The sequence below is a fragment of the Chroicocephalus ridibundus genome, chromosome 11 (assembly GCF_963924245.1).
Source record: "Chroicocephalus ridibundus chromosome 11, bChrRid1.1, whole genome shotgun sequence".
Lineage (NCBI taxonomy): Eukaryota > Metazoa > Chordata > Aves > Charadriiformes > Laridae > Chroicocephalus > Chroicocephalus ridibundus.
Window position 1 is genome coordinate 4,777,168 of NC_086294.1, and position 1,106,666 is coordinate 5,883,833.

The 1,106,666-nt window shown below is 40.1% G+C and overlaps 9 protein-coding genes, 1 long non-coding RNA gene and 1 other non-coding gene across 25 annotated transcripts; 5 read left to right on the forward strand and 6 right to left on the reverse strand.

Moving 5' to 3' along the window:
- Positions 1-66,105: 66,105 nt before the first annotated feature.
- On the reverse strand, positions 66,106-69,542 carry FOXI1 (forkhead box I1). Its single transcript, XM_063349024.1, has 2 exons — positions 68,877-69,542; positions 66,106-67,882 (listed from the first exon to the last, which is right to left on the reverse strand). Exons 1-2 carry the CDS (start codon positions 69,448-69,450, stop codon positions 67,329-67,331), a joined length of 1,128 nt encoding a protein of 375 aa, XP_063205094.1. The 5' UTR covers positions 69,451-69,542; the 3' UTR covers positions 66,106-67,328.
- Positions 69,543-80,088: 10,546 nt separating this feature from the next.
- On the reverse strand, positions 80,089-276,706 carry DOCK2 (dedicator of cytokinesis 2). Its single transcript, XM_063348870.1, has 52 exons — positions 276,481-276,706; positions 266,192-266,275; positions 263,369-263,409; positions 260,973-261,028; positions 260,716-260,812; positions 259,854-260,002; positions 257,656-257,791; positions 255,388-255,542; positions 254,666-254,747; positions 254,075-254,210; positions 253,429-253,504; positions 252,351-252,427; positions 251,874-251,999; positions 250,881-251,005; positions 247,971-248,069; positions 246,773-246,845; positions 246,594-246,697; positions 243,941-244,124; positions 243,740-243,837; positions 242,293-242,382; positions 241,939-242,039; positions 239,093-239,227; positions 234,396-234,504; positions 225,006-225,076; positions 224,251-224,357; positions 211,223-211,371; positions 199,186-199,281; positions 150,070-150,168; positions 148,256-148,350; positions 132,326-132,404; positions 126,992-127,092; positions 126,839-126,897; positions 122,941-123,089; positions 113,265-113,350; positions 108,781-108,937; positions 107,626-107,666; positions 106,113-106,203; positions 104,869-104,988; positions 103,060-103,149; positions 101,630-101,734; positions 99,593-99,734; positions 97,822-97,903; positions 94,769-94,853; positions 93,178-93,264; positions 92,669-92,845; positions 91,242-91,325; positions 89,551-89,688; positions 87,951-88,078; positions 86,074-86,254; positions 84,463-84,583; positions 83,312-83,454; positions 80,089-81,947 (listed from the first exon to the last, which is right to left on the reverse strand). The coding sequence occupies exons 1-52, from the start codon at positions 276,530-276,532 to the stop codon at positions 81,873-81,875; spliced, it is 5,523 nt and encodes a 1,840-aa protein (XP_063204940.1). The 5' UTR covers positions 276,533-276,706; the 3' UTR covers positions 80,089-81,872.
- Positions 151,282-196,021, forward strand: INSYN2B (inhibitory synaptic factor family member 2B). Its single transcript, XM_063348872.1, has 4 exons — positions 151,282-151,533; positions 182,181-184,350; positions 187,573-187,647; positions 191,363-196,021. The coding sequence occupies exons 2-4, from the start codon at positions 182,972-182,974 to the stop codon at positions 191,547-191,549; spliced, it is 1,641 nt and encodes a 546-aa protein (XP_063204942.1). The 5' UTR covers positions 151,282-151,533; positions 182,181-182,971; the 3' UTR covers positions 191,550-196,021.
- Positions 276,707-280,990: 4,284 nt separating the features above from the next.
- Positions 280,991-300,450, reverse strand: SPDL1 (spindle apparatus coiled-coil protein 1). Of its 4 annotated transcripts, XM_063349308.1 has the most exons (13): positions 299,716-300,030; positions 298,870-298,919; positions 297,088-297,263; positions 295,806-295,982; positions 295,298-295,492; positions 294,841-294,990; positions 294,100-294,198; positions 293,306-293,416; positions 290,582-290,722; positions 288,935-289,044; positions 287,632-287,819; positions 286,340-286,685; positions 280,991-281,865 (listed from the first exon to the last, which is right to left on the reverse strand). In XM_063349308.1, exons 3-13 carry the CDS (start codon positions 297,244-297,246, stop codon positions 281,715-281,717), a joined length of 1,827 nt encoding a protein of 608 aa, XP_063205378.1. In that variant the 5' UTR covers positions 297,247-297,263; positions 298,870-298,919; positions 299,716-300,030; the 3' UTR covers positions 280,991-281,714. The 4 variants fall into 4 exon arrangements, with proteins under 4 accessions (XP_063205378.1, XP_063205379.1, XP_063205375.1 ...); XM_063349309.1 differs by lacking the exon at positions 293,306-293,416 and having other exon boundaries at positions 299,716-300,032; XM_063349305.1 differs by lacking the exon at positions 280,991-281,865 and having other exon boundaries at positions 281,878-286,685; positions 299,716-300,039.
- A 66,915-nt stretch (positions 300,451-367,365) lies between these two features.
- SLIT3 (slit guidance ligand 3) lies at positions 367,366-888,596 on the forward strand. 6 transcript variants are annotated; one of them, XM_063348619.1, is made up of 37 exons: positions 367,366-367,630; positions 367,957-368,207; positions 393,738-393,809; positions 398,598-398,669; positions 421,185-421,256; positions 637,298-637,369; positions 664,107-664,178; positions 685,432-685,503; positions 690,476-690,639; positions 705,114-705,255; positions 721,880-721,951; positions 727,928-727,999; positions 737,447-737,518; positions 749,108-749,251; positions 751,886-752,049; positions 765,601-765,751; positions 766,953-767,027; positions 776,104-776,247; positions 779,359-779,502; positions 785,001-785,164; positions 787,352-787,484; positions 797,056-797,124; positions 798,184-798,255; positions 798,453-798,524; positions 805,095-805,166; positions 809,723-809,886; positions 813,875-813,999; positions 830,107-830,204; positions 836,560-836,699; positions 849,977-850,070; positions 855,411-855,548; positions 862,519-862,759; positions 865,155-865,285; positions 881,777-881,931; positions 884,310-884,595; positions 886,815-887,023; positions 888,154-888,596. In XM_063348619.1, the coding sequence occupies exons 2-37, from the start codon at positions 368,023-368,025 to the stop codon at positions 888,390-888,392; spliced, it is 4,563 nt and encodes a 1,520-aa protein (XP_063204689.1). In that variant the 5' UTR covers positions 367,366-367,630; positions 367,957-368,022; the 3' UTR covers positions 888,393-888,596. The 6 variants fall into 6 exon arrangements, with proteins under 6 accessions (XP_063204689.1, XP_063204688.1, XP_063204692.1 ...); XM_063348618.1 differs by having other exon boundaries at positions 367,366-368,207; XM_063348622.1 differs by lacking the exon at positions 886,815-887,023 and having other exon boundaries at positions 367,366-368,207; positions 888,154-888,336.
- Positions 888,597-889,638: 1,042 nt separating this feature from the next.
- Positions 889,639-898,567, reverse strand: LOC134521760 (uncharacterized). The gene is made up of 4 exons (XR_010072865.1): positions 898,328-898,567; positions 894,520-894,673; positions 891,566-891,683; positions 889,639-889,767 (listed from the first exon to the last, which is right to left on the reverse strand). It is a non-coding gene; the product is annotated as an uncharacterized LOC134521760 (long non-coding RNA).
- A 152-nt stretch (positions 898,568-898,719) lies between these two features.
- Positions 898,720-924,337, forward strand: PANK3 (pantothenate kinase 3). 2 transcript variants are annotated; one of them, XM_063348973.1, is made up of 7 exons: positions 898,720-899,363; positions 908,303-908,655; positions 910,478-910,731; positions 911,366-911,542; positions 913,081-913,204; positions 916,352-916,477; positions 917,860-924,337. In XM_063348973.1, exons 1-7 carry the CDS (start codon positions 899,336-899,338, stop codon positions 917,908-917,910), a joined length of 1,113 nt encoding a protein of 370 aa, XP_063205043.1. In that variant the 5' UTR covers positions 898,720-899,335; the 3' UTR covers positions 917,911-924,337. The 2 variants fall into 2 exon arrangements, with proteins under 2 accessions (XP_063205043.1, XP_063205044.1); XM_063348974.1 differs by lacking the exon at positions 898,720-899,363 and adding an exon at positions 899,825-899,838.
- A 6,464-nt stretch (positions 924,338-930,801) lies between these two features.
- Positions 930,802-930,873, forward strand: TRNAD-GUC (transfer RNA aspartic acid (anticodon GUC)). Its single transcript has one exon. It is a non-coding gene; the product is annotated as a tRNA-Asp (tRNA).
- An 8,958-nt stretch (positions 930,874-939,831) lies between these two features.
- Positions 939,832-1,001,747, forward strand: LOC134521769 (rho GTPase-activating protein 7-like). 5 transcript variants are annotated; one of them, XM_063348662.1, is made up of 15 exons: positions 982,956-983,197; positions 984,316-984,464; positions 984,706-984,777; positions 986,305-986,386; positions 987,802-987,865; positions 989,126-990,483; positions 990,944-991,114; positions 991,807-991,966; positions 993,363-993,561; positions 995,299-995,518; positions 997,600-997,714; positions 998,190-998,408; positions 998,823-999,387; positions 1,001,026-1,001,212; positions 1,001,613-1,001,747. In XM_063348662.1, exons 2-12 carry the CDS (start codon positions 984,407-984,409, stop codon positions 998,205-998,207), a joined length of 2,517 nt encoding a protein of 838 aa, XP_063204732.1. In that variant the 5' UTR covers positions 982,956-983,197; positions 984,316-984,406; the 3' UTR covers positions 998,208-998,408; positions 998,823-999,387; positions 1,001,026-1,001,212; positions 1,001,613-1,001,747. The 5 variants fall into 5 exon arrangements, with proteins under 5 accessions (XP_063204731.1, XP_063204733.1, XP_063204735.1 ...); XM_063348661.1 differs by lacking the exons at positions 982,956-983,197; positions 984,316-984,464 and adding an exon at positions 939,832-940,066; XM_063348663.1 differs by lacking the exons at positions 982,956-983,197; positions 984,316-984,464 and adding an exon at positions 949,249-949,400.
- RARS1 (arginyl-tRNA synthetase 1) lies at positions 1,001,582-1,020,183 on the reverse strand. Of its 2 annotated transcripts, XM_063348668.1 has the most exons (16): positions 1,020,110-1,020,183; positions 1,018,307-1,018,406; positions 1,014,504-1,014,638; positions 1,013,804-1,013,992; positions 1,009,986-1,010,097; positions 1,008,864-1,008,964; positions 1,008,243-1,008,364; positions 1,007,815-1,007,935; positions 1,007,371-1,007,500; positions 1,006,942-1,007,046; positions 1,005,836-1,006,014; positions 1,005,190-1,005,299; positions 1,004,368-1,004,473; positions 1,002,970-1,003,142; positions 1,002,092-1,002,339; positions 1,001,582-1,001,729 (listed from the first exon to the last, which is right to left on the reverse strand). In XM_063348668.1, exons 4-16 carry the CDS (start codon positions 1,013,954-1,013,956, stop codon positions 1,001,620-1,001,622), a joined length of 1,770 nt encoding a protein of 589 aa, XP_063204738.1. In that variant the 5' UTR covers positions 1,013,957-1,013,992; positions 1,014,504-1,014,638; positions 1,018,307-1,018,406; positions 1,020,110-1,020,183; the 3' UTR covers positions 1,001,582-1,001,619. The 2 variants fall into 2 exon arrangements, with proteins under 2 accessions (XP_063204738.1, XP_063204737.1); XM_063348667.1 differs by lacking the exon at positions 1,018,307-1,018,406 and having other exon boundaries at positions 1,020,110-1,020,181.
- An 832-nt stretch (positions 1,020,184-1,021,015) lies between these two features.
- WWC1 (WW and C2 domain containing 1) lies at positions 1,021,016-1,093,224 on the reverse strand. Its single transcript, XM_063348720.1, has 23 exons — positions 1,092,786-1,093,224; positions 1,059,269-1,059,378; positions 1,053,035-1,053,238; positions 1,051,227-1,051,303; positions 1,050,227-1,050,306; positions 1,049,176-1,049,305; positions 1,048,499-1,048,645; positions 1,047,488-1,047,561; positions 1,042,216-1,042,458; positions 1,040,884-1,040,973; positions 1,037,953-1,038,491; positions 1,033,652-1,033,760; positions 1,031,798-1,031,878; positions 1,030,802-1,030,888; positions 1,029,855-1,030,047; positions 1,028,344-1,028,496; positions 1,027,636-1,027,736; positions 1,026,725-1,026,872; positions 1,025,884-1,026,048; positions 1,024,384-1,024,476; positions 1,023,338-1,023,568; positions 1,022,271-1,022,392; positions 1,021,016-1,021,747 (listed from the first exon to the last, which is right to left on the reverse strand). Exons 1-23 carry the CDS (start codon positions 1,092,902-1,092,904, stop codon positions 1,021,681-1,021,683), a joined length of 3,363 nt encoding a protein of 1,120 aa, XP_063204790.1. The 5' UTR covers positions 1,092,905-1,093,224; the 3' UTR covers positions 1,021,016-1,021,680.
- Positions 1,093,225-1,106,666: the final 13,442 nt, after the last annotated feature.

A 1,106,666-nucleotide genomic window follows, 5' to 3' on the forward strand; every position in this document is an offset into this window, starting at 1 on the left:
AAAAAATATTTATCTTGTTTTTAGCTCGACTCTCTTTCAAAGATATTTAATTGAAATATTTGTTAAATTTGGAGCCCCGAGACAAACAGATGTGATAAGTATCAAAGATTAGGTAATACAAAATTGGACATAATCTTAATTTTCTTTCAAGCTTATTGGAATTTTTATGTTGCAGATAAATAACATGACCTGTTTCTTTACTTAAAATTAATTAAAATATTTAACATATTCAGCATATGTTACTCAAAAAGGTCATCTGCTCTCTGCATAGCTGGCATTCTCTTGTAACATAAGAAATGTTAATAGTGCTGATTGTAAAAACAAATGGTTTCCAAAAAGTCCCAATTGAAATGTGAAATATGAACATGTGTTTAATTTACACTTATATACTATAGCGTTGCCTAATCACATAACAGAATAACTTCTGCACACAAGCCATCACCTATTTCAACCTGAGCCTTCAGGTGTTGTGTTAATTTCCTTTGCTGCAGAGTAGAACCAGTTCTGCTACCACTGCATAGAGACGCTGTGCATTGCATTACAGACATGACATAAATTTCAGCAGAAGCAGTGCTAAATTTCATGTCTAGCTTGTAATTTTACTCAGTAGCACCTTTGTACATCTGAATTATGTGAAATAATGTTTTTTGCTTATTCTTTTGCTAAGAAAGTTTCCAAGTTATGAAACAAAACCAAGGGAAAGGAACATTGAAAGTGTTACTTGTGTTAACACAGGGATGTCTGAGGTTGTGGATAGAATCTGGCCATAGAGCACAGAGAACAAAGCTAATTTTATCTTGCTTCTCAGCAAAGTAAATTAGTCTTTACTTCCTCAGTAGGTTTTCAGTGACAGATACGATGATCCAAAGATGGTTCAAGATCCCAACAGTCTGCAGCATAGAGTATAAATAAAAAAGAGAAAGATTTGTTCAATTTGACTTGCATTAGTTGCCATCTAATAATTATCCACGAGCCAGTGCTGATTTTCTGTGAGTTTCTCTCTGCTACCAGAGCCATCGTCAAACTGGGGCTCCGCAGCAGCACAGCGTGTCACCTGGGAGCCCCTCAGTGAATCTATGCTTGAGAAGCTCAGTTGCTCTAGTGTAGAAGGCTGCCATGCAACTCTACTAAAACCAAGATAAAGCAAATAAGAGGGTTTAAGCTGTGTGCTACTATCTCTGTCAAAAGCAAGGAATAGGGATACTTCATACAAAACACTCATCCTTTTCTGTTCAGCAACTGAAACAACTTTTGCACAATGATATTGGTGTTTGATTTGCCAAGTTATGTTAGTTCCCACAGGCTCATCATTGGTCCCCACCAGGTCATACAAACTGGTTTTACAGTCCCCTGAAAATCAGCCTGAAGATCTTTAGCACTTACAAATTTTTACAGAAATACCATTAACAATTCAAGTCACTTCCTTCTGTAAATTCAGGCAAGTGCTCTGACCTGGTTTTATGCATTTATTTCTCCACTTTCTTTTTATCCCTGCTCTCCTAATTAAGAGGACACTGCACCATTGTCCTTAGCTTTTGGAAACTTCCAGAACATGAAGTGGTCTCTGAGAAGACAATGAACAGCACACAGCAAAACCTGAACAAATTTCTATCCTATTTCACAGAATACTAAGTCTAGTGCTTTTTGTACTTCCAAAATTTAAAACACAACCTGCAGCATGATAAGAGAACCTATTAAACATCAAAGCTCAACCTTTCTGAATTCAACATATATACATATTATGTTGTTTGAAAAGACTGAAAGGTATAAGTTTTGCACTTATCAATCTAATAATAAGATTTCCTTAAAAACAGATTAACTTCAAATGTCTTTATCATTAGCATACTGGTATTTACCACAATTTGCATTTGCTAGCAACCTTTTTGTCCTTCCAGGAGAGAACGCTTGTACTTATTTACACAAAATAAAGATAGCTTCACTTCGTAAGTTCAATATTTTGGGCAAGCAATAATATACCAGTCTGCTAGCCAGTCTTAGCAGGAAATAGTCCTAGTGCTGATCACAATGAGATGACTTGTGGTATCAGCTCATTTTGAGAAGTTTAGCAAACATGTTATCTCTAGCAACACGTCTGATGTAATGTTTATAAGTTCAGTCTGTCCTTTTTTGCCATTGTTGGTGATACGTTTGTTACCAAAACAACCTAAAAGTCTTTTCTTCATCATGACCTTCAGAAGGTCACATAAAGATGCTGTTTCACTATGATCTAATATTTGAAACATACGTTTAAAGTGAAATCCCTCATGCTGTCAAACCATTTTCCTGAATTTAAAACTCTAAATATTACTTATAATGAAGCTTGAACAACTTTATACTGCAGAAAGCATTTAACTGATAATCTGATCTTAATGAAAATAGGTTCCATTTTCTCCAAATAGCGAATATGCCAAATTGTACGGGGGATTATCTATATGACTTCAAATGCTTACTTAAAATTATGGTTAGATGGCCATCTATATTTGTTTAGTGAAAGACCACTACATGTCCTGCAGGACACTTGAGCCCAGGCTGACTCATAATCACAGGGGGAAAACTGTATCGAGGGTCAATTAGAAGGAAAGAGAAAACAAGTATGCAATCTGTATACTGTCATTCTTCAAGATTCTGAAAAGGCATCAGGTTTGTTCATACTCTTTTTACACTCAACACATTTTCTACTTCAATCGGTGTCTTTAAAGTTCTTAAATTGTTACTATGATCACATCACACACACTTTTTTCCCTTTAATTTCCAGTCTTGTGGACTGTCAGTTTAAATGAGTTCTTTCTTATCCTACCAAAGCCAGGAGAGATTTGCAGGCTGCAGTGATTCCATCACCTCTGTGCTGATGAGAGGGTCTCTGCGTACATGTCACCATCTAGAACCTCATAAGAAATGCAGCTAATGCAATGGAAAATGAATCCAGCTCCCCAATTCTTAGCTGAGTTGGGTCAGTGGGACTAATGTTTGAAGCAATGTTTCTTTAATCTTTTTTCTTCATTAAAGAAAAAGGTTATAACTGAATATACACAGCATGAAGATCTGACTAATAAGGAAGTAAGATTTGTAGTAAATTTTCAGAGTAAAGTAACACTTCAAATTTCTCAGTATTATATATGTACAGAATATGTATTATATGGAAATTCACAACTACTCCTCTCATACGTCACTGTGGCAGGAATGAGTAAGACGCCATAGGGCAAGGACTCTATTCAAGACCTTCTCAATAACTTCTCTAATTACCTCCAAAGACAGAAACTTCTTTCTAAGACAGACTTTTTTGGATTGTGCAAGTCTTTTGGTTCTTCCTACCTTTTGCTTGTGGTTAAGGTCCTCAGGAATTTCCTTCATTACTTCACTAGGAAGACGCCCATGACAGCTTAAGGGAGAATATAAAATACTTTCTATTTGCTATGTACATAATCTTTTATCATTTTTGTCTCAGCTGTCTGAAAAGTAGGGGTTCCGGGTCTATGTACAAAACAACAGAACTTAACTTTGTATCTGGATATCTGAAAGGGTTAGAGTTGTGCCACTTCAGAAGCAACAAGTATATAGTAGCAGAATGAAACCATGTAAAACAAAATGCTCCATTGCCAAAAACCAGAATCTGAGATGACAATTTGTATAACTTACTATTATTAACTATACTTATCTAAGGATTACTATAGCAGTATATAATATCTTATCTTAAAGCCATAAAAACAGTTGCATAAGAAATTCTAGTAATATAATACTGGCTGCTTTTAAGCCTACAATGTCTATGGACGGTTCTTCTACCAATAAGACTGCCAAAACATGTGACAAGCCCAGATAATCTGCTGAAGTCACATTACATTTTCTTTTCGGCTGCATACATCTTTGCAGATGAGTGCTTTTACAGGAACTTGTGCTGAAAATGAGAATTTTGGTCTCATAGGATCTCTATATAAAGATTTCAGCAAAAAAATTATTTGGCTCTGTCAAGATAAAATATCTTTTTTTTTTACACTCCTCAAATTCTGAGACAGAAACAACTTGTTGCTAGTTAATAATACAATAATACTTTACATATCATTTGTTTCATATCCTGATACCTTTCTCTAGTTTGGATATAAAAATGCAAGGATAGAAAGAGATATCTTATTTATAATTTAGAACAAGACTAAATATGTTAGGTTTTGATGAAATTGTACTTTGGCCAGCATTTTTAATAACAACACTTTGCCTGCCACCTTGTTCAGTACCAACTCAGGAAAAAGTGTGTCCTTACTGAATACGTCCTCTCTGACCCAGCGGTAAGCATTGTTACTGAAGGTCATTTCCTGTTTCGTCACAGTTTAGTACCAATCCAGACCAACCTTGTTTAGCCTGAAATCAGACAGTGTCGGAGTTCAAGGTCATATGGCTTCAGGCAAAATGAACCAAGGCTAGTCATTAAGTCGAATGTTATGTATAATTTCAGTTTTAAAAGAAGAGTAATATATAAAACAGCAGTTTATAGATGCTGAGTTCACAGCTGCTGCTTTGGTTTACTGATGCATATTTCTACTGCATACAAAAGCTTGAGCTTTCCTCTGTTAAGGCTGTAACACAGGAGTTTAGGGAAATGCGATATAGATGATGGTTGGCAGAATAAAATAGATGAAATGTAGCACACAAATACACAGATACTTTACAGCTCCTACTAAGTGTGTGCTTAGGTTTCATGTCAGAACTTTCACCAGGATAACAGCAGATATTAAAACTAAGCGCACGAGCAATGCCTCTATTTAATGTTAATTTGACAACAATGAAAGGAAAACTAGGAACTTCACAACAGCACTTTCCATGAACTTCTGCAAACCAATACAGCAAGTATGAAAAGTGCATGAATCTCAACAACAGCTCTACAACAGTTTTTGCATGTGAAATATCTAAGCAAGTTTTCACTTGGAGTACCTCAGGGTCCACAGAAAACCTGAAAAGCACTGCTCTAGAGGTTATAGGCAAAACATCACTGAGTACACTTGGCTTACAAAGTTACACATCGATTTGGTTGCATATGCATTATCTCAAAGGAAGAAATTTCTGAAGAATTGAGCTGTCATTGAGACAGAAAATAGAGTATAGGCATTTTTAAAAATGCCTTTTTGTTACCAGTTGTCATCATGTCCCTAATTCTATTTCTGAGAGTTCTTTCAGAAACTTTGCTCATAAAGCAGCTCTGCATCCTGGCCGTGTTTGCAACAGTATTCTTATAATTTATCCCAGAACTGTGTATGTGTCACTATTTATTGTTTTGAAAATTACTTTCATATTTGTACTACAAAGAGCAGAATATTGTACCTGGCAAACTCTCCTACTCCTGAATATTTACTCCAGATGTTAGGTATGCTTGTGCAATCTGGGTTGCCGTGGCTATATTCTTGTAGATACCAGGCTTGCATAAGGGGAGTGATACTGCTCACTCTGGAGATGTTCTGGGCATGGCTGAGCCCTGAACAGGCAGAACAAGTCCAACAAAAATCTATACTGCCTTCCAGCAGCTGCTCTTTTTTTGTCAGAACCGGCAGTTTTTACAGAAATTGTTTCAGATCATATTTATTATTATAATAAAAATTCACGATTCTTTTTTGACAATTCAGCAGCCCTAGAGGTGACTGTGTTTGGATAAACTGGGGTGATATATTTTCCCTTTTGAGCTTTTTTTCTCATCTGGCAGACATTGAAGAAGTCTAATAGTGTGTCAAGGAGTCTAATTTGTGTGCCATTATGTAACAATTACCAATTTTAGTTAGATGAAATAGGAAACTACATAGCTGTGAATGGGTCCAGACACCCATGGTCAGGGTGGGTACAATGAACAGAGAAGGACCACTAGGGAAAACTGTCAGGGCTGACAGATCTTTCCTTGTTTAACCTAGCAAACAAAGGTGGAAAGGAACAGAAGCAAATCCATTGATAACAGCAGGCAGGAGGAAAAGACATGAAAGCCCAAGGAGAACAGGGGCTTAAAAATGATTTGGCAAAGTGAGGCTGGAAATTAGAAGAAAGTATCTGAAATTCAAATGAGGGGCTGAGCACTCCAGTAAACATAGCAGGGGTGAAAACCTTGCTAGCTTTAAGATGGAGCTCGAGCTATTCCAGCAATCTGCCCTTACTTAGATCTTAGAGGTACACAAGTTGTGCACCTGGAACTTCAGGACTACAGGGAGGCATTTTAGCACCTGGGAGACCTACTCTACACCCATTTAACACTTTAGAACATCTTTCAGACTAAAGTCCCTCTTTGACAAAGTCAAATCCTACCCTAAAAATTCTGCAGTCTACAATGGTGAAGATGTATCCCAGATGTAATCGAGAGGGGTAGACTGTCGTGTTAGAAATTACAGAGTGGGACCAGCAACAGGCTCAGAGTGCCTTTTTATGCCCACTACGTGTCCCATCTTTCCCCTGTCACAGTGATGTCAGTAGTAACAAGAAAAAGGGACTAACAGCTCTAATTCCCCCTTATTTTACTTTCCTCTTTATCTATTTCTTCCCTCTCCAGTAAACAGACCTTTAAAAAGGGAACACGAGAGCAACACCACTAGAGAGGTGGGAGGCAGCTGAACATAAATCTTTTCTCCATTTATTTTTCTATAATCACGCACCAATATCCTAGGGCATAAGGACCTGTGTCAGTATTTTCAGTTTGCAGGTCTCTAAGAAGTTCTGAACAACACAAGTGACGAGGCATGCTGTATCAGGCCGGAAAGCTGCTGAAGAGTCACATTGCTGTGAGAAGCAATGGGTACCTGTTCTGCATGAGGGAAAGAAAAGAGATGGTACTCAGTTAAGCTCTCTTCACATTAAAAGTTTTGTCTGTGAAAAGTAATGGTGTCAGTAAATAGTATTAATTTTCAAGAAGAAACTTAAGTTTTTTGTGTCAGCAGTCCTGCTTCTCAAATTATTTCTAAACACATTCCATACTGGAAATAAAACTCTGTCAATCTCTTGGGGTTTTTTGGGTTTGTTTTGTTTGTTTTTTTTTTAACATGGTTGCTGACCCTACCAGGTATATCCTGGATCTGGAAATAAGCATGATCATTTAAAAGTGAATGTAAATGTTTGGCTTTCAACTGGGCAAGCTGTAAAAAAGGAAGTTATTTTTCACTATAAACACTTCTAGTTCATTTTTTACTTGGCTTTTTCTTATTTGTAGTGGTGGTTTACTCATTATATGTGCCAATCGTTACAGAGAGAATAAAAGAATACTTAAAAATATGCATGAGGAAGTACAGTACTGGGGGCCTGGAAATTTTGCATACAAAAAGACTGGCTAAGGAGTATTTATATCTACTCTTGAAAAAATAAATACACGGACCATTGCCTATTTTTCAGGAATTTTAGAAGATACCAGAAAAGGGCATTAGCTTTCCTTTTATATGATATTAAGAATACATACTTCTCCTATATTTAGTAACACTTGTCCCTGTAACGGGAATGGTTTTGCGGTTCATTGGTGTTAATCATTCCATAGATATTTGCTCAGTGAAGCACAGCTACGAGTTTCTAGTCAAGGCAGGCAGACTCGAGATGCACTACAAGGACCCATGATTCCTGTTTGAGCAGCTGGAATGGAAATTTATAGGCTAGCATTCATTTTGGCACTGCTATTACAACCGCCCATCATTCCCACCCTCATTGCCAACCAAGTGTTGTCTGCCAAGCACGGCAGCCAGTCTGAAAGAAGCTTCACCAAACATCGCACTGGCTCTGAGTCCCACTCATGTTAACACAGCTGAGGCTTGAAATGAACCCTCAGGGACAGGCAGCAATTATTCTAAAACTAGATGGACAAATGGAAACCTTTGCCTCTAGTCAAGGCAGTAGAAGCTCTGCCAAACTTTCTGCCACTAGAAAACACTCCCAGTATAGCTCTGCTTCTAGCTGCTATCATTCATCTTCTCTAGGAACCCCTTGGAATGGCACAGGCACTGTGCAGCAGAAAGGGAGAAGACAGATGGCTAAAATGTCTTCTCATATCCTGTCAAATCCATTGCTTACAGTGGCACAGGAACACATGGGACCTAACCAGCTCCCTCCTCTTTGTTCCAGTCTGTTTGTCTCTGATGAACACGTTGTACTATAAATTGATTCCCAGAGCAAGGAATAAAAAATGAGCAATTAGGCAACCTACTTCACCTAAGCGTATTCCCACCATTGTCCATCTGGTCTCAAGTTAAACAATTCATTTAAGAGAGACTATTACACAGAGTCACTCCAATAACTTTACTTTTTTTAATGTTAAAAAACCCCAAACTGTCAGAGGCAATTTCTGTCACACTGTCTTCCTCCTCTGTGCTTATACTTTGCATGTGCTTTACAACACTTGTTCTAACCGCTTGCATTCCTCATTTTGCCAATATAGACACATTTAATTCTCTTAAGCAATCATTGCAAATGAGACACTGCAGTTGGAAGAAACGATCAGGCAGCCAGATCTCTGTAGCAGAAGATGTATCAGTCACTGTATCCCTTACCACTGTTAACAGTAGCAGGACTAAACTCATGCAAGACTGCTGGCCAATGCCAGAGTTCTAGAAACGTGATTCCTCCCATTGCTGCAAATTATTTCTTTGTTTAAATCTAAATAGAACAATGTTTGTAACCAAACAAGCCTATGTCTACTCCCAGCCATTGGCACTTCTGCACATGATCCTCTAGATCTTTTGAGGAATTAAGGTGGAGAAATTACATTTGCAAGGACTTGCATGCCCAGTTCCTTTTGGAACATCCAAAACATGGAGATGGCTTTGAAATCCCCATGCCTAATATGCTTATTTCCATAAGAAATAGATTTTCATTAAAATGTCTTTTTCTTTCCAGTAACTGGCTAACAAACCCCAAACCCAAAACACATATGCAACCTCAAGAGGGCACCATGGTATTTCAAGAATCGCCTTACAGAAAGGTAATAATGCCTTAGCGTAACAGCAGGCTCTAATGACAGCATAGAATTAAGGTTGTTGTAAACATTAATTATAAAAAAAAAAGGCAAAAAACAAGGCAAGGCCAAGGCAGTATCATTAGCTCACCTGCTTTTCTGCTGTCCATGTAGTGCCACATGACCCACAGTAGCAGATGATGCAGGACTGCAGTTTGCAGATATATGTCCCATATGCTGTAGCAGCTACATCTGCATAGCCCTCCGTGTCAGTCCTTGATTAACCAATACCTCCTAAGAGCAATCTGTTAAAAATTGTGATAGCTCTGTGTCTAGGGCAAGAAACAGCCTAGGTCTGTGATAATGAAATTCTTGCCTGTGAGTGGTAATAATTCTGTTCATTCCTTCAAATGGTACACAGAAATTTAGAATTATAGGAACACCAACTGCAAGGTGATCTCATGAGTAACTGAGTACTGTTGCCTTTTATGGCACTGCATAATTTTGTCCTTTTATAAAAGTATTATGTTCCATCTTAAAATTAGATTATTTTTCCCTCTCACTACTTCTCTTGGAAGACTATTGCAGAATTTCTTTGCTCTAATCGACGACCTAAAAAAATTCCACTCCAGATTTATTCTTAACCAACTTACAGCTTTTGGTGCTTGTGTCAACATTATCTGTTAGCCCCTACACTGCCTCTCTTTTGCTTAATTAAACACGTTTCTCTCTTTTATGCTATGATGAAACCCTCCAATTCCTTGATCATTTTAGTAACAATTCTGTCTGCCTATTTCCATTTTAATCTCCTTCCTTGACCACAGATGATAGATAATAACTATATTCCAGATGAATAATCCCCAAATCACTGGCCTTAATACTTCTTCTAGTCTATTGGAAATTCATCACGACACCACATGTGCCTTTTATAGCACTGATGAGTTAGGGATGGCAAGTTATCATGTATTCTGAAGACTTGGAGGAGGAATAAAATGACAGCTGCAGGTACAATCTCCAATTCTGCCATCACTGTGCAACAGTTCAAGACAAACAAGACTGTGTCTCAGGTACCCCATTTTTGAATGGTGATAATATCCACCCATGCTCCTATATAACTGATACCACAACTATAAAATTATATAGAAATCTCATACACACTATATGTCTTAATAGCGTACTTTTCAGCTCATTAAATTAATGGATCTGCTGAATTCTCACAGTGATCCATCCAAGGTCAGCTAAGAACTTTGATACTGGTACATCACTGCATAACTGATAGTAATTCACGTATTATGATAATTTCTTTTTTCAATTGAATTTTCTAAAATAAAACCTCTGTCATTCCAGGAGAATGCCTTCTGGAATTATTCTTGAAATCAACATGATTAGTTCCATCATAAATCTTGTGTACTAAGGAGAAAATTTCTAACAGTACTTTCATGACCACTGCTTCTCAACATCTTCCTCTCTCACAATTGTAGTACATTGCAAAATAAAAACTAATTTCTTCCTGATTTCTTTTGCAGGGTTGGTTTTTTTTGGGTGTGAGTTTTGTGTTTGTTTCTGAGAAAGCATTTGACCTGAAACACAAAGAACTGCTCCTGGCATCAGAAAAGTGTTCAGCGACTGCAAAAGGGAATAACCAGCAACATTTATCATATAATCACGATCTCATACTTGATATCCATGCCAAATGTATAGATTCTTCCAAAATTATTTGTGCTTAGCACTGTGTGTTTTGATCCTACAGCAAATTATCTATGGCTGGGCTCAGCCAATCCTGATGGGGGACATTGAGATAGCATCAAAACATTGCAGTACTTGTGCTGGCAGGACTTAGGTGAGTGCTAAACCCCTCCCAGAGGCCAGTGCACTGGTGATATATGCATCTCTGGATGAGATATTTGTGTTTGTGACTTGGGTAAAGATAAGCAGAGCTACAGGGGAAGAAGGGCTACCACATTCACTGGCCTTATGCTCACATCCAGCAATTGATTTTCCCTCTGCCTGTGAACATGAAATAACACACTGTGAAACAACACAATATCCAGGGTATCTGGTATTGCACAGCATCCTAAACAGAGTAAGTTTCATTCAGTCCTTGGCCGAGGAGCTCCATGAAGCTAGATACCAAATTCAAGCCATACTGAAACACAGAGAGCTCCACATACCAAAGAATTTGAAAAACGGTTCAAGGAAGTGGTGGCAGATATTTTATCTCCTGCATGCTCCGTAGTTCAACAGCTAGCCACAGTTGACACAAAAGAAAATGCAATATACTTTTCTGACGTTCTGAGTTCAACAGGTGGTTTGCTAGGACATTTTGTCTATCAGAACCTAACACGGCCTCTAACATTTATTGGGGGAATCTGTTCTAAGACTTCTGCATTTAAAATAACAATCCAATTAGATGCTCTTGATTTTACAAAGTTTCTATACATTTAATAAGTGTTTTGATGTGAAATAAAGCAAACACAAAGAGTTTCCAGACTGAATCACCATACAGCTTAAAGACAAAACATACCAGTGACTAAAAAAAGGATCTATATTGTCATGACTGTCCTATACCGCTCTGTAATCCAAGCAGGCTCTGCAATTTCATAATTCCTAGGAATTTAAAAGTAGCACTTCTACATGCCTGAATCACAAATTCATTCTGGTACTGTTTAATACTTCTGCTTCTTTTAATGTATGGCCTGTACACACGCAACCAAGTGGATTGTTGACATTCAGCCAACTTCTCTCAGAATTCTGATTCAGAGATCAGTTTTCTTGCAGAGAAGGATGAATACATTCACATCTATGGATTAGTCCTGGCAGCTTTCTTCCAGATGAGAAAAGAAAAGAGAAAAAGTAACAGGCTGTGACTTCAGAATAAATCACTATCTCATGCCTGCAATGCTAAAACAGCTGTTCTGATATGGCTTCATGAAGCTGGGGAAACTTCAGCTGTAAAAGTTTCTGGTAGCTTTTTTCCTAGCTGATCTCTGTATTTCATTGTCCCAGGTACCCAGCAGTATTCAATTACACAAAGAAAGAAGACACATATGATGCCATTTACACACAGGCAACTACGTTATGATAGTGAAAAAACATGGGGGTGGGGTTACACATCATTTATCCAGTTGGGAAGCCCGCATACCATCAGCTCAGTCCTGCACTTTTTTCACTCCCCAGCTCCTGAGTCAGATTCAGGGTGTAACCATTCTCTGTTGGACAACAACCGAGACAGCGAGGCTGTCAAGAGGCAAGCTATGGTGCTCTCAGTCTCTTCCCCAAAACCCAAACCTGGAGAGGGTTAAAAGAGATGGAAATCTGCTTTGACGCTTGCCAGATGGCAAAGCTTAAAACTGTATCCTCTGAAAAGAAATAGCAGAAAGACATGTCTCTAGTCACATTTTCCTCCATCCCCAATACACATGCTGTACCAAGATTAGTGTTTCCTGGGGACTGGATACACATTCAGGCTTCCCAGCTGGAGAATCCTAAGTACCTCCTGGTCAGCATATACTGTTTCAAACCTGCATTGGAAGTAAAGTAAAGCCAAATCAGCCCCTTTTATTCATGCTTCATTCCAAGTGCCTGGAAAGTACATCCATCCATACAGACTCCTCCTACCCCCAAACCCAAGCTTTACATAACTGGAATGTTTACTTTTTTAGCAGTTAGCAGGTTGTACATTTCATTATTTATTATTTTGAGAAAAATCAAAGGAGCATCACTGGGTCTGAAATTCACTGAAAAAACATTAAGTGGGCCAACATAAATAACGCTTTTCACACTTAAGTCAGATATAAATGATGCGGATGCAGTGACTTCCTTAGTATATATATGGTCTGATCCAAGGGCTCAGCTAAGTCATTTAATGGTGTCTACTGTCTTCTGTTAAAGTCTTTGTGGTATTAATGGGTAAAATTAACTCATAAACAGAAGGCTGGAGGGTGAAAAAGACAGTAAACAGCTTTTGCACCCTGTCCTCCAAAGACTGAAAGCAATATATCAGTCCAAACCACTCCAAGTGGGAGAGAACATTGGAGAAAGGTAGGATCCAAAACAATGATCATAGGGCAAAATAATACAGATTAACAAAAATTATGTAGGAGTCCTGTTTCTTAACATGTGTTAAGATTTCTATCATTGCTGATGTTAATAATTGACATGAAGTACAGTGAGAGTTAGATAACAGCAGGAACGTTCAGGCCAGGAACTCATTTCATTTTCCAGTGATGTGAGGCACTGGGTAATGGGGAAATGCATAACCTCATTTCAGAGATGAACTTGCTTCGCTGCCTTACATTTCGAGGAATTTTATACTGTCTAGAAAGAGATTTCTGCCTATAGCATGTAACAGGAGGTGTTTTTCAGAGAGTGGAAAAAGAACAGGATATGAAATTTGTGTTCATAAAAGTGAGGAATTAATAGCAAAGCCTTAAGTCAGATATAAATTGCGTGGGTATTATGCAAGCCTCATCACACAGTACTGCCATCTCACCCCAATTTATGACCTGGAACACAGCAACTTTTACAGCTTGTAGCTGGAACTGCAAGTTGTACAGAAGCGTACAATGATTTTATAAATACAAGGGAAAGAGGTAAAAGCTCCAAATTCCTTATGCTCTTTAGCCTAGCTCAAGTATAAGCTGGACAAAATCTCATGACACACTGCACCTCCTGAGCCTGCAGATCACATTGCTGGCATTAGAGTTCAGGGTTTAAACACAGTCAATGTATTGCCTGAAATCAGAATGCACACGCAAGCCAAGATCTGCTCTCTAGCACAAGCAAGTACAAGTAAATGAGCAGGGTCAGCTTGAGCATGGGTATGATCTGCACAGGCTGCTGAAATCAGTGTCGCTGTGTATAGCTTGCCAGGCCCAAGAATTCACCAGAGAGAGGGAATTCAGGCTTTTGCTTCTCTTTACATTGCCAGAGTCCCTGTTTTCTGGTTCATACCACCAAACACCAGCTTAAACCAGAGGTGAATCTACTACAGGATATAACAAACGGCTATTGCTCTTATTTGTCCCGTATGTTCTTATCTTACCGTTTGCAAGTAATCACCACCCTGGAAATCAAACACTAAGGTATTTGTACATTCTCTTTGAAAATAGATTTCAATTTCCTTTTACCTGAACTGCCCTGTCCTTTGCCACACCTGCTCAATGCATCATTCTGCATAGCACACACTGTACACACCTGAAGAGTCTGATGACCCATGCTAGACAGGGAACATAATCACCACAGAAAGAATATAAGATTGAAAAGTGCGATGCAATTAAAAGGATAGAGGGATATCTTTCATTAGCAAATAATCACATCCGTACAGTGATGATAGTTATAGTACATCATGACTGAGGATTAGGTTCTGTTCTCAGTAACATGAAATTCTTTTCAATGTGTGACCGTACAAGTTACATGAGTACCAAGTTCCTACTAAGCACCAAAGTCATGTACAGGAAAACTGTAAATCTAATCCCATTTATTTGGTATGTACATGTTTTTTGATGCTAGCCTTTGTGATTGTTGAAATCACAAAGCTTATTCTCTTCTATCTGGAGATATTTTGCTCTTTGCAGAGAAGACAATTGGGAGAGGCTGATTTTATGGGAACAGCAGTGCAGATGAATTGGTCTCCTATGTAACATTTATAGGGAAGTTTCCTTGGTTTCAGCACAGCTCACAGGTACAGCTGAAGGTACAGCTAGTTTCTCTGTACTGCCATTAAGCTTAGAGTACTCATCGGGTTTGGAACAAATAACTTAGATGCCCAAAGCTGTCCTTGTCCCTCATCATATAACCTACAGGGACTGCCCCATTCCCTCCCTCAGGTGATGATGGTTTTGTATCTTTTGTTTTTAGTACTGAAATGTTTGCCATTCTCTCATGGCAATATGAATTAATAAGTTGTATTTTGCAAATATGCAAACAGATGGCTCTGGAGATTGCTAGGCTTCCATGTGACTGAATGACAGTCACGTCATTGCTGGAAACAGTCTCTGCTTATTTGTTTAAAAGAACTTAATTTCTATACAGAAGGGCCTGAAATAACTGTCTGGAAATGCTGAAAGCAATACTCCAATTGTTACACATCCTGAGACTGATTCAGTGAAGTTCTTGTCACAGATGCAAAGTCACATCCAGTCTGAGATCTCCTCACTCTCAGATTTCCATGAAGGAAAGCAGTTTCAGCAGTGCTAGAGCTGAGAAAGACGGGCTTCTTAAAATGTTATAGAATCACTGAAGTCAGCAATTGTTGATCAAAACTTCCATGAGGATGGCATACTCACAACGGTTCTCAGCTTGTGTGGATTCTGCAATGTCTGTAAGGAGGCACTGTGCACTCCCCCTGTGTGAGGCACTGTTGTACATCAACCCTCCTTCCCTTCTTCTTCTTGTCAAAGATGGTGGAACTGGTGAATATGAAGTTATAAGGACAAAAGGTGGAAGAGAAAGACACCATGATCAAATAAACACCAACGGCTAAAAATAAAGTTATCTATAGCATTTCAGAGAGTCTACTTGGTTGTGAGGAATCTAAAAAAGCACACATTTGCAGTCTTACATTTATGCATTGCTTGTATTAATGTGGTGTGAAATACCACATCTTCTGAACCAATACAGAGGCTGAGCTCTGAGTCTGATGAACTTGTGTCATGAAAGAAGGAATATGAACTAACTAATACTTTATTCAAAGTTTTATTGGCAGCTTGTCTGTCCTGATGATTTAACTGTTATTTACACTGAAACCAACATGCAAGAAGATTGCAGCCTATGACTCCCAAGGGAGCAGCTATGGAATTTTTGCATTCTGCAGAATGTTATGGGTTGGCAACCACTCCTGTGTGCTACACAGATCACTTCAATCCCCTGTGTTTATCCTATAAACAAGAAAGTGCTCCACACTGTGCTAAAGAAAATAACTGAAATCTAAAGCAGCTCAGTCCAGTTTAAGCTGTCCCCAGACACACTGCCTACCACGCGGGTTTGTTTTTCATTTATTTGTTAATGAAAACTGGCAGCAGACGCTACACTTTTATTGAGCACATTAATCATTGAAAGAAAACAATATTTCTGCTGCACTGGCAACTCCTGTACTACACATATATTAGGCCTGCTGCTTTCCTGTTAACCCTGTACATAATGTAGAATCCCCTAAAGCACTGGGTTTCCTTGCAGTAGCATATTTGTGCTGTAAGACTGGATGCCTAGTGTGGATTAAAGTAAGATCTGAAACCATCCATCTGGCTTCTGTTTCAAAATTCAACTTGTGGCAGTAAGTACAAACAATGTGTGACAGATGCTTGGACGCTTTTGAGACGTAAGAATGCAATCTTGATCCAGTTGCCAGATTTCACAGAATAGCAGTAAGAAAAAAAACAGCTTAACACTACTGATTCCTGTAATTCATGGCTATATTATAGCATCCACAACAGTATGTGCTGAATGTCTGTAGGGGATTAGGGAGTTCCTTCGGCAGGTGCCACACATAGCCCTTCATAAATGTATAGCCACTAGCAAATTCACTTGCTCATCTTGTTATACGGTAACATGAAGGGTGTGTAAGTGCACAACCTACCAGAGATCTAATTAGCCCTTAAGCAAACTTTTTATTCTCCCCACTCCTAGTTTATGGGTTATGTTATTAATGGCTCTCTTGGGACAACCTTCTCTCTTAAGAGCAAGCTACCCTGCACACACTGTTCTGACAAACTGCTTACAGCTCAACGCTGTACCTAAGAGCTCCAAACATTTAGATTCATTGCCACTTCTGCTAATTTGTGCCATGCAGCAGAATTACAGCAGACTACCTGTGGGAACCTCTCCAGAAGGCAGGATGGCACTGTTTGGGTGGTGTAACGGGTCTTAAAGTGCTGTTAACAAATGCGACCTACTCTCTTCAGCAAAGCTGCACTACTGCAGAGGATAATCATAACTTTTATATTCTCATATCCCCACATTTAAAGCTTTGACCGTATTTCCGAGGAAGAAGAGTAAATCAGAGAAATGCAGTTCATGCAGCTGTGGAGGTACCAATCCAGGACCAAAGGAGCCATCAAGTACAGGCTACTGTAAAAACATTTCACTGATCAAATAACCTTTTAGTCATACATAGTTTCTTTATCTCCTGCAAGGGAAAAAATCCCTGAGGTCTGTCTATTAAACTGAGTGGAGACACCAATGATGAACATAATCTTCCTTGTGTCTCTATTATTGGATACTCTAGATTACACAGAAGGATGTACTTGGCTGATGACCAGATCATTTGTGCTGCAGAATTATGGAAAATTATTCTAAGAGTTGAGTATAACAAAGGAGATGACAAGCAAGAGGGAGGTCTGCACATACTAGTCTACAAAGAACAAATTACCACGGAAATCTCTATAATACAGAATAATTTACTGTACTGAATTAGGCATTACTTTTTTGTTTCCCCTCTAAGCCTAGCTTCCAAATTGCTTTCTTAAATCAGCCCTAGGAGAAATCATTTGAATGCATATGTCTTCATTAGTCTCTGTAATGAATTCAGTGCAAATTATAAATATACCAAGTAAATTAGTTTTACTCTGGCCTACCTGGGAGCAGGTCTCTTAGCTATATCCAGTTTTATTCATGCTTCTTCCCTCTTAGCCCACATGAGTTCAGTAGCAGAGAAAAGCCTGGGCTGAAAAAACATCTGTGAGACATCACAGAAACAGAACAGTGCTAACAGGTACTCTTCAGGTCTCAGGGCACTTACGGTAAGCACAAATTTCAGTTTCTTGTTTTAGACACCTCGGCAATAGATTTCCTGATATATGGAAAAAGCACTTGTTAATTGTGCCTGCTTGGTAGTTAAGTGCATATCTGTCCAGTAGATACTGCATTTGCCAGCCTGAAACAGGTGTTTTCTAGTAAGGACTAGTCCAGCTTGGTGTTTACATGAACTTCTGTGCAATCTCTAGGTTCATTATTCTTCAAGTTATCTTTTAGTTTTCCTCTGTCCTGCAGGTTCACCTTAAAGGTATAAGTTTATTGTGAACAGTATTTATTAAATGAAAGATAGTAACAGTTGCAGTTCTGAGAATAATAAATAGTATTTGATTTTGTTATTTCTTCCTACATGAATGTTTTAAGATCTATATGACTGCAAACAAAATATCCCAGATGAATACAAATGCTAGAATACCGATTCTCTTTCTTTTTAGTTCCTACCATCTCTAGCACAGGAAAAAAGGAGAGATTAGAACACACTTCCTTAATAATCTTTAAACTAAATTTGCCACATTTCACACTGAAAACAAACTGCTCCTGGTTTACTGATGTCAGTGCTAAAGAAATTCCTTCATACCAGATCACAAAAAGTCTGTTATTATTTGCCTGAACGGTTACCTAAAAAGCTTAAATATATCCGTGGAAAAGGGTCTGTGAATTAGATCTTAGACTAACAAAAAAATGACAAACACCTAAGGCAATTATGTCACTGTGCCTGATGAAGTTTCTCTTTGCTTGTATCAGGCAGGTAAATGTATTGCTGCTGATACTAGCTAGTATCAGTGTACCTCAAGTAGTAAAACTTAAAAATACTTAATTATTCTGCATGCTTAAAGAGTTTGGATGCACAGTTTAACATGTTTTATAGGAGTCCGATAATTGGAAGATCAATCACCATCTAAGTGTCTTAACCAAGGAACTTTTCAATATTCAAAGTCTTGGCTTCAGTATTTTGCTGATTCTCATCAACGTTAGCTCTAATACTGCTATAGCTTCTTGGGAGATTTGAGTTTTTTAAATTTTTATTTCTGTCTTCCAGATATCTGCAAAACTATGAAATTCAGACTGGAGCTGAAAACTACGTGATGAACAGGTAAACGCTAAGACTGGCTCACCTCCACACACTGTTCCTTTGAATAACATTTTGTTGAAGTAATAACTTGTTTTTCTCATCTAAATACAGATGAACTGTTGACAGAGAAGAAACAGAAGTATCAAAAAGGAGGTACTGCTTTTTACAGCTACTTTTTCTAATGAAACGTATGCATTAACTTCTGGGTTTCCATCTGCATTTTTGGGGTACATCCCCTAACTGGAAAAACACACAGTCAGGTACCCATGACTATAGAAGGTGACATGAGGCTCTTGAGAAACTTTCCAGTCTACCATAAAAGAAAAATACTTTTTCTGGAAGGAGGATGTCATTACTTCATAACACAGAACCCTTTAACCCTTAACCTTTCCAATTCTACTTGTCTATTGTCAATCATACTTAATATTATTATATGTTTATATGGGAGCAATAGTGTGGCAGTACTTTGCAGTATAAATGTTTCAATTCTGTTAACTGTGCAAGACATTAAACAAGTGGTATAGCAATAAATGACAGCAAACTACAAGGAAAGAAGATGGAAAGGAAAAAGGAAAAGATGATGATCTGTGAAATATTTTATGACCTACCATGATAGATGTTCATGAGCCTGTGAACACAGAGGATATATTTTACATACCGGGCATATTTATGTCCATTCTGGCCAACAGAATTCATCCTCAGTGTAAAACAGTGAATGTTTCGGTTAAAAGATCTGGGCTATTAATTTCTGTTCATGCTAGACTGTAATTGTGAGATAATTTAAGCTTGGTTTCTCCAGCAAACCACGTAACTATACTTACTTGTTTATAAAATATACTGATAACAAAATTACAAAACAAAAAACAAGTTATTATTTTACACCAAATTGTTTGGAGTCCTTGGAAATAACTTAAGTTCTCTGACACGTTTGGAGAAGGGGAAGAAGGAAGAGACATCAGGGAAGACAAAGAGTGAAATTAGGATATTCACGGGTTCGCCAAACCAGCTTAGAATATTAGCTTTCTCTTCCAGGAAATAAACCAAAGCTAATTGTTTTTAAACTCTTCTGTATTACGTCTTTAAGCATTGTATCTTTAATTAATATAATGCGCACTTAAAAATTATTTCCTAACTGAATTGCCTGATCTTTTTATGGTAGATCTGTTTAAATTTTTTTTCTTTCTTTTTCAGCTTTTGCTTCGATGCAGATGGATACAGCTGGGAAACTCCATTCTTGATGGAATTAATTTGTAGCCAAAATACAGAGTAGCTGCATCAGTAAATACATGAGAATATGATTATACGCCTTATGAATTGCAACTGCAGAACTGCTAGGTTGCCATGATCTCTAACTACTGATGACTTTTGCAAGTAAGATGATCTAGCAGACTTCTATGCATAAAAATAGTAAATCACCAAACAGATGTCAGCAAAAAACCCCAATAAATAAGATTGCAGCATTTCAGTATGTATGGTTGAACCAAAACGCACAAGTACTTAGCAGGCTGACAGTCCAGAGGAAGCCATCTTTCCTTTCATAATGCCATGCTTTGACGTTGCTATCAGCAATAATACTAAACTTCTGAACAACATTTAAAACCGATAGTGCCTTGAACCTTTTATACCATAACCCCAAGAAAATACATTGAAACATCAGTCTCATTTGTAATTAGAACATATATCAGAAAAATTTGTTACGTGTAGCATGACAGCAAAGGCCTGAATTTGCTGCCACTTACACTGACAGAAACACAGTCTCATTCTTGCTGAACTTCTCCCTAAATATGGATGCTGGCATGCACATCAGAGACTGTGTACAGATGGATTAAGGACAATGAGTCAGTCTCTCTGCTTTAATGAAAAAAGATACAAACTTGTAAAAACACTCAAGTGATTTTTAGTAAATCAGACAAGGTTATACAAATAAAATACAATAGCCATGTGATTTCACTAAAGCCAATTACATCTAAATACCCACAATACAGAGGTGTGAACTGTTCTTTGCCAGTTACTCATTAACCAATCTTCATTAGCCATAAAATATGTTTTTACACGATTCTTGATTCTGTAACTGCAATCTCACAATCAGCATTTTGCTCAAGTGGCCTTGGTCCAGCTGCTATCCATTCTTTCCTTGCTAAGATATTTTGCAATAACAGCTGATGAGTGCAAGTTACAGAAAGAGGTTGTAAGCCTACGCTACAGATGAAATCTCTTCCAGATTAATCTTGATGTTTCGGGATTTTTTTTAATCTTAAATTTTATAATCAGAGATGAGAAAAGTTTTCACTTACCAATGAAGAAATCAAAAGATATTTTAGATACTTTTCATCAGAACATTTACAGCAGTTCATTACCTGTGGGAATGTATTTTATAATACTTTCCAGGATAAGTACAAAATGAAAACAAACATAAAAGCAATTAAATATATTTAATTTGTTGCAAGGACTAACAAACAAAACTGAGCAAAAGCAAAAATCAAACTCCATACGAAGCTTTTTCCCCACTTTTCAAATCTAATTCAAAGTCCTGTACATCTTACCCCAAAATAAAAAAAAAATATTACAAATGCAGAAATCAAACCTCATTTAATCCTGTGACTGCAATACCACCATATCTGTAGTAGCCAGCATTCCAACTTCGTGCTAGGTTTTATTCTTTTCAGTCATATGATACTACTTAAACTGCTCTATATACAATGGAATCAATACTTCTAGAAGAGACAGAAAAAAATGGAAAGGAAGGTATACTAATTAAAGTAACTAAAATCAAAACCAGGAGTAAAATCTGCACATACTAACAGTCTGCATGCAAATAACAAATGTGTGCAGTGCTCATGCTGCAGATACCATTTTACCTTTGTTTACATCCTGTTCATTGCAATGCCTTTGCAGTTGTATTCGTCTATGAAAATAATGGTTAACAATTACAGAAGATATAACCTAGCAGGTGATATAAGTGGCAATTTCTTATGTTTCAAGATGAAAAAATGTTACGTTATCCAGAAAAAATGTAGTAGTTGTTATTCTTCTAGACATAAATGCATTAAATTGAGGCAGGTACAATGATACAATAAGGCCAGGTTGTAACTGCTTTGCAGAAACATCTAAAAGGAAAAAAAAAATCAAATAGAATAATTTTAGAAGTATGTCAGTTCTTCCTTCCTTGGCCTCATGCTCCCCCACTCAGCCAACAGAAGAGGCTTCAGTCCCAGGAAAGCCTAGATCTCAAGAGAGCCACTGAAGACAATCAGCGTCAGAAACTTCATACACCTGAATTACTTCCTTGCAGCTTCTTGGAAAAGTCTTTCAAGTCACTAAAACCCACGACAGCTGGAGAAATATCCTCTCCCAAAGGGCAGGAAGGTTTACACATTACAGAGGGTAAAATTCTCCAAGTCTGACATCCAGGATGGAAGCAGGTTGGTATGATACGATCAGGCAGACTTGGAGCAGGGCTAATGAACTGCATGGAGAACACCATGAAGTCAGGCTGGTCAGTGATCCACTGCCAGCAGTTATACTTGTATAAACAAGTATAACCCCACTTGTGTCATTCCCACTCATTTTTGCTTAACCACGGAGTTATATTATGTAGTTGACTACAGAATCTGATCCAGGAATGCCAGACGTTTATTCCAAGAAACCTGCCTTCTTCCTTAGAAAAGCTGTAGATAAAAATTAAGATTCAAGGCTGTGTCATTCAGAGTAGAACTTGACTCATCAACATAATAAATTTGCATTAATCACTAATGACCGTGCATTAACGCTTTCAATGAAGGCATATTTCAAGTGGTGATTTAAACAATACTGCAAGGCACAGCTTTCCTGAGAGTTATTATGGCAACTATAATAGGCAGCTGAAATATATTCCCCAAATCCAACATCTGAAGTCTAAAAAAATTAAAGGTGATCTTTTCCCCCAAACAGACACATTCTTCTCTCTCAAAAGCAGGAATGCCAAAAGCTCAGCCTCAAAGGTTGCTCGAACTATCCTGCCCTTTTCTTCTGTGACCACAGCTTTTTGCTTGCTGCTCTTAACCTTGCAGATAGGCACAGATAACGTGATGCTTATCTCATAGGCAGGAGGTTTGGCAAGCTGCTTTTCAGAGCCCAAAACAAACAGCCTTCTGGGGATTGGTCAGCAGGATACTAGGGGATATAAAGCCAATTTGGCCCCTCCCCATGTCCCAGTATATCAAGGTTTAAGCTTCATTGACTCCAGTATAGCGACCTTAATCAAGATTTTTCATGCTACAGAGAGCAGCACAGCTGCTAAACTTTCTTTAATAAGTGTTTTATAGCTGTGGAAGCTGAACAGGAATTAGCTGAAAAGAGATGACTTCCTTCTGGCCTTATTAAGCAGCAATTTAGTATAACTCAGGCTCTAACACCGTTTTGCTCTAACATGAAAGAGGAATGTTGGTTTAAGTGATTCAGCTAAGTCATTGATTCTGTTCCAGTCATCCTCTGCATTTTCTCTTGCAGTATTGGTTTGCTTCAAATTCAGGAAGCCAAATGCACTGTGATATGTCTCAGGAGAAAGACCTACATTTCTAATTTCCCATCAAGTAAAGCAGATGCAGTCATCTTCCCAGGACTTAGTGGCAATATGGTCTTTACGAAGCTCACCTTGAGATTCCATAACTATTTTTATTTTAAATGAAATTAATTTCCTATTGCCTTACTGAGCCCATGTTGGCAATGTTAACAGAATATTCTGTTAAAGAAGGCTCAGGTATAAGGCAGGTCATGAAAAGTGGCCGCGCTCTGGAATTTCAGTGAAGTGGCACTGAAGATTCTTTAATGGAATGTATTTTAGCTTTGCAGACCAGTTTTATTGTAGTAGATTATTAAAAATTCTCTTATTAAAGATCAAATACTTTTTTTTAAGGGGCATGTGACTCATCTTACTGCAACATTCTTAAAGGAATAGGCACATAGTAAGCATGACTCAGCATTTAGGTAACACTATGCACACATTGTACAGTATGCTGGCTGTTCAATTAGCCTGTCTTGCCACATCCATTTCCACAGCATCATACACTTATTGTTTTTCAAAAAATGACAGTTTTTTATTCTAGCTAAAGCTTTCAGATATACATACTTAAATTTGATCTAGGGTACTATCAATAGCTGTGTGTGCAATTCAACAGTGAGTGTGTTTCTGTCAGATTCAGCAATGAACCCCTGTCATGGGCACCCTGCTCCTGAAAACACTATTATTATTATTATTACTATTGCTGTTAATAATGTAAATTCCTATGGTATAGAATCTGAGAGTAACACACAACAGGATGCCAATATACTAGATGCTGTAGAAGGACAGCTTTCAGACTGAAACACCTTGAATGAAAGTAAATATTTAATCCTAAGGAAGGACCTTGAAAATGCATGCAAGTGCAAGATGACATGCCATTCTGAAGAAATTCAACACCAAGACTTGGAAGCTAATCACATCTCCATTTCTCTAAGGCATTAATTTTCCTCATGTACCATAACCAGTCTTACGATTTTCTTAGTAACGGGCTCAAAGCTTCCATTCAGGACACAGGGTTAAAATCCTACAAAATCTGCCTATAATGAAAATACATAAATCTTTCTCTGGCAAACTGCTCATTAAGACTATTCCCACTGTTAGCAGGATCTACTGGTCGTGAATACTGGGTCAAAAAGCTAATACCCTTACAGTCCTTTTACTGTACTTAATGATTACTGAGAGTCTGGAAATGAGAGCAAAAATATTTTCTTCTTCATTCAACATGACATCACCTTGATTTATATTCTTGGAAAATTAATAAAATGCCTCTGAGACAGACTATCTCTGCCGCCAGGCTTGCATAATGTATCTGCTTTATCTGCTGACCCGTGCAGAAATGTATTAGAGAATAATACTCCTGCTTTTAGTGTTGCATTTACTGTAAATTTGCATTCTTCCAGGAAAATTCTGACAGACATATTTAGCATCTGAGAGCTGACTTCAACAGGGGCACTTAACTATTATTAGTTCTGCTAATCTTTTTTGAAGGAAGACCTAGCAGTTAAATTTGATGCCAGGGCTGAAGACACAGACAAGGACCTATAGAATCATAGAATCTTCATGGTTGGAAAGGACCTTTGAGATCATCGAGTCCAACCATACACACACAAAAAAACCCCCTACAATCTCTGTCACTAGAGCATGCCCTGAAGCGCCAAATCTAGATGTTTCTTAAATACCTCTAGGGATGGTGACTCAACCACCTCCCTGGGCAGGCTGTTCCAGTGCCTGACCACTCTTGCAGTAAAGTAATTCCTCCTAATATCTAATCTAAACCTCCCCTGCCACAACTTCAGACCATTTCCTCTGGTCCTGTCGTTATTCACCTGGGAGAAGAGGCCAACACCCACCTCCAACCTCCTTTCAGGGAGTTGTAGAGGGCAATGAGGTCATCCCTCAGCCTCCTCTTCTCCAAACTAAACATGCCCACTTCCCTCAGCCTCTCCTCACATGACTTGGTTTCCAGACCCCTCACCAGCTTGGTAGCTCTCCTCTGGACATGCTCCACAGCACTTCGATGTCCCTCTTGTACAGAGGGGCTCAGAACTGAACACAGCACTCAAGGTGAGGCCTCACCAGTGCCATGTACAGAGGCACAATCACTTCCCTACTCCTGCTGGCCACGCTATTCCTGATACAAGCCAGAATGCTGTTGGCCTTCTTGGCCACCTAGGCACACTGTCGGCTCATGTTAAGCTGGCTGTCGACCAGCACCCCCAGGACCTTTTCTGCTGGGCAGCTTTCTAGCCACTCTTCCCCAAGCCTGTTGTGTTGCTTGGGGTTGTTGTGACCGAAATGCAGGACTCGGCACTTGGCCTTATTAAACCTCATACAACTGGCCTTGGCCCATCGATCCAGCCTGTCCAGGTCCCTCTGTAGAGCCTTCCTACCCTCAAGCAGATCAACACTTCCACCTAGTTTGGTGTCGTCTATGCAAGAGGCTGGAAAAGCAGGGAAAAGGTTTCCTTCCCTTAAGCTGCAGATCCCTATAAGCCATCCCTGCTTCTGAGCTCACAATAGAAGCAGTGCCCAAGAGCCTTCTTCCATACCAGAGTTCCTCTTCCCATAAATCAGCAGCATCACATGCAGGCAACAGCACTTACTCTCCTGTACAACACTTAATTGGGTGTTGTTAGATTTACCCAATTCTGCCCAACAAACAGCATACCAATTATCCTGTATTTTATTACACGCCACAAATATTCAATTAAAACTAGCCCAAATTCTTGGTTATTCTTGGTGATGATGGCATAGGCTCCACTGCCAGTCACAGACTAAAAGGCATAGTTGATATGGGATTGATAGTTGATATGCCAGGGAAGGAAAAAGTAGAATATGCTGTTTTCAGATTTTTAAACTTTAGGTAGATTTTCTTAGTAAATCATTTATTACTCTGCTTTATCCTGTTTCCTTATGATCCTACTTTTCTCTGCTGTGAAAGCGTATTCTGTCTGACCAAAGAGGAAGCATTGTCAAGAATGCCTACATCCACACAGTTCAGGAAGTAGACTTACAACCAAGGTACTATTAAGATAAATGTGAAAAGTCACTGTGTTTCTAAGAGGGCAGAACAGCTGGTAACTTAACAACATTGAGGATTAAATGTGAGCTCTGTGAGACTGGAGCTACTGTTTGAATGGAGAAAGCATCTCCTATCACCAGCCTATCCACTCCTATATTACTGATAATTGGTTTTAGATTCAGAGAAAATCCTTGTTTGCTGACTTCCAAATAACCACTGAATAAGTTAATCAGCAGCCAGTAACTACATATGGATTCTAGAATAAGGCACTAAGAGTGAAAAAGGAAGTCAAGCACAATTGCTGCACCATCTTTTGTACCCTTATCTTTAAAAAGTCTGAGCCCTTAAAGCTGGAAGTGTTAGTTATCTGCTACTCTGTCATGTAACGACTATGTTGGTGAGTCAGAAATCTTTTTGGTAATAATTTTCATGCACTGAAATTGCAAAATGGAGCCAAAATAAAAAAAACAATTGGAAAACAGTTAATAAGCAATAAACTACTCTTACTTTACTACAAAGTTCTTGAAAAGTTGTCCTTCCGGTTGCTCACAATTCTAGATGAACATATACGCACAATGACACACACAAGTTCAGTCTGTGTTTGCATGTTTGCAGATCAGTTCAATACTACATGATCTTTATCAGTGATATTACAAAATATCATTGCAGACTTGTCTGTGACACACTTCACAAGCTGCTGAAATAGGTTTCTGTTTGCCAACAGGTTTATCTTTTATCTTTCACCTCTGAATAACAGAGCAGAGTCTATTATCAGCATTTTTCACAGTTTGATTTTGGACAGCAAAGAGTATCATTTTGGACGGCAGAGATATAAGCAAATTCATCTGTCTTTTTCATACCTCTGGAATAACTGCGTTCTCTCCTTGGAGCTTATCTGAAAGCTTGAAATTGAAATAATGCAGATCTTAGGGGAAAACACAAACTGTACAATAAAATACACATACAAAAGGATCTGAGCATCCTCACTCTAATGCACTATTCAAAGAAATTTAAATGAAAAATCTTTTAATTCTTCTTCACCTACCTGCACTAATAAATGCTACACATGAATCATATCAGCATATCATACAACTTTGCTTCAGATGCACCCAAATCAAATGAGTAAATGTTTCTTTTCCTAAGTGAAAAATTGATTTTGGAGAAGAAAAGAAATCCAGCTCTTGCCCCTTGTAAGCGAGGGGAAGTTGCTACTAAGTGGAGGGGGCACAGAAGCAGGATTCCACACAGGCACAGAGCACAGGGGGGCCTAGTGACTCCAGATGCCCAGCCCCACGCATAGCTTGCGACTGCACCTTGACCAGGTCTGCACAGAGCAAGCAGCCAGCTGTGTGTGTGAGCACCACCTCACTGGACTTAACAGTGTTCCACAGCCCTTAGAACATGCAGTGATCTCTAAAGAGCAAACACCGACAAAATATTTAACGTTTCTAATGCCTTGTAAGTCTCCGAACCATTTCACAAATTGCTTTCAATCCCTGTCAGCATTTTGCTGTATTTTCATCATCCTACAGCAAGGGCAAAGCTTATGGTTCATGCTCCACTTTTATAAGAAACACTGAGTGTTAAGTGGAAGATAACCTCATTTCCTGGGAAGGTACCTGAGATTTCGTTTTGAATGAAGAGTTTCGTAACAATTTCATAAACTTCTAGAGAAAGTGCACTAAGTCCATAGATAGCCCTGCATTTGAATGCAATAGAAAGCCAAACCACAAAATGGATTTTTTTTCATAATAAATTCATATAAAATTCATTAAAAAACCATATTAAATTGCATACAAACAATATAATTTATAATATAAAAATTTTCATTTCCAAGACTTCCAAAGATTGATGGGCAAACGTTCAACTTGAGCCAAATCAAAATACCAGATACTGGACCGTTTAATCAGTTAATTGCTTTTCAGAGGTGCGGAGAAATTTGTAGCTTGCTCTGCCTGATCGCAAGTTTCTTCTGTCTAAAGAAAAATGTAATTCTGATTCTATCAGTTCATTATGCTTTAAACCAGAGAAAAAAGAAACAGACCAGCAAGAGAAGCAAACATTATCAATGTTAACAGGAATGTTAAATGAGTTTTCTCCCAACATCCTGTTCAAGATCCAATCATTTTAGTAATAGGAGTGAAATAAATTCTAGACATTTTGTTCTTGAAGTGAAATGTTACTATTTCTTCCTTCTAAAGATGCTTCAAACATAATGAAAGAATAGTTGTCAGAAGTTCTTAATTCTGAAAGACCCCCTAGGGAGGATAAAAAAACTACACATCCAAGCTCTTGGCATTTATAATCATAACTCTTGACAAGAAAGGAACAAACTGTTCATCTGTGTTGCGTAAGTTTCCAATACAGAATGTATAAAAATTAATTCATGGAATAAACTTCTTGGCAACTGCTTTCCAGTTAAGTACAACTAGTTTATTTCCAGATCAGTGATCTTGTTTTGTAGGTAATTACGTTTTAAAATTATACTTTTTTTCAATATTGCTTCTAAATGTCTCTTTGTAGATCAGTAGATGTAGATGTAGATCAGTACATAAAGCCAGGCTTCTTAGTTCTTCTGATATAAATTTTGATCAATATTTAATTATTTCAGTTGCTCTCAACTAAAAGTGTCCATATTCTGGAGTTTCATACCAGCTTTCACTATGGGTGTCATCCAGCTTCCTCTAAGCCTTTTGTTAACATCTACAGCAAATCAAAACAGATCGTCAGATTTTTCCTTTAGTCATGCAGAAGGGCAGTGGGTTTTCTTTCCCTTGTTGCCAGAGTCATGTCTAAAAGCTGTGATATTCCCTAACTGGGGCAGTTTAGAGCTGAAACCCAGACAAGACACTAGTCTGTATTCATACTGCAGCCTAAGAAACACAACACAGAGGAATAAAGTTGTAACAGGCCACAGTTGGACACATTTTAAGGTTTTTTTTGAAAAAGTATTCTTCCTTGTGCTAAACCACTCACAGGAAAACAAAATGCTAAGCATAAAATATGTTGTCTCCTCATTTGTTACCAGAATCATTGAATAGAAAACACAAACACACTACCATATACAAAAATATCCTGCTAGTGCCCAAGCATATTAAAATACCAGACCACAGACAGGTCTGTACAGCAAAACAGCCTTAGCATTCATGTGGGACTATGGAATGGCTCCTGTCTGAGAGACCGACCCCTCTTGTGGCTCTTCATCTCTATTTGACATCACTGCTCCTAACCTCTATGTCAAATATTTAAAAAAACAAAGAACGAGTTTGTGATCTTTAAAGTACCGTTGATTACTGAATAAATATATAACTAGAGAAAACAGAGATTAATTTGCCTTATTTGACTAAAAATTCAAACAGCTATAATGATCTCTAGTCAGGAGTACAGACAACTGAAATTTCTGGACACACAGGAAAACATGTAGAATACGAGATTGACTTGAAATTTTATCTTGCTTCCACTAACTTGCAGGGATGCTCACTGGCTTTAACAAGACTAGGGTAGGCTCCTAAATGTCTCTCTTTTAAAACATGAATGCCCACCCTACATTTCACAGGCTGAATATAGCCTCTGTCCATGGATTGTTTCAAAAGCCCATGGAGCTTTAGTGAGAACATCAGGCAAGGAAGCAAGCTGTTATCAAGAAAAAAAAATCATACAGCCCACTTCCTTTCTACTCCCTTCAAGTCCCAAGTTAAAAAAAAGCAGCCAAGTACAATCAGCATTACATATGCTCATGATGGTTGCTATTTGGAACACGTCAGAGAAGTTGATGGTCTGATTATGCAGTAAGGTAAAAACAAAGAATATAGCTCTTCTCACCCCTAGAATAAGATAGGTCACCTGTCAAGATGGATAGGAATGGGTAGATTTGTTCAGAACAAGCTGCAAAGAGATCTAGAAATATTATATTCAAGCAAAGTCCTTAATTATCTTGCCATGATCACAGTTGTCAGGACATAGGGACAAAAATGCTGCTGAAGGCAGCACCGGATGGTTTCTACTTCCCAAAACTTAGTGCATCCCTACAGAAATACAAGCGTAACTACACAATATTTGGGTCTTAGTCATAAATAATCTACAGCAGCAAATATAAGGACGTTTCCATTTCAAATGTACGTTTTTATTAAAGGTTTGAACATTTCCTAGTACTAAGCACTACAGCAAGATCCAGTTTCTTCTTTTCAGCTCTCCAGTGCCATGTTAGTAACATCAACCTCATAATTATCCCTTCCTATTTTTGACCCTTTTCATTATCTCTTTTCTACTCTTTTAGAAATGTGATTTTTAAATTACTGATCTCACTGAAAGCCTTAATCTTGCACTGTGTTCTCCCATCTCAAATCTTTCCTTTAGTGCACACTTTTCTCTCTAATGAAGATTTCAATCATGTTTGTTTGCTTTACTGTCAACCACTTTGACTAGCTGTAAGCATAATGAACTGTCTGGACCTCAGAGGAAGGAACTGTAAAGCTGTCAGGGTTAATGGTCTTACGGGCTGGTGATTTTACTCCACGCTCTCTTGAAGGCAGAGGAGAGTCCAGCAGCCTGACCTCCACAGCCATACTGTTTGCCAGGGAGTGGGAGGGAAGGAGGAGGTATGGTTAAGAGAGCCAGGCACGCTCCTGTGTTTTCAGTAAACACTGCCTGGAAAATGGGCCTGCTTTATAGCACAGATTAGAGACTAAGATAGATAGCAGCTGGCTGTGACGGAGAAGCCTTCTGAAGGGAACTGCAGGGTTTGCTTGGGGAAGAATGTGCCAGGGAATCAGGCAGCAGTTGGTGCAGAGAGATGTAAAAGCAAGATTGGTCTTGGTGCGGTAGCTGAAGGTTGTAGTATGGGTAGAGAATTAAATTAATGACATCCTCTGCTACCATCACAGCTGTGCAGCTGCTCAGTCACTGCACAAACCTTCCTTACTGCTTTCCTGCACAGCTGATCATGCATCTGAGCCTCACTTTTTAGGGAGTTTCAGCCCCTGCCCTAAAAATGATTTGTGAGGGCACACACGCTATAGTAACTGCAGCTCATCTAGGTGAGTCCAAATTAACACAGGCACTCTTAGTGGTGTATTTGGAAACAGTCCCCAGCTGTTTGGTATTCCATGGCGCTGTGGCTACATTGTAAGAGTGTTGGAACTAGCTAGTTAAAAGATAGCTGGAAAAGTCTGCGCAACTTGCAGCACGCAATACCTCCCGTCTCCTCTATGAAAACAGCCTGACACAAACCAATTTGTCTCCAAAGAAGAGCAGTATCAAATACATTTCCAGGCAAGACACTGCAAAAGCAGTGCAGTTCTATTTCTACTGAAGAAATGACCCAGCCTAATTGCAATTGCCAGTGCCAATGGCACTACAAGTACAGGACATGTCCTGCATGGCATGTCCTCCCGGTGGAGCATGGTCTCAGAGTACCTGATCAATTGCTGGCTTAAACCTAGATTTCTTTTGTGACTTTGGTCATTTAAGTCACATGCTCTCTTAGTTAATCATTTGCAAAATTAGATTGTACTGTATAGGAGTGTTGAGAGGATAGAAGCAATTAATGATTCTGAGATATTCAACTGGAGCAGTGGTACAGTGTGCCATCTAGATAGTTAGACAGCAATTAAAAGATGTATGAATCAGGGTCTGTTTCAGCAATTTCCAATTAATACTTTTTACTTACTCTACTTACTTACTTTAAACCTTATGAAAGATACAATCTTTCAAACCTGAAAGTAACAAATGCTGCGATTCCTGTATTTCCTCTTTTCTTTCCTTACCTGATGTTTCTAGCTACCATCAAATAATCAAGATATCTAGAATGAAGTACCTGCTTAATTCAGCGACAGATTCAGTGTTGTCATTGTCCTTCTCACGACGGTTATTAAAAGCATTTTGGAGAATACTGGCAAAGAGTTTTGCCACCTTTTTTTCTTTCTTTTCTGAGAATTTCTGAAAATGCACACAGAAGTAGCTGAGCAAATATTACTATCTATGGAGCAGAAAAAAAAATAATTTCCAGGATAATCTGGCACATCTGGATATACCAAGTCACACAGGATTATGACTTTCTTCTTTCTGAATTCACAAAGACTTGACATTTCACTGCAAAGAAAGGACTGTTCATAGTTGGATTTTAATGGAAATAGCCTTAAACTTGCCCTAATCCTGACAGGGAGATTCAGTACAAGTCGTCTTAGATTCACACCACTTGGTTCAGAAGGTGGAATCAGTGGAAGATACAGTCTCCAGTGGACTTATCAATCAGGTCCTCTGCTACTCTAAATAGATAGGCTTCAGTGCTTTACCTGCAAATATGATTATTCTTCGCCTGGTTAAATCACTGTATGGTTGTGAGAGACGTAGATATTTCTTACATGAAATGCTGGATTGAGTCTATATCTTTGAGACGTCTCATTTTCCTTAATGCCCATAGTTAACTAAAATAGTAAATATATAAAGTGCAAGTCTCCTATTATTTAAAGTCTAAATTAACATAATTACCATAATTAAGACAACTTCTTTTTTCAGTCTATTACTTCTCATCTTTTCCTGAAGGTAGATTCATTATCTGCAGGCCAGCTTTTATCCATCAGTGAAAAAATTATTGAAATTACTACCATTAAAGTTCATCAAGACATGCACATCATCAACACCTACCTTAATATTACTGATTTCTCAACTGATTGCTAGGTGACCAGTTTTGTGGCTCATTAAAAAGACCAAGTATTAATTAAAACAACTTATCTTAAATACAGTCATCAAAGAAAAGGTGAAATAAATAAGGTTGGACTGGCAACATTAAAAGAAAATTACAAAAATCTTTAACACAGATTGAAAATGCCAATGGTCAAAGCCATGAAGTCTAAGATCAAATCTCACTATGTTTCCAATTTGGAATTTACTTATACTACAAAAAAAGAGGAACAAAAGAGCACAGATAGATAGACAATTTTTAGCAAGCCAAGTAGGATACCATCAAGATATTTGCAGCACAAGCTTCCTCACTGAGCGTATTCAAGCCCATCTTGACATCCACCATGGCCTTGCCTTCATGGCAATGAGCATAGGGATACCTTGACTATGTGTCTTTCTAGGCTTCCAAGATAAACACAATTAATTCAAAGCATGAATTTCTGATGGCTTGCCCACCAAAGAGAATAGCTATGAAGACACATTGCATAACAGTAATGGAGCTGCAGCAAAATGCCTCTATACCCACAGCCACTGGTTCATCTTACTCTCAAGTAACCAGCTTCCTGGAATACCCTTGCAGCTATCAGTACACAACCTGACAGCTTTTAACCTTCAGAAGAAATAAAATCAAGTTAAAATCTTTTTTTTGGGTTGATAATGCATACCACAGTGTGCACTCATAAAAGCAGTGCAACTTTATTTAAATATCATGTCTCAGTTATGGTAGCAGCAATATAAACTTTACTGAATGTTTTATTGTTACATAGCATTCCTTGCAATAAAGGCAACTCCATCACTCTTTACTCTGCTGGAAGGATTGCTTTCTTGTAAGATCAGCCTGACAATGAGCGTACCTCGGTATGACATTTTCCTTAATATAAGAAAGTTCTTTTTATGTTCCACTACATGTTTTCTTCTTTATAAAAAGCCTGGGGAACTGGCTCAGAGGCCAGGACAATGCAATACATCATAGTGCAAAAAGGAGGGGGGCGGGGGGAAACCCAAAATATAAAACAGTGTTTCACTGCAGATGTTAAATTCCTTTATCATCCAAAGAAGTACAGCATAAACACTAGCAGCTCCCTGTCATCACACCTCAGCTCTCCCTTCCATGGTGCCCGTAAGAAAGCAACTGATTTCAAAAGACTTTTCTACACTTGCCTTTCCTGGTGAGAACAGCAGTACAAAGAAACATACTAACGGGACAAGGATGGATTCACTGCATTACCACTACCCCTACACACCTTCAAGATTTTCAGGTTTGCTGACCACAAATGTGTATTTATTGCAAACAACTCACCATGCTTGCCACCACTAAACCTTTTGAGTCTTCTCTGGCAAACCTGAGTCCTGGCAATCAGATACTCAGAGAGGATCAACTCAGGCACCAAAATTAGCATTCAGACTTTCAAAAAATTTCATCACCGTGCTAAAATTCAGGGTCTTTATTTGGTGCATGTTGCTGCAAGCTGAAAACCCAGACTCCACTATCACTGGCTGCCTGCTGTCACAGTGGCTGCCCACTATCAAATCTGTCCTTACAAATTAGTTCTTATCAGAAGTCAGACCACAAGCCGAAAGTTCAAGTGGGGTCTTTGGGATCTGGATATCTGGTTTCCATTTTTAGGAGTAAAACCCATTAAAATATTCTACCCTTATTTTCTTTTCCTGTTTGGTGAGTTTGCAGTATGCCAGGAATGCTAGCTGTTCATTTAATACCATTCATTACTGTATATAGGCTATTATTTCTTTCCCCTAACACCTGACTACTAAAGCGCATTGGCAAGCTTATATTAGTGCAGAGCAGAACCTTTCCATGGCAAATAGTGCCAGAAATGTTGTTTTTCTGCTACAAATGATCAATCTTTGTGGCAGTCACTTTGCTGGTCCACCTAGAGTTATGGTTCAAAGACTGTTAATTTCTGGAACTGAAAGAAATTTGTCAAGTAATATAAAGCTGAGCAACTGTCCTGACTGTTTTCCAAGGCAATTTTCCTGTCTTGTCTGCTGGAGTAGCCAAAACCCTATCACCTTTTCTGGAAGATCAGAAATGTGCATCTTTAATAAAACTCATTACACCTGCAAAGCTGGATTTGACGGACTTTATCATAAATTACATTAACTCTCTGTTACATTTATATAGAGTCCTTTACCCAAGCATAAAGTTATTTGATTGATCCCTTTCCACTGTAAACAACCAAAACGCCAGCTCTCATGATTCCACCACTTATATCAACAGGATCCACTCAGCAACAGCTGTTCAAACATTTGTTAAATCACTTCACAGCAAATAACAACATGGTGCAGCCAGCCTGTTCCTCATAGCAATATTTAACACACACACAGACACACACACAAAAGCATAAGCTGAATGCACAAGTATTAAAAAATAAATATTTCATCTTAATCAAAAACATCCTGCAAGTCTCAGAGGATACTGGAAAGTTCCACAGGTAAGTAGTGTCTAAAAGGCTGCAAGAGATTAATAGATTCATTCATCCTGAAACCTAATTCCTAAGAATGTGCACACAGGAGTCCAAACAATCTGACTTTACACTTTGGTGCCCAAAGGCTGGGCCTGGTTCTGTATTTATTCATTTATTCATTGTAGCAGAACCCACTACCATTAAAAATATCAGGATCATGTTGTGATAGACACTCAGCAAACAGTGAAAAGAATGTCCAGGCTTAACATGTTAATGTGAGAAAACAGAGACATGAAGTGACTTGCTGAAAGAAAATCATCTATAAAGTCAGCAAGCAAAATTCAAATTTTCTGATTTTTCTGTTAATGCCTGAGCCCCTGGACCCTTCTGGCTTCCCAAATGTGTCCTGACCTCCTAGAATTTCTTAGTACTGCACCCTTGAAGTTTAGACAAGCAAATTTGAAAATTTTGTCTTAATTACTGAGCTCTGAGTAAGGAAATCTTTCTTTCCCTGCATCTGTCCCTTTCCTACAGGGAGCTTAGCAAGAACTTTATTAACGAAAAAAGAGATCAGCATCTTAACTTGCTAATGCCTATTTCTATGCTCCTGTTCCAGGACTCCAGAACCATATTATACATCCTGGAATTTGCCAAGAGTGATGCAATAAGCAGGCAATCCCACTCAAAGCTGAAACTGCAAACACACATTGTTCCTTCTAGACACAATTTTAAGAAGGGCTGCTGCTTGGCAAAATGTCAGGAACCATGTTACAATTTTACACACAGGTGAAAGCTGAAGAATCCACACAGCCTGTTTTCTTGCAAAGGTGTGTTCAGTCACGTTGACAAAGGCCTAATGCAGCCTGCTACCCGCTACCGATATAAGGAAAAAGTACAGATGCCTTCACCTAGCAGCATTGGGTTATAGCTCTTTTCTCAGGAGTGTTTTGACTACCCACTCAGTGTCCTTGGCGAGTCCATCCCTACTCATTTCCCCCTTACGAGAATTCTGTCTTCTCCTTACACCCTTACTATCAAATGACAGAAATTTCCAAATCTTTCCACTTTTCTGTTTTCCTCTCTGAGAAAAGCACAATGCACCGTATTCATAAATTTTAACACTGCAATAAATACCCTAATATAAGGCTGCATTTACTACTTACATTAAATGTGTTTGTTTTCATCAGTGGCACTCTTTCAGCTACTATGGCTTACAACCTACATAAATCAAACAGCACTGTCACTTAGGCAGTAATAAAATAATAACCACCACCTCTAAAACAAGAAAACAAATTCCCATAATTCACCTAAGCTCCCTCCTCTCCAAAAACCTTCAACTGGCATGGAATTAGCAGTCAGTTGTTTCATTTTAATATAATGCATAGCGACATAAAACATGTCATGTTAGCATTGGTGCAGACAAGATAATGCGTGCCTTCGGTTCTATGCGTTCTCACATGACATATTGACAAGATAGAAAACAAAAGTATCAATAAAATATAATTATTGATAATATTTTCTTTTTTATAAAGCATTTGCAAAAAAGCATACATCTTTCAAGACAATTTTTTTTTTCCAATATAGTGTTCTGAATCATAGGACCCATCTTACTTTTTTGGACATCCCACTTTTAAGTGAGATTGCTCCATAGAGCAAGGGCTGGAGGAACAACCTTGAGGTAATATAAGAAGCATGAAAATAAATATATAAAAATTTTAAAAAGCAATGCCCTTGTGTTTTAAACACCAACTTAGACAATAAAAATATTGCACATTTATTAATAAAGGTTGTTATTCTACACGATCAGACCTTAATAAAGTAACTTCTACAGCTTGTCCTCCTTCAAAAACCCCACACAGAACGTACAGCTGGAAAACTAGGCCTCATTGGACTGTAAGATTACCCAGGAATTGCTTACAAAAATATGCACAGAGCTAACTTCAGTTTGAAAGGCTGGACCCCCACTCCAAGCAGTTTGAACAAACAGTTTCATTATGAACTTCTGGGTCTTATGCTACTTAGGCACCAGGTAAGCACCGTGCAGTGATTAGAGGAATAATCCCTTTGGTCAGAATGAAGATTTAGGATTAAGTTTTGACCTTTGCTGCTAAATCTCAGGGAAACGTTAAATGATGTATAATGACCAGTCCTGCAACTAGTGAGACCCTATGAAGAATTCTACTGATTCCAGTGGGTTTAGGTTATCTGTCTGTTTCTGTGTTAAATTCAGGTATTAACTGTCCAGGGAAAAAAAGTTTAAGATCTTCAAGTAACAGGTTGTGTGGAATCCTAACGCACTATTAATGCGCCAGCCCAAAAGCAAAAATTACATGTGAGAGAAGAGTTTTAAGCAGCTGAATCATGATTTTGAATCCAGAAGAAACAGGAAAAAATAGCTGAAGTGCTACTGGACAAGTGCATGATAACAAACCATATTCGTATGAAAGTTACTTTCTCAACATTTAGTAGCACTTTAATCTTGCTGATTGGTAACTCTTGCTCTCAAAATCTACAAGAAAAGTAGATGACAAGAAAAGCTTGTCTGTTGACAAGAACAGACTTGACTCAGGGAAGACAAGGAAGTTCAGGAATCCAGCCTAGCTGTTATGTAAACTTGTGTTCAATTTGACTTCCGCAGCTTTAAATAGAATCTATAAACTAACGAAAACCCTAAAATCAGAAGGACCTCAAGACTATGTGTTTTATATTATGATTTACTCATTGTATGCCTTCTCTCTGGCTGCTTCACCACACCCATCTTGACTGTCGAAGTGCTGATGTCATAGAACCTCAGAGATTTTTTTATGCCTTTCTCATAAAAAGACACTTCTGTAAAATCTCTAAGGTTGAATCATGTTTATTAAAGATAAATGGCAAAAGTATAAAGGAAAGCACCAACCCTACTAAACCAAGTGTCATTCTCACAGATATCTGTACTGTATTTATAGATAAGATACTGGAAAGTTCTTAGCAAAGCACGCTGGCACTTTCAGGAGAAAAGCAGTTGTACCTGTTCTGCATCTTACAACCATATTTAGTGAGCCAAATGCCACAGGAGTTCCTTTCATTTTTTTTTTTTACTTAGTCTAATTAGATATACCTATGCTAGCTTTTCCCATCATAATGTTCTATCCTTGAGATGAAGAATTCAGCACATTTTTCAGCACTCCCTGCATAGTATCATTACTGTCTCAACTTGTATAAGAAGTTACTGCTTTTTGCAGAATTTTTCTCTTGAAAGCACAGTGTTCCTAAAGCATAGGCTACTGAAAATAGATAGCACAACTATTGTATATGAAACCAGAAATCATATATTAGACACTGCAAAGAGGAGGTTAACAGCCTCTGAAACACACTCATTCCCTAAGAGATGGGCATGACAAGGAAGTAGAATTACTGGGTTAATTAAAATCTTTCAGGAAGTAGATCTGCTAAACTAGGAGCTCTGTCCAAAACAAAACAAAACAACCAAATCCCTCAGAGAAATAGAGGTTGTGAAGGGGTTAGTGAAACATCAGTGTGTCAGCAAAGGGAAGTTTTCCTAAGCAGGCTTGTGGGAATATCTTGCTGAAAGTCCAAATTAGTTGGATTTGTTTTGTGCTTTGAAACAGGAGCGATTCATGTAATAGTAAGAAAGTGTTTTATACTTTGTTGAAAGAGGGCTATGCCAATCAAATAACTGGTCCTTTGTTTTGCTAAGCTACTGCTTTACAGTCACTCCCCAACACTTGTAAGTCTATTCTAACAATTACTAAGAATAAATCAGGCACACTTCGTTGTTTTGTGGGTGGTTGGGTTTTTTTTTCCTTTGTAGTGGTTCTACCAAGGAGTCATAAGAGTCCCTTCTCTTGAGGAGTGTGCTGAGAATGGAGTCTGGTATCAAAGAAAAGACTAATTTTTAAATTGGAATGTTTGTTAAACTAGCAGTGAAGGTATGAATTATTCCGTTCAGAACTCTGAGTATCTTTAATCCAAAAGCATGTTTCAGATTTTGTCCACAAAAATTTGGACTATTTCAGTAAGGCTTGGTACTGTTTTATTTTTCAGTTAAAGACCAAGAATCGAATTTTAAAAGTATTCTGTCTTCACCAATTGCTATGGCTTTTAAATGCTTAATGTACCTAAAATCCCAATTTGGCAAAGTAGTTAAAGCCTTTGTTCAGAAAATGAAGAACACGGCCATAGCACAGGACTAGCATGATTTAGGCATATAAAAGAACAAGATTTATTTGGTTATAAGGAAAAAGGAATAGTCTTTTTATTGGAAGTATTTGGTCTGTACCCAATGTTCCTATACGGATGCCAATTAACACATTGTTGAGTTTTAGTAATTTTTTCATTTCAATGTTTTGTTTAAGGAAATAGGGGAGATGGGGTTGGCAGTAGGAGGGAAGACTGCTTATCAGATTTAAATGTGTAGGCAGGGAGACATAAACAAGCTAAACAAGGACTTAAACACATAGGTTCAACCTGTTGATGCATATTTTCTCTTTTTTTTTTTTATTTTCTCTTTCTGCTACTTTCCCTAATAGAAAGTCACAGCATTTTTCAAGCAAATTAATTTTGAAAGTCTGTTTCTAGGGCTGGTCTCCAACCTGAACACCTTACAGAGACTTACAACACAACTGTTACAAATAGCACTGGAGGGAAAAAATGTAACTGTGTGGAATGGGTATTTTTAAGCATTTAGGCTGTTATCTCTCACTGGAATTCACTGTGACTAAATTCTTTTGAACTGTCTTGAAATTATAAACCATAGAATATAGTATTTATCTATTAAAAGAATAGACATGACCCCTTTTAAGAGGACAGTGCCATCTGTGACCACTTACAGTTTGTTAGAAAGCTATTTATTCAGTTTACAGTGTGTATTTTGAGTGTATACATAACATAAGAACTAGATTTCATGAGTGATACAAGTTTGTTTCTGAGGACTAAGGGAATGTGATACTGGAAGTTCTCTATGAACTGTCTGAAAAGTTTTTCTGAAGGGATTACGAAAGCTTGCGGGGGGAGCTAAACAGAGAAATGTATAAATGCAGTTTGGGTGTCAGCAAAGACTAAATCTATATCACCTTTTATATTTCAAGATCTCTATCTATTTAGCAACTTTATTTCTCAACCTCTAGTTTGCATGTCTTTGACAGCCCTCATTCAAACCATATGCAAATACTAAATGTGTTACTGTTAGAGGTAACCTGAGATGATTTCTTATTCATTTAATCAGATTAATCTGTTAATTCCAGAAGACTGCAGTTTTGAATTATATAAATATTTGCATTACCAGGAACTGGGAGTCAGCTAAGCACGTGGTTGGTTCAGCTTTACAGAGGGCTATTAGAGGATTTTTAGTATTTTGCATATCGAATGTAGACTCCTTTAGGATCTCTAGGGACACTGTTAACTTTCTACTCTTTCCCTTGGCCATTTGTGGCCACTGTTAGAGGCAGGTTACTGAGCTAGATGGATCACCAGTCTGAGTCAGTGTAGCTTATAAAACTATATTTATACTCCGTAGTAGCAGGTCTCTGCTTCACACTAATTATCCTCCATTCTCCAAAAGAAGACTGGAGTCATACAAATAATGTTAAGTAGGTAAGTTAGCTGAAAACATGATGTGAATCACTGTTGCCTCTCCAAGCACAGCACTTTTATGGTGGCTTAGAAGTATCTTCTACTTATTTGTTTGATAAACTCACAAAAGCATGAAGTAGTTCTAGCCAAGATAATCCCATAAAAAGTACACTTAGATCAGCTGGAGAGTGTGTACAAGGAGCTGCACAGCAGTAACAAGGCTCAGAGTAATGCTGGTTGCAGTGCATCCACAACCTGAGAAGATGGGCTACACCCCTGAATGCGCCACTGCATTTCCATAAACATTCTTTGTGTTCTTTCAATTAACAATACATTTTAAAGTCGAAAACCATGAACATGTATTCTTGGAACATTCAATTTGGGAAACTGGGAAAGTGTGTTCATCTCTCGTGACTCCTTTTTCTCTATATTTTTCCTTAATAAGGCCTCAGTGTTTCAAGGCCACTGAAGAATTCAAAGAATGCCATTAACCAAGATACCACCCTGCTAATTAAAACTAAATACTTGTTCTGAAAGAATTCCATAGCAAATCTTAAGTCTTACACACAGAAACTCCTTTTAAAGCCACAATATTAAAGCTTTCTGTTTTCCCAGCCTTTCTTTTGTCTTTGCATTCTTTGTCCAATAATTACTCCATCACAATCATGAGACTAGAGGCTCCTGTATTATTATTATCCCATAACTTGTAAACTCCAGTTTTCAAGTTTTGGCCTCAAGAGTTTGTTCTCTGCTTGCTGGGTTGCTTTTAGAGTGTGGCTGTACTTGTCTTTATCACAGGAGAGAGAAAAGGAGAAGGGAAGAAAGGATTAAAGGGAGCAAGAGATGAAATAAATTGCTGGAACTTACGTTCACTTGGGGCAAGGAAAGATGTGTTAGTGGCTGAAAAAAAGGAAAAAAAATCAAGAGTAGCCCCGAAACACTTGAACTTCCTGAAATTTACATATTTTCTATAATTTTCTATTTTTTCTGAACAGACAGGTGAAAACTGCAGCTCTCGGATTTACATTTAGTGAATTGTCATACATAAAGGCACTGAACTGGAAGTTTGCTTAGAGCCCCAGGACTGGCAGGAAGTCTAGAAAGTCTTTTGGCTACCAACAGTGAAAATGTTGCTGCATTTGCCGAGAAACAAATGCGAACACAACATCTACATGTAAATACTCCAGGAATCCCGTCTCCTTGCTTCAAAAATCTAAGCCATGCCTCACTGTTAACTTTAGGAAGAAAAAGCTATTATGTGTGTCATAATACCCCATTTCCTTGCATACAGGAGAACCAAACAGCTCAGAAGTCGAGCACAACCTGCTCAGGAGTTGCTTTTCTTACAGTCTGCTGTCTCTTCCATCACAGACAGATGTAGCTGTAAGGCAGTAAAATTCAAGGCAATCTCTCAAGATCAAGCAAATTTCTTGCATTGAGTTTTGCCATGTACTTCTGTGCTTTTGGACAGCAGTGCCTTATTATCTCCACAATAGTTCTTCAAAATATTATTTAATGACTCTTGCTTTTACACCTAAGGGAAGGAAGCTCACCATCCTGAGCAGCTGTAACTTGTTTTATAATTGCAAAAACCTACTTCACAGCAGCTGTGAACATGCATAGCCTGCTCTGCCTGGATTCAGCATTATGGCAGCTATGTTAAATCCCTGGTCTCTGAATGCAAGGAGTTTGGCAGAAGAGGTAGGTATGACTTGACATACATAAAACATTTTCATGTCACTTCCAATATGAGTGCACATTCCACTTTCCCTCATATCCCCACCCAAATGAGATTAAATCACTATTATAGCAGTTGATCTCTATTTACATGAAACAAATGTATCGTACAATATTGTTTTGATACATGTATTGCTGCTTTTTCGCACAAATTTTATGCCTCTCTGAATATAAGAGGTGATGTAGAGAAAAATAAATTGATAAATACAGCCATATTTGAATTCTTCAAGTTCTATGGATTGCCACAGAAGTTACAGTTCTCAAAGCTTCTCCAAGCTTGTTTAGCTATAAGACTTTAGAGAAGGAAGAGAGTTTGCGAAATAACTAAGCCTGGAGCTCAGAAACTCCTTTTCATTTCAAAAATGTTTGAAATATTCTCAGTTAAGTTTCTGAAATGACATACAGCAGACTTCCAGGTCTGCAACATGTTGTCCTAATTTGCAATGCAAAGTTTTACCAAAATGTAATGGAATTTAAAGGCCCTTTTTTAATTTATTTTTTTTTAAATCCAGAGAATCATCCTTCCAGAGTCTCAGGGACTGGCCCTGGCAACAAATAAGGAAGCTGAAGTACTTCATTCATGTTAGATAGCATACCTCAGGGCAGTTTAAGACACAGAGGAACACACCGGTAATTGCTGCTCATTCTCAGAGTAGAAAATGGTTTGCAGCGCTGCCCTTATACAGATGCTGACATGATTCTTCCTATATAACAAATTGCTTTACATTGTGGTAACATGGCCTTTCAACATATGTCAGTTCGGTTTCTTACATCAAAATGAGAAACGTTGACTGTACTGTACTAATTTTTATGCCTTTCTAGTAGTGTATTAAGATCTAATCACACAGCTGAGATAATGGCTCTTATTTGCATGCTAGCAATTAATGTTGAAACAGGCAAACTATGCAAGAGAGGGAAATATGGCTTAAGATTCTTTTTCCCATATTCTGAAATACAGGACCTCTCTTCCAATCTTACCCTTACCACCATGCTGTAGGTGACATTGCTGTAAAATATGAGGAATTGTGGGGGCTTTCGTTTGTTGGGGGTTTTTTTGTTTTGGGGTTGGGGTTTTTTTTCAGAGCAGCAAGCATTCCTTACTAGTATCTACAGTGTTTCGAAGCCCTTAGGTGCAGTCAGATTACCAACACCAAGTTTTCAAAACGTCTGGCTTGTGCAAACTAAGAGCATTGAGATTCCTATGTAGGAAGGGTTCGATTATTTCTGCTTTCTCAGCTTTGCGAGCTGCCTCTGCAGCCTATGAAGCTGGTTAATACTGTCACAAGGTTTCCATTCTAAATTCAAACCAGATCTAAAAAGCAGACAGACGCAGTTGCTGCACTTTTGTTTAAGAAGAGCTTAACAGCAGTAGCTGTGCCTGAAAAGCGCTACTCGACTCCACTTAAGCCCCATTAGAGTAAAGCTCAGGTTTTGCTCGGCTTGCTCTACAGAAGTGAACAGCGAATAATTCAAATGTTTGGTTAATTCTGTAAGAACAGCGTAATGTTAAAACAGTACAAGTCTAACATGCCTAACATGTGTGGTGCATACGCGCCACTGGGGCTTGGCAGAGATGGAGCAGGGTAGTGTTCCCAGTGGAGGGGTTTTGTGAGGGGAGGGAGGACAGGGCCTGGAGGAACCTTTCCCCCACCTGTGAGGAAATAACTGTCATGAAGGTGCAGCTTAGGGATATTCAGAACAATCTGCCCAGTGTTGTGCCACTCTTCACCCAGCCAGCAGCACAAATACCTTTTTCTTTTCCCCTCTCCCACTTGCCCTTTTCCCCCTCCAGCCAGGAACCGCCACATTAAATAACCACGCTATTGTTTGAGGGAAAAGGTGTGTGTTCGGGGGTGGAGGTTCCAGGGGCATTACAAGGCCGATGGCGAAAGGCAGGGCTGACTCTGTACCTCAGTATTGGCTCGGAGAGTTAGCGCTGGCTCCGTCTCTGCTCCAAAACCGGCGCCGGGGGAGGACGGGGGGTTGCGGGGCGGCCCCTCGCCTCGCTGACAGGAACCGGCCGAGACCGGCGGGGGCGCGCGGCCGCCGTTGGCGGGAAGGGCCGCTGAGGGGAGGGGGGCGCTGAGGGTGATGGTGGCTGTGGTGAGGGTCTGGCCTAGCGCACGGCCGGCGCCGGGAGCCGCCTGCTCTCCTAATCACTGCTTTAACACTTAGACACAGCGTCTACAGACTGGCAGAGTGCTTCAGGTGAGATCTTACCTCTTCGCCCCCGTTTCCATACGGACAAGTTGGAAGTCTGTCTTCCACAGCACGCCTAGTCCCCAGGGCCTTGCTGCAGTCCCATTATGGGACAGAATCTGCTGTTTTTCTTACGATGGTAATGGTGCCCTGTCAAGGAGGCAGTTAGACTGGTTTGGCATGACTTTTTTTCCTGACAAATTCAGCTTAGCTGTTCTTTCACTTTAAAGTTTCTTGGCATTTGAAATATATGTGTTTGCTAGCACGGTCAAAGGATTTTTCTTGGAATTCAGTTTAGCTGGCTGACTTACGAAAGATTTCTCCTTTCCCTCTCAAAAAAAAAAAAAAGAGTAAAAAAGTGTGTACTTTCCAGTGTTTGCACTGCTTTAGCCATTTTCTGTCATAACCTAGAATAAATTGTGTCAGGTTTTATTAATTTAATGATTCATCTTAGTGCAACCTATGTTACCCTTTCTTCATTTTAGCCAGAGTTTCTCATACTTGATCTTTGTATTTTCTACTGAGAAAAAATCGCTAAGCTTTCGGTAACAAAACAATATAACCACAGACCAGATTGGTAGGCTTTGAACAAGAGAACCTCTTCCAAGGAGGTGATTTTTTGTGAGTGTGGGGAAGAGTTTCTCACAGCTGCAAAGCTGTGGTACACCATAGCAGCTCCCGTAGCCTTCAAGTCTTGGTCTTTACACTGCCGTTGTCATGCTGTCCATTTAATAAGTAAATCTCCACTAGTTTCTTTTACACCAGTGTTCTTTATCACAACCTCAACATTTTGGCTTCATGCAAACATAAGGAACTAACTCAGCAGCTGTAATTCAGCTTGACTTACTGGAGAGCAAACTAATTAAAAATGAATCCTAAAGGAAAAGTGAGGTTTGCAAGGGAGGATAACGTGAAAGATATAAAGTGTGATCTAGCCTAGAAGGGATGGACTGGACTTTCTTCATAACATAATGTCAGATGCAGAAAAATACTTTAAAAGCAGACATAAGATGTAAAATGGTGTGAACTGTTCATAGTATCAAAATGAAGGAAATCTGAGGTGCTGGAACAACGGGCTCTGAAAATGGAAGCTGTGTAGGCCGAATCAATTTCTAGACCACATCTAGTTGGTAACGGGAAAAGCTGAAATTTACTTTTAAATGCATATAGTGATTATATGCAAAAACATGATTTGTGAGAACACTTTAGTGTTTACTGCCTATCTCCATCTGAGCCCTACAGATCCTCTTGAGAATATCATAATATGTAACGTTTTGCTCCTGTACAATAAGCACTAACTAGGAAGCAGTTTTAATTTAAAGCCAGCTACATTTTTGCCATTTGTAGTAGTTAACAGACAATAGTAACAGTTAGCAGACAATGGCTAAGTGTACAGCATCTATGAATGAGAGATTAAAAATAATAATAATGAAGATGTATTAAGAAACGGATTGCTTTTCATTACATCACACGCTCAGCACAAATGAACACATCCTTAAATAGGTTTTACTGGTTTAACTAGTTATTTCAGTTCCTAAGTAAACATCACTTGAAGTGATATCTAAAAATACAAGAAATATGATTTGTGTGTTTGTAAAAGCAACTGAGCTTAGATCTCCCACAAATTTGCACATCTTTTGATTTTGAAGTGACTTCAGTGCATAGGAGACTAGCAAGACTGATGAAAATAGTTACAGCTATCTGCACAAGAAATAAAGATTACATCTAGAAAAAACATCTGCATTCTTGGAATTCCAGTGTCTATTCATATACATGATTTTCCTCAAAAATATCAAGTGTTTTCTTTTCCCAGCTATATCAGTAACACAACTTAGGATTTTATACGATCACTATCTTAATTAAATGCGTATGCTTGATGTGGTCTCCCTTCTGTCCTGTATCATTGTTTACAAGGTCTCTCCTACCTGCATCACCCTGCGGCCTTTGCTTGCCAGCCCAGTCCACCACATCATCACCTGATTTTTGGCCATTATCTTGCTCCTCTATCATTCCTAGTTTATTTAATTTTCTGTTTTGCTTTGCTTTTTAAGCTATGGAGCATAATAATCTATTCTTTACTGGAGGCTTGATGACAATCTATTGCAAGCTTACAGGTGTCTTGAATAAGAACCTATTGTTGAAATATTACTATTTCTAATACTTTATTGTCCTTACTCTACTGCTCTCTGTAAGTGATCCAAACTCATTACTGAGGCAAAGTCAGTTTTTGAGCTCTCATGAGTTGTTCCCATGCATGGCAGAAAGAAGAAAAGCTTATTTTGTAGTAATCTGGCTAAAAGATTAAAAGTGGTGTTTCTTTGTAATAACTCCCTGGATGTATTTCCCTCGAAGTCCTATGTAGAAAAGACAGAAAGGAGAGACTCTGTGGTGCCTTGGTTCTTGCTTACAGTTCCAATTTTGTGATGCAGAATTGTCTTCTGAGTATCTGGTGGGCCTCAATGTGGAAGTGTGGCAATCTACTTTTAAATCTTCAGAACAGGAAGTGGGGAATCTCCTTTGTTCAGGACACAATTGTGTTTTGTTTATGGACTGATAATATCAGTAGTAGAATTATAAACAGAATATAACCTATTTTTGAGGGCTGGGGAACTGTGAGAAATGAGTTAAAATAAAAACAGCAAGACACTTGGGTTTAAAGCATAACAGTGCGAAGGACCAGGAGGAAGTCACCAGCCAGTACTTTTTCTTGTTATGCCTGATCTGCAGCAGCCTCAACATCTGTTGTTTAGGTCTAAACAGTTCAAAGTCAGACTGTACTTTTCTTGAAATAGTGACTTATTTATTTTTTAAATGAATGTCTGTCTTCAGCATTCCCACACAGAACTCAGACATTTGCAGAGAGACAGACCTGTTTCTGCCTTACCTAAATTGAATAACATATTAGAAAAAACCCAAGTACTTTCAGTTTAGCAATTGTTGGCATGTATGTCATTTCTATGTTGCAGTAAAATTTGTATTGACTTTAGCTTTGGGTTTGTCCCTCTATGCCTCGCTGTAACTGGTGGTGGAGGAAAGGGAATTCCAAAGACTGGGTAGGCTAAAACAAATTGGAGGGGAGTCATCAATACTTTGGAAACTTGGACTATATTGGGCCAGTTTTGATTTGCCTTGAAGAAGTCAGCGCTACAGATACACAGTAAATCTACAAAACCCACGCAAGCTGGACAAAAGCAGAAAAATCAATCCTACAAACAAAACCACAATAAAAAAAAAAGCACTTGTTGCACTTAAGACTTAATTTTACGCTATGGAACTGACATCATGACCTCATTTTAAGTAAAGCCACTGCCTTAGAAAATGAGCCTCACAAACTTATTTGCAAATACAATTCATGACCCATTTCTCATCTTTAGTCCTGGGGTTTTGGGTAAATGTCCCTTCTGGGACTATTGGAGAAAAAGCTTTCAGAGCTAAAGATGGTGTGTCCTTCATGTTGCTACATCTAGGATGTCAACCACACCAGGTAAAAAAACAAATAGGCAAACAACAAAACAACAAAAAATGCCCAGAACCTCCGGCCCTACACCCAACAAAAAAACCCTAAAGTTTTACCACAGAATAAAATTGGCTCTTGCTGTATCGTAAACTAGTGTACCATGTTATATGGGCACCACATATCTTAGATACGTATCGACTCAAATTAATCCTTTTTTTTTTATAGTGGTGAAGACAGGCTTGAGATGCCTCATGCAATGAAGTATTATTTTGATGCCTAGATTACCTTGACCTGTCTGATAACTTCTACCAAAGGGCTAATTTTCACAATTCTTACGGGCTTTTAATCAGAAGTTTTCCACAGCCCCCACAAAAACTTCTGATACAAGCTTTATGAGGCTTACTAGCTGCCTCCTCCTGCATGCAGGGTAAGGCCATAAGCCACTTAGATCTGCACAGGAAGCAAATCCACTCTGCAGAAAGGACGTGACTTCATAGTTCTCTATTGTCGTCCCGTCCCCTAGTGACAGAAAGTCACTTCCTTACAGCTTGCTGTGTAGCAAAATTGACACCTGACCACCACCAATCTCAAAATTCATATCAGAAAGACGGCCTTCTCTCTAGTGAAGACAAATTCAGACTCTTGAGAGCCTGTCAAGCTTTCACAAACTGGCTTTCCAGGAGTGTTAACATTAATTTGACTCAGTTTCCTTCATACCAGATGAGCCATATCAAGAAAAACAGACTGACTGACAATAAATACTTTATTTAAATTTCATTATCAAACTCACTAGCTGCGACTGGAAAAGGTAACTGGAAGCATTATCTATGAAGTTTAAAAGTGCAGTTTGGGGATGCTATGTGCAGTATAAATTATGCTCCACATTTAATAAATGACTTGAAACAACTTTTCAGAAGAGTATGAAAAACACAGAACCTCCTACAACTTCACCTCTTTATGTTGTTTGGGAGATCCCAGAGAGAGTATCTCCTAAATTAGAGTAGCATGCTTGAAGAGCCTTACCCCTTCCTCACTACGGGAGAGTGGCACAAAGAAGTCACTGACAGTAGGAAGACCCCGGAGGAAGGCATATGGAGCAGAAGTTGTTCTGGATTGACACACTGGCAGCAGGCCGTGCAAGCATCATGCAGCTCTCCTGAAATAGAGTTCTCATGTAGAAGATTTGGGCAAGCTCAGATTTCTGCTTTGCTTGGCTCTGATCTATGCCTAGTCAACAGTTTGTTTATAGATGTGAACTTTAGCTTTGACTGGAACTTCACCTTGTGTTGCCTCTAGGTGGTTTAGACAAATTAACTTTCTCCTGTGCTGGCTGGTTTCTCTAAAACCAATGCTATCTCACTGGAGCTTTGTGTGCTATAACATTACAATGCCCTAAGGCAGGATTAGGCCATTTGTTTACATATAAACATGTGGCACACTCCACAAGTACAAGTGTTTGGTTTTGCATACCTAGCAGATAACAAGGCTGTAAATTTTATTGCTAAATATTATAAACCTAGATCTATGACTTTTTTTCCCCAAGAATTGTGTTTTGGGCCTGATTCAGATCTCACTTTTACCAATTCTAGGTGGATATAGCAGGAACCTGTGACACATGCATGAAATTAGGGTAAAACTCTTTAGGTTGCTTTTCAATAGCACTGATATTACTTGTGAGGTTTTTTTAACATAATATAAAAAAGTTTTTATAAAAATTACTAGTTAACTTTTCAGCAAGATGCAAACATAAATGATTAAAATAATATATTTTTCCATAATTTTCCATTTGAATGCCTTATCATATATGTATACTGTATAAGGAACATGACACTTTTCCAACAGCATTACAAGAATGACTATTTCTGGTTTTCTTTATTCTGTACGTTACTGGGTTGTGTCTTTTTCCTGAAAATGTCTCTATCTAAACAGCTATTAACACAGATATTTTTCACTATTGTTTTACCTTCTACAGGTTCAGCATTCATCACCACAGAGAGCTGCTATTGCTGCGTGGATCCTTCTCCACATTGTCTCAAACTGCCCAGGATTTTATAAGGTAATTTTAGTACTGTCACATCACACTTGAAACAGAATATCTACAATATGTGATTATGTTTTCTTATTTATATCATTAACATTTTGTACCATTTACATAATTTCTTAAGTTCCTGTAAAATGAAATAAACCATACACTAGAAACTCTTTTTTTGGAAGGATACTCAAACGTCTTGAGGGAAAAATGTGAACAACTTATTCATAGAAAAAACATGTCTGTTTTAACATAAAATTTGTTGATTTAGCTGCTCAAAAAAATCCAGTGAAAACGAATTTTAATGTCTTTGTGGGCTTCCAACAGGAAAAAAAGGCACATGCAGACAAATGGGAAAGGCAAGTTTATGAGACACATTTGCATTAGAGTTCAACCTTAAATTGCAAAAGAATCATAATCATTACTGCACTGTTTTCTGTCGTTCCTGAGTGGCTTTCAAATTTTGTTTTCAGTTTACCTGTAAAAGCTAACAGCAGTATCGCAGTTGCAGTGGTGTGCAAGGATTTGCTCTTCTGTTTGTATCTCTGGACACTATGAAACCCCTTTTCATACATGTTTCCTTTTCATTAACAGTAAATATGGGGATGGGATATCATGTGCTTCTTTGCGTACTATTAAGAGTAGAATGTCAGAGGCTTTAAGACCTTCAATAATTTAAATTCCAACGTGTCGTCTGAAGAATATTTCAAGAAAGGAAAAAAAAGTAAAACTGAACACAAAAAATATTAACTTTGTAATGGTTTTAGGTTGCTCAGTCAATATTAAGCTGATAAAAATAATCTAAACAGAAGTAAATTATTTCAGAACACAACTTTACAGATTTATAAAGAGATTTTCATGATGAAAATAATGCATAACTAAAAGAGTGTTTATTTTGGCATGCTTCACTGTAGTTTTCTACATTCTAAGATCATTAATATGCATGATCATATCTTTTTGTACTTGGATTCTTAGGTTTCATGTGCTGTTTATGTTTCTAGTGGTATAAAAGGTTATTTTATTTGAATGTACAGTGTCTTCACTTGTTGTTACTTAAGTGATCTATTACAGAAGTGCTACAAATTGAATGGTAACAGAATTAATGCAGTAATGAACTACACGCCATAGACACTAGGAAATTGCAAATGCAGTTATGTTTGTATCACTAACTCAGCCAGTGGAATGCCTCTTTATAAATGTGCATCACCAACATGTGAGGAATGTCCTAACAGGGTTCAGCTATTCCATAGCTCTTCTGCTTTTATCTTACAATTATCTTGTGAAACATGTTGAATTAAGGAGTATATGTCTTGCAAAGTGCGCCTGTTATACCATGGCAGGTGTATGGTGCACCTGTTTACCAGCACTAATCAGAAATAACTACAGAATGATCAGTACTGTTTAAATTCTGGTCTATTAGAAGAGTGTTTTCTAACCAAATAATGACAGATACAGAAGGTTAAAAAAAAGACAGCTCCTGCTGAGTCTAAAAATCTGTATAATGAGGTTAAACTATATATACATATTTTTTAATTAAAAGTGTGATGTGATTCTTTAAAGAGCTATTCAGTTTAAGTAGTTCTGTTCACTGGAAATGCATGTTAACTCCTTTCTACAGAAAAGGTAAGGAGGGATTATTGTTTCTTTAGGGGCCTGCACCAAGTAGATAATTACATGCTGTAAGATATAATCACACAGATATAATAAGGAGTCTAGGGCCAAGCAGGATGATGATGTTTCTACTAGTACCTTTGATTGCAGTGTAGGGAACTGCATTGTGTTACAATTTTTAACCAAGCACATAATAACCCAGGTGTGCTATGTCCTTCATGTCCTCTCTGTAACTCTCGGCTGTCGTTGTAACAACATTGCTGTACCTACTAAAGGGGAAGGGATTTTAAAGGCTCTTAAATGGGAGAAATAAACAGGCAGGCCTTAGGGGATACGTTTTGGGATAACTGGGTCCCACAATCAGAAGTGGGCATGGCAATTTCGAAATTTCTTCAAGATTTCTAGCACAGCCTTAGTAATTGGACTCATTGAGAATTGTTCTTACTTTTAGATTGTTGGTCTGCAAAGTATTTAGATACTGGGTTCATAATAAAGTTAAAAGGCTTAAATGAATGAATGAATTTTGAATTTTTCAGAAGAATGCTGTAAGTGAACATGCACCCACTATTAAGCATAATCCATAGCATTAGTGAATTGTTTCTTGTGATATCTTTTGGAATTGAGTTAATCCTTCAGAGGAGTGTTAGTCAAATCACAGGATGTCTTTGCCTTTCTCGGAACTTCTACTGTTCACAAAATGACTGCTAGCATTACATGTCAAATTTAGAGATCACAGCTGTAAATTATTTCATTCAGTCTCATTTCTGTTCAACATACATGTTGAGTAAAATCATGAGTTAAGCAGAAACAGTACTTTAGTATTAGCAGATCATTCTCTTGCAATCCTGCTACTCCCAGTGATGCCATCTAAACCCTGATGTACTACTGCCCATACAGAGCACACTAGTATGTACTGCTAATAGAAAATTAATCTGACCCAGAACTATTCTGTTTCTAATTCTGAGAAATTCAGAACAAAATCTTGCTCCTCTAAGTTCTTTATTATATCGAGTTGAACACTTGTTGATGACCCTCGATCTTCCTAGACAGTAAGCAGCAGAAAAATGATGAGTTTTCCTCTACTTTCCCAAGCTGCTCTATTGAACAGGCAAGAGAAGCCCAATCTGTGTCTTTATAAAGATGCCCAGAGCATAGGAAGAAAAACCTGTTAATTTTCACATTAAATTTCAAACTTCATTCATGCAGGTTGTACCAACCTACTGTCTCACCTCAGATATGTCCATTCATTCCAAACCTCAGTTTTCAAATCAACAAAATGCAAATACATGCATAATTTGCAGGAAAGAAAATCTTACAAGGAAGCCTAATGAAGACAATTTTATAAAACATTTTCCTTTCTTTGGAAGAAAAACATACACTGCACACACAGAGGAAAATATCCAACTGCAATTAATACATAGAAAATTCTTCTCTGTCACATACTAGAGGTGTTAAAACGTAAGTATAAAGCAGACAAAGCACCAAGTTTGCAAAGCCAATGCAAGTAATTACATAAGTGTTGCGAGATATTAATTGTTCAGTTTTACCAGGCAGATGAACTTTTGTGGACTCCTTTACCTTAATTGATTTGTGTTGACAGGTTCAGGCCATCTCCTGCTTCAGTCCCCTTCAATACAAGCCAGGCAAGTTTTTCTAGGGAAAGAAAACCAAATAATTTTGTAAGATATTAATGACAAGCTTTTGTATCTGGGCGAAAGACCGGACTGTTGGGCTTTATTAAATGGACTTTGTTTTTTCACAGTATGGGGAAAATTGTTTCAGTCTTCCCCTCAGTTACTGGCATTTGTTTACTCATTGGTTCAAATTGATTCCATAAGCTTTTAAACTTGGGCAAGGCAAGTAGCATGCATAAAGCATATCTTTCTTCTGTTGTGGTCAGAATAGGGTTTTCAATTTCTAATGAAAGATTTCATAGGAATAGTTGTTCTGCCTACAACTGGCTACCTGCATGAACCAGGAAAGATCACTGAGCTATCAACACAGAGTTCTCTGGTCATTGTGTGAGCAAAAAAGTAATTTTTTCATGATACCTCCTGCCTTCTCTCTCCTGACAAGAAAGTACGCACTGACAAGAGATTTCAAAAGTGAGTAGTGGCTTTTTTAGTGTTTCAAAATGAAATAGACTTTAAAAACTAGAACTTCTGGCAGATTTTTCAGTAGGGCACTCTCTACAATATCAGACAAATTACTCCTGTGCCTTAAGTGTGGGGCAAATTCGGAAAAAGTCATCCAAAAACTCTGTGGGCAAATACTGTTTGGTTTTCAGGTGCATTTTCTTTTTAGGGAGTAATTAAAGAATGAGGATTTTTTTTTCCTTTTCAACTGTGGAAGTAAACGAACCATGTTATTGACTGAAGAAGGTGACTTCAATTAGGTGTGGTAGTTACTCCAGTGAATCTCCATCTGGAGACACATCTGAGTGCCATTTGAACTGGAATCCATAGAATTATTGCAGCAGGAACAAACATACTCCATCTAGATTTAGTCTACCACAAATATCAATTCATTAAATACTACAGGTTCCCAGGCTCTCAAAACTCTACAGAAACTCTAGGCAACAGAAGTGGATGTCAATGTATTTTAGTGTGTGGAGTACAAGCAGATACATTCACTTTAGTTCACAAGTCTGCCTTAAATTTGTAACGCAGCCTCAGCTACACTGGGAGATAACAACCAGCAATTGTCAAAAGCCTGCTTCCAGGAGTAACTTCTGTCCCTTTTCACCAACTCTGAGGCAGCTTCATAAACAACCTTTAGAACTGGGCTGTTCCATTATTTGTATTTAATTACATATATATTTAATTTCCATTTTTAAGTTGTACATGGCTCATTTTCTCTGTTCTATCAATGTAATTATCCCTTCTCTTAAAAATAACTGCCAAGTCCAAAGTGCTAACGACTCTTTTTCAACCCAAGTGTGCATCTACATTACATGGTCAAAGCTTGCAAAGACCCAGAAGACAGAGTGAATCTACAGTATAAACTGTTCTGATATCAGGTATGAGCCCTGATTCAGTGTAAATTGTACTCCTTTGTTCATCAGCTTTGTGAAAAAGCAGTGAGCAAGGAAGACCATCTCCCTTCCCCTAAAACACTCCTATTTTTAAAACTTTTGAGAATTTGAAACAGCTTAAAATTTTATATATTCTTTCTTGTAATAGATGATGAAAATGTACCATAGAGCAGTTTAGCTAAATACAGAATTTGCCTGGAATTATGTGAGACCATGTATGAAACTTTGTGACTTGGTGGCAATATTAGTTTAAGGGGTTCCTGTGTTATTTCACAGCCCCTGCCTATTCAGTGTCACCCTTGCTCCACAAAGTACTGCTCCTGCCATCAAATCCTCCAGCTTATTACAGGAATGTGTGAAGTAGTGAATGGAGACAGGGTAAAATACATACCACTGTTGGTGTTTGGTTTAAGTTCTGGGTTATTTTTTGCCTTACCAGGAAAACGGAGTTCAACAAGCACAACTTGGAGACAGTATACTGGGGCTTAAAACTTAATTTTCATAGAACTTCAGGAATACTTAAAGCTTAGCACTTGCTTAACTGCTTTACCTAATATGATTCAAATCCGGCCTGTACATACTTGCAGAATTCTTTGCACACAGTACACAGACCTGTGTGTTTTGTGCACGTAACTGTCCACTGAAATCTAATACCAAACATTTTTATAAATTTTAGATGAAAACTGTCCTTTCCAAATATAACCTGCAAGCCCAAACTAGTTAGCGGATGAATGATCTCAATAAATAAATTGTAAAAATGTAGTAATACAATGGACAACTTTATTGTTGGATCACATAGATAAGAATAATGACACCCCAACCACGCAAGGAACTTTAAAAGTCATGCAGAAACTCTTGTAACATTAACGTTCACAAATTACAGGAGGTATTTATATACTTCTGCTGTCACTCATGTCTGAAACAAAACCTTGGAAAATTCTCAAGTTGCAGACTTTTTGTTTGCTCATTGGTGCTCTGAATTCACACTCCAGGGTTTAGGTTAGCCCTTCCTCTGTTATGTTTGTTGATGTTATTCCTTCTCCAAGCAGTTATTTGGGATAACAAGCCATTCCAATCATCACCTGTCCCACATGGCAACAAGGAAATAACAGCAATATTAAAGGATTAATCTGACCACAACTGATGGCTTCTGTTCCACTCATGTTCCAGAATTTTCATGTTTCTGTCACTGCATTTCTAACTTTGCTTTTGTTTAAGTAGACCTGGCCTATGCTATCCACAGCCTGCTTGACTGCTTCATTTTCATATTACCAGTTACCATCAACAGGTTTTTCCACAGCTATGAACTTATTTTTCCCCTTCTGCACAGAGTTAGGAATGTTAAATACACTTTGATGGAGGGGAAAAAAAAAAAAAAAAAAGTCCTGATTGACAGTAGTCTGAGGGCTTTCAGCATTTAAGGGTTACCTTACTAACTTGCCAGGGGATATAAGGCCATGCCTCTTTGCATATTTATTTGCATAAATACTAACATCCAGAATTGCATAAATTTAAAAGTATTTATTTTAAATAAGATTCTATCTGAAAACCAGAAATAACATATTGCAAGCAAACCTGCAAACTTAGATTGTCCTATCCTTGCTCATGGAGAGAAGATTACAGGTTCTTATGCTCTTTGTCTGCATCCATTTTATATCAAAGTGGTTTAAAAATACTGAAGGATGCACACAGTATACCAGGAAAATAATGACTGCTCTGTGTGCTTCCCTATCACATATCCACTTACGGAGCATGGAGACAGGATTAGATATAGCCAAATTTGAAGAGTGTCTTGCTCCAAAACTATCCAGAGTTAGGTCATATTTGCCACTTCCACACAGAACACGACATGATTTTGTAATCCTGGAAAAACGTTCATGTTTTGTAAGCTTTGCATTTTTCCTTAGAAAAAATCTGGGATCAAGAAAACTTAATGCTTAAACCACATCAGAAGTGATCACCTGTTTTCTAATGAGGTTGTATGTGAGAGGACATATAAGTTAAAATAGTCTCAGTATGTAACATCTTTTAGGGCTGTAACTCTGCACGCTCTCTACCAAGGTACTATGAATGGAGATGGCTTTCAGTGCAAAGCGAGATACTTTTTCAGAGAAACAATTAAATCGGCACGCTTCTACTATCAAAGAACCTGGGATTTTAGAACACACAAGACTAACCCCGTAGCAACCTGTGAAGTTTTCTATAGGTGACAAGAAAAGTATCAGATAACTTTTGCTCTAAAGTTTTCCTGTTATAGAGAGGCAGAGAGATTAAATATTTGATGGAAAATAGTAAGGATCATGTAGCATCCCAGAAATGGGTGGTTTTCAATATTTGCATTTCCATGCAGGACACATGTTTTTTCACCATCTTTTACAAGTGTGATTCGGTCCACATAAAGAGACATATTTCTCATTTAGCATGCATGTTTATATTGTCAACCTGATAGAATTGCGCATAGGAATTAACCCAATGAAGTTAAATGAAAAATAATGCTTATTTTATCGGTCATTAAAGTAGGTCTACCCAATTTAACTTAAAGTAAGATAAGGACAGTTTATTAGTATTGGTTTTTAACTCATCTTCTAGAATTTGCTAGTTATAAGATTTTCTACCAAATTATGTACTATTATCTGAACAAAAAAATAAAAGACCCTAAAAAGCTCACCTTTGTGGAAATGTTACCTACTTCACTACAGGAGGGAAATCATCATGCAAGTTCAGGGGTTAAAGAAATTTCAGCATCCCAAATACATCCCCTGTCTGGCCAAGGAACAGTTGTTTCCAGTGCCAAAATGAAAGCACAGATCCAGGGGAATTCCTCAGACTTGAGCTAAATAGGGCGCTTCACAGCTGTGGCAGGCCTGGGGTAGAGAAGGATCTCAGAATACCCTCGTTTGCAGCTGAAGCCACACTGTCCCCTAAAAAGTCCATAAAGCAACAGACAGGGAGACTCAGTAAATACCAAACTCTGCTTCCTTTCTTCTTCCATGCAAGAATAGTGTTAAACTTTTCTTTTCTTTTTTTTTTTTTTTGTAAATAAAATAAGAGTTAGGGATCTGCCCACTCGTGATACAGTAAAATCACTGTATCACTCGTCTTATGGGCAAAATAGTTTAAGTCAAATTAGATGATGGCATTATCAGCACTAAATAGCCAAGTTTCCAGATGACAAGGAAAAAAAAAAAAAGATCTCTCTCCACCTTCTTTGAACTTCTTGCATTCTTAGCGTTCTTTCCAAAAACCATTTAATAGCTGCCCTATTCATAGGAAAATGTATTGCTGAAGCTAAAAGGTGGAGGTTTTTTTCCTCTCCGCTCCCATTGGAGGAAAACATAATAAATGTAGCCTGATTTGCATGCAAGTTTGCATACACAAAGCTCTTGTCATGAGCTAGCAAACAATAGGCTGCTCATGTCAGAACATGTTGTCCATACAGCATAAAAAATAGCTACTGAGCTGTAAGAAACATCAGTATTACCTCACGGCTCTGTGCTACTGATACTTTGCCACAACAAACCTGCACCTCTGCAAAGGCAACGAAAAGAATTAAACTCAGCAGCTTTGTATCTCTCACTGTGCTGCAATCCAAGTAACCTCCTTGCTTTGTGGGACATCCTGAGAAGAGGGAAAATGAGTCCTAGATAAACCTGTATGCAGAATATATAAAAAGGTTTCCCTGGAGACACAAATGTTATCCCTCTCAATGTGCTGCCTGGAAGCATACATCAGTTCATTTATTGGGCAATGTATAATTAGCTACTGTGTGTGTTATGTTGCCATGAAACTTTTGGCATTACTATGTTGAGGAGATTGCTTCTGCAACTGGTGGCATTGCAGGACTAAAATCGTGTTACTTGTCCAGCTGGACATACTGACGCCATAGATCACCTACACAATTTCAAATATGGGGGGAAACTCTCTTGACGTGGCATGTAGTTACATCAGGGCTTCTGACAGCTCTTCATGGAAAGTATCAGCATGCCAAGGTTTAGCTCTGCTTACCTTACTCATCTTCTGGAATCTCTCAGAGGAACAGAAGCAAGGGTAACTAATTACTGTAACTCATCACTAGTCACTAGGAGGCAGCAGGAGAGGTTTCTGTCTGGAAAGGATTGAATGAGAGCAGTAGTAACAGTTCAGGGCAGTTACCTAACCAAAGCATGCCTAACCTTCGAAGAATATTGCTGTCAGTCTTTTTCACTTAGTGAAAGCACATTTTTAAAAAATTACAAAAGACATTAAGTGCAGAAAGCTTCTGTCATCCTTGGGCTAGGGTGCTCCCTACAGATTGCCTCTGAAATGTTTATCAGAAATGAATGACCGCTTCCAACAATAAGAAACTCTGCAGCAGGCAGACTTCACTATTTTTTTTGGCAACGATTTTCATTTAAAATGCACTCAGCTTGCACTGCATAAGCTATTTGTTTTCCTATGAGCAAAACGCATGCATACAGAATTTCCCAGCCTCCTGGTTCTACGATTGTGTGAACTGAGGTAGCTGGTTTTGCACTGCCTCCTGTACTTTCCCTTGTGACTTTTGACTCTGGCTGTTGTGTGAATGTGATGACATACTAACTGCAGGCCTGATCTGTTTCAGTCTACTATGGCAATCCTACATCCCACAATAATATTAAATCATTCACACTCCCCTCTTCATCTGCCACTGAACTAGAGTTGCACTTGGTATGAAATGGATGTTTAACAGGTGAAAGCAATGCCGTGTTACCTTTTAAGGACATGATGTTTATAGGCATAGCTCCTAAACCTGAATTTGACAACCCATCCAGGGAGCTAGAATACCATTAGGTAAATTAAGATATGGCAAGGACAGTATAGGCAATTCAATTCTATGGATCACAAACTTTTAACTGGGACCAAAATGATTAGGGGCTCGGTTATATGGTATTCTAGTATTTTAGGATTGCATCACTACCTGCCCATGCTGATCTTTTTGACTCAGAGAATATATACCCATAATACCTCCTTTTCCATGGTTGTCACAGAGATGTGATTCCATAGGATTACAAGTAACATGGGTACATCTGCTCTAGCAGAAAGTTTATAATTGTGCAGCATAGAAAGCACTCGTTTCCTAAGCACCGCCTAAGAGCCCATGTATTAGCAACTGCTTTGCTGCTTTAAATTAAGAGGAGCAGGTTAGCAACCGTCATCCATCCTATGCTAAACCTGAGACTAAAAATCAACAGTAAGAGACTGAGAACAATTAGAGGGACAGATGGGAGACAGATACAAATAATTTCAGAAAAAAATGTAAGGATTGTGGCATGAACCAAAAAGATGCTGGTGTAATTTAGCACGTCCTCAACAGTTATGGGTTTTTTTCCTGGCATGTTTATGTTTACTCATGTGCTAACCTTAAAAACTGACTCACACTTAAGCTATTCAGCTTTTCTGTTGATTGTTCCAGTGATGATAATAGGTTCAAAAAAACGGGGTTTATTTAGTTAAAAAAGGATAAAAAGATCAGATCAACTCTGGGTTGATTTTCGTGCTACTAACTTAAAGCAAAGCAGTTAGATGGCCTGCTTGATTCATAGGCATGCTATGAATATCAGATGCCTAATGTCAACTGGAGACATAAAATGGTAAACTAAAAACCCGCTGGCTGTAAAACTGCTGGAGCAAGAACAGAAAAAGGAAGAGGAAAAGAAGTTGAAAATGAGATCTTACTAATGTAGAACGGGATTATGAATAGGCTCTGCTGCACGTACCCATACCCTACAAGTGCTTTAGAGAGCTGTAAAGATTCTTCAGCTCTCCACTCATTTAGTTTCTGGTACTACAAATAGAAAATTAAGTATCTGATTTCCAGGTACCATTTCCAATGCTAGATTTTGGTAAGGACTTAGCAGGAAACAGGTTCAATTTTTGCACATCTGGTGGTCATTTCTGACAAAAGACAGCGTTTATCTCTCTGAGCAGACAAAAATTTCACTGAGAGGGAAGGCATTTTCAGTGGCATTTACAAATACCATTGTAAAAGAAAAATCAGGAAAAACAATCCATCAGTTAATCACTGCCTTAGGCCCCAATCCAGCAAACTACTTTGTACTTGCAGAGGCTTTATGAAGCCAAAGAACGTTAAGAGGTGTTCTGATGCCCACATGTTGGTAGTGAACTTTGCAAAGTGAGATGCAGTAGTTAGTGAGCGTTGGCTTAAACAGGCAAGGAGCTGAGCTCTCCAGTTTCAGTTTCAATAGAGGGGAGTTGGGGTTCTTAGTAGTTTGCAAGACCATACCACGAAGATTTTACCAGGGACCTTTGTCAAAGGAACAATTAATAGTTTTCTACCAATTAACTTAAATAGGAAATGAGTAGCATGCAGTTAGAAATTAGGATGAGTTACTTGTAGAGTTAGCCTAACTTGCTGCATTGCTCTTGAAGAGCAATGGACATTATATGCTGCACAAGGCTAAAACCATAGTTTCCTGCAAAGAGATTTGGAGAGGAATGCTTTTAGGATTTAAACAGAATCAAACCCAAGATGAGGTAAAGCATAATTTGTATTGCAATTTAGCCAACACAAGACATGCAAAAATTAATTTAGGTAGTCTGAAAATTAATTTACACAGTATATCAGCAGACAGTATATTGTGCAAGTCCACTCAGGAAGGGTTGTTTGGGTAGATGAAGGTCCTTACCACCTTACAACTAGATCTGCAACATAAGTAAGAAAAACTTAAGTGTCTTTCTGTCCAGTTACTGACAGCCCTGCAGGTTTCTAGCATGTGACAAGTGCCAACTGAGATGTACTTAACAGCGATACCTCCAGGACTATAGCAATACAGATTCTTGCAGTTGTCAGCACTTAAAGCAGGGAAAGCTAGAAGTGTACAGCAGGCTCTTGGTTTATACTTTACAGATCTGAGGTGTGGGTTCTTAGGGAAAAAACTACATAGGTCTGGGTCAGCTGTTTCCAAGATCCATTGGAAACAGTTGTAAGGATTGCTCTGCAGTGCCAGAAACTAGCAGTGTAGCAAATTGGCAAACCTACTGGGAAGAAGTTCATTATTTTCCTCACCCAGAAATGTTTTCACATGAAGCAACAAAGAAACTATTGACACTGCTAAACAGTGAAGAATTTCATAATGTATCCCATCATGAGAGAAAGATTAGTGCATTGTAATTCAGAATGTATCTGGCAAAGTCCCCATTGCTATTTGCTGGAGAAGTAAATACTGGCAGGACCGGAATGATTTTCCTTTACAGATACCTGCACCACACCTCTTGGTGTCATCTTTGAATGAGAAGTAACGTTTAAGCTCTCATCAGTTTATCATCTAGAAGGTTGGACGTTCCAGAATCCTACAGTTAAATATAAATCTTTAAGCCTTGTGGTCTAGCTTTACTCTTCTTCCACTTTATAAGAACATTACAGTCTTAGGTGTTTGCATTATAAAACAGGTATGAATGAAACCTAAGGTATTTGCAGACTCTTTTAATGGTATGTTGCACAGCATCCTGCAGTTTTCTTTTTCTAATATATTTTCATAAATGATCAAAGAACTAAGGGAGTCATACTACATTTGGAAAACTAGGTAAACATTAACCAGACATTCATATCGCTACTTGTTTACCGAGCATTGAATGAGTATTCATCACTGCATCAAGAGGCTGCAGCATTTTAGATTTTTTTTGGTGTGTGATTTAGAAGTCTCCTATTGTTTACAGAAAGCAACGATGGTTTGTAATAGCCACACCAATTTTTTCCTCTCTCTTACAAAATGGTTTCACAGGGCAGTGCGTGCTGGCTGTCACTTGCCACTGATGAAATAGGGAAAGTTTTGTCCCCCAGCCCTGCAATCTGTCACAAAGTATGAGGCATCTGCACACTGAAGTCTCTTATCATAATCACCCAAAACTGATTCAGCACAAACTAATCAGGTTAACATTAGCAAGTCTTAGTAACATTTTTCTTGAGCCTGGTTCACTCTGACTGAATCAAAATAAGAAACGGTTACTTAAGCATTTCTGCAGGTAGAGTTATCAGGATGTGAAAGGCACTAACCACCCTGCAGGAGGGGGTGATGAGTGGTGGGAAGTTCACATGCAGTCAGAACAGCGAGGCAGCAGCTTCAAAGTGAAAATTAAACCCTGCACTCATAATTTAGACAAACCGTTACCATTAATAAATACCAGCATAGAATGATCTTTTGACTACTTTGCCTAATCCAGTAAAAAGCTCCACAACAAGCTTGTCCCTTAAAATAAATATGAAGCACAGAGCAAATTGCCATGCAGATTAATTACATTTCCTGCATGTTGACTGTAACAAGAGATTTAGCAGATATTACTGCTCTCCATTGTATCCTCATGATTAGTGCAAACTTTGCACCTAATGTTGCTCTTCTGTACTCTTCTCCTAAGCTGCCTGCAATTATCTGATCAACGAACTGGTTTAGATTTGGCAGATGAGAGTCTCACATTTATGTTACCTTGTTGTGACTTCATTCTGCTTAAATCTAGAGGGTTTTTTTCGTTTGTTTGGGTTTTGGGGTATTTTTGTAAATGAATATTGTTGATTGCAAAACATTTTGTTCACAGCATTAGAGGTTTAGGAAAATTGCTTGAGTTGTAGATGGGGCTTCACCAGGACTGCTGGAGCATGAAGGACCCTGAAAGCTCCATGTCCTCAGCCAAAGCAGCACCTTGTATTGGAGTCCTCCAGGGTTTGCAACTGATCCCATGACTAGGTGGAACAACCCTGAGGCTGTGGTATGAGGGATCCCTGGCTGCCCGGGTCTCTGCTGTGAAGCCCCAAATCTCTGATGTGGTTTGGTTTTCAACACCCTCCCTGGTACTAGAGCCAGGGCTGAAGAGTCACAGGCTCCACTGGTGCAGACCCAGGACATGGAACCAGGAAACTGTGGAGTAAGAACCCAGGGAAGGTGTTTCTAACGATGTCAAGACAGTGAAGCTGTCCCAGGGTTTCAGCAGCTGTATATCTCATTACTCATTTATTATTAGGACACGCTGTCTGCCAGTGAAGGCTTCTAATATTTGCAGTTTTACTCTGGCAGAAAGAAAGCAATTAGTAACTTATTCTGACCACTTTAGGGCTGGATGTGTTTGTGGTAAGATGGGAGCAGCCTTTAAGAGTTAACTTGACTTTTAAACCTGGAACAAATAATTGCAGAGTCATGGAACACAGTGTCCACAGTGGTATGTGAAGATAGCTGCATCTCAATACAAAACACACTTTAAGAATGAAATAATCAATCAAGAACCTTTGCAGAAAAAACTAGTCAGAGTTCTTGTGGCCCAAATTCTCTTTTCAAGCAGCAGCAGTCAGTAAATATGTTTGTAAGTAAGTCAGACTATAGGTCTGTAAAGATCAGCAGTGTTTTAAATATATTTTAGTTACAGGTCCTAGTTTAACAGCTTCTTTAACAGCATACTTAAAAACAACAAAAAAAGCCAAAAAAACACCCCTAAAACCCATATGCTTTTCCCTCCAAAAGCCATATTATATTGGTGAAATACACAAATAGGAGGATTACCTTCAACAGAGCAGTGCTGCTGCTCATATAGGAACGGTAGTCAAGTTTCCCTGCAGGTGCTAGACTGATGCGCAGTAGCTCCAGGAACGTATCAACGTGGCTGGTTATCAAAACCAATTCTCTCTGAAAAACACAAAAATACAGATGAAGAGGAGTGCTCCTTATTTTTTTTTTGTTACAAAGTAGTTCTGTTTTGAGGAGAAATAGGATTACCTTGCATGCAATCATCTTTCCACTCCTCCTTGAACCGTAACTTCATCAACTGAGCTGATGTGTCAAGCCGGCTGAATAGTTGCAGGGGAGATAATTAATCTCTGCGGCCTGGGAACCCACTGGAAAACATACCTTTGTCTGTGAAGAACTGGCATGTTGGCAGCACACTTCCTCATTACGCATAAGCCAAAAGTGGTGTTTGGTTGACAGCATCTCAGAAGCAAGGAGGAACAAACTCATGTCCTTTTGCATACCTATATGGATTTCCTTTTAATATTTGGGACTGGGAACTAGGAGAGTCAAACAAAATGCTGAGTAACAAAGGAATTGCTTTTTACTGTCTACTGTTCTTTAGCAACATCATTCTTAACATCATTTGCACCTTATTTTTCCCCAAACTTTTGCTTTGTAAGTCCATAATGGAACATTTTTCATTTCAACACTAAAGAAATCAATTTCCTCTCACTTTTGTGAACTATATACTCCACAGGAACTATATTTCTGGGCAATTTGTTATATGTCTGCTGAATCCAAGACATAACTGCACTGACTGAATGCATTTCTCAGTTGGCACATGAGCAAGTCTCTATAACAACTGCTGCCAGCTGCTGAGTTGCAGGGCATATTATGGCCCACCTACTGGGCTGAGATCCTTGGAAGGGCTGTAAAATTCTGAGGGCAGGAGTTATAGTTCAGACCTCAGCACGTGCCTGACTTCGGAGAAACTTAAAGTCATGGCAGAAGGACACCACCAGAAGGTCATTTTATTTTTTCCTTAAAAAAAGATGTTAGCATTACGGGTAGGTTTCAACTTCTAAGTGAGAACTTAGCATAGTGGGTAGAAAACCATGAATAGTCAGGGCAGCCTTAACAGTGAAAAAGTTTAAACATAAAAAATAAAATAATGAGAATGCAGAAAAGATTGCAGTCATACTGGCCAATTAGCATGTAAAAATATAGTCTGGCTTCTGAAATGTTAAATGATCAGCACCACTTAGCTCCAGCAGGGAAACTCTAAGGATGACTTTTATTTAGTGATAGAATTTTGCATAATAGCAGCCAGTTATATTCCTCAGGCATGCAAATTTTGATTGCCTAGACATAGGCTATTCTCAGTCTCTGACCTTCTGTGACTATTATACTGCTCTTTCCACAGGCAAATTGCTTAAGTCGAACTATTAAGGAGACTTTTAAAGACACAAGTAGTATAGTACACACACAGGTACATACTCTTCTATACAAATGCTTTATTAAAAATGCTTCTGGGAAGGCCCATAACAAAACTATACCCATGTAGAGTTACCAAAAAAAAAAATATCAAGACAAAATGGTATCTATTATATGTTTTCTATTATTCCAAAAGTCTGGTCAGGGCCCATATGTGAACAGTTAAAGCTTCTTGTCTATGTATGCTGCAGGTTATCCAGTTTGAGATATTACTCTACATAAATGTGGAATGTGATTCAAGTCTTGGTTTGAAAAAACGTCATACATATTTTGAAATTTTGTTTGAGGCTACAGTAGAGTTTAGAAAAAATAATCATTATTTCTAATATTTACAGAAGGACAAACAGCATGGACTTTTACAAAATGAGAAAAAAAAAGTACAGTACAGGGACTTAAACTTTCTACCTGCCCTTTCTTCTTCCCCGTGCGCCCCCCGCCACTATTCAAATTCTTTACTCAGTACAGTAGTAATGATTCATGTAAAAGGTTAAGACAGAACAAATGTGTCTTGTTCTTAGAAAACACATGTATTAAATATATATATATTCAGGACAGATCCAGTTTTCCTTATGTGAATAGATTGCATGTGTAAGGAAAAATAAAAAAATTGACCCTGTCATTATAATGGAAAACATGAAGATCCAGCTGCACCAGCAGAAGACAATTCCATTCTATTTTGTTATGCTTCCCTTCACTTCAAAATGACTGTTGTGTCCATGATGATACTGGCTTGTTTCACAGCCATATTCCTCTTGGGGTTGAAAGGGGATCAAAATTTAGACAATGTATGCACTAGTATGAGAGAAAACCAAAGACAGCACTCACCATTCGAGTGTTGGTTGTTAATCACTATACAGTAGTTTTTATTATAGATCCTTCAGTGTCTCAAAATAGCTTTGGCCAAATAAGAACTTGCTAAGCATGTCTAGTACAGGCAGCTTATATCAGCAAGAGAGGATATTTAAAGATATAACCACACTTCTAGTAGAACTTTTAAAAAGCACAGCAATATTAGTACCGTGCCAGAAAAAGCTTCACACCTAAGGCATGAAGTAACTTCTTAAGGATGTCTGTAGAGGACCATGGTTGGCAGCAATACGAGTGCAGTGTCTCAGAGAGAACTCTTCACTACACTTGCTGTTATGGATCCCTGATTTCTATGTGGAGCTGCCGAACGTCGAGTGTTTGTGATTTGTATGAATATAATGGGTAACAAGTTTGTTGCTGTCAGAAGGTAGGATGCAGTGTGGGTCCCAGAGACAACAGGCTAACGCTAATCATCTGCCCACAGATCATTTAATCTCATAAATAGCTATACTTTGGTGTCTTAGAATCTTTCATTTAAACCTCTGTTCCTTCCCTGGAATACAGAGTGTTATTTGTGCTGATACTGCTGTAAAAATGAGTGTTAAACTGGTTGAGCACAGAGTTGCTGTAGCCAAGGTGGCTAGAAGGCATAGAATTAGACCACTCTCCCACACCATGACTGGGGATGTTAGAGAGTGGAGAGTAGGAATTAAAGCCTACCATATTCTGTCCCATTTTGTCAATGGGTTCAGAGTTGAGTCCCAAAGGCACTGAGCGGCTCACGGAGCTAGAGCCGTTAACATATGCAGTCATAGTGGAGAGGAAGTTACTGAGGCATGGGCTGCTGGAAGATGGAGGTGGAGATCCTTTCTCAGGTGAACTGTCAGTCCCAGGTGATGAGTTTTCCAAGATATCCTGATGCTCTACAGCTTTGGGGCTGCCAGTCAGGGCACTATCCTCTGATTTCTCAGATACAAGAGTGGCAGTACTAGCCCCAACATCAGACTTCCTTTTCCTCTTCCTGCGAAAGTTTCCATTGTCAAACATCTTTTCACAGTTCGGGTCCAGAGTCCAGTAATTCCCTTTTCCTGTCAAAGGGGACAAAAGCACATTTTTAGTTTAAAAATATGCACACAGACAGCGAAGAACAGTTGCCTAGGGCTGTACAATGTTTCTCTTATTTCACAGAAATAGAATTGCGTGAGCAGAAGACATGTATTTTCTAATCACACAAAAGCAGAAGTCTGTTGAAATGAGAAAAAAATGTAAAGGCTCGGGCTCTATCCTTCAGCCCTGACTCTTCACACAGGTAAATCTATAAGTGGAGCCACTGGGACTGTGTTTTGTTTTGCTTTCTTGGTAAGGGAAGGAGATTTTCAGTATACAGCTGGTCCTCTGAATTTACAGCAGAGAGTAATCAAATCCTGTACTGGACTGCTGCTGCAGATTCAGTGTGGTAGGATAGGTTTCTAACAAGATAGAACCAGATTTTTGGCCCTCTGTGGCACCACAATTAAATGGCTTTTAAATGTTACCAATGGTTCTTAACAGCTATTGATAGAAAACGATAAATAAAGGAATAATCTGAGAGCGTATCAGCCAAGGGGTTGGAAACAGCAGAGGTGTGATTGCAAGCAAAATGCTATTTGAAACAAAGTTAAAGCAGCCTGCTCTCCTCTTGAGAAAATTACTGTTCACTCCCTGGATTTCTTTGACAAGTCTGAGTTTACCTTATCCCCTTTCCATTAATTCCCAGTTAAGTTGGACATAAGTTATATGCATTACACCAAATGGTGAATGTGACTTGCTCAGTTAGACTGCGCCTGTGCTTGCTGAGCCTCACATCGACCAGTTCTCAGGAAGACCTAGAGCAGTCAAGAATCCCTTTCCTTGCAGAGATTTAATAGCAACACTGATTCAGACCTCAACTATGCATAGCTGCCTTCTAGTTCAGACCTATGAGAAGAGCTGCTACGTGTATGTCCTGTATCTAGGCTATTATGTCTCTTTACAATGTATGAGATGTTTTTAAATTAATCAAGCTTAATTAGAGGGGGGGAAAAGAGGGTGAGAGAGCTATACCTGGATCGTCTTCATCTCGAGGCACCTTCTTGAAGCAGTCGTTGAGAGACAGGTTGTGCCGTATGGAGTTCTGCCAGCCAGCTTTGCTTTTGTTATAAAATGGGAAGTTGTCAGCCACATACTGGTAGATCTGACTGAGAGTCAGCCTCTTTTCGGGTGCTCCATGGATAGCCATGGCAATAAGTGCAGAGTAGGAGTAAGGTGGTCTAACCAACTTCATAAGCTCTTCTTGGGATGGGAGAGGAAGCCAGCCAAGGTCAGTTCCTCCCAAGCCGTGCATGTTAGGCAAGAGCTGCCTTTGCATCCCGTAAGACTGAGGAATGAAGGGACTGGCATTGGATCCTGGGAGATACGGTGGTGGGGTAATGGAAGGTCCATTTAGCCAGAGGTAAGGATTAGGAGTGGTGTTGTAATCCGTTGTCTCAAAGGTGCTCGGTCGCTGTGGACTAGGGATGTTCTGTGGATGGAAAAAGTTCTCATAGTAGATACTCATCTCTGGAGGTTCTTGACCAATATTTGGAAATTGCGGACTGCAGTGTGGTGGAGAGTGTGTTTGTGGATCAAAGGAGCTCATGCTCTAAGACAGGCGGCTGAGAAGTTATGACACACCTGTGCTAGTGCTCCTTTCCTGAGACAGGTGCATCACCTGTGCCCTTCCCTACGTACTTATGCACCTGTAAATGTTTCAGCTTGTGTTGCAGGCTCCACCCCACAGCCCTGAGTGGCTGCAGATGAGGACGATATCCTTTTTGGAATGCCGGCAGTCCCAGCCAGTCACTGATGTCACATCAACCAAACGTGAAAGTTACAACTGTTTATCTTCTGAAATGAATGAAGGAATTTTCCACTAATGTGATGCACATAAAGAAAGCCTAAGGTGCTTTGAAGTTAAATCCCCTAATCAGAGATCCTCCTCTTTCTACCTTTCACAATGAAGCTTTAGCATTTTGTATTTCTTTCCTTTTAAAGAAAAGCCATTTTGTGCTGCGGGCTAGTAACACCTCAGAATGCAAAAGCCATTGTCGCTCGTTAATGAAGCAGTAGGTATATATATACTTTAAAAAAAAAAAAGGAAAAAGGAATAAAGAAAAGGTCAGACCTCCTTTTCTTTCTGTAATTTTAATTGCAGAATTGCTTGTTACTTCCCCCTAGGCAATCACAGTACAACAGGCAAATTCTGTAGCTAGTTACTCACGTGAGTAATCTTACTGATATAAATGGAATGACTCCCTGAAGTAAGGATTAATCTTGTGAGAGAAAAATTTCAAGCTTAATTATCAAACCTTTCTTTAGAGCTTAAATTGGTGAACTGAGATGGGAAATCGTTATTTGCTGCTTCCTCTTTGCTGCAGGATTGGTGCAGGGAGCTCATAAAAACCTCTTAGCTGAATTTCCAAACAGGAAAGAGGCATTGTTCAGCACAGCTCTTTTCTGCTAAGTTCCAATAACTTCATTTGTATCCATACAGACAAAAACGGATTCCTTAAAATTAAGTAACAAGGAAAAACCTCTAGGCCTTTTATGACTTGGAAAAATACTTACTGCTTTGCACAGCACCCTGCACTTGCAAAGCAGAAGAAAGCAAAGCTGCAGTCTCACCACCTGTCTTACGACTCTCATTGCATGGAAGACTGCACTGTAGTTAAAAATGATATTTGTGAAATAGAAGTGATATTTGCATATTTTTTTTATGTTTAAGGCACATACATACATTTGGAACTCAACTTTAATAACCCATGCAATTAAAGGAAGTCCTGGTATGACAAGGCCTTTAAGATGGCTCTAGTCCTATAATTTCTGCAGCAACACAAGTTCTGAGCTGTAGATTTAAATTCCTGTCTGTACCAAAGACTTTTTTGCTTTTTCACACATACATCAATTCACTTAATCTTACGTGCTGCAGCACCACCAAGATTTCCCCCCTCCCTAAGCATTAGAGATTCACTAATGTCATGTTCGTTTCCCCCCTCCCTAAGCATTAATGATTCACTAATGTCATGTTCATATTGTTGTTGCTTTGAAAGGCATGAAAAAAATTTCACTGGAAATACAACTGAAATATTGAGTACAGAGTGACAAAGCTAGCCAGTTTGCCAGCTCAGAAATGCATCTCTACAGCTGTTATTTAAAACATACATGCTTTCATTACACATAAAATCATTTGTATTGCAACTATGGACAAAGAAGTTGCTATTTTAATTTGAATGAGGGAGTTCAGAGTTTGTAAATGCTAGCTACACTATGCAGAGATACACATTAAACAGACAAAAGGTAAGTGGAACACAGTAGGGCTGGCTTATTTTCTAAGTGAAAACTGCTGCGCAAAAGGTGACTTGGACAAAAAAACCAAATGATTCATTTTTCAGGAAATAATAATGCAAGTATCTCCCCCCTCAAGAAAGCTATCTGAAATATTTATTTTCTCCATACGAATCTGTTAGAAACAAGCTATTTGAGCAACATTGCCTACAGCTTTCTAATTAACTTACTAACATAGAGATATATTTTAAAATCATATCTGCAGACCTGCAAATATTAATGCTACAAATATAATAAAAAACCACATTATTTACAGGAGTCAGTGGAACAAAACATTTAAGAAATGCACAACAGAGTAAAGAGAGTTTTACAGTGAACCAAAACCCAGAATATAGTGTGTAAAATAAACATAATAAATTTTTGATCCTCTCAACAAATTACATCTTTGCCAAAAAACCCGCCTGAAAACAAGAAAAACTTGCAAGTTTATTACTGCTCAGGGTTCATTTATTCCTAGAAGTAAAAATTCAGCTAACTGCATCATGGTCTTGGACGAGTGGCATCTAAATACTTATTCCCTGAGGTGCTCTGCATGCATAGTTCCAGTTAAAATACACCGAAGTGGGTGCTGAGTGAATACATGCTTTGAAAATATGTCAGCCTTTACAAAGGAAAAAATATTACATCTGCAACCAGAGACTGATGAAGGCTGTAAAACTTCCTCTGCAAATTAATCTTGATGAAGTTTTGGTGCGGTTCATTTTAGCAAGGTCAACCCCTAGCCGTGCTCTGCAGCTGCCTGAGAATGCATCTTACTACCAGACCTACCTTGATGCAACGTCTTTGCAAAATATCACACAGAACTAAGTAAAGCAAGGACTGAAGTGAACAATGACAAATACTCCTTTTAGAGCAATGAAGTGCAAGGACAATTGCAGGCTTCTGCTTACGGAGCTGTGAAAGAAAGTGCAAAGGTCTGAGCCCTCCCTTGCACATGTGCGCTGGCACAGCTTCTAGCATAGGCACCATCCCATCAGCAACATTTTTCTTCCAACTGACTGTGCCTGATTTACTCAGATCGGAGTATAAACAATGCCAGTAAAAATGGTGCTTTGTCAGTACTATGGGCACACCTTAATACTTGAGAACCACTGCAATACCTGTTCCTATATAGCACTTCTGGTGCAGATGCTCATATGTGGGCAAAAGGCAGCAACGAAAGAATCAACTTCGCTCGAGTTGTGATTGCTGAGCAGGGCTGGTCAGAACTGGAGTTGAGTCTAGCCAGGAATACTGCCCCGGGGTCCTCACCACTGAGAATCTTCTTCTTGGCAGGGCTGGAAGGAAAAGGTAGTAATCCCAGAAGTGGAGAGGAGAGAAGGAAAAAAGGTGAGGCTTCCATACAAAGAAGCTGGGGAAACGTGATATGCTGATCGAGCTATGCTAACAGATCGTGTTTAGGGCTGGAAGCTATAGAACGGAAACGGAAGCTGATGCTGGAGTCATAGTTTAGTGATCACTATTTCCAAATGCATTTGAAGATTTGCTCCTTTCCATTTCTTAAGCAAAGATCCGAAATCTGCAAGGTTGAGGCCGAGCCCCTGCAGAGCCATCGTTCTCCGTAGGTTTTTTAGGTCAGCTTCTATGTACCCCTCTACTCCAGCCAACAGTAATATTTCTTCACACTGATTTCCCTTTTACAAAGGAAACCAAAATTGTCTGAAATCTTGGGTTATGAAAACTTCAAACTAATTTCATTAAAATGGGGATTCTTCAGCATTTTTACTTACACTCTAAAGTAACCTATAAATTCAGCGTTTTGAAGTGCAGTGACTTGGGGAAAGTGCATACACACTAGCACACAGTAGGAAGTAAAAGCAGGGGGGCCAAAAGGTAGAGAATAATATGGGGAACTCTGTACACTTTTGTAATGTTTTGGCTGAGATAGATACTTCCAACTACCTTCTTAATTGCAACTTTCAAAATGGTAAAGGAAAATAAAGCATAATACCTGCTAGTCTCACAAGCACATTTAGGTCATTGTGCTGTTTCACAACGTGACAGTTTTATACAACTGAGATCAAAAGCACCATGCCTGCACGCTGCAAAGTACAACATAGTGCAAACCTACTCTAACGAGTCAAACGTTAAAAATTTTGTAGTAGTAACTTCATCCTGGCAAACCTTATAACATGCTGCATATCATTTGTCCCACATACAGCCAACATAAAGCACTATCATGTACTTCAGATAATTAGTCAGAAATTAAATTGACTGTTACACTTGGATCCAGATCTTGATACATGTTGCCAGGTAATCCCACGCTGTAGAGATCTATTTTTAATGAATATGAAGCTTTAGGCTGTACTGTTAACATTGTGTATAACCCCCAGCACGGTGTATTATCGCAGTTTAACACCTTGCTGAAGAAAAGTCCATACAAGCTATTCATGTGGTCACAAAGAAGAGGGGAAAATTGTTTTTAAAAAGAAAAGTGCTCATCTACAACTCAGTATACCAAGCAACCCACCTGTTTCAAATAGTTCACACACTGAATTCTGAAACAGTTCACTATCCATCAATAAGACATTTTCACATAATGAAAAATTAGCTGTATTCTTGTCTGTCTAGTAGATTACTTGTAGAAGTCTTCGTGGCTTATTCCAATAATCATCTGCCCAGTGCATGCACAAAATAAACCACACCATCAGAACAAGTTGTAGCAGGCAAAACAATGTCATCTCAAGGTCATTACAAAAGCATAGGAAATGTGAAATACCGTATTGCAAAACAAGGGAACTGAGCTTTATTTCTAGAAATGCAGGTTGAACATTAAATTAATGGAAAAGGCAATATCATTTGGATCTGTGCCATACATGCTGCAATGCTAGAATGCCCTTAGACTTTTCAAGTCTTTCAGAACAAAACCACTGTGGATTTTTAAAGCAACTTTATAACTGGAGTTCTAGAAGACTGTAAAACCTTATAAGGGTGAGTAGCTGCTTTCTGACCACGAGAACTGTGATAATAAAAGTAGTCATAACTCCTGCTTCAACAAAGGCCGTCCACCATCTTGCCAACATACAGTATGGCAGAGGGGATTAGCTGTCCCCCGACTTATGTATTAGTCATGACAGGCTGTAGGCAGGCAAGAATCTCTAGCTTCCATTTGGCTGCCTATGGCTCCCATGGGATCTGCTGCATTTAGATACACAGACATGCTCAGCCCTGCAACAGAGGGATACCTCAAGTCTAAACCAGACTTGGAGAGATTCTGCAACAAATTCCTCTCATGTTAGAATCTGAGGTGTCTCTCAATTATGGGAAATTAGTACAAATATAGATACTTCAATCAATCATTCTTTCACAACCTCACTGCTGCTGCCAGCTTCCAAACAGCTGAAATGCTTGCCTGTTTCAGATTAATTACTCATTCTTCTATGCTTGCCACTAAATGTTTGTTTATACTAGAAACAAATGGTGCTAAAATCAAATGAGGTGTTGTATTAACATCAGTTCTGTTTACCAAGGAAATTAATCTGTACACTTTTCCAAAACCCTCAGAGTTTAAATTCTTCTATCTCTATAAAATGTGCATTTCAATGAGATGCACAACAGGATGTATACAAAGGAAAAATAGTAACATGCTAATATCTCTGTTTCTGTCAGATTTCAGCATTGAGGTATTTGCTTGTATGGATAAATCAGCTCCTCACACTCCACAATTTATATGGAGATCTTACTGAAAAGACATTTTAGAACCAAGTATATTTCAGAAAACATAACTTCCTCTTTTCTTTTTTTTATGTTTTATTCAGTGTTCTACACCCTTTGGTACTTGGATAACACAAACACTTGGGGAAAATTAATTAGCAACTAAAACTGATAAGTGAATTGGTACAGTTGTAAATGCAGTGAACTACTCTATGAACACACCCAGGCCAGGCATAGATAAACTTCAGGTTGTTTTAATGTACCCAGGGTTTAACTGCCGTAAACTAAGATCATCTAACTTGTGAATAGGATGATTTACAGTGTTAATAATCCTTGCACTTCCAGTTGTTCCACTTTGGTTTTCCCGGTATCTGGGCAGACAGATCTGTAGTTCTTCTATTATATGGGCAAAGTATTGCAACTACGTATCTCCCCCTAGTGATAACTTTTGAAAATGTATTGAATTTGTCCAGATCTGCCCTAGAGATAACTTAGTAACAAATTTTTGTACTGGCATGATCACTGTCCCCTTAGCAATATTACATAGATCTAGATTTGCAATTCTGGGCTCTGTAAAAGTAACCAATGATATATGTAAACATTTTTAATCTTTTCATCCTTCATTTGCTTTGAAATTCTGTGCAGAAATTCTGCTAACTTTAGAGACGTACGTCTGTCTTTAGGTTTCTTTCCTTTGCTCTTTTGTTCTCCAATACTGATCTCTAATAGTACTGTTTTCTTGTCTTGTGGAAGAAGTCTAAAAGCAGTTGTTAAGAAAGATTCTACAAATTCAGGCATTGTGCATAAGTACTACTGAATGTGTCAAAGCACTACTGAAGTATTGCCAAGTGTGTCAAGGCAACTGCGAGTAATGTGGAAAAGACTGCATTCCTCAGTATTTCTAGAATCCAGGTATCCAACTGGATACATGCTTTATTGTATGAAAAAATTCAACATTCCTGGCTAAAATAGCTGCATCTCAAGCAACTCTATCCAGGGCTGTTCTCTTATGTATAAAAACATACAAGCAAACATTCTGGGGAAAATCTTCCCTCAAAATATCTGTCAAACATGGAATTTTTAAAGACTTTTTCTAGTTACAACAACAGTGCCAGATTCCTATACTTCACGTAGATAAGTCTCTTTTTTTGGCTGCTGTCCAGCCAACTCAGGGCATAGATACCTTAAATGACCGTTTTCTGATCCCCAGCACCTTTCTTGTGCCTTTTGAGTCAATCACCACTTAAACCCATTGTAACACCATCGACAGCCACCTACCATTAGCTGAACTAATTCAAGTTAATGGCAAGGCCTATGAAGTGTTAACTGGGAATGAGAGATGGTTCGTGCCTCTCACATTAACCTGTTAGCAAATGCAGGTTGAACAACCACATGCATAACGAGGCACGTGGAGCTGCAGCACACACTAATACTCATGAAAAAAACATGAACACAGAAACTGTACTTGTTACAGTGCAGATACTCAAAGTGGCTGTCAAATTCTAGGGTCAGCCACATGAAAGATCACTTATGGCACAGCGGGGCTTTCGGCTATCCTGGAAGAAAAAATAACTACACTGAAACCAGATAATTATATCCAAAACCAATCAGATCAAACTGTCCTCACTTTAAAACCATGATTAAATTTATCTAACATTTTAAAGTTTATGAAATCCATGGCCTACATGACGTTTGTTTGCAAAGCAATTATTCGTTTACAGTGTTAATCTTTAGCACACACTGCATCATGATAGCAAATCAGAATAGAAAATTACAGACTGAGTCAATAAAGAACAACTACCCTCCTCACCCCACAGCAGTAAATACTGCCAATGTTGAAGTTCTTATATCCAAGGGCAGCCCCTGGAATGTTGCTCAACGTTCCCTCTCAAACGGGCCTTGAATGCCTAAGAGCAAGTAGGAACTTCGTTTTGGGAGGGAAATGTAAGTAAATACTATCATAACTAGTGACTGCTCCAAGGCATCCAAACAGGAGATGGCTGCAAGCCTTTTTCATGGAGGCTTCCATATTCCTCAGAAAAAAAGATTATGTAACAAGATGGACATATCCACCTCCAAAAATTAATGAGGGAAAGGATCTTTAAATTGTTCATTTTCCTTCCTCCTCGGAAATGGTTTTAAGACTAGGGATGATGCAAAAAGCAATTTGGCTTTAAATTGGCTGAATTCTCTTGATTTCTACATGGGAAGGATCCTGTGTTTGGCTAAGTTAATCCTTTTATTTTCCTACACTCTGGAGAACTGACCTATGCTATTGTTTTAAACAGAAAGCCCTAGGTCTAGATGATTCCCACTGATGTCGGCATATACGGAACCAGTCTCTGGGATAAATGTTTCAGCTGGTAAATAGCATTGCACTGAAGCTGGAACAAAAAAGGGGTCTTTTCATGATAGTTAAGTTAAAATCCTTTAAAATTGAAGAGCAAGTTAGCATAGAGAATTACATGATTAGATGGCTTTACACGCAAGTCCCGGACTTCAGCTGACTTAAACAGAAACAACATCTAATAACAAAAAAAACCATCATTTTCTGTCCTACCTTGCTATTTTAAAAAACACATTTAACAGCTTTTCTTGTTTAAAACCCATGATCAGGGTGGAACAGACCTACTTGGAAGCTTGACAAGCTTTCAGTGATTTAAGTTACATCATTATTTCAAAGATGCCTCCATTGCTCTTACTTAGGCTGAAATAAAAATCTCTTGATAATCAGCCAGACACAATACAGCTGCTGCAATACTGTTGACATTAGCAAGCACCTTTCATTCTGAATCTATATACTTGCAAGTACAATGAAATACTTACGGATTTATCCTAGTCCAAAGCAGAAATTTATGCTCATTAGTGCAATCAATGTAAAATCTCATCATGATTCTGGGTATAGACGGTCCCGTGTGATTTACCAGCCATCAATTGTTGAATTGCTCAGAAGCTTCATATTCAAACTGAGTCAAATAATCTAAGTCCACTTCACTTTCTCAGCAGTTTCCCATCATCATTCCAATTCTTTTTCTTGCAGGATTCCTTGCACTTATCTTCGACTTATTTTAAATGAAAGAGTCTGCTCCATCATTGCCACTAGCAACGAAACTAGCAGCAAAATAAGCAAACAACAAAAGCCGTGAATATCAAATGGGTTAAAGACAGCAAATCAATCTCTGAATCCATTTTGTCATTGCAACGTCAGTAACTTCAGTACCATGACACAAAAGCATTAACCTGTCCACCCATTCCCTGCTCTTCTAAGAGCTGTGAACAAGTGCTTGGCAGAGGTTTATTGCCTTTTGCCAGTTCAGGTTAGGAACTGCTCTTCAGCCAGTTTTTACAGTAAAACGGCTGCTGCATGAAAACACTGAGTAGAGTATAGTAACTGGTGCTAAAAACTCCTCGTCACCAGTCTGGCCTACTTGATGTCCTACAGATTGAGGAACATTTTCCACTGCTATTCCATTACGGCTTCCTTGTATCAGTAATGGTGGGAGCAAACTGCCCCTGCATCTCAAATCTCACAGGAATAGTCCACCATGTTGGTCATATGAGTTCTATTCTTCGGAGACCAGGATGGCACAAAGTTCCTTCAATTTAAACTTGATGAAATTGAACACATTCCAGACTCTCAGAGTCTTCTACACTACTAAGGTACTGGTCATGTGATGCATTAGTAATATAGCTAGGAAAATCTACTTACACAATGTTGTACTGCCTTTAGTTGAACATACTGGACTGAGTTAATTTGTTTGTTGTGACCTTCTATCAACTACAAACAGGCTAGAAGGGGAGAAAATCGTTAATTTAAAATTCTGCACTTCTGAAATTATGAAGAAATCCAATCCTCTTTCTGTCCCATACAAGACTGCAGTCTCCCACGATACAGAGTGAGAATTCTGCCTTAATGAGTCTTTAAATAGAGATTTGATAGGTCAGAGACTTGATGAAACAAATGTGAGAACTAGAGAAAAAGCCAAAAGGCAGACCAAACAATTTCAACAAGGTAAATGAAAAGAGATCCCATGATGCCTCATATGCTTGTGGACTCCATACGGAATAGCCCATATGGCAACCATTACCTCCACTGGGGACTGGAACTAGATCTTTAAGGTCTCTTCAAACCCAAACCATTCTATCAGTCTACTCACCCAAAATTTCCATTGTCTAATAAAAAAGATTACAAACTGCATGTGATACAGCTAAAATGTCAATGTCAAGCAGTACCTGCAACAAATACACAGGTCTATCACACATTAATTCTCAGTTCAAGAACACAATGCGTTCCTAAGGTCTGTAAAATCTTTAATAAAACTCTTCTTCCTGCTCAGAAACTTGATCCTTATTGCCTTATACTCTGAACACCTTCCATAGCTCACCCCAGCTAATTTTTATTGAAATTTTAAAAGCATTAAATGCCCATCCCACTCCCCCCCCCCCCCGAGTGAATAATTAAGTCATAATTTCGTAATGAGGACTTCGACAGTATCACTCATGGCACAGACAAGGGCAGGCTGGATACCCAAGTTAGTTAAAGAATGCCTTGATGTAACAGAATGCTAACATTTGCTATCTATGACCAGACCTTACGCTGCACTGAGACAGCAGCTCTTCTGGAGCTACACCGTTACTCCTAGCATAGTGTTGCACTCCATGAGAGATAAAGCCTGGGTGTCTGTGTCTATACTTTGGACACTAGCTAACTGAACATACATGGCATGCGGCTTAAAATGCATCTTACATTGTTGCACTGTAACAGCTTTCTACAGGTCAGCACATAAAATCTTAGCTCTACAAGCAAGTCTTTCCTACCCCATGTTAAACATTACTTACTACAGGGTCACAGTACGCAGCCATTGTCTTAGTGCCACGCAATCCAGAAAACCTGTTCCTGTCCAAACCATCTGGAATGTCTAAGAGAAGTGAAATAAACTCTGATACAGAAAAAAGCACATGAATTGTGAACACTAGCTAAACACTCATCACTAAACTTCCTTTAAACATTGTGCTCTTGCCTTCCCGGTATTTGTTTCTGGGCTCTTCCTTTCCTTCATTCTTTGTACTTTTTTTATTTAGAATCACAGTACATTAATTACAATTTATAATAACAGCTTGAGGTATCACTCTTTTATTCCACTCTCATATGAAAACAGAACTGCAAGATACAATAAGCAAAAGATAACCTTTAACAGGTATCTTTACAAAGATTAAACAGTTGCTAAATCATCCTTTTCTTACTTGTTCCCAGTAGAACCAAACCTTTTATTTTAGAATACTTTTTATTTTGCTATATCAATTTTTCTTCAATGTATCTGCAAATAATATTGAAGGACAACCTGGGTACCCTCCCTCTTCTTCCCCCAGGTCAGCAAGACGTTAAACGTGCACTCCTCAACCTTTCACTTTCTCCCACTCACAGATAACCTACTCTATTGCTGAGCTGGTTTTCTAGAAAAGCCTCGTTCTTCCTCTGTGCTTCCTCAGAAGCACTGTCAAGTTGCTGTGAAAAGCAAATGACACAAATCAGTATCCATGCCAACAAACACCGTGGTTAGTGTTAAAACTGGACTCATTTTGTTTTTCTGTCTATGGTTATTCTAGTGAAAAGTATTTCTTGGCACAGTATTAGTTCCAATGGCAAATATTTCAAATTTCTCACAGAAAACCATCGTCAATTATTTTTGTAGAAAACAGCTTCACGTTGACAACTTGCAAATAGAGTCTAAATTCATTAAATAAATTATTCATGCCGAACGTAAAAGTGTTAATAGAAATAGAACAAACTTAGAACGAACTGAAGGTGTCTTTCCATTGATTCAACCACTCATCAAGGAATAATTTCAACCTCTTTGTCTTTCCCATATTCATATAAATGGCAACAAAGCCAGTCTCTCCCATTCACACTATACATGATCATATTTTATTTAATGAATATAAATTTTTGTAGGTGTCTGAAACATAAAGGGATGAGAGAAAGAAATAAATTATTTGCTTTTTGGAATCCTTTATATTTGGATAACACACTTGCCTTTAGAAAGAACTGACAGGTTATAAAAAAACCCTGAGATGCTGACCTGCAGTGCTGTCTAGCTTCACGCCAATAAGGCGTTATCTTCCCACTCTAACTCATGAGTTGAAGAGACACAGAAAATCAATTTTGAAAGCATAAAACTTGGAGTTGTAGAATCCCATTCACTGTCAGTAAGAATATATCCTTATATACAAAGATATCTAGAGATTTCAGGGAGAAAGGTTCAAGGCAAATAAAATACATTTTTAACATTTTATTGATGAACAGCAGAAAACACAGCTTTTGTTTATCATGCTGCTGGATGTCATATCAATTTGTACACGTGTAAATAAACTTCTGCACATGTTTTCAACATAATAGCCGCTGTTCTGAAAATAACTCAGGCATATGGTGTCAGAGTCATGGAGATCACCCTGAGAAAGACTGAGGATACCAAGCAGTGTGGTGGGAGCAGCAGAGGGATCTGAGGACTGTAAATCCAGCTACAGCCACAGAGTAAATTATCAGTGGCTATTTTGTGCTGAGCCATCTGTTGCCTTGACTACCCTGCCAGCAATAGTTCAAAGATAGCTGGAGTGTGTCTATACAAGCTACACATAATGATAACTTCTGTGCTCTTTGAAAAGAACAGGATCTGACTTACAGTATACGGTAAGCATTGCAGATGGCCTTTTAATACATCATTCTTCCCAGGAACAAGTTTTGTCACCAGGGACCACACAATGCCCTTTGACCTGTATCACCAGAGGCTCAATAAACTTCTTTTCCACATCCTGGTGGGCACAGCCTGTAGTATTTTCTTCAAATGTTATTCCTATACCTGTATTACAAGTAACTTATCAGAGCCCATGAATATTGGTGTTCATAGTCTCAGTTAGCCATCTGTGTTATCACTGCCTTTCTGTAGAGAAGACGGTGCTCTAAAATAAGGTATACATGTATACATAAATATTTTCGGTTGAGAAGTGGTCTTGTAACGGAATGAATTACAGATCTGTAGATGAGGATTTGAAATGCTGCTCCACAGACTGCTTTCCATCTTCCAGAACTTTGGAAATGCGCTGCAAAAAAAACAGGAACAGTATGCCATATGTTAAAATTACTACTGTATTGGATTCAGTAATATATGTATTAATTACTAGCTTGTGGCCTTAAGGTATGGCTAAAGAAAAAAGATGCTGACCAATTCCAGGGTATTTTGAGTTAGTTTCTCCATCCTGCAAAACCATAAACCTGTATTTAAACTTGTCAACATGATTCCAGTCATGCTGTGGAAGCACTATACAAATGGATTTCTAGCTTTATTCAGTCCTTTTTCAAATTTTTAAAAAAGGACGTTTTGTCCTCCTTATTTTATATGCTATTTAGGTTTAAATGTGAGTGGATGAAATCACCATGAAAAGCTGTTACTCCTGGGTTTGAAAAGAACAAGTATGTGATAAATTAAATATGTGAAACCCTACAGACTTCAAATTAATAGGTTATTCTTGTTCCTACCAGAAAAATATGATTATGAACACATCTGCATTTAGGACATTTTCTTAAGCGTTGCTCTGTGGTCCCTGAAGGCACTATCTATATTTTTTAAAAGACTGCAGAAACTAATGGATGAAAATGAAACCTATACACCAGAAAAAAAAATAATTAAAAAAAAAATCAACCTTTGCTTTGATGAGCAAAGAGTTGACATGTAACTTATTCAGTGTGCACATCAGTAGCTACCAGCATCTGCATGAAATATCACCCTCCCACTACCTGAAAAACAGGAAAACTTTAAAACTTTTTAATCTTAATATCTGTACTGAATATACATTTTTTTATTTCCAACACTACATTAAATTCAATGGTTTTAATTTGGCGAAATTTCCACAGAAATCAGCAAATGGAAGGCAAGCTCTTCTGAGCAACATTAATGACTCCAGTGCAAGCCAATTTCTACTTTCAAATAAGCATCTCCGACAACAGTAATGGACTCACTCTGTGCATGTTTTGCCATATATGCTATGCTTACCGTACTCCGATGCTAGTGCTAACTGCCCAACGTAATTAAATCGAACAAGAATTAATTGCTTTCCTCATTTGCTAATAAATGTTATATAAAGCAAATCAGAGAAAATCAGTAGGTCAAATGAGACCTCTTGTGGTACAGGTGCAGAACTGCACATCTGAGCCTGCCTTTTAAACACACTAAGATGTACATCCCTACGCCAGAAAGCACAGCCAGAAGCAAATTTTTGCTTCCCGGTAGAGCTTTCACCCCTCTCTCTGACGACAGAAGTAAGAAAAAAAACCAAACACACACGCAAAAAAAAGGAGAATTTAACTTATGATCTTAGGGTATTTTAAAATGGCTTAATTTTCAGAACATATAATTTTTGAAAATGTAACACTTTCTTTTTTTCACTCATAAACACAGAGAACTTACCATTGTTTTAAATAACTGGTTCACTTTCTTTTTTTTGGAGGTTTTCTTGTCACCATCTGAGGTGGAAGGAAACACTGGTTGACTCAACCTGTGCGACGCAATTGTTTCATCAGGTGCCGCGGCGCTGACGGACAGAGTTAATCCTTAGAATAGAAACATTGGTTGCACAAAACAAAACCAAAAAAGGAGAGTCAGGGCATAAGATAAAGGCAAATGCAAAATAATGAACTACTGCAATTATGAGAAAAATATGAGACTTTTTTCAATCTAACTGTATCATTAGAATACAAAAATAAGTAAAAAATTCCCCATGGGGAAGCACTAAGCTTCATTTCATTGAAACTTAACAGTGAAATAAACGAACTGATCTAGTCAAAGAAGAGAAAACAGATAAATAGAAAAATACATGGAAAATAAGTGAGCCATAACAGTCTCTTGTGTTGTGCTAAATATACGTTACAGGCATCTGGAAAGACAGGGACAATGAGAGGGACAGATGAAGGGCAAGCTAAGAAATGGTCTGTGCTATGGAAGAAACGGGGTAAAGGGTATTGATACAGGGCACGTTTTCTCTGTGTACCTTGGCCTAGAACTGAGTTCCACCTTCAGTTATGCCTTCCCCTTCTCTGTCATGTAACTGTCAGTCTTTCTAGGGGGCAGTTATGTTATCTTGTTTCCTCTTCCTCTCCCTGTGAGGAAGGCTTATGAGATTCCTCTCTGACATGAAAAGCGGAAGTTGAAAGCCTACTATGGGGCAACCTTTGGGGACATTAGCCTGCCAAAGCAAAGTACAGAGCTTTTCTTCCCATTTCAAATGCTGCTCTCAGCTGTGAGGGCAGACTGCAAAAGCCCTTGCTTCTGCAAACGAGAGCCTACAAAGCAAGGAAGATGAATAAACCTTGCCTCTCTCAAGGCAGGGGGAATGCCCACACCGTATGAGGAAGCAAAATGCGGAGCTCCAGAAGTAACGCTTTTAGAATTTGGAAGCTAGCACTAGGCAGCGCAGATACAATCTTTGTATCTTTGTCTCAGAGGCACAGAGCCATACAGAGCGAGCTACCTGCTCTCTTGGAGCGAACCCTTTACTGCTATGTTTTCTTAACATAGCAATAAAGAAGTGCAAAACTCTTACCTTACTGTAAGCAGCTTACCTGGGATAGTTGGCATGGAACGACTGACAGAACTCATCTGCTTGAGGACAGATGTTTTCTGAGGTGCTACTGCATGTTCTGAGAGGTTGGTGTCACTCATGAACTCGTATTTCCTTGACAGCTGTTTAGTAAAAAACAAAGTCATTAATGATGAACTGAGATATGAGAAACAAATCTCTAAACAAAATAATATTTTGAGAAAAGCATAATGGAAAATACTTAATAAACAAACTATCATGCCTAACCTGAGTTCTTTATGGGATTGTTTGCTGAGTAAACAATAAAAGTAACTAGAAGCAGTAGAACTGGGTCCACATATAATATTATATACTAGCTAAAAATATGTAATGATTTTGCAAGATGATTTATAGTTAGATAAATACTTCTCATTCTAGATAGAAAAACTACTTAAAAAAAGCTAGCTAGAAGAGACTCTAATCTGGGACTGTAGGATGGTATTCCTACCATATCTTTGGAACAATACCATCAGCCTGCTCTGACTGTGACCTGCAAAGTAAAATGAAGTTTTGAAAACATTTTTCCCTATTGCATTAACATAGCCAGCTCGGCTGCTGCGACGCTTGTCACTATTTTTCTGAAGCAAAAGAACATCCTGTAACTTAGTATGTAATGGGATTCCCACAGTCAGGTGCGTTATCTAATTTAATCAAAAGACAAAAGGTGTTGCTTGTTTTTAGATATTAATGCTTCTCAGAGCATGACTGTGCTTTATATCTCTTTTGGATGAGGACATGTAGTGTAAGACAATCATAATCCTCCACGAGTTTTACTTTGTTTCCCAAAAGAATCTTAGCGTTCTACTGAATTCACTTTCCCTTTGGTGATTCCTCCAAAAATTTTTTGATCAAATGACTTATGCCTTTTCCATGCAATTAAACAATCTGTTACTGCCTGACATTTTAATTTGGATAGGGCTTGTATTTCAAGAGGACATCTTTCAATTTGTTTTTTATTATTTATTTTTATACTAAAAGAAGAAAAGTCTCCTGAGAATTAAACTAGGGGAAAAAAAAAAAAGAAAGCCCACTGTGAGTTACAGAAGTCATTCTAATGATCCAGCAGTGCAATAAAAGCACTCAGATGATCTATGGAGCGAGAGATGCCAGTACTTCCAAACTTCAGTCTGGCACCATTTAAGGAACACTGTTTGCAATCTTGCAATTCCTAACAGCTGCGCGTTCCATAACAAGGTACAAAACGTACAGGGCTCATCACTTTTGAAATAGCCCTGACTGCAAGGAGCTGCCATGAAATGTCAGCACAGTCAATTGCCTCTCCGCAGGAAAGCTAGCTTAACCCTCCCCAATATAGTACTTCATTTCAAGCTAACCAAGCTTCAGAATTTGCAACTTCAGGGCTATACTATCTGTCATCATAAGCGAGTAGAGATGTTCTGATTTTCCACTGATTTGTTTCCTCCTCAGCATCTTGCAGGTTTCATTCATGGCAGGGCAGATCATCTCTGCATCCTGCGTATTTCCTTTTATGACAGCTAGAGTTCTATCTGATACATTTTTCTTTTCCTAAGCAAAGGAGTAATGTCCTCTTTTTTTATGCGTTATGAAATACTATGCCGAATCAGTAACATACACATTTCATGTCAGAGACAGAAATATCAGGTGCTGTCTTCTCATCAGCAAACACCACGCTGCTTCTTTTTGTTCTTTTTTTGGACCTTCTCATCTTTACTTCAGGGTGAGGATTAATTTGCAGAGCAGTCTCCTCTGATTCTGCTTTCACTGGCTTTGGTAGCACTACTTCCAGATCAAAGCTGCAGGAGCAAAAGAAAAAAGTACAAGTTGCTGAGTGATATTTTAAAAGCCACCGGTATTCTGATGTCATTTCCCTATGAAATATAGATGCAGGTCATCCTTTTCTTTGACTTTCTATGCAGCCTTGCAAGCTGTTTGCAAAAAGTATATGATGTGCTTCAGCTGGCAACTGTAGATGCAAATGAGATGCCTTCAGGAGGTATGATATCGTCTTAAAATGTTGCAAAGAGCGTAAAATATTAATATGATTGCAAATCCCTTCTTAAAGGTTTGTGCATTAGCTTAAGAACTCCCAAACTAAACAGAATTAGAGCTCATATGGCAACTTTATGCACGATGATGATGGTCCTGAAAGCAAGACAGTATTACTATTTATTCTCATGTCTTAAATGCATCCTCCTATTGATTTCAGCATATCGGACAACAATGTACGTACCCAGTGCCAAAATCTCCCTACACAAACAAAATCTCCCTCCTTCTCTTCCTCTAATTTTTATAGTTTAAAAAATTGGGCTATTTTCATTTAAAAACAAAACAAACCCAAATATGAAATTGGTGCTGGCTTTACTGCCTTCGCTGCTGATGGAATTAGCCTATTCAGCATGGGGCTCAACTTATTTTACAACAAAAACCATTAAAGCAAGTAGTATGGTGAATTTGTTGACCCATGTTTCCTAGAAACAAATTAGAATCCTGAGAATTAAAACTAGGTGAACAATTCAGCTGCTTAAGTGTAGTTGTCTGGTTCCATAGCAGCCGTGCTGTATTAGAGACAGGGGGCTGGCAGACACGCCATAAATCATGTTTGTGTGATAACACCCTTCTGGAGTGGAAGCTGAAGGGCAGGAAGAGCATCTCATAACATGTGATGCTACACGTTTGTTAGACAACTCAAAAAATTTAATTAAGAATTGTTAAACAATGAACTGGCAGTCAAAGATGCATTAATAGAGGGGTATCTTAAAAAGAAACAGTTCCAAGTTAGGGTCACACACTTTTGGACTTTTTACCGTTTAAAACTGAACTACTCAAAAAGGGAGATCACAATCACAAAAAAGCCCACAATCAAACACTGCTCAGCAACATCTACTTTATATGGGCCTTGTTTGTGAACAAGTTCCGTGTGCCCAAAGGATAATTTATAAAGTGATCAAAAGAATTTGTGGATGAAAAGGCTAATCAGTAGACCTATAACGGATCTCTCAAACTTAAAAAGATTTTGTTTGCCACGCAGTTAAGAAAGCATATTAGGCAAAGCATTTCACATCACTACAGGCTTTACTAAAACATTCCACCTCCTTGCTTTTAAATTTGTAAAGGCTTTCCTCTTCCCCCCCAATTCATACAAGCATAAAGATGCTAATTAAGTTCAGTATAAAGAGCAACTTGCAAAAACCCCCCAAATCTTTGTGTTTTTTCTGAAGTGTCATTTAAATTAAAAAATACTTGTTTCCTGAAAATTAAATGCCACTTTTTCAGACAGATTTGAGTATGTTTTGTCTATTAAGGTTGAAATACTGTAACTTTAAACCCGGTGGAAATGTTAGGTACAGGTAAAAATAATTTTGGCATAATCTGAAAAGACTGCAAGTGGTCTTTATCCTTGAATACCTTTTTTTTGTCTTTTAGTTTCATCCCATAAAACTGTTTAAAAACCAGGACTGGAAGAAAATTTGTATTGTATTCAGAACCAACCTTTCAGAAACAATTTTGTTTGGAGTACTGCAGTCGGAATTCATGGAAGTCAGTGAAATAACTGATAACTGACGATAGGATCTCAGCATTGATCTCGGCCGTCCTACTCTCTTGTCATCAAAATCTGGCTGTAGGATGAAAAAGAGAAACATTTTCTATCAAAAAACTTTGTGTGAACCTCATTTCATCTCTTTTCACTAGTTCTTGAAGAGAGTACAAATGTTTTAACATTTGGCATGAAAGAAATTATTTGCTACCATTAATTACTGTGATTGTTTCTTCTGTCTGGATGCACTCTAAGACCTCTCAAGGTTTTTCAGAATTTCCCAGTATGTGCATACCATAAACTACTTTTCCAGCCTACTTCAATTTCTATCCTATGAACAGGATATGAACAACTTTAAAACAAACATTTCATATTAAATCACAGGGGTTTGTTCTGGTTATCCAGAAAAATATTAAAAATATACATGTAATTTCATATGCCGAATTCCCAAATATTTTGCTTGTGATGTCATTTCTCACTATGACTCTGATGTCTAGAAGACTTGGAAACATTTGTAGTTTCAAAAATTATTTTCAAGTGTTTTGCAGAGTTTATATGCAATGAGTTTATATGCTGCTCATCCTTTGAATGGCCAGAATCTTGTGATAAAGGCACAATAGCTGCATAACATTTTTTTTCTTTTAATAAAAAAGCTCAGGCCAGCCACCAGAGTCAGACATGGTAAAAAGAACATTCTCTGCTTTTGCAAAATTTTAAATAGGTTGGTTTTTTTAAGTTCTGATCTGTAAGAGTGCTGAAGGTTTCAAGCATTAGGCAAGACTGTTAACTGTGGATTACAGCCTCTCTACTATTGCAAGGATGATGGCATGGGACTGAAAATAAGACAATCATACTGAGATAAATATATAGAATTTTCATCATATAGATGTGTAACACAGCACAACAGCCAAAATTTAGTTTAGAAACTTGCTACTTTTCCCCCTGTAACAGAAGAAATAAATGCTGTTATAAAATCATCAACGCTGAAAGTAAAAACATGAAATAATTTCCAAAGCAACTGGTGTTTAATCACAAAAAAAAAGCCATCATCATTCTGGCCAGCCTGCACAACCTCAGATAGACTATTTTATTCAAGAATTGTCTGGAGAGTTTGTGTTTAGAATGTATCCTTCAATTCCCATATATTTCAGTTTGGTCTCAACTAATATTTATAGTATTATAGACATGATATGTTTTACTTCACAACACAGCTGGAAGTGGCTAGCAAAGGGAGACATCAATTGCAGATCAAAGCCCTAAACCACTAAGAAAAATTACAGAGGAGAAACATGAGAATTTGCTTTTACTTCCTTAATAAAGCAGTAAAGAATTGCAAGTTTAATAGACATAATAAAATACTGTACATCTTCCAGAATGAGGAATATTCAATACATCAGAGAATTGAATTAACTCTGTGACTATTAAACTCAGGTCCTACTACCTTCAGATCACAAGAAAACACACAGGCAACAAAAGTTTAGTGAATGTTTTTGTTTAGAAGAACAAGATGTGCATTAAGAGAAACTGCAGGAGACATTAAAAGGAGAGCAATACCAATTCTCTGGCTCCATATTGTTTTTCCACTTTAACTTTTAAATGCTTGAAACATTCCTCCATCCGGTCATGGAAAGGACGAAGATTATCAGAAACTCTTCTTTCATGAATTTTAATTCCAGCCCCAAGGAAAGGTATCTTGAAGAGGGAGGAAAAAAGAAAAAAAAATGAGAATATTAAACTGGGTCTGACAACCCCTCTAACTCCATTTAGCATGTGTGCTAAGTCAACTGCAAAACTCTTACTGTGACTGGCAGACAGATTTGTCAGTTGATCTCAGCTTTTAGCAGCAAGTACAAGATGGAAAGGTCTCTTGAAAAATAGGCTTGCTCAGTAAATTTTTAAAGAACGTTGTCTGCCTCATAGTGACTCTAGTCTCTCTTCTATGTATTGTAACGTTAATCCCTTATGAGTTTTAACACACCATGCGCCAGTTTAAAAAATTCTTAGGCTACTAGTCTACCTGCTTATGAAGGTGCCTCCAATAGCTTACAAGAGAGAAGGCAGGGACCAAAAAATACCCAAGTGGATTCCAGGCAGGTGGTTTCAAACTCTTCTCTTTCAAATGGAGGATTAAGTGACTGGGAAAGGTTTAAATCAATGCACTGGGGCTTAGTCATGTGATCACTTCCACAACTCCTGCAGCAATTTAATATGCTAATGCCTGGTTACTGGAAGTGACCTCTTCCTTTCCCTTGATTTTACTCTGCAGACTTCTTCTGTACTCCCCACATCTCCAGAAAAAATCAGTAAGATAATGCTTCAATACAAAAATGAACGAATCAAGCCATGAATAGGGGCAGCTTGCACTAAGAAATCTGACTTTGCTCAATTTTACCCCTGCGCTTTTCTTTTTTGATGCTTATCCTTTAGGCTGGGGTCAGTGACAAGTAACCAAAGAGGTTGAGAGCTCTGATTCTTCCCACTAGAGTTGAAATAAGGTACATAACAATAGTTTTTAAAAACTAGGGGGGTGGGGGAAGTGTAGGTGTAGTGTAGTCCCTTAAAGGAGAACACCTGATAAAAAGATTAGGAAAAAGTCTATCCGTTCATTAAATACCTCCCTGCACTTCCTAAAAAATCCCTCTCCTTTGTCAGAAGGAATGGCTTGCTTATCAACTACAATAAAATAATAGTTAAAAAATCTTATAATGAAACAAATATGATAGTAGTACTACCTTCCTAACCCCTCTTCCCTACAATGCTTTCCTTTGCTTTTATATTGCTACTATCATATTGGCTGTTATATCAGTGCAATATCATCCAGTTAAAAGCAAACAAAACAAATCTTATCTTCAAACATAACGGACAGCACACTTTGACATGCTGTTTAATTAATAATAAACATATTCACAAAGAGCAACTTTTGTAGTGCTGCTCTTTAAAAATATAAAGACATTTCATTACTCTTCAGTCTTTGAAGATAGTGATTTATGAGATTTATGCAATATACTTTCAGCTACCCTTCTGACAGTAACCTTCTCTATCTGCTTCACCATTGACTTTTAGCTATTTTGCATTAATGTTTGGGGTAAAAAAACCTAAAAAAAATCAAAACCCCAACCCCCCAAAACACAGTAAACATGACACAATCACCTAAATGCTATGTTCTCCTGCTAGAAAGGAACAGAAAAACAGAAAAAAGGAATAGCTCGTAAAGCCTCAGAGCGCTGCTGTCAGTAAGAAGTTACCTGCCACGCAATTAGATCTTTGAGTCTATTCAGCTTTTCTTGATCCTCTGGATGGTCCCTGATATATTCTTCTGTAAAGAAAGCCTTCGGTAGACAAAAAAAAATAATTCAGTCCGTCATTTCAACAGGTAAAAAGTCAGTGATTGCTCCAGCTGGTGACCATAATATTGGTCATCAAGCGAGACAACACATACACACGTGCTTCTATAGCAGATGCTGCTAGTAATGATTCCTTGTTATATCAGTTGAGAACTGAGGTGCTCTTTTAAAAGATATTCAGTCTTTATCCAACGCTTCAGAGTTTAAGACCCTTACTATGAAACCCAATTACTGTTTGGTTTTTTTAAGCTTGCACTGAAACTAAAAGGGCATAAATTTGGAGTACTGTGATTTCCACTGATAAATGATCATTTTATTCAAGTATCCTGCTTACTGTGATTAGCCAGTGTTACACAATAAAGAAACGGAACTCTTTCATACATAAGCAGAGCCAGGTATCACATACATGCTGCTTTTTGCTGCCCCAAGATTTTGTCCCCCAGGTACAAAAGAAGAACGTAGCTATTTGTCCACGATTGCCAAATATCTAATCAAATGGTACATTAGGACTAACGTTGCATAAGTCATACTCCTCCAGAATATGTCATGCTTATTGCATATAATTTATGCATGTACATCTATACGTATATATATGGCATCTTTTCAGTATTGTCTGAGTCTATCCAACATGCTGGGCTCACGGAGCATGGCACATGATTTTCATCAGGAAATGGCAGACAGAAATAATAGAGCTCTACAGCTGTGGGTTAACCCCACATTCATTTTCATCCAAAACTTTAAAAATTAATAATTTAGAATTTAAATTCATATGAGTTTTTAACATTCCCGCCTTCTTCCCCGCCCTGCCTTCACAAGGTGGCCTTAGGGACAAATTTTCTACAGTTCAGTTCTTCAAGACATTCAATTTCCATGTATTGCCAGAACGTTTTTTTTATTTGTATTCCCATTTTTTAATAACAAAACCCGTTATGCAGAATGGCCACAGTTACTAAGAAAACCTGATGACGGTTTATTCGATAACCCACATCTAAATACTCCAGACCTACTGTAAGATAATCATCACTCATTTACTTCAGACTAAACCTTTGGATGTGTGAGAGCCTATTTCACTACAGAAGGGGTATCTTGTCTCAGATATATATGAGAACCCTCAAGACTGCAACTAATATTGAGCTTCAGTTACTCTAGTTTGCAAGTTTCTGCTTTCAAAGACAGATGTGACCAGGATATGAGGATTTCTTAATCAGTGGAGTTATGGCTTTCATATTCCCAGCCCACATTCCACTGACGCTTGGAACAAATGATGTAGGAGGATTATGAAATAATATATTTGAATATGTTCTTTGCATTGACTTAAAAGCTCTTACCTTCTCATATTTAGCAAAGCCACCCATAACAGCTGGATCAACGATTCCATTCAGAAGCATAGAAAGTGGGTTAATAGGAAGGTTCTCATCACTCTGGTATTGGTTAATCATCATCAAAATTTTTTCATTCGTTGTGGACATAGTCTCAATAGCATTCTCTAAAGGACTAATTGTAGCCTATAAAGAAACAAAAGACTTCTAAAGTTTATAAAGAGATAAAAAGGTCTTTTTGGTTTTATAAAACTTCATGTATATGAACAACATTCTTACAATACAGCAAACGAATACAGACTTGTTAAATTCTCTTAGGGCTTGGCCCTGAAACTATAAATCAGATGTAAGATATGTTGATCCCAGAAGCAGAAAGATAAAACATAAGTAATAAGTGTTTCATATGTATAAAAGTAAGTAAATAACAATAGCCTTGTGTGATACATTTACCAGCTATTTTGTACATGAGGATTCATATAGATGTATGCTTTATGGGTTCTTTGCATGTTAATACACACCTGCGACATGGAGACAACCTCAAACCATCGTAAAATTCCAGGAAGTTTGTATGCTGTAACAAACGATGTTCTCTCAATCCACATAGACTATTAAAAAAGACAGCAGGGAGAAAATGATACTTCAGTATTTAAACTTTAATCTTTTCTGCCTTCTGAAACACCAGAGTAAAAAGAATGTAGATGGAAAACATATGCACATTTTTGCATAAAAAGACACTGCAAAATGAGTCTAGCACAGCAATTTGCACAAATCATTTTTCTGATTTCAGATTAGGTCATCTTCAGGCACTAAGCCTGCACAAAGCAGAGAAAGAAAATTACCCTTAAATCTTTTAGTATCTATTCCTATTTTTGCCATTACAGAGTGGATGACTGTGACTCAATGACCTACTCTCACCTCTACCCAGATTATACTTCCTCCCTCCACTTTTGAAACGGATTTCTGCAATTAAAAGCAGTAATAGCCATATAATAAATTGCCAGCATTCTTACTTGTTTTTTTTCTTTATCCTCTTCTGAACAAGACTAGCTGTTGGTATTTTAAAATGCCACTAGTTCATTTACCCTACTGCTCCTTATGTTACTAATACCAGCTCATCTACAATGCCAGTACTGAGAAACATAATAATGAATGCAATGAAGACATACTCCAACTATCCCAATTTCCACCTATCTGAAGTAAGTATGTGTATTATCTATTGTCATCAGCAATGAAAATATTAATGATTATTTTATGTAAAACCATTTCAAGGTATATTCATAAATGGTTTCAAAACTCTCCGGTTTGCAAAGGAAGCTGGTGTGCATCATGAGTCTTGATAATACAGTGCAAAGCTGGGATGTCAGGGTAGAGTTTGCATCTGAAGCATTTAATTTGAAAGCAGGTCAGAAGCTCCTTACATGGAACTGTTGACACTACTGATCAGCAGGCACATAACTGAAATCGTACATTTTTGAAATAAATGGCTTTTCCTATCAGTATCCCAAGAGCACAGCTGTAGCCATAACGACTGGATGGTCTGGTTTTCATGACAAACTATAAAATATCTGATATCTGTAAAATTAAAATATAGAAACTTAACCACATTTTTATTCATGACATTGAAAAATAATTTATGGTGTTGCAGATTTCCTAGAATATTTGAACAACGCAGACTATTTCTCAGCATTACACCATTATGCATGGGAATAAAAATGACATAGGTAGCTCTCGAGTCTGTCAAGATTTCACAGGACTGATGAAAGCAGACAACACACACCTCTCATTGTCAAGCTGGCAGCTGACAAAAGTGTTGTAAACTACAAGAGGGAAACCATTTGATATTTATTTACATGTCATCTTGTTTCATCATGAAAATCTGTACCAGAAAATGCTAGTGCTTCACACATAATGTTTACCTGCAATTGAAAGTGATGTATCACTAAGTACATAGGAGTAGTGCCGAAAACAGAGAAATCTTGTGGTTTTTTGGACCAGATGCTAAAGTTAGGATGTCTGTAATGAGTAATCTGAAACTATGAAAGGATCTAGATCCAAATTCAGTCACAGCTACCAGAACTGCACCCATCACCCCGTCATTCATTTACTTACAGCAAATTCATTTTCAGGGTCAACAGATCCTTTTCTGACTGGTCTCGAATAGTGGAACCGGTGCACATTATTGGACTTATAAAAACTGAAAGATTTAAAAAAGACTATTGTAAAATACAGAATTGAGAAATTTATGTCTTGTTATCACAGTGAAATATTTCGAGTCAGTTGAGTTTTTAATTAAAAGCAAATTTACTGCTCAGAAAAAAAAGCACTTTACTGAAAACTTAGGAGACAACTCCTTTATCTATAAATCAGGTTGAACACATAGTATTTTAAAAGTATTAAGCTTCAGCTTGTGACAGGGTATAATTTCCAGGTATAAAAACTCCAGAACTTCCGGATTAATCTTAAAACCTAAAGAAGGTGGTGTAGAAAATATTTTTACTTTCCTGTATTCTTGCTGTGGCATGCAAACTGCTCGCTTGCTTTATTAATGGGGTACAAAAGGAATATATTTTGTTAAAAATAACTGACTGAACAGAGCAGATATATTCACCTGGACTGAAATACATGGGTTTTTTCATCCATGGTGCATGCCAAACCCGTGTAACCACGTCTAAAAATTCTGCTTACAATGCAAAACAATAGTTATTCAATAAACTACAGATTTGAAGCCGTTAATAACAATTTATTGTGATGGATAAGAAACTGCATATAAACACTTGTAGAGGGGGACATCGATGTAAAGAATCTATTGCAAATTCATGTTGTGGTCTATTCTATTTGGCTACTGACTCATTCTCAATCACTGTGACCACGTATTTCCACTAAATTAACAACCACTCGGCTTTTAGCACCGCCTAATTTGAAAGAACAGAGATTGCCCAATTTTGGCTAAGTATTTTGCTGTCCACAGAAAAATCTCTCCTTTTGGTTTTTAGTTTTTGTTTTAAAGACGAATTAAATTTAAAGCCATGTTCAGTGAAAGCTAATTTTGCAGAGCAAAAAAATATCTCAGAAATACCTTAGAGTAAAACCAAGCCATGCTTTGGAAGCTAGAGAAATAAATAAATGGCAAGACCCGAAACAGTTGAGCTACGCAAACTTCTGGTTTGTTAGCTCATAGGAACCTATGATTTCTGATCCAAACTACTACGATTATCTTCATCAATAAAGAAAAGAAAAAGGAAAACAGTGCCATACTGAGTCAGATCACTTTATGCAGTTCCATCTGAAAGGACAGATATTTTGAAGCTCTTTGATAGAATAAATGCATTGCCATCAACTAATGTAACTAAAAATTAAATGCCCAATAAAGTACACTCATAAAAATCTAAGACCAGATGAAATTAGCAGTTTGGTTGAATTCTGCAGCTGAGACAATCAATTAAAACGTCTCCCATATGACAAGAGATTGTACTTTCTGTGGTGCGTTTCACTACATAAAACTCTTAGAAGTTCAAAATGTGGCTGGCATTACACTGAAATCTAGTCAAACAGGACCAGACTTACAAGCTATATTTCAGTTAATGATTTTGAAATGAATTCAAGTTGAAATTAGGACCACAGTTGATTATTTTTTTATTTATTTTTAATCTTGTAGTACAAGACCTGTGTTTGTATCTGCTTTATTTATTTTGGTGTATGTGGGGGGCAAGTCTTCTTTTTCCACTCTGAATCAATTGCAATTGATTCTAACCAGAAGGCTGCTGACAAAGGTGACATCTGGTTTGAATCCAGTTGTGGAGCAGTTAGAAATGAACTCATCTCAGCTGACAGCAAGGAGCCTTCTATCCTTAGTCTCTTTTTGGAAAGTCATAATACAAGTGTTGTTAAAGGCTTTAGTCTGAGTGCTTGTTTGTTTAAGTGAGGAGGCATTGCAAAGCCTCTCTTACATTAAAAGTGCAGATGCCTCAGTTTACCTGGAGAAAATTTAGCTTAAGATGCCTGTTTAAACCTGTTTCAGTTGGGGAGATACAGCCATACCTTGTGCTTTCACGAGGTTCTGACAAGAACAGGCAGAAAATACGGCCTGCCTTAACTGATGGTGCTTATACTTTTTGTTGTCCTTAAGTTACAAGCTAACAAATACTATCTTGAAATTTTTCATTCAGGTGTTAGTGACAAGCAACAGCTTTTATTGACCATATTTGCAACATATAAATCACAGAAGGGTTTGAGTTGGAAGGAACCTTTAAGGATCATCTAGTTCCAACCCCCTGCCCTGGGCAGGGACACCTCCCACCAGACCAAGTTGCCCAAAGCCCCGTCCAACCTGGCCTCGAGCACCGCCAGGGATGGGGCAGCCACAACCTCTCTGGGCAACCTGGGCCAGGGGCTCACCACCCTCACAGCCAAGAATCTTTTCCTTATATCCAATCTAAATCTACCCTCTTTCAGTTTAAAACCATTGCACCCCATCCTGTCACTACAGGCCTTGGGAAAAAGTCTCTTTTTCTTATAATCCCCTTTTATATACTGATGGATTTGGAGCTGAAAATCTCACAAGCCTGAAGTCAGCCAGTATTCCAGTAGGTACTGTATGCAGTTTGGGCATCAGCTATTAGAATGAACCATCACTTTTCACACATGTAGTCAGAACACTTACTTAGAAGCATGTAATAAGTTCAACCTGTTCTACGTTGGGGTAGGAGTTTGGAAATGTTATCCAGTCTGTTCTTAGAAGACTTTGTACAATTCATTTCCTTTATTCCTTTACAAAATCTGGACCATAGTATCAATGGAAACCACTTTGCCACTATGTGTTTTGCCCTTGGCAAGGTAAATCATAACACGATTCTGGTGTACCAGAGCCTTCAACTCAACCATTCTCATACTGCCAGTCACTTTAAAAGCCCTCTCACCATCACTTGTCTAAGAAGCTGCGTTGAAAACTTAGTAAGTTGGACCCAAAGCCTGGATTTCGCCTCCCACCCTGTAACCATATGCTTTTTCTTAAGTCGTAGATGGGTAGATGACCTAAGTCAGTAAACTAAGACAATAAAAGCTCTAAGGTTCATGGGCAATTGACTGAGTTCACAAAATAAGGCTGTCAGTTTAGCAATATGGACTGACTTTCATTATATTATCTGTTACAGAAATTCACTTACTTTATAATTTGATCAGGTACTGCCTTATTTTTGAATCTAGGTTGCTCCTCCAGGACTGGTTGCACTGTAAAACACTGGATATCTGAAATTGTGAAAGTTAAGGGCATTTTATGAAGTATCAGTATGAAATACTGTAGACTGCAGGAGAAATTTTATTAAAAAAAAAAAAAAAGATACTTCCTGATGAAAAACGTGCAGGGTTCATTTGTGGAGCTTTCTTGGCCAAAAAAGGAAAAATCTGCCAGTAGTAACCAGTGAATATATATTAATATTAATTTTGAACTGTGTATTTTTATTATTTACTGAGCTTGAATATCTTTAGCTGAATTTATCACACTGAATCATTCATTAAATTTTAAAGCCCAGCTAACTCACAAAAATAACATCAACAACATCTGATGTTAGCACTTTCACTATTTAGCTTTCGGCATGCATAATGTCATGATGTTTAGCATTTCATCTTTGAAATCTGTAATTGAGCAGCCCTTTTACCCAAGATTTCCTTTTTCTATGAAAGTGTTATTTTTTAAGTTGAGTAGTGTATTTGTAACTAAATATATCATATTCTTACATATTTCAGTGTATTGGAAACTCATGCCCTCTGGTTAGATTCTGCAGCTTTTCCTTAAGTGCCTAAGTGGTGCATATCTCCTGTTAGTTGCAAATAGACTTGAGCAAATTCTACTTTGAGAAAGGACTGAAGCATATCATCTCAAAAAAAAAATAAATAGTTAAGACACAAGACAGACTTATCAGAGCTTTGCTCTCAAGCTTCATGTACTATTTTAGACAAGTCTGTATACTCTGTATACTCTCTGCTTCAGTCCCAACAGTGTGAGAAGAAAGCAGTATTCCTTTTCTCCTCCAGCAGTTCCAGCAGAATAGACTCAAGCGAACATGTGAAATGTTACAATGTTACCTTGACAATTAATAAAGGAAAAGCAACACGTGAAAAAAAGTATCTGATACAATGAGGTGATTTCATATCTGCTCAGCCAGTAATGACTTAAATCAGAACATGAAGAAAAAGATAATGCGTGCAAGCAACTGTTAGAGTACTTCATCAGAAGAATCATTTAGCACATTCTAAAAGATGGTTAATGATATTTATCAGCTAATTTTCCTAGGAAAACTTCCAAGAGTGACATAAGGCATGTTTATGTTGCCAAAAAATAAAGGTGATACCCAAGTGCTGTGCCAGTCAGGAAAATGTTCAAGGAAGACGTGAATTTAATATCCAGACACAACAGCTAGGAAGGTGAGGTAATAGACAACTTGCTGCTTTAAACTTGGCCAATTCAAGTGTTCATCACTGGTTTTGCCATTTGAAGAAAATAAAGGCAAACCATGTATGAACTCAAATGTATTTTCTTCACCACAAGGGTTGTCAAGCACTGGAACAGGCCGCCCACAGAAGCGGCTGAGTCACCATCCTTGGAGGTATTGAAAAGACGGAGATGTGCCAGTTAGGGACATGGTTTCGTGGTGGACTAGGTTTATGTTTGGGCTCAACCTTACGGTCTTTCCCAACCTAAATGATTCTATGATGACTGAAAGAGACACACTTCTTAGAACTGTGAGAAAAACAGGAGCAAACACCTTAGGAACAAACCAAAAAAGACATGCAGGACATATAAGTAAAACTGCAAACTGAGCTGCCACATTAATAAACTTTCAGCCTTTTTAGGAAATGATTGTTCCACATTATTGCAGAAAACAAGGTTTCCCCAACGCGCATTCGTTGTGTAACGTCCCACGTGTTCAAGGATACATTGACCAGGAGAGTTTTTGACATCCTCTCCAGGTGCTGAGGTGGTGTTCATCTTCTCTGCGCTGGGAAACTGACTCATCAGCTGTGCCTGGAAATCCTCTCTCCTCTCATATTCCTTCCCACGATAGATGAATACTTTGTTCTGCAAGGAACATATAGCTCGTTTCTTGGGCTGTATGATGCTGAGGCAGAAGTTATAGATGCATGTTTATAAGTACAAAGACACAACGGGGTCTCCAAATTTTGGAATGAGTGTTACTGTTTTCTGAATGTTAATTAACTGTAAAGCACGACACCATTTTGACCAGGTGCTGGAATGCAGCCCTGACTCTCCAGAGACCCTACGTCACGCTGCTGGACAGAAGGAAGATAAACTGGCATCACCACTGAGGATGCTCCTGTAGAGCACAATAAAACCAGAATGGGAGGTAAAACTAGTGAAATTCCTTTTTTTTCTTGTCTGTCAAGTAAAATGATTTCCTTTCAAATATGTTCTGGGTCCAGGTTTCACATCTTTCTAATACCAACATATAGGTTTCCCCTGCCTGCTCCTTCTCCTTGGTATTATGAAATGTCCTCATTTATGACACAGTCTAACCCCAAATGTGGTCACCTGTGGTTCAGTTTGCTTCATTTAGCAGGATACTTGTATAACACCAGAAACAAGAGGTACATGTGTCCTTTGGTTTAATATTAGCATATACTTTCACTGTTTTTCCAGTGTTTTCAAGGCAACTTTGGCCCTTAAAACTGGGAAAGAGAGGTCTTTCATTGGTTTTCAAATGTGAGGAGAGCTATTATGTTCATTGTAGTATGTAAGAAAAGATATTTTTTTTCTACCAGAAAACATCAAATATTCAGGTTAGTTGTATGCTCTGGAAACGTGCGCTACTGTGCTTAAAAGAAAGCAATGATCTTTTAAAAAACTAAAGCATAAGCCAGTTGTGCATGACTTCCTAAGTTCGGCAGGTTTCTTGAAAAAACAGACCCTCTGGATTCTTGATTTCACACATGGTAGTAAAAAATGGAGAAAAGTAAAGCAAACGGAGAGACTAGACTCAGTATATAGACGTCCGTTTAATGAAAACAGTTCAAACTTAGCATAAGTGTCCTAAGATATCAACTAGCTGTTACCATTCAGGAAAAAACTCAAGAGTAACACAAAACAGCTGTTAAGTCTCTCTTTAAGAACTAGTGTAGAGAAATTATCAGATGACAACAAAAATGCAACAGTAAATCTCCAGCAGACAGAGTTGTGTATTGTGAGGCCACAGTATGTTCTGCAGGGCATCAGTTCAGAAAGCACTGGACAAATTCACCATAGAACGATCCATGAAGGGCTGGAAAACAAAACTGCTACCTTCAAACCGGGAAGCTGCTTATCGGGTAAGTGGGGAATATATACCAGGTCACTATTACTACATACCTATTCTGTATTATACTCTTCCCTGCCCTACTTATCTACTATTTCCCACTGTTAAAGACACAGTATTGGGCTATAGAATACATTGGTCTGAAAAATATGCTGTTTCTACATTCGTAGTGTGTTTCAACTGTAGCTGAGAGGCAATATAAATTTGAAAATCTTGTCAATTCTTGACAAGGTCCGACAAAAACACCAAGCTTATGTGAAACAGAATTTTGGATTTAATTTGAATACAAGTTAGTTAATAACATTCTACTAGTTATCACTAACCTGTGTGGGGACTCATCTGAGAAATATGTACCATAAGAGCTGCCCATACCAAATGACATCCTATTGCTGCATTTGGCTCGTGTATCACCTTCACTACCTGATAGTTCTTCTAGTTTCCACAATTAAACTGAGAGAAAGAATCAGCATAAAAGCATCTGAAAACATTTCATGTATATTCTTACGAGTAACAATTCAGATTTTGACTACAGTCCTGCATCCAAGCAAAACTAAATCCTTGGCAAATCTTCGCAGAGACTCACTTGCGTTAGCAGAGCATGCTCGTATTTTTAGAAGCATACGAAAACAGATGAAAAAAAAAGTAAGAATTTAAACAGGTTTACCCTTAGAAATGTGGGGAATCCTTGTCCATAATACCCAACAGCAAAATAGTCTGGTTTAGGTCTCAGAATTTTCATGATGTTTTCATAGAACTTTGCTTGTTGAATCTGAAAGCAAAACCAACTGTAATTACTTCTGTTTGATTTTTTTTCAATTTGTTTTTTAACATCTACAGCAGTACTACACTACATACTACAGCTGTCAGTGGACATGCAAGAGCTATCAATTATCAGCTGATAAGCTACAGCAATAAGCATTAGCATGCACGTGACTGCTATGGCACGTTAAATATTGTTTACATTTATATGCAAATGTAACACATAGCTAAATGTGTATGGCTTCAACTTCAATTATTTGACCTCGGAATCAAGCTTACCCTTAATTTACTAGTGTGAAAAGAAAAAAAGCAAACACCAAAGTCATACTTGGCACTTTACATTTTAAACACTAAACTGATAAGATTATTGAAATAACACCGTTGGAAAAACTCCGTTTCAGGCGTCTCCTGAGGTACGGATCAAGTGAAGCTTTTGCCCTAGTGTCACGCTACGGACATACTCCAACAACGCTGGCTTCCAGAAAATAATCCGTGTCATTTAGGTTTACTATTTTTATTTCCCATGTTATATCTATGACGCAACAATGCAACTTAAATGGAATTGGTAAAAATATTGTCTTTATCTTTTAGTTTATGACAAAAGCAGAACTGAATGTAAGGAAAAGTAGCCTTCTTTATAGACAACACTGTTCAAGAAAATGATGTTTTGATTCCTGTGGTTTCTTTATGGAAGTTTCAGGGATATCTATTGAATGAACCTTAAACATTTGTTAAAGATCATGCAAGTGTGGAAAAAAGGTACGTGGGAAGGGGGTTCTTTTTAGATTAATTCAATTTTAATGAAAACAAGTAATTGAAAATTTAGTCTTCCTTCAAAATCTTACTTCTAGCCTTTGGACCTAGTTCTAATTCCTTGTGATATATTACTTCCCCAGTCCCTGATTAGGACAGAATTCTTTAGGCTTGTCAAGATTTGAGTTCCTAAAATTTCAAGAAATTTAAAGAAAAATTTCAGGGAAAAAAATGCATCCAGGTGCATTTTCTACCCTATAGCCGAACAAAGGCTTCAAAAACCTGTTCTATTTCTTTTCTATATGGGCTTTAACTTGTGCTAAGTGAGAACATGTTTATTTCATCTATAGCAGTTTCAAAAAAAAAAAAAAAAAAAGCAGATGTCCATGCAACTTGAACAAACAGTTCTTTAGGAATCTCTCCTTTACCACAGGATTGTTACAATAAAGCATAGCAACTCTTTGACAAATGAATTAAAAATCAATTTTAGACAACAAGCTCATAAGCAGCTCTATTTATTGTAGCTCAAAAGTACTTATTTCTGTGACTGAAATAATTTGAAGACCTGTATATAAATCTTACCAGGTTCTGACTTAGAAGTTCATAGTCAAAAACTTCCTTTTCATATTGCTCTGCAAGTTCTTTGCATAAGGATATGGCTTCTTCCCACATCTGCAACGCAACCACATGTTCCAAAAAGTAAATCCAGTACCAACAAATAAGTTTTTAATGCATCACTGTTTTAACTACAGTTTTATTGATTATGCTGTCCTTAAACTGCAGTCATTTATTAATTGCACATTTAGAATGGAAGACTCAAGGCAATCATAAAGTTTAGGAAAGCAGATTAATTGAAAAAATAGAAGTGCTTTATGGTTCAGTATAGGAAGTAATAAGTAAACGTACTTTATTCTTACAGTAAGATAATAAAAAAATCACCTAAGCTTTCAGATACATTAGAAAAGAAGAGTCAATCACTAAGGTGCATAACATCCTGAATATACCCCACGCAGAGGAGCACTGTATGAGGGGACTGACACCTGCCTCTCTAAAATAAACACACTAATTTTTACAAGAAATCCTGAAGCATACATAAACATAGGTGGCCTTGCATATGGCACCTCTCCTAGTCAGCTAAAAAACTACGAGACTTAAATTGCCACTTGCCAGGAGTAGCAGCTTGTTTCTTTACACACAACTTAATACCTACCTCTGAAAATTACTGCCAGGAATTACAGAGCTGCATTGGAAAGACGAGGACGGTTTTTCCTCATCTGCTACAGGCACTTAATGAATGCAGCACAAAAGCAGTCTTAAAGCAGACACTCTCTTGAGGATATTTCTCAAATTCTGTCAGTCACATCTACTCAGAATAAAGGAGGCAAAAGGGGGTTTCTCTACTGATGGGAGGTCACTGGTGCTCACACGCACTGGGACCATTGTTACATGGTGCCATGTACTTCGGCTGGGGAGTTCTGCGCCCGACAGCTGCAAACCTCCTCTGCTCCCTCCGAGGAGAACCTGAAGGCTGGGTAGACTGGATTATTCTGATACCGTGGGTGGGGACTGCTACACTCTAGTTCGTTCAGATGCTGACAAAAAACCTGGGAAGTTATAAATAGCACTGCATTTTCCTGCACAGTGCTGAAACACCAAAAACTTTCTATCTTCTGAATTATGGGAGGGCCTCTCGTGGGGGAGTTATGCCTCTATTTTGCAAGAGGCAGTAATGAATTGCCTTCCCCCTTCAAACCTTGAGCTATAGCTCAACAGAACATAATGACTCAAAGGCCTTATTGGGTCATACCATTCATTATCCAGCACTGCAGAATTTTTCCCTGCTTTCTAGTCCTTTGCTTTATTTCCAAAAATCTCGCCTCTACTGTCATTGTATTGACAGGCAATTTTATTAACATATTTTTTTAAAAAAGCTGAACTACACCCAGGTACTGCACATCAAACTACTACATTTTAACTTTGGGATGCAATTCTCAGACTTCTGTGAAACAAGTATGTCCATTTTGAACCGACTGGTTTTTGGAAGATAATGACCAAATGGATTAGAAATGCAATCTGTGTAGTCAGTATTCTTTTCCTAGTAAAGGAAAGTACATTGAACAATTTTTATTATTTTATTACTGTCTGACAGAGATGTTTGTGACCAGTATCGACATCAGCCCTCTTTCTTTGTGAATGTGGTTATTGAAAGAATACATTGATACAGAACAGATATACTCTGTGAATAAGCCTTCAGGCACAATTTTTACTTGACCCACATTCCAAAGAGGATTTCCTATGCAAACGCTTTATACCGAGCGCCTTCATTAAATACTATTATACAGAGTAACTCAGTAAAAAGATTTGGCAGCAGGAGGAAATCTACAGACCTACCTTTCCTTTGTCAAAGTATTCTATGATCTTCTCATACAAATTCTCTTTCAAGTGTCGATAGGTCTGTGAACACTGGAACTCTGTTGACATGACCTGGGGTGCACACTGTTCATCTGACCACTGAGAATAAAAACACATTAAAAAAACATGATTTTGGAGTTCAACATCTCACACACACTTCCACCTTCCCCCGGGGTCTGGCTCCTGGGCTCTTCTAAGTGTTTTTTTTTCTCCAGTCTTTTTTACCCTTCCACAAAGAAACTGGGAAAGGCACTGGAAATGTTTTCACCACCTCTTCAAACAAGTGCTGTAGTTCATGTGATAACCAGGACTGGACATAGCATTTTAAAAACCTGTGTTCCTTCCTGCCCCCACCCAAAAAATTTTGGATAAAAACCTATGTGAGACAATTAGTTCACTTCATTTCGGTGATGTCATCCTGACTGATTTGGTTTTCATTTTTGTTGTATTAGAATACTTGCACATAATATTATCTTTGTTTATAGCAGTACATACAATGTGCCTCATAGTTTTGTTTAGTTTTGCCTCGGGTTTTTTTTTTTAGTTTTGCCTCATAGTTTTGTTTAGACAAGAGTCAAAATGAAATTTGAGCAAAATAGCACAGTGAAAAGCCAAATTGATACGGTTCTGCACTAAAAGAAATTACATAGGAAATCTCAAATTGTTGCTAAAGAATATTTAAGTTTTGAATTTTCCCGTGAAATGGAAATGCATCTTACTGACCATTTCTTTGGATAACATCAGTTACAATAAGAATAAACATTAGTTCTAGCAAAAAATAATTACGAGCTACAAAAGAAAACACGCATAATTTGGCAGAGCGATCCAGATCATTTAAAATGAAAACTCAGATGTCCCCCTGTGATAGTTGGAAAAGATTGCGTTTGATTTTCATCATTGTCATGTTTGGGACAGTAAAAAAATCAGCAAAATGAAAACCAAATGGAAGTTAAATGGCTTCAGAATTTGCACACAATGTTCTCACTATAATATTGCTACAATATTTAGTTCTACCAATATGTGGCTTTTAATCACCGACTGAAAACACAATTTCAACAATTAACGTTAATTTTTTATGACCTACTGCAGTATTTTTAACTAGAAACTTGAATGTCCTGTGGAAAATAACTAATATGCAGTAAACCAGAGATTAAGACAATAACTTTTTAATTTATACATTTGAGAATTGCAAAAGGCTATTTACTGAGTTTAGAAAATCAAACCTTCAAGAGCCACGTATGGAGTAGAAGGGTATATGCTGCTTCCGTGTAATTCTCACAATCTAAATGAAGATCTCGCAATTTATACAAATATCTGTTAGAGGAGAGAACAAGAATTAGACTAGATAATGACATGACTGGCATACTAAGTGTCAAATAAGTTCTAGATAAACTCTAACGGAAGCTTCATAGATGTCATGGAGTCACTACCCAAAGAGTCTTTAAGCACACTCTAGAAGGCTCAAAGCTCCGTGTGTTTGTTCAGACAACGTTCTGTTCTCTGTATGCTGAAACACTGTGCACAAAAGGAGGAGAAAGAGCTAATCTCCCTCTGTGAATTGCTGTCACTCCACCTCTGAGCAGAAGAGCTACAAGACTCAAGGTCTCAAGTCAGACCTCCAAGTCCGCTATTTCTGGACTGTTACTAAAGATTGCTGCCTTTCTCTGTAGCACTTTTTGATTGCATGTAAACAGATGCAAGCACAACAGATAACACATGGTAAAGCAGAAAACAGAAAATACCAGCGCAGAAGGACAAAGCAAGTCCCCATAAACCTGGAAGGTGGTAGGGGCAGAAGCGTTGTTCTAAGTTACATGTTGCCATGGTTCTGGATCCCTGGGGCAGCATTGCTGCTACCAGCACAACCATTGCCCATCATGGTAACTCAAGCCATATCTCTTCCAGCAGCCAGACAGAAAAAGCGGGTCCTCTTCCACACAACAGGAGTTTTGACACAGGAATTCTGACACCTTCCTGCAGCAGTTCAAGGCATTACCGTTCCCAGTTGCCAACCCAGCTCAGCAATGCCTGCAGAGGGAGGGTTGCTTCTCCCTGGTCACTCCAGCTCATAGCTCCAGGTTTAGCTCTGAATCCCCTTCAGTGCTCATTTCCGCTGAGATTCGGGGCTTTGCACTGCAGCGGCTGAGGTGCAGAGGGTTCTGCAGGTTTTGCAGAATGAGAGGAGAGGCAGGAAATAGTGAGCTTTGGAACAGCAAGATTTGCTGCAGCTCATATGCAAAAGTCTTGGAGAGAGTAACAGGCCATGTCGCATCTGAGAGGATTTGGTAGTATAGCTATAGCTCTCACAGAAAAATGCTTTACCAGTAACTCTGCATTGCATGCTGTCGCATATTTAAAGAGGCCACGCAGTTCTACAAAACTTGAATGTTTTTCATGCCATTCTAAATGCCTGATACATCCTCCATCAAACCTCAAATCTAGACTTATTTTCTTTATTTAAAACAATAGACAATGAATGCTGAGTGATTTGATGAAGTAAAAGTTGATTTTTGGAGAAAAAAATGCTGCTGCCGAATATATACAATAGATTGCAAATCACTGAAGGCTAAGCAAACAATGGAGTAAGAATACAAATGAGGCCAGGACTACAGCGGAGTCACAGCGATGCTAAACTAACGGTAAGTAACAGAAATCCAAGTACAACGATAAAACCAGAATTTATAAGAGAATATTATTGCCCTGTCCAAAACAGATCCAATAGAACAACTGCCATACCTGATATACATCTCTTCACGGTTAATGTCCTTGTAGAAATTCTAGGGACACAAACATTTAAAAGTTATCTCCTAATGTCTTTTATTAATGCACAAGATAAAAATATAGAGAGAGAGGTTTTGCTTTTCTTGCTAGTTGGATAGCATAAGAAATACATTATTTACACGCCATCTTAAGTTTAAACCTGGCACTACTACTTCAATTAACATTTTAATTAGTTATTGGTATGTATTATTATTATACGTACTTCTCCTAGTTCACTAATAAAATCATTAGTGAAAGTTTTTCTGTTGGAGAAGAGGAAAATGTCGTTATCCAAATGCACTAACATAACAAACTACAAGCTCTGGCTACCCTCGATGGCCAGAAAAGCAGCTGGTATTTATTGAAGCTGGTCTGTAACACTGTTGATACGAAACACTGTCGTGCAATACCTCTAAAGGGGGTAACTCCAGGAATGAAGCCTGTGTTTGTCACACAACACTTGTGCAGGTACATGAGTTGCTAAGGCTGTGCAAAATGTATGACAAGAATTGCCTCCTGAAGAGCTGCAGGAATCTATACCGCATTGCGCAGCGATTACTGAGGAACAGAGAGTATGTGAGTGCAATACATATTAACCACGTTCTCTTTCCAACCTTTAAAGGTGGTTCCTCTTCAGCTTAGAGGAATTTCCTCGTGGAGAAGTCTCTATATGCGATATCCTCATTACAAAATAGGAATGGAAAAAAGATTGGGTGGCCTAGAACCAGATCAGAGACTCAGATTTTCTCGGCACCTTACAGCTTTCTTCCCCAGATTTAAAAAACGTAATTGTTGAGTTGCTAAAGCAGACAGTGGGTTAGTTCCTCATGCAAAACTTGACTCTGGCAAAAACCCACTGTTATGTTAAGCCTATCAAAAGGTGGAGGTGATTCTCCACAGAATCAAAGTGGATAAAACATACAAGCAAACCCAAAGAACTGCGTGGACGTTACTTTCAGGTTTATGCATATATCCACGCCGATAGATACAAAAATCCCTTGCCTCAGAGTTTAAATCACTACTGAGCACTGTCAATCACTCCTGTCCCCAGGAAGATTTCCCTTCATCCTTAGTAAATGGATTCTAAAGCTCTTCCCCATTCTCACACTAGAATTACAAGAGCGACCATACCAGTAAGTTCACGGTGCAGCTCATGCGATTGTCCTTGCTTTCATCATTCATCACAGTTCGGTAATCCAGCAGTTTTTCCAGGAGGCCTTTAACTAGGCTGACAAAACTTTCAACCAAGGTAAAAATGGCAGGATACTGACGTGCACACTCTGTAAGTCTGCAAATACAAGGAAAAAAAAAAAGTTTTTACAATACTGTGAAAATCAGTGTCCCAGCAGCTCAAAAACTGTTTGGACCTGAAGGCAAATATGAATTAGAGCTAACGCAACTTCGAACGCACTGGAAATTCCCTTTGTGGGTTGGTAAGTTAGATATCCAGAAGGCAGATGGGATATAAATCAAAAGAAAAAAAAATGAAATATTTACTTTTCCTGTCTGAAAATGACTTCAAATTCAAGGCTATACCCACAATTTCAGAACAGAGTGACCTGCATCTGTGGTATTACAAGCTCAATCCTCTGGAATGCCACACTACTGCAATAAACATTAGACCTTTCTTTCCTCTTTTCCTCTTATTGTGCAACATAAAATGCAACAATTATTCTTCTCTTGGTACAGTTACATGTGAGTAGAAAGTTCAAACTGACAAATTATAGTTTTAAGTCAAAAAAGACCACCACAAACAAGACCTCATCAGAGCAATTTGCACTTGAGAAATAAGAAAAGCAAACAATAAACTTTCTTCAGATTAAAAAGAGCAGTCAGTTCACTTTTGATAAAAGTATAGGAAAGTGAGTTTTATACATCATCAGCAGATTCCAATTGACATTAATAAAATATTCGCATATACTGTTTCTATAAATTGCTGAAGTGATTTAGGAGCTTTGTCTTTATCATACCTTGGTTTTCAAAGTTTAACAGTTTAAACATTATGAAATGATTACCAGCATCTCATTAAGCATTATTTTCTTTCTTTCCTTAAGAGCTTGTTTCCTCTTCTTAGCATTCTGATTTTCCATTGGGACTCTCTAACATTTTTTGTCATTAGCATTTTTAATATTATACAGGAAAAATGGGGTTATTTTACAGGTATAAGTATCAGAAACAGGATAAAATGCTAACAAAGGAAAGTACAGCCACCATTTCAGTGACTCTAATGAATTTTTGCCATAGGTTCCCCTGGAGCGACAGCAAACAAGGCAGAGCTGTGGACATGAGTTGGCTGTGAAATGAACCTGAGTCACCAAGACACCACATTTCCTTCCAATACAAGCAGAAAAACACTGACGTAAAACAGAAGCTATTGCTACATCTCACCCAGGATATAGTACATAACTCCAGTCACTAAAGATGAACTGAAGTACACATAGAGAACAACTACAAAATGAGCGGGAGCGAGCAATACCTGTCTCACGAGGGAAGATTTAAAAAGTTGTCTTGCTCAGCTTTATACAATAACCCAAATAAAAAGGACCCATAAAACTTTTAGAAGATTTTTTTTTTTTCTCCCCAGGAGGGAGCAAGAAACCTTTGAATTTTTAAACAGAGTTTGAATAAAATAGAAGTTTTAAAATAAAAAATAATTTCAATAAAGCTCAAGAAAACAACACGGGCCACTGAAATGATGGGGACCTGGAAAGCTTCCAAATGCTCTTTTCTGTTGTGCCTATATTAGTAACTAAAACATGCCAGAACTCATTTTCGGAGCCTGAGGAAAAGTGGCATAGCACAACTTGTACCCGTATAGCTACATTTCCCTCCAGTTCCCAAAACAGGGCAGCCTTGGCTATTCTGCCTCCTGAGAACAGCCTCCCATCTGTTCCATATTATCCCGGCTCTTCCTTGGTGTCGTCTGGGACAGCATCCATTAGCACACAACCCTGCCACGGCGCACGCTAACATTTAGGACTATGACAACTGCAAGGCAGTGATTAAACTTCTGCTGGTCCGATTTAGTTTACTGGGCCTGGGGAAGTTCCCAGCAACCAAGCAGTGTGGGCAAGAGTTGGATACAGCGCTGGGTGAGCATCAACACACAGGGCAGTCATTGACTACTGCCAAATAGCTGCACTCAGGTGGCAACTGGAACTGTGCAGGAATGCGGACAGTTACAGGAAATTAGTTGATGCAAATATGAGCAAATTAATAAATCTGGACCCAGTTTAACTGGGTGCCTACCCAGTTGCAATGGGGAGTTGAGGATAGAGGCTTGAAATCCCTGCTTTGGAAGGTGTGAAGGCAGGAAGATTCTAAACAAAAACAAACAAACAAAAACAGCAGAGAGAAGAGAACAGGGTCCTACCACAAACAAGTCACCAGCCTCCGCTTCAACTGTCCCTCTACAGGCATCATTAAACAACTTCAAGGATGGAACAAAAAAAATATTATCTGGAGATAATATGAAGTGACATCTTTAGAAACGTGGAAACCTTGAACTTGAAGTGTTGCAGAACATGGGAGAGTATCAAGAGGAAAAAACCAGATATGTCAAAGAAAAAAGGGTTCCTAGGAAAGACAGAAAGATCAAATACTATGTAATATATCTGATGAGACTATTTAACTGCACTACTGAGAGATGGGGTTTAACTGGATAGGTACCAGTTCGCTAGAAAAATACGAATGTAAGAGTAAAGTGCAAACAAGACATGCGAACAACGTTACACAGGTCAGAAAAAGTAAACCTCAAAGAGTCTCATACACAAGATCTGAAGGAAGCTTTTCTCTTTGCATTGATAAACTCTCGGTTTGAATACTCTTGCCAGCTTTAAGGCAATGTAGTATTTCAAAATAGATGTAGACATTGTAGGAATGTCCAGAAAACATTGCATGTGATAAACTGAAATACTGAGGTTGTTTACCCTAAAGAGAAGACCAAAGGACACTTGACAGCAACATTCCAATTTGTTAAAAGCTGCTGCAAAGAGAAGCAGAATAAATGATTCTTTATGTCCCCTGTGGGTAAAACAAGAAATAATTGGCGTAAACTGAGGCAAGGAAGATTTAGTATGGATGTTTGGCAAAAAACTTACTAGTAGCAAGGAAAGTTTAACACTGCAATAAATGTCCTCTGTGTCAGCTGAATGCCCAGCCCCGGAGATGATGAATTGTAGCGCCGGTTCAGGCAGGCATCGCCATTTAGGCTTCGCAGCAGTGTGGTTAAGGAAACTATGTGCTTACAGGCCTGTTTTCGGTCATAGCAAGAGCCAGTCTGAACATCTCTGCATCTCCTCTTAGCTATCCCAACACTTAAAGTCAAACAGTAAACATTCAAAATTGAAAAATTACTTTATTGCTCTCAGTTGATGTAGTCATTGCATGTTAGGAAGCGAAAGACACATTTTTAAAACTTCATCTGTCCTTGCCAGTGTTATCAGTTTCAAAGAATAGTTTTAGATTGCTTAAAAAGTGTCAGTAATTTTACTTTTTTCAAGTCTGCCTCTCTATATTTTATCTGCCTCCTCATAGGACAGTAATTAAACTGATATAGCAAACATTTCAATTATGTTTGATTTAAACAACGTTTCTTTTAAATTATGCTATTTGATTAGAATCTAATTACATATTGTTTATATATGATAACGTACACATTATTTATTATATAATTCAGTATTTTTTACAAAATTACGTTGCCACTGAAAGTAGACCTTTATCCACTGTGGTATACACAAAGATTTAATGCTTCCCCTGGTGAGGGATGGGATTTTGCAGATTGCTACCCCCTACCCAAAAATACAATCTATCCAAGGTAGCAGGCTTTGAGAGCAAACACATACACACTCAAATGTCACAAAGCCTGTGCTTAACTGCTTAATAACTATTATGTTCTCAGTGCTTGAGAAAGTGTATGATGGGTGACGTAGTTTCTCACTGTTGCAGTCTAAGGCAAAAGCTAGTAACAAATTCTCAGGGGCAGGCACAGGGATTCCAGCGCTGCCCGAAACATCACACACACAACCTGCCACAAGTGAAGCCACCGCTAGTAAGTCTGAGAATAAAACTGAATAAGGGCGGCCAAGAAAAGAAGGAGATGCTATATCTGGCTTTGGGATTGTTAGAAATATTTTTATTAAACTGTAGCACTTTGCAATATTCTCATCCCAGGATAGTCACTTTGTGTTAATTTAGAGAATTGGAGTCCAATCTAGACATCGGGAAAAGCAAGTAAGGCATTTTAAAATCCCTTCTTATTAGTGTGAAACAAAACCAAGAAAGGTTACAAAGAAAAATGGGGAAAGACTAAAAAGTGGGGTGAATATTTAATTATCTTGGCTTGAAAGTTGGATAGAGAACTGCAGGTTAGGTATAATTTCTTCATAATTTAGCTGGAGCACAAAATATTGAAAAACAACCATGAAAATAGTTTCAATGAGCAAAACTACACTTCAAACCAGGTTTAATGAAACAGTATGCTATTGCCAGTCCCTTCATAAAAAAAGCTGCTAAGATTCTATTTTATTCTTAAGTGAGGTTACCAACTTGAGAAGTGGTAAGGACTGCAAGATAAAACCACATCCTGAAGGTATTTCTTCTCATGCGCTACTTACATGGACTCAAAGAGCTGCATGTAGTGCTCGTCCCCTCGTCCTCCTTCCACCTCATGGTCCAACTTCAAAATGATTTCATTTTCAAACTAATAAAGAAAGAACAATCAAAACACTGAGCAGATACCGAGAGGTCAAACACATCTCAATATGGCATCAAGAGAGTCTCTTTGTAGAGTTATACCACATATTCCCAAGGGTTAAACACGTGAATATCTTCCGGCTGAACAGCGCACATCTGACTATCTCCAGATACCTGTTTCTTAGTACAAACTGATAAAAGAACCTGAGGAAACGGGTTACAGTATCTGCATCATGGGTTTTCATAGAACATCTCTGATTTGAAATGCAGGGCTTCAGAGTAAGTAGAATGACTGTCACTCAGATAAAATAGGAACAATCCTACAGTATGCGATACCCTATTTACTTGTTATTTGTTAGGTCTATCTAGACCCTAATTAGGAAACAGCGACATGTAAACAAAACCAGCAAGGAAGCTATTTTTGTAGTTAGTAGCAGTTAGTAGTATTCCTTCCTCTCTACTGCACCATTTTTTCAGTTTTGCTTTACAGTTGTGCCACTGCTTCATTCGGAGCCATCATCAGCCTCATTTCTCTACTTGTAAGGTCAGAAAGTACCCTTTGCCCCTCTCCGAACTGAAAAAGAACCTATGCAGCTTGTGCGCATATGAAGAGAGAAAACCTGTTAATACGTCTCCACTGGTCACACCTTGTTAGCTATCACTAGTCAGCCAACTCTTAGAACTCCGAGGCCAAATTAAAAGGTTTCCTTTTATCCCAAACTTTGCTTACTGAGAATCACGGAATCTTCAGAGTTGGAAGGGACCTCTAGAGATCATCTAGTCCAACTCCCCTGCTAAAGCAGGATTGCCCAGAGCACATTACTCAGGGCTGCATCCAGGCAGGTCTTGAAAGTCTCCAGAGAAGGGGACTCCACACCCTCCCTGGGCAGCCTGTTCCAGTGCTCTGTCACCCTCACTGTAAAGAAGTTTTTCCGTGAGAAGCGCCACATCCCAGTCTGCACAGTCGGCCTTGAAACTTCAGCTTAACTACTGGGCTCAGGCCTTATAATAAATTCCTTGAAGCTGGATATCTGAAGATGTTTTCTAAATTATTTACTTGCTGTTCCTGTTACACCCTGTATCTCCGGGTAGTTTTACATAATTAAGCAAGGGAACAATATCTCACAATATTCAGAAAAAGATAAAACCTATTTTTAAAGTTTGTCAGAGGTAAAGAAAAATTATCTGGGAAACTAATGCCAACCTGCAAAATTGTTGTTACAAATATGTGTGCAAATTGTCAATGACAATAGCCTGACATCTTTAAAGTGTAATAAACTCTGGCAACACCTCTGGAGAATTTCTAGCTAACAGACCATAGCAATATACCATTTCCTCTTCAAGAAATGCAAACACATGTCAGATTATATTTTAACCCAGCACTTTGCAGCATCATACCTTCATTATATAAAGCCTCTTTAAAATGTTATTGTGTTATTGCAATATAAATACATGAATGTAATTTGTCATTTCAAAGCCTTTGCAATACATCATACACAGGAAACTGCTGTATCATTTTGAAAGGGTTAATCCAACCTAACGTGGTTAGATCCGAATTTGTAATTAGTTACCGATGCCTTTACCATATACGATGCAGGCTGCATTCAGGTCCAGGCAATTAAAACCTGGAAACTCTAGTACATGCATATGATTTGTTTAGGGTTTTTTTTCCTTCCCCCCACCTTTTCCAAGCACCTTAAAGCATTAAGATTTGCAGGTTGAAATATATCCTCAAGTAGTTGATATTTATGTATCATACTTGTAACACAAATACAAAAGATGAGTTGGTTTTTTTCCTCAATATGAAATGAAAAGCGCCAGAGAAGAATTAAAAAAACAACAACAACAACAGAAAAACCCGAAGAACAAGTCAGTTGGAAATTTACTGGGAGAGGGTTGCAAGGAAAATATACTCCATTAATATTGCCCAGTGTAGACCAAGGCATTTTGAACCAAATTACTGTCTGTTCTAACCTTTTTTTGCTGCTCAGACATGATGTGAAACAATTTTTTTTTTAAAAGAACTAAAAAGTTCAAGTGTTTTAAAACAACCTAACTGGTTATTTCAATAGTGGAAAACAGAAAAATAATTAAAATTAATTTAATATAAAAATATTGCATGGCAGAAAATAATTTATTTCAATAAGCTTAGCAGCAATAAATATTAAAATGCTGCAGGTTTTAAGATGTAAAATAAAAATAAAAATAAATCACTAAAAGGCAGCCAGTCCATTAGCATAATTTTTCCCAAGCTTCAAATATTCTGCTGTGAAGAAGCCGGTATCTTTTTGCACCTGCAGGCTGGAAACTCAGCACAAATGTAAGCACATCATTGATGGAAATCCCCTTCGAGGCAGAGCCATTCTTCTATTAACCCCTCTCGAGCTCTAGCTGCAATGGCAATACATTCATTCTCTGGTCACCCACGCCAGTCTGACCTCGCTCTGTGCTCAGCTTTTCCTGAACACCGTCATCGCTTCTAAGCCTCTTGCATGATCATTTGCTTTGATTCTTCATTCCTTGACATCTCTTTTTGGCTTGTTATATGAAAACCCTAAAATTTATAAAAGCATTCCAAGATTCATCAGCTTGATTCACAGTCTGGGCTTTTAGCGCTGCTGACAGCCTGGACAAACCCTGTCCCTAAGCTGCTGGTTCATTTTGGGATCCCGCTGAAAGAAGGGCGAGACGTGAATCTCAAAGTCTTAGTGCAGCTATAGCCATTTTTTGTTCTCCTCCACCCAATTGTATCATGTTCAGATATCATCAGATGAGAAAACAGCTTGATAGCGATTTGTAAAGAACCTGCACAGTGAGAGAATTACAAGTTTTTAATACCAACACTTTTTTAAACTTTTCTAATGTGGCTGTCAATGTCTTCTTTATGCAGTCACAACACATCTCAATGCCCTCACCCCAATATTTCTACTAAAATCTTTGAACATTGTATGAATAAATTACTCAGGTGTGGCAAAACTTATATTAATTTTTTTATTTCTAATATTTCATGTAAGTACTGAGTGTTTCACATGGTTCCATACCGCGTGGTGAGGCAGCAGAAAGGAACGCCCGCTCGTTTATGTTTGCTCTGGTGCCATCTGAGTCACCTGGAGCTACACTAGAAATGGAAGATCGCTCGTGCTCCAAGAGTAAGCCCACGCGCTAGTGAGAGGAACGTGCGGAAGGCTGCAGATAATCCATTGGAGAACAACAGGAAATAAGTCTAAACCAGACTGTGCCAGGTGCTACGCCAAAGTTTGTCTCCAAGAAAGATCTGGCTTCAGAGAAAAGAAACCTTGCCATAACATTTTCAAAGGGAGGTGGGAAGGACCTACCACAAGGTTCCAGACAAGCCATTAACCCATCAAGAGGCACCGAGAAAGCATTAAAAAGCTACGAGATCTACATTGAAATAAAGCTCTGTTGCTTTACGTGGATATAATTATTAAAAGCACTATAAAAAAGACAGAGGATTCACCACTGTAGTAAAACAGAAAATGTTCGTGTTTTTTTTTTCTTTCACACAGTTTTCAGTATATGAATAATTCTGTTTTCTCTGGGGAGTGTTTCTGTGTAATTGAGATCTTTGGCAGACTGGGCTCCAGATCACCCCATGAGAGAACCGGAAGCCTTTCATGGTAGAAAGAATTTCTATAGTATTTTAGAGGTGGTAATAATTGCAGATAACTGCAATGCAAGATATTTTTCCATACTCTAAATATATCCTCATCAAAAAGTTCAGCCCTGAGCTGAAGAAGCCAAGCCCAAGGGTACATATAACAAAATAGTTCTTCCCCTCAGAACCCCAAGCAGGTCACGCGTATCTTTCAGACATGTTTTGGGAGGCACAGTTCCTTCAGTTGCAGAGAACGTGACATTCTAACTGAAAACATGGTACTACATGTACTCCTTCAAGTAGGTCACGATTAAAACTCTTCATCCAGAAAAATTACTCAGCATGTCTCAAGAACAAAGGCCAACTAATTCCCATTTTTCTCCTGAATATCTGATATCCTTCATTTTTGTCCTGAGATTCGGCTAAACAGGATCAGCAAATGTCAAACATCAAAGTTATTCCAGAATATAAGCAAATCAAATCATTTTGCCCCTAAAATCAAGTGCAATTGTGTTAAAACAACTTCTCAAACAAAAAGATTTGAAAGTTACATAATATGTAAAAAGCTCTATTTAAACATCCTTAGATCTATTCCTGAGAGCAACCTAAAAAAAAAAAAAAAATCCACATAAATTCAGAGTTTTAAGATAACTGACAGATACTACGTGCTTGCTACCCATTGGCTGTAGGATTCCTCAGGCTTCACCCTCTCCCAGCAGCGAGCTGCACACCAGAAGAACCGCCACCAGGATTCCTCAAGCAGTACTCACCAAAGACAGCGGGAAGCTGTGCATCCAGCCCCACACCTACCAGGTCATCCCGATGCTGGTAACTGCTCTTTAGACAGAAGACTGAAGTGGGCTGCCGCTGCTTTCAAGGAGCTTGAAACACTGTCTTGGGTGGCCTAACTTCTACACTCATCACACGAAAAGCTAGACACAGAAAATCAGGCAATAAAGATACGTGCTTCTTTTCTAGAGGGGCAGGGAGGAAGGCGCAATTTCAACCACTTCATATTTCTCAGACCAAGTCAAAACTACAAAACCACAGCTGTAGATGTGTGGAACTATAACTGTTCGTATGGTTATAATGCAGCACCAGGCAGATACGCTTCAAATAGAAATATTTAAATGCTTCACAGGGTTGATGTGAGACACAAGAACTTGGATACAAATTGCACACATGCCATACAATGGCACAGCCAGGTGACTTCTCCGGCTCAGCAGCAGGTATAACAGATTTTAAGATGACTCTGTAGGAAAATAATGTTCATGAAGAAACCAATAGCCCTGTTTTAAATGGGCACAGAATGGTTAAAATATTCTGCTGTCTGGATGAAGGGGAAAACTGAGAAAATAGGTTGCTTTTTATTATCAGTGGGATGCCTACATGGAAAAGGTCAAGCTGAATGTGAATTTGGACACCTGTACGGTATGCACACGGGAACCATTGATAGCAGAACAGGAGTAACTCCAGCAGCACGTACTCATCCGGTGTGTCAACAGAAGTTGGCAGTGAATGTTTCATCTCTGTGGCTACTGAATAGGCTCTACACTGTTCCTCAAAACACTTAATGATTTCAGATCTCAACATCTCCGTTTAAGAGACACTTCCCAAAATGTTCTCAGAGAAAACTGTAAGTTGTTCAGTAGAAACAGAAATCCTATTTTCTGATTTAAGTAGAAGGAAAGGACTACTACACTAGTACTATTTCTTAATTATTTTTTAATAGGAGTGTCAAATAAAAGGGAATCTTGTTTTCTCTTTGCAGGCCACAAAGAATTGTGTTTTGTTGGGAGTACCAATAGTCTGTGATCCAGAACAATTCTTTGTCCTGTTACTGGCAGGTTTTGCTACTCTAATATTAGCTCTTTCTCTGTAATTAGAACACAAATTAAAGATTGCCAGTGAAACAGCACATACTATACCAGTACTAGAGAATAAAGAGCTATCATTGAATTACAGAGAAACAGGAAAAAAAAATTACTGTGGCTGGTCCAGGCTGGAAAAGAAGTTTAAAGGGCTCAGAATTCATCTCTATGTGTAAGTAATATATGTATTAGTATATATATGTGTATTACTAACATGGGTAACATAGCTACAGGGCACTTTCAAGACAAGACAATATTAAACAAAAACATCCAATCCAGTCATTTTCTAGAGCTGAAGTCTGCGGACTTATTGGAGTAAGACAGAAATCTGTGAATATAGTGCAAGTCAAACACCAGTTAAAAATCATCCAGCTCTTAAATCCTTCCTAGTACTGATTCAGCAGGTAGAGAATTGATTACTTCTCTAAGAGGCAATAATTTCACAGATGCTGGATCTGAACAAAAAAACCTCTTCCTAAGCATCTTTCCTGCAGTTTCTCAACGAGCTGCAAAACAAGCCGGTTCCTTGAACCAAAATAAATAAAAAAGTTGCCAGAAATATAGAATAAAGTTTTAAGGTGTCTGTGCCAAAATTAAGCCCTGGAAGGGGTATTTCTCCTCTAACTTAAACAGAGTGTGCCTAATTGTCACTGGCACTAATTTGGCTTCAAAGCCACCTGCTTGTCTATCTAATAGATTCAAGAAATCTCCATATCCAAACACACTTCAATACCAAAGCACGAAAGATCTCCATTTTTTATACACGGACCGGTCTGAAGCACCAAGCCGTACAAACTTGGTTTCTGCTAACGAGATGATCTCACATCCTTCTGAAATCCTCACGCATAATAAAATTTCAAGAACTGAGAGTAAGAAACACGGGTATTTACAGCAATGATAAATCACTTGCACCAGAGGAGCTTGCTGAGAACACCTATATTCACCCATGTAGTAACCTTTTACAGCCGGTAGCTCAGAAAGATACAAGACTCCAATAGGCTGACTAAGAATAAATATCTGTCCTCTAACCCAACTAATAGCTGTGTAAGCCCGAGAACACGCCATCCGTCAGCACAATTTTCTGACACAGACCAGCAAGAGTCAGGAAGGGATGCAAATAGAGAAAACTTCCCCAGATGGCTTCAGCAACTGCTGGAACCAAGGAGAGACACTAAATTGAAAATACCAAACACGAACAGATTTACTTATTTGGCTGAAAATATAAACACAGATGAATTAATCTTTCCTAAGCCAAGTTAAATCCTTAATGTAACTTGAATCCATGTTTATTTCAGTATTTTCATTTACTCTGCAAAGAGCTAATCTCTCTCTCTTTCTAAGTCTTTTCCAGCTTTTGGTCTCAAATTCTCAGTTAGAACAAATATTACTAGATTGCTTGATGATGTGTCTTGCTTAGGGAAGTCTTCCTTTCAAGGAAAGATGGATGATCAGCATTTGGAGGATGGGATTCTTTTAATATCATGTGTCCAACAGAGAGGCAACAAGCTTCCCTCTATCTGTGAAGCAGAAGATATATTTGGAGCACTAATTCTATCCACAGACACTGAACAGAGTTGGATAAATGGCATTTCCAAGATTCCTAGCTCTCTGAGATAATGACAGACAGAGCCTTGATGGCTACAATTAGTAGATATTAATGGCTTCTTCCCTAGTTCTTCAATTAGAGTTAAAATTACAAACTTATATAACATTCCTTCTGGGTGACTGGAAGTTACATGTGCAAAGTAAAATCAAGGATTGTGATAAAAATGCCTTAGTACGCCATACGCCTACGTACATATCCCATTCCATTCAACACAGATGTACAGTACGTCATTCTTGAGATAACCAGAGGTGGAGTTTTCTTTTCTCTGGGATTAGTTGACTTCCTAGAAATAGCCAAATGAAATAAAATTCCTGTTTGATGAATTTGAATACCTTTCTATCCTGATCACACGTATATCGTGTACATAAAGCAGGACACAGACTTTTGAGCTAGCAGCAACGTAACACGTCTGTCTACCCAGGCGGGAGCACTGCCATGCTGATGTCTCAGCACAGTTCACATCAAGTTAACAAAATCAATCTTTTTTGGTAAAGTTTATTAAATTACGTGTCAGACACCAGACAAGCTCTAGTTCCAGTGCCAGCACAGACTCAACTAGTGAAAATGTCTCTGTTTGTGCTTTTTCCCCCCTCTCTCATTAGAAAGGATTAGATTAGAAATAAATTATTTACTTTTAAGTTCAGCAAAATTATGTTTTAATTGAATGTCAAGCTAGGTTCCCGAGTGCCTAAGGCAGTCTTGAAATAACACATTATGATTCTCAAAATCTTATATTAGAGCTTTAAGAAAATATCCTTCATAATACTAAATGCCAATCTGTATATGAAAATTGTCCACTGGCAAAAGCTAGAGTTTACGTGTTTGTGCATCAAATGATTTTCCGCTCATATTAATTCTTTGCCTTTTCTAATTAAGATGGCAACAATTTTAAGTAATAAAACTTAATGTGCCTTCCCTTTAAAATGCGTTTTTTTTAAAGCACCAGAATGGGCAAACTTACAGATCCAAGTTTAGGAAATTTATCTTAATTACCTCATCCACAGGAAAGGAGAGAATAAACCCCACAATTCTTGACCAGTAATTGGATCACAATTTCTAAAGCAGAACATTAGAATCCAATGAGACTCAGCTGCTCAATTATCAAACAGTGCCATCTGATAAAAATTACTTCTTATTTTTAAGCTGCAATAAAATGAATGTCCTTGTTCCTCGGCATCAAAAAAAATGTCACCTGAAACTTATTTGTATTAGCATAAGAAGTGATTTAAGGGTCACCTAAGTGTCTGGCATCTTCCAGGCTCCTAAGCTGATGTTCTTAATCGGTCAGTATGACTGATGAGTTTTGAGGATTTTTGGTCTGTCTAGATCTGTGCATCTCTCCCAAGAGACGAAATATAAGCCAAGAGCAGGAAAACATTTTAAGAAGGCAAATATAGGACTATTAGGACACGTAGGGAACAGATGCACAGACGCAAAGTGGTTTTTAATCTTGGTCTTGAATCAAAAGCTTTGCTTTGCGATTTGTGGAATATAGACCAAAACAGAAAATCCATCTGCCCGTTTGCTCCACACATAGTTGACACAGAAATACCCCACATGATTTAAAGTATGAAACATAGCTGGGTACAGGAGCCACGTAGTTATATTTACTTTCCTACGGATGTCTAAAATCACGACTTTTTGTTTGCCACTCACCATTACACAGATTCTTCTGAATTAGTTTGTGTAACGACAAAGCCTGAATGTCCAACGTAAAACTTCCCATGAAGGGAAGCGTATGCCCAAAGAGCTTGCAGAGAATGGAAGAGTCAGCTAGGAAAGACACTCACTGCTCAGGAAGACACAGCAAGCGGTGGCAGATTTAGATTACATTCCCAAATGTCCTATCCCATCATCCTTATTTCTATTCCACCAGTCAAAAATATTTAATACTTGTGATTTAAGAATAATTTTTCTTTTCAAAATTACTGTAGAGAACATTTTTGCAATGCCAGCTATTCACAGTGGTTGTTTCTCTCACAATAATCCTTTAAAAAGTTAAAGAGTTTCCTGCGAAATGTGATAATACATAATTAACTATTCACTGCTACTTCTGTCAGATATTCTGTATTAAAAATCGGAAGCTTTGTCTTATCGATATCTATTTTATAAGGAAGGGGTTTAATGAAAAATTTAGATTAGAGAGCACCCTTAGAGGTCATTTAATTCTAACCCCTACTTAACCGAGGGCTGCCCTCAATATCATGTCTTGTTGCTTAGAATCTTTTTCAGTAGAAGTTTGAAAATTGTGATAAAAATCCTGCAACCTCTCTGGGTGCCAATTCCAGCGCATTATTGCTGTCATTGTGAAGAAAGTTTTACTTAAGTCCAACTAAATGACTCTAGAGAGCCCACTCTCACTTGCACAAGAGCTCTTCCTTTTGTTCTTAATATTTTGGATTTTACTTTCTGTAATCAGAAAAGCCCACACAACAAAGATTTCGCAGAAAGATATGGATCACATGGCATTTTAATGCATTTGCACACAGAGTGCTTGTAATTACCTTTCTGAATTCTCCCGTCCTTTGATATTCACACAGCATCATGTCAAAGAAAATAGGGATTGTGGCTTTTCGTAGTTCAACTTCTGGAATAAGAGTCATTTCCAAGATGGGTCCAACCATCCCCGGAATAAAGCAGATTTTATTCTGGCCTGAAACAGAAACACAAATTGGTTATTTGAAAGGAGAGAAAAAAAAAATTTAGGGAAACATTTAGGACATGCAATCATTTAAAGCAGTGTTTTAAATCACCTATGTTGGTAAAGTCTTACAACTTAGCCACTCATCTCCATTCCTTCTCAAAAGCTGTTAAGCATGTTAATGGATATCGTCTCATTCCAAGATGCCAGAAATACATATGCCAGCTTAGTTAACATGTTCAGTGAACATTTCAGTTTTTCAGCTTTTGACATCTCCTTTTGAATACCTGGAGTGATAAAAAAACCTAAGAATCCCCCATATTCTATCACTATGGGAGCGCCACATGGTGTAACCTTTCTGGCTTATCAAGGAGAAAAACATTACTTGCTTTTGTTTCGTAACAACATCAAACATTGCAACCAATAAATCAAACCAAAGCATCCAACATTGAAAGCAATAACAGAAACCCTATCTACACAACTCCTAAAACCCCACAAAATTATCTTGTAGCACAAGTCTTACATCAGCTGCCAATGAACACCCAAATCTGCAAAAAACTCAACCACGTCCAAGATGTTCTTCAAATGCTGATTGTTTTTTGGGGAAGAAAAAAATTTGATATGTGGAACAGACCAGCATCAAAATCCAACGACCTGCATAACAATGTCAATACTGTCTAAACCTTGTAAAAAGATAACATATTCTCATGAAGAATTAGACTTGTTCAATAACTAAACAGTAATCTGATTCTGATTTTCCTCGCATATGGTTGCCAGACTAACGTAACTCTAAGCATAACGGAACTATGACTTCAGTGGTTTTTTCTTCTACTCAGGATGCTTAAAATCATTATTAATCCTACTTAAATCAGTAATGTCAATAAGATTGAAAAGAATCTTAGGACAACTGAATAACTTCCAATACCTAGATGTATTAGACCTTACAGGTCTGTAATTGTTGAAACGCACAGGAATTCATGCATTACGTAGCTATCCATTCACCTCTAAAAATCTTCACTCTCCCACACAATCCTCTTCAATGAGTAGAAAAGAGAAACTTTCAGTTAGGTGACCGGGAGACTAATCTTACACTTAAAACCAAAAGACCTTAGCACACATCTTTAAATAAATAAAATATATATTAAAAAAAAGGCTTTTTGAAGACTATCTGGCCATCAGCACCTGTTATTTCCATTTCAGGAATCAAGAGTGACATCTCCTCCAACCTCACAATGACTGAACGGCTGCAGTGGACAAAGGAAGATCATCTGCCCCAGAGCACAGTTTATAATTTGAAAGGCTCTCTCGAGGTCACAGTATGAGATCCTGCCAAGCATTTGCCTGTTTCAATCTTGCCGTGTATGTATCCCTCAAATGTGGTTTATACTTAAGATGCTCCACTGCTTTTCAGAATGCAGATCACTTTTTGTTAAAGCTACAGAAAGGAGCCTGAAATTATTGAGAATAAATGGAAGGGACATGTATTATTAAGTGAGAACTATTATATATTAGTTTGAAACATTTCTCAAACTGCATGCCTCGCTTTTTCCATTGGGTATATAAGACAATATTATTTAAATAAATTAATAATGCATTTGGATATTAGAAAACAATCCTTTGGTCTTCAACATTATGCTAGACAAAACTGCTAAAGGCCCTTAAAATTTTATAAAGCCATCGTGCTTGCTGTTTTTAACACAGACTCTCAGATTCAGCGTAAGTAGGATGCAAAGAGCAAACCTCCAATACACACAGGTGGCAGAGTTCTTCTGCAAGATTTGTTGTACTTTGTAGTACAGTGAAAACTTGAAATTTTATGTTAACAAACAGATGTTAATGGCTCTAGAATCAAGAGTTCACTTGAAAACAATTAATTTCAAATTTACACCTACCAATATTAAAAAGGACAATAGTGTTAAACTAGAAAATTAATGACTATGCTGAAAACATTTGAGAGTCCGCCAATTATTCAGCAGAAGTATCAAATCCTTTGAAATCTTGACTACATCTTTTTGATACATGAGAGTATACTGATTCATTAAAAAAATTCTACTAAAAATACTAAAATAAAAAATTTAAGAAAAGAAAAACTGAAAGGGGTATATGTCAGCAGAAGGAGTATGTGCAAGGTGATGAAAACATCCAAAGTCTCCAGGCAAGCACTGATACGCTGCTACACCTTGAAACTAGAACGTTTTAATAGAGATCATAAAGAAATTGCACATGTCCTAATAGAAGAACTTTGCAAAAATTTTCCAAGATAAAACAAATGTTCTACAGTTAATAACAATCACTTTCAGTGCTTTTTGAAAATCATAGTTGGCTTCCTTGTGTAATAATGTGACATTATGGCCTCTCCAACGCTTATTTACCTCGCAACATTGCTGCGTCAGAGGTTGTAACACACTGCAAAACTTACTGGGCCAACTCAGAGGCGAGAGGAAAGGTGACTACTAGAACGTGAACACGCTAAAAGGAGAACCACGGAATTACTTTTGCCTCTACAGGAGGTATTGCCACCTCACTGAGGGAAGAAAATATCCCCATTTTGAGATGACGTTTCTTTGCAATAAATATGGTATATCAGGGGAGACAAAGATGTGTGCTGCACTGCATTGTATTTATGAATAAACCAGTAGACTATATAGCAGAGGAAGGCAAACAATGCACTGTCCACTTTAATTCTGTGTGTTGGTTTCTGTATGCTTGGTATTTAGTTCAGAATAAATTCTCCTTTCCCATTCACTTCCAGCCAATCACTTTAAATCTTGCCTTGTATGCAGAAAGGCAATCCTTTTAATTCAAGTATCTTCAAATTTCAGATACTGTGGGTGTACTTTTGATGAAATTTGAATAACATGCAAAAAATATTGATACTACTGGGAAAAAAATGCTCTTTTGTTGCAGGCACTGAGAAGATTCCACACCATTCTTAAAATATAAACTTCTAATACATAGAGATTACACAAGTTGGATGAAGTTTCCTGCATTTTAGCTGAGTCAGAACAATGAGGACCTCAGGAAATAGGGAAAAATACTGTTAGCTTGTGCTCAGCACTCCACTGAAGTGGCACATGGGAACAAACGTCCAGAACTGGCTTGCGGTCAAGAGATCTTAGACAGAATGGTTGTAAAAGCCTTTTTCTCTGTCTTCTTTCTGTTGTTAAACTGATGAAATCTACTCTTTTCATGATTAACTGGCTGAAATTAGACACTCAGCTTACATTTCAAAGTATAATCATAAGTATCATCATAATTGTCTTCATTGTATATTTAAAAACCCCTCTATAATACATATTTTCATAGAACAATACGTTATTGTTTCCTCTATTATGAGCTCTGAAAGGGGCAGTAGCAGGACACAACTGTACAATAAATGTAAAAACATTTTGGAATTTTAATCCAAACAGCTTCCAAATATGAGCCTACTAATTTCTGGAACTGTAGCTTCAGCCTGAGCGGTAACCTTCTCAGGGAAAATTTTTCTGGTTCTCAACTTCAGCAAAATAAGGTTTCTGAAATCTTCTGATTTCAGCCATCTTTGAAATCTGAGAGAAGGTTGGGAGCTCTCTTCGAAATAAAAAATAGGCAGGAGTCGAACAGTATCTCACATCAGTTCCAAGCTTCATCACAGAAGTGAAAACATATTATAAGTTCAAATAGCAGAAATACTTACAAAAGCAATTCATGCCAGATATTTTTGAATGAAACAAGCAATACGCTATGGATTCAGCTGCAATTAAGTTCATTTGCCTACTCACCAAGTTTGTACCACATGTCACGGATAGCAAAGCCAATTAACCGTCTCATATCTCCATATCTAGAAAAAAAAGAAATATGAAATGTATCATTATCTTTATCATCACTTTACTATAAAATTAAAGACATAAGCTAAAGTATACATTTTTGCTTACTTGTTCTGGATTTTGTTGTATTTTGCATGAGAAAAGTTTTCTAGCTGTAGTGAATCCTGGGTAATAAAAGCCACAGCCAAATGAAAGTAGTTGTTCCACAGCTGTAAATTGAATATAAGGAAATGATAACGGTTTTCAGAAAAGCAGGAATAATATTAAACTATGCATAATGCTTAATAATTTATGAAACCAAATGATGCAAGCAACACGAGATTTTTATATTATGCAAAGATGTACATCATTAGTATTATGCTATTAGCAGAAAAGCAAGAAAGATGAATTTTAATAACCACAACTACACATTTGCTCTTAAGACAGAGCAGCTGAATAAATATTGCTAAAAAAGATTCATATGAGATTCGTTAGCTACCAACATTAAGCCATGAACCAGAGCAGGGCCAGTGAAATATCTTACATGCCGGTGAATCTTAACAACCTGGAGCCAAAGGCACCCAATGTAATTACACTGGATTCGAGAACTACTTCAAAAGGTATCTGCTGGCTTCTCTTTGGATTCTAATTCAAAAACGATTCGTGTGACATTCCAATATATTTTGTTAAGAGCTCTCTACATGAAACAAGGACAAAAGACATCCCTAGATAACTACTATTAGTCCTGAGCCATGTAACTTGAACTAGAAGAAAACCCCTTATATTTCCAGGGCGCAACCCGTTGTTTCTGAAAGCAAATGACTTGTTCTCCAGACAGTCAAAGCGAGGTACTACGCGCTCACGCTAGAGAAGGAAAGGGGAAAAAGGAACTTCACTAGGAAACACGATTCAAGGAAGTAAATATTATTTTCAGAAGCTTCTAAGCAGTCAGCAATGGCTTTAGATACTTCTCTTAAAAATTCAGCTGCATGTAAAAATGTAGGTAGTAGGCATCAAGCAGACAGCAGAAAGGCAACAGTAAATGTATTCAGTGGTAATTTAAAGGATGGAAACAAAACATATAACAGTATTACAGAGCTCTCAATTTTGAATGGTGAAATACAACCCCAGGTTGGGAACCCACATTAATCAGCTAAGAAAGATAACGTTTCATCAAAAATTTCAGTGACCTCTGTCCTTTATAACCTGGAAAACTCTCTTGTGCACAAATAACCAGGAAAAATAGATATGAGCACACAAAAAAACCCTCAAAAACACAGGTATTTCCTACAATAAATAAAATCCTCAAACTCCCTCTGTAATGTGAAGATCCTGCATTTCATTTATTCCTCCCTCGGAGGCCCAAGGAAAGCCCTCCTTCATAGACTTGCTCATTTAAAAGCCCTTAGGAGGGCTCTTTCTGTCCTTTAAGCATTTACAGTCCAGAGAGCAGTTACCCTGGTGCAGACACACAGGCTCAACAGCGTTTCACTGGGGCCAGTTGTTAATCTGATACTTATCACACCGTTCAAAGATGCTCTGAATTCCCCCAAACCAACCACAGCCTTATTAAAAAACGCATTTGAAAATGAGCACTAGTAAGGCTGAAGCTTTTTTTCCCCCTTTAATACAAACATTTGAATTATGTTCATATCTAATTTTTGACAGTACCAACAGTACATACTAATTCAGAGCATTTTTCCCCAGGATAGATGTTATTTATGCCCTGAAAAGCCTGGTTTCCCCCTTTATCAAACACTTTAAACGATTAATTTGACCAATTTAGAGTTTTCAGTCCCTTGAGAAGCTGTATTTATTGATGTGTTGGGAATATACTTTGCATATGTCAATTACACCAGTAAAATGGAAAATTTCTCAAATTGTTCTAGATTACGGGAAGAAAAACAAAGCCTTATTACTACAGTTAATGGTCTATTTATTCACTTAATTCAAAGTTCAAATGCCACCTCTGTCAGAGATACACCCTAGAGACTCAATATCCTTATTTATAAAATACATTTCCATTCGTTCCCAAAGATGGCTGAAAAGACACGATCCTTTGCATTTCAATAGCACATTCAAGTTAAGGACCTGCAAGCTTTTAAGTACCAAAACTAACTTTAAAACCCAGTGAGACAAAGTAGTCTCTCAAAAGTAAAAAAAAATCGCAAAAGCTGAAAGAAAAATATTTTAAAAAATCAAAAAAATATACTTGAGAGACCTGCTTTGTTTTATCTTAGGCCCACAATAACATTACGATGTTGCGCATTTGGACATGCAGCTACCGGGACATGGCAGGGCTGCGTGACGCAGCAGTGACAGGAGAGGACCAGGGCTCTCGTGCTCTGACTTGCGGGATACTCAGCTTTGCTGCTTGACATGAGCTCCAGTGCCGAGTTGTCACCCAGGGACAGAGCACCGGGAGACAAAGCTAGAGCTGAGAAGGAACCTTGTCTGTAATTAGCTATCAATTGTTCATTGCAAACTCCTCCTGAGAGGCAGCACCTGACAGTAAGAGCACAGGCTGCCTTCCTGTGCTGTAACACTTCAATACATGGCGATGGAATTGGCAGAGTCAACCGCATCAACCACGCCAGCCCCAGGCTGGGAGGGCTGCGGATGTGCCAGCACCCCTCTAGAGAAGGGCAGAGGGAACGCAAAAGAAAAGAATCTCTCATTCCACTTTTTTTCAGCAGACATGTGCCTGCCCCCTAGAAAACATGACAGCTGCTGTATTGGAAAACGTGAAAGTAATTTAGTAAGGAATTTCTAGCCATCTCACAAAGAGGAGGAGATGTGGATGATTTTTCAGGGTAACTACCAAAGGCAAACAGTGCTGCTGCCTCCTTCGTACACCCCCCTGAAACCAAGGCCCCTTTTGCACTAATGCCTTTTACCCGTTGGGGTTTGCTACAGATGTCTTTGTTCAATTCTTTTTGATAACGTAGGAGAAACATGGATTTACACTGCAGAGTAGGACACTAAGCTATGACTTCAAAAGACAAATTTTTTGCTAGAAAAATCTGTTGAAGTTATTCCTCCTTTACTATTTCCACTCTTTGTTCCTCTCCATTATGCCTCAACGCTTTAGAGCATTTTAAGAAAATTTGGTAACTTCAAGGATCATCCACTATCTTTAGGAAAGATACAGACTACTCTCTCAGCATAAAAGGCTCTACAATAGTTTGGCAAAATTCTTCTTAGAAATTATTTGGATGAAGTTGATCCTCAGAAAATGAAGAAGGCCGACTAAAGGTCCTCTCAAGTTTCTCATTTCAATTAATAGCATTTTTAGTTTTAAGTGCTTCTCTATATTCACGTTTTCACAGTCCGAGTAGTTGCAAGACACTGATTTATAGGGTTTTTTTTCCTAAAAACGTAAACATGAAAAACAGTAAAAGAACCTTTAAAACATTTAGATCTTCACCTACCAAGGATCTGAATATGTATAGATAATAATGGGGTTTGTGGGGGTTTTATGTGGTTTTGTGTTTTTGTAATTAAGAAAACATGCTTTGCATTATTCAGACCTTCTTTAGTCCAGTAGCAGCTTTTTTAATAGGTCTATTTACAGGACTGCTAAAAGGTTTGCAGAGCTTTTATTCGTAGAAGAAACGTAAGGTACCTCCCTGAGCTCTACTTTTAAGTCTCTTAAGAACATTAAAAGGGTATCAGAATTCTTTAGACGGATCTATTTATTGACTATAATGTTGTTTCACTTACTCAAAGCCTCCAGATATTTGACAAGTCACAAATAAAAGAGCAAGCATTAACACGTTGCCTTGAACTACATACAAGGCTCAGAGATGAACTACAACATCCCTGGTTGTTTGGTAACATCCTGGAGCGCACAGAATTGCCACAGGAAACTTATCTGAAATAAAAGTTCCAGGTGTAGACTGCTGCTTTAACTTTTGAAAGAGGCAGTGTTACACCTTAATAACATTTTGACAGATACACAGTCTTTACAGTAGTTTGCGTGGCTTTGGCAGCATACGCATACTGATGTCCACCAGATCTATTTTAGTTGCTTTTAAAAATTACTGACACATTGTGCAGTAAAAATGATCAAGTGTTCCAGAAATGATAAACTACAAATTGGTTGGTAACAAATTGAAATAGCCTAAAAGATGCTATATCAGAAATACGTGAAGGATTTGAGAGTTTCCAGCAAGGATATTTACTAAAAAGAAATGCAAAGTTTGTCAAATGAAACATCCTTCCCTAGGATTCAAAAATCTTAATTAACATATTGCATACCTACATTTGTGAAGTCACACCTTTTGAATGTACAAATGTTTTCATGAAATAAATGAGGAAAAAGCTCTACATTTCATACTTGGAGGCCACTGTGAGTATGAACTGAATGTTCTACCTTTCTTTTTACTATTGTCTTTTAAACTCTGGTGTAACCGCTTACGTGACTGCTCTGTAGCTACACGTGACTGAGGTATTTCACATTAAGGACCAAGAGACCAATATCCAAATAGTTTTTCACATAGTAAGCCTAAACACTCACGTGCAGTAGAGTAGAATCACTTAAAACAGTCTCCAAGTTGCAAGATTAACCATAAAATATAAACCCCAAGAAATCAAGGCAGCAGAGCCCTGAAATTTCTCTGAACTTCATGGTTAGGGTCAGTAAGTTATTATCTAATGATTAGATTAGATCAGGAAGCATTTTTGAGCTTAAAACATTTACTCTTAGCTGCGGTTAATATAAAGAGCAAAATACAATAATTTTTCATACTATATTTTGCTAGTGTGTTTTCCATCTATAGCACTCGCCATGATCAGGCAGCATTTAGTGACAAATCCTGGTTCTAAAACTGCCTTTACATTTTAGTAATAATTTAATGAATATGAAAACCACAGACATTTTCATTTTTATCTGAAGCAAGTCAAACATACGGTAAAATGCTAAAATGCATGACCAAATAGTTAAGTTACAAAGAATGCTATTGAGTAAACTAAGAATAATAACCCACGCTAATTTTAAATTATTTCAGAAAGAACTACTAAAAATAAAGGAAAATAAATAAATAAAGATAGACTTATCAGGGAAGACTACATGTTAAAAAAATAAAAATCTAAGTGCTAAATACTCTAGGAATCAAACAAAGTTAAGCTCTTTCTGCCCTACATACATAGGAGTGACATTGTACGGGCTACGCGCAGCACATCAAAGATCGCCTTTCTGAATGCACTTGGCTGGCTAAGAAAAAATGAGTTTTCTGCTTGCCGGTTCTGAGAGAATCACAGCACAAAATCCTCTGGTTTAGTGCCTTATCATAAATAATTGAAGTATAATCTTCAGGTCATATCAAAGATGGCCTAATCCTGCCACACTCAAATCAACAGCCATCTTGATACTGACATAAAGTACCCGAAGGGGCTCTGACAGACCGGAATGATCACACCTCACATACTACCTCAACTCAACTGAGAAGTCGAAATACTTACTTGGACCTCAAAATTCATATTCTCCAGAAATTTCTGGTTCATTGTCTCTGCAAATTTGTTGATGGCTCTCAAGAACACCCTAAAAAAGAAAAGGAATGATACAGGTAAATGAACGTAATCTCTGGGAATCTATTCCAACCAACCACGCGTGATGTTGATGGAAGCCCATTTAAACACTGAACACACTACAAGAAGCAGAGTTCACACATACGTGGACACAGCAGATGACAGTCTGTGCAATGGCATGTTATTTATAGTCTGTTATACATAAAAAAATTAAACACACAATTGTCCAAAAGTTTCTTGATCTCCATTGAAAAATTCAGACAACGTCATTTCTTTTCCTCTGCTGCACACTGCATTGCATTCTTGAGAAAACACAGGGAACAATTCTTTCAAAAACAATTTTACCTTCTACGTGACAAAATGGAATTGCTTACAAGAGTGTTACTGCCTCCTCCTCCTGGGTTTGACAGCGGAAAGACTTCCTGTACTTACATTAGGAGTTAGGAGCCGCCACTGCATTTTCCCAATTCAAAGATACTACGTGCGGCCTTTCTGTTTCCTCACAGGTGGTGAGGGGAGGCTGAAACCCCTGCTCATCTTCCTCCCCAGGTTGATTATAAAAACACTTCCAAAGCCGAATTAATATACCATTATTTCTTCCAAGAGGAAGAGTGTGAATGTTATCCCTCTGGCTTGAAAAGCAGCACCTGTTTACACTTGTTATTAATGCAGCAAGATTAAGGCACATTTCTAAAGCTAATTTCTTTGTCTAACTTTCCAGCACAGTACATTTGTAAAACAAAAATCAATTGTATCTCTAAATATTTATAAAGTTTATTTAAATAATTCCGTTTCATTCAATTTACAGCTTTGAAAACAAATGATCCATTTTCCTCTGCTTCATAGGTAATATTTTTACAAGTTTTAAGTTGAAATATTTCTATGGGAAAAACTCTGAGGGCAAACATACTGCAACCTGAAAGAGGTGAACACAAGGGGAAAACAATCCTAACTGCTCAAATACAACGACTGACTGTCGACTAGCTGTTACCAATCAGGAAAAAGATCTACTAGTTATAACAGGCAGGTCCACAAAACCCCCACCATCCTCGTGTTTAGTAGCATCAGAAAAAGCAATAATTCAATAATTAAAATTATTAGCAAAGATGAAGAGACCACAGGATATCCACATGTTACTGTCAAAGGAACGTTGTCTCCTTATGTTGGATTCTGTGTGGTGTTCTGGTCTCTCATCTCAAAAAAGATAAACAAATATATATATATATATAAAAAAAGGGATAAGAAAACAAGCAAAATAAACGTGACAAAGCAGTCAGCCAACACATTTAATGGATTGTGCCTGAGACCCAGTTTCTTTACGTGGCTGAGGGATACGGTACAACCTATAAAATCGACAGTACCATGGAGGTGAGAGACTGTTCACTGTTTCTCATACAAGCATTGGAGAGCACTGAAGAAAAATCAGAATGTGAATTCAAAATGAGCGTGAGACAGTTTTTATGCTAGTCGTGCTTAGCTGTGCAACTCATTCCTATGAAGGGAGGACTACTAAATGTCATTGGTCACTGGAGGCTGGAGAACACATCAAACAGCGTTACTTCTTCCCAGCTCTGTTGTTATACTGTTCCCTGGGCAGCCCTTTACGAGCCGCTACCAGAAACAGAATAGTCAGTGATGTGAATTTTAGTCTCACCACCACAACAAAAAAAAAAAAAATTTGCAAGGGCTAAATTCAGTTTCTTAATGAGGGAGGTGAAGCAGAAGTTCAGCTTTTAGTAGGCTTGTGACGGGGAATGCTATTTAACCACTAAGCAACAGTCCAAAGCAGTGCGTTGCTTCATCAGGGCAGTAACTTGACTGGCCACATTGAAATCCTTTTTTATGATTATGGTTTTCCACGAGGATAAAAATCCTTTGTGAAAACCTAAAGAACATTTTCTTTCCATCCATGTAACATTCCTCTGTAATGCTGATGTGATCAAGGAAATAAAGTAATTTTTTTTTTTTTTTTTTTTTAATGTGATCAGAGGGACACTACAGTTTTAACTACTACAGCAAAACTCTGGCATTGGAAGGCGAGGGACTCCTAAGAGTGCTGTGCTGCTCTACTGCACCATCCCACGTGTTCAGATGAGCTTCTTTCCAATGGTCTAGGGCATAGCCTGGTCTAAGCTTGTAACGCTAGCCGAGCTAATCCCGCCAGCTGAATTAAGGGCCTGATCTGTGAAATGCTGAGTGTCAGCAAATCACCTCAAATTCAGGAAACCTAATTTTGCCCAATACTGTTCTCGCAGGCCATCACCACTCTCCTAAACCTCTGTATAGTCACAGAACTGCCCTGGGTACCCACTGCAGTTTTAGCCTCTGTTGGTCTGAACGGGACACTGTACCTCCTTTTTGGCCCTTTATGCGATCAACTCTTACTCTGGAAAACGCCATTTCCTCTGCCAGCTGCCCCGCGCTACCCACAAGAAAATAAACACATTCTTCCCTAACACTTCACTCGCATGGGTGCATTTATCTCTACAAATCTGCCTGATGCTTGACACAAACTGTTTCAGATTTTGCAAAAAAAGGGGATTCTAAAAAGAACAGTCTACTTTAGACAGCACAAAAAAATTACACAGCTAGGCAGAATCAGACACCCACAGCTTGTTCTGTCTGTCAGCATCCCCATTACTTTTCCAAGCAGGAGTTTTGGGTCAAGGCCTTTGTAGTATCATGTCTTTTCTCTAGAACTATATTGCTCTAGATTCTCCTTTGATTTACAAAGTATATATTTCTTGCCAATTCACATAATCAAGTTCTTCAGCTCCTCTTCAGCTGCTCAGAGAGCAGCACTTCCCTTCCCTCTGAACATCTTTTCTTGGGGTACAAAGGGGTGTCCATTTTTTGAGACTTTTTTTAGATTTCCCAGCTTCTGTGTATTTACACATTACTCCAGCACCAGGTGAAACACGTCACCTAAAGATCCTGTTTGGGCAGGATGTGGTGTGGTGCTGATAATTTGTCTTAAATTAAAAAAAACTACACTTTTAGGTACTTTGTCTTTTAGCACAGAAATATCGGGCAAGATATAGTAGAAATAATCCTAACTTAAATGCACGTGAAGTTTATTAGTGCAAATCTATTTAACAATATGGACATATTTCTTGTGTGTCATAATTTAAAATTTTTGGGAAGAGCCTGTGGTTTAACGTTACCCATACATAAAAAGCCCCACGGACACTTGAGAAATGCTGAGGTACATTACGTCCAGTAAAAATTAATGATTATATTAAAAATATTTACAGGATTCTACACAATGATACTATTACACGTAAGCTATCTTCTGTGAATATCCCTTTCGTTCTCACAGATGCTTTTATTTGACGTACTGGAATGACACACTTGCAGGAAGCATGCAACACTTCCAGGCTGTCAAGTTCCACATATTTTCATGCACTTGTATTTTGCCTAAAGGGTATATCTATTTCTGTCATTGGAAGTCATTTAGGCAGTAGGTCTGAATTCTATTCCTGGCTGCTGCCAATGCCATACTGTCCTACCTCAATGATTTCATTTCTATATGCCCCAGTCTCCCCCTTCACCAAAAAGGGGTATTAATTAACTAGCTGTAAGTACAAAGCCTAACAGACACTTATAAAGCACTTTGAGATTTTGACAAAAACAAGGGAAAATGTAATTTTAATTATTGCTGAGAGCATCTTCTATTTAAAGAACTAAACATTGCTCCAAAAGGAGAGAATTAGTCATTTGATTGGAGAAGTCATTCCTTACAACATCAGTTATTAGTTATAACTGACACAATGGAGAAGATACAGTTAGAATAGAGACGGTGAAAAAGCGTGCCCCGGAACAGCTCAGAAAAACACCACTGGTACAGTCTGACTTCAGAAGAAGTTATTGAGAAAAATTACTGACAGGGATTGTCTTGTCACAGTGTAATATAACTTCATTTCCCTTGCTTCTATAACAGATCACTGGAGCTTACCTTGGCTCGGAACTTGGGGATTGCTGCTCAGTTTTGCTTTGCAAGTTTAGACTGATCAAGACTGACCAAAGGACGGGATCGTGATTTCTCATACTCAGATAATGCCATTAGGTGTTTTTTTCTGTTTAACCTTCTCCTCTTGTCACATTTTCCCTTAATTTTAATCATCAGACAGGGCTACAAAGATATTCTTTCAGGTGTTTAATTAGGATACCATTTCTAGAGTTACTTAATATGGAATTAATTTCTCATCAGTTTTAACAATTGTGATCTAAAATTGTTGAAATGCCTTTACCCACAATAATTTCCACTGCTATTATCTCCTTCACCTTCCTAAATTTCCTGCTGCTTCTGCTTTGCCTTATTGTATTGTCGGAGATATTTCTTTCAAATTTTGGCTTGAAAGCCCAATGAAAGGATCCCATGCAACAGTACGTAGCTTCAAATACTTAGGTGTATGTTCTAAATAGGGATAGAATAGTACTGTAAGTAACAGATACAAATAATTTAAGACCAACAAAGATAAAAATTTGATTTCAAACTGATTCTCCCTCAAACAAAACAAAAAAAGAGAGGCTGGGGTGGAGCAAAGAAACAATTTTGTATTTGTAAACAACATATTGTTAATCAAAGTAGGATTTCAAGGCTATTCCTTAGAAGATGATGACTCTCTATTTAACAGTAAAATAGGTCTGCGTGGTGTCCTTGCTTTTGAAATGCAAATAGGTGATAAACCTAAAACATAGATCTGGAACTCCAAGTTATTTTTAGCAAACAAGTTAGAATTAGTGCATCAACTCCTTGCAGCATAAAACACAAAGCTGATTACAGTCAAACAAAACAAACCCCAAAACCCTTAAGTTGGCATTGCCCGTTCTTAGCCGGCTTCACAAAAGCTGCCCTTTTTCTGCACCTATTTTCAGACATAAAATACTTCTGGGTCCACAAAATTATTTTGGGAAAGGTGCCTGAATCAGGTACAGAATTAGAAACCTTCCCCAAAATCATGCATTGACCTTTCCTCAGACTCTTACACATGAATTCTTTTAAAGCAGTGGTCCAACAGCAGTGAGATCCTCTTTGATGTCTTTTCAAGTTCATGAGATCTAAAATTTGGGGGTTGACCACTTCAACTTTGAGATGAGCAATCCAGATACTGAGGTGAAGGCTGAATTAATTCACTTAGGTATTTATGAGCATCGACTCAAACTCACGTCTGCTACGTCTTCTAAAGCTGTGATTACACTGATGTAATGACAGGTGGAAAAAATTAATCAAGTACAAACTTCTACTGGATAATCAGACACAGAAAAATAGAGATAAGCTTTAAAAGAATATTATTTCCTGGTTGTGAAAGTTTGTACTGAAAGAAGCCACTAAAATGCTGGAATATATGTTTTTTTTAAATTACATGGGGAAAACAATGAAGACACGGACAGTTTTTAAAACTCAGAACGTTTTCCCTTTTTCCCCACAAACTCTAAGTGCTTTTCCTTCAGAGAATTTGGTCTGCAAATTAGAGGAGTTACACTAACTTCAGTTTAGCAGGCGTTGGTTGGTGTTTTTTTATAATCCCCAAAGGCTGATCAATCAGCACTTTCACCAGTCAGTCCTCTGCTTGCGCAGATGAGGAATATGAGGGGAGGTCTTCCAAAGCCTAGGAGATGCACCGACTATTATTTTAAAGATCTTTTCTGAGTTGTGATAGACATGGTCTTGCCAGTATGCCAAATATATGAAATCTGGACTAGCAGAGCTGAACTAATACTCCCACATAATTTATGCTGACTTGATAGTAGCATCCTCATAAAATGCTTCGCAGGAGACACCTGATAGGTATTTTAACATGAAGCAGGCACAAAGGAAAAACAGCTGAAATCAGCTGATTCTCTTGTAGGCTTCTGCCATCTTTCCTCTTCCTTCTTGTGTGCAAAGCCAGAAGGCAGCATGTTAAATAAGGAGGAGACCAGCGAGGAGACCAGCAAAGCAGGTCAGACCCAATCCCAAATGCTGATCACTGTCAGTGACGGAAACAGTCACCAGCAACTATAAACTAAACCTGGAAGATATAAAATACACAGAAGAGAGACCAGACAAAAATCACTGTGACAGGAGAGATTAAAAATAAACACTTACTATTTCAATGACCAAAACAGAGCAGCAGGAAAAAGCCAGAGAAAACAGGTGAAAAGATAATAACAAAAAATCTTTACAAAGCAACAGCAGAAATTATCTCCTAACAATGTGGCAAGCTATCATTGATTTAGAAATGAACAGCAATGCAAGATGGAAACACTATTTAAAAACCTTGTAGCTATGTGAAACCTAGTTATTAAGAGCACAATAATGGCAACACTTAGGAAGCAAACCACTTCCATGGTAACTGGGAAAATAGGGCCAGGGATGCAAGGAAAGTAATATGATTTAATCATATTTCTCCCCTGTGTCAACTCAGTATCACTATAAACTGACGAATAATTTTTTGTACCATTCATATTGAGTACTAATGATAAAGCAATTGTCATTTTCCTAACTCCTTTTTCAGCGTACGGCCAGAGAGCCTATCCAAATAACATGGTCAGAAAATGACTGTTTAAAAATAACTGTTCTCCAGCTTCTCCTGTCAATTATAAATTGTTTGTTACGTACAATTCATTTACTTTATTAGTGTTATTTGAACGCTTACCTTGAATAGCTATGTCAAACATACAAAAATAATACATGCTATAATGTATCGGAGTTAATTTGACAGCAGTACAAAAGCAACACCTAGAGAAAGACAAGGAGCAATTGCTTTGATGCTCTACAGGCGAAGTTTCCATTTGAGGTCTCTTGACTTTGCCAACAATCTCTTTGCGCGTAGCTTTTCCTTCAGCAGCTACTTACAGCATGTTTTACAGACGGCTTACCTCCCATTTGGCAATCAAAATATGTTTTCAATGCTGTATATTAGGTATACATTTATACCACACTTTTGAAAACGTGGTGTTTAGCACGCTTTAGGAAACTTCTCAGCTTGAAATCTAAGCGTACAAAAAAGCTGTCATAATGGAGGCTCTGTCAAATGGACTTAGTTTGAAAGGTATTTTCAGTAATTTTCCTTATATTGTGTCTTCTCACTTCAGTCTCCTTTATTGTGCATTCCAGCTAATTGTTTGCAGAATAGAAATATTTTGAATTTTAAAAAATAATTAAAAAATCACACGATGTCTTTGGTGCTAGATCAAGTCCGGGAATAAGACACAAAGTGAAAGCCAGTTAGTGTACGTTAATTAATGAGGTGGTTACATCAGGACGTCATATACCAATAAAAACTCTCATGGCCTTCCCTTCTGAAGGAAGTTTGAGTTGATATTGTGAAATTACTTCTCCGTTCTGCCAATGATTTTTATTTTTCACCTGTTGACACTAATTTACCCTTACTATAATATTTATACATATCATTTAGTCTTCATTTCTATATATCTAAGAATGGAGAACGGTGCAGAGGTGATACTTTGGTAAACGTATTTTCATGGATGTTTCTAGGGCTTATTTCTAGAAATACTTTTATTATTTCAGATGTCAAAGGATTAAAATTGGAGAATTACTAATGGATAACACTGTGGACAAAATTTCTTGGCTTTTAGGGCAGCCTAGCTTTCTGTGAAGCTAAGAATATGATCTGTAATTACAGGTACAGACAACTATGCATCTGCCTCTTGTCTAATTGCTGCTCCCTTGCGCTTACTACATTACAGCCAAAACTGTGTTGATACAGAAGAAGTTGCACTGAATCAGAAGATTATGTCTTTACAAAAGATGCAGCGAATTATGCAGCAAATGCATAATACACCAGCAGGGTTATTTTGTGACATTGCTGTTTAAAAGTATGAAAATAACTGTTCAACATAATGTTAAATATGAGAAAATGGTATATATTTAATTTCCTGAAAATCTCTTAAGATACAAAGTGCTGGCCGAAGTTACTCATCAGAAAGGGGAAGACAGAAAGACTGCTCAATAGCATTTACAAAACCTGATGGAAATGATGAATACTGAGTGTATATGTTCAGTCTTTCTGTAGGGACATATTTGCAACAGTTTATGTGGGTAGTGTCTTCATTATTTATTTACGCATTTGCACATATGTTCTACAGAGTGGAAAATACTACTCATTCGCTTAATCCCCAAATGTTTTAATGAAATTAAAATACCTGAAAACATACAAAAAATATTTTGTAACAGGCCAAATAGCAAAGAACCTTAGAGATTTCTGTACGGCAAGTCAAAGTTGTATCTGGAAAAATAACATTTTATCTTAATGTCTTTCTGAAAACATCAAACAAACAAGTTGTTTTTCTGCTTCTAGTTTGGGAGACCTCATACTCCAGAAGCAGAACCATCCTAGCAGTCAATACCAAGAAAGATGAGATACTCCGCAGTGGGAGTGGGAAAGGGATATCTCACAGCTTGTCTTCTCTCTGCATTTTAGATAAAAGACTAAATGACTGCAGTCAAAACATAATAGGCATCCATTGTGCACCGCAACCATGGTATGCAATAGCCTGTCTTGCTGAGCGGATGATCTGCTGCAGTCACCACATAATTAAGCGTTTAGATTCTTGGTAGGCAGATAATTCCACAACAGGGGTAACAACGAGCAACATGCAGAGTTAGTGCAGAATAAGCATCTTGTAGTGTTTGGTGCTAGGAAGATGCAAGTGATTGAAAAGTAGGGTTACATCAAGCACACGCAGACTCAAAACACCTACAGATGGAAGAGATGTTCTCTGCTAGGCTTATAACTGACAGCAAAGCATTAAATGACTCAGTCACACACATCAGCCACAGCTGGAAGCGTAACTCTCCATGGAAGTAAATTTACAACCCACAGTGAAACAACTGCCTCTTCTCTTTATGCGCCTTACTCCATTTTCCCAGCACTAACTTTATGCCATTTGCCCTTTTATAAGTACCAACTTCCATAGGGAGTGGGAAAGACAACAAGGAAGCAGAGTTACCTAGATTTAATGGAAAGGAGATACAAATCTGAGAATACTGCGATACTGTGTGCCAAATACCCCAACAAGAAAAACAATAAACAAAGGCGTGAAGTGTCCTTTGCCTCCAAAAGGGACTTCATATTACCAGGGAAATTGCATTTCAGCAAGGACACTTTTAGTCTCGTAGCAAAAGCAAACTAAGGACACATCTTATTATTATACGTGATTAAAGCAATGGCAGAACAGCACAAACTGGTTGAACTTGTTATAATACTTCATTTACTCTTTTGTGTACATGTGCATAAAGGAAGATTTTCACTAGCTATTTATAGCTGTTGCATAAAATACTTTTTCATATATTAAAATTACAAAGTTCTGCAATATGCCATAACCATACTTGCGAACACATTCTGACCCCTGAAAATTCAGGCCCTTAAGAAAAACAACTGCATTTCTGTCATGCACACTTAGGCCAGGCAAGAGTTGCCAGAGGAAAATGAGATCAAAGGAAGGAGTTACTTGTATGCAACAGATCAGCCTTCTAAATTCTGCCTTATTTGTGCAAAATACACTGCAACGCCATCATCGATCCTTAGTTACATAAATGAATCTTAACTCCCAATACGTCTTCAAAAAACAAGAGTAAAACCTAAAATACTTCCTCCACCACCACCCCTTAGGAATAAATAAACAAATAAACGTGCCTTTTAATCTCTGCAAGACAAATAATGAGCCAGGCAATGTATTAAGCAAACTGTTAAAGCATAGTTGGATAGAATAAATCTTAGTTTTCTTCTACATTTCCTATGAGAGCAGGCCCACTTCATGTTAATAATCAGAGATTAAAGTTAAGGAGCATTTTTTTTTCCTATTTTCATAATTAAAATGATATTATTGATTTTAAGATCTCGTCACAATTTCTATAAATTGAACACCATATTACAGCACGAGCTGGAGTAAAGGATAACGCATACTCTTATCAACTGAAGTTACGTACCTTATGTATAGTCAGATCCATTACGTACCTTATGTATAGTCAGATCCATTAATATCTATGAATAGTCACAACACCCACTGACATCAATACATATATCACAGTACCAAATATTTCTAAAACACAAAAATATGACAAGCTTTCATTTCCAACTGATAGGTGGAAGACTGAGAAGTCGTTCTAATAAGTAATTTGGGGTATTTCTGCCTTCCAACTTGCGACATTCTGTGAAATCTAGTAAGTTGGTAGTAGCAATACAGTTCCTCCGAAACTATTATAAATACCATTCTTGAATAATACGCTTACATTGTGACTACCAGCTGTTCAGGTTTTCTCTTCAGAAAACGTAAAAGAAAATTCAGTCCAACAGCCACTGAATTTGTTACGTGTGCTTGTTACTTAAAAATTGGGACCACAACTCTAGAAATGCCATCTCCTCATAATGCACAAAGCAACATTTTATGAAGTTTCACAGGACAATACTATAAGCAGCTACTTCTTCTGAAAAGACTTTTTCTATTCAAAGGTAGAGCTGTTCAGAAACATGGATATGTACGGCGTGTAAAACACGTTTTTCAGAAAGCATGTTTAACAGAAGTCTGGAAGCCCTACTGTCCCTTTCTTAAAAAGAAATCCCTACTGTCCCTTGCTAGGTGATGAATAGGAGCTCATTCTGCCTCCTTTTGCTGGTTGGCCAGGGCCTAATGATACCAGCAGAACCTGGCAGTTCCTGGCAGTCTGAGAAATGGTGCGGGACGTGGGGATGCAGGTGGCACTGATGTGAAGCCATAATGAGATTCTGCTGAATTAATAATGCTGCCACAACATGCGAGCTACATAAGAACCAAGTCTTGAGGGTGTTACAAAGCAGTTCATCAGCAAAGAGGCAGCTATTTTTAGTATGTATAATGAAAGAAAATTGGCAACACTTCCAGCTGTTTTGCCAAATACCTGCAGCGCTAAACCTTTCAAGTTAGACTTAAAAAGGGATGGGGAACATTTGACTCCGACAGATGCCTGAAAACACTCAGATCTACAGGTAATGAAAACATATTTTAGAAAAAGCCTAACTACCAGTGTTAGAAAACACCCTACCATGTTATCTCACACGAGTTTTCCAGCAAATAGGACCTGACCTTGAAATGTACTGGTGAAAAACTGATTCCTTTTATTTTTCAATACCTAAATATAATGTCAGCAAGGTTCAAAAAACAACTCAAAGGGACAACACAAACAAAGAAAGTGCTTACTAAGCCACTTGTGCCTGGACACTAACCAAAACTGATTCCAGGTACTAATTATGATAAGATCAAGTACTTTCAAACTCTATCTGAGCGATTACCATTTCAAAGCCCAGAGGAACAGAAAGAAGGGATGGGAATATTTCCCTTCTAGTTGCTAACCTCCACAACCATTTCTTTTATTCAGCGAATCTGACTCTCTATGCTCTTCATGTTGACAATAAGGTATGGGAACTTCCTGGGAGGAATTATGTACCTCAATTAAAATTACAAACAGCTGAGAGATAAGCAGAATATATGGTATTACCTAAACCACAAATGCCATGTACCTAGGAATTACTGCTTTTAATAACCTAATAGCTAATAGTCTTAGTAGCATAAGCGGAATAAAGTGCATATACAAGCAGTAGCAACTAGTAAGAAGTGTGCAGTATGCAACCTTTATTAGAACAAAAGTTAATTAAATCTACCATGTGGGATCACAAAAATATCTCAGATATTATATCCTCATGACCTCAGTGAGGATTTTACTATGTCCCAAAGTGTTCTGCCCCACCTAGCATGCCACAAAAAAGTGTCCTTCCCATCTTGCTGTCAACGGAAGAAGGGAAAAAAACAGCAAGGGTAGGGGGGTGGGGGTTGGGAATAGTTGTCCATTCCCCTTTTTGATTCTCGGTTGCTAAGTCTCACTCACAGTCCAGTGGGACTAGTACACAGCCTTTGTCTCCTTCAGATGGGCTTTGGGAATCAGAACGTGCTTTGAGAGTAAACAGCACATCATTTATAACAGTGATTTAAAGTAATTTGAGTTAAATCATTCCATCCTGATACAGGCAAAGCTTGACTAAGTAAGCTTAGTCAATCAAGCTTCCACTCCTGTTCTTTCAACTCTCATACCATAGTTTCTCCTGGACATGAATATGTCCATTCTCTCTTCCTTTGGACCCTGTAAGAAGTCATTCTCTTCCCCTTATCCATGCCAGACATCTAACATGTAGTAGAAGTATCCCTGTTATAATACAGGCACTGTCTGTCTTTCTGTAGAAGAGTAATTAGAGCGTCCTGCTCATTAGGAACACCTTTTACCCACAAACAGGACAAAACTTGCAGTGCTAGTTATGCTCTTCCCTTTCCTCTGCCTCTAAGTAAACGTACTGTGATTTTACATTTCTGTACTGCAACATATCCTGCAGCAAAATTCCTCCAATGCCCACTTTCCCTGCTAGGTACAAAACACAGGAGAGCATCTGGGGGAGACTGTCAGGCTTTGCTGAATGCCTGTAGGGAAGACGTGCCAACTCCATTCTGCCATTAGCTAGGTTACACAATACACATGCCTTACAGCCTGCAACTAATAGCTTTGCAAATCCAGAAAGGGGAGACTCTTATGGTAAAATATCTCCTTCAGGGCGTAAAAAGGCCTGCATACAGCCTCCTGCTCAGAACAGGTGAATTAAGAATGCAAAACCTAATACTTTTGGGGGTTTGTGGATTTTAATTTATTTTCTTTTCTGATTTTTATTATAAGAGAACCCAGCCTGATCCCTTTGTGACTTCTTCTCTGCTACTTCTCTGGTTTGGAGTAACGCATGTTAATAAGACAAATCTAGATACCTGAATTACTCTTCCATTCATTTCACAGAACACCCGCCCCCCTCAAAAAAAACCACACAAACCAAAAACACCAAACCCAAATCTCTATAAAGACTGATAAAATAATCCCCCCTCCTAGTTGTTGATTTAAACATAAAATTAAGACATGAAAGTAAGATCAATAACTCATTTCCTTATGAGTTCCTCATGTTCCTTGGGAACAGAAACATAATCAAAGAGTATAAACAGTGCCAAGTCAATTTAGGTAAGCAATGTGTTTATAGAAGCACTGTTAAATAGCTTCTAAACATATTTTTTTTTAATGCTGACTTTTTTTTTTTCTTTTTTTTTTAAACTATTTTCGTTTGACTTGTCCAATGCAGGATAAGGTTCAGAGCAACAAAGCCTGCCTGGACCAAAGCATCTCACAAAGTTCAAAGTCATTAGGAGGCATCATCAACAAACATACAGTACCACAAACGAATTTCTATTGTCATTAACTTAGGCAATATAGATTTCACCAGGTGAATTCCCAAACCCCAAAGGCATAATCTTTGAATAAGGACTGACGCTTCCCCTACCCCCATAGAATAAAAAAAATCCTTTATGTGTGAATAACGCAAATGTTATCAGCATTTTCTAGATAAGAGAAACAGTTTTACATATGAAAGGTTTGATAGGCTTACGTGCAATACAAGACTGTTAGGTTACTCTAGTACTAAGCTGATACTGCAAGAGCAGCCACAGAGCATCATGCACTGAATTTGATTTTACCTCTATAGCACAAAGATTCAGACAGGGAAACAAGTGGGATGAAACTACTATCATTTACAAAATCTTACCTGTAATGAACACATCCACCAGTATATACATATTTGCCCACCTCCGAAGAGGCATTAGCAATCCCTCTGCGTGAACATTAGTGGACATGAGCGACAGAAAATGCGGTTTAGGCACAGGAAGCCCCGCTGCCATCATCACTACCCACCAGAACCATAATCCTTGCTTTGAATGATAGCACACACACAAAAACCCCTCTTTTCATTTAACATCGTTCCATTCAAATCCTAGATGAAAATGTATCCAATATCAACATTTGATAGCATAATGCTGTAAATTTTCTTAGCAAATCTTTTCCTCAAGACCGAACACTCTCAGGAGATTATCAACTTCATTAAGGCTCCTCTGTTCTCTCTTTCTCAGTATTATAAAACTGGAGGAGTAAAGGTATGTGACATTTCAAATGAACAGCATCTGTAGACTTCTAAGTTAAGTGGAACCTATGCATCTTTGAGACTTAATTCTTAGATTAGTCTCTCTGTGACTTCTAGAAAACTCAATGTTACTGCCATTTCTACAACACTAAAATAATGATAGCAGAGGTGATCAAAATTCACCTTGCCCACAGAAGTCTTGCTCAAAAAAAAGAAAGCACGGTTGCTTCATAATCCAATCCAACATATAAAGTGTTCCTTTGAGAAAAAGAAGCAAGAATAAATTCAGAATAAAACACCCAATAAAAAAGATACGTAAATGACAGGAATTTTTTCCTCAAATCCATATCCCTTTCAGTGAGATTTTTAGCCATGATTTCCACTAAGTATGAAGAAAAGGAAATTCAACAAATAAAAAAATATACATAAGGTGGTCACATGCTCACAGCTACTTTTTTTGTTCGATTTCCTCTACATATGCAGATGCTTGTAAAACTTCTATGCGTTAAAATTTTGAGGAAACTCTTCCTCACCTACAAGTTCCACAAATTAACAAATTGAAGCAACTAACTGTTTAGAGCAGCCATGTCTTTTACTTTGCATTCTCAGTCCAACTCTCCCTTGCTTTCCTCTGTTATAGACTAGAGACACAAGAATAAAGTCAGTACCTCAGCGTGGCTAGGAACAATCACTAGGAAACAGACAGTTACACAGCCCATCCTCTACCCTACATACTGCCCTTTCCTTGTTGACAAAAACCTTCATTTCTAACTGATGCCCATAATAAACAAAAAACCTCACACTTCAGGGGAAAAACATTTCCTTCCTCTTCAAAGCAGCAATATTTCAAAGACACTCTGAAGAAATCCACCTGCGATATGCTGGCCCAAACCAGTTGTCTAAACATTATCAATGGTGGAGGTGCACAAAGATCACTTCTCTTGTCTCTTTGCAGCAGCAAAATCTGTATAACGTGAAATTTCTCTTACGCTACTTGCAATGCTAACACCAAGAAAACAGTGGTTCTGTGACTTAACAGAGATCGAGTGACACCTTGTTTATCCCACTATCATTTATGGTGACACCAAAACAGACAGCTTTTACACCTTTACCTACAGCTACAATCTGCACAGTTTATGTCTGCAAGATATTTCCTTTGATCAATTTTATAATATAAGAGTACTCAAAGATTTCTTATTAATAGCAAGCTCTCAATAAGCACGCAATAGGGAGCATGATAAATTTGATTACATGAACTTTTGCTTAGATGCCATCTTGATCTACAGAGGTAATATACCTGAGTTGGAAGTAATCAATCATGATGAAACCCCAAACGATCTATTGTATAGCAATACATTTCCTCAGTGGTGTGAGCTCCAGTAAGTACCATAGATCCAACCTCCTCCTACAAATAATGCATTGTGCTCAAAGATTTGGTCTTTATCATCAGACCTTTAACCAATCCAAGCAACCATATCATTTCAGAAAGAAAATTGTGTTTGGTAACTCTTGCATCACAATGAACTTGCTGACATGTTAATGAGGACATTCTAATCATGTGCAGAAATTGTACATCTAAGATTCAACAGGCCTTTTACAGTTTGGCTTCTGTTGACTGCCAACATGGAGACCAACAATGTACTTTCCACTATACTGTTAAATACATTTTTTTTCCCCTTTCCATTGGACTTAAAACACAGGCAGCTAGCTATTTAGTGTATTGCCAGTAAATTATTTCAGATGATGACCTTCTCGGCATTCACCAAACTGCAATGATATAGTCACCTTAGACTGCACAGCAAAACTTTTTGTAAGATAGGAAATGAGCTCACTTTTCACAAGCATGCGGAAAATGAGCACCGATCCTCTAGCCCCGTTTTACCTGTTCTGCACCATGCTCATTGCCATCCAGTCTGAAGGGTAAACATTCTTCCCAATGAGATCTTTGAACATGATGAATGTTTCCATCAAGAAGTCCTAGAACAACAGAATACAATAAGTCTGTGACTGTGTAACACAAAGTTTAAGTGTTCCTACTGTGATCACAGAACTAAGATGGAGGGCTCCACTTCGCTCCCAGTGAAGTCAATGGAAAAATTCCTGGTGAGATCAGTAAGCCCAAGACTGGAACTGAAGTCCTGTAAAACAGCAGTCTCAGATTCCAAATAGAAGCTAAAAACCATTACATTGGGCTCTTAAGAAAAGATAAGCCATAAATGAATGGAAAGAAAAAGTTATAGTACTTCAGAGTAAAGCTGTTGAATTTTTAATTAATTAGCAAAACAAGTCGCACTGTGCATAAAGCATTAATAGATTTGAAAAATATAGGAATTTTTTATTTCATCAATGTAGTCCAAATTTAGTATTCTAAATTAAAAATTGAAGGCACTGACGGAAAGTTTTCAAACAAAACCACAATTTCTTTTCCTAGAAGTATTTGGAGATCACTGTATAATGAACTTAAATAGAAATGAACATAAACACCTCAGGTCTATTTCATGTTTAACACATATATGTGGTTTTACCCTTGAACTTCTAAGCAAGTCACCTAGAAGTCGGTGAGACTAGCAAGCTGAAATGTTATCATCTATTTCTGCCACCTCAGGAGCAACTCTCTGCGAAGTCTGTACTCTTTCATGTCATATTACTTACAGAGAGCCAAGTGAACAACAGCTCTCAACAGCATGATTTGACAACAAATCTTTGTCACCTTCACTGACCTATACTTATGGTATGGAAAAAAATGAGAAGACAACAAACCAATGCCTTTACAAACAGTAAAGCCCATTGAACATACTGATGGCTTGTCTTTTTTAATTTTGTTTTCCCTCTGTAGAACTGTTGTAGTTTAAGGATTACTAAAATTCTAGGACCAAGTACTCAATCTGCTTGGAAGCTGAAATGATGTTAAAATACTGTTACATTTTCAAGAAAACTAAAGCACTTGAACTGCAAAAGATCCCCAAGATTTGATCTGTTAGTATTTCAGTTATGGCACCACTCTGACTTTAAGAAAGGAAAATGGACAAATCTTGCCAACTTAAAATAGTATCTCCACGGACAAAATGTAGATGGTGTAATCAAAACCTTTGCCAATACACAGACTTATTTCAGAGTTACGTCAGAAATATAAAAGGACAGACGTAGGACTAGCAAAACCTTCTAGAACACAGTGAACACTGACTGGTACAAACCAGAATAAACCGCAAGTATCATTAAATCATGCCAGAAACAACTGTCAGAAAACAACGCGTTGCAATAATAAGGCATTTACTGCATTGAGCATACAACATAATCTGGACCAGGAGAAGACTCAATAGTGAAAATGGTTCACCACGTGCAAAGGGAGGGTTCAATCAGTTGAGGGTTGGTTTTGTTGTAGGTTTGTTGTTGGCTTTTTTCCTCCTCAGAACAATATAACACAAAGATGCCATTAATTATTCTTGATTATTATATTATTATCTCAGTGCTAGGGTCAACAACAGTGACATTTGTATCTTTCCAAATTTCTGATTACAATATTGTCCAAGGTCACCGCTAGAAGAGGGAGGCGCACCGTGACAGAGGCAGAAAACATACAGAAACAGGATTTGTTCTAGGAAGAACAGGACAAGATACAAAACAGTACTACTGATTTTACACCAGAAATAAAATACTTAGAATTACTTATCACCTCCATGATTATTTTGTACTCACCACTAGTTCTGAACTTGTCTGAAAAGTTTCAATGTAAACTGAATAATGTTGGTTGTTCATCTGATTTAAGATCGCTGTCATGCATGCCACAAAATGACTCTGAAAGAAAACCAGACAGAAATCAACACATGCAGAATACTTAAGATATTGGATTGTATTCTTTCCAAAGTTGAACTGCTCTAAACGCCTAGTAAATCCTTTTACGTGTGCAAAAATAAAATAATATTCAAGCTTTTGCAAGCCCAGATGAAAGAAAAATACTGAGAATTCAAAAGGATAATTCAAAAGCTACCCTGACAAGGAGTAGGCTGTGCTGACAAAGCTGCATCATTTATGACACGCTGCACGGAAACACGCATTGTGACAAGAGAACTTTATATATAAAGTACCACTCATTATTACCTTAAGACTCCTAAAAGGCATGTGATGTTGCCCAGGATTCTTCCATTAGGAATTCATAGGAAGAAAATACATTAGCATCAAAATTTTCTAATCATTCTAGAAACATAGGCTAGTCACAGGACGAAATATTGCAAGAAAGGATATTTTTTACATTCTGCACGTGTTTAAGTAGCTATTACAGAACTCCATAAAAAATGTACAGAACGCTATTCTGTAATATTTCTAATAGTATAAAATACTATTTCATCTCTCAAAACTTTTCAAACATCCTCAAGAGGAAATATTCTATTTTTCTCAATTCCTAAAGCAGAAATGCTGGAAGATATACAATCAGTTATAATTCTAGGTTTTCACTGTAATTTACTGAATGTCACAAAGACATTTAACTCTCAAGCAATAATAGTGACCTTAATGATTTGCAGTTTTCCTTTAAGACAGTGAAGAATCCTCCTTACTGTTTTCTTCTAATTTTCTAAAGTTTATTGATTGTTTTAAAAGTGAACCGGCTTTAAATGCTTTGGTTTGATTAAAATAAGAGACTACAAAGTAGATGAGCATGCAAAATAATTTTCTAGGATTTTCTCGGATCTTTTCATTATACTGGTTTAGAATTGATACAAGGGACGCAGCAGCCCCTCTGACAAGAATTTACTTTCCACCTGGTCCTGGTGAGATTCTCTGTTTAACTCTGATTCACTTTATGCCTCTGCTTACATCAGAAAGGCAAAGACACACGTTACCAAAGTATCAGCTGCAGTTTGTCTACCCAACCATTTTGTCTACCACTTCGAAGGAAAGCCTTCTTTAACTTCAGGTTATGGCCACTAGAGGTCTTTTACTTTCATATGTTAGCTGCTGTTCAGTTTGTACTGCCTTTTTTTTTTATTTATTTATTCCTACGTGAGCAGACCCCAGCACACTTCTTGCATATAAACAGTGAAAATTACAATATAAAGGACCTATTATACCTTCTTTTGGAGTAACATTAGTGCTAGTGAGAGGCTTGCCTACTTTTTAAGGCTAAGAAGACAGATTTTCTGCAGGTAAACCAAAAGCTTTCAGGTAAGGAATCGTGTGTTCTCGGGTACTGATGCTCTTCTAAAAAGAAATGCTGGTTTTCCTGCTGTAGTAGTTCACTTTTACAGTTATGGATCGGGCAAATCTTTTCCATGACATTAAATGTTACAGCTGGAAGTAATAATGAATTGCAAAGGATTCAGTAATGAAATTGTGTGGGGGTTTTTCTGATGTCTTGATTTTGAAAAGATTACTGACAGAAGTTAGAGAATTGTATGTGAAAAACAGCTTGTATTTTTAGTAGTTAGACATTCACCATAGAATGCCTTTCTATACTCATGTTAAATAATCACTTCTTGAAATAAGCAGCATTTCTTCACAAGACTGAATAGATTTATTATCTTGCTTAAAGGCGTAAAGACTTTAAGAAGGTTATTTCTTTTGTTGAAACCAACTTCTAAAATGTCTGTAGCTATATCTGTGATTATGGTACAGCATGAATGCCTTTTCTTAGTGACTGTCTATGGTGATTTTAAAATTAACAGATGATATGCCTTGATTACTGAAAAGAGCCATAAGCAAAGATCGCACATTACTGGCTCGAGTCTCGCACCAAACCTGTCAAATTCACACCACTGGGACTGAATGGTACATGAAAAAAAAGAAGGCGACAGTAAAGCTGGTTTGCTACAAAAACTTCCTCCAGCATTTCCATGTAACTGTAAAGCAGGAAAATACACAAATATTGTTTGATCTTTAATAATGTTCTCGCCGGCGATCTCAACTATTAGAAATTATCTGCTAGCTTCTTTATAGGTTAAAAGTTTGCCCCTCCCTCCAAATCCCCAGTCGCCAGCAATAAAGATTCGCTTCTCAGATGCAGCCTCAGATCTCTGAAGTAACTCAGGCACTCTCAGCATCACCATTCTCACCGGTACAACTTCAGTGCAATAATATAGGACTATTAAGAGCTGTGATCAAATCTGCCACTATCTCTCTGTAGTCACTGAAATTCTCCTACACTGTTTAAGTACCTCTTACTAGAATGTGCAAAGAGCATGAACTGCTTGAAAATACAGTAAGTTCTGCACAAGAGCAGTCCCATGCTCATGATTCAAAAATGTATTTCACTAAGGCAAGGATTGTACATAGGGATTAAATAGTATAAAAAGGGCTGTGGGAGAGAAGGTGAAGTTCTTTGGATAGCATCCTAACAAGTCATTTCAGCTTTGCTTAGGCTTGTTAGGATTTATCCTGTGAATTACAGCAGAAAAGGTTGATTAGAACTAGGTCAACTGTGTAAAAAAATAAATGTATCAAAGTAAACGATTGATGAGACAGTACTAAGAAAAATTAACAGAAATAACTCAGAATACACTGCACTACTATGAAGAGATCTAATAAAATACGTTTTCTAACTTAAAAACATTAATTTCCATTTAAACAGAACAGAAAGAGCACTGAACTCTATTTTTTTAATTAATCAATTGGCTGAAAAGCTTTCCAAAAATGTGTAAAGAAATAAGGAAATTCATAGTATGAGCACTGCACTTCTATCAGGAGCTGGAACACAAGTAAATAGGTAGTCAAATGAAAATGAGATAGAGGAGAAAATGTCTCAGGAAACTTTCAAACTCCCTGTTCACTTTAAAAAAAAGCACAATTAATATCAAATTTAAATAATGATAATACTGGCTGGCTTTAGTATAAACAGAGCAAAATAGCGGCCAAGGTAAAAGAAATACTGTTTTGGTTGAGTACATACAAAGTACATCAAAAGGCATCAGAGGCGTATTCTGTAAAACAAATAGGGCTTTGTAAGGTCAAGCAGAAAGAACGCGGAACCTCTCCCACTGGCGCTAAAGGCATATTAGCTGTGGATGCAACATATACAGGAAAAGAAACAGCAAAAAAACACTAGGGTCATATGAGTAAGATGACAAACTTCAACACCTAGCAACTAAATCCCAGCATACTTTATAATAGCAGATGGTGACAGGTTGCCGTAGTAACTTCAAATAATATGAGCACCACAAGAATAAATAAAGCAAATGCACTGGAAAAACAAACAGCAACAGAAGTAACGTAGAATGAAGCTACACTTCGATTCTAATCTAGTAGAAGTATTTCAGTGGCTGTAGGGTGGGTTATCTTCATGCAGCTGTACTTTTAGAAGGATTAAGGAGGGTATTTATTTCATGTAGACACTTAAGTAACGCTTATCCTCATTAATAGAGCGCTTCACCAACGCAGAGCCCAAGTGTAAATATACGACCACAGGTACATCATAAAAAAGCAGACAAAACAGAAACATGAATAATTCCTAACAATTCAAAGAATTCTGAAGGCCAAAGATGATGTACTTATTATTATATCCCCTATTTAACAGAATACTGGGTGTTTTAAATGCTCGTTTTACTTACTCCTTTACATACCACCATCCTCATTATCTGTAACCCTATATTCACTAATGAGGGTTTATATTTGATTAACAAACAGTTTTCTGTATTGGTCAAAGAATCTTATCCAGAAGATGCAACATTTTTGTGGTGTATAAAGCGATCATACTCCGTAGATTAGATTTAATACTGAACTCCCTTTCAGGTTAAGCCAGAAGTTTCAAAACTCATTGTATGTTAGTGACAGTAATGGTAAAAATGGAGCACATAAAAAAGGGCGACCAAGAATTTCTACAGGCCAAACAGTTATGTTTTTCTCTTTTTTTGTTTTCCTCTTTTTTTTTTTTTTTTTGGTTCTTGTTCAGAAACAAGTGCAAAAATCTTTCTGGAGGAAAAGGGATAAATATGTTATCTTTAATGTAATTAAAGAAAAGCTAACCAATCAACTATCTCAATCTAATGTTAAAAATCACCAATATTTATGTTGTAGCACAAGCACATAATCGAGAGGGCCTCCCAAAATACTGTCTCCACAGAATTATTGAGTTATCACACCTGCTTAGCCTCATGAGCTAAAGGGCAACATAATCACCACAAAAGGAAAGTATGGAAGTTGCTCAGTGATGCCATGAAGAACAACAGTGGTCTGAAGTCACGGTTCCTCAGAAAACCACATTAAACCTTGAGAAGTGTGGCATCTGTAGAGGTTAGCACAAACTTCTTTATCATATTATGCAAACACTAATAGCACTCTGAAATAAAAAAATAAGCAGAATTTTAAGTGAACTGTTAATGCAGTAGCTATGTTTTTCCTCCAGAAATAGATGTTACTGCCAATGCATGTGCTGTCCTAAAATGTACTCTTTCTAGCTGTAACAGTGCAAAAATGTAAGCATTCGAACAGGCTGCTATGCAACAGCCTAGAGTATTCATCCGATGCATGGAGTGTATCTGAAATCCACACAGACTTGTAGCTTGCCAATGAGTGCACCTTACTAATAATTAATTTACGACAACAGATTCATCTACTCTTAGTAGGTCTGAGATTTTAATTTTCCATGTATACATTCATATAGTTCATTGGTTCTGTCGCCTTGTCTTTTATAGCTGAGTGCACAGAAGTTTAGGCATCCTGCTTCTACACCTTCCTGACAGCTGCTGAGTTCTGACCGAAAATATGCCAGGCTGGTTTGGTTTCATTCCTACGATCTAGCCAAAAGGACATACAACTATAAAACCACCAGACCACTAGATGGAAAAATATAGGACAATTTTATAACACAATGAAATAGTAATAGTGGCTGCTCTGTAAGATTTAAAGATACGTTACAAGTTAGACAATCAAGGCAATTTCAAAATTATTTCATTTAAGACTTTTCCCAAACATAGATAAAAGCAGTAAAGCCATGGTCTATGATATGACATCAAAACAGCATGATTTTTTTAGAATGTATCCTTTACCATCTATTTTTATTTAGTTATTCTAAACTTTGTGTTGATTTCCCAGCAATATTCCAAAAAGAAGATTTCTTCCTTCTCTACAATGTTTTTGCTGCTGCTGCTGGGTTTGGTTGGTGGTTGGTAGGGTTTGTGCCATAAATCCACTCCAGAGTTTCTACTACACTCTCTGGCTAGGATGAACACCCTACTGTATTTGATTTACGCTTAAGTCTGTGCTCACAGTTGTGTAATTTACTACTTTTCACAGAATATTGTGTTCATCTTCAAGGTGTATGTACAAATAAATACTAGATAACACTATTTAATATGAAGCGAGAAGGCAATCATCTGGAACGAGCAATCATTGTTTGAAAACTGAACTTGCTTGTCCAAACCAATTACAACTAAAAAAAAAACCAAACCAAAAAAACCCAAACAAAAAACCAAAAAATAACCCCAGCTGTTTCCCCTCCTCACTTAACCCCAGCTGTCCACACTCCCAGTCTCAGCTCTGCTGTATCAGATGAAATCTCCTACCTTTGCCTTCAGGGATGCAGCTTCATGCCACATGTCATCCCTTCTCCTCTGTAATCCACTAATTGCTTCATCACAATTACTTGAGCATGTCTCCAGGCTCGGCTCATAGGCCAGAAGAAACTTCCTGCCCTGGTACATAAGTTATCCACTGAGAATCCCAAGTATCCCGTTGCTGTCAGGCTGTTTATTTCACTAATTTCTTATTCAAAGTGCTATTCCATTTCTGTGTTACCACTAGAGCAGATGGTCAGAAGTTGGCAAAGCATGGCTTGTCCTGCCAAGCGTCCCAGTGCACTTAATCCCATGTTAAAAGATAATGCAGTCAGTATTCCATAGAAATAAAAAAGCACAAAAACAAAACAGAAACAAGGAATAAGATTTCAAATATTATCCCCGCTTTATTTACTGTGGTAAAGCTTGGCCAGTCTCTTGCATTTATTTAGAAGTACTGGAATCCAAACTGGGAACTTGAAGGAAGTGATACAATGGCTGGGATGAGCTGGAGCTAGTCCCCTGCCCAGAGGGATAATACCTAACAGCAGAAAAAACAACCCCAGAGGGGATTGCCAACTAGAGAGGACTACTCAGCAAAACACAGCAGCTGCAAGGGAGATCAGCAACGGAGTTGAAGATAAAAGGGTAGAACCGAGCAATTTAAGCTCATGAAAGTGCAGTAACATCTTTTCTTTCTAAGCCATATATCTTAAATTTACACATATTGTGAAGATGAATGTCTGGGATGCTAATTCACTTCCTTAAAACTAAACAGAGCCACCTCCTGTATTCCCAGAATTAAGCCCCTCTTTAATTGATTTTGTTCTTTTACAGCTGCACTCACTGAACACAGAAAAATTAAATTAAACTTCAACTGTGTGATCAGAGATGAGACTAATACAATATATTTGCAAAGGGTTAAACCAAAGCTTTATCATAATAGTTCTGCTTAAAACTTCCGAAAGCCATATCGCTCCAGAAACTTTCCTCTTGCTTTTAAATTGATCCTACAAAGCAAATAAGGCCCAATAAAAATATTTTTCGAAAAACTCATATCCATTACTCTAACAAATCTACCCACTGTGTATGTTTATGATTAATTAATAGCAATCTCTAAGGAATCCACCCATACGTTTTATCATAAATTAGGTACGATTTTATTTTATTATTTCTTTTTGAGCAATAGCACAGCTGCACTTGACCTTCCAAAAAACCACAGTGTTTTTCATCACCTGGCCATCAAAATCTCACCAAATCCTGAAGATATTAATGGAAAAAATCTTTAATTCTTTTAGTACCAGACATTCTTGTTGAGGAATGAATATTGGTTTTGTCAAAGTACGTGCAATCCAGTATGGAAACATTTGCAGATGCCAATATGCAGCCATCTCTTAGGCTGAGACTAAAATCAACAATGCCGTACCTGGTTGATAACCCTTTTGCTAGCTCAGAGTCTGCCCTTTTACTTGGCACAGCTAAGTAATCCATAAGACCCAAGTTGCTGCAAAATTAAAATTAAATTTATTTAAAATCACTATTTCTTTTTCAGCAGCTGTAATACCCAGATAAACTTTTATGTGAAGAGCCTGGTACTCTTCCCTGATATTTTAAATGTATACTAATGCCAAAGTGCTTTTAATTCGGCAGTTCCGATTGTCTTTTGTCCATTTCCACATTAAAGACATTGTATTGGTACTCTGATAATTTGTTTAATTTTGTAAAAAGAACAATTAAACCAGGCTGAAAATTATAGGAGTTAATAAGCTACTATTTTATTTATAGCTTCTTTGAAATAATAATAATTACCTCCATATTTTAAAATTGTTTTGACTGCTGTTCTTGTGGGTTGAAAGCTGTCTAATTATGGTCTATTCTGATCTGTGGAGGTAGTGAAGGGTAAACAAAAGACATACTCAGCAAACCCTGCAAATACACATTGACTAAAGCCAGGAGAACTTTTAATGCTTTCCTTTAAAGCAGTCTTTCACACTCAGCCTGCCTTAAAAAAGAAGTTCACTTGCCACTTTGTTTGTCAGAAAATTACACAAATGTCTATAAAGAGGTTTTTCCAGGACCTAGATGAAGAATATATGAAGGGGAACCAAAAAAACCCCAAAACATCCTGAACCTTTCACAAGGATCCTCAAGATTCTGTACCAAAACAGCTGAAATAAATGGAGATGCAGAGGTAACTGCCTGAAGCTGCCCTGTTAACCCCCTTGTTTACCAACACCACCCTGGCAGAGGCACTCTCAGGAGAATGATGCTGTTCTCTGCTTTTTCGCAGCTACAGTAGGGGAAAACAGAAGAATCCAGTTAGATTCACGCATGCGTATACACAGGAGCTCCAATATATATATATAAAGAATTTACCCACAGAGTTTAAAACCAATTCATTCTACATCAACAGACAATGACATAAAACGCATCCAGTCTGCATAAACGGGGACTCTGCCATCAAGGAAGGAAGATGTACTGACATAAATCTTGGTTAGTGTAACGCAGCATGCATACAAACATTTCATATCATTTTCTAACTATATAACTCTTACACAGGAGAAAATACTACATGGCTTTTAAAGCCAGCTAGGCTGTGGAGAGGTGTTACAGGAACTTCTTCATGTCCTTCTGTCAAGTTGCTACTCTCTGCCACAGATGAAAGCAGGGAAAATGCGCACAGAAATCATATTTTAATTTTAAAGTAAAACCAAAGGAGTAATTAGCAACGGTTGTAACACACTTGGTTTGTATCTGAAATATGAAAAGTATTTAAATTCTATCCGATAGGGTTTTATTAGGTTTTTAATTTTTATGTAATAGTGGGCTCCACTTTTAACCATGAAAAAAAAAATCTCAGAGCGTGGTTAGCAGAGTAACTGGCTAATAATGAAAGTTCATAACTAAAAAAATATAAAATCTAAGACAGAGAGCTTTTCATATTGAATCTTGGGTAAGCTGGTTAATAGAAACCACAGGGAATATTCAGTGAAAGGAGAAAACCCCATGGGAATACGTGTATAAACTTGGAAGGATAAAACTTCAAAAATTACAGAATAAGCCGCTAGTGGGTATTCTGCAAACTACTGCCAAATAAGCATCCTTCTTAGGGTGGCTCTTTTTAAGGAGTGCCACTTCTAAGTCGTCCCAGTTGATTTAGTTTCAGTTATAATATCACAAAAAGAAAGAATTCTGAAACTGGGATAATACATAAAGAAATTTACCAAAATAGCATTATTTGCACCACTAATTTATGTACATGCTAATCTCTTTTAGGGGAACTGTGTCATACTAACACACTATACCTGGGCTCTGGCAGAATAAGGAATACTCATTTAATAACTCTTTGCACCAGCCCAATGAGAGCTGGATTTATTATGTACTTACTAGAAAACTAGGATGAAGATGGGAGTACAAATTTCTTTGAATAACTAAATCAAGAAATAATTTCGCTTTCGATTTTTCTTCCATTTTTTTAAATGAAGAAAAGAGAAACCAGTCAAAAGCCTGTAAAAGGCAAGGTCATTAGTACAAGAGATGAACAATCATGTAATTATTCAATTAAGGGTAAACACATAACCACACATATATACAAAACACTCCTTCAGAAACAAAGGAGAGAAAATATGTACCATTAACTGTGTTTCACAGCCACAAGTTAATAAAGAAAACTGCTGAGAATTTGAATAGGACTTTTTTTTTTTTTAATACAAATGCCAAATTTAACAAATGGTTAGAATTTATTTGTAAATAAGTTACTTGTTTTGCCTGCAGCGTTTAGGGAACTAGCTTAGTTCATATGTGCTCTGAACAGCTTTAAAACTGTATCTATTGGGAAGCTTCCTAATTTGCCTGCTAAAGCTACTCTCTGAAGCTGGGACAGATATTTTGCCAATGAAAAGAAGAGCACATGCAAATCCAGAAAGCCCCAGCTTATGCTCCATCAGTAGCATGACTGTCCCTTACCTGCGCAATGACAGCAATCAAGGGGCCACTGAATCCTAAAACTGCAGTAGGGCAAGACTGAGCTCCTGTTCCACATGGGCCACTCAGAGCCTACCTGCGTTTTTTCCATCCCTCTTCTCCCCTCATTCCCACTAAGCAAGGCAGAAGATGATGTCACACGAGGGTAGGACAAAACCCTGGCCTCACTTCCCATATTGGTGCTTTTGGGTTTTTATAACACACATGAGCATGCTCAAAGGCGGCACCTCCGCAACCTTGGGATTAAGTCTTTTTGACAACAAATGATAGCCTCATTCCAAAATTCACCTCACCAAGAAAAGCCCCAAACATAAACCTTCCTCAGAATAAATGGTGACTATAGATGTAACAGCGCTGTGTTACAACAGGTCTTCCCAAACACAAACTGATTTTCAAACTTTTCCCAGCATTTTAGCAAACATGAATGTCAATATATTTTGTGGTGCCATGTCATCCCACCATGTGAACTCCTTCAGAGGATGACAACTACAAGCCAAAAAGACATCTCTTTCTTTGTGTTGCTTAACCGACAAAATATTCATGACTATTTGCAGCGATTTGTTTTTCCTAATCACGAAACTGGGATTTCATCTAAGTAGATTGGCTTGCTACCAAACCAGGATGCTGACACCTTCTCCTGAACCTAGCAAACGGTAATAACGAGCGTAGATACATGTGAGGGAATCGCATTCCTAGCAGAAAACAAACAAAATCGGAATCACACTCATACACAAGCAGACTTGATCAATGAGTCAGAGTGACAGAGAAACAGCTTATATGAAAAATATACTTTGTTATGCCTCTGATATTTCGTGTATGTATCTCCTAAACAGTCTAAAGTCTCTTTATTTTTATGATTAGTCACTGCAATACAGAATGTGTGGGAGCATCGGTATATATCTAACGACACATATAGGAAAAAAAAAGATTATGATTAGAACTATTGCAACCTACACGTCCACTAATTATATTTCTATATTAACGCTATTAGATTTAACAGCAGTTTCAGAACTATATTACCAACACTGTTCAGAAAAGCTTACTAGGTCATGGTATGTAGAAACATCCCTATTATACCACTCCACTGAAATGATAAAAAAGGACCTGTTTATGAAGTACGTAATTTTTTGTCATTTTAATTTAGTAATGAATACATATACAATCACCTCTATAGAACTGAAGGACAGAACAATCATTTCGTAGATGCACGTATTCAAAAGAATTTTCAAGGTATTTCAAGAGGACTAACCTCTTGACAACATCATTACAGTACGTTTTATAAACAAATTCTTTAGTCATATATGCATAAAGCCATTGAACTGAATGTTACATTACAGCCTCCTGAACCTGTATCTTATGATCTATTGTATGGTTTCGATTAAAACAAAGCCCTCTCAGAATTACAGTTGCAACCTTGCGATATTAAGAAGAGAGTTTGGAAAACTAGGGTTGATTCTCATGCTCTTATTTAACTTCAAAGGGGACTGGAATCAAATTTCCCATTTGGATCATTATCAGTTTTCAAGGCATGTTTTATGAAGAAGAAAAAAAAAGTAACTTGTTCTGCTCAGTTTTTATTTTAAAGGACACTGCTGATATTTTATAGCTTAAGACAGAACTTACTGGACTGCTGAGCTTAGTGCCAGGAATTCAGTAACACTGCGTATTTAAAAAAAAAAAAAAAAAGGAAGACAGCACAAGATGCTATAACAGTCTTTCCCACAGACTTTCTGATATTTAGAAAACATGTTGCAAAAAAGCATTTACTACTAAATGAAGGCGATTTATCTGGTTTTTTTAATGATACTGTAGTCATGTAAGATACAAAAGTGACTTTTATTTAATCTCTCCTTGGTAAGATGTCCTGACCTCTGAGAAATACAACACACGCTTAAATATTTAAATGATTTTAGCAACTAATTACAAATCATTTGTAAAAAATGCAAAGACAAGAAGTCTGCAACCAAACAAGAGGAGAAAGAATATTGTATATATGGCAACAATACAATGCCAAGTAAGGCAAAAGGGAAGGAACAAATCTGAAATACAGGAACAGCAGTGGAGCTCCCTTACCCCTTCCAGATTATCATAAAAATCTAAATGACAGTGCTGCAATTAGAGAGTTCCAGGACATTAGGTCGGACTTAGCAGGTTGTACAGCTCAAGGCACAGATGCTCTGGAAGAACAGAGTAATCAAGCATGAAAACAGGAAACCAATAACATAGTCACCGGGATTTTGGAGGAGAGAGAAAAAGAACTTGCATTCTATTGGATTCAAGAACACGTTATTCAGGATTCCACAGCAATGTGCGGGGAAGAGGTTCTTTGGTGGCAGAGAAACTGAAGAAAATCAATGTGCAGGATATGGACAGTGGGCTGGCAGAGTAGTTTAGACTGGGCACAGTTAGCAGCTGAAAAAAACAACCCTAAACCCAGCCCTTGTTCAAACGCGTATCTGTTGCTGGCTCTTCCTCCTTTAACCCTGGTTTGGGGCTCCCCCACAGGTTTGGGGCACATCAGCATTTCAGGACACGCTAAAGGAGGAAACAACGTGATGTACAAGCCTGTGAGGTATCATGGGGACATGTGTATGGAAGTCAGTCTTCACAGAATGATAACAGATAACAGAAATCTCAATTATTGCACCAGAGATAACTATATGAATCCTATGGTTTTCTATTCACAAAACGAATAATACTAGGAACGTGAACATCTATCAAGATATGAAATTAGAAAAAAAAAAAGAGAGGATATTCCCACTGAACTAGGTCATTCCTGTTATACAAGGATATACATGCCTTTAGGCTGCCAGTCAGACAGACTTACATTCCTGCCTTATAAGGCTTTTTCTGGGTTTACAGTTCGCAGAATAACATAGCAATATTGACAGATTACACACAGCAACATTTTTGTGGGTTCTATCAAAATATATTTTATTTTTTTTAAGTGTTGTGACTGGAATTATCTTTTTTAAATTTACAGGGGGAAAAAAACAAAAAACAAAAGAAACTGAAATGCATACCTTATTATTCATGCTAAGACAACATAAGATAACCCAAGCTTCTCTAACAGATTCTAGGTTGTCTGCCTTGCTCAACTTTGTGGGGAAGTAGTCATTTGGTTTCTTGGTCAACCTTATCTGGAAAACCTTGGAAAAACTGCATGTCCAGTCATGTCTGAAATGAGACAAAACCCCCACACCTGCATGCTTTATATTTACCTGTCTTGTTAACAAGACAGGAATACACTTCAAAATTTTCATTGAATCAGACAGCTACTTATCCAAGTTAAACCTGAAGCTATTCCCAAGGAGACCTTTCAAAATGAAATTAGTGTTTAAAATAAAAACCAGTACAATTTAGTGACAATAACCTCACTGCGGAGCCACTAAGGAAACGTACTGCTTTTATGGCAAATAACAAAGAAAGGAAATAACTCCTATAAAATTACTGACATCACAATAACAGGCCCCAGGAGAATACCCCAGGGGTACAAAAAAGAAGCAAGCAGTTCTTTATTCCAGAGACAGGGAAGCAGGGCAGGCCATAGTACATATTATGCAGCCACTTAGGAGCAGAGATTGCTGTTTTCTTCTCCAGCTCACTAGAGATGCTACGATCATGTAAAATACTCAATTACGTGGGCCATTCTGCATTCTTATGCTTAGAATAGCACCAGAAAGCACAGGGAAAGTGATTTTAAGGCAATATGCTTTTACTTAAGTGATTAACTTACATTATTACTTTTTAAGGATTTCACATATTTCACAACATACGAGTAACAAGATTTTCTATTAATTTGTAGAGCCTAGTACGGGCATTCTATCTTTCCGTCTCCTTTGAAGCTTACTGCTTTCACTTGCGGAAAACTAATTTCAGAACACAAGACTTTTTTTGAAGATACATATTTCCATGCAGTTTTTGAGTTACGCTCATTTCAATTCCCACATACAGCTTCTGGACTTCTTCAAAATGCCAGCCTGAGTAATGACCAAATAACAAAAAACCCAACACTGAATGACAAGCAAGTACTACACAGCTTAGGACAGTCCAGATTTATTAAAGATGTTTATCAACAATTAGCTTCTCTGACTATCTAATAATAACTTTGCTAGCTAAAAATAAAATTTGAATGTATACAAGTTATAAAACAAGTTACAAGATACAGATATTAAGAAATATCTGACATGAGAAAAGGCAGAAAACAGGCTTTTGTTTTGCCATTGACATCACTGGGACATTTGCTTGTGTTGCCCAGAGAAACGACATGCTATTAATTTCTTCAGCCAGGTTCAGAGCCCTTGGGTGTGCTCACAGATATTAATCTTTCCTTTAGTGACCACATCAGTAGATCATTAAAGGATGACCTACCATTCTTCATGTTCTGTCATCTTAGAGACTCAACAAGAAAGGTTAAGCATCGCCTTTCCCAAGAGGATAGTGAAATGCTTATGCACACTCTTGTGATTTATTTTTTTTTTTTTTACCATATTATTGCACCTCTGCATTTTGGAGGCATTCCAGAATCGACTAGGCACAAGATCCAGATGATTCTAAATGCATCCAGCAGGAGATATAGATACTTTAGCATGTGCTGAGATCTCTCCCTGTCCCCATCTCCACACATACTAAAGCATCATCTCACTTTTTTCTGCCATTGTATTGGCTTCCATTTAAATATCATACTGATTTTATTATCTCACTCCGTGCACTAAACCCATTTCATGATCCTACTGTATGTTATCCTCCTAAGATTACACAATCGCACAGCATTTGCTCCATTCTGTTTCTCCATGCAGTGTGCCAAAAGAGCCAGAGCTACTCAATCTCAGCCCTTCAGTTTCGAACACTGTGCCATCTTGATAATAACCTCTCACTGCAGTCTCATTTTCTTTACTTAGTGTTTTAAAACTAGTATTAAGAGATAGTGAATATTGTCAAGATTAGGAGCTGAATATACCGAAGCAATTAGTTCACAAACAGAGGTAGAAGGTTGATAGAAAAACTGTAAATTTATCCTCCTAGTTTCTGTTTGTTTCTAACACGTCACCCTCTGCACTTCAGTAATCTAGGGCATTGGGTTCCAGTCCCTGTGGAACTCAGACCTTCCCCAGCTTACTGCACTGACAAATAAACCACCTTTGGATAAAGATGATAAGCATATTTTCTTTCTAAATACCAAGGGACAAAGTTGTTTGGGTTTGTTTGGTTTTTTCTTTTTTTTGAACACTCCGTATTCCTACATTCCACAGTACCTGTTAGTATCGAGACAACTATAAACTCTCATAACCTGTCCTAAGTCAGCAATAATCACCAAAAAAAGATAATAGTATTTTAGTAAAGTGTGAAGAATAAATCATCCAGTTGTTCATCTTACCCCAGTGAGACCAGATTTGACTGATCTGTCATTCTATTGCTTTGAAGAATGAACAACATTTAGCCATAGATATATTAAAATAATGCCACACATGGCAATAATGCTGTGACTTTAAACTGGTATCTCTGTGAAAGAATGAGCTGCAGAGAAGCTTACAGTCAGTGCCTGGGGCTCCCAACATTGGGACTGGTGCAAAGCTTAGAGAGCAACTGGAAGGTTACTGTATTTTTCAGGCTGTGAATAATTAATTGAAGTAGGTTTGTGGTGGTTTTTTTGTGGGTTTTTTTTTTTTTTTTTTTTTCCAAATCCTCCCCTCACAAACAGCAGGGCTTTTGAAAAGCAACTTCTTTCTACCTTCAGAAAAGGTTATCAGGCAATAATGATGCTGCAATTCATTTTTAAAGGCACCTGCCTGGCATAATAACCTATGAACCTCACAAGAAACATTGAACCACAAATTAAATATACAGGACAGAAGTGGTCTATAAAATGACAGAATAAAGTCACAGAGAATTACAGATAAGTTGGCGTACCAGACTGAAAACATGGCTGAAAAAAAAATTGCTTACAGAGTGCTCATGAAAGAAACTAAACCTGCAACCCTTCTCATGGACCGAGAGAGAAGTACTGCACAACACATCAGATGCAAGCAAAGCAAAATATACCTGTGTTGTCATCTCCCACCATATATTAGCAACACCAAGCTGTTGGGTTGTTTAATAGCTGGTCAGGATACTAAGTGTTGTGTTTTTAACAAATTCTTGTACATCTTATAAATCTGAACTTTGAGTTTCCCTAATGCCTACACTAAGGACAATAAGAAACAGACCTAAAATTTGCAAACGCAAAGCCAAAGGAAGATAACAAGCATGCCCAAAGACTTGTCTATCATGTATTTAATTGTAATCCCCCAAAATACATGTCATTGAACTCTCCAACAAAATCAGGTTGGTGTATTTTGAAGTAAAATGACTTATAGCAGGAACTCATAATAAAGACTTTCTCTCTTGCTCTACTCTTCTCACCAGTCCCCTCAAGACTGGATAATTCTGGCTTCTGTCAGGTTGAGGAAAGAACGAAATCGAATTCATAGAAAAACCCAAATTACCAACCTCATTGACAATTACATCACTGCATCATTTTGCAAATATTCAAAGAAAAGCCATGCCAGTACATTTAGACTGTCTTAGCAGACTATGCTGCAGAAGGATAAAACCTGAGAAAAGATTCCTCTGATATTGAAAAGTAGTCATGATCACAACTGATACCGCGTTTTCTCAGAGGAGTCCCCAGCTCATTATATCTCAACCTACATTCTTTCTCCACCTGCAGCTTTTCCCACCAGCTTATGGGAAACGTTATTCTCTGCATATATCCTGCCAAAGCCAATAAGCATAATTTCAGTCTCTCCAGCGCTTACTGTCAGCCAATTCCTTGTAACCCAGCCTCTAAACTGCCGTAATTCAATTCCCTCACACTGGAAATGTTTTTAAAGCCAGCAGTGGAAAGAGATACAGCAAGGTATATTCAGCTAAGTACACAAAATCCATCTCATGAGGACAAAATATACTGCCTCTTGCATTTCTGATGTCATTCACTGCCCTGAAGGAATACAGGTAAAAAAGCCTCAAGATGCAGATTTTGAATTCCAGCCCTGTTACCATGATGAGACCTGGCACAATCTTTCCACACAGGTTTCAATATTTCCATAGGAAACCCACAAGCCATGGGAGAATGTATTTCAGCAAGCACCTGGCACGGTTTCTTCTCTCACTGTCTCCCAATATATCCAGAAGGTTTGTGATATAACTGAGAGTAACAGTTGACTCATTACATTTACTGAATACTCCCACATACAGAAGTGGCAAAAAAAAAATATTAAGTTATGGAGATCCTGAAGGATCACAACTGAAAACACGATGCTTACAAGGCATTATGTACAGCTGCAGCACAGCAGACTGCTAAGTATTTTTGGACTCAGCTTTGCTGTGTCATTTTTCTTGCTCTGAAGTGATAAATTAATTGGAAAAAAACAGAATACAGAAACCAATTGAAAGCAAAGGGGCTGCAGCAAGTACACTCAGAAATTGTTTTCTGAAAGTAAATAAATACTTTAATGATGAAAACAACTCAAGTGTAGAAGTCAGCCTTCAGAAAGTGTTTTTATTCTGTTTTTAAATGGTTTAGGATAGAAATAGAGGTTTTTTTCCTGGAATTCAAATCTCTTCGATACATCCCACATACCTGTAGTTCAAAAGGGAAACACATCTTAATATACAAAAGCAGTATTACCCCCGTAGTCTTCCTTTCTTGTTCACCCAACAACTGCAACATGAAGAACGTATCATGCACCCTCCAAGTGGACAGGACGAGAAGAAACTCTTCATCAAATACTAAGACATGCATGGATACAAAGTAGACGTAGCCAATACAAAAAATTCTTATTTGATGAATTCAGAACAAATCTGCCCAGAAAATTAAGCCTATATATAAGCCTATACACAAAATACATAATACTCTTTTGAGTAACAATGTTCATTCTAGTTACAGTTTGTGCATCCGTTGCAGCAAGGAAGACTAACAGCAGAGTAACTGGACATTTATTTTCCCCCAGTTCTCCATCCAGGCCAAATGCTGGACTCCTCTTGTTGCCCTTAGTATCCTGTGGGCCTTCTTACTGGACATGAGAAATCACAGTCATTCTAGTCATATTCTCAACAGGTTCATTGAGAACCAATTCTGACCTATAAATCATACTTCCAGGTCAGCTGGGAGCTCTGCAGAAGAAATAACACTCCACCTCCCAGTCAGGCTTTAACTGCCCTGGTAATGCAGCAGCCCACATATTTTAAATGGAATCACAGTATGCAGTATTCGGACTTCATGCAAGATTCCTACATTCCCACCTAGAGTGCACCACTGCACTAAACAGCCTATTTAGAAAAAGCGAAATTGTCTTCAATAGTCAAGCAGTATGTTACATTGACCAACAATTATTGTTAAATACACACAATGAAAAATTACACAGTTTGGGGCAGAAGGTGTCATATTACCAGACATTCCCTATATATATATATATATAGTTACTGTAGAAAAATATATGAATTTTATTAAGATGTTTTCAAAATCCAGAAGCACAGCAATGAAAACAGTAGTGCCTTGGGAAACTTGAGAACATTATTAGAGAAGATGGCAAAATTTTTTCCTGTTACATACTTTAAAGTCTTCGTGCACACTGCATGGTTATCTTCCTCAAGGGCATACAGCCATCCTCATAACCTTTCACTGACGACTGAAAATTAACAAAGCATGCAATATCATTTTGCTAGTGTTTGAATTTCCGTTTGAGAGGAGCATATACATTCAAATTGAAGAGTACTGCAGCTCACAAATGAAGACAGAAGAATCATGTTCAGTGTATGAAAGTCTAGGCAGAGATTATGTTTCTTTTTCCTAAAAGAAGCTCTACTTACAGTAAGAAAAAAATAATTCTGATAAGGAAATAAATAGTTTCTATTTGTCTGAATCAGTATGATTGAAAATAAAGATATCTTTTCTCAGTATGGAATGGAATGAAATACAAATTTGAATAATACACTGCCTAAGTTAAAATGAATGAAAATATTTCACAGCCATACTGGTGGTGGCTTCAGTTGGATACTTAACTACACTGTGATGCATTTTAAAAGGTGAAAGTTATCACTGCATGTTACAGCCAACATACGGATATCAAGAACACCACAGATCTCTGCATGACACGAGACACCCACATTGAAAGAACTCCTGAAAACATCAGTGTGAGCCAAGTGCTGAAAAGTGAATTCTGTAATGAAAGTCCTTCTGTTCCATAACAAAAAAGTCCATCAATTTTTGTTGATCTGAGGATAGCAAACAAGATCCTGTGGGATGATGGGAAGGGATTATGTTACAGAATCACCCTGAGGCACTTCAGACAGTTTTGGCCTTTTCATCTTCTGCCTAGAAAAGACACAGACCACCTGTGTTCAGAAATACACAGGAGTGGGAAACACTATAACGAAAGACAAAATTCAGCACGTATATTATGAAGGGAAGCTAACCTTCTGGAAGTCTAATGGAGTAAAAACATACTTTTGATCTTTTTCCTCACCTGCACTAAGATTTTGCGTAAACAAGCCCAAAAATTCAGACAATAAGCACATGAGATCACCAGATGTTGCTACTTTTAGTTATTGTTGATACTCTACTGGAAAAAACAACGTCCACTATGAACAGGACTGAAATATCAAGGAGGATAAGGGACAAGAAGGAAGGAGGGGAAAAAAAAAAGGCAACTCCCCCCTCTCACCCACTTCCCCCCATTACATGGAGAAGAATCTTTTGTTAATAGATGAGCAGCTGACAACTGAAGAATGAGCCAGAGCTCAGAAGTGTCAGGTGAAGTAGGGGACAGCAGAACATAGGTGCCAAAACCCAGATATTAAATGCATGGCATACGTTTCCTAGAGCAGCCTTCTCACCAGAGACACCCAGAAGGAAAGTGATGGGGAGTGGCAAACTGTCCCCACAGGAACCATGTAAACGTTGCTTTTAAGTTTGCTACTTAGGAAAAATATTAAGATTGGTTGTTGTAACAGGCATAGTTGTTATAACTAAACAACCAAAGAGAAAGTTCAAAAGGTAAGTTTCATGAACAAATATATCTGTAATCAAACCGCTAAGGCCTGCAAAGCAGCATGCTCTCTCATACACACAGGGATGGGCATATCTTAAACCTGGCTAGGGATGTCAAGCTCAACAGAAAGGGCTTCCACAAGTATATTGAAAGCAAAAGGAAGAGCAGAGAAGTTGTGGGCCCACTGTTGAATGAGACAGGAGCCATGGTGACGGAGGATGCGGAAAGGGCGGAGTTACTGAATGCCTTCTTTGCTTCGGTCTTTACTGCTCGGCCCAGCCTTCAGGAGTCCCAGGCATTGGGGGAAGTAACAGGGAAAGAAGACGACTTCCCTTGGGTTGAGGACGATCGAGTGAGGGAGCAATTAGATCAATTAGATATTCACAAGTCCATGGGCCCCGATGGGATGCACCCAAGAGTGCTGAGGGAGCTGGCGGAAGTCATTGCCGGGCCGCTCTCCATCATCTTTGAAAGGTCCTGGAGAAGAGATGAGGTGCCTGAGGACTGGAGGAAAGCCAACATCACTCCAGTCTTCAAAAAAGGCAAGAAGGAGGAGCCGGGGAACTACAGGCCGGTCAGCCTCACCTCCATCCCTGGAAAGATGATGGAACAGCTCATTCTGGGTGTCACCTCAAGGCACATGGAGGAAAAGAAAGCTATCAGAAGTACTCAACATGGATTCACCAAGGGGAAATCACGTCTGACTAATCTGATAGCCTTCTATGATGGCATGACTGGATGGATAGATGAGGGGAGGGTGGTAGATGTCATCTACCTTGACTTAAGCAAGGCGTTTGACACAGTCTCCCACAGCATCCTCATAGGGAAGCTTAGGAAGACTGGGCTTGATGAATGGACAGTAAGGTGGATAGATAACTGGTTGAAAGACAGAGCTCAGAGGGTAGTGACTGGGGGCACAGAGTCTAGTTGGAGGTCAGTGACGAGTTGTGTTCCCCAGGGGTCAGTACTAGGTCCACTCCTCTTCAATATATTCATCAATGACCTGGATGAGGGGATAGAGTGCACCCTCAGCAAGTTTGCTGATGACACAAAGCTGGGGGGGGTGGCTGACACAGCAGAAGGCTGTGCCGCCATACAGAGAGACCTGGAGAAGCTGGAGAGCTGGGCAGAGAGGAACCTTATGAAATTCAATGAGGGCAAGTGTAGGGTGCTGCACCTGGGGAGGAATAACCCCATGCGCCAGGACAGGTTGGGGGCTGACCTGCTGGAGAGCAGCTCAGCTGAAAGAGACCTGGGAGTCCTGGTGGACAACAGGATGACCATGAGCCAGCAATGTGCCCTTGTGGCCAAGGCCAATAGCATCCTGGGGGGCATCAAGAAGAGTGTGGCCAGCAGGTCAAGGGAGGTCATCCTCCCCTTCTACTCTGCCTTGGTGAGGCTGCATCTGGAGTGGTATATCCAGTTGTGGGCCCCCCGGTTCAAGAAGGCCAGGGAACTGCTGGAGAGGGGAGAGCAGAGAGCTATCAAGATGCTGAGGGGACTGGAACACCTCTCTTGTGAAGAAAGGCTGAGGGATTTGGGTCTCTTCAGTCTGGAAAAAAGACGGCTGAGGGGGGATCTTATCAACACTTATCAATACTTCAAGGGTGGGTGTCAGGAGGATGGGGCCAGGCTCTTTTCGGTGGTGCCCAGCAACAGGACAAGAGGTAACGGGCACAAACTTGACCATAGGAAGTTCCACCTAAACATGAGGAGGAACTTCTTTGCTGTGAGGGCGGCAGAGCCCTGGCACAGGCTGCCCAGAGAGGTGGTGGAGTCTCCACCTCTGGAGACATTCCAAACCCGCCTGGACGTGTTCCTGTGCAACCTACTGTAGGTGACCCTGCTCTGGCAGGGGTGTTGGACTAGATGATCTCCAGAGGTCCGTTCCAACCCCATGATTCTATGATATCTGCCTATGCACAGGCTACCTATGTATCTATAGCTAGAGATACGTTCACATTGCATAAAGCCTGGATACAAATTTACAGTAATGTAAGGTGTCCTCAAACCATGACAATAAATATGCATACTTTTACACAAACATCAAGTACTTGCCAGTATTTTTCCAACTACCAAGAAAATAGTAAATACCACTTTTATACGAGAAAGAGCACTGAAATTTTATGTTATGAACCAGCTATTTGGACACTTTCCAGCTCACCAACCTGTCACATTGAATAACTTCCATCTCCCTGTGGCACTCAAGCATTTTTTCAAGAGAAATTTCTCAGCTTTAAGTACACTTGTCTTTGAAAACTAACACTGAAAAAAAAAAATCCAACTTGTGTACTATACATACGTGACTGAATTCATTCACTTAAGAGTATGTGCTGTATCTTATCTCCTGACAGTAAACCTTGTATTAACAGTTTCCAATATATGCTCCAAAAGAAATATTGAGCTAGAAATCTTTTCTAATTCATGAGGCCTTTTGTTCTGAAACAGCCAATGGAATGTACCACCTCTTCAAAGGAGATGGTTGAAACTGTAATTTTATTAGAGTAGAATAAAGGAATTTCAAGTACCGTAGTTCTGAAAATCATAGTCAGAAATCAGATCATGATTTTATCTTTCAGTGCATCTTCAGCACTTCATATGAATGGCACTGCATCATCCCAAAGCATAGCCAAATCACACTACATTTTCATTCCTAAAACTTGCTTAGCTAAGTCCATTTTTCAGCTCCAGTGAATACCGCAGCATCTTCTCTACCCAGCCTCACGAACCTGAAGTAGTTTTGAAATCGTGCTGTAATATTACTGAGATAAAATCCTCTCATCTCTTCCATCACTGAAATGTTCCCTTTCCGAAGTCGGAAGCTTACATCCTACCTTGTAGTACTTATCCGTGTTAGATCCTCCTCCCCATCTTGATCCCACCTTGAGGTAGTTCACAAAACCTGCTGGCAGGATTTACAAAAATGTTCATGCCACCTTCTTAGGTCCTCGTTTCTTAGTGGCTCAAGCAAGGTTTATTCAGCATTATTAAAACCACTGCAGTAGGGAACATCTGAGCGCATAGAGGAACATCCACAGAACTCTTCTGTGGCAGTGCACGCAAACGGGATAGCCTGTGTACTGGCAAATGGGAATAAGTAATAGAAGAATACTACACAAGACAACCTATGCACTGGAGAAAACTCCTGACACCAAACTATTCTACGCAAATTGCTCCAGCTTTTATAATAAACACATTTACCTTCATAAATAGCTTTTTGCTTTATTGTGTGGGACCCAAAGCAGTAAGACTCCTTGTGATCAATGACTGGCCCCTGTACACAGAGGCTATTTTAAAATCTCTCTCACCAGCTTCATCTTTCCTTTTCTCTGCTAGGTTTTTTCCTCTGTATCACAATAAGCTGCAAATTTGCACTTCTGGGGGATTGTTTTTACTGTATAGGCTCTGCATCCTTTTATCCGTTTTCATCTCAAAATATTCCCCTCAGAAGCCTCCTTGCTATTCATCTGTAACTTTCGGTACATTTCCATTCATTTCCTTCTGCAAGAAACGCTATCTAAAACATGTTTGCTAAAACTTCTTCCATCTAGTCTTAGAGGGTTTTTTTTCAAAAGAGAAAACCGTTTTGTTTCAGTGCCAATGAGATTCTGGAAGAAAATTTTGTGAAATCACCAAGACTTTCATACCAAGCCACCCACTGCATGACAGCCTGCCCTTGCTCCACGATTTTGCTAGCAACAAATCCCTGCGATCGCCACATGCTGCCTCTGGATGTTAGCTTCATAAAAGGAAAAACTTGAGTCTCATCTGAGTCTCTGACATCCTCAAGTTTGGGACATTTGCAAGTTAAAGAAAAGTCATGTTTGGAAAATAATCAGACAACATGTTAACATTAGTGCATAAACCTAGTGACTGTCTCTGTTCAGTAGGTACTGCTTACATTCTATGTTCAAAAGGCAGGGAAAAAGCCATATAGTTTAGAGTGTCTAACTAAGCTGTCAGAAAGATGCTATATAAGTCTCATGAACATTAAAACCTTGCGATTTCAGAGTTTTGCCATTTTGAAATTAAGCCTGAAGCTGTAACTGAATAAATACATCCACCTTTTATAAGATTAAATTAGCTGAGGTATTGTGAATAATATAACCACAGAAACATAAAACTTCACACTATATTTAAAGAGGCCCCGTCAAGGAAAATAAAGATGCACTTGGCTGGATTTTGCAGAGTTTGGGAATGTGTGCTATTTTTCCTCTAAAGGCAGATGTACTGGCTTTTTATACAAGATTTTTAAAACTGTGAAGCTTTCACGTAGAATACAAAAGGAAGCCTAAAAAGTTCTCTCTGACTTTGTCTTTTATTTCACACTTTATGTTTTTTAAAAGCTCCAAGAAACTCACCCCGTTTCTGCTTATGTTAGAAAGGTATCTCCTGACAACATTTTTTTTTCCCACCAGTCCCTCTGTCCTGACCAGGGAGAAATAAATGCAGCGTCAGCAGAAATCCGTGGTTGCATCTGCAGCACTTCACTGGACCCTCAACGATGCAGTGGGAGCCCACCACAGCCACCTCTTTGCCCAGGGGCAAGGCACAAACCCAGGGTACACAGATGGAAACAGAGGACTAAGGTTGTGCCAAAATGTGGGCCAGTAACATAGGGGATACTTGGCAGCACAGATGCAAACAGTGAAATAAAACAAACAAAAAGAATTAGTTTGAGGTCTCTCACAATCCATTCTTACCGCAACGTTATTAGCCAGGCAAGTACTACACAAGTCAATTTTAATGGTTAAATCCAAGAAACAAACCAAAGCATACCATAGAAGCAGCTGTACTTCAGTAACATCAGAATGAATACAATAATAAAGGACATCTTGAGATAGAAAAGAAACAAAACATTTACAGAATTTTCAAGACAGTCCTTTGCAGACCCTAAAAAAAATTTGGGCGCCAAAGTTCAGTTTATTACTATTAGTGACTATTAAAATAATTCAACTGCTAATTATATCCATGTCCTGACAAATATAACTGGTACATCAGGTAACTGCAAAGTGGGATATGTTTTTGTACTTTGTCACAAACCCTTTTTACAATCAGTCAAAGTGTTCTCAGATATGACAGAAACTAATAATACCATCCCAGCAAATTCTGGAGTGAAGTCTTCCAACAGAATTGTTACACTGACCTGAACGGCACGCTGTGTAGCACAGTGGCTAATAACATGTTACCTGAAGAGATATTCAGTGGTCTGGGCCGAAGATATCCAGTCACTACATACAGTGATGACCATAGTTCACAATTTTGTTTCTCATGTGCACTTCAGCACTTCATCAGTGTACTTTTAAGACCGACTTGGACTCTTAAAGGACTGCCACAAACATTAATTATTTCAGTTGCCTCCAATCTGGAAACTGCAATACTGTGAAAGTAATTGATGAAAGTGCCAGACGAAAGACAGCACCTAATTGCAGCATCCGTATTACAGCTACAGCTGTTGACTGAACATTAGAATTAAATACCACCTTTTTCAAATGCATACACGCACCAACTCCAGACCTACAGATTTGTGGTGAAACTAACAGCAGCAATTTACCAATTCCTTAGTCTGGAAACGTTCCATTGCTAGTTCAGACTGGGGAAGCCTAGGGAGTTGTCAGGACACTCACGAAATGAGTGGAGCAGAACCATGCTACAGGTGCTGTAAAACCATGCAACCGGACGTGGAATGGTTCAGATTCCACATCCTGACAAATATCCAAATCCAACTCCAACACAAGATAAGTGTACGATAACATTAGAAAACACCCTGCAACCTAAGACAATGCAGGAAAAATATGCAGAGGAAAAAAATCTATTCGGAAGCGATTTGATCTTTTTTCCCCCCTCATAGAATGAAAGCTTCAATTAAAATTTTTATTTTTCCCCAAAACATTAACGTAATAGTATTTACTTGATAAGGCTACAAACTGCATTTAAAGATGTCTATCACTTATTAATTCAATAGTGAAAATGAATAATGTTTCAAAAATACTCAACAGACATTTTTGGATGAGAAGAAAGGAATGTTTTCATGATACAAAAGGGTAGGAAGTTTTCAGTGAAGTATGAACCTTATTTATTCTATCTTTAAAGTTACCCACATCAAGAGAATGCTACAAGTTGCTTATACAATGGTATTCCATTATTCTAGTATCATTCTACTCTAGACTCTCAAAATCCCTCAATAACCTGATGCTACTACACAAGAGCCTGCTATAAACATGAAGGTTACCTTAAATTAAAGGTGAAACTTAAAAACCATTCTGCAGTCCACCAGACTGATTAATTTCTTTCTGTACTTCCTGAACTTAAAAGTTTGCAGAAAATAGGACTGTAAACTACATTGAGGTTTCTTAGGTTATAAAAATGTAAGATGTTCATTATAAACTGTCCTAGAATGACTTGCTGTGACTGTTGCTTTAGAGTTTACCTTTGAGGGAATACTGAACAAAGCAAAGTCTCGATAATAACATTAAGAATTTTGACAGTTACAGAACCACTAAATTATTAAATTGCTTTATATTCTTAGACTTTAAAGATTGCTTCCACGTTGGATAGAGTATTTTTCATCCCATCTGTAAGTTTTACATCTCAAAAGAAAAATATGTACCACTCTGTCTCATCATATTTTTGCCAACATGCATGTTTTAAAACTTGTGCTGCACTGAAAAGAAGAAAGAAGGCAAAGCATCAAAACTTGACTCAGGTCTGCGGATGCAGGGAGAACAGACAGTCAACTTCAAACTATTGTTTTGATTTAGGCTTGGGGACGAGGGGAACCCAATGCAGTCCAGCTAAGGTTGTATTATTGGCACAAAAGGGCAGGAAAGGGGGAAAGGAGAGAATTTTAAGCATCATCCAATTCCAGTGGTTTTATATCCATCTCTAGCTCTTCATGCTACCTGGTGATGTGTGTTTCCCTTTACTCTACATGGATTTCAGAAGCAGATCTAAACTTATCCTCAACATGTCTCATTATTTTGAGGAAAAAAAGCCAACACGAGTTTTATAATAAGTAGAGACAGGGTTAAATTCAACAGCTTAGCCAACATCTACTGTCAAAGTTCCTGACAGAGAAAAAATGAACACGAAGACAACTGATGTCCGAACCAATGCACCTAAAGCACGTATTTAGGCGTGTACTCGTTAACCAAAAAAGTTTCATTTCAGGCACTGATTTTCCTTTTTGAAAGGCAGGGGCAAACCTGCAGATGGAATGAGTCCTCTGCAGTGTTTAGTCTGTCATCCAGCCATTAACAAGCACGCAGTTCAGAACGGCTACAACAGAGGCAGCCTCTTGTCCCACCAATAGTTTAGGAATATCAGAGACATCCACAACGTGACAGAAAAGTGACAGTCACACAAATCTCTTAGAAACTGAGGATCATGATTCTCCCACCTAGGAAACAGGTTATTAACAAACAAAAACCACAATTAAATAAATCAAGATGACTCTTTAAAATGAAAATGTCCATCTAGCTGCATACCATAGAAAAACTGTATTATACAGGATAAAACACAGATCAGACATGACATAAAACTACTCAGTCTGAATATATTATCTTACAGTTATTACAGCTCTGTCAGCTGTCATTGTATCCACAATGCTCGAATTCATCTGCTGTTTAATCTTTGGTAGATACATCATCGGGAAGTGGCAAAAATTTAAAGTGGATCAGGAATTTTAAAGTACTGATGCTCAAAAGTATAACAAGGTAAAACCCACTACTCACCTTCTTGTTGAAAGCCCTCACAAAATGCTTTTAGCCTAGTGACTTTACTGAAGAGGGTCTGGCCAAACTTGTTTTTCAAGAAATACTGGCTTTAAAACACGCATAAAAGAAAGGCATAATTCTACAAATATATGTCACAAATTCACTAGAAGGAAAAACGCTTTTTCTTTTTTGAGCAAACTAATAAAATGGAAAATTAAGGTGTCAAACTGCAGCTAAACGAAGTTCAAAACCATGTCAAATATTCAACTTTCCCCACAAACTGCTGAAAACCCCCAGAACAACCACGCTTGCACATCTGCGCTCTTACAAAATCCCCACTGCCCTTTGCTACAATTCCTGCACTTTCCCATAATCCCCACTTATCCTTACCAGCTGCATTCCACTACCCACAGCTTCAGTCATTAGACTGAAACAGGAACTAAAAAATACGTTTGACTCAAGAAATCAGGAAAGGAGACAGGAAAGATGGAAAAAATAATTTAAAAAAAATATAACTATCTTTTGTGGTCAAACATCCTCTGCCTGGCTGGCTAACTAAATTGCGTGTGCATTTCTAAGAACTCAAACCCACCATCTTGAGGGTGGAAAACCAACCCCATTGCTGTTTGAGGTGGTGGGCTTTGCACCTTAGTCTTTTCTAGGCAATTCACTTATTACACCTTGGAACACAATTGCACCGGAGCTGGAATAAATTCACAGGGAACAGTAACTATCACCATTAAGAAGTGTGGGCGCAAAGCATGCAGAGACTTAAAAAAAAAAAAATACTCAAGATTTGCTTTAACACTATAAGCCAAGCATAAAAGAAAAAAAATGCAATCATATATATATATCTATCAGATTCACATACTCAAAATACTGAAAAGAGGAACGTGATATATGCACCATTTAAAAACAACATTAACTTTCAAGCACCGAATAGGCCACTTGCTTCAACAACCAGTGAAGGAAGAGATTGGAACAAATGCACAGTGCTAATTAAGCAAAACAAGGCACAAGGCATTTCCTCAGGACTGATGGGCAGCTGCCCAGGGACGGGACAGGGAGGAAGAGGAAGAGGCTGGATGCAAGGTCACAGAACCCTGGCAGACGTTAAATCCCAGTAAATTTTCCCTACCAAAACTGTTTTTATTATTATTACAAGACACAAATTTAAAACGGACATATGCTTTCTCATATGAGTAAAATAAGTTAAATTAATACATTGAAAGCATTTCTATAAAATAGATCCCTATAATTTTTCATACTTCAGTCAATATGTGGAATAACAAGCAACACAAGAACTGTAAATTGCAGTGCCAGAAAAGAATGAGGAATTATATCCTGGGCAAAAGAAAACGTTATTTAAACTTAGTAATTGGCAATGTTACACTGATTTGTTAATCTAAACACAGACACCTATAACTCATTGAAATTCACTAGTTTGGGTTTTCAATCCAAATATTTGAGCATTCTTTTCTATATATTTTTCTATTTCAGCTTGATATAATATAAATAACAGCATCAAAACTTTCATTACAATAATTCATATGGACCCCAGACTGCTGGATGCCAAGGTAGCTAAAACTCACACAGAATTAAAATAGCAATTTGCAAATTAAGAATGCAAGAATCAAGCTCACATGCCTCTATAGCCAAAGTAGAGAGCTCTCCTAAAACCCTTGAGGGCTTTCTACTTGTGTTTGAAACACTAAGGATTAGATTTCTAAAGCTTCTTTCTGAATTTAATTGGACAAGTATAACTTTTAAAGTAGCCCATCTGCCTGGAGCACAGCAGTCGTGATGGGAAGTGGAGAATGCTACTGCAATATTTGGATAAATTCTCAAACAAAACTGTAAAAAGCCTCCAGTAATTAGTGGATGATATGAGAATTCAGAACTTGGCACCGGAACTTTATGTGCAGAAACTGTTTGACTTGTTTATTGTGTATACTTGTTTCCACTGAACAAGCAGTACAGTGATTTAAGCAACTTAATGCTAGCATATCATGAAAGTAAAATTTGGTGTTAATGTACGTATTTATTTCCTCGATGTCTTATGCAACATTCCTCTCTGCAGTGAAATCGTCCAACACTCATTTTCTCCTAAAACTTAATAATAGAATAATATCACATTATTACTTTGCTTAAATTATATTACATTGCTTAAATGTTACATGAGGCTACATAACAGTAACAAGATCTTTCCCACTGCACCCATCTCACGAATTCTTGTAAATTAAACATGGTAAAGCTTGTGTAATGCTTAAATAAAAGGTACACTAAGAAATTTTTCACTCTGAGGGTGGTGAGCCCCTGGCCCAGGGTGCCCAGAGAAGCTGTGGCTGCCCCATCCCTGGAGGGGTTCAAGGCCAGGTTGGACGGGGCTTGGAGCAACCTGGGCTGGTGGGAGGTGTCCCTGCCCAGGGCAGGGGGTGGCACTGGCCGGGCTTTAAGGTCCCTTCCAACCCAAACCATTCTGTGATTCCAATGAAACCACCAGTGAATTAACAGGGAACAGGTTTAATAGTAAATTAACACTATGCTGGGAATTTAGCCCCAGAGTCTTAAAATTCACTGTAATCCTAGAAGCAGACTATGTTGGATTATTAAAAATCCCAAAGAATGTTTCCCACATTTTGCATAAATTTCTCCTCTTATCCCTGTTTTATTCCAGCAGCTGGTTTCAGATTTAGCATAATTTATTAAAAATACAGGAAAGATACTTTTACATACAAGTACATCTCAGGAGTGAGTTTTGAAATTCAGGATTTAAAATCTATTACTAATCCAGCACTATTCATCGCATATACCAAATTTGGGCTCAAACTATTCTGGAATGATCTGGGTAGGAGAATTCACACTTGTGAGGCAGTCTATCACACAGATGATGTGGGTAAGAAACAGCAAGACCGTCCTTAACACTGTAGAAGCCTAGAGTGAGAAGTCCTGGCAGAAATACAGAGAAGTTAAAGGGACACAATTTGAACAGACGACATATGGCACACACTCACCTATACGGCCTATCTCAGGAAGCCATAACAAGTCTAAATTTGTAGCAGAAAGTTTGCCAACAAAATTCTATCAAAGCAACTTACAGTTTGACGTAAAAATATTGAAGCAACAAGATTAGTCTTGGCCTATGTGATCGCTAGTGATATTTGAAGCTGTACTCACACGGGTGAAGGGCAAGACTTGGTTTTCACTTTTACTGCCTTTATATTGTCTTACTGCAGCTCTGGTACCTCACATGTTCATTAGCAATGCATCGTGACACGTCTTTTCCATACCCTGTTGTGCCACCAGTCAACACATCATAGCAGATGGGTTTGTATTCCAGGAAAGAGGAAACAATACACTGCACAACCCTTCAGTCAGTAAAACGTACTGTAAAAAGTAAAAGGAGCAGCCTGGGAGTGACTGCCTACCTTAAAGGAATCATCCATGTCTACACGAGCACAGACTTACAAACAACCCATCCTGGTACTTCCCTAATCTGCATTTGGAGTGACAATTCATTAGCACTTCAAATGTCACTAATGATACTGCTTTTATAGAATAAAGACAGAGAACTTCAAAGCTGTCAGTGCTCATTACACCTTAACCTATGAATAAAATGCCTCTGTGGCAAACATCCTCATAATTGAAGTGGCAGCTGTGACAAATGGGTCAAAGGTTTATTTTTTTGGGTACAGAAAAGATTAGTGGTTATATTACACCTGAAAAAGACTACAATACTCGCAACTTAAATTTTGGTAACAGCTGGCTCCATAATAAAATATGTTCTCTTACTTTCCTCCAGTCTTCCTAATGCAATACATGGTTGTTATGACTATATTATTGTCCTTTTTTCAGAAATGTAAGTTTTAGTGGTCACTCAAGATGTTCCATGTTTCTTTTTTCACTATATGAGCTCTGGACAAAAGTGACAAAGCACAGCTTTACAGGCCAGTCTCCTGCATGCAAGCTGAGCAGAACACTTCACACACATGTGCAGCCAATTTTAATCTTGATTCCCAAATAACTGATACTGCACAGGAAAGAGATTTTGTCTCCTCAGAAGAGGTTCCATTTGCATTATTCACATTTTAAAACATCAGGATAATTTATTTTTCCTTGATCAAGAGCTGTACTCAAATCCAAATACTTTGAAATGAGGAGCCCTAAAAAAATAAATTTTAAGAAATCTGCATTTTGTTCGAACCTAAACTTGCCTCCAAATGAAGAACTTACATTTGTATTGTTCAGTTTTTTGTTATTTTTTTAAAAAAGGAGATTTGATAGATCTTTAAATTTGAAAATGGGTAAGTTTTAAGTTCTATATTTGGGACCAGATTCAGGCCTGCACATGAATACTGATCACAAAGAAAAAACTACTCCTCTGAGTATTTTATAACCATTTCGGGGGGGTTGTATTTCATATGAAGAAAACTTTAGACACTTCAAAATTATAAATCATTTTTCAGTTTCTGTACAAGTATCTCACCGTCAAAGCTACAAAACCACTGGAGACAAAAAGTTATTAGGAGACAGCGGCAGAAAATTACAGTGTTTAGCAGTGTGTTCATCTACAACTGTTGTCTTTTTACTTTCAGGAGACATTTCCTGTTATTCCGTATTTGCTGGTTATTCCACCTGGACCACTCTTCTGATACCAAAGTATTTACAGAACTTCCCCAAATGAAACAGTCCCTTGGATACGACTGGCCTCATGCTTGCATGAACTGAAGTAACAACCACACATCAATAACGTCTCTCACTGAAACCCACTGGATGCTGGATTTCTGTGGGTCAGAAGCGGTTACATCTTGCTTAACTGTTTGGGAAGATTAGTTTCATTTGCAACATTAAAGAGATGGCTAAAGAAGAAAAACTCTCTTTGAAGAAAGCAATTCAGCTTGGTATTAATGGATATATTCCATCAGTAAAGCTATGCATCAGAAATGAAAATGCCCCCAGAAGTTACTACTCTTTCTGTTTAGACAACATGCAAATAAAACAGATGTGACCGGTCCATCAGAAAACACCCCGGATCACTAATGGAGCGCTGACTGTCAAATAAGAGCCATCAGGAAAGCCACAGACTCAACCTCACCTTTAAATTAGTTAACTGTAAGCATAATGGCCTGTGGCAATTTTGTAGTAAGAAGATCATATTAGCTTCAGAACACAAGGATTTCTGCGTTCCCTAGCTAAAAGAAATCTTTCCTTAAGCTTGACATTTAATTTCTTTATCTTGGAGTTTGGTCTAATCAGCAATTAAATTTGAAAGAGAGCATGTCAGTTAAAAGTACACATAGTAACAACAAGAAGAATGAAAAGCTTAGCTTCTTCAGGAGTAAGGTATTCATTTGCATCTTGGGAACAATCTTAATATACGGTTCAAATGACAAATGAAATGGGTCGCAAAGAAACACGTTACTTACAGACATTAAATTGCGATTCAATGGCCCAGCAAAACATGAAAATGCGCCCAGTGCTATTGAAACGGAACAGTCTGGATTCAGCTGATTTTATGCGACAGCCGCACCACCGCAGGACCAAATCCCAGCAAGTTCGATTCAAGGATGATGGTGTGAACACAAAGACGGAAATGGATACCAATCCTGCCCAAGACATAGCATTCACGACCAGAAAAACAGAAATATTTAAGGATCACGATTTTTTGCTACATCAATCTCCATCTTTTCCAAGGGCTCAGAAGGGGCTTCGTAATATTGCCATACAAACATCTCCTAGCCTCAGGAAACACTTCCCGGTTTTTAAAAAGAAAAAGCTGACAGTAAGCAAATCATTAACAGAAATGCCAACAGAGCCTGCAAATTCTACCCAAGTCAATGGCAATCTTTCAGAACAAGACATTATGTCTTCTGATCTCTGTTATTTAAGAATAACTAATGATTTGGAAGATGGATTTAGGAATAGTGAGGTAGACAGTCAGTTAAGTCAAAGATCACCAAAAGCACAAAGCAATGGACCTATCCACTCAGATGACGTCTCAGCATCAAAGACAACTGTTTCTACACAGGTGCCTGAATACATACACGTGAGTTTTCCACAACACAGCAATGTTTCCATGGATGCATCAGACACAGCCACGAATTTAAGTAATTCACTGCATTCTTCTACTGTCATAAATAGCAATGAAAATAATGAAAACAGCACTCTGTCATCTAATTCTGAAAAGGCGTACCCTTGCCTAAGCAATTCTACTAACTGCAGGGAATGTGATCGTCATTCTGACTCTTGTGAAGCAGATAAAAGTGATTCCGAGCCGCTCGTAGCCAGCAAAGCTGCAAGCAGTAAGGAAACTACTCCATTATCACCTCCATCAAACCACAGTTCATCTCCTTGTTTCCTCAGAGACTATCAACAGGCAGGAGAGCACAAAACAGACTCCAGCTGTGTGACATTAACAAATGATGATCACACAATAATGTCATTGACCAACAGTAACGTGTCAAAATCTATTCTGTCATGTAATACTGAAATGGAGAAAAATTCTACCCAGTCAGATGTTTCCCAGTGTAACAGCTGTTTCGAAGGATTTCATGTAAAGTCTTATCTGCCAAGGAATGAAATAAACCCACAAACCAACAAAGAGATTAGTGAAATAAATCAAATTCATTTGGCACGTGGCGAACTCTGTGCCCTACAAGGCAGGCTGCAGTCTGTAGAGGAATCCTTGCAGTCGAACCAGGAGAAGATTAAAGTCCTTTTGAATGTAATCCAAGACCTGGAAAAATCCAGAGCCCTCAGTGAAGGGTATGGTGCATTTTAATATTAGTAATTCATCAGAAGTGTAAAGTAGATGTTAGCATTCTTTTAACCTTCGCTATTGAAAAAATCTTTCCTGCGATATTTAAAGATGAGTTTGCAAAAACTGCATTTTATGCTGGTTTTCTGGTATTTGGGCCTCAGCAGAGAAGCAAGTCTCTTTATAGCTTGGCTTTAGCTGACACTGCCTTTACGAAATCCAGCGAGAGACATAGTTTATTAACTCCTCTTTTTTTTATTTAGATTTATGGTGTCAGATACAAAGCCACCAACACCCGAGAGCTGGCAGTCTCCATCTAGCTAAAGTCTTTATGCAGTTGAACAATAAAACCCAGCAGTTTAAAGTGCGAACGTAGAACAACAGAAATCTATGACAAACCAACAATCTCTAGCAACTATCAACTAGCAAGGTCAGATACGCATTTAGTGCCACAGCAGTCCTATTGCTGAGACAGTTTATATCAGCAAAACCATGCTTCTGTTCAATGAATTACTACTGCCTTCACAGGCAAACAGAAGTACTAGCGGCGAAAGCATAGCATCTGCAGACATTTGGGGAGCACACTGCTAGTTACATTTCATGATACCACAAACAACACAGCTGCCTAAAGGGAATGCCTGAAGAATAGGAAAAGGCACAATGCCCGTAAACTTCAAGAGCTTCAGTATGTCAGGGAGATTTCACGGGAGGTTGAGGTAGGTGCTTAAAAGGGATTAAATGTATGAACATACAACATGTGAAGACTGTTAGCAAGAGCTCACTTTGGAATCTCAGAGTTTAAAATGACTGCTTTCTGCACTACCATAAGAATGCATGACCTGCATTTATTTTTAGTACTCTCTCAGAGTGACTATTACCCAAGGCTGCAAGCATCATTTATGTAATTTATTTATGCAACTTACTTATGCATTATTATTATTAAAAATAATAATAATACAAATGCAACTAAAGTCTAAAGATTGGACATTTTTGTAGGACAAGGTTAAAATAGAATTTTAAATATTTCTAGGCTCAGAACAGGTTTTAGAATATCCTAATAACGCTTTCCAAACCATTAACAGCAGCTGCTACTTACAGGAAATGCATCGAGCATTCGGTTCTGTTTTATGATAATGTAGTATATCTTTCAAATAATTTTTGTCTTAAAAAACCGACAAATAAATCTTTCTAAGTATCAAGAGAATAAAGGTTCCATTTTATTTTTTAAAGATAAAACACCACAAAGTCTATGTTATCATACGTTTAGTTTTCTACTTAGCACAGCTAGCTTAGGCATCCAGAATGATCATTTACGCACATCTGGTTTGCGTGTAAAACTGCATCCTTCATTTTAAAATCAGACCACGTGTATCAATAGTATTTACTGACTACAATTAAGGAATACATTTGATAATCTTCCACATTTCCACAAACTGCAAACATCGCCAAAAGGCGGCTGCGCTGAGATTTTTGTGTAGGTTCAGTCTCACAGAAATAGCCCAGAACATGACACTGACTTGTTCCCATCACTCAGCACCAGGTCTTTGCACTTGCTCCCATGTGAACAGAAAAGGTTTGTCTGGTTGCACAAAAACTGTCAGGATATAACCAACTGAAGCCACAATTCTATACGGCCCAATTTTCTTACAGCTTCTGGAGAAAAATAAATCTATTCTGAAGAATTCTTTATTCCTCCAAGTATTTTACCTGGGACTTGAAATTACCTTCTTGCATTTCTGAGGAATAATTTTCCAACTCACACTCCAAATACAAATTCACACTCATTAAAAAAAATAAAATAAAATCATATAAATCAAATTAAAATGTTATTTTACTCTGCACAGATTACCTTTCTTATCTGGAAATATTAACCAGTAATGTCCATCTGGCTGTTAGCATGAAAATACTTCTGTTGGCTTCCCCTGTGCCCACGTAAATTTTTATTCCACATAACAATTTCCCCATATAATTCATCTCCAACTATCTTCTCTTAGAGGGTTGCTCTTAGTCATTTTTCTCTATCCGAAAAGCCCAGACAATTTTCTAGCACCAACTTTGTAACAGCCTATGCACAACAGACAAAATCCAGGTGGACACACTGATAACCAAAAAGCAAAAACATTTATAAGACACCAAAACCCAAAAGTTTGGTTTAGAAGCAAGATCCAAGGTGGGGGCAGGGAATCCCCAGTGTGTGTCAAGCTTGAGCAATCACTTGGCTGTGGTATATTTCATACAACTACCACTTGACTACGGATCTTTAGGATATTACAGAAAAAATACCCACTCCTTCTCCCCTGGGTGTAGTTATGTATGACAGAGTGGACAACTTTCAATTACATTTGTGTATCTGACCATTACAAAGAGTAACTTGCAGTGAAGCACAGTCAGATTATTCAGCAATATTTATAGTGCATTTCTGTTCAGTTACTACATGGTTGAAAACAAAAACTTTGCCAAATATCTTTAAGTTTCACACTGAGATTGAATGATAAACTTCAATCTCCCTTGCGAGAATCATCTAGCAGTAAAACTGAACATTCCAGGTACTGTGGAGGTGACAAACAACGCGCATGAAGAACCTCCTCTTCAATTCCAAAAGCAATCAGAAAATTATTGTGGTACCAACTAAACTCCCCTAATTCAAAAAAAACTCATTAAATATAAGTGTTATGCATCCTTCAAACATAATGAGCCACCGACCTCAAACTGTTTCTACTACAGATCTCTCCATCATAAAAATGATTCAACTCTAGTTGGTGTTAAGTATGAAACTCACTCTTGTTTTCTCAATACTCCATATTTGTATACTATCAGTAGTACAAATCTGACTTCCTTACACTCAAGTGAGGAAACACGAAAAGGGAAACAATGGAAAGCATAAAGGTAGACATCAGATTAATTGACCAAAAGCCATGGATATTCAAATATTTTCAAGCGAGTTTATAAGGAGCAGTCAGTCGCATGTCTAAGTGCTTTCATAAGAAGGATTCATGCAAGAACCAACAACCAGAATCTTAACAGCACGAAGTGAGAAAGATGCAAGACAAAACCAGAAATCAACATAGGGTCGGGGTTTTTTAAAGCAACCCCCTAGTTTAGAATTTGACACTGGAACTTTTAGTAAGGATAACAGAAGTGGTGAACAGAATTACTTTTATTCATGAAAGATTCAAAGATCTGTTAAAGTACCTATAAATAAACATTACATGAACTACTGTCTATTACAGGCGTAACTTCTATCACACTGGGCAAGACCTCAACAACTGCAGCACCTGCCAGAACACCGCGTGTATCATTTACAGGTACTTCACTCCTTCACCCAATTTTGTATTGTCTGTATCTCTCTCACAAATGTACAATGCAACATCTTGCTCACAGCTATGGAAGGTCTCAAGTATTATTAATCTAGTTTTTAACAAAAGACCAAGTGGTATGTGTGAGGCGGTTTGTTTGTTTTCCCCAGTAGAAAACAATTAATATTGGTGTTATCTGGAAGAGGTACCGCACTTTTGAGAATTCAAATAGAAGTTTCCCAGTAACATTTCACAGCATTATTATTACTAGCATGCTTTGAAAAGCTTTTATGCCATTTCTCATGATGAAATTCCCTTTTGTATTAAATTTTTAAAGCTAGGATTTCTGTAATAAATTTACATCTTGGAAAAGATAAACACTCAATTCTCCAAATGCCAGTAAGCTATAGCTACAGTTCATGTTTACTTGCAAAACAAAAACAAACCTCCCACACTTCTCACTTCAGTAAATATTTATTTGTTATTATTTTGAGAGAATGTAATTTCAGTGTAAGTTACTCCAAATTCTCCAAATTTAAACTGCAGTTTATGTTAAACTCTTATGACCAAAAGCTCTGTAGTATTGTGTTCTGAAAGCTGTTCTTGTTTCAAATGCTATCTCTGTACACACTGTAAGAGTCTTCAGCTTGCCAGCCATCCACCAAAAAGCTGGCAGCTACAAAGTCTTGGTTCTACTGCACACACAGCTTGTCCACTCAGCAGAGGATTTTACAGGGCTTCCACCAATAAACACGTTATCTAATCTTTGCAACCTGAGTTATGAGGCAGAAAACACACATCTTCAGTTATTTCATTCTGTAATAAGGGCTCTCCACAGCACATTAAGTAACATATTGCACAAATGCAGCATAATCAGAGCTGGAGCTCACACTTCGCCGTTTCAGATCCTTCCCAGTACTGCCATACACTGCAGACTTCAGAGAATGAAGAGGAAGACGAGTGCATGGCCAAAATGATACCTTAGGCCTCATTTGGAGAGGTAGAGAATACTTATTCAAACCCAAGCTAGTGGAGAAATTCTAATACTGCTATTTTAATCCCATCTTTTTGCATTTCTTTTTTGTTAGGGGCATTTGCTTAAAAGCTGCATATAGCAGCTGATGAGCTAATTACTTGAATTGCATGCTTGTTTTCCTTGCTATACACATCACAGTTCTGATGTGCTGTACTGTTTTAATGTTTTGGGGTGGGTTTTTTTGTTGTTTTGTTTTGTTTTGGTTTTTTTTTCAAAAAGCTCAGTGGAAAAAGAACTTGCCAGTCACATATTGTGAAGATCAGGTACTGAAGTTAGATATTACACTGCAAAATGAAGGAGAACTTGATTTGAAACATCTCCTAAAACTCTGAAAGCAGTAATTGTTATCACTTTTTGCTCTAGACAAACCCATGAAATTCTTGTGTTTTATGCAGCCTAAAAGATCCATGGAAGTATTTTTCCCACTAACGTAGCATCACTGTTATAGAATCTAGTGTTTCATCTTGCTCCCCGTTCTCCTGCTCTTAAAGAACCTATCTCGGCAGTGAGTCAACCACTGTACAAACAGAACGTTAGGTTACTGTCACTGACCCATCTTTATCATGCACATTTTAAGCAGTTCCTGAGCCAAACAATATCCTAATCTCATATCAAGCCAAGTGTGGATTACACTGATTGCCAAGGTAATCGAGAGCTTTTCAGTCTAGCAGGGACCAGGTATATAGTGGCTGTAAGTTTAGCTTTATTAACCACCCAGCAGGGTTATGTGACATGACTGGGGACTTACCAATCTAGATTCTGTAAGACAAATGTATTATAATAAACAAATGCAAGTAGCAACTGACCTCTTGTCTCTAGAGATCATAGAATCATCAAATAGTCTGGGTTGGAAGGGACCTTTAAAGGTCATCTAGTCCAATGCCGCTGCAATAAGCAGGGACATCTTCAACTACACCAGGTTGCTCAGAGCCCCGTCCAACATCACCTTGAATGTTTCCAGGCATGGGGCATCCACCACCTCTCTGGGCAGCCTCGACCACTGTTTCACCACCCTCATCGCAAAAAATTTCTTCCTTGTATCTAGCCTAAATCTTCCCTATTTTAGTTTAAAAACATTATACCTTGTCCTATTGCAGCAGGCCCTGCTAAAAAGTCAGTCCCCTTCTTTCCTGTAGGGCCCCCTTTAAGTACTGGAAGGCTGCTGTAAGGTCTCCCCAGGGCTTTCTCTTCTCCAGGCTGAAGAACCCCAGCTCTCTCAGCCTGTCCTCACAGCAGAGGTGCTCCAGCCCTCTGAGCATTTTTGTGGCCTTCTCTGGACCCGCTCCAACAGGTCCATGTCTTTCCTGTGATGAGGGCCCCAGAGATGATCTCTCCAATATTAAATTAGAAACTTTGAAGAAAGGAAGAAAAAAGGAACATGAGCAAATGCCATCCTTACATATGCTATAAACTGAACATGTCATTCTCCAGCACTTATGATCTGGGACTACTGAAAAGTATTAAGCTGCAGTTTTAGCAATAAGCCAATAAAATTGAAGAGACGCTGAACAAATTAGTCATTCTATCACTTTCTTCTTTTATATTTATTACGTATTGTTCCTTGTCCAGAGACCCCTCCCCAGTACTTCTAAATTAGAATAATCCTATTGCTTTGTTTTTGCCAGCTGAGTTATTTCTTTAAAAAAAACAAACATATTAATTGTAAGGGAAACAAGCTTCTAGTTAATTTTAACATATTATTCAACAACGTTTATGGATTTCTATGTACATACAAATACTTAGAATTAATAGTGTTTAAAGATACGTATATTTACTAATTTTACAGATTTCTTCTACTCAGTGCCCAAATTGGTTTCAGGGCCTTAATGGGACATCCCAACATCCCTCTGAAGATGCCTTTTTCCTCCCAAAGAGCTTGCATTATGCAAAATGCAACCAGCTCCTTTCTACTCTCTCTTCCACCTGCTAAAACTTCCACAGCCGACATACAGCTGATACAACTCCCACTCACCTGTCCAGAAAAGATGGTTGAAATAAAGAAAAAACATACAGCACTATCTTTTTCATTTTGTTTTTCTTCGTTTGTTTTTGTTTAACTGTACTGGTTGCATCAGACTGCATAATCACAGTCCACATTGATTCTTTTGAACCTTACACTTATTTCTGTGCACATACCTGCTCTTATCTAATTAACATCTTGGGTCTCTTTTGACATCAATAATAATTATGGGTTTCAATGAAGAAAATTAGTTACATTCTGCTTTCCTGTTAACTAATACCGCTTATCTCAAAGACTTACCTATTGGCTTAATTTCACTTATTTTCAGTCCTAGTAGGTCTCCTAGCGGGAGACATTCACATTCAACAGTTAAGCATGGGAGAGTTTTGACTCCATGCCAAGCATATGGCTGAGTTAGATTACAGTATTAAAATCTGACGACTGAATAAAATGCATCGAAAGGTCATCCTAGTACCTTTTCATTTTTCTCCCTTAATTTTTCTCCTATTGTTCTGGGCGCAACACTGGAGTTCTTAGCTCATATAAAGAAAAAGGTTTCCCTCAGAAAATATGAAGAGATGAACTTCTTTTAAAAGCAGTATCTTATAACCTTGTGTTTTAACCAGGCTCCAATATTGAAAACATGCCAAATTATTCTAATGATTCCACATGTTTTTTAAAGAGGGAACGTCTCACTTACTAGCTTAAATGTCTTCATTTTTCCATAGTGTAGAATATGACTTCAGACAACAAGAAGGAAGATTTCATCAGATTTTGAAAACACTGGATAACGCAGAGCAAAATCCAGCTTCAGCTTCACCTCAGAAGCTACCATCTGATCATCCAGCTCCCGAGAAAAAGGAGTTAAGAAGAAAAACAAAAAAGGTGAAAAGAAAATGCTTCTGGTGGATTTGACTTCCTTTTGGAGCCTTTTACATTTCAAAAGACGCTAGAACAGAAAGAAGCTTAAAAGTACACACCTGAAAAGGTGCTATTACGAAATTGCAGAACTAATGAACATTAATTAGAGTATCTGAAAAATCAAAAGAATTGAATTTACTTAAGTCATCTCACTGATTAAAGGCGCATGAAGATACTATTTTCAAAAAGAAATTGTTTCTTTCAAAAGGAAGCTTTCTCATTTTTTCCAAGGACATTTTCATACGCTTTGTAAGAGTTTTTTTTCAACTTTCCAAAAATATCGAGGTTTAAATCTCTACTTGAAAAACGAATGCTAGACAATGCTAAGGGTGTCGCACAGTCTTGATTTCCTATTTATAAGTAACATGAACTAAAAAGAAAGAACTTCATTGATCTTCTAACAGATGACAAAATGAAGAACCAATTTAGAGGAATCTACATTGTTCAAACAAATCTCTCCTCAAAGGAGACAATTATAATTATTTCACATCCATACTGAAATATTTTTGTTGCTGTCATCTTACATTTAACAACAAAAAAGTAATTTCAGGTGAAGTTTTAGTCTGTCCTTTTACTGTTTCAATTTAAAAAGCAACCATTTAGAAGTCTGAGACATAAAATCATAGAACAAGAGAATATCTTGGTAACTCTAGTATTAATCCCCTACTCAAGCAAGGTCAAATTACATGAATTTGAGTGTTGAGTATGTCCAAAGACAAGAATCCATAACCCCTTGGGGCAAGTTGTTCCAAATTTTTTCTTAACATCTGATCTGAATTTCCTGTGTTCTAACTTGTGTCCATTACATCTTACCCTATTCAAACACGCCTTCAAGAAGAATTAGACAGATAATAAGACTTCTCTCCTAAGCCTTCACTTCTTAAAGACTGAACAAATCCACTTTTCACCACCTCTCTTCACATGTTACGTGCTGCAGCCCACAGTCGTCTTGGTGGTCTCCCTCCAGGGAGCTGATGTCTTTCATCTACCTGGGAGCCGAAAACTAGACACAACGCCTCAGATGTCATCATGCAATTGCTGAATAGAAGGGAACACACAGTTTGGCTACTGTCTTGCTAAAACACTTGCCCAATTTGTCCATTTAAGACCTGTATCAATACACCAAAATATCCCAAGATGTGGATTTCTGGCCTTAAGGTTTAAGTAAGTTGACACATGATACAAAATTGATCATAAAAAATAATATTTAATGACCTTATCTGCATTATATAAAAAATATATATGCTGAAAAGATTTTATCACGTCAACACAGTTATTTCTTTCCTTCAAAAACAGTCAAGTTACCAGCTAGCACAGGGTCTGCCAATGTAACCTAATTTAGGGTTGATGATACTATTATTTCACTCATGAAAACGTGGTCACCTTTCATATGGGGGGCAGAGAGGAAAAGGTTTTCCAAAGCAAGTTTAAAGGGCACACTGTAAAGCTCAATTAATGTATTTTACGTTTAGTGGAATGTACTGCAGACCTTTTCTTAGAAGTGACTCTGGTTAATTAGTTCAAATGGTGCCAGGGTATTCAATAGATTAAGCCCTGGATCCTATTTTTCTAAATCATATTGTATTAATTGTGGAATGTTAGTTTCAAATGTCTGTACACTTTTTGTAAACTTATATGTTCCTTGAATTCTTAGGGGTAATTACACATTTGAAAACACATTAAAAACAATTTTGCACAGAAGAATTTTGCCTGGAAGAACTAATTTTTTTTGATAAAACTAGTCTTCATTTAGAAGAGAGTATGCTATGTGACAGGGCTTAATTTGTCAAAGGACTTAAACTATTTAAAGGATTTAAAGTTTTAAAAAACATTTCCATCTTAAGTTCAGCCAGTACCAAAATGACATGCATAAAATTATCACTATTTTAGAATTTTTACTTGCAAAAAGTATGCCTTTAGTCAGACAGAAAAGCTCTTCAATAATAATTTGAGTGTATAACAAAGTTAAGAATTGAATTATTACATCAGAACACGCCATTATATTACACTCAAATACTCATCCTGCTTATGCTGGTATGCCAACAGCATTCCTACTTTGCATTAGTCTCTATAATTGATATAATGAAGGATTTACTAGTGTGTAAATGTTTCTTGTGCATTGAAAAAACATTTTAAGATTAATACAGTATCCCCCATGGTAAAGGTATAAAAATAAGCAATACCAACATGTGTAACACTAGCAAAACCAGTAATTTTTTTTCTGTAATGAATTGCTTTTCAATAATTTGTTATTACATGAAAACAGTATTTTTGTCTTTTTTTTTTTAATAACCACAAAAAAGCTCATTTTAAGCCATCTGGTTTTGCAAACATAATGAACACATTGCCTGCAATACCTTTTCAAAGGACCCAGATTATTCAATTTAAACAAACCACAGTATTTTGGTTCACCTCAAGCACCAATCAGTTCCTGCAGCCAGTAAAACTACGCAAGAACAGAAATACTCTATTTAGTTTAAGAAAGTCCAACCGAAGACAGTTGTGAGCAAGGCTCTAAGTCGTTCTTATGACCTCAACTAGCATCAATACTCCTAGAAACCTTAAATATACTGATTTAAATGGTTACAAGTTTTATGTTTTAATGTCTGATCTTGACGGAGTTCAGAACTGTAGACAAAATCTCCTAGTCAAAATTAGCCTTTGTTTTCCATATTCCTCAGTCGGTTGTTTTTCAATTCTTTCTCAGTGAGTAAAGTATAGGTTATCCAAATATGGATATGAAACTCTAACATATGCACACACAGCAGCAGGGAAACACTGAAGGTATCTAGGCCAACTCACTCTCAGCTCCCAGTGCTGCAATTTAAGAACATTCACTTGTCTTTCAGCCTACCCTCTGGTCGGTGTTTTAAAATTCACTCCCTTCAAGACATCTGTTTTCCTTGAAAGAAAATATGAAATTACAGTGCTGCTAAAGCACTGACCTTCAGAAAGGTTGCTCCTAGAGTTCTCAACTTCAGTATAACAAAGGAGATTTTTTTTGAGTTACTATTAGTAGCAAAGTTGCAACAGCCAGCCAAATTCTAAAATATGTAAACATTCAAACAAAAAAGGCTTATTGGAAACACAGACAGAACTCCCTCATTCTTCTTGCAGAGGCTTAGACTACCATGAGCAAAAACATGCAATAATTTAAGTGAAAATAAAGTAGAAGTATGCCAGAAGTTAATCATTCCTACAAAAGAATAAGCATCAGTTTCACAACAAAACCACACCTACTAAATGCAAGACGTTATACCCAGACATCTCCCCAGTACAACACACACGATAGGCTTTCTACATAAAATTCTAAAGGCAACATTGGAGCAAAAGGCTATTTGTTACATTAAAAGGCAATAGTGGAAAAGTGTCAGTCATGGCATGCATCAGCCACAGCAAGAGGGTAAGACTGCTTTGTTGCTGTATGTTTTGTTTATATTTAACACAGAAATTTATATCCTAGCAACACGAAATAACTAAAAATTAATAGCTTTGTAACACATAATTGGAGAATCTGAAGTATTTGAAGATGTAATGCGTAAGCATTGCATTTTTTATTAATATTTTTAAAATATTTTAGTAATTACTTTTTAGTTCATATAGGAACTAAAAGAATTACCAGATACACATTATGCAATTTATGATGTCAAGACCGGAAAAGCAATAGAAATGGGTAAATTGTTAGAAGATAATAGTGCCGCCTATAAAAATTTCTCTGATTTAGAAAATTATGGTGTAATGGCTAAAGCCAGCTCCCAGAGTAGGAAATAAATGTTAGAAATCCATACAAACATGCTGTTAAATAAAATATTAAAAAAAAAAAAACAAAACAAACAAGAACACAAAAACCCCAGAAACCAAGAACAAAAACCCCCAACCCCCCAGCTGTCTGACAGCACTTACATACAAAATATCATAGGCTTCTCTGAAAAGCCTATTTAAATGACAACTATAATATGCTATTTATAAAACCTTGCACAGAACACGGCATATTCCAAAATTACTGTATTTGAAATTGCTGTTTTAAGGAGTAAACCTAACTCTCTCTAAAAATTCAGAATGTATGAATAAAATACTGATTTCTCTTGGTCATGTAACAGCAGTTCATGTAGGGCTTTTTATAGTTTTGTGCACTATAGCTCTTTCAAAAAGATCATAATACTTCGTAATTATGGTAGCTTAGATTCAACACAACTTCCTAATGAAATGTATTATCTAATGTATGTTTTGTAAATTTCTAGGTTCTTTAAATGTGATGTTATCTTTTGCAATAAAATGAGATATTTTTCTCAGGTTTCAGGAGTCAATTAATAACAAACAACAGATTACAAAGGAAGTGAACAATTGTTCTTTGGAAAAGGAAATTGAATGGGAAATGAGTGAATAGGCCTTTCACTGAATCATTTGCAGCTTTTCTATGTAAAGATTTCAATTTGATTACTAAATAAAAAAAGCTGTAACTTTTATCTAGCCCATGTGTATATTTGAATATATAATATTCTCCAGCCACAGCAGCTCTGTAAAATGGTTTCTCTGGTCATTGTTTCCCCAAAGAGTATTGATTTTTGCAAAAGCATGCTATCTAGAGTAGCTTTAGTTAACAGAGCACACTATTTTCAGCAAATTCCTTATTCGTACATTATTTTATAAAAATATTGTCTAAAAACTTTTCTGTGTAGCATGACTACACTATTTTCATCATGCTAAACTGATATTGTGAACAAAATCAAGTTTGGGAGTACCAAAGGAAAGCTTTAAGTGCATATGCTGGATTTATGGTACTTTTGTTTACCTAACCAAGCCAATACCAAAAACGAGTACTTCTGTATTCTACATGATTCTTCTATACGTTTTACTTCTATAATTACTGTAGTAGGACTTCACCGCATCATGACAACCCTTTAACTAAAAGTCTGAGTTTCATAAAGTATTCAACATAAAGCTTGAATGGCCAATTTCAGACAATAAACTTGTCACTCTTTATGATAGGTTTAGAAGCACTTCAACTATGAACAGTCAAAGCTTTTTTTTTTTTCTAACAGTGAAAATAACCAAGCAGCTGTTAAAGCCCGCAACTGCCAAAACACCATCATGAAGGCAAGAGTGGCATTTAAGTAAGTCTTCTCTGCAGTAGTTGCAGAGAGTCAAATTACTTTTCCGTCACCAACACCTTCTCCGGAAGGGATTATGTCCTTCTTAGCCTGACTGTTTCCCGTAATTACAGGAACAAAGCTCACAGCATGCTGCTACCAGCTGAGCACAAGGCAGCACCTTCCCTGAGATTCATTCAGCCGGCTTTGTAGCAAGAAAAGATAAAGGTAACTGTAACTCAAAATCCTTTTAACACCTCCTCTGCCAACAAGCAAGAAGATTATGAAAAGGACACCTGAATATGAACAGTAACCTGCTTAGCCCTGCCAGAAAGCAAAAAAAAAAATTAAGGTAAATAAAATCCAGTACTTTATCAGATGCAAGACATTTGAACTTGCAAGGAATTACAGGTCTTGTAAATTGTAACCATTGCTTTGTAACCATAGTATTAGCATTGTTTTTCACATCATTTTCAAATTCTAGAAACTTACACAGAAGATAATAAAAATACTTGCAATATTCAGAAACATAGTGACAGATTTAAGAATCTAAATAGCAACCTTCTGTTCTTGTGGAAGTAAATAACAGATGTAGCGCAATTTGAAGTGTCACTCATGTCCATACATCAGCTACACAGTCTGACTGCAGCTATTCCATGTGTCCCACCTGTATTTGCAGGGTTCACCATACTTGTAGCAACTTTAGCTCACCTAAGCATTCTGCAGAAGGCCATAATTCCTGACTACCTACCTCATTTTTAAAAGATTAAGCCATTCAGGCTTTCAACAAGTTTGGCCCCCTCAAGAGCTCTTAAAGCAAACCTGCAAATTAACTGAGTGAACTGAAGGCAGTACACATAGCACGTAACGAGCTCATTTTGCCTGTTCTTTCTGAATGCAAAAGACTATTTTAGTTCATTACAAACAATTTCTTCACATGTAAAAGCTTATTCTGTTGAGAGATCTTGCCTCAGCTCTAGAAAACTCTTTGTAATTTATTGTAATTCTGCTTTGAAAAACCTCTAAAATGCCCAATATACACATATGCATAGCTGCTTACGAGCATTATTAGCATTTGGACATCTGGATTTCAAAATTTACACTGGATTTTATATTTTTAGGTAAGAACAGTTGAACAAATTACAGTAGACGAGAGGGAAGAAAAAAAAAAAAGAAAAACAAACAGATTTTCCAAGCCATTTCAATTGACCGTAACCAGCTTGTTTCCTAATGATTTCTTAATGTTTCCTAATGATAAGGATCCTTATTTGCAGTTTTACTACAGTTTCATTTTGCTTCTTCGTTGACTGTTTATGGTATCCAGACACAGTCTTTAATAGATTGATTACATCATCCATGACACTCATATGATGCTTTCTTTGCAAGTACAGAAAACATTTTCAGAGACTGTAAAGAGAGTTCCCTGCATCTTCCTTCAAAACCTCTTCCTGTCACGACCATGCATACACGCCAGAGGGTTACACACAGAACAGCAGCAGACTGCAGTGCTGATGATCAGCTAACGATATGATTTCTGAAACCTGCAGATGTACCACCAGGGAGTTTGAAGGAACCATTGGCAAATACCTCCTCTGAAGAACTCAATTATTAGGAGCCACACATGCTCTGACTGGCAAGGATCTAAAACTGTTATTTTGATTTTCCAACAGAAATGAACAAAGAAACAAAAGTACATTTTAGGAGACAAGCAATCTACCGCTCATGGCCAACACCATCAAGTAAATGCTGCTCATGATTTTGCAGAATAATGTAAATCTCTAAAAACCAACAATTAACATGCATCTTAAGCGCACAGTCTGAAGGGCAAGTTCCATAACTCCTGCTGAACACAACTCACTCGCATTCTCACAAATAATCTAAATCAGGGGGAGTACCCATGAGGTATGTACTTAAACGTGAATAAATTGCAGAATCTGTCCTTGAATGTAACTCTCAAACAATGGAATCTCCACAGCAATCCCAGGGGAGCGCTCTGTGCCAGCGCATCCCCAGGTATTTTCCCTGTGCACAGAGGGCATCGTCTTCCACCTCCAGAAACAGAGCCAGGAACAGCAGCTGTTCCATAGCAAATCTAACCAACCAAAAAGTAAAGCATGTGGCAAAACTGAGGGAAACAGAGCATCCACCAATTATTTATATAAGCTATTCAGAATAGCTTTTTTTTTTTAAATTTTACTCAGAAACTTCCACTTTAGATTAGTAGAAACACTATTTTCAATGTGTTAAAGTGTGCCCTTTATGAAAGTTTGTAAAATATTCTTCTGTTTGCAAACAATTAAATTTATATTTAATATTTGGTTTTTGAAAGAATGCACACATCTCACAGTATTCAAGTACACTTCAAAAGACACTACAGTGGCACAGATGAATGAAAAAAAAAAAAGAGTAAAGCTTTAGACCTTTTATTTAATGTCTAAAGAAGTCCACAACCAAGGACTCCACAAATACTGTATTTGCATTTTTCCAGATAACCATAAAATTACTTTCAAAGCATTAAAATACATTAAAATATTACTCACAATTAAGGGATCATCTCGTCCCATTGTAATAACAGTTCGGTTCACGGTGCGTAATAACTGTACCATTATTTCTTGAATATGGTGATAAGTTGATGCCTGTAAAAGAAAAAAAAAGTTTTGGTATTAAATCTGTATGTCTTGTAAAAGAAAGAAATGCTCCATGTTGACAGTTTAAGCTGTATAATATAACTACCCTATTGAAAGAACACTAATTCTCCTTGCTCACACTGCTCCTTAGTCCCAGCAACTTCAGTGGAATATTCATTTCAAGTGGCACAGTCCAATTTTAGCTCTTTCTATCCCATAACCATTTTTTGTTTCAAATAGTCACTTCCCATCCCTCACTCAAGGGACTCCTGTTTTCCTGGTAACTGAGTAGCCTATAACTTAATAGCAACACCCTGGCAACAGATAATTGAGGCGATTGTATCATGGTTCTCAGGGTAGTCTGGAGCTCAGTAATATTCTTAGCTTGCAGTCACAAAGTATATATTATTAAAGGAGAAAGTCATCTTCATTTCAGTTGTCAGCTCTGAGAGGGAACAAACTGAAGATGGTCTACTCTTTGGCCCCATTGCCCAAGTAACAGTCAGTCTGGCTGCCTGGGACTGCACTAGAGACCCATCTCCTGTCAGCAACAAGTTTTGAGAGTAATCTTCGCAGCCCAATGGCAAATATTCACCAACTCACACCAAACGATAAGCACCTCCAGCACGTTGCCTGCAAAAGGACATCTGATTTATTTTACAACACTGAGCAGGGGGTTATAAACCTTATATTCACCAATTTCACTGACCTTATTTTGATCACTAAACAACTTTGGAAACTAGCATGAAACAATCAATGAAAGAAAAAGTTTCTAATAAGAAAATTTCTAACAGGAAAAAAAAACTTACACCAACGAGGCACCTCTTCGACGTCACACATAGTATGGAAAGAAGACCACAATCACAAAAGCCATGGTGGTTTCTTAACAATATTTTAGGTGGCTGAGCTCCAATACCAGCCCAGGAGAAACTGCTTCTGACTCTGTTTTTCCTCTGAGACATCCAACACTGTCTCCTTTCTTTCTCCTGTTTAACCTGGACCAGGCCAGCATCCCTCGCAATAGAGACCTTCCTCACATCTAGCCATTTATTTACTATTACCATTTAGTCTCATTGTATCCTTCAACGACGACACATGCAAGCTTAAATTATCTTCTCACCTGTCACAACACAGAATTTCAAGTTACTATATTCTATAAATGAACAATGTATTCACAGAATAATTTGTTTGAGGTTTGTGTTTTCTTTTTTTTTTAATTTCGATTTCTCTGGTACAATTCCATGTTTATAAAAATGCTACACCTGACAGTTGCTGCCGAGAAGACACATTTGTTGGAGTGCTTTCACAAAGCTGCCTTCTCTTCCATCTCCTCCACTCCCAGTATGCATACTGTGAGCTTTAAGATTTATGCCAATCAAACAACATGTAAACCATACAGTGCATCGGCTTTGTATTTTAAACGGACTCGAAGTAACAGTGAAATTAAAAATAAAAATCTGCAGTGCATCTCTCCCCATATTAACTTTAATAATTAAGCAAATGCTCTTCTTGTCCCTATTGTTTCCTTTTTTTTTTTTTAAATCACCTGAAAAGCCTCTGAGATAAAATTGCGCTTTGTTCCAGTAAAACATAACCACACTTTGTCATACAGCAAAGCAAATTCTTCAGGCTTATGCAAAGTTACAGTCAGAAAGACACCTTCCGTTCATCACAATCAGAGAGACACTTTACATTCAAAGAGCAACAAGCAGAATCTTTTGGCCTCTCTGCTGCAGCAGCAGCATATCTTAGCCCTCCTAAGGAACGTATCGGCACAGCTGACCTCATAGTAGAAAAAAAATCCAGCTTTGCCACTGGGTTGTTGAACAGGGGTGGCCCTTGGCACCAGGGTATCTTCACAAGCTTTCCATTTTTAGAGTGTTTTATTATACAGCTAGAAAGCAAGACATATATATAAATATATGTAAAATATATATATAAATATATGTATAAATTTTACCGGACTAAGAGGCTACACAAGCCACTCTTACCATCTCAAGTATTTCTCTTTCCAAGACTGTACTAATGCACTACAGATGTATTTACCTGGATCACAGATTCTTCGCTACTGTTTCACCATACGATACAATAGTTACTGCTCCCCGCTTGAAACTCAGAACAAGGCGCAGAGCATAATACGAAAGAAATAGAGAGGGACGGCATCTCACAAGGAGCCAGAGAAAGGAAAAACAAGCAGACAGACGTTGACAGTGTGAGGAAGAGGGGACAAAGGATGTCAAAAAAGATGTGCCAACCATAGGAAAGAAAAATACCACCAAGGTGCTTGAAATTGCATGATTTCCTGGACTAGAAAATATATAGAAGAGCTATCTCTAATCCACTGCCTTCAGGACCTAAAATGCAACATGTTTTCAAGTCCTACTCTTCTACTAGAAGCGCTAGTGAAAACTACTGAAAAAAATATATTCCATTCAAGTATCATCTTTTTCAGAGTTTAGATATTCTCTACTTAACAAATACAGCTTACACAATGAAAAATGGAAGAAACAGCAATATTGAGTGCACAGACATGGAATTGTTTGGTAACCTTACAGTGAAAACCATCTGCATCCTACAGATGCTTGCTTTTTTCAGGAGGATTTTGTGTTTCTGTGAAAGGCATCCTATTTGTTCTTTGAACTTGAACGCTTTCCATATTCACTAGCATCACTATAACGTCAAACCTAACTTTCAGGAAATAATTAGCTTTATCTAAACTGCATTCTGGGTAAGTTTTTGATACGTCTTCGGAGTATACTCTTGATGAACACTGCTTTATTTACAGACGTCTACACAGCTTTTCTATTTTGTTTTCAAATCATTTTTGTATATTCTTCTCGAACTTTGATTATAGCAGTGTATTTTATGATTGTGCACTTCTGCCCAAAAGCAGTTTTTCATCTCTTATTCCAGAGTATTGCATTTATGAAATAATTTCAGTGTTTGCTTTTAAGTGTAGAACGTTTGATACACTTACATGTTGAGGTATCAGTCAAAATTCAGCATTTTGTTTCAAACAAACATTCTCAGCTGTTCAAAGAATGAATCCTAGGACAGCAGAGGCCCTATGGCAAGCCACCTGCCATGAAATGCATAATTTTATCAAGCTACCAGTTAACACAGCAGTAGAGGAAAGGTAAAGCAACCTGGAGTACAATAGCTTTATACAATTACACACCTTGTCGCAGAATTTTTCATTTCTTATTATTTATCAATTGGAAAATACAAGCTTCAAATTGAGAAACTGCATTATTTGTATAACAACTTCCTTCCCATAACTACAAAAATTAAATACACCAATTACGTATGCCTTTATCTTAAGCATAAATTGAATCCTTGAAAATTATATGGCTATGCCTATATCAGCAATTCGGTTCGGAACAATTGTGAGGGAAATCCTTGATCCCTTCTATTCACCACGTGCTGCTTCCCTGCGGTTTTGTTGCATACAAACTAGACGCTCCTTGACAGAGATAAACCAGAAGCTCCTTGACAGTGCTAGAAATGAAGACATTAGCTTCTTGATCAATGTTTGTGTCACAGAAATATAATGTCCCCCAGCATGTTTCTAATCTGTTTGTCTTCAGAAAGCTGAGCCATATGCATAATGCATAGTCTGAACCACAGTATCAGACCATATCTTATTCCATGTAAGCTCCCCAAGCCATGTATGACACATTCATCAGAAGCCCCATAACCAGCCATGTGAGTCTAGTGGTACGCTCCTGTTGTAACACATTCCTTGCCTTGACTGTGTAGGATGTTTTGGTAATGTCTGCATTAGCAAAAAAACCAAACCAACCAACCAAAAAAACCCTACACCATTACAGAGGAAGCCACATGAAACAAAGCAAGCATGGTATAGATTTTTTTTTTCTGATACTTCTTAATATTCATTTAAAAGTATGCAAAGCCACCTGCTGTAACAGTGGCTACCTTCTGTCAATAGTCTTTAAAAGCACTAAAACTCACAGCATGTAGTTTGCACAGAGTATTTTCTTTTCACCCGGAAAAAGATACTATGTCTCGCTCCAAGAACTGCACCACTTAAACAGCTTTTCTGGTTAGAACTCTGTCCATGCAGCTGCCATAGCCAATGTAGAGATAAAAAACTGGCAGCTCAGCTAGAACTGTTAGCTGTGGTACTGCAAGAAATATTCTATGATTTGGCCTCTGTTACAATTCAAGATATGTTCATTAATCATAGCTGTTCTTATCATATTGATTACCACTATATTAAAAAAAAATTAAGAGCCAAAAATTGTAAACTACATAGTAGCATCTTTGCAGACTTTCCTCAGGCACAGGGAAGTCACTTGTTCCTTAGTTTGCCCCCCCCCCCCCTTTTTTTTTTTTTTAAATTCAAAGAGAAGGGCTCTTCTTACCTAACTTCACTTCCTTCCACATTTCAGGACATGGTACACCATTATTAAATAAAAGTTCAGAAGACATTTAAACCATGACTCCAAAAATTAAAGTTGAGCTCTACTCTGAATTCATAAGTAGCACGTAACACATGCTTCCTGGAACAAATAACACACACGCTCAACCATGCAAAGGTTATTTTCTGCTAAGCCTCTGAATTTTCAGAGAAATTTTAAGAAATTAATTTAAATGGTTTGCTTATGAAACTAGGACTAGCTTTCTTCTTGATAATCTACAAAACAATTAGGCATTCAATACTGTAATTGTTAACTAAAAATAATTTTCACGCATTGCCTAGACACAAGATTTCAGCTTTATTTTAACTAAGATTTTCTAGCTTCAGAAGACAGTCTAGCAACCCATTGTAACATGCATTTTCTTAGATCATATTTCACTTCACAAGGGTGACATGGTTTTTAGTGAAACCTGGAAAACCCATCATTTCGCCGCAGTCCATTTGGTTAAACATAAGACTTTTCAGAAGCTAAATTAACAATTTATACCATATATAAATGCTCCCCTGGAAAACATTAATTGTATTATTCCGTGTAACGGAATATGGTCAAAAATGTACACTTGCTTTCACTGTTGAAAAGGATTTGCTAGGTGATCAAGGCATGAGACAATCACAGCTCATACGAGGTCTGCAGGTCAGCAGCAGGAAGCTCTCTCAACAGAACTCAAATGCCTTCAGATTCATTGATGGGATGGATGGCACACACCGGTACACACAAACTAGTTAACAGAAAAACTAAACCAAACAAAATTTCACTCTCTTTAAAAATATCCGTGCAGGGTAATAGCAGTTAGTGGTTGATTTAGATTTCATGTTCTATTTAAACTTCTACAGGGTTGAGACAAAAATTAGAGTAATCACGTTGTCTCAGAGTCAGTCATCCACTTCAGAATATGACAGAGAGCTCGTTTATTTGGACAGTGACAAACGTGGACTAACTGAATGGCTCCTTCACAATTATAATATTACACAACCCATGCTTGAGATATCCAATTGGAGATACCTCTTTGGTCAACTAATTTCAGCTGTCCCAGCTGTGTCCCCTCCCAAACTCTTGCCCGACTCTAGCACATTCCCCAGCGTGGGGCAGAGTGAGAAACTGAGAAGGTCTTGACACTGTGCAAGCACTGATCAGCAATGAACAAAATTTTCATTGGTGCATTATCAACACTGTTTCAGTCACAAATCTAAAACACGGCACCATATGGGCTGCCACGAAGAAAATGAACTCTATACCAACCAGATTCGGTATGCTCACTCTCTTATGCATTCGGTTCTATAACTTTGCATTCCCCCTCTGACATGCACATAAAAAAGAGCACACATAAAAGGACAAAGATTTTTATTCTTTTTAAATCGCATAGTTCATAATCATGCCTTGTTCTGACTGAAAATTGTCTGCAGAACTTAAGATAACTGGCCCTAAAAGAACATGCAGGTTCCCTGACTAAATTCCTTTGAAATTCTCTTTTGCTAAAGTCTTAAGATCTGCCATAAGTTAGGGAAATGCTTTACAAATTTCCTTACAATTCTAAAATGCTTCCAGACTTGTTTACTAATATAATCAACAGCTTAAAATGCAGCTGCTACTAATTATTGACTTTCTGCACAGAACAGGAAAATATTAGACATCTCACTTCCATTTGTAGTCTCAACTAAGATTTTAGGTTCCAAGAGAAAGTTTACCATTACATTTAATCGTGTAAGCACAATAAATAAAAACTTGTTCTGATACAGTACATATTAAACTATAGAATATATGTCAGATTAGAGACAAAGTCACCTTATGAAGGGCTGTCAGATTGCACGCATCAAAGTTGCCGTAAAGAGGTAAAAGCAAAGCGTTCTTAATTAAAACAGAAACAAAAAGTCACAGACTTCACTACGACCTTCGTCAATGATTGACTTGCAGTTCTGAGCTTCAACTGTATTTCACAGGTGCTGAAAGCACAGCGTCTCTCAAGCTATGAAGCTAATTTTAGACATGATTCAGTCAAAACTATGTCATCTAATGTCCGAAAGCTGTCTGCTGTAGAGGTTATTTAAAATCAAACATAAGCATCTCACCCAGATGCCTAACAATGACTGCTAAGTCATAAAAATAAAGTCCTTACCATAAACCAGTGTTCTTAATGTACTTCCTACCTGCAGCACCCAGCAGCCAGACAGCAGCTGTTTGAACACAAGGATCTGATGATTCACATGTTCTCACTTGCCAAACAATGCAGGGCAAAACAGTAGAGCAGAGCTGGTAATATAACAATATCTTTTTCTTTGACAAAAAAAAAAATAATACATTCTTCAAAAATTCTGTAACAACTTCAAAGAACACCTCACAATATAAATTTTGACCACAAAAACCATAAAACTACTGCTGCTTCTATTCTGCCCTTTGTGTATATTCCACTTCTGGTGATTTTCACAGAATAAATACAATGCAAAAAATATCAAGTTTAGAAAAAGTTTTAAATACTAATGCAAACCCAGATTTCTCTATTCAGATGGAAACACAGAAGAAATATGGACAGGACGTTGGTGTTCTCATGACAGCTTACAATTAATATTGTAAAGGGAGTCTGCTGCTAATGCCTTAAGTTTTCTCTTCCAGCAGGTTAAAGCATCGATTTTCTTAGAAATATGCTGAGATACAGGAAATTATTTGTTCAATAGAAAATTGCATTAATCTTAAGGTTCAAGTGCAAGCCCATAAGAAATAATTTGGTTAATTACCAAAACAATTCTCTATATGTAGATCACACTGAATAAAGGCATTCTGAAGGAGACCACCTACATACTACTATCATAATAACCTGGCTGCATGTGAACCTTTTCCATTTGCCGGCAAGAGTATGGGATACAAAGTACTTCCTATTGCAAGTCAAAACTGCATACCCTTGAAACAACATTTTTCACTTTAGCTGGAAAGTAAACATCTATCTTGCAACCTAGAGAAATCTGCACTGTCTCTTAAAGACAAATTACTGTCTGATGCCTTAGATACTGCTGTATTGAAGGTGTTCCATTCCTTTAGTCTTCTTTTCTCCTTCAGGTAAGTCATCTCAAAAGCTGATTTAAGCAGGACCAGTGTTTAGCACAGCTGAAAAAATGAGACTGTGACCCATGGATTCTCCAACAAGGAAACAAAAAAACTACTAGTGATAGACACTCTGTTGTTGTAGTTAAAAAAGAAAAAAAAAAAAACCAAACAGCCTTATGTTTAATGACATATACCTTAACATATTCTAGCATCCATATTATCTCTGACTAGCAATTGTATTGCCAGAAGGCATGCCAGGGTATGTATTTTTCTCAACAGAAGCATCTAGTTCTTTTGTTGATGTCCCAAATATTCTACAATGTTCCTTACACTCATGAATATGATGCCTCCAGAGGGGTCGTCATACGCTGACACCACAACTGGATTTAAACCCACTCCAAGGGACTTTTCTGCTTATACTACAAATTCATCAGTATTTATTGCAAATGCAATCTGTAGATAACAGCCACTCAAACATCTCAGAGAATTTCCAGTTTACAGGTTATCTTCCTTAAATGAAGCTATTAAGGAAATGTCATTTGTTCTAAACAAATCTGAATGTGGTGGGTTTTTTTTGAAATGTGTGTGTTTTAAATTCTCAGCAATTTTCATGACATAACGGGTTGCCTAAAAAGCCATTGTTTGTCCTAATGCAAAAAGGTCTGCCTGCCTACCTCCTTCAACAGGAGGTTGGAATGGGTCCCGCGGAGAACCATAAAGATGATCCGAGGGCTGGAGCCCCTCTGCTGTGAGGACAGGCTGAGAGAGTTGGGGTTGTTCAGCCTGGAGAAGAGAAGGCTCCGAGGAGACCTTAGAGCAGCCTTCCAGTACCTAAAGGGGGCCTACAGGAAGGATGGGGAGGGACTCATTATCGGGGAGTGTAATGATAGGACACAGGGTAATGGCTTCAAAGTGAAGGAGGGTAGATTTAGATTGGATATTAGGAAGAAATTCTTTACTGTAACAGTGGTGAGGCACTGGAACAGGTTGCCCAGGGAGGTTGTGGCTGCCCCATCCCTGGAAGTGTTCAAGGCCAGGCTGGATGAGGCTTTGAGCAGCCTGGTCCGGTGGGAGGTGTCCCTGCCCAGGGCAGGGGGGTGGAACGAGACGAGCTTTAAGGTCCCTTCCAACCCGAACCCATCTATGATTCTGTGAAAAGCACAGAATGCATCACATGCTTTTAAACAACATCATTCTATACAAATTACATAATTTTAATTGGACAGTTAAAAGACTGAAGTCCAAACGTGTGAAGAATTCAACCACCCATTAAACCTCTGGTCTCCAGCTGTGTTTATACATACACAGCATACCGATTGGTGAAAAAAACTAAACAAAACAAACCCACAACAAAAAATCCTATTATTAAAATAATATTCTCCTCAGTGATAAAAAGCATTTGATTTTAAATACAGCTAAGCATTTGCTGGATATCAGGGAAGAACATCTGAAGGAAAAAAATTAAGAGCTTTTCAAAAGCTCTCAGCAGCATCACACTAACCAAGTAGCTTTCAACAAAAATGTTCCCAAATGAAATCTAAAGTATTTGTTGGCTTATTTTTTTTTAAGTCCTTGAGGCATATGTACATTAATGCATTTGCAGAACTGTCCAAAACCAGCAGTTACCAATCTCTCAAATGTGGAATTTATTGAAACAAACACTTGCTTTTCTTCAATCACCTTTGAACTTCATTTATGCCTTTTTTCTACAGACATTTCTATAGGATATAGGTCATCATCCATCCCTCAAGCTTTATGTTTTTACTAATATTGAGGAATAAAAAAAAATAATAATTAAAATGTATCTACACTTTAATTTTTTTTTCTCCAAGATGGAAACTTACAAGAATTTCCAAAAATGAACAAAAACACTTATTAGCAAGAACTCTACTTAGTAACTGGTTTAGTGCCAAGAGTTACACTTAAAATATGAGTAAGACACAGGTTGAAAGGGGTGTTCTTCTTTAGAAACAGTAATTTGAGAAATAAATCAAATAGGATGCCTTTTAAAAAACCTTATATTTTCAAATTTTTTTTCTCTGGAAAACAGCCCCTCCTGTTTCTACATCGTTCTGGATCAGTTCCTACTCTTGGAAACTGGACAAGTTATAATCTACAAAATAGTCTTCAGACATCATAGGGCTACATATAACCCTTACCAAGCAAGAAGAATTCAACTTCTTCATGCTGCTCTGCATATAGCAATGTTCTCCCTCACACAAACATGAGCTCCAAACCCATGTTTTCAGTAGGATGAACAAGTCTTTGACATATCAGCTACTGTTACTAGGGACTGTAACTGTTAAGTTTGAAAATAAACTAAATTTATGTGGTTCACATGCAGAAAGTATTAATCCTTTTAAAGTATACAGTAATGAAACTGGTTTACTTTACATTATAGCCCTGCCAACTTGTAACTCCACTCTTTGCCCTCTCATGCTTTCACCATTTCTCCTACAAATTCCATTTGAAATTCAAATATTCCAATACCTCTTAAGTATCACCTTGTAACAATCCCTCATTAAGTTCTTTTGTCTAAAAGGAGGAAAATAGCCTAGAATATACATGAAGATTGCCCTGCACAAACAGACAAGCCTCTTCAGTTTCAAACTCATACTTTTACGAAACAAACCAACATGCTGTAATGATTTCATTAGCATAAAATGATGTAAGGACCCACAGAGAAAAACAATTAAAATGACAACTTGCCTTTATACAAAAACCTAAAAAGTTTGAACACATGCATCAGAAAACTATAGCTCAGGAGAAACCAGCATGTATTCATAGCAGAAATGACATTCTTAATGTAATTAATTAAGACAAGGTTTTGTCAGAATAAATTCTTCAAACTATCATGAAACTTCATCGAATAACCTGATGGTCACTAATAAGTCAGGGACTAAAAAGTCAATTCAATATCCTCTCAAATGAGAAAAGCAACCACCCAGATTACAATTTCTGCAGTGCTCCAAAACTCCACAAGCCTGAGAAAGAAACTCAAAGTGAAGTACAGTAAAGAGTAATCTGTTTTACACAGACAGTGCTGAAAGCAGAAACCACAGCCTACAACATCTGCACACTGAAAAACATTTTTCTCAGCAACTACAAAGGTTTTTATAAAAGAAAAAAGATTAAATTTGAAAATTATTCTAAATACTTAGAATAATCACAGAAACATTGAATACTTTGGGTTGGACGGGACCTTCAAAGGTCATCTAGTCCAACGCCGCTGCAATAAGCAGGGACATCTTCAACTAGATCAGGTTGCTCAGAGCCCCGTCCAACATCACCTTGAATGTTTCCAGGCATGGGGCATCCACCACCTCTCTGGGCAACCTGGGCCACTGTTTCACCACCCTCATCGCAAAAAATTTCTTCCTTGTATCTAGCCTAAATCTTCCCTATTTTAGTTTAAAAACATTATACCTTGTCCTATTGCAGCAGGCCCTGCTAAAAAGTCAGTCCCCTTCTTTCCTGTAGGGCCCCCTTTAAGTACTGGAAGGCTGCTGTAAGGTCTCCCCAGGGCTTTCTCTTCTCCAGGCTAAAGAACCCCAGCTCTCTCAACCTGTCCTCACAGCAGAGGTGCTCCAGCCCTCTGAGCATTTTTGTGGCCTTCTCTGGACCCGCTCCAACAGGTCCATGTCTTTCCTGTGATGAGGGCCCTAAAGCTGGACACAGCACTCCAGGTGAGGTCTCACCAGTGCAGAGTAGAGGGGCAGAATCATCTCCCTTGACCTCCTGGCCATGCTTCTTTTGATGCAGCCCAGGATAGAATCACAGAATGGTTTGGGTTAGAAGGCACCCTGGGCTCCAAGCTCACTTTGTCAGCTTATGTCCAGCTTTTCATCCATCAGTGCCACAAAGTCCTTCTTGTCAGGACTGCTCTCAATCCCTTCATCCCCCGGCCTGTACTGATACTGGGCACTGCCCAACCCAGGTGCAGGACTCCCTGCAACTTGGCCTTGTTGAACGTCAAAAGGTTCACATGGACCCATTCCTTGAGCTTTTCCAGGTCCCTCTGAATGGTATCCCAATCCTCAGGCATGTCAGCTGCACCACTTAGCTTGGTGTCATTGATACCCAGCTTGGTGTCATAACATTCTAACTAATTTCAGTACGTATATTCCATTGAAACTCACCAGTCAAAACTAAAAGTGCCTAAACATTTGCTAGGAAAAAAACACAGCAGCATCACTGCTTTTAAAAATACTATGGTGCTTTACAGCAGCTGACTATTTAAAGAATATAAAATTGAGAAATAAAAAAAGATAGCATAGATTTCATTTCAGTACTTCACCTTTAATACCTCAACTGCCCTTTAACTTATGTTTATGAAAAATAGGAGAAAAGTTCAATTTGCCACTGACTTGTATTAAAAATTTAAATGAGATTCATCAGCATCAATAATTTACTACCTAATCAGCTCAGGCTTACTACAGACTTGGGCCATCTACATCATCATCGATACTTACAGGGTCTTGACAGCTCAGAACCTCCAGGATGCTATTAAGTAATTCAACACAGTACTTCTTCTCTTGGACCTGGAGCTGCTGATCATCCTTCTGTTCCAGTAATTCCTTCAGCTCTTTTGTAATCACAGGAAGCAGAATGTCCCTGCATTCTGAAAGAAAGCAAGTTATTTTAAGAACAAATCTAAATCAAATACTACTTCCAAATAAACCCTCCTCCAAACAGTGAAACACAACATGCTTTAACAGCTACAGTCCCTTCCAACATGGAATTGTTGATCTTCCAGTCACGCCTCAGGGATACTCTTAAACTTGTATGGTATTTTTTTAAGTCGACAGTATTTCTTATGTATGGAAGACACACCTTCCTTATAAAAATAGTTTGTTTCAGTTAAATTCTGAAGGCTGTTTAGCTTGTCCGAAACACTTAGCGACAAATTATTCACTTTACACACAAAGCATCTAGAAATAAGCTATGTTTAATCAGTGACAGGATTTTAATGTAAGAAAAATACTAAACTAAATTATTCTTTCTGAAAATAAGACACAAAGCAACAGAATTGTTCTATGCGCACCATTTTGAAACGTAACTTCTAAGTACACATAAAAGAATGCAGATAAGGAAAAGACTAATGAAAGGCCTATCAAGCCTACGAGAGCGAGAGGTATGCATACATTGATCCTTATTTAAATCTAAGGAGCTGACACAAATAGTAAGCTACATTTCAAACCCATGTGTACATTGACTTTTTAAGACAGAGGTGCTTATAGGAAACATTGGGAAGACAAGATGCACAAATTTGAAATAACTTCAATGAAGGCACTGTCTATCTAGGAATAAAAGATACAGAAGATTATTTTTTTATAATTTGATACATGCACTGAGTGATTGAAGTAGCAACTTATTTGTACAGTGCTATGTAATTAAAGAGTACGACACAACAGCATGAAGAACGCTGAGCAGATGCTTCAAAGATTTGTTATCTTCATGAAGATAACCTACGAAGAAAACAGAGCTAAATGTAGCTTCAAAGGTTCCACCTCAGAATAAAATTTGTGTAGAACTACAGAAGCATTCTAGTCACAGACAGTGAGCTGAAGTTCTTACTCATTTCCACTCAACTCAGTTCCTATTGCTTAAAATTCTTGTCTGTCTTTGGAAAAATATTTGTATCACCAACTGGATACTATTTTCTATCAATACCACATATCACAGTTTCTGAAAAAATAATAGAACAAAACTAGAAAACTTCTTAATTACTGCAAACAAAAATGAAAATGCGGCTTGTTATTTTTTCTTTTCAGAATGATTTAGAATACCTTTCCCTGGACTTACAGCATACTCACTGATGAACTAGTGGAGCGTGAGCCATGCTGAAACTGTATCCAATGGGACTTAAAACAAGCCAGGGGCTCAGAATCCCCCAAATAAGGGTGCTAGTACAGGAAGGCAAGAGTGTAAGAAAGAGAGGAAAAGAATGGGAAGTAGGTTATAAGTTTCTGAATTTTGCAGATGAAGCCACAGAAGCTATCCGTGCAGATTATTCTTATTTCAAGTAACAGCTCCAAGCCATGTAAAGCCAGGAGCTTTTTATTACGTCTAAGGGCCAGTGTAATTTCTTGCCTCAGAAAGTATCTCTACTCTTGGTAATGCCACAACACGAATAAAAAGCTATTTATCTGATTTTCTATAACCCTTGTTCCAAGCTACAAGAAATATCTTTCTCAGTGACTAAACTACGAACTCGCTAGTAAAACAGCAGTTAAAGAACGCATACCAACACAGGACTTGTTTAAAAAGCAGCATAAAAAGGAATTTCACACAGCTTACAGTTCATTTGTGTGATGGATTCTGCACATAGGCAAGCTTCCTGCACTTAACACAAGCCACAGCCTACCCCTCTGATTCAGAAACCAAATAGCTGCATCTACAAAGCACTTAGTAGAGCGTAGCAGCAGGTAATACTAACACTCCTAATGCACTTCAGTGTGGATTTGTGACCATGGAGACAAGAGAAAAACTGCCCTCCAAGAGTCATCAATACCGATAGATCTGTAGTCACCACCTGTAGACATCAAACATTATACAGTTTTCGGAAACTGAGGCATAATTTGATAGTTAGCAAATTCTTGATTTGCTCATATGAACCACTTCTAATAACTAATTACAAATGCAACAAATGCAGTGTCATTAGCTTCTTGACCAAAAACTAAACCAAAGAAACAACATTAGCAATGTTCAAAGTTATACGCTACGCAATACCTTTAAAACTTGCTGAAATGTGATAGCGCTTTTTTTTTTTATAAGGTTTTATATATTCAGTCGACAAATATGTACGAATTGTAAATTAGATTATTACCTACCTACTTTTGAAAAAGCTAGAAAACAAACTTCAATTCTGTTTTCACTGCCATCTGTGGAAACTGTCCTTCAACAGTCTAAGGCTATTCAGGTGGAAATAAGTTTATAGTATGGTCAGCTCAGGATTCATTCATCAAGGTTCTGACCACTCCAAAAATATTTAAGATACTTTTTCCTTTGGACATAACATTTATTGCTAACCAAGTTCTATTTCATGATGGTTATGAAAAAGACCATAAGTGTATTAGTGGAAACACCTTCTAAACCTACTAGTATAAACACCCACTTCTCTAAAACAGCAATGACTGTTTCATTCCCACAGCAGAGTTGGGGTGTAAGAGTTATATGCTAGACTTTTAACTTCTCCATACAGCCCATATGCTGCCGAGATAGAAGCTGTATCTCACATCAGTGAGATACACGCAAGGAACTCACTTATGAAGTTGCAAAAGAGAAATTAAAATGGACTGCAGTGGATTTCCAGTCTGTTACTGAAAGACGGCAGGCATTTAACAGATTTTGAAGTGGATGAGACAAAAAACAAATAAAAAATTGACTCACAACTGAAACAAGCAGTTCAGACTGGATATAAGGAAAAACTTCATCATGAAGTCAAGCAATGGAAAGAACAAGTTGCCGAGTCCCTGTCCTTGGAGATTTTCAAGACCCAACTGGAGCAGGCCCACAGCAGCCTGGACCGACCTCACAGCTGACCCCATTTTGAGTGGGAGGTTGCACTAGACACATTCTCGGGTCCCTTCCAACTTGAACTTTTCTATGACCCTTTATTGCAAAAATTGCTAATTAATGGTAGCATAGCTTGGTGCACTGCAGATGACCAGCTGCTAATCCTCAGAAACAGACGATAGCAGCCAACTACGATAACAATTAAGTGCCAGCATATAGCAATAAAGTTACAGGAGACTGCTAGATCTTGAATATTTGGAAAATGAATGGAGACTGTCAGAAAGTTAGGAACAAAGTACATCTCTACGTATATACCTATATATGTAAATAATGACATTTTTAAGGCTTGTAATTTTTTCACCCATAGACTCAAGCATCAAAGTTTCCTAGACTAGAAGAAAAGACATCAAAATCATGACTCTAAAGACAGATGGGAGAAACCTTTTACTTGTTGATTCAGTCCATATCACTTGCACAGCATCTGTAGAGAGGCAAAAATGTTGCTTCACATACGTTTAACTTATACGAACGTACACATGCAGCAAGAACTGAGTGACATCAAAAATTCAATTTCTCTTTTCTGATACCCACTCTACCTCATCTCTGTCTTCCTTCTCAGATTCTCTATCCACGTGCAAGACAGGCTGAAGGAATGATTCATCACAAGCTAAACCCCTCATCTCTCCTATAGCATTATGGATCCAATACACAAACTCATATGATAGGTAATAAAGCTCATCTGCATACAGTATCACTGTACATACTTGTCTGCCATTACACCTACGACTACACATGGCAACATTTTGTGTCACAAGTTCTCTGCTCTAAACCTGCTGTGTACAAACTGCATTTTTTATTAGGACACATAACTATAACATTCTGCAATAGACACAGTAACAGCTACAATTAATACAACACAGAGATGGAAATATTTAAACAAACACATCCAACCTTTAACTAATCTGCAATCACGTGTCATAGGAATATGGATTCCAAATCAACAGCATGTAAGACATTTAGCTGGCAACTGTTTTCTCATAACTACCATTCTTAGAAATAGTGCCTTTAAAACATTTCCGGTTCAAAAAAATCAGTAGGGTCTGCTATGCTAACAGGCCTGTTCCTAACAGCAAAGTTCAAAGTCATACCAAATTGCATGACATTTCAGCCACTTTTCACCACTTAAAGAGGAATGTTATATGCACATACCAGTTTCACATCAGCCAGGATAAACACACTTATTGCCCCTGCTTCTCCAAAATAATATCCAGCTCAATTTTTAAGCCATTAAGATCTCCCTTGAAACATCTAACAGCTAGCAAACATAAAAGTTCTCTTTGGGTAGCTTTTAAAGCTACAAGAAGCAATTGGGTAATAAATCATAATAAACATCTGTACTTAATGAGCTCTGTTTCAAAAGTAAAGTAAAAGACTAGACTGAATGAAGTCCCTGTTCAAGGGGAATTCTGTATTTTAGCTAAAGTACATTTTAAATTTATACTGATATAGAAAAAAAGCTAGGACTTCAAGGTAGATATTATGTGTATATTAATAACCAAATCACATCTGACTTCACATGCCAGTGATACCCATTATGACCAATAATGAGTTACAAGTTGTGCTGGACACCTTAAAAAGGAGTGGCAGTAAACTTCATGGAGTTTAAAACTCCTCCACAGCAGGGTTTCAAAGGCCATTTAAAACTTTTCCTACCAGAACGCAAAATTCCCACCATTGCCTAGAACTCATTTAAAAACCACACACACATGTATTTTGATAAAAGAAATATATCTTTGACTTATTAATAATTCTTATGCATAAAGCCATTCCATACTTCTTAAATATTAAGAAAGCAGGGCTTCTTGTGTAGACAAAGTTTTCCTATTGTACTGAAAGAACTGCTGAGGCAGAAGGTACAATTGATTTCCTCCAGTTTTAAGAGCTAATTACTCTGCAAGCTTCATTATTCCCAGCTGTACTTCGCAATATAAATTAAAATTTGATCCATATTTGATACATAGAGAATCTATTAAAAGGACTTAACATATGCAGCTGATTAATTATTTACAGTGCATTTTCAGATGTGAACAATGTTGAAGTGTCAAGCTACATGCAAATTCAAAGGTCGTATAACTAGCCTTAGCTATATTATTTCCTTTTTAAAAAAAAGCCAAACAAAATCTGCAATTGTAATTAATGAGAAAATTGTTCAATATATTTTTACAAGCAAATTGTATTTTCTGTATTAGTTATTTTGGTTTAGATTAAGGCTATATGCCTGTATTTTATGACTGGCTGCTAGATAAACTCTAGCTTGTTAGTTAAGGCAATACAGGAGAATTACTTTATTTTGTGTTTAGTAAACCCAGATAACGTACTTCTAGGACATTATTCATACACAAAAGACAATAGTCTTAGAAAACAAAAGTTAATTTACTTTTATATGATCCCTTCCAGTTCAAGTCATCCCATATGAGGATGCAAGTCCAAGATGTTCTGGTGAACGCATGCAACCAAAGTAACTGAAAAAGACTAGCATCCGTAGCAAACAAGCCCTGGTCTCAGCCTGAGCCTGCAGGTGGACTAGTATTAACATAAAATTGTAGTTATGCCCTCTCATCTTTAAAAACCCCATTAAAACTTTTTCACTGGAACATTATACAAAACATGAAATTCCAGTATTATCTAGGGAAAAGAAAAAATTATTCAACGGGTGTATAAATTCCTGATTATAATATTAAGCTATCATTGCACAAGTTAAGTAAGCAAAATGAGCAAAGCGCTCATTTGAGCGTCGACAACTCATTGACTAGGGAAAAGGAGAAAGAAAATAAGAAAACCATGGAAGACAGTAATCAAGAAAATAAAGAGCCAAAGTAAAATTTTCTGTTGTAGTATTTGATGATCTGGACTCATTACTGAGTGCACCCTCAGTAAGTTTGCAGATGACACCAAGTTGGGCAGGAGTGTTGATCTGCCTGAGGGTAGGAAGGTTCTACAGACGGATCTGGACAGGCTGGATCAACGGGCCAAAGCCAATATAATGAAGTTAAACAAGGCCAAGTGCCAGGTCTTGCATCTGGGTCACAACAACCCTATGCAACACTCCAGACTTGGCAAAGAGTGGCTGGAAAGCTGACCAGAAGAAAAAGACCTGCGGTGTTGGCTGACAGCCGGCAGTGTGCCCAGGTGGCCAAGGCGGCCAACAGCATCCTGACACGTATCAGAAATAAAGTGGCCAGCAGGACCAAGGAAGTGATTGTCTCCTGTACTCAGCACTGGTGAGGCCCCACCTCAAATACTGTGTTCAGTTTTGGGCTCCTCATGACAAGACAGACATTGAGGTGCTGGAGCAGATCCAGAGAAGGGCAACGAAGCTGGTGAGGGGTCTGGAGGACAAGTCTTACAAGGAGCGTCTGAGGGAGCTGGGGTTGTTTAGTCTAGAGAAAAGGAGGCTGAGGGGAGACCTTCTCGCTCTCTACAACTACCTGAAAGGAGGGTGTAGCGAGGTGGGGTTCGGTCTCTTCTCTGAAGTAACAGGCGATAGGACAAGAGGAAACGGCCTCCAGGGCTATCAAGCACTGGAACAGGCTGGACAGAGAAGTGGTTGAGTCACCATCCCTAGAGGTATTTAAAAGACATGCAGATGTCTTTAAAGACGTGCGGCACTTAAGGACATGGTTTAGTGGTGGACTTTTGGCAGTGTTAAGTTTATGGCTGGACTTGATCTTAAGGGCCTTTTCAAACTAAATGATTCTATGACTAAGCAATCCAGACAGACACACCTCTCCTCTCCCACCCCAAGAAAGCTCAAGACAGATGGGGGAGAGACACTGCGGCAGGGGCAGATGCCTATTTAATTACTAACTGCTTTTTTGCTTGATAAATGATGTGATAACATTGCTGGAGACAAATATACCCCTCCTTAATGTTCAAACCCCTGAAAAAACAACTGTTCTGACTGGGTCCTTTTCTAAAAGCCAGAATAAAACATGTGCTGCCCCAAACTGTATTTGAACACATAAAACACCACCATACAGTTTCAGCATCTTGCACTTATTTTAGCAAGGTCTGTCAAAAGACATATTGTTCTATGTATTTATCAACCCCAAAGTCAATGCACTTCTCAGAGAGAAGTTCCCTGGTAGCACCTTCCTGAATAAGGATAGGTAGATTCATTCTCATAAAAGATTAAGGAGTAACATGTTTTTAGTTTTGGGTTGGGTTGTTTGGTTTTTTTTAACCCCTCTAGTCGCCTTATTCTGTTTCAGAAGGTATCTATAGTGATTTCTTCTGTACTAGGTAAGTGAAATTCAAACTCTAAGTCATTAATGCAATAATGCCATAAAAAAAAAAAAAAAAAAAAAAAGACATTTGGGTCTCCTTCAGCAAAAATCACAGATGGGCTTCATTCCTGACTGCCTCATACGTGCAGCCAAAATGGTAATAAAGATTTAACACCACTTTTGTCTCCCTTAGGAAACACTCCTCTTGATTCCCTGGCATGCCTGTAGTCATATCCATCTGTTAGGATGGCTTCAGGCCCACTTAAGAACTGGCATGCTGATTTAATAAGGACATAGGTGTCACCTGAATACAGATTTAGAGCAAAGCCTTAGAAATAAAATCAGTGAACAATATTCCTTCAAAAAGGAGAGACTTCTGATGGCAGTCAGTGCTCAGTTAAAGTGCCATACTTCTTCACAAAGGACATCTGTTCACAACTGCAGGCATCTTTCTATTAAAAGTCCTCCCTCTTCGTTATTTGCCATTTAACTCTGCTAGAAGCCCAGAAGCCATGAATTCACAATTGTATATATTTTATTCATTGCTAAATCTAAATTCAAATTTCACAGTTCAAATTCAAAGCCACAGAAAGGGGCGGTACCATAGGTCACCTATACTGCACTGTAAGATGAAAATACTTTTTGTCTCCTGGAATACAGTACTAACATAGGAAGGAGAAACACAGTGGCTGATCCTGTGAAGCCAGCACACAACACTGTTGCTGATGATTCAAAGCAAGTGTCAGCCAGTAAGGTTAGATACAGAATGGGTACAACATTAACGGCCACAGCACACGACTGCGACCAAGCATAACACTGCAGAATACATCCACTTCCTGACTTGAAGGCATACCTTCAAGTTTCTCCACTCCTCACGGGAGCTGAGTAATGCCATGTATTCAAAGGCAGCCAGATCTAACACTATCATTGCAGTAGCCAAAACAACACTTTAAACATTTGGTGCCTTTTCCAGCTTGCAATCATTATAGTCTGCCAGCTCGCCATGAATGCTTGTCAGCATATCCTCTCTGGTAGATTTAAAAGTTTGCCTTGTGTTTGGATTATGGAATATTGATGAATTCCAACTTGCATGTTTCCACATTTCATTTAATTGACACACAAAATTTTGCTAAAATAATAGCTTCGTATCAACTTCTGTGGTACGCCTTTGTTCTTTCTTTTTCTACATGAAGTAGTTATAAACAAAGTTTTTACACATATATTTAGAAGTTCACTGTTAAAAACTAGTCCACCTAACTTGATTTTGATTTCCCTCCCTATTTCAAAATTTTTTTTAAATAATGTACTAAAAAAGCTGCCATAGTGGGTCAAGTCTAACAAAAAGTTACCAGTAGCAATATCGAGCATGTCACTACTCCTCCATAAACAGAAAAAAAGTAATGGCTTTAACTACACATGTTCATCACAAATGTATGCAGATAAATACCTACAGATAAGTACATGCTATCCTTATCCATATGAAAATATTGCAGGAATAGAACTGGCAAAAAAAAAAATACAGGGTTTGAAGCGATACTTTAAAGGTAACGTACCCCTAAAAACACTACTGCATATTACAAAAGGAGGAAGGAAAAAAAAACAAAAAAACCCCCAAAACCCAAAAGACTACAAACTACTCAAAAGTGTGTTTCTTAAACTAATCTTTTCAAACTTAAGTACAAAATTCAAGAGTGAATCCACAGGAAAGATTTTTGTGTTTTAATAGAGAACCATTTTAAAGGAATTTATGAACAGTGAGTAAAACTTGCATTTCCTGACAGATCATAGCCCACATAACAAATTCAAACCTTTAGAAAGAAGAATTCCAAAGAACACAAAAGTACAAGTCATTATCTTCCTGGTTTTTTCAGACAGAAAAGTTCATTAAAGAGTCTAGTAGGACAATCTTAGACTGCTGAGGCTCCACTGTAAAAAAACATGACATTACCAAACCCATTTGTATATCATGCTATATTACGCATACTATATTAAAGTTCACGGATTTTATTTTATTGGTTCTGTTTAAATTTAATATTACAGTATTTAAGATAATAATCTAATTTAAAAGATACCATAGTTTAACCTGTATGTAATTACTAACACACCCACAATATTCATAGCACAGGACTGACTTACTGACAGTTTTCTTCAGCTGCACCTCAGAAATTTAGAACACATTTATATGTGCATTACTTATTAAGGAATAAGTCTCATATCTGACTTAAATCTTTGCTCTTCTAGATCACCAAAACATGAACTAACAATACTTTTCAAGCAGTGTAATGAAAGAATCAGAATATTTCACAGGTAAAACTCAGTAATGTACACATGAATGTTAGGAAACCAGTCTAATTATGGGTGTGTGCAAGTACCTATCTTGTTCAAGCACAAGTACAAGAGAAAGAGTTCTGCAGTTCAGAAAAAAAAAATTACTGTAGTCTCAGCATTTCTTCTGGCATCTGGCAAATTAACCCCTACTGCTAACATATGTCTCCTGCTGCTGTTCTTCCAAAATCAGCAAGTGGTTTGCATATGCTGAACATGCAGTAGTGAGCAGAGGACCTGGATTTCAAGCCAAGAGACTCAAACTCTATTCCCACCCCTGCCACTGACCATCTGTGTGACCTACTTAGGGCTTATATTCTTTGGAGTAGATCTCAGAGTGTTCTGCTACGGCACAAACTCCTAAGCAGGAGTGGAGCTCTAGAGAATATAAAGTCAAAAGCAGCAGTGTGCATACATACACATTTTATCATATGTTCAAGCATTTTATATACATTTCACAACGATAAAAAACTGATTTACAAATTTCAGCATAATGTCAGTGAATATTCCTTGGTCAGCTTCGAATAAAAATCTAGCTCCAAAGACTATAAGCTCAGAAACACTAACTACAATAAAAATTGTGTGTAATTTGTAAATAGCTATGTCTTCATTTGGTCATCTCGCAAAAATGGAGATGGTCAGGGAATTTGGCAATAGGTTTCCTAAAAAAAGCCAGTGATGCATCAAAAGTAGCTTTACATAGAAATGAAGCAATTCTAACAAAACTTTTATTTGATAGGTCCAATAGAAAATTTCACAATAATCCATTACATCCCACTATACAAAGGGAAAGATATATGCCAGGAGACAGTTTCTTACATCATAAATGAGACTTTGAAATCCTGGGCGGGGGGGGGCTTATACAGGACAAGACAACCATTTCTTTCCCTCTGATATTTTTAAATAATGAATTATCAAGTGATCTAAAAGGAAAGTGTCAACAATTAAGTTTAAGAAGACTTCTTGTCCCCTAATCAAGCGGGACATAATATTGTCTGAAGACAAAACTGGATAAATGTCTGTGCATGAGCTCACACACCCTCTCAGAATGCTCCTAAACATGATGGTGAAAGCGCACAAGCAGTTGAAAGCATCGGTCTTCCTGCATTCAGCCACTCCAACACCTGAACTACCTAACCCCCTCTAAGCTATATTGTAGTTACAGAGTGGGAACAAGAAATCAATGCCTCAAAAAAAAAAATCTGTCAATGTAATTTAAAGGCTTGTAAAAGTGCTGTAGCACCGTATGACTTCTGAAGATCAGTTACAGCAGCAGTCAACAGAATCCTGTCTGACGAAAGCACTCTATTCCATGCCAGTCTACCATGAAAACTTTTGAATGCCTGGGAATACGTACCAATAAATTCAGTTTAACCTCAAGGCTATGGGAACTTCAGGTTCACATGTAACTTATTTAATAAAAACAAATTTCACTGGCTTTTTTCTTATTTTTTTAAAAGCACATTTTCATGTTTTCACAAGTCTGCTTCCTTAGAAGACGCTGTAAAGACCAACGGCTAAAGGAAAAGGAATACCAATATTGGGGGGGGGTTGGACTACATGATCTCTGAAGGTCCCTTCCAACCCCTACAATTCTGTGATTCTGCAATATATGAAATCCAATTAAATTATAAAGACAATACCATTGGGAATACAAGTAAATGAATTGAACTGGAACTGTAATGAACTACATGGAAAGAGACTAAATACTAAAGCCTGAAGGAAAAATGGTAATTTGAAACACACGCAAATTAATAGACTTCACTGTAATTAGCAATGTAGTTAAATATAATCCATATTCATGGCAGGAAAAAATACTACCTGTTCTAGATAAATATGAACTTTAGTTAATGATACTGCTGGCAATCTTACCTTAATTATCATGCTGCAGCCTATTTTGTGATACACTACATATGCTTTCATTCTTGTAAATTACCTTCCACCTCATTGCTTGGAGTAATGAATCAGGCATTGTTTATACCCTACAAACAGAGTTGGTTCTCTACCCAATTAATTTCAGAATCAATTGTATTTAATGAATAGCTAAAAAGCATCTTTGGAATTTTCTATTTTAAACCATGGCAGTGTACAAGAAAAATTACTTGTTTGCTATTTACTGTGCACAATATTACAATAGCACAGTGCAGAAACATTTCATACTACTATATCAGAGATACTTAATTGCGTATTGGTCTTTTCACACTCTCTGGTGCCTACATTTAAACATGTTGTGGATTTTCCCCCATGGTAATTACAACTTGAAGGTTAAATCCAAGGAATACGGGAAAAAAAAAATGCAAGTAATCATAAAATATCAGTTAGATAGAAAACACCCTGCAACTATCCCAAGGTTGATTTTCTGCCATTAGTAATGTAGAGACAGGTTGGGTGAAAGGAAAGTTAAAAAGAGTATCATCCAAAAGAGAAACTCTATGACTAAATGTCCTTAGAGATACTCAGGTAACACCACTGAGGCAACAGTAACATTGTTAGCTGGTGTTAGTGCTAAGAGGAATGACAGCTTCGCCATGAAATGGCCTCACGAAAAGGAAAATACACTTGCAAGCGTCTATTTGACCCTGACTGGGTTTCACTGAGGATGGTGGAAAAGCATGCCTGCCTTCTTCCAAAGGAAAAAAAAAAAAAAAAAAGAAAAAAAAAAAGAAATTAAATTGACAGGTTATTTTGGAATCGCCACAGAATCATGGCTGAAAGAGACCTGTAAGATCATCAAGTCCGACTGTTAACCTAGTAATGCCAGGTTACCACTAAGTGATGTCTCCCAGCACCGCATCTCCACATCTTTTATACAGGAACCAGTGCAAAACAGCTAAGCTGGAAAGCGGTTTAAGTATTATATGCTGCCTTTACGGTCTCAGCTGCTTGGTTTGTCTGTCAACTGTTTGATGTTAGCAAAAAATCGCACCGAGAAGACATTATTTATTTTTTAATTTATAAATTTAAGACTACAGCACAATCAGACTTTTTTTCCTCTGACCAGGCAGAGGCCTTATATAATTGTGTTCATGAGGTTTGACTTCATGTTCCTACTTCACTACAGAGCTCACAAGTGTGTTGAAAGGATATATATAGCTTCATCCATCTAGCCATTATATCATAGGAAAAAAAAAAAAAAACCACAAAAGTGTTCCTCTGAGCCCCACCTGTTCCTTGTTCTAGGTTAGCAATCACGCTTTGCACAATAGACATCTTGTAGAAAGAAGCAAATCCTCTCCACAGGTCAGACTTCTAACATTCACACTCTTTCAGTATTCGTTTTACTCAATTTCAAACATGAATTGCGCAAAACATAATTCAGTCAACATTTTCACGCCTATTTATTTTAAGCCTTAAAGGCACTTTATATTTACCTTGTTTTTTAAAAAGGTTGCTGCAAACTATTTCCTTCATGGACTGCACTTTCTGCTTCTGTAGTTTCACTGGTGGAATGCAAGTGTAAAATTCATATAGTAGTTGGCTGCATGTAAAGGAAAAGTGTCATAAATACCATACAGATGAATTCATCATGTGTTAATAAAGACAGAAAGAGCAACAGATCATCTCTTTCTAAACATTTATTTCTTTTTAAGACTTGGATTTATTTACCGTATCACAAATGTTGATGAGAGATCAGTAGCAGGTTAGAAAGAAAACTTTCAAGAGAAACAAGATGAGGATGAACTAGATTTTGGCCATGTTTACAAATGTTTATTACTTTCCATTGTTTTCAATGGAATAAAGATACTTTTGTGTGGCAGACGCAATTTATCTTTGTCTGACAAATAAAGAAAAATCTTATTTTAAACTGCAAAAATCAGATTTGGTTTTCTGGAATAGGGTTTATTCAAGGGAGGGGCGAGGAGAGGGGAAGGGGGAAAAAAAAAAGATTGTTCCATTTGCTCACTTTATTCACCAAATTAGTGCTTAAGTAACAAATTCTGTCATTATGTAAGTTGCGTGGGAACTCTGTTAAAAACGTATGCCCAGAGGTCCACCACTGTCTTGATCAGTACAAACTGGCATAGCTTTGTTGACTTAAACTGATCAATAGGAATTGATTGTTGACAGCAGTGATATGTTGTATACACCACGTGATACAGCTATTAAATGTTCAAAAGTAGCTCACCTCAGCAACTTGGCATCGAAGACCATTTCAACATCATGAAGAACTGATGGTATGTACTTCAGGGCAGCAACCTGAATTGATATACAGATTGTGTTAATTTTGTACGCTTATCTGCATATACAGCATACAAACAGTACAGAGCACACCACTGAAACAGATGCACACAAAACAAACAATGATAAATTTGGACTTTATAGTCCATCCCAGAAACGTGCCATGCAGGAGGCTGACGTCAGGGTAAGAGTCATCTATCCACTCTAAAGCTACACTTTCCAAAATAGATTAAACGGAGCATCATCTCCCTAACCAACCACCTGCAGCTAAGCTATCTGATAGCTTATCTTATCCTGTCAGTTTCGGAGCTATATTTTGACAGTGCAGTGGAATAATCAAACCTTAGAAGATGACAAGGGTGAGAAAAAGACACACGTTACTATTCTTACATGGACAAGAATAATTAAGGAGGTAATTTTCAGGCTCAAAATCATCACTAACATTTCAGGCTAACACCCTTAAAGACTAACTTGCGTAACTCTGTCATAAAGTCCCTTTTTAGGTTGAAAGTATTTGGCCTCTACAATACCTTTTGAAAGCACACATAGCTAAAAATCTTGCAATAAAAAGCCAAAATGTTCAACACTTAACACTTTCTGTGCCACTGTCCACTCATTTCTCTACTTACACTTTAGATAGTAAGAGCTGCCTATAATGATTTTTATGCTCACAAAATGACCTGTGACTTATCTTTCCACTAACAAGCTTGTATTTCTCAAATGCTTTGCATATCCAGAAGGATATGCCATACTTCTCGGCTGAGAGCTGTAATAAATCCCAAGCAAAAATAGACTCCGTGGTTTTGACAGTATTTTTGGTAAAGTGCTAAATAATTTGTCAAAAGGGAGAACCTGGCCACATTGATACAGATCTGAAGCAGGACACCAAGTCTCTTCCTTCCCTCCCATCTTCCCATTTCAATAGGTCACCTACAAGTGGAGCCTTTTCATGGAAGTTCAAATCTGTGTAAAGATGCTGTGTCATCACTGACTGACAAAAGAAACAACATGTAGGGATAGTTATTTATCTAAAACAAGTTAGCTGTTTTCTCTGTTCTTATTTCAGATGAAAACCAGAATATCTTTTTGCCAAAAACATTTTTGCCAATCTAAAATTTGACCACAGCATCAATTTTTTGTTACAGGGCAAAAACTCTTAGCAAAAAGCTATAGTTAATCTCTGCTGCCATTATGAACTTACAACTGAAGAAAATAGATTTAATCACATCAATTACATTTGCATGCTGCTATAAATCCAACCATAGTAAAGAGAATCAATTTACAACTTTTTAGTTTGACTAACCTCTTCTTGGTCCAGGATGACAAGATTTACAAAGGTAATGACAGCTTTACGTCATTGTGCAATTTTAGGGTGTAAATTTCTACTAACATTTTGCTGAAAACTAAGTTACAGTAACGTGAAGCCTTCTATTACTGATTAGCTCTATTTTTCATAATGGGCCTGTTCCACCCATGATACATCCTGGTTTAGTGAAAAAAAATTAAAACAAATCCCAAAACTAGGCATTACACAGACACTGTCTTTTCTTCAAGGTAATATGGTGTGCGCTACAGGATGGATTAAACAAGTTATCCAATAAATGCATGCTGAAATTGCACCATTTCTTCTCACTCAGAATAGTGGAGTACAGTACCCACCATGAAAACAGGAGTAACTCTTGCTTTATGTCATTTGTTTATAGGGATTGTAACAAAACAGTAAAGATGACACCTTCCGTTTTATACTGGCGAAGCATAAAACCCAAACAAATTTTAAAAAGTCCCAACACAAGTATGTTTCCACTAGCCCCTGAAGTCTATACATATTTTAAACTACAATAAGGGATAAACTGAACTAAATACAAGCAAATGTGATTTTTAATTATGAACTACTGCTATACATGATAGCAAGTCTAAAAAGACCGTAAGCCTGGAACCAATGGAACACAATTCTTGACTACTTATGTCTCTTAAATTCAGCATAAGGAAATTTAAGTTACAATAGGGTAAAACAAACTACATAAACCTAAAGTAAGCTACTAACTCCAAAAATTATCAGAAAGTGTTCTACACTGCGCTCATCTAGGTAAGTTCTTGACCACTTATGCTTGCCTAGACATAGACCTAGCATTGTTTTTAAGTGAAAACACTCCTGGTTTCACAGTTATACGCTTTCAAAATAATACTATAAGATCGGGTTCCATCTCTCACACCAGGTTTCAGAAACCACTGCTGTGAAGTGATTTGATAGTTTCTACAAAGAAACAGAAGTCGTCAATGATTTTAGCATGACAGAGCAAAAAGCTACATCTTGCTTATAAACACGTATGGCTATATGTCATAAGAGATTCTCCAGTTTTAACCACTAAGCTAAATGCTTCTCTTCTGTAGAGGAAACTCAAGAGGTAGTTTGCAAGTCAAGTCCCAAAAGCCTTCTTGAATCATGACATCTAAGTCTTCATCCTACACAAACGAAAAACAAAAACAAAAAAAAAAAAAAAGAAAATCTAGATAACTGCCTGGAGTCCACAAAAAACTCACAGGACCAATTCTCACAACAGCAGAAGCCCTACCAAGAGCTGTAACTGAAACATAAAACAGGAACTGGAAAAAAAGCGCTGGTATGCCATGGGAATGCTACATCAACTGAGTGCTCCATATGATGCAAAACCACACTGGTCTGGATTTTTATAAAACAGAACAAACATATGCCTGCTATCCTTTTGAAACAGACCAATTATAATTTCTTGTGCCACTTTCATCCCTTTCCTAACTGAAGATAAAAAGGGTAAGCAACGCTGAAATATTTCCAGACCAGAAATAATAACTAATGTTTGGTCTTGTGCAGTGAATTCTAACTCAATGTGTATTTTTCAGAACCATATTGCATGAAGTCAACAAGTCACTGAATCTCAGCCACAAAACATGACAAAACCTCTAACAAACTATTAGAATTTGCATTTCCTGAGATTTTATAACTTGGTTTCAAACAACGGGAATCATTTGAACTATCATACAAAGATTAGTTTAAACAAAAACTTCATGAATGAGCCTTGCAAATGCACAAATTGAACACGTGAAATACATACAAGTCACCCCAGAGCACCAATATGCCAGCTTGTTCAGGACAATAAATTTATGTACACCAATGATAAGACAACAGTTGCGATAGAGTGCATTAAGACATACAACATAAAAGCAGAGCCTACTCAAGTATTTCTCGTGAGAGGGAGTGTAAGGAGCATGGCAAGGCCAACAGGAAACTAAGCACATCAAAACCACAATAAGCAGTAGGAGAATATTAGTATGAATATACGGTTGAAATTACAAAGACCAAGGAAGAAGTATTTTTCTTTCCAGGTACCAATTTGAAATTTTAATGTGCTGAGGGTTTGAAAAGCTTTTGGCTTTGTCACTAAATGTGAAGCTGTCTACTCTTCCCTCAATAGCTATCAACATCACAGTGCTTCTATACTGAAACATTCCGAGACGAAACAGCCACTCAGGAAAAGGGTTACAATGAAGCCTATCTAGAATACATACATCCCTGTGTCTCTAAACAGCAAGCTCCTTGTTAAAAACTTAATCTCTTCTTTACAGGGGGTAGGGAGGTTAGAATAAAGACAATCAGAGCACAGCTTGCTTTGGCTCTCATTTAGACCTTTTACACACCATAAAGCTATCATTTTGTTTCTACAAGCTTCCACTGCACTGGACAACTTTTAAAACAAACAAAAAAAGAGAACTATTCAGGTCTTGATTCAAAAAGAAAGAATTTTTTAGCCTGCAGCAAGGATGTGTATGGTATTTCAAACTGGCTCAATGTTGGCTTAAGATGCCTTCAGATAAAAAGTCATTCCTCTGCAGATATCATTCCCACATTCATACATAATCCTGGGAAGGTCAAAGCAGTGTTTAAAATGCTTTTGCCACTTCAACAAAAAGATTCTATCTTCTACTGATCTTAACCATTGTTAGCTCCTTGAAATAGTTGGGGAAAAACGTTTGTTTGCTTAAAAAAAAAAAATCAAGTCTGTGAAACATTGGGGCTATCTAAAACACCCGTTCAAATACCTGTTGTGATCTAGAAACTCATCCTAGCCCCACTTTTACTTCAGCAATGTGTTGTTCCTTGCTCTTCACGCAATAAATACTATATGAAGATACCGTACAATAGCAGCATCTGAATTTCATTTTACACCAATTCACAGTTACTGTGCAAGATGTTTGATAAAGGACAGGGCCACCAGTGGCCAAAAAATATTTCAAGCAGTACTCCCCTGACACTTGCTCTATTGTGCTGTCTGCTGTCATCTGCCTTCCCACATATTCCCTATTCTGCACTTGTATGAGGAGGCTGTATCTACCATTTCTCTGCAGCTCTGTAGTACCAACTGAAGTACAATAACAAGCATATCCCTTGCATTCTTTAAAACTCCCAAGTTTCATTTGCAATAATTGCTTCAAACGATGCACTATGGACACGATTGAGCGCTGCCCTTAATGAAGTCATAAAAATCTCCTAGTAAGCAGTACAAGATGTTCTGCATTCTGCAGACCTTAGAGATTAATTTTTTTAAGTGGGATACAGATAAACCCAGAGCATTGCAGAAAATTATTTCCTACATATACAATATACTGTTAAATTTATTTTAACCTTTTCTCCTGACCAAGCTTATTTTCTTAGTTGCCCTCTTTTGCAATATTATATTATACATATTCATGAAATTCAAGTACCCATGAGATGAAAAGAACACTCTAAGAAATCATCGATGCTCTGTTTCTTAGTCTAATTTTATTTGCTATCAAGGCAACTTTAAGAAGTTACTATGCCATTCCCTACTGTAGACCACAATGAAAGCAGTACCTTTCTAGCCTTATTCTCTCCTAAGCAATCTATGCATCTCTACAGTTTTAAGTTCTTAGCATCTACTGCAGCAGTACGCATGGATCAAAAACATGTGGGAAAGAATGAGAGGAGAAAGGTAGCATCTCTATATTAAATTATTTTCATACTTTTCAATGCCATAGACAATTTCTTCTTATGTTTCCATAACCTTGAGAACATGTCATAAAAGGTTTCTGAAAACATGCATAGAATTGGGAGTACTACTTTCTAAAATCAGTGCCTAGGAGCAAGCTGCATATAGCTGACATTTGCAACAGACAAGACTATCTGTAGGTCATATGTGATGTGTCATCTGAGGGCAGAACAGTTTTTGGAAAAGAAGCTGTGGCTTGATTTGTTATTTAAGGTTGAAAGCACAAGCTTGACAATGAAAGGGCACATGCAGACTACAAATCAGACATCAACAGTATGACCTTATAAAAACACATAATCTGAAGTTTTAAAATAATCAGATTTTATGCCCCAAAAATCTAGGTTGATTTACACAGACACAAAATATATCTGCAGAAATACGATGTCTTTTTCCCTGAGAGCTAAGAGAAAGGGAAGAAGGTACTAACACCTCCCTACACTCCCTCACCCCTAGATTCTCCCTTCACCAAACTATTTGCAGATGCTAGAAATTTATTTCCAAGTTTCCAGATTTCAAGAAGTCTATTCTCAGAAATAAAGACTTTAAGAAAAACTATCTCTAAAACTACTAAAATTCATCTGCAATGGCTACAGAGAAGCAACTGATAAATGAAACAGACCTGTAATATCATCCCTGCCAAAATAAATGAAAAAAAAAAAAGTTTAATATCTAGGAAGATCAGTGCCACCACCAGTAAGTCAGTATCACGACAGTTCTGAAACTATTCTTTTAAATAATTACAAGAAAAAACTGTGAGAAGTCTCTTAAAAGGAGGAACCCTTACCCTGCACACGCACACTGGTGTACCCTAATGGAGATTGCCCACTGCCTACAAGGGCCAATCTCTTGACAAGTAACAACCCAGGACCTAAAATCAGGTCTCTCTCCAGTTTATATGGCTGCTTTCAAACATCAGCAAAGTTAGGATGTTGAAATTATAATCGTAATTGTAGTAAAATGCTGAAGTTGAGAAGCATTCTGTCTGTATCTTTAAACAAAAGAGGTAACCACCAATTCCTGAAGTAAAAAAAAAAAAAAAAAAAAAAGGGCTAGTGTGGATTTACATGTAAATTTCCAGTTTACCAATTTACCAACAATAAATCAACAATTCAATCTTCTGTTCAAAGCTTAAATAAACAGTACTGCAAAACAGAACTAGATATCTACATTTCCCAAAGACTGGGCAGTAAAGTAAGTTGAAGCATCTATCCACTTCAGCCAGCTTTAGAACAAAAGATTGAAAAGATAGATTTTTAATTTTTTGTATACTTATACAGCATGTGACAGATTAGGAAGTAAGATTACACTCAGAAGATAAAGTTAAATTGAAACAATAAAGTGCTTCTGGCACTGACTAGGCTGTTTCATATGACATGTAATTTTATAAACAATCTTGTCCTGACTGCATTAATATTCAACACAAGTCTGACTATGATTTCTATCAGTAGAAATGACTGGGAAATTAATACTGACTAAAATACTGAGTTCCAAGTTTAAAAAAAATTTATTACCACAGACCAACAGACATTTCAGGTTTCAAAATACTACTTTAAATCTTCTAAAGCTAAACCTCATAGGTATTTGGACAATCAAGGGTGAAATAAGAGCTAAGAATTCACATTCCAAGGCTCTGCAAACTAATTTATTTCAAGTTTCAATATCCTGAGAAACCCAATTAACATCCTTCAGGGCTCCTAAAACTTTCTTCTCTGATATCTTCATAGTGTAATCCACTTAAACTTATTCAATTGATCTTACCAATCTATGTTCCACTTTAAGTCATATCAATGATAACTTCAAATATGACAGATTTAAGGCTGTTTTGATATTCTGATTATTTCTTTATTTTTCCAATAGACACTGAACTTTCCTGTCTGGTTATGCGAAGTATAACAGCTATGGAGCCCTGCGTGTTTGTAATATCTCTGAATAATTACCCGTCCCTTATCCTGCAAAGTTAACTTTGTACTACTATGTTGTCTACCACAGTCATCCCAAAACTTAATATGAGGGGAGGGAAATCAGTGTTGGTTTTAGGCAGACTTATGAATTTATTTCTACCCCTTTCTGCCCCATCTCACCCAATACAGAAGTTATCTCCATTCTTCTGGCCTGTTATGCACAACTTATATCCAGCTACCAGAGTAGGAGTCTCAAGTATCGTAACTGAAGTCTCCTCCAAATAGGCACAGAAAAACATATCGTCCATTGTGAAAGCTACCATGATTGACATGCCTATGGAGCTTATGATGGAGTGGCCTTTTTTATTTTTTCTCCCCAAACTTATTTTCAGAAGTAGGAACTTAACTACAGTGGGACACTTCTCATTCCATGCCTCTCCTAATGGAATTTTATAACATTAATGCAGTAGTTTTTATTTACTGTATGTAAATCAAACTCTTGGTAGGTTTCATCCAGAAATATGTCTGTATGAGTTATCAGTAGTAGGGACGACAGCAAAGTTATGATATGAACCAGTATCTCAGGTCTGCCGCGAAGTGTTTCAGCTGAAAAGAAAACTTACAGTAGCTGGTGTAGATTGAGATACTTAAAAACCCACTACTGCACCATTGTTACGAATATATATGATCCATTTTTTCACAACTGACAGCACTCGTTAGAAAAACAAAATATTCGTGTTTAAGATGGTATTGGGCAAAGCATAACTGTTAAATAGCTAGTCTATCTTTAAAACATGTTTATATGCTCATTAAAATTTGCATAGACATCTTTTGTTTAGTCCTTCTAAGAGATGTTCAGTTATATTTTCAAGGTTCAACTATTTCTTAAGAGCACCAGCAAAGATACAGTATATTTTTGCTAAACAGGTGTAATATTAAGACCTAGCACCAAATATTGAAATATGGGAATCACAATAAGCACAATCAGCATTCACCAGTACACACAAGGTCATACCACCATTAATGTTACAATACCATGTGTTTTAAGCACACCCATCAGCCTTTTCAAAGTCAGCATTGCTGGTTGCAAACCCATTAATGCATCCCAGCAGCAGTTAAGCAAGAAAAACAGTCTTCTACAACTATTTCTTGTCACTCTCAAGAAGAGACTATGCTGCTCATTAGAGGAAACACTGACAGACAATTCCACACAACCATTTTGAGATTAAGGTAGGGAGGAACGCAGTGACACGACATCCCTCTCTCAAAGGGCATAAAGGCTTCCAAGGCCTATTTGTTAGTTAACATATTAATACAGTAGAAGTACCACAAGAACAGACTTTATCATATAAAGTATCTCTTTCAGTATTACTTTATAGTAAAGACCTTTTTCCTTCCTCCAAAGTTTCTCCTGCATCTGATGCAGAGTCTTTCAAACATACAAACTATTCCCAGGAAGGTCTCTACAGAATTGTCAAACAACAACAGAGTGTATCTGAATGACTTTCAAATGCATTTAGAACATTACTGTAATTCTGGTATTATATAATTAAAGTAGTATTTAGGTTTTTAGCTCTTTTGCAGTTGCTCCTTAATACTCCATGCAAAGTGTCAGATAATACAAATTTCAAGATCAGCCAATAAGGATTTATTCAAGACAGAATTTTTCACTGGTTTCCACCTCTAGTATAAGTCATAGCAAAAGGAATCAAAACACCAAACCAGAGGGAAAAGTCAAGCCAAATAAACACAAGGAGTTCATCATAAAGAATGTATGAAGCATCAATAGTGCAGTTGTCTAATAAAATAGTCTGCTTCCTACTTCATAGGAAGCGTTGATAGTTTTCCATTTTAATACAGAATTAAATACCAGCTTTTATATATTAATGATCTTAAAAGCTCCTTCTTTCCTCACTTTTTTAAAACATCAGATTCCAAAGCTACAGAGTAACTAACACTGACATGAAAGGGAAACCTTTACCCTATTTTCAGTTGTTTAAGTAACATATCTCCAAAAGGCTGATAGTATAAAGTTTACTTTTCAAACTAAGACGGTGGAATCCCTGTTTGAAGAAACTCAAGAATGAAACATTCAGCTCCCACTGAAGGCTTCACTTCATTAGATTCCTTAAAGACTCCAGGATCTTCACATTTGTTCTTTCACTCACTACATTCATAACGTTATATAAACGTATCTTCTCCTGACCTTTTCAACCTAGTCTTCAATTTATTAGACAAGCTGGTCTTCCAATAAAGGGGAATTACAAGAGAAACACAAAGGATAAATTTTCTAAGAGTGTCTTTTCTGCAATTTAAAAAGAACAAAACCAAAAAAACCACAAACCAAAACCATACAACAAACCAAACACAACTTCTTTCCAAGCAAACACCAACCTGCAACAAAATGGCAGTTTTATGTTGGCTTTTCATCAGGTTGTTGATGGATTCAAAGAGTCTCCTCATAGATTCTTCAAATTCTGTTTGTTCTTTGCCTTCATACAGTCTGTTGAGAGACACATTGGGTTATCCTTTCAGAATCAGAAAGTTTAATAGTTCTAAATGTACCAGATATAATATTAACTGAAAAATATATTTAAGTTGATCCAATATTATGTACATAGATATCTCACCAATGCTATTCACTGTATTGAGTAGAAATTCTTCAGCTTGACCACAACTTAAGCGTTTTCAATTTTTTTAAAAAGCCTCTAAAGAGTGACACCTCCCAGACTTCAGCATATAAAAAAAGTCATTTCACTTTCAAAATGCCTTATACGCAAAAAAAAAAAAAGTAATTGTGATTTCTTTCTGCAACAACTGAGCTACTCTAGGATATTTCTCACATATTATCACATTGTTTCTTTCCTCTACTGTTTATGGCCACTTTTTCAAACAGGTATTTTTACTGTCCCCAGTAACCAGTCTGCTTTTTGAAAAAAGTCTCTACTTGATGCTTAAGTTAAAAAATGCATTTAAATTAAGCTCACTCCAATTTTTCTTCATTCTCTGTCCGAAAGTTTGAAACTTACACATTATCTCTCCTGTGTTGTTCATAGTAGCTATTAATACTAAATACTGATTACATAAACTGTAAAAAACACTGCTGTCACAGTAAATTAGTTACCTGAAACAGCTGTCAAAAGTCAAAGAAAAACAAGCTAAGAAGGAAGCCTAGGCAACAAGAGAAGCCTGAAAAGTGTGTAGGATAACATGAACTAAATGCTGCACCTCCGAGGTATTGCCTTCTCTACCAGAAGAGGAAAAACCCCTCTTTTTAAAGTCCTGTATTCCAGTGTCACACGCTTTTCTTTTCAACTTGAAACTGAAGTCCTTAAGAGAACTAAAGGCAAATTGAGAGCTCCTGTCTACAGCAAGGAAAAATCAAAACTGCTATTCATACGGTGACCAGCAAGAAGCTCTGAGGAGGAGAAAACACAGAGGTTAACTATACAGGCCCATGGCCTCTGCACTGTTTTAGGTCAATGGTTTTCAACAAGACTTAAATCAGTTATTGGAAAGGAACCCCAAGATCCAAAACACTGGCTTGAGGGGAAAAAATAATTATATATACATGTATACAACACAGGTGATGCACACTACTTGAGGTACATTCCTACTGAGGTGTGATAGCTGTATAAAAAATGCATACCAGAAAAACTTGGATGTGAAAGGCATCAAGTAAGTTTTAGTACAAGCACACTTACATAATTATTATCTTTTAATTATCTTATTAATTATCAAGTGGTATTTTAGGAGCTTGTGTTTTGATTAACTGATCTACAAGTTTTTTTAATCATACTGGAGATTGTTGCATGTGAGGGCTATTTAAAGTTATTTTTCAGTGAGAATTAAGTACATGTAAGTTGTAACAATGTGACTATCTCAGTCTATTTATTAAAGTTATTTGGCTAATGCACTGACACAGCTTTTATTGACTATACAACATCGCTACAAAAATAAATGAAGTTTCTTAAACCTATTTTTTTATGCAAGTAGAAATTTGAATCTTTCTTGATTAAACCTGTAGGGCAAGGAGGAAGGCAGAAACATCACACAACATGAATTAAACATGCTTCTTAAATTTACACCAGGACTAATTTAAGCCAGGTGGAATGACAATTCTATTTCCTGACATATCATCTAGCTTCCAATTAGACTCAACTTTCTGTGTTAAATTTCAATTAAAATCACTTTTTGTGAAAGCAATTTTTAAAAGATGATTAATCATTTCCTTTGGAAACTATTTCATCACAACAGTACACGTGAACTTCACCACCGAAAATAACCTTAGGCCAATGAAAATATTTCATGTTTTCAGAGTCTGTATTATGTAAACCTTTGGCTAATATATATGACCTTTCTACAAAATGTAGTCAGTGAATAAACAGCTGCAAGATGTCACCCTAGTTCAGCTGACTGGAGTAAAAGAATTTTTGCTTTCATTACTTCTCTCTTACTTCAACAGGATTGAATGAATGCAAATTAAAGTAGAACTTGGTTATCTTCAACGTATCTGCCTGACAGGATAAAAAGTTTCCCATTTTACATCTAACATGAGAAGTCATTAATTCATCTCTTTCCTACACAATTTTCACTTTGTAATGTCTCTTACCTTTCAACAAGGCATCTTAGTTTCTTAAGCAGCCCATCAAATTAATAAGAGAACGATCTAAAGATCTCTCTCAGCTCTATTAATTCAAAATATTTGCCTCGAAGAAGGCTAATCTCAACCTTTGAAAGTACTTTAATCGTAAATCCTAACTTTTCTCATAGGAAGAAAACACATTAATCCATTTTTTTTCCATATTTTCTTCTTTTTCATGACTAGCCTGACAATAAGAAGTTGACTGCAAAAAGTTAGATCACAACAGCAATAGATGGATATACAGTATCACGTGATTTTTTTTTTCCACTGTTTGGTTATTTTTGCCAGAGGCTACCATTTGCAAGAGCTATTACAGCCTATAATAACTGTCCAACTGAATTAGAGTTTCAGACCTCCAGTGAAAGCATTTATAGGGAAAACTAAAGGGAGTAGATATGTATAGCTCATCACTTGAATATGCAATATATTGCAATAACCTAGTTTACTACAGACTGTCCAAGGCATACTTTTTGCTGACAGTTAATACTAGGGATTAAAATGGAGACCAAAGTTCTCCTGGCAACAAAGCCCTGCCTTCTGACCTTCATCCATACAAGAAGTTTTCTATAATCCTCTACACAATGCTTCCTTACCCAAAACTTTAAGTGTCCTTTTCTGCCATGAGACCTATTAAAAAGATTTAAAACTAAGCTTTTGAACTACTAGCTATATTTTATACACATGAGCACCATTTCCTTCCTTATACAGGTTTTCACCTTGTTTATCTGTATCCATCTATAAATACTAAGGTCCTAGAGGCAAGAATGTTTCTAAGGGACCATCTGTTATGGTTTGAGAAACGCACAACTATTTATTGTCATTTAGACAATTATTTATCACCCAATGATCCCTCCCCTCCCAGAAAGGGGAATCGGGAAAAACAAGGAAATCCGAGGGCTGAAAATATATACAGATTTAACAAAATAAGACTAGATGATTAACATTAATAATGCTAAAGAACCAATATTGATCCTAGTACCAATATAAAATACACAAGGATTATACTCAGCCAACTCTATCAGCAGGAAGCTGTGCACTCCCAGCAGTGGATAGCAAATGTTGGACACCGAGAGCACTACGGCTTCAGGAGGAAGGGAAGGCCTCAGAGGCCCGGCATGGGGGCAAGAAGTTCTCTGGATCGCAGACATCAAGAAAGAGAGAACTTTGCAGCAAAGTTTCTAATTTATACTGAATGTGACAGTCATGGTACAAAATAATCCTGTTGGCAGCTTGTTGGCAGCTCACTCCTCCACGTCCCTGCACCTGGCTAAACTCAAAAACACTGAGACCTTGAATCTCACTTACCATAGCTAGCTATAAAGTAAATATTTTCACAAATTCAGACACTAGAGTCCTCTAAAAGTGCAGTTTTCCCATGCATTAGAAATTAGCCTTGTGTTGCTTAAGCCAGGACACTATCTACCAGCAGCAAATAACTTCTGAATCTACTCCTACTTCAACGAAAATTTCATAATGCATCAAATATGCTTAAATTTACAAAACTATAAACCTACATGGATTTTCTGGAAAAAAGGGGCTGTGCAGTAACAGAGAAAAACTGTATTAGAGCTCCCACTGAGCAAGAGACAGATACAACACCTTCCTGTGCTGCTGACTGCCAACCACAAACATAGCATCCAACCACTTAGCCTACATATAGTCCTGAGTTCGCGACTGCGTATCTTCAGCCATGTAGCAGAGGGACAAAAGAACAAGTATTAGGGTGAAACCAGCTAAGGATAAATGGAAAAAGATGAAGCATAAAAAAAGACAAGAAATGGGATGTGGATGGGATCTGTGGGACATGGTGAGAGTCCTTACAGGCTAGGGGAGGAAATGGGGGATACAATTACTGTAGCGTAGTTTTTCTCCTTCCAGCTTTCATGTCCTTCATTCTCCCCATTGCCTTTTCCCTTAAATCTGAATACTGCTTGTAAATATTACACCTCATCTGTCCGGCTGAGCTATACACACCTAGTCCATTGAGTCTTCCCTATAAATTCCTTAACTGGAGATCTGAAACTCTAAATTCAGTTAGACAATGATTACTGAAAATTACATTGTTCTATGTACAGTCTGAGCTGCTGAACACCATGAACTCAAGGACAAGCATCAAGCTTCAAGCCATCTGTCGCAATGTTTGGCTATCCATTGGTCTTCGGCCAAGACACATGACAAAGAAAAATCACTCTTGAAAATGGCTGCTATTACTAAATACATCTCTGAAACTTACACTGCGAACTGAAAGGCAGATTTTTTTAAGATTCCCTCTCCAAAAAATATCTCAGCAATGCCTGTACGTTAGGCCAGTTGCCAGCTTTTATGTTTTATTCGTGAAAAACAAAAAATACAGTTCTATTCTGGAATCCATTTTTTCTATTTCTCAGGTATACTTCTATTTCTGATACTGTACTGGTAGTTAAATGGCAACAGCCTGAGTACTTACTGTGAAAATAACGTCCTTGATCTAACAATGAACTTGAAAACATATTCCAGCGCTTTCAGAGTTCTTAGGATAGGTTCACATTGCTCCCCTCTGCTGGAGGTATCCAAGTAAGTCTTCAGAACAGTCATTAGTTTCCTGAAGTTAAAAAACATTTTAAAAATATCCTTTTTTTAAAAATTAACTTCTCTAACTTGTTTGGCTACCCTAAATAAATGTTTACGCTTAGTCAAGCGCACACAACAAAATATACTGCATGTATTTTTGCATTTATGTTGCACAAATTCTATCAGTACAAACAAACGAGGAGTAAGTTCTTAACTGCACAAGCAAGAAAGCAATCGGAAATCTCAAAACAGCAGCATAACTCCACAATTCTGGAAGCACTTTTATGGAAGTTTGCAATATACATGCACAAGCTAGCAAAAAATGTTACTTCTGCCTACCTACATTAAGCAGTGATTAAACACCACTACATGCTCTAAATTAGCTGCATGTAAATAGTAAAACATTCTGGTACGCAGCAATATCTGATTAAAGTATTTATGTTATTTAAACACTGCCTTGCTTTCCAAGGTGACTTTTTTTTAAATACACCTGCTAAAAAAGTGTAAAGCTCATATAAAAAGAAGTCCTTTAATTTATAGTTACATTTTCATCTTGAACCATTAAACTAATATTAAAGTTGTAATCTTGATCTTAATATAGCCATAAGAAGAACTAAAATCAGGATGGTTAGGGTTTTTTTTTTTTTCTTGCATCACTACGAAAATGGAAACCTACCATGCCCTACCCTAAACAAAGAAAACCAACCAACAAAAACCAAACTAGCACTTGCATGTTGACAAAACTTAACAGTTCGCCAACTGGAGTGACAAAACATTAGTAAGTAATCACTATATTTGGAACATACTGGCATGCAAATAATACCTCCAAGAACTGCTTGCTACTGCACAGAATATAGATACATATGTGCGTGTATGCACGTGCATCTCTATCTGCGTAACTAAAAGACACATCCTCAATCCCACTGCACTAGCCTAACTCACATTACAGGACCAAAATATGCTTTCAGCCTCTCAGTCTTCTGGGCACTCATCCTGTTTCTGTTTAGCCTTTTTAATAGCTCCTGTGAATTCACAGCTTTGTACTGAGTTGGAACAAAATTTATCCAACATGTATGCAAGGGCAGTCCACTCTATGTCCCTCATCTGTCAATGTTAAGTCCTCTCAGAGCTCTATAAAGCTAAATGCAAATGGATGACTAAGTAGTAACTGAATAAATATCTAACAGTTTGGCCAAAATACCATATCATAATATAGTCATACTATGTCTGGGACACAGTATCTCCTTCGTAACTACGAGTTAGGCCACCTATAGATATTTGTTTATTTCATAAATGATTCTTGAAACAGAGTGCATCTTCCATGATGTGCATGGAGCCAATGATGCCAAGTAAACTCATGATTTGGGGAACAATCAAACAATATTTTGCCTCTGCCACTTTGATTAAATCATCAGAAACTCCCAGCAAAGGTAAGCCTTAGAAATATTTTAAGCAAATAAGGCTGTCCTGAGAGGTTCCATACCCAACCTTCTCTTCTTTCGCAACAATATAAAGCATTAAATTACACATGCTTATTACATATGGAGTGAAAGAGGATTAAAGAAGAGCACATAGCTTGCACTGGAGCTTTCTGAGCTCAATAATGTTAACTTCAAATTTCCTAGAATGTGAGAAAGATAGATTGTGCGCTACTGCCTTTCAATTCTAGCAAACTCATGTTCTAATGCATGATCTGCATGACATTTCCTGTTGAGTTGGAACCGATGCAAATTCATCACAGGACACTACAAGATATCCTCAACTATTCCAAACCTTCAGCTAAGGTCTTCCATCTATTATTCATATCCCAAATTAAATTTCTGCTTCGATCTGGCACCCCGTTAAGCTGCCAGAACAAGACTTTAAGTAGATGAAAAAATACATCTATCATGTCATAGCACTTCCCCAAGATCAGCACTAACTGAAGATGTTATCTTTCTTCATAATTCAAAGCAATTTTATCCTACCATCATCCGCAAAACCCTTTTTTAAATAAAGTAGGAAACCAGTATTAAATTTACTGTATAACACATCTCTACAGTTTTTATTCTCTTCTATGAATCCATGTCTTTCCATCTGGGTGTTATCTGGAAGCTCCAAGAATAAACTTAAAACAAACAAACAAAGGCAAAACCAAAAAACCCAAAAAACCAAAAGGCCGTCCACCTGCCCACTGGCATGACCATTAAACAAATAGTAATAGTCCCAGTTCACAGCAAATCACATAACAAATACAAAAATTTCAGTTCACTGCACTGAAACCCTCCTGGTGCAACATCAGTCTGTGAACTGCATATGAAGACTTGACAGTTCCCAAAGAATTTTTTTCACCATGAGTTTGTTTGCTGTGAAAGAATATGTGGAAATCTAGGTAAGTGTGTTAAGGACATCCTTGAGCCCTCACTTAGAGCATTTCAGGTTAAGGCCAGGAACGTAGCAGGAGAGACTGTACAGCAAAGTCTCTTAACAAATTTGACAGGGTACAGGTGAAGTGCTCAGACACAGCAAAATTCAGACAAGAGAAAAATGAATGCCAAAGAATCATTTAACCCCAAGTCAATTAACTCTACTTAAAATCACATGTGTTTCTCACAGCGAGGTTTGTTTCCAGATAAGCAAACACGAGCATCAAAACAACAGTCATAATTAATTACATCAGAAAAGTCACAAACAAGGTTTACTTTTTTTCATGTGATGGTGGAGGTTTAGAAAAAAAGAAAAAGGAAGAGAAAATAAACTTACTTGTATGCCAACGTTGCACTAAAATGCTGCTGGATATACGCTTCCAAAACGGTATTAAAATGTTGAAACTTACGGTCTGCAATGAGTCCTATGATATATATCTAAACAGAAATAGACATAATAAGCATTTTTCATTAAGTCACATTTTAAATTTAGGTATTAGTCTTCTGGAATATTTTTGATAATCCACTATTTAAGAGTTTTTAAAGAAACTGGATTTTCAGTCAAACAGTAATAGTTTATCTGTTCTGTAGATGAAATTTTAAAACTAATTCCCTGAAATAAATGAATTGATAGCTCATTCAAAATTATAGTGTTCTTTGACAAATAATATCCTTCAGTGCTGATTCTTACCAGTGCATCAAAGACAAGGATGTCATACTCATTACTGTGGGAATGTTCCATCATGATATTAAACAGGGCATCCAGCGTATCCTGGAGAAACTATAAAACAACATGAAATGACAAACTGGCAACCAATTCAACTTGAAAAATCTCACAAGTCCATTTTCAGATAGCAGACTTGCTTTCCCTCGAGGTAGAATTTTAAAGGCCTTCACTGAAACATCACTTATATTCAAAAAACACTTTTGAGAAATTAGGGTCTAGTTTCTTTAATTTTAAGAACCTACACCCTCAGATGCATGAGAAATCAATAATACATGTTTAGCTTAAAGTGTATGGAAAAGCTAAAAATATTATAACAGTGACGTAACTATCTAAAACTGCATTCCTACTTCCTTAGTGATACAGGTCAATAGTTGCTATTTTTGCATACACATCAAGATTAAAAACACATTTCATACTTCTGTGATCTGATTCAAAGCCCACTTTAAATTAAAGAAAAGCATTCCCGTGACCAAATCTTTGTTTGTCTGGAAAAAAAAAAAATTCTATTTTTATTTTTTTTAAGTTCTCCTCTCTCCTCCTCTCAACAGAGAGATCTAATGCTTATATTTAGAGAGTAACAAAAGTGTAATAGACTCCTAATCTGAATGCTGGAGTCTGACACTTTCCAAAATATTAACAAATTTTTATTCATACTATTATTAAATGAACAAAGAACTTCATTGGGTATATGATACACTTTTTTTTTAATAACAACATGTAAATTAATACTAAGAACTGTAAAGAAAGCACGAGGAATTATTTGTAATGTTTCAGATAGACAAAAACAAACAGTTGAACAGAGATTGTGGAAAATATTAAAATATTTTACCATTACTGCCTTCACATCCAGCAAGTTTTTAAAATAACATTTTCCGTTCACATTCAAAATAAAGTTTTCCTTTGACATAAGCACCTGACCAAACCAGGAATGACTCCAAATAATAGTCTTGATATTGAATTCTCCATTCATGCACTAAATTTCCAGGAAAATAAAACAATAGAAAGGAGAAAAGGATCCTAATAAATTAATTATCAGTGAAAGCAGGGAAATTTGACCAGTAAACCTGCAAATCTCCATAGCCTAACAGTAGCCAACACATGAGATGTTTGTGAGTAACAGGTAGAAAAAAAAATGGCTAACACTATGAAGAATCCTGTCCAGCTCCTTATTTCTCCTTATTCCCTCTAATGAAAAGCTTTGCTCATGTCTTTTGCAAATTATTCCTAACAAAGGCATTACACTGAATGCCACTCCTAAAAAAAAGTATAATTTACAGGCTTCTTTAAGTTCCCGTTTACTGTAACTGACCCTCCAGTTTCTGTTTCATTTTGAAACTACATAGCATTTTTTCTGCCGTGGCATAAGGGGATGTGAAGAGTAACTATTATTAGAACATACATAAAGATATACCTTCACAACTTCCTCTCCATCCACAATCTTCAGTTTTTCCAGGTTCTCCTGAAGCAGCTCTGGCTTCATACGCCACTTCAAGAGACCTAGTAAGCCCACTAATAAAAAAATAAAAGGACAGACATTAAAATTTAAAATGCTATTTATCATTTGTGCAAAAGTCTTCTTTCTAAAACTTCTCCTTGTTTAGAAGATACATACCATTCTGAGTTAACTTGGTAGAACAAACAAGAGTTGAAATATAAAATGCATCTCGTGAGCTTACTGAAAGCCCCCCTACAATACTTGAGTTCCTGACTATGGTCGCTCCTTTATTTTCTATGTGTTGACGTGTAGAAGGTAGTGTCAAATAAGCACTAGCATCCTCCATTTTTTTACTTTCCCCCTGAAAAACAAGATTTGATTTATGACATATTTCACACCACTGCACTTAAAAACAGAATTATTGTGTACTTTGTACAAAAGTAAACAAAAAGCTATGTTTCTATGGAACAGGTATTTTTCCCTCCTCTATTTCACCAAGTTGCATGCCACAACCCTCACAGATTTTTATGTCTTAACTGCATGCACTAAAGGATAAAGAATACCCAAGTCCCAGCATGGCTCGTACAGGTAAACCAAGAGTCAATGTTAGTCAGCAAGAAAGGCTGCAATGAACATGTAGGGAAAATGCTACACTGAAATTATAAAGGTATGCGTTCTAAGGTGCAGTAAGGAACTATGAGTGGTGACACCACTGGCAAAGCAAAAGAGCGAGCAGATCTCTCATTAAAATAAAAAAGGTCAATAGCTACAGAATATAATAGACTATGGAGCATCACCTTGAAGACTGTACACAGGACACAGACAACGTAGTCTGCACACAATTTAAGAACAGAAAATGAGTCTGAATAGGGAAAGAATAGCAGCACTATTCTGGTATCCCCATTATAACTTAATATTTAGATCTTTAATATAAAATTTCAGGACAGATCAGGACATGGTAAGATTATATTCTAAATTAGACAATATGCTGCAGTAACTAACACAGATGTTATGGAATTTATGCTTTTTAGTAGAACAAATAGTACAAAAACAGAGAGACAACAGGTATTTTTCCCTCCTCTATTTCACGAAGTTGCATTCCACAACCCTCACAGACTTTTGTGTCTCAGCTTTTGATTCATACTGAGGCCAGAAAAGCAGTTTTTAGACAAAGACAATAAAAGTCATATTCCTCACTCTGCAGGGAATATAATTTTTCTTTAACAAAACTACTCAAGAAAATTTCCCCAATGAGTTTACGAGCCGTCATTTAGACCTACAGTATCATGACAGATCTGACTCAGGTGCAGACCCTTAGCCTACAATTATGCATAAACAAGGAGTTACAAAACCCATAATCTAGAATAATTTTCTGAAGTTTTGGGTTCATGTCTGATTCAATGACTGTAGGTGTGCAGTCTTTACTCCTATCAAACAAGAAATAAGGTTGAAAATTGACTATAAAGAGACCTAGACACACCAAAGGCAAAATCCTTATGTAGCAAGACAGACAGCATTACTAACTTTTATGATTATATCAAGCTTGCCTAATAATTACTTCTCAAAATTTCTGGAACCAGAAGAAAATCCTGACTTCCTCTTTTTGAGACAATGTAGACAGACAATGGGGAAGAGACTTGAAAATTTCATCCAAAAGTGTCTCAAAAAGATTCAATGCCTGAAGGCATTGAAAATAAAATACAATATTTAAACTTTGCCATTTTCAAATTACTTATTTTGAGAGACCAGATGTAGGACTGTTTAAAACACTTACAGCTTACCATTACCATGTTTAATTCTAGAATAGGCAAACATATGTCAGAAAAATCTGTCTCTCTCTCCTAAACATAAACTAGGTCAACTCAGTTTAGCATTTGTCATCTATGCTATCACTTCAGGAAAAAATAGCAGGTTGATGCAGTAATGAATTACATGGAATTTCATAACCAATATTAACCACACAGTCACACAACGTAATCATTGCTTTCCTTCCAGTCTAAGTATTTATTAATGTTGATACCAATGAAGAGAAGAAAACTTATACAGTGCCATTAATCTTTGTTGGACCACCTAAACAACTTGATTTATTTGTATGCATCTCACTTGCCATTAATGTTATGGCAAACTAGTTTACTGAAAAGAGCACTAAGAAATACCTAAAATAAAATTTCTTCTGTATTGGAAGTGATTTCTGGTTCTTAGTTCCTGCTAGACAGTATTCTCCAAGGAAAAACAAACAAACAAACAAACAACAACCTTGAAACATCTGTTCCCTGCTTCAGTTCACAAAGTCAAAAATGCTACCTGTGTCCAATCAGGGATAGCCAAAACTGTTCTTCACATCCAAAATCAAATTCCTGAAACTTTCACTTATGCATCTCAGTAACTACACACAGCAGATTCAAATAACCAATTGCCTAAGATGACATGTCCTGATTATTCATGTGACAAAGATTCTAAATTAATCAAAACAACACTTTTCCCTCCTTTAGCAAGAATAATTGTACACATCCAGGTACTGAGCTTTAGCATGACTTCCTCTATGGTACAGAAGACCGAAGGCACAAACTTCTGTAAAAATAGTAGGAAGACTAACTGTCTCTCATTGCTCTTAGATAATTAGATGCTCTAATTAAAATTTAGAGCAACATTTACTGACCATAGAACAAGTTACATTTTTTTTTGTTCAGATTAAAACTGTAATATTTATCTTTGACGGAATAATAAAATAGAGTTAATCTAGCACTAAGAAAATAAACAATACAGTCAAAGATAACAATATGAAAAAGGTGTCTCATGGGGGAAAGAAAGGAAAAAATTGATCCAATACCTTTAGGACTAACAAGTCATGGATGCCATCTTGAAGAGTTGTTCCATCCTCCTTCATTAGTCTTATGTAGGCCATTGCAAAATTCTTTTCTCCTTTATCTTTAGCTGCAAAACAAAATATTTTCAGTTGACTATCCATCAATTAATTAAGAGTCACTAAAGTAAAAATTCCCTACTTACACTCTTGAGATGACCTGTGTCGGAACATGAAACGCAGATGTATCCTTTGCATATCTTCAATAGGAACTGCTACCTTTTGTAAAATCAGAAAATAATTAACAGAGCTGGGGGAGGGGTTTTCACCTGTAGTGAACCTCTATTTTTGAATAAGCACCACTTCTACTGGCTCCATAATGCCTTTTACAGACTACTGAGCCTGATCACAGCATCAGAAGTGGTGGCTGATAAGCAATTATCTGTTAGACTTCGCTCACAGTCTAGCACCACCATAGAAATAAAGCACTGAACACAGGTGCTTGTATGCTAGAAAATAAGTATACTGCAGTCTTATTATTTTATTATTTAAGCATATGCAAGACCCCTGCACTGTGAAAGTTCCACATTTCATACACATAAATTGATGAGCAATTTAATAAGCAGGTGAAAAAGGTAAGAAAATAGTGGCAAAATAAATATATTTTTATCATTAAATTCAGTCTCAAAGCCTTGAGTAGAATACCAGAAACTCGTGACTGCTTTATTCTTAAGGCAGCATACCTATGTATAACAAATATGCAACAAATAAGGCCAACTGCATTAAAAAAGCACAATTTTTTATATTATCAACTTCATAGTTCTAAACTCTGAAGACTTGTACTCCTTTGTGTTCACTCACAACTAGCAAGGCTGAGATATGCTTAAGAAGAATCACTTCTAGAAGCTTCTAAGCATTTTCTAACCAAAGAGATGAAAGCTAGATTAGATAGTTATTGGTGTGTCTCTACAGGAATCCAAGACAGTTTTCTCTCTCTAAAATGGTAACATTGGGGGGGTGGGGTGGTGGTGTTGGGTTTTTGTGTTGGGGGGGTTTTTTTGTTTTTTTTTAATTATGCAATTGAAGCTCCTTGTCTCCATTGTTTCACTGCAACAGAACAAGCGCAATACTTCATTTTTGATGTGATGTGTTAGGACATATGGATATTTAAGATGACCTCATTTGTTTTGCTGAACAGAATCTTCACATCATTTTCTAGGTCACATTTTAAGCCTCAGTAATCATATATGTCCAATAAGTGATGTATGACTAAGGCTTCCTCCTTCTAGCTGTATTCAGGACCAAGTTATTTTTTTAGGAAAAGCTGATGCTGTGCAACTTTTCTGTGTGAGGTACCAAGAAATTAAGAGGAAAAAAAGCAAGTGAAAAGTATCTACACCGTACCTTTAAAGTTTCCATCCACCGTGGCTGTTTGACCTGATAGTACAGAACGGATCTATATTCACTCACGGGTTTGTCCCCCGCTCCCAAACAAACAGCATTCTTGCAAGAATAAGGGAAAAACCAAGTGGTTAGCGCCTCATTAATTTCTGTAAATCTTTAGGACTTGAGCAAAACCAAACAACGAGAGCCCCCCACCCCCGGCAATCCCGCCCCCGGCTGCGGGCAGATTTACCTCAGCGCACCGCCGAGGCCTGCGCCGGCCCCCGCCAGCTTTACCCCTCATCGAGGTACCATGACATGGCGGCCGCAGCGCTCAGGGCCAGGCCAGCACCGAGCTCCCCCGGCCTTCGCCTCCCGCCCTCAGCCGCCCAGCCCGGGCGCCCCCGAGCCCCCACACCGCCTTCACAGCGGCGGGCGGGTAAGTGAGGCGGTCTCCCCCGCTGCTTCCTCGCAAACCGCCGCGGCGGCTGGGAGCCATGAGGAGGGCCCTGGGGGCTGAGGCAAACCTTTCCCCGGGTAACAGGCCCGACCGCCTGGGCCAGGCTGCCCCAGGGCCCTGCGCGGCTCCAGCTGGGAGCCTCTGGAGATACTCCATGAAAGCTACGCGTTCAGGGCCAGATTAATTGTGGAGAGTGAAGACCTGTCACGAGCAAGCAGCGTTGAATACGGATATAGCATCATTCAAAATAGAGTGAGTTTTACAGGGGTTACACAGTGGGCTCTAAGAAGAGATGGGTGCTGAAAATACATAGGCTCGATTCTCTTCTCAAACTGACAAACTTAAGGAGCCAAGGCATCATCTCAAGTAGTAGAAGAAACACACAAAGTAAAAGTGATCTAGCTGCATTATTCCACTTATTTCTCCACTTACTTTAAAACTCTATTCTAGCAGAATGTCACGAGCACTGGGCTGCGTGCCTGAGGTGACTTCCAAACTAAACGTTGTAGAGGTACTGACAGCATCCCCTCCTCCCTTTTTTCCAACATTTAGAATTTAACATTCTATGATAGCTATCAGAACTAGCACAGATCCAACTTAAAGTTTTGATCAAGTTCAAAATTTGTAACCTAGGAATTCAGTTTCTTTCTCAGCCTACATCCATCTTTCCTAGCTGACTGCAGTTGAGGATTGTACACTCAGAAACTGGTAATGCTCATAATTGATGAGGCAAGGTCATTGACACCAGGCATCAGACATGAAACTGAAGCACAGGAAAGAAGCAAACATTAAGTCTCCACTGAAAGCACAAATTAAACTAATCCTATATAGGCTACACTAACTACTGCAAAGGTGACATTTTCCTGCTTAAAATCCAGTGTATCTTAGATGTCTGTTTTGATCACCAGGATACCTTGTGACAAGAAGGCTGTGATGCTGATACCTGAAGATGATTTGTAACGTTTGGTCAGAGTGATTTAACTGCAGAAAGGTATGTCTCATCTGCCTGAATGGAGATCTTTCAAGGTTTACACACCAATTTGTTTGAATGTATTCTGAGACAAGGCCTTTTATTTGCAACAGTAAATCCAGTGCTAGGTATTCAGCTGAAACTAGTTTGATACCTAAACAGATCCAACCAGTTTCCTGTATAGTGACCATAAACCTGTTTTGATTCATGGATAATTAGAAACATTGAAATTAATATAAATTCATGCATTTGAAAGTTTATTGGTATTTATTTATTTTTTGGAGGCTAAAAGGGAAAGGTAGTTACTTTTGTTACTACTTGCATTCAAGAACATTTCAATTAATTCCTCAAAATTGTTGCTTAAACATGTCTAAGGCATGTTACCTACAGAAAGCAGGCATGATTTGAACATATATTTCAGATCATAGACAGCATGACAAATTCACTTTTTCCTGGTATTTGGAGAAAGGATGCATCTGCAGAACCGAACATACATAATATTGGAATGAAAGATTTAACGCGTTGCAATAGGTTAATTTCTTTACGTAATACTTTGGTATATGTATTTTAAGCATACTAGCTGTGAATAGACAGAGTAGAGGTTGATGAAGTAGATTTCTCAAGAGTTAACTTCAGTATATGCAAGGCATGTGGTTGTTTTCACAGCTATAGGTACTGTTTTGTAATCAGGGTTAAAATTTGTTGCATGGATTTAAGCATTACATAGGTTTAGGATTTTCTCTGGTCAAGCTTTAAAGTTATATTTTAGGTCAAGCAATTAATTGTAGTTCATAAACACATTTCAGCAAGTCATGAATCACAATGACTTACTCCATCTTTATTTTGTCTCAAGAAGCACAGTTATTTCATCCTCTTGGTCACATTACTGATTTAGTGAACGGTATAAAGATCAGAAAAAGAAAGGCCCAAAATCCCCCTGAATACTGAACTATTGCTAAAAAGCCCTGAGGAAAAGACAAAAATTCCTCAAACCAGAAATAGACAAGCAATAAGACACTGAAAAATTTATGTTGCACATGTACAGCGTCCACACTCATCTGTTGTCACTAATTTAGTTATGTGCCATGGACTTAATTCAAGGGTCAATGACACAGTCTTCCTGGCACAAATGAAGGGTTTGTTATGTAGTAGAAGTGGTACTTTAACATTTTAATGTGCAAATTGTATTCCTCTGGGAATTTCCACAGGAAAAACCCTAGAGTAAGAACACAATAATTGTCAGAAACAGCATTTGTTCCTTGGCACAGCTAAAATAGGTCATTCAATGTTATGTCTCTTTATAGTTTTATACAAGACATTTATAGGACTTAAATAGATATGTTACTTTAAACATCATAAAACTTATCAGTCACAAGATGACACAAGTGAGGGAACTGCAAGTTTTTGTACAATTTTATAAAAAATTTTAAGAAGTTTAAGGCTTACTTCTAAAGTGCAGCTCATGTTTCTATGTTTGTCATACAGAAAAAAGAAAACTTACTGGCATCACTTTTCCTTCTTCATCACAGACACACATTATCACTTCCACATTTCTCTGAGTTGTTTTATTGTATTTATCAAAATCTCCATACAGCAATGTAATATAAATGTCATTTCTTATATCTCCTAGAAAAGAAATTGAAAGATTAAAAATCAATGAAAATGCTGTGAGAGCACAGAGTCAACTGAAATTCACAAGAGTGCCTCTTTTTCTGCAGTGAAACAGGAAAAAAATGTGTTATTTTCCATCTGAATTTAAATTTTCAGCTGTTACTCTTAGCTAAGACGCTATGATGTGATATTAAAAAAAAAAACAAATGGGAGTTCTCACCGACTTGAAGCAATTCGCGTCGTGCACTGACACCTGCTGGTGAGGTGACAGATGATGCCATTACTGATTCCCGCCCCCTCCCGCCCCGCCTCCAATACACAGCTCTCTTTCTAGAGGGAGCTTCATGTTTTAATTTTCTTCTGTGAACAAATTAATATGACTTTTAAAAGTATCGAGATTTGACTTGAAGGGTTGGGGGAGAGGGCTGTATGTTGTCCATTTTTAAAAAAGGAGCACTGCAGACAGTGAGCAACTTTAATTGGAAAGTATCACAAATCCAAAAAAATCAAGATATTGTAAACGTGTGTTTATTATTATTATTAAAGGAAATTGATAAGATACAATAAGTTTAGTTCAAAATTCAAGTAAGCATCCACCATAATCTGCTTGGAAGTCAAGAAAGCTTTGTACAAGGAGCTGGGATTATCCTTCACTGTCTTGATTTTATTTTTTCTGCTTAAGTACTAGAAAATACTTTCCAAGGATTTTGCTATTTTATCTAAGCCTCTAATATTGGAACAAAACTTGCCATGTAGAGTGAATTCTAAAGAGCCTCTCCATTACCCATTACAGAATTAAGTAAATAAGGATGCAGCTGATGCTCAGTAACCTAGGCAATGAAAAACAGCATCCATTCCTATTACAGAACAAAGCACATCCTACCTGGCATGATTATTTCAGGAAATCCTAGCTTTCTAGCAACAACTGTGGTTCTGTCTACAAGATGTGGATAGTCCTTTCTAGTTTGAGTCACATCTCCAACAAGCATTTTCACAGTTACCCAGAGACCTATTAAGAGGGGGGAAAATATAAAAAGATTACATTTATGGTAAGGAAAAAAAAAAAAAAAATCTGTCTTCAGATCATTGCCTCTTCTACCCACCAAAACAGTGACAAGAATTCACTTCCCCTGCTTTTTGTAGCTGAAAGTAAAAGCTCTGTAACCCAAAACTGTAGCTGTGAAGTTAAATTGCCTCTACGGTTCAGCAACAAACTCATGATTCTTCACTTCCAGCTTCAAAGTTGACTCACCTCCATGCCAATGCTACAGCTCTAACATAAAAACCTTTCTCTAAAGCATAAACAATATGAAATGAAGTTCCACAATAATAAAAAAAAAAAAAGAAATATCTCCTTTACCTTGTCCACCACTGTCTCCTTTTGATGCAGTGACTTTGCTTAGGAGACTGTGTAGAAAGTCATTCTCTGCCACTACCCTGCAAGATAAAGAACAATGTCTACTAGGAATTAAGTGCTAAATATATCAAACACCATTCAGAACATAGATGACAAACAGTCTCAGTCCTCTTTGCAGTACTTGACCTTATTATGATACATTCTGTAACTTCATTATCTCTCACTCTGAGTTGCAGACTACTCACATTAAGCTTATGTGTACACTGAGGTGGAAAAGATTCAGTCAACAACTTTAGGAAAAGCAGTTTGTGACAGACTGGTGATACGAAAGCTTGTAATTTTGTAGGGATTCACAACATGAACGCATTCACCAATACACTAGTCCAGTCCACTTTCCCAGATACAGAGCCTGACAGATTCACGAACTTTGAATTTTTTTTCAGCTACTTTTGAAATTGGAAACAAATGCTTACATAACAAACATGTTGGATCAAATTGTAAATAAGTGAAATAATAAACCAGTGTCTCATACTTGGGTCTTACAGAATTAAGCATATTCTCTATAGTACACAGCAGTACTATGTAAAATAAACAAGTGTTTCCAGTGAATACTGGCATCTCTGCATTTGAACTGCGAGTATCACATCTTTAGGCAGCTGATCTGGCATTGCTTTTGAAGATAAAGTTAACATGTAACAATTCAACTACTTTTTAACTCAAACTCAATTTTTACTCAGACTTTTTCTCAAATTCAAAACAGAATGAAGCACGTAAGTTACTAGTTATCCATACATGTAAAGCTTATTGTTGAATACGTATAACTATTTAACTTAGGTTTTGTTAAATAGGACACGGTACTAGCTGTCTGAAGGAGCACATTCATAGCAATGCACATTCATTTAAGACTTGGCAGAGGTTACAGGCATGTTAAGTGCCTTTTAAAGTGGTAGTTAAATAATTAGCACTATTACAACGTGGAATTATTAAAAGGAAAAATTATTTTTTCTTGAAACAGTTCACAGCCAAAGAGATCTAGAAGTATTTTTGTGCATGTAAAAAAAGATGTCTTTGAGTATCTTACGGGTGAAAGGGAATGAAATGCTGCTTTTCTTCATCACTTTCAGCTTTTCCTTTTATGATATCTGTAATATCCATAACTAGAAGAGTAAAAGAAAATGCATCAAAACATATGATATCATTGCAAAATAGCTCCTCTTATCTATGAATGATGCACATTAATGTTCTTGTGCCTTAAGGCAAATATAGATTTTTCACTAGCAAGCAGTGTAGCCCAATAGGGGTAGATTTGTGGGTCAGAACATTTAGTGCAAAGTCCACGCTACAAACATGACAGCGTGTAAAGGGAGAATTACTTCAGACTAGTTTTGATCTAATCCTGTGAATGCAGACATGAATGCATTGGTGGTGCTTTTGGGACATAACCATTGGTTTTGCTTCATCGAAGGATTTCTCTTGTTATACTCCTCAGTTTGCACTGCATAGCAGTAAGTATGAATTATTAAGAAATTAAATTCAAAAGCACATTTCTGACCTGAACTAAAATGCTAATGTAGGTGCAGTCTTTCTGGACTTAAAAAATTAAATACGGAAGATAGACGATATAGCTATTTTGTATTCTGACTTGTCTTAGTAGAGATTTTATGGTCCAGGCTGGGCAAGTATCACTTGGGCCCTGCTTCAAACGTAGCACAGGAGACATCAGATACCTGCCACTCCAAAAGGCCGCCGTAGTCCTTGTGTGTATTTCTTTGAGTTACTGTCTTTAAGATCCATCCTTCCAACTCGGACTATTTGACAAACTAAATAAATTTTGTCTCTGCTAAGGTCTTTATTTCCAAGATCCTAACATACAAACAAAACAAAAAATTGGAATATTAGTTGGAGAAGATCCAAGTTTTGAAATTTAAACAGGACCTCCAGTAATAAATTGAGCTTCAGTAATCAATGGGGAAGAAAAACCAAAACCAAACCCAAATGGAGTCCACAGAAAAGATTAAAATTTGAAGAAAGTAGAAGGTAAGATAAATAGAGAAAGTAGTAGCAATCAAGAGGTACAGCAGATAAAAAAATATCAAGTCATCAGTAAATTTATGAGACAGCAAATTGATTTGAAGAAAGCAGACTGAAGCATTGTCACTGCCTTAAAGCACTCAACGACTGGTTGGCTTGCTCTGTTTCTAAGATTACTTCTGCTTCCTTCGTCATCTTGCTCAATCTTCAGGAGTTCTGATAGTGACCACAGAGAAGAGACAATCCGATTTGCAAATATTAAGTAAGGTGAACTCTAAAACACTTACTGTGAACACTACTTTAAGGTTGTTGAGCATATCAATTTCCTTTGGAAAGCCTCTGCTCCCCCATCTCACCAAGTAGTTCTCACTGTTTTGAAGATAAATATCTTATTGTCATATGATTTAAAAATTCTTCCCTTCCACAGAACATGAAAAACCACAGCACATAACAAAGGTTGCGTAACAGACAATAGTCTGTGGTGACTGTTTAAATCTCATACCAGACTAAAAAGACAAGAAGAATGCTGTACAAAACACCGTCAGTAAATTTTGAAAAATAACTTGAACATGAGACAGAATGGCACTTTTTTTGAAGAAACAGTACCATCATCAGTCTGTTTGATGGGAACACGCAACAGAATCTTAACTTATCTTTGAATTTATAAGTTACTCCCATTTTGTCCCCTACCCCCTGTTTCAGCACTCTATTCCAGACATCAAAACATTCCCCATCAAGAATAATCTCTTAACTTTGAAACGGTCTCAAGCTTCTCCAAAATTCTAAAGTGTTCAATCCAGGAATTATGTATCAAAATATTAGGGATCCCTTACCCTAGAATTCTTTATTAGCCACTAACAATTAGATCTGTCCACACTTCCCTTTCCTTTTAGTTTTCTTCCTTTAATATCTTTTTTTTTTTCCTGCATTACTAGCACGTTGGCAACTACCTTACTTCATTTTGGCTAGCTCCTTTTGCCACTCTTTGGCAATAAAAAAGAAAGCTTACCTTATAACTGTTAATTTCTGTGGATCATACAGTGACATAAAGAGTTCTGCATCCTCTCCAATTCGGCACACAAAATTCCGCACAAAGACGTATAGGCTGTGGGTGGGGGATGAAGACATTCGGGAGTACGATGCATAATCTGGTTGATCCTTTGACTACTCAGAAGGAGGAAAATCATTAGCTAGCTCCATGAATTAAAATGGTGGGATACTATAGCTTCAGTTTTTATTGTATGTAACAGTTAATCTTGAAAAATTGTAGAAAATTTGGATAAACATACTTGTTTACAGCACATAAGCATTGCCCTGTATATTCTTCTGAAAGACCTTGCTTAATAACGCAGACATTACTAGCAAATAACTTTGTCACCCTCCACAATGCTTCACCAGCGCATCAACATCCTTTTCTACTATGAAGCTAGAAAGGAGCAGGTTGGTTAGAAGGTGCAGAACTGACACAGGTATGAAGATCCCACCTTCCTCCCCTGAGCCTTCACTGTATGCAATGAGATAAAAAGCTCAGGCTGGGTTCATTAAAACACTGCATCCAGAGCAGGGAGCTATCTCCTTGTGCAAATAGTGAAAAAGTTGATGACAGAGATGCCCTAAATCTACCTTTTGCAATACTTAGGGGACATACTCAGTAATATGAGTAAGAACTTCCTTTGTATGGGGTTCTAAGCATATTATCCTTTCCAGGTCAGTATCTCCTTTTAGGAATAGAACAGGGATTACTTTTTTAAGAATATTTCCAAGGAACACAATAGTTAAGCTGTTTCTCATCCCTTCACCTCTAGAAACCTACTTTTCTTGAAAATCTTACATTTACTTTCATTCAGGAGAAAAAAGAGCCAGCTCCTGTATATGAATGTATTTCAAAACCTTATCTCTCAAGATGATCGGGCTGCTTTCAATGGAACTATTCTAAAGTCCTTTACTGGAATTTTGGTAAAAGACTCTGCCCTTTGGTAAAAGATGGGTCTCCTCCAACTTGAGATGCTCTATGAATCTGTGACTTCCATATCTTAGGCCAGTTCTTCAGCCACTGGGTAAGTACAAAAAGGGTGAAACAGTATCACCACTTTTGACAAGAAAGTACTGAGGTATCACTACAGAGGCAAGCTTACAAGTCTGAAGGAGATGATTTTTTAACACAGTAGGATATAGCAGAAGGCCTACTATCCACTTTGTAATGGGGTTTCAGTGTGCTAGGAACACTAGCAAAACAAAATACATTTCTTTGAAGAGGAGACAAATAACACATGCTGAGATCAGGACACAGCTGAGCAGGTTCACTGACTCAGAATCAGCTCCTAATTTCTATCTACATCCCATTTTAACCACCTAGAAACAGCTTAACAATTGATGGCCTAAAGCTCTTTTTATCTATTGTTTGGCTGTATTTTTAAAACAAGGCACAGTCTATTGCAGTCTACCAAGTTTAATTTTCCTTATATTGTCAGTGTGTCATTTTGATGTCTGGGAAGCAAGATTTATTTACTGATGAGAACAACTCATAAGCTGTTTTCCAGTGATTTGTCTTGGGCATTATTGAAGTGTCATGACGGCCCCGCTTTTTTTTTTGCCAAGTGTTTTACTTGCTTTACTGTTTATTTTCTCATCAGTGACAAAAAGAACCCAAAAATCTTACAAGTTCCTGAACAGATGTAATATAGAAAAAGGTCGAGGAAGTGTAGTCTCCTGCTTTCCCTTTTGAAAGATGAAATTTATGCACTCAGCAGCTTTGCTTAGGCATGGTAATTTCTGGTGTCCACAAGATTATGCTGAGTTCACCTGAGTTCCTCTTTAGTAAGCTTAAATTCTTCAGCTCCATCAGAGTTGAACTAAAAAGCAGCAACACACAGCAAACAACTAGTGTTGTCACAAGATTTAAGAGCTTTGGTTAGTCATAGCTTGCAGCCTGAACTCCAAGGGTGTAACTATTCATTATGCGAATCAGCCTATTAAGTAGCCTACAGATGAAATGAGGAGACATATTTCTATTTAGGAATCCAAGAATGGACTTAGAACCAGGTTTAGACACAGGCTTTCAGCCAAACCCACAGCCTGAATCCAATGCACAAATGCAGCTAACTCCATTTGAGGCTTAGCCGTATTTATAACATGGATGTGAATCTACTCTTAGTTCCGTCAGAGGCAAAAGTTTCCAACAACTTTTATGGTAGAAGATTACATTCTTTGACCCTTGTACTGGTTTTTCTTTTTGATTTTAGCAAATGAAGCATTAAGTTTGGCCAGTCATTCCTACCATTTCCTCCTTAATTCGCTCGGTGATTTTATTAGTCGCTTCTTCATGTGCATGAAATAGGCTGATGACACTGGTTTTATCTGGATCCAAGATATTTCCATCTTCATCTCTAACTATGAGATCTAGCTCAAGTATCCTGTGAAAATACAAGAGCATAATGGCAGGATTATTTCTATAAAAATAAAGCTTAGAATGTAATGCACAAGGAGATGTGTCAAGTTTTAAAGCAATAAAATAAGTTTAAATATATGCAACAGTATTGTAGAAAAATTTAACTAAACCCCACGATTTTCTTTTCAAGCTGTTGTACAGTATTTATCTGTTTTTGGAGTTTATAGTAATGTCACCAAAGCATTTAAATGCCTGTCACATAAAATAGATCCACCACGTGCAATGACGTTAATCAGTCTTCATCTCTTTTGCTTTTTAATGTATAATCTTTGTACCCAAGATGGTAGGTTTTTCTTGTTCCCTTCTGCTTTTATGTTGTCCTCTTACTCTCCCAGACTCATTACTTAACTAACTACTATGTGCTGTTCTCCTTTACTCTCATACAAATCATGCTCTTTTTCCTTCTGCTCTTTTTTTTTTCCCCTTCAGCATTCAGAACTCAAGTCTTACCTCCATACATCCTACATATTCTTGCCCACAGTGCCATGGTGTCACCTTAGCCAAGGGATACCCTTTCTTGCCTATCCAGGATCTCATTCCTGCATCCCCCTCTAAAATTTGTCTACTTCATGCCAGACTGTACCTTTCATAATTTCTAAAATGTACTGGCTGCCCTTAGGGCACTGTTAATGTTGTTTGAAGCAGTCTGGATCAGACGGCAAGCCATAGTCATCACCTTACATGATTATCCACAACCTCTTCTGATTCAGTGTTCAATCTCCTCTCCCAGAATAACCCACTCAGCCTCCATTGTCATTCCCCTTTATTCCTTCTCCACAGTTTGGCAAGTTTCCTTCACACATCACAACTCAACGCTATGCTTTCAGGCACTTAAAAATACTATCCAACTTGCATTTTTCCTCTATACAACCCCAAACCATTTTAAACACCCCTGCTCCTCTAAAGGAAGAGGCTTACTGTCTCATAATTTGGAAAGAGTGTGAAAACAAAAGTCCAAAAGCAAAGAAGTGTTAGTGTTGTCTTAATCAGAGCTAGGCTTCTTTGATTGGAGCATTTCAAAGTAAAATCTGTCTTGGAGTGACCATTCAGCTCCAGATACTGTAGCAGGATACACATATTCCCATAGTGTATTCCCATAGTGTTTTCTCGAAGAATACAGTTCATCAGAAATCTGTGCATCCAAGTCACAGTGAACAAGTTAAGAGTTTCGTAACATCTTGTGGTCATTGTTTACATCTAGCCACAGGTAACTGAAAACGTTCAGCTGCATATAGGCCTTCGGGCCACACTAACCACAGTCGCTTGCAATAGCTAAGTACATTTTATAAGCAGATTCCAATGCCTATAAAACCAATACTGTGAAGATTTGTTTACCAAGCTCTCTCTCCGCTTTATCAGACGGTGGAACACCGCTCAACTCCACATAACCCCATTTTTGCCAAAAGTGTGTTGTGTTGCAGTGACTTTTCATTAGCCAGAAACAGACAAGGCATTTTATCAAATAGCCATGCTACCCCTAGTAGTTTCACTTCTGTGAAGTGAACCAGAGTTCTGCCTGAAAGTTCCCTAATAAACTGGGGGAGAGACAGGGTGGTGATGCAATGCCTTTAGCAAAGGCTCTGTACACTTCAGACTTTTCAGACTTTTGCTGTTCATCCACCATAGTAAGGTGTCTCAGCAGCACTTCTGAAGTGGTAGCATAACACTATTAGAGGTAGGCTGTGTTTGTGAAGGATGGACAAGTTTGGGGTCCCAAGTACACTGATGTTATATGTATATAAAGGCCAGTTATCTGACCTCAAATCTTTACAATAGACAAGCTGATATATCTAATTGACAAATAAATTAATAAATTGAAAAAGCAATTTTCTGTGAGAAGCTTCAACATGGTATCTACTGTTATCACAGGAATAACAGAGAGAAGTTTGAAAAGGAAGGTTCACTATGTATACATCTCACATTAATGAGTTACAAAACTGCAAACAGGAAAACTTTATCATCATCTCTGTTCTAGGTGGATGCTTTAAAATAAATCATGTTTTCCAGAAGCAACATAGGCCACTTACTTGTTACCATAGTCAATTTTGGAAGTGACTTTCTGTTTGAGTTCTTTGAGCTCATCTTTTGGCAAAGTCCCAGACAGAAGCTGTGACCGCCACTCCATTAAGTCATACATCATAGACTGGACCTGCTGGAACCGCTCTTTCTTATTTGTCTAAGATATAAAAGAAAACAATAGGTTTCAAGCTTCAAGTTGAAGTGGAACGTTGGTCTTGACAGTTAAAGGATTTCCAGTGTCATATTTAATGCAAAATGATTGCAGGAGCAAGAATTAGGTCAAGTACTTACAAGGAACACAGATGCTGATGCAGTGGCCGTTTTGACTAATAACTTTTATGTATTGGTAAAAGCACTCACAGGAAAAAATGCCTCCCATCTCCAAGATGGAAAAAAATATGTTTTTCTTTAAGAAACGTAAAATTAAGATATCAAAAGTAAAAATACTGACTTCTTGAAATTGCCAGTTGTTAATAGCTACATGTTCCCAGTAACCTTTGAACAACTTTTGTTCTAGCATCCCAAGAACATGGTGAATCTTTTTCAAATGCATCTTAGTTATGTTTGATACTCCTGTCTTGAAACACGTTAACTCTACAAAGAACAATTAAGAAAAATTTATCGTATACAGGGTACTGAAGGTTGAAACTAAAGGCCTGAAGTTACACCACTCTTCAGCAGTAAGTCAGCCTTTTAATTTAAAGCCATTGAAGAAAATGGTAATCATCTAAGCAGTGACAAAGAAGTAATTTCTTAAATCCTCCCAGTTCCTGCCCCGCATCTAAGAAAAGACACTAATTTGAACAAAACCTCAATATGCATAAATAGAACTAATTAACAGGACACAAAAAGCATGGAAAAATGTCATACCACATAGAGCTGTTTCCAGATGCTTCCCCATTCCCAGAGAGTAGTGGTAACTTCTTGAACTAAAGGAATTTCAGCAGGTATTATGTTTTCCGTATGTCTAGAAAAGAGAAGAAAATTTAGCACAATGGAAATGAAAAAGAGTATCTGAGTTTCATGGTTTTGTATTATAGTTACCGTGTTGAAGGCATTTAAATGCCTTAAAGCTCATTCTTTAACAGACAGGATCCTTAATGTAATAAACCAGTTAAATTCACTACCTTTTCTTTTCAACAGTAACTTCCTTGATGTGGATGAAAGATTTAGGAAATATTCCCTGTTGAAGGAGAAAAAAGAAAATACAATCCACTTTTATTCTCCAAGAATATTTAAGTAACAAATAAAAGCTTTCCAAAATCCACTTCTAAATTTTCTTCGTAAAACTGTGACATAAACTGTAATCTCTAAATTAACTACTGCCTATCTAGTTTTCTGACCAGCTAGATGCATTTTTTTGACAGACGAAGAATTGAAGTTTTGTCATATCCTTTTACACAAACATAGAATGCATAGAATTACTTTTCTTCATAAGAAACACAATCATCCACACCCACTCCCTATTACTCCCACAGAAAACAGTACATACAGTGTAAATACAGTAAAGAAACTTTTTCTCTGTTCATCAGCCCATACATTTCTCATTCTAGGAAAAGAAATGCAGTCTAATTTAGAGATCAGTGTGATTATCAAAGCAGAGAAAAGACGCTGATATAGGATCATCACATCTAGTGAAAGAAATATTGATAGACAGAGGGAATGACTCAGGATGAATAGCAAAATAGCCACTGACATGAAGGACAGTCAACTCAAAGTTTACTTTGAAGCATAAGAGCCAAGAACACTGTGCGTAAGACTAAAATTGCTTTAGGAAAAAACCCAACCTTTCATTTGCAATGCACAAAGGGGGGAGACACTTAGGAAAGCCATAAACTCTCAGGCATCCTAGGTCTATGTGGCACCACTGCAATTGAGATTATGGTCTCATTTTGTACTACCTAGGGCCAGACAGTAAGATGCAGCAAAGGAGGCATCAGATTTCATGACATTGTCAACATTTATTGTTAATTGACCTGCGTAGAAAAACACGGTCACCAGACAAAATGATCTCATGTGATGTGTCCTTGCTCTACAACAGCTGAAATGCCTTAGGTCATCCTAAAGGAATGTTTGACAGTCAATCTATCCATGATAATCCTCTCATTAACTAGAAAATCTAGTCCTGGTAATTAAGCTAGGTTCTTCTTGGATTCTTCTCTATTCAGTAACTGACATGCGTATGTGGTACTTTAAAAAGCATTTCTGTGAATTAGATTTCAGCTTTTGTAGCCATTTTCTTTTAGCACTAGATCTTAATCAACACAATCATGTCTTATCACTTCCACAGTTTTTAATTAAGATTTAAGTTCAAAAGAGTCCAGGAAGAAGCAAAGTAAAAGAAGAAAGTCCCATCGATACTAAATTTAGTGAAATCTTAGCTTATGAAATTAATACTACTTCTTAAAACATGTTATGCATGTTGAACTTGAAGGCCTTTAGCAATATTAAGAATTAGTTAAAAGGAAGTGGTTAGTTCTGGTCAGTATTTTCCCTTTTTAGTTTTAGACTAAATTTTAACCAATTCAAATGAAAAACTGAATTAGAACAAACAGCAGTAGCATTTTGAGACAAAAGAAATGTCAAAGGAGTATTTCAAATGCAGTTGTATTGGACGGGGTGGGAGGACGGTTAGCCATTCTCTCATATCCACCCTCAGTTAGTGCAGATCAACCAGCTGATAGTAACTACTTTGGGGAGCTTCCACTGAAATACTGTGCTGTAACGAGAACTTACAGTGGACTAACTTATCTCTGCCCTGGCTTCCACCTCATCTGTCATGAGCTAGAAGTGGAAGCAAGCAAATAAGGTGTTCTGTGCAGCTGTGTTGGAGCTCATAGAACACGAGAAACAAGATAGAAGTCTGGAGAAAACGATTATGCGTGATTATCACAAACAATTATTTATTTCTCTGTCTTTTAGGATGTGTAGTCATTGAGCAATGAAGTGAAACATTAATTCAAGCATCTAATATTTCCAAAAGGAAACTAAAATATTTTACTGTCACACACAGTTTGAAAATTAGTTACTCTAAGTTAATGCAAGTTACTGCTAATACCTAAAAGTCACTGTAGATGCCTACTGAATACAAAATAAGAAAAAGGAGAAATAGACAACTTCAGACTGTTCTGATTTTTTCTGGTGGTGTGTTCTTCATCAACAACTGTCTCTCTGCTCCCCAGATATCCTGTTTTAAGTGGCTGTGAAGGTTTTGTACAGCCTTTTTCCAGGCTACAGAGAGAAACAGCTTCCACCAATCATATTTCAAATGTCTTCATCAATCTGTTAAACTGAAGACACAGTAATTTTTTCTTCATTGATCTGCTTCTCCCAGTCCTCACTTCTAATATTTACCAACATTGTTCAGGACAAATGCTGATAATTTTATTCATCTTACAGGAAACAGAATGGAGATAGCTGACTTCAGAGACCAAAGTAGGACTCTGATAAGAGATAGCAAAAACCCGCTTCATGGGTTGTTTCCTTAAAAATAGTGCCGTAGATATGAATAGCGTGATCTTACCTCTGATCCTTTATGTCTTACTAGATAACCCTTGTACCAATCTAAAAGGAAAAAAGAGTGCCTTTAGCATGACAGAACATATGCAAAAAAAAGCATGTAATAAGGTCACGGGTTTTGTTCCATATAAGAACTATCTAGCATAGGATGTTCAAAATTTATTACTTACTTCAAAAATACATTAGCATGACTTGCACATTAGCAAGTATGATTATATGGTCTACTCTCAGGTCTTGCATAGTAATTACAGATAATCTTGCACAGAATTTAACACCCCCACACTGACATAAAAAAGGTAGGATAAGTGTTTTGTAATGTAATATAACACACACACACACACACACCTCTCTCAGGCAAGATCACTCATGATACTGGATAGCCCATAAAGTTTTTTTCAATTGTGTTCTAGGTGTAGTATTAATCCAATACAGGACATGGTTGTTATATATCCAGCTTCCTTGAGTATAAGAAGAGTAAGCCATCTTTCTGCCATGAGGAATTACAGCTTTTGGACCCAACTTGAATAAGCAGCTTCCTAATGTGAATTTCCAGTTAGAACCTCAAGAAAATGAAGGGCTATTATGGGGCTCCTGCTCCATTCATAACTAGAAACCCCTTCCAAAAAAAAAAAAAAGAAAGTGCAGTATTGTAGTAGTGGCAATTAAAATACTAATTCAGACTTTGTTCCATCTATACCCTAGTTAAGTCACAATAAACTTCTACAAAGAACATAAAATTAAGAGATTACTAAATTGCAGCAGGAGCCGCATCCACTGTGCACACATTCCATCATTAAACATTACCTGTACAGCAACAGTATTCAACTCTGTTACATACTTCTAATTCACCCTAAAGAAAGCATTTTATGACTAAAAGCATACATTTTCTGACTATAATTGCATGAACAGATATTATCTCTTCCCTACCACCTTCTCTCTCACCATTTCACAGGTATTTTGGCCATGCAACCAAACAGTACTGTGACAAAGGCAATGTTAAAAGTCAGAGGAAAATCACTGACCTCAAGGAAAGACTCAGGACAGATTTTTTTTCAAGTTTTTTAGCAATGAGATTTTTTTCCCAGTATCTTCTCAACAATAAAATTCCAACTAACTTCTAAAACTGAATTATTTGCACATAGTCTCCAATTTACAACCAAGCGTGTAAAATCTACTTCACCCCATTTGCTGTAACTGCACATGTATGTTCTGTGCATATATTTTGTGAATGCAAACCAAACTAAAATAGCATGTAAAATGAGCACAAGAAAAAACCCTGTTACTGTTGGTTACTCTTCAGCTGCAGCTGGCAGCATATTTTTTAAGATACCTGATAAAAGATCAGCTTCCTCAATTGCACAATACAGAAGATTCCACTTCATTGACAAACGGATTTCATAAAGCAACCTATGACACGGCGTGTTAAGGGTAGAGGATTCAGAAGAAACTTCTAGATAAAAATGACCCCATAAGATCACCATTCAACTTGTTAGGCTGGGCTGGCAACCTGACAACAAACATACCACAGGAGTCAAATCTGAAGCACTGTTTCTGCAATTAACCGAGACAATGTAGGGATAAGGAGGTATTTTTTTTTCCTTAGCCAGTATGTTTAGAATGGAGGCTTAAAGAAATATGCAGACCTTTCATTTTTTAGGAGAGGACATGAGATGCATTTGTTGACAAATAGTCTAATGAGTGACATCAATATTTTCACTGATGCTTGGACATACTGAATTTCTTTTACAAATAGAAGAAGGAAAAAAAAATGCTTCTGTGCTCCAACAGCTTCAGCTTCTTTGCAGCCTTATGACCACAACATACAAAGTGTCTTTCAACACTGAGCTCTCTCTATAACTGCATAATGCAGCAGTTGCCGTTTCTCTTTAGTATAACTACAGTTCCTAAGATACAGCTGATAATAGAAGCAGGTTGAAGACAATTATTTTACAATACATTTTGCAAAGCTTGAAACACCTTATTATTTTTTTTAAACTCTTACCTGGTCAAGAACATCACTGCAGATTGAAAATAAATTACTGTTACAAGGACCTTTGCAGATACCTAACTGTTGAGTTAGTAATAATAATTGCAACCTTGTTGCTTTATACTAATAAAAACTTCAGCTCTGACAGACTTGGTAGAGAATTCAGTAAGATTGTGAAGGTACAGATCAAATCAATGTGGAGGAATACACTATCACTACAGTACTGAAAATGAATTCAGCTTCACAAACGTACAAAATTTTATTTTCGCTTATTGTTCTACTGCTTGTATTTGGTCAGGTATCTCCACATACTGACTACATAAGTTTGGATCAGCATATTGTCTGTCTATCATGCATGACTTGACTTGGACTTCTGCTGTTCAGTAAGTTGGATGGTTTTCAGAAATGTTTCTATCATGCTGACCTACAGACTACTTTAACATACTAGATTTCCATCTTAGACTGTATACTTATGACTAGGGTGATTAATATCTCCTAGCGACAAATATTTAGTTTAGAGGCAAAAATGTACTCCAATAAAATATCAATCAAATCTAATGTAAATTCAATCAGGTATTTTTACAAGCTAGCATAAACTTCACAAACCCTACATTCACCTTGATGACTTCCTCATTTGGTAATGGCTTCCCAAAAAACCACATATACTATAACATTTCTGATTTTGGCTCTCCAAAAATGAATAGGTTCTTCCTCAAAATAGAACACCACCACAAGTAAAAGCATTAGACAACTACTTATGCAACATGGGGAATTATTGTGAAGTAAGAGGATGAAGTTACTCACGCAAAGAAACCTATAGCCTGAAGGCAACTGACTTACCTTCACAGGACTCCAAGATATGGACCACATCACCAATCTGCAGAGGTAGTTGTGGCATTCCCGTGCCTTTGAAATTGTATATAGCTGAAAAATTAAAGGACAAAAATACTGTTTTTTAATACAGCCATACACTACAATTAAACTGAAAAACACACATCGTTATTAAGATTCTGATACCAGGATAAACACCCTAGAATAAACAAACAGAACCACAATTCTATCAAGAAGTTTCATCTGTTACCATTACTTAATTTCTTTTCTTGTGAAAACCAAAAGGTGTTGAAAACAGCCAGTGCTGAAGACAAGGAAAAACCAGCATATGCATGAAAATAACCTATTCATAATAACTGCTCTGCACAGGTCTTAAGAGCACCTATTTGGATGCAGATCTTCAATATATACATCTTCACTGTGCTGGAGAATTGTTAGTCTACTGGTCTAAGAATTTACGTGCACAGTTTACAAACATGTATTGCTACACTGCTGAGAAGGGGCGCAGAGACACACATGAAAACTGAATTTACTGAATTCTTTCCTGGCTTTAGATGCTTCATCTTAACGTGAAACTGTGTTTCATATGGAAACTGTAGAAAGTTTCGTCATTTTCTGTATTTAAACACTTTGTCAAGAACACAGGAGCAGTGGATTTTAAAAGCGTCCTAATCAGAAGCTTATCTATGTGTGGTTAAGAAACAGCTAAGTTTCAGAATTTAAGAAACTAAGCTTTTTTACTAGTTCTTACATTCTAGGGCTACAGGATGTGGGCAGCTATGGTAAGCATTTGTTTCTGTATATTTTTTCTTCATGACTTGGTTATAGACTTTTACAACAGCATCACAGAGTAGAAGTGGTTATTAAAGCTAGTATCACACAGGGGAACCGATTAAAATATGTAAGCCTGAAACCACAATTAAACTGTCCAAGTAGGAACCATACACTAGCGACTAACCATGACCTCTGTTGTGCAGTAAAGATATCAGTCGGCAGAGTTTTCTTCCTTTTCTCATGACAGCGTCCCAATCCATCCACACATACAGAGCATCCAAACTGGCAGGATTTTGGATTTGGGGAGAACTGATCTAGAAAGCTGAGCCTACCTTCAGTATATTCCTCAGGATATTCATATCTGCTAGGCCAAAAGGTTTACTAATGACACGTTTCACTTAAACGTTTCACTTAAAATTATGTTTAAAGTCTCAAATTAAATTGACTTTCATGAAAATGCCTAAGGTTGGAGTGTAGAGCTGAACAGATGCATCCGCTTCACTTTTTCAGGTGTTCTATAAATTTTGTTTCTCGTTTCTTTTGCAATTGTTATATTCATTATATTTCTGGAACAGAAGTTAGAAAGAATTTCGGATTTAATTAAGAGGCTTATTGGACCAAAACTAAGTTCTTATTTTTGTTGACGTGAAGAGGCCTTCCAACCAGCTCCTCCCCCTGGTTGGGTGAAGCAGGGCTTGAATCATTAAACATAAACAGGGGGGGAGAAAAAAAATAACAACTTTGAAGTGAGGCTCTGCCATCCAGATTCAGCCATTTATTCAAGATACTCTTGAAGACATTTCCTCAGTGATCCTTGGAGAACTGCCTTAGCTCCACACAAAATTGAATTTAAGTAGTAGATGTGTAGTGAGGTTCTGACTGGCTTCCTTTCATTAGTCTTGATACTGATTTCAAGAAATGGAAGACGGCAGACAACCCTCCTAAGTTGTCATGATGTTTAAAGAGATACTTCCAACTGAGTGTTTTGTTTGGGGGGTGTTGGGGGGGTGTGCTCTTAGTGTTTTTCAGAAATGTCCATATAGATTAAGTTTAATGGACTAGCATATACTATATATTTCAAAATATGCACTGCTCTGCTTAGTCTCATTTGTCTCAAAATACAGATGCAAATTACTGAGTCATACTCACATTGCATATTGGTTTTGCTCTCTTAAAAACTTCATTTAACAGCAATTATTATATTGAAAAGTACAGTCAGAAACTGACAAAGGAAGTGGCTATATCAGCTAAGACTTTTCTAAATGAGTAAGTGGAAACTTAATGAGAGATTTTGCTGTAGAATTTGGATTGTTTGGTAGGATGAGTTTAACAAATTCCTGTACAAAGTTTTAAGCTGTAGAGCTATCCAGACTTTTTATGGTAAGAAGTTGTCTCCCATATACCATTGCAAAAAAACTCTGTAAACAATCAACCAACCAAATACCATCAGCTACATCCTGATGTATTCCCTATAGCAGACAGCTTAATTATAATATCTGCTAATTTTTTTTATTATTACCTGTGAAGGAAAATTTGACAATTATATCCAATTATATCTTCTGTCAGCTGTAACCGATACCATTTCCTTAAAAACTATAACCCTTTCATGTTGCGAGCATCACTTCAGAGTTCACCAGCCAAGAGCAGGGTTCTCTTTCCTCCACCCTCTGTCGAGATCTTTGGGGTTGCGTGTGTGTGGTTTTGTGCACACAGACACATATTCCATTTATTTTCCTCTTCAGAAATAGTATATGAAAAACCTGTATGGACTTAAAGTGGTTTTAGTAGGATACTCACAACAGTTGTATTTTTGAAAAATAAACTCTCCAGCCAGTAGAAATAAAGGCCCTTTCAAATAACTCCAGAGAACTTTCTACCACTGCCCTCCCTGCATCCTCTGTCCCAGCCACAGATACAAAATGAGACGGTACCCTCAAGGCGCAGAAGGTGGCCTGCTTGAAGGCTCCAGCATTCCTTCTAAATTCCAGTAGCAATTACTGACCTCAGGAACAACCGATGTCCTGGCAATAAGGTTGGTGGGAGAGATTTGGACAGCATACGCCCTCCCCAGCAGCGTCAGGCTAAGGTGTGCCTGTCACAGTAGTGTCTCTGTACACAGATGCTGCCGGATTCTCCCAGAAAGGCACAGAGAATGCCCAGGAACTCCAACCTTAACACAGTGTTCCTAAATATGGACTTTACGGTTTGTTGAGAATACAGTTAGCAAATTTCCCCCTAGATCAGCAAAGAATAAAATCTTTTTAGAGCTTACCATAACCTCAGTGGTAATTTTATAGCAGGACACATACACACACGACACCCAAAATAAACAAAAAACCCAATGCAAAACCCCCTTAGATTCCAGGTGTTTGGTTTAGCTCCCTCAGGAGATGAGCTGAAAGCCAGCACACCACCACAATATTGCTTCAGAAAGCAAGCCTACAAAATACCAAGTCAAACCACTAATATAAAAGATTTTCCAAACTGAACCCTGCTCAAGCACAAGTGGGCTCTGAATTGTCCCCGAGGAAGATGGAAGTGGTTCCCCTCACTCCCGTGAAGGATCCCCAAAGAACCCGTTCTTGCTCAGCCAAACAACACGTGCTGTAAAGACAGTTTCTCTCAGAAGCTCCTTTGCTTTTCGGTAGCTTTTCGGCTACCACTCTCGTTCATTCAGCCACCCAAAGAATAAGTGAAGATATCTGCCAGTGGCCATCCCAGTGGCAAAAAAATGAGTGTGAAAGCAGAAGAAAATTCCTATGTTTCCATTTAATCCGTACGTATCTATTAAAGCCAGAGCTGTCGGATATGATACGCACATTCTCCCCACTAGATCTATACGTGGGTATGCTGTTGAATATATACATGGCTATGAAGCCTGTTTCATTAAGCTACATAGATATGTGCGTGTTTTCCAAAGCAGAATAATGAAAGTCTGTAGAGGACATTTCTCTACCAAGACACAAGGTAAACGAAGCAGTCACTCTTTGTTCAGAGTAGGCTTCCTGTTACAATATAATTTCAACCAACCACAGGTTGAGACAAACATAGTTAACACTTCACAATTTAAATAACACACCCTCAATTTAGAGGATGACAAGCAGAAAAAACCTCAAAAATAAAAATCATTATTTGTACCTCATTTAGGAACATTCACACACAAAACACTCTAGAAAAACTCACAGTAATCCAGGTAACAGAATCCCTTCCTCAGAAAGCTACATTTCCTCAGTATTCGTGTACTTTAAAAAGCCAGATTCTTGCTATTCACACGATTACACTGTAAGCTAATGCAAGGTGGGAATGGTGAGTGAGGGAAACACCCCAGACCTGCAGCCCTGAAACCATTTGTTATCCTAATCTTCCTACCTGTCTTTCCTGCCTGTGAAGTCCCTGCACTGTTCTTCGTAACAAATACAAGCATTACCTTGTTTCAATTTTTTGTGACTCACCTGTTATTAATAAGCCATGTTTCAAGTTGATTTCCTTGGCTACTTTCCCCCCTTCCACTTAAAACAGAATTTAAAAAAAAATTGAGTTAAGAGCTGCTTCAGCAAAGCTATAACTTCACTTGACCATAACAGGAGGACTATCTGGAATGATTTCTATGTAATAGCTCATGAAGGGTTTTGCATATTCAGACAATTTATAATGAATAGCCTCAGCAAGAATCATGTTCCATTTTGTTTCTGAAATATGACAGCTCTACTTTCATGAGTAGTAATGTAAAAGTAGCGCCTTCTTTCTGTACAGATCAATTATTTGTGTCCATTTACCATTTTCTTCTTGTGAAAACAGGGTGAAATTACTCAGCAAGGACACTGACAAACTTCTGTGAAAATATTATGCAGTCCTAATGGAATTGCTTGACTTCTGGAAAGAAATCTATAGAATTTGTGTTCCAGTATTCCGAGTTAAGGATCTTTTCTTAAATCTCACAGAGCAGGTGTGCTATAATGAACATGACCTGAACGCAGTTCTAATGAATATTTCACAGGTCAGGGACACGTACCAAAGCTCAAGGTGGGTTAGAGACTAATTTAATTTAATGCAAATCATGGTCAGCAAAGGGTAATTCCATTTCTGAGATTAAAAAACACCCCCACCTTTGATAACAATTGAATACAGATTTCTTCACATGCTTAACCTTGGGGCCAGATGGAGGTTTTAGCTGACTTGAGCTACTTATTTTCCTTCTTAGGCAGAATAAAGCCAGTATAAGAACCAGGAAGTTCTAACATACCCAACTAGTTATGTGAAAATATTGTTTCTGACACTTTATCTTTTCATGGAAAAAACCAGCATTGTCATTTTTCTTAGAAGTCTTTAAGAAGAACAGAGTATTTAACTGTGCTTTTTCCTTTTCATGAAAGATTGTGGATAAAGAGATTCCTTTCCCAGCTTTGTCTTCATCTTACTTCAGTTTGCCTTTTGCAGCGAGCTGTACTTTACAAAACTGCTGTTGTTTCCCAAGCAGGTACAGCAGTCTGTTGGGTTCGGGGGCTGCATTTCATGAAGAAGGCAACCAACCCCGAACAAAGCTCTGCCTCCTTTGCAGCTCAATCTACATAGGTTTCAGAGAGATGTAAAATAATTTTCAACGGTCTTCAGCAGATGAAATCAGACAAGTCAGTCACAGCCCTTTGTGCTCAGGCTGAGCATATGCTTTTCTACAGTTTCAAAGTCACCCACTCCTCCCCTCCCCCCAGCTTAACATTTCAAATTGACAAATCCCCGTTTTCAGATTCAGCAGTACAGGAGTAAATCTGACACTGGAATCTAGCATGTCAACATATTTTGCCAGCTCATAACTTTTTCACAAGTGTGATAGTTTCCTCAAGGTCTGAGCAGGTAGCAAACGCTTTTCATCTTGCACATTACTAGGAAACTGTCATCCAAGACCACGAGCCTACCAGGACTTTCCTGCCTTGTACCATCCGTAGAAGTAGCTTACATTTATGCCAGGAATGCTTCAAGACTAAGAACAAGCTTTATGTGTAAAATCAGGAATATAGTTTCCAAGTGCAAAGCAGAATATTAGCTGTCTGGAGTATCCTGTTTAATTAAGTGAAATACAAAATTGAGCGCATAACCAAGAATCTCAGCTGGGATTGTGCGGTCTTCAAAATCTATTCCACTCGTCCAAAGGTTGGGCCAGACACTGTCAAGCTGAAACTCTGCTCATCAGTGGAAACTGAAGGTGTCAGGCACACTTCTAATGAAAGACTTAGAAATTCAACACAAGAACCATTCATCAGATACTTGAAAACAAAGCTTTCTGAAAACATAGAAAACAAAATAGCCCTAATATGGCTAAAAAGCTTCCAGTCGATATTATTCCAAAAGCTTGACAACTGTCACAGACTTTGTCTCAGTAGACTCAGTTTACCCATATTTTTTAATTTTCCTGAGACGCAAGAGGCATGCTTACAACAGAGCTTAAATTCCAAAAGCACTGTATGTGTGACTAGAGTCGTCAATACCCCCTATTCCAGGGCTCACTAGTCCGTGAGTTTCCTATAGTTAAAATTTAGCTATTACAATAGTTTCCCACCAATTTTTAAGAGCATAAGTTTATTTCATTTCCAAAAAAACTCTTTGAACACTCTTCCAAAATGAAATCCTCATTTTGACTATTTCCCTGATTGATTTTCTTTTTTTTTGGGGGGGGTAGGGGGAGTGGTTATGGGACAAGACAACTGGTGGTGGTGGTGTGTGTGGGGGGGGTGGTTTATGTTTTGGGTTTTTAAATTATTCTCCCACTATTCTTACCAACTTATATATTGAATATATGTAAGAACAAATACATTTAGTTTCCAAGATAAATAAAGGAAAATAAAACAGACTGTGAACCAACAGCTTGGCTAAGAAAAGGAACTCCTGTGTATAAGCTATAGCTTATATTGAATTTGTAGTTAACTATTAACTTAAGTTATAATTCCAAAGCAAGAATGGAACCCTCCCTACTGAAGACCACCTGCAAGAAAGACTTACACGTATGAGTACTTACAGAACCAGTATTCTATTATTATTGGAAAGTGTTTGGTTATTGCTTTGCAACAAGAGAAGAACTAAGAGGTAAAATTATTGAATACAAAGTTGATTCTTTTTCACCTCAAACCAGGACAACTGCAGACGTTGCTGCAATAGTGATTTTTTTTTTTTTTTTTTTTACATACAAGTATAAAAAGCTCTTACAATACAATGTTTAACAGAAAAACCTTCTTTAACCCAGGAAACAGACTTACTCGGGGTGAGGGGAGAAACGGCAAGAGGTAGTACTACTACCACACATGACACAGCTTGCACAGATTCTCTTTTACATCAAAATCCCGTATGTGCTTGTGGAAATACCAACGGGTCCACAGAGTCGGTTCTCCCCAGTGAATTATATTTGGTTTGGACTTCCCGTTGGAAAGCACAATCCTACCTACCCTTCTTCAAGGAAAAGTTCAATAGGCGTGGAGGACACATCTAAAAGAATTTGTAGAGCAATGCAATAATCTGTTATGGCTATGGTAACTACAATAGAGGGAACGAATATTCAAAATACATATGACAATGTTAAAGAGCTACTGTTATTTTCCAGCTTTGAAATGCTTTGTAGCACAGAGTCCTCAAGATCTGGTATCTGCCAGCTACAAATTTTACAAACTAAATATACCTATCTGAAGCCTCACAGCCATAACATTTAAGGAATTATTTCTATAAACAGTAGGCTTAATCTCAGTTGGCCTGATATTAGTCCTGCACAGGCAAGGTTGTACAGTTTTTGTTCTTGAGCAAGTGACTTCAGGGCTAACCAGGTTTACTGTATTTTTTTTTAATTCATACAAAGGAAAAGGTATCATCTTTGAGAATTATCAGAGTGTAAAGCAGAAGTCCATCTGCTGCTTCACAAACTGGATATATCACTTCCGTTACCAATTTAAAGGATATTTATCAAAGCTTTGATAAATTTGTTGTTTGCTTTTAAACACTAGCAAAGTTCCTTAAAGATACAGATGATCAGTTGCAGCATTTCCTATTTGGTGCTCTTGATAATCCCTTCTCATTATTCACGCTCTCTGCAGATTTCTTTTAGTCAAACAGTGGTTGTTTGCTTCTTTGAGCCAATCTCAACAGTAGGTCGAGTGCTAACTGGCTTTTTCTTAATTGGCAGCAGGAAATGAATTCTTAAAACTTGCAAATAAAAAGTAAAATTGAGTTTTATTTTGCCCTCATCTTCACTCTTCCTGACACAAAACCACCACTGATATCTTAAATGCTTATTAGTGTCCTAAATGCTTATGCAAGTTGGTCTTTCAGTTACTTCTAGCCCCGAGTCCACAAGTTACAGGTCACCGTGTTGGCACCTGGAAACTTCCCAAGTCTGAGGACTCCTCATCCACATGATACACCAGAGCACAGAGTATTCAGTGAAGAGACTGACTTGAGTAATCCAAACGTGCCTTTAGCACATGAGCAGCTGGAACAATCAGACTTCTTAATGTTAACAGACCTTTTTCAAGACTTCCAGTTTGTTCTAAACCCAGATAACCAGACTGAAGGAGACCACAGTCTTATCAGGAGGATGGGTGAGAGAAGGAGAAGCGGTATTTCTAGCAGACCACGTTTCAGAAAGCAGTACCTGTACGTAGGAGTGATGCACTGATATGCAAGTGAAGCCCCATGCAGTACATACTCACTCTAAACTGAGAGTGCCATAGCTGTTAGAGATCACGATATTTGAAGAGCAAGAGCACTGGCCCACTGCCAGATCAAATTAAACCTAGTCCTTCCAAGTTCTTAAAAAGTCTTCATGATAACTGATTCACTTTAAAGCTTACTATTTTGAAATAAGTATTCATAGATCAGAGGTAGAAAAGACTACTGCCATACAAAAAAAATATTCAGACTATGCAATTTAAATCAAATAATGCAGTGAATTGTTCAATCACAACACATTGTAGTCTTCATGGAAACAAACTTCACTGGATTATCATTGGTTTATGGAGTAATATATTTCACAAGATGGTTTTTATTCTCCGTGGTTTGCTGTACTTTTCAAATACCGTAGAGGCTACTATAGCATATTAGCTTTTTGTCTACTTGGTCATCACATTGGCCGTGGAGTTACAAACGGGCAAAACTTCCCTGGCCGCAAAGCATGGCAGACCGGGAACGAGCGACAGATCACAACCAGGGGCCTTTTCAGGGGACACACATTGGTCAGACTCAGGAGGTCGGTCCGCTGCAGGGGGACACACAAAACAAATCATTAACCTGTAGCACACTGACCATCAAGTCAGGTTGTTGGGCCCCCATAACATTAAAGATTACAGTGCAAGAAGAGCAAGCCTTTTTATAATTATGTGAAACTCACCCTGACCCAAAATGCGCCCTGTAAAAAGTGCTACCAGTGAAACTTGTTTTATATTATTCCTGTAACTAATTAGTATCTAGTACTTTTATCCATATGCGAGAGAACATCCGTCACTAGTATAGGGATACAGAGACCACTTCCAACAAGTCAGTCATATTCTCCCAAATAAATCACTTCCAAAAAATAAGTGCAAAAATTAAGTACTTCCTATTATTTGTAAAACTGAAACAGAAAATATTTACACCCTTTATTTTGTAATATAAACTGTCACCAGAACAGGCTACTTCCATTTCACAATTCTGCCACTGCTGCACATGGAAGTCAAACAGGAAGATGTTCTTTTCCTCTTCTTAATTCCTTGATGATTCATTTTATTTCATGAAGCCAGTTGGGTGGGATTTTTTTGTTTTTAATGCCTATCACAAAATATTACGGCCTTCTTAAAATTAAAAAAAAAAAAGTCTTTTATAAGAATTTGGGGACTCCAGATTAATAGCTATGCACTAGTAGGTAAAATAAAACATAAGTAGTGCAAGATTAACTGTCTTCCGTACTGAGAACCATCAGTTAACTTCAGCAGCACATTTATTACAAGTGCTTCAGCTTTGATTCCTAATTTTAAGACTTTTTTTTTTTTAAAAAAAAGCAATTCAGTCCTTTATGCAAGATAAGAGGATTTATTTTAAGAAAAAATATGGTTGGAAGATGACTTTCCTTCCCAATAGTATTACTCACCAACTCATACACAGGGTTTTCTGTAACCTCAAGCGACAGCCTCTCAGAAGTAACTGCAGGATTCCCCTTCCCCTACATTTGTTCCCCATAACTTCTACCTGACACTTCTTATACAACATACTACTTATTTAATCTTTTTCAAAATATTGAGGTGGGAAAAGCTGCGCTACTGTGAAAGTTCAAGATTTGAGAGGGGGGTAGGTGCGTGGTGGGGCCGAAGGGTCACGTCTCCCAAGCTGACACTCGTGTAATTCTTGTCATTCTGTAGGAAAGATTAAAACTTTGTACAAAATGGATCATTTCAATTACGCCACAACGGTAAAGTGGAGGGTGTCAGCTCATCACACCAGAGAAAACACCTGCCCACATCCTGTTCAGAAGTTATGAAGACAAAACTGAAATGGCAGTTTACTCAGTTACATACCCACGCCGCTCTTCTCTGTCTTCTGCCAGCTCGTCATCGTACAGGAGTCCATGAGGCTCCGAAGGATGCCCACCGCCAAGGAAACCAAGATTTACAGGATGCAGGCTTCAAGATGGGTGACAAAGGCTCTGGAAGCAAGATGCATTTCCCGGCTGCTGTCACTGCGTTCTAGCGGGCAGGCTCAGGCAGCTGCGAGGCTTCTGCGAGATTTGCTGCTGTTCCGAGCTCCGAGCTTCCTTCCTCTTTTCTCAACTCGAGATACTGTACCCCAGTGTCATGGGGGAGGGGAATCCCAAACTGGGTGTTTCTGTTGTGTGACACTGGCTGTAACACATCAGCAGGCTAAAAGGAGAAAAACCACCCCAGTCCTCTCCCGCGCCACCCCAGAACTCAAGTTCTAAGCTGGAAGGCTGCTGTGTGCCAGGCCAAGCTGCAGTAACAAGCTCTAAACATCGGTTAACTCAGTTCTGGAACATCAAGGAGGCCTTATTTCTTAAATGACACCAAACCCAGATTTTAAATATTTGACTCCATCAGACACTATATTTTTTTATCCATAATAGACTATCCCTTAATAAGGGAAACTAGGACAAAGCCACATTTCAAACCACACCCGTTCCTTTTTATTTCTGTCATTTTACCTTTGTAGGACAAAGTAGGAGAGTTTCTCTTTATTCTCTAAACAAAGCAGCACTTTCTTCAAGACTTATTGTCAATACAAAGCTTCAAGTAGTAATTTATGGGGTATATATCGAGCCTTTACTTTCACACAGGCTGCTGTGTGAGTTAACTTACCTCATGACATTTTGCATGTGCAAAGTTTGCAGTTTGGATTAAGGACAACATACCGAATTGAAGACAAGTACGTCACCTTCGTTCACGTTCTTCACTTATAGTATGGAATTAAAAATAAAACAAAAAAACACACAAACACACCCACAAAAAAACACACAAAACAGGAGACGTGGTATTTATCTCCTGCTCAGTACAACAGTCATATCACAATCCCGTCCTCTGGATACTACTTGTAACTTAGCAATCATTGTTTATCAAAACTTCTACATCCATCAGGATATTTTTGATAACACGTGACATGGCAGTTCTTGATTTTCACCAGCGATCACGAGAAACAGACTGCCAGTCTGTCTTGTCGCACATGGAATTCCTATACCTCTTTCTGGAGAAAAACCACCTTAAACTTTACCATAGATTTGCTTGAATTGCCCTAATCTTAACCACGTCGACATACTAGCTTAGCAGAAGGATTTAACTAGTTATTTTTTCAAAAGTGATACACAAGAAGCTTTACCTCCAAACTGGAACCCAATTTGCAGTACTTCTCTGATGCCCTGAATCTCTTCCATCTTAGAGTTCTGTTTCATAGAATCATAGAATCATAGGGTTGGAAGGGACCTCTGGAGATCATCTAGTCCAACCCCCCTGCCAGAGCAGGGTCACCTAGAGCAGGTTACACAGGAACATGTCCAGGTGGGTTTTGAATGTCTCCAGAGATGGAGACTCCACCACCTCTCTGGGCAGCCTGTTCCAGTGCTCTGCCACCCTCAGGGTAAAGAAGTTCCTCCTCATGTTTAGGTGGAACTTCCTATGTTCCAGTTTGTGCCCATTGCCTCTTGTCCTGTCCCCGGGCACCACTGAAAAGAGCCTCGCCCCATCGTCCTGACACCCACCCTTTAAGTATTTATAAGCGTTGATAAGGTCACCCCTGATGTCTTTTTTCCAGACTGAAGAGACCCAAATCCCTCAGCCTTTCCTCATAAGAGAGGTGTTCCAGTCCCCTAATCATCCTCGTAGCCCTCCGCTGCACCCTTTCCAGCAGTTCCCCGTCCCTCTTGAACCGGGGAGCCCAGAACTGGACACAGTACTCCAGGTGCGGCCTCACCAAGGCAGAGTAGAGGGGGAGGATGACCTCCCTTGACCTGCTGGCCACGCTCCTCTTGATGCCCCCCAGGATGCCATTGGCCTTCTTGGCCACAAGGGCACATTGCTGGCTCATGGTCATCCTGTTGTCCACCAGGACTCCCAGGTCTCTTTCCACAGAGCTGCTCTCCAGCACGTCAGCACCCAACCTGTACTGGTGCATGGGGTTGTTCCTCCCCAGGTGCAGCACCCTACACTTGCCCTTATTGAATTTCATAAGGTTTCTCTCTGCCCAGATCTCCAACCTGTCCAGGTCTCTCTGTATGGCGGCACAGCCTTCCGGTGTGTCAGCCACCCCACCCAGCTTGGTGTCATCAGCAAACTTGCTGAGGGTGCACTCTATCCCCTCATCCAGGTCATTGATGAATATGTTGAACAGGACTGGACCCAGTACTGACCCCTGGGGAACACAACTCGTCACTGACCTCCAACTAGACTCTGTGCCCCTAATCACAACCCTCTGAGCTCTATCTTTCAACCAGTTTTCTATCCACCCCACTGTCCATTCATCTAACCCACACTTCCTAAGCTTCCCTATGAGGATGCTGTGGGAGACAGTGTCAAACGCCTTGCTTAAGTCAAGGTAGATGACATCTACCGCCCTCCCCTCATCTATCCATCTAGTCATGCCATCGTAGAAGGCTATCAGGTTAGTCAGACATGATTTCCCCTTGGTGAATCCATGCTGAGTGCTTCTGATAGCTTTCCTTTCCTCCACGTGCCTTGAGATGACACCCAGAACGAGCTGTTCCATCATCTTTCCAGGGATGGAGGTGAGGCTGACCAGCCTGTAGTTCCCCGGCTCCTCCTTCTTGCCTTTCTTGAAGACTGGAGTGACTTGTTTCTGCAAGTACGAGACATCTAAATACCACTGTACATTTGACGACAGCTCTGTCCCCACTTCAGAGCTCAGGCTGTATTTCTTACCATCCCAGCTCACCACTGGAGAGCCTGAGCTCCTGAAGTCCTTGCTGCTCCCCACCTGCCAGCCCCCCCAGCTCTCAGCACTGCACACATCTGCTGCTGCTTCCTCCTGTCATACTTTCCTGATGATGCTTTTGCACCTACTGCTACTTTCCCCATCAGTCAGCTAAGACAATCTCCTCCTCTCCCTGTCTGCAGAAGTCCCGGTTGTAATTTCTAACACATGGATTGAGCAACAAAATATTTGTATTTTTTCACCTTTAAGAGGAAAACGCATCCAGAGAGTAAAGCACGCTTGAACCTTGAAATCCTATGTTCCTACAGCAGAGGACAAACACCAATAAGGGTCTAAAGAACTAAGGTGGATAATAGTTACACCCTTTGTCAGGGATGGGTTTATTCCAAGTGTTTGTTGTTTATTTGTGTAATTACCATTCCACAGAAAGTACTGGAGAGATAATCATTCGTTGCCTTCATGCCCCTCTACTGTCTTTTCATTATGTCTTCTTCCAGCAGAAGGTCTTCATGGGCAAGTAGAAAATACCTTGCTTCCCAAAAGATAAAACTCTTTCTGCCTAGGGAACTCATGGGTACAACTTACCTTTTGGAGTGTTGGGGTGCAGGCAGAGGAAGAAGGGAGAGAATTCTCGCTTCCTTTAATACTGCTATCCATTCCAGAAAACAAGATCTTGTACACAGCTGACTACCTAATTATCAATTTTAGTTAAGCTAACTTCCATTATACAGAAGGATCGAAGCAGCACACAACAGCTGCATTTAACTGGCTCTGAATTCTATTATATGCCCAGATCCGTGAGCACAGTCGCCGGAAAGCAACTGATGCAACAAAACAGAAGGGAAAAAGAAAACATGCGAAGTATTTTCAGGCACTTAAAGAACAATACCTTAATTAAGTTATGGCACTACAAAAGCCTCAATTCCACGCATCTTCCCCCACCTGCTAGTTGCAATTCTGCAAGAGATCTGTAAGCATGCATGTATTATCAATGATAATAAAGACTCTAAGATAAACTACAGCAGTACCAGTAAAGCAGTAGGTTTTCAGGGTAGATAATCAGTTTCATTCATTTGTTGAAATGACATCCTAGTTTTGTTTGTAGCATTAATTAACAAGTTATTTCAATTTAAAAAAAATTTAGAAGTTTCATACGCCAAGTACCTCAACATAATTGTCTTAGCAGACAATGGGCAGTTCAGCACTCCCATTTAAAGTACATGCATCCAATGTCAAGTTACTGAAGGTTTTCCGCTAACTAAAACAATTACGTACTTTAGTTTTTTAATGCTATTTGCATCTCAGTGTACAGTGACAGTAAATAAAAGTAACACCATTTGCATAAGAAACATTTCTGCTAACATTTTGTAGCATGAAAAGCATGATTCCTTCAATGTGGTATTATTTAAGTTCATGTGTGTGGTCAAAGCCAAAACGAATAAGAACTATTTCATGGATCGCATTCACTTCCCATAATATCATTGAATACCTTAGAAGTTAACAAGAAATAAGATTATTAACGGAACTAGCTTAAATGTTCTCCTCACAATTACTCTGCATCAAGCACCGTCAGAAAGTTAAGATTTGTCTCCTAAAAACATGACAAAAACACAGCACATGCATTATGGTTTCTTAGCTTTTATTGAGTGGTACTTTTTTTTTTAAAAAACAACATCCTTTTTACAAAAAACCTCACTTCTCAATCAAAAACCTGACAGCTTTAGATAACTGTTTTGACTCAAATGAAATATAGACTTCATATTAGAACAGAAAAAACATTTATTTTAATCACTAGGACAAATATAAGAATTTTTAGAGTTTCAGAAGAATTCTATCCCACAAAATGCATAAAGATTCACATGTGCCTTTGGAATCAGGTCAGTCTAAAAGTTAAACAATTACACATTAGGGGGAAAAAATATTAAGAAATTCTAATCCAGCAACTGGAAGAAATTTAGGAGCACAGGAGTTAGTTGAGTTCTGCATCAACACTGTCTAGCCTGTCTTGCTCAGGGTTGACTTCTGACTTACCTAATAAAACTTCCATAGCAAATACTTGTCTTCAAGTGAGCACTTTGCTTCAAATAAATAATGATTAACACACATTTAGAGACTTCTCCAAGATTCAGGGCAAGGCAACGCTTCATGTCACAATGCCAGGGAACTTTACGTGTGCTCTCTGGGAAGTTAAGGTATCAAAAGTGCAAGTCTCATTAATGCGATCATACTCTTCATATAACAAGGCAGAGCAATATTTAAGTTAGGAACCTGAACAATTTGGAATCCTGCTTCAGCAGGAAATAGAGTAGACTTCTGTCACACATAAATGTACAGGTTCCTTCCAGAAATGTAAGTTCTATTGCTGAGCACATTGTGTTTCAGAAGTTGGCTTAGAAGAGACATACAACGTTGTATATTTTTTCTTTTGCGTTTTCTTCTCAGTCATGATTTTATTTTCTTTCTTATCTTCGTTTTCCACGGTTTCAAATCTGGATTCAGCTGTTAACCTATAGGCAAAGCAACCATTCTAAATACATATTTAGTTAATAAAAAACAGGGCTAAAAAAAGAGTTTTAAGCAAAATCAACAAGGCAATGGCACACGGGCCCATCCGTATGGAAAGACAAAGCAAGCAGCGTTTAAGAATGAGACTAAAACAAAGCATTTACTTTTTTACCAGTTCTACTCACATTGCATCAGTTAAAGTCTAGCCTTTCTCCTCCCCCCCTTTATCTGCTGAAATGTTTGCTAAAAAGGTTTCTGAACATGTTAACTCATTCGGATCAGCTGTTAAAAAAAAAAAAAACAGTGACTGTGCCGTGCACATAAATGAGATCAAGTCCACAAAAGCACAAGTCCAAGTGAAAAGTCCCAGCACCATAATACAAGCATGATGAATCAAGCATTTTGCTTTAACACAACCAAAAAAAAACAGGACTACACTTAACGCAATATATGCATACACACTACTTTCCAACCTAGTTCTCTACTGCTACCGCCTTTATCTTAATGCCTGAAGAAATGAAAAGAAGTTGTTGGGGAAAAAAACGCACAACTTATTTTCAGGCTCTAAATTACACAATTCTTCCACTGACATGTTTTAATTCTGCTAGGAATGTAAATGGGAATGCAATCTTAACTGCCACATTGCTGTTAAAGAGGTAAGTTAAAAACAAAATTTAGACACCTGAGCACAATCAGGTGTTTTGATTATTTAAGAATTACTTAATAAACATATAAATGTGTCATTAGAGCAAATTGATAAATAGTGGTATTTACTCAACCAAATCACCACGACCAATACATTATTATTTCCACAGCAAAACAAATTACGGAACATTAAGTTCCAAATTAAACATCACTTCACATACCAACAGAAATTCTATGCTGATTCATCACCACATCTGTTAAAGCAACTCTCTAGTGACCTTGTGGATTTCCAGTGGTTTCAAGAGCTTCTAGTGAGCAACCCACAACCATCTGCAGCTGCTGTCAATGATGGTTTTCCCAACATGAATAGCTGCTGCTATTCTTGTTAGAGATTCACTTGCAACAGAGAGAGATACAGCTGAAGATGAGGGCTATGAAAGGAGCTGTAACAAAAGTGTTTAGGGAAATTTAGCTACAGATTTTCCCCACCCCCAGTCTACCTTCATACACAAATATATCAAATAAGCTATTCTTATCCATCACAAGCAATCTGCATCTTATTTCCTATAAGCATGGCTCAGTAGACTACAAGAGAAATATGCTTTGCTGTGCATCTCCCTTAGGTCAGCTCCACCATTCGCTCTGTAGTAAGTCCACCCCTGTAACTCTGATGGCAAGCCATTTTTTCCTCCATAGTCGGAGCAGCCAGGGGGGCATCTTGCAGCAAGTCAAAGTTAACCCACCACAGTTATCATACCAAGCCAGCTCACAGACCAACCCTTATAAGCCATATTTCATGAAGTGTTAGCACAGGGAAGTGAACGGATCAGAAAGATGACAGTTAAACACATCCACTTAAAAAATACTCGTGAAACTATGACATGATTCTATCCAGCTTTAACTATGTAGACTCCAAAAATAAGATGTAATGGGGGGGGGTTCCTTCTACCCATTTAAGGAAGATCAACTAGTCTCATCAGATGGAGCTTTACTTCCCGAGGATAAATGCCATGCCCCAAAGAGAGTATTAGTTATCCAGATCTCCTGCTGAGCCAAATGGCTATAGGCATTTCCTGTTTGAACAATCCAAATGAGGTAGATTTGGCACATTAACCCAACTAAATAATTTAAAAGAGCAAATAAGCTTTTAGGCACACAAGACCTTTAGATCAAAGTAGAGCAGACAACCTCAAATCTAAATGCAAAGTAAATTGGGCAGCAAGGGCTGGAATTTGCTATTTCAGTTTCAGCAGTGAAGAACAGCATTTCAATACACAAGTGTATCTTGTTATTGACCAGTTGGCCTAACAGAAGATATCACTACTTATAACCCTTGCATTGCCTGAATTACAATAGGAATTAATAGTAATTGCTTAAATATTGAAATCTGTCATCTCAAATACTATGTTCTCAACGCTTACATACTATAACCTAATCAGTACCATCACCTCGTAAAGTATTCCAAGGTTTACTTGCTTTAAACTTTACGTATATATACACTGCAGATATGTACATATGCTGTTAGTTCAAAGTTATCTGACTTTATCTTGCTAAATCACATTAGCAAGCAAGACTCTTCAAACAAGGAAATCTGTCGCCCATACAAGTACACGTAAATCACTTCTGACTGCTTCTTCATCACCTCCTAAACTAAGATGACACAGGTTTTCAAATACCATTTCCTAGAAGTGAAGTTTGCAATCCTTTCACAGTTACTATGGCTCTTTTTACTGCCACATTTCATGGACCAATAATGACAGAGCTACACTAATTATTTCACAAAAACTGCTCCAGTTACAAAACTAACCCCCAATGACCACAACAGCTTTTTCAGCCAAAGCATCACATTTTACTTAACAAAAAGTGAAACACTGACAGTTATCCACCATGCACATGCCAATTGCTTTTTCGTCCCCCAAGCTCTCCATTTTCAGGTCCACATTCCTGCTCAAGCTGCCAATATATTTTGTGCCTTTGCATTTAGCTGTATCCCTACATACGGTTTGGCCACATCCATCACAGAACAGTCCAGAGATTCTTTTAGTGTTTACAAACCTGACCTCTCAAATACTCAGATTTTATCATGACTTCCTATTTCATAATAAAGTCATAAACAGATCGGGTTAAGTAAATCCTCAGTTTTATCTTAACATCATTAACTAGGGAGTTAGTATTTACTAACGCAATCAGAAACACAAACAGAACCTTCTGCCTGCATTTGCCTTTTCCAGGTTTATACCGCCACAGAAAACCATTTAAAAGCTTATATAGAATTTTGTGGTGTTTTGGTCGTTTTTATTTTTTGAATTCTACTGATTTATATTTTATTCCTTATTTGAACCAGCAGTAATTAGTGCAAGATTAGAACCCTCCCTCTGAACTATGACTTCATCTTCCTCTTCTACTTTTTCCACTTGCACTGCTTTCAAACACCAATCCCATAAAATAACTTCCTCTCTTCACCCTCTCTCCGGTGTGTTTACCCCTTCAGTTCACAAACTGTTTCCAACAACTTCCTGTTGGCGGAGGCTGTATCTTCCTTTCCAAAAGAAATACGAAGAAGTAAGTTAAACTTTTCACACCCAGGTTAGATGCTATCTGTTCCTTTGTGTGCACAGAACCCTGCCAAAACACAATACCATCACTACATTACCCAGTCTTTCCTCTCAGCTTTCACCACGTTCCCGATCTTTCCTCCTTGGCAACAGCCCCTGTGTGTTCTGACACAGCTACTCTGACACAGCTACTGCTGCTCCTGCCATATTCTTTCCAGACTATTTCAGAAGATTGGACTGCTTAGTTACTTTAAACTTGTTAATTGCATCCAATGCAACCTTCATCTAAGAGTCAAAACATCAATCCAATGACTTCTGAATGCCATTAGTTTTGGATATACTGTACAGATTTCCATGTGTTAAGCCTTCCTCCATCTCTGAAGCTGCTGTCGTTCTATATTCAATAAACTATTTTTACTAGCAGACATTAGCAAGTTGGAAGCTCAAAACATCTAGACTATCACAGATTTTCTCCCTCCCCCCACACACTCTAACATGTGTTTACTAAGATTATGAATATGAACAGAATACAAAAACACCAGCAGAAAAAAAATAATCAAACAGTATTCCTTTTACCAAGATAAAAATAAGAAATTTGGAGCTAATTACTGCAGTAAGTTACTTTACCATCTATCAAAAAAGTAACTTAAATTCGCAGTCCAGGGAAAAAACTTGATCTTAGTTCAGCAGTTGTGTTTCTAGTTATCATGCATCCAGATTATGGAATTTACTTGTCTGACAACACAAATAGCATAATTGTCTATTATATTGTACAATGCAAGTTTTGTTAACCCAATTCAGTTTAAGAATTACTTAACTGGAATAATTTTTAGTGTTTTAGCTAAATCTGAAAATTGATGAGGGCTAAAATCAAGCATGAGATGAAACTGAAGCATGATACCTATTGCCTGTGCTACTTTGACATGTAACACAGTTGTGTGGCAGCTTTGAAGGGATGAAGAGCAAAGTCCTGTTTCTGAAGTTAGAGCAAACTGAGTGAACTGTCATGCCATCTCTGCACCTTCAGCATTTTCAAGTAATGGGAAAGTTATTTCAAAGATTGTTACAGTTTCAAGAGTCTTTTTCATTAGTCATCATTTTAGTCTTTCTAAAAGGTATGGAGAGGTTCAATGTAGGCAGCCGGAGATGAGGAATTACACTGCATGCAACACTGAGGAAATAGATAAAGAAGTGGATAGCACAGTTCATGCAGCGAAAGAAAAGAGATGCAGGTCTGTGCTGATTGCCTTGACCATAGACAGAAGCTGACACTGACCTGGGGGCAACTGAAGTCAAGGAATTACTTCCACTTCTGCTATACGAAGTAAAGGCATCATGATTCTCTTCTTTAATTTTAACTCTCTTTCTTTCTCTTTCAGGTTCAATGACTTTTTGCATTGCTTGAAAAGCTATATTTATTGGTGGTGCTTCAAAAGCTTGTTTTTTTGAAGAAGCGTCACTTTGCTCCAAGTCCTTGGAAGTCACCTTTGTTTCTTCCTTACTTGGCAATTGAGTGGGAGCATCCTCTTTTACCAAATTATTTTTGCTGTCCAAGTATTCACAAGTAGTGTCCACTGGAATCTTCTCCCTCTTCTTTTTAATTTTAGCGCCTTTAAGTAATTCTAAGACAAAAGGAATATACTTTTTATACACAAGTGAAGCTAGAGTTAGCTTGTCCACCAACATGTTCATAATAAAACTAACAAAGAACATTTAACATGACTAAAGATCTTGGAATAATTCTTAATAGACAATTTACATCCCTTTAAGAATGTCCTTTCATATAATCTGTTACCAGCAAGTAAGCATCCCAACAGAAGTTATATAGAAAGAGAGAAAAAAAAAAAAATATCTTTCCCTCCATCCACTCTACCTTTTTACCAAGGCTTTTAATTAGATGCTCTAAAGTACATGAATATGCTCAATTATTTTATTTCTATTTTGGAGGCTGCTGAGGTAAGCTTCCATAACTAAGATTTTAAAGTTGAATCCTTCAGGTATGGACAAGTACCAAAACCAATTCACCCATCTGGTTCCCCATTCATCTTCCTCCACAGGCTTCAACTCCCTTATTTCTGCACATAGACAGGTATCAGCCAGGCCTCTGTTGTCAAAACTTAATCCATATTAACTTGAGCTACTAAAGAGTTTTTCCTCTAGATGTTTCTGCACTTATTACAAAGCTCATATCAGCTGCCTACGTTCAGAAAGCTGATACTTCTCATTAACACAGGTACTGCTACTCTTATGAAAAGCACCTCCTGAGAATTTGTTCCCACCTATTTTACTATGGTTATCTAGCTATACTCTATAAAGCCTCTGAACACTAGAATTTATACTCCTTAGTTTTCTGAAATTATATTAGTATACATATTGAAGTAAGGTCTTTCAGCAAGGTAGGGCTTTACTATTTCAATTCAGCAGTTTTTGACCAGGTTATTATCAAAAAGGCAGCCATTTACACATTAGTTTATAACCCAATGCCTTCCTGTTTAGTGTCATTCAGCTTTTGAATACTGAAAAGACCAGATTTCCACCCCACTCCCCATATGGAAAACTAATACTTACCTTCAGGTTCATATTTCATTTTTAGCTCATCCAGCATAACTCGCAAGTTCATATTCTCACTCTGACAAGCTTGCAAATTTCTCTCATTTGTGAAGAGTTTCCTCTCAACTTCCAGAACCCTCTGGCTCTCATACAGAGCTTTCATCCTCTGCAAGGATAGTTCATTTTTCAAGGTCTCAGTTTCCTTGCTGGGGTGGGAGGAAGAAATATACAGTCACTCAGACTTGGCTTCTTCTGTTTGATGGGGTTTTTTTTTGTTGCTGTTGTTTTTTCAGTAAAGCAACAGATACAAAGTCAACTAAGCATTTAGCAACTTCACAGAAAAATTAAAGTTTTTACTTGAACTTGACATAGAGCTGTGAGCTTAGCTACCAGAGATTGAATGCATGTTAGAAACAAAGCTGTACACTGAACAATGCACACATGCATATGTAACTGGTTTGAGAAACCTTCTCTAACCTACAAATTGACTATTTCATTGGGGTGTTTCTAGCCTGTGTATAAATTACTATAACTACTTCTATAACTGACAATACAAGCTTTACACAAAGGTGTTCTTCTAAGCAACCAACATAATAATTATGATGATACTCGGTGCATATCCTTGCCTCTATTTTAGAGGCCATTAACTTCCACTAATCATAAGGACTGAATCACCATTCCTCAGCAATCCTAAGGGACTCGGATCACACCAGTTTCTCATAATAACACCACCCATCAGGGGAGAGACTTCTCCGGAATTCCCACAGCAGACCACTCCCTCCTGCTGGAAGTGCAATACTTCCATCTGAGGGCTTAAACAGTCCTGAGGCCAAACACTATGGACTTTCTAATCAATAGATATGGAATTCACTAGCCAAAGAACACATCTCAACTAAACAGTCCAATAAAACATTTCAAGTGTTATTATCCAATTCTATAGAAGAGAAATAAATATATAGACCCTACAGACTTTAAGAAGCTTCATACAGTTCCCTTACAGGTTAGTTTTTTTTTTTTTTAAGTTCTCAATTATCTTGCATCTAGTAGTATTAACAACATTTCTAGAAGAAAGCAACAGTAATATAAGAGTTCTGCCGATATCTTTTACAGCAATAAATAAAATGACAAACAAGACAATTCTCAGTCCTAAAACAAAAATAGGATGGTTCCACAGCATTAGAAAAATGAGACACTGTTATTTGCACGTACAGTCAGTGGACTACATACAAACAGTAACAAAAAAGAGGGAGAATAAAAACAAGTAGCTAGAAGATAACCAGACTACAACCAACTTCTAGGCCTCAGACCATCAAGTACGTACTTTGAGTTATCTAGTTTCATTTGCAGTAAATCGGCATAGTAACCATCTTCAGATTCTCCTCCTTTTGAGCCACTACTAGCTCTGGATTCTTCCATATTCTCATATAAAGTCTGAAAAAGAAAGAGTGTCAGGTTGTCAAATAGCAACCTTTCAGAAAGCACATTAGCTTAGTCCTTAAGTGAAATTTTCCATCCATTTCTGTAGAGAAGCCTCATCATAGAGGCATTTAAACACACAAGAGAGCTGAGCTGCTCTGAGTACTTCCTCATTTGTTACAAATGTCTAATACCACTGAAAGCAACAGTTCTCTTTCATTCACTGAAAGAAAAAGAAATAAAAAAAAAGTTATGTCTGCTCCAGGTTTTCAAATAGCATTACAGAACAGCTCCCTTTCTTTTTACTTGAAAATATAGGATATTTAATTAACCCGCAGGGAATTTGTTCCAGCCTTTATTTTTAGTCTTCAGCAGCTGGATGCCAAAGGTAAGGAATACAAGCCACGTTAGTCAACAGCCAAAATCTCAAAATCAATTACATCTTTTAGATGAGAAAGTTGGTTCACACTAAAGACACCATAAATGCAATAAACTTGCTATAAAATACATTAGTAATGTGACATTCTGGGGTTTTTGTTTTGTGTTTTTTTCTGAACAAGCATTACTGAGATTTAATATTGTCCCATAGATGTCATAGGCTTCTGTCAGTCACTGACAGTCATTTGATTTCCTGACACTACTTATTTATGGCATAGATACAAAAATAAATACTGATCAAGCTTATACATGACCGAACTGGTAAAGCAATCAAGCCGTCTTCATTGCTTACTAAAATGGGTTAAGCCTAGCTTTATACCACTTTGGTTAAACGCAGAATAGAGGATCCTATCCTGGAAAGCATAATCCTAATGCATAAGGCTAATACACCTAAGTTTACATTCTAAAGCTGTGATAAGAAAGGGCCAAACGAGTCCATAAGTATGTAAGAAGGTAAGAAACACTACAGTTTTTAACTCTGTATGCACACAAACATCGCTAACATTACAATAATGCATACAGGTATTCTCATGTATTTCTCACCTTCCAAAATATTGACAAAATGCTATCAAGCTGCATAAGAGGACTGAAGAAATTGCTTTACAAGGATGATTAATTAATTAAGTTTTTCTAAAAAAGAGCATACTTCAACTGCAAAGCTAGGACACATTAAGCAAATAAATATCCAAGAAATCCAACATAGCTGAGAGACTAAAGAGTGATAAAGCTTAAGTACATGCAGTAAAAATGCAAAATGGTTATGTCTTCCAAGAAAAAAAAAAATAAAAATCAGATGTCATAGCTCAGTGAACTTTGACCAAGTAATTGAATTTAAACACCACAGGTAACTACATAAAATATGAGAGTGCTACACATAGGAGCAAAGAAAAGATTGTTTATCCAGACTGGGGGTTGGGTGATGTAGAGTTTTCTCTGAACTTCAGAAGTCTATGTTCTCCAGCTATAAAATGGAACTGGTCAAATAAAAGTATGAGGAGCCTTTGGATTCCCTTTTCAAACCTGAGCGTGGACTTCAGATAGTTTCCATAATTCTTCTTATTCTCATGTTTTAGCTTCTGATTATGACTTTTCCACATAATTTCAGACCACCTACCTTAAATTTTTCTAGCTGCCTCACTTTCATAAGAAGATCTTCTATCTCACCATTCTTTTGTTCTAACATTGACTGTAAGCGTTCCAGCTGGTCAAATTCTGCCTGAGAGCCTTTCATCTGTAGCAGTGTAGCCATTTGCAGCTGGAAAAAAGAAAAAAAAAAAATCTTTAAAACAAATACTGGGTTAAGTGACTGAAAATCTCAGGCTCTTACCCAGAACAGTTAGGGTACTCAAGCCTTGCAATTCGAATCCCGAATACAGAAGCACACTGCATACTTAAGCTCAGTAGGCTTCACAACGGTCTTTACAATTGCCATCATTGTAGGTTGACACCAAAAATCTTTAGGACAGCTGAAAACCTACTGAACAGAGTAGTCCTGAGGTGTCATATCTTTCTCCATATTGACTAAGGAACCTACAAATATGCCAGCAAGAACACACACAACATTTCTCATTCAGACCATAAACACCAAGTCAGCTAGAACCAAACTACAGTGCAGGCTTGTTTATCAGAGCTAAAATGCATCCACCAAGATGGGGAAAAACACTCCAGTTCATCAACTTTTTTGCAGTTCTGATTCTGAGGTATAGATAACACTAACTTTGCCTTCTCTAACATTAATCCAAGAATTGCAGCTTCTACTGCTTCAGTGGAATGTACCCTTTGAAGGGAAGGAACACCCTTGGTCATTAAAAAAGGAGAAATTTAATCAGAGAGAAGTCTTGCATTTACAGATTCTTCTCATGCTGTTAACAAAATATCACAGTACAAGGGCCTTAACACATTCAGTTAAAACTGATACATCAGACAGCTAAAGAATTAGAGAAAAATATGAAATGCAATAATGGAAAGACTCAACAGGGTGTTAGTGATAACTGCAGCTTTTTTACCAGACTAGGCAGTATGGATAAGGTAACACTGTAGGACACTTGAAGTCACAGGGAAAGGATCAACTGAAACAAAGGAGACTACAGATCAACAGAAAAAGTGAGAGAAGAACATTTACCCTATAGAATCTCTTAAGTAAAGGATATTGATGATTCTGTACACAAACTAAAGCTAAAGAAAAGATTCAATCACCTCATGCTCATAGCTTCTACAGGACATAGGGGAGGCAAATTTTAACCCCCACTGCCTGACTAAAACTATCTTACATTTCCCAAGCATGTAGACACCTAACCTTTTTCCCTTTCTCTTAAAAGCCCACTTGCTAACTGTCAGAACTGCAAATTGCAGTCGATCTACACAAGAACAAAGAACAGAAACATTAAGAAACTGGAAGGGATACTGTGGACAATACACCAGATGTGGTAAAACTTTCGCAGCAGTACTGCTTACATTCTGCTCAGGAGTCAGATCTTCCAATCTGTAAATACCACATTCAGCTATTCCCACAACTGCAAAAACAGTTAACTATACTGTTGGAATCAGCTCCTGAATGAAGAGATCAGTTAACTATAGATTGAGCTTTAACACACAGCATCACAATGCAACTCAAAGCAGAGAGGACCCTACCAGGGACCTAAGGTGGCAGCTTAAGCAAAGCAGCTCTCCTAACAAACTACCTATCTCCAATACTGATATTAGAAGACATTTCATGGGGACAAATGAGTAAAAATTGAAGTTCCAAATAAAAACATTAAGTAGTATTACAACAGGAATATCAACTTGCCTCAGTTCTTGGTGAAAGTCTTCAGTATTAGGAATGTTTTCTTATACCATTAAATCAGTATGACTGACTTAACCCTCACATTACAAGGAGAAAAATTCTGAAGAAGCTGATTCTATTCAATCATTTTACTCACTCATCTCTTTAGCTCTCAAGGTCAGATTTTAGTAAAAGATAATTCCTTTGCTACATTAGTAGTTCTTTTCATGTCATTTAAGAATGTTGTTTCAATTATTTTCAACCTATCTCTCCACAAAAGCTAGATACCACAAACCTACATCTTAAATGTTACTCATTATTGTCACTTGTGACATTTAAGCACTTGTCTCAAACTGCATGATCAAGTATTTGATCGAAATGAAAGGATCCACACTCTTGATCCACACAAACATGAAAACAGCTGGCAGTTTTGCAGCATCCCCTTAACATTATCTTGTAAATCAGCTCCTGCTATCGTTCTCAACTATTTACCAAGAGGCTCCCATCCTATGGAAGTGTAGTCTAAATGAAACAGTTATAACACAAGTTATGACTTATTCTTCCACAAAGATAGTGAGAAGAAAGAAAAACATGGACAAACATAAAAAACAAGAAAGCAACCCAGGGCGGGGGGGGGAAGCAGTGTGGTAAGAGGACAGAATACAAGCCTTCCCTGTTCTTTATATTCATTCCTGACAACCAGCATTCACATAGTACAAGAACAGGACAAGAAAAGAAAAGGCAATTGTCAAGACAAATTGAATGCTAGTTTGACTGACAGGAGTTGTAGTTTACTCTTATCCATTTAACAACTACTGCCAGAGTAAGGAAGCACTGCCCTCAGTATAACTTGGAGTTCTAGGAGAAAGTAATAGTACTAGTAGCAATAGAAAGATGCTGATGTACCATACAAGTCAAATAGCACAGCGACGTTCACTTGTTTTTTCTCCCATTTCCTTCCCCCTAGACTACCGTATCATATTTTAAAGATAATCAAATCCCCTGGCCTGTGTACTAAAGCATTGCCTTATCAGACCCCAAGGAAACCCTGGAGTATTATAGTAATGGTCATACCTTCATTTTTTGCAATTGTTCTCTAGTGAATGCATGCTGTTTTTGCAGTGAATGATATTTTATTTTCACACTGATCAGCTGTCGTTCCATTTCTGCCCTACGGTCCTCCACCTACAGAACATTGTTAACAATTATTACTATGAAAATTATAACACTTGTTGTCACTTGGATGGTAAGTTTTACAAGGAGATGTTGCCTAGCAATTGATGTTAGTTCTGCAAATATTGCTTTTCCAGGAAGAATACTTGAAAATACGCGCTATTGCCATTACCTCTGAGATAAAAGTGGGTAGAGGTAGACAGCAGTGTAGCAGCTGAAGCACAATCAGTAAAAGCACAACAGATTTTTCTTTTGTTCTTTTGATATCAAAATAAAGTAACATTTCATATGTTTCTGTGTTGCTATACAGTAGTTTTGTCCATTGGCATCAAAACAAGTAGTTTTTATTAAAAAAAAAAAAAGAACCATGTACCAATTTAACCCATTCCCTGGGTGGTGTTAGAAAACAAAATAACTTCCTATGCATTTAACAGCAGCTGAAGTCTTAATCAGAAACTAAATCAAAAACCCTCCCAAATGCTCAAACATCCAGCCATTTTCAGCATGTTTTTAAAAGACAACATTTATCAGCATCTTTTAATATTTCATATACTATCTTCTGTATTAAAGAAGGCTCACCAGCTGAACAAAACTACTTAGAAATACTACTATAAGAAATACAACTACTTTTAAGAAATAAAATGAAGTATTTCTTCTCTCCTCTGTACATTATCAGATCCGTGGCATAATTTTACCTCAGCAAAGAGAGAATTGCCTTTACTTGCAGGGTCCAAAGATTGCTGCACTGCATGATCCAGCTGAACCTGAAGCTCTTGATTAGCTTCACGAGCTTTCTAGATTAAAGCAGAGAGGGTATCAGTCATTTAAGCATCTGATGTACTGCATATATGAAATTAATCAAGTAGTTTTACCTCTTTTGCATTTCCTATGCCTTTAGCACAGATTATCTTGTACTGCAGTCCTTAACTATGCATATAGTTTCAGTCAGCAACAGATAATTGGTGTTGTTTCACTAAAAAACTTAATATTCCACTTGCTCTTCAGGACAAGAGCATAACTAAAACTTTTAACGGAAAACTTTGGTGTTTATCAGTTGGATTAATGGTATTGAGACTCTTAGCCTTGCTGTGCTCCCCAGCACAAACTTTTCCAAGGCATTCAGCAGGAACTTGAAATAAAAAAGAGAATTATATCAGTGACCTGTGAGAAGATCCTGTTATGAGGCAGAATGTTGCAGTGCCAAGGATCTCCATAGAGCGCCTTCCACAAAAGAAAGCCAATACAGAGGGTATTTAGCAACAAGCAATATCAAACATGACTAGCCAATATCCTTTTTTTCCTCCTTTGCCTTCTCTTTCTCCCTCCCTCCTCAGAACTCATATCTCAAAACTCCTCTTATTTCACTGAAAAGCCAGCACCACAACTTGTGGAAATCAGGGATCATCTACCACTTTTGAATAAAGTTAAGAGAATACCTCTAACGCGTTACAGTAAGAAACAACTTCTTTTTCTCTCTCTTCTTTTTCTCCCTGTAGACGCTCCAGCTGATTACGTAAGTTACTGTTTATGAGTTCTAACTGTTCTTTACCATACTGCAGTTCATTCAGCTTTTCTTCAACATTGGCCTAAAGAAAAAAAAAAACCAAGTATGAAATAAAACATCTGTAAAATAATTTGAAGAAAAACAGGCTCAAGTGAACCAAACAGGTTTGCTAGTAATAATTACTTTTAATACACAATATTATCTTGAAGAAAAGGTTGTATTAAAGTCTAATTATTAGGCTAATATTTTTTTCTATGCATATTTTCTTAATAGTAAGCCAATCATAAGGTAGCAATATACACAAAGTGTCTAAAAATGAAATGAGCAAAAGCACAGAATTTTATCTTCACCTAGCGTACATTCCTAATAATGAAGTAATAGTCACACACCTTCACACTTTCTAGTTCAGTGAGTTCTATCTGAAGATTGAGCATTTCTGAAGACATGGTCTCATGTACACGTTCAGACATCATACGTAGTTCTTCTGATTTGGCAGCAATTATTTCCTTCTGATGATCCACTTTGTGTCTCAATTGTTTCTCCGAGAGTCGGGTTTCATCTAGTTCTGCTTTCAGGTTCTCCAACTTAAAGACAGTTGACAAGCAGTACCCTTGTATCATAAATTCTTTAAAAGCACAATATTTTTGACTCTGTTCTAATTACAGAAAATGTCTTAGAAATACAACTTAAGAGTAAACTTCAAAAAAATAAGCTTTGAAATGTAATGTAATTCACAATCTAACTAAGCAGATGTTTGTTAAAAACAAACCACACAAGCTTCTACACGTTATAACTATTTATTAGATTTGTTTTGGTAGCAAGTGTGCAATTAAGAGTTAAATACATATTCTTTAAAATGCTATTAGCAACATTTGAGCTATACATTAGCTGCCAAACCTTGTTTTTAAGGTCACTGATTTCTTGTCCATAGACTCTGGCAAGCTGTTCTTTCTGTTTATCCAGTTGCATGTTTTGCTGTTGCTTGAGGGAATCACATTCAAAACTCAAGCTTTCCAACATTCGATTCTTGAGTTCAATTTCTCTCTGAAGAGAGTATTTCTCTTGTTCGAATTTCTGAAAGAAATAACATACTAATAAATCTATATGTAATATTCATAAACACTTGGGGAACAACGTACTAAATACAGGCTTAGAACCAAGACACTAAATGCCTGAAACTCATTCAACCTTTTGTCGCAGTTCCAATTATCGAATTGTCATACCCATGTTTTAAGACAAAAAACAAACCACAAGCTGCACTGAAATTTTATGACTTATTTGGTTGTCAGGCCAAAGGCGCGAGCGAGCGGCACGTGGTTCTTTGTTGCCATCTGAGGCTAAACCACGACAGTAATATTCTCCTCTTCATGAAAACTGTATATTTTTTTTGCCCCAAGATGAAGGGTGTGGGCATCTTTTCTGTAAATGTAACAAATTTAGTGAGAGCTTACATGTCCTTTCTACCACCATGGAACCCGATTATATTAAAAATTGTTACAGTCCATCAAGTGTTCCCCTACTGCAGACCAGTTAGGTTAAATGTTTGGTAAAGACATCTAAATTGTCTCCTGTTTTGTAATAAATACCACCAACCCTTCCAGATTGAAGAATGACTTTTCAACCAGCTTCCCCTATGCCTGATAGTATATGTTTGCTAATTACAAAGGGCAGCTTCGTTTTACTCTTCCATTCAGCTAGTAATTAAGGAGAAGAAAAAAAAATAATAAAAAAGGAGAATCTCCCTCCGCCCTTGGATTCTAAGTTACTAATCGATCTGGTTCACACAAGCTTAGCTCATAACTTTGCTCCAGCCTGTAACACAGGATTACAACCCATGGGTGCAGCTTGACAACACAGCAGCTACCATCTCAGGTTGTCTGCAGGAAAGGATGATTCTGCCCTGCCTCACATGAGCTTTACAGCCGCACCTCTTGCACTAAGCTCACCAATGGCAAACTGATCAAAATAAGCTATCACAATTAGCTATGAAACTCTGTCCCAGTTAGAGAATATTGTGCTCAATATCGTATAGCAGAGATGAAAAGCTCTCTCTACAAATACTAAAAAGGCTTATTACAATTATTCTAGACTCTAAAAGGCATTTAAAACACACGTGACATTCAGAAAATTGTTAAAATAAAAATTTGACAGCTTTTTTACTTGAAGCTTAAAACATCACCTCAGTTTTCTCAGTCAGTTCATGGCGTATTTGATCCAACTGATTTTGAACTTCACTTTGGGACTCCAATAAATGCAAGCCATATTGTGCTGCCTTTCTTCGCTCATTCTCTGCTTCCTTGAGTTGGTGTCTAAGATTTAAAATGGTCTCTGTCTCCATTTTTCTTCCTTTTGTTACTTCAAAATTGCAAACACAAAATGATTAAAAAAATATTTAGCACTAAGTTACAATAATTAATCTAAAAGAAGTTATTGGATTTCCTTTCTTAATCAGGATACAAGGATATATTTTTGGATTAATACAAGACATTAAAAAAAGATAGCTCATAACAGTGCTGTGCACAGTAAAATAATAGCTATTTCTCCATAAACTTGGTTAACATCTTATTCCTGACTATGTCTTAACTAGTAGCATGCAGCAAAGCCACTCCTGTGTACCCAGCCCAGTTTCCTAGTGCACTAGAACCACGGTTAATCTATTACATATATAGCTATCTTGCCATATACAAAAGAAGGCTAGGAAATACCCTTGCAAAAAACCATTTTTATGCCTATCATACGGTTGACAACATTTTCTGTGATATTATAAATAAAGCCACACTAAGCATAGCATTTCTTGTGTACACAAATAACACTTAAGATTCATGTAGGCAGCTGTATTAGCAGGACAGTTTACTCCTAATAACATTATGTGGGATATAAAAACAGATGAAGATAGCTGAATGAAAGAGTCAAAAATAGAAGCCTTCTTAATATATGGAATTTTAACACAGAGCCTTTTATTTATTTAAGTGCTTAATGGAGCCTTTCATGACTGTCTTCCACTTTAAACTTCAGTCATTGCAGGCTTCTGAACAACATAAGCCAAGAGTTCTCTCAGAAAGTATGCAGTAACAATGACACACAAATACAAAAAAAACCCTGCAGCTGATTTTTGAAAGTCCAGTTTCATAATTTTTATATAATTTCAAGATTTAAGTAATTCTTCATTGAAAATCTTATTCTATGCTTTTTCTTTTCACTTTAACAATTAAGTTGTTGCCATTTCATACTGGCACATATATTATTCTTACGAATGTCAGCAAGATGCTAGTCTTGAAGAGCAAATTTTGCAGCTCAGTACAGGAAAGATTATTTTTAAGAGTCATTATTGGAATGTACAGCCTTCAGTTTTTCTCTTGCTAACTTTTATTGAACATGGGTAACTCCTAGTGGAGTAACCCAGCTTCCTAGAAAAGGAAAAAAAATTTTAACTTGCAAAAGTAGATCATGCCAAAACTGTGATAATTCCTTTCAGAGGTACAACATAGAAATTATCAAATTCTGCTTTTCACATTTTTCCAGCATTTATTGTTATTCAATTTTAACACGTACAAAGAGACTTTACCAGACAGGCTCTGAAACTCCAGTTTTTCACATCAAACAATTGCAATGCTTGAAATACTAGTTTTGCACACTTATGCTAAAATAAGATACTTAAAGACAGGAATCGAGCACACCTGTAACTGAGAATCAACAAAATTATTACTAGTGCAAGGACACATATACTGTGTACAATTTAATAATGAAATGTTTACAGTAAGATGGAGCAATACAAGCATATAGCCAACAACTCCTGGCATTCATTTATATTAGTAAAGGGAATTAATTAATCCTTATTCACTTCATAAATAGAATTTTTAGAACAGCTTTATTTTCTGAAAAAACAACAGTATAGAAGCAACATAGCAGTTTGATTGCTCCTAGCTTACTAAATTAAATTTGAGTAATATTTTTAACTCACCTTCAGAAGTCCATTTACGTTTTTCTTGACCTTATTCTCGTACTCCACCTCTAAAAGAAAAAAAAAGCAACAGTTGTCTAGTCCGGATGAATATAAGCTGCCATTACTGCACAGTCCTTCATAGAAGTCCTTTTCTGAAAAGGCTTAATGCCTGTGGCTGTCTCATGAAAATGCAGATCACAAGCTAAAACCCCATGGAAATGCAAATCTTATTCAAATCTCAGTTGAGGAAGCTGTCAAATAGTTCAGAAACGGCCAGACCAGGCAACGTTGCCAAAGGATAGATGCTCTGCAATTGGTCTGCAGGGCAAGTAAACAGGCTACACGCGGGGTCACCTTCTTCCAGCACACATGCAATTTTTAAGGGTTGAGGATTTTGTCTGGCTCCCTTCTACTTTCCTGTACTGTTTTCCAGTTTCACATACAAGATCTTTGAGCTCTTAATAAATCACTTAATGGATAATATAAAAAAAAAAAAAGATCTTGGGCTATTTCATAGTTGGAAGTATGAAGGGAAAGAGAAATAGTTTTCCTATTCACATGTTCCTTGCCAGCTGTTCTGGAAAACAGCAAGTATGCTTTTGGAGCACAGACATCCTCAACTTTTCAGTGTCAATTTTGCATGAAGTTAATCACACAAGTCCAGGTAGCTTTGCTCATAAACCTGTATTGTTATATACAGAAGGAATTGCCTGCAATTTAATATTGTACATGAGGTTAAGTAAACTTCCCTGAAAATAACATTTGAGGATAAATTGAGTAGGTAGTGAAGTAAGCAGGTAAGAGGGGAAGTAACAGAAATCAGTCTCTGTGTATTCTACCAAGAGTTACAAGAGAGCTACTCACTTTTGGCTAATTATCTTAAAACACTTTATAACAGATTCTACACCGAGGGCTCCAGACGTTGATTATTCAGCCACTTAAGTACTCCTTGAGAAAAACAATAAGGTCGGAAGATAAAAAGAGAAGAAAGCATGCAAACTTTCTTCTCCCATTCGATAACTGTTCTTCTAGTTCAACTGCTATTCCCACGGGTCATATGCCGCTTCGAACCAACGTCGCAAACGACGCAAACTCGCCCCAGCCCAAGGCTCTTAACAGGAGTCCCGTCCACACGTTACACAGGCAGTGACTTACAGCCGGGCTTGTTTCCCACAGGGAAAGGCCCCTGCCCACATTATAACGGGCAAAAAGGGCGGAGGGGGAGAGGGTCCCCCCCCACCTCACCGGACGCAGCACCTCCGGAGGCCGGAGAAGGGCCTTTCCCGCTTGAGGCAACAGGGGCCGGCACTGTCAGCGCGACCCCGGTGAAGGGAAGGGCCTGACGGCCACCAGTCGCGCAGGCAGCGGCAGGAAAGAACGGGAGGGAGACCGGAGCTCTCCTCCACCCTCCCCGAGCCCCTCGGCCCCGCCGCCCGAGACCTCCCTTCTGCGGACGAGGAGCAGCGAAGCGACGGCCCCACAGGGAGAACAACGCGCCCCCCCGCGCTACCTCAGCCCCGCCGCCGCTCCCGCGGTTCAAACTCGCCACCGCGACGCCACCACAAGTCTCGCGAGAGCTGACACCGCCCGCCTTTCTTCCCCCTCCCCCGCCTCTCTCCCGCGCACGCGCCTTTCCCGCCCACCGCCACTGAGGCGCGCGTGCGCGGTGCCGCCAGCCTGCGGGGCGGGAACGGCGCGTGCGCGGGCGGGCGTTTGTGAGGAGAAGTGGCGGAAAAGGGCGGCGGGTTAGTGCTGCTGCCGCTCCGCTCGTCGGCGTTGGAGAACAGTTGTTCGTTTACGCTTGGTATGGTACGGAGTAGATATACACGCCGTGCCAGTGCGGAAGGGTTTTTGCACAGAGACTATGGGAGATTTTCCGAAGAGAAAGGGCAGGCAATAAAGTTACCCGCTCGTCTGGAGCATACCGAGCCAGAGCACAGCAGGCTGGAGGTGCGAGGGATGTGCTTGGCGCCAGAGTCGCAGGCATTGCCACCTCGCTCAAAGAAAGCATACGCTGTAAGTGATGAGAGTGCTGTATATTATCTAGGAAACCTGCCAAGTAGAAGGGCGATCTGTGCCTCCCACACAGTATTCTGCAGGAGAGTTTTGGGGGTTTTTTTGATAGCAGAACACCGTGACTGGTTTATCCCACTACCTGCTTTCCTTATCAAGGAAATCCCCTCCTTCAGCAGGGAATGCTGAGGCTGCCTGCACCTGAGGAAACGGCACCATCTTCTTACCCAAACAAACCTTTCCATAGAGTATGTGGAGCTTACTGTCCAAACTTCAAGAGCCACACAGCAATTACAGTGCTTGTAGCATAGCTGTTCAACTAAACTTCTGATTTCCTATTTTTATCCCTAGCTTGCTCTAGTTTCTACTCATCTCTGCTTCCTGCACTAGGGAGGAGCCCCAGGGAGTAATTTCATAGTGTTAAGTTTGCCCAGAGTTCAAGATTTCTTAAGCCAGTGAAGATCTGAATAATACCCACAAGGAAGACCAAATTCGTCAGCTGAAGCATTTCAGCATGCAATTCTGATAGTTATTTGAGAGTCCAAGCACAGTTGTCCACATGCAGTTTTCTCTGCCTCAAGAGAAAACCTGAGTAATCTTTACCTTTTAAGCAGTGGTTAAATTTTTCATCTATCCTGCAAGATTCATGTATTTTTGCACTTTCTCTAATCACATCAGTGAGTATGGAAGGTTTATATTCTCATAACTAATGTGACATCTGTAGTAAAAGCCATTGCATAGAAACATACCAAAGCCAATTCTGCCTTTAAAGAAACATGCTTCAAGTTATGCAAGGTTAAATTCAAGCAACAGGCTGTAAGTAGATGCAAGGATAACAATCCTATTTGGAGCAACCAGGACAGAAATAGATGTCTTAAGATAAAAGGGGCTTGGAAAATAAGCACATAGTGTAAAATTCTACAGAGGAAGCCAATAAAAGTACTACTACTTCTGTCAAAATGATACTAATACTACTGTTCCAGCAAAATGTGTGGGTCTAGCTTACGTCAATAGAAGTAGGATTAAAAATTAAATACAGAATGGTCTAGACAAGGACAAATGCCAAGTTGATTAAAACAGGGACAGGAAACAAGAGAATCCTGTTCTAATCCTGATTCTGCTGCATTCACTATGTGATTAACCACTCCAAATACCCACAGCTAAACCCCCTTGTTTTAGAACAAGGGTAACAGTGACTTAATTAACAAATCCATGTAATTCTGCTGAGAGTTAGTTGAGTACATCTTGGAAAAATATAAAATACATTGTAAATTCTAAGTATTAACATGATTACTCCACCAGATCAGTTACCTGCCGTAGCACACTAAATCACAGAACAGTTAAAATAGCTGTTTTTCCCCCGCCTTCATTTCCACAGTCATGTGTAACAGCTGATGTTTAACACATTAAATATGTTACCCAGCTCCATAATGTTTTCCTCAGCTTAAAATTTCCATTGATGCCTTTAAAACAGAGTTAGGAGCTTAGATACAAATTATTTAAAATACGACGTTATTTTCAGAACTGTTCTCTCTTCCTTGTTGAATCAGCACTAACTAGGATCCTGTTTTACAGATCACCTCTACTTGTGAATATAAAATACATCAGTTGCTAATAAGTTACTTGTAATATAGATTTGCCAAATGGAGTAAGCACCTTGTCAGAACACTACAAGATTATTCACTGGTGTTATAAAATATTTAATAGTGACATAATACCACTATTCATAGTTTGGCTATATACCAGGATTCCTTGAGTTGTACTTAGCTTTAAAAGTAGATTTTGCTGTAAGAATTTGCTTGTAGAAGAGCATAGAATGACAAGGTCATGAAGTCCATCACTTGTACTAAATTTGGCTTCATGGAGACAAATGCTTTTGCCCCACTTAGCTGTGAGAAGACACTCACTTTTCATGTTTCTTTTCAGCTGAGGTTGTATTTAGTCCCTAGCTTGCCCCTGTAACTGTGTATTTTGCTCTTAGAAATTTTTCTCCTGCTTATGACCTCATTAAAAGCTATTTTCCTATAGGGATTCTACAAATCCAGTAGTTACTGAAGCATAAATGTTTCCTAAGTGTGTAGTTTGTACAGTTTTGTTTATTGACATTTTTACTGTGCACTGCTGACCTTGTATAAAATGTAAAAGTGTGTTTTGTAAGTCTTACACGGAATGCTTGACTGCTAGCATAGATAAGTAATAGAGTAATTACAGCAAGTAGATGTGTTGGATTTTTTTTTTTAATCCCTGAAGAGGAGGCTTGTTGCCTTTCTCTACATAAAAACAAGTTATATTAAAAAGCCTTCTTAGTCTTACCCTGCTAATTGCTCAGTGTAACACAGGAGCTGACAAACGTTTTGCTAACTGTGCTTAAGAACCCAAATGCTATACAAAGCAAGCAAGTAATAGCACCCTATTGAGAAGCAGCTGATTACTGGTTATGTAAGTCATTTTTGGCACAATAGATCCAGGGTTCATTATAATCAAAACTTGTTGGAGCATTAGGGTTGGTGTTTTTTTTGGTTTGGGTTTTTTTCCCCATGTTCTTACTCTTCATTATTTAAGAACACTTATTTTTATATAATTTAAAGCCATATTACTTTATTTGCTAGTGCAACTTCATAAAAGCCCAGATTTATCTGCCTCCACGTTTTTCAGTTGGTAAACATTAAACTGTTCTGCTTTTTTGAGATGAGACACTTTCACCTTTAATTAAATGGAATTCATAAGCCTACATGTTTTAATTTATTACTGTGAATTCCAAGAGCAGTAATACTAATACCGAAGTTCTTTTGCAAGGAACTCAAGTAGCTCAATAATTACAGCAACAGATTGACTGCCAGTAACATGCTGTTTCTAATCCTCTCTAAATTATTAGTGACTGACCTCATCCCAATCACTTCATCTCACTGTTTCAGTGATCTCAGCTAAACAAAGATGTGTTTTGCATTTTTCTTACCAATCTAACCTTAACTAGCCTTCTACGGCTTCACATGATTACTTGACAAATCTATAAAGTAGGTGTGAAAGTCTTTTTCAAATACAAACTTACAGGTACTCCCTTATAAGAACTTTCCATTACTTTTATTTAGCTTCGTTACTTTTTTTTCACTACCTGCTTAAATAGGTCAGGAGACTCACAATAAACTTTCTGGCTTTATGAAATCAAAGTGTCCAATTATGAAAATATTATAAAAATATACATACTTCAGTACATAAATTCAGAGCTAAGCTATGATGGAAACTTACATTATGACTTGACAAGCATCTTGTAGACTACGCTTCACTTTTTCCTGATTTGCACTCTTGGTTGTTTTTTTTTTTTGGAATAACAAGTCAAATTAGACATGTCTTTCAAGTTTTTTGCATATCCATGGCTAAAGTCATAACTGAACAGTTTTGCTAAAAACAAGAAGATAATGATAGAAGTTTTATGATATTAAGTTTATGAGTTTGATTTTTTGTTTGTTTGTTTATACCTGGTAGCTCAAGAACTTGATCACGTAACAAGTTTACAAAATCAACACGTAATAGAATCTGGAGCATGCTGTAACTCAATTTCATTTTAACTTTTCCTTCTTTAAAGGGTATCTAGACAAGTCCCTGTAACTTGATATTGAGATATCTGTTGTTATCAAACCATAATTTAATGGTGGTTCAGAATCACCACTGCTTTTTTTTTTCATACATTGTGAATTTAATTAACTGACACCAGTTCTCATTCAATCTATTGCACTTTGATAACAGTATTAAGTATTTTAAAGCTGCATTTTGTGATATAGAAATATACATATAGACATTACCATTAACACTGCTAATTATACAACCATTAACTTACCCAAACATTTTACTGCTCTCTAAAACTACTTAAAAATTATTATAATTTATGAATATTTTTTTTATATACTCACTAACAGCAGAGCTTCCCTAATGCAGTCATCTCCTTTTTAACATCCCCGCTGCCATGGTAGTTAATATACCTGGTGTTCTAGCCACGTAGCTTTTGCAACCCTGATTCTCATTCCTTCCAAATTAGGACGAGTGTCAGGACATGCATACCTTCCCGACCTGCGACCCAGCTGTCGTTAATCACCAGCACCACCTGGCGGGTATCTGCCTTAATTACTGTTTCCTTGTATGGTTTGCAGTCTCCGCGTAGGTGGGACAGTACTCCTTTACTACTCTTCTAGAACTTTTCATTGTGGTGGTCAAAGACAAGTATTCTGAGAAGCAAGTAACAGTTATTAACTATTAATGAGAAAATTTTATTTAATGAAGTAATATAGCTTCATTTTGATAAAAGGTATGTTTCAAATTAATTTACGTGACTGCATCTTTTTTCAATAAACAGTTGGACAGGGGAATTATCTTTAATTTTGACAGAACTTAATTTTATACAGATGATCAGCTACATTCTGGACCATAATTTTAGCGCTGCTACTGTGCATTTCTAATCAAATGGAGTAAAAAGTTTAATCAGCTTTGCAAGCTGGAGGTCGTTAGCTTTTTCACCATCAAAACCAATTTAGCTTTCACCTGGACCTCATTTAAGGCCTACTATAAAACATCTTCACTTTCCCCAAAGACAGTTTAGGTGTTCTGTGTGAGTGAATGTGAAGGCCGAAGGTAAGGCTTTTCCTTCGTTGTTGGGTTGTTGTTTTGTTGTTTTTTTAATCTTTGCTGTTAATAATATGTAGTGTTTATTTAAGTGATATATTTCATCAAGTTATTTTTTATGAAGTAGTTTTGAAAATGCTAATTAGAGACTATATAGCTCTGATGCTTATGATGATGAAGAATAGAAGTAAAAAGACAAGTAAAGAGTGGTGTAAGAGCTGTGTTTCAGTATGTAAATATTTGATGGCTTAAGGAGTGTGTTTTACTTCTAAGGTGTGCTATTGTGTCATTAAATGTTCAAGGTAAGATTGTTCCTAAAGGGTCTAAATTAAGCTATAAATGTAATTCTATGTTATGCATAAAAGTGGTGTTGTAAGTTCTGTGAAACATGGATAACTTGTAAGAATCTTACATGGAAATGTATGTAATATAGCTAGTTATGTCTTTATTGATTAAGATTTATTGCTCTACAACTAAATAAAAGCTTGAACTGTAGAATACATAATTGGGATCAGGACTGTGAAACGTTAATTTTATTTTTTTTAAGCTTAGTTGAGTATTTTTATCCTAGGATGTAATAGGAAAGAGTAATGAATTGAGCTGTGGTTGTTTAGTTTTCTTTCAGTTCTAGGTTTTCCATATTTAAGACTTTTAACCAGCTTTTATTTTCTCAGAGTAAATACTTCTAATTTTACTTATAATGTTAATCCTTGGTCTCCTCTGTTCCCCTTAAAAGATGAACTCAAGCTCTTTATTAGGTAAAACTAAAGAGATGCTTTCTTATTCTTAAGAAAACTTATGTGGTACTGTTTGGAATTAAGTGGTCCTATTCTGATTGTAGGGACATATAACATGAAATGAGACCATGTGAAACTGATGTTTTAAAAGTTAACCAAGTTAGTGTTATCTGATACCTGCCTGCTCATATAGAGACTTAGCAGACTGAAGTTTTGTTGGTTTTGAGGGGTTTTGGGGTACTTTATGCACTAACTAATTTCACTTTAAGTCGCTTGCTTGCCTACCACTTAACAAGTGTACCATCAACTACAGCACCTGAATAGCTTCATTCTGGGACTGACAGGCTGAAAACGACCTGACCTGTTGAAGTCTTACTGGCAAGCAAATTTGTTTTCTAAAACTTTTGGAAAAGGTTTGTGTGAGGAAAAAAACCCAACAACTAAACCCACGAATGTGCATATGCACACACACACTCCCAAACATGACCCCAAAATCCACAACTTTTTGTGCATATTTTTTTTCCCCTAGTGTAATTGTTTTCCTCTTATACTTACTTTTGAAAACAAAATGAGAAATAAAAGCAATGAAGTGAGCAGTAATGAGTAAAATGGGACAATTTGGAAAGATGAACCAGAAGGATCTAATCACTTGAATATGTTCTTGGTGTTTTTGCCTAGCCTGGTAAAATATGCTGATGCTTTTAGTCCCAATTTAAATTGCCTCATTATTATACTAATAGTTTTACTGCCAGATCAACAGCATAAAGTCTAATTATAATTTAAAGATTCTAAACACAATTTACTTTTATTTCATTGCTAAGTATTCATGCTGTATCTCAAAATACAGAACTGCTTCATCTTGTCAGTTTTGTCTTGAGTGCAAGATCTCACAAAATGCCTCAGTGAAGATGGCCTGTAACCATATTTGCACACTGTTTATGATTATAGTGTCTTTAATAATACAACTAATTCTTTTCCACAGACAGATTACATTACTGAATGGCCTGAAATGTGTGGGGCACGAAGCTTTCTGACCATGAAATTTGCTGTCTCACTTAGTGTGAAGCAGTGTATCACCCTTTACAAACTCTTACTGTAGTTAAACTTAGCCTATATAATCTACTAGGCCTTAGGTAGATTCATCTTGGGTTTTTAAATCCAAATCTACCTCTTCAGAAAACCAGTATCACTCTATACTAATTATGATGTCATGCTAAGATATCAATTTGCATATGTTTTCTTGCCCAAGTCTGAACTTGGGCAATGTTTACAAGAAAATGCCAGTGTGAATTTGGGCTAATTGCCATAGAATGTTAAAGCAGAAATGCAAGCAGTTCTGAGCACTGAAACACTTAAACTATCTAGGCTCCCTTTTAGGGATTAACTCAAAATTAGGAAAGGAGCATCATGGTTACATTGTTCAGCACTGGGGACCAGTTTTTGGTGGACTGAGTCTGCTCCATTATAGAATGTCTTAAGATGTGCTTACTTAACACAAAGTTTTGGGGTGTTATTTTCTGCTCATTAGTTTAGTGGGAAGGGAAGCAGTAGTTCTACTTGGAAGGTTCTCACTTATGAAGAGGAAGGTGAAAAAGAGGTTAAAGCATAAATGAATGCAATAGAAAAAAAACTGATCCCAGTTAAAATGTAGCAATTTACATGTGTTCTTTACTCTTTATCATGATAGTGTACTTTGTGTAGCTGGGAAAAAGTACTATCAAAAGGTTGATTTCAACATTGTTTCCTTGAGTGCTCATTGCTTTTGAAATATTTGTTTATTGCATATCTTGTATTTTCCTCTTGGGTAGTACCAGATCCATAAAATACACATGTATATATTTTGAAGCTACTTGTTAAACTTTTTGATGATCTTGGTAAACCTTACAAACACAGTAACAGCTCTGTGGTAGAGGTATTGTACCCTTTTTCATATGGCCAAAATAAAGCACTGAAATTGCCCTTCTGAGTATAATTAATCAGTGCATTGAAAAGCTTTTGGTTACTTGGTCTTTTCCTTTAGAAACAAATAATATATTCATATGTTATTCCTATTATATAGACGTATAAAACTTGAAGTACAAAATAGCAGGAACTTTTATGCATAGGTTCATTAAATAATTATTTATTCTTGATCATAGCAATGAGAACATAGCTAATGCTTCTGATAAACATTTGGGATCAAATCCTCTTTATTTTAAGTGTTAACAGATTTTTTTTCACACTGATCATATCAAAGAATAGCAATATTAAGATTGCAATAAGCATACTTTTTTCCTGTGGTATGCAGGATGTCTTTGTAATGTCTCAGGATGCTTTAAATTAAGTGTATGCTGATTTGAGCAGCTGGGATCTGGCTTTGGTTTAAATGATCCTATTTAGATGAGTAATAGGACTTAGGAAATATTTCTGAAGATAGCTATTTTAAAGCATGCCACTGACTAAATAATGAACCACTGGATGTCACTGTGTTTCTCCAAGTGCAAAGCACAATATTATTTTATTTGTTACTATGATAAAGTATTAAGGTAGGCAATTACTGGTTTTGACTTTTCTGATAGGCATGTCTTTACATAAGAAGGGATTATGAAAAAGTCAATATGGCTAACAATGGTTACAGACAAGACATTTCAAGTGGTAAAATAGCGAAGAACCTTTCATATTGTCTGACCTGAAGTACCCAATATAGGGAACTTGGTTAGGAAACTAGAGTCTGTATAGGAAATAGCGGGACAGATTACTACAGAAAAGCTGACTCATGAATTGGACCTTACCTTTCTCTGTTTCTGATATGAGTAGTCTAAAATTAGAATACAAGTACCATTCTATTTCAATCTCTCCTGAAAACCTTTTTGTATTTTATCATTAACATAATTGTGCATATCTTCTCTTCATGAGGCTTGCATTCATATTGTTTAGTTACAGTTATGTTATCTTTTAATATCTTAGTGTTTATTGTATGTTGGGTACTATTTAAATGAACTATTTTTATGACAGATTGGTGCTTTGCCTTTAGACTTTATTTCATTCTGGCTTATTATTCAAGGTTGAACAGGGGAAAACCGTGTTCTGCCTGTGTAGTTCTGTGATACTTGGTTTTCAGTAACTTCAGAGGGAAGTTTCTCTTAATAAAATCCTTCGCAGACAGGCCACTGATGCCAATTAAGTTAAATCTTGTTTCTTTTCATGTTTATTTAAAAAATGTAGCCTGTTAGGTCATACAAAAGAATTGCCACTTAAAGTCTTACTACAGTTTAAATGTCATAGAAACAGATGCAATCATGAAAACAGCATCTAATGTGCCATTATTTTGTTGCAGGATGTAGTATCTACGTGAGACGCTGAAGCAGATGTGGTTTCCCCAATTTACAGTGGAGTTCTGCATGCTCTGGGACTCAAGCTGAAGCTAGTGTTTGTTATCCCTTGCGCCTCTGCTATGAAAATATGGCAAATTGGATTAGTAGACCTGGTACTATTTCTTGTTGAATCAATTTAATTCCATTTAACTTTTTAATAGTTTCCATGTCACTTTTTAATTGCACTTTGCTTTCTGTGTGTCTCCTTGAATCTTGTATGTGTTCTTGAAACACTTGTTAGCTTTGTTAGCCTAACCAGCTTTTAAGCTGCGTTTTTTTATATATCCTTATATTAATTTCAGAAGGAATGTTTTTGATAAAGAAAATTCAAAGTTTGTGTTTGTATTCTTTGGCCTGCAGCCAAGATACTTCATCTGTCCACAGGTTGTTCTTCTCTTGGGTTTTTATGGATGCTTTTAAATGCCAACAGCTACAGACATGAAGCGATATTATTTGCATGAGCAACAAAATTCATGAGTCTAGGCTTCCTGTGTATTTATTTTATGATTGCTTCTAAGGTTTCTCTCTTGTCTGTTTGGGACATCCCTTGTACAGCTCTTGAGCTGATTTTCTCCAGCAATGGCAGGTGCTTTCTTTTCCACCTTGCTGCTTGCTTTCATGGAACTTGTGGACTTGGTTTTCTTATTGGTCTGCCAGCTGAGGTTATAGTCAGTAGCTGAGGTGAGGGAAGGAAAGATGCTAGTGCTGTGGTTCTGTGAACAATTTAAGCAAGCATAAACCTGTGCTACAACTGAAAGACTTGGTCATTTCTCTTACCTGTTCCTGCCTGCTTGCTTCTGTTGAAGAAGAATATTAGTAAAGGATTTCTGTAGCTCCTCAGTAAAATGACTTACATTCCAACTTCGGGCTGGATTAATGTTAATCATAATACAGTGTCAGATTCTGTGTAACTGTATGACTTTTCTGATTGAATGACTGATTGTGAAGATAGTGGTTTTTCTGGATGATGCCTTTTTAAGCTGTACATTTACTGCTGTATCATTTAGGCTTAATTAAATGACTTATGGGAAATCAGAATGTGGTGCAGGTGGTGGTTTTTCATATTAAATAATTATATACTGTATACATTTATTTTTCCTTTGACTTTTATATTCTAATGGTGTTTTAAGTGAATTTAGTCTTCAAAACAGAAGGTCAAAGCTCTTCCAAACAGGATCTTTATTCTCTGTAAATCCAAGCTGTGTAGAATAGTAAGTTCCCTGAGCAGTATGCTGTGGGGTTTTCTTGTGAATTGTGATACCGATTTTTTGCAAGCTGAGTAATGTTTTTGTTCAGTGTGATGTAGCAGAAAATAACTACATGCTATGAAGTGAAGGCTTTTATATGAAATCAAACTCTGTCTTATCAGTTGAAGAGATTTGTTTACAGTTAAGGTTTTGACATGCTAATATACATGTTATACTGTGTCAAAGAGCAAATAGATGTGGAAGAGGGTTTTACTATACCGAAGCTGAACCAGATTTTTGTATGAGGAAATTTCTCCATAGGTCAGACCCTCTGAATTAAATTTGTCAAGCTGTATAGAAATGCAGGTTGTGCAGGGTTCTGGAAAAATAAGCCCTTTGCTCTTTCCTATTAAGGCAGGAACCTGTAGAGCAAAAAATAGGACTTAGTCGTGTTCTTACAGAATATTTGTAAACTGCATATTCATTAGCAGATAATTCTTTAGGTAAGCTGCTTGCATTACAACTAAGTTCCATTTCAGATTTCATGGGCCCAGACAATCAAATAGGGTATAGTTTTATTGTAATCTAGACTGGCACTGCTGGTCTAGCTTGCATGTTTGTTTCAGCTGATCAGAGAATAACACATTGTCCAGTGAGCTTTTTTCTTCTTTTCTGAAGTAGAATAGTACTAGACATCCAGTAAAGGGTGCTTGTTTGTGTCAAGCACATTGGAAAAAGGCTTATTTAAAATATTGTTATTGCTCCATCCATCAGTTTATTATTATAGTAGAGATGGATTCTGCAGAGGTGGAAATGACTGTTACAAATATTGTCAAAACAAGAAATGAAGAACACTGCATTAGTCTTCCTCCAACATCTAGGAAGACAGGTTCTGCAGTCTTCTCCTTTAAAGCATAGTACTATATTGTCTTGGGGCATTTACCTCATCTCATGGAAGCTGACAGGTTTTTTTGCTTTTAGCTTTCCTGCAAGTATGGTTAACCTTAGAGTGACTATTGAAATACATGGCAGTTTACTTGTCATAAATGTACCATTATTTATTACTCTCACTAAATTATTCATACTTGCAGCATACAATGGGGCTGGCTGCAGCTTTCACCTTGCTGGGTGCAGCTTTCTCCAAGTTGCCCAATTTTGTTTTGACCGCACTGGAGTGAAATTCAACAGCTGCTTCATGCTTACTTAGGACTTCAAATTGCTATTCACTTGGATAAAAAGCAAAATTACATTGCTAAGGTAACACTTGCAGGCAATAAAACATTGTAATGTTAGTTGTTCCTATATACCCAGGATAGTAATTCTTGCAAAAGACAACAATAAGGGATCAACTGGGATGTTTTACCCAAGTCTTAATTTCATAAAAGCTTCTGCTTCCCAGAGGTTTTCCATAAAGCCATTTAGAATAAAAGCCCTTTTGGATATTACTAGTTGAATTAATATTTCTAATATTTCAAAAAAATTTTCTGTAGTTACCTTCAGCATTTTATCAGTCTCCTCACTCTCAGCAGAAGCTACATGCTTATCAGTAATTGGTCATTTTAAAAACCATAATCTGCTTTCTTAGTTATGAATTAATCCATTCTGATAAGCCTTTGTGTGTAATCAATACTTGACCCTTGTTTATTCTCTATCTATAGATCTTTTGATTGTCTAAATTACATGTTGACACAGAAGAGTCCTGTAACTGTAAACCTAGTGGAAACCTGTTATTCAGCCATAAGGCATTATATAGCTATACACATGCATACTTTTCACACTGTAGGTGGGTAACCAGACAATAATGTATTTGTCACTGACTTGTTCCAAAATATGATCTAATGTGATCTTTCTGATTTGTCTTTGGTGTTGAAAGAGTGTATGAAAAAGAGGAGAAAGAGGGGAGGAAAAAAGCATGTCTTGCATAAAACAAACCATACTGCTTTTTTGTCATCTTACAAATAGTCTTGCATAGCAAAGCTCAGTTCCAAAGGAAGTAAGGCACTTCTGTTGCCTTGAGGTCTTTTCAGTGATGTAAAGTATTACTGATTTCTTCTAGATACATAATGAATTAAAAGGCAAGGTTGTCAAAATCAAAGATGTAAAGCTTTAATCTTCACAGACCTCAAGCTGGATCTTTAGTATCCATTATTGCGAATTTAAGCTCCAACAAATTTCTTTAGAGGTTTGCTCGGTCCTCAAATATTGTTTTCTGAAGCTAGATAGCTGCATGTCAGAAGTTATACTGAAACTGGTTTTAATCTAGAATTTGCAGTAGGACTGTTTCCAAAAGGTACTATTATACAAAAATTAGTGGTAACTTCTAAATGATCTCATGAATTTATTTGTATATAAGTATGCTTCCAAAAAGTACATTTACAAGAGACTTATTTGCAACAGGCATGTACAATGAGCTACTAGATTTCTGTTCAGTTGCCAAGAGCTTTTTCCAACTGCTGCACTTAAGAGTTAAGTCTTCATTGCTTCTTTGAGTTTCAGTGGTATTGAATGCTATGCTGCGCACCAACTTTGAACGCAAAAATTAAAGCCAAATGTAAAAGGATCATAATCAATTGCCAGGTTTAGATGAAGAGATGATTCATTTGGCTGCTTACACTATTGGACCTGGAAGCTGTTCATTGAAAAGCTCCCATCACTTCTTGGGGGAAAAGTGTGCAAGTTGTGTAGTTAATTAGGACAGATATCCATTACCTAATGCTTCTGCTGAGGTTGTTTATTTTACATACTTAGAGGATTTTAACATGAAGATTTTAACATAATTCTTGAGGTATAGAGTCCTTACAGTTGACAACATTTGTTTACTCAAGCAATTCACTAGCAATATAGTGTGACCTTTGAGTATTGCAGTCTGTTGTCTAGTTATATGCTCATCACTATTTTTCTAATTTTGACTACAAAATTTTTAAAACCTGTATTTGAGCACAAAAGCTCTTTTGAAACCCTATGCATTTTATATCTCTCTTCTCTGGCTCCCGATTTAGTATTTGTATTGTATTGAAGCTCAGTGACTGCAAGAAACTTCAGGCCTTAAGAAACAGACACATTTTAAGTTCTCCATACTTAAATTTCTAGCAGGAAAAAAACTCAGTCTAGGGGTTTTATCTGTGACTTCAGTTACCTTAGCATTAGATTTTCAGCTACATCTCCCTGCTATTATCTCACTTGCAATGAATTTTCTTGTTGAGCTTGGTCTCTAGCCATAATTCTGGAAGATGAACAGCCGAATTTGATCTTTCTGAATTTAACCATATCACTATATGTGATCCTAAAATTAAATTCTTGGCTACCCTATGCTTATCCTCAATTCAGTGTACTCTTATGGTTCCAAGGTTTTCTAATGCTGCTGATCAGCTGAACAATTAATGAAAAGTATAATGAAGGCTGAACTTAAAATTCATAAACTTCTCATCATGAAATGTGAAACTAATAAAAGAATAGCTATGAACATAATATGATGTTATTGAGTAACTGAGTCCAGTATATTAGAAACCTTCTGAAATAGAAGAGCTACTGTGCTTAAAGTTGGCTTGAACTCAAAAGATTCATGCCTCTGGAAATACAGTGTATAGACTTAAGCAATTGCTCTGCTGGCCATTGCTTTGTTTTCTATAGTGAGGGAATAGGGTGGGTCTATAGAACAAGCTACACTTTCACTGTAAATCTTTCACAGAGTTGGTATTGGGTATGTTACTCCCACTTCTGTCCTGTCATATTACACAAGTACAGTATGCTACCAACTAGAATAACAGAAATTACCTAATCCTTAAGTAATATGTAGGTCCTAACTTAAATTTAACAACTTCTCTGATCTTAGATCAGTTACATAAGGTAATTTTGAATTTTTTTAAAAAACTTTTCATTTCTAGTGTGAACTGTTTTGGCAGTTGCTTCCCAGTTTGAGAACACAGGCCCCAATTAAGGCTTCTCCTTAGGCAAACTTTAAATGTGATGGGAGGAGTATGAAGTCTCATCCACTGAGTTGTTTACCGCAGGTTTTATTTTATTTGAGAGTGCTTAGGCTGACTCCTTATATATGTTTTTAATGATTCCTACTTTTCCTTCAGGGGAATAAAATCAAATGTGCTTAATTTTTAGGCACAAAACTGGCAAAAGTTTATGTAATTAATACTCCTTCCAGCAGAATATGAATTAAAATGAATTGAAGCACATTGGGTTTAATCTCTTTGGCTGACATCTTCAAACAAGTGAAGTGTTTGAAATAGTTACGTGTTGAGCATCTGCCTCTCCTTAAGAGTCCTGAAGATCCCAGCCTTCAGTATAGTCATTCAGATTCTGATGTATCTTGGCTAATAGACAATTTGTTGTTTTCTGATGCTTTTAGCTCACTATGTGCAACTGATCTGCAGCATAGAACTTGCATTAACTCTTAGAGATGCGTCTTCCTTTGTCTTTGTATATAGTCATCTTGCTTCTGGAATTACAGGTGAGTGAAGCAAGTTTAAAAAGTACAACATGGAAAGCAGCTGCTAGTAGCTGATGAACTGTTTCATTAAAAATATATTTTTGTTGAGTAGAACTGCTGAGGAGAGGGACCTAAAACTTTCTTCATATAGCAAACTTCTCAGCAAAAGGCATTTGGATTATTAGCAATTAGTTTGTAGTGGAGACTGAATGAGAGGAGAATTTATATTTAAATTGCCATTCATAATTTGCTCTGTCGTTGGTTTGTTTTTTTTCAGGTAGAGAAACTTCTGTTGCCTTAACACAGGTCTTGGCAGACAGCTATTTGAAATAATCAAGGTGTGCTTTAGTTTGTAGGTATTTGGGATATGGTTTGGAATGACCAGAATGCATGTATAGGTCTGGCATAACTTTAATACCAAGCTGGGAATTACTGTGCTTACACTGAATATAAGGCCTGTATTGGCAAACCTAGCTCTTACTAATATTTTTAATAGCTTGCTATTACATATTTTTCCTCAAGCATGTTGTGTTAGCAAAAGGTTAATGAATAACTATAGTTACAAAGGAAAGTGTAGCTATATGTGCATGCTAAAGCTGTTTCTTCTGAGATTTTGCTGGAGTCCTACATGTTTGTATTTATAAAGTATGAAAGTATTAGAGATTAGTTTATACTGATGTCCAGTTGGATTTCAGTACAATAGTTGGTTGAATGTAAGTACTAATGGTGGAGAATTAAACTGATAATTTTCAAGTACTGTAAAATTAAGGATTCCAAATGAAAGTCGGGATTTGTATCCCAATCTAGTTGAAGGGTTTACTTGATGATGAGTTTTCAAAGTGACTTACACAATGAGAAGTGAAATGCATGTTTCCTAGTGGAAATGGAAATAGTTACCACCTAAAGCAACAGCTCAGCTATCTTCAGAATCTGTAATTGATGGTCTATTTTACAGAAAGTGGTATGGCCTTAGTAACTAATGTTAAGTAAAACTCTTGTGAGATTTGATGATCTTTTAATCAAACATTCACAAATACCTCATTTTAAAGCAACTTACTTCTCAATATTAAATGTGCAAGCAAGGCAGAAGAAACCATATTGAATACCCAGTAGCTTTGTGCTGCTGTTTTTCCTGAGGTTTTGGTTTTTTATTATTCTTTATCTGCAGATGAGTTATCTTTGTTAGAAACTTGTGAGTGCTGTGCTTTTCCTTGCTTTTATAGTTTAGTTATGGAAAACAGAAGTCAAAGCCTGAAGTAATGCTGATATTCTGTGATATGTGATCACATATTTGCTTATCACATACTGAATATATAGATTGCATTAAAATATTGTGCTATCACACCATTTTCTCAGCAAATGAGCTGAATGAAACTGAAATTAAACTGCTCAGATATTTTTTTCTCTTTGAACTACATGTGATAAACAGAAATGATAGCTTTCTGTCAAATACGATGTTAGTGTTGTGCCATAAAGATATTTCTTGATCTTAAAAATTCACTGTGACCTCATATCTTGGCATACTGCATGCTTAACTGAGGAACGGGAGTACAGTTGCTGTGAAAAAATCAAGTTAAATTTGGAAGCAAACAAGACAAGCCTAATCTGAGTAATGCTCTGATTAGCGTTTTCAAATGCAACAAGTTTCAGAGGGAAGAATCTAGGTAAAACGTTAACGGGTGTGCAGAAGTTAGGTCGGGAGGGGGGGCTGTTGCCCCACCGTGCTGCGGGCCCGGGACTCCCTGGCCCCCGGCCGCCCTTGGCTGCCCCACCGCGGCTGCAGGTTTTCACTGTTCTGCTGATGCTTCACACCATCGAAACTGAGACACGCTTGCCGAGTGGTTAAGAATCTTTCCTGAATTGCTTCCTTTTCTGCCATGTTTCACAATGCATTCGACTAACTTACAGATAATGTCTGGACACACAAGCATTAAACCCACAAAACTTCAAGACTTGAGTTATGAAGAATTGATGTGACTTAGGGAACCATCCCATAAAGATGCTGTTTGGTATTTTTATTACATATTTTTTCAGTAATAAATAAGAATGCAATGTTTCACTATTAAACGTTCCAGATATTTCTATGGCTCAATCCCTTCACCTTTGTGGGGTGTGCACAGAATGCAGTTGTTTATTTAACCAGCTTTGTCAAAAGAAGCTCCTATGCAATAGCAAGAGCATCATTAGGGATGTTTGTCTCTTTAGGTTCCATCTGAAAATGGTGGGCTCTTTCAGAGACTGATCTAGACAAATTTTTATGCTATGAATTCATAGCTTAAGTTGCACTCATTCTTTAAATCAGTTTCTGGAGAAGCCTTTCTGTCTATTGCTTATAGAAAGACAAGCATAATAACTTTTGCAGACACTTGTGGTTTGGGACTTCTTAATCCAGCTTCGAGTTAAAGATGGCTTTCATCTTGCCTGATGTAATAGTATTGAGTTATCTGACTGCCATTTGGAAAAAGGGACTGCACTGAGTGTAACTTGTTTGATTCTTTTAACTTATTCACTTATGGCTTAAGCCTTCAGCAATCCAGTTCCACTTTTATATGTACCAGCTTGCTATCAGTTATCCCCTGATGTTCCTTCACTATTAATTGCCAAAAGATAATGGAAGATATTTGTCTCACAGTGGTTATATATTGGGACCAAGCCGTTTAACTGTTGAAGTTAAGGCTTTACAGTCTTAACAGTCAAATTCCTATTTTTGTGTGAAGAAATTTATCAAAACTTTAAAAGATAAATAAAAAGTCCTGGTTGCTTCATTTAGGTGATATTTACTGTGGTGTAGGTAGGAGTGTTATCACTACAGATAAATTCCTGAAAAGGGACTTTATGTTTGTTTTCTTTTAATAGAAGGCCACAGGAACAATGAAGAACTGAATACAGATGGCATAAGGCTGACAGTAGTCAGTCACTCAATCCATACAGTCTGCTTGAAATGCAAAATTACTTTTAACATTCAGTATCTGTACTGTATATTTAACAGTGACTAGTTTAGAATTCTGTAAGCAGTCAGAGGCTTTGCTTGGATATCATAACCTTGTTATCCATACAGGGGTCATCTGCAACTCATTGTTTGGCCTGATTTCCTTGAATATCTGTTCAGTTTTGTTATCTCCAAATGCAATGATCAAGCCTGCTTACCTCAGGTTCATGTTCTGCCTTAACCTTTGTGACCAAGTTAAAGAAACTAAAAACAGGAAAAGGTAGTTTGTTCATGCTTGATAGAACATTGGAGTTTCTCAGGGATTGATTAATGACAGATTCAATCAAGAGGGCATTAGTTTTCACAAAACTTCTGCAGTTGTAAGTAATGCAAGCTTGTTTTTATGTAGCTGCCTACTCTATAAACCACTTGTTTGTACGCTTTACTTCATAGTAGACCTCTGCCTTCCCTAGTTTATGTGTTTTCCTCATTAGCTACTTGATGCATCAGAACATAGTAGTAGAAATGGACCCTGTTTGCTATGGCAGGTAATGAAGGTATATTGTCAGACAAGGAGGTGATAAAACTCAGGGTGTGTTTACATCTTATCTTGCCTACCATTGCACATCTTCAACTAAATCAGGTTGCTCAGAGCTCTGTCCAGCCTGATCCTGAATGTTTTCAGGGATGTGGCATCTACTGTCACTCTGGGCAACCTGTGCCAGTGTTTCTTGTCCTGTTGCAACAGGCTCTACTCAGCCTGTCCTCATAGGAGAGGTGCTCCAGCCGTTGGATCATTTTTGTGGTTGTCCTCTGGAACTGCTTCAGCACGTTTGTGCCTTCCCTGTGCTGAGGGCCCCAGAGCTGGACACAGTACTCCAGGTGGGGTCTCATGAGAGCAGAGTAGAGGGGCGGAATCACCTCCTTTGACCTGCTGACCACACTTCTTTTGATGCAGCCCAGGATACAGTTTGCTTTCTAGGCTGTGAGTGCATGTTGTTGGCTCACACCCAGTTTTTCATACACCAGTACACCCAAGCCCTTCTTGGGGGGGGGCTGCTCTCAATCCCTTCATCCCCACCCAGCCTGTCTGAGATACTGGGGGTTGCCCTGACCCACATGCAGGACCCTGCACTTGGCCTTGTTGAACCTCATGAGGTTCACATGGGCCCATTTCTTGAGCTTGACCAGGTTCCTCTTAATGGCATCCTGTCCCTCAGGCATGTCAACTGCACTGCTCAGCTTGGTGTCAAACTTGCTGAGGGTGCACTCGATCCCACTGATTATGTCATTGATGAAGATATTGAACAGTGCTGGTCCCAATACAGGCTCCTGAGGGATACCGCTTGTCACTGATCTCCATCTGTCATCCTTCTGGATGTGACCATCCAACCAATTCCTCATCCACCAAACAGTTCACCCATCACCCATCAAATCCCTCTGTCTCCAATTTAGAGAGAAGGATGTTGAGGGGGACTGTGTCAATGGCCTTACAGAAGCGAACATGCAGCTATTGAAGTTTGTGCAGACAAATACTTCTAACTGTTCTCTTTTTTGCCATAAAATCACCTTTGGATCAAAAACTCTGCAGCTTGGAAGAACTCCTTGATTAAAACAGGATGCTGCTTCACATTCCACTTGGATGTGATGTTCATATGGAGCTGGTGTAACTGGAAGCCAGATCTAATGAATTTCACACTTTTTTGTAACATCATTTTGAAGTCCTACCAAAAGATTCTGTGGGTTAAGAATCCTTACATCTGCAGTGTATGCCGATCTGCACATGAAATGGGGCAACAGAGGCCTAATATCCTATGTGAAGAGTGGTTTAGGTTATTTTCATAGTCACTAGTTTTAACTTCCTCTGATATGTCTTTGTACTTACAGCAAGCAGGTAACTCTGTTTGAATTATTCAAATGGATTCTAAGTCAAAAGGGTGTTTTCAGAAATTCTCTTCAGTGTGGGTAGCCTTCATTGATATTGTTCTCAACAGGCCATTGACTCTAGTGCTCACTTGAAAATTTTTTTTCATTTGACTGTGGTAGTTTCTATAAAATAACTATGCTGTATCTAACAACTTTCAATCAAAACCTTTTTTCTTCTGAAAAGATGTGTGTAACATCAACTTATTTATTTTTTATTACTTTATGTAGGACATTTATATAAGGTGTGCTGTGTTTTGTAATTTTAAGGTTAGGGTATGCAATCAATTATCCAGGATGCAGCTGACTGAATTAGGCTTGTTTGCAGCCAATTGATGATGGGATGAAACCTTGAAGCCTCAAATAAATCACAATCTATTTTTTCTCAGCCTTCTCCTGCTTAGACACATTTCCAAGAAACTTCACCCTCTAGTTGAGTAACAGTGTCTAGTGTGTATAAGAATATACTTAAGATGCTTATTTTAAAGAAGTGCAGCATTGGATGACTAAGAATGCATGTTAGGCAGAAAGAATAGGCTGTGCTTATCTTTTCTTTAGAGGTAGATGAAGCTTATGTTCATGGATTATTTTGTACCAGGAATAGAAATAAGCATGTTGTATTTTATCAAATCTTATGTATATTTTTAAAACAATTGGTTGTTAAAACAGTTAATCAAATGATGAGAGTCAGGTGTCAAACTGAGATGATGGGCCCTTTTCCTTGCTATTAGTATGTCCTTAACAATAAAGCATAGTGTATTCACTGAAGGGCAGAAACTGATAATTTGATTTCAGGAAACTAAAAATGTCCACATCGAGTTTTCAGCTGTATCCTACTGAAGCTGCTATGTGCCCGCATAGGCTTGTGGCAGGGTTCTTTAAGCATACTATGAGACAGATGTGAAAAAGATACACAGGGTGACCTGAAGGTAGAATAAGAACTAAAACTTCTAGGTTCAGCAAAGTTCTTGTCAAGATAAGTTATTTCTAATTCCTAGGCACTTTTAATTGCTGCAGTTCTATGTTCCATGTCACATGTGGCCATATTAATTCATTGGCCATATTTATTCATGTAACAGAATGAGTTGCTGTGGTATTAGAGGAAGCTTACCTTAATACTTCAGATATGCATTTAATTCTGTATGTTCCTCATCAATATACTTGTGCGGCCCTGAGCAAGTAATTTAGTTTGTGCATCTCCTGTAAGCAGGATAAAACTGTTTTCCCCAAAGCTTTCAGTATCTTCTGAAGATATTCAAACATTACTGTTTCTTTTTGGCTATCTTCAGCAAGAGGTCAAGAGCCAGTAAGTTGTTTGAAATTGATAAACACCTGATGCACCTCAACAATGTTAGTCATGTTCCTGTCTGTGTCCACATAATCTTGAATGATAAGCAGCAATTGCTTCCTAAATACAATACTTCAGAGCATTTAATCACAGTAGGCAAGTTAGCATTGTCTTTGTGCATCTGATAATGATTTTGATCATAAACCAGGTGGGAAGAGAGGGTGTATCTTAGAGTATTCCTGAGAATATTCTGCTAAAAGTGATGTCTGAGACATGTTTGAATATCACATATCATGGGACAATATGAGGAAAAAGTAGTAAAGCCATAGATGTATTCTGTCATAACTGGAGACAAAAAAATAACTGGGAAAAGCTTGTGTTTTGTGTTACCCCATGATGTGATTTCTCCTTGATCCCATGAATTGTTGTAGTTTCCAAGTAGAATGTAATTAGAAAGCATGTGGACCTCCATGTGGTGTAATTGAAAAACATGTTTAGAAAAATAAATCACTAACAGCTATCTTCTAGCTGTTGCTTTGAAATTCTCTAATTGGATTATTAGCAGATGGTGCCATTTCTATTGTCTTGCCTCACAGCAGACTTTGCTGAAAAAGGAAGAAAAAAGTACCCTTTATGCCTAATTAGAGGACTGTTTCATCTGGAAAATATTGCCTTTAGTAATCTGCCTCATAGCTATTGTCAAATAGCGGTAGATGAGATAATTTCACTGATTCATGGATCAGAGAATATGGTTTGGAATGTGTTTCCAGTGAAAAGTAAAACTGTTACCTTGCTGTATTTTTCCCTCTGGTAAGTGAGATGCACCATTGAGAAATGATGCCTCTCCAACACCTATTTATGCTGAAGACCCTTTGACTTATTCCTCTAGAAGCTGAAATGTAATATTGATTTTCTTTGGGTTTGGTGAAAATGTATTGTCATGTTGTGGTTTATGTAAATTATCTTAAAATTTTTCTTTTATCTGCTTCACTAACAGGTGAAAAGGACTCTCAGTTGGGACATAAAAGCTGTGTGCTACATTCAGTCAGTAAGAAGCTTAAAAAATTTCTAATTTCTGTGGAGGTAAAAGTTCTGCTTGTAACTATTTAATTAGTTATCTTGTCTAACTGATGATTCTTCCTGAATGTTATATAACTAATCATTTGTTGTTTGGGTATAAATAATTAATTGTAGCAAGTGGAGCATAGCTTTGCACCAAGACTTGGGATATAGCCTTAGGTGGAGGACTCAGTTTTAGTATGAGGGGAGCATATAAGCAAAAACTTAGTTCTGAAGCAGTTGAGTTAACTTTAAAGGGTGTGTGAATATATTGTTTACTGTTCAGCTTCCACTTACTTTGCTTTGTAAGGTGTGATTGATTTTTTTAATAGTTTTTTTCAAGCAGTCTATTTTTACTATAAATGTTTAGGCTTTAAGATTCCTGTTAGAGACAGATGAGCTTGCTTGTCAACTTTGGGAGGAAAATTGTCCTGTCCTTGAATAAACTTGTGTTGTAGAATGCCACATTTATTAAAAAATTCATTAAAGCTTCCTCAGTGAAGCAGGAGACTACTGTAACTAAGACTTAAAAGAGTAGAGAGGACACATATTTGCTACTTAAGTGGTATGTGAAGAGCAGACTTCAGGTTTCTCTGAATCTAGAACTGTCAACCTAAATTTTCTAAATGTCACAGTCTCTAACAGTACAAATTGCTGAGTGACTGTTTGTTAGTGTATGTGGATGGAACCTTTGGAATCTTGACAGCATTTAGCAACTTACTGTCTGTCTTGCCTAAACTGTAACTTTGTTTGCCTCTGCCAGCATTGATGCACATAGTCTGACATTATTACACTGAAAAGGTTCTAGTAGCTCCTCTTGCCTGTTGAAAAATACCTTGGAAAACAAATGTAGCTTTTCAACAGTTCTGCTATAGTTGTTGCTTACTAATTTGCAGAAATTTTTGAAGCACCTGTTTCCAGAAGGGAATAATTAAACCTTTTCATTTTAAGGATTTGACCGTTTCTGATTATATTTGCTTGTGAAATTGGCCACCAAAACTGTTAGACAATAAATGCAAATACTTCCACAAGTTTTTATTTCTCAAATCTAACTACTTGCACTGATTGCCAAATGGATACAGTGTGTACAATGGGTTACTAAGTAGTATACACTTAATCGCATGCACTAGAATGCAGTGTTTGAATTTCTGTAATGGGCAGGAAAGACATCTTTAAATCAACTTTCTTTTTTGTATCACTTAAACTGATGTGTTTTGCAATGAAAAAGGCAACATTTCAAATTGCAGCTATTTACTGAAGTAATAAGAACATCTGTGATAAAGCTAGAGAGGAAAAGTTATGATCCTAGTAAGATTAACTTACAACATCAAGCAGCATGCCATTTATGGTATTGACTGATAAATAGTATCTTCTAGGCTTTGTTACAATTTCATAACCTTTCTGTCTGGGAATAGTCTCAAAAGGAAATATTATGATTCCTTTTCCTTTAATGATTCTCCTGTGGACCATGGACTATGGAGTTCCAATGTCAGTGATTAAATGGTAATCACTGTCTATATGCTGGTTTTTACGGTAGAAAGGTACTGCTGTAATGTAACTTTTCTGTTTTGCCTTCTATGGTGAGATCTTGCAGCAAGAGGTATACTTGTAAATTTTCATACATCCTGTCTTCAGAAGTAGCGTAATGGTGGGCCTGATCTATACAGCATATGTACTGTTCTGAATGCTCTTGAGTAAAAAAAATTGTTAGCAGCAAGGCTGAACAGGGGACAAAATAGTGTTCTTGAATGATCAGGGTTAAGTAATGAAATGCCACATTAATTCACCTAAATAAAGCAGCTGGACTTAGGAGCTGGAAACCAAAGATTTAGAACTCAGATAAAAAAAGTCATTTCCACTGTACGTTTGTGAGTTCTTATTGTTTGGAATTAAGAGTATTCTTAGTTTTACGGTGTCATCTGGTCATTTCTGAAGGATACACTTACATTTCTATTTTCGACAGCTGTAGTAGTGACATCATTGCTGCAGCATGTGTTTATAGAAATTGTCAGGCTTGAAACCTATTATGAGGTTTTTATGCCTTGGTTAATGATGTCTGGTTTTAGATTTCAAGGTATGTGATGGGTTCTCTAGGGGTGATGCTGCTTGAAGCTACAAAACTGACTGTGTCTGTATTGAATCCATATTGTAGTTACTGACGCTTTGGAATGTTCCCTGATGTAGTGGGTTAAGTAAGCAAAGTAAAAGGAAATAATGAACTTGTGTTGAATTTGTATACACTGGAGTTGCTTAATGTGTTTATCCTAGATGCAAAGAAGGGCCTACATAAAAGCCAAAATTTTACTAGTAGGTGTTAGACTGTGAATGCCACTCCAGTTGTGTTTGTGTAACCCTGCCCAGCAGTGCTTGTGCACACTGACATTCGAGTGACTTTTTGCAGTTCTCAAGAATCTACTCTAGGCAACAGAAGTAAACTGAAAATGTACAGAACATACTTGGATTTTCTTTCAGGAGCTGGTAAGCACTTGTCAAAAGAACAAGAGAAATGCAGCCTCCTCTTGGTAGATCCAGGGCATGGGTGGTAGAAAGAAGGAATATGAACATCGGGTAGGAAGAAATGATAAGAATGGAAGAGAGCAAAGGGCAGGCTCGCAGCATACGTAATTCACATCTGCCCTGTCATGCATCAGCCAGGGGTTGGGACTCAAGCAGTTGTCTGTGCAGATTGCTGTACAAAGAAATCTGAGAATTATAAACAGAGGGTAAAGTATATATTTTTTTTACTGTGTTTGGTTTTGGCCTGGTATTTTCCTTTTTGATTAACTTACCAATTGCAATTAGGGAAACTAGTTCACTGAGAATCATGTATTTTACATCAAACTTCCCAGACTTCAACACGGGGACTTCATTGCTATTTGATAGCACGTAAAATTTGAAAACTAGACTGTCTTGCTGTCAAATTTAGACTGTTTGAGTTGGAATAATATTTTTGTAATGACAATACAATTGGAATGTTAGTAAATCCTAAGTCTCACATGTATTTCTGGCACTTTGTTACTGGTAGAAGTGCAAACCTCTTTACAGTGTTGTTCTTTTACCGAAGCTGTGTATTTTAGTAAATAGTTATACTTGGTTCATCAATAAAGTCAGGACCCTCAGGACACCAACAGGCTTTAATGGTCCAGACCAGCCTCACCTGGGACCCACATGTAACCCTGCCCATGTGCTTGGGAGCCTCATCTAAGCTCAGCCTGGGGCCTTCAATTCCTGCCTAAGTGTTATCACAGGAGTACCTGTCTCTGGCACTGCCTTCTGGTGGGACCTCAGCCTTATTCTGTAGGTAACTTGTCTCCTGCATGGGACCCCCAGCCATATATTGTAGCTTTATCTCCAGCCCTATCTCTAGCCCCATCTCCTCTTGCTTGTGCCTGAGCTCCCTGGGTGGACCCTGGCTCCAGGTCATACTTTTTGTGGGACAAGTTCTGCTGCATTGTTTTTGACAGTAAGACTTTACCCCTATGTGCTGAGAATATTTTAAAGGAGTGACAGGGAAATGTTGAAAAGAGGAATTTATTTTTTTTCTGGCAGGTTCATGAAACTTCGTTGCTCCAGAACTGAACAACTTAACAAATTTGTGTTCATATGATATATGATTAAATTGATAGGCGTCAAGTTCCTGGTACATACAGGAACTGCTTTTGCTGCAACATGTGTGAAGTAATGTTTCATTAAAACATTAAGAAGTGGTATGAAAGCTTGCTTAAAACTAGTCTTCAGGCCTAATGATTAGCTAGGCCTAGCCTAAAACATTTTCTGTGAGCACCACTGATAATGTGTGACTGAGTTGAAATAAACTTCTCAGCATTTCAAGTTCTCAAGTAGTGGTGTGTACTGATGTAAATATAGTGTTCTTGGATCTGCAACATTAATTACCACTGAATGATGGATTTCTATTCACTTCTTAATAGCCACTGCAGTGGAAGCGTAATGGGTATAACTTTCTTGTATTTGTACATACTAAGGCTTTTGGTAGCATAAATTTTGGCATAAGTACTCGTGCTGGCATCTTAATTCATTCTGGCAGTAGCTCAATCAGAACAATGTTAAACTGGTATAATGGTGAATGGTTTGCCAGGGTATCTATGTCAGACTTTAGCTAGTGGGTATCTAGTCTCAGCCGCTTCATTTTGTTACTAGAATAAAATTTTCAAGTGCTGATTTTCTTCTTTCTTGATGGTTTAAAATATAACTTCCAAGAGTTCAAAAAAAAAAAAAATCCTGATCCTTTATAGCGCCTGGCAGAGAGCTCATCTGAAATCTCCTGAAGTTGTTCCATTGACTCTGCTGTCTGTAGTGGTGTCTGTGCTGGTTCAGGACCAGTTTAATTTCGTGGACTAGAGCAAACGTAGCTAAATCAGAAGATCATTACCCAGGCTGGCCCTAGTTCTGCTATGAGGGGTAGCCAAATAGTGCCCAATGATGCCTTAAGCTATATTTTCTGCATAGCTTTTCCTGTGCCATTTAGAGGTACCAGTTCATGTGAATCTTCATTCTAGACTAATTAAATGTATTTTTTTAAGGGTAAAATCATCTTTATTTTTACCAAAGAGGACTAGCTGTCTCCTCTTGACAGTTCACTGCATTATTTCCAGTGTTGTTTGAGTCTGATACAGATCTGGTATTGATTGTAAAGGGTTGAAGTCTTTTCACCTAGGAGCTTTCAATTATTTGAGTCCTTAATGGGGTGAATATTTTCGAAGCTATGCAAACTGTAAGAGCTGAAAGGTGAATCATAGACAAACTGTGATTTCTAAGACAAAACAGGTAAAGATATGGATATGTGCCTGAATGGAAAATTCTGCTGAAAGCTTATCTTTTGCTTTCTCATCTATGAAATTCTGCCAGTAACTTAAACAATTAATGCTTTTCTTCCAACCATGAAGTCATAATACCATCCTCCGGCAAACATTACCTCTTCCAGGTTCTAAAAGAAATACTCAATATGTGCTACTAAGTTACTGAAAAGCTGGCATTGCAAAAATAAGGTATAATAACTGATCAAGCAGTTTACCACATCCTGGACCAAATCAAAATGTTCATGTCAGCTGTTTCTATAGCTGACTCATTTACAAGCACGTGCAATCATGGACAAGGGATTAAAGTAGAAAAATGTGAAGGCAATGTCACTAGCACCTATCTTGCTTATCAGTGTTCATCTGGCATATTTGTATGGGATACCAAATAAGTAGCTCTATTTTAAAGAAAACTTACACTGCATTCATATCGTTAAAGTTATTTGTGGTGTTGCATTAGCAAATATGCCCAGCATTCTGTACTTCTGTGTTAATTTTCATAACTGGGTTTCTTTTCATTGAAGTGAAATTCAGGGAAAATGGCATAGTACTAACAATTTGGATACTGTGCTGCTGTTATATTTAGCAAGCTCTATTTGTGAATTTCCCAAAGAAAAAGTTAGAGCACCTGTAACTGCTGAAAGGATATGTTTAGCACTTCTGGCTAGTTCTACATTTCATTTTTTCAGAGTGTATCCTTGCTTCCTGATAATTTTTTAATGTGATCAACTCCCATGGGACTGGAACAATTTTTGTGTGGTAGGCAAAAGCCAATCTGGAGACGACAGGGTCTCATGTGCATTTGAACTTTTGTTTTAAGGCAAGGCCTGATAGATAGTAATACTTAAGCTTTTGAAGCTTTATCTTGCTTAATCAAAATCAGGCAGGATTAAAATCTTTTTTTCAGTGCCAGAGATGCACTGACTGGCAAATGCCTTTTGATTCTCTAGGGGCCTGGGTGGGTTTTTTCTTTTTGTTGTTTTGTTTTCTTTCACAGACTCTTTAATCATAGCAAGTGTGACTGGGGTCTCAAACACGTAATGCAGAAGTGTTCCAATGCTTATGAATTGTGAAGATCTTATCCATGTTATGAAAATGTAATTAGGTCTGCCAACTCCTGAATTTTCCTTCCTTCAAGTTTTCTTTACTGTTAGTGGGGGGTCCAAAGCCATTTGCCTGTGTGTGTCGGTGGGAACAATCCTTTCATCAAAGTTGGTAGGTACTAGTTGTTACGTTTCATGAGACTGAAGCCTTGACCATAGGCAAAATTAATGCCATACTTCTGGGCAGGACAGTGATATAAAGCAGAGATTGTAAGGAGCAGTAGAGAGCCTGGAGAGATAGCCTAGCAATAGTAGGGTGAGGAAAAAATTAGGATAAAAATAACAAGATCATATAAGAGGATATCATGAATTGTATAACATCGTAACAGATACTTCACTCTAGAGCTACACTAAGAATTTATCATCAGTTCTTCAATTTCTGTTCCAAACTGGACGTACCCAACAAAGTGTCAAAAACATTGCATGTACCACAATGCAATTACTTAAAAAAAAAAAAAAAAACACAACAAAAAATCAGCATCTTCTAATGATGTTTGTTCACAGCAAGCTTTTTGGTTTGTATTCCATATTTCAGGAGTGGATTTTTATGTGGAAAAAGTATTTACAAATAGGCAACTGGGTGAGGAAATAATTCTGTGCGTTATAGCTGTCTTTAAGCCTGGAATGTTTTGCTAGCATCACCAGAACTTTACAGACAGATTCTTTAGCAAGATTTGAAGAATAACATAGTCCCTCTATGATTTGTTTTCCCCCAGCTCCCTTGTCTCAGGCTATGTAGTAGATACCTGCAGTTCTCTTGTGAATATTAAACCCTGTGAAGAAACTATAACCTCTTTTCATCTTTTGTTTAATATCTGTATAGTAAACCTAAAATCTCATTAGTATCTAACATACCAGTCTTGAAAAGGTTAGAGCTCTCAGCTACTACTTATAGCTGCCATACGAGGTGCAGCTCAGTATCATGCTGGCTGGATAAATTACGTAAGAAAGAGGTTAATATAGATTGAAATTGTTAGGGCTTATTGTTTAAGACATTCAGCTACAGTCTTGTCATGTTGTTGAAAGTCAGTAATTTGAACACACTAAGAATATATTGTAAGAAACAGCAGATTATTCATGAGGGAAAGAAAATGAGGACACGTTTTTACTTCTACTGAGTGTTATCAAATAGCAATTATTGATATAATGTGTGGCACCATTATGATCACAGTGTTCTTAAATTTCCTGGGAAGTCAAAAGGAAAAGTATGTCCTTGCGTTAGGACTACTGAGAAAGTCACCAATGCTTGTAGAACTTAGATTTCACATCTTTCTCCTTATTCTCCGTAGCTGTGTCTTGCAGGTAAGGTAACCCATTGCCACAAAAACTTGTTTGGGGTTTTTAAGCAGAATAAGCTGAAGCTTGATCAGTGAGGATGATCAGCGAGTATTTGAGGGGGAAGAGAGACAAGGTGTGTAAATTCTATATCGCATAAACTATCTATAGATTAATTTTGGCTTAAAATTATGAGAAAACTTTGACTAGAGTGTTCTCTGACCATTTTGCTGTGAGACTGTTGTGAGGCCAGACATGGGATGGATGGGTTTATGAAATGTAGCTATATTATCTGTCGGTCATCTGCAATCTCAGGAAAATGACTCATTGCATAAAGAGAAGGCCTGAATTTCATTTAAACTCAGTTTTATGGCTAGTTGCTTCACAATGTTTGTTTTACATAACCTTTCTAAAAAGGAGTTTTGAGGCTTAAATACTGTTAACCGAGTCACGACAAAAACTGGGCTTATATTAGATGGATTGCACTCTTCTTGCAGCATGTCTCTGCACTACTCTATGCACTGAGGAGGAGCAGGGCGAGGCAGTGGCTGCATTTGCTGAGTCTTTTGTGTCAGCCAAATGCTTCAAACTAAATTGCTTTGTTACAATTAGTAGGATTACTTTGATCTGAAACTAAGCCATACTTCTAAATGGTCATGTTCCTAAAGGAAATTACTTTATTCAGACATTTTTTTAAACATGCATCACCTTAATCCCTTGTCACATAGAGAGACAGACTTCTGATTTAAAGGCAAAAGTGTAGTCATGGGTGGTGGGGAGCAGTGCTTAGCCTCTTGCCTTACATCTTGCAGATCTTGATAATCTGAATTTTCTTTTTATCCTGGCATACTGGTGTGAACATCTGTCAAATGTCATTTTGGAACAAAACTGGTAATTCACCAAGAAAGAGTTGGAAACATTAATGTTGTTCATTTGTAGCTTCTGAAGGTAGAGCTACTTGATTAGAAGGTAGAGCTACTTGATTAAATAACAATGAAATTGACTGAAATGTAATCAATACATAAAGATGTTCAGTTTAAGTTGGTAAATTAATGTGACATCTTATTAGACACTGCATTACTAGTTACTCAAGAAATATGCCTTCCAAAATAATCTAGGTAATGTAAAGCCTGTCATCTTCCCTGTGCAGAACTTGTTGACAATGAACAGAATTTTAAACAAAGCATGGACTCTCTCAGATTAGGATCTGCAAGAAAATGTTTTTGACAGTTACTCTTTATCAAAGATGGCTTTGCCAAATAGCAATTAAATTGGACAATAGATATTGCTTAATATACTATATTAGATGTCAATTTTGAAGGTGAAGTGCTAAGCTCATTTTATTGTTTATTCCAGTTAACATCTGCGAATCTGTATCTGGATAATAATCATAGAACTTAATGTACATATTCAGCTGGTCTCTGTGTAGGGTTTTGACTTGGATCAATGTTATCTTATATACCAAAGTATGTTTGCTTAAACTGCCATATGTTTTACTTCCCAGTTCATAGGCAAACTTGAGACAGTTAATAGCTAATTGCTTTAGTTCTACTCTCCAAACTTTTAGTTTTTAACAGTTTGCTCCACCCCCTTGTTTCCCTCTCCTGCCAAAAAGAGAAAGTGCTCTGTTTTAAACTTGTTGATTGTTTCCAGGAGAGAAGAGGATTGATCCCAAATTATTTGTAAACATGATTTAATCAAGGGTTGAACTTGTCTAAGGACAAAACTTAGGGCGTAGTGTTTCAACTGCACTGCTAAGAGGGCTTTAATTCAGAGAAATGTTTTCCTTTAATCTTTCTTGCCTCAACATGTGTCCCATTCGTCCTCCCAACAGTTTTTTTTTAACCTTGATATACACTTAGATGCAATGTACTAAGTTGTTAATATGTTGAAGTTCTGATGAAAGGAGATTGTGCATAAAACAATTTGTTTTGGCAAGAGTGTGTGCCAAAAGTAGGCCCTTCCTTGATGTGTCAATGCAGAAGTAAACACAGGAGGGAGGAAAAATGCTGGAGAAACAAATACAAATAGAGATTGGACATGGCAACACTAAGTTTACAAATAGTATCTATTAAGCAAACATTAAGACTGGAAACTTAAACAAAATGAAGTTCTCCAGACACATGAAAGCCCTCACTAGTAAGCCTTAAAATAAAACAGAAGATATGAAACTGAAGTGATGAGGTGATTGTTTTTCTTCCCAATTTACTTCCTTGAAAGGCCTTAATACACATGAGAATTCTTCACATTGCAATGGCATCTTCAGGGATCCCATTTGGCCTGTGATTATAATCTTCCTGTCTCAACTAGCCAGGAAGAAACCTTTTGCTTTGTGGAATACTTGGAGGACATATGTTTGGCTTGCTACTTCATATCACATGAGTGTGCTTGCAAATCAAACTTTGTGACCTGTTATGTACGTGGCTTCCAGAGGCTTACTTTTATATCTCTAGTAGGACTGTCTGGTCGTATCAAGAGAAATAGCTTCCAGAAAAGATAATGTTTTGGGTCACATCAGGCTTTTGGTCACCAGAACAATTAATATGCCTGCAGAAATCTTGGAGCAGGAGGTTGGCAGTGAGCTGATTGCTTATTAAACTTCAGTGAGCCAGGCTGAACCATAGTCTGAACAGGCTAGTCTACTTCATGCTTAACAATTTTCAAGCATATGGTGAATTCTTCTCAGAACTATAGATCCTTGTTCTGGCATAGGCTATAGCAGAGAAGTGCTTCATACCATCACTCATCTTGGGATATAGTGCACCAAGTACACTGTATCAGGGCAGCTGACCAGGTGAACCCCTAATAAAAGTCTGTGCTTTGAGTCATAAATAAATCTGAATACCAATTCTAGTCCCTGAATTGCTTCCTAATTCACTATCCATTAATATAAACTACATGAAAAACACAAAATGACCAATAATTTAAGGACTGCAGATGTATGGCTAATACCAATAACTATAAGGCACATAGTCCTTAGGATCAACAGGTTTATTTCCTTGTGTACTGGGTTCACTCTCTTTCAGGAACTAGAAAGAAAATTCTGTTAGTGAACCAATGATGAAATTCAGGTTTTCCTACAGTAGATACAGCTCTTCCATTCTGAGTTCTGTGAGGGATGCTCTTTTGTATAGTGTTAGGAAATATACTTTTCTGTTTGAAGTATAGTTAACTTGAGCTGTGATAAGGGTTAGCAAACTTGGCTGAAAAAAATGGTCATTAAATGCACAATAGCATTGTGTTGGATGATCCCAATATTCCAGTAATTGATTTGTACTGAAAGCTGGTCAAATATTCTTGTATTTAATAAATAAAATCTATGTTCCTCTTCCTTTATTTAACCATTCTGACTGGGAGTACTTGAATTTTTGATCTGTGGCTTTCCTGGAGTTGCTGTGATTAAAAGACTGAGAATCAGATTTCTTAGGGAAAACTGCTGGTGTTTGTGGTTTGGGTTAAAATGTAAATGTGAAACTAGTTTACTCTGAAGATACAGAATGAGGGCAAATGGAAAGAAACCTGTTGTGTTAAAAAAAAAAACAACCCAAAAAACCCCAAACAAACAAATTATGAAAAGCACAATGGTGTCAAATCAGAATTGCTTTAATTTGTGCATTGAAATTAATTTTGCACTTAATGAAGCAGTTAGGGCTAGTGATGATCCTGGTTTTTGATATGTGTGTTTAACACAATTTGACATAACTTGGCAATGGCTGGGTTTCTATGGAGCAGTGTGCTGTGTCTTAGCCAGTCTAGACTGTCAGAAGACAATGACTATCGTGCAGTGGTGACGGTGCTCCGGGATGCGCTCAGTACTTGAATGCTTTGCTGCTTTCTCTATGGTTCCCTATTCAGTGAGCAGTGGAACTCTTGCCTTCTGTGTTAATGCCAATAAAAACAATTAAAAGAATATTGCAAAGCAAATAAAAGGAAAAATAAGCAATTTCACCATGATGATCTGTCTTCTCTGCAGAAAGATATAGTGCTGTCACTTGATGCCAGAGAGAATGTTGTAAACCTTAGTTTGCCAAATGAATATTTATTATGTTGTGACCTCTAGAAGGTGTATTTGAAGTGACACTAAAATTTCCAATTTTGAATGCCAAATGATTGTAAAAAATTGAATCTTAGAAGTGAAAGTGCTAATTGCAAATGTTAAGACTAAAAAAAATAAATCAGAAGCCTGACTTATGTCTGTGCACTGCTTGTGCAATGATGTAATGTGACTGACTTGGTTTTAGCTCACCCAAGTTAGAAAAAAACCTTACGCAAAGAGTTCATTTCTATTTTGCAAATGTTTTGAACAGTTCTTTAACATGTATGCCAACGAGTGTGGCTGCAGCAAGTTTGCCTCTTTAGACAGACAGGTAGTCATGGTAAGTAGCAGGTGATGGCTACATGACAATGATAGCTTGGGTCTTTTCTCCTGCAGATCAGTTTTTACTAACTGATTGCGGATGTCTAGTAGGGATTTCTTCACCTCAGTGATTAGAGGAATTAATAGAATTGACACTGTTTCTTCCCTGGGGCCAGCAATGTTGTGAGGGGGAGTGGAAAAGAGTTTTGCCTTTTGTCCTGCATATCTGTTACTAAGATAGCATTTAAGCCACCACTTGTTTATGCTCTTGAGGAGAATGTCTAAGATGTTCTCACCTGCATTGCTTCTAGGGTAATTACATGTTTAGGAAATGAAACAGGCTGTTTGGCTAATTTAGTTGCATGGCTCCTTGGGTTACTTCTCTTTGAAAGCAACTGCTGGATTAGGTGCTGTCTCACCTGGGAGCTATTGGTGAAATTCTTGTCTTGTTTTCCATAGTGTCTGTACCACATGCCAGGAATTACAACAACAGCACCTTCATCCATGTAAAAAATCTTGTGCGTGCACAAAAAAAATCTTAATTGAGCTGTTTTTCTCTGGCATGAGAGGGAAACTGTGATAGTCCATGGTTTCATACACATTCATATACCCCAAAAGCAGTTAGTATGCCTCTCTCCCTGTAGAAAACTGAGTTCAAATGCTTCAATTAGGAGACAGTAATTCCAAGAGTAGAGCCCTCAAGGAATGAGAGGGAGGGAGACCTGCCTCCTGGGAGGTACTGTATCAACAAAGGAGATGTAAGATCAACAGGAAGAACTGCTGCAGAAAGGGCCCCCAAGGATGGATCAAGCAACCTGTAAATGTACCTTGAGCAAAGCTTTCCAGTGTGACCTTCCATCCCCACCCTCCCACCACTTCTAACTGCCAAAAATAAAAGTAAAAGAGCTTTCTGGTTCAAGGTCTTATTAGAAGTAGTTTGGAACTATAAACAAAGATTGCCCTTTTTGATTTCTGCTGTGTTGGGGAAATACAATAGTGTGCTATAATTATAAAGGAAAAGGATGGCATCAAAGATGCCAGACTCCATTATCTTCCTAGTTGGAACAATGCGTAGGCCCCACAGTTTTTGGCTCACTGGCTTGAAAGTGAGATGACTCATATAAAATCTTAGCCTTAGGAGTCTTGTTCATTCTGATAATCAGTAATTTAATTAACTCAAATCTCTGAAAACTAATGAAAAGCAAACAGAAATTTATTTGATTTACCACTCCTGTAACTGACTCTAATCGAGTAGGAGCAAGCTTAGTCAGTTCCATTGCAAGATGAAACAGGTTGGCTTGTGCTTTCAGAGAAAGTGGTCATTTACAGTAATGATGAGAATATATTAGCATGATAACAGTCCAAAAACTTATCCAGTGAGAAAAAGAAATAATACACCTGTTAAGACTATCTGCTTTTGGTTTTTTATCTATGTATATCTCATGGCTATAATGGGGCTTTAGTAGCTATAGACCTACAAGCTGTCAACAACTGACTGGGCAGGTTAACCAGCTATGGTTGAACAGTTATTCCCATAAGTGAAATTGTCAATGTGCTGGGTGTTGGCTTACTCAATTCCCAGGAATTTTCAGTTTCTAGTGAAACTAGGAGTGGTAGAGGGAGGTTTTGGATATGGAAGAATGTTTGAATTACTGCACTCACAAAATTAGATGCAAGTTATATACAGGTATTCCTTACTTCTTATTTTGAGAGCTGTTGTGTTGAAAGTTCTTGATGCTTCACTATACTTTTATACCTACAAAGGTAGCTTTCAGCTGTGGAAAGAAAGAGCTATTAACTTTGTATCTTAGGTTTGATAGGGTGATTTAAAATACTTAATCTTTGTTTGGAGGACTGAAGTGCATGCTTTTCCGAAGTATCAACCATAATAAAATCTAGACAGATGATATCACAAACAGATTGCAGTTGGATAATTGAAATTATCTTACTGGCTCCAGTAATTGCTTTTGACCTGAGAATTCACTGTTGACTGATCTTACCATGAGGTGGCTAGTTGTTGGTTTTTTTTTTTTTTTTCTTGAAACCAACACCTTTTTAACTTCTATTAAGCGTTTAAGTATACTTAATACACAGCAAGTCTGTGCATATCTCAAGGTGTTAAAACGTACTTTCTGAGAAGTCTGCTTCAGCACTACTTCTCTTCCCCACTCCCCCCTCCCCCCCCCCCCCAAAAAAAAAAAAAAAAGAGGGGTAATCCTTCTAGCAGTGGTAGAAGACAGAGTAAACCCCACATAATGTGTGGTAAAGTAGCAGTGAAAGCCATTTATCTCATAGGAATAATAATTATCATCTGTTCTAATGCTCTTTGCTGCTACTTCTGTCAGCTTGCACCAATATAAAAATAAGAGATAAACACACTGGCCTTAAAACATAGGAAGCTATCTTTGTGTCTTCTGCTCTGCAGTTGAGGGATTTACATTATTACAGTAGGTAAAATATCTCTTAAGTGAATTCTGCTTTAATTCCATTAGGTCTTCTTTAGCTATTAATATAAGATAGGAAGCACACCAGGTCTGATGCTTAGTGAGAGAATTGCACAAATGTGGGTTTTTAAAGAATTAGTTACAGTTGTTTCATATGAGGTCTTGTCCCTCCAAGCTTTACAACAATCATCACTTAGAATAGTTTTGCAAATACCAGAATATAATCTCTTGTATGGATCCATTGACTACAGTGGATACATGCTGATAATTCATTTACAGAAGTGTTAGAAACAGTCACTGGGTTCGGTGTCTCATGTTTTAGCAAGTTCTTCTCTTCAACATAAACAGCTCTTCTCTTTCATTTTTACTGTTTATCTTGTTTGGGTATACAGTAAGCTAGGGCTTGGACCCTGTTGTAAAGTTGCTGTACTAGATATTGGCTGAGCAAAATCTTCCCCTTTTGTTTTTTGTGCCCCTAGTTACACTATTACCAAGACTTATTTGAATTTATTGAACCTCTGTGCAAGCAGTGATGGAGGCTTCTTTTTCCTCCAAACAGCAGTTATGAAATAGATGCTGAAGATAGGAATATGAGCTGGTGAAAAAAGTGAACTACAAGATAATGCAAAAATTCTTCTGTTTACTTGAGAGAGTTCATGACTCTTTTGCAGTGTTATTATTAGTGCTCATCACTTTTCATGCTGAGAAACTGAAGCTTTTCAGGTAAATAAAATGACAGTGGTCATTGTTTTCTTTGGCTTTGATACCTTGACTTCAGAGGTTGTCTGTAGCTTTCAGTGTTGGAATGGAAATATGTTGTGTTGTCAGTAATGTATTTTCTGAGCTCACAGTTTTTTTGGGGAAGAGGGATGTATTGTTTTGTCTGAAAGGTCAAAGTGGATAAAAACATATGCAAACACTTGAAAAATGTATACCAGGACCATCCTTATGTCCCCTTAACCCACCCAAGTTACTTATCCAAGGTATGTGAAGTGCTTGCATTGTCATCAGTTTCTATGAACCACAAGAATGGGAATAAAATACTAAAATTCTCCTTAGGGTAGTTACTTATAGCTTGATTGATGATTAGGAATGTCACAGGAGAGTAGTTTTATGTCATAGTAAAATTCTTCAACAACAGTAAAGATGGAGCTTTTGACTGCTGGAATTTGAGTATAGGCTGAGTAAGTTTGGTAGAGTTAAGTCAAATGGGACAGACAAATACATTGGAGCTAGTAACTCTATGGAACTTACCGATTTTAATGTCCTCCTCCTCTTAGTAAAGGAGTCCAAAAATAATTCATACCAAGTCTGGGGGACAGTATGCTTCATAATGTTAGTGGATCATTGCACTTATTGCAGTTAATTTATAGCTATATAGACACTTTACTTACAATAGTTTAACATTGGAAAGTTGAGCTGTGAAGTCTTATTCCCAGAAGTCTGAAATTCCTTCAATGATTCTTGGAATACCTTTTGGTGAAATAAATCTGTACTAACTCCAAAAATAGAGAGGTGGATCCAATTGGCCACAGTAGTCTGAATGCTGAGCACTTAGTTATCAGTCTTTACTGCTATTTAGAGTAGCTGAATACTTCATGTTGAGAAACTTGAGTCATTTGTTCCAGGAAAATCAAAATATTTATGTGACTTATCACATGCATTCAGTAGGCTCCTAAGTATCTTCCTCATGTCACAAAATATGCCATTGACTGCAGTGGATATCTTTACATTACAATGCAAAGATGCATAATTTTTAACTGTTTAAAAGTGAACTCGTACAGAATTCTAATGCAGTTAATTTCTGATGTTAACTGTGAATAAAATGGACCTTTATTGACTGCTTCCCTTGTATGCACATACACTGAAACATCTTTATGGGAGGGACAGGGAGAGACAGTTGAGCCCTTTCATAACCTACCTTTCTGTCATGTGTGCTGACAGATATCCCTTTCCTCCTCCCAACCTAGGCACCATCTGTGTTGCCCCTGTACTTTTAAACTTCCACAAAATATTTAACACTGCAACTTTCTGCTTAGCTGTTGCAATATATGCCTTCATGCCTAAAATACATGCATCTTATTTCTGTGAAAAATGGTTTTGATCTAGAAGCATGTTAGGTTTAGTTGATGTGAATTGGAGCTTAAAAATGTTATCACAGGGAAATCTTCTCCTCTGTAACTAGCAGTACAATTTATGAACTGCTAAGCTTAGCCTTTCACATTGAAAGGAATGAGAAACTGTAAATCTCAACAGCTGCTAAGTTCAAGCAATTGGGTAAAATACAAAAGATTATTTTAATATATGTTCTGTGGGCAAATTATCCCTGTATATCCCAAAAATATTTGTTTTCTGAAATTGCCTTTCTCAGTCACTGACCAAAACCCAATGCAGACGGGTCAATTTTCAAGGAAGTATTTAGGAGCTCTGTCTGCATGCCCTGTGATGATGGTTGCAGTGTTGGCAACTCCCATTCAGTAGAAGTGTCTGATCAAGTAATCCCCCAAGGAGTCTGGTGCTGCTGGTCCTGGGAAATCCGCTTGGATTTCAGCACTGAGCTCTGGCTATGCTGCTCTGCAGAAGAGTCATTTGTGATCCTCTCTTCCTTCAACACCTTCAACAAACTAGCCAGTGTTCCAGAATTTTGGCAGTGCTTCATCTTTGTGTCTATTTGTTTTCTTGCAGTCTGCCACTCTAATGCATAGCAGTTAATAAAATAACAAAAATGTCAGAAAGAAAAATACTGTATAAGAGAGGTAGGTAGACTTCCTCGCAAAAGTTGAAAAACTAACTTGAGCAGATTCTAAAACAAACATACATAACTGCCAGCAGTGAATTGAAAAAATACTTGGGAATTGGGCTATGTTAATGAAAGCTGAACTTTCTTTCTCTTTGCTTGTTTCTTAGAGAGTGTATTTGAAGCACAGTCACATTAGATGCAACCAGACACTTTTCCTCACCTGCCCAGAGCACTGATGAGATGGGGTTGGTGTTGAAACATCAAGGCACTTGGATTTATGGAAATTGGGAAGATCCTAGCTTTCACTGAACTCTGTACATGCTGTGGTTTCGATGTGTCTTTGCAGATTTGAGTACTAAGCAAAATATTTCTACTTCATAATTTCTTACCATGTTTAAATTAGTTTGCCACATCTTAGAGATTAAGAACAAAATGAAAAAATGTTTTAAGCAATTTAAATCAAGTATATAATAAATTTTTCAAGTAACTTTTGACACTGAAATTCACAAATTTTGTATCTCTTTAAGCAGAGATGGAAGATAATGGAGAAATGGCAGTCTTGCTTATTTCAGGTTTTTGTAGATTATTCTTATCCTACCTCAGTTTGCAAGTCCATCAAAAAAGCAAAATCAACTACTTGCTCCTTCTATGTAGTTTCAGAGATATCATGGGGTTTTAGTCTAAAGACAAATGGGGTGGAGTTAAACCTTTTTGTATAACATTAAGACTCTAGAAGAACAATTTTCAGATTATTTTTTGTGGTTGAAAGCATCTGCAAAATATCACTACAAGGTAGGCAATGAAGAAGCTATTTTCTGCAGAGTTATGCCACATTGCCATACTCAGAGGTTTTAACAGCGTCCCAACTGTAATTTTATAGGGTTTAAACTGTTACTTCAGTTTCTTGTGTTTTTTATATTGAAGTTTCCACCTGTGTAGTGGAAACCGATTGCTTCTGACTTACAGCTCAGTTCTCAATTTTTGTCTATTATGTGCTTCAAGTGACATGATGTCAAAACTCTACTTAGAAGAAAAACTATTTTTTTTTCTGAGCACAACATTTTTTAAATAGATACTTAAAAAGAAATCATTAGGAATGTTAAGAAAAACTTAAAACTGTTTCAAATCTAATTCAAAGCAGAATGAATTCTATTATACTAATTCGGTTTAACAATTTTCAGGTTAAGCTAGTAGGCTTTCTGCAGTGATCCATATTCTTTATGGGTGTGTTAGTTCACGGTAGATTTTATACAGGGGTTATACTTTTGATGCAGTTGTGTTAATTTGTGTTACTTCAATTATAAACAAATATGCAAACTCATTTCGAGGTGTAAATCACTTGAATGTTCTTTATGTTATTTTCCTGCAAACAAAGAAAATCCCCTTCTGTTGAGGAACATCTTTTTCAGGCTAACTCCTGCTTTTTTTTTTAATACTGTTACATACAGACTCCAAGTGGCCTGTGTAGCGTCTGAGGGAGCAACTCTACTGCTCTGGACTTGTCATGTTATTGCACTGAGTTCTGTAAGGGTAACCAAATATTTGGGTTTAAAGATTTGGGAAATATAATAGGAACTGAATGCCTTACAATTTCATGGTAAATGGGGTGAAATTGCTTTTAATAATAAATATTAAATTAAAGCTAAGAAGGAATTGGGACTGAGTGATTGAGGATCGCTACTGAGGATAAGTTGAATCAAACACAAATGTAGCCACCTATATATTAAATGCACATCAAGAAGATAGCTCTGAGTGTGCTTACTCTGTTTGGAAGCTGAGATCCTGTTCCTAAGAAGCACTTGTGTCATAAGTATTTCTTTTAGGCAAGGACATTCTTAGATTTCTCTCCAACTTTGTAATTACTTGGATAGAAATTTCCCAATTTTATTTTTCTTTAATGATTCTAGCTTTATCAGAGTTTAGTCTGTATCAGAGCTCTCAGTTGCTTACCCTCATCTGGGCATATTATAAAGTAAGGTAAAGGCTCTGTGGTTCTGGATGTTAAGGTTAAAGTTCATCTTTCCTTTACTCTTCAAGATATAATATTGCTGGTAAATACTGAGGCACATAAACTGTGACTCAAATGCAATAGTTAGCAATAGGTAAGTTAAGAAATTGCTTTGAGTTAACCTGAAGGTCAAGAACAGTCTAAAATGTTTGCCTTGGGGGATCAGAAATTGTGATTTTTTTCAGGATATGAATTGATCCAGCTCTGGTTTCTTGGGGCCTTGGTGTATCAAAACTGACAACACACATCACCAAAATTTGAAGGAGGAAGCACACCATTTTAGGTATTAGCAGAGCTGAGATCAAACTTCTGCGTCATATGCTATGGTTATGATTTGCACAAGGCCTCAGATGAAACTGTTCCTTGGGTTTCCAACTGCTTGTGTTTGTGAAAATGGACATCTGCTTTGCTGAGCAGTGGTGCTGCTGCAACTCTCCTTGCAACAGTGTCAAATTATCTTGTGTACTGAGGAAAGGAATTTGAGTAAAGTGTGTGTGCTGTCTGCTGTTTCAGACACCTTTATAACTAATGATGCTTGGTTATAACTTAAATTAGGCCATCTGGTGGTGGAATTCTAGTAGTAGCTATGTCTGTGGCTCTGAATTTTAAAAAATTGTGGATAGGTTTGCAAAGATGTACTTAGTTTTCAGTTATATTCTAGCTTGCATTAACTTTCCCTTCAAATACTTATTTGGCAGCAATTGTTAAAACTGTGCATTGTTCACCCTCAAATCTAGTATAAGACTAGAAATAGGAGGAATCGCCTAGAACCTAGAGGGCAAACAATTAAAACCAGACTGCAGTAGAATTAAATAACTTCTATATGTCCTCTGTAATTTCCTCTGTATATATGCAAATAGTGTCAATAATGAGAGCTAGTTATGGTTTGTGTTCAACGGTTACTTCTGGAACACTTTTTTCTTAGTTTATTCCACATGTTCAGCAAGGACCTCACCTGTAGCATGTATTTGAGTGATGTATTCTCTCCCTTCTTTTGTGTACATTAGTGTTATCTATATGTGTGTTCCTCTGGTTCAGCTGAATGATGGCTTACTCTATCCTGTGACTTTGCACAGGTGAATCAAAATGGGAGAAATATGTTCTATAGCCAGAAAATTATTTTATCTGTGAAGCAGAAACCATCAGTGTCATGCTTCTGGCATCTGTGGTTTAAGCTACCCTTCATAATCTTTACAGTAGTGATACAAAGTTGTGGAACTTCACATGATTGTATGATATATAAAAAGTGAAGCAGTGGCAAAGTTGGGAACTAGTTTATTCTGGGGAGGTATTAACTGAGAGCATCGTCACCAAGTTACGTCACACAAATTCAGGTAAGTATTGTTTTGCCTGCAAAAAAAGAAAGATCTCAAGCTGCCCTGTGGTGTTCTTGTTCTTCCCTAACCTTTTGTTTCCTGGTGGTTTTGCGCATGGACATAAGGCTTTAATACTTTGCAGCTCAGGACTCAAGCTTAGATAAAAGTACAGGCTTGACTGAGTGAATTAATTCCTTTCTGCTCTAGTCAAACCCAGAAAAAAAATGTTTCTCCACTACTTCCTGAGACAGAACCAGAAAATGCAGTACCCCATAATTATGAGAAACCTACTTTTGGCTTTTTGGCTACATTCTGCTACTGCTTACTTGCATAACTGATGTGTCTGCCTGTGGAAGTAGGTTGACATCTGAGCATTAAAAAATTTCCAGGGTGGAGGAAGTTTTCAACAAGTCTCTAATAAAACCAAAAATCAAATAAAAATAGCGATTGATAGAGCTTGAGATAGGCTAAAAAAAAAAAAAGCAGTATGGTGTATTCTTTAGCCCTAGATATGTTGGTAGTTATCCTGTGCTATTTGCCCTGTTTCTGTTGCGTTGCTGTCAGTATACAGACTAGTTAGTCCAGTACTATGTTTAACTGGAAGGTATTGAATACTAAAAATATTGTCCCTCTCAGGCACACTGAAGGATTCCTTGAAATACTTAAAAATTTATTATCTAGGGCTTTATCAGTTTGAGTGATCACAGAAAGTTCAACCAGGGTGTCTTTTGAATGCAGTTTTGTAAAAGACTCTAACTTGCTTAAATGTCTCTACATCTGGAAAACTCCATAGATAATGGTAATGGCTTAAGAGAAATAGCACCTAGTCTATCAAAATAAGATGTTTCTTAAAAAAAAAAAAACAACCAAACAACCCAGAACGAAAACACTCATATGTCTTAAAAGTCTTTGGCTTCTTAGATTTCTCTGGGAATAGTAGTGGGAAGCAAGCTGTGTCCTGAAACTCAGGTGGTTCTTTTAGATTTTTTTTTTTATTTATCTGTGGACTGTGGAGAGACTAGCTGCTGTAATTGGAAAGTAAAACAAACAAAAAAAAAAAACAAACCAAAAAACAAAAAAAACCAAAAAACCCCGAAAACCCCCAAAACCAAAAAAAACCCAAAACAAAAAAACCCAAGGCATTCTACTGTCATAGAATCTGCTGCTTTCCTACTGAACTGACTAATAAGATCTCCTATATTTTTCATTCCTCAGTTCTAGTGCAGTATAGTCATGCTCAGTGCAAATGCTGCTAAACTTAAAGATATTTGATGCTATTTTCAGAACTTAAAATTGACCATGTACTTTAACAGTTCTGCTTCATGGCTTTGTAGGATTGGATCTCAGCCTCTACATCAGAGGTTGCTGAATAGTTAACAAAATGACGAGATTATCCGAGAAATTAACTAAGTGAGGGTTTTATATACACTTATATTTCATGGTCTTCAGCTGGCAGAGACAACCTTATGTTTGGGTCTTTCTCAATATCTGCTTTCAAGCTGGGTACTTTAGTATAATTCAGAAGATATGAAGTGTGAGTTATATAGTAAATGGATAGAGGGACTTCCATAGGATGAGAGAGAACACAGAAATGAGTCTGAAAATGGATATGTAAATATCCCTCAACTTGCTTTCTGAGCAGACACATATAATCTCTGGTGTGTTGAATGGAAGCTATGTAGCTGTGGTTAGTACAGAGCTGAATTCAGATCAATTCTGCTGAGAGTTTTGGCATGTTAGCTGGACTCAGTGTTATATTAACTGTGGTTACACAGCTTTTGGTTGGCTACAAATATAAGACAAACTCAGCAGAAGACTAGATAGACACTGAAATATATTTTGAAGTAAATTTGAGGATCTGGGACTAGTTAAACAGATCGGCAAAGGTGTGTAGGTGTCCAGAGGGAGTTAGGTTTCTAATTAACTTGATTAATATGGAATTTCCTATATAAAAAGCCAAATGCTTAGCAGCTTTCAAGAAATCCTGTACAGGCACAGTGTCTGACAACTCAGCTGCGATGTGGTGTAATTATCTTGTATGAGAGATGACACATGGGCTATGTAGGCGACAAATTTATTTTAGTAAAATAGCTGTATATGAATGACATCCAACTCTGGCTTTCTGTGGGATGGAAGACTCAGTGACTTAATAGATAGATCATAATAGCAGATAGTGAACAATGAGAATTATGAGCTTTTAAAGTTCTTGTAAATATGTGAGCAATACTTTGAAAAGTGATTTTAGTACTCCACTGAATATTGATATTAGGAGTGTTATTTTAGATCATTGTTTTACTGAAGTAGAAAGTGACAAGCCATGTAATCTGTTTCTATTGTCCTAGCAGAAAAAGCACTATTAACTGATCTTTGTCTCCACCTTTTCAATTATCCTTAGGTCAAATAGTTCAGTGTTTCTATGTTTGTACCAGTTCAATATAAAAGATAAATAGAAAGCAAAGATGCTTTTATGAGACTTAGTTGTAATGACTGGAAGACCCTGAACTATAGCCAGTTTAAATGGCACCAACTGAAGCCAGACAGTGTGAAACAGCTAAGGCAGCATTTGATCTAATTTAATTTAACGTAGACCTACACAGATGAAAAGCAATGAAGTACTAGGTTTACTTAGGGTGAAAACATTAGAGTTGAGAAATTCTCATTGATTGAAAGATGCAAATGAAGCTTACATTTTCGAAAGGAAAACTTAAGCCATGATAGCAGGACTTTACCAAAGACTAAAGCATCTCATAGCTGCATAGGTGGTGCTGACTGTCTTGAAGGTGACTTTAGATGCAATTCTTTAAGCATCTTGTGCAGAGACTGTGTAGTTCAGTAAAGCAGTGTACTGATCAACTTTCAAATTGGGTATATAAGAGAACATTAAACATTGCTTTATTTCGTACATACCAATGCTACCATGTGAACTCAATTTTCATCTGAACTGTAGGTTAAGGTGTTTTCATGAGATCACCCTCAGTTTTAACTGGTATATATACTTAGGTACAGTGACTGAGAGGAAACAACTTGGTTTCTTTGTACTACCTGGCATGTGAGAGATGGCAACTAATTTGAAATGCTTCATTATTATTATTATTAATTTCAATCTTAATTTCAATAGATGATTAAATGAATTCGACTATTCTAGTGGTATTATCCATTCTTCATATTCAATATTTAAGCTTTATAAACTACTAAAGCTGAAATGATTTTGTAGAGACTGACAGGTTTTTTTGTAAGGTCTTGTCTGATATGTACCGTCTTCTAGCTTTTGTTTTCCCATGATCATGGAAAGTGATTCACTTTCTAAGGGAGGTATTGATGGTTTCTTTCTGCTGTGTCAGAATAGCATGTATAAGTCTCCTTACTTGCATGATGGACAGTGCGTTGTGCCAGCAAATATGTAAATAGGGTACTTGAAGTCTGGAAGGTTATTGCCACTTGGCAAATTAGTTATTAGCAAAGTAGAGGGGATCATGAAGTGTGGTACACAGATGAAGTTTCAAAAGATTAACAAAATTCTCTGTCTTGGAATTTGGTAGATGATGTGAATAAGTACCTAGCAGTTTCACTGTCAAGCCTGATGGAAGTGACAAATAAAAAAGTATTTATCTTGTTAAAAAAAAGTCAAAATATTTGTGTTCCTTACCCAAAGTTTTTACTCATTCTCTTATTTTGCTTGTGCAAAAAAGGAAATTTTGCCTCTGGGCAGTGACAAAGCTTTGTGGCAATATTCTCTAATGTTTTAAGCCTTGCAATTTTGAAGAAATGATGAGCCACACTTCTATTTCAAACTTATGTCTCAAAAATGATTTTATTGTGATCATAATTGATGTCAATGATGCACGAAGAAACTGTGGAATGAACATTACAACATGAAAGTAAAACATTTGTAAAGATTAACCAAATTCAACCATTTCTGATGGTAAAATCAGTCTCTGCTTAAGGGACAACAGATGTTTTTTCATCTACCGTAATTTCAATGTTTAGCAGTACCCCAGGAGGAACAAAGTACATGTCTAAGCTTTTGTTATCTGCCATAGATGAAAAATTGCTTTGAAACTGTGTCAGGAAAATACAAAATTAGTTTGTATAACATAGATTCCACAGGTAAAAAATACATGGGTCAGCTGTAGTTTTGGACTTGATTTTCTTCAACTTCAGTTCTACTTTTTCATCTGAATATGAATGTATACAGTACCACTTGGGAGGTCTGCTTCCACCTTTTATCTCTGAAAGTTTAGGTAGATTTTTCTGAACTTAAAATGCGAACACAAAAAGCTTTCATAAAAAAATACTTGGCCACTTCAAATGCTGGCCAATCTTTCTCATTGTCTCTTTGATAGTATACTCTGGATGTTAGGGGCACAGACTAAGAACAAATTATTGAATATGAAAGGTGAATTATCACCATAAAATGTGATGGGGGGTAGCAGATATATGGTTTTGAGTTTAAGAGGCTTGGTTCCCTGAAATCTTTTCCCACTAGCAGAATTTGTGGTGTTCTAGAAAAACATACGTGCTTGCTTTCTTGTAATTTGTACAGCTGTTTGTGATGAGGAAATGCTTTTTTTTATTTGAAGCTAATGAGTTAATTAGATTTCAAAAACTTTATTTTTAGCCTGGATTAGTTCATGTCCTGAGGCTGCAGGAAAACGTGCTTAGAATCAATTTATTGGTTGCTGATTAGCCTACACCCTCAAGTGTAAGCAAAGCTTACATATATTAATATGTCAGTTACTTAACTGATTACAGGATAACTTGCTATTCCTCCAACTAATTTTTCTTGCAATTTGAGCATTTAGATGAGTATCTTTGTATTATCTTCCTGGTCGTTAAGTTCTCGGAATATTGTGACACAATTGGTAACCTAGTCCACATTTCTGTGAAGTATCTGTAACTTTTTCTATAAGGAAAAAATACTGTTTAAAAAAAATGTTTTCAAGACTTAAACTCTGCCTGATGGATTTTTACTCTAATATTCTAATTATCTAAAACAGTCTACAAGTGTAAACATGAATATAATCCTATAAATTCTGAGTTCCTGGGATTTTGATGATCCTGTATTGAGTAGAAGAGAATAGATTACTGTGCCAACCGAAAATGGGTTCTGAAATGGGAACAAAATTACAAATGCCTGCAGATTGCTCCCACACCCAAGGTGCCAGGAGGGAAAACTGTTGCTTGTTCTCACTCTCTCTGGGAACCACTTCCATCGTCCCCCAAACCTCAGGGCTCTGCGCTTTCCTGGGGACTTCATCCTTAAAATCACCTTTTTTCACTCTCCCCAGGGCCAGGAGAGGGTGGAGCTCTGATGTTCTTGTTTTAGCTGATAACTTAGTTTCTCAAAATTGTGTCTTAATTGTTTTAATCAAGGTTACTTTTTTGATTTCTACAGGAAATTGCTTTTGGTCCTGGTATTAAACTGTCACTGATGTGCTACTTCAGCACTCCATAAAGGAAGTAAACATTTGTCTTGAAACAACTAATGAGAGTTTGTGAGTTCCAGCTGGCTTTTCTGGGAGTTTCTCAGAAAGGAAAGGGGTCTTGAATGAAACAGGATGATTGGTTTGGTTTGTTTTTTTTAACCAAGATGTACCAGTAACATGTTAATCGTTAATTAGAGGACTGTAATGATCGAGGAGTTTCACTGCTTCCCCTGATTACTAAAGCTGACAAGAATGCTAGCTATCTTAAAGTTATTTCCTCTTTATGGAAGAAAGAGTGTATTGTCCAGTTATATTTAAATGTAAATGCTGAAACAAATAAAAAGAAAACTTACCAATAACACAGAGAAAATAGGAGTCTAAGAGATGCTCAAGTGTCCATGTTTGGTTTGGATTATTGACGAAAATAATGTTACCGAATGAATTATTTTATCAATTAGTGCTAAGTGGGTAGCAGGGGGGTTTGGAGGAGCTGTAAATACGTCATGCCACCTATATATTCTGAATTTCTGGACCTTCTGTGTTCATTTCTGGTAACAAACTAAAAGCAACTCATGTTTCCCCACATGTGCAGTCTTATTCTGCAGCAAAAATGAGGGAACTTGTACTCCACTGTAGACACCATGAAACTGATACTTAGGGTATGCGTTGTCAAATAAGGTGTGTCAGGTTTCTCCAGCAAAATGCGTGTGGATGTGGGACTGAGGTGCAGCCCCCACCATCAAACTATGGTTGTTGGAGACAATGTAGGGGAAACCAAAACTGTAATCTAGCAGGTACGTCTTAGTCTCTGTCAAAGTAGGATTAAAGAGGCATGATCATTCCATAGCAGTAAGGCTTGGGGTATATATATATATTTATTGGAATTCTTCTTAGGAAAGTCAGATTTAGCTATGTTTCAATTGTAATAGAGAAAGGGGAGGGGCAGGCAGTGATTACATCTTTTCACTGTTAACAACTGTGAAGTGTTAGAAAAAGATATAAATACAGCACCTATATGACCATTGCTTCTAATTCAGGACCCATCTTACAAAGCTAGTCATGGTTATGGAAAGCGAATCAGTTGGTGAAGATATCTGCAGATCTTTCAGACATGTGAAGCGACAGGAGTCTGTCCCTTGGGAAGCTGCACAGGCTTAGTCTGAAACCAAAACAGTCTGAGCCAAGCGATGAGTGGAGACATATCTGTGGAGAGATTGTGCCAGTCAACAATCAGCTTTGCATGTAGTAGGCTGTACGGATGCATTTTGTTAGCAGAAAGTTTAGATTCTGCTGGATAAGAGGCAAATGTAATTTCTTGCTACAAAGTAGAGACTGCCAGACATGTGCACAATAGTGGGTTTTCATTACAAAGCAGTTGTCAGTCATCTGAATTTGGTACAGACAAAAAATATATTCACAGTATGCAGAACATACAAACACCTCTAATTGTTATAATTTGGACCACTGTTACCACCTGTTGTATTCCCCCACTGTTAGTTCCAATATCTCTGGTGTGGAACTAAAGGAAATTTAGGCTCAGCATTTCTGGAGCTTCTTTTATTCCTTACTTTGATTAGAGGTACATTATTCAGCCGTAATACTTAGGAGTACTAGTAGGAGTTGAATGACTATTCACAAGCTTGAAGCAGTAGTTCTTGCTGTCACATTCCTCTACAATCTTTTGGGATAATTTCTCTTACCCAGATCATTGTATAAACCTTTTGATTGAAACATCCAGCACTCATCACTTAAGTGTTTTAGACATTAAAAAAAAAAAACCAAAAACAAACCAACAAGCTATTTTCCCTAGTAATTAATCAGAATCTAGTTAAATCTTAAACCATTGGAAGTATATTAAGATTGGTGCATGTCCTGCAATATGACATGGTAGTATTGACTTTACAAGCATTTTCCAGTCCATAGGAATCTAACCCTTTTTCATTTTAAGCAGAGATTTTACTGTATTAAACCTTAAAAATGTAATGGACTCCTAAAGATATACTTCAGAATTCAGGTAAATGTAATTCCATATGCAGAGTATCTCTGACCATAAGTGATATCAGTGATCCTATTAAACATTTACACAGCATAAAATAAGTCATAATTTTGTCCTAGGTTTGATAAGCATACTGAGTATGTTTTTCAGTGCAGGAAGGGACAAATATTTTTAAGGAACATCTAGCACAATTTTACCTTAAGAGTATTCTCCAATACCTTCATTAACAAATGTTCACATATTTTTTTCAGTATCACAAGAACTATTATGTGTTAACAAGAAAGCATGAGAACAGTGTGGGGTTTGAGGTTGGTTGTTACTGTTAGGTTGGAGGGTTTTTTTCCAAAATGAGAATTCTGGATTACCTCTGAAGTGTATGACGCTTAGAATTTCAGATGGTTATTTTGACTTAGTGCAATCTGTAGAAGTAGGTTAAGGCTAAGACATATGCCAGATAACTAAGGATGGCAAACATTTCTTCTTTTTAATAACAAAACTGAAGACAATGCAAACACGCTTCCTATTTAAATATACTTCTTGATGACTGGTTTTGAATTAGCTGTTTTACGGGGTGAAGTCTGATACCTTAGTGGCTTAATAACTGGCTGCTTCAAACAGAAAGTCAAAATATTCTGAACAAGTTTGTCCTCTCTATAGCAAAAGTGTGTACCTTGTTCACCCTGTTAATGTATATTTTCTGTCTACTTCACAGGGATGTTTCTAGAATGTTTCCCAGTTTTTTCCTTCTGATATGTCTGAGTTGTCAGTAAAAATTGTTTTAGATTTCACAGATGTATTTAAGTCTCATGAGAAACACCAGTCATGTTTGATTATGCTACATATTTATTTGTGACTACAAAAAAAAATCCATACCTGAAACAGGAGAAAAAAAAAAAGTCAAGTCAGGAAGCCCATAAAGACAGAATGACATAACTCATTTTTGGCAGCTGGTTCTTGCCCAAATACTGGAATATAATAGTGAATTAGCAGGTCCAGTTTCTAGTGGCCAAAATGAATGAAAGGGTCCTGCGTATCAGCAGAGCAGCAGGATTCTTTCAGCTCTGATTAGTAGCTTTGGTTTAAGAGTCAAAACCAGAATGTGTATTTCCCCTGATATTGGCCGCTTTACTGGCACTGATATTGTCTCTTAAGAAGGTGACAGGTTGCCATAAAGCATTTTGAGAATAAAAGTACTTTCCTGTAAAAGTAGACATGCGTATAGCTTGATGAACCAAAAGAACCTCTTCCAGGCTTTTCAGAGCAGCAAGTCTTCTTTCTGCTTGCACAATACTAATCATAGTTTGTAGGGAGTTGTTATGGCATTCAGAAACTTCACCATAATTTGAACTACTGAGATAACGAAGGTCAAACAATAGAATAACTTAATGAATCAGGGGAGCTTGTAAAGTGCTCTTTGATTAAATGAACTTGACTCTAAATGCGTTGGATAAAAGAAGAGAACAAACCAAACAAACAAAACAAACCCCTACCACCTTTGGTACTAATTTTTCTTCCCTGATGGAAATCAGACTTGTTTTCAGGTAGCAGTGAATACTTAAGGCATCTTACATGCTACTGACAGCTCTGTGTGGTAAGGTTCCTGATGATCTAGCATGTAAGTTATGGTAGAATACTCAGCTGTGTTATAACTTCAACTTTGTGCTACAACTTTGCACTTCATGGACTATGCTTGAGAGTATTACAACATGAACTTCTACAACTGCTCTGAAGATTTGCTCAAATTCAACTGTTTGAATACCTAATAAGGGAAGAAAGGTGTGTGTGGGGGGAAGAGGTATGCTCCAATTCTTAAGTTTATGTCAATAGCCCAGTGACTGATCAGGAGGCCTGCTAATGCTGTTTTTCCAGAACAACAGTGAAGCTTTCAAGGGTAAGCAAAAGCTCTCCTTGGAATATAATTCAAAGTGGTTTAGTTGCTGATGCCAAACCATGAACAGTATACAGGTGAAGCTAGAATAGTAAAAAATATTTAATTTTTTGTTACTGTGAAGTATTTGTTCTGAAATTACCTGGGTTTGGATTATACTGTGCTTCCTGAATTCTGACAGTAAGGTGGAAGGGAATAGAACTTGGGGACCTTAAAGAGTTATGGAAGAATTTGGCACTTCACCAATGTCTGTGCTTTCAGAATATTTCTAGAGGAACACTTCAGAAGTGTTTTTAATAAACAGTGTTGAAGGTTATAGGCGAGGAGCTCAAGAAAAGTTATGGCATGTGACTGTTTCACTGAGAAATCTAGTCCTGTCTTAGCTTTATCATTATTACACAATATGTTATATGCAAACCCAACACTTTTCTAAGTTGAGTTAAAACATAACATGTGACTGGAATAATAGCTGCAGTGCTGTGTGACTAGGACATCTTTCTCTCCTTCTCTGTCTAGTTCATTGAAGGGTAAACAGATAAGCAGTGTCTGGTATATCTCTTAGCATTATGCTTTGGAATCGGACTCATAAGGATGTTCGAGGCCTCCCAGTTCCAATGTATATCATGTGTCAGCAACTGCAAACAATGACAGTGAGATGTTATGATAGGTCTTTTGGGTGTATTAATCATTAATAAATAGCTTGTTAAATACAGGTGGATAATATCCTTTCATGCTAGCTAGCTACCTCAACCTATCCCATGTCTTCCTTGAAATTCAACATTAAGAATCTTATTATCTTAATTTTCAGTTAATCCATGGTGACAAGGCCAGTTATAAATGAAGAAAGTAAAGCGCTACCTGCATGTCTCCAGAGGGTTCATTGCATATATTCTGAATATCAGAATTTTGTAGTGAAATATGTATTCAAGCAGATGTCTTAATTTGACAGGAGTATAAATGGCCTACTAATAATCACAAGAAAAAGTGCTTTTGTTACTCTGACATTTCCAACACCTACTCTTGCCAAGTTTTATATCATTAAATGAAGGTCTTCTGAATACCTAGCTCCTTTTCCTGGTAAGTTTTTCTCATAAGAATAAGTAAATACATCAGAGCCTAGGCTGAAAGATGTGTGTGAATAATGAATGTGTGGTATGTATCTAATCTATTTTGAGTTGAGTGTTTTGAAAGAAAACACTCTACCATAACTTTTTTTCCCCCCGAGAACAGTTACCTCATGGCAATATTTAGCCAGTACAAATGTTCTCTTTCAGAATATCATTATCATGATTTTGTTTGAGTGGAGTTGTTACTACAGAAGATGGGGCCTTTATTAATATATTCAGTTAATTTTATCCTGGGCCAGGATTTAGTGCTAAAGTTGAGCCTTTCAGTGTTTTCTGTTATTCAGCTGTAACAATCATGTCATTCTGAAGGTCTCTCCTTGTATGATAGATTCTTTCAATGACAGTTGACACAGAGAACCGATGTGCATAGCTCCTGCTTTGTTGCTTCTTGAATTTCTCATTCTGCATGCTATTATTCCACTTCTTCACTTTGGGGTATCTCTGACCACTTTATACATCTCTAACCTTACTGGGGTACTACCCAGGTAAGAAGTGAAAAGGCAGTTAACTGTTGTGCAGCTTTGAGGACAGATTATTTTGGTTTAAACAGCATTTACGCACTGGAGCAGTTTAGCATCAGGTATTTTTCTATACCAGTTGTCCTCTGAACATGCAAGGATAAAAGCTGTATAAAAGAGCTCTGTGTTATTGTAACATGTGTTGCTCTTCAAGAAGAAGCTGGAAAGATGTAAGAAGGTATCAGTCAAACAGCTTGTGCTCATGGAGCTGCGACATTCTTCTGACTCTAGGCTAAAACTTTATAAATGGGATGCACACAGTAGCACAAATCATAATCTTTATTTGTGATAGGAAGATGTTGAGTTGCTTACATCTGGAAAGTACTTTGCCTGTGTATTTCGGCATACTGAGCTGTTACAGCTAACTTCTAGAAATTTCCTGTTCCAAAAATGGTTTTGTAAAATCTGAATTCGTGACACACAAAGTGCTTTGGGTCTAAACTGTGTTAGTATTTGTGCAGATGTAGAGGAGATGCAAAGGCATAGTAATTCCAAAGCTCTGACAGACAGATGGGCATGTGTGTGCACACTCGCACTATGAGCAATAGCTGCATAATGTGTCATAATAATGGAAATTTTATAATAGTACCTTAGTGGGTGATGACTAACCTTGTAATTTCTAAATTCAGAAAGGAGAGTCATGTACAGTGAACTGAGTCTCAAAAAGGTTTGTGGCAGTAAGACTAAAGAATTAGCAAATGTAGGCAAAGAGAAACATGCTGTTGGCAGCATATCAAATGCTGCATTCCTTCCTGGATTTTGTGCTATCAAAATGCTAGAAAGGGAATGAGCTTGAGCTGGGAGGGACCTCTGCTGTGGTGAGAATAGCTGTTGGGCTCAGGATTTGAAAGGGACTTAGAGCAATTGGTTTTTTTCTTAAGTTCTCTGTGCATTGTTAATGTGATGGATTACTAAATATCTGTGGAGAGGAGTGGTTATTATTAGTATCTTGTCATTCCTTTCCATAAGTCTTTAGAAGCCAACTATGATGTGCTTTTAGTCTATATAGCTTCCTGAATGTTTTGGGTCTTAGAGTTTGAAGAAAAACAATCTTAAATTTCTTATATTGTATTGCTGTGGTGAGTACTGACCACAAACATTCTACTGAGCATAATAAAATAGATCAAAATTATCATTATCAGGGTAGTGAGTGCATAGATTCAGAAACAAGTTGATGTTTCTGCTCCCCCCACACCCCGTCCCACCCCGCCATCGTATTGGTCAAAAATAACTTGGTGGAAAGTGTGAAAAGATCTAGTTAAGGTATTGATTTCTATTCATGCAAGTGATGCTTTTTTAATTTTACAGTGACTCTGAGGGCTTTGTTTTTTACAGTGAATAAATACAAACAGTAAACATTTAAAAGGTAGTTTAGCAATAGATAGTGAAAATTACCTTAGACTTTTTCCATCCACAGAGGCTTCAAAAGCTAATCTTGATGGGTTCTTGAATAACTATGCAGACTTATATTGGTTAGCGTATTAAATGGGCTGATAGCTTTCTCTGCAATTCAGTAGACGTCATAAGTGGTTGTTATCCAATTTTGGAAAGCACTTTAAGATGAATAATGGTTGAAGGTTTTTTTTCCCTTTTGTGTGTGAAAAATAATGTGTGCAGGGAGGAATTCATTAATTTCAGCCCAGAATTTTCAAAGTCAACATACTTACGAAGCAAGTAATTTAGATGCAATGAACTTTTAATATTTTGCTCGAGGAATGCTGTTTGGTATTCATTATCCGAATAGCAATTTGTAGTAATGCATTTAATTTGACAGATGAACAGTGAACTGGTAACAAAATTATGATAAAGAAACTTTAACAAAATAAAATACAACTTCAGTAATTAAACTACCACCAAAAAAAAAAAAGACAAAGCCACCCCCTCAACTATTAAAAACTATTTTTTTGCTTCTTGAAAGTATTTGCATTCTATATAAAGGCAATCTTGTGGGTGTAAGAGTTATTAGCATTAATGGACCAAGTAATTGGTGAGTGAGCATGCAGAGATGCACTAGCAATGTCCTACTGAAACTGCAACATAGCAAGCCCTTAGAACATCAATGCGGACAGAGGTGAAACTTGGCTGCATAACTTGCCCGAGTGCTGTCTCAAAAATATACATCCGACAAAAGGCACATTTCCTGTTGTCTTTAGGTGGTTGTGGTAAACTTGACGCCACAAAAATGTGGTGGTGTTAAAATATGATGGTGGATGCTAGGCTCTGCAGAAAAGTTTGTGATCTTTACAGATCAAACTTGCTTGACTAAAAGCATGCTTAAGAGAAAGCCATTGCCATAATAGCAACCAGATTGTATAGGAATTTGAATGTGTCTAGCTTTAAGCGTCATTTTGAAATTAGTATGTATTTTACACATATTTCAGAAGTTTATATTAGCTGAAAACTGGAAAAGTGACCTGGGAAAGTTAAGTAAAGATAGTGTTGAGTTTTAGTAATGGAAGTCAAAAACATAACATTGAAAAGTAACGGTCAAGTTTTTGGCCTTTTATACTTGGGCAGTAATGATTTATGTTCTAAGGAATAGGCTTAAGGTGTAAATAACCAGTAATGTCAATCATAACTATAGTTAAGATAAATATTCCAGCTGGCTATGTTGTTCTGACTTAAAAAAAGAAAAACAACTCACCCTCTTCTGTTCCATGAGTTAGCCTTTTCTCCTGTATGTATATTCTGCCTAATTATACTGAAAAGATATCAAATCCAAAATGCTGGGTCAAAAAATAATAATCTGATGTTTGTGTGAAATTGAGAAGTGAAGAGTTTAGCCTTCCAACTGGAACTTAAAAGCCTTTGTCTGGCAGTTTCCTAAATCTGTCTCCTGGCTGGTTTGGCTTCTAAAAATGCTACTTTAATAATTAGCTGGTCATGAAATTTCACACTAGCTAGGTAAAATGGCACTTGATGCCCTGGGTTTGAGCCTAGTTAAGGTTGCATATTTACAAAAGACAAATTCTGTCCTGATTCTCCTGAAATCACTTATGTTTTGGCGCAAAGAAGCAGTTATATCACAATTAAATGGTGGAGAAATCTTACACAAAGTCAAGCTGATAAACAGTGAGCAGGAATCCAGGCTTCCTACAGCAACTACTTTCTAAGACCTTAGTTCATTTTATAATCTATTAACAGAATAACTTTATTGCTTCCTTTTTGTGGCCGTATATTTCTGATTTTCTACCCAGATGGAAAGCTAACCTTGCTATTGTTCCCTCAGATCTTCCACTGGTTAATGCTTGTTTAGTCACTTGTCTTGATTACAGTCTCCTGCTCAATCTACTTCAAGATCAAGTGGGCCAGCTGGTATTTTGTACTCACCACCTGGTGCAGAATAAAGGCAAAGCTGTTATGGCACAAACAACCCTAATCCCAGAGCTGTGTGGTATCCTAGTTTGGCTGTTTATCAGTGGTGAGCTATGTTCCCTAAAACACAACATAGTTGTGGATAATACTATGGGAGACATGTGCAATGAATCCTGCAAAGTGTAACTAAAATTCCCATTGGACGAGATAAAATGAGAAAGAATAATTAAAAACCAGACTAACAATGCAAATGAAAATAAAGATTGGTAAAGTTGTGAATATTTGTTTGTTTGACGGTGATTGTGGAGAAATAAGGCTATTGCTAGAGATTCACAGTTACAATTGTAGTGAAACTTAAAATTCAATACTTGATTGACCAGCACAAGATGATTTGGACTTTATTTTTTTAAGGATAAAAATCATTTTATGCTTAAATGATTCCATAATATCAAGGCTGCCCTAAGTCCAGATTTTCTCTCCAGTTTTCAGAGCACTAAATAATCTTGTGATGACTCAGAAAATCACTGGGAAATAAAACAAAAAAATCCAAACCAAAATAAAATAGTACGTGAGGTTACTCTCAAATAATCTGCATAAACCCAATGAAATAGACTACCGTTGCTAAAAAGTGAGTTTAATATTTACAGCATAAAAGTAATGGGAAAAGATTGCTGTGTAATAAAACTAGGCTTGGAAAAATTATCTTGAAAAAGTGTCCAGTGAGTCTGTACAAACTGCATTATTTTCAATATTAGTTTTGCATAAATATAAATTGGGGTTGTTTTTTTGTTTGGATCGCTTAATTTGTATTGTTCTGTTGTATGTATGCATATTCCATTTAAAGTAACCAGCAAATACTAATTCTAACCTACTGGACTGTATTGACTAATTTATCTTTCTGTATATTTTTCTTGATGAAATTTCCATTTTTATTTTAAAACGTACATGGAAGTTAAAGCCTGACCTTTACGAACATAATTTCCTGTCTTAGCCCTTACTTTTGAGGATGATGTTCTGGCAAAAGACAAATTAATTTTCTGCACAGCATCTTGGAAAAGAATTCCATCTGTGATGTGAATTTTGCTCTTCCTTGTGTTAAAGGCATGAGTATATATGACAGCCAGTAAAGAAGGCACAAGGTCCAGTAAAAGACACTTTAAATAAAGGGAACAATAAAATAAATTTCTTAGACTATTCCTAATTGAAAGAGTAACCTACAATAGAGTTAAGACTTCTTTTAAATTATATGTTCTGAGGCATAGAACCTCAAGCTTAGAAATCATTCAAGATATGAAACTAGTTTTTAGAGTCATTGTGGGTCAAACTGGTATTTTGGCATTCAGTGATGATTCTTTAGTAATAATGTAAAGAATTAAAAGATTAATTGTATAAGGCCTTTTCTTGATAAACTGTATTCTATTTGTGAAGTGGATTGTTGAAGGTGAATCATAAAATGGTTCAGTAGATCTTGAAGAGGAAAATGATAGAAAAATGAATTAGATTGTGAAATCCTGATATAATTCGTATATAAAATCATATAATTTCAGGATTTATCTGCTATTTATTCCACAGTGACAGCGAATGAGGTCATGTTCATGAATTAATGTGTTTGAAATTAGCCTTACTAAATGCATCACAGATGCACGCTGTCTTTTGGACTTCTCTGAAGGGTGTTTCAAGGATAGGGGTATTTTGATCATTTGAAAGGTGTTCTACCCTATTTGGACTCCATAGTGCTGCAGGATATGGGGATTGATCATAATGTTGGTGGATTAGTGGATTAGTTGAATTTGGACTATTGGTTCACTTGAACAGTGAACCGATGATTTTGTCATTGAGGTGTCATCTGTGTGCTAGACCCTTGCTGACAGGAGGAGAATATGGTTCTTTTTTTTCCCCTCCAGTACCAAGGTGAAAAGGTAAGAGTTGCCATCAGAAAGAGAAGCTTTATTTTCTAAATTTGTTCATTTCTTTCCTTGTGTTTGTGTGTTGATTAAAGGAAACATAGTTGCACTTCAAAAACAATGTTTCTAGACAATTTTGGGTAATTTTACTTGAGAAAAAATTAAAACAAGCAGGAAGGCTGGCAAATAATGTTTGACCTAGGAATAACTATCTTTAGAAAGAAGAATTTTATTAACACTTAAGGCTTTCATTTCGACTTTTAAATTTTAACTCTCTTAAAATTTCAAAAGTCTGAGCAGGTCATTCTTTGTGTCTGAAAGTGCAAACAAGTGTCAAAGTAGCACTTTTGAGTATTTTGTGGCTATTGAGTTAATTACATTAACAGCAATTTGGCTTTCCAATTAGTAACCGTATTGGATAAAGACTGCTTTCATTCCATGAGTTTAATAATCTTCTATAGCATGTGGAAGATCAAGCTTGAAAACTTCAATGCAAAGTACCTTGTAGTAAGTTGTTATGAAGTCTTGCAGTTTTCTTTCCAAGTGTTGGCTTGAAAGAAACTGTGAGAAGTAGTTTCTGTGACCTAGAAAATTAGACAAATCCTTTTTCTTCTTTGTCCAGTGTAGCTGGTCAATTTGTAGTCCTGGTGTTCCCAGTTTCATTGTGAAATTTCTTGTACCCTTTTTTTGTGTGTGTGCATGTGGCGTCAAACAAGCAAACAACTCACAAAATTTATGGACTAGATATTAAATTTTCCACTTCAGAAGCTTTGCATAAAACATTTTCAGATCTTTCATTCCTTGGCTTTCTGTCCCTTTTATACAGGGTGCAGACTGGATATTGAAGAATACTGTTAAAAATACTGTTCTACAGCTATCCAGGTCAATGTACATAGAGTATGTAAACACAGGGAAAATTTGAAATTTTCTCTAGTACTTTGCTTTTAATTACTATATCCATTAAAGACATCCATAAGGGGGGAAAAACTCTAATGTCAAAGACCACAAAATGTTCATATTAATAATATTCATACTTACAAAATACTTCTAATTCTTGACATTTAATGTAGATTTAACTTAGACTGAAACTAATACTTGAAGCTTGCTTTGTAAAGCTCAGATGGCTGTATAACCTTGTGTGATATAAATCTTTATGAACTAGGAAACTGAGGCCAGAAGGCCGACTTGCCAAGGTCAGAGCCCATAAGCAATACAAAAACAAAATCCAGGTTTTATGATTCCTGCTTTAAGCACTAGATATTTCCTTTCTGTAATAAAAAAAAAATGTTTAATGTTAGTGTGTTTACATAATGGGGATCTATCTGCTTAAGCTTTACATTGAACATATTTTTAAACTTCTGATATGTTATTGAAAACTTTTCAATGTCAGGGACTGGCAAACCACTATGCTGTGAATAGGTGAAGGCATGAATCTCTGATGCCAGCACATGGTAAATGATATTTTACTTCTAGTGCTGTGTCTTTGAAGGAAAGATTCTAGGAAGCTACTTATGTTTCAAAACAAGACAGTTCTGGTTTTACCCATTGAGCTACATGATCCATACACAGTTGAAATAATGAAATGTTTCACATTGTGGCAATGGCATTGCTCGTTTTATGCATAAGACTTGTAAAATTCAATCAAAATACAGAAGTTTTACTAATAACAGCTTTAAATGCTTTATTGTCTCCAAAGCTGCCAAGACTTTCAGGTTAGCTTTGTCCTCCAAGACAATGTAAGGTGATAAATATTTTCTCAATGTGAAAAGGCCTCATCTAGGGTATAGGTATATTTTGCCCCATGCTTCTGATTTGGATTCCAAACTGAGGAACTAGTCAAATCTTTGAAGACTTTAAATATTTATTTTGGATTAGGAAAAGATGATAGTCTCTATCTAAAGGATTGCTGTGTCTCAAAGTATGGAGTTGTTAGCTCTTGTCCAAGAGAAGTATTCACTTCCAAGCCTAGTGCTCTGAACACTTTTGCATTTAATAGACTTCAATGGCTGAGCTAAAGCCTGTGTTTGAATTTGTTTTTCTGGGCACCTTCCCTGTTTGCCTCTCAAATACCTTTTTGGGGTGAGAAAATGGATATGACTTCTTTCTGAATGCAAAACTGTTATTCAACAGGAGCCTTTGTTTTAGATCTATGTGCAAGTAGCATCTAAATGTAAGAAACTATTAAGGGGTCTTGTGTGGCAGATTTGTGTTGTTATGAACAGTGCATCTCCAGCATATTCATCCACTATTCTTTCTCCTAAGTGGTACTATTTTTAATGATTTTCTACCACCGAAACTACTGGGTGTTGTTGTGTATGTGTGAAGACTGTTAGTGTTATGTATGCTGAAGTACAAAGAGAGACAGCATGTTTATATCAGAAACTGGTAATGACTGGTTTATGAAAACAGTGTTTCTAGAGTGTCTTAATAGTTGCTGGTAAAGTGTAGCTATGGTTGTGCCCCTTAAACTGATGTTGTGGTTTTTTTTTTTAGCAACTGCTGGTGTAGACAGACATGAATGATGAATTAGGCCTTGAATAATAAAAAAAAAACCCTAAACTTCCTCTAATGCAGTATCTCCCAAAATTGCTTAATGGCAGATTCTGGCTGAAACAAAACACTAGACAGTGAAGGGGAAATATTGTTTCATTGTTTCATACAGCGATGAGAGTTGTGGATTATACATTTTGACTCTCCAGTCTCTCCTGTAACCACTGCCAAAACTTGCTATGCCTTGCATCAGAAGTAACACCCTAAGCCTGAAAGGATACTGTGCTGTGGCCTCCTTAGCCTTTCATATATTCCATAACTATTTAAATTTTTTAGGTTTTCCAACTAATTCAGTACTTTCTTACAGAAGCCTGTATGTACTAGAAACAGAATGAAATATATCAAATATCGCCTGCTATATGAAAGCTGTGTTCTTACTGATTACGGACCTTAAATTAAGAAAATGCTCTTCTGTTAGATACCTTTTGTGCATTAAAAGCATATAATAATAGGCCGTTTTGCATTTTTTCCTCTCCTTTTCTCTATTATTCACTTAAATGCTGAGCATGAAGCAGAAAAAGCTATAGAAAGTTGTATGTGGATGTGAACTGTGTAAGAGAAAGGTATCTCAATAGTTAATACTCTATAGTTGATGGAATAGTAAGTAGCAGAGGGAATATAATGTGGAAGGCTTTCTAGGTGGTTTCAGTTGTATGATACAAATCTAATATAAAAGAAGCTAATTTAATTTACTAAGCTTTTAGTGGAACTACTTTTTTGTTTTCTTCATAAGTTATAATTTAAAGTTCTTTAACACCTTTAAAATGTTTTCAGCAACAGTGAAGGTGTGTGATCCCTTCTTGATGTTAGTCAATTAGCTTTCTGCTACTTCACAGTTTGACTTCAACTCCCTGAGCAACAGCATATTAGGAACAAGAATAAAGAGCAGGTAGATTCCATACCATCCATTATTAGAATTAAAATGACAGAATAAACTAATTCCAAATTGCAAGGACAATTGCAATTCTGTCTCTGAATCTAAGCAAGAGAGCAAATAGATGGCTTATTTTCATTCATAATCTTCTGTGTGATTAATATGAATGGGAGCCCTGTTCTAAGTGGAAGAAATCCTGTTTAAATTCTTTGCTGATCAAAGTTTATTGCTCTTTTTGTGTACTGTGTGGTGAATTGTGGTGTGCCAGGTGACACAAGCTTTCTTGCATGGAGTCATCTTCCTTATTACCACATCTCAAAATGGGAATGGATTTGTGAGTGAGTATGTACAGACTGCTAATATTCTTGGTTTTATCTGTTTGAGGGCAAAATAAGGCTAGCTTCAGTTGCTGGACTTTCTAATCCATCTGACGTTTCATACTGAATAGTAGCCTTTGGCAGTGTCTTAAGATCTGATGGTTGTTTTCATTTTATAGTCTGACTATTTTAAGAGCAGCTAATGCTTATTTCAATAAGCGTAATATTTAAAAACAAAGGCAGAGGTAAAAACATTGTTTGCTCAGCCTCTAATGCATTCTTAACAAACATAAGAAAAGCATTGTTTTCTTAGTTAAAGATATTTTCATGTTAATTATTTTTGTTATAAAAGCCAATATTTAGTGTTTAACTGATAATGAATTTTCCTCTTGAAACGGGAGTAGAAAACACCAGTATCTTTATGAAACTTGTGGCATTACACCTCTGAGGGTAATAAACATACAGTGAAAAACATGGTCTGACTCAGTGTCAGTTGAATCTGTTTTTCCCTGCGGTGCGATCACCTTCTTATTTACGTTGACCGCGGTTTCGACGCCACCTGCGTGTGGATTTTAAAATCTGCTGGGTTGCAAGGGCGATCAACCTCTGCAGACGGGGCGGGCGCGGCAGGCAGCGAGCCGCTGCGCAGCCACCAGAGGGCAGCGTGAGCCCGGGCGGCTGCGGCCCCGCGCCTGCCCGCCGATGGATGGGTGCCCTCTGGTTCGTGCCACGCTTCTGCAGAGCCTAACCCAGCCCATAGATGTTACGCGCTCGGGAATAGCGTGGCAATATTGACATCTGTCACGTTAAACCTATATTCTATTTCTAGCTTCTAATAAAAATCCAGTTCAAATTCCTTAGCATTGAGAGGGTTCTCAAGTGTTAGCTCTATGTCCTTTTTAGGGAATGTGCTGGGATACTTTATTTAACTTGCTATATGTCATTGCTTCCCAAATGATTGCATCAGTGACTTTAAAATTAGGCGGAGTTTGAACTTTGCACGTTTAAAATGCACACATCAGCTTCATCGTGTGACAAACATTAAGTGCTGTGGTGAATGTGCTTGAGAGCTCCTCTTAGAGCTGTTCAGGGAGCCTTGTGACATAAACGATAAGATTCAAGGCCTGATTCCTTTGAAGCAATGAAAATTACTCATTTCCTCTCCACCCTCCTAGTTACTACTGGTGACTGTGGAGGCTTTCTTCTGTTGTGCAGATTGTCCTGCAGTACTGGGTTCTGTGGTCTTTTGTTGCTTGAACCAGAATACCACATGCTTGGATTCCTTAAATGGGTCTTATTTTTTGCCCATAAACTTTCATATTTCAGGACTTCAGCTAGCTGACCAGGCCCTGCTACGGTTCCCATCAGGCCTCTAGACAACTGACTATTGCGCACGCAAAAAGTATGAGCATTTGGGAGCCATCAGATTTACTGCACATGTGCAGGCCACATGGACAACACAAGTGCAGTGAGTCCTATGTTTCTCAGACATGTCACACTTGCTACACAGCATGTGCACATGCATAACTGCCCAGGAAGCCCCTGACAAGAAATACAGTGATGTTATGCATACCACACTATGTAATGTATCTTGAAATTAGCTCTAGAACACTCATTTTGCTTGCATGTTTTGTGAAGAAGGTATTGGAAGCTCAAAGCTGTCGAGGGAAGTGACTTTCTTTTACTTACCTCTCCCCAAGCAGCTGCCACAATCTTTGGTTTTTCTCCACCCTGCCTTTCTGCTGCTCCCAGAACTCATCCCTCCTAGACTGTAGGGGGCATTAAGGGTAGTATTGCAAGGTGGAGATAGTGGTGGAGTCGGTGAGGATATTGATGGCAGGTTCAAGAGAGAAGACAGCTACGAGCTGCTTAGCTGACAGCACTGCCTGAATGTAAATATACTCTGAACATCTATTCAGTAAATGTTCTTCCATACTAACAGAAAAAAATCATAACTACTTTTTTCTTACTTGAAAACAAATAGATAAAAGAAAAAAAATATATTAAGTAGTTTCCAAACTGGTGCAAAGATGTTCTAAATACAGTGAACTAATTTTCTGAGAGAAAGGACTATATTTCATATTGCAGAAACAGCAGGCAAGATTTAAATCCCTGCTGAGTAGACGGCACACCTTTGATAATAATCTTGTTTGTAAGGAGTTTTACATATATGGATATGCTGGTAGTTTCTAATATTTCAGGGAATAGTTTGGATAAAAACTGTGCAGCTTTAGATAGCTTCATAAGAATAATTTGCTTGTTTAAATTAGTTTAAAGACAAATAAGAAACACTTTATAGATTCAGCTTATTCCATAATCTGTTGTTTTGTGCTGTTTTGTGTAACACATGCTGTACTGACCTCTGCCAACTCGTACTGAGAGATGAATAGTGACTAGTTTGGCAGCTTCTACCAATTGCCAGGAGCTGGAAGCCATAGTAGATGTGTGAAGGAAAAACGGCAGAGTCATCACTCTTCTGCACAGTGGTATGTCTTGACAATATGTGACCATCTCCTTTTAAGAGCTATTTTACCTGGAATGTATGAAAACATGCCTCTTCGGTTCTTATAATAATTAATTTGTACTTCAAGGGTAGGGTTGACTTCTGGCTCATCTGTTTTTCTGCCATTTTGTCTGGTTCACTTGTCCTTTTCAGGGACACTTTGTTGTAAGGGATTAGCAGTGAAGCATGGATTATGCTGACTGCCGTGGATGATGGTGTGGAAGGCATTTTAGGGATTTTTTTTTTTTCAGCATTTCTTAGAATTTGAAGTTCATCATACCTAAATATTAGTAACTTAAAATAAAAATACCACCAAGCTATGATGTTTGCATTATCTATAATCATATTTACTTATTAACCAACAGCTTCTGTACTTCTGTCCTGAGGTGAGGGGTGTCTGCCTCTCCATACGGCCACCTTTGTAGCTGGGAAGATGCTTGTTAGTAAACTGGAATAGGGAGGGGTGGGGTGGTGGGGGAAATCGTTCTTTAGAATGATGTTGCCTGACTGCCAAGGTATTTTAGGTTCCAACAAAAGTATTTTCACTGCTTGAATGAGCTAAGGACATATACCTTCGGTCTGCCTGGAGGAGACTTCAGAGCTTTCAGAGTACTTTGTCTTCCTAAGCAGTATAATTTCTGTCTTGTCTGGCCTGAACCAGCTGTTCCTTGTTGAAGAGCTGATCTCTTGTAGACTAACACTTGATGGTGGGTGCTTGCCTCAGAATAGATAGTGATGAGTGTCAATGACATGCCCGGAGCTGTCTGGGCTTTTGCCCTCTCAAGAGCGTAAAGGAGTGGGATTATTGTTCCAGCTCCTACAGTTCTCACTGCTGCTTTGGGGACTGGAGGGGGGTTATTGTTGTGGCTTTGCCCCTTACTTCATCTGTTAGTGCTGGAGGTTAAAGGGATCTTCCTCTGCCTTTTGCTCCAGGAATCGTTTGTCTGGGGATTCAGACAGAATTACACACACCTTCACAAACTTCTAGCTTCTGTAGACTTGGGAGAATAGTATTTTCTAATCTTCTCTAAAGCAGCATAAAGCAGCCACTTAAAGGGGTGACAGCTGAGTCCCTCTGTGCACTTTCAAACTTTGTCATTCGTCACTGAGCCTTCGCTCGTTGGATACTGCTATTTAAGGACCACTTAACTGAGCTTTGAGTCTAGTCATGTAAGTGGCTCAAACTTAAGGTTTGGTGAAAATGGTTTCTATGTAAAAAAGAAATTTCTCATGTAAATAATTCTCTCTAAAATGAAAAAATCACTTTATTGCTTTTTTCAGCCAAAGATCAGGAGAGGTGAAGGTTAAACTGTGGTCTTGTGTGTGCTCTTTGGCAGATTTCTTTTCATAGGGAAATGCTCTATAGTGTCAAGTCTTTGCTTGCTAGGGAGGGCATCAGACAAGTAGCTGCTTTGCTGGCTATAAAGGGGGGACATTTCACTAGTTTGGGGAAAAAACAACTATCAAGGTGGGCAGGAATGCCTTAGGTAATTACAAATTTCAGTATTCAAAACATGAAGCAGATATTTCCAGAAATGAACAGGTATTGAACATGTGCTACTGCACACTGGAATGCCGTGTCCCTATCTTATGGTGAACATCTTACAGTGCTTTTTCCCCTACAAGCCCTTTGCTTAGAATGCTGGATTTTTATGTTTGGAGAAAGATGCTGAGAACATATTTTGACCACAACCTTGAGAACTCGAATCCTAATGTAACTTAGCCTTGTCAAATCCTTGGAGGGCTTGTGAGGGTTTCATGGTAATGCTGGCTGTGATCCTTGTTGAACTGTGAAAAGGAAAACTTTTCCCTACCGGCAGGAGCAGATCCTAGACTCCATAGTCATGGGCCCAAGCGTTTGTGATGTAGATGAAGAACAGATTATCCGTGTTCCCGAGTACCTAAGCGTAAACATGCCTTTTTGAACTGGCTGTAAGTGTGCTAAATAAGGAACTGTGCATTTTGAAGCAGCCTGCTTGGTCTCATCTCCCGAGAACGTTGCCGAAGTTCAGTTTAGCGCTGAATTTGGGAGCTTGGAGCGCAGCGACCGCATCGAGGTGCGGAGGCGGGGATGCTCGGGGCGGGAAGGTGAGTGCGACTGGCTCGGCAGGAGCCCGGCGGGCGGTGAACCTCCGCCTGCCGCCGCCAGAGGGTACTCGGGGAGCGGGAACGCGGGAAACAAAAGGAGGTGAATTCCCTTCGGAGGGGAAACTTGAGCCGGTTTCACGCCGGAGCGCCGGTTCCCGTGCCGCGGCCCCCGCATTCCTCCCCAAAACCCCGACCGGGGGAGGGGGCGGGCTCGCCCCGACGAGGGGAACGGCGTCCCGGCGGCGGGCGCGGGAGGAAGGGGCTGCGGGGCGCGGGGGGGCCGCTCCGCCGGGGCCAGCGCGGCCCCCAAACTTTCACCCTCCCTCCGCTCCGAAAGTTCAGCAGTTTGGTGACGTCAGGGCGGGCGCAGCCAATGGGGGCGGCGGGTGATATTTTGGGAGGGGGGAGGGGTGGCACCGCGCGGCGGGCGCTCGCTCGCCCGGCTGCCATGCACAGTGAATGGAGAGCGGGCGGCCGGCAGCGCCCGCACCTCCGCCCCGTCCGCCTCCCCTCGCCGCCTCCCGGTCCCGGCTCCGCGGGGGTGCGGGCCCGCGGCGACACCAGCAGCAGCAGCGGCCGAGCAGGCGGGAGGGAGCGAGCGCCTGAGGAGCTTGCAGCGGGGTCGCTTTGAATTCCCGGTCGTCTCCTCGGCCGGTTACCTGCCTGGCCCAGGTGGGGCGATGCGGAGCGGAGGAGGCTTCTTGGGAGATTGCCGCCGCTTCTGATGGATGTTTTGTGTGTGTTTACCTCCGCTCCCCGTTTTTCTTTCATCTGAGGACGCATCTGGCTCAAGCTCTGTTAAACTATCTGCCTTCTGGTACCGTTCGTAGATAACAGAAAGAAACCTGAGCCTGACAGGCAATTCCCCACCTTCTTCCACCTAACGTAACCTTTTCAGGCGCCTTTGAAGGTTTGCTGGTGCTCCGGCGATGATGGCAGTGGTGGGTTCCCTTGGGCTGTACTAAGAGCCTCTTGTTTTCTTTTCCCTTTCTTCTTAGAGGCATTTCATCTTTAAGGGCCGGCTGCTTGCGCACACTTATACCCACCGAAGTGATCAAGAAACCATGTTGTCTGGTGGAAGAAGTGCGTTTCTGTACCTTGGAATGATCTTGAGCTTTTGGAGCTCTGTGACTTGGATGCCTGTTGGAGGATGCCCGCATAAATGTACCTGTATTGCTTCCAACGTGGATTGTCATGGACTGGGACTCAAAACTGTACCAAGGGATATTCCCAGGAATGCGGAGAGACTGTAAGTAAAAACCGTTAAGGGCTCCTTGAGTACTTGTAGAAGCACCTGGGATGAGTTTCTCAACACCTGCCTAGCAGTGCTGAGTACATATGAACAGCAGTTTCAGTGATCAAACGCGGATTAATGTTTTCAGGAGGGAAGGGGAGGAGCTTTTCAGAAGTTACAGCTATCCTGCTGCTGTTCTTGCTTTTTAGAAAAAAAATTGGTTTCAGAGTTTCTTTTTTTTTTTTTTTCATTTTCAGTTATCTGAGTTAATGGAGTTCAGAGCTCTACCTGGAGTGCTCCCAGCAATAATCACTGTCAATGCAAACACCAATTTAATATGCAGTTAGAAACCTGGATGTTTTCACCTGGTGGCTGGTCGCGGTTTCTCCTTACTTTCTCAGCATGGTGACTTCATCACCATGGAAAAATCGACTACTGCCATAAACTAATTAAAATGGATAAGAAGTCACATTAAAGCAGCCTCTGATTTCGGTCTTAAACTGCTGGGGCAAAGCTGGCTATTTCATTTTTAATCTACTTCAGGGGTTATGATAGTAGTGTAATGTTGCACTGTGCTTCCATCTTCAGCGCAAGAGAATGTAAGAATGTGTTCATAATAGATCTTCCGTGTCGTAAGTTCTCAGGAGTTTTTTAGTTTGCTTTTTTCACTTGCTTAACAAGTTTCTGAGGAGAAAGCTGAAAACAAACTTCAGTTCTCTGATACAGCATTGGCACTTGCTTGGTGCAGAGGACGGCATCTCTGGCGCTCCTTAATGCATAGCATATGGCATATTTCAGAGTTTGCCTGGTGCTAGATATGAAGATGTCCGAAATGGGATGTTAAACAGTGCTTCAGTGGGACTCTGCGCTGAGCTCCACAGATGACCTCAGGAAAGTGCAGTTAGTAGTGCCTTATGTGGATTAGCTGATAATCTAAAATGTTTTTGAACTTGTAAGCAAATGCTGTAGGTTGTATGGCCGGACTTCCTGTTTTATTTCCTTCTGGGATATAGAGTTGGGGAAACTTCAGACTCTCAAGCAATTTTTCCTCCAAGAAAGTAAGTTAGATGAGGTTACAGAACAAAGAAGGTTTTTGTGCATAGAGTCTTCTTAAAGGCTAACTTCTGTCCCAGAATTAAATTTTATATCATCCTTGAATGTTTCTGTATGCATTTTATAGTGCTGAGAGCTCTTAAATGATAGCAATATGCAGATTTGTTACTAGACTATTCCACCATCTTTAACATTTTGTGGCCATATCAGCCTTCCTTTTAACCCCAGCTGTGTGAACAATAGTTTTCAGATGTCAATGTTATAGAAAGTGTAACTTCTGTGCATGAAACTGTGTACTTTCTAAAATTGATGGGTAGCAACCTGGCAGTTTAGAGAGAGGAAAAAAAAATCAAAACAACAAGCCCCACAACAAATCCCTGCCAAAGTAGTATACTAAACCAGTCAGAGTAAGTATGTCTGGTAACACAGATGTTTTCTGTGCTTTATTGGTGAGGTGTGTTTGCATGGTTTTAAGAGTCAAGGGCTAGAATTAAACTTTTAAATTTCAGGATAAAATGATTCACAAATGCAATGTTAGTTGGCCACCTGAGAAGAATTTTAAAATGGTAATTTGTTATTGCCTAAGTTTTAGGGGAACTGAATTCAATTTATCACTGGTGTTATTTGTGAGAACGTACTTAGTAGAGATGTTAACTTTCTTTGCCTTCTGTAAGGCACCAAGCTGAAAGAGTAGCTTTCTGGGCCTTGGTATGTTAGGTGTTTAAAAAGTATGAAAGAGTATAATCATTGCACTTGGTCTTAATAATTTTTAGTGTTATTGACAGTTTAAAATTTTAGCTTAATGGCTGCTTGAAGAACAGTAGTAGCTAATTCACAATACTCAGTTTGAATATTTAAGCTCAGAGATGTTATTACTGATAAATACAAAATGTAGCTGTGTTGGATGTTTTGTTTCTTCAGTTTTTCAAAATAGTGTATTATTAGAGCATCCAGTAGATGAAACCTTCTGGAAATAGCATACAGAGGATCACGTACTAACACATTATTCCTTATTTTTAAATACAGTCTTTTTATTCTGTTAGTCCATCGTGAGCCTGTCACTGTTTTTAGTGCTCACTGTCTTCACTACGGCTGTATTTTAAAGCTTGTATCAATTCTTTCAAATCTAGAATTCTTTCAAATCTATGTTTCTACTAATTGCTCTAACTTGAATTTGCTACTAATGTAAGCAATAGAGAGAAAAAGATCTTATATTCCCCCTCCCCCCCCGAGTCTAAATTCTGCTCACAAGTGAAACATCAGTCAGCCACTGGATATATCGGAGTATCTCACTTTTCTCTGTGGTCCGCGGCAACCTGTAACTATTTATGACATAACACTGGGTTGATGTGTAGTCTTTAACTAGTTTGTTTAGCTTGTAAATAAACCCAAACAGATTATATCTGAAATGACAAAGGTATTTTTAATCTCAGAGAAATGTTTGTATGTTGGGAAAATAGCTTTAACAGGTTTCTTGATGGCCACACACCAAGTGACTTTTTGGACTCTTAAGCTGTGAAAGGGTCTCTACTTCTTTCTGCATTCTTTTGAGCTAAAATTTCCACATACCTGTTCCAGTTGGAAACTTTTTGCTTTAATTAATAAGAGATCTAGTGGCACCACTTAAAATATTTTGCTGCTAAGCTTTTAGAGTTATGTTTGTACAAATGTTACAGAATGTTTGGGCTAGTGGAGCCAAGTTAAATATTATTTAAATTTGTGTTAATATGAAACCCAAGGAGAACTGAAAATATAACACTAAGGAAAAAATAGGAAATCTCTTCAGGGGGAAAAAAGATCTCTTGTTGAGTAGTTGTTTTAAAGGAACTAGTGATCATCTCCTGATATCCTGAGAAATGGGCATCACTAAAGCTTTTTACAGATCACTGATTCTTCTTGTTATCAAGAAGATATCATGTAGATGCATGGTTTTGTTCCTTTTTTTTTTTTTAATGCTTTGAAGGGGCAGTTTTTGTAAACAGTTGTACCTGTGATTTCTGTCTTGAGGGGAATCCACAGATTAACCAGTTATCATGGAAAGAGAGCTAAAAACAGAGCTAATACTCCTTAAACTTTAGCTAAAACAGAGCTAAACTTTGTTTTGGGCACAAATCCATCTTTAATAGTAGCTTTATAAATATAGCAGGCAGTATTAGGTTTGTGTAGCAGTTTACCTTGTTATTACATTCCACGATGGTCTTCTAATTGTGTGGTATAGACTGAAGCTTTTGCTTAGTTAAGTTTTGTGAAGAGCTAAAAAGTGGTGAATGTTGTATACTAATACATAAAGACATGATTCAGTCTGGAGATAATAAGTGGTGGAAAAAATATTTCTCACTTCCAAGGAGTAGCTTCCATTTCCCTTTGTTCTAGAGAAGGAACCCACAGAATAGTCATCTCTCGCAGGAGAGAGACATGAAATTAGGTGTAAGGCTTTTCCACAAATTGCAAGATGTGGTGCTCTGAGCAGGGTGGTATAACTGACCTTGTGGCTTGCTGTTAGTATTTACTGATGCATTCTACGTTTGCTAGGTGACTTAACATCCTACCAAATAATTAAAGTTTATAGATCTTTTGTGTTGTGGAGAAAACTAATAATTTAATAGTTAACTCTTGGGGGTGGGCTCAGCGATTGTTTTATTTAAGCTAAGCAACTGATGAGATGTTTTGTGCTAATAACGGAAGCAGAAGTTAAGTAAATACATCTATAAAAAATCCTGAATCTTTTACCCTTTCTGAGAAGTTCCTTAGGACTGCTTCATCAAGCTCCTAATCAGAGTTTGCTTAGCAGTGCTTCAGTTCTTAAAAGTGATTATTTATCCAATTTTCTTCAGTGGAAGTGTCTTCTATATATGTAAAATACTATACATGTGGCTTTTTATAACACTTAATAATGCTGATAGTCAAGTTTAGTTTGAGATGATGTGTAAATGCAGTGAGCAGATCAAAGCCACCTGCTTGACAGTTGTATTCTTCAGCTCTGAAAGGAAAAGTGATATGGAGAAGCTGCTCGGAAGACTTCTGGGTCAGTATCTGCTTTCTGTTTGAATCTGAAGCATTGAGCCTTTGTATTTTCCTTCCATTCATGTCTTGTTCTCTCCCTGTCTGTTATCAGCTCATTATATATGTATAAAAGTTTCTTTGGAGACTTCAGCCATATTTGGGTTCTTGGTGAATTTATACTTGGTGGCTTAGAATCTTGTTTAATTGATAGCTCTCCTGTGCTAATTGTTGTTTTGTCTTTGAAGGATTCTCTACCTTGCTAAATTGATACAGCTTGCAAGACTAATCTGTTCTGTGCTTTGTCTGAGTAGCTAAATATGAGTGTGTCCACATTTAGGTGCAATTTAGAAGCTTAGTCATCTGCTTACTCTGGAGTTTTTATGTGGTCTGGGGTTTCTCTTATACAAATATATTATTATGGTGTTTTTGGCCTAGGTGAATGTAGCTGCTGAAGTTGCACTGGCTTGTAATAAGTATTCAACTTCCTCAATTTTGTCTCCAAATTAAATCAAAGCTCCTGTCTTGAATGCTTCCATATTACTGCAGAATGCAAACACATGCAAATATAATTATATTGACTCTTACATTGACACTCTATTTTTCTAGAACTTTTCCCACTAGGGGTTACTGTTAATTTGTTTGGCTAGTAATGGTCTCCAAAACCCTGCATGTAGCCTTTTGTGTGTGTGTTTTGGTTTTTTTTCCCCCTTGGGTCATGTGTCAATAACTAGACATACATGGCTTTGGCTTCGAAAGTCTTGCTCTCAGAGGTACTGATCCTAGGAAAACCTGACTAAATTACTTAATTTAAATTGGGTACTTCCCTTTACTAACTTAACACTGACTACTTTTGCTTGATTGGACATTGACATGCGCTTGTATAGGATCAGAGTCTTGCACTGTTAAATTTGTTACCTTGTTTTGAAGTGATGGGAACAGGAAGGAGGATGAAACTAGCTATTGCAATTTGGCAGCTACAGAAGCAAATAGTGGCCACTGTCATGTTGTCTGTATTTGCACAAATTTGGATTAGATTCTGAGATCAAAGGGTTCAGACTACTTCAGATTTTTTTAATGAGTTGCTCTGAGACTATTCACTTTTTCCATAGTCTTACTTTTGCAGCTGAGTATTGATTCAAGCAAAAGAATTAGGTGAAAGGGAAGTTGCCCCTCTAAAGAGCAGTTGTCTTTCAGGAAGTCCTAAAATACAGATGAGGAGTATTGCTTTTTTCCCCTATGCAATTTGTGTGCAGATGAGTTTGGGGAGGTGTGTGCCAAAGTTGGTATAGCTTACCTGTATAGATGGATTGTGAGGCTAAAAATAAGTAAATCCTAATACTCGTTTACTTGTCCAGCACGCTGTATGAGAATCCTTATGTTGTACACTGGCTGTCACTTGTAAGTTCATTGTGATGAAGTCATTTCACCTTCACAGTAAGTAGTATCAGTAATCTTTTGGAATGTCACTGCCAAACTTTTTTTTTTTGGAGTTCATGCGTTTCTAGTTACGTTTAAAACAAAAATAATGTCTACTGCATGGACATTAACATCTGATATTTGTTGTCTGCATTTCAGTAGTATCTGAGATATTCCTCAGCTTCAACAGAGCAGAAAGAAAATGGTTTTCACACAGAAATATCACAAGATGCTTGGGGAGTTAAAAGGATGATAGGGGAAAAGAACTTGACTCTAATAAGCATGTTCAGTGAGTAAGCTTCAGTTATTGTATGTTAAGAATTGAGCTTGTTTACTGAAGAAACTGTTCAGAAGACTTAAATCAGGATGTGTTCCCTCCCAGGAACTAGTACCTCAAATGACTTGAAGCCTAATTTTTCTAGAACTCTTGATATAGTTCTTGGGGTGCCCACAGTGCTTGTTTTTCTTTGACTGCCTGTTGCTGCAGCTGATCTTTTAAAATGAATAGCTTTTTGTCTGGTGATGGTCTAGTGGGATCCATTTTTCCTTCATTAGAAGATTTAATTATTCCTGAACAAAGATGGAGAATAAAAGGCATTGGTTAATATTGTAGTTATGTTGGCTTATACTTGATTCACTGGAAATTAATGGAAAACTTTTTCTTTGAGTTCAAAGTTGAAATGTGTCAGGATCCTTTCCTAGTCACACCTGTATTGCTCTTTGTTTTCCACATATTACACCTGCTAAGGATGGTATAATGTTCAGATAAATTTTCTGAAGACTGAATTGAATTTTCTTTGGCCTTTGGCTGAGGACTGCAGTTGACCACTCAAGTACTGTTTCAAGCAAATGAACTAATTTGTGGATTTTTTTTTTTAATCAAATTGAGAAGTAAATCGCCCACCTCCCCACCCCTAGTAATTCTTGATTTCCTTTGTCTTTATTTTATTTCTTTACTAGCCTCTACTAGTCTCTCTCTCTAAATTTGAACCTACAAAACGTAACTAAGTATTGTTACTGAAGTAAAGTAACTAGCTCTCCAATTCAGAATGATAGTGAACTTGCAAGTTCTGGAGCCTCTTTTGTCTTCAGAAGTGCCTCCAGCCTTATGAGGTACTACACTGTAGCAAACTCTTTGTCATTAAAGGGATGATTCTTCCTTTCTAAGTTAACCTGAAACACCCAGATGCATTACGCGAAGTGCAGTTCTACTGCTGGACTTTGGTCTTGATGTAAGCTTTGCTGTGTCTTGTAATACTATAACAACTACTGAATTATCTCAAATGGTGTATTAACCTCAGGAAGAGGTTGTGGAATGTTCTTCGTAAGTAACCTCTTAGTTCTTTCACCCATTTGCGCTCTGCAACTACAGACAGGAATACTGGATCAGGTAAAGAATTTCTGTGTCTCAGTATTGAAACTCTTCAGCAGTGGCTTATCTTCTGTGGCTAGCGAGAAGTTGTGACTGAGCAAGTATGCTTCTTCAGTGCTCACAGGTCATCTATTAGTTTTAAGTAGAGCCAACTTTCTCGTGGAGGCTTGGTGATGGCAGCTGTAGGAATCAACATGCACATCCTCTGTCTTGCAGTTCCATAGCTCCCTGAAGGGACTTCTCTTTTTCTGTTTGGCTTATTTTTTTTTTCTCTTGCAAGACAAAGCAATGTTGTTTGTCCTCTTTGAGTTGAGACAAAGCAATTTCAGGTGAGGAAGGGAGGAAAGAGGCAAGATAACTTCAGGGAGAAAAGCTAAAGTGAACTTCATATGGCAAAGCTTTTTGACGAAAATGTTGGTGACGTCACAATGAACGACTAGAAGTAGTGTTTGGCAAAGATTTCTTCAGGTCATTTTCTTTCTGTATGTTCCTATTACAAGGATGTGTAGATGAGCAGTGCTGTTCAGAAAATGTTACCATGATAGAGGTAAATTTTGTGCCTTATCGTCTTGTGAAATCTTTGAGATAGGCTGGCAGAATGTGCCTGTTCTTGGCTCCTTTCTGCTCATTGGTTGACAGGGAGTTTCTATTAATTCTTGTTGATTCAAGTGCATTATTATAGTATTATAGGGATTTTGGCTTGGGGTGCTGTTGTCACTACCATCCCTTTTATGTTCATTGTCAGGTTTTGCTTGCCAATGTAAGGCTATATGAATTTGAGCTTTTTGTTTGTTTCTAAGTAGTTTTCAGGATAAGAAAGGGCTGTGTTGTGGTAATATTCTGGTTACAACATGGCCCAAGCTATTCTGTTTTCAGTTTAAGGTCTTTTCTCCAGAGATCCATAGTGCTCTGTCTATTTTCAAATCTGTTTTCAATGTTGTCCGGTCAGACGTATCATTTAAGATCTCGAATGGCTCTCAGGAATGTCAAGAACTTGTTTTTCTCCATTGAGAAATGGGCTTGTAAGCAACTAACAGTCTTTTCTAATGGTACTAAATACATAAAAGATCTATCTACCTACTTAGATAAGGGAACAGGTCTGTGATCTTGTATTCAAGAGTGAATTTTCGGTGAGCTGAGGGCCACCTCTGTAGAAAAAAGGCTTTAAGAGGCTGATTCTTACCTCTCTGCCAGTTATTTTCAGCTCCCCCCACCCTGCAACTGAATCTGGTCTGTCAGTTGTCTGTCAGAATAAATTTGTCCTGTATTTGTTTTACACCATCTGTTTGGCTGCAATATATCTTTTTAATCCTACGATTGATAGATTTCTGGAGCTTTTAATTAGATTTTTACCTTTCTATCTGTGAGTTGCTTCTTTTTCTGAGACCTTAATTTAATTTTGTCCCTCAGGCGGAAATCATTTTTAACCAATGGCTATATCTTTCCTCTTCTGTCACTGATGAAGAGACATTTTCAATAAACATCAGTTCAGTTAAAATGAGGAAGAAAACTCAGTGCTTCAAAGCTGATCTTTGTCTTGACTTTTCATCAAGTAATCTGCAAAACCTCTATCTGAAACTTATAAATTGATTTCAGAATTTGTATTGCTCACTAACTCACTCTTACCTGTCCTTTTCTGAAAACTGCAATATTGTTGCAGAAATGATTCTGAACTACTTATGCCAAAGGGACTTACCAGAAGAACCCTCTGTGCTTCCTGCAGAGAGGGCATTATCACCATTTTCCTGCTTCAGTTTGGTGGTGAAGAATCAGCCTGGTGGAAGTAGTATCAGGTTACTAATGAAGACCCTCAAACATCTGTTAAATGTGTTGGAGTCCAAGCAACACTGAGGGTTTTGGGAGATGGTGTTCTTATCGTTGATACCTCACTGGCTGCATGCGGACCTCTGTTCATTCCAGTTTGAGAAGAAGTCTTTTAGCAGTGATGCTATAGTTAGGAGTTTAATTGAAGAGACTTTAACCCTCTTTTGTTGTGTGGGGATGCTGTAGTGACATTATGCTGTGACTGTACATACAGGCAACCACCCAAAAGAACAAGACAGATCAGTTGCCTGTAATTTTTCAGAGCATTTTCTCTGTGCACATTCACAGTTGTTCCTTTCTGCACAGGCAGAAGATCAGTTCTTCTGTTTCAACCAGGGCTCCATGTAAGTGGGGGGATAAACTGCTCTGGAGGTTAATGATTTGGAGATCAGTAACCCACTTTAACTGCCTGTGAATGCACTTGTAGAAGGGGGTGGGGCAGGGATGGTGGTGATCTCCATTTCTGATAGATTTTGGGGTTTTTTTCCTTTAATTTTGGTGCTCTTGCTTGGGAGTGACTGTCCTCATTTAAAAAAAAAAAAAAAACAAAAAAGATTGCTTTGCGAAATTTGAAATTTACTGTTTTTCATGATATCAGTTAAAAAAGTGTAATGCAACTTAGGCTACTCTAGAGTTGAGGACAGTGCCAGCTGTACTGATCACGACTGTTTCATCTGCTTGTCTTCATCCCTTTGCTCTTTTTGTCTTTGCCGAAAGCCCTTTGGGTCTTCTTTGTTTGTACAACACTTAACATGAAGAAATCTTGAGCTGTCATAGGGTTGCTCCTAGGCATGATAACAGAAACAGTAATAAATTTCATATTAGTGAATCTGAGGTTCTGGTCTCCAAAATCACAACACTATAAAATGCAGTTTTTAATGTCTGGCTCTAAACAACCCTTTTTTCCAAGAGCTGATTCTGTCAAGGTTGGCTGCTTGACTTGGGGGAGAGGGAGGGGAGTGGGTGAGTGGAGGGGAGGAATCTGTGAGTGAACATTCTCATGAAATGTTTCAAAAGATAAGCATTTAACTATTATGGAAATAATCTGCTGAAAGCAGAGGCATAGATGCATTCTTGTGCGTACTAAGTTAGAGAACTGTTTCTTAGTCCTTGGGTGTTTTTTTTCAGTTGATCTTTTTGCTTTATTCCTGTGGCTGGTAAGGAATGCGTATATTAACTTGTACAAAATAAATGTATTTGTAGATTGTAAGGCATTACCAGCATATGTTGTTATGGGACCCTAATCAATAACCTTCACAGTTTTCAAAGATACAGACAGTGAGTTGTGAGCCTTACACGCTTTCTCAGGTCATAGTAAAACTCAATGTTTTGAGTCAGTTCAGCCAAACTGTCTTACTGTATTTTTTTTCACTGACATTTTCTGTGGGTATGCACTGGTGCGTAACAAGCACACTTCTTCAGGTATTTTAGCAGCTTTTAAAGTTGAAGTAGTAATTGGTTGTCTGTCTGGTAAGAATGGTTATTAGCATTAGCAGTAGATATAGTTTCATATATTACATAATACTCACCCAATACAAAAACTTGACTTGTAAAGGCTTTTTTCACAAAGAGCTTGCCCCAAAGTAGAAATGATTCAAATTCCTAACTTCAGTTTTTCTTTTGAAATTCCAAAAAGCTCATGATAGAATGGAAGATGTTTCCTTGTAATTCTGTGATCGTGTTCCTTGGGACATGCTGTCTTATGCAAAGACGGAAGTCCAGGGAAGTTCTTAATTGTTACCCAGAGCTCTATGTGAGAATATAATTTAGCGTTACATTCATTTTTTTCCCCTTACAATAATAAAATAGCAAACAGCACAGAACCCTTGTCTGCGAAAGGTTTGATTGCCCGTTCTCTCTGTTTTAGAATATAATACATGCATATAAAGCTCATATAACAAATGTGGTCACATGACATCAAGCCCTTTATAATTAATCACTGCATGTATGTGTACTGTTCATCCACAGATGAGGAGTCACCAGTGTTTGTTTAAAACAGTATTCTTTAAATATGACTCTAAGAAAGTTCAGCAAGAACAAGCTGCATACTGGAAGCAGTCTTGTGACTTCCTATTAGTCATAAAGCATGTTTTGCCTGAACTTGAGTGGGACCTTAACTTACGGATTTTCCCCAAATTTCTTTCATCTCTGTGATGGCTTTGTTTAGACTGGGGAGGCATTGCAAGTCCATTTTTTTGAAATGCTGATTTCGGAGAAACCTGGATGAAACATCTTTGCTTGGTGAGGATTGTAGTGGTTACAGCATCACTTAGCGAGGTGGGAACTTCTGGGTCACAAGCTTCTCTGAAATAGTTGTAGAGTCATGAGAAGAGGCTCTCTGTCTCATCCTCTTGAAGTGGTAGAGCTGGTTACAGATGGTGTTTTGATGGTGTAGCTGGGAAGCAAAAAAGAGAACTCATTATGAGGAAATGGTACAGGGAAGCAATTGTGCATTTCTGAAATGCCTAAATAAATGCAGTAGGGAGGCAAGCTAGAGACAAGAATAAAGTGGTGAAACAAATCACGGAAGTAAAATTCTTGAGCCAAATACCTTGTTTTCCAGAAATGAAAGTAGATATTGAGAAATAAAGCCTTAAGGCAAAGGCTGGCTCTTCAGAGTGAGATGAAAATGCACATTTGCATGTAAGTTTCTCAGATAAGAACATGAAATTATAAGAAACAGCCCAATGATCTTTTGGAGTTGTGAGTTTTAATAGATAACATATGAAAAGGCTGCAAAAGATAAGGACTAATCAATAGCGTTTTATGGACTTTTTGAGGGTTGCTTGGTTTTTCGGGTTTTTTTTTTCCCTGGAAAAAGTTCTCAAGCTAATTGCTTATGAAGTTTTTTGGAAGCTGAAAATTAATTATTCTCAGTTGGTGTTAACTTAATTTTATAGAGTAGACATTTTCTAAGGTTGTTTTTCCAGAGTTCTGGGGTATATAATAGACTTAGTGCAAAGTGTTTTTATAAGCATGAGTAGTTTCAGTAACTTGAAACTACAAATATGTGTTCCAAGCCTTGTTTAGAAAAACTTTTGAGTTTTGTGTTCATTTAGCAAACATTGTGAAATAAATTCAGCTTCAATCCAGCAAGTCAGTAGTTGAAAACCAGAAGTTGGAGGAGGGCAGGGACAGGGAAGGTGGGAATCTACTAGAGAATGAAGAAAATTGCTTGCAGTTGTAACATCTGGATGCTACTTCAAGTCAATACACAACTTCCTTTGAAATTTCATTTTACTTATTAAAACTGTCCTACATCTTTTACTGCAACTTCTTGGCTTAATCTACTCCTTAGTGGCTATGGTGGACATATATGTTCAGTGTGGTACTTCTTGGAAGGAACAGAGTTAGTGAAACTAGATGCTTGTTAAAAAAAAAAAAAAATCCAATGCGAACAAAGCCACCTCTTACATTTCCAGGAAGAGATCTCCTGGGAAGAGTTTCTAGTCTGTGCATGTCTGAAAGCGAGCAAGGAGATGAAATCAAGGTTTGATTTTCATGTCAGACTTCACTAAAATGATTTGTTTGTTGGTAGAACTTTTTTCCCAAGTCATCAAGAATTACAGCAGTCAGAAGCAGCTGTGAAATATTTCAAGTCCTAAACATCAAGTTGTATGTGTAAGTGAAGAGCACCTAAACAGACAGCAGATTTTTGCTGAAGTTTACATGCAGTGGTTTTGGGTTTTTTTGGTTTGGTTGTTTTTTTGTGTTTCCCCCCAAGGAGCCTGTTGTGATTGATTGTGTATAGAATTAAAAACAAAACTGACAAAAAAGACAGGTGTGCAAAAGTCAGGGCAAACAGTCTCATGGAAAGAATGTGATTTTTGTCAATCCTTGTTTTTCATTTTATTTATTGCTTTCTGTTCTATAAGTCCTCAATTAACACTAAATTAACATTAAACACACTGGAGAAATTATTAACATTTTGGGAAGTATATGTATGTGCCATGAATTGTAGTAATGACATTAACTCTGAAGAATGCTTATATTTCTCAGATTTTCTGAAGTTCATTTATCACAGGTTATTTTACATTGGTTACAAAGTATTCTTATTTGAGATAGTGAATGTGAATTCATTTGAGTAACTTTTGAAGTCCAAAAGTGAAGAAGACTGAAGTGCAGGCATGTATCTATTCATATCCTGATGAGATTGTGCATTTGATAGTTGAGTGAAAATACAGCCCAAAGAACGTTTGACACTAAGTTCTACCTGTATAACTGCTTGGTCTTTGGAATAGCACTGGGCTGGTGTAACCACCTAGTGTCCATACAAGCAGCTGGTGCACGTTGGATATGAAAGATGAGATACAGTTATAGGAGTTAAGTAGGATTGATTAAATAAAATCAAGAATTCAAGTAAAAAACCAAACGTTTTGTATATGCAGCTGTTAACCTTTTTTTAATATATGGCTGAAAATGATGCTTGAGCTAATATGACACAGTACTGTACTTGTTCTTCTTTATAATGTGCACATCCTGGCTGCTTTATATTAAATCATGTTTCTGTAGTGACTATATTTTACAGTATTTTCTATAGTTTTCTTTGTGCTTCAGGTTGTAAGCTTCCTACTAACCCCTCACCTCCCCCCCAAAACAAAAACCAACAAACATGTTTTACCCTTTTCTTTGTAGAAAATGTAGAATTATAGAATCTTTCAGGTTGGAAGGGACTTCAGGAGGTCTCCTACTTCAGCGTCCTGCTCAAAGCAAGGTCAACATGGAATTCAGACCAGGTTACACAGGGATTTGTCCGTTTTGGTTCTTGAAAACCACAGCACCTTTATGCAACCTGTTCCATAGCTTGACTGTCCTGATAGTAACAAGTTTGTGGTTTTTTTAATAAAAAAATCTCCCCTATTTCAATTTATGATCATTGTATCTCCTTTGCTGCATACTTCAGTAAAGAGCCTTGCTCCGTTTTCAGAGTAACCCCTTTGTGGGTATCGGAAAACTGCTCTTCAGTCACCCAAAGCCTCTAGGGTAGGCACGCTAAGCTTCCTCACGCTCATCCTATACAGTCAAGTCCCTTGATAATTTGATTAATTCCAGTAAAATAAGTGGGGTTTTACTGAACTTTCTCAAGTTTATTAGCATCTTTCTTGGACTGAGGCCCCCAAAACTGGACAGAGTATTCACCATGTAATTGAGAAAGACACCACTCTCCCTTACTCAACGGATGTTGTTTCAGTGTAGAATGCAGGCAGGTTGGTCAAGCATGATGTAACTTTGGTAAATCAGTTGGCTATTTTCAATCATCTTTGCTTCTGTGTGCCCAGAAATCACTTCCAATGGTATTTGCCCTGACTTTTCAAGGGATCAAAGTGAGGCTGACGCTGACCAGCCTACACTTCACCATATCATTCTTTTCAATATTTTTGAAGACAAATGTAACATTTACGTGTATCAGAGATGTCACAGCAAGGCTGCACTGTATCTTTCTGCTTCAACAGATGCATCCTACCTGTTCCCACAGGCTTGTATGGGTCAGTATTTTTTAAGAGATACTTGACTTGATCCTCTGCTATTGCTGGCTGTCCTCTCCTTGTTGAACCTTGTCTTTAGACAGAAAGACATGGGAGGCTGTGTCAGTGAAGACTTAACACCAAGAAGGCATTAAGCACCTCAGTCTGACACTAAACCATCAAATCTTCCTTATTCCTTTAAAGCTAAGGTACTGCTGGAAGCTTTTCTTGATGACCCTTGCTAGTTTGAACTCTAGCTGAGCTTTGACTTCCCAAATACCATCACTTAATGTTTAGGCAATGTTTCTGTACTCCTGTGTCCCATATGCTCTCTTCTGCATGGGAGCTCAGTTGTGAGATGCCTGTTTAGCCTAGGTGGTATTTTGGTCTACTTGCTTATTTTCCTCAGTATCTGAATGGAGTGTTCTTGTGGTGTTCCAGGCTGCTTCCCACAGGATGTTCCCCATCAGTCCCCTGAATTCTGAAAAAGTTCAGAAATCTGCAGAACTGAATTCTGCTCTCCTGAAGACCAGGCTCTATGCTCTGCTACTTACTCTCCTTACACCCCTCAGCTTTTGGAATATCATTGTTGCATGATCACTAAAGCCAAGGAATCTACTGAATATCTCACTCCTAACCATTTCATCATTTGTGAGTAGCAGATTGGGAAAACTTAACCCATGGTTGGCCCATGTAGCATCTATTTTAGGAAGTCATGTCTGACACCCTCTGGAAGCCTCCTGACTTGTTTGCCTGCCCCTGTGCTGCCTTTCCAGCAAATATCAGAGAGATTCAAGTTCCCCATAAGAACCAGGGTCTCTGATCTGGACTCTTCCTCCCATTGCTCAGTAAGGAGTGTTGTTCCCTCCTTCATCCTGAGCGGGTGGTTGGTAATGAACTCCTACCATAATGTCACCTTCACTGACCTCTCCTTTGCTCCAGACTTGCACACTCAATGGGACTCTTGCTCCTTAGAGGAGCTTCAGACATTTGAGCTGTTCCTTCACATGAAGAGCAGCCTGTCCTCTTCCTTGCCTGTGTTTACTGAGAACCTTGTATTCAACCATTGCCAAGCGCACATGTGACTACAAAAGCTGTCCCACCATGTTAGTTATTCCAGTGGTGGTGTGTTGCTCCATGTGTAGTCAAAACATTAGCTCTTCCTGCTTGTTTCATAGCTTTGTATTGGTGCCCGGGCACATGAGGATTGTGCCAGTACAACCTCTCAACCTGTTTTATTCTTTCTGCAGGCTCTCTTTATCTTTCACAAAGGCACAGATGACACTACTAAGTGAGATCTGGAGCACATCAAGAGTAACTACAGAACTTTGAGGACAAAGGTGAAGGGCATGGGGGTGTAAAATATAAGGTTAGAACATTATTCTGCCAGCATAACATTTCCTTTATATATATATAATAAAATCTGCAAACTATAGTAATTAGTCAGGAGTTTCTGCAGGCCTGGGACAAACATGTTTCCTTGGAATAAACAGTACTTGAATTAGTCTAAGTGCTGCTTTCTGCATGTCTCAGGTACAACTTTCAACAGCAGCTTGCTCTATGGGGAGTTCGGCCACTGCACAGGTTGCAAAAGGTAATTTTTTTCTTGGTGTTCTTAACACCTATAGTTTGCCAAGTCATTTTTCTTATTTTTATAAAGATGAGAACAGAAGTGTGTTGCCTGTAAGCAGTTCCAGATCATTTGGGCACTTAATGTGGGTTATTAACCAAGCACTACTGTAATAGCTTAAGAGTGATTAGGTTATTCACAAAATTAGGGCACTTAACCTCTAAGATCAGTTTTTTCGTTGTTCAGACAGAAAGAAAACAGACTGAGTCATACCTGAAAGCCTTCTGTAATCAGAAGGAACAATCTAATTTTTTTGAATTAAAAGCTGTATCATGTAGGTGTGTTACAAAAGTATGATGGACTGCAGCACAGAATTTGTACATTCCAACTGTTGTGTAGCTATTTAATTACTATTTAAATTATTCTGGAGACTGAAACTATCCAGTGTCATACATGTGGTTGTATCCAACAACAGCAACAAAAATCATTAAATGTTGGATTGTATGTTTATTGTTATTCTGGTTTAACATGAATAGCAAGCAATATCAAAATTACTGGATCACAATATTACTATGTTAATACACTGTGCAGCACTCGTTACTGAAGCTGTGCAGAATATTTCGGAATCCCTTCAAGAGCTGGTGGTTGTGGCAGAGCTTGCTGCTTCTCTACTAATGTTCCTCCACATGTGGCTTTACTGCATATTGGAGAAGGGGGTTTATATTCTCCTACCTATCTAGGTAGTTATAGACTGCAACAAGATTTTCCTGTAGCCTTTTATTTAGGTTCAACAAGCCTCAGCCTCTGTTTGTACCTCATATGCTACAGCTTTCTGATGGTGTCAGTGGCTCTTTACTTCGCTCTCTCCAATCTGTCAGTGCCTTTCTTGTACTGGGGAGCCTGAAACAGGATACAAGAGACTCGTCAGTTCTTCCAAATTCTTAAACTTGTCTTGCTAGTCCAGTCTGGTCGAGGCCTTCACTGCTGCAAGGGCACATGGCTGATGTTTTGTGGCCTGATGGGACTCCAAGATCCTTTTCTGCAAAGCAACTCCCTGGTCAGTCACTGCCCCACCTGTAATTGTTGCATAGGCTTATTTTCTCTTAAGTGGAGGACTTTACAATTTTATTTCTATTTAACTAGATGATATGAAATGTTTAGAGAATATCAGTCTTCCTAGTAGTCAGTAAAAAAATTAAAAATAATAATCTTATGCTCCTTTGCAAAGTCAACTGTTTGTTTTAAGAAGAAATAACTTAGTCTTACATAGAGATTGAATGCACCATCTTTTTAAAAAATTTATATTACTTCAGCTGAACATGATTTTGAAGTTTTTGTCTCTTTCTTTACAAGTGATGTTTACACTTGCCCAAGTGATTTGGAAACTAATGGAATAATGGAATTTGTATTTCATAAAATCCAGTCCCAGAACTTTATTTCCTGTGTTACAGAAGTTGAGATGGAAACATGTTAAATCTGAAGATGCGCAGATTGTGCTGCCAGAGGATTTTAGGGTAGTGTTGTAATTGAGTAGTTTATGATAGTAACTTTGAAGTTCTTGGATTGAAGGCATAAGAGAATTGCCAAGCGCTTTCTATAGGGAATTATAGTCATTTAAGGTTAAGAGGCTAGTGGCAGTCCATACTGATTAATGACAAATTAACTCCATAGTAGAAATACTGGAAAATGATTAAAATAATAAAACAGATACTGGGTGTGTGAAGACTGCGAAGGGTAGCCAAAAGCTACTTTACAGATACATTTGCACATGGCAGTGGATTTTTCTCCTTTTAATGATTATGGTTGTGCTAGTGTGTTCCCAAATTAAGAACAAATGTCTTGTAAAGAGAGGAGGGCTTTACTGCACAACCTTTTGCCTCCAACTCTACAGGTAGCTTTCATAAAAATCAGGAAGGTATTCCTTGTGGCTTTAAGCTTCTCGAGTGCAGTAGGTAGCCAAGTGAATGGTTGTTGCCTGTGAAAATTCATGTTTCCTCCGGTTCAGGTGTTGTGTGTTTGTGTTCATGGTTACCTTGTGTAGGGATTTGGGGCTGAGAAAACAAATCCAACAGGAAAATTTTAAGGGGATGACTCAGCTGTCATTCTAGCAGGTGGTTTGGATAGACAAAGTCCTTTAGCAGTGTAATGGCAAAACAATAAAAGCCTTGTTCCCTGATAATGTGTGCTGCTTGAGTTATTTGGAGGAATTGGGCTAATGAAAAATGTCACTAACTCTTCAGATTTGGGAATCTGGATTCAATTGTTATCTCCCATATTTTGAATGTTACTGCCAAGTTGATTTGTCATTTAAAATAAATCCTTTGGAATGTATTACAAATCAATCATAACAAGGAATGTGTACTATATCCTCAAAACAGTTGCTCTTAAATTTATTGGGAAATTATTTTTCTTCTCTTCTTCCCAAATTTTCGGAGATTCCATGAATTGTGTCCTAGCTGAAGCTTATTTTGATGCGAGTTCTAGGTGGTGTGCTGGATCCTGACCTGTTTGATTGTTAGGGGACCAGGGAGATTTGTATTAATTCCCAAGTATGTTGTTCTGTGTGACATACAAATTCTGTGCATCCCTGGTTGGAAAACAGCCAAAATGAGGAAGAGAAATGCATCTTCCCTGTAGAGTACATGGGGGGGGTGTTGGCTTAGTCATGATTCTTTTCAGAGCATTGGGTTTTATGCTGATTTGTTTGTCTTGAATGTGTATACCTTTGAGCTGGTATGTAGTAGGCACTTTGAAAACATAGCAGGAACAGAAACTGAATTTTATGTTTGAGGTTCTGTGACTAGAAATACATACTTACCTTACTTATGAAGCAGTTGGACAGGAAAGAATCCTAGTGCTGTGTAGCTTGGGTAAGGGCTGGCTTTTGAAGTGTACGGCAGTTAATTTTTCTTAAATACAGTATACAGTTTCTCTACTGCTCTTATTGAATTCTTTATTTATTAATATAAATGAACAAACATCTGAGGACTTGAATGAAGTTGCAGCTGTTGCTGTAGATTCCCTTTTCCTTAGATAGCAGGTTATTTTCACTTTGTGTGTGTATATTCACTATGTGTAATATTTTCCTAGGTTAAAGATGAATGGATTAATAACGATTTTCCAAAATACTGCCCATCTAGGACTTGTGCTTGTGATTGACATACAAAACCAGCTACTGCAGTGAAATTATTGGACATCAGAGATGATCTTCAGTTTTGTTGTTAGGAATGCCACTGTGTTTTATGCTTTAGTAAGGCTTTTGACTTTGGCTTCTGTGTGCCTAGAAAAGCCTAACTAGGCAACCAGAGGTAGTTCCAATGGGCAGCTGATTTAAAAAAATGCTGTAGTTTTGAAAGAGTTGAGGAATTAAGTTAGGGACTCACCTGGGTACGTTCAAGACTCACAACTATGATGAGGGCCCAAACTTCGGATTATTTTGGAGACTACAATGCATAGGGGATGCAGCAGGCAGTAAAATGACACCTGAGTAATAGCAACTTGCTACAATCTAGTAGTGTTTTGTTTTGTATACAAAAGGATTTGAATTTTGTGTGAGGATTTTTTTATGTAAGTATTTAATTGTTGATTTGAAGATTGTTGCAAGACTTCAGTGTCCGATTGCCTTTGTTATTGGCTCTTTTGTAAGAGTTGTAACGTTTATTGCGGCGGAGATGTGTTGTCAGTTCTGATCTTGTGTATAAGGGAAGTATAGGCTCAGAGCTGTCTAAGATGAGTGTGTGTATTTGCCAAGGTATGTGAGTCTAGAAGACAGAAGCATGTAGTGCTAAGTGGCAAGTGGATTTACTTCTCAAGTCATAAACTTTACACAGTCCAAGGAAGAAGGTGGGGATTGAGAACAGTGTCTGGATGTTTTAGAAGAGTTGAGTAGTTAAGCAGAATAATTATCAACTGAAACTGAGTAATGTAACAGAGAAAGCTGTGTACTCCTAGAGCTGTTTGAAGCTGCATAATGGCATGCTCCAGAGAATGTTGATGCTTTAAAACATTTAAAAGTCTGTCTTAAATTCACTAGATTGTCTTTAGAAAAGAATGAAGGATGAAACAATTCAGAGGGAATTCTTGCTATGAAGCAAGATTTGCTCCAGTTGCTCTAAGCATCCCTGTTTGTAATAAGTGTGTACATTGTGTGACTTAGTTTTCAACATCTACAAAATATGTATTGAATTAAATTGTTATTAGAACATAGCAGGACATGTTTATGAGTAAAGCTCCCTTTAACAGTTCATCTGAAGTCACTTTCATGATGTCTTGTACCATTCTAGTCCACTTCATGTTTCTATTCCCACTGAAATAATTCCTTCCCTGTTTGTTTTCTTAAAGCTGCCACTATACCTGCATTGTCCTTAACATGTTCTGTGCTAAAAAGAAAAACAGATTCACAAGAAACCTAAAACCAAAAGCTTTAAAGCTGGTATAGATGACAGTGTCAGTTTCTTTTTGAGTGGTATCAACTTTGCTGCTGACACACTAGAAGAGACCTGTATTCCTTACTGGCATCTTCTTAGATGGTGGGACAATATTATCTGAATGTGAAATGACAAAGAATAGTAGCTGGGCTTCTGTACGTGTGGGGTGAGATAGATGGGTTGAGTAAGATCTAAGATCTGTTTGGCTCCATATAATATGCAAAATGCAGGAATTCAGCACAATTATAATTTTATGTAGAATGAATGTATCCGCACATAGGTATCTGTTGAAGTTAAATGTAAATTAAGTTCACCTTTACACCTAGTGTAATTTTCCCCATGTCCTTGACCCAGAGGATTTCTTTTCAAAGCTGTTTCCTTCCAGCAGTTCTTAGGAACGCTGATGCGTTTGAAAGCTAACCAAGATTAGATGTTAAGGTTTAGCTTTTTGTAGTTGAAAGCCACTAGTGAGCCCATACCCAGCTGCCAAACTTTATAAAGGAAACATAAAATACTATGTTGCCCACAAATACCAGCTGTAAACCACTAATGTCTGCATTAGTTCAGTAACTTCACAGTCACAAAGCTTAATTCACTAATGGGGTAACCTGTGGCAATCGGCTGCTTTGCAGTGGTGTTAGACCTGCTGTGAACGGGAGGAGGAAGTGTTACATAGTAGTTCATCAGACTTTTAGTCTGTTTTTCTTCAAATGGCAGATCAGCCTTGAGGGAGAGCACGCTGGGACAGGCAAATGCTTAGAAGGTGAATGCTGCTTTTTAAAACACACAGAAGTGGCAGTTATCAATTAAATCCTAAATGGTTTAAGGAAAGAGAACCTTGTGAAGAGTGGTCCCCTTAAAGTTAGAGTATTGCCCAAGTAATTTTGCTTGGGCAAATGGAAACCTTCGACTTACATACTAACCTTCAGAAGAGATTAATATAGAATGATTGATATTATGTATACAATACAGGCTGTGCCAATCGGCAGGAGTAGAGGAGAAAGCAATCTCAAGATATGTATTGATCAGGGAATGTTAAAGTCTTTTTCAGAATAGGGAGCTGCAGATTTCACCAGGGGAATGTTGAACAGCAGGAGTGTTCTTGGGGCTGAAAGTGGAGAGGCATAGAGGTGATGTGTGGGATTGGTCTCCGGCTGGGCAGGAGGGGTGGGGTGGTGGAGAGATTGCGTTGTATATGACAGGAATGCAGTTCTGCATACACTTGTTCCAGTTGAGCAAAGCTGTGCTGAGAATTAAGTCTTACCAAAATGGACAAAAAGCGGTGCCAATGGCACTGTGGCATCTCATATACCTCAGCAGACTCCTGTCTGCCTTGGACTATTCTGACCAGCTTAGTGCTGTGCTTGGCTAGACCTTTTCTGAGATACAAGCACGGGAAAACTTCTGAAGGAATGACATGAAAAGCAGATGGGAAACTGCATGCGAGTAAAACACAAGCTATTTATGTGTTGTTTACTCCAGACTTAATTCTTTCCAATGCTGCTTGCAACGAGGTCACGCTGGTGCACCAGTGAGTAGTTAATGATGCACCAGGGTGGAAGAACTGAACTGAGAACAGAAGAGGAAATTAAGCTGGAAAATCTGAAAAATGTAGGCAGTGATTCAAAGGTATTCTTGGAGAAAAGCACAATTCAATTGACAGGATAAAGGCAAATGGAATAGAGTGGCTAGTACTTGCAATCAAAGCACCCTGTAGTTGTTTTGCAGGGGTTTTTTTTCTTTAACGGATTTTTTTTTTAAATATGGTTGCCATAAGTCAAGCAAGGATACTGTCTGTCTTGTTCATATAATGGAAATGTAGGGAATTTTTTCCCATCACCTCCTTATCATTATCCTTAGTTCCCATCTATGCTAAAGAAAATGGTTTCCTGGCAGAAGAATGTGTTTATTATTGAAGCATGTCCTGTGCTAAGATGCATAAAATAACTCTTAAAAGTTTATTTGGTCTGTTTCTAAACCATTTAATGACTTAAAAAATTTATTAGTATTATTTGATGTTTGTCAATAACCATCAGAAATAGATTTCAATATTATAAAACACTTCTGTGCTCTACTGTATCTTTTATATTGCTTCAGTCCAGTCTTGCTTATACCTTAGACAGATTCACTGTAAGATTTGATACAAAGCTTGAAAAAGATACGCAAAAATATTATTTATTCCATGCCTATATGGCTTCTATTTTAATGGCAGAATTCAGGAAAAAAATCTCATTAGTCTGAGTTTTAGGTTTGGTTTCTTTTTTTTAATCCTTAATCTGTTCTTTCTTCCTGTTGACTGTGGCAAATTAAGTTGCTGTGGAAGAGATGGAGATCCTAAACTGTAGCTGGTTTGTTCCTGGTACAAATCCTGTAGACATATAGGCTGGGGTTTTTGTGAGCATGAACTGTAAGCTTAAACATCGTCATCGCAGACTTTTAAGTACCGGACTACACTCACTTACGAAGTGGCTCAAACTGTATTGAGTTTACTTTGTGGTGTATTTTTAAGTTTTTCTTTTCCACTAAGTGAATGCACCAGCATGTTAAAATGACATTAAAAGGAGCTTAATTGCCTATCTGTTTGCATCTGCAATTTAGGGAACACATGAGAAAACAGTTATACATGTTTAGGAATACAAAGAGTTATTTCCTCAGATGAATGAGTGCAATTACCTGTACTCATCTAAATATTTACACTTTTGATAAGTGGAGGATGGTGTTAGTATTGGGGAAAAAACTCTTTATTATCATGGTTAGAAGCATTTGGGGAATTTAGTAGATATACTAAAAAATCAGTCCGGTTTCTTCTCTGAATATTGAAGATGTACCTTTTAACAAGCGTAAACTTCAAAATGTGTAACTGCCTTTATTTGACAATGTGGTTCATACTAGAAAAACGAAATTTGTTACCATGACAATTGCTTTTTATTTAATGCCTTAGACTATTACTTCATGTTGGCAGAAAAAAGTGATCTTGATTCAAAAGAAATAATCATTTATGCTTGAACACTCATGAATCTCTTAGTAGTTCTATCCTACTAACAGGATAGAACTGACCTCCTGTGAGGTGAAAAAAAAATGAGTTAAGTAGTAGCCACACTTGGAAGGCTTGTATGGAACTGTATGTATGATAGAAAATTACTGGAAATTGTGCCAGCCAGGAGCGCTTTTCCTCCTGTAGGATGGCATATGAATGATTACAAATGATCCAGCTCTTCTCAATGCTTCAAGAGCTTTTGCATTTTGTTTGCAGTATTACTTGCTAGGCACTTAGAAGCCATCCAAGACAGCCATCTATGCAGCATTTTTCAGAATACAAACGTGATAGTTGAGGCTTTCCTGGAAGTTCTGACTTCTCTTTCTTCCTGGAATTCCTTCTTGTACCTAGAGAAATAATCAACTTGAAACAGCACTTAGGAACACCCATCTGATTTTCAGAAATTATTTCAGGATCAGGGTTTGTGCAGGTGTCAGATGATTGCCCAATGTACTTAATAATCCTGTAATCTTGCTTTTTTGTCATTGAATTTTGCTAGAAAGAGGAGAGAAATTGAACCTTGTAATATGAAAGAGTTGTATCCTGGTGCACGTTAATGCAGGAACTACAGTAAAAAATAATTGCATTGGAAAAGCCTTTACTTCCTGCTGTAGAGTTGTCATCTCATATTCTCTTTTTAAAAATGAATATCTAGCTTCATGGCTAACTTTCCATATTAGATTGTTTTTATTCGATGGCAATAGACAACAAAACTTATCAGAATGTATTTATAGTCTCAGGATCTTTAGAAAAATATTGAATGCTTTTTTGGCATGAAAGCTGTTACCCCAAAGGCTTGTATTTTTGATATTTAGCAGCTTTTGGTAGACATAAAAAATGACTTGGAAGAAAAAAAGTTTACTCCAATGTTAGAACATTTATTTTTCATAAAAGGCTTCTTGTATCTAGGAAACTGACACTCAGAACAAATCTGTGGTGACTTTATGGAGAGTATATCTGGTTTGCTGCTTGTGTTAAAGTAAGCATGGCTGACAACCAGGAAGAAAGCCTAGCTCTTTGTCTTTTTGTCTTGTCCCTGTTGGTTAGCAATAGGTCAGGAAGAACAATCTGGTTGGGATCGGCGGGGGGGGCGGAACCGGAACCCAACAAAAACCAGATCTCCAACAATGGGGCATGTTCAACCAGGAGAACTTTAAGGGTGCCAAACAAAGGCAAGTTTAGAGGAGAGAAAACAGCAACAAAAGACCTATAGCACCAGCAGGTATTTGGTATACTCTTTTGAAATAAAATGACAGGAAGACTCTGTACCTTGGGAAACAAAAGGAGTTATTCTTGGTCTGTTGTGACTCTGAAGGCTCTAAAATGCTAAAGCTAGTGTACTGAGAATAATCCTTAAATATAGGATCAGTCTTGCAAGAAGGATTAGCTTATAAATTACTTTATTTTTAATTAGACTCAACTTTGAATTGAATAGAATTTGTCTCAAACCAGAGTGTTTTATTATGATGTCCGTTCTATTAAGATATAAGTTTAGACATGAAAATATTCTGCTTTTTTGGTGTGCTCACTCCAAAGAAAAGCTGCAGAAAAGTGGGCAGCTCAAGGTCTAGTTACAGTGGGTTTTCCCTGTTGTGGAAAAGATGCCAGTTACTTATTAATTTTGAATCTAGAGTATAAATTAGCACAGAGTGAAGCAGAGTGCAGGAGGTAATACTTGGTATGTGACCACATGAGGAAAATGTGTTGGCGCATAACAGAGGTGTTAAGAGATTGGGAGTTTAAAGACAGAAGGTAGGAATTGGCAAAGGGTGAATGCACATGGGAAACAGGTCACTGTGATTAACAGTATCTTCTGAAAATCAGCATTTCCAAAAAGCTGGCATCAGGAGGCTGCCCAGTTAATATGCTTGAAAAAAACACACTATAAGCTGTTCTGTAACTTTGCAAATCTTCCAATCATCTGGGTAGAACTACGCTTGGGAGTCACTAAATAAAGTTGTTCTCTCCTCAAGCTCTGTGTAGCCAAAGTTCCTGCAGCAGGCTAGACTCTTGGGTTTAGAATAACCCCAGAGTTCAATTTCATTTTGGGGCTGAGTACTCTGTTTTATCTGTATTGTACCCATTGGGTCTTGCATATTTTTAGCCTCTTACAAGATTGCAGTCTTCAGGGAGAAAGAAGCATATAGTAAGCACCAATACTAGAAATAAAAATGGAAGAAACTTCTTGTATGAGAACAACCTACTCAGAGGAGGAGGCAAAATGCATCAGGATTGATGACTTGGTTTTTGATATTTTAATGGAAATGTTAGTTTGCACAATTTGAGCAGCTGATAGATGTTCCCAATGATGGAGGTTCTTTCTGCTAACAGAATTTTGGCTGTCAGTGTCTGAATGTTGGTTTCCTTTTCCTCTGCAGTGATCTAGAAAAAAATAACATCACAAGAATCACAAAGACGGACTTCACAGGACTGAAGAATCTCCGTGTCTTGTGAGTATAACACAAAACTTGTCTTTCTTTACAAGACTATTTTAGGGTGCTCGTACTAAGAATGTCCATAATTCTAGAGATGAAATAATTTCATGTTTCATGAAACAACTTCATTTCATGAAATAATAATTTCTGCACACTATTCAGTTATTAGTATTCTTTTTAAAGCAGCAACTGGAACAGTTTGTGATGTGAAACACTATATTTTAGTTCCATGTTAAAAGTCTGAATGTAGTTTCAGAGCTATTTAATTGTTTGTATTTCTTACTGGCTTTTCGTAAATACTGTGGTAAAAACTTTGGTCCACTTTACAATCCCTTATGCATAAATCAATTCTAGCAAAACACTAGTGAATAGGACTTTGAGCTTTTGGTCACTTTAAGGTACAGTCCCATTAGTAGCACTTTTGCAGAATATTAAGGAGAACTTGATTAAGGATAGCTCTAGAAGTTGTATACAAGGAAACCTGTGAATTTTTTTAGTCTAATATGAGAACTAATAAATACACAAATTTTAGGTGGTGCTGTCTCTTGATCTAAAAGTATCAGTTGAGAGCTTAACTGTACCTCTAAATGGGCTTTGAACATCAAAAGGAGACGCATCAGTCTACAGAATTTGTCATTCCTGATTTTCTGTTTTCTCTTCTGTGAACATCAAATGGCACCACTAATTTAGTGATGAATATTAGGACTACTTCATAGATATTTATTGTAGTTATACATAGACCTTTTTTCTTAAGAAAATAATCTTGGGTTAAAAGAACAAGAAATAAATTTTGAAGCTGTTTTAGTCCTTTCAGGAAAAGTTGGAGGTTCTGTTTGAAGTAAACCAGCTTTTCCCCTTTGTCCTGGTTTGAGGTAAAACAAAACCAATTTTCTGGTTTGTAATTTTACTTTTTAGCTGGGCCTCTCCTAACTGACTAAAGTCTGAAATTAACAGCGTATTGTTCAGAAACTGTTCACTCTGAGTGATAAGACCTGGTTATACCAAGGAATGGTATGCACAGAGCCTCTTGCTTAGACTTATTGCTACAACAACCAAGGGCAGCTAACTTTGCTGTTTGCCCCGTTAGAGGGTTGGAAGTGGAGAAGTGTAGAGGGGTCCCACCTGCAGGGAGGAGCAGATGGGACAGGTGACCCAAAGCTGACCAGCAGGGTATTCCATCCCACCTGCATCACACTCAGTATCAAAGCTGAGGGATCAAAGGGACAAGGCTGCTTTGGTTTGCTCTTTCTTCAATGGTTGATGTTTGAGGAGGACCCTGTCTGTTCGTCTGCCTTTGATCCCGATCCGAGCATTCCTGACTCTAGTTCCGGAATTCAGCTCCTGTCCCTCACTGGCTCCAGTCTGGGACTTTCCCTGTGTCTGCGGGTGGCGCGATCGTCATCCTGGGAGCTGGATACTGTTTTGTATATATTGTATACTGTTTTTTCTCTTTAATTTTGATTATTCTATTATTATTTCTTCTTTCCTTATTTATTATTATTTTCATTAAAGTAGTTTAGTTCTTTTTCTAAACTCATAAATCTCCTTCTCTCTTCCCCTCCTCTCTGAGGAGAGATGGGGGGAGGGCCATCTGTCGTTCTGATTGGCCAATCTGGCCAAAACCACGACACCCTTGAAATTTCTCTAACAGGTTTTCAGAATTAGCTCAAGTAGTTTAGATACCCTTCACATCAACATAGAAGCAGACATAGATATTGATGTCTCTGCAAGAAATACTGTGGGGATCTGGTATTTGCTTTGTGGAAATTAAGTTCATTGCATTATTTTTTTATTTAAAATCACATATATAGCTTTAAATATTTAGGGACATATGAGAGGCAAAAAAAAGACAGATGAGGGAAACAAAATAATTTCAAATGTAATGTACAGAGTTAGTTGAGGCTAAGCTCTTAGGTTGTTAGTATTTCTGGAGCTCCCATTTAAAGTAACTGTTAGTTTCTGACTTCACTGGGCTTGTATTTGGGTGCACTGAGTGCTACTGTAGTGATGCAAACTTGCCAGTTTCTCAGAAACATTGTGATGTTATTGGGGAGATCATATACGCGTGTGTGTAGATCTATATGTTTAAAAGCAATGGCTGAGATGTTTTTATTGAAAATGTTTCTGAAACATGCAAGGTATTTATGTTAACAGTAACCAATGGGTAAGTTCATATTTCTAATTTCACTGTTTCAAAAAAAAAAGAAATAATTGATATCTAGTTCTGTTTATCAAGTGCAATTTACATAATAGGGACTATGTTCTGTGTGTTTGTGCCACCTAGTTCACTAGCAGTATTTTACTAAACTCTTGTGCTTAATTCCAAGTTTTAGTAACCAAGACACCATCACTGTCAGAGGTCAGTTGGTTTTACCGCTCTGACCCTTTCTTCTGAGAGAAAAAGCTATCAGAAGTTAAGAAATGCCCAAGTAATCTCACCAGCACCCCCTGAAAATTCTCTTCTGTAATTCTTAAGATTACCTTCTGCAGTCAATGTTTTGCTTTGTGTATCTTCTAAAATAAGTCCTTAAAACTGCAACTGTTGAACTGTTGCAGTTATTTAGTGATAATTCAATCAATGAATTAATTGAATCCTGTCACTGAGAAGGCGAGTCTTTTCCCCTGCTACCTTAACGCTTTTGAACAAGTTGTCATATAGTAAGAAAACATTTCAAATCTATTGGAAGAGTTTTTGTTCCTGTGGTTTCTCTCAACTCTAGCAGTAGAGTCACTTAGATTTCCTTGGCTCCCATCCCAACTGTCAATACCATTTTGGAAGTCCATTAAAGTACATGTACTGTACTAGCATTAATGTCAGTAGTTGTTTTGGTTTTGCTGGTTTTTTATGGTGTCAGACATTGCCTAATGCCGCTGCAGTCACTTATTCTGAAGGTCCTTAACAATAAGCAAAATTTGCAACTGCTACCTCTATTTGCATTTTTTGTTCTGTGTTCATTGCAGGTTTATGGAACATGTTTGTCCAGCCTTTGAGTAGTATGGTGTTTGCCATGCAAGTCATTAGGAATAAAACTGAAATACATCTATTAAAAATACATATGTTTTTATATTGGTTTTGTCTTCCAATGTATGCTGACCATCTGAAACCCAAGACATGGCCGTTTCATTGTCTGCTGATGTGCTCGTTTTTGTTCACTGTTGTGTATTTCCCTATTCTGCATGTTCCTGTCATATCTGGTATGTGTTTGCGGGTTTTCTTTTTTACTTTGTGCACTTTTTGCTCTCTAGAAGTCCTTCAGATTTTTCTTAGTCTTTCTTCATTTTCTCCCATCTCTTCATAATTCTGGCTATTCTACGTTACTGACACCCTATTTTTTCTTCCATGTGCGTATAGGGGGGAACCCCACCATGGATGGGTGTATAGTATGTATTCAAAAATTGGCTCCTGAATGCCAGATTTGGTAAACGTTTTTGTTCCTAAACTTTTAAAATCATAACTGTTATGCTCAGGAAGCATAACATACTTATACTCTGTCTCAGAGTTCCTAGAAAGGTAGTCTAGTCCTGTTTCCAGACATTAGAATGTGAGTGATCTGGAAAAGATGCAGAAACTGGTAGAACGATACAACAGAAAAAAGCTTCCAGTCTCAAGCTGACAACATAATTGCAAAATATTCCTTAGTGCACCTTTTCCTTTTGTTGCTTATAACTTTGTATTTTTTCCCCTTTCCTCATGCAGTTTTTCTTCCCCTTCCCTTTAGGAGCGTGCCCCTCTGGCTTATATGTTTGGGTTTTTTTAATTTTATTTTTTGATCTTCATATGTGGCCTTAGCTGAGGAATACTCTCTTGCTGTCTGTTTTCTCAACTGCGATCCACTTGATCTGCTCTGAGCATCCTCAGAGGACAGAGTGCAGAGCAGTGGCTCTTGAGAACGGGCAGGATAGTGCACTAGTTAGTCTTGGCCAAGCCCAGCCTTACTGTGTGTGAAGTTCTTCCTTTCTGTGTTTTAGCTGAAGCCACACAAAATGTTCGGAGAGCCTAGAGATCTAGTCCATGTGCCTGAGTGCTCTTACAGAAGCAGAAAATGGGTGTGTGCTGGAAGGAAAAAGGTCAGCTTAAGTGGGGCTATTGGTATCTCTATTCCTCGGCTTCTACTTCACCTATAAAAGAACATTTCTGCTGTATAAATGAATAGTTGTTTCCTGCACAGTGTAAATCAAAGAGAAACCAGCTGCTGTTACTTAAAACTTATCCTGAGGGGGTGAAGAAAAGCAGTGTCAGACATTGTGGAAATATGGGACTTCTCCCTTCGGCTTTTGCAGCCTGTTGTACAGTGGGACTGTGTGCAGTTGTCACACACAGCTGCCTTGGCTGTATTTCTGGAGGGGTTGAACCCCTTTGGATTACTTACAAAGGGCTTACTCCGGGGCAAGCCTGAAATCTCTGCAGAACGTAAAGGTTGGACAAAAAAATACGTTGACGTTGAGTGGGTTTCTGCTGTGGGCTGTAGGAACCAGTTATCTCAATTACATTCCATAAAGAGTAACATACTAAGGATGTAACAATCATCCTCTAGACCAACACCTTCCTGAGCATAACAGTTATGATTTTAAAAGTTTAGGAACAAAAATGTTTACCAAATCTGGCATTCAGGAGACAATTTTTTGAATCAGTTTCCTGTTAGTGACCAGAAGAAACAGTGCTGTTCTGTCCAGATATTTTTAATAATCTCTAATTGTAACTTGGTACTTCTGTGAAAGCAGTTTTGTAGCATGTGTGAAGAGAAGTGGGGAAGCTCTTTTATTCTGTTGTCTTAAAATTAACTGGCATTTCTGGAATTGCAGACACTTGGAAGAAAATCAGATCAGTGTGATAGAACGTGGAGCATTTCAGGATCTAAAACAACTGGAACGGCTGTAAGTATCTATATTTATATACCTATGGCAAATCTACAGGTTTTCTACCTCACTGTTAGTGGTAATCCATAGTCTTTAATGATTATAAAATTAACTTCCTTTAAGGAAGAGAGAGATGGGTACCTCCCTAAATTAAAGCATGCTCATAAACACAGTTGACTTTATATTGCATGATAGCTAATACTCGGGATAATATATACAATTGCTTGCCAAGAAAATAGAACTGTCAGTGACAGCAGAATCTTAACAACGTTATCAAAATGACATTATCTCGGCAACTCTTAAAATTGATATGTAGGTGAAGAAAGATTTGTTTATAATAATTTCATTATATTACATATATATAGTATATATATTTTTATTTTTATATATATAAATTTATGGTAATTGAAGTTGCAGGTTTCTCCTTTGAGAACCACAGTATTTCTAAAACTGCCTTTAAACTTAATTTTGTGATTAGCTTCATTTCCTTTGAAGTTGTATGATGCCACCGATACTAGTGGATTCCAGGGTATTGTGTTGGACTTAATGGAGAAAAGACTGTAGATTTGCTCTGCTTTTGATAGCAATTAAATTTATTTTTTTAAAGTTGAATTCAAGAGGTCTCCTAATTCAGAATCTGACTTACAGAGAACTGTAAGTTCTCTGTAAGGCCCTGCAAGTGTGTAAAATTAAATATCAAAAAGTATAAAAGTAGTGCTATATCCAATTGCTACTCTTAGTTGGGTGTACTGATTGATTAGCATTATCATGAAGCTAGGTTAATTTTGTCTGCTTATGATGGGAGCAGAACAATTCTCTAATACTGAAATAGTTAAGGGAATTATGATTTGTTAGAGGCAGGTGACTAGAATGAAAGCGCATGCTGGTTTGGAATGCCTCTTTGTTAAATGGAGAAGCAGGTTCTTATATGCTTGATTGTTAACTGAGTTATCTGCAAGGCATTTGTCATAGGACTTGGTATTTTCTAACTGATATTTTCCAAAGCAGCTTTCAGGAGTTAGGTTCCCACTAGCACTTGTTCAAGAGAAGTCTGGAGTATTGACCATATGCTGTACTAAAACTGTTCCAGATGATCTCAGGATTAGATTTGTGTTTAAGTTTGACTAGTGCCTTGGACTTTTAAAATTAACGTACTCAGGATCTTTGTCTTGGATTACAAAGCTCCGTTTATGGAAATAAGGGAGATGAGCTTTAAATTCTGATTATAACCCATCTTTTCAGTTCCTGGTACCTATATTCAATTAGAAAGCACTTTCAGGACAAGAGTTTTGCCACAGCTGATTTATTTCACATTTCTATGAGAGTAAAAAATAATATCCAGCGAAATTTTCCGAAATTAAGCATAGTCTGACACCGTAGAAAACAGTTTGATCATTTTATAGCTCATCTTTGAGAGTCAGTATCTTGACTAAGAAGTCCTAGTTTTGAGCTCATCTTATATATATGTGTGTATGTATATTTGTGTGTATTTACATATATGTATATATTTGTATTTATATATGTGTGTATATGTATATTTCTCATATCTCTAAATAAAGATAGATTGAGTTAAACTACGAAATGAGTTTTGAAAAAAATCTGGGAGAAGGGCTGGCTATTAGTAACCAGAAATGATACTCAATTATTGTCTTAATGTGTTGTTTTTCTTGTCTTAATGTGTTGTTTTTCTGTCGACCCTGCTCTACAAATGAAAATAATGTATTTTGTGAAACCAGAAGTTAGGAAATATGATACCTTTAATAGTGTCGGTTTAAGTATGTGATGTTTGAAAGTATTACTACTTTTCCTGTGTGAACTCTTAACTTGGCCTGTTAAACATACTGCATCTCTGCTTCTTTTTTAGGATTGCCTGTCATTAAAATATTTCCTAAATGAATGTAGTGAAAGGGAGGCCTGGAAACTTGCAACACTTTGGTATTTTAGCTTAAATCATTTTTAGGACAAAACTATAAATTTGATTACTTTTTTTTTGCTATGAGTCAGTAGGCTTTGGAGAATGAACTGCGGAAAGTTTGGCGTAACTTATAAAGGCTAAATTGCAACATTTTAGGTAATATTAAAGCTATTTTATTAAGTATTGTCAAACATTGCAAAATGTTAATGAAGAAAGTATGATGGTTGAATTTAAAAAAAAACCTGGCTCTTTTCCCATTTAATTTCTTTCAAATAACAAATAAAAATTGCTTATATTGCTTCAATTTTTGGAACAATGTTCTTTTTTGATCTATTAAAGTGGATGCAAAAGTAATCATTAACTTCTTTTTAAACAAAGCAGCTGCATTGGGTCAGACTTTAGAAAACGGGAGTAATTTCTATTCCTGGCAAAATATTGTATAGAAAGGTCTTTCATTCAAAGTAACAGTGGAAGTATATTGTTGCACTCCCCGCCTCATGTAATCATTCAAAGGGCATAACATTAGATGAATATTATTTTAGCTCAATATATTTTCACTTGTCTGGCTATTGAAGCAAATACATCATTATTAACTGAGTAAATCACCAGAATTTTCTTTGAAATATTCTGCATAACAGCCTTAAGTAAATTTTAAATAAAATGTCTGTAAACCGTTAGTTACTGCTACCAAAAACACCATGATGATGGCTCTCTAGTTATTTGGATTTTACTCTGATGTTTTATTTTTTAATTTATTTTTTTTGGTGGGAGATTAATGCTCACAATACCAATGGAGCATCTAAAGGTATGGGTACAGGGCAGGATATTGTCAAAACTGTATATTATCTAAGTAAAGTCTGGCAATATCAATTGAAGGAAGCACATAATGTGAAGTATCTTAAAATGACAAACAGTACAAAATTGAGAAATGAAGTGATGTGGAAGGTAGAAGCCACTTCTTTCTTTGGCATATTTTTACTCAACTTTCCAAATATGCAAGAATTTTTACCATTGCCTCTTAGCAAAATCCAGTGTCTTTCGTGTAAGTTGTTCTCCTGAGTCCTAAGACTCAGAATTCTTGAGAATATCCAGTGGCACTTACCATAGTGGAAAACCAGAAATGTTTCTAGTGTTCTTATTCCAATAAGTTTCTAGAGGTTTTATTCCAAAACATAAAGATTAGCAATGAGGTAGCTGACCATAAAATGTCAACATTAATAGATACAATCGGTGCATACAGCTTACTACATTCTACCTGTTGCATCGTTGTTGAGCCTCAAACAGAGCTCTTGCACTGCATAGTACTGAGGTGGAGAAACTGGTGTTTGTAGAGCCCACGTGTCAATGGGACTTGTATGTCTGGGGTGCCAGAATGACTTCTGTATGTCTCCTCCCAGAGCCTTTGGCTCCGACGTGCTGCTTTCCAAAAAATGCTACTAATTGATGCTGAGTGATAGACTTTCCAGGGCAGATATATGCGTATGTTCAATAAGTGTTTAAGAAGCTATGGAAATGTTCTGCTGAAATGTGAAAGTGCCAGTTGTAAATTTTGATAATCTGCCCTCCTTGCCAGTAGCAGGGTAACAATTTTAGAACAACACCTGTGCTGGTTGGTGTACTGCAGGTCTCGGAATCTGTAGTTCTTTTTTTTTTTTTTCTAGTTCCTTTCTGCATTTTTTCCCTAATAGTTAACTGTAAAAGGTCTAACTTTGATCCTGTCTCCTGGTTTTGTTTACTGTGGTTTGAAGTAGTGTGCATATGCCCATACAAACGCAGTTGGTGTACTGGCACAACGTGTTATACTCAAATTTATTTTGACTTTTAGCATTTCAGCTGTATGCTTTGCTATTAACCCAGTGTATGATTTTAAGATAAAACGATTATGAAATTTCACATACAGAGAGGATCAAGAAGGAAGAGGCATACTGGTGGGCCTAAAAGATGAACTGAATTTTTTTCCAGAGCCAGATGTATGTCACACACTTCTGTGAAAAATGAGGCAGGATATAAGACACCAACCGATCCTGACTTTTCCACAGCCAACTGCCAGAGATTGTCACGTAGCTGTATTATCTTCAAAAGACTGGACTTTGGCTGATGGCTGGTTCTTTCTACTCAAATTAGTGTCTTTAGCTAGCATAAAAGATCTCAACATCTGAAAACACTAAAAATGTGTTTTTGTTGTTTAGAGGAGGGGGAAAAAATGTATAAGCATGGCCAAATGAAATCTTTTCGAAGTTGGGGAAAAAATAATTAGCTTTAAGAAAAAAAAAGCTAAAATCCAAATTTTAACCCTAGCATATACATGTGTGGTGTTGGTTTTGTGTGTGCTGAGATAGAGGTCAAGATAGAAATTGTATTTGACCTTTAACTGTAGAGATGCTACTGTGCATTGAGTCTTTGTAAGCAGCTTCCTAAATGCTTGATTAGGGTATTAAAGTATATTTATTTGACATAGGGTACTGTAAAATTGCTAATAGTGCCTAAAGATGCTAAGGAGAAGAATAAATTGTTATGTGATGCTTCACAATATGGATTTCATAAATTGAGATTGAACAGGCTTTAAATAAATCATGTAATACAAAAAGCATCTTCCATAATTAACATACTGAGTGGAAAGACTGCTAAGTGCTTCAGAGTAGCGGGCGAAATCATAAAAGCATTGGACAGCTCTGCTGTTGTAAACAAAAGCTTATTGCAAATCTTTGGCAGCGTGGACAAATCTATAGTATTTATACAAGGTTTGCAGTGTGTGCAGTTTAGATGTTTTCTGGAACCGCATACACTACACTTATTTATGAAGCCATATGGATTTGTAAATATGTAAGACAGTTTGAATGTAACCTTTCAGAAAAAAGCTTTATTGTTTTGTGTCTCCATTTCCCTATGGCATATCTAATTGGAAATCAGTGATCATAAAATGCTTATCTGGAAATGCTGGAGAACAAAGACACACTAAAATGGATTTAGAGCTGTGGTCTGATATTTAATCAATTTTATGACTTGCGTACTTCCCTCTTCCTTCTCAGACTACCATGTGTGAGCTGGTGTATACCAGGTTTGCTACCATACTCCCCAGGAACAGGTGGTGCTTTAGGAGTGAGAAACTGTAACCTGTGCCCGTATTCTGTTCCCAAGACAGCTCTCTACACTTAGTCTTTCCCCTCTCAGGGAGGCGTGAATGGGAAATCGGGACTGTTGGAACCATTTTGTAGCTGTGATATCTTTGCATTTGGGAGGGATGGATTTCTTTGCATCCATACCAAAGATGGTAGGTAGCATCCCCCCCAGTGTCTCCTCAGGAAGTGGGTGTAGCATGTGTCAAAACTTGAGTTAATCTTTCATTCTGGGCAGAATTATTGCTACAACAAGCCACCATCAATAAGGGTAAAATGAACCTGTGCTGTCTAATGCCAGGTCATACTCTCGTGTGTTAATGATGTAATCTTTGGTAAACAGGGGAAACCAGTTTCTAACAGAGACCAGCTGTAAACTTAACCACTCTTTGTGCGAGCTGGCAAAGAATATAAAAGCTTGAAATTCAGTTTGTGACACTTCCAGGTGTTTTTGTTCTCCTCATTTGAAGAATGGAATGTTCATTAATTCTTGAGCTGCCTGTGTCTGTGAGCTAAGAATATGCTGCATTGGCTGTTGACTTGCAAGTTCAAGCAATGTTATTGATGTTGGTTAATAATTAATATTTTTAGTAATGTTTGACCCAATCTTCTGAGAAAATATTCCAGTTTAAAAAAAAATATGGAATCCTATAACGAACATCTGAAAAAGCGTTCTCTTTTACCTTGAATTTCAAGAAAAGTTTAGTATTGCCTTTCAAATAAGTGTCTGTGAGACTCTGTGAGAAGACCAACATGATGAGCTACAGTGTTTTGGGTGTGAGTATCTGAAGGGTTGCTATTGGGTTTGTTCCTGGATGCCAGTGGGGCAATCAGAGAGTTGAGTACGCTGTACTTACAGAATCTTCCTACTGTTTGAGTCACTTCCCTTACTTCCCTTCCTACTTACTCTCCAGTTTGGGGGTTGGCCCAAGGCTTCCCTTTCAGACAATTTTTCTGAAAAATACATGGGAAAACTATGAATTTATTTGGAATAACTGTTTGGTTTAACTTGCATGGGTACAGCCTTGCTACTTCAAGAACTGTGGTCTGGAGCGTGGGTCTTTCCTTTCAAGTGGCCATAATGTAGTTTTTACTGCTTTAATGAGGACCGCATTATTTTAAGTACTTCATCTGCATAATTTTCTGACCCTGATAGCAATAGAGTAGCAGCAACACCCTCATATAGCAGCTTTCTAAGTTCACAAGTTCTTTCATCAACTTACTGCACAAAAAAAGTTCCACGGTTTGATCCTGCTTCTGACTCAGAACCATAATTCTAGAGGAAGACTGTGTCTTCTCTATGTCACTTGTACTCTGGAGGAGCGTGCACTTACTCCTTCAACGGAGTACAGGAAATTGTACTCCCTGTCTCTACCTTTTCCCTTAGTCTCAGAGAACGCCTGTCCCAAAGTGACATCACAATAGCTGTGTTTGAGTTCTAGTTCATCCTGTGTGGCAGGAGCCAGGCAAATCTCTTGGTTTCTACTGTCCGCATTAAGAGAAGAGTCGAGTCCGTAAGTGTTCATGTGTTGAGTTTGTGTGCGAATTCATCACAGTGTTATGTTGTGTCGTCTTGTGGTATTGTGCTGTTCTTTGGACATCTGCACAAGAAGTGCTTCTTGGGTTTCTTTTCTGGTCTTGGATTGCTACAGGTTTTACTGGTCTCTGTCATTACTGCTGCTTTCTCATTTTTCCACTGTGCTTATTGCACCATGAGTGCTGTGACCCTTGTGCTGTCTTTTTATGTACTGTAAAAACAGAGTCACTTGGTGTTCCCCTCACAGCCAATGTCTTACCACAGAGCTGTTCTGCTGTCTTTTGTGTATAGCTAAATCAGGCCTAGTCTTCACCAAAGTTTTTCCTTTCTTCCAAGGGGAAAGAGTTGTCTCTGCTTGTGGGCTGGATAACACCTTCACTTTAAACCTGGATGTTTATGACTCGTCCTTGGAGCTGACGATCTTGTCTCTGAATCTAATCTTGGAGCTCTGCATTAAATCTTTCAAATTACTGATAGATAAGTTAACCGTAGGTATCACTTCCAGCCAGATCAAACATTTTGGAACTGGCTTAACTAATTTGACTGGCTAAGCTATGCGTGAAGACGTCAAGCCTCGTCCTTTCTTTCTTGAAGAGCACCTTGTATGAATTTGCCTCTTGTGCTGTTGGAGTTAGCTGTAAAATAGCCTGCATGATAAAGATTAGCTTTGTTAGCAGAGTGCCTGAGTCCCAAGCCACTCAATCTCTTACCACCCTTATTATAGCCTTCCAGAAAAGTGCTTCATGGGCAGTTTTAATCCAAGTGCCCACTCTGAGGAATTGTAGAAGCACCTTATGAGATTCGTGTTTGTAAAATAACACAGGAGATGCCGTTCAGGGTTGAAGAACAGGCAGATGGGGGTGGTGGTGTAGGGAAATCCTTAAATGTTGGAGCTCATAAAAGACTAAAATAGAAGTTCACAGATGGTCATTGGAAGGCTGGCTATATTTGCGAGAGATATCCATTGAAGACCACTAAAAAAATCTTAATTCTACTAAGAAGTCTAGGTGAAAAAGGCTGAAAGCTAGCGAAGCTGGTAGAGGAGTATCATGCACGCTTGCCCTGTGTTTATGCCTCTGTGTGCATTTGCAGATTGCCACTGTTGGAAACAGGATACTGACCTAGGTGGACTGTAAGTCAGTTCTGGTACTGGATGGTTTCTGGTTTTCATCTCTTGCAAGAAGCTAAACTGCTTATCTCTTCCAAATCTTATTCTGCTTCTACTGAACTAGCTGCCTACAGCTTAGGCATTAGGGATATGCTGTCCTTTTCATGGAGAGGGTTGAGACACTCCAGAAAGTTCCACTGCTTTTTCACATCTACAGCAGAGGCATTTAGTGGATTTCCAGCTGCCCTTCACCCCACTAAGAAGCTTGTGCTGGATATCTGACTTTAAAAGAGTGCTGTTAAGTCACTGATAAGGAATCTCTGTTTCTTATAAGACTTGCTTAAAAAAACACCCAGTCAAAATCAGCATCTTCCCTGAGAAATGTGAATAATAATGAGAAGATAAAATAATAGGTACAAATTTTATTCATGAGATATGATGGAAACTGTTTACCAGATGCAAATGGTGGATTACTTAGCTGTGTGGCTGATACCTCAGTTTACGTTTAGAATCACGCAGGACAGAAACAGTAGCAAGAACGTGGTAGTTCTTGTTATATATATGATGTATGTCTACAAATAAATAGTAAAATAGATATTGACAGCTTGAGTGTGAATAATACACTTGAGTAAATCATTGGGGAGGAATGTAAGTGCTACATCTCAGCGAGTCACGTCTTGGCTCAAGCTGACAGCTCACCTTTATTAATTCTTGGAAGGAGAGAAGGAAGCTCATTAATTTTGTATTGCTTTTGATTCCGCTTTATGTGCTGCTCTTGGCTGAAACAACTGAAATAAATGCTCACAAGATATGGCTCACATACTTCACTTATCTGTCAATACTCTATGCTGGCTACTCTGGAAGTTTTCACTGAAATATATTTTTCTTACACTACTTAACTGCCGGTAATTTAGAGAAACGTTAGTCATTTGTGGAAATGACATACTAGATATGGTCAGGAAATTATTTTTTTTTTTTTAAAAAGAACTCTCTCTGCTGTTCCCCCAATTCAAGCATACAGTCAATATAAAATTGTTGTGGGGGAAGGGGAATTTGCAACTATTAGTCCAAAGAGTTGTTCTTGTTGGAAAGGAATGTTATAAGATCTCCAGGACATACATTTCCATATAGAGTCAAGCTTCTTGCAACAGCTAAGGGCATAAGAAAATACTCAAGTATGTCCTATTTCGTACCGATACCCAGTGCATGCAGTGAATAGTGTACTCTATCATTTATGCTAAATTTTCAGGAAAATTTATGTTATGTTATGAGAAGCCACTTATAATGATTCTTTGGAGATGTGTATATTTGTAGATGTGTAGTGGCTATACCTTCTAATTGGGTATATGCTTTTGGGAAAATGGTAATTCCCAGTAACTGTGTCTATGTACTGTGGACTCCTAGAGGGCACTAATGTCCTCAAATTTCGTAGTTTACTATGTCTGTAGCACATAATTATACAGTTACACATTACTCAGCCATTGCTGGACAGCCAAACTTTTTTAGTTATTCCTGATGCAAGAGTGAACCTTTTATTTCTTTTGTAAACACTAAAAAAAAAAAAAAAAAAAAAAAATTGGCACCTCTTTTCTGAAGGAAGCCATTAGCAGCTCTGTCAATAGGTCTGCACAGGAGGAATCCAAACACATGAAAAGTGCAAGAGAGGCAAAGGGCAGCGAGCAAGAAAGCTGGATGCATGCTTCAGTGACTTGGGTTTGGTTTGCGTTAGTACATCTGACCAGGGCTACAAGACAAAGAGGTTTGTTTTAACAATATGATAATAAACGAGCCTGGTCTCATCAAAAACATTTTCATAGTAGGTCACTGAAACATTTTCGTAGTAGGTCACTGACCCATAAGAGCTCATGGAAAAACAAACTTGGGTCTCATTTATGTGGACAAGAGGTCCTGTAACCACAGGATCCTTAAGCTTCTGAAAGTGATGGTTACAAAGCAAATGGAATAATGACACTTCCACTACAATATTACTATAATTCAGTTGGAATAGCTGATCAGCATTGAACATTACATCAGAGGCTTTTAAACATTATTCTTTTCTGTGGCTTGTTTGTTTGATTTTAGCAGTTTTATAGACTTGATGAAGATTTATGGAGTATTTGCTTAAGTGAAACACTTGGGGATTTAGCAGTTGTTTCTCCAGGATCTGTTAAGAAATACTTAAAGGTCTGCGTTACTATTGGGTAAGAACTGCTGCATCAGTGGTCTGGAATAATTTGGATGAACTTTGTTTAGCTTAAATAAAACTATCAAAAGGATTTTGCTTCTTTGAGCTTCCTCATATCAGAAGGATTATATTGTTTGCTGTTGTAGGAATACCATAAGTGATACTGGCTGAATTTCAAGCACAGCAATCCTTAAATAATCCCATTCCTGAGTGAAACATTGATGATGAATTCAATGTACTTAACATCTTTTAGTTCTTTCTTGGAGAATATATGACCGTGTAGGTCTGAAGTCTTTCTATCGTTGATCAGACAGTACAGTTTTGATCTTGCTTTTTGTCTGGCACAACTGTGTTTTAACTGCGTCCACTGAAATTGGAACTCACCTGGAGCTGCGGCCTTCCATATAGAACAGAACTAACTCATGTTGGCTTATAGCTAACTTTATGTTAATATTGTGTTCTCAGTTGCTTGCGGATGATCTCTTCTCCAAATCTTTCTTTGCTTTGAGGTGTTACAGTATGAGGATCACCATAAGAAGAAGGGGCTCTAGTGCTCATGCAGATGTTATGGATATTACGTATACATTTCAAGTTTTGTCTGTGATAATTCTGAGTGGATAGGTGTGATGCAGTATATTAGGAATACAAGAGAAACATGGGAACTGCTAGGTACTGAAGCACTTCGGAAAAACTGCATTTGATAACTTGCTGGGAAAGTAGAAGTGGGTCTGAGGTAATTATCACAGAAACTTGGGTGTGCTCAATTTTGAGATAAGAACTTATTTAATGACAGTGGATTTTTGTGGCTAGTTACACCTTGTGGCTTCCTAGTGAGAAAATGTTCTTTGAGTTGTTATAGATAAGTCCCACAGCATTGTCTTAAAGCAGGTACAAGAGCTGCTTTTTCATTCTCAAACTTAAGTCAAGTGTACAGTGTGCTCTTTGTTCTGTTTAATTATTTCCGTATATTCATTCTGCTGGCTTTGGTGGATGCATCCTTTGTTATGCATCCAGTTTGATTTTGGGCAGGAGATGATTCTGCTAGTCTTCCTTTTTTAATAGTTCTGCTTGGCTTATAGCCCCAGGGAGGAAGGAGGAACACGTTGCCACAGAAGCATTCTTTACTATATATGGAGAGGATGGTGAGCTGCCCTGGTATCGAGTTATTAAAACAGATCAAATAGGAACAGTGTTCTATTTCTACTGGTAAAAATTGCAATAATAGCTCTACTTGCAAGTTTTCTTGCTAATTATTCACAGCTATTTCTGACTTCTGGAAATGGTTAGTTTGATTAATATAAACTTTTAAGACTTGTCAACAGGGGCAACATGGCTTGGAGATGTGCACGCTAAAATTTAGTTTTTGCTTTATTCATAGAGCTTCAACTGTGACCTGGAGAGGTTACTCTTCGGTGTAAGAAAATAGTTTAACCCTATCCATTTTACTGCCTTTACAAAAACTGATGTACAAAATCCCTAAACATCCACCACAAAATGTGGTGGATGTTTAGGGATACTGCAGTAGATTCTTTATATTCCTTGAATAAGGTCCTATTGTTTTCACGTAGTTTGGAGGAATAATGAGAAAGTAACTATGTGTTTTCTCACTCTGTATTAGGGTTTCAAAGATACAAAAATTGGAAGATTGTGTGAATTCCTAATTTGGTGGGGTTTTTTTAGATTTGAAATAGGAGAGCCGACTAAGTATTGCAGAAACTGAGAAACAGCTTCTGCAGAGCGTCTCTGAGGGTTTATTAATCAAGCTTTTTTGGCTTTATTTGTGTGATAGTTAATAGAAAATGTAAACTCTTGTATGTTAAAGGCTGAGAAAGGCACATAAAAACTACTATGCTGCATGGATCTAACTGATTGGTTTTATAAATATGCTACTGAGTTAAGAGATTGTCTGTGTACTTTTGCTTGCTTCTTCTGGATTTACAGACTTGCCTTGCTGTTGAGATTGTCATCAATATGTGCTGTCTGATACTTAAGATTCTCTATTACCTTCTTCAGTTAAGTGGGTACTTCTGTTCATTTCTCTATGGTACAGAGCGTTGATCTCAGTCTTTAAAGCATACATGAATATTATTAGACCTTTTGTTTCTTGATGTTGGCTTTGGGAAAATGTTGAAATTTAAACCTTTTCCTTATACTCTTTTTGCCTATGTTACTAGTTTGTTCATAGTCAGAGGAAATCTGGCTCCGTCCTCCATCCTCCATCTTAATGTCAGAGTTTTTCATGTGAAGAGATCGTAAAAAAAAGAAAAAGGTTTCTTATACTGAAAGCTAAAAAGTGTTACAGAGCTACCGGTTTGTATGCTGCTGCTTTCTACAAAGAAATGTAGTCTGCTTCTGATAGAGGGTAGATAATATTTTTCAGTCTAATGAAAAGTTACTAATAGAGGTTATTACTTCTGACAGCTTTGAAAATGTGAACCAGGACCACCCAGTCTGTTATGTTTGTAATAAGGGATCTCAAAGTGGTAACTGTAGTAAACTGTTTTCCTTCAAAAACCAGTCCCTTAGAGACATGTAGTGGTGTCTCTTAGTTTTTGGAAGAGCTTCTGTACAAACATGCCATGTAAATAAAGATGATCATTTATTCCACACTCTAAGCCTGTAATATGGTGGTACTGTGTTTTGTTGTAGCAGCTTTATTGAAATTCCATTATATATCATCTGGCATTATTTCCTAGTGTAATAATACAGAGGTGCTGACAGAAAGCAATGGACAAGGTTGACTTTTTCAATGGGTGCTGTATTGTGCCTGTTTTCCCTTGCAAAAAGGAAGTGATACAAAGCAAAGGAAGAAGTTACATTAATGACCACAATATATTTCTTGATGCTAATAGGATTTTCTGATGAAACCATTGAATGAAATCGACTCCGCTCCTGCTTTACTGTTTCACAAGTCAGTGCTGTTTAAAAGAGAAAACTTGGTAACTCCTTAGAGTTCAGTAACTCCTGTCTTTTTGTCTGAGTCTCCTGTTATGCATTAATTCATTTTTATTGCTTCTTGGTTACGCCCAAGCTTGTGATGTAACCGCTTCTCCCTTAAAGTAACTCTTAGAAACTGCTTCAACTGCATCATGTTCCCCGAGGCTGTTCTCCAAGGACAATGCCATAGAGCTCTTAATAACGAAAGAGAAAAAAAGAAGCTAGCTTGTTTATTGACAAAAATGAGACCCAGATGTTCTGAGTGTGAAATAAAATAAAACTACCTCAAAACTACCTATTTTAAAAATTTAAAAACACTGTCATTTTGATTTTAAGTTGGAAAATGAGTTGCATAATAGGTAGCAATGTGAATATAGATGTTAAATCAAATTTGAAAGTTGTTGAAGTTGTGTGGAAAGGAATGGAGTGCTACTTATTTCATGACAAATATGTGGTACTTTGATTTGATAGTAAAGCTGTCAATGTTCAGTCAAAAAGCAGACACAGAATTTGGAGGCTGGTGAGTGTCAAATACATTTATGGGGTTAAAGCTAGATAATGGCTATATTCAGAGATAACTAATGGTTAATATCATAGCCTGTGTATCAATGTAAAATTTCTGGGTGGAATGTGTTCAGTAATATACAAGAATAGTATTAGTAAATGTAATACTGCAAAACATCTTAAATAGAAAGTGAGGATGCGGATAAGAGCTTTTTGTTGTGAGATCTTGTAGTAGAAGCTAGGTCCTCTCCTTTTTCTTCCACAGCTGTGAAACTTGGATTTCTGTTCATGCCTTGAATATTTGCCATTTGCATGAAGCATGTTTTACTGATGGTATGGTATTCAAAATTTTCAAACCAAGTCAGTAGCATAATAAGCGAAATTGCCTTGGGAAATTGGACTATTTCCCAAGTTAGAATAAATAACGCTTACCTTGATTTTACACTGGGCTTTTATATTGATTACATTCTCTATGGGAAGGAGGTGAGTGCCTCTTGGGGGCTTTGAAGAGAGCATGGAGGAAATTTCTTGTGTGGTTATTGGGAATCCCCTCACTGTAACTTTGCAGAAAACAGGTTTTAGGGTTTTCCTTAGTTTGCTTCGTAGAGTAAAACTGTTCTGCAGCTGTGAGAACAAACCATAAAGCTGAAAATGCTCCTTCTCAAAATACTGTATACAGTTCTATTTGATATGATCTGTTAATGTTGCTACTCTGTCAGACCCACACTAAGCATTTATTTGTACACCTTGTGTATAAATAAATGAGAGAAGTCACTACAAAAATACTTTAAACCTAGCTGTTCTATGTTACAGATTATAAAAAAATTGCACTCACTCGGAAAAATACTGATGCATGAGCTGAAAAATATCAAGAGGGAATGTGATTGTATTAAACAGCTTCCAAATTAATTGTATAATGAATGTATAGGTCTGTGAGACTTAACGTTTTTACCTGTTTGTTTGACTTCTGAACTTTCAGAAGTCTTCCAATGGTAATGGAAGCCTTGAAGGAGGGGATATCCTGCATATAAGGAGCGTTATGCTGAATGATTGTTGAAATTGCTTTCTCCTTTGTAATTTTCAGTAGTAGCAAAGAATCTGATTAGATCCTTCTTGAAAAAAAAGATTAGAATGGTTGCAAGTTCAGCAAGTTAAAGGCTTTAATACATGTGGCTAAAGTAGCAGATTAAAAAAAAATAGTCATTTTACCATAATGCAAGCTGTCTCTCATGGTGGAAAGGGTAAATAAAGACTTGGGAAGTTGCTCTTTGACTTCTTGCTATGTTATAGTTGTGCTTCCAAATGCGTCTTGTTCATATAGACTAGATTTAGCTCCTGTTTGCTTTTCTTGTTGAGTGGAACTCCATGAGACAAAAGTACCCAAACTGGATGTGATGCTTCTAATGTGTAAACATGAGGGATGCAGCTGAAGTCGGTACCCCAAAGAAAATTTCCCCTCCAGGAAAACGTGACCTCTGGCTTGAAAACAACTTGAAAATTTTCCTATCAAAATGAAGATTCTTTTGTCATCCAGAAGTTATCCAGAAAAGGAATAAAACAAAACTATAATAAAGGTAAAAATGACCCTTGTGAAGTGTAGGATTCTTCCTCCATTTATTTCATAGAATGGTCTTGATAAATGTCTTCAGTCTACCTCTAGGCTGGTGGCATTGTGTCTTTCCAAGGTTGTTACTCACTCTGTTTTTTTTTTTTAATGGTCAGGGGAATCTTAATAGTTAAGTTTCTCTCCTATCCCAGCTTCAGACAGAGGAAGAAATATTATTAGCCTGGTTGGAGCCAGGAAGGTAGGAATTTCACAGTTAATAACTTCTCTGTTGTTTTTTTAAGGGCCCTTGATAGTCCATGATTGACACTGAAGTTGTTTCCCTCTATCCTTTTGCCTTCAGGACATAGGAACCCCCAAATGGGCAGTAGGCCGAGGCACTTGTTATGTATACCAGCAAAATACTTTTGGATGGCGAGTGAGGAGTGTTTGCCGTTTGTTCAAACAGTGTGTTTGATGCTGTATGTGGCTGTTCTAAAGAAAACAATAATACACTGGAGGACATTGTTGCAGCAGGTATACTGCTTGTGACTTTTAAAGGTCACAGATTCTATAAATCTGCAATTTAGTCTGAATCACACAGCAAGAAAATGCAGTTTGTAACACAATAAAGCTGTGAAGTGTAGACATTTCTGTATTTATACTATATGAGAATAGAAGTCACATGCAATTTAACTAGGAGGAGCAGAAGAGCTTGCTTGGAGGCACGTGAGTGTATCGGAGTTGGGACACAAGGGCTGTGACTGAAATAAAATGAGAAGGAAGTAATGCTCATAGAGATATATATAGGCATATCCATATGTCTATGTATGCATGTACACATATACCTATATCTTGATTGCAATTGTAATTATGAATCTCTTACTTTGCTCCTTGATGTTCAAATAGTCTTTTTAAGCTATCGGGAACACATTGAATTTGTGCAGCAGGCACACTTCATGGTCTAAAGAGGCTTTGCAGAAGTGCTCCGAATATTAAAACCTACATTTGTGTGGTTTAGTATAAATTAAAATTTCTAGTATTAAGTTTAAATTCTCTCCGATGAAACTGAACAGGGGAAAAAAAAAAAAAGGTACCGAAAGCTGGAAGGTGACAGCCATACTATCTCAGACCCAAAGTATGAGTAAATCAGTATCATGTCTTCAGTTGAAACTCTCTAAGGAGAGCAAAAGAAGAAGCAGCAAATATATAAATTATATTGTGGCAGAGATCACTTGAATTGTCGGTTGGGTGTTTGTAATTAATGTTACTTAATGCTTTTCTTAATTGTTTGTCTTCTATACCCACATAGACTAGCAATTAATGATAGACAATCAGTTGTTGCAGAATTTAACTACATGTTGTGTGGAGAAAATTAACTCCATTTGTTTTTTGAAGCTACCATCAACAACATTTAATACTTCCAAGGTTTTTCTTGTATTACAAAAGATGAGAACAACTGTTTCTTATCACCTTCCCTTGCTTCATAGTTGTACAGACCTTTAGCGTATTCTCCCTCAGCTGTTTTCCTTGTGTGGAGTCTGTCTGCTGAGTTGTTCCAATTTGGAAGCTGTTCTGTAACTCTGATCATCCTCGCTGTCTTTCTCCGAACCTTGTGGGATCCTTTTTGAGGTGGAAATTCCAAAAGTTTTCAGTCTTCAACATGTGGATACACCATGGATTTACATAGAGAAATAATGTTAGCCATTACTCTTCTAATAATTTGTAACACTTGTGTTATGAATTGCTGCAGAGCAGTGAGTTGATGTTTTCGTGGGTCTACTTCCCGAGAAGTGATTTTCAGGTTGGAGGCTGCTGTTGTATGCATGAAGTTAAAAATTTGTTTCCTTGCGTGTCTGTTAAAATGATCCACATCATTCATCTACAATGAATTATATATGTCATTTTGCCATGGAGGGACTAAATATCATTAGTTCTTTCTGGAGCTTCTAATCACCCTTCGCTTCATATTGCTAAAAAATTCTGTCATCCCCTACACCTCCAACTTTTCAGGTCACCTATGAGTACGCTGAACAGTTTGGGTCCTCATAGAAGTCCTTTTTTGCCTCCAGTGGAGATCTTCTTACTCTTTCCAGTTCCAACTGCAGTTGATACTTTTGAAATAGTTTTTGGCAGATCTAAATATTAGCTGAGTAATAAATTCAGATTGCTCCTGTGCAGTAGAGTTGAGAGGTTAGGAAGTAGAGGAAGGGTTAAAAACAGTTGGGTTGACGTGCCCGAGTCCAGCTTGCAGCCCAGCACCTGTAAAAGTCTTGGGTGACTTTAGCTGCAATGTACAGTCCCGGAGGATGCTGGGGAAGACTCTGGCTGTCTTTGGAGGAGAATAGGCAAGTCTCTTGGGTTTTAATTTCTTGGTCTCTTTTGCAGCTTTTCTGTCCGAGCCACTTAGGTCCTTTTTTCCTGTCTGTTAAGTAGGTTGGTACTGTTTCAGAAAAGTAGCCCTTTTAACCCGACTGTTAACAGCAGGTGGGTCTTTCTCAATGCACAGATCACCAGTTTCTTTCAAAGGTATGTTTAGTTATCCTCTTGGAGGTAACCTGTCATTGCATTTGTTTTGTTTCATGCTTATTTTATATCTGCCTTGAAAATAATGTCATGCAATATCTAGAATAATAGCCAAGGAGTAACCTGAGGTATATATCTTACAAAGTAATGCTGACGTGTCTTGCTGTCTGCAGAGTTGAAGGAAGGAGTTACTCTTCTTTTATTAAAAACTCATGGGTACATCTCTACTAAGTTTGAAGTCTTAGTATGAAGTCTTATTATATAAAGCTATAATTCAAAACTACTGCGATGGGTAGAGATATTATGTATATATCTGATGTTATGAACATTATTATATCTAGTGTGACACATTTTATAGAAGCTAGTGCTCCTGCAATACCCCAGTGCTTCATACACTGAAGTTTTAACTCCGTATTTCCTGTATAAGGTGATTAAAAGAGTTGAACCGCTTTCATGCCTGGTTCTATATAAGGGATTTTAAGAGGATGAAATCATACTGTATCCAAACGTAATTAAACTCTAGATAAGCTTATACTCCAGACTGAATTTTTCAGTTTACTAAGCCATCTTAGTTACAAAAATTGTGCCTGTGATTTATAGCAGTTTCAGAAGAAATGGCAGTTCACTTCTGTAGTGACATCCTGTATACAGAAATACGGGGTCTTAGCCTTTGCCATTTACAGCTTCCTAAACATCTTCCAGCAGAAGCATAGGTGAATGTACCTTTCAGCTTAGTGAGAGGACATTGTGTTAGTGTGGTGGTCTTACATGGATGCCTTGGAGGTGACATATGGACTCCTGGAGGTCCATTGCTTACACGTTGAGAACTATTGTGCGCAGTTGGCGGTTGGTCAGCTTTTATGGTTCACTTATAGGGACTCGAGGAGCAGACTAAGAAAACAGAATGTGCAAAGTTACATTTCCCATGCATAGCAGTGGTTAAAGTAATCTGGAAGATGGAGGGAGCTGGAGTGTATGGAGATTGTTCAACTGTACAGTCAGCGTGTGTCTAATCAGACTTAATAAGTTTGACTCGATGCAGGTACAGCTAGAGCTGATATGACTCCCGGAGAGCCTTTCTGCACAGATCTTCAGCTTCCAGGAGGTTTTATTAGTCTGGACTCCATGCTGTGCACATCCAGAGTTGCTTCTGATTCATCACTGGAGCTAATCTGTTCTGTGGCATTAGATGATTATACATCATTCTGCCCAGTGCTCTGAATTCCTGGAGTATTTTGCAGGTCTTATTAGCTGTAAAACCTCCAGTTCGAAATACTTCAGAGACTGAACAGCTGCGTTCTCATCCAGCAGTCCTAGGCCAAATAACCTGGACGAGATCTTGTCTGGCTCTGCAACCCAGATTCCTTCCTTCCTCTGGGTGTACCTCAGTACTGGTGTGGTGGTGGCTGGTGCTATGTGTGTGAACACACAGGTGCTGATTGCATGGTGGAAGCATTTCTAACATGAGAGAAGAGGACAGACTGGAGGTTTAGTTGGTGTGCTTTGAGTCCGAGGTGGTGTTCCCAGTTTGAGCAATGCAGATGATTTGATGTGACAATCAAAATTTTACAAGCTTTTGGCTCACTTTGTTTATGATGTTTTTGCAGACCATTTTTATTTTATTTTAATAGTGTATGGCTTCACCTTTTCAAAGGTATTTTTTATAAAATCAGAAATACTGTTGTAATTAAACACCTGACAGGACAAGATTCAGGCATAACGTGATAGGTAATAGGCTTAGGCAAGCATAGGAGATTTCTGTCCTGCTCTTAGTGGTGTTTTGCGTGGGAAGGGGCTGCTGCACAAGGGGTTCCTGAAAGTGTGCTCAGCCTGTCCTGTGAAGTTACCCTTAGGAGCAGCTGCATTAGAGCTTGCCTTGTCCTGGGCTGGCATTCCTCATGTTTGCCTCACCTTGCACTTGAAGTTTCCTTCTTTGTTCTAGAGCTTACTGAGAGATGAAGATAAAGTGCAGTTCTTGTCAAATGACATTTTAGGAACTACTCCACTACATTTCATTCGTGTTTGGCACTTCTCTGTCAAACTACAGGAAACGGTGCTCATAAATGACCATGCAGAACACTTGCTCCTTTCGTTAAATAATTTTTAAACACTTCTATGTCCCTTACAGGATTTAAGAACATCCTGTCAGGTACTTTGATGCTGCTGTATTGAGAACTTTCTTAACGGCCTTTCTCTCAAGCACAGGAAGAGAATAAGAAGTGTAATTGGAATTTTTCCTAGGCTATTGGTGGTGTTCTGGCACATAATAAATATAAGCATGCTAAATGTAACCTATGTCAAGTATGTGTAAATTTACGTGAGGTTATCTAGTCTTATACTTAGGTGACTATTCCAGTAGGAGTTACTTAAAAGCAGTAGGTGAAGGTGGTGTTCAAGAGAAACAAAACCCTGTTCATTCTCTGAGTTCCCCTGAGAACTTTTGGCAGAAATTCCAACTTGAAGGAAATCTTAGGAAGAGATTGAAGTGATGTTTGGAGAGTTCATAGCTTGAATCAAGATATCAGTAGCAGTAGAAAAAGACCAACGCTTCATTTATAACAATATAGTGTTATAAATACTAAATTCATTTAGACCAATATGAAATGTTTAGTGTTAATGAACAGTAGGTCACAACGTGAGCTTTGCAAAAGCATCCTTGTGTGGACTTTACTTCATATAATCATCAAATAATTTGGGTCGGAAGGGACCTTTAGAGGTCATCTAGTCCAGCCCCCGATATTCATATGATGTTTGAATGAAAACCAATACTAAGGTAGTGTCAGGATGAAATCTTAAAATGCTTAGGACAATTGAAAATGGCAACTGAGAACTCGGTCCTTTATCCATCACAGGTAGGGTAGCATTGGCCCATACAAATAATAGGAAATCACTTAACATATTTGATTTTCTGGATTAATCTGACAAGGAAGTTAGGGAAAGTTAAGTCATGGAAATTTTTTTGGTGTTAGCTTTTTTCCTCTAAGAAGTTGTTTGTGTGACCGCAATTTCTGCCTCTGACTTCTCAGGTTGCAAACTTTCTAACCTTGAAAATACAATTTTTTTTTATAACTATGTACATTTTCTTGCCTGCTTGTTGGTGTGAAACCTTCTATTGAAGAAACTGAATCTGATTTTGCTTAGTTTCTGTTGCTTAAAACAATAAGCATAAACTCAGCATTTTTGAAATCCTTGCAACTAGAGATAAGAATATTCTTAAAATATATTCCTTGGATGTTGCTTTGAGATATTGGATGATCTTGGATTTACAGTGGACAATTGTGTGTACGTTGCAAGAGCTGAAATGATTATCAGACAGAGTGATAAATATCAGAGGACGATGTGGATCTGTTGTATTTCATTGGCAGTCTTTTTCATTCTGATCAATAAAATAAGTTCAACATATTTAGTATCTCTCAAGAACTAGTGTTAGTCTTGATGAATGAGGGTGGAGCTAAGACCTGTATTATAATAAGTAATTTTTTTCACTGTATTTTATCCTGCCAAGTAGATCAACTATTCTAGAACATAAACATGCTTAACTGAAAATATGAATTTGATGATGATTAAGTAACATATTACTATCAACCTTAAGGCAAACTAAACCTAATCTTGTTTAATTTAAGAGTGACATTTTGCATGGGTAAAGGAATCCAGTTTAAAAATCTTCCCGTGGACTTTCCTGAAGGCAAACTAGTGCTTAGTATCTCTTGTGTTCTTGTGTAGTGTTTCGTTTACTGGTTTGTTCATTTATCTCCGAAATGTAATGGGTAGTCAGTAACAGCACTGTGAAATAACCAATTTTTGTATTTGCTTAGGTTGGCACGTGGCATGTGTAATGTTTCCGCTCTGTAAGCAAGCTTGTGATTGAAGGCTTTGATCTCTTCTAGGTGTCAGAAAGAGAAGTAAATAGTCCCCTCTCCCCCGTCACCCCTTTATCTTGCAAGACATGCTCATATGGTAGCCATGTGAAAACTCTGCTGCATGAAAACCCCACAGCATTAGTTTGATCTCTGAGGAAGGCCTTCCAATTCAAAAAAATTCTTGAATTCTGATAGTGAAATTATTCAGCGTGCAAGAAAACTGGAAACCAGTTACTGGGTGTTACATATCAGTAGGTTTCTAAAAGTTCCAGGTGTCTGCTGAGATCAAAACTAGCAAAAATAGATCTGTTATCAAAGGTAACCTTTAAGGTAGATTGGGAGCAAAGGAGGCATAAATATAGGCTTATATATGAACACATATGAGAAATCAGCTTCCTATTTAGAACAGTGGAGTTGTATGTAATTAGTTTAGGTCAACTTCGTTGTGTAAATGACATTCATTAGGACTGTGAAAGTAAGTGACTGTTTTGTTGTCAGTTAGACAACAGAAAAAGGATTGCAGAAAAAGATTGTTTCTTATAAGTAGATCTGCTTTTAGTTTTTACGGGGCTGTTGTGCATCTCACGAATGAGGAAGCTTGTGCTTTTTCTAGCTACTAGAGTGGAGCAACTCTTAACAGTTAACTTCTTACAATTGAGAAGTTGTGGTCATCAGTGTAAAACTTTTACAGTAAGTGAGTAAAATGGACTAATATATAAACAGTAAGTAGTTCTCTAAGATGTTTGTGGAAGAATCTTAAAGATTAGGATTCTACTTCAAATCACCATATAGTTGTCTGTCATGTTCATTTGTTCTACAACAGTGCTCATATTTTCAAAGTGAAGTTTTAAGAAAATTATTTTAAAAAAAATATATATCTTGTATGGGTTGGTCAAGTTACTTAATTTGCTGTGCCTTTGTCTTTAGGAAAGAGAAAATCCAGATACCTCCTAGTAACTGTTTCTTGAGCAGTGAAAGCTGACCATGGGGGCCATGTGATTCATTGTTAGTAGGCATCCAGAGGAAAATTAAAGAAAATATATTTGCGTACTCATCGCATTAAAACATTCCAACTTTCTGGTGACTGTCATTTGACTCCCTACCTGAGGAATGTAGGCAGGTGTTCTGCAGATGGCACGATCTCTTTGGCTTGTGTATGACTAATATACATACTGCATTCTATGCTGAATTCGTAGCATGAGGTTTAATACAATGGGAACTTCATGTATTTATGCATAATAGAATAAGCTTCTTAAATTTGAAGATAATCTAATTTTTTTTATTCTGTTTGTAACTCTTCAGACGTCTGAACAAGAATAAACTGCAAGTTCTTCCAGAGCTGCTTTTTCAGAACACACAGAAGTTAACTAGATTGTGAGTATAATATGATTTATGTTTCTATTGTATGTTCCTTATTATAGAGATTTGCACACTTGTGTTTTGACTGTGGTGAGAGGTTTAATTTTTGTGATATTAGAACTGCTGGACAGTAAGGTTTCTTAAGGTGATGCGTTGTGTTTGCGTGTGTGTAGCCGTAATTCAGCAGAGCATAAGTATCAGAGGGAAGAGAAACCACAGAATATTTGTGTCCTCATGTATTCACCATCATGTCTTCAAGGTGAATTATTTCTGACTCTCTGTGTACAGTTGCAGAAACCGTGAAAAGTGTCACCTTTCATATCCAGTATAGTCTAGATGGTCACAGAGAGATTGCTTACTCTTATTTAAAAATTCGCGTGCTGACATAATACAGATTGTTATAACTTTTTGAGTTTTAAAAATTATCTTTTTAACTAAGTCAAGGCATTGCCAGGCAGACCAGCAAAGTTATGGCTGCTGCCTCGTCAGTCAGGAAGACGAGGAAATATGGAGAGGTAAAAAATATTTTATTTCCTTCAAAAATAAAAACTGTGTTATAAGGTGTATAGATGGCCTCAAGACTAGTTTGGACAGCAAGAGAAGACTAACATGAGCTTGGCATCATTTTTTTTTGGTGGGGGCAGGGAGAGAGTGGTGCTAGCACATTGACTGGATAATTTGTAAATTTTTTTTTTTAAAAGTGAATAGAAATAAAATGGATGAGCAAGTGCCTTCACAGTTACTACCAAGAAAAGTCATCTGCCTTTTTAAAGGAGTGGTCAAAAGCTGTTTGAACTAGCCTTCCAGATCCTGCCAAAGTTTAAAGTCGTGGTCCAGTCTGTCTTTTTGAAAGATGTGCTACATGGTAAAACTGGTGGGTTTTGTGCTTGTGTTTATATATGGAAGACCCGACAGTAGGATTTCTGATTTGGCTAGTGAAATTGTAACGTTTCTACAGGATTGTTGAAAAGTTGCTACATCCAAGTAGGGTTTTTATAGTTGTTGTTGAACTGTATGCAACCAAGCAAACCATTTAGGCAGTGCTGTGAATTTTATTTCTTCCTGTGGAAATATAAAACACATGGTGATGGTGAAGATTAATTTTGGAATCAGATGACTATTTAAAAAAAATAATAGGCTCTTTGTTCATGTTCTAAAAGCAAACGAATTGGACAGTGTGCAGGGAGTGATACTGGTACAGTTTTGGAGAATTTCTGTACTGTTGTGTGAAATTGCTCACAAAAACTGTACAAATAAGTGAATGACAAAGTTCTGAAGATGAAAAAATATAGAAAGATAAATACAAGCTATAGCTGTCTTAATCTCAAAACGTGCTTGAAAAGTCTTTGTTAGATTTGTTTTTGCAGGCTTTGTTGCAGCTTTTGAATGCACTAGAAAATATTTACTCAATGGATTTGCTAGGGCTGAGTGATTTGGTTGTATTTCCTCATGTTCTTTGCATGTTTTTGAAATTCTGTATCTTGAAACTCGTCTTGAGTGTAAAGTGTGAGCTGTGTACTTACTTGCAGATACCATTATAGAAGACTTGCTTCATGTAGGTTGGTTGTCCAAGGAAATGGTGATGCTTTCAAGATGAAAAAATCTTCATAGAGTTTGCATTTATCCACTAATACAAACTCCAGTTTAACAGGTTGAAACTTCCTCTGTGAGTGGTTGCATTGTACATGGCTATTGTTAAGGTGAAAGGAGCTGCCTGGTAATTTGTGGTTTCGAGGGAAGGTCGTGTGTGTTGGTCACTTGTGTGCATCTGTCTGAAGGAGCCTTACACGCAGAAACTAAGGGAATGTAACTGAGGCTTTTCAATACCAGAGTGTATCTTTTAGTAGATCGTGTAATCGTGGTACATTATAGTCCTTACAAGCAAGAGGTAATAATTTTGGGTTTAGAATATAAGGATTGTAATAAAATTACAAAAAACAATGATTAATATGAATGCTGTATTCTGTCACGCCTCCCAACAGATGCTGTTGAAATATCTGTCTTTATTCACTGACATTCATTCAAAGTCTTGCTTACTGTTTAATAGTGCTTTAGATAGATCACTTTAGCACTGTTTGTCAGTAGAAACTTGCTTTTTCTTTTGAAGATACAAGTGTTGTATAAATATAGTGAATATTTTAAGTAAATAAATTTTAGCTAAGTGAACTGTTATGGTTCCAAATGCAGTTTGGTTTTATGTTTTTCAGTGATGGGATAAGAAAGAAACTTCCTACCTACTAGAATTTGTAAAAATCCACCCCCACGCCCCACCCCGCATATATGTTTATACTTTGAGGAAAAATAAAAATATGTGTCTAAGAAGGTTACTGTCAGGTTTTTTTGTGCCACTGTCTTGGTCCTACTGATAGGAAATCTAAGAGTTGTTCTTTCTCACTTTTGTTATGACTTGCTTAAATGCAAGAGTGCCAGTCCATTGCTCGCAACTGGCTTTTTAGGGAAAACGCTTCAGTGGCGAGGCATGATGCTTGCATTCTTCTCCTGCAGCTGCACTGACCCAGCCTTTCAAGAAGAAAGCATAGTTGAGAAAGTGTTGAAAGGGAATAACAATGAAGGAAAAATTGATAAGAGGGACTGATAAATGGGTGGTGTAATTCTGTGGAATTTACGATGAGTGGATTAAAATGAATATTAAAAAGTGTATATAATACTGATCTTAATTTTTATTTTCCATGGTACGCTTCTTTCTCCTGCCATACTTTCAAACTGGTGACTCCGAGCTACTAAGCTATGAGTCAATTATATTACTATTTTCTGACAGTTATAATCCAGATAATGTAGAAAGTCCAAAATTGAGTGTGTTAATTGTTAAGATTGCTTCAGCTCAAATGATGCAGAATGAGAACTGAAGAACAACTAAATATTTCCATGTAGTATACTCAAAATGGAAAATTTGATTTTACTTGTTGAAAATGAAGAGCCCATAGTCTTGTCTGCATAGCAAATAACAGATGAAATCAACAGTGATTCTTACAGCTGCTTTCTGTAACAGATGTGAAGTCAGTCATAACAGTCTACAATTTAGTTAACGAAGGTCCAGATTAAATTTTTTTTAAATATAGAACTCAACACAAAGGTGACATTTTAAGTTTGATAACTTGATAATAGTGTGAAAGTTGGGCATATATCTTAGCATTAATAGAATTTGTTGGAGATGGAGTGACTGACCTGTTTAAAGATGGAGGAATTTTGTGGGCTGGAGGGTTTCAGGGAAGAGCAGTTAATGTCTCAGTAATAACTAAAGGTTGCAAAACAGATGTGAGGACTCTTCTTAGTGTTCTGTCAGTGGGGCTGAAATCTGACTGTGAGTTTAGTAAAGGAACAAACTTTTTCGTGTAGTTCAGTATCGGCAAAGTCTTTCCAGTCTTGTTGCTGCTGGAAATTGAAATGTAGAACATTACATTTTCCTGGCAATGCTGTGCTTGAAAAGCGAGAGAACAAACTGTTTGGTGATGTTGGGTTCTTCTCTTGTTCCATATGCGCACTCTTTGCACAGCGTGGGATAGCTTCCTTGTGTGTTACCATCGTGTATTTATGTCAAGGCACTCAGCATTTTCACTGAAATGCACTCTTTCTAATAACTAATAAAACTTAATTTAGAATGTTTCTCAGATTGTAACTACTTCCTCAATTAATCACTCAGCTCCAGGTACCTTTGCCTTTTTTCTCCAACCTTCTCCTGAAATGCTGAGCTACGGGCTATGCTTGCATCTTTTACAGCGCAGCTTAGACTTCATTGTCACATCTGGTTGATATTAGAAGCAGGAATATATATATAAGGGAATAAACTTTAGATGGAATGTGAAACGTCCCACAAAATGAGTTTCTCATAAGGTTTTGAGCCTTTTCTTCTAGAAAGAGTGGCTTTGAGACTTGCGGATTTTGTTTGCTTTAGTTTAGATAAGAGTTCTAAGTTTAAATTGGATGGTGAATGAACCCTTGATTGGATTCTTTAGTGGAAATATTTGCCATTACTCTGTTGCCTTGATTTCCTTGGTTTTAAAGCTTCTTAAACGTTTTATCTGGGATTAATAATTAAGTCTCTAATAATTCAAACTGCAGGCACTTTTAATGAGAAAACTGAATCAAGGGAAAGGCTCTTGCAAATAAATTGAGACATGGAAACAAAGATACTTTTTGTGTAGTTTCAAGTATTATTTACTAGCCATAAAGTAAAAAGTAATATTAATTTTAATGCAAGTGATTAAATGCACTGAAAAAATATAGTAAACCAAACTATGTAATTCAACAGCTATAAAGCCATGTTTTGATCACAAGATAATTATTATCTAATATCCATAGCAACTTGTGAAATTTATCAGCAAAGTTTGTAAACATAGCTTTGTGTGTGATGGAATCATGAGTTTTCCTTCGTGTGCACAGATGGTATATAAAATGATCATAGTGTATCTGCTTTTCACTAAAGGCCAAGTATGCTAGTGGTCCATGAGGTACTTAAGTATCTTTAAAAACAAAACGGGGAAACTACTCTCACCCTGCTCCCCCCTGGCTCCCCGCCAACACCCCAACATGTAAGTTCAGCGAGTTCAGACAGGAGGAGCGCATCCCTCAGTCACCCAGAGCAGGCTGGTGCTGGTGTCCTGGTGGCTTTCCGAATATCTCTGGGAACAGCCTCCAGTTCCACAGCCTCCTTGGGCAACCTGCTCCAGTGCTCAGTCATCCTCACAGTAAAAAAGTGTTTCTTTATGTTCAGGCAGAAAGAGGAAACTGCTTTTTTGCATACGCGTCCAATATGTCGTGCCAAATAGCTCATGTGTAGTGAAGCAGACTGAATTTTAGACTGAGGAAAAACATTTTGTAGTAAATACATTATGAACAAAGCTTGGATGCTGTTATTTGATTTGTTAGCTTGAGGTCATGCAACTTCAGTCATGAAAACGTAAGGTTTTTATAAGCAGTCTCATAGTTTCCTATCAATGTATGTGTCTCTTAATTCTAACTTAACGTTTCCCAGGGTAACATCGGTGACAGCCAGTCACTGGTAGTCAGTGGTGCTATCAGTAATTATGTTTTGCTTTCTAAAGTGCTACTCAATTAGGTAACACTTCACTAAAAAAAAATGGAAAGGGAAACGTAACACTTCAGTGTTCAAAGATGGAGTAAGAAAAAAAAAAAGTAAATGGGGGAAAAGGGGCTACTTAGCTAACTGCATAAATGATAGGGGGAATCTTGTGCTCAACCTTGCCCCATCACGCTGTTCCTTTAGGTTAATGGTTGTCAGGAATTATCTGGCATCTGCCTCAATCTAGAACTGCTTTTGGAAGGATGGAAGAGGTTAATATGTGGAACTTTGCGAACTTGCACTCATCCACTGTCATTTGTATTGAAATTTAAATTCTCTTTTATATGATTATAATTAACTTTTCAAATATTTTCTTACTCAAAACTATGTACCTCCCACTTTGTTTATAGTTTATTAAAACACTGATGTGAATCTCATCTGCTTTCTATGATCACAGCTCAGCATTGTATTAGATCATCAAAGTTTTCTACTTTGGTATGCAATAAATGCACATCAATAGCTAATAAGGTACATATAGCATTGTAAAACAGTCAAATAAGTAAATGTGTGATAGCTGGAGGGGCACCAGTAAAAACTGAGTATCTGTTTGACCTTTGTTGTTGTTAATTTTTTTCAAGGGTAGATTAGAAACAAGAAAGTGCGCCTACAAACACACACAAAATATACCAAATGTTTCTGAAGGTTTTCTCAGGCAAAGTTTTATTATTTTTGCTGACTTTAATACCTTCATTGCCCAATTTTTTTCTCCTCGAGCTAGGTATTAAAACCACATTAAAACTGCATAGAAATAATGGTCTATCCTGTAATTCGTAGGCCATGAATACTGGTGAGAAATGTGTGTTATATGGATGTGCATACTTAAAAGCAATTTTAATGATAAATTTAGTAGTCACTGAAAACCTGTGTAGTCTGGTTAGTTGTTTATCATATTGGCTTTTAGTTTTATTGCTATTATTTATTGCTATTTCTCATCTCTTCTCTTGATTTGTCTGCTTCCTTATGGTTTTAGTGTTGGTGCAGTGTGTATATTTGATTTTGTGTAAGTAGTTCCATTAGATAATTCCTAGTAGGAGTAGCTGGAACTACTTAGTTCCTGTTTTTCTTTTGAAGCTGACCTTGTTAAACATGAATATAAAGGTGTACTTAACTTCTGGATTCACTGTGCGATAGGTACTATGTTGTTCTGTTGCCCACTATGCCTGCAGACAGAAGTTGGCTGGTGTAAGTCAGTGTCTCCTGGTTTGAATTTGACAAGTGTAGTGTGTATTAGATTTTTACCAACGTCTGCTTTCCTTTGAGTGCGTTTATAGTGAAGATGTTTAATGTAGTGAGGAGCTTGTTTCACATGCATATGATTTGCCAAGAATTTTCTGCTGAAAGCCTTACTAGAACTGTCACTGGTAAACTCTCCTTTCCAGCCTGATCCTTAGCAAGCTCCAAGTATCGAATCATGACTCCTGATCAAATTCGGAGGCTTTTATCTCGTGGATGTCATCAGAAGCTGTCTTTGGAAAAGCAACCAGTTCATAAATTTTCTTAGCGTCCTCTTTGTTTTTCTGTTTGTTCTCTTTCTAGAAAGAAAGATCTCACAGATTGCTGACTTAAAGCTCCATTATCATTTCACATTAAAGCTGGATCCTGACAATTCAATTGTTACATGAGTTTGAGTTATGGTGTTGCCATGACAAAATAGGATGGGCTTGTAACAGTGTGTTTTTGTGGTTTTATCCACATCCAATAATTGTAGTTTTACTGTGTATGGATCACAGCAGGTCTTTTTAGAAGACAGTAAATAATTACAGTAAGTGTTTGCTGGTCTCTAGGGTGCACTTCTGGCTTGAGAAAGATGTGCATTAGGTCAGAGGCTTGTGCTGCAGATAGCTGCATGACATTTACACCATTTATCAAGCTGAAGTAGTTTTATATCTTCTTTTTTGGCTCTGGTTGTAAATAATGTATGTAGCAAATTGGTTTTTTAAAAGACAAATACACCAGTTGTATTTGGAGTCTAAGGATTTTTTCCTGTCTAAATTAGTGCAGAAGATTAATTTTAAAAATATGAATAAAAGATTTTTTATTGTGAGTGTAGAAAACAAATGAAGACATGTCAAAAAGCCAGAAGGATCCCTCCTCAATGCTGCTTTTTCCCCTGTGTGAAATTAGTTATTTAAAATTATACTGTGCAGATGTCTTGTTTCCCCTCTTAGGGGAAATAGGCGTGATTGGAGAAGAAAGGGTGCTCTTTGCAAAAATTACTTCTGGGTTTTAGTGGCGTCTGTCTTCTTAGAAGACATCTATTGCCAACTTCTCTGATCAGGTCATCTTATTACTAAGCTATTTGAGGGAGTTTGTGGCAAAAGATTATGCATTTCCAGAAGAAATACCACACATGCAGATTAAGCGTGAGTCTGCTTTGGAAATCAGTAGTTTTACTTTATTAGCTGAGTAACTATTGCCTTTCACTGTCACTGTTTTTTCCTATGCTATTCGAAAGGTGACATGCTCCTTTGGTTGATGTTCCGTTTAGGAAATCGGGAGACTCCCAATTTGTGAGATTAATTTGCCACTACGTTGTTTGATAGCCTTAACCATGTTGCTGCATGTCAGCTTTCCTGAATGTAGGGTTTTTTTAAAGCACTCTCAAACATATTCTAGTTTCAAATCATATGTCTTGGAGATAACGTATTAAAAATGATTCTACTGTTATTGCCTGCTCAAGACAATCCTGAACGAGAAAATGCTTAGTTTATTTTACTAACATCAGTAGCAGCCTTGCAAACTTACTAAGTCCAGCCCAGGACTTTACATTAACAGGACTGTTGTAAATAGTTTCTGATGGTTCTTAAAATTCTTCTTATTCTTAGTATTAAAAAAGGAATATTGACAAAATTCAGTATGTAGTCACTCTATCCCATCAGACATTAATTCCCATCAGAGTTCATTCTTTTCTCCACAACTAGGATATTTGAGAACATCCTGGAGATGTTTACCGAAATTAGGCTTTTCTGAAGTTCTGCAGGCAATTTTGCTGCTTTAAGTGAGTTGCAGCACAGCCGACTTGATTGGGGCTCCATGGTTAGTCATCGCCTAGGAAGTTGGAGACATGGTTTCTGAGGGTGGTTATGTGTGCTCTGCCAATTCTGAAATGCGTCCTTTTTAACAGGCTTCCGCTGCGTTGTTTGGAGTGACAAGTTAAAACACCACAGTGACTCTGCTTGTTATGATGGCTTTCACGTAGCAGAGCCATTACAGAGTTCTCAAAATACAGTAATTGTGGGTGGGCATTATTGGTTTACCATTTTCTTACATTGGTCTTCAGAACTTTGCTCTTTTGCTTCTGTTAGCACCAGTTCAAGCGTTGTGGCTCCCTATGGTGTTGTATTCTGGTTCCTCTGGCTTGAGCTGTGGGGATGGCGAGGCTGGGGGGCGTTGTGGCTGGTGGCCCTGAAGGGTGGTCATGGCTCTTGAAGCCATGGGCTGCTTTTGTTAAACTCGACAGAGGATTGAATAGCTGTATAGAATGCTGTTAGAGAATAGTTAGGTTCTATCTGCAAGTGTATTATTACTGTAGGTATTCTGACCTGATGGTTTGTAGGTAGTTTCTTCTCTGGAAACTGAATAACCCCCTCTGCATGCTTGAAGTTCATCTTTCAAATTTACTGCATTTGCTTTGTTAACATGGCTTTTTGGCCTTGCTACTATAGCTAGTCTGCAAGTGTCACCACATCATGCAGTACTTGCACATAATTTATTGCTATATGGATATTGCTTTTCTGGTTTTAAAACATCTTAATTGGTTAATTGATGTGTGAATTGTTTTGCACTTTCCCCATTGGCTGGACATTGAAAGGAGCTGAAAAGCGTGTTGCTGAATGCTTGGTTTCGTAAATGGTCCAGAGCTGTCAGAGTCCTGACCCCAGTTAGAATGAGCAGTGGCACATTCACGTGTGAATTTTCATTATTGCAACTAGGAAAAAATGCACAATAAACATAACTTATTTTTTGGGGAACAGGAGATTAGAATGGGAGTGTTTAGCATTGTTGTCATGTTTGAGACTGTTTTCCTCACACAAGGTGAATGTAGGAACAGGTTGAACTGGTGACCCGAAGCACAGACATATCATCTGTGTAACAGGAAGAATATAGTAATGATAACGTAAATATTTTTCATTGCTTTCCATAATAGGCTGTCATCCTGAGGTTAAAGGCTAGTTTACATTACTTGTCTTGTACAAGTCCTTTCAAATACTTTGGAAATATGTTGCAAATGTTGGGAGTTTCCTTTGGTGTGCGAGTGGATGGTGGAAGTAGGGGACATGATCATTGTTCTAGAGGTACTAATGAGGGTTAAATTATAAGCACTGCACATGAAGGCTTGATTTTGATCAGCAACTTCAAAAACAAAAGGCCATTTCCCATCACCCGTTTTCTGGCATCTACCTCTGTTGTTTGCTGGTTCACAGCAGTTTCCCCTGCAGAGACTTATTGGGGATTCCAGGCACCCTGGGAGTGAAGGTTTTTGTGGGTAAAATGATGTAAGACCAAACACTTATTTGTTTTAGTTCTCATTTGATTTTATTCTTGAAATCTGTAATGTGTACAATGGGAAGCTTAAGTTAGGCTTTCTGGAACTTTTCAATATGTTTCACAGAGGTAATAGGGCATGCCTGTTTAAAGTATTTCAGACACTTAAAGGTCACCAAAATGAGTACTGCTATTACTTTTAAATGCACTATGGTTACTTTTGAAATACAGTCATAAATGATCCAGGATTTCGTTATGATTCAGAGCGGCTGAGAGAAGCAGTGGGACTGTAGCCTGAGGCGTATGTGTTGCCTGTCAAAAAGGGTCAATGTGGAGCTGAACCAGGAGGTATTTGATCTAGAGTCTGATGAGGTTTCAAGTCCCAAGTGGAGTCCATCTTGTAAAACTTACAAGAGTAGAAACTATTTATGAAACAAAATTAAAATAACTTGTGCAAGTCATTAAATGTTATGGTGCTACAAGAATAGATTGGCAAGGGCAGTTTATTATCTTGTTACTCCTCTGACGAAGCGAAGGATGTCATTCAAGGTGTGCCTTTGAACTGCTTTTATTTCTTAATGCAGTGTAACATACTGAAAACCAAAGGCTTGTAACACCTTGTGTTATAAAAAGGCCATGAGCTGATTTGTAATATGTTTCCCTTACATAATGCTTTGGAAGTTAGTGAGATTATTCAAATGTACGGTAATTGCCACTGTTGAAGCTTGAGATTTTCTACAATGAAAATGCAAATACTACTGACAAAATCAAACAAAGTATATTTGGAACTGAGTACCTGTCTTTTGCTTTGCTCAGTTAAACTCCCTGATGGGCTGTTAGTAGAGATATATCTATGAAAGATTTTCTTTAGGAAACAGCTGATGTGGATTTATTTCCTTTCTATTGATATATGAAGGAATGCTAAGTTTAATGTTCTGAGTGGTTTACATGTAAGATATGCCAATGCTTAACTGTGAGGGGAAAAATACTGAAAAATAAGGCATCCAATATGAAACCAAAGGTTATGCTTATACAGTTAGTTTCTTTTGTTGAGAGAATAATCTTGTTTCCTACCAAACAATCACATTAATAGAACTCCCGATTGTGTTAGTTCTGATAATCATCGCTGGGTCAGGCCTGCCTCAGCATGTTTTCTGTACTGCTGGAAGTGAAGGAGGTTGCTGAGTGCAGTAAAATGTTCTCAATCTCCAAGCCCTAAACTGATTTTTCTACAACCAGTGCATGCACGTGGTGACTGTATCTTTGAAAGTATTAGAATGAGATTTTTCCTTTTTTTTCTTCAGTCACTTTTACTCACACCATCCTTTCCTGCCTTTTCCCCAATAATTGCTCGATTAACCCCATACCTTACATTCCCTTATTGGGAGCAGAGCTGACGGGATATTGTGTGAAGTTTTTGTTAGCACTTGGGCTTTTTCAGAAGTGGCAGCTGTTCTGATGTCTGATCTTGGTGTTATTTGATCTGGGCACTTGTTGGTCAGTAGGAGGTACTTCACTTAAACAACTTCCCTTTCTTGACTCTAGAGGCCTTATATTTCTTCTGCTGCATTAAGTACTTTGGTGGCTGCCAACAGCTACACTTGAAATTCCAATCCCAGGATTTTGCATTGCAATAAAACACGTAAATGTAGCAACGTCATTTTACTGGGTTTGTTGAGAGGACATAGTGGTGCATCCGTGCCTGAGCAAGTATTGCCCCAGAAGGCAACAACCCACCTAAAGGAATTATTATCCAGCGAAACTCCGTCTTTCTTTTTTGGCATTAGTTGCAGGACTGGGGAATGCATGTGCATGGTACAGTGTTTCCATTTCTACTAGTCCTGCCTATAATGAAAACAGAATTAGGCTAACATTGCTCAGACTGTTTAGTTTTGACTTTCAGGGCAACGTTTGTCAAGTATTTTGATCAAGTGTAATTTATATGTGTCAGTAATTACATGCTCCAGAGGGACCATAGCAATAATGGTATTTTTTTTTTCCTGACACAACAGGAAACAAATTTCGCATAAGCCTGGGGAATGCAATGTGCCACTCACCCCAGTTGGTGGTGAACTTCAAAAGAAAACAATGTTTCTTTTTGTTGGCCTCAGGTTTTTCACTAGTTTATCTTCAAAACTGGTATTTCAGTTGGTTGAAGGGAATTATTTTTCTTCACTGCTTGTTACTCTTTTTCCCAAATGGCATTGCTAGTTTTTAAAAATGAGGACCACTTCACTCTCTTGCAGCTGCAGCTTATTCTAGCTCCTATTTAATGAAGTAAACCAATTTCCTCGTGTCTAAATAAATGCATGAACAAAGACCCAATCACTAGGTTGCCTGGCCTGTGGATAGCAGTGGCTTACTGTCAGGCCTCGTGTCTGACATCAAACTTGCAAAAATATGAGATAGATTATTTTAAACTTTGTAGTTAAAGTTTGTAAATTGTGTATGTAAATACATACAACTTTACAGAACGTATAAATGTGGAGTGGCTTAAAAGTGGAGGCTTATTTGTTACCAGTCTGATTTTTTTTTTTATATCCTGGGGCTTACAGGAAGGGTGGGGAGGGACTCTTTATCAGGGAGTGTAATAATACGACGAGGGGTAAAGGTTTCAAAGTGAAGGAGGGTAGATTTAGATAGGATATTAAGAAGAAATTCTTCACTGTAATGGTGATGAGGCACTGGCCCAGGTTGCCCAGGGAAGTTGTTGATGCCCCATCCCTGGAAGTGTTCAAGGCCAGGTTGGATGAGGCTTTGAGCAGCCGGGTCTGGTGGGAGGTGTCCCTGCCCAGAGCAGGGGAGTTAGAACTAGATGGTCTTTAAGGTCCCTTCCAACCCGAACCATTCTATGAATTCACTTTGTAGAGTCCTTCCTTTAAAAAAAAACAAAACAAAAAAAAGAAATTGAAAGGGGAAAAGGATTTCTGTCTTCCTTTAAGGCACATTGAGCATACTAAGATGCATAGAAAAGTGATGACTTTTGACTTGAAAATGAGAGAAAAAAGTTAAGTAAAGAGTTTCTATAGCTTTTTTCTGTGTTTGTGTACACCAGCATTTGAGGGTCAGTTTGGAAGAAAGAACGTCGAAGTCAGTTGTTCTTTAGGCTTTCAGCCTGGCAATTCCCTTAAAGAAAGAGTAAAACCTGAAAGGATAAAACAGTGCAAAACTGTGGGGAAGCAATTTTTATCTATGAAAATTTCAGATATTCATACTGAAAGAAGCTCTTTCAGTTACCAGTGAGTGTTGAAATGCTGGGGATGCTAGAGGTGCGGATGTCTACATTGAAAATTGCTGCTGAGTTGAATAGTCAGAGACAATAGTTCTGTATAACTTTAAACTGCACTTTTTGAGTTATGCAACACTTAGATATTTGACTGAATATTTTTTTTTTAGTAACTTTCCGTGGAACACAACTGGCTTCACCTGTACAGGCTGTTGGGATTAGTCGTAGAAATAGAGTGGCTTGTCTTGAATGAGCAGTCGCTGGGTTGTTTATTTTTTTTTCCCCACTAGTGTGCCTAATTTTTAAGGATTTAATATTTAGAAACAAATGAGCTTGATGACATAATAGTTTCTCCTGTAGAAGGAGATTTTTCTGGTTTTATTGCTGTCATTTAAGAAAGAAAAGCATATTAACCTCATCTAGCTTTGTAACTGGCTGTGCTTTGAATGGGAAGTTGAACCATATGACCTCCAGAGGTCCCATATAACCTGAAATATTCTGTGGTTAAATATATGATTTACAGTATTTAATGCTATGGTTTGGAAGCTTTTAGCTGGTTCAAGGCTTGGCGGTTACTGTTGATGGGATACTAGATTCTTTTTTTTTTCCTTTTTTTTTCCTTTCCTTCTCTTCTGAATTAAAGATTAAATGTAGTAGAGAGGACTTTTGTGGGTGCTGGAAGATACTGTGCCTAAGAGGTGCAAGATTGCGCTCATCACCAGGATCTTGCAGCAGTGTGAGATGAGGGTTCTCAACTCCCACAAAATTTGAAAATCAGCAGGAGCTAGAATTGAAGATCTGTTGCTAAAGAAAGTAATTTTTAGCTGTCTCCTGCCCTAAATTGTGCTGTTCAGATCTGCTTGTAATGTTGACTTTGGTATCCTTTTCAGAGGTAGGATGTGTCATGGTGTTTGGTATTTTTACATTTTATCTTGTTAACATCTCATTGTGGGAGAAAGTTATTTGCTATATCCTTTTCCTGAATGTGATCTGATTCCGCTCTACTTAAAATTCTCCTTGTAAAAAACAGAATTACTTGTGTAGTGGGCTGTTAGGATTATTAGGTAACTTATGCACATAGGTGCTTCCCAGTTTCTCCTAGAAAATAATAAAAAAAAAGGAAAGGAAAAAAGGGAGTACAGTATTAGATGGCTTATATTGTTTATTCAGAGTTTTCCTTCCTGGTAGCCTTTTCAGAGTGGACTTGGCATGGAGAGAGACGTTTCTCGGTTGTTTTCTGGAGGACCCCTGTTTCCCTGCCTTGTACAGGAGGAAAATCTGTCAGATCCCCAGAAAGATGTTTGGGGTTGGCACTGCTCATGAAGTTCCTGGGGTCTTGCAGTGAAGATGGCAGCTGCAAGTTGGCTACCAGCCTGTTGTGGTTCCTGGCCGTGGTCTGGGCACTCATGGCTATATCAATAATGTGAGTATGCAGTTTTTCACATAGCATTGGATTTTCATTATTGAAAACAGAGCAGTTGTTTGTATTTTTTTTCAGAACACACTTTACTGAATCTACAAAGATTTTGAGTTCTACTCTTGATCATTTTTGTGTATATATCTAATAGTAAAATTTAAAGAAGGGCAAATTGGTCTCAACCTCACAGTATCTAAGAACATAGCCTTTGCATTTCAATTACGTTGACTTAGTTTCAGATTGCAACTACAGAAATGTGATTGTTCTCTTTCCGATCTTAATCTGATGATCTTGAGTTAATGTTCAAATTTATTTCCAAACAGCCTCTAAGGTAATGTTACTACAGTATCAGCAGTCTATTTAAATTACATAAAAATCCCAACTATTTTAAGAGGGTGGTTAAAAGAAGGTGTTATCTTAATGTCCACTGGGCTATGCTGAATTTCAGAGGTGTTTTAAGTTACTACAAAATTAGGCCGATGTCACAAGAGGGATTGCTAAGTAAAGTAAAAGATGAGCAAATTCAAATAGGTCCAAACAATCTATAAAATGAGATGAAGTGGCAGAGCTGGGATGACCCTGTGGAGACAAATACTGCTGAGCCTGTAATCTTTAATATCATGTGTGCTTATTTAAAAATATAAAGTGTATGCTTTGGTGTTTTGGAGATTAAAACATGTTATTTCCAGCATGCATATTTTGAAACTTGTGGTAAAGTTCCAGCTAAGGAAAATAGAACACTATTTCTTGCATGATTATAAATTAATCTGATACTGAAGGGAACGACTTCATGGTAGTTCCTCCAGAAATGCTCAATTTTAGTTACTCAACTTAATCCAGTTATTGAATTACATACTTTTACTTAAATGTGTATGTCAAAAGATTATTTTTTTCCAAGTAGTGGGTTTTTTCTCCAAAAAAACCTCTTACGTAGTTCACGTGGGAGCCATGTGTGTACAAAATAATCAAAAATATTCCAAAATCCTAACATTTATGTAATGTGGATTAGCTAAACTGAATTATGCTGCTTAGACTGGTATGTCAGTGGTAGGTAATATGTGAAGTAATTGTAATCTATGTGTGTGATACAAGTGCTTGAATATTAGAAAGGTTTCTTTTTGAAGAAAAAATGAGATATCTTGAATGGTTTTCTCTTTTAAAAAATTTTTTGTAAGAAAAGACAAAGTCAGTTTGTGAGTTGAGTAAAACCATTTAATGTTATTTAGTGGCTCCTCACTTTACATATCCATAGAGCGAAGCTAGGCATCACCCCATGGCCCTGTAGCTCTCCTCCCCATGCAGAGAAGTAGCTCATCCTCAGGGTGGTTGAAGGCTGTGTTACTCTGCTTTGCTTCAGGGCATATATGTGAAATTCCTTGTTTGGGTTTTTTCTTTGTTTTTTTAAACAAACAAACAAAAAGATTTGAACTGGTCTACTGTATTTATAAAATTCTTGCCTTCTCCTTATGTGTCTCTGTAACAGAATTCTATGTCCCTATTACAGACCTAGGTGAGGTGGGGTTTTTTTGTCAGTATATGAATGACTGGCTGTTGAAAACAGAGTGCGTTGATATTTCAGGAACTCTAGTCAATGTTAATTTTATCCTAAATAATTCCAGATAGTATCATTATCCTTAATTATTTCATTCTTAAATTATTTGCTGCTTGGTTACTTTGAAGGGATTGCAAATGATTTTGTGAAACTTTGTTTTACCAAGTAACTTTTCATTATTCCATGCATCCCAGTTTTTAGCATGATGCTTGTTGAAAACAGTATATTTAAGAATTAACATTTCGTAGGGTTGTACATTTTATAATTTTATGTAGGAGAAAATGTAGAAATGGCGTTTGAGGTGCAATGCTTTTATTTACCCTGAATTTACCCCTAACGCACTTCAGTATTTGAATAAAAGGATGGATAACATATATTTTGTGTGTTGTCAGCTATCATTGCTTTCTAAAAATATGTTCAGACTCTTCCTATAGGGAATTGAGGCTCTTCCTGCCACCACCCCCCCACCTCACCCCCCAATTTTTATGTAGGTATGAAAAAATTGGTAGTTTTTATTTTGCCTGTGCCTGGACATAAAAATATTAGAGGGCAAGAGAGCAGTCCATACACTGAAAGTGTTGGCCAGAATCAATGTCTGACAGCCTGAAAGAAGCAATCGCAGGAGGATCCTTGTGGCAGTGGTTTTATTGTAGTTTTGCAGTTCTGGTATCTTCAAACCAAATAATAGCCAGTAGGAGCCAGGTCAAGGGCCCGCTGGATTTCTGAGTAGGAGGCTCTGTGTAGTGCAAATTTGCCTTATTACTGGTCTGGTATAGTGCCTGCTGATTTACTGCTGCTCCGTGTTTGTGGGTCACGCCGTAAACTAATATGAAAGCATGCATTACTTAACTACCTGAAATAAAAAATAGCAATAAATGGTATCATTATAAAATTTTGAGAAGACATGCAGTCCTTTTGAAACTTTTAAGAGACTGCTAAAAAACCCCAACCAACCAAAAAAAACCCCAACTCAGACAAAAAAGTTTTTCTAAAAAAATTTGTCTTATATTATGTTGTTGTTTTTACACAGCTTGAAGTCCATGTTTTGAATCTACCTAGTTACAAAGAGTCAGAAGAGCCACTGGGGCCTAAATGCTACAGTTGTGCAGAGGTGCATTTCTATGTGCCTATTCAATCGCGTGGCATTGCACTGAATTTGGTTTAGGTGTCTGCACAGTCCATCTGCTGTAAATCTACACATTGTTCTGCTCGGCATTTCCAACTCGATTAGGTAATAACTTGGGAAAACAAAAATCTTGCATGGAAAAACTATTTCTTGAGAAACTGCCAGTTGAGTGCTTGGACTGATTTTTAAAGTCATGTTGGCAAATATTAATTATCAGGTAGTAAGGCAAGGAATTACCAGATAAGGGCAAAGAATTTTGGAATGTGGTGAGCAAGACTCAGTGTCCTGATTGGAATTTTCAGTTGTTGAAGTAAGCGTGTTATTTAAATGGCTTGTGTTCTAAAGAATTGGATGACATTTTTAACTGAGGAACTTTGGGTTAGTTTACTGTTAGTACTGGTGTTAGGAGTTGGTGATTTTTTAATTTTTTTTTTTTTAGGTAGCCGAACATCTTTGTGTGATGGTTGTTTCACATTATGCATATATTCTACTGACCCTCTTAGTACCGACTTTTTTCCATCACTGATATTTCATGTTGTGCTGATGCTGAGTTTTCTTGGAAACCATTTCTTAGAATGGACATGCAAACTGTTTTTCAAGAAAATGTAATGCTAAATGAAAACCATGTGTAGTGCAACAAACAAAACATTATAAATATGCACACTATTGTAGATTTTTATAAAAGTGTTACACTAATGCTACTGTTTGCCTTGGGATCATTATATTATTGTGATATTATGTAAATAGCTTATTATTGAGATACTTGGGAGTTTTTGAACGAAAGCTTTTGTAGGCTTAAAAATTGCTGCTTCTGGTTTAGAATGGAACACTAGGAAAATCAAACACTATTTGAATTGTCTTAAATTGTTGAAGAATAAGTAAACTTTTGAAAGACTGAATTGTGATCATTGCTGTTCCTGAAGTACAGATGTTTTTTCATCAGTTTTAAATCTTAATTTTTTACAGTGCTTCAATAATCTCTCAGTGTATAGACAGTGTGTAATTTTATCTTAAAATAGGTGTATAGGTGTTAGCTGTGCCTTGCCTTGATGGAATTTCTTGGTTAAACACTATCAACTTTAAAATGGTGAAACCTGGATGAGTGATCTAAGCAAGTTTAATTTTTGTTGTAATTTTCTTCAAAGCTACTAATACCATCCACTTTTTATGGCATAATGGAAAGACATGGACAGATCAGAAATTGGATTGTATCTTTCCCATGGTTTCTGATATTAATAGAAAAGAATAAACTAAATCAGAGCCATGTTTATGCAACACTGAAGAGGATGTGTGATAGGTTAGGTGAGCCTGGAATGGCAGCCAGACTGTTGAATAGAATCAGAGAATGGCTAGAGTTGGAAGGGACCTTAAAGCCCATCCAGTGCCACCCCCAGCCCTGGGCAGGGACACCTCCCACCAGCCCAGGTTGCTCCAAGCCCCGGCCAACCTGGCCTTGAACCCCTCCAGGGATGGGGCAGCCACAGCTTCTCTGGGCACCCTGGGCCAGGGGCTCACCCCCCTCGCAGTAAAAGAAGCAGGCTTTAGGTTTATTAACTTGAGGTAGAAATTTTAAAATTTCATTTAAGTATGTGTGTAGAGTATGTATTTTTTTTATATTTAAGATTCAAAATAAAATGCTTAATTTCCTTTTAAAGCGTGTGTTGGATAGGAGGACCTGCTACTTCTGCTGCACTATTGCAATGAGAACAGCAGCCCTACAGAAGAAACTGCTTCCCTGAGGGAATTTTTCCTTCTGATGGGGGCTCAATAGTAAGTGAGGCAGGTTTGCAGCCCTGACACTGCTGTGCTGTTGCAGCAGAGTCTGGGGATGGGTGTTGTGACTGACAGCCTGAGGATTCAGCAAATAGCTTCAGTATGGCCTGGCTAGTGAAGTTGAGAGGGCAAGTTGTGGAGAATTTCAGCTATGTCATGGGAAATGGCCACAGCCAGACTCCTGATTAGCAGGAGAGTGCAAATCCTCTGGGTCATTGCCAGGGTTCAGGAGGGCAAAGCACTGCTAGGCTATCAAATTGTTGCCATACTTTGTTTAAAAGAGAAGGGAAAAAAAGAAAAAGCCCTAATGAAAAGGCAGATTACTTTTTTTGGTGTCAAGTGTGCCATTGGATTAATGCTGCTGACATGTGCATTGTAAACAGCGCATGGGGACAGAGATGGGCTGGAGCAAGTGCATTTAAACACTGAAGATATTGAGGAAATCTGAAAAGTTAATAGTTGGCTGCTTTTTCCTTGGATTAAAAGAATTCTGTCATGAATCAGCATTGATTTTTTGTCTTACAGAATTTACTGACAGCAAGGGTACTTTTTATGTATTAGTGATCCCAAAATGGTTTTAAACTGATTTTTCCGAATTGTAAATTGAAAGAAATCACGTGGCATATTGAGGGAATAGTATTTTAGCTTTTTATTTTTTACAAGTATCAAAAGTATATTCTGCAAGGATGCTAGTTATGACTGTGGGCTAAAAGCAAAGTAGAAAACTGAAATGCCTCTCAGTACATTAAAATGCATTGAATTTTTCTCATGTGAGGCAAGCTGTTGTGAATACCTGCTGTAGTGGTCAGACCTGCTGTGGGTGTGATTTGCGAGTGCACTCAAGGAGAAGTTTCCTGGTCCTGGGATGCTGCAGTTTTTCAAACCAAACCTCTTTATTCATTCACCTCAGGTAAGTAAACAGGCGGTTTGTCCTGCGCTGGTGCGGTTGTTTCCCAAGGCACTGTGCTGGCCATGGGCCAGCGCTGGGGCAAAGGTATGAGCTGAGTGAGGTGGGACACTGGTGCCTGAGGCAGGTGGTGGCTGACACCAGGTTCTTGCCACAGTCAGACTCATTCATCTACCCCTAATACTTCTGAGTTACTGCAGGAACAGGCTGTAGATTGCATTAATTGTCCCAGCTTGTCTTGCCAGAAGAACCTACAGTGCAAGGAGTTAGGCAGGCCTTTTCTGGATCTCTTCCCTGACAAAGTGACCTGCATGGGTGCTCTCTGTTAGGCAGACCCAAAGGGAAGCCAGAGCTGTAGACTCACTGCCATTCCTCCTTATCCAAAGTTTCAGTCTAAATGACTGTGTTCAGCCTCTTGTGTCATGTGGTGACTCTTAGTGGCCGTGGTTCCTGAGCTCGGGTTGTGATAGCTGCTGGTGGAACTCGCTCCTCTGTGTGGTCCCCAGGGAAGGAATTGTCTGGGGGGTGAAGTCCTTTTACCTGGGTTAACTTTAAAGTTATTCAGCCCTGTTTCCCCGTCACATGTACCAGTACTTCCAGCATGGCAGCCAAGGCCAGGGCAGCTGAAACGGTGAATGCTGCTGAGGCCAGAGCTGCAGCCAAAAGAAGTGCTGGTCAGACTGTTTCCAAAGAGCCTGTGTCAGGCTATACGTAGCACTAATTTTCTGATGACTGGACTTCATTTATTTATTGTTCCCTCCCCTCACAATACTAATGACATTTCCAGTTGATCCTTCTGATTTTTCATTTCCTTACGTGTTTCAACTTTCAGTAAATACAATTCCACATTTTTACTTACGTGAAAGTTACAGAAAACTTCCCCTAAAAGTGAGTCCCTGCAATTTACATGTCAGTAATCATACTTTGTTGTATTAATCTGGTTGTTTAAATTAATCTCTTCAGCCTATTTCTTTAGTAATTGCAGAGCACTTACTGTTTAATGTTTCAAGAATAACACTGTAAATAAACAGAAGCTTGCAGACTTCTATGCCAAATGCTGTCTAGATCTTGGAGTTCTTTTAGGCACAGAGCGGTTCTTCCCCCACTTCTCTGTACAGAGCAATGAGAAGCAGCAGCAGCATCCGTGATTCATCACAGAGCTGAATATCTGCTGGTGGAAGCTCAGAATTTTGTTTGCCAAAGCCCCAGTTTTAAACGAGGGACTATTTGCTGACCAGTTCAGAGCTTCCATGAAGCAGGAATCTCTTGGCTGGAGGACACACTTTAAAAAGTCATGGCAGTGGTAATACTGACGCATTCGCATTCCTTAAAACCCCCACACATGTGGAAAGTCTAACTAACATAGAAAAAGTATTCAGAATGAATGTATGTTGGTTTTGATATGATATTTTTGAAAGGTTAGGCTGCAGTAATATCAGAAGTCTAATAGACTGTTGTTAGTGCTTGAGATTCACATATTGTCTCATGGAAAAGCATGTATTTTCTAAATGAGCATTTCACATCTAGTAATAACATCTATCAGTTAAACTAGAAGTATAAACGATAGCCAGGAGCTGCAGTGAAATGAAGTTGTTCACCTGTGGTGACATCTGGGTCTCTGGTTTGGTGGGAGGCTCTGGATTTTGGGTGTTTCTTGTTCCTAAAGGACGAATAGAATTGATAAGCATAAAGTGCAGATCTGTTCTGTATTGTCAGTGCTGTCCTCCATTGTGGACTCTGTTTGCATAGTGTGATATGCAGGATATAAAAGGTGCTTCAGAAGAAATGTTAACATCTTAATGGAGGGATTAAGAGGTCACCACAAGAACATCTAGCCGCATAATACTGGAGTCAGGATGAGGTAGTACTATGCTGTGGTGATGAACATGTTCCAGTGTAACCAATGACACAATATACTGGTGCTTCTGGCAAATTTTTGGGAGTGAAGTAAAGGGAAGAACAGGTAGGAATTGTGGGACAACCTTCAAAGGATGGAGAGGTAGCAGAGCCACCTGGATATATATATTAACAACTCCAAGTTTTCTACATTCTCAAAACAAGATGAAAGCATAAAAATGCCCAGATATGTAAAAGAGACTTGTAGTTTAAATCTACAAATACCATAATGATTGGCACACACAATGACTTTGAAGTATGCTTTTAATTACATTGTTTTCATGTAGTACTGTGTGAAATATTTTGATCTCACATAGGAAGAAGAGTTAGGTCTGTAACAACTGCTTGCACGGTGTGAGAGAGCTTTGCAGTATATTCTGTGCCTCGAAAAAACTGGCATCTTGTTCCCTGTTGTCAACTCAGACACGAAAAGGAAATGTGCAACTGCTGAAAGTTGTGCAAAGAACATGGTAAGAAATCTTCTATCTTTGAAGATCTCCATATGTAAAGTACTCATGCATGTTTTGAACATGACTTGTTTCTTGGGATCCCTGAAGGTATTAAGGTGGAATGAGAGGATGTATGTAGCTGGCTTGGCTTTGGCAACAGTTTTAACAGCACAACACAAATCATAAAGCAAATGCATAAATATGGTAACTTTTTGTCTCTATCAAACTTCAGCACAGTTATAAAACTCTGTCCAACTGCGTTTTGTGATCTGTGTGGTCTGTCTTCTGGCGATTAACATATTGGAAGTGTAAAAGCTAATGTTCCAGAAATTTATCTGTAAAGAATTGTTTTAACTCCTGGTGGGCAAGGCTTGTGTTGTCAGAGATCAGATCATGTTGTTCTAGTAGCAAAGCATGTGTGTTTTTACTATTGGCTGCCTTCTTAAAGGGAGGCTAAATTTCCAGACTAATGTGTCTTCAAAGCAATGAGATTACTGAAGTTCAGTTGCTGGAGGGAGAGGTGTGCTTGAGGAACTATTTGATGTGAAAAGAGGTAGCTTGAAACTAATCAAAAGTTTCAAAAGGGAGAATGGGAAGGAGTGACTGTAGTTCAGAGAGAGAGAGATAGGCTGTAAATTGCACCTTTAAAGAAACTGTGCTGGGATCAGAACTAGACTTATAGAAGAAAACAGATAATGTGCTCCTTAAAACTAAGGAAAATCTGCTTCTGTTTGTAAATACAGTCTTGCTTCACTGTAGTGACCTTGCTGTACTTGTAGCTGCACCATGCAGTACTTCCCAGTGGGTCTGCTCAGTGTACTTGCTGTCAGTATCCATCAGAGACTCCTCATGGAAACCCTGCTGTTGCATGGCATATTCGTCCCAAATACTCCCACTTTCTACTCATTTCTGGAAACGTGTACAACTTCTTGTTGTAGTTGATGATCTATTTCCATATCACTCCTGATAAAGATAATAAATTTTCAATAGCAGTTGTTGCAAATCACGAGAACTCTTTTATATGTGTGGCTTGGAGGAAGCACTGTTAAGCACAGAAGCAGTGTATGACTCCCCCAAGACACGGACACTAAAGATGGAAAGAAGGACCTTGAGAAGAGAGGCTAGAGCCAGTTTCCATTCTGAGATTGGTGGAGCAGGACTGTTGAATGAGCATGGAGGAAAAGACTCTGTACTGGTGAGTTTGTCACTTGCACCTGGATGAAGTTCGTAAGTGCTGGGCAAATCAACTTGTTAGCCAGGGAATTGTGTTCCTGTAAACAGGATGCAGTAGATATATATTTTTGTACCTTGACTTGTTTTCATATTTCTACTTGTTCTCTAATATTGTCTTGATTTTTCTGGGTTTGATTTGGTGCTGTTTCTTGCTTTGACCCTTTTGTGGTTTAATCCCAAGCAGCAGCCAGGACCACACAGCCGTTCACTCACTCCAACCCTGGAATAGGGGAGGAGAATGGAGAAAATAAAAATAAATCAATTGCTCACTACCTGGTGATCAGTTGTCCAGCCTGTGCTGGGCAGTGATTGTGGATTCCTGCCCCTGGCCAAGCCCATTTTTATACTGAGCATGACATCTATGGTATGGAATATTCCTTTGGTCAGCTTGTCCTGTCTGTGCTCCCTCTCAGCTTCTATGGGAAGCTGAAAAAATCCTTGACTTAATGGAAGCGTTACTTAGCAATGACTAAACCAATATGTGTTATCAACATGATTCTCATACTAAATCTAAAACACAGCAATTACTAGGAAAATTAACTCTATCCCAGCTGAAATCAGGACAGCACCTTATTCTTTAGGGCACAAGTTACTTGGATTGCTGTGTATGTTTTCTGTATTGCTACTGCAAGAAGGTAGCCAAGGTTGCCATGTCAGAGCTGCTATTCAGCTAGTGGCCAGCAGAGAGAGAAGCGATAAACTGGGGGGCTTTGGTGTCTAAGTGCATTTGCCTGCACTTTTATATCATGAGCTGAAAGGTAGTCACAAGTGTTTTCAATGGCTTTATTCTAAACAAACACGAGCCGTTAGACTTGCAGATTAGAGCCTAAATGGTACTTAGCAAAAGTGCTTTTGGTGAAGTTCTGCTGTTTTGCCACAGAATAGGTGGAGCTTTACTAACGTGTTCCTGAAGGTTCTGGGGATGACTTTGACAGACAAGATCAGGAGTACAATTTAGCACTCAGATGGCTCTAAGCTGTCCCATGAAATTCTAAGCAGAATTTTCTCTCTGGTGATTAAAAAAGTCTCCCGAGAGTGGGGACTGTGAATGTTGAATTCAGAGAAGTGTCTGCTGCTTTTATCATAACAAGACCTAATCGAACATAGTATTTAAGTCACATAAATGTTTTCTGAGTGGTACTTGAGCTATAGGAAGAGAAACAGACTGTACCAATCCAGGTAGACATATTCTGTGGAATAAATTTGAATGTCCTTTTGATGTAGAGCATAGCCTAGGTCTAGTGGTAAAATGTACTTAAGGTTTTAGTGTTTTATTCAGACAAGCAGGAAGTTTAGCAACTAGAGGAAAAACTGAGAACAGAAAATAGAGAACTGAGTAGAATAATATTGAGTCCTGCTAAGTGGACCTGTTTTTTGTAGGAAAGGTTTGAACTAAGTTTTTGATAAGACCGTTGACAACATTTTGAGAAATAAAGCAGCATCTCTATTAATTCTACATTTGCTTTCATTGATGTAGCCTACTAACTCTTATGTTGGTTACTCTTAACTGTCCTATGCTTTGAAAGTCTTTTCACATTAGCATTTGGGCAGGAGTTCAAAGTCATGTCTCTTTATGGAGTACACTTCTTACAATAGGAATGTACACAATACTAGTACAATAGAACACAGACTTAACAATAAGAACAAAAAATAGCATGCCTGGTTTAAAACCAGAAGTTGATTTTTACAATCCCATTTTCCATGTTTATGTATAGATATGAAATTACGGCTTTAACTTGTTTTCTGGTTCAAGTGTGGTATGCTTGCAACCACACCATACAGCCCATTGGACATTAAACTCATCTGGGCGTTGTGCGCTGGTGTGGTGCTAACACTTGTGTGTGCGCAGGTGACACGCACAGTGCCAAGTCTTAGCCACTCGCTGCCTTTTTCTCTGAGAGAAGCTGAGCTCTGAGTCAAGATCCTTATTTCAGGCTTTGGAAATCTTTTGGCTGCCTTTGAATAAAATGCATAAGTTTGTCAATTCCATGTCACTTTCGGTATTTTATATTCTTCTCAATTGGCTTCTTGCTAGCAAAGATGGGCTTGTGAGCCAATGTCCTATGTCTCAGTAAATGTTCTGTGAAATTAGAGTTTAGAAAGCTCATGGTTTTCTTTGTTCGAATGTGTTTGGGTAATGAGAATGAACTATGTGATGCCATTCATCAGTCTGTATTGGGAAAATCTTGTGAAGCAGAACAGTTGCAGCAGATAAGAAAATAGTTGTGAGTAGATGTAAAATTAGATGTGATTAGATTAGTTGTGAGTAGATGTAAAATTAGAGATAAACTAACTGGCAGTATCAGTTGTGTGGGAAAAATCTTTGGAAATACATCAAGGGTTTGGGTAATGAATGACATTGAGCAAGAGAGGTGGATTTTATGTAGAACTTTCCTTGCCTGGCTTTGGCTTTTAGGGCTGACTGCATGTAGATGATCAGAAGTTCCTATGGAGCATTTCCATCCTAGTTATGTTGGATGGCTGTGGTTGCAACAGTAGAGGCCAGGATTTTAGTCTTAAATGATACATGGTACTCCTTTGAGCTCCACAACTCAAGTATGGAGTGAGGTGGAAACTGACTGCACGTGTTCTGGAGTCTTAAGTATGTTAGCCTGTTTGTGAAGAGAGCTTTGAAACATTGCTCTTTGCAAAATCATCAACAGATAGATGTGAATTTGTTTTAATAGACTGATTTAGACACTAACCTCTATTGCTTTGGAAATTTAAAATAAGTTTAACATTTTTTTAAAACTGCAAAACTAAAATGAAGCAATACTTATATAGTGTTAGAGTGCTGGTTATCAACAGCTTAGAGCTAACCTGTTTTTATAAATGTTCTCAAATAGAAATGTTAAAATGGGAAAGTATTTATATAGGTGATAAAAGAAGTGCTGTTCTGTCATGGAACCTGTTCTTACTATTAAGATGTAAGCTATAAGGCTTCGTGTCTTTCAGAAGTAAGAAATATGTAAGAAATATGTCTGTTCTTTTGACTGGGTGTATAAGTTTTTTATTTCTGCTATTTTCATTGTAAGTGTTTTTTATCCTAACTTTGACTGGCTTGTAATACTGGTTTTTGTTTTCTAATGTTTAGAGATAAACATTAGAATGCTCTGAGATAAAGCATCCATTGACTGTACCATAGAAATGCTGTCAAAGGTGCAGTTACCAGAGTGTCCCACTTCTGGACTGGGGACTCTGCAACACTTACTTTGGCTGCTTAATTTTTAGGTAATCTGTGGAAAGGTAACCTTACCATTTTACTGCATATAATTTGGTGTAAAATTATTTTTATGTGTCTATTACGTGAATTCTACAGAATATATATAGGTATGTATCAAACATTCTATATACAATGTGTTACTTGATTTGTTCAGGCTTTTTTCTAAATGATTTTTTTAGTTGCAATTTTATCTGATGGAAGAATACATTGGTAATCACTGCATTTTTAGATATAGCTTGTATGATTAAAAAAACCTCTTAGCTTGCTGCAAAAAAGAGATTATGCAGGGAAATAGAAAAGTAAATATAAACTTAAAAAGAGATGCGATTAAATCTCTGATTTATGCTTAGTCATTTTTTTAGGAGGAGAACTGCTCATCAGCTTTACTTAGGAATGGATTTACGCTATTAGTAAACTTGTGATGCAGAAGGTCTTCAGTCAGTCTTTAAATAGAAAAGAGGATACAGCTGTTTGGGTTTTTTGGTTTTTTTTTGTTTATTTTTTTCTTATCCTAACTGGGCAGACTCTAAAGCCCAGTTCTTCAGCTTCTTCCTTGTTTGCAGAAGTATCAGAGGGACAGATAAGAACTAATTTTGTCTATGCCACTTATCAGTGACCCACACTTAGCCTGTATGCCCTTTTTAGCTGACAGATTGTGTTAGCACTGAAATTAAAACGGGAGGTACTCGGCTAAAACTGTACAAGCTACATGTAGTTGCAAAATATTTCTGCAGGTGCCTATAGGCAGCGAAATCTTTCCTCTGCCTTTGCCAGCTGAACAATGAGGATAAATGACCTTGTCCTATTAAGTGTTGAACAAATTCTTACAGTTGTGTAGAAAATGTGTGTGGTGTTCAAAGCCAGCAAAGTGCAGAGAAGAGTGTAAAATAGCGGCATCCAGGGGGAGTTGAAGTGGAGAAGGGTAAGTTAATGCCCGTTCCTCAGAGGTGAGTAGGGATATGGAGCCAGGCAATGTAAATGTTCTCGGTCCTTGCTGTTGGAAACCTGTGTATGTTTTTCTTCTGGGCTTTTTAAAATCCAGTTAAGCAAATAATACAAACAATTTTCTTGTACTTGCTTAGGCAGGAAGCCAGCTGTTAAATTTGTCTATATTAACTCTCTGAGAATTTAGAAGAATAAATATTCTATGTACTTTTCATTCTCTTGAAGTACAAAGTATGTTAAGAACTAATTCCCTTTAAGTGTTGTTAGCCTTGCTTTTGTCTACAGATCAACAGTTTCTATTTGAAAAACTGTCTCGTTGCAGGAAAATTAATTTAGCAGCTCAGAGCAAATCAATGATAATGGTAATCTTTGGACAAAAGTGTCTGATTACATGTAATTATTTTGTGTGTAAAGTTGCACAGACTTCTGCTGATTATGGAGAGCAGAAAAAAAGTAAGTATATTTTGCCTAGGCTATTTTTAAAAGCTCTTAGTTCAGTACGTGTTCTTTTCCTGTACAAAGGCTTCTGTCACCTTTTGACTTTATAACAATCTTTCCCAATTAAAGAGGGTAGAGGTATTTATTTGGAAGGTAAATGTGGTGCTGAAGCTGTTTATTTTTGCATGCTCCATACTCCTCTTGAGGACAGGATGTGTTTGTGCCTCCCCTTTGTGTCTAGGAGGGGAATGGGGGGAAAAAAAAAAAAGAAATCTCAGGGTCTGACTCTGGCATCTGGGAAGCTGTCGCAATATTTTAGTCTTAACAGAATTGCTAAAAAGGGGGTGGCTGATCCCATGAAGTGAAACTTGTTACTCTTGCCTGCCTCGTCAAAGGTAGTAACTGCATCTACTTGCTTAACTTCTGTCTCACAGGGAAGCTCTGCAACCTATACATAAAGTTGTCAGAAATTTATAAGCTGCAGAATACAGATACATCAGAAATTCTCTTTCGAATATAAGAAATAACAGAATATACAACAGATAAACTGCATACGCAATAGTTCTTAATTCTCAAGGATTTATTAGGTGAACAGTGAAGTAGTTGAAAGAGTTTGCAAAATAATTCCTGTTAAGCTAAATAAAAGCTGCTTGGTTTAGATATGGGTAATTTCTACAATAAACAGCTGTTTTGCTTCTCAGCAGGAGGTGCTGTCACTTAAATAGTTAAACCTCATGCTTTTATTTTTTTGCCATGGAAGATTGCTCCTGCTGCTTGTTTGGTACATTTTAGGGGTATATCAGTAGTGAGAAAATTGCCAAGTTGTTATTCGATTAGCAGAAATAGCAGAGTGCTCATCAGCTCATTGGTGTCAGTTCTCCTCCATATCCACCAGGAGAGTTGCTGGACATGACTTAACAGCATTCGAGTTTTGAGAAGATTACAAATCCCCTAACAGACAAAATTGAATGCATGGAGAGGATGGAGCGGGTTGTGTGGAGACAAAATGGTGTTGTACTTGATTGTTTTCTAACAGCAGAGCTATATTGTGTGGGGGTATATTTAACCGCTTTAGCTTTGGGGGTTCTTGCCAGAGTTTTAGCTGCTGGTGTACTTAGCTATGCAGAGAAGTCCCATTAAGAAGATTAGGACCTTTCTGTATAACCTCACACAAGCTGAAAGGAAAACCAGCCACTTTAGTTGATTGTATTCAATTTACGTTAGTTGTTACGTTATATGACACCTGAAACATTGCATAAAACCTTCTTGTCCTTGGATAAATGGCTGGAGCATGAAGAACAATTTATAGTATGTAACTGCTTCAGCAAACTTTTACGAATCTATGCATTGCTCGGTCTTTAAATAGCCAATACAAATTTTTGGAAATTAACTATGAGCTATGAGAGAGTACATATGGATTGCAAACTTTCATCTTTCTTTATTCTCTTCCCTTTTTAAAGAGGCATACAACTCCATGAGGATTCTGAATCTTGATGGAATTTTAAAAATGAATGGAAAATTCAGTGTTTGTGACTACGTGCGAACAAATCTTGAAAACATTGTGAAACTTCTGTGTGTGGGTTTTGCCAACTGCAAATCCCCTTCAGCAAGACAGTTGAACTCAACTACCTACAGCTTTACAAACCTATTCAAAGACAGTTGACAGTTAACTGCTGACAGTTAGATCTCACTTGGTCTCTCCTAAACTTTGTAGTATACAGCACATGATGCTTTGGTTTTATTGTCAGGTATTATATACGTTCATAGAAAGGCACTGTCCAAACAGAAAAGATAAATACTGATTAATTAAAATGAACACAAGTGAACGGTCTTGCCTCTGTACTAGAGACATGGCAGAACTGGAAGAAGAATCATAGAATCATAGAATCATAGGGTTGGAAGGGACCTCTGGAGATCATCTAGTCCCACCCCCTGCCAGAGCAGGGTCACCTAGAGCAGGTTACACAGGAATACGTCCAGGTGGGTTTTGAATGTCTCCAGAGTTGGAGACTCCACCACCTCTCTGGGCAGCCTGTTCCAGTGCTCTGCCACCCTCAGGGTAAAGAAGTTCCTCCTCATGTTGAGATGGAACTTCCTATGTTCAAGTTTGTGCCCATTGCCTCTTGTCCTGTCCCCGGGCACCACTGAAAAGAGCCTGGCCCCATCCTCCTGACACCCACCCTTTAAGTATTTATAAGCGTTGATAAGGTCCCCCCTCATCCGTCTTTTTTCCAGACTGAAGAGACCCAAATCCCTCAGCCTTTCCTCATAAGAGAGGTGTTCCAGTCCCCTAATCATCTTTGTAGCCCTCCGCTGCACCCTTTCCAGCAGTTCCCCGTCCCTCTTGAACCGGGGAGCCCAGAACTGGACACAGTACTCCAGGTGCGGCCTCACCAAGGCAGAGTAGAGGGGGAGGATGACCTCCCTCGACCTGCTGGCCACGCTCTTCTTGATGCACCCCAGGATGCCATTGGCCTTCTTGGCCACGAGGGCACATTGCCGACTCATGGTCATCCTGTTGTCCACCAGGACTCCCAGGTCTCCTTCAGCCGAGCTGCTCTCCAGCAGGTCAGCACCCAACCTGTACTGGTGCATGGGGTTGTTCCTCCCCAGGTGCAGCACCCTACACTTGCCCTTGTTGAACTTCATAAGGTTTCTCTCTGCCCAGATCTCCAACCTGTCCAGGTCTCTCTGGATGGGTTTCTCTTCTGGATGGAAGAGTTTGTCTCCCCTGCAGAGTTTTGAGTCTGCTCTTCAAGACTCTGCTTATTTGCAATGATTGTCATAGGAACTGCTTCTGACATGTCTTTGTCAACCAATTTTAATAATAAAAAGCAGAGTAAGACAATATTTGAAACACATGATGTTACAAATTTTCTTTAAAGAAATAGCAGTAGAGTCCTTAACTTTTAACTGCTTATGAAATTTAAGAGTGACGTATTGTTTTGTGGTGTTCTGTGAAGGAAAAATCGTTATTCACTTTTGGGCTTTCTAATGTTAATATGTAATAACAGCTACTGAAGAAAAATGGTCCTTCAGTGTTTTATGAACAGCTGTTGGGATTGTCTTGGCATTGCCATGGCTTGCTTGCGGCCTCGATCTCTTTGATTTTCTTTGCTGATGCATTGTTAGGATGTCACCTCAGATGAGCTGTGATTGTATTTGCATGTTTTCTTAGTCTGAATTATTGGAGGTTAAATGATTGCATTGGCATCAAAATTTGCATACAGTTAGTAAAGCTGACATACTCCTGTTAATGGAAAAAGAGCTATATTTAAAAACAAAAAAACCCCACCAAACCCACAAACAGACAAGGGATCTTTATGTTACACTTACAGTAATAATATTATATTTGTAGTTAGGCTAATCAGTTTTATTTGTAGTACACTTTTAAGGGAAATGCTCAAGTTGAGAAGTAAGAGGCTAGAAGGAATCCCAGAGACTATATGAAGGCACCACAGAGGCTGTACATAATATTGATGTATAGTTTCATAACATGTAGGAAACATGGCATTTCACTCAGTGTTGTAAAATCAGCGGTATAATGCGTTTCACTCATTGTAGCATGACAAATGAAATAACTGTCTGACAAGATCTGCTTCTTGGTAGCTCTGCAGAGATGAAGTAAAGTCTTAATTCAAGGACATGTAAGAATAATACTTTAAAAAAATACCTGGAGATGAGAATTAATTGTACTAAAAGAACTTCAGATGTTTACTTTTTAAAGGAATATTTGCTGTGTATAGTTCAATAAGTTAATGTTTTCCATATTCTGTGTTCAAAAAAAGAAAAGCAGAATGTGTGTTCTTAAGCTGTTTCTTGACAAGGGCTAGTCCCGTTTCTGTCATTAACGAAGGATAATGTCTGGAGTGGCAAATGTCCAGAAAAAGCAATCCACTATAAAGGCATATTTAGAGAATTTGAGCTGTGGTTAAAATATCAATATTAGCTTAAGAAAGTATTTGGCAGAGAGAGAGTCCAAAACACAACTGGTTGCCTTACATTGCGTGTGTGTGTTTAGGCGCTTTTCACCGGTCATCACAAAGTCACTTTTAAGCATATGGATGTATCTTAATCTCTTCAGTCTGTGAGTTCTCTGTGCAGCTCTAAAGAAGAGGTTTCTCAACAATTATTTTTGCAAAGCCCTAGTGTTTGCTGTCCAGTTCAAATGAAGAGTTTTGTACTGCTGGTGTAATTATTTTGTAGGAGAAGCCCGGTTAGGGAGGAGGAAGCTGACTTCCATGCATTTAACAGTACGTGGTTTACCAGTTCCTTCCTGTAATAAGAAATCATTCTGAACAAGCTCTATCACTAGTGGTACACCATTTCACATTCTGACCATTGGCGGCTTTCTCTAACACTCCTCTCCAAAGATTTTTGTGTTTCCTGTAAATTCAAGGCTGATATCTCTGCATGATGTGTTGCTTAATTTCTGGAAGAATTCCTTCCCTTTTATTAATATGGTTGTGTAACCAGTTTCAAGCTATCGACACTCCTTCATGCCCTTCCCCCATGTAGATATTTAAAAATAAAAGTGAACTCAGTCTTGAAGCTTTAAGAACCTTTGTGGGTTATTCAAAATATATGAATATATATGGGGCCCGAGTATTGGTCAGATAGGAAACGTAATTTCAAGTGACTCCTTTGGCAATATCATTCTGGGGGGGGACAGTACTCTTCTTGATCCAGCTAAGTCATGTTCACTGTCAGCATTGCTCATTTTCTGTAGATGTATTTTCAATTATTTTAATATTTTAGCCAGGTTTTACCTTAGTTACTCGGCTACAAGAGTGTTTATGCATCTTCCATTACTATAGAGTTGAAGTAATTACTTTGTGTTTTGCAATCAAAACATTTTCGGTCTTGTGCAGAAACTGACTGTTCTGACACATCCTTTGGTATTTTCTAATTAGAATATCATGAAATACAGACAGTTTCTCATGTAAATAGTTTATATAGTCTGTTACAGGCAATGTAATAGTAATTGGAAATGTGCTTTAACGGCACAGGATGCATGAATGTCATGTGTCCCTTCTCACATTGTAATTCTCAGGAGTTGATTCTGTGGTGAAAAGTCAAGAAAGGTTAATCTTTTCTTAAATGAGATTAAGACTAGGCAGCTACATGATTCAGATTCTGAATATAATTAGATATAAATGCAGGATTACTTGCTTTGACTGTAATGAAGAATAAGAATTTTTTTTGAAGTAGAATCAATGCAAATTTTGGAATATATTCTGATGCAGAAATGCTTTGAGTAAAGTTAAAAACAGGTAGATGCTAATTTGATCATATTTTGAAATAATCAGCCAAATTTTCACTTTTGTAGGGGTGGATCTTGAAGCTTGGGTTGTGGTTTGTTGGTTTCTTCTCTGAATCCTTACTTGAGGGTTTCTTTCTTGAGTAAGGATTTTGGATATTGATGAGTTTCAAGATCAGTGGTACTTAGTGCATCTCTTGTGAACATAAGGATGCTTATAAAAGTATTTCCTATTGATCACAGGTATCGATATGAAATACTTCGGAGTTAAATGTTAAAAAACGTTAAATGTTAAAAAAGTTCAGTTCTTGAGTGCCTTGGAGGAAAGGATGCTTTAATAATGCAAGAAGGGGGTTATTTGGAACAATATCAAGACCAGCAGATTTCTCTTGTACTTTCCACCTCCATATAGAGGAATACCCATATCTCTTCTCAGTGTAGAAGGTTTTGCGTAACCCAATTAAATGATTAATTTATTAAATTAAGGATTTTATTTGCCTTTTTTCATGTAGTGTTACCTTTCTTTAGGTGATCCTATTAAGTTGATACACATTATTCTGTTGTTGACTTGATTATTTTGTGATAAATGGCTCAGGCATTTTCTAGATTCATCCTTCACAAAGTATTTTGAAAGATTTGGTATTCATAATAAACATTCCATCTCAGAAACTGATAATAAAGGTCTGTTATAAGTAGGAATTAAAAATGTCAATTTGTTTGAACAGCTTGTGTTGTTTTAGTACAAATTGTTTGGTGAGTACACAAGGCTCCAGTTCCATCTGAATAGCACTAAATTATGCTGAACTAATTATATTCTTGCTTTTTGTAACCTGACATTTAATTACAGAAATTAAATTCTATGTGCACACCTCACCCCATGACTGCATGACATGTAACTCTTTCCTCTAGCTATTTTTCACCTGCTTTATCTTCCTGTCAACTTCTCATTTGCAATAAAAATGTATTTCAATGACAGCTTTTACCTGAGATGTTGCCTTCAAGTTGCAGATGATAAGCAATGCAGACAATTTACATAGATGCCTTTTTTTTTTGTTTTTAAAAATGTATGTATCAGTCTTAACTGATAGTTGAATACTTTTCAATAAATTATGATTTGACCTTTCTTGTTCTCCATGGAAACCATCCTTTTATTAATGCTACTGTTCTCCAGCAGCAATTATGAAGTTATCTGATTCAATAAGCAGATAATAAAAAATAATTCCACACAAACGCTCGTCTCACCCCTGCCCCAAGAATATAATTTATATTTTCTGTTCTAAATTGTATTTTTCAGGTTTGAAAACTTGGATGATGCATTAGATTAAATGGTAAATATATCAGCTGAAACCTTTACCTAGAACATGAACTGGTGTGATGGAGTGGAGCAGTCAGCTAGCAAAGGATGGCTCTGACTGTAAAACTTTGTCACTTTGGCATCCAAACATGAGAGACAATGCATTGTATTGCATAAAGGACTAGCGTCAGCTGCTCACAATGAAAGCTGTAAGGCACGGTTCTTTTTGACTGGGCACTGGTAGCTCTAGAGCTGCTTGTTGGGTCTTGCCCTTGCCTTGGGTTCAGGTGTGAACAGTGTCTGCAAGCGGCAGCTACAGGATGAATGCTCCTGGGCATCCCTCAAGTAGAATTAAGCCAGGGCACAACTGTATAAAATGCACATGCAAAACATTGGTTTGATGATGGTTTTTTTTTTTTCCTTAAGGCTAAAATAGATGGTACTGCTGAGAAAGCTTTCATTTTCTCAAGCACCTTTCTCTCCGTGGGTTGCTGCCATGCTCCTGGGGCTCAGTGTCTGTGCAGAGAGCTCGGCTTGCCTGGAACTGCAGCGGGGTACAGGCAGGGGCACTGCTGAAAGGCAAATCTAAAAGTGGGCAGGAATTATTTCATAGTACCTTTTCCTAAAGACTCAAAATATTTTTCAAGCCAAAACATATCTCAGCATAGGAAAAAAAACCCAGTCAATTTACAAAGCTTAAGCCATAACACATTTAAGTATGCTAAGATATAACCAGATAATCCGAAGACAAGTTTAAGCATTTTAAAACATTATGTGTCATGTACAGTTTTAAACTGCTAATCTCTGGGCTGAAAAACCTCTCAGGAAATTGAAACTCTTAATCTTTGATTCGTTGCATTTTCCTTTGCAATATTAAATTACAGATTAAATACTCTATCTAGAACAAAGCTGTAAAGTGTATCTGGAGATGTGTGGCACATGATGATGTGCTCTGTTCCTACCTGGAGTCACTTTACAATATGGTGATAATCTTGTCAAATAAGTTTTTCCTGACCTCACTGATTAGATATCTTGCCTTTGTTTTTCTGGGTGATCTTTTGTGGGCTTTTGGAGATGTCTCAGATGCTTTTATGGTCTTACTGTCATGTGTAATCATGCAAAAAAGATGATTTGGTTTTGTGTGATTGTAAAACTATTAGAGGATAAATTTTAGTATTTCTTGTTTGATACTGATGCTTAAAAAGCTACTGATATTCTCTAGCGTTGCGCTAGAATTGAAGTTGCGGGTGACACAATTACAATATACAAGAGGATGTATATTGGTGTTTCTCCAGGTTAGCATGGTATGGACAACTTGCTTTTCCAGCATAACTCTCCCTTCCTTAATGGCGACGTATAAGCTAACATATGAAGTCTGACCTCCAAGTGCCATGCAAGCTAGATTAAACAAGTGTCCGATTTTCACTGGTTCTGTTACTCTGCCATTGAAAGAGTATATTTTTCTCCTTTGTTGTGATCATTTTGGATTAGTATCATAACTAAACCTGACGTTCAGAGAAAATAGCCCAGCTTCAGGTTTCTGCTCTTTGAGGCTATAGGGAGGCAAACAGATTTTTCCCAAGTGCTAGTCATTTCAGAGTGGAAAAACATGAATGAGGATTGAGCTGTTGGTCTGATCAGCCAGCCTGTTAGTTTGTAAATGAAGAAGTAATAAAATTGTCACAGGATGGTGAGATTTATTTGGTTGTCAGTCAACACATCAATGCATGTTTAGTTAACAGATGCTGTCCCTTACAGCTGCTGCTGCAGGGCGTCAGCAGTTGGTTGCGAAGCAATGAGAACAGTACCTGCCATTTGGAGAAAAGCTGAAGCATTTTAGTCCCTTTTAAGTGTTCTTTTATTTTAGAGAAAAGCTTTTGATACGTGACCTCTTCTATTCAAAATTGTTCTAATTATGGTTGTTCTGAGGCAAAACACCAGAAGATTTCTCTTTTAAATGCTGTTGTAGAATTAACAGCTTTTCCTATTTGTCTGTGGACTTCGAAGAAAATGAAGTATTCTGTGACCTAATATAGTATATTGCCAATTGAAAAAAATAAAAATCTGTATCATGTTGCTGAGTACCTTGGCCAAACATAGTTTTAAAAGACTGGGCCATATTATGTCAAGATGCTGCTCTTTGGAACATATACAATAATTGGGTGCTTGTCAAGCCTTTTATTTTTGTAGATTCAAGATCTTTTACATTTTGGAAGGGCTTTTGCACCTCTCATAAGCGAGAAGCCCGGAAAGCACTAGTGTCAAAAGTCTGTTGTCATTAGGCTTTAGCAAGTTAGAGAAGAACCTGAAACACAGAGTGACAGAAAAAACAGAGCAAAGTAATTATGCTCATGGTGAGTTTAACTTGTAATGTGCATTTAATTTGTAATGTTGCACACCTCAACATGATGCACAGTGGTATTTTTTCCCTGCTGTGTTGCTGTCTTCCATTTTTACCATTGTCTTGACATAGGTGTAAAAGACCATGAGGCCTTTTTGTACTTTGCTGATTGGATTGAAGTTCATTTGACAGTAACTTGTTGTGCAACATAAAATTTGCAGCACAAAACGTCAAGAGGTCCTTGTGGTACTGGCGTGTGAGTGAGATGTGGAAGGGCAGTGATGTTGAAATAGATGTGTTTGCCTTCTGTATTGAGCATGCTGAGAAAGGCAGCTGTAGCAAGAGCAGCAGTTTGCGGAGGGGAGCCTTGACTGCGGCTCACTCCCCAGCAGAATGATGTGATGATTACAGCTAGCTGGTTGGAGAGTGGAACACTGGTATGGCTCTGTAGGTGTATCTAGTGAAATTGTGGAAAAAGTTGAAAAGGGAAGATGGTGATGTATGTTCCTGAAGAGCTGGATTATAAATTGAACTATAACTTCTGAGAAGGTACGAGTTTGGCTATTGATGAATTTGTGAAGTCAGTAAGGTGCTTGCAGGCATGAAACCTGGCTTCACAGCTCCGTTTCTTTTAGGTGTTACAAGGTCCTGTTTACTGGGGCTGCTGAAAGGCCATAGAACAAAAATGTGCTAAGACCAAGGAAAAACAGTGTATATTTAGGTGATATTTTACAGGCAGGTCTGAATTTGAGCTGCCTGTGGTCTGCAGATGGGTTGTGGATTGTCCTGAGCTGTACAACTTTTGTAATGGACTTCTTGTGTAAAAATTGACAATTAGTAGCTGTCGTCGCATCTACAGATATCACACACATGTGCCTTTATAGTGTTCTCTACTAGTACTATGTACTAGCTGATTAATCCCTCTTATGGCAACAAACTAACATATTTAAGCTGAAGCTTAGTGTCTTTTGTGATCATATTGCTAGGAAGACCTTAGTGATGCTGTCTTCAGTTTATTTTCTTCTTATATGTGACTTTCAGTATGCTGGTTGCTTGGTGATCCAAGTATGGACTATCTCTTTAAATCAAAGAAACTGGTAATTAACGAGAGAAATACTGACTAGCAGAGAAGTAGCATAAGTTTAACAAACTTCATTAAAAGAAAAAATAAACCCAAGCCCTACAACATTTCAAAATCAATAGTATGGTATAACTGTAATCAAATTCAGCATCTGTGGTGTTCTTTTTCTGTTGTGCGGTCTACCTTTTAATAAGAGACTTTTCCTTTTTTTGGTGGCTCCAATTAGAAGGTTTTGTTGTGCTAAAGAGTAGTTACGGGGAATTTAGATGACTAGAGCTTTTCAGTTCAAGTTACAAAACATACAAGACTGTTCAATAATTACATTTCCTGGAGCTGCTGCCTGCAGTTGATGAAGAGGTTGATATAGAGTGGGAAGGATTCTTGCAAACCAGTATCTCGAAAACGTGGCAATTCAGTGCCTTATATTGAGAGAGGACTAGCAGAGAATTAAGTCTATTTTAGACATACGATGATTATGCTTTGTTGTTTCTAAGGAAAAAGTATCCATACAGTTACAAAATCTGACTCTTGACTTGAAAGAATCATAACCTTCCTATGTTAGAAACTTCAATATTACAAAAATGAAAGAAAGATGCTAAAAACTTCTTGTAAAGATGCTGTGCTACTCAAGAGATAATGATGTAATGACATTGTTGACAAAATACAGAAGGGTTTCTATGCTTAGTATAAGTAGGACATTCCTTTTGTGTACAGAATATCTGAGTTCTGAAGTTAATATGGATGGAAGGTTCTGCTGGAAAGCCTTATTTTAAACATTTCCAGCAATTCGAGAAGCTACATTTTTTATTTTTTTATTTTGTTTGTGACAACTTGTTTAAGGAATTAGATGCTGCTTTGGCAGTGATGCTTCCTTAATTTAAAAACAAAAGCAGGTTATTTAGATATGTTGAAGTTGATAGAAATCTTAGTGCAATTCCAACAGTAGTTAAAAATTCCAAATATAGCTAATTTGGCCAAAAGAAAACAAATGTTCTTTGTCTTTCATCAGTAGGATTTTAAGGAAGTATTTATACGTGTTATTATACTATCAAGAATCTGTAGGTTAAGCATTTTAGCAATAGAGCCTGGCTTGGTGCTTAAATTTAGAAGTGCATGATATTATGTAGTAGTAGGCATAAATACCAAATCGAACTCGAGTGGCAGGTGAGAGCAGGGCATAGGCAGGGATTAAATAAACAGAGTTCTTAAGTCTAGAGAGAAAAATTGGTCAGAAAAGGTGAAGGATGCCTAGGTAAAAGTTAAGTGGTGACAGAAATGACAAAGTGTGCATGAACAAAGAAGTTACAAAAGCCATTGTTAAAAGAGCTCTTGCTAGAGCTGAGTATCTGCTTGCTTTTTAAATTAGTTTAGAGATTTGCGATGTAATATGTTATCGAGCTTTTTCGTTAGGGAATAATTTTTGTGAACCAAATAATGTTTATTTTTGTCATTTGGGTTTGTAAACTACATGTGAATACACATCAGGTTGGTTCAGAAAATAAATACACTGTAGGGCTCTGTATTGTGTTTCTTGCCACTGCTTCAAAAAGTTTACCACTTTTTCTTTAGATCACTGAGACTAATTCGATTTGATATCTTTCAAATATCCAATTCCCGAAGTATTTTTATTAAATGCAACTTTTTCTTTTGTTCTTATACACTTGTGTGGCTCCTTAAGCTTCAGAGATCTAGGAATACTACATTGAATGAGAAAAAGTAAGTTTAAATGCTATGGAGAAATGTTAGCTACAAAACCACACGGTGATACTCTGTGCTCGAGTAGTTTTTACTTAGGGTGGTTAAGATTACGCTATATAAAAGTGTCAGGGTTTTAGCCTGCAGATGTTTGAAGTATTTGATAACTGAAGGGAGCAGTGGCCAAATCTGGGAACAGGATTCAGAGGACATCTTTATGTGATGACAGCAGCTCGTAAAGAAAAGAGTACACATTTCAGGCTGACTTCTAAAAGCTAAGATGATGCGAAGAGATGCAAAATGTGACACAATAGGTCTAATCTAGTTCTGTGAGAATGATCATCCCCCAAGAGAAGACCGTTCAGTGTCTGTGAATGCTTTGTAGTTTTATGGTGCCTGAGACCCTGAGGTGCTATTTAACCATCTTTATTTCAATTTATGTATATGCCATGCTGTTACCATTCACCCAAATCGTGCTTAACTGAACTCCAAGCTGCTTCAGCTAAAAGTTTTATTGATTGTGGGAAGTAAGTTGTATGCCACAGGTAGAGAACAGTGCAGCACCAGGTTGCAAGGTCTTAGAGACTTGCACAAAAAGTGCTGTATTGCCCTTGAACTTAGTTATGTCTTCAGTTACAGAAAGCTAGAATGAAGAGTATTATTTTACAGGCAGGAAAAATTAATCCAAAATAACGCCCACTCTCTTTATGGGAGTAAGTTTATTCTGATCATTTGAGGGGAAAAAAACCCCCATTGTCACACATGTGATCTCAACGCAGGGATCTGCACCTTCTACTACCCTGTCACTAGATGTGCCTAATCTGTAATAATGAGTAAGACATTAGGAAAAATTAGGAAGAAATGAAAAACTGAAATAATTAAATTAAACTAAATTATTAAAAACTAATAAACTAAGAAATTAAAAAATAGATGGATCTAATTAGGGCTCAAGAGGAGGAAGAAGGTATCACACTTCTCTTCCAGATGACCAACTGAGGCCTTAGAGCATGATGCTTGATTTCAGCTGTTCTGTGAGTGTAGGCAAGCCTTGACAATTAATTGTAATGTTGACCGTTTAACTATATCATACTTCCCTAAAGGGCTATTGTATGTTAAATAATTTTCTGTGGGTGCTACAAACAGATTTGTATTCCTATATAAAGTTCTGTAGCAGTCTTTTAGTATAAAAGAAGATTATTTACATTTTTCTCTTTTTGATCAAATGAAGGATTAACACTGAGTCCTTGGCTGCTTCATGTGGTTGCAGAAATCAGTGATGTAAGGAAGCCCTCTTTGGTGTAACCTGTTTATATGAACACATCTCAAAACTGCCTTTTCTTCTTGAAAAAGGAGGTCTTTATATTGAAATAGTTAACTTCAGATAGCAGTCCCACTGCAAATGTAAAGAAAATAATAATAAAAAAGTAATCCAGTTTCTGCATTAAGTTCTTTCATGCTTTTAAGAGGCTCTCCCTGCTAGAAATATTGGTGTGCTGATATATACTCTAAGGAAGCCTGCTGTAGGCTTGCACCTTAAACGATGAACGTTAAATTCCATTATAACGTCTAAGGTCAGGAGGGTTTTCTCATGTGGTCTCTGTTTACTCTGGATGCTCCTTTGAGGCTGTTGAGTGTGAGGTGGTGGAAGAAAACGTACAAATCTAAATTACATGTTGTAGGGCGACAAATAGCGTGCTACAGGAAAATTCCTTAGATAAATGTTCTCTGGCATGAATTTAACTGTGACATTTTTGGGGAATATTTTATCCTTTGAAGCAGTATGCTTCATTTTCTTTTTTCTTCTTTTTCTTTTATGTGCTATATACCAGTCATCAGATTGTATTCTAGACTCTGGTTTTACTTTCATTACATGGCAACATGCTTTCTCCATTTATCTTGCTAAGCACTGTTCCAGACTGTGAAGAAAGGTTGCTCATGCAAAAACTATGCTGAAGTGCAAATCTGGACATATTCAGAAAGCTGCTGGATTCATTTTGCTCAAGCTTTCAATTGATTTTAAGGTATGAAAACCTGGGCTGTTGTCCAACTGGCCAGACCTATTACACCATCTGCTTTTGCAGATACTACACCTTTCTTTGGATCTGCTAGAGATATATTTAAGGTATTCACAGAGCCTACGGTGATAGGCACCGTTTCAGATGTCATTCAGTGGGAAAGATGACTTTAGTCTAGTTGGATCCGGTGAGGTGAGATGTGGCTGAGCTTTTTCATAAAGCCAATCCCCAAGGAAAAGGGTGTTTAATTCCTCATTAGGATAAATGTGTCGTTAACACAGAGACCTAAGTAAAAAAATGAATTTAAATGTTTCTGTCACATTACACGAACTGATGCTGTTTAACAGAAAACAAGCAATGTTTACTAATGAATACGTAAGAATAAAATGTTTTATGATAAAAGCCAGGAAGCTAGCCTCAGATTGATAGTCAGTTCTTCATTTGGGCTCTTAGGGGGAAAAATTTCAGCTCTGGTTTTGGGAATGTACATTTCTTTCTGTTGGGCTTCCCACCTTAAAGGTTTAAATATGGTGGCCCTAAGAGGATCCGACTTTGGATCTGTGCTCATAGGTCTGTATGATATGTGTGATTCGACAAGATAGTTATGGTGAATATCATTCTCCCTTGTTTCTTTTCACTTGCCTCACAATCTCTGCACCAAAATGGTGTCTCCTGGCAAATATTTTTACACTTCAAGGAGAGAACATTTAGACTGATTTCTCTGTATATGGATGTACAGAGAAAACTACCTTCAAAACATAGCTCTGGTTTATTTGTGTGCAAAATCCTTGTGGAAACAGACTGTGCGCAGCCCAGATGGGAAATGCGTGTGCCATAGAAGGGAAGGTCAGAGATTAGATCTGTGAGATTTTAAGTCACTGAATGAGCAGCAGGAGAAAGAGGACCAATTTCCTGCAGGTTTATTTGGTGACTCATCGACTTGTGTCTAAGGATGCAGTTTCTTGAGATGTTGGCTCGAGAGCAAGAAAGCTGCTTGCGTACATCATCACCCTTCCTCTTGATTGCTCGTTTCTGCTAGGTTGGAGCTCTCCTGATTTTGTTGATAGATTTGATTGTGGGCCTTACTGAAGTAATCTGCCCTATTGATAGTCTTTTATTGGTTCTGGAAAATGGATTTTCCTGTCAATCTGACTATATGAAGTAAAGCTGAATCCCACCCCGTGCAGTCATCCTGACACAGCTGAGGCAGTGTTAAACTGTGGTGCACGGGCAGGCAAAGGCATTAGTGTTTCTTGAGCTGAACTGCAATATTTACAGGAGTACCTGATGAATTGCAATGGGAAACTGACTTAATGTTCTCTTAATAAAAGAATAATGAACCCACACTTGATCTGGTTTACAGCACAGTGTCAGAAATGGCTGTGCTGGTAGAAGTGCAGGGCATTATACCATGCTCCAAGGGCTGAAACAAAGAGCAGACGACGACAATGACAAAGTCCAGCAGAATTTGCCTTGTGCAATGGTAACAATCTGTCTTGATTTGTTTGAAGAGAGTGACTTGGATAGATGAAGCCCTTTGTGGCATGAGAAACCTGTCCATCTGTGAGAGCAGGTGAGCGTGGTATAGGGAGACCAGCTCCCAGGTGCAGCAAGACAGGACAGCAAAAAGGCAAGACCCGCAGCCTCTCAAAACAGCTACTTGCAGTAATTCTTGCCAATTGAAAAAAAATATACTTTAAGGAATGAAATCATACAGAACTTCTACAATATGTTTATGAAAAGCCTGAACATATTGTCTGTTGGAATTAATATGTAATGAAATACCAGATTATTCTTTTCTCTAAAGCTTTTAAACTGCTTGTTTTAAATTGAAAGAAACTGGAAATACAGACTTTAAGATGCACGGAGGCAAAAGTGCTGTTAGATAGCCTTCACTGAAGGATTGGTCCTAAGCCAGTGTGAAGAAACCACTTCATCAGTGAAATCTTTTGTTTAAAAAGAGTAATATGTGGATGACTGTGTAGAAACAAACACGATACATGTGCGTTTAAGAGACAGTTGCAAAAGGATATGTGGTTTATCAGGTAACCCAAATCACATATTCTCTTGAGTTGAGTTTGTGCCATCTAAGTAGCAGCCAGTATTAAAAAAAGACTTATCTGGAGGAGCCCAAGGTGGCCAATGCTTTGTTAGCTTTCAGACTTGAACCCCAAATGAGTAAATTAGTTGGCTTGTGCATCTGTAACACCAGCATGCGTTTTTGTATGGATGCAATCAAGTTTGATTTGCCGTCTTCCTTCAGTGCACACAGACGCCTTTGAAAAAGGGGAGTCATCGCATCAGACCGTGCACATACACATCTGAATCACTCTTTTTTTTTGAGGGAAGGGAACATTTAGCAAAATGCTCAGACTACAAATAGTTTGGAAAATGACTGCTGTGAATGGATAGACAATAATTGTGATAGACCACTTTTGTCAGATTTGGCGAAATGAAATACTCTATGAAATGGGCTTTATTTCAACACCATATTTTTGCTTCAGAAAGGAATGTTGATGGACACTTCAGTATTGCCACTTGCCCATGTTTTGACATTCTTATCAGCTATGTGCTATTTGGAGGGTTGTTTGCTTTCAAATGGTGTTGCTTTTTGAAGTTTTTCTTCATTTAAATATACTAGTATTTTAAAATATTGGTTTATAGGGATTTTGGAGGATCTCAAAATACACAGGTTTCACTTATGTTTAAACAGAAGTTCCTTTCAATATATTTAAGTAATTTTCTAAATGGAATGTCTTTCTGCCACAAAATTTTACTATGTATCTTCCCCTGTATAATATAGCTAGCCATGACGCTTTTCCTGTGTGAGTGACAATAGCATACTGCATGTGGATTTGGGTAAAATGTAATGTTCCAGGATTGGAATTCCTCTCTTTGAGATGCATTTTATTTGTGCGTATTTATTCCTTTCCAGCTAAACCTCTATAAACCTTTTAACAGTTAATGATTTCTAAAAAGAAGTTCCTTTAGCACTATACGTCTGAAATCATCATGTTTTAACATCTACGAAAGCTTAAAAAATACTTTTTAAAGTAGGAAGACATTAGAACTTCTGGGGGAGTGATTGATTAATTAGGAGCATCCATTGTTTTTCACATGTGCAGTTTTCTTTGAATTTGAGTCAGTTCTCTCAACTTTGGGAAAAGCAGGTCTGTTAAATGAGTTTCAGAAACTGATTCCAGGCCTGATTTCTTCAAGCAGGGGATCGGTATGGGAGGAATGCAGTTATCCTGCATTCTGTGGCCTGGAAGCCTCATGAGGATTATGCAGTCAGAGGATGGTTTTGGTTTTTGTTTTTGTTTTTTTTTTTTAAATGTTTGTGCACTTCTCATTTGGCTTGATGATTAATATTGGGAAAAGTTATTTACTTGCAGATACTAATTTATTCTGCTTTGGCACAATGGTGGTGTTAGTTGATGCCTGATGTTTGTGGCTTGCTAAGTTAATGACATGTTTGTGTAAATTCTCATAGCCTTAAACTTCTCAAAGACTTGTCTTGCTCATCCGAAGCTATGATGAGGAACAAAATCTCACTAGAACAACCAAAACCTAAGGGGAATCTCTAGGAACTGTAGTTTATTTGCAAAAGGGGAAAGTAAAACATTACTCAGGTTGTGCTATTGTATTTTGCAAAGATTACTTATCAAAGAAAGGAAGATGAGTTTTATGTGTGTGTGAGATTTGAGTCTGAAGAAAAGCTCCCAAAAATACTACACTGCACGCTAAGGCAGTCTTGTTTTAATTTCAGTGGTTGCAATAATAACCACGTAAAGAGCATAAAATAGGCAGTCTGAGTTGAGCAGGGAAAATTGTGGGGTGAGGCCTCTGTTTCTGTAATCAAAGCATGTAATAGAACTCGATTGTACACAAATTTATACTTATGACAGCCTTCATTTTACGTTCTATTTAAGAGGATCTCTGTATCTGAAAATGAGTAACAGGCTAGCCCAAAATAAAACAAGCTTCAGATGTGATGCTGTTTTGTAATGCATTCCATAACCAGCCTAATCAAAAGCTATAAATCAATAGGAAAATAGGACATGCCACTAATTAGTTAGTAGAAAAATCTACCAATCGGCTCTCAGCACAGACTTGTGCCAGAAAATCCCCCACTTGTTGAAGGCATCTTTTCAACTTCAATGTGTAAAAGACAGATCTGTTTTTAAGAAGAAAATTTATGTAAATGGTATGAAATTTGTTTCTAACTTGAGTAAACTGATGTATCACTAACTGAAGTCAAATGTTTGTAAAAGTGTCTCTGGGATAAATCTAATCCAGCCTGATTTCTATTAATTGATTTGTTTTGCAATTTAATGGCTGTTAAATTTGGCCCTGAATGTCAAAATCCTATTTATCCAATGTCATTGCCAAGGTAATCAAAAAAGCAGTGTTCTTGGTAAATAAAATTTGGCAGAAGGTTTACTAGTGCATGTCATGGCTTAAACCAGCTCCGGTCTGTGTATTGCACACATCTGTGTGAGTTCTTTAATGCATATTACTTTTTATAAAATAAGCATATTTTAGTTAATAATTACCAAGTTTTATGAAAATTGAAATGTCACCTAGAGTTCAGCTCTGCAGCATGTAGGATGGAGTCCTGAATACCTGCTCTAGTTTTATGCTTGAAAGCATATGTAGGCTTTGTAGGTGCCAACTATAAATCTAATATAGAAGAAGCTACAAAGTAAACATTCCTTTTATTTCACAACTGTTAGTTAATTTAAATCTTGTTGCTCTGTGGTATTCTAGTATCTGTGTCCAGCTGTTAATTAGGACTTTTGACATGCACTGCTGCAGGGGTGATCCTGAAGAAAATATTTTAAAGGCTTTTCACTTTCTAAACTCAATTTATGTCTTTCCAGTTTAGATATTTGCATATAAACTGCTATTCTGATGTACATTCTTGCTGAGTTGCTTCATAAGTCTTTTAGATCGTTCCATGAGAATTAATATGTGCAATCTACATAAGAAAATATGCATATGATGAAAAAAATCTGTTGAATTAGTGATTTTTCTGGAAAAGCATGAAAGTTAGAAAGTTCTGAGAGATGTTGTGAGTTAATTTTAGAGTATAGTTCTCCCGTTTTTTCCTTTTTTTAAAAAGGTCAGGTATGAGCACCTCATACTCGTGTTTTTGCTCTGCGATGGAGGATTTTTGTGTTCGGGAAAAGAGTGGACGTTGCATCCATTCTAACATAATATTTTTGAGATGACAGCACCGTGCAATATAGCAGAGAGAGTTTCTGTCAAACAGATCTGTGTCTGGGTTTTGTCTTTACTTACTGATGCTCAGTATCCCAATGGAATATGTGTAGGGCACTTAAGTCCTCCGATAATTCAACTTTGTCATAAAAAGGACAAGTCTTAAGACTCAATGGAGCCTGAAACTTCTAAGTCAAGTGATCTGGTCATTAGAAATCCAACTGTGCAGATACATGTAAACAGTACTCAAAATACATTGAATCCTTGCAAGCTTGCCATTCAGGCTTTTAAAGGTCATGCAAGTTGTCTCTTCGTGGAATTTCAGGACTATGGATTTAAAAAAAACAACCCACCACACACACACCTCAAACCTAACAAAGAAGACAGCCCAAACCTCAAATCTGCGCCAGTGGAGCATAGATGTCATTCCAAAAAGCACAGACAATAGCTTGATTCTTTAGTAAGTAATCTGGGTATTGTATTTTACTTGCATAAATTATTTTTGCCTGAACACAACAAAGGATCTGCAGGTAGATATGAGTGTAGCACTCTAAAAATCTGTGATGTATTAAAATAATTATTTTTTTTACATGGGGAATTGGGGGTCCTTCAACTCCAGGAGGGAAGGAAACAGGTTCAGGAAAAGCCTCTTGCAGTTTTTTTTTTAACTTGTTCTTTCTTAGTCCACCTCTGCTGTTTTCCTTGATGCTAGAACTTGGAGATACTTTCTCCTGTTGTGACTTAGCCACGTGACTTGTGGACTAGGTTTTCTGGATTGCTCTTGTTATTTTTAGATGTTCTATTTAAAAGATGTGAAATAGTATATAGCCGGCATTACCATTGAACGTAGCTTGTGTGAGGATGTGCTGGTGGAGTGTATGGTAGCAGGCATGTGAAGCCAGGCTGCCATGTGAAATGCCGTAGTGGGATAATAGGAGAGGAGAGATCCCCAGGGAGAGCAGCCTTGCTCCCTTGTTCTGAGTACTGCTTGGTTCAGTTGTCAGCTTAAGTAAACTGCTTGTAAAGGGTATGTAAAAAAAAAAAAGGGGGGGGGGGGATTTCTATGCTTGTTTTCCTATAAGGGAGGATTCTTTTAAGTGTTTCATTTTTCTGCTTTTGATAAAATGATTCTTCAGTTTGTGTAATCGTTATGCAACCCAGGCTTTTGTAAATGGATTTTGTTTATTATAAGTAGAGAGACAGATGTTTCTTGTAAGAACTTTTTTCAGTGCTGTATAACATAAAAACACAAGGTTTTTTACTTGGTAATCCATGGATAGTCATTCTGTTTATAATTTTATGTTCTCTGGTTACTCCACTAGTTCCTTGGACTGTTCATTGAGAAAATAAAGAAATGGATATTTCCATTACTGTGAGCAGTGCTCAGGAGTTAGTATAGGGCTGTTAGGAACACTTCCTATAGTAAATCCCGGAAAGCATCCTGGAGGGTTCTGAACTGCCACCTTGGCTGTGATGTTGGATATTAATTACTCCCTGCACCACCACCACCTTTCTTGGTTGTATTATCCTAGAAAATGTAGGAATGATGGATCTTGAGTTGCAAAAATGAAAGAGGATATGAAAGAGGAAATTATGCAGCTGGTTTTAGGAAGGAAAAATATTTGATTTTTGTAAATGGCTGTTGCAGTATTTGACACCATTATCTCTGAAGGAATGATGACGGTATTTGCAATGCACCCCAGCAGTGCTGTTACTGTTAAAGTGCTTCCTATCCCCTTCCCACTGAGCCTGTTCTTCCACCATTGTGCCTGTTGTACAGACGCTGGGTTAGTTGCTAAATACGTACTCAGAGCTGTTAGAGCTGCTTTGGAGAGGCCAAAGACACTCCTAATCTAGTGAAAAAACCTCTCCACCTATTTCAGCACTGATATTTTGGGGTGGATGAAGTTCCCCTAACTGCTTAATTGGGAAAATTTGGCTGTAAAATTGCCATATCGCTCTTTTAAAGAGTGCCAGGAGCAGAGGTTGCCAGTTGTCTTGTCAGGGGCTTAATCAGAGCTTTGCATCTCTGTACATCTGGGAGGAGAAGTTCAGTTGTTTTTAGTCTCCTTTCCAGGTGGTTAGGCAAGGAACCAAGCTCCCTGTGATCAGAAACCGCACGTACAAAAAAGGCTGCAAACATTGATAGTTTGTTCCCTTGACTGTTCTGTCACTGAGCAAGGGCAGTTAGAGGCGAAGACTATTTCTGGCAGAACAAGGGTATAATTTGGAGGAATAAACTCTTGCTGTATGTTCTAGCCTTTTTTTTTTTAAATGCAATTTGACATTTCCCTTAAATATGACATGAGAACTTAAGCTCTGGCAAAAGATGAATACTATATTCTTCTAAACAACATCAGATACATGTGCATCCCCGGATGTGGTAACACTCAGATTTCCTCCCCAAAATTTCTTTTTAGCAAGCAAATGTACAGAGTAGGAAGTGAAAAACATCTTCTAGTGAAAGATTCTTGACATCTTTCTTGCTACTAGTGCAAAAAAGGAATGGTCTTCAATCACTGCATTTCGTGCTCATGCTGTAGCGAATGTTTAAGGCAGTGATGCTTAAAGTAACTGCTAGAGGATAAAGAAGAAAAAAGTTCCCATATGTTACTGGAGAAAAAAAAGTCTTAAGAACATAGCATTGCAAAGTGTGGAAAGGTGTATTTGGGACTGTGAATATAAATTTGAAGTATAAAAATAAATAAAATGTATACTTAGAGATGAAGTGAGAATGTGAATGATTGCACAGCTTATCAGTCTTACTTTTAGATTTTGTAATTGTTCAGAATGATTAATATATTGAAAGTATGTTGCAGAATTGACAGATAGTGTGCTTCATCTTGGTAGTTTCATCTTGTGCTTCATTTTGTTTCTAGTTTCATAGTATTAATTTTAAGCAATTTACTGTCTATATGTCTTATTTCTCTTGTGGCTTTATCACTTCTGTTAATTATTCTGTGCAGTAGCAAATCAGCAAAAGACTCAAAGCAAAGAAAAAACTGTCACTCTGTAGAACTGTATAAATTAACATGTGATAATTACCTGCTGAACTTTATTTGATGGATTTTAGTTGGATTAAGAAGTGCATTTGGTATAGCTGACAGTTCTGTTCAAGTATTTTGCGAAAGGGAAGAGACATTCTTGACTAATGCAGAGAGATATAAGTAATGTAGAAGTGAGCTTGGTCAAGATTGCCAGGATATGAAAGTTTAGTTAACTTGATTCAGGCTGCAATGCCGTCAGCAGAAATGCTGCGTGTAACAACCTAAACTGTATAGTCATATCTCAATCCTTTTAACATGAAGAAAGTTCAAATGCATTGCTGCCTATTATTGTGAAGGTGCTGAGCCTGAGTTAGAATTCTAAGGCAGTTATTATGGACAAAAAGGATGCTGCTTATAAGGTGGAAGATATCTCCTGCTCATTGTTAAACTTTCCTTCGAAATGGCTATTACTGGTTGTTATCTAGAAGAAATACTGGCTGGTCTGCCAGCCTGCTTTACAAGAATTTTGAGGCAGCGGGTTGGTAACTGTCTACCAATCTGTTTGCAACCATGCAGGAGCTAATAAAATATAGTCTATATGCTTACCTGCAGCCTGTGTCAAGCTACTCTGAATTCTTCTTGACAGATTGCTGGGATATGTGTTCCTTTTCCGTGTATGCTATTTTGCTTCACTTGACTCTAGAGCCAAAGTTGTCCAGCTAGCATTCAGCACTCCTTTTTTTTTTTTTTTGCCTCCTGAAGTATAATAAAAAGGAAATTTATCATTCAGTTGAGCATTCAGTTACGGAGTTTCCTGTACTCAGCTACTCATTTTTAATAAAAATTTTAGGAACGGTTTGAACCTAAATCCTCTTGGAGCAAAGGAAGAGTTTCTTGGCTCTTAGGTTCTGAAGTCAAGTTGAAGGGCCAAATTTCTGAAATAAATTAAATCAGTGAATTTTCTTTTAATTCATAGACATGTAAAGACCTTTACTGAAATAAATTAAAGGGCAAGTCTGTTCTGAACTGCCAGCCTTTAAGAATTTTCCCACTGCTTATCTTCACCTTTTTATTGAGAAAACAGATCAGAATTTGAATTGTTGATTTGCCAACATCTGTCTTCAAGCAGTTTAACACAGGTGTCTGTGAGGAATGTTTTAAACAACAAATTCATATAGGTTCACAATAGAGTGCATTTTATTCAACAGTGACTGCAGTTCAGCATTCATCCTGAGGTTCTTTCCTGATCAGGGACCCTGTTCTCTTTCTGAATGAGTAAGAGAGTTCCAATGTGCTACAGCAGCAAAGGTGTTGATTGCAGTCTTCACTTTGGGTTACGTGTAGACTGTTAAGATAAACAGGATTAGTCTGGAGCTCCTTTAAGCTCAAGATTCTGAGCTTTGTTCCCAATTCTGTATGGAGAGAATTATCAGCTGTAGGGCATTCTTAATTTTTTTTTGTCTTTTAAAACAACCCAGTGGTAGGGATTTAATGTTGCTTTGTTCCATCCTTAGGTTGCACTTAATATGCCAAGAACAAGCAAAGTTGAAAAAATATTTTCTAAGTATACTACTGGAGAGTTTATTGTGTGGGTCTGTGTTTTGTGGAATGATGCAACACGTTATGTGGACACATACAGTGTGGTCCTACTTAAATAAAAAGAAAAAAACTCATCTTCCAAAGGACATATTGCCCATGATAGTCCAGAGTGCTTTTCCTGAAGTAACAGAAGAGGGATAATTGAGAATATCACATCTCTTCGAGACATGTGCTAGCACAAATTTCTGCTAGATGTCATGTTTCACAGCAGCTGGAGTTGCTTTTGGTTTTTTTGCAGAATATTTCTCTGCTCTTGCCATCTCCTTTCTGCTGTTTCTTAATGTTCTCTTCATTTCTCCTCTGCAAAATGCAAGTACATTGAAATTTAGAATTTAATTTTTTAAACTACTATATTCAATTGAGTATGAAATTAGGAAAAAAGAAATGTGTTTTTTTTCCCCATGTCCCATAATGTTTTTGCGGGGGGGGGAATAATATTGTTTTATGGGAGGATGGGAAGGGAATTAGAATATGAGGAAATGCAGCAGTTCAGAATCATAGAATAGCTGAGGTTGGCAGGGATCCCTGGGGATCTAGTCCAACCTGCCTGCACAGAGCAGGATCAACTACAGCAGGTTACTTACGGCTGTGTCAGGCAGGTTTTGAGCATCTTCAAGGATGGAGACTCCATCACCTCCCTGGGCAGCCCGGTCACTGTTCAGCCACTTTCATGTGGGGGATAAAATGGTGTGGGGTGCTTCAGGATGGCTGCTTCTGTGCATTAGATGGAACAAGTCGTCTTCTAGAGTCAGAAATGGTGTAGTTACCAAAAAAAAAAAAGAAAAAAAAAAATTTCCAGGTGCAACTGTTCATTATTTCTATCTACACCACCTACTGCAGCTGTTCATCATTGCAGACAGCAGCTATCTTACTTGGTCTATTTACGAAAGCACAACGTTTGTTCATAGACCAGACTCTTTAGCAACTTTATTATGAAATACAGTATAGTGCAAACTCTGTCCCTTTTAAATGAATTAAGTACAATTGGAAATTTAAACAGATATTTAAATTTATCCATGGAGATGAATTCTGCATGCAAAACTTTTTTTTAGTCCAATATTAATTGATTTAATAAATGCTTGAAGCTTGATGAAAGCACAGTTGCTTACAGCTTCAAAAAAGATTTTAAAAAATATTAAAAACTTTGCAAAGGATGAATAAATAAATGAAAATTAGTAGTATTTAAATATTTTTAAAGTTAATAAGCATATTAATATACTGAATTATTTATTTCTTTTGGAAATGAAAATAATTACAAAAAGCTCTTATCTATTATGTATTTTTCCCCTCCTAGTGTGTCTAGTGCTACAGCAAAACTCTTGTACAGAATAGTAATTCAACAAATTGGATGTTCAAGGCTAAAAAATGAATGATGGGAATTCAAAGCATCATGGATAATAGCTGAATTAAGTACAATGCAGTGTTATATAGTAAGTGTTATTTTTGGAAGAGGATCTTGGCGAAACAGGATATGTGACAAGTTATGAAAGTCTGTCATTTCATAATTCAGACTAGACTCTAGAATATCATAAAAAATGTCAGTTGTATCCTATTCTGAAGACTCTGTACATGGGCTCATAGAAGAAAGTTGTTCTTTTACTGTCATCTTTCTTTTACTGTTTACACCTGTCAGAACTAAACCAGTTCAGCAAAAAAATACATGGAATGCTTTTCATTGCTGCAACTGAGCACTCCCTTCCAAAATAAATCTGAAGTTACGTCTGCTGCAGAAAAGGAGGTATAATATGTATGGAGCTGGGTCATCCTTGGCTTGCGTGGTTGGCTATTGAGTCTTCCGGCTGAAGAAGAAAGCAAAATGCAACAGCCACTCTGCCCTGTCCAAATTGCTTCCTAGATCTAGGAGGAAATATTGTTCTAAGTGAGATGGGTCTGAATATGGCTTTTCTCCCTGGAAAAATAGACTTTAAAAGGGTACCAAAGCACTAAGGATCTTGCAGCAATATTCCCTTCAATTTTTTTAATTTTTTTTTTTGGTCGCTGGGAGAGGAACAGCACTTATGGAAATTTCATTCATATTTCAGATGTATTTACGTGTTTTTATTTTTACGGCTGTGGACTCTAGGAGGATTTATGTGCTACAAAATTGGGGAATGGTAGTCTTAAAAAATTAACAGCTCTTTGGCAATGTACTCTTTAGTAACGAACACGGAAGGCAAGGGACTGGGAACACGCCTGGGGATTGTCTGGTTTCTGTGGGATGCCTAAGGAAGCATCACGAACCTCCTGCTGTCAGAAGCCTGTAGTTTCATGTTGGAACAAAACCAAGCACCCCACAAATCTACTGGTTTTTGAACAAAGTAGCAAGATATTGGTAGGAAGTGGATTATAGGATCTTCTGGGTATTTGGTGTGTGCGTTTGTACTGTGCAGGTAGCTGAGCTGTTTCCATGCGCGAGCTTTACTCCTTTACCCTTTATAACGTAACCCTGGTGGTTTCCTGTTCTAGCAATATGTTTGTACGTTTATTCAATTACTAATCGAGATGATGGTTTATTCTAGAGAATTTTTCCTGCTTGGAATTTGTTTCTTTTTAAAAGCTGCTTTGTAATGCAGAATACTCCTTTTACAATTTCACAAATTCTTAAGCTGCTTGAAAGTATACCAGAATTGTGTTTCAGCTTGGCAAGATTTAAATTGTAGTACTGCCATGGTAGTTTTTGATAGCTGGATTAAATAACGTGGCACTGTAGAATTCTTCTCTTCTAAAAAAGCAATGAAAAGTTACTTGTACATTGAATGGCAGTTCTTTTGCAATACAGTTAATCTTTATAGTATGTTGTTTAAAAATTTGTAAATATACTCAGAAATTGCCAAGTGTAAACTTAGGGTGATTAAGTGAAATCATAAATTACACTTTAAAATATCTTTCAATCTCTTTTTCTGTTTTCCCTGGGCAGTAGCAGAGTTGTTTTTTTTCTGAGGTGCTAAGTTTAGTTTATAAATTGGAAATCCGTAAAGAAAGAATGCTATCTGCACTGACTCACCCTGGCGTCTGGTCTTTATTCCAGCCCTTATTGATGACAAAGTATGCTATGAATTTAGAAAATCTGCAACCTTGTAAAGGTGGCAAATTGCTTTCTGGTTTACCTCCAGTGTTTGTATGCGTGTCAGGCTTGCTTCTTGACCTTTTCTCCACCGAGTTCTCTTGCACAGCAGAGCAGTGGCACAGGTGTGCTTTTTCACGCAGGAATGCAGCCTTTCTGGGATATCATTTTGTGAAACTCTCCTGTTTTCCTCCCTTTGCATTCAAAACTATGAGTTATTTCTAATTTGATTGTTTTTCCTTTAGCCCCAAGAGCTTCTGTAGTTGATAAACCTTTGAAATACCATCTACAGACTGAAAAAATGTGTATGTTTGTGGGTTTTTTAATATGTTCTTGTTTAATGTAAAGTCTGATGGCTAATGAGAAATCAGATTTGTTAAAATGTGAATAAATGAATGTATGTATACTGGCTTCATTTCAGCTTGTGCATTATCAGAGCAGTTTAACAGGGAGTAAAGCAGGCCTTAAATGAGTCTGGTGCATATTTCCTATGCATTCTTAGCTATGACTCCCAAACATCATGCCCTGAGGCCAATGTAATGGCTGTTGCATAATTATGGTTTATGTACCTCATGCTCATCTCTGGTTATCAAACCTATGAGGTGGTGTGCATCTGCAGGGCGTGAAAAAGTTAGATCCATCAGTGGACTGGTTTACAGTTGATTAAAAGTAGTTCAGACATGAAGTATTTGAATGGTCTTTAATCTTAAAACGGGAAGCCAGTGGAAAGAGAAATTGGAAGAAAAGCCACGTCTGTGCTGTTGCATCTGCTCTAACGCTTTGCTCCCTTTTCTTCCTTGGGAGCTGATCCATTCGCTTCTGTGGGAAGTACATCAGTGCTTGGGCGTAGTTACAGGCTTAGTAGTTTCAGACATGTCTTCAGGTTACTTTAGATGACTGCAGAGACTGGTTTGTGTGTGAAATGGCAGTAATAGTTGAGGATATGGGGGGGCTAAAAGCCAGAGACTACTAAACTTCGGCACATACATTTTTAAACTGTGTTTTTATTTTCTGTGGTGATTTTTGGTCTTTAGTATGTGGACAAGTGAAGCCCTGTTATCCTTAGCACCGTGGTACTGCTGAGACTGTGTGTTACTACATTTATGCTCTGTTGTGGTCCTTATGTTTATGAACTCATTCGTTGGAGCCTGTATTGGTCAAACTGTCTTGATTATTCAGTTACCGTTTTGTATGTTAGAGGCATCTCCAACTAATTTGGCTTCATTTGCTTTCTGCATTCCTTTCCATTAGTGAGCTAATAGACATAATGCTAACTGAGGATTTGCGCAGCTCCCTGTCCTCATGTAGGTCATCCCAAAAACTGGTACTGGTTTGTGGAGGGGAGCAGGCTTTCTGGATCTGTCACTTGATAAGTACACAACCAGTCTAGCCAGAAAGTTTCCTTCCCTACTCTATGAAGTTCTGTTTTTCTTATTTGTGCAAGGAATTGAGTTAGTCAGCTCCCAAAATAGGTGACTTGGGTGTTAGACTCCAAGTAGGTCTTTGAAAAATAATCAGGTTGATGTGCACAAGTGGTCTATATATGGGATCTGGTTATGCCAGATGGCGTATCAATGCCTCTAAGAGCTATGTAATTAATTTGTTTTGCTTCCTTCATCTCTCCTGACTAGGGCAACTAGACAGTAATCGCTTCACTGTCAGTAGTGAGATTCAGTACTAAATGAAACTCTCCTATTAAACAGCTAGGTCAGCAAATTATTTCCACAGTCATTCCACTAGTGTTTTTTCGGAAGCCGGGTAATGAGTGTAGGAGAGGGAAACATCTCTGCGGAGAAGCTGCTAACAGCCTTGCTGTCCCTCACGCGGTTTTAGCGTGAATAAACTCACAGCAATAATTCTGTCAATCTTGACCTGGAAACTTTGTTTTTATTGCTACCTAAATATGGGCTTGGAGTCATTATCTTTGCTCCAGGTAATTGTCTGCAGATCTATCAAAATCCTAAAAATAGCAGCTGATAAGATATAGCACATGCTCTTCATTTTTTATTAATCTGAGGTGATGCCATCAAAGTAGTAATCGCTTTTCTCTGAGCTGATTCTATGAAACTTGAGTCTGAAGAATTTTTTTTTTTGTTCTTTCACTGTTGCCATCTGCATACAGGAAACATGTTTTAAAACTCCTATTAAATTTAATTCTTTTGCTGCTACTTTTTTAGATTGATTTCTCTGTAGATTGGAAAGCATTTCTCATCTGTAGCCTGCAGTTCAGTTGTATGACTTTCCACAAACTTTGGAAAAACTTTTAGGACTGTACTTTGTTTTTTTCCAAAGGTTTTGTGTATTTTTATCTACTAAAATATGTTTGTGCTATTGGAGTATTATTTTTTTACCACAAAATTAATCTGTATGATTTTTTGCTGGTCCAGTACAACTATTTTAAGCTCATAATTTCGTTTTACTGACAGGAAATTGTTTTTACTTTATCAACTAATTTCTGAGCTGAAAATCTATTTCTCCAGTTGCTGAGAAGAAACTGGAGTTGCTGCTTTGCAAAATCTTTCAGGGCAACAGAGACAGAAGCTTTAGCACCTGGAAATGAGTGTTGGAGCTCTTGGGATAGTCAAATTATAGATACCTAAAATGTTTTTTTTTTTCCCTTGGTGTATTTTTACGTAATCAGTTAGCATTCAAATTTTAATGGAAAGCTTATGGATTTAAGGTGAGGAGCATGGTGCCTGGGTTGGAGGAGCTGGTAGGTATCCGAGGAAGAGCTGAGGAATGTGGCCCTGCCCGGCCAGTGGAGGAGGCTCCACCAGCCGGGCTCTGTGTGCTCCTGTAGCCTGTGATATTTCAATGCCATCTCGACAGTGTTTTGTCTTCCCCGCTGTGCAGGGATGGAGTGTATATAGATGGGTAATTAAACTTTGAACCAATAAACAGCTTTGAGAGGCTGGTGCTTTGAAGAACACGGGATCACAAGAACAATTTCCTGTTGCTTCAGATACAGCTCAATGTGGAGGCTCTGCTGTGTTAATTTAGGCTAAGCCCCCTCCTGGCATCCGGCAGCGACTTGATTGCTGTGTGATGAGCAAATATGACACATCAACACACGTTTTCATCCTTTTGTAACTAGGGTCAAATTCATTAAGGATTTTCCCTAAATTGAATGGGGTGATTTGTACCGCAATGTAATGTATTCCTTTATCCAATGATGGGGTTTTTTATGTTTTAGCAAAGATTACGAAATGAAATTTGCCTGTATTATGTCAATAGAATTAACACGTCTAAACCCATACCCTTTCGCTGTTTTATCTTCAGGCAAACTTAGAAGCAAATCAAATTGTAGAATGCAGTCTTATTTTTTGATACTAATGTAACTACTTTAATCATCCAAATGAAGCTTTAATCATGAAAATGTTGCCAGACAGTCACTTAACAGGTAACGTTATGACCCCTGTCAAAGTAGATGGTCCGTGATCCAAAACTTGTTACCTTTTAACATTTCTTTAATACTGTCACGGTAACATGGTAATTGCACAGAAATGATTCTCTGCATGGACAGTAGAATACACTTTCAAACATACATAGACACTGTGTGTGTGTATATATATATAAGCAAGCATGTGCACATGTACATGCACACACTTTATAACAACTCTTAACTGAAAATATCAGTACAGAATTCCAGTCTGCTCAGTGCAAATGCACTATAAATTATTTTTGGAATTTTTGTTAACTATTGTGAACTTTGATGTTATATGAAATTTTGTATTATTCAATGTCAGGAAGATTGTTCTCCAAATAATAAATAGATCTGTCAGAAAATCTTTTACCTCCCTTAGACATATATTGTAGAAAGAAATGTCTTCATAGTTTAACATACGCTTCCTGCTGACTTTGTAAAAAAAAAAAAAAAATTCAGAGTATGCAGTAAACTTTCATTAAGAATTTATAGTTTCCTGGCTCACATTTACTGTGTATAGATAAGAATAATCTCTTTGTTTTACCACAGCTCTATTGGCTTGTATTCTTTTCTCTTCTACCTTCCATTGGTGGTGGTTTTTTTTTTTTTTTTTTAATGAATCAAAAAGAAACTATGTCCCTGGGGAGGGCTTGAGAGCAGAAGGTAAAGTTCAGAACCAGAAAATTGTTTTCTTGTATGGGACAGCACCTGGCTGACCCTTTGTTGTTTGAATGTGGCCTGAAATTCTTTGCGGTTTGAGTGTAAGACCTGTGCCTGCCAGTGCCCTCTGGCAATTAGCAAGTCAGCACGGAGCTGGAGATTTTTTGTTTCAGAAAAAGAGCAAGTGGGTGGTGGTGCCTGCAAACGTCCTTGGTGGTGTCCCTCTGGGAAGTACGCAGGCAGGCAGCATTGAGCAGATGAGTGACAACATTAACAGGCTCAAGATTGTACCAGATGACATTTCTTGTTCTCAAAAAGTGATCGCAGTGCTGCCCACTTGGTATATGTACTGTGCCTTCAGTATGTTTCGTTTAAAGGATTGATTCAACTGAAAATATCTGTTTGCTTACTGCCTGGTTGAGATGATTGTCTAGTAATCTGTCATGGAATAAGAGAATTTTTTTCTTCCTTTTTAACTTCAAGGCAAGATGTGACCTCCTAATGCCTGAAGACTTTTTAACCTCTGAGCACTTTTTCTGCTAAAAAGCAATTTACTGGCAAACAGTAATTAACCTGAAGAGAAACACATCCTTAAGTTTTATTGTGTCTCGGTATGTGGGTCAAAATATGAATACTGTAGAGAGTTATCCATGTCATTTGAAAATATCAGTAGAAAAAAAATCATCAGTTTTAATTTAAAATTAGTATGTTCAAATGTCTAGGTAAGAAAACTCATTTAATAGAGCAGGGGAGTCTTGGATGCTTAAACTTGTTGGAGACTTTTTTAATACAATTTTATTCTTTTGAGATGGTGGGCATGTAGATGAAGGTCTGGAGTTCATTAGATTTTTGTCTGCTTGGTCAGTATGTGATTTCTGTGACAATTCTTAAGTAATTTTTCAGAAACAGCTTCTTAGTATAATGTAATTCTTCTTTTGGATGTGAATGGAGGACAAAGATGCTGTTACTTATTAAGGATCAGAAACCTTCACAAAAGTGAATTACTAAGCACCTAAAACCTAATATTTTTCAAAGCCTATTATTATGTCCTCGGAGGAACTAACATACTATCCTTTACCTGGCTTTGGGCATAAGAAGATTTTCTTAGAAGGAAAAGAATTGAATTAGAACATAGAGATTTATTGAAGCATCTTCTTAGCTTTTAAAATATCAACTGAAACTGGGCACGGGATTTGTAAGACACAGAACTGGTGCCTCTGAGTGTGTGTCTAATTTATCTAGTCTATTCTTGGATTTTCTTCTTTAAAGTACTTTAAAATCACCTCTGGTGCATGAGCAGGGTGTCTGAAAGTAATAATGAAACAACAGATCTCTTGAATGACTGATCATCTTTCTAACAGAATGAACAAGAAGAAAATGGTTGTGGGAGGGAAGAAAGAAATCTGAGTTTCACTCAGTGGTTTTTACTACCTGAGAACCCTCTCCCAAGCTATTTATAAAATATTAGGTTTGTGTTACACAGCTGAAGGAATTCACAAAACATTAAAGCTGTGACTAAACCCAGCCAGTTAGGGATTTTCTCTTTGGTGCTCAGGAGAAATGGGGGTTGAGGGAATTGACAATGAAATGTTGCAAGTTTTCTGCAGGAACATAGCTAAGGATTGATATTTTAAATGAGGCGGAAGGGAATTAAACCCAAATGCAAACTACAGTGCCATTACCCGAGTAAAATGTATGGAATGCACTACTCTGGGAGAACTCCTTCCTTCTTGCCCCCCACCCTGTTCTCCATCCCTGTTTAAGCTGCGGCTCTGCAAAGGTGAACTCGCAAAAGCTGGGAAAGACGGTAGGAAAAAGCCAGAGCTGGAAACTCTGAAGAAAGGCCTTTGAAAGGGGATCATATTCGTTCTCAAGGCCACACAGCATTAGGAATTTCCATAACAGTAAAAGAATTTACAATGTGCAGCCTGTACATGACTAGCTCCTGCAGCCTGTAAAACCCGGTGTGTTTTTCCAGTGGTGATGCTGTGTCGCGCTGCTGCGGGTATCCCTGCTTGCCTCGTATGGGCGCTGGGATGCTGCACTGCTGCAAGCCCTGGCAGTCCAATGCTCTGTGAGATCCTGGGCTGCTGCTCTACGCTGGTAGGAGTCCCTGGGGTGGTGCTATTTGAGAACTTTGTTGCGAGCTGTAACAGATTAGCAAGGATGGTATGAAATTCTGACTAAATTTACTTGCATGTGCACGCACATCACCATAACATGAGCTGCCTCCTGAAGCTGAGCATAGCAATATTATCCAAGTTCACTGTTAAATGTAGCTTATTTTCTTTTTTTAATGCATGGTTACTTGTTGATACCTGAGGAATATGTGTAGTAGGGAAAAAAAAAGATATTTTTTTTTTAAAAACCATTATTGATACATCTAAGTAATTGTAGTAGACATGATGATAAATTATCCATTGTTGCAGTGGTGTTTCCAAGAATAAATTAAAGGCGGAAAATATTTGAGGTGAATGTGTGTCCTTCAGTTTATAGAACTGAAGAAACTGTGGTCCTGATCTCAGATCTGCTACGTGCCCCTCTGCCCTTGATGATAATGGTAATGCCCACTGCTCAGCAGATCCGAATGTTTGGCCTGAAATATTGTAAAGGTCACACTAAGATTCACTGACGTAACCAGTAATATACCCTGGAATCTTATTTCCAGAGCTCCACTTAACTTTGAGACCCAGGCATTTTCCTCCTTCCTACTTATTCCTGGCCGAGTGGTTCCTTTTCTTCAGTAGTTCTATTGGAGAATTCCTGTCTTTCCACAAATGTCATGTAACATTTTCTTATCCTTTAGAAAAGTTTCCTCCTCTTCATCAGCTCTAATATGAGATTTTCAGTTTACTCTTTGCATTAGACAGGGTTGTTAGAAAGGATTTAGACAATCCCTTCAGGATTCTTTTAATCTGTATTTGTGCCCCAGGTTTGTGGCTCCTTGCTGTGCCTTTCTTTGTCTTCCCTGAGAAGGTTCTAGCTGAACCAGAATATGGCAGCCAAGACAAGGCAACCAAGAGATCATGTTTTCTGCTGGCTGGCCCCAATTCTTCTCTCTCTGCTTTAACAAAAGCACCACAAGTAAATAAATAGAAGGGCATAGCCCTTTGTAGTACACTTAGTATTTGAGGATGGCAAAAGAAATGATCCTTTGTTAGCAGGTGTTGGAGGTGGTAAAGAAGTGCAGCATTATCTGTCCAGGGGTTTTGTTTGGTGGAAATAGGACACGCTACAGTCACAGATAAGTAACTGCTCACCTTTTGATTAAGGAGACCAAAACACATTGTCCTATTAATCACGCTATATGACATGGATAGGTCCAAAAGAAAAGCACTAATTATTCAACTAAACAAAATACAAAGGTCAGAATATATTTCAGTTCGTACCATTCAGTTGCTTAAATGCTTTGTAGTGAGCTGTAACTCTGTGGTTTCAGAACAGAGCAGTTATTCAGGTTTAGTAACATGAAAAGAGTTTTACAAGGTTGAGTATAAGGAAGTGTTTCCAAATTATGCTAGGAAGGCCTATATAATTACTTGTGAGACTGTTCTAAAAAAAATTCATTTGGAATAGCAGATTGATAGACAGATATAACTTATTTTTTTGCCTAAATAACACCCCTCTGAAATAAAAGTGCAGTCAGTTGTTTCAGTGATTTAATCTCTGAAACTGCTTAAAGGCTCTGGAATGACTTTGTATTAGGAGAAATAAGTCATGCATGAGTAGGTTTCTGCCTATTCACAAAGCTTGTTTTGGGTTGCTCGTATTAATAGCTTCATTAGCTTTACTGTTGATAGTAATTTGACTACAGCATATGCCAATTTGAATGATGTTGAAACTCAAGACTAGAGGCTGGGGACTGCTGAAAGCATTGTCAGTTTACAGCTGAGGTGCTGGTTGTTTAGAATGTGCAAAACTGCTATGTTTAAGAGCATTTCATAAATTGGAAGGCATTGGTATGATGGCTGTTGTGGGTGAATATATGATCACATGCGTTTTAATTCAGAGATTATATTAATATTTGCAAAAAACCTAATTTTGAATTCTGCACTCTTCCAATTGCAGGATGTCTTGCAAATGTGTTTTTTTCCTCCAGTAATTTTCAAGAGAGGATATTTCGTTGTTCACAGGAAGCTTGACTTCAGCTGTATGACTTCTCCTGTAGTAAGATTAATTAAGAACACAGTAATTTTGAGTTTCCCCATCCTCTAACAAATTTTTCAATGGAACTAGAAGCTAAAAGTGAGTGATGTCATGTCACATTTCCTTTTGGTGCATAGCAGCGCTAAGAAATTCTAGGACATATAAAAATGGTATATACAATTTCATTTTGGCTTTTGGAATTTAAGTATGTAAAAGGAATTAAAAATGTTGCCTTGACATTATCTGACTCTGATTTGAATCAAAGTAGTCTCATATGCAGTTAAAAGTATGCTAGAAAGAAAAAGGGAGATAAATCTCAGTTAAGAAAAAATCTGATACCTGATCCTGCCTTTAAATGTGCTTAAGTGATGTATTTGTCTTGACCATGATCTTGCTTCTGACAGTTTTTTGTCCTGTGGTTTATTTTTCAATTGCTAAAGCTATTCCAGATGCTAGAAGTGTCAAACAGACAAAGCAGTGATTTCAATCAACTTAAATTCAGATTATTGCTTTAAGGGGTCAGTAGCAGCATAAAAATGCATTACATATTTAATGTGTGAATTGACTTGAAAAGCCTGAGTGGCATTATTTTGGTGAAGGACAAATATTTATCATGGTTTGAATTTAAAATCCATCATTTTTTAAGCTAAGGTAGATAGAAGTGTTTGCAAATATTATTTTAATAAAAATAATCAGAAAGGAGTATTGATTGTCAGATTTTTGTTACAGGGATTTGGATCCTAAGAACCAGTGCATTCCCCAAAACTTCATCTTTTCAAATCAGGTTTTTGGATTTATGGTCAAGAGAAAGTAAGATGTGAGTTAGAGGATAATTGACGGGAAACTAGGCCCTGACTATAGTACAAGCATCACTGGTGGCTAAGTCTTTTGTGGAAAAAGCTTTTCACCATCACCTGTTTTCCTTTTCTTGCCAGGTTCGTTTAGCCAAAGATTATTTTCTTTCACATAGTATTTTGCTGTAGTATTTTTTGCCCAGTTCGTATGTTGTCAGATGTAAGGCTATTAGTATTGCCTACCCACTGTAATGGTAAGTTAAGGCCTTTGGGGTATAAAAGTAAAGCTAAACAATGACTACAGGATTTATTTAGAAATGTTACCTAATATTGACCGTTGTTAATGTCCTGAGAATCTATAGTATGTGAATATATTGTATGAGTGGTCTGTGAATTGAAAGCTACTGTATATAGCTTGTCCACCTGAGGATTTATTGGTATTATATGAGTTGTAAGCAATGAAGTAAAGGCCTTTGTGTAAGGAATCAACTATCATGGCCATCGCAAAGTACCGCTTATACTGTATTTCGACTTGTATGCAAAAGGTTTTCGAAAATTTACTTTAAGGTGAGCGGTGGAAATATTTTAACATGACCACTACTGAGAACTTGGTCTTTTGATTGCATCCCCCACCTTGCTGCCCCTAAAGGCTTCAGTTAGAATAAAACAAATGTCTTTAGGTTTAAAATATAAACCCATAAAACTAAGAGTAAAATGGTTGAAGACCTCACCCCCCACCCACCCACTTTTAATTAAGTCACTGTGTTGTTTCCAGATGAGAGAAAAGATGACTGATTTGGTGACTTATAATGATCTCTGGTTTGTATTCAAAAAGTAAAAACTAAATTCAAAAGAATCACTTAAAGTTGCACATTAGCACCTGCATCATAATTGCATGTACTATGTCAGTTCTCAAACTAAAATGTTTGTCTGAATTGTTTTGGTACAGCTTAATTTCTGGAGTCTGAACCTAACCTTTTTTGGTTTAATGAAGTTCTAACCTTCTAAAAGGAGGGTCTTGTTATGGAAAATGCTTGGCTTCTACCAGGAAAGGTGTACTTACACCTCCTGGTACTAATATAAGAGGTACTAGGAGTCACGAGTCTTAGAATATAAAGTAGAAAGCAACTGGAATCAATACAAGGCACTGTACTGGGATTTAGTAAACTTGGTTTGTTTATAGATGTGCTGGTATTTAGCTGTGTGGTCACAGGCAAAAATTTGCTACTAGTAATTGTTGTTGCATCATTATTTACTATTCTTCTGTCAAATACTTCAGTGTAGAGCATCTCTTTGGCTTACACAAATTTCAGTTGGAACCTCTGCTGTTGGTATAATAAAAATCGTGACCGCTGGCAACAAATGCTGAGCATGAAACGCTGCAAGTTGCTGCAAAGCTGCAGCTTTTCTGTTAAATACAAAGAAACACCTGGAAGCAAAGATTTGCTTGTGTGAACTGACTGCACACCGCTGCATAGATCTTAAAAATAAATTTGATGTCTTCGTTGCATCAAAGATGCAGTAGATAGTTCTTTTTTTTTTTATTAGAAACTAAGGAAAAGCGTATATCAACTTTTACTTTAGAACTGCCTTTAATCTTTGTCTTTAATTAACCTTTGAGGGTGGTTAAACACCCACATTTAGTTTGTTGGCTTATCTGACAGTTGCTTATTTGTCAAGTGCAATAGAATGGGAAAACATTAAAAATCCCTATTAGATGTTATGACTTTGATAGGTGCAGAAAGATGAGTCTGTTAAATTCGCTTTAAAGGAGAGGCATATAAAGTGTTTATTGCGCCCTGAAATTGAATTTTTGCATTAGTGATGGTATATTGAACTTACTTTTTCATGCTGTGACTACAGTTATAATAAAAACTTTAAATAAAACCTTTCAGTAAGTATGTGGTTTTATGTGTATAGCACAGTTTTATTCTCTGACTCCTTGGCCATGTTGCAGCTAAAGGAGCAAGGGGGACATTTTAGAAAATGATGAATATTTCCTGTGTAAAAATGAGATGTTGTTGGGAATGTATAGAAAGACAGACTAAATCTCTTCTGTTTCCAGCATACTGTCAACTGGATTGAGTAATAAATTCTTCAGTCAACAGTAGTTCTCCAAATGCTGGGAACAGAAATGTTAGTCTGTACAGAGAGTAAAGAGCTGAGACTTGTAAGTGAACTGAAAGGACTATGATTCATTAAAATCTGAGTGAAGTAGAGGTCCACAGGTGAGAATAATATCCTCTTGTCATGTGCCCTTTCAGCACAGCATAGTCATTCATCATTCTGCTTGGTGCTGTAACCAATGTGTTAGGAGCTATGTTTTCCTTCTAGGCATCTTTTTTCTTTTTTTTTCTCTTTTTTTTTTTTCTCCTAACCCGAAATAGCAATGCAATTCTGCTCAGGTATTTGCTTCTACTTTTCATGTTGAATCTTCCATAAATCTTTATCTGTCGTGTCAATTACAGGTCATTACTAAAATAATTCATTATAGGCTTCAGTAAAGTTAGTATTGTTAAATTGCGAACAACTGTAGGTTGTTTTCTTTCTTGAAGTTTTCCTTCTGGCTGGCAAAGGGATATGAATAGGCCACGGGGGCTGGAGGAAGAGCAGCGCTGAAGTAATGGTAAAAGGGTTGGCTGACTTCTAAATCACCCCATTGCTCGGCATTTCTCTTCTTTGCTGGTGCAGCGTAGATATTCAGCAAGTAAGCATAAGTGCAGCGTGCATCTCTATATACTCTTAATTACGCCTCTCCTATTTTTATTCTATTCATGCATAAAACAGAACACAATCTTTTCCTGTCTCTTGTAGAAGGTTCCCTGAGAGCAAAATTCACTGTGGTTTTCCAGGCTCAAGGGGAGTGGTGCTTCTCAGACTTGCTGGCAGAAATTTTCCAAGTGCACAGTTCACTAGTTTGTGTGACCTAACTAGGGAGAAAAGAAAACATGACTCTTCTTAAAGACTGTCTTTTAATTAGCTTTATAATGGATTCCCATTGACTTCCTCTGCGTGAGTACTACTCCATTAGCTCATTACTATGATTTAAAAGCAGCTAATTATAATCATAGCTAAATAATTGCATTCAGGTATTTCAGCACATTTTGATTCTCATATTAGCAGTTTCCAGACAATGTATCTCACTTGTGTCTCGTTTATAGCCCTTTTTGCTAATGAAGTGATAGTAACTTAAATATCGTTGTCTTCATAGAACAAAAGTGAAAATCAATAATATAATCTATAAAGAATATAAGCGTACCAGCATTGAAAATGGTGTAATAAATGTGAAATTTGTTCTTGTCCATTTCTGAATGAGAATATAATACTCTTCTATAGCAGTTGATATCTTCAGATTTACTGGAATGAAAACCAAGAAATAAAAGTACTTGGTAGAATTAAATGTCAGTCTCAGCTCCCACAGTCTGTATGGTACAGAATGGCAAACTAAGGCAGAGATTAAATGACTCTATTGTCATTTAGTGGGCCATAGATAAATCAAAAATATTTGAAAAATGGAGCTGATAATGTTTTTTCTTGGTGTTACTAGGAGTTCAATAATAGATTATCATGTTTGTAAAAGGCACATGGTAACTGAGCAAGGACTTGTGTCCTGCCTGCTGGAAAAGACAAGTTTGAAGTTGCTACAAAGGTTTTTGTTGATATGGGGAGGAATCTGGTGTTTCACAGAAATTGTGAGAGTGGGGGAAAAGGTTTAAATCTTCGTCATGGAAGACTTCATCCTGAAGCTTCCCTGCCCGTCTCTTCCAGTTCTCTCTCTGCCTGTTTATGCGCGTGTGCAGACTTGCCACTTGAAGCCTGAGACTGGGGCTCTTAAACGCATTGGTACTGAATTTGTGTAGTCTGCAAATTTTCTGAGAACAATTTCCTTGTGAGATTTTGTAGTTTCAGGATCTGGTTGGATGGAAATCTGGTGCCTTGTTACTTGAGGTTAACGAACCTCTCCCTATTCCAGCTTCCCTGGCATGCCTAAGATAGTGTTATTGGGTGGGTATTCAGTGCTGGTGTTGATGTATTTTTAATCTGTAGTTCTTTATGATAGTATATGCGACAGTGATTTAAAATAGACTCAAGTCTTTTTTGTTTTCTCCGTAATTTTGGTATGGGAAGTTTTCCAGCATGAGTATATGGTGAAAATGCAGAAGGCTTAACTTGGAAAAACCCAAACCATGGCAAACTGTGATTTGGCTGAGTTGGTACGAAAACTGTAATATTAAGTACACTTTTATAGCACAAATTTTTGTAGTATTCATTTATTTTGATACTTTGTGCTTCTGGAAAGCTTTATACATGTGAACACAATAGTACCGTGAAGTGGCGTGAGTGAAGTTCATAAATCTAAAGCAAACCACTTCTAGGTTGCAAATGTGTCTTCAGATCATTTTCCATTTATGCAGAAATAACAGTTGCTGTAACTGGGATGTAGTGTGTATCTGAACGCTGTACTGAAAATCACTTAGGCTTTTGTACAAATTTCACAGATGACAGAGTGAGAGCAAAGGTTTATAAAGTGACTTGTCTCCCGAGTCACTAGAATTAGGCTGCACCTGCAGCCCCTTGGCCCCGCTGTCACCCCAGACTACCCTGGAATGTGTCGGTGCTCCACCGGGAGTGTTGCGACCTTCACCCTTCTCACCCCAGCCTTCTGAATTGTGATTTACGTGGCTTACTCTGTTCAGAAACTCTCACTAAAACTCTGAAAAAACAGGACAGGGGGTTGTATTTTTGAGAAAGATGTTGCTTGCTATCATCATCAGCAAATTCTCCCTTGAGTTCAAGTGTTTAGTGGGATCATTTCAGGTGAGGGATGAGCGGTTTAGGTTCCCTGGTTGGCAGTCTTCCTAACAAACTTTCATCAAAGAATGATTGGTGGTTTTTCCCCCCCACAAAGCCATGCTCCAACAAAGTTGGTAAATAAGAAAAGAAATACTGGAGGGAAAAGGAATTCAAGTATTCCACTGCAAGTGCTCTGGATAATGGAAGAGTTAGACTAGTGTGAGAAATAACAAGAGCATAGCTGGCAATAGAACTTGAACGTCCGTATTCATTTAAATAAAATCTTAACGAGTAGAAGCAGAATGGTTTGTGGTGTGCGCGCATGAGTTTTCACCATAATAGAGGAGGCATGCAAATTCCTCACCGCTTCATGTGGGACATATGCTGCAGTTTATTTTCACAGTTTAGACAGAACTATTTTTCCAAACACCAAGCTGTAATGTTATAGAATATGTCACATGTTTTTGTGTGGCAATTGTAGTACAAACGTGTGCAACTTTCATCTTTAGCATACCCATCTTTCTATGGTCGAGGCGGTAATGTGTCTCCATTTTGTGTAAAACTTAACTCCTTTACCCCTCGTCACATCAACATGAAGGATAATGTCATCTTGAAAACTGTTCAATATTTAAAAAAAAAAGAAGATAATTTTCTATGGGACTTGAATAAATCATGCTTAACTTAATAGTGTTTAGTTTTAATGCTTTTCTTTTCATGGTACCTTATTAGAAACCGTATCAACTTATTAAAACATTGTCTATGCTTTCATATATTTAAATCCTTGTACACCTTTTCTGATTTTACAGAATAAGTTAAAATTAAACCCTGATTTCTTATTACTGTACATCATTATTTATAGTTCTTTTTCTCACTGCATAATCCCTGTGGGATTTTTTTCTATGCCCTTCAGTGGCATATGCAATAGACACCAAATGAATGAACACATTGCCTTTTGGTGGTAGATAATAATTAAGAAGGTGCCTCAGAATATTTCTGGAGTTGAATTTCAGGAGATTTTTCTTAATTTTAGCATGCAGTTTTCTATTTTTTGATGAGCTATACAGCCCTGTTCTACTTGCAACACTTAAAGAATGTGGTCTGCTAAGAACAGATGGTGTCATTTAAGTTTTATACTGATTCTACTTAAACTTTTAAATGAACTCCTTATGCTTTTAAATGTTTAGTTAAGACTTACTGATTGTTAGCAAATTGAGAAAAAGTTGGTCACAACTGATTACCTGTTTAGAGACTGAAAGAGGTAATTGTCTCAATTTTTAAAACTTTGTAGTCATTAACATCATTAGTGGATTCCTGTCATCTTCCAAAGGAAACAGTGAAGTTGGTTCATAAGCTGGGAATCATAGGTAGACGGAGGCTTTTCCAAAAGGCAGGAAGTGGTAAAACAGGCATGTGGTTTGCTTTAGTTAGGAAATTAACTCTGATTCTCCACCAGTGAAGCTGATACAAATGAGAAATCGCTAATGTATGTGTTCTACTGTGACACTGTCAAAACAGATTATTTGAAAGCACAGAAGTGATATGTTTTTGTCAGCTGTTTCACTCCCTTTACGCAGCTACAGAAGCTGTTGTTTGTATAAACTGCCTTTCACATATTTCCTGGGTTTCAAAGTTACTAAAGAATAGTGTTCATCATTTACACTCGCTATTTGCTTGACACCTGCAATAACTCAGTTTAACTTTCATTTAGATACCTATGAAAATTCTTCAAAAAAAACACCACCAAAACCAAACACTCAGAAATCCTGAATATAGAATTCTAGGTGAAAAATCATCTGCAAAGAGATGACTGAATAATCACAGCATGATGCTACGTAGTATCTGCATGTTCGCAAATGCAGTGTGGCGTACACACAAGTGCTTTCTCCGGGAGGTTGCTGATAGTGAATCTAGTGGTGAAAGGAAGAGGAGGACTGCTTGCCAACAGTCATTCTTGCTATTCTAATACAGCATAGTAAGAAAGATTTGTTGTTGGTTTTTCCCCCTCCCCCAAATTTAGCAATCCAATAAAGGGGGCTTGACGGAGCCCAGTTGTCTGTGTGGTGGAACGGATTATGGAGTGCATCCATGTTCGTTTTTGCTGGCAGGGGGAAAAGGACAGTATATCAAACTGCTGCAAGTTATTTCCAAAGGGATCAGGTGCTCAATCCCTCCCATCATCATGAATTTGTATTTCAGCTTCTTTCCTAACTCATAGAACTGCAGTGGAATTTAGGAGTAGCCTGAAAATTTCCTCGGTCAATGAAACATATCTGTCAGCACAGCTCTGCGTGCCCCAAAGTGTAAAGCTGCTGCCTAAAGGCTTTCTGGCTACACAATATGTCTGCATCATTTTTTTGACAATACCAGTTGAGCACTAGTAAGGAATGCTGCTGTCGGGGTTGTTCTCCACTGCTTGTGATAGTTTGCTATTTTCAGATTTGGATGAAAAACGCATTAGCAACACCCCTCTGTTTACATTGTGTTGCTAAATATGAACCTGTGTGTTTTGCTGTGTTATCTGGGAGGCTTGCAAATTTGTGTGCTACTTGATATTACCAAAGACACTATAACTATGGAGAACTTGCACAAATAATTGTCGGGTTTATTTCAGCAAGGAGTAGAAAAAAATTATTTTGAGTGATAAAATAGGGACTATTGCATTGCTATGGGCATTATGTGGTTTTCCCAAATTAAATGGTCTTCGGTGACATGAGTGTAGTTAAGTGCCCACCAGTGTGGGGTGATTACTTGTGGATTAAACTCAGTTCAGCCTGTTAGATGGGAACTGAAGGCTGTGCTCCTAATGAAGTGATTCTGCTTAAGGAGATGCAGATGTGCCATGAAGTCTCTGTGAAGCGGCATGTTCTGTGTTGTCTGTTTGTTTAAATAGAATATGGTCTCCTTTTGAAATATCTGAATAAACTTAATCAGCTTTGGAAAACTAATGAGCTGCCACTACCAAAGGGGCAGAAATATTGATGCAATCACCAATAAGAAAAACTTAATAAAGAAATGTAGCCTTCTATTAATGTGTAAATTAAAAGCAGATGCTAAAGATGAATGAATGCATGGATTAATATTGTTTTTTTGTTGTCAGAATTTATGTTGATGGGAAATGGAGGAAATGTACCCTTACAGAAATATTTTGTAGTGGTTGTTAACACCTTATATTCTTTCTAGTGCTTTACTGTTTCATGTACTGTAGTATAAATGTGTAAGCTGTTAACAGCAGGATGAACATTCAGCAAGTTGAACAACCACCTGCTCCCATAACCAAATCATTATTTAAATTCCCTCTGCATTTCACAGGTTTAAACACTGACAGAGATTCAGATTTACAATGCAAGACACATTGCACAAGACTTTCAGTGCAGTACTGTCGCTAGTTCTTGTGTGCCTTATGTATCCAGTTTGGCTGCAAGTGGATTTTTCTCTAAGTCCAAGGCAAGGTGTAACAGGGTTGGGCAAGGAATGGAGCGGAAGGTAACAATTCTCCTGAAGTTGTCAATACTGAAGTACTTAAATAGTGTGAGAAATTGTAACCCCTGTTTGCCCCAGGGAAGTGTTTGTAGGAGCAAGAAAACTGTTTAAAGAACTTCAAGTAGTAGTAAGGCTGAGCCCTTCCCATTTTCACTGTTTCCTAATCTTTGCAGTTGATATTGGTGGTCTTTCCAAAATAAAGCGTTTGTTAGTCTTAAGCAAATATATTGTTATATAGAGTTTTACCTTTAAAGAATAATAAATATATCAAATACTTGAATAATTGGGGGCTGGACTAGATGATCTCCAGAGGTCTCTTCCAACCCCATTCTGTGAATAAAAACAAATTGTAGGCTGATTAAAAAGCAACACACACACCCCCTGACAAAAAAGCACAACAATGTTCAACTGATTTAAAATATTGCAGTTTGATGTAGAAATTATGTAAAACTTCAAAGTACTGGAGTTAGCAATCTCCTTTGCCAGTCGGCTCTGAGATACAAGAGTGGTTTAATGTCACTGGCAATGTGTACCCACCTTTGCAGTGACTGCTGCTCTTTCAAAAGTAGCTATTTGGGACTTTTCTGAATTCAGCTGTTGAGCATTATCTCTATATAGAAGGCCCAAATTTGCCAGTCATTTGAGAGAGTGTACGTATTCCATATTTGTCAGACAAATTTCTATGCTTTATGAGCCACAATCTGACTCAAAGAAATAAAATAGCTTTTTGGGCTGTTTTAATGACACTTATCTCTGTCTAGTTTAGACATTTTTCTCTGTTATGGTTTCAAAGTGGTGTAGATTGTTGTTTTGTGCTCAGCTCAGCCTGCTGTGTCTTGCTTTTTAACTAACTCAGCGTTGTTAATTTGGCGGGAGCAGAGCACAAAAATGAAAGTAGGCAGTGAGTAAAATCTAATATTTAGTTGCACGTTGCCATGAATAACCAGGTAGAGACATGAACAGTTAACCTTGTGGTTGAGCTGTAGCTAATAAAATAATGATGTGCATGCAAGAATTCTGTGACTGCCTAAGCCACACTGAAAACTCTTTTGTTTGTTTTTTTTTTTAACCTCATTTCAGGCCTTTGCATCTAGGTAAGGAGAAGGCATCTGGTTTTGACTGGATGATGAGTGTATCGGTAATCTGATAGCATCATTTTTCTCTTTTAGTTCCCTCTTTAAGTACAAAGTGCAGTTATCCCAGTTTTGCCCAAGTAGCTTCTACGAGACATTCATTGTCTCTAAGGGATCTTAATCCTGGTATTGGAATTAAACACTTTTCAGCAGTAGTCCTAGGGTCCTCTAGATCAATTTTTACCATCAATTCATCTTTCACAGAGAAAATGTGGATGTTAAAGGGAACACAATCTGGGCTGACTGGACTTGGAGAATATTTAGAGATAACAAAACGAGATCTCATTGTCATAGGGCAAACATTTGTCTGATTTACTAATCCACAGGAGAAAAAACAGCATCTGAGCTGGAATTGGTCAGACCAAAAGCATGTAGGAACTGGATTTGCCACATGCATGTGATTCTTCTTTGCCTGCCAGTTTTCCAGTCTGTGTTTCCAGCAGTTGGCTTCTCTCTCTCTAATAGCAGGTATTGACCCCTCCAGCCCTGCCAGTGTCAGAAGGAAAATCTCAGAGTTTGGTGTGAGGTGCTGCTCCATTCTCCTTGTGCTGCCTGAGCATCCTTGCAGAAGCCGAAGCCTCAGTGTGTTCTGATGTCACTCTGTCTTGCAGGCATGGAGAAGCCAGCCTGAGTTCTTGAGGGTGCAGAAAGGTGATGGACTGCTATCTGATCCTGTCATGTAGGCAGATTTTCTCAATTTTCCTGTTCTTTACTAAAATTTTTTAATTGATTTTGGGATTGGAATTCTAAATACTGATGTCTTGCATCTGTGGATAGGTTTGAGCTCCTGCTTCTGCTATTCTTCAGTCTCTGTCTCTCTCCTACCAGCTCTCTCCCAATTAGTTTCATGTGTGAAATATCATTGTTCCTCATCTCTTCTTCCTGCTGGCCTCCCTGTTTGAGGAACGTGTTCAGCTTTTACCTTCAGAGGTACCTTACCCTTCCCTGAAGACTTGTTTTGTCTAACTCATATTAACTACCTGACTGAGGGAAGTTCTGGAGGTATTTTTTCTTTCTAGGCCACTATCCCTTGCAGTTTTCTTTGTGTAAAACTTGGTTTGTAATCTTGGCAGGAGAAGAGGGTCTAGGAAGACTGGGGCTGGTGTGGTGCGGCCGAGTCTGTTGTATTCTTGACTGTCAGTTAATATTGTTTCTGTTTAGCTTCAGTTAATATGGGGTAAGGCAAAAATAATGGAGAGAATTTTGTAATCCCAAAAGAACTAAGAATGGGATTTAATGAAAAGACAACAGACAAACCCTGAAATTCTGAGGATGCTTAACTGTTGATTGACTTAGTTTTTTTTCTAAAACATATAGCCGACACATTCATGCTGAGATAAAAATAAATTTTAAAAAGATCACTTCAGGGCATGTGATCTTTGTAATGCTGATGCACTGTAATCTGTAAGAATGCAAATTGCATACACTTGAATCCCAGGTAATCCTGTACTTTGCAGCTCTTCATACTTGAGCTGGTTTCTCATGTATATCAGAAGAACTAAAAAAAAAAAATCATATTTGGGTTTAGTTGTATTGCTTTTATTAAGATAATATTTAGAGACTCCAATGAAGAAGAGTACCGTATGTATTCAATAGAAATATGGTTTGTGTCTCAAGGAAATAAATTAGGAAAGCCCCCCAAAGTTCTTAAGTAAACCCTCCCATCAACTGCTTCAATAAGAAGGCTCTTCTTCCTTTCAGCTTTAGACCTCAATCCGGTTGTTCACCTTATTGGTTACAAAGGTAACAGCATGATTTTTCAAGTTGCTCAGTTTGAATTAAATGTCATTTTCTGTTATGTGGAACCCCTGAAGAAACACTGCCTGGTTCTAGCGTTTAGCAGCAGCAACACTAAGTCGTGTTTGGCAGTTTGCTCACATGATGCTGGGACCAACCCTGTTAATGTTATTGCAGGAAATATCACGTTCAGGTATGCTCTTGCTAGGAGACCCATCCCTTATTCATGTTTACAGCCTTTTGTGTATGTGAAGTGACTTAGAATAATTTTGCCAATTTTTAATTAAATGTTTAATGTACGTTACATTAGTGACTGCTCATACTGTGTGGATTCACTTAATAAGAAACATGGCTTGTCTAATTGGGGGCTTTTCAAAGCTTTTTTTTTTTTGAAGTAGGAATTCCTCAGTTAACTGCTTTTCTGTGATTCCTTATGTCAGTAACAGGCTCAGTTCCTCCAAGATGAAACATCGATGCAATTATAGGCCAGAGGTGCAAATGCCCCTTGCCTTGGGAGAAACTGGCTTCATCCATCAATTAGAGGCATTTAACAGTTCCCAAGGTAATTTAAATGTTTGCTGCCAGTAATGACAGCTAATTCTCGCTCTTCCAGTCCGGAGGAGCCATGGTACTGCTTACCCCATAAGGCTCTTCACATCTCTCCAGGTGGTCAAGACCCGTAATGCTGACGTGGGCAGTCCCAGCACTATGCCAAGATGTACGCAGGTACACTTAAACTGTACTTTGTTGTAACTACCTTGTCTTCATTAGGCATAAAACATGCGTACTCAAACTTGCTGTAATAATAAAATACTTCATATTAATCCGTCCCAGTTAGTGGAAACCAACTACAGAAATAGTTCTAAGGTTTAGATATAAAACTCTAGGTATGATATGGCTAATATAAAAGTGTATATGCTGTCAAAACAAGACACAAGTTTTCATTGAAACTATTTGTGATGGTGGAACAAAAATCCTTACCATTTTTTGTAAGTTAACAAATATCCCTTAAGTTCAAAAATCTCTTCTAGAAATTAATTTTAGTAACTTTTTGATTATTAAAGTATGAGAATAATACAAAAAGTATCCTATACTCCTAACATACAAATTGTTGTATTTCACTTTTTGTTTCATCCATGTGTACTCTTAATAGAGTATTCCAAGTTGAGGACTAAAATGCCAGAACATTCCCTTAGTGTTGATTTGTTTTAAAAAAAAAAAAAAGCTCATTGCTTCAGAAGCTAGCTGAAATTCAAATTATGTCTGTAATTTATTATTTCTGAAGCTATTAAGTTTTACAGTGTATCCCATTCAACTCATCTGTACTGCCTGGCTATGTCAAGACTACTTCTTTCCTCTCTATTTCTAGTTGAACTGATACTGTTTGGAACTATCAGTGTAAAACCTTTGGAAAAAAAAAAAAGCATCCTTTATATTTTTTTTTTCTTGATGCTTGAGCCGCTATGGGTCTACGACCACTGGAGCTTTAACCCAGAATCATAGAGATATTCTTGAGTTTCTCAGTTTATATTAAGTCAGTTTGACTTGTATTTGCAGTGGTTGCCCTTTGGAAGTGAGCAGGCATTGGTCAGCATACCAGTGTGCACGAGTATTAACCAGGAAATAACAGGGGATAGACAGGAGGCCCGTGTTTGAGCACACCAACACATAAATGGAAATTCATTAGGTTCTGCAGCTTGAAAATATAAGCGTGGTCACTAGCCAGCACAGGGCTGACACATGTTTTCAAGTGAAGGCTTTTGATTCTCTTGCCAGCATGTAGTGTGCCATTTGCATCCAGGATCCCACATCTGCTGTAGGGATTTCAGCATGCTCACCATAGAGCTTGCTACTTGGAATTTCATACGGCACTTGATTGTCATGCTTTGTTTTGCCTGTCCTTGGGGTGAAAAAGGGTATAAGATATTGGGTGATGCTTTGCATGTCATTCTATTACAGGGAAATGCCTGAAGATTTTTAGTTAGGCAAATGCAAGAAAATAAATTAGCTTTCAACAGGAGGAAAGGATATTTTTTTGTTATTTTTACCCAAAGGAGTGCTAACATTATCAGCCCAGCTACTTTAACTTTCCAGATCACTTCTGTTAGTTGATGAAAACTGTTATTAAACTAAAACGATGGAATAAGTAGTGTGACTATTGAGACTCTCCCATAAGAATTTTGTCTGTAAATGGATTTATTTGCTGAAGCCAATGCAACTTCATTTATACTTTATTTAATCAGGGCAGAAAAATCATACCAGCTATGCCAATACTGACCAGCAATCTTGAGAAGTGTCCAGCTATCCGCTTTGTTTGCTGGCAGTTTAAGACTGTTCTGAGGCGATGAAATGCTGTCAGTGTTGTTGTATTACACCCGTACGTTCAGTGCTATTATATAGCCTGTGTAGGCAAGTCTCTTGGTTTGACATCTGAGTCTTCTCTTGGCAAGTGATGGTTCTGCCTGCTGTTGAGGTAGTTGATGTGGGAATGTGAATAAAATTAAGATAGATGCCCAAAGAAATACAGTGTTGTAATGTCTGGTTTACATTCAGATATTACTGTTGTGTGGACAGACCTTTTTTGTAAGATTATGTATTAAGTACCGCATTTCTTTTGAAGATCACAAACACTTTAAAGTATGCAGTTGAGCGTGGTAATTTGGATGTTTTTTTGTATACAAAGAAAGTGAAAGCCAAGAGATAGTATGGACTTTCACTAGATCATGTAGTGGTTTATTCTGGCCAGAGCATCATCAGCTTGACATGAGGCCGGACACCATGTAATTCAGGGCTGGAAACCCCTTTCTGAGGAAGAAGTGGCGTAATTCCTTGTGGGTGTTGGGCCTGCGGGGGCTCTGCCATGCTTGTGTTCTCCTTCTTACTGAAAATAGAACCATTTTCAGAAAAACACATTGGCACCTTAAATTAAGCAAATAATGTGATTTTAAAAAAAGCTCAACACCAGATCTGCTGCTTTGCATAAAGTGGTAAAGAAAGATTACTGCCTAAGAAAAGCCTCGAGAACCCAAAATGGTCCAATATTTGCTTGGAATGTCTTTTGCATGTATTGGGCTTATCTCCTATCTCCTAAGGCTGCTATTCCGATAAATAATTTTAGAGAAACGGAGGACACATTGACGCATGACTCCAGTGAACTGGTAAATTATGCTTTTAGACTTCTCAAAGTGCAGAGTGATATCAGTAATCTGTCTTTGTTTAGAAGAAAGGTTTCCTTGCAATGTGCACATGGCTTTGAGCCTGGTAGCTTGGAAAAGCCCCTTTCTGTGCATTAGCAAACTGAATGTGTCTCCTTCCCCTGATATCCAAGTGAGCTTATGGTGGATGGAATGACACCATCATCTACAACAGCAGGACTGACCTGCTCAGTGATGGATTGATATTTTAGCGCTGGCAGAGAGCAGAAACTCAGAAGGCAGAGCTGTGATTTTGAAGGGGAAATGATTGTTTCTTGTTCAATTAAGAGCTCTTTTAATAACTTTGGGCTCTGTAAGATATGTCTGTTTGCAGAGGGGATGGGATGGCCTGTTGATATTGACAGTAAAGAATAGGGTACCCTTGTTTCTTTTTGTTTCACTTTTTAATGACTAAGGAGGCTGACAGAAAACCTCCCACCTTGAAGTTCTTAACCAGATTTCACAAAGTCTTTGTGTAGGTCTGAGGAAGAAAAAACCTGTGATCTTAATCTGTGCACTTAATTAGTGAGGCTAGGTTAAGTTTAATGGGAAGAATGATAGTATGTAGATGGCTACAGATTTTATATAAATCTGTTAACTATGATTTGATGCCTTTGTAATAATAAGTAAAATACCCTGATCATGCTGTCTTGCAGATATTTGCTGTAGTTCAGAGTATGAAGAGATTGCAATAAAACATCTGGCATTCATTTCACTCCCTAAAGGAGTAGAGGAAAGATACAAAAGCCTTTGGCCAAAGGTTAACTTATTCCCTGTTGTATCGTGTTAAAAAAGCTAAGAAAAACTAGTCTTATGAAGCTTAAATTAAGTGGTATTTTTTTATTCTAAAATAAATGAAGATACATTTTCTTACAGGTGCATGATTTGTCTTACTATTGTATTGAAACAGATTTCTCCACTTCATATGTAAGGTTATGCAGCAGGGATTGACATCTGGTGTAGCATATCCATGTGCCAGTACCAGGCCGTGTTTTGAGGAAGGGTAATTAATGGTGCTACAGACAGGACTGTATTTTTCTGCAGGAATTTTTGGTGGCATCGTCCAAGAGGCTTTTCTGTGTACAGCATAACACTTAGACGTGTCTGTTCCAACACCCCACGTACCAGACATTGCAAATCTTGCCCTTCTAGATAAGATAGCGTGCTGGGTTGCGGAGTGGGAGGAAGAAGGCATGGTGCTAGACTGTAGATGCAAGAGAGAACGAGATGCCTAAGATGTGACTATTCTAATGGAGCTCCCACGTGATTTCTCATCTAAAGAGTAGAAAATCCCTGAGATTTTATTTCTTTTTCATCTTGTGACATATTACCACTTTTGAAACTGTGTATTGAATTTCAGCCTTAGGTGTACAATAAAATTGCAGTTGGCCATAATTAAAATTATCTATGGCAGGATTTTAAGACCTTAGCTTCTCTTTGTATTCTGTGTAAAAGTTGGATCAAGGATTTCCTATAAGCTTTTCTGGGAGCCTAATTTCTCATTTTACTACTTTGATCAGTTTAATGTTGATTTAATTTGTAATGGCTGTTTCCTTTATTGCTAGATTGTAAGCTAAGTGTTGCCAAATTATCTTTATTTGTGTGTTAAATTGGAATTTTAGAGATGCTTTGCATTCCTTTGCAGGGAAGGTTTGTCACATGCCACTGTAAGTTGTTAACAGATAGCTTATTTTAAGAACTGATGGGCCTGTTGCCCTGCCCTGCCTGATTATCCCTCTGCCCCCTTAACTGCTGTGTATTGATTCCAATTAACATGATTGACATCCACCACTGAGGGTGAAGTTAATCAACTAGAGGATCCCCTGTTGTGAATTCATTTCCTCCTCTGAGCTTGCCCGGTTCACTCGAGCATTTAAAGACACCAGTGCAGACACAGCACAGACATGTCCATTCTGTGCAACAAGTCAAAGCCTTGGAAACTCAAAAGGCTTTATAAAAAGCTGTCCTGGACAGATAAAGTTGATACACTTTTGAAAAGTCAAACAAACCACCTTCTCTTTCTACCTGGATTATTGATTGCCGGAGGAGATCATCAGACTTGGTCAAATTTCAGCAGATATGTTTTTCAGCTAAGTAGTGACTGAACTGAAACAATGAGAGGTTTTGTCAGTGATGGTGGCGTAAATTTTTATAATTTTTATTCATATTATTTTTGGGATAGTAGAAATGTAAAGGTTAAAGGAGAGATCTTCCCAAGTCATTAATATGTATGATGGACAGGATGTTTACATTTGTAGACTGAAGTGGTGGCTGTGGCTGAGATGACTGAATGTCCTCCCGAGTACAGAGGAGTTCCACCTGGCAGCAGTAGATGTTCAGCACATATTCAGATTGTCTGAAACAGCCATCCCTACTTTAGAGCACTATGTTTGGCCCTCGCTTTAGCTATGAAAAGTAGCATCTATGGGTGACAACGTCCTTCTAGGTTGGCTTAAATAGTTAAGACAGAAATAGAGAGGAAATGGGAAAGCTGGAATCATACTAGTGAATTGATAACTATCTTGATTTCCCATGCCAGTTTAGCAATTTGTAGCTGTTAGAATGTGAGCTACCATCTGGCTTCATAGATCTTTATCTCATACTAAATTACCATGACTGGTCCAGTTCCTTACTGAAAGTTTTAATTGTGACAAGCAGCAAATCAAGAGCAAACACTGCTGAGCCCACAGATAAGGCCGATACTCCCCTCTGGAGGTAAAAATTGCTGGTTTTTAATAATTTCCTGGTAAAACACAAAGCTCAGCTCCTTGTATAAACTACAGATCTGCACTGTTTGTTTTTGTAACTGCATAGCCCTGGTGTACTCATGTAGGAATGATGCTCACTACTGCGAGACCCAAGTGGTCAATGACAACGCTGTTTTCAGGTGATTTTTTTCCTTTACCTTATTTAAGCGCTTTGATAAATCTTGACCCAAGTGGCACTGTGTGAGAAACAAATTCAGAATGTACTAACAGGCTAGTTACCATCGGTGTGGTTTGTGCATTATGGTCTGCTATGTCTGATATGTTTTTTCTCTTCCCATGACATCATGACAGCCACAACAGCATCAAGGATAGTAATTCCACTTGGCTTCTTTTCTTTTCTTGACCATACGTAGTCTGTAGAACAAGTATACAATAAACTACTGTGCAAGTATTATGAAGACCACGTTACACAATCTGTTTCCAAACTGAGTTTTGCTAATTAGTTCCTCTGTCTCCCAGTTTCTTACAAAGTTGTTATAAATTATAGAAGAATTATTACCTACAAACCCATTTGTCTCTAACTTCCATGTGAAAACTCCTGGCTGCAAAATATGTAGGCTAGGGAATGGTCAGTTGTGTTTCAAGAGCTGGTAAAATTCAAGGTGAATTGTTTACTTGGACTAAGTGTGGTCTTGCATAAATTTTAAATTTTGTTATTCCCAATTGAAAACTGAAGTTAAATTGAACAAAGACCTCATTTATCTTGAAACCAGATTTATGCCTAACTTTGAATGTTGTTGCATCGGCACTTGTGAATTAAAGGCTGTGATAGGAGGTAAAAGGCTTTCCTCTTCCTGAACGTAAGGCTCAATACCTGGACGTTCCCAGCCTATCCTGCAGAAAATACCACTGGCACTTGGGCTGCGATTGCTACTCTCGGCCACTGAGCAGTGAAGGTGGGAATCTTGAAGCATTTGAGCCCTCTGTATGTTTAACTGGAAATCTTTATAGTCCAGCTGTTTATTTTAGTTTCTAGCCTATGCCCTGGTATTTCACAACAGAAGGTATCGCCCTGTCTGTAGTAGCTTATCCAGGCAACATATTCCATGGTGGTAGCAAATTGAGGATGGGGAGTTAGCTTTTAATTTTTCCTTTCCTTGTTATTTTTGGAGCATGACTGCAATTACTATGGCTAGCGAACTCTGATAACAGCTGTTAAAACGAAGGCAGCCTTTATTGGCACTTTCTGATTCAGAGAGCAGTTACCAGAGAACCAGAAGAAACAGGCTGGTAATACCTGGAGAAGGAGCTGTTATGTAGTGTGAACTTGGGAGAAAATGTCTTCATAAATGAGTAGATACTAGCACACTTGTCATTTCCAGGTTTACCTCTGCATACTTATTTGAGGGCCTATACTGCAATTAAAACCATATTCAGTAAAAACTTCGCAGTCTCTTGTCGCTTTTGCATTCCTAGCATTTCACTTGTAGCTAATCATTAGGAAGTTGAATTACCCAAGTAAACAGATTTGCGCATGCATCTCTAAATTATTAAGCCTAAATTTATCAAACCTAGAGTTGCCATTTTAAGTATATGCCTGTCCTATTTCAAAAACAGATTATTACATGTTATATCGTTACTCCCTGTTAAACAAGACATATAGCAGGACTCGTCATGGCAAACACTTGTTATTCTGTTTCAGAAATGCCAATGTTTCCTAAATGGCAGGAGGAAGAGACTTCTTTTTTATGATTGCAACTTTGGGTGACTGGTTGTTTTTCTTTTCTACTTATTTTTGGCTAACTATCAGCAGGTATTATAAATGATCTAACATTGTAACAGTGGGAAATGGCATTCTGTTTGCCGACTTAGATACTACAAGCACAATCTCCTGACCTGGGAGGAGGAGTATTTTCTGTGTTTTGATGAATGGGTTCAGATTTCATCTGGTTTCCCATAGTTACTGGGAAGCGATAGCACAGTTAGCGAAGCAGCAAGGGGGGGGTCTTCTGTTATTTATAGGTCCAAAATCTCATCATAAAGATTTATATCAGAGTATTTCACAAATAGTAGACTTGCAGAATTACGTCTTTTAAGCAGAGGCAAACACAGATGTTGGGATATTAAAGGGCAGTCCATTGTTGGGTGCCTTAGGAGCTAGACGTGCTTTTAAAAGAAGAGTGAAAACTGGAGAGACATAAATTATATTGAGTGATGACTTTTCTTAAGCGGAGTCAGAAAACATGGTAGATGCTGGGAGGCAGTATGGTCTCATAAAATAAAGTTGCATTTCTTGGTCATGTAGATTACATACAAGTGGAATCCATAGGCCAAAAGTCTACATTAATCTTGTTATGGTCTAGTCAAAGGGGGGAAAAATTCTTTCCTTTCGTGGTTCCTTTATTTCTTCCTCCAGTTGGGCGTAATTGTTTAAATTTGACTTTTTTTTGTTTCCGTTTTTTTGGTTGGTTGGGTTTTTTGTTTCTTTCTTTTTTTCTGGTTTCTTTTTTTTCTTTTTTTGGGGGGTGCCTTTTTAAAAAAATCCCACTTCTTATGAGCAGAACATGGGAAGTGAGGGGGGAAAGAAGTGTGGTACTGAGAATCAAAGCTCTTACACCTTCTGATTCTTATGCTTTCTGAGAAGAGGCGTAGGAATCAGCTTCAGTTCTTAATTATTCTCATTCTTACATGAGCATCGTGCAGAACGCATGGCATATGTAGCATAGGCTTCCTTCCATGTGGGGGAGAAATTGTTGCTGGCAAGAGGAGTGATTTTTTTCAATTTCAGACCTACCTTCATGTTTGGTAGCAGTCTTCTGGAACCTATCGGAAACAGTTGAAGAGTGTATTTTGATTAAAGCTGTTGGCTATGTACGGTTTATTTTGTATGCTTCAGGTTACAGTTTTTGGCTTAGAATGGGGACTAAATGGAATATAATGGCTTATATCAAAAGTTCAAAGAAATATGAACACTATTAGAGTTAGGTAAGTCATTTGTTGATATTATCAGTCCTGCCACTTTCTGTCTTTGACAGGCTTTGTGGCCGTCCTATATCTACATTTAGATAAAAATAAAACCACAAATACATGTAATGATCATAAGCATTGCAATTATAACACAGTTGCAGTTAGAGCAGACGGGCACTGTGCTTGATAAAGACTCCTTTTAGATCATGTGTCTTTGATAACTTCTAATGCAGAGAGTCAACCCTTTGAAATAAATTGATCTTTTAAGCAATGATTTCAGTAATGCAGCTGAAAACTTTTTTGTTATGTAGAACAGTTCTTCCTAGTCTCAGCTTTGACGATTAAATTCATTTTTCATGAATTCACAGTGCTTCAGGCTCCTGTGAAACCTTGCTTAGCTTCTGAGGATTTTTTTTTTAAATGTGTGATGTGAATTGTGTAAAGCCTTTCCATAATCAGAAAGGTAATTTAGGCCTTTTCTGACCCTTTTTTTTTTTTCTTCCTCTGAAGAGGGAAGTTTCAATAGAGTTGGAAATTCTCCAAAGGCTCTTATACAACTGGTACATTCTGCTTTAACATAATGCAATCTTTCCACATTTTCTGTTTTTCCTTAATTAACGGGTGGATGGAAGGGGTGTTAGATTCAGTTTCACAGAAGGATTTTATGCAACTACACAAGACAGTGTGGGGAAAAAAAAAAAAGAGAGAAGAAACTTTGTAGGCAATAGTATTTTGAAAAGTCAACTGCATTCTAGCACAGGGGCTTACTCCTGATGATGTTATACAGCATTGCTGGAAACATTTGTGATTTGGTGATCCTGCTGTCTGTTATGGATTGTCTAAAAAAGATTTTTTTTTTTTTTTTTTCTCTAGCTTATAAAGTAGAGCATTCTCTGCTATGTACTGGGATTTGGGCTCCCCCAGTCTCCATTGCTGACTTTAGGTTGGGATGAAATATTGCTGTACTGCAGCTTTGGACTCATGCTTGTATAAGGAGGAAAATTTCCGCCTTGTGAATTGTAGAGCCTTGAGCAGACAGGTGCCAATGTTAAAAGTTTTTGCAAGACATCCATGCATAAATTGATAGCTTAAGAAGTACGGTCTATATATGTATAGCAACATTTGGCTGCAAATGTAAGGGAAATGGTCGGAGATCAGAGACAGCAGAAGTTTGTGAAGTCAGGAAGCATCAGGAAAGGGAATATTTGACAGCTTTAGCAGATACCAGTGACAGAGAAGGGGTGAGGGGAACGGAAAATCGGGACTGGATGGGTGAAATTTTAAGTTGCCTGTTTTTTAAAGGAGTATGTAGTTTGTAAAGCTTATCTGGGAAAGAGGAATGCGTGTCTGATGGTCTTTGTGTTCCGCATAGAATATACTGTAGCCAGTCATAAAACAAGTATTATCTAGATTACCACTAACCTCTTTCCCTGCAAAGCAGAAGTCTGTTAGTTGAATAACTGGGTGTTGATAGATGTAGTTTTTCTGTGTCTATAACAGATATTCCTTCTGCAGACAACTGGAAAATGTAAAACAAAAATCCCAGATGGAAGCTAGACCCAAAGGGAGACTTCTCAGCATAATCTTATTCTAGTGATTACACTTAAGTTGAGTGGTTATATGAGTGAATTTAAGCTTAAGGAAATCTTTCATTTCCGTGAAAGACATTCTGGTAGTGTGGAAGGGAAATATATTGAGCTGCAGACTACAGATTTACTTTTCTTTAGCAGAATGTCCCCCTAGTTTGTGCATCTAACTTTCCTTTAGCCTCTAAATTCAGACAGGGGAAATTTCAAGATCCAGAACTGAGAGAAGTGGTTGATACACCAGATGGTTTTGCCACTGTTCAGAGGGATGTCACCAGCCTAGAGAAATAGGCCAACATGTTCATGAAGCTCAGCAACATCCTGCACCTGGGGAGGCATAACTCTCCGCACCAGTATGTGCTGGGGGCTGGCCAGCTGGAGAGCAGCTTTGCAGAAAAGGGCGTGAGGGTCTTGGGGGACAAGATATGACCACAAGCCAGCAACGTGCCCTTGTGGCAAAGTCAGCCAACAGCATCCCAGGCTGTGTTAGTAGAGCATTGCCGGCAGGTTGAGGGAGGTGAGCCTTACCCTCTGGTGAGCACTGGTGAGACACATCTGGAGGGCTGTGTCCGGTGCTGAGGTGCCCAGTACAAGGGAGACATGAACTTACTGGAATGAGTCCAGCAAAGGGCCATGACATGGATTAAAGGATTGGAGTGTCTGATGCATGGGGAGAGGCTGAGATGGGACTGTCCAGTCTGGAGCAGAGAAGGCTCAGGGGATGCTATCAGTCTGTATAAATACCTGATGAAGGGGACTACAGAAGGCAAAGCCAGGCTTTCTCAGTGGTGCCCAGTGACAGGACAAGAGGTGATGGGCACAAATGGAAACACAAGAAAATTCTTTTAAATATTAAAGAAAGACCTTTTTACCTACGAGGATCGTAGAACCCTGCAACACGCTGCCTAGAGAGGTGATGGAGATTACCTTGTCAGTATTCAAAACCTGACTGGACACAATCCTGAGCAGCCCTTGCTTGATCAGGGTGTTGGACTACATCTCCAGGGGTCCTTTCCAATGTCACCCGTCCTGTGACTCTGTGGAAATGGCAAGATGCCACACTAGCAAGAGAAGAGAGAACATGCGACAGGCACAATTGCTGCTAGAAGGTAACAGTTTGTGAGTTGAGAATGCGCAGTTGTTTGGGAGATTTTTGAGGAGGGACTTCAGTTTTTCCTGGACACAGAGAGATAGCAGAGACACAGACGCTTGGCACGTTGGTACCATTTGTCCTCAGAGTAGACAGCCGTGTAGATTGATATCTTGGCTGTGGAATGTGCTACTTGGGCAGCACAGGGCAAAAAATATACAGCTTTTGAAAACTGATGTTTTAGTGTAATTTATATCCACTTAGTGAAACTGTAAAAGGCTTGTAGTTCTGGGAGTTAGGATGAGCTAGTTTCTGGTTGAGAGCTTTAGCTGGCACTTTTCTCCTGTGCTTTTCGAAATAATTAAATTGGCCCACCCTGCCTTCAGTATTCCTTACTGCCAGCCTGTGATGGGTATGTGGAGAGTTGAGTACTATCAGTTGTTTGCAAAAGGTATTCTGTTTGTGGTGTGGTCGGGTAAATACTGGCCAGAAAAGACACTGAGCTTCCTTGTGCTTTGCTGTGTTACTGCTGAGTTTTGCAGGAGGGGACGTGGCAGTAGTGCCTGTTCCAAAGGATTTTAGTGAGAGGTGGTAAAAACACAGGTTTTTGTTTTCATCTTTATAAAAACATACTTTAGTGTTTCATAAAGTTCAGAGGAACAGTTCTCTAACTATGAATTCAATATTGAAACTTAACAAACAGAGAAAAGCTCAATTCCCCTTTAATGCTTTTTTCTGTAAAAGACAATTCCCGAGACTGGGCAGAGCTCACTTTTCAATTTTTATCCCTTAAGGGATGTGTTACCGAGATCATAAATTTTAGAGGGTTCTTTGAGATTTTTAATCCAACACCTTTCTGCAAAGCTCAATACATCCATTAGAGACTTCTCCCATAGGAGAGAGAGGAGCAGCGGAGATGCTCTACCAGCTGGGCTGCAGATGAAGAATGCACTGGGAGCTTAATCACAGTCATGTTCTCCACTAAACATTCATCTTCTGTCTCAAAGTGTGCAGGAAATGACAGTGTCGAGGGAAAAGAGGTTTTGCGTGGAGAGAAAGTGTATACCTCCAAAAACATAGACTGTGGCTCTGTGAGGAGGATCAAACAGCTCAGTTGCAAAGGTTTTTTTTTTTTCCCAGTTCAGTTTATTTTGAAACTTGTAAATATTTGTGTCATTCATCATCCATATAGGGTCTAAAATTAAGCGTTCCTGAAATTTGGGTGTGTTATTTTGAGACAGAAGGCTAACATTCTTATTTAGATTAACTACTGTTTTATTAAATCAATATACAGAGATAGTGGAGGTATACACAAACTAAAAGAAATGTTCATTTTGTTGAACCAAGCTGACAGGCCATGATTACAGATCATCTATTTTTGTGATGCAAACTGGAAATTAATATAAACAGTGTGGACCAAACCGGGCTTATGTTTTGCTTGTTTTTGATAGGAGCTGTGTGGAAGGGATGTCTTCTGTAAATCAGCTGCAAGATTTATTCAGTGATGTCCTGTGAAAATAGTCCAAGTCAAGTCAGTATTCATTTCTGAAAAAAGTGTAACACTTTGCTCTTTAGACTTTTAACTTTGAAATAGGGGATACTATAGCAGCTTGCATTAATTGTCAAATGTGATAGAAATCCAGTGTTCCCTGAACATCATATCAGATAACGGATAAAATTCCAAATATGTAAAGAGTGGGCAAAGTTTCTGACGACAGTATGATAAATCCTGTGGTAGTTACAGCTAAAACAGGCTGCTAATATGCATCTGAGCTCAGGAGATATTAAACTATATATAGATTCTGCTATTCCTAACAGATTGTAGTTGAGGTACCTGACACATTTTTTGATGTTACATGCATTCAGAAGAGCTGAGCTTTACATAATTTCTGGTTAGTGTTAGTTATGTGAAAACATATTAAAATGAGTGGCCTAGTTAGGAAACTCTTGTCACACACGCAAAAAGGCAGGTTTGAAGATTTCTGCCAAAGATGCAGAATCCCTCTTGATACATGGCATTCTTTTCTTTCTTTCTTTTGAATTCAGTAAGGTCGCAAACTGCAGCGAGAGGTCACCTGTCATAGTGGCCATCACTGGAATAAGAGCCACTGAAGTGTCTTCCCTGGCGTCAAGTGTTACCTGTCCACCCGATGCTGCCGCAGCTCTCGCAGGCACTGGGAAGGAAAGCAGGAGGACCAGGTTCTGGCAACTAAACAGCAGTCGTGAGAGAGAAATCGTATTTATTTTAGCAACCTTTGGCTAAAACTGCCCAGTGCAAACAGCCTTCAGAGCATTCCTCAGGCAAACTCCAAACAGATGTGTGAACACGTGTACGCTGAGACCTTTTTGAGGCTCAACTATTTCTTGTATTTGAGTTTAAAGGCAAAGAGAAAAGATGGTGTTGAGGCAGGGATTCTCTCATTTTATGCTCTGGATTCCAACGTGAGGTTAAACTCGGATAGAGTGAGGAGGATGGGACATAAACGTGTGCTGTTAATATGACTGATGGAGTATGTGCTCTTTCTTCATATGGTTCTGTTACTGTTGGAGGTGCACAGGTCTTCTGGCTGCACAGGTCCAACTGGTTCATATCAAAGGATGCAGAAGAATGCGGCATATGGGCAAACTATTCTCTCTAACAATCTGCTGGCAAACTGCAGAATGACTTTTGCTGAAGTCTTTAGCTTGTTTTGCAAAAAAGAAAAGCAACTGAAAATAGGGTTATCTTAATCAAATTTTGGGCATTGTCCCTTATCCGTTTTGCTGTCAACTTTGTCTCTAATGTCCAGTATTTCACAAACCATGGCTAGTAAAGCTGAAGATTATTTAGTATTGTCCTTAGGACAGCATATTAAGACTGCTTACGGACATGGGATTACTTTGGATTTTCAACACCTGAAATGTGTCGAAGTTGACCTTCCTTTTCTCTTTGGTTATTTAGTTCCATGTCTTTGATAGGTGATGCAATAGGTCATACGCTGTTCCACTATTTCTGGGTCTTTATGTCTATTTATTACCTTCTAAATGCTAGCTTGGTGGTTCTATTCTTTTTGTCAGGGGCTATTAATCATAGTAGTTTAGATCTAACCTTTAGTGTAAAGGCAAGAGTGTTCTGTATTTTTCTTACTTGCAGGGATATACTGGAGGCAAGTGCTCCTGGCCACTAGAGGAGATGCATTATTGGAACAGATGGAGCTTTGTTTTTTCTCCTGGGTGTCTATGTCTGATGGAAGTGCTTTCAGAGAACTATTGCGATCTCTTTCTTGTTAGCTTTGACCTTGCGTTTTGTACACCCATTTACCATTTTGGGATGTATGGCTTTTCTTGTCCCTTACCCAGGCTTTACTCAGGTTAACTACTTCAGTGTCCTTTTGACACTATCTATCTTTCATTTTCAGAGTGGAGGTACAAAGTCTTTTGACTTGAGAACCACCTGACTTCTGATCACAAAATTGTGTGTTCATAATGGTGCAACTGTGACAGCAATTTGCTGTTGACCATTTTGACTGTTAGTGTGGTTTAAGATTCATTTTGGAGAGAAGTGTCTGCAAATAATGCAGTGTAATTATGGAGCCACCAAGTACCAGCCTACTCTGCCAAACAGCTCCAATCCTTTAGTAGGATATTACAGGAGATTTGTTCAATTTTAGCCACGACAATAGCTGAACACAGAAGGTATTTTTGACAGAGAATGCCTTCTATTCACGAACAGGGTTTTTAATCCAAAAAGCAGTGAGTGAGCCTTGACTTCTAGCAACCATTTCATTTAGAAATTGTTCACAGAAGTGTCAGATTTGGGAACGGGTGATGCTGAGGTTGGGCCATTGCATTTTTTTTTTATCCAAGTTGAACATAGCTGCTTAAGGAAGCCAATGATAAGAAAGAGCCTTTAATAGTGGCTGTTTGAGCTCCTAGAAAGCTGCTGTGCGCAGGAGCAGGCAGCAGCGGTGGAAAGTGCAGCGCTAGGGCTCCATGCTGACTCTTGTCATGGGCTCATCAAAGAAGGGCTTAAACTTTCTCGGAGAACCTCTTTACCTCCCCTGTGTCACACTTGGGTCAGCAATGTCCTCCTTCTGTGTCTGCTTAAAGCTGGTGTGTGGAGAGGAGAGGCAGAGGGGAACCGCCACGGTCATTCCTGGGTATCTCTTTACCTGCCTGATAACCACACCCTTCTGAAGAAACATCTTATGGTGCTCCTAAGAGTCTCTTTTCAGAGGAAAAGATGCTGACAGTTGTTTGATGGATGACATTAAAGATCCTGAACTTGTCTTGTTTACCTGACTGATGGTGTTTTTGTGAAGGTGTGGTTCTTTCAAGAAGTGGTGTTTGGGCTTGAACTTGTCGTGTGGGCCACCAGCGAACAGATGGAGATTTGAGGCGAAAGAAGTTAGTTTTGTATTCATTCACTCTGGATTGCCATCTCTAATCTGAAGGCTTTCTCTAATCTACGTTTCCCATTGAAACAACAAGGTAGAAGTGTGAGTTGCAGTTCTGTTTTCAGAGTTGGACCATTCCCTGATGGGAAGAGTTTTCCCAGGAGCCAGATTAAAGGGTTGTTGAAGAGACTGTAAAATAAAAACACACCTACACCCCTGTATCAGTCTGTGGCAGAGATGTGGGGGAGCCGGTGGTCAATCTTGGGGCCAAGAGCCGTTTGGTGTGCAGAACTGTGTCCCCTGCCCCAAGGTATTGTGCTGGGAAGGCAGGTAGATATCCAGCCTGTGTCCCCATGGGATGGGGGTGGCACAGGAACACCTCTATCCACTTGGGTGGAGACCAGGGGGAGCTGCTCATCGATCTGCAGGGTGTGTGTACATACCTGTCACAGCCAAAGAGAAAACAGAAACCAAGCCAAAACTGGAACGTGGCTTGTTTAAAGGCATCCCCCAGTACTGTGATAGTGTGTTGACTCCCCACGTCGGGAGCCTGACACTCGGGCACCAGCCACTGGGTCTTAGAACAACCTTTTGGCTCTTCCTGTATCAAGTTACTTAATGTGTCCCGCTCAAATTCCTTTTGTCTTGCCTAGATGTGCTCATGAAGCATTGCCAAGTCTGTTTTATATGACTGTTTTAACGGGGGGGGGGGGGGGGGGAGTTAAAGTTACTTTGACAGTTCAATGTTTGCAGTTATCAGGAGGGGTTGGTTTGATGTTCTGTGGTAACAGCCAGCTCACTGGAACTGTTTTCTGCTGAGTTTGTTGATGTGTTGACTTGAGTTGGAGGCATACAAATGGTTTACGGGACCATTTGTTGGGATCAGCTAGAAGAGCAACACATGCTCAATGCCGGCATTAAATCCCACTTGGATGCAGTTTTTTTACAGCAAAGGCTCACATTATATTTGATGTTGCATAGGGTATAACTTTGCTTCTGAGATTATTTTCTGAAAGAAAGAAAAGTAAGCTGTGTAAAGACTCATATGACTCAGACACCTATCTTAATATTAGGACTTTGAATGTGCGGCCTCTGGCACCCTCAGATCTTTTGTGAGAACCCGCCATTTAGTAATTCAAAGCTGCGATTTTCACTATTTCTGTGTCTTGTTTAACTGTACTTCAAGTAGCATTAAAAAGACAGTAATAAACTGAATTTATTTTGAATGACAAAAACTGTGTATAATTAAAGGAACCTGATTTTTGAGGAGGTAACCAAGAAAAAAATTGCTCATGCCAAAATATCCCATGATGCTTCAAGAAAACCAAACATAACTAAGGATTGAGTGATAACCTATTGTATCTTTAATCCCTGCTTAACATTTCAATAAAAAGAACATTTCTCTATTGAGAAAATAAATGCTCTGTATTTACATTTTCTTTATGAAACGAGAAGGAATGAAGTCATTCCAGTGCATTCTCTTTTGGTTGACTGACATTTGATTTCACACTCTTTAGTCAACTCAACTTGTATTTTCCATAATAAAAAGAGATTTGTTTTCCCTTGCATGTTTAAAATCCATTGCTTCCTTTGGATCTTCAGCCAAGGGTTTTGGGGCTTTTTTGGTTGATCTTTTTTTTTTCTTTTTGATTTCTGATTTGGATTTTTTACTGTTACAGACTCTTCAGCCAGGATTTTTTATTTTTTGTAGGGTTCTTTTACTTCTATAGAGTCTAAAGTTGTGTCAAACTGTACAATATATGGAGTTTTTGGGAGCAATTGAGACTGCCATCTTTTAAATTATTGGAGCACAAAGAGAGCATAAGCAGATGTTAGGCCAAGAAATTTGGTCATGGTGATCTAGGCAAGGTCTCCGAGAGCCCTGAGATGCATAGTTTTGAAATAGTTTGGAGTCCAGACCGGCTCTTACAGCATCAGAATCTGGGAAACCCCACCCAATTATTTTTTAGCTTCTTTTTCTCCCAAGGAACTATTTTCAGTTGGTCTTTATGTTGTGGAGATTTTTTTCACCTACTGTTTTAGACTAGAACTGTCGGAACTGGGGTGGGTACAACAGTGAACAGCCCAAAATTTCTACATCAGATGATGCCTTTTTTTTAAAATAAAAAGATCCAAGCACTATAGTGCTAAATATCAGAGCTGTCCTATTTCTTCACGTAGACGAGCATGTTACTTCTTAAGGTGTACCAAATATACAATCTGGTACCCCCTGCATTTGATACCTAGCTGGTGAAGAGACAGAAGAGAAAGCTCGTAATCCTGCTCTAAGGACTGTGAATGGGCTGGTGACAGAAACGAGTATTGAGGGTTCTCAGCAGTACGGAGCCGACACCGCCACAGCTAGAGACTTGGAATTTGGATAGAAGCTATTGTTGTTATTTCATAGACCATATTTTAAAATGGAGACTTCCTTGCTTCAGATTTATTTAATCTTCATGTCTGCTGTCTTCACAGCGACTTCAGCAAGCTGTTCTCATAACTGATTTTGGATGATTACAGAGTATTTTATTGTCCTTTCCTCTGGTGAACCAGGAACACAATATTCTTAGCCCGTTTAGGGGAACTTTATGCAGAGTAAATAATTCATCTCTCTGCGGAATTATTTTATTATTGTTTCTGTTGCAGAAAGTTACAATTGTCCTATTTTTAGAAATTACATAAAGAAACTAAATCTGAAGAGGTTTACATGGAAGCATTAAAAAAAGGAATAGATCTGAAAACCAATATTCACACACTAGAAGGGTTGTATCTTTTTTTTCTTCTCTAAAATTAGATGCTGTAAAGTATGTTGAGAATTAAGTGAGTACAAAATCTCTTCCACTGTATTCATGTGTGTTGGTTACACTGTAATAATCTACCCCTTTGTGTTCATAAACTTGGAGAAAGCTAAAATCTGTTGATACCATTGTAGAATACAATGAGTTGATTTGATTCAGTGCGTCAATATTTGTAAAAATAGACAGTAGAAAGGATTCTGTGGCATGGCTCCTATTTTCATGGAGGAGGTTCATGTGGTCACGCATTTTAATAGGGCTGTCATGCAGAAATACAAGAACAGAAAAATGAAATATAAGTGCTGGCCTTTGGGCAGAGTCCTTAGTGCAGTAGAGTGATGAAAGTGTAATGTAGCAGGAGTGCACGAAGAAGCAGCCGAAATGTTTCTCGGAATCTCTTGGAGAATCTGGGAGTGTGGGGAAGAGATGCCAGAAGTACAATCAACATGAAACCAGCTGTAAGCTGTTTGTATTTACAGCAGCTGAAAAAAACACCTGGTTGTTGGATTTGGATCCCTTGCCTATTTTAATAGTGTTTGGCCAGATCAGAGGCTTCCTGTCAAAAAAAGTTAAATGTAGAAGATCCAAGAATCCAACTGAATAACACTGCAGTCTTTGCACAGATGAAAATATTTGCGTGGCACAGAAGTGCTCCTGTTAGAAATGCTGATAAAAGTATAACAAAGCTTTTATATATTTCTCTTCTGACCTCTGCTTGGTGTTGTGGTTTGAACAGAATGAGTAGGGAATATACACAAAATACTGTGTTTAACTAGGAAGTCTTACTGTGAAATTGTTTCTCCTGCTGAAGTAGTGTGTGTGGAGTACTGTCTTGGACTGCTTATTTCCTGGAGTATTTGAGGAAATTTCAGGGCTGATTGGGATTTTACAAATTGTGGAGATTTCCATGAGATTCTTAGAATTCTGAGCCATGAGACAGTGTGATATGCGTTATCACTTCCTTTCTCCCAGTCCTGTTATAATTCTATAAGAATATGTGTATGTAATACCAATACTATATATAAAACTTATCTTTATTGCATATATATATAGAAGATGTGGATTTATATAAGAATTGAATAATTGTGTTGGAACACATTTTAGAATGGAAAGCACAACTTTGTTATTTGATCAATAAGGGCCAGAAGGCTGCAAAAAATTAACTGCTGTAATATTGGAGGGTATTTTAGGAAGTTCTGTATGTTTCTGGGAATAGGGTAGAATGTGCTCCTAGCCTTCCTTTCTTAACTGTAAGAAGAATGTTATTAATTAAAATGTTATGTGTATTTCCACTACTTGTAAAAGTGCCAGAGAACAACCAGTGATGTTTGCAGAAGTGTAACTGTATTTTTCACCGTGCAATATTGAGGAACAAAGGCAACTAAATAGAAAGGTACCCATGTCAGAGTACACAGCAGAAGTAATGAGAACTAAAGGGGAAGTGTTTGGTCTTCCTGTTTGTCATTTCCTTCTGTGGCATGTGAGGGATAAAAATTTCTATTGTTATCAACATTAAGAAGTCTCAACTGCATATAGACAAATGCTGAAGTGATGACCCCAGGTTTTTCAATGTGTCTATGCAAGTGTGTTTCCCATGCATTAGCAGGGATAAAAATGTTATGTGTGCAAATGCCTAAACTTGTTTTCTCATAGAAACCAACCAATTTGACTCTTCTTCCTGTACTTTGAATCAGAGTGTGCAATTTTACGGTAAATAGTTGCAATGGAAATATCTTACTCTTGAAAGTAAGGTTTCTTTATTTTCTGTTAGATGTATATTAAAAATTTTCAGATTGATATTTTGATTGTGGTGTTCTTGTTGAGAGGTGGTGAGTGCCCTCCTTTCCTGTTCCAGTTTTGCTTCTTGTAGCCTGAGGCTTCCCTGCGGTCAGCTGCAACTGTGTCTTTGAGAGCCCTTACTCTGGCTTTAGGCTATCCTTATGCATTATCAGAAAATACAGAATACAGTGCAAAGTTACTGTCTTTTACATTGTTTTTTTTTAGATACTGCACAAATAATACTTAAAAAATGATGTTCTGGATTGATCAAAAAATACCTTAAAATGCCTGTGTGGTGGGTTGACCCTGGCTGGACTCCAGGTGCCCACCAAAGCCATTCTATTGCTCCCTTCCTCAGCTGGACAGGAGAGAGAAAATATGAAAGGCGTTGCAGGTTGAGATAAGGGCAGGGAGAGATCCCTTACCATTTACCATCATGGGCAAAACAGACTTGACTAGGGAAAATTAATTTAATTCACTACCAATCCAATCAGAGTAGGGTAATGAGAAATAAAACTGAAACCACCTTCACCCCACCCCTCCCTTTGTCATGGGCTCAACTTCCCTTCCCATTTCTCTACCTCCTCCCCCTGAGGGGCTTAGGGGGACGTGGAATCGGGGTTGTCGTCAGTTCATCTCACCTTGTCTCTGCTGCTCCTTCCTCCTCAGGGGAGGACTCCTCACACTCTTCCCCTGCTCCAGCGTGGGGTCCCTCCCACAGGAGACAGTGCTCCATGAACTTCTCCAATGTGAGTCCTTTCCAGGGGCTGCAGTTCTTCATGGACTGCTCCAGCATGGGTCCTTTCCATGAGGTGCAGTCCTTAAGGAACAGACAGCTCCATGGTAGATAGGTACCCCCACAGGGTCACAAGTCCTGCCAGCAAACCTGCTCCAGCATGGGCTCCCCTCTCCCCACAGGTCCTGCCAGGTGCCTGCTCCAGTGCAGGCTCTCCATGGGGTCACAAGCCTCCTTTGGACATTCACCTCTAGTGTGGAGTCCTCCACGGGCTGCAGGGGCATATCTGCTCCACCGTTAACCTCCGTGGGCTGCAGGGGGACAGCCTGTCTCACCATGGTCTTCACCATAGGCTGCAGGTGAATCTCTGCTCTGGCACCTGGAGCACCTCCTCCCTCTCCTTCTTCATTGACCCTGGTGTCTGCAGAGTTGTTGCTCTCACATGTTCTCACTCCTCTCTGGTGTTGCACAGGTGTTGTGTTGTTGTGTGGTTTTTTCTTTTTTTTTTTCTTAACCATGTTATCCCAGAGGCACTACCACCATTGCTGATGGGCTTGGCCTTGGCCAGCAGTGGGTCAGTCTTGGATCTGGCTGGCATTGGCTTTATTGGACATGGGGGAAGCTTCTAGCTGTAGAAGCTCGAAGTAGCACCCCTGTAGTCCCCCAGCTACCAAAACTTTGCCACGCAAACCAAACACATTATGATGAGCTGGGACCTTCCAGGTCTGGAGAGGGTCAGTGAGCATCATTTCCAGCTGCAATTGCTGCCCCATCCCCAGGACCTGCTGTCACCTAAAGCAGGTTTCCATCACCTGTGGGACTCTGCCTGGGGCTTCAGAAACATATCCTGAACTCAGTGTTTTAAATCAAGAAGTTTGTAACTCAACCCACTACCTTTTTCTTTAACAAAGGCTTGTTTTATATGGAAATTTCTGATGAGTCCCAGTTGAATGGCATGGGCTTTGGACAACTGGTGGAACAAATAGTTCTTCTTCCACATCAGGCTGAGGTCCTGCTTCCCTGGCTACTTCTCTGGCCAGACTGCAGAGGCTTTCTTTAGGGTGCTTTGCTCTCTTAGCCAAATGGGGTAGAGGGCTTCTAGTCCCATAAAGCAATTGCCCACTTCTCATTCCTTCACATATTACTGGTGAAGAACATATTAGAATATGTAATTTTATGCGCTTTTGGCTGAAAAATGCAAGAAGTGCGTGCTGAGTCTGAGTTGAGGGATGTAAATGAGTGGAAGGCACTCAAAGTTTCTGATTTGGTTGCCTGGAAGCATAAAAGGTTTTCTCTGAGAAATTTTCTCATAATTCAGATAATACGGTGTATTATTCCATCCCTCTAAATCCAGGGCAGGAGACTGGAAGCACAAGCGTTCAGAGCAAGGGAAAATTGCAAGAGGTCAGGCACCACGAGTTGATGGGAAAGGAACATTTGGCAGAACCAGTGTAGCTGCTGTTTGCAAAGCAGGAGCATTAGGGAGTGCTTGCTCCTTCCGTGGGCTTTGAAATTGATCTTGCCTTTTCTTTCCCCTTGCTATTTTTCTTTGATCATACCACAGAATTTAGGATACATGTTCTGATCTCTTAACACAAACCCTCTGCTCTTTTGGCGTTGAGTGCGAAATGGCTGTTCAATTCATGTAACCCTGGTTACCCAGCCCAGCCCAGCCATGATCTTTTTTGTTTTCTCCTACGTAGTACCCTGTTACCCAGCTTTCTCTAGCGGACCGTATCTGCTCTTCCTGAGCAGTGTGGTGGCAAGAACTGGTTAGGAAGTCTCATCAGCTTTCTCACAACAGCCCTCTTGCCCTTGTGCCCGTGGCGGGCATCGGTGCAGCAGCTGTACTCGTTTGCTGCCGAGAACTGGATGAGTTCACCTGGTTTCTGTGGTGGGATGCAGACATATGAACCATCACGCTATGGTTGAAACCTCTGTTTAAGTGTTGAAACAAACTTAAATCCAAATTACACAGCTTATTAGTGCGAGTCTGTAAACAGCAATTTCTCTTCTGAAGCAGTCTCAGGTTGTAGGTCCCAGCTGTATCCCAGTCCCCTGGGATCCTGAATCATATTATCCCTTATGATTAATAGATTTTGTGTTAATTTGATCTTTAAGAAAGCAAGTTCTTGAAGAACTTTAAGAAAGTAGTTAAATAGCATGTAGTTTCAATTTATTTCAGAGGAAAAAGTAGACTTTTGAAATTGAATCCAATCTGAACACCTCCGCATTCCGCGAGCAAAGGAAACCCAGCCCCGTTTCCTACCGCCTCTCAGTGAGAGCAGTCGTAATGAAACAAAGATACGGTATTCATTCAGAGCCCTTGTTTGAGGGGAACGTGATAATGTTGCACAGTAGTGTGCATTCAGAAAACGGCATATTGAACACATTTGACTATCGCGGTGTTCACAGGGCAGGCAGGACAGTGCGGTTTGGTGTGTGTTTGGGAACCCCAACCTGTGGAGGGCAGAGGCTCTTGGTGCCCTTGCCCGCGAGGATTTCACGGTGAAACAGTTTGTGATGTATTCCACAGCTGGATTTTTTTTTTTAACCTTTATATATTCTCTTTACAGTCACAAATTCTATCTTGAGTTCAGCACTCGCTCAGGTTTACGTAGCTCGGTAAAGATGTTTCATTTCTGAGACAGTCATCAGGGTGAGCGGGGGTTTGCAGACACCAAAGATGAGAGGGTTGGGGTTTTTTTTGGGAGGGGCTTTTTTTAATGTTTGTAGCTTTGGGCTATGAATTGCTGGAGGTGCTGCGGAATTCTTTCTTTTTCTTATTTTTATTTTTATCCGTGCGCCAGGCACTCGTCCATGCTCTCTGCCCTGCCAAAAAGCCTTCAGCATGAGTGTGACAGACCACCCTGCCCGTGGGTGAGGTGTGTGATTCTTTCTCGGAGCAGAGATCTTGAGCAGAGGCTGCTTATTATGTCGAAGTGCATGTGGTTTTCTGACAGCAGTTACTTGGCAGTCCAGAGAAAATATTAAACTCCATTTAACTTGGAAAGACTGGGACAACTTGAGTGCATAGTAAAAAATGTCTGCGTTTCGTTTCTTCGTGTCTGTCTCTGTGTTGGAAAGTCTTGGAGATGGTGAAGGGAGATCTTCCCTTGCTCTGAAGTACATCCTTGTGTTTGAGTGCGCTGATTTCGCCATGTCAGGAACAACTGCTGCAATTTCTGCAAGGATAACTTTTTTTTTTTTCTCCATGGTTGTCTATTGAATTTGTAAATGGGAATTAAAATGACTGGTATTAAAATGTAAGTAAAATGCCAAACCCAGCCATTTGGAGCTGGGAATTCTGCAGTCCGCTCTCCAGTTTTGCTGATGGCTCTTAGGCACTCTTTGTGCCACATAACTTTTAAAAACTTTTTTTTTATTTTAGTAGTATGAATATTTTTTTTTCAGCATCAATATTAGTATTTGCTATTATGAGACGGTTATTTTTTCATTTAGTAACTCCATTTAATGTCATAAATTACTGGAAGTCCCTCTCCCATTAAAACAAACAACCAACCTTTGGATTTTAAAACACTGTTAGTTATTGGAAATCATTAAAAATTACCTCTTCTAAGGATTTAATTTCCTTAATCAAGTTTGCTACTGACAATAATGGAAAATTTTCTTCTTTTGTGGATAGCTGTGAAATGCTGAATATTTACTTTTTTACTCTTTGTTTTTGTAATAATATTGATATTAGAACCTAGCTTGAAGAAGTGTTCAATTTAGCAGGTGTTTTTAGACAGAATTACGCCATTGTGCTGTGAATACTTGGGAGAAAGCAGCACAGTTCACATGCCCGTCACCGTGCTGCAGCCTCATGAGGACGGGGTTGGGGTTTGAGCTGAGCAGGCACCTGCCCAGCGCCAGGCGTGCCAAGGAGGCCCAACAGGACGGTGATGGTTGTGCCATGGTTGGGGGGCAGCCTGGAACAGGGCTGGGAGAAATTCACTTTACACAGTGTAACAAAACATGAAAGCAAAGGAAGGTCCAGGGGAGGGGGCGGGCAGCTCTCCTGACTCTTCAGTAGCCCAGCAGCTTCCAAGGAGTTCACAACTACTAACTTGAACACAAAATAATTACAGCAGCAATTCCAACATGTTCTTGGTAGTGTTACATTGTCAGCCTGTTATTCAGCGACGGTTTTCTGTGCTACCTTTCCCAGTGTGCCTGGAAAGCAGTCTCAACATAGATCTCCAGAGGTTTAGGACAAAACTGCTATTTGGTGTGTATGCAAAACAAACAAACCAACCCTCTTTGATTACTGGCTATCAGTGAAGTTTCTCAGTAACCAGGCTACTGCTGGGTTTCTCTGGAAATTAAATGCTTCATGCCTTGCTTAGTTTTTTTGTGTGTAACATCTGTTTAGAAAGTTCTCGTCTTTCCAGCCCGGTGTTGCAATATTTCCCCCTCTCAGCCCAACAGCAGCCACAGACAGGACTCCCAGAAAGTGGCTTCTGGGGCGCAGCATTTACAGCTTCACCGCCGGTCAGCGTAGCACCTGCCTTTGTGACACCGATGGGTACAATATATGGAAGGCTTAAGAAGAGAGAGCTCGTGATGGAAGTGCTGTTGGATTTCAAAGCTCTTTGGAGGCAAACTTAGCAGGGGACTGAATTCTGAATCTCAAAGAGGATGATAGGAAAAACAGCTGCAGAATTTCCTAGCACTTCGTGTATAAGCAGTCTTTTTTTAAAATGAGAAATTACCATTTCATTGAACTGACGTAAAATTGGCTTGTCAAGCACTGAACATAAAACGTGTTTTTTCTTTCTCATTCCTCTTATTTTTTCATGATTTAGTTCAGTTTTCAGCTTTTCTGTGTAAAAAACCAACCACTCCTAGAATCTTTCTTAAAATGAAAGCCAGCAATTTCATGTGAATTCATGACCCCTGAAACGGAAGTTTCAAGCCCTGAAATGCTTGGAGACTTGCAGTAGAACTGCCGTACGTGACCAGCAGACCCCGGTGCATGCAGTCTAGCTGTGGGCTCTTCCTACTTGTGATGAATCAATCCTAATTCATTTGAAAAAAGCAAACAGCTTCAAGAGGCATTATAAACCCAACATGACATAGCACAGGAGTTGAAATGAGTAAATAGCAAGCAATCCAGCTTTGATGTAGATACGCCTCTAGGAATCTACAACTGCTTCTGAATTCAGTGTTTAATCTACTCTTTGTGTTTGAACTTATGCAACAGCCTAAATATTTGGGTGCTGTATTTTAACGATCCTGTTTTGGAATATACGTTTTCTTTTAAAGTATTCGAGCATAAAATGCAGTCATGTTCTTGCCATATCGATTGGAAAATGAATTTATAATCTGACATAGGAATAATGATGTGTCCAGATGCAGCTGTCAAATGCCATTGAACTCACACTGCGTTGTACAAGCTCAAAACTCAAGCACTGCTATGGAAATGAAAAGCATCATGTTTGCGGGCAAGTTATTCCTCCTCCTTTGCCTGTTTGGATTGGGTGGTCAGCGCAGGCGTCTTGCCGCATCCGCATCCTCATCCGCTGCTGCGTTGCCCTGGCAACGTGCTGAGGCCACAGCAGCTGCTGGAGGGGTCACCGGGACGGTCAGCAGGACGCTTGCAGTAGAGATGTGACTGTGGCATGTCGGAGATCACAGTTAGTCGGAGTTCACCTGTGCACCTGAACTCACATCTTGGGTCAGCGCTTCATTTCTGACCTCCTCCTCCAAGCAAGCAAACACCTGTGTTCAGCTTTGGAGTATGCACACACGGAAAAATCCTAAATAAAATACATCCCTTTATAGGGAGCTTTAGTAGCTCCTGTTACAGAGTGGCTTTACACTTTTCAGGGAGGAGCCAGGTTATTTTGGGGTGGCTGAAGGTTTCTTGAGCAAAAGGATAATCTTGCAGAGAAGCACAATTCATGCAATGGGGATAGTGTTAACCTGCATGGATTTTTCCGCGACCCTCCCCATCCATGGGCTGCTGAGAGTGTTCTCACCTCAATGCAAACCTGTGAAAATCAGTCCCGATCTGTTGCCATCAAACTGAATTCATAAAGCGTTGTTTGCTGCCTTCTTCATATTAGTATTGATGGGATTTTTACAAGCGTTTCCAGAAAATAGGGTGTTGTTTAACAGTGGGTGGTCTTATACTGAGGCATATGATATTTAACATTTCCTGGGTTTACTGAAGTTGAAAACAGGGCTATTTGCTTTAAAGCAATTTTGCTTAGGTTTGGCGAAGGTATTACATTTGTTATGGTTATACTGCTTAACAGTGTTAAAGAATTCCAGCCAACTGCCGTGTTTGCAGAGGTGGGTTTTTTGTTGGAGTAGAATCTTATTAAATTTACAGAATAAATTTAATTAAAAGTCAGTAATTTCTAACATCTTATTTACAGTGAGTGTACAGATTTCATGCATTGATAGCTTTGCGTATTTACTTGGCAATTTGTTAAAGTAATTTACTTTGTAATTATTTCATGATTACTAACGCTTTGGTGCCATGCCACTTTCTGTTAAGTTAAAATTTTGTTGTTGGCTTTGTGGCACTCTGATCTTTGCAATCTTTGTACCACTTTGTATATGCTAGTTCTTCATACCGATCCTCTAATCTTTGACTTTGTTCTAACTTCCTTTGCTCGATTTTTGTCTCTTCCTGATCCATCTGTGTGTGGCCAGCATAGGGGAGAAGGAGCTTGTTAAGATGTCCTTTTGGGCCACCAAGATAGACCAGCGTCTGGTCTATTTAGGTGGACATTATTTCTATGTGGTCTTGGTTTTTTTGGTGTTTTTTTTTTTTTTTTTTACATAGAAATAGTATTTTCTATGCCATAAATACTTTCCAACCACACATAAAGAGCAGGCTTTTGTCCTGGAGCGTTCCTAGTCTATAGGATTAACAGAAGTAGAAAAGATGTCCACGTTGCAAGTCACTTGAGTGATTCCAGGTACATGTTATGTCTGTATTATGTCGCCTTTTCCCTATGACAAATGCTGTTCTTCAGCCCGTAACAATTAATTCCCCTCATCTTAATTCCATGTGGATTTTTAGGTTCAGTTCTGGGCTTCTTTATATAGCAGCAGCTTCTGACTTAAACCACAGTTGATACTGGATTAGGCATTTTCTTGTGCCTGAAGAGAGAGTGGTGGAAAGGCTTACGCGTGTCCTCTTAGGGTGAAATGAAGCCTGGATGAAAAGTGAAGTAAGGCCAGATGGAAGTGCTGTTAAATCTCCCTAGTAGCCCAATTCTTACAGGCTCTTATTTCTTTGTAAAGCTTTCCTGGTATTCGTTCGGCTTGGGGAATGTATCCCACCGTGTTATTTGCGGTGGTCACCAGTAACAGATGATGTTTGCAGCCAGGGCCTGGTGCGGCCTGTGGGGTTACGTTCTGCTCTTCGGCAGTGAAATGTCTGTACGTGCGTTCGATTGAAGACATGTCTTCCTATGTTAGACAAATGAAGAGTGTCATTTGGGCAACCCTGGGACTTCTCAGTGCTTCTTGCCTTGTAGAGCATTTGTGCTCCAGACCTGGGCTGGATTATGTTTATCTGTTAGCTCGCGGGGTGCTTAATACTGCTGCGCCTGCTGCTTGTCTTGAAAAGAAAACTTGAAGTGGTGTTACTTGGTTTTCCTTTGGCTCCCACTTCGCTCTTAGCCTTGTTATTCTTAAACATACTTCAGAAAACTGCTAGAAGACTTCTACAAATCTGAAATGGTTTGTGGGATTATCCGGGATGTATACTTTAGTTAAGTATGTGAGATTTCTTTTTGACCATTCTCTGCTAGATTTAAAAGTTATAGCTTGAAAAACGACCGTTGGTAATGGCAATTTGTAACAGCCTGTGTCCTGGAGTGTAATTTATGATGAAAAAAGCAGAGGATTTAGCAAGTCTAAAACCTCCCTGTCTGTTGCTCTGTTTTAAGCATTGGGGGATAGTCTAGCATATGCTTAGTTAGTCACTGCTTCAAACGTAGAAGTATTCTAACTTTGATACCTAATGTCTTTTGCAGACAGCTTAGATAATGTTGCCATGTGCGAGGTGTGGTGTGTGCTTACATTTGCCATGGCTGCAGAAGAGGAGACAGATACCTGGTGATTTTTCTTTTTTTTTTTTTTTTTTTTTTTTTTTGGCCGTGGAACATAGATTATGGTTTGGCTGGTTTTGCTTGGAAACATGTACAGGAACTGGATTAAGCGATGTCTCCTGTGGGGCTCTTCGGTCGCTGTGGGGTGATGAAGGTGGATGTGACACCTTGGGGCTCGGTTGTTACATCACAGTGAGCCCTGCTCTCTTCTGCTCTGGTGCAACGCTGCCTGGGGTGGGTTTGGTGCACAGCCTGGATCCTGCCTGGCTGCCTCGGGGACGTGGCTTCTTGCTGGCCTGCTGCAGTTTGTCCCTGCGCTCAGAGGAGCCTACAGCTGAAGGTGAGGTACTGGTATTGCTGTGGGTGACTGCAGCTTTGCCTCCTCCCTTGTGCGTCCTTGTATTTCTTGTCTGTCCGTAGGTGTGCTCCCTGTCCCTCCCCAGTCCCGCCGGGTTGAGCCTTGCCAGCGTCTCTGCAGAGGCTGTCGGGGTCAGCCTCTCCCGGTGCTGCTGACCATGGCAGGGAGCTGGTTTTATAGAAGTCTTTCCTTTGATAGAATCTGAGAGGGAAGCAAGTTCTTTTGCATCTCCTTAGTGATCGCTGCTGCCGAGAACTGTTGACCTCTACATTAGCCCAGTTTACAATATTGAAATCTCATTCTATGGGTTATTGCTTTCCTTTTAATATCACTGTAATATATTAAACACAGGGTTGCTGTTGTGGTGATTTATGCTGAGATAAATTGCTAGTATGATACACCGGGATTTAGTTTCTCACTTTATGAATCTGCTTATTCCCTGTGCTTTAAATTACTTCTTCCTCTGAATAGAAGCATCTGAAATTGTGTGTTTTATTATTTCTTGCGCCATTTTCACAGATTTATCAATGTAGTTCAAAGAGTGAAGGTTTTATTTAAATAATACAGATGTTGTTTCGTCAACTTTACATTTGATAGTCCTGGCTTCTTTCAAGTTCGTGACCAGCTTTGCCTCAGATTTAAATATTTTGTTTTCCAGATGCAGGGAGAGTGAGAGAAAAGGATAAGGGTTTCTGCAGTCAGAGGGGTCACAGGACAGAGCATGCCAGGGGGACCAGGAGCTTTGCTGGAACTTGCAGAGCATCACCCCCTACCACATTCCCTGCCGGTTCAGAAACTGTGGAATGCAGTTGGATTTTTCTAAATGCTGGTGCTTGCTCATCCACCCAACAGCTTGAGAGTGAGAGAAATAGAAGTTCAATAAATAGGATAGCTCGAAAAATGGGAGGTAAATGCTCCCCCCACCAATTTTGAGGTGGAGAAATCATTTTATTCAGTTTGGATAATTTTGGTAACAGAAGAGCTCAGCAGTTCTCTGAGTGGAGCTGGGCATTTTCTAACAGAATTCTGGGACGCTGTACCAAATGATGCTTAATAGTTGGCTGGGAGGTGCTGTCATATGAATTCTCTGAAGTTGGTGATCCATTTTTAGTTAAACTTAATTTAGTTAGTGTTGCACGTACTTTGTTTTATTATCTTCTTGTAGTATTTTCTATTCTGGTGGTGGTGGGGGGGGGGTTGGTTTTTTTTTTGCCATGACTTATATGTCAATGTTTATAAAACTAATGGTGAGTGCAGGCTGGCTTGTAATTTGATTTGGAGAAAGGACTGAAGCATGTTAACTTGGCTGAGAACTGCAGGTATGGCTTTCCTACTCAGGAGTATGCTCACAACCAGAGGACAGCATAGTTATTTATTTTGGTCTGAGGGTATAAAATTGGGTAGTGCCATGGCTCTTATTTGAGAATAACTGTTGGCCTCTATGGAGAGTAAAGGACCTAATACATGGTAGCATGTAGCTTGTTGTTAGCTGCCAGAGTTAGACGCATGTGGTCTGAGATTTTGGTCTGCTTCTGTAATACCAGCTTCCTTTTTGTCTATTTTTGATGTAGCTACTGTTTCCTTTTTAATGGCAATTAGGGAATGGATCAGGGAATGGTAGGATGACTGTATGTATTGTATTTGCGCTTGAGACCAGTGTTGGTCTGGGAAAAAAAATGTAAGCAGAATAACATATTTAAATTGCTAAGTTACAGTAAAGAAATAAGAAAGGATAATGTGCATAAAGTAATACAGGAATAATAATAATTAAAAAAGGCAAGATCTCCCAGCAGAGCTCTAGAGGTGTGATATAGATCGGCCTGGATTGAGTCTTGCCTTATTCGATCAGCTTCGCCAGAAGCACATAGCTTTGTAGGAGATTTCACGTTCCCTGATAGCTAAGGGTATGGCCCAACCAAAGCAGCAATTAGCAGGTGGTTCTTACATGAACCAGACCAAAAGGAAGCTCTCCTGATTTGAGTTTTGCGAAGTAATGAACATGTTACAGAAAAGCTGTCAGCGAGAACAACTCTTCAGATTACTTTCATTTCGATGAGTTGATTCAGCATATGGGAAGGAAGTATGGCTGAGATCATCTCTGAAGTTTTCTATTTAAAGGTGTAGATTTAGATGAAATGAAGCAAATTAGCTGGTGAACTCAAGAAACAGGCTCACAGAGCTGGTATTTCTGAATTTCTGAATGATATTTCTAATGGTTAAAAGAAAAGCAGAAAAGCTGTAGCAGGGGTCTTGAGACTTAATTGGATGAATAATTCTGGGACCTGGACAGAGCCACATTCGTAGGAGCAGGCTATAAGTAGAGATGCTGGTATGTTCTGGAAGGGTTGGTATTGAAGTTACAGGTATTTCTGTACTGAAGGGTGCTAATATAAAGTCAAAATAATGAAGCATAGAAATATGGTAGCTAAATATGTTCTAAGAGAATCTGTTAGGCTTCTTAGAAGTGTTTTCCTTTCTGCTTGTTCTGCCATGAATTTAGCACATTGTTTTATATTTCTTACAACAAAACTGCCTGTTGGTGTAAAGAAAACTGAATTCCTTATTTGCTGGTCACCAGCAACATCCTTTGTAGCATAAGGCTCAGAACTGGCATAGATTTCCACCCTGAGTCATGTATTTAGTAAACATTTAATTCAATTTGGGTATTCACCTAGGGAGGAGATTAAATGAGAGAGGTCAAGCAGCTGCTGAGTGTTGAGTAATTCAATACTTTGGACATGTTGAGATTTTAATAAACATCAAGGTAAATGGTTTGAAATTGGAGCTGGGAGTTGAGGCTCCAGAAAGAAGGGGTTCGTCTTTCAGTTTTAATTACGAAACCAGAGACCTCTATCCTCGAGTTTTGCAAGCTGTAGGAAGGTATAATGAGCTGTGTTCAGCTTTGATTCTATATGTGAGAATATCCTTCAGGTACAGATTAAAAAGACAAATATCTAAAAATATTTTGAAAATTGTTGTTTTGGAGGCTACTGACCTACTTCTTTAAAGAAGGTCAGTACGTAGTGCGTGTTCAGGGTTTATAGACTACGTTACCAAGTCAAAAGAAAAGAGCAAACGGGACTTGGGTGCTGTGCCTATGATTTCCTTAAGCCCAGGTATGCATGTGTATTATTTCTCAATTCTGCCTTTTATTTAAGTTCATATTTATAAATACTGATTTGGAGTGACATTTCCATGTTTGTTATTGCATCATTCATTTTTCTGAAGTCAAAGAATACAGTTTTGCATTCTCATGTCAATCCGGGAGGCTGCTGCAAAGGTCATTTTCAAAATCTGTTGCTTCGCACATGACAATGTTTGCTGTGACAGGTAGGTGTAATCCCTGGATGTGTGTGATGCAGAAGCTGTTTGTCTTCAGTTGCAGAACTCATCCTCCAAACTGAGGGTGCAATCCATCATTCACTTAGCTTGCGATACAAGACTTCTTCACCTTCAGTTTTGAAGTTTTTAAACAAGTTTCCCCCCCCGCCACACCGCCCTTATACTAGGAAGAAATCGAATCCCCTGTAAACGCCTCCTGAGCCCTTCATTTTTGCTCCTCTACATCTGCCCTTTAAATTCCTTCTTGTTGTGTTTCCTGATGAAAATATGCCTGCAGCCGTCTGCTAATATGCTAAAATCGCTTCCCGTCACACTGACCCGTGTGAGTCTGTTGTTTCCATAGAAGTCCCTCAACTGTCTTCGTTTTGCTGTCTTTTTTTTTTCTTTCCTTCACTTGAGGTATGGCGAGTCTTTTGCCATCTGAATATCATTGTTGTCTCTCTTTTTATCTTTCGCTGCTTGGAGTCTTGGTGTATAATTTACACTTTTTAAGCTACAGTGATGATGGATAGCTTTGTGCCTCAGGTCCAAGAGATCAGAATGGTGCCGTAATAAAAACTGATAGGAAAACCGTTTATTCTCATTTTCCCCCATATCATGAGATTTATGTGCGCTTCTAAGGTGTAACAACATCTGCCCCGTGTGACCTTCAACTGGAAAGTGAGTCTCCTTTGGTTCACAGTTCAACCTGGAATCTACATTTTATTCAGTTCTACAATATTTAGGATAACTCATCTCATAATGAAAAAAAACAGTTTTTGAATGTGAGGGCCCCTCTGCTTGTAAATCTACTGTGTAGGTGATTTGCCAGTAAGAAAAATCTTAGAGATTTGTCCTTGCTTTGTGTTACATCCAAAATACAAGTAGAAAAGATGTTAGCTTCAATAAATCTTCATGTATTTTGGTTTGTTAATGAAATTATTGTGGCATCTCAAGAATAGCTGTTTCAAAGAATAAAGCATTCAAAGCACACTTGGCCTAAACTTATAAAATCTTTTTCAAGTGATGACTTTTGAAGTATTAACCTTAATTATGTTTCAAAGTATGCAGTAATCAGCAAGTGATTTGAACTTTATTTTGTTTTGCTGAATTGATCCTGTTAAAATATCGCTATCAGGGATGATTTGTGTGGCTAAGGCTTTATTGAGCAAACAAAACTGTAAGAATTGTCCAACTGGTCAGACCAGAGATGGTTCTGGTCCAGCAAGCTGAGGGCCATGCGTGTAGTGCGTCAGAAAGGGGCATGTGAGCACGGTGTTTGCCTGGCTGGTAGCTTTACTGGCGTCCACACGCATGATACTGCAGATGTTCCATACTCATAAATAGTAGCTGCAAGGTTTCTGTGGGTTTTAATGGTGGTGTGGATTTTTGGGGCTTTTTAAAAAAATTTTTTTTAATTATCATTGGTATACTTTGTCCCCACAAATACTTTCATTCCTGGTTCTGAGAAACAAGTATTATTCTCTTATTTTATTTTTTACAAGATCTTACAGCAAGAAGTTCCACACTACTATATGCTATATCAAAAAGTACATCTTTTTGTTTTCAGATGCACTTCCTGTTAATTTCATTTGATATACTGTAATTCTCCACATGGGATACGTGGTAAAAAATTGCTCTCGTTTTCTGCTTAATATTTCATACAACTTCATGGTATCCACTCTTTATCTCTTTTCCAAGCTGGAAGTGCACAGCTGTCTCTGTGCTTGCGCAGTGAGCATTCAACATGTCTGAGCCGTCTTGGCATTATCTTGGGTCTGGATGTGTGTTATGTTGGTAAACACATCTTCCACTTTATCCTTAGTCACTTTGTACAAGGAGGCTTCCTGCTGCCCTTAACTTTTGTTTTTCCAACATCGAAAAAAACTGAATCGTGTGCAAACTTTGTTGCCTCATGTACTGGTTTTGTGTGATGAGCACCTCGACCAGCACAGGTCCTGGCAGCGCTGCCTTTGGCACTGCACTGCCAGCTCCCCTGCCTTCCGAAAGCCACCCATTTATTCCCATCTTCTGTGCCTTGCTTTTTTAATATTATTAATGCATACAGAGACCTTTTCCTTTTATCCGGTGACTGCTTAGTCTTTGTAAGTGTCTTTGGTGAAGGACCTTGCAAAAAGCTTTCCAGAAATTAAAATATGCTGTAACGACAAGGTCACCCTGAATAATATACTTCTTGGCTACTTCAAATAATGCTTTTAGTTTGAGGTAAAGACTGAACTCGATGGAAGCCATGCTAGCAGGTCTGCACCGTAGTAGGTCAATAGATGCGTCTTTTAATCTTGATTCGTATTAATCCCAATTAAATAAGATTTCAGGAGTCTTATCTTCTTTTCTTCCCTAAGCTGCTTCTGGATATTGTCTTTGCATTTGTCACCTTCTGTTCATTTTCTGCTGAAGTCTGTCTTGCTCCCGAGTAGTTAATGGAGAAATTTTATGCTAGTTATAAAGAAGTGAAAGCAGCTGGGTAGAGAAACATGTGAAGCTTATCCTGAGATAGCACAAAAAAAAAAAAGAGATATTTGTCACTTTGTGTCAGAACTGCTCTTTGAATGACACCTATTCCAGGTGATTTTTCTGTGAGTTTTATCCGTTATTGTAAAACCTCTTCCCCTGCCTCTTTCATTTCCGACAGTTCCTCTGACTCTCACCTAGTGTAAGGAAAGGCTCCAGAGTGGGAGCTTACTGGGCTCCAGTGTAATTATTTATACTTAACTTTTCTGCAGCGGCCTTAAGTCTCAGGGGCATATGTATTTGCATTGTTATCATCTCTTTGCCCTTAATTCTCTGTGGCAGTTTTCTTGCTTTTGAAATCTATGAAAATACATATAATAGTATTTTTTATACCTTTAGCAAGTGGTTGCTCAGAATCTGTCTTGGCTTGTCTCATTTTTTATTTATTATTGGAAAGATGATATTGCTCTGAGATCCTTATATGTCTTTAAACAAATTTATTATATCTAAAAATGTATAGCATCTAAAAATTTCTTCCTATCACAAAATGTAACTGTAACTGATTGATATTAGGAAAATGTCTACTGCCCGTATACATATGAACATGATTTTGATTTTGGTCTGGTTGCTTCTGGTAATTTTGCTCCTCTTAAATGAGTGATTAAGTCTCCTCTGTTGCTTATTTGTTTTGGCTCTATCTTAAGTTAGGATGGTGCAGAATTACTAGCTGAAATGTCCATTGGTCAAAGAAATTGTTTCAGTGGTTGGAAAGTTCAAGACCTATTAATTTAGGATGCTTAACATTTAGAATCAATTGGAGAGTGTATAATTACCTATTTAAATGATTTCATGATCATATCTTTGTTATTTTGCTAAACAGAATTATCTTAATATCTCTGTGCTATCTAGCAGTGTATATAAAATAATACTTATACAGGCTCTATCAAATAGCACATGCAGATCTGAGGATCGTATGCGCAGAAGTGACTACACCGCACTATCTGTGAGTTGCAAAGTTGATGGAAAATACGTCTGTAAAGACGAGCTTTGGGCCACTCTCCTGCTGACCTGTAGTACCAAGATAAAATATTTTAAAGCAAATTTGAATCAAGTGACACTGCTTAGTTCAGTACGTCCTGCAGATGTTTTTGGCTTAAAAATAAACTGCAGAAAAGAATTTTCAGCTGCTTTTACCTTTCTCTTGATGTAGCTAATGTAAATTTTAATGAAACTCTGAGAACTGGAATATTCTCTTAGTAATGGCTCTTCATTTAATAGAATGCTGCCTTGGCTTTTAGCTACAGCTTTTCTCATTCCAGTGCTACATTATTACCTGTTGACCTTTGCTAAGGTCAGATTAGTTTGATCTTTATATCTCCTATGCTGGAGGTTATGTTTGTGTAATACACAGGTGAAATTTCATTGCTGTGTCAACATTTATTTTCAACTGTGCAAAAAGTAGTTGTTTGCCTATCAAATAAATGAGGTCAGCAGCTGAGTTTCATACACAGCGTAGTTACGATTTTCGTTTTTACTTACTGAGCTCAGCATGTTCTTCCATCTGATGCGCAAACCAGCTCCAAGCAACGTTTTAAGATAGACGGTTGTGCTTTCCTGTATTTTCATGTTTGTTTTGACCAGTAACCAAAGTACCGAAAACTGGAGATGTCCAAGAGCAATAGTCATTTCCCTTTAATCTCAGGTGGGCGACTGGCTGTAATGAGACATGAAGCTGTTGTGTTGTTTTTACAATAGCCGTCTCCTGCACAGACCACATGAAATGGCCTTAACGCAGATTTCTATATTTTCATTATAGAGGGGAAAGGTGTTTTCGGCTTCCTACAGGATTACAGATTTCTCTGTGTGATCCCCTGGTGTGCGTATAGCAAATATCTGCTGTGATTGCTAAAACAGTTCTATCAAGATTATTAATTGCATAATTAGAATGTATAAATAAAACTTGTCACATGACTTTGATTCTCTTGCTGAAATTTTAACATATGATGATGTGCTATGGTAGCATGCCATAGTAAAAGCAATAATTGAACCGTCAGACCAGAGTTTCCTACTAACATATATTCCTTATAATTATATTTTTCCATGGCTGAAGAGAAAATTCACAAGGGGACAGTCTGACTCTTTGCACGGCTTGCTGCTTCATAAATCAGTCAGCATTTTAACTCAGGGGCTTGTCAACCAAGTGAGCTTATTGTCTCTTAGCGGGTGTCCGTGGTACAGAAAAAGATGCTGAACCAAAAAAAGTAGTCCAACAAGTTATGCTTTTTCCAGAAACAACAAGGAATTAAAGATATTCTAGGGATCTTATGGCTTTGAGGTTTATTTGTGTTTCTGGTTCGCTCACCAAACTTGCACAGTGGAACACTAGTAGAACACTAAACTTTGTGGAGCATCCCCAGATCTCAGGTTTCCTAAATGATGAATGTACTGCTTTTGAGCTCATGTGAGCAGCTTGTGTTAGTGAGAAGGTATCAAACGGAAGCAAGAACTCAATTACTCTTGGCCTGCATGAGGTGTGGGGTTGGTACTGCTTGCTTCTTCAAAATGAAGTCTGCCAGGGGAGGCAGAACTATGCTGCTATTGGAATAAATAAGGAGAGAAGCTCATGTGTTGGGTGGTGAGTGGATAGGGGTTCTCAGTAAAGACAAGCAGGGAAGAGGAGAGTTTGCCTTCATGTGAAGGAAAGGATCATTCCTCTTGAAGCATTTCTGGGCATGTGAAAGAGGAAAAGGAGATTGGGAGCAGCCAGTACAGATTCTCCAAGAGAAAATCATGCTTGAGCAACCTGCCTTCCTTCTGTGATGAGATTACAGGACCTCTGGATGAGAGGTGGGCAGTAGACATTGTCCACCTTGATTCTATCAAGTTCTGCACCTGAGATGGTGTAATGCCCTGCAGAAGCTGGGGACTGACCACCTAGGCAGCAGTTCTGCTGGAGTCTGGGGGCCCTGTGGGACACAAGGCTGGATGCGAGTTAGTTGTGTGCCCTGCCAGCGATGGAGGTTGACAGCATATTGAACAGCATTAAGAGGAGCATAATCAGGAAATCTAGGTGATTCTTGGCTTGTATTTGGCACTTGTTATACCACATGTAATAACTGGTCTAGTTTTGTCCTCCCAGTACAGGAAAGATGTTGTTAAACTAGAGAGAGGCTGGTGGAGGCCCCCAGGATGGCTGGGGCTGGAGCCCCTTGCCCTGGGAGGAGAGGCTGAGGGAGCTGGGCTCATCCAGCCCAGAGAAGAGACGACTTCAGAGGCCAAGAAACAGCCTGCCAATTCCCAAAGGGCCAGAGCCAGGGGCTTTGTTGGGGACACAGGAGGAGAATGAGCTTCAACAATCATGACTTGAAATGGGGGAAGATCTGAACTAAATATAGGGATGGAAAATGGCAGTGTGAGTATAATTAGGCTGGAACAGCCTGTGCAGGGGAGCTGGAGAATGCCCCAGCTTGGAGGTTTTCCAGACCAGACTGGACCTCAGAGCTGACCTTGAACTTGGACTAGAGACCTCCTGAGATGGTGTCTATCCACTATGATGCTGTGACATAATGTGATACGCTTCTGATAGTGTGTGAGGTTTAGGTTACAGTGCTGGTAACGCATTCAGTAGCAATGACAAGGTTGATATAAAGGAGGAGGCAAGGGACACAGCACAGCCAAAACAAAACAGAAACCCCAAAACAAAGGAAAAAAACCAACCAGAACAGAGGACAACAAAGCAAAACAAACAAACAAAACCCAGCAAAAAATACATACCCTGAAAACCAAAAAAAACCCCAAAACACAAAAAAGACCACAGTGGAGGCCACTTTTTTTAAAAACCAGAAATATCTAAGTGTTGGATCTGTCAATGAAAATATTTCATTGTCTATAGTCAGTAATAAAAAATACCTTCCACTGCAATTCAGCTTGCAAGCCTCTTAGAGAATACTATTAGTAAATATTTAATAGTAAAGGAGTGTTATTTCTCTTAAGTGGTGAATGTTTGTTTTCCCCTTCTGCTTACGGGAGTAGGTGAGCTGTACTGATCGCACAGCAGCTTTGAAGATGAGGACTCTTTTGGATTAAAAAATCGGTTTAGAACTTTCCAGTATGTACAAGTACATCGGGGGAGACTAGGAAAACGAAATGCTTAGTGAAAATGGAAATCATGAGATAGATCCATGTACCTTCTTACCTAAACCAGTTCGTTCTTTATTTGATTGAAAATCATTATAATATCTGTGATTTGAGTTATAAACTTATCCTGTAAATTGCCATTCATTTTCTGGATGAGTCAGTGTTTGATACTTAAATCTGAACGCAGGTATTTATTTGTTCTTCTTTGTCAAATTGACACAAAAATATATGGTGCGAAGTCTTGGTTTTTTGTGGCTTTGTATTTATTAAATATTTAGACCAGAGCCCTTTGTTTTGGCCATTTGCACCTGTGCCTTCAGGGAAATATTTTTTTAAATATCCTCTTAGACTTTGTTGCTACAGCAGTCTGGGTGCTTCAATGGATACATGTGTACAGCAAATACAGGGAATGGTAGTTACTCAGTGAGCAATGCATCTTTTAACTTAGAAGACTTTCAAGTCATCTCAGAGCATTTCTGCTGAGGGGGAAAAGACGATCATTTTCAGAATTCTTATGCAGAAGTTCTGGCAAATAAATTAACCTTTCAGACTTAAATGAGGGTATGCACTGCGAAGTGGTTAGAAGCGAATACGTATACTGCCTTAAATGAATTCAGAATGGGATGTCTGAAATTGCAGTAATGGCAAGCAACATCTTAGCTCTTATACCATTAAAACATTTAAATGCCAGAATATTCCCTCTGAGTTAATGGGCAGGTTGTGATTTATGGAACTGCTTTTGTGCTTGGTGGCTTACAAGCAGTAGAGCGCGCTTGGGTCCAGCAGCCTGGTTTGGCGCCCCAGCCCCAGGAGCTGCTTGAGGAGAGGCAGCATCTGAATTTCTGCTGGGCTGGCAGAGACTCTCTGAGACCCCAGCGCCAGCTTCCACAGCCCTTTTAAGACAGCTGAGTATCTATAGCAGTGCCTCAAGCAGATTTCACCAGCTGGTTTGCTCTCCTTTTTTAAATTTTTAAGCATCTAAATATCATTCCATGTGTCGTGCCTTTTATACTTTCTGAATAATTGTTTTCTACCTCCTTTGACCTCCTGCAGCGCATCTTATCCAGCTGGCTGTGATGGCAGCGCTTTCACAGCATCTGTAAAAGATTTCAGTATTGTGCCACTTCGCTAGCCCGTGGCCAAGTATCCGCCTACATAATGGTGTGGGATTTGCAAACCTCTGGTAGCCTCTTTATATACTTCTAGAGAAGGCAGCTTTATAGACCTTTTTTCCTTTATATGAGGCTTGAAGACTGAAAGGTTATAGATGATGGTAGGTTAGTTTTGGACCATCCTATAAATTCTGTGTATTGGCCTCTGTGAATCTTGCTGCTTGTACAGTGTTAGCCTTTTCAGTAATCAGATGCAAACAAATTTGGATGAAGAGGATTTTTGTACATCAGTTGGTAATTTCATTTACAACAGAGTTACTGTGATGAAGGCTTACTTCTGTTGTCCTAGAAAAAGAGTGTCATTATTAAATTTGAAATCACAGTTTCATGAACAAAAATAAAAGGTTTTGAATATGAGTGTAGAGAGAGGAAAACGCTTTACAAGTACATTTCCTCTTCCCTTCCTTTCCTGCTTCCAATAGGTCCTTTGGCTTATTAAAGAGATCAGTGATTCACTGAGCATATGGCAGTAAATCTGTTGAGTTGGTAATCCGTGTTAAAGCAGTGGCAATTTCCAAAAGTTAGGTTCAGTGATTTTTAAGGAAAAAAGTGTTGCTTTCTCCCTTTCTCCAGATACTTAAATCAAACTGTATCTGTACAAGGATGCTTCATTTCTTCTTGAACGTTTTGAGCCTGTCCTCTTGCGGGGCTAGAGCAATACATTTAACGAGAATCAGCTCTGGCAACACATGCTTTGCTTGGAACCGAGTAATGTGCTCATGGTTCAGACAGTTGTTGCAGTGAAAATGTGTATTGCTCACTCTCAACAGACAAAGGTCAGGAATTGGTTTGAGCTGCTTTTGCACCTGCTCCCCGGTCGGTCCTAGCCTTTTTTCCTTCCCATTTCTGAGCAGGTTGCTCAGTTTGGCAGTGGGAAAGGTGAGTAGCCTCTCCTTTGAGAATCGTAGAATGGATAGAGTTGGAAGGGACCTTAAGGACCATCCAGTCCCACCCCCCTTCCCTGGGCAGGGACACCTCCCACCAGACAGGTTGCTCCGAGCCCCGTCCAACCTGGCCTTGAACATCTCCAGGGATGGGGCAGCCACTTCACTGGGCAACTTGTTCCAGTGTCTCACTACCCTCACAGTAAAGAATTTCTTCCTAATATCTAATGTAAATCTCCCCTCTTCCAGTTTAAAACTTTTCCCCCTTGTCCTATCGCTCCACTCCCTGATCGGGAGTCCCTCCCCATCTGTCTTGTAGCCCCTTTAGGTACTGGAAGGCTGCTGTAAGGTCTCCTCAGAGCCTTCTCTGCTGCAGGCTGAACAGCCCCAGCTCTCTCAGCCTGTTCTCATAGCAGAGGTGATACAGCCCTTGGATCATCTTTGTGGCCTCCTCTGGACATCTTCAGATAAAAGAGAAACGAGAATCTGTTTATGATTTCCTTTTGAAGTCAGCCCACTCAAATTATTTAGTAACTTGGACTGATAAACATGGGTGCGCTGTGACTGTGATACAGCTACTTAACGATCACATTTTCAGACCAGTGAACGCGCATTGCTCAAAAGCTTCGTTACACTATCTCAGCTGAAGCAGAAGTGTCTTCCAGCTGCCGAGCTACAACATCCGTTGGTTTGTCATAGCAGTATATCAGTCTCAGCATCTCCTGTGCAGCCTGCTCTTGAGGTCTTCAGCTGGCAGATGCTATTTATATGAAGTGTAGTTTAGGTTTGTTTCTGGAGTATGGTTTTGAGAATAATAATAGAAAAACATTGTATGAAGTATTTGAATTTAAGCATTATTAGCAATGTGTGATCCCTCAGAACAGATGTGCTCCGAGGTGTTTTTTTTCTTTCTTTTATAAATACTTATAGCAGTCTTTTAATGGTAAGCCATAAGTGCTAAGCTTCAAGACATGGCTTGTACTCTGATAATCACATTAATGAGCCTTTAGAATTGTGGAATCCTATGTTAACATCATATGTTTGTTTGCAGTTGAAACAGTCCTGTAGTTAGAGTTGTAAAGTTGTAATTATTTCCAAGTGAAAATAGAGAAAAGCGCCTGTGATACCGGGCAATGAAGCCGGGGTCAGAGTTCCTAATGTGACGACTCCCATAGTAAAGGCAGATGTGACTGTGTTATCACAGTCCCATACCCTTGATTTCAGAAATAATCCCTGCTATCTTGTGCGGCTACAAGACAAGTCCTTTTCCACTCCTGACCACAGAAGGAAGAAAGAGCAAAAGCCAAACAGGTGCTGATGACTGGTGGGGGCACGGTCTCCTGCGGTCTGAAGTCTGTCCTGCTGCCGTTGCTGGTCTGTGACATGTATTATGTCGATGAGATTTAGACACAACTCTGTCTGCATTAGTGTAGAAGAGGATAGTTATTGCTAAAAGCCTTTTGGTGATCTTAATTCTAATCTCACAGAAGTAGTTTTCATAAAATTCTCATTCCTAGAATCAAATCATTACTTATGAATAAAGCTTTCATTTGGAAGAGAAAACGAAGCTTTAAAGTTCTAATGGATGCAAGAAGCTTGAAAACCCAAATGCTTAGAATGTGCCAAGGTTGAAAAATAATTTGATGAATAAGACGGTATAAAATAAATAACAAGACTTTCTGAGAGGTCTAACTAGTAATTTTTCAGTCCTGGGTTTGATACTGTTGAACTATCAGGTGACCATTATTATCTTTGATAATATGCAAAGCCAAGTCCCCGTCTGTGGGACTTTGGAAAGGAGATTCCTAGACCAGGATTTCACATCAGTTGCAAGATAGGATTGGAAGAGTATCTAGGAGAAATGTTTGCTAACCATGGATGTGCAATTATCAGAACTTTAAAATGTAGTTTTAATGCATTGTTGAAATTTATTTTGTGCTTCGCTTCTTCTCCGTATCATTTGTAAAGCTTTATCTAAAATATTGATTGGTTGGCTTGCTGTACTAATTTTGGTTTTATTTTTCCTATGTGGATAAAGAGTAAAAGTGACTTAATCCTCAAAGGCTGTAAGGAATGTTGGATCTGGCACTGAGAAAGAAAAATAGTTGGTTAGCAGTGGGAATGGTATGGAAACCAAATACTTCTAATGCTTCCTAAAAGAAGAAAAATGAGCAGCCGATGCTGATGACTTGCAACTTGCAAACTTTTATCAGAAATAACTTAATGAAAGTGCTTATGTATTTTGTCAGAAATTTTTGCAATAGTTTTGTGCTATTACTGGAATAAGACGTTGCCAGATTAGTTCACTTTTACAGAGAGAAGACACAAGTTGGCAGATAATAAAAGCACAGATAAAATTTGGCAAAATGGGGCCTCATGATTGTGAGTGTGTCAGTGGGCGTAATGACACCAACATGGCTGTATATAAACTGCTTCCCGTTCTGGACTGGCAGCTGCTGCTCTTCGTATGTGGTAGTGCCTCCCTGTAAAACGCACGTCTCTGCATCAGTGCAAAAAACCTGCAAACACCAGTGCACCAGAAGACACGGATTCTGTCTGAGAAAACATGGATTTTTAAAGTCCCTCTATGGTGAGAGACTTTAAAGTTGGGATCGGGGAATTTGCTATCCTTCAGTTAACTTTCTAGAAAGTGTAGATGTTCCTTTACAAAGGTCCTTCAGACAGCATCACAACTCGTATGAATTTTTTTAGATAAAATTGGATTGGTTTGCTCCCAAGTTTTTATACAGTTATGATAGGATTTGGTTTGGCTTAAACATATGTTTGACATTTGTGGTAAATCTAATTGATGGTTACTGTTTTTATGGTAGATATATCCCAGCATATTTTAGACCAAAATTTAATGCTAGCCTGTATACATCCTTTCTAATCTCACTTCTGGAGTCCTACAGTATTATATGGTTTATGATTAGGGTGCTTCCTGAAACCAGAATGCTTATCGGTTGTATGGAAAGAGACCCATCCCTGCTGTTCTTGCATTATTGTTTGGGTTTCTGCACCACTGACTGTGTAATCTATTGAATCTTTTTCTCCCATAGTTATATATGATGTTTGTATTTCTACTAGAAAAGTAATGAAAATATTTTTTTAAGGGTATGAAAGCAAATGATTAATGGTATGCTAGTTAAGTATTACTGTGTTACAACTGTGATAGTCTAAAAATGCAAGCTAGGAAGCTAGTACTACTGGGAAAAATATAAGTTTTGAGCCTCAGATACTTTGAGGGATAAAAGTCCATTGGGTTTTTTCTTCAGTTGTGTCAGTTACCAAGTAAAGTATTGACTTGGCCTCAATGAAGCGTTATTCTAGACCATAATTCAGAGCTAAGATGTAACGAGCAGGAACTTTCAAGGTAGTCACTCCTTTGCTTGTCACCATAACTTGTGATATGTAGGAAGCTTCGTGTGAGGCAGCGGGTGGAGGCTTGGGTGGCTCGTTCCCAGCTAGGGAAGCTTGGTTTGCAAGAAGGAAGAGATGTATGTTTTCTGAATTACAGGTATGGTGGAGCAATCAAAAGAGATCTATGTAGTATCTGGTTGGTTTTATTTTTTATCGAGGAGATTCAGTGCTTATAGAAGTGGCTGAACTAAGCTGTACCTTCCAAAGAAGTAACTATGAAATAGTTTATTTGCTCAGAACAGGTGAAATTGCAGTATTTCTGTGCTTTGATGAGAAGGGATATGGAGTTCTCATCATACTGAGGGAAGTGTAGAGTCCCTGTTAGATCTGTCCAGGAAACCTCTGGGGTGCTAGTCCCTGGAGGTGGTAGACCCTGTGTAGCTGCTCCCCTCGGGGTCTTCAAGACCATGTTTTGTGTTACTCCAGCTGTAACTGGCAAATAAGCTATTTTGTTGTGGTACCACAAAACAGTACCACAGAACACTGCCAGCACCATCTAATCCCACCTCCCGTTCTCTGAGATCATCTTCTGTAAGACTTCCAAAGACCGAGATTGAAGAATGTATTAAAAATGTATCTGGTCTCTTTAAAAATGCATATATCAGTAGTTGTCACCTCTGCCTCCCTCCCTGCTTTTGTGTGCCTTCAGTTACGATACATCCTTTGCCCCGGTCCAGCAAGTATTACCCTACACTACTCTCCTTTGGTTTAAAACTGTGGCAGAGGTGCTGGGAATAGGTCGTGGACCGATAATAGTGTGTCAGTTGTGGTTGAAAGCTAAATGGCTTCGCTGTTAGGAAAATCTTCCAAGTTCTTTTATGTAGACTGATGAAAATCTTTATAGAACTGCTTACTCTAAGGTTTGTATTTGGGACTTGAGTGTTTGAATGAGACCGTAACTCAATTTAAATGAAAAGAAGCAGTTCAGATTTTAAATTAGAACAATAGGCCATGAAGAAGGAAGGCCACTTTTACAGCTGGTCAGAAGCACAGTAGTTCTGTTGTTGGGCTTCTGTCATTCTGCTTTCATGTTAGCATCTTGCTGGCTTGGGTCCTTTTGCTTTTCTCCAGAGCTACATCAATTAAATCAGTGGTATCTTTTTCCAAACTATGCTTTTCTTTAAAGCTTTGTTTTGTTCCTTATAATACTTTTCTCTTTCGAAGTTGTTGTACTTAGAACATTACTTCAGGTAACAGCTTAAAAATGAAGAAAATTGTACCTGTTGCTTTGTTAGAGGTCTAAGCTGTTCATGTTCTGTGTCAATGGTTTACTGCATTGACTGGACTGGTGTGGAACCAAGCGAAATACAGGTGTTAAAGTGAGGGTCAGCTCAGACTCTGAAGGAGAGCTGAAAGGTAATTCGTCTGTTAACTGGAATAAGATCACCAAATGGAGATGCTGCTGCCAACGATAAAGAGATCAGAGTCGTTCAGGTTGGAAGGGACTGTGGGGAGGGTACCAAGAGTGTGCTCCAAGCCGCACAATAGCTGCAGAGCAAAAGAAAGAAACAAATAAATAGAATGCTGCAGTGCAAGAGGGAGTCAGTCCTTATTCTGTTTGTAATCCAGCAGTTTTGTTAAAGCAGGGAGTAGTTACAGGTTGTGACGGCTTTTTGAGGGAGAGACCTCTGCCGGAGTGCAAGGTGTGATAGCTCCAAGGGAAGCAGCCTTCCATGGAGAGGGCAGGGCCCTTGGTCCGTGCACTAAGTCTGGGGCTGGCGAGGCACTGGGTATTTACTGGTTGCAAACTTGACACTAGTTCATTCCTGGAGTGTTAAACTTTTCATATTTACTCTTGTTATATCTGGCAAGAGGCCTTAAGAAGTCCCCGGTTGGTGCTGCTCGACTCCGGTATCTTTATAGTTCCTTTGATTGATTTGACAGAGCATTCACAGGCCTAACGCCAGACTGAGCTATTTTCTCATCAGCAAAACATGAAACTAGAAAAAAAGATACAGTCAGCTTTTCAGTTACTTGGGTTTTTTCTAGTCACTGTATGTTAATGCGCAAATTAGCATGCACCGTACACACAATGGTGTTGGAAGTCCCCACTGAATGTAAATCAAACAAATGGTCTTTCTAAAAACTTCCTAAATCTTTGTAAGTGGAACAAAAATTACACCTTTGCTTTGGTATGATGAAACGGCTTCAAGATGATCTGTAGAAAATACTGGATTATGGTTTGGATATTTAATAATTTCTGTAATAGAGTATGTATGTGTTATCATTATTTTTCCATCTCCTTGGTAAAAGGCGGGTAAGGTTTCTGGCGCTTCCTTTCACGCATCTCAAACAATTTAGGAAATAAAATTGCAAAAGAAAGAAGGAATGAAAACCAAGTGACACACATGGTTCTCATGTACCTTATGGCCCAGTTCATTTGGCAGATCTGTGTTTTCCCGTGTGCTTCACAGTGCTAAGCTTTCTGTATATCGATTTGTAAGATGAGTTGCTGGTTGATTTGCACCTGAATCACTGGCTGCCAGGATGTTTACAAGAAATGCCGTCACCCCCATTGCATGTATGGCTGGAGAAGAAGTCACAGGGAAGGGAGTAAGAACGCACCAGGTGGATCTACGTAGGAGACAAAATGCTTCCAAAACTCAAAAAACTCATTCGTGGTAGGAAAATATTTCAGTCTTGTCATTTCACTTTTCCATTGATTTTTGGGCAGTGAAACTCAAGTATTAGTAATCTTGATTTGGAAGTAGAATAATTTGGCAATCCTGGGTTACAAAACCCACAGGAAGATGTCATTCAAATCATATTATCAGTCAAACTCCAGCCAGCTGGATTGGGTTGACTGAGGTCAACTTTGCTTTTTAAGTATGGTGAAATATGTGTTGAGTGAGCTTTTAACGCTTTTCTTAAGATTTTTTTGGGAACTTTTTTCTTTCTGAAGTCAATTGTAAAATTCAACAAATACTTTTCAGTTAATTCTCATCTAAAGTGCCAATTGTTTTAAGTATCTCAAGTGTAGTTAAGCTGAATCTCCTTCACTTGAACTTAAAATCTGCTTTACTTGGCTGAACCTGTTGTCATCACATTTTTTGTTTCTTCCCAGAATTTTCAAACTTTATCTCTGTTCCTGTATTTCGTGTTCTCCCTGAATGGGATTTTCAGACGCAGCTGTGGAACACAGATGGCATTAAAAAATACTGGAACTTGGGTACCAAATCATGCAAGGTTCTTTGCCAGTCCTGCCATCTTCTGTTCACTGCATTTGATGTGTACTCCTCCATGAAATATTGCCCTTCTCTTTGACTTGGTGAATCTGTCCTCTTTCGACATCACTTTGAGTGGACCTCCCTTTCCCACTCACCTTTACATGGAGTGTGAAGACGCTACTCAGAGCATCTGAGGGATTGCGTGTGCAAGCCCCTTCTGTACTTGAAGATTTCAGCTGTCTTGGGGTTTCATATAGTTGGTATAATTTGTATGGACTTGTACTGCTATGTCTAAGCCTGTAGTCACAGTGAGGATACGATGTGGTACCACCTGGAGTCCTAAACAAGTGAGAACTGATTTTTTGGGTCACACTTTCTTCTGACTTTCCTCTCGATATTTGGTTAGCCCTTTTGGGTTGGTTGTTTTTTTTTTTTTTTTTTTTTAAGAACTAAGGAGGGGGGAGTGTGTGGTGTGTCTGTGTAACTATAGATTTAAAGTTTGTTCTAAATTACTTGGCTTGGGATAAAGATTAACTTTCTCTATGCATTTCTTGCTATACTTCATTGTAGTGCAACAAAATTACAGGAACATTGAAGTGATAGTTCTGTACAACTTTGATGGAGTAGGTAACGTAGGGCAGTCTTCACTAAAACTTCTTTGCTTAGTAAACTTCTTGTGCGAAACGTGTTTCAGAGCAGATAGACAAGGCCTCAGATGCTTTAAGATTTTTTTTTTTTTATCCTTTGCAGAGTTTGCCCAGTCAAGTATGTAAAGCAGCAGCAGCCACTCCACTCTAACTTAATGACTGTTGTGTAAAAACAGATCAGAGCAGTGGTTTGTCAAGGTCATCATCGTGTTTCTGGCTGTGAAACCATGTTTGAAGAACTGCTTCCACTATTTATTTTTGCCCTGGCTGCCTTTGGTTCGTTTTGGTGGCAGCTAGTTCTCTGGATAAGAAGCAGTAGATGTTTGTAGCCTCTCAGCCTGTATCACACATGAGTTTATAGATCTCTGTTGTATCCCCTCTCAGACGCTTCTTTTTCATCTCTAATAGTGCAGGCTCACTTCGTCGTTCTGACGCAGAAGCTGTTTCTTCCCTGTTGGCCTTCTCTGAACTTTCCCCAGTTCTACCAGTAGCATCTTCCGCAGTTGTGTTTCAGCTCTTTCTGTAGCGAGTGTAACAATACTAAAGGTTGCCTTGAAAGGGCACCCTGGATTTAGAGAGTGATATAATTACTTATTTTTTGTGTTCTTCTTTACTCCTGATAATATCTCTTTCTTCTTTTCCTTTTTTAAAAGGAAAATGCTATTGAGCTGATGTTTCCATGGCTTTGACTATTTAATCTTAGAAACCCTTTAGAATTTTAGGTAGCTAACCTCTCATCCTGACGGTATCTCGCTGTTCACTTTGTTGATATCTTCCATAGTCTAACAACGCTTCTGAGGCATTTCCCAAACCGAGGAGTCCTGGAATGAGGACTTCCCGTCAGCAGGAGCATGGGTACAAAGAAAGTTTTTTCTATTTTTATTCTGGCATTATCTCTGAACGTTACTTTGTATGCTTTGATCATCTAGTGATCCTTTAGGCTTTCTGGCAGGGTTCTCATTTTTGATAAATGAGTGTATTGCTGGTTTTGAGGACTTCTGTGAGTTCCTTTGCGAGCGTTGGTTTTGTGTTTTTCGCACTTAACCTGTTGGAGTTCATGATCTTTCCTGTGTCGTTTGGACCTTTTGATGCTTTTTTAATTTTTTTTTTTTTTGTGGTGTCCTTTGCCATATTTTCCAGCTGTGACGGCTTTCTCTTGGTCCTTCTAAAGTTCTTTTTGATAAGTGGTATTTTCTCTGAATCTTCAGTGTGGTGTCTTTAAGTAGTTTCTGTTCTGCCCACGATGGGCTTAGCATGTCAACTACCTCTTTTAACTCCTTTTTAAGAATTTAAGAAACTCCTTTTCTTACTCTCCTGCAGTTTCTGCTTTTGAAGTTAAACAAAAAAGATGCACTAAGCTACATTCTTGCCGTTCCTACACAGATATTGCATTTGAGTGTGCTGTGGTCAGTGGTGTAGAGTGGTTCTTTGATGCTGACACTTACCCAGGTACCAGACGCTGCTCAGGGTTAAGTGAACTGTTGCTTTTCTGTTTGTGGGTTTCCTGCCTGGCTGCTCAGTGAAGCTGCTGCTAATCATATCCTTGGATGTAGGCTTCGCAGTGCCTCCTGATGTGACGTTATCTAGTTTCCATGGAGGTAATGGAAGGCTCCCATTACTGTTGTGTTTTCATCCTTTGCAACGTTTCTGCTTTCTTCCTGTATCTACTTACATGCTTCTATTTCTGTGCTTGCTGCTGCTACCACTGGCCCACCAATGTCAGGTACTTTTAAAAAATATCCAGAAAAAGCCATACGTGACTTGAACCTCTGGTGCAACCTCTGGTTGCGTTTCAAAGAGCTTTCAAAAGATGTAAATTTAAGTAAGAGAAGGTGCATATTACCAAAAGCTAAGTTACAGGACATTCACACAGTCTCCCTAACACAGGAAATAGCAGAATTATCTGTTAACTCATGTCTAAATAGTGATTGCTGCTGTGCTTCCCCAATCTCATTCCATTTTTGTTGCATGTCCACGTGTGCCCAACTTGGAGAAGTGCTGTCATTGCTCGTCAATCAGCATCATCTGACACCACGGCTGCCAGTAAGTGTTTCCTGTAATAGTGCTCTGCAATGGTGCGTGGAGCACGGGTGGCTTTGGGGGAGTTCAGCCTCCTCCTTTTTCGGTCTTGTGTTGGGAGTGATGTGGTGGCAGGCTGGGTGTGAACCACCAAGTAAGATACGTTAGAAATCCACAAAGACCTTAACAGAAATGTGATGCAGTAAAACATGAGGATGGGGAGGGAGATGAATGGAAGAGGAGGAGAATTTTGCCGGGTGTGGGGGAGTGTAGTGCAGAGGTGCTGGGCACCCATGGGTGCACTGGGCAGAGCAGTTTGCACTGCATAGGATATTGCTTAATTGGCATGTTATTTATTAAAGCTGACGTTTCGCCTCCTTATTTGTGAAAATATTGCATATGTGTAGTGCTGTGCATGGATTTGGATTTACCCTTGGTAATGTGGCTTTCTGTGGAAGCCAAGTCTACACGCCGTATCCTCGCTCATGTGGGAGGGCAGTGGCTGATTCTGATCATCTCCCAGAGGGATTGACATCGCTAACAGAAAATAGCCTGGGAACATGGAGATAGCTGGAAGACAAGCTTCAGAATTGACCAGAATAAGGACAGGGCTAAATCAAGAGCTTGGTTTTCTTAAGTAACAGGGGATCTACTTTTTAAATGCTACAACTGCTGAAAGATGTTTGAGTCTGACTTGTGAACGCAGCTAAACCAGTCAGTCAGGAGGGACACAGTCATGGCCAAGAGAAGAGATGTTTTTACCACTGTTACTCAAAGAAATATGCTGCCTTTGCTTCTGCTTTGCCTCGTATTCCTGCTTGAAGACAGGAGTGGTAATTTATTTCGCTTACTTTTGTCAGCTGTTTGCAACTCTTTCTGAAGTTGGACAAACTTCAAGAGGGACAGACTAGGAAACACAGGCTCTGAACACAGGTTTTCTTCCATGGACAGATGAAGGAACTGAAGAATGTCATTTGCAATTAAAACCAGAACAAATTTATACTTTGAGTTCCCGATGAGCTCAGCTTTGTATTTAATTTTGAAAATTTTCCTTAAAAAGAAGGCAAAATCTAAAATTATATTTTCCTGTAGAGCATAATTACTTTTAACTGATTTTGCAGAGGCAGACGCTCCATCCCTGTGGTGTGGCCTGGATGGCACTGACTGGTGACTCCCCCTACACTTGTCTCTCTGCCCTGCCAGTGTGAATGGGAGGGAGCAGCACTCAGAGATGGCTTTGCTGAGTAATGAAATCTATATCATGAATCTCAAGTACAAGATCAAAGTTTTGTAAAGGGAAAAAACCAAACACAAGCAAGAAAAGAAGCGGAGAGATGAGACTCATGCTGGAGATGTCTGTACATCTCATTAATTTTTATAATATGAAACTGTTTGTTTTATCCTTGTGAATTTTCTTTGCATCAAATTTGTTGCAAAAATTATTTTTGTTTACCCTGCTAATGCACTAGGCTGTTCTCTAAATATAAAATATGTTTCTTTATAACATGTTTTTTCATGCTTTTTGTTTGTTGGGCAACTTCATGATGCTGTTAATGTAGTTTGTTTGATCTGTTGAGGTAAAAGCGAGATGGAAAAATACGAAAGAAGGGTTGGTATTTTAATCTCCTTTGCTACTGGAATGTAATTTGCCCTTACTGTGCTTTTATTAAGAAAAGCTATGCTTGAAAAAAAACGGTTGGTAACACAGATTTCCTGGAGGCTCCTCTACCTCTTTTAGCTTCTTTATTCTGCCTACTTTTTTTAAAAAAAAATTAACGTATGAATTATGTGTGAACTTCAGCAGCTTTTGTTCCACCCATCTAGAGCTTTGTCTTTATGTTTTTTCACATACATCTGTAATAGCCCTTTCTTCTCCTTTGGTTTAAGATCTTTTTCTGAAAGTATATTAGTTAATTCGGAGAGAAGAACTATTTCTGAAGTAGCCAATGTCTTCTTTATTTTTACTGTCTTTTGGAAATGAGAGTAAATTGCTCATCAGGGCATTCAGGAGCAGTTGCCTGGAAGGAAAGGTATTAGAGGAGAAAACAGAAGGAAAAATAGAACTGAACACTATTTTTTTTTTTTTTTCTTGAGCTGCATATAGCATTTCCTTGGAAATTATTTGTGTTTTCATTCTTTCTTATTTGAATGTCTAGCTGATTTAAGTATGGAGAAATATTTAATTAGGGATTAATGAAAGACCCTTTTATATTAGAAAAGAACGTGCCTTCAGGCTAATTTCCTCTGTTTAAAATCCCACATTGCTGAGCTTTTTAATTAAAAAGTTTGAAATAAGTAAAATAAGTACATTAATTTCTTTATGGAAAAAAAATCTAAATATTAAACTGTGCACATCTCTGCATCCTTACTGTCCGATATTAGCAGGGGTAATGCAGTTGTTCTTCAGTATATTTGTGCTACGTCTAGCTTTTCTTTCAACTCCCTGGTGTTAAAATAAGGGACCTCTTACTGTTGTAACGATTCTCGTGTTTTATAAAGTTATTTCCATAAGCCCAGTTCCCAGTTGAGGAGTCAAACTGTAATTTTGGTCCGTGCTGTCCTCATTGGCCATGCTTATCTCAAATAGCCATTTGGGGGGACCAAAAATGCCAGCTCTCTCCCCAACCCCTTACACGTCTTTGAACCAAAGAGCAACACAGGAATCAAAGCAACAAGAGCGAGTAACCGACATCGATTTCCATTTTGCCAACCTTTACTTGAGACGATAAAAGCAATCAGCAAGGGCAGCCCAGCTGAAAGTCAGATTTTTTGTTGCACAAATCTTTTCTGTTTTCTCCCACGTATCTTTCTCTTTATTTGACATTGAACAGCAATGGGAACTTGAGTTCCAATGAATCCTGTATCACTGAGAAGGAATTTCAAAAGAATTTTTTTATAGTTGAAAGAGCATTCCACAGCATGTGAGCTGTGATTGTACGTATGCGTAAGCACCGTTCACAGCCTTGGTCTTCATAGGTCTCTGGAGGAATATAAGTAAGCCTCAGCAAGCTCATTAGTTAATTCTCTCCATACAAGCATTTCTTTTCCCTGCCCCCTTTTCTCTTTCTTTTTGGTTGGTAGGGAAACCCTAGGATCTGACAGTGAACTTTTGGTCTCAATAAAGCAGTTATACAGCGTTTGGGTGGAATTTCTCTGAACTTCACTAAGAGGGAGAAAATGTGGAAAATGCTTCCTCCAAGCAAAATATGAACAAAATGTTGTGATTCATTAAACTCCTTCCTATTTGCCTGCAAGTGAGAACCGTACAGTTTTTCAGCTGAATAGCGCGTGGCCCTGAGGGGGCAGAGCCAACAGAAAAAGACATGGCATTAGTCCAAAGAGCAAAATGCATGTTTTCAGGAAAATTAGGAAATTTTGCTCCAGGCACATCCCTACTTGCACAGTGAGTTTGTTATATTGGGATTTTATATTGCTGTTTGCTTTGGTTTTAAATAAGAAACGAAAGCTGCTTTTTAGTGTCACATGATATCTGGGGGGTGCTCCACAGAGTAGACCATCTGCTTTAATGGTTTCGTATGCGTTTAACTTTCCTAGTTGAAGTGTTTTAAGTTATACTGTGACTGGTCCAAGGGCCAATTACTTTGTCTGGTTTTGGAGAAAGTTTGTATCAACTCCCTGGTACTACACCTTTGTTTCTGAAATACAAAATACTGGTTATGATAACCTATAAATAACTGCATTGTTATCACATTGTTTAATATTAGTCCATTGTACCCTATTATACACTGTTGCTTGGAAAATTCAAATCTTTACCAATTTTAGAAGGAAAAAAAAAAAAAAGTTGCAGGCTGATCATAGAAGTCTAAGGACATGCAGTTGAGCTGCTTCCAGGAGAGGGCAGTAGTGTCATACATAGCATTGATGGCAGCCTTCGAGCTCCAGCTGCTTGGTGAGGCATCATGAGTTCTAGTGTCGGTGTTGTCCTCAGCATACAGAAGGGGAGACCTGTATGGTCCTTTGCTCTATATGATCCTATTTGTGACACGCAGGTGAAAACAGGAGCCCAGCAGGTCCTATCTTCCAACACTATAAAACCCTTTCAAGGGTAATTGTGCGTGAGTGAGCGTGCGTTTTGACTGCAGTACACAAATAAGTAACTTTAATCCTAACTAACATACTGGACTTGTGTTTGCATCTTCATCTTTGTTGTAACTTGTGTAAACATCCTCGCTGATAGAACATAGTACTTGATGCGTTAGCTGGGTATCAGGGGTCCCTGGAGCCAGGAGTACTTGACCTGGACACGCACCTGTTCCACGGCCTGGAATAATTCCTGTAGTCTCATTCTGTGCATTTATTGCATGTAAGTTACTGTGCAGAGTCTGTTGTTTACAGTGTATTTTGACAGTATTTCCTTTTGAAGTTACTGTTGTGTATTTACAAATGCAAATCCTGTTGTGTAAGTGAATTTATTTTCCACTTTTGGCATATTCTCTTCAGGTATCCATGTAGTTGTGCAGCTCCTCTTATATCCAGTAGGAGAAGGCTGCGGGAATGTCTGCCCTCTCCCGGCAAACAGGAAGGCTCATGTTGCCATGTCACGGCCAACTTAAACACCTGGGAAACCGCTCCTGCTCACAACCTCACTTTATCTGTCCAGATGGCAAATATTGCTGGGCTGTAGATAGTTTTCAAACCACACAGGATTTGGTAGCTTGTGCTCAGCGCCATTCAGAGTATTTAAGGGCTGAATATATGGAATACTTTACAAGATTTCACGTCTTACTACCTCATTGTGTACACTGCCTGTTTTATCTATTAGACAAATAGTGGAAATGACAAAAAAGTTCTTTTTTCTTTACTTTCATTTAGTTGTGGTCACAATGGCTTGAACGCAACCGCAGACTAGACTGTAGCGGTAAGAGGAAACCTGGGGAATGTGACATGGGGGAGAGATAAGTGGTTAAAAAGATGAACTGTGAGCTTAATACCTCTCAGTAGCCAACAAGAGCTGGACTATAATAACCCTTTATGTTCTCAGCTCGTCGTGGTGTGGGGTCTTGGCACAGTAGCTGGGGAGCCTTGCTGGGGTACCTCTTGAGGAGGTAGTCTGAAAGAATCATGGTCTCTGAAGTGGGATGCTGGATACCATGACACTCATTAACTCCTTGTTCTTCACTTTCCCTTTGTGCCACCGCACTTGCAAGGGAGGTGTCTCTGAGCAGAGCTGTGGCACCTGTATCGCCAGAGCCCTCCCAATGTATAAGCCATAGCAGGTCCCTCCTCCTGGACACCCACTGAAGGACGCTCTCTGTCTACTAACAAGAAGCACAGGGTTGTGTTGGAGTAAAGAAGAAAAAGAAAAGAAACCCAAAAACTAACAAAAAACCCAACCAAGACCAGCCTTATCCTTATCTGTGGAAAGGCTGTTTCTTGGGATTACCCTGTATTTGTTTTATGTAAAGTTCTCAGCTGTTTTCAAAAATTGAGCTGACCGCCTACAGATGAACGTGATAAATTCCAAGAGACACACACAGGAAAAGCTCCTGCAGATATCACCACATAGAGATTTTACATAAAAAGTTAGAAAACCAAAGCTACTGGCTGCAGAAAGGAAATTGAAAAAGAAATACTGATGCTACATGGATCGATTCTGCATTGTGGGAAAAATGTTGACTTAGACCCAAATGGTGAGGAGAAAAAGCCATTAGCACTCCAGGAGCTGTGGCGCTGAAGGAAGGAGCTTACAGCAAACCCTGGGGAGGGAGGCAGGGGAAATCTGAGCAGCGCACGGCCCGGGAAATGCTGATCTGCTGTAGTTGGGCTCGTGGCTGTTAGGTACGTGGCAGTAATTTAAGCCTCTGTGAGCCAGCTAGTGGCATGAAGAAAAAACTTGGCCAACCTGTAGCTATGCACAGTGAGTGATGGAATTTCTGTTGTCTCTCTTCACCGGGAGATGTGCGACGGATGCTGTTTGCCTTATACAGCTTCTTTAAGAAGCAAAGAAAAAAAACTCATCCGTGTTTTTTCATCACTCCTGTGTCCGCAGATGCTGTCAATGGAAGCGTCTTTGAGGAGCGACCATAGTCAGGTCATCGGATCACTCGTAGTCCCAGGCAGATGGGAGCTCTTAATTTATTTTAAGCTTTTGTTTTCGTAGACAAAAATAATTGTTCAGCAAGTTGAGCTCAGAGTTTTAGAATGACTTGTCTTGAGTACATTACAGCACCCACATCCTATTGAATCACACTGTGTGTAGGCTCTTGGCAGGAGTGACTTCACATCTGTTTTAAAATTTTTGAATCTCTCTTAATATAATAAAGATAATGTTTATGAGCCTTTAAAACTGTGGTGTGGGAAAGGGTCGGCTGACTGCTGAAAAGCTGGTGTGATGATGAAAATGGAATAACAAGAATAGACATGGTCTATATTATAAAAACATGTCTGACATGAAAACAATGGCTGCTTCTAATCCTTTAAGGCTGTGACTACGGTTTGTCCTGTAGATGTTGCCTTCAACTTCATTTAACTTTGATTTGGAAAGGGAAAGACTCTATAAATACAATAAGTTGATCTTTGGTGGGATAACTTGTGGTGCCATGCTACTATCAAAGGGAACGAGTGACTGAGCATAGCTGTAGGGTGATTTCTCAGCACTGCAACTGCTGTGAGTGTGTCTAGACTTTGCTGATTTAGCTGTTAATCAGGTAGGGGAGATGAAGACACTGACCTAGGCGTTCAGGGAGGAGTGGAATGATAATTGTTGAATTATTTCAATATGGGTTTTTGAATGTAATCTCTAATATTTGTGGATGAAGTGTTACGAATTATCTATGGCCTGCTATGCTGATGTGCATGAAGAATATGTGAACTGGGTAACACAAACCAGACAGGTGTAACTAGCGTGCGACTAGGCTTTGATAAAACATACGTGAACTGGTTATTTAGCTTGGTAAATGAAAACAGTTGTTTGTTCAATAACTATTTCAGCAGTCCTCCTTCTCCTTAACAGCAAAATCTTTCCCTCCTGTGTTATACTTTAAAAAAAACATTGGGAAAATTTAATTTATATTGATTGTCCTCTATTGATGTGCCTGCTTGCTGTATTTCACTTGTCAAGTGCTGCAAGGTGTCAGTAATGCTTGCTTTCTAGTGAGCTAATTAAGTAACAAAGTTAGTTATGCCTGTACAAAAGGAAAGACTTTTGATTAAAGTCTGTTTGGCAAAATGAATGCTTTGTATTGATGAGACGCCTTTTCTAAAAAGAGGGAAATCGTATGTTTTTATTGGGAAGAAACATTCAGTAAAATTGTTTTAACATCCTTCATTCCAGAATCCATGTAGTTTTTCCAAGGATTTATTAATAGCAATTGAAGTGAGCGCTGGCTGTAGAACGTTTGGCTATCGAAAATCACTGCCAGAATCTGTTTTAAAGTTTCGAACTTTTAGTCTCTGTCACTCTCAGTTACCAGATGCTGAAGCAACTAGAAGTTGGTTCAGGGACAGTTCTTTACCTTCCTGCATTTAAAAATCTCTCAAAAAATCTTAAATGAGAAGAATAATCTAATAAAATGTTTTTCTCTGCACCTGTTGAAGAGTTTTGATCTCCTCCTTGTGTAACTAGATTGGCAGACGTGTTGGAATCGTTTTCCCTGAGAGAAGTGGAGCTGTTTTCACAAGCAATTTTTTATTCTTCTTTGCATTTTTATATCTGTCTCACTGTCTGAGAAGGGTGTAACATCAATGCTTTGGTTTTAAGAAAACTGAGTCAGGAAAGCTGTGGTTTGCCAGAATGGTTTCTTTCAGGAATATTTTTTCTAAATTACATGTTTTTTCCTAAAGGAAAAATAAAACATGGTTCTGAATATAAAAAATGGATTGTATGAACCATGAAAGTCATTTTGACACTGATTTCACATTCTGCAGCATTGCTGCTTGTGAAGCATTTTGCTCCGTGTTGCACTGGCTTGGCTGTTTGAGCAACCATACGCCGGTGTGGATCAAGGAATAGATCTGGCATACAAAACCCCCAGGGTTTTTGTTCTTTAAAAAAAAAAAAAACAAACAACAAAAACAAAACAACAACTTGTGAAACCAGAGCTGAGCATGTTTTATATCAGGTGCTTTCCACAAATGTGGTCTGCACTTGGATGATATTTTATTATCCTTATGAGAAGTTGAGATGGAGTACTGCAATTATTGTAGTTCTGTGATTAATATAGAGTACTGTAATTATTATAGGCTATAGGGGGTCAAGATTTTGTTACAAACATAATGTAATTGGAAAACCAATTTGTTTATAGCTAAGTATCACGAGAAAGATCTTAGATGTGTTTAAGGTAAACAAACAAAAATGAATCTCTGAGGTTAGCCTGTGGCTTGGAGTCATCATTTTTCCTTGGGATTGCCCCAGTTGTTTGGTAAATTTAATGTTCTTTCATGTTATTGGCTCAATTGAAAAGTTGAGAAATGCGAAACTAGAAAGATGTTGATGTTTGTGACATAATAAATGGTATAACGCAAAGGCTGAGCCAAGCTTAGATAACAAGCCTGCTCACGTACTTACTGATAGCTTTCTGTTGGACTTGATAGTTTTGCAGGTCAGCGTCAAGTGCTGTGTTCCGTTGTGTAGCTTCTTACTTACGTGTGAGAATAAATGCCTCACCCCTACAGTTTCAAGAATTTTTGGAGCAAAATTATCTCTTCAAATGTTTGTTTCGAATGTATACACTTGCTACAGTCACCGTGTAAGCACCTGAATTAGTTGTCTTCAGGTCCTAACAGTGAGTTAGTGAGTCTGGTGTTTGAAATACAGGATAATCGGAACTAAATAATCGCCAGCTTCTGATTCTGATAGAAAGGACACCATCTGTCTCTTCTATGCAAAACATTGCATTTATCAGGAGCAAGCTTGCTCTTTCCAGAGGGGCTCCAGTAGTGAGAGATCCATAGCTGTCAAGTGATAAATGTCACTAATTAACAGGTGGCCTCCAACATTTGGAGTCATTGCTGATCAGATGGTATATTGCCTACATTGTGTCATGCACCACTGTGTGCTAGAACAAGGAGGTAAAACCAACAGAAATATATCAATTTTTGCTTTCAGTGATGGCAATAGCCTCACTAAATAAATATTGAAAGAAACCAGACACCAATACTTCTCTTCACGGAGACCAAAATCTGATGTTTTGTTGGTTCAATTCAGTTAATAATTCTTGGTTGGTTTAGAAAGATAATTCCTTCACATGGTTGTGATAGGAGTCTCTCTGAAGATCTGTATTCCAAGCACTGACCAGAAATTTCCATTGCTTGTGATCATTACTCATTTTTGGGCTTAAGACATGAAATATCTCCTGCAGAACATGGCTGGTGGTGGGATGGAGTGTTCCCCTCAGGAGAGCGGGGCTCTGGATGATCGGGGCTGTCCCCTTGGCCAGGACCATGGAGCAGGGCAGCACAGCTGGCAGGTGGGTGGGTGGTGCTGGCTGGAAGGACTAACGCAGGAAGCGGCTGCTTCGGTGTGTTATTAACTTGTCAGGGACACTTGATTTCCTATACAGTTGGGTAAAGACGAAGGTTATCCCAACTCCTCATGCAAAAAGCTCAGTAAGAAATGAATGATGGTACAATCAGTTGGCTTTTCTTGGAAGAGAAATAAAATGGATGGAGGGTCATATTATGCATGCCTGCATTAGCAAGGAAAATCATCTCTTGAAACGCGGAAGGTGGTACGTATCTTGAAAGTGTGCTGAGCCTTGATTTGCAGTACCTGCTGAAGCTCTGTTAAATTTTAGTGAGCCAAGAGTCACATCCAAAATTAAAATAGATTATTTGTCACTATTTTCCTGCAGTGTTATTGGTGTGTTTTAGTTTTTCTGTTGTAAGATGTGTTTCATTTATAGAATACACTGTCTAGATTTTTAAATAATTTCTCTATGGTTAAAATGTGATAATAATTAATATCACTACAGGAGCATTTGTGTGATATTTTCAGTTAAACCAAACAATTACTAAAGGACTATTTGTAAATTATAGTAGCGGCAGAAAAATCAATTAGACACTTGTTACAAAAATCATTACATCAATTGCATTAATTTTTTTTCGCTTAGTATAGAACGGGCATGACAAGAAAATCAAGTTACCACTCTAATACTTTTCTCTAGGACTAAATTATAATCATTAAGAAATTCATTATAACATTCATAATTTCATTATTTTACATTACAGTACACAGCCAAATGCAACAGCTATGAAGACTGTGAATGTATGGTCATGGCTTTCTAACATCTTGCTGTATTTTAATTATTTTATTTATTCATTCTAAAATGGTGAATGCTTCCAGGTTTTGGTATCAACTGGGGCGGGGTGGGAAGCTGTTTCATAATTCGTGTGGATATCAGATAGTTCAGCATCTTAAGAGTTTGAAAGGAAACTGTAATGCCATTTAATAGTATTTATTATAGATACAAATATATTTCATATATATAAAACAAATTTATAAACATATGTATAGCATTATGGCAATAACCACGTACTCCTGAATTTTTTTCCCCCTTCCTTCTCCTTAGTGCTAGTGCAGAATTGTGTGCATTTCTGAGTGACTGAAAAGGCTGTGGTATTCACCAGGGAACTGCTATTCCTAACAGCTTTGAAATCTCTCGGGCACATGGTGGATGTTTCTTGTTCACATGCTTAGGGCTGGACAGATGTAACAGCTCTGGGCTTTGTACTCTCCATTAAGCCATGTGAAGAGGTCAAGTAGAGCCAAATTAGTGCTAATTCAGCTCTTATTACTACACCAACTGTTCTCAATGCCAGATTGCTTCCACTGAGATCTGGCACCTAAAGACTCACACGAGAAGCTTTTCTTGATGTTATCTACAAAAGATGGAAAACAGTAACTTTCTGTAAGTCACATAGCATAAATACTGTTAGATGTTAAGTGGAGTTGTGAGTTTAAAAATCAACTTTTGAATTTTGCTACAAAATAATAGGATAATAATAGGGATGCTTTGTTGCTCTTTATGCTACACCTTGTGTCTTGCTATCTGGATACAAGGAGGAACTTGTTTTTCATGAAGACAGTTGAGCAGCAGACCCCAGGCTGCCCATACAGATTGTGCAGTCTCCATCCTTGGATGTTTTGAAGACCAGACAGGATAAAGCCGTGAGGAACCATGTCTAACTTTGGACCTGGCCCTGTTTTAGACTGGGGACGATCCAGGCTTCCCTTCCAACAGGAATTATCCTGCGACTCTAGTCTTGGGTGAAGAGTGGGAGGAGACCCTATTTCTACCTTCGTTAGCCGCAGTACACGCAAGAAGATGCTGCTCTGAAGACCCATACGTTTGTTCTGGAATAACTTTTTTTTTTTAGTGGTCCCAAATAGTTTTCCCATCTATTACTTGTGATTTAGTGTTATTTCTGTCCCTGCGAATACACTTAGTAGAAAGTCATGCAATTAACTGAGTCATCCACGTTAGTCACTCCGGTTTTATTGTATGAAGAGATTTCCTTACATTTTCCTTTGCTTATTTTGTTGCGACCCTTCTGAAATGACACACTTCCATTCTGAGAGAAACAGAGAAATGGCCAGCAAACCTGGATTTATAATACACTGAGTTTTAAATTAGTTTCTGAACTAATTAGTTTCTGACCTCAGAAACTGATTTCTAAAGCAATCCTTCTCAGTGAGGATTTCTGTCTTGCCTCCTCAGTGTGTTTGGCTTTCATTATGAAACTAGAACTCTAATTTTTTAATCCAAACCTAGCAAGATGATAACTTTTTTTTTTTTTTTGGAGTATACTTCCAAAATAAATTTTACTTTTGCCGTACATTGTCCACATCTGTTTTGTGACATTTTTGTTTAAAGAATTACTCAAATACATGATGATGATCTGTTCTGACTGACTGAGTCAGTGTATCCAACGCGCAGGCAGACAATCAGAAGGATCGCTTGTGCTGGTGATTACCCCATTAGAATGGCATGTTTGAACACTCACACGTAGCCTGCAAACTTTGTACCTTACACCACGACCACTTTGTCCGGGGCAGTGCAGTGTGTATCACTTAGAACATAGCAGTCATTTGGATTTCAAATGAGTATCTAATTCAGTGACTGATTGTGCTTAAAAGTAGGGAAGCAAGAAATAACTCCAGGCGTTACAATTCTGATGAATTTCTTTACTTGTTTGTACACTCGTAATTTCCAGCAGGATTAAATGGAGAGTTGTGTGAATTGGTCATATTTGGGCCACATTCCTGTGTGTTAATGAGTCACCTTAAAAACTTTTGCCGTAATTGTATTCACTTTTAAAATATTGTCATTCAGTATGTTGTACTCTGGTATAATATGTGAAGATCAAGAGGCGGCAGTAAAATCAAGTTTTGGCTAATGAAAAGGGTAGAATGAATGATTTAAAAATGAGATCTCATTGGAGTGGCAGTTTGGTTTGTTTGATAGGGAGGCTGTTTTGGTTTTTTCTTTTTGTTTGTTTTTGCTTGCGGTGGTGGGGACAGTTCCACAGAAAATCTTATTTTAGTAACATTCACATGGCATCAAGACCTTAGCTTTACTTTGAGCAGCTAGGTTGAATGATAGTGTAATAGTACTGATACCAATCACCTTTGAAAGCAGCCAGTCCCATGAGCGAGACCTTTCAACATAGTTGTGTAGTTTAGATGTTTCTGGCCCCCTCGGAACCGCAGTGCAATGCTCGTTTGAGGGTACAGTTTAGTATAGCATAAAAGTATCAGATCATGCATTGTTTATCCTGCATGTGTGAGTGATTGTTTAGTGTTTAATATAGCATGTGTATCCTTTTTAAAGGCTCAGAATAGATACATTGTAGTATTAATAGTTCATATAAATTAGTAGTAGATAAGTCTAGTCTGTGTCATACAAGACTTCATAAACACAGTAGTCCATTTTGGTCTAAAATCTATGGATAGACTCTCATTTGGTTTCTGGGTTTTTGGTTTGTATCATACATCTGAATTTTGACTTAAGTAGTGTTAGTGCTTGTTCTCCTTTCTCCTGCCCTTGTAATCTGAGAATTCTTGCATTAAATGATCTGTTTAGCCAAATATTTATAAACCAAGGAAAAATTAGTTTCATTGGCTCGTGTTTAATGGAAGTACTGATTCATTTCACAGATTCTGCCATGAAATAGGACTGGGGGACTTGGTTCTGGGAGGTGCAGAGGGAGTCAGGCAGGCACTAGAATTCCTGTCCTGATTTCTCTTTTATATAACTTTGTAGACGATTCTTAGTATTGCTCTTTTAACTGACAAAAAGAAATATTTTAGCCTTATTCTAGTTCAGTCATTACCGTGTGGTGCTGCTGGATACACCTGGATAAGGACAGACCCTGTCCTTAGTATGTGTCCTGGTTTGAGGACCACAACACTGCGCTTCCCCCAAAAGTCCCAGTTGGGTAGCTTGCTTTACCTTTGTATTAATGTCATCTTATTTACATTAACAGTGGTGTGTTGACTTCTTCCAGTACTCTGAATAGCCGTGAATTTCTTTGGCTAGAGCCTATGTAGCTTGTTCCCCTGAGCATAAGGCTTGTTGGAGGAAACTAGACACGTGCTAAGAGGATGTTGACCAAGTTGCTCAGCTGATCACCCCAGCAGCACTGGAGTTTGCTTGGTGTGTGCGCCTTTTTTGTATGTCCCTATAAATATTTCTATGCAGATGTAAGTGTCTCCTGTATATTGCACTGGGAGTAGTTTACAGATGTCTGGTAGATCAGTTTACTTTGTAGCCCCATATACTCTTTCACCAGATGACTTGAAGCCAGTGTTCAAAGTGGTGCTTGAGTACACCAAACAGAGGGAAGCTGCTTGCTGCGTGCCTTTTATCGATAGAAAGAAACAAATGTATTTTTGGCTAGTTACAAATGCATAACTGTTTGAAGAATGAATTTCCAAGGAAAGGGAAGTTGAATATACGTGTAATGAGTTATGCAGGCTTCTGGCAGGAGACTTTTAGGCTTTGCTGTATGTATATCTTCCTATTTTCATTTGGGTGCAATGAGAAAAATACAGAGCTTTTTTTTTTTTCTGGAGAGCGGTGTTAAGAGTTCATTGAAAATGAATCTGAGTAACATTTTACCTGTCTGTCGTTGAGATAATGTTAAATCTATTAAAGATCAGTAGAAAAATTAAAAGGAGGTTATGGATTAAAACAAAACCAAAGCTATACAGAAAAAAGAGCAAGATTCTTTCCTTGAATGATTTTTAATGTATGTATATTTTTTTTTTAACCTCAACTTGTTTCACAGTGATTGTTTTAGAAATAAATTTCAGTAATAAAAATGAGCATGTTGTACACTGTGAAAATGCAGTGAATTGAAGTGGTAGGGTGCAAGTCAAGGGAGTAACATCTTAGAATTTCTCAATTTGAGGAAAAATAGTCTAAGCAAGGACACTTTCATGGCAAGGAATGGTTATCTAAACTACTGGTAATGTGAAGACTCGTTGAACGTGTTGTTTGTGATTCCCATGCCTTCTCCACCCAGAGTCTAAAGGGAAACAGAAAAACCCCAAAGTAAATAAGAGAAGGGTTTGCAAAGAAACAGTTGTGCAGGTCAGGACTGTACATCATCAGGGAGCCAAGACGTAGCCAAGAATGGTATTTTGTAGCAGATGCTGTGAAAATCAACTGTTTTAAATGGAGATAGCTATTTAAACATCTTATTATGGAACGGAGTATTTGTGACAGATCTCCAGATAAAACAACAAAAAAATAAATTTCTTAATGGTGTTGCCCTTAGTTTAATAATGACCTGACAGCACACTCTGTTGGTGAAACCAAGCTCTTTGCAATTTTGTCTATGCACAAAGATGGTACACCACGGCTCTGCTACATGAAAACACGCAGGAGGCCGAGGTTAAGTACTTGATAGAAGTATTTTTATAACATACTGTTAAATGAAAAAAACCACAAGCAATCTTACAAATTGAATCAATCAGTGATTCTAGGAGTACTGCATACTGTACTTTTGATCTTTGTGAAATATTTGTCCTCCATGGCGATAAAACAGTCTTAGAGCCCATTGTAGAAATATTTTTAGCTGCACCACTCTGAACATGCATTCTCTTCTTGTTATTTTGGTTTTGTCGTAGTGCGTCTCCTTCATGCAATTAAATCATACAATTACATTTCATACAATTAAAGGGAGGGAAAAGGAGGATGAGGGCAAGACTGCCTTTTTCTACTGGAATTTTTTGGGAATCCCTGTCTTTGCAAATAATTTCATGGAGTCTAAAGTTAGACTAAACAGTGTGTTAGAAATGTATCATTGTATGGAAGATTGCTTCTGCCTTGGTAAACAAAAAGGGGATTGAGTTGCTCTTTGTTTGATGTGCCTTCTAACTTCACATAGTACATTTAATTCTTCCCAGAAAGTGCTCTCATACTAATACAGCTCTTTTGAAGGTTTTCTTCCAATGTCTGTATCCAAATTACAGAGTGGTTACTAGGCACACACGCACACAAATACACAAAAAGAGCTCAGCACCAGGCTTTCTGCTGTTGTTTAAAGCAAGCAAAACATTTATCCTGCTTTTCTCTTCTGCCTAACAATCCAGAGCACAGCATGGTTTTATTAGTTGGTTGAGTGCAGTTGTAAGTCCTTTCCCTTCTACTCCCACTGCTCCTTGTTTTTTCTGCGAGGTTCATGTGCCATCAAAGTCCTCATGGCAATGAGAGCAGAGGGCCGTGTCGTTGGGGACCTTCGGGGGTAGAGTTGGAGAGGGAAGGAAAGGGGGTTTAATACTGATAGGGAAGAGGATCTTGGGCAGCAGTTTGGGGGGAGAGTTAAAAGATTAGACAATAAATTTACTTAACAGGGACTAATCTACTGGGACTGAACTTCATATCCTGTTTTGGGATAATATATTTCCTTCTGTGCTCTGGAATGAATCTGTCATCTCAAGTCTAATAATGAGAGGCAGAGGATTTTTAATCTCTGACCCCCTTCCATATAATTTAATAAAGACTGGTTTCTTTATTTTATTTGGAAGCTAACTTATTAAACTTGTTCTTACTGCTCTTCTGAAAAACACAATTCAGGATTTTGTGTTTTAAGGTTTTTAAAAATGGAATTGGGTTTTTATTCAATTGGGGACAATAATGTACTTGCTCTAGTCCTCGTTTCAGAGCACAGTTGTTTATCTCTTAGCATCTCTGTTGAAATGCAGAGATGAGAAGCAGAGTCAGGCATGCTGTTTGCACATTCTTGGCTCCGCATCGTCACCGGATTCCATCTGACTGGGGTAGACAGAGGCGGGAGACCTAAAGCTGGCGTGTGACTTTCTGTAGCAGGGAATGATCGTTATGTGGGAAGCTGAGTGGGGTTTCAAATGTGGTAACCACATGCATAATTAGCTATAAAATCACAAAAGTTGTCCTCCTCCCTCCAACCGGCTGCTTCTCATGTGACAGGGATTACAGCTGCTGTGGAAGTGCCGCACCACTGACCTGACACATTGACTTTGCCAAGCCACTTGGTCCTCTGCAATTTGTTGGAAAAAGCTCTCCTCAACTCTTGGGGAGCCCCGAAACACGCACTGATTATAAATCATTCTGTGGGCCTGTGAAAAGTTGTCACTCCCAAGGAATGTGGTGGCGGGTCACGCTGAGATCTCTCTTCTTGCTCTACCTAATTAAGGAAGAATCAGTAAAATACAGCAAAGTGCAAGGTTGTCCTTCCAACTGCGAACTTAAAAACAAAATACAAAAGGGAAAAAAACCCAAGCCCTTTCCTTAAAGGTCCCTCTGAAATTTAGGTCTGTAGCAAAGCAGCATTAAGGACTGGCATCTCCTAAGGACTTTCTATGACTTCTGTCCAAAGGATGTCTCCAGCAGCGGTCAAGCTCCTTCAGCGCAAACCACCCAGGCTTGTCTCATCACAGACCTGTATCTCTGATATTCAAAGCGCGCTTCTGAGATTCTGCTTCCTACATGAGCCTGTTTACCATCCTCTTCCTATAAAAAGCTTTTTCATATAACTTATTTTTAGCTTCAGAGTTTTTACCTTTTTTTTTTCTTCTGGTGGTACAAAAGGAATAAACATGTCAGGGGATGAATTTCAGATTTGTCACAGTGAATTTAAGAGACCGAATTAGAGAGGGTAATGCAGGCCTTGCAAGTAGCCATGCAATCAAATTCTTAAGAGTTCTGTCAAAAATAAAAGTATGGTCTTGACAGTGAGTAAGAACTTATTTTCACAACTCCCAGAAGCTCAAATCTAAGCAGGCATCTCCTGAAACTACAAAGGGTTGAAGTGGTTGCTTTCTTTTTAATCTTCCATGTATCCTATGTTCAATTTGTGTTCTCGACATTTCTGTTTGCTGGGTTGATAATGCTGAGGTGTGAGAGCTTCAGTACCTTGTGGTGCCATTGTACAGTTTATGCAGTGTGTTATTCAGTCCTTCTCAAAAAGGTGCTTTAGAAAACCTGGGCATAGCTAATACAGCACATTATTCTGAGAGTTAAAATTACTAGTATTAACATAGAGGACAGTCCTTTCTTTTTGAAAAAAATGGAACTCCAAATTCAGGATACTCATATGCTGGAGTGCAGATGCTGAGCGAAGCTAGTGGTGGGTTTGCAGTAACTGAAGTGGAACTGTGCTACGTGATACTGGCCGTTCAGTCTGAGCTTTGGGTATCGGGCATGCATGAACAAGCCTTGCTCTTCTGTGACTTGCTGGGTGACTTTTTTGTGGTTGATATATTGGATTAGTAAATTAACAAAATCTTGGATTTAAAAATAGAATTAATTTAGGGATGTCAGTCCTCTAGGGAACACGATTAAAATGTGAATATTTTGTTATAATCACTGATTTCCATAGTAACAGCAAGTCATAGACTCATCAGATTCCCCATTCTCCTTTATATCCTACTGTTACCTTGTTGTTGAACAGCTTTCCTCTTCGGAGCAAAACCCTATAACTCTTATTTTCCATTAGCTGTAACAGGTCCAGTAATTAGAACAGTAAATTTTGTCCAGTAAATAGAGCATGTACTTAGCTGTGATACTGCTGTTCTTACGGCAGAAGAAAAATGGTGACAAATGGCAGTTTTAGAACTGATACTGGTATTTTTGTATAATTTAAATAGCAATTATGAAAAAAAATTTACTGTTTTTCTTCATCTTGATAAATGACATATTATAGTTGCCTCGACTATAAATTATTTTGTCTTCAGAGAGACTTTTATTAAATGTTTTATATGCAAAGTACTGTTTGCTCCTTCATTTTGATTGTGTAAGTGGAAGAAAAAGCAGATAGATGAAAGCTGGCTGTTCATGAGTGGTAATGGGAACAAAAGTGCAGGTTGAAAGAAAGATGGTATTTTTTCTTTGGGAGAGGTGATTTTCTGTAGCGTAGAGACAAGAACACTGGATTAGAACATCTGGAATGTTTGGCTTATCCCCATTAATCTTGAAAGTCAATCTTGTGACTTCTGTGGATTTATTTCCACCCCCTTTTTAGCACGCTGAGTCATTAAATTGTCTGCTTCGTTATATGCATTAGTGCATCACACTCCATAAATCTAAATAGTGATTGCTATTCTCATGAATGTAGCTATTATTTCTGGGTTTGCTGTCTGTCTGTGGGAATTTGTATTCTATTTTTTCCCCCCATTTTTTTTGAAGATTCCAAAGTTACCTGTTGGCTTAGTAACAAAGACCTAAAGACACATCAGCGACCTCAAGGAGGTCTGATGCTTCATTCAAAGTAGGCAGATTTTCAAATCACGTTTCTGTAGAATTCTTTGAACTGTTGCTAGATGATAAACTTACTTGTCACACGCTCTCTCTCTTTCTTAAAAAAGAAAAAAGAAAAAAGTAGTCAGAGGTGGAATGGGAAGCAAGGCACCCTGGTTCACCTCTGCCAGTTGTCTCTTCAGGTCAGGTCCAAGGGGCTTTTAACTGGGCTCCTGGGGCAGGTGTCATGTAGTTTGTGCTTGTTCTGGGAGTAAATAAATGACTTCAGGGCTGCCTCTGGGGCCTTTCAAAAAGACTATACACTCTTATTATCCAGACAAAATCAAAACCTATTTCTAATAGAAAAAGCAGGTCTTTTGTTTCCTTTTTTCCTTAAATTCTTTTTAGGTAAAAGAAGCCAAGCAAAGCTACCTAAAATATTTAAACATTCAAGCAGATTTTGTTCTGCTCCCTGCTTGGTCTTCTGTAATGAATTGGGTAACACGCTGAAGCACACAGGGTTATTGAAGAGAGAAACAAATGTGACTGAGTCGGCATTCCCGGTGTACCCTACGAATACTATAAAGGGCATTAAGAAGGTTTATTTGATTGACTCTGCAGCAGGAGGGGACAGCAAAGTGGTTTGTGCCGTATGGTTTTCCCCTTACTAGGAAGCAGAAGAAACAGGGTAGGCTGATGTCTTCCTGGTGCTACATGTCGCTTTGCAAAGATTTTCTCTGTAAGACCCAGTGTTGGGCTATTCTAAATTTTTGAGTTAGTGAAGCTGTTCAAGTAGCTATAAATCATTCTTCAGGCTGGCCAGAATTAAGAGAGATCATGGGCTAAACTGCAAGTACTGCAATGGTAAACTATTTTGAATATTGTTACAAACATTTTCTGCCAAAGCTTATATTTGTTATATTCTGGGTTTATTACAGCTGAAGAGGCTTTAACATTTTGATCTCTAGAGTTTTAAATAAATATAAAAGTCTGAGAAGGACTGTTACTCCTTTCACCAGTGCCACTTGGAAAGGGTTTTTCCTAGTGGTAATTACGATCCCCAGACTGCAAAATAGTACTTGCAGGTTAGATGACCCAAGAGCTCCTCGTTACCTTTGTCTTTTGCCCTGTTTTGTCCCTGACAAAGTTACCTATAAAGAGGAGTTTTTTCACCATAATTCTCTGGTAATGTGTAGGGAATGCACTGTAAAAGTAAATTAGGCCCAAAAGTTAGGGAGTTTTTTCTATGCCATGTGAAATTTCCACATTTGAACAGATGACTGCTGAATATTCACTGTCTAGGAATTTCTACAGAAATGCCTATCTTTTAGCAAGGTTTTAAATGTAAAAGATAATCATCAGCTTTTATTTAGAAGCTGGTCTCCTTTAGAAGGCCTTTCAGCTCCATAAGGGTAATGTATAGAGCATCATCTGAAGCCATATTGAATGCACTGTTGATTTGTTTGGTGTCAGTTCACGTGTGTTTGTGACAGTATTTACTGTGCCCTGTCACTTCTTGAGCACCGTAGACATGGTCGACATCAAAGCATAATATTCAGAGTGTGATTTGTAATTTAAATTATAGAATAGCTGGTTTGGGGTTTTGTTCAATAGATGAAGAGGGACCGTTAGTTTTGTGAGCAGCAAGTGTTGCATGCAACAGGCTCTTTAATCCTAGTGTTCTCAAACTTCTCGTGGCAAGCTGAAGAGCCCTCTTGAGAGCTGGGATGGAAGAAGGTAAACTGCAAGTTTTAAAAATTTATTTTTCCTAATACTCTCAGCCATCCAGTCAGTCTTAGCATTATTCATTGTGTTTTTCTTTCAAATCTTTTATGGGACCTCTGTATGGACTTGGTTGAAATTATTTTTGTTAAAACAGTATTCTGTGTTTATGGTAATAATGGGAAACACTGTGTGGAGTGTAAATAATAACTTAAGGAGGGAAGGAAAAAGATGAAGCTATGGCCAACAGCACAAAGCAGGCAGAGAATAAATATTTTCTTGGTGCAAAAAAAAATTGAATTAAGGGAAAAAAAGAGAAGTAAGCACAAATAGCATATTACTTAATGTAGTTGCTGCAGATGTGAGATTATTTCAGCAGTTGGATTATTTCTGCAGTGAATATATAGTGAACAGTCAACCTGTGTGCTCTGTGAGAACTGCTTGAAAAATATTTCAGTTTTCACTGTGTTTTTCATTCATTAGTATGAAAAAGATGCTTTTAGTTACTTTAACATGGGAAAAATATGCATTTGTTTCATACCTTCACAACTACAGGAGTCAATAAATTTCCCTGAAATAATACCGCTGAAAAACTTGATATAAGTTTTCCCATTGTAGTTCACCTTCAAATATGTAAAATATAAATAATAATCAAAGTAGTACTTTTCAGCAAGTTTGGAGAATGTGATATCTCTGCATTGCAATACATCTACCTCTGTCGCTCAGACTTCTCCACGTAGCTTTATGTAGTCACAGTTGATCTATTAGAAGCTATAGTTGGTGGAAAAGTTATGAAAACATTCACTAATATTTTACAGACTTGAGTTTATTTTTCCAAGGATTTTACCTTTCATTTAGCCCAGAGCCTTTCTTTAACAAACTGGGTGGTGAAAATATCATATTACATTTGAATGATAGTACATTGGACCCAGCTTTCTCCACAATGTGTGACGTACGAAATGGGAGCGTGTGGGCACAGACTCATCAAGTAAGAACAGGCATGGCCGGCACCACCTGAGCCTGTTTCTTCTTCATGTGCTGGTGTCCCGACAGGCGTGCTGAGGCTGAGCCCCTGCCATTGCTGGAGAGGAGAGCACTGGCATGCTGCTAACAAATGTAAACTGTATTGTGATGGTTTGAGCAATAGTTTTCTGTAGCTAGAGCTGAATCAAATGTTAACCGTGAGCTTTGTTTGGTGGGAGAAACGGTGTCCCATGGTTGGGAGCTGGAAAGGCAAGGGGAGGACAGGGCATTGGTTTTATCTTACAGAGCAAGGCTGCTTCCCTCACTGACAGAACCTAAAACAATACGAGACGGATCTAAGTACCGTTTTACATACATATTGCTTTAAATTAATCTCATATATTTATTTGCAAGAAGTGTGGGTTTTTTTCCTTGGCATGTCAAGCCCAATCATTATCTGTGAAATTCCACGTGCTGTCAATTTTTCCAGGCAGTGTAGGTAAATAAACATTGTGTTTTGTGCAGAGTGAGATTTTTAATAGGAAAATTGTGTATTTATTATGATAAAGGCAAATAGTTATACGATAATCTTGCACTTTTAAGTGTTGTACTTACACAAGCAAACCCAAAATATATTGGAATTCTATTTTTACCTCTACCAATGGTCATGATAGCATATGACAGGGTTTTTTTAAATGGTTGATATGGCAAAGGATACCTGTGGGATACCTTTCTTAACCACAATCAAAATGTTTTAGAAGCCTTAATCAGAGAGTTAGAAAAAAGAGGTGTTCACTTTACGCAAATATTATTAAACTAGAATTCTTACTGTGAATATTTGTGTGAAGAACAGATGTTAATCCAAATTAGAAAATGCCTAAAGACAAATACTAAAGAATTTATAAATGTGATTATTTGTTCTGAGAACCTAGTTTTAAATGAGAAGTTCCAGTTTTTGGCCATGGAGTCATCCACAGGTTGCAGCCAGAATGATGCATGGATTAAATTTTTCATATTTGAAGCACTTGATAAAATGGTTTCAACGTTTAATACTGTCAGTGTTAAAACTGTTATTTATGGAATGTAATTGGCAAATATTTTGTTTCATAGTCTGGGCATATATCAGAAAATTTTATTATTGTCAGAACTGTTAGTGGGAGGTGTCCCTGCCCATGGCAGGGGGGTGGAACTAGATGACCTTTAAGGTCCCTTCCAACACAAACCATTCTATCATTCTATGGTAGGAACCTTTATAACCTACTGCAATGGAACCACTTGTTCTTGAGAATGAGAATCCAGTCATTGCAGATCGCGAGGTCTGAAGAAGCTGCCAATTTAATACTGTGAATATGGTGGTTTGCATTTTGGTTGTTTAGCCTCAGGAAGCAGAATTGTCTATAGAGTACAAGCTTAGAAATATCTTCTTTCCTGGCTTTCGGATTTTGTTGTCTTTAATTCACACCCTGGGTGCCAGTAGTGAGTGGGAATAACGAGTCCGGATTTCAGTAGTGGATGAAAACTGAGTGCCCTGCATTTGATCAGTTGTCCTCACCAATCTACAGTGCTCTACTTTAATGAGTAAAGCAACTGGAAAAACAATTAATGGAGTGGACACTGTTGAGGTTACTCTTAGGCTGAGAGATCAGTGATCAGCAGAGGGCACCAGATCCTATCAACACAGCTCCCTACCTGTGTGACAGACACGATGAGTCCAGGTTTGCCGTACTATGTTTTAAGAATTGCATTATGGCTTTAATCTTCAGCAGAGATTATATTTCCAGTGATTTTAATGATTTCCTTTAAGGCTTTTGAACCATAAAGCAACGTTATTTCAATCTTACAGTATATTGTTAAAAAGAAAATTTCAGGTGAGTATCCTGGTCCACTATTTCCTTTTCAAAGGTAGTGGGACTCCCAGCTATGAGCTGGTAGCATCTGGAAGCTCAGCTGGCCTGCTATGTGATATCAGAGGGAATAAGATTATTCAGTGATGACTTAAAACTGTAAAACCAAGAAAATAAGCACTACCTTTTTTATCTTTTTTTAATGGAGAAAGGTCGAAACAGACCAACAGGAGACGATTGTTTGGAGAGCGAGGATGGTATTAATTTCGTAGGGCCTGCATGAAGAAAGGTATCAAAATTAATGAAGAAAGCTATTCTAAAAATCACACCAGCTTCTGGCTTCTTTTTCCATAAGAATTGTGAAGAAATTTAAGTGTATTGACGTTAACTCCTGAAAGAGCAAGAAGAAAGACTGATGAAAACCAATGGTTTGATTAAGGAAACAAGTATTTAATTGGTGAAATGCTTTCAGGTTTTATCGGAAGGTGCCGGCCCTGCAGTGGCACTATCCTTCCTTCCCTCTCGCAGTACAGCAAAATGTCCTCAGCTCCTTCTTACTATTCCTAAAGACCATGCAAACGTTTAACTGACATAAATTACTATTTTGGTGGAGCAAAATGTTGGAGCTTCTCTAATACAAGAAAAGAAAGGAAAGGAAGAGTAGGCAGCGAAACTACAGATATCAGCTGTGTTTTTCAAACTATGCAAGTTAGATTTAATGTTTTTACCAGAGTGCATCACCCCACATCATTTCTCAAGCTTTTTATAGCTTCACTAATGATGTTCTCATTTCTTCTATAATCTGTTGCAGTCCTACACGTTTGTTTCAGTGTTGACTTTACAGAAAACATAGAATATGATGTTGGCTGGGATTCCTTTCCCTGGAGGTACGAGGCATTTGAGTTAGGTGAGAGAGGGCAAAGAGTTTGCAGTTTTTCCTGGCAGCAGTTCAGTGCATTTCTGTATTTGTTGTGACTCTGAAAAAGCCTTTTATTTAGTCTTTGCATGAAATGCTTCTTGCCTTTCTTTTTGGAATTGGTGAAAGTTGAGAGCATTTTATATCCTCAGACATTTTACATTTTTTACTAGTGAATGTCAATGTGACAGAAAACTTTGATGAATAACACGTATGGCAGAGGGAATACAGGGTCTGAGAGATTTGCGGTGGATTGAGGGAGAGCAAGATAAGGGTATCATTGCTAATCTGGCTACTGCTACGGGAATAGAGCAATGTATATTTAATTTACTTTTTCTGAGGATGATATGAAAGGGAAGAAATAATTTTATATGACAGACAAATGTGAGTGTGTTATTTTGATACGTTGTCATGGAAATGTTTTAAGAGACCAAACTTCGTTAATAATACATAATGTTGTAGATAATGCATTAGTTAAATCAATGAGTTATACAGGTCAATGAACTGAAACTGGTGTTAGAAGGAACTGAACAGAAAATTAATAATTTAAGCTGTACTGTATGTATTTTCCAAAGCTGAAGATAGGCACAAGAAGAGATAGATAAATACAGTCTGATGGATAGAAGGAAATGGAGGGAGACAGATGATTTGTGTAATTCATGCAGCTGTCACTTACAGTGAATATGAAAATCTGTTTTCTGTCCTAGATCAGCCTTCTTTGCTTAGAGGTTAGTTTCTGCTCTGCCTTTTATTCCTCTTGAAAGATTTTTCAGAAGGTTAGAGCCTCAGGAATTTAAAAATCCCCACGTAAACTAGGTGCTCGGTTGTGGGAATTGCACATTGCTGCTGTCACTTAAGGAAATATTTTTCAGCAGAGTGGCATGGATTGATACAGGAGTTGTTGAGCATCGTGTTTCACAGTGTGGAAGAGCAGGCTGGGTCCTGGCGCAGGAAGGCTTTCTTAATGCATGTGACAGTGGCACCAGAGGTTTATGGCAAGCTGAAGACTACAAAATTTTACACTGTGTAACACTGACCATTAAGCGATCCAGTATATTGTATCTGTAGAACTTCTAGGTTTATCCTGAAACAATTTTATTTGTTCTTCCCTGACTGCCTTGAACAAAAACAAGTCAGCCACTGAAATACGTAATGTGCTTAAGATACCGGTACATAATCTCCCCCACCATCCCATAATATAAATAATGTTTAAAAATTAGTATTTGCCTACCTACAGCAGTCAGGTCATTGAAGTCTTACCCAATGAAATTAAACAGTGATGAAAGTAACTGGGGGACCACACTGTCCTTCAGGGTCTCTCATGAAACATCCGTAGAGCCACACAAAGCAGAACGGGTGCTCAGTGTTACTTTTCAAAAGGGTTCTGGGGAGCAGCTATAGAGCGATCAGTCTTACAGACCTTTTTCTATGACCTACCTTTTCAGGTAAGTACCGAGATATTTTTCTGCTGTAGTGTGCATACCACCTCTGAATACCGGAGATCAAATTAAAAACTATTTCCTGCCTTCCCAAAGGAACTACGTTACCTATAAACCTTGTTTGCCTTTGGGCCATGATTAACGTTTCCCCAGAAGAAAGGATTTTGGCTAGCCTGAGAAGGAAATGCAGCACAGTGATGCATGTGCTTATAGTATCAATGTGAGAAGAGGGAAACAAGGAAAAAATATTTCTAATTCTGTGATTTCTCAATTGACGATTTTGTTTTGTTTCTTTTTTGTTTGCCACTTACCTAGTAATGGATGGAATGAGAAATATTCATGCTGTGCTTTTCAGTGGTGAATAACAATAACAGTCAGGTTTGTACATATTTCCAGGGCACTTTCACTTTTTTCTTAACCCACGTCTTGGTTCATGTGCCAGCAGAGAACATTTATATAGAAGTCAGTTGTTTTTTGAATCTTGGAGCATCCATACTGTGTGATAGTACTACTAGCATTTGATATGTGGTGATAATAGGAAAAATCAAGTTGGTGAGTGAGGTGGAGAAAAACATCTCTTATTTCAAAGAGTTTCACATAGTGTAGCTGTGTATGTCCTAGACTTGAGGAGAAGGCAACTAAACTTAAAAAAAACATCAAACAAAACACAAACAACAAAAGAAAACAAAACAAATCTACCAGCATTCCAGTTCAAAGGGTACAAAGGGTAGGGCATAAGTCATGAAAAGGCAAACATTTTAGATTTTGCCAGCAAGCTTATGCAAATGGCACTGATTATTCAGAGGATGACTTCGATGTCATATGGCATTTCTGGAATTGAAAATTAAGAAACAAGGCACTTCATTTTATAAGAAATCAACACCAGTGTTTTAGACATACCAGCTAGGTTAAGTGTTCTTCAACAGTAATGTTTTTATCCTTCATGCTAATATGGCTAGCCCATGCAAAAATGAAAAACAACATGTGAACAAGATACAAGTCAGCACAGAATGACAAATGGGATGGTGTGGACTTTCTCATAACCAGGGTGCCAGAAAACGGAAGAGACTTGATTATTTGGCGAGTGTAATCTAACACTGTGCTCATGTTTTAAATTTAGATTCTAAAACTTTCTACAGGTGTCACTTCAAAGTAGTATTTTTCATAGTAGAAATACCGGTAGTTCTGCTGAATGCTTTTTCTGTCATTTGTGGTTTGTGTGCGTTTAAGTAATGTAAGAATATCCCACGGAAACTGGTAGGTCAGTGGTATCAGAACATCACTGCTTGGAATCGAAAGTCAGCAGACAAGCTGATCAGTTTCTGCATGCGTTTTTGGAAAGGTTTAAGGAATTTGGAAGTTAGTGGAAACAGCATCTGTCAACTATTATAGTAGTGTTGCTCGTCCTCCTTTAGCAAGCTGTCAACCAGTAAATTGTCAGAAAATCAGGCAAATGTATTTTTGTATACAGGCCTTGTCAAGTGGTGGAGGCCCATTTGTGTCTTTTCTTGGCAAAGACATTGTAGGTTCATGTAAAAAATCTAAGCAATCCATTATTTCACGGAAAGACTTCAAGTTAGGACAACTGAAAATACTTGCTTTCTGCTATAATAAATATTTAATAACTCTGCTGTAAATAAGAACCAGTTGGAAAACAGAATTTAGTAGCAGGATACTTCAGATTTCTCTGAAGTGAGCTAAATGCTCCTTTTAGCAGATAAGCCTTTACAGATGTCAGCTGAGGAGAATAAACTTCTTCATAATTTATTTATCACAAGTGGAAGCTGATTTGCTACTTGTTCATGTGTATGTTAGTTTCATTTAACTGTCTTTATTATGTCCACTTCAAAGAAAATAATAAGCTGAGATTCTAAAATAACTTTTTTTTTTTACAGTTGCTTTTCTTAAGTTAGACCTTATGCAGGAGAATCTAATAAAGGAAAAACCCTGTCCATCTGAAAAACTTTTCCAGGAAGTGCTTTTTTCCCCATGAATTTGCATATTATTTTGTTTATTTTAAGGTCACCATAAATACAGTAGGAAGTTAAGTCTGTGCATGTGTCTCCTTCAGAGATTTCAAAACCCCAATTTTAGAAACAGATGTCTGCAAGAAATGTGTTCAGACCTATTAAAAAAGAGGAGCTTGGACCCAGTCTTTTGGACGGACCATTTTACTATGTCTTTGGAAACCTTTTTCATCATATGTGACCAAAAAGTAATTTTAAACTCTGATTTTAAGAAGGGGGAAAGATTTTATGCTAACTGCAAGAAGGCTCATGGGAAAGATGACTTAACAGTGAAAGAGGTGGGGGGCGGATAAGCCCCAAACTATTCCATCCTCTTCTGTTCCGTCCTAAGATTCTGAGTTGATACTGCAATGAGATTTTTCTTCTGAATGTAGTGTTTACTTGAGGAAGATGGTGCTGAGGAAAGTCCCCCCTTTATTTTAGCTTTAACATTCTTAGGATCACTCAGCTGCTAGATTGTGCTGTGCGCTGTTTGAAAAGAAGCAGAAATTGCAAGATAAGATCAACTGCTCACCTGGGGAGACTTACAAAAGTTTCATATTTGAAGCACATGTTCCAAATGCTAGGCAGGGATGGATAGCATTAAATTCTTGCATCTGGTGCAGAACTGCTTGCTTTTATGTTGGTTTCTTTTCTTGTTTTATTGTTTAAAAGGATAATAAAACCTCACAATAATATCTCATAATCAGTATAGCATATCTCCAGGCACCTTTTGCATGTTGTATTTGCCAAGAAGAACATACATTGTAGTTTATTTTGCCTACAGAAATGTTGAAGGTTTGCAGCTGGATCCCTTTGGAAATAAATTTATGATTTGTACCAGTGCAAAAAAGGAAGAGGAAAATATTCCACACTGGATGAATGTATGGTAATTCATTTTGGCTGGGTGGTAAACAGAATTAATTATCCAAGCAAAAGATAGACCTTTTGGCTGCTGCATATTGACATAAATGTTTCAAAGCCAAGGTTCCAGCCACTTTCATTTGGCATTGTTGTTATTTCGCTGACGTATGTTAGTTCTGAGTAAACTGAAGATGATACAGAGAATAAACTCAAAATACACCTTAAAATTAATAGTAATTTCAACTGTTAGTTTTTCAGTGCATTTTCAAGCACGTTTTAGCTCTGCTTTGTACATATTGTTTTTCACTGCTTGTTTTTAGGAGTCTGGGGAATGCACTATGAGCAAGGAAAAGAGTTGAACAAGAAATGTTCGGGTGTCTTTTGAGACCTTTCTCTTCTTGGAATTCTTTCCAAATAATCTATTTTGGTTCTGCTAATTCCTTTTTATTTTTAAATCTAATTAAATGAATTGTTGATGTCAATGGACTATTTATTTTACTTTTTTGTTTCTTACTGGCAAATGTGTGTTAGCTGGATAAGTGTCGCTGCATGTGTGCCCTGTTTGTACACTCCTCTTCAGATACCTGCTGTGGGCCACTGTAAGAGGCAGGTGTTTCAGCTCAGTAACACGTTTTCTAACTCCATACATCCTCTTCAAATTCCTTTATAATTTTTTTGAAAGTAACTGGTTCCTTAGGAATCTGAGGGAATCAATATCCATCCACCTTTGGAAAATCCAAGTCAAAATGCTACCAGACAGCGATTCCAGGGTCTTCTCTCCAGTTACATTAAGATGGCTGAGGTTAGTCTTTCCTACAGATATTCTTTAACCCTTTAATCCTACCCTTAGTCTGATGCAGCTACTTTTACCTCTCTCTAAGGAAAAAGTTCTTCTGAAGATGTTAGTTAGACAATCATGGGATAATGTCCTAGAATGGTTTTTCCAGTAGGAGGAAAGCCATTCTTTGACTAGTGATATTTGGTCACATTTACATGTTCTGATATCCTCCTTTACTGGAGCCAGAAACTGGACAGTGATGACATGGACTTCTGCATCCCCTTTTCCGTGCATCTTTCTAGGCCTATTCAGTATATGGCTAATGTAAGTGATTTCATGTGACTTGTTTTATCCAGACCTACTGCTCCATCAGCTTGACTTAATCTTAGGTGTTTTGGTCTAACCACCATGAATAGTTTTGCACTGCTGTATTTTTGTTAATACATTGTAAACTTGTCCATTTTACTAAGTTCTGGTTTTTTTTTTACTCTTTTCTTATAGATGAACTATCTGAAAACATTCTATGAATATGCTGCTTTTCCTAACAGAGCTCTGATTACTAAGCAGTTTATTTTTTGCCATCAGCAAATGATCATTCGCTTACTGATATGATGAACCATTCTAAACAAGTTTGTCGTCTTTGTCTTCTGTTAGTGTTGGTTATAATCAGTTGTCTGACTCAGTCTCATAACTCCATGCAAATTGTTCCCATCCAATTATATTTTTAAATTATGACAATGCTAAATCCAGTTAATTGTTTATGGAATGTTCTATAGCATAGTTATAGAGACAATTTTGATAAATTAGGTAGCTATAACTAAAGCATACAGATATATTACTGTATAACTATGTTTCAAAAATCATTAGTGTTTCTTTGAAAAGTGCTAGTCTCAGTTAAAGATGTCAGCAAATTTAAGGGGAAAACAGAGAAAATGTATTTTAAAATCTTGGTTTAATTTAAAAGTTAATACTGAGAAGTGTACAACTGAAATTCTATTTTCCTTCTATTACACCCACTGATGACTGTCATGAGAGCAATAGGCTAGACGTGGGATTAAAATTGTGTTAGTTAAGTAATTTACCAACTACTATGCTGCAGTTTTACTCTTTCGTTAGATCGCTGTCTTGAACTATAGGCTTGAGAATTCTTACACCTTTAAGACATTTTGCTAAACAAATATTAATTTAATATTAGGAGTTACAGAATGGAAACTATAGCCTATACAGTACTTACAGTATTTCATGGACTGAATTTAATATAAAATGCAATTTTCCATAGAAACACATAAATTGAATCCTTAAAGAAATACTTTTCTACTAAATCTTTTGATATGGATAGGCATTTTCATCAAATGTGCTCTGACTATATAATGCAAATGTCAAGGTGTGAACATGTCTTGAAAGAATGCTTTTATTTGCCACAGGAAGTTACTATGCGGACTACAATTTATGTGGCTTGCTCATGCCAAATAAATCCAAAATAAAACGTAGACAAGTCATTAAGGACATAAAGCATTGGTTTAGTTCCATTGTATTCCAACATTATGGAAAGACACATCTTGGAATTGAATTGATTGAAACATTTTAGACCAAATATGTTGACTGTGAAGTCTGATTATTTTTCTGTAGATGCTCAGATATATCAACTTACACTGAGCTGCCAGCAAGATTCTGTGAGGGATGTTTGTGTATCAGCCAGCCTTTCCTAGGTCCTGAATGTTCCTTTGGTGTTATGGATCAGAAGCTCATGATTATGAAGTCACGTCTGTGTCTAAATTGTTTTTAACCAGGGCGACATATGTTGCCCTTTCCATGGTGTGGTCCCCTCAAGATCCCTGGAAAAACACCAGGTCCAGTTTGCTCAAGTTCCCTACTAGTGCCTGAAGTACTCGTTTTATGAGGAGTAAGTCAGACTTTAAAAGGGCTCGTGTCAGCCATCTTATTCTTGTACATACATTTGATGAATGTACATTCAGAACTTGTGTAAGGTTTCAGTCGACATAAGGGTGTCTGATGTAATTTGTGTTAGCTTTGATTGTATTCCCTTATTTGATATGTGACTTCTTCACCTAAATTTTAATTGTGCTGGATCAAACAAATAAATAAATTTGATTATTTTTAAAATGTCAAGTTCAGATTTTTCCAAAAAACTCTAGTCATATTGAAAATGGTGGGAGAAAAACAACTTGGAGATGTCAGTTGTATCTTGTAAATAGTGTGTTGTCTAATGCATCACTTAGTTTCCTTAAACATGGCAATTTATGATCGGTGAGTTTGTGAAGTAGAAGCCCCATTTCCATTCCACAACATTCATTTGTCTTCTCAGCTTGTTCAGTGACAAGAGCAAACTGCAGTCTTGATATTGGAGAAGCTTGTATTTGGGAGTTCAAATCCCAGCCTGCACGTCTCTGACTTTAAAATCACATATGGGAAAAGAAGAAATCTTTCATTCCTGATAAGTTACTTCTGTTTTAAATATTTTTCAGATGGAATGTTTTGGTCATTCACTAGAAAACTTAAAAAAATTAATAAATTCAAAAAAATCCCTTGCCTTGATGTTCCTGGGGTTCTGTTTCTAAACAACAGAAAGAAACACTCAGGCCAGGCAGAACTGAGCTTCCTAGAATACTTCCACACTGTTGTTAATATGTTAAAATGACTTGACTATTTTGATAAATAGTTACTATATAAAAAAAGAGGCTGCTCAAATGCTTTATTGATCAATGGTTAACCAGAGCTATGCCATCTGTCATAAAGAAATTTTAAAGAGAAATCGAGCAGATCTTATGCCTCTGTCCATTAGGAACCCAGTATCAATTGGTTCAGGAAGAGTATCCAGGGTCATTAGCTGCTGTTACGGCTGAAGCACTAATGTGTGCCTCATGCATCAGAGTTAATGATGCCTACAGTTTTGTGTTTGCATCCAAAGTGTCTTCAAAAGTTGTACTTCCTTTTTTCTTCCTTGAAACTGTCTTTTAAAAGGGGAAACTTTATGTGGGCTATTTATATTTCTTATGCATTTAGGAACAAAAGAATGATCTTGGTCTTTCTCATTTTAAAAAAATAATTCTCAAAACCACCTCATCTTCTGAAGCTCAGATGAAGAACAAGAAATTTCTCCAAGTTGGTATTTTTATTTTGCTCTTAGTGACTTTTTGGCGACTGGAGTTATATATTTTAGTCAATTTTCTGTGACTACTCACAGCAGAAAGGCCTTGAGGCACGTTTTACTTGTCAGATATGACCAACCAAAGCAAGGGTTAAACAGAGTCCTTGAAAAATGTCAGGTTACGTAAAACCACATGCCAAGCGTTTCTAAAGTGAAAGGTATGTGAGAAAACAGGTCATAAATCACTATGTCTCTACAAGATGAAGTCTCCAGTATTTTTCATTTACGCACTATTTTGATTTGTCAGTAAGGAAGCTCCTTGTCGGGATAAATACCGTAATTACAGTGATAACGTGCTTGGAGCTGCAGCATCCGCCAGTGGGGCACAGCTAAGACAACAATTAAATTGTTAAAATTACTGCAGATATGAAGGTGAGCATTTGTCTCATAATAATTACTTTCTTATGGGAAACTGTACATAAACACTTGCAGAAATAACTAAAGGAAAACAAAGGAAAGGGAAAGGAAAGAGGTGCCTTAAGGAAAGATGCATACTTTTTTTGCTTGTGTATTCCTTAAGAGCAAGGAAGAGTGAAGAGATTTTTTGCTTTGGTTTTGGTTTTTTTTTTTTTTTTTTAAAGAGCTTTTGGAAAAAAGTTTTAAATTTCTTTTCTAAAGACATCGTTTCATATGCATCTATATAAAAACACATGTATATTTTGTATGTGTATGTTAGTATGCATTTGGATCTAAATGTCTTTATAGCTCTGGGTAGAGCTGAACAATTGAAGGCAGACATATGTGAGCTTTCCCACTATCCCTCTGTCTAGACCCACACATGCGTGCCCAGTCCTCCAAATCCTTTGAGAAGAGGCTGCCAGATGGAGCAAAGTGACTCCATAGACATACATCTTAATATGTAAAAAATACAGGTTTGATACATATCTAAAAGGTTTCCGAGTGATCTGAGAATGTTTTAAAGGTTTTCATGAGATCACCTGTTTGATTTTAATTTGTTGCAGATATCAGCTTTTTCATTGCAATCTGCTGACGCCGCAGATTAGCTCACTGTGCCGGTTAGTTCTGGTTTAGTCCTCTCTCGTGCTGTATCTTTCTGGCACTGAAAAAAAAATTGCTATTCGGGATCATAATAGTCACTGAAGAAGAGACTATTATTTTGTGACATAAAAGTGTGTGTATCTGCAAAGCATGTTCAGCAGTCGGGAAATAGTGGCTGTGTTCTCAGTGCGTCTGGACCTTCTATAGAAGGTGACATATGGGGAGCTGAAATTGTATGACACCTTTTTTTTAATTATAGTGACTATTCTGAGATACATTGGCTGTGTGATTTTTCTGGTTTTGACTTTCATTTTGTTTACAAGTTTTTAATAATTTAAGTGAGCTTTTATTTAGAATGACACAGTATGATAGCTCATATGAGAGTAGTTTATACCCGCTAACCAATTGCAATTAAATTTCAAGTAAAACTTCAGACTTATTTTTTTTTCTTTGTTAAAGAAAGGATTGAAATATCAGTCTGGAAAGTTTAGGCTTGCTAAGTGGTGTTTATTCCTTTCTTCTAGTCTGTAAGATGTTGGTACGTTCCCTGGGGACAGCACACTGAACCAGTACCCTGATAGCTTGGGGTTTATCCCTCGACTATTCTTTTCTGTTTTTCTCCTGAATGAGTCATTTTATCTGTCTGTGTTTCTGTTCATCTCATTTATAAAGTGGGAATAACAATACTGTGATTTCCATTGAAATAAAGTAGAAATTTCTTCCTGAAAATCAATAAGTAAAATCTACATGTTAGTGAACTAAGGTGCATTCCCTGTTTTCTTTCTCTAAATAAGTTGTCATGAGAATTTTCTTCTCAACTTGGCTAAGATGCCTGTGGAAGTATCAGGTATCTTGTTGTCAAAATAGTAAAAACTGCTGTCTGAACTGAAGGTATTTTGTAAATTTCGGAGACAAAAAATGGCTTTAAAAGTTTTCTGAGATGTGTGATTTCTCTCAGCAGGAAGAGAAGAGAGAATTGTATTCTCCGACCACATTCATGGAAGCTGTTTCCATACATAATTTTGGCCAGCAAATGCTCCCCCCGCTCTCCACCCCCCCCACCCCCACCCCCCCCCAATTCTATATCTCATAGACATGGATGGCTTTCTTTGAAGAAGCTTTTCCAGAACACGACGTAGCAAACCCTTGATAGAGGAGGTTTGGTGTTAGGGATTCATTCTCTGCCATTTCAAATACATCTCCATTTCCATCTAGTATGGCTCCCTCCTGACAGCACAATTCCTGTGAACTCTGTCAAAGATGAATGGGAAAGCACACGAACTGCAGCGAGTATGAGTAGCAGAAGACAGGATGAATAGCTCCTGAGGGTGTACAACACACAGGAAGACAAAGGAGATAGCACTTCAGCTCACAGGGAAGAGGCATAATTTCTCAGCATGATTAAGTGCTTCCACAGAGCTGTAGCAGCTACAATAGCACTTACATCTGGTAACTTAGCTTTTATAAAATTCTTTTGCCAGATTTTTCAGTATTTCAATGAACATATGTGTGTTTATATTGGAGAAAGGAGTTTGCTTTAATGTCATCCCTTCCAAGACACACTTTGGTAATAAACAACTCCAGGTCACGCCTTACATTTTTGCATCAGGAATGAACTCAAAAGGTTATGCTGAATTTCAGACTAATGCCGTTTATCAGTTGAGAATACACCTGGGTTTTTGAAAAAATGTGTATCCCAATACAGGATTAGTGTGTGAAATTCAGGCGCCCCGAGTTTGTTATTTTCTTAATTTTAGGTCCTGATGTCTTTTGATTTTTGTCACTGAAGTGATCAGAGTTGAATGAAGCTTCATGCGTACAGGTTAGAGAATGTGAGGAATTGGTGCCATGTGTTTCCCATTGAGGGAACCTTTATGATATCATCGTCGGAGAACATGCTCAATATGCCTTCCAGACTTGGCATGCTCTTTAGATTGCATGATTGGTTGGGACTGTGTCAGTACAATATTCATATTCCCTTGAGTGCACAAATATTAAGATATTTAAACCATTTAATCTATAAGAGGAAAGATCCCCCCACCCTCAAGCCCCAACAACAAAAAAAAGAACCTTTATATTTCTGATGAAAATGTATACGGTATCTCATTTAACATCTTGACCTCATTTTGCCATGGGGACTGTAAGAAACTTTGTATTCAGGGGACCACTAGTTCTTGCCTATCCACCCTTAGGTACTCGCAGAAAAACATATTTTTGTCCCACTTGCTAGAAACAAAGTTCTCCTTCTGTCAGCATATGGATAACAGCTGTCATTACCACTAGCCAGTTATATTGTGTGCTGTCCCAGTCCTTTATCTGTCCAACTCCAGACGCTAATTCAGAAAATAAGAATAAATAATCAAGGCATGTGGAACTGAGGCCAAGCTTTTTTATTTACAACACCTGTTGCCTTTTATAGGGTTGGCACGGTTAGTCTAAGCCACAATGGCTTTCTAGATTTCATGATAACTGGACTTTCTGAAAAGTGTCTTTGCAGTTTTTTGGGTAACTCTTACTTTTTATTTTTGTGAAAAGTAAAAAAGTATCACTGCACATCTACCACAAAGCAACGGGGTAAAAAAAGTTTGAAGAGATCAGAACTGTGCAATTTCTACTTTACAAGTTGATTGTATTCAGCTGTAGTACTGTAGTTCCCCCATCTCTGTTGATGCTTGTGCCAAGGCAGGGGATGTTCAATACCTCATAGAGAAGACTGTCCTCCTCTTCTCTTTTTCCTGTTTTACTGATTTGCACTCTCACTGCAATTCTCTGTAAATGCCCCTGGATTTTCTTTTCTACACATTCTAAATGTGTAGTGTGTTCTGGGGGTAGAGGGAGGGAGAGAGAGAGAAAAGCCTGTCTTCCTGTTCCCCCTTGGTTGTTTCAAAAGTTTCACTTGATTTGTTTCTTAATTTCTGCCTTATGAAACCATGTCAGTTTAAGCTGAGATTGTTTTTTGATGTTTCAAACTAAGCAGAGCTTGCACGTTCAGTATTTGAATGCAAGATCAGGAGAGTCTGGGCTGGCTCCCAATAAGGGAGCTAGTGGCTCGGTCACTGGTGTGTGTTTTGGGGCATCTGGTCTTTGGCGTTTTGAGATTGTACTGACCCGGAGCTGCTCAACACAGCCACGTACAGCTGTGCTGCTTTAGGTGTGATCTTGCAAATAAATCCCTTATGTGAATTTTTTAAGGCACACCTAAGTTTGTTATTTTTAGATTAACTGATAGAACTGGAAGAAGTAGATAGGCTTTGGAGAGCCCAGACCCTTCTTCAGGTCAGACAAATTAACTTGTTTTCCTGACTATGCTAATTGGTTTAATGAATAACATTTTATCTGTCTAGAAACCTTTATCCTTAAACTGTCAGAAAAATTAAACCTTGTTTATTTTAGGTTAGAATTTACATTGGTTTTGTATGTTGAAATTTAGAAAGTTAGAGGACAAAAATGTCTAACAATCTCAGCTAGAACTATAGAGTAATTTAGGCTTGAAGGTACCTCTGGGGATCATGAAGTCCAGTGCCCCTCTAGAACACGGTCAATTATAACAATTTAAAAAAAAAATAATTAATGGTATATCCTTTCTGTCAGGGGAAAGCCATAAACTTGAACCCTGAAAAATGGAACGTCTTTCTTGCAAATGCATGTATCTTGGTCTTAGCATCCAGTTCCAGCTTTGGGACTACCCAGTGTCCCCTCTATGGTATGGCTGGCTTTCCTACCTGTGTCAACAGAGGCAGAAAATGACGGACTCGAGTTCCCAGTGTTGGTGATTTTATGTGCTATCTAAACAATAATTAATTGCTTTCTTGAAAGCTGATTGGTCTGCAGTATTGCAGTTACCTAAGTACAGGATAGAAAGGAGAAATGGAAATACTTCCTCCTGATCCACTACGTGCATATTTTTATCTTAATTTGAAATAATTAACTCTTTTGCAGAGCTGCCAATAATTTCTCATTTCTGGGTGTAAACTAAAGTTATAGAGTTAGAAAAGAAAATTAATTTTGGATAAAAAGGTAGTTAACAAAAATCTTAATCAAAAATTTGTTGTTGTTAGTTCTGCATAGAACCACCTTTTCTGCACGGGCAATTTGTGGAGGCTATGTGAAACAGCTAATCGTGCAGACTTCTGCTCGCTTGGGTTTTTCATAATCATTTTAGCAGGGGTACCATACAACATGTATTATATATAGCTTGTATATAATATCTATCTATAAACACACATATTGTACTCAAACCCAAAATCTATACAACCAACCTTTGAATGTTCAGTTTCCTGGTGAAATGCCTCAGTTGAAAATGAGCACAGCTGTAGTCAAAGTGACTTCAAGCCTGAGCTTGCACCCATTTCAGTGCTGCTAGGGTGGAAGATATGCAGGTACAAGGAAGAAAGCGGGGAGCTGAAGATATTGTAGGACTCTACAAACATTTGTTGATCCAGAAGGAAAAGCTGAAAGGCCTATTCCAGTGCAGAACTTCTTCATAGGTGCAGAGTTGCTATTTTCTTAAAACGTATCTTTTTTTAAACCTTGGTGCTGGAAAGTGGAAGTGACCACTATGCATTTTACACCTTCTTTTTCAATATGTTGTGCTAAAAAGAATGTTTATTTATAGTTTTCAGAGAGCCGTACTAGTTTGTGGAGAGAAACGAAAATGCTTGGAGCTGAGTTCTTGCCAAATAGGTGTAACTATGTTGTATGTAAAGAAAAAAAAGCATCATTCTTTGAAATCTCTTATTTTTGGCAGCACATGTCCAACCTTAAAAACTATACACACCACCAGAGACAATGTCATTCCCATAATTTCTTTTTCTTAAAACCCGCATGTCAAAATGAAATAAAAAACACCTGCCTGTTCTGACACGTCTTTTTCAAAGATCATGAGTGCCTCTAAGTGGCGGGAGTAAATAGAGTGTCAGCGTTAAAACTTTATGTAGTGCACTCCAAATTGGATTAAACATCAACAAATCTGTGCTGAAAAGACCTCTCCATGTGTAATTTCCTACGTTGGAATTACCACACTTTGGAGGAAAAAACCCAAAATGCAGGCATTGACTGTGATGTGAACACAAGGAGATGCTGCAGCTTCCGCGAGTGGAATAGTCACTCCACCTTTCGAGACTTCCTCAAACATACCCATTTTTAGCAAATCTGTGTAAGGAACCACACCTGTGTTTTTTAGTGCCCCTTAGAAATATTCATATTATTTGACCTTTAAACACTGTGATAGACTAGAGCAAAATGCATTAACAAAACTATTAACCTTTCAGTTGCTAAAATTTTTTCTTAATTTATGGCTTTACTCTCCCCTCAGTAAATTTTCTGTAACGGGCAGCTCATGGGGGAGGTTGGCATTGAAATCAAGTCCTTGAAAAACTCAGTGGGCTCAGTAACTGCTACCTTGACAGCGTACATCTTTATATGAGAATGGCTTTGAAACAGGGGCCTTCTGCTTGGTACTTAGGCATAGTGGAGTCCTTCCCCTTTACTGCAGCTCCAAACCTCCACTGTGATAGAAATACTTAGTTTTGGATGGAATTACTGATTTCATGTGCTGAAGCTATGATTTCATCCATTACCCACCAAATCCAACCTTCTCCAACACCTGCAAGTCCCGCAAGTCCCCCCCAAAGTGATAGTTCCCTTTAGACAGTACCACAGCCATGCCAGAAGAAAGTGTCTCATTTTTTGTAGCCTTGCTAGAGATCACTAGCTGTCGATTTTTCTTACATAGTTGTTTTAATTAGTTATCTTTTTCCTTAACAGAATAAATATCTATTAGATGCCTACAGGGACAGCAGAAGAATAAAGTTTTCCAAATTTAGATTTGTTGCCTTCTTGATAGGAACATTCCTCATGCCCTGTCCTTGACAATTTCCTTGACAGTTATGCAATTTTCATTTTACTCTACAAGATTTCATTTAATTTTCCTGTATAGATGTTAGTGTGAAACAAGTATTTTCTAATTAACTGAAACAATTTAAACTGTTGTGGGGTTTTTTTAGACAGTAAGAAAACTCTTTTCTATTAAAATGAAAAATTTGATTCCTCCAACCCTGAAAAAATTCAGAACTTTAGTTTTCATTAGTAGCAGGAGTGGAAGATTCCCTCAGGTTTCAAAAATGTAGTTAAGATCTTAAGGCAAAAATTTATTTTTTATGTTCTCAATTAGTGTGAAAATGTGCAAATGTCACAGACTGTTAATTATTTGAAAGTAGAAACATGGAAGAAGGAAAGGAGGACTTATAGTTTTTCCTTTGATGTGGATGTGCTTCGGAGGATGGCAGCTTCCCCATAATTCAGTGCTGAATGAAGGAGGGGGGTGTCTCCCAGGTGATAAATTCATACTCTGTAGCCTGAAATTTATTTTAAGCTATGGAAGCTGAGATATTGGCCATAGGGTCAGTTTAGGAAAACGCTGCCAGCAAAACAGTTATCTGGGCCTGGTACTACCAGCATGATACAATTAAATGCGTTGTTTGGCTAGCAGATCAGAGTGGGAGTTGGAATTAGGGTTATGAGAGTGGAGCTGGCGCAGCCACAGTCAGGCTGTCAGATCAGCCCTTCTGTTTGCATTCTTCCTCATTTAAAAAGAAAAAAAAAGGAAGTGAAAAAGATTTGGTCATGTTGTCATTACCTCTTGAAAGAAGGTCTTATAAAGTATGACACTTAGAGGAGAAGGTAGGAGGGCAAGAGGGGGTGGAATGGCAAGGCAAGATTGATCCTTGAGAGGCTCAGGGCATGGGGGGGAACATGTTACAAATGGTAATAAGGAAAGTTAAGAAAAATGATACCAGATGTGGCTGTAATGCCAACAATCAGCAAAAAATGTAAACATATATAAAGCTGTAGTAATAAAGCTGTTACAGCTGTAATGTTCAGGATGGAAAGAAAAATGAGTCTCTCTTTTTAACTTCAGCTATATCAGGCTCTGGCCTCTACTTGTATTTATTTTTCCCCTTGTCCATTTCATCCTTTTAGAATAGTGATCCATCTTCACTAAAATTTGTTAGAGACCAGTTCCAACATTTTGTATAAAAATAAAATCCGATACTGCCAATGTCTTTCACAATAAATGATTTTCTTTATATCAAAGAACACTTCTGAACTCTTCAGCGTATTTCACAACCAATTAAATTTTGAAGTGCATAGAAGCATTTGAAATTCATCCCCTTCAATTAAAGGAAATGTAAGGCTTAAGACTGGACCTGTGCACCCCTGCAAACACACGTGCATGTATGTGCTGTCTCTCCTTCTCTGCTGTCTTACGGTTTCTTGATCTGCAGTGTCCACCAGTGCTGGGAGAGCAGATGCAGGCCACCCAGGAGGCCACAAGTCTGCCAGTGAATCTTACTCCAGTGGATTTGTGGCTCCCATGGTCTACCTGGCCAAGACTTCAAATTGCTGGTCTTCTATTCAGAATACGCAGTATTCTGCCCTGACAGTACTGTAAAACTTGTTGACAACAGGGTGACTATTTTAAGGGCAAAACTTATTTTCTGATCAACTGTAGGAACAGGGAGTCTTTATACTTTTTTACTAGTTTATTTTTTTTAGATGCAGCTCTAGCTTAAAAACGTAATTTTTCAAAAGACAATTGAATTTGTGTGTTCCTACAGGGTATGGAGTGATGCATGCCTGCAGAACGTTTTGTTTTTCACTAGTTATGAATTTAGTGATTCAATATTTGATAATTAGGGTTTGTTCCCTGTTGATCCCATGACACTTCCTAGCTTTAGTAATGCAGTAGCATTTCGATCATTTATTATTAAGGATTAAAGTTTTTGGGACTTTCAGTTGTTCCCTGACTAATAGCTTTTGGGGACTCCTTAATAATTACAACACATCAGCTGAGCTAGTGCAGTTCTAATACATCCTGAGTGTGAATGACTAAAAAGTCATCTGGCTGTTGTAAGAGCTGTAAATTTTGCATGTAACTGTGCAAAAAAGTAGGTCCTTTTACAGTTTGGGGAGTTGATTCGCCAAATTTGAACCACACTTCTCTCACTTTATGGGCTCTTGTATATGTGATTAAAGGGAAATATTTTTTAAGAAGCTGTTTTATAAAACTGTAGTCTGAACTTACAGGGAGTTGGATACATTGTAATAGTGCTTGGTATTTCCAGTCCTGATGATTATACAGTTTTGTTCAGTCCTTTCCTTATTTAGTAAGGAAGATTGTAAGATTGTTATCTGACAGATGTTGTCCCACTCAGCTTCAGCATTTCATTCATATGTATTCTTCCCTTATCACAGCATAAATACTTCCTGTCCTCTTTTGTTCTGATTTGTTGACTGTTTTTTTATTTGCATTCAAGTGGGAAGTATCCTAATGTACAGGCAAAATATTATGATTGTTTCCATCAGAAGGATTGTTTAGTGTTTGGCTAGATTAGCTGAAATGACTGTGTACTGTTAACATGACTGCAGCAGGAATTGATTCTTGCGGTACGTGACAAGTGTTGCTGTCAAGCAGAGATGTAGAGAGCAGCAAGACTATGTCTGCTTACTTGTCTGCGTGTGTATGTTACGTGTTGCTTTTGCCTGTGACAGTTTGATTTGCTCCTATGAGTAACCACATGGTCACCATTTCTGAGATGGACTCTTCTCCTAAGATGAAATGAGATCTGAATTTTGTGATTTATACAGGTATAGCAATACACTAGTTCAAGTAGATTGCCTTATTCTGTCTCCTCTATGCTGATCACGTGAACTGTGTTTTAGTAATTCAAACTTCAGAGTCATGCTTCAGAAACAGTCAACATTCGTATTGGTGATTTGAGATTCCTTACTATTACTGCTTCATGCAGAATAAAATCACCAATTCTGTCTGGGAAACTTTTCAACTTAGCTGCATTGTTTTCTGCTTCATAACCTTAAGTACATAGAAAAGGCAGTCTTAAAACAGGAAAATGACCTTCAGGAGGAACAAAGGCTTTTGCACGTTGCTGCTACAGCAATAAGCAGCACAACCTGTCAGGTACTTCCTGCTGTATAGAAGCATTGACCTTTCAGTAGCTTCCTCTTCTGACTTCTCTTGCTTGTATTTGATGCTATGCCATGACCTGTCCTTTCCCCAAGCCGTGTGCCGTAAGGGCCTGCAGCCAGGCTCACCTCTCCTCTGCCTCTAGCTCACATGGCTGTGAAGGGGAAGAGCTGCAGCATTTTCTGGTAGCTGTGGTTGTTGCTGTTGCAGAGGCGCTCTGCTCAAATCCTTTCTAACGTCACATAATGCAACTTGAGCAGCACCGTAAACCTGCCCTGAAGTGCTGATCTCATGAGTTTGTCTAGAAAGAGTCAGTGGTCTGGAGTTGCAGAATAGTGTATTTCTGCAGAGAAGGAATAGCAGAGTAGTCATATAAGGGAGAGGAAGTAGGTGTTGGAGGAAAAAAAAAATGTTACAGGTTTGTAATGAGCCACTTCTTTCAAGTGCTTGTACAAAAATGTTCTCCAGAAGAGTTTGAGTTGGAAAAAGTAATGGCTCCTGAGAGCCATTTGGTATTCACTTTAAAATAGGAAAAAAACCCCAAACTTTATGCAAAACCCCTGAAACAAACATAGCTTTGAGCTATGGATGGCAAATGAAGTCAGAGAGAAGGAAACGGCTGTTGTCAGGTTAACTTACTAGTGAGCAATTCATGATGATTTTTGTTAATCAGATTTATAGTAAATCAAGATAAACATTTGAGATGACAATGTGTTATCACAGGTATCTCAGCAATTCATTCGGATGCTGAAATAGTTGTGCAAGTTCTACAGTTTTATTTTCGGATAATCAGACCTTACTGTTAGGGCCACCTACAGAGCAAAGCAACTCCAGTGACTAACTGGAACTGCTCATTCACTCTCTTATTCCTCATGTGTGTGAGGCTACAGAAGCAGCCACTGCCCCACCGGGGTGCTCAGCCTGCACCAACCATGACAAGCATGGTGGAGAGAGGAGGCTGCTGAGATTCCCATCTCCGAGCCCGCTGAAGCGGCGTCTCTTCCTCCATCACAGTGGAGGAAAGTGGGGGGACAATTTGTTGCAGGCAGGAACCCTCCCCAGCCCTTTGCCCTGAAGATAAGAATGAATGAATAAATAGCGACGCTGTGGTCAGGGAGCAGGTTGTTCAGAAGGGAGGCAAGAAGTCAAGTGTGGGAGTTGGGAAGCTGGTGCAGATGGAATGGGAGGAGGGAAGAGGAAAGTGTGGGAGGTCATTTCTTCCTTTGTTGAGTGCACCATTAAGTTTGCGTTTTCGCTCTGTATTTAACTCAAGATACAGAGATTTTCGTGTGGAGTTTTAAATCCCCAAATAAACTTTTAGAAAATCTTATTCTTTCTTTGTAGAATCTTGCTATTTTAGTCCAAAATGATACTATAATTCCTCTCATGGCTTCTTATATCCTTATAAGGAAATACAATTTTTTTTCATGGAAAGAATCTCGCACCTGTAGTAAGCACAGTTTAAAATTTGCATTACAAATCGTAAGAATACAAATATCTGTGTGCTTTTCTTATTTTGGGTGGGAAATGGTGCTTGGTGAACCAGTGAGCTCCTCATGGCAAGCCAGTGCCACTCCGCAATTCAACACAAGATGCTCAGATCCTCTGGTAACAAATGGATAGCCAGAGCTTAAAATTTAAGAAGTTACTTACTTTTTCAAAACTGAGTTGGAATTCACAAGGAGGTGAAAGGCAGGGTGGGTGAGTGGTCACGGATGATCTGCTCGGCTGCTTCTGATACCCGAGGAAATGGAGGGAGCTCTGGTCCTCCCGCCTCACTCTCCCCCAGGTGTCACTGTTGGTCCACATGAGTGAGGATCAGTCTCCACACATCTGGCTTTGTCACCTTTGGGCAACCTGTGCATGTGGCATCGAGAGAGATGGTGGTAGAGATGTGAGACAGGGTGCTTCGTCTGTCGGCACTTCGGTCAGTTTCAGGTGATAGCCATGGAAATATTGCAGGCTATTTTATTATATGTTTGAAACAACACTCTTCTCAATAGAAGCATTCCATTCCTAAATACTCCCGCTGCCCATCTGCCTCAGAACCGAACTTCTGATAGAACTGGCAGGAAGATCAAGGAGCTGTGGAAAAGCACCTGAGTCTGAGGTGGACCTCATGTGCCTGGCTGTGCCCAGGCCATCTTTACTGCCCTGTGCTGATCTCCTGAGGAGGCTGAGCGGCCGCAGGGCGGTACCGCGCAGGGCAGCCTGCTGCCCTTTCGCAGCAGAGACCGGGTGGCGCAGAGCGGGGCCCAAAGGCTTTGCAGCCGCTGTCAAGGCTGCCGTGTCCCTGGGGCTGGGTTCCCGCCAGAACTGCTCCTCCCTGGGGAGGCCCTGCCTCTGCCCCGCTCCCCTCAGGAGCCAGAGCACGCAGGGTGCTGGCTGCTGGCCCGTCCCGCACTGCAGCCAGGGCCATGCCCTCCTCTTTGTTGAGGGGACATTGCTGGGAGCAAAGGGACAAAATGGAGGGAAGGTGACCTGGGGAGTCCTGGCACTGCGAGGAACCAGAGCTGGAAGAGACTGTGGAAAACGTGAGGAAAAGACAAGGCTATTGGGATGTTGTGTCATATCCCAAGGCTGGTAAGGTAAGCTACTTGGCTTGTAGTTAAAAAAACGCGATGCAAATTAAATTTTTCCTGAATACGGTTTTAATTTCTGTGAGGCTGCTGGTGTTGTTCTGCCAGTTGCCCTGAGGAGCACGGGCAGGGAGAGGCCACAGGCCGCCACGGCCCGGCAGTGCTGGTGGGCGTCCCCCGCCTCAAACAGTGTCTGCTGCCCTAATGAAATAATTACCGAATCTCAGGCTGTTATCCAATTACTCTGACATTTCGCCATTCTTTGCTGTTAACTGGATTAAGGTCGTTGTAAAAAGATTAGCTGTGGAATAGAGCTGAGCGTAACGGAGCGAGGCGCCTGCGCCGCATGGGCTGGCAGTGGGGACGGCTATTTGTGGCACCCAGCCATGGCCTTGTGGTGAAGTAACTCATCGCATGGAATAAAGCAAAACATTTAAAATCTCTGACAGCACTGTGGAAATCTTGTGCATCCTTGAGTTGAATTTTTCTTATAAATAATTCAGGGTGGTGGAAAAGAGAAGTGTGTTTCTCTGACCTTTTTCTCTTTATAATGGCTGCCTATTGCCATCTACACTGCCACAGTAGTTGATGTCCATTTTCCAGGATAATGAAACATCCTAAATCTTTCTGTATTTGAAACGCTGGAATTAATTTTACATGTAATAGTTGGTGCGATGCTATGCCTTCTCTCTGAAAGATCTGTTTTTAAAAATACTGTACTGATTAGTGATCATTTCAGTTATTTATTCCACAGCAGGTTTGATGCTGCCATAACACACAGTTTTTCACTTGCCTTTTTTTCCCTTTGTTTCTCTCTTCTTGCTTTCTGATTTGGATCGGCATAAACATTATGAGTGATGGTTGTTATTAACAATCAGATTGTGCAGATTTCCATTTACAGTTTTACACTTCGCTCACATTACCCACACTGACACTAAATACGTTTTTACTTTGATTATTATGATCTTCCATGTGATCACGCCTTGGTGTGTTTTTCTCTGCGCAAAATCCAGCATTTCAGAGGTTGCTGAAGAGCCACTTTCTTTATTGAAATACAGCGACTGCAACGACAATAAAAAAAGAGTGGGCCAAAAAAAAAAAAAGGAAACGGGCATGTCAGAGTTTAGAAGGGAAAGCAGAGTATTAAAATTGTTTTGAAACTGTTTAATTCTGCTTGTATCTTTCCTGACAAATCGTAGTCTCATTGGAGTCAATAGGATCTTTGCCACAGAATTAAATAAGGACATAATGGAACATTGCTAACGTCACTGCCCTGGTGTTTCCTCCCCCCATCCTAGGATGGTTTTCTCCCCTTCTTTCTTTTTTATTGTTTTGGGTTTTTTTCTTTCAATGAAAGCTGGCATAAAAATTATCTGGAGCCATATTTAGTGAGCGTAATTATAGTATCTTTTTTCATGTATATTTACTCTAAAACATTAAATTAGATTTATTGTAGTTCTGGATAAGATTTACTATTCTGTAGGCAATACTGGATGATTTCAAATTACATTAATTGTTCCATCATCCTGTAAGTATTATACTTTGTAAAAAAGGGTTAATAGCTGCATACGACATTTTTGTGCACGTATCATAGCCAGGGTTGTCAGCCTGCAACCTTCCTTCCCAGACTCCTACTATAACTGGCTTTTGTTCAAAACAGTGTTACTTGAATGTGAGGTCTGGCTGGGGACAAAATGTAATTGTCTTAGAGATTTCCTTGGTTGTGGTGTTTGGGTTTGATTCACTAGCAAAAATGGCTTGTAAGCTTTCTTTTCTGTGGAATTTAGACATTTCTGAATCTTCTTTCATTCCATAGAACCTTTTTTGGGAAATTTCTGAATAGGATTTAAAAGTGCTTCAACAGAAATGAAGCTATTCCTGCTGTATCTGTTTGCTTGTGGTGTTGTTTTGTTGTGGGTTTTTTTTGGGTTTTTTTGGTTTTTTTTTTTTTGTTTGTTTGTTTTTTAATGGGAAGTTTATCCTGTTAGGAAGATCTGAGATCTATTACATTTCAGTTTTCCAATTTCTATAACCTTTTAGTCTTTCTAAATGGGGCTGTAGTTTAATAGTTCAAATTTTGGAATTTATAAAATTTACTGTGAAAACTGCAGCTCTTGCTTATGCGTTAGAAAGGTAAGCTCATTTCCTGATCAAAGCCAATCAGCACTGAATTTATACATATTTCTTCTTTTTAAAGGTCAGCTGCTTAGGACTGAAACTGTACTTCCTTTTAACTGCTGTAATAGAATAGGTGTAGGAAATAAGACATGCAGAAAACTTTCTATTGAAGTTTTCCCAGATTCAGCACCTAATTTTCCTTTAAAGTATACAGCTTAAGCTGCTACATTTTTCCACTTCGTGTAAAATAATCCTAAAGGAAAGCAGATTTTGACAAATTCCTCCTCTCAGTGCCAACCAATGGCCAGTAACTGTAGCTTTTCCAAGCAGGTGACACTTGACCCTTTTGTAACTTTTTTCCTACCTTTCTCCCTACCTTTCCTGTGCCGTCATCTTGTGATTTTACGGGTCCTGTCTTCCCCATTTCCTAATTATGTCCGTGGAACTTGATCATTACATGAGTAATTGGAGTTCTGATACAGGCTTACAGCATGCATTACATTGTAATATGAAATGTAGACACTTCTGCTCTAAGTGGAAGTGACAGATCAGAGTTTACAAATTGCATTCATTCACTTAAGAACCGCCTGGGACCTCTAAATTGATCACATGTGTTGTATGGATTATGTAATATTAATTAGGGTGGTATCCAATAGTGCAGCTGTGGTCCTTTTGATGGTTCTATTAAATCTCTGCTTTCAGGGGGGTGTAATTCAGTTCTGCAAGTCTTTTATTTCAAGGGAGGAAAACTTGAGGCATAATTCTTTCTTCACCGAAATTGAGAAGGGTTAGCATAGGTATACGCAAATTTAAGAGTGAATAAAGAAAAACACTATTCAGGAGGTCTCAGAATTCCAGGTACTTTTGCACCTATCCTCAACTTTTATATCTTTACAATGAACACTTCTCATCTCAAAACTGAATATTTTCTGTTTTAATTAATAATGTATTTTATTGCCCTGCCACTATAGCATTAATTTTTTATGTAAGCTAGTGATACTTTTGTGTTTTTTGAAGTATGTTGTCGATTTTTACTCTGTATTTATGGCATCTATATATAACATACAGTATTTGTGATTGTTGTATGTGATCATTATTAGAGAAGGCTTAAACTAAGGCGTAGGTGGTATATTGTTTGTCCAAAGTAACATAAAAACAAGTTAAAACTTTGTGTAAGGTCACATCTTCCTGATTCCTGTACTCAGTCTTAATAACTGCAACTTGTGAGCAATATTGACTTGATGTTAATTTTTTTTTTTTTTGAGGAAATTAACATGCTGCAATTATTTTGTGTAATGTTTTTAGTTGCTTTTTGGTTGGGTGCTTGTACCGAACCATATGTGATGTTAATATTTTGAAGTTAAGTAGAATTACTCATAAACTTAGTTCTAAAAGTTAATTTCTGGTGAAAATCAGAAATGGCATCCTAGGGATGATTTGATTTGCACTATTGGTAGTATGTCTTCTCATTTCACACCTTTAAGCTCCAGTCTTTCTAACATATACTGAATAGTCATAAAATAAAGAAAGGACTGTATTCATTTCCTAAAAGTTATACTAAGAATTAAAAAATGACATTAGAGCTCTGTAGGCTAATAAGCCTGACAGGGTGTTGGTTATTTCATTTGCAGTGTGACCGATATTAGTAAATTAATATACGTGACCTTTTTCCCTTCATATATAACTTCCAGTTTAGCACAGCAACAAACTGCATCAGGCAGGGTGCTCACAGCACTTCCCAGGCTATTGGAGTATTAAGACAGGCAGTATAGTCTTACAACATGATTGATTTGCACTGTTTTCCCCAGACATGTGTGCAAACCTTATTATTTAAAGACTGCATAAATGCATTTTATATATTGAGAAGTTTCCTATTTTAGTATGTAGTGATAAAAATCTGTCGTTATGGAGCTGTTTGGGATTCCTTGTACTTTTTTGCAAAACAGAAATTAATATTCATGTTTACATTAGCTGCTACAAGTAGCATGTATATTCAGATTGCTTTTGTATCCTGTTTTAAAGGAACAGTGCCCCACGTTCTCTTTCTTGTCCTTTTGCATTTTTGTTCAATGGTATGTTTGCTCTGAAGTTTGCAGCAATTTTTTATGAAGCCACTCTTTTCCTCCTAGGTACTTTCAGTATCTTTCAACCCTAAAGAGCTGCACTGCAGAGTCTAAGCCCACGTGCACATTGCATTTCTCCCGTGTGCAGTACTAGTTATTTCCTCAAAGCAGTGATGCTTTTTAAATTTGCAAAAGCATTGCAAAGCAAGGTTCAAAACCATTGTATCAACCATACTCTAGTGGCAGGAAAATCAGATTTTTTTTTCCTTTTTTTCCTGTTTGTATGCCATTTTAGTTTTCAGTATATACAATACAGTTTCAGTATGTACAATATAATGACAAATGGTATTTAATTTTTTCTTTTGAAAGTACATAAGAAAACTTTGAAATGAATCAGTAGAGTTGGGAGAAAAGTAGAAGTGTTCCACTAGGATCACTTGATTTTCATCATGTTCAGAGATATTTGATAGCAGGATATCAGAGATGTTACATAATGTTATAGTTGGTTAATAATTAGACTTCTTGTTAGCTGCAGAATAAAAAATATTCATGAATACGTATGTCTTTTTATAGGGGACTTTCGTTCTTGTGAGAACTGGATTTATCTATTGTTGCGTGTTATTTATATTGTCAATCTTTGTAGCTGATAGAGAAACTAATTTTGTTTTAATCTTTTGCTGAATGCAAAAGATTATCCTTGTGTTAAAAGGAGCTCCTTGATTCTGAAGTGGGAATCATATCACCTGCTGAATTAAATTTTAGCTATATCACAAAAAGTAATTGGACGTAGAATGAGTTCTTACCATCCTTTAGTCTTCATATTTTTCTGCATTTATTTTGGCTTAGTTATATTTCAAATATGAACAGATACCACCTTCAGCTTTTAAAAAAAAATACCACCTTTGAAAATGCTTTTTAAAAAAATAATTTAAAATTCTACAGTAGTATTGTTGCCAATAGGAAAACGTCACTTCTGCATGCAAACACAAAGTATTACCTTATGCTTATTCAAGAGAGCAGTGCTTTCAGGAATGTTTTTGTTCGAGGATGTACTTAATGGATTTTATTTAATGGAGTTACTACAGCTTGCTGCTTACCCAGCCAGCAGAAAGTCTGAATTCTATTTGTTACATCCTGAATATAGAATGTGATTTTTAAAATCTTTTTTATAATCCTCTCTTCTGAAAAACATACAGTAGCTTTTATTATTCCTAATATAAATCATAAAATGCTGTCTCGGATAATAGTATTTGGATGTCTCAAGACTGTGGATTATAAAGCATTCAAAGCAGGATCTTTTCACCTGAAGAGTAGCACATCGTTTTTTGCTTGTTTAAAAAATAGGCTGTTGTCAGGAAGCAGCTACAGGATGACTGTCAGTCCTGCTCCTGGGCCAGGTGTTTGGTAAAGGCCTCCTCCGTCCCTACCCTGAGTCATATAATTTTGTTTTTGTCTTATTTTTATCATTTCATGGCTGTGTGATAGAATAGTCAAGGGGAATGTAGCATCCGTGCTGTTGGGTGAGGGGGAGTTGGGTAAAGATTTAAGCTTGGAGGGAAACGTGCTCTGCTTCTCACTAGTCCTTCCTAGGCCAGCAGGGCTCTGCAAGGAAGAGATTGTCATCCTTAGTAGATATAGAGGGCAGGTTTAGATTAGATATTAGGAAGAAATTTTTCACTCTGAGGGTGGTGAGCCCCTGGCCCAGGTTGCCCAGAGAAGCCGTGGCTGCCCCATCCCTGGAGGGGTTCAAGGCCAGGTTGGACGGGGCTTGGAGCAACCTGGTGTGGTGGGAGGTGTCCCTGCCCAGGGCAGGGGGTGGCACTGGATGGGCTTTAAGGTCCCTTCCAACCCAAACCATTCTGTGATTCTGTATTGGTGCAGAAGGTCAACTCTTGTGTATCAGTTAATTTCCTGTCTGCTTTTGGGTAGACTTTCCATCTCCGTGAGGAATTTTTCTTTCAATGAGAAACCAGCCTTTTATTTAGTTACTTATTTATTCAAGGCATTAGATGAATAAGCTGGATGGCAGCATTTTGTGGCTGTTGGTGTGCTGTATGTGTTAATGTGTGGAAAAGACTTTTTCCACCAGCGAAGGCAGGCTTTAGTGAGCGTGCCCTCCTATCTAATGTGGTGCTTGACCTCACTGGTTCCTAGCATAAATGACTGGAGTATTTTGCATTACAATGCTATGGGCTATTTTTCTGTATCTTTTACCTGAACTTCTGTGTGTCTGAAACCAGAGTATAATTGTGTGCATTTGAAATCCTTCTTTGTCCCCCCTGCCCCTCCCCCCCCCCCTTCTTTTCATTAGTAATGAAGTAATTTTAGATTAATCTCTTCCCTAATTTCAAAGTAATGAATGAGTAGGGAATATGCCTGTTTCCAGAACAGGCGTTGCTGTCTTTTGTTTCACTGTTGCCCGGTGTCTGAGCCCTGCCAGCAGGTATCCTCTCAGGCTGCCCAGCCTCAGCCAGTTGTGTGAGGAAGGTTACTTTCTGGGGAGTCATTAAAGCGTGTTCTAAAACTGTTCTACGTTTCTCTCCATTGCTGGTTTTGCTGCAGGTCTTAAAGCAGATTTGCCATAAAATCTAGTGGATACGTACATGTTTTAATCATCTGGCTTAATAGGGTGGCCCTTGTATAAAATACGCTGCACGGCTGAATGTTTGAACCGTATTGTACTGCTGGAAAATCCATCTCCAATGAGATTTCACTGGAAGTTAACAGAGTGATATAAAGAAATGAAGTTAAAGGGCAATTTAACAATTTACTGTTTATATGAAATCAAAACTTTTTGGAAGAGTAAAGACTTTTAACTTGAAATGCTAAAATCAAGGAAATGAATCAAGTAACCTTTTATTACCGAGATTGTTATTCAGTTCTTTTTTGGTATCTCAACAGTTTCATTTTCATAAAACTTTTATTTTTATTGCTAAGCACTGAATTAAGGCATTCCATGATTTTTCTAGATGAGGGACTTTTAGGGTATTTTTGGAAGAGAAAGATTGTGAGGTGTCGAGGGGAGTTGCAGTCTATTTACCTGATTTGTAGAGATTTTCCTTCAAAATCACGTATTTTGAAGAATCTCAGAAGCATCTAAGTACTTCAGGAGATACATCTTTATTTTATGTAAAATAACAAAGACGACTTGATAGATTTGATCAAGACTAAGACTTGCTTCTTTGAGACATCAGTTTGTATTTTTTATACCAAGAGCTTTCATTCAATATAATTCTAAACTTTGCACAAATAGAGACTAGTGTTCCATCATTAAGCATAGATTTAATTCCATGATTTTAGTTCTCAAGCTATAGACAATATTTAGAGAATGACATAAACTATTAAGTGGATTTTTGTGTCCCATCCTAAAGGCAGTAAAGAGGAAATGAAACAAAAGAAATGCTGCTATGCGTGACAAATAGGCGAGGCAACACCATTAAATAACTGGACCACTGGTTGTTAATAAGCAAGCTGCAATGGATTTTAATATGATAAAGAAACTATTTTATTAGCATTTATTTTGTTTTCACACTGTAACAGTTTGAGTTTTTAATCCAGCAGTTCACAGGTTGCAGATCATGTTTCACTGTTTGTAATAATACCATTTGTTTTGCTGTCTCTTGTGCAGGGTCAGTTCAAATGTTTGCACTTTTACCAACCTGTTCCTGTACCTCCAGCTAAATGCCTGACTGTCATTATTTCTGTTCTCTTGTTAAGCATGCTGGAAATGTAGTACAGGTGATTCAGTGATGTAGCTCCTGGTAAATATCAAGTTCGTTCCTTTACATTAATAAAACCTTTTTTGTGATGTTTGTAAGCCAGTTGTGCTGATATGGTGAAAGCCTCATATCTTCAGCCTTTTCCTGTGACCAATCTCTTGATTTTCTGTAGCATATATATAGCATTTGCATTAATCAGCTAGGAGAGTCAGTGCTGTATCGGCAGCTTTCTTTTAATGCCCTTTCTAAACTCCTTGCTCATGCTAATCTTTCTGAGGTCAATAATACTCAGATGAATACTGAAAAAAAGAGACCAATGGTGGTGATTTCCAATGTGATTACTTGGTTCCCTGACAGAACGTACAATTTTCTTTACCATGCTCCTTCTGATAATTAGTATCATGCTCTGTCTTTTAATTTCCCTGAAATGAGAGTACTGAAGCCTAATGTTGCACCAAGGTAAGCTGGATTGCCGTACCGACAAATCCTACCCATTCCAAACAGTACTAAGTTCTATTTACCTGATGGATTCTTAGTATCCAGACAGATTAAAAAAACGCCTGAGATACTGGAAAGTACTAAACTTAATGTGTCTTTTGCTTGACCAGAGTCTTTTATTTTAGGTAGCATTGTGCAAATTATTTATTCAGATACTATACGTGAAGACGAAACAGGTTGCATGTTCTTGCAGCCGAACAGGCTCCTAAATAATACAATTAATTCTATTCTTTTATAATATGATATGAAACTATTTTTTTTTGTCAAATATGTCAATCAGATAATAGTCATGTTACACTGTCAACAGGTCTATGGAAAAACATCTTTATAAGCTGAGTGACGTTCACCTTACAAAGCTCATACCTGATCAGTGATACACGACTTCCTTGGATTGGCTCCAACAGTTTCTTGTGTACAGTTTCAACAAATGTCAATATACCGCCACAGTGCCTTTTCAGTCACCAGCTTTCTTCAGGCATTTGAAAGTAGTTGAGAATTCCACTTCATTTTAGCAGAATTTTTCAGACTAGTTCTTCCTTTTAAGCAAAAGTCAAGTAGCCAGGGCACTAATGTAGGGAGTGGGACATGTACATCAGACCTGCCTGTGACTGAACAGGTTTTAAAGCACATGTCCTATCACCAAGGAAAGTGCTCCCCTCTGAAATGACCTGCAGTCCTTCTGCTTGGAGGGACTGCCCAGTCCTATGTGAAGACTCAGATATAGTTTAGTGATTTCTTGTCAAGTAACAATTCCTAAAGGTACATCCCGATCAAACTCCTAGTTTTCCTTAAATGTTTATGTGTCAGCATAAGTAGAAACAAATCCAACTTTTTTCCTGTATGCATTTGTGTTACATTAAAAGTACTTAAAATTATAGATATGCTGAACCAGGCCTGGAATAATGGATGGTTTTGGTCCTTCCATCTTTAACATTAGGCAGAATTAAGTTGAGTGGAAGGGAGTGATAGTGCTGAAGAATTATGTGGCAGTTGCAAAATGATGTTTTGTGTCCTCCTCTACCCTTTGCACTATTGCTAAATATTGGGAAAACTCTTAAGCTGTGGATGTTGCGAAGACAGACTGTTTATTGGAACTCTGTGGAAATATACTTTCCACCAGATTTTAGTTGAGCTGCATTTTTTAATAATTAGACTAACAAATAGCACTTATTAACTCCGCTGCTAATTATAGTATTTATACTAAATAATCTAAATAGTATTTATACAGTATAACAATAGAAATGGAAGTCTTCATCTTGAAAGGGGTTGCCTTTTTTAAGCAGGATCTCCCTGTTTATCTGAGTAAAATGAGTATTGCAGGCTTTTCTGATAGGATGATATCCAGGCTTCTTGAGTATTTGAAAACTCAGGCTAAAAGTGAATTCTCCCAATCCTTCCTTCTCTTTAAAACACAAGGACAGCATTACAATATAGGACCATGAAACATCTGAGTTTTCACTCGAACCTACACTTTAGCTTTAAATATCATCAGTTAAAGTAATTAAGATTAATAGAATTCAATTCTGAGTAAGACAAGGAGTGCAGACTCTGAATCTCCAGTTGTCCAGTTTAATGAATATTAAGAGTACTGCATGGATTCCCATGAAATCAATGTGTATAGTTGTACTAACTACACTTGCTTCTTTTTGGGAGATTTTGAGCAGCATAGACTGTTTTAGATGACAGAAATTAATGTGAAGGGCAGGATACTAATGAATATATTAAACCTGAAAGATTTGCTTTTGCAAACTGATTATTTTGCAGGGCAGTTTTTATATCTTTAAAAACATATCTTTTTCTCATTAGCAAACTATCAAATGCCTCTTAACATTGAGCATTTTGTGGTGTTAGGGAGAGCAGAAATTTGGGCAGGTGGAAGGCTTATTGGTTGCTTGTTAGCTAAAAGGTATCCCTTACTATGCACAGAAAAGTACAGGTTGTGACAAATTTCTAGAAAATTTCATGAGTGGGGAGATGACAGAAAAGTGTGGTGGTAGTAAACAAATGTTTTAGTTAATGAGGAGTTATTTATGATACACAGTTATTTTTGAAACGTTATATGTAAACTGTATGTGTATGTTAATGCTAACGTTAACATTGCTGTAGTGTGATTTTTATCTGATTGTTGATGCTGCTTATGGAAGTGACTTGTGTGCATGGCACGTTGTAGCATGTTATGTAGGTGATCTTCGGGGCTCCAGGGCTTTTATGTGAGTAAAAATATTAGCCAGCACATCTTCTGGCTCCTGTAGGATCCAAAAATCCCATTGGATTTTTGAAAATGTCTCCTTTCAAGTGGGAAAATGAGCAGAAGACAATGACAAATATGATTGTTTTTTCTGAGGGAGCACACAGAGCAGTTTTTGTGTTTTTCAGAGAGACAGATTAAGATTCTCACTGAAGAGTTTGTGAGTGTTTTCACAGATACGTTATAGAAAGCATGTTTTGCCATGTAAGATTTATAATAACCATCTAAGTGTTTTGTATGATTTGGGCCTGTTGGATTTCAACAGCAAATCCCAGCTCTAGCACTGACAGGCAGAGTGCTTCTCTGCTCCGAGGGTTATGTTATCGTATCCAGAAGGCTGGTGACGCTCAGTGTGTAGAACTGGCCCAAGAGCTCTTGGAATCAGAACATCCACAAAATGCAAATATTCATTGTTATCTCCCAGGCAACCCCCAGGCATGCCCCACGTGAGGAGCCCTGCCTGACGTGGGTTTTAGAGAGCCCCCGGGGGACTGCCTGTCATCTCTCAAAGTGAGCATAGATATGGAACGCCTCCGGTTTCACCCTGTTCACCAGGCTTAGAAACCAGAGTCCCTCTTTTATTATAACTAAGCATTCGTGCTCTTTTGAACTTCGAGAAAACAGCTTTTGTTCCAGAGTGGAGCTGTAGTTTTTGCAAAATCTCCTCCTTTATATGAGGTACTGAAGGAAAGAAATTAAGAGAAATAGTAAGGTAAAGTGATGATGACTGCACAAATCGTTGGGCTCTGTACTTGCTTTCCTTTCATGTTCAGGCTATTACAAAGTCAATTTAAATGGAAAAGTAAGCACGTTGCCAACTGTTAGGTATGTTGAGGGAAAATTGTGTGCGTATAATACAGATCACTACAACGGTGCTTTCCAGTTCATGGTGCTTTCAGGAGTGGGATGAATCTTTATCTTTGCCTGTGTTTCCAGCAAGTGCTGCAGAAGTGCATGTCTTTGCTCGAAGAACAACCATGGAACTGTACTTCTGTGTGTTGATGTTGCTTGCGCACTGTTTTCATTCTGCCCTTTGCTGTGGAGGGAGGTTCTGTCAAGGGAGGCTCTGGTGGGTGTTTAAAATAAACTACTTCTCCAGTGTTCAGCTCACTGCTTGGATTACATTGGGACTTAAGATCTTCTATCCTGTTGTCATATTTTATTGTAAGACTGTACTGATTCATAAGGAAAACCTGTATTATACCACTAAGGGGTATTAAATGAATTTAATATATGGAGGTGATTTTTTGCCTGGTATTCCTGTTTTGTGGGAGCAGGTCACAGCAACATCTGGTTTTGGCAGCTCAAAAAATTAAGCTGTGTTAGTAGCTGTATACATACTTATTCGGACTCCCGAACTAAGATCTTTCAATGTAGGCAATATTTTTTAATTAATGTGAGAGGAAGAAAACATTTGAGAAAATCAGTGTTGGATCTCTGGGAGCTAAGATTCCAATGTACTTTTCCTACCTCTGCCACAGGTTTGGTGTGGTGTCACTGATAATTCAGCGTCTGTATCCATGATATGTGAAGAACAATTCCCATAAATGTCATAACGTTTATTTCAATATTGTTACAATATTTGAATGCCTTAAATTAGTTGCCTAGGAAGGTAAGGTATTATAATTATGATATTTGGATTCTTGCATGTCCATACACTGGAGAAATCTCTTATTAGCAGGCACAGTCTTGTAAATAGCACTGGAGAATTGCAGAGAAAGTAGATGTGCAATAGTAGGAGTGCCAATGAAATTATATTTTGTTCTTCTGTACGGTTACTCCTAGGGGAAAAGGAAATTGGTAATTGAAATGATTAGGTACCAGTCTGATTGTGGTATTAGCCAGCACACAGGCAGTACTCAAAGCTTTGTCACTTTCTAGTGGAGCTTTCTATATGATTCACTCAAGGTAGAAGTATTTAGAGTAATTAAGGGAAATAAGAGCTTAGCTGTTTAGAGGTAATAATGACTATAGAAGAAGCAGCAATAGTAATGATAATTTGAGACACCTGGTGACAGTCTGGCCCTCTTTATTTCTGCAAGGGTGTAGTTAGAGCTGTTTGTAGTTTTGAAAGCAACTGTATTATTTCTCTAACCGACAGATTTTATGTAATCAAGTGCCTTATGCTTAACCTCTGGTTGTATTTGCCCTTATTTTTTCCTGACCTTAAGTAAATGATTGTCATTTTATGTTCTAGCCAAAGTCCTTGAAATGTTCCTCTCCAGCAAAGGACTCAATATCGCTGTTCTGTTCCCAGAAGATTGCTGGGTACTGTGAGGGTGGAAACCATTTGCTATTACTTAATGAAAAAATGTCCTCCATAAATCACCTCTTCAAGTGGAGCCCACAGTGAAACAGCATGAGTCTTTAGCACTGCCAGCACTCTAATAGACTTATATATCCTGGGTACTCATTATTTGCTGGTTGTTAATTATAGAGTGTGTTTAAGACAGGAAATCTGGTGTGCTTCTTAAGGAAAAAGCAGCATGCGCTATCCTACTCTTTAAAAGGAGAGGGAACAGGCAAAGGAGGGGAAGGAAATGTCTTTTGTTTCAATTTAAGGAATTGACTGTGTACTTCACCTACAATGAAACACATCTGATGTTTTAATACATTTAACTGGCTGGGGTTTTTACTTTTTAAGCCTGAACATTGATGTTAAAGGATTTTAGGACTTCTAGAGAAGTTATCGCTGAGGTGATTTGGGTGCATCTTTAGGAGAATTTATTTGTCATTATGGTAAAAAGTCCCTTTGGGTACCTCTGTGAAGGATGTCCCTTGGGGAGGAAAACTGGAGCTTTAAGCTCTTTGTGCAGCTCCCTGCTTATTAGATCAGTTAATCTAATTAAGTGGTTTACTCTGACTTCACGCAGGCATGAATCAGAAGCAATTCATCTTGAAAGTCAGTTGTATGAAATCATTATAATGGTGGTGGGAAGATGAAGGCTAAATCCAGTGCCTGTGAAACCACCGGTTTCTCCTCTCTGCTCCAAGCAATCACTTTCAGGTTTTACTTTTGCACGTATGTCACTGGATAAAGTATATAAATAACTTTACAGCAAGAATTGGCAACCCAGGTTTTCCTTCCTCTGGGCAGCTCTTTTAACTGCTGCTCTCTAGTCATGCTTCTTTCTGATTCTGTCTTTCTGGAAAGTTCATTTTTCTGTCAATGGCACAACTTCAAGAGGGAGGCTAGAAGGGACTGCTCTCCCCAGCATAGCCACTAGTTTGATGTTAGTGACTCCCTCTTCTGATGGGGAAAGGCAGGTTTTGAACCCACTCAAAGAGAAGAGAATGTCTTACGTTAGTCGCTTGCTTTCCAAGGTGTCTTACAGAAGGGAGCAGTGGAAAGCTTCATCTTCTTTGGCTGAGAGACTGCTTGAAAGGGAAGACTTGGAGGGTAAATGTAAAAAGAAAAGACAGGAAAGGTGGCACACAACTGGAGGTTGTAACCAGGCTTTGTTATTCACCTCTTTTTATTCAAATGTTATCAATAACAACAAAAAGCTAGGGGTTTGTTATAAATAAGCTCACAGGTGATCTTTGAAATAGTATTACATTTAGATATCGGGGAATGGAAAACTGGCTGCTATATTTGAGATGTTCCGTGTGAGGCTGTCATACCCATGGGAGGAAAGAAAATAATTGTAACAACAGAGGTTTCTCTTGATTTCTTGCTAGCTAATGATGGCCATTTGTCAAAATGTGGGAGGGAGAGACAGCATTCTTTTCCTTTTTGTATCTTAAATTCTAATAATGTATACACACGTTGTTCAGTGCACATTAACGCTCAAAATGTTCTTGGCTCCTGTCAGATATCATTGAACATGGAAGGTGTTTAAAAACTAACTTTATTCTGCTGGAGTGGTCTTTGCATGGTATCCAATACAAGTGTTTTCCCTTGCAGCAGAAAGGAGTTGATATAAAACTGATGACAGACTGCCCCCATGGTCAGATTCTTGTCTTCCTGCAAGATGAGGACTGTACGTAGTCGAATTGTTGTATCAGACGAGGACATTGTCTGCAAAAGTATGGGTTATAACTTAACAGTGCTAAAGACAATTAATGTAGGGAGTTCCTTCATATAACAGCTTTATTGTACTACAGGTTTTAATAAGGCTAGTTACATGCAGTTTATATCAATAATTTTTTCAGGCTTTCAGACCAACAGTGTTAGAGAAACGGTATTAGAAGTCTCTATTTTCTTAACAATACTTGGTGCCTTTGAAGACATTCATGTTTTGAGTTAATTGATGTAATCTAGCCATTATATAATTTTTATTGATGTATAAGTGTATATTTATATTGATAGGATATAAACTTTATTAATAATTTTGCAGGAGGTGAGTGACTTTCCAAAGTCTTTTTGGTAGAGGCACTGGCATAGTTGGGGATTAAAGTTGAGACTTGCCTCCACCAGAAGTGGTGGAAGAAAAACTTTTCAAATTACTGAGAAAAAGTCTAACTAAAATGAAGGATCTGACCTGGAATGTTGCCTGGAAATATGCGTCAGTATCTCTGAATTACAGCACATGTTTATTGAAATACAGTCTCCAGCAAGGTTAGTAGCACAAGTGCCATACACATATTGTGCTTGTGTACTATGATGTGTTGTCCTTGAGGTTTTGAGAGAGTATGTTTCTTAAGGCCATATAAACTGGAAAATTGTGTCTGAAATGTACGTGGCTTTTAGAGAAGGGGATTCCCAAAGAATAGTAGGGTTACTGACAAAACATATGGGATAAATTTTTGAGCGTCAACTCTTTGTTGCTTTCCTGATCTATAGAGTTGGACACCTATTTGGACATCCATACATGCAGGAAACATGTATGATTAGATGACAGCAATGATATCTTGTCCTTTAGCTGCTGATAGAAACGGGAATCTCTGATTCCATTTAAAAACATACATTCATGTTCATCATTGGCTCAAGAGGGCCTTGCTCTTACTGTGACTTATGAAACTGCCCCAAGTTCAAAGATCCTAGGAAAACTGTGACGTTTCTACCAGTAACAGGATGTTGTCTCCCATAACATTCTCACAAACAAACCAATGAAGTATAGGGTAGAGAACTGGACAGTGAAGTGCTTGAAAACTGGCTGAACTGCCAGGCTCACAAAGGGTTGTGACTAGCAGCATAAAATTTGTCTGGCAATGGTCAGCGTTTGGTAGTACCATGGGAGTAATTACTGGATCCGGTACTGTTTAACATCTCCATTACTGACCTGGAAGGTGGGATAGTGCACCCTCAGCAAGCTTGCAGGTGATGCAAGGACTGATGCGATATATCAGGAGTTCAGTTCTGGGTGACCCTGGTCAGGAGATACTTGGACTTACTGGAGAGAGTCCAGCAAAGGGCCACAAAGAGCCATCTGACTTAAGATGGAGAGGCTCGGAGAGCTGGGACTGTTTGTCCTGGAGAACAGAAGGCTCACTGTGTGTAAGTACCTGATGCAGGGGAGTAATGATGAGGAAGCCGGGCTCTTTTCAGTGGTGCCCAGTGCAATGGGCACAAATTGAAATACAGAAAATTTAGTACTTTGGAAACTGAGCAACCTGTTCTAGTTGACCCTGCTTTGAGAAGGGGGCTTGAACTCGATGATCTCCAGAGGTTCCTTCCAAACTCACCTGTGACTGAGATGATTCTCTATTCTGTGATTGTGTATTCAGCTCTTTGTAATGCATACAAGGATACTTGGTAATATTTTTATCTTCCCTTTACCACCTGCCTGTTTCTTCACCTTTCAGTGCTATTTTTAGACAGAAAAATGTGTTGAGGTCATGTTCTGGCTGAAGACTGTAGTAATGTGCTGCTAGTCAGAGGTTGTCCATGCCTCCTGCCCTGAAGGCTTTTTTTTTTTTTTTTTTCTAACGAGTTCTCCTCTAAGTATTTTTATTGCTTTTTGGCTTTGATGAAGAGTGGGAAGATTGGTCCTGCCAGCTCAAGAATGGTCCTTCTGTGTTCAGATAGCCACCAGCTGTATAACTACTGCTGATTTCTTAAGATTTCTGTAAAATAAAGAAAAAAATGCCCTCCTAATTTTGTAGCAATTTTATGACCCTTGCTTAGCCTTCACCTCAAAGCCTGTTTCCAGATGCCCATTAGGGAGCATTTGGGTCCACTGGTTAAGCTGTTCATGGAATTCGTCTGTTGCCTGATTCAGCGCTGTTAGCTTAACCTGTATCAATAATGGCAGTGCTAACTTGGCTCATTTCAATGGACACGGGTCTGGGAGAGCTTACCTGAACCACCCTGGTGGAATTCCCATAGGGACAGTAGTCTCTGATAGGACAGCAACAGTGAGCACCACAGCTGCTGTTGGAAAAATGAACCTCAGCCTGTGTCCGTCTTCACCACAACAGTAATCACTGCAGAAGAACATCTCCTTACCTGTCTCATAACTAGGTGTAGTGGTTGTGGCAAATTTATGGAGGTCAGAATTGTCATAAATCAAATTGGAAATTTTGACGAACCACGAAGGAAAGATTCTTAATGCTGAGGTTGGTGGTACCTGTGTTGTGTGTGCTATTAATAGTACCTCTGTATTTGTTAAGTTTCAGTGGGAGTTATTCAGACCTATGCCTTTGCAATGATCTTTCATAGTATTAAAAGGCGTTGCTTTAAAAAAATGCGCCACTACAGTTACTGTGGGACATCATTATGTTGTGCAAAGGAGGCTGCTTAAACCTGTGAACTCTAGCTGTGCCTTCAGCACATTAGTTACTGCCAGGAGGTGGTGACAGCCCTGCAAGGTTGTTGTGTGGCCAGGGCTCTGAGGGTCAGGGGCCACCCCTGTTTGGAAAGCTATGTCTAAGAGTTGGCAATCCATAATAGTCTCGTAAAGCAATCCTTCTTGCAGTGTTTGTGAAGGGACTGTTGCTTGCAGTCTGATTTCCTGAAGGCACGCTGAAGATAAGGAGACTTGAAGAATGAGATGGCATAGGGAGCAGCAAAGAATAAACTCTCCTCTCCACTGAATGCAAAATATGGAAAGGACAGACCAAGTCAGGACTTGAAAATACACTGCAGGGAGAGAAGGCTGAGAGGAGACCGTGTCCTGCAAACCCTGCTGGAGGAAAATCTCCTGGTTTACGTTGACTGTGGTTCAGCTCTGTTTCCATCCTACCAACGCAAGAAGAGCTTGCTTACCGTCCCAAAGCAGTGTTACTAAGCTGAAGGGTTTAGATGGAAATTATTTGGTTTTCAAGTTCCTTTCTGTCTACAAAAATAGCATCTGTGTAAGGGTTTACATAGATCATATAATCCATCTTCTTCCATTTTCTTGTCAATAAAAAAGATTAAAGAAAGGTGTCTTGGAATGTTTAGGATCTGGCCAGTGAAGTACTTTGCTATTACCACAAGGAGGCTGAGGGCTCTTCCATTTTCCCACGTGCTTTGTATTTGTTGCAGCCTTTGGATAAGGAGCAGATACCGATATGTCTGGTGTGATATATACTACCACTCTGCAGACACCTTCTTTAGAAAATAAATAGGTTTTCATGTGAAAGCCTGCCTGGGAAACTCACGACAAGCAAATAAGAAATGTGTATTTTGTAACTAAAAGCATGTTGAAGTCCAGTAGGCTCAAGTACTGGTTCTTCTTTTCAAATTTTCCTCAGAACAAAAAGATATCATGAATAATACCTTTCTCTGTCTCCCAGCGAAGCAGAGATTAGAAAAATGCACTATCTTTCTTTTTCTATAAACTCTTCCTGAAACACGCTTGAAGCATTGGAAAAATTAGTAGGCATATGATAAATTGGCCACAAGCCACAGATGCAGTAATCTGTGTGCCTTTCTAAAATAATTCTCTTAAGGGGAACTTTTATGTCGTTATTTCTTAGCTACTCTGGTTATCAGAACAGCTTTGCACAGTGGCATATATCATGCTTTTATTTTAATTAAACATATCTCTTAGAAGAGCTTGTAAAAACGTAGCTAGAGGTATTTTATCTGATTTGAACTTGAGGTCATTTTGTTCTATCCATCTCATTTGCATTCAGTAGCTTCTTCACGTTCTCTGTGAGCAAAGGGTGCCAGGGCAAAGGATGTCGGCGTGGGTAAAGATCATGGTTTTTGCAAGGTGGCAGTTTGTACTTCAGTAGACTTTTTTGTAATGTAGCTTCTATATAATACTTACATAGTCTTTTACAGAGGAAGAGTGGCCATTTATTTTAGGAACTTTACCCTTTCATTTTCCAAAACAGGTTCATGTATTTTCTCACACATCTTTGGTCTACAAAGTGTGTCTGTATTTTCCTGTATGACATCCCCAGGCAGCGTTCTCAAACACTAAAGGGTACAGTTTTGATTATACTTAAACATTAATATTTCTGTAATCACCTTTTAAAAATGTTTTTTGTTTTATTCTTCAGTAGCAAAGAGACAGATGAGCAAAATGCCCAGTTCCTAAGAATTGTCTGGAAGGCAGAGCTGAGGGCAGTAGTTTCAGTACAAGGTAATGTTAAAGTAGATTGGCATAATGGAGTTTTAGTGGAAAGAGTGTGCATAAAGAGATATGTGAGAGAGTGTATTAAATGGACTTGTGTCAGGATTCATTTGTTATATTTACTAGGGATTTGCCTGCTTGCTATACAAGTACCCTTTATTAGCGTATTGAATTTAAACATCATCTGCTTCTTGGGAAGATATATTTTTTCCTTTTGTGTGCTGCAATTTACTTTTTATTATCTTCCATCTAATATCAAAACCACAAATGATATAATTCATTATCAGTGTTGTGGTACTGCAGATTAAGAAGATATTTCTGTGCAGTGGCTTGTGCACAGTTTATTGGTAATTTGGCTGCCTCCCTTGGAGAAAACCAGGTAACATTTTACGATGGGATTGTTGGCTGACATTTGTGGTATGGATTTGCTAGGACTGAAAAGAGTGATTCTATTGGAATTTTCAAATGAATCTTCTAAACCATCTATATGTGCTGTTATGTAGGACAAAGCCATCGCTAAGTTATTTAATCTTTATCAGAGAAATTTCCTACAGGCCTTTTATTAGCTTTTAAGACAAATCTTGCAAAAGACACGAAGTGGTTAATGCTGAGGTGTGAGTTATGTGCTTTCCAGGAGACAGGATTTCTAAGTTTACTTAAATACAGAGAAAAGATTGTTCAAACTACAGTACTGCGCAACCACTGCTTAACTTCATAGGGCCTTTATGGTAACAGCAAAGGCTGGGAGATCAGCCACTCTGTAAAAAGAAGCTTCATTCTGGCAAATATATTTTAATTAATTTCAAAGTTTGCAAGTTCCAAAATAAGTACACATTTTAAAAGCTTTTGGTGTTTTGAGTGTAGATGTGCAGTACATGAGCCAAACTGATATACATTTTTGTCCCACTACAACTGCAGATATCCTTCCAACCCATATTATTTTAGTTGCTTAGTATTATAAAATCCAAAAGAAATCTGAAAGAAACTGAATGATTCTTACGCATGAAACCTCATTACAAAGGGATGGTTCAGGAATCAAAATTTTGAATAACCCAGTGGTTCCAGTATAGCAGAGCTGAATTTTTACATAGATGTAGTTAAGTCTACTTTGAAATCCTAAAATAATGTGGTATGATTACTCCTGATTTAAAAAAAAACACACTCCAATGATAGTAATAATTTGAACTTTCATAGCACCTTTAGGATTTGACCTGCAAAGATAGTAATTGACTGTTAATTTTTCTAAATAATAGTTGCTTCTTCATGAAACGCAGCTGTTCCATGTTTATTTTGGATATATTTTATGTGTGTTTTAGAGCTTCTGCAACTAATTAATCAAAAGTGGTCTGTGTTTTAGTGATAGCATTTGAAATATATATGTAATTTATAGATGTAATCTCATAGTTAATATTATGTTTATGTATGCTCACACACACACGTTCTAAGTAGAGAGGGAAGATGTGGGAGCTAGTGCTACTGAGCTTATCCAATCCGGGCCTGAACTTTAATCATCTTGTCACCATCTAATAATGTTGTAACTGAGTTTTGGTGATTTTGGGGCAATTTAAATTCTGCTTGCATCGTGTAAAACAGGAGGAAGTTATACTTTAATGGTATCATTTATCCTGCTGAATGTTTCATTCTGAGCATTTGGTACTGCAGGGGTAGTGATGGTCCCCTTTACTTTTGCTACACTGGCAGCAGGGCTGTTGGCTCGAGAAAGCCCATATTGGATCAACCCAAGCTAGCAGAATACATCAGTGTAACATTCAGCAGAGTCACCGCTCTTCATGTAAAGGGAAGCATGGCAGTGTAGTCAATATTTGAAAAAATTTATATTGCCCCTTGCAATGTATACAGTATATATTGTTTTGCTGGCTATTTTCTTTCAGGCACTTATCCACTAGTAACTAATCTGTATGGAAAGGGATTGAAAATGCAAATAATTTCAGATAGCAGAAGCTGAAAGAGTAGTGAGGTTTTCTGAACCATTAATACTTTTCTTGATAGAGGCTTATCTTGCACTGGGTTAATAATGCACATCACAATACTTCTATCATTTTGTGGTTCGTTTAGCTTCTGTTAGCAGCATGCTTGGACTCCTACATGACTTTTACCTTGTTTAAAAAAAATATAGAATTGGTCATTAAACTGTATTAGCATCTGTAATGAGCCCAGGCATCCCTTTTCTGCTCTTTTCTTGCCTGTATTCAAGAAGCCTCTGTAGGCCTATTTGATGTGAGCATTAACCACACAGCAATGTAGTTAAATGCAAAACTTTGTACTAAGAAACAGTATGATAAAATTTTAATTAATCTTGTCATTAATTCTGATCCCTCAATAGAAAATGAATCCTTTGTCTGGCATATGTAAAGTCACAGTGCTTCCATACTAAAACAAATACTTTTTTACTACTCGAGTAAAATGAGTATGATAAAGGCAGCAATATATCAGTCCTCGTGCTTAGAATCTATCTACAACCTTAATGTTCTACTTTTTAAACTTATTTTAATATATCTTAATTTTTCTTTCCTGTCATTACCTGATTTCATGTGAAAATTTCTTCATATGGTTCTCTTCTTCTTAATTCATTAGATTTGGCATGGCTGTTTATTGTATCAGCTTCGCATCTGGCTAATGTAGCTCATTTGAAACAAACAATATGCTTGAACAAACCCCTATAAAATTAACCCTTATGGTCTAAACAGACTGGAACATATACACTAAGACTGTAGTTCTTCCTCTGTAAAAATCACTTAGCTAAATGAAAACATTTCTGTGTTCTCTTGTTAACCTGTTCCCATCTAAAGTATAAAATGTTTAACAACAGTTTAAAAACATTTGTACATGCGGTATTTTTACATCATCCACTATATTCTGCTGTAAAAAGAAGTTTCTCTCCTACACTGAAGAAACCCACCCCCCCAAATAATAAAACAATCAGATCTGCAATATAAATAAAGCAGTTTCACTCTTGTTTGGAAAAGTAAATCCCTGTGTTATAACTTATGTTCTAGGGGAAGCTATAAATCCTTATGCAGTTGCTGATGTTCAAAGTATCACCCAAACTGGTCAGAGTTCTGAATGTAATGTAGAGGAATATAGTATGTTCATGCAGAAATGACTAGGATGATATGAAACTAAATGTTTATACCTGTGATCAAAGGCTGAGTAACACAAACAAATGCGCTAGGACCTCTGATTCCCAGTTGCCATGTGTTCTGGAACAACCCCTTCATTATTCTCTCCAAAGTAACTGACCTTGGGGTACACAAGTATAAATAGAGAAGATAATGACTAGAAAAAGGTTACTATGGTTGGTCAAAGCTTCTGTCAGAAGGTCTGGAATTTGACAGAGGATCATTCAGGAACAATTCTAGATTAATTCAATGTCCATTTACAACTTTCCTCTATGTTGTCAGCTAGTATCACTGTTTCAAGGCATTCTCACACCCTGTGTTGTGTGAGAATTTGTTCTTGAACTGTCTGTCTTCTCTAATGGCCTCGTGCTCCATCAGAGGATCCATTGTCTGGTGCTTTCCGACTCCTCTGCTTCTCTTCTTCAGAGTTTAAAGCCAACTTGTTGCTAAAAGGCCCTTCCGTTTGAAGGGAAGATCTAATAGCTACTCAATATCACTTTCTATTTGGTACAAAAATTTATTTTCATGTTATTTATTTTCAGTGAAGTGGAGAAAACCAGCATATAGTTTTGTCCTAGCAACCTATAGCTTTGTTCAGTTCTTCCTTCTTTTCCATCTTCCAGAAAATCGGTTCCTTTCTATGATAACAAAAAGCTATGAAATATTTGAGACAGTGGTTCATTTTGAATGTCATCAAAATCAGTGTTTGCGGGGACCTTGGGATGAGTTTCCATGTTGCTTAGAGCAGAGGACACATTGCTTTATCACTGCTGATGCTCCGAGTCTATCCGGTGTGGCAGCTTTCTGAGCAGAGAGTTTTGGGAGGGGTGGAAATAATTTTGGTAATTTATGGGGGTTTTTGTTAGTTGGTTGGTTTCTTACTTTCTCTGTCAAGATTGTCGTCTTTTTTTCTTCTTCATCTATGAATTCAAACATGTTATTCATCCTGCCCAATGAGGTTATTCTTAACAACTTACAGCTGTTCTGTGCAAGAAGGGAGAGACATGCGAACTAAAGATACAAAAGATATATTTTTTTAATAACGAAATGCCAGAGAGTGTTACAGCACTGTTATAATATCAGTACTCCCACCAGAGGCCTCATACATATGTATGATAGGAGACCACCACGTGGGAGAAATACTATGAATATGGGGGAGAGAAATTGAATATTGATAAAACATGTCACAAACTGTGAATAGCCCACAGGAAGTATAATCTCAGTGGGTACGCTTAATTGAAACAGATTAAAATCTAAATCCACGCAGCTGATAATGTTTTTTATCTTGAAAGGTCAACTGGGTTTTTGACACTCCTAGTCTTACCAGAAACCTGTGTAAAAGACATTGGGCAGGGTGTCTTCAATACATTTTATTTAGAATGGACATTTATGACTGGTCGTTGACCTTGAGATTCCATTAGCAGTAATGAAGGGCAGTCAGTAATGCTTTGTGCGGAGTACAGTAAATGATGCATATACACAGATGAGAACACGTCCCCTGCTCCATGCTGTGTTGGGATACACCATGGCACTGTCACTGCGTTCTTAGTCCCAGTAAGACAAAAGGAAGCAGTGATACTAACAACAGTGAGACTGCTTTGGAAATATTTTTACTGTACAGTGTGTTGGAGTCCCAGCTTTTCTGTTTCCGTTCTTCCGTTCTCTCCCTCTTCTCATTGGTAAAACATATGACAATTTCTAATTCTCTACAGAAAAGAGGACAAACCCCATTTGCCTAATCATATAGGGAGTTTTCTTGACTGCTGTCATAAGGATATAAATCCAAGATATAAAATCCAATAAAATGTTTCTAGAGAGCCCTTACATGAAAATGTTTTAAACTCCAGTTAATCAAAAAGTTTGAGGCTGACTCTGGGTGACATTTAGTGTACCAGAAGCACAATGCGTTGATTCAAGGATCATCTTCTCCAAGCTCAACTAGTCCATCTCAGTGAGCAGGAACTCAAGCAAAGCTGGCAAGGAGGAACAAGGAGTCGCTGAGAAAACTCAAATATAAAGAAGCAGCATAGAAGATGTCCGAGAGTTTGGGATGGGATGGGACTGAGAGCTCCATCCCTGTGGGTCTCTTAGTTACTGTTATTGTTCCTCTGTGGTGGGATGCGAGGCTGGTTAGAGCCCGGAGAACTTTACAAGCAAATGAAATCAGCGTCTTCATTCTATGACTTCCTCAGCCTCATTACGTTGTTTAGTTACTTGTAATGAGAAGTTCCAATGTCTTAAGTTAAAAATGATATTGGCAATGATTGGGCTGGCTCATACATGATGAAAGTGCAGGAGAAAAAAAAGGTATATATTAGGCTGCAGACATTCAATCTGTGATAGTGGTCATTGAGAATAAAATAACTGCGCTCCTTATCGGTCATCATCGTTGGATTCAAACTGAGAGAATTTTTAATTATCTTGCTTTTCTTCCCTATTCTCATTAATTAATTATTAGCATAGCACTGAGGTTTTTATGCATGTAGGGCACATGTGTAATGTTGTTGTTCTTGTTGGTTTCTCATATAATGACATATTTCTAATTAACGTGTGCCAGAACATCAAATTTCATTAATTTCAGGTTATTAAAAATGTCTATATATGTAGCTGCGTGTACTTCAAAGAATATTGACTAGATAACACTTCAGTGTAATTGCTTCAGTATAATCTTTCTTGGAAGGATATAAGGACCTAACTTAAGCATGAGAATGTAAGCCGATCTTAAATTATGAAGAACAAAGGAAATTATGAATTTCATGTTTGAGTAATTTTTATTAATTGTTTCTCTCTTCTGCCTCCACTTGCATAATATTTGCTTAGAGACAATACCTACAGCAACAATTTGTTTTATCCTAAAATACTAGGTAAATGCATAGTCCTAACAAATTCACCCAAACAATCGGCATTGTCAGCAAATTAAAACCATGAAGATGGGCATTCAGACTTCAGAAAGTACATTGTTTTCTTAATAAAATAGGTTGCAAATAAAAATTGACAGCTGAGATGTCACTGAGGCCTGGCAATGTTGGCAAAAGGATGGAGGTTTTAAAGATTATTTTGGATAAATATTATTTTTAAATGTGAAGTCACCTGAAAATCATCCATTTCCTTGAGAAAAACAAGTTTGCTTTTGGAAATGAGGCTTACCAGCCTTGTCATTATACAAAGCTGAAAAAGCAATTGTGAACCCCCTACAGACTTGTATTTTTCCCTTTTGAAACAAAAGGGAGAGAGAAAAGAAAAGCTGCCACCACTCAAGCAGGAAACTTTACCCGTCCTCTGTTCTCCAGCAGCTACCACCAAAAAGATAATTTCCAAAGACACGGGGAGCTGCCTACGCCTGAGCTGTCTGTAAGGCAACAAAACTCAGGACCTTAAAGAACATCATCTTTAAAGTAGGCCTGGAGGCTATGGAGGTTTCTAATATTATGACTGTAGTGTGGGGACAGCCTTGTCCTTAGAAAATGTTGAGCCTGCTTTAGAGTTGTAGGTTGATTTATAAGCATTGCGAAAGAAAGGGTGAGGAGACAAAAAGAAGTGCAAATGATGACCAAAGTTCATCACTTCCCCACCATAGTGGAACGTGGCAGGTCAACCTGCTATAAAGACGTTTTTTTTAATTAGGTCCACAATTTTTATGCTTTTGCTCATGGAAGAGCTGAACCTTTTTTAATTTAGGCCTGCTGAAAGCATCTAAGGAAATCTTTTCTGCTCATAACCAGGAACTCACGAAAAAAAGACACTGGTGTAACCACTAGATGTGTCTGTCGAGTATTTAATAACATCGTTATTGCACGTTGAGAAAATGACATGTTGAATTTTAAGGTACCCTGATACATACTGCCCTAATACAAGCTAAGTAGTACTGGGCTTGCATTTCTGACTCTGGTTTGAATGCTAAAAGTTACCATTTGAAGTGGAAAATAAGAAATGCTATCCAGGTTTCAGATATGGTGTGCTAGTGTTGTGATGGTAAGACAGGATGGACTTCACTTTGGCACAGGGAGGCAAGAGTTATACCTGTGTCATACATGGAGAAATCCTTTGATGTATCTTAACTGTGACCAGACCCACCAGGCAGGTGGAGCATATTGGGTAATCTTCTTCCTTTCTACATTAGTAAGCATTAAGTCGATCCCTTATCTGATAGACATTGACTGTATGCATCCTTGGCTCATTTAATCTTAGCTGATTTGATTAAAAATGAAGTATTTAGTATTACTGTTACACATTAAAAATATTTTCTTAGTTTTAGACAATATTTGTATTATGTTTTCTATTTCAGGCTACAGAACACCAGTCAAGTGAAAGAATAGTGCATTATATGCTAAGAACCTGTATATTACTTGACTTTCTTTTCTGTATAATTGCACACTTAGGTTTGAAGAAACACCTTTATTATTTTAAATATATTTATATTCACAAGATACATGTTGTCCAATTATTCTCCCTTGGCAAGTATGTTCTTAATAATTTGGCATTTAAGTAAAATATACCTCTTCATTTTGTAAAGCTTAAAGCAATAACTAATTAAAGCAGTAGTTCTGTTTTATTTGAAGAGTTATTTCCTTTGGAATATGTTGTAAGCCTAGTTTTAAAGTAAACGAACCTTGTTCTCTGTTTATAAAATTGAAGCGTTCCATTCTGAGGTCTTCATTTCCAGTTTACTGCAGCAAAGCTGTCGAGAGGCATGAGTGCTCGTGCACTGGGAAGCCAGGGAGGCCAGTGAGATCTTCGGCAGCTTGCAAATGGAGTATCGTCTTCTTTTTGAAGATATGTTTTGATTGAGGTGGATTAGTATTTTTTTCTTAATATGTTGATGATGCTTGCAATTGCAAGTTAGAGTATTGTGAAGCATCAAAGAACTGGGAGAACTTCTCCAGTAAATATTTTCTGACACTTCTGCACCAAGGACAGTGTATTTTGGTAGAGAATACTGCCTTAAAATATTATGACATCTAAGTAGTTGAGTTTTATGTTGCAGTCATGTCTGCCATTTGAATTGTCAAAAAAACCCACTGTAGCTTCCTTTTTTATTTAAAAAAAAAAAAAAAAAGTAGTCCCAAGCAACTGCAGTAATGAGAAAAACTGCTCATTTAGGGTATTCCAGCTTTGATTCTGAATTTCTGTGATTTGGAATCAGCTACCCAAGTCTTAGGTCTCATTAACCCTGAGGTAAAAACAATCTTTCTCTCAAATGATTAGGTATAATCAGCCGAACGTTTAAATATGACTTAATATGACTTTCCTATTAAGGATGACTGACGGTTTGGTCCTGTGTATGGTCTTTTGATTAGATGTTGTTTTTTTCTTTGAATACATGTACTTCCTTGTGCATCCTTTTCCAAGAAGATCACAGCATGTTTTATAACAAACTTGTATAGTTAGCTTAGAGCAAACACCGTGAAGAAAAATTAAATTTACTCTCTCATAAGCAATCAAATCCCCCCATTATTCTGTGCATGTGGAACACTTCAGTAATTATCAGGGGTTTTCAGCTTTGTTTCATAGGATTGCCTAAGCTAAAACTAGTGCCGCTTTTCATTTTGAGTGGATGAGAAACTTGGGAAATAAATGCCCGTTTAAAGGTTACATACAACCTATCAATTTGTTATATTTGGTTTCTTTGTTTCTTGGGTTCCGACATTCCCTGGGAAAGCTAAAAATTCAAGTAAGTTCTGATAATCATGTAGATACTGCTGTCTCCTAATAGCGATTTACTGAGATGTCACATCTGTCAGCTATTTTTACATAAAATGAAGTTCAGTCTTAAATGGAGTTAAAAGTAAAACTCTAGCAGTTTTTTAAGTTAAAAATATTACCCTTGTATCTGCAGTTTCACGAATGACCATGGGAATTAAATTTAGGCATAAATGAAAGAGGGGAGATATTTTGAGAATGTCCCATGGGATGACAAACCAATTTAATGTCATCAGTGCAGAGAATGAAAAAAAAAATGCAATTCTGAATATTGAGAAAAGGACACATTCATCATGGTCTGAGTTTTGGAAGCAGTATTTAAAATAGTATATTAGGACTTAAAGTCAACCGTTAAAGAAAAGATTGAATTTTTTTCCTTTATAAGGATGAATTGCATTATAGGCAAATAGTGTGGGATAGTGTTGTCATTTTTTTTTCCATTCCCTAGCCCAAAGCCGCTAGCAACAGCATGGCATGTAAACCTTTGCTGCTATTGACAAAGCTAATGACGCTTTGCTTGTCTGTCAAATTTTGCATTTAACTGGGCAAGCAGAATATCACGAAGCTACTCTTCATTGGCAGAGATACAGACTCACCTTGAAAGCAGGCAGCAGTGTAGGACACCGATTCTAGCACACTGGTCTCTGATTTCTGGTCAGGTGTAGAACACTTGCGGCTATAGACACATTCACACACGTATTGTAATGAAGAGACTCTGCTAACGGAGAGGTTGCAGTGGATAAATCAAGTGGAAAAGCTTTGACATTTTTGTATTAGAACATCTTATTTAGGCCATCAGCTGGCTGGAATGGGTTATTTTTTCCTGAAATGTATTTTATTAGATATAAATTTAGGAATGTATGATGAATTAACATTTAGTATTTCTTTAACCTTATCTGTTGAATACTGCAGTAAAAGGATAAAAAGCTACACTGAAATGATCAGCTGTGATGTTCAGAATGTAATAGAACAATCTAAGTGGAATAATGCAATTTCAACAGAAAACAATTGTTTGTACTTACACTATATGAAGAAAATAGTGGGTTACCCTAATCAAATAAGAAATTATTTTATTTTTTATTTAAATAATGGTACTTCAGTATATAAGAAATGTTGCTATAAAGACAGCAAATTCTGCTTCTGTTAACCAACAGAAAATCAGTTTAAATCTTCAACATTTGTAAGAGTAGTGGAGAAAGGTAGGATGAGGCTTCTATAAATTATTGCTGCTCTTTCCTGACATTTCAGTCATCATTCTTAGGATTTTTTAATCTAACAAACTGGTATATACCAAGGAGTTTATCCTTCACTGTCACAGAAGATGCTGCCATGGAATTCAGCTGAAGAAATCAATTTAATGGTTTGACAAAGGAGAAAAATTAGATTGGCATTACGGAGAAACATTTAATAAGGATAAGAAATAAAGTCAAAGCACTTGTAATGCCTGTCTCTCACTGCTGTTCAAGTGTATCATTTAAAACACTGTTGGTAGCTTTGGAGTGGGGATAGTCTGGGGAAGTTGACCAGAAGATGTTGATTGACATGAAAAGCATATAGCTGCTACATTTCTTAGTTCTGAGTGACCATTGTCAAGTCATACTTGGCTTTTAATTATAGTTTAGTAAGGGTTTTTACAATGCACAATACAGATAATAGAATGACTGTAAAATAAATACTTTATTGAAATATTTACTGGCAAAGTCTCGCAACTGAAGTGTAATATGTAGAAACCTGAAATTTAAATTATGCAAAGGTTTGAGCTGGATGTTATTTTTCTAGTAAAATTCAGTAAATCGTTCAGCTGAAGGAAAAGATGAAGGAATAATAAATGTTCTTATTTTACTTAGATTTTTTTTTGTATGTGAAGCTTTCCTGGGATGATTTTTGTTATCTTGATTTTTTCTGTATTTGTTACTAGGCAATGATAGAGAGAATCACACGTGAACAGAACTTTTTCCTTAATCTGTTTTTGGCACAGGAAAAGGTTCTTTTGTGTTGTCTGGTCACCTGCAGTCCTGCTCGGGGGGAGGTCTGCTGGCAATTACAGGGAAGGCGCTTTCGTAACACTTCTCACTTGAGAATACGTATGCGTTTTTACATGTGGGTTAGGTACTTCTCACCTATAAAGGCACATGTCCCTTGACATACACTAGAGAACTGAGTCACTGAGACAGACGATGACTTTCTATAGGTTGTAAAAGTATATTTAGGACAGAGCGAGGAATTACGTCAGGATAGGTAGAATCCAGCACTTTTCTTTAAACCCTAGGTGAGAATTGTGCATCCTTGGGCTTGCAAGAGACATTGGTTCTGCATCTTTCTAAGGTTGTGTTGTGTATTTTTGTACTTCTGAGCTGGCAACCTGCAAAACTGGGATTCATTATTCTAGAGTTTCAAATACAGGAGGTGTTTTTGATCAATGCTACTTAGATTTGTCTTTCACTGGGAAGCTAGTGAGGCCAGCGAGACCTGGGGTGGCAGTTACAAACTAAGTATGTTTGGCGTTTTTTTGAGATATGTTTTAATAGTAGTGGACTGGTATTTTATTTTTTCTTAAATTCATTTTAATGATGCTTGCAATACCAACGTAGAGCACTGTGAAGCACCAAAAGACTGGAAGAGCTTCTCTCAAATATGTTTTCTGACACTTTTGCCAAACTTCTTCGGGTATGGTCTAGATTTTGGGTGGGTATGTTTGGCCAGAGATGGTGGATACAAAATTGAAGCAGGTCCAGGATGGGAGTAGAAGTCCCCATTGCTGGTGGGGTAAGGTCCACGCACCTCGAGACATTATGCTTAACATGGTCTGATACAGAGGTCTTTATAGTAACTGCATGTCCGGAAAGAAAAGTTTTCTTTCCTTTTTACTTGAAGGAAAGGCACAAAAGTGAGCCTCAAAGGGGAAAAACACCTCTAATAATTTAGGTTGAAGTGCTTCTTAATTCCAATGGTGTGCTACTTAGACGGAGAATTTGATAAGAAGGATTAGAACTGGAAAAGACAGACTTTTTTAAAAGCAAAGCTATTACAGGGTTCATTACTTTATTTATATGTTCTCCAAAATCACATGAATGAAGGGAAAAAATGAGAGAAAAAAATACTGGCTTCAGTTCAGAATGTCAATTACTACTTTTTTAATCCTCTTTTCACAATTTATTTGACATCTTGAACAGTAGCCAAAAAAGCTATTATAACTATAAAACATATTCATTGGTATAAATCTCATTAAGTTGAGCAATTTAATTAAGGTATTGACATGCTTAATTGATATGTGCAAGGAGAGACCATTTTCATATCTAATTTCCATATGCTTTCTGCTTTTAAAAAAACTAGCTCCGTAAAAACGTTATAGATTTAGCTAAGCCCTGTCATCCCAAAGGAGCACTTGCTACCATTTACCTTGATTTAGAGCCAACTACTCTTCTAAGTGGAGCTCCATTAAATGGATCTGATGTATGCCTGACTCAAACATGCGTCAGCTTCTCTTATGATCAATAGTGGAATATTTATATTAATAAAGCACCAAGTTAATTAAATAAAATAGTCTTCTGGGTAAACTTAAGTTACTAGGGGATGGGCAGAGAATCAATATATTCTGCCATTTGAACATTAACTATGTGCTCTGAAATTTTATGTTGTCTTAGCAAAGGTGCTTGCAGTGTGGAAGTCTCAGATGCACAGAAATTCCCAGGGCAGAGAAAGCTCCTTAGTGTCCTGTGCAGGATTTTCTTATCGAGTTAAAGAAAAACAAACGAACAAAAAACCTTGGATCGGTTTGGCTTCTGTGACTACCCACTTCATTCCTACAAACACGTTGGAAATCCCTTCTTTTGTGTTGGGACTGGAGACGGTCAAGTAGATATTTTCCTATTCCAGCCTTGTCAGAGGAGGAGCGTGCATGGGAAACTTGCCAAGTAAGGGTTTATCAGTGATAGTGAAGGGCCACCTAATTTGGTTTTGAAGAAAATAACCTAAATAAATTCTAAAATTCTATAAATTCTACCTTTCAAATATTGCCTGTTTTCAGCCCAAAGGACAAGTGTTCTTCAACCGTTTCCAGCAGCAGGGCCTTCAGCTGCCCCCATGGGTGCAGGGGCAAGGGGTGGGGCACACGGGCCATGCTGCCTCTGATGAAACCCTCTCAGACAGAGTCGGGAGAGAGATTTCTACAAGTGGGTCATTTCTGACCACTATGGAAACCTGCCCCTGTTAGAAATGTGATTATAAGTCTCAGTCACGAATTCACATCATTCTTTTGCTCTGAAAAGACAAATTCCACTGTCCCTGTGGCACTGATGTTATTGCTATAACATGCAGATGGCCTTTGAAGGAAGCAAGTTCCCTCAGGTACCATTGCAATCCACCGATACCACTTTACTGTTCATCTACATTTTAAGGCTCTGGTTCGATACAATGACGTGAAAAATGTTTCTGTAAATTATACTGGAGCTTTAAAAGAATGCCTGACTTTGATAACTGAAGGAGCTGCGTGCAAGGAAAAGAAAATATTAATTCAATATTAATAGGTTATTCAGTCAGTTTAGAACTTGTTCTGTGTAAATACATTACCATCTATTTAGCCAGAGGCACTGTGGCATTCGGTTGTGTGCCAAAGCCCTCAATGAAGGTGAAGAGTGGAGTGCTTCTGCCCACAAGCTTTGCTGGCCAGCACCAGGCTCCTTCCTGCCCCCATCTTGCACTTCTCAGGGTTGGTTTGAAGGCGATGAGTTAAAACTGAGGGAATTAGAGCGTTTTCATTTGGGCCTCCTCATTTTTAACCACTCAGATGTGCTGGGCTGAACAGTAGTTATTGCAGAGTGTGCAGTGATTATCGAATGTCTCATGACCGTAACCTGGGGTCAGTTTCTGGAAGATTTCAATGAGCCCGTTCTTTGCTGACTTCTCTGTGAGAGATGCTGTCTACCATCCGGACTGAACAAAATCATCATGTAAACCCACAGGGAGGTAGCATATGGGTTAATGTATAGAACTTATTAAAACAATAATCAGTAGAAGTGGTTCTGGGCCATTGCGGGGAAATGGTGCTGATATTTTCCAGTGATGCATGATTTTGACCTGGTTAAAATATTTCTAATTACCAGGCACAGTGGAAAAACTGAAGGAATAGTCTCCTCTGTCTTACAGTGAATTTTGTCTTATAGTAGCTAATATCAACATTTCAGCATTTACTGAAAATACGTGGGTTTGTTTCTATTTTTGTATTAATATAGAGCCTTCTGAAGATGACATATATGTTTGGTGTGTTTAGTATTTCCAAATATGCTTCATATATGGAGATGTATACTTTGGTTCTTGTCTAGTATTACTAATGAAAGCACGTATGTTACATCTGAAAATTCAGAATATTTAATGAATGTAAAACTATATTTCTGCTGTATTACTGTCTTTGGTAAAGTGTTGGTAATGCATCCCAACCCTACCATTTACTATTTGTTTTGCCTTTCTTCTTTTATATCATTCTTATGTTCTATGATTTAGAAAGACTGAACAAAGAGTGCAAGCTAGAAACAACATTGGAACCATATGTGTTATAGTTGTGTATAATCTATAGCATAATCATATAAATTTAACAGGGTGGGATAGGTTTAGTTAGAAAACCACTTCCTGGGTTAGACATAGTTCCCCAGTATTTAGAGTTGTCTTTCCAGAAATTGACTGTTCAAAGAAAGGGCAAGTGATTGCATCTGAGCTGGGATAAAAGCAGATTCCACTATAAATTACTTTCTGGAACCAAACAAAACCCTTTGTGTATGGAACTGCAATGCAGAAATTGTTGTATTTTTTTGACTGACTCTTAGTTTCTGCCTCTTGATTGTTGGTTTTCTGTATGTACATCTGGAAGTAATGATGTGAATAAATAATATCAGAACGTAAACTTTCAAAGTTTTAAAAGGAAGTTAAATTTGGTTTTTTGATAAGATAGAGCTATTTGTGTCATATGAGAAGGTTTTAAATTTTACAGTATCAAATGTAAGATTTAAGGCAAAATCATAGTCTTTAAATTGTGTGTAGAACAAACAATTTGCAATACAATGTGCCTCCTTGTTCATTTCACTAGAAATGGCTGTGTTTCGTTTTGGTGTTATTGGACAATCAGTTTACTTCTGAGTTGTTACACACACCACTCCCTTTGGTAGTGTGCATTGATTTTATTTAAAAAAGAATAATAATTCAGGATGCCAATTTCCCAGTCAGAAGCTTAGTCAGGTCAGTGCAGGGGGTTGACGGGGCTGCGAGCTACTGTCATCGCTTGCATTGTTTGTCTTGTAATAACGATTTGAATGTAATACGTCATGTAAAGTTGCAAATGCAGAGGCTTCCACTGTGGGTGACGTGAGTTCTCTCTACCTTTGCGTTGGAAGGTAATTTTTTCGAAGTGCTAGGCTGTATTTTGAAAGTCAAGCGAAGCATCTTTTACCATCAAAAGCTTTTCTGGGAATCATTTTGTACTTAGTGCTACATATACGTGCTAGCCCTTAGCTGATTGTTTTTTCAAAAGCTTGCTAAAGTAGTTGAACAGAGGATTAATAAATTGAAGAAACTTTTAAGTTTGGCATAATTGAAAGCCAAGTGTTGCTGTCAGGCATAGTTTTCTCTGCACACTTGCATAGCTGTAGCGGACTTCCTCTAAAGTCATCATCCTTCCCAGCAGTGATGAAATCAGATCACTGTGGAATTTGATATTCTTTGATTTGAGAGTTCTTCAGTGATGAAACAGCAATGCGTAGACTTCTTGCTGCTTCCCTTTGGAATCTGTTGTGCAGGAGGCCCTCCTCCGTCTCCCCGGTCAGCTGTCAGCTTTTTTACATTTAATTTAATTTTCTGAGCTGACATTGTCAATCTAAAATTCAGCAACATGCTTGACAGCGAGAGGAAAGCCGAGTTCATTTTTGGAAGTGGCTTTATGCAAATAAATCCTTGTGCAGATCGCTGAAGCAAGGCATTTGATGATGAGTCGGAGTAGTGCCCTTGTTTCCTTGTCTTCTGCAGGAATAAAGCGCAAAATGTGCCACAGGCATCTTTGCGAGAATCTTTCTGTAAACCATTCACACATGACAACATCTCCCTATGAGTATTTCGGGTGTTTGGGAGTAAAAACTGAGTTTGGTTTCAAGTAGGATCTGGAGGTTTTCATAACGCGATATTTGGTTGGCTTCGGGGAACTTAACTCAGCTTGTAACTTATTCAGGCCAGGCTTGTTTGTAAGTAGCAATGAAGTCCTAGGGAGGCTCTTAAGTCTTGTGAATTGTCTTCAATTTAGCTTAGTCTTCAATAAAGTTTTAGCTCCTTGGTAGGTGAACTACAAACGCATTGAAATAACAAAACACTAGTAGGCTCAGTGACATGATTACAAGTTTAACTTCGGTTTTTGGGGAATTTATCATTTTGTGTGCATGTTAGCTTAGGTTTAAGTCTACGTTATGTTATCATGTTTGTTCTACTAGTATACTGTATTTTTATTTTCTGTATTTAAAACACCTATCTTCTATTTAGATGCCTTTTTCTAAAGCGTAGCACTATTTGATTGATAAACTTTCTGTGCATGGAGTGGGATGCCTGAAGGTGCTTTGCCTGCCTGGATAGTCATTGAAAAAAAGAAATTAATTTGGTTATGCTTCAGTGAATCTTTTCTTCTGTGTGTGGATAAGGTAGCAGAATGAGGTTTCTAGGTATCGTTCAGCTGTAATGGTAAGGGTGGACCTGCTTTGAAATAATTGAATAGCTTGTGGGTTCGTGGAGCCTACTGTAAAAAGGAGAAGCTAGTATTACTTAAACAGTTGCAACTTGGATGAATATCCCCAGTAGAGTTAACCACTTCGTGGTATTACATCTTGGTTTAATAAATCTAGATGTCATATCCACATAGAAAAAGTGAACTAAGGCTAAAAACCAGTCTGAACTGTATCTTCTTACATCTGCAGTGTTTCACAGGGGCTTTCAGGGACTAAACAATTCACAGCAGGAAAGATATATAAAGGTGAAGTTGTGGAAGAAAAATAGAAGCTAAAATAGTATGAAAAAGAAGGGACAGATTCATAAAACTCTCCGTCATTCGTCTAGGGCGTCAGTACCTGTTAATGGAATACAGACTGCTGAATATCACTGTAATAGACCAATATTACAATTTATTTTTAAAACTTTTATAATAGCTAAAGCAATAGTGTGCCCCTCTTACACTGGTACACTTTTTACAACAGAGTAATAGCCTCTTGGTTACCAGGCTTATATATAACCAGAATGTTGTTTTTCTCACTGCAGTGCATTCAAATAATTTGCAATTCATTTCTGCCTCACTAGAATAAATGGAATGTCACTGTAGTTGTTTTTACTATCCATGGATTCTGTATAATTTTTATTACTTTATATAGCCAAAGAAATGCCTACAGTGATCATGAAAACAAACTAAATAATTGGCCTCTTTCAGGAAAACTTCATGAAAAACAAAGCCTAGGTTTTTATACATGCAATTGATACTTACCCCTAGGAAAATAGTCTATTTTCATAGGTAAAGTACAGGATCACAGTGTGAATTAAATAAATACTGTTATGGCCATTGTTTTTATTCTACTGTGTGATGGTTAGGTGCACCAAAATATAACTGGTCAGAGAGGTATTCTTCTGAATATATCAGTAAAGTGCAAAAAATTCTTTACTATGAAAACACTCATCATTAACAAAGGTAAGATCGTTGAGTGAGTTTTCCTCCAGATGTTGATCAGTTATGCAGTGACAGTGCAGTTTATTAGCTCATGTTTCAGACTTCAGATTTCACATATTTATCTCTACTCGCCATAAAAACTCGCCGTATTTTAAAAAAGATATAACCAATAAACTGCAAAATATCTTTTTGCTAAGTGATCAGACTGGGTTTAAACGGGGGTTCATTTTTGGTCCGTGGAGATCAGAAGAGGGTAATATTGCCTTCTGATTTTTAGAATTTGCAAATGCATAGAATTTCTTTCCAATACAGCTCAACAGACCAAAGTATAAAACACACAACAGATCAACAGTATAAAACATGTTGTTTGGGGTTTTTTTTAAAAATTAGCTTAAAATAAAGGACCCTCCATATAGCTGAATTTCCACTTTAGAAAGTATTGACATTAATAAGCAGCGAGAGAGCTTTTTGAATACTCATTGTTTTAGTAGCAAGCAAATATTTATAAAAACGGAAAAATCACTAGGAGATTAATTTCTTTCTACTGATGTCAGTGCTTTGCTCCTGCCTCTTTGAGGTGTATGTTGTTCCAACTAAATCATTGTAGTGCCGCTGTGTTGTATTCTCACTTGGTCAGTGAACAGTCTAATAGAAATGTATTGGTAGAATTTGGTGTCGTGTAGGATCAACATCATATTGGGATCACTTTGTTTTGTCAGTGATCCAGTTGCAAATGTATTTTAGAGTAGTTCTGGATCATTCCACAGTAAAAGAGATTTTTTTCCTATCCAAATGAATCTCTCCAATAAATTGTCAGAATTGTGCATGCTGTTTCTCTGCTGGCAGGCCAGTCTCACCACATGTGGTAAGACTTAGTGTGTAAATTGCATAAAATGGAATACCTAATGTATGTGATTTTCAAGGTGGGTTTTTTGTCTCTTCCTGCACCCTGCTAGAGTACCTTGCTCTAGTCACATACTGCCTCTCGCTGTGTCTCATCGTCTCCTGTATAAAAGAGAAAGATTAATTATATTGATACCATTTTGTAAAGTACTGAAGACCTACATTAAATACTACTAATAAAGAAGCTTTATTGTAATTTATTAGTCAGAAGCTTTATTGTATTTCTAGAGGGGTGCTTCTCTTCAAGTGTTTCCTCTGAGTCTACTGTCACTTACTTTCCACTTCCTGCTCCTGGACATGTCCAAAGTTGAGTATAAAGACATTGAGGTAAAATGTAATTTTTGTGTGTATGTTCCGAAAGACAAAACAGATGCTGCTTTCTAAAATGAAAACTCTGATCTGTTGCAAGATGGGTGGTTTTAAAATAAGAGTCTCCTAAAGGCTGTCTAATCAGTATTTGCTCGGCATTTTGGAAATGGCAGGAGGAGGCAGGAATAATTGTAAAAGTCATAAAGACAAATGTTGCCTTTAATTGGGCATTGACACATAGATTATTTTTACAGTTCATTTAAAATATTATAAAAATATTTACTAATCTTATAAGAGATACTCTAGTAGAGTTAATTTTTTTCTAGTTTTGTGTTGGGTGCTTTGATAGCCAAATGTTGTAGCACTGTGTCTAATTTAGTGAAACGGAGTGGGATTTTTTCTTTGTTTGTTCGAAGTGACTAAGAAATTTTCAAAAACCTCTTATGAAGCGTGCGAAAATGTGTATCCTCTGTTCTTTTAAACATTTAGAAAGACTTCACCATGTGCTGAGTGGTCCCTGTAGTTGTGTCAGGACAGAAGTCGTGAATCTGTCAAGAGTCCATGCAGGTCAGATCTCTTGAAGGGTCTGTATTATAAGATGGGTTTTAATTTGGCCTTGGAGAAGGCGGAAGATGATGCTAAAATAATTATCTGCTGCTGAGATCTTTTTCCTTCTTGATTGCTTAGTGAACAGCCTTCCCATTCCCAGTCTTCTAAGTGCAGCCTCTGTTCAGCATCTTGTTCTTCAGAATGAGTATGTGAACATGGGTTAATTCCACTACGTGAAGCTTTGAGTGAATGTTGAAGTACAGAGTTAGCATCTATCACCAGATCAACAAAGAAATGGTGGCGTTTATCTTCTGGAAGCCTGGCAGTAGTACTTGGGCAGTAGTGCATGACTGTGTGAAGGCAGTGAGGACTGGTTTAATTGGAATTTTTGAGCTAAATTCCCTCCCTTAAAACAAACAAGATGAAACTAGACAGAGTTTCTCAATGGCTTCCCAGAATGTGAATTAAGAGCCAGCTGTATTATATTTAGCAAAAACACAATCACCTTGCATTGTTCAGGGTACAAAACATCTGTAGGACTTGCTCTTTTTTTGCAGACCTCGGATGCTGTCAACATCTATACTTTTATTGCAGTAGTAGCAGGAAGAATTTTTTTTCCTTTAGAAAATCAGCAGTGATGCCAAGTTTACCCAGAGTAAATACTATACAATACTATTGTTCTTGCCTTGTAGCCCATTGGCAACAAGACTTATCCATTTTCCTTTTAGACAGAGAGCTGTAACTGCTACTTTATGGTAAATACCATCTTTTTACACTGAACATAGGGCAAGGTAGAAGCCGTTGCTCCACTGAGTGTGTAAGGCCCCTCCTGAGTATATAGTTGCTGATGTGAGTGTCAGACTTTTCACAGCTTGTTCTTATTACTAGTGTAGTGAGCTGATATGGTCAATGTCTTTCCCACCTGGAAGATGATAAATATCTTGAATAAATCTCGCATATTTACAAGGCTGAAAGTTACTGAATTGCCCTCAACAGCTAACTCAGTTATTTGTTAATCCAGGAAAAACCCTACTATTGAACAGTTTTGGAAATACTACAACAATAGCTCCTAGATAAGCATAGTATTTGGCTGTTGAAAGTGTTAAATATTATTTTTAACCATTAAGAAACTGCGATACAATTTTGGCAGAGCAGGAAAAATTTTTTTCTGTTCTTTACTGTGAATGAAACACCAGCTTAATGTGATACAAAGACATTTAAAAACAAACGTGGTTGAATGTATTTACAGAGTCTGTTTTGATCTGATTACAACATCTGCATCCTTGAGCTTGCGCACACTGGCACTTATACCTCCGGGTACATTTACCACGCACGTAATTAGGATCCATTTCTTGCATACCTCAAGCGTGGTGATCACTCTCTTGGCTCAGGCTTCTTAACACACTTTTAAGGCACAACAGCCTTTGCAAGTGTGCTTATTGCAGAGGAGACAGATCTGCATCCTTCCGCGCTGAGAATAAGTGGCTGGAACTGCATAGGAGGATGTGACCAGGTTAACTATAATATTGCTCACTTGTTTGAAAGGGGCATTGTATTGATGGGGAAGAAGAAACGGTAGCAGTTAGAAGGGAATCTGTGCTGCAGCCATTCTGCTGCTGGTTTTCTGATGCTCGTTATGCCATGCTTGAGGTTAAGCAGGGTTTGAGGCATTGCAGGGTGTGGTGGATTGTAATAGAAACTCTGTGAGACAGCAAAGCTTCCTTGGCAATGTCAAGCTTTTAGTTAAAACACTGTGAATATTCTGTGCTGGAATTGTTACAGTTATGACTGAGTAAAGTTCTTTTTTTCCCTATGGATTTTCTTTATCTTTCTGTCTCCTTGTATGTTACCCCATTTGTCTTGCAAACTCTTTCCTTAGTAAGCATTGGTCCCTTTGCCCTCTCTCTTCACTCTCTCTAGAAGGCATCTTCCATCCAGCTCTTGCTCTACGAAAAAGCTGACTTGTATCATTCCTCACTTCACTGACTTGCTTATCTTTTATTATGTGTTACTTAGAGATACCTACCTCTTTGGATTATACTCTCTAATTTTCCCCATCTGTTACTCTTTAACTCCTTAATTGTGTTATTTAATTCAGTAAAATGGTGTAGGATAGAGTTTATGTGTAACATGCTGTACAAATTAAAAGTAATTCTAATGAGACAAATTGCAGTAACGAGGTTGTGTTAAGTACGTGACCTTTTGCAGAGTAGTTCAGCTTGGTGTTAGTCCAGTTGTAAAGAAACGTTGGGTTGAAGAATAGTCGCTAAACTTTAATGCACAAAACCACAGTTTTTTTATTTTATTTTGTTTTGGTAAAGGCATAAGACTGAAATGTTTTTAACACAGAAATCCTATTTGGTAAAAGAATGTAAAGAAGCTACCAACATGGATTAACAAATTTTATTTTTTCTCAGCTGCAAATTCTGTAGCTGGAACGAAGCTAATGGGCAAATTATCTATTTCTTAGCATTGGTGGCAGCTGACACTTTCTTAAAATCTGTATTCATACCTTTCCATTGCTTGCTTTGCAAAATAAAACTAAACAACATAAACTTTCCAATATTATTGTGTCAGGAAGAGATGATGGGAAGCAACAGGTTATTTTGCACTCTCAAGCCCCCTATAGAGTTGAATCAGCCAGCGTTTTTCTTACGTTTTGTCTCGGCCTCTACAAAGAGAGTTGTGTGTGAGCTCTCCTTTCTTATTCCAAGAAGCAATTGAGTTGTGGATAAGAAGATACTTGAAGGAATCAGGTTCGTTATTCTGGATCTTTCCTTCTTTTTAGCTGAACCTCGTTTCCATGTGTTAATTGTTAACTCTGAGTTTACTGTTATATGATGGGGTCAACATACAATAACATCCTGGGAAAGATACCTGCTTGGCTGTGACTCATTTCCTCTTGATGACTACTTCTTTAAGTCTTCGCATTAAACCTTTAGACATTAAAGGCACGTCTAGTTCTTTATTGGATATCACTGAATGGTGATCTTTCATTTAGCCCATTTGAGCGGGACACATGATAAAACCACAATAAATACTTCTTTATCAAGCTACTTTTCAGGCAGTTCTTTTTTTAAAAATAGTCTTTTTAAATTTTAAAATCTGTATGCCAAAAAAGATCTGCAAAATAATTGGTAAATGCTCAAAGGGTGTTTTTGTTGGTTTTTTGTTTGTTTGTTTTTGAAAAGGGAGACGACCTAAACATAATGCTATCGGTGTTGATTTTTTGGTTCTCATGTAACACATTTTCAGTACCACTATAACTTTGCAAGTAGTATTAAAGTACCCTTTTTGATGTTTTAGATCTATAGTTCAAGGGAAGACTCTTATTTTATGAATGTTCATATGGTCTGTGTTCCAATTAACTGATTTATGCTCTGTCTCTGGCAAATTTAAGAAAACAAAAAAGAGAGTCTTAATGTCTTTTATTGCTATTTTAGACAGTTTAAATTTCTCTTGGGATGTAATAACCAGTGTCAAGGCAGGAAGCTAAAACCAAGCGTTGTAGCAAAGTCTACAGAGGCACTTAGAAAATGTCAGCAGTTTTGGGTGGATTTTTTTTTTCCTTTCCAATCCTTTTATCAGTAAGGCTTTTGCAATTCACATTTGAAGATCAGGAAAAAAACATACTTGCAGAGGGAGTTAATCTGTGTCCAAAGCATTTTAGTTAAATTAAAATAAAACCTAAAAAAATCTATTGACTTGTGCCAGCTCTTGTTTGAGTCTGGGTTAGACTAATGGGTGGTCTCCTGTGCTGTGAGGGCACGTGAGCCACAGCTGCTGGGTTTTGTTAGCTCCTGTGTCTCTGGTCTATGCAAACTATAAGTCAAAGTCCTTTAACATCTCTGTGGTTCTGGTTGCCCATCTCTGAAATGAGAGTGCTTTTTCCTTAGGGGTGTTCACCGCACTCTGCTGGTTGTGGAAGCTGTTGGTTGAACGTATCCAGTATCGTCGCCTGCTGTGCTTTTCTCCCAGTTGGTTCCTCTGTGATCTGCTGCCAAGGCCTTCTCAAGTGTGTTTCCATCGGACAGGACCCCTGTATGAAGGAGGCAGGGGGACCCTTCCAAAAGGAGACTGCACTTAATCTAGGCAGCGGCTGGCTGCAGAATCTCTGTGCCATTTGCACTGCTTGAAAGCTGTCTGTCAGGTTGGACTGGATGAAACTTGCCTGTATTTATCAAAATAACAGGAAGAATAATCCAAAACATTCATTTAGCTCAACATGTCTAATTTATCAGGATGCACATGAAGATGTTTCCGTTGTTGGGCTTGCTGCTTTCTGTACTGAGGAACCTTTGTGAAGGAGGGTGCTGCTGATGTCCTGGCACATTTTAGTTTGTCCTTAGGTCAAGTGCTTTTGGTCAGCTCTCTAACATTGTCTGTTAGGGTGAGAGTTTTTTGAAAGGTATGTTTCTCTAAAGCTGGAATTTTTCAGATTTCCTCCAGGATCCTCTAGGATCCGTCATGGATGGACTTGTCTTCCATTACAGAAATAGATGGTTTGAAACCATTGTGTAAGAAATAGGAAATGTATTAGTAATCATCATTTATTTTTCTCCAGATTCATTGTTTACGTTTTCTACCGCAAAAGAATACCTCAGTTCTTTTTTTGTCTGTTTTTTTAGGGTTTTGTTTTGGCCTCACATTCATTTATCTGGTTTTCTGCAGTTACTATTAATAACTGATATTTATTTCACATACCGTCGGTGAGAGTTTCCCATTATGTCTGTTATGAGAAGTAGGGAATGAAAAGCTGAAACTTTGAGATAAACTATATTTTTTACAGCCGCCTGCTCCCTTAGAGCGAATTTTGTGAAGTGCATGCGCTGAGCCAGGTTGGTATTTGCTTGCTTTTGAAAGATGCTTAGCAAAAGTTTGGCACAGTGTTAGGAAGCAGAGATGAACGCTATTCCTAACTGTCTCAAAAAGGGGTGATTAGAATTGTGAGAAGGCAGTTGCGGACGATGAAGCATGCAGTTGTGAATTTTCTTCCATGCTGCGTCACTAATGCCATGCAGGCTGTCAGTTCTTCAGACCACTAGAGATATTTATGAAATCAGTCCATGATCTTAGAGATTTAGAGAGGCAGTATTGTTAGCTAGAGGAGAGTGCCTAAATAGAAAATAAAATTAATACAATTTACAAGAAGATTGTCATAGAAAATGGATTGATTTCCTACAGTCCCCTGGTTTTGCCTGACTGCAAGTGAGAGCTGAGCATAAAGACAAAGCAGAACGCAAAAATATAAATTAGCCCTTTTAGACCACAATAATATTAGAAAAAAAAGACTTGAAAACCTAATATATTTTTAAATCTGGCTTGAAATAATGCACAATGAAATGCCAGACGAATGCAACTTGAGATGTTGGTGGGTTTAGTGTGGTTTGATCACACAATTCTACTTTTTCAAGCCCTTTTTGTTCTGTGTTGTGTCTCTTGCTTTCAGATCTTACTAATTTTTGCTTTCCTGAACAATTTTGTCACACTTTTACCATTGGCTGTAGCTTTGCTGTGCCTCACTGTCGCACCTAAGTGACTCACTGTCATTAAATCGGTCTTCAGCACAAGCCTTCCTTCTTGTAGGTCTGAAATACACTTTACTTTTGACTCCTCTCTGTTCAGGTTGCCTGATCATTTGTCTGGGTTGAAGGTCTGTCTTTAAAGAACTAATATTTTGTTGCTGGCAAAAGAAAGGGGAGGTGAAGGAAGGGTCAGGGTGTGGATCAGTGTTAAACAAATTGTGAAGGTCACAAAGAATTTTAATCTGGCTTGAAAAAGAGACTTGTATCCAGCAGCACATTTTTGTTTGTGATAGTCTGAATGGACAATTGTGGCTACTTTGAGAATTTGGTGTAGACTGCATGACTGGTATAAATTGAATTAGACTCATGACAAGGACATAGTCCCCTTTTTTTTCTATCTGCCTGATGGAAAGCAGAAGAAAGCCCTGCGTGACACGTCTTGACCCGCAATGTCAATGTGGGCTTTTGTGACAGGCTCTGATTTCTGGCCTCTCATTTGATAAAGCCAATTTGGTGGAGACTAGAAAGGAGGCTTGCTGCAACACAAAATGTACTTACAGAAAAGAGTATCTGGTGGTGAGTACAGATGACTGCCATTCCATCTTAATAATCATTAGAAAGCCAGAGTTTCTTTCTGAAAACGGGGCAAAGTCTTGGGCTTGTATAACATAAGGACATAGTCACACCAAATGATGCACTTGTGTAACAGCCTGTGCCATGGCATCACCTTTCTTTGTCCTTTTCTCCTGACATCGCTCTGCCTTCCATTTCCTCTGTTTGCTTATTTCTTCCATTTTTCTTTCCCACTCTTCTGCCTTCCTTTCATCTTCTTACATTTCTCTCTTCCCTCCGCTTTGTACCCTAAACTAGAAAGTCACTCTCTCTTTTCCATGCTGACAGAGCACCAGCAAAAGCAATCATTGTGAATGCTGCTTTTCCTTAGCCTGAAAACGTCCCAACTTTCTGATTTTGTGTCTGTTTCCCTCCCATTCCTGATGTCCTCCTTCCTGCGCCATTGGCACTGGTAGGGGATTGCAAACTTGGAAAATTCCAGTGGAAATGTTTATATGCATCAAAGGAAAAAGCAACTGAATGCAGGTTGTGTAACAGAAAACAGTAACCTGCAGTGCTCGTTGCGCTACCTGCACTCACAATGCAGACATAATAATTTAAATTGAAACATTTTGTAATGTTTTCAGTACTAGAAAGACACTTTGAATTGCTGTCATTTGTTTTTTTAAACAAGGTTAAAAATTCTGTTGTTCTCATTGATACATAAGGTAGTGGGTTTTTTTAATGCAATGGATCAAGATCTTTTCACTGTAAATTTACAAAACTCACAAGAGAAAGATTGTTAAGTTTTTCCTGAATATTACTTTCAAATTAGGGGCTGTCATCTGAGCAGGGATAGCCAAGTATTTTTGCAGTCAGTAAACAAACAGGAGCATTGTGAGAAAATTGCGTTTACACTACAGGGTTGCAATTTCAAGGCATACGAGTTGGCTGCAGGTACTCTGACAGCGAATCAAGGCATTGTGACAGTGTCATGACCACATATGAGTGATGTTTTCTGGAAGCTCTGTCATTTGTATCACGAATTCTGGTAGTTTTCATTGGAAAGTCATTTCAGCTCATGCCACAGACCTCTAGAGGAGATAAAGAAAATTGAAAACATCGTGTGGTGTAACAAATTCAGAAACACCTACTTTTCCAAGCATGTTTATGTTCCATTATCTCAAGTAGATTCGAGAAATGTGTTCTCTTTGTTAATATGGCATGTGTTTTTTTTCTCTTCCCTTTTTCAGAGACTTGAGTGAAAACCAGATAAAAGGAATCCCTAGAAAGGCCTTTCGAGGAATCATTGATGTGAAGAACTTGTAAGTGACAACTTCATTAATATTTGTGGTGAAAAATGTTCTCCTTAGGTTACTTTTGGCTGTTATGATTTGTTTGAGTACTGTGTGGTTAGCTCTGCGCAACACAAAAGGGAGCTGTGGACCCTGCTGTGTGCAGCAGGTTATTTTCAAGGGCCTCACGTGGTACTTCGGCCCGCATGTACACTGTGCAACACGCTTGGAGAAGTTTTGAGCAAAGGAAAAAGTATACTTAGAGGCTTTAGCCCTCCCTGCAATATTGTCCTGCAAAATCCAGGGAAGTCATGGTCCAAGCCTTGAAGCAAGATATTAATAAGAAAAGAGCTGGTAGTGTATGGGGGTGAAATGGGAATATTTTACTTAAATTTTCTGTCCCACCACTTGGGTGGGAGGCAAATATGGCAAAATGTGGCACACAGGCACAGTTGTTGAGCCACAGATATCAGAAAATGAAAAGATGATGTGGGAAATCAACTGTGCATGCTTTGACAACCTGTATTGAAATTTAAAATAATTTTTAAAATCCATTAAAGAGAGAAAAGCAAGTTTTGCTGTTTGTGCTAATGAAGCTAGTCTGTCCTAGGCATTTTCTGTAACATAAAGTCTGAATGAATGTGTGTAAAGACTTTTAGCTCTATATTTCCAGACCTGCTAGAGGATGCTTTTATGTTACATACCAGAAATGCATTTTTGTGCACACCCATGCACTAACACACCATTGGCATCATTAGAGTCAACACAAGGTGAACTGAAAAAGGAAATAACAGCCAGCAAGTTGGCAGAGAGTCGGGATTTCCTGAGAAAGCTTGCAACGGCTCTTAGAACCATTTCAGAGCCATTAGTATTAGCAATGTGTTACCACACCAGTAGCTGACATCTGATACCCCACCATGTTAAATATTGTCAGGATAGCATAAATAGTGTGGATTTTTTTGGGTTTATTTAGTATAACAATCAGCTGAAGTAGATCTAACGAGAAGCACTTTTCTGTGAACAGTCTTGCAACGTACCTGTGCTGTGTTTTCATTTCTTGCTCCAATGAACAACCTCTTTAGCAACCAGCCTAAATTTTTTTTTGTATAGGCAGCATGGAAGCTGTTAAGGGCAGTCAGCGTGAGTCTCAGCATGACCACCTTTGCATCCAAGGGCAAAGCACAATTCTTGTACCGTCTCTGGTGATGCTGTGTTGCAAGGAGTATCTCATCACTGGGTTTATGCAAGGGAGACAGTACTGCAAAAGACCAAAGCAGGATTTCCCCCAAACTGGAAAACATAGGCACAAGAGCAACTCTGAGAGGTGTCCCCTGCTCTCTCTCAGCACTGGCAGGGTTCCTTTGGGGACTTTGGGATAGACAGAACCTGAAGACTTTTACACATCCTGTGACATTTACAGCTGTTTCTGCGGGCATTCAGCATACTAAGCTTGTGTTTGCTTGATGGTTTGTTACTTTGTGTATATTCAACAGTGACTCAAGCTTTGCAGGTATGAAGACTTTTTTACCTGAAAGTCAGCCTGAGAAAACGCATCTTGAGGAGCCAGCTAAACTCTTTGAAGCCTGCACTCTAATGTTCCCCTTCAGTGGAGGAGCATCAGAGGAGCTGTGTGAGCAGGTCTAGTTTTTAACAGGAAAATACTGGAGAATATAGTTTATAGTGGGAACAAGTTTGGGGACTTTAGACAGAAGTATGGCTTTTTTGTCATGTTAGCATGAATTTTACTTACATTGTGTAATCTAGAGGAACAATAGATTGTGTTTTGTTTCAGAAAATCTAACTTTCCCAGCTATAATTCACTGTTAGTTGTCTAACTTCATTTAAAATAGCAAAGTTTGCATTCAGAATTGATTTCACCTCTGGCAAACTGTTAGAAAAATCACAGGTGTTCTTTGATTTATGCACCCAGTCTCAATGCAGAAGAAACCAGAGTCTTACCTTTAAATGAGCTGCTATCAAGGGATGGATAGCTGGAGTGCTTACAGGTATAGACGTTGGGATCTAAAGCTTTAATAAAAAATTGTGACTGTCAAGTTAGGCAGTATCTATTATTTTGCTGTAAAAGACACACTGTCACAAGTGCTTGCCTGTGGCCACTGTTTCTATCTTTCAGGAATACTGGAGTTATTACAGAATCATAAAATACTTCTGGTTGGCAGTGGCCTCTGGAGGTCATCTAGTCCAGCCTCTGGCTCAGCAGGAGTACAAAGCTTAGCAGCCTAATTAATAGATTTGCTGATGTCAGCCATGAGTACTGATTGTTTAGATAAATAGCAGGAGAAGGAGGCTTTTCACTCAGATTTATAGCCATTTTTTCTTGGTAAGGAATTGGGTGAATTGTGTGTCGAGGGTGGTTCATTAGAGTAGGTGACTGTTGCTTCCAGACGCAGACTAGTGGCCTGTGAGTTGCTGAGAAAAACGTGACAAAATCTTGAGCCAACTTGTTGCTGGAAACACATTAACATTTCTGCAGCAATAACTGTAAGGGTGTGATGCAAGTTGAACCAAGTTAATATTAAAAGCTCTGAAAGCTTTAAGCAGTAAGCTTGAACATGACGATTCCCATTCTCAGCCTTGATTTGGCAGCCAAATTGCTCCCCTGAGTCGCAGAGTTGGCCATGCCAATGAGCACGAGTGCTCAAGCACCTAGAGGAGAACGAGCCTTTGCCTTTCAGTGCCATTCAGCTGTTTGAACACCTGCACTGCCAATCGCCTGGTGACTCTCTGACACATATGCACTAACGTGATAGCAGCAGGGTTGGCCGTTTCTATGGTTATCACTTTGCACATTTATTGTATTATCTCAGAGCACTTTCACCTTTTAAAGCATGTTTTTGAGGGATCATGGAGACTTTTAGATATAAGAAATAAAGTTACGTGTTCTCCTACACTCCCCAGTCCTTTCCAATTTATCTTTAAAATTCATACAGGGCAAGGCTGGCATGGAATGGTCTCTGTTTTCATGGCTTGACATTTAAATGGGCTCACAGTCTTCCACTTTCTACTGAAGTGTCCAAATGTTGTGGCAAAAATTGTAACTCTGTAGATACTATAACAGGGACACAGCAAGTGCTAGACCACATGAAAGTCTCCAGAGTAATGCTGTCTTTAACAGCAGCTTGGAAAGCTTCCCTCAGGAAAAATGCAGAGAAGCTGATGCAATAGACTAAGCCAGGGCATGAATTTCTTTTGGATACAGCCTCCAAAATACAAAGCCTAAGGGCTTAATATAAATTATATACTGGGTGCCATTCGGAAACCCTGTGAGAACTACCTATCTCAGTGTGGCTGTAGCAGTAAGCAGCACAAAGTGGCAGGCTGTACCCGGTTGGAGCATACTGGTGTATTTCCTGAATTTAAGGGAAGAGGTGCTGCTGCATGTGCTGAGCAATGAGAGTCTTTGGTGATGTCCATCTAGCACCAGGACTGTAGAACTGGCTTAGTACCAATACAATTTTGGTTATTTAAAAAAATAAATGTTAAGTTGATAGGAAATTAAAAAAAAAAGTGTTATAGAAAGCAGTGTTTTAGGATATTTTTTACCATGCCTTTCTTTTTAAATGGTAAAAGCTTTCTATCTTTTGTCATTCTCTTAGCAGAGCAGTGAGCCCAGGAAAATGGGCTTGCGTAAGGGCTGTGCTAAAGAAGAGCATTTAAATGTCAGGGAGGCCAATGTTTTTGCACAAGACAAAGCCAAAGCAGAGGCTGGCAAGATGAGGTTTTGAAACTCCCAGGTGGTGGAAATTTTGTTGTGCAAATTATTTTCATATGAATTGTTTTCTGCTGTTTGACTATAAAATCAAAACAAGAAGCTGCACACAAAGAATAAGTTAGTAAGTCTATTTCTAATTAAAATCTAGAAATAGTTATACAGCTTTTAGAAAGTTTCATGAATACCTAACGTCCATTACCAATAATGAACTCATATGGAAAGTTGGTGTAAATTGATGCTTTGAACATATTGTAGAATAGGTGTGTAAATGCTACTTAGTTGTCCTACAAGAGTTGAAGAAGCAAGGGCAAGAGAGGGCCAGCTTGCAGCACGCACCTGTGTTCAATTTCTGTTACTCATTACTTAGAGAACAGGAAATGTTTCTCGCAGGAATCTAGCCCCAAGTAAGTACATTTATTCCAGGAATTAAAGTATATGGCGTTGGGTCTTGTTGAGCTTTGGGCTAACTCAGCGCTGTCAGCCGTGGCCTTCCATCATAAAACTATATAGAGCCGCTTCTTGGATTTCTGCACGTTTACCCTGCTTGTATCACATCCTGGCATTCCGATGAGTGTTTCTCTGGTGAGGCGTTCCTGCAGTTTCTGTTGAAATGGCCTGCCCAGCCCACCTTATTGAGGGCAGCCAGCTTCCCCGAGTAGGAATATGCAGAGGTTGACTCAAATAAAGATCCTGTAACAGCAGCAGCCGTTCTTTTAAGGAGTTGCTCATGTTGTTGGCTGTATGCTCCCAGCTCTTCCTCTCGCTGGGCTCTCTACAGGACTGTGAAGCTGAACACAACCAATCGAGCTGCGTGAAGATCGCAAAGCATTGTAGGAACGTGATCCTTGGGGGCATGACCATATCAAGGCTTGTTGTCTTGCAGGGATCATTCCCCCATAAGAAATGCACAGGACAGATTTCAAAGAAATACTCTTCCTGGCAAGTTGCTGCCCTGTGTCCTTTTGCCGTCTCTTGACAGAGGTTTATTCCTTTGTTTTGCAGCATTGCAGTAAGGAAAATCAATAGCCTGAGACTTACCAGCAAGTAGAGATCTGTCTGAGACTAAAATGACAAGGCTCTTGTGTGTTTCCCTAAGCCTTTGCTCCTTTGTCACCCCTTCCTATCTTGCACCTTTCAGACTGAAGGAAAAGCTACTTCTGTAAGCAGTGAGAGTGCAAACGTACATCTCCCATATATACAGAGTGCACAGACTTGGTGTTGGTTTCCATGTCAATGCAGCCTCCATGACCCACATCAAGGAGCAGGTACTAGTGGCAGGGACAGGTGGTAGGAACTGGTCCGTGTTCGTACTATCTGTAGGGTTCAAGCTCTGAATCTGTAGGGTTCAAGCTCTGCATCGCATCAGCATCTCCCAGCCAAGGAATTTAGGTGATTCACTGAAAGGAAAAACATGAATACGTATGCGGTGCGGATGCATGGGGAGAATGACAAAGCAGCAGAGCAGAGGGGGATCCCACCTGACAGTGTAGACACCCCATTTGAACACCACATAGAGCTAGAGCTGCATGGAATTACACAGTTACTGCGTTTTCTGCGAGGAGTTCCTGCCGTTTCTTGTTCTTGGTTCACTGGAACTCAGTTCTGTGCCTATTCAGCTTCTGTCTCTTTCCTTTTGCAGGCTTTGACTATAAGATAGAATTTTCTAGTGTTGGGATTCAGAAAACACAAGCTAACAGGTTGATCTGTCATGATAATACAGGCTCATTGCATTTCTGTCTAAATATTTCTCAGCCACATATAAGATAATAGCTCATATGACTTAGACCTCCAAGCTGCTTTCCTTGCCTTCTGGGGCCACTTAGGAAATTCTGGGTAATATCCTTCTTTATAGCTCTAAACGTTCCTTTGGAGGAAGAAATTAAGCATTTAGATTTTTTTTTTTTAAATTCAGGAGTACATCAGCACACATGTAACATATAAAACTTCTGTAAGTCAGTACACATTTATTTTCCTAGTGGTTCCATTAGCTATGCAATGTGAAAAATCGAAGCTGTGCAAGTAGCGTAAAATATTTCTGTGACGATTAGCTTCAGTTTCTTATTTGTTAAATGGCTTTTCCTGGAATATACTCTTACTTTTTCTGCATGCATCTACTATTAGCATCGATCCTTGTGACTTTTACAAAAATTAAACATCTAGATTGCACATTCAGGTTTTGGAAAAAGCTGAACTTGCTCTTTATATTGAGAGGTATTCTGCATTCATAGACACAAAATGTAAAAATGCTCCTATATAATTTTTTTATCCATCACAACCAGCACTGCGGAGCATATTTGTAAGTTTTGCCACTCAGCCATAGAATAGAAAATACTAAACATACCTGTCAAGTTAAAATAATGAATAAATGCAAGGAAATAATGATTGATTTGTGTGTAGCCATTTCACTAGCAGAAATAAAGCAAGTGATTCTGAATTATTTGCTGTACATAAATATGCAGTATATCTTAATGAAATGTTACACTAGAAAACTCCTTTAATGGGGGTTCTCAAGAGAAGCTGTTAACGAGAGCCCTCTGAAGTTCCTGGCCTTAGTTTCTTGACATTTGTGTACAGCATTCAGTGGTACTGTTGCAGTTTGCTGTGAAATAAAACAAAAGGAGGAAGATAAACAGTTGGCCAGATTTCCCACTCGTTTGGTGTAAAATCTGGAATAAGCCTAACTGAAATCAGTGGTTGGCCTCAAATAAAAGCAATGAAATGACTAGAGGAGAATTGATTATCACATGTTGGCTTGTGTATTTGCTTATGTATCTTCCAATGGACTGAACAATATGTGTCTGTATTTGATGATGTGCATGAAAGGCGCGGTATATTTTAAATAGGAATACATGAAAATTTAAAGAAAGGATAAATTTCTATTATGGAACAGATTTCAGGTTGCTTTGATCTCAGCTGGTATTTTTGAGTGTTTTCAGAGCTGGCAAAACAGGTCAGAGGTATTGAAACATTCAACCATTTGAAAATACTCATTAGAGACAAGCCTATTGCACTCTTTAGTGGGTGAAAAGGTCATATTACTTCAGCCTTAAAAATTTGTAAATAATTTTCCTCCTCCTTATCTGTAAATTCACACCGCACTCAATGTATTCCAACAGTGTATTCCTTTCTGCCTCCTGTAATTGGTATTCATTGTGATAGTGGCCATAATGAATTCAAGAGAGATCTCTGTGGCCATCACATTTGCTTTCCTAGAAATTCCCTTGTAATGCAGCCTTATTATAACGTTAAAATAACACATTACCACCTTCTATGGAAAAACATCACCTGCAGCGTAAGTTAATTTTATGAATATATTAGTTTGAGCTTTTGCCATCTGTTCTACCCCTTGTAACAAATGCAAAAAGCATATATTTCACAATTAACTCATTAAAAAGATATGATTAATTGGAATGCACGTGCATGTTCCCTACACAATGCAGAATGCATTTAAGGTGAGATATGCAAAACCAACCAAGTGGAGAGTCTTGAGTCTAAGCAGTGGGCATTTTGTGATACAGTAATGTTTATTTCCTTATGTCTTCAGGTGGCCCCATGCAGAGGGCCGGCGTGCCAAGTGACACAGAAGTTGGTTGCTTTCTTTGCCTCTTGCGAGCCACAGCCCACCTTTGTAGGGACTGACTGGCTGTCTCTCCCTGTTTTGCTTGGGGAACTAGAGCTGGCTCTACTGGTTGAGGGCAGATTGGCATAGATCATCCCTTTGCTTTTCCTTTTTTTCTACCTTATTCAGTGCTGAATCACTAACCTTTAAAATGCACCTACCCTGATCTTTCTAAATAACTTCTCTTGTCTATCTTGTAGTAAAAATCAGAGGAAAAAAAAAAAGCAAGAAAAGCTAAATGCTGTGCAGACTGACCTCTGGAAGGCAGGAAGGCATAGGGAGGAATTGCATTCTGGTTAGCCGCCAGCTGAAGATGCCTTACTGCTCACCCTATCTGTTTTCATCAGGAACAGCATAGCTGCTGCGGCCATAGCCAAGAGGAAACCTGTTAGCAATGTAGAAATTAAAACTTTAATTTTAATTCAGAAACTGCATCCTTTTGATCACAGTTTCTTCTCTGCCTACAGTGAGTAGGCGTGGTCTTTTTTCTTGTTATTTGTGCTGCAGCGGGAAGGGTAGGCAACACAACATCTTGGGCACAAGGTTGTGTGCCCTGTCTATAGTGAAGGCTTGCCCGATATCCCTTCCCTTGTGAAGGATGGCTGAGGGAGAGCAAAGTGTCTTGTATAAGGAGTTAATTCTGCATTTTTCTAGAGTATGGTACACATAGGCAGTGCCTTCTGAGTAGCCATGCTCTCTACCAGTTTATTGTGGTTGTCAAGAAATATTGTGTTTTTCAAGTGTCATTACAATCCTGAAACTTTTGCACATATCTCTTTTAACATCATAAGGAATAGTCATTATTCAAAATTACCTTCTTGGGAAGAAAGTTGTGTGCGGTTTTTGCATTGTACACTGATGCTAAAAGATGCCGGTTCAGCAGTCCTCTTGCTAGCTAGTGAGCTAATTTCAGTCTTGATAGCGCATTTTGGCAAATGCTCTGCAGTGCTTTTATGTCAGCTCTTCACGTGGTGGACTGCAGGGTTTGGTCCCAACCTGCAGGATATTCCTGTATTTTATGAGAAGAGCTGCTAAAGGCAATGCTGCTTCCTTGCTTTATTCCTGAACCACTTGGGACAGTCCCAAATGCATCAAGGAGCAATGGCAGAAACATGTGCAGACTAACAACCTGCAAACTCTGCAACACACGTGATAAATACTGGAAAACTCCAGAACATTTCATGAAGTATTTAAACGTATGTCATATTTGGTAGTGCGATTAGTTTATACTTGCATTTTTTAAACACATTTTGGTTTATGTAATCCCCTTTCCCATGTCCCTTGCTAATAAATAAAACACCAGGTGGACTAACCAGCACAGAATGATCTTAAATCTATTGAATGTGCTAAACTACCACTTGTACTTCACTTGAGATTGATTTCACAGATTGAAAATGCACTGCTGATTTTTTTTTTTTTTTTTAAATGAAAACATCTGCATTAAGTAGAGTGGATGTCTGCTCTGTTCTCCTGTCCAGTTGCATTTCAGGAAGTATTTGTTTCATGGATGCTCGTAGTTGTGTGCTCGACTAGCCACAAGGGATCTGTCACCGACAACTCATTAAGAGCTGAACCATCACTTCTGAGAAACAGATTTCCTCACTGTAAAGGTTGCTTTCCCCTGAGTAAAATGTCAGATAAATAAAAGCTGAAATATCTCTTAAGTGTGCTCTACCTATAAAATAGAAGTACATAAGCCAGCAGTATTTAGTAGTGGAAGGATGTATGCATGGTGGCATTTAATATTTTTCTAATTTTCATTTTTCTGATGTGGATCAGAGCTGGCTACCCCAATAATAAGGTTATACATAATTTTGATTTACCCAATTTCTCTATTCAGTATATCCACTGCAATATACATATTGTTTTCAATATCAAATTTTGGGGAAACCATAGATTTCTAAATATTTCTTGTAGGCATAAGACAAGCATAAATACCAATTGTTTTTTCCTTTTCTGGAAATGTATTTCAAACGCCATTTGAAGGCTGCACTTTTCCTTGTTGTTATGGTAAAATCCTAGTGCTGATGACAAGACAGACGAAGTGTGCCACATAAGGCCTAAGTCGTCCTTTCCATCTACTTCACATTCTGTTCTGATCTTCCCTATGCTTTCTATTTTGCATAATTTATTGCCTTCTCCTGCCTAAGAGGGCTGCTTCTATAGCCATTAGCAATGCAGCTCTGTAGGTTGGTCATCAGTGGGGGTTTTGAAGAGTGACATGGTTGTGTCATTCCCGTCAGGAGAACGGCACATCTGACACAGCGGTGTGAACAGTTTGCACAGAAGACTGAAAAAGTTCAGTATTTAGATGTGAGAACCCCAAGGCTTGATGGTCACTTTTAAAGTTTGTCGTGAATTTTCTGTTTGATTAGGTGGAAACTAGTTGAAAAATCAGTTTCAGGAATCTAGAGATTTAAGTTGTATGCAATTCACTTGCCTAAATGTGACATTGGTATAAGTTCTTAAATGAGGCCACAGAGCTCCTCGTCCAGAGCTTGACAAAGGAAAACCTCACCTCTAAGTTGGAATGGGAGCCGTTATCTGGGGTTTGAAATCTGCTACAAAAAGTCAGGGTGACTATTGATATTTCCAGGGATTACTTCCCTACCTTACTTATTTCCATGAGCTCTGCTCGGTGCTTTCTGGGCTCATTATTCTTTTATCCTAATAAAGCAAAGATAAATTTAGATGTAGCACTGCTTTTGTACAGAGAGTAATGAATAGCAGATTTGGACCTTTTCTGTTTTAATAGTCTTACAAAAGTCTCTTTGACAGAAACAAACTCCAGAAAATACCATGATTTAAAAACAGGCTATGTGGTATTCTTACTGTCCTTTTGATATAAAACCTGATTAAAATGGGATGTGACATCAGTTGAAAAAGTATGAAAATCAAATTTTCTTTATTTTGTACTTTTTTAGGCTAACCTGTGCCTACAGTTTATCTTTGGATAATTTATGCTGTCCTTGTGCCATACCTTAATTTTGAATACATTTGTTGAAAATTTCCTGTAGCGTTCATCTACGATTGTCAAAAGGAGCTTTTATTCTGAAGAAAAATAGTACTGGTTTTAATTATAATTCTAAATAGCTTCATAACCACTGTGAACTCTGAATTTACATCATTTTTATGATAGCCACACCATTCGAGGTTTATTGATTTTGTCATTTGCTTCATTACATTTAATGCAAACCTTTTGTATGGAATTGTTCCGGTGCTGTGCTGGGCACGGAGGGGTCAGCGTAGGCAGTCTCTAGCCAAAACAGCATAGCAATATCATTTTAGTGCAGACTCCGTGAATAAATGGGGGTTGTAAATATTGTCCACCAGCAGAACAAAGTTTGCCTTCTCCTCTTAACCTTTCCAGCTGGACAAAGTTAAAACCATAGCCTGAGTAATCTTTTCTTTTTTCTTTTTTCTTTTTTTTTTCCTTTTACCTCTCCCCCGGTGTTTCAGCTCAGCTCTTCAGTCAGTGCAACACATGTCTTTGAGCTACAGAGAAAAAGGGTATTTTGGCACGAGAGCAGGAGTTGGGCAGTGCCTGCTCATTCCATGGCAATGCCACGCTTTGCCGCGGGACGTGTCAGGCAGGATCAGTTCTGTGCAAAACGGAGATGTTGCCTCCAGCAAAGGGACCTGCAGGGAGCGCTGACCTGCTGCTCACAATCAGTTTTGAAGAGCCAATGTGCTTTTCGGCCATCACAGCAGAGATACTGTGGGTCTCTGCAGTCTCAGGTTGTTTTACCATTTCACTGGGATTAAGTTTTGATGTTTCATTTTGTAAATAGACAACTGTATTCCTGGCTTTGTTGTCCTTTTAAGGTGAATAAAACTTCCTCAGTTCTTAATTAATACAGCATCACTTTTTCTGGATAACACTATTATTATTTTTAATCTAACTTTATTAAAAAAAAGTGATGAAAACACTGATGCAAAACAGGTAAGTGAACGTATTCTTGTTTTCTCCAGAAGGCAATGACTTAGGCTCAAAAATTAATTTTGATAATTGATTGAGGGACTAGATTTCCTGCACCGCTCTTCCTTGACCACAAAATAAGATGGATGTCTGCCCTTCTTGACCCCACCTCAGCAAGGCTGCTGCTGGGCTATTGTCAGCCTTCAACTCAGCTGCAGCTTGCTGTGCGAGAGCAGAACCGGGTATTTAAAATAATGACGACAACAGCCAAGCCTGTGTAGTTTCTTGCCACATTTAGAGCACAGAAGGGAACGATTATGTTTCTCATTCAGTCTGTTATATGGCTTCGCTGTCTTGCAGTTGGGTGGCTCCACGAGATAAAGTGGCTGTAGGAAAACGAAGCCACCTGCAATTCAGTTCAATCCAAAATTGTTATGCCTTGAAAGGAAAACATTTTGGGAGGAAAAAAGAATTTAATTGTAATGTTATAATTGTCTTTTACAGTCTTTTCATCATAAATTGGTTTTGTATGAACATTTGTTCGCTATGTTTATACAGCAAGGGATTTTATACAGTCCTTTTAAACAGCTAAATTACTGCATCATTTGAAAATTTCCTCAAAAGAAGCTGAGATCATGTGAATCCTACGTGGATATTAAGAAGATCCTATGGAGGATCCTCATTTTCTTTTATTTTAAAAAATATTGTTTGTGCTTGGATATGCAATGTTTTCTTCCAGTGTAAAATAAGGTCCTAACCCTAAGTGAAGCACAGAGGGAATCCTTAGGCACTCAAATATCTGTTAGATATGAGATTAATCTGTTAGATATGAGATTAATAGAAGTAAAGTTGATTATCTAGGTGTAAATCAGAGAACGGCTTTACTATAATAGCTTTGAGTAGGCAAGTGCAAAAACATTTTTGTTTAAGACAAGGTGACATGGGGCAAATGCGAGATGGCAGCATTGAAAAGTGCCGTTAGATGACGGTCTTATTTGTACAACTGATTTCTGCTACCGAGTATCATTTTCCTCTACTTTTTTTTTTTTTCCTACCAAAAGCCTGTGGGATCTAATTTTGCTTTTGTTTAGCCTTTGGTAGTCCCATAAATGTCAAAGAAGCAAATGAGAGAATTCTATCTTCATGTGGAAGTAACCTCTGCTCCAGTCTTTTGTGGTTTTCTTTTAAAGCTCTTTTTGGAGTTATTTTTCTGAATCATTGAACAGTAGTACAGAAATGCCATGATAATATGCATACGCAGCTTGTCCAAGGTGCTGTTCTCACACTTAGAATCCTTCTTCCTTTCTCTTGTTTTACTAGGGAAAGTGAGGATTTCTTAATTGTTCTTTTGAAGGAACGTGAGAGTTTCAAGAATGATTGAGATTATTTCCCTATATAATTCTGCTTCAATATCCTGTCAATCAGAAGTTGCTTCTAAGTCATGATGGTTAATACTGGAATATAGAACGATGCTTTAAAACAAAAAAACTATTAAAAAAACAACCACCAAGCCCCAGAATTTAACTCATTTAAACAGATAAGCTAATGGGCTATATACAACTGTGACGCGGTACACAAGATTTAAGGCGAATGGTTTGCATCAAGATCCCCATAAGCTAGTTCTTGCTGCATTTCCAGGTGCACAACATACGAGTCACCACATCCAGTCTGCTTCTCAGTGCAGTGAAACATTATTCTTTTTCATACACATTCAAAATTGCTTGTCGCGATGTGTGGTGGGAAATAGATCTTTCTGGTGTGAAAATGAGAGTGACTTTTTTTTACTTTTTTTCTTCTTCGTTCTACTTTTTTTTGTGACCCCTCAGTAGCCCTGTATGTGAGTTCCACCCCTGAACCTGCTTTATTTTGTATTTAATTTATGCCTAAGCTCAGGTCATATGCAGCATCAGCTATTGATTAGGTCCTGCTTTAAAAGCAGTCTTATAAGGAAGATGACTGCTGCAAGGAGGTCAAGTGGTTTGCCTGGAATCGCTCACTGAATTAAGGGGGCTCGCAGTTATCTGAACCGGTTGGGTGGGGGCTGCGTTGGTGCTGATAGGGTTAGGGGTTTTGTTTGGATTTTAGCTCTGTGCCTTCAGCTCATGTTCCTTTTCGAAGATGCATCTCTCTCGCATCTTGTGGAGCAGCTGGAAAGTATAATTAAGGGTTAATGTTCAGGCTGGGGGGGGATAAGCAGCAAGCTCTTGCCAATAAGTTAGGCAAGCAGCGCTCTCAGGAGAATGACTGAGAAGGATGGGAGAAATGTTCTGTGAAGCCAATTGTGCAGGTATCCTCTTTACCTACTTACAAAAGATTTGTTGCTTTGATTGCAAGAAAGAAAACTTTGAGGCAGGGCTTTTCTCTGGCTGTTCTATTTAAGTGCTGTCCTATTGCAATATGAATTAGGTATTTGAGATGTTGTTTAAAGGGTCAGGTAAGGTAACTGGTTTGCTCTCTTGATCCAAACTTGCTGCCTAATCCTACTGGGGAGTAAAAGTTTTCTTGCACATGATTGTCTTTGTGTTATGACAATCCTGGCAGAGGAAGCAGCTGTCTCTGCTATGAATATATTTATGGACTAATGTCAGGAAAAAACAGTAATAAAAAAAATACCACCTAACAAGAAAGTTTCAAAGTCATATGGATTAAGTTATCTTTCAAGATTCTTTGTTAATGGCTTCAGTTTTGTAAGGCTTGCAGAATCTTTATTCAGTTGCTAGTAAGTAAATGTGAATGAACAGTTTAGACTTGTAACCGTTTATATTTCAGAAATCACAATGTCTAAGGTGATCTGAAGGTTGATGTTATTAGTTTCAAAATGAAATATTTTTCTTCAAAAAAACAAACAAATTAGCCATTTGCAGAGAAAACTATTGATGCCTATAACTTCTAGGAAATTCTGTATATAAATCTGCATCTGCAATATATCCCATTGATGTTAGATGTAAGGTATAAAATTAGTTAATAATACTAACTGTATTTCTAATAGTAAGCCATCTTCTAAATATATCTATTTTTGTCTTTGTAAATTAGCGATGCAGTTATTTCATGATGCTGTTTTTACTAGTTTTAAATGGTATGATTCTTTCATATTTCTGTTCATTAGAAGTCCTGCACTTATAAATACAGACTTTTAAGTTACCGTACTCGAGTTTCCTGCAAGATGGAATAAAGCCCTTTGGAGGTCACCTATCATCCTAGTTTTGCAGTGTGTTTTGTCTTGGAGATTATGGTTGTCCCTTGTTTTGGGGATTTCTAAACTGTGAAGTTTCAGAGCCAGGGTCAAGTTATTCCTTGTCCAGCAGTTAATCTCTGCAAGCAAATAGTGATCCCAAAGGAAAGCTGAAAGACTGACTTCAGAACCTGTTAGGCTGCTTTTCAATTCTACCCAAGAACTAAGCTTATGTGATGATATCAGGTACCAACAGGGTTTTGATGATATTTCTATTTTCAAGTACTGTGTTTCAGTAAGACGTTAGTGCTGTTATATATGTTTTACCTATACCCTTATAAATGTATTTTGTGAAATAGTAACATTATCAATGACTATCTATTGCAGTGAGCAGTGTTCAGCACTTTTGATATAAACTTCCCCTGTTGTATATTTTAGGTTGGTACTTTACATGTCCGGAGGCCAGGGAAGCATATTTATATTTAGAAATGATGTGGGTTAGTGGAACTGGAAGTGTTGTGTTCAGTTCCTGAAATTTTGTAAAACCACCTTCTGCTGCTGACAGCTGTGCATCTGCGGGGCGGATGAATAAATATATTAACGGGTGAGGGACTCAAATACTACAGCAATCACATAAATGCCAAAAATAGATGGATGCCATTTGTTTTTATGAATTAAAAGAATTAGACCTATGGTTCCATGTAGGTGGAAAGAAACATTCCTTGGTGAATATGTGGAAGAGTTTTCACATATGCTCTGTGCCCTGTTCCTGCAGGATATATAGTAATGCCACGTTGATTTGGTAAAACATTGTTCAGAAAGTTAAAGATCTGCTAACAAAACCTGAATGTAGCGATCCGCACATACTGGGTGCTTACGGTTCATATGGGTGTTCAAATAGGAACATTTGTTCCAAAATGCTTGTAAACATTAATCTGCAGGATGAATTGCTGTCCTTAACCTGGGTGATAAACATTTCACAGATGACGTGAATTTGGCTGGCTTGAAAACAGTAAAACAAAATGGCTTTTCTTGTCAACTGTCATCCAGTTTGCTGTGTATTTCCATAGCACTCTTCAAAGTATTTCAAAATCAATGTAATTACTAGGTCCCAAGATGACCAAAAGCAACATTATTTTTGTTGCCATCTAATATGCCAGGTCTTTTATTTGCTTTCCTTTCCTACCATCTTTTCTGGGGTTTCTTTTGATTGACTTTTCTTTAAAATTCTCTTTTTTCCTGTCTAGAAAGTAGTTATTCTTTCGTAACCCTTCTTGTTCTGTAGATGCCCTGTTAAGTGTTTTGGGCTTTCATTTGGTATGAGCAGGTGCTTCATTGACAGTGTAGGTGAGTTTTGTGAGTGTTGCAGAAATGGCGTAGACTTGGGCAAAAGAGTGGATGGCAGAGGAGGACACCAGTCACAGAGGCATAGTTTGTGTGACATTTTCTTTTTTAAATATGTCATGAGATTATTAACTTGAGTCTGGGTAACCAGTGGAGGAAGATGGATGGGTCTTTTAATTCTTATTTAACTGCCCAACAAACTTTTCATGTCTCTGAGTGGACTTTGGCAATGCTGATAATGAGAAGTCACCTTTAGGCTGGCCTGCTCAGTACTCTGGCATGAGGCTCTGAAATGAGATTTCCTCCCCCATGGACATCACCACGTAGCGGACAGGACATGACAACACTCACATTTGTGAAACAAAAGGTTGTGAGTTTGGAGAAGGCTATTTGGTGAAAGTTCAGCAGTTAAAGCTGAGTAAGTACAGCGTATGGCCCAGAGCAGGCTCCAGTCAAATGTTTTCCATTTTGCAATTGCTTATAGCTTATCCCCTTCCCGACAGAAATTATTTCCTGATGGTTTGGGGTCTCTGTGACAAAGGTGCTTTCATGTCACTAATCTCCCAGCTCCTTGGTAAGGCAGTGACCCAGTACCCTCTGGTCCTGGAGCCACTCCCAGACAGTCACTGCCTTTTCACTGAAGTATCTTCCCTGGTTTGGAAATGGTGGTTTCTTATTTACACTCTTGCATGTTTTCCGAGGATACCCCACTTTGGAGCAATAACCAAGTGGCAGTTTTGGTACTTATTTGAACCTTTTACCAGTCTTCTCAGGGTAATAGGGGTGTTATTTGCTTGTTCATATAGTAAGTACTCATACATGTACTTGTATGAGTAAATAACTTCTGTAACTATGTAAGTTAGATGTGTGAGCATGCAGAATGCCCGGAGGAGTGCAGAGTACTATTTTTATGAATATAGTATAAAAGTGCACAGCAAGAATTTACCCTTTCATCATTGTAGCATAAGCAGGTCTTGCAGAAATCCAGAGCACATTTTAAGTTAACTTATAGGAGAACAAACAAATTTGAGGCAATGAAGTATAGAGTCAGAGCTGTAACCATAAGAAGTAATTCCAGTGGGAATTTGGATGTGGAACTTGAATTCATTGCCTTGAGTAGTGAGAATGAAGTTTGATGTAAATGCCTTAAAAGCTCAGAAGCTTGAAGATGAATTCTAAGGTCTCTCTCCCACCCTTAGCACTGACTCATCTGAACTCGCCTGTATGCTTAGGTAGTATTGATTACAAGTCAACCACAGCTCTGACTTACAAAATAAGATGTGATGCTAAGAAATGACAAATATAAAGACTCTTAAAAACAGAAGATCAGGACATTGCATGTTCATTGAAGCAACGACTGGAAAATAAATCTCAAATGTTCTTATAGTACCCATTGCTGGCCTTGTTTTCTATCAGTGAGAGGGCAATAGTCTTAGCATAGTTACATGATGTATGTGGGTCCGCTGCTCTTTTTTCTGCAGGCCTGGGAAGTCACATACCTGCAAAGCAGAGAAATATGTAGTCAGAGTTGAGGAGTCAGAATTTGGAGTTGTGAGTGGACCTCGGCTGACTAGGAGCATTTGCATGTTAAAACCAAAATCTCTAACTTTGATAATGCCCAGACAGGCAGTGAACAAGAGAATGCTGTAGCTAAGCCAAAAGGCTCCTTGTCTTGAAGTAATTGAAAACACTTATTTTTCATTGGTTATTTTTCAGTGGCCAATTCTACAGTGGAAATTACTGGAATAATTTAAATTTCATGTCTCAAAGACAAGTTGCTGTTACCAGATCAGTATAAGAGAAGATGGGTAAAGGCAAACAAAAAATCTGGAAGCAGCACCCCCCACACCTTTCATCATCTGGAGCACCACTTACTCATCTTCAAATCAGAGCCCACGGCTGTATTAAGGCTGAAATGGCCTGCTCTTTGGAACCCCGTAGAAAGCACAGGCTTGTGAGCCTGCGCTAAGCAGGATCAGTACTCAAAACCTGTATCAGAGTGATTTAAAACTAATGCAGCATCTTGAAATACGTAGTGTTCATTACTATGCTCCAGAGATTGTGGGTTTTAGTTATTATTTTCGCACTTCTTGGGTGTTAAGGAACAGAATACCACAGATAAGGAATAGAATAAGGAATATTCAGAACAGGAATAGAATAACAGAAGAGGAATAAGGAACAGAACCATCTCAAAAAAAAATAATCCCCCAAATCAAAATGGGGCACTGAGGTATTCAAAATTGTTCTTCCCTCTCTAGCATTAACTGGCTGTGTTGGGGTTTTTTTTTGTTTTTTTTTTTTTTTAAACAGTTTGATAAACCAGGAGCTGATTGAAGAATTTACTGGTATGTTATACCAAGATACTACAGTTCATAAGTGCAAGATGTTAATTGTTTGGGTATTCATCCACTAAATATTAATATTAATTTTCTAATAAAAAAAAAAAATCACCGAAACGCAAGAATGTCTAGCAGTTTTTCCATATGTACCAGCCATGTAACAAGGTTGACACTGCTGTGACTTTACTCACAACGTTTACTGCTTTGGTATTACTTCCTGCTAATTTTTATCTTAAGAGGTAGAAAACGTATATCAAGTCATTGTATGACTGCGGGTGATAGAATTAATCTAATGTAATATGGGATTTCAAAGGGGACAGATGTCTGGAGATCGAATGTCAAGATTCCTTTTTGCTCTGTCATCTCCCTAACTGTGTAAAAGAGGTGCTTCTGGTGTCTGGCCCTTGGGCCCGTTTACCTTCACTTCGTTGCCGAGCTCTATCACATTTGCTCTCTGCCACAGCCTCTATCCTGTCATGTAATTTTCATGTTCCCTGAAAAAGTCTAAGCCTCTTAAACGTATGAGAGCCCTAGTTTTCCTCTCAAAGCTGAATTTTGTAAGTTATTAATAACAACAATGTGTAAACAATGAAACACCAGAATTAATATGATTTTTGCTGAGCCAACCCTGTTAAATCACCACCATGGAATCATAGAATTCTCTGGGTTGGAAGGGACCTTTAAGATCACTGAGTCCAACCATCAACCTAACACTGCAAAAACGACCGCTAAACCACGTCCCATCCCGCCCTTTATCCTGGCAGTATGCGGGGGCATCTCCAGCCCCCTGTCCCGGCAGGCTCTGCACAGCCCTGTGCTGCCTGGGCTTCCGCTGGCAGGAGCTGGGGATGGCTAAGGGTGGTGTCCTCAGGGCAGCACTAATGTCACCTGTGTCCAGAACGTCTCCTGTCCTGCACTGTGTTTAAGAACCAGCAGAGGAATAACCTTGCCTTATTGTGTCACTCTATAGTTTCTTGCAGTCCTCTGGCCTACTGAAGCCGTGGTTTAGAAATATTGGTAGATCCAAACAACTATTATCTTTGTCAACTGACAGCTGATATAAGTTTTAATATTAAGGGGTGAAGCATTCTGTGTCTTTTTTTTTTAAAAGTTTTGGTTCTGTAGTGAACTTGTTACTACAGAGAACATACACACAGAATCATTGCCAAGGAAAAAACCCAGCCCCCAGTTGCACGCTGCTGTATCGATCTGCTGTAACAGCTAACCTGTGGGGGCTTACTTGTTTTGCCTTCAAAATAAGCATGACTTATGTGCTATTAGTTCCATGTAAGTAACACCATGATGGTACGTGAGCCTATGTAAACATTGACCTTGCTTACAGTATGCATCTTGAGACACGTCTTGGGCAGCAGGACCTGTGGGGGCTGCCTGTGGCGCAAGTTCTGCGGTGCTGCTGTCCTGGAGGAAGGATGCGGGCACAGGCAGCCTGCTCCCTGCCAGCACACTGTACCTGTGTCTCCTCCAGAGCACCACACAGGCCACCACCACACAGGGAGGAAAGGGCTCAGGGTGTAATGGAAGTGATGGCCACAACTGTGTAGAGGTAACTTCCAGCCCTTGTTGCAGGTCAGGGGTGGAAAGGAGCAGTTACTTAGTGATCCTATTCCACCTGCCGCAGCTAGGTGGATGCCGAATTTCTGCGCCTCCTCTACCCCATGCTCTTTATACATTACAAATTCCTACTAATTATTTAAATTAAATATCTGCATATTTTTTCTATATAAGTGCCTTAGTTTCAGATTTTCCACAGTTTCATAGTAATATCCCTAATAATATGATTTCCTGTTGATATTCTTAATATGATTCCCTAGTATGATTTCTTATTAATAAGGTGAATGATGAGTAACATTTTGGAATTAGAACTTTTCTTTACACGTGGTATTTGATACTTGTCAACTGAAAATAACAATAAATAAAGATTTAAGTAAGTGCAAACCCTTCTGAAAATGTAAAAAAAACCCACTATAGTAAATAACTCTCATATTCTCTACAACCCATTTTATCTTCCTCATTTCTTCCCCTTTTCCCCTTTGGGGCTATGGCAGAGGAGAACAACAGATGGTTATCAGTCAAGAGTAACTAGGGAAACCGCAAAACCTGCCCCAATTGCTATGGAGACAGCCATTTCTGTGCTTGGTATGCACTATTTGTTACATCAGCAACCACAGAGAGTTAAAAAAAGAAAAAAAAATTTGTTCTAAACCCCCTGATATTGAAGGGAAATCTTGGGTTTGTGTGTATGTATACTCGTGGGAAGAGGCAGGAGTAGTCTACTTGTTCATTTGTCACTTAAGTTTTGCAATAAGCTAATATGATGTCTATTTTTTTTATAGCAAAATTTTGAATTGTGAGTTAATGTAATAAAAAAAATTACAGTAAATACTTAATACTTTTGAATAGTCTGCAGAGTAATTATTTGTAAGCAGCTCTATCCCTCCAAATCAGATATCCCTCCCTCCTTACTTAACAACCTGGCAACATAGGTCGGGTATGAAAACCGAAGACAGAATATCACCATGCCTGATTATTTCATGCAGATGAGCTCTTTCTGCACAACGCCTCAACCATAGCTTTTGGCAAAACCACATCTTTAGGAAACAAAAAAGAAAAGGGGTTTTTGGAACAGTTGCAAAAATCCCAGAGGGAGATTTCAGCTTGGTCACAGCAGCTTTGTCGTTTGTCTTTTGCACCACCGATTTACTCTACTTGAGAATTATTTTGATGTTGAGTTTAGTGTATGAATTCTTTACATTTTCTACTGCAAATAAGATCTTACAGAATGAGTAAACATTAAACATGAAAAATGCATTAAAACCTTAATTGAAATAACTTTATATTATTTCAATTTAACTGAATTTATTATTCATTCAAAGGACTGTCTTTTAGTGTTTATGGGGCTTCCTTACCATTTTAATTTAAGAATAAGGAGTTTAGTTTGGTAGGTGAGAAGTTTTATGTAGATTTATTGGGTCACTTTCCTTTGAAATTTTAACATTCTCCAAGTTACACAAGGATTGGTTTGGACAACAGGTGTTATAGACTGTCTCTCTAATTCTTATAGGTTATTGAAGAGACTCAGTACTAGGCTGTAAACTTTCAGGAAAGTGATGGCATAGACACAGCAGTTTGTATTAGAAAAAAAAAAGTTTTGGGAAAATGTTGCCCAAAGTGAGGTTCTTTTGGAGATGTAATTAACAAAACTTATTCTTCTCTAACAACAATTCTATAATAAGTTACAGTGAATTTACCTTCCAGTGAAATGGCTATTGAAAATTCCTTTAGATACTTAAGTAACACAATATCTTTAATATGCATACTTCTGGTTAAATATGCAAGTTGTTTATTAATGAGGAAACGACTCTTGCTTAATCTCAGATCTATAAGAGTAGATATCTGTAAGAGTAGTAGAGCAATTTTGTGTCTCTAGCAGTAGAACTTGCTTAAATATGCAACTATTCTAACATTTCTTTTTATGCTAAACATGAAATATGAGAAACAAAGAAAGCTGAAAAGGTTTTATTTACAGTACTTGTTAATGCAGGCTTTTATTTAAATATTTAACTAGATTCTGGACAAAATATATAAAGAGGTTTTGGTAATTAAACTACTGTCACAGTATAATTAAAAACCAGATTAACACTTGAGCTCTCCAGTGGCCTCAGTAATGTTTGTAAATGGAAAAAAAAAATCCCTCACCGAAACAAATAAAGTACAAAACACTGATTATATAGTTCATTATTGAGAAGTGTTGATGCTTGAAGGACCTCTTCTTCATGAATGTGAGTATTGCTAATTGCATAAAAAAATATCAAAAGCTCTTATATATGGCATCAGGTTAGTTGTTACAATATGAAGAAACATTGCTAGAAATATATATGTAGGGTTTAAAACATTAACTAACTTTTAATGTCAGTAAAAGATTAGATTATTTCAGTTTTGGAAAATTTTGCCCTGGATGAATTCAATTCTTTAATATTTTAAAACAGTTTTGTTTGGGTTTTTTTAATCATAATCTAGTATCATGATAAAAATTACACCAGCTTTGTTGCTGGGGATTTGTGTGTCTCAAATGCATTTGAAACTTAGATATTCCTTATTGTTGTGAGCAAAACCTCCAAGCCTTGGTATTTAAAGGATTATTTCAAATGGCAAAAGAATATCAACATTGTAAAGTCCTGTTCCTTCCAGGTGTTATTTGAAATTTAACTCCCGTGTATGATAGATAATATACAAATCTAAATGGATAAGCCGCAGTTATACATTGTCAGGGGAATTGTGTTTTAAACAGTTGAAGCAGTGTCTTCGCCAAACCATAGACTGTCCAGTAATATAAATCTGTTAGCATGCAGCATTATTTCTCATTTCGTAGAAAGGTGATTTGTGTCTTAAGTTTTTTTTCTTTAAAGGATCAATTTTAAAGATAGACAATGATCAATCAGTTGCATATAATGTAGTCACATAATTTTCCTGCCTTTTAATAAAAGCTGAGACTAGCTACTGAGTCATGGTTAGAGTCAGATCATAATAACACGTATGGTATTTTGTATTATAACTCTACCATATGAAAGATGCCTTTTTTTCCTAATGGTTTTATAAACTCTCACATTGTTTATAAGCATTTATCTGTGTCACACTTCACCGAGAATCCCATATACGCATTCAGTATTTTCCTTGCTCACATGTTTTGCTCCATTCCCTAAGATCTTCTGGTATTGCTCGTTGTGTCTGTTAGTATTGTCTGGTTGCTAATTGCCTGTCACGGGGATCTGGGATCCCTGGAGCCTCTTAGGTGAGGTCAGAGCAGGTAATTCAATCACACGCGAGCTGCTGGGTTTCCCAGGCTGGGATCTCGGCTCACTGACGCTGGAGCAAGAGCTGTCCTGCCAACGTCACCGAGCCCAAGTCTGGTGCTTTGTGTCTAATACATGAGAGATTCGACATTTAACCCAAACACTTTAACCCAAGTAAAAGGTATCTATCTAACAGCAAAAACTTGCAGGTTCAAAGTTTTTTGGTGTTTATTTGTTCATGCCTTGGCTTGTAGCTCTCATAATGTGCCATATGTATTGTACAGCTAGTTCACACAGCTCGAGTACTGTGGTTTCATTCGTCCTTTAGCCTCTTTTAAATATAGAGGCTCACTTTTCCTGTGTGAGAATCCGTATTTTCTTCAGAGGCATTTGAATCACTTGATAGCTTTAGATAAAGTCTGAGCTTAGTGCTGCATTCCCTCAAAAGACAGGAGTAAATGAAGGTATAAAAAGTGACTTTGTTCATTTTAAAATTGTGTCTTAAATCTGAGTTTGTGTTGTCTGACCTTTTTTCAGCATTGCATTACATGCGTAACATCCTGTTTGTAATATTGAGGAGAAAAAGATCTTCTAGAAAGGGTATAAACACAAATAGAGACGGCATTTAAAACTGAATAAATGCTTCTGCTGGCTGAGACCATTTCTTAAATTTACCTGTAAGCCTGGAGCAGCCGATGTGTGTCTCAGGTAGCAGTGCTCCGTGTGTGCATGAGTGCTGCATTTAGAAGGCAGCGGTGAAGAAATGAGAGCTGTGTCGCCTCTTCCTCAAGGAAATGTATGTGCCACCTGTTCTGAAACACTGATCTTTTTCATTTTTTATTTTTAAAGTTGAATTTTTACTTTCTCTGCATATGTTTAGTTTTATTCAGGTAGGATGTTCTTCTCAACAAATGTTAGGCATGTCTGTTCTGCACATTGAAGAGCCGCATGCACAGCTTACCCACTTTGAGTACGTGAGCTGGCTGCTAGCCCGCATCACAGCATTTTTATTTTGTCTTCACGGGTATAAAAGTTTGTGTTGAACACCTGTCTTTGCCTTTCTGTAAGGCTTTACCTGCAGTTTTCTCAAAACTTTAAACATTGTCTTGGAAGGAAGGCGTTGTTTAGGCTTCAGACTCTCAAATCTCTAGTCTCTGCTTAACCACTCACCCGGGTGCTGTACAAGTGCAAAGAAATCGAATTTCCATCTTTACACATAGAGAAATAAATGGGGAGGTGAAGGGTCTTAAAAACAGTCATGCCTAATTTTAAGACAACGAATAGTTCTGTTCCTTTTCAGCAGAAATTCTCATGCTTAGAGTTAAACACAGATGTGAATGTTTTGGCGTGATAGATATCAGGAGACATGAGCTGTGTTACAAAGAAATATTAAACGTGTGGATGTCTCCCAGAGACACTGCAGATTCAGTTTATGGGGCACACAGAATCAGGGTGTGTCTCTAATGAATATTTTCCCTAGTTACTGGCTACCCTGCTAAGTGTGTGTCTTCTGGGCATCTAGACGTTTCCCTTGCTGTGGTGCTGTGGATTAATCACAGGGACTAAACTTGGTTGTTAGCGCTGGCATGACTGGACCTATAGAAATAAGATTAAGATTGTCATTATGCTTTTTCAGCAAAAATCAATCTATGAGAGTAGCGTTTTTTTAAAAAACGAATATACCGCATATGAAGCCCTTTAATCAGAAAGCTGTGTGACTAGCACACCGCGTTTATTTGCTTATTTTAGTGTATTTGGCAGAAAAATCAATATTATAGTATAACTCCAGTAAAAATAGGCAATATAGAGTACTTCCCGTAGAAGAGAGTTGATTCTCAAGTTGCGCCTGCTTTCTCTTCGTCATGCTAGCATGTGCCAACTTTATGCTTAATAAAGCCAACTGAAGTGTAAAGTACTTAGTCATGGAACCAGCGTTATATTTAACTCATTTGAAGTTTGTTCCTTCTGAAATGCACCATCCTTTCTGTTTGAGCACCAAATTTATCACAACCCACACAACTAAGCAGGGATCTCAGAAAAAGCCACTCAGCAGCCACTGGTCCTCCTAGCAGTCAAAAATACAGTGTTTTTAGCATCTTTGCTTGGTGGTGGGAGAAACAGAACACAAAGAAATATGTATGTATATACTTATATACATATGTATATATACTATGAATTAACTCTTATGCGACAGAAAAATCCATTTTGGATGATTGTACATCCTGGTATGTGTCAGTAGAGGAGACATCGCTGAAGTTTTGCCAAATTCAGCCTGTTCTCCGAAGTTACGAGAGCTATGAGAAACCTTAGCTGAGCTTTGTGCTTGCTAAGCTTTTTAGTAGACCTTGTAGCGTGTATGTTTTTTCATGCACTTTAAATCGTAAAAAACGTGGTGTTCATCGAGACCAGGCTACGTTACGAAAGATAAGTTTCCCATAGGCTTTAAATATATACATATTCAAGATGCTCTGTGTTAGTAGATCAAACTCAATCTTTAAAGGGTTGCATAAAGATTGTATTTGCTCTCTTTGTGCTTTATTGTTGTATAATAATGAATTTGTGACAAATGTCTGTTTAGACCAAAAATCAGGTACAGTAGATAATTGGAAAGAAGTTAGTAAAACTATACAAATATATTATACAGAGGTGTAATATATTTGGTATTTCTGTGTATATATTTATTATTTTTTAATAACAACCAGAAATTGCAATGCAATCTTGGTATCTTTGTTTATGACACTATATCCAGGACAAACAGTCCCTGCCTCACCAAATCTAAAGTTTATGCTGTGCAAAGGACAGTATAATATAGAGTCAGGAGCCACATCTATTTTTTTATGAAATGCAGATATTTTACTTACACGTGGGTAGGTACATAATTTTATTTCCCTAAGTGTAAAATTTAAGGGATCAGATGTCAGAAAATGTAATCACTGAATTTTAAATCATAACTTACAGCTTTAATTTCCTAAGCAAAAGAGACAGATGTAGCTGTGCTGCTGTATCCACATATATTGTAAAATATATTTAAATTATGCGTATGCAGGGAGACAAATGAGAGAACTCCACCATCCAAATATTAAATTACACATTTTGAAGCAAAATAGTGTTTTAAGTGTACGTGTGTATAATGCTTTCTGTCACTGGATTGCTCTCCCTGATGCAGTTAGACAGAATCTGTATTTAGTCAGAAATCTTTCAATAGAACGGGCTACCAGATGGGACCAGTAACAATGCAGAGAGGCATCGAACCACCACAGACATTTGGTGCTTAGAATAATAAAAAGACTATAAAATTAGATTAGTTGAGTCTAATTTGGAATTGGTATATTCCCTATGCACTCTCACAGCTCTTGGGCAGATAAAGCCTGGAGATTTAGTACTGTCAGGACAGAGGACTCCAACTTCCAGTAAAAGAAAAAAAGGCATTCTGGGAGGTCACAGAGGGCAGCACAGTGACCTCCAATGATTTACAGGCCTTTAGCTTAATGAAATTGTTTCAGTGACATGACGGTAAAAGCTCATAATGGATTGGATGCCCTAATGTAATGAAATTACTCCCTTCTGCCTTTAAAAAAAAAAAAAAAAAAAGGCGCAATTAATATTTACTGAGACCTGACAGGCTTCAGTGTGCGGTAGCGTGCGGCGCTGTCAGCCAGCAGCCAGCAGAGCCGGAGCAGCGTGGCAGCCGAGCAGCCCTGTGCCGGGTGGTGAGCAGCCGCTGCGAGGGGGTGGAGGACACCTCGGTGACGGGGAAGCCCCCAACCTGGCTCTCCCAGGCAGCTCTGCCCGTACTGGCCAGACTTCATCCTCTCCCTTCCTTTCTGCAGGCAACTGGACAACAACCAGATCAGCTGCATCGAAGATGGAGCCTTCCGAGCCCTGCGCGACCTGGAGATCCTGTGAGTTGACTTGGTGCTGTGCTGGGGCGGCAGGGGGGCGACTTTCGCGGTGCTGCAGTGCTTGGGCGAACGTGGGGGTTGGAGATCCTGCCTTCCTTTCCACCTCCGACCCGTGCTGTAGGTGGCAAAGTGAAATCTCACACTTCCCCCAGGCTGGGGTTACTGCTAATTAAACCACAATAGATGACTTCTCTGCTGTCGCTCCTGAGGAGCGGGGATATTGCCGTGCTCGCTGCTGCATGGAACAGATGGGGTTCAGCAGTATTCAAAGTGCATCCGATGTATGCTCTGCAGCCAGAAACCTGGCCAGGTCTGCGTAATGTCGAGTAGCGGGTGGGTAACAGGTTCGTGGGGAACAATATTATGAGATATCTGACAATTTCCCTAGACAAAAAGCTGTTTAAAAGGTGTTTGGTATGTAGGAGGGAGGAGAGACGGGCGTTTGGCAGGCTTGTTCAGTGCAGTCATTGGCTTTTGGGGAGGATCCTGCTCTGAGGGCTGAAATAATACCACGTTGTGCTCTTCATCTACCACAAAGTTTACACATCGGCTGTGAAAGCTGCAGCACAGACCAGAAAAAAGGATTTGACAGCGAAAGCTGACTCTTACCAGAGAAAAAGCACATTAGATTTAGAGCACCGTCATTGTAATGTAAAATCCAATATTACCCAGAAATCAGTATCTGAACAGATAATTTGCTTATTACTAACAGTTTCTTGTTCACTTAGAGACCGTTTCTGGAATAGGTTTTGACTATATGAACTGATATAAAGCTCTCCCTGAGCTGAAAGTTAATACTGCAAAGCTGAAAGTGTTAATACTTGTGAAAGCACACAGTCCTAAGCCAAAATGGAGAGGGAGCAGGGGGGACCCCTCAAAAATTGAGACCCTCAGTGTCTGACCTGAAGTTAATACTGGTCCAGCACTGAAACACTATGTACTTAAATGCGGCAGGGAAGGCCTGCTCAGGCTGCTGAAAAACTTGCCCCTAAATTACATGATATGAAACAGCAAATGGTAGTTAAAGTAGTAAGCACCTGCCTCATGCAGCCCGGGCACCTGGAGATTCAGCAGGCTCAAGACATTGCCTTCGGCTCCTGAGAACAGGCGAAATAACGAGCTTTCAAGACAGCGCTGTGCCACGCACCACAGTGGGTTTGAATCCACATGCCCACAGTGGGTTTGAATCCACATGCGATAATATCGGGAATTCTTCCCCAAGGGCCCTACCCACTTGGCACTGATGCTCAAAGGAGTTTTGCTGTCAGTTCCGGCAGAACCAAGTTGAGGTTTCTGGGGGACCTGGGAGTGGTGGTCATGCCTGTGTGTCTGTCACAGCGGTGGTACCTGTGTCCCCTCTCTCTCCCAGGCAGGGATATTGATATAGATCAGGTAGTGCACGTTGCTCGTGTTGAGTTAACAGTAGGTATCTGCAGAGTTTCTTATCTGGGAACTTATGTTATCGAGAGTATTGTTTGAATTCTATATTAAGAGCACTTTTCAGGAAAAGTAATGTGTTACCACTATAAAGTTTTACTTGTCTGTCAGATTGAAAAGTCTACTGTGTGGTGAAAGAAAAGAAGAAAAGAAAAAAAAATCATGAACTCCTATAAAATTGACTACTTTTTTTTTTTTTTTTTTTGACGGACTGATTTTCCATATCTGTGGAGAGTGAATCAGTCCTCCACTGACAGTAGACCGTGCTATAACTTTCACTATTTTAAGTCTATTTTAAGCCTGGACAATAAATGGAGCCTTTTTTGTAATATACCGAGTACTACAGGCTCTGAAAAAGTGGCTAGGAATGCATTCCTTCTCCCCAGGATGTAGTAAACATTGAATTAGTTTATTTACCTCTCTGGTTTTAATTGGTTAGTTCTATGCCGGTTATTTGTGGGTGGGAGAAGAGGAGGATATATAAAATAGATCATAATCAGTTCTTCAATACATATTTAATTTTCAGCACAGCCATACTGCTACAGGAAAAATCAATCTTGCTTCTAAAAGATGAGAAAATAGATTGATAGTATCTATTTCTAAAGGAATTTTTCTTGCAGTCACAAAATGTGAATTATATACTCTCAGCCTAATCTGAATTTTTTTCAAAGTTTCCCTTCAAAGAAAGTTTGAGCTTTTAAATCTCTCTATCAAAATAAATTTACTTAATGCCCCAGAGACTATCATATCTTCAGCTGTTAACAGTCATAAATGTTAAAAAAATAGTTATTTGAACCATCCAAGAACATTAACAAGTGAAACCAAATTTCATCATTTCAGACCCACTTTTTATGTAGATATATTTTAACCTGTAATGCAGTATGTAGAAAATATTTAATAATTCTGGCAAAAATTAATCTAATTATCTGTTTGAACAGTTTGCAAGGGTACCAAATAATGTATTTCTTCTTTATCTTATTGAAATCTTGTGACCTTTTGATATAAAACATTTACATTTCTGCATCTTTTCTCTGCGCACCTGCCCGTCTACAGAGCTCTAAATTCTGTAGATAGTCCAGGGGAGAGACAAAATGCTTAGCATTACTCAAAAAAATAAATTAAGAACACTTTCCTTAAAAGCACTTTGGTTTCTGGGGTGCACTCTTCATTCACCTTGAATTCCTCAAAAAATGAGTGCAAGGAGGTTGGTGATTTGGTGGATGTAGGAACAGCAGGAAGTTGTGCAGTTCTCTTGCAAAATGAAGAGCGCTCCATGGTCCATGTTACTTATTTCTGCTTATCAACAAGCTGTTATCGTTTACTACTTTCATTTTCTTTTTTTTTTTTTTGTTACGAATATGTTCCTGTACCAACAAATAGCACAGAGACAGACATGAAAACAAGACTGAAATTTGCGGCTAATTTTGACGTGGTGCAATGAGTTGCTGACTCCAACTGAAGCTTGGATCAGACCAAGGCACTGACGGCGGCTCCCAATGCAAACACGGCCTTTTATTCACTTCTTTGTTTATGAGCTTCTGTGTTTCGAATGTTCCAAATGGTGTCGCTGATCCTATGATCTGCAGACCATAATGTAGGTGCCAAGTGCTACTGGTAACTCTGAGTTTTTGGTTAAAAAGCTGCAAAAACGTTGAGTAGAAAGTACTTTGGTGCCTTCTGTTGATTGCCTTTGCGCCTGCAGCAAGGTGAAGATAATGTCTGAGAAATGACATGCAGAAACGACGTGCTTACTTAAACATCCTGTCTTGGTAGTTTTGCATTGGGGATAGTTTTGTTAATTTTTGCGTCGGATTTTCTGTACAGCTTCCCATAAAGGTTTTGATTTTAATCTGGAGATAAAATGGGGATTTTTCTTGCTGATATAATTCCTTTCCCCTTTTTGTAAGATGATAAAGCATATTTCAGTGGCTTTGTTCTTGCATTCCAGTACACGGAAAGGTGTGTGCAACCACTGAAACAGCAATAAAATGCAAAAGGGGCATGTATTTGCAAAGGGGTGGCAAAAGTTAATAACTAACTTACAAACTGTTGGAAAATAAATGTGCAGAAAAGTTGAAAAAAATTGGTGTGAAACTTCCACTAACAAAAGTGTCATTTTTAGTAGGAGAAATTTTCTGCTCTGCCTAATTTTTACTTATGTCCTCTGGCAATATTTGGCAATAACAGTATTATTAAGAAATATGTATTAGTGTAGCTGTAAGTGCATTTAAAGATTATTAAAAAAAAACAACTCAGATAACAAAACCCCCAAAACCACCAAAGAGTTCTTCAGAATAATTGTCCAGTATTCCTCGTGGTGTGTGGCAATATGATGTTCATATCTGCTGTAGATTAGAAATTAGTCCATAGCTTTATTTCCAAATGTCCAAAATTATGAAGCATAGGAGATAAAACTTTCAGAACTCAGAATTTCACCTTCAGTCTCTTAGGATACATGAATAAAAGGAATTAATTTCAAGGTGGTTCAACAAGCTCAGCCAAACTGGATAAAGTAGTAATACTGAGTGAGTGACCATGCTATTGTCATTAGACTGGAAGTGCTGAACAGTACTCGTGTTCTTAGGATCCTTTTCTCAGTAAGATACAGAGCTTCATTTAGCAAAAACCCCTTTTAATTTATTTATTATTGGTTTTTCTTAATGGGGTAGTTTGAAAACTGTGTGGTGACATGGCAGTTGCGCCATGTGGACAGGACAGCAAGAATTACAGTCACTGTTGGCAACTTAGGTGGCGTGTTTTCCTTGTTTTATATTGTAAAAGCTGTTTTTCCTTCTACTTTGTAATGATAGCCAGAGGGACTGGAGCTTGAACACATTTTATTCCTTGCAGATTTTCTGTAAAAAAAATTCCCAAACTCGAAAGATTTTATCATACCAAGAGCTAATCCTAGGAGGTCTGTGGATAGGATTCTATTAAAGGCGGCAAATGAGTTCTTGCTGTACAGAGCTAGCGCGGCATGATTTGGGGGTTGGTTTGTTGTTAGTCACGTTAATTGTTTAGCTCTTTCATATAGTATCTCTAAGCCTGAAAATCCTGAGTTTTACTTGCTTTTTGAAATGAATGAGCACCAACTCTGTCATTGAGTCTGTAGCAACAAACTACGCACGCAGGAATCCACCATTCAGCTCTGGCTGCTTTAGTGTGAAAAATCCTGCTAATTCACTCACAAGTGCTACTGAAGAGGTGCAAGTACAGTCACCCAAATATCTACAGCAGTTTTAAGTTGTAACTTCAATTCTAAATGAGCCCTAAATATTTGATATTAAGAAAAAGGGCTAATTTTTCAGACTGTGAAATGTAAGCATAAATTAAAACACACCCTCCTTCCATCCCCTAAGTCTTAAAATGAAAATACTAGGATTCTTATAAATTAAAATGGTTCTATCAGTGTTTGAATAGAACCGTTTCTCTCCAAACATTTCTGCCTCACTCTTCTTCCTGCTGCATGACGAACGCCCAGAAGCACAGAGCTACAAGTGCCGTGCGCTGGTTTCTTTCCAGCTCCAATGCAGTGCCGAGTCGTGCTCAGCGGGACACAGCGCGATCCGTCACACCAGTTGCGGTCTGCATCCCCCAGTTCTGCTGTACGTTGTCTGACACATCCACTCTGCAAGTGTTTTACAAGTGGAGTAGTGTTATTCATGCTTTCCTTTTTTAATCCAATAGTTCCTGTTTTATAAAGGATTCTGTTTCATAAAAAATTTAGTACTCTCTGCAATTTCTGGTAGAGATGTCATGGATGAGTGTGCTTATAATACACACTGCCTTTTGTCCTAGCAAACTTTAAAGAACTTTTCTGAACATGGATCGTTATTTTGTGCTACAGCCAGGATTTAATTGTTCCTAGGGTTGTCCTCTGTATGCTGAACACTTGGTTATGTAGTCAGTTTTACTTATTTGCAAAATGCTATTCTGGGCATGTCTTAACTAGATAGAAGATTTTTATTTGCTTTCCCAACCTGGAGAGTCAGGGAGTGAAAGTCATGGCATAATTCTAAATATATGAGATGTCATTGCTTAATGAAAGCCTGAAAATGCCACACAAATGTGATTTCCTCCGCTATTTTGCTAGAAATTGTGGTTGGTTGAGGCAATCAGGATCAAATTTGAACTCCGTAAATTGTATTCCTATAAGTGATACCAAAATACTTAAATACAATAATGAAAATGAGATTTCTATTTAAAATGTCGAGCATGGCTGTTTTCACTTTCTCGTACTTGACTATAGTAAAATTAAAATGATTGCTGTTTTACTTTTTTTACCCAAGGGTATGTTAGCTCAAATGTAAGTAAATGAATAAAATTAATTTAAAATCTTTAGTTATTTCGTTGGTCAGCATGTACACATTACTTGTTGTAAAAACAACACGGAAGGGAGTAACCATTGGCCGTATATGAGTAAATGAAGTATCTACCAGCTGGGTGAAATTAGGTGAAAAACAAGGAGTTTGGCTTTTCTAAGAGTATCCTCAGTTTTCCACGTGGAGCTTGTATTGCAGGCAATTGAGGTATGCCAGAGGAAGAGCAAAAGTCGGTTTAGAGAAAAAGTGCACCAAGAGTATAGAGGTAAATTTCCATTTTTCTTTATTCCATTACTTATTAGGCTGTCCTGTAGTGTATACTCTTCCTGCTTTTTGTCTCGCTGTAGGTCTTAAAGGGCAGGAGAAGTGCTCCTGAAGAGCCTGGCTGCTGTTATTACAAGGTTTTGTTATATAAATCAGTTGGAGATAAGATTAACTATAGAAATGCCTTTTTCTGGAGAACTTTTAGAAAGGTACTGCACCCCCAATGGACCCTAGTGAAATGGGATGCATAATTAGCATAAAGAATTGGCGGAGGAAAGATGGGGTGCTTACGTGGTTGCTTGAAAAGAAATGGTTTTATCTGCTGATACATGTCGGTGGGAGATCTGGTGTCGTTGCTCAAGATATGGAAATGAAATCTGAGATAACCTCTGTTCTATAACATATTACAAAATGCGAGGTTGGAAGTACAGCATAGTGAAAGGAACACTATCCAGATGGCACCGCGGTGACAGGCTTTATATCAAAGACCAGCTTAGGTAAAATAAGAGCGGGCAAGAGAGGGCCTCTGAAAATCACTGATGCCTGTTACAGATGTAATGTAACTCTCTCTTTATGGGGAGAATATATTTGCATAAATTCATTGATCAATGATTTTGCGAATCCTGCAGTATTCCAGGCATGTCCCAGCAAATTGATGAACATTTCTATCAATCCTCAGTGCAGATGCCTAATTATATTACGTATTTAGAAAAGATGGATTTTTCCCCTCCTGGAGCATATGTAGTAGTTGAATGCTGTGCTCATTCTCCTTTCCTACTCCCATTAGGTCGGAGATCTTTTTCCCTTTAAGAATAGCCTGGAGCCGTGCAGGCTGCAGAACTTATCTTGATAAGAGCAGTGCCAGGTTAGAATTATGAGTTTCATGAATCACTGGCCAATATGCTTTTTGAGGAAGCTCGCTTATATGGCTTGTGTAGCGTAAGCCCTTTATCGGTGCTGCAGTCACTGCTCCAAGAGAGACTCCAAAGTCAAAACTCTAGAGATTTCTGCAAACCTTCTCTCCCATGATATTAATTGTTTCATTTGCATGCTCTGCTCATCTTGTGACCTGCCCTCCCTCCCCTTTGACTAATACAGTTTCTTCGTCAGTAATATAAAAGATGTAGAACAAGCATTTTGACTGGTGAAAGTCAAATGAATGTGAACGACTTAATCCAGAGGACACTCAACTGTATATAATGCAGACGTACAGCTCGAGACCTTAACCAAAAGCTGAGCTGAAGACTATGATGAGAATAAAACTCCTCACAGATAAACTTGAGGAGATGACAGAGTTCTGAGGGCAAGTAACAAGTTCAAGGGAGATGAGTAGTCATTTTAGGCCATAATTTGCAATTCATTGTTTATATGACTCCCCAAAGCAGCTGGATGACGATACTACGGTAGCTGGATGTAATCCTGTCGGCATTAATAAGGCGTCTTAGCTGGGGGAGGAGGCTGCATGGCTGTGTGGCGCAGGTGTCCATGATATCAATATCAAATATACCAGGATGTTCCTCAACCCTTTTGTGACACCGTTTGGGGTCCAAAACTGGTGGTGAATGCAGAAACTCTTGCTTGCTCTAGGGTCAGTCACCACAACAGCAAAAAAAAATACAGTTTCACAAACTGTTTCAGAACAGATAATGGTTACCTTTTTTTTTTTCCTGTGTGCAGTTAAAGGTATCGTTTGTGACCTATGGGGATATAAACGGTTTGTCTTTTTCAGAGGTTGCTTTTGTCCCTCTGCTGTGCTGGTAGAACAACATAGACAATGGCTCTGCGCAGTAGCCAGTCTTTATACAAGAGAGGACTCAAAAGCCTGGTTTCTCTGGAAAGAGAGAGCACGATTAATGATGGGAGCTCTGTACACCAGAATTGTTGGTCTACCACTTCAAGCATTGTGTCAGGTATTTAACCTTACACTGTAGCTGCTGGGATCAGAGTGCTACGTATTACTTATTATTAGCATTATCCAATATTTTTAGCTGGGACAATAATGTAACTATAGTAAATTAGAAATCAAAACCATAAGATGTAGAGTTATCTTGCAAGTGAAGGAGATAATTACATCTGCACCTGAAAAAATGCATAGGTAGAAGCTTCTGATCTAAAAATCAAATAGTGTCTTTGTTTCCTGCTGTTCGCAAGGTTATGGATATAATGTAAGTATATATGTGTGTAATTATATATGATGAAAAGAGCATGTATGTTATGGTTACATCGGGGGAAAAAAAGATTTAAAACTTTAAAAAGAAAGGCATACGATTAGTGTAAATTAAACTTTCTTTACGTAGTGTACCCAGTTCTGTGTTTAAGAAAAAAATATTTAATAGCTGCATTAAGGGTGGAAGTATGAAACAATCTTAAAGTAATTTGAAGCCAAATAATAACCATTTCTATGTTAATTCAGTTCTCATAAACGAAGCAATTTCATGTTAACTGGTTTGATATTTTTGAAGTGGGAATTGCATTTCTTAAGTTTCTGATTTGGGGTGAATAATCCGAGTGCATTGTTTTAGTGTGTACGAGTCATGGATGGCCACGCTTAGGATATCTGCAGATCCTTAGAAACAAATTTTAAAACGCTGGAAGATTATCTAAAAGCCTTGTTGGCATATACCAGTGTTCTAGAGATACCTCAGAAAATAGCTTGGTCAGTTGAAAGTGCGTCAGATGAGGTGGCTACATGAAGCCATTGAAGGAAACAACGAACAGTAGTACCATTAATTTTTAAAAATTGCACGCATCCCTCTTGTCTTCACAGTGCTAGGTGGCGTGAGATATCTGTGCTTTGCAAGTGCCAGACTCTGGCTGAGATTGGGATTTATTTGAGGGTAAAATAGAAGAGAACATTGTGAAAGACAGGTTGATGGCTGTGGTGAAGGGATGTAGGAGTTTATACTGACCAAGGCCTTTGTTCGCCAGACTGGTAATCTAGATTTGTTTTTGCATCTTTTGCTGTTAGAATCTTAGATTGTGTCTCTCCCCAAAATGGCTTTTGTGGGAGAAGGGTGGCTGGGAAAGCAAATCTCGTTCATGGCTTTCGGCTTTGGTCTTGGCTACTGTGATCGATAAAATGCCGCAATGCAGCATCTCTGCGACGACGCCTGAAGGCCGCCAAGAAGCCCTCGTTGGTGCAAAAGGAGGTTGCGGGCTGGGCGGGCTCTGCGGAGGGGGGTAGCCCACTCCGTGAGCACCCAGCCTTCTTACTGGCTCCGCGGGCAATTTCAGTGATGTCTTAAAAGGGTTGGGTCCATTTTATCTGCAAGACACCCTGTCTTCGCGTCCACGGCTAGGGCGTTAGAAATCGGGTGAGGCACTTCAGCTGATACTTAGGCTGAAACAGTTAGGACAGACCATCCACAATGGCACTTATATTTTATTTTGTGTGCATGCAGATATTGCAGGGAAACAGCCATGCATGGAGAACAGTTGACTCCTGTTATGTAGCTGCTACTTGTGCTTGTAGAATATTCCTGAACAGATCATAAATGCTTCGAATTTTTTTCTGCGTATATTTTATTTCGCACTTTTTCACTCTGGACTGAACACAAATGAAACACTGTGAGTATTTGCTATTCAAATTGTTATGGTTTCTTAGCTGTATTGCATATGCGTGCATGAATGTAAGCAGGTATTGCTGCTTCTCGTGGGCAGGTGGTGTTTGGGAGGAGTTTAAAAATTGGAAAGATGGGAGTTTTTAAACATAGTGACCTTTTTCTTGTGCGATTTATGCAAGCGCTGTGTAATGTATTATTAAAAGAAAAATGCAATGTTTAATTCCTGATGGAAAGCAGGTCCTTTTCCAGCTTCACCAAGAAACACATAATTGCCCTTGTCTAGGAACTATGTGTTGTCTTTGTTCTTTCAAAACATTTCTTTCCTCTCTAAATGTAACTTTTCCTTACCAACTGTTCATACATGCAAGTCTAAATTCACAGAATGTGTATATCAGACTTTCCCTATTTCATTCACGTGGATTTGTATTAGCCTATAAGTTAGCCTTAATTTCCAGCATGTATGAGTTGCAGGTAGGGGCATCACATGCTGTTAGAATATAAAATTATTCCATAAATATGGTCTGCATCTCTTGCATTTTGGGGAGGCAATTTTGGCAGTAAAGGTGAAGTTCCCTCTTTAAAAGACTTGCTTCTTTTCCTTCCTCTGCTGTCAAAAGCTGAGAATTGCCTTTGTGGTTCCCTGCCGCACCGTGCCCACTGTCATGTTGCCGGAGCTGTGCCCTCTCCCAGTGGGAACGCCAATGGCCTTGGGAGTGAGGGACAGCTGAGACACCGGCCTCCTGAAATCAGGGGGGCTGCTCCGGCAAGAGGAATAAGGGGCATTATTTTGCTGGCAGGACCTGGTACGTCTGCCATCGGAGGCAAATGGAAAGCAGGGGCTCTGGCAGCCCACTCTCCATGGATGCCAGTGGCCTGTCTCCTAAAACGCTTTTGTAAAACCTTTTGCACTGACACTGCTGCCAGTGCCATTTCTGTTTGTTGTCATATTTACACTGGTCAAGCAGCTGTCTGCTGCATAGACAGGGTTTGCCAGCTTGTCCCTCCTTTGGTCCTAGCGGTCAGCGTGGGACTTGCAGGAATGCGCAGTCCCCCAGGCAGTGCCGCATTGCGGCAGATGATGAAGTGGCGGCAGGCTGGCACATCGACTGTCCCAAAGAGGTTGAATGTTGTCACATACCCCCTTACAATGGATGCAGAAGCCCATTTTTTGTTCCTTTCTCTAGCTGTGAAGAGACAACTAATTTCTGTCTACCACTTGGAATGGCTTTTCTGTTGCTGGGTGTGTTACACCAACAAGTATGAAAAGGGTATGTTCATTATTGTAGGGAAGTCTATCAAAATAGAGGCTTTCACCGTAAGGTTATAGCACTAAGGTTTCAATGTACTCAGGATGAGACAAATTAAAACATGGGTTTGAAGAATGATGCTGTTGCTTTCTGATCCAAATTTAATCAGTTTCTTTAGAATTTCTTTTGGTGGAGTCCTGTAAGGAAACCACAGCACTCAGCTGACTGAATGCTGAAACCTTTTACCTTGGAAATCTCCATCATTAAATGCCTTCAGCCTGAACAAATGGCAAAAGTTGCTTGCTCCTTTCAAATTATAGAGTTTGGATGGTGTTAGTTTGAATTGGATTATGTTTCTAAGACTGCTTTAGCTTCAGAAGGGATCTAAAGCGAAACAACTGTGCAGGCAGGAACATGAGAAACCGTTTTATTTTGCTGAAGTACTGATGCATCAGACTTAAGGTTTGTATGATCTGACTCCGTCTTGTTGATTCTTTTTCATCCTTTCCATAAATACATTCTGGTAGGCTTTCAGACCTCTGTACGCATCGAGAACCCAATCCAGTTTCCATTGATTTTGGCAGGAGTAGCGCAGAATCCATAAACCACAGAACCTGACATGCATGCAGCTGAGTAACACCAACAGCCATATTTAATAAGAGAGATCTCTGTATAACCTAAAAAATAATTTAAAAAGCATATCTACTTAACAGCTAATTGTATTAAAGTGATGTAATTCTATTATTAATTTGATTATATTAATTTATTGAACAAGGGATTTTCAAATGAATCTACAAAACAAAATTTAGGGGAGTTGAAACTGAATACAGCTATATTTTTGATTGTGGTGGCTCTTGTGAAAATCTGCACCTAAATAAATAGATTGCAGGGACTTAGATTCACTCCCTGCTGAAACCAGCAACAGGATTTGCACTGACTTCAGTGGACATTGGTCTGGGTATTACGGTAATTGGACTTGTTCACAGTGGTTCTAGGCAATAATATCAGCCCTGGAAATTGGGGGCCATAGAGAAACATCAGAACCACCCTGATGATGTAAAACATTTGTTCAATGTTTGCAGAAATTACTTTTGTTTCTCCGAGTCCAAATACTCACAGAAAATTATGCATGTAATTGGGATGTAGAGCCACAGCAGTCGATCCCAATACAGTGTACTGAAAAATGTGTAGCCTTTGGGCAAAGACCGGAGAAAATTTCTTGATTAAAAAAAAAAAGTAAAGGCAGTGTATCTTGTGCTATTTTTGAGTTTAGAAAAATAACTTACTGGAGAATCCTTAATTTAAAAATAAAGCAGTGGCAGAATAATTTCAGCCTATGTTCTTTTGTCTTTGCGCCAATGCTTTTACAACTAAAATTTCCATTCATCCTGAACTGAATTTGTATTTTCTGTCTAGAATTAGAATGTCATGTAAAAGATTGAAAAGCTGATCGAAATTTCTCTAAAAAGCTTTTTCAACTCTCACCGAGCATAGACGTTAGAAAGAATTGGGGGGATGCAACTGGTACCTGTCTTTTGTACAGCTAATAGAGGTTCCTTTAGGGGAAGCAGTAAGACGTTTCAGGTAAGACCATGTGAATGACATTCTTGATTTAACATCTAACAAAGTCCACAACCGAAATGAATTGTGTATCCTCATTCTCTGTATAACCTTTATTATATTTTATTTTACCTTATCTTGGCTTAGCTCATCTTATTTTATTGTATTCGATAATATTCTACTTTATCTTGTTTTAGCGTATTTTATTTATTTGCGTGTCGTGTAAGTAAGTATATTAGGGCGTAATGATATGTGTGTGCACATACAACATAAATGCAGGGCTAAAGAGAACGCTAGAAAGGTTTGAGCAGCAGTCACCAGACATAAGTCACCAGAATCCATAATTTTGCTCCCGCTTGTATACATATGACAATACAATCTTTGATGGTACAGGCCCGTACGATTTTTTTCTGGCCTCTTTTACCCATTTGCACTGATTCCTAGTCCCAGTCCCCAGTAGCTTACCCAACCATTTTCTTAGCTGCGGGCCCTGTCTTTCCCTCTCCTCTGCTCTTAGCCTCAGCTCCTGACCTCGCCAGTCCCACAGACTCCAGCCAAGGCACAGCCAGTTAATGCAGGGTTAATGCAGCAATTACAGGACTTAAGTTAATATGCCCTAAAATTATCACTATAGGCAAATGTAATCACCCTGGTTCTTGTCAGGTGACAAAACAGGCATTTTAAGCAAAGAATTTGTTATTATAATAACCCAGTTTCCCCAAAGCCTGATGTTTTGGAAAGTAATCTCACTCCTTCAAGGGGCAAAAAAAATCTGTCATAAACATCTGGCCTCTATAATAAACTTAAATAGTTAAAATCTGACAGTTACATGCAAATTAAAATCAGTCTCAGAATGGGAAGAATCAGGCAATTGTAGCAGTAAACACTGCTGGCACTTTTGTGCGTAATCCCGTTCTAAGCTTATTTATTTTATTTTTTCCGACATTTCTAAAAAGAACATTTTCTTTCCTGTGTATCCTTGAGACTAGTCATATTTCTGATGTCAGCTTCCCAACTTAACGATGCTAGAGCCTCTCATGTTGCTGTGATGAGAAGAATGTGAACACATCAGCAAGACCAATGCTAGAACAGAAACCACAAATTGGCAACTAGTTATTTTTATTTATTTCAGTGGATTTTGTGTGTCACCTGGAGACTATTTAGAAAATTATTTGCCTGGGCTAACATTGTGTTTATAAATAGCACTCGTATAGTGCCAACTCATTTTAGAGTTGGGTACAAATATTGAGACAAAAACCCAGCTGTTATTGCTTTTGCTGCTAATTTGAGGTGTCAGATCAGAGCTGTGCTGCTGTATGTCAGTGAATAAAGCCCCTTGTGAGATCATTATGTTTTCTAACAGTTGAGAGTAATGGATTAATCAGTGCAGCATCAGTTGCTTTCATTATATGCCCACACGGTAGTTCTGGGCTTTAACTTAAACAGTCTGTGGGGAGCCCCAAGGATTGAGTACGAGAGGCACGCAGGAGTCACCAAAACTCTGAAGAGATCCAGTTGAGTTTTGGACCTTGCCTAACGAGCAAATCTTGGACGCCTTGAAAATCGAGGATGAGAACTGTGCTCGATGCTGAGGGATGGAGTGCCAAAGCCATTGTACTTTTTCATCAGAGGCCGCGAGAAGTAGTAAATATTTAATTTAATGCAAATTCCTTCTGACCTTTGTGAAAAATATCTCTTTACAGCTATTGATAATATAGCTCCTTTTACCCTACAATCTCAAAGTTAATTACAAACATTAATTATGGCAGTGTATAAAATTCAAGTCTTGGTTTTATTACTGAAAATAGATTTAGATTCACATTTTGTAATTGTCCCTGCTGTTAGTTATATTGCATGCTATGTAAGGGCTGGAAGGGGTCTGAAGTGGTCATCTCCCGTCCCACCCTACGGCAGGACCGTCCAGTCCGATGCCATTCCTACCAGGGATTTGTTTAGTCTTTTATTACAGACTTCAGCTGCTGATGGCTGCACACTCTGTAAAAGCTCTTTGTTGTATTTTTCTTGTTCTTATGGAAAGAAACATCTCCCCTATATCGAATCAGAATTCCTTTTTCAGTAATTTAAACCTGTTACTGTTTTGCTTAACTCTTGTTGAATACAAGGAACAGAGAATTTCTTTTCCTTTTGCAATGGCTTTTTATGTAGTTGGAGAGAGGTTTAAGAGTGATATGAATCTGCTAACAGATAGGTCTAAGGTTCTGTCACTGTTAGTGTTAAATTTTGCTGCTAATGCAGTCCCCACAAATTCACGTTTCATCTCTAGTATCTCAGACAGACCCCAAGATCCTCTTCTTTATGGGGATAAATACTGATGGAGACGTCTCATCTTGCATGGGTTCAACAGTTTCAGTCTGCATGTACACTGTGAAAAGATCCCTTCCCATATTTTTATCTACCGACACTCCACTCCCCCCTCAAAGCTCTGGGGTCTCAGAGAAGTTGTATTTCTGCCACCACCAGGGCCAGACCGTTGCGTTCCCTTCTGAGCCCCACTAGCAATTTGGGCTGAGCTGCTCAACCTTCTTCTGCATCAGTTCACCCACTTCTGAACAGAAATAACATTATCAAGAAAACTTTTTACGTGAGAAGCGTTTCATTATGCTTGGAGATGCCTTGGTTAAGCCTTAATAAATTTTCCGGTCTCATTTTACTGGATGTATAGTTGCACTGGGGATAGGAAGCCTGGAAACCATGGCAGTTGTGGGAGAAGCAGTAATCAGGGAGTACAACAGTAATTCACTCTTGGGAATGTTACAAGGCTGCAGATGCACCATTTGTAGCTATCCATTGCATGCACGTAGATAATAATCTTGCATTAGGCCCAATTACATGGTGTTATGGACACACAACACGCGGATTACATACAGAGCCAACGAGCAGACTGTGACAAAGCAGTGGTGTAATTGAAGGAGACAGAAGGAAATATTAGACTTGTTAGCGCTACCAGTGCTGCGGTGCCCGGTACGGCTGCTCCCTACCAGCCAGGCCCGTTTGCTCTTCTGCTTCCTTTCGAAGTCTCACTTTCAAAATACAGGTTTATCACAGAGTGAGGTAACTCGGCACCTTGTTCTTTCCCCAGTGTGTTTAGAGAGTTTTGAGTAGAAAAAGGAAATGGATATCACTGTTCAACTTAGAGTGAAGCCCGTAGATGCATAGAAATATACGCTGCCAAGTGAGGACTGTCGTTTGCAGGATTCCTGCTCTCATGTTAGAAGCCTGTAAAGAATCTCAAGTGTCCAAACGTAAAAGGGCTTCAAAACCAGAAATAAGATGAACAAGCTGGTGCCTTTTCACATCTCTTCCTCCGTTTACCCACCAGTAAATGGGTCTGAATATTTCTTTCTAACTGAGAATTTTGCAACTGCTGCAATGTCCCATGATCAGCCAGATGTGGCACAAAAGCAGCCCTGGCGTTTATCAAAAACCTGAATGGACAGAACAGCAGACCTATAGTAACTACAGTAGAGGCTTATTAAGGCTTGGGGATAAGTGTTAATCAAAAATTTAATCTACCATATAATTTCTCAATTTGATTAGCTGTTTGTGCTAATCAGCTGCAGAAATGGAATGCGAAAGAAAATCAGTCTCTGTTACCATCAAAAAACAAAGGATGTCTTCAGCCTTGCATGTTCACCCCTTCCCCTTTCATTTTAATCCATTCCCATTGTAAACGAGAAACATCACTGTGGGTATTGTCCTGATGCGTAGCTAGTTAATCCATGTGCATTATGAAAATGCCTTGTACTTAGAAAAAATGGACATTTGCATAGAGATTTTTCCTTTCACCAATGATAAAATAGGATACTATAGCTTTTTGTAAGCTGGGATATAGCAGGTGGTATTGTCATCAAACAGTGTTATGTGTTTAACAAAAAACCCAAGCCTCCTACATATTTTTCCACTTGAAATGTGACTGGAAAACATGAAGACAGTTACTATTTTACAATGTACTTATTGAAGTACTAGTTGAAGAAATTAAGTAGTTAATATTTCAGGTAATTTTGTTATGTTGTTTTAACTTTTTCTGACATCATTGACAGAAGATCTTTTTGCTTCATGTCTAGTACTTAACTGGAACAGAGTGGGTAGATGTATTGAAAGTATTATTATTTCAGATGAATAAATCACCAGTTATTCTGATAATCGTTATATGATCTTAATTATATCATTAATTGAATTCCAAGTAAGAGAAATAAAATCTCTGTGTGTGCTCTGTAATTTACAGAATTGAGAGTGTTTGACTATTGATCTGACAGCCTGGGATTTCTGCTCTCTGAATTACTCCAAGGAACATGAGAAGATGCTTAGAGTTCCTGAGTTTTTAAAATAAAATACTTCTATTGTTAGTAGTGTTAAAAATTTAAATCCTTTCCTTTTTTTACCAAAGTATTTTCCATAAAAGTTTTGTGATTTCTTCCAGCATTAGGAGTATAACTTTTTTCTGTCTGTCATCTACACATCCTCCTATTCAAGAGGGTGAAGGAAGGACTAAATGCATAAATATTATTTTAAAAAACACACACATGACAGTCATTTCTACAGGTTAATGATTTTGATGTAATTACATTGAGTCTGGAATTAAAGACTCTTTGTCAGGGAACTACAGTGGTGTATGTGAATTTGGAGCAAGTCAGAAGAGAACAAATGCAACTACATGTAGTTAAATTTGCACAAGAAGTTTGAGGAAGGAGATAGGTAATTGTTTTCAAATCGTGACAGGATTGCAGAGTGAGCATTCTTTCCTTTAAAAACATCTGATTAGTAGGGGCTATAAATCAGCTTTATTCTTCAGAAGAAAGCAAGCAGCTCCATGCGTGCCTCTAACCAGCTTGGGCAACTGGCCGAGGAGTGAGTTAGTAGAGGGGTTCCTCTGGGGTTGTAAATTGAAGTCAATGGGACTGTGACAGTTCATACCGGTGGAGGATGTACCACCTCGAAGATTGCTGATCCCACGTTATGCGTCTTCCAAGTAGTCCTTGGAGGACCCTTAGGACTGCTGCAGTCTGCTTCTGCTTAGCTTGCAAGATCTGACAAGGATCACGGCCCAAGGTGGGAAGTTTGCTGGCATAAATAATATTGTCTATGACCTCAGTTTCCTGATTCAGCATTTTGGATGTGAATCGTTTACAGGGAGAGGACTTCTAAATGAGAGGACAGTGCTTTTTCAAGGGACAAGGGTATATTGGGTTCTGAAAGAGGTGGGAGGGATAAGGCTGGGGACAACCCGGCAGAATACAAGTTTTGCCTTCTGATGCCGGAGGAGTCAGAAGACTCTGGAAGTGTCATAGCTTCCTGGTGTTTGTGTATCTGTTTCTATGGATTTGAATCTCAGTTGGATGAAAATGAGACTGAGGCCTCGTAGCAGCTAGCAGACAACCACGGCAGAACTTAGTTTTTTCCCTTCATGTGTTAAAACTGCCACTGTATTGCGTGCTTACCCCTGTCAGGAGCATTCTCTTAAGAATCATTGCTGGGAAGGCTTCATGTGCATGACAGAAAGCTTTGCAGAATGCTTCTAGAGCACACCTCTACCTGAAAATGTCCCCATTCAAAAGCCAGAGTTCCTGCTGTGTGGGAGCTGCCTGCTCTGCACAACCAGAGCAGCAGGGTTAAATTCCTGCAGCTACAGCTGGGCTGTAATGCAGACAGTTCACTGTCAATTAGTGCCCTTTGCAGTGTTTGGCCTTCTTTGTCCTGAAATAATTGCTGTTATCATAGATGTTTTATTGCCTTCATTATGGTTAACATTTAAATATCAATGAAATAGTATGCTACTAAGTCATCTGTGCAATAGCTATCTGCTAGAGTTATCCCTGAAATTTGTGTTTAAGGAGTGTATTAATTCAGCACTGACTTAGGATTCTTAGACGGAGGGCTATACGTTTGTTGATGAATTATGGGAAACCTCTGCTTATTAGGAGCAAAAACTGAGCCACTCTCATCTGATATTTTGTAAGCAGAATTACTGTGTGATTGGAATAATGCTCTTTCTGTTAAACAGAAATATTTTAAGAAATTTAAAAATATTTTTGAATCATCAAATCAGATGGTAAAGGCTGACCTTTCCATATCCAAATGAAGAATTGCACTGGGAGATGGGGATGTGTTCTCCACCCTCAGTCAGTGCAGGAGGAAGCTTGCTGTCACGTCCTCTTCTGCCTGAATCCAATCCACGTCCTTCTGAAATCAATAGAAAGTCTCTTCTGTGGCTTCCATTGACTCCTGTAGTGCCATGTGCAACCTCTTCAGACATCAGCTCTGTACGTGACTTCACTTTTGTGAGATGACTTTACATGTGGCTTTTATTTATCAGTGTATACCTAAAATCCTCCAACCAAGTGCATAGCTCATTTTTATGTAACAGGCAACTGAGGCAAAGGGTGAATTATATTTTTATGTTTACAGATAAAAGTGGTGGTACAATTAGAAATTCCATTTGTGAGCCCTGTTTGAACTTCCCAACAGGCACGTGCAAATGCAAATAGCAAATAAATATAAATATTGAGGGATGAGTATGTTGATGTAGATATGTATGCGTCCTTGTTCCTTTTGTTCACTTTCTGAAATTGTATGTGCTCATTTTGGCAAACTTTACACAAAAGGCTTTGGTTTGCATCACTGGCTAAATAAGGTCATCGAGCAGTAGCAATTGTATGACAGAGATGTTCATTTTGCGCTGTGCCACAGTGGGACATTTGTGGTGTCATCGTGACATTAGCAGGAATTCCAAGGCAGAGCTTTTCAGCCCTACAGATGTACTCTGATGTTCACGATGTTCACTTCCAGCGCCGAAGCCACAGTAAGGCAGTGGTATATGCAGATTGTGGTGCACAGCAGACGAAATGACATGGCTGATAGCTGTAAGAGTTTACTTTCAGGTTTACTTCTGAAGTTGACAGTATTTCCCTCTTCATCTTATCCAGTAAATTTATAACAGACTGCGTTTGAGTCTTTGCATATTAAGAAACTGAATACACAAACCTGTAATTTTATATACCCATTGATCCCAATACTTAGCTATGTGTGTCTTGTCCAATTTTTGGCAGCATCAAGTTTTCCAGAGGATCTGGAATGAATACTCTATACTATCCTATAAGCCATGGTGCACTAAGACCTACAGCTCTTATCGGCCTGGTGTGTGAACGTGTGTGACTTGACTGACACAGATCTCTGGCAACAGATCTCACATGCCAATTACAGATTTCCAAAACTTTGCTTTTACTGACATAACTCGCTCTGCTCATGGATTTGGAAAGGAAGGGTAATTTTGCTTTGTCGGTGCAGTTTGCTGTCGTGGGTATGTCAGCCCCCAAGCTGGCTCTGGATCGATAGCGCATCCATCTGGTGCAGGGCTGTGCTCAAATACCAGCTATGATCCAACTACGAAGATGTTCATGTTCCATTCTGCTGGGGTGCAGCGCAGCAGCAACACAAACGCGCTGCTGCCGGTGTCAGAGCTCGCTCACTGCAACCTCCTGGCTTTGCCCACATGCATATGTGCCTCCCTGTGTAAGAGAAAAACAGTCTTAATAGGGTATAATCTAATTTAGCTTTAATCTGCTGATGTTGTAGGTGGTGGTTTTGCCAAGGGATTTCTGGGCAGAATTATAAAAATGTTTTTAAATGGGCAGATGACCAAGAGGGCTAGTTAATGTCTGTAAAACTCTTCAAGAGCTTTTTATTAAATGTCCTATGCAAATACATAACATTGGAACAACTAAATCATTAAGGGAAGGGTAATGTGCCTCTAGGTTGCTTCAGCGGGTATTTTCTGCAACACATGCACAAACGCTCAGAAGCACTATCTTCCACCAGAGTGGTGCTGTGGTGTGCCATGCCGCTGTGTAAAGCAGAGGTCGCTCCGTGCTGTGGTCACCACACGTTTCAAATAGGCAGCTGCAGCGAGCAGCAAGACTGGCCACACTGGGACATGGACTCATCACTAGCCCCGTCAATTCTCATGACAAACTGGGCTACTCTATTTGCAGATTTGGTGCACTTGGAGCGTGGCAATTATGCCCTGTTGGAGTGCTTTCCATTTCCTGTGCCATCTTGATAAACTTTATAGCTTCTAATTTGCTAGAGAGTCGTTGATATAATTAGGAGCTACGTAAATGGGAACAGCACACTCAGCTGATGATAATCGAGTCAGTTCATTTTTCATAAGAAGCACTAAGGGGGTTCCTACCAGCAGCTGAGATCATTTTCTCTTTAAGTTCTGCTTTGATAGAGCAGCAGAGATCCTTACGTGCCTGGGTCAGGACATGTTTTATTACCGTCTGTTCCACTATCCATATATTTTTTCCTAAGGAAACCAAAGAAAGGGTACCCATCCGTCCATCTGTTTCCAGAAAGGCAGTTTGAGCTGTCTGTCCGCGTAAGCTGTTAGCAGGCCTGTGAGAGTCAGCAGCTCTTTTCTTGTGCGAGAGCGAGCGCTTCAAGTGCAAAGCTTTCATACTGCCCTGTGTGAGTTCGGGGATCCTCTGCTCAAGTCGCATCAGGCTTTCAAGCAAAGTGGTGGCTTAACCAAAAAGTCTGGATCTGTTCCCATAGTTGATAAAAACTCATCTCCTGCACTTCTCGGTACTCAGGCATGGTAAATAATAACCTTCATCCATTCTTACGCAGCTCTTGGTTGCCTTGCCCTAACACTGTCTTCCATGATACATCCCAAGTTGTCTGAGGTACGGGTCAGCATGTCTTACTGCTTGCAGCCTGGCAGATGCATTACCGAGAGTTTTAGCAGCTTGCTTCTGTAAATAATGTGTTGGTGAAGAAATGTAAATAATTGATCAATCTATTATTCTCTTGTCTCTTTTTTTTTTTTCTCTCCTAACAGTACTCTCAACAATAACAACATCACCCGCATTCCTGTTACCAGTTTCAATCACATGCCAAAGATCAGGACTCTGTGAGTAATATTTTTAATAATAATAATAATAGTAGTAGTGTTTGGATATTTGTTTTCTTGTGATAATCTTATTTCAATCACTTCCTGGTGCGAACAGTTGCCCCTGCTCTGTCAAGGCAGAGGGTCGCTGCACAAGCCAGAGGCTGTGATGGCCATGGTGGGCAGGGCAGGGCCTTGCCCCTGGGCCAGTCCCACAGGGACCACCCAGCAGTGGGGACCAGCTCCAACGGCCCCGTGGCAAGGTGGATGGGCTGGGGCAGGGGCCGAGAGCCCCGGCCTGGGCTGGGGGAGCCCCAGAGCCCCCGGTGAGGCCGCACAGGGTTGAGAAGGCGGCCAGCACCCACAGGGCCCTGACGACGAGTTCACTGGATTTACTCAGCATTAAGTAAGACTCAGTTTTAGTAAGAATTCGAATTTACCGGGAACTGAAACTGGAAAATTTTTTTCCATGGAAAAATCTATAATTTGTTCCAAGCGGGAACATCAACAGAATTGTAAAAACTGCTCAGATGGACCAAATTATTTCAATTTGTTAATAACCTGTGTTTAAATCCTATTTCTTATTCTCAAATTGAGAATATTAATTTCTGAAACAAAAAAAAAAATTAAAAAACTTGAAAAATCTTCTTTTCCAGATACTTTCTGAAACAAAATGTGACTGATTCTGATACATTTTTATAGAAGCTTCTTTTATGTGAAATCCATTTTTCTATAGCTGGGCACCATTCCACTGGAAAAGCTCTGATCAGCTTTAGTAGACCAAAATGCAAAGACTGTGAAGTTAAACCATGTGCATTTGTATAATTTAGCCATAGCCTACCAAAAACCCATTTTCTTTAAATAAATTATTCCTTTAAATTCCTTTAGAGAATACAGAACTTCAGGAAGAATCATGTTTAAACACAGTCTCTGTTTTTTCCTCCAAAATCTCAAACTCAAGCAAGAGATAATTTAGTTCTAAAAGCAAAGAAAGGGAAATAGTAGCCAGCCTGAAATTTTTCTATGCAACTGAAAAATTAAAATGCTTCATGGATGCTATATATGCACAATGTAAAATTGTATTAAATAAGTTAACAGAACTGAAGAAAAATGGCTGTTACTTGTGTCGCTCTATGTAAGATAACCTCTGATTTAAATTTACATTCTTCATTAAATGGTGACATTCATAGATTTTTAATGTAAGTAATTAAATGGAGATTAGATGTTTGTCTTTTAGAAGAGAATGGATAAAGATGATGAAGGTAGAGTTAAGGTTCCTGGAGTTTTGCCTTTTCTCTTTCAGTCACGGTGGTCCAGAAAATTTGTCTGGCTTCCTCAGATTAGTCGGTGTTGTCTGTTACCAGAGCTCAGTGCCTTCTGCCATTTTCCTTTTAGTTTAATTTCGGAGATGGCTTTGTATATAGCTCCCTGGAGACTTAAACTGACTAATCCCCCTCTGCCGTAATTAAGGAAAAAAAAAAAAAGGGAAAAAAAAAGGGGGGGGAAGGAAGTCATAAATAGGATTTATAAAGGGAAGCTTTTATATTGAATTCTGAGAGCCACATTTTATAGAACGTGAATGCTGCCCCACTCTAAAAGGATTTGCTGGAAATTTAATTTAGGCTCCATGGCTAAAAGGGCACCTTTGCAAACTTGCATTCGTATTCATTCACCTCATGTTCTGTAAAGGTAGTTTCATCAATATCAAGTGGCATGTTTCAGTCTCCAAGGGCTGCCAAATAACACAAAGCAGTATTCTTCTTAGCAGTTCAACGTAGGGATTAAAAAAATTCTACACAGACAGGTGGAAATACAATAAAATGGTAAAGTTTTCTCTATTTCCTTCCATCTGTTTGAATGGAGGCAGAAAAGTCATCAAAATAGCAATTAATATAAGATAAATACAGGAATCGAGTAACATTTCATAATTTCTTCTGCTGCTCCTTCCTATTAAAAATTCTTCTTCTATCCTTGTCGTCTTAGCACTTTGCACAATTAATACTTTACTAATTATATTTATTAATAAAATAAGTTTGCATAGCTACATATTACTCTATTTTCTGAATTTCTTCTGTTCAGAATTTAGGCTAATACTGTTTTGATTTAACTGAGTTTTGTGCAAATGGATAGTAATACCCTAATAACTAACACACCCGAGCATGTGGAAAACTGATCAGTTTTTGTTCACCCATGTAAAATATTTATATAAAGATATTATTTGGGGAGAAATGTTAATACTCTCCCTGGTTTCCTTAGCTTTATTTCACTTGACAACCTTTTCTCCTGCATTAATATACGCCCTCAATGAACAGTTTGCATGAAAGGAGAAAGCTCTCTGAAGCACAATGGCTGAATAAGATCTACTATTTCATCTCTTGGGTTTTGATGCAAATTCAGTCCAAACGCATGACGAATGATGTTCATTACAGTTTGGTGACTCTACCGTTTTCTTAAAAAATGTTCGTCAGTTTGTACACCTTCTCAAATAGCTTCACACTTAGATGTGCTTTTTTTTCAGAAGCTCTTGTAGGGAATCCCTGGTCTGAGAGTTGCTTAAGTAGGGAGAAGCCCTTTTTCCCATCCAGCTGAGGCCCAGTGCGGTGTGGATGGTGTTTGTCCTCTCTGTCTCTCTTACATACTGGGGAGATCCATTAGCAGGACATTTAGGGCTTCCTTGCGCTGCAGCTGCATCTGCTGTGATAGTTCTGGGGATAAATAGCTTTTTCTTCATGGCTCTCAAAACAATCTGCTCATTTAAGAAGAACAGAGAAGGAAAAATAAAGAGTATTTTCAACTTGAATGTAGAAATTAAAAAAGAGAGAGAAATGTGCTAGTAAGATTTGAAGTACTTGAAGAATTCTTTAAAAATACCAGCTCTTCTGTGGTGACCTTTTTTATTTAACTGTATTTTCTGTTGCTAAGTTTCATTGATCTTTTAACCTTGATTGGAAGTGACAGGAATTAGTTTTTATTGATTTGCTTTCCTTTGCTTGAAACAGCTTTATTTATGTTAAAGCATGTCCCCCATACCTATTTGCTTAATGGTAAGTGGCCTGTTCTCTGCACGTGTGAGTGACTGCTGAGATAGGTAATTGCATAATTTGTTTTAATTTTTTTATTTAAGGGTAAACTGAAAATGTACCACATCACTTCAGCTTTTCACGTTCCCAGGGAAATGCTTTTGAAGTACTGTGAAAAGTCTTTTTGTGGCTGTATTCATTACTGTGATTATCAAAAATATATTCTAATAGGCTGCTTTGCTAAGCTTGATAGGCTCTCCAAATGGTCTCCTCTCAAAAGCAAACTGTTAGAATATCTGCGCAAAAAACTTGAACAAGTGACAAGGTAGGGCTCTGCTGAAGCAGGCGAGCTGGCGAAGAGGTGACACTTTGCACTACTAAAATGGGAAAACCCAGAAACCAGCTATATAAATTTAGTGAGGGGAAAAATGACAACTCACAGAACTGGAAAGCTGCCCCTTTTTGTGAAATTAAAATGCGGTTTTATTACTCCTGCCTACCTCCATATGGGGATGCAGGGAATGGCATGGGATGAGCTCTGATTTGGTTCCTGAAGGAAGATGATTCTGAGTATCCTTGTTGACTGCTGTGGTGGGAAGGGATTACATTTTAAAGGATTTAAATGCTTACTCTCTAAGTTAGGACAAAGTCTTACTTAGGATGATTTCTGGCTAGACTATATTTATTTTCTTTTCTTTGTAAATGTATTTATTTGTTCTTTCAATCAACAGAAAGTGTTCCAGACAGATTAATGGTTCACAATAACAAAACATTTCACTAGAAATTTAACTTACTGCAGTGTCAACTAAATAGCTTCATAATCCCTAGACACAGGGTCTTCTAGCCATCCTTCGAAAACAATTAGGTTTTACAGTGCTTCCAGGAGACAAGCGTCTTCTTCTCTACAGGATAAACCCTCAGTTCCAAATTTGTGGTATTTTCCTGTGACTGCCCACCCCAGGCATCCAAACCTGGGGACTGTCAGCCCCGGCGCCACTGCTGCCCTGCCCGATGCCCTGCCGTATGAACATCTCACAGATAGACAGTTAATTTCTTCAGTAGATGGACAAGGATGAGTCCGGTGCACACCAGTTGTGTGCGGTTTTTTAAATGTAATGCCTGTAATATTAGTGAATAATGCTTTGTCTAACTGTTTCTGACAGGATTTTCAGTCTGTTTTATCATTTCAGCTTTGGTATAACACTGCAAATATATGACTCATTACAAGGAATGAAATAATTAATGTCCTGGGCTTTTGTTTTGACCTAAAGTTTGGTAGCTGTTAAAATTACCAGATTCACTCCCTGAACAGATCATCATCTTGCAGACTTGCCCCAGCAATGTGGTAATGCTTCTGCAGGTCTCTAGTGCCAGGCATGGAGCAGGCTGGGAAGGGAGCTGTGCGGCTAGATCTTCCATTCCAAAGAACAGCCCCAGCATTGCGGTGTGGCATGACCCTGTCATGGTCCCCTTCTTTGTCATGAGTTGAAAATTCCAGTCTAGAACCTGCATACTTGCGTTAGATTGCCACAGTAAAAAGGGTGTTGACGAATTTATACCGGCAGCACAGGAATGTACAAGGTATCAATAGCCTCTGGTGGGGGGGTTATTTCATTCATGCAGTTATTTCTGATATGAAATCACAGCCAAAGTGATTACTTAGAGGAGTCTTAAATTCTGTATGTTCTTTTCTCTAGAATGGCCAGCTCATGATTACCTGTAGGCATGTAATTATTTAACTTAATTCTTCCAAGACAATATAAATAATAGCACTAATTTATACGTGGACGTTTGTATATTATATGGCAATGAATGTAGACAGCCAAGACCTGACTCAGCTGTAGCCAATAACCTGCAATGGTCCTACTTAAATTGTAGTGAAGAGCCAGACAGACTTGTGCTTAATTGCTCTGGTTTGTGTCTTCTGTTAAAAAAACCTACTGATAACTTTAGGGCTGTTTGGTCTTTTGCAGGCGGCTTCACTCCAACTTCCTGCACTGCGACTGCCACCTGGCCTGGCTGTCTGACTGGCTGCGGCAGCGGCGCACCATCGGGCAGTTCACCTTCTGCTTGGCACCTGTAAACCTGCGGGGTTTTCTCGTGGCGGAGGTTCAGAAGAAGGACTTTGTCTGCTCTGGTAATGATGCCAATTACTCATTTATCTATCAGCCGATGGTTTTATATTGATATTCACATAAAAACAGTGAGTGGAAAATTACGATGTTGTGTTTCTGTAGCAGTCCTGTTTGGTTTTATCGTTGTTAAACTGTATGGGAGTAGATCAAATTGTTAATTTTTCCAGTTTTATAAGAATTATTGGATTCCAGTTAACATTTCAGTTCTCAAATTACTTTTTTCTAGTTTAGCGTTGCCAATGATATCAACATAAGAAATCAGTTAAGTGTGGATAATTTGGTATTTCTCAAGGGAAGAGCTCTACAGCTGACTGGAATACGAAAGAAAGGAAATAGAAGATGCTAATAGGAGTCTGTTGGGAAGTGATTGGACTGTAGAACAGGACGAGCAGATTTTATCCCAAGGGCTGAAACAGGATTCTTAGGGCGCCAATGCACTTCATAGTTCTACAAGTTTCCACACTGGTAAATGAGGCTGATGATATACGGCCAACTCACAAACCATGTGTCTATACATTGGGCCTATTCATCACGTCCCTGGAACTGCACTTGTCTCTTTTGTGATAAAAATGCATTTTCTTAAAAGAAGAAGAAAAAGAAAGAAAGAAATAAAAGAGACAGAGAAAAATAGAAAAATCAGAAAAAGAAATCTCTGAATTTGGATGAGAGAGAGAGAGATCTGGCAGAGGAGAGGCATGGCAGTGCATGTGCTCTGAAAAAAAAAAGGGAGACACCAGACACAAGTTTGGAAATAGTTTTGCAGGCCAAATGGTAAGTAACACGGGGAGCTTGTTACGAAGTGGGTGTGAGTCCTAATCTTGATAGACGGAGTCTTGCGGCATTGTATTCTTTATCTCTCACAGCCTGTGAGCCCTAAAGCTTTATTCTCTTGGTATATGTGTTGACTGATGGAAATACAGTTCAAGTGCTTGTGCTGGAAATGTTTTTAGGAATGCCTTTTTTCTATAGTTCCACTTACATGTGACAAAGAAAGAGAGAAACAGTTGTACTTAGAGAAGAAGGGTTTGATCCCCTTAACGGTATCATGGATGGTAAATTAATGCCCAGCCCTGGAGGTGTGCAGGAAGTGTTATGGACACAAGGAAAATGAAATTGTGTACCAGTGATTTTTGTGACGTGATTTTCAAGAGAGCTGAGCAGCTTCTACACAGTTGCGGAGATTTGAAAATGCCCAGAATATCTGATAAATTACATTAGAAGTTTAACTAAAAGAAAAGCTTATAAATTTAACAGTCTTGGGAGAGGAAAGATAAAAGAAATGGATAAATGAATTAAGCTATTAGTAGAATCTAATTTTACCAAAGATGTAACCACAGCATTTCTTTCTTATGAAATGAAGTTTCAGATGGTGCATGAGTTCAGCTATTTGGATTTATGTGAAGTGAAGGAAAAAGAGTTGATCAGATCAGGAGAGGAGATAATAATCCCTGAATGAGAAATGTAACATGGACAGAACTCATCTAAGCTGAGTTTTCTGTGCAGACTGTGACTTCCAAAAGAGAAAAGGTTTTTAACAGTTGCATGTTGGACCAAGAACATATAAGAGAACTCTCAAGCTTGGCCTGCTTTTTATTAAAACATAAATTAATGAAAATGAAAAGAAAGAAGCTTCCAGTGAGACAGTCCATCAACTGTATCCCCTAGCCCTCATTTGTGAAATGAAATGTAGTCAAAAAGAAATGCATTGGAAGAGCTCATTTTAGTGGAGGATTTGGTAGAGAACTTGGCTTAGTACGTGCTAGTTCCACAAAAACCTATGTGGACGGTTAGTTTGAAGGGGATATATAGCTTCCCTGCTCCTTATTACAGTTCTTATTCCTGATTTTACAGCGTAATTTGTTCGTGATTGACTATGAAGTCAAACTAGGACAGGAGGTGAATAGTGAACTGAACTGGTCTCTCTGCAGAGGAATTTTATACAATTTAAGCTTATGTGAATCACTGTAACTAGCCTCAAGCTGGCAGTGAAAGCTGCCTTTGCATTGCAGTTATGAAGAGCTGAAATACAATGTAGTGAACTACTCTGTTTAAGTATAGGCTCAGCATTTCAAGCACTTGTGTTTTTATGGCAGTGGGAATATCACCACAGCAAAAGAAAACCCAGCTTTTCCTCCACTGTAAAATGGGCTTCATCAGAGCACTCCAGTTCAAAACCTGTGCTGTTGCATGCTTCAAACCAGGAAGAGAAGAATCAAATAATTTGGGGAAATAAGAAAAAACATCCTTAAAAAACTGACTTCTGGTTATTCTTGAAAGCCTATACAAAAATAGTTTTGTTTATAATTTTATAACAAATGTTTCTTGGGAAACACATTTAGAATGCTACATACCAAGGAGTAGCATAAGTTGGAGAAGAAAAAGTGAAACACTGGTAGAGAAGTGCCATAACTGGAATGCAAATTGCTTGATTCCTTCTGGACACTATGCCACCAGTCCTGTACAGTGATGTTCATAAGCATTAGGTGCAAAGTCTCTCAAGATAATGTTGCTAAAGTCAGAGTTATGTGCAGATATATCTGTGTAAGAGTCATACCTGTGTAAACTGAGAATCAGTGTTTCAAAAATGTTGTTCAGCTTGTGCACATAAATTATAAACATGCTGGTTCAGACGGCACGAGTAGGCAAATTGTGAGCTGCGGAAAAGCTATTCCAGGTTTCACTTGCTCACGCCCATGAGCGTTTGGCTCAGAACTGTAGGTAAATGTGTAGGATTAAATAGTGTGCAGTTGCCTGGAGAAAGGTTTGCAAATATGTCTAATTGGATTTGTGTTACTGAGGAGGCAGGGGAGAGGTCATTAACAGAACTGAGCAGGGTTGGGACTAGATGGACCCTCGCTACCGGGGGAGAGGGCTGAGTGCTGCTGGCAGTCCTGTCACCCACCAGAGCCTTCTGGCTGGATTCTTCAGCAAGCTGTCCCCTCCTCGTAGGAGAGTCTCTCCTCCAGAGCCACCCCTGACAGAGCAGCCTTCCTGGGCCTTTGCCTTAGAGCCATCTGCTCGCAAAGAAATCTCCAAGCAGTGTCTTTCTCCTGCACAACCCCTTATTGAGCTCTGGGATGTGTTTGCTGAGACAGTCTCCTACAAGACGGTATGTTGTAGAGGGGAAATTGTGGCACCAGTTGATGTGCTGCACATGGCATGATGTATTTCTCCACTCTCTCCACCGTAACCTTGCACTTCACTGCCACATTGCTGCGACAAGAGAAACAGTACACTAGGCAAAGACGTAATGTCAGCTGAAATACTACCCGCACTCTGGTTCTTGGGAACTGTTTATTTTCCTGTTCCCTTAGCTAGCAGAGAAGCATCTGGGGATGCTGGCTTATGCTCAGTACCTCTTAGAGCCTTCCAGTCTTTGCTTGGATCAAACCCAGCTTCCTTCCCTTGTTCAGATGTGTCACTGTTGAACTGGCTTCTCTTTTTCTAACTCTCTCTCTGAAACACACGCGCTCTCACTGCCTATTTTTCTGTCTCGTGTCCTCCTCTGACCTCCTTAGGATAGTAAATTTATTTCATTTTCCTCTCATATCAGTTTTATTATGGCTCTTTGATTTTTCTTCTACTTGCTCTTTACTTATTGAAGTTGAAATTAATCTACATATTGATCAGCTAAGTCAAGTCATAATGTGTTTTCTCACCTGCGTTAGTGTGGTCATAAAGCTTTGTAAACTGAAGCAGTGGGTTCATGAAGTTACACCATCAGGAGCACCTTGGTCTTTTCAGAGCGCTGGGTAGGACCCCCTGAGTGACCCCATTTGGATTTTTTTACAATGATGAATCATTCTGTTTTTCCTAAGTATATACACGAGAAAATAAATATGCATCTGAACTGCATATCTAAGAATAAAGCAGATGCATTCAGGAGCACTGTATCTCATACTGGGATGTGTAGCACACTTCAGCCACTGCGGTCCTCAGCTGGCTGCTGTCAGAACAGTCAAATGTCACCAGTTCTCAACTGGTTGCTTGCGGAGGAGACTGGTAGATAAGCGGTTTCAGTGGGTTGTGGGAGGAATTTGATTTTTTTCCACTGTAATGTTGCTGCTGATTCTAAGGCAGTATGTTAGATTTGGTGGTGACCCTGAAGATGCAGGTTGATATAGAATTATTATAGTTTTGGCCAGTAGCTTGAGGTATTTTAGACTGGGCAGTGTTTACAATGGAGTATGAAGATTGGATGCGATTTCTTAGGGTAGATCAGCAATTGTTATTTCTAAAAGTTCATGAATTCATGCTTTTCTCAAGTAAGAAGCACCAGATTCTAAAATCTTCATGTTAAATTGGAGCTGATGTCTTGCAATAAGGAATTCAACGAAGTTTAAGTGTAAAATATGTGATTTTTAAGTACTTTTCTAAGATACTTTAATAATGAAACAAGCATCATACAGAAGGAAGTTGGATCCATATGTCATTCTCTTTTTCATTAGAAATCATTTTCTCTGATTCTTGGTCCTTAGTTCCCATTCAGAGGATCTACAAGAACCTGAAGAAAATCAGGAGGCGTAATTTGGATGAAATAAGTTAAAATTCAGTCTGAAACTGATGCAAGAGAGAAATCATTATCAGAGCCAACCATCTAGTGATTTCTGGCTAAATAAACTGATATTGATTTTAAGAAAGTAACGGATTGATCCAAATCTTGGTTGAAGATGTAGAGTTTCTGGTTCATACAGTGAGACTGCAACTGAGTTATAATAAAGAGGAAAATATGTTAGCCTCCTGCTGCTTAATGCAGACTGGAACCCCTAATGAGGAAGCAGATTTATTTGTTTAGGTGAGTTCTAACAGTCTTAAAACATAGCTGTTACTCTCTGGCCCAGACCACAAAACTCAGTAGATTGTCTTGTTCCATTTTTGTTCTAATAACTTCATAGCATATTTTTGAGGAGAGAACCAACAATGAGTAACTAATAAAATCGCACTCCTCAAGCTTAGTATCTTAATGAGAACATTCAGAAGATGCCAAAGGGCAAGTGTGTGGGGAGAGGAACTCCCCCCATCTGCTCCTCTTTAAAAGACTGTGCAATAGTATATCTGCGTAACTAGCAGCAGGTCTGCTCCTTACAACGTGGGACGTGGAGGTACTGCCAGCACGGAAGATTGGTGCTCCCTGGAAACTAAAGAGGGGGGAGGACAGCTTGCTAAAGATGCAGATTTTGCTGGTGCTGGGCAGTAGCAATGGCTCCTGAGGGAGCAGAGTGGTTTCTCTCCACGCAGCCCATCCCAGTCCATGAAGACAAGGGCTGCTGTTGGCCCTTTGTTTTGCTGGTCCCAGGGAGCTGGATAACAAACATGGGAGGAGAGGGCCTTTTGCTCTGTGTGCGTATGTGTGAATAATTGCTTTTTGCCATGCAGGACACCTTCATTGTACAGCTGTGAGTCATATTAGACAAATAACATCTTTTTTTCTCACTGTTAAGTTGGTTTATGCTTTTTGTGACCATCAACAGACCCAATAAGTGTTCTTACAATGGAGTCTTTGCAGGGCTTTCAGCGTTGTATGTCTTTTAAAGCCTTTTGATAAAAATCATGCTTTAAATTTGGTCCTAAAAAATTTTTGTGGAACTCTTAGAGTTTTTACCTCCTGTAATAGTTTGCTACCACAAACTAACGTTCACATCTAGTCTAAAGAAACATTTCAATACTGCACATTTGTTAGCTGCTCCTCAAATGAAATCCTGTAGGCGGTTTGGAAGGATGCTAATTGCTGTTTGATTATCAGAAATTGTTTGTTTTCTGTTTCCATTATTTTTCTTATTACAAATTTAAGTTTACTCTAGCACTAGCAGTTATGTTTTTTCATAATGTAAGAATCTCCTTCTTGAATTGCTTGGTATGTAAGATGACAACATATGGCGCCTTTTCTTTGGGGGACAATCTTGCAAATCTGAGGGATAAATATGTATTTTTTAGGGCCCTCAATATTTCTTTCAAGACTGAAGCTGAAAATTGGCTTTAAATTACAGTTAATTTAGTTTTACTGTCTGAAAATGATGTCTTACCTTTTCAGTATAATTACCTTTGTTCTGGAATTCTCTTTTCCACAAAGCAGCATGCGTAGCTCTTTAATGCTTATTTAATGATGGTGGGTTGGGGTATAATTATTAAGCCATTGAGCTTTTGAACTGTTGCTGTAAGAATAATGACGTGATTAGTTTTTATGTTAACATCCAAAACCAGTGGCTTGTTTTATCACCAGCATGTTGGTAGTATTTTGGTATACAGTGGGAACACATCCCGGTGGTCTGTGGTGGCAGGGATCAGGACCACAGCCTTGTTCTGGGCTGCCTCACAGGCAGCAGTGGTGTTAAATGCGAAGGAACAGGGTTGGCTTTGAGTGCATGGCCAAGCCTTTGTACGAAATCTGTAGGCTTTTTCTGTTTGATACATGTATGTGATTGGCAACACATTTATGAATAGTCAATTTATAAGAGTAATTAAAAAAATTCCTCATTCCCAGCCTTTGCTGCTCGCAGGGCTGTTGCTCACGCTTTTTTCCTCTCTCCTTACTGCCTGGCACCGTTTTGCCCTTTCTCAGATACACTTTCAGACTTCCCTGCCAGGCCCCGCTGTGCCTGCAGCAGGGCAGGGCCGCTGTGGAGCTGCCTGGAACTGGCCGGAACCGGCTGCAACCGGCACAGGGCAGCCCGGGCCTCTCCTCACAGAGCCCGCCCTCAGCGCCTGGGCACCGACACCTCCCGCCAAAACTGAAAGGATCTCCTGACTCACTGGATTAATTCCTTCTAATGGCAGGCAAACGTGTTTATATCAGAAGATCCATAAGAATTTTATTCATCGAGTTCCAGGTACCATAAAGAGCTTGAATGTACCAGAGGCCTCTTGCAAAAGATGAAAGGCAACAACCTCAGCCTGTGCCAGGAGGAAGGCAAGAAAGGTCACTATTGCTTTAGCGTGTCCCAAATGCCAAAGAATTTGGCCCAAGGGATTCCGAGGCGGCTCTGGGAAGGGAACGATGCCTCAGTCTTCAGTCCTTGCCCATGCATCTGGAAAAAAGTGTTTCCTCACCCCAGATCTGGCTGTTGGGTGAGGTCGTGACCAGGCGGGACCCCCCCCGGCTGTCATTATCAGGAGGAATGTCACATTCTGCCTGATATCCTCTCAATAGCTGTGTCACTCTGTAATGATTCTCATTAAAGTGAATCTGATATTCCTTCTATTCCTGAAGAGACCAGCTTTTGTGCTGAGGCAGGGAAAGCCCTATGTTAGCTGTGGCAGGATGCAGGGCAGGGGGGCAAAGACAAATATGCAATCAAGCAAAATCAAGTTGTGTTTAAAATACCCCTTTTCAAGTACCAGCAAATCAAACCCCTCAAAGCATAGCCTTAAACTATTCCTATCCCTTCCATAACTTTATCAAACTTCATCGTGAAACAGTTTGGGTTCTTTAATGGTTAACCTGTTTAGAAGGCCATTCCAGAACTATACTCCTTTCATAGGCTTACAATTGATCACAACCATTATAGAATCAGAGAATTGTAGAATGGTTAGAATTGGAAGGGACCTTAAAGATCATCTGGTTCCAAACCCCTACCCTGGGTAGAGACGCCTCCCACTTAGACCAGGTTGCTCAAAGCCCCATCCAGCCTGGCCTTGAACACCTCCAGGGAATATCCATCATTTAACCTTGTACAGGTGGTATCCTTTCACTTAAATAATTTGTCTTCCTCTTCATTTTTATGCTTGAATATATTTATAAGTTCACTGTATTATTTCTGGACCTATTTTTAAGTGTCATGTCACGTGCACCTTCCAGGCCACTAATACAAATTGTGAAATTGGCTTTAATGAGATTACTGTGCATAGATGCCATTTGAACTGCAGAAGCACTACATCTTTTTAGACTTTCTAGAGAAAATGCTTGTGTTGACAAGGCTGGAGAAAGATATTGAAAGAAAGGCTCAGAGTGGGCACAGGGCAGAGGAGATGTTCAAAATCCTATGGAAGATTTAAATGGAATAAATTTCCCTGAGAGAAAAACAGCTTTGTCATAGCTTTCAAAGGACTTAAGATGTCTCACAGGTTCTGTTGTGGTTTTATTAATCCTTCAGAAGAGCAAATCTACCTCTTAGATCTCAGCTGTTACAGATGAGCCTGCTTTTTTGTTCTGCTTTCTTGCGTTTCCATGCAATTTTGGTGCTATTATTGTTAATTAAATAAGTGCAATATTAGTGCTTTTAGGATATGACAATGTGACATAAGGTCCGGTTTTCAATGGTGTTACTTTACTGATAGATTTTTGAAACATGCAAAGTAGGTTTTTGTAGAACAGAGTAGGCTCCGTTCGTTATGCCAGACCTTCCCTTCACTGCAATTGGATATTTCCTGTTTTATTCCTCAATATTTGTAAACCAATTGGTGTTGACTTTGCCTACAGAACAGTTGTGCTTATGTGCCATGAATTTTTAACAGATAAATTTACTGTTTGGGAATGTTCCGCAAAACAGTGAACTTGAATGAAATAATGAATACTCATGAGTAGCAAATTTTTGCATACCATGAACTTGATGGTATTAACATCATCAATCAGGAGCTCAAGTCACTAATCATAAATAGTTAATGCTGGGCTCAGCGAAAAGCTGTTGAACAACCATAGATGGAAATATTTGCATAAAACCATTTGCTGCACATTCCTGTAGAATAAACACATTTGTACATTTTTTTTCTCCATTAGTGCAATATTTGCCATCAATAAAGAGCGTTAACTTTGCAGATAATCAGTTGTGATTGACTTGCCCGTATCTCTCTGCAGGACTATGCACACTCGAGTGTATTTTAATACTGGGATGCAAACACCAATCAGGAGCAATACATCTGCTTTAGGTATCTTTTTGAGATTGTATTACTGGGAGTCTAGGGAAAATTATAGCTCGTGTAGTAGTAATTGATTTCAGATGTCCCAGCATTGTAAGAAGTTCCAATGGGCTATGTAATTAAACCACAAAAGGTCATAATATATCCACAGATCTGCAATACTTGTAGTGTTTTGTTTATTGATCAATAATTTCATGTCTGCTACGCTTAAAATGATTTAAAGCCACCACTGATTTTTAACTGGGAAATCCTGTCAGATTTTTCTTAAAATCCATTAATATTTTTTACAAATAACTAATATTTTGCTGGTGGAAAAGAACTGCTGCAAAGGCAATTGGATAGGTGAGGAGGTAATAAAGCACACTACTTAGTGTGCCGTAATTGGGTGTCAGTACAAATGAGATTATTTAGTTTATTTAGTCATTGCAAAATTTATTGCAAATGCCTGTGACATTTAAACTGTTCATTTATACACCATAAACATTCTATTCTAATTGTAATATCAGTCTATTTGCTGCTCTTAAAAGGCAAGAGGCCAATGAGATGCTTACTTTAAAAAAGCAGTTAATTTCTCTGTGAACTGCTTGGTCCTAAGTCTCTCCTCTGTCTCCTCTCTCCCCCTAACCTATAGTCTGAGACTGTAAAAAGTGATGCAGGTTAATGGCATGCCAAATATTAACTACCATAGTCATTGAGGCTGTCACTCCATTACATCGGGCACAAAAAGCATAGTAATTTCTGTTAAACATGTTCCTATCCTAGCTTCCACAATTTGTTAGTGTTGGTTTTTTATAGCAAAATGTATAATTGAGTTGATGATTTTTATCTCTTAGAGAAAAATATAATTAACATGGTGAACTACTGCTGCTGTGTAACAGAAAAAATCTGAAATGACAAGATGACAGATAGTAAGAAGAACTTCAGAAGGGAAATAACATAATGCAGCTGGTTTGTCTGTGGCCATTTCCTTCTGTTGCATCCACACCATAAGGACTTTACTGCACTTCTGAAGGACACAAACAGGAATCCTGAAATATTTTTGCTTTTCCTGTGTCTTTTCTTTTGAAGAAGTATTGGCAGCAAAAGCAAAATTCATTTTTAGATTTCAAATACCTTTCTCTCGAGGCTGTATTGCCTTGGGGTCCTTGAACTATCTGTATGCTTATACTCTGCATACCCATGAAAATCATACCCAAATTTTAATTTTAGGAACTTTAAACTCTGTAGCCTACTTAGACTTGTTGTCTTGACCAGTCCTTTTTTTACCACCTCTCTACAACTATACAAACATTAAACCGATTAAACTCTCTTGAATTTTTTTGTCCTTTAATTCTATAGATCTGCTATGGAGCTTACAATAGATCCTCATTTAATTGAAACAGTTAAATCCAAATCAGATTTGAAATTCTGCGTATAGCATTAGTCAAGAAAACTTTACCATAGCAGATGACTGTGTAAGAGCTGATGGAATATGTGCCAGATTCCTGTTGTGTGTGCATGCGTAATACACTATTTTGTTCTTTGCAAATGAAAAACATAAGCACAGGCATTTGATAATAATGATAGTAATTTATGCACAAAGGCTTTTTATTTCATTAAAGTTGTCAGAAATCTGCAGTCTAGATCTAGTTTTGCTCATGAAGAAGAAAGAAATTCACCAAATATAAGGGGCTGTATTCAGCAAGAAATCGAAAGTATTTTTACCCTAAGCACAAAATGTCAGTGAGAAGTGGCAGGAATGTTGGATATTTTGGGGCACTCAGAGAATTCAGGCTTATAATGAGAAATTAAGTTTATAAAAATACTCCTTTTTCCATCCTATTTTAAGTAAAATGAGAAAAATGATCACTCATTGTATGTGGAAAATAGAGTCCACACAAGGACAGCTTCTTTCTTTACTTTTTACTTCACTTTCTTTCAGCGTAAGCTGTTATTTTTTCATCCCGGTTTTGTTGCATCTGCGCTAGGAATAAAGACATTATAATGGTTTCTCGTTCTATTTTGACATCAGGTATTTCCCGGGTTGACTAATGGATTATTTGTTTTACTCACTACTCATAAATCAAAACTTTGCTCACATAAAAGTTCCTCTTTTGTAGTGGAACATCACAGACAAATGGGTTTTGGTCCAAATTCAGGGTAAATAAAAGGCCTTCTATTGGCTTTGGTCAGCTACGTATCAGGTGTTTGTTTGGAGAGGATCCGAAAGGCGTAGTGGGCAGCACAAATAATGTTCTGATTTACCTTTTGCCCTTCCCATTCAAAAAGTTGCTGCAAAGTTCCATGATCTTTAACTGTAGTATGATATTAATTATCACCTTGTTACTGTTGCTACCTGCTTTATATGCCAGGAAGACTGGTGTTTCAGTCTTTTCTCTCTCTTTTCAGGGCACTTTATATAATAACCTCCTTTCAAATCATTCCTTTAGCGTAGACCACTCTGCAATACGGCATCACAAAATGTGGAGGTGATGAGCTGAGTTCCGCTGAATCTTCTACTGTTGATTTGGATGCAGTAGAGTCAGTAACAGGCTCTTAAAACTCCAACTAGCAATACATCAGCTGTTTCGATGTTGTGCTGTAATGAAAAGGGAGTGTATTACTGCTTCTCTAACCCACAGTGCTGTTTTGTAGTGTTATAACTGTGCAAAATGCATTTTCCCCTTGCTACAAAGCCTCTTCGGAAAGCACATCAGACATGTGATGATAAAGGGGGTGTGGAAGATTTGACCTTGCTGCCAGCTTTCTTTTTGCCTCCCAGAGAGCAAGGATTGCTCTGAAGTGTTTCTTCCCAGTTTGATAATTTCTCCCTATCCCTAAAAGCTTACAATAGGCTCCTTTGCACTTCCCTCACTCTTCGTTTTGTTTTGGGCATTGCACCACAATGTAGGCAGACAAAATGTAAAACGTATGTGATCAGGTTGTAAGAACAAATCTCTTATTCTTATGCAAAGGTAGCAGAGGCCTGTGTGCATTTTGAGGCAATAAACTACTTCTGTAAGTATTCACAGTTAAGATCTCACAGAAACCTTAGACTCCATGAAAAGCAGAGCTGGCAGTGCTCAGTTGCAGAGTTGGTGATGTGCGGCAGAGCTCCATTAATTTTGAAAGAATTCTATTAATTCACAGTGATGGTATGTCTGCCCTGCATTCCTATAGCCAGAAGACAGACCCAAGAGAGCTGCTTGTCCTGTCTGTTATACATGTACGTGTTTATCTAGTGAAGATTTTTGTGTTTGTTTTGTTCAAATAGCTACAACTTAAATACTGTATTACACACGTGGTCACATATGTAGACTATGTTAAGACAATGTCTAATAAGAGTTTGAAACTGGAACAAATCAAAGTTCAGGTTGCCTGATAAATATGAAATTGATTCCTTGAGCCATATGTTTTGGGATTTAGATTTTAATAATATTATTGAATTATTGTTTTACAGTAGATTTTTGACCAGTTCATTCTGTAGGGTGAAGCTGAAACCAGCTCTGTGTTGGTATAAAAGACTGTTGCTGGTAAACTCCTTATCTGCAACTGTCACGAAGTTGGAAAATGGACTGTAAATGAGACAGGATACTTTAGCAAAGAGAAGGGATCATTAGGATCATCTCATGATGAAAGCAGCTGCCCGCTCTCATAAAGAGTGAATTTGATTCCTACCCATGCCACGAATGTTCTGTGAGATCTGTTTTTTTCAAGGTGGTCCCTACCTCTGAAAATCTAATTTCTGTATGCCTGAATTGAAATTCGGAGGTCTGGGCTGCCGAAATACAGTCACTGATAGCTCTGATTAGCGTCAATGAAAGCTATATTTAAAACACATGCAGTGGTATGAAACCCACATTTTTCTTCTGCTTTCCTGAGGGAAAGTCAGCTGATGACCCAATAAAAAAAATATTTCAAACGCAATACTTTAATTTGGCAACATTTCGTCTTACACAGTTGAAATGGTGATCTTATCCTGAAACTTGACAGTGTACTTTAATATTAAGCAGTTCTGTCATCCCTGGCTACAAAATAATATTTAGAGGCTATGACCACTTGCTTAACTAAGGGGAATTCAGAAAAACGGAAACAAATTCACATCAGAATCCAATACCTTTCTAACAGAACATGATTTTGCAGTAGTTGTCTTTTGCTTTCCAGGGGAGCTCTCTCTGCCAGTGTAAAGTCAGCCTGTAGAATTTCCAGCTGATATCTTTTCAAGCTGTATCTGCCTTTCAAAAAAATGATACTTAGAAGTGCCACCGAATGTCTTTCTGATGTTGACTTTTCATTGCTGTTTAAAGTCTTTGAAAATAGGAACATAATGTAGGCTTGCTATACGAGTTGACTTTGTTGTGCCTAGTTAAGGGCTAAATCAGAGGGTATGTAGGCATAAATCAAGAGAGAAAATTTACAAGACTGTTCCATTCTTATAAAATTTTAACTATCATAATTATATCGGATTGCAAATTGATGCAATCAAGTATTTTTGGACTTTCTGTCACCTGCAGTTATAATTTATGAAAGTATCAGTCATGGGTCTTTTCCAAGACAAACCCCAAGAATGTACAGCTTTGTGTATAGTTTTCCATGTTTTGACATGTATTTGTAATTTGACAATTATGATGTTTTAATTTTTCCAACCAAAAGACCAAATATGTTTTGTGATTATAATCCACCACAGTCTAGAAAAATACCAGTTTTTCCTGTTTCTATTATGATTTTGTCACTTCTTAACAACACAAGCCTTCACATTCAGCCCTCTGTGTCTGGTCAAAAAGATACTTGAGGCTTCTTGTGTGACATGTACTTTGGAAATATGACTCATTCTAAATAAGTCAATAACTGCTACATCTTGATAACTTCAATTAGTGTAGCAAAACCATTTTATCTGTGTCTAGGTGTACGTATATATAAAAATTTTAGATGTAAGAATCATAACCATTTGAGTAAAATTGATATAATTGCTACAGTTTTGAAAAAACTTAATGACACTTAACTAAACCTACATGTATAGAATGTATATAGAGTAATATCCTCATGCTAAAGCTTTGCTCTGTAGCTTCTTGCCTTTCAGTGGAATTACTAGATTAAGCAAGGATTTGAAGGTTTGAACTCACTTTTTTCTAAATTCTTTTTGTGTTTCCATTAACTGCACTGTCTAATCTTGAAAAAACTAGCTTTATATTTCCAGTCTTTATGCCATAACAGGTTACCTCATTTCAAAAACATAAGTCATCGTTGATGACAGTCTTCTCTCAGTGTGTAAAAATACTCAAGGAGTGTTTGTGTAATGGAAACTTCTAGGCAAAGATAACTTTTGGAAATACTACTTGATCTTAAGGTTTATTTTTTAAATCTTTGAATAAATTGATATGGCTGATCACGGAGGGGACCAAAGAAGTGTTCATGAGGGAAAGAGATTGATAGAGTGGAGACTGAGGAAGAATAAGAACACAGCAATCTTCTACACGTTTTCTCTGCAGTTGATTTGTAGCACATTATATTCAATGAATCCAAGTAAATTATTACTTTATATAGCAAAAGGACATGGAAAAATCAGAGGCTGATGTGTTTTGTTGTTAAAATCTCAGGCAATCATTTTTCAAAACTAACATTTAATGTTTTCATTGTGTCTCAGGTTCCCAGTCTGAACCTTCATCGTGCAGTGCCAGTTCCATCACTTGCCCATCTGCCTGCACCTGCAGCAACAATGTGGTGGATTGTCGAGGAAGGAGCTTAACAGAAATTCCAGCTAACCTGCCAGAGGACATTTGGGAAATGTAAGTGCCAATGTAATGCACTGTTCTTTTCCGCATCTCTCTGGTTTTAGTCCATGTCATAGCCTCCTGTGTGGAAGAAAGGCACATGTTTTGAAAAACCTGATGAGCGCTTATCAAGTATATTGTAGTTGTCTACTTTGCTTTCATTCTTTTAACCTAAACGGTCAAACCATTCTTTAATGTAAATTAAGATATTGTTTGAAGTTGCCCTACCCCAAAGCAAGATGAAGTTCTTGGCATGTTATGTTCAGATTGTGTTTACATCTCACAAATCTGGAATTACAGTTCTAGAGTCAGGAAAAGAAAACACACAGTCCTTTTTTTTTAATTCAATTGTTTTTATTTTTAGTTGGTGAATTCCCCAAGAGATGGAGGGATTTCTTGTTAGCTTGGCGGGATGCATTTGTAATGAAGTGTGACATCAGAACACACTGTCCCTGCTGATTTTGCCTTCTATTTCTTGTCTCCCACATTTTGTTATTCCAAATCCTTTAACGCTTTTGTGGCTTTTGTGTGTTTTAACATCAGATGCTGGTTTTACACTCGTTTGTCTTTACTACCTTTAGGAATTGCAATCATCTATTTTTGTGTGCATGTTGTCATACTACTGTGGTCGTGAAATACTGTCATGTTAAACGAAGTTGCTTTTTGTTAGTCCATAGGGAATGTAGATCAGTTCTTTTCCTATTGAGGTGCTTGTCATACAGAGGTTACTGTCATCCACCCAGCATTTATAGTCTACACAGTATGGATTCAAATATTTGTATAGTCACTGGGCTCATTCAGCTTCTCATTGCTGTAGGAATACTGGTACATAGCAAAATTTGCTAGGATAAAATATAAATTGAATTGCTTGTGTGTAGCCTGGCCCACTATGATGTGTCAGGAGTGTGACAGTTAGGGCCAATGAAGATGATGAGCTATATTATTTGGTGGTGATCTTCTCTACACCACCGCTCCTTTAAGTCACTTTATCAGTTGCTTTTATAATTGATCTGAAATTTGTTTGCATTGCTATTTCAGCACAACAGTTTAAAGATAGTTTACGCTTGATTGTGCATCTCCACAGAAAAGATATATATTAGAAATGAAAAAATCAGCTCAATAAATGCAAAGAATAAACAACAGCTTAAAGTTAACGTTTTTGAGAATCTATCTAGAGCATGCAAAAATGTTTACAGGAAATATAAACTCTTATGCAAGCTGTTCTGCATTCCCATTACCTGCTTGATCGCTTCCTGACAAAGTTCAGCATGTATTGGTTGTGTTCATTTCTAGTATATTGTGGCACACGAAATATGCATGTAATACTTGTTTTTCAGTGTGTGAAAGTTGGTTAAAATTATCCTGGAAATACGAATTGTGTTTGGCATACTAAGAATACTCAGTATTTAGTCCTCGTTCCAGTTCTGTCAAATGGAGTACAAATTTTCAGGAGTGGCTGGAATGGTTGAATAATAAGAGACAGAGGATGAAATCAGTCCAGACTTGCTCCCAAATTGGGGTTGGGCTAGGAGAGTTTTAAAATTTTGTTTTGTAGTGTTGAAAATGCTAGCAGAAATCAGATGATCTTTGTGGCTCCATGCCAGAGTCACATGGAGAGCAGTATCTGCAAGAAGGCTGCAACTGGTGAGCGCCGGCACTCTCCTGACAGTGCAGTCCCTCTCAGTGTGATAAAGCAAGTGAAAATGTTCACCTTCAGTGCCGTTGTAGTAGCATTGAGTGTCCAAGTCTTGTCTCCAGTTGGGTTGCTCCAGCCCACAGACCTAGCCCCTGTAACTTGTCGTAAAAGCAAGTTAAAAGATCTCCTTAGGAGAGCAGAAAGCGAAGGAAGACTTGGAGAGCCTTTAAGTTAGATGATGAGATTGCGAGTCAAGATGAATATAACGTTTTAAGAAACTTTTGTAACGTGGAGGTTATAAACCTTCTAGATCTATAGAACACCATATAAAGCTCTTAGCGCACCATTTAATGATTTAGATCTGTCAGGCTTCTTGCATTTTAGACAGTACTTATTTGAGTCTTTGTAGATAAACCTCTTATATAGCTCTAAGCCTGCACATAGAATCATCTAGGTTGGAAGGGACCTTTAAGATCATCAAGTCCAACCACCAGCCTAACACTGCAAAAACTACCACTAAACCATGTCCCTAGGCACCACATCTACTCATCTTTTAAATACCTCCAGGGATGGCGATTCCACCAGTTCCCTGTGCAGCCTGTTCCAACGTTTGATAACCCTTTCTGTATCCTTTGCAATTCACAGGCACTTCAGGTGGGAGTAATTTTGCAGAACTTCAGAGTCTAACCCTCATGAAAACATTTATTGCTGCCTTTCTGTGGGAATCAATCCTGTGAAGATTTGTTTACAGAATATGTGTATAGATTAAAAGATTTAAGTAGTTCTACCTATTTACAATGAGGGTGGTGAAATACTGGCCCAGGTTGCCCAGAGAGGTGGTAGATGCCCCATGCCTGGAAACATTCATGATCAGGTTGGACAGGGCTCTGAGCGTCCTGATGTAGTTGAAGATGTCCCTCCCTGCTCATTGCAGCGGGGTTGGAGGAGATGGCCTTTAAAGGTCCCTTCCAAACCAGACTATTCTATGATTCTGTCAGAGTAAGTCTTAGCAAGTGACATCACTTAGATACAGTTTTTCCTACTGGTAAAATGGTGTTGCCATTTTGTAAAAAGTACTAGTAAAAAAGTGCTGTTAACCTTATATCCAAGGGCAAGGTATTACATATTCTTATACAGAGTAAAGGATATGTCATATAGAAAATGTTTCTGGAAAAAGGGAAGAAGCTGCCGCAGTGATTTCCTGGAAAAATCCTAACATAAATTCTTTTGACCAAGATAGCCATCCTGGTTTATGCAGAAGTCTGTCATACTGCTCAGAAATTCAGTTTGTCTGAGGCTGCTCCGGGCTTATTCAATATAAAATCCATCCAGAGGTCTGGTTCCAGCTACACATGGAATAATGACTGCCTTTTGATTTGATATGATAGGCAGAATAATACTCTCTTGCTGTAATGCTATAGCAACAAGGCCAAGTAAATTCTTTCTACATGCTGCAACACACACGTCTAGCTCTCACACAGCAGTTCTGTTGGTTTTTTTTCCCATGGGATTTATCCCCCATGGCTGGAATTTAGTCAGACCCTTTATATAAAAGGTGGCTATGTAGTGGTGCTGCCTGAACACTTCTTTCTGGACTCTGTAATCCTATGCTCTGATCCTCATTATCTTTGAGAGATCTAACTCTTACTAGCGAGGAGATTCCTCCTATGGAATATGGGGCACTGACAAACTACATGGCTGGGTTGCTATTACGTAGAATCCTAAGGGATATTGCTGGAGATGGTGTATTTTTCATTCAGCTGTTTCTATCTAGCATTGTAAATACTCATTCCACTAAAATACATTTCCCCCTAAAGACTGTAGTCCATTCATAATATTTATATGATAGTATTAAAATGCTGTGCTTTCCTCAGTTCCACTTGGGGCATTTCCAAGTTCCTTTGCTTGCTTATTAGTTGCATTCAGTTACAGCTTTCTAGCTCTTTATTTCCCCTTAACTCAGTATTTCTTTGTAAGCCAAATTGTATCCGGTAAGAACCCTTGACTGACAAACTGTTCTACAAAAATGAAACACACAGCTGTTACTCTAACATGGTTATTGAAGGTGACCTACATTTTTCACTCTGTGTATTAATTAAAGATCTTTTACTCAGCCTTTCTGCCTTTCTTCATTAACATGGGTAGGCGGAACCTTCTCTGACAAAGCTGCCAACAAGTCCTAAATTTGTTTTTGTTGATAAAAACCTATCAGAAAACAGGTAACTTGGTTGTCACGGAACATAAAACAAGTATCATATGACACTAATTTTCTGTTGCTGCTGACCTCTGCCACAGGTGACTTAGAAGTCTGTTGTGTTACTCTATTACACCTCTCCCTGAGGTGCATTATCCTGAAGGCCCTTGTTGCAAGAATGTTTATTATTAAATAAAGGCATTTAGGAAAGCTAGAAATCTGTATCCTAGCCTTGCTTTTTCATAATTTCATAAAATAGGTAGCTAGAGTGTACAGAATACAATTCATTTTTTTAGAAAGCATCTTGTTCAGTGGGGAGCTGACATCGGCAGCCAAATTGACTGAGGAAAAATGAGTTACAAGAAATTGCAGCTGAGGAATACAGACTGTGTGGTGAATGTTATAAAAGATTCTCTGTTTACAAAGTGGTTCTCTTGTGTTTTATAGAGGAGAAATGAACAGTGTATGTTATAGAGAAACACATGAGAATAAGCACAGAAAAGTTTTGCATGAATACTTGGATAAAAACAAAAGTCATTAAGCACCTGGAGGCATTTACTGAAAAAGAAGTACCAAAACAAATATGGCTTGATGGTTTGCTGGTAAATGAACAATATAGTCATTTCACTACAATGGAACAGCATCTACAATAAAAGGAGGAATTTGCGTTTCTTTAGAAAGGGTGAGAGAAATTGCATGCAAGAAAAATAGGGAACATAGCGTGAATGCAGAATGGACTTGACCTTGAAGGGATACGGGGAAGCAGGGATGACCTAGAAACTAGTAGGAGGCAAAGTCTCCAAAGAATATGTTTTTCTGATCAGACTTGTTCACAGCCGTGCAACCAGTGCCTGTCAGGCTGAGTGACAGCTCAGCCCATAAAGACCGCAAAGCCACGGTATGGTAGAGACCTGTTAAATGCAAAGCTACCAGCTGTGCCTGCGAGAGCCACTACCCTGCAGCTTGAGGGAGCTTGGAAGGGTGTTGTGAGAAACACACTTGCCGCAAGAGCGGATTTCACTCAGCATGTGGTTTGGGCTGTTGTTGGCTCAGGACGTTGGGCTGGATGGATCTGAGCTCTGGCGCTGTCTGCCTGTTCTTAGTCATTAGTGTTTGTCTGGTTTTATGCCAGGGAAAGGACAAATTTCCTGCACTTGCAAATGTATGGCACTGGGAGTAGTGGCATTGCTAGCCCTGTCTGTTGTGTTTCAAACAGTATTTACTTCAGCATGCTGCCTGCCAGTTTCGTTTGATGCCTCCCAGTACGGGAGAGTGATCAGTAACTCCCTATTAATCTTTTCCCAACCTCACTAGACTTTTCCTCTGTCCCTTCTTTAGAATGTCGTTTTCATGCTCTTTGTCTATCTCAGACTGATCTACTTCATTTTTTTTTTTTTTTTTGTTTATCACTGCAAACAAGGCTGTATTTTAGGATATTAATTCTGGACAGCTTTTGTCTGAGAATTTCGTACACCTTAAAACAGTAGCGCAGGGATTACTACTTCTGCCTTTGTGTTTCTTAAATATTGGTGTAAGACCTTCCCAAATGAAAGCAGGGAACAGCCCCCCAGAGGCTGGCCCTCCTGCTGCCGTCTGGTCCGGAGTGCGTGGGTGCTCACGCTGTGGTGCCCAACAGCAGGCAGGCTCCTGGGCTGCTGGAGCAGCAACCACTGGCACCAGCGTTGGCTCTGAGCACTGCTTCTCGGAAGCATCTTCAGGTTGTGTAAAACAAGGATTTGAGTAATTGCCATTGCTAAGGGCTGGATTGTGGACTGGGACAGATGCTTGAGAGAATAAAGACTTAGCTGGGCCCAGTAGGGAAACTGTTGGGAAAAGAAGGCTGAACTCAAATGAGGAAACAGCAAAATACGTGATGAGAAAGACTGGGAACAAAGGCAATCAAGACAGGTTGATAAAAGTGCTTTGATTCTGAGAAAGTGAGGAGTATTTATAGATAAGGCCTGGGACAGAAACTCTGCTGGGTGGGCTTCGGGCATGTGGCAGGAGGGCTGGGACACTGGGTGGCATGGATGGTGGCTGGGCAGGCTGTGGGGCTGGGACAGAGTGACGCAGGTGAAGATGGAGCTGAGGAGTCTCTTCCCACCATAAGACACATGTATCTTGCAGAGCCTTCCTGCCTTGTGACTGTGTACTTGAGAAACCCAACAACAATTTGTGTATCTTTGTCGCTGCGCACTAGTGACCATCTACAGAGAGATTAACTACTGGACTACACAGGGATTTGCTGTTTTAACTGCTGCTCTTCCAGTTAGACATCAGCGCAGAGGTCTGGGAGGTGTACTTTTGTTACACGTGAGTTTCCTTGTGACAGAATTAGTTATTTCAGCTTTTAGGTTTGAATCCACTAAATTAAATCTATTATTAAAAAAAAAATTAAAAATAGGCAATGCCAAAGTTAATGTTTGTAGCTGCAGTCTTCGTTCAGTGCTTTTGTATATATTTGTTGTGGTATGTACTTTAATTCCAGCTTAGTCTCATGTTGCTGTTATAAGACTGGATTCATTTCTTGTTGTCGAGGGATGCATCAGGGTCATGTAGTGAGGGAACCTGTGTCTATAGGATCTGTTTATTTGTTGCAGAACCAGGAAAATTCTAAAAGGGGACTGTGGGGAAGATAGTCTTATGAATGCACTTCTTGCCGGTGGTTTTGTTAATTGATTCTGGGCAAGTGACTTGCACAAACTTTTCATGGGTGGTCACTAGTGATGTAATCCTCGGTTTCTAGCTGACTCAGCTGAGATATTCAGAAGTGCTGAGGACTCACAGCTGCAGCAAAAGTCAATAGGAGCTGTGCTTTGAACACGTTGTGCTGTGCAACGCTAATTACTTTGAAAAGCCAAGTCCCAATCATCTGCAGACTTATAAATCAAACTCCAGAATCTAAAGTATATCCTTAGATCTTGAAACTGATCTTAGATTTCAAACCTGTGCTTTTTCGTATCAAGTTTGCTGTATCGCTGTTACTTAACCTTTACAACAATCTCTGTCTGGTGAGATTAAGAGAAATATAATTGTATAAAGCACGGGTAATACTGGATAGGATGTATCTGAATCAGAAATGAAGACCTTTTTGTTTCAATGCTGATGTAATTGCTCCAGACAGAGTAAAGAGGCTGACAGTCCCTCAAGGAAAAGCGCTGCTTAGGCACCCATATCTGGTGAGGTAGTAACCAGAGCTTCCCGTCTGGCTTCTGAGCAGAGTGAAATAGGATGGCAGCCCTTCCGCCTGCATCTAGGTTTGGCTTAAGGTCAGTTTTGAGTCACTTGTTCTATGTTGGTTTGGTGTATCATTCTCACTATCGATAGCTGAATTGATGACTGATATTTTATGAGTAGTGCTTGATTTTGGTGCATAACTTCTACTCTTAGGAAAAATGTTAGAGTTTGAGCACTAAGGAAAAATCTAATGCACCTAACTGTTGGTTTTCTCATGGTTCTGTCAAAATGAAAACCTTCTTTTCTGCAAGAGAATCACTTTGAAAGGCAATGTTCTATTTGTTCCACCCTTAATTAATGCTTTTCTGACAAATTAATTATTTAGAGAATTGCTGTCATGAGGTTACCACTGTGTGGGGCAGTCTTGAAGACAGACCTGTAGATAGATGAGTTAGTGGCTTTTGTTGCTTCAGTGATTCTCTTGGGAAAAAATTACCTTCTCTGTTCTTCAGTACCTGTAGGAGTGTGTATTATAGGAGAGCTGGGATTTTAGTTATGAATCTTGATGAAGCTTTGTGATTTGAGGAAGGTAATCAACAAATTCTGGGCATTTAAATTACTGGTATATTCAAAATCAATTTTCCAATGATTAAAATAAAGTCAGAAAAGCTATTATAAAAAGCTTGAGCGCTGGTAACTCTTTATTTTAATAAAATAATTTTTTTTCTTATAGAAATTATAAATTAACGGTACCACAACAATTTCATGTATATTAAGTTGTCTTTGAAGTGTTCAGCTTCTTAAAGGCAAGAGTTTTATCTTTTTGCAAGAACATAAGTGTGTAGAAACTATAAACTTTGGGGACAGAGGAATAACAGTTCAGCATTTAACATTGTCCTTCCTCCTAAAACAAAATTATAATAATTTTCGCAGGCTTCCAGTAAATATTGTAGCTAAAGCCAGCACAGTATTTTTGAACACGGTAATAAATGTTCCATAATTGCCTCTGGTGGCAAGTTCTCTGGCTAGGGAATCAGGTTGGCTCCTGTAGTTGAATCATATAATATGATTTTCATTCACTGCTGTAAATTGGCTCTGGACAGCTTCACATGTCAACTTTGACTACTATTTTCTGGATCTCACTAGGCAAACTGTCATTCACTCCTTGCATTCAGTATAAAATGGGTTTCTATTGTCAGGCCAAAAATATGTAGAAAATCTTATATTCTGTGAGAGCAAGACACAAAAATAATAAAATATTTTCAGATTGAGAATCAGTAGAGAAAAGATAAATATATGGGAAATGTCAAAAATAAGGGTGTTTTCTGTGCTGAGACAGATTAAGGAAAACAGGAAGCTATGTATCACAGTTCTAGAAACAAGCAGTAACGTCAAGGAGTTTCTGATGCAAGATCAAGGCAGGATTTATTTCTTACTTGTATTTGTAAAATTGAGTGTAACTGATGTCATCTGTAGGCATAAGAAGATGTTTGTTTTGATAAATCTAGATTTCATACACGTGATAATTTTCATTTTGGCTGTATCATTTTTTTACCTTCTCTCCTCTTTATAATTGTGACATTTCTTTAAAAAAGAAAGTTATGTGCAGGTGAGTTTTACTCAGGCAGGTTGTGTAGGAGTTAGTAACCTTACGGGGTGTGTAGGTTTGGGGTTGTTGGGTTTTTTGGTTTGGGTTTTTTTGCGTGTGTTCTTTTTTTTTTCTCCAGAGACAGTCCAGCAGGAATATAAATTTAGCCTTATTACTAAAAATGTATGGTGTGAACAAAAAGGCATATATCTTTTTTATCTAATATAGTTGTCACTCAAAAGCTCCTGTTTTGCCAAGCAAAATGAAATTATAATGTATAGTGAGTATGTGTCTCCTGAAAGATGATTATGAAAGTGTAGAAGGAATCACAGAAAATAAAATAGGGAGCAGCAAATCATAACTTTGAAATAAAATATACTAATCAGATTTTTTACTGCAGGAAACACTAATTGCCTTTTGGCTTACATGTGTTCTTTTTATTTTGCTAAAAAAATAGGTAAAGAACAAAGAATTTGAGGAATGTTTATATTCACATGACAGAATCTGTTTTGTTGAGAAAATATTACAGGTGGCAGAACTTCAAGTACCAGAAAGCTTTTTAATTTTCTTACTTATTTCTTGCATTTTACCTTTTCCTTGTTAGTATTTGTAAGTGTGTACTAAAAATAGGTGTTACATAATGTACGGAGCTCTTCACAATAAGTTAAGATTGTAGATTAAACAAGCACTTTTTTCCTTCCTCTCAGTTTACTGCTTCCATTTCCACTAAGTCTAAAAATATATTTTTGTGTTACAACTTGACAAGTATAATGCAAACCAACTTGAAATCCTCAGATCCCTGAGCTAGTTATTGCATTGTTAGAAAATTCAGAAAGTGATCTGGGCTGGAAGTTTCTTGAAGCAGTTGGAAGTCAACAAGAGGGGCGGGCAGGAGTAACCTACTAACGTAATAATGAAATAGCAATGTGACTTGTTGAGGGGTTGGTCTTTCTGGGACCCAATGAAACAAAAACCTACTCTCAGTAAAACAAACATTATGAGTCTGGTTTGTTGAAAAACTTTCCTATTTGTTTACATTTATGAAATGTAACCATAGGCAAACTATTGCTTTCCAGTAGGCACGGTAGAAACCATGTGTCTGCCAAGTATAGACGTCAAGCTTCAGATTACAAACAAACAAAGCAAACCCCAAAAAACCTAATCCAAAAAATAACAACAAGAAGTGCTCAGCAGAGGTCTAAGACTGAGTCAGCCTCAGAGCAGATGCTGTGTTGTTGAAGTGAATGCAAGAACCTCATCCTCTCTGCAGCACCCTGCAGGCTGGTATCCTTGGAGCCTTCTGAACTGGAATCACTGGGTCGCGAAAATCTAGGAGTGTAATCCGTGTTTCTGCTGGTTTTGCTACACCACAAGATCTCAGAAACACAAATGGACATTAACACATGCATGCTGATTGAATGAAGCATGCAATTGGGCTGCGTTTCAGCAGTAGGGAGTTGGAAATTGCCACCTCTCTCCAGCCAACTTACTTTCTCTTTCCTGGGTTTGTGTTCACAGCCACATGCCTGTAAACAGGTAAAATTCTTCCTGCAAACTCTGATCCCAAGTCCATGTGACACAATAAACTCTGCTGAGATGGGAAATTGTCTAGTCTAGCATAAGAGTGGAGAGACAGTATTTCGTATTCTACCCTAGAACATCTTCTGTTTAACCTTTAGCGTTCTTGCTGATTGTAGCCACTGAGGAGGGCTCACAGGGGAGCTCCCCTAAGTCCCTGCTTTTGCTCCAGAGCGCAACCCACAAACAGTTCGTGCAATTGTGGCATTGCAGGGAGAGGGAGCTCAGGCACCAGCAGTGTGCTTGGTGGGTGCCTGCACCCTCACTCCGTGGATAAAGCAAGGAAAATAAATCAATGAGACTGCTATGAGAACTAACAATGAAAGGTGATGGGGGCCAAAAATTCCACCCGGGAATGTGGAGTATCATGGTGGTAGCTGGAGAAGCCTGGAGGTTTGGTAGTATATTACTACGTTCTGGTTGTTCCTGTTGGTGTTGTGTATGTATGGATGGCATTGGTGTTATGTCAAAAATTGTTTTGCAAAATACCTGTCTACAGATTTCTCTCATGTCTTCCTGCTTGTCTGTACCACATTTGATGCAACATTATTAACATACCACAACAGAGCTGGTAGATTCATAATGTCACTGCCGTTACAAATTTACCAGCAAATACCTGACCAACTGCTCAACTACAGAGTTGTGTCAGCTTAAACTAAACTCATTGTGGTATGTCAGAAGATACAACATCGCTAGCACTACTTTTTGATGAACACCATGTTATCAGGAAACATATCGAAACATCTGGTTTCATTCTGAAAGATGTCTTTTGGTGAGCAGAATTAGGTATGTAGCTTCCTAGGTAGATTTATTTTGAAAAGTCACCTAATTTTTGATAGGATTTTGTCTATTGAAGATCTGCCCTTAGATGAATCGTTAAGAAGCAGTGCTTTTTAAACTATAGCAGGAGCTTGACAGTTAGACCCTGAGAATCATCACCAAACGTCGGAATATGAAGGGAGACTCTAGTTGTCACCTTGTATTAATATAGGCAGACGGTTTACTGGCTCTCAACTCTCCAGTTCCGAAGGCAGACTCAATGAGATGGATTTATAATACATATTATTAATTTTATTTGGAAGTCATTCAGGCACTGTGATGAAAGGCAGGATTATAGAAGTCTTGGAGAACCATATGTGTTTAGGGTTTTTATGGTGATGGTGGAGTCTTTGGCTGAGGTAGAGATTGAAGGCTTTAACTGTCTGTTAAAACAAGCAGTAAGCACAGGTGTTTAAAATGCTGAATGTCCTGCCATCCCAAAGCACGTTTTCTACCTGTTTTCTACCTGTCAGAGAACTGAGGGGTGAGAGACAGAGCCACAAAAAGGCTGTGCCTTGGTAATGTACATGCATAAACACTTTCTGAAGCAGCAGGACTGCAGGATTTGGCCTTGCACTTAGCAGAGGAGTGCCCTGTGCAGTGCTGCAGTGCAGTGGTGTAAGGGGCGATGACTGCAGCTTCTGCCTTTTTCACTGCAGAATAAGCCGCAGGTTCTGACTGCGTAACTGCAGGGCAGGATTCCTTCCTTCACAAGGGTGCCTCCTATCCAGGGCTGTCTTTGGGTAAATACCTCAGTGCAGCTACCCAAACCTGTTGTGCATGGTAGGAATAAAGCTTATATTTCAAATGAAGAGGCAAGAAAAAGGGGTCAGGACAGGGCTCAGATCTAGCCCATATTTGTAGTCAGAAGACTAGATTTTAAGTATGACTTATTCCTCTTAAATACTGACAATATATCTGTGGACTTTTCTTCATCAGAGTCCAAAATGAATGATAAGATACGTAAGTCCAAAATAGGAGATAAATGTAAGATAATGGTCTAAGCAGCTTTTGTAATCCAAGTTGTTCTCCTTGGCAAGAAGGAACAGTCTCCCTCTTGATTGTTAAGTGCTCTAGAAGTTTCTTCCTTACTAATACAAAGAGTTCTCCCTAGCCCTGGGCTTTGTCACTGTGGGGGATGCACACGCTGCATATTTCCCCCCAAGTAGTCCCTAACCAGCTGCCTGCAAATCCCTGCTTACAGGGCAGGAGAAAAGTGAGGGGTTTGCCCTTCCCAGCAACCTTCACGCAGGTTGTGTGCATCCTGCCAGGCGCGAGTGTGCTACAGGTTACTGCTGCACACTAATCTGATCTTCTGCTTTCACTCTCTCGGAGATTGCTTTTGGTTATTGGCTGCCTGAGTGATGCAAGCCTGAAAGAGCCCCAGCACAGGGAGCAGAGCGACGTGATCCAGGGAGCAATCTGGCTCATTCACTCGCTTTCTCTCTCTCCCAGCGGGGAAGTTCATGACTGCCCAGTGCAGAGGGACGTTTCTGACACGTCTCAGGCAAGAGCTCGGTGGCACTGTTAATAGAGCATGGCTGTCTCATTTGTAGGCTCTATTCATCTGACAGCTAAAAATTATCAGTACTGATGCTTCACTCCCTCTCTCTTTTTCTCCAAGCTAGTGATTTTTCTATGTTATGGGTAGGTAAGCTTGACAAAACATTACACATTAGCAGCTGAGACGGTGTTTGAAATGGGAAAATTGCTAGCAAACTGCTCCATTAGAGACCCAAATAACAAATTCTTTCTTTCCCTCAATGAAAGAGAGATAGTTAAGGCCCAAATTAATACGTCTGTCTCCCCCACTCTGCAGGGGGAATCACTCTTCAAGACAAATGGCTTTGTCACTCCTGAGAGTGTGAGCTGGCTATACAAAGGCTACATTAGGCAGAGTGTTTTTTTTTATCCTTTGCGCTTTGCCATCCTTGGTGTGAGCAGTATAGGCACCAGATGAGGAGGTGATGAAAAGATTTGCACCTCAGTGAACTTTGAGATGGATTAGCATGGGAATTTGAGTGCTTATTCTTTACTCTGGGATCATTTTTCATATTTAACTGCATTGTTTCCCTCTGCTTCCTTTGTTGTTGGTTTTTTCTTCTCCATTATGTTTACTTTTTGCTCTCATTGCTGCAAAGTCATTTAAAGACAGTAGGAAGAAGAAGGACTTTATCCTGTCTAACATCATGTTATTACAAGAAAAATGTATCTGAATCCATTGGGCCCTCATACTTTCCAATCTCTGATAATGTATTAGAGAAAAGAAAGGAAATTGTTCTTGTCCTTTGATGTTGTTGTCAAAGACTCTAAAATAAAGCTTCGAGAGGCAGACAGAGCATTGCTGCGTGTCAGAAGGGGGGAGATATGCTTCAATTCATCTAAGTGATACAGCTGGCAGCAGGCGACATGGCACAGTCAAACGGGCAACTGAAAAGGAGGAACAAAAGCCCCTGAGAGGTTTGAACATGGCCAATTTATTTTATCGGTTTTGTGAATTCTACTTGTGGAGTCTTTTAAATAGAACTTATTATGAAATACCAGAGGAAAATTGAGGAAAATTTCATTGAGTTGTAAGAAATCTTAAATGTGGGGGTTAGTGTTCAAATGATCAAAATTTAGCCTTTTAGGACTGTGTCTCTTGCACAGAGATCTCAAATGTGTTGAAAAATTATTTTCTAGTGTATTCTGGTGATACACACAAAAATGAACTCACTGATGTAGCTTTGCACTAGCACAGATGGTTTTATAGTGTATGACAGCACTTTGTAGTGTGCAGGGATAGACCATGAAAAATACAGTTTTCCAGAGCTCATGTTCTAGGTAAACAAGGTAATTTTCTCTGAAATAAAATGTGGCTGTAAAATTTAGATTAGCTTTTCACTTTTTTGCAGAAAAAAAATACAGCACTAGGTAAGAACTCTGTTTTTCACATTACTGAAAGATGGCACCTCTAGCAGCAGTTTGCCATTATATTGTGAATAACACTGTTTTATAATTACATCCTTGTCCTGGTTTGAGGCCTTCATCGCCTTGAAATGGGCAACAACCCTTCTGGCAAAACCTAGTGTTTCCTAGAGATTTTTAATCCTGTACTGTCCTTCATGTGTCATTTATGAGCTCAGATGAGGTGAAAGCACAAAGTATTAATATAAATAATTCGCTTTCCACTATTTTAGTTGGGTAACTGCATTGTATTTTTCCGCCTATGCCTGCCAATCTATAACATGCATTTATTAAAAAAATAAACAGAAGTCAGATTAGTACTTCATGCTTTTAAAATACCTGCTTATTTAGTGCTGCACTTTATTTAATGCTCCAAGTTCAGCTGCATTTTGTGCCCAAGTTGGAATCCACCTGCAAACACACCCTGGTGAGAGCACGCGGTACTGCTTGGTGCTTCTCTGGTAGCACCTGCAAAATGTAGTGCGCTAAGCAGAAAGTGTTACATGTAGTCTTTAGTTCTTCATTTACAGAGAGCGTCATACAATAAAAAAAAGGTAAGATGCTAAAGTGAAAATACAGCAGTAGACGACAACCAGTAGCCTTGTCCATCTATTTCTGTAACAGGCCGTCTGCTGCACGTTTTGTAGGAAAGGGTGAAGAATTCAGTACAGCTTCAGAAGGTAGCTCTCTGAAACAACTGTTTTTCTGTATTCCTCTCTACCTTTTCTAGAAATTTCATTTTTTCTTATTAGTCGGGATCTGCGGCTATTTCAATTTTGGCTTTTTTTGCCCTTCGGGGGCAAAATTTCTGTATTTCCACTCTTGAGTCAGTTCAATTTCCTTGGAATTTTAAGTGATTATAAAAAGGGGCCATGTTTCCCCCCATCACTATATTTGAATTTCCCTGTAAGGACTGCTGTGCCCATGTGCAGCATGTGTGAACACCCAATCCATAAGGCAAGGGAATTGGACAGGCACGGCCCTCTTTTGTTCCTAGAAGTGTCTGCATAGAAACACTTGGGAGGAGTTAAACACCAAACTGGCAAGCTGACAAAAAGCCTTTATGGGAAGAGTATGTGTACTGCTAATTCTGGTGACAAACGCCCAACAATAGTAGCATGCTGAAGCTTTACGGCAATTTGCATTTCACTGTGGACTTGCCAGAAATGAAGCACGTTATATTTAGACCAACTGGAAGGGAAATCTCAGACACTAATTCAAATCATAAAAACAAGGAATAGAATTAACTCTGATCACAACCTTTAAAACAGACTGCTTCAAAAATAAAAGAGTGCATGCACCTTGACTGTACAAGTTGACAGTGCAAGTATCATAATATTCATGACTTAAATAGCTTCTCAGAGTATAACTGAGCTGACAAAATATCTTATTTTCAAGGGGATTTTTCTTTTTTCTATTGAAAGCACAGGTGAACAGAACGATACGCTGTGCTATGGAGGGCTGATGGGCCTTACACGTTTTATCTACGTTATTCCCAAATCCTGTAAAAGCCATGTTGTACTTCTCCCTGCATCTCATTTTATCTCTGTTCCTGGTTTTAAAATGTTTTCTCCCCTCTGCATTGCTGCAGCAGCTCTAAATGACTAGAGTGATTCATTCCACCTTTCCACTATGTTTTTGTATTTCCGTTCTAAACCATTTCCAACCACAGGCTTTTGCTGTTGAAACTGTTGCTTTTTATGACATTTTGGAAAGTAGATACAACGTTTGAATAATAACTAAGAGCTAGGTAAAATGAAATTTTGCCCTCGGTTCCAACTCGGATTGTAGAATTTCAGCTGCCATGGTCATTTGAATTTGTTGTATGGTGATTCACCTTTACTTTCTAATTGAGATGAACATTTAGGGTTCATCTGAGGGGAAGCCAGTCCTTTTAACAGGAATTTTGGGAACTTGCTGACAAAGACTTGAAAATATTTCTGGGAAGGAACAGAAATTAATCTTAGTGGTTATTGTATGTGGTATCTTAAAGCTGCTTACATTTTATGTTAGTGATACATGCGCTTATGATACTTCATAAAGAATACTTCTTTCAAACCAAGTTTCAGAAAGGAAAACAACAGCATTTTCGTGTTGTCTGGACCATATTTTAGAACACCTTCAGTATTTGGTAGTTAAAATAGGAACATACAGTTCTTTTTTTCTCTGCTTTAGCATAGACTTCCCTCCCACCCCCCTTAAAAATCTGGATTCATATTGCAGTGAATTCCACTTTGTTTTTCAGCATGTTTTCACAGATTGTTGCTCCCGAGTTGCTCTGATAGTTTTAATAATCAGCTTATTAAGGTGTCACAACATAGCATAGCTTTTGGGTTACATAGCTATGTTCTATTTACAACAGCTAGTCAAGGAAAGCATCTGTATTTTCTACCTTAACTTTGATTAAGTAGTAATAAAATATACCTACTATTTTTTATTCATTCCATGACCTTTATAGGTACAATTTCTATAGCCTGTGACTTTTTTCTATACAGATTTAGTGTAATCAATGAGATTATTTTATTTTCTAAGTTACTTTCTCAGTATTTTCTCCATGTAGTGTCTTTCAAAGAAAAATCTGTTTGGCATAAAAACTCTATAAAATTGATTTATATTTATATAAAAATTTGCTACCATGTTTAATGTTATTCCTGTCCCATAATTGTGTAGTTAACATGTATATTACTTTGTTTGTTTTCAGACGTTTGGAACAAAACCTCATCAAAGTCATTCCCCCTGGAGCTTTTACCCAGTACAAGAAGCTTAAGAGAATGTAAGTTTTAATAAGACCAACATGCAAAAGCAATCATGAATCTTCTAGTTTCAAGTTCAGTATCTTTACTTTAGAAACATATTGGCAATTTCTATGTTGAAATCACTGGGGATTGCACAAATAATCTTTTCAAAGTGTAAGCAACAATGGAATTTGGTTCAGGATGCCTAACAGTGCATGAAATCCGTAATAGTGCTAGTTTCACTTCCTATTATAAACGATGTGAGATAATTAGTTGTTAGTCTGTTTGAACTTCAAATCTGCTTCCTCAGAAAAGATTTTAAGTTCTATTTTTTTTCTCATTCATTCTGGTATCTGTTTGCACCACTTCAATGGAGTTGACCCCAGTTATAGCAGGAGTGCTTGTTCTTGCAGAGAAGTTAGGAATTTTTGTAGTGCATACAATGTCCTGATGTTGAAATTGTTTGACTGTTTAGAAGAAAACAAAGAAACCTGCTGGAACTTGTTCTCTTTGTTTCTTAATAACCAGTAGATACCCAGGCAATTCTTTTTTTCTTAGCTCTTGTGTTTTCTCTTTGGATTTAAAAAAAATAATCCTGATTTGTAGCAGCACTCTCATGCAGATAACCTGGGCGTTGCCCCTGGTTGGTCAGTCTTTTCATTTTTAAGTGACATATGAGAGATGTTGTGACAGTAGTACAATGATACAGACAATGATAAAACAAGTTACTCCTGCTTCACCTTAGTATCAAGACGTTGATGGGTGGCACTGGACCAGCAACTTCCAGGAGTCATTCAGGCTTTGTAGCTCAGTCCTAGAATTGCTAGAAAGGGGCCTTTACAGTTCTTGTTTTCTGATGTGAAGAATACTTACTGGAATTAAGAAACTGTCAGCGCATTTTACAGAAGACACTGAATTATCAGATAACTAATGCTTTTGGAAACCGAAATGAGCTTGTGCTGTACCTTCGGATTTAAGGGTAAAATTACTGTGTTTGCCAGTCCAAACTTACCAAGTTCCTAGAGCTGAAAAGCTGTAAATATGGATCTTAATATTTAACAGGTCAGATCATCAATCTTAGAGTCTCTATTCTTCTGTCTCACTTTCAATATAGCTGTATGTATTTTTAAAGAAGTACTGTATTAGATAGCAAGATGGTAATTTCAGTGAAAAATGATGGATCCCTTTTCAGTGACCTAAATTGTAACTTTTTCGGTTCTTTCTGAGGTATGACTAATTTTTATTTTTGGCACTGTTTTACTGTCCTTTCATTTTTCATGATTGGTGAACTCTAGTTTTATGGGAGTTGACCAAAAAATGTTCTTTAACTCAACTAGCTACTCAACCCAATGCGGCACTTACTAGGTGAAATGATTAATGGTAGAATTTCACAGCAGAACTCCATTAGCAAGTTGTGTTAACAGCTTTCTGGAGTATAATTGGCGTACTCATTGAGATCTGAACTCACAATTAAATAGTAAGTTACTCTGCCAGATGATGTGTATCAAAGCTTATTTAACGTGACAGCATTTTGTGGAAAAAGTTGGGATAGTTAGGCTGCAGAATGTCCCGTAGCAAACACGATGTTTTGCCATTTGGTTATTGACCTGTTTCCTTGTTAAAGTTTTATTCCTGCTGGACAGGGAGGCTCTAAATTGGGCATCACTGTTGTTACATAAAGTTGAATTGAGGACATTTGTTCCACTATTTGAAGAGAATATTGACATCATCCTTTCAGTGTGCAAGATTCCAAGTATTGTTAACACAAAAATGTACTTTGGTCAAAAAACTACCTTTTAAAACAAAAGAATTATCCATCATTTTCCTTATAGAGGAGGGATGTGTTTGTTGTCAACCTTTCTTAATTTCTGTTACTTTGATTTCAGTGAGCATTTCAATAGCATGAACATTATTGATTTAATTAATTGATGCCCTACCCAGGGTACAAATGAAGAGCACTATTGTTGTTGTTGTTGTTATTATTAGCAACAACGTTTTTACAGAATTCAGAGGATAGTATAAGCATTGTGAATTGTGTTTTTCTTCTCTGGTGAATAAATATGCGAGAATGTTAAGGATAATAGATTGCTCACTTGCAGAATTTTGAGTATTTTGATTGTTTACTGTGTATTTCCTGCAAGATTATGCAGTTTCCTTTTCTTAAATAATTGGATAACTGAGACTAACTTTTAAGTAAGAGCCAGTTGTCCAAGGTAATCCTTATATTACTTGATATTAATAGGTCAAGATGGTAGCAGAAGATGTATGTGTATTAATTCAAGTATTATATTTTCATCTAGCTGAAGTTTCCTGTTTAGAATGTCTCTTCAGTAGCTTCCAGGGTGGGGGAGTTATTTTGGTGGTTGGGTTTTAGCAAAGGAACTGAAATCTTTTGTATCTTGGACTTCATCATAATGGCCCACATCTTCTCGCCCAATTAATTACATGAAGCCAAATGTATCTGTCTCAGAAGGAAGATTTGGCACCTCTCGGATTCAAATATGCAATTGAACTATATAATCTGGCATGATCATTCCCCTGGTATTGGGGTAAATTTTGGGGTCCTGGCTCTGTGCTCAATTATTCAAGGGCTTTAGAAGAGGTTTGAGGGGCTTGAAGGAGATACATCCCATCCCCAGAGATAGAAGTTGTCATTATTGCATGAATTATCCCAGGCCAGACATGCCATTTTGAATTCATTTAGATAGCAGTTGTGCTTGTACCATGGTTCTGTAACTTCTAGCCTACGAGTTCCAAAGTTTATGGCATTGCCTCCTGTTTTATCTTTGCTTTTCTGAGGCTTTTAACTAACAAGTTTGTAGCACAAGACTACTTCGAAACGTGTGGTTGTACCTCACTAGCTCTGATGCTTGTAGTGGCATTTCATGTTTTCAAATTACTTTTACCATATATTAGCAGAAAACACATTGAGATTTCTCAGTCTTCCCAGTAGCTCTGTGGCATTGCTACTTTTGTTAAGCATCTTCTAAAAACTAAACCATATATGACATGGATTTTTGCTGAGTACTCTTGTCAAATGAGAACAGTCCATTTTACATGTTAGAGATAATCAAGTAATCTGTTTCTAATAATGTTAGTCGACAAAGAGAATATTCATCCAATGCTATTAATAGTTTTGCATTTGGCTGCGTCTAAAAATAAATCTGTTTTGTTTCAAAACCTTTTACAGTAAAGACATTTAAGCCATACAGTCCTATGTTATACAGTGACTCACAGGGTATCCTTGCTCCCCTGGTGCAAAGTCAAAAACAATTTATGTCCCTAACTGGTAACTGAGCACAGCCACCCTCCAAGGTGCGTTCAGCAACCTTTAGAAAGATCTCTATTGTGCTGTCAGAGGTGCAGAGAGACTAGTATGAGATGACTAATGTGTTCCCTGCCTGGGTGGAATCATGATAAGTTTATTACATTTCCAGCTAAAGAGCCACATTTCCAGTGAGTGATTCAGAGATACCCTAAACTACAAAAATGAGCCTTATGTGATCTAAATTGACTTAGTTGTGCAGGTTAGAAAAACACGTATCTCTGTCTTGATGTAAATCAAGCACAGAATAGGATGATCTTACCAAGGCAGACCAAAGGAAGGGAACAAAAGTACAAGGACATAATTGAATCCCTTTGCCTCAGTCAAGTCAGAAGGAGATAGAGCTTCCTTATCCAACAGCAGTGGAGCTTGGGCTCTAATGGAAAGGAAATAATGTGTCTAATTATCTTCTAATGCTGATTGTAGTGCATCTGCATGAAGTGAGTGAGTGTCATCACCCAGCATGGCATTTATGCATGTTCAGGCACCATTAGTTATACACTCATTAGCGTCCGGACATGGGGAGAGAGAAAGGATGGAAATGTTGAAATGTAGCAAATCAATAAAATTCTGTAGTACTTGTTTCAAAAAAGAAATGCCCCTTTTCAGATCCTTGTCATTGTTCAGCAAGCTCATGATTTCATGTCATTGTAATAGGTTTTAATATGTTCCTCAATAAGTAGAGAGCACAGATTCACATCAGACTTCTGATTACATAAGAGTTACTAGATCAAATGCAGCAAATGTTACCAGACAGTCTAAACAGGTTCACAAAAACCCGTATAAAAATAAATGTTCCTACTTTCACTGTCACAGATATAACTGCTATGAGTTGAGCTGAAGAACTGGAAACCTTCACTGAATGCTGTCCTTGTAGGCAGGATGTTGTAATAGAAAACATCAGTAGATTGCAGAGCAGTTTTTTCATGAGCCTCATAAAAGAACCAAAGAAAATCCCACTTGATGTGGCTAGATTTGAAAACAGCTAGAGGACTTCATTAAAATTTTAACCAGCATAATTTGTAGCTCGAAACATGTATAGAATGGAAAACCTCACTTTCTGATTCCTAAATTCTTTTTCAAGTGATATTTAGTCTGACTGGGATCCCTAGCATGTGCCCCAGTGGAAATAACAGTGAAGAGGTACAGGAAAACTGTATTACTCCAGCTTCAGCTATCAGTGGAAAGATTTGATACTACTGGTACAAGCTGATACCCACTGTCAGTGAATGCAATGGGCTGACTGAATGTTATGCCTGTAGCTAAGCACCTGGTTGAACTGATTGACAGGAAGATTGAACTGCAGTGACAGTCCTGATAAGGCACCCAGTTCTCAGCATCTGGGTCCCAAGTGTTGTAAATTTGGCTCTGTGTATAAAGAAATTGTGGAGTAGTCTGTATTTATCGTCGTGTACTTGGTTGGTTATGATTAAAATTGAAGAGTCTTTTCCAAACCAGGAACACACTCTCCCTTGAAAATGACAGCAGGTTGTAACTGAATTCCACTCACATCATAGCTGAAAGGGTGGAATCTTGCTGGGGCTTCCTGACAGGGTCTCCAATGTGCTGCTGGCTTCAAAGGTCCATGATTTCCATTCAGATTCTCAAAGGCTTTCCCTAATGTCTGAAAACTCCATGCAGACCTGCAAGTGCTGTGTTGACCCTCTTCTTGCCTGCCTCACCAGATCAGGGTCATGGTAGGATTTTGCACTGCTTGTTTTCTCTAGGCCATTAAAAACCAAACATCACTAGTACAGTACCAAGGTCCTCCGTGACACTGGTGCCTGCTTTGGGACAGGGGTTGGGTAGTCCATTTCCCATCTCCTTTCCCATTGGTATTAAACAGAGATGGTGTGGGAAAAGGCTTACCTCAGAAGAATTTTATCATCCTAAGAATTATTGATATGTTTCATATAAATTGAGAGTAAGCCTTAGTGGAATTTCCTAGGGTTTTGATGGGAATTTTGTTTGAGTATACCTCGTGTTTCTGTTACTTAAGAATATGTTCATCTTTACATCCCATTTACCAAAAGGTTTCTTCTCTTTGACAAATAGTCTTGCTGCCTCAGAAGCCACTCCCCTGGTGCCTACACCATGCTGACACTGTTAATCCCACCATCTTCCATAATGCGTGTCCTGCCAGCACATTCCAGCTAACTTAGAACCTCTCTTCACTTCATCTATTATTTCACTTATAATCAAAATATAATACTCTGTATTGTTATAAAGTTAGCCTTCCATGCCTGCATTTATACAGACAACCGCTACTCTTTGTCACAGGCTGTTCTTCATGCTTAAGGCCCACCCCACAGAGTCACAATGCAATCTCCGTTATTAGTAGTCCTTAAGATGGTTTCATCAATGGTTTTTATTCAATGGGCTACCTCACTGTTGGTTCTTCAAAGCTCCTCGTGAAACTCTTTGTTTCAATGTCTGTAAAATGAAAGACCTTATTAACAGGGAAGCTGCCATTTTACTGAGGCTATGGCCTGTTGTACTGACTGATGTTTTTGATCATTCCTGGAATTTGCTTATCTGTGTCCTTACATAGTTCATAATGTCTTTGAGGTAATATGATCTTTTAGTTCTGTTTTTGTATCAAGTATATTTTTCCAGTAAACTACAGCTAAAATATTTCCATGAAATTCCTGTTTTCAAATATATTTTTAATCCTCCCTTCTCTTTACAGAGACATCAGCAAGAATCAAATATCTGACATTGCGCCTGATGCATTCAAAGGCTTGAAATCTCTCATTTCATTGTAAGTAGAAAATAGAACTGAATGGGCATTTGGGGAGAGCTTGTGTGTAAGAGAAATAAAAATGATAATGTGCTGTCTGGGAGAACTTATGTTTTTGTGTGCAATTGCCAGCTTGCGTGAAGCATCTAATCTTTTGTAAATGAAAAATTGGTCATGAAGGTTAGAAGGAGGAAGTGTTTACACATCTCTAGTAAGCTTTTTTTATAGATGAACACCCCCAAGGTTACTGACATTCACTTCTTGATAGCCAGGGCATTAGTGGATCTACCGTACATGTGCACCTGCAGGCTAGTCCATGCCCCCCAACTCATCATGGCACACAAAAACCTCATCACAGCTAAGACACTGCTTGGTGGTGTTAATCAGGGAGGAGTTAAGGGAAATGCTTTCATACTGAATTTTTCTTCTGTATTAAAGAACTGAGATTGTACTCTTGTGAGGTTTTTTTTTTGGTTTGGGTTTTTTTTCAAACTAGTTAGGGAAGACCCTAAGCTCTTAAGAAAATATTTATATTTTTTAGCTGTAATTACTACTTTATTAAGCTGGAAAGGGACTAAAATATGACTTCATACAGAAGATAAAAGGAAGGTAGGATCTCCTGACAGCCATTTGTTTCTCTTTATAGAACACAGAAACTGTTTTAGCACCAAGTTGAATTTAAATGCAGCTATATTTCAACCTAGCTACCCACAGCACTATTAAACAGTGGAGCTTCAAATGGGTAAAAGGAGCAATACAAGGTCAGAAGCTGCATGTGGAGAATGAACTAGAATAGACCATTAGAAAGAGCCACAGGTTGAGAGAAGAGGTTAAGCTCAACTGGAATGGTATTTGCCTGCATTAATTTGAAAGACGGTTTTAAAACATTTAGCTCATTAATATTCATATAACATTTGATTTTTAAGAGTGTAGTTTATTTCTAAAAGATGCCGTATTTTATTCTCTGAATACTGGATAATTCTAGCAAACTGTATAACTTGCTGACTAGTGCTAATATTAGAAGGCTCTCCAGTACTAAACTTATACATTGCAGTAAACTTCTGAGACAGAATGGAGAAGGATGGGCCTTTTTTTTGTGCCCTGAATCCAGCTGGGAGAATGCCAGAAATATATATTAAGTGTTGCTAGCCTTTGTTGAATAGTTAGGGTAGTGTTATTCAACATGCTGTGGAAGTGGTCAAATCCCTCAATGCTTTCTGGAAACGATTCAGTAAGAGAACGACATTTACTGAACGCTACAGTTTTGGCTTAGTATGAAACTACTGCTGATGCTGCAATGCTACAGCCTTCTGGTCTTGGCCAACCTCCTGGCTAGGAGCAAGCTGGACAGGAAGGCATTTCTACTGGGGTTGACATCCCAACTCAGAAGTTATTCAACTTTAGCTATAGCTAATTCAGATACCCCCAGGTGGCCTCAGGAGTGGGACAGAACACCTCAGAGTGGATAGCGAGGAAATGAGAATATAAACTGGGAAGGAATTTATAGTGTTTTGACTTGCACACAGAAGCGAGTGAAATGACTGTGTATTCTCTGCCTGGTTGTCCAAAATGATATTTCAAGTAAATGATGTTTAAATATGTTTATATCCAAGTGGGTAAAATAGTGCTTAAGTTAATGCTAGGAGGTTACAAGGGGGAAGAGAGAGGGCAGAGATGATGAGATGCAGCACAGAAAGGTCTATAGTAAAGGAACTGCCTCTGAGCAGTCTTTCCTTTGTTCAGTGCTTGTCTCTGCCTCAATTTCCTTCTCCCGCAGCCACACAAAGCTCTTGTAAGACACAGTCTGTTTCTCCTCTCTTTGGCAGACTGGTTTCTAGGACAGTATCGACTCCAGCCTTGAAATTATCAGCCTCCTCCTCTAGGTTCAGTTATCCATTGTGCTTGCCATTGGCTTTTACTTTCTTCTGAAAGGTTTTACTCTAGCCGCTTGTCACAGGTAGGTCTTACAAATGTTTTCCCTGTGGCTGATAGGCAAGAGTTAGTTCCCTGATCTTTCATGACCTGTCACCTAGACCTCTGGTGGGTTCTTCCCTGATGGTCGCTTCTCTAGTTGTTTCAGTTTCTGAGCCCTAGATATCTTTATGGGGCAAGATTATCTGCTGTTCTGCAGAATCTGGGTTTCTCTAGAGACCTCTGCCAGGTTTCTACTTCTGAGAAGTAGAGGATCTTCTGTCATCTGATCTCTGCTATAGCCACCAGTCCAGTTCTGTAAACGGCAGAAAGACAAGTAAGCGCAAGAGAAGATAACTCCTTTGAAGTGCCAGCCCTCCCAATGAAGCTGCCAAAGGGGAAAGAACAAGGAGGAGAAATGAAGTAAGACAGTTTGCTTACTAGTGTTTTCTCTTTTAAGTGACTCGGTCCTTTTGGTGCCTGAGGCCCCAATAACTTTAGTCAGCTGCGTGCCCTGAAGGAATGCTGCTCTGCATACAATGCTTCAGTTCAGCTGAGAGTAACTTCTGTTTTTCATATATGTAAGTCAAATGTGATTGGCGGCATGCATTTTAATGAGACACCATTGAGGTTTAATCTGTGCACAGAGCAGCTGGACTTTTCAGCTAGCTGAGTTAAAACAAGAATAAAGGAGGGGAAAATATTAATGCACAAATGAAAGTAAGCAACTTTGTTTCTGTTAAAAATGAAGTACTGCTGTACTGCCTAAAATCCTTGCTTTTTCTTCCCCTGAATTATTCCCATTTTCTTCTCCTCCCTTTACTCCCTGCTTGCATGCAATTGCAGTGCTCCCTATGGGTCTAAGAGAGCGAAAGTGCTTATCTGGAAGACAGCCAACATTGTTAGTCTCGCTGGCTAATGGAGGCCTATATATAGCGGGTTGCTACTCTACTTTCTTCTGAAGTTAACTTTGGTTAGTGTTTCCAGGCAGAACTGTTTCTCAGAGTCCTCTGCCTATTGTACCTATGCACAGATGGAGGAAAAAATGGTGTTTTCAAAACACGGGAATGTTTATTACAGAAGTAGTTTCCCCTAAAATGTATAAAACTTAAATCTTTTAAAAGTGCTAAGCGATCCATATGCTAGCAGGTCATAAGTTTTTATTTTAAATCTATATATTTTCTTTAACAAGAAATTCACCTATGGGAGTCAAACAGGTCACAATATCTTAATGCTTTAAATAAGCCATTTCTACCTTAGGTTTTCTCTGTGTTTCGCAAAAGAAAGGCAAACTTGTTCTTGTAAGGACTCAAGACTTCTCCATTCCCCACACAGGAAAAAAAAAAAACCTATGTTTTCGCCATGCCCATTTTTCAGTGGGGTTTTGTTCTTTATTCATATAATGACTATGTCGATCAAGGAATTTCTGCTCCATTTTTCTTGAAAATATTTGGGCATGTACATAAATTATTTTTTTTCCTGCTTGTGACAACAATTAAGGAACCAGAATCATTCTTCAAAAACCTTTTTTTTTTCTTCTTCCCAGAGTTTTCTGGCTTTTCCTTTTCCCTTTGTTACTTGCAGGCAGCACTGTGAGCCACTGGTCAGCTCTGGGTCTGTGTGTTCTGTGGATTTAATTCTATTACAGTTTCTGAAATTCCCTTTCAATATTTAGGCACCAGGGCTTAGCATATTTTTGGTGTGAACCAAAGTTGAAACCTGTTTATGGACAAAACTGAAGATACAGTAAGATCCAGCTTCTGGTTTTGAGAGAACAGAGTAATGGAGAGCTTTCCATAAAGCCATTGTGGAGAATGGAGGGTGTTGGGGATAAAGGCCTGAGAAAAAGTGTCTTTAGAATTAAAGATGCTACTGTGGGATTTGGGAGGAAGAAGTTATGTTGCATAATTTCAGTGATAGCTCTTGGACAAATAAACTGTTTGTCTGTAACAAAGTCTCTCCTCTTGAAAATTGGAAATATTCCTCTGTCTCAAAGGGATGATACAAGGGTGCATACACTGAAGGCTGTGAGATGTAGTGATAGTGCAGTTACTTGGCACCATATGAAATATCCAAGATGAGAAACAAATAATTAGAATGATACGAATCTAAAAAAACAGTAAGCAGCAGAGATGTAACTCAACTGTGGCAATGTAGCCATGGCTTTTGTGTTGGAGGGATTAGTCTTGCCATCCAACACTTCTCTCTGTATAAACACGCGAGCAAATAGTACCCTTGCAGTGAGAGGTGTGGCAAAATTTGTTGTTTGCAAAAGAATGTGTTATCTCCATTTTAAGCAAAATTTTGAGAAATGCTCTATTTGTAGTATGTTGTGTTTGTGTTACGTAGTTAGAATTGCACTTTGCTGGAGTTGGAGCGATTAATAACTCAGTGCAGAACATGGAGGCTAAGTTAGGAATAGTTTCATGTTTCAAGATTGCTGCATGCACGTTCTGAACTAAATTAATTTTTCATTTAATCAACTCAAAATCTGTCTAATATCAGTGAGAGGATTGTGTTAGCATTTGGTAATTGTTAATAGTATCAAAGATAAATGTTATTCTTGGGGTCAGTAAACTTCCCACAAATGTAGGTTTGGAAGGCCATATCCAGACTGTCTGGGGACATTTTATGAGATATGACAAAACAGTCTAAGCCTTCAGCGTGTTAAACTGAATGAATAAATTTTAGACCACTGCAGAGGGAGAATTCCTTTGCTTTTGTTCATATACTGAATTGGGCTAGTGAACAATTTAAAAGCTGAGATCAGCCTGGGCACAAAGACAAGAGACAGCTTAGATTTTGACATACCAGTCCCATTTAGACCATCATCTCCTCAGTGATGATATATGTGGTGTCATTCATGGTGATTTGAAATCTGCAATAAAACACTGTCTATTGCAATAACTGCCAAACTTATTTTAAGGTAACAAATTGCTTTGGATAGTTTTACTGTGATTTATTTAGCCTAGCTTGTTCTGAAGAAATATGAAATAGTGCGGGGAAAAAAAATTACATGTCTGAGTTTCTTTCAGATATTAGAAATTTATTGCTGTTTTTACCCCTATCAATTCCTCCTCTTTTGAAAACTTGAATTCTTATTGAGCCTCTGCCATTGTATGTAGCTTGGGAAATATAATTCTTCCTAGCAAGAATTGTTTTCACAGTGAAGGAAAGTTAAAAGCGTTCTGAGGACTGAAAAAGACATTGCATAAAGTCAAAATTTGACACTTCAGTAAGAATGTTTCAGTCAAGCCAAAATAAAGGAACACTTAGCTGGAAACCATATGGTCTAGAGTAAGAGATTCTGTGCTAGGCTTTCATACCCCCAAAAAGTTCTGTGTCACCTCCCAGGGAAAAATCTCTATATTCTAGGATCTGACTTAACAAAGCAGCTAAACTGCAACTACATTTGCAGGTAAGGTAGGACGACAAACTGTAAAATAAAGGCAACATGGCAATTACTGCTTCACACCCTTAGGAAGCAGTATGCTAAACTTCAGTGCATGTGAATGGCTGTGTGTTGGTGAAGTCTTTGCAAATTCCTCAATTTTAACGTTGTTCAAGAGGTCAGAATGTCTAGAGAATGTGAAGAATCAGTGAGACTTTTATGTTTCAAGACCCTGCTGCTGAAGATTTGTTACATGCCTAATTGCATTCTCACCTAAGATAACGTACTTGTTGCTGTGTGTGCTTCCAATACTTTCTTCTGGTATATCCCAAGCTTTGCAATGAACCTATGCAGTGACTGTTTTCACTGTTTAGTCATTATTTTTAACTACTTAGAACATCAGTTGGATTAATCTGCAAAACTTGAAGTTTAGTAGTAATAATTAATAGTTGAACTGGAAATTTAATATTTAATTGTGTCTTGGAATAGATACATTTTGGGGGAATATTAAAATGTGCCAGAATCGGGCTGAAGAAATGTAACACCTCATTATGACTTTTATATATCTGTATAATTTCTTATTGCAGATCCATAATAACTCTTCAGTTGAATAGGGTACTTCTTCCAGGGATCTCCTCCAATGCTTGCAGTGCAGCTAGGGGTCTGTGCTTTATCTGGGTTGTCCTTCCCCTTGTTTGAAAGGTTGATGGCAGCCTGAAAACTGCTGCAAGTTGGGAGCCAATCTGGCAGGTACTTTAGAAGAACTGCAGCTTGTGGTTTGTGGCCATGCTGAAAGCATTTAGCTGTGAACTGGCAAGCTGAGGGCCCTGGGTGCCACTAGGAATGTAGCCCTCAGATGGCTCAGCTGCACCTGTGTCATAACAGCAACTTGCTGATGTTAGAAAGCCACCTGCAAAAAATTTGAGAAAAGTTTGCTTGAGCTAAAAATACAGGAAGAAAAAAGATACCTATTGGTGTCTCAGTCAGTTTGGGCTTAGTCTCTAGTTGATACTTTCAAGGTGACCATTGTGGATACAGAATTAAGCTATAGCTCACTTTTCTCTTTCTCCCAAATTGTACATCATGTTTAGGGTAATATCTTCTCCACCTGACAGTAAATGGTATTTGTCAGACCTGAGGCTAACTTGGTCTCCCAGCGAAGTTGAGAAGCAAACGAACAATCAGGAGCACACAACAGAAGTTTTAGTAATTTTTTTGTGTTCTAATAAATGTTGTTCTTATTCACTGATTTGCTGTCTATTGGCAGCAATTACGGAACTGTTTTTAATTTTATTACATATTAACTTTGTTACTGTATTTTTAATAAAAAATACTTGGGGTCTAAAATTTCAGTTGCTAGGGGATAGAAGAAGGGTTGTATTCCTGTGCCAAGCTTGCACAGTAGCCAAGACACCTACATGTCCTGCAACATAGGTGAGGGATGCAAGGGAACATACATTTTTAGAACTTGTAATGCCATAGGCAAATCTCCTAACGTTTATCTCTGTTGGTAAAAGCATTGGAGATTTAGATGAAGTGCTTGAATTGACTTGGCTGAATTTCATCTTATATGGCCTTTTGAAGTTATGGGTTTTTTTGTTTGGGGCTTTTGTTTCTTTTCTTTTTTCCCCAAAGCTGCCATTCTGGAAACATTGTGGTGCATTAGTGAGATGGGAAGAATGACAGGACATAGAGGAAAGCAGATACGATGATGGACCGTATCTAACCTGGCCAGTCTTTTCTGCAGGCTGACTCATTCCTAGTACTGTTTGGAGTGTAACAGTTGGTACATTCAGAACAAAAGCATCATGGATCAAGAACATGACCAATATTCATATTTGGTGGTATGAGTAGGCTTTCCTGTCTTAAACAGAAAAAAATGAGAACTCTGAGGAAAGTTTCTATGCTTTCTATTAGAGTAAATGGAAATAAGGAACTCAAGAAATGAGCGGCAATGTGTTATGTATCTCCCCTCCCTCCCCCTTTGCTGCTTTCTGTAGGACCGTTTGACTTCAGCTCTGGCATGGCAGGCAGACAGTGGCATCAGCTAATCTGGCTCTGTGTAGTGCTGAGCATGAATATGAATTAGAGACAAGTGCCTGAGCTCTCATACTGACTTTTGTTTAGCTGTTAATTTGTTCGAATGTTAATGTGCCACATGCACATAAGCCCAATTAGGTTTGAAAATGCTTACTTTCTTTTCATAGCTTCTAAAAATTGAAGCTTTGTTTTATTATATAAGCTATTTTAATCAATAAGCTATTTTAATCAGTTTAATTTCACTTAAAATAATAAAGAGGATGGATAAACACATCCAGGGTTTCAAATTCAGTGGAACACTGTACTATGACCTTCTGACTCTTAAAGAAAAAGTAAATGAAAAATTACTTTAAGAAGAGTCTTATTTTGATATTTGCATCTAGTATTACCATAACTAACAACTGCACCGGGTGTGAGCGTTGAGATTTCTTTAAGGTTTTACTTAACATAAGTGGTTTTACCTCTCCAGCCTTAGCCTGGAGTGGGGATTTTTTTTTTTACTTCTTTCCATGGGCATTTGGTAAACCTTAGCTTCTGGACTCTTTCTTATATGCTCTAGTATTATGCGTTATTGATCAGCATTGATGACCCTGCTACTTCACAAAACTAAGGGAGATGTTCATCAAACATCACAGAGCTTACAGTCTAAACTTTGTATACAGGTGATGTGCTTGCTAAAGAAATGTCATTCAGAAAGTGTGCAAACTGAAATGGAAATATATTGGGTTCTGTGGGCATTAACTCAATAATTCAACCTTTTATAAATATTTTATTTGCAGAGGTTTTGCTTTTGCTTCCTGATACAGATGCTCACGCCAGTTAGTTTGTTCAGAAAGATGTCAGTGAGTCAGTCAGTTGGATGTTGTTTTAGAGCCCAGTGAAATTCAGTGACTTGAATATTATCTCATATTTTGAAACTGCTATCTAAACAGACCTGCTAGACTTGTCAAAGTTCCACCGTCATTTCTGTCTACTTTTGGGTAGAGTATAAAAATCTATGTACCTTGCATGAAATTTTGTTGAAGTGGGAAGTTGTGTGTGTCTTCTGAAGCTGAAATTAGGAAACAATTAGAACAGTTTAGTGGTACTAGCATTCATTTCTCACAGAAAACACGAACTGTAACAGCACATTAAAAGCTAACCTCCTGACTCTGTAATAGTTAAAGAGAAATTATGTTGCATTTGTTTAGACAAAATACAATGCTAGATGATCATTAGTTTCTTGAGTAGTTCAGTTCCTGCTAAACTACAAAAGTAATAAAAAATTAAGTTTCAAGTTTAGATTTTCATATCTCAGTGGTGTTATTTTATTTAGATTCTTTTTATTTAGGCTCAGAAATGAGCTGATCTGGGAACTCTCCCACCTCCAATGACTGATGAAAAATACAGTGAAGTGGTGATACTCTGGGAAGGCCAGAGGGTATTGTAAATGGTCTGCCATGCTAAGTGTTTGTTTTTCAGTATGTTCAACTCTCCGTAATATTTTAAATGTTGAAAGACAGGGTAAGCCAGAATTTCAGCCAGCATCCAAGCCTCACATGGCTATTTGATTCATTGCTAGCATATTATTCCACATTAAAAAGTCAGGGAATTAACCAGTTCAGTGATGCCTAAGCAACAAAATTTTGACATTATCTGATTTGTAACCATTTATTATGTCCTATGTAGAGCATAGAAATTGCCTAGATACAGTTTTTCCAAATTTGAAGTCTATTAAGTTGTTTAGGTAAGTTGTAAAATTTTCAGAGGGAGACTAATCTTCCCTTCTGCCAGGACCCATACAAGTTTTTGCATCAGACAATGTGCCTTTCAATGGTTAAAATATTTCTTAAAAGGAGTGGAAAAAAAATCCCTCAACAGAATGAAAAATATTTCAGATACAGTTTTTGGATGATGTCCAGTTTCTACATTAAAAATGCTTTCCAACACCAGACGAACCCTGAATCATAACGACTCATTTAATACCATGTGCTCTCTGGAAAGAAAATGAGATCAGTAGTTAAATGAAATGCCCACAGATCCTGGGCACGGTGCACAAGATCAATAAAGACGATAATGCAGAGATGTGGGAGGACACTAAACTGGTCTGTTACTTAAGATTTATTTTGTCTTCCTGTATCTTTCAGAGTGCTCTATGGAAACAAGATCACAGAGATTCCCCAGGGCCTTTTTGATGATCTTGTGTCTCTGCAGCTGCTGTAAGTATGATCCCTTCCTCTTCTTTATTTTACAGACTAGCTAGATTTACTGTTTTTTCAGCCTCTGACATTAATATAATCACCTTTTCCACTGAAAACTCACTGGGACGTGCTAGTCTGTTGTTTCTCTGTCAGGCAAGAGGGAGGCGAGGGCTGGGAAAAAAAAAAAAAGGAAAGTGCCAACAGTTTTATAGCACAGTGTGTTTAATGGGTAATAGACACAGCAGATTTAAGTGTGGGGAGGAAATGAGAGACTCGGTGAAGTCCAAGAAAGGAAATTTGGTTGCTGGCTGATGTGCGTGTGGGAATGCCATTGGACTGTTTTCATGCGTTAGCGTTTGTGGTTGAATGTGTAGATCCTTGAGGGCTACTGTGTTGCAAGTACCTGCACGTGCAAGCAACATGGCAATATGAAAGGTCTTATTGGTGCAAGCCACGCTCAGTTCCATGTTCTTCTTATGCCAAATGTGGCTAGTTGCCAGAGAAATGGTTTCAGAATACACTGTGTATTTGAGTATTTTATGCCACGTGTGATTTAACACACATCATGATCAGGGGTAAGATATATACTATGCACTCTTCAGTATTTATTAATGTAGCATAAAAAATTTCCTAAGCCAAATGTGAAATTGCAAATTTCACTCACTCTTGTCTCCATAATCATATTGGGAACCAGCAAGTCAGAGAAGGAAATCAGCTACTATTTCAGCCGGTCAGTAGAGGGAGAAAAGTGAGTTTAATATGTATTCCTAATGTTCTGATTACCGTCATGGATGATGCACTCAGAAAGTAAGGGTGAGATATGATAAATTAATCAATTTTGGTTTATATCACACACAACCCTCCACCCCCAAACAATAAAATTATATAAAATAAGAAATAGCTTTTAGACATGCCATTTTAAGCCTTTCTGATCATCTTGACAATAACCAGAAATGAATATCCAGAAGTTCATGATTTCCATAGAATGTGTCACTCTGTGATTGCAGTCTTTGCTGCACTTACATGCTATATAAAAATAAGCATAGATTTAGATAAAAAAGTCCACGAGCAAAGCCAAAGAACTAAAATATGAAATAGTTGAAACTTATGTTAAGTGAAGGACTACTCAGACATACAATTTATCCATAGGATCTTAATTGCAAACATGGATCACCCTGTTCTAGAGCGAAAAGGGCAAGCAAGAGCACGTATGGTTTGGTTATGACAGTCCTCGAGCTGCGTCGGTGGGAGGCTGTTCATCTCCTCCTGCACAGCCAATTATTTTGTCTTCCCCTTTTGCACATACTTTTTCTGGCAGCTCCTTTCCTCTCCCCTGTCCCATACCTCACAAGTTTGTTAGTGCCACCGAGTCTTCATGGCCAGCCTGTGCAGTGAGAGAAGACTGTGTATTTAGGAGGGGAGTAGTTTGCCATTTGTGAGAACAATAAGCATGAAAGTGCTTAGAACCTGGGACTCTGTACGTGTTGATATAAGTGGTGCCGTTAGCCATTGTCAAACTAGGGTTGTGTTGGGTACAGTGAAGATGCTGCAAGTAAAAGGAGAGCTAAAACTGAACTTGTCACTTTAACCTCTGAGAAAGAAAGTATGTTAAGACAACGTGAACTTTATCATAGTCATCTCCCCAAATCTTTTATGGTTACAAGTTCGAAGTGATACACAGTTGCTCTGTCTAACCCAGGACACTTTACAGATAGGCTCTTTACCAGTAGAAAAAAAAAATAAAATCACTCAACATGTGGCTCACAGTGTCCTATAAAAATGTGGGTCTAGAACTTTTGCATAAACCATTAAGCAGGTTTCAGTGCCTTTATACTATAGTCCTTGTGTGCGTGTAGCGCAGGCTTTCAACAAATTACATATTTCAGCCCATATGAAGTAATTTTCCAGTCTGAATTGGCTCAAGTGATGCCTTTTTATTAGGGGGGCAAAATATATATGCCGGAGAGCCATTAGATCATGTTGTACTTCAACCATTTAAACATTCTCAAGCTGAGAAGGTGGAAGTAGTTGCCCCGTTATGGGATTCCCAGAGTATTGTGCCTCCAGAGCCTTTCAGGGTCTTCTTGAAAGTGTTTGAATGTAAAGTATGTTTTGGCAAGGAGGGCATTGAATGAGCACGCTTTAAATGCAAACAAATATCTGCACACTTTTCTGATCGTGGCTTTGAAGCAGCTATTATGGGATTGCTTGTAGTATTTTAATGGATACCAAAAAAATAAGTGGCATTCATTGGTTTTAGGCCTGCTGTTGAACAGTTGGAAGAGTGCCCTATGATTAGATCTAATTTAGTGTTCAGTGGGCTCTAGATTGGATTTCTTCTTATTAGTCTGGAGACACACTGATAAGAACTCTCTGATTAAGGTATCCTGGTAGCCAGTATAATTTCCTAAGCTTGAGCATTTTTGAAAATATACTAGCATTATGGTAAAGCAGGACAATCAGAAAAAGGGAGTCATTGTGGGTCCTGTATAAATTCATTGAGATTGTATTTAGAAGGAAAAGATTGCTGCAAAATTGCAGAGCAGATAATATTGTTATTTACTGTTTTGGATAAGACTTACCAGAGTTTCTCAGAAATGTTATTGTCCTTCTGTTTAAATATACTGTCACAGTATAGGTCCAGATTATTTCCCTTTTATTCTGGCAGAATTGTTTTGTGTAAGTGCCTTACCCTCTGCAGACAGTACCACTGATGTCAGAAACACTGGAGCTGGGTAAAGTAATGCTCAGCTCAGGCATGACAGGATCTTAAACTGCCCCCAACTGACTTCAGTGTATGGGAAACGACGATTTCAGAGATGGGAAACGATGATTTCAGAGCTAGTTTTAGACCACCTGGCTAGTATTAGAATTCTGTATTTCCATCATATAAGACATAGGCCAATATTATATTTGGCAAGAAAATAACCAGGCATGGTTAGATAATAAGGATTTTTTGCTGGGGGTGGTGGTGGGGGGGTGGTTTTGTGTTTGGATTTGTTTTGTTTTGTTTTTTTTAAACCCTATTGGTTTAATTTAAAATGTTGCTTCGAAGTCTTCATTATAATTAGCTATCTTAAGTAGTTGACATTCCCCACATAAATAATAACAATTGGATTTCTGCTAAATTGCTGATTTCTCGTGTCATCCTAAGTATGCAATTGTAACCAACACAGCAGCAAACGTTATTGTAGAATTCCAACTACACATCTGTTCTGTGGAACAGAAGCTTTTCTTGGACCATGTTATTCTCCTTATCCTGTTTGAAGTTGCCAGGAGAGAGGATGCTAGAAGGCTACTGTACCCTGTCCTCATACATTCTGCTTCTCAGCAGGCTGGATCAAGTGTCTTCTGAGAATTTTAGGTTAATTTGGGTTTGAGAGCTATACTCTTTTTAAGAGAAGGATAACTGGAGTCTGATTTTTTTTTATTATTTTTTTTTAGAGTAAACTGAAACTTTCATTTCACTGGGGCAACAATCCGTCCAAGCTGTGAAATAGTGTTTGATTAATTATCGTTTCTGTGATTTGCATTTGAATATCAAAAGAATGGAAAGGATTTCAGTTTAAGGTGGGAGTTTTCAAGAAACCATTAGCTGTGGCCAGTTTGAACTTCTGTCCAGGAGGCCTTAGACTAACCTTGGTCTGTATAGAAACTGGAATATATTTAAATGTCCTTCTCACCTGTCTTTTAGTTTTCCTGGAACGTGGACAAGCTCTTTCAGGAGCCCTTAAGTTTGCCAAACTGTCTGCCAGTCACTGCACAGGGGGCACAACATAACACTGCGCAGCTCTTTCTTTTTCAGCAGCCCAGTGTCAGATAAAGCTGCCGGTCGCTCTGCTTGCTCCCAAATGAGCACAGGTCCAGAGCCAGTCTGCAGAGAAACAGTGAGTCAAGTGGCTCAAGACAGTCAGCTGTGGATAATGGGCACCAAGTTTGTTAACCAGTATTTTTCATATCTAAGTAATATGCTTCCCTCTCTGCAACCATATTAAAGCAAACATTCTGGGAGCCTTTTTATTACAGTTACGCACTGTGTGCTTCACAGCGCTCTATTGCCTGGAACAAGAAGGTATCATAAAATCTCTACTGTTGAAAGAGATTGTATAGCAAAATAATATAGGGGGATGAAATCTCATTTTTCAAATGTCTGGCAAGACGGTTTCAGTTTTCAATAAATCCTTTTCCTTGAGGAAATTTAATTTGCATAGTTACTAATCATACAAGTGCTTACGCGTGTTGATCCTAAATTTTATGGTTGAGATCCCCATGGCTTGCTGGGCAAGAGAAAATCCATATAGTGGACTCTGTTTCGATGTCACTAGAAGCAGATATACTCCTGGGGTTACATATATATCCTGAAATCAGAGGTTTGTTGTATTCCTCTCTCATAAAACAAAGCCAAAAGCTTGCAGCCTCTCCTCCTTCTCCTGATGTCTGATCATTAGGGAAAACTCAACAGTATAGTTGTAAAAGACCGATATTGGTGCCTAAAGTTTGACATATTGACGGCTAAAGTAAAAGTGGTGACAAATTAGACTTCCAGATCCAATCATCTAACCTGGGTTAAAGTTGGAACTAGATCTAATATTTACAGTTTGAGTTGACCTTTATTTTTAATAGACCTGTATGAAGTGAGAAGTCACGTGTGTACTTTCAGAAACTGCTATTATCGGTCTTCCCAAAATTCAACCAGTCAAATTTTGCTTTTAGTGATTCTCCTTTTTAACCTGCCTTTTGTGCTGTTTCTCCTTTGATGAATAGTGAGATACTTGGTGCTCCCATAGCTCTTCTGGCGAGGTTGCTTGGAAAATACCTCCATGGCAAATTTGCCAAGTTTGCAGTGCTTGTGATGATTTGTAATTGTAAATTGAATCCCAGTACTTAAGAGCTGAAAATCGGATGTACCAATTCTTTATTGTATGCTTTTGGAGCCTGTTGGAAGCTCAAAGAAAATCCAGTGAAGCACAAACCCGTACAAAGTATTTAAAAAAAAAAATAAAAAATTATTTGGAAGAATGTACATTAGTTCTAATATTTTGTATTGTATACATTACACTGTTACATACATAAGTATCATTAAACAGTGATGCAAACAAGTATATAAATGCCAGAATAAAGAAATTACAGTCTTCCATTTCCAAGTCCTTTATAGCACAATAGTCTCTCCTCCTCCCCATAGCAACCTTCTGAGCTTTAAGTGATGTATAAAATCTTGTTCTATGGAGTTCATTTTTCTCATGGAGAACAGACAGCGGGCATTAAAAAAAAAGAGACCTTCTGACTTAGATGTAAGGGGAAACATTTTCACAATGGCAAGTGAAGCAGTGGAGCAGGCTGCCCAGAAAGTTGCGCATTCTCTGTCCGTGAAGATTTTAAAGACCAGACTGGATAAAACTCCAGAGCAGCCTGGTCTGACCTTATAGCTCAGCCTGTTTTGGGCAGTCTAATAGGAAAGAATCCTGCGAGCCACTCTGAATTATCCTGTGATCCGATGAAATTGTTTCTCAGCTAAAGCAAATATCTGCATTAAATAGCTATAAATGGATCATGCTTTGAGTGAGGTTCAGGGCGGATGACCGCTGGGGGTCCTTTGCAACCTATGTCATTTCTGGGTTATGTGATTCTAAATGACATATGAGCTTTTCTCTTGATTACTCAGAATATTTCTGGCTACAGCAGAGATACTATGCGAGCCTCATCCTTCTAGTCCAGGGCAGAATACTCTCTGCACAGACCTGTGTAACAGCTTTAGAATTGTTTTCAACCTATTTGCCTCAAGCTTTGTTTTCCTTCAGATTTCTGCATTTAGGCTGCTATTGTGATGATATTACTAAACTCAATAACTGCTGTTAAACTGAGGGAGCAGCATCTGCCAGACATAGAAATACAATTACAGTCAAGCACTAACGAAAGACTGCAACAGCATCTGCCTCTTCTGTGTCACTTCTGCAACCTGTCTGCATGCAGCTTCCCAAAACAACCACTAGTTCCTACGTCAGTGTCTAATTCATTAGCTCTTCTGACGCCAGTGCTGCAAGCTGGGCTCACCTGACCGAAACTCTTCCAGTTATTACTGCACAAGAAACAAACTTCCTGATAGCACAGGAAGTTGAGAAAATTAGTTTATTCTGTTGTGCTTCTGAATTATCACGTAGTTTTCTAAAATCAGCTGTGACTTATGTGCAGGCGTAAGTGAATTATGAGTAACAGAAGTCTGGATGCTATGGCAATACGTGCTTATAATTCTCCAGGTAATAACACGAGTACTGCAGAATTGTTTTATGGACAGTGTTCAACTGGAGTTGCAATCTTTTGGGTCAGAAATGAAGGAAGCCTTTAAAATGTCTGCAAAACAGGACTGTCAGACTGTGCTCAGTGTTTCCTTCTTGACTCATTATCAGCTCGTGACTTTTCCATTTTAATTTACGTTGAATAAATTTGTCATCACCATCATCCAGTTTCCTGAACATGGAGAAACACTTAAAGCTGGTTCAAGCAAGCATGATGATGATTTCACACTGGTTATTATCAATTGAAGCACTGACAGACTCTTCAGTGGTCAGTCATCACATTAGAAAATGTAAATTTTAGTAGATGTCTAAATATCTTGACACAGCGAGAGGCAATCAGATTGCTCCCCTACGCTCCAGGCCATTTTAAAACATTCCTGGAACCTAACATAATTATTTTGCCAATAAGTAAGCAGGGGCACACACAATTCTGTCCTTAGACATTGCTTGCCACTGACTGCTGGGATGACGGAGTACTTGACTAGATACTTTCATATTGGCACTTCAGCTGTTCTCCTGTGATAAGTTGTGTTAAATTAAAGATGACGCTTGATTCCCTATAAATTTCAAGAGAAAATTATGAAAAAAAAACATGCTAAAAAGTTTTTTTTACTTTTTGTAACAGATACTCTATATCCTAAGGAATGCTTTTTGCCAAGAGTCCTTTCTTTGCTGTCCTATAGTGCCGTTGAATGTAGGTGAAGCCTTTGACTGTCGATATTCTATAGAAGTCATGTATATTCAATTTTATTCTGCTATTACCCATGCAAAACTGTTACCCCATTCTCCTCTTGCATACAGTTCTCCTGTGCGTTTTACATCTGCTTTTTTCTGGTGAGTTCTCATTTTCCCTAGTGGAGTCTGGCATGTGGGATGTGCCAGCCAGTTCATGGGATGCCGAACATTTTCATTCGTATTATGTTGTCGTTGCTGTCAAAACACAAAGCTAGTGAAAAAGAAAGAGAAGTTTTCCAGTGGCTCTGTGCAGCTTTTCTCCCTGACGTTTTCTTTTTGGCTCGTTAAGGTACCTAGGATGATTTCTGGTCCATCCCGTCACAACAGAAATCAACCTTCAATCTCTAGCATGTGTTCAGGTTGCTAGGCTGCCGTTTCATTTTCCAAGTTATGTAGTTATTTGCTGATAGTTTGATTACTTGACCTCACTGCACTGAAAATACAAACATTACTAAGGCAAAAAGCCATATAGACATCCCTATTTGCTCTTAAAAAACCAATTTTTTCAATCATTTTGGGTTTGGAGTTCAAAATGTTATTTAAATGTTAATCACTTGAAACTGTGCTTGGGCATATAATTCAATTATGGGACCATCTTAATTATGCAGATGGTGCTTATGAGCATCTGATACAATTACAGTGCCAATTCAATACACGTTCGTTCAAAGGGCTTAGCTGAAACATGTTATTATTTCAATGTGTGTGGACAAATTCACTTTTTCAGGAAATGGGTTCATGGAATTGTAATACTGCTCTGCTCGGCTCTTTGCTTTCAGGGGTGTGTAAACCACAAGGTCTTTAACCATTCTCCTGTATTCCGTGGTGGTCCTAGGCTTGCAAGAGATTTCTTCATGTTTTTAACATATCCAGAGGGATGAAAATGGAGACTTGAGTTAATAATCCATCATCCCTCTGGGTAGCAGGCGGTTTTATTTCTACTTGAATTTTTAACCTCCTTTTGAATGCTGCACCACATCTGGAGGCTGTGTGTAAATCTTATCCAATCAAGCTGATAACAGAATAGGAAAATTAGTGGAATTTACTTTCACCATAAATTGGTGCAAAAGAAAACCGTGTAATTCTCGCTAAAATAAGACTCAGCTTTTAATATTGTCCCTTGTTTTGGTGTGAGTCCAATAAAAGGAACCCTTAGTATTTTTTACAGCGTGGTTCAGTGTTTAAGGAAGATCAGTGTTTCTGCTTCCTAGAATACACTTTTCTCATCTGTCTTTGTGTTTGTTTAAAAATAAATTCTTATTACCACTTTTAACATCATGTGAGGCCAACCGTGTATGCCTAATTAATAATTGGATGCCATTAGGGGGGGCGTGATAGTGAATAAAGATTAAGCAAAGAATTGTAATTTATATGGGGGAATATTCATAGATGGGGTATTTTAAAATAACTGAGAGTTTTGAAAGGAATATAAACCTTAATGCTTCTTGCCAGAAGTCATCCTCTAACTCACAGTAAGTAGGAGCAAAAAAATTTTTGGGATGATTTATTCTGCTTTCTCACAGTTTTTCACTTTCCCCCCAACCTTTCTCCCTGATTCTGATCAGAAATAGAACATTTGTCTACCTCCTGAGCCACTGAGTACGGCTGCATCTGTATGACTCCTGAGCACGCTCTCTGTCCTCTTTAGATTCAGGTACTGCACATATATTGCACAGATGATATACAGAATAGGTGGTGTCACCTCAGAAAAGCTGTGTAGTACCTGAATTCCCACTTCTAAACAGTCTGCGCAAGCACTTTCCAGTTCCAAATTACTTTCTCCGATGCTTAAAGGAGAGAGTGTGCCTCTGTATTCGTGGCTATGTATAGGATCAGTTTCTCTCATTTTTGGTATTTGGCTCTTACATAAATGTCACAGATTATATCACCATGAGTCTAGTAATTGAAAATTCATGCCAGGAAAACTTGTTGTATTGTAAATTCTAATTTCCAGCATCGGGTTTATTCATGTTTTGCTGAAACTAATCAGAGAATGAATTTGAATCCTGTGTGTTCGCTGCAGTTGTAGGTCAGCTTTGCTTGGAGGGTTTATTAAGTGGGATCAATGATGGTTAGACTTCAAGCCCACTCTTTGCAGAGGGGTGAACAGCATCTGCACAATGCAGCTCTGCTGTGTGTGCACTTCTCAAGCATCACAAAAAGACATGCTGGTTGTCCATGTATACAAATACAACTTTAGTTCAGTTGTAAATTATCTTATTACTGAGATTGTTTTCATTTTTGCTTTATGCTTTGTTACAAGTACTGCTTGCAACATAAAATATAACTATAATATTAGAAAAAAAATTAGCATCTAGCAAAATAAATCAAAGTACATACTTGCTTTCAGTTTCTTTCCTGTATAACTTGGGTACCAAGCTTCTGTCATGAAATGACCAATCTACGCTAATGTGCATTACCTAAAAACAATGTGGGACCAGTGCGCAAGGAGAGGGGGTAGAAACGAAGGGATTTGTAATACCCAAGTGTATGTCTGGGGATATTGTTCAAAACTCTGTAGCTGATTCTGGCATCTAATAACTTGTTAAGGCTGTTCTTTATGGAAAAGATAATGCGCAAGCTTGAAAGAGAAATGCATAATGCACGAGAACCGAGAGGGAAATGAAGATTGCTTTGGCTTGGACATATGAATGGCTGTAAGAAGCAAGTAATAAGGGATGACATTAATGTTTAGTGTTGGAGCAAAATCTCAGGAGTTGAATGCATGGGAAGAACTGTTCCTGTAGCCTGATATGAAAATTATCCTGTTAACTTCTGGTGGAGTCAATAGGAGTGTGGATTAGGTGTCTCATAATTATCAGTCACGGAAATACAGATTCTGGAGGGGTTGTACTAGTACTTGCTTATGATCTTCATAAAATTATTTTAGCTATTAGTTCATTGCAAAAAGGTAACCTCATTTATCCATCATGGCCTTCTATGTGACTTTCTCTTATCTAATGTCAAACTTCATTTTCCACAACACATAAAGAAGAAAACGCAGGTAAATTGATACTGACTTCTATGTAGGCTAGGAAGTTGAGTTCTGCACCAACACCCTCTCTCTTCCAAAGCTCTGCATTCCTGTTCTCCTTCAGAAAAGGGCTCTACTCAAATATTCATCCATCTTTTGTGTGTCACAATTACTGTAACATTTACTGCAGTAATGAGGCTCTGCCAAACCGACAGTAAGTGCAGGAGAGCTGTAATGAGTGTACAGTGTTCCAAAGGTTTTGTCAGAGCAAAGGCAGGGTGCTGTGCAGAGGAAGCAATCTTCTGAAGTTATGTTTTGGAGCAAAAGAAAAGCATCATGTGTAGCTAACTAACAAGCAGGCATTTCTTCCCTGATAGGTTACCCTGTTGTCTATAGTGGTGTATGTGCAGTTTGTTGAAAATGGAAGCTCCCTGTGCTCTGAGGGTTGTATTTGAGATGGTATATTTGCTTGCTGGGGAATGGAGGAAGTGTTTTCCTTTTTACCTACAAACATATGTGTCTTCTGATGTAGAAGATGTAGTGTGGTGCCTCCCAGAGAGACACAATCTTGCAATAGTAAGCCCTTCAAACTCATTGACAAAGCAGCAAGCATTTTGTGACCAAGAGAACTAAGGTAACAGCATGTATTGTTCACAACGTACATTTTCTCAGGCTGATAGTAGTGAAAAGATGTGGATTTGGGCTTTTGTAAGAATAATAGGTCATTTCCTGCCTATTTTCTTTCTAAGTGTAAAATACCGCATATGCGGATGACATGACATTTTGAGTGTTCTCAGTGTTTGGTTGTCTCAGAGGGAGATCCAGCTTGTCGTTGGGTTTGTATGTGCTTGTTACACGTGAGAGAACTCTGGATGGGTAATCTAAGAGTATTTACACAAGTAACTGCCCAAGATTTTCTGGATGAACTGACTAGTTCTGCCAACTGGATGCTGTGTAGCTGTGCAAAATATGTATTTTTACAAGGGATGTAGATTGCCTTGTGCTGCTTTTCCACAACTGCACAGGAATCTGGTGTAGCTGGAATGGAGTAGGCGCGTAGAACTGTAGGACAGTGGAGGTTGGAAAGGGATCTCAGGTGATCACCAGCTTGGAGACCCCTTGCTCAAAGTAGAGCCACGTTATTAGATCAGAGCAGGTTGCTTATGGCTTTGTTCATTATCATCGGTATCATCATCTCCAACGATGGAGACTGCACAACTCTGAGCAACCTGCAACTTGCAATAGCAAGGTGGGGGACTGTTCGCCATTTCTATGTATATTCAGCAGAAGACGTCTTTAATATTTGTGTAGAATTTTGAAGAAATGGGGGAGGGGGGGGGACTGGGAATACAAAAAAAACCCAGTAATCTTTTAAGTATTTTAAGGTAGCTAGCCACTGTTGTATGTCTGTATATTCCCCAGCTATGAGAGTACTATTTTTGACTTTTTTTTTTTTTCACCTGTTCACGAGGCAAATGAAGACCTTTAAATGTCGGTTAGCTTTGGTGACTGGGTTAATATTTCTTTAGATTTAACCCCCAAAGTTCAGTCTATCTTTATTTGATTATTACAAGATTAATGAATTATAAACCTTTCCTCTGTTTTCAGGCTTCTCAATGCCAATAAGATCAACTGCCTGAGGGTAAACACGTTCCAAGGTCTGCATAATCTCAAGCTGCTATCTCTTTATGACAACAAACTGCAGACCATCAGCAAGGGGCTCTTTGCACCTCTCCGATCGATCCAGACTCTGTGAGTATGCAGGCATATCATAAATGACAGCTCTCTCTTTTTCCTCCCAAAGATGTTGCCTGTCTTTGCAAAGGCAAAATGTCTGACATTAAGACAATTTGGAAGAGATCCCAAGGTAGTAGCCCCCTCCTTTTCTGACAAAAATAAAAGGAGTAAGAAAAAGAAGCGTTGCATAAATTTGGCACAGCCAGCTATCGATGCAGCCTGCCTGTAGTGACAGAAATGTCATAAGTGTATTGAGCTCCAGAGTAATTCATTCATACTGTTTGTTGGGAAGATAATATGTAAATTTGACTCTGCAATGCATGAACAGCAGATACTATTAAAACCATTGCCTAACAGTTTTTTAATGAACTAGTGAGATCCTTACTGGATCTGGGTCCTACTGTACAGCTGGTGACTTCTGAAACCATATTTCAGCTGATATTCCACTTAAGGGAAATGATACGTTGTATTATTTGATCCATAATGAAAATCCACTAAACATCTTCTGAGAGTCTTTGAATCGGAGGCATTAGGAGAAGAGGGATCAGAAGCAAAATTGGAAACAAAAGAATAGAAATGACTCGATATTTTACAGAAGGCTTCATCCTAAAGCTGTGAGTAGTAAAATAATAAAGTGAATAGTACTCCTTCAGAGCTGGAGTTGGCAGCCTGATATAAATGAAAAACAAGGAAGAACCCCCTCACCCAATATTGTGTATGTGTGTTTATATATATTCGTGTGTGCATATATAGATATAAAACTCTGTGTGTTTATGTAGTGTGTAAGTATATGTGTTTCCAGTATTAAAATATATATATGTATGTATATGCATATACAATATGCATATATATATTCTAGTACTGGAAATGTACGTATACACATGCACATATATATTTTAATACTGGCAATGTATTGGTCAAATTAGTTTTGTAAGTGTTTTAATTCATATAAAAATGAGATGATTTCTAGCAGCAGGGTTGCCTGCTACCTCCTCAGGCAGCCATAAGCACAACCTTAATTCCCAGCAGATATCTGGCCAGTATGTATTGCTGCAAACCATTAAGACATTACAATAATCACGTACAGACGCCCCCACCCCCAAGTCCTGCCTCTCCACCTCTACCGTGCTTTCTTCTGCTGCAACATGCTATGTATGTACATAGATATGGAAACAAGGGAGATAAGGAAAGTTCATTTACAGGGGTATACAAGATTTGTCAAGTTAAACAACAGGTAACACCCCTTAAGGTATGAAAATTTCTCCTTGGTTTCCATGGGGTTTTATTGTCACTCCTGGTGGCTTAGAATGGACTTGTTGCTTCACACCAAGACACTTTTTCATTAAATGGTTTGATTCATTCCCCCATTTTTAGTAGTCCAAGTGATTACCATTTTCTGCCTTTTTTCTAGAGCTACAAAATCAGTCCCATATCCTGTCTCTATATGCTTGTTTGTTCATCGGACCTTTCACATCAGGAATGGCTCTACTACAACAGTAATCTTCAGTTTCTTCAGGCACTTTCTGCTATGTGTGCTCTCACTTCCCACTCCTTGACAGCCCTTGCCCTGTTGGTTTTTATACTTATTCTGTTAAGTGACAGTTCATAAATATAACTGCAAACAGAAAAGAAATTAAGTTTCTACAGGTGGAAAAAACACACTACCAGTAACAGTGCAGAGTTCTTGTGAAGCTATAACTTTACACCTCTGTCCAAACCAAATTTAGACATCTGTCTTTTTTTAAACTGTTTTTGGAGTTATTGGAGAGCCATGTCCTGCTCCCCTGGAAGTTAGAGGGACCGGTGCAAGTTAACTGAGATCAGAGTCAGGCTCTGAGACAGACCTGACAAACTCTGCTGATATAGTGCTCAACTTTGTCAAGTGGAATGAATCATAACAGCAGCAAGAGAAATGCTGTTTCTCTCCAAGATCCTCCGGCAGATTTCTATTAACAATATCTGGATATCCAGTTAAAATCAATGCTATAATACCTATTTCCAATTGTGTGTGAAATACGTTGTGCAAATTCTGGTGAAGGAGAGAGTCAAGTTCTACCTTGCATAAACAGTTCAGTCTCAAAAGTAAAAATTTTTGGTCCAGGAAAAAATATGTATAAGGGAAATACTATTACGCATGATGAGTATATGCAAATATCAATCTCGCTCTTGAGAGAAGACCTCTGGATCGCTTCTGGCTTTGCCCACAGATCCAAGGCATTTTACTAATTTTCATTTTGATCCCTAGAAAACTGAGCTTGCCAATAAAATTTCTTTTAAACCAGGATACAAAATGATCTTCAGGTCAGGTGCATCTAAAAAGGTACATTTCTCTCAAAAGGCAGCATATCAAGCTTTCAGGAGAAAACACTGGACTCTGTAGATGGGAAGTGTGTGTCCTTTAAAGCAGGCTTTGCTATCTTAATTTTTTGTTTCCTCTGTGGAAGGACTTGCAGCAGACTTAATGAGCTATGAAATGTGATAGCTCACAGAATTCTCCCATTCATGTGCAGCTCTGTGTGGTTTCCGCCAGGCCTGGGTTTTTGGAAGCTTATTCAATTACTCCACTCTTCAGGTTTGCGTTTGTGAAAAACAGTGATGGAGTACAGTGTCACAGGTCACTTCTGATTAAACATCCCATCCTTCTCGCAGACATTTAGCTCAGAATCCATTTGTGTGCGACTGCCATTTGAAGTGGCTGGCTGATTACCTGCAGGATAATCCGATAGAAACCAGCGGCGCTCGATGCAGCAATCCGCGTCGCCTTGCCAACAAACGAATCAGCCAGATCAAGAGCAAGAAGTTCCGCTGCTCAGGTAATTCATTTATCCAGGCTGTACTGCACTTTCAATTCAGAAATAAGCAGGTCCAGAGAGCCTACTAATCAAATCTGCAGGACAGTGTTTGCTATAATGGATATTATGGAGCATCTTTTAAAATTAAATTTGGAAAATTCAGTTAGTTCTCCAGAAAGCCAATTACCTTATGGATTAAAAAAAAAAAAAAAAGGGGAAGAAAAAAAAAAAGGAGGGCAGTTGTCTTCTTTGTGTCTCTTTAAAACAAAGAAAAGAAAAAAGAGAAAAGCTTGTGACATTTAATTTTAAAGAATTACTAGGTTATAAAATGTCTAAGGAAAACTATGAAGATGTATATGAATCCGTGTGGCAAATGTTGTATTTTGAAGGGGTGGAAGGTGGCTGGATCATCATTTGTATTCGAGCAGAACTCTAATTGACCTTAACGAGAGCTGAGCTCCAGTAAGTTCTCAGACATAAAAGGCTGAGAACAGTATGACTGAGGTTTTTATACAACTGGCAGTGGGCTTTTCTGACCTAGCATGTGTGTGAAGCTGGGGGTGAGGGGATGGCATCGATCCACGTGCTTCTATAGTTTGGTTGTTTTTATATATCCACAAGTAACATGCACTAATTAAAGTAGGATTGCCATTGGAGTTGGTAAGATTTATGGGTTTAGTAAGTTTTTAATCAAAACTTGCATCATAGTTTAGGCAAAGATTTTGTGTTGTGAGCTAGATGGAAAAATGTTTCCACCTGAAAATAACCTCTGAAGTAACATAAACATCTTTTTCTCTACCCTCTCAGTTCTTTATTTATGGCCCAGCTGTTAGTTTTACTAACAATAAAAGGACATTTATTGCCTTATACAGCACAAGTAAGCAGACTGCTTCTTCGTGTATTTTTTCTATTGGTTATATGTATTTTGGATTACTGCATTTTTGTATACTGTAAAGACAAGCAGGTTTCCATGAGCAAATCTATTAGTGTGTACTGAGAAGAAAAATGACTGTTACTGGTGGAGTACCTTACAGTGTTTTCTGTAAAAATCACTATTATTTTTGTCTTTTTCCTCTGAAAAAAAAACCCCAAACCCATGATTAATTGTGTTCCTGGTGGTAAAAGATTAATGACTCTAGACGGGGATGCAGCATGAAACTGAATGGCAGCAGCCCAAAACAATCCGTTGTGCTTTGTGTATCTCTGCGAGCAATATGCTGAGCTAAACCTTCTCTTTATGGGGAAAATAAAATAAAGATAACTTCATTTGCAGTCAGGTTTTCTTGGGCATGCTTGTTAAAGTCTTCAATCACTTGTGACTCAAGCCACAAAGTTTATAACCAGAACTGAAATTATGACATACTTTTATCTAGGTTTTTGGATTGTGTCCATCATAGTAACAAGTTAATTAGTCAGTAATAGTTATATTTAAAGAAACTGGAAATGAAAATGCATAAATGTAATTTAGAAAGGAGAGTAGACTGCAGAAACAGATACGTTTAAATCTGTACCAAATTTGGCATTGTTATTTTCTTCTGCTTTTATTAATAGGCTGGAGAAATTAATGTTATGTATATGCATGCATGCCTTGAACAATGGTACAGGCTATTGGATAAGGCAAACACCATCTGATATCGTTTATGAAAGGTCATAGCTAAGAAGAGCAACAACACAGAACGCAGTACCTAGTGATGTTGAGAATATTATTTTGTGTGAGTTCTTATCCTGGGGGTCCTTTCCTTGAGGCATTAGGCTGTTTTTCCCTTGGTCTCCAGTTCTATGAGTATATCAAAACCACATGGAAAAGGCATAAACCTGACTTATGAAGGACGAGAGCAGGGATTGTGCAGCTTCAGAACAAAGATTTCAGCTAGATGAAAACTAATTCTATTCAAAAGCTCAATAGAGAAGGTATCCTTGCCTATAGAGTTTCCAGATGGCGATGAGATACATTGAACTCGACTCACTGTCTGCTCACATGAGACGGGGGAACGTCTAATGGTTTAGAAGAATCTTAGTTTGTAAATCAGTCCAGAGAACAGACATCCTTGGCACCTGTTCTACTCAAGTTGTCCCTTTGAATCATGGCTGCTTCAGACTTGGCATTTAGCAGGAATTTTCCATGTTTTCATCTTGAGGAATATGTTTCATCCCAGGATTTAACGCAGCAGGTCGGTGTGCAAAAAAGTCCAGGAGAAATGAATCTTCATCATTCAGAAGTCAGACTATTGAGCAGTGCTTTGTCTTATCCAGGGATAAGCCTGCACAGTCCCACTGGGATGGCAATGCTTAGTAACTTGTCAGTGTCCTTTCTGGCTGTGGGTTTCTCCCTGTCTAGTTTTTTCATCTTTTGCTCATTGTCCGAGAAAAGAATTTTTATTTTACATCCTTTTGTAAATGTGCATCTCTGTTCTCAAAGGGTTCTTGTTTCAGGGTCCTGATATTTTCATGTAGTTTTTTAATACATTTAGTACACGTCAATGGTCAGAAAGATGGTTTTGTTGTGGAAAAAGCAGTGAATATGAGGGGTTGGTTAAGGAAGCAATGTAAGGGATTTTGTCCTGACCCTTAAGAAGGGATGCAGATGCACAGAAAGCGTGAGCTCAGTGGGAGCAGAGGTACTCAGCCAGTGTCAGGATCACACCCATGGGTAGTTAAACTTAGGTGAGCTTAATACTTTGACATAGGGAAAGGGCCAGTTCTGAAGTCACAAAATTCTGAGGTTGTCCTGAAACAATCTGTGTGTTTTCCACATTCATTTGGATTCTACAAAGTATCGTACAGGGGACTGTCATCAGTCTGGAATGGTAGAGGAACATCAAGAAGGTAATGTCAAGAGGACACATGGCAGAAATGCAGATGGACTAAATTGAACTGTATTTGATTAATTAACCGTGAAGACAAAACTATGGAGCATAGTAAAAAAAAAAAAATAATAATCTAGAAAACTTAGTTCTGCATATTCTTTCCTTCCGTTTTCATTCCAGCTCCCCACCATCCTTTTAAATAGTATTTAGCAAGAACTTGTCTTCTTTTTTAACTTATTTTCGAGGCACTTTTCCCAGATGCTATTTCCTCCCTGAACTAAATGACTCAAGCTTTTACTGATAATGATGGAGCAACATCTGCAAAGGTTATGAGTGGCCATAGCAAGGAGATTCTGTGCAATAGGTAGATAATGTACATAATTATTTTTAAAAGGAGAATTGGAAGCATTACAGCATGAAATGAAGGAACAGCAGGGAAAGGGGCATGTTTTTGCCCGGGGCTGTGAGACAAGCAAAGCTATTGAATATACTATCAAATATGTTTAAGCCTCAGATTGCAATAGATACTATTTCCCATGTTTTTCTGCCTTCCATTTAATGTGACGCACCAAAAAGTAATAAACCTCCCCCTTGCTCAAGTCTCTCCCACAGCTATAGAATCCGAGACCAGAAAAGGTTTTTCTTGAAAGAGAAGTTGGAGGAACAGGCTGTGACTAATTCTCTGTCTCTTCTGTTTAGAAAAGGGAAATACTGTCATTTTCAGTGGCAACAGTAAAATTCTGATGATCATTTTCTTTTTGGCTGCATCTGCCCGCTATGACCACCTAAGGATCCAATGGTACTTGCCAGCCATAGGTCACTGGAGGCTCCCATTCTTAGTAGGAATGGGGAGGGGGCGGTGGGGAAAGAACAACAAAAATCTTCTGCCCAGTAGCATTTGATTAAGTTCACTACACGGCAGTTTTGTTTTCTAAAGCAGCACTGGGCTTTAGGAGGAAGGGAAATGAATCTATGAGCAGATTGTGTTGTCTCTGTGGTAGCTTATTGTCACTTCAGGAGTTGGCAGATGCTTGGTTGCTGTGTGACACTGCGTATGAAATAGCTTTTGCAGAGAGCTGCCCTTGTATTCAGCCGTATATCTTTTTTTGCCCTGTGATACGTTTGCATTTTTCAGTATAGCGTATTTCAAAAGTGGTGAAAGTTACACCTACCATACCAACACAAACCATTTTGGATAATGATCAAAGCCTATGTATATCTATGAGCATCACATCACAAAAGCTTTTTATCTTCTAATTCTTAGACATAAGAATCTTAGAAATAAGGTTACTATTTGAAATACTATGAAGTAAACCTGTCTTCCTGCTTCCTCTTGCATTGGGGCATACATTGTATATGACTTGACTTTAATTAGTTACTTAAGTTCCACGTAGTGCTGTACAAATGAAAAGCCCAGGGAACAGGCGGAGGAGGACAACGAACCATCTGCCAGCACAATTCTCACCTTTTTGGACACTTCTCCTTGTTAACCCAACCCAAATCAAAGTCAGCCTCCGTGATTCGTATGGATCCAGAGCATGCATATTTAGGGCTAGTCTCATCTCTCTTGTGTGATGTCCTGTTATTAGGTAGTAATGTAGTTGCTGTTTGTTCACTCGTAATTTTCAAAGGCATTTGTTAAAACCTTTTCTTGCTAATTGCAGTTTTCCTCCTAAATCTTTATGTGTTTTTCCAGTCTTTGTCTTCATACATATTCACCTTTCTTGGGTTACCTGTCTACTTTGGAACAGAGTTCCTATTACATGTGATCACCTGAAATTTCCTTCTCTCTTCTCTGCATTTCAGCCTTAGAAGCATAGAACGTCAATGGACAGAGTATTCCCAGTCAGGAGAACACAGGCTGCACCTCAGGGCTTTTTGTCCGGTCCCTGGGGCTGTTCATACATTTCCTGTCCCTTGGGCTCCCTAGGTTATCCCCTTCTCTGCTTAGTGACATGCAAGCACTGTTTAAGCTCTTTGAGCTCTCGAAATGAAAGGTGCAATGTATTGCTACTCCTCAACCAGTGTTTAAAAGTCATGAAAGGCAAGTGAATTTAATCCAGATCTTACATAATTCATCTGATCGAAACACTCTCCAGTTGTTCCTGTAATTTGCCCATCACTCTGGTGACAACTTTGCCAATTCCTTCCATATCTAGAAAGCAAATAGTCATTTACAGACTGTGTATTCATATTCCTGCCCTTAGCGTTGTCTGTTTGATAAAAAGCATTGATATCCACCTGCTCCTGTCTGCCTTGTTACAGTGCTGCAGTGACACCTGCTCGGGGATTCGCGATGATGCCTGCCCTCAGCGTGCTGGTCTCCGGCAGCCCTGCCTGAGCAGGCACCAAGCTCCAGCACTTGTCCATGCTGGAGGTGACAGTGGTGGGGATTGGCGGTCCTGCACAGGATGCTCTAGGCCTGGTCACGTTTGGGGTAAATCTTGTCTGAGGCCAAGCTCCAGCAGTTTTGCTCACCAGGGCTTTTGCTTGAGCGGATTGAGAGAAAGGAATATGAAACGTTGCCTATGATCTGGACAACTGGAAAATTAACTGCGTTCAGATTTCTTTCTGTGGGGCTTTCTTTGTGGGTTTTGTTTTGTTTTTATTCGGTTAAATGGTGTGTGGTTTGTTTTTTGTTTTTTTTTCCCCCCTGAAAAACACAAAAACTCAGCAAAAGTACCTTCAGAAGCTCTCTGCATATAATGAAGCATTTGTTGTGCGTAAGAATAATTCTGTCTGAATGGAAGGTTGTTTAACAGCAGCAAATCACCTGCAGATTAAATCCTAGACTGAATTCGTAATTATGAACCTGAGTCTTCACTGACTGCTGTAACTGTGTATATTTGACCTTTGGTTTGCATGAAATTTTTCTGAAGTCGAAGACGTTAGAGAACACAACGCGACTGCTATGACTAATAGTAATGGAGCTAAATTCCCTTGTACTGTAGAAATGTTCTTGTTGAAAAAGTCATTTGGCTGTACTGTATACTGATTATAGCCCTCCCTTTTCTGTAAATCTTTGATAGCAATTCAGATCTTTATGTTAATATTTTGTGTCATTAGGGTTACTCTAACCCTTCATTAGCTCAGGATGAACACTATGGGGAAGGTTTCCTGCACTGCAGCAGGGGAAAATCAGGCAGAATGGAAACCATTTTACTAAAGGAAGCAGAAGCTTAACAGAGAGCAGGTGGGTCTGCTTGGCAGAGAGTATGGTTCTTAATAAGAAAGGAAATTGATGTGTCACAGTTTAAAAGTTTATTTTAAGTCTGTGTCTTATTTTATTTTTAAGTTGAAGTAGTCTTCAAAAAAACTAAACATCTGAACTGCTTTGTCACCAGCCAACATCCTTATTTGCAATTATAGTAACGAGGCAATGAAAAGAGGGAGGATGAATATTGAGTCACAGATACATCCAGATCACTTAGGCATCCAAATAACACAGTTGTCCTCGATTCCCCACATAGGCAGCATACAGAGCTACATAGATTCCTCACTTGAGATCTGAGTTGTCCTCTGAAGGTGTCTTCATTAGCTACGGCAGAAAGCTGAGTGATTACTCTTGTAACTCAGATACCTCAAAAACTAAGGTGGGACAAAGTTTGTTCTCCTCTCTCACATTGCCATTGCGAGTGTTGAGATTCAGCTGAACAACACCGGAGATGCAAAGTTAGCACTTTTTTGTGTGTATAATGGTCACTTGAATAGGATAAAGAAAATAATTGGAGAGACATTGGCATGAAGAGAGCTAGTCAGCTAAAACCAGTGCAAGAACGTTTGAGCCTGCTGTTGGACAATAAATTTTTATCTGACTCTTTGGAGACTGCGGCAGTCTCCTTGAGGTGTTACAGCTTGATGGGACAGTTAAAAATAGGGTCTTATATACAAATTCTTAGCCATCTGCAGATTCAGTGACTGATAAACGAACAGATCTTGGATTACCAGAGGTGAAGAGCAGTAAGAGCAAACCAGACAACGCTGCTTGGGAGCAGAGTGTATCTAAAGGGTGGGGGTTTTCATGAAAACTGGCAAATATCTGCAGATATGATCATTCTTTTTTCAATTTTTTTTTTTTAAACATTTATGCAGAATGATCTTATGATCCAAATGATCCAAAGGCTTACAGAAGTTGGGGGTTTTTTAAATGTAATTTACAAATTAGTGTGCTTGCCTTTTTTTATTATTATTCCATTAAAAAAAAAAAAAAAAAGAGGAGGTGGTGTCTATGTTCCTGCACATTATTTGCAATAGTCCGCAACAAGCAGAAAGGCCAGAATTGTGCCTATGGAGTATTTTGCCTCTTATGAATTCTGGGGCCATAAATTCATGTTTTGGCAGACTTTTCTTTGTGTGCTGGTACCTCTTGTTCATTGTAGTTGATGATTAGCTTAGGCAGTTATTGTAAGCGATGTTTAATTAGTGCAACAGAGGAATAGAAACTTGTTCAAAATATTCTCTAGGGATTTCTCAGGAAGACATTTGCAGGGCTCTGACTGCATTTGTTTCCAGTAGGACTGAAAGAGTTCATTGACACTGAAATTACTGAGTTTATTACAGATATTCCGCTTAATACTGAAAATCGGTATATAATATAGAAGTCTTTGGAAGATATGAACTGTTACTTCTCATTGTTTAACAGAGTAATGTGGATGAATTTATTTGAAGAGCCCAGAATTGCTGTTTTATTAAACCAGTGCAGGAGTAAGGATATGGAACTCTGCATCCTTCTTTGCTAGAGCCATACAAAATTATTGGCAGGAATGCTAGTTATAGATACAATTTGTAAATAAATGAGGTGTGGATTCCAGGTTACACATACTTTGAATGAATCATGGAAGAAAATTAATGCCACTCTGTGCCATGTTGCATGAGTCACAAAAGAAAATTAATAATTTAATTTTTGTATCAGTTAGGACTCTGGCTAGTTTGGCAGCTTGTGGGGATTGAAGGTTTATTGTGTTAGGTTCCTCTAAAAATCTGCTTTAGTTTCTTTCTGAGATTGTAAAGATAAACAGTAAATCAAATTGTCTTATTTTCATTGCAGTATGCAGATCCCCAGTATGAGGTGACTGCATTAACACTGTACTTATTTTCTGGAGTTCGCAGGTAATTGTGTGTTGACTTCCTGCGTAATAATGCTGGTTCATAGCAAAATGGTGAAGCAGAGCCCCTTGCTCTATTATCTGTCATCTCTGCTCAAGTACTTGATTGTTCTCCATGTAGGCAATGAATAATCTGCTCGATGCTGACTTTGTTCTTTGGGCAACACAAACCCTTTACTAAGGAAAGTTGTATTTTTTTGAAAAGCACAAGCATTGACCTTCACTGAAGTCCAGCAGAATGTTCTGAGCAGTTGCAGAGGGACAGACACTTCCCCTCTCATTTGTGAAGCCTGTAAGAACATTCGAGATGTGACTTTCAAAAGCACTCTCCACTGGTATAGCTCTGCAGACATTAAAGTCAATGGGAGTTTTATTTCAGTGGGAGCAGTCAAGCCAAAACTGAATGCCCTACTTTATATGTCAAAGTTGCAGGAATAAGTTACAAGAGGTAAAGTTGTTTGAAATAATTCAGGATGTCAGAAAGAGAGAGAATGCTGTCTGCAAATGATATACAAAACCCAACAAATCTTATGCCAAGAAACAGAATAACAAAATACTCCTGTTTCCCTTAATATGTCTGTAGTAGCACGTGTACTGCCTTGCTGTGAAGTGCAGTTGAAAAGGAAAAAAAAAATTAAAAAAAATAAAAAAGAAAAGCAGTGGTAGTTACAGATTGTCACTGTAAGTGCCACCAACATGAAAGGCCACTGGGAGCTGAAATCAGGCTCAAAGGGAGCTTGGGGAGCATTTAATGCCAGAGCTTGGCCATCAGCTCAGAATCTACTATTATTAATATGAGCTGTGGTATGTCTAAGATTGCATTTGAATAAATAGAGCAAACCAAAATGGCATGTATACTGAAAGGTGACACCAGGAGAGAGTAAGTAGCTAATAAAGAGCAGGGTAGATTGAGCATTCAATATGTGGTGGAAGATGCACATCCTTTCTGGAAGGAGCTGTTTGCAGTCCTTCGGCAGTATTTTCTATTATATTAGTTCTGTCTCTGAATTCGCCTGGGCTCTGTTCTTGTACACTAACCCCAATTGTGCTCCAGGGTGTTCCTGCAGTTGTAGCGTAAAGGATGACCTCTTGTATCCAGCACCTTTTTGCATGGGTGGAGTGGAGAGCAGCTCTCCGTGAACCTTCAGCTTGTGCTTCTCCATGCTGCTTCCTCTCAACGCTCTTCTCTCTTTGGCGCTGCCTAACTCTGACTCTGGCTGTCCATGGGGTTTTCCTTTGTGCTTGATCTAACCATGTGGTAGAACAATACAAATTGAACATGGTTCTGTCAAGCACCATGGAAGGCTGCATACTCCCTGCCGCATGGCATGCTGGGATACTTCTGCTGTTTTCAGAAGCATCAAAAGGTGAGAGATTCCCCTTTTCTCACAGGAAAAATGAAAAAGGTGAAGTGTTGCTTAACCAGACTCCCGGACACTGCAGGGGGGAGCCCTAGTGATGTTTGTGACAGATTTTCCAGAGGGCTTGCATGCAGAATAACCATTTCTAAGTAATTAATCCGTTTAATTGCTCCTACAATGAAGTTAGGCATCCTGTTGATTAATATGATTCAAGGGTGATTCCAGCCGTACCTACAGAGATGAAAAATCATTTTTGTCTTCTTACTTTATAAATAACGTAAGCTGCGTCTCTCTATTTGAGCTGTCCAGTGAGTCCTTCTACTTGAGGTACGCTTTGGCTTCTGTTTCTGTAACAAAATGCCTGCTACTTAATGTAACTTTGGACCTGATCTTAACATGTTGGCATTTCATTATGAAAATGTATACTGCAAAAGAACTTCAGAAGAGTCTACAAAGCATTATCTTTTATCTCTTGAAATGACATGGGTAACATGGCCTGTATGAAAACAGTATTATCTAATAGTTACATAGCACAAAGCTGAGTCGGCGTACCCAAATTTGCCTTTTTAGCTTTGGCAGCTTAGATAAGATCTATAACATACTTCTGCCTAACTTCCCCTACTATGGAAAGTAGAGATAATTACACCTATTTATAAAGGACTTAGAGATTCTCATACAGAATTTTTCTTATATGGAAATACTACCTCATCTTGCACATTTGTTACATATCTCTTTTGAGCCATCAGAAGAAGGGCATCTGAGATTCTTAGATTTTAGCTGTAATTACCGACAAGAATTAATACTACCGATGTGAACTTATGACAAACAACGTACCTTATTTTTTTCCTGAAAACCTACGAGAATTGTGATCAGTGGTTACATGAAGAAGTGACTGTCAGGATTCCTGGGGTTTTTGTCCAAGTTTTAGGCCAAGTGATCTCTGTGATGATATTTTTGGTGCCAAATATGAGGCAGCTGGATTCATCTTTCCTAGAATGAATACGTCAGGTCAGTATTTAAGCCCCTGTTGAAACAGCTTGATTTTTTCCAGAACAGATCATCCAGCACTCTTTTTACTTCCTTTGGGCAAAGCTAAGTTGTAAAAACTGAAATGAGGTTTGCTAAACAATGCTTAAGAAGAAGAATAGTACAAAAAGGTCATTGTCTCTGTTGCTTAATTTCTCCATGTGGGTATTAGAAAGCCACCTAAAATTTTTGAGCACTTGGAAATGTGGTGTTTCTTTATCTCAGTACTGCCGTTTTGTAGAATGGCATGTGTGTTTGTTTAATGATACTGAGGAATTGCAAAGTGGTGTCACGTAGGTTGAAATGAAAAAGTTATCAGAGTAACTAGCAATTCAGATAAACACAGTTGCTCTCAGTTAAACATAGACCTTGCTGTTGCCTTGGCTACTTATTTTACAGCAAACTTAATTCCTTTTACTTTTGGAAATAACTGGAATCTCCCAGGTTATGTTTTATGTTCAGCCAAGCTTCACAGAGTTCTCAGCTACAGTGCACGCATGCTTTCAGGTGTAATAAAATGACCAAATGTCTTGTCTGAAATAGTAAGATGAAGCCAAATGTTTCTTCTGTGCCTGTCTTGCATCTCTTTTCCATGGCTTTCCACAGGTGACTTTATAGTGTGCAAGAAGTACTACATGTATGTGATGGTTAATTTTACTTCCTGAATCCTGTCATGTTCACTCAGAGCCTTGCAGAAGTACACTAATAAAGCCCTGTGTGTAGAAATGGATATACACACTTAAATAGTTCTGCAAGCAGATGGCTGAGTTTCACATTAGTATCCCAGATGGGAATATCTTCACAGAGCAGCCACCTGTCCAAGGGATCTCAAGGCTCAGGTCAAATAGTAAATTGTATCTAGTCTTTGGCAGGTGATTCCTGCTGTCTCACAGTCTGACAGATGACTGACTGAGTACTTGCTGAGCATCTACATGCTATTGATTACTTTTGACTCAGCGCTTACCTGGGTAACTCTTATTTAAACTCATTTAGAAAAAAAAAAAAAAGGAAAAGGGAAAAAAATGAGAGAGGAAAAGAAAGAAAAGCATGAAGGTGATGTTTGCTCCCTTCCTCTCCTGCTGAGTTGTGAGGGCTTTCCCCTGTTGCAAGCGTGGAGGCAGTGGAGTCGTGCCCAGGCAAGATCAACTTCTTACAGCTGATGCGGTGTGGAAAGTTGTATGCCATCAAGAGAGCGAGACTGCTAAGTCAAAATGTGGTAAATATTCTTTATGTACTTTGTCAGAAAGCTTGAAAGAAAACCAAAAAGGTTATTTCAACCTCTAATGTTACAATACTCCTTTTTCTCCTTCATAAAGCTTTCCACTTACTTTCACATGCTTCTTTTTTCCCATAGAAGAGGAATCTTGTATCCATCAGTAGACTGAAAACTATACTTAATAAATTTTTACACTGTGTAACTTCATAACATTTGTGATTATTCTTACAAAGAAAGCTTTTACAATGAAAATTCGAAGAGCTTCTTCTTCTAGGGTTAATTTGGGGATTTCCAAGACACTTTCTGATCACTGAAAAAATTTGGTGGGTTTTTCAGGGTGTACTGTATTGTAGCAGTTTTAATAAACTCTGATAACTGTTCATCTTTGGCATTATTTCCAAAGAATCATAAACAACCAAATGTACCGTCTTATAAATCTAAGAAAGAATAGCTGTATGTTGTTGTAATCAAGCCATAGTATGCTCATCACTTGACATTTTAGCCTGACTACCAAGCCTGGAATTTGTAGGACTGGAAAGCAGATGGGTTTTTTTGAAAGGATGAGTTAAATGATGGTAATGTGGAGAAAGTATTTTTATAATACTTTAAAATGCCCAGTGGCCCTAATATTTTAAGTGCTGTGCTGTCAAACTAAAAAACAGTAGCTAGGTCTCACTTTAGATGTATAATTTACAATAAGCATGATAACCTGTGAAGTATTTAGCACCACAGAAGTGGTAGCGTACAAAGCTGTATGTGATGTTTCTCATAATCTAGCTCGGAATTACAAAAGTAAACTGAAGCGTGTCTGTGGAATCAAAATGTTAGATTGCCCGCAGAATTGCTTGCTTTCACTGCATCATCCTGTGCAGGTAATGTGTAACATAAATTAAAATCATGGTGGGTTTAGGTGACTTCTTTTTTCTTACAGAAAATTGTACGTGGTCATAAAAAGAGCAGTGGTGTATTTATCAGTCTGAGAGGGGGAAGCAGGTGATGAATGTCATCAAGTCTCTAAAAGCAAATTTCAGCTCAGGTTGAAGTTTTTATTGATGTTTTCACTTGCTCAGGTCATTCCTGAGAAAGCCTTGCAATTGACTTTTAAAACTCTGGAAAAGTTAAAAAATCCTTCTTGGTGGTTATGTTTGCTGGGCATTACACAAGGTTCCTGAGACAATTCTGCGGCTTCCATTATGAAATATGAAGTGAGTGGGCAGGTATTGCATGGTGGGGTCTTGGCAGCACTTTGCTTACATACACATTTATTAATACTCCTGGTTCCTTGAAACACAGAGATCAAGTTTCCAACCTGCTGTTATTAAAAGAGAAAAAACAAATCTGAAAAGGACAGATTAGTTCACTGAGCCTAATTGCAAAAGCATTTCATTAGAACGGGTCAAAAACCTAGTCAAAGAGGTCTGGCAATCATGGTATAATGGTACATTAGGGAGTGCTTCTCACTAAGTATGGTCTACCCGTTCCTTAATTAAAATGAAAATGATTTAAACTGCTATTACTTTCCTTTGCTGTTTGTTTAACATAGTTAATAAAGGTATCTCATTGTTGGAAAACTGACAAGGTTCTCTCATAAAAGATTGCTCTCAAAAATAACTCCCAATAGCTGACGTCTAAAAATTTTGGGCTTTTTAATGACATCTTTAAAAGTCCTTTGTCATTTGAATGCACTAAGATAGCTCCTGCTTTCATGAGGTCCCTTTTCCTTGTTGTGAGACTAAATTCCAAATGGGAAGAAGTGACTTTGCTGGAGCTTATTTGAAGCAGACTCCAACAGCTAATTAGATGTGCTTCAAAAAATACCTTAACAGGTAGGCTGGTTAGACAAGGGCTTAATCTGTCAAGGGAAGGGGTGAAAAACCAGTGGCTAGTCTGGGGAGTAATTTGATAAATTGCGGAACAAAAATCTTTGGCAAGTATTAAAATCGTGTGCAGGAGCCGGGAGCTGACAGGAGGCGGTGTTGAGAATAGATTCCACAAAATCTCCGATTGCTGCAGTTATCAGGAACTGTGTTCTGGAATATATTCTCCTTTTATTGCAGGGTCAGAGGATTACAGAAGTAAATTCACTGGGAAGTGTTTCATGGACCTTGTCTGTCCTGAGAAGTGTCGCTGCGAGGGAACAATTGTAGACTGCTCTAACCAAAAACTCACCCGGTTACCCAGTCACCTTCCTGAATATACTACTGATCTGTAAGTGCTGGCTCTCCAGGATGTGCTCAGCAGGGCATGTTGGTTTTCCTAGTTTTTAAAGGCTGTAACATGACTCAGACCAAGGCACCTTCTACTTTAATCCCTGTGTGAAAAAGGGGAAGTTAATTTTATTTCAAAGAAGCACCACAATTCTCTTACTTCATTAGTATTCATACCAACTGTGGGGATGAGAAAGGAGCCATGGCCCTGTGCATCAGCTGCCCCGTGTGTGTCGTCTTGAAGTGTTGACCTGTTATGTGGCCCAGGCAGTATGGTTCCTTTCCATTCTACCTCCGAGTCCTTTGTCTTTGCATCCGGTCATTTTTATTTAAGAAATGGATTAACCCTTCTGAGTTAAATCTGTGCTCAGGAGCCCATTCCATCTCAGCAGTGCCTGCTACTCGGGTGAAACGGCTCTTACTAAAATGTATTGTTAAGCTATAAGTGATTTTATGAAATTTATTTGCTTTTAGAGATTCTTCAGAATTCAGAATTATAATATACTGCTAAAGAGACTATGAGAAAACCTGTTTATTACTTAATAACCGAAGAACCTTTTGTTATATTAGTAGCCCATTCAAACACAATTCTCTTTCTATGTTAGTATTCTATTTATTGTACTTAAGGCAATTGATTTAAACCCCCATAAAAATTGTTGATCTGAAGTTAAGATAGAAAAATTGGAGACAGACATCCAGAAACACAGCAAAGTCTCTACATAGAAAAATGGCGTTACATGTAATCAGACAAAGAATTTTGCATCCCAAGCCTGCCAAGACAGTGGCCTCTGCATTAATTTTGAAGACCAGTAGACTTCGATGGGAAAGGAGCTGAAATCAGATCCTTCTGTTTACACAAACCCCACCTCCAATTGCATGTCTGCTGTAGGAGGGTGTGGGAGAGAAATTTAGTCACGAAAACAAGGCGTTAAGGTTAATAATCCCTTATCCTGTGCATTGGAAGAAGGCGGTATTCTGACATTGTCCTTTGGCATTGCACTCTTAAAGGCATCCTGAGCTTTTACTGTAGATGCCTTTGTATGTTCCCTTTCCTTCAAAGCTAAACTCTTTTCACTCTAGGAGTCTGGGCAACATATGGCAGATAGTGTCTTGCTTAACAAAGGTCATAGTTCTCTGTGTGGCAGCCCTGTATGTCACAGTGACTGTGAAGTATTAAATGTCTCTTATTTTGTTTCTATCAGGCGTTTGAATGACAATGATATTTCTGTTTTGGAAGCCCTCGGACTCTTCAAGAAATTGCCTAACCTCAGAAAAATGTAAGTTTGAGTCACTTGCTTGTTAGAATACGTGCTGCCTTGGATTATAAGGAAGGAGGAAGGGATGCTTTTTTTTTGTAGTGTAGTACTGTGGTAGCAGAAATCACGTTTTTAATGTGAATTTAAGGAAACTGAATGAGTTGCCTGTTAGATGGACAGGCCCAGTTAAATCACAGGGGCAGATGAAGATCCCTAGGCTGACATTTCAGTGTTCTTTAGGCTATATTTCTTAAAGTCTTTGACTCATGGAGACTGAAGGGAATTCTGTCCTGGAATTTATTCAGATGTATGCTTATTACCAGAGATGTCTGCAAAGTTCAGCATTTTAGCTTTGTCTTTTGAATGCATTGTGTGACTCCAACTGGTGTGTTTGTTCGAAATAGTCAAGGAAAAATAATATTGTAAGATATAGATGATGGCAGTTTCTTTTGATCATCATTGTTTTACAGAGGAGAAGTAATTAGCTAGAGATCAGTCATTTAAATATATCTGTATAATTCCGTTAACAGCCAGAGTCCTGGCACTGCACAATGTATATATTTAATAAAAGCTGTGTTTTGGAAAGAGAATGTTTTGTTAGATTACCTCCTGATAATCTTCTAAATGGGTCTTTATGAAGTTATTTAAAGTTTTAACCCTATGTCCCCATTGCTAATGTCTCATCTAACTGTTTGCTTTTAGTAAGATTTTATTGCTAGAGTCAAGGTAATTTAGGGAAACCCAACCAACCAACCAGGCTTTGCATTCTGCATTCATTTCGCGTGGTTTCTGCCATCGGGAGCTTCCTAGCCGCTTGAACCCATGTAAGATCTCAGGGGATTTGGAGACAACTGTAGTTGGTTGGATTCTTATGACAGCTTTATTTCTGCGAGAGTTTCAGGTGCATGGGAGTGGGCGTTGTATTTGTGCAAGTACAGGCCACCAGACTTGGGGAACTAATCATATACATTAGCGTCCTATTTTATGAATGATCCATAAGCTGTAGCTATAGTGCAATTAGAAAAGTTGTTGACATTGGAGTGCCCTGTTGTCTATGTAAGTAGATAGTAAATGTCCTCACCAAACCTTCAGGATTTGTGTTTTGAATACTGGAGGATTGTGATAGCTGGAATAATTTCTTTCATTTTATTTAAAACTAACTGTAGGCAAGTCACGGTGCTGTCCTTCCTGTTCCCATCAGTCACTCAGGTGGGAGGAATGCCTCGACAGACCTGTACTGTTATGCATAAATGCAGCATGAAACAGTAACGAGAGTTTTTTTAAGAGTGTTTCCTGTGAAACAAAAAATCTTTCTGCTCTGTTCTTAGTAGGCGATGAGAACTGAGGTGTACAGGTGCAGTTCAAATGGATGGCAAAAAGAAGTTGTGCCCTACACCTCATAAAAAGTCTCTCTCATGTGGATTTTTATTAGCAGCTTCCAAGCAGAGGCTCTTTAGGTAGTCTGTAGTTAAGCTAATTTCTTTTGTTCTACCTGATGTTGTCAAGAACTATCTCAATTTGAATAAAGGGATTTTCTGAAAAGGGTGGGTTTTCATATACGCGGAGCAACATTTCAACCTTACTCAGTAGCTTGATCCTTAAAAAGACAGATTAGACTTCTTTTTTCTAATTCTCCTAGTTCCATTTTGTGAAGGGGAAGGGTTAACAGGAAAAAACAAACAAGCAAACAAACACCCCTTTCCTTCTATGTTGTTATTTGGCCTTTATGAAGTATCCTTCTGCTAATAATAGACCTCTCTCCATCATGCAAGAAGGGAAATGTAGGGAAATACCAGGGATTGCCACTGCTAATGGTCTTAATGCAGCAGGTCTCTGTGTGTGGCAGGAATGTGGTGTATGTACTCTTCATTAAGTCTGACTGCCTACTGCTGCTATTAAATTAATGAGGAAGAATACTGATCAAAATCCCATTTTTTCAGTGTGTAGAAGGGACTAGAAATTTTACCGTTATTTGATTGGCAATATCGATTCTGTCTCATATTCCTTGTCTGTTCAAGTGTTAAAGGAAAACAGCATGTGGAGGAATCTGTCTGGAAATGGCATTGCTTCCTAGGCTTCGGAAAACAATTTAGAGGTTTGCAGTGGCAGACCATCAGCCTAGATCAGCTTTTTTTTTCTTTTTCTCTTTATTTAATCTTTGTAATTCTCTTTCTCCTGAAATGAATCTGAATATCTGGAAGCTGAATATATTAATGGGTATTTGAATGATTGCCCTTGGATTGTCCTTTACTTCAGTTTAAGGCTAGTGACAGATCCACGTCAAGGAAATTTGCAAAGAAAGTTCCACTGTGGCTAGTAAACCTCCAGCATAATTCCAGAGAGAAAGGAATTAGCTCTTTGTTCCTCTTGATGGGTGTTTCATCTTGGTGCCTCCTCATCTTACATTATGCTTAAGCGTAGCTTTGGTTTATAACATAAATGCTCTGAGGTGGTCTGTAAATTGGACCTTAAGAAGGATTCAGGTTTTACTTGCATTCTGGGTGTACGCTCACATTTGTTCTTTTGGCGCTCAGGCTCCATCAGTTGTCCATGTCTGTATGTGTGTTGTGGCATATCAGTGGCTCCTGCGTTTTCTAATAAGATTCCAAAGGGAAGTACTCACAGGTGTGGCATTGACATATTAGGGTTGCTCCAGTGTGTATATGTGAGAATAGTCTTTAATTACATATTCACATAATAATTTTCAGTTGGACTCTTGTCCCAATCCCTTGCTGGGTTCCTCATCCCCTGATTCAGCGTGGTTTCTGTTCTCACCGTGTTTTGCCTCAGCGTAAGGCCAGTGTCTTGTCCCTTTTCTCTCTACCTCTCTCTAGTCGCTGACAAAACTCCTACTCTTCTCACTCAGGCTCCACTCCCAGCCCTCACGCACAGTTACTCCACTGCATTGTCTTGAGCTGGTTTTTAGAGCCTTCGCAGATCTCTCTGGGGCCCTCTCTCTACCCAGCCAAGGATGTTACTTCTTAACACTGCCTGGGATTGGCAGAGTAGATATTTGGGTAGAGAAATGTGCCCAGTCCCAAAGTTTGTACAGTCTGTAGCTCAGTGTCCTGCACCGTCTTGAGAAACATTGGAAGATGTCATCTGAAGAAGAATATGAAGTGAAAAAATCTCTGGAAAATTAGCTGCTAGAATACAGATTTTTCCAAAAAAATATGTCTTGCCAGTCTCCTTGGATTGTTGCAGGCATTTTAAATCTCTTTGTTTAAGAATTCAGCCAAATCCTACCAGATTTTTCCCAGGGAAAGATGTATCCTTTGAACAAAGCACCTTACATGGTAGTTACCAATTAGCAAACCTGAAATCAGAATTTATTTGAGTGCTTTGGGCAGCATTGTCAGACTTTTGAGATACGAGAAAAATGGAATTTTGGTTAGCTTTATTTCCTGGAATAGGTGAACTTCTTTTGTTTTTTTTTAAAAAAAAAAAAAAAAAAAAGAATCTACCTCTAAACATGAAAAGGACATCTGACAGTTCATTATTTTAAATCATGCCCATGTTATAAAGTAAACATTAAAAAAATAAATGGGAAGTGTCAGATCACCTTTGCAATAGATGGTACTGCCAACCCCACCTCTAACATATAATTAACTTTTGGAGTGTAATTTGTCTGTAAATATTCCTCCTAAGCTGAACCTTATTGTATGATGCGTCAGCCCAGGACTGAATACGTTTTAGTGCAAAACAAAAGTGAATTCTTGATACAGAAATTTAAAGGTCACAGATCCATAATGCAAAGTTATGCCACATTTTATTTAGGAATTAAATTCCTAACATTACCCTGCTGGTTTTTAAAAGGTGAACATGTCTGCATATGCCTTTTAAAAAAAAAATAAAATCAAATTCAGTAATTAGCTGCAAAACCCCATATACATAATGCTATTTTCATAACCTAAATTTTAATCCGTCTTTGTTTAATGCTTTTTACAGTAGAATAAAAAGGTTGATGTAGATTCCTGTAGACAGACCTAACCCAATCCAGAAGTAATTCACTGTGTTCTCCAGTGGGTTTCGCAAAATGCCCTGAACTCTGTGTTACTTTCATTGCCTTCTTATCATATTACCTCATCTGATCTTGCAAGTGTAAAGGGATGACTTTTCTCTGGAAACTAAAGTCACATTACAGTGACTTCCAGGCTCCAAGAACCAGTTGCTAGTATTTTGCAGGGTGGTTAGAAAAAAGCAGATTCAATCAGCTTAAAATGCAGGAGAAATACACGGGTGCTTTCTGAGCTCCATAAGAGTGGGAGCAGCTCCATGACATGGTTTTTGGTGGTATCCTATCCCTGAGAGCGAGAAAGGCTCCAGGACCCTGCTGCCCTCCAGCCCGGGGAGCTGGAAGCTTCTGCCTTTCACAGAGAATGTTACCAGGGGGAGATCTTCTCAACCAACATGGGAAGATCTCACATCAGGTAGGGGTGAGGGCCAACACTGCCATTCACAGAGGTAAGGTTTTGACTTTTGTGGAAGGAAACAGTTCTTTGCTTGCAGCAGCTGCCAAATTCATCATGAAGCAAACACTGAGGACCCCACAACTCCCTGGGACTCTACCTCAAGTTGTTAATCAGTGAAAAAACCCTCCAGTGCTTGGGGATTCCCTCGGCAGTGGGAGCCTGGAGGGATCTTCTGGCCATGGCAGGCAGGTTCAAGCTCCAAAACCCCCATGGTACCTAACTGAGTGGGAGCATGGAGATAGACTTGCTTGCTGAAATGGGATGCTGACCCATAGGGAAAGGACGCAGCTCCTAGATGGCAGCTCCGGAGCCTGCCTACTCCTTGGTGCCTATGGGAAATCAGTGGGGAACTGGACATTCCCACTGAGGTCCCGGCAGCTGTTTCTGTAGTGAAAAAATTGGCAATGAGCTCACATTCAAAATAAAGGGGCGAACCGCCACACTTCATGCACTGCTGGGGAGAAAAAGGACTGACCTCCTTTCTCGGAGAACAAGAACAATAAAAAATATTTAACTAAAAACCTTAAAGGGAAATCTAACAGTTCATTCTGTTAAATCTTGACAAAGTTACAAATTGAATATAAAATACAGTCTTATAATAGGAAGTGTCAGGCTGTCTTGGCAATAGCTAGTACTGCCAAGCCCACCTCTAGTACCTAATTGCCTTTGGAGGCTTAATTTGTCTGTAAATATTTCTCCTATATTGAGTTGTATGGAATGTCAGCCCAGGATTTAAGACATTTTACATGCAAAATAAAATTGAATCATGATAAAGTCTGCAGACTAAAAGTCAGTTTCAAAAACAGAATCTCAGGTTTCTTGGGGATGTAAAAGTAGTTTTTGTCCTCAGAAAGAGCTGTTACCTGCTGTTCTTTCCCCTATGGCAATTGAGGACGCGGTCATCTATCACTTGTCACACAGAAAAGCACTTTGTTTTCTGGAAATGACATTGCAGAGAGAGTTGTGGTACATGGCATTTGGGCTCATCACGTGCCTCCCTTTTTTTCCAGTGAGGCCATCAGTCTGCTCTGCTGAGTGGATATAGGAGTGTTACTGGGTGTACTTCACTGTCTGCTTGTAGTACTTAAGACTTTCAGTGCCATCCCGCTTCCGAGAACAACTGGCTCTATAAAAGCCAGCCAGACTGTTGGTAAAAGCTGTAAAACGTTCTCAGCATCCTCCGGAAGAATGCAACAGCATTGGGGTTTTTCTCCTAACATATACTTAAAAATTCCAAACATGTCACCAACCGGCAGAAATATTCTCGGGAAACCCCTACGCAGAGGAGGCTGTTGGTACGATGACACTGGAAGGTTGAAGGTGAGACCCAGCAGAGCCTTTGCAGTTGGACTGTGCTCTGGTGGTTGCTCTGGTGGGAAGGTGTGTCGGTAACGCAGCCACGAACAGCGTGCTGCAATGTTGAAATTGCCCCAGCAAGGTACAGCAGGATAAATGTGTCTGTTAAGTCCGAATAGAATCCAGCTTGTTTTGTGTTGAAGTTTTAGTTGACAGAAATAATATTATTATAAACTTTAGCCAAAAAGTAAAATCGGATTGAAAAGTGAGCCGTGTCAACAATGTCACCTTGATAGCTTCTTAATCTGTTAATTTCTTATTCACAGCCCCACATAAAGTAAACCCAAGCTTTCCGAAAATTTCTTTTGACCTCTTGCCCAAAATAAAAGTCCAGAAATAAGATTAAACATTATCTCCAGGGTAAATCAGGGAGTCCTTCTGGAAACAATAACCTTTCTTGAGTGACCAGGTTGACTGTAGGTTCCCATTTGGGTCCTGCCAAAGGGCATAGGTGTCTTGGGAAATACTCAAGACACCGTCTTCCAGTATTTCAAGAAGAATTCCTTAGAGAAGCTTAGCACTGCAAGATGATGGGGTTTTCCTGTAATGGGAGTTTGCTGTAAAGCCTGATGGAAGTTTTTTTCCTGATTAAAAAAATAATTCCTTGTCAGGTGCTATGATCATATGTGAATGGTTCTTTTAGTGCTGGGAAGGATGGAGTAGAGCTGTTTGAGTTGCAGAGCAGGCAAAAGTTTCACTGCTTTCATTTTTCAAGATTTGTATCAGCTGATTTTTTTTTTTGCTTGGTAATTCTAGACTGAGAAGTATGTCATTTCTCAAGTATATTATTCTAGGTCAGAGTTTAAGGAGGATACATATTTATTATTTTTTTAGTAAATGGGTGCTGTCATCTACCATTTTTTTGTTACATTCTAATATGGAAAGCTTTAATTCAGGAAAATAAATAAAGAAATACAGATTGGCAGAACATCTGCTTTGACAGTACTCCAAGTGGGATTGCAGGGCAGTGTCGTCTTCACCTATTTATTATTGTCAGGCTTGTCTTTTCTCTGCCTTGCAACTTTGATTTCACCATAGCATTTGATCTTGGTTTTTCAAACCTTTTGCATGGGAAAGATATATATAATTGGCTTCTTCTGAAACTGCTAGCATATTTTTGGATAATTTTTGTGTTGTTGAAATGATCAGGCATTAACTCAAGTTCCCTATTTACAGAAGTTCTTTGGCAGCAATTACAATTCAGATGGTTTGGATTGCATAAAGGTGCCAATTCCTTTGCAAATTATGGCCAGCCTTTTTCTCCGATATTTGCTCTTTTTTGCCTTGAGTATCTAATCTTCTCTTAAAATTGCATCCATGTTTTAATATATGCGACTAACTATATTTTTGATGGTAAAAACTAACTGATAAAACTTTGTAACTTCAAGTATAGGTCAGATTGCAATCTGTGAATTGAAAGTCGAAGTTTTATGTATTATAGTAATTCATTCTCCCTTCCCACCACAAACACTTACTTATTTATTCGTTTATTTTTGTGCAAATGTGCATCATGGCATGATCTTTACCAGGAAAGGGATCGTTGGGAGCATTTATTTATGCCAGCATTCAAAAGAGATGCTGAGCTATAAACATTTCCACCAGAGAAATAGCTGAGCCTCAGAATTAAATGCATATGTCAGAATATCCTTCCTTGACTTGCTTTGACACTGAACATAAACTCTTCATGTGAGTGTTAGCACAAAGTACTACACTTCTGGAAAGCAAAACCTGTATGTAAGTATTTCTGTATGGTTTTATGTTATTTTTGGCTGATTGCTGGCATACTCCTATTCTTCCTGATCACAGAATGCACAAGAGGTGATGGGCCACATGCTGTAGGGCCTGCTATCTGACAGTTGTTCAGCAGACATAAACCAGTGTACTCAAGTTTCCCACATGAAACACATCTCCAAGATTCAACCTTTTTTTTTATTAAGTGATGACTTCTACAAAGAGCAAGACCCACATTATTTCTATCTGAGGCCAAGCTGTCCTGTTGCCATGTCTTCTGTCAACTTTTATCCCAACAGGATTGCCTGTTCTTCTGAGCAGAGTAGCCCAGGTGTTAATCTGATACCTTGTCATTTGTTTTATATCACCTGGAATTGGATTTTGAAACTATTACTCACGCTGCTTGTGTACTGGGATCATTTGTGGAATAAAGTGCTATTCAGTATGAGTAATAGTGTCGGAATTTGGCATCTTCTTGGGAGCAAGAGCATATCTTTTACTTTCTCTTTTTTGCTGTAGGCAGTAAAACAAAGAATAGTGTTTCCTGACATAAACATGAACAAATGGGATTATTCATCATAATCTATACAGGGCATCATAGGAGATGCTTGAAGGACTGAGACCCAAGGTTTTAATGTGCTTAAGGCCTTTTATATAAATGTTTTAAATTAAATGTCATTTATTTTTGTGCATCTCTAATGGCATTTTATCATTCAGAAGTATTCTATTTCTGTTTTCTGTTTCCAGTCTTCTATTCAGAGGTTTTTCACAAATATGAAATGTTCAAAAGATTAATTTTGCATTTCATCAAACCTTCATTTGACTTGGTAGACTGACGTTTTCCCATGTTGATCTATAAGCAAACATCTTGAGACTGTATAGACGGAGTAGATATTTAGGAAATAATGCTGTATATTGCAGTAGCTGTGAATGAGCGTTAAGTGATACTCCTTTCGTTTTGAGTGGTGGTCTTAATTTTAAGTGCCTGGGCGTTCATGAGTGCACATATTAAAATTTGTATCCGATACATGCAGTCATACAGTTTTATACGTTACTCCAGTGTTGAGTTTAAAAAGAGGAAAGGTCCTGGTACACTAAATAACAGTGGTCTGTATTTCAGTGTGTCGTACCTATTTCAATGGTAGTAACATTAACTGATTCTTGCCAGATGACCACTCAGTCCCAAGCATGGTCCATAACTTCATGGACATAAATCAGATGTTAGAAACCCACAGTTATTGTATCCCTGAGACCCTTATAAGCAAGAACAACATGAAGTGTAAGAGCTGGTATTTCCATTAATTTAAGTACTTTTAATATATCTGATATAATTGTGGTTTTGATGAGTGAGGGGGTGCTATTTGTAAGTACAGTAGGTGTACTTCGGAACTTCTGTACGCTCTCCTTGCTGAATTAATGTCTTCTCCAGATAACCACTAAAAGGCACATATTCTTCCGCTCCTCCTTCCAGTCTGATGACATATGTTTGGAATAAAACACTAATAATTTTCTAATTGTGACTGGTTGTGTCCTTCCAGAAATCTAAGCAACAATAAGATCAAGGAGATCCGAGAAGGCACGTTTGATGGAGCTTCAGGAGTGCAGGAACTGATTCTGACAGAGAATCAACTGGAATCAGTGCACGGACGAATGTTTAGGGGCCTCACAGGGCTAAAGACATTGTAAGTGTAAAGACCTGGCTTTTTCTGTTCCTCTATAAGTTGAGTGGGAGTGCTCAAGTTAAGCAATGCCTGCTAAAATCTCTGTTACTAGACAACAAGCTCTAAGGCAGGGTCTTCTATCACTGTCGTGAAATCTTCTACGTACTTCTAGTCCTGGGTAGTTTTGAGATTTACCGGCTGTTTCTGTGAAAAAAACAGATTTTCAAGAATTTCAGGAGTAACATGATGGTGAACCTGTCATGGGTCAAATTTGGGCTCTTTTAATACTTTTGTTATTTCCTATGGAAACAAGGCATGCAGGAACATGTTTGCTGTCTATTAGCCCATCCTCCCACTCCGCCTCCACCCAAATTGGAATTGTTGGTCTGCTTAAACCAAACTTCTGAGTAGTCTGGGAGCATAAAAGATTTTTAATATCCTACAAAGTATAGGAAATCAATAGGTAGGGAGAGAAGAAAGACTTAAGCTGTTGCTGCTACCAAAACAGGTATAGCTAAGGAACTTAAGGGCAAGCATAACCAAGCTGTTAGAGGTCCTGCTGACAGAAGGTAGCTGGCCACTCATTCTGCACCAGATGTAGTAGCCCACAGGCATGGCTTTGGACTAGCCACAGCATGTTCTTTCTAGCCCACACCAGGTACCATAGAAATTATGTATGGGTATACTATTAACGTGATTGTGGTTGGGAGAGTGTGAAGGAGACATAGACCTCAAATGCATAAGAAATCAGTTTGGTATTACTTTTGCGCTCAGACAACCTTTGTAATTTATTTCTGAAAACCAACACTTATGCATAAACTCACATATTATGACCTAACACTAATTTATTTTCATTTTAAAAGTTATATTGGAAGGAGGATCACAGACAAGGTTTCAAGATAGTGTTTAATCCACCCTATCCACCATCCTGAGAAGCAGTCAGGGGCTAGGCTTCTGGTGACAGCCAAGCCTCATGCCAGATGACACCTGTGATCTGTACCTGAAAAATACCTCTCTTGCATAGTCTTCCCTGCTGTAGAAAGAAAGCACTTGACGAGCTGGATGCTGTCAGTAAATAGACTCTAGGAATCAAAATGCAATTTAAAATCTGCAATTTATTCATTAGCAGCAAATACTTCTTATGCTGCAAAGTATCATTGCACAGTTATTTCAGTCATTACTCAAATGTAAAAAGAAATCCAGGTTTCACTTTCAAGACTTTGGCGTGTAATGGTGAAGAAGGAACTTTTCTTTTGCTGTTCCTTTTAACATTTTTTTTTCTGTGGTTACAGCATCTGTTCTTTGTGTGCAGTTTACTAAGGGATTTGAAAATACTGTCCATAGATACTAAATTAACTTTTATACTGTAAACCAGCCTGTGGCAGTGCTCCTAAACAAAATTCAGCATTTTTTAATAAAAAGATGCTTAACATTCAAGCTATCCTGCTGACCTGACCTACATTTCCCCCTAGCTGATAAAGCAGTCTAAATATACACAGCATGATATGAGGATCTGTAAGTATAATTTTCCTTCAGGAAGGGCACACAGTGCATGGTGAACCATCATACGAAACCAAAGGTTTTGGCTTGATGGACATCTATTTCTATCCATTAATTGACTTTCTTTGAGCATTGTTATTGGGATCTTTTACAAAGAGGCCACATTGGACAGGTTCATAGTCCAGTTTTTAAAAGAGATGTAATAAATCGCTGTGCAAGATATATTGGCAATCAAATTTGGTCATTGCATCTTGCAGTACTACTGCCTGGTACTTTACATGTGGAATTGAGAAAATGTTTCCTACTGCTGCTGAGCCACTAAGGGCCTTACTTCTCTTATTTACTACCCCGTTCATTTTAGAGCTTGTGGTCTTAACCTGTCTTTCCAGCAGCTGAGTGCTCCACATGTAAGGTGTGTGTCCCCGGGCCCTGTGACTCTTTTCCGACACAGTTTCATCCCAGTTGCAGTACCAAAACTATTGAGCCCGTAGTACCTGTGACGGTAACCATAGGTAGAGAACAGTAATGCAAAATGTTCAGGTCTTAAACACTGAGTGTTTGTGATTACATTGTAAATTTCTTCCCAGCCATATCTATTGTCTCTTCGGTGTTTTTCACGTATCTGTTGATGAAGCATCTAAATGCCCCACTGGCAGATACCAATCTGAGATTTAAATCCAGACTTCTAAGGGAGTCCGAATTCTTATTGTTCACTGCATGAATTTGATATCAAGCAATTAACCCTCCTTAATTTGGAGGATGAATTCACTGGAACAGCAGCATGAGCTGCATGTATTTTGTGGATTTCCAGTAGGATGCTTTAATTACTGAATAATTTTTCACCTAAGTAGGAATATCACAACTGTGTAGTGATGTTTACAGACCCAGATGTTGATTGGCATGCAGTATAACAAATACATGTGAGCCTTTTTTGCTATGGAGTGAAACAAGATACAGGAGTCTTTCAGATTAATTGGGCTTTATCGTCGAGTTCATTGTTACCATAACAACTCAGAGAGATGTATCTTCCAAAACACAGCACTGATTCATCTGGTACAAGCACTGAGCAAAGACTGTTTTATAGGATGCTCACTGCTTTCCGTCTTGTCAATTAATGATTATAATGACATTTCAGAGCTTGTGTTGGGTCTGGAAATCTTTCCGAAGCTATCTGCTCAGGATGCTGTTTCCTTCCATACTTTTGCGGTGTGGATTACAAAAAACATCCATGATAGGAGTGGAAGTAATGCAGCTAGTATTGCTATTGTCACACATTTCTGGCAGTCTTTCTCAATTGATCTTTGAAATGGATCTTTACTTACTCTCAGATATTTATTAAATGATGACTTTAGTTTTTATTTCAAGTTTGCAACTAGTCATAATTTCAGTTGCATACTACTTTCAAATGCGGAGCTCCCATCAGCCTCTAATGTTGTGTGGAATAAATGCATTTTAAATTCATGAGACAATGTTTACATGAATCTAGTCTTCTTATAGCTGTATTGTACTTCAGCAATCAATAAAAATAGAGCACAGTGGTTGCCAAAGCATTTGTTGATGCCCTAAATAAAGGACCTCCTGTCCTGAAATTATACCCCAGTAGTTCCTAATTCCCTGGTTTAATCTTTGCAGGATGCTGAGGAGCAACTCTATCAGCTGTATAAACAATGACACCTTTGCTGGACTGAGCTCAGTGAGGCTTCTTTCTCTGTATGACAATCATATCAGCACTATCACCCCTGGAGCCTTCAGCACATTGGTCTCTTTGTCTACAATGTAAGTTATCTTTTTATGGTACAAACGTGTCATGTTGCTTTTATTTCATGCTTTCCTTTTAAGAAGACAACTTTTGAGTTTCAGAATCGAACTACTCATTGTTCATTTATAGAAAACATCATTTAGGGAAAGAAGAGCCCATCCCACTGAAATCACAGGTTTGGAGAATTCAAGGTGTGATTTAGAAAAACATTTGAATTGCTTCAGCTGGAGCAGCTGAAAAAACTTAGAGGTTGCCAGCCTTGGGCAGGGTGACTATGTTTTGCCGTGTCATAGCCTAGTGCAACGCACAGTAGAAGTTCATGTGAAACAATCTCTGCAGATTCAGAAGTGCACAGTTTATCATGCACTTTAGCTCCCTGAAGCTGCTTGAGTTTCAGTAGGGTCTTATTTTGTAAGAACAGCCTTCTTGGATTTCAGTTAAATTAGTTAAGTATCAGAAGAAATCTACTAGATAATTCTTAGATTTTTCATAATGGCCTAAGAGGATGAAACACTCAAGTCCTACTGAACGTGAATTTGAAAATCCCAACCTAAGTTTTTCTGCTAATTCTTTTATATTTCTCAATCCTTCTTTGAAGTATTTCCCTTGCTTCTTAAATATATTTACGTGCTTTTTGGAGCGTGTCCATTTTAATAAAGTACAGACTGATAAATATGGAAAGAAAGTCTGCTCTTTGTTTCCAGCGGTGAATGAGGGCCCTGATGTTGCTGTTAATGGTCCTTGTCTGCTTAATTCCCTTCACACTGCCCTGAAAACACATCCTAATTGTCCAGTCAAAATAAACTATTGGTGCTATTGCATTTCAGGTTTGGAAAGCATTCTCCATCATGTCTGGGGGAAGAAAGAAGCGTTGAATCTGAGCCGTTTTGTTGCTCACACTTTCATTTTGTTGTTACAACTTTTTGCCAGCAAACCAGTTACCATTTTGGCATTAGCTCCATGCAGCATAAAGAACCCAGGCTTTCCTTCCATTTACTTTCTGTAGTCCCAAAAGCCTCCTTGAATTTGATGGACAAAGAGAGAAACACAACTAGATTATTTTTATTGACTGTTTTCGAGTCACTGGTCAAAGCAAGTGGTACTTGCTGAAAGCTTGTTCTCGCTGTGCTGCAAGCGACGCCTGCCAGCTTCTCGCGCAGTTGTCTCTGCGCTTCCTTCCGTGGATCCCTTAGTAACCGTGACTCTCTGAATCAGGCTATAAAGTCCCCACCTTGTTTGCATAGGGGGGTCTTTGTCATGTTTTGTTAGAAGATAGCCCATTTTCTTCTTTTTTCAGTGGTGGATAAAGATTATTACAATTTCTAGTAGCAGCAGCAAGTGAAGCTGCTGCTAATTAGAACGCGTTGCTTCGGCACTGACTTACAATTGTCTTGGTTGTGGCATGTTCTAGCTGTGTCTTGATGAAAAAGTTTGGGTTTTCACACATTTTCACTCTGTGCTTGATATATAGACAGGAGAAGGTGTGCTTTTCACTTGTTTAGGCATTGGTTTAAGGCCATGGTGATATTTCACGTATAAATGCAAAATTCAGATGTGTTCATTTCCTAGCGGTACTCCACTGCAGGTGGATTAATTAGATGACGACACTACTGAAGATAGATAGTATGACTGCTTTTCCTGTTCAACCCACGCTTTGTGAGTTAATCATGTATTGTAATGACCTATTTTTGCATCTATTAATGTGAGCCAGAAATTCATACGAAGTTTAACATTTCCATTTTTATCTTGGCATATTTACAGCACTAAAAAAATATTGCTCCTTTTGTTATTACTCTTTGTGAGTCAGCCTCATTGATATTATCAAAACACGGACAGCTCTGAAACTAAAGCCCTGACTAATGGTTTTCTATAGAGGAAGAACATCTATTTTGTAAGTTATTGGTAAAAAAATAGCAATTTTTTATTTGTAACTAGTCAAAGTAGGTACTGTAGCATCCTAATTTGAGGTGTGCTTGCACTTCTGCATACGGAGAGTTCTTTCAGTCCTTACACAGTCAAGTGGGCATATTTTCAAGCAGAACTGACTTTCTGTGAATTATTATTACAATAGCTGCATGGAACTAATGCCAGAATGATAACTGGTTCATCAGAATGACATGCAACTATTCTAGTATAAACTTGACCTGAATTCCAGGATATATTTTCAACCTAATTTCAACAATATCCAGATGCACTTCAGCATGTTTTTCTAACAGGTCACTAGAATCCATTTAAGTAGTTCATATTCTGTGGCTTCTTTGCAATTTTTAAAAGACGCTTGCAGTAGAACATGCATATTTCATTCCTCAAGACTTCTGTTCCCCCTTGATTTTAAAAATATGTCTATGTCCTTGAGTAAACACTTTTGAATTTAATGTTAGTACAACATCTTCGCTAAAAGCTTGATTGCTTTGTTTCTGAGTGGTTAAATCTCTATCTTATGCGTAGGAACTCTGATTACTAATTATGAATTTTTATAAGAATTTGTCTGCCCAACATTACTGCTTGTGATTTGAGAACTCCACTTGACTAGCCAGATTCCAAAATAAAGCTTTTGCAAATAATCAGCCTTTCCAGACTTCCAATTGCTTTTTAAATGAAGTAGGGAATCTCTTGTCCCACGTGACATTTTATAGAGAGCCTTGATCTTACTTTTTTTTCCAAAAGTTACATCACGGTCTTGCCGTGGAAAGACCAAGTATGTGGGGATGTGTGTGAACTTCATACTACATTAAAGCAAAAAATCACTGCTCCGCAGTTGGACAAAGGACAAAATTTAGGTGTTGCTAAAGTGGCAGGAGGACACGTGTAATGTGTGACAAGATAAATTTATCCTTTTTTACCCAGAAATATTTGAATTTCAAAACAGTAGATCTGTTTGTTCATTAATTTTATGTGTAACAACTAATTTCTTTCTTAGTTGCTAAGAAAAGCATCATCCAAATTCTAATCTAAGGATTTAATAAATTTTAGGTCTTATGTAAACCTGCGTTTGCCAAGAAGAAAATGAGGGTTTGCAGGTAGTTAGTGCTGCTCAGCTATTGAGCAGTAACACATTAAGTCACAGCAACCTCTCCTCTGTAGAAAGGGATAATTACTATTTTGATGGGAGCATTTTGTAGATTGAACGTTTGAATGTTTCTGAAATTTTTTCATATGTCCCGGTAAGATGGTCTCTAGATGTGGAAGATGTTCTTTACATTCTGAGCTGCTGGTTTTCCAGAAACCTGATTATATACACCTGCTGTTTGTTTCCAATTGTGGATTATTTAATTCTAAGGATTTGTGTCACGGAAGTTGTTCTGTGAATATGATCTCACTCTCTTCCATCGGTGGAACAAATGGCCTTTGAAGTATTGGTTCACTTAGCGTTGGAGGTTTAAACATTTGGTTTAAACACTCTGTTCATGCCAAAGTATGTCAGTATGGAAAATATACAAGGCATCCTGCATGTGGTCCCATTATGGATTAAAGAAAATGGAAAACAAATCAGAAGGAAAGTAACTAGAATTAGAGTAATGCTTTCAGTGCTTTTCTGCACATTCTGTCTGAAAGCTCCTATGTAACCTGTTTGGTTTTTCACCTTTGTACAGCAAGGTAGCCTTGCCTTTGAACCCTAGTCAGCATGAAGTAGGTTGAGTATTTTTATTATTGAACATAGTTTTGTCCCCCCCCATTTCTCCCTCTACACAATGTACAATAGTCTGTGCTAGACCTACACGCCCAGAGCTCCAGGCTAGCGCAGTGATTGAAGTGGGCTTTTTTACAATGCAGAGAGCAGCTGTAAATCATTGTGGGTATGCGAGGTTGGCCTAGAACCTATATAATTTAGGAATTGGTTTGGGTTTGTTTTCTTGTTACCACACCTGAACTGTGCCATATGTTTTTGTCTTCAGCACTGTTGTTTTCTGAAGGAATTGCTTGGCTGAAAACCTAATGTGATTTTGGCTACATGTTTAAGTTTGTAAAAGTATGTTGCAAGTGAAGACTTACAACGTCTTCAGCTGCTACACCTGCATTTGAACTGCCTGTTTCTTAAAGATCATAAATTTTTTTGTCTTAAAGATGTACTATGCTTTAGAGAAATTTCATTATCCTTTTTTTTCCTGTTCTACCAAAATGATAACTCAGATTCTCACACATGATGTGAGAATTCCATCGGTGTTAGTTTAGATACTTCGTTTTCCATACATAGGGCTCTGACAGCTCATTTTTCTTTGATGAGGCAACCTCAGACTGGGGCTATTGATTCTCCCTGTCTTTGTACATAAGACAGTCGGCTGTCTTTTTTCACCAGGGATATCAGCCTCTCCTTCATCTGAAGTTTAGTCAGAGAAAAGCTTACACCCGAATTACGGATAGGTGTTTCAGGAAAGGACTCCAGAAGGCGTTTCAGTACAGGACTCCAGAAAAAAGGTTTTTTTCCTGAGATTCTCAGCATTAATTCTAGTTAGCTTAGAAAGATGCTTGCTTCAAGGAACGATCATCTTACACTCCTTTCATTCAAAGGATCACAACTTAGTAAGAAATACAGATGAATAATATCTTTTCTATACTGACTATTTGTGTTACACTGGTGCTCCACTGAGAAGTTGCTATATATGTCTATGTTTTCATGGCTTGAGAGTGGAATGGATAGGGCTTTCCTCTTTTAAACATTGACAACCCAAGCTACGTTAAGAATCCATCCCTCACAGAGGCTGTCAAACGGTTGGTTTGGGTACTGCACACCGCAGTACCGCAGCTAGGCTGCAGCTGCATTTGAAAGATATTTCAGGAGCTGTAGCAAGATTTGATGCAGACCTCACAAAATTCACAAGGCAGTAGAGCAGATGCTTTTCACTACAGGTATGCTGACCTTAAAAAGCTTCATGAGAAGTGCCTCAAGCTGGCAGTGCTGCTTTATGTATGTATAAATGTACATAGAGAGTGCTATCCTTAGTGTTTCAGTAGGAAACCCAGTGGCTCCCACCTGGCACTGGTTTGCGTGGGCTGTAACACAGGCGAGTGGAAAGCATGAGCATACTGGGACAAGGAACAGAGGGTTAAGCCAGCTTGGCCGTACACACAGAGGGTGGCACACGTAGGTCTGTGCTAAGGGCTAGCAGTGCTGAACTTCACCATGGCCTTTCCCAAAGTGATGACATTGACGATCATGCATACATGCTTGCAGTGTGTGAGGTGAGTTTAGACCTGGGTGTGAGCTATAGCTTGGGTTGAATTCCACTATAAATACAGCCCGGGTAGTGATGTAAGTATGTCTAAATAATTGTTGCAGCAGTTAAGTACTTTGGTTTATAAACATATGTGTGTATATATATATGTGCAAATATTTATATTTTAATTGCAACCCTAGTTCTAGTATAAAACCTGCATAGAACTTCCCTAATCTGTAGAACAGAGGAGGATCTCACAAAAACAGGTGGCAGGAAAGAGCTTGAACTTGGAACCCATCATCTCTCTGTAGTTATTTCAGTATTTCTGTATGTCCATGTTATGTCTTGTTCCATTTCAGTAATTTGCTGGCTAACTCCTTCAATTGTAACTGCCATTTGGCCTGGCTGGGAAAATGGTTGAGGAAGAAGAGAATCGTCAGTGGAAACCCACGCTGCTTGAAACCCTTTTTCTTAAAGGATATTCCAATCCAAGATGTAGATGTCCAGGACTTCACCTGTGATGGTAAGAAAATCCAATTTGATTTGGCATTTCTGATAATGTTGGCACCTCTGTGAGGACTTCCCTCCCTGTCAAGCAATACTGCATGGTAAACATTTCAGTTTAGTGATGAGGAAGACAGCCACCTAGAGCTGAAGATCATTGCTTCCTACAAGGAGTTTATTTTTATTCTTGGTTTCCAGTCTCTGAATTTCTACTATCTATTATAGGTGAACCTAAATATAAGAATGAATCTATTATAGACAGATGCTCTGCTTTGTATAATCCTAGTATAATCATGGCCCTTCCTCCCCCTTTCTTATTCATACACTTAGTTAACACTCTGAAGCCAGTGGGAGTCGTGCTTGCTTGGGAAGTCTTTTAGTTTTGGATACTGTTCAGCTTCACTAATAACAGGTATGAATACAGGGAAATAAAAAAACTTAGATGTTATTTGAAATTACTCAATAATGTTTAACGCTTTGCTGGGTCCATGTAGGTTTAAAAAAAAAAAAAAGATCCTGACATTTCTTTCATTCTCCACGTAGTTCTTTGTCTTCTGATCAATCAGATTTTAGAGAAAATAATACGGAGAAAAGCTGACTGAGGAGTGCCCCGCTAATTTGGCTTGTAGGCTGCCATGGCCTGTTAAGACCAGCTATGCTGGAGCTGCAGTTAGTCATACCTCTAAAGAGACCATAAGAGTGATAGAAGTTTCCTACTTAGAGTAGAAATTAATTCCTGTCCTAGTCAAGCAGTCTGGCAACAGGCCCAGGTGCTTGGCCTCAGAGCTCAAGGGACCCAAGTTTGGTCATTAAAGAATAATTTGCATTTAGTTTGGGAGAAAAAAAATAAAACCTGGTCCTCAAAATGACATTCCACGCTTGGGAGCTTTCTCTGTCATACACTCCGTCGGACAGCCATGGCGCATGGAAGGTAGATGGTGGCAGGGTGTAAAACACAGAACATAGGGGAAAATTGAATATGCTGAAGAAATGTGCTCTTTCTGCAGGTTTATGAGACTTTGAATTTTGTTTCCAGTCATTAAGCTCAGCTGGGGAAAAAAAGAAAAAAATTATCCCGTGTTCTTCTGTAGGTTGTGCTTCTCCATCCCTCTGAATACAAATGATTCCCTACCCATACATTTATGGGTAATCTTGTTATCTTCTATCAGGACTTCCAGTCTTATTCTTTAATCTCAATGCTCTTCGGTACATCCAGCAGAGAGAAAAAGAAGCAGATCTGTCTCAATTAGTCCTTGCGTCAGTTTAAAAAGAAAGAGAAGCGGCACATAATGACAGCTGGCTGTATGCTCTTGGATTGCAGCGCTGCGTCTCCGTCCTGGTCAACTCAGGCTGCCTGCACTCACCAGCAGTTGTGTGGTTCCTCTCACTGTCATCTAGAGAATGTGCCACTAAGTGTTTCCTTTCATATACGTCGTGATACTGCAGCGTGCATTTGCCTTATGTTTTGCAAAGCCTGTTGCTTTTGGGGAAAATCCATGCTTTAATGTTCTTAACTTCAAAGAGTTGGCTGCTTCTGCAGAAACCCGATTGTTCTTAAATTACAAGATTTAATCTGCTGTTTATGGACCTTTGAAACCATTTTTGGAGAAAGTTAGATATCTTTATGTGTGCACAGATGGATCACCAGCAGTTGGAAGAATGCTGCTCAGTTTGTTGTTTGCCTGGTTATCCTTGTCAAAAACAATGAGGTTTTACAATTCAGATGATAAATGAAGTGCCAGGCCGACTTTAAAAAGTAAAAAATTAACATCTAAAAGCTGAATTAAAAAAAAAATAATCTTCCTAAAGCAGTGTAGATAGTGAATATTGTCTGTCTAGATGAATTTAAGGGCAACGTTCTGGTCAAGTCCTCCATTTCAGCTAGTACATTGGGGGTGGAGGGAGGATTTGGGATTCACGTAACTAATTTTACTGTAATTTGCAAAATTACGGAGAACAATATAACCCTTAGAAAAAAATATTTATTTAAAAATATTGCTATTCAGTTTTTGAACTGTTGTTCATGTTGCGTGAAGAGCCTGTATGAAGGGAGGTTGATCCAAAGCGTTGATTCTACTTTAAAATATTATGGTTACTGTGGATTCAGGGATGTTCCTCCTTGGTCCTTGTACGCAGTTGTCTTCAAAGGGCATGGCCTTGGGCTGTAAAGCTGACTTCCTAATGCTCCCTCCCTCTCCCTCTGCAGGTAACGATGAAAGCAGCTGCTTGCTTGCACCTCCTTGTCCTTCCCAGTGTACCTGTGTGGACTTGGTGGTACGTTGCAGCAACAAAGGACTGCGGATATTGCCCAAAGGAATTCCCAAAGACGTGACTGAGCTGTAAGTTACCTTTTAGCTCGTTCCTTTTGTGAGAAGTTCATGAAATTACATCATAGTGAGGCTTTGTAGGTCCTTGGGGGTTTTGCCTTTGACTTTAGTGACTGGTGTTTTGTGCTTTGGTGCTTTCCATATGTTTTGACTGTTATTTTTATACTTATTTGTCCCTTGACTGAATACATTGCTCTGTAATGGGAACAGACTTTATCTCTCCTTGTACCCATTAATACTGTGTGCAGGGAACAAATACATGTATTAGCATCAAATAATCCTGTAGTGCTTCTGAGAAGCCTGTGCTCACAACAGGCAGTTTGAAAGGATGATGAAAATATGTTCCTGACTTAAGCAGCTGTGAGCTAATTATCCTCTGAGGACATCAAAAAAAAAGAAAAAGAAAGCCACTGGTGGAAACAAACAATGAATTCTTTTCTCCAAACCTCATGAAATGGCTAAAATAACGGATAATTAGATGAAATTGTAAAGTAAATTCATCCTAGTTGAGAACCATCTTTCTGGATGTCTTTTCATCTACCCCTCGCTATGCCTTTATACTGGATTTTGCTTCTTTCCATGGAAAGAAAATATATTGGTGGAACTGCTTGGCTTAAACAGTTGGCAATAGAAAGACGGAGCATTTCCCCTTTAGGTCCTTATTCAAATCTATCCCAGGTGAGTCACTACTGAAACCTGTTACAGTCTCATCAACATTTCTATGTCAAAGTAATTGGTTGAGTGAGTTGGTGCGGTCAGTGAATTTTGTAATGAATTAAAATCTGATTCTGGGTTTTTTATTAGTATCTAGTATTTTTTACTATTTAGTAACCAGGCAGCTTGATGAATGAGATACACATCTTTTTACTCCCCTCACAGTAGGGGAATGGGGTATACACAAATACAAGACCTCATTGCTGAAGGAGGAGTGTACTGAAAGTGTATGTGGTAAATAGGAAAAACTTCTTTACGGTGAGGGTGACAGAGCACTGGAACAGGCTGCCCAGGGAGGGTGTGGAGTCCCCTTCTCTGGAGACTTTCAAGACCTGCCTGGATGCAGCCCTGAGTAATGTGCTCTAGGCAATCCTGCTTTAGCAGGGGAGTTGGACTAGATGATCTCTAGAGGTCCCTTCCAACTCTGAAGTTTCTGTGATTCTGTGAAATCAAATTAACATGGAAATTTTGCGCTGATGAATACATCTTTGGAACACTGTGAGCCAGGGCACGGTTAATAGTGGTTTGAATTAAAAGCCAAATCCTGGCCTGTATTGCCTTCTATGTTGCCATCAGTGATAAAAAGTCTGCAAGGTGGTTTCTGCTCTGTTCTTGTTCAGGTTTCATTGCGCTCAACTATGACTTGCCAACAATAAGATACCACAGATGTTTCTTTGATTTCCACTGCCACACTGAGGAATTTTTGTGTTTAAATTTTGCATATTGAGTTTTACTGATACTATCTGATACACTGACGACATAACTTTCACAAAAAGAGTGAAATTAATCTCACATTCTTGAAAAGTGCTATATTTCTTAAGCTATTTCTTGGCAAATGGGGCATTAGCCTGGAACTGAGCAGTTTGAGTTCACAGGAGTTTACGTGACTGTCTTCTTCAGTAGGAGCCTCTTGGCTGTGCAAGCCTCTAGTTCGGCTTTCTGCTTTCAATCCAGAAATGTGTCAGCAGAACAGAGTCAGCCACGGACTGGCTGGCTCTGAATATTTCATGTTCTGCAAATACAACCTTGAATCTGTCCCAGCTGTCTCAAAATTCAATCCTGATCTCACTCTCCTCTCAACCAACATAAACTGAGCTCCTTATTTGTATCTGTACCAAAAGATGAGCTGCAGGTACTGAAGCTAAAAATTTCATGTGTTTGTGGAAACTGTGACAAGAATGAAATAAATTTTTTAAAATAACCGATCTTACTTGCCTTTCTTCAGCTTCCAGATAGAGATAAAGAAGTTGCCTACAATCTGGAAGGGACTATATCATCTAGGTCCCAAGTTGCTAGTGTGAACTTAAGTATTTTTATTGTTCTGTGTTTGAGAATTGTCATTGCTGCTGTGGTCAACAGCATCTCCTATGGAACCCCACCTCCTGACTCATTTTGAGGACAGCTAAAACTTGCCAGAGCTTGGCAGTGCCCAGTAGCTTTCTGGGCACGGGTGAAAGAGCTTTATCCTGTTCAATCTATTTACACTCACACCAAAAAACTCCCATTTCCCTAGGGCAGTCCTAGGTCCCTTGAGAAGCGTCCTAAGGCCGAAGTATCTTCTTAAAGCTGTTTTGTTTCTGTGGTAGCAGTGGATAGCTGTTTAGCACCTGAAAACAAAAAGCACGTAAGTTACCTGCTGCAGAAGGTGTCACGGCTTTTGCATGGCTAGAGAGAGCCACAGGAGACTCCAGGGCAGGGATGCCTTCACCCTTCTTGCTGGTACAGATAGGTTAGAAACCCTTCCCCTGTGTTACCCCAACCCGCCCTGCCTTTCGTGCTCCATGCTCTCATGTCAGAGGCCTCTGGGCAGTGTGCTGGGGGCTCCATGCTCCCACCAGGCACTCGCACAAACCCACAGTCACTAAGGACAGAGCTCGTACCATGGAGAGGACAAGGGCGTAAAGAGCTCCTTGTCCTGGCAGCCCACAGCTCCCTCCTGTGGGAGGCCTGAGTGGTGATACGATGCAGGGGAGCATTTGAGTGGAATTTTTATGAATGCACCAGTCTGACATTTATAAACTTCCATTATTGATGTATTCATTTACAGGGCACATTAGCTGCAGTGCTTTTTATTAAACTGCAGTGTGTTTTTATACAACATGGTTTAAGAACTGCCATGTATTGAGGTAAACCAGTCTGTTACGGCTGAATATAACCTTCTCAGAAGTTCTTTTAAATTCTTTTAGAGGTCTTAAAATAGTCTTAAAACAGGAATTCTTTCATTGTAACAGGTATTAAATAGCAGTGTGCAAAAATGAACATACCTCTTGCACAGGCACATAGGGAAAACGTTACCCTTTGCTGGGTCAAATTTCACTGTACCTAAGCTCAGCAAAAAAGATCACCAGCAGTGTTTTATTGCATGGTGGACTGGAGACATAGGCTCGCTCCTTCCAGCTTTCTTCCTGAGTTTCTGTTTTGGATGTGTGTATAGACAAAACATGTGAAAACCATTATCTCCTTGATATTTAGAGCTTGGAATGACAGGAGGCATCCCTGTGTTTGGTTTGTACCACCCTTGGGAGCAGGGATTACCTTGGCAGGGAAGGCTTCCATCTAGAATAGAGTTGAAAAGATCACTAAATTTCCTGGCTTTTTAGAGGGATGATGATGCAAGAAATTTCTGTTTCCCAGCGATTCCTTCACAAACCCCATCATCATGGGCAAGCCTTCTTTCAGCTTCCTGGGAATAGGGAAATACTATGTTGTTTCTTGCAAATTCCTTTGCTGTATATTTACGTACTGCCGACATTTTTCCCACTGCTTGCTTGCTCTGAAGAGTAGCCTTGGTTTTTTTTTAACATACTCCGTTTTCTAGTCCAGATGTTCAGAAGTAAAATGTTCATGCAATGAGCTGGTTTGGAACTTAGCCTCGCTGCTGCTTAGTGTTTTAGGCTTTCCTTTTTTGCTTTCCCCCCCCCCCCCCCAATCTGCTTGAACTAAATTTCCCATGCTCTTTTCCCTTTTACGTATTACCTCAGTGTGTGAACACTAGCTTTTTCTTTTTTCACAAAAGTATAGTCTATTTCTAATAAAGTCTTATCTGACAGCATCCAGCTGCTTTTATGGACCTACAGCAAATAATATTTTGCACTGGGGAAAAATATTGGAGGCAATTATGTGGACGGCGTGTGCATAAGCTGTAACATAATGAGCATGGTGTGTTTTAGAATAAATATGTACTAATCATGTCATCTCTAGACTCCAAATGTTGTCATGACACTGAGCTATATGATAGCTCTGATGGGATTGTTAGGAAGACCTGCATCCATGCATCATTGTTAGTGATTATTTTTCTTTCCATTTATATTAATATGTATTAATATTTGCGTAACGTTTGCCATTTCTCTTTCTCTCCTCACAAACCTCCTCTGCCCTGTTTGTGTTTTTTGTTGTGGCGGTGAGGTTCATTCAGCCTGCAAGCTCGTTCAGTACTTGGCACAAGGGTTTTCACAAGTGGTTGACCTGCTTAATAGCCGAGTGATCCCATTGAACTGTCTTTTAGCTTTTTATTCCCCACCTCTAGTTTGCTGCCTTGGCCTTAGCATGGCACCTTTATTCAACTGAAGCTCCAGTTGCCAAGATGATTTTGACAATTGCTTCCCGTACGATTGCTGCCACATCTACTTGGAGGTATTTACCACCAATCTCAACCCTCCTTTCTATCTCCCAAGGCACTTGTGATTTCTCTTGGCTTATGACTAAGAATACTGGCTCGTACCTGGGCCATGCAAATTGCTGCAATAAATATGCTCTAAGAAGTTAGTTATGATAAATGTAGAATATTGTAACAATTTAGTGCCATTTTTCAGTTTGCCTATATTGCTGTCGATCAAAGGGATAACTCTGAAGTGAGACATGGGATGAAAATCATCTGCTTGAGAACGCAAATGCTTTTGCTTGTCTGGCAATCTGCACTATTTTATACACTGACCCTTAACACAGACTTAACACAGTGAGTTTTCCTTTGATAATAAAGGAGAGAAACAATTTAGATCAAAGCTTAAGCTTACGTGGTCCTGTGTCATAAAAGGGTTTACAGCCTGCTTAATTCACTGCAGAGGAAAACTCTCCCATTGAGAGAGCAGGCAGTACTGTACAAGGATATTTTAGTTACAGCTGAAACAGGGAACTTAAATCTGCATTTCAAATCTGATAGTTTAGAAAAAATAAATAGTATCAGTATTGTCAAATAATGTTTCAGTGATTGATGAAGCTTGAGTACATATCGGAAAGGTGACTTCAGCACAAAGAGAAGTAACTTTGACTTCAGGGCCTTCACTTTTCTCTCAAACACAGTCATGTTTCTGGGTGCCAAACCAGTAGGTTGTGGTCTGACACACAAATGCAGCAACATCCAGGGTCCAAAACTGCCCAAACTTAAGAAGGTTCAAGATCCAGATTTGTACCTAGATCCGTACTGGAATTTTGTTTCTTCTCAAGAAACTGTAATTGAAGCTCTTAAAATTCATGCTTTGCGGATGTTTCATTATTCACAGTCCAATTCTCTTCCAGACCACTGATTTTAGGAAATGAAACTTGCCTCAAAATTTTAGGATGTTGAGTATGTGCATTAAAAAGTTTAGACTATAACTTAATTTTAGAGCTGCATAAAATTTTCAAGTATCATCTTTTTTTGTAATGTAACATTCTATATGAAATATTTAAAGAAATTAAAGGAAAAGCTTTGTGCCTTTTCAATTACTGCCTGAGAACTGATTTCTCTCTCCAGTTTCTTCTCTTAGCACAGACTGCTGCTGTGAGCATGACTTTATGGCTGAATAGACATCTCGCTACAAAAAAAGGTTCCAAGCGATTCAAATTGTTACATGATGCTTTGGCACCTTGTGCTGGTTATATCACCTCCAATCCAAGTGGTTTCAGTATAAAAATAGACAAGTTGGAAAAAGAACAGCTGTCATCTTTTATGCATAGTTTTACATTTTTTATAAGCGACGCTAGTGTGTGTGGAAGGTGCTGGATGAGCCCCAGGGCTGCTGCAGGCGCTGGGCTCCAAGAGCCGGCGTGGTCGGTGCAGGCATGGAGAGAGGCATGGCCATGGCCCGCAGTGCCAGCTCTCCTGGCCTAGCACTTACCTGTCCCCAGCACTCGGTCGTGTTTTAGAAGAAGCCTTTGGTGGGCTGGTAGTTGGTACTAGGTAGTTGGTGGCATTTTATGAGAACATGAACACGTGTTTGGTTTTTTTTCAGTTTTGCCTGTTGGTTACAAGTCATTATTGAGACTTCAGGATTGTCAGCAGTGTTCGCAGGGGTAAAAAACAATTTCCAATCTGATATTTAAACTATAAAGTCTGGAGACTTTAGGAAGTGAATGAGGTTGTTTTGGGTACTAGTCAGTGTGTGTATATTAAGGCAGCTGACACCCACTCTTGACTCTGACTGTCTGTATATTAATATCTTGACTCTGAGCATTAAAATTAGACGTTCATTTTTTTCATTCATGCCAGAATTTCTTTGCATACCAGATGCCATGTGCATCATCTTCCTTTGCCTGAGGACTGAAAAGAATTAAAAATACCATCTTCTCTCCACATTACTCTGTTATGGCTGGGTTTGTTTTGTTTGGGCAGGGGGTCTGTAGCTTCATCCGTGGCTTTTATTTATATATACACATACATAAGTATGCACAGTTTTGTAACTGGGCTCTGCCCCTTCACCCTCAGGAGTAATTCTGTTATTCGCTGTGTCCAGCTTCTAGCCCTCTCGCAGCCCCCATACACCGTCTTCAGCCCAGCAAGGTGCAGAACTGCCACCCCGGCATCGCCCCCTGTTCTGACAGAGGCCTGGCCCGTGGTGGGCAGCAGCTCATCTCCAGCAACCGGTTTCTTCACAGGTTGCATCTCGGATCCTCCTGATTCTTGGCGTGTTCTTATGCCCTAAAAGCTCTGGTTAATATCAAATTCATCACGCTTAAATGTGCTTTCAGATTTTTCTTAGAAAATACTGCCATTCTTTGTGTAGTGTGGTGATAGGTTTAACAGTGGTCAATTGTTCTTACACATGCATGAAAAGTATATTATCGTTAGTTTTTCAGGGTAAAATTGTGTTTGTTTAGAAATTATACCACTGGTATTGCAGCTTTCTGCTAGCACATTTATATAACCATCAAATTGCTTGCAGTGCAAATCCAACGCTATTCAAAGCAGATCTTCTGTAGGAGTTTAACTCCAAGGGTCTGCATGTCTATGTTAGGCTGAATAATGAAGCGCTGGGTTAAAATGTGCACCCGTGACTTTTGATTGCACCAGAAAACAAAGCAGGAGGGGAAACCCTTGGCCAGCCATCACCAGTTTGTTCAAGTTGCAGGCTGTTTCGTATTGGGATCAACAAGAGAATATCCTCAAAATATATTTCTGAAGATTTCAACCCATTGCAAGAGCCAAGTCTCCTTTCCTAAAGGAAGATCATATAAAGCTTCCAAATATGTTATACACGACCTGCTTTTGATTTCCTTTGGAAATCCTTTGGATTTTGCCTTTGGAATACAGACTGGAACCTTAACCCACCCTCATGCATGGGTTTAAGATTTGCAACTTTCTGGGATGCAAGAGAAGGCGCAGACTCCCAGCGGCTTGCCGCGTCCATAGCAGACCATGACTGGGCGAATGAGGCGTGATTTGCCCTGTTGAAATAGTAACATATGTGGTTGGATTCCGAGGATCTTCCACGTAACAATTTATGGTGTGAATTCTCCAAGGAACTCCATTTTCAAAATAATTTATACCAAATTTAATCTATATACAGCAAGTGACTTTACACTTGCTGAATATGAATATCCATGGGAGGTGCAAATGTGGCATAACTCACCCATACTCTGGTTTATGAAAATTTGCCTCAGCAGAGCAGCCCTTGCTACTTTGGAAGGGCTGACTGTGTGCTGGGCAGCACTGTCACTCCATGCTTGTGACCCTTGTGAGTGGAGCGATTGATTTGTTCAGTAGGGGTTTCTTTCATTAGGAAAGGAAGTTGCTTTTGATTAAAAATTCAAAAGCCTGTAGTCCCGCTTGTCCAGCCTAATCCTAGCAGGAGGTAGGTCAGCTCCACCGCATGCTCTAAGGCAGCTCTGCCTGGATGGGACCCTGTGCGCAGGCAGAGCGGATAACCATCAGACTGGGAGAGTTTAGTTGGAGTAGTTTAGTTGAAGAGAGAGCTGAAGCAGCGGAAAATGGTAAGAGGGCATTATGCTGAAACAGAAGGGGGGGGGGAACAAAATGTGACAGTTACAAAATGTATTATGTAAAAATTCTGTTAGTGTTTATAGATTTTATTTTTAAATGATGTAAAAATAAAGTTTGTGGGAAAATTTTCTTGGATTTAGTTTACACAACTATCTCTGCGTTGTTACAGTTAATGTAGAGAGGGAACGTACGGCACAGCAATAATCTATTGTTGTTGTTTGCTGTAGTAAATGCAGAATAGTGAGGTCTGTTGCCAAAGAAAAAGGAAATTGTATGTGTGGGATAAAAATTCTTAACATGATTATCGGATTATATTTTCAGCAGTAGAGGCAGCACATTAAGTGTTCTGGTGTCTGTGGGCTGCATTTCCTTACTACGCTTGATTACCCTTCAAAACATACCACATCAATTGCATTGTCTCATGTCTACCTTAGCAAAAATCCCTCAAAGTATCTTGTAAGGAAGGGAAATGTAATTTCATCTTTTATCCTCGCCTGTGGAGGGAGAAGTGCGTTTCTCCTACCCAGTACTTTCTGAGAAGGTTGGATATGGCTCCTAGCAGACGTCTGGAGGATCATCTTGCCATTGTCATGGCACTGCAGTGGCCACTTTTCTGGAGCCTTATTACCTTGGTATCTGCCAGGGATGCAGTTTCACCCAAAAGTCAAGGTCGAGCAAAAGAACTCCAGCTCTGCCTCTATTGTTTTGTAATAAACAGGAAAAGCCCCACATCCTATTGCTACCACAGGTCAGCTGTGGGGTCTTGAGTACCCATGCGCTCTGCTGGGCAAACTTTTGGTAAGTATTATATATTTTCAGGGTTTTTCGCTTGGTTACTGAATGTTCGTGTTTCTTCAGTGGAGAAAAACTGCAAAATGCAAGCAGTGTATTCCAGGAAAATGAGGATGTAGGACTATCCCAAAAGTCCTTAGTTCTACCGTGCGTGTCTCTCAATAGAGACACATTCAGTGGTGTCTCAAACAACTTCCCCCCTGAAAACACAAGCTGTTTTCTGAAATACACTTAGTGCTTGTTAGGAGGAGCCAGTATTCAAAGAGAACTTGGTCTTTGGTCTTCAATTTGAACCAAGTTTTCCTCCTATACCAGCATACTTCGAAAAGGAAGGGTGAGGAGGGTGCATACGCCATAGTAGGAATCGCTGTAATGGAGGTGGCATCAAACTGATGGATCCTTGTGTTTACACTGGAGTAAGTGCAATGCAGGGACCTGGAAGCGCGGCTCCTCTTCCAGTTCTGACTGTACAAGGAACTTACACGCACAAGACAAAAACTGTCCTCACAGGGTCAGTCAGCACTCGGTGTTCTTACAGAAACTTGGTAAAGGTAACTTTAACTTTAGGGCACAAGGCACACAGTTTTTCTCCCCTTCTTCAGCTGCTGTCATAGAAGAACCAAATGGCTGTTTCTGTTTGCTGTAGACCAGAGATTCTTTATTCAATTTCAAGTCTTAAATAAATAAGTAAGCTACTGTAATGCTTTGCATGTCAGATAATTCACTCCTAAAGGAGAAACATAGTTTCAAAGCAATGAATCGAAGATAGTTTCCTTAGTGACTGACATCGGTGCATTGGACCTCATTCATGGTGCAGATTGAGTGACAGGAGTTCTTGTTAACGTGTTTGTGTAATTGTCAAATCTGACTTCTTTTCAGATACCTGGAAGGAAACCATCTGACTGCTGTGCCGAAGGGGCTCTCTGCCTTCAAACACCTGACATTGATGTAAGAAACACGTGGTTTCAATGTCAAGAAAATTACATGACTCTTTCTGCACTGTGTTGTAGGTGGAACATAAATAATTAGTATTTGGGGGGAAAAAGACCCACAAAACTCAAAAACCTTCTGTAATTTGAATTTGAAAAGAATTTCACAGTGGCCACAGCTGCCGATAAGTGTTAATAAAGTAGTGGAGAAAGAGCGAGGTGACTGGGAGCACCAGAGACCCTTCCTCTGCAGGAGTTTCCAGCCTCTGCAAGGGGACTGAACTCTCACACAGGCTGCTACAGTTTCACGTGGCAGATTTATCTCTGCGAAGCTGTAAAGGTCGTTAACAGAGGAGACGGCATTAATTTCTTCTAGGTGAAGCAGTATTTATAATGCTAAGGCAATGAACATTTGCATAGCTGTTTCTGCTATGAACAGTCATACGGACAGACACACAACTGGACTTTTTTTCAGTAAATTGCTCCCTGAAATACACAGGAGTGAAATTTCTTGGCTGAACTATTTATCAAAAAATTCCAAATGCTGTTTGAATCAGCTGTGGATACTCAAGTAAATGGGCAGAACAACCTCAGACAAAAACAACACGGAGGGAAAACTGGAATCCTCTGTTTTAAAACAGTGTTTTATTTGGAAACATCTCTAATATTTTTTTCAAGGGAGAGCAACAAAACAAAATGTTCTGTTTGAGCCTAAAAGTCTTTTTTTAAATGAAAAAATGGAATTTTGTTGTAGTAGCTGACAGTGTGAAGAGCATATGGAAATGGTATGCCTGTAATAAATTGCAAAGCAAGTTGGTACAGTAAATATTCACCCGCAGTTCTATCATCTATTAATTTATCCTTCTTCAAAAATTTTGCCTATATTCACTGATATTTCTTTTTTTTTTTTTAATGTTATATGCTGGAAATATGCCTTAATATTTCTGAGCCTGAAACTTTTTAGGGGAGTCTGATATGCTTTGCTTTTTTTTTCTAGATGCAGATATTATGTAATCTTTAAAAAGACTTATTTCTCAATTCATACATAGAAATTATATTTTTCTCTGTGTTTCTTCAGTGATTTGAGCAACAACAGCATAAGCGTGTTGGCCAATTACACCTTCAGCAACATGACTCAGTTATCAACACTGTAAGTAGTCCAAAGTTTTGATAGCGGTTTTAATTGCTTTTCAGACACCATCCTAGGTGTTGAACAATTAGTACCTGTCTCGTTACTTAAGCAGGTGGCATTCCGTGCTTCTTTGTGGTTGAATTAGGAGTGAAATAATCAAAGACGATCCAGTGTTGTAACTCCAATGTTGTCACTCTGTTCTCTCATTCTCCCAGCATCTTGAGTTACAACAGACTTCGATGCATTCCAGTCCACGCGTTCAATGGGCTCAGGTCTCTCCGAGTGCTGTAAGTACCACTTCCTGCATGCAGCTGAGTTGCAGCTTATTAGAATGCAGTTGATGGCAGGGAGGTTTTTAACGAGCAGATGGCTTTCACTTGATCCAGTAGTCATAAATATTTTCACACAATTAGCTTCAATGTACTTGTACTTGGGTGCAATATGTCAGGTAATGACTAGAGCAGGTGAATGCTAAACTTTGAAAAGAAGCAATTACATATTTGCAGGGTGAATGACTTTACTCTGATAGTTCAGGGACAAGACTATCATGAAAACAGGCCTCCAAGAGGCTGCCTAGAGTCTGTCTCTTCTACTTGAACAATGTTTGGGTGCCCCACGGGAAACAACTTTTCTCTTTGTCTGGAAAAAGTTGATGATGTTTTCAAGTGTGAGTTTCTATTGGATGCTTCAGCAGCAGTGCCTCTACTGAAAACTTGTGCGGTTTTGGAATATTTTCTATCGATTCAGGTTTCTGCAGGCAAATTTTTACATAAAAGAAAGTAATCTGAAGGGAAGCAAGTTGGAAGTCCCCGCACTGAAACAATGAGTGAGTCACGCCAGTAATGCTGAGGTGCCTGTCTCAAATGTCTTTAAGTTGCGAATAAGATTTCACCTCATGTTGACTGGTGGCACGCTCAGAGATGTCCACGTGTGGTTTCTTTCTTTGGAGATCCTTTTGTGCACTCTGTCTTTCCAGTGTAGCTGCTTTTAGCAGCTTTCTGGATTGAACAATTTGCTTACAATCTCTTCTGAAAGTCGTTGTCTTTACCTCGTCTCGGAGTGTGGGCTGTGGGCCTGTTCCTTGCAGCAAGCAGCCCCCCCAGGTTTTCTTAGGCATCTGCTAGACTGACTGCTGCTTCAGTCTCATATTTACTGTCTCTTGCTCCCCACCTGCCCCATCAGAAACAAACCCTGAGCTGGGTTTGCTCATTGTTTGTGTGGACACGTGTCACCGTGTGCAGCTGTCAGGACAAGGTAGAGAAGCCACCTTCCTCCCCATGGCCCAGCAACACAAGTTGGGTCATCATTACTTGAACAGTAAACAGAAAGCAAATAAATTAAATAGCTTATCTGTGATGAGATTATTCAGCGTGCTGAAGGAGAAAGAGCTCTGGACACTGAAAGCTCAGGGCAGAGGAGTTGAAGAATATGTCCTGAGTGCTTTGAAACTTCACATCAGTGTTTTCTCTATTTTTTTAAAAAAGTTAGATGTCATTCACATGCAGAAGTTTCTGTGAATTTAAAGAGCAACGGTTGCAGTCCACTGACTGCGTAAGTGTGGAATTAAGGTGTCAACATCGGCAGTACTGCAACTGTGGAAGCAATAAGGCAATGCTCTTTGGCCGAGTGGTAAAATAGATGTCTAGGTTTCAACCTCCTAACTTACAAGACAGCTTTACATTCCCAGTTTTCATTATTAAAAACAAGAAAGATACGTGATTTGGATTGGTTGTTTTAAGTTTGGCTTGGGACTCTTCATTTCTAGTGCACTAGGATGGTCACATTGAGCTGTTACATGAGTCCTGAAATTCAGCCACAGAGGAATATATTCTGTTTCATGGCCAAATAAATTATTCCATATGGAGCTGTCTTGTGGCCTGTTTCTGTTATGCAAGCTAGCTTGATTAAAGCTAGTTTGGGGCTCTTTACCCTGAATTGCAGTGTAGATAGACCATGCCTCACTCTTTCCAAGAGCTGCAATTTGTCTTTTCACTTCGGTTGTTGCAGGCCACGTATGGACAGAAAACAAAGGGAAATATTTTAGTAACAATTGCTACATGTTGGCTTTTTTAAATGATGTACTAATCAAATTGAAAAAACATCTTCCTCCTCCTTCAAGAGAGGCCCTCCCTGTCTTGCACAGAGCAGCACAAGTGAAATGAAGCCTAAATGGAAATCTCTGCCTCTGCTCCATGCATTTGGAAGCCTCCAGATTGATTTGATTTATTATGGGCCACAAAACTCTGGTATCAGCTACAACTTTTGCCACATGTCATCTATGTTGTTATTAAAAATCAATTCTCCAGAGAGAAAATGGCTTCCGAGTGACAGTGTGAAATCTGTTATTGTCAGCTATTTATTATCCATATTCTCAGGGGAATTTAAAAGAGAAAACATCAGCAAAACAATTTCCACATTTTTTTTTTTTTTTTACAAAAAGAATATAGACATCTCATTACCATTGGTTGTGCATGCCTTTGAAGATAGCAGACCCTTCTCATACAGGCTTCTGTGTCTTCCAAATTCTGTATGTTTTCCTTACTTTCTGTCTCTCTGTAGTAAATAAAGTAAATGTGTATTTGAAAACCAGAATAATCATAGATGTATGGTGAAGTTGATCTTCGACAGATATCTGGTTCTGTCCTCTCGCACTTTTCAGCACAAACGCAATTGAGAAAACTGCAGAGTCAACATGTTTCTGTTTAAGCCTGAATATCTGTCAGTGTTGAAACAATCAGGCCTTTAATCTTCAGTCTTCACACGGCCTCTCCATAATGGCAACCAAAGGGTGCTGGGGAGCAATTTCAACATAGACTCTTAAGAATTTTTTAAGTAAGCAAACGTTAATATCAGTAGGGTTTTATACCAAAGCTATTGCAGAGAAAAATTGTGATTTTGTTTTTTGGTTTAGTTTTGGGGTATTTTTTGTCCAAATTTAGCTTTTTTTAGAAGCAAAATGTAAACAGATTTAAAAAGCTGAGATGTGAACTGATTATCTTAAAGATTATTTTTATTGTGTGACAGTGTTACAACTTCTGACATTTTGTCCTTATTTAATTAAGAGTCAAAGTCCAGAAATAAAAATACTTTCTCGGATCACTAAAAAATTTCCATGTTATATTTATGAAAAAAATGCTAAAATGAACTACAGAATATTCTACTAACATGAGATATTCTAGTTTTACTGGAAACTAATGGATATTTACTGCACTTCGAAGCTCACACAAACATAGTAATATGTGTGATGATAAGGCTACCACAAATGCTCTTCAGGCTCAATTGGAACCACTTTTGGCAGTATACTCGCATTGCTGGATGCTGCACTGAATTGACCTGACAGAAATATTATTTGGCTTTGTTTGTTTGGGCAGGTTTTTTTGCATTGCAGAATGAATCCTTGTACTTACCATGTAAATCTGTAAAAGGCGCTGGTGCTGTGGGCACTGAGCAGTGACACGGCGGCTCCCTGATGAGCATTGAGCAGTGACACTGTGGCTCCCCACTTCCTCTGACACCTGAGTTGTGCCGGTTCCTGCGGGGTTTGCCATCCTGCGGGGTTCAGTGTAGGTGTTTGCCCTTGGTGGGATGTGGCTTTGTAAGCTCAGCCAAGCTTTTGGCCACACTTCTGTCTTTCCAAGGTAGATGACTGTTTAGTGAAATAGCATCCCCTTTGTGCCTATAGTAATTAACATTACAAGACAATGGACTAGGAGGCAGGACTTGGGAGCAGGTAGTAAATAAAAAAAGGTTACCAAAAGGATACGTTTAGTTCATTTCCTTACCTGAAGACAAAGCAGTAAGTCAGTGGATTACATGTAGAAGAAAGTTTGTATTTCAAGAATTCAAGTGGTTTGTTGCTCTGAGAGGAGATCCCCATCATGTTAAATTCATACCCCTGCTTCTTACCAGGATTTAGACAAGAGGATATCTACAAGTTGTGCTTTTGAGGGAGAACACAGACACCAATGTGTGTGCTTTAACTGTCCAAATGTTTAAGATTTTATTTGACCATTTGCTTATTATGATTTTTGGTATAAAAAATATGTTCCTGTTGTTGATCCAAGAGGAAAAAGATTTTATTGCACTGTTGAATTCTCAATTTATTATTGTGGGGTTTAAGTTTTTTAGCATTTATTATTTCAGTTTAGCTGCATGGGTGATGATGTTGCCGACATGATTTTTTCATTAAAATGCAGGCATTTGCATCCATGAAATATACCTCAATGTTTGAGATATGTAGTCAAGCCGTTCATTCCAAATGGTTTTATATTTTTGATCGTTTTACCTCCTTACAGATAGATGGCTTTGTCATGCTTCAGCTTCTCTTGGAAAAATTTTCCAAGACATCTAGGAAATAAAATGCACCCCTTCACAGAATAAACACAACTGACGTGACATGAAGATAAATATAAGTTCTCCCGTCTGTTCAGAGAATTGTCTTGCACATCTTTAAGTAGTTTAAAAGATCATAATGTAAGCTCATTATGAGTGCCTGCTTATTTAAATATGCTAATTTCATTGAAGGAGGGAACGCTTTGATGACAAGTTGTTGACCAGACCTGATCTTGCATCCTCTTACCAACAAAAATACTCCTTATTTAATAGCTGTGGGGTACGTCTCAGTCAGCTGGTCAGTCTGTATAGAATGAGTGAGTGTGCTTTATCTGGAGTTACTGTGTGGGAGCTCATATCCTTCCTGTTCCTGGTCAGCGTAAGTGCTTGGACATCCGAGTATTATTAGTAGTAGCCAAAGCCTAGGGATGCTTAAATGAAAATTTTAGAATGGGGATGTTGGAAGGGGGAGTTTTTGATATACTGGTGTGAAGAACTGGAGAGGGATGCCCGCAGGGTAATTCTGCTGTAGCTTTTGTGATTTCGTGTTCTGCAGAAAAACTGCACTACAATAAAAAGATAGAAACTGCAGCTGCGATGAGCAGCTGTGAAAAGTGATCGTGGTAACATTGCTTATGATCATGGAGTTCACAGCCCCGTGGCACGGCCCAGGCTCACAGGACACAGGACAAGGTGTATCTTCTCCTGGGAAGTTGGGCTTCCCTTACTCTGTGTGTGCTGGTGTAAGGCAAAATGTAAAGGTAGAATTCAGAAGAGTTATAAGGCATCATGTAGACCATGGTGAAGCTTATAGTGGCGTTAGGGCGGAGAAATGGAAGAAAGGATGCAAAAAGGTATGATTTTATTTTCATCTGGGGCTATTGTGTATTTCCATGGGCCAGATGTTTGTTTTGTTTTAAACAAACTCAGTGTGCACTGTTTCAAGCATCTGTACGGTCACAAAAATAAAAAATAAGATGTGATTGCTGTGTTCCACAAATCACCAGGTAAATTAGAAAATAAATGACTCAAGGGAAAGAGCAGCTACAAAACTGACACACAGCAAGTTTCTGCTTTCCACCCTCCTCTGCCACGTCTGGAGCACTGACAGCAATTCCTGGAGCTGGGAAAGAGGACATAAACAATACACTAGTTTTGCTATAACAGAACCAGCTCAGGGGAGAAGTGCAAAAGAAAATATAATTTTAAAATATTGATGTCCTTTTCCTTTGCAAGTTTTCTACCAACTTTTGTTTAAAAAACAGCTAGTGAGATTCGGCAGAAGCTCCTCCTGTTGGTTCCTCATGAGTTCTTTCTGTCTGTTGCTGTGTGAAGCAGTAAGCTGGTATTCAGCGACATGCAAACTAGAAAAGTTAGAATAAGCTATCAATATTTTTCTCTATGTTATTTTGTGCCAGATAATTATCTAGTGATACGGAGGAAGCAGCAGCTGAATAGCTGATTTTATTTATTTATTTATAAAATAAAATCTGGCATGGTTGTATATCTTCTCTGCTGCATTTTCTGGATAGTTTTTACGTAATAGTCATCCCAGTGTCCTGTGCCCTCCCACACACTCATCTGTTGCTGCCTGTTTTGCTCTCTGATCATCCCCTCAGTGCTGCAAGAAGTGCTCTTCCTCTCGGTTTGGCTGTCACAACCTTGAGTGCTGGTGCCTTACTTCGCAGCATGGCCTTCAGTTGCAATTGCAATGAAAACCAAAAGTAATCACAACTAATGATTTTTACTCTGGTGTCTGACACTTTGAATATATGTATTGGGCTCTACAAGCTGCAAGAAAAATCTTTCCGTTTATGCTTGTCTATGTGACACACACACAAATTAATTTCTTAGAAAAGAGATAAAGTGGCTGCTTAAATTGTCCTGGAAACACTGGAGAACCCTTTCGCAAGAATCCTTAAAACCCTGCTAAAAAAATGTTAGTTTCTTTTTGCAGGGTGACTAATGCAATAAAACAACTAATTTCAAGTACTTTCCCTGGTAGCATAAATGTATTTATCAAGTGCATTTTAAAAACAACACACAAAGAGGTATTTCCTACTGTAAGAATGGGAAACTAGAATGTGAAAGTGCAGCTATATTTGCCCTCTCAGACCCTTGCCTCTCTCCTAGGATCTCGCTGAAGTCAATATTTAATTTAACTTTCACAGTTCTTATTTTCCTTGTTCTGTTTTTTTCTGTGTTTCAAGCTAATGGGATTCTATAAAAGCATACATGTCTGTATGTGAGAGTCTACTTGTCATCAATACTCTTTTAATAGCATAAATAGTATGTCACCTTTTTAATTTAAAACATTAGTCACCAACAATTCTGATTGTATCATTATTTTAAATGTCAACATCTAGAAGTAGAAGTAATAATGCATGGAAGCTCATGAGTTGTGAAGCTATAGAAACTCTCAGAGAAACAAAATTAAATATCCTTCTTAAGCATCGATTCCTTCACTTGTGGGGAGCAGATCAAATTCTGTGGTTTGATACCTTCTTGCTTCTCCCCTCTTCTAGGACACTCCATGGAAACGATATTTCCAGTGTTCCCGAAGGTTCTTTCAATGACCTGGTATCCCTGTCCCATCTGTGAGTACTTCTGTCTGCGTTCATCTGTCTGATTGATGGTTTCAGATTTATAAAACAGTAGATATTCTTACAAATTCGAGATTGTATAGCTTTTCAGGTTTTCCTGCTCATTTTCCATATTCTGCTCTGGATATTCGTAGCGGATCTGTTCAAATTAAAAAAAAATACTAGAACCTGTTGTTATTAGTTCTCAAAATATTTTCTTAAGGAAAACCAAATGAGCAAATGTGACAGTTTCCTCTTCTGTGGACTTTGTGTTTAAGGCTTTCTTTCAGCGTTGGCTGTGTGAAATGCAGAGTCTGTTATGGTCTGAGAGTGAGACAGGAAACCTCCCACAAAGAGCAAATATTAAGCAAATGTGAATTCTTTGCTTAATAAGTGTCATATGTTTTGCATACTGAAATGTTGTCAGTATATGAACTTGTTGATGAATCACTGCTTCAGACATATATATTTAATCAGATCGAAATTGGTCATTTCACAGCATTTATACTTTGTTCCATAATTTGCAAAAATTATTAGATGTTTCAGATGTTTCAGGAAATTACTATTGTATTGGTGGAGGTCTAGGATATTTTTAAATGCAGTTCAGTTGATGAAAGAACTGTAAAGACAAATAGCTGCAATTGTTACAAATTAAACCTGAAGTGTAGCAGTTGGTGCCAAAAGAGTGAACAGAAAATGTTTTTTCTCTGAGATAATGTGTGATACTGCACGTTATTAGGCAATGCATGTAAAGGAAAAGTAATTTTGTGTAGCATGTTTCTTGATTACTGTCTTCAAGTCATCAGAAGGTTGGGTATGCCTTGGTCATTTTGTGAAGTGAGTAGTTTCACAAGTTGATACGGCTATTTTCTGCTCTGGTGCTTCCCTCTTACATGTGAGTTGATGTTGATGTATACACATGCCAAGGCATACAGACAGACACGTGCATTTAACGTAGGTTTTGTAGCTCCGTTTCTTTCTTTGCAACCTTAAACATGCCCTCCAGAACACTTGCCTGAACACAAGGTTTAGTTCATATTTACATATTTTCTAGACAGCAAATACATCCTCGGATGCTTTATTTCTGTGTAGCAGTTTTCTGTCTCAGTTTCTCTCTAGACAAAAAATAAAGGCATCTCAGATTGGTAGGGACAGAAATCGTATGTGAGATACTTAGGCAATTTCAGCTTCAACTGAGAAACAACCCTCTCTGTTTTGAGCTTACACCTTGGTATCTGAGTCAGAGAAAATATTTGGTTTGCACAAAATGTGTTTCTTCATCATGTTCCCAGTATAGTCAAGTCATTTTATTTGTTGTTTGGGAATGAAAGTCTGACTGGGCTGAAGCCCTGTATCTCCTTTTGGAAGCGCAGTGACACCTTCTGTACTGGGAATCTGGCTTCTGTGGGTATTTTTAGAACTCAAGAGATAAACATATCATGCCCCATTTGTTTGGATTTTCCTCAGGGTTTACTTTAAATGAAGTGCAGATACAATTTTCCTGGGTAAACCATTCACCTTAGGGAGTGATAAAAACCCCTTTGGCCCAATACAATCACTGCAGTCTATCTGTTTAGATATATGTGCTGCCAGAAATGTAAAATACACAAAGCTCAAATGAACAGTAATAAATAGGATCCATAAAATAAATAAGACCTGTCTGGGGTGTAATTTGCACAGTTGAACAATTGAATTTTACAGTGCAATTGTGCTCTGCAATTTCTTCAAGAGGATTCTGAAACTTTTAGCTCTTCATGTGCCAGAAAAAGCTGTGCTTATTCAAACAAAGTCATGCATAATTGAAAATAAATTCATTTTGAGCTCTTCCTGATATATAGATCTGCAAGGAGAAAGCACGCACGTGGGATAATTTTGAAAATGATACAAGGGGTCCCTACTCATCAAACTCATAATGCACGGAGAACAAAATCTTATGTTAAATTTCCAAGCTGCGTGGTTAAGAGTAGGGTGGGTATCGCGGCTGGAGAAAGCTACTACCGAGGTGTTGAGCAGGATGATCAGCCTGGACCTTCTGCATCAGCACAGTTTGGAAGGAGCAAGAGGGAGGGTATCAAATTGACCTTTAGAATTGCAAAGATGTATTTGTGTAGCATAGACAAAACTATTGATTTTAGTCAGTCTTTTGTAATAGCTTTAAGTTGGCTTGTAATTGGAAGAAAAAACCTGAGATCTAGATACTTCAATCACTTTTTCCGTAGCTGTTGAAAGTCTACAAGAAAACGTTCACCAAATTTCCTTTACATCGTAAACATCATATTGTTGTAATGTAACTATTATAACAAACTGTGTGCCTGATACCCCTCACTAAAGACAGAGGACGATTTGTGTATGGTGTACACACACTGGTTTTGTTTACTATTTATTACTTTATTTGCTTGAATCATATAGTGGTCTATTTAAGCCATGACTCTACTGATTTATTTAGTTCAGAGCAATGATAAAAATGTTACGGCGCTACTGAAGGATCACATATATTAATACTGAAAAAGAACCCAAAAAATTTTCTCAGTTACGTCAGTTCCCACATTTGCTGTCCTCACTATTCACTGACGCACACAACTCTGTAACTGATTCAGTTTCCCAAATACCGTCTGGGCATAAAGTGACCCCTCGGCCCTCCCGGGACTCCGCAAAGGAGCCCTTGCTAATGGATGCTGTGTCAGACATACTTTCAATAAACAGCTCGGATTCCTAATCCGGGGGAATCATCTCATCTTTACTCAAATTTATGTTAGTTACCTATAAAAATAAGCTGGCCTCTCCACTATTCCTCCACATTATCATGTCTGGAGTTGTTTTCATTGACTTTATTGTAAGTTGCCTCAAAAAAAGAAAAAAAAAAAGTGCCTAAGAGAAATATCTGCACAACATTTTGAAAATGCTGCTGGTGGTATTTCAATTACAGCACAAGATATTTTTACCTTCTGGCAATGTTTTGCTATAATGGGCAAAGAAATAGAGAGAGTATGCTAGAACTCATGAATGAATTCACTATAGTTCCTAGAAATGAAGGAAAAAAAACCAAAACCCAAAACCACAAACAAAAGAACTGAAAGATACATGTGATAATTTCTACAGTTGTACAACAATGTTAATGGGAATCTTTCCTAGTATCTATGAAGCAGCTTTATTTCTAATGTAATTTATAAGGATTAATTAACACAGTAACTAGCTTTCCATTGTCCTCCCACTCCCATTTTATATATGGCAGTTGCTCAGTGCTTAAGTTAATTTCTGGGTGCAGCTTTCACTGCTGCATTTTGCTTGACCTTGGACAGGTGAGCCAGTTGATCACAGTTACAGGGTCAAAAAGTCAACCCAGGAGGTTTTTTCCATTGTAAGCAATGGATTTACAGAAGGAATGGATGGATATTTTTTAATACTGTGCTGCAGTACACATTTAATTTTGATGAATGAGCCCTAGACAGGGTTTGAACCTATGAACTCTCATTATGAATCTGTCTAGGGCACAGTGGGTTCATTAGTCACTCCAATAGAAATGTATCAACAAATTTACTGAGGTTTCTATCTTAATATCCTGTCTGATATGTTTTTCTTTGAAAGAAGCCCGAGTTTAAAATACCGTCTTAAAACCAGTTTATAACGTATGCAAAATAGTATAGCCTAAAACCCAATTTGAATTACTGGTTTCTTTAGTATCTCTTCCCTATGCTAATCTTTAGTTAGTTAATTTTCTTCCAGTGGCAATTCAGGTGTTGTACAGCTAAAGTCTTACAGTTACTTTCAGCAAAATAAATCGGACTTTCAACATGCATTTTTTCACACTTTCAAAAATTAATTGTTTTTAAACTGACTTTTCTGAAGTCTGGACTTTGCTTGTAATTGATCGCCTGAAAAGACACTTTCTTTGAGAGAAAGAATAATATAAAGGAGTCAAGGCAGCACCTAAATTTAAGGTTAAAAGTTTTCTTTTGGATAGATCACCATGAATAATGAAAAAGTTCTGCGAATTGTAATTACACTGTGCGAGTGCATCTACTTCAGCCAGATGACCTAACTCAAGTGATGGGTTAAACAGCAAATGCGTTTTCAAAGCCAGAAACAAACTTAGCAGACACCAGGTTGCAAGTTTTAAAACAGGGGTGTCCTCTGTGTGTATGTTTCAGCTAGTGAGGAGACATTAACATGAGTCATCAGATCCAGACTAACTTACACAAGTCACTGTTAGAATATGCTCGCGAGGGCCAAAGACTTAAAAGAAACGAATGTGATAAATTTGATGAAAGCAATATGTCTGGCGACGCTGCTCAAGCACAATTGTTTGAAAAAGTGATTTATTTTTTGAAAAAGCGATTTGCTGTTAGGTATTTATACAACCTCCCTAACTTATCATGGGAAGAAAGGAAGAGAGTGGGAATACTGAAGAAGATAAATCTAAAAGACTTCCTGAATACTCAGAAGATCTTTCCCACATTTTGCAGTAAAGCATTCCCATAAAAGTGTAGAATAAAATGTGCCTCAGTGAGATCAGGGATGCTGTCTTTGTCTGCAAGCCAAACTAACTGCTGTTAATTGTTTTACACCACTAGGGCTCTAGGTACCAACCCTTTGCACTGTGATTGCAACCTCCGCTGGCTTTCCGAGTGGGTGAAGGCAGGGTACAAAGAGCCAGGCATAGCCCGCTGCAGCGGGCCTGACGCCATGGTGGACAGGCTGCTGCTCACAACGCCGACTCACCACTTCCAGTGCAAAGGTAGGAGCAAACTGGGAGGCTCCCTCTTCTGTCCTGTTGCTTTTCCCTCATAGACAGTGCTTTATTTTTATCCTCTTGGAAGGTGTTTGGTTTTAAAGTGAGTTGGGGGGGGAGTTGGGTTTGGCTTTATTTTCTGAACCATCACATTACATTCAAGTTGCATTTTGGAGTGTTCTCCCATAAAGTGCAGTTAACTGCGCCGCTGGAAGGAAAAGCAGCAAACCTCAGAAGAGTTCGGATTCCTGTTGCTCGCACCAGATTATATAATGGCAAGTTAGCATATATGTTAGAACTTATTTGAGCAAGTAAATTGGTTTTGGCCTTCTACCTACCCCAGAAAACTTTGGTAAAATAAAGGTGATTTTAAAAATATAGAGCACTCTAGTTATTATGTCCATTTACTTGAAAACTGAGAAACGGAGAATTCTGCTCAAAAGCAAATATTTACTGAAAGTACATTTTCATTTGAAGATCTGCAAACTGTCCTCATCAGCTCTGTATCAGAAACTGTAGATTATGGAAAACGTTTCATAGAGAAACATGACTGGAGTGTACATTCATTCATTCGGGAGAGGGTTGAGGTGCAGCTATTAATGGTTAGGGGGAGTCAATGATAGGAATATGCTGCATAAGAGGGCAGTTCGACAAATGATAAGGAGCACACTCTCTTGTGGCTAAAGTAAGTAGCTTATTACTGAATGTAGATTAACATATACCTGTATGTTCTTACTGTAAAAAGAAGGTTTGGAGGTTCGCTTAGGTTACTGGCAAGTGTGTGAAGATGGAGCTATTATTTATAGTGGAAAAGATGGGTCAGCAGTCTCTCTTAGAAATGGAAATGAGGGCATAAAGCCTGTTTTTATGTCTCGGAGTGCCATGCACATTTACAGTACTGCTTGGCAGCACGATTTTATAGAGGCTGGGATTAAACTGCTGAACAAACAAATCATGGTGTTGAGGTGGGTTTAGAACACAAGTTCCCAAGACCAAGCTGAATTTTATTTCCTTTCAGATATATTTTTAATAACTGTAACCTTATAATTTAATTACTTTGAAATGTCAGTCTCAAAACTATCAGAACTCTGACTATAATTACAGAACTGCAGACTGTATAATAGTTTCCCAGATGTGAAGTACAAATATACCCTAAATACTAAAAATACCAAATAATGTACTTGCTCACATGAAGTGAAACAAAGAAAATTATCATATTTGCATATTAAACAGGGTCTGAAAATGTATCCAGAAAGAGAAGCTAGGTGACTGCTTTGTTCTGAAACTGTGACATATCAATAGTTATACTCACTTTCTCTCAAAACTAAGCAAGCAACTCTTAGGCCAAGAGATAAGTAAACCTGTGGTCTGGACCGTTAAAAACAGCTGTATATTTTTAATGTAAATATTAGTTTGGCCCACTAGAAAGCTGGTGGGCTTTCTGTTATCCCAACTGTCACCGTGGTTGTCTTTATCTGAATAGAAAAGGAGAAAAAAGTTTTGATTTGGAGGTGGTCTTTGGACAAGCAGAAACTAGTGATGGTCTGGATGAGTGGCAGTATATTCCAAGAAGCGCCAGGCCCTAGCAAAATTCACCTTTTCTCATCACAATGCATAAATTTTGAAAAACAACTTATGATTTGGTAGTCTGACTGAACCTATGTCCTACCTGCATGTTTAAGATCCAAAGCCTCATGCTACTCTATGTGGAAATCAATGATGCTCTTTTATGGTAAAGCAACACGACACAGAATGTCCAAGGATACCACTGTACTCCTGCCGGTGTCGATTCAGTCCTAGCCCGAGTTCTGCTGGCACAGAGCTCAGGGTGGGCTGAGCCCCCTGCCCCCCTAAAAGCCTGGGTCTTTGCTGCAGAAGTCAGCCCACGCTGAGCTTGGGACCTCGAGATGCTTGGATAAAGGTAGTGCATAGGTGTCCTCTGTGACCTCCAGTAACTTTTACATGAAAAAAAGTAAGTTTAACTCATTGCTGTTAAAATTATGATTTTAGCCTGTGACTGAGCAGAAGGTTATGTCTCAGCTGAGCCAAGAAAATAAAAGTATGTAATGTGCAAGTCATGCAAACTCAGCTCTGCTTTTTATTAAATTGCCCTCCTAGTTATGCAGTAGAGGAAAGGAATGTGCTGGGCTGAGGGCACTTTGCTATATAGATTTATAAATCAAATCCACAAGGGCAAACTAATGAACTACTTAACTGCTACGAACTAACACTGTTCTTACTAGCTCCTACATTGATTAGCTTTGATCTATGCCATAGGAATAAATGGAAAATATACGCATGTGTTTTATGAAATAAATAAATAATAGAACAAATTCTGGCTTAGTGACCTCTAAATCTAGAAAAGCAGCACTGCTGCCTGTCTCATGAGCTCTCCAAGGAGCTACCTTCATATATTCTTCATATATTCTACCTTCAAGACACAAGTAGCACAAGTATATCGCATTCCACCCCGTCAGTGCCAGAAATTCAGATGTTATTTCCTCTTGCTGTCCTAACTCCAAGTTAAAAACATGTATGGCATTTCGCTAGACACAAATGCAAAGATAGAAGAGGATGACAATAGTCTTTTATTTTTCATTGTTTGGATTTGTTACTTCATATGTATTTTTTTCTTCATTATTGCCTGTTGTACTCTGCAGTCAGTGGCCCTGTAACACCACCATCAGTATAGGGTCAGGATACAGCCTTCACATTGCAGGTGCTTTTCAGCTGGGACTCCTTGGTACACATTTCTGTCATGCTTTTACCCCCTGTTGGTGCTGTGCAAGTATTCAAAGTTAATAATGAAGGTTAATATCTCATACAGGATGGTCCAAAGCAAATCCTTTACTGGAAGAGATTTTTTTCATCCCTAATTTTGGTAACCTTCTACAGCTCCACCTTCTCTCTAACGTCAAATATAAGCTTGCTTTCTTCACTTTCAGGATGTTTCACAATTTACTCCTATCATGCGCAGAAGTTCTGTGCCCGCTTCTGATTACACAGCCCCAATTTTAAGTTATTTTAAAATGTATTTCCTTAAAAACGAAATAAAATTATTTTAGGATCTTTACTGCCTGATATAATTTAAGACCTTTTAAAGTGTTACATTTTATTTTTTACATGTAAAAGCCGTTAACTCAAATAGTCGATATTTAGCCACTTCAAAATCACCATTTCTTTAACTATAAATATAACTGTCTAAATTAGCTTTCTGTAAAATCTCAACAATAAAATAATGATTGACTTGGTGCCGTACATGTTCTCGTTATTGTTTTGGTCTGTGTTAACTTTCCTGCTGACCCACAAACATCACTACTTCTCTGGAAGAGTTATGTTAAAAAGTGTGGTTTGTTAAATGGTTTAAATGTGGCCAGGTATATTCACCTGCAGACATTTACATCTTTGCATATTTGTCTTTGTTGAGTTTTGCTGAGATTGCTGTGTTGGTAATCATTCTTCTGGGCAGAAGAGGAAGAAAATAAGTTTTGAACTCTTAAAATTAAGGATGGTAGAACACTTTGCACCTAAATATTCCCATAAGCGTCTAACTAAATCTTTCTTATGTATGTTTTTCATTTCTGCTGTTGCATCTGCACTTTCATTCTTGTTACCAGCCATAGAAATGTCATGTTATAGTTCCCTAGGGGTTGCTATTGCAGAATTTCCAGCACTGAGTGAAGGAAAAATTGCTGAAAGCCATATATATATAAGCCCGCTCTCTGGAGATCCCCAACATGTTTTTTCAGCATGATGTTTGCATGTCCAGGACAATATAAGCATCATTGAGACTTGCCTAGCACTTGATTTAAGTACTTAAAATCTCCCTAATCCCTGGGAATCCCATGCTGTTGCGTGAAGTTGCACCCACAGCATGTACGTTTGTGCCAACGCAGAGTGAATACTGCATTAGGAAAAAATGTACGTGTGAGTACTGAAAGTATTAATTTTGTAATCCAGTTCTCTATTAATGCACTGTGTTTTGCCTTTTCAGAGCCGGTAGATATCAGTGTCGTGTCCAAGTGTAACCCCTGCCTCTCCAATCCATGTAAGAACAATGGGACGTGCAACAATGATCCAGTGGAGTTTTATCAATGCACTTGCCCTTTTGGCTTCAAGGTATGACTACTAATGAACTTCATGAAAAGCAATAAAGTGTTCCCCATCCCTTCTGTTTTCTTAATTGTTGTACCACGAGAAGTCCAATTCTACAGGCAACTGAGCTCAAAAGATCCCTTACTGGAGGAGATTGTGTGTGACCTTTTAACTGTGCCCTGCTACAAATTTTATCCTGTGCAGTAGGAAAGGTGTTTCTTTCTCTCTGTGCCGTGACTGTACAGATCAGCCGGAGCAACTTGCTCTAGTTGACCCTACTTTGAGTGGGGTGGTTGGACTAGACGATCTCCAGAGTTTGCTTCCAACCTTGGGCGTTGTCTGCTTCTGTGATGTAGACTTCCCTATGAAATGTCGAGTTGATTGTATCTTCCTTTTCATTTCTTTTCTCTTTCCAGCAACAGATGACCATTTCATAGGCTGCCAGGCCAAAGGGGAGGCAGTTCAGATGAGATTTAAGGGCCAGTTTAGTCCGTGGTGACTGAATGTTGATACTTTCTCGCTTACATCCGTCTCAGACTGATTAGCAGAAAGGTGATAACTGAGTAGCCACAACCGCTAGCTCAGTTCTCTCTGACTTCTGAGCACTAATGTCCATAGAGTGGTATGCAAAGGTGAAATCCTGTAGATGCCGAGCATTGTGAGCGTGCAGTGTCACTCTCTTGATAACACATTTGAAAATTGGAAAATCATGTCGTTGAATGCCATTTCTTCCACAGTGATGTATAACTCCCATTGTTAACACTGCATCATGAGAGCTTAAGGCTACCTAGACTTTGTTTCAGAGTTGATATAACTGGAAACCTAGCTCAGTAGTCAGTAGCTGAAGGATTTAAGTATAAGTAATAAATGAGGCATATGATCTGTTCACAGCCTGGGGGGGAATTGGATATTATGGACAAAGAAGTAGGTTGCATCCTGTAGACTGTGATTTTATTTGCCTCGTTGGATATTTCTTAGAGAGTCTTGGTCAGTTGAAGCAGATGCTTATAAAACCCAGAGTAATAAGAACTATAGGGGAAAAAAAAAGAAGGGCAAAACCAGACACACACGTGGGAAGTAAGCACAAGTATCTATGTCTTACATTCCAGGTAGGATTTAGGAATTAGTTGGTTCTGATGATATCACCATTTCCCTTCTCTGTTTGTCTAGGATACGTCCCAGATGGTAAGAGAGTAATTGTGGTAGATCCCTGAAACATTGGAAAAGGGAAGATGTAAAACTTATTTCTCCTATTTCACCTAGTGGTGAAATACCTACTTGGTACTCACGAATAATAACAATTCTCCTAAATAATCGAAAAAAAACATTGGAAATTTCCTCTCATTAAAAATCCTTCTACCCATTGGCATATCTACCAGCAACTTTTCTAAGATCTTAAAAGACCACATTGTCAAAAATTCATTCAACTGAAACTAACTACTTGGTAACGATAGACTTGCCTTTGAAATAAAGGAAACTGCAGCTGTTTATCTCCTCGGGTTCATAGAACAGTCATTTTAATTTGATGTTTAACATAAACTAGGTTGAGTTCTTCAGATGAGACTAGGTGACTGCTAGGATAACTTGAGAAGTAAAAGCTTTCAAAACTAGCAGGAAAATACATAAATCTTCGTGTACATCTTACTCTATAAGGTACATGTTGTGGAACAGATATCCAGGTGGTTCAAAGTAGAAATGTGTTTGTTATGAGCATCTTTTTTCTTCCCTTAGTTTTTTCTTTTTCTTTATTTTTAATAGTATTTCTGTATTAGCAAATGCACTAGTCTAGATGTGTTTATACTGCTAGAAGCCATGTTTACAAAGGGAGGATTTATTAACAGGAATAATCGAGAATAATCCTCTAGTTATATTAGCAATCACTTCCTAGTGTACATTAGAGCTGGATATGCATAGTTTTACATAGAAAGGTTTTGATAAACTCAAAGTGACTCATTTAAACATCTCATAGAGCATCCAGCTTTTCTCCTCTCTCACACGCTTTCTCAGGTGACATTCAGTGTGTGAATGTAAAACCTAAACCCACTTGTGTGCTTGTGAGCACCAAGCTCCCATCCAAGCATGGCAAAGAGCGAACAGACCCAGGCATGGCACTTAGAGCAGAGTTTAAGAATACTGACAGGATAACAGTACAGGGAGAATTGGTGGAAATTTAATAAGCAAAAAAAAGAACTGCGTGTCTTTACCACAGGTTTTTGAATAAAAATGAAATTTGACAGGTCCAAATGCAAACCATATGAAAGGAGCACTCTATCTACCACGCAGTTCTCCACCAGAGATTCATGCTAATTCAATAACAATACCTTGCTTCCTTCTCACCAGCCAGCACCAAACAGCTCTATCCATCTGGAAGCTATTTCCCAGACCTTGATAAATTGCCCTAAATCTGCCCTCTCAGCATTTGTTTTTCCTTGTTTGATGTAGTTTTTTGAAAAAATCCTGTGTGGAAGAGTGCATCAATGAGGTGAAAAAACCCACCCTTTTTTCAAATGTAAGCTCATTCGAATGAGCTAACGGCTTTATAATGTTCCCTGGACGGGGACAGACAGTTACAGACCGCTTTCTGGGGTTTCTATGCTCCTGCTAGCCTTCAGAAAAAAAAAAAGAGTAGGCCGACTAGCAGAAAGCTACCAGTTAACTGTGGTTGCAAAAGCCTATAGTTTTATTTTTTGTTATCCTGTTGATGATGGCTCAGTCTCTTCTATTCCATGATCACAGAATCGGTTTTGCTGTTGAATGCATACCTTTTGGGGCTTTTAGCAATGTGTAAGGCTGCCTGTGATGGGTTTGAGTAAACTTAAAAGTGAGATAACTCATGGACCGCCTGAGCTGAGAGGCCAGTGGCCCGGGCAGGTGTGTGTGATGACAGAAATACAGATTGCTCACTTAGGAATGGGAAAGGCTGGGTGCTGATACCTATCTTTGCTGCTGCTCTTTCCTCAAAATGGGTGATGAATGTGTTTGCTATAGATAAGCCATGGTTGAAACAGTGGTTTTTCGGTTGTTCTTTTGGGGACGAAGCCCCAAAGACAGTGGGAGATGGTGTGAGAGTGCCACCTACGGCGACTGGGAGGCTGCACAAGCTTGAGCGCCAGGGTGCCGGCAGTGCTGGCAGGAAATGTCTATTAACGGTCTGAAACTTGTGTTTTCATATTCAACGCAGACATAGGTGTAATTATCCAGCATTTTTTTTCTCTTCTCCATAGAATTCTTTGAAGGATTATTTAAATAATGTGTGTGGTTTAGATTGTGAAGTATGATTACAAGTAGAGAAATGGAGCTTTCTTCTGCTTTAAATGCTGCTGGCCACCTGCAGTGCAAGTGTGTGTGAGTGCAGCTGGTGGCTGGTAAACAGATAACGGTACCGTACTAATTCATTTATCCTGCAGAGTGTGTGGCTTTTATGTATTCCCATTGATACTGTAAAATCAAGTCTACGCGTGTTAGAATTCCAGAGAATAATCAAACTTGCAATCAATAAGCCATTGAGAAAGGATTTACTTGAGTAGCTGCAGTGAAAACTAAGGTTAGTGAAACCAGCACTTCGTGTATTTTGCTGTTGTTCTGCAAACGCCCTTTTGGAGATTTTGGCTGATTTTCGCATCTTTCATACTTTTTTTTTTTTTTCTTAAAACTGAGGTAACAACAGCTGAAGGAGAATAATTTTCTTTCTTCCAAATACAGTTATTTGTAGAACTGGGGAAATAGAGTTTAAAACACATCTTTGTTTGATCCGAAATGGAAGAACGTTGTCAACCTGGAATATGAAATGCGGTACCTGCCTGGGCATCACCACAGCCTCTTTGATTGCTCTGATAAATGGGAGCCTGAGCTGTTGGGATGAGGGATGTTTGTCAACTCTGGGTTCTGCTGTAACCGAAAGCTGTCTGAAATAGAAAGTGAAGGTAGGTAAAATTAGTATAGCACATGTCCCACGCTTCAGGCAACAGATGCTGGTGCTGCTGCGGTAGAGTTGCTCTGTAAATTTTATCCAATTCTGTTCACCTCCCTGTTGAGTTCAGCCAGTGTCCTGACTTTCCTAGCAGCACTGCAGTATCTTGAGGGTTCAAGCAATTTCACCAGTCATCCAGAATGACAGATACAATTGGAAAAATCCTGGGTAAAGCTCTTGGGGTTTGGAGAGACAGTATTCTTTGCAGCCAGACTCTTGTGGTGGGAGGCATTACAGTGAAGCCAGAACGATATTTAGTGAGGAGGCTGGCTCCAAAGTTCTGCTAGGAATTTGGCTCTTTCTGCTCACCGCCCCCTGCGCCAGGTTTTCGTCCCTGAAAACAGGGTTAGAAATTGAGAATCTCAGAACGAAGTGTCTCTGGGATATGCAGGATTCGTGTCTATCACATGTCGTACACAGCTATAACTAATGTGCCAGCACTTGAGCGGGTAGGTGTAGCTGAGCAGAAGCTGTGGCTGCTCAGCACGGGGCTAATGAGGAGGTTCTATCGGTGCAGACCCCGTACCAGTCGCATGGACTCAGTGCTGTGCTGACTCCGACGTTCGCTCAGGGGGGTGCACATGGCCTTGCGTTTGCTTGGAGCACGGGCAAGTGAAGTTTGCTGTATTTGCACTTTGTGGTGTAAATGTATTTCCGTAGCGTTACGTGAGTGATCTGTCAGGGTCCTGGAATAATGACTGGTTTGGGAGTATTCAACGTAGAACTGATGTTAAAACATAGATATGGTAGTGTTTGCTCGTGTGCAGATATCCTGGCCGGCTCTTGCCGCTCAAGGCCGAGACAGTGCATGTTTATTCCAGTGGGCCAGTTTCTCACTTAGTTATGCTGATTTGGGTGGGGTTATATGAATGTATTATATGAGTGCAGGGTTTGGCTGCTGATGCATGCCAGCTGTGTGAGAGTCCATGCCTGGTTTGCTAGGCTAATACTGTTTGGAAATATAACTCTGTGCTTTTGTTTCTTTGGATCTATTAACATATGCATATAAGTCCCCATATACATCAGTCAGTGCACAAATAAATCCCCCAGTTGGAATTGCAGAAGGAGCAGAAATTGGAAGAAGCTCTTAAAGCAGCCTGCCCTCGTCCACGTGAGACAGGAGAGCAAACGCTTCTGCCTTCATGTGTTACTCTGTCTTGGCCTCGTTCCTCTCCCAGTGTCAGGGTCGGGGGGGACAGACAGTGGAATGTAAGCTCAATGCCAAGTTTTCATATGAAGAAATCAGTGCAGCAAAATATTGTTTGTGTGAGGTGATTCCGCCTTAAACTTTCATTCTGATAAATTCTCCTGGAGCGTGTTTTCATGTGATCTGGGGCATTTTATTTTTTCTTTGTTTGTTTTAACCTTACTTAAAATACGTATTAATAAATGTTGAAGAAGCGTTTTCCACTCTTAGTAAAATAAAGCAGAAAGCCTTTAGGGATGAGAGGTGATGGGTGGCCACGTAAAATGAATAGAGCTGTATTTGTGTATGGATTTTGAGGGCAAACATCGGTGTCAGCAGTAGGTGGTTATAGTTTCATATAATGCTCCTAGGGCAGAAAAGCTGCAGAAATCACAGTATATTTCCTGTGTGTTCTTATTCAGTAAATCTTACTATGCATCAGTTAGACTTGTGTTTCTTTCTTTTTACCCTTTCTGGTATAGTAGGTCGAAAGAAAATGGAGATTTACATCTAGAAGAGCATAAAAATGAAAGGCTTAAGGAGGGATTACCGCCAGAGTTGCTGGCTGAAGGTGGCGAGGCATGCATACACCCACCGCAAGCCCTGTAAAAACCATCGTAATGTATTGTGGCGTGCCCTAATGAGGGCTCTTAACAATAAAGCCAACTCTGAAGAAGTATTTCCATTTTTGTTAAGCCAGCAAGAAAGCAGATGTTGAGCAGCTTCGGGCATTTGCTGTGTTTGTTCAGTGCTGCATCAGGAGAAGTTCAGGTGAATAGTAAGCCATACCCACAGGTGGGCACCATCATATTCATTCTTTTGTCAATGTGGATTATTCCCCCCCTGCTTTGTTTCTGCTACTGTTTTTCTGGTCTAGTTTGAAATGCCTTAAGAGACCAGGCTTCCAATCTTTCTTTTCCCAGGATAAAGGAGAAGTTTTTATTGGCATTTAGACTGAATTTCAGGCTCTTGTTCTTATGTTTGCCTGGTGCTATTACACTAAATAATAATTTTTCTTCCTCTGTGGTTTGTCTGTCTTTCAGGTGATTGCTGGTTGCTATAACTGTGCTTAATCAAGTTCTCTTTAACCAGCTCTTAATTTTCTGCATCCCACCATTTCCGCATAATTGAACCAGTTGAAGTAGTTGGTCACAGCTGAATATCCGTATTGTTGGATTTTCTTGTGATTGTCTGTCATCTATTATCCTTGAGGCTTTCTTGGCATTGACTGTACTTGACAATATGGCTTTTGGGATTCTTTTGTTGTCCAAGAACATGAACAGAGATTGTCCTAGGAGGTTAATTGCCTTATTTTCCCCTTTCCTGTGGGAATGATGGAATGGGTGAAGTTGCAGTAAGCAGGCTAAGCTGAAAAGAAAACTTTCTGTATTGTTTGAGAGGAAACTCTCTCTTGTTAATAGAAATTATATAAAGCCAGACTAGCTTGAGAATTAGTGGAGAACTGTGTAGGAGTAAGTGCATGTACGCTGCAGGTAGAGCTGTAGCAAAGCTCTCTGCGCTCCAACGCTGAGCTGGTGCAGGGCAGCCGCCTGTCTCCGTGGCTCCCCGGGGGTCCCCTCCTCGTGCTTCTGAGCACCTCTGAAATAAATGTTGTGCTCTTGCTCATTATCATAGTGGGCGTGCTTGATTTCTGTAGTAGTCTGAAATATTAATTTGCATGTTTGCTTCTGAAAACATTGCTGCCTGCCTGGGTTACCTGTCACAGTTCAACCCACTGTCAAATTAACAGTCTCGGTTTATGCCAGAAGGGATTGCTGGTATCTCGGAACTGGCAAGCCTTGTAGGGGAAGCTTTACACAGCTTCCACAAGCAAAACAGATTATACTGGCGTTCTTGCTGATACAACATGTATTTCAGCTTGAGACCTTTTATCAGTACAGAACTGTTCCACACTAAAATGCCGTGTCCTTAACGACACAGGAAAACACCAGCAAAAGTTTCTTCAAACGTACTATGACTCTTCCAGCATCTTTAGCTCTATTTATTTCAGAAATCTAGTGAGTTCTTTGGAGAGATTTTTTTTAGTCACATAAACCCTGCCTCATATCAGGTTTCGTTGGGTTCCTGCATGTAATCTGTCCCTCCTCTCTCATGCAGCCTGCATTCACTAGCTTAAGTGTTAGGCATAGGTTAATCGCCTTGAGCAATAAGTTCAAAACACAATTATATTTTCTCTTATTTCTTATTAATAGGAATTATGTTTTCTATACAAATGTCCAGTCTTTATAACTTTCTCTACAGTGTTCACATTAAAAAAAGAGCCACTGGCTTTTGATAGCCTGAGAGGGGAAGTTATGTTGCTGCAACATGTATTTTAAAATAACAGGCTCTTAAGAGCTTTGAGGGTACTGAAAACATTGTTCTCATTCATTAATATTGGTTGAATTAGAGACTACATATAAAACATTCAATGTCTTTTTTACATCAAGTATTTTGTATTGAATTTTATGTACAGAGGTAACCTTGGGCAAGATCAACTTTTTTCAGTGTCCCTACTTCTCTTCTCTGCCTCGCAAAGCATTCACACAGTGATCTGCAGCAGCCGGTTGATCAAGTAACCTTGGAAGCTCCACAGCACCTGCCCCGTCCAGTTTGGCACCCCTGGACTCAGTTCAGATATGTGCTATGTGAGTCAGCTCTCTGAGAGATTAATGACATATCTTCCGTCGTTGATTAAAAGCCCAAAAGACCATTGAAACCCAAAGTGCTTATGTAAGGAGCGGTTTAGAAGGACAACCAGGATTTACATGGTAATGAATATAATTGCAAAATAAACCTCCCATGTCGACTGAGAATTAAATTTCATACTCATATGAGAAGAACCAGAGTTTTTAAAAAATAATATGATGAATCCTTGCACTTTGACTTTGACAGGCATATTCTTGATTACTAGCTACAGAGGTAATGGAAGGTGTATTATACCCTGGAGGATCATAAATCTTTCTGATTTAAATAAAATGAGGCTTACGAGAGCAGAGTTCGCCTAATTTGCTATAAATTGACAATTGTGATTTATTAACAAGGACAAGGAAGTCACTAAGAAGTGCTGCTGCCATGCCCAATTATTGTTTAATCAGGTGCCAGATGAAGCTAGACTGGCACAGACGATAACTGTACAGTGCTGAAGAGGGTGGGGTATAAATAACCATTACTTGTGTTTTTCCTTCAGACACTAACACTGTGGGAGTTTTCAGAAGGAGTGAAATCAGCCAAATGGCAGCAACAAAACTAGTATCAGTGTATCTTCATAATCCAGCTTCTGTGCCATCTAGCAAATAGTATTTCTCATGATGCTTGTGAGCAGCGGGCAACTTTTTGTCGTATTGTTGTGTCAATGTAAGTACAGCTGTATAAACTGAAATAAAAAAAAGAAATCAGAGTTGTCTAGGTAAATTCAAAGGTACCTTAAAACTTTTTTCTAACTAGAAATGGATGAAATGAGTTACTTTTTCATGTTAAATTAATTGGCTTGTAATAGCAATCCTCAGAAGGTACATTTTTATTACCCCATTGGGGTAATGACTAAAGAGAAATAGTTCATCGCCATTTGAGCACCTTAACCCAGAGGCATCCAAGGCGTGGGTGTCTGTAGCAAGGTCTGCATTCGGAAGGAGGAGTCGCAGCCTTTTTGTGAACAATAGATGATAAAAATCTTTCCACTTCCACCTGGCAATCTAAAAGCAATCTGATCCAAAATTGCTGTGATATTACCCGTGCCTTGCCAAATAATTTGTATATATGCCTAAGCAGATGGATCTAACATACACCCTGCCAGCTCTTGTAGTTGTTTGACCTTGCCAGCGAGCGTCAGCTCCATCTTTTCCAGACTGAGGCTTAGCCGTTATGTCCATGGCCAGAAAGAGCATAAACAAGGAAACAGTATCACCTGGATCTGCTGAAGAACTTCAGACTACCGTATATAGAGATCAGTGTGTAAGCTGTCTTAAATACGTCTTAATATCGGTGTAATCAATTAGGAAGTCAGTTTCAAATGGTTCCAATGCTAAAATAACAGTAGACTAATTCCCAATGCTATTTTGTTTAGCCCTTACTGCAAAAGGATTTAGATTAATTTTATATTTTAAAGTTAGTTTTGTTCTTCACTCAATTTGCAACATCTCTAATCGTTTCATAACTAAGTATTCCCTTCACAAAGCCGAGTAGCGGTTTTTGCAGTGATCACTGAGGTGTCCATGCTGCAATTAGCATAAGATGGCATGCTAACTTTCATGACTTGCTTTAAGATTCGCAGTACATTTAAAACTTTTCCTTTTCACAATCTCATTATAGCAAATATTGGGTTTCTTAGCAATGAAAGACTCTGAAATACACAACCGTGAATAGAACTTGAGAGAACTTTTCCTGCCCAACTTCTAACTGGGCGTATTGACAGTGTAGCTGAATTCATGGCGTTGTGTTTCTTTGGTCAATTATGCAAAATTCTTCCTGTTTCTCCTTTGTATTTATGGCTTCTAAATGTTTTTATTACAGGGAAACTGCTGAATACCTAGCTTAATTTTCTAGTGGATTTGAGGCTTATGTGATAACATTTTGTGAGACGTTTCTTTCCCTTCCTGCCCTGGGAATATTTCAATTTACTCTCCAGTTGTGACTATTTATGACAGGGGAATAAAGACTTCAAATGGTGAAAGAAGACACTGGTAAAGATGCCACAAGGTAAAAGACTGTAGCATCACTTTATACCTTATTGGATAGCTGTATGGCATAACTTCAGGAAAACCTTTGATCATAGTTCTCACTTTAGTACGCATGAAAGAAGCAAAACTCCAGTAAAAAGTCCCTTCAAGAGTTTAAACTGAATTCTCTTTCTGTGCTGAGTGTCTGTGTCTTCTATTATTTCTGGATGGTTTTTCCCCCCTCTCTTCATTCTTTTATATGAAGCATCAGGATTCACGACTTGTTTGCACACCACATTTAGCCCTTCACTCTACTATTAGATGCTTGCAGGTCTGAATATATGAGTCCCTCTGGCACATGCAGATGTAGTTTTAACAGTCAAGCAATCAGCTTACATCAGAATTGCTCAGAAAACTGCGTTTAATAAACTACTTCCCAAGCTCTGTGGAAGCAAAGCAAAGCTTTACATAGTGGCCATAAGTGTCCATTTTCCTTCTTAATTTCACAACATTAGGAGATTAACATTTTAAAGCTGGCAAATACTGGTAAGTTTGAATAACATTCCTGAATACACACACATAGAACACGGTGTACTTCTCAGTTTATCTTTCTCTGAATTTTCCTTCAAGCCTATCGTGAAGTGGAAGATTTTCTTAGCTTTTTCCCTTAATATAATGATCACTTACTGACTTCTGACCAGGACACCCATAAAACAAGTGCATTAATGTTTGAGAGACTGAGAGTTGCGTGTGGCTGCTTTACTTCCACTCTTAGGATTGTAAAAGGACTAGGGTTGCAATACAGTATCTTTGTAGCTGGTAATGTTGTCTGACTTCCCTAAAAGCTTTAGCTATGTTTAGATCTTGATAATTAAGTTGTTTATGAAAATTTCCTAGTTCTTAATTTAAAGCCTCTATCAACTATATTTGTCTTCGTCTAGTATTTTTACTAAACACATGAATGCTGCCATCTGTTCTCTGCGTATACCATCTAAATAAAATTTATTATGAACACATTGTCTATTGTTAACAATGCGAATAAACTTCGGTATTTCTTTTGTATTGCACTTTTTCCCTGCGTGCTTTAAAACCTCGGAGTCATTGAACAAGGCTGTAATTAGCTGGAAGGAGGTCTCCCTATTCACAAACCCTTGAAGTTGGATAGACTTCTGCCTGTCTGCAGGTGTCTTCATCGCCGGCTGGATCGTGTTTCTGCTGCGGTCAGCAGGGATAGTTTCCTACACTGGGAGGTTTCTACCTTGTGCCTGTGGCGAGCTCCTGCTGCCGCCTCTTATCTCTGCCCGCTGCTGTCAGAAACGGGTGAAAGATCACATTAAAATGAACAGAGGTCAAATCTCTGCCATGCAGTCTTGAAGGAAGCTTTCAGTCTCCATAGACAATACTAATTTGTGAAAATTAATTAAAAAAAAAAAATCATTGCAGCGCTTGAAAGAATGACAAAGCAAATGAGTGCTTTTTCATCGTATTACCCTTTGTTCTTCCTGCTGAGGTCCTTCTTAGTTTTTGCTACTTGTTCTTGGGTGTTCTACTAATCATGATGTAATGTTTTCCAGTATTGGACACTTTTAAAGACTAGAATTTGGCACAGTCGTACTGAGGAACAGCTTGTATATACACTAATGCCCAGTGCGGTTAATTACTGTTGAGTATGAAATGAAGAATTGACACTTTCTAAGTATGGTGGATCGTTTCTGTTCTCATTTACTGAAATATTGAGCTGGAGCAGCCCAGATAAAATCTGGACCAGCTGAGGTACTTCAGACTTAAAAAGGCAGCTGGACTCGGAACATATATGTCTTCTGATTAGTTGCAGAAATTTTATGTTTCAACACCTAATCCTTTCCTCTACCTACAGAAAATGAGATAAATTATATAGAAGTGTTTTGGATCTGATGCTTTCCTATCAGACTAGACAAAAATTTACTGCAGCTTGAAAAAGCTCTAGAAAGAAAATATTGCGCGCAGAGGGACCTTCATCCTCTTTCTGAGAATTGCCGAGGCAGTCATTTCTTCTTGCCTGTCCTTGAAACAAAGTCTGCACCTCTTTTTCTGATTTGGACTTCATTAAAAGGCTCTTTAGTCTTGAAGCAAATATATAATATTCTCCTTTGTAGTTATTTCCAGGGAATGTAATTCAAAGAGTTTTTCCCAACTCACAGATAAATTAATTTTAGTGATGCTTGACAGCAATTCCATTTTTCCAGTAAGAACAGTCTTACTGTAAATTGAGACTAGAGAATTGCATTATTCATTTGAAAGATGTTTCTAGAATGTCTTTAGGCTCTTTTGGGTAGTGACAGTCTTATACAGAAATAAAATGGCCTGCCTTTGCTGTAGATTTATTAGTACCAATATTTTCTGCGGCTTCTCTCCTTTCAGAATTCTTTGTTTTTCGTAGTCTTCTGTGTTAGAGAAACTGTAGTTGTTTTGTGTGCTATCGATAAAGTCAACTCAGAGAAGATAATCCTCAGAGAAGGATTAAGTGCTGTTTGCCCGTTTATTACAATGAGTAAACTGAGTCAGAGAGACTCTAATTTTCCTAAAGCCACGTAGCAACTTAGTGTTGTAATTAAGTCTGATTCAGCAGCACGTACTAATCGGTTTCCATGGTGCCTGAGGCCCAAGAAGCCCATAATTCAGCCATGTTCAGTACAGAAACGAGAGCTGAGTCTAAGTCATGAGAAATTTCCTGTGCCAGTGAGAGAGACTGAGAATGTCTTGCTCTCATTTTAACATTTATCTTTATTAAATTTTTACAAGAACATTCAAAATAATCTGCGTAATTACGGTAGAAGTGATGGGACTGTTTTACACGGTGTTCAACTATGACGAAAACCTTCAGAAAAACAGATGCTGTGGTTTCTGCTTTGCTTCTTGCTGTGCTTAACTGCAAAGGGTTTAATATTGTAGTGATACAGGCATGAAGCGTTCATATGAAACAGAAGGAACTGATGTTAGTGAAGTATCTATAAAATAGTCAATGCTTCACTAGGATAACGTGGTGAACACGCGGGATTCACAACACAGATGGACAAACGCAGGCAATGTTGCAGAAGGGTGGTGGCGGATTAGTGTAAATGCTGCGTGGCTCGCATCCGTGAAGTGCTGCGGACCACATGGTGCCAAAATAAAACCTGCATGAGCTTCCCTCGGCGCGTTCCCAATTCTTCCTTGAGACATGTGGGGGCTCGGGATTTCAAACGGAGAAGGACAGGCTGTTTGGCAAACGCAGCACGGATGGAGCAGAACCCCTGTCTGCCAGGCCTTGGGCGAGGTCTTCGTGCGCTGCCTGCACGGCTGCGCTGGGGGAGTGAGCTCGCAGCGAGGCGGGGGGTGGCCAGCCCTTTCTGCTCTCCTTTGGAAATGTTTCTCTTCTGATTCAACTGAGGAAAAGGATGTCCCTGTTTCCTTGTGTTCGCACAAATTTTAAAATGCGAAGCTGCTTCTCCTCTCTCTGGAGAATGCTGGCCTTAAGAAATACAGCTTTGTCTCCCATTTCTGTAACAAAGCTCCTCTGTGGTGCTGGACGAAAGGATAATTACTGTGTGTCTCTGCTCTTCTCACAGTCAATGACAGTGTGACCTACCTGACAAAATATTGAAGATTTCAGTAGTATTTGGAGGACTGAACTGCATGACGTGTGACTGGGAGAGCCTAGCGGCATGAGTGGCAGATCAGAGCAAATGAACTCTGTAGAAAAGTTCACACTTATAAGCTGGTTTGGGTTTTTTTAATGCCTTGATTAGGCTCAATTGAGCCTGCACCAATTTCAATATAAGCACTCCAGAGAGAAATTAAGATTTCTACTATTATTTATACAGTACTTAAAACATGAATGGAGCTTGAGCTTTCACAGAATCAGCCCAGTCCTTGTCCTGCTGGTTTGTCACCTCCAGGCTGGGCACGTTGCTGGAAATGAGCACACCAGTCAAGAGCTTTTGACTTTTGATCAATGCAGGGTGTAAGAGAGGCGGGCAATGATGAACAAGGGTTAGAAAGATGTGACCAGCCTATTTGTTCTTCGCTCAAGAGCAAGGTTTCCCAAACAGATATGCATCCATAGACAAACTGATGAAACCCATCCTGGTGTGGTTTTCCTGAGACATCTGTTCCCTTATAATGCACAAAACCAGGTAGTCTTGATTCAGGGAGCAGCTAGGTTCTTTTGAGAAAAAAGATAGGGAACGTTTTCCTTGTTGAGAGTCAAATAAGCATGTCAAACAACTTTGACATAAGAACAGGAGAATTGCCGTAATGGGTCTGCAGTGCATTTACCTGCAGCATTCTGTCTCTCATGGGCGCAGCAGTTTGAAAAGGGGATACAAGCCTGGCCACCACTTCTCTCCAACTCTCTCAGCACCCGCCATCATCCATCCAGGGATGTCGTATCTAGTTTGGATCTATTGCATGTGAATTTGTCTAATGGCTTTTATACTATCTAGCTTCACGACTTCCTGTGACACAAACATCCCAGAAGCTCATACTTTGGGAGAAGTATTGTCTTTTATCTGTATTAAGCTCATCTTCTAACATCGGTAGATGTCACTACTGCTGAGAGATTTAGTATGTGATAAACTCTGCATTCGCCACCTCCATGATTTTGTAAACCTCAATCATATCACCCCCACCAGTTTTCTTTTCTCCAGACTAGAGAGTCCTCATCTTTATAGCATCTTCTTCTAAAGTAGTTGCTCCGTCTCCTTGCACGTTTTGGTAGTCCTTTTCTATGCCTTTTCTAGCCCCACTGTATTCATCCTGAGGCAAGCAGATCATTGTCAGGTATCTGCGAAGTACAGTGTTAGGCTTCTCAAAGTCTGTTCTTAATTCTAATGTAATAGTATGTCTTAAGTGAGAAGAACAAAGTCTCAAAGCTAGGTAGCAAAAAACCTAACAGTTGACGCTCTCACGTGTAGTGTATGGCTGAAGCATCAAGATGCTCCATTTTGACATGGCCATCATAAAAAAAAATGAGACCACAGAAACTATCTGAGTGTCCCCCGCTCACACCAGGTATGTAAAGTCTGAAAAGGGCTGGAAGCTGTTGCAAATTTGGTGGAGAAAGGAATGACTTCTGACGAGTGTTGTCAGCAAGGGAAGCTGGCAGTGGTAGGGTAGTGTTCAATACTAATACACGAAAGTTACAGCTGTTATGAACAGATGTCACGGGCTGGCATCTGCCCTCCTTCTTTAGAAACTTACAAGTAGATATACCATTGTTTTCCTCTAAATTCTTTTAATTCCTCTAAAGTACAATGTAAATAATGTTTTTTAAACCAAAGCAAAAAACCCAACAACCCAGCAACCTTGACTAAATTAATGTATCTCCTGAGATACTTTTCTCATCTTGATTGCAGTCATGTATCAGCTTTCCGGTAGATGAGCTGGCAGAGGGCCACTGCTAACGGGATCTTCGGTAGGAAGAGCAGAAAGATCTCTTGGACTTCTTGTGATTGCACAGATCCCTTGAGTATTGAGGCTTTCAGGTGTCTTTATTCCACCCTACTGTGTGCGTTATTGAAAAGCAAGGCCAAACTTTTTGATGTATTTGCCAATTTTACAAATAGCTTGTTCTAATCAACAGACTATAATGATCAGAGAAATATGTCTATGCCTTGAAAAGCCAAAAAAATTCAGTTGATAACAGCGGAGGTTGTTCGAGCAAGCGAAGTTCAGTTGGAACTGATGTGTATTTTAGGGCGATCTTTAAGAAGGGAACTGATCGAATGATATATCTCAAACAGGATTCGGTGTGTTCTGTACACACCGAAATTCAAACTCAGCTCCCACAATAAAAATTACTTTCCCCCCTTCGGTTTTGACAATGCGTAGTAACGAGCATGGTGTACTGTTGCAGTCTTTAACTGAGCACTTGGTGAATGCGGTTGAACGAGTGCTGACTCTATGAGGTCTCGTGCTGACTGTGTGTGGCCTTCTGCTTACCTTTGGTCTGGATTAGTTCTTTTCATTGTAACTAGCATTACAGATTAAAGTGTGTTAGAGTAATGGTGAAACCAGCTGTTTCTTTAAAACAGTCAAAAGAAAGAGTTAACTGAAATCCTGGAACTGAAATGATACCAAGATACCCACCCGTCTCATTGATCGGAACAGCCCTGCCCAAATTCTCTTTTAAGTAATAATCTAGCTGACCGTCAATGAAGAACATTGGGTGATGTGATGGGTCTGAAGACCACAGACCTCTTGTAAGTGGTGGCACATATAGGGTGAGGGAGCAAGAGGCATTGATTCAGATGACATGAGTCTTACTGACCTTATTTCTTTTGAATTTTCCCAAACAGGGTCGAGACTGCAGTGTGCCCATTAATTCTTGCATTCAAAATCCATGTCAGAATGGAGGGACCTGCCACCTCACCGAGGCAAATAAAGATGGATTCAGGTAGTAACACAAAGTTCATTTAAAACGAGATGATAAAATTAAATGTATTTCTACTTTGCATTAATGAACTATAATGGCTACTTATAAAAGCTGCTGCAGGTGACGCTTCTATTTGCCATACAAAAAAATTAATCTGGTTTCATTGGTGACATATTGTTTCTTCTGAAAGAGGCCTCCTTATTTTCTCATAATGGAATATACTCTTAAGAGCTATTTTGAGTGGTCTCCCTGATCTGCATTGTGTTAGCTGTATGCTGATTTTCCTTGTCATTTCAAACTCTCATATACCCTTTTTTTGTATTTGTAAAAGAAGTATCTGTTGCTTGACAACAGATGCAAAATGTTTTCATACTGAAGAATCTCGTAGACAGACAGGCTTTACAGAAACAATTGAAAAACCCGGAGAGATTGCCACATGTCGAGCATTGTGCCTGCAAGCGAATAATCTTTCCAGCTGGACATTACGGATTTCAGTTTTCCCATATAAGAAAGATGTAGCGTAGGTGAGGATACTCCAAGAGAAGTCCAGAAATTTTCTTGAGGTAACTGGGTGTTTTGTGCTGCTACAGGCACTACTTTAGAGCTAAGAAAATACAATTTGAGGCTTTGGCCACTAGTTGTCATTTAAGTTGATAGAAAATTTTTTTTAGAAGAGAGTTGCTGAAATTTCCATAGATTTGGTCCTCAGTATTTATGTTATTTCTTGCACAAAATATGTACAAAAGTACACCAAGCTGTTGTTTCAATTGCGTATATGAAAGCCTCGCTTCTAAAAGCTTTTATACGTTACTGAGGCTGCTGCTCTGTCTTCTCCTATATATAGCTTCCTGTCAGTGACAGCTGGAGGGAGACACTGAATTGCAAGGTTTATAAATGGTGTAAGCAGGGAGTCAAGCTAGAACATTTTTTCAGTGTGATTCCAGTTCGGTTTCAGCTGTGATTAAGGCTGTTCCAACTGAGGTTAACTGTTTGTTCACCAAGTCAGCAAGCCCATGTCATCTTATGTCGGAAAATAGGATTTTTTTTTTCAAAATAGAAAGGGCCAGGTGAAAGTTTGGCTGAGTGACAGGACTTTAGGTGCAGTGGGAGACTAGCACCCCCCTTCTGTTCCCTGACAGATGGTAGGATGCCTTTTATATTGCCAGCAAAGCATTGCGGCTTCTTTTTGACTCCCCCGATCCCTCCTGTGGGAATGAGGCCCCAAAGAGCTTCCATTTTGCCCTCTGGGTGGGATGAGTGGGGAAGCAGAAAATGAGAGAAATGCCCCAAAGCTTCTGTCTCTGTGCCTGCCCACCCTTGAGAATTCTCCCCTTACAGAAAGAGATGCAGCACATGCTGGACGCAGAAGGACACTGATGATATTACAGTGGAAAAGTGCAGGTTGATGGGGATGAAGGGACACCGTCAGGTGGTCTTCGGTTCTGGTTCCCTTCTGGTCACCCTCATGTAATGCTGTTTAGCTTTTCCCAGCTTGTGACAAAGCAAAATTGTACCACACTAGAATATCTGTTTTCTGTCACTCAGCACTTATTTTTCAAAAATCTAGCTGATATTAAAAATGTGCTAGTAAAACGTTTTGTAATATCCATAACGCCGGAATGGAAGGCTTCAGCTTCTATTTTGCATCAGGTTTTTCTTTAGCATTTTAGTTTTGTTCTATGGCAGAACATAAAAAGTTTTGAATGACCAGAAATAAAAGCTACTTCTGAATTTTTCTGGTGAAGAATTTTACAATTTCACAGGCTTTGTTTCGGTTCCAAATGAACGTAGTTTTTGAGATCCTTTACAAAACTGCAGGGGTGGTTTTGTTGCTTAACAACATATGAGGCTTTTTAGGGAAGATTTCTGCTTTTATAGTTATTTATATAGTTTCAGTTGGTCTAATAAAAGCCACATAAAACCCTATCTCGTCAAAATCTTGCTTCATAAAATTGAATGTTCAGCTTATGCATTGCTCTGTTTTCTCTCCGTGTTTTTAATTCAGTCAGTCCCTGGCCCTAGCTGCTCTGGAGAAGGGGAGTGTGGGGCTTTAGCATGTCTTGAGAGAAATGTGGGGTGGGGATGGAACCGTCAGTGAAGGGGAAGATAAAGAAACATTTTGAGATTGAATTTGGTTGGCTTGGGTTCTCTTGGTGGGAAATCTCCTCTCCAGTGGATGGCAGCAGTCAGAGTTACGTGCATATAAATTGTGTTCATCAAGATGGGAAAATGTTGCCTTAGATTATATGCTGTGAGGAAGTGGATGTCAAAAACATTTTCATGAGAGGCCTCCTTGGATTTTTCTGTTGTGTGGCCTGTAAAAGAAATTATATCTTCTGTATATTCTCTTCCCTAGGGAAATATATTCATACACAAGCTCTGCTGCCAAACTTGTCAAATCTTTACTCTTGTAAAAAGGAAACTTAAGCCAAAGCTCTCTCCCTATGAAATGCCAAGCAGTTTAACTCTCAAGTTTCTGTAGCCTTAGACAAGAAAATTACCTTTTAAATAATGCTAAGGTGGTGATGTTCCCCAGGCAAAGGCAGGAAATTCATAGTTATGACTGAGATTCCAGCCTGACTCGCCCGCTGTGCCTGGTACCCACAAGGGCTCGCAGCAGCGGGGGACTGAGCCGCTCAGATCTGTTGTAATAGCAAGTCCTGGTGGGGCAGCCGAAGGGCAAAGGTTCAGCTGGAGTTCTTCAGTCCTTCTTGGCATCTTTTATTCGTGCAGTTTTTCAATTCTGAGTAGTTTTCACATGCTCTTTTTTCAGGTAGGGACGACTTCTGTATTAAAGAATAGTTAAGTGGCATTGTGTGGCTCAGGGGATTAGAAATATTAAATTCTTCCTCCTTTTGAATTGCTCATTCTAATCTAATCTATGTCGTCTTTGAGAAAAGGTTACCAAAAAAGGTGCTTGTTGAGACTGATAAAATAAGATGGTCAATCAGACATGTCCTGGTCGTTTAGCATGCCTGTAAGGGAGACTTCGACAAAGGGAGGCAGAGCTGTCAGCTCTGCTTCAGTTAGCCGCAGGCAACCAGCTGATCTCTGATAACCTACCGTGTTGGGAAACAAATTCTCTGGATTATTTTAACTTTTCTCCATACAAAACCCCCTCCATCTTCCAGAGTGTTTTCTTTAGCATTTTCCACAAGCTTTAAGTTCCCTCATAAATGTAAAATCCTGGAACTCATTAACTCCCTAGTGTTAATTCTGCCTAGTTCAAGGAAAAACGTTGCACTTCCAGACTTACAGGCTACTCCATTGGGATGTAGATGTAAAAAGCTCCTTTACCAAGAAACTGTAATATTCCTGAAAGAATTACTATCTCTATGTAAAAGCTGATTTTTTGAAACGTGGTACACTAACGTATGCCTATGTTAATAAACAGATGCTAAGCTGTTTCATTAGAATTTTTTTGGGAAAAAAATGTATATAATAAACTTATAAAATTGTCAGTATACTTCAGCTCCGAAGGTTTTCCCAAAAATGTTGTCATTAAGTTCTGTGTTCCCTTGCACCTTCATGAGGATAAAAATGGTTTGGGGTTGTAGCTAGATCTTTATTTTTAGGAAAGCTCAACACTAACAGAAAATCCCTAAACTGGAGGAATAGGGAATTTGGACCTTTATGCAATCACAGCATCTTAGAAAATAATTCTTTCCTGCTGGCTCTATTGTTTCCGAGGTCCAAATGAAATACTGTCTCACACTGCTTCACTATTTAATCAGTACAAAGTTTTCATCGTTGCCTCTGGAATTAATTTTCTCTCTCGGTCAGCTGGAACCCAAGCTTGATGACCTTCCAGTCACTCTGCAAACTTAATTTTTCTTCTAAGCTTCTTCTGGGAAAATACATACAAACGGTCCCAAACTGCAACTCTTTCAACAAATGGTTCAATCCGGGTCCCAAATTGTATGTTTTATCATTTAATTTCAGTCCTCATATTTGGCACATTTGAATGCAAATCAAAATAAAGAATCATACGTAAGCAATAATGTAAAGACTCCCTATAATACATAGGGACCAGTAGCCAAATGTCATCAATTATGCTGACGTTTCCTTCAGTATGGAATGTGTCCTAATACTGAGCAATTGTATGTTAACAATCCCATATGTATTGTTACTAAGGGTAACTCTACTGACTTGAACCATTACTGTGATAGTATTTAATAATGTCATTTTTAATTGCATACATCCAAGCTGTCCTGATCCTTTTGTGGAAGGAAAATGGTGTTATTTTCACATAAAAATAACCAGCACAAAGCCACTCTTGTTGCTTTTCTGTAAATGGAGAGAAAAATTTGTGCTCCCAAACTGAGACCTTGGATGCCAAGTTGCAGCCTGGAACATATTTTTATGGCTGAGTTATAAACCCCTGAAAATGGGGTTTTGTAATCAAAAAGGGAGACATGATGAATGTGCCACTGTATGTAATTAGATGTCTTTAACCCCCTCCCTGACACTTGCATTGCCACAAAAGATTGTGTGCCAGCTCTTCTTTCCTATCTGCCTCCTGTGAGCCTCTGGATCATTGCAGGGTCAGCAAGAGGACATATTTTATTAACAATAATGAGCTTGAGACAGGAAAAGAAAGTATTTCTTATTGATTTATTGTGTCCTAAATTGGATTTATTTGAGCAGTTTGGTTTTGGTTATTCATGGTGAAGGTTTTCTAACTCTCATGACCTGTGAATGGTCCCTGCAGAACTGAATGAAGATCATGGTTAGCGTGTGATCTATATGCCTATTCTGTACCCATCTGGTGGCTCCAGACACATTCCCTAGCCTTTTTTCTTCCGCTTTGCTATTTCCTTAGTTTCTGAGGTTGCCCGCGTCATTAAGAATCTAACCTTATCCTTAGGGTCCAACCTAGGACCTACTGGAGGTGGATACAGAGCTCTGCACAATCCCTCCCTTGGGAGTCCCTGCACTCTGCTCCGTCTGCAGCACACAGGAGCTAGAGAAGTAAAAGTCATGCTGAGAGCAACCAGCCCAAAAGTGCTGCAGTTTTCTTCACGGGCTCCGAAGATCCTCTGTTTCTCCAGGGCGTTCTCTGTCTCAACCCCGTGAGACCTACATACAGCAGGAAGACCACCCCATGTCCACTTTGTCCATCTGAGCTGAAAAAAAGTCCCCTGCAGCCACCTCTGCATTGGAAATTCTCCTGGTTTCAGGAAGCAGTGGATGCCAATTAGTGTGACTGCTCTGGTGCTTTCTGGTTTTCATCCTCATCAATCAGTAGTGCTTTACATTTGTTCCGTTCCTTTTCTGCCACCAGAACTTGCATGGGAAAGGAAACGAAGAGCTGAGTGAATGTGTAGCTTGGACTGGAACTCGAAACAACACAACTTCCCTTCCACGCAGGCTTTCTCTGACTAGTGAACAGCAATACTGACACTTCAAATACCATTGCTGGCTTCTTAGAAGCCACTGAAATGACTGAAGCACTTAACACATGTTTTTAGACTCTCTTTTAGGAAACTGTGGCGTCTACGTCTTCATCACTTACGGCTAGTTTAAAATATAAAGTTTCTCTTAGCAACCGTAACTTCTAGATCCAGAGACAAAATTGAGATTGAAAAAAAATTAAAGTCATTCTTCAGCCACTTAGTTTCTTACACTCCCTCTAGGGACCATACGTGACAGTCTTGTGAGAAAAAAAATACTTAGTGCAATTATTCTTCAATAGTGTCCACATCCTCACAGAACCGTTCCTAGCTCTGCCATTGTTTGTTTGTGTTTTAGTTGAATTATCTAGACATCATCAGCTCTTCTACAAATAGATGTTGGAGGAGCCGTAGAAGTACTGGAACCTTACTGCACTTGTAAAAGCAGTCATTTCCAAACATTTCTTGTTTGGACAAGTGACAAAGTGGTAATGAGAAGAAAATGTTCGTGTCTGTAAACTCAATTCAAACCGTTGTTCTTTAAAGAGAGTGAGCTATCTACAAGCTGCCAAGTCGCCCTATCATTGTGCAGTCCTCAGTAGGCAAGTATCCGCATACTCACAAAATCATTAACAGAGAAGCCAAGGATTTGAATATTGTGACGAGTGTTTACTCTCCTGCCCTGGAGTTGCTTACTTCAGTTCAGGGCTAGGGTTATCAACAAAGAAAGCAAAGGGAAGCACGACAGAGGCTGTCTCCTGCTGGTGCTTTTATGTCTCATGTAAATAATTACATGACCCCTTGAACCATCAGAGTGCATCCCTCACCAAACACATAGGGTTAAAGTGCTCTGTACTTCACCACAGCAGTGACTTTGGCTCCAGCAGCTCGCTTTTGTGTGTTTTCATTTTAGTTTTATACCTCAAACTCCTGCCACTTCAGATCCATGCTAACTTTTGTTCGTTTTTTTTCTTTCTCCAAAGCTGTTCTTGCGTCCTTGGGTATGAGGGGGAGAGGTGTGAAATAAACCCAGATGACTGTGAAGATAATGACTGCGAGAATAACTCTACATGTGTGGACGGGATCAACAACTATGTCTGTCTCTGCCCTCCTAATTACACAGGTAAGAAAGAGCCACAACCAAAGAACATCAATCCATGAGGAGTCTTTCAGTGCCTGAAGGGAAGGGTCCAAATGCACGTTTACTTTGTCCATGCGTGTGTAAGTAACCAAGAATCTAGTCCCATTTTAAATCAACCTGGATGTCTTACTGGAAAGATGTTATTTCTACCAATACTGCAATACACGTGCTCACAAACATGGCCACTTTTCTGAGTCAAAATACTGATGCTTCATTGTAAAATACATTAAAAAACCAGCAAAGTTTAAGGTGTCAGAGAAACTTGTACTTCTGCATGCACATTCTGTAAATGTATTTCAGAAATATTCCCAGTACTGAGCTGAGTCTGATATACATCTGTTCTGAATCTTGGAAAATAAAAATAGTTCCTGTTCAAATTATGGTAGGAAAATAGCTTTTGGGGTATGGCTTTAACCTGAGATCTCAGAGGTCCACATTTATTAAATAAAATGAGCCTGACAGTGTGCCGTTGAAGTTCATTATCTCCATTTCACAAGTGGAGAAGCAAAGGATATGTAAGAAACTGTAGGCTCACTTGCGGTCTTCAGAGTGAACCCATGGCAGGTAGCCCAGCTCGGCAGATGTGCAGTCACCTGCTAAGTCCACGGTGACAGAAGTTGGTAACTGAGTTAGATATGGAATTAGTATCTCCAGCGCCCATCCTGCATTTTAGATAAATTCCTTCCTAAACCTTCTGCAAGAGCAGAAGCCCTCCTTACTGGAATCTAAAAATGCTTTTTCTCAAGTCGTTACTGGAGCATACCGTCGACTCATTCAAACTGCGTTAACACGACCTTCCTGGCTCAGCACGGAGTGGTAAGGAAACACCTGCAATAGTTCCTGCTTCCATCCTTTGAAATGGGTTTATTACCTTCTAAGCATGGAGAAGTAATGAAGGGCTTCTTGTACACTGAAATATATTACATGTCAGGGGATTTAATGAGGATCAAGCCTGAGTGGCTGAGTAAGGCAGGAGGAAAGCTTCTAGAATTTCTAAACTCTTAAAATACTTTTGTGGCTGACACAAAGGAGGCCCATGTAAATCTTTAGCTGAGAAAAGCCTTATGACTTGAATGTACATTTATTGGAGTTCTAAAATGATCTTTCTGTCAAAACCTGAAAAACTTCAGCCTAGCAGAGTAAGAGTTTTGCTTAGAGGATGTTGAGCCCGTTGTGCTTAACTTGTGCACTATTTATGTGAGCTGTGCTTGGGTGGTTTCTAACAAAACTCTATACAAGGAGGCGGAGTCTTTACATTTACAAGAGGAAATATATTTTCCCAGCCAAGAAAAGACATATCTAAGTAAGGAACTGAATCCAGCATATATATATGCAAATGCGCCTTCCTTTTCACAGGCATATTGCAGATTGTCTTGTTTTTTGCAGAGAAAAAAGATAGAAAAGAAGTAGATTGGGATTTCTTCTCAAATGGCAGACTGGATAGGGACCAGAGAACTCATATGATACGATACTTCAGACTCAGTTTTGAAATAATTTTAATCAATATCCAGCTTTTCTTTTTTAAACCTGAATATTGTCTGTGCTGTGCTTATCCTTATTAGCAGGATTTTGTCAAATACTAGACCCCCCCCAGTGTTGCAATGTAGGATGCGCACGATTGTATGTGCCACACAATAAGCATTTGCACAATGCAGGCAATAGCTTTGACTACAGTTGAAACAAACTGAGTTTTTGAAAAGCAGGAAATACTTCTGGAAAATATCATATGAATCATAAGTGAAAAAGACTGCAAAAACAGGGGTGTTGCTTAAATTAGAAATCTGAAGGGTTACAGTAGTTCACGTTGCTTAAAAATAGGAAGAATTTAGTGAACTGTGATAAAAGAATTGCTTTAACCTGCTTAACCTCCATTTTGGAGGGGGATATCTCGTCAAACCTCATCAGTCACCGAGAAGGACCCCCTGCAGTACAGCTGGCTGGGCTGAACTATCCCTCAGAGGTACCCCTGGCCCTCTCAGAGCAGAAAGGCAGGGAACAGCATAAAATGGCTGGAAGAATGGAAGCCATCAGCCAAACAAAAGTTACATGCAAGCCAAGCAAATCTGAGCCATGGTTTTGAGGGTCCTCTAAGACTTGAATCCAAACACAAGAAGTTGGACATATCTGAAGTTGCTTGATTGAATGAACAGCAGCTGAGGAAATGCCATGGAAGCACATAAAGCAAGTCATGAAGAAGCACTTTGAAAGGTTTTGTGTGCTTGACCTGAAAAGAGCGGGATCTATTGACCAAAGAGTTTGACTGGTCTCCTGTGACATCCAGGGCAGCTCTTTGTATATTCTCTTTAAATAAACCTCTTTATAACAAAGCAATACCTGAAGCTACTATGGCAGTATCTATTTAGAAAAAGTAAGTGCAGATGACTTTAACGTTGTGTTGAATATGCTAAGAATAGTGAATGCTAACATTTCGGAGAGCAAATGGGTCACTGGAGAGTCAGCAATACCTATTCTCATGCTCAGAATTGTGCACTGAGCTACCTGCCGCCCTCTCGGGTGCTGACTGTGCTAAACGTTGTCTTAGCAAACTGTGTGTGCTTCAGAGTTGCCAAGTGTGTGGATTTTATCTATAAATATATGAACAAAGAGTGGCTGATGGTGGGTACTTTCCAGGGAAGCAGTTTTTCTGTAAAATAGTCTGGGGGACAGTGAGCTCTCAATGTGATGCTTTGCCTAAAAGGCCAACGATACCCATAGGCAGGGTGTATCTAGTAGGACAGAAAATGTATGTAGTATCTCTCTGTGTTGTGCCCAAGTGTTATACTTAGTTCTGTTGTTCAGAATTCAAGGAGAGATGAGAAAGAGGCTTAGAGTGAAACATGAAAAACCTTGGGGGATTGTGAATACATCTTGACGATCTCAAGAAAAAATTTATTTGGCTCAGAAAAAGCAGGCAGACAGAGCAAGCCTTTTTTTGCGCCCCCCCCCCCCTTTTTTTTTTTGCATACACTTGTATGGAGAGTAGAAATTTCTTTATAAGGTTCACTGGCTGGCCTTTGTGGCTGAACAAATCCAGCCCATATATTTTTATCGATGCAATTAGACAAGAGTTGTTGGTCCTAGATACAAAGTCGATTTCTCAGCAGATGCTGTAGTTAAAACACAAGTTAATTCCAGAGTGGTCTGTCTTGTGCTGGAGATCAGACTAGATGTTTATGTACTGATAATTTGTGATGTTTTGAGTAACATTCAGGCTGTTGGTTATAGATGCCCAGCTCAGCTATTGCAGATTCCTTCTTTTCTTGACTGTAGAGGCAGGCAGGCTCCGGAAGCACTGCAAAGTAGGTAGGCTGAATCCCTCATCACTCTTGTGGTCCTGGATACCACAATATTGGTAAGACTGCAACGATATTACAGTAAACGCTGCATGTGTGAAATAAATGTGTGTTGTAATACAAAGAATAGTCTGAAAACAGGGAGGAAGAAGATCCAAGAGCGTGTATGTGTGGTGTTCTGTAAGAAATATTTACGATCTCCCTTGGTTTAGTTGACTAATAGTTAAATCACGATAGTAAATCTTATGTTGCTAAATGAAATGCAAATTAAAAATGCATGTGTTGGAAATGTTGACTGTTAACAGAGTTGTAGTATCCAGGGTTTGGTTTTTTCCATACCTTAGTATTTTTCTACTTTATCTTTTGTCTGTCTCATTTTACTTGTTGTAGCCTTTTTAGGAAACAATATCCCAAATAATGATGCATAAATTGTGCTTTCATTGCTTGGAATAATGAAGTCCAAAGATCTTCAATTAATAACTTTTTGCAGTGTTTTCCTTTAAAATTCTTTCACAGTCTTTTCCTCCACTCAAAGTAGATGAAAAATGGCCAATTTGTTAAGTGACTGCTGAGGGAAGGAATTCCCACACTCCAGCCCCATTTCACTTATGTTAAAAAAAAACACCCACACTCACACAATAACCTCCTTCCTAGTTCCTTTCCATCTAATAACTTTAAAACAATGTGCAAATACAAATGGGTTCAATGAAACAGGTAAAAATAAGTTAAAGACGACAAAACTGAGAGGGAGGGTGGGCAGATAGCTGATTGCTATAAAAAAGATTCAAGCCCTTACCTGCACCACCAGGTTTCCTTACCATTCCTAAAATGAATATTTACAATGTTTGTTGCCTGTAACCAAACCAAACCAATTACTCATGCTGTGTAGCAGAGCCTTGATGGCTTTTATTGCCAGCTTATGTCTTATCTTTCCCCTCCCCAACTGGTTAGTTAATCCTGAAGCTAAATTATAAACATGTATTTCCTCCAGGATAATCGTGTACCCAGAGTCCAGCCAGCTCTACAGCCTGAGCAGTCTGCGGGCTGTTTTGCAACCTGGTGGGACCCCTCGATGGGTTACAGCCCCTCCTTACAGTTTTGTAGGCTTTCCTCCTCTTTGAAAAGAAACGTCTCTAGGATCATCGAAAGAGGAAGCTATGAGGCTCTGAGCAACCTGATCTAGTTGAAGATGTCCCTGCTGACTGCAGGGGGTTGGACTAGATTGCCTTTAGAGGTCCCTTCCAACCCAACACGTTCTAGGATTCCATGAATTGGATCATTCACCCTGGTTCTTTTCCTCTTTGTATTTTTCTAATTTTTGTTGTTTTGTCTTTAACGTGGCCTATCTCCAGCTATCGATATAAACCTTCTGCTGTCCCCCTAGCTTTGTGGTTTAGAAATGTAGGACAAAATTCATACAGTTCTTCTTTTCCATCCCTTCTTTCTCTTCCCTACTGCCATAGACTAGACCTTCTTGAGAGCCATCTCTGTTTTGCTTGAAGTTCTAGATCCAAATATAGATTTTCGTACCTCCAAAAAGAGATCCTCTCCTCGGTGTCACTATCGCCTGTGCTCTTCCTTGAAGAGGTGTCCAAACATACATAAAGGGTGAAACAGGCTGTACCAAACATGTACTATGTACTTTGAATAGTTTTATGATTTATCTACTAGTTTATTTAGTTTTGTTCGTTTGCTGTGACTTTTTCTTCTTCCCATCAATTTGATTTTAGCCAGTAGCAGAAATATGTAACACTTGCACACACAAAAAAAATCAGGAAATATTTCAAGTTTTGCTAAGGAACCTAAAAACCCTCAGCAAATAGCCACAACTCTTTGTTCTGAAACCTAAACAAAAAAGAAATTACTGAAAATAGGTCTTTTCTGAAATACATGGCATCCCATGGTGGGGAGAGGGGGGAGCAAGTGTTTTAAAATAGTTTGTTTCCCTGGGAAAAAGCTGCAAGCAGTTTGTATCACAACAAAAAAAAATATATCTCTCAAAAAAGCTAGAAACTATTTCTGGTTTTATGTGTTTGGAAGAGAAGGCTAAGATCTATTTTACCTTAGGGGACCTTGTGGTGTCCTGTGGTAGATGGTATCTGGGATTTTTGCAGTTATGCTACTTTTAGACAGAACACTATTCACTGTTAGTGATTACGGTCCCTTTTTCTGGCGTATCTGATTGTGGTAATGTTTCATGGCCAGAGCCAAGCACTGAGTCAAGCCAAACAGCTCTGGAAGAAAGAAGTAGTGTGGTGACTTGTGGCTGACACTCTTTGCTGGCCCTCTCCAGCCCCTCTTCCATCGCTACCCATCGTGAGGCTGATTTGCAACAATCCCTGAGATGGGCAACCAGTGACAGCTGAATGAAGCTGAAGCAGATCATTGAGCAGTATGTTGTTATTTCCCCCTTGCAAGTTTTTAACTACGTGTTTGAACAGGAACAGGAAGGTTTTAGGTAGCGTGGTTCAGCCTTGTGGTTACACAAGGATATGGACTGCCCAATAAACACTGAAGGTTTAAATAAGAACTTAACTATCTTTTAAAATTCTGGAACTTTAGCCACAATTTCCTAGAGACAAACAGAGAAAGTTGTGGTCAGAGCTCGGTGTGTTTTCTTCCTTTTATTTGAAGGAGTTCTGCCTTACATGGAAGTTTCTCAGTTTTAGTTACTTGGCAAACGTGAAGTGTGTTTGCTTTCTGTGGAAAAAATAAAAAGGCACCCACATTTCCCACTTGTATAAATATGAATGAGAAGTGCTGGAAGAGCTGGAATTTTTAAGCTTTGTTCAAGAGCCTAAGCCCATTCCCAGCCCTGTTTTATTAAGAGAGAACCACATGTCATTGCTATCAGATTGGACTCTCTTATCTCATTGTACTGGGGCTGAAGGAGGAAATAGCACAGTAACTTGCAGTTTTGCAGCCCGTCTTTAGTCTCAGTATGGGTGTCTTGTCATGCTGGAGCTCTCAGCTCCAGGATTTCCTCTGGTCATATTCCCATTTGTAAAATGTCATGTGTCATGTTTAGGGAACCAGATATACTGGAGAATTTCTTTTTGTTCATCAGGACCACAGTATATCTCTTAGGAAAATGGAATCTCAGCTACTACTGTCTTAAAGGATGGGTGGAGAGAATATTACTCCAATTCATTAAATCCACTCTGTGAAGAAACACATTAGAGGATTAGAAGTTAAGCACGAGCCCATTACTTACCTGCTTACGGGCAGGTGCTGCATAACTGGCAGGTAATAAAGGTGGGAGGAGCAGAGTCCACTATGGACAGTCAGTGTATTCAGCACTTCGACACCACAGCGATGGCCGCATTAGAACTGCCGGTAAGAAATAAGTAAATCTTTCTGCATATAAAGTGTTCTTCAGAAGCCTTTATTGGTTCAAAGACTGTATTGGGTTTACCTGGCAAGATTTTGGTAGCAGGGAAAGAGAGGGGACTGTAGGGGTGGCTTCAGTGAGATCAGGAGCTGCTCCCCTCTCAGACCTGCCACTGTCCAAATCTGAGCCCATCAGCAACACTGATGAAAACATGTGAGAGAAGCAACTATGCAAACGCCAAGGGCAGTGAAGAAGGGGGAAGAGGTACTCCAGGTGCTGGAGCAGAAATTTGCCCGCAGCTCATGGAGAAGACCACAGTGAAGCAGGTTGTCCCCTTGCGGCCCATGAAGGACCACGTCAGAGCAGATATCCACACTGCAGCCTGTGGAGGATCCCATGCTGGAGAAGGTGGATATGCCCTGAAAGAAGCTGCAGCCCATGGAGAGCCCATGCAAGGAGCACAGGAGTTGCAGCCCATGGAGAGGAGCCCATGTAGGAGCAGGTTTTCCGTCAGGAACTGTGTCCCTTCAATCTGTTCCTGAAGAACTGTATCCCATGGAAGGGACCCATGCTGGAGCAGTTTTTGAAGAACTGCAGCCTGTTGGGAAGGATCCACATTGGAGAAGTTCATGAAGGACTGTATCCCATCGGAGGGAGCCCATGCTGGAGCTGGGGAAGAGCATGAGGAGGAAGGAGCAGCAGAGACAAAGCATAATGAATGGACCGCAACCCTCATTCCCCAGCCTCCATTCAGAAGGGCATGAGTCTGCAGTGTGTCTGGTGTCCTATCTGCCAGCCCTGGAATGACATCTCAGAAAATTTATGGCACCTCAGATGTGACTGGATGCACTAGATTGTGTGAATACCTGAATTAATCCCTAATAGATTCCAGACAAATCTTATAATTGGAAAACATCCATGTGAAGTAATACATCTTGAAAACATGGAGGGTCCAACAAAATTAGGATCTATTCCAGACACGGTGGTTGTGAGGGATAAGGCTATGTGCAGGTTACCACCTTGGTAAGAGCACTGGAAATTGTCTGGTTTAGTTAATGATTTACAGTATGTGCAGTTGTGGCATTTGTGATGTGAATATAATTTTTCAGACTTTGGCAGTGCATAGAACTGGAACTTATTCCTTGTTCAGAAATAGTGAAAGGATCATTATTTCTCTACCCAGATCTTGTTGTTTAATCAGTTATCCTTTTGTTTAACCTCAAGATTAGAGATAATTGCCCCTTAATTCTGAAAAAACAAACTACTTTGGGAATCTCAGTGTGGAGCCTAACTTCAAGTTCCCATTAATAGGCCAAAATGTGATACATGAAAACTCAGAAAGGAGTTTTTAAAGCATTAACACAAAGTAAAAAGCATAAAGAAACTTTTAGTTCTTTGGCTACTTAGTATTGTGGGCAGTGTTCATCAAGTAATAGCCAACTTCATTGATAATCCAGAGAATTCTGCTACGGTGCGTTCCAGGTAATTTCCTTTATGTTTTGGTATCCAGCATGGCAGCCGAGTGCATTTGCTACTGAAGGGTTTTGACAGAGTTTATCTTCTCTTCATTGCAATTTTAAACAGTTTGGAAGTAAAAAGTTCATTTTTTTATTTTCTAAGATGAGCCATTCTGAACTGAATTATTTTCTTGACAACATCTCTACTAGTATTTTGGAGGAACATCCTATGTCTGTTCCACCCAACAATTTTTAGGTTCTGTGTTCTCCTGAAATTTCCAATTGGCACTCACTTCATCTTAATAACTGAAAAGAGAGAAGGGGAAAACACAATACAAGAAACATTTCTTCCGATACAAGTTATTAGATATAAAATGAGTAATCGCTTATGAGAAAAACAGTACAGTGTTCTTTATTAGCAGTAAAGAGAAGAGTTCCATTCTGACTTACCTGGCAAAGCTTGGAAAATTGCAACATACGTTTTAACCTCTCAAAAACTTCTCCCTGTGCAGCCTGTAAAAATTTGCGCTGTGGATAAAGGCCAGACTTTCTTCATCCTTTCTTCACTGTAAGCACTTTCCTTTTCTCAAGTAATATTGTGAAATTCCTGACAGTGTTTTTGCTTTTAGTCTTCCAGGCCTTACAAAAGCTTCTCTCACATTAAGGATGAGAATATTTTCTATGTTGCTTTACCAATTATTTCATGAATACTCTGAATGAGAGAACAAAGTACCACCCAGCTGACACATGAAACAGAAGAAACATTATCAAACTCATTGGTTGCAAATTGGTGGTCTAGATTGTCTTTTCAGAACTGCAGTTTTACTTACAAATCAGTAAGTAAAATACTGTTACTGCATCCAGTCTCTCTTTTACTGATTAAGAAGAAATAGCGTAACTTGGATCCTGGTTTTAAAAGTCTAATGTGGCATGGAATAAATAGCTCTCATGACAGCACAGAGCGGAAAAAAGAAAGATGATTATTAAACTGTGTGTAAAAGTCATCTTTATTGCTCTATTGTTGTTTTGGCTTCGTTCTGAGACGTGTGGAAGGCTACAGAAAAGCCTAAGCATGTTTCTTGGCAGCTCTTCATAAGCAGCGAGCCCTGTGAAAAGTGAATGTGGAAAGCCCCATGAAATTCATGATTTTGCTGAAAAATTAAGAGCAGGAAAGTGTTGTAGGAGACAAAAAAAAAAATGTTTTGCTCTGGTTTTTTTGAAAAGCAACAAGTAATGCTGGTGAAGGGGCCAAGGGAAGTAGTTTCAAAGGGGCAAAATTACCTTTTGTACTGGTTTGGGATTTTTTTTCCCTCTCTTTTTTTTTTTTCTTTTTCTTCCTTTTGTAATGCATGAGACAGCAGCAATGGGAGATCACCTGTTAGTGTTCCACCTGTCGGTACAACTTTCTTCTAACCTGAAAGTTGCATTTTTCATGGCAGATCAGACTGCTTCCTTCATCTGTCTAACGCTTGCTTCTCCTAAACAAGCACTAACTACCAGCACGTCGCCACTGGCCGTAAGAAGTGTGAAATGCAGTGCCCACACAGCTGGGGATGTGCCTATCTTTATAAAGGTACCCTCTCCGTATCGTACCTCAGTTCTACAGACCACAGAACATTATTGACCTAACACCTCCGGCTAGTATGAAAAGTAAAATCTGATGGCATAAGTGGTTTTTCTCTTGTAAATCTGACATAGTCTTAATTTGTTCTTCACTGGGGTGCATTGCGTGGTGATCTGTTCTCTTTGACTTCAAGGAAAGAGAGTAAATGTGCCTTGATGAAACAAAAACCATTATTTGGGATGAAGGAATTTTGCTTAACTGATTAGAAAAGAAATACAGTTGTTGTTTTCCTGTCTTTTATATAAGCACTTGAGAAACCCTTGTGTACCCATTGGAGTTCTGATTTGAGAATGCACAGGAGAGAGGAAAATGGGGAGGCCGGATTGTTTTCTACATTTGGGAAAGCATTACACTGTTGTTTAAGCATGATCAAATATCTTCCACAAAGAGAAATCAGTGCTGCTAGCAGTTGGCCTAAGATTAATGTCCAGCTTGTTTTCAGGTTCACATAGCTATCCAGTGAGAAATTTGGACTGGACCTTTAATTGCTGCACAGAGAAGCAGCCCTGTGTCACTCCAAAAAAAAGAGGATCAGATTTTTCTTCTGATACTGACATTAAAGCGGCCAATGAATATTGCACTCTCAGGTCTGAGGGCAGATTTTTTTGGCCCAGATATTTTCTGAGTGAATAAAATATGAGAAAGTCTTTGTGTAGCTGGTGCCTTGGGTTTTGCTTTTCAGAAAGTGTTTTATTTCCCTGGCATGCTTTCTGCAACATCTAGTGAACATTGGTGGAGCCTGAAATAATGTATCAAGAAGAATTTTCTTCCTGAGATGAGGCTGCTCTAGTTGCAAGGCATTCCCGAGTGAGCTCCCTAATGAGTGATGGATGGGAAAAATAACAGGAAGGATCCTTAAATGTTCCAAGTTTTGCATGAAAAATGATAAATCTTTTTGGATGCTATGTTTGGTACCTAGCCTAGAATTCTCCTACATTTTGATAGTGGTGCCTTCAGAATGACACAGTGAGTCATAATATTTGACATTTGGGGAGATTTTTACTGGATCTCTAAGCACTTGTCAAGACTGTTGAGAAGAATACTTTAAGAAGAATTATGAATTCCTTTGAGAGTTTATGAAACTGTTCTGGTTTTTTTAAAAGTCTGTTTCCTTTTTCTTCAAAACAAAACAAAAAAATTCAGAAGTATGTATTGACCATTTTTAGTGAAAAGATAGTTCAAGGGATCTATCCACACTGTTTTCAGTTATTAAATGGTCTTCCAAAAATATTTCCAGCTTTAGGTCATTGAGTTCTTTTAATCTCACCAGCCAGTTACTTTTTTTTTGTGTGTTTATTTTCACATAAGATTTGTAACACACAAGGGACGTGAGGAATACCAAGAGGACGAACTGGCAGTTGTCCAGGCATCATAGCAAGTTCTGACCTGCTCGTGTTCATGTCCACCCAAAGGCTGAGGGAGTCGCTTTGCTAGTTAGTACTTGGGAGGGTTGGTGGGCTGTGGATTTGAGGATTGCTTAGTAAGCAGACTTATCTCCAGTTCTGCCACCTCAAAAATGTGTTAATAGCTATCCCCAATGACAGTGTGTTCGTGTTTGTAAGACTTGAATGTCTCTAGTTGCTTTTGAGGAGGAACAAAGTACAATGGCAAACCTCAAGTCCAGTGAACGATCTGGTTCCTTGGTTCCCATGGATTTGCAACATTCAGTTTTATTGGCCTGTCCCCCTTCCTGAGCTGGATACATTCACTACATTTGCCCAAGATTTCTCCAGGGCTGTAAAAAGACTTGGTAGCATTTAATAGTGGTGGCTTCCTAGGATTCCTTGGCTCCAGAGGGGACTGGTTGCATAGTAGTAGTATATATGTATATGTAGTAGCATACGTATAACTGGTACTATGAACAATAAACCCTCCGCTGCAGATTGCTATGCCAGGCTTCTCTGGTATTGCCAAACCCAGCCCACTAAAAGTCATGAAGGTACGTATGGCACAGGAACGCGGGGTTTATGCTGGTAGTACCCTCCCTTATGCCTCCAGGGCTCGTATTCTGGCTATGCTTTCTCATTTATGCTTGGCAACTCTCAGAAGCAGATGTATTAGGTGTTCCACGTTTGAAACAAACAAGCAAAAGGGTAATTTTTGCAAATACATATTATACTTCCATTCTAATATGAAGAGTCAAATACAGAGCTATGTAGGTTGTACTGTAGGGAGGCTGGAGGGGTGGGAGAAATAACCAGAAGGGGTGAACTGGAACTGTTAATAACTTAAACCATACCTGTCACCACCAGAGTCACCCTGAAAATTGTGTGCTCAGTCATCCCTGCCAGATCACAAGACTGATAAAAGACCAACGGTGCTGATTGGCATTTTCCATCCAAATTCTGGTCTTTGTGGTTGCCTTGCCTTGTGTTTTCAAGTGTTTCTCTGTAGCCGCTATGGTTAGAAATGTAAGGATTTTTGAAAACAGAGTTTCTCCCAAGACAGGTGGAGCTGCGGCTTCATCAAAATCCTGCTTAAACATTGCCAGCCCACCAGCGCGTCCCACATTATCCTTTCTCCCACACTATCCACATGGCCTGTTGCTCATGTGATGGTATGTGTCGTGTATAGGCACACAAAATATGCATGACCTGGAAACCCTGCAGATGCGGTCTTCTGATGTGGCTGCATAGGAGACTTTGGGACTGTAGCTTTTGGGGGTTTCCATGTTGAGAGTACCTGACCTTTACTTTCCTGCAAGGCTTTGGGAGGTGTGAGGTAGGTTTCTGTTGGTTCCTTGGGAAGGCAAAGATTTCTGTGGTCTTTGGCTGGATCTCAAATCCTGGGGTACTGAAGTGTGACCTTATAACGTAGAACTCAGAGAAGGGTGGTATTTAAATAAACTATCTGGGTTTAAACATTCTGGAACTATTAATTATTAAAATTTATACAAATCCAGGGAGGTGCACGGCATGTAACACACCATACCTAGAAACAGCTGAGCTGAGCTTACATGTGAAGGATTTTTTTCTGAAAAAAAATCATCTCCTGTGAGCACAATAGAGCTAGTACTTCTCTTATAAATAGTGAATGTTTTATAATTGCGTGCAGGCCTGAAGCTGGTTCCTATTATTGAGAGTCACAGAGGTTTGGGGGGGGGAGGTTTTGTGGGTTGTTGTTCTTTTCCAGAATGATGTCCAATCAGCTTCTTTGGCAGAGTATTAACTACGGCTAAAATATGTTTCAGTGTGAAAATGTTACGGTCTAATGAGTAACTTTGCTTTTGTGTCACTTTCTTGCTTTGATATAAGAGGTTCTGGGTCAGGAGCTGCCCATTTGATCCTTAGTCTGTCTCCAAGTGGAATTTATATGTCAGTACTTTTTATACCAGCTTTTCAGATTCATGTGGTAGAAACGGTACTGTTGCTATAGATCAAACGCGCCAAATTTAATGAAGTCGCATGTGCCCTCACAAGCAGTATTGTCGCTTCCTGCCGAACTACCGAGCTGTTTCCGTTTAGGGAGATTTGCCATCCCTGCACATCATGGTTGGAGCTGCTTCAGGGTTGCCCAAGTCGTGTTACAGCTTTATTGCTTTTCTTTTGCCTCAGGTGAACTGTGTGATGAGGTGATCAACCACTGTGTTCCTGATCTAAATCCGTGCCAGCATGAGTCCAAATGTCTTCCCCTTGACAAAGGAACCAGGTAAGCCTGTGTGTATGCTGGTCTCCACACACTCGGCAGATCCATCCATTGGCCTGACTAGGGTTGAACTGGCAACTGGTAAAAATCACCCAAATTAATGTGAATGCCATACTATATACTTGGGACCGTGTCACATTTTAATTTTAATGCAACCATACATACTTTTCTAACATTCTGTGGTTTACTTGAAAGTAACGGATGTACCCCCAGAGCAGGAAAATTATTCTGGAATAGAGCATGGCAAAAGGAGTACTTCTGAACAGTTACTGCAAAGTATCTTATCCTGCATCAGAAACAAAGGCCAGTTTCCTTATGTCTTCCTTAGGGCACCCATCAATTCAAGCAGCGTAACAGAAGCCTTAACAAAAGTAACTCAGCCCTCCTCAGCCCGGCCTGGCTCAGTGGTTAGAAGCCAGTCCCCACGCTAACTACTGAGAAGGGAAAGATAAACTTGTGGCCAGAGCATAAAGCGGCAGGTCGGGAGTTTTCTGCTGTATTCCCACTTCAGCTGTTGTCTTCTGGGATGGCTGGTGGTCTTAGGGTGCACTGGAGAAGGCCAGCTTTGACACAGTGGGGCTTCTCTCCCCACTGCCACCTGGGCAGCAGCAGAAAACAGCTGAACTGGATGGCTCTCACTCAGGAGCCGCCTTCTTCCGTTGGCTCTAGAGGTGAGCCTCGCTCAGCTCGTTAGATTTTGAGAAGTCTCTTGTGTTTGCATTTGCGTATTGGGAATGACACCGACTGTTTCACAGGGGCAAAGGAAAGCCGCATGTTTTAAATGGCAGTAAGACATCTGGAGATTTGGAGGCTGGGGTGTTTTCAGAGGTGCATAGTAGCGGTGTTCATCACTTGTCTGAGGAGGGAATTTCAGAGCAATTTAGCAAATGGAGAGAGTCAATTGAAAAGTCAAGCTCTGTGGAAAGCTTGTCAAGAAAAGATCTTTGAATCAAAAAAGTAAGAAAGGAAGACGAATTCAAGAGAGTTCAGTGCAGCAAGAGCTGCATTCTGCACTTTCCCCTAAGGCTGTTTTCACAGACAATGCAATCCTGGGGGCTCAGCGATTCCCTCCTGGGAGGGAGGGCTGGGGTTTTGGAGAGGGATGGTGCCCACAGGCACGCCCTCAACCAGCATGTCACAGGGGAGAGGTGGTAGCACTCTTTGGTCTTCCTGGTAACTTGCAGTTTGGGGTCAGATTGTGTCCTGTGAAGCAACCAGCATGTCAGAATAGTGTAAACCAATACACAGAACATTTCAGGATAGTCAAAAGGAAGCGAAGCAAAATTTTAGAGATGCTGGCTCGATCGAGGGCAGCTGAATCTGTGCTAGACAGTCAGTTTGTACAACTCAAGCCTTTCTTTTGGGTTTCCAACTCTTGAGGAAGATTAAACTATTGAATGATTAGGACAGTTCCTGAAATGATGCACAGGGACTGATTAAGGAGGTGTGTACCGGTATATAAATAGTCCCTGATGTTCTTTCCAGCTTTCATTCCTAGTTAATCCATCATTCAGCTAATCCAGTAGCTACATCATGTTATGAGGCAAAGGCTTGTAACTCAACTTACCTTATGTTGCTAGATGGATGAAGGGATGGAGACAGCTGTGGTCCTGAATGGTTTTGCCCCTGCTGGAAGCATTTTCCTACCTGCCACCCAAATAATTTGAGTAATAAATAAGACACTTTTTCTTGCTTGCTTGCTAGGAAAGTGTTCTTCACAGCGGGGCCATTAACCCTTGAGGGGAGCCTAAATAACTACTGAACAACTACTATTTGTTGCATTCTTCTTTGCACAATTCATAGAATGCTACACAAAAATCCAGAATTTTTTTTACTTCTTCTGTCCCATTTTGCTTTCTAGCAGTCCAGACTTGAGAGGTGAAGGAGCCTGCCTAGCCTTGAATGTAGATTTGTCCAAGTATTGCTTTTTCTTTTGTACTTTAGTTGCACCAAAGCATTCAGAAGTTGCCTGAGAGCCCGCAGCAGCTTTTGCAGTGCTGTGTGGTTGCTGCTGGGTCTCACGGAAAACAACGAGCTCCAGTCCTGTGCTGTTGCTGACCCCTTGAGCGGTTTGATCTCCTGAGCTGTGATGTGCCATACATTTAGCACGTAGTGGTGCAATATAATGCCACGTGCGGAATGAGTCAGGCTCAAGCACCAGCCCTCTGCTCTGCTCACAGAGGCGGGGAACATTAATGGCAGGGTTCAGGCTTGTTCCTGTGCTGACCATCCACTTGTCAGGTTTGTGCCCTGGGCACATGAGTAGGACACACCAGTGAAGAATATCATAGCAGCAAGGACACCAGTCATCTGTCTGCCTGTCCTGCCTTCAGCTCTAGTCAGTCTGAAGCTCTGCAGAGGGAGGAAAAGATGACAAAGACAGGAAAAAAAATAGGAAGGCAAGTTATTTATTGATATGGGGAGGGAAATTCCATTCTGGCCCTGCAATAGAAGCCATGATTCACGGCTTTTATACAATAGACACTTGAGTGCATGCAGATGCAAATCCCCTTGGATAGGCCAACATTTTAAATACCACTAGACATGTTTTTAGGCTCTCTCTGATACTGGGAATGTTGCCATCACTACAAGGCCATAGCAGAAAACAAGATTTCAACTGTACTGGTGTCAGATGGTCACTGGGAAATGAGATAACTGGTCTAATCATGTCAATTACTGTCTTACCAGGATTTGAATAGGGAAGTTTCTTTGTCTCCTTCTTTACTGCATCACATTTTTGCTGATAGTCAGTCACTTGCTGGTACTATGTGGGCTAGGGATGGAGCTAACCTGCCGTCATTCCCTGGTGGGGGAGACCTTGGGTTTCAAGGAGCAGGCTGGGTGAGGTGCTCCTGCGGCTGAGTTTCAAACCTGCAATGCTCCAGGCGTGCATTTTTGGTAGCTTCAGCCTAGATGTGACACACTAAGAGATGACTGAACCAAAAGGAATTCCGTGTTTCTAAAGGGAAAGCCAAGCTTGGAAGCAAACTGGGCTATTTCAGTGTGTGCTTGGCTGCACAGAGTTCTTTGCTTTCTAAGCTAAAATCGCAGGTGGCTTTCCTCATTTCCAGCCTCCGCATCTTTATTGTGCTGTTACTATAGAAGAAGAGTAGCTTTCTGTATGCCAGAAAACAAAATAAAACAAAAATCAACAACAAAAAAAAACATTTAACACAATGAAATGACTTCTAAAAAAACAACTTCAGGAAAGGAGCATGTTTTTCCATTCACCGTATTGATGTTGGAGTATGATATAAATATACTTTATTATTCTAAAGCTTGGAATTATTACCTGACAGCTTAAAATGCTGATTTAATGCAGCCCTGCAGAGAAAAGTGGTGGTTCTGTCATTACTGAGATAGCCAATACACATCATAAAATTGATGCATGGCAGCCCTGAATAAGGAACTGCACATCGTTCATTATTACATCACTTTATATTAGGACTGCAGGGATCAATAAAAAGCAACAGGATTAAATGTTGCCAGTTCCCCCCACAAAGTTTTTTGATTGACATTATTTGCTTGCAGGTGTGGCTAAAATGTTGCCAAAAAATGTTGCCCGCTTCTTATGGTTTGGGGAAGGAATTCCTTTTGCTCTGTTTTGTCATCTCCGTTGTGTTAATCACAGTATTCCCTGAGCCACCAAGGTGTAAAAAAGCAACGCAGGCATGCAGAGCTGGAACATCAACCATCCTCTGGCTGCGGAGGGTCGTGATGGGGGCCTCTCCTGTAGGGAGGGGAGAGAAAGGCAGTATATACATCTACATAAATGTTATCCATCGTACAGCCTGCAGGTTCGTAGGCTTTGCCCTTCTCCCTTCTTTTTTAAGCAGTCACAAACTATGTTTTGAAATGGAGACTGAAGGTCATATTCTTCTCCGTGCCTGAGCTAGGTGGTTGCTGAAGCCCTGATGCTGTGGCATTAGCAAACACAGGGCCTGCTCTTGCACCTGGGAAGTTTCCTGTCCCACTCGCTGCCTTGCCCTGATGAGCTGGGGAGCGGCCAGGGGCCAAAACATGCTGTCGCTTGGAACCAAACTCAGCACAGTGACTGCTGCCTGGAAAGGGGAAATGTCTTTCCTCATCAGTTCCCACGTGCCCAGTTCCTCTGAAGAGGTTTTTCACATGGAGCCTCCTCCTGCACTTACCCCCCCAGGGCTGCTGTCAGGGAGGAGGAGGCCGGCAGAATAGGTTGGTGGAGCAGTAGTTTCTCTCCTGATGCTGCCTCCCTCAATGTTATGATGTCCCTCCTCTTCCAGCTCTCGGTGGCAAGCACACTGGGTCTAAACAAGGGGCTCTAGCAAGAACACAGACCTCTTTTTTTTTTTTATCGATGAAGTTAACTGTAGCTCTCCCCTTGTTTTTGTTTAAGTGATATGTCTTTTGTTTTCCAGATGTGCAGTAACATCCAGCTGGGAGGAGTAAAATGTGTTTTATGGACTAAAGTGTGTTCATGACTAAACATTGTCTATGCTATAGATTCAGAAAGAGGCTGTTCAGCAATCCCAAAAGATCTGTTCCAAGTCAGAGACTTTGGGATGCATTTTCTATTGTCAGGTTGTAAACTCCTGCTGCAAGGCTTATAATAGAAATGCTGATGCAGCCTTCATACAACAAACTTGAGGACTGTATAAAATAAAATAAATCAAAAGGCAATGTCTGCGGGTTTGGGTGCATCCTGTTGCATTGCTCCTATGAATGGCGTTACCCCATAGCAGCAGGTACGTGCTTCGCCTGACTGTCACCATGGGAAAGGACAGGCTTCAAAAGCAACTCTCCATAGTTGCAGCAACATTTCTCTGCCTTGCAAATGAATGACTAACAGGTGGTGGTCTCAAAACTGATGGTCATTTTCTTTAAATTTGCTGAGTTTTATGGCTTGCTTGCAGATTGCTTCCATTTGGAAGGTGGAACCTTACTGTGCTCTGCATAGCTGCACAGGGCCAGCCTCAGACATCAGCAAAGTCACAGTCTGAGACATCAGAGCAACTGCCCTTCCAGAATATTGCCCTTTGAGTCTGTAAGGTTAGGGAAGGTGTCATCACCTTTAGCATAATCGGGAGACCACTATATGATCACCCTCCTCCACAGACTTGGCTGAGGAAAAGCGGCACTATGGTATTTCTTTGCTTGGCTTGAATTTAAGCAGATTGCAGAACCTCAGCTGCAGACAGACAGGAGGGACTTGCGCATTTCTGATGCCCGGAATTGTGCTTGATGTTTCCAAGAATAATTGCTAACACCTTTCCATCTCTAATCAGATTGGTGCTAGGCTGCCTGTGTGTGCTGTTGTTGTGAATGTTGAAACAAGCTATTAACAGCCATCTTCTTGTATTTCAGATGTGAATGCTTGCCAGGTTACAGTGGAAAACACTGCGAAATAGATGACGATGACTGTGTGGGCCATAAGTGTCGCCATGGAGCTGTCTGCATAGATGCAGTCAATGGCTACACCTGCGTCTGTCCTCAGGGCTTCAGGTACGTGAGAGTCAGCTCCTCCTCCGGACTGTCTTCTGTCCATAGTGTTGGGGCGCTTTCTTTAATTGCTTTCATCCTCAGAGCTGAGCAGCCTCTAGATATGGTATTGATCTGTCATTCCTATGTGAATGGATGGCTCAGTGCTTCAAATCTTGTAGGTTAAAGTAGGTCTTAACGAGTTAACTGAATACAGGGGATTGACAATTCTGGCTTTGAAAACAGCAATTTGCCTTTTGCGCAGTGCTGTGTTAGTTTGCCTGCCTGCCCCAGCCTTTCCTGGTAAAACGCTAGGTAATGCACTCACAGAAATTACGTGTAGATAAACTCTGCGTGAGCGACAGTGAGCAAAGGATAATAAAATCACATATAGGAACCCTCAGACCTGGCTGCAAGAAAACACGAGTCTGAAGATTTTGTGCCAGTGTCTCTGTGCCTGTTGGTGGATGGGCTCAGTACAATTTGGGCTGTAAATTTCCAGTCTCTGATTCTGACAGCTGCCAATATATCTGACTCCTGGAAATCTCACTGTCTGTCAAAGATAAGTGTGCTGCTCCAAATGGATTCACTAATCATTGCCTGAGGCTGGATACTGGCTTCCTTCCAGCTAAACCTTTTCGTGTTTGAAATACACATGAGACAAAGAAGGAGTACCTGAAAAGATCAGTCTTGACAAAGCAGGAATTGCATAAACACTTATAAATCATTTTCTCTACTTTGTATCTGCAACTGTTCTCATTCTTCTTGCTTTCATCCTTGCTGGTTTTGGGGTTTTTTTTCCCCTCTCAACACACATTTTTATTGTAAAGCAGACAGGTTTCCCTGAATAGGCATTGATATATAACATGATGTCAGCCCGTGGTTTCACAGAATCAGACTTGTTATTTACAAGATATCCGATATCCTCTGAATTTCAAATTCATACCCTTTTCTCCATGTTTCATTCTCTGCTTCAGTCCCTTTGATGGCCCTAGGGATCTTGCAAATTGGTGACTGACAAGGATAACAAGTGGCTGTCCCACAGTGGAATTGTAAATGCTCAATGTTATCTAATTGTTCGAGTTGAGAAATGGGATTGCAAAGCCTTATCTGGAGTCGAGGGTGACTCGAGCCTGTCGTCAGGTGGTAGTGACTGGGACACTTCTACTGCAGGTCCCCTGATTTTTAAGGCTTGTCAGTACTAGGTAGTGAAGAATGTGAGGGATTTTTCCAGGAAGGCAGGGTCCCAGTGTTTGGCAGAGATGTTCTGAGTGGTGACACAGTTGAGTGGAACAGCAGGGGTTGGCGGGAGCCTGGCCTGGGTCCATTCCTGTGTACCAAGCAGCTCTACTGGCAATTTGGGCAGTGCCCCAGGTTGCCTGATCTCACACCAGGGACTTCAAGAGCAGAACCTGGAACATCCCAGCCTGCTCCCTTGCTCAGATGAGGGCATTTTAATTCCACTAAAAGTCCTCCAAGAAGAGGAAGCATTTTTCTACACAAACCTCCAAAGCTCAATTATTAGCTTAGACAGCACTTCATAGCCCAAGGTAGACTTGGGCAAGCAAAGTAATCCTGCCTCCTGTTAACAGCAGAGCCAGGATTAACTTGAGGCCTCCTGCTTGCTTTCTTTTTTTTTGCACTCGTCCGTGCCACCTCCCTAAATTCTCTGTACAAGATGCAAGGGAGCAAGGATGTTTGTCTGTCTTTTAGGGGACGAACATCTCAGGGGGCACTAACAGGCTCCCTCTGCCAACGCAGAGAGCAAGCTGAAGCCCCGTGTGTTGTCCATGCAGAACAGTCCCCGATCTCGTTTGATTTCAGGATTAAAATTCTGCTAACAGAACATGATCTGCTCATTAGTCTTTCCATGACTTCAGCCTTTTGTAGTTTAAAGGCCTGCTGCTCTGAAGGGGGTTCTGATATTATTATTTTTTCCCTCTTAAGATTGCAGTTGCAAAGGTAGTGATTGACAGAGTTCAGCCTTCTGATGTTCAGGGTTATAGACCCAACTGCTCACGAAGCGTGCCTCGGGCGCTAGGCTGTGTGGCAAGGAGATAACTTTGCAAGTATTTGAAGGCTGCAAGTGTTGATGAAAAGGGGAGAACACAAGGGGTGGTCTGACAAAGGTAACTAGAAGACCTAAGATGATGATTAATAAAGCTTTTTGGCTAAGTATCAAGAATAATTTCCCAGCAGTGAGTTTGCAGAGTGACGTCCCAGTTATCTGGAGCTTATGCTGTTGTAACAAATGCACAGGCCTATAGCAATTTTATGGTTGTCGCTATGCTGTACGTCAAAGCCACTTGGAGTCACGCATTAATAAGGATGTTAAAACTTACATCCTCACACGGTTGAACAAATGGCACTCCAGTAATTCTTAACCACGTAAGGCCTCATATGCACAGTGCCGCACCTCTGGTGACAGCCCCCAAAAGCAGTGGTACCAACGTGCACACATGTTTTCCCGTTCACTGTTCATGTGTGGTTGTGCTCCACGCAGCACCTTTCCTTATCACTCAGCAACCTTTTGCAATTGCACAATACGCTTTCTTCCTGCAAAGTTTTCAGTGTTTTCCTCCCAAAGTACCGTTCGTTTACCCCCCATAGATGAAAACATTTTTGAGGCTTTGTGAAACCCCATTGAATAAAACCTAACTTCTCAACCCTTCCCTCTAGCAATCAGCCTCACAGTGGTGGTGTCCTGATAAACGTTGCTCTGGTGGTGAAGCACGCGTTAAAGACTGCTGAGCTTGAGAGAAAGCACTGCTCCTCCATTGTGTCGATGCTTCAGAGCTCCCCGCTGCGGGAGTTTGCTGCAAGAAACTCAGCAGTGATTATTTAAATAAATGAGATCGTACCAGGCAGAGTGGACTCAGCCAAGCTATGCAAGTCAGGCTGTGCTCCGCATTCCGCTGCTGGGGAAATAAATAGTATTAATTATTTCTAAAAATATATTTTTAAAAATACTTTAAAATAAAGAAGAAAAGGCCTTGACAGACACTGTTGCTAATGTGATTTCTAGATGCTGGTAGCAGGACAGCTGCACTTGTAAAGCCACCCACTGAAGGGGTTTCACAGCACGAAGAGTTGTGCAGGAGCCGTACCAGGAGCTCAGGCGATCTTTCAGAGCAGCACCGAGCACAGACACAGTGGCTTCTTGCAACATTTGCTTCCTGTTAGTGGAGGCTGCTGCGGGTCGCCTGGATTTTTTATTATTATTATTTTTAACTTCCATGAAATTAGAATTATATACACTGACTTTCCTTCTGCTTTCTAATTGTTGCTCACAGACAAAACAAAATGATTGGCATTAGGTAGAACAAAGCTAATGGGCTGGGTTAGCAGTGCTGCTTTCTGCCAGTCACCTCTGGGAAACAGATTACACCTGACATCAGGCCTGGGGTGAAAGCCATCTCTGGGGTTGACCCCAGTTTGATCCCATCGCTGGCTCTCCTGACATGTTTGCCAGCCAGCCGCAGAGCCCTGCACTGGAGAGAGGGATCACACGCTCAATGAAACCAGGCTTTGAAGAGGAGAGTGCTCCAGTCGGACAGTCCACTTCAGTGCCCGGCTAGCAATGGGGACGTGGCACTGACGTGTCCCCAGCTCATCAGCTGGGTCTGACTGCTCTGCTGATAGGCAGCGGCTGCAGTAACTACCTTAAATTGGCGAGAATTGCTTTCTGTGTATCTCTCTTCCCACGAGGCTGATGCTATTTTTTTAATATTCCCTTGTTTTCTTGGAAAAGGGAATCTGAACCATCCCTGGCTGAGCGGTGCTATGCCCCCGAGGTGCTGCGCTCACCCTGCGGGAACGGGGTGGCCTGCGGGGCTCTGCCAAAAAGCTGCAGCAGAGGGTCTTGCTCGGGAAGGGAGAGTCTCTTACTCTATAATTAATTCATAGTTTAGGTGTGCTCACAAAGAAATGTTCCCAAGAACAAATTTACTTTGAGAAACATATCAGACTGAGCAAAGACAGCCATTTCCCATACGCAGTTACTCCCCCACACTGCCTGCCGTGCTCCCGTTCTCACTGCTGCCCACTCTGCTGACCCCGTATGTCTCCTCCAAATACTCCTTGGAGCAAAGTAAATGGGGTTTATTGATTGCCAGCAGTATTGCCTGCCAGATTACACTTTTGAGATGCATTCGTCTAAATGAACAGATTGGCTTGTCGCTATGCAAGATTATGCTCTTCTGGTAGAGGATATTTACCACAGGCTGATGGGGAGTGGTTTGCTCCCCCCCCCGCCGAACCCTTTGCTGCTATATTAGCAGCCTATGTCTGTGCCCACTTCCAGCACCCAGTGTCACCTGGGCAGTGAGGGGAGGTAAGGGGCCCCAGTTAACCACAGCTCCCTGCCCTTAGAGCAGCGAGATAACGGTGGGATAGGCATGGGGAGGCTGGGCACGGGGAGGCTGGCTGTGAAACATCACTCCGTCCTCGTGGCGGATGAAGGAAGCTTAGGGCAATGCAATGAGAAAAGTGTCGAAATGCAATTTATCCTGCAAGGTACCAAGAGGTGGTTCTGGCTGAGAAGGAAGCACCTGTGTGTTTGTATATGGGAGCAGAGCCAACCCCGAGTGACACCGGGGCTGGAGCAGGACGGTCCCTGCAGGGCGTGCTCCCGGGGCAGTGGCGAGAGCCCAGCACAGCACTGTGCTTTGGGCCTTGGGAATCCCAGCAGTGCTTTTCACCCTCCTCATGCTTGTTCCTGTGAAACAGATTTTTGTTTGCTATGTCCACATCACCATGTACGAGGCCAACACAGAGTTTTGGGCAAAGTTAGGAAGCTGGTTAGGGTGTTCCATGCTGTATAACGGCTGTGGGGAAAGGAGAGCTTCTCCCAGGTGCAAATACCAAATGTTTGTGTATTTCAAAGCGTTCTTCAAGTTTGCCTTTTGTAAAACTAGCAATGTAAAACCCTGTGTCTCTTCTTCTCTCAGATGTCATAGAAAAGCAGAGCAGCTCCATTGCTTTTGATGCAGTTCAGGATTTAGCCCATCCATGTTTTGTTGTGTATTTCTCTCTCTCTCGTGTTTCCCAGAGGCAGAGCAGAGAGCGGTGTGTGTTGGGAGACGAGGGCAGGGAGAGGTTTGGGCTGTCATTCCACACAGCGCTAAAGATAGAGCCGTGGTACTCTGTGCAGAGTTTCACATGAGAAAATGTGAAAAGCAAAGCAGTCATCTCCATTTCCTTCTGTGACAGAGGCAGCGCGTTCTAGTCTCTGTGGCTAAGCAAGATTGGTCTTGAGTATGTTGTGGCTGTTTTATTTGCTGTTCTTGCATGTCTTGTATCTGTACTATTTACTGCAGGGTAACGGCTTGGGTTTTTATTCTAATTGTATCTAGGAAGGTTGCCTAGAAATTCACTGAGCTTCCAAGTTGCACCTGCTTTGCTGGAGAGCAGTGAGGGTTTGGGCATTTTTCTGCTTTGTTTTTATACAAGTACTATTACTCCACAAAGTGCTCCCTGAATGGCAGAAAATCCCTAGTCAGACAAGTGGGATTTCACTGTTCTGGAGCTGGGCTGATGGGTTATTCACTGCATCAATGGGTCTGCCCCAATCCTCTCCTGGAAGGCCCTCTGCCCCCATGCTGACAGATGCTGTGTGATGCAGGGAGGTGATGCAGGAGCCCTCGCTGCAGCTTTCCCCATGGCGTTCCCTGCAGCACAGCCTGACGCACGCTCCCTACTCACCAGCTACCAATTTTTCATCATTTTACTGTCTACACATTTTCAAGCAGTCACAGAACTTGGTGCAAAGAGTTTATGTTCTCTCATCGCTACAGAAAGAGTCTGTTGGGTTTGGGCAGTCGTCGTAATGTGAAATTTGGGGCACTGTCTGCAGCCAGAGAGCCCAGCCCGGTCCCTTGGCAGCACCCACTGATTGCACAGGCCCAGTGGGTGTACTGGGCAGAGATTTTTCATTTACTTTTTGCAGTTTAGTCTGACACATGACATCACTGTGAAAGATGACTGCAGCTTTTTGCACTTCCTGCCTTTTCCCTCCTCCTCCTACGCTGGTGTCGATATTTCAGTGTAGCTTAGTCATTCCAGCAAATAACCTGTGAAGCACGGAGCCATGCTGAACCCAGGAGGGCAGCCTGGGGACTGAGCCATCGCCGCTCCCGGGAGATGTGGCCCGAGCCTCGGCAGTCAGAGGTTCCTACCTGTGGGTTTTGCTCAGTCTCTCTCATAGTGAAGACCAAACCACAGCACTTTCCTCCAGATCTGAACGTGATTCGAGTTTGCAAGTGCTCGGATCTGGCATTTGGTTTTCAGCTACCTCTGACTCTGGGAGAGCTTCACAGTTTTCTGACCTGTGACATTGCCAACCACAAGCTCGGCTAAAATAAAGTTGATGATCCTGATGCTGTTAGAAGCAACCAATTGAGGGAAGCTGCCCATCAAATAGTGCGTTGCTTCTGAGCTGTTTCAGCAGTTGCCCGTCTGTTGATGATACACTCTCTCATGTACGGTAAAGCGAGTGAGGAGGCTGTAAAAAACCCTAAAAATAGAGGATTTTCCCCTTGCTTACCAACAGCAGAGGTAGACTCAAGTCCTAAAGCCTAGGATGGGGCTTTGGCTGAGCAGTGGTGCATGTTTCTGAATGGCAGGGAGAACAGGCGAGGAAATCTCAGGTTTGGGCTTAAATGGCGCCCAGTTTTTGCTGGGAGCGTCTGCATGGCACAGCGTGGGATGAAAGCTGTTTTAGACAGCCTGCTGTACCTTGCAGAGGTAAATAACCAGGGCGAAGTGCGGTACAAATTGCTTTCAGTATTTGAACTGGCTTGTTCAGAGCGAGCAGGGGAATTCCAGTGCAGCGCTGTGCCGTGTAGCTTTCATGCTGCAAACCGGGCACATGGCAGCCGAATCCCAGAGCTGCTATACCACAGCAGTAGTACAACATCAGCATCTGAAAGTGTTTCCTTCCTTAAAAAAAATGATGATAATTGAAGCCGCTTCTTCTTTCCGTTACCTTCTACAGTGGACTTTTCTGTGAAACTCCTCCGCCAATGGTTCTGCTCCAGACGAGCCCGTGTGATAACTACGAGTGCCAGAACGGGGCCCAGTGCATCGTTGCGCACCATGAGCCCGTCTGCCGCTGCCTGGCTGGCTTTGCTGGGCAGAAGTGCGAGAAACTCATCACAGTCAACTTTGTTGGGAAGGATTCCTATGTGGAGCTGCCATCAGCCAAAATTCGCCCTCAGGCAAACATCTCCCTCCAGGTATGTCACGCCGAACAGCAGTTGCCAGCCCAGTGCTCTTCTAAACAATAATACATATAGACATATATATTGGGTTTTTTATTCTGAAGGAACGGGGTCTATTGGCCAAGATGCTGACAAAGTCAGAGACAATTTGTGAGCCAGCTGTCTGCTCTAAAATTATTGAAACATTAAGGAGCAACTAAGACACCACTGTACCTTTGTGGACACGTACCCTGCCTGTAGAATCTCACCACTCTCTTATCACTAGACTGGCAAAGTACCTAGAGATGATTCGGCAAACCTCCCTGCCTTCTTACTGATTTACAGCGTTGTGTTCCATCCTGTAGGAATTAGTGCTTAATATCAGGAGACTTATTAAAAGAGGCTGCTCTAAATGGCCTTTCCAGACAACATTTTGCTTACTCTTTTACTGTGCACATTCATTAGATAAAAGGCCTGGGATTTTGTTACAGTCCTGTTGTTACACCTAAATTTGGTTTGAGGTCTAAGGTTCAGGAGGCAATAGAAAATAGATACCAAAGGTGCCACGCCACTACTGTCATCTTTGTGGTTGTGGATCAAAAGTATTTTGGATACTTAGTCCAATATGATATTGAAGTGATTTGGATGTTACTTGCATTCACAATCTAGCAGGCATTAAACTGATCTTTTTTTTCCCTAATATCCCAGAGTAAATGAGGGAATAATTTCTAGCTTTGTATGCTTTCTAATAAACAGATGTGTGGAGCACATAAAAGACGTGACACACCTCTTTCTTAGGCCACTGATTGTTAATCTGGACTATTTCTATGCTAGATTCACCCTGCCAATGAAGCATAACATTTCAAAAGATGTGAGAAGAAAAATCATCCCTGTATGTTTATTTTATTGCATTTATTTTCTCAATTTGAAGAGATTGTATTCCACAGTTGGAAATCATATTCTAGACTTACTTGGTGGAGTTTGGTTGTAATTAAAATACCAATGTCAAGACATGGGAAAAAGGACGGAATTTCCACATTTAGGAATAGATTTCAAAAGGGTGGTTCTTGCACAGTTTATTCTAATGAAAAAATTCCATAATTAATGTTTATCTTTTCTTTAATAGCTTGAGTATACAGTTCATATGAAAATTAAGCTGATTGATGTGTATTTGAAACTCTAGGTTTTTCTTAAACTGTCTTATTTAATAACACAGAAGAGATTCTAAAATATGGGCATTCTAAAACATGGCTCCTCAAAGGGTCCAAAAACTATAGGTCAGCTTCAAAGCTGAAAATCTGGACATTGTCGTCTTAAATGTACAAAACCCGTTACGTCAGCCACAGCTTGAAGAGTAAAACTGATTATTACAGAAAGCACATGCAGATGATGTTCTCACTTCTTGTTTCCCAGGCTGAATAATATTCTTGCATCCAGTAATTAATCACTAATGAATTCAAATTAGAGTACAACATCGATTATTAAGAACAGATAAAGGAAATCTTATTAAAAAGTGCTCAAGTGAAAATAAAAATTAAGGGCAAAAGGGTAGTATTTAAATATATATAAAATGCAAACCGATTTATAAATTTACTGTTTAGTTTTGGCATTTAACAACCATTATAAAAAAATAAGCAAGAAATAATAAATATGTACTGTGAAAATAACAGGCAGGTTCTATCCAAAAATCCCATTTTGTCCTTCTGTTCTGTTTGCTTGGTTTTTTTTTTCTTTTGTAGTATAGGAATGTTTGGGAGCTGGAGACTGGGGAAGTGGAGTCCTTGTTTTTTGATTCAGTGTTCATTTTTTTTTTTCCCTGATGTCGATCCCAACTAGAGGGACACGGGCTGCTCTGTCCTTCCTGACTCTCTGAATGTCCCTTTTCAACTGTGCGTGAGTTGCTAATAACTCGGATTGAGTGAATAACGCGTGGTTACGCTGGATGTGGGGACAGGCCCTTTTTTCCTTCTTTGTGTTCGTAGGGAGTCTGTGAACAGATCAGCGCCTGCAGAAATTTGTTTGCTTGTAATTGTGACACACTCCTCCTCCTAATGCCAGAGCTGATATTGTAAACCTCGACTTCAGGCTGGGGTAATAGCTGAGAAATAAATTCATGTGTCACCAAAAATACAGCAACCGTCTATTGACAGGGGGGTCAAATAAATTGCAGCTTTCACCTCTGAAAACTAGTTCTCATTTGAAACAAGGGAGCCATCCCTTAGTGGAAGGCCGACCTGTTTGTGTATGAGCCCACTCGATGTCACCGAGACTTTTTTGGGTCTCATAGCTCTTCCTCTCGTTGTTGCTCATCTATATGGTTTATTGAATCATATTTGAATTGCGTGTATGATTTTGGTATGATTTTTGATTTAGGTTTATTTCTTTTTTAACCATTCTCAAGCAAGCTTGCCTCGTTATTAATGTTTCACAGGTAGCAACGGACAAGGACAATGGCATCTTATTATACAAAGGAGACAATGACCCTTTGGCTCTGGAGTTGTACCAAGGACATGTGAGGCTCATCTACGACACGCTGAATTCTCCACCTACCACAGTATACAGGTAAATGGCTAAGCTTTACCAAAACAACTGATTTCCAAAAAAAGATGGAGAGGTAGGATTTTTCTAAGAAATGTGCATGGGAGAAGAACCTTGTGTTTTACTTCACTGTATCTCTTTTATGTATGTAATTAGATAAGAAAATCAGAATAAAGACTTAGCTAGAGGCTGCATGGTTAAAAATTGGCATTTATTGGCAATACCAATGATACTGTGTTCTACTGTGATTGCAGAAAAATGTCGCGTTTCCTCATCTACTCTAAAGATTTAGTTTATGGTGAATGTTGTCCTTGAATTAGTTCCAAATAACCAGTTTCTTTGATGTTGATATTTAGCATTAATTTACTGTACCAAGACATAACAGGGACTGTGCAACTGCAGGATTAGACTGTGTCAAATAGGGGAGAAGGGCTGAATTCCTCTGCAGGGTGAATGTTTTTACCTATATCAGTTGTAACTACACAAACCATGAATAAGCACAAATTACAGAGGTAAATTGTAGGGCAATTCGACCTTCAGACACATGACTTTTGGGGATATCCAACCCCCAAGTTTTATTCATTAGTCACAAGAAAGAAAAGCACATGTAAAAATGAAACCCGTGCACAGAGGCATTTCCCTAGGAAAGAGAGATGTGCTTCTGGTGTCTTCCACTGTTCCTTTAGCAGCCTTCTGGCCGGCTTGACTCCCTTCTGATGATTTTTTAGCCCTGTTGCTGCAGTTTGTTCTGTGTAAACATGCAGCTGTGACCACAGGGAGCCCTTTTGGGTTCAGAGCAGTTTCGTGGCATTGCAGATGCACAAGAGCTGGATTTCCCAGCCCACCTCGCTCTTTAGGGAAGAGCATCCCATTAGAGCAAACGAAGGGATGCCACCGAGTATCACTAGCGAGGACGGGCCTTGCACTTCTTCTGGAAAGTTTTCTCAGCGCTTGATAAAACTTGAGTCTTCCAGGAGCACGGTGGCTGTGCAGAGCTTTCTTGAAGGGGAATGGCAACTTGTTTAAGAAAATGAGAAAATTCTCTCTGTATGAAAGCAAATTGGACAATACCAATGCAGGGGTGTCACCAGAAGGAGCAATGGCTTGTTCTAGGAATGAAGAAAGTAGTTCGTTAATGATTTTCACCAGCTGGATAGGTGTGAAATATTTGTCTCTGTGTGGCTGCTAATCCTAATTGATTTCATGTTAGAGCAAAGCCGAAGTTGTTAAACAGTTTTATGCTGCTAATTAGAACATAGGGAAAAGCGCATTATGTGTGGGCAGCACAGGGGGTGACGGATCGGTGTGGATGCTTGCTCTCCGTTGTCAAGGGCAGAGCGGTGCGGTGACAAGAGCTGTTGCCACCATCACAACAACAATTTATAGATCTGCTGCCTTCTGGCAAAGTTGCCAGAGATGGCAAGCGGCAGCGTCCTCATTATTCCTGCGCCCTTCCTATTGATCAAGGAGGAGGTCTCCATTCAGACTGACACCTCATTACCATAAGATTAATGCCCTGTTCACTACATTTTGCACTGTGCGATCTGCTGAGATGGGAAAGAAGCTGCTTAATACGATGCCCTTTCTGAAATGTCACTCTAATCTTTTATTAGTTTAAGGAATGGAGCAAAATGGGATTAGCATGGAGCTTGATGGGAAAAGATTAGGTTGATTGAGAAAAACTGCAGCTAAAGAATGTCAAAAAGGGCCTCTAAATAGATTAAAAGACTTGTTTTCCTTAAGGGCTGAGGAAGGGGGAGGAAACCGGCTTCTCTCCTTACAATCATAGGATTTAAGGGTAGAAGGCGCGAGCGGATCTGGTTTGACCTCGCTCTATATCCTGTTTGACTTTAGCTAAGGCATAAGCTCTGTTTGGCTGAGAGGTGGCTTCTAGCTTGGCACTGAGTTTTGACAGGAAAACACCAAATAATAGAAAATCCCGCGTTTCCTGTAGTAGCTTGGACCATGGTCAGTCATTTCCGTTATTCAGCCATTGGCCATAATCTCTGAGTTGTGTCACTAATACCTTCTTGGATGTTTTAGAGGCTTTCTCCGGGGACATTAAAGTCCTTTTATACCTGGTACTGGCTCCCATGAGTTTATCTGTACTGTTAATTGCATTGTCTCCTAATTTGCATTTTGATGAAAATTAGCTGATTCAGCGTTACGCATTTTACCTAAATCTGAAGAATTTGGGAAACTCTTTTCTGCAACTTCTACAATTTTCCATTTTTCATTAAAAATAAGGTTCCCAGGAGAACCTGTAACATTCAAATCGTAGCCGCACCATCGGTAAAAGAGTTTGCCTTCTCAGTTGCCTACGCCTTGCTGTCTTGTTTAGATGCCTCATTTAAATCTCAATCTCAGCAAAAGTGGACTGTTTGCCTTTGAGAAGCTCTGTTGAAAAGACTGTTAGATTAATTTTCACGGGCAATTTCAGGCACTGCTATCCTCCAAAGGGGTCCACTTCTCGGAAGAGATGAGCAGTGCTTTGGCTCTTGTTTTTCCTCAGAAGAGTCTGCCAAAAGAGGAGGAGGCCTTAAAATGCTGCCTGGTGGGAACTGTGCCAGCTACAGCTGCAGGAAATCTGTAATTGACCTGGTCCTGTGTTGCAGCGGAGATGTTTGGCTGGCTGTTTCAGGTACTCCCATGACGGGATGGGGGAAGTCATCGGCAAGCCACATTATCTGTAATTCTCCAGCAGAGTCTCCTTGATAAGATTTATTAGTAGTACTTAAGAACAGTAAAATTAGCGAAGTACTTGGCTGATACAGGTAGCACTCTGTAGGGCTAAGATAAAACCTGCTGTCAGACAGGTCTGGAAGCCAGCAGTGAGTAAGGCATGCTCGGTGGTGGTTTTCAGTAGCATTGAGCAGAAGGGTGCTGGAAGGGGGACGCACGCAATGTCCAGCAGTGCAAAACTCTCCCCCAGCCCCTTGCTATACAGCCAGGGCGAGGGCTGGTACCAGACCTGTGGGGTGCGTGGGCTGACCCGACTGGTGTGGTGTCTTCTGCGGTGGCCTCGCTTTGCAAAACTGTCCTCGGAGACGGAGGGCAGGGATGCGGCATAACAGCGGGTCGCAGGCGTGCCGGGAAAGAGCAATTCGTTTTATCTGCTCTGTGAAGGCAGGTTGTCCCTGGCTATCGCAGTGGACCTGTTCTTCTGTCTTAGTACTCCCTTGAGCAGACTGAAGTAGAACTGCAGTGCAGAGTTAGTCCGGAAAAGCCCAAGATTAACTTGCTGTACGTTCAGATTTGCTTTATGTGTATTCATTCCTGTGGTATGTTTGGATAGAAAGGTTAAAGTTGACATTGGACTTTTCTTTTATTCTAGTCGGAAAAAGGTCAGCAAACGTCCAATGGAAAAGACTGACTAAACTACATTGTCATTTATTATCAAGTTAGAAAGAAATACAAGTTAATGCATGAATACGCAATGATCAAACTCACCCTTTTAAAAGAAAAGCTGACTGGTCTGTTATTGGAGCTCCTCGCTTGTAAGCTGCAGGATAATGGTTTCCTGGACGTCCTAGTAAACATCTTATAGAAGATCCATTTTTGAAGGAGGATTCCTACTCGTTGTTTCTTTTATTCTATTTAATTGTTCTACAGATGCACAAATGAGAACAGAAATCTGTTTCTGAGTGCTTTATTGACCTCCTGGTTCCTGCACTGGTAAGAGTTACTCTTCCATGCCATGGCAGTACTTAGTACTGAGCCAACAGTGAGGTCTTGAAATAAAGTAAATCTTTTACATAGATACTCTACCTTAATTTGAAGATACCAACTGATGAGGAGCATGCTGCTTTTATTTACCACCATGTTCCAATTGTTAAAGTTTGAATTAACAAAGAACGTGGAATTCTGCACTTTCAGCGTTCAGCCATTGACACTGATATCTGTTTAACTGTATTCTATAGGGATAGCTTCTTAGTGTCAGTATTTTCTCATACGTCTGTTCCTTGAACCAGAGATGAGATCTTACTTGTAATATTGTTTTTCTGATAGGTTGTATGCTACTACACAGTCATATTGATTTGGGTGCTGAATTAATCCTTCCTAATAGAAATGGAAAATAGAAATTTGACACAAACTACCGATGTAATTCCCTCCAGAGTTCCCAGATTGCCATGTTGCATACAGACTGTCATATCTGGTGAAAAGCAAGATGCAGACATCATTGGTGTAAAATTGTATGTTTTCATGCAGGCTTCCTGACAGCGGTGAAAAAGGAGGCAGTTAGGAAAACATAAAAATTAATTGTGTTTGTCTTTCTGCAGAGCCTACACCCAGATTGCATTACGATTTTTTTGAAAGTATCCTTGCATAATCTGTTTTCAAAAATGATACGTCATTAAATATATTTTTTATAGATTGTATCATGCAGGTCTTATGGTCTGGCTAATTCTTACATAGCGTAGATGGATGTTCTTGTGGTTAAAGCAAAAGGCCTGAAATAAGAGAGCTTAAATTCTTACTGTGTCTGCCTCATATGGGATGACTGTGGGATGGCAAATTTAATCTGGTTCTCTGTCCACAAAAGGTACAGAAATGCACAAAAAATACAAAAAGTGTTTCGTAAATGTGCTGTGGGTCTCTGGAGGGTGAGGTGCCTTCTCCCTCCAGGCAGTGGAGCCACACAAGGCTCTGACCCCGGCAGCATCTCCAAACTCCCCGTGCCATTCCACATCCCTCGGCCTCTGCCCATGTGGCTGGAGCCCGGGGAGCAGCCCGTGTGGCCACCTGCACTCGTTGTCCAACAACAGGGCCTGTAGCGATAGGACAAGGGGTTAATGGTTTTGAACTGAAAGAGGGAAGATTTAGGCTAGATATAAGGAAGAATTTTTTGCAATGAGGGTGATGAGACACTGGCCCAGGTTGCCCAAAGAGGGGTAGATGCCCCATGCCTGGAAACATTCAAGGTCAGGTTGGACGGGGCTCTGAGCAACCTGATCTAGTTCTAGATGCTCATTGCAGGGGGGTTGGACTAGATGGCCTTTAAAGGTCCCTTCCAACCCAAACTATTTGATGATTCTATGCACAGGTCCCTGGCCATGCCACTCCAAAGAACTAAACTTGGTAGTACTTTTGGTGCTCTACTCCGATTTCTTAGACTCCTCCGTGCTGCTGGTGCTGAAGTTGAACAGTTGCTTTGGTGACGGAAGAACTTCCACACCTCCCAAAGATACAGGAGATGGGATTTTTGTGTAATTGCCTCTCTTTAGCGGCAATTGCTTATCTGCAAAAAAGCCTGGGAGGCTTCACCATTAATTCACTGCCTTCTAGGGAGGAATTGCTGGAGGAGTGAAAGCATTAAATATTCTTAGGATCATTATTAGAGCTTGTCAAACCCAGTTTTTACCAGAAGTCTCTTTGCAGAGCTCGCTGCATGACTGGTCCTCCTCTCCCTAATGCCTTCATAGTGTGCAGCTTCTGCTGTGCCTGTCCCTGGTGGGATTCCTGTTCGATACTTCTGGATGGTCTCTAAATAGACTGTTTTTCAGGGTTTTCTATGAGATATCACTGAGCTCTTAACAATTCTGTATATTTGCAATTCATTTCATTCTCTCTATCACACACTCTCATTTTTTCAGGTATTCCTTAGGGATTTTGCATCAAATATGATGAAAGAAACTGGTATTAATCTCTGACCTGCACAGTAAAAGTTGTAAAATTCGAATGTACTTATACATCTTACATGAGACAAGGAAAAGGACAGATGAATAATTTTTTGCCTTCATAAAGGGCTTTGGCGTATTTGAATGGGACAAAAAGGACAGTTCTGTGAGTTCTTGTCAAACTACAAACATTGCATTTGCCTGGTTTTTCTTGGGTTTTTGTGTAGTAGGACACTGACAATGTAAGGCCAAGACCTTAAAATGTCATCTAACTTTTATCATTAGGTTCAGAATCAAATATTTGTTTTCATGAAATTCAGAAACTTTCTTCTGCTGAGATGAAGCTTAAGAAGGGTAAAGTTTTGTCCTTCAGGCTGCCTGAGGATTTAGCAGGCAAAATCTTGTTAAGCTGAATTAATTTTTTTTTCTTTGTAAATCTCTTCAGTATCTTTTGCAAGAATGACAGTTTCTCATCTCTCCTTGCCTCCCCCTAGCTCATTCTCTTCAGTGCAATAGCTGAGTACCCAGAAACGCTGTGCTGCAGACCCACAGCTTTATTTCTAACCTTACACGTACGCGTAGGGTGTTACCGAGTGAGGTGTTTTCGCAGAAGGCAGCAAAACCTTTCACAAGCGTTGGCATGTCTGTGTACCAGGTATGGGAAGTTAGGGATAGGTCATCTAAAGCCACGTGCCCCGTGGTGGTGACAGAAATAGAAGTTACATTCTCTGCGTCCCAGGTCACTTTCTTCAGGGCCCAAAATCTGGGGCTACCAGTCTAGGTTGCCCTCAGATGTCCCCTCTCAGTAAACTCAGTAGCTGCTCCTCTGCCACAAAGGGTTTCATGCCATTTTAACTAATTCTTTGAATTAACTTGTATTATGACCACTTGAAGTCAAAGCAGAGATACTATCTGTATGCTTTTGATTAGGAATTTGGCCATCTACATCATCACTGTCACCTTTATCACTGTTTTTTAAAAAAATCTGAATACTGCTGCAGACCCAAATCAACTTCGAGCAGGTGGCAGGAGACAGTCCTGTTCCTCCCAAATCACTTCTTAAGCAGACTGTGCTGGCTTTCACGCATGGGCAACGTATAAGGAAATTGTCAGTAGTCTGTGTATTTTGTTAAACAAATTAATTTGATATTGTTTTCTAAAACAGACGCCTGTAAGCTGGTCTGTACCTTGTTTGGTACTTTAGTCACTGCATACCTGTCCTCTGCGCAGCTCCACCTGTACCTCCTGGCAGCTGTCTCAGCTGAAAGAGACAGGAGGGAAGCGGGAGCAGATACGCCGTGTCTGTCCCCACTGGTTGCTTCGCTGAACAGCAGCCTTTTAAAAAGAGCCATGCAAAACAGAGGAGACTGCAGCACACACGTGTACATGGAACTCTAGCACAATAACATTATGAGGCTGATTTCTTTCAGCAGAGAATAATAATAAAAATGTAATGAAGTCAGCAGGATGCCAGTATTAATCCCAAGAAGAAATGAGAGGTGATGAGATAGGGATAGTTCATAACAAAACAAAAGTGGTGGAAGGGGAACATACCCAGAATGAATCAATGTGTTAAAATACCCTGAGTTCAGCCTCTAGTGGAGTCTGACTTCACAGCACACTGGCTCCACGCAGCTCCTCTCTATCTCCTGATTGTATTGGACGCTTCCGAGGATTACGCCTAAAGGTGGAAAGCAAATCCTTCACAGTTATGACATTTTACTTTGCAGTGGAGGGCGCTGACCATTCAAAAGTATTTTCAGAGCATCAAGAAGGAAGATGTTTGCTCTTGGAAGCTTGCTGAGCTCTAGAAGTAGCTCAGCGCCTTGCAAGTACTTGCTGGTTTTCACGTTCAGAGTAGTCTTGGCTTTATGTAAAAGTGAATGGTAAAGCCAAAAGTTGTTCTCTACAGTGATTTGACTATGACTAAAAACAATATAGCTCTACCATCAAAAGAAAATTGCTGCTGAAAATGCAGAAACCAACATTATAAATGAAGGTTTTCCCCTGTTTGTTCAAGAGAGTAGCTGGGTTGAGTTTTAGCCAGTTCGGTTCAAGCCTTAAAACTGCCCAGCCAAACCAAAAGTAATTGTGAAATAAGAACTCTTCCTTCCACCCCAGCAGATAACCTGATTTAGTCATTAGTCGGTCCTTAACGTGGCCCTGCTGTTTCTGCTAGTGAAAGCATCGGTGAAACCCTGACAATGGTCCTGGCAGCTCCTGAGCCCCCATCAGTTAGTGCCGATGAGAGCCCACCTTCTGAGCAGTCAGTTTGGTCCCTGCGTGCTGGAAACGCGCGCTTGTGCTGAACTCCGTTTCCAGTGAGTAACTAGGAGAAAGGTATTTTAAAAGGTATTTTCTTGCTATAGCACAGGTCATTAGTCCAGTATTATATTGCCAAAGCTGGTTAATACTGATTACATCAGAGGAAGGTTGAAGTATTCTCATAACAGACAATGACGGAATAAACCTAATCATAGTCAAAATGACTTTGTAAACTTCCTATGCACTAATGGCTGCCTCATGTCTTGAATTGTGAGGTTTTTGCCTTGCAACAGAATGTAGCGAGCTAATATAACATGTTTATTTTTTTCTGCCTGTAAATTTCTTGTAAACATGATGACTAACAGAAAGTTTAGATGTGTACCATGTGTGATAGATTTATATCCCCTTTATACCAAGTGCCAGGCTCTGGATTCAATCGATATTCTTCTGTTAGAAGTAGCGCATGCAGAACTGGCACTGAGGGTGATCATGGAGGTGCGGCGTGGTTCTGTGCGCAATTATTTCACTGCTTCTTCCCAGTATAGAAATGTGACCCGCAGCTTGGCGTTTGCCAGTGTGCCCCAGTGCTGCTGGAAAAGGTGGATACGGCAGCGGCTATTCTGCTTATCAAAGAGCGATGGATTTTCTTTGTTGTTGTGAAAGTAGAGGCATACAACTGTAGGTATGTTGCCACAGGTGAGGCGGGAACAATTTCATTTCCTGACCATCTATCGGGTTTCTAAATAGACATGGCTTTTTTTTTTTTTTCTTGGGGCTTAGCCTCCAATTTCAGCCAAAACCCATCGTTCTGTCTGTCGTTCTAATTGGAAGCACTTCTAATTGTATTCTGTAGTGGTCCCGGTCCCTGCTGCTAAATGGCAGATACTTTCACATTTTCCAGAGCTGAAAAGGGGATAGACGGTGCAAAGTATTGCCCCCGAGGAAAGGCCTCTGTGAAGGCACTTGATGGATTTCCTCATCAGAACCTGAGATTTGAGATCCAGCTGAATGGCAGAGCTCAACTGTGTTTGCTACCAGCACTAAGACATACAGCCAAGCGCCCTGGTTTGTTCCATGTCCTGGCGGGGCAGGGAGGCTGTGCCGCTGCGTGTCCTGGTGTGTGTCCCACAGCTGTACGTATCCAGTGCTGCCTCTTCGCTGGGGAGGATGTGGCACGCAGTGCTGTCACCGGCCCTGCTGCTGTGCCAGGGCCTGCCTTCCCCTGTGCGGTTTGCAGTGTCATTTTTTTTAAGGATAACTGATTTAATGAATCCCAATAGCATTGCAGAATCTATATGTGATTGTTTTTACACTCTGTACTTACTGCGTTTGTTATTTTATATGATGCGTGTTACAGTAAAGAGACGGAGATGCAATAGCTCATTGCACCGCAATGCACTGTGTGCCACGATGTGCAAACTGGTCCTGGTGGAGTAAGATGGGAAGGCAGCAACACTGTGATCTGTAAGTCAGGAGAGGCCTCGGACTTGAAGAGTTCATTCAAGCTATTTTTACTGTCATTACGCTTGCGTTTAACAAATTCTCAGTTAGCAGAATGAAGCAGTCAGCTCTGCAGAGACATGGTGATACTGTAGGAGACCAGTGCAGGCTTCAGCTCCCCGTCTCAGGGACGCTGTGAGAATTCCCTGCAAACACGGAGTGCTTACCCTGGCCATGAATCCGACCCTTTTATGAATAATCTAGGGAAAGGGGTCAGTTTTGTGTTAATTGCATCTTGCAAGGGTATAAAAAAGGTCCTCGCTTTTCCCTTAGAAGGTCTGTAATACAATAACTTTCACTGTTGGCAGGGGGGCTGCAGGAACTGAATTATGACTGGAAATTAGATATGCATAGCCTGGCCAAACGATCATTAAGGGAGATACGGTAATCAGCTGCCAGTGTTTAAGGGCTGTAAACACCAAGAGAAAGATGGTTTATTTGGGTGGTCTACAGAGTTGTGAGTAGGAGAAAAGGTATAAAACCAAGCAAATGAAAATGGAGGTATTGAGGAAAAAAAATCTTAATGTTGAGTGCTTTCTGCCTAGGAGACTTAATGCTCAAGTCATGTAAAACAGAATTGAACATAACAGAAGAGATTATATTTTAAGCTGAAAGTGAACTTGAATGCTTTAATATATCTCTTTCACCTCTTATTTCCCTAGCCTTGTGTTTCATTAGCATTTTTCATACTCTTTTCTTAACATGTGGTTTTTATTTGGCTTCTGAAGATGAAGTGCTTGAAGAGATGTGTTATTGTAGAGGTAGCACAAACACTACTCCAATTATGATTTTGCCTTTGTTGCCATGGAGAAGTTTAAATCTATTTTAGGCGAAGGACTGATTATAACTGGAACTAAGGGCAGGAGGTAACTGTAGCTTGACAAGGTGAAAAACCATCACTGCCGATACCTGAAGTCAGCCTGGCACAGTAGGAGTTTCACAGCTCCCAAACTGCCAATACCTCAATGCGGTTCCCTGCAGCTCTCACCTTGTGTTTTTTGGGTTTGGTACCTCTCCTCTGGTGCCTGCTCTTCCCACGTGCTGTCCTTAAGCTCTTTTGGACAGGTATTTCTGGTTAGTCCCTTCTACTTCCAATGTTTTCAAAGATTATCTAAGTTCAGCGTTCCCCATGGCCTTCACTCCCCAGTCACTTACTATCCTTGTGTTTGCTTTTTTCTGCACTTCAAATGAGGCATGTCCCCATTAAGACAGAGGTCAGGAAATCTGGAGACTGTAGCTAATGAATCGATGTCCTCATTTGCATAATTGATGGTTATACATTTCCTCAGTGACATGGTTTGCAGTGATAGTTAAAGCTATTTTTGTTTTTGACTTCTCTGCCCTGCTGTTCCTTGCTGTCTACACTGAAGGTATGGTACACGTCAGTGAAAAAAAATAACCCCAAAGCCCAAATTTTACAAGTTCAAATTGAATGCTTTAATCCTTTAATGCAATTCTGATCACTGGCATATTTACAGTGGCTCAGCTCTAAATCTTTCACGGGTATTAGAGCAGGGGGAGTCAGTGTTTATAATGTGTGTGTGCTTGGGGCTGGAGTAGAGGGGAAAGAAAATATAGGAGAGAGAAGAGAAATAGATCAAAATTGAGAGTGGAAATCAGTTCTTTTATATATTCCCTGGGGTTTTATATGTAATACACCTCTCTTTCCCTTCATTTCTTTATGTTCTGGAGTCTAAGCCCCGAGCAGAGGTGGTGTCCGTGGCCTCTGTGCAGCACCCTGTGCAATGGGTCCGTCTTGCTGGAATCGCTCTGACAAACGAGCCCAGCTCCCTGTGATACGAAATTTTCATGACTCTTTTCTAGAGCTCTCTCTAGTGGCCTCCCTTCCCTGTGAGGGCGGCTCCCAGCTTCCCACCTGGGCACAGAGGGAACAAAAGGTGCTGGACCCAGGGCCTTCTCATGAGCTTTGGAAGCTGGGCTCTTCCCATGTGCCCAGTATTTTCCTGGGCTGGTTTGGGGGGTTTTCTTTGGCCAAACCTGATCAGATGCCATGGCCAGCTCTCAGTGAGAGTAATGAAAGGTCAGGATAACCTTGATGAACGCAATGTAATGGATTGTGCAAGACACGTAACCTGTGCTATGAGAAGACGAGCGTTATTGAGAACAGAAAGGTGAGGGATGCTGCTGTTTGGGGAGCAGCGAGGGTGTCCCCTTTGCTGGGGAGGCAGGGCACCGTGGGACGGCAGCCAGACCCCCTCAGCACCCGGGGGGGTCCGACTGGGGTCTGCTCGCTGCACTACTGATCCAGAGAAATCCTCCTGCCAGCCCTCAGCATTTGGCTGTGCCTTACCTTCTTTCCCTCAGGACAGGTACTTTCAGGCACCGGAAGGGAACTGAAATGGTTTCTCAGCATCAGGTTTGTAACAAGGCTCCCGTGAAGGTCCCGTAGAGGCTGCAGGTGCGGTCTGTGGAGTGTCTGACGAGATGGGCCCTCACCAGGCTGCTTATTGCAGTACGAGAAGAAATTCCTGGGTCCTGAAGAATATTTTAGTTTTATATGAGACCGGTCCTTTGGTTCCTTTTACTGGTTACTCTTTAGCAAGTTTAATTATTAAATTCATTAAAATCTTTGCTTACACTTCAAATGTTTACATTTCAAACATAGTTCCTCCCATTTTTCAACAAGAATATATTGTAAACTATATAATATCCAATGGTGGTGACCCAGAACGCTGCGGTCGGAAGTGGCTAAAAATTCATGACTGTCTTTTTTAATAGCTTGGAAAAATCTCGAAAGCCGGGACTTGGTTTGTTAGTGCCCCCGAGAAAAGCACTTGGCTCAAGCCTAGCGGCCCTGTGGCTTCTTCCTGCAGTTCCTTTCCCCGGTCCCTTGCTTTGCTCAGGCATATTATTGTGATTTAACCGTAAAGCATGAAAACCTTTGCAAAAGGGAAGGAGGCGGGTCCCGTCCAGCCAGGTGCGTGCCGCGGCGAGGTCTGTTCCAGTGCATAAACTGTGAGCAGCGAGCCAGGACGAACCCGCCCCGCCGGCCCCTGGAAGCCCCTCTGCTCGCTGTCCCGCGGAGCGGAGCTGCGGGACCCCCCGGCGCCGGGCACCGGCCCCTCCGCGGTGCTCCACCGCCCTCTGCTGCCCGGCCGCCGCCGCCGCCTCTGCCGCGGGGCTCCGCCGGGTCCCGCCGGCTCCGCTCCGCGGGGAGCCCCGCTCCGCCGTGTCCCTCGGGGTCCCGCCTCTGCCGGCGGCCGACCGGCGGGGATCGAACCGGCAGCGCTGAGAGAACACCACCCGTCCCCGACTGCCGGGCAGGTATTTACGCACCGCGGGCTGTTTCAGAAGGAAGAGCTCTGTAAGACCACCTGATCCCCAATAAGAATTCAATTAAAATTTTAATAAAACCCTTGCAGAGAGCTGGGTCAGGAAGAGGCCCCTTGAAAAAGAGCCGAGCGCAGCAAGTTTGTGCTGCGAGCTGCGTGGTGATGCGCTGTTCAGCGTCTGTGGCTTTCCTCCCTTCATCTCCAGCCAAGCCACTGTCTCCAACTGTCTCAGACGATTGCTGAGTCTCCTAAAGGCCCAGTACATAAGAGGCTCTGAGGAGAGTTCATGCAGCATTTCTCTCACCACTGGTTTCTCCCCCAATGTTGTCTCCATCTCTCTCAAAATCCAAAGGCATCTTAATGTCTTTCTGTCAGCAACAGCAGTAAGTGCTTTAACACAAGTATCTCCTGGCTGGGGACTTTTCTGCCATCCTGGCTGTCCACATTCAGCTTTTCTATCATATGTTTGCGTCTTCTCAAAAAACAAATGAGTGCTTTGCCTGTTTTGATTTTATCTGCTTTACGAAACTGCAGGGTTGGGTGGTGGCTGTAAGGTACTTTGTTTCCAGGCACAGGTTATTTAAATTCAGAGTTTAAAAGTTGAAAGAGTCAGAACTGGTTAATATTTATCCATGTGTACCTACAGACAGAGACCTCTTACTCCTTTTCCAGTAAAAATACCAGCCCTGGGTATGCCGAAAGGCATCACCACCACGTGGGGTGGCTGCTTCCATCGCCAGGACACACAGACCTTTGTTTGCCTGTTAGTCAAGGCATAATCTGGAAAAAGCACACGCTGTGGAGGAGTAGGTGATTAATGCCTGTGAAATCCTGGCCCGGGGAAGAGCCAGCCCTGCCAGACGTGATAATGTTGTCCTCCGACAAATGGTCTAGCTTGGCCTTCTTCAGATAACGATGTAGTTTTGTGCGTTAGTTTCAGATATTGATCCCACCAGGGAAGGGTTCCCTGTCGTACAGGCATCCATCCCACCTCCGCGCTGCTCAGCTGTCGGAGCCGAAGGGGTTTGGCTATACTTCTCCTTTCACTGGCACTTCTGCATAAGCTAACAATTACAAATATGCATTTCCATTTATCTCGCACCTTTCAGCTGGAAGTCTCAGTACTTTACCCATATGAATTAAGCATTGCGACACAACACTGAGATATCAGGCAGTACATAGGGATCACCCAGTCGGCGCATTGCCGTAACACAGCTGTTTCTTGTAACGTGGCAGATACTTAGCAGAATTCAAGAATATCTAAACAGAAAGTTTGGACCAGCTGTTTTCAAACTTATTTGAGTTGTCAATCCATAAAGTAGTCTGCTAGACGTGTGGGCCCCAATACAGGGGACTCGGGTACAGTGATGACAGGCTTGCTTTTCTGAGGTGCACGCACTCCATCACCTTTGGCAATGCATCTAGCAGAAGTCCTCAGCCTCTTATCCCAGCCCACACAACTCACTGCCCTTGCAGTGCCCCTGATATAACTGTATTTTGAGCCAGGCTGTCTGCTGGATCAACTGGATCTGGGTTTTTGTACAATGTCAAGCCTTTATTTTTTTTCTTAAAACCACTTCAAACGATACCAGCCGCTCCAGGTTCTTGAGACCTGGCTTCCCCAGGCTCTCTGGCCATCCTGAGGATGGGCAGCAACTGCAGCCCAGCCGCTTTCCTGCAGGTCAAGGCCGAGGTTGAGCCAACAGAGCTTTCCTGGGAGCTGTTCTGTGGCAGAGCTCACTCACCTCATGTTCACGTAAAGCCACGCAGTGAAGGTGCTCAGGTACTGCTGTCATCTTCTAACTTGGGTAATCTTATGTAAACTGTTAAAGGCATATGTGTTCATGCTTCATCCCAAAAACCTGCGGGGACAGCAGCACAGTAGAGGCACGTTAGCTCAGTTCTTAAGCACGCTCTTCTTAAACAAGCACATCCTCAGAAATGCCTGGAGTGCTGACGTGCTGCCTGACACTGCTCATGTGTGATCGGTCATGTCAGGTCTACTGTAAAACACTATAAAAATGAAACTTCTTCCACGAGCAACTGAATTCGGGTAATTTCCAAGTCGTGTAATTTGTTTCTGAAGTCGAGGTCCTGTTTCCATGCTACAACGCCCTTACACATCAGTTATGCAGGACTGGGCGCTAAGATGGGCAGCATGTCATCTAGGTTGAGAGGCAGATACATCTAAAAGTGATTCATCCTGAGAGATGAGTCACTCCGTAAGTGTGCCCGTTCCTCTCCACTGATAGTGAAGAAAAGCTGGGTAAATAGCTCAGAGACATCTACACTGCAGCTTTACAAAACACCTGAAAGGAATCTGACTTACGACTTTAACTTCCTGAGAGAGGATGCTGAGCTCATGGGCCATTTGAATGAGCAGAAACTCATTCTTAAAACTAACCTTTTACATTTTAATACGGTATTTACCACTTGTGCAGCAATCCCAAATCTAGATTGTTGGCTAAGCAGTATCTCAGGATGCCTAAATCCCACAGTTGGTGTTTTCTGTCTTTATCCGTATGTAACAGAACCACCACCCAGCTAAGGAGCCTGCCGGGAGGAATTTGGAAAAGGGTGCTCGCAGGCCAGGCTTAAAATGTGTTGGCAGCACTGTGCATGTGGGCAGTTCACATAGCCCACAGCTTAATTTCAGCTGTAATCGCTTACTGCTATCAGATTCTCATTATGCACCGGTGTTTGCATGCGTATGGAGCAGAGGCCGTACCACTTAATTATATCTACAGCAGTGGAAAAGTCCCATCACGTCTATAACTACCAGCCTAATTTGAAACCCTCTTTGCTCAAGAGCAGGTAATCCCACCCTTGCCCCTCCTGCTTTTAGGAGTGCATGAAACTATCGACTTGTTCTAGAGAATTTCAACATGCAGCATAAAGGCTACAGAGCCAAATCTGCCCTGAAAATGAAAAATGATAGCGTGATGCAAATTGAATTGTACCACTGCATCTTGTAATTTCTGGGAGACCGAACTGAAGATGAAGGCGAAGATTGTACGTGGTGCAGACTAGCAAAGAGCTGGTGAGATGCCTGACTCGCTGGAGGCTTCGTGCATTTGAAAAATCACTGTTCAAAACACCTGAGCAATAAATACATGGTGCCTTTAATATCTTGCCTGCTCAGGTGGCTACCTGCTCCCTGTCCCCCCCAAAATTCAGGCTGGCTTATTCTCAAGACTCAATCTACACATAAATGTTTCTCAAAGAGGAGTAGTAATTTGTCAGTTTTCCTTGCGTTCAGGTAGGACTGTATGCATTGAACAAAGCACCCCAGTCATTTATAAGCCCAAAACTACTGAATTCTTTCTCTGGCTTGAAGTAACTCAGCCTGTCCTCATGCCTCAGCATGTAGTTACAGGATACTTCTGCTGTGAGGAAACGCTGGTTTCAGAGGCCCCTGCTGTCTCTTGCCCCAAACTGCAGTCCCTCCCTGCCCCTGTGAAATAATTTGAGTTTAAACTATCCATATGAAAAGAAATCATTTCAGTGATGAGGCTTGCAAACTGAGCACCAAGCTTGGGCTGAGAGCACAGAATGGAGGATTTTCTGCCCTGGGAAACACAACTACAGTAGCTACTGTCCTGATTAGCCATCCTCTCAAGTGTTATATATGTGTAGGCACTGCCTGCACAGGCATCAGCAATGGTTAAATTTGTACCTTGGAGGCTCACGCTAGAAGAAATATTGGGAATATGGTGACCGTAAAGGAGCTTGGAATGGGAGCTGTGCCTTGCAAGGTGTAATTTTAGGAGACAGCACGTCACAGAGGCGGTTCATTGTTAACGTCATCTTCTAATTCTCTTTTTTTCTTTTACTTTTAGTGTGGAAACAGTGAATGATGGGCAGTTTCATAGCGTGGAACTTGTGATGCTGAATCAAACTCTGAACCTGGTGGTGGACAAGGGGACTCCCAAGAGTCTAGGAAAACTCCAGAAACAGTCTTCTGTCAGCTTCAACACCCCTCTCTACATTGGAGGTATAGTGAGTTGCTCTGGACTTTGAGATTTTAACAAGTCTTCTCAGAAGCAAATCATCTTCCATCCTATGGGGAGGACTCTCCAGGTGGCGGTAAACCAGCATCTGCCTTTTCCCTCTGCCAGAGGTTGCTTCCCTGGACAGAGACCTGGAAACCACACCTCTGCTGCTCTGCTTCGGACTCCATAGTCCACTAGCACCCCACCGCACAGCCAGCACAAGCTCGCACGCCAGACCAGGGAAGTTAACCTCAGCACAGCACAGGTGGTTTCTATGTTACGCAGTCATGGCAAGAGCAAACACTTTGTCATTTCTAAAGCTTTCAGAACTGGCTGGCACCAAGGTGTCATGGTTGAAGAACACAATGGAACTATCACAAACAGTTGCTGCAAAAAAGGCAAATCAATAGTCAGTAGGTTTAAATATACCATAAATGAGCTATATTTCTGCTGGAAATTTTATAGAGGTCTAAAAATTGGGAGGGGAAAAGAAGATTAAACATCCAAACCATATTAACACACAAGCTGACTAAGAACTTCTTGGCTAATAGTTTTCTCATTGGAAACTGAAGCCAGAGCTTCAGTATTGGAAAGATGTAAGAGCTGACCAAACTTCATTTAAGAAGTTTTTTCCCATTCAGTACTGGATTTTGGGGGAAGGAGGCGCCAAGTGGGGTGGGGAGCAGATGCCCAGAAAAATGAGTATCCCACTGATTAGGTGTCTGGGTATGAGAGACAGAACGAAGGCTGTGCTCTGCCTGATTGATTTGGTTTTGCCAGAACTCCCCCAGCTCTATTCTTGACTGAATGTTGAAATCTCTCCCTTTCGGTGACACGGAGTTCTTTTTAGTCAGCCTTTCTAAATATGAAAGTCAGCAGAACAATAATAAATGCCAAAAGTCTTTGGGCTTTTTCTAACCAGATCATTGAAGCCAATAGTAGAACCTCTTACCAATTTTACTTGTTGCTGGTCAAGCATTTTATAAATAATTCCCTTTAATAACACTTTTCTAAAAGAACCCTGAATATTGCCCTTGTAAATCAGAAAACCGGCTTATCTTGCTTTATACAGAGCTGAACTTTTATAATTGGCTCCTACTAAGAATGTCACAGGCTATTAAAGAGCATTATGCATCAAAGACAATCTGCTGGTGAGGCCGTCACAATTTCTCCCTCTAGCACAGCGTAAAAGATACCAGCCCCACAGCAATTTATACACAGGGAACTTGGGAAGTAACCACATGGAAAAGTTTTGTTAATGGATGACCATTGTGGATCAATACCAATTCTCAAAAGGTACCTACAAAAATGCATTCCTAGGACAAATCTGAGACCTGAAATGAAGGACTGTTGGATACCAGACGCCATGGGCTCAGTGGAGATTTTTTTTATTGCCCATCAAAATTCTTCTTGCTTCTTTCTAAACCCTCACTGTGCTGCATCTGCCACCTCTCTGCATGTAGCATTCCCATGGATGCCAGCTGCCCTTCCACTTCAGGCTGTTTAGTTAGAGTAATTGATTAAATTACCCCCGAGCAATTGTTCCTAACCTACACTAAGCTTTAAGACAGACCTGAGCCTTCGCGTGCCCAGAAATTTGTCCGTCTCTCCAACTGCATACATCACCTGGTCTAGCAACTTTCCTCCTAACGCACGGTTAAACAAAGGTGCTGGTTTTGTTTTAAGGCCATCTTTAACAGTGGAGTTACTTAATGATAGCAAATTTAGAGGCCTTACGCAGTTGAAAATGGAAGCACTTGCCTATGCTAATGCAGCAACACAGCCTGAGCGGATGTCAGTGGGGAGGGTGTAACACAACATCCAACAGAATCTGATGGCCATCCGAGCGTGTGAACTCTTCCAAGCGCTTGAACAAGACGGAGGGTACTCACCACAAAGACTCGGCGTGGTCTCCTGAAGTGCCGCTCCCTGCACTGGTTTCGATGGGGTGCACTCTTACCACTCCCCGTCTTAACGCTGTGATCTAGTAATGCCTACCTACCTGGCTGTATCCCAGAGGTGGTGGCTACCTGCCGGCAAGTAAAGATATTCTTAAGCCTTTCAGAAGGATAATTGCTATTAAACTATAGACAGAAGGACCATTATCTAAGGACAAAAACACATGGCCGTTGGCCAAAAAAACTGGCCTTTTTTTTTTTTGTCACATACTTCTTATGTAAGCTTGGACAAGTGATTTTATTTTTGTTTCTTTCCGTTTCCAGAATGAGGACAATGAGACTGTGCTACCTTACAAAGGTCCTATGCAAATTAATTCTTTAAAGATTATATGGAGCTCTGACAAAAGAAACGTTAGCAATTATAATTTATGTATTATCATTGTAACTGTGAGTAAACCTGCCCTTTTTGTTTTTATCTGAAGGGATCCCGACCTCTACTGGATTATCTTCACTGCGCCAGGGTGCAGATAAGACACCAAATGGTTTTCATGGATGTATTCACGATGTCCGCATCAATAACGAGCTGCAGGATTTCAAGGATTTACCACAGCAATCACTAGGAGTCCTTCCTGGCTGCAAATCCTGTAACATCTGCAAGCACGGTATTTGCCGGTCCCTAGAGAAAACAAGTGTGATTTGTGAATGTCACCCGGGCTGGACGGGCCCCCTGTGTGACCAGGAAATTGGAGACCCGTGTCTTAACCACAAGTAAGCTCGAGCAAACACAGTTGGGAGGGTGGAAGCTTTACAGCTAATGCATATTTCACGTTTCATCTTGTAAAACCGCATCTGACTATTTTTGGAGGTGCTGGGTTCCCACATGGAATTATTGACAGTTGTGAGTCAGCATCCATGGCAGCTCTCAATTTCCACTTCTTGTTCTGATGTTGCTCACTCTCCATGTGAGCGATTTGTCCTGGAGGAGCTAAGGTGCTAACACTGTGGGTTGTACTTTCGGCTGTGACTCTGCATGTTGAAATATGCAAACTCCTGTTAATGGGTTACCTCCAAGGTGGTGAGTGCCTGCGCTTACCCAGAGCAGAGCTACCTGTTGAGTGGGAGGTACACATTTTAGGGGTATGCTCACAGCAGCACTGCACCCACTATTCAGACTAACCTCCCGAAGACCGTTAACGCACTCCAGCGTGAACAGTTTTAAATTTCCCAAATAGCTGACTTAAATACTGCACTCTGAAACACCCCTTTAAAGTGCGAGTTTAAAGGATAGCATGGCGTTGCATGCGAAGGGAGCATGAGTGTAAAGCATTCACAGTTCAAAGGCTCAATAACCACATCTCCATCAGAAACCTTGGATGAATAGCTTGCTTATGGCAAGTACACAAGGAAGCAGACCAGCAGTCTGCATAGTTCAGTGCTGTTTCATAAGCAGATGGAAGTACTTTTGTTTTAGAAGCTACTTTGGTTGCGCTATCTGTGGAAGGGGCTTTCCACAAGCACACACTTTTGACAGGTAAATTGGCAGAGTGAAAAATCACTCTCTTAAGGGCAGAAATTTTACTTGGCAGAGGCACCATTTTAAACTTGCTTCTGGGTCTAATTCTGCAACGTACTGAACCCTGGAAGGTGTTGAGAAGCACCTGACAGTTTACAGACCAAAGCTATGTAGACCCAAGTGAAGAAACACTCAGGGGCCCGAACGTTTCCTTGAATTTCCAACGTCAACATGAAACTGTTATGGTTGGACAGAGAAAAATAAGGGAGCTCCAGATGTTTACGTGATGAGGGATTGTTTCTGTCATAATCTAAGGAGGGTGATGCAATCATGAACGTAGCCTCCTTGCTAAGGAAAGTAGCTGTGCGTATTTTTAATGCTCGCATACTGTCCCATCTTTCATTAAATCACTTCAGCCCTTTGGAATTGTCTGCTTAACGCCAAGCCCTTTGGGTCCAGGGGAGTACAGTGCCCTGCTGGCAGGTGTCTGCTCCAACACTCACAGATTAATCTGAGTGAAAAAATGCAACCGTAAAAAACAAGGTAGTTGATGATAACAAGAGTTACTATTCAAGCACATCTTTGGTTAGCGGGGCAGAAAATACTGGTTTATATAAACTGTGACTCCCTTTATTCCAGTATTTTGCATGTCTTGACCTGAATGAAAAGCTTTTTAGTTCAAAGTTATTTAGTTATTTGCACTTCTTAGTTCAAAGCTTAAAAATTAAATGTACAAGGATTCAACATAAACTTTAAGGTTCCAGAAAGAAAATAAATAAAAATAAGAGAAAGACATGGGTTTATGTCAAATAGGACCTGATATAGCAAAGGCTTATAAGCCCTGAGCAGTTTGTCCTTGGCTGGACAGTGTTGCTTTCTTCCCTGCCCTCAGACCATTCCAAGTCTGTCCCTGTCCCAGAAGTGGGGATGGTGTCAGAGAACCTGCTAAGGATCAACACCCCTCCCTGCGGTATCCCTCAGAAATCCCAAAGCTCACTGCAAACCACAGGAGCCAGGGAACCCTTCAACTACAGCTGCCGGGGGATAAGTCTGTGCATAGCCTTTCCACAAGCACCTTCATTTATCACGCTGTTTTTCATCACCTGGTATTTGTAGAGTAATTCTGCTAAGGAAGCCTGGGCATGCAGCTTGATTGTTGGCATTTAGTTTTACATGCCGATGCTGTAAATGTGAGCTGCCTTGTGTGGATGCCAAGCATTGGTCTGTGCTCACAGAGCAGCCTAATGTTTTTCAAAGAGATCACTTAAGATCACAAATTCTAAATGTATTCTCTGAACATTATCCAGTATTCACTGAAAACTCACAGTTTCTTCAGAGTGTTTTGACACTGAACTGCTGTTTTTGGATTAGTAGCCTGGAATTAAATGGGCAGAAATGGCAAAACCAAACATCCCTGGGAAAAGGAACTTTCATGTCTAACACAGGCCAGCTCTAAATGCTTCTCTTTCTCCAGGTGTCTGCATGGTAAGTGCATGGTGGCCAATGTTGCTTACACCTGTAAGTGCATGGAGGGCTACACAGGCATGTACTGTGACAAGAAGAACAATTCCTCAAATCCCTGCAGGATTTTGAAATGCAACCACGGGCAGTGTAAAATTTCCGAGCATGGTGAACCCTACTGCGAATGCGATCCTAACTATAGTGGAGAACATTGTGACAGAGGTACGCTTGGCTGCAGGGCCCAGGACACTGCTCTGCTGCATTTCTGGTTTGCACCCTTGTTTTTACCTCTCTTCCATATGACTCATATTTGGGGGTAAATGGTAAATAGTGGAAGATAAAGCTAAGTCAGCCTCTGCAGACCAGTAGAGGGAGGAGAAAAGAACCATGCAGCAGCTAGCTAGCTACTCTCCAAATATATGGAAAGCGGGACATCTGTAGCGAAGGGTTTCATTCTGTGTCTCCTGCATCCTCAAGGTTTGCTGCTCCCAGGATTCTGGTGGGATGTTTAAAGGAGAAGTTGTTGTGAGGTTTACCCTCAGCAAACAGCGATCAGTTAATTGCAGTGCTGGGAAAGCAGGTCTTGCCCTGCACAGGGCAAGGGCTTTTGTAGATGACTTGGGCAGGAACTGTAAGGCAGGAGGCACCTCTCATCTGAAGTGGCTGTAAAGATTTCCAGCTTGCTCCCTCTGATGCAGCTGGGCGAGTTTCCTGGGGAATCCCACGGGTCACGCTGGACTTTGCTGCTAGGGCTGGGGCCCAACTCTCCTGCCCTGACCTGGAAAGACTCACTGGAAACTCAGTGAGTTCTGTCTTCATCCCTTCTGCCCTTTTTTGTTCCTGCACAGAAGGAAGGAGCTGGCTTGTATTATTTTTATTTAGGTTGTGCCTTTCCTGTGAATGAACCCCAGACTTTCCAAATTGTACACATACACAGGCTGCTGTAAAGTGGCTACAGAACAGCACAGGCATTTTCAGGTATCCCAGATTGCTCATGTCGTGCAGAGCACGCTGACCTTTGATCCTGAGAAGCAGACACAGTAAAACTAACTCATATTTTGCAGGAGCGTTGCAGGATTCAACACTCAGCATTCATTAAAGCACTTCCAGAACTGCTGATCAAAGCCAGCAGGCCTGCTCGGCCTCTGCCTTGTGCCGGATATTACACATTTGTGAAACACAAGCTCTGTTTTGATGGCAGGTACAAAGCAGTAAAAGATTAAGATTAAGGTCCTGCTCATGCCATCTGTTTGCTTTGAATATCATTACATGTACAGGGCTGTTTGGGGAGTATCTGGCAAAATAGTTACCACTTTTTTTTTTTTTTCTTTACATCTCTGTTGTCTTACCAGAGAATCTCTGCCAAGGAGAGATAATACGAGAAGTAGTCCGTAAGCAGCAGGGCTACACGTCGTGTGCCACTGCCTCCAAAGTACCCCGCCTGGAATGCCGCGGCAGCTGCGGCAATGGGCAGTGCTGCGTTCCTCTCCGGAGCAAAAGGCGGAAATACTTCTTCCAGTGCGTGGATGGCTCCACCTTCACGGAAGAACTGGAGAGACATGTGGAATGCGGCTGCTCAAAATGCTTATAAGCCATTCTCCAGTCTCTTGCCACTTTAATCGACTCAGAAGCGCTATCAAAATGGGACCTATTTACTTGCAGAGTGAAGAAGAAGAAAAAAATTATTAAGTATATTGTAAAATAAACAAAAAATAGAACTTATTTTTATTATGGAAAGTGACTATTTTCATCTTTTATTATATAAAGTATCACACCACTTTGGGTATATGTATCATATAGTGAGTTATTTTTACCATGAAACTTTTTTAACAGTTGTAAGAAAAAAAAATTAAAAAGTTAAAAGTTAAAAAAAATATATATAAAGAAAACATAGCCTAACAGGAGAAATGTGGGGGGTGACTTTATGTGTGTGCACAATGAACAAATGTAAAGGTGTTCCAAGGACCTGCCACGGAACTGATTCGGGCTGAAGAAGCCTCCGAGGCTCTGGGCGGGTCTCCTGAGAGAGCGGATCCCCACGACCGACAGCCATCCCGCCTGCTCGGGCACCTGAGAAAGCCTCCCCCTTGGCCCCTTGCTCTGCCTAACACTGCCGTCGCCGTTTTGTTCTGTACAGTGGCTCCGCTTGCTGTTCTTGAACTGGTTCCCTATAGCACGTAGGCACTGCCGCAGCTTGAGGCTAACTGCATTATTTGACTATTGTAATACTATAATACATTTTTTGCTGTGTATGTTGTGTTTATCTGTGTTCACATTATATTCTTCAGCAACTGTACGTATAGAGCACAGGCAGCTTTATCCAAAAGAAGGGGACGAAGGGAAAGGAAGTGGGGAAATTTATGTTGCTTTGGGAAGTTTGGGGGCAAAATGTGAAATAAGTGCTAAGTAATGCCTAATAAATGACATAGTACTTTTGTGTAAACTCCTCAGCTATGTTATTTCCCACGTTTGTGCCTTCTTGCTCCCAGCCTTGAGACCTTTTTTGTATATGAAATATGAGGAATGCACTGCTACATAGTTTGTCACGCCTGGACACTTTAACTTGCAAAGGTTGTAAAGAGCATGAAAATATTGCAGGTGCCAGAACGTACCTGCAATGTAGTGGCTTTTACTCCCGCTGTCACTTCAGCTGTGGACGTAAGCTGGGCTGTAGCTGCTGTTCATCCACGTTCTGGTACTGAGCAGCTGGCTAATTTTTCTACAGCTTTTTAAATGAGCAGAAGTTGCACTATATCCATGTGAAGGTGTTCAGCCGACATTTGTCCACCTTAGCAGCACTCTCTTCTCTGCACAAGGAGAGACGTCACGGTTCCAGCCCGTCCTGTTCTCGCATTTGCTGCAGATTGACCAATTCAGCCAAAGCTTTTCCATCCGCGCTGCTTCATATCCTGCGCTTATGTCTCCCCAAGGACTGCCATTAACTTCAGCTGTGTTCGTTGCAAATGCTGAATAAAAATGGAAATCAATGCAGGGATAAATTCTTACCGTGAATGTGAGGCAAAAATTGATTCTGGGAGTGAGTTTGATTTTTGGAGGTTTTTTGGCAGGGCTACCTTTCAGGGTCAGTAAGTACATGCAAAGAGTACCATGGATACCTTGAAGTTTCTCTTACTGTAAGTTTCAAACATCCCCATCCAATGACTGTTCCATTACCAGTGTAATGTCTGTCTTTCCCTAATATGGCAAGTATTATGGTCCTTTCTTTGATTTTTCTTTCTCGGAGAGGTATAGTCAGAGATGACTCCTAGCACCCATAAGCTCCTTTTTGGGACGCTCGCTGGTCTCAGCAAAAAGATTTCAGATCAGGGCTTTCAGCAAAGGATGAGTAGGAAAGTTGAATCAAGTAAACAGGGCTTTTGTTTGACCGGGGCTTTGGAAGGATGCACAGAATGCAACCCTGCCATGACAAGTATAAATGTTTATTTCCCATTACAGAAAAGTGACCATCTAGCCATTGTGCAACCAGAAAGCTCTAACGTGCTTAGTGTTCTTCTGCTACGCCACTCTCCTGAACTGCAGCAGTTCATTCATATTTCTTTGTTACCACCAGAGCAACTTGAGCAGAAGGGACATAACCAATATAATAGCCATCTCACAAAATAAATACCAGTATGTGGAGCTGGCAATCAGCGACACATAAAACAATCACTAGTTAATGTGCCAAACTCTGATTGAAACAGTACAGCTCAAGAGCCAGGGAAAAACTAGCCCCAGTTGCAAGTACTTTGGGCTGCTTTTTGTTTTGAATATAAAGCCAGAAGCTCATAGCAGCTGGCGTTTGTGGTGTACAACGAAGATCACCCAAACTCACAATCTACAGGTTTTAAAAATTCGTGCAAGTAACTGCAGACACTTGTGCATATATGTGCCTGGCACACCACTACCATTAATGTTTCATTCCTGCTTAAACCACTTTAATTTCTAAAGCAAGCAGCTGCTATGGTGTTGGGCAGAAGAAATTGAGACTGAGCAGTGGCTTACAAGCCCTCCGTGTGTTCTGCTACACAATTTGTAGGCACTGAACTGCCACAGCCTGCAGAAACGCGGCCCCTCTTGAACAGCACCCAGAACTGTGTCCAGTTTGTCCCTTGAGCAGCAACACGTATGAGAAAGAAGGTGACATTTAACTCGTGGCCTCGCAGCTGCTGGAGGGTGCTTTACAAGGAATGACCTTGGCTGGCAAGGCACAAGCCATCAACATCTCGTTAACGCATCACTCTGGGACTGATTTAAGCAAAGTGACCAGCAACAACGCAGCAAGGCTGGCCCTGCTCCCGGCCCTTTTCTGCCATGGCGCTTCAATGTCAAGCGTTGGGATAAAAAAAAAAAAAAAAAAGATCTATTTTGTAACCAAATCATGCAATTTTTGTATGCTTTTAGGCAGCACTTGCCATTGGATAGTGATGCTTTATGTCAATGATTCTCTGACTTGCTATAGAATTATTTTATGTTAAGATGACAATAAAAAGCATTCAGATGTGCCAAAAATGTGAGGTTAACTGAGGTGTAATTAGCTCTGAAAGTTCCTCTGTAACCTGCCTAATGTTACACTAGATTTCAAGAACTGCGGGTACAATGCAGTAGTTTTTACCTCTATAAAGTTTTAATATAAAGTGAAGAAAGATGCTTACCCTTAAAAAAATGGCAATGCAGACTGGTGTGAACTGATGTATTTTATTAATAGATTTTTCATTGTGATGTAAGTTTAAATAAATTGTTGGGTTATGGAAGATTGTAACATACCTTGTGTTGTGATGCAGGTCATTTCTGTGTGTGTTTGCGGTGAGTCTGACCTTTCAGAGTGTGTGAGGTAGCTCACGGAAAACGATGGGAGGGCTACACACATTCTTCTTGGACAAATCTAGTCAGAGAATGGCTGTAGTTAACTCAAATGCAGTATTAACAGTGGTTACATATTTTGATGGCATCACAACCTAATCTTTTAGAAGTCTTACATGCACAGATGAATTAAGCCACATAGTTTTTGAGCCTGGGCATTTTCTTCAATTAAATACTTTATTTGCTGCTTTTTAACTATTTGAGAAAGGCCTGTAGCAAAAATACACTCATTAACTAATGAAAAAATAAACAAAAAAATATTGGGAATTGGCATCAGAGGAGGTGTGATGGAGGAAATAGAAGTCACGCAGCCAACAGCAGCTGACAGGGATCTTGTGATGCCCAGACACAGGTATATTCCAAATTTGCTGCTGCACCTCTGTAGCTGATTCTTACCAGTGACCCAGATGTAACAGACCTCTTCTGTTCATCGCATTCTGGCCTTAGCATAGAATAAAACAAAGCTCCCACCTAGTCCAACGCCTTCGCTCACCCATGCCCCTGTGTAATGCTCACATATTGCTAATCATGCTCCAAACTACGGCCCTTGGAGTTGCCTTTGCCATTCCATACAAAACTACTGACAGCACTCAGCCAATAAAAACACTTAACGCTAATGAGCATCATTAAGCCTGAACTATGAAGGTTAATTACATAATTGTAGCAGATGGTAGCATTTTCACCTAAAGCAAACCCAGCTGAGCCCACTAAAAAGCTAGCAGGAGCTGTTCAAAAATGCCTAGGTACGGGCTGAAGTCACTGGTTTGCACAACAGTTATTTGTATTGCTCGTGGCTTTGCAGTGCACGGGTTCCTCGGCTGGCGCTCAAGCAGCCACAGCCTAAGGATAAAACGCTCTTGTTTGTGCTTCAGCTTGCAGCGCTTCAGGTATTGCTTTTTAGCCATTGGTCTGAGGTAAACAATGCCAAGCACCTGTCTAGCCCGCGTTCCTTTACCTTTGTTTTTTCTAGTGGGCAGGGACTAGTTACATGGTGGTGTTGTTTGCAGGGTGTTTGGCTGTGGGTTTTGCGTTGCTGTCTGGAGGTCCAGTCGCTTCTGGTCTCTGTGACCTCTTTTACGAGTTACCTCCCAATTCCTGCTTCAGCTTACCCGAGACAGCCTCGCGGCTCAGTGGGCTAGGCAGCCACAATTGCCTTCGTTATGCCAAGCCCAGGGCGCTCCTGAGTAATTCCTTTGGCCTAAGGCCCAGCCAGATGTCCGACTGGATCACCGGGTGGCGAGTCCCGCGGGTGAGCCGGGCCAGCATGTTTCCCAGGACAGGCTCCCCCGGCCCGGCTCCGGCGCGGCGCTGCGCGGGGCCCGCCAGCAGGTGGCGCCGCAGGGCGCGGCACGGCCCGGCCGCTCGGCGGGGCGCGATGGGCGGAATAGAATAATTTCCGTTGGAAGGGACCTGGAAGGATCAGCCAGTCCAACGGCCAGAGCAATTCTGGGATGACCAAACGCTAAAGCACGTTGTAAGGGCATTGTCCAAACGCCTCTTAAACAGGCTTGGGGCACCGACCGCCTCTCGGGGAAGCCTCTTTCAGTGTCTGACACCCTCTCGGTAAAGAAACGCTTCCTAACGTCCAGTCTAAACCTCCCCTGGCGCAGCTTTGAGCCATTCCCATGCATCCTATCACAGGATACACGGGAGAAGAGCTCAGCACCTCCCTCTCCACAAAGCTGTAGAGAGCAATGAGGCTGTCCCTCAGCCACCTCCCCTTCAAACAGACAAACCCAAAGTCCTCAGCCACTCCTCGTAGGAGCATGTGTATGTGTGATATATGGATTTTCTGGGGAGTTTTAAGTAATAATTTCTCAGGTTTTATTGATCCTGTGCCATCAACTTCCTAGCATTATTCACATTGTTCCTGTGAGGAAAGGAGCCCCTGCTGTCCCCATGAGCTGCAGTTTGGCACGTGGTCACTGCGGCCAGGAACCTGCAGTTTGCCCCAGCACTCTGCAGGAACCACCAGCAGGAGGGTGAGCCTGCCAAGCCCCACGTGTGACACCTGAGGGTGTCCAACACATCTTCGGCACCATCCCTCTGCAGCAGGATGATGGCTCCATGTGCTGGCACACGGCACAGCTGGTGCCTATGTTCTGCTGCAGCCTCAGGACAGTGTCATGATGGCAGCGTCACGAGGCTGCTGTTGATGTTGCCACCGTTACTTCAGTGCTGGCACCTTAAGGAATAGCACCTGATTCTGCAATACCCTAATTCTGCTGCCGTTTGCTCAGAGTCGCTGAAGAGTTTATCACCCAGCCGAGCTGGTAGGTGCACACCCCTGCGGCTGTTCCTCCGAGCACCTTCAGCCCTCAGAGAGCTGGGCAGGCAGCAAGAAACTCCCTGGGCATGTCACAGAGCACACATGGGGTACAAGCAGTACTTGCTAGTCTGAGGAAGCTTAAACTTACACCATGACACTCAGGGGCAACCCCATAGTCTCACAAGCAGGAGGAACAGAAGTTGCTGCAAGACTTGTACCTTGTTCCTACATGATCTCTTGCCCTTCTTCTTTCCCAGGCCTTTTGGGATGCTCAAGATAGTCTGGGGATGACACTGCCTTCTCCTACTGTCTCTGATTCTTGTCCCCATGGCACAAGGATCACTCCTTTTCCGTAAAAATAATCTGTCACAACTACTGTGTCTTACCTGGGGAGGAAGAGCACACATCCTAACTCAGAGAAGTGTGGAGGGGAGTGAAGAGGGTTAAACGAGTCCCACAGGATCAATGGCTTTTGTGCTCAGAGGATAGCTCAAAACTCTCGGGGAATCAGTCCATTACATTTTCAGTGGTCCAGTCTGCCAGCTAATCTTCCACCCGCAGCATTTAACCAGGCCATGCCATGTCTCACCTGCACAGGTCAGGGGACTCTGGACCCTGCGCCACTCCAGGCTGCTGGCTGTGTGCTGCCATCCCGTGCTCCCGCACTGGCACCTTTATCCTGCCCCACCACCTTGTCTATGGCGCTGAGACCCAGATCCTGCACTAGCGCAGCGGATGAATTTCTGCAAAGACAGAAAAAGCCAGAAATTAGGTACAGGATTTCACCACCCTGGCAAAATGGCAAGAGGCTTTGGTCCAAGGCAGGGCTATTCCTTACCCTCAGCCTTGGAAACTGTTTCGTCCAGAATTTAAAAATATGGCAGAAGGACCAGCACAAGGCAGACAATAAACATGAAATTTTTCACTTGAGGAAAGTGAAATTTTGTGAAGTGACAAGAAACTGAAGCCACGGTCCTCCACTGAGAAGGGCTGTTATTGACAGACAAATGACTGTGCCCTGCTTTAGACACTTTGCATGCAGAGCAAGGTTACAGGAACCAAATACCACAAAGTAAAGTAATTTACGTGGGGACTTTGCAGCATGCGAGATACTATCGTGCTTTCACCTAGCATGTGATAAGAGCACATACAACAGGCAGTTGCTACAGAGGAGCTTAAACTTCCTTAATTATAAGCCAGCATTTTCTAAACTGACCTAGTTTCTTCTGGGTAAAGCACTCATTGAATTGTTGGGGTGGCAGGGTATTTTTTAAATATAATTTAATATTTTTTTTACTATGTAGAGGTAAATACCAAAACATGGTTTAATGCACTAAGATCCAGATAGATCAAGTTGGTTATACCAATAAATAAATGAGATTCTAACATAGCAATAAAACAATTTTTGTCTCACCCTGTCATGCTTTAACCCCAGCTGGCAACTAGGACCACGCAGCCCCTTGCTCACTTCTCCCCTTTCCCCTCCAAGAAGGGTGGGGAGAAGAGGGAGAAAAGGAGGAGAAAGGGAAAAAAATCCCTCACGGGTTGAGATAAAGACAGTTTAATAGAACAGTAATGGAAAATAACAATAGCAATGGTAAAAGAATACACAAAATGAAGTAATACAATGCAAGTGGCTCTCACCAGCCCGTCAATTGGTTGCCCAGCCTGTCCCAAGCAGTGATCCTGCCCCCTGGTCCAACCCCCATTTATATACTGAGCATGACATCTATGGTATGGAATATTCCCTTGGCCAGCTTGTCCTACCTGTGCTCCCTCTCAGCTTCGATGGGAAGCTGAAAAAGTCCTTAACTAATATAAACATTACCTGGCAACAACTAGAATAATATGTGTTACCAATGTTCCTGTCATACCAAATCTGAAACACGGCAGCCACTGGAGAGAAAACGAACTCTATCCCAGCCGAAACCAGGACCCACCCCCAAAACATCTTTGTAAGTAACACAGTTTGAAAAAAAAAATCAGAACTCCTTGCATTGCAGCATATCATTCCTATAGAGTCCTCTCACGTCATTTCATCCCACATGGACACTGTAGAGTACTTTAGGACAGTCATTAACAACTATCGCTTGGAATTGGTATATATACATATATGCACACTTATATAGCCAATCATACATTCACCTTCAGATTTATTTATTCCTCCTTGTGGGCTATTCAAAGCGGTGTGGTGGCTGACATACAAATAGCTGCAATCTAAAAGTGCTCATAACCTATAAATCAACTTGATCTGCAAATTAAGGAATGTTCTGAGCCTCTCAAAAGCCTGTGTTAAACTTCTAGTTTGAGCTAAACCTCTACTCTGAGACAGACTAAAGACAGCTAGGAGTGTGGCTTGGTTTTTTATATGTTCTGTCTTAGCTGATGATGTCCAGCTAAAGCATTTCACCTTCTTGTGAAGCAGAATCAAACTTTCAGATGTGCAAATCTTGTTTTTCATTGAACCGCCCTCAGTTCATTAATTATCACAGAGCCCTTTATTTATTCCCATTTTTACATGGGGAAATTAATTAAGAAGTCTTGCTAGACAAATAGCTTAAAGTGGGCATCCAGTGTATTCAAATTCAGAACTTGCTCCTAAGATACCCATGCATAAAATATCTATTTTTGTCCCTGACTGAAGTCAGGGGCTAGGAAAGCAACCACTGAATCTGCATTGCTGGAAAGGGAGAATTATAATTTCCTCCATGAAAGGCTGGGTCAGGAAGTTTTCTGCCTGTTTCAAAGGGCAGGAATTGGACAGCTGTCAGGCTGTACACAAGGTTTTTCTTGTTTTTCTGGGTTGCATGTATATGTTTATTACTGGGACTTCCCAGAAATGATATTTTATTTCCTCTAGTGTTAGAAGTTGTGTAAGAAACACAGTCAGAGTGCAGGCGCTGGGAAAGAGGCCTCAGGTTTAAGGTACTGAAAAATCTCCCTGCAGATCTGTTTTCCCCAACCGCACCAGAGATGCCTGCGTGACACCGGATAGCTCATTTTACACAAAACATTCCACACTGCATAGTCTGGGGACGGGCAGGAAATTAAAGACTCTATCTTACAATCACAGTATATACTTATGAACGGGCACAAGTTAACTTCCAGGTAGCAGTGAAATTCTTGTATTCCCTAATATGTATGTAAATGCTTGTGTTTAACATTTCAATAGTAAACTACATTGCAGTGAAAAACCGCAAAGCCACACTGAAATTTCCTCTCTTTAAGAATAACACAAGGGAATTTCCACAATTGCATGCAGCTTACAGGAAGAGAGAAGATCTGCAGCCTTGTTAATATACTCTTAACTCCTTTAATGGACAAGAAGAAAATATTAAGAAGGCTTCAGAGTATGTTTTCCAAATACAGACATTTCAGAAAGGAAATGTGGTAAGTGGGCGACAGCACCCACATGAGACTTCCGGCTTTTTTAATGTAAGATGCTGGATGAAAATGAAGAAGAAATCCTTTAATGACAGGTTTTAGAATAAGACCCAACAAAATACCAGCGCTCAAAGCAGATGCAGAACCCCAAAATTAGACATCTGTGCTCCCTCATCGTGCACAAAGGTGGCCAGCATGGGGAGCAAAGCTCTGCTGGACCTGCTGAGCAGGGACAGAGCACCCGCCCACATCTGAAATCTTTCCTTGTAGTTGGGCTGTAAGCAAACACTGTTCTCTTATGGGATCCAACATCCAAAATCCTTTCCTGCAGGAAGGCAGTGACCAGGACTCAGCAAAGGGCACTTGGTACGGGGTAAGAGGATTTTTGGTATGTGTTTGGGGTGGTGGGGGAATGAAGAGATGGTGGTTCCTGTTTCTACACAATAGATTAGTGAGTAAACCACTTGCCCAGGAAGCTGGGGATTTAGTCTTTCCTCGGTTTGTGAAGGGTGTCTTCAACAGAGACTTTTGTCAAAGCAAACCTCCAGACACAACAGGAAACTTCAGCTTCCAAAACAGAGCTGATGCCCAAATCCTCCTTCTGGACCATAGCTTTTAGATTTATCCTCGATCACCGTAATTCATCTAGAATTACATGGCACTTTATCACAAAGAAGGGGCGGTAAAAAAAGGCTGTCTGCTCCACGAGGAGCTCTTACTGGAAAACTCGAGTTACGAGCAGCAGGTCAGAGACCTTTCAATGTCCTGCCACCACCAGCGGGCTTTCCTCCAGCTGCCCACAGTAAGGGGACTCTCCAAAACCCTCCTAACAGGGAATTAAATGTCAGCCCATCCTTGTACTGCGTGAGGAAAAACTTCCTGAGGACTGAAGTTACCCATGTAGTTACCGGAGTCCAGGCACAGGCAAATAAAATGAACAATTTCCTAAACTGCTTTTGGTGTGTAATTGTGTGAGCGCTTTCATTCACAGTCAGAGGAATTGAAAAACAAACCTCATCTCACATCTTTACTGCCAAAGAGCATTCATGTGGTACTTCCACCTCAGGAGCTGTGCAGAGGAAGAAGACTGGGGCGGCGGCAGCTCAGTCTGACATCCCGGTTCCGCGGGAGCCGCACGGCAGCGCAGGCCCCTCCTGCCCTGTCCCCGCTTTGGGGGGCGGGGGCGTCCCGCTTCCATACGACCAAGGCGGCTGGGCCACGGCCTGCCCGGCGGCGCGGGACCGGCGGGCAGCCATGGCTGCCTGAGGGCTGAGGCCCCGCCCCCGCCCCTCAGCCGAGGCCCCGCCCCCCGCGGCCCCGCCCGGCGCTGGCGCCTCCCGATTGGCTGGGGGCGGTGGGGTGAGGGGCGGGCGGCGCGGGGCACGCCGGGAGCTGTAGGCCGGGGCCGGGCTGCACCTCCCGGCGCGCCGCGCGCCGCCGCGTGACGGGGCGGGGGGCAGCGCTGCCGCAGCGGCGGAGGCAGCGCGCGGGCCCCATTGTGTGGCGCGGCCGCCATCTTGTGCCGGAGGGGCTGCGCGCCGGGCCGCCACCTCTGTCCCGGACGGGGCCTCCGCAGGGGGCCGGGGCCGCCCCTTCTCCGCCCTGGGACGCTCTCCCCGGCCGCTGCCGTGCCCCGAGGCGGCGGGAAGGGCTGCCTTCCGCGGCGGCCCCCGGGGCTGATGCGCGGCCTCGGGCAGCGGGACGCAGCCGCCGCGCCGGGCCGGGCGTGAGGGCCGCCGCCGCGCCGCCTCCTGCCCCGTCCCTCCCCGCCCCAGCCCGAAAGCCGATGCCGCCACTGGACCAGCGCCTCCCCGGGCCGCGGGCGTAGCGGTGGGCGCTGCCAGCGCCGCTCCCCGGGAGGCGGGCGCCCGCCGCCCACCGGCCGCGGATCAGGAGACCGAGGGCCGGCCCCGAGGAGCCGCCGCCCGCCCCATCAGGCGAGGGTTAGGAGAGCCAGCCCCAGCGCCGCACCCCGCCCGCCCCGGCCGGCTGGAGAACCGGGCAACCGCGGCGGCCGCACCATGAAGATCAAGGATGCCAAGAAGCCGTGTAAGGCCGCGGGGCGGGGGGGGGCGGCAGCGGGGTCTGTCTCGGCAGGGGGCTCCGAGGGACGGGTTTGGCAGCTGCCTGGGGAGGAGGCTCTGCTTGGTCCTTGCGACCCTGTGAAGCGAGGATTCGGGTGATCTTACAGACCAGTGTTTGTGTTGGAAAGGCTTCTCTTTGAATAGAAAATTATACAGTCAGGTTTTTGGGGATGGGTACTGTTTTTAATGAAGATGGCCCTTAACCAGTGTACTAAACACCTGTGCAGGCGACTGCAGTTGCTACAGTTCTATTTTTTAAGGGCTAATCAACTTTTGACTTTTTTTAGAGGGAATATTTGTTAATATTGGGGTACAAGTCTTTCATTAAAATATGTAGAATGCTCCCCTTTAATAAGCACAGCTGTAATAATATTTCTTACTATTTATTGTTTTCTAGTTCCATATTTGTTTTGAAGGGCACAAACATGCTTCAGGCCCAGGTGAATACAAACAAATGTCTAAAACTGCACTTACTTTTCTGTGGGAAGAGAGAAATGGGTTGAGTAAAGTTAGTGGATGTACAAGCGGTGTTTTCCCCGTATAACAGCCCTGCAAGTCAACACACCTGCCAAACTTACACAGGTGTACCCTAGCTGAAAGGGGTGTGGGTATTACTCCACGGTTTTTTCTTTGTCATCATGCTTAAAGACTTTTTTTCAGGGTGAGTTACTATATGGAAAAGATGGCTAGTCCTGAAGAGCTAGGCCTACTGTTAGTCATATGACATGCCTGACTAATGAAGAGCATACAACTAAGGCACTGTATTGGAAGTGTGTATTTTAAATGTATTCTTTGAGCAGCCCAACAAGAAGAAACTCAACAAATGTATTTAATACAGGAAGTACTAGTGTAGGTCTAGAAATAGCTATAAACACAGAATTGCATTTGGCTGTGAAAATACTTTTTGGTGTGTTAAGAAAACCAACCCTCAATATGCATCTTATAGCATGCAATTAGCCATCACCTCATATTAGCGCCAAGTGTGTGGAATTTGCTGAATTTACTGTTGTCATGTTTTTGAATAGTACAGTTCAGACAACATTTTTTCCCTGGAATAATATTTAAGGGATGATATCAAGACTCTCAAGCAGTAAGTGGCTGTAAGACATTATAGTGGTTGGTAATTTGGAATGGTGAGAGTATGGCTGCTGCTGCAGAAACTGCTCGTTTCGGGAGTGTCTCTGCTGTGCCTCAGAGACTTGTTTTCTGTAGTGGTAGACTTAAACCTCATGTTTAAATAATGAAGACAAATGTTATCAAGAAGTTTTAAATGCTTAAATGTGCTAAATTTGTAGTTGCACTCTTGAACATGAACTTTGGTGTTGGTTGGTTCACTTTGGTGAACGTGAACAATTGGACCTGCATAAGCAGTGGAGGGGAAGAATACAGTGTCACACTACATTGTTTATTTCCTCTTGGCTCTTTAATGTATTTTGAAGCCGGTAGCTTTTTTAAAGATAATTGCACTTAATTTCATAGGCAACGAACTTTAGACTCATTCTGCACATCTCTGCTCCTGGTTAGTCACACTGACTGAAATGGGGGAGCGGCTGAATGTTTGGAGAGGAGCAAACTCACAAAAGCACTGAAGATGGAAAAGTCCATTGATGTTCAGGGATTTGGTGCCCAAATACTGCTGTTGATTTGGCTTATGTGCTCAAATTGACTTGAAGGCTGAGTTGGGCTCATAATACCACTTTTAGATTGTTTAGTTACAGATTATTTGGCTAAGACAGTCGTAGGCATGTTTCAGTACAATTGCTGAGTGGGTATACATTTCTTAGGAAAAGTATTTAATCATCTACCCTGGAGCCAAATTTGATGCAGGGGAAAAATGGTTAGTTGTAAGAGCCTCCATAGTGGAATTGAGGAGATTGCTTTAGCCTACTTTTGCTTTTATCTGTGATGCTTAGCATCATGAAGGAAAGCACAGTTGCACTAAATGCCATGTCTCTCATAAGAGAGGTGAGGGTAAAATGGAGACACCTAACAAGTTCAGAATTTCTGATACGAATGTGCTGCCTAGACATGCTTTGTGTGGTCCTCCCTTTCACATCATCACCTGCCTAGTGCTGTTGCTACTTTGTTGTTGTAAAAACTGTGAGAAATGCAGCTGAATTTATGGAACGCGGCTTCTGAGATTGACGGTCTTGAAAGAGGCTAGTAAAGGGCCATTTAGATTTGTTTTGTAGGTGATGGGAGGTGGTAGGCATTTTAAAGGAGGATAATGGAAATGCAGATTAGGAAAACCTTGTACAAAGTACTTAGTGTAGCAGTGGAAGCTGGGGAGGTTGTGGAGTCTCCATCCTTGGAGGATTCTTGAAAAACTTCCGAGGTCTTCAAGTTTTGGCTGGACAAAGCTGTACTTGACCTCATCGGGTGTTGACAACTTTCATGCTAGTGTGACTGAGAGGTTGCACTAGATGACCTCCAGAGGACCCTTCCGACTAGCAGCTGCGTGATAGCTCTTCTGAGGAAATGCCTGTGCAGAAGAATGGCTGGCAATTGTAAGAGAAACTTCCAAAGGTTATTTGGGGGGTGGAGATGATAAATGTGAGAGCAAAGAGTCTTGCGGAACCGCTGCTGTGTGAGATCTGCCTAAAGGAAAGAGAGGAGCCGCTCATTCAGAGGAAGCTCTTCATGTTGGTGGGGAAGGTGAGGCACCCCAGAGTCTTAACTGCGTTTGCATCTGTGTTAGATTATGCCTCTGCCTGCTGTATCTCACTATAATAAAAACATTTATCCCCAAAGAGATTGCTGCTGAAATGTCAACAAAATTAACAGAATGGGCAAGGAGGGAGAAGATGAAAGCAGTGATGTTTTGTCTTGTATTAGCTTTACATGGTATCCACTTGCAGATATGATAAACCTAATGAAGAGCAGTTACAGTAATTGCAGATTACCACCTGTCGTCCCACTGTAAACGTGGCCTTTCTGTACTGTGATTAGAGGTGGCTGAGTGGGAAAGCGTGGTGAGTTTACAGAGTTTGATGGAGAAGTTTTCCCATGAGGGAGACAGGAGGATGTGGCAGTGCATGTCAGATACATTTAATTTGTGTGTTAATTCTGTCCAGCCCAAATCTATTTTGAGCTGACTTGGGATATGTGAACGAAAAACCTTTTACAAAGCTTGTTAAGCAGAGGGACTCTCCAGTATCTCAAGATCTGAGGACATTTGATGTGCAGTTTTGCTCTGTAGAGGCTCATAGGCACACATCCATGTAACATGGGTACAGCAAAGGCACTTTGCTGCCTAGCCACCAGGTTAATCCCACTTGATTTAGCAGTTCAGCAACTTTTTATATGTTTCCTTTTAACTTGTCCCATTGGATGTATGTTAGCTACTTTAGTCTACTAACTGATTTAGGTGTTAGAGTTCACCATTAACTTTTACTCTGCTGTATGCAGATGTTTTAGGGAAATAAGCGTAAGGATATATGCATGTACATAGAGGAAAATGCATTTGAAGAAACTGCAAGATAGGTGTAGTTTAAGTTTCTGTGTTTATAAGCACTAACTGTGTAATAGGTCAGTAGAACTTTTATATAGTTAATGTTTTTCTTGTCAGTAATCAGATAAGAATGGAGTCAAGGTTAGTTTTATTATCAGAGGCTACGTACTGAGATGAATTGGAAGATAAGGTTTGTGCATCAGAACTGATAGTACTGCATGCTTTCATAAAGAACTGTTGCAGTGCCGGCAGAAGTAAACTTAAGTTTTCACGTGACTTCATGATCATTTTCCTTTCATGTATTTTAAGCCAATATAGAATCATGAACTGCAGCACACTTTGGCAATTGTTCCCCAAGCTGCATTTGTACTTGAAGTGCAATGGTCTTGTGTCTTAATAATATGTAAGCTTTCTTACAAAGATGACACCAAATCTGGTAGCCTGTTCTCTGCTGTCACTGACAGCTGTGATTTTTTTAATTATTTTTTTTTAATGGTGCAAAGCTCCCTGCTTGAATTAGGAGGTAGCTGCTATTCCTTGAAGGTTAATTCCTGTTAATTTAATGCAGGGTTGACCCAGACTGTTATTTTATCTCACAGTGAGAAGGAAGTATTTTAAAGGTGTTTGTGTTTCAAATGTATCATTACATTCATAGGAAAGAGCTTACCAGTAATCTGTTTCTTAGTTTTTAAAAGCTAAATTCAAATAGAGTGTTGAACTGAAGAATCTTATGCTTGACTGAATAAAGGAGAAGTAGTTAAGTCTTTGCATGTGTACTTTTGCAGCTCTGGATCCGAAATATGTGAACAAAGTCAAAGTACTAGTATGTGGTCTGGGTGGAGAACTTCGAAGGTCCTCTGCTCAGCTGAAGCAGAACCCAAAGAAAAAGAAAACACTTCAACCTTTGTGCTTGTGTTGGCATGAGAATGACTTTTTACTGTAATTATTTCCATTTGGCATATAAAGACCTTACATGATAAGATATAAGTAACCTTAAGATTGCTGCCAGAAACTATGTACACCAGGAGCTTGAGAAGTGAAAACACAAGGGAATGAGGCCTCCCTGTGTAGCACTAAATAATAATTTAAAAAACAACCAACAGCCATCAGCATGGCTTTTCTTACTAGGCAGAACTGCTGCATTATTGCTTGACCACAGCACCTTGTGACTGCACTCTTCCCATGCAGGAAGTGCTTTTCTATGTTGCAGGAAGCGGTTCTAGGGAATCCTCTTAAACATCATTATTTTTTTCACTCTGAGCAGCTTGCCTTTCAAAGCTATCTTCACAGCATGTATGGAACAATCTGTTGCTTTATGGCAAAGGTTCCTGGTTGCTGTGTCTACGTAGGGACCACAGTGGCTCCTAGCAGAGCTGGGGAGTGAAAGAAAATCTGGATTTGGAATTAAGGAGGTTGTATTTGTATATATGTATTTGGAATTAAGGAGTATTGTGATACTCCTCTTGATGTCCTAGTGGAGATGGTTCAATTTGGTGTGAAGTATCACATTAAACCATATGGGTTTTGACTTTCCAGTTTGTGTTCTACTTTGCATATTTGTCTCTTCTCAGATAATAAGAATACGTATTTTACATATTTTTAAATAGAGCCTGGCTTGACTTCCTAAAAGCAGAATGCCTGTTTTTGAAGCACTTTTATGTCACCTGTCCAAGGCAATTGGGCTTTTTCAGTAAAAAGCTCCATTCTTGCTTTTCTTTTTTTGATTTGCAGCTGACCTCTGCAGAGAGGAGCTGAACTTTGAAAAGACAGGGCACTGGATTTGTTTCTGTGAATAGCAGTTAATTTTTCAGCAAGGAATACTTATGAACTGTGTATCACTTTTTGTAGAGTCTTCCTAGGAATAAGGACAGTTATAAAGAGCAAGAGCTGAGGAAAATCTTCTAATGACCAGATCCCCATAGAGCTGCAGAAAAAGCCCAGTCGAAGCTGTGGAATGATGGTTACGGTTGCGCAAGTCCTCAAACGTGGTATCTGCAGAGCTATAAACTTGGATCGAAGGTTGTGCAATTGGCATTGGTCTCATCCAGGCACCTTTCTTTAACTGTGAGTGCCGTAAGGATCAAGCTGATATCTGAGAATATTTTTTTCAAAAGATTATGCTGCTGTCGTCCTGCTCCTAAATCTCTCACACAAAGAAGCATGACCCACACATATGAGTGTAAAAATTCTTTTTGTAAAATCCTTTCTATATTCCCATCCCAGGGTACACACCATGCTATTTTTGTCTTGTTCCAAGACAGCTTTCAAATGCAAGACTGCCTCAGAATTAAGTTTTTCATGGATTTGGGAGACTATACCAACTACAGATGCTGGTATATATGCTGCAGATACCATATGCAGTAGTGAAAACTCTTGTGCTTTGAACATGCCTCAAAAAGTAACAACATCACCTTAAGCAGACTGCTCATATATGAGCTGTAAAGTAACACACAGGTCCCTTTTATGGCATGACTTAAAGTAGACATGTCATCTCCAGCCGTTGCCACAATTAGCCTGGCTGCCCTCTGGAGGGGAAGTCTTGTAGGAAACTCAAGCATGCATAGTATGTTTTCTGAGTAGTCCTCCATCGTGAATCTCTCTGTGGCCTTATTTTAACCCTGCAAATGAAATCACTTTTTCTCAGTAATTCAAAGAGGAACTGGTGTTTTCACATGGGTTCCTGTTTTCTCCATTCCCCCTGCATCCAGATAGGATGGAGCCAAGATCCACCCAAAGCAAACTGATTTGAAGCCTACAGCGACAGGAGAGTTCACAAAGCTTCCATGTTGTGTCCACATACAGTTACATTCTAACTCTGTAGAATCTGTGTATTTCTAATCTTTAAAGGTAGCTCAAGCATGGATAAATCTTGTATCCTTGCAGTCTCAAAATCACAGCTACAGTTCAGCTGACTGTGCTCTTGCCATATATACACATGTATGTGTGTGTATATCCCCTTCTGTGTTTGGAAAAATAAATGGCTTTAATTTTTCTGGCTAGACCTGTATGTAAATCAATCAAGAGTGGCTTACATACACAAGAATCCTTGTGTAATATCTTCTTCTGGGATGCTGGTTTAAGGAGTAAGTTAACCGTACGTGGGCCCAGTTGCTTGCCAGAACTCCTCCACCTTGCAAATGAAACTTGAGCAATGTACTTACCAACCAACTCTTGACAAATGTTCAATAGAAAAATGTGCAACTTCTTGGGGTTTGTCGCAGAGGTGAAAAATGACCTATTTCTTCAGCCTCAAAATCCTTAAATTCCTATTACAATCATTCAGTTAACCCAGAAAATGGACATTGTATGGCATGATCCCATTTTTCAGCATAAATATGTTCTCATTTGAATTACGGAATTAACTTCCTTACAGTTCAACTGTTCTTGTTTTTTACTTGGTGTACAAGGCTCATAAAGCTTAAGATTTTTATAGAGTTCTGACTAATGCTATATTTGCAAAAGCCTTTTGGATCATTTAATGTGGGATGCAGTGGATCTTCTGACAAACAGGCATGACTTGCACCAAATCTTCCTTAAGCTCATTGCTTGGACTATTCAGCTGTTTCCCCCTCCCTCTTGTTGTGGAAGACTAGATCCTGGTTATTTAGTAGGCCCACTGAGCAGGAAGAATCCCAAGAATTTTAGGTGGAACTTGGCTTGCTGTGTTCTGGGCTGGATTGACTCCTGCAGACACTTTCTGGTCTGCTGGGTGAATCAACTTCCCTTCTTTGGTTTTGGTCTTGTGACATTGTTTACAGCGAAAGGGTGAAACTTATTTGGATCGCTTAATAAACCATCAGTTAATTGTGGTCAAACGGTAAGATGACAAATTTTCTTCTGTCCAGAGTTGCAGTGCAAAGAAGTCATGTATGCAGTTGTAAAGGCAATTCACATGTGACCTTATGCTCAGTCTTATGCTTAGATCTCAGCTTCATAGAACAGTTACCAGGTTTATAGAACTTCTTTATTCCCACTTGGAGCTAGATTTTACTCACAGAATTTATCCTTGTATTTAAATTTTGTTTTTCAAGATGAGTAAGGTTATTGACTCAATATTTCTTGTTAATATCTGACAATATTCTTCAGACATCCATTCCTGAAACTTGAGGAAACTTTTAAGCTTCTTTTCTTAACTTTTGCACTCATGTTATAAATGAACTGGCACGCAGCCATCCTTGACTAAATACATTAAAATATTTTGGTAGGGCATTCTTTTCAAGGATAGATCCCACTGGTGATGTAAGTCCAACATAATAACATCTTACTCGTGATGAACATGTTAACGTCTTTTCAGTTTTTTTCCTGAGTTTCATGCTTCTATAATATATGAATTGTATCTGAAGAAATAAATTTAAACTCTACAGAATATTTAAAAAACCAAAAACAAACCAAAAAAAATCAAAGCAAACAACCCAGCAAGTGATAGTGTCAGTCGGGGAAATAAGAACACAAGCTTCCCAGCTGGATGTTCAGGATCTTTCTTAAACTTACAAATTAAGTTTTAAACACTGTTTCTGGAAGATGACAATGGGGGAAGCCTCAGGTGAAGCTGTTGACTTTGCTGTAAAGTTGCTGAGTATCTCTCTTGCCACATGCAGTTAGGAAGATTTATTGATACAGGCATGTTCAAATCATGGTCCCAGATGACATAAACCACAGAATCCCTGTTAGGAATTCCAGTCACCCCACAAAAGTGTCAAAGACAAAATACTCGGGGTTTAGCATTGTTGTTTTGTAGTACAGAAATTCCCCCTTCCTACCCAAGGTACAAAAAAAGAAAAATGGAACCCAGATGCAATAATAATAATTTTCTATCTTGCGTATGCATCTTAGTAGTACCTTTTGTTAGCCCTTTGTAACTTCAACGGATATATGAACAGCTCTCTTCAGGTCCATAAATTGGGCATCTTAACTGTGTCAATTCTTAAAATGCGTGCAAATAAATTAATGGTTCCCTCTCAAACAAAACATGTTACGTGACCAAAAGGTAACTGTTAGAGGAGGAATACCTGTCCTGCAGCTCTTGTCAGCCATAATGTGTAACCTGCTTTCTCACGAGTGTGCATTGCAGTCTTTGTGCTAAACTGTCAAAACTATTCTTTTAGGAGTGAAGGTTACTGTAATCCTGTGTTCTCAAAAAAAAAAAAGTTGAATTTTGTTGATGAGTTGGTGTGAAAGATACAGTGTATTTTGGGGAGTTTTTACTTGGGCTTTCTGAGCACATGTGACAGCATTTAAATGTGTAAATACAGTTGCTCATTTTTTCCATTCCTGTAACCAGAGGGATATTTAAGATCACGTAATGGAAATGAGTACTAATTCTTTGTTCCTGTGAGAATTTTTGTTAACATCTGCCTTGTTGAAAGGTGTAGCATTGGTTTAGTCTTAAGTTGTTACATGTGTTGCTTTTGCTTTTTAATAAAACTAATCAATCAATTCTTGTATCTTCACAGCTTTCCCATGGTTTGGCATGGACATTGGGGGAACTTTGGTGAAACTTGCATATTTTGAACCTATTGATATCACTGCAGAGGAGGAGCAGGAAGAAGTTGAAAGCTTGAAGAGCATTCGCAAATACCTGACTTCCAATGTAGCCTATGGATCCACTGGCATTCGAGATGTCCACCTTGAGCTGAAAGACTTAACGATTTTTGCTCGAAGAGGAAACTTGCACTTTATTCGATTCCCAACTCATGATTTGCCTACTTTTATCCAAATGGGAAGAAATAAAAACTTTTCCACACTACATACGGTGCTCTGTGCCACTGGTGGTGGCGCTTACAAGTTTGAAGAAGACTTTCGCACAGTAGGTAGCCTATCTGTCCTCGTACCGAAGCTGATGCTAAAAGCGTTGCTGGTGATGGGTTAAAATAAGCAGTGTTTTGAAAAACTATGGAATGCTCAAAGATTATTAATTATTAATTTGTTTTTCAGTCTTAAGTATGGTAATCTAGAAATGCGCTTTCTGACATCATCATAATAAACATGAAAGTCTAATGCTAACAGCTAATTAGAAACTTACATTAATGCAGTGAAATGCAGGACACCTTTGTGGAAGTTAGCCACTTTCTAATCTGTGTTTTCTCTGATTGGAAATGTTCTTAAATTGCAGAGGTGCTTGAGTCATTTTGGATTTTCTTTCCTAAGCAGTCTTTGATGATAGGTTTTCAATGTTTGTGGGTGGGATTATCCTCATTAATTTAGTCCAGTGCATTGTTTAGAGACCTGTGACAAAACATGTATCTCAAAACCAGTCTTTTTTCAGCTGCGGAGTGGTTTGGGGTTTTCCTGAGGTCTTTTGCCTCCTCCCTTGACAATTGAAATTGATCATTTGTTTAGATGCAGTTTCTGTCTGAAGATAGTTGTTACTGAGAATCTCATCACAGTATCCAGTGTGCACATGTCCTAGCTTTAAAGTGGCTGCAGACCTCTTGTGCTCCTCGAAACAAGAAGACTTTCAATAGCACAAAATGTTTTGTTTCAAAAGTCTGCTTGTATTTCCATTCCTGTGCCAGTCTTGCGTTGAGCTGGTACAGCTCTTTGTGGAGTAGGGTCACAATTTCTACAGCAGAACTAATTCATTACCTAAAACCCCACAGAAATATTTTATGTTGGAACAGTTCCCTGATCTGCTCAGCAATGAAGCTTTACAGTTGTGCCATGGCAAGAAAAGCTGAAGGGGCCTGGGGGAGGAGGTGGGGACTGGCAGTGCTGTGATCTGGTACTGATGTCAGTGTGCAGTCCAACCTCATCCTCAACTTCGTAATCGGACTGCAGGCTGCTTTCGAAGTGTGAGCTCATCTGATTGAGACAGACTGTCTGGGTGTTTTTCCTCTTGGATTAGCTGCCTAATTGAACACTCTAACTGTTGCAACTCTGTGCTGCGGTAAGGGAGAGAGGGTGATCACTCTTGTTGTGGAAGCCCGGAGTTAAATAGGATTAAGAATAGTGTGAAATTACAGCCTTCCTGTAATCCACAACACCTGTTAAATTGTCTTTGTGCTTTATGAGAGAACAGCAAATGTCATGTGCGAAACTGAGGAAGAACTGTAATGAGCCTAAAGTCCCATGGAGTTTCTGACCTGTGGTTTTCTCATGATCTTTGAAGTGTTAATAAAGTTGCAGGGATACTTAGTATGATGCCACTGAGGTTTTATCTTAGGTTTTTATCTGCTGACATCTTAAAAATTACTGTTTGACTTGAAAGATGGGTGAGGAAACCCACAAACCTTGAAAAGATGTGCAGGTGTGTGAGTTTCACCAAGGTGACACTCAGTGGGGCTTCTCGGTGACCTCTTTTTCATTTAGATTGATGAAAAATCTTGCTGAGTTATAAATACCTGCTTTGTGCTTACCAAAGCAGATGTTCATACTGCCTGTCTATTCTTGATTCAAGTCTGAGGTCTAGATTTACAGTCAGAGTAACTTCTAATTGATATACTCAGAGTTTACCTCAGAAAAAGGTAAATTACTGTTCTTTGTTAGCTTTATAGTGGGATTGAAGTTCCTGAATTAGTCGCCTGAGATAGCTTCTTAAAGTTAGGCAGTACAAATATACTGATAAATTTGTAGCATGTTTAAGCAATGTTAAAACGTGTTGACACTGGTTTTTTTCTTTTTTAACACAGATTGGAAACCTCCAGCTGCACAAACTGGATGAGCTTGACTGCCTTGTCAAAGGCTTATTGTATATAGACTCTGTCAGCTTCAATGGCCAGGCAGAGTGCTATTATTTTGAAAATGCCTCAGATCCTGAGAGATGCCAAAAGATGCCTTTTAACCTGGATGATCCATACCCGTTGCTGGTTGTTAACATTGGTTCGGGAGTCAGTATTTTATCAGTCCATTCCAAAGACAACTATAAAAGAGTAACTGGAACAAGGTAACTTAAAAACCTAAGTTGAGGTTGTTACTCTGTGGAACGATGCGCCTTCTGTTTGCAAAGTGGCTCCTCTCCCTGATTTCCCTCACCTATCCCTTCCCTCACTCTGTAGCATGGAAAAGTATTTTATCTTTAATTTGCAGCTGCGTTCATTGAAGCCCATCGCCGTAGTTCTGTTACTGAGAAGATTTAGCCAGTATCTCCTTTATCAAACACAGAGTGCTAGAAGTGTTCCGTAGTGAGTGTTTTATAGGTCTTAACTTCAGATAATATGTCCAATGAACTTGTGTTTCTCTTGCTCCACATGTTATACAGACAACAACCAAGGATGTCGTCATGCCAGAGTCAGTGGCATGGTGTGGGTATTTAGGGAGTTTTAGTCTCTGATTAAGTCTTCCAGCTTACGTTTTGAGAATGTATAACTATTTATTAGCTCTTACTGTATGGTTAGCTTCTTCTAAATGACTTGTATAAATGTTAACTTGATAGCTGTTTGTGTAGTGAACCTCGAGCGAGAAAGCAGACAGCTTGATGTCTTAAGTTGAAGGGCTTTATCTGGTCAAATTTTTCATCAGACATAAGAATCTTTGGTGTGAGGAAATACTATTTAAAAGCAACTAGTTTTCTTTCTTAGTCTAGGTGGAGGGACCTTTCTTGGTTTATGCAGTTTGTTGACGGGCTGTGAAAGTTTTGAAGAAGCTCTGGAAATGGCATCCAAAGGAGACAGCACGCATGCTGACAAGCTGGTTCGAGATATTTATGGAGGAGACTATGAAAGATTTGGCTTGCCAGGATGGGCTGTAGCATCTAGGTAAGCAAGAGATCTTTTTGATGGTTGTATTGCTAGTTTGGGGGGCTTCAAACACAAGACTTAAACTATTATTGCAGAGGAAACTATTTTTTGCAAACTTCCATTGTAGTCAAGTTATGTTTTCATACTAAAAGTATATTTACTCAGTTTTCCTGAAGATTAAAGGCCACATGCAACTGCAGATGCCTCCGAGCTGGGTATTTGAAGAAACCTCATGTGGTATGTCATATACAGCTTTACATGAGTCAGAGGGAATGTGAGGTGATTACAGGAGTGGCAATAACGAAGTGCAGAGGAAAACCAAAGCAGATTACTTCTTGACTTTCTAGAATCTTTTAGTAGGGACACTGTCTACAGGGAAGGTGAGTGGAAGAAGACATTTTTGTTGCTCTTACAGTAGTATCTCTTCATTTATTTTTTTTTAAAGACTCTGCTTTTTATTGATACATGGCTGTCCGTACGGGCACCTGGCATAATGTTTTAACTACTTTTCTCACTTATGAAAGGTGTTGAACATAAACAGTTTGCACCATGAGAACGAATGTGTTTTTCTGACAATTACAGAGGATTTTTGTCATAGCTGCAAGTTTTATTTCCATTGTGGAAGGTTATTGGTGATACTATAGCTTCTCTACCCTTAAGAAATGTAAGAAGAATAAACTTTGGGAGTGAAACTAATATGTATGTAAGAGACTTCATTAAATCTTTGCTCTTATTCAGTAGTAAGAAGTCTTAATTCATGGTAACTTAATTCTTCTTCCTCTGAGAAGGGAGGCCAGCTGAGTCCAAGCCTTTTCAGAGAGCGTATGCTGAGAGGTTTTAATATGTGCAAACTTTACAATTCTAGTCAATACATCTTAACTGTTTGTGTATATAGATACTTTTTGTTCTCATTTACTTTTTAAGATCCTTAGGATCTTTAATGAATGTTTGAGTTTTAGAATAATCAGCCTTATGTCTCTTCTAACTGACTTTGATATGGTACAGAGTCTGTAGCGGTAAAATACCATGTGTAGATATGGATTCTTGTCTTATTTCTTCTTTTTTGTATAATTTGTAAGAAAATATCTACTGTGTATTGTAATGGAAATGTCCTTCTAATCTAGAATTCTTTATTTATACAACCTAAATAGCAGTCTGTCAGCTGTTTATTTTCTGCAAGCATGAGAAGTTGGAGGATTGACCAGTCAGACCTAGGCATTGACTTAACTTACAGTGACTAGGTTTGCAGAGTAGTCTTGCCTAAGACTAAGACTACTTTTCGCTGTGTTTGTGTCTTCATGAAAGTCAACTATCTGAACAAAAATATTTTGTTGGTGGTCGTTATTGTAATAAGATGGACTGTTTGCTGTGAAGGAGTAAATACACACATTGTACTATCAGTTGTCAAATTGCTGTGTTTAATAGAGACTTAAAAAGGGAGCACCATAAGAACAAACATGAGACTTAAGTTCTGTTATAGCATAAAAATCACTTCTGAAATTACTTCGAATGCATATGAATCACTCCGTACTTAATGGAAATTTTTCCTGTTACAGTTTTGGGAATATGATCTACAAAGAGAAGAGAGAGTCTGTTAGTAAAGAAGATCTTGCAAGAGCCATATTGGTCACCATCACCAATAATATTGGGTCTATTGCCCGGATGTGTGCCGTAAATGAGGTAAAAACATCTGACAAGGAAATGATCTGTCTATAGGTCTATTACTTGGTTTCAGATTAAATGACTGCTGAAATGATGTATCTTTTTAAACCTTTTAGTATGTTCTCAAATGAAATGAAGAAATTCATGTAGTATTAAAGAATTGGTTCAGAATATTTTGACTGTCTTTGGAGAAGTGGGACAAGGAGATATCTTTGCCAATGGGGCAGTAACCTGAAGAGGAGGTCTTCACGCTAGCTTTGTTAGGGAATGGAGCCCAAAGCCTGCAGATAAGCGAGGGAGCAGGGGAGCACAGGATGTTGTGACGAAAGGACTTCAAGTCCCCTTGTGAAAAGAGGATGATTGTGGGCCCAACTTAAGTCTCTGTACACAAAGACACGCAGCATGGGATACAAGAGGACCTGTAAGTCCTGGTTCTCGTGAGGGACTATCCCAACCTCTATTGGAAGCATTAACATGGCAGATCACAAGCAATCCATACTTCTCAGTCTGCTGTGGACAATTTTCTGACACAAGTACTAGGCAGGCTGACCAAGCAAGCATGGTGCTGGGCCTGCTCTTCATGAGTGAAGAACAGGTCAGGAATTTCAGTGGCAGCCTTGAAATAGTAGAGTTTGAGGTCCTGAGAAAAATGAAGAAAGCAAGTAGCAGAACAGAGACTCTAGATGGACTTGAGTAGAACAGGATTCTGGTTTGGGGGGGGGATTTAGGAAGCAAGATCTTGTGGGAGATTGTTCTAATGGCATAAGGAGCCCAGAGTAGCTTGTTGATCTTCCAGAACAGCATGCTCACGGCAAAAGCAGAAGGGTGGGGTACAGACTGGCTAGGGAGAAGCATTGCAGAGGAGAGGTGGGTGCTGGCAGAGAAGTTGAACTGCACATGAATCAGCAGTGTACATGTGCAGTGATGAAGGCTGACCTTGTACTGAGATACATTAACAAGGACATAGCAGGTCAGAGGCGGTGATGCTTCGGGCATGACATTTTTCCCTTCCTCCCCAACCACCATCATCACCAAAACAGCAGCAGTAACAAACTAGAACAAGTCTAACAGACAGATTACCAAGACAGGGCCCTGCTCTGGAGCACCTAACGTATGAGAAGACACTGAGGGATCTGGATTAAGCCTGAAGAAGCTGGAGCCTGAAAGGGTTGTGTCTAGCTAGAGAGAGTTACAGGGAAGACACTGCCAGATACAGCCATACACAGCAAACGGATGGGAAGCAATGGACACAACTTGTGGTATAAGGGAAAAAAGTTGCTCACAATGAGAGTGGTTAAGCCTGGAAATACGGACTCAGAGAGGGACTGTGGACTCTGTCACCTTTTGGAGAGTTTCAAAACGCGTGACTTGAGCAACTTGAAGTTGCTGAAAGACCTGCTTTGAGTGGTGCGTAGGACCTGATGGCCTCCAGCAATTTCTTCAAGCTGAAATTATTCTCTGATGAAAGCTTGTAGAAAACCTTGCTTCTAGTTGAGCATTATTTTTAATTTTTACAATTCTTGAGGCTTCAAATTGTTTTGACACCTGCCTTCTTACTGGTTGATACAGAGTCTGTTTCCTGCCATCTTCTGTTTCTCAACGCTCTGCTAAAAAGAACCAGTATACATTCAGTTTCAATATGATTAGCATGGACAGTCAAGAACCTATGGAAGAATACTAGATATAGGCATAGGAGATATCGGTGTTTGAGCACCAGGGATTTTCTCATTCATTATCAACAAACTTTGGATAAAGTGAGGTTTAGTAACAGCTTTCCTAGAGAAGACTAAGGGTAACTTGATTCAGAGTTCTGTTTAAAATCTATGGAGGTGATTTAGTCTCAGAAATATCAGCAACGTTGTTAGCTGCAATAACTTTTGCTGAGGAGCCAGACTAACATATTTTTCTGGTTTTAATATTGCAAATTCTCCCTCAGTTTCCTCCTCTGTCTTTCTCTCATGCCTGTCTTGGCGAAGTGAGTTAATTTTGTGGGTGTTGAGTTAATTTTAGCTTTTTTGCTTTATGGCAAAGCTTGATAACAAAAGAGTTGAAATGGGGGTGAAGTTGACAGTACATACTAGTAGTCTGAGTGTGAGGCAAATGTATGCAAAGGGTGGGGGTAAAGGAATACAAATCAGAACTCATAAATGGCACAAATTAGCTTTATTCCAAGGGTTTTTTGGTCTAATTCCAATTATGTCACAGAACTACAAATCGTAAGAAATGATTAATAGGGATCCACAAACTAATATCTTGAATTGATGTATAAAGATAAAATGGATTTAATTATTTTGGCTTCCTGCTATAGAGCAGAATTACATTTGTTTGGGTAGTATGTTTATTCTGTCTTCCCTGTCTTCACTGCTCAAGATGGTGAAAAACAGTTGCACGTTTTGAATGCAGGTTGAATTGTCATACTAGTTTTTGTAGCAACTTAGAGAAGGGTATTCATCTAATATAATTAAGCGCTTATTTAAGCACTATGTTAAGCACTAACACAATTAAATTTTCTTTGGTTCTTGCTCTCATATCATTAAACCAGTATTTAATGTTCCTTCCACTTAATGTTGGATTTATTTCAGTGAATGGGGGAAATTGAACAATTTTCACTTTTTCTTACATTTGACTTGATTAAAATTCACAGCTCGCTTCTACAATTTGAGTCTTAGTCTAATCTTACACTGAGGTATATTGAGGTCTGAAGATGAAAGGAACATCTGTTACGTCTTACTGTCTTCGGCTTCTTTACAGTGCTGCCTTGTTGCATATGGATCAAGCAGCATTGTACAGGGCTATGAAGGCATTGAGTCTTCTCTACCAAATATAAGTAATATGAGTATAAAATAAGTACTTTTCATTTAATTTCACTTTTAGCTGGGCTGTTTCTTTGGCTTAGTTAAAATGCTCACTTAATTTAAACAAAAATGCTGCTTCTCTGTAAATTAAGTCCTTTAATTCTTGAGGGTTGCATGTTTTTTCCTTTTCCCCAAGTATGCTGTGTTTTAAATTTTGGAACCATGTTTTAATTGTGGGTTGTTCGGGGTTTTGTGGGTTTTCTGTTTGTTTTTTTTCCTTGCTTGAGACGGTGTTCTTTCATAGCTTTATTTTTCAAAGCGGTGTTAAAGAGTGAAAAGACTTAATCCTTTGCTGTTTTTCTTTTCTTAGAAAATAAACAGAGTTGTGTTTGTTGGCAATTTTTTACGTGTGAATACTTTGTCAATGAAGCTTCTTGCATATGCACTGGATTACTGGTCAAAAGGCCAGCTGAAGGCCTTGTTCCTAGAACATGAGGTATGCCATGGTTTGTTTATCTGTATGTATTCTTTTACCATAAATCAAAAATGCACATATTGAGTAGCTCGCATACGTGTGATAACCTGAGACACCAAGTACTCCGTAAACCTTGGAAGTCAGAGGAGGTTTCTCATACTGTGTTGGTTGTCTGGGGACATTTCTCTCTGCCAGGGAAGTACTTCAGTCACTTCAGAGTATCTCAGTTCATGCTATAGATTTTTGGAGAGGGACAAGAAAATCTTAAGCTCTGCACTAAGCTTCAACAGCCTTACCTTGCTTTTGGGTGGCAACAGTAGTAAGTATTGTATTTCAAAAGACTACGGAGAGATCTAAAGTATGGGCCTTTGAAATACTTACATTGTTCTCAACTGAGCTTGAGCAACATCCTGAAAGTTGAGACTGCTTTTAACAAGGACTGCTTTCCTACTGCCACAGATACACCTTAAATTTGTTGTTGCAGTTTTATGCTCTGGGACTAACCTGCTTTTGGGCAGCTTCTGCGGTCTAGGTCAGTATGTAATGCTGAGAGGGTTGACCTGTTTTGGTTAAAATATAGGCAACTGGTATTAATTACCTGGGAGACTTATAGCTTCCTGGCAGTGGGCTGGCAATTTTTGTCTTCAATTTGTTGGTCTGCAAATATTACAGCATTACATCTATTCCCTTTCACTTGATTCTAACAGCTTTTTTCCTTTATGGCTTATCCTGAGACAGACAGTAGTCTGTGGTGGTGCTAGTGTCAGCAGTAATAGCAGAATGGTTCCTTGTTAGTTCTACCCCCTTAAAATTTTTCTTGGAAAAATTTTCAATTCTTGCATTTGGTCAAGTGTAGATTCCAGACACCTCTATATTCCACAGTTATAGGGAAGGGGAACATCTTGTTTTCCCAGAGGGAAAAAGTAATCCAACAGGAGAAGGTAGTTTTTTGTATGCAGGTAAGTATACAGGTCAAAAAATGGTGTTGAAGCTTGGACAAAATTCTTAAAAAATGTGAGGTGCAGTTAGTTTAAGAAAATTCTGATTTGTACCTTAGGAATAGTGTTGCTATGGATATTGAAGATCCTTTGGCAACCAGCTCCTGTAGGAAAAACAAACCAAACCTGATTTCCTTGCTTTAGGAGCCACTGATGCATGTCTTAGAAGTCCTGCAGTGTATGGGGAGGCTTGGGGTGAAATCTCCTAAAATTAAATGAGATAAGGATAAAATGTTTATTTCACAAAGCTTTAAAAAATTATTATGAAAGATTGTATATTGAAAGTGTATGGTGTTCTTTCTGTAGCACTGGTCCACCAAATGCTTTGTTGTCATTGAAACGTGATTAGTGCAGAATTCAATACCCTACTTGAACCTGAAATATTTTTTTGTTTGTTTTGAACAGGGATACTTTGGAGCTGTTGGTGCTCTTCTTGGGCTGCCAAATTTCAGCTGAGATACCAGATGTCACTACACTGAACTATTTTCCATCTGAATGATACTTGTTTATGGCAATGGAAACTACATCTGGGGAGGGGAGAAAAAAATAGCAGATTTTCTGTAACTCTTTTTAAGAAGTGATGAGCTACTGAGTATTGCCATTATAAGGAAGGGGGTTTCATTCTGTTGGGCATTGATAAATGAAATGTGTGGGGATATCGTTTGTGTTCTTTGGTACATGTAGCCAATATCGAACTTCTAATATGCAATACATCCTCTGAAAACAAGCTTCCAGAGGAAGGAATGCCAATCCTTTAAGTGCTCAGTGTGTTAATATTGCAAGTTTACTCCTGAGGCTTTAGGCCCATCAGTTTTGTATATAATTGGTGAATGAAAAATTATTTTTATTAGTTATACTGTGTTATGAGCACAATTTCCCATGTGTACTTCAGAAAGCAACTTTAAAAACAGTAAGGTACTATCTACAAGATGAGGAAATTGTAGACAATTGCTTCCCACAGTAAGAATAGTAATTATTTTATTTTTATGTGTAATGGAAATAATATTAATGCTTTAATTTTTCGTGGGAAGAATAGAAACACAAAAAATCAGCCAAAGCAGCAGATTTATGCAGTTGATGTTTTGAAGGTTTTGTGAAGGTACTCACTTGTCCTCTTCGTTTATTTGAAGATCCCCTCTGTCTTTGGTTGGATTTGGAAAAAAATTGATGAGTGAAGGCAGGTTTGGGGGGTTGGGATTTTTTTTTAAGGATGTGACTTCCAAAATGCCTTCTGTTTTTTTTCGTGTCTCATTAAATTTGACATCATGCATCCTTGTAAAGGTACCAGAAAGGCTGAGAGAATTGAAGAAATCCTTATAAAACAGACTAAAAATAGGATCTCATAATTCTGGTGCTTTGGCTTATTTCTGTGGAGATTTGGAAAATTTCTGCCCCATACTACCAATTTGAAAATGTGATTTTTCCTTAATTTTGTAAGAGTTGATCAGAATCTAATTAGATGTTGAAAATGAAAGGTTGTTAGCTTGCTTCTGGATTTGGAAGTTTGTTTTTAAAAGTTGCGGACTGCATCAGAGTTTGTATTGCAGCACCAAATGGACCAATATTTAGTGCACTTGCAATATGGAACCATTCATCAAATTGTGGCCTTGGGATAAAATCCGTACTCTAGAACTGATCTTTGGGTTTTTCTGTATACTTTTAAAATTTACAGTTGTGATTACTTTAATAAGTTTAGCATTGAAGCCAGGGCATGAGATGTTAAACTTGTAAGAATATTATACAGTCATTAACTATATGACTCTTTGTAGACTAAAGAGCTACCCAATTTTATGACATCATTTTATTGTTAAATATTTCCTATAAGTGCATGAGGAGCAACCAGACTAGAACACATTTATATGTTGAGTTTTAAGGTGTTTTTAAAACTGATTGCTTGAGTATTCCACAGCATGGCTGTGTTGTATTCATGGACACATCCACCTAGTGTGTTACAAACCTCTATGTGCTATTTTCAGTCTTCTCTTTCTTTTCTTAAAATTGAAAGCCCCATACTAACATCATGTGGGTTGTGGTTTGTTTGGGTTTTTTTTAATTTCTGTGGTCCTTTAAGAGTACAGTAACTTAGAGTAGCCAATTCATTAAGCCCAATGCTGATTGCAAATGCAGTTCCATTTATTGCTGTTTTTTCTGGTACTCATACTACATTTCTGTTGTGCTTGCTTTGATGTTTCGTTGTAGACATAAAAACAAACAAAAATTACACTGACAGTTCAACCAATCTAATGCTAAATCAGAGCATTTCAGAAAATAAGTGAATATGGTTTTTATAGAATGTCTCTAAAGTGCTGTATGCCGTTCCTTTTAAGTGAGAATTGACTAGGGAAAATAACCTTTATTTGGTTATAAAACTTTGTAAAACCTTTTTTCTGAACATTGTGACAGCCTCCTGAAAATTTTGCAGATCAACTGCATATTTTTCTTGCAAAGTGAGGTACTTAAGACACATACTACAGCTTGATTAGAAACAGTTCCTTGAGACCATATTTATTGCTACTTCACTTCTCATTTTCTGATACTGAAGGAGAGCTGCTCTTGAAGCAGTAGTTAGAAGTTACTTGTATGTTTAACCAGAAGCATATGTAGAAGATGATTACCTAATGACTGTGGTTAATTTAAACCATTTGAAGTTGATATGACCTAAGATACATTTTTAAAGTTAATTGTACAGAGTTACAGAATAAATCAATGGAGTAATTCTTGAATAGCAGTACTGTATAGAAACTACTGTGAGGATCAAAAAGTATGCCCTACCTCTGTTTGACTTCCTTGAGCTTCTAAAAAAATTGGCTTCCTTTTGCTAGTTTTATCAGCACAATTATTACTTCATTACAAGAGCAACCAGAGAAGTTTTCAGGCCCTACTGTAAAGCCCAGGGGCCCTGTATTTAAGCCACGTCTTTGGTTTCATCTCATTTTCTCTTCAACTTATTACTAGAGTCTCCAAAGATTGACTCTACCATCAGTAGAAGTGCTAGGCATCACAAATAGCTGCAAGATAGGCCTTAAAGTCTTTTCATATAGATTCTCTTCTAAATGGGTTGAAAAGGCTTGGTTTTTTTCATGCAGATCACTTGAAGTAAGTTGCTTTTTCCTGATCGTCTCTGTTTTTACTTTCACCATTGCCATTTCTTTTCCTGAAAGCTAACTGGTTGAAGCAGCTTTAGAGTGAATTGATTCAATGAAGAGTAGAGAAAATTTGAGGTTTTCTCAGGGCTACTGTTGTCTTTTCAAGTGGAACCACTTCTAGAGGAAAGTTGTGTGAAATTTCTTCTTCTAAAGTAAAGTGTAAAGCTCATTTTGAATGTGTAATCGTTTTCAGCTCAATCAGCCATGTGAGTGCCTTTTAATTTTTTCATATAATGCCAGTTTCGCTGGTACTTGGGACTTTATCCAGGAGGTTTCCTAAACAGTGTTGCTTACAAGAGAAATGGCAGATATTTTTATTTGCCATGGAAACGATCCCTTCAGTCCAGTGTAGCTAGGGATGCCAGGAAAACAACATCAGGTTTCTGGCTTCCTATCCCTGTAGCCCTTATATTGGGGTAATGCTTTTGCATTTCATGGTCTCATCCCTCCAGCTTGGTCTTTTTAAGTATTATGCACAGTTTTATTCTATCAGTAAAAATCATGCAAGTTTTTAGTCAGATAAGTATGGATTCTTTCTGGCCAAAGTAGTTCATTTTTAGATGAAGCTATTCCAAGTTGATATGGCTGTTAAACTTAACCACTTTCACCTTTCGAGTTCTACTAGGATAACTGCAATTTGAATGAGAAGGGAACAACTTCCACAATACATTTTAAATATTTAGCAAGCTGGAATGAACATGTCCTCAGCGTTCTTTACTGAAGGTAGCAGAGGTTTAAGTATAAACACTTCTTCATTCTTTTAGTAAAGCCTCAATAAATGTAACAGTTCGGAGAGAAGCAGCACTGGTACACTTCCTTTGTCTTATAGTTTGGTCCAGATTTTCAAAGGGTGTTCAGATATCTGACCTGCCTTTTGAAGATCCTTCTCTCTCTCTCTCTCTCTCTCTCTCTCTCTCTCTCTCTCTCTCTCTCTGTTCTGCAAGTAAGCACCCGTGTGATTCTACCAACACCTCCATTCATAATCTGAGAGTTACAGCATGGAAGACCGCGTTGTCCAATTTATTCTCAGCTTATATATTCAGAACAAAAGCTCAGTTCTGGCTTCTCATAATGAATTAAATATTCCTTCAGTAGTACTGTGAGATTTCTCCTTGCATTTGAGTTGATGGTAGTATACATGCAAGGTGATTATATTGCCTTTAAGGGTTGTAATACTAGCTCTTTGTCTCTGTCCAGCAGAGGTCTTCAGGAAGTATCTACTTCCGGATTAAGTTGCAATAACTTCTCATTTCTAAATGTTTCAGAATAACAGTTGGAACTAATTAAAGTGTCTTCTATCAAGAGCAAATCTGTGCTTCTTAAAGACTAGATGGTGTCTTATGCACTCAGTCATCAACTTATGTTAATACCTAAATTTGCATTCAACCTATTTTTAAATATCACTCTCGCTCTTAATGTTCTGGATACTAGATGGCTATAATCGTGAGGAAACAGTTCGGTTGAGTTCAGAACAGAGATGAAGGTCAGTGCAGTTCTGTTGAGCTAGTTGTGGTCAGCTTTTTATCCCAAGTCCATTTGCGCACATAATGAGAATAGTGTTTGCCTAGAGACAGGGCTTTCTGGATTACGTAGGTTTAAAAAACATGTAATATGTAATAGAGCTTTGCTTAATTTAAAAAGTGAACAAAAATCTGTGACTCAGATTAGAAGTATTTGGCAAAGAGCTATAGATCACAGCACAGAGCTAGGAACGCACTCGACACATACAGTTACTGTTTTGTATTAATTTTTCTGTTTCCTGTTAACGCACAGTGAGAGGGGGAAAACTTAATCGTTATGGATAAAATGGGTGAATTAAGGCCTCAGACATGACCGTGGGAGATAAAAAAAAAAAATGCTTTATTACAGTATAGAGGGATAATTCCCTGCTTACGTTCTTTCAAGTTTTACTGATATACTCCAAAGTACATTGCCAGTATTCTGTCATCTGTGATAAAATTACTAATTGTTTTTTAAAAGTCTGCAAAGAAGCCTGTTTTATTTTGTTTTCTTCACGCATATAAAGCATATTAAGTATTCTAAAAAACACACTTTCTGAAAACATCTCAAAAGATGCTGTAATATATTTGTAACTATTAATGTGCTAATGGAATATATTTGAGCAGTCTAGGCTTGCATAACTGAGTGCCAAATCCTGCTTACTTTAGTTACTTGAGTAGATGATTCTCTTAAATGTGGACTGTTTTAAACTTAAGGAGCAAGATTTGGCCTCAAGGTTTTCTGCCTGGGGAACACAGTAATGCTACTTGGCATATTCCTGCTGGTGCTAAATCATTTGTTGAAAATAAAGATTCTAAATAGAAATTGTAAATAAAATATTTATGGCCTGGTCCTTTTGACAGACTTAAAATTCATCGTTTGCCAATATTTTTTGGCCTTATTTCAAGTTTCCCTTTTTTGTTTCTTTTAGAGTGTGTGGACTGTGTTTATTAATGTGGCAAGTCATTGGCAGGTTTGGCTTCCTGTGCTGCTTTCTGTAAGGCCCGTAACATTCCCCTTGTGCGCTACGATACAGATGGGTTTTCATTGCTGGATTTCAGTGTTATCCTTCGTCTTGTTTTGTCATTGTGGCTGTTCAAACAAACAGTATCAAGTGGAACATGATTGGCTTTTGTTCTCTGCTAAAACATCAAGAAAATCAGCCATGACCGTAAGCGTTTGGGGAAGGTGTTGAAAATCCGAAAATACCCATTTAAAATAATTTTAAAAGCTAAATATGTTAATTAGCCTTGCCTATAAAATAAACTGGAATATGATGTATCAGTTGCTAATCTTTGCTATGAATTGCTAGCATTTCACAGTTCTTCTAGCATCAATTTCAGAACATTGTAAATACAAGCATTGGGAGGAGGTATATTAGTTTCAGCTTGTGCATTATAAAAGAATTTAATTATAAGACTAGTGAATTAGTATTTTGAGACATATTGAATTATGACATCTAGAACATGAAAATTAGTGTGTTGATGTTATAGAAATAAGATATACAGGGCTTTTGATAATCTGCACTTTTTTACGTTTCTGAGTTTTGGCGTTTTAACAAATGAGTATTTAATTTTCCATCTACTGTCTCGTCATATGCAGGCCTTCTAATCACCAATTGCTGTCTTCAAATATTTGTTTTAGTTAGTTAGCAAAAGGGACAGGCAAATTTATAAATCGTAAACCCCTGTAGGATGGAAGTTCTCCGAAGAGCCATTTGGTTAAGTTGCCTTATTGTGTTACATTGCACTCTCATATTTTGTCTCCACTTTCTTGTTTACTGTTCAGACACTGAAGATGTGATGTAAAAATATGTGCTACAAATTTTTATTCATAAGTTACTGATTAATACCTTTGTCACCTGTTAATACAGCTCTTGTAAATGATAACTTTATGCCATCTGTAATACAGCTCTTGTAAATTGTTTAAATTATTTTTCTTTTTATAGATTCTCATTGCTGAATGTACAGATTGGATCCCTTTAATATGTCACTGAGTAATTTTGTTGGGGCCCAAATATAGCCAATGCTGTAATTCATCCCATCGAAACTGTAAATAATTCTTTACTGCTTGTTTGCATGAATGAAGTTTGGATTTCGTTTACTTTGTCATAACCCAGCTCCTCTGTGATGGGCCTACTTTTTACAGTTTATTTTCCTGGTTTTATTACCGTTTGTTCTGTATGAATGTTGAAACAGTACTTTGTCTTTTCCTAATAAATAATTTGAGATTGTTCATTGTTTTGCCTGTGTTTCTGGGGTTTGAGGGAGGGATTTCTGGGTGTGTTTTTTTTTCCTTTAGGATCATAAATTGCTGTGATACTTGATACTGGGGGTTGTGACATAACCTTTTATACTAAGGAAACACGACTGGTATGGTTTTCATGGTCTTTTATTCCTCTCCTTTAATAAAAGCCTATACTTCACAGTTCTTAGATTCCAGTCCTGGTTTTGATGTTCTAAAGAACGCTGGTTTTGCAGTCCTGAAGTAGAAAGCGTGCTGTGAAGCTACTGGAAGCTTTTGCTTTCCAAATTAACTTGAGAGCACATGCTGATTCACGCACACAGGTAACTCAGAGTGGCATTTTTCCTGGTGAATAAAATACTTCATCTGTAAATCGCATGTTATATACAAACTGCAATTACTCTGTTGTTCTTTGCTTATGTTTTGGAAAAGACTAATTGCATTGTCCTGAAGCTGTTCTGACTGGATGCCTAATAGGCAGGAAGTTGTCAGGAATGAAGTCTGTGCCACAGCAGCATGCTGGCAGTGCATCTTGTGACGAGCTTGCTGTGTCAGAGACTTTTCTTCAGGGTTCACTGTACAAATACGTTAGCCATCCAAACTATCGATCTTTGCCTAAACTGCCAGAAAATAAACCCTAAAAATTCCATTCCGTGTTGTATCTCCATTGAGTCTGGCAAAGGGGAGCTCTGCACCACAGTGATTCTTTTTAACTAGGAGAAAGGAGCTTGTAAGAAATACAAGTTCCTTTACAAGTTTATGGGGTGTTGGTTTGTTTGGTTTGCCATCTTTTTTTTTTTGTGGAAATCTCTCTTCTTTCTTTGAGTGAACTGTAGTAGCCTTTTGTGGAAGCTGGTTTGCATTTCAGCTGGGGTCCTTAACTGCTTCCTGGTGCAGCCTGGGTGCAAGCTCAGGGGATGGGGTAAGCTGTGTGAGCTTCGTTTAGTTCTATCTTATCTGTGAATCTGATTAAAAATAAAATTAGTATGAAACAAGTGACTTCCTCTCACTGTAAGACTATTCAGCTGACTGTATTTGAATTTTTATTAGAGGCAGAAATGCAAACCTTTAATAATCCTTGTAACTTTGCTCTCTTTAGAACTGTAGATGGAAAACGAAGTTTGCATTTTGTCCCGGAGTGAAACCCCTCCTGCTCTAAAGGCATCTCTGTCCATCAACAGGTGTTCACTAAGTATATCCACTTTGTGCTGTTTCAGGCTAGAGCACCAAAGAAGTAGCAGGAGTCACCTTGTGCGCAGTGTGCGGGAGGTACCGGGGTGGTTGACCACCACATTCTGCAGATCCCAGGCTGTAGGGAGCAGGCAGAGCACCGCTCCCAGGGGACTCCGAACATCACCTGCTGCAGTGCGACCATCTCTGCCTCGGGGAGGTGCATCTTTAGGGCTACAGGGCAATCAGCGTTGCTCTGTGTCTGCGGGCAGGATGGGGAGAGAATTTTTATGCAACCCCTAAGTATATAGTGGAGAGAGTTAATTTGGCAATGGTGGCTCCTTTGTAGCCTTGCAGGGTCCCGGGGCAAATTGCCTCCCGGAGGCTGCAGTGACTCCGGCTGGCCCAGACTCCTGCTGCGAGCCCTGGCAGAGGGATGCAGGAAGGGAAATGATGAGAGTAGCTCTCTTACGGCAGAGTCATGATCAGTTACGGAAGAAGCAATATGAACTTTATAGGTAAAAATTTCTCTTCCAAGTACACAACAGTCCCTTCAGTTCATGAAGGTGACTTTCCTGGGAAGAACATACAGTTATGCCACACAGAAAGGAAATGTGGGCACTGAGAGGGCTTAAGATCTCAGAAACACGTTTGAGTTGCTGAGCAACTTGGCAAACTTTTAATGTGGGGACAGATACCTCTGTGGTGTACAAACACCTTATCCTCATAACCCTTTAGATTCTGGCTGAGCAGTGTTGACTGAGAGAAGCTTTTGGCTGTGGTTTTATTGCAGCATTCTGCATTGTTTACGTAATTATAAAGGAAATTTACATATCATTTCTTTGCCCTAACACAGCCTACATATTGAGCAATGACTAGAGGAAGTGTTCTAGCAGAATTTTGCATGATGAAACCCGAAAGGAAGAGGGATCCAAAATGACAGCATATTTCAAGCAGATGATAAAATACATTCCATCAACTGGGGGGGAAGAAAAACCAAGACAGAGTGAAGATTCATAGCCAAACTTCAGACTCTGCAAGTCCTGAAAGGTAACGTGCCTGCAGCCTGTGTGATTTTAAGGCAGAATAAGCACCTAAGAGATCACTTGCAAATTAAATTTTGAGTAGTTTCTGTAGTCCTTTTCATAGCCTTTTGAGTCTGGTTGCTCAGCCAGTTTTCCCTCTACCCTGTTGTCTACATGTTCACTCTGTATTTCACCAATTTGGCTCTGAGAGATAATGTCAAAGCCCTTGCTAAAGTCAGGATAAACAACATCCGATGCTCCTCTGTTAGCTACAGAGCCAGTCATCACAGAAAGCTCTTGGGCACAATTTGCCCTTGGTAAAGCCATGCTGTTCTGATTGCTGCCATGTCCGTCGTGTGCCTGGAAGTGTTCCAGTCAGACTGGCTCTGTGGCCTTCCCGGGCACTGGGGTGAAGCTGGCCAGCCTGTAGCGCACACAGCACACCCACCCCCCCCAAGCCCTGACCTTCTTGAGGATGTGTGTATGTGTGGAACATCTCGCTGTCTTCTGCCATCGGGAACCTTCCTTGGTGGCCATGACCTGCCAGTAGTCAGCTCCATCCTCACCCTCAGACAGAGCCTGTCTGGTCCCAGGGCATCATCTGTGCCCAGGAGCTCCAGGGCTCCTTAACAGTTTTCCTCTCCCATGGGGAATGCCTCACTCCACCACTTCTGCTGCCGGGCTCGAGGAGCTGAAAGCCTGAGGGCAGACCTTAGAAGTGAGAACCTGAGGCAAAGAAGGTGCTGACTACCATGGCCTTTTCTGTGTCTTTTCTTACTAGGGATCATAGGGTGTTTCTGTTGAAGGAGACTGATATATTGGGGTGGGGCATATCAAGGCAGATGGCTCAGAGTTTTGGCCAGGAACTGGTGGTCAGAGGCTGGTGGCAGCAGAGGAGTGCAAGCCTGGAAGCAGCAAGGGAGCGGGTGTTGGTAGCAAGGGAACGCAAGGAGAGGCGCTTTGCACAGTAAATGCAGAGAGCTAGCACCCAAGTCGGTGGTGTTAGAGATGTAGGGGAGAGAGGTGTCACTGGAGGAACTGGCTGCAGCAAATTAAGTTCACTGCTTTTGAAAAGAGCTCTAAGTCAGTGTCGTTGACCTGGAAGCAGCGCTAGCTGTTAACTCCAGAGCTGATGTCATGTGCAGTATTTGACTTTGTTCTGAGTTTACAGCCCCTTACTGCTTTTCTGCTATGATCGATTTGTTATAGTTTATCACTTCAGTTCCCTGGCAAGGTCTTACCAGAGGCCATGTGTCCCTAGAGTCTGCTCATGACAGCAAGAACCAGAGAATTCTGTGTTTTCTCATTTGGGCTAGATATACCTCTTTCCAGGATGATCCCTAGCAGTCATATCACCTACCTGTCTGGAACTTTTCTTACTAGAAAGAACATTTTGTTTCAGCATTTCAGGGTGACGGATACACTGGAGAAGTGTAACCTCTTCTAGGGAGAAGTTGAGAGGCTTTGCTCAGTTCTTCATTTAATTTTCACAGAGTTATGTTTCACTTAAGGAACACTCTGCACTGGGAGAATCTGATTTAAAATCTTAACCAAGATCTACAGGTTTATGGCTGCTTATTAGCTTGGAGATCAGCCTGCCGCCTGTGAGTAGTACAGTGTTCTCCTCCCTTCTCTGAAGGGGCTGTACAAAAGGCTGTGAGGCTTTCATAACCCAGGTGTGCCCTGATAAGCAAGTTACTGAGTTGTCCCTGATGTAATCTGTTGATGTACTTTTTATATCACAGGCTTTTGCTGGCTTGCTCTCTGTGGAGAGTTACTGATGTCATCTGATAATAGACACCAAGATTTCCCAGGGAATGTGTAGGGAGTACAAGGATTTACATCAGTAATTTAAAACCAAGAGGAAAAGGCGTTACTTTTTAAGGAAGACTTTTCAGGTCGCGGTTGGAGAGCTGTGCGCGGGCTATGGGAATGCTGAGTTGCTGTTTGAAGCCAGCTCTGGGACTTGTGACGAGGTTAGTGCTGGACGACACAAACCTGCTCACGGATGTCTCTCTTCCTTCTTCCCACCAAGTGTGTTAGTCGTTTGTGCCTGGTGAAGCAGAGGTTTTAGTAAGGGGTTTACCTTTCACAAAAGGCACATTGCTGAGCTAATGGTGCGCAGAAACACCCCAAGAGTAGAGCACACTTGTTCTTACTGGAAAGGGTAAGGGGGCGGAAAGCCACAACCCAAACAAACAGAAACCCCCGGTCAGTAAGACTCTGTAAATTGGCACCAGGGGAATTGCAACTGTTCAAAATCCAATAACCTGATCTCTTTGCAGGCCGTTACATTTATTTATTTTTAAATTGCAATTGATCCAGCTTCCAGTTTGGGGTGTATAATGGCAGCCAGTTTTTAAGAGAGCCACCATTCCCCACCCTCTGGAAACCGGTCTGCTTTACACCACCTGCCTTCCCTTCCCACGTTCCCTCCCGCCGGCATTGCTGTGGGTGGCTCGCAGGCAGGGCCTTCTGGCCAGAGGTCCTGGGCTGGCCTGAGGCTTGACCTCGGTTTCTGATCTGCTGGGAAAGGGGATGAATTTCAACAGTGTGAGACCTTTTGCTTGGCAACTTATAAATGGGATCAGTTCAGAAGCCATCCGGCCTCTCTAGCCATCGTTTGCACTAGGTGTAGAGGTGACAGCTGGAGCCTGTAGCTGCTTCAGCTCTTTTCAGTTAATCCATTACTACCTCTGAGTTAACACCCCAGCTGCCCCCAGCATTTTATGGGTATTTATTTGTTTGTCAGCTCGAACTGAGACCTATGTGAGAGAGCAAAATGCTTCAGTCTGGCAGTTCTCTGAGGGTTTAATTGATTCTGATACCACAGGAAAACCGATGATATGGAGAATGAACATTCAAACAAATAGATCTTAAATTCTGCTATGGACAGTTCTAAAAAATCAGTTCTAGCTTCCACTAGGAATGCATCGTAGACGTTATAAGCATCTTTCACACCAAATAGTGCTGCTCTTTGCTTTGATGGGGTGAGAACAGGACTGCTGGGGATCTCATACAAGGTGTGTGATTTCAGGTTCTTCATTTTCGGCTGCTCTTCTCCTGCATACTGGGACCTGGCACTGGGAGGGTGGCAGGGAGTTGCCAATGCAAACAGCTCAGCTGCCAGGCCAGGAGAAGAGCTTTAGGCAAACCCCACCATACACAGGAGGCACCCTTAGCACACAGATATGGTTACAAAACACTCCACAGTGTGTTCCAGACTGGGAAATTAATGCAGTATTAATTTTAAGCTGTTCGGTGACAGTTCACTAGCTGTGGTTGTGCTTCGGCTCTGTGTCCATTTCCTCTGTATCAACTAAAAAACCCAAAATGAATCTTGACACAAAAATAACAGCTCATTTCCCACCTGTGGCTCTCTAGGCGCTGCCTTGGTGTGGTGATTTCCCCTACCTACAGCTGGATCTGACTGATCAGGACGGGTGGGAGTCCCCTCTTGCCTGTTGCCCATGACAGTGACGCTAGATGCACACCCCATATAGTTTTTATCATGTTTTCCTTTAACTTCTTCAGCCCTTATGAAATCTAGGAGTGAAGTCTCTTCTATTGAGTTTTCCGTGTATTCTCAGTGTGTATTTCTTAGTTTTCCAGAACTGGCAGCAGTTTGGATGGGGAGAGAAATGTTTCTGAATCTTCAACGGTTTTTTTTACTTTACTTTTTTTAAACTTTTCGGTGTTGGTAATGGATCTTAACTCAGACTCTGACACGCCCCGTCTGTGGACATGAATGCGATGCAACATCATGTTCTTACACATATGAATGCGAACTCCTGAATCGCTTTGGTACCAATGGAGTAGCGATTCTGGACTGCTGCAATAAGTGTCAGGGCTGCGTTTAGGCATTCTTTAAAGTGTACTTCCTATAGATATATATAGTGTGTGTTTGTGTGTAAAGTAAATACTGAAGCTCGAGCATAGCCTTTACACAGGAAGCTTTGGAGTGAGTGCTTTTTTAAGCCGAAGTAGTGCAGATGGTGTCTGCTCTTGAGCGGGTTGATGTGAGTGGAGCTTGTGCACCCGGGAGAGGCCAAGTTGGGGCAAACAGTGGGTATTTTGGCCATTCTCTCCGTGCTGCCGGGGGTGGTTGCTCCAGCCAGAGCGACCATGGTGACCTGCAGGGAGCGCGGTAGGGTGACAGGAGGGAAAAGCGGTCCCGTTGCGGAGGAACCGATAAAGAAGCAGTGAGTAATTAACACACTCGGTGGCCGCTCAGATAATGACTATGCGTGTGGTGTAATCGCTCCTCGTTAGTATAGTGGTGAGTATCCCCGCCTGTCACGCGGGAGACCGGGGTTCGATTCCCCGACGGGGAGAGCCTAGTACCTTTTCCTGCTGCGGTGCGTGGGGGCGCCTGCCGCCCTGTGCTCGCTTTTTATTTGTCCTTCTGTCCGTCTGGTACCGGACCCGGTGGGTGAGAAAGGGGAGAGCTGTGCTCCCCGGCGGTAGCAGCGAGAGGCGGCGGGGGGTGCCCTCTCCCCTGTGTTACCTGAGCTCGCTGGGCGAGTGCCTGTAGGCAAAAGAGATGGAGACGTTCCTTTCCGTGGAGGCGAGCTAGGCCGTTTTTGGCGAGAAGGGCTCTGGTGGTGCCACAGAGATGCCCCTGGCACCTTGGAGCCAGCACCGTGCGCTTCGGGAGGATGCTCGGTTATGTGCGGAGCAGGAGCCTTCGCCGTGCTGTGGTATGAATACTGCGTAGCAGAGGCAGCAACAGTCCTCTAAATGAATTTCAGATTTAGCTACCTCTAGTGCCTGTTCTAGAATAACTCTAACCTTAATTTTTGAAATTATTTAATCTATCACAACCCTTGATAATTTGTAAAAGACCTAAATTGCCCTTATTGTTACAATTTGGTACCTTATTTCAAGTGTGCATCTCCTTATCATCTCTGTTGTTACATTTACATGCCAACCATCAGAGACATTTAAATTTTGACCAAAACCCATTTTTGAAAGCACGCTTTCACATGAAAACTGTGGGGTTTGTGGGGTTTTTTGGTTGGTTTTTTTAACTGGCCCAGCCTATATATGACTCCTAAGAGTTACAAGAGGTCCTTCTAAAAAATTAAAAGCCCCCCAGCTTCAGCAGCTTAGCTGTTACTAGCAGCAAGCTGCCCGTTGCGCAACCTGCGTGGCTGCCCCTGCTTTCGGAGCAAAGCCAGCGCTGTGGCACGGTGGCTTCTGGCAGCTGCGGAAGATGTTACTGCGGGCCCAGCGCTGACATTGGCTCCGAGCTGCATCCTAGGAACAGAGACTTGCTGGAACAGCGATGGCCTCTGTCAAGAAGCCCAGACAAAACCTGTGTGCAAAACCTCTAGGGCCTGTCTGCGAGTCTGAAGGAGCGTGGGTGGATCTCGGCAGGCTCCTGGTGGCAGGCCCTGGGGCAGGTCATCGCGGAGGGGGTGACAGTGCCGGGTTGTGCGCTGGGGAGCTGCCAGCATCCACGTGCCTGAGCTAACACCACCACCTCTTTTAGGTTTTTTTTTCCTTTTTCTTCTAGAGTTTTCATCTCCTTTGCAGGTGGTGACTAATACACGGGACTGAAGATGTGACATTCTAGAACTGAAACTGCAAATCCAGGCTGGGTCAGCTGCAGGTCCCGCTTGTGCGTGGGGGTCTCTGGAGCACTCACCCTTGAGTCACGAGCTCCTTGGCACATGTCTTTGGTAACTTTCAGGGAGAATTATTAAACATCTTGTACAGAAAGAATACTTAAATTTAAGTGTCTTGATGAGCAAGATTTTGTTTGTTTGATTGTTTTACTCCAAGCAATGTGTTTGTAACAGGAGTCACAGCTAGAACTCCAGCGCTAGAGCTCCTCCCTGCAAGTTTGCATGTCCCTCATCTATTCTTGCAGAGGTTGGTCTAGCTCTTCTGGACCAAGGCAATCCAAACCTGCTCCCATCACCTTATCGCCATCTGTTAGTTTGTGCTGGTTTCTGCAACTCTTTCTCCTTGCAGTGGTGGTTGGTTCCAGGTGGGCTTCACTGGGAAGCTGAAACCACTAAAGAAATGAGCCTATCTCAGCTTAGTTCTAAGGTTATTTTCAAATATATTTGCTAAGTTTTGTTAAACTGTGTTTTATCCGACCTAGACAGTGCTCTGGGACATCTGCTCAATCTGGGGTGTTTTCATGGATGTTGGGGTTTGGAGCACCCCTGGGCTGCGCCCCCACCACAGGTGAGGACACGGGGATGCTGCACCCCTGGGCTGACCCTGGGGAACCTCTGCCACCGCCACGTGGAGGGCAATGACGATCAACAGCGGCACGTGCTCATTAATGGAACTGCTTGTGAGTGTATGACCTGAAACCTGATGTGATTTTGGGATGTGTTTCGCTTCTCTTCAGCGTTCACAGGCTCACGCAGCTGCTGCAGGGCTCGGTGGTGAGGCGTGTGGTGCTGGTCCTGTTCCTGCTGGCAGCAAGTTCTGCACGACAGGGGCATAAACCAATGGGGCTGCTCCGCCGGAGAGGTTAAGCCTTTGCTGCTTGAAAGGTGAAACACTGGCGTAGAGATCACCTTTCATGAAGAGATGCAATATTGAAGGTAAAGCTGGGTTTCACACTTCACGGGCTGTCATGCTTAGCACATGCAGTTTAACATGAAAAAAAAAAGTGCTAGTATGCAATTTGATGGCACAATAAGGCTTTCGGTCACTCCTGGCAATATTTGATTAACACATGGCTGGTCTCTACTCACTTTAGTTACTGGAATGTAGGATTTGGAACAGATTTTTACAAATCAGAGGGTGTCAACAAAATACTAAAACAAATGTCACACCTAACAGCCTCCTGCCCAGTCACTGCAGCTCGTGCTGATGGAAAGTGTTGCTGAAGCAAAAAAAAAAATTCCAGCACTTTTAGAGAGACTTCTTAACAGCTCTTTCAACAGATATGAAACTAGACGTGTTGAAATAACACTTGTCACTTACATGTTTATTTGAAATATGGTTCTAGTTTATAGTATCATTCATGATTTCATTTGAATGCCTGTGTTCTCTGAAGAAATACAAGACTGCTGTCCTACCCTGTGCTACTCCCACGCATGTAACAACAGTATTTTATTTAAAGTGAATATATTTTCAGGCTCTAATAACCTGCTTCTTGGCTCTTCATTCTGTCTTCAGAGACGTGGTGATCCTCTGGAGCTGTCAATTTTTAGCCTGGTATAGGCTTATAAATGTATCATTCTGAGACTATGAAAAGTAAAGCTGGGTTTCTTTCATGCAATATTGTCCCCCTGGAGAATTTCCTGGGAAATTGAGAGCATCTTATTTTAAAAATAAATTAAAGAAATTGTTCCTTCAGCTCTGGGTTTTGCTTTCCCTGCTACTTGACTATGGATAGCCTTTGGGTAAATTGATGGAAAACAAGCCTTAATTTTTTTAAACATTATTTTCCAATCCCTATTTTTTTTAAAAAATATGTTCTCTGTTATTTTTTAAGCAGGTGACTGCCTCGCACCCCCACAGAGCAGCTCCGCAGGACACAGCCTCTCCCCAGCATGTCGCTTATCATTCCTCAGCATGCAGGAGTCGCTGGTTTGGGTCTGGTGAGTACTAAACCTATTCCGGGTTTTTATCTCTACCTCTGGATATTCCCAAAAGCCTGCACAGGCTTGAATTGGGGTCTGGCCTGGCCAGAGCCAGGGGCTTCCCTCAGCACCTGCAGCAATGCCCGCGGAGCTGGGTGGCAGCTGAGGTGGGCTGAACGTGGCTTGTAGGAGGGCAAGCTGGGCCAGCCAGGACTCAACGCCCTTCGATGCCCCATGTGCTTGGTATGGCTGTGTTTCAGGGGATGACATACAAATGGATTATTTGTCCAGCAGTGCCAGTAAAAGCACTTGTGAGCCCGATGGGATGCGCGTAAATAGGCTGAAAGAGCAGCGGGAGGTGTTGTGGATGTGCCATGGGCTCCTCTGTGGCCCTGGGCCATACGTACCTCTCCTCCCACAAACCCTGTCTGTGGCAGGGTGATGAAGGGAAACTGCTCAAACAAGTTTTCTTTAGTGATTTAGGCTTAATAAAATCTTCCTTAAGCCTCTAAATTGTTTCCGCAAAACCTGCCTTGGTCCTTTTAAGTCATCTGTTGTCACCTTCATCCCGGGTGCTATTATTAAAGCGGATCTGTGTTCCTTCACCGTAAGGGCACCCTGGCTGTAGCTAATACCTTTCCTTCTAGGGCAGCAGCTCCCGGGTCTCGCCTTCGCGCGAATCCAGTGGTTTTGGTTAACACCCGATTAATGCCTCGTGGCGGCAGCTGCAGGAAATGCCTCCAGCTGGTGCTTACATTTAAATATTTGCACTAGCATGTTCCCACTAGGCTAGCTGAATAGCAAAATATTGAGTTCAGTGCACTCTCACTACTTGATGTTTTTATCATTTAAGGCTTGAGACAACTTGTAAATGCTTAAAATAGCGTGAAAATCCCTGTGCTGGCACAGACTCCCAGCCTTATTGGAAGGCTGTCTGCTGTTCTCCTGGTGTAAAAGTTTCATATGTTCCACAGAACAATTATGGTAAAGCAGAATTTTAAATAACCAAACCTATACGACACTTATCATTTAAAAGGAAATCCATAGCTTAAGGGTGTCAGAATAACAAATTGACTGAAACATAAGAATTGATGACAACCAGCTGTCCATTGAGTAAGTATCCTGGCTTCAGTGGGCTCCTATAATCCCATTGATTTCCACAACTTTTCCACAAGGGTATTGAATGAATCTTAGTCTGTATAAACTACAAACAGCTACACTATTGCGGGGTTCTGTACATTGGGAACGTAACGTGTAACAAGCCAAAAAACTTCTCTGGGGGAAGGAAGAAGGAAGCAGGGAGAAGGGTTATGGGAAGCAGCTGAGCATCGGCTCCTGGTGGCAGCGCTGCTGCGGGGGCAACAGCTCATCCTGACACAGGGAGACAAACCTGTGACAGTTCATCATGCCCGCAGGTCTTTCCACACGGACGGGCTGAGCCCGCTCCTCGTTTTAGCAGCTCTGGCCCTGGCCTTTTCAGGACTCCTGTTTTCCAGCCGTCCGTGCCCCAGGCGATGTGCTCGCTAGGGTTAAAGCTCGTGTGAGCCTGCCCTTTGCCTCTGTGAAAAGTCTCATCCCCGCAGAGGTGCCAGGACTGGCAGGGTTGTGCCTGCTGCAGTTGGTAGCTTGGTCCTCGCTCGTTGCTCCTTGAAGGTCTCTCACCTTTGGCAACAGGATTTGCTGGGAAAGAAATGGGAATGTTAGCCTGTGTGTGACAGTTTGCCCGTTCCTGCCTTTCTGTGACTCTGATGTCAGGTTCTACAGCTCTCCACAGGCTCTCTGAGGATGCCTGCAGTCCCCCCTGGTCTGGCGTATAGGTGACAAGTATGTGCTTGCTTGTGTTTTTTGGAAATGACGAATCCGAGATAGGAGACACCGACTTCAGCAATCGGACGGGTGCAGCCCCTTGCGGAGGGTCTGTCCGGAGGGTGGGAAGTACCTGTGTCCCTGAGACAGCTGGCGGCTGACGGGGTCCCCCCTGCCGCGCAGGAGGGCGTTTGCTTGGTTCGGTATAATAGGCTTACATCAGGTGACCAAAGCTTTCCTATGGCTGTTTCAGACCGGTTTAACTAAATGTGATCGCTATGCTAATTCCTCTGTAAAGGCAGTCCCCAGAAGTGACAGCTGGCTTGCCCAAGAAAACACAACTGCTGATATGTCTCAGCCCTTTAACGTAGTGCTGGTTTGTCCTGCCTTACATAATTAACTCTAAAATCTTGTTTGAACACTCCTCCTCTTGAGGAGGAAAGAAGAAACCTCCCTGTTGCTATTTGTCATGGAGGAGTATGACTTGGGATAAGAGAGAGAGATACAGGCTGCTTTTACCACCGTGGTGTTTGTAAATAACGCTGTGGACGACAGATAGCTGGTTTGCTCTTTGCCCTGAGTGTGAACATTAACCAGGGCTATCTGATCTAGTTATAACCTCCCTCTGGCAGGGAAACCTCTCCCTTGGCGCGGTCTGTCTTGGGAAATGACAGCTTTAGCTGGTAAACTAGAGATGGGAAGGAAATCTCTGACGTCGGTATCTAGCAGCTGAGATGGCCAAAGTTTGCATGTAAAGAAAAAAACACACATCCCTCTTTCTCCAGGCTTTCGGCAGGTTTTGATGCCGTTGCCCAGCCCTGCCGCTCGGTGCCTGCCTGCTGCAGACACAGGGCATTTCTTGGCTGGCTCTGACCGTATGCCTTCCGTGCTATAAGAAATCTTTGGCTAAATGATAATCTTCAAACTGTATTTTTCTTTATTTAACTCTGAATAAATACTCCTCCATGCTGGCTAATAAAGCTGTCTCTTTGGGCAAAAGAATGACTCAAGTTTAACCTTAGCTGTTAAGTCATTAATTATCTTTTTTAACAGTATGCACATGTTCACACACCTCTTTAAATATATCTGAGAGAGAGTGGTAGTATCCAAACACATCGTTACCAGCTGCAGCCAACTCAAGATAAAACATCACACCCATGGTCTCATCTGGGTGCAGATGAAACCCAGATGCACAAATGCTCAAGTTCTCCACAAGGGAGATGCTAAATGGTACATAAAAACAGTTGTATCTTAGCCTTTAATGTTATGGACAGGTTCAGATTATTTTTGCAGTGACTCTAATGACTAGCTGTCAGCCTTTTTTGTGTTCAAATCTGTTGTTCTACCATTATGGATAATTTAAAAACGCCTGAGTTTCCTAAAGACATCTGCTGAGTGAGGATGTTCACTTCATCTCGAAATGGCTCGAAGTTTCAGGAAATGTTTTGGCCCTTGCAGGAGTCCCAAGGTGGAGATGCGAATGTGAGAAGCTTCTAGGAATGTGGAGCAACTTTGCTGCTTTTTCCTACGCACAGCTTCATTTTCAGCCTGCCTCATGTTTAAGCCCAGGGTCATGCCTGGGAAATAATGGGAGGTACTTTAGTTCCTTTATATGCATTTTCTGACTGTTCATTCTTGATTTTTTTGGCTTTACAAAGCAGATTTTCTTCTTTATAGCTGTGCTGTCTCCATGAAGTTGGAGGTGACTCTCCCAGACTCATGAGGCATCAAGTTAGCAATGCCGTGAAGCAGGAGGAGTTCTGTGCGGCGCAGCAGGATCGTGCCAGTGCTGCTGTGGCTGGGACTGCGCAGAGGCACCAAACCCCAAGCTGACTCCGTGCTCTGGGAGGAGGACCCCGTGCTGGCCCCACGCAGGGAGCCGTCAGCCGTCCGCAGGAGATGTCTGAGGGGCACCCAGCCCTCGTGCTCGGAGGTGTCAGGGTGTCTCTGTGTCCCCCTACGCAGCTCTCCAGGCACTGGCACGCAAACCAGCCTCTTGCACAAGTTGCGATGTGTATCTCTGCCATCCCTCTTCAGGTGGCCGCTTATGTTGGTTTTAAAACCTAAATGCCTTCATTCCGTTAAGTCTCATTTTCGTGGAAGGGTTGTTCCCTGTAATGCATCCAGAACATGGCCAGGGAGGTGTCTGCGCAGGATGAGCCCGCTGCTCGCAGCCTTTCCTGGGCGGGGAGGCGTGGGGAACGGCCGCTTGCATGGCACAGATACACCCACAGGCATATCTCAGGATTGCATTTGTCCAAAACCCTGAATGACTCTCTTTGAAATGGAAGCATGTATTTAGTTGCTTTCTCTTCGTCGCGATACTAACTTCAAGTGTCTTAGAAATTCAGGCCAAAAAAAAAAAATCAGCTCTGCCTATAAGTTTATTGTATCGAATGCATCACGTGTGGCTGAGAACTACCCTGCTCTGCGGGTCTGAAGTGTGCGGCGGCGCTGAGGAGAAGATAATGCTGCGGTTTACAGCCTCAGAGCAGTCACCGCGCCTGTCATCAGCCCTGCCTCCAGTCCTCAGATTGCCTTCTGCTGGGGGACGTTAATTAAGTTGTCTTAATCAGGATGCAGGCTTGCAGTATCAGTCCCTGACATAAGGAATCAGCTCTATAGACTCCCGGGGTGCTCTCAGACCTCCCCTGGATGCAGCTGTGTGCTCGGTGAGGAGAGCACCCAGCTGTGGGGGCTGGTGGTTTATCAGCTGAGGTGTAGACGAGTGCGTGTGACGCTGACGTGTGTGCTGGAGCAGCCCGGTAACTATTGCTGTGTGCTGAGCTTGCTTCAACAAATACTGTCAAAACTTAGTCCTGTGAGATATCAGACCCACACCTCCTGCCAGAAATAGCAATGGTGGATGTTTAAAGCCCATATGTAACACCAGCAGCCATTCAAGTTATTTCCCCATCAATTTCTTTACTTTTTCAGGACAGATTTTGCCAAGGAGCTTCATCACTGCTGAGCTACATGGTACGTATTTGCATTTTGTCCATCCATTATAAAGCTATTTCACTCTCATGTCCCAGATGGGGAGGGAACCTAAATTTAACGATTGGACGTGCCTCTACTTCTTCCAGCAGGCTCTTGTAAGACCGTGTTTAAGTGGGCGCCGTGTTACAAGCAGGTAGCTGGACGAGTATGGGGCAGAGGATTTTTATACGTCCCAGTCGCTGCTTCCAGTCCCTGCCCAGGCAGCGTCAGTTGTGATTCTGGGGTTTGCCCTTACAGCAAAGACAGAGCCAAGGACACCCTGTGAAAAGGTGTTTGGAGGGAGCTGTGGTGCCTGGGAAGATGGTTTCCCTCTGTCTTGCTGCATCTGTGCCAGGCTGTGTTTGCGTAAGTAAAACAAGGCTGCAAGGCCGGAGCGTTCCTCACCTGTGTACCGGGCAGTGAGTGCGTGGGAGCGCAGATAGCGCAGGGCAGAAGTGCCTTTGGAGCAGGGCTTCTCTGAGGATGTTCCTCAGGGAACTGATGAATCTCAGTCCTGGAGACCTCTTCTGAGTGGTTAGGTTAATCCTATAACACAGGAGAAGCTTCCCACTCTCCTACTAGACCAGGCTGCTCTGTTCAAAATAAATACTAAAAACCCCTGAAGAAACCACAAAACCCATCCCAAATAAACAACTACACACTGGTAAAGGCAGGGACGTGACCTGCTGCAGAGACGGGGTGGATTACCAAGCCCAGAGAGGAGGGGGACACCGCTCCATGGACGGTTACAGCAGCGCCGTTGGGAATGCGAAGGTGGAGTGTTCCCAAACACGCGCTGCCTCGCTCTTTATTTATTGCGGGCGGCAATCGATTCCCTGGGCGGCAGGAAGGGCTGTGTTTACAGCAGGAGGGGGCCGAGCGGCAGAGCTCTGCGCAGGCACTGGGCTCCGCTCCCTGCTCTTGCCAGAGGGATGTTCACCAACTGCCCGCCGGCTTCTCCTGTGCAGGAGCTTTGCCAGCCCAGACGAAGAGGAAAACACTGGGAGAATGGACTTGCTTTGGCCCCAACGTGCTGCAGTTTCTCCCCGAGAGGCTGCATCCGTCGGGGGGAGGATGGAGGCACCCAGGAAGCCCCGCCTGAGGCGATGCCTGAGCGACCACCCGGGGGGCTCCAGCGGCAAGGGCTGGGACGGCCTCTGGAAGAGCGCAAGGGAAAAACGCCTCGCAGGTCAGTCCAAAGGCATATGTAATCCCGAGCTGGTGGGAAATGAGCATCAGGGCTGTGGCCTTGATCAAGGAATGGGACCATGTCTACTTTTTTGGCAAGTGCGCTCCTTTTAATGCTGCCGTGTCATGTGTCGTCCCGGTGTGTCGTACCAGGGCGCTGCCTTTGCCCGTGATGGTTTTTTTCCTTTGTGGGACCGAGTGGATCGAGAGCTGTGAAACTTCAGATATAGCTAGAATTTTATTTCTAGCTTTCAATATTTATACTTGTTCTTTGGCCGGAGTTTTGTAGGCATTTTAAAAGATGAAGGTGTCCGTCAGCTGCCCGGTGCCCAGCAGCCTCTTCTCAAGGCACACGGGTAATTTTTAAACCTGTATGACTGCAAGGAGTTGCGAGGACAGGCCCAGAAATAAGCCTGAGGGAGTAAATGAAGGAATATTCCCTTAGATACCAGCTTTTGTGTGATGATATATAAAGAACTTGGGACAATATAGCAAAAGTCACTTTCTGAGAAACTAGCTGCTAGTGCGCAAACAGGCTGCTGGCCTGCTGCCTGGGGAGGGACATGCCAGCATTGCGCGGCAGGATGGCATCGGTGCTTATGAAATGCACGCTAAACAAAACCTCCTCTGGAAGAGCAAGTGTTGCTGGCAGGACCTTTGGGAACTTTAAGCCTGGTACTTTGTGGTAAAAATATATATGTTTTTAGGAGCAGTGCGGAACACTAGGTAGGTGAACACAAGGAGTTTCTTCCAGAGCTTTGAGTTCAGATCAGGCAGATTTTCAGAGTGAAGCTGATATACAGAAGTTCTGGATAAACCCAGGTGTGATGGAGCAAATCTTTCCAGACCCCCTCAGAGCGCACAAAGTACTTTCACCTCCTGTTAACAGCTATTGCGGGTGGCCCAGCACTGAGGTTATTTTTCAGTTGAACTCCAAAGATTTTAGTGGACAGGGGGTAAAAAAAAAAAAATCCATCACTGTTTTTGCCTGGACTGACTGCAGTAGGAGCCAATTTGATATAAGGCCAAATAGGGAACTTGTGCTCCAGTTCGTTCTTTCTTCCCGCTGCCGTTTGTCGCCGTTATGCTCTTGGGTGTTGCTGATCTTCACAAGGACTGCAACGAACAACTCGGGCAAAACGTAAGAGAGTAGGTAGTGGGGAGTAGCTTGACTAAAATAAGTGAAACGTAAAATCTCCAATTCGATCCTTTCAATCTGTAAACCTGCGCCCCTCAGAGCGATACCGGGGTGAAGGATGGACACCTGCAGGAGGGGGGCTGTAAAGCAGCAGGCGATCCTGAGGGCTGGTGTGAAGCAAAGGCCTGACCAGACTCCTTCTGCTGGTACTCCATAACAAATATTAGTGGATCTGTCACTCCAAGATCCCTGGATTTTGCACCATTTCTTTTCTGCCAGGGCAGGCCGGGTGCCCCAAAAGGCAGCGTGGACTGGTGCACGGCCAGCGGGACCCGCGCTGCCTGGGGTGGCCGTGCCCTGCTTGGTCCGCGCTGCCGGGAAACGGGCAAGCCCGAGGAGGAACAGGGTGGGTTTGGTGCCAAGCGCCACCTGGGAACACGCGTGGTTACACCCCCCGAGCGGCTTGTCTGGTGCCTGTGCTTTGCAGGAAGGTTTCTGCTATACTGCATAGTGAAAGCGTATGGAAACAGCGCTGTGCAATTGTTGGGTAAAAAATATATATAATGTTTTCTTTAGCTGGATCCAAGAACTTCTTGTCCCTGACAGATGCAAATGCATGGCAGAAACCCTTAAAGTTTGCTCCCTTGGCTAAATCCAAATTTTTACCTTCATGTTGTCTTGTCTTTAAAAATAAATAAAAAAATAACAATGGCAGATTGTTCTTATTGACCTTAACATTGACTTGTCTTTAAGAAGTTGAAAAATAAAAAATTAAAATAACCATAGATTGGTCCAAGAGGGCTGACGCTGCCTTCAGGGTGCTGACCCTCCAACTTTTCCATTTCGCTTTTTAACATCAGCATCTCTGATATCTCCCTGGTGTGTCTTGAAATGTAACTGGTATCTACAAGCCAAAGCATAACTGGAAAGCTCTTAAGAATGACTGTCACAGAGCCCATTTCCTAAAGGTTTCTTTTCTTCTACCTGATGTTGTCAGCAAATCTGGGGCTGGCGTGGTTGGTGCAAGGATGTAGGATTTTGGAGTGGCTGTTGCTCAGAGAATCAACGTGAGCCAACCAGGCTAAGGGTCAGTTCTGTGCTTCTCTTCATTCATGGTGCTTACAGAAATATGTGAACTTGAACCTGCATGGTTTTTCAGGAAGCCTTTCTAGGATGTCAAAAATAATACCTCTGTCCGTGCAGCTCCCTGTCCACAAGTCCTCACGCCGAGCTCTCAGGCCGTGTGCTAGCACGCCTTCACGGAGCAGAGCCTGGGGCAGCCGTCCCACGTGCGGGGCCCCATGACAGCCGGGGGTGGCGGGGTCCGGGGCTGCCCTGGGACCCTGCGCCGCCAGGCACAGAGGAGAACGCTGGGCTCGCTAAGCAAAGCTCCTCCTTTTTGGCGCCCTGGCCCCAGCAGGGAGCTGGCAGCATCGCAGACAGGGCAAGAGTAATAGATGTTCTAGTTACGGAATTTCTAGATTAATTGTTTTAAGAAACTTGGTGGGTTGGGCATAGGCCTTTCCACCTGTGGCTTGCATTCATCTTTGCAGAGACAGATTTTGGTGGCAGTATTTCCATCTGGCAATCCGCCGTTCTCTCTCTTGCCGTCCCCCTCTCCAGACCCAAGACTGCGTTCAAAATAAGTCGAAGCTCCAACAGCCAAACTGAGATTTATTTTCCCCCGCCCCGAGCCTCAAGGCACTTCACTCTTTATAAGAAGACCTTTCAGAGGTGCCAAGGGGCTTAACTGTTATTGAAAAAACATCCCTATTCCTCTTTCAAAACAAGAAGCTAGTTATTCTTTGGGCTGAAGATAAGTTTCAGTTTGGAGGTTTATTGATGCCGCTGGTTGAGGCGTGATATGCTCCTCCCCAAGGATGGAGCAGAGGCTGTCGGATTAGTTTGGGACTTTCCGTGGAGGAATAGGACATTGGGAACTGTATTTGTGCGTAAGATCTATAATTTGGGGGTCTCCAAGGTCCTCAAACCGCTTTGAAAATCCTAGCTTTAATTTGCATGGGCTGGTCACGACTCTGGCATTGGAGCACGAAGGCGTTTGAGCTGGACTGAAAGGCAGCACCAAACCGTAGTCGGTGCTTGCAGTCCTGGAGCCCATCCCGCCAGACCAGCACTACAGCCCGTTGGGAGCGGTGAGGGGTTTATCAGGTACACACACGGGATGTGCTGGTCAGTAGAGTATCGAGCATTTGCTGGGGAGTGAAAGTAACACAAATTCTGCTGGACGGATGGTCTCTTTCTTCTGTAAAACAATAGCCCTTACTTAAATTACAACTTTTCCAGATGGTATGAATAAGGCTGAGCACGATCAGGAAGCCTTTTGAGGAGCTCAGAGTTCAGGCATTTGCCATTTCTCAGGAAGGTTTGCATCATCCCTCTGTGCTCAGCTGGTGTAAAGGCACGAACTGCCACTTCTGGTCCCGGAGCATATCACAAAGATCAGCCTTCAGGACCACGGTTTATTGCAATTCTGGGTTTCTGAGAAAGAGGTTGTAAAATAGTAATCCTGATGTTAATTGGAAAATATATACATACACACGCATTGAGAGAAACAGTATATCAAAATAGGTTTTGCGTTAGACAACAAGACTTCAAAAAATAGAAAGTCTTTAAAGTCTTTCAACAGTTTCCTATTCCATGCCCCTGGCTGAACTCAGCCTATCCGCTCCCAGGGTGACACAATTTAGGTAATTCTCAAAAACCCAAGCTGTAGCTATCTTAAAAACCCATAGAGGCCGTCTCTTATTCCAAATACAAGCTAAAGAGCTTTTATCAATGTGGACCTCTGCTCTTTAAGGTACTTCAATTCTATGGAGCCTTTCACGACAGCTGTTCTGGCACTTCATTTGGCCGAAGCTGTTCCCTGCTGCCGTAGCGCCTGCACCAGACGCACGGGCCTTTGTCCCCAGGGCTGTGCTGGTACACGTGCCGTTGTTGGTGATACGGGTTAGAGCTGCAGTTTTTCAAGTTTCTGCAGATATCGGACATGATCTGTTATTTGTCAGAGGAGAAAAATTATTTCTCATATAGTGTGTTTGATAGACTTCCTTTAGAGAAGTACGGGAGAAAATTAGGTGTGACGAACTCCTTGCTTTGTCGAAGTAATTCTTCATACTCTAATTGTATTGTTTTCTGTACAACAACAGGGGAGTTATAAGTTATTGTGACTGAGTTCAATCATGCCTGAGTTGTTATTAGTTCTTCTACTTAATGATGTTGAAACCAAAGCTAATACCAAGAAAGCAGCTGTATTCAGTAGAGCAAAAGATACATTTTCTTCCACCTAATATTATTACTTCTGTTCTCTTCTAAAAAGAAGGTTGTCATAAGGCTTTCCAGTGAAGGAATTAGGGAACTCTTCAGTGCACTTGTATTTCTGGGTCAACGCAGAGGAGAAGACAATAAAGCCCCAAGAATGGTATCAGACCTGCTCTGGGCCGGGTCCCCAGAAGGGCAGCTGAGTGAGCCCTTCCCAGCGGCTGCATCCCCCTATTTTGGGACATAAAAAAAACCATACCGAGAGCTTTCGGTGAGGGGAGACAAGCCAGAGCCTTTTGGAACAAATCCCTTTGTGCCAGTCCAGCTGCTGTGTAGTACGAGGGGCTGGGAAGCAGAGATTTAGCAGCGTGTTTGGTGCTGTCTCCTCTCCTTCTCCGTGGACGGCTGGCTGTGCTCCGTGCCGGGGGTCTCCCTGGCGGCTCCCCTGGGCTCGCAGGAGCACAGGGAGACTGAGACGCCCATCCCCTGCCTGGGATGGGGCGGGGGGCCAGCTGCACCCCCTGGCTCTGCTCCCATGGTCTGTCGGGGGCTTTTCCCAGGACACTGTTTGCCTTGACAAATATTTTGCAGTGTTGCCACAAGGACCCAGGGAGACTGCCCAAAGCCGTATGGAAACCTAAAAAAATGAAGGGTGCTGTAGCCCGTGCTGCGCCCCTGCCCACCGCTGTGACGCGGGGCTGAGGGGGGGGCTCCCACCGGTTGGTGCCATGCTGACTCCCTTTCCCCCAGCAGTGCCTGGCCCAGCCCCGTCCCCGGGCTAATGCAGCCCACCACGGCCAGGCGGAGATGGTCGTCCCCCTGCCAATGCTGCCACCGCACAGCGTGTCTGCAGCCGAACGCACAAGATCCTCACACAGGGTCTGGCAGACCCTGGGAGGAGGGAGCTCCACCACGGGCATCGCCAGAGGTTGCTTTGTCTGCAGGGCAGGTCACCGCAGGCTTTATATTTCCATTACGACCTGGTGCTCTCTTCTCCTGCCTTGCCTGTACAAAAGAGAGAGGGCAGGAGCAGTGATTTTCACTGTGCCGGCAGCTCTGCTGGCAGCCGGGCACGTTGCAGAGCCCTGACGCGGAGCCTGGTGGGAGCAGCGGGGAGGTGAGACACGGCCTGGGCTGGAGGGGCTCAGGGTGCTGCAGGAGGCGGCCAGCCATACCCAGGAGCGGGACAAGGCTGTCCCCCACTCAGCCAGGTCACTGCCTCCTTTCCAGCAGCAATCGTGTTGCTGAACTGCTCCCGGGGCTCTCGCTGAGCGGGGCAGGGCTCTGCCGTGGCTGGATGAGCAAGTGTGGAGAGATGCTCCCCCCGGGCTGAGCCCGCGCTGCTCCTGCTCATCTGGGCACAGCACCCAGTACTGCTGACCTGCCCAGCTCTCCCTGCAAGAGCATGGGGGTCCAGACCTTTGAACATATTTTTTAGGGACTGTAGTGATTTGGCTCCTTATGCCTTGAGATTTCCCCACCTTTTTAGTCTTGCAGTCACCACCAGAGACTTGTGTTGGCTCAAGCCTCCTTCCAAGACATCCATTCCCCGCCTGTACGTATCAGCCGCCCATAACCCGGCCTCTGCTGGGCTTGTGTCTGAGCACACAGCTCTGCTGAGCCCTGCTTGGAGATGAAACATCTTGTGTTGACTCGTTTCTGACCCGGGCGACCTTCCAGAACAGACAGTTGCATGCGAGTTACACTGGACTGTGAGAAAGCAGCACAGACATGTTTTTTCCTAAATATAAGGGACAGAGCCATGGGTAGTATTTACTACCCTGCACCGTATGCAAGAGCTCAAATACGGCTGCTTCTCGGCTTGGCCTGGACTCTGTGAAGAGCAAGTGATGGCTGCCTGGGCTGAGTGTCCTCCTGGCTGCAGAACGAAGCAGGGTTTGGTGTGTACCTAGCTGGAAGCCTGGAGATGCCCTTCATTTGCTTTAAGGAGAGGTTCAGGGGCAGCAGGGCAGCGTGATGAACGTCAGCCAGTGCTCTGCCATGCGCAGCCCCATCCCTTGTAACGTGGGCAGGTGGTAGCGGACTGTAGTGGCATTTGGAGAAGGAACTAGAATGTTGTCTGCACCAAAACATGCTAACTAGAACAAAACCTCACCACTTCTAAGTGCTGGGAGAAGGACAAATGGCATTCACTGGTGGCACGGCAGAGCTATAGTGCATTCATACTGAACCGGACCAGGTGGCACCTGCCTGTTGTCCTCTCCCCAGCACTGACCAGATGCAGAGGCGTGGGGACTCGGAGCTTACAGAAGCACACCTGTATGCAAACAACATATATGACAATACTACTCCAATTAAAAAGTATTTAAGATGTGAGGATACGGGCATCAGTGACCCTGAAAAGGTCTGCAAAGGGGAAGATGATACATTGCTCCATGTATGACAGGATGGCCAAAACACTAACGTGGCGTGTGTGCACAAACTCCAGGTGACTTTAAGGAGCTGCAGAAGGTTGATTACTTTTCTGACAACAGCTGTTGCCATTGCTCCTGTGCTGCTGTTCTTAGCCCAAGCATCGCAATTCAAAAAAGAAATTGGTAAAGTGGATAATGCTCTTACTGGAGACCACGTAGGAGATCCAGCTACTGGATTCCTGCTGTTCCTTCTGACTCGTGGTCTCCAGCAGTGACAGAGGGGAGCAGCTGCTGCTCCTGCAGAGCCGGGCCGCTGACAGAGGGAGGCTGAAACTCCCAGAGCCTCAAAGAAAATTTTATTAAAGAAAGGAAAAGCAAAATGGTCACGTTCTCCTGGTGCTCTTTCAGGTTCTCTTTCCTCCTCTCATGCCAGCATCTACCCAGGCAAACCACCGCTGCGCTGCTGCCCAGATGGCTGCCAGCTGACCCACCGACTACGCGACTCGTGCTCGCTCACTGCAAGCCACACAGAAATGTACCGCTCTGTCTTTGTAAACAGGCTAAAAATACCGCGGTGCTGTTCCTCCGAGGCCCCGGGAGTTCAGAGAGGCTGGGAAGGAAGCCGGGGTCAGGCCGCCGCCGGGGAGCAGGCGCAAGCATCCCATGTGGGCACGGAGCCACGGGACGGGCCCCTCCGGCTCTGTAGAAACTGGGGCTGGCTAGAAGACACGGTGCTGGTGTCAGGCGAGTCAGTGGTGCCAGGACTCCATGGGTTAGTGGTAATTGTGCGCGAGTACGGGAGATGGGACCTGGAAAGCCCCAGAGCCCAGTGCGGCAGTGGGGAGCAGACTGGGGTGGTGGGACTGCTCACAAAGCTTAGCTTTGGCTCTGCTCCTCTTCTGAAGGGTAATTATTCTCTTTTCTGTATCACTGCATGCACTGGGTTCAGTGGTGCGGGTACCAGCATCCTGCAGAACACTGCCTTCTCCAGGCGGTGCCGCCCCCAGTCAACCAGGGGTGACACTTCTCTGAAGGGTGCCCTGAGCGAGGCTTGTGTCTCCATCTCCTCTGGCTTCTGGAGTCAGAAAAGACTGTTCTTCCAGACATCCTCTTGCATTTCTATTTTCTGTCCTTGTCACAACAGCGTACCTTGTTAAAAAGCATGTGGCTATCCTGACCACATCCCAGTCAGGGTAACCAGGACCCGAGGCTGGATGTCTCCCTCCACAAATGATCTGGAAGCGTGTTCCAACTAGAAACTTCATCAGAGTTATTTCAGTTTGCTGTATATGTCTGGCAGCCACAAGGACCTGAAACATTTTTGGATTTTCCTTCATTAGTGCATAACGTCGTTAACCTGGTATGATACTGTGTGGCACAGAGTTAATCAGTAATGAGCGCTGGTGCCCCGACAGGCATCTGTTGTGTGCTGTGAGCAGCTGAACACGGAGACCAGGGATCAGCTCTGGTCTCCCAGCAATAACGGCAGTGATCTCTGCTGTGTGCGCTGCCTGGTTTCTCCATCTCTCCACTGTACTTGTAAAATTAAATTTCCTCAGTGGCGATGGGAGCTCTCCCTGGGTCTGGGGGAACCACCTGGTGCCGGGCAGTTCAGTCTCAAACAGAGAGGGAAGAGGTCCAAAACTGAATGGTGGGCAATAAACACGTTAATGCCCAAATATGCTACTGGCATCCTCTAGTCTCTACCTGCCTCAAAACTCCAGGGAACCCCAAACAGCCCAGCGCTCAGGTGGGTTGGTGGGGAGGTGCGTGCACCCCACCTCGCCGGGAGCACCTGGGCCTGGCCACCTTCCCCACTGCCAAATAAATTCAAACCCTGATCAGCGGCCTCTTCCCAGCCAGAATGAATTCGATACAGAGATTGTTTTAAAGAAAATAACCTTTGCTGTGTAAGCGTTTCTGTGTAAAAGCACCAGATTTAGCATGCTTTTCCCATTGCCTCTGGCAAATTGAGAGCGGAGTGTGAGGGGCGGTGTCCGCATTATAGCACTGGGCAGCGTGCTCCGCACTGAGCTCACTCAGCTGGGCCACGCTCCAGTTTATCGAGGATTTCTCACTGTCGTAACTCTAGTGCTTCGCGTACCTCCGCGCGTTTCATTTGTCTCCGTCCTGCAGCTGATTTAAACTATATGTATCCTGCATTTATGTCCTGACAGTATTTCTTGCCGGGGCCCGTGCCACCCACACCTTTGGCACTGTCAAACTCAATCCCCGTTGCAAACTCTGATGTGAGACGGCAGCCGAAGGGGCTGCTGCTGAATACCGAGGGAAAGAGAGAGGAAACGGCATGTCAGAGCCCCGCCAAGATGCGAAGAGCGGCTGGAGGGAGCTGTGACCGAGCTGCTCTTTCCCAGGGAGGATTCTCCACCCCGTCCTGGGTGGGATCTCGGCGGTCCTGCTTAAAGCTGAGCAGACGGGGTTGGAGTTCAGTTGCCCCGGGCAGGACTTGCTCGCTTGCAGGGACACAGGAATAACTTCTGCACAGGACAGTGCTACGTTGGAGTTCACTCTCCCCATGGAAGGTAGGAGGAGGTTTATTTTCTTTCCTTGATTATTCTATGTCTTTAACGTTATTACCAGAAAACAGGGCGTGGGCTGTTTTGGAGGACGGAATGTCAAAGGTGTGGGTTTGGCTGTTCCCTCCTGGGATGTGCTGCTTCTGTTTGGGTTCGTTTCGACAGAAAACAGCAAGTTTTACAACGACAGGTTTTGTTTTGGATTTAGAAAAAAAAAAAAAAAAAAAGGAAAAGTTGCAGTTATTAGAAGTCATGAAATCTAATGCTTAAGCATCTGAAAGCCTCAGGCAGGGCATTCAATGGCAGAGCAAAGCCTGCTCTCGGAGCCGGCGGGTTTCGGCTGGGCAGAGGTTTCTCCTCTAGAGGGTAGCAGCAACCTGCGCCGGTGCGGCCGCTCCACCGCACGCACCGAGCGAGCCTCCCGCGGCAGCGGGGGGGGGGGTGTGGGGCGGGGGGGGGATGCACGTGGCCGTGAACATATGCACAGGAGCGGGGTTTGTTTCGTTAGACATCTCACGGGCCGTGAAATTCCACGGGCTGGCCCAGAAATGGAGGTTTTACTTCGTTAGATAAAAAAATGCTGTGTCTCGCAGCGGGTGTCAGCCCGGGGCAGCGGGAGGGGGGATCCGCGGGGGATCACCGGGTGCCCTGGTGCTCGCCACTGGGGTCTCGTCCCCTGCGCACCGGCAGGGCAGGGGGAGCTTTCCCGGAGCGAGGGGGTGGGCAGCGTGGGAGCCGGGAAAGCGGCTGCAGTGCCTCACGGTGGGGAAAGCATGTCGGCCCTTGGGAAAACATCACCGCCGGAGGGGAGGTCACCCTGAGCACTGATGCCTCTTCCTGAAAAGCAGCAGCAAAAGCGATCTGTTTACCGGGAGGAAAGAATCCAAGAAGGGGACCTTGGGGTGGGTGCCCTGAGCCCGCAGCCGTCGGGGGGCTGCTCCAGGCTTCAGCACGCAGCCATGCTCCCGGGTCCTCCCTGTCCTACCCAGAGCGGGAGGAGGTTTTTGGGTACGGGTTGAGCGCGTTTGCTGTCTCAGCTGGCTGGGCCCCTTGGTTGCTCTCCCGCCTCGCCCCTGCTGCAGCCAGGTACCTTCGGCAGGGCTGGAGCCCCTCGGCAGCACCCCCAGCCTGTGGGAGCTGGTGCCCCTGTGCTGGGGCAATCATTGCTCTGGCCACCAGCTGGGCCAGCTTCAGCTCCCGCCTTTGCCAAAGGCTTGCTTTGTAGTGCTGCAAAAATCCTACAGTAACTCTGACAGATCTCTAGGAGGGTATTAAGTGTCTACGTGTCAGATGGTGGCTTTTATTTTATTGCTCCGTGTAAAACATTTTGTATTCTCCGGGCAGGAGGTGGAAGTGTTGCAGTGAATGTTTTCAGAAAATGAATTAGTGTCGTGTCGTCCCTTCCCAGTGATGCTCCCCTGACAGACGGCTGCCAGGGCCCTGGCTGCCCAGCCTCGCTGGCAGCTCTGCTCTCGCGTGGGCTTTGGGGACCATTTGCCAGGGCCACAACTGGGAATGACGCTGCATTTCTTGTCCTTTGCCTCTCTAGAAAATAAATCAAGCTGAGTTTTCAGCCCTCTGTTTGCTGATGCTCTCCGGCCAAGTTTTGAGTCAATTTATTTCTCATTGCTTTGCGTCACCCTGGCGATGTGCCGAGCACGAGAGCTGAGAAGAAACACAATGAGTTTGCTGCATTTGAGGCCAGGGCTGACCATCCATCCATTGGTACACGCGGGTCTTCTAGGCGGTGGAAAAGGTGTCTTTTTCAAGGTAGAAAATGACTTTTCTTTTGGAAATGAACAAATTGTTGACAAAAGCTTAAAGTCGTAAGAGGAGAATGGGTCACCATAAAAACATGATGCACTTGAGTGCCGATACAGCAAATGCGATGGGAAGCAACTCAGAGGGATGCTGGCGGGAGGGCAGGAGGGGCCGAGCCACTGGCCATGGGGAAGGACCCACCTTGCCCCATGGCTGCTGCCCCCCAGGGGCGCTGGGCAGGGAGAGGCCACTGTCTGTCTGCTGTCCTATGTGTTGCGTTCACTGGTGAGAGCTGCCAGTAGAGGTGTCCATCACGAAGCCCAAGCCTGAGGCGTCAGTAGGGCAGCCCAGATCCTGGCAGTACTCGTTTGGGGTGTGCGGCAGTGGGGAAACCTGCTGGGGTGCTGCAAAGGCCCCCCCAGGAATCGTGGGGCTGCTGGGGGCAGCGCTGCCGGTCGTGAGCACGGGTACCCCCGTCCCCAGTGCTCGTCCTGTGTCAGAGAGCTATTAAGAGACAGGGAGGTGGTTCTGGAAGCGTTTTCATGTGGATTGCTGTTCTTTTGGGTATAAATCTACCATTCCATCTTCTGAAGTCCACCGTTTAGGAACGCTTCCAGGGGTAGCACTGTCTGACACCTGCCAAAAACCTCGTGGTCTGGCAAGACCCGTGCAAGGGGGGGCTGAGCACGCACCCTGCCTGCAGGGTCCCTCCTCCGCCTCTTCCCCTTCCCCTGGCGCTCCTGGGAAAAGGCAGGACCTGAAGCTGCTGGAAGGCACGCTTGTGTGGGAAGGGAACTTGGCTTCCCTGGTGAATAGATAACATCAAATAAGTAGCTGTTTTATGCATTAAAACAAAGCTTTGTGAAAGGCAAAAGACAAAGGAAAGGCCCTGCTGACAGCTCGGTAGGTTTTTACTGTAGTAACTTCTGGCTCGTACTTTCAGCTGCTGGAGCCTGGGGACCACTTGTGGGTCTCGGCGGGGTTCAGCGACCATGAGCAGCTGAAGCAGGATTGTGCTGGCCACCCCGGTTTCAGCTTTCCGGGGCTGTGGTACTGCAGACCTTGCTGCTGCTTCCGTTGTCTTCCAGAAATGGGTCCGGAGTGTGGTGTTTTGGGGGGGATAGAGGTTTGTGGCGGGTGGCAGAGGGTGGCTGTGCGAAGAGGCTGGTGCTCGTGGGCTGCTCAGCAGCTTCCCGCTTTCCTTCCCAGCTCCCGACTCTCACACAAGAAGGAGGATCCTCTTGAAATTTGACCTTTTTTCTCAGTTTCACTCCTTGTATTTGGTAGTTGTTCCTCCTTCCTTTCACAAGGCAGCACAGCAATCAGATGGTGTCCCTGACTCGTGCTGCACAGCCTTGCATGATGGGGCCTTTCTATTTGTTAGGCAAAGCCTATTGATTTAATTTCTGTATCATTATTCAAGCTAATATTGAATATGTCACTGATGATGGTGCATGAAATCGAACAGAGTCTGAAAAAAAAGGGTGAAATATTAAATAAACCCTTGCCAAAGGAGGGGAAGGAGGTGGTGAATGTGCTGGGCTGCTGCTCCACCTCTCCGGCTGCGCGCAGGCTGTTAGTGCCTTCGGCTTCTGGGAGATGTTGGCACGGCCGCCTGAGCTGGTCAAACACCAGCACTGGTTGCTGCTGGGGGACACGGATGGGAAGCCGTGTCAAATAGCGAATGGCTGAACTCCTGCCCAACCTCAGTTTGCTCCTGTGGTGGGGTGCAGCTGCCGCCGTGCCTCTGGAGGTGGTGCCGGGTCACTTGGTGGCTACCTAGGACGGGAGGAGGATGGGACTAGGATGAGACTAGGATGGGACTTTCCCACCTCGTGCAAGGAAGATGAGAGCTGTCTGCCGAGGGGGACATACCGTCCCTTTCTCCAGCACACCTTGGCCTAAGCAGAAATAGCCATTACGCTTGACATTACACACAAATATATAATTACGCATAAAGATGGGTGTGAAGAGTGCGTAATAAATGCAGACACACCTGTGGCTGCTTGTCCGGAGACTGTGGGAAAGCCTGTCCAGGATCGCTTTCTCTAGGCTCTGGGGGTAACCTGCCACTAGATGTCACAGCGTGCCTGGGTTTGTGGCTGGGGACCGGGCGTGCCACCAGCCCGGGGACCCCCCCAGCCCACCCAGAGCCGGGGAGAAGCTGTTCCCTAAAGTCCCTCTGAAGCAAATAAACAGCATCCTTATGTCCGTTCTGTTCTCTGAGAGCATTTTGGAAACATTCCATTTCACCTGTCATTGAGCAAAGTCAGCGAGACCAGCAGGTGAATAAAGAGGTTCACCAGCTGCCAGCCCCCAGGGGAGACCCCCAGGGGACGCCTTGCCCCCCAGCAGGTGTCCCGTGTCCCTTCTCCCACTGCCGCAAATGTCAAACTCTCATTAGCTTCAGTTAATTTAGCAGGAGCGCGCCATATGCGTTTCAAAAGCTCTTCCTCTGAGGGGGCCAGGTTTTGCCAGGGGTCCCGTTCCCACCAGCGCGAGGGGCCGGGGCGGGCGCAGCTGTCTGGTGCCGACCTCTGCATAAACCATGTCCAACAGCTATTTATAGGCACACGGGAAACCGCGCTGGACCCTGCGCTTCCTCTCTCATCTGAGCTGAATCTTTAATCAGCTCGGCAGCGCCGGGAACGTTCCGGCGCTTTTTCATTCTGTGTGCTTTTTCATTGAACATTGCGCTGAGCAGCGGTAGGATATGTACGTGGTCGGGTTTGGGCAGGCTGGTCATGAGATAGGCAAGTCATCTTCTAAACTCGTTACAGTTTTATAAAAAAACGGGTATATTGTTAAAAGGCTAGGAGTAGCTTAGAGCATGGTGCGTTTGCTCAATAAATAAACGAAGGACAGCATTTAAAACCTGCCGGTGGAAGGTACCACCATTCGATGGTGGTTCCTCAGTGAAGTGTAGCTGTCGAAGTGATGATGGCATCACTCTGCTGCATTCATCCACCATCAAAAATGAGCATGTTTTTGACAATCTCAAACGGAGCAAATGACACATCCAGGTGTTACCTGGGGTGGACGGTGGGGTTCTTTCCTCGTGTTCAGCAGCATCGCTGATCTCGAGACCAGGGTCTGCCCAGCCCGAGTGGGGATCTCGCACTCTGAACGCTGGCCTTCAACCTGGAGAGCAGGTCCCTGGGCAGGATGCTGCTCCCCCCTTGCGTATGGGGACTTTGGGCAGACACGGGCACGCTGCGAGGGGAGGCAGGACTCGTGCACCGGGAGCATGGGGAAGGGAGCCGCTTCCCACCCCCCTGGATCGCAGCGTGCCTGTGCCCTCGGTCTCCTCCCATCAGGACAGATCTGGGGACCTTCACACACAGTGGAGCGCTTACTAGCCTAGGTGCCCCAGAGCCTGTGGGGAGCGACCTACGGCAGTGTGTGCCTATGAGCAGTAGACCTCTATTTCCAAGCAGCAGCTGCACAGCGCCCCCAGCTCACACACTTTCCTGCCACAGGAGGTGCCCGACAAGTCACCTTGAAAGACCGAGAGCCCACTCCCAGGCTGGCCGCGGGGAGCAGTTCCCCGTCAGACACCACTGCTGAAGAGGGAAAAGGCAAAGCAATATCTTTATAACTCACACCTTTTTTCAAGTGTGTGTATGTATGTATCTAATCCTTTTCTCCTCCCCATCTCCAGAAAACCCGACGGTTCCCTTGCTGGCTCTCCCTGCTACGTCAGCATGGGAAGATGTGTAAAGGTTTGGGCGTAAGGGCATAAGGGTTTTTCAAAAGGGTCCATAATTTAATAAAAACATTCCTAAAAAGCCTGTGGTTTTCAAAAGTTTTCTACAAAGAAAACTCATTTTGAACCTCAGTGCCCTTCAATCCGTAGCAGACTCTCTCTTGCTGTCACCACTGAGGCCGTGGGCCCAATGCGTCTCATCAGACCAGCGTAGCGGAGGGCTCTATATGTTCAATATTTTATCTATATGTTCAATGCTTTAGCTGATTAGGCTACTACGTACAGAAGGTAGAGAGTGGTTTAAAGCAGCTGGAAGGAGAAATCGCAGGGATTTTCCTTGAACTGCTTCCAAACTGATAAGACATTAAACAAAGAAGAACTTGGGGAAATTTAAACTACAGCTTGTGACCTGAATGTCAGACATGGCGCTGCACACACACCGAGGTGCGTGTTCTCTCTGCAACAGACAAGATGGATGGGGTATAGCTGCAAACCGCTGGCTACCATTAATTTTCACCACATGAATCTCTCTGACCAATAACACGTTCTCATTTTGCTTTGCTTTGTCTGGGATTGCCTTTCTCCCCACCCCCCTCTCCCCATGGCACCAGTCCAGAATACGTACAGATCTTCTTTGGTCACAGCGTGCTGCTTTCTCCTTAGAGAGTGAGACTTGAGCCACCACATCATTCCGGTCACCTGCAATAACTAGCGGAGCAGAAGGTGCTTTGAGCACAGCAGGTTGCCCTTCCAGAGAAGGGTTTATTGGGTAGGGGCCACCCTTTGGTGCTGGGGGCCTCTGACTCCAGTTTCAGCTCCCTGTTCTGGTGGGGAGGAAGGATGGATGCTCGGGATACATACAGAGAGGAGAAAAGGCGAGATGCATGTCAACACCAGGAAAACCATCAAAAGCCGCTCCAGGCTGTCCCACCTGAGTGTCTTAAGGCTGAGCGATGTCCTTGCAGAGGAGGTGGTGGTAGTGCTTCTTCTGTGGCAGTTCCCAGGAGGAAATACCCCGGTGTGGTGACGACAGCATCCCTGTGGCGGGCGGGAGCACGCAGCGCCGGCTCCACGTGCTCCCCGGGGTGCGGGGCAGAGGTGGGAGCTGGGGAAGGCGCATCAGCCCCCGGGGCGACAATCCTGCTCCGGGCAGCCAACGCCGGGTGAGACCTCCTGCCCCAGCATCAGTCACTGCCAGAGCACGAGGAAGGAAGCCTTCTCCCGCGTGGAGATGCAGGTGGCGTTGTCTAACAGGTTTCCCTCTGTAGGATGGTGCTGGGACTTAGGACAACAACCCTTTGGGGGAAAACCCCCCTTCTACACTTAAAATTAACATAAATCTAATTTTCTGTAGTTATCACTGATCTCAGAATAATTCTGCAGCCTGAAAAAACTGCTGCAAGGCCCTCACACAACTATGTTTAATGGATACCAGCGTATGTATTAAACTTGGTTTCCAGACACATTAGGGCTTCTCAAGGAGAAGTGCAGATAAGGCGCGGGCCGGGAGGCAGCTGGCCCAAGAGCTCCGCAGGAGGAATGTGTGGGCACAGAGACATGCAGGGCCCTGAGTTCCCTTTCACTTGGTTTTCGGGTATTTTTTTCACTCTTGTGCTGTTCTGTCGCCCTCAGAGGTATCAGCATTTGATTTGCAGCAGTGAAAGAGCTGAATCCTGAGCCTGGCAATTAAAGCTCGCCCAGGTATGTGGAACAGCAGCGTGTTAGCACGGCTCCGGGGCAACTCCTGGGAGGGGAAGAGCTGGCACGGGGGCTGCGAGGCGGGTTCCTCGCTGTGCCAGCGGCTCGCCCGGAGCAGTCATCCGCCCAGCCAGAAGGTTTGGCAGAGGCTTTAGCGTTGCTTTGCTCCTTTCCCAAGTGAATACGCCTTTCCTATGTGAATACTCCTGGAAGGGAAGTGTATTTGCTTCTCCCCCTCTTGAAGTCAGAACCTGACTTTTTCCCATGTATCCCACTCCCGTGTCGGCTGGATTCATACGAACTCGCGCTGGTTTCCCTGTGGCTGGGCGCAGTGCCCCTGGAGCTGTGATCTGCTGCTGCCAGGAGAGCCTGCACTCTCTAGCTGTAAGGAAGCCGCCTCTTCAGTTTGCCTCTAGGCTGCACCTTCAGAGCTGCCCGACTCCGTAACACATTAATGCAGCCTCTTAGGGAGTTTGCCCAATCTAAATCCCCTGGCACACGGTGTCTGTCGAGGGCAGCACTGCCCTTCCTGGGAAAGGTGCTGGAGCCCGGCGGTGGGCAGTGCCCCTGGTCCCCCCCCCGGTGCCCCACATGTCCCCGTGGGTCCTGCAGCCTGGCTGGGGCTGGGCTCAGCGCGTGCACAGCAAACAGGGCTTCAGTGCCTGCAGCACCCATCGTCTCAACGGCACAGGTCAGGCTCCTGGGGTGCAGAGCTTGTCCATCGCAGGGAAAGTGAAATCCCCCCCTGGGGCCTTTTCTGGCTGGTGGGGAATGTGACGGCTCTGCTTCAGGGGACGTATCTTTCCAGATGAGGAGGCAGTGACGATGCCCCAGAGCCAGCAGGTCTCCAGGCGGAAACCACCCCCAAAACCATTCTGTGCCCAGTGGAAGTGCGCAGGAGAGGAGCTGCCTGATATCTACCCGAATTAAGTATCTGGCTCAACATCAGACCAGCTGAGTCAATGGGCATTTTTCGTTTGCTTTCAGAGCTGTGGGGTGGTTCCTCCATGACCTGCTGGGATCTGTCTGCACAGTCAGGCACGGCAGTGAGCTGGAAGGAGTGGGGCGTGCTGGGCATCAATAGGAAGGGCTTTGAGTGACATCCCCAGACTGCTCAACATTTCAAGATGAGCCCAGCACATCCTTAGCGCGCACAAGTAGGGCCCACGTGCCATCCCAAGGTATGGGATCCACCCCTCAGCTTGTCCCTGAGTCGCCGCAGCAGCTGGCACAGGAGCGAGTGTCTGTTGCCAGGAGAAGAGAGCACACGATGTCCAGGGAGGAGAGGTCAGGTCTCTTCCTGTTTAGATGTTTTCAAAAAAATGCGTGAGCATTCTAGTGGAGAAACGACTGAGGGAACCATCCAGATTAGGAAACAGGAAAGGCAGCACTAGCATAAAGAGAGTTTTGACAGCTGAAATGAGAGGCGAGTGGTTGTCAGGTAGGGCTGGTAAGCACGCGGCTGGGCCAGCAGCCAAGGGGCATGTTCTCACTGCCACCACAGGGACATACCTGCTCAGCAGGCGTTACCGCTCTCCTGTCAGCTTGGATGTCACCGGGAGCCAAGTCACTGGGTGCCTTTCATCTTGGGTTCTCCCCCAACAATAGCCAGTAAGTGCCAATAGTCAGTAAGATGTGTCCTTCAGGTGGGGGACTCCTAGTATTTCCAGCAGTGGAATCTGAAAACTATGACACTAAAACCGGAAGTTTTATGGATAATAAGTTAGAAGGAGGCTTTCTAGTGCCAGGTTACCTGTGTGTTGAAATTAGCTGTAGGCTGTAATGTAGGCTACATTAGGCTACATAGGCTGTAATGTCAGCCCTGCTCTTGGCTCTTTCTCCCCTTCAGCAAATCAGTGAGCCCCCCCAAGCCCCTCTCTAGCCGTATGTTAAGTTGATGTAATGCTGCTTTTAAGTCTGTGCAATTACTCCTGCATCTGATTGCAAGTAATGTGCCCTTAGGGCTATGATTCAGTTTTGCCCATTGATTTGCTGTGTGACCTTGTGCACCACATTAAATATACTTTTAATATTCAAAGGAATTGTGCTCATTTATGCTTATGATCATGCTATCCAAACTCCTGCTCTATATCCGACTTTCCAAGCAGAGTCTGCTTGTTATTTATTGTGAAATTTAAAGACAGAAGCTCGCCTCTTCTAAAGCACAAAAGAGATTTGGGAGCCTAAGTTCCACTCAAATTCACCTCAAGCGAGTTTCAATGGAGCTTGAAGAGTCTAAGAAATTTAGACGCTTCTGAAAATGTCACCCTAGCTGTACCTCCAGGGTCTGACATTCTCAGACACCTGAATTACTACGGCAAGTTCCCTCTGCTGATCCAACCTGATTGCTGCGGAGCTTGCAAAGCATTAAGCATGCACATACTTAATGGCTGCTAATGCTGGAGGGGGAGGACGCCTCCAAGTGAAAACTATAGTGCATTTAAATGTATTTTTCAAGGCTCATCTCAACCCCAAGCCGAGTAATAACAGCTTCCTCCAGCTCCTGCCGAGCCATTTTTGGAAGGACTGTCTGGCGTTGCTTGCTTTCTTATTTTAGTCACCTATGCGTTCTGCGCGTCGGGGAGGTGAGCTATTCAACCAGGGGTGGTGTCTGTTTGAAGAGAGGGCTTCTGGACGAGTGAGTGGCTAAGGGAGAGTGTGGGCAGAGCTTGTCCCATCACTAGGATTGGCCCCTGCCTGGGATGATAGACGGTTTTTGAGAGTGTGTTCTCTTGTGCACGTTTGTATAAGGAGCAACTGTGGCTTTCTTCAGCTTTGTTGGAAGATCGCTGTGAAATGACATGGACAAGAAGCAAACCTGATTCCTGAATATTTTAAGTACTTGTACTTTAGTTTTTTGTGTGCAAGTAAACGAGGCTTGGAAAAGCAGCCAGTATGGGTTTGACCCTGGGACCATTCTGGGAATAAGCAAACACAAATAGCCCTTTCCTAAAAACGTTCTTCGCAACCCCACCCTTCAGGAGCGATGGGCTCCGCAACCATGTAAGTCTGGACAGCGTTGGCAGCAGAGGGCTGGACTTTATCTGTTGTTCATGCCCAGCAGTTACTCTTATGGTACAAATAGCTCCCTGGAGCCGGGAGGTGAATTGCTGAGAAACCACGTACGACGTGGAGTGAGTGAGGATGGTGGAGCCTGACTGATTGGCACCCCAACCCAGTGCAAAGCCAGGGGCTGCGGGACAAGAGGTTGGAGCGGGACCTCAGTGGTGGCAGCAGGATTTCATCCCCACTCAGCGTTCCTCTCCGTACCTGTACTGCAAAGGATTTAAACTGCAAAATCTCTGCACTGCTGTCGATGCGTTAGTGTTGTGAGCGGGTGGTGTCGGCACATCTGTAAATAGGAGCTCTGCTGTGCGAGTTAGTTCTTTAAATCTGCGAAATGCTTCGTGCCCCTTGCCTGTGAAACAACACAGAAATAAGTTTAATGTGTCATTTCTACAAATACTCCAGCGTCCCCATAGCAAACCCTCAGACCAGTGAAATAGTTATACATCAGTGAGGACAAGGGCAGTGATAGACTTGAATTGTTAAAAAAGGAAAGCTACCAGACCTCAGCTGTGTTCTGATTATTTTCTTTGCATTTGCTTCCTTTTCATTGCTTTTTTTATACTGAGACATAAATAATGTTAAATTCCAGATCACCCATGGGTCTGAAATTTAGCTGTAACAAGGACTTCTGCCAACTTCTACGAAAGGATTTTGCTAACATGAAAGAAAAATAGCTCATACATAATAAACACTCCTCCTGACCCATGTTATCCTTTTGCATTTAAGGTCAAACATCTCTGAAAGGAGAAAAAAAAAAAAAGATAAAGGGGATGCAGAGAGTCAGCTGCAACAACAACCCAAACCTCTGCCTGAAGGTCCTCCCATCAGGGTTTTGATTTTCGGACTGTTCACAGCTGCCACTACATTTTTTACTTGGCCGGAATAACATAAATACTGGGGCTGGTAGTGCTTTCCTTTACACTGGTGTAAATCCAGGTTGGAGCTCAAACCTTGACTTGACCATGCACACACTTTATCCCTGGGATCTCAGCAGGACAGCATGTAGTATAAAATGAATCACGGGTGTAAATCTACGCGGGACTTCTGCCCAGTTCTGCGCATTTGACTTCAGGCGACCTCCGAGCAGTTCCTCTGGACTTTAGCTGGTGCAACACGGGCCAAATTTGGCTTCGTACATTCTGCTGTACCCACCATGGAGGTTCTAGCCAAGAGCAGCTATTTGGCAATTTTGGAATTCTTCCAGTTTTCTTTTTCTTAGTAATACTTCTCTCTGTCCTGCCAGAGAAAATAACTACAGGTTTCATAATCAGCTTATTCTGCCGCTGAACTGATTATGTATTTTAAATGGCTAAAGTAGATGTTGTTTTTGCAGATAATGAGTAGAATATTTATCTCCTCCTTATGTTAACTCCTTTCTCCAAGCCCATGCCCTCACGATTCAAGGAAGACTGGTGAATATTTAAGATGTGGTGGGACACATGCTGCAGACGAGGTATGATCACACAGGAGCCAATTTCAAATTCTACGGATGGTTAAGTGAAGATGCTAAAAAGGCACTTGAAAGAGGACTGGCTGGTTTAGAAGACTGGCAGCAGGAAAGAGCCTCTGGGCAGCCGGGAGCTGCTCTGAGGTCCTCGTGCTGGGTCAAAGCCTGGCCAGGCTGGGGAGGCCGGGCTGCCTTCTCCAGGGCCAGCATGTGCTACGCAAACCACGGCATGAAGCTGGCCGTGGGGGGCTGCTGTTGTGGCAGCCCACCAGGCTTTCTCCTAGGTGCAGTCAGAGGAAACATCAGTTTTCAGAGATTTTTCTGATCCAACACACTCGCTTTTGACCATTTTCTAGAGTTTGGGCAAGCCTGACTCTGCTTTTAAAAAATCATATCTTCACGCTGTTTTGATGCAAAAAAAGAAGTAAACAAAATAATAAAAGCTCTACTCTACATAGAAAACCATGAAGCGACTGGGCGCTGCAGTACAGCCCACTCATTCATGTATGCTGGCTCCACCTCGTGCCTAGAAAAATCCGTGTTATAAAGAGTGACTGCTCAAGTTTGCAGTGAATTAGGGGGAGGCTGTCCTCACATGAATCTATGGCGATCTTCATGAGGTGTGGCATGCCCTGATGCTGGTTCTCACACGGAGACATCTTTCTTTACATTTCCTACAGTTGGTGCTTACTGTATTGACCCTTTTAGACTCTGCGGCTGCTTAGCTGAGCTTTGAGGTTTAACAAGGGCCCTCGAGGAGCATGCAATGCCTGTCCCAGGAACCACCAGCCATGGTCTGAAGACTGTCACGACAGCAGTGGCTCCTGCTCTCCGCTCCTGAGAGCCAGGGTGAAAACTAGTTACTCCGACATGCCAGGTTGGTTGACACAATCCCATGTTGTCCTGAGTAGACCAAGAGCACAGCCCTCCATCCGGGAAGCTGAGACCCTTGGGTCCCCCGCTGGTCACTGCCCCAGCCGAAGGGGTGTTGGTGCCCTCCATAGTCCTCCAGCCCAGTTTCTCTGGGGCTTCCTCCACCCGCCCTCTGGTAAGGGGATCTGCTTCCTCAGAGGAGTGTGCCACCCTTTGATGCTCACCGCTGTGCTGGTGAAAGGGCTGAATTCCTCTTGTTTCTTGAAATAAACTTGCAAAACCCTTGACCTTCCTGAGCTGGAGGAATATGTTTACAGATGGTTTAATTCCATTTGTCTTCCTGAGCGCGTGAGAGAGACGCCAGTGTCATGAAGGGAAGCCGGGGAGCTGTGTGACCAGCACATTCCGAGATCAGAGGTAAGACACCAGTGATTCCCAGCCACTTTGTAATTCTCATTAATTTGCGGGGAGGCAAGAAAAGGAACTATTTAATGGAATCCCCTGTAATTTTTCCTTTATGTAAGGTTCATGACACAGCAGTATGCCAGAAAAAAAATATTTTTTTTGTATTATGTGATCTATACTTGCAGTGTCTTCCTTTTCACCGGTGCTTGCTTGTAGCATTCTAGCAAAGTATCAGGAGACCATTCTGCAGCAGCTCTTTTCTGGTGTTACACCAGCTCAACTCATCTTCCCGCTTGTGTAGTTGAAGTCAGGGTAGCCAGAAGAAACAAAGCTTATCAGAGGACAAAAGAGGCAAAGCATGAGGAGGGGAGGTTACTGGTACTCCTAAATCGAAGCGTATGGCTTTATGTAAAGGCCTGAGCAGCTGGAAGAAGCTCTTTAAGGCAGAAACCGTCTTTGCTCTGAGGCTGTAGCGCTAGGAGGTCTCGTGGGTGTCATCACCAGGTACTTGTAATAATGTCACCATTTCCAGGCCTCTTAGCCGGAGCAGCATGGCAGGAGAGGAATTGCTAAGGGTAGCTGACTGAGGATAATGGATAGTAGGATGAAATTGAGAGGAAAAACTTAATTGGAATTAACTAGCTGAGAAAAGCCTCTTGATCTGTCAGACAGTGAAATTGCCTCCCAAGAGCAATGGTATGGTCCCAACCACGTGGGCATTTAAAGCCAGTCTAATGTCTATGATTCCCTGAGTTAACCGGAGTATCTCAATAATTGGAACCGACACAAAGATTTATCTTCTTTGATTGACGAGCTTTCATAGAGGCTCATCTCTTTGTGGTACTGCACAGAGCTTTCAGGGCAGCTGTTTGCATTTAAACTGCCAGAAGCTGACAATACGTATCCATTTCAGCTCTTCAAATGTGTTCTTTGAAAAAACACTTAAATCACTGGACTAGACAGTACTAATCAGTCTGCAGGAAAATGGAGCATCCTTACCTGGGGCTCACTGCTATAAATCTCCCTGTGCCGACACTCAGTTATCATACAGCAGTAGAGGGCCATTTGGGTGCATTACTGCCAAATGCCCAATCAACCTGAAAAATTGGGCTGATTTTGGCCAAGGCAATAAAAGGAAAAGGTGTTTTGCCAAACGCATAAAAACAAGCGTGCGGTATTTCAGCAGAAGCTCCCATTTAGAATAGAGCAGGATTACTCACGCTAAAGTGATGGAAATGATAATCCCATGCTGATTTCTGAAAAGACAGTGCGCGGCAGCAAGCTGGCCCTAAAGGCTGAGGTTTGTAAGGAGGTTTTGCCTTCAGCATGGCCCCTTCACCTGCGGTGGGACCTCGTGCAATGGCAGTGTATCTCCTCTCTCGCTCTGCCTTCTCCGATTTAGCTTAGCTCTTCAGAGCAACACCTTCCCCCATGTGCTGCTCCTTTCTAGAGTGTGCGGACAGGACCTGGGGGACTGAGATGCCTCTTTTGCTCTGGTGAAGCACAGCGCTTTGGAAATCAGAATTTACGGAAACATTGACTCTCAAGCTGATTAGCGTATGAGATTTACAAGATACGCCTAAATGCGTTAGGTCGGAAGCGAAGAGAGGAATAAGCTCCTGCTACCAAATAAGAAATCCGCTTGGCATGTTTGCTAATTGCAGCATCTGGGCAAGCTTCAGGTGGTAGCTCGTGGCTGTTATTTCATGCTTGCAAGGTTGTAGGAGGACGGACTCACAGCCGGACTTCTCAGCTTAGGGGCACAGCCCCTCACAGCCTGTGGGCACACGTTGCTGCGGGGAAAAGTTACGCACCCTCACTCCACAGGGAGAGGAGCCAGGGCAGTGCTGCTGACTCCCGTCCAGTCACTTCACCTCTGGCTGTTTCCTCAGGTTTGCCCGTTTGCCAGCCCAAAGGGCAGCTTCACTGCCCGCCCTTCCAGTGTCTGCCCCACCTGGGAAAAGGGAGCTTTATGCTCTGAGGATTTCTCTCATGCTTCAAGCTGGCTGAAGTCTTGCTCTCCCGTCATCCCATGGGTAGATGTGCGTGTTCTCGCTCCTCAGTGGGCCCCTCCACGAGCCGTTGCTTGCAAGCTGACACGGAAGGTGTGGAGGTGTGAGACATTTCTTCTACACCAGGATGTATATGTGTGTGCGAGAGAGATTGTTTTCTTGCTCGCTCTCACCATCGCTTCTTGGCCTTGCATGGTGAGAAAAAGGAAGCAAGAGAGCAAAGCAGATGGGAAAACAGGAGGACTTTTCCCCAGGGGACATGGCCACAGCCCCTGGTGGGAGCCCGCAGCCCAGAAGGAACATGGGCACTAAGGGGGGGTTGCAGATTCGGGAGGTGAGGCGGATTTGGGGGTTGGAGGTTCGGAGTTGGAACTAGATAATCTTTAAGGTCCCTTCCAACCCAAACCATTGTATGATTCTATGGATATGTCAGAGCCCGGCAGAGCAGCAGCTGGATATTCCTTATTACACTCCTCTCTTAATTTCTTTCTTTCTTTCTACTGTTTGTAAAATCTTCTCAGTAGACCGTACGTTCTGCTGAGCCTGACTGTCTCTGCATGTGGGCTCTTGGGTTATCAAGTAAATCCTTTTCTCAGAAGAAAACAAGCCTTCAGTCCAGAATACCCCCATTGAACCAGCTGGGCGCGCATTGGCCAGGGTCAGCCCTTTAGTGGAGAGACATGGACCAAATCCAACCACTGGTGGCCACCCAAGCATCCCAGGAGAACATCATGCTGGAAGAAGGCCCTGCTGCGGGTTCAAACACACCGCAGCAGGAGCAGCCCCTGTATTTGCTCTCCTCTTGGCTCAGCAGGGCTTTGCTTCTGCCCCGCCATTCCCAGGCTGGTTTTCCCACACCTGCTCTCCTTCAAAAAGTCCTTGAAGAGCGCTGGCCTGAAACTGCCAACTCGTGTTACAAATCCTGCTGCTTTCCATGTTGTGCAAGAGTGCAAATAAATAAATATTGGTTGTAAAATGATGCAGTCTTTATGAAATGCAGCTAGACTGCTTGGCATTTAATAGCTTCAGCCCTGAATTACACGTCTGGACTAGACACGGTGCAGAGATGAATTTCCTTTAATTTGTTCCAGAGTAACTCACCATTTAATTTCACTAAGCAGTTCCTTGTTCTCCTATTCTGGAATGATGGATTGTGAAATGCACTCCTTTAAATTAATCCAGACGCTTGATTTCTGTCAGCAGCGTAATCTTTCTCGGTGGTATGCTAAGTATGCTTTTAAAAGGTATGGTGAATATGAACGCTATGCACTTGGTTCATGATTTAAGTGTTTACACTTTCCAAACATCTCAGAAAAAAACAAATATGGCTTAGCGGCATTTTTTGTAACCTTTCAGAAGTGGTCATTCAAATAACATCAAAAGGACTTAAATGGATTTCCAAATGTGACAGTACAAGTGAGGGCACCTCCCCTCTCATCAGAGAACCATCAATTTGAAATGGGGCTGAGCAAAGCTTATAATATTTCTGATTGCAGAGCTTCCATAGATCATCCCGAAAACTTTCTATTGGAGCCATTAATGGTAAAATATTTCATGTGAGAGCTGTCACTGCTTATGCTGGCTTGATGTTGCAAGGGAGCGGTGCCCATTTTTTTTTTTTTTTACTTTTGCTGGTTTTGCTTCTTAAAGATGAAGTGGGGCATTTCTGGAGAGGAGAAAAGAGGGAGTGTATGAGCGCTTTATGTTTCTATCCTGTCTCCTTTACAAGAACTGCAAAAAGTTATAGTGGAGTTGAGTAAGTGATATTGATGTAAACCATCCCATCAGGTCCTATCAGCCCAGATACTTCCTCACTCTGTGTTATCAGAGGTAAGGGCTATCTGAATACCGCAGCTGGAAACTTCACAGCATTCCCTGGATCCAGCTGGAACCTGACAGCAATAGTTATTCTTAAACGTGGGAAGACAAGACAAATCCTCCTGTCACTGAAATATGTGGCAGTGCTTTTTAAGCAAAGGTAAATATCCCTAAACTTTTAGAAACACACGGAGTGCAGTACGCACTTGCCTGCCCGTTCATTCTTGTGAGGTTTATTTTACACCTACAAAAAGTGGCACGTCCCTGGCTGAAATCTGGGTTCCTACTTTGTCTATAGGGGGAAGGTGTTGGAAAGGGCATTTGGAATCATAAGGCTTGAATCCTTTTATTTCACTGCCAGTGGTAGACATAGAGATGATACCTTCTCTGCAAAACATCTTACTGAGAAATATGTAAAAGACTTGTATTATCCAAAATACTAGGCGAAGGTGTTTTGCAGAAAGCGAGAAACTTAGCTCTTCTGAAGGGCACAACTTATAAGGTTCTTGCCTGGGCTGACATCCTGGTATTGACAGGATAACGGACTTTTTTCTTGATCCTTCTAAAGCCTTTTATGTATGGAATGCATACTTGACTTGTTGCCTTGCCGAGGTAGCTAACGGGTACCTTATACCTTCCAAATGTAACTCTGCACCAGCCCATGACATTTAGCTCAAGTAATTTTGTGGATATTTGGCAAGCAGAGGAAATGGCATGTGTATTTTCTACTATTCTAACCCCGCCACCTTTATCTGCCTCATTGCTTAAAAAAGAAGGTGAAGAATTGAAGTCTGCTTCATACGTCTTGCCAGCCCTCTCTCAGGACAATGCATACTCTTGTGACCTGCCAACTCCACGTCCTATAATAGCCTACACAGCCCAGCCATCTAAGGAAAAACTGTTTGGCTCCATAAGCTGGGAGTTGTGCTGTGCCTGGACACAAACAAGTACGTACGCACCTCCCATCCTCCGTAGGCTGGCACCAAGCTTCACCTCAGCCCCAGGCAAGGACTGGGCACTGCTGAAATCTGAAGTCAGCTAAAGCAAAGCGAGGTCTTTTGCTCTGAAGTGCTTTTATCAATGGGTTTTAGTGGTTTGGGTGGTCTAGTGTCAGTATTTCTTATTTGAACAGCTTAGCAGCAAGCTGCTTCAAATTCGAAATGTGTGAAATACTCTTGAGTTTTGAAAGTCTGTTATAGCAAAGTAGTTCAATAACCAGCCCAAAGGCTTTAAGGTCTTAAAAACCAAGCTTTACTGGCCTTGCTGTGTTTCCAAAACAGAAACTGGTTTACAGTAGTGCCTGGATAGTGGGTGCTTTTTACATCCATCACCTGGTGTCAGAGACGTTGTTGTTATGGAGATGTTAGGGAAGATACAGCCATGTTTCTTAAATGAATTTTAAAATAGGATTAAAATCCAACTGGATTTGTCTTCACTTCATGCTGCGCAGTTAGTCCTCAGACCTCGGCTTACAGCCTCTCCTAGATTGGCAAAGGTTTGGATGGATGGCCAGGTTAGCCAGGATGGGTGTTTTCATCTCCTCTAGGAGAGGAGCTGGGAGGGGCGGCAGAACCTGACAGAGATCCCAGAACCAAGACCGGGTGTTGATATCTTCACTAGTGACTTGGGGTCCTTTGTTATCTCCTAGAAGGCAAATCCCGACTAAACCACAATTAAGGCTTGGTTGTGCTCAGACGGTTGTGCTGGGAGTACCTAGCTTGTCTCCCAAAGGGCTTTTTGCCGGGGTGCTGCGAGCCTCCGAGAAGCTGGCCAGGGGCTCTGCCCACGCCGGTGCGAGTCGCAGGCCACGCGGTGAGCGGCCGCGGTGCTCTGCTCGCGCTGGGCCAACCAGCTCGGGCACTCTCGACGTTTCTGGATGTCTTCTAAACATGTAACGCTGACAGAAATGTTGTTTAAATATTTGTGAGTTATTTAAAAATAGTGCGTCAAATAAGCAGCCTTGTGACGCCCGACAGATATCTGGCTCAGGCAAGTGCTTCGGAGAAGAAGGAAGAGGTCAGCACGAGTTATGTACACAACTTAAACTCTGACGAGAGACACGCTGGGTCCATAAAACACGGAGCAAAACGAGTCGTCCCCTTCCCTGTTGGAAAGCCCCCGCCGAGGGAGCTGGGTGGCGCTGAGCAAGCGCAGCTGGCCCACAGCCCGGCCGGCCGGAGGGATGCTCGGCCACCCCCTGGCCGGTGCACGGCGGGGGCGGGAGGCGGCTGCCCGGGGTCTCCTGGTGCCTGGTAGGTGGGGGAGCGTGGGGACAGCGGGGACGCGGGGGACAGGAAAACTCTGCCGGGGCTGCCAGGCGTCCCTGCCCCGGTTGTCAGCTATTTGCCCCTTCGCGGTGCCCATCTGCAGTGTTAGAAAACTGACTTTTAGGAAGCTCAAGGGGATGAATTTGCAATCCAAGGCCTTCCAGCAGTTTCTTCTCGGCATTGTTAGACAGAGCGATTTAGGTCAGGACAGGTGGGCGCTGGACTGAGGGGAAATGGGATTCCTGTCACAGGTGTGAGAGCTGGACATTCTCTATTAATTATATTAAATATTTATTTTATGAGCTTTGAAATATTCATAAAATGTTATAAAAGCTGCTGTCCTATGTGAAGTGTATTCTCTTCTTTCAGTAAACGATTGCCATGTAGAGATTAAAACGAGCTACGAGGCATTGCTCAGATACATTATAGTCCGTTAAAGAGGCTGAGCCTACTGTCACATTTGAATCCAGTTTTATATTGCTTTAAGTCGATTTGACACCCATTCCAGACCTAATGTAAAAATGAAATCTGTGATTAGAGCACCACTGTCGTCTTTCCAAGGTCGTCCCACTTTCTAAAGGAAATTATTTTTGAAACATTCAGAATATTGACCTGTTTCTTGGCCCTTGTCGCAATCCACATAATGGCTGCGACGGGAGAGCCTCTGTAGTTACCTGTCTAGACAGTACAGTTTGTCCATTTGGAAAACAGGTTTAAAAGTTAGTACTGCAATATTACACTTTGCCTTTCTGATTCGTGGTCTCTTCCCGCGCCCCCCCCCCCCCCCGCCCGGCATTGGTTGCTTTATTCCTTTTCCCTTCGACATCTCATTTAAAGTGCCAAAGTGAAAAACTAAAATGAGTCTCAGCTTCTCTGAGGTCCTGATACAAGCTGTTCTGCTTCTCAGATGAAAATGCTACGTCTACTGATGGGATTTTTCGAGGCTATTTATTGAAGTCTTTTGGCTATTATTTCTCCCAAATTGCATTTTCAGGAGTTTACTGTAGGCCTAACATTAGTAATTCAAATGAAAAGTTGAAGTATATGTCACAGAAAAGAGTGCACAGAAAAAAAAAAAAAAACCACAGAAAAAGAATTGTGGTGTTTTCTAGAAAGTTCTCAAAGATTTCAAAGAATTATCTGTTGATGATAAATTTGAGTTGGGAAAACAGCAAATGAAATAAATTATATCATAAAATCAGTCCATAAGCTAGAATGATAGATTTGGCTCAAATTAATGTCCGCACTTTTTTCCTTCTCTCTTGTTGACACATTCTTGGAAATAGATTTGTAAACACTCATCAAATATCTTTGGAAATAGTTTCAGCCTATGAGGGGAATGCAAACTGCTCAAAGTTACTGTGATACTAGTTGTTCATACCGAACAGCAGATTTTCTAGTCGTATGTAACATCTATTGGTTCCCAGTTATTCATCTGAGCAAAATTATGGTTTCACAAATGCTTGCCAATAATGAAACGAGGACGTGCATGTGGACAAACCAAACTATTGTGGAGAATTCAAGTAAGTATTTGCTAAATAGGTTTAATCAGTATTCTATCAAAACCTCATTACTTTTGAGATTTTACTATTCTAATCAGCAATTTCACCAATAGATTATAGAGATTTCCAAAGTTTACATATTCTAGTGCGTCTTATTCATTTCAGCTGTTGTACCTAGCTCTCTTGGCATAAAACACTACGTGTTCTTTTGCATCACAGTGCTCACCTTGATGGCAATGCCACATAGATGGTAAAAACGCTGGACCACCAGTTCCCAAATACTGAAATTCAGATGTCTTTAATTCTGTGACTTTTTTTTTTAGCTCAAAAGCAGGAAGTTCTTGGAAAAACTCACAAGCAAACCTTTTCTCAGGATATTTCCAACCAAGCAGATCTGACCGCAAGCACAGATAAGCTTGGGATAGTCTTTGATCTAGTATGGCACTTGCTTATCGCCGCTTCCTGAGCTGTTAAGACATACTGTCTTTTCCTGTGTAAAATCAATCTGCTAAAATTAGGAATACTGGCTTTGGCTGATTGGCAAAAAATTCACCTGTCCAGCTGCTTTGATTTGTGGCTGGAATGAGCATCCACTGGATCTTTGAGGAATCCTCTGTCCAGTGGCTTTGTTCAACAGCTTAGATACAATGAAGACAGGAAGAGAAACAAGCACAAGGGATATTCTGCTCTTCTGGTCAGGCTGGAAACCGCCGGGGTTTTTTATGCTGTTTTTCAAGAATGATGACTGAAAGGGGATCCAGAGTTTGGATACAGATCCTGTTCAACTTGGTTCACAGCAATATCACAGCAAGGTCTGAATGCCGGAGGGAAGGACCTGTCTCTCTGTCCATCTGTATGTTCCACCACCCACTTCACAAGGAATGGTGGCACACTGCAATGTCTTGAGGAGGTTTCATCTGTGACGCTGTTTCCCTGCGTACCAAGCCCAAAGCCTGGCGCAGTGGTGGTGCTGCATCCAAAGGGTTCGCATCCACGCAAAACCTCTGCGGCGTCGGTGTGGAGGCCCCTGGGAGGAGCCGGTGGGCGCATAGATTCCAGAATCACTTCAGAAAACATGGGACACGGCTGACTATGGACTGCATCTCAGATTTGAGACAAAGACGAGCTGTTTCTTTCCCTAACTCCTTCCTCCACGTAAAATTTAAATGTTGAGCAGTGGCAGCTGAGTCCTATATTGAACTCCATCTGGTTCACCAGGAGCTCTCTCAGTTAAGTACCATTTATACTGGAGTGTGTATATTAGGCGATCAAAGCGAATTTTATAATCTGTGCAGGAATGAGCACTTGCTGCTGGATTTTCTTCCCCTTCTTTTTTTCGGAAACTTGTGCCTGGTGGACTCAAATTCATAACCAGCACAACCAATTTTCAGAAGCAGTGGGTCACGCCAGGGAAATACAACAATCCCCACCTCCGTTCCGAACTGGCGTGCCCCAGTACCTGGCAAATCCCTCATCGCCACCTCCACGTCGGCGTCCCATCAGGCTCACCTGCCAGCAGCAGATGATGTATCCAAGGAGGCAGTCGGCAGTGGGCAGAGGGGCGGTGAAAGAAGGCTCTGTGAATCAAAGCTAATTACAGTCTGTTGACTTCTTATGTGGGAAGAGTTGAAAGAAGATAATTTTTCCATACAATTCCACACGTATTAAGTAGAGGAACTTCATATATTTCTTGACATTTTGTCTCCTCCCATGGGATCCTCTGGCTCTCCCCTTTTAAGTAACGTCTTTGGCAAGGACGGCCACTGTCCAAGGCAGGACACTGTGTTCAGTGCCTGAGCAGGACCTGGCACACATTGCCAAGGCTATGCCGTGGCTTGCTCTTTTGGGTTTGTTTCTCACATGAAATCCCTCTAGGGTTTCCTTCTAGGGAACATGTTATTGCTTCAAAGATTTACAAGGGAGAGCAGCAGATACCAGCCTGATTGCTTTGCTGGGGAAAGCATTTTGTGAAATAATACTGCTTTGAGCAAAAACCGGGCATTAATGACAGTAAATCTGTATGGGCCTATGTATAGTGCACGTGAAAAGAGTTGAGAGTCATCTATTCCCAAATATCTCAGGTCCAAATATAAAGAGATGTGATATAAAAGCTTTCTCAGAACCATTTCAGCAGTTTATTCATTTCCTTCTCTAGCTGGAGTGTAAATAAACCAAGCACAAGTATTCTTATGATTCTAGAAACGCACTTTAATAACAGAGATGGCAAAACCTTTCAGAGACGATACTTTACTGGGAGTAGAAAAAGTAAGAAATTACAAGCAACAACCATATTCTTTTCTGTAAGCTATGCAAAATAATTTTTTTTAAGCTTCAACAGCTAGAAGTTGGTGTTAATTTGAATTCAGTATGCTTTGAAATCAATTCCATTTATCCAAAACATTGACTAAATTTTGGTAGAAAGAACTGAAATTAAGGTTGCATCATCAGGTAGTTGAGGGCTTTCCATCCGCAGAGACTTCTGCCTGTGAGGACGGGTTTTGTGGAGCTGTGCTCCTCAAGTGTCCAGGTCAGTACTCTGCAGCGTTAATGCTTTTACGTGGAGACTTCAGAAGTGTTGGTGGCTCTGCCTTTAGTGTCACCTTTGCCTTTGTGATTGGCTCTTGAAATAGGAGAAAAAGATAAGGGATTGAGAAAATCAAAGCGTTTACTCTGCTCGTTTTTCTCGGTTGGCAGGGGGTCAGAGCTGCGATTTTGCTCTGGGTACCCTGTTCTCTGCACCACGCGGTTAAACTCCTCTGTGCACTGCTGCCAGGTGGGAGGGTTTGACACGGACATACATCCCTGGAGGGAAGACTCCTCAGGGAACTCCATGCGCCCACTACAAGCACATTTCTCCCAAGCTTTCTCAAGTTAAATGTTCTTGGTGTATCTACGAAACAAGATGTTACGTTCTTTGTTGCTACCTTCTCTCACCCACATTTTAGGAACTTCACTAGTTCTGGAAGAATTCTTCAATTTGTTTAGTCTAACCATAAAAGTTTCTTGAGAAAAGCCCTGGAATTCATTGTGATAGCATCGTGTTTTCCTCTTTAAAGAATGCTTGACTTTTAACAACAGAAGACAAAAGCTAAGTTCCAGCTTGAGATTTGACCTGCTGTAATGAGACGCAGATTGCACAATTTTAGTGGAAATGGGGGCATAGGGATTTAAGGGAGTGAAGATCAACCCAAGTCATGGTCACCTGCTGGACAAAGCAACACTCCATGCTGTTTTCCAGGATCAGCAGTTCCACAATATTTCCTTTCATAACAACGTGGAGTAGATGTGGTTATTGTAGCAGCAGGTAAACAGCCGTCTAAAAGGACCAACTTATTCTAAGGGCTACAGGAACAACAAAGATGATTTACCTTTCCCTTTAAAAAAAAAGAGTTTGTGTTTTATTCTGTCTTAGTTGAGGTATCTGATAATAGGAGGGGAATTCTCACGGGCTTTTATTTTGCACGGATTTCTAATAGAGGTAGGGGTACGTTTCCTACCGCTGTAGGTTGTTGTGACCTAATTGTTGAAGGCTGAGTTTAGAAAGGAAGAAATAAAAGTGACAAGTAATGGTTACCTGACCTTGTCCTGGACCAAAATCCATAGCAGGAGTATCCCTAGATTCCAGGTCTGTGTTTCCTAGGTGAGCTTGGAAATGCGAGAGCTTTATCTGCTGCAGGTTTCACTGGAAGGTCCCGGTGAAAGCAGCCAAGCAAAGTTCATTGGGAGATGGAGAAAATGCTATGAAAACTATTTAAAATATGTGAATCATGTTTTAAGATTCTGATGGTGAATACTGAAAAAAAAACCCCACTCAGGTCTGAGCGGTTTTGAATGACAACAGCCCGAACAAGCCATGGGGATGTGTTTGCTATAATCCAACAGCTTTTTGACTGACTTGGAGCCACACCATTTTATCTTGCTTTTCGGGGGGAAAAAAAAAATCTACTGTCAATTTCAGGGGGCCATTGCATGTGCTTGTTTTCTCATATTTCTGTTCTCACGCAGACAGCAAGGCCAGAATGATAACTAGATGCTACTTTTCTAATACGATGGGTTAATGTTTTGTCTTCGTCTCAACAACACTTTAGTGTAGCCAAAAAATCTGGCTTTAACAATATTGTTCCCCTCTTTTTAAGCAAGGTTAAAGACTTTATTCAGCTTACTCTTGTCACAGGAGAAGAAAAATAGTCACGCAGTCCAGGTTTTCGCTCGTACATCTTTGCTCCCTGAACTACACATCCCAGCAGTTTGTCTAATCTGCCTTGCGTCATAGATGATAAAGTTTCCGTCTTCGTCCTTGGGAAAATACTCTTCAATCAATGGATTTCCTTGTCAGGAAGTTTTTGGGTTTGTTAACCTTTTTTTTTCCTAATTTTATCTGATTATTTCCCATTTCAAATCCTTTTCTATCAAGCTGATTAATTTTCTTCTTTATAACGGGCAATTCTTCCCCACTACCTTTAATATTCATCTCTTTTAACTCTGTCTTGATGTATTGCCTGTGTTTTGCTCTGCATTTTTCCTCCCAGTTGGTCTAACTCCTTAATTAATCATGCAGCTTTTCTCTGAACAACTTGTTTCCATAGAAATACCTTTCTTGATGCCTGCTAGTAGAGTCACAGCTGAAGTTATACTTTTTGATCTCCTGTGTTAACTCAAGATCCTCAGCAAGGAAAATGGAAAATGATTACTTTGGGATCTTACTAAGAGAAAGTCAGAAATGAAATTCCTCTCAGCCTTGATTCCTGAAAAGTGTTTGTTGCGGGCGGCAGTGCAAGGGGGCGGTGGGAAGAAAGGAGTGAGGTGATCTCTGGTGAATGGATTTGCATGGGAAATATTCCAGTGACACCAGAATGAAGATATGCAAGAAGCCTGGCTGTAATGCGAGGTGACTCCATTGCTTGGCACGGTGCCTGTCTGAAAGAACTTCAGTGACTTGGGGGGTTTGTGCAGTTTTGGTTAAGTACGAGTGAGGGATTTAGAAGTGGCAGGCTCATTTTTGAAAACGATGAATTTTGTTCATGCAGTATTTTTTGAAGTTGTTTTAAAGGACCGTCTCTGGGATTATCTTTCACCATGTTTGAGCAAGCTTGGTGTCTAAGGAAGGTGGGATGTAACGGGTTTGGAGATGCTGGGTACAGAATCCCTGACCTACAGCGGGCTGATGGCTGGGCTTTGGTGAAGCTGCATCAGCTTGTCATGCGACACATCAGAAAGGTTCAGGAGAGGCTTCGGTAAGGGTAAGTGGTTTCAGAAAAGAGGAAATCATGCACTGATGACCACTGGGGGAAGAGATCCCATTTTCCAGGCTTCGGTCCCAACAACGGCGTGTGAGCTTTGGGGCTGTAGTAATGTTGCCGGGTGGCCCTTGGTGAGCTGCGCAGCGGGAACAGAAAAGCCCAGGTGAGCAGGGAATGGATTTTCTTCTCATCTTTCCCTCTGGTGTGGGAACCTCCATCGGTAGCCCCACAAGTCTATGGCCAGGTTTGGCACACTGTGGAAATACCCAGATGCCTCTTCTGAAACTGAGACATCGTTATTCCAGACACCCCTGTGAAAACAGATATATCGTACTTCAGATATAGGTGCTGAGGGTCAGCTTCTGCAGGGTGTAAACTTACTGTCTGTGGGCTGGACGTCCTCTAGTCTGAGGCTGATGGAAGGATCCCCCAGGTTCATTGCAGTATGGGATGGATAAAATGATCAAGAGAGGGGAATGTGATTCCTCACTGAAAAGCCTTCAGAAATTCTTCACTTAATGCTGTGTCATCCTGAAGTTGTCCCCCCATAAGATCTTCTGTAGGCTTTTTCTTGATCAGTTACCCACTCAACACTAGGAAGCTTGCCATAAGTTTATTGTTAAAGTAACTTAACTACCTAAAAGAGAGAGAAAATGAGCATTTTAGGGCTATGAGGTGTCATCTCATGGCAAATGCCCAAAGGAAAATGAGAGTGAGGAAGAGAAACGGCGTGGTTTAGCTCAAGCATTTCTGTCATATGGAAGCAGTCTACTGATGTTATCCCCAGATTTAAATTACACGTTCTGCCTTCCCAACCCAAGCACATAGCTGAGAATTTAATCAGTGCAGGGTGTGTACGTTTTAGATTGCTTTGGGTGGGTCTGGCAAAAAAGGCATTTTCTTAGTTAATCACAGCTAGACCCCATATATCACACTGCCTTCATTTCATTTATATTGTATAGCCCAGTGCCGATATCAAACATCCTTTTTGTTGGGCTGCACAAATTGCCAGTTTAGGAAACAATTGCATGAAAAATAAATCATAAGTCTGTGCAAATTTTGCATTTGATTGCTATATGGAAAATTAATCTGATGCTAATGAAACACCTATAAGTTTCAATTTCATTGGGGTATAATGAACCCACATGAGATTGGGGTAAATGAAATGAAGAGAACAACGCATGACTTCACTTCTTAAATCTTCATTTAAATAAAAGAAAAGTGACACAACCCAGAAGAATTCTTGTTTTAAATAGAAAATTTTTGCTTATCCACTGCATTCAATCTCCTTTTTTTTTTTCTGCTGTGTTTTAAGTTCCAAACTGTAAGAGCCTAAACATCACAAGAATTTTTTTACCGAAATGTAGAGCCTGACCTGTTTATCTGGAGTAGTTCATAGAGTTTGAATTATCTTTTGGCCTCTGTAAATTAACACAGCATCCCATCCTTATGCCTGCCCTATAGAACTGTAATGACTAACAGGCCAGCGGCTATGAAGATATTAGTGATTTAAAGTTAAGTCCCAGGGAAATAATTTTAAGTGTTTTAGCACTTTCAATATGTTCTTCAAAGACCAGCCTCCATGACACTCTGTACCTTGTTGAGTGTCCCCGCAAGATGGTTGTTCAGGTTGTAAAGGCTGATCGTGTATTTTTATTAGAAATCTATAAGCTCATCTTGGCTTAAGAATCACATCAAAAGGTTTTCTTTTTTCCCTTTAAAGTTAATGTGACAAAATACACCATCTACAGCTTTTTGGAGGAGGGGGCTATTTTGGGTCAGAGCAGTTAATCAGCGTCATTAAAAGCAGAAAATAAAATCATAGCAGCGATGAACTACAGTACACGCAGAGAAATGTAGTTAGTTGCAAAGGTCACAACGCATGCTGATGTTTTTAGCACACAGATCCATTGCTCAACTGCAAAAATGAATTTTTCAGACCACAAACTGGTTTTTGTCTAGACTAGGTCTATATAAGCAAAATAAAAGTAAAGGTTCTGTCTGTTCCGTGAAAACTGTTGTGGCAAGGGACCTAATTGCAACACAATAACCGCACCGCGTGGCCGGGTCCCAGCTCCCCTTCTGTCCCCCCCGAAGTCAAGAAGACGAAGTCTCCTGCCAGGCACAGCACCTCCTCGGCAGGACGCTGCCTCAGTCCTAGGTTTTCCTGCGCAGGGTAACAGCGACGCCACTTGAGGTATTCGTTAGGAAGGAAAATATGAAACAGTAGCAAATTTTGTAAAAAAGGGTGTAATCCGTCAGAATGGATTTTGAGCCCGGTGGGTCGGGGGTGGTGGGGCTGGGCTGTGGGGCTTTTCTTTGGGGCAGGGGGTCGGGGTGTTGCCGGCCGGGTCTGTGGGCAGGAGGAGAGGCTGGGAGCGTTGGGCTCAGCCGGCTGCCCCGTGGCACGTACGTCCTCGGGCAAGGATTCAGGTGGGTGCTGCAGAGACCTCCCGTTCCCCTCCGACAGTGCTACTTTAGTAAGTGTTCAAGGCCGGGTTGGACGGGCCTTTGAGCAGCCTGGGCTGGTGGGAGGTGTCCCTGCCCAGGGCAGGGGGTGGCACTGGCTGGGCTTTAAGGTCCCTTCCACCTCTAACTGTTCTACGATTAGTGTATGACCATAGTTCCTCGGCTGCCTACACTTTGGGTTGTGCTCTTCTAGTAGCTGCTGCTTTTGCTCCATAGTTGGATGCATTTAGGAAACGCTCAGCAGATTTTCTGACTTCTCAGCCTATCTTGGAATATCAGCACATTTTATTACATTGACCAAGTAAGCTTTATTATATTGACCTGGACTCAACAGCTGTAAGCAGGGTCAGCACAGCATACCCTTGAAATAAAATTGCTTACTGGCCAATCTCTGTTGGATTAAGTAGTTCCTAACATGTAGGTTGAAGTTATATCATGTGGAGTGGTATTATCGGCATTTTGGAAAACTTAGTGCTGCATGATGAAAGCACACAGACAATACGCTTGTTTTGGGTTTTGTTACTTCTGTGCTACAGGTTTATTGATATTGGCTCTAATCGACGCAAGCAATTACCCTTCCTGTTACAGTTCCTCTCAGGAATTTTACATCAAATATTTCTCAATCGTGTACAAGGGTCCTGTAGAAAAACAGCCAGAAGGAGCTTCTGCGTCAGAGAAATGTTGTATCTGCTCCTGCTTTACAGCCAGCAGGACCGAAGCGCGGAGCAGCAACACGTCTGGGATTGGACTGCAGGGAGCTAAATCCCTTCTCTCTTGCCCCATTTAATTGAATAAGAATTTTCAAGTGTGGATTTGGAAATTAGAGAGTTACACTCTCATTTCTCCTAAAGTCGACAGGAGTTAGATACCTAATTCCTTTGAGCCCATTGAAATTCTTGTAAAGCAAACGCTACCTTCTCTAACTTACGTAGAAGCAATTAAAAGATTAGTCAACACTGACAAGCTAGTTAATGTGGTCTGCAAAGAAAATGCCTTTAAACTTGTCTAGGTCCCAGTAACTGACGTGGGAGGCTAATGACAAGGACGCCAGTGAAGATCCTAATGTCACTTTGAGCGTCCTAGTAATCAGCTTGGGAAGCTAATGCCAAGGGGCTGGATAAAGATGCAATTAAGGTTGCCACAAAGTACTGGGATGCATTGCAGTTCCCAGCTGTGATAACTGAAGAGTTGGCTGTGGTTCCGAAACACCAGCACAATAGTAAAGCAGGAAGGAGAGGACAAATATTTCAGCCTTTTCCTTTTCCAGACATTTATATTCACTATCTGCATGGACCCTAAATCATCCTGGAAAAATTCCAAGCAATTCCAAGCACGTTTCCACTTATTGATGATCCATCTCAGCTTTTGGAGAGTTTGAGAGTTTCACGTGTCCCTGGCTGCTTACCCTGGTCGGTGCAAACACCCTGCTTTGAAAGCATCGCACTTGAGCCTTCAACATGGGTCAGACAACATGTTCAGACACTCGCTTTATAGTAAGAGGAGATAACTTAAGAAAGAAAAAAGTTATTGGAAATCCTGTCGCAAATATAATGCGGTTCTGAACACCCTCAGGAGACCATAGTTCTAGAGCAGCAAATGCATTTTTCGTGGAGCGTGTATAAAATGAAATACCTCATTAGCAGCTTTAAGTCATGGGGAAGTAATGTATATTTTTATAACCCCGGGAAGATACACAGACCAGAAAGATGCAACGGGAAACTTGTAATTTTATCTCCAAATGGACCCTGAAAAAGCCATGCCGCTTCCACTACTGCCAGCACGACCAGCAGTGACAGCATCTGAGTCACTGCGTAAAGGACTTGCCAGCTCCCAGCTGACGGCTCGGGAGCTGTAGGAGAAATGCACTGCAGAGCTCCACCACTGCTGGATGGCTCCAGCGCCAGGGGAGGCTGGGGGGGATGGGAGTTGTTGGGGATGAGAGGTGACGAGAGCGACGTCGCGCTGCGCTGGAGCGGTCGGCTGTGCTGTGCCACATCAAGCAGGTTTCCAGGTGGGGGCTCTGGGCTTGTCTGTTGCTGTTGTAGGAGGATTAGCGCCATGTGGAGGGGAAAAAAAAATCTTCCTATGTAATGACAGAGACTGGGACAGAACAAAATTATTTGGATTTTTTTTTTTTTCCCGTTTCCTTCCGGATTGGTGTAATATGTAGTCAAGGTCAAGAGCTCTGTTCCCCTGTCCGCACTCACATGCCGTGGGGAGGGGAGGCTGTGTCGTGTCTCCTAGCCGGGCGTGCTGGGAAAATCCATTCCTTTTGTCAAGCGCTGCTCTTGCATCCTGCGGAGAGGTGGACAGGGAGGGTCCTGGCGTAACTAATGTAGAGGTGCTGCAAACAGGAAGAAAACCTCTCAAAAACCCCTGTTTGCTCGCTGGCATGGTTTTGCATGATTCAGACTTAAACACAAAACCCTTTAATAAATTACGACCCGATCGCCATGCGATTCTTAACCGTCAAAACTGGAAAACTATGTGGTATGAAGATAGAAGTAAAAGTAATGCATCTACCATGATTTTTAAAAATATTCTGAAGAGTTACTTAGAAATAGGAGAGCTAGAATGAGACACCTCTGTGGAAAACGATACGTTTAGGCTAAGGTTTCATACTATGCTGAGGTGCCCAAAGGGTGGCCAGCCACTGGTGGCCGGTTGCATGTTGCCATGCCTCTCCTTTCATGTCCCCACCGCTGCCCTGCTCTTGCAGCCGGTGCTCATTGGAATGCATGGTAGCCATCTCGGAAAGCTAAAGCATCGCAAATCATGCGCAAAAAAGTGAATCGCGTCCTGTCGGTTTGGCCGGCCAGGCCTGCTGGCGGAGGCTCAGTATCAGTGGAAGGAGGGGTGGGAGCACGCAGGCAGGGGAAGGGAAAGAAACGGGACTTCGGCAGCACATCTGGGCAACTGAAAAGTCACGCTGCATCCTGAGAATAAGGGTCACCCTGCTAATGCTTTGCAGCAGAAATTTGTATCCTCCCCTTTTAGTTAGAGCAAGTGTTTTTTTAAAAAATTGAAGGACAATTTGACACACTTTTTTTAGTTGAAGTTTGAGATCATCGTGTAGACAGGCTGACTGGCCTGTTTCATAGACAGCTTCTCGGTGGTTTCGGTTGCTTGTTGTTCATAAAGTGCTTCTTCTTGTGAGGAAGACACCTCAGAGGGAATGTCTAAATGTCAGCACAGTTGTCATTAGTCCAAGCATTCCTGTTAACACTGATGTTCATTCTGATAGGGATTTGATACGCGTTGTAGCATCTGCTTTCTAAGTACTTGATGAGTCTGGGTTTGCTCTCCAGCCTGCAAACAGGACAGTGCTGAGATAGGGGAACGTGGTTTTTCAGCTCTTAAGCCCAAGTGGATGAAGGAGAGGAGGTGTTAGCTGGCCTGATGTAGCTCCTGGGGCTCCGGGGAGAACAGGGAGCACAGAATGGCACCAGAGTGGAGAAAAAGGAGCAGCAGCGTGGAGGGCGAGGTTTGCTGGGGTCTCTGGGACAGGCAGGCTGGGGCACAGCCGTGGTTTTGAATGCTGTTTTCAGTGGGACTGGACTGAATCATCTTCAGCACAGAACAGAGCTGCATAACGTAGTGCAGCCGTAGGATGGCACAGCGTGTTGTTTCCCGTAAACATCTGGTGGTAACCTACCACCCATAGCCCATGGGGAAACAGCTGCCTTGGCATGGATATTTTGCTGGCAGCCCCTACTCCAAGGTAGCGCACTAAGCTTTGGAGGAAATGGTATTTTTTTTTTCATCTGCTCAATTATGAAATCAGTTCCTGAGAAGGAGGTGACAGGTTTGTGTTGCTCTGCCATTTCTGTTGTGCGGGTAGTGCCCAAAAGCTCTGTTAAAATATTGTCGTCCTCTTGTATGTGACATCTAGGTCACAGGCAGAGATGCTGCAATTGCAGTAGTATTTGGGGGTGCTGCTCCATACCGGCTTTCCGAAGGCTCCCCCAGTGTCAGTCTCTATTCTGGAAGGGCTAACCTCTCCAACAAGCATCTGAGCAGCTATTCTAACATCAGGAAGAACTAAGCAATTGCTATCAGCTTGTGTTTATTAGTACATCTATTTTAAAAGTTGGTCGGTAAACCTGGAAGATTCTTTTGTAGTGACGGTGTGACTGCAGAAATGGGAAAGCGCATTCTAAGCCGTCAGTGGGGCTGGCTGGGAAGGTGCATCCCATCATTGCGTGGCGAGGCGGAGCAGACGGGCCGCGAAGCCAAGCCAGGATCAGAAGCTAGGAATGGGTCTTCTGCACAAATGGTTTGTCTATACTATTTGTCTTGCCAAAAAAATAGCGTAAGGGTCCTCTCAATAGCCCCAAAAAATCTTCAGGAAGATTGCATCTGCTTTTCCTGAGGGAATCTTAGGTAGGAAACCGAAGTTTGGCAGCTTTTAAATGCATGCCTTAAAGCATCATGCACGTTGCCAGCACTGTGGTCGTTACTTTAGGTCGTTACAAGGTGGGTACGTTAATATAGCCGTTAATGCTACTCCTGATTATTGCTCTTTTACATCTCTGTGACTTTTATTCCCAGAGCTGTAGAACTCTCTGGGGTCCCTGTCAGAGAGCACTGCTGGGGCGCTTCAGCTGTATTCTGACATGACTATCAAACACCTTTTCACTTGTCCTTCAGGCTGCATGTGCCATAAAAGCAAAGTAGGCTCGCACATCCATCCCGAGTGCGGCCCCATGGAGAGCCGTTATTTCCTTTTGAGCAATTATTTCTTATTTCCTTTTTATTTCCTCCTCTCCTATCGATCATTATAATTGTAATACAGGTTGGTCTGGGGATTTCATTAGAGTAAAATTCTTAGGCATCCATTATCCGTTTATGATTTCAATTTCCAGTAGGATTGGGAGGAGGCAGCTTAGGTGTCCCTGAAATATTGCAGTATCAGTAGCACCCTTTTAGTAGTTACTTTAGCAATGAATTAATTGCAGTAAATCTAATGGCAAATAATTGTAGACATGCAGGCGAAGAACTTTTTAGTGCTTCACGTGTTGTCCCCTAACACAGCAGTGGCGTTGCAAAGTGGGACTGTGCAAAGGTATGTTAAAAGCACTGAAGATTTACGTTAGCAAAGAAAATTGCCCCAGCTCCCGCGTCCTTGTCCCGTGGAGGAGGCCACCTCTTAAGTGTGAGAACGCCATTGTATTTTCAGTCATATTCATTGAAAATCTTTTCTAGCCTGTTCTTATTGGCATCGCTGGTCACAGCTTGGTTTGCTCTAAAAATAAAGTTGTATTTTCAACGTGTTGGGAACTGGGGAAGCTGCGACACGTACCCCGTCGCCCTCCTGTGCGGGCTCAGGAACGCCGTGCACAGGCTGGAGTTGACCAGTTTAAAGTGAGGTCTGGAAGGAGAACAGCTCCGGTTTCACCATCGCTGAGCTGGCTGAGTGAGTCTACTGGGTTTTTCAAAGTGCGAATCCCTTGGTCTTTGTGAAGACTTTTAGTGTGAGATTGGTCACCCTCCTGGCTCTTTTCTACAGACTTTTTTTTCTTTCCTACTTTGCTCGGTGAGTACAATGCTTGTGTTTTATCAGTCCCCTGTCTTGGTATTCAGAAACTGCTGTGTTATGATAAAGATTATGATAAATTATGGCACTGACTGTAGTAATAAATGTAGGCGTAGTGTATATAGGCTATTGTGTAAGAAATTAGTTTCTGTTCTGCAGTTTGGGGGGAAAAAAAAGGAGCCATGCATCTGTTTTATGTAGAAACACCCTTATCATCCTGTGGTATCGCTTTGTTCTCAGATGAAAAAGCCACAGAGTTTTGTGCAGAAAAGCCTTTGTTATGGATGGCATTGTCCAAATGACTCAAGTGATAATGGAAATAATTTAAAGTTTAGAAGTAGAATAATATAATCGTGGAAGTTCTGTAAGTTTCTGATGAGTTTCCTCAGTCGGTTGCCCCGATGACTTACAACTGAGAAGTGAGAGCAAAGGAAGCAGTGAATTTGGATAGGTTTGGAAGCGCCTTGGGATGCTAATCTTTGAGTGTATGTGTAAAGAAAATAGTTTTAAGAAAGAGGTGTGTTCCCCTTGCCGGTTCCACGCTCCATTTTAAGGCACTTTAAAAAAGTTTCTATCATCTACTGAGCGTGCTTGATTTTAAGGTACTGTTAAAACATTTTTTTCAAAGTAATCTGCGCCTTTTGGTTGGTGTCTGTTGTAACGTGTGCTGGAGTGCACGCGGACACGCACGAAAGTGTAGCGTGGGGATCCTCTCCTCTTCCACAGACCCAGTAATTTCTAGTATTTGCCGAGTTTAGAGCCTGCTGGCACGTACTCACGCTAAACATGTTTATGTTTTTGAGGCATCTGGTGAGTGTTGTGTGATTCTGTGAAGTTATATGCTGCTCCTGCTCCGGTGGGAATGTTACAGTGTTGGCCATAGGGCTTTATGAATTGTCACAAAATGAGCTGTTAATTCTTGACATCTGCTGTGCTGCAGTGACTGCCAAGTTGCGTGGGTAGTTGGCAAGGAAATAAATATTGATAGAGCCTAGCAACAGGTACTCCGGAGAACTCTTGTTCTGGGAATGCTTAGGCTGTGTCCAGTGTTATTAATGTTGTGATAGCATTTAAAGTTTATTTATAGGATTTGTTTGTGTCTTATCACCATGTCTCAGAGCTGGAATGCATGAATGGGCTTTGCTGTGCGAGGGCATAGACATGTGTATCATACACCCTTCTCTGGTGACTCATTTCGACATATAACAGATGCCTCACTCTCCAAATCTCAGGGGTAGTGGATGTACGCCGATGTACGACACCTCAGGTATGTGCTCGTATCTAGACTCTCGTGTGTTCGCTATCTATCCCATGTTGGAGTGGGAGCTACTCCAGAGCTAGGTAAGTGCGTCGGATACAAGAATGCCTCTCTTTCTAGCAATATAGTAGCAAAAAATTCATAAGCAGGATCGTCTGAGAATCCACCAGATAAAATTAGCTTGCTTATATTGTGAAAGCACTAGCTCTTGTGAGCGCTGTAATTGAAAAATTTTGTGTTCTCAATGCAGAAATTGAAGCCAGAGAAGCCTGCGACTGGCTGAGAGCTGCCGGTTTTCCCCAGTACGCTCAACTATTTGAAGGTATGATCCCAAAGACTTGTCAAACAGCTGACACTGAATTCAAATACAATTGTTTACGTAAATAATCTTTCAGAACCTGACACTTTTGATGGAAGCACTTCCAAATTCTGTGATACCTTCATGAAAACCTGTAGAAAAATAGCAACCTGATGGGTGCTTTTGCAGAAGCGACACCTTCATTGGGTTACTCAGGAGATTCTGTAAAGGACCAAATCTTTCCTGGTTGATGCTAGACTGTAACACAGTCAAATATCTGCTTTTGTGATTTGCAGTTGCTTATAATTTTCTCAGGCTCTTTTCCTTGGAGTGCCCAGGTGTTTTTCCGACTCACTGATTGCAACCAAAACTCATCTGAGGCTCTCCAGCCCACGGTCTTGAGCAAAACTGTTTTATTGGTGTTTTGAAAAAGAATGTTGGAAAAAGTCATCTTGCAATCATAAGTTTTTAAAAGAGATGCTCAGAGGCAGCCAGCCACAGTCAAACAATGCAATTTCAGCAGGTTTCCATGTTGCTAAAGCTACAAAGAGTGCTTCTTACTTGTGGGGGAGATGTGGATTTGTTGAGAACATGTGTAATTTTCAGACAACACTTGTGCTTAGACCTTAAGCTGTTCTTTAAAATACGTTTATTGTTACAAACATAGAGTGTAACAAAAGCTAATCTAATTTTATGAGAGATTTTTTATCAAAGAACTACATTTAAAAGAACTAACGGTAACTTCTGCCTGCTCTCATTCCCACCTCCCCTGTTCATTGCAAAATTAGAAATCGAAGTCGAGCCATAGAGCCAGATGGGAAAGCTGTAGACTATGAAACATGACAGCTCATGGAGATGCTTCCCCTTTGACTACGGCACATTTTTATGATATGAGCTGTCAGTCTCACAGTTTGTTGGAAATGCATCTTGTCCTGCTTCTGGATAATGAATCCTCTGCATTACCTTCTTGTGTATGTGGTCTCCTGACTTGACAGGGAAGATTAAGTTTGAAAAGTAAGCCAAGAAGATACTGATGGATCTCACTGGTTCCCTCGTCTGCAAGGCCAAATCTCGTGAGCTGGAGCGTGGGACTCTTCAGCTGGTGTATCGATTAGCTTCAAGCACAGGGTGGTTTGTCAGGCTCAGTACACCTCCAACGCGCCTGTCACCCGCTGCGCTGTACCTTACCGTCCGCAAAAGCTCGTGTAAAATACTCCTAGTGTTATACCGTACTTGAAGGCAGAAGTTGCAGAGAACCTGACCAAAGCAAAACTTCAATTTTATATTTCTTGGCTGTAGTACTTAGTCACTGCAAGCTCCTGGAAATGCAGCAAATACTTGTCCACCTGTAACGAATGGCAGCAAGCAGGTACCTACAGTTATTCTCCCGCTTGCTCTGAGAACTGATCCTCGCTTACCTGAAGGATGTTTGTGTGAATATATAGCTATAGAAATAGATTTAGATTTATTTCATCTATGATAAATACGTTGCAAAATTCAAAGTCTTTGCGGTTATAACTCAGTTTTCAGATTCAACGTCTTTGTTTACAGATATGCAGTTTCCTATTGATGTAAAAACTGTGAGGAAAGATCATGAATTTTTAGATGGAGATGCGATCGAATCACTATTCAGGTAAACATTAATTATGAATCATCTTTAATACCTCCAGGCTCTGTAGTTATTTGTCATTCATCTTTTCATACCTTAGTTTTTGTCAGAGACTAACAAAGTCCCTGATGCTGCGACTGAAGGAAATCACTTAAGTACATACTTTAGTACCACTGAGGCTGGTTGTTTTACGCACGTAAAGGTAAAGTAAGCACGTGTCTCCATGTCTTCTTCAGCCAAGGTCTCAGTGACGTTACAATAAACATCAAATCTGCCTTTTCTGTGATGTGAAACGTCCACAGGCTGAGGAAGAACAATGGGTTCCTGGCAAGCATATGGTAGCATGACAGTTTGCCCTTGAGAATTGCGTATTGCGGCGTGCAGGGATTTCCTCGGACCAGTGAGCTTCCCCAGAGCTGTTCCACGAGATAAACAGCAAAAAAGAGATACGTTTTCTGTTTTGTTTTCCTGAATAGTTTTTTGAGTAAGAAGGAAAGGCCTTGATTTAAAATGCTTATTTTGCCCCAGCTGTTCACAGCACACAAGTGAAACTGCATCGTCGGTGAGAGTCACACTCGTTGCTCTTTGGGCTTGCCCCATGTAAGAGTGCCAGAATAGCCTAGAAGCATTCTTCTTGTTACTGACTGCAGTTTTTGAAGCCTCCTTATTATAAGCTAGTTTAGCAGGTGACGTGAATTCCAGACTATCCATGCCGCTTGGCCGATGCAAGGGACACAATAAGAATTTCTATCCCCTGAGGTGCTAGAAAGTTCTTCTTCTGGCGAAGTGGTTTGGTCCTTTTCTGTATTGTTGGGTCACCTGGATTCAGATTCTGCTTGTAACGGGAGCACCAACAGGAGCTGTTTGCACAGACATCTCTAATGCACAGCAGATATTAGAGCACTTTGGATATATTTTGTTTCTTGATGTGTGTCTCCCTCTTGATGCCACATATTTTTTGACAGCTAAGTCACTGACTAGTTTGAGGACTTATCGACTCCACTTATTTTAATTAAAATGGTAGATAATAAAGTCCTTCAGTTCTTCAAAGGATACAGGTTAATGTCTTCTTTTCTTTTCTTTTTTTTTTAATTTTTTTTTTTAAGAAGTCCACTCAGGGTTTCTTTCATTTTCAAAATCTTAAATCAATATACAGTTTTTCACAGTCATTAAAGCTCATAATATGATTTCAATTAACAGGTTAATTGTGGTCGTCTTCTCTAATTTTAAGATGGCAAAACTGGAACTGTGAACATCACGGGGTTGTTGGTTGGCACTGGCTTTGGCAAAATGTATGGAGAACCTCGAACAGAATGTCAGTCTTTGACACCAATAATGGAGACTCCATGGTAGAAGTTCACAACTACTTTGGTGCACATCTTTTTCAGGAAATAAAATAATTTAAATTTAAAACTTCTGTGTTTTTTCTTATACCCTAGACGGTTGAACACATTGAACAAGTGTGCATCAATGAAAGTGGAAATAAGACGTCAGAGGAACCGCGTATGTTTGTAAAATATAGTTAATTTCCTCATTAAAAATGTCTTTAGCTATTATATCAAAAACCTGTTTTTAAAAGGTGTATGAATTCTGACCTTTTCTTTTTATCCTCTTCCATCCCGCAAAGCTCTTCCATTTGCATTTTCTGATGAAAAACATAGTGATGGAGATTGAAATTATGTAGTGTTCAGTTTGTAACTTTGTAAGGTAGGTTAGGGGTGGGTTTTGAAACAATTTTTTGAAATTACTTTTTAAAAAATAATTTGACACACATCATTACTGTCCAATAGTTGCATCAAGACCCCACCTCAGCGTGTCGTTTATTGCTTTCCTTAGTAGTTTCACATCTTATTTAAGGTCTGAAAGTAAAACTTCACTCCTATTGACCGAATGAAGGCTAATAAATCAGAATGGACAATCCAAATAGTGTCAGCCAGCGCCCAATGTCCTGCCAGTAGAAGCTGGATAGGTTTTAGCTGTGCCGGCTTTGTCGTGCCCTGCAAAACACGGCAGTAGATAAAATAGTTATAGCCACATCTTGGCTGATTAACACAAGGATTGTAAAGCCTCTTAGGTACCATGGATTAACTGCAGGACGAGCAAGAAAATAATGTCATCTTTTGGGAAAATGTCTATTTTTTTTGAAAGTTCCACTCTGCTGTCAGGGAAGAATGGGGCCAGAGTGGGTCCACAGAGAAGAGAGAGGTCATTCCCGTCTCTCTAACAGTTTGCTGGCAAGGTGCTCGCTTGGCAAGGGGACGGTCCAGCAAATGGAGCACCTGGGGCAAATGGCGGTGAGGCTGAGGTCGCCAAGAGGCCATGCCAGATATTGATGTTCCACGGTCCTGCAGCCAGATGCTTCTTTACCTGAAAATGGATGAGTTTTGGTCACAGAGGTGTGAAAGAGGGTTTGATTTGTTTGGCTTTAGGAAAGGCCATGTAAACCCACTACAATTATCTTTCAAAACCTTTGGCTTTGCAGCAAAACAGAATTTTTCATCCTCAGATCAAATCTATCATCTTTTCCTGTGGTAAACTTACTAGATTTGTCAGCGTGCTTGGGAGTAATTTGTCAGCATGTTTTTCATCTAACAGAACAGAGCTCAGGGCAGACATTCAGTAACTGAATGGTTACATTTCCATGTGTTGGTCTTGGAGGTAGGCAGAAAATTTAAAAGTCTCCCTTTTTGTCACATTTTTTGGTAATTTAAAGTTTGCCAAACTTTGCCTTTGAACTGTACTTTTTTTTCCCCCCCTTCTAAGAGTGATGACTCTGAAGATGATGAACCATGTGCAATAAGTAACAAATGGGCTTATGAGAGGTGCAGTCAGAGATGGGCTCGTATTGAGAGCACAGAAGGCTTCCCAGGACAGGAAGGTGCTAGCACGTCAGCCCCAGGCAGTCCAATACTGAAGAGCATCAGCAACGAGGATACTGTCTTTCTGGAACACGGCGAGAAACATGATGTGTCCTCAGTTCACAGTACTAGCAGTGGTGACAGTGACACTGGTAGCTTCCCAAAGCCTTTTGAAGGTGTGGAAACCAGCGCAAGTTCCTCAAGATGTTCCTCAATTAAGGTAGCTTCATTGGACTCTACCTTTAGTTGTTCTCTTCCCCACAGTGAATTTTTAAATGCCACCAGTGAGGAGAAGCTTTTGGATAAGTCACCATATAAAAAAAGAAAGAGCCTTCTAAAGAAAATGGAGAAGTTGCACTTAAGGAGCTGCAACTTAAGGAGTGGTCAGTCAAAGGCCAAACCCATAATAAGTGAACCTGTTCTTCTGGAAGGACTTAATGAAGAAAAGATGAAGATGCTGAACTGTGTAAATATTTCTGACCTCTCTGGCATCCAAACAAAGAACGGTTCTTCCTTTTCTCCCCAGAGTTGCAATAGCAGCAATCAGTCTGAAAATAGCAGCACAGTAGGTGCTACAAGTCCTATTATAAAACCACGAAGCCACTGTGAAGTAAAGGGGGTGTATGCAGAGGACTTGGATTCTCGCAAGCTCTTGCTGTGGAATGATCTATCTGAACAAAACCTAAAAAATGACACGAAGTTACAAATGAACCAGATGTTTCAAATACCACAAGGCCATAAACCTGGCACTTTCCCCAAAGCACTTACGAACAGCTCCCTGGCTCCAGTAGACAACTCTTCCATCAACTGGAGAACTGGGAGTTTCCATGGATGCAGGAGGAACCGGAGCAGAAGCAGTTCCAAGGACTCCAAAGCCCCCAGGAGTCCCCTTTCATGCACAAATAACAGGCTAAGTGTATATGACAACATGCCCGATATCGAACTTGATAATTTGGAGGCAGCACAAGTTGGTGATGATGATGTTTTTTCAGAACTGAACAATGTTATAGAAGATGTCAACGGTCTCAAAAAGTTGGTTGATCAGTGGACAGAGAAGTTCTCAGATGATGGGGATTCAGACTTTGCCAGTGACTTGACCTCTTTGTATCCATCCTCACCTAAAGAAATCTGTCTTGAAACAGACGTCTCAGAAGATAAGACAGCAGAGCTCCCAACTGTTGAGGGAGAGAGCAGCTCTGAAATGGGCAAGGAGATCAGTCCTGCAGACCTGACATACATGACAGACTCAAAGAAGACCAACAGGTCAGCCATCCCTGGGTTTCCCTAGCAGACTGCCCCTTGGGAACCATTCCCCATTGATTCTCTCCATTCAAAATGTAATTGCTTTTCCAGAACAAAGTATTCCTAAGGATGTCTGTTCTGGGTAGCAGGGTCTGCGCCGCTGGTGCCAGGTACTTCTGGCCTGTGGGCACTCTGGTATCTACGTCTGCTCTGACCTCTCCTGAGAGTAGGGCGCCCGTAATTTGCATGAGCACTTAGTTAGACATTTGGAATGAGACTTTACGGCTAGCTTGCTGCATTTCTTACTGAAACATTTTGTATCGCCAGAGAACCTCCTGGGTGAGAAGTACTGCCTTTAAATGCAACTAAGCAGCTTGGGAGCTGCAGGTCATTTAGAGTCTTAGGAGCTTCACAGATGCAGGCAGAAGTCTAACGGGGATAACGGAGATAGTCCTAAGCTTAAACAATCTTTATCCCGTAGGCATGGGAAGCAACACTGGTCTGTGGACGAGAGCGTGAGCTTGGATAGCCTTTCCAGCCAGACTGATAGCCAGTCAGCTGCCCAGCTAGCCCGGACACAAAAGCTGGCTTTGTTGAAACTCACTGCGCTGATGGACAGATACTCCCCTTCCAGCAAGCAGGGCTGGAACTGGTAAGTTGTCTAATACTAAAGCAACCGGTGTTGGAAAGAGAGGATTTAGTGCGAGCAGGTGAATTTTCCTTGTCTGCCTCGATTACACACGTCCCGGATGAGGAATTTCATCCTGTTAAATCGCTGGCAGTTTCATGGTTATTTTAGTGGCTCCAGGATTTCCTCTGCTATGGATTGCTCTTTTGCTTCCCGCTGGCGGTCACATTGTTACTGAGTGTAAAGCATGTTCTGGTTTCTCTCTAAATTTGCCCGTTTGCAGGGCTGTGTCAGAGGTCCTTCGCAGGACCTGAGGTGAGAGCTGGCTGGGCTGAGAATCCACCTCTTCAGCATCAACCCCAGTTTGAACTAAAATCACAACACAGACATAGAAATATCGGTTAGCGTCTTGTGATAGGGATCGGGTACTTGAATACAGAAAGAAGTGAAAAAAGCCTGCAGTGGCCCAAAGGGATGGAACGTATGTCACATGAGGATGCTTTATTAGGTAATTTCAGTTTTGAAATGAGTTTGTCACTCCTGTAATTGCCCTTAAGGACTTTCTGTCTATCTTATGATGCTGTGTGTACAGGTACGTGTCAGAATTTGGGGTCGTGGCAAGTATAACTAAATCCTTTCCCATGCCTGTAGCTGAAGCAGCAGGAGGAATTGTGCTGGAGAGCTAATAAGTTGCATGCGCCGGTTTTTGTTTTCAGGACTATACCAAAGTTCATTAAAAAAGTAAAAGCCTCTGACTACAAGGACAAAAATGTGTTTGGGGTTCCTTTGCTTCTGAATGTTCAGCGAACAAGCCACCCACTGCCTAACGGCATCCTGCAAGCACTGGACTATTTAAGAAGCCACTTTCTTGACCAGGTATGAACTCGATGCAGCCCAGAGCAGCTCTGTTCCCTAAAAGGGTCTGCTCCCGGCAGCCCGTCTCTGCTGCCAGCTTTTGCGAGGGACTTTCTTGCCCCCTAAGGCAGAAGGGTGTAGGTCTGAGCAGGTGCTGTTTCCTTCTGGGAATACCTTTACTCCCGTGTTGTATTTTTGTGCCCTGCCTCGCTGAAATCGCCTGCAGCCAGTTCTCCCGGTGCAGGCAGTCAAGCTGTCTCCTGGTGAGGCAGCATGTCTCCGCTCCCTTAGGAAGTAAATCCACCCCACGATGTCCATATTCCCTCTGTTCTGTGGTTGCTGGTAGGGCTAATGTGAAAACTAATCTTGTTTCAGCTGAAATGTACCACTAGGCAGAGATAAAACACATTAGAGCAGTGCCTGTGACATCTTTTTCTGGCTCTCCAATCGGCATTTATCCACGAAGCGGAGATGCGTGCCTGTGCACGGCGGCGAAAGCCTGTGTTGATCTGCTATTTCTATAGCATAGGTGCGGAAACGGGGGAGCCGGTGGCATGAGACGTATCAGTGAAAGAAAGGGCTTTCTTCGTTCTATGCTGTGCAGTTGTACAGGCGTGTAATAGTGCGCTGAACGACACAAATGTGTGCACAAAATGTTACAGTGCAGTTTGATGGCACATACTGGAATGTAAGCAGTCAGTTTCTTATGAAGGCAGTGTGTTTCCTTTTGAGGTCGTTGTATCTATTCAGTTAATATAAATAAACTGATGAATGTAAATACTGTCTTAGTGTCCCACAGTGAAACGTTCAGCAGCAGCTTTGTTGATGTCGAGTTCATGGGAAACTTCTAAATCTAAGTTTTCTCTGAAAGTGGATTGACATTCGTATTAAAAATAAAATCATAATTTCCCTCAGAACGGCAACTGCCCTTTGCCAACCCATAGAAGCATTAGATGGATAAGACGTATCAGAAGTTAAACCGACCTCTGTGAGATCCTCCCATGTGGAGTGTTTGTTTGCTGTAGCGTGGGCATCAGTGTACGGTTGCTTTTGGATGAACACACAGCGGTGCACTGGAAACTTGCCGTTCCAAAATGTGAACGCAGCCTGCTCAAGTGTTAGTCAATACTAATGATTTTAAAAGTCAAAAAGAGCAATTTTGCATTAAATAAAAAGCAAGCAAGCAAACAGACATGAAAACTAGCACGTCTTTCACAGCTGGTTCTGTGGGCATCAGTCATGGTTTGCCGGGGAGGAATACCCACGCTGCTTCTAATGACACAAAAGTCTTCTGGTGTTAGGTCCCACTGCCACAGTTTCTTAGCTATCAAAAGGAGAGTGAAGGATCAATGATTTGTCAGAGCGTTGATTCCTGATGACTCCTCTCTTAGTCTTTAACATTTTCTTTTACCTGCAGGTTGGCTTGTTCCGAAAATCTGGTGTCAAATCCAGGATTCTGTCTTTGAGAGAAATGAATGAAAGCAACCCAAACAACGTATGTTACGAAGGGCAGTCAGCATTTGATGTGGCCGATATGGTGAAGCAGTATTTCCGAGACCTTCCCGAGCCTATATTTACCAGCAGGCTCTGTGAATCCTTCCTCCACATCTACCAATGTAGGTAACAAAAGCTATAGTGTTCCAGTTCCTTGAATACCTTAATATTCAGCTGTACGAGGCAGTGGCCAGACTAGGACTAATGCCATGTCCTCTTGTGGTCAGAGGAGACCAGGCAGGCAGGACGTTTCTGAAAAGATGAGTTCATTGTGGCTCTGGACTTCGAAGCTTCACATCCGCATCCTATGGGTCAGCTGTTTTCTAACATTGTGTGTTTGCTCTTTGAAGGATGAGCGTAATAACATAGGTTGTAGCAGCCCTCCTAAGCTGTGTTTTCAAACAGTCCTTTTCTCATGCAAAATTAAGAATCTCGTCCCCTTGTTCATGGTATGAAGTAGCTCCTTGCGCAAGAAGACGTGTTACATTGATGAAATGTCTTTATTAAGGTGCCCAAGCACAGTTGCTGTGAAGCAGCATCTTTGCCTGGAAACACCAGCAGCTTTCTGCCTCTGCTCTCACTGTTACTGTGCTAGATACTCAACCTTAAAGAAGAAGGAAATGTGAAACGGAAATCTAGCATTGAATGTCGTTTTAAGCAGGCTCCGTCTTCAGCACAACCCCTCAAGGAACTCCCTTTCAAAAAGCAGCCGGGTTGGGGAAGGAACTTGCTGTAGGGGCTTATGACGATGTTGCTACAGGCAATTTTTTTGCCTCTTTTGAGAGAAGGTTTTGAAAGTCAAAGTATGAGATATCAGAGTGGACTAGCTTTCAGCCTGCTTTATGTCACTTTTATGGACCTGAGTACATGAGCTGCTGCTGTCCTGTGTATGGTGTAGGTTCGTGAAAGTTTGGTTGGCTTTTATTTTTTAACCTGTCAGGCTTTTAGAATTTTGTCTGAAAATGGTTTATTTGTTTGAAGCAACTTTCCTTTTTGCATCCACGAATCCTTTTTGTAAGGAGGTCCACAATCCCTGTGTCCAATGAACGTGCAACCCTTTTCTTCCATTTATTATAACCTGGCCACTGTCCGCCTCCCGTTTCTTGTTTTGGGATAGAAACAGCAAATGACTGAATTACCCCACTCAGCCAGCTTGTGCCACATATGACTTGAGCGAGTGCCCAGATCAAATTACTATCTTTTGGAGATAAGAAATGTGCTGCTTTCACCAAGAAGCACATTTTGTGTGTTCCTCGTATGTGCATCTACTTGAAGGGAAAGAGGAGTGATCTTCTACCCTTCGTAGTGGCATAAATCGGAGAAATCCTCATGAGAAGGGGACACGTGGCAGGATGAACCATACCTGCTCTCCTGCGGGAGCTGTTTGGGCAGTCTCGTTGGCTTTCAGTGTGAATTAAAAATCAGTTGGCAAAAATGTTGTTCTCTCAATTGAGTTAACTGAGAGCATCTGTTCTTGTCATGCCTGACGCTGGAAAGAAAAGACAGTAGAGTAGCTGTCTGCTCCAAAGGATCGGTCCAGAGTAGTATTCTATGGGGACACGAGCCCTTATTTGGATTGTAACCGGAGACGGTTTAGGATAAGTTCATTAGCATGGTCCTCAAGATAAATTACAAGTCAAGCACCAGCATCACTGGGTGTGAATGTGCATCTCGACAGGAACAGCAGAGAACTGTCCTTGTGTGATGTGACTGTGGTAATGGCCTGTGCGTTGTCTGTTGTGAGCTGGAGTGACGAGAAAAGGATGAACCTGCAATTTCAATGCCACGCTTGGGACTCTGTTGATGGATGCTTCCTTTGCGAGTCTCAGAGGATTTTCATCATTTTTTTCTCTTTTCAGATGTGCCAAAGGATCAGCAGTTTCAGGCCGTCCAGGCTGCTATTCTCCTCCTCCCAAAGGAAAACCGAGAAGCTTTGAAAATCCTCCTGTTCTTTCTGCGAGATGTGGTTGCTTTTGTTGAGGAAAACCAGATGACCCCAACCAACATTGCTGTCTGTCTTGCACCTTCTTTGTTTCACCTCAACACTCTGAGACGGGATAGTTCCTCCTCCTCCACTAGGTATTAGCATCTCAACGGTGGCATTGCTGCTGTCACAGAATCACAGAATGGTAGGGTTGGAAGGGCCCTCTGGAGATCATCCAGTCCAACCCCCCTGCCAGAGCAGGGTCACTTAGAGCAGGTTGCACAGGAATGTGTCCAGGTGGATTTTGAACCACAGTGGTGTTTGCTGGAAGAATGCTTTCTGTAGCTGGCCTAGGATCGGTGTCTGCTCTTCAGGGGTGTCTTGGGGTTTGTCTCAAATATGGCTGTTCAGGTCCAGGGAAGTGGTTGAGTCACCATCCCTGGAGGTATTTAAAAGACATATAGATGCAGCGCTGAGGGACGTGGTTTAGTGGTACCTTGGCAGTGCTTGGTTAACGGTTGGACTCGATGATCTTAAAGGTCTTTTCACGCCAAAACGATTCTGTGACCCCCCAAGCATGGAGTGATCCAGCAGCTCATTGTCCAGTGTAGAGAACAGCGGTAAGGCCCCGCTATCATGCTCCCGAATAGTCCGCATGTGAGCCAGCCTGCCTCCGTCACGATTGACGTACCCTTTGCAGCTGCCCACGGGTCCAGCTGGCCAGGAATCCAGCATGTGGCCCACTGTTTGCATTACGGTGGTGCTGGCCATTGAAAGTGTAGCTCCTGCACTGGCAACCTAAGCCCAGGTGCAGCTTTCAGGCCCTGCAGATATCTGGCAGACTGTAGCAGCCGCTGGCACTAGTTCTGCTGGGTGATAAAGGCATCGGTCCTGCCAAACCGGGCCACAGGGATTCTGTAAATTTATCTTAATAAGTAAAAGTATCTGGGTTGCATAACATGCCCTGTTTGTACGTGCAGGGAGGAAGGTGCCCTTGGGCCAAAGTAGACAAATAATCTCTGAGAGCATTCGTGCCTTATCTGGCCTCCCGAGGCAGGGCTGTTTGCTTTACTCCATGCTCCTGCCTATGGACAGGCACGTCTCAGGCTAGGAGAGGACAGCCGCCTGTGATGGAAACATTGTGCACCCATCAGAGCAGCGAGCGCATCGCCTCGCATGGGGATCTAAAGATGAGGACGGGTTTCAAAGCAGAAGCTGTCAGATGTGCTGTCGGCATCTTTCAGGATAATAACGCGGGCTCTGGGTAGCACAGAGAGGGGAAAGAAAACACTAAGGACGGTGCTTTTGAATGGCACAACGCATCCGACAGTGCCTAAGCGTGACTGGAGCCCAGGGCTGCCTGGCCCTCCCCGGGCTGAGCCGGCACACCGGCAGGGAGCCCTGTGGCGTTGGGAGGGCAGCGGGGATGCGGAGGGGCTGGGGTGGCAGCAGGTCCTTCCTGGGTTGCCGTTGCGTTTGAGCTCCTGGGAGACGTGCTTTGAGAGCTGTACCTCTTTGGTTTACACAAACATTATTCTGAAATATTAGGACCAGAAATAGAAGCTGAGTTTTCTCTTTGTTGTCAGTATTTAGAAGCCAGGATGCTTTGAAGCTTTAGCTTTTTTGTAACCGGGCATTAATGCAGGGTTATTAATGCACAGAGCAGGGTTCCGACTTCAAAGGGTAGAAGCTGACACGTCTGACTTTGAGGAGCAAAGCTGAGGGCTCTTATCTTCCACCCAATTTTCAAGCCATTTGGCAGGAATGCACACAGATAAAAGTATCAGAAGCCAGGATTAATGATGTCATATAATGATTATGAATTAAAAGAGGGGATTGGTTTTGAAATGTGTTTGGTGTGGTTTGGGCCAAAGGCCTTAAAAGGTTCTGCATGGGCTTTGCAGGGTATCAAAGGAGCTTGATATTTGAAGGCTACACACAAATCAGTTTGGGGGGTCATTGCTGTCTCTGACCAAATGATGTGTTTGGGCAATAAAAAGCCTTGCCTTGCCTTTCTTGGGCATACATTACTGCCCCGGGCCCTTTCGGGGTGTGCTGGGAGGGAATGCTGCTATGGACCTTGCTGCAGTAACGCACCGTGAGCACGGACGGGTCCGTCAGTGCAGTGCGGTTTTGCTGAAGCTGCCGGTTTCCAGCCCCCGGGTACCTTGGCCTTGTGGTTCGCGGCATCTTGCTCACGCAGCCTTCTGCCTTTTCTGCCGGCCCCTCTCCATAGGTCCAGTCAGAGGAAGTGCAGCCTGGGGAAGCCGGACCAGAGGGAGCTGAGCGAGAACCTGGCAGCAACGCAGGGCTTGGCCCACATGATAATGGAGTGCAACAGGCTCTTCCAGGTACGTCACTGGCTGTAGCCAGGCACAAGCCCGGAGCAGGGCAGGGGTGTTCCCACCCTGGCCAAGGCCATGACACCCTGACGGCCTGCCTTGAGCAGCAGCTTGGGGCAGAGCCCTGCAGACGTCCCTGCCAGCCTAGCAGAGCCCGTGATCGCTGCGAGTCCTGCTGAATCCAGTACTGAGAAAATTAACGTCACTGCAGATTTTACCGCAACTATTTGTAAAGGCTGTGAGAGCATTCCTCCAGCTCTCCCTCCAACCCCCAACTGCTGTGGCGGGGCTGGGGGACAACCTAGGTAGTACCTGTGGGACAGGGGCTGCCATATGCTCCTGCAGGGAGGCCCTGGCCAGGGTCAGCCATCTCTTCTTGTGGGAGCGGGCTGAAGCTGAGGTTTTGCTGCCTGGGCTTGGCTGGACCAACAGCCATGCCTGTGCCATGGACCCCAGTAATCTGGACCCGGACCTTGACCCACAGACTGACTTCCCAGCTTGACCACGGCCTTTCCTCGTCATTATGGACTTGCCCAGCGATCATGAGACTGTGGCTGACCCTGGTTGCTGTCGCTGGACCTGATCTTGACCTCCCTTGCTGGCTCACCTTCCTGGCTCAACCTCGGCCGCATCACCACCAATGGATGTGTCTGATGACCTGGACTCTTGGCTGACCCTGGCTGCCACCTCTGGCCCGGCTCAGGTACTGTGGGGCCGGGTGGCCACCCCGCCAGCCCTGTTAGAAGCATAGAATGGTTGGAAGGGACCTCTGGAGATCATCTAGTCCAACCCCCCTGACAGAGCAAGGTTATCCCACTCGACTCCTGGCCCCTTTGCCCCTGGGAGCCGCCAGCCCTTGGTGCTGCCATCTGGGGCCTTCTCTCACAGCACCATGGCTGGGCCAGGGCCGCTGTCCCATGGCTCCCCTGAAGGGACCCACGGCCCTGACCCAAGCCCCCCCCGCACTGACACCACCCCCCCCTGCCCCCAACCAGCCCCTTGCTTCTGAGTGACACCCACCCCCAGCCCATCTCGCCATGGCATCCGTCCCCAGCCCAGCCAGGGCTCCTGAGTGACCCCTCCACCCCAGCCCAACCCTGTGTCCCCATTTCCTCAGCGATCGCCTGAACCCCTCTGCCCGGCCCCTGGGGCTGCCCTGACGCCTGCCCCGCACCCTTCCGTCTGCCCTGGCCCCACGGGAGCTGGCCCCGTCCCTGGCTGCATGGCGCCCCCGAAATAGCTCTGCAGGGAGCTGCGGACGCCCTGCACGCTCTGCTACGACCAGGGCACTTCACAAGCGCTGCCACCACCACCATGAGCTGTGGGGCTGCCCCTCGCTGCAGGGCTCCGGGGCCCTGCCGGCACTCGGGGACCGCCTGGAGGGTGAGGGCTGGTCCCCCTCTGATGGAGACCTGGAGGAGAGGCCGCAGGCAGCTCAGCGGGCAGCCTCGGCCATGCCTGCGCCTGGACACACACCCGCCGCTCTGGAACTGCACCCTGACGCCTGGCCCTGCCTGGTCACTGTGGCCATTGCTGGGCATCACTGGACTGCGGCCGATGCCATTACCAGCACTGAACCTGACCCTGCCCAGCCTGGCCTTGGCACTGATGGACGCACCCGCAACCAGGACCCTTGGTTGGCCGCCACTGCCATTCCTGGGCTTGCCCTGCATCTCCCTCAGGTACAGTGGGATGGGGTCCTGGCTGGTGAGGTGCTGCCCAGCCCTACCATAGAATCATAGAACAGTTCGGGTTGGAAGGGAGCTTAAAGACCATCTAGTTCCACACCCCCCCCCGCCCTGGGCAGGGACACCTCCCACAGGTTGCTCCAAGCCCCGTCCAGCCTGGCCTTGAACCCCTCCAGGGATGGGGCAGCCACGGCTTCTCTGGGCAACCTGAGCCAGGGGCTCACCGCCCTCAGAGTGAAAATTTCTTCCTGATACCTAATCTAATTCTGTCCTCTTCCAGTTTGAAGCCATCACCCCTGGTGCTGTCACTAGATGACCTTGTAAAAAGTCCCTCTCCAGCTTTCTCGTAGGCCCCCTTCAGATACTGGAAGGGGCTCTATGTCTCCCCGGAGCCTTCTCTTCTCCAGGCTGAACACCCCCAGCTCTCTCAGCCTGCCTTTATAGCAGAGGTGCTCCAGCCCTTTGATCATCTTTGTGGCCTCCTCTGGACCCGCTCCAACAGGTCCTTCTGATGCTGGGGGCTCCAGAGCTGGACACAGCACTCCAGGTGGGGTCTCACCAGAGCGGAGTAGAGGGGCAGAATCACCTCCCTCAACCTGCTGGCCACAATCTGCTCCCCCATGGTGCTGTGCCTAGCGCCCCGGCCCTGCGTCTCCCCAGCTCCATGGTGGGTGCCCCAGAGGGGGCTGCCCTCCTGCCTGTGCCCGGCCCAGCCTTGGGAGGAAGGAGGGCATGGCCACGGCGCCGGTGCGTGCGGAGGAGGTCAGGTAGCACAGCATGTGGTTTGGGCAGCTGGTGAAGCCCCCAGCGCATACGGCTGTCATGCTGCTGCCAGCGTGGCAGCAGAGCTCACCCTGGTTTTGTCTGTGGCCATTGTTCAGCCAGTGTCGGGAACGCACGTTTGCACTGATGTGTGCGTGTGTGCCAGACACATGCCCAGCAGGTGCTGCCCAGCTGTCATAGCCCAGCCCTCCCCAACTGCCTCTGGGAAAGAACCTGGGATATCAGATAAATAGATAGATGTATCTTTTGTATCTATGAACAGATGTATTTGTACCTATACACACATGTCAGTGAGCACCTAAATCAAATGTAACACCTACTCTCTTAATGGTTTAAAGCCTCATTTCTGTGCTGCTTTACGTCGCACAGCGGAGCTTCCAACAAATCCCAAAGCAGAGGCAGGAGCCACAGCCCCACTGCCTTGTAATTGGCCTTGTGGCTGCTCCAGATCGATACGCACCCAGCAAAGAAGCTTGCCAAGTCTGTAGGGATTCAAAACATTGCTGCTGCAGGGAAAGGCATTTCCCTTGGGCCGTCCTCTGAGGGAATGCAGTTAATTGATCTGCTCCTCCAGGTAAAACTGCTGCCTGCCTACAGCAGCACTGCTGGCAGCTGGCGGTGCTGCTCCCCCAGCATGCAGCCTGACACGGCTGTCCTCTCGGAGCCGCTCGGGAAGCCACCCATTTTTTCGAGGGCTGGTACAGGCCACCCGCACAGGGCAGTGATGCGGGTGCGTGTGTTTTGTGTGTGTTTGCTTGTAGGAGGCACACCTCAGAACCTGTACTCCGTTGTCCTGGTGTGTTACATTGAAGTTCGGTCCTTGAGTGTGATGTTTGTTCTCTTTTGCAGGTACCTGACTGTTGCCTTGATCAGCTCACTAATGACTTCCATGAGACAACCATCCTGAGCACCAGGGCCTCGCACTGCTGGGCTGGGATGAGACTGCTTGGGTCCCTTGAGAGCTCGGTGCTCTGCTGAGGGATGCCAGAGATCTGCTCACCAAAAGCCAGCGGTCTGCTCACACCTGGCAAATAAGGTAAAGAGGCTGGTGGGAGTCATCAGGGTAAGGCTGGCTCTGGGAGTGGGTGACTCTGTGGCTGGAGGGCTTCCTGGGGGTGCTCTTGGGTGTTTTGAGTTCTCAGGGCTTAAACTCTGCAGACCGAAGGAGAGCAGCCCTAGATGTGGGTCTGTGGGGTTTGGTTCCTGCACAGAGAATTGCTCTGAGCAGTTCCCATGACCCCTCGTCTGCCTCTGTACCTGCAGCTTCTGAAGCCATGCTCCCGTTCTCTCCCCTTCTTACTTTCCTTCTTCCCTTCCCTCCCCTCCATCCTCTCCTAAGGGGTACTGCTCCCCTACAGCATCTTCCCTCACCGCAACTCCACCCCAACAGACACAGACACCTCCAGTTGTTTAGTCCCTTTATTGTCACCCCGCAGGGCACAGCTACATCCTCTGCACCGGCTTAATCCCCAGGATGTCGAATCCTTTGGCCATGACGGTGGCAGTGGCTTCGCACAGCAGCAGTCTCCACATGTTGACCTTCACGATCTGGCCTGCAAAACACCACGGAGGAGCTGGAGCAGCTGCTCAGAACAATTAATGCCGCCTTCCCCCGGGGAACCCCATCCACTCACAACCTGGCCCTGTGGCTGGGCACACTGAGCCCCCTCCCATCCTCCCCAGCCCAGGCAGACTGACCAGCCGTCGTGTTTCCAGGTACCTGGTTGCTCGCAACTCTCTACTCAACCTGCCTGCTTCACAGGCAGATGATGACACAGGCTGTGCCAGGCACCTTCAGTCCTCCGCCATGGACCACAGCGTGACAACGGCCTTCCCAGCATAGGGAAACACCTCGCAGATTGCCTGTACCGTGGTATGTGACACAGGCACATGCACCCCCCAGGCCAACACTCACCACTCTGCCTGTCTTTCTCAACGCAGTAGCAGTTGTCGTAGAACTCAGTGAAGGTGGTGGCCAGCTCATAAAGGTAGTCACAGAGTGTGTGCAATAACAAGTCCTCCAGGATCTTCTGCAGGATCTCAGGGAACCTCAGGATGCACTTGCCCAGTTTCCACTCCTTCTCATGGTCAAGGATGAGGACCTCCTCCCTGGCTGCCTTCCGCAGCATCTGCTCATCAATATTGGCCAGGCGAGCAATGGCCCTGAAATGGTCCAAAACACAGTCTGCTTGTGAGGGTCCCACTGCTGAACCAGCCCAAGGGCCAGCACAAGCCACCCGCTCATCTCCCCATTCACCCAGTCCTGGGTTGCCAGGAAAGGAACGAGCCCTGGGAACGACAGGGAGGCACTGCCTTTGGAGCGATCCAACAGGGCCCTGCAGGGAAACGGGGAGGGATGTGCTCTGGGCACATGGGATTGGCAAGGACAGCCGATGCCGCCACGCAGACCAGGGCTGAGGGTGCCGGAACAACTGTGCGGGGTACGGCGACACCTGAGGTGAGCAGCTGCTGAAACACAGGCTCGCCCCTCTGCAACCACCTAAAACCTCTAAGGGAATTACCAGAAACTCCCACAGTTCCCTCCCTGCTAGCTAAAAGCCCGGGATGCACGTCGCACAAAGGAGCCCTGTTCCAGATAGCAGAGGACGCCATTTCTGTTGACAAATAAAATCTTGCCTATGGCGCATACCAGTGTGGCTGGCTTCTCTTACCAACCACCCCTAACAGCACTGATGCAGCTAAGTCACCCCCTTCCCCACATCTCCCTTTGCAATAAAGATGCAGAGAGCATCAGAGACCAGCTCCAAGTGACTCCCAGCACGCTCAACCCACCTGATCCGTGTGAAGGCATACAGCAAATATGCAGCTGTGTTTCCTCGGTCATCCAGCATCTTGTCAAAGGAGAATACATAATCGTTTAGTCTGTTGTGGGAGAGATCTGCATATTTAATGCATCCAAAAGCGACAGACGTCTGGGCAGCTTTCAGCTCTTCTTCCGTGAGGACCTGTTGCAATTTCAGAACAGGTTACAGTCATGAGGAAGAATGCTACGTTGCCATCACAAACCGCAACACGCAGCCTTGGCCACTCAGCATGGCTCAAGAGGAAAACCCAGGCTGCTGAGGGGATTTTACCCACGAGGTTCACTCCCACTTTTCCACCTTGGGATACCAGATAACCCCGTATCTGCCCCTCACTTCTCCTGCAATCAAATGGCACTGCGCAGGTTAAGGCTGACTCCATCGACTCCTGAAAGCCTGCGGGACTTCTGTGCCCGATGATGCCACACAGGTTTTACACTCATACTGTGCTCCTGCTTCTTACAGACTGCGGGTAGACGTAACGAACACGTGGCCCTCCTACTCTTATAGACCATTTTGGACAGTCCAAACGCTCACAGAACCCCTCTCTGGTAGAACAGTGCCCTGTCAGCCTGGCAAAGCACTCTGCGTCTGACTCATGTGAGCCCTTGAGACTTTCAAGGCGTTTTTTTTCTGTGCTTCCTCATGTTCCTGTTTAAAAAGGGACCTTTCACCGTCACCGTACACTGCACAGCACCAAGGAGCTGCACTTCCCAATTCCACTGCTTTACACAGTGCTTGGTCAGAGTTTGGTCCTTCCGTTCCATTCCATGTCCCACACCGTCCAGGGCCATGTCCCACACTCCAGGCCATCAGGATCCAAGACAGACAGAAATCTCATTAAGCAACAGGCTTCCAGCAAAGTCAGACGCAGCCTCCAAGGGAAAGGGTGAAGCCTGATGCCAAAGCCCCCTGCAGATCCCAAGCCATCCACCGCCAGAAGTCACTGCTAGCCCAGCAGGCCAAGGCTGCAACTTTATATTCTACCACCACCTTCTGCATCCTGGGGGAGTCACCGCTGTGCATCACACCAATGAGACCTCATGGTACCCATGCGTCCAGCTGCCCTGCCAGGCCCAGTTCTCCTCCCCCCTCCTCAAGAAGCTCTGCAGTACCGGCCAGAGGCCAGCGTGCTGCCTGCAGCTCCCATTTTCTCACTGCTATGTACTCAGGGATGCTCTTTCCCCATGACAGCAACTTGCCCAAACTGCTATCAAACAATCACACTGGTTGTGTACAAAACCCATGGCATCTCCTGGGCGGTTTGGCAGTGTCCATATTCTCAGCTCACATACAGAATGCAGAAACTTTAAGTTTGTGAACAAATCTGGGAAGTTCTCAGGAAAGATAAGCAATTTGTCAGAACTACCTTGTCCCGTTCCTTGTCTTTCAGCTTGTCCATGGCGCGTTTCAGCCCCTCTTCCAGCAGATCTATGAGACGAACTGTATCCCCTGAACGAGTTTTGAACTTCTTCCTGAAAACACACAGCCAAAATGATCTGCGTAAGAGGCAAAACACTCCCAGAAAACATGAGAATCTCAGAGAACACCCATGGGGTGGGTGGGGAGGGGTGACTAGAAAGGCTCCAACAGTCAGAACTGACCCAGTTCCAGACATTAGGAATACCAGTGCCAGACCCCTGCCCAGCCCAGCAAGTCACCTTTATTTTTATAACAAAGCTACAGCAGAACCACCCAGTCCGCAGTGGCATGTGACCGTCAGAGCGCACTGGTTTAACCACACCTTCACAGAGACACAAGAACAACTCTGGAGCACAAGGGCCTGGCTTACAGACCAGGACACAGAGGTCCTTTTCCCAACGTTCGTTTCATCCACCATGAGGCAGACAGACAGTAATGGAAATCACAGCCTTTACCACTGCCATCTCCCAGTATTCACATCATCTTCCACTGCACTTCCACCAGCCACTCCCAGTGCCCCTCCCCAAATGCCAGGCAGCAGAAGCCAGGCCCAAGGATGAACCTGACCGCTATGGTCAGGTGACTATGTGGATCAAGGACCATGACACACAATGAAGTCACACAGTTACAAAAAACAGCATGTATGCGGTGCTTTTTTTTTTGGCATGCCACATACATACTTGTCAACAAATAAGAGCAAACCTTCTGCATTCACCCAAACATCCTCTTCAGAGCACACAGAGAGGAAAACCTAAATCCCAAGACTTACTTGTCTTCTCCCAGCACCACTCCAAATGCAGCATGGGCCACTCTGGTTACTTTGGGATCATACCAGCCGATCATCTGTCCAGCTGCAAACACTGTTTGCAAATGCACTGACTGCAAGGAACAAATACCAACAACTGGTTCTCAACCCACTCCTCCAGGTACGGTTTTCTTCCCAGCTTTACTTCCTTCACAATGCAGCTTTCACAATGAGACTTAAAATCTTTCTAGCATCACAGAAAAATTCCACTTCAGAAAGTTCAACCTGTCAAAGAGTTTTCCTGGCTTAGAGAAGCAGCAACTGGCAAACTCCCATTGCTGCTTGGATTCAGAGCTGACAATCTTGCATTTCCGCAGGAAAGGAGGGACCCAAGTATACGCAGTACAAATCTCACTCCAGACCTACTGAGATTTAGGCTTCACCCGCCTCCAGTGGTACCTGAGTCTCTCCCTAATCAATCAGTTCTAGGCGCTCTTCATGGAGACCGCCAGCCACCAAGCTAGATTCACCCTTACGCTCCTAAGGACAAGAGTAAATATACCCCACTAAAAAACCTATGGCGTTCTGCCTATGTTACTCTTGCATCTGTCATTTAACACACTTTCTGACGACCTGTACCGGCAGTGTCAGCAGAGGTTGGCATACTCACCTGGCCGCTATCGACAACATAAATAAGGATATCAGCCTTCTCTTCACACAGCCTGTGTTTAAGAGCAGCTAAGTCAGATGTGTCGTATGTGTAACCTCCATCTGATTTCATGATCGTCAACGGGACAGGGAAACCTGGGACAAATACGATCTTCCGGCCATCATCAACCTGGACAAATCCTAGAAAAGCAATGGAAAACATTCTGTGCTGTACGGAATGGGGAGGTTTGTGGGCCAGCATAGGCAGAAACATTTGCCTTCCCAGATGCTACCAGAAAGAAAAATCCATGCACTCACATTATCAAATAATGGCTCAAAATATGAAAAAACCTAAAACAGAACTCCCTCACCAACCAAGTCATGTGCTCTACTGCACTTCCAGAGCTCACACTATGCACAAGGAAGCGGGTATGTACAGATCTGGCCTTACCAGAAGAGAGCAAATTGGATTTAAAAACTCCTGTCACTGGCATCCAGATGCACCTTTACAGCCACAAAAACCGCATCACAAAGTATGGCATTAAAGGCAACAGAAAATCTACAGAGATGCAATGAGGACTTTGCACAAAGTCTTTCAGAGATAAAGCTAATCAGAACTCTTCAGATGGTGAGATTCAAAAACTGCCAAATCCAGACAGGAAACACATAAAACCAGACTCTTGTCACACGCCATTTGGCTTCTTGCCAGTCTCAAAGTCAACATGATCCAAAAATGCCACCGTCTTTACAGAATTTCTCAAAGTTCCCACACAGGCACAACATTAAGACCAGGAATTCTGTCATATATCGCTCCTTGACTAAGGATACAATAAAATCCAGTAGTACCTCATGCTATTGCCTATAAACATCACAGGCAAAGTGCTTTTGGTGTCAGCAAGAAAGATTCAAGCTTTCTGAACGAAACATAGAAGAATCAATTCTCCTAATGCTTCTTTGGGAGGAAACACCACAAAAGATCCACTCGGGGAATGTGGCTGAGACAAAGAGCAAGGGTGGGGAACGTGCAACTTCAAAAATACCAGTCCTAAGTCTTGCTCCAGAGGAGCGAGGTTACCTCGCTCATCCTGACAGCTGCAGAATTTCTGACTCTGTGACCAAAAGCCTCACCTTTATCTTCAAATTCTTTCACAATGTCTTTCATCATCTCGTGGTAGAATGATTCTCCTCTCTCTATGAGTGTGATGTCCAAGCAGTTGTAGATTTTTTGGAACTCTTGAGGAGGGAAACAGAACAAAGTACTTCCATTAAATGCACGCAGTGCGAATTAGTGGCATATGTTTACCAATGGGGACAGCAAGTCCCTAAAGGCATTCTCCATCTCTTGGTGAAGCCATCAGACTAGGACTCAGGAGACAAAAGATTTATCCGAAAGCCTCCACAGACAGCCCGGTACTTTGGTTGTACCGGCTTTTTGCTTTAAGCTACTCATAGCAGTGCGGCAGTGATTTTCAAAAGAAAACTAGAGGATGGACATAAAGGTGAGGAAAGCCACACTGTTCTACTGCTGAGACATGTTTCTGGATCTGGCAAAGTCACCTTTCCGCGACACGTCACAGATCAGTTCCCACGCTTTGATGAAGTCTGGGTTTTTGCTCTGCAGCAGCACCACACATTGGTAGGCACGTTTCTTAAATTCCTCCTCTGTGTCAAACCTCCTCTTGGATTCCTACGGTAAAACACACCACATGAAAAAGCACCTCTTTCTCCCCTGAAACAAGCTAACACTCATAACAGGCTCTCCAAGCATACTCATCTCAAAGGACAGAGAAGCGGCATGCTTACAGACTCCTTTAATCGTGCCCCATAGGGACAACTCAATACCAGATACCACAATTAATTACCCAGTGGCACGTTATTGCAATAATCTATTAACAGCGATTCAATTCTTTTGTTTCTCCAAGACTATGCTGCAATTTGAAAAGCTGCTCAATCTGCTTTTCAGATGTTAACATAAATATCGCATTTATTTGCTACAAATACCTTGTAAAAAGCTTGGAGATCCCCAATGGGAGGAGAAACAGTTAAGTAATCCGGAAATTTGTCTTGGAGGTGAGCAATGAGCATTCCAAACTGGGTGCCCCAATCTCCTAAATGGTTTAACCTTGAAGCAATTGAAAAGCACAACAATAATGATTTCTCAAACATATGCTTTAAAACACGCGCATTTTAAAAATATACATTCTGAAAGAAGAAATACCCATAATACCAGAAACCAAAAACAGGCAAGCCCCCCCCAATTTCACTGCAATGAAGCTGCTGCCTATCTTGATTCCTAACCCTGCTACACTTCCTCAGCTTAGTATCTTACTAAACATAAAGGATTATTTGTTATGTGTTTATAAAAAAATCCAAACAATACGGGCCAAAGCATGCCAAACAACCCCACCCACCCAAAAGAAAATTCTCACCTCAAAACATCATAACCTGCAAATTCGAACAGTCGGCACATACTTTCTCCAATGATGGTAGACCGCAGGTGGCCAACATGCATCTCCTTTGCAATGTTAGGGGATGAAAAATCCACCACCACCTTCCACACAGTACCAAAGGAAGAAATTAATAAAAGGCAGCAGTCATTATCACACCCCACGTGTTTAACCTAGGTTTTGTTGGGGGTGGGGGGCCAGCAGGGGGGTACAAGGCTCGCTGCCACTGACGGCTGACACTCTCTTTGCTGCCAATGGCACAGAGCAACAGAGGAAGCCCAGCGGGGACACCAGAGCAGGCTTCCAGCTTGGGGCTCTGCTGCATCCACCCAGCAGAGGGTCAGCCATCACTCCCAGACCAACCCTGGCACAACACACCATCGCCGGGAGCCCTGAGCCTCACCCAGCAGAGACCACACCAGGTACACGTGGCTTACGCCACAGCCCCCACTCCCTCAGTCCCATCCCATTTACTCCGCTGTAACAACCAGCTGACGTGGATGTCTGCTCAACAGATCACTTCACGGGGGAATTTCAAAGCTACCTGCAGTCCATGGTGTTTCATCTATATGGGAGCAGGCTGCCTAGTGCTCACTGCCCTACCTTTTTCCTTTTGCCCACAGCCGGTGGTTGAACTCCATTTATCAATAAACTGCTCAGCTGCTTTGATACAAAATCCTTTCTCAAGTGGACGTTGATAAAACCTTTAGAGGAGAAAACAAGCAATGAGTGCTGGCATTGCAGAAATGCCTCAAGCCATTACTTGTTGCCTTCCCTCTTGGATTTCTGTTTCCTCACGTCAAGGACAAGAACATATGAAATTAGCTTGATAAAACAAAAGCATTTTTCAGCAACAGGACAACAAAGCTGTCACTAGAAGACAATTTCTGTTCCCGGATTACAAGAGTCTGTTTCACACCTCTATAGCCTTTACTGTAGGAGTTAGATTCCTCAAGCTAGTCCACTGACATAACTCTTTTTTCCACACTGTCACTCAAAGCTGAATTTATAAAAAATTTTTTTAATGAGAAAATAAATAATCTTGCCAGAGTTTGCAGAACGCAAACGAAATCCTGCTTTGTCTCCTTTTTTTAAAATTAATATCCTAAACCCTATAGTTACACCCGGAATAATCCATGCTTGTGGAACGACCCGTTTTACTTCTCCTGCTTCACCGAGCTAATGAACAAGCTTCTGCCCAAGCACTTGAAGGGCTGTGCCATGTGATTTTTGTGTTTACGCTGCAGCCCTAAGGAATATGGGCCCCTGTATTTCTTCCTGGGTCACAGCGATAAAACAGATGCAGCAATTAATAACCTCCATGCTACTCCAGCATCTCAGTGCTGAGAGGACAAGCTCTCCTCAACATGCAAGCAACAGCGAGAAGGGCATTATCGATTTTTGCTGTGATTTCATGACTGTTGCCTGATACCCATCACCAATATTTGAAGGGGGAAAGCTGGTCCCTTAAGGATCACTGGAAAAATTGCTAATCAAAGGGCTCAGGATTGCACTTGCCAATTCTAATAGAGAGGCAGATTTGCTGCTGCTGCACAAGTCTGAGCACTACAAAGCTCACAAAGACAGAAGCAGCTAATACACCCCATAACTGCGGCTTTAAATCACAAAATAGTTGAACTCAACTCAGCTTCCCATATCACCATCCAGTCTAAAACCACCATATCAGCTTTAAAACATAAAGCGTGTAACATGAAACACGCTTACCAGGACCGGCAATTTCAACCTTCTCAATGCATTCATTGGCAGGAATATTTTTTGTTATTTTCTCGGCGATTTCCCTTGGGCTAACCTTCTGTTCCTTGGTTTTGAGCAGTATCTGAAACACAACCAAAAGACCAAGTAAAATTCAATCCTCCAAAACAATCTGCATAGTGAAACAGAAAGCACAGATACTGCGGCACTGAAAGATCCTCATGATCCTCTAGCTTCGTAATGTGGAGACACACACAAAGAAAAACATCTTTAGCAAATTTTACAGATTAGAACAGCTCTGTCTATGCAGCAGAAGTCTAATTAGACCCAATACGTTCACTCCCTTTTGCTAATGGCAATTAAAGGGTAGTCCCTACGTCAAAAGAAAATCTTCCAGGCTATTTTTCAAAACCCGTTAAATGGTTTGGCAAATCTGTATTTCTCCAAGATAGTAAAAGGGACAAACTCTTTAAAAATCAACACAGTTGGCAAAGCCCTTCACATCGCCACAAAATCTTGTTCATCAGTCTCACAGCCTTCAGCTCTGCCAGCCTTCATACTTGGAAGTTTTGAACTGTGCTTACAGTAGATGCTGAGTGTGGTTTCAGAGCAAGTCTGCTGATTTATGACTAAAAGCAACCAAACCAAACTGCCTTCAGTCCTACCTTAGGTTCAAACTTAATAAGCAAACAAATAAACAAATAAATAAAATGCAACAACCCAAGCAACCAAAGATAATGCTAACACTGTCCAGTTTTCTTCAAAGAGCATCAGAGAAACTGCTAGTAAAGTGGCTCTTCTTCTGCCTGCAGGCATAAACGGCCCACTGTGAGGAACTCCAGTAACATGACGCAAGTTCACATGGCAGAATTGGAACAGTTTGGGTTGGAAGGGACCTTCAAAGATCATCTAGTCCAAAAGTTCTCTGTCCATTCCCAAAGCACCCTCTCACATAGCTTTTCGCAGACCTTAGAAAAACACCCCTTAGGATTCTGTGAGCTGGCCCAACCTGTCCCTTGCAAAATACTACATTCACGCTGTATAAAATGACCACAGCTACTTCCTTCTGAGCACATGATTTTCCATTCTTACTGTGACGTGTTTGAAAACAATCTATCACCTCACGCTCATCAAGGCCATGAAAAACACTCCATTTAGAATTTACATTCTCCACTGCTTGCATTTGATAACTTGCAGTCTGCTGCAAAACGTGACTTCTACTTAAGCTTCAGCTTCCTGTTTAACCTGTCATACATTCGATCATAACAGGATCCCTACAAGATGGTAAGCACTTAGAATGGGCAAGAAAAAAAACCCTCTGTAGCCTTTAATGCTACCTAAAGTGCAAACTACAGGAAAAATAAATGCAAAACCAGATTACGGGCATGCTATACCAGATTACAGGCTTGTTATCTGAACCATTCCCGAAACAGTCACCGTACTCCTATTACTCTAAGGAGCAAGCAGAGCTCCTGGCTCAAACCCCAGGCATTAATACGCTAACGAGCTCCCAGGAACACAATACCCACTTGTGAGGGCTGTTTCCACATCGCCGCATTGCAGGGAGAGGTTGCTGCCCGGCACGTACCAGTGCTGCCCCGAGTCAGCGCTCTACCTGCTCCTCTGGCGGTCGCGGTGACCAGTGTTCCAGCTCTGCACAGGGGACACCCCGCAGGAGCAAGGCTCTACGGGGAGACCTGCATCACAGTCAAGTCCCTAAAATGCAGGGCGATGGCAAGTACCTACCTGCTGCTCTCAGAGGGAAATGACTGCGCTGCATCCCCCGGCTCTGCTGTGCTGATATGCTCTGAGTGTGCTGCCTGTGTGAGTATTGCCAAGCTCGGGCCCAGCTTAGCCGGCGTGCCCTTCCAGGGAACAAACTCTACAGCCAAGCCCAGGATTAGGAACCCAACCCTGGCTTGAAGGGGACCGTTCAGACATCGAGTTATGTGAATAATGCCAACACTGAGCCAAGACTGCTCGAGAATCCCAACTGCGACTTAATTGGGGTAAAGCAGCGGTCAAAAAAAATCGCAAAGCTCAGAAAGCCCGTGTCAGTGCAGTCACCCAGGGTGCTCCTCTGGCGGGAGCCCAGTCACAATATGCTAACGAGACCAAGGGAAGATGACACATATTTGTGAGGGCTGTTTCCGCCTTGGCACTTCAGCCCAAGAGCCTGCTGGCTAGCACGTATCGATGCTGCCCGGGAGTCAAACTCCTTTGTGGCAGGAGAACAGACAGAGCGGCTGCAGATGACAACCTGGGAGAGCAGAATCCCCATGCGTGTCGGTGCAAGTTCAATGTCAAGATTAGCAGTCTAATAGATTAATAAAGGTAAACTGACAACAGAACACTAAAAAAAAAAGTTGCTTCTGTTGAGATTGCAAAATAAAAGGTCTGTAATTACAAAGAGTCTATCTCTTCACTCCAAGGCATCAATGCATTGAAAGTCTGGGCACTTTAGCACCTCAGCTAGAATGCACTACCTTCTTTCTCCCCTACCTCCTGGTTTGACTTCAGCACAGTCCCAGCCCACTGAGCAACTCCTGAAGTGTCTCTTAGTCTGTTTCGGTCCTCTTTGGCCAAATATCTTCCAGAAAGCAGCAGTACCACAATTTTCAAAAGTAACTGCCAGGTTAAAAAAACCCACTCCTTCCTTTGCACACACCTGTAAAGTGGAACCATTCTTACAGTCACCTGAAAACCTCCAAGATCAGAACACCGTAACAAGAAAAAACATGTTTCCTGCCTTTTGCTCAGTTAAAAGAAAACATAGATGCCACCAACCATACATGTGGGGATGCCCACACAGCCAACCCTCAGCACATGCTTGGATAACAACAGGCAGTTAGATAGGAACATGAGCACAAAAAGTTGCAGAATAGCACACTCAAATCTGCCTGAAAGAGCATTTGTCACGAAACTGAAAATGCTTAAAGGAATACAACAACAATCAGCCAAATTCAGCTGCAGCCAGGGAATTAACAAGAGACTTTTGAAACAAAACAGTCAGCTAGAGCAGTAGGAAGGACGGTGCCTGAGCAGTAGTCTACGCCTGGCTGGACACTGAGAAGGTGCTCCATGCGCACCACAGCCTCAGGCCCGACAATGACCCGTGCCATCGGATGCCACGTGTGGCCCGCTCTGCTCGCGGAGGGCAGTTCAGGATGCAGTGTGCAGGGACCCGGGCGCGCAGGGCAGCCCTGGGCCCTTCTCGCTGCCGTGTGCGTTAGCGGGCGCTGGGAAGCTGCAGCACCCACACCAACAGGAGGTGTGCATGGCGAGGGAACCCCCGCTCCTGGAGACGGGGTGTGTGTTTGTAACCTACCTGCCCTCTGAGAAGGGAGGGTCTGCACATAACTCTGTGCAAACGTGTGCGGGGACATCATATTTTCCTGGCATTACAGAAGAGCGCTCAGAGATTTGTAGGTGTTTATCAACATGTTTCAGCTGTCCAAAATTGTCAATTATTGTTTTGCTGATATTGGTTCCAAACATATAGCTCACTAATTGGTAGTTAATTGCACATCGTTAGGAGATCAATGCAGCACTTGGATCCCACCGTTTTTCTGTGTGACACACACATGTAACTCATACCAGTCACCAAAAGAGAGGTTTAAAGGTCTACTCTGTAAAGGCCAATGCTTCCCCTAAAATGCCATTTGATAACTCACTGAATTCTCAGCCTGGAGGCATGCAACAAGCCTGACACAGGTCCAATATTGCACCTCTCACTGTGCTGTCTATCACTTAGCTTCCAACAGATGACATCCCTTCCAACAGATGACATCCCCATTTTTTCTTCTCTTTGCAAGATGGTTCAGATTTACCTGTGTTATGCCCATGGCGCTGTTACACTGGTAATCCCCAAATTTGGGCTGTTGACTTGGTGTCACTACTAGTGGAGGGTTTTCCAAGTCTGGGTAGGCAGCCCGAATAGCAGCTCCAAAGATCTCCTGAAGACGGCTGTTGATATTAATCATGCTTTTTGCCGTTTTACTTCTTTCCTCTTGAAGGCTCTGAAAAAACAAAATCCAGAAGGCTAAATTCACAACATCTGAGGAGCCGTTACCTCCCACTTTTTTCCTTGACTGCCTGGCAGAGCACGGCTGACAGATTTGGCTGACACCTCTAGGCACAGGAGCAACATATACAACATAAAACACATGTGATTCAAGAGCTGCTTCTCCCTTTGAAGCTCCCCGTACAAACACCTCCCCTGAATGCAAGGCTGCATTACTCCACACACCTTGTCAGTGATGCTAGTAGAGACCTCAGCTGGGCTGCCCGCTACACGAACTGCAAAGACTTGACGGTGTGGGCTCATTAACCTACTGAAATTTTCCATAAAGTAGGGTTCTGTTTAAGGAACCAAGAAATATCTGATGTGCTACCAACAATTAAGGTGCCAGAACGCAGAGTGACCATGCTGTCGCACATGACTAGCTGTAACAAACTGACATCATTTATTTAGCTTGCCTTAATGAGAACAAAACCACGTGCTACGGCATTAATTCTTTATTCCCTTACCTTTTGAAGGAAATTTAACCGATACTTAAGTTTTGCGTTTTCGTCTCGCAACCCTTCCAAGCTCGGGGAGATTCCCAAGCACCCAAAGTTCTTCAGGCGGTCAATTTCTGCAGTTAACAACTTGATCTCGTTTTCCTGAAAAGCAAATTAAACTGTCACACAACAATTACTGGGGGGGAAGGGGATTGAAGGCGAAGAGCTGCAACATCTCAGATAAGATTCTAGTTTTGCCTCATAAAGGTAACAGCAATGACATGTAAGTTGAGTACTTCCAAACAATGCTTAAAGGCGTTTCTATTTGTGTCAAAAACAGGGAATCTGAAACAGTCTTAAAAAAAGTCAGTGAGATAATAATCTCATTAATATCAAGGCAGAAGTGCAAGAAAGACAACAGGCCATGCCAATAAACGTATTCCCAAAATAAGCACTTTCTCCATCTTTTTAAATCTAATAAATACATCAAATGGTTTGACTCAAAATTCCCTGAAGCCGTCTTCAGCCGGTTTCACCATCTCATAGGCCACAGCTTCTCTTCCAGAGGAAGAAACCACAATCACTCACGCAAGCCCAGCAAGCTCAAATGCCGGCTGGAGACAGGAATGGCAAGAAGTAGAGCGTGCTGCTTCACAGGGGAATTCATAGGGGCATTGCTGCAGCGTGCACTCATTTCCACCTCGCCACACAACCTTTCCTTCCCTACCTTCAGTGTGACTTCTTCCTTAAAAACTGACATGAGGCATTCAAGAGCAATCAGGAATTTGAGGTGGACCTCTATGCTCCAAATAAACAAACTTCCCTGTGCCCCTCCAGACTTCACAGCCCGGGACAGAGGCAAATGCTTCAACAGGCAGTCTGAGCCCAACGGTTGCAGCAATTTTCCTCACCCCATGGCCTAAAGAAACCAAATATCTGAAACTTTATCTCTGTTGTCCATCTCTTACCCGCCCCCACAACAGGCTCTGTGCCCATCAGCCACAAACCTGGCTCACAAACGGAAGTCTGGAGGCTATTGAAAACGTAAGCGACTCAATGCCGCAATGGAGGGAGAGGCAGCTACAAGAGGTGGCGAGCACTCCCTGCTCTGGTGCGCCAGCCCCTCGCCCGAACCATTCAGGCTCTCCCCCACCAGGAGGCAGCTCCGGCTATTACTGTTGTCAAATAGGCCACCAAATCTTATCAAAAAGGGTTTATTTACTTTGTTGCTCTTGAAACAATCAGAACATTTAATTAAGGAAAAAAACAGGCCATCAAATTTCTGGTCTTATATGTCCACCTGAACAACAGCTCCCACAAATGCCACTATAACTAACTGCAGACGCTCAAAAAAACTGAGCTGAGCCAAAACAATCTTAAGATTGGGCTGTTTGTGGAGCAAGCTCAAAGTAAGTACTTTTGAGGCCATTCTTCATTTGCACTTCAGCTTCCAGCACACGGTACAGCCTCGAGGTCTCCTCTGCTACAGGAGAACAGGATGCTTCCTGCAGGTTCAGATGTGAAGGAACAGGACTTTGAGAAAAAAAAACCCTTATCAAAACCTCTGGTTTGTCATTTAGCCAACTAAAATCATTGAACAGCACAGCTGTATCTCAAATATAACTCACTTCAAACAGTTCATCACAGATTTTCCTTTTGCAGCCTATTACTTCATTTTTTAACCCAAGAAAGACCATCCCCAAAATCCGACTTTTTCTCTCACATACATATACATACCTTCCCTGACATAATCAACAGAAAATGTATTTTTTTATTTTTGACTTTTCTTACTGGTCTGACCTGGTAGCATTTCATCTAAATTACAGACCCATTCAAAAAATGTTCAGACTGAACTTCAAGTTTCAAATAGCACAAGAGAATTTCATTGCATTACTTTACAGTTGTTTCACTGTAAGTTTAAGTAAGCATTATTGCCAACTGACTTAAAGGAACACTGGAGCAGTGACACGCATAAGTCATCCCCCACCCCCACCCCCAGAATGTGCTTTAAGAAAAGCACAAAGATATGTTGTACTCTCAGTATCACATTATCTGTAAATTCTGTGTCCACCCAGTATTGCCTCCTCTCTAGCAAAGTCACCAGCTTCAGGACAGGTGAGCAAGTCAGACCCCTAGGAAAGTTTTGCATTGAGGACAAACATTGTCCAGATCCAGAAATCAGCATTCTGCTTTTGAAATTAAAATCACAATATATCGAAGCAAACAAGAAGCTAACTTATTCCCCCTGCATTAAAAGATCTCCTAAAAGCTACAGCCACCGAGACATTTCCGTACCATTGGCAAACGTTACAGAACAGAAATTCAATTTGGATTTTCCTCCATAATCACAAATGCCTCTGGCCACCCAAGCAAAGACTCGCAGGAGGCGAGATGACCAGTACCTCACTGAAGGCTTCTTTCCACATTGCTAGACTACAAGAGATGATGAGTAAAGAGGTTTATCTGTGTGCACGGCCAGAACCCAGAAAAAGGGTTCTGAGGAGATCACCGACCCCGAGGGCAGACACCTGGCCCAAGCAGCTTTTCCCACACAAATAGAGGGTGACAACTAGTATCCTAATTGCTCGGATTCGGCCAGGAGGTAAAGAACTCTAAAACAATGCCACAGTTCAGTAAGTCTCACCTACTTCTTTCCCATGACTGCACTAAAATAGTAAATTCCCCGCACAGACACGTGCAGATAGGAGGCATTCAGGCTGGCCACATTTCAGATTTGACCAAGCCCAACGTGTCAGCCCAGAATGGCACATTTTCCTATTATGTTTTGTGCTCCTCTTCTGCAGAAAGCGCCGGTAGCAGTCTTTACGTCACTTGAGCGTGAACTGAAAGCAAAAGGTTTCACCATGGTGATCTAGCTGCCTGCCCCAATATTGCTGCTGCCATTTAAGTCTCCCTTTTTGTGCTCATCAACTGCTAATACAAAGGATGAAATGAACTTTTCGTTCAAAATTGCTCATCAGAAAAGCCTGAACTCAGCAATGATTACACTGAGTTCCAAAATTGCTGGGGTTAAGATCACAACAGCTGGGCTGAGACAGCTGCACTCTGAGTACAGCCCACAGCTCCAAAACTGGCAACAAAGGCACCCTGGTTCATGGTCCAGTCAGGAGGGGAACCCCACACACGACCCTCTTCTCTGGTGACCAGCTACAGGACACAAGGAAACAGAAAGAAGCCGTGCCAGGGGAAGCTCAGACTGGACATTAGGAAAAGGCACTTCACTGAGAGGGCGGTGGGTCACTGGAACAGGCTCCCCAGGGAAGTGGTCAAGGCACCAAGTCCGTCAGCTGAGGGAGCGTCTGGACAATGCTTAGTCATATGGTTTAGTTTTAGGTAGTGCTGCGAGGAGCAGGGAGTTGGGACTCGATGATCCTTACAGGTCCCTTCCAACTTAAGATATTCCATGATTCTATGACCCCCACATCCATAACCATATTGCTGAGCTTGCCCGGAAAAAGGTCTTCAGACTTTCACGTGTTATAAACGTGCCTTATCACAGCAATCTGTGATAAACCTAATTCTCTAGCAAATCACGTATGAATGCAAGGTGTCATTAAAGGGATATAAATTCTATATTCTTTCTGAAAAACAAACTACTATGTTAAACTACAGATACCCCTTGTAACTCCTCTCTCACAGTACCACCCAAGTGGGGAAGACAGACAAGGCCAATACACCTCTGATCTATAAAATGTGTAGCTGAGAAAAGGAAGGGAAAAGCTGCTGTTCAAGACATCAAGTTTCATCCCCTGGATTACTCTACCTGCACAGCCCTGGACATATCACAACTTGTCAGTAAAGGGTCATACCTGATGACCACCTCATGAGAAGCTGCGGGAAATACATGAGGCCATGCTGACATCTCCAAGGGCTCTTTGGTCAGCTGAGTACTAGAAATCTTCCCCCTACCTGCAAATACAAAAAAACTATAGCTTTTTCAAAGGACCAAAATCATCCTTACATTTTCCCTTAGCACATAAGAATGTCTTCCAAAGACATTCCCACTGAATTAGCATGAAACTGACATAAGCTTCTGTCTCTGGGCTTTAGTGCAATAGAGCTTTTCTCCATCACATTAAAAAAAAACCAAATACACGCACCCCACCCCCCCTAAAAAAAGAGAGAAAACAGCCTGAGAAAGCGTAGCAAAAGGGTCACAGCACCTCTCTTCCTTCTTGCCTCCTCCACAGTTTTATCTCTGCTCCTACTCTGCCAAGCTTTTTCTGAGCTGTCTCAGTGCAAAAATTAGGCACACACTCTTTGCTCTCCGTTGGGTTATTTTCCCAAAGAGCTAATGATTCCTGCCGACCAGCTCACAATGGGCTCCAGGGCTTGCTGGAGCTGGCAGCAGGGAGTAAGTGGCTGGGAGCAAAGTGATGGGTAGATTCAGGCTCAGTAATTCCACATGGCCTCCTTCAGCCTCCTGGAGTTAAAGAGCTGAACGTTGTCCCTCTTGCTTTGCTCTGGAGTGACTGAAGTTTATTTACAGACTAAATACCAGACAACAGTGATGGCAAAGGATCCAGAATACCTGTGATGCCCTTCCTCTCCTAGCACCTACAAAGGAGAAACACAAAAACAAAGGCAAAAGGGAGCTCCAGAGATTCAACAGCCAGATTTATTATGTCAGTATTTTATGGCAGTGCTTATTGTTTGTTTGAATTGCGAGTAGAAGACATACCCAATAGTTGCTTAAGAACACATGTGTAAGGTAGGCAAAAAAACATAAGCCAGAACCTCTCAGTTACGTTCTCTTGGGGCAATATACAAGAAGTTAAGGTGTAGAATTCAAAATTTTCCTAAAGCTGCCTTTGTAGTCTACTGTCAATATCAGTTATTGCCTAGGATGGACCTGGCAACCCTATATATTTTTTTTTTAATTATTACAGTCACCGAAAAGGGAAAGGGTTGTCACAATCTTTTTTCCCAACCCAATGCGCCTTATGGCTGCTGTAATCCTGCTGGGGAAAGCCAGGACTGCCATTAGCACACCTGCCCTCCAACAGCTCCTCCGAGAGCACTGCCCTGGGCTTCCCGGCCCCGCCGGAGCCGGTGCTGCCCTTCCCGAGGGCCGGGCTCCCTCCCTCCCGCCCCGCCCGGCCGCAGGGCGACCCTTGCCGGGTGAGCAGCCGGCTGGAGGAACAGCACGGAGAACCAGGGCGGCACCGCACAAACCCGTGTTTGGCAGCTTCCTGGGGTCTTTGGCAGCTTCCTGGGGTCTTTTTTGGGAAGTTTTTAGCAGAACTGCATCTTCAACCCTCACCCTCGCTGAAACGTGCCGTGCGTGAACGGCAGCCCTGACTCACGACACAGGCTGAGAAACGAGAGTGGTTTTACTCCGCTTTTCGTCTCCACAGGAAAGGAAGCGGCTGCGGAAGGTGCCTCAGTCCCCTGCCCGCCTTCTGCCTCTCCGTCCCAGACCAGCCCCCGCCTCCCCGAGCGCCCGCCGGGGCCTCGCTCTGCCCAGAGACCCGCCTGGGGCTCCAGCGGCCGCGGAGGCTTCCAGGGAGAGCCGGGCGGCCTGCCCCCGGCCCCGCTCCCCCGCGGCCTGTCCCCGGCCCCGCTCCCCCGCCGAGCCCCGGGCCCCCTCAAGGCCGAACCCCGTCCCGCACCTGCCGCGCCAACCGCGCTGCCGACTGCGCCACGCGCGCCTCCATCCTCGAGGGGCCGGAAGCGGAAGTGGCGCCGGCGGAAGCGGAAAGCATACGGGGGGGGGGGAGAGTCCGGTTAGCGGCGACAGCGCCCCGGGGCGGCGTGGAGGACCCAGGCACCTCCCTGTGGCTTCGTTAGGGGTCTCACCGCGCCCCGGCTCCCCCGGGTGGGTTTGTAACGTACAAAAAGCCATTTTGCACCTCGTTACAGGCGTTCGGGAGGGAAAGGCTCCCCCAACCCCAGTCCCGTGTGTGACGGGCCTGCCATCCAAAGGTGAAATATTTTTTGAGAAACGTCCAGGCCCCACCGGGTGTGGGGGGGTAGAAAATGGGCGTCTGGGGTGTAATGTGTCTCCCTGGGGCTGCCCAGGCCTCCTGCGAGCCACGAGGCCCGAAGCAGGCGCACCATGAGCTCCCTCCCAGGGAAAGGCAGGGAGTAGAAACAACAAACCCTGTCAGTTCCAGCCCCCCATGGGACACAGCGACGTTGCAGAGCACAGCAAGGAGGGGCTCGGCCCAAAGACACTGGGGTGGGGTTTGCAAGGCATCACGTAGCTCTTACCCAGCTATGTGCAAAATAACATTTTTCTGTAACAAACCAGGGCGCAGGTGAATTACATCTCCAGCACCTTTTGTAAAACCTGTATTTAGAACCAAAGGGAAAATCCCAGGAGCACCCAAGTTACTCCGGAGTATATCCACCAGCCGCCTCAGAAAAATGCCTGCTCTGAAGGATTTACAGACCAAAACACCTTAAAAGCCATATACTTCCAGCCCGTGGCAGAAAAAAACCCCAACAATTTATGTGCCAGTTGATGAGAAGATCCACACAAGACAAAAAGCAAGAAGGCAGGTTTGTCCAGAAAGGTCACTTTATTGGAAAAACCTAAAATGGACTTAAAACCTGCAGCCCTCCTCCCACAGCAGTGGTTTCAAGGGGCTCCTCAAGTTACCTTAACAGACCCATTACAGACATGAGCTGCAGTACAAATGTTAAAAGTGCAAGTATCCTGAACTTCACACCCACTTTTATGACCTGGCAGGAAACACAAATGCTTCACAGCTCACAGAGAATTCGTTCACAGCACTTGGGAGTCAAAACTGGCTCCCTGCATTCCCCACAGGGCACAAAATACATCACTCGGAGGAGAGTCCGATGCAGAACATCATAGAAGGTAGGGGTGAGGTTCCTTCAAATTTATTTTATTGCAGTAAAATCTCTAAAAGGTAGAGCTGTACAAAAAGTCTAAACAGCATTATTTAAGAATAACAGCACCTTACGCTGCATTTGTTCTTATTTAAAATTCTATTTCCCAAAAATACATTCCTAAATATACAAACTATACAATCTTGTCACTTTAATGCTGGTTTCTGTGATGATATAACTTTAACCTAAAAATCTTCAAAACATCCACATACTGACAAAAGCCCTAATATACAAATGCCTTGGTACCTTCATAATAGCACATAAATAACGTCAAAACCCAAACTGCATTTGTAGAATTGTCTGGAAAGCAAATACTTCACGGTGATCACACATCATCCGCAGAGAGCGTTGGAATGTTTATCCTCGGCCGTGTGAAAAATGCCATCTTCTCTCTAAAAAAAGATGACGATTTGTTAATGCCACAGAAGCCTTGCCAGAAATGTCCATCATCCACGTTAAAATTTATCCCACCAGCTGCCACCACGAAGAGCAGCAGCACATCCTCTCACAACCTACACCTCTTCTTTACGGATCAGACATGAGGCGTCCTTACAGTTAAAATTCACAACACTGACCTTATCAAAAAGCCATTTCAGAAAGGCTCAGGTATGAGCTCTTTCTGTGCTTTCTAGACATGTTACTTAGGCAAGCAAAGGGCCGCGTCTGTATTAAACAAAGGATTTGTGGATTTGTTGCCAGCTGGGGAACGATTTGGAGTACTGCTGGTTCCTTTGAGGTCACGTGCAGGGCTGCAGCTAGTTTCCCCGACTCGCAGACCTTATACTTTGATACAAAAATACAGAAATTTTTGTTTAAGCGAAACAGTTAACTACTTCCTCATCACCATCTTAGTCACTCACAGAAAAATCACGGCAGCAGTCAATTTTTCCTCCCCTTTACCAGTGAGGTGCTCACCTGAATGACTGCACTTCCAGAGGCTCCTTCCGACTCTGCCCTCGCAGCCTGTGGACATCCTTGGCAGCAGCTCTCATCATTTTATCGGCCTTGAGCTCACACTTGTGTTCTGTTTTTTCCACCTAAACAAACAATGGAAGAGAGATGTTTGTGTTTCGAGGAGGAATCGTTTTATCCCAACTGATCTCCAGATACCTGCGGTATTTCAGCTGCAGGTCTGAGGGGCTTGGAAACTGTTGACTCTGGAATCACGAGCCACAGAAGCTAAACTGAAGGCTTGTCAGCTAACCACTGTAACGGAGAGAGCTTTTTGTAAGGTCTTCTTCCAGCTCTTTGGAAGTGCTAACCATGACACACCACACTTACTATGGGAGGCTGCACTTCACAAAACAGCTGGCATTGGTTGACTTCTCATGTTTGCACCTGTGCTAAGGCAGGAAATCTCTGTGCTGGTAAATGCACGGGTTCAGGATTAACAGAACTCTGCAGGAAGTTAAAAAGGGGTCAAGCTCCAGCAAAAGTGATAATGCTTACAAAGTTGAAAGACAACTTTCATACAATAAAATTGTTTAATGAACTGTTTGTTGACATTCTTGGTAATCAGTCCTGTCTCCTTTCGATTCCTGCCCTGCAGTCCACCCTTCAAAAGCAGGAAGACGCATACTATGAAGCTCCTAAAGCCAGAAATTCTGCTATTGGCTGACTAATATTATCACTTCATATGCATAAGGATCCTACTCTAAAGCCACGTGTCATCCATGCACAAGTTTTATGCAGCCATTATTTCTCTTAGAAGAAGTAAGAGACGTAACTGCTACCTTCCAACTCTCGTATCTGTGGGAAGGCAGGCACAGACTCTGCAGTCTGTAAATACCACACCCGAGAATGGACAGACACCCAAGGACTGCCACTTCCAGTGCCAATCCCTTGCCTGATAGAGCCGTAAGTGGAAGACACAAGTGACTGTAGTGCTAAGGCTTCACTTCCTGACTGTCCAAAGTACCCTGTTTCTCAAATTACATTTCTCAAACACCTCAAATGTAATCCAAAGGCAGGGTATTACTCACTCGTTTTTCCACTAGCCTCAGCAGCAGTCGAAATCTCTCATCATCCTTCACCCACTGCGGCAACTCTTTTTCACCCTGACTTTGAGCTTGTTCTAGCTGTTCCTTCAGTTCTCTCAGCACCGAGATCTCCTGAACCAGCCGATCATGCCATGTTTTTGAAGCTTGCAGGTCCAGCTCCAGGTCTAGCGAAGTGCGGATTAGGCGCTCCGTACCGAAGGACTTGATTGAAGGCTAGAAAAGAAGGGGTGTATGAACACAGAGATGAGAACTATCCTGACCACTCCCCCACGAAGAGCCAAATACATCGTGAGACCCATTCTTCCAGAACTTCTCTTAGCACAAAGCATCTCTATTGATCCTGCTTTCCAATCCATCTCAAGACAGAAAGTACAAACTCAAGCAAGTCTTACAGATAAGCCTTTTGATTTTGGTGTTTCCACTAAATTCCTTCTTGTTTGCACACGTTGCTCCTAAGTTTAATGTCACATCTTCAGATGCATCCATAATGCAGCAGAAAAACCTGTTCGTTTTTTTCCAGTAACATATTATGTTGCCTTCTGCTAGTTTCAAACATGGCCATCTCCTCAGGAGCTCAGCGTGAGTATCCCGGGGGAATTTCTGTGATTGCCATCACAACAGGCACAGGCGTACAACTGTGTGCCACAGAATCACTACAACAGGCTCACCTGAGCATCTGAGACATCAGTCTCCTCACCCTTTGCCCCAGCTCTTCACATTTATTGTAAGTACTTAAGAATCTTGCAACAATAAGCACAGCAAAACTATCTGTGCTACTTTGGCTCTGACAAAATGGAAAATACCATCTTCCTAAATTGATTGTTCTAAATGAGTTCCAACTTAAGCATTCCTGTCATATTCTGATTTATCAAAGAAAATTAGCCTTCAGAGACTTCTCACACACAAAGAAAAGTGAATGAAGGCACGTGGCAACAGATTTATATTTGCAAATTCTTCCTTGAAAACATTTTCTTTTTTTTGCAAGTGTCTATTCTAGAGAAAAAAAAAAAAAGCGGTGATGTTTTTACCCGTTTCACTCTGACACTTCGTCTTTCCATTGCGTTTCGAACGAAGGGGGGCTTTTTGGATAGTGTTGAACTGTCACTATCACTGCGATTCAGCTGAAAATTAAAGTGAAAACCACATATTTTTCATTAAACAAATACATGCAGTGCGTACACACATTATTAGCAAAATCAGAGGGTTCTGTGAGTGATTATAAGCAGCGATGTAATCAGAACTATGAAGTTTTGTGAAAGGCTCCAGAAGACAGCTGCCACCCCAATCTGAGTGCACAACACACAACCCATTTGGCATGGCCAGATCCTCCCACAAGCTTTGAACTCTGTCCCTTTTTGGGGATAGACTGCATGGAGAGAGAGACAGTAGGTTAGGGTATAACACGGGACTCTACCTGGGCAAAACAGCCTAGGAAAATAAGCTCAAAGCAATAAAAGAAAAAAATTTACTCTTTTCTAACATCTGTAGAACATGGGAATATTTTATTAGAGATTTCTCTTTTCTCCAGTCACCTGTATTTTAAGCTACTGGTGCAAGAGGTAGGTTACCTGTAAGCTATCCCCCTGGGTTTTTCAACTTTGTTGAGTTGTCATGTTACACACACACCGTCTGCCTTCTTTTGTGATTGTCTCTAGACCCTTAAAAAGAGCTCAACTCAAGTAGGGTTTAATTCCCTTCTCATATTCCTTCTCAAAGCTGGGGGCAGGGGAAAGAAGTGTGTGGGATCTGCATGTGCTGGGACACAGGACCTCTATCACCCAAGCACAGGCCACTGCCGCAAATTAAATAAGGTTTGTTTCTATGGAAGCACCTGCTTCTGAATCAGAGAAAACCTGCACCTCAGATTTGTCTCAGCTGTATTAAGAGCATGCCCACTTAGGACAGGTCATGCGTGATAAAAGGCAGCGCTTGCTTCTTTGCCGATTCAATTTAAAAAGAGGAGTTATTTATAGTTTAGGCTGACCCTCAATCCAGGAAATAATTGTGAACAAACATTTCAAAGCAGTGGAAGTGACATCCTGACCCAGCACGCGGCCTGTTCAGTTACCTTCAGATAAAGCACACTGGAGACTTTCAAGCTTCCATGTTTTTTTTGGTGACATCATCAGGTACTTACCTTTCCATTTCTATCGAGCTTTCGTGTTCACCTCACCTAAAGTCAGGTGGACACAGCTAACTCAGTTCAAGTTAGCACAGAACAGCCTCAAAGCAGCAGGAAAGGGTTTGACATGCAGCTTATTCATCGCTGTCTTACAGCAGCCCTTCCAGGTTAGTTTGCTGCATGTACCACGAATATACGTGCACGTACACATTTTATAAATTTTTTGCTTAATACTATTAGTTCCAAGGAAAGATACTGTCTAGGAGGGAGCGATTTTTGAAGTCAAAGGGGGAGAGAAGAAAGCAGTGTCAGATCTCTGTGAAAAATTCAGACGAAGTGAACACTGATATCATGCATTCATTAATGAAAAACAGCCTTTATAACCTCAGGATTGCGTTCTCCTTACCCGACACACATACTGGCTTTGTGGTCCTGGTGAAAATGTTTTTGAGCGGATGATAGTGCTACCTCTGACAAACTGCGTTTGGGGTGGATTTGTTGCTCTCTTGTCTTTTGGACGAACTACAGTAGAAGACTGTGCAAGGCTCTCTGTGTTTGTCTCTTTATCCACCTGAAAGACAGATCCTGCAGTGTAAATGCCAGCTCGCCATCTTACCGATGACACATACCCAGGGCTGTCTGACAGCCATCTGTGATACGTCTCCGCTTTCACTCCCAGAGGCATCACATTCAAAACCAGATACTCTTAAGCCCTTTTCATGCAGGGCGTCCTGACACTTCACTCTTTGAACTCAGTAGCTGCTACATTAGCTGTATCACTCCCTAAGGGCTCCGCATCTATTGATCGCTGTACAACACAATTGATTCCAACAAGCTTTGCCTGTTGATCCAGTGCATCAATGTGACCTGGCAATCTCACACAGAACAGAGGTATGATTTTAAAGACCTTTCCCTTACTTGTTGTGCATCTGCAGCAAAGATCCAAATCCAGCACAGAGAACACGTGTACAGCACACGTTTGTTCGACTGCAACTACATTCAGAATTAAACAAGGTCAAAGCCACTGTAATGAGCAGCAAAAAGGAGGCATGAAACGATGCTATATTAACTCTGGGATCAAGTGGTCCTGTAGAGTTATTAACAAGCTTTCAGGTAGATAAACATTTAATCATCAATGACGAACTTTCAAGTAACTGCTGTAGCCTTGCTCAGCTCCACAGCAACCCAATCAGCCGAGCAATGGGAAGCTTAACTCATCTTTCTGTTCAAAAGGCCCTTGACTTTACCTTCACTGCTATTTCCATGCGCAGCTGGGAATTCAGACTTTCTTCTGCTTCCCATAGCGATTTTCCGGCACAGAATTCCTCCTCCTCCTCTGCTTCAGTTTCACTGATCTCATCCTGTTCTTCCTGATCAGGAACCTCTTCGTCTTGCCTGTTAAGAACAGCTTTGTTATCAAACTGGCCTATTGTGCCCAATACTCTGGTGTTGCAGCAGGAGTTACCTCCTGAAATGCATCCCCAAGGCAGCCAGCTGTACCTGGCAGGTCCTGTAGCCACTGAGATGACACAAACACAGGCTTTTAAGGGAATAATTGGAACTGGAGCGAAGCTGCACCAGAAGGCAACCATTACAGCCAAAAACTTCATACTGATCTTTCTTCAAAAGAAGCAAGCCGAGGGTTCAGCCATGTGGTCTGAGCTTAAGGTGAGCTCTCAGGATGCCATTAATCTTACTTTAAAAAGTGATGCTGGACAAAATCGAAGCATTGTTTTAACATCCTTTTCAGCTCCTTCGAACTCACAGCTGGCTTCTCCATCAAACCCATTGGCCAGGCTTGCTTTTTATTTCAAATGTTGGGCTTCGTTAATAAAATCTGAACTGGAACCATGTAAACAACAGCCAAAAATTAATATTCAAGCAAAGCCTTGCACCCTACAGTGGAGCTTTCATGGATGTCCATAGAACACTGTAAAAATAGCAAAATTAACATAGTGCTATTAACTATTTTTAACGTTTATCATCTTTGTTCTCGCTTCCCAAGCATAACTGCCAGAACAGAACAAACAGGATTTCTCAGCAAAACAGAGACAGAAGCAGCGTCCCACAGCTCTGTGTCATCTGCTTTTTTCTCTGCGCATGAATCCCCAAATGCTCTGATCATCCCACAACACTCCAACGGTGGGATGCTACCTACCAACTCTCTCCACCAGTTAAAGTGCTTCTACTTTCCTCCAGTTTCTTCTCCACAGCTTCCAGTTCAACGGCTGTCTGCTCTAAGAGTGCTGAGACAGAGTCCTGAGGAGACGAAAAGGCTCCTTGTGAAGATAAGACTCTCACAAACGGCAAAGTACCCAGACTTTCTGGTCCTGACAGCCCCAGCCAGCTCTCGTCTGGTGGCAGGAGAGAGTGGTAGTCTCTACACCCACGTTGTTCAAGCAGCCCATGGCACATACAGTGCTCAGTCAAGCCTGTGTGAGTGCACCTGGCCCACCTCCCCCAGTTACATCAGCATATGCACGTGTACAGGTACAGGCTGAGCATACTGCATGCCATGCACGTGCAAAGGTAAGTCCGTATCTTGACTCATTCAGCAAGTTCATCGCAGCGAGGTGAACTGTCTAGTGGGAAGAAAGGCAAGAGCTCACACATCACTTACACCAGACCACATACCACATCCCCCGGCTTCGCGAGGAACAGATTTCAGTAAGTATTTAGCCCAGGACAAGGGCATATCTGCAACTGACATGTTAATTATTTTGCCGCACTTAATGACATTTTCAAGTTCTAAATATAACGACACCAGCCTTCACTTCTTGTCTATCGTAACAGTTCTTCAGCCACATAAACCCTCTCATTACTGCTGTTTAGAAGAGATTTGTTTGATTTCAGCAGTTGTTCTTACTGTTTTTTCAGTGCAGGGTACTTCAGAGTGGATGTTTCCTTGTTTACTTTTCCTGGTTTTCTTCTGCAGATACTTATAACTAAGGAGGTTATACCAACGAGTTGATTTCTCTCCGGATCTACATATTTCAGCAAGGCTAATTTGTGCTCCACCCTATTGAGAGCAAAACCACAGTTTTAGTGTGATACTAGAATGAACCACTACCACATCAGTAACAAGAAATGAGAGCAAAAAACCAGGACTGCTTGACTTCAGCAATTTTGACAAAAAGAAAAATTGCCCTGTTTATCCCCATTTCAACAGCACTAGTAATGCTTTATGCTTAATTATTTTTAACATTGTCTAGGGTTTCCGATCCAAGTAGCAAGTGCTTCACTACAGCTCCCGTGTACAAGAATCCAGAAATATGAACAGTGCTACTGCAGGCAGGATAAATTACAACCAGAGCTTCAAAGGAAAGAGAGAAAGGAACAGGAGATGAAGACTCCCTTTCAAGAAATCTGCAAGGCTGACAAAAATCACTGCCTCAGACTGAGATGCTTTAGTTTTGTCTATTCCATTCCTCTTCCTTGTCATTTTTTACTGCCTTATATTTAGTACACAACCTGACATATTCAAAACCAAAGTGAAACTGATTTGCAATTTATTTAATCCATGTCTGAGTGGACTCCGTTGCACCAGCGCAGTGGGGCAGGCTGCATGCTGAGCACACCTCCTGGAGTTAGCGTGCTCCCACCGGGAGCTCAGGTACTCTATGACCATACACTCTGCCAAAAGAGGAAAAACCCCATTTGGAAAACCGATGTTTTCCTGAACCAAAGTGTGCTTTGCAAAGCAAGTGAAGGAAGAAATGCAGAAGCACCATAAAACATGTACCCTCCAGCCACGGGAGATGCTGCAGAACACGTGAAGGACTTTTCTGTAACTTAATGTTGCTCATATCCCAGCTCAACGCACCCTACTCGTGTTCTGGAGAGCAATACTCCGGAAATACTTCTGTTACAATCAACTTGCTCAGGTAATACTGAACAACAAAAAAAAGCTCTTCTAACAACACAGAGCGGCTGGCCATGGCCATATTAGCACTCAAAAAATGATACTTATATGGCTTTTAATAGTGTAGATTAATAACAGTTTTTTAAAAAATCCTTTAGAGATCTTTAATATTCTACTGTGGCTTCCAAATTCCTGTAAGAGGTCCATTCTCAATTACATTACAACATGCGTTTCCAAAAGGAAGAAAAATAGGTAGAGTTTCACGTGAAATCGTGAGACGAGGGAAATCTAGTAGTCTGACAAAGTTACCAGTAGTTCTGGTTCTATTTATCTAATAGATTTTTTTTTTCCTGATCACAATCATTACTGCGAAGAACACTGTGTGGGAGAGATCATATAGCTACAGATTATCAAGAAAACTGTCACAGAAATTGCCACATTTCAAAGTTTAAAATTGTGTCTAATTCAAAAGAAGAAACAAACACAAAGATATTAAAGTAGAGATTAATACTAACCAAACATTCTTCAAGGTGAGACTTATCTACAGTGCAAACATCGACTCTTAAAGTCTTCTGGCGTAAAGCCGGGTAAGAGATAGAAACCCAAAATACTTCATTGTACACAAGATTGTCTGAAGCTTCCACTGGCCTCGTGCGGAACAAGCAGCTTGTGCTTTCTGAACAGGGCAGGACAGCCACGCGAATGTTCCTATTGAAGAAAAGCATCGCAATCAGTACTGCCGTGCAGGTTTGCAACTCCCTCTATTGCAACAGCTCCATAAGTCTGTAAGTGAAATTCATCCTAAGCACTGTGGACGTGACTGTCCTATCCTATTCTTTGGAATATCAGTCAACTGAGAAAAAAGGAACACCTCATCACAACATCAGAGACATGAAGTGGCATGAGTTGCCGTAGACTTCATCCTTCTGAATCTTGTAATCGAACACCACGGGATTATGTTTATCGTCGTTGTTTACGTCTGTGCAACTTGTCACGCTGCTAACAGACCCTTTGTAGGCAGAAACGGCTACGCAAAAATGAATCAAACTTTTGTCAGGTTATCCAGCATGCAGCTGAATTTAAAAAGCTTATGCCTAGGATGGGTCTGGTAGAAGCCGTATGTTTCCCCACACATGCATCTGTGCAGGTGTCCGAGGGTGAGCTCTGTAGCAGAACAAACGCCCCTTCCTCTACTCGACGCAGTTGCTCCAGGCAGTGCCATAGTTAAGAACCTTGCTGGCTAGTGCTAATTCCAGACAAGTCTTTTCCTACCAAATACAGACCTTTGAGGAAAAAACTTCATCTTATTTCAGTTTGTGGGCTTACGAGTTCATAAATGTTGCTATGCATAACGAAGTGCAGAAGTATTTCAGAAAGCGTGAAAAAACAGAAGCCAACATCTGTTTAATTCCTACTGGAAGCTCATACAAATACTTCAAGCTTGTTTATTTCACCCACTTACACTTTTTGATCTTGTTGTAACAGTAGTGCTGGAACATTACTCAGCTGGATGACCAGTATCGCAAATTGTTTATTTTTGTCATCATATCTGAATTGGAAAGACACAAAAAAGCATTGTTATTAGAGAAGTCTGCCTTGGACTCCATGAATGAGCATTCTACTTGTTTCATTAACACAAACAAACAACATCAAAAATTTACAAAGAAGACAAAACTCTAAGGGGACCGTGGCTTGCCTATAGTTTAAAACAAAACCAGTTTCATATTACCTGAAGTTTTGCTACTAGAACATCCAGAATTCAGAACAGTCCAGAACATCCAGAACTTAGAAATTCAGACACAATGGCCTACAGATTTGACCTGACACACATCGCTTTTCCTGGGGTCTAGTTAAATTGCTGTATTGTAAAGAAAACCTTTTGAAAGACATATAATAACTGTAATATAAAAAAGTTACAAGTAAAAATACCTGTAGTACAACAGCAAAGATGTTATGGGTAACCACCGCTTTACCGTTGATGGCCATGACAAGAGAGTTTTGCACTACTATTTCTCCTCAAATCATAAATAATCTTCCACTAAGTCATTTAAGGAAGATGCCTCCGTCTCTTACCCACTACTTGTGGGATTCAGGCATGGCCGATGATTGTGATTGTCATTCGCTCCCAGCAGTTTTGCCCCCACAAGCTGCACACTGATGGAGAATGCAAGCCAGCAAAAGGCGTTCTCTCTCCAGCCCAGCACCATCAGCACTCCCATTGCTGGTTTGCACCCTCATACCCCACTGCCACCACTCCCACTGACATGGGAGAGGATAACTGGGCCAAGAACCTCCTAAGTCGAGTGTAATTCTCAATTACACTACAAAGAGGGCATCAGTTAGCTAAAATAATAGGACAGAATAAAAAGAATAAGAAAACAGAAAGCACTATCTTTTAAATCCCATATATCATTCTTTCCATTTGAAGGAAAATCCAATAAAAATGTGTTGCGCTTACCTCATCGCAATTTGCACTTTAGCTGTCCCAACTGCTTCTGTATCATCACTGTCAAACACCATCATTTCTGACACACATGGTCTGAAAATCAAAGACAATTAAGGACCTGATTTCCCTCTTATTGAAGTGCTAGCATTTTAGGTGATACAAGAGCTTTTCCCTTCCATTCAGGGGTTGGGTATATGGACTTTGTAAAATTAGCAGCTAAAAGAAAGCCCATTTAAGAAGTAAGTGCAATCATCCTTAGAGGTATGTATTACAGTGCTTATCAGCAGAAAGTCATATGCCTTTCCCCTTCACTGCCAAAAAAGCCACACAAAAGACTGTGCAAAAATAAGGCAGTGGGGGATTTTTAAAGGGTTCCCTTGACTGGATTTTAGTAAAGACAGCTGACTGCCCAGCCACAGAAATAAGACTTAACAACTACAATCCTGTTCCGCATCATGACAGCAAAAATTCTGAAGTTTGATTAGATTTAAGTCATTCCTTTGTTTCTTTAAGAAATCAAACTTCCCTAAGCACATTAAAAGTGACAGAGTACACTGACTGGTCTTCCTTGAAAGAGCTACCTGCATCATTTTCCACCTCTTCCCAAGTTTTATGCACTGAAAGTCCCCCAAACTACAGTCATTGTCTAATTGACTCGGAGGCTATGCTGTAGCACATTAAAACAGGATTAGCATTCTTCTCTTCTAAGTATTTTCCATATTACTTAGCACTCTCTTGTATTTCATTACATTTCAGCTCCAGAAGACAAATGTATTGCTCATTCTACCCTCACCATTTATTATAGGCATCAAAATGATACTGTAGTCATTATGAAGGTTGGTAAGTCAACAACCCAGAGAACTCTAAGTAACATCAGATGTGTGAGTGTGCATGGGATGCCTTCTGTAATTGTCACCAACTATCCCTCCTCCCCTCTCCATAGCTCCCCATCCCCTTGAGGGGGACACAGGGGCCATAAGACACCCAACTGTCTGACTGCCTGGCCTGGACCCATGGGGTCGACCTTACAGAAACATTGCACATTCTTGTCAAAGTGAATTGTGCTGTAAATGTAAAAGATTACTCATTTATCTAGAGAATTAATGAAGATAATGAACATGGGGAATATGAGATGAACAATTTTTCACCTCTACAGTCATGTCTTGCAACAAATGACCCCATAATTCATCTCAAAGCCAATAAAAACAGTAGGAAAACCCACATTAGATGCAGCCAAGCCAGGTATCAATAAGGTCAATACCTTCCAGTGAACTTTTGTCAAACCACCCCAGACAGGTTTAGCAAGCAGTAAGGGAGGTCCAGAAACCCAGCAAGAGCCGCGATGCCCAGCTCCGGCTGTAAACTATGCACCAAGGGAAGAAGTGCTGCGGAAATCACATTCTGCATCCAAGCACTCGGGAGCTGCATGGCAGCGTGTACACATCCACGAGGCAGTTCAAGGTGTTTCTGCTGCCTGCCTTAAACATCCCAAAGTCCTCTCAGGCTGCCTGAGGGCTGTCATTGACACAAGAACTGACTGGCAGGCGTGGAACTTTACACCTGCCAGATGGCTCCGCCACCCCGGTCAAGGCAGCAGTCACAGCTTACCAGCACCTTCACAAACAGACCAGCTGTTCAAACACTGCTCTGTGAGCTTGCTTTCAGCTACTTCTATTATGGGAAGCGTGGGTCACTTTGATAATCAAACTCAGCCTGCTCACAGTTTTTGCAGAAGTACTAAGAAATCTGAGATTGAGAACTTTAGCCACCAAATTACAAAAAAAGATCAGAACCAGCATTATTCCAGCTGACTCTTGTGTGCAAAGCTGTCATTGGCTTCTTCCTAGAGAGAGATCTGATGTCTACCTTTGCACAGACGCCTCATATACCCCGCTATCTCCAGCAACAGATTCATCGGACACTGCAGCTGACACACACGCCACCTTCAGTGCCGTCCCTCCAGCTGTATTTATACCTATCAGAGAAGCACAGAGGAAAATCAAAAACAAGTGTTAATGAAAGTGAACCGTCTGGATCAGGAGCAGCATTTTTTCTTATCCTCCCCCTGAATTGCATTTTTTCCCCACCCAAGTATTGTTAAGCAACGGCACGTTTCTGAAGACAGAGAGGACACAGGTAGGCGGGCTGCACTCAACAGCCACTGTGAAGTCAGTGCTTCAGGAACGTGCCCAGCTGCCCTGGAGAACAAAAAGCCCCTGGACAACCAGAGGAACAGCCTATGTGGTGGAGGTGAGAGCAGTGCTTCATTGCACTCAATGCCCGTCTAATACTTGGGTGCTGCCATCGCGTACCCACAGGCTGAGGTTACACACCAATCGTGCTGAGGGTGTTACAACTGGCTACCGCCGGCACCTCCATGGGTCCCCGTCCTCGCAGGCAATGTGAGGAGAGGCTTTCAAAGCACTGGAAAGGCAGGGAGGTATACCCTTGACAAGATGGGCAACATGCAGAAGAAGCAGAACTTCTGAATTCTAGTGAAGTTATAAATATGAACCAACAAAACAGCTCCTACTGCAAGTCACCCTTAAGCAGGCAGTAGGCCTTCTGGTCCTAGCTACCCAAAGAGCAGCAGCTAGGGCAACACTAATGACCAAGCTCTGGCCAAGTATGGATTATGCTTAGGGGTATATACTACCTGGAGAGCTTAGACCAAGTTTAGCTTCAAGGAGGGGGAACAGCAAAAACCCACCACCTGCCTAGCCCTAAACCCAAAAGGTTGGTGTACACAGGAGAGAAGATAGGTCCAGACAGACCAGGTTAGCAAGAGAAATTATAGCATTTGAAGTAGCAGCCACATGCAGAAATGCAGGGAAAAGGGACAGGGGAGAGAAACCAAGGAAGCTGAAGCAAGGAGTTTTGCACAGAGGTGTTATCTCACTTACATTTCTTGTGCTACAAAACACAGGAAGATACGGCCTGGAAACTTCTGCAAATTCTGCACCTTTTCCCTTGAGCCATGGCACTTACATCTGCAGAGATTGCTTCAGCCAAGAGTCTGGAGAACTCTGTCTGCCAAGGTGGCTAACGAGGGCTGGGACGGACCCAGCTCTTGGCTCTCCCTGCCTTTGGGGCGCCTGCTCCGAGGGCGAGGAGGTGCCGCGCTGACAGACTGCGAGCAGAAGTGCAGCAACGCACTCCTCTCCAAGGGGCTTCCATCCTACACAAATCGTCCCTCTTTCCTGTAGCCTTAGGAAAGCACATGCCCCCATACCAATATATGGTTTCCGTTCCATATTTTCTTTATTACAAAGCAAGTTTGGTTAGGTTTTTTTTGTTTAGTTTGTTTTTTGTTTTTGTTTTTTTTTCCCAGTCTCACAAAGCCACTTAAAGAATTAAAAGCAGCTTTGAAAAAAAAAAATGATGCAAAAAGCATGAAGTGTGCAAGCTCAACATAGGGTAACGGAATAATATAAGGACTTGTTCTACAACCAACAGTAGAGGGTGCTACAGGTAACACCAATATATTGCATGCACCTGTGCAATTTGGGCCCATTTACCCATGTGCTTTTTCACACCACCACTGTATGGTATTTTTTATCTTGGTATTCCCATGGAACTGTAGGACAGAAATAAATGTCCAGACCTTATGCCCATAGGCCAAACCACATGAATAAAAGTTAGCATCTGTAACACAATGGATCAGTCATTAGCTGAAACAAATGGATCCATTTAATACGGGCATTCAGAGTTTAATCCCTCCTCCCTCCTGGCGTGTGCGAGGGCCCGGCCCCTGCTGCACTCCGCTTACCCTGGGCTATGCTGGAGATATGCGGGCAGGGCCAAAGCTATGGCTCTTCCTTCCTTAGAGCTGCTTTGTGCTCCTCATCCCATGGTTTTAATAGGAAAATAGTTTCCTCCCCATTGGCTGGCTTTCTAGCTCAGCTTGGTTGAGTTTTTACGCACTGCTCCCAATGAACCCTCTGCATGAGGCTCTCTCACCAGGAAGGACACCGCAGGCAAGACTCCAGCACAGTCAACCTCTTTTTCTCCTTCAATTGCCAATGCCACTTAGTTATTTCAACCCCAAAAGTCTTCATTCTTGACCACTTCACCCAAGTACCTTGTGGCCAAAGGGGGGGCGAACACAGAGGGTGCACAAAACCCAGCAATGAAGTGGGTGTCCGTTTGTACAGCAGAATGCTAAAGTGTAAATCTGAACAAAGACAAACGGGTTCCCTGAAATGGATTCATCACGCAGCCATCCTTTTCCTTACTTTTTTTTGCAAATGACTTGGAAGCTCAGACCTGCAAGTCTCACACACACACACACCAAACCTGTAACTTTTTCATGTGGGTAATCAACACAAAATTTGGATTTTCTGTTTTAAGTCTCTAAAGAGGTATCGCACTAAAAAAAAGTTTATGGAAGAGTTCAGAAATGACTCAACTCTTTTCTATATTTCCAAGCAGGCAGATAGCACTTCCTGTGTTTTTTCACCTTTTTTTCCTACTCATATAAAGAATTTAAAGTTTGTTCTTCACTTCCTGCCATTTCCCCTTCCATAGGCTCTCCTGGACACACCACAACAAGGCCTTGGAGGGCCACACCAGGCACCGTCCTCACATCCGCGCCATTTCCTCAGAGAATGCCAGACTCTGCCACGTTCCAGGTTTTGCTATTAGTTTCACCTGCATCGCTCAGGTGTCACTCAGGTGAGAGAGGAAACCTTAGTTTAGCTTCAAAGGTAGCAGTGGTTCTGCTCTAGCAGAACCAAAAAGCAAATCCCTCCAATATATACTATTCAGCTCTACTTACAGGACCACGTGAGCACGCTTTGCCCATGAGGCCAAGTACCGACCACCCCAGATCCAGCCACTGCATTTCGGGTGTTACACTGAACCCCCCTTCAAAATGCCTGAGGAGTAAAATCTCATCTCGTTATTGCCCTGAAATAAACTACTTATGGTGATTATTTTGTCTGCTGACTGGCTAACAGCAATAATCACTTAATCTGCTTAACACCTGAGCTTTCACTTTAACAGCCCTGACAAATCTTGAAGAGCTAAAAAGGTTAAAACTAATCAGCACCCAGTTCTAATAAGAATAATTACTGTTTCCTACTCAAATGCATAATACCTTTTTGCTTGTGGAAAAACGGTAGCTCAAAGGGGAAGAGCTACATGCATGTCTTTTGTTGTATTTTAAACAGTATGAGCCTGCCCAAAGCAGAAGGCAAGGATAACATGGTGCTAGCTCCCTTTATTCACACATATAGGCTGGTCTGTGAAAAACCGAAACAAACTGCACTGCTGGGTCATAGGACTAGAGCTTGCAAGTTTATATTGCCTTTAAAGCTCCTCTTGTAAAGCAGTTACAAATCCAGTCATTTCACTCATCTCCACTGGATTTAACCCAACGACAGTCGCAAGGGCTTCAGACAGGCCCCAGCACGAGTGCCCTGACTGCTGCCTGCTGCTTCCCATCCTCTTCAGCCCAGCCGTCATTCTAAAAGGGGACGAGCCCTTCCCACCCACCAATAAGCCATATGCATCTATGAGAACATCCACTATCTCTAAATGCCTTATTTTATCACGCTCGCAATCTAAACACGTTTTTGTTGCTAAGAGACCATCCCCCTCAAAACAGCAGAAACTCAAGCACAGCCTTGACATGTCTGCTCAGCTGAAGTTAATAAATTCATTGCCACTGATTTACTGGGAACCAGAGCAAGACATTATGTATGCTGAGGTGGCAGGGAAGGATTTTTATTATCATTTGTTAACTATTAACTAAGTGCCTTTCCCAGTCTTCTTCAAAAGCTTGGCCAAAAAGTTTGTGTCAATATGGCATTACATGCCTCCCGGTTTCAGACCCAAAACACTAGAGGACATTCTGAATAGTTAAGTACATCCCACCACAACCATTTATATTTGCACATTAAATCCCTCTAATTCGTGTACACATGCATATAAGCACACTAAAAACACACCTAGATACAGACTCATCAGATCAGCAGTATTTTTGGTGTACAAATTAAAATACCAACCCTTTCTCCCAAGCAAGGCAGAACACACAGTTGAACACAGTTTTCAACACGAAGATATCGAGATGACTGACAGCTTTTGAAAGACTTGCTTCTTAATGCTTTATAAACTACATTAAAAATAAATGCATGCATGTGCATGCAAACAGTTTGTTACCATACCTTGACCTAGATGTTTATCTCCTGCTCTAGGCTCTTCCAGTCTACCGTTGCCACTCCCAGTGTTCAGGGTGAGTTCTGAGAGATTTGTACTTATCTCTGCATCATCAAAATCCATATGGCTTGAAAAGGCATCACCAGTTAGGAGTGGGTCTATCACCAGTGGAGAGCAAGGTGGAGACGGAGAAGAGAGAGATGACCTTGGAGATAGCGATGTCATGGATTTTGGAGTACCAGACAATGATCTCAGAGCCTGTATGCGACTGGGGGTATCTGCTTTGTGAGTTTTCGCTACTTCATTTTCGTGAATAGTGGTGATACAGCCTGACGGTCTAAATCCAGTGGCTCCTTCTAAGAGCAAGTCAAGCTTGTTTTGATAGTCTGAGTCCAACTGCTCCAACTGCTCCAGGTGCTCGTAGTAGAGATCAGTGAAACTGGCTGAGGTGGAAGAGTCCTGGCTGGAGGTGGCAAGAGATCCTCTGCTAGATGCAAGAGAGCCAGGGCTGCTGCTCGAGGAGAGGGAAAGCATGCTGGTGGAGAGACTGAAGGAAACAAGTCAGAAAACCATTATGCTGTATCTTCTGATTTCTCAGGGAAACGCTGCAATGTCACCAAATCTCTAAGCCCACGTGGTATGTTTTATTTTGTTAGCTCAGGCCACACGCATTAGTCCCCACAACAATCCAGAACCATAGCCTACCCAGTGGAAAAGTTGGGTCACTTTTCAATTAAAAACAAATATAGTTCATACACATTTTTCTACTCACCATATCAACCTCGTAAGAGTCCTTGTTTAGCCAAAGCAACTCTAATTAATAGTTTCAAACCAATTTAAAATTAGTGACAACATCCTCCTCCCACATCCGTCTGGAAAAAAAAAATCTCTACAGTTCCTGTTAATCTCCAAAGCAGGCCACAAAAACCAAGGCCCACGCAAGAAGACAAAGTTATTGCAACCAACTGTCTGTCTGCATGGAAATTTTCTTCCATTTGCCTCAATCTTGGACCCCCAGCCAAAAGGCAGATCACAGCTGCCTGGAGCTGGCCCTCAGAGATCACAACAGCCAGCAGTTACCAGAAAACTGGCAGGATTTACCTACGTGAGAGACTGCTACACGGAATGCAGGGCCAGGAGAGCAAGGCGAAGAGCTGGGGCTGGGCTGTGAAAGCAGTTCACACAAATTATTTATCCCTAGAGATCTAGTTTCAGAACATAACTGGCAGCAAAATTAATTTTAAGCAGGTGCTGAATAGACGTCTGTCCAGATGAGAAAGGCCAGACACCACAGCACACTGTTTCCTGCTCAGAAGACCCAACAAATCTTCCCGTACTGACTACAACAGATACCATTCCTAGAAATTCCATTTAAACCAACACTCCTGGCTCCAGATATTAAATACCTTGCTCATTACTGGCTGTTTAAAGACCCTTAACCCTCTCTTCAGATATGGATTAGCTATTGAAAAATTTCTGCATATGTATAAGTGGCTTAAGTTGCCCCAGTGAAGAACAGTGAGGATGCTAATAAGCCTAATAATCCCTTATTTATTATTTATGGGGTAAAAGCTAGAAGCTACATTCATATAATTATGCCCATGACCTTATGCAAAAAAGGCAAGTATGCAGAATTTAGTACAATTTTGGCACAAAATGTCTTCTGCATTTGTATGACAGATGTGCACTGTACCACGTTTGTTCAAAAAACCTTTTGAGTGAAACATAACTGAACCATGATACATGTTTTTGCATTTTGGCAGTATATATAGATCTGGTGAGGACTAATAAATTTACAGCTTTTCAGCATATTTCACACCATCAAAAGGGAGGGGGAGTTTTAATTAACCTTTTCGCTATCAACAAACTGGGCTCAACTTCATTTTGTGCATACCTTTGCATGCCAGACATTTCGCATTATGGGGTTAATAACAAATGCTTATTATTATGAAGGAGCATGCCAAGAACACTGGGCACATAGTTAGGAAGAAATTAGTTTCACATGCTTCTTGGTCACCTCAAAAGATCCCTAATCAGCTAGATGAAATGAAAATATGATGCATTTCCACTGCATAAGAGCATCACAGATAGCTATTCTCCGTGGTGGCTTATTTACATGTCAGACTTGCACTATGATTTCTTTCCAGTCTTTTCGGTGTCATCTTCACAAAATGAAACAGAATCCAAGTGGAGCAGAAGCTACAAACAGAGTAAATTCAATACACACTAATAGGAAAACCCTCAACCAAACAAAAACCCCACCAGACTCTCTTCCTAATCAAAAAAGATAAAAACATAATTTTAGCTAATGATGATTTGGCCTTACTGCCTGCAGTCATGCATTTGTCTGGAAACAGTAATCCCGTGCCCTTCCAAAACTACAGCCTGAACAACCAGACCACATTACGACTGCAGAAACATTTCTATATGCCATATGAACCACAACAGATTCAGGGAAATCTCAATACATTGTCTACACCGCAAGCCACAACACAGTTCGAATTAATTTAGAGAAATACTATCATGGCACTCATACAGTAACGTGTAGTTGCATTACTAAGATTCACTTTACTTGCTGTGTGAGTGTTAAGCTGACTTTAACATACTTTATTAATATGATACTTCAGTAATCCAAACATTAGTAGAATATAAATCTCAGCTATCCTTAGTCCAAAATAGATGGGATTGCAGAAACTCTTTCTGTTGTCAGAGGCACCACCACAAGGTTATTTATCCCATTCTGAAGGACCTATCTAAACTGAGTGGGACGCATAATCCTCGAGGCTTCTCTTTCCACTGACTACACAGGGGTCTTAGGGCACGACTATAACCGAAAGACCTTTTACACCTCTCAGCTGGGAGATGAAATTGTTAGCAGAGAAAGGCAGTTACACCATGTGCAGTTAAAGCACCTACCACTTCTGTAAAAGGTTACATACCTCTTCAGCTGAGTGTGCAACATGGCAACTAATCGCGTTGTTTCTTCCAGTTCTCGGACCAGCTGATTCCTTTTGCTATTCAACTTTAATCTAAGGGAAGACAGAAGAAAAGATCAGGCCTCAAAAAAACAAGTCCAGCAGATTTTACTCACTGTACACTATTGCGTTCTTATACTTCCTGTGCTAATAGAGGTGTAAATGCTTTCATTTGCTTTCGGTAAGGCCCATGGATGACTAAGGTTTACATGATTTAGTTATTAACCATCTCATTATGGCTTTACATGAATTACGGACTTCAGCAACATCTCAGTTTCATTTCACACCTGAACTGGTTTGAGACAAACGCGTCCACTTGGGCGCTCATTCTCTAACTTAACAGGCCTCCAGACGAGAAATCCTTCTCCACAAACATGCTATTTCTTTGGCACACTAGAACAGGGCCATAATCCTAAAAATCACAAACTAAAGTGTTCCTCTTATGGCAAGATGGGAAACATTTGTCGAAACACAGGTATTTCAGGCTGGTAGAAGTTCTGCAGCTGAAACATCTGAGATGCCTACATTTTTCCCAGCGTGACAAAACCATGAAGAGACTATGTAGAAAACTGGTGTAGCCTGGACACTGAGCACGTAGAAGAAATTAAAATACAGAGCCACAGAGAGAGTGAATGCAACACGCCTATTCCATATGTATTCAAGAGACTGCAGCTAAAACAACATTGCCATAGCCATCCACATTAATACACCCAGATTGTAAAGCACTTGTAGGCAATGCCTAATGCAGTATCCATCCTCACTGTACATTCCCATGAGATCTTCCCCTGCAACACAAGTGAAATTAGGGAGGATAGCTGGCATTTTTTTCAGCTACTTCAGATTCAGAGGATATTCCATGCAACTCCCACAGCCCTGTCAAATACCAGTTCCTACAGGAATCACATACAAGGATGCTCAGAACAAACACCAAATTTTAAAGATTTAAAATTCCATCTGTTGACATTTACTAAGCTCCAGACTGCACAGCAACTGTAGAAGCTGCTGCAGGGAGCTGGCTGCATACAGAAACATTATAGTACACTCACATCATACCAGGCTATTTTGAGCATTTCTTACATTCTCATGGAGGATCCATTTGTAGGACCAACCACCTTTCCCCATCTGGGGAGTAAGACTGGCAGGCAGTTTCTGTTGGGAGAGGATTTCAGAAACCTCAAAAGTAGAAACGGTCTCCTTGGAAACACTGCTCTCAGCGTTCACCTGGGGGATGTCGCTGCTCACTCCCCGTTACCTCTTGTCCAACGAGGCAAGCTCGGTCCTATGCCTGTAACCTACCTCTCAGTTAGAGCTTTGCTCTGAGTGTCTCTAGCAGCCTGAAGGTCTTCCTCTAGGCGCCTTCTCTCCGTCTCCAGTCTCTCCACCTCTCCTCGAGTCCATTTTCTGGGGCTAATAAATCGCATTTCTTTTAAGAGCTCCTCCTTCTCATTAATTAATATTAGACGATCCCGCTCAGAGTCCAGCACGCCAGGCCAGGCCTCGCTGTCAAGCTTAGCCAGTTGTATTTTCAGGTTTGCTATTCTGCAGCAAAAAGAAAGCAGTTATTCAGTGAGGAGTGTCTGAGCTACTGCTCCACAGACACAGGAAGGTGAACCACGACCAACCACACCTTCCACTGCCCTGAAGAAGGCTCTCAGCTCAGGGACAACCCCCCTCACCCTCATGCCCTCCCTACCAGGGCGCTGACAAGTGATGGCACTGCTGGAAGGCTGACGTGCAGAATGGGATTTTAACTCAGGTTTGCTCCCACTGGCAAACTAAGTCTCTAGCTAACCCACAGTGTCCACCAGTCCGGGAATAGTGTAACAGGAATTCTGGATCTCAAAAAAAGCCGTCAGATATATTAGAGGGTGCTTCATATGCCTTACAGCTAATGACCTCACAGTGGAGAGTGTCATGCAGTAAATATCTGATCTTTCATCAGTTTTATGGAAAAGAACTGTATACTCTCCATATACGATTCAGATAGGCTGATAAGATCGGTGGTTACTCAAAATTTTAGAAACTCATTTTGATTAACAATGAGGAAATTAATCACACGCATTCTGCTACTGGAAGAACCCAACTATTGACTCAACACTAAGCATTTGGGACACATTAAAGCGCGAGGCTACTTCTGGTGCAATGTGCACCTGAGGATGTGGTGAGTCGAAGAGGCAATACGATCCTACCTAAACCCAAAGCCACTTATTTGCATAAAATTTAAAGTCTATTTTCATTAGAGGTATCATTACAGATTTCCATTTAAAGCCCGTGTCGCTAATCCTTCAGCACCATACCACATTATCTCAGACAGGACGATGATTACTAAAAGTAACAGCAACCCAGAGCTAGAATTTAGCAAGAGCTTTGATTGACAGCAGAGGACAGCACAGCTCGTGCCAGGTAAGGAGGTTGCTCACTCCAACTATCTGCTCATTCCCAATTTCCCAAGTATCTGGACTGCTCATCAGTTCGCTCCACAAACGATCGGCTTTGCAATGCAACATACAGAGGGAAGCAAAAAAACCAGCAGCGGGCGAGGATACAGAACCAAGGGCAGTAACGTCAGTCTCCCCAGAGGAAGCTGTCTCCTTTGGACTCACTGACCTACAACTCCTCGTGACCTGAAGAGCTGATCACAGTAGCTTGGTGAGAAGCAATAGTACAGCTAAAGCTGAATTAGAGTTACTGAGGACCTGCATTTCTGGAACTCGCACAACCAAAAATGACTGAGTGGGGAGCAGGGAATGGGGAGGGCAGAGTGGGCTGGGGTGGAGAAATTACAAAAGCTTAGAGGGCAAAGAAGGAGAAAAAGTATCTTGCAATATAAGGCAAGATATTTGCAAAAATAATTACCTGACTGAAGACCAGAGAGCCAAGGCATACATGCCCCTTCACACAATTAACTCAGATTAATCTCTCACTCAGGTTTAGTAAATGCATAAGAAATGGAAGTGAAATGCTGTACACGTAAAATGAAAGTCCAATATTCATCTCCCTTTGAAAAGGGCTTTGTAATCCGGTGACAGAATTACTGAACTTAAATTGGGCACAACAAATAGTTGTGGGTACTGATCTGCATTCATCTCTCTCTAGAATTTGGTTTATGCTAGAGAAGCGCACAGGACGCGTGCACCTCCTCCAGCAAACCAGCACACATGCAGGCACAGAGCAAAACTGAATGCCAACTAGCAAAACCAGAGAGTGTGGAGTAAGTAATAAGACGCAGATCTGGGCAGCAGCAGCTACACCACTGCTGAATGGCCTTGAAGAATAAAGCTTTGTCTCCCAAGCTGCGGAGGCCAAGGGGAACTCGATCCCCGAGAGAGCCTGTGAAGGATTAGGCTCACACAGACTGACCTGCCTCCTCCATCACAGGAGAGACCAGAGATCATCTTTCTGAAGAGAAGCCTCACTTTCTGTAAACCCATTTCCCACAGCAGGTTGCTTACTCTAATTAAAGTTCCATAATTGATAGATATACAGCTCAACTATTTTTAGGTCTTCTTAGGAGCTTGTTTTTGAGTGCCTGATTAAGTGAAACACTGTGCTCCAATGAAGAATTAACAGTGGCATTAATTCATAATCCAAGAATTCCTCTGTGCATTTTGAAGGGATATGAGTTTAAGAGGATTGGCTGGCACTAATCTGATCACTTCTGGCATACATTTCCATGGATGTGGCTTTTCCACTGGAATTTGTCCTCTATGCATTTCCGAGTCTAACAGCTTTATTACACTAACCTCAAGTTTTACCCTGTGTAAATCATCATTCTTTTTCCCCTTCTCAGTTAAAAGGAGGTTCATGTATTCTATTTTTCCAATAAAACAGCATCGTTACAAAAGAAACGCTTTGCAGACTGTCTGGCATTTGGCTGAAAACTCCAGCCTTTCAGCATTGAGTGACCGAGTCTGAACTATATCCCAGCCGAGCCACGCTAGGTTTGCATGGCAAAAAACCAGCAATACCGGGCTTGGGTCACACAGTCTTTCTGAATGGCCACCAGCTTGCAAGGTTTAGCGAAATACAGAACAGGAAGTTCAAGTTTTATTTAACTGTTTTCTCATCACCTAGAAAAGATAGTTGGATGATTTATTCATTGTCATATCAAGCCTCTTTTTTTATTTTTAATGAGGAAAGCTGGTACTTATCTGTGATATAGGCATAACGTGCAAAATTTTTAGTCTCTTTGGAGATCGTTCAGACCACGTGCACATTAAGATGTGCACCCACAACCACTAATTAACAATTCTTTATCAGATCAGCCTCTGTTCTTCAGGAAAAAAAAAAAATCAAACTCGGAGCTGTGGTCAAAAAAATGACCAGTCAAATACCCACTATTGTTGCAATGCTGCTGACACGGAAAAATTCCATCTTAGGAGATTGTAAAATATACTTTTAAACGCCCAGAGTTACCACCAGTCACACAAAACCCAAGCGGAAGTTTAACTGTTGGAGGAACTAAGTGCACAGAGTGCAAGGGCTACACAACTGAGTTACTACAATGTGTCTGAAATTGTACAACATAATTTAGTGGCATCCCTGATGACATTTACGCTGCAGTAGCTATCTCCTTGTTAAGATGTAGCACTGACATCTCTTTTGTCAGGATACCCATTATCGGTTTCCAAACCAATTAAGCTAAAGGTTTGTCACTGTGGTTGCCCTTTGTTCTTTTTTGCAGGTTTAACATTATCTGCTTTAGGGCTCTCTCATCTCGCTGCGTCGTGAAAGAAAAGGACTTTTCTTCCGGCATGGTGAAGTTCAGCAGGATATTCACCTACATCTGGGGCTTTAGTCTGGTCCACAACAATACTATAAACAGCGTCTGCTACAGTCCACTTTCAAAATCATCAGCCCTTAATAAATCTAGTAGTTCTAACCTAAACAATATGGGATCATCTTGATTGCAAGGGCTTAATTTTTACCTTTCCAGATAGTGCAGAGCTCATAAGACAGATGTATTTCCACCATTGGCTCCCTTCCTAATACGTGCGTGGGCAAAACACTTGCTCTTCTGTTGTGCTTTTGGAACATTTTAATATTGTGCTGTGAGGACAGGAAACACTTCTAACATCACAAGGAGGAATTTTCACAGGAGCAGAAGGTTCCTTGTGAGTCACTATATCCATAGTACTGTTCCAGCTTAAAACCACTTAAGGTATTTGCTTCTGCAGCTCCTGCTGAAGACTATGTCAAAACCACAGTGCTCTGATAGCTGGAGATCTTTTCATTTTAGCATCAATTGTTCATGCCCATTCAGACCCACCTTTCCTCACAGAATGCTTTGAGTTGGAAGGGACCTTACAGATCATCTTGTTCCAACCCCCTGCCCTGGGCAGGGACATCTCCCACCAGCCCAGGTTGCTCAAAGCCTCATCCAGCCTGGCCTTGAACCCCTCCAGGGATAGGGCAGCCACGGCTTCTCTGGGCACCCTGGGCCAGGGGCTTACCACCCTCAGAGTGAAAAACGTCTCCCTGATACCTAATCTGTATCTAGCCTCTTCCAGTTTAAAGCCATTACCCCTTGTCCTGTCACTATGCGACTTTTTACAAAGTCCCTCTCCAGCTTTCTTGTAGGCCCCCTTCAGATACTGGAAGGTGTCCCCGGAGCCTTCTCTTCTCCAGGTTGAACCACCCCAGCTCTTTCAGCCCGCCTTTATAGGAGAGGTGCTGATCATTTTTGTGGCCTCCTCTGGACCCACTCCAACAGGTCCATGTCCTTCTTATGTTGGGAGCCAGTCCAGAGACTAGAGGAAAATCCTTCTCTTCACATATATTGCAAACACAGATTGTAACATGCATCTGAAGTTTGCTTTTCTGGAATTGCAAAGTCCCTTTAGAGAAGTTAAAATTGAAATCACCACCACTGATGGTTACATTGCTGAATGAGGACTAGTCCAGCCAAAGTCTAAATATTGCTTGTTGGTTTTTTGTTTAACTAGAGTATTTATCCATAAAAATACAGTTACTTTCTAACCGGTTGTGTTAGCTATTATCTGTTAAAAAGTAAAACCCAGAAAAATGTTGCCTAAATTAGCCTGCTAAGTAGATATGATATTTTTAAATCTATTCTTCGTTCATCTCAGATCAGAGGGCAAGGGTGAACACTTACATTCTTACAGATAAGCAGACGAGCTCTGAAATTGTAGTCATTGACCATATTTTGATAAGGTAGGTGTTAATGCAACGTATGTTTCTCCTTATCTGACTTAAAGCCATGCACTCATTTCATTTCAGATCAGGTAAGGAGATGCCTTGCGGTACAGACTCCTTATTAGGAATGGGGAAGCATTGGCAACAGGCAGCAAAACCACTTATGTCCCCACAGGTGTGGCCAGACTGAATTCTTCACGTATTAGTCACTCCTTAGTAATTTCTAGGATGGTTATTTATTTCTTGAATGATAACGTTGGCCCAGAAAGGCTATTGCCTCACTGGCTCAAAAATTACCATGTTTGTTTAGCAGTAATGCTGGGTTTCGATCCGAGTGGCACTTTTGCTAGCAAAATGTATCTTCAGAAAGAGCTGTGTAACAGCCAAAAGGTACAACAGCCCAAAGAATTACCTTCTCTTTGCTTCTTCATACTGAAGGCGTAATCTCACTTTCTCAGCCAACTGGTTATTGCTGCTGGTAATGAACTGAGACACAAAACATAAAATCAGCAACTTAATAATCACTCCTCTTTTCATATTCCTTATTGAAATTGATGATGTTACAAGTTACACTTGCTCTTGTCAAACTCCTTTACTAGTTAAAACCTATCACAGATTCGGAAAATATTGCCTTTGATTAAATTTTTCATGATTGCTTCAAATACTTAAAAACCCTGTTTGCAATCTTTAAGTGCCGCACTGCATTTTGTTTTGGATGACAGCTTGCTTTGGTTGTGAAGTCTTAAAGACAAGGGACATCCCATCCTGCCCAAACCTGCAGATCTTTAGTCACACGTGTGGCCCTTACTGAAGGTGGCTGCAAACATTTAAGTAAAGGTTCACAGGAGGGCCTTCTGTGATGTCCTGTGAGACACGCCATGTACCCACAGCGCTGACCGAGCCCTTCCTGAGGCTGGCACCAACCTGACAGTTATGATCCTGTTGCATGAGTGGGACTGAAGGTTTATGAGTACCACACATTTGATGGCATCAAAATATCTGCACACGTGCTATCATTCTCACTCGTAACGCGCTAAAAGCCAAACGCACTCTTAAGGGAAGAGTCCTCATTAGGGCTTAGCCCATACGTAGCTGCTGAATGTTTCTTGTCTAGCAGCACATCACTGCTATAGAGAGCTAAGGGAGTATTTGTATCACAAGAAGTTAAACCTACAGGCAAAATAAAACTTCCTTCCCTTTTATTCCCACATGGGTTGTTCTATTAGAGACAGTGCGGGGAAACAGCAGGTTGCCTTTAGAGATCCATTAACATTGCACACAAAAATGAAGGTGACACTGAATTTTAAACCAGAAGGTACCACTTCGTAGATGTGCCCATGCCTGGAAACTCCTATGAAGGCAGTACTACATGGAGTTCAGAGGAATGTCTCCACATGCACTTGGTTTCTCATGCGTTACTCACATTTCCTGAAACATCCGTCTGGGAGCTGACATCCAGGTACTGCCGGGGTAACAGAGGGCTGGAGCTTTCCACGGACATGCTGCTGGCCCACAAGTCTGACTGGGATCCTCTGTCATTCACAAAGCTGTCTTTTAACCTGGCTAAGCTCTAAAATCATAAAAAGTCATGAGGTGAGCTCACTTCTGCTCAAAGTACCTCAGCATCTACATAGCTTTAGCCTAAACTACATGATTAAGATCTGACCACGTTTACTGTGCGCACTCAGACTCCGCAAACACGAGGTGAGGCACGGCTGGGTTGCAGCCCAGGGGCATTAGCACACCATCTTGCCCAGACAGACAGGCTCTCTGCTGGAGATGGCAGACCAAGGGGGCCACAGCGTTCTCATGGTTTCTCCTGATCTGCTCCTTGACAGCACTACAGTCACACTGGCTCATTCTTGACCAATAAAGCCTGACACAAACGCGCAAGCAAGTGCTTACTACTGTCTGTTGCTATATTTTATATTACTTATTTCCAGGATCTGGAGAACAAAAAGGCTGCAGTCCAACCACGATACAGAATTAACACGTGTTAATAAATATCTCAATTACATATCTGAAATACAAAATACTTAAATTACTTCTCCGAAATTCAATCTGATAGCAATGGTGACACAAATCATCCTGTTCCAATACCTGAATGAGGTCTTGTTTTTCCTTCTCCCCTGATGTGATGGCCTTCTTGAGAGCTTTCATTTCACTTAAAATGGCTTGTGCCTCATCAAGTTTGTAGCCACCTTGAGTATCAGACATTTTCATGTCAATTCTGCATGGAAATTAAAAAAAACCAAAAAAACCAGTAAGCTAACACTTTATAAAGTCCAGTTAATTTAATCATCCTAGGTGCATGCATCTTGACGTTAATTTTTAAGAAAACACACACTCCAAAGTATAATAAAGACAATAGGAAGAACAAAGAACCCCACTCATCACCGCTGAATTTACTCCACTCAGAAGTACACTAAGCTTCAGAACTCTGATTTTAGACACATCATCCCTTTGACTCCTTGGGGAGGACAAAGATGCACAGGAAACCCCCCAGTATGCCTCGTCAGATGGCTGCTAGTTACCTTGCTTCTAACCCAGAGCGGATCACCTTAGCCATCTATGAGAATTACCTTATTTTCAGTCATGATTTCAAAAACGAGGCACAGACCTCGCTGCACGGATGTATTTGCTTGCACAACCTCGCCTCGTCTCAAAGGAGTTCTAACACAGTCGGCAGTTATAATAAATAAGATATTAACCAGTGACATTATTTAAAACATGCCAGATGTCTATTCATACGAAGGTAAGCACCCGAAACTTTTCCTCCCCTTCCACTCCACCCCAAATTTTTCCTCAGTGCCCTAAAACAATAGTTGTTGTAGCTAAGACAATAGGCTGTACTGCGTCACCCATATTGAGCAATACCGAGTAAAACAGAATACCACTGAACTGGTGAGATCCTGGTTCAAAATCTTTTTGCCATGAAGTCAGTCCTGATGCGGTCAATCACATACAGGCATTGATTTAAGAGAACTACCCCCATGGCTGTGTACTGTTTTCAGCTGCATATGCCTAAAGATATCAGCAGCAACATATTTCAGCTTACGTTATTTAGGCAGCTATTTATAAATGTGGAGGGGGATGCATTACAAGCCAGACATGTTCTTTACTCAAAATAAGATCTTGAGAACAAACTTACTTCTTCAGTGTCTGAAATCCATGCTCTTTGTACTGGAGCTCTTGCTTCATGTGAGCTACTTCTCTCTTGAGTTTATTAACCTATAACAAGGTGTCACATTTTTAGAATGATACATTATATGAATATTTAGGTACAGCACTACTCATTCGATTCAAAACTTGCTCAGTGTAGACAGTACTCTAAAGAAAGCTTCCAGATAATCAGTTCATCTCAACAGCCCTGACTGCATCCTCATCAGGACACTATCACTGGCTAGGGATTTATCCAGTTCCCAGATATTACGCCACTTAATAAGGGGCTCAAGGGAAGTTCCAACCTCATAAGCAGAAAAGCTGAGAAAAACTCAAAAGAGACGGGAATGAAACACATGTTGATTTTACTCAGTAATGTTTAACACCGTCCCAAGTCATTGAAAAAAAACAACCATTAGGCATCAGGACGGGAGTTACACTGCAGTGAGAGAAGCCATCCTCCAAGATACCAAACTGAAAGGCCCCACTGCATGAGTAACGCAGCAGGATGATAATACATATTGTAAATCCACTGACCCTACAGCTCGCTGTTTTATATTCCTCCACAGAGGCCAGACTGACCTACTTTACTTTAGTCCTTTCTTCTTCCCAAACGGGAACACGCACTGCCGCTGCTAACAACCCGCACTAAGCCCACGACAAAACAGCTGCCAGTCCCTGGAGAGAGCTCTCAGCTCCCCAGCGCTGCGGCACACCGAGGAGCCGGCACGCAGCTCCATACCCCACAGCCCAGCTGTGCAGCAGCGTGTACTGCCAGCTTCCAAGGGAGTCTAAAGTCTAAGGGAAAAAAAGGGTTTCAAACTCTTAAGTCGGCAACGTTTGAGAATTCTGATAAATTATCTCCTAGATTAAGAATGGCAACATTAGCTCTTTCAACTGCTTTGGCATCTCCTTTTAGTATTTGCCACGAGGTTTGGAAATATCAGAAGATTACTCATGGCAAGCCAAGGTCCGTTCGTACTACTTACCCTGGATTTTGTAGTAGCAATCTCCGCTTTGAGGATCTCCGGGTCATACTTGGAACTTGACGATGAGCCAGAGAGCACTAGAACAAACACAACACTCGGTTCAGCAGCTCTACCTTCCTCCCTACTCTTCTACCACCCCCATCACAAATCAAGACCTCCCATCGCTCCTGCACACCCAGATCTCCACACATCACTGATGCAGGCCTTTTACCCATTTTCCGGATCTCTTCTCACCCCTCAAAGGCAGGGAAAGACAATAGTGCAGTCAAGTACTCCAGAAAAAGTGTAAACCAAAGAGGCCAGAGCATGTCCCGCATCTCCAAAGTCTTGATTTGTTCCAGGTTAACACACTTAACTCAGACTCCCAAACACGTTCACTCCACTCAACAGTGTAGCTCCCCGCATTTCCAAAGGGATTTAACAGAACTGAAGGGACAGGCACTGCATAAAGGTTTACTTTATTTATTTATTTTTCAGACTTTCTTGTTGAGTAAACAATCCACCGAATGTTTGGAAACAAAGAAAAGCAAAGAATGAGAAGAAACTGAAAAATGCGCTGCAAGCCTTCTTACAGCCTGGAGGACATGACCAATCATACAGTGTGTCACACCGCATTAAATCAATGTCCCATTAAGAGCAGATTTCTCTTCTCAGCAGCGGTTAAAACCCTTCTGGTTCAGAAGGTACAGAAGCTCCCCAATGAGCAATGTTGCTAGAGGTAGCTGTAGGCAAGGGAGATATTTTGATCCTTGCAGCCATCAGTTTATGCCCTATAAAACACGGGAAAGCATTTCTAGTTTTCTGTTTGGGTGTCTTTTTAAAGACAGATCGCATCACGCCAATGTAGTTCATGTTCTTGGTGTTCTTAGTGTACTGCTCCGGTATACCAGTACTAGGGTAGAGTGCTCTTAAGAAAAGACCAAAACCTGTACTTCAGAGATGATGGACAGGACCCTAGTCAAATAAGAAACCTTCAATTGACAGAAAACTACTTAAATACTTTTTAACATCAGGCACAGGGTTAGCCAGTGGAATTCACCACCATAAGACATAACATAGCAAGGGCGAAGCAGGGGGAGGTCAGTCCATTGATGTGGCTAGCAAGAACATAAAAAGTCTGCAGTACTAAGGATTATAAAAAAAAATTCTGGAAGACTTGCAGGAAATAAACCCTCCTCTAGACATTTTCTACCTCCTAACTAGTAACAATAAAGAGGAAATTTGGCCTTCTATAAACATTTCTGCACCAACTCCTGAAGCAACGGGTATTGATGTTTCCTGTGTGACAAAGAATAGGGAGCACAAAACAACGTTCTCCATATGCAGAGAGATAATCCAGCAATGTTAGCTTTTACATGGCACAAAACACAGACCCTCATCCCCCCAAGACAGTTACCCAACTGCCTGGGATGTTAAACTCCAAAAGGGCCTAGGAATGCTATCTGAGATGAGCCTTCTTGCCTTGTTTCTATACTTCAGACAGAAGAATCACAGAAAATACCACCTAACTTTATTTTTTTTCACATTGAGCCAACCACCACATTTTTTCACATCTGCCTAAGCCCATGCTGAAAATCTGCACACCGACTCCAGTGACCGAGCCAACTGCAATAGCGTTTCCTAGCAATTACCCTTCATCAAACGGGTGCTAGGCAGCTATTGCTTTTGAGACAAACTGAGCAAACGTGGCGAGTGCCACAGCACAACACATCCCAGTGCTCTATCAGAGGACCAGCTTCAAGCAGTTTCCTGTCCTAGTGGGTCCATGACTGAGCACGTCACTGGATACGAGTTGACTAACTACTCACAGCTGGTCTGAGAGCCCAGTTTGTGCTCCCAAACATCATGCAGCTGCCGATATTCTTGCTGGGCCAATTCAAGCCTCTGCTGCTTCACTTGATAGATCTCCTTCTGCGCAGCAATCGCCTCCTGGGCCAGGACAAGATAGTCTTTCAGCATATGCTCCTGCTCCCGCCGCCACTGCACACGAGGGTCTTCTATCTGTGTAGTTTCTTGGAGAGAAAGCAGAAGGAGGAAAGATCAATGGAAAGCAGTTACACTTTTGTACAGCTGTATTGCTGCCTGGAGATGCTCCACCACTTATGGCAATACTTCAAAATAGCCCCTTGCCCCATAAAAAAGGGGAATAATGACATTTTCCTTTTTTTCTTAGGAGGTCACCACTGATCCTCAATGAACTCCAATGAGCTCTACCATGCTGAATCACCATATAGAATAATTCATGACAAAATCATCACCCAACTCTCCAAGCCCTCTGCTGCTGAGGCCAACCTGGTTCTGCCTCTTAGAACATCCACACGAGCACAGGCACACACAAGCTCCAAGATACTGACACTGACTGTTAGACTTATCTTTACTGTAACTGCTTTATAACATTACTAATAAAATACCTCTACTACTTCACTGATAAAAAACTTTCAGAAAACATCATTGCCACATGACTGCATTATACTGCATCTGACAACATGAAAGCAATTACAGCTCTGCCCGTCCTCTTTGGCTGCCAAGTGCCTTTTATCAAAGAGGGGAAAGAAAACCTTCTCACTCAAGATTCCATAGGTAAATAAAAATAAAGACTCGTTATGTCACGGAATACATTCATGAAAGCATCTCAAACGACATAAACAGAGTCTCAGAAGAGGAATAAACATTTCCTTACTGAAAGCGGGCACAGCAGTAAATCACTGCAGAATACAGGAGGCGGAGTTTAAGAAAAATATTTTTTGGTAACGTAGGCAACGCAGTCACAAACAGCTACACCACTTCCATCTCTGTTACCCCAACAAAACCAATACATTGCTTTTCAGGTTTCTAATAATGAAAAACGCATAAGGTCACAGACATACAGCTAGTCCTAATACTAATTAGGCAAATTTATTGTCAGTATTTGTCTCAGTTTTGTGAAGAAGTGTCCAAAATATTTTTCATTTCTCTTTCAAGGCTATTATATGTTCTTGCTTGGAACAGGTTCCAATATTCAGTCGACTAAGTGCTCTAAACTGTCTAAACTACCATGCTTGAATAAGGACGCACAGTTACCACATAATGAATAATTAATATAAAAGAGCTGCTTGAAACTATCAGTAGGAATCTAATCTGCATATCTTAAGAGCCTCTTTAAATATTTAGTAAAAGCTGCCACGGTGGAAGGTATGAGCAGCTCTTAAGCGAGTCGGGCGTAAGACTAACACCACAATACACAGCATTTAGGGAAGAGAACAGTTTGACAATAATCCTAGGAGCAGAACTAGGAATAAAGGATTTTACCCAAGGGATGGACACTCAACCATTTTCACAAGCTGTCCATGATCATGCTGAGGAGAAAATTACAGGATATTCCAGCAATAGCTTGTTTTAACAGGATCTCAAGACCCGGAAGAACACATGGCATTTCAAGTTACATAGCAAATCTTAAAGAAGCTGCAAAAGATGATTAAAAAAGAAAACTTTTAAGGCACTAACAGTATAGTTTGTAGAAGCACGTCAACAAAAAGTCCTGCTAGCAGAAGCAACGTTTCAGCTGATGTAATACCAAAGCTAAGCCTGGACCAAAAAAATTGCCCCAAAATAACTTGATGAAAAAGCATCTCCTTGTGCCAACTGTAGGTGCTGGCACCTTCCCAGACAGCACTGTGGTCTCTCATAGAGGGAGCAAAAGAAAAGCCAGAAAGACACAGCAGCGTATCGACTGTAAGAGTGTGAAAACCCCAGGCTCCCATCTCTATTCTTGCCCCCAAATCCCATTTTCCAAATAACCATTACCCATACCCAGGTGGAATAACGCCCTTTACTCCAGAGGTGAGCCAGAAGGGGAAAGTCTGGTGCAGGTTCCCCAGAGAGATGTCCCCGTATTCCCAGACACGCAGGTTGCCCGGGCCAGGCTGCACAAACAAGCACCAGCAACCAATGACTCAGGACTCTTAATTTCAAGCTTAATGAGTATGTTGGCAACGTACCCACAACTCTTGAAGTCTAATTCAGGACACTGGGTCATAAGTCTACCTGTACCTATGGCTTCTTCGAGCTTGGTTATTTCCAGTTTTCCCTTAAACTAACAGCCCATTCTTCTGATAATTGCAAGAAGGACAGCAGAAGCTGCTGCAGGGGAGTCCCTCCATTATAAGCAACCAGGAGACGACTGTAAAAATCTACAGTCCTGAACACCTCCCTTAGGTGGTGAAACACTGACGCTGCCCCAAGCGTATACACCACCCGACAAAGTGAATGCCTGGCAGCCAGCTCGCGGAGGGGATGGACAACGCGCTTCATTACCAAAACTGCTTTGTTCCCGTTTTTCTCAACATTCACCTCAACCTTTTCAGTAACCACAGCACTAACTGTATCCCCTTGGTGCCACTTTGATTTTCAAACATGCAATAACAATCTATGAAAACGTTGGCCAAGGGCTCTTGATCTGCCCCAGCTACTGAGAAACACAAAGTACGTTCAAAAGTTAGATGAAAGGACTACAGAAATGCAGGCTATTACATCATTTGTTGTCTTGTGAATTTTTAATTTAATGTTGAGCTTGTCATAAATAAATCTGATTGTTTCATGTTCGAAGAATGTAGTCTTACTATGCTTGCATCAGCATCTGGCAAGAAAATCACCATTTCTTTGTGCAAATCAAATTCCAAAGAAGTTCTCCCCTAGAGAGACACTCAGGGCTGTGCATTAATACTGTATTAGGAATATTCTGGGTACTCAGCTCAATTTAATTGTATTTATTTTGCCTCAGAGAGAAGGTTAGAAGTGTTCTCCATCTCAGTTTTTTTAATGTCTCCTGGCTTTAGATTTAATTTAGGTCTGTCCTTGGGCTCGTTTCTGATAATTAGTCTCACAGACTTCAAGTGTACAGCAAGAACCAACGTGCCTCCATTCCCTTCACACCCTCTGATGACGCTTCCTTCCTGCGCAGGGAATCTGCAAGAGACCTTGGCGCCAAAGAAGGTTTTGGACACTCTCCAGATGATACTTCAACATCAGCCACAACGATGAGGCTCTTGATTAGCTGAAGGTAAGTGGATATGGTTTGCTTTATCATGATTTGGATTAGAGCTGGCATAAAAAACAGGGTCATGATTTTGCTTCTCTTTTTAACCTTTTAATTGAAATTCTATGTCAAGTCTTGTAGCCTGTGACATCCCATGGAAGTGAAACTTTTTAAGAGCTGCTGCTATTAACCAGGTTTGAAGCCTTCTCTGCATGCCCTTTGAAGCCTGTGGTGCTTTTGAGAGGCACAGACCAGGGATAACTGCCCGGACCACGCAGGGCTCAGACCTGCAACCAGATCTTTGGGCATTCACCCCACGGACAACTCAAATGTACAACTAAGATCATGTTTGGTTCATCCCACCTACAAGCTGCAGTTTCACAGAATCGTCAGGGTTGGAAGGGACCTCTGGAGATCATCTAGTTCAACCCCCCTGCCAGAGCAGGGTCACCTAGAGCAGGTTGGACAGGAACGCGTCCAGGCGGGTTTGGAATGTCTCCAGAGACAGAGACTCCACCACCTCTGTTTCTGCTAGCTGAAACACTCAGGAGGTCCAACATGCCTGCATGTGCCACAGCAGGCTTCAAATCAAGGTCTTTTATCCTGTACCTGGACTGCGTCCCCCCAGGACCACAGCTAGCCATCCGTGTCTAGGGGAATGCCAGCAGAGTAAGTTAATGCCACAGTTTTGGCTAGGATGGGCCACGCTGACAACAAGCACTCAGCTTTCTCCAGTGTGGATAGGGGAGGAAGACAAATGAGAAAATAAAAATACATCTCAAAGTGAAGAGAAAGTTCAGAGGAGACAAGGAAAAGACTCTTGGATACATCCTCTCATTTTACTGGAGCCAAGTTTTTCCTGCAGTCAGAGGTGACCCTGATGTCCACTTCAGAAGGTGGGCTGAATATTATTTCTCTTGGGGACGATGCCAGCTCCTGCAGCAACTGCAGAGGCTTACATCTACAGCAATGTCACTGCCTGATAAACCAGCAGAGGGAACTGATCCAAGGGAAAAACCACCAAGCCCCACAGCTGTTTCACTAGGAACAAACAGCTTCCCCAAAAGCCTTGTACAGGTAAACCTGAATTGGCAGGAACCTCTTAATCCAACACTGCTGCTAAATGCAGCAAAGCCCTTCAGAGACACTGGAAGGTGGCATGCCCCTCTCTCTGGGCTGTTCTTGGCCTGCAGCACCCTGGTAGGCACCTCCCACGTCCCAGCACCTGATCCATCCCGGCAAACCTCCAACCACCAGAGAAGGGAAGAGAAATCCAATCATAGTCTTGACCCCTCTGGAGAGCTTGCCCAGGCTCTTCTCTCTTCCTGGCGGCACACAGTCATGAAAACATTTAAATCATTCAGAAGTCAAGACTTCTGAAGTTAAGAAAAGCCTTACCAAGACTTCTAAACTCAGCTCTTACTCCTTTTGTAAGCGTGGTCAGCACAGGAATAACCCAGACCCAAGTGAGAGACTGGAAAAAGCATTAAGATTCAGACCATCTTTAAAAGGCAACCTCATCGTTAACTCTCCAGAGTGCTTTCTTTTGGAAGTGCAAGGGACACAAGACAGGGTCCTACAGACCTACAGGAGACCCCAATTTGTGTCTTGCAATTTAGCACCGTCTCAAGCAAAGTTTGTCCAGTCCTCTCCCCTGCAGATCTCCTTTCTGTGATTCTGGAGGCTTGTCTACCCTTTCTTCCCCACTATCCTTTCCTGAAAATGGAAAAATCAACATCCCCTGCCTCACAGAAAAATAATTAGGATAAACCCATTTAAAGATATGCGCATACTGTGATATTGGGATGACATAAGCTTTATGTAAAAATATTTGTGTCACCTTCACATCTGGAGACATTTGCTCTTTGTGTCGCAGAGGGTAGTTAGTCCTTTTTAAGAATAGGCTTTTTTCATTCTGCATTTTTAATACCCAAGAGAAGTTGCTAAAACCTAGAAGGTACAGTCTCAGGCCAAATGCAAATGTGGCTTTTCTGAAAAAGGGAAGGGTGTGAAGGTAGCCAAAGAAAAAAAAAAACCACCAAAAAAACGACATCCACATTTTTATTTAAAAAAGAACTCATGACTTGCTGAAAAAAATTGCTGGAGTTCTCAATTGAAGAAAAAAAAAAACAAACAACAAAAACACAAAAAAACACCCCAAAACCCAACAGTTTCAAGGCACTTTTGTCTTTTAAAAGCTTTTGTCTTTGCATGAGTTACAAGCACCTCCAAAAGGGTCTGGGCATGGTTCTGCTGTGAACTTCTGGACTGCAATTGGAGCTGTTCTGTAAAGAGAATCAGAGTCACTGATTTATTTTGTTTATAACTTTTTTCAGGGGACTTGTTCTAGCACAACCCAATACACATTGCCTAACAATGTCTGTAATGATATATCAAGTTCTGTATTTATTTTTTTTTTTATAATTCAAATCAGCTTATAAAGCTTAACACTTCTGGTCTTTCAAGTAATCTAACAAAGACAGTAAGCAGTGGCTTAGTTTGGGGATACAGAATGAAAATACCACAAGCCTGAACTTAACTCTTTTCCAACTTGCACAATTCTCAGGACATCCCAAGCCCACTTGAGAGCTTCCTCTCCAGTAAAGGCAGTGTGAACTCCTGCAGCAAAGGGAGCTCATTCCACTCCCCCTGCCAGAGGAATGAACACAAGACCTTTGCCCTCTTTCCAATGGTCCTGCCACAAGGACAAATTCCAGGCTAAGGACAAACTCCAGATCATTGCTACCTAGTCAGACTCCTCAGCAGAGCCAAATCTTTCGGAGGTGTGTCCATGCTATTAGCTTGAACATGACTGCTGATTTGAAGACTGCAAATTAAAAGATCTCAAATTCCTGGTTTAGAGAGGGAAGTAACTTGTACGATGGAGAAGGACAGGATTTGATTTCACAGGCTGCAGATCTCACCTACTCTAAAACACAGTTACCCATTTTGTGGTTTTGTGTTAAGTACATTTTAAACACAGGTAGAAAACAATCACTCTGCAAAAATACAATAATATGTCACTTACTGGTGTTGTGGTCTATGTAATAAACTCCAACCTGAGGGTCATAAGCTTCTTCCCATCCTAACGGCAATTCATCACTAATGCAGTCTGCAAAGGTTAGTGGTTTAGTATACCTGAAATGCAAAATAATATTTAGGATGAATAAAAGAACGCTCCCACATGTCTATTCCAAACAACTGACCAGAAAATAAGTACCACAAGGGCTTCAGTATAGAAAACAAAGAAAGTTGAAAACTGTTTTAAAGCTTTTGTTCTTATCAAATAATACTCCACAAAGACTCTTCCCTTTCTTCATCTGAAGTTACAGTAAGATGAATTCATTCTGACAGAGCTCCCGAGCCTTGCCTGACTCCGCATGTACTCGCTCGACAAAGGAACATTAAGAACTTTGCTAGAAACAATCCTCGTCTCTCAAGTGAAAGAACAGGGCTGTTTGCAGGCAAGTCCTGTATCAAAAATATGTAGACAAGAAGGAGCGAGATGAGAAATGCAATTTGCATAGCATGAATAATTAAGACTGCACAATCAATAGCGAGTGCTGAGGACTGTGGGACCACTTGTCATGCAACTCCACTCATTTGCATTGCAATGTGTTCTGTTTCATTAATGACAAACTGAATTAGTTTCTCAGCTTCCTGAAAACGTGTAACCCACTCCATCCAAACAGGGAAGTATTTCCGCAATACTGCTCTGATGAGTTTTTTATATTAGAGATCACATCCAGCAACAGTCTGAAGGCTTGCGTGCCGTGGCTAGAAACAAAGCTTAGAGCATCCACTCTTTGAGGGACCCCACAGATTTTAGTCACTGAAATCACGCCCCTTTCCTCCCTTTGCTCCCAACAAAACTACTAACCAAACGTATCACTGCAGGGAGGTACAAGCCAGGAAGAACTGAGCTTGCAGGTATCTCACAGATCCAGCTGCCAACAGCATAATACGCCACAGGCCCATAGATCCATTGCACAACCCCAACGTGGCCTGTCTGGAAGGAGGGCCATCACTTGGTGTTGGGGCCCGTGAATCGGACTTAGCAGAAGAGCCCTTTGGGCAGAATGCAGAGGACACCGTAAAGCACGACAGCCCCCCTCCAGCACTTACGCTGCACATGCTATGAGCAAATGGTCAAAAAGCAGCCATGGAACTGTACCGAACTCTGCCACGTACAAGCGGCATGCCACAGGAAGGTAAGGTGGCTAAGAAAGCAAGTTTCCAACCCGCTGTAAGAAACTGAACAGATTTGCAGAAAGTCTTTCATATCCAAAGGTAATTGAGCAGATAAGGAGTTTTATTAAGTTTTGAGCACGCTTCATCTAAAGGCACCAACCAACCAACTGATAGCCTCATATTAACATCTTACAGTCACTCATTAGTGTACAGGGGAATTTTAGGAAAAACCCTCCAACCATAAGAGGTTCAAAATAAAATCAACATTTAACGACTAACATAATTCCCCCCAAGAAATGATCTGGAAGTCATAGCATATGCTAAGAATGAGGTGAGCACATTTCTGTAAAAGCTTTGTAAGCCACTAAGATCTTTAAGTACCTGCTGCTGCATTTCACCTTCAAATTATTGCCTTTGCCATCTGAAGCAGTGCTTGAACCACTATTTTCTCGGAAAACTTCAATTAAATTTAAAGCAAAAAAGTGCAAAAAAATAATTCGAGCTTCACAACATCAAACTGTGAAACCTTCTCAATAGTTTATTTTTACTGTTCTTAATCTAGACTGACTACCCAAAAGCATGTTTGTATAGAAAAGAGAGATTACCTGAAAATAAAACAGAATCTCAACACTTCTGAGTCCTATCCTTTATCCCACTTTTTTCCCCTGTGGACCAAGCCGTTTCCTCAGCCCCAGGGTGGCCAGTACGTGCTGCTCTGAGTTGATCAAGTCAAAGACGCACAAGGGTAAAAATGCAGAGCAAGGTTAGATACAAGCAACTCTCTGGAGATAACACGGACGAAAATGCTGTTGCAAACGTGTCGGCAATTTTAACTTGGCACTTTCACCTCTCTGAACACTGAACTGCTAACATTAAATAAAAGCAAATGGAAGGAGGACAGGCAAAGAAGAGGGAAGGAGCAGTGCTGAATGCCAGACTCCGCAGGACCTGCTCTCATCCCTTAGAGGGGCAGAGACACGCTGGAATGACACGGCAGGTAGTGGGGAACACAGCTTGCCCTGCATGACCGCAGCATAGCCCCCCTGGTCAAAGCAGGCTCCTTGGGAGCGCTCCTGAGGGTGCTTGCTCCTTCAAGCCTACCAAAACAATTGCAGAAAAGCCTCAGCATCTTCAGGACGGTCATGCGCTTGCAAAAAAAAAAAAAAAAAAAGAGATAAACCAAAAAACCAAACCAAAGACAACCGCAAGAACTGGTCTCTGCTTATTTTCTTGACACTTCAGAATCAAGCTGATTTTTAAAAGCTGTCCAAGGGCTGGTCTCAAATTCACACACATCAGGAAAACCAGCTTGATGGTACTTCAGTGTAACTGCTGAGGACTTGTGTTGTAATTGTTTGATTGCCCTGATAAGCATGACATTGTTCTTCCGTGGCCAAGTATTTTATAAGAAAAAGAAAAAAAAATCAGTGAAAAGTTTTCACTGGTAAAGCCTAAATTCAATGTTTATTAGATGTTATTTGGAACAAGGGAAAGGAGGAACAGTTATATTTATTTATTTGTAAAAATATATTTAAAGTCAGAAGGGCAAGAGTGTGCCATCTAGGCCACGCAGAGTCCAAGTGGTCGTTCGATTAGTAACACTCAAAATACTGCTGTGAATTGGGTTTGTGATTGCTGTTTTGCTACTTCTGTAGAGAGCTTTGTCAGAAGAGGTGTCATTTCACCCTGGGTTTGCAGTCTCCAACCTTGTACAGCAGTTTCCACCCAGCCCTATGGATTGATTAAACTAGAATCCATACCTTTCCCATGTTCCAGCCACAGTGCTCAACATTTTCGGCAAGTGATCCAAGCAAACATCCCTCAACACAGGGCAGTAATTAAACCTATACTTAAAATATATTAGGTGAGGGTGTGCTGCAGGTATAAAACATACTTCAGTAGCTTAATTTGTATTACACACTGAGCAGAGTTTTCTGCAGCAGAATTCTACTCAAGAATCACATCTAAGATTAAAATCAAACTTTTTTTAAAAAAAAAACAACACAGCATTAAGTGCACTACCAGCCCCAGGACTCGGGACTACTTTCATCAGGGAATAGTGTTGTAGTGCCAACTTTGATGCCCCAATGTTTAATACCAAACTCTTAATGCTTCTGTTTAGCTTTTGTCCAGTCCTATTTTGCTAGAAGCAGCTGAATTCCTTTCTAGATGTGCTCAGGAACTGTCAGACTTGATAGGAAGCCAGGACCAAGCAACTTCAGGATGCTTATTCCTATTTTCCATATGAAGCATAATGCATGAGCTCCACTCATTCAGTTCTTTGTGTTGGAGTTTTGGAAAAAGGGGAGAAAAAGCAAGGCAGGATCAGTCTGCTATAGTGATGACACAGGCCAGCTGGAGACTTGCCAGTTACTAAGGCTCAGAAACAGACAATAATTTCACCTTTGAGATTCAGATTCTCAGCATATCTCACAAGGAGCGCCCACCACCAAGCACGGACCACCGCTGTCCTCCCTGGCTGACCGCAAGCTTGCGACTATCTCATTTGTACAGAGGGGTAAGTATTCATTAAAGGAGAAATCTGTCATTCACCTAGCAAACAGAAGAGTAATTAGTTTCAGAATTAAGAGAGTAATTCCATTTGTTACAGACAACATATGTCATACAGCTATTTCCCCAAATAACTGCAGCTTCATAACCAAATGACTTACTCTTCTAAACTCCTTTCCCTTGCTGTTGTAGGAAAAACCAGCACAAATCAAAGAAGCAATGCTACAATCACAGATGAAAGACAAGCAATATGAGCCAGACTATGAATAAAGCACAAAAAGAAAAAGGAGATTATTTCCTTGTTTTAAGATACAATTTTAGGGGTTGTTTTGAAGACTGAAATAAACCAATTTTCCAGAAGGTGTCCAAAATCAAGCATCTCTCTAAGCACACCCACAATGTAGCACAGCGGATTAAACAAGCAAAAGGTAAAGTTTCTTTTCTCACAGCAAGACATGATCCAGTTAGTGCAGTATTTCCGCATAAAACAGGACTGTTCCTGCATTTGAGAAGTTAAAGCTAGGGCACATCTGCAGAACTATTTCTTTTGAAACATCTCCTTTGCAATTCACAAAGCTTCCTAGGAGCTTTGGAAAAATCTCATCAACTCAGTCAAACCACATTATCATATAATAGGTCCTCTCTGTAGCTAGACTTAAAGCAGCAATCTGGAAAAATGGACCCCTTTCACCCACTGTGCTTATAACTAAGGAAGGAAACCTACAAAATGATTTACGCATTCCCTACCCTCCTCAGTTAGGGAAACCTCCCGATACATTCATCCAGCTTTCAGAAGAAAGCAATGCACCCAGAAGTTCAGAAAATCCTGACTTTTGACATCTGATCTCCAGTCACAAAGAGGTAACCGAGGGGGAAAACTTAGTCTGTAGGTATAGCATTTTTTATTAAACCCAAACTAGGCTAGCTAAGAGAGACGACGCTTTCAGACACATGAATTTGTCTGCATCTTCCAGCCACGCTCCCTTTGCTCTGATGCCCTTTAGAGCATCAGTTAGACCAGAGCTACCCCTGAAGCGCTTCATCTGCTTCTGCGCTGGAGGCTAAACTTGGTGTGTTTCTACAAGTGAAACCAGCTTGAGCTAGAGAAGATATTTGTAGATCATCGCCTAACTCTGGCCTTCTAGCTCACCAAAAAGTAACCCACATGTTCATCTCCTATCATCTCACCTGTACCTCCTGTTCATCTTAGCTGTGACTGCCCTTCCCCCATTAGTTTTAATGAGGGTCATTTTTAGGAACATTTAGTGTTTGGGAAAAGACATGTCAACTTAGATCTATCAATTTCTATCGTATTTTCTTGGTTTTCAATGTTATTTTTTCATTTGATTTCATTCAAGAAATTCAAGTTTACTTCAGCAAGTGTAATTGCTCATTAGGACACCTGGAAACCAGGTACCCTCATCAACCACCACACACAGCAGGTCAAGGACACCATTTCAGAAACTTATCTTGAAAACAGAGGTAAAAATATAACGGCATCACACCTATTAGCAACTTCCTAACCTCTGGAGTATCTCACAGTCTTCAGGCAGAGGCAGGAGGAAGGGAAAGCCATTGCCCACCCACCGGCCAGTGAACACACTGAGACACTTCCATCTTTGCAAAACGCTTGTCCCCAATAGCTCAAGTACTCGTACAGCAAACAACGTTCAAATCCCGCTCCCAGAGCGGGAAATAGAAAGTTAGTTTCCTAGCTCTAGTTTGTAAGTCGCATCATTTTTAAATGAGAAGGCTTTCTCTATTTCTTATAATTTTTGATCTATCACCTTCAGCTTCTTTCACAGATAAAACTGGAAGCCAATGTTATCATGTGCAAACACTATTAAATGGAAACTTGCTCATCTCAGATTCAGAAAGCCTTTCTATAGTCTTTAACTCCACTGTTGTCAATCAAAAACCTCATTACACAGGAAACTGAAGGCAAATAATCCTTGTATAACAAGTTTTTGATTGACAGAAGGTTTGTTAAACACAGTTCTGAGATCAGAGAGGTTCCTGACAGGAGGAGGAGATGGGTGAACTGTGCCACTTACAAATCTGGAGCTAATGCTACAAAGGTAACAGAAATCAATTCTGAACTTCTTAAAACAGGAAATGTTATTTTTGTAGAGATTGGATTTCAGTGCCAACTGGTGGCCTACAGCAATCTCACAAACCCACACCCAGCTTTAAAGTCAGGCTCGTGTCTGTGAGTCCGTACGTGCATGTACATGTACGTGCAGACCACAAACGCTGCGCCTGGGTCACCGAGACATTAAGCGTTTATAAACCAGCAGTGGCTTGCCAGCTTTCTACGCTGTACGTAAACCCAATTAATCCCTATGTTTGCAGGGTTCCTCAGCCCCCCATAACACAGCAAAGCCATTTAAACACCAGAGCTTTATTTTAATGAGTTCAGCGCAGATCACACGGCCTTACACAAAATCCTTCATGACTCTATATGGGTGAAACTACACACCAGGGAATTTCCAACAGGTCACTGTACCGATAGCAGCAGCTCACTGCATCAGGCGCAAAGGTGGCACCTGATCACTTGGGACCTTCACGTCAGCTCCTCTTACAGCTACAGCATTCGCCATCAAAAACCAACAGCTCCGTTCATCTCTCCCCTTCCCTCCTGCACCCACGGGTACGCAGCAAGCGTATGAGGCATACAGGTTTCACGGGCAAGAAGTCAAGCAAGACAACAAAATTATGAGTTCTGGCAGATATTTCCACTTGTACCTTTTCTCTTACAAAACCAAACAGTTTTTAAACAGAGCATTTTGTGGCAGAAGCTTAGAGTCAGGTTTTATTTTCAGTGGCTTCTACTCCAATTATTTTCTTACTACAGCATTTCTTCATTTCTCATTTGAATAAAACTCACTGCTCATTATGTGCTACCCAGACCAGGACAGAGAAGGGGCTAAAAGCACCTCAATCCCAGCTGGGACACGGGGACAGCTGTACACAAGATCCCCATGGGTCCGAGTTCGAGGAACCTGCTAATGGGCTGAGCTCCTACTGTAACCCAGAAGGCTGCTGCAAGAATCACTGCCAGGAGTCTCGACACCATGACATACAAGCTTCTTTGTTTCTAATGAGGTCATCCCATCCTCAAGACAGACGATGATTATTTTTAAACTTCAGCACAGAAAAACCTATCACTTTGCAGACGAATTTTCTAGGACTACAGCAATCTCCTCCTCACAAAAGCTTTTAAAAATAGACTCCTACACATTTATTACTCAACTTAGCGATCCAGCCCTCAAACACAGCAGGGCTATCCGTCACTATAGTAACTATTTTCCCTGGGAGCATCTTCTCTCACTGCAGGGAGAGCTGCCCTTGGAGGCTGGAGGTGTGGCAGCGAAGAGGCCCTGTTTTATCATCTTGCTGGCAAAGCTTTCCTCACCCCGTCACCACACACCTGGGCACGATGAAACACTCCCTTGGATTCCCATTCTGACTGCAATTTAGGGAAAAGGTGATGAGAACAGCTCATCCCTAACAGCCATCTCCTCAGCAGTGACACAACAAGCAGCTCTGGGCCAAACGGCACCCTCAATTGCACCAAAACCTCAGCCACTGCAGTGGTTTCAGAAAGGGAGACCTCGACACCAAGGGGAGAAGAAAGGCGTAACTGAGGACCACCATGAGCAGGTAAGAACTATGAATAGGGAAGCACTTCCCAGGGAACAAGTAGAAGCCTTTAAGAAGTGACCACAAATTTGGGAAGCTTCTTAACTGTGCTGCAATTTGATGACAGATCAAATACGACATTTCAAAGTTTTGGAAGCCAGACATTATTCCAAGACCCACACAAAGGCACAGGCACCCTGAACTTGTAGTTACCCCAAACAGATGTCATTTCAGTGACTGTCAAGTGTGCACGGCATTGCAGCCTGGTCCTGGTCTTGCTGTGATAAAGGAGAACTAGGAATAGAACTACACCCCCTACAGTAAAAATGGGGTCAAGTCTGAGAAAAACAGCTTATTTGAAATTGTTGCTGTAAACCAAACAAATTTGATTAAACTATAACCTGATCACCAATAACAACGCCCTAAAAAACCAACATAACATCTCAAGCAACTCAGACTGCGGAGCTATTTTCTTCTAAGTGGTTTCCTTAGTTGCCATGGTTATTGAGCATCTTCTCAGCCTCCCAAAGATCTCTCATCTTGCATCCCCTCCTGGTCCCTGACACTCCATGCATTGGGCCACCTCTGGGATAAGCAAGCCCAACGTCTAGCCACTGAGTTTCTTTTCCAAGCTATCTTAATTTTAAACAGTTTTATTCATGCTCAAGAACACAGCGATGTCCTCTACTGCTCTTTGGCCAGCACATGAGAATAACCCCTGCACCTCATTGAGATGATCTTGAGTTGTATGTAATTTGCCAATTTGGACCCTCTACTTCGTTCGCATGAGCGGGTAACATCCAAATTCTAATTTTTGTACAGAAGCTAGTCACCTGCTGCCCAAGTAGATTCTACGCAAAGCAGATCAGGAGACACCAAAGACACCTGAAGTCATGCAATAGCCTGTATCTTGAGCATTCCAGACACAAATACATTTATACTTTTAATAGTAATACATTTCTATTACTCAAACAGATTCATGGAAGCATTGAGCTATGGAATACACAATTTACCACCCCACCAGCCACAAGGAGCATGCCTAGCACGTATCAGCCTAACAGTTAGGTGCTTGCTTGTTCATCCACTTTGGAAAAGGCTTGCATGTTTACAAGCTCTCCTTTGCACACAGTGACAGCCTGTTTGCCTGGGCATTTCTTTTCAGTAGAGATCATTTACCCCTGGAAGCAAAGAACTACTAAGTTATTCGCAAGGAGAAGACTATGAAAAACCACTTACAGATTTTAGATCATTCCCAGAGATTAACAAACTGGTTCTGCTAGCAGGAGAGAGGCAGGAGGTCAGTCATACCTTCTTAATCACTCAAATGCAAAATTCCTGGGATAGTTCAAGGTTAAAGAGTCAGGAAACGGGAGCTGAGGCTTCTCACAACATTAACTTGCCTGCCAGCCTGTATATCCTGCATGCTTTCCTGAACCAATTAAGCAGAAAAGATATAAAAGAGTAAGGTACAACTTGGGGAGAACAGTGCAACACTACTGAACTAAAAGCATGCAAGAGTTGGAATTTAACCATGCAAGTAATTCAAATGTCTTTAGTTTTAAATAGCTGAGGTTGTTTTTTAAAATCTGCCTTCGTTTATTTCTAGGATGAGAAGCAGCCTTGCCGCCTGCGCAGCCTGACTAGATTAACTAAGTCAGCTCTCCCTTCACTCAAGGTTCGACTGTTCTCAAAGAAGGGGACTGGTCACTTCGCAGTAAGGGGTAAATTGTCTACCAAACATCCAGACAGAGTAGTTAGACTGGTTTCTTGACATATTTGGGAGATTATGAACTGTAAGGCTTGTCTCTGTTCTTGCAGCCCGCACTCCTACTTCGCGGAAAGGCTGCCTTTATTGTGGGTGGCAGCAGTTTACATTGGCAAGATGTCTCAAGATAAAGAGGTGTACAGGGCTGACTCCCCCCCAATACAGCTCCTATAGCAGGGAACCAATAGCTACTGTTAGAAAAAGATAAATACTTGAGATTTTGGCAATGAGGCAAGTATTGAACAATTGCTGTACCTTGGCGTTCAGGCACACGTTATCCCATGGACGATGACACGCAGGGGCAGGCACGGGCAGCACAGTGAGCACTGGGCTGACTGCCTGGATGTCTATAAACAGGAAAGGATTTGTGGTTTACCCCACAATCTGACATCATCAGGCACTGGATTTTCACTTCACATATAGTGATTAAAAGCCTTAATTCTTTGAGAAGCAATGCATGTTGCTACATTTCTTGCCAGCATGTTATACCTCTCCTGTGAAAAAGAGCAGTATGACAGCAAATACCTCCTGCAACACTACCAACTCCCATGCCTTCCTCCCCACCTCCCCCCCCCCCAAGAGGGAAAACAGACAGCGCTAGAATGGCTTCACTGGGCTCATCTAGGGTCCCTAGTCTACCCAGTGTAGAAACCAAGCCTTGCTGGTAGGAAGCGTATTTAGAAAGGGGTAAAGGAAGTACAGGAGGCTGGTTTTACACACACGTAGTTTGTATGCTGCTCCCTGGTTCACCCACTAGCGCTGGGCTAATTACTAACTCTGTACAGCAGCTTTAGTAGCACTGCCTGCTTGCTATTTCTGCATTATAAACACTCTTATATAGCTACTTGATGTTCCTGATCCCAAACAGCAACATTCACAGGCTCTTTGCTCTGCATCACTTGCAGAACAGTCTAGGCAAGCAGCAGGGCATCACCACAGCCTCTCCTGCTCTTTGCCCTAAGACCGATCGGCTGCAACCACTTTGCTTTTATGCAATGCCTAGATCAGTTCTGGAAACATTACTTCACTGCTCTCTGATCTGACAGCAGCCTGTCAACTCGGAAATCCTGTGCAGATAGATCTCAATCCAGCTTCACACAGGAAGCTACCAAGTCAAGCGAACTCTAGAGAGGCCAAGTGCAGTCACAGGAGGACACAGGCCACCCCAGTGCCATTGTAAACTCAGCAGTACCAGCTATGAACAGGCCTATTTCTGGCTGCCTGTAAGAATCAGAGGAGATAGCTGGTCAAGATGAACTTGGAGCAGTGGAGAACACAGAAGAACAAAAATCCTTCTAGTTGCAAAGCAGTTGTGAATTCGAGATACAGAACACGTACTTAGGCATAAGCACTGCCCTGCAAACTGTAACCCATGCCATATCCTTCAAGAGTCACAAACCAAAACTATTTCAACGCTCAGCCTTGTGTGTTAGCACTGAGGACAGCCTTTGGAAATGACGGCATGGCACCTCACTTCTGCTCCAGAGAGGAGGAAGCCTAGGTTGCATCGCACTCAGCTCATGGATGCAGCAACTGCTGAAGCACGTAAGCAGCTGGAATTCACAATATCAGCTTTACTATCTACTACTGTTGCTATTAGTGTTGATGCAATGCCTTCTCAGTTCCTGAAAAGTCATACTGTATAAAAATAAACAGAAATGTCAAAACAAGAACAGATGTCTAGAAGAACCTCGGGAGAGTACAGCTTTGGGAGATATAAAGAGTTAGAAGCACAAGATAGGAGTATACAGCTAATACATTTAGTACATTTCATCCAAAGTAACAAAGCCTTGATTTACTATGTAGTTAAGCCACAAAAAAAAAATATTCCAAACTGTGTTTATAGACAGAACTGTACAAAGCACAAAACGTAGCTCAATACTTCACACATTGCAAGGGAGTCAATGCAAATCAACAACTATTGAAGTTGCCTGCTCATTTGGGGACAGCAAAAATGAGATTTGCATTACCAAGTGAGTTTAACTGATTTGCTCTTAGAAACATCATTTATTTTGAATGATCCACTCTCAATATATTTTGCCAACAGATTAAATTTGTATAAACATCGAAGTCAATGCCACTTGCTCTTTGCGTTCCCCTTCCCCACCCATCTCGCACAGCTTAAAGCCCCCTTGCAGTCCTCCTGCCAGCTCCAAAGTGTCACAAGCAGCCTGCTGAAGATCTGCCCAGCACTCAGCTCAGGAAGAAAGAAAATAGTCCATCTGCAGAGAGGCGCAGGCCAGAGACTCAGGGAGCACAGCTCAGATCAAACTGGGAGAAGGATTACGGTATTGCTACTGTCTACTCTCAAGACCCTGAAGCTGTGCCTTCTTCAGGTTCAGGAGAAAGATGCACTTCATCACAGGCAAAGCCAAACATATCAGCACCACGGTATCTTGAAACCGGGATACTGCTCATAGCACTCCTTGCAATTCCCAGCTGCCAGGTCTGGGGGTGGTGAGGAGACCCCCGTGCACAGGGAGTCTCCACAGCTGGAACGTGTGACACCAGGAGAGCTGCCCACTCCCTCCCGAAACACCAGCACACAGCCAGCAGCCTCCTCCAAGGAGCTCCTGGGGCACCCTTTCCCTCCTCTTTGCACAGAATTTACACAGCCACAGGAAAAATAACTGAGTTTTCCTAAAGCATTCTAGATTGGTGTATGAGACTGAGAAAGGGGACAGTAACTCTTAAATTCAGCAATTTCATTATACTGAGTTGTCTCGTCTCCTGACCAGGAGGAACATTTTAGTCTAACTCAAAATGTAAAAAATTTGAGACAAATCCCAGAAGCAACACGTGAAGGAAAGGGAAAACTACTTATGAAAAATTCATTTCCCAATACTGTTTACAACTCAAATATTATTGCAGGGAGTATTATTTGAGGACCTCTATAAACACAAGCTCATGGATGCCATCGGTATCAATTGTTCAAAGAGGGTGTAAGTAGAAGGGCTCAGCAGTTACATACGAACAATAAACAATATCCTGATCACAAATTATAACTGGTTGCCAAAAAAGCAAGGTGGGATCTTCAAACGTGCGTGTTCATGTGTGTGAAAGTGTTATCCTTTACTATGGGGTAACTGACAGTTATTTTGCTGTAAAGGCCTTGTGGAGAAGGCACTACTATGTCTTTCGGCCTGAGGCAGTTAACCAAGTTTCTACCTAATGCAGCGTATCGTAATTTTTTTTAAGTGTCCAATAGACCTTTACAGAGCTACCAAGTACAAAAAGCTTTTTAGTTATTTCTCAGTTCAGAACACAGAGCATTTCTTTCCACGAAGCGAAGACTCAGAGGTGCCACTTCATCACTGCTGCTCACACTTCATGGTCTAGGTATGTGTCAGAGACACACCTTACATAGTCTTACTATTAATATTTAGCTACTATTTTACTGTAGTGTATGAGAAAAGAGCACAGAAACCTCCTCCCAAAGGAACAGTCTTCCTCTTTCCAATATACTCTGGTGAAGGTGACCAAAACCACCTTAGATTGTTTGTGTCCTGCTGTATTCCTACTTCTCCCATCCCCACTTCTTCCTCATACAACAGATGTGCAAAACTCGTTTGGACCTTGAAAGATTATCAACTCCTGATAGCAAAGTCAACTACTCTAAATCCCTTTGGAAGCAGTAAGTATTTCTTATAAGAGAAATATTCTAGACAAAAGAAACTAATTGCCTTAGCACATTATCTTTTCCTTGGTGTTATGCTTCCCACTGTTAGCAAATTCATCCTTCTCTGTAGTTTGTCTCTTGCTCTTCCAGAGAGCCAGCTCCACCACTCAACAGGACCAAATACTACTTCCACAAGAGCATCAGAGGTGATGGCAAGACTACTCATCGCACTCCCAAGCGAGTCGATTCAGCTCATTCAGCTGGGAGACAAGTCCTCACATACTAGAGCAAGCCCCAGCCAGCAGGAGTGAGCCCAGCTCCATCTCCCTGAGCAGAGCCCACACCATTCCATAGCTGCTAAAACCAGACTTCCCAAGATCATTAGCACACATGCAAATTCCTAGCACGCATCTATATCCTCTAAAACTGAAAAGGATCTGAATTTGATAAGCGAGACAAGATTTTTGCCCAAATGCTCTAAGCTAAGCATTTAGAAAGGAATTATCCTTTAGGACACTGGCAAACACCTGGATTCCTGTAACAAAAAACAGAGAGCACACAAGAGGAAGTTCATATACCCATGGAGAAAGAGAGAGGTTTTTATTCTATCCTTGTCAAGAGGAAAAAAAAAACAAAACACAATAAGTTTTAAGTATCTGCTCCCAGATTTGCAGCACAGTCTCAGAAATAGAAGTGCCACAGTCAAGCTGTAATGACACTTGGATTTCTTCAGTAATGCAGCACTTATCATTTTACTACTACAACTGTGAATATGTGCTGTAAGTGTTGATTTCTTCTTTGCACTACAAGGGTTGCTTTATCTGTACCGTGACACTTCCCTGGGACGTGCTTTAGGACTAAATGCACCCAAAAAGCACTTTTAAAAAGGCTCGATTTCTAGGCAATGTGGTTTCTTAACCTGAATCAGCATGTGACTGTACAAGGACGTGTGCTAGTACAGGGGAGGGAGGGAGAATTGTGTCAGGTCCACAGCACAAAGACATCAGCAACTGAGCCAGGCTAAGGGTTTGTCACTCCCACAAAAAGCATCCCTCTCACCTTCCACCCCACACACCCTTTCCTTGCTTCTCTTCCCAGTCCCGCAGCTCAGTCCCTGTCCAAGCCCTCCCACGAGCTGCTTCCATTCAGTAACACAACACGGGAGTACCCAGACTTTTCTGCCGAGTGAATTTACAGCCGGGTTAGCGGGACTCGGCAGGCGGACAGCATGCCAGCAACGGAGGAGTGTCAGGAACAGAAGCAGCGCTGGGGAAAGCCGCCACCCCCCTCGCTGGTTGTGATGAGCTGTCTGGCTGCTCACCAGATTGCTGGGCACCGAACTCATAGATGAGCTTCATCTGCCATGGAATCGTAATTAAAACTGGTCCTCTCAAGTGGCCCATCTTCTCCAGCTGCCAGACTTTGCCTTGCTACTGCCTTCAGACTTCTTATTACTTATAAATGAAGGCATAGAATCGGTCAGCTTTAGAAGCTGGTCCCTTAGATTTAGGTGCACCCTTGGATCAGGCCAGCCCTGCCATGGGACCAATGGACACCCTGCCATGGGAAGCGGTGTCCTGAAGACCTGAGAGGGAGCCGTTTGTCGGGCTCCCCATCAGCCCAGACGGGTGGCACGCTGCGCCCAGCCCGGCCGGCGGAAGAATGTGCTCGCTGACTGCACCTTTTCATCTCGATAAGGATTTTCAAGGTCATGTTCACTTCCCTGCTGGCTCCTCCCCAGCTCCAGTGCAATCCCAAGCACGCAGCCCTGGGCCCTGGTGCATGTTCCCACCCTCCGCATCTCCCGGACTGTGGCACAACCCATGGCATTCCCTGCAGCAGCCCCCCCAGCCAGCCCGGTTAGCTACCCGGCTCCCCAAGGGTGAGCGCAGCAGCACCGCAGCTCCTTCACCAGCAGGACCAGTGGTTCCTGCTCTCTGCAACAAGGCTTGTGACCTCCAGGATTAATATTTCTAAATAAATATTTAATATAAAAACAGGCTGAAGGCTGGGCCAAAGCCTCATCAAACTCACGGGCCAAGACTCACGTGGTGCGCGCTGAAGAACATGACCACACAATCCGGTGAGCCTGTCTTCAAGGCAGCATGGAGGCTGCCTTTGGGGACAGCCATGTCACCCCGTCCCCACACCCCCAGAGCAGCCAGGCAAACCAGCCCGGCATCAGCCGCCGAGGGGGAAGAGCTGCCGGCCAGACAGGGCTCCGAGGAAAAGCAGCGGTGATGGTGCCGGGCCTGGGGAGCCCCACTCCCCCGGGCACAGGGGACGCAGCCCCCTCTTCCCCACCCAGCAGTCATTCGTACATGGATACAACGAGCTCAAGGACCCACAGACGCTCCCTCACACCACGTAAGATTTGTAGATAACTACTGGAGAATCATACATGCTGCCTGCTTACAAAGCCAGCTAATTATACAATCTGTTAAGCATGTATGCGCACACAACGGTGCTTTGAGTCATTAGGGGACGGGATTTATACTTCACTGCACGCATCTTGCTCTTTGTGAGTGCGTGCCTGGATACAGCCAAAATGAACACAAGTATCTGGAATGTCTGCAGCTCGCCGGCCAGCCCATCTGAATACAAAGCTGAGTGCCTGGCTCTGTGTGACCCCCGGTGCACATATTGCTCCCACAACCACGCTTAAAATCCCCATTCCCTTTTTTACCACTCCGAGCATCTGCAAGCAGAGCACGGCAGAATGTTTAAGCCATATTCTGAAGCCGCGAGGGTGATGTTAGTGAGGACAAAGCCGCAGTGCAGGTGATGGGCAGCGAAGACAAAGAGCTCCACGTCGGAGCCAGCAGCCCTGCCTGCCGGGTTTAATCCCAGCAGAAGGCCAGGATTAAACTCCGGCAGGCAGGGACCTCGGTTCTGATGGCAGCAGCCACTCCTCGGTGGCCAAGCCCACACCAGATGGAGATCCCTGTGCTAGGTGTTTGCCAGGCAGATAATTCCAGTCAGAGATGCTGTCTCTCCCCTTCAGTCATTTTGCCTTCATTTACTAGTGCCCGATTCTGCCACCGCTGCTTTCAGGCGACGGCTCTCTCCAGAGTACCTCAGTGCTTTTTACGAAAAAAATGAGAGCAATAGCTGTGGTTTTCATGGGTTATACGATGTTTCCAGCATTTCTTATTTTTAAAAGGATTTCGTCTGCTGAGGGTCTCACTTTAACTTCCCAGATCTCCAAATATCCAACATTACCTGCAGGTGAGCTCTACACCCCCTTAATACAATTGGCTTCATCCCTATAGCATGGCACCATACTAGGGAATGCCCTAGCCTAAGGAATCCCCTTATAGGCTGTACTTTCAAAGGGATGTATTCGGCACTGAGTTTTCCATTTTTACCTTCTGTGCATTGCTATTTAGCATGATTATTTAACATGAACTCCAAAATAGAAGGATTTTAAGCATTTGGTGCATAAAGCACAAAATATTATTTAGTGGCTTTGTAATGAGTCAAGCCAAACCACTTCCACACATTCCTCTTCCCTGCAAGTCAGGGGAAGCAGAAGATACCAACTCTAAGAGTTGTCTTGGAAAATACAAGTTGGTCAAAATGAGCTCTTTAAAGTCCCATGAGGCCGCAGAAACCTCACAAGGTACAGTAGCAAATCACATCTTTCTTTATGCCATATCAGGCCCCAGCACCTGCTCATCTGTAACCGGGTTCTTCTCTTTCAGTTTTCAAAGCAGAGGATGTAACCAGGAAAAGACGGTGTAGATACCCCTATGCTCTCCTCACAAAATAAGCCTTCCTTGTACAGCAACCCATCAAACAAGTCACAGGATCTGCAGGTGCTTTAAGGCACAAGACATTTCATTCCTGAGATTTTTCTTGTGGGGCACGAAATGCCCCGGGTCACCAGGGACATCAGCCAGAGCACAGCCTGCCTTTCCGGGAGGAATGGGACAAGAGGCAGCATTACTTTCCAAAAAGCCATGCTTAAGAGCCAAGTTAATTAGCAACTCAATTGCTACGTTCAACTCCTTTATACATCCACCTTGCTCACACAAGAAAGTACTAGCAAATTTGCCTATTTAAATCACCACCACTGGATTTCCAACCTAACACCTCCAGAAGGAGATGCTCACATGTGAAGAGATGTCAAATTCCAGAACAGGATGTCTCTCTATACGTTTACATTGTTCTCATCTCCAGTTACCTTAAGCAGTACCTTTCCTTGAAATTTACAGAGCAAGATTCTGAAAAATTAAGTCAGAGCCAGCCTTCTCTATGCCCCATTTAAATGCTGTACAGCTAACACTGTTAGGAAGACCTCCTTGTCCAGCTTACCTCAGCCATGCTTCCCCTTCTTCCACCCACCAAAAAAAAGGAAAAATCTGGGGTTTTTTTTTTTTCAGACAGTGTAAAATACTATTTTGTTCCAAGATCCCTCAACAACATTTTTTCCTCCATAGCTATCAGTTTTCATAGCCTTTATAGCTGCCAAAGGATAAGAAGCAGCTGAACAAGTAAAACCCCATTTTAAGCCTTATTCAGTAAAAACCAGTATTTGTAGCAAGATCCTTCAGGTAAAACTAAAGCAGACGGGGAGGTGGGAAGGGTTATCGGAACCGGAGCTCTGCGGGTACGCACCGCAGCACGGGACAGACGCCAAGGAGCACAGCCTGCACACACCACATGTGCTCTCTCCAACCAAATTACACCAAGCACTCTGCACATTATCAGTTGCCTGATCTGGCCTCAGCTGTAACTTGTTTATAACTTACTGAAGCTCTTCGAATACAACCATCACTGTTGCTCAAGGCGATTACCTAAAATATCTCAGCTATTCATTTCCATCCTTCTTTTTAAGTCAAAGCTGTGTTTAATGGATCTGACATTGTGCCTTATAGCACCGTATATCTGGTCTTAAGCAAGCCATCACAAGAGCTCACAGGTTTGAAATTTGCTGCTTAACTGAGCAGTGCTTCACCATCAGCACCTGAATGAAGTGCAACTCCCATGCCAGTATTTTCCGCAAATAGTTTCACTGTATTATCCATTTTATTCATTTCTACTCAAATGCTGATCTACACCATCAATGCAGAATTCTCAACATGTATATTAACTTAACTCCTATCAGCTCAGCTTAATAAATCATTATCCACAGTTCAGCTCATCTGCAAAGACCAAGCTGAAATCCTCTGGCAAACAAAATACTCCTCTTGCCCTTGTCTAGTATCTGTAAGGTAACCTACAGACTGATCCAGAGAACCAACTTGCTATCAAGTTCCAAAATCAGTGATGAATCTGCAGAACTATTAAAAACACAGACCTTACTGGCAGAGGTCTTTGAACACTCCTCCTCCCATTAATAATGCCCTTTATTCAATGTCCTTCTAATAATTGCCAAATCAATGGCATAAACAGATGCTGCTACCGTTCCGGACCAGAGAAGACAAAGGACAGTGATATTGCAGAAACTGCAGCGCTTGAGATGAATGAAACATGACATTGAAATTCTCTCTAACAGCATTTCAGAGAAAGATGTTGACTGTTTTGCTAGGCTCCCGAGCAACCACGTGCTGAGCAAGGCCAACATGCAGGTAAAATGGTGCCTCCCGTTATGCACGCGGAAGATACAGGGAAGAGATCCAGAAAGAAGTGCAAACCTTTTTAGGTGTCACCTTCACAGTTTCGCAGCAGATGGAATTACAGCCCACAGCACAGCACCGAGAAAGCATCTATCTGATATTTAAGCTGTCTGCTTTGAAAGACAAACTACAAGTGACATGGCTGCCTCGCTGAACCCATTCTCACCACCCGCGGTGCCAGGCAAGCACAGCACAACCACACCAACTGTGGCTCAGGAACAAGCCATGACTTCCAGAGGAACCACATTTTGCAGGAAAGTCGCTCCCACCCAGCAGGTCACTGCTGCAAAAGACAGTCCTTGGGCCATTTCAACTTACTGCAGCAGCAAAAACTGTGCCCAGAAAAAGAGGGAGCCCTTTTCTGTGTGCCAGCAACCTCAGCGAGGGGACGGATGGGCACCAGGGTTGAGGGAACGGCCACCTCCCGCAGCCAGAAGGCTCAGTCGCTCCTCAGCCTGCTCCAGCCCCACCAGTGGGGCTTGTGCTCAGCCAGACCTCCAGCAGCACAAAAGGGCAAGACTAAATGATGCACTCCGACCACAACCAAGGCTCTAGGGCAAAGCTTTTTGCCTTTTCCACCAGCAAATGTACAAGTGGTCACATTACTGTAAGCAATGGTTCACTGCACTCTTTTGAGATGGATCCAGAGGCAATCACTTATGGTTACTAAATGGGGGTCGGGAATCGAATTCACATCCCATCCAGCTTCTAGCTAAGCAGCCCTCATTTAAAAAATGAGGTTTGCTAATAAATTAATCCCTTCTATTTTTCCTCAGTAGAATAGAATACAAAATATTGCCATAAAACCGCTCACAGCCTCACAGTAACAAGAAACATCACACTTTGCACCTCATTCACTCCCCTGTCTGCACCTGAATCATTAAGTGTCCACCATATAAAGCCAAGAAGTCACCCACTCAGGGTTCAGCCTAAGAAGGACTGGGTTTGTTTACCCCAACTTTGTCCTTTCTATAGAACTAAACCAATTCATATTCTTCAAGTACCCAGTGCTGCATTTTCCCCCCCTTACGTGACCAGCCACCAGCCTAGACACACCGATGCTCTGACATGGCAGACAATAACAAATTCTCAGTGCTCACTGTAAAAGCAACAACTTTTCAGTTACCTGGAAACACTACTTCAAATCAACCGAAGTACAGCTTTCTACAGCAGAGCCCCCAGGCACCAAAGCGATATCACCTCTGCTACATGGCTCCCTGATCACAACGCAAGACAGCAACGGGAAACCCAGGGCTCTTCTCTGACCACCAAGGAGCAGACCCTACCTGTGACCGAATGAGAAAAACAAGTAAACAGGACTAAAAGGGCAATTTGTTACACCTGTGCCAGACAGAAAAATGCATACGTAGTCCTTAGTGAATTGAGTGCACTGCCCTGTCTTCTTGTTCAGTTGAATCAAAGCATCCCAGGAGCTGGCTGTTACAGAACAGGAGCAGGAAAGCTAAATCAGACAACACCACTTTCCAAGAGGGACTAACCTCAGTGGAGAGGAAAGAACTCAGGAACTTTGCTGGCTTTTCCCATCCAGCATGGATGTACTTTATATTCTTCCCAACACAAAACTGATGCACAAAGGAGCTCATAAAGCTACAAAAAGGAGCAATGCCAAAATGAGCCACCAGGAACACCAGGAGAGAGCGCAGTAAGCAATGCTTTGTGATGGTCCAGATAAAAAAATAAACCACAGCTTTCCCAAAGCGTAAACTGAATATTTAGGCTGATGTAACCGAATGTGCTTAGGTCCAGTTTTAAGAACAGGGCAGAACTTTAATCCCCAAAAAATGTGGTTCTTTGGTAACTGAGCACAGCAGTACAGGAACACCTGCCATCACAGAAGTCCAATGCTACCTGGCCACCAGTCTGCTGCAAGGCAAAGCCGCTGGTGAACGTAGAGAGGACACAGACCCACTGCATCCAGCTGCGAAAGGACCCTGAGGGAGGCGAGGGCAGGCACGGGACATATAACACAATCGCAGGACAAGTCCAAACCTTATCTTATCACGACAGTATTAGAGGCATACGCTGAACTCTGTTTTTTCAGCAGGGTGCCTGTCAGTTGCAGTGCCATTTGCAGACTGTCATTCGGTCCAATGACAGAAGGGCAAGATAAAGCAGTCACATCACCCCACCCTACCCAGAAACTCTGCGCTGTCACAGAGCACTCACCAGCCATAACAACCCAAGTGGCAGGAAACTGTTATTATATAGCAGTATTTTTCCCCAATCATTATGTTGGAAGGTGTATACTTTGCCTATAATATTTTAAAGCTTTTGAAAACCAAAAGCATCAGCAACAGTGCATTCATATTCATACTTTTTTAGTGTTACATGAAGAACCGAGGCTACATCCTTTAAAGGCGATTCACTTCACTTGTACAAAGGATACTTCTTTTCAGACATCAGCACTCCAAGCTCTATTACTCATCTGCCTCCTTCCTTACCTACAGGATATGAAAGTTTAGACAAAGGTATTTGACATTAAAATCAGTCGAGAAAAACATCCTAACAAGTTTCCAAGTCTATTTGCTTTTCTTAGTGTGATAAGCTTTACAATATTTCTTGCAAGTCTCTGCTTCTCGTGTTTTGTTCAAGACGAACTGATTTTCCTAATAAAATAACACCCAAAGCACATTAAAAAAAATCTTTTAATAGAGTGAAAATTAGAGTATCATATCTATTACACCACCCAGCCTTTCCCCTTCACTGGAGAAGCATTAGAGCCTTTGGACATCTCATTTCAACAAGAAGGTTATTTAGTTCTAGAGTTTGGAGTAAAGTATTTAATCGCTAAAGGATTTGCAAATTACACATGAATATGCATGTAGCACTTCTCACCATGACATAAATCCTATTGTATATTTATGAATGGATTGCTTTGCCTCCAGCTTCTACATGTATATAAACACTGGTTTTAATCTTCAATTCCTTACTCCCTCCCTTCTTTTTAAGGAGTTGCTTAAACAAATTTGCATTTTTGGAATCTATTATCTACAGTGTATTTCTTGCCCCCTTTTTTTTTTTTTTAAACTCTGTAAACCTCCTTCTCCCATCAGGCAAAATGCTTACTTTATGAAAGGCTTTAAAGACTCTGCAAGTATGGCCACAAGAGAATGAAGCAACAGTGTTATACAGCTTGTGGGAGAGAAAGTAGAAGCAACAATCACTGGGAAAAGGAGCGCTCTGAGCATCGGAGCTGGGAACACAAAGGCATGAAAGGACAAGCTAACAGCTTGCCTGGAGCCGCAAGGACACCAGCTGAGGGGAAGTAAACCCTCCATAAGCACCTAGGAAGCAACATAAATAATAAAATCTTAATGTAACATCCTTAATTCATACTGACATAACTCCACTATTCCCTACACCTTTCATCGCGTATCTAGGCTGGTCACGAAGCAGCTGGATCAAAGCAGCATTTCAGCCTGTCTTCAACAAAATATTTGTTAATAGGCACTACTGCCATTCAAAGAGGTGTTGCCACACATCTGCCCAACTACTCCAGGGAAGTAATTCAAACAATAATGCCTTTAAAGGGCATTGTTAAAATTATTTCTTTTAGGTTATTTCACTGCAAGTCTATTCTGTAATAAATCTGATTGCGAAGAAACGCTTACCAACACACAGCACTCCATCAGAAGCAAGTGTCACTAGCAGGTTTCCAAGCAGAACGATTACGGGTACGAATTACCACTTGCACTGTCCTCATTTTTGTTACTACACAGCAAAACACTAAACACCGAGGAGTTAACCGCACCAGCTGCCTTCCTCTTTCAAGGACCTGGTGGGAGCAGCCATCTAGTCCCAGCCCTCCTCTTGCTGCCCTGCAGTAGAGAGCACAAGGGCTCCGGCAGCAGCCACGGAGACATGACAGGACATGGTCTGACACAAGACCAAGTCCTCCCACCCCGAAACAGTCACTGCCTGTTCACACATCAAAACCAGGCTGTGAACTGTGGCATGTTCAGCTGCAGTCATGTCTTCCTCCAGTAATCGAGGAATCTTTTCCCGATGGGAAGGAAGAAGTACCACAGCACCTGACTCAGAACCATAGAGACCACACCAGGGAGGACCACCAGCCCATCCAAGCTGCTGAAGATGTAACACAACTTGTCAGAACTACCACTCAAAACTGCAGGAGCCTGTGCCTGGGAAGCAGATAGAAAATAAACCAGGAAGCACTATGGGGTATTAGCCACAAACTACTGGACAAAGAGAGAATAAAGAAGAGAAAATTCAATACAGAACATTTGCTTTAGGGATAAGAGTGGCATTTACAAAGGATGTGTGAAAACAAGCCCAAGTGGAGGACTCTGTGTGACCAGTTCAGTTGCAAATTTGTCTTTGCAAACTGAGATTTTTATCTATGCGACCGACCCTTTTGCAAATGACCAAGCCGAGTTCCTCGGCCACATACACCCTTTCCACCCACACATTCTTCTCCTAAAAAGAAATATTAAAAAGTAAATGAGGAGTAATGCCTAAGGAGTATAAGAGATCAGGTAAGCCAACAACATGTGCTTTAAGAAAGTATTTACATTCAGGTTATGCTTCCCTTAGCATCCAGTAGAGACCATGATGGCAGATACCTTCTAAATTTAATTACCAGTGAGCCAGTGGCATGAGAAACTAACAACGCCATACAATAGTCTATGAATAGTTAACAGATGACATATGACAATATATCTACCCTTATTCGGAATTATAGACCAGATCAACTGAAAAGATATCACATTGATATTTGACAGACTGGATTTAAGTTAAATCTGGAAGCTTCTACGTTCACATTTAAAAAGCAAAAAACAGAAAAGTTATGAGGTCCAATATACCTTGCAAAACCTTGGTGCCCCAGAAAGCCGTGGGACATGGTAGCAGCTATGACATTTCACTTTCCTGCCTGTATCGGTTAAAATAAGACAGAACAACACTCACTGAGGACTGTAAGGAGATCTCTTTACCAGACAAATCTGCCTTTGTCTAGAATATTGGAAAACTTACTTTGAGAACTAGCTGTTAACCAGCCTAAAGCCTTCTATGTATGTGTCCACATAAGAATTAAATAATCGGTGCCCATCAAGGCAACAGATTGTTTAACTTTGATGCTTAGATCTTGCAGTGTAAAATCCTTACTAGTGACATAAGACAAGACAAATTGCAGGTTTGGCTTACTGCCTTGCTGGCTGAGAAGTGATTTAGGTTAGCTGGATGTAGAGATAACTTCAAGGAATTTCAGAAAAATTTAAGCAAGCGGATGAACTGACTACTGAAGTGGAGAGAGATCAGGTGTTGAGAAATCTTGAATAATATACTGAACAGAAGAGTTTAACCTCTTTATTCTCTGCAGGGTTAACACACACCACTAATCAAATATACCTGAGCATCACCACATACATGCTCCAACAAAAAATGTCTGTTCAAAGTGCCAATTTGATTTCAAGTTTAACCATGCCAAAACCCTGCAATACAAAAGTGTTATTCACATTGAGGATTTATTTTTTTTAAAAAACACAAATGAGAATGAAAAAGTCACCTGGAACACTAAATACAGTACAGGTCACCCTAATTTAGATAAGCCTTACCATTTTATCTTAAAAAGACTTCATTTTCATACCAAGTTCTCCCTTGAGAAGAGTTTCCATCCTTGCTACACAGGATCACTCTACTACTCATAGGAAGCATCTAGAAAAGATCCTAAAAAGATGAAAGAAGTTGCTGTGGCAGCAGAGACCTTCCAAAGGAGGTCTTCCAAAGAAGGAAGGTCTCTCGCCAGCTGAGCCACTCTCGTCCCATCAAAACAGCAAAAGTCATAAGCAGCAACGAGAAGACTGAACCAAAGTCACATCAGAGGAACAAAAGTGGCACCATTCTGAACAAAGGTCGGGGCTGAACAGCAAAAGCCTGTCTAAAGAGCATTGCAACAATCTGACAGCTGTAAAAAACTAGAGAAGCATCACTAATTGAGCATGGACCTTACCCTGTGTGCACTGTTGCAGTAGAACTGTCACATCTCCTCCATCAGTGACATCAGACGCAGAAGCTCAGCACATGCAGGCTGCCTCAGAAATCTTCACAACCCCCAGTGAGCCAGGGAGCCCTATGGAGCAGACAGGCTGAAGAGTTCCCCTCAGGGAAAGCAGCACTGGGGTGAGCAGAGTTTTCGGCTTTAGAGCACCATAGAATCATAGAATTGTCTGGGTTGGAAGGGACCTTTAAGATCACTGAGTCCAACCATCAACCTAACACTGCCAAGACCACCACTAAACCACGTCCCTTAATACCACGTCTACCCGTCTTTTAAATACCACCAGGGATGGCGATTCCACCACTGCCCTGGACAGCCTGTTCCAATGCTTGACAACCCTTTCAGTGAAGAAGTTTTTCCTAATATCCAATCTAAACCTCCCATGGAGCAACTTAAGGCTATTTCCTCTTGTCCCCAGTGCACTACTGCAACACAGGCCAGGGGGAGCCCACCCTCCCCCGCCTGCCCGGTCCCTGCCACCCCAGGACGAGAGCTGCCCCATTCCTGGGGTGCCACCTGCTTCCCTGCTCCCACCCACACACCTCCTCCCTCGCATTTCAGTGGCTGCAGAGAAACCCAGTTCTACCAAACAAGTACGATAAACTCCACCTCCCAAGGGGGTTACTGCCAGCTTCTCTGCAGCCTGAATCAGGCTGGCTGACCCAGCACCACCCAAGACAGGCCACCAACCCGAGAGACTTCACAGGAAACAGGCTGGATAATTTGCATGGATGCATCACATGTGACAGTCACATACTTTCCATTATCATCTCCACCCAAATTCCCTTTGAGATAATATGGATAAGCAGCTCAAAAGCACGCTCAGTCTTTCAAAGAGTCCAACTGTGAGAACTTCAAGTGACCAGGATGAAGCTGTCAGTGAGATGACTCTTCCCATTCACTCGGGGGTTAGATGCCACGGTCCAACAGATTGTTGCTGCCAACCCATGGTGGCAACCTGCCTGAGCCCCTCAAAGGACGTTCCGCAGGATTGTGCACTGGATGGCTTGGAGGCTGCATGGGCAAGGGGACAGCCTGTGCAGCTGGGCCACCAGCATGTCTCACAGCAGCTGCAGAGGCTCAGCTGGCTCAGATGCCACATGAAATCAAAAGTTGTGTCTGGCACAAGCAAAATTAACTGCAAAGTTATCCACAGCACAGCTTTATATAGCAGTTCTGGGGCTACCTACGTTTTCCTATGCTGCTCTAAGAGTCCAGAAGATTATTTTGGCCACTGCTGTTCCTCTGCAGGCCATCCTCCCTGTGGTAGGGTGGGATGAAATAGCAGAGAGCCCTCTCCTTAGCAGGGGACTGCCCTTGTTCTGAGTACAAGGCTATTAAGGCAGTTGTAAGTTACATATGAGAAATTTTCAAGTTGTTGCAGGGTCATTTAAGCAACAGCTTGACTTACATTTTAGTTCAAAATAGTTATGTGACCACCTTACGTCTCAACTCTGCATAGAGCAGATATGAATGACTGCCTCTTGCAAATCAATACTGTTTATTGCGTGCTTTAAATCAATAAAGACTTCCACCACAGAGTAAATTCTTCTAAAACAGTGATTAGCCATTTGAGGAGAACTAAATAGTTTCACTGAACAGTACCATTAGTCCTGAAACATCAGCTTGACATCCCAGCCAGAAAGCACTTTGTCAGAACTAATTAATCCCCACAGCACCTCTACAAGATTGAGAAAGCAATTCATCTGCTTTTTAAATGTGTTGGGTACTTATGTTGCAGAACATCGTGGCTGGGGTGGAAGCCGTAAGCACCAGCATAAACAGAGAACAAACCAAGCCAGCAGAACCCATCCAAAAGCATGAAAAACCAGAGAACACTGACAGCTGTAGGATTTGGCTTCTTTGCATCTTCCTGTTACACACCAAATCTCCTGTGACTAGCCAGAGAGTCTTCCAGATGTCACTTGACTGGATGAGTGGCAGTGAAAAGCAGTTATTATTCTATCGGGAGCAGTTTTGTCTGTTGTTTGTTCAGCCAATTATCTATGCATGTAGCTTAACAGGGAGGGGGGAGCGGTAACCTTAGGCTTTGTGAACAAGAACTCGGGGTTTTATTTGAGCAGTTCAAGCTAAGTCTTCATTACCACAAGCAAAGCACGTAACCTTACTAAACAGGTCTCATGAATGGCAACAAGCCAGCATCAAAAGTATTCCTCTCCAAGGAAGCGGTCGATCTACATAGCTCTCATAGATGTGTACGTAGCAGCACTAGTTTACATACCTCCACCTGACTTTACCTGGCTGCTGCCACCCCCCTTTATTCATTTATTTTTTTCAGCTAACACTTTGTCCTGCTGGTGGGGCACTCAAGGCCACCAGGTCCAGGCAGGCAGCCCCTGCACAGGGAGAGCATCGGCAAGATTTTCCCAAGCCGCCTGTGTGCTCTCTCCCCCTCTTTGAGAAAGACTTGAAGTTCTCTCATACTTGACACAACCCAGTGTCAAGTCAAGCCCAGAACATTTCAATCCTGGCAGAAAGCGAGATGTCTCCGTAACACGTGCAGGAACGCGTTGTGGGGCAGCGAGGCTCCTCGGCACGCTGAGCAGAGTGCAAGGCTAGCCTTGGCAGCCTGCAGTCACCTCCAGGAGCACAGAATATGAATCAATCATTTAACAATAGATCCCTCCAGTAATTGAGATCAGATCCCAGTCCAAAAAGGCGGTGTGCCAGGTCAGTGACAGGAGTACCCTCAGCCACCTAGCACACATCATTTCTTTATGTACGAGTTATTTCGTTAAACTTTTTTGGACAAGTCTTCCCATGTCTTCCAATAAATTTTCTGGCACAAGGGAGGGGAATTTAAATCAGATTCAGACACGGAAAAGTTTGCTGCAAGCTCATCTTCCCGTAACTATGCTAGCTATGAAGACACCAGTGCAAACGGCACATTTAGGAGATGTTCTGCCCCACTGCTGGCTTCATCTGGGCTCCAGCGAGTGAAAAATCCACTCTTCCTGTAAAACTCGTTCAGAAATCACGGGGCAAAGCTAAGCACCTCCAGCTCTGGGAACACCTCCTCAGCCGGGCTGGCAGAGAGCCTGACCAGGTCAAGTGCCTGGGGACAAGTGCCCCCTCAGCAGCCATTCCCCAGTTGCCCCCAGAGCCAGCTCCACTCCCACACCTCCCAGGCACCTGCTCAGCCCCAGCTGCGCCAGCACAAGTTTCTGCACAGGCATACACAGTCTGGATCAACTATTTCTGTAAAATAAACCCAGGCAGTAAAATAACATTTCTCAGCCAGAACAGTTTCTGTACCTTGCTCCCTGCAGCGATACGGAATTTAACTCTGGCAGCAGCTTAAGGTGTCCCATCAGCAGCACCACCGAGCACCCGCCCCAGGTGACCAAGACAGCAGCCACCTCTCACCTGCCATACTCACACCTTCTGGGATTTACTAGCCAATTTTCTGCCATTCCACTGGACGGAGATCAAGAAAAATACTTCAATATGAAAATACGTGACCTACATAGGAATGAAATTGTTGGTCCCCATGCCAAGTAAGTTTTCAGTATGTGGCAGCATCCCTAACTTCACAAGCTATCAGTCTTTGAGGTAAAATTAAAGAACTGATCTTGTAAGCAAAATGACCTTGCCAGAGCAGAAGATGAAGCTCAACCTACATAGTTCTAAACAATGTGATTTACAGAGATTTCTTCAAAAGCAATTTTGATCTTTTAAGACTCAGAATTCCACAAGATGCACTAAAAAGCTGCTGAGCTGAACAAAACTTCATGTTTTTCTTTTTTTTTTTTCCCCTCAAGTTCCATAGGGAAACAAGACAAAAATAACTCTTTCATTAGCTCTAAAGTCACTGCCAACATCCTCTGCCACTACACACGTGTGCGCACCACACCTTTAGCAGGGATGCCCTTATTACAGAGCATCATACCTGTCGCTCCCAGCTGCCCTCCCCGGCTGTGAGTTTGCACAAGTGAGGAAGCACACTGGCTCTGCGAGCGGTCCCCTGCAGCCTCCAAAGAGATCAATACATCCTTCCCCGGGGTTTGTCTGGGGAGTCGCAGGGGAAAAAAACGCCACCACAAAACAAAACCGGAAAGTTTGATTTTTCATAACTGAAGAGGTCTGATTGATTTCAGCTCCAATCCACTTTTTCCAATTACAGATGCAGCCTGTGTTAATTCACCTTGGAAGGCTCTTGATATTAATGAATTAAAAAAAAATGTGAGGTGTCACAATAACCTTACTTGCTGTCCTTGCCTCCCTATATATTAGCACTTAGATAAACCAATTAATTTTTCATTTGCTGTGAAAAAAATTCCTAAGAACAGCACAAGTCCTACACATTAAGACACCTGTTCCCAGAGATGGCACTTAGACAACTACAAAGATTCTATTTCTGTCAATCCCTTCTGTACTCATCAACGGCTTCTCAGGGCACACGCCAAACTGCCTGTTCTTTATAAAATAATCAGCTATTTTGGGGAGTGTAAACACAAGAAAGCAGCAGATTCACATAGATACGACAGGGTGTTTGGCTAGCTATCAGTAAAGAAAGGCAACAGTAGGCATCAAACTAGCAGCCTTCAGCTGCACAACCTACGCTGCTGCCAGTGATGAAAGAAAAACCTAAGGAAGACAAATGGTCCATCTTTGAGAATTTTTCTCCCTTCTCCTTACGCTTACTGATTTTTATCTACAGGAAAGCACAGCTCCTTTTACTCTTGACGCTTTTCACTGCCCTCCCTTCTTCTAGCCCTTTCACTTTGGAGAACGCCCACATTTAACTTAGCTATATTTAGGTTTATTGCAGTGATTACAGTTATGCTATAGGCAAGTAATCCGAGTAGTGGACAGTTACATATGGAATTTTAGCTTGGTGCTCACATTTCTAAATCTTTAATACAGGAAGCTCGGAGACCAAGCGTGCAGAGCAGACTGGGGATGAAAAGCTTCAAGATCAGAATAACGCGGGTGAGACAAAATACCCCGCAGCATTTCACATCACGCCTAGAAGGTGGACCTAGAGGCGTACGGCTAGATGACTGTGCTCTCTATACGGCATGCCTAGCTTTTCTTCAGCAAGATCCTCAGTCTCAGCAAACCCAGCTCTTCCTGAGTAAATAGGTGGCCCTAACTATTTTAAATGCACAAGGTCTTCTACATGTGACGAAACTTACATTGGCATATATTGGCCCTGAACCTTGGCAAACCTTTTCACCAATTCTCTTCACCAAAGCTTTACTTTGGAGGTTCAGCCTCGAAAAACCTCCACATGGAGCAGGAAGGGATTTCGGGAAGCAACTACAGGATCTGGGCTTTCATTTAATAAACGTCTCCAACCCTTTACATCAATAAGAGCCTTCAAGAAATGAAGGGCCACCAACTGAGGCACTGCTGTCTCCCAAAACAGAAAACATCTGCTGCTGTTTAGTAGCTTCACCAGACTTAAGCTAGAAGTGCTCCTATTTCACTAGCTTTCACTCTCAACAGGAGTCCAGTAATTGTAATAAAATGAGAAGCTCAGTCAGCTCCATGTAAAATAACCTAGAAAAAACTGCTTATACCACCATGCCAGCAGGAAGAGTATGAGAACACAAATATTGGTGACCGGGACGGGTTATCAGGCATCTCCAAATCCTCAGTGTAACCAGGAAGCTTCTGGGTTGAAAGGCAGAGAGAAGTGAAAAAAACCCCATCCTCTTCCAAGATAGTTTGAGGGAGAGCAGAGGTTCCCCTAAACCAAGAACCCCCCCCAAGGAGAGCACACCCACCAGAACCCAGATACCCACCTCTAACCCTATGTCTGATGAAAGCAGAAATCTCACTCGGGGCGCTCTGTTGGTGCAGTTACCAATTTCCACTGATGTTTAACAACAAACAGCAGCTGGTGCTAACGTTTTGACACACCATTCTTATTTTCTATTTGGTCATCAGTGCAGACACACCCTCTGTCTTAAGAAAGCAACTGGGACAACTCTCTCGCATGTTTTACCAAACGGTATGTACCGGCACATAACTGAAAGATCATGCTTGCTTTTAAAAGTAGGAATGACAAATTTCTTTCCCTAGCTCAGTAAGGTTTGAGCTCCCATTACACTGTATCCAAGTCGTGAATTATCTAATTTCAAGCAAATCTACAAAAAAAATAATCATCTATCAATGAGCTTTGTTTTACACAAGTAAAACCACAGTAAGTTTATGGAGGTTTTTTTACCCCCACCTGGTCACCAGAACTGCCTTACAGCTTTTTAACCCAAAATTCATGCTTACAAGGTACCTCGATTCTTTTCTGTTATACCATACCACAGGTACAGTAACACGTACGTCACAGAATTATACAGATTATTTAACCTTAGATGATTTCCCAAAATGCTCTTAACATCCACAGGCTTCCCAGGACTGCCCTCAAGTCTAGTACGCCCTTAAAAGGTATGAGGCAAGAGCGCCCTGACATGCAGTTGCTTCAGTCAAGATTTCAAGCACCTGAAATCACAGAATCAGGCACCGAGCATCACTCAAGGCAGCTTTACAGGAGAGTGAGATGCCACCAGGTGCCAGTGACTTCCTACTGGCAAAGTCTAATGGCCCCTCTTACCAACAGCCCACCCGCAGGACTGGTGTCCTGCGTTACGCAAGAGCTGGAAAACCACCAGCCCCACCACCTTCACCAGCCTAGCTTTTGATTTCATGCAGTCCAAGGCCAGCTGAGGTCCCACCTCACACCCCCTGCGCGCCCCCAGCCAGGCCTGCTTCCCCAGCAGCCTATTAAACCCACCTCAGTTAGCACAACCACAAACCTCACACCAACTGTGGTCACAAAAACAATGGGCAAGCTCATGCCCTGAAGCTAGATGGTATCTCTGCTCATGCTTATTTCCACTAAATTAAGCTAGAATGAAAGATTTAGGGAAGGTTTAAAAACCTGTGCGTCCTATCTTTAGCTACCAGTTGTTGCTCCCTGAATAAATTGATAAATATTACAAAGATACAGTCCTACTGAGAAGCAACTGGGTTCAGAGAGAGCCCAAACGCACACATCTGTCTCCACATCCCTCAAACTTGCAGTTTTAGAGCCATGTTTCCTAGTATCTGTTGCTTTCCTCTGGGTAAAAGGCAGCATGTGTAAGCACAGCACAGAGAGCACTGTAGCGAATACACAAATCAACCTCTCGGCTGTGGCAATTTTAAAGATGATTTGTAAAAGGCTACGCTTTAAATATTTAAACTTAAAATACACTGTTAAAGTCCAATGAGCTGTGCACAAACCCAAGCTCACTACTGCAGGAAGTAGTTATCTTATGACTTGAGCTGATCAGAAATTCCCCATCAGCTGGTTTTCACACAGTGGCAGTTCACTGAAAGAGAAACTTCTTTCCTGTATGTCAGAGCAGGGCTTTGGCTTATGCAAGCACATGGTCCCCCAGGTGATGAGTAAATGTTGTGTCACATAGTTGTTCTAGTGTTGGACCAATAAACTCTTCAAAACCTTGAGGATTTTCAGGGGGAGTGTCCAACAGAGCTTGCTGTCTTGGTAGCGCTACTAGAAGATGACTCAGATGCAAAGCTCGTCAGGGCCACGAGTATTCAGGTGTATTTCTATGTGCACAGCAAATATGTCATATGATAGGACTTATCAGTATGTATGTGAATATTCTCCATTAACAGCGGTGAGTAGGTAATGTTTCTGCAACAGCTCAGTACACATGCATAAATAAGGCACCCATTTAGTCATTACTGTCATTTTTGAATCGCTAACCAAGGACAGATGAGAATTTTTATAATCCAGTACCAGGCCTATTATATTTCTCACTTGGCTTCATCCTCTGTAACAAAATAAAGATGCCAGGAAAGCATTCCTAATTTAAGCCTGTATTGACTTATGACAGTTAAAAAACACACCTTGAAGCAACCGTGTTTTAGCTCTTCTTGAGCATATTACCAAAATAGAAGCCTCAAAACAAGTTCAAAACCCCCAGCCGGCAGCAGGTTACATTTGTGTACAGTACACACAAGGATTATTCCTGGAATGCAGAACACTCCTTAAAATCTCATAAAATTGGACAATCATTCACCTCCACGCTTAACAAAAAAACATCAAAGCAGAACCAGAGAGAAGGCAAAGTGCTGCCATCCTGCCAACAATGGAAGCCCCTTCAAGGAACCCGATCACTGGGGCAAGGAAAAGAAAGGAAAACAAATTCAGGAATTACACTACCTGCCCCATCACAAGGGGAACACTCACTGTCAAATGGGGGGGGGAGGCATGTAAAACTTATCAACAGATTCAGATTGCTGGAATTCCCAGCTCATCAAGATGGATTTTTGAGTCGTGTGTCCGGGAGCTTCGGCAAACAGAGCATTAGATGTGAATTACAGAACTTCGGATTTCAACAGAGATCCAGAAGTTGAGCTTCCCACATGGTCGAGCTACAATACCCGGGCTCACCATAACCGCCGTGAGCATGGAGCCAGAACGTGCTAGGACAGAGTGTTGCTTAGAAAATGACCCGGGTCTTGAACAGTAGGCTGCTTTCTCTAACTTTTAAGCACAGGCAAAGAGTTCCTCAGAGCAGGCAGGAGCAGGCGGAGACCGCTGGGGAGCGGGAGGGAGACGGGGGCCATCAGAAACGCACCCTGAAGCCAGCGACCTCCGCAACGGCCACGCTGACCGAGGCCGCAGAGCTGCCTGCGGAGGTGGGCCACCGCGGCACGACCCAACCCACCGAGCCCCCTCCGACCCACCGAGCCCCCCCCGACCCCGCTCCGCCGGTCCCTGCCGGGACCCCGCCGCGGCCGCGGGGACTGCCCGCCCTGCCACCCTCCGCTCCCGCGGCCGCGCTGATGCCGGCGCTGCGGGATGCGGGTCCGCACGACGCCCGCAGACGGGAGCGCAGGTGGGCAGCAAGATGCGAACGGCAAAACAACCACCTCGCTGATGTCCGCCACCCCTCGCCTCCCGCGCAGCGGGCAGGTGCCCCGCCGGGGACGCGGGTAAGGAAAACCCCTCTCTCGCCGGCCCGGGGGGGGGCAGCAGGTACCGCCCGGGCACCCCGGGGGCGAGGGGAGGCCGCGCCGGGCGGCAGCCCCCCCTCCGACAGGCGCCGTGCCCCGCAACCCGGCCAGGGGAGGGGAGGAGGCCCCGGTGCGACACCACCACCACCCGGCCCCGCCACCCACCTGTCGCGGGGGTCGACCCAGCTGGTGGTGCGGCTGCCGTGGTCGATGTAGTACACCTTCCCGTCGTAGTCCCGCGCCTCCTCCCAGCCCTCGGGCAGCGGCAGCTCCTTCCGCGGCATCGTCCCCACCGCCGGCCGCGCTGCCCCATCCACCGCTCCGCTCCGCGGCGAGGCGGCGGGGGCAGGGCCGGGCCGGGCCTCCCCTCCCGCGGGCAGCGAGGAGCGGTACGGGGGCCGCGCCGGCCCAGCCGCGCAGGGAAGCGCCGCCGCCGCCGGGCAGCCTCACATGCCGGCCCCGCGGCGGGGGCGGAGCCGGCTGAGGCGGGCGGGGGCGGTGCGGGGAGGGCGAGCCGGCGGTCGGCCCTGCGGCGGGGGAACCCCGGCCCGCCCGGCCCCTCACGCCTCCATTTCCTGCCGCCCCGCCGGCGGCCGCGCGGCCGGTCCCGGGGCGGCCCCGCCCCCGCGGCGCGGCCCCGCCCGCCCCGCGCGCACCAGAGCGCCCCCTGCCGGCGGGGAGGGGGGGCACGTGCGGCGGGGCCCCGGTGTGGGGGCGCCGGTGTGGGGGCCCCGGTGTGGGGGCGCCGCAGGGCGGCAGACAGGAGGCCAGGGGTGCAGGGCGCCGCTGCCGCGCCCAGCCCGGCCCCGCCGGCAGGACGGGGTGCGGTGATGGCGGCGGAAGGCAGCGCGGGGTCTGCTGGGTGCCCCGGGACGCGGGCCCGTGGTGCCGGGGGGCGGCACTCGCGGACCGGCACCCGCACTCATCCCGCACCGGGGACGCCCCTCGGGCTCTGAGGGCTCCCTGCCCGCCGGTGCGCTGCCATCCGGGCTGCGGCGGGACCCCGGCGGTGCGGGGACCCCTCGGGAGTGAAGGGACCCCCGGCAGCACAGGGACCCCCCAACGGCACAGGGACCCCCGGCGCTGCGGGACCCCCGCAGCGCAGCCCCCGACTCCGCCTGGGCTCCCCCGGGGGCGCGGCGCCGGGCCGTGTTTGCTGGCACAAGCGGCGCGGCCACCGGGGCTGCCCGGGGGGGTCTCCACGGGGGTGACTTTTCCATTTCTGCGGCTTCAGGAGCGGAAGCCCCTTGCAGCTGGGTGCGCAGATGCAGGGAGGCCATCGCCAGGAGCGCAGGGTTACAGAAACAGGTCAGGGTAGCACCAGAAGGTCCTGCCCCAGGCCAGGGTGTCCGTGGTTGTGTCCTTTCCCGTGCCGCTACCACCATGGCTGGGCTGTTGCCATTCCCGAGCGTGGCTCCGGCACAGCTGCAGTGCCCCATGGATGGAGCCACGAGGACGTGCCCTCCCCGGGCTCCTGTCCCCGGATTTCAGTAATTTCGGCTTGAAGAGACTGCCCACGACAATGAAAGCCCGTGCAATGGCAGGGCGACCCGCGCTCTGTGGCGATGGCGGGAGTTGTGCGTGCGGTTGGGTTGCGTTTTCCCCGGGGAGCACCAGCTGGTTCCCCGGGGGAAAAAGCAAAAAGTTTTGTAGAGCTCCAGCTATTGAAAGAGCAGAATGGAGCAGGGATCCCTGCCAAGCACTGGGATGCACAAGGAAACCGGAGGATGGGAAGAGGGGAGCCACCAAGGCCTGGGGAGGAAAAGTAAAAGCGAGGGAGACGAGTAGAAATAACATCTCATTTTTGTGCCAGATTTCGAGGGTAGGATAACTTCTTTCAGGCTTTCTGACAACCTGCTGGGAGTCAGAACCGCTAATTCTCCAGAGGCCGAAGCAGACCGCAGTAGCAGTTGGCTGATGAAGTGGTTGAGCAGGGAAGAAAATGAAGACAAGTAAAACTGCAAGCAAGGCATTTGGAAAATTGCCTGATTTAACCCCTTTTTTATCTGAAGCCCCCCCTGGAGGGGGCCACTGAACGCGTTGCTTCTATGAATGGGACCGTCCACAAGACTTTTAAATTAATAATAAAGCAAAGAAAAAGAGAACAAACCCTGTGTGTGTCCACAGCTCTAAGGGAAGGTTGTGGTTCCTGGGGGAGCGGCGCCGCACCAGCGAGCCGACACCGGCACCGCCGGCAGCCCAGGGCCCCGGCCAGTGGCCAGCAGTGGGTTTCTGCGCGGCACTGGGATGGCCACCGATAGCCGCATTTTCTCTGTACAGCTTTTAATTGCGTGAATAATGGTGTTTCTCCCTTTGTAAAACACCCAGCAAAGTCCTGAAGACATTTAAAAGGGGGAACTGTAACTGCAGAAAAAAATAATCAGCAACAACTAATGTTTTTAAATATTACAAGAGAAGAAGTAAATAACAGAGTGATAAGAAATTAATGTGTGTTTTCATATTCCTGTATTTCCAGTCTTACGTTCACGCACTCTTCCAAAAGGCATGTTTCATTTTAAAGTGTTTTTTCAAATTTTCAGAGCGTGTGTAGATCATATAGAGAAAAGCTATAAGTAAAGAAGCTGACCAAATACCTTTTCTTTTCCAGATACCATCAGCTGCGTTTATGAAGAAAGTAATTGTGTAAGTTTTTTAAAGATAGTTGCTTTTGAGATAAATATAAGTATTTATTATATTGAAGTAAATATAAGTATTTCTGACTAAAGTTGAAAGGTCTTATTTTTCCCTTTATTTTTTAACTCGTGAAAAAAACCAAAAACAAAACCCTCTCATTGAACCGCATGAATTTATGAATGTAATCAGCAATGTGCCTGTGGTAACTTACTCCCTTTTACCGCTTACACTCACAACAAAAGAATTCAGCGTTATCAGCGTCTGTTTGAACTGCAAAGCAATAAACAAACAGGTGATTGTTTTCTCATGAGCAAAGAAAGGGAAGGTTTGGTTGGTGGGTAAGCGCTTACCTATGTGAAAGGGAAGAACAGAGCAGGGAACAAAGTCTGCAGAAACCTCTTTTTTTTTTTTTTTTTTTATTTTATTTTGCCCAGGGTTCAATGTCTCCAGCGTGACCTCCCCGGCCCCACGCCGCCGGCCCATCCTGCTCTGCCCAGTCCACCACCCGCCGGGTCACAAATTATTCAGTAACAAGCGCAGCCATTTTCTGATGGTGGTTTCTGCTGGGGGGAAGCTGGATGCTCGCTGCTTGGGGTTTTGGTGCTTTGGTTTTTTTCTTCCCTAATGCATTAAAAGTCTGTATTTTCATACTCGGCACTTAAAGCTCTGTTCTTAATCGACTGCGAATAACAAAAACACACACGTCAAAAGCTACTAGAGCGCAATACTGGCCTCTTAGACAATATCTTCAAGTGTCTGAACTGAAATAGGAGGAAAAATTGTTTTAAAATCAATTGCCAGGGAACAATTACGTTTTCCTGAAATACCACATTTTGGTTGAAGCCTCCAACTTGACTTTTCTATGGAGGGTTGCCTTTTCCTTGTAGAAAGCCTCTTCCCCACCCCCAAACTGTATGCCAATTTTTTTTCACTTTCCAAATGGCTTTTTAAAAGAAAAAAAAAAAAGTCAAAACCAGCTTTGGAAAGATGGAATGTTTCATTTTGGAAGCAACCCAAAGCTTTCCCGTTCCCAGAAGCTGTTTCCAGCCGGGCGAGAAGAGCCCCGGAGGCAGGGAAGAGCGCACACAACCTGCCGGACCTTCCCTTCCCGTCCCAACACCAAAGGAACTTTCTGTAAACTTTCATTGTTTTCTTTCAAACTACTCCTTTAAAGACCCATTGCTGGAGGCCTTCAAAAAAAAAGCAAAAAGGACAGAAAAGCAGCTGACATCCCAATTTGTTCTGTACCCGGCGCGGGGTTTGGTGCGACGCTTCCTCACACGTGCTGTGCTGTGGCCCAGGAGAGGTGCGAGGGGTGGCCAGAGTTCCAGGGGACCATTAAAGAGGACCCATGGCCCCGGGAAGCCTTCTGGCTGGGTTTCTGCTGTGTTCTGGCCTCTCACAGAGGGTCGTAAGAGGTCTCCGCCTAGTTCATTTCTGAAAGAAGATGCTATAGAATCGTTTAGGTTGGAAAAGACCTTTAAGATCATCAAGTCCAACCATTAACTCAGCACTGCCAAGGCCACCACCATGTCCCTGTTGAACCGTGCCCTAGCCGGGCACTGTCAGGAACGAATCATCTCACTTGCTCTTTCGGAACCGTGCTGATCATTCTCCCACAAATGCATCCAGCAGGGAGATGCTGGTTTGCTACAGAGACACATCCTCAGTGATCCAGCGAGGCTGCTTAACGCTACGGACAGCAAAGCTCTGGGGATATTTTGTCCCTTTAGGCTACAGTTAAGGTCTTCCTTTCTGACAATTTTATTTTTTCTCCTGTTTCCCACCTCACATTATGGAGGAGCAGAGCTGGGAGCGGTGATCAAACCCAGGGGATCTCGGTAGTTCCCCACAGCGCACTGGGAGAGCGTACATTCTGCTGTACAACCATCCTGCTGTATTAAAATCAAACCCACATTTTATCTTTTATTATGTTTTCTGATTTATGGTTTCGTACATTCTTGCGTGTCTATGCAGGAAACAAAGCAGCTCCCATCCCTCCAGCCTTTGTTCCCGTTCCCACCCTCGCTGACGGCCCCGGCCAAGCCGGCACGGCTCTGCGCAGCAAATATCACCTCTCCCTGGGACAAACCCCCCGGTCCCCGACCTCTCCTTCAGCCCCCCGCCAGCCCCCATTGACACACTGAGCATGATGGCCATGGCATGGACTATTTCACTGGCCACTCCATCCTTCTGTCTGTGCTTCTATGGGAAGCTGAAAAAAGTCCTCAGATAGTGTAAACATCACTTAGCAACAACTAAAAACAATAGGCATTATTGACATTCTTTTCACAGCAATCACTAGGAAGAAAATTAACTCTTTCCCAGCTGAAACCAGGACAAATAGTATATTTTTTTTCTTTTATCCCATCATAGAATCATAGAATGGTTTGGGTTGGAAGGGACCTTAAAGGTCATCCAGATCCAGCCCCCTGCCCTGGGCAGGGACACCTCCCACCAGCCCAGGTTGCTCCAAGCCCCGTCCAACCTGGCCTTGAATCCCTCCAGGGATGGGGCAGCCACAGCTTCTCTGGGCAGCCTGGGCCAGGGGCTCACCACCCTCAGGGTAAAGAATTTCTTCCTCATATCTAACCTATATCTCCCCTCTTTCCATTTAAAACCATTTCCCCTCATCCTATGGCTCCCCTCCCTGATCCAGAGTCCCTCCCCATCCTTCCTGTAGGCCCCCCTTTAGGTACTGGAAGGCTGCTCTATGGTCTCCTCGGAGCCTTCTCTTCTCCAGGCTGAACAACCCCAACTCTCTCAGCCTGTCCTCACAGCAGAGGGACTCCAGATCGGATCATCTTCGTGGCCTCCGCTGGACCCGCTCCAACAGCTCCGTGTCCTTCTTGTGCTGAGGACTCCAGAGCCGGAGGCAGCACTGCAGGTGGGATCTCACGAGAGTGGAGTAGAGGGGGAGAATCACCTCCCTCGGCTGCAGCGTCACCCACGAGACTCCTGCACTTGCCCCGTGAAGCAGCCACCAGACTGACTTAAGCCACATAGGCATCTCCAACGGGCTTGTGGCAAAGCTGGCAGGGAGTGGAAGAGAAAGAGCCATCGATAAAGAAGTTTTTAAAACTAAATGCAATAAAACGGCAGCTGGAAAAGAAGTGTGGGAAGGTTTAAGGCTCATCATAAGCCAATCAAACTAAATGAAGGTTTCTGACAAAGAGGAAAGTTTAATTCAGCCGCCTTTTATCAAAGCCTCGGGCAGCAGATTCTGGATTTTTGATGTTAAATTTCAAGCTACCTTTGTCATGCCGTTTGTCATGAACAGCATTCGTAAACATAACGCAGTCCTTTGTGCTACCTTAAGCATTGAAAAAATTGAGCAGAACCCCCCCCGTTTGTTTATTAAGTAGGTAGTAAAAATATCACTTGCTTTTGTGAGTGCAGAGGATAAAATTGCTTATCTAAGGGAAAAGTCAAGACTATGTCCCATGGCAGCTGAAGCCAGATTGGAGAGCAAAGGCAGGAGACCTAGGGGGGAGTCTGGAAGCCTTAAGAAGCCCCAGCCGCTGAAAGCCTTGTGATAACACAAGTGCGTTTGTGGCACCCAGCCCGTGGGACCCGTCTGAACGGAGCCCCCCCGACCCGTCCAGCCTCCCCCACCTCCTGTGACCCGGGGGACGCAGGGCTCCTCAGGCTCACACTGACCAGCTGCTCCTTGAGCTACAGCCGCGTCGCTGCCCACCCGCACAACCACCTGCTGGGTCTGAAACTGTTTTTTTTCCAATCCTTTGCTCTGGGTGGTTTGGTTTGGGTTTTTTTTTTTTGGTTACTCTGCTCAGAAGCAGCTTGCCGTCAGCGGGAGCTGTGAGTGAGTATACGCACAGGGCTGTTTGTGAAACAGGGCCAGCTACTGCGGTCTGCAGGACATTCCCCCCCGCCCCCCGCTGAATCAGGGTTCTCCCAAGCCACGGGTCGATATTTACAGCAGCGCAAATGTCCTGGCCACCCCCTGCCACGGGCAAGGCTGGCTCTAACACGGCAGCATCCTTAAACCCTCCGCCAGCTGAGCTCTGCCTGGGAAGAAGGGGATACGTCCAGGACACCTGTGACAGGGACAGTCCTCGCGATTCCCGGAGCCGCCACGAGCACCTCGCTCAGCCGCGGGTTTACTCTGCCTTCACGATCCTTGGCACTTTGTACACCTGCACCAAAGATCCTTATCTTTCAGCAAACAAGCCTGCAGCGAGGGAATAAATTCCTAACTATGACCTTTGGGTGCTCTGAGGGTTTTTTTCACCTACAAACAAAGCAGTGTTGTTTTTTTTCTTTTTTCCAAACCCTTCTCTCTGTTGCTTTATTAGACCCCTGTGTGCCCGCTGGAGGCACTGCACTGCAATCTTCCCTCGACATTGCTGGGAAGACCTGGCCTCTGTCCTCCCCGAGCGCGTGGAGATCCCTCGCAGCACACGCTAGGAGCCGAATGTGTCTTTTCTCCCTCGCAATACTTGGGACAATAATTGGGAGCTGCTGAACCCAGATGGGAGACCGCCCCAGCGGAGCTGGAGCTGCTCTTACAGGGGTGAGAGTCTCCGATCCCAGCGTCAGCCCCTTTGCCAATGCCCAGGCCCTGGCTGTCCTCCGTGGGGCATCAGCAGCTGCCACCCAGCCGCCCACCCAGCCGCTCGGCGTGGGGGCTCTGCCGAGCTCGGGGGAGCCGAGGCCACGACCAGCGCTGAGCTCCTCAGCAAGAGCAGAGGCAGGTCCGCCCTGCTGCTGCGGGTGGGAGCTAGGAACGGGGCCACACACTTGTCACCAAAAAAAAAAAAAAAGTTAAAAAATTTCCCTCAGCCTTTTGATAGAGAACACAGTTGACAGAAAATTCAATTGGTTCGGTGTGATTTCCTGTTTTTACTGGCCCGTTATTTGTTCAGAAGTCAGGGAAGCCTCCTCCTCTAAGCAGGTTTCTCCTGGTCATTTGTCACCTCACCAGGCACAGCGCTGCCTCAGCCTTTCTGGCCCAAAAATACGAACTTTCGCATTTCCACCAGCATGGCTTGTGACTCCCAAACCCACAGTCACCGAGAGCCCCGTGTGGGTGTCCCACGGCAGCAGCACGGGGCGGTGGGACGCACACAGGCCGGCACTCTGGGCAGAGCGGCTGATAAACCAGAGGGTGTTCTGCCGGACGGGCTGAAGAACGGGGCTGATGGGAACCTCATGAAGTTCAGCCAAGGCAAGCGCAGAGTCCTGCACCTGGGGAAGAACAACCCCAAGCACCAGTACAAGCCGGGGGCCACCCAGCTGCACAGCAGCTTTCTGGGAAAGGACCCGGGGGACGACAGATTGACCATGAGCCGTCAACGTGCCTTTGTGGCAAAGCGGGACAACAGCAGCACCTTGGGTTGCGTTAGGCAGAGCGTCACCAGCAGGTTGAGGTGATCCTGCGCCTCTGCCAGCACTGGTGAGACAGGTCTGGAGTGCTGGGTCTGGGTGACCCTGTGCAAGGCAGACATGGACGTACTGGAGAGAGTCCAGCAAAGGGGCATGAAGATGGTGAAGGGACTGGAGCATCTGACAGAGGGGAGAGGCTGAGGGAGCTGGGACTGTTCAGCCTGGACAGGAGGCGGCTCCAGGGGGCCCTTATCAGTGTGCACGAATATCTGAAGGGAGGAGTAACGGTGGGTAATGATGAGGGTCATCTCAGCGGTACCCAGTGACAGGACAGGGGGCAACAGGCGCAAGCAGAAATACAGAAAAGCATAAGAAACACTTACTGTGAGGGTGACTGAGCACTGGAACGGGTTGCCCAGGCACCTTGTGGTCGCTGCGTAGATATTAAAAATCCTGCTGGACGTGGTTCTGAGCCCCTGCTCTTAACAGTGGGTCAGCCTCACCCACCCTGTGACTGGGAAACCTAAAGAAAGGAGCTGGGCCCCAAGCCCTCCATCAGCCTCCTCCCTACCCACCCTTCGGCTCTAAGGAGGGTCCCATGAGGTGTCAAAACTCTCCTCTCAGATGCTTTGTCACGGGCTTTTTAGTGGCCTGCTTTCTCCACCTGGGCAGAGACCAAGGCATTAAGACGGGGTTGTCTCAATAAAAATAAATCACTACAGCTCACAGAGGCAGGCAGGAATCTGATTTTTATCTCCAGGAAGAACTTCTGACAGATGAAAAAAATCTGATTTATCAAGAAGAGCCTGTTGAGGCATTGACTATTGCTGACCACTAGAAATGAAATAGTTGGCTTACTGATTTATAGCACTGAGTGATGTTTCTTCATATCTTACTTTCATTTACAGGATTGCTTCAGTTAATGAAGTTTGGGGAGGGAGAGGTACCCGGCACAGTCACAAGGGCCGGGCTTTAGCAGAAAAGGCACTAGTGCAGTCAACACAATTCCGCTGGCAGGTTTTCTTGCTATACGCAGCCACAAAATTAGACTAAAGCCTGCCAGAAGCTGTCATCTAAAGATGTAAAACTTCTGTAAATATAATTTTTCCAATAGCAACACTGTTGAGCTGCTGTGACACAGCTCGGACGGCGTTACAGCACGCTGCCTGCCACCTTCTGTACTCACGATGGCTTAACTGCCACTTCCATTGTAAACCCTATTTGTTAAGGGTTTATAAATTGGCTGCATTCACTTGCTGCTCTCTGAAAACTGGCACACAGCTCTCTCCCATGGTGTTCTTATTTTGTTGCTTGCTTTTTTTTTTTTCTTCTCCTTGGCTCAGAGGCACCACAGAAGTAGCGCGACTCTAACCCCAGAACCATTAAATCCTCGGTAGAGGCTAAGATGCTACGCAGATATTTTAACTAACAAGAAGGGAAAACCTAACCTGTTACAGTAGATGTGTATTTTGAAGAGCTACTGCAGAACTGGAAGGAGGAACACCCCACTCCCGCCGCTGGAGGTGTGGGGAGCCTGGGCAGGGTCGGTGGCACCAGCAGAGCCGCGGGTGAGCTGAAGCACAGGGCGGGTGCCAGGCGTCTGCTGGGGCACTGACTCTTGCTCTGGTGCAAACCCCACGTTCCCCAGGTCAAGAAGTGGCTCCTGTGGCCGGTGGCAGCAGAGGCTGACCGGCCTGCAGCGTGCAGGGTGCTCGCGGGCAGCCCCCCAAACGTCGTGTGGGAGATGCTGGCAGGGCCGAGTCCCTGCTCTCCCTGCCAGGCTGTTTCCCTGCCTGGCTCGTGCGGCTGAGTGCCTGGCTCGGGCACCTGAGCACATCGCACCCGTGTAAAACCTCTCGGGTTTTACTTATTTTTGGTGGTGGTGGTGGTGGGGAGGCTGAGCCGACATAGGGAGCTCTTGGTCAGCAGAGATTAAAATCACCAATGGGTCCAGCCGTGAGGGCACTGCAAAGCCTGTTGTGCTGACTGTTGTGCGACCCAGCCTTGGCTGCTTGTTAATTACCACTCATTCTTCCTATTTGCTCAGGTTATCACCCATCAGGTGTTGCTGCAGACACACACACAGTTCCTGACCCCGACTCTAGCTCTGCTGCCTCGGGCTAGGCAGGAGCAGAAAAGGCTTTGTCAACCCAGGGGAGTTTGTGCTTTGACACTGGCATAATATTTGCCTTTCTACAGCTCCTGGCCATAGAATGGCTAGAGTTGGAAGGGGCCTTAAGGATCATCCAGGGCCACCCCCTGCCCTGGACAGGGACACCTCCCACCCGACCAGGTTGCTCCAAGCCCCGTCCAGCCTGGCCTTGAACCCCTCCAGGGCTGTTCAAGCAGTGCACAAAACTACGTTTATTGGGAGCTAACAGACACACATGGCAAGGGAGAGAGAACTGTTTATATATGATGGGCCTGAACAAGCAGTTACAGCATACAGTGTATGTGTGCTGGTACCCCCCACCCGCAGCCTCCAGTGACGGCCTCTGCCCGAAGGAGCCACCTGCCAGGGCCAGCACTCCGGCACTATTTTCCATGGGCTGAAAGTGACCGTAAGGCTGTAAGTTCTCTCTGCTAATTCAGAGATCTGGTGAGTGAAACGTCTTCCGCAGCTGCCTCAGCAACTGTACTGTGGCGGATGGTGACCCTGTGTTAAACTCCTGTGTGAGCCCTCGGCTCTTGGTGCTGCGGAGGTGGAGTAGTCAGTTTGATTCCAGAGGAGTGGCAGATTTCAAATGAAATGAGTAAGGTTTAAACTAAGTAATCCTGTAAATAACAAACCTTTGTGCTGCAGGCTGTACCGGAAGAGGTTGGGAAGGAACTTTCCTTGTTGGCAGAAAAGCTCAGAAGCAGCTCAGAGGCAGTGGGGTCCCGAAACCTCTTCGTCACCCAGCTTAGCTAAATCGGGGGGCCTGTTACACTCTACACCTGGCCGGTAAAGACCCATTCCCCATTCCCACATTCAAAATTGCCCAGGGACATCTACTCTTAGTTCCTCTTTGTTCCTCTTTGGAGAAAAAAATATAGCTATAGAAGGTCTTGTCTTCCAGATAAAATATGTATTTATTTCCTGCAATTAAGGGCTTGTGCTTAACATTTGGATGGTGTAGGACTTGTAAGGCCATCCCACCTTAGCTTGTAAAGTAAGAGAGAATCATAGAATTGTCTAGGTTGGAAGGGATCTTTAAGATCATTGAGTCCAACCATCAACCTAACACTGCCAAAACCACCACTAAACCATGGTCCTCATCTCACCTTTGAACAGGTGTAGTTAAAATAAAAGCCACCTGAGTATATGACTGACCTTAACATGCGGTTCTCATGCAAGATCCCCAGGTGAACACAGGACAGTACGACAGGGTGGCAGAAACTTTGCCTTTTGAGTTTCCTAGGGCTGCAGCCTCAAAGGTGACTGTCGAACGCTGTCCCATGTTCGATCATCTCTGTTGGCAAGACTGCCAGCAAAAGGGTCAACCTGACAGAAATTATAGCACAAAGCGGTTAATGCACATCATTCAATGGCACTCAGTTCTGACGTGGTTTTCTTGGATCCTGGGGAAGGCCGATGCTTGTGTGCACAGGCAACTCTTGACCAACAGAGTGCCTTAGGAGGAGGTGCTACGGCCACGTCCAGTGCAGAGGAGGAATATGTAGCTCTTCTGCTCTTACAGCAATGATGAGCCTGGGCTACGTGAAGCTCAGGGGCTTATGGGGTAACATGAGAGAGGCAGAACACTGTTGGCACCTTGATTTCTGTCAGGAAACTTTCGAGAGGCAACATGACCCAAGGGATGGGAGGTGAAAACCAGCAGTACCAGAGCCGGGCTCCTACGCAGGTTTCAGACTGGTTCTGCGCATTCTCAGAGCCCAGCGCGTGTCAGCCCTTGCACTCCAGGTAGGAAAGAGAAAAGAAAAATAAGAAGGGTCTAAATGCTTCCTCCCCCACATTCGTTCCCATGGGAGTGTTGTGGATGCATTGGTCTGGCCCAGCTTTAGGAGGAGCTTCTGTCGGTGCCTTTATCGGGGTCACAGGAGGCCACACGGAAGGCGGCCGTGGCGCTGCTGGGGACCGGCGTGGGCACGGCAGCGCGAGAGGAAAGGCCTCTGAGCGTCCCCTGGGCAGAACTGCCATCACGTGGCCACAATGCCCCGGAGGGCGACCTCGAGAGGCAAAACAGCAGTGGCGGTGAGGAGCAGGGTGTGCCGAGACACGCACCGACAGCCACGTCCCAGGCTTTGGGCTAAGCCAGGAAGGAAAACAGTTATTTCCAGCTGAAATGCAAGGTTGTAAACACCAAACTCCTTCAGTTGCAGCAGTCCAATGGGAAAAAAGGAACGTACTCTAGTGCTGTTCTCCATCTGGGTTTAGCTTCAAGCAGAAGCCTGTTCTTGGATTTGTTTTGGCTCTGCAGACACGCGGCTTATGCCCGAGTGAGCGAGCCGGGCAAACGTGGTTTGGTAGCCCTTGGTCTGTCATGGGCTCAGGCACGGGGCCGTCCCGCAGCGAGCAGCGCTCCTCGGGCAGGTCCTGACACGGCTGCCCTCCGCCTCGCCTGGTGGCAACACTGCTGGGGACACGGCCACAATGTCGCTGTTAAAGCCACCACTTCACTACTCTCCCATAAGAAGGAGCACGGTTCACGTCTCCTTGGCATTGCTTTAGGTTGATCACCTTTTCCGTATGGAAAAGTTTAGCAAGGAGGAGAGAGGAAAAGCAAGAGCTGCGAGAGGAACAGGAGACAGCAGTCTGAGGAGAGCGAGGAAAGGGAGTGCTGCGGAAAGGGATAAAAAGAAACAGGGGAAACTCAGATGGGACCACAGGAGAGGAGGCAATAAGTGGTTGGCCGTGGCCACGTCAGTCCAGGTATCTCCTCCATTCGTTAAGTGAAAAGCTCTCTAGTATGGCCTCCAAGGGTCAGCTATTTTTCCAGACGAGAGCATCTAGCTCTTTGTCACAATTACAAAATACAGGAATTCCTCCAATCTCTTTGATGCACCACACAAGGGTTTTGTAAGTAACGGGACACACTGCGGTTTACTTGCCAAAAGGACAGGCCGGGAGAGTTTGCCCATGTGGATACACGTAAAATGTGTCGGGGAGTCTGTACGGGAACACAAAGAAAGCGTGGTGGCAGAGCCGAGGTAAGGGTTGGGGACCACCTCGGTCGGGTCCGGCACAACAGTCAGTTGGCTCTAAGAGCTCAGGGGCACCCCTGGGGCTTCCCACGGGACCTGCGCCGAGCTGCACACAGGCTTTGGAAACCACGGATAGCCCTGGATAAACGGTCTCTGGTGCGTATTTAGCTGGCATGGCTGGACCACCTTCCAAAGTCCACACCTTCCTGATGACGTGTATGTCCCTTGCAAAGGAGCTGGGTAGGGAGTGCATCCCCTTCACATCTGTTACATCTCCTCCCACAGTAATTGATATTAAAAAGGGTACTTCACTTCTAGTTTAACTGAGTTTCTTTTTGAAGCAGCAGAATCTCTAAATCTGAGGAGTTCCAGCCTTAGGAGAACAGTAACAGAATAAAGGACATCGGGGACTGTGCAACAGGTTCCCATTTCAACCCTCTCAACTGTGAGAAAAATTCCATTCCATAAAATGACCTAAGAAGCTTACCAGTACGGGACAAGGGTAATCCAGGAAAAATGTGATAACGCAAAGCGTCTCCACCTTGTGATTTCATGTTTTATGCCTCCATTATAAAAAAATTAACAATAGTTCTTTAAGAGGTTTCACTCGTACAGAACAGTGTGATAAGGTAACAGCACTTCACCAGCACAGGAAAACCTCTGCAGCGATGGACGTACAGGGCTTCATCGGGAAGTGTACCCAGGCTCACCCTCCAGGGGACGAGCGAGGGGCCGGGGCTGCAGCGCGCGCTGCACGGGGCAGGCACGGGGCTGCCACGCTGCCGTCGGGACGGGGCGGCTCTTGTTGGCACGGCAAAAGTTAGATGCACTTGCCGAGTGCTGCGGGCGTTGCGCCACGCGGCCACCGGACTGGTCTGCTTTCAAAATGCCCCAGGGTGAATTAATGCCCATAACCAACTC

What these genes read in the sequence shown, in the direction of transcription:
- DOCK2 (XM_063348870.1), bottom strand. Translation starts at nt 276,532, where the DNA reads ATGGACTCCTGTACGATGACGAGCTGGCAGAAGACAGAGAAGAGCGGC. An exon ending in AAGAAGGAAAAGTGATGCCA is followed by an intron (nt 248,070 to 250,880) that starts GTAAGTTTTCTT and finishes TATTCTTGCAAG; the next exon opens with AATGCTGTTTGTTTGGGAGC. An exon ending in TACCAAGTTAACTCAGAATG is followed by an intron (nt 243,838 to 243,940) that starts GTATGTATCTTC and finishes TTTTTTTATTAG; the next exon opens with TGGGCTTACTAGGTCTCTTG.
- RARS1 (XM_063348667.1), bottom strand. Translation starts at nt 1,020,154, where the DNA reads ATGGAGGCGCGCGTGGCGCAGTCGGCAGCGCGGTTGGCGCGGCAG. An exon ending in GCGCCATGGGCATAACACAG is followed by an intron (nt 1,010,098 to 1,013,803) that starts GTAAATCTGAAC and finishes GTTGTGTTTCAG; the next exon opens with ATACTGCTCAAAACCAAGGA. An exon ending in GTGGTGCTGGGAGAAGACAA is followed by an intron (nt 1,004,474 to 1,005,189) that starts GTAAGTCTTGGG and finishes GTGTGTTTTCAG; the next exon opens with GAAGAAGTTCAAAACTCGTT.
- FOXI1 (XM_063349024.1), bottom strand. Translation starts at nt 69,450, where the DNA reads ATGAGCTCCTTTGATCCACAAACACACTCTCCACCACACTGCAGTCCG. An exon ending in TCGAGATGAAGACGATCCAG is followed by an intron (nt 67,883 to 68,876) that starts GTATAGCTCTCT and finishes CCCCTTTGACAG; the next exon opens with GAAAAGGGAATTACTGGACT.
- PANK3 (XM_063348973.1), top strand. Translation starts at nt 899,336, where the DNA reads ATGAAGATCAAGGATGCCAAGAAGCCGT. An exon ending in TTGAAGAAGACTTTCGCACA is followed by an intron (nt 908,656 to 910,477) that starts GTAGGTAGCCTA and finishes TTTTTAACACAG; the next exon opens with ATTGGAAACCTCCAGCTGCA. An exon ending in AAAAGAGTAACTGGAACAAG is followed by an intron (nt 910,732 to 911,365) that starts GTAACTTAAAAA and finishes TTTCTTTCTTAG; the next exon opens with TCTAGGTGGAGGGACCTTTC.
- SLIT3 (XM_063348618.1), top strand. Translation starts at nt 368,023, where the DNA reads ATGTTGTCTGGTGGAAGAAGTGCGTTTCTGTACCTTGGAATGATCTTG. An exon ending in ACACAGAAGTTAACTAGATT is followed by an intron (nt 421,257 to 637,297) that starts GTGAGTATAATA and finishes TCCCTTTTTCAG; the next exon opens with AGACTTGAGTGAAAACCAGA. An exon ending in CTTGTGTCTCTGCAGCTGCT is followed by an intron (nt 737,519 to 749,107) that starts GTAAGTATGATC and finishes CTCTGTTTTCAG; the next exon opens with GCTTCTCAATGCCAATAAGA.
- INSYN2B (XM_063348872.1), top strand. Translation starts at nt 182,972, where the DNA reads ATGACAAATGAAATGGGTCGCAAAGAAACACGTTACTTACAGACATTA. An exon ending in TCCAGAGCCCTCAGTGAAGG is followed by an intron (nt 184,351 to 187,572) that starts GTATGGTGCATT and finishes TGTCTATTACAG; the next exon opens with GCGTAACTTCTATCACACTG. An exon ending in ACCGCGTGTATCATTTACAG is followed by an intron (nt 187,648 to 191,362) that starts GTACTTCACTCC and finishes ATTTTTCCATAG; the next exon opens with TGTAGAATATGACTTCAGAC.
- WWC1 (XM_063348720.1), bottom strand. Translation starts at nt 1,092,904, where the DNA reads ATGCCGCGGAAGGAGCTGCCGCTGCCCGAGGGCTGGGAGGAGGCGCGG. An exon ending in TGGGTCGACCCCCGCGACAG is followed by an intron (nt 1,059,379 to 1,092,785) that starts GTGGGTGGCGGG and finishes TTTGCATTTCAG; the next exon opens with GTATACTAAACCACTAACCT. An exon ending in TTGCTACTACAAAATCCAGG is followed by an intron (nt 1,050,307 to 1,051,226) that starts GTAAGTAGTACG and finishes ACCTTGTTATAG; the next exon opens with GTTAATAAACTCAAGAGAGA.
- SPDL1 (XM_063349305.1), bottom strand. Translation starts at nt 297,246, where the DNA reads ATGGAGACAGAGACCATTTTAAATCTTAGACACCAACTCAAGGAAGCA. An exon ending in AACTGACTGAGAAAACTGAG is followed by an intron (nt 295,983 to 297,087) that starts GTGATGTTTTAA and finishes TATTTCTTTCAG; the next exon opens with AAATTCGAACAAGAGAAATA. An exon ending in CTGAACTAGAAAGTGTGAAG is followed by an intron (nt 294,991 to 295,297) that starts GTGTGTGACTAT and finishes TTTTTTCTTTAG; the next exon opens with GCCAATGTTGAAGAAAAGCT.
- LOC134521769 (XM_063348661.1), top strand. Translation starts at nt 939,886, where the DNA reads ATGGACTTGCTTTGGCCCCAACGTGCTGCAGTTTCTCCCCGAGAGGCT. An exon ending in GACTCAAAGAAGACCAACAG is followed by an intron (nt 990,484 to 990,943) that starts GTCAGCCATCCC and finishes TTTATCCCGTAG; the next exon opens with GCATGGGAAGCAACACTGGT. An exon ending in GAAGCCACTTTCTTGACCAG is followed by an intron (nt 991,967 to 993,362) that starts GTATGAACTCGA and finishes TTTTACCTGCAG; the next exon opens with GTTGGCTTGTTCCGAAAATC.